At 36.0% G+C, this 1,130,076-nt stretch overlaps 1 protein-coding gene and 2 long non-coding RNA genes across 35 annotated transcripts; 1 reads left to right on the forward strand and 2 right to left on the reverse strand.

The window, feature by feature from the left end:
• Positions 1-76,995: 76,995 nt before the first annotated feature.
• Positions 76,996-939,053, reverse strand: ROBO2 (roundabout guidance receptor 2). 33 transcript variants are annotated; one of them, XM_085527361.1, is made up of 30 exons: positions 938,323-938,575; positions 466,381-466,707; positions 218,237-218,394; positions 216,197-216,317; positions 206,256-206,394; positions 194,274-194,401; positions 190,828-190,839; positions 180,062-180,186; positions 175,337-175,508; positions 167,746-167,951; positions 164,010-164,091; positions 163,293-163,458; positions 161,431-161,597; positions 156,457-156,578; positions 149,018-149,249; positions 145,065-145,189; positions 142,044-142,215; positions 136,148-136,330; positions 126,609-126,651; positions 124,892-125,019; positions 119,674-119,955; positions 119,193-119,318; positions 116,825-116,981; positions 110,797-111,057; positions 107,384-107,592; positions 98,614-98,796; positions 93,939-94,109; positions 87,037-87,297; positions 80,870-81,070; positions 76,996-79,811 (listed from the first exon to the last, which is right to left on the reverse strand). In XM_085527361.1, coding segments are annotated over exons 1-30 (4,785 nt in total). In that variant the 5' UTR covers positions 938,447-938,575; the 3' UTR covers positions 76,996-79,809. The 33 variants fall into 33 exon arrangements, with proteins under 33 accessions (XP_085383487.1, XP_085383512.1, XP_085383495.1 ...); XM_085527386.1 differs by having other exon boundaries at positions 80,969-81,070; positions 938,323-938,574; XM_085527369.1 differs by lacking the exon at positions 938,323-938,575 and adding an exon at positions 507,374-507,517.
• LOC116654249 (uncharacterized) lies at positions 406,066-406,374 on the forward strand. Its single transcript, XR_004309319.2, has 2 exons — positions 406,066-406,155; positions 406,330-406,374. It is a non-coding gene; the product is annotated as an uncharacterized LOC116654249 (long non-coding RNA).
• Positions 939,054-1,084,692: 145,639 nt separating the features above from the next.
• LOC146762576 (uncharacterized) lies at positions 1,084,693-1,097,855 on the reverse strand. The gene is made up of 2 exons (XR_014938850.1): positions 1,097,480-1,097,855; positions 1,084,693-1,084,867 (listed from the first exon to the last, which is right to left on the reverse strand). It is a non-coding gene; the product is annotated as an uncharacterized LOC146762576 (long non-coding RNA).
• Between the last annotated feature and the right edge of the window lie 32,221 nt (positions 1,097,856-1,130,076).

Raw genomic sequence — 1,130,076 nt, forward strand, 5'->3', positions numbered from 1 at the left:
CTAGACAATAGCAACAGTGTTAGTTTCTGAATTATGCACAACAAACAGAGCCATATCCAGGCTAATCAATAATAAAGCTGAACTATAAAAGTGGATCTTAGTTAATTCATAGGTTTTCAAAATATTTGAGGCTAGATGGATTCTAGCCAAGGTTCCAAGCTTATGAAACAGTGATTCATGGCTAATAAGGGCAAATGCCCTAGAGATATGAATATTTGTTACCCCAACATGCTGACCTTTTCCTAAAGAGGCAGAAATTTAATTATCTACTTTGAAAAGCACAATTATAGAAAAAGTCAAGACCAGATTTATATTGAGTTTCTGCATTTTTCACTGATAAATAACTAAGGGAAAAGAGAAAATGAGGAATATTTCTAATAACCAGCAGCAAAATTAGTATACATGTATATGTGCTTTTTGTGGGTGATAGGGAATGTTTCTTCTCCTGCTACACATTTTATATTTGCAAGGGTTCCTTTACAGCTCATAACTGTTTTACCGAAATCTGCCTCAGTGCTCTCTCTTAGTTCTGGTTGACATTATTCTCTTAACTGGCATGAAAATAACCAGACAGAAGGGGTCACTGACAAAATCAAAGTGTCAGAGCTAAGTGTGTAGCACTCATTTCCCAGTCTCAGATTCATCAGCAGACACCACCATGTTGCTACACTAGTGGGTCTTGCAGCACTTGTTGCCTTCATCTTGAGCTCAGATGTTGTGTAATAAGTAGTGACTATCAGAGATAAAAATCCAAAATGTTTCTATTTTTTCTTTCTTTCTTTTTTTTTTTTTTTCTTTTTTTTTTTTTTTTTTTTCCCTGTACTGATTCCTTTTTGGCCTTCCAGCCAAAAAATTTCAGCCCCTCACTTTAGTCTTTTTAGCTCCTTTCCCTTACCTATTACTTTTAATGAACCTTGCAGTTAACCCACCGAAACACATTATTGAGTACTCTTTCTAACACAGTGTTGCAGTAGTATTTCATTTCCAATAACTATGAGGTGCACCCCAAGAAGCTGGCAAAGGCTAAAGCACAGGTAGCCTCAAGAATTTTCCTATTCCCAAACAAGACATCTCTGGCCACAGCAGCTAGAGAAAAGGAGGAAGAGTTTGTGCCCTTCTAAATAATATCCCTCTACTTAATAAATTACTTACCTTATTTTGTAAGTGATTAGAAATTGTATCAGTTCATCTACCTTTTCATTCTTGGGGAGAAGGCTGTCCTTACCATTTGAGTCATATTTTTGGTGTTTTTCATCTCCAGAAGTACAGCACCTCCATGCAAAGAAGCTCCTCACTTGGATAGACACTGTACAGTTATCTTCTATGAGCATTCAGTTATTAAACTTTAAAGAACTTGTCATTCCATTTAGTACTTCACATTATTACAGAGGATTATATATAAGGAAAACTTTGACAAGTGCTACTGTACTTAAGTGATTACTAGGAACAGAATTCTAGATTATTTGGAAAGGAAAAGTTTAAATTTAGCCTGTATTTTCTATATCCTTAATCTTTTTGCTTGTTTTTCTCACCTCATCCTTGACCCACAGGGGATGGCTCCTTCACAGAGATATTTTCTCCAGAGTTCTTTCTCCAGGACATGCAACGGTGACTCATTCTTTTTATTTTGTTCTTCAAATGCTCTTGTTTAGTTTTGAACTGCTCTGTAATGAATTGCAGTTAACAACTTTTCACTTATCCACATGGCTTTAAATAATTTATATTTCAAGACTCACTTTGTGTCCAATATTCTTGCAAACTATTCTTCCTTTTCCTCATATTTCTCTGCTCATAAATATTGCCAATCTTTTTTTACTTGATACATTCTGATTGTATTAAATTGGACAATTTACATATTAAAATGTGTGCTTGTATCCAAAACCCATCCTAACAATCATGGCACTTACTTTATCCATTTTAGTTAATAAAATTCATACTGAAGATCTTCCTTGCAGAGTTGCCTATGACACACGCTGATACAAAAATAAGCTCTACATAAAACTCTAGTCCTCCTTATTAATGACTGAATAAATTATACAAATTAAAATTCCCCAGATATCACTACAGTTGCTAATCTAGTGTTCTCAGCTACATCTGAGTGTGCTTCCCTACCCTGAACCACAGGTGGTAAACACATTTTCCTTCCCCTTCAATACTTCAATTTAAACTGACTCGGTCTTTCCACATTCCCCTTCATTTTTAATAATCCTCAGCACAAACCAACAGGAGTTAACTCACAGTGTCATCTTCCTCTACCAAATACTTGGATGCAGAGAGTGCCTTTCAGATTCCTAATCTTATCACAGGTGCCTCAATGTTGCCAAGTAGAAGTTGCACCATGTTTACCCAAAGTTTCGGAATAGTCTCACTAGAAACAAAGTATTATTACTGCCAGAGGAAGGACAACTAACACTTTGAATAGACTTTATGTGCCATTATGTTGCTATTTGTAAAACCAGGAACCTTTGTAATCTATCTACAGCCAGCAGTGTAATGCACTTCAGAAAATGCCATTCATCTTTCTCACACAGAAGCTCAGCAAAGCCATTGCAGAGCATTATTATTATTATTATGTGTTTCAATATGTACTTTTGTTCTCTGTCAAAAGCCTCCTGTCTGTTTCACACCATTCAGATTTAGTTTGAATAAATGTTTCAATGTTTCAGTGAGAACTTTGATGAAAAAGTAGTTTCTTTCTTAATTCTCTATAATGGGGAAAAAAAAAAAAAACCTCCAAATCTTGTGTGAACTAATTTAGCACCAACATTTTTTAATTATTGCAGTTTTAACAAAGAACAGAGTGACCATCTATGTCTCACTCCCAGAACGTGATCAAACAGCCTTTCCAGAAACAAATGGACAAAGATTTTGGGTTTCAGATGATGAGGTTTTCTTTCTTCTAAGCCCTTGGATCTCCTTAGAAGATCCATTGCTGTATGTGTGGTGAATATACATCCGAATAAAAGCATCATCCAGAAGCAGGTTGGAGACTGATTTCCCCTTGTTTTGTACTGTGTGTCATCAACATTTTTGCTCTGCCTCATAGCTGCATCAGTGCGTAGCTTTTCCTCAAATCCTCGGTATGATGAACCGGGTGGATGTGGAATACTTCTCTTCACATTGTTACAGGCTTACATACAAGTTCTCAACACACTTCCTCAGCTAGAGGTACTAATCAGAGCCAATGGGCACCAGTTGTCAAGAATCTGTTAGAAATCAAATTTATCTTGGAGTACCTCTGTCTTTCCATCTTATGCAGTTAAAGCTGGTCCATAGATTCAAATGTTACTAAAAACACAGCAAGAGAGCCAACACAGGAACACCTGAGAACACAAACATCTCTTTATAGGAACCCCCCCCCCCCACAGAGAGTAGGAAAATGAATTGTCCTTGTCCAGGCTACACCTAATTTTGTACCCGAGAGAGAATACCATGCCCATGAGGTCAAATTTTCACACTCTTTCTCTGAATTCAGTAATGTCAAAGGAAACCACAAGTATGTTCTAATTACTTGCCTCTTGTATACAGCAGGTCAGACTTTTGTACAACTCTGTAATGGTAAATGTTCATATGAAAGTCAGCACTCCCTGCTCACAAAGAAAGTTGACTAGCATGAAAATGTAATTCTTGCCTTCAGTTTGCCCTTAAATTGTAAAAGGGAAAAGTTCAAAGGATAAAAATACATTACTTTTCTTCCAGAAAATATTTTCTCCCCTTTTGGCAGAGAACATACTTAATGAATGAATGAATATATAAATAAATAAGTAGGAAGTTGTAGAGAACTTGCTTTAGCAGAAGGATTGGACTCAATAATCTCTAGAGGTCCCATCCAACCCCTACAGTTCTGTGTTTCTGTGATTCTGCTTTTTGCAGACACAAGACTTAAAAACATATCCTTTTCCCTAAAATAATCACTGGAATTTTATCATTGTTATAGGCTTTCTGGTCATTAGAACTTGAAGACAAACCAAACTGTTGCAAAACTCATGGTAAAATAAAGTAGTGTTAAAAAGGAGAAAAGAAATAGTGGGAAATAACAACAGAAAAACACAGCTTGAAGAAATGTACCCAGTAAGTCTCATTCTCTTGTACTGATGTGTTAGAAACATATCTCCTGGGAAACAACTCTACCTGAGATGATCAGCTGCCACGGTCCTTGGCTGACAATGTATTTTCCCACATATATGGGTACTATCATTGTTTCATTGTGTGAAAAGAATATTGTTTGAACTTGCTCAAGTTACCAGTATTATTAAATTATATCATGAAACACATTTGATATATCACTTCAGTAATAAATGTGGTATAGAATTAACTTCCTGTGTATGTTTTAGGGACACTTTGTTCTTGTTCTTCATCATCTCACTTTTCCTGACTTCAGTCAGAATCTAGCAAATGAGAACTGACTTGTTTATCACTCCCCAAATGTGCTGAAATGAGTTTAGACTCAGCCCACACAAAAAGCTATTTCTATTTATTTCAGCCCAAATCTGCTCCACAAGAGATGATCATGGATCAAAGAGCAGCCAGAAGCCAGAAGACATTTTATTTCCAAAACTTACTTGTGGAAGAAGACCCCCAAAACAGCCAATTAGTAAGCTTTAAATGAAATACATGTGAGCATACTGCAAGTGAACTTTACACAAAATGCATGAATCACAGAATCATAGAATCAAAAAACAGATTAATCCAAACAGCAGGATATATTGGTCATAAAACTGACAATTTTTGACAGCAAAATGATTATCCAGCTGTTAAATGGCTTGCTGTGAACACTTTGATTCAACCAAGTCCACTTTAACTATGCTTACTTTTACTTTATACTATTAAAAATACTGCTAAATAGGTGATCTAGAGTGCACTTAAGAAATGGTTATGGAATTTATGGAATATCTTAGTATATAATAAATTTATTTTAGTCCAAGTAAATATTTTAAAGGGCAGTTCTCTGCAGGTTTTTTTTTTTGTTGTTGTTGTTTGTTTGGTTTTTTTGTGGGTTTTTTTTTTTTTTTCCCCACACCAGGTTCCATACTAATATATGATGCCATTAGTAAGCCATGTTTAGCTCAGTTTCTCCACCAGATGCATATATTTTTAATGATTCTGCTGTTGTCAGAATGAGTGAAATTTTACTGGTTGCTATACTGAAAGTGGCAGGCAATTGATAAACTGCTCCTTGGATCTGTTCTTCAATTCATCAATTTCTTGCAAGCATACTGCTTTGTTTTTAAACACAATAATTCCTTGTCAGATGAGATGTTTATAGGCTTAGGGTGTCTAGCCAATAAGCAATAAATTTTGTAGAAGAATCTTGGTATTACTTTAAAGTTGGGGTATCTTCACTTTTTTCAGCTCAACATACCACTTTCTTTTTTCTTTTTTTTTTTTTTTTTCACATTCATTTAAATGCTCATGTTCATAATTAGAAAAAAAATCTGAAGCAGAAGGCAGGATTTTTATTTTTTTTCCCTGCAATGAAATGAGTACTCATCTCTCCATTCCAACACCTGCAAAGACCCTACTTAAGGTCAAATGTTGTGTGTCCTTCTTTCTTTCTTTCTTTCTTTCTTTCTTTCTTTCTTTCTTTCTTTCTTTCTTTCTTTCTTTCTTTCTTTCTTTCTTTCTTTCTTTCTTTCTTTCTTTCTTTCTTTCTTTCTTTCTTTCTTTCTTTCTTTCTTTCTTTCTTTCTTTCTTTCTTTCTTTCTTTCTTTCTTTCTTTCTTTCTTTCTTTCTTTCTTTCTTTCTTTCTTTCTTTCTTTCTTTCTTTCTTTCTTTCTTTCTTTCTTTCTTTCTTTCTTTCTTTCTTTCTTTCTTTCTTTCTTTCTTTCTTTCTTTCTTTCTTTCTTTCTTTCTTTCTTTCTTTCTTTCTTTCTTTCTTTCTTTCTTTCTTTCTTTCTTTCTTCCTTCCTTCCTTCCTTCCTTCCTTCCTTCCTTCCTTCCTTCCTTCCTTCCTTCCTTCCTTCCTTCCTTCCTTCCTTCCTTCCTTCCTTCCTTCCTTCCTTCCTTCCTTCCTTCCTTCCTTCCTTCCTTCCTTCCTTCCTTCCTTCCTTCCTTCCTTCCTTCCTTCCTTCCTTCCTTCCTTCCTTCCTTTCTTTCTTCCTTTCTTCCTTTCTTCCTTCCTTCCTTCCTTCCTTCCTTCCTTCCTTTCTTCCTTCCTTTCTTCCTTTCTTCCTTCCTTTCTTCCTTTCTTCCTTTCTTCCTTCCTTTCTTCCTTTCTTCCTTTCTTCCTTTCTTCCTTTCTTCCTTTCTTCCTTTCTTCCTTTCTTCCTTTCTTCCTTCCTTTCTTCCTTCCTTTCTTCCTTCCTTTCTTCCTTCCTTTCTTCCTTTCTTCCTTTCTTCCTTTCTTCCTTTCTTCCTTTCTTCCTTTCTTCCTTTCTTTCTTTCTTTCTTTCTTTCTTTCTTTCTTTCTTTCTTTCTTTCTTTCTTTCTTTCTTTCTTTCTTTCTTTCTTTCTTTCTTTCTTTCTTTCTTTCTTTCTTTCTTTCTTTCTTTCTTTCTTTCTTTCTTTCTTTCTTTCTTTCTCTCTCATTCTTTCAGAAAAAAGGTCATTCTACCTTGTGACTGTGAGAGGAGAATGCATTTTTAAGGGAAGGAAAAAGGAGTGGGAAAGGAGTAATGTAGAAAGAGTACAAACCAGATGGAATTTTCCTGTGACTGGAAAAAGGGAAACATTATTCCCATTTTTAAGAAAGGGAGAAAGGATGACTCAGGGAACTAGAGGCTGGTGAGCCTCACGTCTGTTCCTGGGAAGATCACAGTGGATCCTCCAAGTTACCATGTTAAGGCGCATGTGAGATAAAGAGGTGATTCAAGACAGCCAGCATGGCTTCACCAAGGGCAGATCGTGCCTGACCAATCTGGTGGCCTTCCATTGATGAAGTGTGGATCCATTGATGGTAGCAGTGGACAGGGGAAGGGTGATGGATACCATCTACCTGGACTTCTGAAAAGCCTTTGACATGGTCCCTCACCACATCCTTCTTTCTAAATTGGAGAGGTATGGATTTGAAAGATGGAGTCTTTGATGGATTAAGAGCTGGCTGGATGGTCACAATCAAAGAGTAGTGATCAATGGTTTGGGTGGAGACTGGTCACAAGTGATATTCTCCATGGGGCAGTCTTGAGACTAGTACTCTTCAACATTTAATCAGTGACATAGATGATAGTATTGAGTGCAGGTTTGTGAACAACACGAAGGTGACTGGTGCAGCTGATACATTAGAGGGAAGGAAAGTCATCCAGAGGGACCTGGACAGACTGGAGAAGTGGGACCATATGAACCTAATGATGTTCAACAAGGCCAAGTGTGAGGTGCTGCACATGGGCCAGGGCAATCCCAGGTATTTATACAGACTTGGGGAAGAACTCCTTGAAAGCAGCCCTATGGTGAAGGACTTGGGAGTCCTTGAGAAGCTGGACCTGAGTAAGCAATGTGTTCTTGCAGCCCGAAAGGCCAACTGTCTCCTGGGCTGCATTAAAAAGGAGGTGGCCATGAGAGAGAGGGAGGTGATTGTCCCTCTACTCAGTACTTGTGTGGCCCCATCTGGAGTACTGTCCAGACCAAGGGTCCCCAGCGTCCAGAGGAGGGCCACTAAGATGATCAGAGGTCTGGAGCACCTCTTCTATGAGGAAAGGTTGAGGGAACGGGACTTATTTAGCTCGAAGAGAAGTCTCTGAGGATACCTCACTGTGGCCTTCCAATACTTGAAAGGAGCTTATAAAAAGGAGGGGAAATGGCTGCTTACATGGGTTAATAGTAATAGGACAAGGGGAGTGGTTTTAAACTAAGACAGGAGAGATTTAATTTAGATATTAGGTGGAAATTTTTCTCATAGAGACTGTTGATGCAATGGAATAGTATGCCCAGAGAGGTTGTGGATGCTCCAACCCTGGAGATCTTCAAGGCTAGGCTGGATGTGGGTCTGGGCAGCCTGGTCTAGCGACTGGTGACCCTGCCTGTGGGAGAGGGGTTGAAAGTAGATGATCTTTGAGGTCCATTCTCAACCAAGGCCATTATGCCATTGTATGATGATTCTATGATTCTTGGATCCTGGTTCTTACCTAGTTTCAGAGCAGTTGTTTTAGAAACAGCCTTAAAATCTTTCTAAAAAAACCCACAAGATCAGTACCAAGTACTATGATCTTTTTTGAGTAGTCCTATACATATATTTATTCATATATATACCTTATACAAAAAGGAAGTGGTTAGCTGAAAGTTGTTGTGGATTATTATTTTGGAACAGCAGAAGTGTACACACACATTTAAATTTCAGTTTCCTACCTTGACAGATTTTTTCATATATTTTCTTATCTCTTCTTTCTTCAAGCTGGATTCTCTCTCAAACATACAATTTCAGCATAAGAGTACTGTATTAATGGGTTGGATCCCTCCCTGTACTGCCCAATACAGTCAGGAAAAAACAAACAAACAAAAAATAGGACAAAAGCAGTATAGTTATATTAGTGCAGATCTTTTCTGTGGTGAACATTTTTATGCTAAGGAGTTACTTTTTCAGGCACTAATGTAAAGACATCAATAAATGGAAAACGTATCACTTATGCCAGTGGTTTATTATAGTTGTTAATAACCTTTGCATCAGAACTGTTATTTCTCTTGTGAATTCATGCAGCTGTAGTTCACACATAGTGGCTCTGTTTTTTCTCTATTATACTGTAGAGCAGTTAGTAGTCAGACATTTTTCCACTGGGAGAGATTATCGATATAATCAAAGTGATCTTTCAACCTGCTTTTCCACAACTTAAACAAGTCATGTTTACATGTCTCTCCTAAAATATTACTTTTTTTTACTCAGTGCTTAGGTTTCTTTTCTATGCTTTCTCTTTTTCTACATTATCTTTTCAGCATCTTGTTCATATTGCATCAAAACTGTGGGCAGATGCAGTCAAGCTAATATTTTCCATCTACAGAAGCAAAAGTCAGCCCTTCACCCTGCTTGTTCTCCTCCTTGTGAAGCTCACATCACCTTAGCCCCTTCTTGCCACTGCATGGCTATGAGAACTCATGCTGAGCTGCATTACAAATGTTGTACCTTCTGAATTGCTGGCTACTAAGAAGTAGTTCTGAAAGAAGGAGTTTGTGCTCCAAGCCAATAATTTACTACTAACACAAACCTCTCAAAAACATTTAGTTGAAATAAAAATTTCTTTTGCTCGATCTAATCCATTGATTTATCTTATATAAGTATCCTATGTCACTAAAACATAAATGAAATGAATGGACATTTTGCTATTTAAAGTGGCTCTGTACAGAGTGATTATAGGTCAAGGCATTTTTCAGTAATGCCATTGTTAAAATGTTTTGAGGTTAATGTTTAATTATATTGGACAAAACTTTAATGGAAATTTAGTTTAGAAGCTGGAATTTGTACTGTTCCAGATTCAGGAAGTATATCTCCTGGTTCTTAAATTAAGAGCGCCCTTGTTCTGCTCATGAATAAACAGGCTGTTCTGAAATTCAGCACACCTAAAATCTCACCTTCTACTTTTCATCTCCTGTGTTAAAACCTCTACCACTGAAAGCATCCACCCCACTGCAATATTTTTGATCCCTGTGTGTGGGGGTAAAAGCAGATCCATGCCTAGAATGGGGCCATCTTTCTCTTGGGTGAAAGGTCCATGTATGGACAGCATTATTATCCCATATAAAGTTTAATTCAAAACACAGCTATGTTGCTGCTGTTTCTATACTAAGATTTCAAGACCACATAATGCTTGGCTTATGCTGCAGCCTGAGGATACAAAGGCATAGGTAAGGACACAAAGACTGTAGGAATTATGTTGGAGGTGTGCCGAGAATGGAGGGAGTAAAACCTGCTGCTGCTGCATCCATATGGTACAGAGGTGGTTCTAGGACCATTTCCCAGAGCTCTATCATGTCTTCTTCTCAAAAGGAATTAGCTGATATGTTGTAAAAGACAGATCAGGAGTCAGCTGCCTTATTTTTTGTATAATGAGACCAGGAGCCAGGACTGAATCAGAGTCTAAGGTACTTGATGGTATAGATTTAAAGAATTAATCTCCTAGGCATCCCTGGGAATATGATAGGCATCCAAGGGAATATCTAGTGTGCTTTAGAAAAATAAATAAATAAATAAATGTTGGGGAGGGGGTCAGGGATGAGACGGATTAAAGAACACATCTGAACATTGATCTCCTGATCTCCACATGCTTAATCATTATCTCATTCCCTTATTTTCTTGATGACAAACTGCTCAGGTCAAACCTGCTATATCCTCAAAGACTTTAGACAGTCAGTGCCTCTTTCCCTCAGCACAGGGACTGATTTTTTGCCATTTTCCAAATGTAGCTATATATCTGTATCACATTTAGCCTGGCTAAAGTCCAGTTCTTGGATTTTACAGTGACAGTAAAATTACTTCAGTTCATTTTTAGTATAGACCACAGGTACATAAAAGACACTCCATTTTCTTTTGCTATGTAGACTTTTACACTGAAGCAACGATTAATGAAAATCAATAAAGTACTCAAAAATTACTTTTGATAAAGCAAATCACCATGTTTGTGGTGACAGTATTCTTTGTTAACTTCCTCATTAGAGGTCATGTCTCAGAAGAAACATGAAAATTTCTGGTGTTACAAGTTCATCATTAGCTTATCATATGAGTTAATGTATTCCCACACTTTTTCTTTGATATAACAAGTTAAATAGGTCATCTTCTTACCACCTGCAAAAACAGGTCATTTCAAAATGTGGGTAAATATATTTTGATCAAATTTAATCAGTGAGGATGCTGCCTTCTCTGAGTCCTGAAATATCAGAAGTTATTCCAGAAAAGACAGGCCAAATACAACCTGTGAATGTTTTAACTCACTTGAAATATCCATGCTGGATCTTTCTCTTGTAAAGAAGTAGGAAATCTCAACTGTGTATTGCAAAAACACAAAATGTTTATAGCTTAGTCTTTTCATTAGCTTTCAAAAATCAATTTGATTAATACAACATGTAATTAAAATCCACTAAAGTGTTTTTTAGACAGACAACTAAGTTTCACTGAAAATTACTGAGGTTCAGGCATGTAAGAGCCTAACTTACATTTTAAAAAGTACTTTGAGTTCCTAAAAATCACCAAAGTTCTTTTGGAGATTTCAGCCACGGGAAATATTCTCACATTCTAGAATGACTCTTTACAAAGTGCAGCAAGAGAAATTGAATAGATAGATTGATAGATCACAAAAAACAAAAACAAAACAAAACAAAAAAGCAAAATAGAAAGAAAAAAAAACAAAAAAACATGGTCATATCTGTCACATTTCACACTAGGTATTATGCATTTATACAAAGTAGTGAGATATTTGGATTATTTGTTTAATTGGTTGTTTAACACTGAGAGGCACCATACATACTAAATACAGAAATAGTGTAATAGTAATCCAGTAGGGAGAGCTAGAGGGCAATACTTTTGTCAAGCACTTAAAAGAAAAGATTCAGGATGCATAATCAATTAGATAAGCCACTGCTGTTACAATACATATTTCTGAAGGACCCCAACAAAACGCCTGACCCTTCTGATTTATATTTTGGCTTTTGACTATATTTTCTCAAGGCAAGAGACCAAACTTTCTTCCCTTCAGAGTTAATTTGTTAACTTGCAAGCACTTACTTTGCAATTGCTCAGCTGAGGCCCTTCCATAGCTGACTGCTGACCATTTTTCTGAAATTTCCCTACATCACAGCATGATAATTGCGATGCTCTGAATTCCATATGATTTCCAGAACAGTGACAGTCTGTTGTCAGCTGAGTAAGTCAGTTCCTCTTGGTATTATCAGTCACAATATACCAACAATGAATATTGGAATAAAATCTGATTTTTGTCCCATCTTTGTGCATTCAGTGCTTGGATATAACTTTAAATTTGTCTTAGTCAATATGTTTCTACATGGTGTTTATTTTCTCTCAGCAGAGTGTATAGATTTGCAACTTCCAATAAATAATTGCAATAGAGCATTGCTTGAAATCTGATGAAACAAAGATGTATTGTATAAAAATACTCTAATTCATTATTTGCCCTTATTTGGGTGGATTTTATGTTCTCCTATTTTTACACAGATAAAATTATTGCTTCTCTACATGAGATAGATATGTAGATAGACAGATGGACAGATAGAGATACCTATAGAACAAACAAGACTGCACAAGACAGATGATTCTGCAACCGACGTTAACGCCTGCAGGTGCTTGATGCTGGTATTCCCCTACTTGCTTCCCTCTCCCTGCACAAGATTAAAAATCATATGTCTGCAATGTGCTGACAGATCTTCCAAATCCTTTCAGCTCTTTTTGCATTGCCACCTGAGAAATATAATCCACATTAGTTCTTCTACCCAGTTATAGCTATAAGGTCTGCTGCATGAAGAAATTCATTTTCTCTGAGTTCCTGCAAGTGCCAGTTGGAACCAGTTGCGCTGTAGAGCAGAGATTCATGTGCAGAACTGTGTTATAGGGCGCTGAGAAGCAGAACATAAACACTACACAAAAGGAATCTCCGACAAACATCTTGGCTCCAAGTGATTGCTGAGCAGCACGCGCTAATAACAGCAGGGGAATTACTGAGTAGAGAATGAAGCAATTAAAAGCTGTAGTGGGTTTAGCACATTCCTGAGACACAAAGGTCAACTAAAGAAATTTAATAATGCTACACTCCACATTTGTAAACACTAAAAATATCCACTCTGAAAAATTATTTATGTCTAATATCTAGTTCTGAAGAACTCCAATTATATTATTAATGCATTAATACATCAAATTGTAACACTGGCATTTGGGAAAGCTGGGTAATGAACATCATATAACTGTTATCTAAAAGGTAGAGAGATGTTTATCCAGAAAGTCTATTTACCTGGGGATTTATCCAGAAGGTAAAGAGAGAACAGGGTGATTTGCAAACACTTGGAAAAACTGATCAATGGTCAGAGATTCAACATTTAGCATTGAATTTGTTTGACAAATGTTGTAATGTGATAGAAAGAAAATATTAAAGGGGAATTTGAGAAATGAGGAGTTACTTAAACATGCCCTCTACCTGAAATATTTTGATGACAGTAATAAAATTACTCTGCCCACAGATATCATCAGTCTTTCTAACACACTGTCTTCATTAAAAAAATATAATAAAATCCTCTGCTAATGGAAAATAAAATAAAATAAAACATTGAGTATGTTGTATATTTCAAGTAAAAACACAATTTCTCAACATAATGTTCAGATTAAAGACATGATCTTCCAGGTAGAAATATATATATAGTGACATGTGATCTGACCACTATTTTTCTTAGTGGGATGCTGGAAGGTGCGTTCAAGTAACAAAGCACTTGCCAAACAGTAACATGAAAGTGGACATGGGTTCATGTTTTCCTCTATAAAACCACAAAATAGAAGCAGTATTGCAAGCACTGTTCCCTGCCTGATAACATTTCAGGAGAAAATGGGGAAAAAAGCACGTCTGTGCCATTAGAAATTGATGTCAGAGTAATTTGTGGCTAAATAACAACACAAGAGATGAAACACTGGCTGCAATTTGTAATTCCAAGAGCTGTTATTACTTTAGGAAGAACGTGCTCTCACGTACAATGGTATCTGCAGCTGTCCTGTCATAACAAGTTTAACCTGCAGTCACAGGAAGTTGTCAATCTCAATAGAGATGCATTGAGGAGGACAAGACTGGCTTTCCCCATGCCCCAAGGAGGCAGACTTGGAGAGATGAATTACAATTCTTGCCCAGAAAGATTTCGACTCGGCAATTAGCACCACAGGATAGGCCTGACCACAGAGCACATGTCCATCTAGGTTGATAGAATTGTAACTAAAGAATGTATAATTTCATTGCAGCAGGACAGCTTAAATTTTAGAGCACACTGACAGATTCACACAAGAGGATTATCCTTGATTATTGATATTACTGGTACAGTTGACTGGAAAATGAATACATTAGCACCTCAGTGTTGTCTAGGCTCTGTAAAGAGATGTGTAAAACTGCAACTCATGGGTGAGAAGTTGGTCAGTACTCTGTAAAACAGATCTCTGAATCAAATCTAAACAGTTAAGCCTCCTCAGCCCTGGAGGAGTGTGGGCCTGTGATGGAGCACAGTAGGCCCTTGTCAGCTTCCTGCCCCATCCTCCACACCTCCATTCCTGATGGTAACACTCAAGTGAGAATGAGGGTGAACATCCCTCTCTCCCTCACCCTCTCTCAATCTCTCTTTCTCTTTGATACTTGTCTAAGCATCTTTCATCCAAAATGAAAAATATACCTTTGCTGATGTTACTTTGGAAATTATGCAGCTGCAAGAGATCACATAGGAAATCAGGCTGGCTTTAACTTGTAATGAAAACTGGTTAAAATTTATGCTGTTCCTCATTTTTATTATTTATTACAGTCCCTGCCTGAGTATATTGATTTTGTGCCAACCTGTGTTCTTGTCACAGTTTTTGTCACACAAATGAGGTTCCAGAAATATAATGTCTGCATGCTATGAAATACAGTCCTATGCCATTTCCAGATGACCTTTTCAGTATTCTGCCTTCTGACAGTTTGGCCATTTCTGAGGCAGGGTCCTATTTTGATCTACGCCTTATCCCCTTAACACTTATGTTTCAAAAATAATTAAACAGAGACTGACATATCAATTTCTTTTGTTTCCATTTGTACAGTTTACAATCTCCCTTCTGAAGAATCAGTAAACTCTGGACAACTCACTCTTTCCACTATGTACCCTCCAAATATGAATGAAATTCAGCACACACTAATAAATTTGGTACTAAATTATATTTACCTACTGAGACTTTTTTACTTTCATCTCTAAGCAGTTCCAAATGTAGATTTGAAAATCATGAAACACACAAATGATTCATTTTACCCAGGAGCCCTTGGTTACAGGACTCTGAACAAGAAGCATCAGGGGTCACAATCCCAAACAGACATACAGACTTGTAGAATAGTCACTCTGTCACTGTAAGGAGATTGAACATACACAAGACATACAGAAGGATCTGGCAAGGTGACCTTTTGCAGGCATCTGTTGTAGTCAGTATCACAACTGCAGAATATAAATACCATAAATAACAGTTTCTAGTGATTACTTTTTAACTTTTCCAGCAGTAAGACAGGTAAAAGGCATGGGGAAATCTTCAACAAGCACACCTGATTTTGGGGATTTTTCTCTTCATGTTCAGCATGATTCATGAATGCTTCTGTTCCATTTAATCACCACCTATCATACGGGTCACGAGAGCTGCTGACTCTTGATTTCTCATATGACAAATTTAGTGGCATTTTCCCCAGTATCCATTAATTTATTTTTGAACAGAATAGCTTAAAATACAGGTAAAAAGGACAAAAAAAAAAAAAAAAAAAAAAAGTATCTTAACAGAATAATACAGTGGCAGAATATTTATCTGGATCTAAGGAAGCTGGGAATATTTGTTGGCTCCACCTATGGCTCTGGTAAGCCCCTGGGCTTCTGCTCTCCTAGTGACACTTTCCATCCATCTATTTAGACTGGTGGTTCCCAGAAGCACTAGCTCAGAGGGAGTTGACAGCTAGCCAGATCTCAACGCTGCAGTGCATGTGTAGTGACTATGACTCATTTGTGACAGATCATTCACTCTTTGCATGCACTGTGGAGATGATTTGTGTTTGCACAGTAAATCCGGTATGTCCAGAATGAATCTTATGTGCTACATGTGCTTTTCTCACCTGTATAGTTCTTGCAGAAGTTTTGACACATTCTGTACACATCAGATTTGTAGTGCAAGCATGTGTATTTTTTATGGGCATTTATTTCTTACTGGAAAATATACGAGCTGCGAGAGTCTCATAGACGCACAATGGAAAAGTAATCTGAAGAGACATTTGCCAGCTAACATCCAGCAAATCCCTCCTATATGCACATATAGTGGACATAGTGGAGCATTTTTTGCTGACAAATATGGGGAAAGAAATGATTTATCTGTGGGATGGGGTGAGTGGGAGGATTAAAAAAAGAGCCTTAGGTTACTCCTGGTGTTGTTTTCAAAGAGAGATGAGCAGTGCTAACTAGCATCAAATAATGTGGGGCTGTATTATCCACCACAGCAAGTACAAGTCAGCATAGTACTCACTACTTCCCAGTTGGGTGTCTTCTGTGCAACACCATGCCATTCAATCTCTGCTTTATTTGAAGATCAACCTCCTGCTGCTTCTCCTGGGCAGCCATTGCCTCACACTCAAGCAGAATTAAGACAACCAGGGATGCCTGGTTTGAGGCAAACACATTTGAGGCAAAACCTTACCTCAGAGAAAAGGAAACCAGAAAAACTTCTAGATCAAACAGTGTAAGGTCTAGAAAAGAGGTACTAGTGAGAATTTTGCTCAACATTTCCATGACGGTCTCATAAAATTTAGGCAAAACTAAATTGACCTTTGAGAAAGATAGATTTAATAAAAAATAGTAGCAAGCTATATGAATAATGGCATCCTAACAATAAGCATAGAAGGGTGAGAATGATAAATGTAAGGAAGAAACTTTGTGAGTAGCAATGGACAGTTATCTGGTTATCACCAAGGCAAGTACAAGCAATAGCAAACATACTTAGAAAGGGATATGCATATCCCATCACTGACACAAACACATCAGTGCTGGTTGTTCCCAGCTGAGTCCTTGGCTCTCGAGCTCTCTTCATATCTGTCACTGCAGGGATGACAACAGCCAGGCAGCTCTGGACATTATATCAGTTAGATATGAATAGAAATTTATCTATTTAGTTATTTGTTTGTTTGTTTTTGAGATAAAACCATTTATTAAGATAGAAAAAAGGAAAAGGATAATAGTTATGACTACACACACACACACACACACATATATATGAATGTATATAACAAGCAATTGCTTGCCACCCCCTAAGGGATGCCCCGATAGCCCCTCAAGCAGGTAAAAAGATGAACTCCCACTCCCTTCAAAACTCCTTCCACATGATATCATATGGTATAGAATAGCCCCTTGGCCAGTTTAAATCAACTGTCCTTATTCTGCTCCCTCCCAGCTCTTTGGGCCCTTCACTGCAAACAGCCTTGGCTCTGTACAACACTGCTTAGCAGCAAATATAAATGTTGGTGTGTTGTCAAGACTGTTTTTTTCCTAGAACCAAAACATAACATCATACCAGGCACTATGAAGAAAACAATTCTGCCCCAGCTGTAAATTGCACAATGCACCAATGCAATTCTACATGAGCTAATACAAATACTTAAATTTTCCCTGAGAGAACATCAAGGTGTGGGTTTCTAAATCTGGAAAGGTATGATCTGTGTACAGCCACAGCTGTGCCCTGGAGGCAGTCAGGGCCACTGTGCTCTTGTCCTGATGGCTTTTCCAGCTCAGGGAATAGGGGGCTGCAGGCACAGTGAGAGCTGTACGCACAAGTGGTGCTATTAAAGGGTGAGGGAGGACATGCCAGGGAGCTCACCTCACCAAGGCTGTGGAACAAAAGGTGCCATCCAGCCAAGATTTCCAAACACTGGCATGCAGTGATCTGGCTGATGGCATGTTTTCTGCTATTCTTATGCCCAACAGCCTGATCATATTAAAAAGAGCTCAAATACATTAAATATCTCCTAATATGAAGCTGCCTTGAAACAATGTCTGGAGTTGTCCCAGGGATGCTATATGAATACAGGAATTGTTCCATGTGATCCCAATACATTCATAAAACTATTTAATCTGTTCAAGCCAGCCCTGGAAAGGCAAAACAGACAGATGCTTGGGACAGTCAAAATGCTCTGTGGAAAGAAAACGAGCATTGCCTAGCCATCTATACTACAAAACAATGAATAACCAGACAGGAAGTGAAGTCCAAAGAAGAGGGTATCCTTGTTGGCAAGGAGGCAACCCCCCTGACACAGTAGGATAACTGCTCGCAAGATTCAGCTTTAGTATCACTGAATTGTGCTGTAAATATTGAGGAAGGTTGTCCTGAACAAAGACACATCTCCTGTATTATGTTATTCATCTGCTCTGATTTTGTTTAAGCTTAAATGAACTAACTTGGCATTTTTTCTTCTCTGCTGTTACTTTTTTTATTTATTTGAATTAATCGTGATAAAAATATAATCTCAGCTCCCCATATCTAAGATGGGAATATTAGCGCCTACCTTACCATGTGAAGAAGACATGAAGGGACCCATGTGAAGATAGAAACATTAAAGATTACCATGTGAAGATAGAAACATTAAAGATTACGATGTATCAGGAGCTATATTGATGGATTTTTTTGTAAGCAGCAGAGAGCAAAAGAAAGATTTTCTTACTGTATGTTTTTAGAGAAAAAAGAGCATTCCCACTGTTATATTTTCCTCATACAGGAATTACGTACAACAGATAAACACATGTTCATTTACCAAAGTACTTGCTTGGTAAGAAAAGCCTTCTCTCTCACTTCTGACAGCCAAGCATTATCAGAGGATGCTTTCCTACTTTGGTTTAAAATCTTGATTATATGAAGTGTCCTTTTCCTTCTTCCGCACATTGACAAGATCATTCCTTTTGCTGGCACTGTGTTGGCCCAGGTTTCATCCAGGAGATGTACAGACTCATCTCATAAGAATTTAGTTTTAGATGCAAATGAACATTTTTTTTCTGAATGCTTGCAGGAACTTCCAATTGAGTTGAAAGAATTCACACAGAGTTCCTCATGCTTCCCATCCCTCCTCAGTTCTCATGATCACATGTTGTCAGAAGAACCATCACAGTCCCATAATAATGGGGTCATAGTAAGGATAGTGTACATGGCTCAGACCTTCCAGGTAGAGGAAATGAGCACTACAAGCCAGGCTGAATTAAATGGTACAGAAAAAGTTGCACTGAGCCTCTGAATATTTCAGTGTGTAAATAAAATGTCTTCTGCTCAGTTTTCTTTCATTAGTACCATGTGGATGTAAATCTAAACTGTGGGTAAATATAAGCTTTTGGACACAAAAGTATGAAGAGACTGTAGCAAAGAATGTGTCCTTCATACTAGCTTGTTTTCAGAAGGAAAAGGACACATTTTTCCTTCGAATAAGTTCCTAATATGCAAAATATGGGCAATTCCACATATCCATCTTATGTTAGGATTTATATGTTTAGAAAGAAGAACATATTTGTGAATATGAGATATACATAATTATTCTTCTTATAGAGGAATGTAGGAGCCTACTTCAGTAAGTTTATTAGAGCATAATGCAGCTGTAAAACAAAACAAAACAAGGAGCTCAGTTAAAAGTGTTATCCTAACCCACAAAGATAAACTTTTTATGAAATCTTATTTTAATTAAGCATCACTACAATCTAGAACAAGGGGCTTGCAGTATTTATGAATTTTGCTATATGTTTCTAATATACATTAGAACATCACATAGATATTAAACATCACAAAGGTATGTTTTGAGTCACATTTTCAAGATTTTAATATATTCATAGCATCACACAGGAAGATATTAAACACATTTTAAGACTGATTGAGACCAAAATTAGCCACCAAAATTACAGTTTAGATTTAAAATAATATTTTAAATACTGAAAATCTTGATTTCTAGGACTGAAAGCATAAAATTTCATGATTTCCAATCCTTTCCCCACAACCAATGAGGACTATATTAAAATCATAAAGATAGAAAGATAAAAGGATAATAAAAAATGGATGGAACAGGAAAATAAAGGGAAAAAATGGAAAAGGAAAAAGAAAAATACTGTTTCACAGTATAACCTGACTCCAGGGTAAAATAATAATTATACTACAATTTATGATAAAGAACATAACACAAAGAATATAATTCCAGTCCATAAAGAGCAATAATTGAATACTGAGTATAGAATTGGGATACTGAGATAAGAATGATTAAAAATCAGTGTGAAAACAAGTAAGTAAAGTTAAATGCCTCTTGTTTCTTCCAGTCCTTTTGTTCTTTGGAGGAAAATTATTTCCAGCATAAAGAGACAGTGATGATGTTCCTCCATTTTGAATGAGATTATCCTGTAGGAATGAGTACTTAACTGTTCCTTATATTTTAAAACCTTTTTCCTTCTGCGCATTTCAAATGAAACACATTAGAATTGCTAATAACATGCCTTATTTAGCTAAGAATACATCGGGTCAACTCAGCAACAGAATAAGTCCAAGAACATCAGAGCCGGAACAGAAACTGATGTAATTGTTTCATTTTCAGTACAAAGTATATTTGCAAGATACTGCAAAGAAATGAATATTCAAACACTGTTATAAGTCTCCCACCACCACCACCTCACACACACACAGACTAATTAAGTAATGATTGGAAATAACGAGCCAGTAATCTCTGGAAAACAACAATTTTCATTTCCGACATCAATAAATGTGGGTAAATTGAAATATCTACCTTTGACAACTGAAGGAGAAATGTGATCATTACTGAATCTGATTCATTCTATGAAATTTGTTTAATAGCAGCTTACACTAACCAAATCCAGTCTAGGTAGCAGTAAAATAGTCTTCTGATCAGTACTTCTGTCTGCAGTTTTGAGCCATGAATTAGAATCACAGACTCACCAAGGCTGGAAAAGACCAACAAGATCATCCAGTACAACCATCCACCAATAGTTCTCTCTAGACCATGTACCTCAACATAATGTCCAAACTTTCCTTGAATACCTCCAGGTTCAGTGACTCCACCACCTCCCTGGGCAGCCCATTCTAGCACCTGACCACTCTTTTGAAGAAGTAGTATTTCCTAACGTCCAGCCTGAATCTCCCTGGAGAAACTTGAAGCCACTCCCTCTAGACCTATTACTTGTTACATGAGAGAAGAGGCCGACCCCCAGCTCAAAACCACAACCACCCTTCAAGTAGTTACTGAAAGCAATAAGGTCTCCCCTGAGCCTCCTCTTCTCAAGACTGAAGAATCCCAGCTCCCTCAGCTTCTCCTTGTAAAGCCTGTTCTCCAGACCCCTCACCAGCTTTGTTGCCCTTCTCTAGACAATTCACGTTACCAAAACCAAGTTCTAAATACTCCTAGTTTGCCTTAAATATTTTTTTTTTCATTCAAATCATCTGAAAGAAATGAAAAAATGACATATAGTTTTGTTTACTACATGTATATGTATCATAAATACACATTAACAGACACTGCATGAAATTCTTGGTCATTTTGCACTGTAACCCTTTATATACTTGTCGTCTTTCTGATGATAGACACCACACTGCATCTAGCATACTGCATTTCTATCTCATTTACTAGCTTTCATAAATCACCCCAAGCAAAAAACAAAACAAAACAAAACAACAACAACAAAAAACCCACAAAATTAGATGCACTTAATTTTATTAAATATGCAAATACTGTATCCTCAGTGCTATGAGCATTAGTGCTATTAGAGAGGTACCAGGTCTTACGGTCTTATTGTGTGGGTCTGTGTTTATATACACCATTCCTTGACTGGAGCAATTGCAGGTCATTATGGTGTGTAAACCAGGGTGAATTTCTAAAAAGCTGTAATAGTTTGCATCAAGTGACAGGAGAGATATCCACCTAAAGACTCTAGTGCCAGTTTTAAGATAGTTACACTGTACATGTAACTTACATTCTTGCAAAATTTATTGCTTATTTTGTGCCTCAAATCTGTAGATTTGAGAAACTCTGTAGAGCCCCAGAGAACAGCTAAGACAATGAAAGCAAGTTTTCAGGTCAATATGCTAATGCTCAGCACTGAATGTTACAAGATTCACGGGAAATCTCTACATATTATACCAAAGCTCTGGTATAGAGGTGTGATTGACAAGTAGCACTCTGGTACCCAGTTCATCAGCTTTCAGTCCACAATAAAACAAACTTAAGGGACAGAGAGAGAGTTTTGGGGCTAAATTTGTGCTTTAAATTGCTTCTGATGATCGGACACCTCCTTGTGTCATCTTTCCCCATAGGGGCAGCTAAAATTTTACTGCCTTAAGAAACAGTGCTATGAGTATATTTTGAAACTAAGAATAAACTTACCAAATGCAGAGGAAATTCATTTTTCTTTGGAACACTAGAAAGTGTTCTGTTCTCTAATTCTGTGGTGCTATTAAAACTTGTCAGTTAATTATCAAAGAGTTTATATGAGTGTCCTTGATTGCTTGACTAACTAAAATGACAAAGTATGCTCAAATTTATTTTTATACATGATTTCCATGACAAGACTATAAGAAACAAGGTGCTTCTGTCATTAAACTGATGTTTCATTATTCCTTTGTTCAGTTATTTCATATATGCCTTAAACATCAAGAGGAAATCTGAAGCATAATTTCAGGACTTGTGTGGTCTTGCTAAAAGTAAAAATTAATATCTAATACCCACATCATATTTCAGTACTCTTGGATCTCTTAGATCTTTATAAACACCTTAACTGATATAGCATGAATCTTAATATAAATTTAAAAAATTTGAAGTATTTTTCAGGGCTACTATCAGAGAGATGACAAGGAAGGGAGAGAGTTGCTTGTCAAGGCAGCATGTGCTGTTATTGTTGATTTAAACCCTAACCTCAGCCTGCACTATTAAACCAGGTTATGGTATAGGAAGAAGACAGGACTATACTTACGCACTTGATTTGCTCACAATGGTTTCTGGGGTCAACTTCAGGCAAATGGCTAGTTCTAGCCCTCACAAACCTTACTGCAGGTGGCCAGAAGCTTAAAGTGAAAGATTCAATAGTACCTAGAGGCTCCAGAAGGAAGAAATATTAAGCAGTATTGAGTAGTGAAAATTAGGCCTAATGTCTTTTGTTTTCAGTCATGCTATTTGGATGGATACACTGCTGAGATTTTGAGCTCTGATTTAGCTTATGTGCTAGATTTAAGACTTCATTTTATGTGCCAAAATATGACTTAGTTTGAGGGTGAAGTTTCAGGCTGTAATAATTTGTAGTCTTTAAAATTAAAACCAGGAGACTCATTTGGATCTTATTTTATCTGAAAAGGAAGAGGAGCTGGCCAGTAACAGTAAAATAGACTCAACACCTATACAGCATTATTTTATGGTTTACTGGGCATTTATTTTAGTTGTATCTGCAGTACATTAAAGTTAAAAGGAAAGCCCAAAACAAAACTCAAATTCAGATCCAAGCAACAGTCAAATCAGACATGGATTTAATAACTGCATTTGTATTGATTAAATTTGCATTCTGAAAATAATGAAGCTTCTTCTACTGTACTTACCTTATCATAATCCTAGGCAAGGCAGGAGTATTATGAAAAAAAAGAAACACTAATTTAAAATAGCAGCTTCTGGGAGAGACGGAGGAAAAAGAAGCAACAAAAAGCCTCTTGGTCTTTTCTTCTGTCACCCCCAAAGCTACATAATTTACTCCCAGTCCATAAGGTCCTTAGTTCCAGTGATTGGGATGATGGATGGCTCTACTTCAGCTGGAGCAAGAGAAGATACAGCAATGTATCACTCCACAGGAAAAAACAATAGTGCAAACAAAGCAGCAGGACAATACAGTGAGCAGAAGAGCCGTGGGAATTCTATATTGGTGGAGAAATAGGCAGCCCTGCAGTTATGTAAAGCATAACACGTTGTTTTTGCACTTACTGCATTTACTGTGGCCAAGCTTATGTGTAAGCCAATAATGAGGAGGTTCCCAACAACAACAAAAAAAAAAAAGAAGTGGGAAGATATTTTCCACTTGAGCACTGATATTTCTGCAGGAGCAGCAGCTATTGTACACATGCCATAGCCTTATTTCTAATGATGTACTTACAATTTTATAAAAGTGAGTAGGGTCAGTTTATGGTTAATCTTTGTGAAAGCTATGTGACTCTTCAGTTTATTTCTGAAAACTGCTTTAGGCTAAATCACCCTATGAAAATCAATTAAAACACTTATGTTTTACACTGAGTTCAAGTTCAAACTTGAATCCAGTAAATCAACAACTGCTCTGCTGAAAGTATCACTGTTCTTACTATAACACTCAGCAAAAATTTAGAAAAGAAAGGAATATCATTATTACACATTGCAGCTTTTCAAGTGATGGCCTGAAGAATTTCTGAAGGCTTAGGTAAAATGCTTAAAAAGAAATGAAAGACCTAAAATATACTCATATTTATGTAACCTTCCAGCACATAATGTAGTAATAGTCTATGAATTACAACTTGCAATTTAGATGGTTCAGAGAAATGTAACTGCAAACAAATTTACTATATTAATTTTACTATATTAAAAAAGCACAAAAGCATATTTTAATGCCTGCAGAGAACATAAAGTTTTGAAGCTCGGTTTCAAATCATACACTGTAGTAGGACAGGTTTTCTAATTCTTACAGGAAGTTGAGTTCAACAATCAGAGACAATCATATGAAATCCTAATGAGTCATTGATAAGTGTGCTACTGTTACTCAACCTTTCCTTTGCACTCCATTGTGAAATGTCTTTCAGGACCATGCAATTTTACTGAACTTCATATGAAGTTGATTTGTTTTGTTATTCTAGTTGAATTCTTGTAGAAAACACCCCTTACACTTCTATAATGAAGTGAAGTTAATAAATCTGAAAAATTTGCTGACCATTTTTGAACAGCAATGACATGCATTTTTAAAGAGCAGCTTTATGAAATCTGGAGATGTATTGGAATTGATAACTGGAATTATCTTTTGATTTGCTTATACAGTTCCACAGCAATTTAAATAAATCAAAATCTTTTCCAAATACAGGTGCAATTCCAGCTAACTAAAATACCTGGAAATTTGAGCCTTGCAGAGCACCTGACAAAGCTCCCAGACTGTAGTTTCTCACCTACTCTGAGAAAGCATAGAAGGCATTTCTGTAAATCCTTTTCTTCATTTCTGCAAAAGCTACAAGATCTACAAAAGAAGCAGAAAGAGAATAGGTGACTTTGAGATGGGAGGAATACTATGTCTAGTATTTACATGCTTTGATCAAGCATGCCTTCCAGACCCTCTGTGCACTAGGCAGGCAAGTGACCAGGGTTAGTTGGACCTTTTTTCTTGGAGATAGGGCTGTTTGAAAACGTACTTGAGCACCATGATGGGGGACTCTGTTTCTTTCACAACCAAAGTGGTTAGTACCCTGAACTTCTTCTAGAATGAAAATATTAGAGAGAAAAAGAAATAAAGAAATAAACAAAATAAACAGGGATAGATAATCTTGCCTTTGGAGCAGATTTTTAACAAACTGCAGTTAGATAAAGCCTGTGACCTCATATTGTCCAAAGAAAATTTAAAAAAATACTGAATAGTATGGAAATATTCTTAATTTTTGTACAGTGAATAAAGAAACACTCCTATGGACATAATTCACATGTTCATGTAATTAAAGATTAGTTTATTAATAATACATAGAAGAGTCAATGAGGCATAATCTTGGTTTTGCTTTTCTGTTACTTCTGAAAACTCACTTCACAAGGTTGTTAATATTCTTCTTTCTAGAAGAAGAAATTTTCTTCAAAACTGAAATCTGTGTTTAGGTTGGCACCTACATATCTCACATCTTCATCAGCTCCCAAATCAGAATATATGTTTTTGTTGAATTGGTATGAAATCATGTTTTTTTTTTAAATTCAGTTATAAGTCCTTTTATTAAAAAAAAAAAAAAAAAAAAGTAGTTGCCTTCACTGCTGCCTTCCCACCTCCCCACCATCTAGCTGTAGTATTTGAATTAAGATGGTAGTCTGAGAAGTCATTTACTAGGACTGGATACTTTACATCAAAGACTGCGCCTGTGTACTGACTGCCATGTTCAGTCCTGGCCATTACATTTCGAAGTTCACAATTTAGTATGAGATAACATACAGAGAAAGGCACAAAGATTGATCATAGTGCTCTCTTTTCTGTGGAAATGAACTATCATTATGCATATTTCAGAAATAAGAGAATTGAAGCAGTATGCATAATAAAATAAAATACAGTCTAATCTAATCTAAGAACAATAAGATATATATACAATAACTACAAAATCATAATTGTCATAGAAAAAGTAAAGAATTCATTGTTTGCAAAACAAGACTGAGAAGAAACTCAGTGAACTACTACTCCTTACAAACTACTCCTTATGCTATAATTAAATGATAGGACTCACAACATTAGCATTTTTTCAATCCACTCAGTTTACAAATCAGTAGGGAAGAGATAAGATATATAAATGAAGGAATAGTTCATTAATATCAATGAAATACATTGATGTAATTAAAACTTTTGTATCATCAAATCGAAAGATTAGAGAATGTGGATACTATCACAGGTAAATATTGCCTGATGCTTTTTGTGTTTCTTAAACTCTTTCCCAAAGAACTCCTAATTTTCTCTTGTCAGAGGTAAGGTATTAGGCACTTTTGGTCTGCTCCTAACTTCCAAATTTATCATTGCATAATTCTGGGAAAAACAACAACAACAACAACAAAAAAAACACTTTAATTTTAATGTGCTATTAGTTGAGATTTCTTCTGAAAGAGACAAAGAATACATTTACTTGTGCTTTATAACAAAATGACCTCTAATTGGGAAAATAATAACTGCTATAGCTATGATCACATTGGATTGTTTTTGTTGGTTGCTTGGTTGTTTTGTTGTTATTGCTTGTTTTTTGTTGTTTTTGCAATATGAGGTATTCAATACATGAGAGAGTATAGATTCTTCTTTATTGCCAAATCTCAATTTCCTTGTGAAATGGAAGAGAATTTGCAGGCTTAAGGATGAAAACTTTTAGAACACAAGATCTGTATATTTTACTAGGTGACTGGATGTCAATTCACCTCTGTATGCCTTTCTTTTATTTTCTAACTTCCTTACAGTTTTTCATGAAATAATTTTGATCAAATGTGCTGTAGAGAAGTGGGATCAGAGCGTACTCTGAAGTGTCCTTTGAGTCAGAAGCCCTGACTCCTGCTCACATTTCTGTCAGGTATCTGCTGCTTTCTGCTGTGTGTGAAGACACCTTCCTGGTAAAGACCTCAGGGAGAAAGAGGCCAGGTTCTCACCCTCTTTTCCTTGGTTTTATTGTTTACAGTTAATGTAGTAGTCTAATTCTAACATCTCCCCTTCTGACACTGGACGACACACAACATACTCTTGAATCTCACATTATATTTAATATACTCTGAGAGGCAGCACACATTTCACATTACTACAAAAGAAAAGTTGGAAGACAAGAGCTGATAAAAGTCATTAGTGGTTTTCTGAATTTAGCTGAAACGAAAGTTATTAACTTTCTGATAACAATAAGGTTGTAAGCAAATGTGTAGCTCAGCTAGGGATAAAATTGGTATAGGCTACATTCTTTCTCATTAAACATTTCAAACAGAACTAGAAGGAATTTAATATTTAAAGAGAAAGATTCAAAAGCTATTTAGTTTGGGGCATCTTATTCTACCTTAGCTTATTTTTGCTGTCATACACCTGTATTAAATAAATATATGCTCACAGTTAACAATAGAATATTTTCTTATTTAATGAATATCTAATTAATTTAAATCATTAAAGCATTTCTTCTTAAACTCTCTCCTCTACTCCAACCTGGTTTCATTTTCCTTCTTATTCCAGGACTGCTAAGACAGACAAACAAAAAAATCCATTATGCAAAAAAAATTAATTACGTGAACTATAGGATTTACCCTTTTCCAGAAGACATGCCACTACTTAGTTGGCTGAAAACCTTCACTATATGTCACATTATTTCACTCAATAGAATCCTATTTTGGCTGAAGGTCATGCTGTTATTTTACTGTATGCCATTGTTGTTTTAGGCATAGAACACAGATCCTCCATTTTCCAACAACAGCAGGCAGGCTAGTGAACTGGGGGAGGGAGTCATTCAGATGACAAGATGGTGGGAAGGAGCACCTTCAGAAAGGACATATTACCTGGTCAGTGAAAGCATACTGCATCAGTGATACCACTGGGACTGAAAACCAGAAAGAAGAGTTCAAAGGACTTGAAGGTGGTGGTTTGCTGGACTTAAAAAGTCACTCATTACCCTGAGCTAGCATATATGGTGAAGTGGTAACAAGAAATATATGTAATAACCTCATATTTACTAGTCTTGTACGCATGGCTTTTGCTTTGTTTTGGTTTGGTTTGGTTTTTTGTTTTTTTTTTTGACAGAGTGGCTTTGTTTCACTAATTAAATAATTTTGCTTAGTAAATATGGAAACAAAGCCTCATAGAATTAAGTCTAAGAATAGTTTTACTTTGCTTCCCTCAAAATAAATAGTATGTGAAGGAAAATAACCAATTTTCCCACTGCCTTTAATCAGGAAAATATTATTTTCGGAATACTTAACTATGTTTGGTAAAAATTTCAAAACATTACTCAATAGTTCAGTAAGAAATCTCTTTATTAAAAGAAAACTAATAGCATGTAAGGCTTACTAGAAGAGTGTTATGCTGCTTTCATCTATATTTCTTCTATGTATCATACATATTTTCTCCAACATTTGGCTAGGCAGGTGGCCAGCAGGCACTGTCAAGATAATTTATGTCTCTTGTTTATTTGAATAATTAAAATAACAACAACACTGGAACCCCGCAAACTTTGCACACTCACAGCTTATACAACGTTTTCCTGTTCCTTCTATTGCTCTCCTGCAAAACACATCCCATACACAGAAGACAACAACTAAGGAATCACTAAAACCCAAGGAAGCAGATCTTTGTGAAAGCAAAAAAAAAAAAAAAAAAAAAAAAAAAAAAAAAATATATATATATATATATATATATATATATATATATATATTGTTCTGCTAACCAATGAGAGAAGAAAACTCCCAGAGCAGTTAATGAACTTGCTTCCTGCCCTTTCCAACAAAACTGCCCTCACCCATCTCTGCATTGCCTCCTTACCCAGGAAGCTTTGTGGTCACACATCTTCTCCTAACTCTGCTGTTGTGATGCTGTGAGCGTTTTGCAACTGAGGTGACTACTTATAAGCTATGAGCTAATAAATCCTGTTTCTGAAAACCAGAATCCAGTCTGTAATCTCCAACCTTGAACTGTAACCAAGAAGGAGATTGCAACTGAAATCAGTAGATTCTGAATCTCACTTCAGTTCTGATCCTTCCATAGCTTCTCTAGCTGAATTTGTACATATGTGATTGCCTCTAGTATCTGCAGAATCTCATTTGAATGAAAAGCTGCAAAATTCTAGCAATTAAATCACAGCAATTATTCACAATCTGACTGATACTGTGACCAGCTAAATCCAAAGCATTCTAACTATATTGGACAAAGTACTCAGGTCAGTTAAGTCACATCAGTAGGATTAAACTCTTGCCTTTTCTCTACATTTCTACATTTCTCTGCAATTCCTTTATTTGCTCCTCAACCCATATTCTCCACTTTTTCTTAGATTTCTTTTCTGAGGTGCACGTGGTATATGAATTTCTCCCTGTACTATAGCAGTGCTGCTGGCCTTGAAATACAGCACAGCTACATTTTGTGTGCTGTTTTTTACATCCCTACAACATGTGCTCAAAACCTGGCAGATAATTTTTAAAGATGAGAAAAGAGAGTGATCCACTTCAAGGTCTCTTTTTCTAATATGTCTGTAAAACAATTAGAAGCCCCAACTCCTGTACTCACAAGACGGGGGCAAAGTCTGAAACAAAATAAATTGCTTTACTGATGAGCACATTAGCTGAAAAGGGTCCGTTCTCTTGCTAGGCAGAATTAGTTTGTGACAGTATGAGGGAACCAAACCATTGCCATATTAATCCTCAACATAGGTGGGTGGCATATTAATCCTAGTTTATGTTCTCAGCTGAGTAATGTCAAGGACTTGGAGCTATATTTCTTCAGTTAGTAGATTTTGGATTATTTTGTTACAAGAGTGTCTGCAGGCACGTTTTTTCTTTTATATACCTATCTTGCTATGAGGGAAGAGAAAAAGGAAAGTGTAATCAGGAGAAAGTAGTTAATAGAATACTCGTAACAGACTGGCTTGTTCTCTTCCTCCAACAAAAAATAATGCATAGACCAGGGTTGGAATTTATGGAACATTAATACTTACTCAATATCAAGAATCAAAATATTCTGCCTATGTTATCTGTTGATTCATCTCATAATTGAACATTTTTCTTCTTACAAAAGCAGTGTTTTGAAACATACACTTCTTCAGCAAAGTCCAGAAAATATCAGATGCCAGACATACATAAATGAGATGCTAAAATATGGTAAATGTATCTGATAGCTCAAAATACATTACTTCTTTGCTGTCTGTCTCAGTGATCTTCTGAAAAAAGAAAATAGTATTACCTAGTTTATTACAAATTTTATTGTGAGAGCAAAGACTTTTGTTCTCTAGCCTTGGTAACCTACTTGTATTTTTACTGCAAGAAACATCATCTTTACTCTGGGACATTTCTTGACTTGAATTCTACTTCTTTCAACACATCAATCTAATATCTATATAGCAAGGCTTCTTTGTTTTCAAAAGAATGCGTAGTGCCTTTGTGTTGGAAATTCTGGTACTGTCTCCAAGTCTACAACTGAGCATAACAGTGTTGATACTAAACTAACCTTTGCATTAAAAAACAAATGTATTAGGCTTCTCAACTAGATTTGCTCACTAAAAAGGGGAAAAAGATATAAATAAAAAAAGAAAGAAACTCTCTTTTCAGACATCAGAAATGACATTTCTGTAAGGATTTCAATTTATGATATTCTGCCTATAGCTCTGTAAAACCCATCCTTTCAAAGTGTAGTTCATGATTAACCGTTATAGCTATTATTGTAAAACAACTACAAGCCAATTTATTCCCTTAGAAAATTTATATAATTCAAAACTATTTATATATGCATGAATATATGTATTCATATCTATTGATAAGTACATATTCATCCCTACAGGGAAAATGTCTCCAATTTCAGTATAAATACACTCTGAATTGAATAAGAGGAATTTTAAAATACTTATGATTTAAAAATACATTAAAAATTAACATTTCAAGGAAAGCTGTGATTTTAAAACTATGATGCTGCCACAGTAGTCTATCTCATTCAAATAAAGAACCAGTCACAAGCTCAAGCATCCTTATAGCTCTCCCAGAAACAGAACAGGCACTTCATGTCAGTTCAGCACCCTGTTTGGTTATTTCCTTTTACTAAAGCTACAATTACAAGGATTAGAGGCTAAGGCAATGTTAATTGGAGATGATAAGTGTTTAGCCATTTTTCTGACATTACTTTAGGGCATGCAGAAAAGTTCCCACAGGCCCAAAGACACAGAGCTTTTTCCACCAGCAGACACCAGAGCAGGTGCATTTTGCTGATGCTGCAGCTCCAAATGGAGCATACCACAGGTGATGTTCATTATGGAAACCATGGGAATATAAAGGAAACCATGGGTTATTGCTGATGGTTGAGTGCCAAAGGTTAGTGAAAAGCTGGATTGTCTGCTGGACCAGGGTAGATAAGAACACAAAAGGGCACAGAAAGAGATTTGAATACAGTCACTTATCAGCGTGCCTTTTAAACTACATTATGCTGCATAAAATGGTGTGCAGTTAGCACTAAAATAGGGAGTCTCCTTTTATGAGTGTACTAATTTATTAATGTCAATTTGTGTCATCATTTCAGCAGCTTTTCTGCTTCCCAGAGCTCAGAAGCAAGGCACCAAATCAGCTAAATTCAAACTGAATTCAAGTGGCCCTAGATCTTCTCAGGCAACTATTGCAATCTGCTGGTACAGCTCTCTACTGGCTGCTGTATTTTTTTTTTTCCACAATAAAAGCAAAGAAGTGTATATAAAAATAGATGTTTATGGCTTGGAGTAAATTTTGGCTTTACTACTCTTTATTACTGGAAACCAGCCAATTATTATGCAAAACAATAAAACAGGATCATTTATACACCCTACTGTTAAATTTTATATTGAGTGATATGATAAAATGGCCAACTGGGAAGAGAGGGTAGGGATTGGGAGGAATGCTACATTTTATTTATGTTATGATTATAGTTCACTATGTTTATCTTTTTTTCTTTTTTGTCAGTTAAAGGAACATTAAATAGAATTATCTTGAATTTATGGTATATAATAAAACAGACCTTTTTTTTCTTTTTTTTTTTTTTTTTTTCCCTCCATGAATGTTCATTTAGATTAAAGTGTATAGTCACAAATGCAAAGCGTGCACCTATTTATGATTTCTTTCCTGAGGACATCTTCTTGTTCCTCTCCTGAGACTGCAAGAATTTAAAATACTTTGGAGAAAACAATGCATATGTTTACTGTAATGTATGTGTGAGCATAATGCAGGACTGGTAGGAGTGGAACATGGAGTTTGGAGACTGTGAAGGAGAACAGAATGATGAAAAAAATCTTAGCAAAAAGAAGCCAGGTGGGGATTTCTGGCAAGAAGCTGTGTAAATAAATATTATTTCAAGGGGACATTAGCTTAGCACAGTATTTGTAGAGGGGGAAAAAAAAAAAGAGGAAAAAAAAAAAAAAAGGAAAAAAAAAAAGAAAAGAAAAAGGATTTGTTTAACCTTTTTGCTGCCTTGATTCACTTCTGCCAAAAAGAAAGGGAAGCCTATAAATCCTTGGTAGAAGTCACCCAAAGTCTGGCTGTGCATCCCTACGTAGACGCTGACATTTTGCTCAGGCAGGAATCTGTCATCTAAAGCCAGCCAGCCAGATGCACATCTCTTTTGTTGGCACGTGATACTCTTAAAATGCAAAGATGCCATTTCAAACAACACCTGGTGTCCTTTCTCTTACTTTACAGTTGTATCTTATTTAAGAAAACATCTCTGTGAAACAAGAGAAAAGCAAGTAGGATTAAGTTTTATGTTTTCCAACAAGGTTACACCTGCAGTTCAAGGTCTGGGGATTTAGACTTTGCTGCTGTGTATGCTCAAATACTAGAGAAATGAAAAAGAGTTGAGGAGATTAAATCATCTCAAAATATTCTGTGAGGCTTATGTCCAGATACTAGGTTGGTCTAATGGATTCCAGTCTTTGATCACCTGATAATACTTCTAGCCCCTGCTGTCAAGAAAAAGACAACATTTCAGATTCATTAAGATCATTTTGTGCTGTCTCTCATGCTACCTTGAACAAAATTTTCAGTTAGGCTTGACTTGTTGCAGAAAGTCTTCCCATGTAGCCTGTTCCTCAGGTAGTACAGTGACTCCTCAGCTTTGACACAGAAAAGCTGCCTCAAAGGAATTGCAGACAGGAAACTGCCAGATCTCCTGGGGTCTCAGCAAGATGAGTAATTGATAGACCAATGGCCAGGAACTCTGAAAAACTGCTGTTTCTCCTCATTTCTCATTACTCCACAGCTGAACATCATTCATGCTATATAGATAGCTAGGATCATATTATAGTCTTACTTCCAGACAGTTCTCATTGACAAAGAATTGCAAACTTTGAGGATTCTGGTTTATTTTTAAGCCACTTATTTGTAAAGCTTGGAACATCTCTTCAGTATTCCTAAGTTTAACATGACTGTTTTGTACCTTATATGTGTCCTATGGATAGACACAGAGAAGAAAATATTGTTAAAAAAAAATCATTCCTGCCTTAAATAAACAGTAGGATATGTTTTAAAAATACTTTTTTTTTTTCTGGCTTAATATGGGAAGTTCACTGGAAATCTCTCCTAATGCTGCATTGTTTCCTAGTTTATTATAAAATGTAAAAGCTGCAATTCTATTATGACCTAGGATGAAATCCACTGCAAAATAAATAAATAAATTTTAAAAAAAAATCCCTTTTTGTTTCTTTTGAGGTGTCAGTGATACCACTCCCAGCTGTAAGTAGCACTTCCTATCACAGAGAGGGGTTTTGCTTCATTTTCAAGTACTGCAAAGCTATAGGTAAAACAATGGTAAAACTGGTGAATGCCGTAGAGCTCAGCCTCTTTGGAACTCAGAGCTCTGAGCCCTTTGCAGCACTGCTAGGATGCAGAATTTTGTCATCCAAGGGCAGAGAGACACATGCTGAAGCAGCTAGCTGCGTTCAGAGAGTTTGTGCATGGCCTATTAAAAGCATTTGCAAGGTTTTTTCTCTGGGGGATAATGCTGAGTGTTACACCAGGCTATTTTTAGGCATCTGTATTATTTGGCCAAGAGCCCAACACCTCTCCATGTTAACCGTCAATAAAATCATACAGGAAATGCATAAGAAACTTACTACTGATGATTTCCTGTGAATTGTTTAAAGTATATAATTAATGAAACTTAATACTCACGTGGTATAAAAAGCAGCCCTTCCCCAGAGGAACAGTACCTGCTAGCCTCCTAGAAGACCTTAGTGGTTCTGCCACTGAGAGAAGACTTAAAGAGAAGGAGTTCAAATTCAAGTGGTGTAACAGACAGTCAATGAACATGTTGTCTCTCCCTCAACAGTGATTAGTCTGTCTGTTTGGCAAATGCATTATTACTATAAGTGTTTGCTAGGAACAATAAAATTGCATAAAACCTATTTGTAGCTCAGGCAGTTTAACTAGAAATCTTAGCCAATAGCATATCTTCTTTAAGATTTCATTTAATTTAATCTTTTCCTGAGGGCACGAAGAATAAATTGTTAGTAATTTTTTATTATTTTTTTTTTTCATAAGAGATGAAAAAAAAAAAAAAAGAAAACTTTTTGGTGACACCAATGGGGATTCAAAGCACAGCAGAGGTGGGAGCTGGGGGAAACTCAGTACTGCAAATACCTTCACATGAACCCTTGAGAAAAACTAACTTTTCAGCTGATGGCACCAGATATTGTGGATGGATGAAGGCAGATCACGGAAGCCAGATATCAAAAGAGAGATCACAGAAAGCTATTAAAATGTACATTTATATTGCTAAATATTTTTAGAGTTGCTGAATTGAGACAGCTAGCAAACAGCACATCATGGAGAACATTGATTGAAAAGCTCACTGGGTTGAGAAAGGATTTTTCATTTCATAAATCATTTGCTGTAACCATTCCAAAAAGTCAGCAGTTTTTGAAAATTAATGAGAGACGTTCTGTAATGAAGTCTAGTTTGATGGCAACTTCCTTGTAGAGGTCCTCCCTAGAGAACTGAACCTTATCCTACTGCGTTGTTAGAATGTTTTGGTCAGTAATGCTACTTTTTTTTTAGCATGTTTACAGCAGGATAAAATATTTCATCCTGTTTATAAAATCCCATAGAAATATAACACTTGATAGAGTTTTTAAATCCAGCTCCAATGAGCTTTCCCTATAGACCTGATGTTACATATTTAATAAAGAGTTGCTCAGAAGGGCTAACATTAGAAGAGACTACACACAGAAACAATTACACATTTTCATTTGTGAAGTTCTAGACGTCTGTGCTTTTTCGCATTAACAAACCATCAATATTATTTATCAATTCACTTACTGCTATCTCTTTAAATCTCAAAAAAAAAACAAAACAAAAACCACCACCACTATCACCAACAAACGACAACAATAACAAAACCCACAGAAATTCTCTGGCCACATTCCACTCCTAGAGAAGAAAAGAGGCACGGGAGAAAAATCTGACACGTCCATTACTCATAATAGTCACTTTCATTGTTTTCCATTGATCATGCTCCAGTACCTGTTTAAATTTCATAATAAAGTACCTCAGCAAATGTATGAGGTAAAAACATAGCTACCTCAATACCTGACATATCTTTGATCTAGTAAAGATATAAACAAGATCTTTTTTGGTTAGTGTACAGGCAAATAACTTCTAGAAAATCTTAGGAATCTATATATGCCTTGCCTTAACATAAAATGCACAATTTTTATTTATTTATTTATTTTTAAGTGACAACTAACAGGACTTTATCTCCACAGTGCATTACTCAGTGCAGATAGGAAATGTTCTATTAACATAGGCCTTCTACTTGTTTAAGGTTTTCTTCATAGAAAGATCCAGTAAAAGCCCTAGGACAAAACATACAAAAGTGCAAAAGACTAACAAATATTAATTAATATCTAACATTTGTCAGGTTGTTGGAAATCATCTAATTACTAATGTTCTGCTGTGAACTATTAAGTGTTGTAACATCCAGCCTGCCACACACAAACTGAATTGTTGTCCCTGAAAGAGCTATTTTCTCCCTGCTGCCTAGAAGAGAGGTTCAGACGACAATTCTGCAGATAATGCAAGTCAGATGGAATAAATGCTATTCCTATTCTCTTGTGCATCAGATGCAATCGCAGTTATACTGCATTGTAACTGAAATTACTGCTGTCCATGGCCTCACAAGTGCTGAAAATTCCATTTTCCTTGTGCTTGGTATTACATGCCTTTAACAATAATAACGTATATTCTGATATCTTGTTACTGTTTGTCTTGCTTTTTCCTTCTTCTTCTTAAAGCGCAGGGGAAAATAGTGTAGTGATTTGATCAACTAATTTGCATATGCATTTTGTTTCACAAATTATCTCACTATTCCAGAGCCTTACCCAGTCTGGACTGCAATACTATAACAGTCACAGCAACTGTTCTGTTTTGTTAAATGAATGAGATTTTGCAATTTCTATTTTTGTTTCTTTTACTGAAACAAATGTAGATATGAGGAAAATAAATTTCCATGACAGTCATTCACAGTCACAGTTTTAATTTCCAAAATTTATTCTGAGTAAGATTCAAATATAAATAGAAGCTATAAATAGAAGCTTTTAAGATGATTTAATTCACAAATGTTCAGTTTACAAAAATAATAATAATAATAATAATAATTCTTCCCAATCATATTTTCAACTACCTCTTTCACATTTACACACTGCACAGTCATGAATCTGAAACGTATAAGGGATTCTCTATAGAAAAATCTTACAAGAACTTATATACAAGGGCAAGTGCCTTTGGCCAAAATCAGCAAGCCTTTCCTGTATATTTCTAAATGTATGTTTTTGTCCCATCAGCTCTTCTTCTTGAAGAACAAAAAAAGAACAAATGTGAAGGAGAACCAGAAGTACATGATAATGGAAATTCAAGGAAAAAAGATGACAGAATAAGGGGATAAAGGTAAAGCTATCTGGAGAAAGCCTGTAAGCACAGAAAGAGGTGCTGATTTTTGCCAAATAGGACCCTCAAGGCCTCTGCACAAGCAACCATTGCACACAGCCATTTTTTAAGACTTCCTTGTGGCTGTATTTCTCTGTTTGATCTTAGTTCAGTTACTCTTCTTACCTCAACTCAGACCCCTTATTTGTGTTTTCTTTATGCACTGCCCAAGCAACTCTCATTCATTGTTCTTTAGTACAAGCCATCCTGTAAGAGGTGAGGAGAAGGGTTTCTGTATGATGGGAGGAAGAAAGAGCTACTTCAATGAACAAAGAGGACTGTCTGTCCAGGACCATTCTGCTCCTTCAGCGATCCATGTTCCTTCCTCAGATGCCTGACACTCTTCTTCTGGTACCAGATCAAACCCAACACATTAGGTCACTCTTACTGCCACCTTTAAGGGACAAACTGCCCTCTCAAAACTGGTCAAGTACATTCTGAGTTTCCACAAACTGGAAGACATCATATTTCTTTGAGACAGCAAACACATGACCATTTCTAAGAAGTTCTACAGCTATCTGTGGTTTCTTCTTCTGCTTCTATCATATCTAGAACTCTGAACACCTGTGGCCTTCACCTGCTGGCCCTCCATCATGCTCATTTTGAGGCACCATGACTCTTTTAGGCTGCAGGGTCAGATTCCTGATGAACATCACCAAATGCTGACAGTGTGACAGGGCACTTACTTTTCATGACAAAGCACTCTTTAACTTGTTTTGCTCTGGCTGCAGCAGGCTGTGGCCCGCAGGCATGGCAAGCCTATGTCAATATTTTGCTATTGAGGAAGATGGGTGGAGCCAGAGCATACTGTAATAGGGTGAGCATTGCCATATCCATGCTACTCCTCCAGCATTTCCCTCTAGTTTTCTTCCCCAGCAGCCCATAACCTATGTCAGTGGCCTTCCTCATCCCTCCAGACAAAGGCGCAGGAGGCACCCTTCCCCTCAGTCTCTTCTTGTTCTTTTATATGTAAAGCACCAACTTTACTGCCTTGCCCTGCCAAACTGCCTCCACCCTGCCTCTCAGACATAGTCTGACCATATCCACTTTGTACAGAGTGTAGGCTGTAAACTCTTCATATAAAATGACATTGTCACATACTTGCTCTGTTCCTCATTGCTTTCTGAAGGACCAACATCATTACTTTGCCTTCAGAACTGCTAGGCTATTCAGGTACCACTTCCAATGCTATTTAAATGACAATTAGGTTCACAAGTCTTCCAAGTCTTTTAATTTGAATCAATCCTCTCTAATTACTTTCTAATTCCTGTTTTCCATCTGGAAGTAGAGATAAGATTATGCGTATATATATTTTGCGCCAAGATTGATAAAAAGGTTTAATAATTGTGTATCTGATAAATCACACAAAAGTGTGATGACAACTTTTAAAGAATTTAAAAGCAAGTCTGATTCTGGTAATCTCTATATAAAAGCATTAATCACACTAACAGAAAATAACATAATAAGAATAAAGTGAATCAAGCCGTATTTGTCAGGACAAGGGAGAAGTTTTATAATTTGGGGATAATTGATTAGCCCAGTGAGATGACTGGGTTAAAAATAGGGATCATAAAAAAGCTTTAATTTCACAGCAGATATCAAATAACTAAGAGGATTTGTGTGTGTGTGTGTTATATAGCAATGGACGCGTGCTTTCAAATGCACTGATGAGACAGTCTGTAACGTGATAAACCCAGGAAACCAAAATCAATTTTATTTTAAAATCTTTATTTCTATACTATTTAAAAGCCGGATATTTGCAAAATTATAAGAAACGTTGAAGTATTATAGATTATAGATACATTCAAATTGTCTTACCATGCACACTTCAAAATGTCTTATTAAATAACTCCATGGAGGAGCCCTTTAGAGGATAACAGATACCACTATATTAAATTCTGACTACCTACAAATTTAAGTCAACTACTGCTGTTTTTTCTAGCTCTGTGGTAGAAACTTGTACCTAATATGTTGTCACACAAACAACTGCTATGGTGTATGTAGCAAAAGAAAAAATGCGACAGAGAGTGGCAGGAACTGGATATATCATAGAAAATGTTCTCTCTAAGGCTCTGTCCTTACATAGTGTAAAACAATTATTATTAAAAGGATAATAAACAATTATAGTTCTGTATAAGACTTATGTTTCTCATGGTTTTGTGCATTCTGTATGAAATGTAGACATAATGTAGAAAATGTAGACAATATATAAAATGTGGACTGAAAACTTAAACACAAAAAATTACAGATGTAGACACAGGGAGATATCATAGAAACTATATGCTTATTTATTGCTTTGGTTGAAAAAAACTAGTTGAAATTACTCCTCAAATTACAGGTGAAAGCTTCACGTGCTTCATGCTCAACAACCTGTTATGGCTTGGGATAGAGATCTACTGATGAAAGACTGTGCTGCAAAAGCGTAAAAGCAAATCATCTACATGCAAAACTATGCCACAGTTGCAATAGTTTTCTCAAATGCAGCATAAACATAGATCCAAAAAAAGCAGAAACCAGCTATGACTGTGACATTCTAACTCCAGAGGTTTAAGAGGGACTAGGCACATCCTGCATGACTGTTACTGTGTGTCTGCTAGAATAAGAAAAATCAGAATCAACAGAAATTAACATTTGTACAGCCAATGTAAATATACATTTTCTTTTCAACATTTCAACCATACAGCCAATTCAGCAAAACTTTCATTTCCTAAACCTTGTTGAAATAACCTGGACTTAAGTATATGAGTCTCAAGTTAAGTATTTGTTCTCTAATATTTGTCCAGGAGCTGCTAAGGATTGGATTTTGCCCAGTAGCTTAGCATGTAATATGCATGCGTTACTGAATTCATCTCAAACTCTTTGATAACTAAGCACCTATTCTCAGTTTTTTTTCATTTATATCAGAGCTATGGGATCTTCCCAGATGAATACTCCAGCCACTTCCAGAAGCACTCAGAATAAGGTCCAGGCACATATTAATGCCCCTCTGTGGTTAGGACAACAAAAATGTAATACATACCTCTTGTCTCGGCACACACCAGAGAATAAATCCCTTAAATTAGATTTGGCCCTGGACACCTATTGAACAGACAAGGCTCTGTCTTTCTCCATTGGTACAGAGAAAAAATTCAGTCATGATGGGCAGGTTACATTCCCTGTGTGGGAGAGAAGACTTTTAGAGCTTTTAGTTTAAAGAATAGAGGATTCAGAAACTTCTTATATATGGCTCAGAAATTACTATATCCTATACTTTAAAATTGAAAACTACATCATGCTATGTTACAACCACTCTTTATTTTTCCTGTTTAGATGAAGAGACTCAGGAGCCCAGTTTAGACTGTTTTTGTTTTGCTAAGCCAGTCCTGATGTGTTTGTATGGTCCAGACTGTGCAGAGATTAAGACAGATAACCATATACATATACCTACATCTATAACACTTATTATTTGTCATATAAGACATATTCAGGCAGATATGCATTTCAGTTATTTTGCTGTATGGTAGATATGTGTTTCTTTCCAGATTCTGCTCTAAGCAAAAATTAGTTCATCAGGTCAGTCCCTGAATGGAAGTGTGAGCTTATCATTTCCTTTTTTTCTTTTTTTTTTTTTTTCTACATAGTTTCCACACATTGAGATGGCTGTATATGTTCTTTGGCCTCCTAAAATGACTTCACTATAACCTGACACAGACAATGTCAGTCTAGGAATAAAGGAATTCAAAACCCATAATGCAGAATCATTCAGAGCTGCTGGGATTTTAAAATCCCATGCCCTTTAAGGAATTTTCAAAATAAATGAAACGTTTTATTAATTCTAACAGCTTAATGTACAGAACTAATAGAGGTATAGTTCATTCATCATAACAATCTTTGTCTTTTCCCATAATGCATTAATTTCTTTATACAGACAGATTGCAAGACCATGTTTGTATGACACCTTTCTTCCACCCAGATCAATTGTAAGACCTCTGAAATAAAGAATATCATCTTTCTAAATTGAATACTAATTTTAGCTAAACTGCTTTTGAAGACTACGCTCTTTTAAAAAAGCTAAAGCTTTATACAAAAGGTAGGGAGAAGAGGGAGTGCAGTTGATGAAATGCAAATGAGGCTTTTCTCAGACAGCTGGCTGCTTTGGGATGACATGTGTGATGAATGGCTCTTAAAACATGAGCAGGCATCAAGCTCCAATTCAGTGTCAGACTGGCAAAAACAGCAGCATTACTGGATGCTTCCTTTAATTAATGCAACACTTCTGCATTAGTCCGGACACTGCCGATAAATGGGAAAGAACTGATATCAGTGGTAATATCAGAAATCTTTCAACCTTGAAGCTGGGATGCATTAGCCAAAAGCTGCAGTATCGTAAAAGGTTTAATTGTATTTGTAATGTACCAGTGCACTGTGACAAAAATGGGAGATAGTGTAGGCAGGACAGGACAGAGTAAGCCAGTGATAAATGGGTGTGAGTGAGTGATTATAAAGCAGGGAGTAGTGTGAAAACAGACAATAGACAGCAAAGGAAAGGGGGTAAGGATGGAGGTTATGAAAGCAGCAACGGCTCCAAAGTAAAAAGTAGACAAGAGAGATCTGGGTATAGTCTTGAATAGGGCTGTAAGCACAAATAAGTTTAACATAAATCTTTCCTCCTAAACAGATTTCATTGACAAAAGGGAGATTTACCGCTTGGACTACTCCTAGGAGGACTTCATAGGGAAAACTTTGCTAGCTAATCATCTACTACAAATTATTATAACTCACTAATTGAAATACACTACATCAGGATTTTATATTAATTGCATACCAAAGTAATGGGATACACACACTATTCATCCACTGTGCTAAAAACTATGTTTTCTGCCACAGCATAGCATAAAATTCCCATGCAATTTTATGTTGCATAGTCACCAAATGCCAGTACCTAACAGCAATAACAGCTTTATTGAGATTATTTTAAAAATAAAGACTAACCTTCCACTGAAAGTGTAATAGCCTGTCATGCTCAAAAGTCAAAAAGTATTCATGTTTTGTGATTGTCATCTGTTACAAACATTTCTAAAGAATCCATCTTCCTAGCATGTGGGCTAATTTACGTAATTTAGATTAACAAGAAGTTCTGGTGAAGTTCTTGAAGAAGGCCTACACTTAGTATTTCTGAGAAGGGTGAAGTATTCCCGTAATGTACTCAAAGTGATTTGCAATTTCTTGATGACACCTTTATTCATATGGTGGCCTTTTGAAACCATTCCAATTGTTCTCTCCCTTTATCTTGCACAGAAGTATTTACTACTGTGTGTGCCAAGTATTTACTGTGTGGATTCAAACCTAGTTGGTTTTATTTTTCTATGTTTTTTGTTTGTTTGTTTGTTTGTTTCCTCCTTTTAATTAAACCCTGTCTGTGAAGCCTATAAGAATCTATTAATCTCTTTTAAGATGAACACCAAGCTGAATTTTTGTCTATGATTATTTTCATACATGGGGAGAGAGTCAGAGAGAAGAGAGGCACTGGAGGGCTGGAGAAACAGAAGAAGCACATTCTCTGCCATCATAACCAAGTAATGGAAATAGTGATTGTGATACACAAAGGACGCCACTAATCCCAGCACAGGAAAAAAAATGCTATGTTTTAGTGTATATATTTATGTTTCCCTTATTGCATAGGAAGACAGGAGACAGATGATAGCTTATAATTTAGGAAAGTATCTACTGTTTAGATCATACATCTGCTTACCTGATTTGAGATTATAAACATGTTGATTAGCAGAACAGTTAAGGAAGAAAAAGGGTCAGAGGTGTTGAGGCAAAAATCTCTTTTCTCTTTTTTGTATTTTTGAAGGAAGACTCAAGTCAACACAAAAGAAATAAATAAAAACAGAACCCACAGTTCTCATACATTATCAAATTTGACAGAGATGCTTCTTATTAGTCATATTTTCCAACTAAAAACTTGGTATAGAGCCAATAACAGTGGTGTTAATGTTTACCACATGTGTCTGTCTTTATTTCTAAGGCCTGATAGCTATTCCAGCAAACTTAGAAAGCTTGACACAAAGCTTCCTGTCACATCAGGAACTTTCCCAGTGGGGTAGGCAAGGGATCAGTACTGCTGGCTTCACAATTTTGCATGAGAAAAACCCACTATCATAGATTGAATGAATTCCAGTATTTCTGAAATGCTGACAGTAGGTGTGAAATAGGGAAAATATAAAAACCTAGCTTGTTACAAATTTAGCAGTCAGTACTTACTGTACAGTGTGTCTATTTAGATGGTCAATTTTCATTTTTAGCTCCACAAGTTTCTGTAGTATACTTTTATATTATGTACAAAATTCATTTTGAGGATAAAGGTTGATCCAGTCATTTTCTTCAGTCAATGGCAAGGGCATTTGTCACTCATTTACCTCCCTTTCTCATATAATATTTAATGCACAGGACAAAGAATTCATTTCCACTGAATGAGAGATGCCATCAGATGTGAAGGTTTCAAGCTCAACCAGGATCAGATAATGATATGCTTACTCATGCTTACTACATTAGGAAGTTCTAATAGGACTACGTGAGGATCAGGTGCTAATCACTGAAACAGCATAAGATTGCAGTCCATAATTTGGCTCACTCCTTCTGCAGAGCAGTTATTCAGCGCTGATGACTGAATTCTATCCATCTCTGAAAGTACAGGAAGGCAAAATAAGAATAAGAATAGGATTTTAAAGGTCTCTAAATGTTTGGTTGCATGGCCAGAGGAAAGTCATTATGTAATTGTTCCTGCACTCAGAGATGGCTGGGGCACTGGCTGTGCAGATAAGCCCTAACAATCCCCTACTGTGTTCACCTCTCATGAGATTTCACTTGGACAGCATTTTCCACTAATGGATGCTGGTCATGATCAAATAGCTATAAATCACTTTGGCCAAGTTAATCTAAAGACATGTGCCAAATTCTAGTGTCAAACTCTCTAACATGCATTTCCTAATAAACAGAAATGCTTTTTAGCAGAAAGCAAACAATCAGTAACATTGGTTGGAAATCATGAAACTGCAAGGACAGGCCCAGATGGCTCTGGATTTCCTGGTAAACTCCGGAGATCCAGTGCTCTGCCTCAGTGATCCTGGCCTGGACATGTCCACGTTATTCTGTTAAGACAGGAAAACAGGCAAATGACTGTGATCAAGTGCAAAAATTCTCATGAAATAGAAATATCCCACATATCAAATGTTTGTAGCAAAGATGTTGATTTAATATTTCCATGCACAACCAAGAGGTAAAGTGGATTTTTACAACCTAATTATGTGATCTATGACATTCAGTACTAACAAGAGGTTAGGAGTCCAGCTTAAGTTTCAAAGAATATTGAATCAGATATGTGTGAGATGAAATTGTCCATCCTGGGCAAGAGCAGATGCTTGAAAATACAGAATTTTTAATTTTTAAAAATTATAAGTGAGATGCTCAGTCAAGGAGCTGGCCCTGTTTTCCTTGTGCTGCTGACTAGCACAAGATAAAAAGCAAAAGGAATGAAAGGAATATGGTCTTTCTTTTTCTTTTTTATTAGTTCACAGCAAGATTTTTTTTTTTAAATTTAATTTAATTTTTTATTTTCTTAACACATTGTATGTTTCAGATGCAACAGACTGTGAAACTGCTATAAATAGAACCTGCATTTAGGTATGATGACTACTGCAGCAAGTCACACTTTTTCACTGGAGCATCATTAAGAAAGATTTTAATGGATTAATAGGCACATTAGAAACCCTCCCAGTAAAAAAGAGGCAAAGAAAAGTATATCTGAATACCTAAAGCTGTTTAAAGCAGGGTTATAGTAATTGATAATTCCTTTGGAGCAGATGGTCTTCTAGCTGATTTAAGCGATATGAGGTCCATGGGAGCAATTGTTCCTTAAATGTGAAGAACAAATTCCCATTCTTCACATGTTCCAAATTCTGCATTTTCTGGAATGCTGTTAATTGTTACACTTTGGTCCCATTCTCAAGAGAAACCTAAACAAGTATATTTCAACACAAACATTTATTAATAATCACTGAAACAACTGAATTTTCTTACTGAAGTTACATTTTTTATGCCCTACTTATTCACTGTTTTACATGGTTGAGTAATTGCATTGCAATTGTTTTGAAGAAAATCAGAAAAGTACATCACAGTGTAATCACTTATGCAGTGTACAGACAATTTCACACTCTCCCCAACTCCCCAGATAAAATTAAATATGAGATGCATACTATGAAAGGTGTTGTGAGTAAGAAGACAGACGGGGAAACCAACAAAGTGCTTGGCCTATGGCTATTCAAATCACTTCTTTATAGCTGTTCTTATTTAAATCATAAGCTCCTTTTTGACAAGGCATATCTTGCATCATGTGTTCATACAGTGCTGTCCTTAAATCAGATCACTGTTTGCTACAGAGATATAAATAAGAGAGATGATGAAAAACAACAGACCATAGTTTATAATCATTTTCTCTTTCTGTATGGTTGGAAAACTTCATATTAAGATTTGACCATAAACTCTTTCACACACTCTTTTGTGAGAGGATAGCACAAAAGAAAATCCAGCCTGTTTTATTACAGGAATAAATTAATCAAGCTCAAAGAGTTATGTAAATAAAGATTAAAATAGATTATTTTGTTTTGAGCAATTATCTTAATCCCTCCTGAGCGAAGAAGAGGCATGAACCAAAAAGTAATCAAATATTATACAGATAACTTAGTTGGATTAGTTAATACAATGACCTTAGCCCCCTAAGATAATTCTTATTTCCAAAATTTCTGTTGTTATTTCTCATTTACAAGCTTATTTTGACAAGACAATACCTGACTGGCAGCACTTTCAAAAAATAAACAATTATAAATCAAATTTAACATGATAGTTTCACACCTTGCTTGGCAGAAGAAACACTGTGTTATCATAATACCACTCCATTCATCTTAAAACTAATCCATCAACACTGTACATCACCGTATTATATGCATCATTACACTGTAATAGTACAAAGAAAAACGAAGGTGTGATGAGACCTAAACATCTTTATAACAATTTCAAGTTTGAGGATATGCAAGATGCAATTACCAGTCACATCGTATGTTCAGATTAAATAATGGCCCACATTCGGATGAGAATAAATACTGATAATAGTGATTTCCTGGTTTTTTTGGTTTTTTTTTTTTTTTCCCCTCAGATTTTCACTAAATTCCTATTCCAGTCACATTTAATTGGAATAAAATTCATCAAAAAACACAGATTTTTTTGAGTATATTTTTTTTCTCACCAGTTGGTTTATATCTCAAAATGTAAGGGTCAAATAAATGCAAAAGTTTGGAGAGGAAATTTGTTACTCGGTTTAGATTATCTACCATTACACAGAGTAGAATAATTAGGAATATGACTGATTGATATGCATTTTAAATAAATCTAGAGGTTTTCAAACTTTTAGCAAATTCCTTATTCATTGCAAGTCTAAATTCTTCTACATACTATATTTTTCACCAATTAAGAGAGTAGAACTGATCTGAAGAGAAATCCTGTTTCCTTTGATTTCTTATCCAAATAGCTAATCATTCTGTAAAAATCTGTTCTCTGATGATCTTCTATAGCACAGGATTCAGCTCAGATTGAGAAATCCTGACAAAAAAATTCACTCAATCTTGGAGTAATCTCCAATGGCTACAAAACATCTGGAAGCCCTCAATTCCTCAATAAAAATTAAAAAAATATCCCAGATCTAGTTGGCCTGAAAAATAGCTACAAAACTGAGTCAATTCCATCATAAAGGATTCTACCAGATTCCTCCTCCTCACCCATCAACATCACACACACACACAAAGAAAATGCTTATAAAAGACAGAAATTACTGTATTTTGTGAAATCACAGAGAACACGGGAGTGACCAAAGTTCATTTCACTTTTCCACATGGACCTGTATCTGCTGATCCTGGCAAGCCCAAGTCATCAGGCTTTAGGGTCTCTCTTAATACCTCCTGCTACAGCTGTCCTACATTACGTAAGGAAATAATGTACTTTCTGGGCCCAGGGGAATGAAAATAACTCTCTCAGCTATGATAAGTGACCCCACCACCTCCCTGGGCAGCCTGTTCCAATGCCTCACCACTCTTTCTGAGATTAATTTTTTCCTAATATCTAATCTGAATCTCCCCTGGTACAACATGAAGCTATTCCCTCTCATTCCATCACTGTTACCTGGGAAAAGAGGATGACCTCCACCACACTACAACCTTCTTTTGGGTAGTTGCAAAGAGCTGTAAGCTCCCCTCTGAGCTTTCTCCACTTCTCCAGAACGAAAAATCACAGTTCCCTCAGCTGCTTCCCATAAGACTTATGCTCCAGACTCCTCAACAACTTAATTGCCTTTCTCTGGACACACTCCAGGACCTCAATGTCTTTCTTGTAGTGAGAGGCTCAAAACTGAATGCAGTACTTAGGGTGAAATAGGATCAAAATATTTTCTTTTAGTGAAGAGAAAGATTTGATCAATCTGATAAATGTTAAGGATGAGAGAGGAAACAGGAAAAAATCATACTGGTGAGAAAAAACAAGCAGTGGTTGTCTTCAAAATGGTCATGTTACAGGTCAGGATACAAAAGCAATTGCATCACTGGGACTCTCCTGTCACTTGCTGACTTGTTCCAGTGGGTAAGAAAGCACGTGACTCACCTGCAGAACACTGAGAATATTTCCCATGCACATTTATTCCCTTGGACACTCAGAGAGATTGAATTCTAACTAATTTGTTCACTACGAGTGAGTGTGTTACCATCATCTGAATATAGAAATAAGTATTCAATGCAGATTTCAATAGATGAGGTGTGAAAAAAAGTTTATGAAACTTTTTCTTTTCCAATCTAGAGCTCTAATAATGGAAGTTGTTTCATCTAATGCAAGATGATATGGATAGGTTTCAATCAAATTAACTACCTGATGTTGAATATTCTCAGATTCCATGCCCTATTTATTTATTTGCTTATTTATTACAAATGCTTACAATGCTAAATACCTTAAGGATTCTATTCTGAAATAAGACTAACGAATCCCATCTAGGATGTCACAGTTAAGAGTCAGTAAATTTTCAAGTGTTTTCCATGCATCAAAAAAGGATTCTGGTTATTTTGACAACATAACAAAAGTCCACAAAATAATGCCATGTTGGAAGATCATAGCAGATTCTGCCTGTCCTTTACCAAAAGCATGGAAATTATTCCCTTTGCTTTAAAAATAATTATAAATGTTCACTATCTTTCTGTTCTCATGATCTTTTTTTGAGAAACATTTCTAAGCACTACAGTGTCAGTAGGAAGATGTCACAAGTTTGGGCAAGTGTGGCTGCTTAGGTGCTAAAAGTCTAAAACTATTTTATGTGAAGTTGACAGTGCTAGCCTGTCAGTGCTGAAGTATGACTACAGTAAATATAACTAAATCATAGTTCATATCTCATCTTATCTCATCAGTTAAATCCCAAATTAGAAGTTCATCCCAAACTCATACATCATATCAAAGACCAGCATTTGAAGCATACAGGTTTCACAACATTAGGAACATGGAAGAAATTCTACCAGATATTTATGTGCTTTTCTGAGTAAATATGGGCAAACACTCTGTGAACTTTTCCAAATCTGTAAAGAGGAACAGTTCAACAACCTTCAGTCCAAACAAAATAACTTTTTCTTCATATCTACAAAGAAATTTGTCCTATTGTACCTTTTAACTTCTTATTTTTTCTTTCCTTTTTTTTTCTTTTCTTTTTTTTTTTTCCCCCAGACTTTCTCCATCTCATTTGATGTTCGTTACTAACCTAACAAGAACAATGCATCAATTAATTTTTTAGATGCTTTTACTTTTACTAGTTTTAAATGAGGATCTTTGGATCTTCTCATGGTAGCCAGTTTTGAAAAGACAGACAGCTATAGTAACTGCTCTCCAAAATTTCACTGATTTGTGATATGGATAAGAGAAAGCAAGGATAATAAAAGGACTGCAACGGTAATAGAGATGTAAACTGTATGGTTGCCTCTGCCAGTTAGTCTCAGTTTGAACACTTTGACAATTTTTGCCCCTGCCATTCACCTGTTTATGTTCCCTCTGCTCCCCAGATATCTCAACACATTTGCTTCTGGATTCTCATTTACAGAACAAAAACAAACAAAGAAGTCCCCAACCAAAATCTGGATAGTTGTCTGTATAGACTTAAAAGTCTAGATCATTTCTAGTTCCCTAATACAGGTAGGGATACAGCTTCAGAAAAAAAAAACCTGTTTTTCTCTATGAATAATGGCTTTTTGTTCAAAAGGAAAAGGTAGCAACAAAACAGTTATGTCTTAATATCAATTCCACTCAAGAGAGTGAAGTTCAGAATGTAAGACTTTAAAAAACACTTGTGTTCACTTTTGCGTTAAACCCTCAATTTATAATCTCAGCATAATCTTATACTCTACAATTACACAGAATTGCATAATCACAGAATTGCAGGGGTTGGAAGGGACCTTGAGAGATCAAGTCCAACCCCCTGCTAAAGCAGATACCATACAATAGGTCACACAGGCATCCACAAGGGTGTTGAATATTTTTGTAGAAGGGGACTCCACAACCTCTCTGGGCATCCTGCTCCAGTGCTCCATCATCCTTCTTCTGCCTATTTGTAAGGAACTTTCTATATTCAGGTTTTAGGCCATTACTCCTTATCCTATTAGCTTCACACCACTGAGAAAAGCCTAGCCTCATCCTTAAGCCTTCCACCTCCCTTTAGTATTTAGAAGCATTAACCAGATCCCCTTTCGGACTTTTTTTTCCCGAGGCTTGTTACAGTTTTACACTTTTAAGGCAAATTCTGACACAGATGAACAGTTTTTGAGGGAGAAAATTTCTCAGATAGACTCCTATAATTTTTATTTCTCAATGGGTCTTTTCCTTGGTTGAAGAGAATTTTTATGAGAACAAATGCAGGCTTTGCACAGCCTTCAAGGTGTTCATGTTGTCACCTAGATTGTGGAAAGTTCATTTTGTTTCTACATTCATAGCGTATCAACGGACCTCTGTGTGTAATATTGTACAAGTTTGTATTTTCATTTACATACACCCTGATTCTGCAATCAGATCCATTTAGACAAAAGTCTTTTGTCTGTGGAGAATGCTCATGATTTATGGCCATCTGTTCTGAGATTTTAAAACTAAAGCTGTGTGTCAATTATTTATTTATTTATTTATTCTCACAATAGTAATTCTATACAATGCTTATTGCTTATTGTACATTGCTACTGTAGATAGTGTGGCTGAGCTGCATTTTGGTTTTCTACAAAAAAGTATGGGGTAAGAGATGTTATGCAATCAGTGTAAAAACAGATGCTGTAGATAACAGAAGAGTGAAAGTGTTCCACACCAAAAAAACACTGATCATGTCTGTATTCAAGATTTCTAGTTCAAACAATTCTCATTACACTTTCCTTTCTTCCATACACATACACACATGCCCTGTTTCTCAGAGGGTTCCCCCCTTACCCCCCATTTTTTCTTCCTTTCCCTTCCCCTTCCCCTTCCGTTCCCCTTCCCCTTCCGTTCCCCTTCCCCTTCCGTTCCCCTTCCCCTTCCCCTTCCCTTCCCCTTCCCTTCCCTTCCCTTCCCTTCCCTTCCCTTCCCTTCCCTTCCCTTCCCTTCCCTTCCCTTCCCTTCCCTTCCCTTCCCTTCCCTTCCCTTCCCTTCCCTTCCCTTCCCTTCCCTTCCCTTCCCTTCCCTTCCCTTCCCTTCCCTTCCCTTCCCTTCCCTTCCCTTCCCTTCCCTTCCCTTCCCTTCCTTTCCCTTCCCTTCCCTTCCCCTCCCCTCTCCCCTCTCCCCTCTCCCCTCTCCCCTCTCCCCTCTCCCCTCTCCCCTCTCCCCTCTCCCCTCTCCCCTCTCCCCTCTCCCCTCTCCCCTCTCCCCTCTCCCCTCTCCCCTCTCCCCTCTCCCCTCTCCCCTTTCCCCTCTCCCCTCTCCCCTCTCCCCTCTCCCCTCTCCCCTCTCCCCTTTCCCCTCCCCTTCCCTTCCCCTTCCCCTTCCCCTTCCCCTTCCCCTTCCCCTTCCCCTTCCCCTTCCCCTTCCCCTTCCCCTTCCCCTTCCCCTTCCCCTTCCCCTTCCCCTTCCCCTTCCCCTTCCCTTAATAAATATCTAGTGTATGGAGCTTGCACATGTAATTGCATTTCTTTTTACCCTCCCAAGAGCATTTTAGCTTTATTTTGTAGTGGTGTTTAATGTGCAAGGGCTGCAAGAAGAACAGAAGTAATTACTCAAAACAAAAAATATGTCCAATTTTCCATCCAGAAGCACCTCCTTTCTCAAAGCCAACCAAAATAAGGATGTAGCTCATCACTAGTAAAAAATGCTACTACAGTCAGACAGATTCAGACTTAATGTAAGAAAAAGAATGCACTTTCTTTACACATTTCTTTTGATTGATTGAGCAGAAAAGATTATTAGTTCAGCACATATAGAGAGAAATCATTTTGAAACATAGCATGGCTGTTTTCACAAGTAATGTAAATCACAGAGACATAGGGAGGAAGAACTATTTTCTTTATATTTGTAAGTGGTATTTTTTCCATAGAAAAGATCTTAGCAAATTGTTACTGAAATGGTTTTCTTTTTTTTTTTTTTTTTTTTTTTTCAGATTTGAAAAACAGTTTTGGAAAAATAGACACCTACTCACAAGCATATGCTACTAGATTTCCTTTTTATCATATCATTTAGCCAACTCTAATAAAGAAAAGCATTTTAGTCTATGGCTGATTTCAGTGTGATGTTCAACTCAGTAAAATCAACAGAACACTGCTCATACATAATATTATATAGAATGTTAGTGAGGTGAGATGGACTTAAGCATGCACTTATATGTTCTTACTGAATTTGGGTACAGACAATTCAATCTGCATAAGCAGGCCTCAGTAAGCATGAAACCTCATCGATATCAGTGATGTTTTCTATGAGTAGATGGCAAAATTGGGGCTCCAATACAGAACTATGCAGCTTTATGCAGCTTTTAGGTAAGAGAGGAAAAACAAACAAACAAACAAACAAACAAAAAAAACAAAAAAACAGAGCACAACAGACATAAAGAAATGTATGCTTCAAGCAGTTGTATATATTTAAATATTGCATATAAATGCAAACAGTGTTACATCTGCTGGCAGAAATGTAGCTACTAAAGCCATCCACCAATAGAACTTAAGGAAAGATAGGTGATGAATTGCAAGCAGCTGCATCTTTACTGCACAGTCAGGATTTTATAATAAGCCTGTAGGTAATGTTTCCCCGCATAATTTTCTCTCTGTGCTACAAAAGAAGTTATTTCTAGGGAAAACCTTGAGAATATCTGCTGATGACTGGGTCTCATGGGGAATTAAAAGAGATTTAGGTATCTAAAGTATCAATTACCTGCCTAATTTAGATCTTCAAAAACTACACCTAGCCCTTACAGCACTGAAAAACCATGCAACACAAAATTTCCAACAGAAGAATGGCCTAAATGTCTTAATATGAGACTGTGGTTTGTGTGACGGTCAGGACATATGCACACATTCAAACATAAGTTCTGTAAACAAAAACTTTAACAGACATCAGAGTAGCTCCAGTAAAAGTCTTTGGATATGCAAATTCTCAGACTAGCCTGGCTAACTTGTGGGGTACTAATTAGGGCACTCTCCTGGGAGCTTTGGGTTCAAATCCTCTCAGATAAAGGATGCTAAACAGCATCCTGAGTGTTCTTATTAGCCAGCAGAGGGTCAAAAAGAGCACCCACACCAGTGTTTCACAATGCAGTTCTAGTCTTCTGCTGGTTTTAGAGAAAAGAGTCTTTCACTCAGTCTCTGGGGAATGTTTCAGTGGTATGAAGGGAAAAGGAAAGTTGTGTCTTATTCAAGAGTAATATTTCCAGTATGATTTTGTTGTTGACTCGCTGTCTCACTAGTTTTTACAGCACTCAAAGCTCCTCAGGGGTGTGTGGCCTGGGAATAATACAGGGATGCTGTCTGAATGTACAGAGGTGGGATCAGGAAAGCCAAGGTGCAGGTGGAACTGAACTTGGTGAGTGATGTGAAAAATAACAAGAAGGGGTTCAGAAGGTACATTGTTCAGAAAAATACAGGCAAATGAGAGTACACTCCCTCTGATCAATGGGAAGAGAGTAACAGCAACTACAGACATGGAGAAGTATAAGGTACTCAATTCTTTGCCTCTGTCTTCGCTTGTAGTCAGGATTCCCATGTACCTTCCATCCTTAAACCTCTAAGCAGGGATCAGGGGAGCAAAATTCCTTTCAGTGTAAGAGAAGTGCAAGAGAAATGTGGAACTGCCTCATGAGGCTGAATGTGTACAATTCTTTGGGTCAGAAAATATACATTCCAGGGTTCTGAAGGAACTGGTTGATGTGGTTGCCAAGCCATTTCATTATACTTGAAAAATCGCTTCGCTGTTGGGCGAAGACCCCTAGACTGAAAAAAGGGAAACATCACTCCCATTTTTAATAAAGGGAGAAAGGATGACTTACAGAACTACAGGTCAGTGAACCTCTCATCTATGTCTGGAACGATCCTAAAGCAGATACTCCTGGAAGCTGTATTAAGGTACATGGGAGATGAAGAAGTGATCCAAAACAGCCAGCACGGTTTCATCAAAGGTAGATTGTGCCTGACCAATGTGGTATACATCTGTGATGGAGTGACAGACAACATCTGTGGACAAATGAAAGGTAACTGATATTATCTATCTAGATTTCTGAAAGGCCTATGTCATGGTCCTACACCACATCAATATCTCTAAATTGGAGATGCATATATTTGAAGGATAGACTATTTAGTACATAAAGAAATGGTTGGATGATTGCAGTTCGATCGCAGATCGAGGGTTGTGGTCAGTGGCTCTGTGTGTAGGTAGAGGCCAGTCACTAGTAGTGTCTCCCACTGAGACCCCTGGGACTGGTGCTCATTCACATCTTTATCAATGACATAGACAGTGGACTCAAGTGTAACCTCAGCAAGTTTGCTGATTACAACAAACCGAGTGATGCAGTTGTTACAACAGAAGGGAAGAATGCCATCCAAAGGGACCTGGGCACACAAGAAGGCTAAGTGCAAGGAGAGGCACATGGGTAAGAGCAATCCCTGATATATTTACAGGCTGGGAGAAGAATTAATTGAGAACAGCCCTGTAGAGAAGGACATAGAGGTTCTTGTTCTAGTGGACTCAAAGTTTCATGTGAGCCAGCAGTATGTGCTTGCAGCCTGGAAGGCCAACTGTATCCTGGGATGCACCAAAAGAGAGGCAGTCAGTAGGACAAAGGAGGTGACTGCCCTCCTCTACCTCTACTCTGTTTTTGTGAGGCTCCATCTAGAGTACTGTGCCCAGGCCTGGGGCCCTGATCACAAGAGAGACATATATCTGTCAGAGTGGGTCCAGAGGAGGGTCATGAAGATAATCAGCGGGCTGGAGCATCTCTCCAATGAAGAAAGGTTGATGGAGGTGGGCCTGTTTATCCTGGGGAAGAGAAGGCTCCAGGAGGACCTTGTTGAGGACTTCCAGTACTAAAAGGGAGCTTATGAACTGGAGGGAACCCAATATTTTACACAGTTGATAGTATCAGGACAAGGAGGAAGAGCTTTAAACTAAAAAAAAAACTAAAAAGAGGGGAGATTTAGGTTATATGTTAGGAATAATTTTTTTTACTTATAGGGTGGTGAGGCACTGGCACAGGGTGCCCAGAGAAGTTGTGGATGCTCCATCCCTGGAGATGGAGATGGCCAAGACTGATGGGGTCCTGGGCAGCCTGATCTGGTGGCTGGTAATCATGCTAATGGCAGGCAGGTTGGAACTAGATGATCTTTAAGGTCCCTTCCATCACAAACAATTCAATGATTCTATGATACGATTCTGTTAACAATATATGAATTTTGTGCATTACTGTGGTATTTTACAGATTTTATATTCAGCTGTGATAACATTCTAACCTTTGTATAGATTAATTTTTCCCAAAGTGTTTTTAAATTGTTCATTTGTTGATATTTCAGGCAAGCTAAGTAAGTCCAGAGTCATCAAAGCACTATAGTGCTTCAGACTGTATAAATATTCTAAAATGTACAATGCATGATAATTGCTCAGGGCCATATTAACAGCAGAATTTTGAAGCATAGAAAGAGCTTCCATTTTACAAATGTCATTTCTAAGCAAATCACAGAATCACAGAATCACAAAATCATTAAGGTTGGAAAAGGCCACTGAGATCATCTAGTCCAACTGTCCACCTACCACCAAAGTTGCCCACTAAATCATTTTCCTTTCTACCACATCTACACATTACACCTCCAGGTCCGTGACTCCACCATCTCTTTGGGCTGACTGTTCCAGTGCCTGACTGTTCTTTCAGATAAGTTTTTCCTAACATCCAACTTGAACCTACTCTGGGCAACTTCAGGTCATTTCTTCTTGTCCTATTGCTAGTTACTTGGCAGAAGAGGCCAAGGCCAACTCCCACCTTTCAGGAAGTTGTAGAGGACAAAGAGGTCATCCCCGAACCTCTTCCTCTCCAGACTAAACTATTTCCTCAACTATTTGTCATAAGACTTGTGCGCCAGTCCCCTCACCAGGTTTGTTCCCTTCTCTGAACATGATCCAGGGCCTCAATATCTTTCTTGTAGTAAGGGGCCCCAAACTGAATGCAGTACTCAATATATGGCCTCAAAAAAAGCTGAGTATCTGGGGGACAGTCATGCCCCTGCTCCTGCTGACTACACTGTTTCCAATACAAGTCAGGATGCGGTAGGCCTTCTTGGCCACCTGGACATATTGGTGGCTTGTATTAGAGGATCAGCAAACACCCCCAGGTCCTTTTCCTCTGCACAGTCTTCCAGCAACTCTGCCCCAACCCTGTAGCATTACCTGAAGATGCTGTGTCCATGCTCTGCAGTGGATATTGCTTCACCATAAACCCTGCAGTCTTTATCTCTGGATGAGGATCTGATGACCAGATCCTGGACACATGACAGGAAGAAATCTGGAAGGACAACTGTCCCCTTTATGCCCAAATTTGTTTCAGAAGGACAAATTTATTTGTTCTGGTAGACAAAGTTGCCTGTTTATTGTGGAACCAGGATAAATGTACAAATCTTACCTATTCTTTCTTTCTAGACATGCACAGTCACTGAGTATATTTTCATTATTCAATTATCAATTTCACATAGATTTGTATATCACTTTTCAAACATATTTATATAGTTTCACAAAAATAGAGAAGAATTACAGAAGACAGTTTTCTCTTGTAGCTATAGTCTGAGGTGTTGCTATGCAAGTAGCATCCAAAAGTGATCCATTAGTCTGCAGGTTATACCTGAAAACCATCTAAAGAAACAATGGGAATAGGTTGTTAAGAAAGTGTTGCAGGGTATTTCTCCATAATTACAGTTGTTTTATAGGGTGACAGCATTTACTTGTCTATTAATCATAAACAGAACTTTTTAAAATGCTCACAAATGAATGTTGTGTGTTTAAATTGTGACTTGCTGAGGTGGGATGTGTGAATGCTGCCTTTACTTTTTACTTGACTGCTGTAGAATTCTGCCTTTACTTTTGGACTTAAACTTTTTGAAAATATTAAAAAGATAAGCAGGTATAAAGGAAGTAGATAGATAATAGAAAAAATAATTACTAAGTTAGCTGCTAATTAGTCACAGAAACGTGACAGCATTTTGCCTCCTGTTTCTCAAAGTGACACTGAACGGAAGGTCTTTACCATCTATCAGGGCCTCAAACAGCCAACATGTCCTGCCATGCCATGGTGGGAGGGCTTCTTCTGCCGACCCCTGGCACATTCCTTACCCAGATCTCACTGCAGGCCAACAGAGGTTCATGCACTGTGTCCCACTGGCCATGAGGCAAAATGCGCCTGATTCTCTTGCTATGGAGAGCACTTGGTTTGAGAATTAGCATCCGGTTTTGCCAAGGGAATGTTCATTCAGCATATATGCAGGTTTGCATTTAATACAAGAAATAGCTCAAACTTTTGCTTTCTCAGAATAACAATTCCATTTGCATCCTGTTACATCACTGCAGCTTTCCCTGCTGTGAACTTAATTAAATATCGTATCTCTGATGTGGCAGGTGCACCACTTGCCACCAGTTTCTTGTTTCAGTGCCATCCTCCTGCAGATAGTATCACTAGGAATGTACAGTCCTAGCAGCCATGACAAGGAACATATGGCATACGGTAAAACGTGGGTATGGTTGGACTCTTACATAGCCATTCACTGCACTGAATAGCACTTATATTAATCAAATTACATAAGGGGAAATTTCAGTATCTATTAAGTCAATAAAAGTTAGTTCAGGCACAAAACACCAGAAGAAATGCATCTTATATTTTCATATTTGGGATAGCTGCATCTTCCTATTTTCCATTTTCATGTCATTTCTTATCCCTGCAGTCAAACTAAGGAAGAGTATTTTGTTGACAAAATGGTTTCAAAGTCTGCCCTAATAGCCTGAGCTCCATCTCTCCTTCTCTTCCAGGTGGCTGCTTTGGTTTCATGTGGTGCAGTGTGCTGCTGTTGTATTTGCCTAACAGGGCAGCTTCAAATGGCTAATGCATTCAGTGTGTTAGTCAATTCTTTCTTTGTTTCACCATACACAAAGATGCATGCCAAGGAAATGGAAATTTAAACAAGTCACAGCAAAATAAATGAAATAAAATACACTTGCTGCAGTAAATCATAGCCCAGCTACTTAATATAGTGCAGTAATGAGAAAATTCAAAGTGATTCCTAGAGACAATTGATCATAGTACTACATAGTCTTCATGATAAACACTAGACAAAGTGGAAAAGGTTGTCATGTCCATTAGTATAGAAAATGCTTCTGAAAGCAAGTATAGCAGAAGATATCCTAAATAAATTGACTGAGCCTTTTAATGGGATAAGTCTAGTCAGATTTGATCCTGAAATTAGGTCATTTAGGATACTTAGGACTTTTGAAACCATTTAGCTTTGAAAACAAACCATCCGGTCTGTTTCTCCCCATCGCTTGTGAACAGATTTGTTATGCTTGGATATGCCAACATGAAAAAAAAAAAAAAAAAAAAAGAAAAAGTTCACATTTCACAGTATTCTCTATGCTGAAGACAAAAGCAAGGTGTCATGAATAAAGAAAGGTAGCAGCAGCTGAAATATTTTCTGCATATTACTTTTCATTCTGCTCATACTTTTGATCTGAAAGCTCTGTGGGGTCTAATACTGTTGTTAACAGTGTTCTTTTAAATAAAATTTTCAGAGTCATGCTGCTCTTTTCTAAAGTGCATCCACTGAGAAAGTTGAAAAGCAAAAATAGAAGCCAAATTGAATTACTTTGGGGTTCCAATAATCCCTACCTCTAAAGAAAAGAGAGTAGAGAGATATAACACCTGCTTGACCTCACACAAGACTACTTTCTCCCTTACTGATCGTGGTCGTTTGTGACTGCCGGTTGGGATCTGACCCTGCTGGGCTTGCAGGAAGGAACAGCTTCATTCAAAGGAACAGGTTAAGTGTATACGTGATAGATGGTACAAAAATTGTTCAGGTCCACACCTCAAGTCTGTGTCATGTGACATACATCACATGTGGGTAACATTATTCAGTGTTTAAATCTTATTAAGGGTAGGACCACATACAAAAATAGGCAGACAATAGGGTAGGCAGAGGTACTTGAGCAAACTGTATGGGTAAATCTCACTCTGGCCATTTCGTGGAAGTCAGTGAGTATTATGCTTAATGTTGCAGGAGGGAGAGGAGATGACAAAAACATATGGATCAGATAATGAATATGAAAGAGGTTCCTGTTTAGCTAGAAAATACTCCTCACCAGCAACCAAATCCCATGTAGGCAGCATTGTTGCCAGCCAGCTGTATCCCTCACCTCAACTTGTGTCCATCATGGCTCTTGCAGAGATTTTATTTTCTACTTCTCCTAATATTCCCATTGCAGTGCTGTAGCAGAGACAGGGACTAATGAAAGGCTTCATGGGGAATTAAATGTATAACCGATGTTTATTATTGTTATCATATTTCCTTGTGGCAGTCAGCAGTCACAGCCCGGGGCCCACCCCACTGTAATCTGAAAAGGCATAAAGGAATAGTTGGCCAGACACCTTCTATTGAAAATCCAGTTTTGATTCAGATTATTTAATGGGTGAATGTTACTTAGAGGCAGGAAACTTAGGCTCAAACCAGAAAGTCTTGCACCAGTTCAAACAAAATTAAAACCAGACAGTACTCACTGCTGATTTTCCTCATGTGACTCGAATGTCACACCACAAGATAGTAGAGCAGAAAAATGCACATTTAAGATTCTTCAGTGAAAAGACAAATTTCTTTCATGAAATAGAGTATATAAAAGCAAAAGTGAACACCTGATATGATTTATTTTATCTGTAGGACTCCTAATGCAGAATTTTAGATCCCTTGACTCAGTAAATCATATATATAAATTGAAACTCTTTCAGAGTTATCCTGTATTATGTTTACATTCATTATATGTATTCATGCTTTCCTCTTCAGAATCTATAATTTCTCTTATATTGAGATAACATTAAAATAGAGGTCCAATCCTATGTTTCATGGCACTCAATTTGTAATGTACAAAAATATCTGTACCAGAAGAAACCTATCATTGCTATGATTTCATCAAGAAAGAAAATATTAGGATGGCAAAGTAATATATAACTGGCCAAAAACCTCAACGTTTGCATCACAATTTTTAACTGAAGCTTCATTTCCCTAAATCCTATGCTAACTATATCAGGCTTTATTACTAGTATTATGGTATGGCGTGGTTTATGAAATGCAACAAGGGCAGCCATGGACCACTGTGTGTGTGCATGTGTGTAATGTTGTGTCATGTTGTGTTCTGCACTATTGTGGGAGGGGTGTTATCTGAATCACGGTGAGCTTCCTCTTCGCTGAACTGTGCTATATGCATTACAATACAGGGTGACATAGCACAACAGATAGGGCAATTAATTAACGCTTTTGGAACAAAAGAAGCCAGGCTGCTCCTACAAGCTTCAGCATGCTTTGTGAACATTCAGCAGGGGCATGCATTCATGCCTTGATGGTTTGCCCGTGCTGAAGGCCATTCTATTGTTTTCATCTCCATTGTATTTTTGTGCATGCCCTTCTGATTACAGACCTTAAAGAGACTCTTCCATTTTGTAAACCACAAATAGAGAATATGGTTTTCTAAGCCCTGATTCACTGATGAAAATTTTACTCTTGCTGATCTTCATACTGAAACCATCAGATCTATTTTTGTGATGGAAGGTTACAGTAAAAGATTGTGGCAACTGGATCCTTCTAATACCTGACCTTTTAGAAGGCACTCAGAGTACAGCAAGATCACTGTTGAAACAAAATCTACAGAGAAACATTACGGAAAGAAATAAACATACAGAAGAGAAGACAAAAGTAAGTGTCTCCTAAGGCATAATTAGAACTACACAAAGGCAGGCAACACTGCCTTGAACTTGTGCCCTTGTTAATCAAGTACATTCTAAGGGATATGATTGGCTGATGGAATCAAAACAGAAGATGCTGTTTTAATGGGAAAACACTGTAAAGAGATTTCAAATGGTGGTGTGCTGCACAGTTTCCTTTTGTAAAGATTTGCTTTGTGAACATCTTCTAAGCGCTTGTAACACTTTTCAGCTTCAAGTCAGAACACTGGAAGGTAAGCCAGGCTAGCCCAAACTCATGTGGTCACTTCCAGTAGATATTTTAGCAATGTAGATGCTGCTAAGAAGTGTATAAAAAGCACTAAACTGACAGCTGTACTAAAATTGAATTCATTGTTCCCTTTCAACATCTTAAGCACATCACTTGCTTTGTCCCTCACTATTCCTTGGGGGTTTCCAAAACCTGGGGCTTATTCTAGTATTCTAGTATTCATTACTTAATCAGACTATCTGTAAGTCCTTTCTTTCAGTGCTTGCCCCACTCTCCCTTTCTCCTCCCACCTCTGCCCATCCATGGGTAACTCAGCCCTGAGTTCCTATCTTCTGAGCTGGTTCAACCACTGGTTACTTCTTGTGGAAAACCTAAGGCCTTGTACCTCTTCAGAAACTTATCTACCTGGTCCACTCTGGCAGTATACACACCAGCACGCCCCAGACACTAAGGAAGAGCAAATGAATGAGGCTGGTCCTTCTGCTCCTGACAGGCCTGTGGCAGGCGACATCTGTACAGATTTTCTGATGTTCCCTTGCAGGACATAAGTGAAGGTGTATGTACTGTGGGGTGTACTTTTAAACACTTTTGAAAGGCAGACACAGACAAACCTTTGGAGAGAAAATTTGGATGTTTTTTGTAGAGGCTGAAAAAATAAGTTTTGATGAGGAAATGCCACTGTCACTATCAAATGGATGAGGATGTTGGCACTGTTCAAAGAGGCTGAATTTCTTCTTCTTCTTCTTTTTTTTTTTTTTTTTTTTTTTTTTTAATTGGACAGCAGTTATTTTATCTTTGTTCTTTTAAGAAATAGCACAACTAATTTACTGCAACCTCCATTATGCACTGTCATTGGGATTGCACTAGGAATTGCACCCTTACTACAGGATTAACTGCTTCAGCTGGCAAAGCAGCTGCCACTCTGGCCCATAAGAAAGGCATACATGAACCACTGAGAATAGCTATGAGGACACACATGTGGTTAAATCTAGTTGTAATTATTCCTCACCTCCAAAAATAGCATGGTGCTTCTTCCAGGGAGACTCCAATAAAGGAATACGGGCAAGTTCCGTAGTGGGAAAGATGCTCTCCTTCCCCAGAGGAGACTTTCCCTTTGGTGACTTTGCTACTTACCTCCCAGCTGTAAGCAAGGCTGCTGCAGATCTGCCAAGGGAGAGGGACCAGCTCTGTAGGCAGCTCTTTCTCAGTTATTTGACAGATTGCCAAAATTTCCCTAAGGAATCCAAGAAAAATAAGATGAAATGAAGTGCTATAAATGTATAATGGCATAGAGTTTTATCAGGTAAAAACAGAGCATTTTGTATAGCCAAGAGGCTTTCTCCCACCCAGATTTCAAAGGTCTCCTGTGAACAAAAGCAGTAGCGAGCTGTTTGAAGAAAGGTTATATGCATTTAAAGTGTAAGCTTAGGCAACTTCACTGTAGGAGTCACTCCTGGTTCCCACTAAGTTTCTAAATATATTATTCTTTGTGTGTGAATTTTACATATGCTTTTGTTAAAAGAAAGGTCATACTGTGAGTTTGTTGGATTTTTACATTTCTGTAGTGAATTCCAGAGATGTAAATTCTTTTTTCAAAGTACTACCAGCTATCACAGTTTTTTTGTTGTTGTTGTTGGGTTTTTTTTGCCTGAAGGATCAGCATCCACAGCTGTTTCCAGCTGATAGCTACAGATCAGTGCTGTCTGAACATCATTTGATCTACTGAGATGCTACTAAGTGAAAACAGTTGATGGTTTTGTGGAGTTCTAGTTGTCTGCTCCGGTTGAAAGCTAGTTGTTTGCTTCACTGGAGATATAAGCTGAAACAGCTGATCAAGAATGAGATCCCATTTGAATAGTTAAACACTGTCTTCATCTGAGCATTAACTAATTTGCATGGCAAAATTCCAATTTGCTATCTATCACTTAAATGACAGCTTGTGAAAGAGTAGTTCAGCATTCTTCACTTGCAGTGTTAGATTCTTATTCAAGGCAGGAGAGGAAACATATGTGAAGTGTGTGTGTTGGGGGCAGGCATTGTAAAAACACACACGGAATGCATACTTAACACCAAAAGTGTTAAATATAAAATATCAACTATAAACATAGAAATATTCCATTATTTGAAAAAAAAGAGAAAAAAAAATCAGCAAAAAACAATTCTTTCATCTCTACAGAAACAATAAATGGCATTTTAAGATATTCCCTTAACCCATAGGACCAGAGGCACTTAGTGAATCTAAATTCATTTCCTTAAGCATAATGGCAGCAACTCACTGAGTATATAAACTAATTTAGAAACAACAAATGCACCATCAGAAAATGCAGACCCATCCATTTTGGTGGAATGCAAAGGAGTCACACTAGTTGCTTGGTTTAGGCACCCTATTGGAAAATAAATAAATAAATAAGTACATAAATAAAAGTCCTGGGTATGAACTAGGTAATCCAAAAATCACTGGCTATCTGTTGGCCTGTCAGTGTTACTCAGGTGTGTAGGTCCCAGGAGCATGATGAGATCTCGTATATGAGAACATTATCAGTTCAGGGAGTATCTGTGTCTATTACAAAGCCAGCATGCTCCAAGTCTGTACACTGACAGCTTAAAATAGGAGCAATTTCAGGAAGTAGGAGCAACTGTGACCGACGCACTGTTGCATTCAGACTGCTAATGCGAAGCTGTTGGACAATCCTCTGAGGCCTGCTCGCAGCCCGAATGTTAACACAGCCTCGGCACTGCCAAAAGAAACTTAGGAAAAAAAGACATATTTTGACTCCAGGGAGGTTTCAAATTGTTGCTTTTTGCTGTAGGGAAAATCTAAATATATTGCTACTGCATTCTGTTTCAAAGTTAAACAGTACAGGCAAAAACAGGCAAAGTGGCAAAAAGGAAAGGTCTGGGGACGCTGGCACAGGGCCCACTGTATCCACCTCCTAATCTCCCTCCTCCATCAGCCCCTGGGTCCTGGCTGGAGGAAGTTGTTTCCTTCTGAACAAGGACATATCTTCAACACCCTCCCAAATTCTTCAGCTTCCTCACACAATCCCACAGCTGCCATGACAAGCAGTGGTTTCATGCTATGAAAATGTTCATTTATGTGTCCAGCTGGCTCATTCAGGCCCCAAACTGAGCTCCAGAGGATGCTAGGACCAGCTTTTCATGCCCTGAAATATGCTTATTTATTTATTTGTTTGTTTACTTATTTATTTTTGCAAGCTATAAATAACAAGATGGATGTATGTGTGTAATTGATGCCTTTTATCAGATGGTTTTAAGAACCACTGGCATAATTTGCTGGTGCGGCATGGTTGTTTGTTCTGCCATATTGGAACACTCTAGATACTCATTGGCCAATAACATAGCACATGCTAACAATTTGCAGCTTGAGTTTTCTTTTAAAAAGTGGGATAAAATGTCCTTTAGTCATTTTCCTGAATAACTAAACACACAGGTTATAAAGCTCTCTCCTGAACAGCAAAAAAATAACCAACCTGGAACAAGACATGGAAGTCACAGTCCAAGTTATGCTTAACAAAACAACACAGAATAGGCAACTTATTTAAATTTCATATGTGAAATGCTGAATTTGGGGTTGTATTTATTTTGATGTGGATATCCCTTCCCTGTTCACACAGGTAACTTCTTATGCTTATGAAGAGTGCTCCAAGTTTCCTGAGCTTGTTTTTCTAGTAGTACTGTAATAGAAGAATCCTGCTATGTGTATGTGTGCTGGAATGTGTGTGTTTCCAGTACAATGTATATTAAAAAAATAAGAAACACGTGTGAGAAAAATCACTTTTTAAAGTCTATGGTCACATTTCAGTCATCTCATGTTTGTGAGATACATTTGGAGAGGAAATTAAAAAACCAAAACCACATATACACAGATGAGGGAGAAATGAGTTTTGATGTCAAGATACGACCCTCAAAGAGCAAACAGAAAAAAAGAAAAACAAAAAACCAACCATACAATCTCTGTGTTTGCCTCTGTGAATTTAACCATTACTTATGATTAAACAAGTAATCACAAAAATACACAAAAACTCTGCCCTGTCGAGATGTTCTTAATGGATTGGGAAGACATTTGTGTTCTGTAGGCTGTTTGCTTACTAAAAGAAACTGCTGGCTCTTGGGGCTTTTCCCAGAGGATATGGGCATTTTGCCAGTGTTTCATTTTCAAGTGCCATTGTTCACCTAGGGCTTACGCAAAAAAGCTTTTGCTTATTTATTACTAATCCTAGCCTAAGTAATGATCATTTTTAATCCTTTTACATTTTAAAACAAATTTATCAGACAGTGACACCAAACACAATGTCTCTCAAAGATCTGGCATTTATTTTTTCATTTAGCAGGTAATTCTATCATTCACACGTTTATGGAATTGCTTTACTGGTTCACCAAACCTGCTTCTACGATCGTGTCATCAACAGAACATAAATCTTACTCTGAATTTGTGGACTCCTTTCAACATGTTTTCATTAGTTATAGTCATGACAATGCAGCATCTGAGAGGAATGGTGTTTATTGCTTACTTTATCCATCTGACCGTGAATCTTTGTGAAATGCTGTTGTATTTGTATATTATTCAGACTTGTTATAAATTTTTACTAATACAACTTATTTGCTAACCTAAAAGGATGTCACATTTTCATTTATCTTTATGATTATGTATAAATTCACCATATAGCCTTGACTGAAATCAGTGTGAAAGATTCAGGATAATCCTTGTCCTCAACACTGAACAGTGTAATTAATTGAGTGCAATTGTCTGTGCTTGGTCATGATATCCTCAAAAGCAAACAAGCATGGATACTAGATGTCATCATTTTGATAATCAGTGTTCAGTCACTGGTAAGAGATGTTATATCTATGTGATGGCTACTTCTGTAACATTGTTAGCCTTGTGTAGAAGACTACCATTCTGCACTATCAAATAATTTACTTATCATTTAACCAGTTCAGTTCTACTAGAAAGCACTTGCCAATCAATCTGCAGTACATATATATGAAGACTTGTTTAGGCTTTTCAGAAGTGCTGGAATGAAAGATTTTGGAGTAAAAACTAGTATCAGCAACAAATGTGTCTATCTGTCAACTTCAGCTAACAAAACAAACCTTTCTACATATTTACATATAATCCTCCTGTATATTCAGATGTAGTATTTTAGGAGATTATGTCAGTACTTCAAGGAAATGGAGATTTCCTTGTGAAGTATCTTACTCTCAGTGGTGCCAGAGGACAAGGGAGCTCCAGATATCGTCAGTGCAGTTTTGTTATTCCAGAAACCATAATCTCACGCAAAAGGAGGAAAATGAGAATGTGGCAACTTCTATACAGGGATTTTATTTTGTTTTGTTTTTAAATTTTGTTAATCTCTGCAAGCAGGTATGCCTACCTTTCAGTATTCAAGCACTGAAAACCAGTAGGAAAAAGAAAAACTTCCAGAAATTTTGGAAAGCTACACAAAAACACAGAAATCAGAAAGTAGAAGCAGTGGGAAGGAGAGGAGGGGGAAGGGAAGGAATATTTGCTTATGTAGAACAAAGGAAGATCCAAACAGTTTTCTTGTGTCCAATCCCAGTCTCTTGAGGCCCTACCAGCCAGTACCTTCTTCACATTCTCACTCTATAGATTTACTTAAGTGGTCTCTGTAAGCAGTGTGACATGAAAAGGAGAATCTGCTTCATACAATTTCTGCTGTAGTCAGCCTTACAGATAGAGGCAAGAGACACTGAGACACTGAGAAGTTGACTGAGAAAAACTGCTTCTTTCCATGCAAACCACAGCAACTCTTCATCTTCTCAATGTGGTGTAGGAGTGAAAAAAAACAAACAAAAAAAAAAAAAACCAAACAAAAAACCACAAAAAACAAAAAACCCAAAATAATCCCTCTGGCATCTGCTGTCACAGTGTTATTATGAAGGACACAGCAAAACTCAGACTGACGTCCCCTCTGCTCTAACAGGACCTCAGCAACCACTGTATAGGACTGCAGCCAAAGCTGTTTCACCATACCATTTCTGTTTTCTGCATGGACCTGCTCATGGCTGTGATTCCCTCAGGGACCCAACTGTTGCATGATCACCAACCAATATAAATGCTGTGAACCTAAAATGAGGGTGATCTGACTTCTGATTCTCAATTAAAGAAACAAAGCAAAACAAAATTGTTTCCAGGAGATGAGAACATCAATTTTGACTGCAGTTTAAATCACCTGGATCAAAATATGATTCTAATCCATTCTTTTTCACACTTAACCCAGTAGACTAAACCATGCTTGTGGGGAATGTTATATTTGTAAAAATTCACATTCTTTTCAATTACATTTAATTTCCACTTCATCTTTCTCTCATATTTATTCTGTAAACAGGCCATTTTGTTATTAATTCAGAGCTCTCCAGATCCATATGTTTTATGGATTTTATGTCAAACTGGGCTCATAATACTTTAATAAGGAAAAAGAACAGTATTTTACTGTACTCACAGTACTCAGCCAATAGGCCTGTAAGTAGTTTTGAATCTATCTGTAACAGCAACATGGAGATTGCAAATAAGAAATAGGTATTGCCAGCTTCTGTTGCTCATTGTGCAAAAGGATTAATGTAATCCTTCAATACTTTCTTAAAGAGCCAGTATATTTGTAGAAAAACATTAATTTCCCTCTGATGGCTATAATCCTACAAACAGGTGTAGAAGATCCTTTCACACTTAGTAACAAGTAAGAATGAGGTACAGGATAAAACACTTAAGCAATCAAGTGAATTTGATTCTACTCATTTTTCTGGAGATATCTACTTTGCCATATGCATGCTCAGAGGCTTTGCTATTCACATATTAGAATGACATATTTAAAGTAATGAATTTCATATTAGTAATACAGATGGAGGAAAGAATGATTTTGGAAAATTAAACAGTGGAAAGACTGGTGTTGGAGGGTAGCATGAGAAATGGAAATCCTAGAGAAAACAGAGGAAAAAGAATATTAGAGAGAAGACAGAATGGGAAAAGCAGAAAGACTTGTTTGAAAAGGAAGATGGAGTAAAGAATCTGAGGAAAAGCTGCAATATAAAGACAAAGAGCAGCAGCTAATAGAAACATTAAAATATTTAGATAGCATATAAGTGATACAGATTAATAAGAAATGTGTTATTGTTTTCAAAGTTGGTTTTAATGGAATAGTTTACTGGCCCCTCCACTCCTCTATTTATGCCAATCTCTTGCTGGCAGATTAAGATATTGGAATGTCTGCTTATACAGTTTATTTTGAGATCACATGTGCACAGAAAAATGCTTTGATGACTGTTTATTAGATAAGGAATTTAGGGAAAGGAGTGGACAGAGATAGGGGAGCAGAGAGATGGAGGAGACTCAGAGCATAGAGGAGACATATTCAAGGGGCATCAATCTTGATATTAGAAGCTCATTAATTCTCAGCCTATTTTCAGAGTCTCTGTAGAGATTTACCATATGTGTCAGCTACACAGCCTTGGAGCTCAATTAGAAATGTTTTCCAACTACTAGTCGAAATTACCACTGGAAAGCCTTATCATTTTCAACAAAGTTTGATGAGCAGGATAGCCTTTAACAGCAATCTTTTGTGTGCTAAACACTGCAACTGGCCTTTTATGTTTCTCATGGCACTGATGACAGATGAGTCTGATTATCATCCTAGATCCACCTTACTGATGTGCATTTGGACAACAAAGACAGCAACTGAACTGGGGGAAAAAAAAAAAAAAGAAAAAATAAATCTGGGAAAAGTAATCAAAGATGAATTTAAAATTCCAATAGATTTTACTGGAAATTTGCCCGCAAAGCATATTGTTTACATATCCATCTCCATCCAGAAGTTTGAAAGCATATCCCAGGATGCCTGCTGTTAATGTTACAGCCTTACCCTAGACAGATTTCTTGCAAAGCTTCTGGATAATCTAGGCCAAGACCAATTTGTCAATGCCAGGTTGTATGATGATTTACGACTGTAGCTGAATGAGTCTCCCTAACTAGTTGTTTTGAACTGAAGCCATTCTAAATCTCAAGCTGGCAAAGTGGATGCAAGCTTAGAGATTCTAAAGATGTTTATTGAGTTTCCATATGTAATCCACATCAATAACTTCTGCAGCTAAAGGGAAAATTCGGAAGAGAAAATATTAAACTCTTTAAAGCCTCATTACACATTGGTAAGCATAATGTCACAGAAAGAGCTAGGTTTGTATAGGAGATGTGAGAAATCTGAGTTTGAATTTTATTTGGTCAGATTTTTTCATGTCACACAAGGATGGAACATCTAAACATACACCCAAGATAACCCTGTACAAACAGCAACAGTTCACAAAATCACGAATAGTGAATCATAGAATCACTGAGTTTGGACAAAAGGCCAATGAAAACAAAACCAACCATCTACCTAACACTACCAAATCCATCACTAAACTACACATCCACATGTCTCTTAAATAACTCTGGTTACACAACTACCTCCCTGAGCAGCCTATTCTAATGCCTAAGTACCCTTTCCAGAAAGAAATTATTCCTAATATCCAATCTAAATCTCTCCTAGCATAACTTGATGCTGTTTCCTCACGTCATCACATGAAAATAGTACTGAAATAAAGATGAATTACAAGTGTCAGAGGGCAGAATGTATGACAAGAAATTGAAGAGTAGTTATGTGAAAAATGAATGACATACATAAAGAAGGTTCAAGCAACTAGGATGAACAAAATTGTATAGATGTTGTATTCTAACATCATTCTTCTTAGGACTGTTGGAGTAAGATACTGCTTAATGTGTAGGAAAGGACAAGGATCAAATCATATCTGGCAGTGAATGATTTTCTGTCTGGCCTCTATAAAAAAAGATTATCTTCAGGAAATCTTAATTTGTTTTGTTCTGAAAAAGTAATTTCTTCTGGAAAGCTATGAATACTGGAAAAAAAGTTCAAAATAAAATAAGGAAAGACATTTTCTTTTAGAAGTATTGTCTAAAAGGAATATTTCCTCCAAATTCACCATGGCCTCTGCTCAACACAGCCACACAGGAGCACTTTATCAGCACAATTATATAGATAATGAACCATACCTCCGTTATCATAAGTCTGAGTCTATTGCAGGGGGAGGGACAAGGGGAAAAAAGAAGAAAAACAAAGAATAACAAATATGTTATTAGTGTTTTTTTCAGGTCAAAGTTGTAATAATTTCATTTCAGAGTAATAAAATCAATACTGAAAAATGATGAAAGAACAGCTACCATGGCTGTTTCAGATGTTATGATAACATTATAGCACAATAGCCTTATTATTTATTGTGCTTCTTCCTAACATGCCTGACCATGTGTGACAATTGTTTCTGAATCTGCACAGTCAAAATCTTAAATTAAATCTAACAGACCCAAAGTGTTTTGAGCTAACTTGTCCTCCCTTCACACTTGTTCATTATGGAGTGACCTACTCTTTTCACATCCTGCACAAGTCACATCTCTGTAGATTGTGTTTATTGAAAGCTGATTGTTACAGGCGTTGACATTCAACAGGTTTATATACCAGGGAATTAAAATAAGAAGAATCTGAAAAAGCCATTGTAAATAACATGAGAGACCCTTGCTAAACCTGTATGTTGTATGGACAGAGTGGAAAATTAATTTACTCAGCTTTCAGAGGTTTTTTGTGGAGCTGTTTCCATTGTACAAGTGTTATTAGAAGTGCAAGCACATAGCTGCAGTTATAATGTCAAAGTCATTCATATTAACAAGGTTTCAGATGCTCCATAATGAAGACTTCATCAGAGAGTGAAAATTATTGGCTCCCTTGTTGATGACTTTTACAAAAGTCTTAAAAGTAGATAGTTTGCCAGCTGGATTAATCTGCCTATGCGCAGCCATTTATGAAGCTCTGAAATTCTACCATTGGCAACAATGCAATTGTTGAAAAAACTCCAAGAATATTGAGTTTGATGACAAACAATGGTCTGCTAAATAGAGACATGCTGTCCTGACAGCTCTGCTTCAGCTGTATGGTATGATATGTGCCAGCAAAAGCAAAGAAGACACTCTGTGGCATCATGAAACTGTTTCCAAAAATGAACATCCTGCAGCTATTAGAAACTGCGTGAGAATCACCAAATGCCAGCCTCATGCTCAACAACACTCAATTTAATAAATGGATTTAAGACAGTGCAGAAGACAAGATGCTTTAGAACACCCTTAAGACTACGATGATAATATTGAGTCTTTGAGAGAGAAAAGCAATCCTTACCATAAAAAAGGTGGAGCATTTTTTTTCACTTTAGTTCCTTGGGACTAATTAAAAGCATTCTGTCATTATTATTGTCAGCAGTAGGAACAGTGTATGAACTATAATCAATTTACTGACACATCCTAATATTGATGGTCAGAGGCCTGCTCTGAAAATATCCCTGCATTATCCTGGTACTGAACATTGGCTGTTAATGATGTTTTTTTTTGTTTTTGTTTTTGTTTTTGTTTTTGTTTTTGTTTTTTATTGTTGTTGTTGGGTTTTTGTTTGTTTGTTTGCTTTTTATTTAATAAAATCTCATTTTTCTGAGACAGCTACTTACATTTATCCAAATCTAAAGAAAAATAACCAGCATCGAGAAAAAGTGTTTATGTATATCAGCCAATCCACAGCTGGCCACAGAACTGGATGGAAAAACAGAATTATTTTTTTCTATGGAAAGTGTTCTTGAAATATTGCAGGTTAGTCTTAGTCTTCTTCTCCATTTTTTTCTCCTGACTTCCATTCCCAAGACTGCTCTGTCTCTGAGCGTGTCCAGGAGGGAGAGAGGTGGTCAGGGACATCAAAGACCTAAGTCAAACATGTCCCACCTAATGCCAAACAGAGACCAAGAGACCAAGCTGCTGCTAGAAAAGCAAGTAGGAATTTAAACCTTATCCCACAAAGTCCATGAATTTGTCCAAGCAGGAGTTCCCGATTAAAACAATTCAGTTTTAAATAAGAGAAGTTTCATCGCCTTGATGGATTCACTGGGGATATTACCAAATGTTATAGTTACATGATGAAATTAGTTAAAGAAAAGCTAACTGGACAAGTACTGAAAGGTTTTACTCTCAGCTAAAGGTTGCTACTTAGCAGAACTCAGAGGTCTAGTGCCTTCACCATTGTTTTCTAATTAGCTTGCTGACAGTAGAATCTATGAAAGTCATGGCTCCTAAATCCCCCAATGAAATCAGAAGTGTAATACATTGGCAACAAAAAGCTGAAACTGCTATCTGCTTATGCTTATGTACAAGACCAAAAAGAATGCAGAAATATGGAAAGGGAATTCAGGGGGTTCTTACAGTATTCTTAGCAATAAGTGCTTGTGAAAACACTTTGAATTTGGGTAACTGGACGTCCTGATCTAGTACCTCTTTAGTGGCTAATAACCCTGCTACTTCAGGGGGCTGGAACTAGATAATCTTTGAGGTCCCTTCCAGCCCAAGTCGTTCCATGATTCTTGCTTCCCAGAGACCCAAAAGCCTATATGGATGATGACAGAATTTCAAAGCTTTGTATTTTGATGCAGGTTTTATACATAGTAATATTCATATTAAATAAATAAATAAATAAAATCAGAATATGTTTACATGTCCCAGGGCTGTGTGGTACACAGAACAGAAATCCAGTCTTTGGATGTGCAAAGATCTGCTACTTCACTCCAGAGTGCAAATGTAATACTTGATTTTTATTGAATAAAAGGATAAAGTTTTATCACTGATTTCACCAGACCCAAAATTTACTTTCAGGCTGTCACTATGTAGAGTTACTTATTTGTCTGTAAGTTTTAAGGCACATTTCTTTGCTGCTACTAAAATTTTCACACTGAGTCAAAGAACCACACGTGACACAGTGGACACAGCCTACTACACATGGCCTTAGTTCTGCAAGTGTGATCATCCACGCTGAGTTTCTTAGGCTCAGTGCACAGGGTTAAAACACTCGAATCTAGATTCAGCAGTGGTTCTCACTTCCTTAGAAATTCTCTAGAGGCACCCAGTGACCTATTTTAAACCTCAAATTCTACAGATCAAACATAAAAGTGAACTTGTAGAAATCTCTAAGTCTGATGCTTCTGATACAGCTTTCTCAGCAGAGAAAGACAAAAATAGAAAAGCTTCTCAGTATGCCTAACAACAAGACAGAAAATATGCAGATGAAGCTCACTGCCTGGTGGGGAAAAAGAGAATAAGGAAGATGGGGGTGGGTAGGCTGCAGCTAGCTTTAAGCTTGTGTCATGAGTGTAAATGGAATGTATCTGTGCATCAGAATCTGTAATTCTGTGGACTTGGTGTCTGGAGGAGGAAAAAGAAGGGAGAAATTAATTTTAAACATAAACTGGATCAAGTGACTGTCATTTTAAGAAAAGAAGGGGTAAAGAAATACCTACAACAGCTCAGGAGTAGAAAGCGTTTCAAGCAGTTGATGATTAATTGTACTCTTCTATGCCACATCTCTTTCTATTAAACCCTAGATTGCCAAATCTGTTTCCTAATTGTTTTTGTGCTTCTCAGACTTTCTTTTGTCTTGCATAGATGTAGGCAATTTCTATGCCATCAATATCTCATTAAGGGGTCTGGGATGTGAAATGCCTTGCTTTGGTTTTAATTTTGTTTTCCAGGCTTTTTACTACATTTTATGAAATGGCATTTTTTGTTTGCTTGTTGCGGTCCATTTATTCTCTGGCATTGCCTTTCCGCAGGTTATAGCTTTATTTGTTTCTTCGCCTGTTGGCACTAGAGGTGTATGCCAATTATTGTTACATGCTTCGCCATCGCTACCTATTGCTCTTCATTTCCCCTAATGACATTCTCATCTGAATGCTAGCGCCTGCTCAGCTTGTACATGTGTAGATAGCAACTTCAACTCATCTGTTTTTTTTTTTAATTCCATCCCCCCCCCCCCCCTTCTCCTACTGCAGTTTGCCTTAGAGTGGTATTCATGAGGAAAGGAATACAGCTGCATGCTTTCTGCCTAGGGCAAAATACTGCTACCACTTGTGCTAGTAGCAGCTCGGAGGAAAAAGGAAGGGCATTCACACAAATAGCTAATCAAAGGGTTTTTAATGATACTCATTAGGAAAGAAATTCATTAACAAGCCAGCACAAGAACATTCCCTGAAGCAAGAGTGATGCTATTGGTCACATCGAAGTCCCCACCTGACTAACACCTTTATTGCTGTTAATAGTAAGGCCAAGTTAGCAGCAAAATCAGTTGCATTCAGTTCCTGGTAAAGAAAAATAAATAAATCATGACACCAAGCAAAACACAGTCATTGAAGCTGGATACAGGCCTTTCATAGTGTTCTGTAGTTTAGCACTGACCATGCCTTTGAATTCATACAATTTTACATTTCCCATCCTTCGTTCTCTCCCTCTCTCCTCACATTTCTTCTGATACCTCTGGTTACACCCACTCTGGCACACATGGCAGTGGCGCACCATGTGCTCCCCTTGGCCCAGCCCCACAACACCACAACCTCGGGTAGGTCTGGTGAGCCATCTCCCAGTAGAAGTCCAGAGAAGGACAACTGAAAGGAAGGTGCAGTGGGAGCTGTGCTGAACTGTTGGCAGATGTGAGAGGCACTGATCCAGGCACACTGTGGCATGCACCTACTGCTCAGCACAGATATAGCCTCTCAACAGAGCCGTTTCCAACTTGCAGGCATAGAATCATCTCTTCATGTTCACGCCATTACTTACCTACAAAAGAGATCCTGTATTTTTCTGCCAATTTATTCCTAGAGATTAGCATTAGTATCTTGGGATGCTCATTTGCTCTGTAAAAATTAGGTTTTTAAATAGAGTGAACCAGAAATCTTACTTTTATTGCAGTACCCTGATAGAGCAGAGCTCAGTTATTAGAAAAAAAGTGGAGTGAGCCTCTTCCTGGTTGTTATACTCATGTAATTGCTATAGCCTGATACATGAAACTGAGCTTCACACTCATGCTTGGAGGCAAGATCTCCATTTAGCAATGACAGACCAAGTTCTATTCTACTTTTTTTTTTTTTTTTTTTTTTTTTTTTCTGCCAAAGGAGGTCAATTAAGTTTAATTGGCTCTAATTAGCACTTGCTCAAGCTGTTATATTCTTTACCTGCATCCGAGTGGCTCTCCAAGTGCTGCACAATGGATTCCGGCTTTTGAACGCAAACAAGAATTACTAATGGCATCCTTGAAGGCAAAAGGTGCACTGATCAGCACAAATGGGGAGCAAATGTCGGCACAAATAGCTGCAGGCCTTTTTAGAAAAAAAGAAAAAAATCACAAACATTTAATTCTCTATCTGGCTTTGACCAATTGAAGTGAATGCAACTGAGGACCTTGCTGTTGATAGTTGTAACACAGAAAGTATACAAATGTAAGTATTCTCTAATGTCATAACTTATTCAGTGCTAGAGAATGGGGGAGGAAGAGTTTAGCAGCTTGTGAAGGAAGCCCAATAATAGCTAAGAAAAGATACCCAAGAAAATGAAATAAAATCAAAACAAAACCAAATACATACATATTAAATGTTTTGTGTTTATGATTTTTTGAGGATTGTTTTAAAAGGTTTGTGTTGAAGTGGCAAGGTTTTCTTTTTGTTGCTGTTTTTCTTTTCTTTTTTTTTTTTTTTTCTATTCTTCTGCATTGATTGGAATAACAACCTCACCGGCCTTAATGTCAGCATATGCAATTTCAGACAGTGGGTCATGTGGTGAAAGGCAGGCATTGAATGGGCTGTAATGACTGAATGAGGAGTCACCAGATTAGAAAAGACACTGCTATACTGTGGCATGCTTTAGACAACTAGAGCTGAGGTTTTCCTGGATGTAGCTGCACAGTCAAACATAGGCAGAAAGCAAGCTAGTTCTCATATCAGTGCCAGAGCTCAGAGGTAGCTCTCCCCAAACACCCAGTGACTGTCCCCATTCAGAACACGCAGGCTCAGCCCTACATTCTGCTGAGTCCCACCAGATACCTTTAAGCCGTAGTTGTTATTCTGAGTTTGGAAGCAGTAGGCAGGGTGAGAGGTCTGTCTAACAAAAACTGGGAAAAAAGGTAGAAAGAGCAAAGTGGTTGTATGCCACCACTGTACTGTGCAATGCGTTCAGAGCCTTGATGGCCAAAGACTGCTTGCTAGCCAACATTTTTTTTTCCTTCTAGTTCCCCTGCTAAATTTCCTAACTGTCATTAGTTAGGAAATTTAACAACTAAAAACAATTAGTTAGGAAATTTAGCAAATAGAAACAATCAAACAACAACAAATAAACAGTGTATAAATTGTAGGAAATTCAAAAGAGTTGCCTGTATTTTAAAAAGTTCCTGCCAGAATCTCCCCCAGCCTGAGCAACTTTCCTCTGTCAGTCATGAGGACTCTTTCCCAGCCTTAAAACACATCTTTTCTCCTGACTGGCAATGCATAAGCCAGCACAGTATTATTTTAAACAGTCATGTCTACCTTTTATATTGGCTTATTGTTAAAGAAATATACTTAAAACATTCCATGCTTTTTTTTTTCTTTTTTTTTTTTTTAAATTTTTTTATTATTTTTATTTTTTTTCCCCAGGGAACCCTTTTTCTGTGGTATTTCAGTGAGAGCAAAAATGTACTCAAATTTTAACTGACCTGGATAAAGACTTGAGAAACATTAAAAACAAACAAACAAACAAAAAATGTCTGTTTGCATCACTGATATGGCAGCAATACACCACTGAAGTACATGGAACAATTTATTAATCGATTCTTCAGCCCTCCCACATTTAAAATATATTCAAGCAAAGATTGAGAAAATGTGATCTAGCACCTATGTATACATCCTGGGGATACCCTATTCTGGGTTGGCAGTAGCGCCACCAGTACAAAACCCTGGGTGAGGGTTCTGAACTGCTGAACACAGGTTTGTATATCTGTACTAGATTATGGCCTTTAAGCAATGTATGTCATGTGTTTGCAGCCCTTATTGTACACTGACAAAGTATGTCTATAAATCACTTGAATAGCTGTATCAGTGTAATTACATTGGTACAACTATTCCCAGTGTGGAGAGGAGCCTCATGAGTAATCCCTATGGCAGATGATGTTTCCCATTGAGCTATTTGTAAGAGAGCTATTAACACAGTTCAAAAAACAGGGTATAAAATGATCTTTGCTACCTGTAAGTGGACAGTGATGATTATAGCTCAGTCTATGTTATTATTGCCTGATTGTTACCAGTTTGGATTTTCACATATTGACTCCTTACTCAAGGTATTTTAACATAGATTTGAAATGTGAATGTTTTATTTTTTTTTTTTCCCCAGTAAATATACAATACATACTTCAACAGGACTATTAACCAACTTTTTATGCCAATTAAACTTTGCTGCACTAACAATACCAATGAAACACATTAAGAGGTCATACTTTTTCGTGAACAAACTGTAGCCAATAAATATTTTTTTAAAAAAAACAAATTAAAAAACAATTCTAAGTGCTGCCACAACATCCCTTTTCTTTAAACACGTTATTCACAATAAATGTTTTCCATTTAAAAAAACAAAAAGATTTTTTCTTTTAAAATAGTAAATTAAATGGCATTTTAAAAAATATGTACTGTGGTTCATTGGAAGTACACTGTATAGAAAAGAGAGAAAAAAGAAGAGACATCACCTGTAAGATAATGGAGACACTTTGTGATACACAACAACACTTTATGTAATATTGTAGGCAAATTATTAATGAACAAAAATGTACAGAAGCAGATGGACAAGTTAGTGAATATCATGGTACTGCACAGCTTTAATACTGACACACATTTACTTTCCAGTGGAAGAGATAAAACACATATTTGAAAGTAATTGGGATGGCTTCATCGACTTCTAATGATACTGAATTTTAACTAGGATATAGTGAGTAAGGTGTTCCACCAAAGCTCAGCACAAGCTTTCAAATTAATAGAACTATTACAACTATTCAATTGGTGACTAGTTAAACTTTTTTCTTTCCAGATAATTCAATTTGAATTGTTCCCTGAATAATCTTCTCTCCATATGATAATAACGAAATAAAAAAAAAACAAACACACGTGTATATATGATGCCTTCTTTATCTGGCTTGAGCAATTTCACACATTTTTTAAATAATGGTTACATATTCTTATTGGTCACTTATGTAGATAAATGCATTCATTTATCTCAATTTTTTTGATTTGTAACCTGCTGAATAACAGTCTTGACCTTAAGGAAGTTAACTAACATTTTTTAAAATTTGATAGTGCTGAGTTATAGCTGATGGCTGTCGTGTTTTATCTTATCATGGAACAAGTTAATGACATGAAAAGCAACACATATTTAGCATTGAAATTTACTCTTCTAAAATTCTGCCATTACTAAAAGTGTTCTTAATACTGGTGAGCTCCAAGGCAATATATAAAACAACATAGACTGATTATACGAAAAGGGTATTCAAATGGAAAAATGTTCATGGTCAGAAACAGGCTAACAGAAATAAGCTGTAGGATGCAATATTTAAATTAAGCAAATGAGGGTGATACCTATATACAACATTCTAAGAAAAGTCTGACAATTCAGTCATTGAGATTTAAGAGGTACAGAAGATTTGGACAAAGTCATGAAAACTAATGAAGAGACAGGATGTTGTCATTAATGTCCACTTACAGACTTTGGTTTATTCAAAAAGTGTATAAACATGCATTATTTCCTCATGATAGTAAGGTGTGAATCCACTCACTAAAAAAACAGTTCAGAGATTTTCTTTGCTTGTATCCAACTTTTTGAATGTATTGCATCGCAAAAAATATTCTTAAAACAATAATTTGACTGTTACTGTCCTTCCAACACTAAAAATTTAGTGAAATCAGCTTCAGCTCTCACAGACTTCAGGTAACAGAACACAAAGGTTTGTCTAGACTGCATCAAAACAATTAATGTCATGAATTTCAGTGGTGCAGCTCTATTTACTATTGTACTGTACATGTATTGGAAAGATGAAATAAGATTCTCTGACATTTAGTTTTTTTTTCAGAAGCAGCCTGAATAAGTCTTAATAATAAATTGCATCCTTAACTACTCACTAGGTATTCCTTGAGTTTATACTGTTTGTTTCTTCTGTGAAATTTCTGACATATTTTGGATTGCGGAAATTAATGATAATGATTCTTTCAAAACTGCAATATAAAACAGCTTTAGTGAAACACCTTAATTTCTTTTGTTTGTAGCAAGGTTTGTTTTTCTTTACTTTTACTTAATGGCATTGGATGGCTAAAAACTGATACTAAGGGAATAATTCTAGTGAAAGGGTCTAGGCCATCTCATGCTTCTGTTAATTTTCATATTCACTCTTTAAACTCAAACTTCCAACTTCTGACCCCTTCTTAAATAGTAAGAGCAACCATGTTGTCTGCTTTTAAAAGATTTAAATCTGTTTCTAATGTCTTCATTGACATCAGTTTTGCCTGTCACTTTCTCATTTCTACGCCCCAACGGAAAACCACCTAACATACTCCATTACATCCAGCATTATCCAAAGTAGCTTACAGTACGTAAACCTTCTTCACACATTCAGTCTTGTTTTTTCTTCATGTCATGAGGAGTAGAGTTTTGTGCTTATCACCAAATAAAATTGCAGTGCAAACTTTAAACATAAAAGTTACACAATTAAAAGTTAATATATGGCACCACAGCCTATTAATTCACATATAGTACAACAGACCAATAAAAACAGACATGAATATGAACATAGCTAAAAAGAAGGTGAACTTGCATAGCAATGCAACAAAAGAAATTATATACAGAAAGAAATTCTTTTCATCCTGGAGGGTGATATTTTTTTTTTTTTTCTTTTTGTATACTCCTGACAAGGAATATTTTAAGGTGGATGGTGTATAAAGAGAAGAACACAAGTATCTGTGGGATATGTGTGGCTGTGTGTCTTTACATTGCATTTACAGTTCTTTTAATAGTACATAAATAAAGAAAATGTTCATTGCACTGTTTAGTGTCATCACTTCCATGAGTTCAGCCCTGATGGCCCATCAGAGCAGCTTGCAATGTGTCTTCTCAACTACTCTATAGAGAGAAACAGAGAGAGAGAAAGAGATTGTAATAAGTTGAAAAAACAAACAAACAAACCCACCAAACAAAGCCTATGGCAATGTTAAAGCAATACAACCCGCACGAAACTATGAAACTATGAAACTATGAAACAGGATAATATTCAGTAGGTTTGGGTAAAGGCATTAATTACTTCTGAGACAAAAATCAATGGATGCTAAAATTCACCACTTACCAACATCATAGCTGAGATACCTCATTTTCGGGTTTGTGCACCAGTATCTCTTACAAACTGCTTGGAAGTAGCAGTAGGTGGTTAGTTACAGCAAATAGGAGGCAGAAGTGCCAATAGCTGCACTGCCTGAGCTAGGTTAGATGGTGCTATACGACTTCAAGCAAGAGACTCAAACCTTTTAGCATCAAGTAGCACTGTCATGCATGCAGCATTAACATGGTTTTAGGAAAGATTTAATGGGTACAGAGTGATTTCCCTGGCCTAGGAAACTGAGATTTGCAAGTAAGAAATAGGGCTAACACATAGCTAAAAAACAGGCCTTTCATCTGTGGTCAAGAAGTATATAATACTTCACAGCAAGCAACATAAATCGTAGGAAAAGGCATCACAACCTTGACATCAATTTGCCCAGCAAGTTTAGCACCATTTTTCATTCACTTCTCTGAGAAAAGTCTCCAATGGCATTTCTATGACAAATACATCATACTTTGCCAAGAAAATTCTGCATTATTAGAATCTCCGTTCAATTTTGCCAATGTTTTTAGTCTCACTAGCATTACACATTTAAAGATGTAATAAGTAGATAATCTTGGCATGAATTAGATCTGAACTAGTCCAAATGAAAGAGTATATGAACTTCACGTGTCATCACTGGAAAAATTCTGCAGAAGGCAATAAGATCTGGGTAAAATTTAATCTGATTATCACACTGCAATTCCTCCTCTCTTCACAATGATTTATAATTTGTCTATTTTTGTTTTTTATTATTATTATTATTATTATTATTATTTTACCTCTTTTCTTTCTATTTGAGGGTTTGAACTACAGCTAAACTTACATAATTCACCAGTAAACTGTCCTTGACTGTTTGATCCCACATAGCCTACATCGAGAAGGTCACTGGCATTGCGTTGGTGACCTCCTCGCAAGACTTCACCTTTTCTAGGTCCAGTCGATCCTTTAGAAGAAGCTGTTCCTGAAGAGCTGTGGCCGCCAGGGGATGGGAAGTTGGGTTTACTATATGGTACCAGTGCCTCTTCTAAAAAAAGCAAAACAAACCAAAATCAATGCACTAGCAATTAACAAACTATTCTGATCTGGACATCATATTCATTCCCTGCCTTTAGGTATATGTCTTTTGTCTTCCTTTATAACATGAAAATTTTACCAAAGAAAATATGCAACTCAATGTTGTACTGAATAGACAAAGAAACCAGCATAGACATAATCTTGCTTTTATGTAAATTCATGAGTTAGTTTGTATTAATTATAAAAAGCCTAGATTCACTATGAAGTAATAGATCACAAATTGTTGATTGTTTAATTAAAATATATGTACATACAATTTCCAAAACAATGCAGGTATGATTAGATTTTTGCTTCAAGCCTACAAGAGTATGCTTTTTCCTTTTCTTTAGTTTAAATTATGGTAACATTACCTCAATCAATTTAGATAAAGAAGTGCAATATCAGCTAATTAAATTAGCTTCCAGCAGCTCAGTAATTTCTAATGATGCAAAGTACACTGAGATTTTTTTATTTTTAAACTGCCTGTGAATAACACTGAGACATACTATATTATACATAACATTAGTAATTGTAGTATTTTGGGTAAGTAAATCTTCCTGCAGCTTGTTTCATGTTCATTATGAGCAAAAGGCTTACTTTACTCATTTTGCCAGTTCCTTACTGAAGATGTGTTATAATGAACTGCCTGCAAGAGCAGGATTAATACCCAATAAAGCACAAGACTAAATATATTCACATAGCATCAAGTAAAATGAGACATCTCATCTGATTAGAGTTTCTGGAAGATATTGTAATAATCTTGACCTAAGAGGCAAAAAAGCAGCACTGATTTAACCCTGAAATAGAAGCACTATTTTCTTTGCTGGATATGATCCTCTTTCACTGTCTTGGAAGTCAAGAGACACTGCTAAATATAGTTCAGTGCAAGAAAGAACTGAAATATATATCCTTAGCAAAAATAGAGAAATTGCTCCTTCTGAAATCAGTGGCTATCTCCTCCTAGAATCTTTTTTTTTTTTTTTTTTTTTTTTTAATTTATTTAATTTATTTTGTTTTGAAGTGAATCTGGGATAAAAGTGGTTCTGGGTGTTTTTTTTGTTGTTTTTTTTGTTTGTTTGTTTTGTTTTGTTTTGTTTTTTTAATTTCCATTGCTTTTACTCTTAAAGAATGTGATTGGAAGAAATATACTTTCTTTGAAAGAGGACAGAATCACTGAAAGAAAACTAGGTGGGGATGGGTGGAAAGAAAGATTGATATGCTTTTATTTTTATTAATGAAGGCTTTGTGAAGGCTGCAATAGTGGCACACAATTAACTTAGGGAAATGATAAATGAGAACATATTTGTGGCAGAAACGCAAATTACCTTTGTGGAGGAAACACGAGTTTCATTCTTTGTGTCAACTAACACAAGCGTGTAGGATACAGGAATTCCCCATATGTTCTCCTATTGAACAGAATCTTTTCATAAGGTAAATCTGTTGCAGAAGAGGGCAAACACCCAACTTCCTTCTCTGCCAAACTATCTCCCTATGGTCCTGTCGAAGGAACCAGAATATTTGCACGGCAGGACATTAGGGTATTATCAGTGCTTTGTGCTATGACCGTACTGTCTTTGCTGAAATGTAAATAATTGCTTAAAAGACATAGTAAAATGTCATTTAACAGCCAAAGCCTTTTAAATTATGTTACCTGATCTTTATATATCAAACCCTAACAACAGAATCAGATGCAAACCTGGTTTCCAAAGGCCGGCTGAAATACAGAACAGCTTGCATTAAGGCAACAATAAAGCAAGCACTATAAATCAGCTTAGCAGAAAGCTGGATACATTTTTAGAGGATGGAAGGAAAAGTCACTAGCATTACAAAAGAGTTTGAAGATGACATATATTGTCAACTGATTTGTTTTCCTGTTTTGTGGATTCAGGATAAGGCCTCCTTCAGGTTCAATGAAATATTGAGAAAAAAACAACCATGAATAAATATAAAGTGCATTATCATTATGGAGCATATGGTGTATTAAATTATCTATTGTGCCCTCAGAAATAAATGCAATCCATAAAATAAGCAATTGTGACATAAAATAAAGGCTAAGATTTTCTTAACACTCTAGCACATGAAATGATGGTATCTGAAATCCTTAGAACAGGCTTACTTTCATTGAGCAGTATCCAAAGCAGTACCCATGCCTCAGTCTTGAAAAGAGTATGAGGAGACTTTGTCAGTGCCTTTCTCTATGAAAGACTGAGCCAAACTGAAGTTATAATTTCAATCTGCAAAATCTGGGTATGCATGTGTAGTAAGACGTTTTTGATACCTCAAGAGATAACTAAGAGATTTCTAATATTATCAAAACAATTGTAACCTGATCTATCACTGCTTACTGCAAAAGGGTAGCTGAGAATGTCCTATTTGATATGCAGCATTCCAGTTAAACCACTACCAAGAACTCAAAGATCTTGTCTATTCAGAAAGCAATTAGTGGAAACTCGGTTCCCAACATTACATATTCTTCTGTTTGCCTTCAAACCAATGATCGTGCTTTCAGAATTTCACTCAAGGCTTAGCAAGGTCCAAATAAAGCCCTCTAAACTGCAAAATAGATATTTTACAGAAGTGGATAGCTAATGAACCCCCCCTTTGGAAATTACTGAAAAATGAGAGAGAAAACATTTTCAGAGATCTCTCATTAATAAAGGAAAAGGAGTGAAGCACAAGTAACATAATTAAAAATATATAGATAATATAAATAAGTATTCCATTTAGGAGCAGCCTGTTTCAGTCTACCAGAGAAAAGGTTTCAGAGCAAGAAAGCTCTAATGCATGAAGCTAGAATGGAAAGAAAGACATACCAGATGTGAAGGACTGAATCTCCCCTACTAGGGAAAAAACATAACACTTACTGCAGCAATCCTCTGTTATGCATAAAGGACAAGTATTCACCCTGGTCATCCTGTCTAGACCTAAATTCATTACTCAGGTGAGGCTCAGGAAGTGTCAAGACCAAATTTTTTTTTTTGTGTGTGTGTGTATAAGAACAGATAAATGCAAGTCATGCAGTATGGGAAATTTACTATTTTACTACTAATTTAATACTCTCTGCGATGCAAAATAACAGATAACTTCTCTTTGTACTCTTAAAATTGGAGGAAAAAGAGAGGAGTTACAGTTGAGAAGGTCAGACGAGCATGCTTAATCTTTGTTCACAAAGAAATGAGATGCATTAAATATATTGTGATATTTTGTGTATGTTTGCACAACTTTCATATTCCAGTTAAAATTACCATTATAGCATTTCAGCATAGCATCCAGGTAGCATTTCAGCCACCTGGATGTCTGCTGGGGAAGCATCCTGGAGGGCTGTAACCAGTCGAGGAGACTCCTGGGATCTGCTGAGGATAACTTCCTGGTCCAGGTATTGAACAGAACAGTGAGAGATGAAGCGTCACTGAATCTGGTACTCACCAGTGCTGAGAAGATCACTAAAAAGCATTGAAGTTGGAGGCAGTCTGGTCTGTAGCAAGGATCTGCTCAGCCAGAAGAAACAGGCAAAGGACAGTTTACCCCATCTAATAAATGAGAAGGGAGAAATGGAAACTACAGACACGAAGATTGAGGTATTCAACAAGTTCTTTGCCTCAGTCTTCATTGTCAATCAGGTCTGCCATGCATTTCACATCCCTGAACCTCAAGGTGGGGACTGGGGATGCAATGTCCCTCCTACTGTAAGAGAAGAGCAAGTCCGAGGCCATCTCATGAGTCTGAATGTCTAAAAGTCTGTGGAGCAGGATAACATGCGTCCTAGGGTCCTGAAGGAACTGGCTGACATGCTTGCCAATTTATTCCAGCATATTTGAAAAATTGTGGCTGATCCTGGAAAAAGGAAAACATTACTCCCATTTTTAAGAAAAGGAGAAAGGAAGATCTGATCACTACAGGCCAGTGAACCTCACATCTGTACCTGTGGGAAGATCACAGAGCAGATACTCCTGGAAGCTATGTTAAGACATATGTGAGACGAAGAAGTGATCTAAGACAACTGACATGGGCTTCAGCAAGGGCAGATCTTGCCTAAGAAATCTGGTGGCCTTCTGTGATGGGGTGACAGCATTGGTGGACAAAGGAAGAGCAGCTGGTGTTGTCTTCCTGGACTTGTGCAAGGCCTCCTACATGGTCATACAGTACATCCTTAGCTCTAAATTGGAGAGATATGGGTTTGAAAGGTGGACTATTTGAATAAATTGGTTGGATGGTCACAGCCTGTGTGTTGAGCTCAATGACTCTATGTGCAGGTGGAGGCTGGGCACAAGTGATGTCCCCAAGGGGATATTCTTTGGACCAGCACTCTTCAGCATCCTTCTCAATGACACAGACAGTGAAATCAAGTACACCCTCAGCAAGTTTGCTAATGACACCAAGCTGAACAGTGCAGCTGATACAATAGAAGGGAGGGATGTCATCACGAGGGACCTGGACAGGGTTGAAAAGTGGGCCCACAAGAACTAGGCCAAATGCAAGATGTTGCATTTGGGTAAGGGCAATCCCCAGTGAGATCCCCCAGGGCAATCTCTCAACAAGAACAACTCATTGAGAGCAGTCCTGCCAGAAAGGTCTTGGCAGTCTTGGTGGATGAAAAGCTGGACATAAGGGTGCTGGGCTTGTTTAGCCTATAGAAGTGAAGAATCTGGGGAGACCTCATTGAGACCTTTGAGGTCTTTTCCATACTAAAGCCGCTAAATGATTCCACAATTTTCACATACCAATACTATTTTTAAATTGTGACTTCATATCGCCATTTACCAACATGAACAGCTGCTGATAGTTTTGGAGGGAGCCATTATACCATTAAAAAAATGGTACCATTAATGTCATATTTTTAAATAGAGAGTTTGATTAAAATATTTACATCTTTAATATGGGCAGTGCTATTTTCTTTAAGGACTTTACTCATTAAATCTTGTCCCCATGACAGCTTTGCCAGCATTTAATTTTTTATTTTTTTTTTTCAGATTGTCATTTATATTAGTGTGCTAAATTAACTAGAAAAATTAGCATTAGAATAAAGTCAGGAAAAAGAATAATACAAGTACATCTAGTGTCACTGGGGGAGCTACATACAGACCTGAAGAAGCGGTGTAGCCCTACAGGAAGATCATGTACATTTTTTTTAATTGTCTTTGAACAATTGTCCTTTTGTATCACTTTAATCAGTACTGGGATAACATATGATTAGTGGGCTAAAGAAAATCCCTAGTAAGGGGACTTGGAACAGCAGTTTTTACTTGCAGTGAGGCTGAGAGAAGTGATCTACAAATAGTGTGGAACTAAAACTACAGGTCAGCATTGTCTCCTTTACACATTTTTACAGACTTAAAATCCACTAAAAAAATAAAGTCATCACTCAGGCAATACAAGCAGGTCCTGTGCTGAACAACCATGTCATCATCTTGCTAAGCCTAGTAGATGAATGTTACTTTTGTCATATCCTTGACTAAGGAGAAGACAGTGTTAGAAATATAGCTGGAAGGAGTGTTGATAGCTCAGAAGGATCAGCCTTACTGCAGAGACATGCAAAAACAACTACTGCCAATGTAGATCCAGGCTGAAAGAACTAGAAAACACAGCACCATATGTCTAAATAAATATGTCTAATAGAAAATATTAAAAAAAAAATAAATAAATCTGTTCCTTCTTCCCTGCTTCTGTTTCTCCCACAGCCATACTTGACAATACTATTAATTGTCAAAACAATGCAAGGAATGCATTTAGGTGCTAATGAGATATCATGGTTGCAGGAGGGAAAGAACGTGGATTGCAAGCTCCCATTTCACCTTGCCTTCTTGAAAAATTTCTGTCATGAGCCCCAGTGTTGCAGGAATGCAGAGATGGAGGGCAAACAGCCTCCTGCTAGTTACAGAAATCCTCAGCTGAAAAGCTTCAAGAAACAAGGCCTGGGCTGGTGCAGCACACACGCACCTGATCCGAATGCTTGCTTGTGTTGGGCTTTCCTGAAATCCTCTTGGCGTTCTGCAGAGCTTATCCACTCCTGGGTTTGCCGCTGCCACTCTAGTGATGTCCTAGCTTGCCGGTCCAAGGAGCTCTTTGTATCATCTATGCTGGGTGCATGCTGCCTTTCAAGAGAGCTTCCTTTCCTCTCTGCCGAGCCTCCACGCTGGCCCGGGCCTATTTGCTGCCTTAAACCCTGCCCAGGTGGTGGGTCAGGTGGTGGTGGAAGATCTAAAAAACGTGAATAAGATTTAGATGAACTAATTTTTAATTGAAACAGAGCTTCCATTTGATGCTGAAAAGAAATGAGCAATAAAAACGCCCCTCACGAATGGCATGAATCACTTTATCTGCTGATTTTTAAAAGAGGAAATTTCTTGTTAATCAGAAATTACTTTCCAATAGATTTGTAACTCAAGTTACTGTATTACTAGCTCTTTCTACATTCCATAACAATCAACAGACTCACTACAAATCCTGATTTACATTTCTAAGCATAGGATTTATTTTCCATGGGGTACACTCCATCTGCCTCTTTCAGCAACAGTGAGTAATTTAAGAAAGACTATGGAAACCAGTTTTATTCCAGTTGACAGAGAAATTCTCATCCATCATATTGGGGCTTACTTCATCAGTTCTATTTTTTGGGCTTTGTTTTCAGTTTGAGGCTTACACCCAACATCTAAATATAAGATTTTATCAAACTGCAAAGCTTTCACGGTATCTTGGGGGAAAAAAAAAAATAAAAACAAAACAAACAAACAAAATATCATATAAGTACCATCACTGAAAAAGCATCAATACATCTGTGGAAAATGTATGAAATCACAAACCAATAGGTGAACCTTTTCTTCAAATGCAATTTCAGTGTTCCCTCAAACCTTTAGTCTTCAAAGACACCAGGATGGTCACTCCAAAGGTTAGCAGTCTTGTAAATGTGACCAATCAAAATGCTGTTTCACATAAATGCTGAAAGACATTTGCCTGATCTCTCTCTCCACTCTGATTTTTTTCAAGTTTATGGATTGGGCTACTAAGATGCTTGTAGAATTGATGGTGAAACTTCTAATCACATTTGTGGAGGTACCTTTTGTTTTTTTAGTTTGTTACCAAATATCACAGTATCACAGTATCACAGTCTCGTGCAGGTTGGAAGGGACCTTAGAGATCATCGAGTCCAACCCCTGGGATTTGAGCCCCTGTGTAGCAGAGCGGCACTTCTACCACTTACGCCACTGGGGGGATTTGAACTCGGGCCTCTGGTGTTGCAACGTGGCATTCCTACCACTGCGTCACCGGGGCACACAAATATAACTATATGACCTGGATAATGACAGTTCTAACTGTAAGATCTCAAGTAGACCATGATTGACTAGTAACAATCAAGAAAAGTCTTACATTCTTAATAACAGTCAAAAAAAACCAAAAGAAGTACTTTTAATATTTCAATGAAATTTCTTCCATAGAGACTACTTGTTTTATACTTAGAAAACTTGTTTAATTCTGGTTTTGGGCAAAGCTTAACCCAAATAAATTCATGCTACCCTACCAACTTCACTAAATCTATATTAGTCTACACTAGGCTATAACCTGCTTTCTGGTATTTTGTACTTTACATGAAGGCTCATCAAGGAATTTGACAGACATGGAAGAGTAAATCTCTCCTCTGTTCCTATGAAGTTCTGATTTTCTTAATCCTAATGAGTCTTAAACTTATTTTGTACATTGTTGAGGAGGCCTTTGGATTTAATTTATTTGCAGCCTGTATTTCAGCTTCACATGAAGCTTCACACCCTTGCTGCTAGAGCTGATACTTCTGTCTTTTACATATGGGGCACAAATACTTCCCAAGTTGCTAAGACGTCATTCCAAACCAAAATTGTCTCCTAATGTTAAATGTAGATGTGTGAGATACTTGTGTCTAAAAAAGAAAATAGTTTTATCTGCTGTTGGTTCTGTACTTTTGCTCACAGCTAAAGTGCTATATCCCAAATTAAGATATCTGTCTTCTGGATAGAACAGTTTAATAATAATCTGTCAATGAGCTTGGTGTGTGCTTTATGTTCAGCACTAATTTATTTGAGAAATTTTTACTTATGAATATAGATGTGACCTTTCATGACAATGGCAATACTTGAGTTACTGTAGGTGGAAGCAGGAGGGCATGGGAGCTTGCCAATGTTAAAATTGCTCTATAGTGTTGGCTTCCAAAGCGACATTTCTTATAATTGATTTTATTACAGCCATAACCAGTTAATGTACAGAACCACAACACTGGCATCTGCTTAAGCAATCTGAAATAGATATTACTGAAGTTGTGATTTATAAGCACTTTATAAAGATGCACTGAGTCCAATAAATGCAGTCATAACATGTCATCTGACAATGCCATTTTCCAAGATAAAATATTCAGTTTAATATAAGCAAAATTTTTAAGTAGTAGTATCACAAAAAATACATAAATATATTAAAATTATTGCAATATTATAATTCATAAGATACAGCACACTTCATAAATTGCTAAGACTTGTTATTAATTAGATATTGAGAAGGTAAAAAGATCTTGTACTTAAACTGTCCTGCATGTTTCCAGAGCTAGCTGAAACTCCTGGAATTATAGGAAACTTACTTTATTGGTCTGCGGTTAACCTGGATTTTGCTTTTATATATTTGCAAAATGGTCAGGATAATTGCCTAATGAATAGAAGTGAAATGAAAAAGAACATGTTTGTAAAGCTGTTTGGGTGTTTTAGACCTCTGGATGAGCTAGATGAAATGAAAAATAAAAACAATTTTCTGAGGAAGCTTCACGCAGTTCTAGAAGAATTACAGGTACTACAGAATTAATGTAAGTTGGCTCCAGCCTGAGTACATACTTACTCAACTGTGTTAGATATGCCTGAGAAGATCTGACTATATCATTTGCTTTTTCACCTTTTTACTCAGGTTCATTGTCACAGTAACACCTACCCTTCATCTTTAATAAATATATATATATATATTTTTTTTTTTTTAAAAAAAATGGAAGAGAGATGCACTTGGCAATGTGGCTTTCTATTTACTCCACAACTCAAGTCCTCTACTGCAAATTTTCTGCCTAATGTTACTAAATACGCTGTTATTTTGCTGCGGCATATATATAAAGATTCCATGCATTTAGAGTCAAGAGTTTCCTCCTCCAAAGTCACAGAGAACAGTCTTGTCTTTCCCCACTTCTTTCCCTTCTCAGCGAAAGATGTCTCTAAGCAACTGTGCACACATCCCTGCGTGAACTTGTACATATGTATGTACATGATGGCTAATGGTTGTGAATTCAGCTGCCGGTAAAGGGTAAAAGAGATCAGATGACTTAGTTCTTTCAGTCCCTAACAAGCAGATTTATTACCACACAGGGGGAAGCCAGCTCATTCCATAATGTCAGTACTCAAGGGAAGATTTGAATGTAGATAATTAGGGACTTCAGGAGAATTTTCAGTGAAAGCACCCAGAATGATGTCACTGATTGTCACCGCATTTCCATCTACATTACATTTATCTTCCAAGTACCAGGTAAAACACCTGAAAATCCATACTGATCAAGTGACTTCCTAGGCTAGTGGGATGCCATCCAAACTACCACTTGCAGCCTCTAATGGCAAGCTTATTACAAGGCTATTTATAAGTGCATTGAGGGGCAGGTGATAGTCTCATTGATTTAGCAATAGAGGAATTGTGATTGAGAAGCTGTAGGACATCAGAAAGCCTTATCAGATGCAGATGCATGCTTTGCTTGGGATTACTCCAGCCTTCCTTTAGAAAGCAGAGCACTGGCCAAGTGACTGAGACATCATGTAAGCTCGGGCACAGCCTTTCATTAAAAAAAAGCTAAAGAACTAAGTATAGCTACATCTCTTTCTACCTATGCTAGTCATTGGTTTTCCTAGGTGTGATAATTACATTTAATAAGACTTTGAACCACTTTCTCGTACCAGCGTGCCTGGTAAAAACTGCATATTAACAAGAGACTGGAAAAGCTAATAGTCTTAAATCACATCTCTTTATTTTAACCACCAGCTTCCACTCTGACTTCTCTTTGTTGTTTTGAACTTCACGCTCAAACAAGGAAGAACTTTCACCTTCAGTTATGCAGTTGCTGTGTCATTGCATGTATGGCAAATTCCATTATTTTTCAATTTGTGAATATATTGATTCCAAGAAAATAAATTATTACTTGAGCACTACAACTAAAAACCTCATGTTCGTTTTGTTGTTGTTGTTTTGGTTGTTTAGTAAGCTATTGTGATTAGTAAGCTATTTTTCCTTTGTTTCCACAGTCTTCTAGAATAGGAAAGTTGAAAAATAAGTTTTACAAGAGGACGAATAGGATAATTCAATGCAGAGTCAGACAAGAGGATTCAGACCTGGTACTGAAGAAAATGTAGGAGGAGGCTTTTGAGGGATTTTGTATGGACTGCTTTCAAAATTAAGCATGGGATTGTATCTTCATATTCAGTTAACATTTTTAATTTCTGGACACTGGAAATTCGCAAATGTAGTCTGTTTCTATACATACAGGTGGCAGCAGCAATCTTTGTTCCTGAATTGACAATGGTCCTTTGCAAATTTAGCTATGACTCAGACTTGCCCTTATGCTTTAATGACTCGTATTCAGCAACACTTGAAATGGAAGAAGTGAACAATTTGTGTTTGCTTTTTTCTGTGGTAAGAGACAATGGGAAAGGATCCTGTATGACTTCTGAACACAGTAAATTTTTGGAACGTGTAATAAGCATTTCAGCTAGGTTTGTAACAGGCAAATGTTAACAGTGTCTAGAAGGTTTTACTGTCTATGCTTGAGAGGTTGATTGTTTAAGAACTGACTCAAATATACTAAAGAAATTCCACTAAGATTTGTGTTTTATAAAGAATAATCAAAGACCATAGGAGATTCCTCTTCTTAAATAAATCTAAAGATCTGATCTCTTTCACCACTTTAAAGCAGTGTCAGATTTTATGATAGAATCACTCCCTGAGGAGTCACTCTTCTATTTGCCTCATGACCTAAACTAGATTCCCATTAATCTTCTGGTAACCATGTTATTATTAAACACTTCTATAGTAATAGTATTCTAAGGAAGAGAGATTAAGGTGGCACAATACTTAATGCATAACAAACACACATATACACATAGCTCATGGTGACAAAATATACACTACTCTGAAGGGTTAAATTAATGCATGCACAAAAAGGGGATTATCAACACAACTGTGTGATTGATACTCACAGTTTCCAATTCCTATTCTCATAAACACATCTATTTAACAAATCTGTATAGTAGTAAAGCCTCTGGAATATATCCAGAAGTGGATGGCATTAATGTTTAAACCAATTCAGAGCCATATGAGTGGGGTCTACTTTGAGTTCTTTCCTAAAACAATGTGGTATTGAGGGTGAGTCATAGAGTATGACTTATATTGGTAACACTTCAGTGAAGACTAGTACTTCTGGAATCTGTTCTCCACTTTTACGATCTGACAAACAAGAAATCTGTTAGAACCTGCTGCAAAATTGTATCTGTACATTTGATGAACATGACTGAGAGAAGAGCTGTATTTTTTTTAATGGCTCCAGTCTGGCCTGCATACTGTTAATATATAATTTTAAGCCCACCTAGAGTAATAAATAGCACATTGTAAATAAAAAAAACCCTAAATATATGCTCTATCAACTCTATTTACAACATGCTACCTGATAAAATAAGACTATGAAGAGATTCTCAGCTGATTTTTACAAGAATACAGAGGGCATTCATACCAAAGTGATTTTTTTACTTCTCCAGTATACTCAAATATTTGTCAAAGTGTACTAAAAATTAGGAGACTGACTCACTGGCATGACTCCTGCTTCCACAGTTCCGACAACGTCATTCTGAGGGCTACTAAGACAGGTGGGACAGAACTTGCAGAACTGTCCTTCCCTGAACACTGCAAGGTTGGTCAGCATGAGGAAAGCGATCACATCCCCATCCACACTGCATTACAGTAATCCTTGGTGGCTCCTTTAACACCATTTTTCTATTTGCCTGCCTCTCCTGACTGAAAATTTCAACATTTACTTAACTACACTTAGCAGAGTGACTAGTAAGATCAGAAGAGAAGAGAGGGAGATAGCCAGCTGCCCACCTTTATAGTCAGACCTTCTCAAGGAGTAACAGGCAGCAAAGGAATCTTTTTGCCAAACTCAAGATGGGGTAGACAAAAATAATGGAAAGCTGATCTGAATTTAGTGATTAGAAGAGCAGAACAGATACATTTGAAATTTCTGGACAGGAATTGGTAAGAGGGAACTGGAGATGTTGAAGTGAGAAACAATGTCACTGAGGTCACTGAATTTCAGGGATGAAGCAGCACAGACAAGATGTGAGGCAGAGACTTGAGAAAAGCATGGCACGTATTGCCATAGCTGTTGCACAGCCGTCAAAAGCAGCAGAAAACAAAGAGAGCACTGTGGGACTGGTTGCACGATTCTTCTTAGAAATTCACTACATGCTGGTGGTGGCTTCTTAGAAATTAAATTACCCAGGGGTCATGTTTTAATGCCAACCCATGTGCAATGCAGTCATTTCTTCATAAGATTTACACCGAGACCTGAGAGCTGATTTGTTTAGAACTGACTTGTTTAGAGCTGAAAGGAAGAAAAGCTCCTTGAAGAGTCACTAAAACAAGCTCCACACCGCTAGCATTGCAATACTGCTGACGTACCTGGGGACCCTACTTCACCAAACAAGCAACTCACTGTAACAGACATTCCTTAAAAGACTGCTTTACAGCTTCCCATTTTGCACAGCTGTGTGTTGTAGCTCATCACCAGGGCCTCCCACCACCACACTTACCGTCTGTTATTCCCTCCCTACGATGAGGCAAGGGGGGTTGGTCCAACCGGCCTCCCTTGTGTTTTTTAGTGGGCCTCGGCCTCTGACTCTGAGTGACAGCTGCACTGGTGTTGCTGTCAGTAGAAAAAGGACTGCTTGGCCGAGGTCTCTGAGAGGAAGGATATGTTTTGCCTAGGAAAAGAGAAACCAGATGACAAAAATATTATCGACTTGAAATGGGCCATTCTGTTTATGTATGTTCTGAAATATTAAATCTGGTCTAACTCTCAGAGGCAAGCAAGTGTCCCCATGAGATACCTGCTGATGTCAATTGCTTAAGTTACACCACAGTAAGCAAAGTGAGAAACTTGGCATTCCTTTGTCTTTACTTTTATAATTAAAGTCGCTCCATCTGTTGTGCTAAACCGCTGCACACCATGTAACTCCTACCTGCTCAGCGTTCAGAACAGATGTGTCATAACAACTCCTCAGCCCTCAACAGTGAAGGAAAACACTTCTTCAATCATATCAAATTTATCTCCTCCTGCCTTCCACCTTCACATTTGCTGAGCCAGATTCTCATCTTAGGGACTCCCATATGCAGTGTATATCTGGAGTAACTCCAGTGAGACAAAGATAACTGCTTTTGCAAGCTATGTAGCAGTGCAGGTTTATACACTCCAGGGCTCTCTTCTCTTTAGAAATTAAAAAAAAGAAATGTAAATGGTAACATTTTCCTATTTACTTTCATTATTTAATGTGTTCAAAAATTATTTATTCTGAATGAATTCATTCCTGGGGTTTTGTTTGTTTGTTTGTTTGTTTTAATATGTAGACTAATGGAGATACATACTTTCTCTTTTACAGATATTTTTGATGGTGTTCTTTGGAGCAGATCATGGAAAGTATCATGGCAGGGACTGCATGAGCACAGTTCATTTACTCCATTCACTCTTTTGTCATGTTTTTATTCAGTTAATTAGGCTTGCTTCTTATTTAATAATATTTGAAGGAAACTAAATATCAGTTTGTTTGGGTTTTTTCTCTGCATATGACGCTTACCAAGCATCTCAGGGGTGTTAATGCTTTAATTTGTTTAGAACTTACTTAAAATTATTACTTGGTCTAACCTTTTCTACAGTGGAAAATTTCTAAGCCAGACACAACTGCTTTTTCAGTCCAATTGTAGGCCCAAATGCTCTAAGGCTAGTGGAAAATGATAAAATGGCTGTTTGATATTTTTCTAAGCTACAAACGAGGCTGAATTATGTTCTGGTTAACTAGATTGTGCTCTCCTGTGACTTACATTTTTTAGTAAAACCTCTGGAAGAGCCAACATTCTAGTGCATGAGTACCACACTTTGAGCATCATAACAGATGTCCTTACTTCTAGCATGGCCCCACATACAAGAGGATCTTTATTAACCTAATCAGGAATCAACTGCTATCTACTGCACTATTTAAAATATTTTTGGTGCAAAAATTGGAAAAAAAAAAAAAAAAGTAGCTGTAATCTCTCTAATATACTGCTTAGCATTAAAATACCCATGTTACGATAACATCTAACTATTGGCCTTTTGATATTTCCTGACTACCAAAGGCTTGATCTTTTATTTTCAGACTGATGTGCACCCTGAGGAGGACCCTTCTCTTAGGCTATGTTGCCTTGTGTCCCTGCCAGCTATTAGAGGTTACCACATTTGAACCATTCATGTGGGCATGTACTGACTCTCCTCTGCCAAAGAAAGCAAAACTGAACTTAAAGAGTATGAACAGTATGCCTTTGCTAGCCTGATGCATTTAAACTGAAATGGGGAGCTGTACGCCCACCCAAGCAGCTAACTCAGAAAATGGGAGGAAGCAGTAATAAGCATTTGGGTGAAGGCTGAAAACATTAACCTCTTATAGCTGGCACAGCTGCAGCCAGACAAAGACAAGTGATCAAGCCCTTGTTTCACAGATAAGGATAAAACAGCAAATGAACACAGACAAAATATTACATGTCTTGTTTAAAAATAAAAAGAAAAAGGCCACTAATGCAAAGAAATTTAGACGTAAGCCTGAAATTCCATCCTAGCTCACGCTGCACAGATGTTCCATAAAAATAAACTTGCAACATGCAAGCACAAATAGTGAGTGCAGGATGAAGAACCTTCAAGCTTACTCTCTTGAGTAAAGAAATGTGATCGTGAATGCAGAAAGCTGATTTGAAATATATAAACACTAAAAATTCTCTCTTTTATCCCTTCATGAAAATGAAGAAAAATAAATAGCAATGACCTAAATCAGACACAGGGCAAATACAAATGATGTGCAGGCTTCCAAAACACATCTTTCAATGCACCTAATATCTGATTACAGCATGTTATTTTTTTAATGCAGCCTTTCCAGGAAGAACTGCTGAGCAGTGTCAGACTCTGTAGTAGATTTAGTGTGTGCAAATGGAGACAAGGATGAATCCAGTAATTCGTGATTTAATTTCCCATGGGTGTTAAAAAGGAAAACTGGCTGAACTACATGACAAATCACAATGGTTTCTGGAAAATGGAATCAAAGTGTCTTACAGGAGAGACATCCTGTGTCTGGATTTACCAGTGCCTCTTATGCCTGAAAATCAAACACATCCATGTGAGACTATGAAGTTGGTCTTCTCATTTCATATCAATAAGAATATTTTATGGCTGCTCTGAGTGGGAGAAAACAACTGTCTCAAGGAGTAAAGAGTCAGGACCTTCAGATTTCCTCCAGAGCAATGAACAGAAATAATACTGCTGCTTCTCCACTGGAAAACACCATTTTGCACTATGACGGATTTACTGTGGTACAGCAGATCCATAATAGGCTGGTCTGATTGATTGCACTACCCTGGGAGATATCATATCATAAGGAAACTACAGTAAGCATTGCAGAGCTGTTTCCACTTGCTGATATTCTGGTGGGGGAAAAAAGAAGGCTGGCTGTTTGTTTACATGTGCTTTTTGATTCAGCTTTTTCTTTGAATCATTAACAGAATAAAAAGGCAATAAAAATATAACCACAGAGGTTGGATAGTCTTCTGTAAACTTAGCTCTAATAGCCTATCCAAGGAATTACATGTTAAGTGCTCAGTTTAAGTGCATATGTGACCTAATTAAGCTAGGAAAATATATCTGACAAGGGAGTTCTCATCCTGTTCTTTTATACTGCTATGGTAAGGAACCATATTTAAAAGAGTCTGTGTTTTTGAAGTCCTGTGTGCACATATGTGGTGGAAACTACTACTCAGTGGGCCTAGTACAAGCTTGAGTTTACTGAGGCCATGAACTACACAAAAATAAAAAGGTTAGGAAGGATTTGTGCCTTTCATTCAGAACAGTACAAGCAAAACAGTGTATTTTAAGTAAGTAACTGTTTGGCCAAATTTGCTAAATAAGAAGAAGCAAATGAGAGTTTTAACTATTTTTAACAGTGAAATAACTCTCTTTAAAGGATGATTATATCTAACCAAAGGTAAAGGTCTCAATGACTTGAAAAAAAAATGGAATTTCACCCCATGATATGTTGTTGGCATTGGACTTCACTGCAGATTCTTTTCTTCATTCCTAAAAGGTAGTTTTTCTCATAAAATCACTGTGTACAGAAAGCTGGAAGTTATCATCCCTAACATTTAGAGACATTTATCGTGAATGCAAGCATTTTAGCAAAGGATAAATTTTGTACAAAACTGATAGTAAAAATTTTTAAGTGATAGGAATGTTCTGGGAAATGTGGGCAGGAACAGGAGAAGAAAGCAAAATAAAAAAAAAGAAACTCAAATGAACACTTTGGTATTATGCCAGGTAGATTAAAATAACTAGGTGTTGGGTTTTTGTTTTGTTTTGTTTGCTTTTTGTTTTTGTTTTCCTATTTTAATAGGACTAAGTAAATGCAAATACATTCTTTGTTCAGAATATTCAAAAGGAAGTTTAGCTTATCTTTTTTTTGTTGTTGTTAAAAATTAAACATAAGGAGCTTTACAATTATGTACTAAATTATATTTACTTTTCATTCATTTATTCTAGTTGATAAGACTGGTTGTTTTCAAAAGCAATAGTCACTTTACCTGTGTTAAATTTCACTTGGCTAATTCAGTTGGCATAATTAAAATTAAACTTAATCAAAGTTTAATGATTTATTGAAATAAATATAGTTAACGTCATCTGATTAAAAAGCCTGTTGAACATTTCATATTGTTTATAATAAAATCATAGCATTCTACCCCCATGCTTAGAAAAACTTCACGGAAAAATACATTTTTGCAAGAAGAGATGCAACAGAAGAGCAGGGATGGAGATAATAGTTTCAACACGACTTTCATCATTGGTAATGTAAATGACAGTGAAGAGATGCTGCAGGAATAAAATCATCAAAGGCTGCATGACAGAATTAGTGATCTCATAACCAAAATATTAAACAAAGCATATGTCAGTAAATCCATAGCAGAGTCAGTATAAAGAGAAACTGCAGAAGATTGAAAGTGCTGATTAAAAGTTTGCAGTATTCACTACTTCAAATCAGTAAAAAAGAAACACAAGTTTTAATTTTAAATATACTGAAAAAAATATCTCCATCCACCTTACTCCATGCATGTTAGACAAATGTGAAGTGAGGTTCACTGAAAAGAAGAACAGGCAGAGACACCCTTCATGCAGAAAGCATTAACTTTGAGTCTACAAACCTGTTCTTGTAAGGCTGGTTCCATCCAGCCTAAAACCAGCTTTATCTGCTGCTGCAACCAGTGCTTGTGCAAAACTGCCGCTGGTAAAGATCGAGTCATCTGAGGAGCTACCTACACTAGATCTATGACTAGAAAAGTTACGGTCCTCATCAGACGCAGAACCCCATCCATTTACCATTGAACCTAAAAACAAATGTAGGGGTCTAGTGAGTTGTACATGTATGATATTTTTTTGATCATCTAATTCTTAAAGACCCACTTAATATATTCTTTCTCAACAGGAAACCCAAAGGTTGGCTAACAGAGCTTGATATCAAAGAGCACTAAAAAGCTAACTGGGATCTCATTCAGTTTGCACTGTGTAATTGTCACTTTGTAAACCAAATAATACATATCCTATACATGAATATAGATGCCGTAATAAATAATTCTGAAAGTTAAATATTTTTCCCAGGATTTAAAGTAATGTGACTTTTCTTTTTCTTTTCCTTTTTTCTTTTTTTTTTTTTTCTTTTTTTTTTTTTTTTTAAACTTTATTTATTATAAAGCAACATCTAATTTCATTTTTGCAAAATGTCTTAATTTAGGACAGCACAAATCTCAGTCTCATCAGGCATGGCTAAAGTCAGTCATGGGCTTCAAGAACATTTTGAACAAGACTGGTGTTAAAACATTTTCTCAACCAGAACTTTAAAACTGATGAGCAACCATAATGGCCCAAACAAAACTGATGGAAAGCAATTCATTTTACAAGATTTTTCTTCTTTTAAATAGTTTAGAAACAGACATTTAAGAGCAGAGCAAACATGTTCTTGAATACTCAGTCACACAGTGAGCCAGTGCGGGCCTTACCACACCCTAGCTACAGATTACTGCCACTGCAGGAGAGAAAAGCAATAACAATATCAAATATATAAATATATATATATTTGATATATACATATATATTTGATATATATATATATGTAAGAAAAAAAATGTGACAAGAATGTAGAAATCTTGACATAATTAAAACATAAAGAACAAAATACTAAAAAAAGGATTCATCTTTTCCACTCTTCATTTATGTTTTCTTTCACTTTTTTTCACTGCAGAAAGAACTGATCAGCTACCAATATGCAATGTGTATTTTCTAAAGCTATCAATTAGTTCAGATTATTTCAAAGTACCAAAATTTGGTAATTACAGGTAGAGCTGATGGTGCTCTGTACTTCTGAAAATCATGCATAAATGACACTGGATAGTGCTACAGTGTCCAGGGAATCACGAGGCAAAGAATACTCAGCTACCACCAAATACCTAACTTTGCTCCAGGAACAGAGCAGCTATACTAGTAAGTCACCAACTCTAGCTAAAGTGCAGAACTACCAGAATGCTTCTGAGATCTGAATTACTGCATGGCATTGTGTGGCACCATGTAGACACAGCATATTGTTCTCACACAGAAACTTTGCCTCTTCATCTTAGAATATCTGGAGGCTGCTTTTTCCAATGAACCAATGAAGACCTGTTCTCCAAGACAGGAGAACACTTGTGGGGAGATACATCATGGACATAACAATTCCTTTAGCACAGATGAATTTATGTCAATATCCATAAGATGAACAATGGTGTCAGTCACATTCTTCAAAGCTTTTTTTTTTTTTTTTTTTTAAGAGTTGTCCAATGAATAATTATTTTGTTAAAAATCATTAACTATTAAACCAATACTGACTTTCTTATGCTGCAGTACAAAGCCTAAGAACAATGGATTATTTTGTGATGCTGCAGTGACTGAATCCCTTGATGTCAGCAAAGTGGCAGGTTATAATACAAAAGTCCATGCACTCCTAAAATACAAAAAAAAGAAAGAAACTGAAGAGGTCTGTGGAGGTCTGACAGGCAGAAAGTGTGTTAAGTGCAACAGAGAGTGACAGAGTTAGACTCTGCTTGCCAAGAGCACACACAGAATTGTTATTTTCCAAACAGACTTGACCTGATGCAGACAGATGTAGGGAAGTCTAGTAGGGAAGTCCAGATAACAGCAAGGGAAGGCTGAAGCTGGATTTCGTTGAGAAGAGGAACAAACTGAACTAACATTCAAAGTGTCATGGGACATCAGAGAGAACGGAGAGCAAAGTTTTAGCAACAGCTGTTGCTGATGTATGAAAAGAGATAGTAGAGATAAAACACTCAATGAAGATGTAAGAAAAAAATGCTTTAGTTGAGAACATTTTCAAACAATTGCTTTTCATCACATTCCGCAAAATATGTAAGCAGAAGCTGAAACATAAAAATATGACTAGTCTCACAGATATCAAAGGAAGATATTCAGGTGCTGAAAATTTGTGATGTATTTTGTTAGTTCCATGGCCCAAGTATTTTATACATTCTACTCTGCACGTAGATACATGAAAATATATACTGAATAGGGTATGTATGAGCATACATAGGTTTTCTATATCTGTAGACAAACAATGGATCTTTTCAATGAAATTAAGCCTGAATTTTCATTTGCTCACATTGCTATGTCCATCTGCTAAGCACTTATCAGTTACACAGCATACAATACACACAATTGTTTGGATGGAATATTTTCGGGGTGTATCTAGGAGCAGTTGTTATATTCCATCTGCTCTTAGAAGGATTTAATCTAATTTAAATAAATAAATAAATAAATAATCCATGTTTGAAATGTGTAATAGACTAAAATTCTTCACAAATGTATAATGCTCCCTCCAATGAGCATTATACATTATCTCTCCACTTATCTCTCTACACACACATAGTCATGCCAGATTTTCGTAATAACACCTACCTATCAATGATCAGTGAAGCACTGCAATCAGACTCCCAGTTTTTCAGGCAACCCTCCAGGGGATCTGCTCCTGACCTCCTAACCCCTCAAGGACAACAAACACCAGCTAGGCTAGGAACAAGTGCCCTGCCTGTGGATTGAACACAGCAGCTCAGTCCTTGGATGGACGTGAGCTTTACTGGGGGGGGGACATCAACACAGCTGACAACTAGAGCAAACAATGATGTTACTTCTGGTTAGTGGACCACCTGTAAACTGTAAGGTGAAGAAAAGCTCTTCAAAACTGCTCAAGTCAGCAAGCTAACAGTAAAATCTCCACATTGTTTTCCACTGGTTCCTTAGCTATTAAGTTTCCTTATTTTTTGACTTTTTTCCCCAGCAGCACTCTGGCTCCAGAAGTACAGACATGGCCTTGCAGGCAGAAGCCTGCTCCAGCTCAGCCCAGGCCCCTCATATCACCATGCAGCTGCCTTCATATTGTGCACTAGGGGAAGCCTTCCCTAATGGCATCTACCAGCCTCTTGATTTCCCCAATCAGGCACACTTTTGTTTCTTACTGAATAAAGGCAGCATAAGAGATGCTGACATCTCTTTCAGATCAACTGTGCATTTTCAGACGGAATGAAATAGGCTTTTAGTGTCTCCTTTACATGCAGCTCACTGTGTGTTCTCCAAGAGCACATTTGAGTTTTTACGCTTTTTGGCAACTGTAAATTTTACTCTTGCTGACAGCAGCAGTAAATGCTTTATGCGGAACAAAATCAACTCTGTGAAATGTTGAACTCTGTTTTCTTGCTCCATAAAATATCTCTTGGTGATAATGCAAACAGAAAGCTCCTTGCTCTCAGGGAAAGGTGAAGGGAATAGAGGTGCCAGCTCCTTGTAGGCTGCACACTACACCTTCTAGTGGCATTTTGTCTATAATTAAAACACTGTTTTTTCTTTGGAAGGTGTAGTCTCGCTTTACTTAAGGTAACGAAAAATCTAACACACTTGTGAAACAAAATCTGTTCATAGCAAACCATATTTTTGAAAATTCCATGTAGTACTTCTCTGCATGCACACAAATCTACATGCTTATAGATAATAACTTATGTCACTGGGACTTGTACATGTGTGCTTGTGCACTTTCTTTCTTAAAAGCACAGAGCACCCACTAACATTACATGACTCCTCCTCCGTAGGCATTCTGATAGAACATGACCAGGCTGCCCAGCTTTGTCAAATGTGGATGAAATCCTCAGGGGCTTATGCTGAAATCCTCTAGCCTGTGTACAGGAATAAGGCATTCATCTCCTTTAGGTCACAATTATAAATAAAGAATGACCACTAATTTTAATGGAAGTGATTAAATAAAAGGGGGCAACAGTTGTTGTGCCATTAGATAAAAAAGAATAATGGAAGGTGCTGAATGCAGAATACAAATAAGATCATACTTCAAAAACTTGACTTGGGCTTATACTATACAGCATAATTCTTCAGAGATGCCCCAGATATTAACCATCTACTCCTGAAATAAACACTTTTTTTTTTTTTTTTTTTAAGGGGGGGGGGGGGGGAAGTGGTTTTAAACTCTAAATAAGTGGAGTCAAAACATATATACATATCTGACACTTCAGAAGTCAAAGCATAATTAATGCTTTTCATAACCATGTAATAAAAAATGAATTTATGCCACTTAGCCAAATTTATCTTTGTTTACATTTTCAGTCTTTCTAGATTTTTTGGTTTCCATATTGCAGAAAAGCACAAAAAAATCTCACATTTATTCATGCTGTTAGAAGAGAAATGCACCCAGAACATTAAGCAGTTGCTCAAATGTTGCTGAGCAATAAACTACCATGATAAATTGGCATCTTGCTGTGTCTCTATTACTTCTTCAACACTAAAATTAATTTATGATCAGTCATCAATTCATTTACATGTCGTTTTATGCTAAATCCAACCTTGCTGATGAATGCATATCCCTAGATCCATTAAGCTAGAGTAAAGTCTGTGCTTTATAATATGACCCTGCTAATTGTTGCATTACCATTTTTATGAGATACAAAAACTACCAGTTTCCTATTTTCTGAATACATATTTAATCCATGAAACACATTCTTCTTATTAAATACAATCAGTCTAACTGCTTATAAAACAGAATCTTCTGCAATAGGTATTCCTGTCCAAATCAATACAAATATTGAATTCTTCCTTGATAAAATATGGCTCATGGAAGAGATTTTGTGCAGTTTTCAAGAGTTATTCCATTCGTGCTTAGATGCAATGAATGAACAACTTTTACCACACAGTGATCACCAATTCTTTCAATCAAGACTAAAACACAACAAATAAAAGATTTTCATCCTTGCTGAGCTATACATCCTATGGCAATCTTAATAATCTCATATCTATACAATTTTCTTTAAAAATCTTAAAAAAAAAAAATAAAAATCAGTTTTGTTATACCTATGCACTAGTACTCTTTACAAGAATATCTCTCTACTTCTATCAGTTAGGTAGGAAAAGAGCTTGTTCTAATGCCAATGTTAGTCAATGGATCTATCTCTCCCCTCAGTAACTGACTGTATTAAAAGTCAGTAGAAATTTTACAGCTGCTCTTCCAGGTTTTGTTGGTTTGCTTGTTGTTGTTTGGTTTTGTCTGGTTTTGTGTTTGATTTTTTTAAAAATTATTTATTTATTTATTATTATTATTTTTAATCAGAATCAGGAACTTTAGCATCACAGCAAACTGTGCTGGGAACAAATCAAAATGTGGCTTTACTTCCTTATTCTGACCCACAAACAGTCAAATCTAAGCCTCCCTCCTTGAGTTGAGTTCTTTGCAATATCTGGAAAATGTTAAGATACTGCACATTCCTCCTTTCTTTTCATTCTGTTATACCTGTCAACATTATGTCTCTGCCACCTTCCAAGAGAAAACCTTAATAGTGTAGATTAAATCCCTGTCTGAATCTTCAGTTAGCTGTAACTAAAACTCAAGATCTTGGAAGACAAGTCTTTTAAACACTTTATTGAAGCAACACCATGTTTGCAGTGAAATTTATCAGTTTGAGCTCAGTTCACCCAGTGCCAGCATTTCACCACTGAGAATCCCAGTTTTGGCACTGGATGAAAAACTCAGCTCAACCATGAAATACAAAGTACCATTGCACTCCAGGAGTGGGTACCTTCAAGTCATCACTGAGGCATGCTAACAGTGCAAGGAAAAACATCCTGCTCACCATACAATTCTATCAGCTCTATTCTGGGCACAGAATTGTAGGGGTTGGAAGGGACCTCTAGAGATCATCGAGTCCAAGCCCCCTGCCAAAGCAGGTTCCCTACACCAAGTCCAGATCAAGAAATACCAGCTTAGTTTCATACAGACACTGAACTCACAGGACATGCTTAAAAATGTACAGAAAAACTGCTTCTTCCAGGTTAGCTGTTTTCATTTCTCTCAAATTTTTAATATTTTGAAGTAAAAATGTGCTATGTCAGTTACAAGAAGATGCTGGTTTAAATCATCAAAAGTCCTATAAGAAGCAGCTTTTATTTTATGAGTTGAAGAAAAATCAATTTAATTCTTCAACTGTATTCTAAAAGCAATCAAGTTAAAGAAGGAGGAACAGCTTAGAAACAATGGATGCAATTTCTTTTATGCCCTCTTTAACACTAGCAAATGCAACCTGGATGGGTTAGCAGAAACAGATACACAAAATTAAAATTCTTCTTTGAAACAACTCCCCTAAATAAAATAAGCAATTTCCTTCTTTCTCCTAATAAAAAGCAAGCCTACCCCAGAAAATTGAGGTTTTGCCCACATAGTAACTAAGAAAAACAGAAGTAGTTTTTTTTATTCCAAGAGTTTGTATTTTATAGATAATTTAGAAACACTGGATGTATTTTTGCAAGGTTATAGTTTCATAAGTGTTTTATGTCAGTCTAAGTGTTGGCTGTTAGCTATTGGGGTAGCCTGTCATTTTGCTTTCTTTCTGGCTGCACAGTCCCCTCCTGCAGCGCCAGCAAACACATTGCCATGCAGTGAACCAGATCAAGGAACAGATCCAGCTCGGAATTAAACAAGCAAAGAAAAGAAAACAAAAGAAAAATGTTAATTTTCAGCTGGATGACCAACATTGAGGTGGTGGTGGGAACAAGTGGGTGTGAATTTGATTGTTTTGCATACATTCCCAGCCTACATTACCAGGTTCTGCTAAGTTTCTTCTACAAAAATACATCATCAGGTTTTTAACATCAAAATATTTAAACTACTCTTACAACTAAGAAAGAAAAAAAGCTTGATTCTTATTTGTAAAAGCATAAACTACAATGGGCACAGAAGCCTTTAAATCAGAACAGAAATACAGCCATTCCGTGCTTTGCATGAGGTAGGTTGGTCCAAAATATTAAGGAAAAATGTAAATGTGCAAAACACTCATTTCCTGATTTACACTTAGATCAGCACTGACATATTAATACATATCAAATGGAAAATATATAGCAACCAGATTATTTATTTATTTATTTCTGTATTACTGGTGTAAAACCCTTACTGCATTCCTAATGGAAACACTTCTGAGCCATTAGCGAGATATGCAAAAATATGCAGAATTATAGCTTGAAGGAGATTACACTAGAAATTCAAGCAAAGTGACTTGACATACTCTTGCGCTAATAAGTTAACCTTCTGGATTCAGGGATTTAAACTTTAACTCTACAGCCTTCAGTTAGACCTGGGTTTCAAATCACAGCAGTAAAGCTACAGTTCTTAAGTCTTAATTAGATTGGCAAGCAGTCTGGCCCTAGGGTGAGGTAAAAGTCTGGAAAGTGGGATAAAGCAACACACTATTTAATTCAACAAGGGAAAAAGAAGGAAATTACAGGTATTGATGCTTCATTACTGTCATATTCCTGCAGTGTTTTCAAAATAACAGTGTTTAAATAAAGGTACAAAATCCTTGAAATTTCCAAAGTTCTCGACAAGGAGAAGAAAGTAAGCTGTGCTGTTGTAGTAATGCTTTTGTAAGCCATTCTCTTTGTAGATGCAATTAACAAGCTAGTGTTCTTCCACAGAGCTCAAGATTGAAAAGGCATCCACTTCTATGGAGGACACTATGTACATCTGGGTCTGCAGTAAACCTGAACATTATGTATACAGTACATTGTATAGAAGCCCAAGTTCAGCCTAAGGGGAATTTGGAGATACCTAAAAATTTTCAGTGTATCCATATGTCTGGTTTTTTTTTGTTGTTTTTTTTTTTTTTAAATATATTTCACTGCCTATATTTCACCAAAAGCGAATTTATTTATTTAGATTCTGTACATTCGTTTATCATACTCTTCAAGGTCTCCTTCGATGATTCCTATTGTAACTTTCCAATGTATGCAAAGGGTGAAAAGCAGTGAAGTATCAGAATAATTAAATACCTTAACTGAAAGGGGACAATTACTAAAATCTGCAACACAAGGTAGGTTCAAAACCCACATTTTTTCCAACATAGATGTTATACTACACTACAACTAAAGGTTTTGTTGATCTAATTAACTATGCTTATTTTAAAGTCTTCTAATTGCTTCATGTTCATCTGTGAAAGCATTTACCCAGCAAAATATCTGGAAAATATTTAAGATAACATTTTTATGCTGCTCCTGATGTATGAAACATATATTACAAAGCTCAGGTCTTCCCCCTCTTTTTTATTTAACGGGCTTGCTTCTCCAGTAGAGTGAACTTTTCATGAAAGCTAGGGTATAATTGAGTTTTCTTTTGAGTCTTTAAAGCTTCTTAAAATTCATGAATTTTCTTATCATTTTGCAGCAATGCAAAGTATTTTCAAATCCTTCTTTAACTTAGCGTTCAATATTAACACATTTTAAATGTTACAGAAATAGAGTGGAATACATTTTCACTTTAAAAGTGTTTGTTAGGTGATGTATTTTCCTGTGAGGAACAAGCTGGTGTTAATGTTAATTGTGTTTGGTTACCTGTCACAGAGCTGTCTAGATTGTCCATACTGGAGCCTGGAGTATGCTCTAGACCTCTCAGAGGCCTGTTGATTTCAAGAGTTTCTTCTTCAATATCATCCTCATCATCGTCTGGAACATCTGTTTCCAAGTCCGAAATAAGGTTTCCAGATACATATCCTAGGGGTGGAACTGGAGCCTGAGGAGGTTGTGTATTGCTTTGGATGTGCCTACGCAAACAGACAGGAAAAGGGCATCAGAATGGATGAGAGTTTGTACCTTGTGCTCAGTACAAGATAAGCCTCTGAATAAGCCCTGAAGCAGATTTACAAAACATGCTTGTTAGCTCAAACTCAAGAAAAATCAGCTCAGTTATTCACCATAGCAGAGTATCTGCACTCTTTTCAATATTACATATACTATCCCTCCTATAACACAGAGGAGGTTGAGACTGCACATTAACAGGTGAGGAGCTGATGTAAACAGAAGTGTGTAGGAAGTCCATGAAAAAGCACAATTCTAAATCCCAACCTAGCATATGAATGTTTAACCCTACATTCCACCTTGCAAAGCAGGCATTTGAGCCAAAATTAAATTTCACACCTCTGCCTGAACAGACTCAATGTTCTATAGTAAAACTCACCCTGAAGAGAAGGAAATGGCCTGTTGGACAGCAGAAATTTTCAAATCCAATGAGTCCACTATAAATAAGGACTTTTTACTTTATTTCAAATAGTTTAATTGACTTAATTGCAGCAGTATTAAAGAATGCATGTGTGAGATTACTGCATGCAATTAAAAAACACACAAACAAACAAAAAAAGGAATAATAAAGATAAAAAAGCATCCACAGAATAATTACACAACCAAAGCCAAGCACTAAGTTTGGAGTTTCACTTATATGGTCCTCTCAGAGGAAAACAACCATCAGTTTTCATTGCAGTATTTCATACAGCACTACAAGGGTACACAGCAAGCTGTGCTGGGGAACCCAGACACGACTGGCCTTGGCATAAGTGTGTGTATGGGGCTTGAATTTGCTAGCTGAGCCACGTGAGAGCCCTTGGATATCTGTTCATGAGGTTCTGTGACCTAATGCCAATTGACAAAATTCTGGGTGGGATCCAGGACTCCGCTGGTCTTATCCTAGGACACCAGCATAACAGAGAAAATTGCAAATGTCACCTGCTTGGCTACTGAGCTCTCATATATTTTCACTGAGCTCCTGATGTTATTTTATTGCCTACATTTCATAAGTACTGTAATTCTCCTTATTCAAAGTGTTTGTTTGTTTGTTTGTTGTTGTTTGTTTTGTTTCATAATATCAATCTACTGAATCAGAGAATGTCATAGTAAATGTTAGGTACCACTGGAATCTCTTTCCCCATTTGTGAGTAGGATTTAAATTGTTGCTTAGTCCGAAGCTTATTTGCAAAGCAAACGCTGTCTTTCTAATATGCAACCTCCTTCTGATTAACAGCTCTTGAATATTTTTGTGTCTGGACACCAGGGTCTTGGCTATGCAGTATTCAAAACACTGAACTAAAGGGGACTGTGATCTAATGCCCTCAATAAACAGCGTGATTAGCTCCCCATCAAGACTTAAGTATATGCTTAATGTTAAGCATGTGATAGAACAATTGAAGTCAATTTCTCATGTACTTGTAGTTAAGCATATACTTAAGTGATTTGCTGGATCAAGGCCATAATGATTACATACTTTTCTAGTAATCTAGTAATGTGCTTTTAAATTCCTAATTGGCTGGTCTCTAAATATCTCATCAGTTACCCCTACACCTCTCATCTTGTTTTTCCTTTCTAGTATAGAAAGGCTAAAGTTGCGAAAACAAAGTCTTCCTCCCCACTTCAGGCAGCGGAGGACTTTCCTCTGACTTTGAACAGCCTTTGTGAAACCCTTTGGCAGCATGATGCATCCCCAGCCAACCAATCTCATACGACTTATATTTGCAGCTCTCAATATATACCCCTAAACCTGCAGTAATAACCTAGCGTGAAAATACAGTAGTAACCTAGCATGAAATAACCTAGCATGAAAACGACAATTAGCTGTATATTTTTTTCAGAGTTTCATGTGCATTTACTATATCCTTAACAGGAGAGTGATGTTAAAATCTGCATACTCCTAAGTATATTTCAAAGTAAAGAATCTGTATATTACTATCCCTATTATGACAGTCCCCAGTCAATTTCTGTTTTTGTAGATGACATTCCCTGTCAGCTGCTAGAGGCTCTGCCACCGCTTCCTGTCCCATTACCCGCTACCAGGCTGGTGCCTGCACTTTGCAGGGTGTAGAAAGCATAACAGCTGCAAAATGCAGTAGCATTGCCTGTGCAGACAAGACGTGTATCTGGGAAGCCAGCCACCTTCAGCAGGCCTAGTTTAGCTGCTGCCTGGGATTTGTGTCTGTCCCACAGCAGGCTGGGCTCCATGTTTGGCAGCATGGCATTCTGGGGGGACCAAAGCGCCCTGTTGATGGAGCATAGTTTGCAGCCTTCAGGCTTCGACAGAGACAAGGGAAAACAGCTGGCTTTGATTTGGCATGGCTTGCCTACCTGCCTGGTCTATTTATGGTAGCTCAAGCTGAATAACTTTGCGGCTTTATTTACCGGTATGGAAAGCTGCTTCCCCTCTGGCAGCATGCCATTCAGTAACTAGCTTCACTTCTGTCCTCTGAGAGTCTCAAGCTTTGTCTGGATATAAAAGTTTCTAAAGGACAGCTGCCACTTAGGGAACATCCAGAAAGCAACTGACCTTCACTGAATCCCCTTCTGGTGCAGATGACAAGTTCCCCTTTCAGTCCCCAAAGAAATTGCTTCTGTTTGTTTTACAGGGGAAATGTTACTGTGGTATTTGCTTGCACTTCTTTTAAATAGGCATAAAGCACTCTGAAATGCAAGATACGCTCTGTAAATTCTAACTTCCTTCAAGTCTTTTCTGGGTTTTCTCTACAAATCAGAAATTGTCCTGGTGTTTCAAAATACAGCCAGTTATACAAAATGCATCATTCAATGTGATAAAGATTAAAAGCTGCTACAGCGCTATTCCAAGTAATTAGCATTATTTTTAATCAGAGCTTTAGTCATTCAATATTTTTGAAAATTCTAGAAAAATCACATCTTCTGCTAGCCTGAGAACATTGTGTATGGCATACAAGTTGTCAGTAGGTGGGTGATAACTATTCAGTATAAGCAAAACTCCAGAAGTATATCTTTTTTTTTTTTTTTTTTTTTTGGTCTTTTTAGTTAATTATTATGATTTTAAAAGCATATTTCAATGTTTATGACCTTTGCACTACAGTTTTGGAAACATTAGCAGAATGTTGTTAAACAGAATTGATATTTTTATCACTCAGGAAGAGATTAATATTGTGTTTTCATTTCCCAGACTACAAATGCCCCCTTCAAACATTTACCATGCCTGCTTTGCTATATCAAACTGGTATGCTCTGGTTAATTCATCGAGGTGGGCTTGAAGCATTGGCTGCATCTCCTCTCGTGGAGAAGGCGTGAGGGTTGCAGTTGATTGTTGCCCAAAGGAGATTGCAGGTGATGAAGCTACTCCTCGCACAGGAGGTGTGGGAACACGATCGTCATCTTCTTCAAGCTCATCCTCCATGCCCTGATGGAGGTAGGTCTGAACAGGCAAGGGTGGACACCAACCATCACTGTCATATCTAAAATACAAACCAAGTACACTTAGTATATGTTAAATCTCAGCTCTGAAGTACAGCAGCAGGTATACAAGGTTATTGCTACAGTTTGATTTCTCACACACAGTGTGAGATATAACTTTTATTGAAAATAGAGTCATACTTGCTTCAGTTCTCCTGAGTGACTGCTTAATTTTTCCCACAACTACTAAGCAACTTGAGTAAGATGTGCAACAAAAATAATTACAGATCCATAATCACATTTGTTGATGGTGATAACATTCCTCCACAATCAGCTACAAAAATGAACTTATTTCCTTGATCATTAACCTAGGAAAACATACTGAAGATTGACTTAGACATGAAAATAGGAGCATTTTTAAAAAACAGAGTGAGCCTTATGTAGCAGTATCACAGAATCATAGAACCGCTTGGATTGGAAGAGACTTCAAAGACCATCTAGTTATAACTGCCTGCTGTGAGCAGGGTAGCCACCTACCAGACCAAGCTGACCAGGAATCCACCAAGCCTGGCCTTGAACATGTCCAGGGATGGGTCATCCACAGCTTCTTTGGGCAGCTTGTGACAGTGCCTTACCTTTCTCTGAGTGAAGAATTTCTTCTTAATATCTAACACAAACCTCTCCTCTTTCAGTTTAAATCCAACTCTCTGTTGTCCTATCACTATCTACCTGCGTAAAATGTCTGTCCCTTCCTGCTTCTAAGCTCCTTTCAAGTCCTGGAAGATCTCAATGATCTGTACCTATGTACTTCCTTACAGCCACCCCCATTTATTTGCCAGCAAATTTACTATTTGTTTTCAGTTTGTAGCTTCTATAAAAAGCAACACTTTCCACACAATTTTTGGTCTTTCTACATACTATATACGTATCTAACATGACGTGTAATACATTCATGTAGCACTTGCCCTAGGCATATGCTATGCAACAGCACCAATGATAAGATACAATTACTACACAAGTTGACAGATCTGCCAGCACCCCACCTCCTAACCAAACTTTACTGGGACTTACCTAGACAGTGCTAAATTTCTGAATGCTTCTAACACAGCTCTCCAAAGTACATTAAAAGGTTAACAGCCACCAATACTCTTCAACAACAAATTAATCTCTTCTCACATATATATATATATATATGTTCTAATAGGCATTACATTTTTCTGGTTCTATTCTTGATCATTCACCCAAGGTGTAAGAGATGAAGCTATATATGATCAGGAAACAGATGTTTTATATTCTTATGTAAGCTTTGCCAGAGATTCAGTCCTTTTCTGTCTCTGGCTTCATCATGAACCTTTCAGACCAGGGTTGTATTATTGTACCATTCCAGGATCCTGACCCTTAGAGACACCATCATGAAGCAAAACATGTAGGCACTATTGCCTGTTCTTATACTTTAAACACTGCTTCCCCAGAGCAATGCCCTAATCCAAACATGACTTGTGCTCAGCAGAAGCACAGTTCTGCTAACAGAACTCAAATCTCAGCACTGTCTGTTCTCAGCACATCTAGCCAGTCTGCAATCCCTTGAGTGTCTTAACTCCCAGTGTATTACCAGATACCTCAGGATAGACAACTCTTTTGAAAAAACAATTAGACCACAAAAAGCTCTCACAGCTCCTTCACTGTCAAATCATCTCATACTCTGAAGGCCATTCCCAAGCATCATCTAAGTCACTTTCCACCTTCAAGGACTTCAGTCAGGGTACACCTTTTGGACTCAATACTGCAAACAATGCATTGAGTTATACAGTTAATTTCTTGAAGTAATTTTAAAGTGCTCCTTTAAGGTTCCTTATTTTGTAGGAATTATCAGTTTTCTCATGTGAGGAGCTGGGTTTCAAAAAGGCTGGGAACACTTAGACAGAGAAGTTTTATTACTCATATAATGAACAAAAGATTTAGTTTAAGCAAAAAATGAAGATTTCTAAAATTAACTAAATGCCCTTTCCATTATTCAAAAGTCTGCAGGCCGTATTTAAAATTACAGATTCAGGACAGCTAAAAATCAGACTTAAACAGCTGAAAGTCAGTGGAAGATGTAGCTTGTAATTAAAGCTAATATAATTTAAATTTATATTTAGCTGTAACCATGTTCAGATATACAGAAATATGTATGTGTACAGTGGGACAAATGAATGCTGTGCCTTAACACTAGGTCTTAGGAGCTACTGGATGATTGAATATCCATTTTCACAACAGTTTTAAGAAAATATTATGTAATGTGCATCCAATTCCTTAGGAGACAGCATATTAATAGCTTAAATTTGTTTTTCCTTTCAATATTCACTCATGACATTGACACCTGAAGGTGAAGAGACCATCCTAACTCATGCTGTTAAAAATCTGCAGTACAACATCTCTGTTACTGTCTTTCAACCTCATGCTTAAGTGTAATAGAATCTTCCTTAGAAGGGACAGGGCTGAAAGAGATTCCTTAGTGACTTTACAGTAGTGCATAAATGAGCTTCGGAGGCACTTGCCTTTTGACCTTGCTTGTTTCAAATCCCCAGATGTTCAGCTTGACAGTCAGTTTCTTAACAAAAAGATTCTGCGCAAGTACAGTATCTTCAACTAGGTTTTCTTTGAAATAGAAAGTAGCCTAAGCCTGAAGTTCAGGACACTGAAATTCAGAATTTCAGGTATCTTTATAATGTAACAGGTCTCAAAAGTCATCAACCCTAGCATTCAATTTACCAAAAATAAATCTGAAAGAAAAAGCAAGCACGCCTAAAAGATGACATTGTGGCTACATCTCATATAAATTATACAATTATTTAAACTTCTGGAACTAGCATAGTGAATATTGGTCACATCAATGCTTTTTTTTTTTTTTTTTTTTTTTTTTTTCCATATAAAATGTATTAACATCTATACTTATTCTCCACAGACACGTTTCTAAAGATAGTTGTTTTATTTTCACCTACATTAACCTCCAGAAGCTAATACTCTATTTCAAGTTGTAAGCAATAGTAGGAAATAAAAATAACCAATCACAACTGTGGTTGGCTTAAGATCATGAATATTACTGGTGAAAAATACAATTAGATGGTGAAGAATGATAAATAAGCATTTTATTATGGTCGAGTGTATAAGATAAAACCAAGCAAAAACCTTCTTCTCTAAAAAAAAGGGAGGAAAAAAGGAATGTTTGATTAAATGAAATTTCAAAGACTGTGAAGTATATGCAAGTGGAAAGGCAAGGAACAAGCAGAGAGTTTGTAGAAGGCCAAAAAAAAAAAAAGGGGGGGGGGGGAAATTTTCCAGGAATGAGTTTGCTACGGAAATGACACTAACTAACAGATTTTCTTCACATGTTAAACTGGATCTCAGTATATTCACAAATCTACAATGTTGCATACAATGGCCACTTGGATTTGCATGTACATCTTTTGTTATGTTTGTTGAAGTTTATGGAAAAAAATGGGGTGAATGTAGACCTTGATTCTTCTGGGGAAAAGACAGTAGAGAGATTCAGGAGGTTTTTTTTTTCTTCCTTTTATGTTTAAGTGAAGCGATCGCTTTTCTGTCATTGCTATTGCAGATTGTTTGTTGTAATTTATTATCCAGAAAGACACTAATGTTAATTTCTAATAAATAAAATAAGGTGTTGAAATTCTTTACTTTTATTGGGACACTCATGCCAATAGAACTCACACTTGAATTCCAGAATCATAGGAAGAGGTACACAAAAAAATGAGTATTTACATTCCAGATTCCTTATTTTATTTCTCTAAATGTTCACTTTTCATATCACATTGTGAGAACTTTATTAAAGTTTTCTGTTTTTCTGACTAGAAATTCAGTTTTTAAATGTAATTCACAATATATGTATGTTTGCATAAAATTAATTCTGGAGTTAAAACACAGTGAACTTCTCATACATAGTATATATCAAAGGAGAAGAAAACAGTTTAAACAATTAAAAAGAAAAGCATTTTTTTACATTAATGGAAACACAATGGAAACATAACGAATGTAGTCTATAATTACTTCCATTTAGCATGTTGAAATCCACAGAAACAAGATCAACCCTCTGAATACAGAATGGCCATTAGTATTGGGTAGGTCATGAAGTACAAGCATTACAGCTTCACTGGGTTCAGAGAAGCTTTTTGCAAATTACTGTGGCTCAAGACTGACACTGTAAGTCTAATCTTTGGTTCTGTAGATGTCTTTGACTGGTAAAATGCACATTAGAAGATCTTATTATAATCACTCTTAGTGAGATACCATTAAAAACAAACAACAAAAAACAAACAAGCAAACAAAAAACAACACATAAAAAGAGTAATTTTAAAAGATAAAGAGGGGAAAAACTGAATTGATAGAAACCTGCAAGAGTGGTGATTACCTTATCCTTAAATACAAAGTGTTGTCTTGGTGACCAATGTAATTCCTTCTGGCTAGATAACAGATACTTTATGCCATTGAGAAGTGAAGCTCTGTGTCACAAGGGATTTCGCTGGATGGTATTTCCATTTACCTTTTATCCTATTTCATTGTCCTTGAAGAAAATCTAAGTTGTTCACCTTCTATAGCTTAATTATTTTAATGAAATGGCTCAACATGTGTTTTAAGGACATAAATAGATAATTACAAATGTTGTGTAGCTAAACCATATTGAATTTATTTGATTTTATTTTTATAACACAATACAGAAAAAAAATGTTTATATGCACTTTTTATCTTGATATTTCAAATAATATGTACAACCAGTAAGTCTGCTCATTTTCCTTGACATTTACTTTGGAATTCTACCGCTAATATAGCCTTCATTTTAAAAGGAACTTCACTGACATACAGTTAGTTACCCCTCATTTTAAAAGTAAAAAATTAGCATTTAAATCTTCTGATTTTCATCATAGAAGTTCTTACAAAAGAGATAGCACTTGAAATATTTTTATTCAGTGAAACTACTAAAACAATTTTTTAAACATACTCTTCATCATTAGGAAATATTGATTATTCCATTTATTACAACAGGCAGATTTGTCGCAGAAGGAATTGCAGTGTTTCCCATAGGCACCAACAGAGTTGATCACAATAAACTATTTTTTACATGTTCTGATTTTCCTCCATAGTTTAATAATCTAGTATTTTGTATGATTTCACTTCATAAAAAGTATTCCATAATTGCACTCTGTGTAGGAAATATTTCTTTCCTCTTAGTGCTTTTTCTCTAATTTTTTTGTCCTTGGGAGTAAGTTTAAGGTATTCAAAGACAAGTGAAAGGCTCCAGAGTCTCAAGAGTTCTTTAAATTAAAAAAATACCTACAAATGACATATCTTCCTCAACTGTGAAATTTCTTCTAAAAGCTGATGAGACGATTACTACCAACTGGTTGATCTTCTAAAATTAATACAATTGGCATCAGACAACAGAAAATAGATATCAAACCAGTGAAAAAATACAAGAGTCGTATTATGTAATCCTTACTCACCATGTCCCATAATCTAAAGCAGCCCAACAAATTTCATTAGGCTAACTGTGAAGTGAGATAAATTCTTGGCTTGAGTAAGCAGAGAAACCCTACATGATGATGAAACAAAGTCACTTTTATTTCTGTCTTCATTCACTATCATGAGAAGCTAGTCATACAGTCCTCCTCCATAGCTTTCAGTAAGTCTATAGGATAAGACGCTCTCTTTTTTTTAAATGAAACATTTAAAAACATTATAGTTTGGAAAAAACAAAACAAAACAAAAACCCAGAAGCCTTATCTCCACAAATCACACTCTTTTCTTCAAGAGAAAAAGAAAAAAAATTACCCTGCTTCTTGTTGATCCACCCCGTAGTGTTCCAGCTCTGTGCCTGGAAGAGGCTGCACAGGAGGGGGTGGGAGGGGAACACTGGCCCAGTTTGAACCATTATTTTTCTGAGGCTTGGCAGTATTTTTGCTTTTCTTCTTTTTCCCTCCTTTGCCACCTGCAAATCCAAAAAGAAAAATATATTGTTTGAAATATAATGTGAAAAATGTAGGTATTTTTAATTTTTTTTTTATAGAATTCTGATTCCAGATGGCATGCCCCAAAACAGAAGATATATTTATGTCTTAGCAGAATCAGCATCAACATCCTAATGCTTTTGCAAGGCTAAAAATAATAATGAAAAAATATTCGGTATAGTTAGTTAAATCATTTCTCTTTAAAATTTGAACTCTATATATTTGCACCACAGTAGTGCACAACCAAGGAAAGACATATCTTTTTGGCTCGGGAATGCATTTTCTGATTTATTCATGTCTACTTTATGATTTCTTGCATTCACTGATGTATAGAAGTATAATAGATCATTGCAAATTCCTTGAAATGTCGGAATCTGGTGTGCTTATAACACTGTTTTTCATAGTCTCATTCTGTGGAAGACACGGACCTTAAGGACACAGTCTAAAAATACTGTCATTAGGCTTACTTTTTTTCAGCTCGAATGACATGTATGTAGCCAAAACAAAAAGAACTGTATTTTGCAGATAGAAATTTATCAAGTTTCATTGTTTTAAATATCAGTAAGTCTTCTGCAGTATTTTGGAACAACCTGTTTCACAGAATTCAAGTACCTTTGTGCCATTCTGAACAACATGTTCTCTTACTGATATAGACCTCTAATGACCCATGAGGACTCAAGATTTGCAAATAAGTTTGTCTATCTAAATTATGGGCCAATGTTTATAGGTTTCTAATTTAAACATACAGTTTGAAATAGTCATTTAAATTGTCACAAAAAAGCTATTTCTAGAGTTGATCTGTTACTGCTACAATTGCTCCATCTTATAGTAGAAATTTAAAGGCTACGGGTAGAGTAAGTACCTGAAATTGAAGTCTTGCCAGCTTACTTATATTTTGGTTAATTATAATAGCTGTCTTTTCAATTTTTGTCTTAAAAAAAAAAAAAAAAAAAGACAATTGTACATAGGTTGCTCTGAAAGTAATGCCTCCAATTTATTTCCACAGAAACTACAACAGATACACAATAACACTACTTGCTAGAAAAATTTCACAGCTGTTTTGAATATAGTCACCACCATTAACAGATTTACATGGATGGGCTGATTGAAATACTCTCCATTTCACAGTGTGACAGCTGTGCATGGCTGTATGAAATGTGGCTTGTTTTTGACGTTGCTGTCAGCAACACCTGGAATGAACCATCCTCCACCACACAGTGCTAATGTCCATTGTTTGGTCTCTGTAAACATTCAGAAAGCATTGATAAATGTAAAGGGTGCCATTTTCTCCACAATGAGGAATTCAATGACACACCTTTGCTTCATACACTCTCCCGTGTCAGATGCTATTTTGCCAGACTGCCCCTCTGTTGCCATCTGTTATATGGCAACAAAACATAGTGGAATATTAGTGGAAGGTTCAGCCTCTACTGCCATATCACCAACACCCACCTCTGATGTTGTCAGCCAACATAATAAAATAGGAGAAAAAACTTTCAGAGCAGCCCTCATATGAAACAAAAGCAATAAGTAAGCAAAATTAAAAAAATAAGGAAAAAAGTGTATTTAAATACAATATACAATCACATGTACTACAATCATTTTCATCCAGTAAAAATGTGTCATGTTTCCAATATAACATGCAGCACACACACAAATTTTGCATTCTGTTTGTATGCAGAATTGGTGCATTTTTTGCAGCCTCAGTCATCTTCCAGGGTCTACTTTTATTTCTGAGCTTCCTGATTGAAATACAACACTTAGAAACAGCTCATGGAAGTGGGGAACCTGTTAATAAATCAACAAAAATATTAACCTCTGTCAAGAAGTTAATTGTGGGTGTGCTTATAAACTAAAGAAAGTGTGGAAATATAACTATAATATAAACTGCACTATCAGGGAAAGAACACGACAAGATAAAGTTTGAAACTGTGCTGGCAAGCTTGGGGCACAATGGTTGGGAGGATTCTCCAATTACTTTCAAGCAAGTTTTGCAAGAGACACTTCTATGGGTTTTTTTAATTATTATTATAATTTTTTTAGTGGAGGCCGATGGGATATCTTTTATTGGCATCCCAGTAGGTGGGCACGCTCATACTTACCTGCATAGTGCCTATGGGAAGTTTGCCTCCCTGTCGAGCTGCTGATAAACACCCCTCCGTCCCTCACCCACCCACAGCTGTGAAACCAACCTGAGAGGCTGCCACTCCTTTCGGAGCTGTTGTGGGAGCTGGTGGTGCTGAAATCCTGTGACTGGTTGTGTGGCAATCTATTAGCCAATCCCTCAGCCACGCGGTAGTCAGGGATGTAAAGCAAGGCTAAGGGTTAAAGGGCAAAGGTCACAGTGGCATTGTGTGATTAGTTGACAGCACAAGCACATGCAACACATGCAGTTAGCAAGTCAAGAGCAGATGTGGTGGGACCGCAAGTTTTAATTTATTTTTAATGTATACCTTCCCTAGCCTAATGGAAGGCAGATGGATTGATGACTATCGCAGCACTAAAAGCACAAAACAATATATTTTGTGTCTGTGTGAGGTTCAGTATGCATGCAAGGTACATAAGCATTAGTTCTGGTAAATATGAACATCTCATACACTATTTTTTTTTTTTTTTTCCTAATTCATGATTAAATGATACACTACAGTGCTGGAAAATATGAGCTGTAATTACCATTGTTGCCTTTGCCTTGGTCTGGGAGAGAGTAGCCAAATCCCATCAAGTCATTTTTTTGCTGAATCGCGGTTTTCCACTGAGGATCAGGTAAGTCGACTGCCAACTCATGGATGCTGTTGGAATGCAGTATCTGGGTGGTGGCATATGGTGTAGCTTGTGTTATTTGGCTGGAACTGTTGTAACTAGTTTTTGTTGTGAAATCAATGCTGCTGTAAATGGCTCCATCAGAAAGCATTGTAGCAGTTTTATCTCCTTGTCCTGGCACTGGTGGCAACACATCTGTGGTCAGGATAGGGGAATGAAACAAATCATTGATGCACAGGAAGACTGAAAGTATCAAGGCTTAAGATGAAAAATAAATGTGTCATTTTGCACGTTTGCATTTCAGCTGAGACAGGTCCATGAGCCAACGAAGGGAAGATGATATACAACCATGGCCAAGCTATCATCAGCATCTGTGACAGGCCTACCACTTGTCCTTCACGTCTCACTGCCTGAAACTATCTTTTTTTTTTTTTTTTTTTTTTTTTTTTTTTTTTTCCCCACATTTTCAACTGTGAAAGTTAAGTTTGGAATATTTCTCTACTGAAGAATGTTTTCAGTTGTTCATTCTGTGTCAGGGATTTCAGTGATAAGACTCTTAAGATAGCAAAGATATTCTTGATAATGGAGTACAACTTTTCAAATACTCCACTACACTTACCAGAAAAACAGTACAACACATTTACCTAATATCTGTTGACTTTCCCACATCTTTTGAATCCTATCAAATACTGCAATTTGTACATTTAATCAGTTACACTGGCAGTCTCTCTCCTCACTAAAGGCTGCAGTGATATTTGCTGGTGGCATACTGGAGTTGGAAGTTGAGATTACTGAAGTGTGAAGAATCTAATGATGACTGGCATGATGTCTCAAGGTGAACCACAGCTTGGCAGATAACTCCCCGCTGGCTGTTACAGAGGTCAATATTTCAAATGCTGATACTTTTTACAATTTATTTAGATTCTGAAGCTGAGTGGTGCAGTTGACAAAATGGTAGGGAGAGATGTCACCAAGACACACACAAAAAGCAGGTACATGAGAATATAAAGAAGTTTAACAAGGCCAAGTGCAAAGTGTTGCACTTGAGTTGAGGCAATCACAGATATGAGTACAGACTGGGAGAAGAAATATTCTTTGAGAGCTGCTCTGATGAGAAGGACTTGGGAGTCCTGCTGAATGAAAAACTGGACATGGGGCAGCATCGTACACTTGCATCCTGAAAGACCAGCTCTATCCTAGGCTGCATTAAAAAAGAGATGTCCAGCAGGGAGAGGGAGATGATTGTCTCCTTCCCCTTTGTGAGACTCCAGCTTGAGTACTGTGTCCAGGCCTGGGGCTTCCAGTACAGAAAGGATGTGGAATTGTTGGAGTGGATCCATAGAAGGACCATGAAGATGACCAGAGGGCTGGAGCACCTCTCCTGTGAAGAAAAGTTGATGGAGTTGGGCTTGTTTAGCTTGGAAAAGGCTCTGAGAACCTCACTGCAGTCTTCCAGTCCTTGAAGTGAGCTTACAGGTAGGAGGGGTACAGATTTTTTTTATGTGATCTGTTAGTGATAGGACAAGAGCTTTAACTGAAAGAGAGGAGATTTAGAAAGTTTTCACTCAGAGGGTGGTGAGGCACTGGAACAGGCTGCCCAGAGAAACTGTGGATGCGCTGTCTCTGAAGGCATTCAAAGTCAGGTTGGCTGGGGCCCTGGGCAGACTGATCTAGTGTCTGGCAACCCTCAAAGAGAAGAGAGAAGGATTTAGAGTCCATTTCTGTCTCGGACACAGGTGCTGTGTAACTGAATAGGATGAACAGAATACAATTGGTCTCTTATTGTCTCAGAATTCTTCTGCCAGTGAGATATGATAGTAAAGCTTCTTCCCATTGTTGTTTATTTTTTTCCCCTAGGTTGAAAAGTTACATCAGAGAATTATTTTCTACTGCATGCATGTGAATATTTTAATGTGAAGCCTAGCATCTGCAGTCTCAGAGTAACAATGTAATACCATTTACCAATATTATATGGCAATACCAAGTGTTCAGCAAATAGATTACAGGAAGAAAGATTAAAGTTGGATGTACTGGTACTTTTTTTTTTTTTTTTTTTTTTTTGCAAACAACAAGAAACAACAACATGGGAACAATCATCTATTTTAAATACCTAAATTATATTACATACCTGCAGAAAAAATTGAAGTGCCTAAAGAAGTTATAATTAATGTATTTGACACAAGTCAAATTTCAAAACCAATTTATTGTTATCTATCTACATGTGTGCAGGGTGTTGTACACATGTGTGCCCAGGTATCTAGGGCAATATACAAAAACATGTATGTGCAAACACATCATGAGATATGAGAGCCAACTGTGCACCTATCTTTCATGTTACCCATCCATGATATAAAGATTAAACCTTTCCACAACTGATTTAGTCAAAGCATAATGAATCACAGAGTCATGGGATAGCTGAGGTTGGAAGGGACTTCTGGAGGTCATCTGATCCAACCCCTGCCAATGCAAGAACATCCAGAGCAGATTACCAGGACCATGTCCATGTGGTTTTTGAAGATCTCCAAGCACGGAGTCTCCACAATGTCTCTGAGCAACCTGTGTCAGCACTCAGTCACATCCACTGCAAAAATATGCTCGTTGTCACTGTCTCCTCCTAGCATTGGACACCACAGAAAATAGCAAGGCTCCCTCTCTTCAAGAATTTACATACATTTAAATCCCCCCGAACCTCCTATTCTCAAGTCTGAACAGACCTATTGGATTGAAATCCCATGGAATGAAATTTAGTAAATAAATTATGTTGTTGCTTGACAAAATCAATAAAGTCCAGCACAACCTGTCTATGTTGGATCTGCTGACTGACAGAAGTGAAAATTAGCAAAAAACACATCTGCCTCAAGTAAACAGATACAAATCTGTCCTTTAGAACATGTTTCTATTTGGTGAAGAGGTGTCACTTCATCTTTTTATTTATTTATTTATTTTTATGGAAGAACTATACCTTTACATACATTTGAATGGAAAGTTGCCTTGTTTCTCAAAAGCCAAGAATTTTCAGTCTGTCTTACTAATACAACGAATTTTTCAGATTCTCTGGAATTTTGCAGTGCAATCATAAATTAAGTTTTGTCCTCAGTGAAACAAATACATTAAACACTCAATGAGCTATTAAAGTGACATTTTACAAAATGCCATAATTAAGTAGTAAAAATCAAGTATGATTTTTGCAACGAATTGTCACAGCAGAAAAAGCACAGTATATTTCAGTCTGAAGACAGACATTAATTTTCCACTGGACATCTCCCACTAGACAGTTCCAAAAGCTCTCCAATATCCCTTTTCTTTCTTTTTTTTTTTTTTTTTTAAATGTAACTCAAATAATTTCAAATATTCTAATATACTTTCTGAGGGAATATTTCTTGCTGTCTCAGTACTATTTTGTGATCTTCTGTGATTCCAAACCTAACCTCTGCTTACCACTCACAGACTCGCTCTCAGTTGCCTATCCAGCATATAATGCAGATTTCATTCTTAAAGACAAACTTTATTGCAACTTTAAAGACAAACTTATTGCAACAAACTTCCTCAGTTTCTGCTCCAGAGTGTTTGCCACCTTCCCATATTCAAAATTCTTACATACCTCTAACACTAATCCAGACCTTTTAACCAAAGACACTCAGGTTCTATCTATCCTAGACAGAACTACATTAATTTGCACTAAATGATACCTGACTTCTGATCTTTGATGCAGAAAGCATCCTAACTCAAGTGTTGAAATAGACAGAACTAAGTGATACCTAAACCCCCAGAATAAAAATGTGAGCTGGACTGAAAAGATCATGGATATAAGTAAGCTCCCGAAATTCCAACTGTTGCATTTCTCGGACAAATTTGGAAGCTACCCCTTATCCACCCTGAAGCCCAAAGCCTTAAAACATGCTTCCAATTTAAGTCTTCCAGAGCCAAATACAAAAACAAACATAATTCTTCTGTATTATGTGAGCTCTTGAAAAGATGGAAAGTACCAAAGAGCTTTATTTTCAAGAAGTTCACAACATAGAAGCTGGCAGATATTCAGTTATCTTATAAATATTGTCAGAACACTTGTTTATAATATTTTTTGTAAGACAAGAGCTTTAAAGCATTCTTAAATGGAAAATAAACCCAGAATGCTTTAATATAATTTGAAGTCAAAGTAGTCAAACCATAGGGTTTTGCATGGGAATTTATAACCAAAGTGAGATATTATTTTCAGATTTTAATACAATTCAAAATTATATTCTTTTCAAATTTATCAGTTTGATAGTTTGATATATTTTCTTTGCATTTTAATATATTTTGATGTATAAAATTGAACTGATTTTTATATACTTATGTCTTAAAAATATTTATATACTCATTTGTGTTTTTATTTTTTATTTTTATTTTTTAAATTTAAGTCTTGTCCTGAACACTGATCTAGAGAATAAGTTGTTATAACATCACAGAAACCAAGGAGATACGAAAATTATTTTGACATTTTAAAATCACAGTAGTTCATCCTGAAATTCCCATTTGAGTAAAATGCTTGAAAGAAAATAATTCTCTAAAGATTCATCAACATAATTACAAATTATTGCCTCCTCTCACAAAGAGCCTTCTACAGTTAAAAATGTGAACAACTGCAGCTCAAAATCTGTATATTTTGCTTCATGTGTTCTTTCCTCCAATAAGAAGGGAAATTTCTGAAGACCTGTGAGGCTTTCTTCACTGATAATGGTTGAGACAGAGTGTAGTCCCACCACAGGAAGAGGACAGGTAAGGCAACAGCAACAGTGCTGGAGGAACATGGGAGGAACATTCTTCCTGGGTTCCCCAAGTTCTTCTCAGCTCATATAGATGTTCTCTGTTCCTGACTACAGTGTTCTGCACAGCAGTTTGCTCAAATCCATGCAAAAGGGAAGCAATCTGTTTCTCTTGAAATGATTCTCAGACCCTGTCTAGAACTATGCTTTAAAGAAACAGAAAGAGACACAGTAAAACAGACACTTTAATGCCAAGTGTAAATCAAATCTTTCGTCAAATATAGAAAGAACTTTAACAGTATAAGAATATTACACAGTCTTTATCTAGGTGTTAAAAAACAGAAGTCCAATTTTATACTGTACTGTGGCAATAAAATGAAACCTACCTCCACGACTGAAATTGGCAAGATCGTTGGGTCCACTAGAGCTGTTGTTAACTGGCAGACTTGTGGCAGGCCAAGAGTCTGCAAGCCAAGGATAACTGGGATCACTTGCATTCAACAAACCTGGTCGACTGAAGAAGAAGAAAAAAACAAACAAACAAAAAAAAAAACCAAAAAAACACACACATACAAACAAAACAAAAAATATCTGTGAGACATCTCTGGATACAACAGTGATTGAAGATGCAACATAACTTTCTTCCTATCATTGTGTGTAAGAAACAGTTTAGGAGACCTTAATTTATTTCAAATTAAAATTGTGTAGTCTTTGATGATATAAAGACCTTGAGCAGTTAATTAAGGATAAATACAAATCAACTTTGTCAGTAGAAGTGGGACTAGGCATCAGTCGTGATTCTGCCAGAATCCAAATGAACTCCGTTTCTGTGTGAAATGGGGGTTAGGCAGTACCATCATGGGATCTGAAACCAGGGCCGAATGATAAATTACCACCTCAAGGGAACAATCACTCAAACTGATTGCTCCGTATCAGCCATTTCCAGGAGTTTGGGCTACTATTTCTTCTTTCTCCTGCATCCCAAATGCATGCCTGTCATCTACAGGCTGGTAACTCTTTCTTTAAGCACTCTTGTATGGTTTAGAGGCAAAGAGGTTTGAGTAGGATTAATGGAAATTCCACAGCTATCTTTATCTTCCACTACTGCATGGTTTTTATATCACTGTAATTTCAAGCTTTGCAAGCAGTATTAAACAGCAAGTATGCTGAAAAAGAACATAAACTCAGGCCATAAGGCACTGTGTCTCTCTCACCCCAGGATAAACAACCTGGAATTTAGCAAGGCATGTGGATTGTTTGTACTTGTATTTAATGAGGAAAATAAATCATGTCATGTAAATGCCCCCAGCCCTCAAGCAAACCACAAAATCACCCATAGTCCTGATGCTTTTCTAGATTATTAATGCACTTACGAAGTTGGAGCAACACCTATAATCATGTACTTTATTTCTGATAGGCCCCTGTCTGGTACAATCCCTAAGAGAAACATAAGTTTCTATGGAAACAGCAATAAGAAGATCCAGCAGCTTTCTTGCCATATCCACTAGCTCTCATTAGGCTTTATCTCTTTTTGCTAAAATATTGATTAAATAGGAGATTGGAAGTTATTACCAAAGCCTAATTACAATCTCCATATCGTCAAAGGGAAAATAGATGAGGATATATGGGTCTGTTATCAGCTTTTATCAATTTCAATTGAGTAGCCAAAGTTGTGGAATCTAGTCCTGTCAATCTACAGCCTATTCATCATCCATGAATCATTTATTTTGTGATCGATTAACTGTAATTGTTCACTCACAGCAATTTAGGGGTAGCCAATAAGGAGTCTTAAACAACAGCAACTTCATTTGCTAATGTCTAATTAATGCAATAAACATCTTGGTAACAAATGAACACATTCCTTGTGATATTCACTAAGCATTTCTTTCAGGGCATCTGGGAGATATGAAACATCTGGACTTGATTCCTCCAAAGTGCACAACAGATAGATCGTTAAACCTTGTAGTAAGCTACTTAACTCCTTCTGTAACTGTCAGTCTTACAAATGATTATTTAATAATCAAGTGCATCACCTGCAAAATTTTCAAATTCCTAATTGTAGAAATACATGTGATGGAAAGATCTTTATACGAAGAAACATACCTTCCATTGCTCATTAGTCCTCCATCTCCTCTTTGGAACGTGACTGTATTTTGGTTGGAACAACAAAACAAACAAATACACACACACACACACATACATATAAGACAGGGAGAAATCAGTTAGTTATAATTATAAGCAACAACTCAAATTGCTCAGTGTCCAAGATTGGAGGCCTCTTGGCATAATCACATAAGAAAGTACAGAAACTATAATAAAAGGATTAAGCAAATCAGAATTATAGTTTATTAAGGATTTGATTTACAGTATTCACATCAATTTGTTCTGTAGCTTGCAAGGCAAGCCACCCACCTGAGGAAAAAATCCTGAATTTACCGTAGGCCCCTTCATATGACTTCACAGTGCAAGACTGTGCCATGTGATGAAATTGTTTTCTTGGCATGTTTTTACTTCAGTCCATAATGACACTGCACCAGTGAGTTAATAACATCATGTCGTAATGCAGTAATACCATGTCACCACACAAATATGCCATTTCCCAAGATAAATACAAAGAAGTGGCAGCTCTATTGCAGCTGAAGGGGTGGGAAAACAAAACAAAACAGGACAAAACAACAACATAAAAAAGCATAACGCTGCAGGATTTCTATCAACAGCACGTGTAAGAACCAGCATGTACAAATAAGTGCCAGTATTACAGCGAAGAGCTGTTTTCAGTCTTGCCATTGTGGATGCAAAGGATACATTGTAGACCCATTCATAGATATCTGACAAGAAACAGCTCATACTTTATCAACCTTATTAACAGGATTACATTTGAGAGTGATATAGGTAAACTCACATTACTGAGATGCTAATTGACAGGATTACACACTCCTTTTTGAAGCACTGGCAAATATTTTGAATCAAGGTTCAAAAATGACTGTGGTTGTCAGTGTCAATGATGCACTATTTATTGTTGGGTATAGGCAGGGCTGACAATTAAGGTATATCGGTGTCCTGGACACTTGGATCCTAACAGCTCTAAGAAGATGAGGGTTAGAATTTCAGAGTGGAACGGATTAGACTATGACCAACTTAATTTAAAATTAAGGTCTCATATTGAAAATACTATCTACCTTTCTAAGACAAACATCTTCATCATTAAATTATATATTTCTGAATATCTGTAGTGTTTTCCCAATATTAGATCAAGCTACACCAATTCAAGACTAGGTCTTCCATTATACATCTTTCTAACCAGATCAAACTACTGCATCCATTAGGAATGCTGTATTTAATAAAAATTAGCAATGACACAAATCCACTGATGAAATACTTCTGATACCTTGGAGAATACTTGTCTCTCCATTAATTCCTAGGGTAATTTCACAGCATACATTGAGCAAAGGGGACAAAATTAACCCCCTTTGGAAGCCCTGCTGAAGGGCGCTTGGGTAAGGTGATTAATTACACTTCACTGCAGAACAGACTATTACCAGTATCAGAAAATCACTGCAGTTGTATGTCACATCAAAATGGTTAATGGCTGAATTTTGAAAGGATGTAATCAAATCAATTAATGAAAAGAAAATAAAAATGCAAGTATGGGAAGTATTAAAGTCTGCTTTGAAAAACAAGATGTTAAAAACATTGCAGCTAATTAACTTTAGAGCTGATGCTACTTTCATTCATGTTGCTTTTAACAGGCTGTCAAGTGACTGCATCACTCATTGCTTCAATGTGAATAATATGAAGTGTTTGGGATATTGTGTGTGAATATACAAAGAGGTGGTACTGACGAGCTACGTTTCAAAATATGTTGGTCAAAAGTACATTAGGAATTCAGTAGAGATTCTGTTTCCTTTCTCGTTCTCCCCTTCACATTTAATACTACAACCTGCTTCAATCACCAAAGCAACAACAAATAAGGAGAACAAGAATCAAAGTTGTATTCAGTAACAACCTTTGTAAATAATGTTTACAGTTTTAAGGGAATTACACTGCAACATATTTTCTGAAAAATCTCCTGGGATTAATGGTCTTTCTTCAATGACATATTACCAGAAATAGCTTTAAAGTATTATTGTCACCGATTGCATAGTGTGTACATGTGTGATGTTTTATCTATATAAGTCATTTGGGAAAAAGAAAAAATCCATATTTATGATCTCAAAAATATTTGTATTGGTAGTGTACCTCTATAAAACAAAGATAAAATGGAGGAGCTAATAGGAAATCACAGCAATGTTTGCCAGACACATTCTATTTTCTACTCAGTGAGGTATAGAGAGAACTTGAAGGCATGCTAGGAAAAATATATCAGGAAGACGGCATAGAATCCTTTGCTGTAGAGCTATAAATGCTGTGGAATGTCTGCGGTATACAAGCTTGCTGGGAAGAGACAGGTATCACAGCATTTACTCTCTTTTCTGCTTCCTGTGTATTCTAATGGTAGCAACCATTTCCTGTTTCTTCCTACATTAAACAATCTTATGCCCTCCCTACATAAACACTGTCTTCAGAAGAGCTTGTATTGCAGTGACACAGTTTTGCAGAGAAGACTGTGCCTGGCTTATGCAATATGTATAGCACTGGGAAGGAATACAGGTTATTTCATTTAACCTCCTCCCTGCAAACCAGCACAACCGTGGTTGTAAACTTCATCAGAAAAGAAACAAGAGAGCATTGTGGTTTCTACTCTTGGTGGCAAAGGCTCTGGAATATCAATTAAGCTAGCCAAAATTGGAATAAGTGAGGAGATGTCATCAGGATGTCACAGAAAAAAAAAAAATATGATATTCCAGATGATTTCTATAAATGGGCTGAGGTAGAATAGAGAAGATGCCTTTCTCTTAGCATCAATATTGTGAAAGAAAAGACAGCTAAAAAACAGAAGACATGGTCAGGCTGCCAACATAAGCACTATGTTTATCATTCCTGCCATACATTTTGTCAGCATTTTTGCCTGCAGTTTGATTTCTGCAATTACAAAGCAAGTCTAAACGCTTGAATAGGAGCATATTTAATGCAATGCAGACATGTAGATGTCACTGTAAAAATAAAACACACAGACAGCTGGCTTTATTCATCCTGTTTCCACTTTAAAAAAGATACAGAGTAATTTCAAGGGGCAATGTATCGGGAGAAAAGGAAGGATGTCCCTATCACTGACCCACCCATCTCTCTCACTTTTTTTTTTATCACCGAGGAAGTAAAAAAGCTCTTTCAGCATTCTTTGCATCTGATATATGTTCTGAAAAAGGACACAGACCTGAAGGGATGAGATTGGTTTTCAAAAGAACATGAAAAAAATAACCTCTGCATAGAGAGATTTTGATGGAATCCCCACTAGCTTATACTTCAAGGATTGCAAGAATGCAGAAAAATAATCCAAAGCATATTTTAAATGCATAAATATTTAAAGAAATTATATTGCATATATTTCTATGAAGAATGGCATATGTTAAAGAGCTTTTTATATGCCTTTTATTAAACATATAAGGAGATGCTCATACTATTTACTAATATTATCTGACAAGGTTAAACTTAATCTTCATGCCTGCTAGGACTGGAAAAATACAAATATACAGTAAGTTGACATTTTGAGGCAAGAAAGCTTTAGAAAGCTTTATGTATGCCTATCTCTAGAAGGCCACATTTTCCTACCACAAATGAAAACTTTAATGTTGCCAGCCAAGTCTTATTCCTTTTTTGTGATAAGCTGTTCCTCAAATACGAATGTAGATTAATCCTTTTTTTAATAAGCATTAACTCAGAACAGATAATCAGCATATAGAAATTCCATCAAATCTTCTGCCTACCTTTGGACAATTCTGTCAAACAACTTATCCTCATTTAACAGCTTCAGGAGTTAAGCTTAAAATGTGTAGCACTCCATAACTCTCTATTTATCTATTTTTAATTTGTTTTTGTTTATTTGGTTTCATGAAATCTTAAATCCCAAAGAGCACTAGTCACTAAATAAGCTTACCCACTCATAAATGAAAACACATATTGACTTTTCTTGCATGACTGATGGCCTAGACACTCTTGAAAACACCTGAGTATTCAAGTGAGCAGTTACTGGCACAACAATGAGTTTGAAGCCATGATAAGCAGATAAATGAAATCTCTCTTATTTCTACAAAGTGCCTTTGTTGTATAAGTCTGTATACCAAAATGTGAAAGGAGAATTGCAATTTCCACTGTGAAATAAACAAATTCTGTTCTGTCATTGTACTATGGGAATTAAATGGCTTTTCTATTATATTAGAAATGGTCAGAAGACTTTTTTGTTACACCTAACTTTTCTTGCATATGCCAAATACTCATAGTGCATGCATATATCCAACAATCTGAGCAAAAGGTAACCATAAAAATAATCAATTTAGTAGTCATTTTAGCTTTTACAGATACTCATGAAAGTGATATCAATCCATTCTTTATATCACAGAATATTCTGAGTTGGAAGGCACCCATAGGGATTACAGAGTCCCACTCCTGGTTTCACACAGAACCACTCCAATATCAGACCATAGGTCTGAAAATGTATCACAAAAGGGATCACTAAGAAGTAACACTTATGCTTATTGTCTCTGTGCAAGATTTATTTTTGTTGATAGCTTGTCATGGTCCCAAAAAGGTATACTTGTTGCACAGTTGCAGATGACAACACTGCTACTGACCAGGTAAGCAAAATATCCATCTGATAAACATGATAAAAAATAATATGTGTTGTAGCACTGATATTACCAGGAATCAATGCCTAGGGAGCCATGATGGATGAAACAGAAGTGGAGGATGAGTGATATAGAAAGCTGTGACTAAGTAACTACTGGAATCAGTTTAATTGAAAATTTGTAAAAAAAAAAAAAATTAACTATGATTTTCAGTTTCAAATTTTGCTTGTGACCATCTGAGCAATCACTCATTGTTTATCAAAATGTTTACAGACACAGAAAGCTTAATGAATTTAATTCAATCAATTACTTTTCTCTGGCACAAATCTTTATCATTAGCATGATATTTTCTGTTTGCTCTTCTTCTATGCAGAATCTTATAGCAATTTAATCTGATAGCAGAAATTGTACCACCTAGGAATCTAACAATAGAACACAAGTAGCAGTGTCCTAGTGAATGACCTTTAGTCTGAAAGTGAATAGATAGAACGTTTTTGGCAAGTAATTATACCTCCTCAATACAGACTTTTTAGCAACTAGTTTTGAAAATTTAACTGCTCTATATATACAAGTAAAACTGTAAAAAAAAAACAAACAAAAAAAAAAAACATAGAAAAATGCTACATCAGATATAACTGATACTGAACAATTTATTGTTCAGAAAGATGTATGAAGTAGATTAGATGTCTAAAACACGTTCTGCTAATACTTGCAGCTATCTTATTTTACAGTCAACTCTGTATGCTGAGCCTTTCTACAAGAAGAACTGTAGAATTTAATGCAGATATTTTGGGGGGGGGGGGGAAAGTAAAAAAAAAAAGTGTATACCTTCAAAAATCTGTGAATATTTGGATAAATTCATCTCCAGTAAAAATTTATCTGCTGACATTTTCAATAAGATTCTAAATGCTACCTTCCACTAAATATTTAGATCTGAAACCAACTCAGTGCTTATGAATCATAATTTTCAAGGAAAAAACATTCCACCAAATGTCAACAAACCTCCACAAGCATAGATATGTTTGTCTAAACGAGATTACCAATTGCAAATTCCAACATTTGAGAAATAAAGATGCCTCTTAGGGACCTCTAGGTCTAAACATAAAAACCATGGGCTATGTCCACTGTTTGTATTTGCTTACTTGAGATCTAAATTCTCAGTTTCTCGAAAAAATTACCTATCAGGCAACAGAACTCTGTATTATTAATAGTTCTGTAAAGTCCATGAGATGTCAAAACTATTTTTAAAACCACAGTTTTTTGGCAGTGACTCTGGCATATCCTAGCTATTCAGCTTATGTGGACCAATAGCACTGAATCATGTATACCAGTGGTGGCACTAATATGATCGTAGTTTGTGCCAATGTAAGCTACAAAGACAATGTGAAAAAAATTACCAGTTACAGTCAGTTGACAATTGCATGGTCAGAGGGACCAAATTTAAAAATTTTTAATTTCATTTTTTGAAAAAATATCTTATTTCTTCAATAAAAACAAATAAAGATATTATGGTAGGATGTGTTGTACCAGAACTTGTTCTGACTTGGACAAACGTACCAAGAAGCCAGAAGGAGTAATTTCTCAGTACTTAGAGCTCCTTCCTTAGGACAGCTCTCCCTAGCAATATCATGGGTCCCTGGTGCACACATTACTACCTTTGCTCATCTGCCTCAGCAGTCATTTGCTCTTTTCTGCTTAAGCTAAGCACTTGAGCTGTGGTTTGTAACTGCAAGAAGTAGAAAGCAGCTACCAGAACACAACGACCAGTTCCATAATGCAATTAAGATTATTGCATTATTAAGATAACTGCTGTTGATCACATGAATGGCATAAGTTTCAGAAAACACTGCTTTGGCAAGTGCAACTGAGGTCCCATGCTAAGTACAAAACCTCTTGCAGACTTCTGCTGGAAAATGCTGAAAATTATCAGGCATTTAAACTTTAATACAATTATTTGTATATTTATAACACTGAAACTTATGTATGAGGGTAGAAGCTAATTATTTCTATTAATTAATAATATTATTAGAATACTGATTTTTTCTTGGCTGTCCATATGTTACTGTTTCAACATGCTGTTTCAGACTCATTTCATTTATTCTTCACATATCTTTAATCACACTTATGATAATGGTCTACCGTATGCTATGTTTACTGAAGATATGAAAACAAGGATATCAGCTTTGAACTGGATAGACAGAAAAAAGCAAATGCTTCAACTTCAAAAATGCTGTAAATTAAATGTGCATAGGTTAATCATTAGATAGTCTGCAGGTCTGAACATCTCAAGGCAAGGCAAACAACTAACAAAGTGGGAGACAGCTCTACTTCTCCAGTTAGACTATTTTTACTGAATTTAACAGTAACTATTTTTACTGAATTTTAAAATTAAAATATAAAAAATTTAAAAAAAAAAAAAAGATCATAGGTGACTAATACTTGTTTATGTTATGTTATTTCAGGAACGTTATCCTTAAAAACTTCAGCATTTTGAAGGGTTAGACGAGTAAAAAGCATGTGAATCAAGGCAAAGACATTAATGGTGGCAGATTTTACACCACTTTGGAATCACTAGGGAAAGAATGTTACATTTTAAACACAAACAGGTAGCAGAAGTGTTTCTCCTTCTGTTTGCTTTCAATTCTGCATACCTCACATGTTTATAGACACTTAGATAGCTAATGTTTGCAATGATGTGTTGGTGAGGTAAGAGACAGACTAATGGACAGTACCTGCAGGGGTGAAGGTGAAGGACTGAACTGCAAAACAAGAAAGCAAACACATTATGAGTTACACACTTTGATAACAAGTGCTAATTGCAGGGCACAGGTTTCCTCTGGAATTTACTCAGTTATGGTATAATATCAAATGCAGGACATAACATTTGAGCTTAAAGCATTAGCAAGCCAGCAGGCAATGAGAAATGACAGTTGGAAAGTTGAGCAGTGGATTTAGACAGTCAAGTTTTTGTGTGCACATGCTGTTCTCCAAATTGTAAACATTAGGATGAATAACATGATCTGTTATGAACTTTCCTTGCTGAAAGCATACACAATGTCATAATTCCAATAATGGTAACTCCACGTCATGATGCCATGTTCACATCACACTTAGATGCAGCAAACATTATGAGAAGGAACAAGTCGCAGTAGACAAACTGTTTAAAATGACTATTGTAATCAACTACATATTTTAAAGTACATATTTTAAAGTATAAAAGGCTTTTTCATCAACACCCTGCCAAAAAAAAAGGCGAGTGAACACACAGGGCTATTCTGTATAATTCTGTATGCCAAAGAAAGAGTAGTCTTAGCCTGTATCCTAAGGTTACCTGTCTGATTGCTTCCTAAGGGAAATAATAGTACTACTCTCTCTTAATATAAAAAATCTTGGGATCTAAGCTAATATTTAAACTAATAAGCTAATGTCAGCACACGTGAAAGTATTTGCGGTATATATTAGTTTATTAATTTATACCACCTCTCAGAGAGAGAAAGTCATTGCTGTTAAAGGAAAGAAAAGATACTTCACCCAAAAGTGTAAGCTGTGAATGATACACTCCACACAGTCACACAAAGAGAGGATCCACAGAAACTGAGTATGTCTAAGATCAACGAAAGTGTCTCTCTTCCCTTTCTGTGCTGGCATTGGTGCCTGTTTGATCTCCTCTTGGGCTACTTCATTTCAATAAGCCAGCTGAAAACTAATTCAGCAGGGGTGAGATTAGGAAGGATTGAAAACTCAGAAAAACCTCTAAAACTATGGAATAGTTTGCTTCTGGCTTAGTGAGTTGAATCAGGACTTTGAGGAGGTTGGTGATGGCTAACACCAAGGTTTGAAGGCATAGGAATGTTTAGTTGGGAGCAGAGAATGAATGTTGGTTTTTGACAGAAATGTTTAGATACCTAGGACACCTGTGTCTCCTGACTGGCATGAAACAACTTGTAAATTAGTGGGGTACTAGCATAAGTTCAGTCCCAGATAATGCCAACATTAAATATGCTGCGTCCTCAGCTATGTGAATCTTATTTGAACAGGAAATGTTTTCTTTTTATATGTGTTATATGAATACTATAGGAGAAACTACCCCAATATTTGAAGAACAGCTTTTTCATGATAAATTAGGCTTTAGAGCAACATACTTTATGGTAATTCTACATTCATCTGACTTACTAAAAATTTGTAGTAATCCTAAAGCATAGAATAGTACAGACTACAGAGAATTTGGATGAGAAATAAAATCATTCATTCGGTGAATTTCTTTTTTCAAACAAATTTTCAAAAATTAGTTTGTAACTGGAGCAACACTTCTGGCGTAAAACTGACCACACTACTAGGGGATTCCAAGATGTTCTACCTCAAGACAAAACTTTTTATGACTTCTGTCAAAGGTACTTTTTGACCCCACTTTTCTGTATAATATATTTCTCTCTTCCAGTTATAGGTACAGAGCTGTTGATTAAGTACCTCAGTTTACCTCCCATGCACATGGCTTCAAAAACATGGAAATGCATGGGAATGAAAAAGAATGCAGAATATTCTTCCTGACCTTTCCTGTAAGGGTCTAGTCTATTTCACATATGAGAACCTAAATGGAGCTGGACTACTACAGAGTGCCATCTGGACAAGGAAGAATCCACTTTGTATTTTTTTTTTTTTTTTTAATGCTACATGTGCTGAAGATGTAAAAATAAAGAAATAAAGATTGCCTTATGATAATGATGAAATGTGGTATCGAGCAATGCATTTAAAGCTTCTCACACATCAGCATTTTCACAACACACATTTAAAACAAGCATTCAAAATGAATCCAGGCCACCTTTGCTGTAAGTTCAGCACGATTTTTAAGTAGGTTTAACAGCACGTGTTCTCTTTATGACAGAACCTGATGAGATTGTAATAAAGAGTTAGTGTTCTTACCAGCATAATTACTGAGCCCCTTCCTCTTCTTTCTGCGCCAATACAGCCAGATGCTGAAACCCATCAGAATTACCCAACATGCACCACCGATGCCAGCTATAAAGGCAGGCTGTTTGACAACATCAGTGATTTGCTCAGTTATGCTGTTGTTATTTTCAGTGATGACCACTTCGTTACGGCCTCCTGAACAAAAGAAAGGTGACAAAAATTGCTATTATGGACTCTGAAATGCAAGCAAGAACCAAATATTGGGAAAAAAGAAAAAAAAAAAGAAAAGAAAAAAGGAAAAATTAGAAAAAACTGTGACGCACCTACAAATAATCATCCACAGAAGGAGGGCTTTAATGAATACTAACGAACACCTGAAAACCAGGGTTTGTAGTAAGTAAATCCATACTCTATTTTGCCCAAATTTATTTGAAAACATAGCTCTATAGCACTCCCCAAATTTCACAGATGCCAGTTCAGGTATTATAACACTATTTATGCTTTTATTTTTTTATATAATTACAGGCTGAACACAATTGAACAATTATTTCATGGAGAAAAGTATCCTAAGCACACCATTTTGGACACAAAGCAGAAAATAGCATAGATGACTGTTAGCTCTAAATTATTAGTTTTTTTTTTTCACCTATAATAGGCATGAATAATTCTAAACATCAACCTCTAAGGCATATATATGACATGGAATACCAATCAAAGTGATGTGCATCAAGAATTACTGTATACCATCTTAACTTTACTTACTACCTTAGAAAAGCATAAATTTCAATAGATGGTTCCACTGCTGTGTTTTTTCTTTTCCTTTCCCTTGTATAGTACTGTGGGAGTTGAAAGGGACCTCAAGAGATCATTGAGTCCAACCCCCCTGCTAAAGCAGGTGCCCTACAGTAAGTTACACAGGTAGGTGTACAGGTAAGTCTCGAATACCTCCATAAAAGGAGTCTCCACAAACTCTTTTCCTCTAAAATGGTATTTTTCTAAAAGAAAAGTCTGGTGTCTGGCTTGAAAATGAATGCCCATTAAAAATGCAGACAGGAATTAGGGAAATCTAAAACCATACTGTTCCAGGGCTGAAATTTTTCTGCTTCCAACACCCCCCTGTCAAAAATGGTTACTATTTAAATTAGGAAATGTGGAACATATGTTTTTTGCAGAATCTTGATTCTGTTTGCATTTGATACAAACTACCCACATCTACATTTTTGACAGTGGTGAAGGAATTGTCCTTCATTTCTTATAAATACATTCATATGGCTCAATCCTTAAAATGTGTGATACTATCAGATGCCTGCATGCATGCAGAAGAAAGATTTCAAGCAGCAAGAGTAACTACACTGCTGAGACGAAAAAAAAATACTGTGACTGTCAATTATGAGTCTATCACATACATAGAGAGGTAGTTGAACATAATAATCAAATATTGAAGTGGTCACTCAGAGCAATTAGTAGAAATATTGAAGCATTATGCCCCTCTGCAAAAACATATGTAACCCTCTTCTAAAATTCAGTAATAGTTAATTTACTACTATCTTCTTAAGCAAAACAGATGCTTGTGTCAGTACTGTGGCTTTGCCCAAGAGCAAACAAAGTCCTTTCCAGAGCAGATGTAAGAAAATCTGACACTTTCAGCTTTATTTCCATGGACGATTCTTCATAGGAGTGAACAGTTTAAACGTGAGAGACTGTGACTGAGAACCCGTCCCATGGAGTGTTGAGCTGCCTGTACTTGCAGTCTACACCCACATCTGGACATTGGCCTCAGCACAGTGATTTCCAAGCAAATGCATGGGGTTAGGTCCTTTGCTAAGCTCAGAAGTGGATTCAGTTACTCGGGAAGAAATGTGATGCACTGCATTACATTACTATAACACCGTTAATGATCTCTGTGATTTTATTAAGTTTTCTTTCTTTCATCACCATGTCAATATTTAGTAATGATGACTGTCTGCTTTTGCAAACAAACTGCTGAAGCTGTGCTTGAGCTTGGCTTGCTTTCAGTAATCTGCTCAAGAAACAAAACAGGCGCCGAAGAAAGACGCTGATGCCTGTTAATGGAGAAACAGCCTTTTGAGAATCAGTCTATACTTGGTCATGCTGGTAAGCTTTACAGGTGTTAAGCTCTGTAAGCTTCAGCTCCTCTTCCCCTAGTTTTCCTATGCTTTCTTACCATTATGAAAAAAACAGCAATATAGCTCACATAACTCAACAAGCACCAGTGACAAGGAAAAGCTGGGAGGCAGTGAAGGCAACTTTGCCAGTTTTTCTCCTTTTTTATTGCCCACAGAAACAACCTATAGCTGCAACCCAGGGCTAAAGGAGGAAGTGTTGAAGAGTAAAACTAATAGAAAAGGCACTCTGCAGTATGCTTCTCTAAGCACACAATTGGTTTTCTAGTAGAAATCAGCATGGGAGTTGATGTCATTCTAATTGCCATTAACTTTCAGTTAATTTCTGTGCCCTTTGGAGGCAAGTTAATAGCAGCAGGACAGTGAGGAAACACTGTTATAGGGGCAACCATGCTACCATAGGGAAGAGTGCAGGGAGGGGCTTCAGAGACACCAGCTTAGAGAGCAGATACTTCTGGGCTCAAGAAAAGCCTACAGAATGTCCCAGTGCAGAAAATCCAGTTTTATCTTAAGGCCAGAAAGGAGTGTTCTGAGGATGCAGGATGCAAGAACAAGCCCCAGAGAGCCTGGAGGTAGTGCTCAGTGGTCCTTCTCCTCTTGATCTCTTCTAAGGGAAAGTCTTCAAATTACCTTCTGAAGTTTGCAGTCTGCCTGTTTGTACCTAGAATTCACTGCCTAGCAATTACAAGTGAAAAAGTAATAATTTATTTAAATGTCAAAATAACATATACTTTGAGACTTCAATAACTGAAAAATAAATGGCTATGGATGAACATTACCCACTGATGTTTGATAAAACTAATAAAATTGTTGTAGTTTTGGAAAACAAATGACATTCATTTTGTATTTCATTGCGTAATATTTAATCAGTAGTAATATATATACTATCCAAGGTACCACTGTACTACTTCATATACTGCAGGTGTTTCTGTAACAATGCTGTCAGTTCAACTAATTAGAACATAGACAAGGGAAGTGTGTGACCTGTAACGCTCCATTGTTCCTGAAGACAAAAACATAATGAAATATAATGTCTTCCTCCCATTGGAGGGTAATGAAGAACAAAACTAATTTGTTGGACCAAAAATTAATTAGACACATCAGATTCGATTGTACCCATTACTGTGAAAGTTTGCAGCTGTTCCTCATACTATTATGCCAGTGATAGAAAGTAAGAATGAACAGGCCAACTGATGAAGAGAAATAATAGCTCTACCTTTAACCAGTATTGCTGTTATCCTCACTTCTATTTCTGATATTCCAAGGGGAAAACAAAACAAAACAAAACAAAAAAACAAAACAAAAACAAACAAACAAAACAAAACACATATCAGTAATCACAGTAAAAATGTTATTATTGATTCTACTTCATATGCTTCTGCTTATACTTTCAGGATTTTTATTAACCTGATGCTTAGGCTTGGTTTGTGATGTCAGTAGATGATCATCCATGGTGAAAATCAGTTATTTTCAGCATAACTTCTTAGATGAAAGCATCCTATATTTAAGATTAATATCTTACTTATTACAAACTGGAATCTATTTAATGATAATGGAAGTTATATTATTCAGCAACAAGTCTCAAGTGCTTTTTATTGCTGATCTGCTCTCTCCATAATTTAGAATTCCATAATGTTTGTTTGCAGGTTGTTAAGTAGCTAGGCACCAGGCCATATAGGAATCCATTATAATACAATGACTTGATAATGCTTTCCCAGTCATGGCTATGTTTTTAGGTTTGTTCATTTAACCTATGTGATTTTTTAAATATGTATCTGAAAATTTCATTTTCTTATTTTATGCTGCTGATTCTTAGTCAAATACTGAATGGGACCAACTCATTATTATTATTATTATTATTATTATTATTATTTATTTTTTTAATGGTGTCATTTAAATAGTAGTACGTTTACAAAGCAAATCTATAGACTAAGGAATAACTGCCAGCAATCAGAGATCATAAGCAACAGAAAAACATAACCTAGTGAAAAATTAGATGCAGACTATAAAACAGTAAATACATGTAGTTTTGTGATCTCAAAAGAGAAAACAGAAATGAGAACAGAAAAACAATACAACAACAACAACAACAACAACAACAACAAAGACTTTTCCTTTTCATGTGAAAGACTCTTAAATGTATAAAGATGCTATCAGACAAACTTGTTGAAGTGGGCATCCTGGACTCAATAAAGGGATAAATACTGCTAAGTTTAGCAAAGCAAAACTTTCTTAGCTTCAAAATGCAATTCCTTTTGTACTTTATTTGTATCCTAGCATCCCTTTCTTCCTTCGTATAACAATACAAATATCCCCACAATTAACTTCTGATTATACTAGTCATTTTTTCTAAGGAAAAAGACAGGATGAAGGTCTGCACACAGATGTGGAGCTGAGCATTCTGGCAATCACCCAGCAAAGCACTTTACTGCAAGTTTAACTCATAATAGGTTAAGTGGCACAAGACCATTCACATGCTCAAACTGAAACACACTTAAGTATTTTGCTGGAACAAGCCCAGAGAGTAGTTGGATGGAACTCTTTCAGCAAGGACAAAAGAAAACAAAAGCCGGCTCAAAGCAAATACAATGACAAACCAGTCTCACAACACAAGCTGTTTACACAGAGATCCAAAACTCATGCTCATTAGAGGACAAATTTCTTGTATTTTCAAATCATTAAAGTCTTGCTTTCAGTTCTAGAACACTCTTCAACCTTCTTTGGAATTTTTGTGACTTCCTCTTTCTAAAACCATCATAACTTGTATTCTCTTCTCTAGTGACAACATATCCAAAGCTGGAATACCTCTACATCTGTCTTTAAATATGGGAACCTGAATATCATTAAATCTTTAAGCAACATACAGAACTTGACATTTTCTAAATGTCTACACATAGAACTGTTCATATTTGGGACACTGCATTGACAGAATATTCTAGAAAGAAAATATGTAATACCAACAGAATCAGTAATAAGCAAGAAAAGACTCATTTTTTTGTAATGACTAAATTAGCACATACAGGTGAAAGCAAAAAAAAAAATCCCTGTAATATGCACTCCAAAGAGGCGTTGCCATGTACAGTCCAATTCCTTTTCGCCAAAAATAATTTCCTATATAGTTTTCCTATTCTCATCCTTCTCATTTTGTTTCTGCATCTGTATTTCACACTTGACAAGAATCTCAGAAGAAAAAGTATCTGTGCTTCTCTTTGTAAAGGAAATTAATCCTGCATGGAAACTAACAGTAAGATATAGTGATTTCAAAAGCAGAGATGCTACTACCACCTTTGCTCTCTACTTGGATTACAGGCTACTTATTTTTTGTCAGAGCAAACTCATCTGCTTGGGATACCTGAGAAACATTGACACAATATGCTCAGAAAACCAACAGTAAACAGTGCCTTATGCATCAATGGTAAAGCAATATTAGTCATCTGAAGAGGAGAAAAAGGGACCACTAGCTGTTAGTTCCATAAATCCATCAACCTGCAAAAGTGGTAAATACATTTTAAAAAATTAGTTTCACAAGATAACGTGTATTTTCTACAATGTCTCAGCAAAGAAAGAGCTAGCTCATTCTGCTAGCTGTGAGAACTCTGTTCTCACAATGCCAGCAGGCACTGAGATGTTAGAAGCTAAATCCAAGTTCAATTCAAAACTTGTCTATTGCTCCACAGATTTTTATGCTCTCAGAAGTAATTAATGAAAGCATTTCCGAAAGTAAAAACAGGCAAAACAAAACAACAGAATACACAATCACTTACCAATTATTATGGGTTGTGGCTCACTTTTCACTCCCACACCTGCACTGGTGCTTGCAGCAACTTCTACACGGTACTGAATACCTGGATACAGGCCACCTATTACTACAGACCGAATGGCTGCATCTACTGTTTTGTTGATATGAAATCGAGTCTCATTACCTAGACACCAGATCTGGGACAAAAGTTGATGTGTTAAAAAATGGAAAATTCTTTGTATTCATCAACAATAGCTCATAGATATGACATATCAAGGTTTTGCACAAGAATCACCTATTTTGGTATTTTGGACTTGTTAACAGTGTTACTATATAGGAGCAGTTGGAGCTCAGCAAATTATCCCAGATTAGTGTAAAATCAAGCAAAGTCTGTTTGCAAACACCACTCTGGACTCCAGATTTCCATGGAGCATAATTCCATGGCAAGCTTTGAAGCACAGAATAGAATCATCCAAGTGAAAAAGATGAGTTTTCATTGAAATCTTGTTCAGTAATGGGATTACTGCCAAATCTTTTCATGAAAAAAATCAATTTTTTCATTCTTCTTTTCCCCCTGGACAGTAAAAGGACAACTAGTGAAATGTTTCTTGAAGTATTAAAGGATAAAAACCTTTCAAAATCATTTTCTTTTTCTTTTTTTTTTTTTTTTTTTTTTTTTTGCTACGCAACAGGGGTATGTGACATTTCTAAAACAGAGTATAAATACAGAATAAAGTACAAACCTGCACTTTATTGCTACAGTTGCGATTACATACATTGTTCAGAAGTTCAGATATCAGTTCCTGACTCAATTATTTTCTAACTAAACAGAAGCAACAAAATATTCTTAAATCTGAATTCATATTTTGTAATGAGAATGGTGTATCATTTCACAGTGTTATTTGTCTCTCCTGCCTTCATCCATTGGCTTTTCCTGCAAAGTCTCAAAACTAAGACTTCTTAGGATTCTTCTTTGGTTACTGTTTTTGGCACATACTGCTTCTCTACAATCAAAGAAAGCACTTACTACCACTTTACTCAAGAAAAATCAATGCTTAAAGGTATCATATGTACACTGTACAACAGCAGAAGAAAGCACCACTGGTGGTACCACTCTCAGCAACCAACTGATGTGTCTAGACAATGCTAATACTCTCTTTACCCTTTTGACCCTTCTCAGTGTCTTATCACACTTTATCCTTTTTTTTTTTTTTTTTTTTTTTTTTTTTTTTTTTTTTCCTGCAAAGCACTGAGAAAGACTTTGAAATCTTTCATTCTCCTGAGCTCATGTAGAGGTTGTGTGCAGAGCAGAATCATTAGGGTGAGATACAATTGCAGTTCATTCCTTCAGTCCTTGCCTGTCCTGGTCTTAGGCCACAACAACTACAAAATGCCCCTAATTAAGGGAACTGAATTAATAAATGAATCTACATTCATTTTTATGCCTGAACTGAAAACAACAGATCTACATTCAATTTGTTAGAAAATATCCAGTGAAACTTCAGCAGTCAGTTTATACTAAAGGAGATATTAGTCTCTTTGCATTCGATTCCCCTCAGCCAGCACACTAATCATGAAGCCATCTAATCTAACAAGAAGGGATGTAATAGGTGGTGACTCCAGCTGTTTTTCTAAACAGTCTAGAGGTCTGAGCACTCACCTGGCATGTGGCTTTGATTAACCATCAGCTCACTTTCTTTCATATCTATACATTTTGTGGTTTAAGACCGTGTTTTACTTATTTGCCCACAAGCCCCTGAAAGTTCATGTTGTCTCACAGAACATTCAGCATCCAGATGATTTAAAGCAAAATATACAATTATTAATTTATATGAAAATGAAATCAATACCATACTGGCATTAATAAATCTTAACACTGAATAAAAGCAAAATAAAATAAGTGCTAAGCTAAAAGTAAGTGGTGTACATTTACTGCATCCCTCTGATCAGATGATAATCCATAAGAGGTTGAAACATGAATTGGTTATAAACCAAGGACTTTCTCCCTTCTTGATTCTGTTTCCCCTCAAAACACATCAGGAAGAATAAATTACATATTTCTGCGTGAAATTATCACCTTCATCTCAAGAAGGTTATTATTTCTACCCTTTGTGGGATTTTGAAGGAAGCTGCCTGCTCTATTTCAATTATAAATTTCACTTTCAAACTAGAAACTGGCCACAGTGAATATATCTACCAAACTGCGTGTTCCAGTTATAAGCCTGTGATAACGCTGAATGTAGCATGATCATTTTCTCCAGTCTTCCCTCCACACAAACCAATAACACTGCAATATTTACAAGTTGTGAAAATATACTTGTGCAAAAGCAAGCTTAGTGGGGAATAGACTGTTACAAAAAATTTAAGGCGATATATAAGGGAAGGATAATTTGAGCCACTGCAGTAAAAAAAAAAACCACAAACAAACAAAAACAAATAGAGAAACGGCAACCAGTGCATCAAGCAGCAAGTAACAAACTCTGCATATCTAGCCTGTTCTTCAGAACAAACAAGCTAGCACTTTAAGTTGTGAATGTCCTTGAAGGAAGACATGTATTCTCCCAGAGCTATAGTTCTTGACTTTGACCTTGAAGTGAAAAGATTAGCATTTTTGCAGGGGAGAGTAGTATCTTTCCTGCTAACATTTCTACAAGGCTGCAGACATTTTAAGACAGGAGCTCCACCACTTGTCCTGAGAGTAAAGAGCCCCTTTGGAAAAAAATCAAAACCAATCCTTCTATTTCATCCAAGGATAAGAAAGAAAAAAACACTCTTTAAAGTAGTTGGCAATTACAAGTCTCTTCCAGATCTAGCTCCTGCTATTTTTGGTTTTAACAGTAACAATAGCATTGCTTATATGGAAAATTAATTAAATAAATAAACAAATAAATTTTTTAAAAAAATCCATAGGCACTCAGTCCTTTTTCTCCATATGGGTGGCAGTAAATGCTGTCAGAATCTAAATCTGTAAACAGTGCTATTGTTCTGTAATAATTACAGTCTGTTTCCTAAAACACACAACTCTCTTATTACAGATCCCTTCTACCTTGTACTCCTGGATGATTCCATTTTGGTGATCTGGAGGAGGAGGATCCCAGGAGATGCTGATGCTTGTGCTGTTGTGGTTTCCAACTGTCAGGACAGTGACAGACTGAGGAGGGGCACTTGGAGCTGCACCAAACAGAGGAAATAAACAGGAATAAGACATTAATCCATTTGCTAGAGCGCAAATTTTGCTGAAACAGTGTAAGTGCAAGCAGAGAACATACAAAGTTCACAATCCCTGCAGGTCTAGGTATGCACATTTTGTTAGGGACTGACAATTTTGAAAAATGCCTTTCTGAAGAGAAGCATTGCACTGAATGAAAATATGGAATTTGTGGTAATGGAGAATCAATACAAATCATTTCTCATTTATCTAGATGTACGATTTCTTAAGACTGCATTGGAATTATTCTCATGCTTGCATTTGTTTTCCATAATACATGGTTAGCTATGCATACGTCAACTAAGTCAACCAAGTCATTATGTGAGATTGCATCCCCTGCCCAGAAAAGTCTTTTCATTCTTTTTTCCCCTCATGGTCTGATACAATTTTGAGAAATGGGAGTTCAGTAATTTTTGTTTGCTTGTTTCCTTCTTGGTTCTCCCAGAAGTCATTAACTCAACACATTTAAGCATGTCAAAGGCCTTGCACAAGTCCACATAGATGATATTAGTTGCCCAGTGTATTGACTCCTATGAGGCTGCATATTTTGGGAACTACATTTTCAGACATAGGTTTGCCTGCAAAGCAAATAGTGCTAGGTAGAAAGAATTACAGAGGGGAAAAATGGAGCTATATTATAGACTGTTTGACTCTTAACCAAGTAAAGCACATAAAGGTAACGTTGGGCTACACCTTGGCATCATGCAAAGCACAAAACTGTTGAACTAGAAGGTGGCACTGTGTATTTTATGACAAATGAACCACAGAGGAAAAAAAAAAAAAAAAAAGTGTTTTAAAAACATTAAAGATATTGTGTAACAACAAAACCAAGAATAACTGTGTGTGCCATATTAATCAGGAAAAAAAAATAAAAAAAATCACTAAAACAATGATAATAAAAATGGCAAAACTTAACACTGAATATATATATGCATATATATATATTTAAAGTAAAATGGAACATTGTGCTGAAATGTATAAACTTTCATCATTATAGAGGACATTCAGGTATATTGCTTTTTATGTTCAAGTATGGGTAACGTGGGGGAAGTGAGAAGAGAGAGGTAATTGCTAAATAATATATAAAATGAATACCTTTCTCTATCACTGAAAAAAAAAACAACACTGTAATGATTTGCATTTGTATTTAAACTGCAGGAATATTCTAGTTAATATTCTGAGTGTGGTTTCTTTTTGATTTTGGAGGATGCATAGTAACTTAAGCAAAATTAAATCACAACTGATGAATGTAGCTGAAAGTATCACTTTAAGAGCTGCAGTAAGGCAAGCAAGAATTGATTGCTGTTTCAGGATGGCAACTGATAAAACTAAGGAGACCTCCATTACCAACTGTCATATTTTTGTGGTGACAAACAATATGCAGAACAAACACTACTCCATAAAGTTATTCCAGAAGAGATTTAAAGTAGAGTATGTACCTGAGAGGATTATCATCTGTCAAGGGTGAAAGAAGTGAAAAAAAAAAAAAAAAAAATCTTCTATTTAGATCTTATGTGTGCAGGCACACATACGTATATAACAGTTCTACTTCCTCCTTCTATGATAATATCACTTTGTAAGCTGGCACCATGATATAAATTAAGGTACTCGTCTGACACTGCTGCAGTTATTAAATAGACCACACTGAAAAATAACATTTTTAAAGCTGTTTTCTCATTTCCCTTGCTGCTGGCTTGTGGAGAACACCTTGCCTGCTTCTTGACAGGTCAATTATTCCCATGCTCAGCTTCTTCTTACAGATATGAAAGAACCCAAATCGCTGCTCATCTCTTCCAGAGGCAGCCAAACAGAATTCCATTTATTACCTTCACAAGGCCAAAGAGGTAGGAGATGAATGGATACTGAACTGTGACAAATGCCTGATCCAGAGGAAAAGCCTAACTGTAGCAAAATTGATTTTTGGAGCTAGGACTCAGAAGTAACATTGCATGTAAAATTCAATCCAAAAGCTGCCACTGCCTCCTGAATGTACTTTCCTTTACCTTGGTTGCTCACCTCGATCTTGCAAAAAACCTCAAAAATACATATCAGTCTTCCAAATTATTTTCTAAAGGTGGTAAAACTGACATTTTTTAAAAAGTCAAGCCTAAAAAAGCTCATTTTTGAAATGGAATCACAGGCTACACAGAAAGTGTGACACCCTTAAGTAGACTGTCATTTCTCTTTACTGGATGAGAAGCAAACCACATTTATTAAACATTAAGTTAGTGCTATTTTTGAAATACACAGATACCAATATGATTACAAAGTTAATATGAGGTGTTAAAGGAAATATCTCTGGAATGGCATCTAGTGAATTTCTTTACTTTCTCATGGATGTACATCATTTTATCACCCAAACAAGTCGAAGAATTTTATACAGGGGCTGACACTTGTTATTACATTACATATTATAAGCTGCTTTTTTGAAAGAGATACTTGTGAACAGACTACTTGAAGGTTATACGCACTGACAAGGCAGATCCCCATTTGTTAGCTATGCATACCTACATGCAAGAAAAGTTCTAAAAATCTTCACAATGTGGAAAATTGCATGCCAAGAAAGTAGTCTTTAAAGCCTGACTGGCTGTATGGGGAGATGAGGTTTAAGAAAGAAAATTTAGTTCCTCATTTATTTTATATAAATATAAATCTCTTATTAGTAGCTCTTTTGTAATTATTACTTTTAAAGCTTGGTTTACACTGCTGCAAACCTAGTCTTAACTGATTTGTTGAAGTCTTATGGTCTGAACAAAGAAATTGAAAACAGAAAGTAGCAAATTCTAAATGTCACTTAAGGAATGCCTTCCTAGATGTTGCAGGACACTGAATTTTCTCATCTATAAAGAAAGGCAGCAAGCAAGTTATCCTATGACTGCTTATTTGCTGGTCAATAATCATAACAAAATAAAGAGAAAAAGTAAGTTCTTCTAAGAAGTAAAAAGTGCTTGACAATCTGTACTGAATGAAACCTCAGGAGACTACTGTAAGTGATTAAGATTCATCTTCAGTAGAACTGAGAGTGCACTCAAAACCCATGAAAGTCGCATGAACATTTAGAAACATCACTGGTAGTTCTTTCCTACATTTTGAAAGAAAGCAGTGATACAAAGTGAGAAGATGTACCCTCACTTTTACAATCAGTCTTCTTTTATAGAAGAAAGATGAAGATGACTGCTCAAGTTCTCCAGGCATGGGTTATTTTAGATAGATATGTTCACTGTACACTAAGAGAAAAGGATAAAAATTACGTATTTCATCTCAACCTCAGCATTTATAAAAAATGGCCCTCAAGTGCATACATATTTAAGTATTCTGTAATACATGCCATGGTAATGAATGCTTCTGCATTACAGTGGTGTAAAATGTTCGCTATGTGCACATGGTGTTTCACTTATGTCTAAATGGTACTTAAGAAAACTCTACAAACAACTGAATAGGACAGTTTTGTGAACTTTGCTGGCAGAACCAATGGAGTGGTGTGCCTTTCAAATAGAATTTTTATTTTCAAAGCACAGATCAAAGTATTTTATTGTAACAACATCGTTTGTAAAAAAATGTCTGCCGTGTACAATTGTTAGAAGACTCAAAGCCACTTGCATGTAAAGAGCAGGCAGAAGCCAGAAGAATGCAAAAGTGGCCAAATACTTTCTCCTGGAATTCTTATAGAAGAAAACTGATTATGATGCTGCATTCTAATAGTGACCTTATATTTAACAAACAGAAATCATGTGGAGCTGAATGAAGGCATGCATAAAATAACCAAAATGACATTTAACTATTTTACTAACCTTCCTCTGTGGTACGAGCAGACTTTGATTCACTGTCCATTCCTTGAAATTCATTGAAGTACGGGCGAACTTTAATTTCATAAGTGACTCCTTTTTTCAAGTTGACTAGAACAGCACCCCGCTCTGTTGGGACTTTGACCTCCAAATTCTGCCATACAGCTGGAGATGGTAGGCCAGATGTTTGGCGATACATTACTCGGTAACCCTGAATAAACTGTGATTGGCGGTCAACCTAGAAATGACATTAAATAATATGTCAATGAACATATTAAAGTAACAAAACATCTTGAAAAGAAAGCAAAACTTTGGTCTAAAATACTTCTGTCCTTGTGGAAGAGGAAAAAAAAAACAAAAAACCAACCATTTATGCTGATGAAATTTAAAAATCAAAATGCCATTTGTATGCCATCATTAATTGTCTATAGAGGACTATTCTTCTCACATTACTTATTATAGAACATTTCTATTTTACTTTCTGCAGTTATATATATATATCATGACAAATACCATCTTAAATCACAAAACAAGCTCTCACCCCTGCAACAAATGAAAAGAAAAAAAAAGAGAGAGAACTTTGGCATAATGCTTACTGCATGTAAACTTATTATGGACATCTTGGCTACTGATGTGCTGAAATATGAGAAGAAAAGAAAAACAAATTCTTTTCAGAAGAGGACAAGGCTTTGAAGAAGCCCTATATGCTTTCAGTTAGTCCATTACTTGGCTTACAGCTCATCTTTTCATGAGATGCTCGGGAAAGTAAAATAAACATGAGACAGATGCAGAGAAAACAACATCCAAGAACATGTGCTGTTTCTTGCATTCATAGTCTAAACAGTCTCTTTACATCCTGGGGTTGTGAAGTACTCAATCTGTCAGATGGAGATGGAATGTTATTTTTGTTTTATTTTCTAATTGTTGCTAGGCAGACACAGAAGTTTAACAATTCTAACTTATCATGGCCATAAGTAGATTTTATTATTATTATTATTATTTGAAGGAAATACCTAGAATATGTTTTATCTGGGAGATGCTGCATGCATTTTTTCTACTGAGAAAAATAAAAATAAAAAAATAAAAAAAAAGAAACAATGATTTGAATTATTATGGTGTTTGCATGTAAACACAGACAAAATAACCATCAGGTTTTACCCATCCAAACCGAGTCTAGCTGTTTCTAACTAGTTGTCAAATAGCCAAAGAAAATGCAACCAAATAACAAGACTATATGACTAGCAGCTTGGTAAATTTCTGTGTCACATCTAAGATTCAACAAGTAGAGTTTCCTTTCTGTTCTTGACAGTCTGCTAGCTCAAAGGTAAAATTCGGAATTAAAGATACATTTGTTTGACTTATCTTAAGAAGAAATGAATTTCGGGCTGAAAACACAAACCAGGGTCTATTACTCTTTCCCTATAATCTTGTTATAGTTTATTGAGTCATTCAGAAGGGATGCAGATTCTTAAGACACTAAAATGCAGGACAAGCAAGAAGAAAGCCTTGTTTGTGAGAGCAAAGCAGAAATGTCTTTCATCAAAACTGTCACTGTTAAAAATCCTGCAACATATGTTACAACAACATTAAGCTTGCATTTTATAAACTTCTCTACATTCACTTTAAGTGAATTTATGCACTGAAAGAGGGATATAACTCACAATAATAGCTTGTTAATACTGAAAGAATCAAGCTGTGTTTTTAAGATGAACATTAAGCAGCTGTTTCCAGATGAAGGGACTCTGTAAATCAGACTAAATTGTTTTTATCCATGTTTGACTTTCATTAATTAAATGTTTTGTGGCCCTAAAGACTTTGTGAACCGCATGTTTACTCCAAAATTCGGTAAGAATAGCAATTTCATATACTTTGTCATACAGATTCTTAACCTACCTTATAATATGAGGCTATGATGTCTAATAATTAAACACTGTTTGGTTCTTGCCCAGCTTCTGTATTAGAAGTTATGCTGAAAGACACCATAACTATTTTATAACTTTGTTTTATCTTTGCTACACTTTCAAGCTCTAGTGACTCCTTGCAGTGGGGAAGATCTGAAAATTTATAACTAAACCGAATGGAAACTGTTTGTTGCCATGAAATGGTATGAAAAGAAGCATTTTCTAAGACATCTTACAAAGGGAAATATACCTACTAATTCACAGAGAACTGTACGCTTGGATTTCACTAAGCAGTTTTCAGTCCATCACGCTTTCACATCTGCTTATATATGAAATTCAAATTATTCATACACCTCTCTTTTCCGTAGCTATTAAATTCTTTACCAAAATACTAAACAACATAAGCATATGGGAAACTGTTGATCGCAGCCTGAACCTCTGATTAACCATCTGAAGCAAGCAATGAGTCAGCTGCAGGAGCACAGGTGAAGGTAATTCAGCTGTTTTCCTGGAAGGGGTGGAGCTTGGCTCCACCTCTCCTAGATCTTATTTAAGGGCTAACCAGCACTGAGGCAGGACCTTTTTTGTGTGGAGTTTACAGTGAACCTCAACACTGGTGAGTATTTATCACTGATCCTCTTTCTATTCTATAAACTTTGTTTATCTATTGACTTCATAACTGAACAATTGTAACTGTAAGTAAGCAGTATGAAAACAGTGTAGTAGTAGAAGATGGCTGTCATTTACAGGGTTGCAGTAAGCTAGCCTAATCTGGGGAATCATGAAATTTACACAGGTGCTTTCAGTTGGAAGTTTGATTACAACAGAGCCAAATGATCTGCCTGAATTACAGACTATTGAGTGATTCTGTTGTTGATGGTCTGGGAGGGTACCTATGAATAAAACTATGATGCATTTTAATGCTTTCTATAAATGCCTAGTTGTACTAAGTATTAAGGAGGATAGTAAGCTGTCTCTAAATCCCACATGCAGTTGGTCTAAACAAGAGGTACTTTCCCTATAGTCAGGTTTCTGGGAAATTGCTCTGGCGTCACTTCAGTTACAGAGTAATGTGGATTTTTCATTTTATTAGGAATTTTCTGAATAGTACAAAAATACTTTTGGATAGCTACACAGATTAACCAGAAAGACATGTGACACACACACACACACATATATATATATATAGCTTGTGGTACTTGTGAGGAAAATCAAGTGTATTTCACATAAATACATAGATACATACAAATACGTATGCATTTGTCTATATATACAAACAATCATATATATTACAAAGCTTGTAACTTCATTGTTCTCTTATGTGGTAATTACATGTCACTTCATCACCAGGCCACTAAAAATATGTGTAGTGTTAAAGAATAGCATTCAGTTGTGCTAGGCATCAAGTAACTGCAGGATTAGTATGCATTTGCATGTATGTAGAGTTGCAGAAACATGCACTGTGATTTGATGAAAGAGTTAATAATTCCTGGTTATTTTTATTTTTAAATGTACTTTCTCTTACAAAGCACTTAGCATTACTGCAGAGATTGCAAGAGTTTTCTTTGTTGAGCACTGGGATCACAGATTATTCCCAGTCTTTCTGTGATGCTCTTAGCTGCTTTAGAATTTGTAGGAGCAGCTGTGGAATCCCCTCATCAAAGGAGGGCTGTAACAGGTGCTGATCTAAAGACATTTTCTACCTCAGAAGATGGATGGTAGAAAATGCAGATGCTCCTTTACAAGGCAGAAGATGGCAATTACTGGATGGATTCTGTTCAGCATTTACTCAATGCTTAAGGCAACCTACAAGCATAATTGGTCTTGCATGCACTCTCTCTTTTTGATAAATGTACAGTGCGGGAGATATCTATAAAGCTGACAGTAGCTTTCCATTTCTGCAGAATACAAAGTTCTTTTTTTCCCTGCACATACCATAACTGAATATAAGACAGGTTCAGTGACTATGATCACTCTATAGGCTATTTGCTTGTTGAAAGAAATAAACGGCAAAAAGGAAACTCTTTGTAAGGTAGATTATGCTGCAAATACAGGCTCTATTCAGGCAATCCAGCAATATGTAAGCCTCTACTCCAAAATATCCAAAAAAGAACTCTGCTCCCAAATCAGTGCAGCTTCTCCATCTGGGCAGAACATCTTTCACACTGTGCTGAGTTCACTGGTAAAGACTACATTAGACGTACAGGGCTGCAGACTGTGTGAAGCCTGTGTGGGTCCAGTTTGGGAAGGACAGCATTCAATGGAAGGGGCCCCACATGGAGCAGGAACAGAAAGTGATCACGAATAAAGATGAAGCATTCTGGACTGACTGCAGTCCATTCCCTTTTGCTCTGTGCTGCTCAAGGGGATGAGGTAGAAGAGGATGGATGTAGGAGGGAGGTGGTTGTAGTTTGCTTTTAGTTCTCACCGCTCTAGTGTTATCAACAAACAATAAATTATATTAATCCCCTACACTGAGTCTGTTCTGCCCATGGTTGTAATCAGTTAGTGATCTGCCTGCTTTTATGAGCTACTTTTCATTGTATTTTTATGTTGTTCTGTTGATGAACAGAAGTTAGAAATCAGCATGGTGGAGTAGAGTTGCATACTGAGGTTAAATCACAACACAGGCTCTCAGTGATCTCCAAAAATTCAAACACCACTACTATTTATCTACCGACAGGAACAAGAAAAGGGTGATGATACACTGCAATACTGTCCAGTATGCTCAACTCAAACTTCCAGTGAAGCACAATCATTTAAAATCAATGTCAAATTAAAAGACAGAGGCAAATAAATTACCCTTCTGCACTGTAGCCTCAAAATTCCTGTAAGGCAGTTGGGATTTCAAAACAGCAATTATTTTGCCACACTGAAGAACTGAATTTTTTCTTGATTATGCCACAGGGCTCCTACATAATGCTAGGAAACTTCTCACATTTGGCCACTAATTAAACTCTCAATTTAATGCTCAAAGTGAAAAAATTGAGGCTGGAAGTGCTTACCTATCATTGAGGTTAGCTACAAAAGTGCTTTGGGTACACATTATGCTGTAACAGTACAATGTATTTGATAGAAATAAAAATAAATCAGGCCAGAGGTTTAAAATTAGGTAATAGTTGGTATATCTGATATGCAATAAGTATATCTTCACCTTGTCTACTTATATGCAAGGTTGGGCCAATTACACATTTTTATCCTTCTGATTATAGTTTCAGTATTATTTGTGAAACACTCAAATGTTACAGTTGAGAGTATGACAGATAAGCACATGAGACAAACTAATATATATATTTTTTTATTCAATTCTGAGTTTCAGTGGTATGAATTTCCTACGATCTGGCAGTATACACTGAATAAAGAAGATAAAAAGAAATGATAAACAACTTTATTAAGAATAGATACTGTATGTAACCAGATAATTACAGTTGCACATCAATACTTAGGCACATGAGGGATAAATTTATGTGACAGTGACAAGCTAGCTTCTGACTATGTGAGACTAACCTTTTAAAAGAGATGAAATATGTGAGCATATACTCAAATATTATAGTTCTCAATATTTTAAAATTACAAAACAGAAGCAGAGAATTATTTGTGAAATTTTAAACTCAAATTAAAAAATAAAAAAAAATATCAGAAAGAAGAGAGAAATTGGTGTAAATTTGTTTCGAGTCAAGACACTAGAAACTCAGGAATAGAGGAAGTTTCTTGGCATTTACTCTTTGAATCGCAGGCGGTCAATACTGAAAGTCTTATGACTCTCATTGCACTTCTGTCCTTCTGCATCTTAGCTACATCCAACCACTTTATACAAACAGAATGGACTTTATTCTCTGGATAGAGTGGCTGCTTCCCTGTTAACTATGATTAATTAGTTGGTTTTGTTCTGGTTGCTGTTAAGTTTCTAATTAGCAGTTCCAGAGACTTTTTTCTTTGTGTGTGCCTTTCTTCCCTCGGGCAGTTCCAAAACATCTCTACAGAGGTCTATTCGCTTGTCAGATGGCATAGGGTCACTGCTTTGAGGGATCTTTCCAATGAACTGATACCTGTGATAACTTTAATGATATACCTTCACTTACCATATTTTCTTTGCTCATTAGTAGTTCAGTAGAGGCACCAAGAGACTCTCCAAACATACTACTTCATTATAATACAGTGAACAATATTACACTGTATAAAACTGAATTCCATTTATAAATAGGGAGCAAATCTATGAAATTGTGTTTCTGCTATCTCTAGCACCCAAGAAAGGACTTGAAGAAGCACCACACAGATGTCATCCAAGTTTACAATTACTGGCTGCTAACATTCAAATTTTCTAACCTATTGAACCACCCACTTGGGCACAAACACTTTCTGCAAAGGCACTTGGACCAGAAAGTCAGTCTGTCCTGGGATTATTTAGCTGGAACAGACAGTATTTTTAGAAGAACAAGCTGAGTATTAACATAAACAATAAAATGCAATGACAAATTTTCTAAATAATCTAAGAAAGACTAATTTGTGCACTCCTCTATTCATTTTTAATCTTCCCCCCTTACCACTGAAATCTGTTGAAACACGGATGACCTATAAGCCCCCATAAATACATCTGCGATGTGTAAAAACTGCAGTATTTCTATAATACACAATCTATCCATATTTGTTTTCTATTATATAATCCTCTGTACATGTTACACTCTTAATATCACCTGTAGAAGAAAACCCCAGAGTATTGTGAATATCTCTTTAAGCAGAATTACTTCTATATAATGTAACTGTTACAGTGATGGGCATTGCAATGTTATTTATCTCACTTTTCTAATCATGACTCTTCTTCCTCTGGGGCATGTGCTCCAAAAGGAAAGCCCTTATTTGTGGCATGGAGTGCCCTAGGAACAATCACTTTCTAAGAGACTGTAAGAGAAACATAGAATTTTGAAAGCCATGTGCTATATCTTCTCAGAAATGCTACCTAGTAGTTTGGTCCTTCAAAAAGATATTTTAAGCACTGCCGGAAACATTCTCATCTTCTATAATGAAAGGAAGTTCACTGACAGAGGGTAAGTCATATGCTAGAATACCAGATGCTACCCATAGATCAGGCATCAGCATAATATGTTGCCTACTTTTCAAGAAGTGCCCTATAGAAAGCTATTTCTGCATTTTAGGGCCACCAAATAATAGAGTATGATCAAGACGTCCCCATGCTTTCTAGTGGAAAGTGTTTTTTCATGTGACATTTTAATGATGATATTTATTTTTGCTATCCAGTTATTAATCCACAGATCAATTACCCTTAGATTAAGGTGTTAAATATAATTCATTTTCATACTTAGAAATTTATCTCCTTTTAAGCTGAATGCAGAAATCCTTCAATCTGCCTGATCTAAAGGAGAAAATAAAACGATCATTTCATTTACACATATTCCTGTGTGACATTAGTTTAGTGGAGCACTTATGTTGAAGTCAAGACTGGAGCTTTCCAGTAGAGTAAAAAAATAATGTAGGGGCAAATAAACAAAATTAGGTAAAGCAAGGTAATTATAATGAAAGCCTTACTGTCCAGGTAACTTGAACTGTTGTGGGTGTCAGCACAACAGGGTTATGCAGTCGTACAATGACGTCTCCCAGTTCTTTCTGGACTTGTCTGTGATCCACACCTTGTGCTGGTGGACTGATATCTGCCAGAAAAAAACGCACACATGAAAGCATTACTTTAAGGAGAAGACATACATTGCAATTGGAATGACTGAATAGATTAACAACTTGACTTTAGCACCCTCTTACAGCAGTGTTTTTAAAACCATATAGTGCTAAGCTTTGAATGTGAACTCCCAAACATACCAAGTAAATCATTCACCTTTGGCTGCTTAGGAAATAATGAAATAAAAATACATTAAAATGACTAGTCAGAGTTGATAGTAATGCTTTTTCAGATCTTGTAAGTGATGAGAGGGATTCAATTATTCACTACTTCTATATTGTTCAGATAACAATAATGTCAGCCAGATATCTGGAACCAACCTGGCTAGTATAATTTAAGAAGATGAACAGGTTTTTAACTTTCTTAGAACATACATGACATGCTCTTATATATATGTTTCCAAGCTGTAACTAAACTTTACCTCCTTATATACCATGCACACAAGAAACCAAATGCTACAAATAGCATTTTCTTTTTCAAAGTGACTTTTCCCTTTACAAACAAAGATAATGAAATCTAGCACAAATATGAAAAATAATAATTCATTAAATCAAAAAGATTATGATCTCATGAAAGGCCAACAAAAACACTTTAACATAGAAATTTTCTTTTCAAGAATATTTTAAACAGTCCTTCTAAGATGAGGGTAAAACAATTATTTCTAGTAAAAATAAGGAGTTTGATCGCTTAGTATAAAGGTCCATGGAAAACTATGATTCCTTCTCCAAGCACAAACATGTGGCCCTTGTACTTAGTTCTTAAAGATCTCATTTGGGTTATCGCATTGTGAAAAAGTAAAAGCTGCATTACCATTCATAAACCGGAGTAGTAAATATAAAGTATGTGTCAGAGTGTCATGGTTTTGTAATTTTTGCTATTGATATTCCACATCATAACATCATGTGGAGCACAGAGAAGAACTACACGTCCCAGAGGACTTCATGGTCAAAGAGGGAAATATGTCATGGAAGTGATGCTTGCTCTTTCTCTCACTGCCTGGCAGCGGGTGTGGGTGTGCTTCCAAGCTGTGTGCCTACAATTTCAGAGTAGGCTTCTCAGTGTTGGGAAAACTCTCTCTTATTTGACTTAATTTATTAGCCTCAATTTCAATTATATTGTATTATATTGCGTTATCTTGCGTTCCGATATCATAGTTAGTAAAATGAGTTTTCCTCCTAAGATTGTTGCCACTGCTCTGTTTGTTTCCTTAAGCCCAGTTCCCATCTCCCTGTTCCTCCCCCTTTTCCCTTCCCATTTTTTGGGAGGTCAGGCCTCCTGCTCCCCTGTCATGGACGTAGATTGATCTAGATAGCTCCATGGCACAGAAAATAAAGATGTTCAATGTGCATATCTTCAGTATGTCTTTTTAGTGATAATAATTATTAATTAGCCAATACATCCTTGTATCTCCCTTCCCTCTACTGTAGTCAGACATTACGGTAATTTCTAGGAAATAGATAGTAATGTTTGGACACATTCAGTGGCTCCTTCAAAGGTCTTACAATAACACTCCTGGCATGGTATGCTAGTTGTCTATCTGTAGATAGACATGCCTAAGAATATACACAGATATTGATTATTTCTGCTTCAATTTGTTGTTAGTTTGTCCAGAAAGATACAAGCACAGATTTTATTCTAAAAAGCCAAATACATTATGGCCAGGCCCGCCTTCACATTTGTGAATTCTGCATGGTTTTCTCAGGGGACTCATTAGCCAAAACTACTTTCCCTCTTTTTGAATCAATCAAATGTACTCAGGGAAGAAAAAAACACACTTAAAAGTCCTCTTTTTCCCCTTTGATGGTCTTAGGGTGTGTGACTATGTTGTATTTTACTTTTTTTCTTTTTTTTTTTAATTAAATCTTCTAAATATTATTGAAAAGAAATAATAATGCTTTCAGAAAGGAAGCATTTAAACATAACTACAACATCTGAATGGCAGGTCTTCAGATTTTGAAATAAACTTGGTTCTGGTAAACAATACTGCAACTTCATAATCCTGGATTTTATGGGTTCAGAGCTACCAAGAAATAATAAAAACACAGGCTTCTACTGATACTCAAACACAGATGGCTCCATGTGTCTCCAAAAGGAATATAAACAAAAAACAATTGTCAGCAACAGTAAAGGAACTTATCTAGCAAACTATGTCTACTTAAAGTGAATAAGAAACAGAGAGATCCAGTAAAATAGATCTAGGATGGCAACTCAGGCTGGTTTGCAGAATGAGCATTTATGCTACTATTCATAATATCTATGATCCTTAATATAAATTTATCTACAGCTATCAGCCTATGTTTTAAGTTAAATTATACTGTATTATAAAACTGGCCAAATACTTATATTCCCTTAGTGGATAAGTCATTTCTACATACTGTTTCTTTACAAACTATATTTTATCATAGGAAGACACACCTAGAAATCAAGGAACTAATGTATGTTAATATCAAAAAGAAATGAATGTCAAGATGTACATATGGAATTCTGTTTATTCATATGTACATTTGGAAACACACACATATATATATATATATATATATATATATATGATGTTCACAGTGTAATGTCATGCAATGAAATCTTCACATTACTGGGAGACTCCTGATGGGAAAGCAATTGATATTACCAATAAGCAAATGTTCAAGTATTGGCACAATAAAATAATGAATTATAGAAAAATGGCTCAAGAAGCATATCCTAATCAAAAGAGGTCTCTAAAATTAGATTGGTTGTATATTTTCCTCTAACTTCTCTTTTACAGCTTCCAATGAACTTCCTACTAGTAGCTAGTAATTTAAATTGCAGGGATATGATTATACATATTTTCATATATGATTATAGATAGTTTCTTTGAATTTTTTTTTAATATATGATCTGGTCTGCTAATAATCCAAACAATATTGTTATTTCCATTTGTGAAATCACATATTTACATGTTCCTTCCAGTGACACTCTTCTCCAGAATCTTTTCCTAGAGCAATTACTGATTTCTCTGTCCTTATCTGACAGAAGTCATTTAAGGTAAGCCTTTTGAAAACCCCTTATTGTCTACTTGTTGTTCACTGGTGAAAAGATGCATAAAATTATACCTCTTGACTTTTGCTGTGTTTATTACCAGGAAATAAAATGCCAGTTATTAAAGCTGCCACAGACACCTGTTGCAAATTAATATTATATAGTGTGGTTATAGCTGCTTCTCTCTTGCTCAATGGTTGCCATGAACAGGCTTTCTAGCACGTGTCAGCTTCCACTGTCAGCCTGAATTGAATTCAGGCATAATTAGAAATCACATCAAAACATTATGCTAATTTTCAATTGATTTTATGATTTAATTTCATTAAACTGGAGGTTACCAAAGAAGCTATAAATCCTGTATGTGTTTCAGTGTGCTTGACTGCTAAACAGCTTCTGGAAATGGAAACTGCAACACATGCTGTAGCTAATTAAAAGACATGTTTTTACTGAAATCAAATTGCTTGTCAGTATGTCAGATAAAAAGTCTTCACTTGACATTCAAATGCCAAATAAAGTTGTATTTTTAACTAAGTGAAAAGTTATGCAGACTTTAGGCTGGTGCAAAGAAAAGTATAAAAGTATAAGTCACCTTATAACGAGAGGGTAAGAAAGAAGAAAAGTTGCAATACTCCATGGACAGTCAAGCCATGGAATCCCCCCTCAACTTATTCCTTCAGCTTTTCAGAAAACAGCTCTTTCTCCTTTTACAACAATGATTTTTATTTGTTATTGCTATTATTATTTTGAGGAGGCAATTTCTAAGGACAGATTTATTCAGGAATAGACTGGAATGAGAGGCTGGATGTACTGGCTATGTGATAAAGCACTACCACCCTACTCATTTCCTTTTATTCCATCCAGGACCTACAAAGAGCATAGTTCCAATTACACGTGCTGTAGTCTGAGGCACAATGCACAGGTACTCCCATACAGTTTTCTAGCATCCAGAAACAGAGATATATAATCTCAGTGTAAATTAACTGTGAGAGGAGCTAATACTTTGGAAATGAAGAAACCATGATTAAAAAAAAATCCATGCTGTGAAGGAAAATTTATTTATGGCAGTTAAACACAGTTAGAGTAGAGTATAACATGAACAGAATTTGTAGTCATCAAACAGCCCTGAAACAAGACATGGAGGATCACAGCTGTCAAGTATATCAGTAGACTAAAAATAAGGGATCCTCTTTCAGTCTTCCCTTATGGTTTATTATGCAGTGAAACATGAATATAAAAATTATAAATGTTGATATAAGTTAAAGATCTATACATTTCTCAGAAAAGCTTTGAAATACTCTCTATCCTACAGATACCTTAACTTATATGAATAACCTGCACGAATGTTGGAACAGATTTACCAATACTCTATGGAGGTTTTTTGCAGTTCTTGTATTAAAGCTAATGCTAAATGTGGTGTTTTCCCTGCCTGTTTTTTATCCTTACTATGACAGCATATCTTTGCTAGACAATGGAAATGAATTAGGGATAGAAAGGAGAAAGTAAGGATGCAACAGAAGAGAGGACATGTTCAGAAAAGTTTGGGTGCTTTCAAGAAGGTCCATCCAGAATCACGCCAACAACTACGACCCGCAAATTAAAAATGTGCCAGTTCACTAAAGAACTAAACTATCCTTAGCTTCCTCCTAAATTCCAGATTAATAAAGCAATCATCAGACTGTCTTTATTAGTTAAGTTGTATTTAAGATACCTTCAGTCAGAGTGATAACTCAAAATTGCCAAACCTAATGGTCAACCTTCAGTATCCTTTTCTTCTATTTTAGCTCAAGCATGTAAGCCATAATAATTACTCCTACCTTGTGTTCGGACAGGATCTGACATAGGGCTGGGATCGCTCAGACCTTGTGAATTGATAGCTCTGACCATAAACAGGTAGATTGTATTGGGACGCAGTCCTCTCACAGTGTAGAGAGTGGTCTTCACATGGTTAGCCACTGTTTGCCAACTATTGCTCACCGACTGACTGCAACAAGAAAATGTTGAAGATTATAGACTAATACATAAGAAAACAAGGAAGTTAAAGGAGGTTTGCAGGAAAAAAGAAGAACAAGGCAAAAATAATATTTTCTAGTTTTAGTTAACTTATCAAAAAACTTATTAAAAACAATGGCAGTTTTCAAAGGTGTTTTTTCCTTTCATAAACAGCAAAAGCTTTTCCTATTGCTTTAACAAAAACGTACAAAAGAAAAGTGTGAAAGGCAGCAAAGGAAATTTTAAAAAATTGAAGATTTGAAAGATAAAACAGACCAAACTTGAACACAAACTTTAGAAAAGAAAAAAGATGTTAAAAGAACAAGTTTCTATGTTGCTAAGTAAATTATGTCAATAGCTATGATTAGGAAAAAAATAAAATAAAATACTTGGACTTAATTCATACTCAATGGTAACAAAAAATCTTCTGAAAAAAGCTTGTAAATTAAGAAAAATATATGAATATGCTTTCTGTCACTATATTTTCATTTGAATGGTAACATAATTTGACTACCATCCACTGTATGAAGAGATTTCAGTTGTAATTGTTAAAACTGCTCTTAATAAAAAATCCTTGGCTCCTGTAAAGGATTTTGGTTGTGTGCCATTAAAGCTTATCCAAGGTGAAATACCATAAAAGTTTATCGACAAAATTTGATTTCATTGTGCTTTGCTGTATAGAATTGAGTAAAAAAATGTAATATCTTAAAGGAAAAAAAGAAGTGAAGCTGCGAGTTCCATTTTGTTTCTATTGTTTCATTCATTTAATGCATTAAGAAAAGTACAAGTCCTAGAACAAAATCAGCAATCTGCACACACAGTAATGATGCACTTTGCATATTAACATATACAGATAAAACATTATCACTATGTTTTAAATTTGCAAGTTGATAATTTTGATAAATTCCTGGTAGAATATTAATTAAAAGATAAACTATATTGTTGGTTTTTTTTTAAATATTTTGATGCAGAGAAGCATGTAAGAAAGTGCACATCCATATGCAGAATACTACTCTTGTAGTACGTATGAGGGATACACCTCATGCTTAAACAAACTTGCTGAATTGGGCCCAGGAGTTCTTTCCTACCACGCGTTAAGTGCTACTGTGTGGAATAGAAATGCTGGATCCTCTTCAACTTCAGGCTGCATGGTGAAATCTTTAATTATGAAAACCAGCCTTTTCAGTTAAAAGTTTTACTCCATCTAAAACAGTTAAATGCAGAAATTTAAAGATACTTAACTATTTGATAGGTGCTGTTTTAACAAGAACAGGAGAAGGAGAACACAGAGGTTTAAAGGTTGCCCATTTGTTTTCAGATACCTTGTATTACAACAGTCTAAGGAACTCAAGCCCAAAGGGTTTGAAAAAACAACATTCCCAGGGTGATCATTAGAAATAAAGGAAAAGTAACAAATAGAGAGTACACTGTCCATTTATTTTTCCATTGACCTGAGGAAAAAGTTTAATGTTTCACTACTTACTGACTTAAGAAAATATGATGGCAAATTAAAAAACAAAACACTTAAAAAGTAAGCATCAATGCCTGCCATTGGAGCTAAATCTTTTGCCAAACTTTTAATGACACATACAGAAACCAAAAGAACACCACAGTAGCAGAACAGCTGGTACGAGGATTTAAGCAAAATTAGAAAGGAAGGAGATTCAAAGTAGAATAATTTACATACCTAAAAGCCTCAATGATATATGCACTAGCTGGTAGGCTTCCAGGGGTCCCTGGTTGCCAGGACAGGGTGACACTGTTCTTAGTAACGTCAGTGACCTGAGGTTTGGATGGTGGCCCAGGGAGGTCATTTATGTCATAACTTTTACTGACTGTTGCTCCACCCAACTCTGCAAGGAGCAAATGTATAATAATTACTTTTTTGTTGTCAATTAGATAATCTGATCAAAGAAGAAGGTTAAAAAGAAAAACATGCCAAATATCTGAAGAATATTCTTAATCAATGCTTTTAATTTGTTAGGAACTAAGTCAACTACTGAATTATGAGCTCTATTTTTTTTTATGAAGAACTATCATTCATTAGGAACACATTATAGGGGAAAAAAAAAGACACAAAACTAAAAAGTTTATATTAAAAAAAAAAAGAAAAAAAAAAAAGGAAGAAACAAGAAAGGAGTAACAAAAAAATCACACTTTGCTCATATTTACATAAAATGCCAAAACATTACCTACTAGAAGGCTGAGAAAATTCCTATATCTCGATCAGTTCCAGTGCTAGGAATGAAATCTGAGATGCATGAAAAAACAAATCCCTCCCACTTAAAACCTTATCTATCTCAAACCTAGAATATCTAGAAGAGATTATTTGACTTATATAACTCTACATTATACTATACTTTCATTTTGTGCCATCTGAAACTGGCCTCTGGATATTGCTTACCTGTCACATCCAGAACAGCACTCCATGATGTCTCCCCACTTGAACTTGTTGCAACACAAGTATAAGTTCCAGTATCAGACAGCTAGACATTAAGAACATTTAAAGGCAAGTTTTACCTTTCAGAATCATATGACAGAATTTATTATAATTTTCTTTTCCTATATATTTATTGGCAAGAAATACTTATTTTACACTTTACATCAGCCTACAAGGCACCAAACATTTAAAAATACCCAACTCTTTGAAAAGAATGTAAAAGCAAATTAGTAAGATGCTCTTTAGATTACTTGTTGACACAAAACTTAATTGATTTTAATTTTTTACTCTTAGAATTTTGGTGGGATTTTCTTCCAGTAGTTTGAGACTATGGCACACTTAGGCGAAGAAAGCAACCAGTTAATGACAGTTCATAAAAAACAAAAACAAACAAACAAACAAACAAAACAAAAACAAAAACAAACAAACAAAAAAAAACATAACTTGAATTTTCAGAGATGATTTTGCCATGAAATACAAAGAATAATTCAACTCATGTAACAGTGTCTGAGGGACTCAAAATACAGAGATCATAGAATCATAGAATGGTTTGGGTTGGAAGGGACATTTAAGATTGTCTAATTCCAATCCCCCTACTATAGGCAGGGACATCTACCAACAGACCAGGTTGCACAAAGCCCCATCCAGCCTGGTTTTGAATGTTTCCAGGGAAGGGTCATCCACAACTTCACTGGGCAACCTGTTCCAGCATCTCACCACCCTCACAGTAAAGAATGTTTCTAATATCTAGTCTAAATGTACGCTCTTTCAGTTGAAAGACATTTCCCCTTGTCCCATCACTACATACCCTTATAAAAAGCCCTTTCCCAGCTTTACTGCCGGGCCCCTTCTGGTACTGGAAGGCCATCATAAGGTCCCCCAGGAGCCTTCTTTTTTCCAGGCTGAAGAGACTCAACTCTCTGAGTGTCCTCATAGATGAGGTACTCTAGCCCACTGATCACCTTTGTAGCCCTCCTCTGGACCTGCTAATAATGCTAAATAAATGAGAAAGACTCTTGAAAAGAGGCAGATTTATGGAGGAGGGAGCTTTATAGCATTCTGAAGTACTGTATTTTATTTTCCTTATTCTGAGTTTTTGTGAAATCTATTATTCTTCATTAGGTGATAATTGAGGATGTTGTGGTTCTCAACTTTATTTGTGTCCCACAATGGCAGCTGACATCTGACATATTCCATGGAGTATCCGTTATACACAACAGACTAACTTGCAGAAGGCAAATTCAACATATAAAGCAAGCTAGAGGTATGGTGAAATATCTAACTTCCAGACTGTAGACAGATTAGACGCAGACATATTTTATTGATAATTCAATTATTTATACTTTTTTTGTGTGTGTGTTTTGGTGGAGGAAAAAAAAAACCAACAGAAACCACCACCAACAAGGAAGGTCAATGGAAAAGTGTTGTTATTCAGTATAATAGTTTTCTTCTTTAGTTAAAGCAGACATTTAAATCTGGCATAGTACATTATTATGTATCAGAAGAAAGATTTTTCACCAGTTTTGACCTGTCTAAAATGGTACTGTGTGAGTGACGTATACAGGTTTCTAGTTATCCTCCAGGGTAACTGGATGATTGACTCATTATAAAAATCTCTGGGTTTACGTTAATGACTGTGGCTCTTGGTTCACTATCATTGCTGCAGAATATTGAATAATTTGATTTACATACATAAAGGGATTAGTTACATAGCAGAAGAAGGAAGATAGTCTCAAAGGATTAAGTAGTAGAAGCTCATCTTTACCCATATCTTTATATCTTTCATATTGATTCTTAATTGATAACGATTATAAATTGTGAGGTGAGGAGATAAGTGAGGACTAGGTCTTGAGGGTGAAGGTGACAAATGTTGTTTTGAAGGTAGGCATGTAAGTATACTTGAACTATTCTTGGGTATATTTGGGGGCTTTTTTTTTTTTTTTTTTTTTCCTTAGGAAGTGTTGACAGTTCTTGCTGCAGTATATCAGAAAGAAAAGTTAAACACTCCAGATTTATATCTACGTTTAACTCACAAAAATTGCAACCTACAGGAGAAAATTGTATTTTATTGTACTGTGCAGTCTTGGCTGGTGAGTTTGACTTGTGCAGTGCACATTACTGTTATCAAGGGGTTTACAAGAAGTGTCCTTCTGAGCCTTTAAGGAAAATCAGTTACTACTGAATGAGCCATTTATGGATCAATAAGAGCTCCATGTTTTCCAAAAACAAGCTCACTGCTAATACTGTTTCCTTCTCTCCTTGCAAGCATTTTTATTCATTTTTATTTTTTTGTTTTGTTTACAGACATTGTGCACCTATCAGCAAGATAAATGCGCTGGCATGATTCAGACCCTATTTTTCTGTTTGTGTAGCTGCATGCAGACAGGTATCCCAGGAGCTTCTGCCTCATGGACACTCCACAGCAGCCCATCATCAATGCCTGAAAATTTGTTTGAAATCACCAAGCTTCCACCTGTAATTGCTGTTTTCTAACACTACTGGGGAATCTGAAGAATTCAAGCGCACTCTTTAATCCAGCTCTACAGGAAAAATGCATTAACCTTTGTGGCCTAAACCTGCCTTCAGCCCAGGGAGGAAGAATAAATTGTTTACTCAAGGAAAGCTAGTATAAATTTTTTAATAAATTCCATTTTGTTCCAAGGTTAACAATTCATCTATGATCACTGATGAGATGGCACCAGAAAACAAAACTGCTGGTTTTACCTTTTCCCTGACAGCTAGATTTATTGAAATTTTTTTGGATGACAAAGCTATGTTCAGACATTAATGTAGATTAGATTAAAAGGCTGTTGAAATTGTCTGCAAGTTCTTAACAAATAAGGGATTTTACCCTAGTATTTATACATTGTTTCACATACACACACAAAAAAAATTGCAAAATCTATTTAATCAGGTAAAAAAATAAAACCCCCAAAAAAGCATAGTGACACAGTATTCATCAACGAAGTCTGGTGTTATGCTATCTACAGTATTGAAAGGTTTCTCTGTACCTTCAAAATATAATATTATCATATGTATCAAAATGTAAATACTATGATAGGCACTTCATTTTGAACAGAAATTCCTCTGGATATGACTGCATGTATTTTACAGTATGAATTGTCTGCTCCCATCTATAGCCTTATGAAACACCTGCTGCTAACATAACATCAGAATTCACCACCACAACTCAAGACTGCCAAGACTCAGTGATGGAGAAAGAGCATGGCAAAAGCCTTGATGGACTTCAGAATTCCTTGCTAGCACACTAGCTCCCTGGAAAACAATGTTCAGGTGTCAAAAATGAATGACTCTAAATTTTAAAAGAGTCAAAAGACCAATGGCCTCAGGGTAAGATTAACTGAAAGATAACCAGGTCCTGTCATCTTATACATCTATCTACTTGCTACTCATGCTTTATTGTGATATTAATAAGATTTTAAACATCAGTTCTATTTTCAAAGTATTTTTTGTAGTATTATCTGTTGTTAAGTAGGCTCTTCTTTTTTTTTCCCTTCACTACCACAATGGCAAAAAACAAACTAATATTTGTCCTTGGTGAAAGTTGCATGGTTAAAGAGACAACTAAATTAACTTTAAAATCAGAAGACAGCAAGATAATAAAGCTGCATAAAGCAAACTGTCAGCTTCATGTTAGCCACATACAACTTGTAGCAGTTGCTTTGTTGTTGTTACTCACCCGCAGAGTTTTAATCTGAAGGGTCCCTTGATCCTGTATGGATGTTCGAGGGTCTCTGCCCAGAAAAGTAAAGCCTTCTTTTAACCAGCTGATAACTGGAAGTGGGTCACCAGTAGCTTTGCACTTCAGCAGAGCTGTCCCATCCACTGCCAATGTCTGATTGACAGGCCCCTGGAGGATGATGGGTGGAGGTCTATCTGTCAAGACTGAACAACAACATATATATTGGCATTCACAACTTTGATGGTGTTGTGCTACTTTTAGTCCTTTGCTTGATGTTGTACCAGTTTCAACAGATTGATTTATGTTAGACTGAGCAGGGCTATGAACTTTATTTTTGCAACGCTCACACATACATCTTAATATTTGATCGGTATATTTGAAAACTGTTTTTGTATGGGTTCATTTTGCCACTGCAAGATAAAACTTAGACATACATAATTCTGATAGAAAAATCCTCAGATCCATTTGATTAAGACACAATGACAATAAAGACCTTGATTTAGAAAAGAACTACCTTGCATGTCTTATCCGATTTAGGAAAGCACTTACATGTTTAAAAAAGCACATGATTAAATGTCAGATCAAAATGTTTTTAATGACTTACCTGATCTTAGGCCTAAAAGAGAAAATCTGTCCAAGTTCAAAGTGAAACACTATATGAATTCTAGCACAGGTACCAATCATACCCCTCATTCAGGCACAACAAATAGTCCATAGTGAAAATTCCTAAGAGCATTACAAAATATTTAGTGCAACTTAAATGACAACTCTTTCCAGTGGAAAATATTTCAGAGTTAATCAAGCCATTTAACAGCATGCTTATCAGTTCCTCTCATCACCTTTTAAAGCAATGAACTCTTTTATTTTTTTTTTTTCCTAAGAATTTACATTTGCATGCTTGAAATGCTCCATAAACAATTTTGTAACTAGTGAGTTAGTGGACGACTGCATATAAGCCTCATTACATGGTCAGTGGGGTATCTTAAAGATGGTAAAATGCTCACATGCTCTTTTCTTGAAAGAATAATTTTTCGCAAATAATTCTGCTGTTCTCACAGTCATCCGATAAGCAAAGTATAGCTCCATGTTAATAAATAATGTATTTATACAAAATGAATGTGAAATATTTGAATTGTAAAAGCCTATAAATGTTATAAAACCTGTATAACAGAATCAAGCATCCACTTATATATTTACTTGCTACATTGCTGCTGTATCTAATCTTTGAACAATCTCACAGGACTAAGTATGAAATTAGATAACATAATAGACAGGATTAGCTCTTATATGGTGTAAAAATCAGACTGCTTCCACTGATGTCAGTTGAGTTTTAATATTTTATTCTAACCAAGAATCTGGATCATTATATTCCACACACAACATCCTTCTCTAACAATGAAGTGAAAATAACCTATTTGAAGAAACATGCTTTCTATTGTATTTGAGCTCTTTGATATTCAGACCTCTAGAATCTTCACTATTCAAAGTATTTTTGTTACACTGTATAATAAACAGGAAATAAACAGGAAATGTTAAGGCTATCTATCTCAGTGGCGCATTTTTTTTTTTATTTTTTGTTCCCCTAAACAAAAGTTAAAATGGATTGAATTACAGAAATTAGCAAGACTTGGAGTGTGATTTTATCACATTTGTTGTAATTGAAACAAAAAAATCCAATGTCAATTTTTATTTTTTTTTTATTTTATTATTATTATTTTTTTTTTGGCCAAGTATTTGGAAGCTATTTTGAAAATTCTAAATTATTATCAGCTCACATTAGAGATAAAACACGAAAAGACAGAATGTAATCCATTTTCATATCCAAGGTTTGATCTCATAAAGGTTCCTTATGACCACACAGTTCAGTCACTTAGTGAAACAAAAGTCTATTTCATTTTTTACATGTACTCAAGCTTTAGGTATTGCTGGCAGTGAATTCAAACTAAAATTTAAATTCATTGTAGAACAGCAACTCACAGTTTTCTAGCTAGTAAATTAAGGAAAAAAAAACAAAACACCTTATCTTGCTAACTTTTAAATTGTTATTTCCTGCATCTAGTTGCCTTTTCTTGAGTGGCAACATAACATAGGTATTTTCAAAACCTACAGCACTACAGAATGTTTTTTGGCATGTGATTATTATTATTATTTTTTTTTTATTTTTTTTTAACAGCTCAAATGAGAAGCTCATAATCCTTTAAATAGCTTTGATCAATAATGTAATTGAAAGTCTCCTGGCCAGAAGGAATCTTCATTTTCAAGGGTGTTATGGGTGAAAGACCACTACAGGTTTCCATGACACTAAGGCTAAAGGTTAAATGAACACTTAGGGTTTCCACTGATCTGTGAATGACTATATTGTCTTCACAAGTCTGACTTGTAAATCTTCCCTAAAATGTGTGGATAGTGCTTGCATTCCGTCAACATAGGTGTCATCCATTGTAAGGACAAAGAACTCAAATAGAGGTTCAGAAAGATATTGTGATAAGCATTCATAAAAACAAAAAATAAATAAAAACGTGCACAAAAGGGTAGAGGCTTTTTTAGTTTTTTTACACTTTTGATTATTTTTTTTAAAATTTATTTTACATTCTTTTTTTCTCCGACTATGAAGCACAAAAGCAGTGTGTTGTCCACAAAACATTTCATATAACAAAATCATATGTAAGTTTTTTTCTTTTTTTTTTTTTTTTCCCCAGAAGCTTCACAAGAGGCTGTTTGAAACTGACACATTCGTTATAAAATAATTAATAAAGATTTAATTAGTGATAGGAATGAAAGTGGCCAGATTTTTAGATGGCTAAACAGTGAGCGATTGTTAATCACTCATTCCTATTTTCTTTTAAGAGACATACCCCACCATATTCAGTAGATAAATAGTTAAAAAATTTCGTTTCAGGCTGGGAAAAATGGATTAAATTTATTTTCCAAATAATGTTGAGCATCCTAAAACATTTCATTCTTATGTTGTCAGAGAAATCTACTGCAGGATGTTAAGCTAGATCCTCCATCCAGTACTCATCTCAAATTGCAGCTGTTGGGTAAACTGTAGGCAGATCCTACAGCTGAACAAACAGTGGTAAATTTATCTATTAAAATATATAAATAATGTAAATATAAATAAAGATAGGCAAGCAGAAATTGAAGTTTACTTCAAAACATTCTGTGCATGGTGGATAAATCTATAGAATAAATTTAAAAATGTACTTTATACTTATCATAAATACAGTCATAGTTTGAGAGAAGCATTTGCTTTATTTGCATGATCTGTCATTTCAAGACTGCAATCTGCATATTCACTTCTTGAGTTTGAAAGGACTGCTAAGATTTGATACTGCTTTTCCAGATGTGCATTAGACAGTGGATCATATTATAGCCTTTCAAGAAAACACAAGATTTGAATTTCAAATACACTGAGGGCTCTTAGCACCGTCCATAATCAGCAAAATTATCACTCAACTCAGCACATTTCATCACAGCTAGTAATCTCTTCTCATGTGAACACTTGAGTTAAAAATATTTCCAGTAAAGACTTGTAAGTGCAAAAATGTAACAACTGAAACACTGCTATATATGGTATAATTAAGCACTTGTTTTTCTGCACATGACATATGTTTTCATTCTGTATTGGAACTTCAATTGGATCTAAATTACCCTGGATCAAACAAAAATGTGTTCAAAATGAAAAAGATGGCTCGCCACTATTATTAAATCATTAACCAAACAGAAAAATTCTGGGCTATGAAGTAAAACTGAAATCCCCAGCCAAAAACTGGGACACTAATGCTTAAGTGTGTAGCTAGCATGCACATTATGCCCTTTATCTTTCATCGTATTTTTAAAATCATTAGATTTCCCTACTGATAAAGATCTCAGACTTCCATAACTTCTGCTCAACATCAACTAAAACAGATTAGTTAGACATTTATGGTTAACTTCCTAACTGAAAGCAATTAAAAATATCTGTGATCTAATCGTACATTCAAGTATATAATCTCAGTTTCACAATGTTATTTTGGCACTTTTCTCCTGACCTCACCTGCCCTTTGACTCGAGGATGAAATGGTATTTCTATAAAAGCAATCTTCCATTATTTTGTAATGATCACACTGGCAGTAGGTTCTGCAAAGCATTTGAAGAACACAGGCCTTGTATTCCTTTAGCAGCAGAGCTCAGCAATGGAGAAAGCATGTCACATTGTAATTAAGTTTGCATTCTAACATGGACACTATTATGAGCTTTCTGTTGACTATTTAAGTGAACTAATAAAAATTCCAAAGAGATCAGGCAGGATTATTATTATTATTATTATTATTATTTTAATCTCATACAAGAAACAGATAAAGACAGACCACAGGTCTTGGCTGTCAAAAGGAAGAATTTTTATCACTAATATCCTTGAACCTGGTTTGATCCTCTCGGCCCATGTTGCAGTAAATCTGTACAGCATCAGCAGGTGCGACCATTAACAGCTTGATGCCCTTCTAGCCAATGTTTGTATGTTCTATTTATTCCAATCACACTCATGGCACTGAATCAGGCAGTGCTATGGACAGATATTAAAAAATACTGCTTTTCCATTAATTTTAAATGACCTTTTAATCTACATTTAAATTTGAATTGAATGAAAATGCATCACTTTGTCATAGATCATGACAGAAAGGACTTAAAGAGATTGCAGAGCGAAGGTTAGCCTTTAGTCTCCAGAAACTGCTTTAGCAAAAAGCAATATGCTTGTAAAGATGCAAGGATAAGGCAGAAATTATCTGCCTGTGTCATAAAAATACAGACAGCTTTTGGAAAACAAAGAAAAGGCATCAAATTAATGCTCAGACCTCTATAACACGTGCCTGAGCCTCTCTACCTGTCATTTGTGATAAATATGCTCTTATAAAAAGAAAGATTATTCAGAATTAGACATCTTTTCAAACTTTCATGGTACAGGAAGGTCTCTAAGGGAACCATAAAAGTAGACCTCTGCACATAACAACAGTTTTAATGGCAAAAATTCATCAAAGACTGTCAGAATAAATTTAATGATTCTGTTAAGATAAGGAATAATGATACAGGGGAATGCCATAGTCTCCTAACGTAAGAGGAATTCTCTTGTTGTTAACATTAAAGGATGCAAACTGCCTTCTAGCCACAATAAGAGGGGTTTCAACAGGATTTCTGACATATGCAAAGGGTTGATGTTTTTACACAAAGCAGGGTAAGTCCAATGTCACTCCAGTCTTCAAAAAGGGCAAGAAGGAAGACCTGGGTAATTATAGGCCAGTCAGCCTCACCTCTGTCTCAGGGAAGGTGATGGAACAGCTTGTGCTGGATGCCATCTCCAGACAACTGGGAGATAAGGAGGTTATCAGGAGTACTCAGCGTGGGTTCACCAAGGGGAGGTCGTGCTCGACCAACCTGGTGGCCTTTTATGAAGATGTCACTAGCTGGGTGGACAGGGAGAGGGCAGTAGATGTAGTCTACCTTGATTTCAGTAAGGCTTTTGATACTGTCCCCCATGACATCCTTATAACAAAGCTAAGGAAGTATGGGATAGATGAGTGGACAGTGAAGTGGGTCAAGAATTGGCTGACTGGCAGAGTGCAGAGGCTTGTCGTTGTCAGTGCGGTATCTGGCTGGAGGCCTGTAACTAGTAGCGTCCCCCAGGGGTCTGTACTGGGTCCAGTCTTGTTCAACATCTTCATCAACGACCTTGATGAGGGGATAGTGACCACCCTCAGCAAGTTTGCTGATGACACAAAGTTGGGAGGGCTGGCTGACACGCCTGAAGGCTGTGCTGCCATTCAGCGAGACCTGGACAGGCTGGAGAGCTGGGCAGTAAGAAATTGGATGAGGTTTAACAAAAGCAAGTGTAGAGTCTTGCACCTGGGTAGAAATAATTGAATGCACCAGTACAGGCTGGGGGAAGACCTGCTGGAGAAGAGCTCTGCTGAGAGGGACCTGGGCGTCCTGGCGGACAACAGATTGGCCATGAGCCAGCAGTGTGCCTTTGTAGCCAAAAAGGCCAATGGCATACTGGGGTGTATTAAAAAGAGAGTGTCCAGCAAATTGAGGGAGGTGATCCTCCCCCTCTACTCTGCTCTGGTGAGGCCTCATCTGGAATACTGTGTCCAGTTCTGGGCTCTCCAGTACAAAAATGACGGGGATCTCTTGGAAAGAGTCCAGTGGAGGGCCACTAAGATGGTGAAGGGCCTGGAGCATCTCCCCTATGAGGAGAGACTTAGGGAACTGGGTCTGTTTAGCCTTGAGAAAAGAAGGCTCGGAGGGGACTTGATCCAGGTTTATAAACACCTGAGGTGTGGGAGCTGTAGTGGTGAGAATGGTCACTTTTCAGTAGTGCGTGGGGACAGGACTAGGGGTAATGGGATGAAACTACAGCATAGGAAGTTCCGCACGAATGTGCACAAGAACTTCTTTACAGTGAGGGTGACAGAACACTGGAACAGGCTGCCCAGGGAGGTGGTGGAGTCTCCTTCTCCAGAGATATTCAAGACCCACCTGGACACTTAACCTGTGCGACGTGGTTTAGGGAGCCTGCTTTGGCAGGGGATTTGGACTCGATGATCTCTAGAGGTCCCTTCCAACCCCTACAATTCTACAGTTCTGTGAAACTTCAAGGCACAATAACATTCAAGCCCAAAATTGTAAAATTGAAAGCATCGTCAGATCATGTAGTACCTTTCCTTTCTTGTCTACTCTTATCTGCTAGTGTATTTAAATAGCTCTCTACCCACCTAACTGTACTGAGAAATTCTTAGAACATGGCTCTGCAGAAGTGAAGTATCCTTGTGCCTTTTTCACATGTGTATAGGAAATTAGTAATCACAGCCTGAACTTCTGATTAATCAGCTGAGGCAAGTGTTGGGTCAGCTGTGGGAGCACAGGTGAGAGTAATTTAGCTGTGCTTCCGGAAGGGGTGGAGCTTGACTCCACCTCCTCTAGACCTCATTTAAGGGCTGACCACCACTAAGGCAGCATCTCTTGGAGGTTGCTCCTTGGTGGAGATTGCCTCAGTGGTTCCCATCTTTTCGTTATTGTCACTGTACACACATGTAAACTAAAAGGCTACACTACATAGCAGTTCTATTTTAACAGTGATCCAGTAAATTGAAGGCAACTGACTTACGGATATCTCCAAAAAAGGTTTCTTTGTATAATACTGAAGGCTGGGACCCAGACAGGTGTTTAGACTTATTTTTGTACCTCAGCACATTACTTTAGTCATAAAACTACTAATTCTTCACAATCTTTTTCTAGTCCTACTTCAGCTCTAGTGAACTGAGCAGCTTCCCTTCCTCCCAACCATATTCTAAGTAAGTTGTTTTGTCCTTTGTTTGGACTATTAAGGATTGCATGCAAAATGAAAACTAGACTTCAGTCTCTTTCTGATGCTGTAGAGAACTGTGCAGAGATCCTTGCAGTATGTTCTGTAGAAACTTGCCTGTTTACTTTTATGAATTAAGTGATCTCCCATCTTTTTTTTTTTTTTTTTTTCTTTTCTTTTTTTTTTTTCTTCTACATAAACTTTAAAATACTTCTGATGGAATACAAAAAAGGAATTTCAATAGCTCACCATCAGTAACCTCCAGCTGAGCCTTTGCTAAAATGCTTCCAGCAACCGTCAGTGCTTGACAAATGTAGTAGCCTGCATCAGCTCGTTGAATGTTGGTAATAGTGAGATCTCCAGTTGGTGATACTGAGTATCTACTGTTGGGTTGGAGTGGCTGGTTTGGGAAGAGCAGATTCTGCAAAGACAATTCATCTCTCATCAGTTCAAAACACAACAGCATCACTTTTTTATCAGTTAAAGAAATGATGATTTTTTTACTTAAAATCTCTTTATATCAAAAAAAGAATAAATAAGCGTTGGCGGTTATGAAATTATGAGTGTACAGAGCTAGCTCTCACTGCTTTGCAGTTCAAATTAGAAACAGCCCTTTCACAATACACAGTAGTGTGTTCTAAATGGCAATTTAGGCAAAGAGAAAATTTCTAGCAATCACACTTGAGTGATATGTACTTGCTATACATTTGTAATCATTCTGAATAAATAATTTTAATAATATACTTAGCTGGCTGTCAAACCAGGAAGATATAATACTACAGCAAACATTATACAACAAGCAAAAATAATTGATCAAAAGAAGTAAAGGGCTATTGTTTGGCAGTGAATATGTTCTGGGCAAAGTAGAAAGTAAGATCATGGCACAGAAATAAAGCTGGGAAGATATAAAACAGATCATAATGTAGGAGAAGCTGGCAGAGGATGATAGAGCTTAAAGGAGATGTAAAAGGAAATTCAAACTGAGATATACCAAAGCAGGAAAACTGTGTGGAGTCTAGAGGGTGAAGAAAAAGGGCATAAACCTGATATAGAAATTGTCAGAGAAAAAATAAAATAATAATAAAAAAGAACTGACAAGGTTTTAGTGGTGAAGGTTGTGTTTTCAAGAAAAAAAGTTAAACTGCTTGCAGCAGCTCTTGATGTAAATGGAGGGCAGGAAAGGAGAGGTAATGTATGTGGAAATGTTGGTAGTATTTCCTGATGAGACAAAAACAGAGGAGACAAATTAAACAGTAATAACGAATTCACAAATTCCAGGCAAAAGGGGTCTGATTTTAATACTATCTCAACAAGCCTGCCACATAAATTATGCAATTACACTGTTACCACACTATAAGCTTTCGGTAACTACTGTGGCTCTGTTCCTCTGTTGTGTATTCAAATAATGACTCTCTACTAACTTTTAACCTTACCTATGTGAGTTAAAAAGGAAACCTCCAAGAATAGAGTAGGATATTAAATGAATTTTCTGTGAATCTATTTCTGTAGTAGACCGCAACGCTTTATTAAAAAATTATTTGGAACTGGCAAGCAAAAAACTTGCATTTAAAAAAATTCAGCTTTAAAGTAAAACTTGCATCTAACTCTGATATCGGCTCTGAGATCTCACTCTCCAATACTCGAAGTATCTTTATAATTGTATGAACTTAACAGGCTACTTGTTACCATATGATGAGTCTTACCCTTTGCCCCCTTTATATTTCAATGTTTTGAGGGATTTTTCACACAAAATTTTTCCTCAAAAAATAACATCCGCCCAGTAAATGTCAGATTCAACTGGGGGAGGAGGGAAATAAATTTTAAAAAATGTGAAAATTCTGAACCAATTTTAGGCTGCAGGGCTAAAAGGGTCTCAAATAACTTGCCTGGTTTTCTCAACTGTCTTGAAGCTTGCATGATAATCTGTTCCTGGCACAAATACCCATTGAATGGAGGAGTACTGAAAGTAAATGTTATGAGAAAACAGAATTTTGATGTAGGAGAGCTTCATTTCCTTTTTCACTCATTATACAAATAGTAAAAGGAAACAAAATGAAAGATAGATTTGCTCAGAGATATGATTTATCTGCTTGGAGATATGATTTAGCAGAGGGTTGTTAGAGTTAGGGTACTATGATTAGGCTGTGGTTGGACTTGATGATCTTCAAGGTCTTTTCCAGCCTGGGTGATCCTATGATTCTATGACAGTGTAGGGACAAGCTCCTAACACTCAAGTAGAAAAAGAATACAAATCTCCTTCTTTAAAAATTTAAGACTTGCCTTCTTTCTGTATTCAGCATGGGATTGTCTGTTCTTGAGGATGTTTTCTTCTGATACATGAGTATCACTTCCCAGAGAATGTTCTACGCTTTAGTAGGAGTTGATTAGTCTCATGAATCTTCTGACAAGGATCAGGTAACTATGGGTTACATTTTGTCCAAAGTTACAGCACAGTCCACTATTTTAATGCTTTTACAACCTCACTGGGCTTAACTAGCTGCAAGTTTACTCATCTTGGCAAGATGGGTTGCAAACAGCAGAACAAGAGTCACCTTGGATGTAAATCTACATGTTTCCCTGGATTTATCTCAACTTAATCCAGGGAGTTTAAAGTTTACAGATGGCCTGTCCCAGAACATTTTATTGGTGAAGGGCTGATAGACTGTGGGGAACATGCTACCAAAGAAAAAAGGACCAGCTGTTTATGCACAAGACAGAAGAAGAAATTACACAAGAAGAAAGACTTTCCTCCTTTCAAGATGGCTGTGCTCAGAAAAATAGTGTCAAGAAGTAGATTGTGAATGAAAAATGCCAGGCAATTACTGCAGTGGGCTAACATGAGTACATAACATTACTCTAACTGTTAAGAGTGGTGCTGCAAACTGTAGTGCTTGAGTAAAAGCAGAATTATGCATTGTAAATCCAGGCAATGACTTGTAAACAGGCATATAAAGGTGAAAATTCAAGCATTTTCAGTGGACAATGCTTTAGTTCAGCCCAAACACCATCTTCCAGATTCTAATGAAGAAATGGAAAATCACCTATTCCTTGACATCTCATTGCAAAATCTGGCAAGTTCTATATTGAGATGGTAACACTAACCTGATGCTAACACTTAAATGATGCTCAATTAAGATTAACATAATGGTTATAATGAATCACTTTGAGCTATGCTTCAAGGTTTGACTACAAACCATGTAGGTATCCATTTTTATGTTGCATTTATTTGTCAAAAAAGGACTTTCTAACCCTTGGGAACTGGTTCTCAATATGGTAATTAATTTTCCAGGTTTGCAATTAAACAGCTTCAACATGTTACAATCAGTAGGTAATAACATTCAATTAAAGACACAAGATGCATTTTAACCTTAAAATGTTTTTACCCTTGAAGTGATACCAATGGAAGAGGATTAAATAGAGTATTAACACTTTTCAATTACACTAAATGACTTTAATACTGCAAATGATGTTCTACTTTAATTAGAAGTTCTTCTCTTTATTACAGCATGATAGATGTCCACTTTATTAGATTCAAGTGTGACACTATAAGCTCACTTTACATAAACATTACCATGTTATTAAAATTCTCTTCAAGAAAGTGTTTTGAAATGTTTGCTAGCACATCAGTACTTCCCACTGTAATTTCAAGATGATATTCTACTTTCCCCTTGGAAAAATGTTTGCATGATTGAAACACACAAGACTATGCTTTTCCAGAATGTGATATATGGAGGTTAGATCTCAAATTCTGTAAATAATGAGCTGAAAGTAACACACTGAAGACTAAGCTTATACTCACATGAAATTACACTCATAAGTTAAAACCATGGCACCTTTGTAAGATTTAAATGCAACAGAGCACCAAATACTTTTAGCTTCTGTATTTTCATTATGGCCAGTTATCTGACCTGGTGAAAAGATGAAACAAGCAGATGTTTCAGAGTTGGAGATAGGTGGTCAGATATCATACCTCACACTCTGAGCTGTTGTACAGTGCCTCCAGGTTAGAGGCACAGATGCCCTGCACAGCACAAGGTGAATACTTAAGTTAATCCACATCTCACTGTATGGTAAAAAGCAGCACAGAGCTTTGAAAAAACTAATAGCTCTAATAGAAAAGGACACACAGAAAAGCTACATAGACAGACAGTCACAATAGGCCCCATCACAAAGTTGCATAAGGCACTGTCCTTGGATGTTCATCTATACCTCCCCACCTTTGCTTAGGTAAAAAAAAAAAGGGAACTCTGGCACATTGTTTACAGTGTTCAAAGTTAACATACTAACAGCATGTCAAAAGTGAGAATGGTTTATTTTTGTTCTGCCAGCGCAGTAAAAACAGAAAAAAAATATGTTGCATTCAAACATCAAGCTATGTACGGTAGAATCAGCTTATTGCAACCCTGTTAACAACTTCAGAAATTTTGCTTTCACACAATGAAAGTAAGGATTCAGGAAAATATTTCCAAAACCACATTCAGAAATATCCTGAGATAATTCTACTGAAGAAAGAAGTTGAGCGTTTGAAACCATATCTGAGTGTACTGTGAGAATATGCCAATGCAAATCAGTTTGCTAGCTATGTATCTACCTGATCATGTCTAGACAAGCTGTGAATTGTAATTACCGGCACTGATTACTTAAAAGTCGAGTCGTACCTCTGTTTGTCTCACCCACCTGTTTGTTGGGTGCTTCAGAATGAAGGCTGTAAGATAGGTACTACTGCTTTTAATATCTTTGCACAGTTCCTAGCACAAATTTCACCCACTTAAATAGACTTTGTGCTCTTCACAATGCTAATATTTAAACTAAACAGCAATAAAATGTTGGTAGAAGATGGCATTTGTTTTAAAGACAAATTCTTTTGTAAGATTAAAAGAATGAATATTATTATGTCTATCTTCATTTGAAAATAATCCATATATAACTTTTTAGAAAGGCTTGAAAAATTCATAGGGTACTTATATATCTTACCTGGCTTCCTTCTTTTTGCCAAAAAACAGCTGGCTGGGGATTTCCTTTAGTTTCACAAGGAAAAGTCACTGTTCGACCCTGGGCTACAATCTGATCTCGTGGTCTCACCACAAACTGTGGGGGAGCTACAATGTAAGAGGAAAAATATAGTGTAAATGTAGGATATTTTGCAAAGGCATGATGAGGCATATTTAAGGAAAAAAGACAACAATATAGAACACCAGATACATTAATTAGACAGAATTAATACACCTGGTTGCTAAATACGTTAATTAAAAAAAACAAAACAAAACAAAACAAAACAAAACAAAGAAAAAAAACAAAACAAAAAACAACATTAGAACCAGAAACATTAGCATGAACTCTGACAACAATAAATTCTAAGGTTCAACAGTGTTTATGATACTGGTCTGGATGTATTCTACCTTTCATATAAACAATTACCATCAATACAATACACATTACACATGGCTTATCATGGCTTAAAAAAATGATCGAGAAAGGAGAGGAAGGTCTGGATGATAGCAGAAAAAATAGAAGTTTAAGTGCTCCCTCAGCGTCTCTCAGAGACAATGTGGTTAAGAAGGAAGTGTGAAGAAGGTCTTGCTGTGAAAAGGAAGTTTGCTAAAGCATCACAGACTTGGGAGATCTAGATTTTTAGATTGTGAAAAGACAAGAAGGAAGCAAGAGTTGAAGAGTTAGCGAGCTGGAAAGCAGTGAGTAAGAAGAAATGTATTCCAGGAGCTCAGTAAGAGAGAAAGGAAAAGAAGGATAAGTTGGAGTTAAAATGTGAAAGAAGAGTCAGGACTGGCTTTGTGTTCAAGTAGATAGCATTAACAGCATTCCAAAGAGAGCAATTTTGAAAAAGGAGATGTGTTTTGACTTGTCTAGGAATGCTAATGGAGAACAGTGAGTCGATGCCTGGTGGGAGCATGAAGGGTGAAAAAGGATTTTAATGTGCAGAAGAAAAGTGGGGAAGAAGCAGTGGTGGAAGATCAGAGTACAAAATTTAATATCAGTAACTATGCTCATGTGACAAAGTAACTTTCTGATGCATAATGTGCAAACCTCCCAGCCTTGGTTCAACATTGTAGCTCAGCGGAATTGGATATATACTGTTTGGCATATGTTAAAAATGTAATCAGCGTCTCCATATGTTCTTATCAAAAGGCTAGCTGAGTTATCCAATAGGTTGAAAGGGGAAAAAATAATTAAAAGGGTGCATTTTTTTCCATTCCATTATTGCTCTGGTGGCTGTGGAGAGAGGTGGTTTAAGGAACTACTAAGCTTTTAGGTAAACAGAATTTCAGTGTTTTAGAAAACCATATTTTCACCATTATAATTACAAACTATTTAATTAGACAAGAAGAGCAATCAAGATTCAGCTTCCGATTACACCTGCTGACAGCACAGATGCAGATTTGCTAAATGCACAGACATGTATGCAGATCTGATTTTTTTTATTTTCTTTTTAATACACTTTGTACTTATGTGATGAAGTCAATAGCATTGATATAAAGTACTCTTAAAACAAGAACTATAAAACACTTAATAAACATGAACCACTGTTAATCTGGAAGGCAGGAGAGAACTACAAAAGGAGACTTCCTTCCATCTCACACTCCTGAGCACAAGCTTCAGACTTACTAGAGAGAGAAGTTTTTGCCTCTTCCTAGGACCTCAGAAGGCATCAGTCTTCTGAAGGGGCAGGTATACTGCTGCTGTCCATTTATACTCCTATACTCTAAGGCTGCTATAAGTGCATAGGTGTTGCTCTGAATACTCTAGGATACAAATTTGGTTTATTCTACTCCTATAGCCCTAGACTGTAGCATGTCTCCTGTTTGTTTTTTTTCCCTCACCTTGTTTTACCTAGCATATCTGTATGAAATTCTTTCAGAAAGAAAAAAAAAAAAAAAAATAGAAAGCAGTAATATAGTAAACAGTATGTATGTTTGTTCAGTCATATGGGAAGGAAGAGAAAGATTTTCGGGGGTTGGACTCAATGATCTCTAGAGGTCCCTTCCAACCCCCACAATTCTGTGATTCTGTGATTTTTTTAGTTATGAATTATAAAACTCCATTTCTGAATGCATACCTTACACTAAGGTATCTCTACAGTTCTGATCAACTAGTTAACAAAGGTCAATGAATTGTTTCAGTGTTTGCTGCTCAGCCACAGAAGTTCATTTCCCAGGATACAACATAGAATCAACAGCAAACTCAGTGTGGAGAACAGAAAACTTCTAATCTCTTCAGGTGCACTAAACTGGAACTATGCATGAGTCAGTGCAACATTATAGATGGACTCAAGATCATAATCTTCCTATTGAGGCTAAAAATATGGTGTCAGGAGTTCCACAGATCATGCCTAGGCATTATAGATACGTAAGAAAGATCACTTCACAGGCAGCCTTAGTCCATTGGTGGTAAGCGTTATAGACAGTGCTCTGAGACACAACAACAGATGGAAGAAGGGCATGCCCTTTCCATGAGCTTATCTTTAAAATCATATAGCCAAATAAGTGCAGGTAGATAAGTTTAAAGGTTTATCTGAAACATCCTCACATATAAGGCTGTGCTGTAAGTCAATAATTCAAAGCCCTTAGTGCATGTACTTAACAGCATTTGTTGTAGTAGTAGATTTTCCAAGGACCAAATTCAGGTAACTTAGTGATAGCACAACAAGAGACAAACTTACGAGTTCAATCTACAGTTTGACCTACTCCTAATTCTGAACGTCCCTCATTTTCTTAAGGGCAGAAAAATAATCCTTTATTTTGCAAAAATAGACATAAAAAAGAAGCAGGAATTAAGCTGGTATCTCAGACTGGATAACCCAATTGGTGTATGTTGCCCTTGTTGCTCTTCTCTCCTCCTATCACACACCAAATCTGCCTTGGCATTTACCATTCTAGGTGAACATGAGATGTTGCCTCAGAGCAACAGGTTTAGATTTTCTGAAGTCTCCAGTAAACAGTGCCACAACTTGTCATTGTTTTCAGCTATAGTTCTGTTTACAGACAGATAAAAATAACATGATACAGCATGTTTTAACCATATCAATTTTATCTACCAAATTCCAGCTGAGTAATGAGAACTGACAACTGAACATAACAGTTAATACTTTTAGGATAAATTTTGGTCAAGCACAACTACCAAATCAGTAAGACTACCATTATCTCCAGAGAATGCAATGTGATCCTGTTTAGGGACAGCAAGGCTTTGAGCACAGAATAAGCACTTCAGTTTTCCTACAAAGAAAGTTCATTATCTACATACACAGATGCTATATATAAGGTAGATAAATATTATTACTATTATTTTGCAGAAAGATTAACTAAAAACATGACTCCCTCAAAGTTCAACATCAGTAGAACATTGGCAAAAATCTTATTCAAGTCATTATGGCTCCTCTCAAAGGAGTCTGGAAAGGTACAGTTAGATTAATAACAGCAGGCTTGATATGCTTCAGCTGTTAAAGAATTATGAGCTACTTTAATGCTTAATTCAATTCAAGCATTAAAGTAATTAGAAGAATCTGTTGAAAAAAACTGTTAGGAAGCAAGCAGGAAACCAAGTACTGTGCCTATCAAACTATTACCCTTTATTGTTTCAGATGTACCATTAGGTGGATTGGAATAAACAGAGTAGAAAAAACTCTTGCTTAATTGATATTTGAAAGTCAAAGATTTTCAATGGCTCTAAAAGGAAATGTATTGCTTGGATTGAAGGGCACTGGACAAAAATATGAAAAAAAAAAAAAAAAAAAAGAACAATTAAAACTACAGATCAAGTGCACTGTGCACTTCCACTTTTTTTTTTTTACTTTTTTTTTTAATTTTTTTTTTTTTTTTACTTTATTTTATTTTTAATGAATTGGAAAAGTACTTAGGAAATTACATTTGATTTCTGGCAAATTATGCTCTGATACTGCATTCAGCAAGTGCTTGCTTCAATCAATGTCACACTAAAGCTCTGTTATGCTAATAGCGGCTCATGAGGGTGAGCAGGATGATATGGAAATCAGATGGTGAACACGAATAGAAAGCATAGGCCATGTACAAGGTGGGCTTTGCAATGAGGGGATGGGGAGGCCCTAAGGTTAATCACATCATGTTCAGAACTGATTTTACAGCACAGAACAGTATTCAAGGCAAGAATGAAAATGGAGATAGAAAAGTGTGAGCAGTAGTTGAGCATTAGTTATTGAAAATGGTAACAGTGCTCTCTGCTGAACTCTTTCTAAATGTCATTTTATGTGTCACTTGATAGATCTTTTATTCTACAAATAAATGTATATGAAGGTAGCTTCTGCTCAAGTGTTAAGGAGACTTAGAAAAAGAAAAATGAATATTACAAAATATTTATCAATTGTTTTCCAAGGTAGCAGAATTGCAAATATGTTCTGATGGATTACATTCATTTATTTACCACTAGCGTCTCTGGATACATTATGCTGAATTACCAGGAGCTGATAAAGCTGCTTATGTAGAAAAGTTTGACCAAGACAGTGAATTTATTCCTCCTAGGTGAACTCTGGTCACCTGATAAGAAATGTGGCACAAAATGGCTCAGAAGATGAGAGGAAAATTACTAGAGAAAAATGTGATTTTACAGTAAATAGCACTGTGAATCCCACATAAAGTACCAGCAACATTTTCTTCCAGTGACACAATTTTCTAAGCTAGTCTTAAGGTTTGTGGTTCACACTGAACAAAATAGTCTGTAGGGAATTCCATTATCATGACCTGCTCACAGAAGCTCCATCAGTCCAGGTGTCCTGAGGTATATAGTTTATATTGCTGTGATTTTAATCAAAAGTAGATATCATACCAAGTCTACTATTTCTACAGCAAGCAGTAATGGAACTGTAACCACAGAAATTAATAACAGTGGGATATTTGTTGTCATCATTTGTTTTTTTCTAACATCCTCAATTATCTAAGGCAGTCGCTATGGGATTAATCTCATTTTTTTCTAATGCAAACAATTTTCAGATAATGAAAAATTTAGTAATCTTTTAATTAATGATATGTATTAAGGTCCCTGTTGAAGTTAGTAGAAATTCTATTACTGATTTACATGGTCTTCAGATAAGAGTCATTGAAAAAAATAATTATTACAGAAAAACAGTGACTACAACAAATTCTAAAGGGTTTAAATTACAATCGATATTCAACTTCAAATTAAACTTGTCAGGAAGATTACTTAGGTAAGCTAAGTGATAAAGATGTGTATTTCAATGTAAACTAGAATTATTTATTATCCAGAAACATATTTCTTTGAATGGGTAAGAGGAAACATGCTAAATCTTCTAAGCAACAATCATCCCCCTCACTGCTGAGGAAAAAGTTTGAAGAACAGGCAAAAACATATTGCTTGATAAAGAATCAAATGTGTTAAGACTCAGCTCTGTTTCCAGCAGTGAAGAAGTGAAGAGGCAGTAAACATAACTAATATTGTCATTTATAGGGTTTTTGTTTTTTTGTTTGTTTGTTTTGTTTGTTTTGTTTTGTTTTCCTTTGGCACTGTACATTTGCAGCAATTGCAGCAATTTCATAGTTATCTTTATAGCAATAAAAGTTATGGTACAGTATGATATGGTACAGTTAATTAAAACATGGTAAAGAAAGATTATTCTCTCCTGCTGCTCAGCCATGGTGAGGCCACGTCTGGAGTACTATGTCCAGTTCTGGGCTCCCCAGTTGAAGAAAGATGGGGAACTTCTAGAGAAAGTCCAATGGAGATGGTTAAATTCCTGTAGCATCTTCCTTCTGAGGAAAGGCTGAGAGGTCTGGGTCTGTTCAGCCTGTAGAAGACTGAAGGGAGATCTTACCAATGCCTACAAATATCTTCAGGGCAGGAGTCAAATGGATAGGGCCAGTCCTTTTTCAGGGTGACTGGTGACAGAAAAAGGGGTAATGGTCTAAAATAGTAACACAAGAAGATCAATAGGAAAAATGTCTTTGCTATGAGTAGTGATAGTGCAATGGAACAAGCTGCTCAGAGGTGCTGTGGAGTCTCCTCTGAAGATACTCCAAACTCCCCCTAACACTTTTCTGTGTAACCTACTCTGGGGAATCTGTGTTAGCATTGGACTAGATCATCTCCAGAGGTCCCTTCCAGGCTCTGTGATCCCGTGAGTAAAGAAAGCAAAGAGAAAAGGGAATGCATTAATGTATTGATTTTCATCCATTTCTTGAAGGAAAAGTAACAGATTTAACCTTTTTAAAAAAGTGAAAAGTTTGCATAAGGAGCAACGCATCAAAAGACTCCTTTTCATACACTGTTTTTTTTCAAACACTTATGGAAGGACTCAGAATCCACTGCAGCAAGGAAAAAAATTCCTGCAGATTTGAGCATACATAATAAATTCAGAATAGCTAAAAAAGATTTACACATCAAAACTCTCCCAAGCTAGAGTTCAGCAATAAAATTAAAAGCTAAATGAAATCAAACAATCAAAAAAGAAAGGAAAGAAAAAAGGCCCTTTATCACTTCCTGCACTCACTATAACTAGATTTTCTGTAACAGAAACAGCAACGCATATAGGCACATACTCAGAAGACTGGGCACAGTACAAAACACTAAAACTTCAAGTAGGCAGCCATCTTTCATGGTGACTGTTGAAGAATCCTCTCTCTGAACTTCCACATTTCTGTTTTTAATACTACCTGATATACCCAAAGTACTTGGAGAAGTTGAAAATGGAGACAGAATTTTGTGGGCCAGCCCTTAAATGTTTGATGGTAATGTGTTCTGGCCTATATAACCTGAACATATTCCCATGGTACCTGGAGTCATTATTCAGATTTAAGCTAGTTCAGCTAGCACAGTCTGCAAAGGGATAAACACTAAAGAGTTTAGGATTTTTTTTATTTTTTTTTTTAATTATTATTATTTTTAAAGTGGTCTTTAAAAGGCTACAAAACATCAAAACAAGTCAGTTCTGTATTTTTTCTTCTTACTGGTACTCAGAGGCCTAAGTATTTCTAACCTTTTGACTTTGAAGAATTTGCCAAATGACAAATAAGAAAAAATACATTACTCTTTCACTTAATAAATAAATGCACAAAGTCTAATGTTTACTGGTGCACTTACCACCTTCTGAAAACTTCTTTATGTGACAGAAGCATGCAGACAAAATACTGCAGTTTGATATACGTAGGTAGGAGATTTCTGTCATTGAAAGGTGGCACAGCAGTGCCAAGCATGATCTCATCTCGTCTGTCACACACCAATTGTCATTGCTGATATGGTTGTACTACTCTTCAGTGACTCAAATGGAGTTTCTGGAATATGCTAAAAATAAAACTATTCTCCTTTAAGTCAGAATGAAATGGAAAAAGATAGCACTCTTTCTCAAAATGGAAAAGGATAGAGTTCTTTCTTAGCTATCATCCAAACAATGTAATTTCAAGCCACAAAAACTAATATATGCTCATATATTAAAAAAAAAAAAAAAAAAAAAAAAAAAAGTCCTTTCTATTTTGTTTCATGCTACACCACTCTGAACGGATCATTAAGGCAAGCCTGACCTGGTGACCTGACCAGGACCTACTATATCCCTACTATATTTAAGTGAAATAATGTTTCACATGCTTAGGTGGCATTTAATTAGTATGAAATTTTGAATATTGATGGTAAGTGTCTTTTTTGTTTTTATCTCCTCCAACATGGTAGGGAAGTAAAGTTATTGTAAATTGCTTGATTTCCCCTTACTTCATTAATTCTAAATAATTTTTATCCAGGTAGCAAAATTATCTGGCTATTTATTGCATGTCGCCACTTTCTAAGATGAGTCTCAGCAAATTAAGTAAACCTGACTCACTATAAAGCAATTGAAATGCAAAGAACTGTATTTTGACCTGGACATAGGTGAAAATAATTTGTAAACAGTACTTTTGAATGACCTTTTTGCATTAACAAAAATGTAACTGAAGCATTAGACATATATTTTCACAAATCTTCTATTTCTTAGTTAATTTTAAGACTCCGTCTGAGAGAAGTATAGCAACTACTTTTGAAAAGTAGACCAGTGTTACTTTTAGGTGGAATTATCCAAAACTTCTGGGCCTCTCTCAAATTTTGGGCTACTTTTTACAGTTATTCTCCTGCATGGCTACTGTAAGAAATACAGCAGAGTGCCAAAATAAGAAAATATTAACTTCCTCATTTAGAAAATTCATCTCGCATGTGAAATAATGGAAGAAATAGGGATAAATGGGGTTAAATATTTTGTTTCCCAAATCATCTATTGTAAATCTTATAACAATTTCAAAAGGTTATAAATAAGAAAACACCTATTTCAGAAATGAGCCAAGTGTTTATACCTAGCAGCAACACCAAGTAATCTAGCACAGAGCTGTTAAATTCACCAGCTGCCATCCACCTGAGGCAGGATCATACCTCATTTCATCTATGTAGTATAGATCATATGTTAATATCTGCTTGAATCAAACATGATCACTGGCAGAAGTAATCCCAACTCCTGAATTTTCCAGTCAAGCTGAAATTTAAATGACAATGTCACAACTAATAGAATATAAATATTTGAAACAGGTATAAAGCTAAACAGAAGACGAAACTGATTCAGTTTGCAGTAAGAACTACAATCCTTGAACATTAAAAATATATGTATCTATTTTCCAGCAACACATCAAAGAAACAAAATGTTTTGTTCTTTATAGCATAGTAAAGACAAAACAAATCTGCTCTGAAATGGAGGTAGCAATGAAAAACATGCATTTGGATAATATGCAGGTATCAGGAAAGAATATAAACTTATAAATTGCTCTCCTTCAGTTTAACATACACAAAAGTATAAAAATATACTTCTGTTAAAATGTCACCCTCCTAAAGAGCTGTGAGTATAATAATATTAAGAAGAGTTCTCTTTATCTTCCTTCTGTAGGAGGTGAATTTTGCTCTGCCTTCAAGTCAAGTCTCTAAACACAGCAAAACAAAAAACTACAAGATTTGACTCGCCATTCCTGTCAGATGACAGTTTTAACAGATCATTTGAACATTCTGGTGGTGAAAATATGGTGGAAAGAGAGATTACTTTGTTTTGTTCTACCTGGCTTTATATTTTCAACAGCATAGATAGATGCCAGCCTTGCCTACTTTTGAATGAAACAGAGATAGGAACAGTAGGATGAAAAGGAAGAAAAAAGTAAAAGCAAACCCTATTATAAGGAGAGCAGTGTCTTTTCTACAGGTACAGGATTAGATATAAGTGACCAAAGAAAGCAAGCCACTTATACACTGCAATCACTACACTTCCAGACTAGGAAGGAAAACTGTTTTTTTTAGGTTTACTCTGGTTTTACTGTTACAACTCCTGGGAATTAATTTATTGAGAACTAGCATAATCTCAAAGTAATACAATAGGGACTCAGGTTTAAAGCTGACTATTGATTTTCTAAATGGAGAATTGTGAATTACTCTACTACGTGGGGAATTCTCCAAGTTTGGTAAGCAATAAAGTTACTGCAGAGGCACATGGCTTGGCTCTATTCACGATAGTTCAAGCAAGCTAATTAGCATGGGATCACCTTTGTTATGGAAACAGATGCTTAATCTAGATCTTATATTTAAATTATTTCAACTTTTATTCCTCCAGCTTCATAAGAGTGAAGACCTGAGACAAGGTCAAGATCAAACTTTAGTCAAACACATTTGTTTAAATAAATAAATAAAAACAATGACTACATAAAGACTACAGCTCTTAGAAATTTCTATAAACACCAGTACAGACTTCTCACACTAATCCAAAAACAAAACACAAAAACAAACAAACAAACAAAACCCCCAAACAAACAAAAACAATAAATAAATAAATAATTCACCGAACAGAGTAACCATATTATTATTATAGAAGATACATATCAGTGCAAACTGCAAAAATTCAGAGAAGCATTATGATCAATTAAATTATTTTAAAAGTCCATACAGGTACAGAGTAAAGATCCGTGAATGAAAATTAAATAAGTTCAGGATATTTGTGAACACCAAAAGTGAATTGCAGCCAGTGGCAGTTGCAATTTTTCCATTATGCTCAGTTAGATTTCTATACATTTTTAGAAGTAATTTCAAAGACATAAAAAGGAATCTAAATTTCACAATAAGAAATCAAAATCCAGAGACTGTCTTCCTCCGGACTTGTTATTCATAATGGCCACAACCTATACAGAGCATTCCAGAATGCACCTGAAGTTGACCAAAGGGTGAAAATCAATGATGAAGTTTCTTAACAAGCACGGAAATCTACTCCATCCCCTCTTCAATCCCAGAACTATTTCATTTCAAAAGTCTTTGAAAGACACAAAAAAAGAAAGGACATGCAATGCCTGTGCTTTTACTGCTATGCAATAGAGGCACAATGAGCTGATCATTTAGGGCCTGATAGAAGCTCACCAAAGTCAATACAATCCATTCTGTTTATTTCAATGGCTTTTATACCAGGCCCTTAAATAGGCTGTTAAAAATGTCTGAATGATTTTGGCTCAGTATCACCACACCCGTTCAGTTTCACTGACTGGTTATTTCTTGGTGATTTGGCAAATGTATTTATGCATGACATAGCAGAAAATAGAAAGTTCAGAAATAGCACTTTGTCAGTCAAAATCACTTGCCTGGTGCTATAAAGTTAATATTATTAAACACTGGCTGCTAACTTAAGCCAGTTAAATACTGTTGCAAATGAAAGATGAAGCATTGCATGAAGCCATGCTAAAATGGATAGAAGGATGGTTACTTACCAACGGGGCGAGCTGTTGACATTACAATGGTGTAGTGAGAACATAAAAAAAAATTAAAAAAGAAAAGAATATCTGTCAGAATGCATGACGTGTAATGTTACGTTAAACTATGGATACTACCATGATTGCCAACCCCTCAAATGACAGCCTATGTAAAATATTCACTATTATTTCTGTTTTGTCACGTGTTACTATTACCACATTTATTTGAGTATAGTATCTGAGCAAGCTGACTGGAACCATTCTCTGAGAAACATTTTTTGATATCTTCACATGCCATCAGCAAGTATCACTGTTAGTGCCTGATAAAAGAGAAATCACTTGCATTAGGGGGAAAAAAACAAACAAACAAAAAAAAAAAACCAAAAACCAAAACCAAAACCAAAACAAAACAAAAAAAACAACAACTTTTAGATCCTGATGAACACATCAGTTTAAGCTACAAACTGCCAAATGTCATGCCAGTAGATGCAATGCATTTACTTTCTGAGTCAGATATCAATTGAATTTTAAGCATGGTCAGTCACTACAGCAGTGGGGTCCACAAAAAGCCCAGGACAATCTTTCTCATTTAATAACAGGCATGAAGGCTTATAACACATTGTTTTTTCCTCACTGACAAGACTGATGAAAATATAACAGATAGGCCACAATAGCCATGGGGATTTCAACCCAGAATCTCCCAAATTACAGCTTAGGAAACTTCTACTTTCTAAATAAATAAATAAATAAGAGAAAACAACAACAACAACAAAAAAAAACCTGCTGAATGATCGGCAGGTTAATACTGTTTCAGACTGGTATCAAGACTGAAAGCTGTTGCTGCAGCAAATTATTTCTTGATGATAGCAACAGCTGTTTATTATAGTCGTGTTGGGAGAGAGGACTGCCTGTCCCTCTGCTAATAAAATGCAGACATCCCCTTTCCCAAGAACCAAAAAGATGGATAAAAATTTTACTCAGGGTTTCAACCTGGTTAAATGAAACATCCCTTATTTTAGCAGTAGAAATAGTTACATATTTTTGTGTAACATTATTTACATATTTATTTACATATTTATTTTAAAATAAGATAACTAGTCTATATCCTTACGTGCAGACTATGGCCAGAAGTGAAGACGTGCAGATCCCTACATAGCACAGCATGGAAATATCATTTTAGTTCTCAGCATTTCTATATCTTTATTTTTACTTTTTCATACTCACTTTAATTATTTCAAGCCTACTGCCCTTTCTCAAGCTGTCATCTATTTTGAGACATTCTGTTTTTTAGTATTATGACATACTCTTGGTCTCACAGAAAGATAAGGAATGAGTGATGTGCTTCTTTCCAAGACAGAGCCCGAATACTGAATCACTGAATTCAAATTCTGTTATCATTTACAACCATGTAGCAGTTGTACAAAAAGTGTAACAGTGAACTTCCCTGACTCCATCCTCATTCATTGCTTTGAGAAGATGGAGCCATGAGGGAGGGAGCTAAGGGTTATGCTGTTGCAGCCAGGATTGCAGTCAGAACTGCAGAAAAACAAACACGCAAGGACCAAGGAACCTTCAAAGTGAATTTTCAAGTGCTAACATCCACATGAAGGATGATTTTGCTAAAATCAATTTCAAACGAAACTGGTTAAAAAATTCAGAATTAAATCTTCTTTTAACTAAAAGGAGCACCATACGTGGTCCCTTTTAAGTCAACAGTTTATCCAGTACTTTGTTTCCAGGAAATACAGACTAATAAAATTTAGTCACTGAATTTCTTAGCTTTTCTCATTTTCTGTTACCCTGAACATATAATAAGCTCATATCGTCATGGCTTCCTTTAAGTTGCATAAACAATATATATTCAAATATAAATTGCAAACCTAGGGGAGAGTAGCACCCATGATAATGAAAGCCTGCTTTTACTGTAGGAAAATCAATTACATTATATGTTTCATTTCTTTGTTTTTCCACCTTACTTTGATAAAGTTCAAGCTTCAGTGATTTCAAAGGACTTGTTTGCTTGTTTCTAGTTATTGTTCATATTAAAAGCCTACAATATATAAATATCAAAAGCCTGCTCCACTGATGCATGCAGTGGACACAGTTCTAAGAGTGTTTAAAGGCTACTGAATTGGTTGCCAGATATACTGGATATCATGATTCTGCCTGTAACACAGGAGAAGATTTAGAGCATTTCTCAGAGTTCAGTGTAGTCACTATTTTCCTCACATTACAAATGGAAAAACAATCTCTTACACAAACGTAACAGGTAAACCTACTTCTTCAGATGAAAACAGGAAGATCTATGTTACTACACATTACCTAGAGTGAACACAGAGGTAATATTTAGCAAATGGGTTATCACTATATTCTCTTTTCTTTGTTATATACTAACATCTCCCCCTCTACAAAGTCATTGGTGCTTTTTTGCCCTTTGAATTCAGCAAATTAAACTGAACTGTGTCCATGCATTAAATGGATGGAAATGGAAGCTGGCCTCTTGGGTCAGTTGACCCCTGTTCTAATAAAGCAATCCACTGAGACTTTGAACATTTGATTTAATGTGTATGAAAAGAGAAGCACAGATAAAGCCAAAAATGTTTTTATTAACCTTTCACAGCTCTACTGAAAACTGTCAGCATGCACCACTAAACTGTGAAATAGTATCTGCGTGATATCCATTGTGCCAAATTGTAGCTTATCTTTTGGAATGAAGTAATGACTACTATATTCTATTTACTAATATGGAAATATTATCTCACAAACTTTTTTGCTCTCTATAATCTCTAGCATGTCCATATCTACATTCACAAAAGACATCTGGGCAGCTCACTGTGCTGCTAGTTTAAAAACCTTTTTACCATATCAAATAGCACCCCTTACACAATGAGTGGATTCCACAGACTGGGAGATATTTTAAGTGAGAATACATTAGTATGCATTACTTACATTATTTAATTGCATAACTTACAAAATTTAATTAAAATTTTCTTTTTCCTCTGACTGGAATTTATCTTACGAGTAAAGAGTGAGCAAAGCAGGGGAGGAGCTAATAATTCCATTATACTACGTGCATTATGTATTACATTAGTAAACGTGCACTCCTTATATTTATTAGGGTATAGCACCCTAATAACAACAATTTAAACTGAGTTTTTACTTATAAAAGACTGTGCGTGTAGTTTTTACTTCTTGCTTATGAAAATGTATGCATCTATTCTTCAATTAAAAAACTATTAGACCAGATAATTAACTGCTGGGGGAGCCTATCCTACTGGACTCAACTAGAATTTTGCCACAGATATCAATGGAAGCAGGATTTCAGATTTGTAGTAAATCAGTACAGACCAACAAGCACACAGGATGTGTGAAAACCAAGCACAGCAGGTAAGGATTTGGCTCATTTTGTCAGAAAGCAATTGATCCATTCAGGACACAAGCTCTCTCTCCGCAGGAATGCTCACCTCGCACAGTAAGCGTAGCAGATGCTTCCACTTTTCCAACTCGATTCTCAGCAATGCATGTGTAGGTGCCTTCATCTGTGCTCATAGCCTTCTTGATGCGCAAAGTGTAGTCATCTTTAATGTCATACCTGTGTTGTAATAAAAAGGGTGAAAACATTTTGTAGCCAACAGAAATATACAGGAACTCTTACCTGGGATATGATATTCTGTCTCTATCTTGGATTCAACTTCTGAAGATAAATTATTACCTAACATTAGATAATTTCACCAAGCATTAATCTCTGTGACATTTTTATTGCACTCTGCATTAGTTAGAAACTTTACATAAAATTAGTATTTCTATGCTCACTCAGTAATAGGGTTTTATTAATATCTTGCATTCATCCTTGATCTAGAGTAATGTGATAAAATTAAGCTATCAGACATCAATTATCAATACATGACAGCTCAGATTTCTCACACCTTTAACTTCGTGAGATACATACTTTACCTTTAGCTGATTTGGAATTTTTTCCTTTATATGTAGTTCTTCACTACAGCAGCAACCCCTTAAGAAAACTAGGCAAGATGGTAGGAGTTGACACTATAACATTATAAACAATAAAAATATATTTAAGCTCTGGTAGGTGACATTTATGGAAGAGGCACATAAAAGAAGATCTATCAGTTTCACAGAAATACTACAGAGTGATTCATTAAGAGTGAACATTCATTCACAAGGCATTCAGAGTGGCTCAACCAAGAAAAACAGAAAAGTATTATTCCGTTAAGTAGTTACCAGCCTGCAAAATTCAAGCTTACCAAAGTATTTTAGGCTTTGATCCAACCTCATTAAGTCAACTGGATACTTTATCTTGTATGAAATTTATTTCCCTCCTGAATCAGGAAAACACGAGTTTTCAGCGTAGATATTTTGCTCTTGTAATGCCCTCTTGAAAATTATTTTCAATTACATTTCTTCTAGATAATCGCTAATGATATCTTAATTAAGATCAAGATTTAGCTTCGTATTTTCATGCATCAAATAATGAAAAAGGCAGATGAGACTAAAGAAAGATCTAGACCCCAGGAGATGTCAGTATTTGAACTGTGTAAATGTTTACTACATAACTTCAGAAAATCTAATTTACCTTCTCTTTGTTAAACAGTAAAGACTCTGCAAGCTTGTTCAGCAAACATACTGAAATGATAGAGAAGAGCATGCTTACATGTTTTAATGAGTAAGAATGTAATGCTATTATTTACAGAAACGTTGTGAAGATCTTCATGAGTATTTTTAATTGCTTTGGGATCATCACATGTAATCATAAGTTACATCACTATTGGCTCCTTTATTACAGTTTTGAAGCAAGAGTATTGTATTCTAATAGATATAAAAGTATCTTAACTCAAAGAACCCTATATGCTGAAACATTTAAAATTCTACTATGTCTGAGAGCCCACAACATCATTTAGATTAACTTTGTTTTATAACAAAGAGAAGTCAAAGCATTTTCTTATACTCATCACAACGTAGTAGTTTCATTCTGTACTCAATAAGTCCATTCTAGTAATTTGCCATGAATTTAAAAAGACCCAACTATGGCTAACTGTTCTGTCAGATAAAATACCACAGATTACATCCCTTTCATTAGGAGTTCCACTTAACTGTGTGTTTCCTGTATGTCAGATTTAAATAATAAACGATATTTTTCCTAGCACAGTACTACAGAGTGACAGAACAAAGTTATGACAATAGAAAACTTAAGATGTATTTTCTGGATTTGTTCAGAGCTGTGGCAGCTATTCATTCCAAATCCATAAGCAGCTGAGGCACATTACATCCTGACTGTACGCAAATTACGCAGTTCTGCATTCTGTGCTGCTCTAGTCAATAGCAAATACAACCACTGTTTCCATAATAGAGAAAAGGCAAATGGTATCCTTTAAAAATCTCAAGCATATGACATCATATCCCACAACAATGGAGTAGTTATTAATCTTTGGCCACCACAGAGTCACAGACAAAAGAAAATACTTATTTTCTTGACACAAGCCCAGCTGTAGGGGACTGAAAATATGAAGTTGCTCTCACCTCCTGTGAGATGACAAAACTAAGATCAGCTGTAATGAAAATGTGAGTTGAATATAGGAGTCCCATTTATAAAGCTGGACAACAATTAGACACTAATTTTGTTACAGTGGCTTAAAGAAAAAAAAAAATAGAAAAAAAAGAAAAAGAAAAAAAAAAGGAAAGAAAGAAAAGATAAACAGCATCCCTGTGGTTCACTTATCACTGCTGAGATAAAACCAGACAGGCAGCAGGGCTGGATCTGATTGGCTGTCCGCTTAAACTGGGATGCAAGCAGCCTGGGACAGGGCCCTACAGTCTGCCATGGGCTGCAGCTGACTTGTTCTTCATCTCACTGATGCACTGGTGCCAATATGCCAGCCAGCTGCCTTGGAGGCTTCAGCAGTCTTTATGCTCACACCTGCCAATCATGCAAATTGTGCAAAGGCTGCTGGGGGAAAAAGCCAGATGCATGGCATACCAAGACGCAGAGAGGGAGCATATCCATAATCTCCCACTTGGGTTGTGAATTGGAGGAAGCAGTAAATGTGTCACTGTCATGGCCCAGTTATCAATTACTTCAAGGAGTGGTCCAGCTCTCCTACCCTGCTTCTCCAACAATACCATACCGAATTTTTGGACCACCCTGGCAGAACATGCCATTTAACAGTTGGATTCATACACAGATGGGCCCATGGGATGTCATAACCATCTGCCATCCTGAAGTACTGATATGCTACCCCTCAGTCATCTGCTTCTTCCACACTGTCCCCAGAAGTCATCACGGTTCAGTGAGAGCTTTGATGGATGAAGCAGCAGGAAGGAGATAGGAAGAAAACTGGCTTTTAGCTTTAGTTGATCTATGTATAGTAGCACAAAGAGCTTGTGTGAGAAAGGAACCATGAAGTAACAAGGTGAGAAGGCTGAATGTGGTTGTATCTTCTAAGTTTCTCAAGCAATGATCTGAATAATCTGCAATAGAGTTTGATCTCTCAATCCTATGCCCTCAACAAGGCATTTCCATTTGAGTTTCTGGAGAAGTTCACTCCCATCTGGATCAACTCCAGCTCCAAGCTGACACTTAAAAATTGGGCTCAGGGTGGCCAGACTCCTGGATTGATGATGGGGCAGAAGAAAACCAGAGTGTATCAGTTATGCCGATTAACTTTGCTAGTGTGCTAAGAAGGCAATGTCTTCAAAATATGTGCAATGTCAAGAAACACCTTCACACATATTACCCTAATATTGCTGGCTCTTAGCCAAGTAATGCCAACATTCTGCACAAAATGTAGGGCATCAGACATCTGCTACATATGTTTATGGCCATCTAATTGATATTAAATACTTCCCTTTGTTAAACATTTGGAGGTGCTTAACCTTTCAGTTTAGCTGAAACTTCAGCCATGAATTGCACTGGAAGAGGGCTTTTGAACAGCTAGTCCCTGTGTTAGGACAAAACTTAACCACTTTTGGGTGTTGTGTTACATAACTTCTGCTATGAACAAGTAATAGCTCACATAGATCTGTCTTTAATTAACTAAAAGGAAGGGGGTCAGAGGACTGGAAAGAAAGAAAGAAACAGAAAACAACAAGCAGATGAGAAAACACTGCTGGTGAGGAAATTCTAATAGCAATTGGGTGATTTTGAGTGAAATCTGGCAGTCTCTGGCACATATGAATACATTCATTGTTGCTAGTTTTGATTAATGACAGTTGTACAATAGTGCGCTGACAGTCACTGCCATACAGACACTTTTTTTTTTTTTTTTTTAATATGAAACACTGCTGAAAATGCAACCCAATCAGATTTGGCCCCTGAACAACATGTGCTATCATCACTGTACCATGAATTGAGATTGATTGGTAACCAGCTGTGACAAAGTGGGAAAAAGAGCCTTGTCCTTTTCAAGAAAAGAAAAGAAAATAATAAAAAAAAAACTGATTTGTGTCAAAACCATTACCATCTGCTTAACCAAATAACAAATAAAATGAAACGTATTAATTGTTTTAAACTATCACAGCCACCAATCTTCTATGGCTATCCAATAAAAGAGAGAGAGACAGAGAATTAGAGAATTTGGTGAAGATATTTATGTGCTTTCTGCTTTTGATATACATTCTTCTGAGTGCTTCATGGAACCCTCAAATTTCCAGATTTTAAATGTGCAGGCAGTTATGCATGAAAATACGTACTCTGTCTTTTGCATGCACAGGTAGCACAGCTGTGTCTGCAGATGGAGTCATTACGTTTCTAGATATCCAACTAGGTCTAACTGGTGATACACTTTCTTCAGCTGTGCATTTTAACGTTCGGAGATTGTATTAATATTTTCAATGAATTCATCAAATTCAAATCAGAAAAGAAGACATTATTCCTGCCAAAGGGAGACTGCAAGAGTCACATCTTAATTGCTGCAAACTGATGTCACTTGCCTCAAAAAATTACATCAATTTATATCAAGTACTTTTTTTTTCTTTCCCTTTTCTTTCCCTTTGTTTTCCTTTTATTATTATTATTATTATTTAGATATTGCACAAAAATAACTTTTCTATATTTCCTTTTGCCTGTTTGCCAGGCTATTTTGCAATACCTGCATACTAAACTTGAAGATTACTCACAGTGTCATAGAGAGATGACACTGGCCCAAAACAGAGTAAATGTGATGTAGTTAAGAAGGATCAAGCTTCCATCTCCACTTCTCTTTTGTGCTGCTGGCACTTCACTTCCCAGCATAGTGCCACAGCTTTTTACTTGCTCCTAGACTTTTAGAGCCAGATGGAGGAAGGCAGAGAGAAACTGTATTGAAGATCAGAAGCATAAGACCATTGTCTGCTTCAGCTTTGAGTGGTACAGGAGCAGAACGAAGAGCTGTGATTCCCATCAGGTAAGTGTCTGTCCCTACTGCCAGCTCCCTTAAATGAAACATTTGTTTTACACTTACAGTTCATGTGGTGATAAGCAGAAGAAGAAAGATGATGCACAAACCAACATGAGTGACACAGCGAAAGATAAGGGAACCCTCCCATTTTTGCTCCTTACTATAACCTGAATCAGAGACAGAGAGCACAAAAATGCATGCATTCGTGTGTTATGGTCTCAAATTATTTTACTGTATGATTACAATCATGGCTGCTTTTTGCTCAGTGGCTCTAATATGTAGCTGAAGGCTACTGTAGATTGTCTGACTGAGGGACTATCCCCAAGTGCTGACACAGCAGCTGCCACTCACACACACGTGCTGATTCCCATTTATGCCTTGGCTATGCTATTCATACCAAAGAAAGGTATACAACAGTGTGACATTACCTTGAATTTCTTATTGTGAGGTATATCTCATAATGGTTTATAAAATGGTTTACTGGCTTAATGCCAACAAGCCAGAAAAGATTTAAGTGATACAGGTCAATATCCTGTATTTTTAATTAAAAGAAACTGACAGCAGTTTTGCTTTAGTCCAAAATCTTTTATGGGTTTTAACCAGCAGATTTTTTATTATTTTTTTTGGTTGACACTCTCAATTGCAATAATATAAAACACAGAGCCACACTCCATTATCCCTTAAGCCAAGGCATTCAACAAAATGGCCTAAATCTCATAAAAGATGAATGCAACAACTACAGTCAGTGTGCCAACATTGTGAAACTGTTCCCGTGTCCAAGGAAATGATGTTCTCTGACTTCTCTGGAAGCATTACGCTATGCAGCATTACTCTTGTGAATGAACACACATATGTGAATACACTTGATTAGTATTTCTCAAAATCAGCAGCCGTGAACTCCGAAGAAACCCAAGAATGAAAAATGGGACTCTATTTTTATTTCCACTAAAATAATTGGAAAAGATATATAAGTTCAGACAGAACATGTTTGGGAAACCATGTCATAGTAAATGCTCTAAAATGACAGAGGCTTTCTTTTGCCTCTACAACTCTGTTTGCACAGAAAAGTACTCATAGGGAATTACTACATGATAATTATCCAAAATGGGCTTCTGATTTGATTTTAGTTCCAGACAGACCTCCATATTTGAAAAACTGGAACCTCAGTAGAAGGATGAGCTAAGAGACCATGTAATGACTTGGCATGGAGACCTACCCTCCTGTCACCAGAAGTAGTCCGTTACCTCACAGATGAGACACATTTGTCTGGCACCTGGGGAGGTTTGCATTATTAATGTCTAAAACATATATTCATTTCAGAAAATACACCCTTGATTCTCAGGGTTATCTGCTCAGCACACCACTGACATTAATTTTAAGATTAATTTTACAGAAAAACAGTGTTTTGTTTTTTCTTACCATAAGAAATGTGTTCCAGTCCTTGCAGGTATTTTTTGTCCATTTGAGTTTTTACAAAAGTGAAAAGATACTGCAGGAAGTGCAGCACAAGGAGATCTGAGACAAGACTGGCATCTTGAACTCTCTAAATATGGCTTTAAGTAATATTGTATTTTTAATATGAACACATACATTATGAATAGTTTGATACAAACAACTTGTGCTGGCCTATTATTACTTGCCTTAAGCATAATAAATGATTATGATAAACTTTTCAGAGAAGTAACTGATATTTTCTAATCCATACTTTGAATCATTAACCAATCACAAAGAATGCTTTAATCAAAATGCCTTCAACATTACAGTTGAGCTGGAAAACATATTATTAAGAGTTTGCTAATAATATGTAATTTCCAACAAAAAAACTTAGCAATAGCAACTGAAAAATATTTCTCAAAGCTAAAACTTTAATCTGCCGCTGTTTCCACAGACTATTTATTTATTTATTTTTTAACTGAGATGACAAAGTTTACATCTCATACAAGGATAGAATGTACAGAAAACAGAAGAAATCCCTCTGGGCCAACCATTCCAGAAGCATCAATAATGCTGTAGTCACAGCTCTTGAACTTTATTCCCACTTGAGTAGAACTACCAGCTTCCCTTTCTTGAACATTTCCCAGAAAATCTGCACACTTTCTCATTCTATTATATTTAACAGTCAGTAAACTGATAATAGTAAGCCTGAATTGCTTGATATCTGTACGCATCTCAAGGAAGCATATTACCTCAATATTTTGAAGCTTATACATGCAATGTATAAACTATGTGATTATGAAGCTTTTATTTGTTATATTCTATTTTTACAACACTAAAGAAAGATTCAAGCACTAGAATAGGTAATTTGAGCAAAATTCTACATCAGATTTTCCTGAGTCTCCTTTCTGCCAAAAATACTTACTTATTTCTGTCTTTTATGACTGGAAAATTCTGAAAAATCTATGTGTAAGGACATTACTACCGGTATTACATTTTCCTTCAGAATTCTATTAGTGACTCCATTAGTTTTCAAACATCCAACAGTTTTAGGATGTTATGTGAGAGAGGATAAAAACTAAACAACTCACTATTGGCAATCGTATTTCAAGTGCATTGCCACTGATCACTTCATAGATCATCAGTGGTTCACTCAGCATATAGAGAAAACATGTAGGCTGCTAGTTGACATGATTCCTTTATGGTTGTTGTATGTAGGGCTGTAAAACTATTTTCCAACCTTGACTCTTGTATAAACAACTGGAGACTGTTTTCATGCATCTGCAAACATACTGCATAAAACAATAGCTCTTATTCAGTTGTGGCAAGATCTGACACTTAACATGAAGCCCATTTAAATGTCAGTTCTATTAACTATTTCTCTGCTGCTCAGTCTAGCACAAACAAGTTTCAAATGCTCCTGCTCACAGCATTTAATACTTCATGCAAATAAAAGGCAGATAACCTCCAGGCTAGACTACAGACCTTTGGGGTAACTGTGGGATGGTAGATCTACAGAACATTATTCAATGCCATGTACTGAGAGATTTCAATTGTCAAAAAATACTCTAATTCACACTTTCACATGGCTATCGATTCCTTAGGAAACATAAGGAATGTTTTTCCACTTACAGACTAAGAAGGTATCACTGACAAGCAAAACATCTGTCAGAAAGCAAAGATACTGAACAAAAAGAAACAACAATTAGGCATGCCATTTTGATGCTACATACAAAAACCAAAACCAGTCTCTACATATCACCTCTCTATCTCTAAATAATCACTCTGACTTTACAGGAGAATTTTCCTCAAATTATTCAACATAACAGCTACACACACACCTACATAGCATGCTGTTGAAATTCACCTGTGCTCTGGTAGGCAACATAACCTCTTTGCAAGTTGTATTGTAGCTTCCACTGTGCCAGCCATGTTCTGCATTAAACCCAATATAACAGCATCCTCTGCAAACTGTCTCTACTCCCTCCACATGTACATAAGAATACAAACAGCATATTCAATCTTTTTCTTCCACTGTCTCCTTTTGACATGCTATTAAGAACATCCAATCTTCTTCCTTATGCTCCTCATAGAGGGAGTTGAGGCCTTTGAGGCCTGGCTTAGAAAACAAAAGATGAGCATACAAATCATACTGTTTCTAACCAGAGGTGATGAATAGTACATGTAATATAGCTAATATGAAAGACATCCTATTTTCCTGACCCTTTATTTAAAACTGTTAATTGTTATTAATAGCAACAGAAATTTACTGATGTAACCAAAGATTATATCCATTATTGTACTAAAACACACTCTTTACTCTAATTAATTTTCAATACACATTAGACTGCATTTTGTTACAATCTGTACAGAGATTAACTTGACCAAAGCACACCGGAATGCAGTGTTATTAGCTCATATTTCATTGAAAGGTCATTCTCCCCTTGGTTGTGTCTAGAGGAGGCTGTAATTAAATACCTCACTATCCCATCCACAGAATATAAATAGAAGTATGTAGCACTGCGTTTACTCAGAGAACTCACAGTTTCACCACTTCTTAAAAATTACTGTCTCTCCGGCTTACAGGGACTTATTCTGTGATCATGCAAAAATACAAATGCAGAACACTTCCTGCCACTGGGCCTTTTTGGATGGCCTCTTAAAAATATAACTTTTCAGAGCCTACTGAGATAAGATTTGCTGTAAATAGCATTTAAATTTGTTTCAAAGATTTGTACCTGGAAGACAGGAAAACAGATTTCGTGATCATCTCCCCTTAGCTTTGCACCCACAAGAAGCCATGAATAAAAACTACTCAGTGAAAATGAACACCATTACTCCTTCTCAGCTACGAACCTACAATCTCTTAGTAAAACTTACTCTTGATAAACTGCACACTATTTTCCTTCTGAAGCATCACTCTTGATTTTTCTGCCTAAACTCTTCCACTGTGTGGGCAGTACATAAAACAAGTGTATCTTCCTGCTACTATAGTTGCCACTCTTCATTTCTAGTATAATATTCATCTAATCAGACAATGCCTGTAAATGCAACTTCCAAGAGCAGGTTGTAATTTCATTAGAGATGTATTTACTGAGCTAAGCCAGCTGTTCTTTGCTGGAATGCAAAAAAAGGCCCAAGTGATTGCTACTCAGCCATTTTTAAGGCAACTGAAAAATACATTTGCTGAGCCAACCTCACTTTCCCGAAGAGCTGGCACTGCTAGCTTCTTCTATGTAAAAGGTTTAAACAGTTATTATAGTGTGTCATAATTTTTAACTTGTAATTGAAAATCTCTTCACTTCCTGGGGAAAAAAAAAAAAATTAAAAAAAATTAAAAAATCCGTATTACTTGCTGTGTAATTACAGAATATGCAGCTGCTCTCTTCAATTCTGCTAGAAAATTTGAAGACATGAAACACTGCACAAACCTTATTCAAATTTTATTAAAGTGCTAGTCATAGATATGCCACTCTCATATTGGAGACTCTCAAGTAATATAGCTTTCTTCTTGTTACTAGGAATGAAAAGGAGATGAATCGAGAGTTGATTCAGGTCATATTGAAATCCTGAAAACACAGGAGACCAGCAGACCCTTAGCAGGAAAGTATAATCTCTATTTCTGCCAAACAGACATCAAAGGAAAGCTACCTGAACATGTGGTTAGATTGACTTCAATGTGTAAAGATGATTTTTATTTAATTTTCAGTATTTCCTGATCATCTGCATTGCTGCAACTGGCTGAGTTGTTTTAGTGCAATTTTTGTGCCATTTCCTCGAGTTGCTTGTAATGAAAAGAAACAGTATTCATGAAGTTGTGAATCTAGTATTTCAGCTAAAGGCAGCCAGACTAGTGACCCCACAATATCCTGTTCACCTCCAGTAGTTTGACACGAGTCACACTTGATTAACTATTCCCCTTGCCTTTGTATACTGTGGAAGGTATGGTGTGATGTTGAATTTTTAGAGCAAGTAAAATAAAATATACAATATGCGCCTCTATCCTGGTTTCACAATGCATTTCAGTCCTGTGTCACTGATTTAAAATAGACAGTTTCTGGGAAAACAAACAAACAAACAAACAAACAAACAAACAAACTTTATACACCACACATTTCACCATTGCTCTCTGTTTCTGCCATTTGGTGCAGCATCAGTATTTTTAGCAAGCTACTAATATGCTGGGATTGGTTTAGGGTCTAAAAAGAATTTTCAGATCTGAATAATTTAATTATTTATTACAACAATATACATAGCTTGCTCTGAAAATAATGCCTCCTAATTATTTCCATGGAAAGTACGACAGATACAAAGAGCACAGTAACACTGTTTGATAGAGCAAATTCTTAGCTACAAAATGCTGTCTTTCTACATAGTCACCCCCATAAGCTATGCATTTGCACCAGTGATAAAGAAGTGCCTGCAAGCCATGCATGTAAAAATCTGCATGGCTCACTGAAATGTGGCTGTGGCTACCACTGTGACTACCACACCAGCCACCACCTCACTGTGCTCACATTCACTGTTTGGACTCCATAAAAGTTAATCAGTGTAAAATGTCTTTGAAATCTCAGATCATCCCCATAGGATTTGAAAAAAGAAGCTCCCTCTGAGTGACAGCAAGACTTTTTTTTTTTTTTTTTTTTTTTTCCCCAGACGTTTTAAAAATATACATGAGGAGAAAAACTTTTGGGTCTTAAATTCAAAAATATCAACTGACAGCTGTTTTAGATCATTAATTCAAAACAGAGAAAATTTGGAATAAAGACCTGCACACTCAGAATAAACTTATGTCCATCTGTTCTTAGTTTCAAAGCATGATTGTTCATAAATTTCTGGGTAATTACAAGGACAATTAAACAAAATACCTAAATTAAGATTTCTCAAATTTTCATATTTCTAAAGATACTTACTTCCTTAGAAGTTGTTTCCTCCCAAATCCAACTGTGAGTGGAGATGTTTACAGTTCACCCGGGACTTACAAAATTAAAACTGTAATAGCCTGAAATTATTTCCCAATTATTACTCAACACACCAATTGGTGGAGCAATACTTTTTCTATTTGCCACCAGAAATTACTGCAATTGCTTTTCTCTTTGTTTTCACATATGTCAGTAAAAAAGGTAGCAGGAAGTAAGAGAAAAACAGAGAAAGATTTCTGAAAGACTATGGATACGGTATCAATGTTCCTGGAATTCATCATCAGTGGATTACAGAAACAAAATGCATTCACATACTGAGTTTTCAGTTTATCCCACTTCATTATTACTGACCAAGATATTTTTGAAAATTGAATTAACAACAGAAAACCATAATAATAATTTGCAATACTTATTGAAGCAGGTATCTACTATAATTATTTTGTAACATAGGAATGTGGCCAAAAGAAAAATATAGGGGAAAAAAAACCACCAAACACAAGGAAGCTCCACAACCAACAACAAAATAACAAATATGAGGAGAACATCGCTAGGTGTAGAAAGAGGAAATTTTGTCTGTAATCTGTAAGATAAGGCTTGTCTTTCTATATCAAACAACAAGCACATGCAGTCAAGAGTAGTTTCAGAGCTACTCAACAGTGACGTTTGAATGCAAGGGAAACACAAACACTGCTCTTACCTTCCTCTTGGCAGGTCTGCGTCATCCTTCTTCCAGCGGACAGTCGGCTGTGGGTCCCCCTGCACCTGGCACCGGAAATCCACGGCCTCCTCCTCCAGCACCACCTGGTTGATTGGTCGCCTGAGAAATGTCGGCCGCTCTTGAAAAGAGACATTAAAATTCCTCAGTGAGTCAGAGGGCTGAAATGAAAAAAAAACTTGACTTTTCAGCAAATTTTTGTTTACCGATCCTCAGAAGATAGAAAAGGGCTGAGTTCCACAAATTCAGACAAGTGGAACTGATGATGTGCACCGGCAGCCAGAACAGTGACAACTGGGTTGGAGATGCTGAGGTTGCCATGTCTGGCCTTCACATAAATGCTGAGTGCCACTAGCATGAAGCACGTGCCATGATGTGATGTCTGCCTGTCACAGCACTGAGGATGTCTTCCAGATCATGCCCTTCCATATGAACTCTTTGGCTTTGCACTGCTGCATTCTCTGAGTGTGATTTAAAAGGTAATGTCTGCTCCAGGAATATATGAGCTGCCTACAGAGATATCTTGCCTTTGGTAATAATCAATACCTTGATGCTTTGGAGAAAAATGCAAACTGTGTTAGATGTCCCAGCCGATTGAGGGCTATTGTGCCGAGGTCAAATCTTCAGTGATCCCCATCACTAACTTCATCACGGAAAAATAAATTAAGGCCTGAATAGTAAGTTCTGTTTACCCTTGTTATGTTAGTCTGCACAGCTACAAATATTATTAATCATCATAATGTTTTACAGGCCTGCTTGAAATCCAGATGCAGAGCCACAATCTGATCTCAGTTACAGTGGTACAAACTCAAAGTACCGGTAATTTCATTTGAAAGGATGTCACTGGGGTTAGTTTCCATGTTGCCTTTGGATTGCTTAAATTTTGTGCTGTCCTCTTCTAGCCACACCACACTTTTATTGTCATAAATTATTTACGCCAGAGACAAACCATTGTAAGACTGGGTTTACATGAGGTAATATTTCCACTCCTGACACAGATTTGTTATAAAGACATTTAAAACCATTTACATGCTATGTTTCACATTTCATTCTCAGCAAGTTGAGGGGTATGATGTCACTTAGAAAATTATTCAAAATTGACACAGATGTAGGCAATACCAGACTCAGACTTAGGCAAATTGTTTTCCTAACCACAGAGCTGCATTTATGGGCTTGCTATAGATGTTTAATATATGCAAATTAAAACAAAACAAAGCAAAAAACCAGCCAAAAACACAACAACAACAAAAACATTAAAAGGACAATAATAAGGTTGCAAAATCTAACATGCAGCACCTAAGTCTCAGAAGTGTCAAAATTAAGGCTGTTTGTACACCTTTTCTTTATTCCCTTTCTGCCTAATGAGAATGGTTGCAATTATATGATCACATACAACTTTTCCCCTAAACATTTCCATAGTGTTGGTATTCATCTAATGAGCAGGTGTTTAATATTTTGCTTTTGTTGTCTGTTTAGTGGGTGGCCTCCGGTTGTACCACTCAAAACTCTCTTCAAGTAAGGAATTATTACTTTCCTCCTGATCTCCATTACTTCTATCTCAATGCTTCATAAACAATTCATTTATTTTCACAGCCCCTCTCAGAGGGGTGTGACAGAGATCTCAGAAAGCAAGGTAAAAAAAAAAAAAAAAATCTGCTAAATTTTCATGCCTAATTTGAGACACAAAACTGTCAATTTATTTTTTCTTGAGAATTTAGCATCCATTTTATCTGTTCAAAGCTCAGCTTCCATTGAATTCACCTGCATCTGATAAAATGCGAACCACTCTTACAAATTGAAATAGTAAGGAAGAAAAGAAGGAATACAAAAACAAAAACAAACAAACAAACAAAAAAAAACACCTGTTAATAATTATTTATATCAGTGATGCAGCATCACATAAGAACTCCATAATACAAGCAGAGTTATCCAAAGGCAGAGAAAAATATATTTTGTCAGCAGAACAACAGATACATTCAAGAATCAACATCACTTTTCCTGGTGTTAGATATAATAACATGTCTAAGTGGGCTTTCTTCTCCCTGTTTCTCCCAAGTCATTCTTGTTCTCCCACTTTTTTTTCCAATTTGTTCCATATCCTGTGCCTGAAGCTTGCTGTAGCAATTGGGCATACTGATGTAGAAATAATGACCCAGGGAACTACTGACCTGTCAGTCTCACCTCTATGCTGGGGAAGATGATGGAAAAGATCCTCTTGGAAGTTATGCTAAGGCACGTAGAAGAGAGAGGTGATACAGGACAGTCAGCATGGCAACCAAGAACAAGTCCTGCCAGTCCAACCTAGTGGCCTTCTATGATTGTGTATCTGCATCAACGGATAAGGAAAAAGCCAGTGGTGTCATCTGGCTGGACTTCAGTAAGGTCTCTAACACAGTCCCCGATAACATCCTCTCTCCAAACTGGAAAGACACTGATCTGATAGGTGGATCATTTGATTAATGAGGAACTGGATGAGACTGTACCCAGAGAGTGGTGGTTCAGTGTCCAAACAGAGATCAGTGACAAGCAGTGGACCTGAGTATTGGGACCAATGTTCTGTAATATCTGTAAATATCAGTATCATCAACAGTGGGACTGAGAGCTTCCTCAGCAAGTTTGTGGATGACAGCAGATGTGTGGTGTTGTCAACACATCAGAGGGATAGGATACTATTCAAAGAGACCTAGATGGATTGAGCAGTTGGTCCAGGTGAATTTTATGAGTTTCAGTAAATTCAAGTGCAAGGTCTTACAGCTGAGTAAGACCCCCACTATCAGTATAAAGGATAGAGACAGCCCTGCTGAAAATGACCAGAGTGTACTGAATGGAAAACCAGCAATGTGCCCTGGCAGCTCAGAAAGCCAACCATATGTATCCTGGGTTGCATTAAAAACAAACAAACAAACAAACAAACAAAAAACATGGCCAGGAAGCTGAGGGAGGTGATCCTGTCCCTCTATTCTGCACTGGTGAAACCTCACCTGGAGTACAGTATGTAGATGTGGGGTCCACGGTGCAGGAGATACATAGATCTGTTGGAGCATGTTCAGAGGACAGCCAGAAAAATTACCCAAGGGATGGAGCACCTCCCCTGTGAGAACTGACTGAGAGAGTTGGGGCTATTCAGTCTGGCAAAGAGAAAGCCCTGGGAGGAACTTCCAGTATCTTCAGGGGGACTTTTAAAAGAAAGGGGACAGACACTACAGCAAGCTTTGTGATGACAGGACTGGGAGAAATGATTTCCTAAAAGGGGAGAATGAGAGTGGATATAAGGAAAAAAATATATATCTTAAGAGTAGTGAAGCTCTGGAGCAGGTTGTCAGAGATGTGTTGGAAGCCCTGCCCTCGGAGATCTTCAAGGTGAGGCTAGATGGGACTCTGAGCAACCTGATCTAGCTGTAGGTGTCCCTGTTCACTGCAGGGTAGTTGGAATATATGATTTTCAAAGGTCTCTTCCAATTCAAATGATTCTCTGATTCTACGAAAATTTAAAAAGCAACAAAAAATTAGCTAAAGTAGACATCAAGCATGGAAGATTTCAGATTAAGTCATTTTAGTCTGACAAACATTTAGACTGGTCAAAGTAGCAAAAGCATTAGCTGTCTGCCTTAGCATTAAACAACACACATAGACTGTCTGTGAAGACATGCATCAGAAAAGGAATATGTTAATTAAACTTTCTGTAAGTTTTTCTCTACAACTTCTAATCTAAAAGAACTCAGTCCAATGTTTGTCTTAGCTTGCAAAAAACACATTCTACATTTTAGTGGTAGATGATCCTTAACCAAGAAATTATATCCCAGTAAACATCCTTATAGGTGATTCAAAGTTAGTCAGCTTTGAACATAATAATTCTACATCTACCTTTATGTTTGCCTGACCTGCCTACAGAAATGGTTGTTGACCATGTTTACAAAAGTTGCAGGTAAACAGCTAAGAAACTAAGACTTGCATATTTATGAAACTGCTACTTGTGGCTATAAACACTTCTATACAGGAAATGAGAAAATAAATTCCTATCACATTTTGAAGAGAACTCTGCTGATGAAGCAGTAAATGTCCAAAAGATCATTATGTAAATCACTTGATTCCACACCAAGACAGTTTAGGAGTATATAATAAAAGTTTCAGATCAGGCTCTAAAAATTGCATTTTCTGAAGTAGTTTTACTAGAAAATATAGCTTTGTAAGTACAGATAACAGTTATCAATGACATGCAGGTAACAATGAGTGCTATTTCTATTTTTTCCATTATCTCTACATTACTCGCAGTATGATTTGGGAAAGAACAAGTTCTCTCTCATGTTGTTTCCTGTTTTTGTATCATTCAGACAACACCTTGAATACATCCAATTGCTAATTATACAGCTATAAAGTGATCAGAGTGAATGCCATTGCTAATGCAATTAACATTCTTTATGTGAGATTAACTGGATTTGAGTCACCTGCATAACTTGCTTACAGCATTAATCTCTCAGGAGACACAGCACTGCTTGCCTGAGCATGCTAAATAGAAAACGTATCTTTGCATAACCAGGTCAAATACAGTTTCCGAGGAAAACCTGAGAAAATACACCATGATTTTTTGTTTTCTTTTGAAATGATTTGCCCACAGACCTCATGGCATAAACAGACACTGTTACTCTGTCAAGTGTTTTCAAAATATAATATATTTGAAAAACAAAGGGTAATAAACTTAAAACATAAACATATATAAAACTTTTAATAGTTATTTTATAAGTTTTTTGTCAGAAAATGAAGTACCTACTTTCCAGGCTTTCTCTGATGAATATTAAAAATCTTTGAAGAGAGCTATAAAATAGACCATGGCTATATGTCATGTCTAAGAGTTGTACTCTTAGAAAGTGACCATTCTAACTTCAGAATAAACTTTGCTTGCAGTTACAAAAGAGGATTGTTACTGCAATCTAGATGCCTACAGTATGTTGCAGTACTTGAGATATATACTGGAAGAAAATCACAGAATTGATTCAAGCCAGAAACATAAAAAAAATTCTTCCTTGCTTTGGGTGCTGACACAAGTAAACCCCAGAACTCAATTTCCCCTCCATTTAACAACAGGTCTGTGTATCACACTATATTAGAGAGATTCGGATGACCTTCAGATGTATTACTGCCCTTTCTCAGTTCCTCAAAAAGTCAGACAACCATATATGGGATTTCAATCTAATTAAAATGATCCTAACTACCTTAATATATTTTGTCTGCTGAGGCAACTGCTAGAGTGAAAGATTTGATGGTCTCCATAATGTGAAGACTCAATCTGATTTAAAACGGTTTTCTCCTTTGCTGGAGAGAAGGCATCATTTTGTGAAAATATTCTCCTGTTCTATAAAGAAGTAATAGAACATGAGTTAAATTGATGATTCTGGGGAGGGACTTAGTAGATAGTTAAAAAAAGCAAAACAAAACATTTTTTTGCTTTAGTGTTCTGATGCAAAGGAAAGAACCATTAGATGATTGGATGAAAGTTTCACTTCAAACTGCTGTCAATAATGCAGATAATTCATTACCTGCAACATGAGCTGCATAAAGTAAAGCTCTGCCAAAAATGAAGATGAGGGAGAAGATAGCATGCCAGGATGCTAGCCACACAAACGTAAATACAGTTGCAGCAGCACATTTTACTATTTGAAGATATCCTTCTATTACCAATTTTTAGGCACTTTTAAGAGTTTGAAAACTAAGCACTTCTGTAGACATTCCACACTTCTGAGCTAGCCGACATGCAATGAGCCTGCACAGTGAGGATGCAGAGCACAGTAGGAGGTGCTTGCAAATTAACTAAAATTACTTTTTTTAATTCATTGTTTTCCTCCTATTGCATACCTTTAACAAGGTGTTAATTGCAGAGATAGGTTTTACTAAGCATAAATACAAAATTTGGAGTTTGATCAAACACTTTTTCACTGTTGAATCATCCTAATGCGTCTTATTAGTACCAATGGATGACAAATACTGCAAAGCCACAATGATTCTTTACAAACTTGCCACAAGCATGCTGCAAATGGGAAGTATTAAGGATTTGAAGAAAAACAGGAAGAGTTAAGCTCTGAAAGACAAAATGCACACTGCTAACATCTCTGCCTTGAACTGTGAATGTAAACTTGATTTAGGAAGGTTTTCCACATGGCTGACAAATCTTTTGGGACTAATTTGCAAGATACAATGTGACAAGATTCTGCTAGGGCCTTCCATATCGTCAGAATTCAGGAAAGAAAAATGGGGCACAATGTCTTCATTAAGGGTTTTTCGGATTTCTTCTTCTAACATCTTGTCATCACAGTATACTCTTGCTGGAACTATGGTATCTGTTTTAGTCTGACAATATCAAGAGAACATCAAACGCAAATATTTCTTCAAGCATCAGAAGAAAGTACCTCTTCATCCCACAGGACCTTATTAGCTGAAGAAAGGTTTGGGTACCAAAGATAAAATCAAAGATTAACACAAAACAATCTTTAATATGTCTAAACTGACATATCTTTTAAGATATTTTCATACTCTTATTAGCTACAATTTATATTCTTTTGAGGTTATTCTAAATATAACTCACTTCTTTTCACTGCCTGGTGCCAGTCTCTTGAAGTTGATATATTAAGGCTTTCATTGATTTCACTGAGCTTAAGAATCAATATACAAGATATATCTTTGTACATTCTCTTCAAACATAACATTTAAAGTCCAAAGGAACAAAAAGGAGTCTGAAATAGTTAAACCATCCTGAAAACTTACTTGAGAGCAGTGTGAGAGTATGACAAAATGGTAAAGGCTAACTTAAAAGTAATTATTACTTTATTTAATTTCTGTTTCCTTATTATGTGTTTATAAACCTAGCTTTCTTACAAATTGAAATGAAATTGTTTCTGTGTTTCATCTTGCCTGAATTTTTTTCAGCCAAAGGCTATTAACCCAAATACAAAGCAGCCTAATTTGTATCATGCTTCTGAATATGGCACTTAAAAAATGTGTCCATAGTCAAAAAGTGCTATGTTTCCTCTTTCTGTGGATATGAGGATTGATGGATTAGTTATTAACTTTCCTTTAAAGCCACCCCAAGTCTGACAGAATATGTATCCATGTTATACTCCAAGATTACACCTTGGGGCATCACAAAGGCAAAAACAAGCAACTGTGGAAAAGGGGAGTAACCACGTCTAATACCATTGCTGTCACTATTCAAACACAGGAATAATTTTCAGAAGCTCTGATTATGTTATCAATTTTATATTTTCCTTTGGAAGTATTCACTTTCACAAGTTTTTGCTTGTTGAAGAATAATATCTTAGAAATGAAAGAAATTCAGTGTGCGCAGATTCTAACAGACTGCTTGAAGATCTTCATCCCAGGTGAGGGCCTAAATGTTGAAAACTATGTTTCCTATGCATATGGGTTTGGGAAAAAAAATAAAATAAAAAAAATTACTTGTTCTGTGAGAGCTGTACAGGTATTACCTTCAAAAATCTCTCAGCAAAGTTTGTTGAATGAGTACCCATCTGAGTGAATACATTCTGCATATGGGAAACATATTTTCTTCCCCTATTTCTTTCCAAGGGTTTTATTGCCCTCTTTATATTTTATTTTATTTTATTTTATTTTATTTTATTTTATTTTATTTTATTTTATTTTATTTTATTTTATTTTATTTTATGTTTAACTCAGGAAAGGAAAGTCTTTTAGGCTAGGCTTCCATGCTGTTCCCAATGGGCCTTTAGTTACTAGCATACTGACTCAGTTTTTCCACAGGCAATGCCTCAAGCTAAATTTACTGCACCGGAAGCCAGAGATCTGTCAGAAGTGATATGCAGAAATTAACTTCAGGTATTGCAGAAAAACTTGTAGAGCCAAAAGTAACAGTGGCTGAATCATAGAAAGCCTTTTGACCTACTGTGAAATTTCCGAGAACAGTGTAGTTTAAGGCTGCCCTCACTGTACGGAAAGGTTTTTCTGGGTTTGTTATTAAAACAAACAAACAACAACAACAACAAAAGCAAGCAAACAAAAAATAAAACAAAACTAAAAAAACAATAATATCAATCTGCTAATCAGCGTTTACAGTCAAGACCGATTGAACTATCTCCATAAGATACATTGCTTCCTGTAAACATAATGGGTAATGCACTTCAGAGCACCCGTGCAGAATCTGCTGCCTGTACTATGGGAGAGGAGTACAACTGTTCTGCTGATGGAAGAAAAAGCTAGGTCATCTTCTTTTGTATAGAGTGGGCCAGAATTAAACTGAACACATCTATACAGTGAGCCCAATATACCATCACAGTTTCAGGGCTAGATGGCATGCAGGGAAGGGCATATAAAAGTAGAATTATCTTGTCAAATAACAGATTATAAGTTGAGCTACTTCTTCTGCATGCTATTCATAGGAAAAAGGAAGACAGGAAGGGAACACCTATACAGGTTAGAAATTTTATATAGGAAGATACCATATTGGAAGTAAATTTTAAATATATATATATATATATTAAAGCAGACTAGCACAGTAAAATATAATTAAAGCTTTTAATTTCATTAATTGCTAATTTTGTTCTGCATTCACAAAGTAGATGATATTTTATAAGTTGATTGCTATTATTAAAGTCTCTCCAAAATCAGAACACTGTAGTTGACTATGCATGACCTCAATAGATTGTGAAGGACATGATAATATAATGGAGATCCTTTCTGTGTTTTCTGCAAGGTATACTATTTCTGTTTTTAAATCATATGTTTCCATGAATACATGAGAAAATAAGTAGAGTGGAAGCCTTCACAGCCTTGTAATATGAGAGAACAGCAAATCCTCAAGTCACTCATGAATCTTGTCAAGCAGAAACTTTTCTGTGTTCCTTAATGAGACCCACAACATATGTTTTAAGGTGGACAAAGTTGCTGAGCTGTATATATATGCAGACACAGACAGTAATATCTACAATTTAGTTTTCTGGTGCACCACATTAGGCATTATGTGAGCAAACAAGGAGCACCTACTCTGCAAAGTAGCTTAAGTATCTCTGGAAAATCTTACTAGAATTATAAGCAGTCTTGTTTGGAATTTCAGTATTTTATTAAGAAGGTGTAGTAGGAAGGAGCACTAAGAGTATTTCTTTTTCGTATGTATCTAATTATTTCTTTTAGCAGTAAAGGCTTTTTTCTTTATTGATTTTCCTTTGTTTGCTCAAGATGTCTTGACTGATTCCTACAGAATCACAGCTACCGGTAAATAGAAATGTCATGACTACAGGATGTACCACAGCAGGATTTAATGGCCTTGCTTCTTATCCAGTTGTTAGCAGGATGCACTGAGCTCAAAGATCAGTATTACTCTGGACTCTCTCCTAGCCATTTTCTATTCATTAATCAACACCTAAACCCAAAATAATGTCCTTAGTTTTCTGGATGAAAAGCTCCGTGTCCTTTAAAAGACAAATGACAGAAATATCACTACATATTCAAAAAGTTGATCTCCGATTTTCTCTAATGACTTTTTACTGGTCCATTCAGCTCTTCTGTGCTCTCCTCCAAAGGTCTGATTTCACATGAATAAGTAATTATTTAAATAGGCAATACTGGTCCATACCTCTGTTAAGTAGGTGCTGTCAACTGTACTAAAAGTGGCTAAATTACATTTGGCAAATTAGAAAGGAAGAGTATTATTTTCCGGTATTATTATTTCTAAGCATGTGCATAAAACTAAGGACCTTCAAATAAATTTAAACAATCTGCTTAGAAGGAAAATCTTGCACCATTAAACTGTAGCCACTGAAACCACTAGCTGAAAATGCAACTTAAGCAATATTATTCCATTTTGCTAACCTGATTTTGCCTCATGTTTTGATGAGTCACCTAGATCAATTCAATATATAACATTTCTAGTGAAACAGAAACAAAAGCTAGAGTAGCTTTACCAAAGACAGTCAGTTCTGCTGGATCACTGTCTCTTTCCCCCACCATGTTGGTTCCAACGCAAGTGTACATTCCAGCATCACTTTTCCGTGTATTGGAGATCATTAGCTTCCCACCACGTATCTGTTTCAAAACAAGAAATACATTTTAAAATTCAGATGAACAGAAGATATTGGGAAAAAAAACTACTCAGGCAAACAAGTTCCACAATTAAGGCATTTAAATAATAAATATATATTAAATATATATATAATAAATATTGTAAATATTTGTAAGTCTACAAAATAATAATCCCATACCTTTAAATATCTTAAAAACAATCTAGAACACATTATATCTTACTGATTGATTTTAAATGTACTTTTTTTCCCCTCAATTTTCATCAGATGCTTTACTTTTCAAAGACTATCACTGCTTTCTGCCTCTTTGCCAATGCAGCATGCTTCTATTTCTTGCGTGATGATATGTAAAGCACTCTTGACATCTCTCTTAAGAAAAACACAGTTTCACTTAGTTTTATTTAGCCAGTTCATTTTATTGTTACTGTTGCCTGAATAGTTTTATTGTTCACTGATTAAGATAGATTTTTTTTTTCTTTTCCTTGATGAAAACAAACTGAAACAAGCCCAAATCAAGAATTCACCTCACTCCCATAAAGCTTAATATTTTCTTGGCTACAGAAGCAAAGGATGTTTGTAGAGTGAAAGAGTAGGGTAGATGAAAGAAATAAAGTAACAAATTTGCAAGCTACAAAGTCACAGTAAGTGTTAAGAGATGGAGGTAGTGCTTCCAAATAAACTAGGAATAATGGCCACAGAAACTTAAAAAGTCAGGGAGTGACACACAGTTCTCTGCAACTTTCCATTCACCCTTTTCTTGAGTAGCTAATCTGGCCCATAATACCAGAAATAGCAACTACTTAGATTCTTAGACATCCAAACCAATGAATAACAGTACTTCAACATTGAAGCACTGGATGAATTACATATCACCATATACAACAATGTAAAACAATCAACCAACCAACCAATCAATCAATCAAAACAAACAAACAAACAAACAAACAAACAAACAAACAAACAAAAAACCACTCTATTAAATTAATATCAGTAGTGAAAAGCTTAATAATATTAAAACAAGGAATTAAATATGTCCATGCATCCTTATTTTGTCCCACCAGTTTGCACACGGCATGGAATAATTTGACTGTGCTGGACCCTTTTTCATTCAGTACAAAGAAGGAACCACCACAAAAATACCATCATTACACATCTACTCACTACGCACTCACATTCAGGAACAATTAAACTTTAGAATATAATTTCAGACTTTCTTTAGAACACACAGCTCAATTTCCAAACTAATTTTTAGCTTATTAATGTAATCATACTCAGTTTCTGTTTTTGTTTGGTTGGTTAGTTGTTTGTTTGGTTGGTTGTTTTCATCTCACATAGAACACCATGTACCTCACTGATATGACTGGTTTTATCTTTAAGGCACCTCTCTTACGTAGGGTCTGATATTGCTCTCATTCTGCAGAGGACTGAAGAAAATGTAAGGCCAAACTTGTCAAAGGCATCCACTGAGTTCCAAAGTGGGACAGCTCATATCTAACATCATACTTTACACAATCAAATTTACTGCTCTAACAGGACTCAGTTATAAGTCTTGCAGAATGCAAGCCTCACGAAGTTCAAGCTGGACACACAGATCAGAAGGAACAAACAGAGGAAAACTCACAAGTATAATAACGAGTCACTATGGGAATGATGAGTATGTTTAGATTTACTTTTCCCTGTCTATGCAATTTTGGAACCCATGGCTCCTCTGTCTGTCCTTCCACAGACTCAACACAGCAAATACCCAAAGCCAGTCCTATTCCAAGTTGGTGACTTCAAAGCCAAGCAGTTTCTGGTTTCCATTACAGTGATGTATGTTATTGGGTACACAAAAGAAAGACCCAAAGACAAGCTGCTGTGCTCAGCTGCTGTGCTTTTAATGCAGGCTTCATGTCTATCAACAACCATATGAGATGTACTCACACTGATCCGCTCTTCCCTGTCATCAATACGGACTTTATCCTTTTTCCAGTAGATGGTAGGCTCAGGGTGTCCACGAGGTGGCTGACACTCCAGTATTGCAGGTTCTCCAGCTGCCACAACAACATCTGTAGGGTTTTGGCGGAAGTCATCTCGCAGCACTAATGTAGTAAATGAGGGAGAGGAGAAAACGTTAGTTGAAGTGACATCCTTGTATAAGAGGGAAATATATATATATATATATATGTATATATATATATATATAAGATCTATAGCACCCGTTAGTTGTTTCACCCCTAACATAAGGTTTACTTTCCCTTATAGGAAGCAATACTCCTTGTAAAAGAGGTAGGTTGGGATTGTTTTTTGGTTTTTTTTTTTTTGGTTCTTAATACTTTTGCAACTTTGACTACTGTTGTCCCACAACACAGAAAATAAAAAATATCTGAATTACCAAGGTGTTTGAAAATTAAATTAGGCAATGCATGTTAGCTTCTCACATAAATTGAACTCATATAAAAAAAGGATTAGGTACAAATAGCTGGCTTCAGTACGCTACAATGATATCCATTTCATCATTATTCTTCCACATGTATCCTAGTCTCTAGGTTAATCGACATCCTTATAAACATAAAACTGAAAAGGTATCTAGATGAACTACTGAAACAGAATTTAGGGCATTTCCCCTCCATGAATTTCAGCTGCGTAAGGCTTTTAAACAGTTCTTGACCTTAATGGAAACATGGCCCTCTGAGAAATTAGAAAACACCGTATCTTAGTGAAGGAGCAAGTCAGGAAGAGTTCAGCAGAAATTGCTCAGTTTCATCTCATAAGCAGAGATAATTTACTGCTTTCAGTATTAATGAAATGTGCCCCACTTTAACACTTGGAAGTGAATATTTTTCTGTTCTGTAATAAGCCACAAGAAAAGGCTTATAAAGGTAGCACTCAAAATGGCATACAATGTAACACACTGTTCTGCATTTTGGGATACACAGATAGATCCCAGAGGAAGGAGGGAATTAATTGGTAGTTAATTCCTTTCCTAACTGTAAGAAAGTGAATATTTACACCTTGCTCTTCAAGCATAAAATAAAATTGACACAGTTGGAAATGGATGTAACTCTGGCAAGAACTCATTATTCTCAAGTAACATACCCAATAGATACATATTATCCAACAGTTAATAAACAACTCAACTCAAAAATATTTCTCATTAATACAAAACACTCCAGTATCTTTGATTTCCAATAATCAAATTGATAGAAGCAGAATTTATAGTGCTTCAAGATAAATAGAGTAACCTTTCAAAATGCACAACACAGAAGTAGTATGATAAGATGGTAGGCTGTACCACTCCTATAAAAAAAGAGTTGGAGACTTGGGCATTTTCAATCTAGAGAAGGCTCAGGAGAGGTCTCACTGCAGCCTTCCAAAGGAAATTATAAATAGACTGACTTTTTTTGTGTGATCTGATAGTGATAGAACAAAAGGAAATGGCTTTAAACTAAAAGAGGGGATATTTAGATTAGATATTAGGAGGAATTTTTTTACTCAGAGGGTGGTGAGGGATGGGCACAAGCTGCCCAGAGAAGTTGTGGATGCCTGATCCCTGGAGGTAGCCAGTGCCCGGTTAGACAGGGCACTGGGCAGCTGAGCTGGTGGGTGGCAATCCACCTATGCAGGGAAGTTGAAATTGGATGATCTGTAATGTCTATTCTGACCCAATACGTTCGATGATTCTATGATTTTGCATTACACCATTTTTCAAACAAAGCCAAGAAAGTTGATACCTCAGCACCCTCAGGGAAAGAATGAGGGGGAAAAAAAAAGGTCTTACAAAAGCACCTATTTGGGGAAGCACTTTCACACGTCTCTGGTATATTATGCTACACAGGAAAAAAAGTGCTTCTAGGCAGTGATTTGTTCTCTTTCACACAACTGGCAAATAGGAAACATGAGCTTTTTCTGCTAATGTAACACAAAAATTAATATTAACTTATATTGGCTAGACTATATAATTGCAGAACTCCAGTGCAAATACATTAGTGGAAAATCCCCAGAAAATCAGCAGTTCCAACATCACAATGACTTTATCCTTCCCACTCCTAAATCTTGGCAGCAATTCCAAGGAAATCCTTTTCCTTGAATGCTACATGAAGCTGAAGAACAGAGTTTCTTAGGGGTGATACACAGCAAATTACATTCACTTTCTCTGAATCATTCTTGCAGCTATGCAAGGTTCTAATCAGCTGCAGAATATGAAGCTAAAAGGTGATTTAATTTTATCACATTCCTTTACTCAGGCCCTACTGCAAATGTGACTTGATGGGAGACAAAACTGACACTACAGTGTTTATTTAAACTTGCTGTGTTCCTCAACACATATGCAAATCTTGGATAGATATATCTCAGTATTTCCATGTATAGTATTCTGTGCTTTGGAGAAAAATAAATGATGTTGTGTGAGAAAAATGAAATAGGTAAAAATAAAGTTGAAACTGAAAGAGAGAAAAATGTGTGAAATACAGAGAGAAAATAAATCAGAGAAGAAAAGGGGAAACTCTGAGTTTAGAGAGTATAATAACAAAAAGCCAAGTAAAGGAATGAAAAGAATAGAAAAACAAACAAACAAAACAAAACAAAACAAAACAAACAAACAAAAAACTCCAAATCAATAAGGTAAAGATTAAAGGGCATTGGCTGCCATTTTTCTGCCTCAGTGCCTTTAACAGAATGTAACAGCACCAATACAAAGCACAGATTAATCTGATCAGTGTAGCTACCCCAGCATATCTGAATGTTACCCCCATGTGACATGCTAGGGCTCATGATGGAGATTTTGGGGTGCTGGCTGGCATGCTTAGCTGCCCTGGCACTGCAGCAGATCTCAGCAACACAGAAAGCAACAGAAGGAGGGAACATCAACAGGAAGTGGAGCTCACACATATTACGAGGGTAAATGGAAAAGTTGCAGCACAGCTTAGTGCATTCACCATATCAAATAGCACAATCATCTGTGAAAACAGAAAAATGGCTGAGAGCTGCAAAATATTCCTCAACCAATTATCCACAATTGCCATATGCTTCCAAATAACTGCTAGCATGCCTGAGCAGATTCCCTCTCCAGACACTGGCAAGAGGCTTTTGTTCCCTCTCAAAGCCAGCCCTCCTCAGGGCTTTTTAAAAATTCATTGCAAGAGGTGAAGCACTGCCATTAGGCTCCCCCTCTTCACGTCACGTACTTTTTTGCTCTAATCCAACATTAACGCTTGCCCTCAGTGCACATTTAATGAAGGACACCAAAGAGACAGAGAGTTGACGGCCTGGCCCCTGCTCCCCTCCTCCAGGTCGGTCGCAGTGCTGACTCCCTCGTGCTCAACTACACACAGCCCTGGAGCTGCACAAGGCTCCCAGGCTCTGCTTCTTGGGAAGGCACTGGGAGGCTACCGGGTGGGAAAGGACAGATAGGTCACACGTACAGCTGATGATGGTTCTGTGGACAAAAGTTAATTAAAGTTTGATAAGTCTCTTTGTAGTTCTAACAAGGCTGGTGCTGCTCAAACAAGATAGATGTCTGTGAACTGTCACATCAGTCTTTAAGGGATGCAAAACCCTGCATGCCCACTTACAGGTATTCATGAGGGCAGTAATGTAAAGCAATGACATCTAGCAACAGTAGCAGCAAGATAAATGGGGCCAGGGACCTGCCAGAGTTAGGGAAAAAAATAAAAAGAAATTCCTGCTATCATGGCAACTGCTCACCAGCACCTGCCAGCTTAGGCCCAAATCCAGGCCAAAGCTAAACCAATGCTTGTAAACTCAGGGAATTATGTGGAAACCAAATTAATTTCCTTGACTAAGGCTCTGTCCATTTGTTTAAAGGAGCCAGAGATAAAACAACATTTATGAGGTGGGAGGAAAGGTGTCGAGGTCAAAATTATTCTAGGCTAGATAACCATGTCTTAATCCTGCTTTTCACTGCAAAAGCTTCCGAGCCCTTCGAAAGAAAACATTTTTATAGGATTTACATTTACATGAAGACTACAAATAACCATCTGTCTGCTTCTACTTTTTCAATCTGGTCCATGTCCCATGAGTCCTCAGCCCATGGCCAAAGCAGTGAAGCTGGAAGGAAGAAGCACATGCCCATCAGGAGGCTCTGGAATAATTGCCGTCTTCTCCCACCAGCACTTGGCTCTCCTCCTCCCAGTAATATAGACAGTGAACATCTGATATTACCAGGGAGGGGAGGGAGGTAAAGCTTCCTTTTCCCATTTTTCAATGAATTATAATATCTTAAAACACAGCTACATCTGTCACACTGACTAGAGGGTATAAAGAAATATCAAGTAAATATTAATGTGCTTCTGTAACTTGGGTTCTAGTAGTTTACCTTGTGTCTCCTGTTCTGTTTAGTGTTTATCTGAGGATATCATTACACTCACTAAAGGAATTTACACAGCTGCACTGGTGGTAGGTTGGTCATATGCCACATGCAGGTAGGTCTCCCTTGATCCAAGTCACTGCCTCATAGGCATTTAACTAAATCCTCATCTCACTATGACTGCTTGGCACTTCTCTCATATAACACATAATGATACACACAGTCAACACGAATTATTATGTCAGATAACTAACCAGATGTCACATAGTGTACAGATTAAAGGATTAAAGTATTTGAAATAATGTAATGTGCAGGGGGGTATTTCAGAGCTTGGGTAATAGTATTTATAATCTACTTAAATGGCCTCAGAACAAGCTGGCACTGCTTGCTGGAATCGGGTAGCAAAAAAGAAAAAGGGGTCATAAACAACTTTCCTTGTGAAAAAGAATGATACACTTAGAGGATGCTGCTGCCATACCTTTTGCTTAATTGTCTGTCACAGTTTGATAGGGAAGTTAGGAACAAAATCACAATTTAGGCTATGGTTCTAAGCAGTACTCCAAAGGAGTCCTGAACTCCCTCTGCATGTGTACAACTCTGGAAGAGCTGTCAACCATCATGGACATTTTTGCAAAAGCAGTAGAGAGCTATACTGTTTGGTTTGTTTTTGGTTTTGTTTGGTTTTGTTTCCTTTTCCTATCCTTCTTCAATCTCATGATATAGATATTGCCTAGGAGACATACATGCTAGCTAATTTACCATGACTCAAAATGTTCAGACTTTCCAAAACCTGAGAGATTAATTTTCAGAAGTGTTAAGGTATTCTCAAAGACTCCAGTAGTTTTGATGTCCAATTTGTAAGGCCCTTGTAAATCAAAGTGAGGAAGAGAATAGTAGAGAGATATCTGAGTAAAGAAACAAACTGAATACTCATTCTTTCAGATTCAGCCTCTTTCTTTGGCCTCAAGCCTTTTTCTTACTCAGTATTTCACGTACTTCTGAACTCAATAACCTACTCAATACTTATAGTTAAAGGGAGTTTGAAAATATATTTTCATGCTTCGGAAAAAAATCCACAGAATAATGTGGAAAAAACAGTTCTGACACATCCTCTAAAGCTTTTAACAGTATGTGTATTCAGATATAGCTATTTACAGAATTTGAACCTTTGCTCAGCATTAATGCTTAAACATAATTTGGGACACCCTTGCTTTGGAACAGAGTATTTCTTAAAGCTAATTGACAATCTGAGAATCTAAGTATTAGAAATCAAGTGTATGAAAAGCCATCATCAAATAAATGGACAGATTCAAAATGAAAATACAGTTCTATCACCTGTCTCTGTTGCAGTGAAGTAGAAATTTTTTAACAATCCCACCTCTTTCCATCAAGAAATCCTGAATGTTGCAGTTAAGAATCAGCAAACTTACTACCTATCTGCCATAAATCTTCAAAAGCAACTCTATGTTCTAACAGTCAAAAAAAGGCCAAGGGAAGCAATAAGCATAACCAAGTATTCTTTATGAATGCAAATATTCTACAGACCACATTTAAATAATTTCAGGAATCTACAGCTACACAACACAATTTATTGAAAAAGTTTCTCTAGGACACAGAGCAGAGGGTTTTTTGTTGTTGGTTTTTTGGGTTTTTTTTTGTTTTTTTTTGTTTTTTTTTTGTTTTTTTTTTTTTTTTTTTTAAAGCATAATCACTCTGGATAAATGCAGTACACGGACTGCTCTTGTTAACAGCAGGCATAGTACCAAGATCCATATTCCACTGAAACTAAAACCCTATTACTTTCTTAAAAGTTCACCAACTTTATAGAAGACCTAGGATCATAACTGTAGGCAATGAACTTTGAAAAATGCAGTTTGATAAGCCTTAAGATTTAACAAGAATCAGACATTCAGCAGTTTACTGGAATAGTTATTTAACGATCCTTTAAACTTAAGTCTGCCATTAGCTTTTACGCGTTCCTTACATTTAATGGGCTGCATGTTCAGAAGATCATGGGCTAGTCATTTATTTTTCCCAACTAATGTGAATATCAGGTGTGAACTGGAGCAGAACTTCAAATAAAATCACATCACAACTGAAGTATTGTATTTTCACTGTCATTAGCCTGCCAGCATGTCTACTTTGCAGCAAGAATATGGGAGTAATCTCTGCAAAGGCACAAGAAAATAAAATCTTAAAGGCATTATAAACATATAACCAATTTTCAAAAGCAACAATATCAAAAAACACCTAGATTTTACCGAATGTCAAATATACATGAATGAATCTCAGGTGGAAGCCTTTGTCTGAGTACCACTGAAGAACACACACCAACTGCTCTCTACATACATAGTACAGCACAGAGAATCCCCAGAAAACAGATTTAATTAGCAAGTTCACAAACAACAGTATAATAGCATTCAGGCTTACTGCTATGAGCACAGAAGTAGCATTGCCAGGTACATACAGAACTATGTTCAACCTCATGAATGCTACCTGTTTGCCACAGTATCAATCTGCTGTATTTTTTCTGTTTCCAAACTGAAGTTTTTTCTCCTACAATCACTTATACTGCTTCAATTCCTTGGGCTTCTAGTTCAAGCCCAGTCAAAACACCTATAAAATAACATGTGCTTTCAGTAAAACAAAGGAGTAAAACCAGATGTGAATGATAAAAACAAGTACAAATGAATGAATATTTCTTGTACAAGAAATATAGAAGGTTACATGCTTCATTTAACCAATATAATACAGAATGCAATCTCCAACCTCTACTGAAGTGTGAATAGCCTCTCTAATAAACTCCTTGTGTACATATGCACAACACACATACACAGCAGCTGGGATGCTTTCCCGTCTTGGCAGGGGGTCACTGTCACATTACTTGTACGCTTTAGCAACATTAGGCAACATATCAAACAAAACAAGCTTTTTCCCAACATAAGAACTCTCTTCCTTCTGTCCCTCATCCTCTTCATCAAACTTCGGTGTCTCTCTCTAGCTAAATCTGGTATTTATAAAATAAAACTCATCTATACCACTTTTGAAAGCAGGATTTCATTCTGCCAGGACTTTTTACTGTTTTCTTCAAAAGTCAGGACTGAAAACAGGTATCTGAGCAGAGCTATCTAGGTGCATATTTATTGATAAACTATGATAACGTAAGATCATTAAGCTTTGCAAGAGGACTGTACAGCTATGTTTCACCATGTAATTGCTGTATCCACAACTGTCTCACAGAACAGGTGAAAGCTGCCTGCAGCTTTTGGACCATCTCTTCCCATATGCCACTAACCGTCCTTGTGTCAACAGGTCACATTCAGATGCTTACTAGGTGCCATTTCAACACATTTCAACATAAGTCTGTCTGGCTTTGTGTCTGCTGTCCCATAAGGGACAGTAAGTCATTGACATTGGCTCTGCAGTAGTATTTCCTGTAGGACCTGAGACAACAGTGACTCTTTAACAGTTAACCTGCAGAGATCAGCTGCTTTGACTTTTTCAGAACTTGCCCCAGCAAACACATTACTAGACACTGCATAAAACATGCTTGCATGGCTGTCACTCAGACAAGTCTTGTCATTCAAGGCTAAGGAAGAGAAGAGAAAAAAGACCTGTGTATAGAAGGACTGAGATAGCAGAAGGGAACAAGCTACCATAGCTGTTGTCAAATTTGGCACCCCACATTTTCCAGGGATTTACAGTAAAACTCCAACCTCCAAATCCCTTAACTCTGATTACATATTATTTTTCTCTAACATTATCTTACATAGGTTGCTCTTAAAGCAGTCTCCTACTATTTCCATGGAAACTTCAATAGATACAAAGATCACAATAAGACTATTTGCTAAAGCAAGTTCTGAGCTATAAAATATTACTTTTCAACAGAGTCACCATCATTAGCTAGGCATTTTCACTAGCAATGAACAGAAATATCCATTCTGGGCTCCTAAAAATCTCTACCAGTGGAAGTGACCCAGTGTTTCACAGCTGCTATGACGGCATCAGTGTTGTTTGGAAAATGTTGCCCACACCGTCTATCTTTCATCAGCTTGAACAGATGGAAATCAGAAGGTGTCAAATCCAGATCATATAGTGGATGTGGTATGACAGTCCAGCCAAGACTGGAAATGTAATCCACAATCTTAATTGGGGTTTGGTGTTTTTGTGTTTCAAGTAAAAGGCTGTCTTCTTCCCTGGCCTGATTCTGGAAGTTTGAGTGTTCTGCTTAGTGTTGGGATGTAGCAGTTAAGAGTTGATGGTTTTTCCAGGTTCCAGGAAATTCATAAGGATCCCCACTTTCCTATCCTGAAAAACAGTGTACATCACTTTGCCCACTGCGAGTTGTCTCTTGAACCTTTTCTCTGTTGAGGAATTCACATGTTGACTTGACTACAGCTCGTTGTGGTGACATCATGTCTCATCATCAGTAATGATGCAATCCAGGAAACTGTCACCTTCAGACACCTATAGCTTCAGTAGGCCCTGACATACTTGCATATCGTCTTCTTTCTTTTCCTGTGTGAGTATTCGTGGGACCTGCTGTGATATTCCAATATTTAGATCATTGTTTCTAATACATTAAAGCTGATATTAAGCTCTGTACATTGTTCCCTTGTTGAGGTCTGTTGACTCATGTGGATGAGCTGATTGAGATGCACTTTATGTCATGGCTGTCTGGAACATGGCTTGTCTTTCATGTTGTTACCACTGCTGAAAGGCTCTACTCACCACCTCATTATGCTCACATCCACTGTTTGGTCTCTATAAACATCCAACAAGCACCACTGAATGTCAATAGATGCCATTTTTTTTTTCCACACAGAGGAACTCAGTTCCACTCTGTTGCTTCATCCTCACTGCCATGTCAGACATCATTCTGTCAGACTGCCCGTCTGCTGCCATTTGTCACATGGTAACAACATGCAACAGAATACTGGTGGGAAGTTTCAGCCCCTATTGCCATACCACCAACACCTTCTCCCATGTTGTAGGCCAACATAATAAAATAGGAGGCCTTACTTTCAGAGCAGCCCTCAGAATATTCTACATTAAATTCAAAAGGCAAGTGACATGTGGTCCAAAGACATTGTTCATTAGAGCTCCAACTCCTGTCTCCGAGGACAAGACGAACACTTGTTTGCTCCATTGTTCAAGTGTTTGGTTTTTGTATGTATTTTTGTTTGTTTGTTTGTTTTGTTTTTAATTTTGCCATGGAAATTTCTTCACAGAAGAAATTTCTTCACAGAAGAAATTTAGGTTTAACATCTGAGTTTTAAAATCTAGGTTTAAAATCTAGGTTTAATATCTGCCCAAAAATGCTTGATGAAAAGTTCTCTGGATTATCATGAACAAAACAAAATAGCTTATGTTAGTTATGTCATTCTACATAATGAATTTAAGCTCTCAGAGCTCTTAAGAAATGTAAGGAGCAACGTGAAATGCAGACATCATATCAAATGCTCTTTGGAGAGAGCCATTTGAATTCTGTCAGTGTACTAACAGGTAGGAGATGTCACAAAACATCTAGGTAACATGGTGGTTTTGTGCAGTCTAGCCACAAATAGGATGCCCCAAATTTGCAATTTTATGGAAATTAAAGAAGATAATAGGGTAATATACAGGAAATCTTTTGCAATTTTAGCTACTCAAATAACATAAGGAATTACTTCTACAAAATATGAAATAACTCTCCCATTTATACTCTTTTTCTCTTAAAGCAGGAGTTCACATTGTCCTCATTATTATTCACTACATGGTGCAAGAGAGAAGAAAAAAAAAATTAAGAAGCGGGAGCAAAGACCAACTGTAATAGCCTAAAGCAACACTTTTGAAAGGTAAGTTTCAGCACCCAGAGGGAGACCAAAGATTGGGTGTCCAGCTCCACCCTCCTTTATGGTATGCTGTGTGTGAGACTCAAAATGACCTTCACCTGAGTGGTTTCACCAGCTCTCAGATGTGCTTTTGAAAGTGGTGTAATATGCAGTAAATGTGAAACAATCTTTTTTTTTTTTTTTTCCCATAACTAACACCATATTCCCAAAGTACTATTTCATGTACAGCAAATGCTATATAATAGGAAAACTAACATAGCACTACAACTAGAAGAACTAAATATGGTTCTTACACATCCTTCTACATCTTTGGTACTGAACATTCCTCTGGCAGTTCAGTGCAAGAGAAAATAACTATATATCTGCTGAAGTCTTTAAAGAGAGAGCTGGACAAGTGCACAATTCTCTGTAGCCTATTTATCCCAGGCTATAGAGAAGAAACAACCTGGGATGTACCTGTAAAACAGCCTGTAACTGTAACTGTGTTATGCATTGGCTGGAGAGGTCATTCAGATGAGGAGCTCAAATTCCTCCACAGGGTCTTGGTGTGGGAAAGATGACTGTTAATTTTACTATTAGAACACAAAATTATTTTTACAATCTTTCCCTCTCTTCAGTTTTTATACATAAATTACTAGTGCAACAAAGAGTCTGTCCCAGCACAGGAACCTTTAATAACTAAATCCTGAAACTGGTATTACTTTAAACACAATCCTTTCTGTCATGTTGAAACCATTCATTTTATTTCTCTGAAGTACTAAGTTTAACTAAACACAAGGCACCTGTGTCTGTGACTCTCACAAATGATTACATTTGTGTACATTTGTATAGCTACTATCATTCTGCAATTGAATTAGATAACAAGAGGCTATTCTGACAAGATAAAGTATTCATGCACCATATGATAGACAAAGTATAATATTGAAATAGGCAGATTAGATTATTAGCCCAGATAGGATTGGACAAAGGGAATTTTTAGCCTGCCATGTTATTCACCTGGGATAGACCTTAGGCTAAATAGCACAAATGTTTTATTTCATGCCAATTAGAGAAGATGATGAAAAGAGAAAAAAGAACAGGTGAAAAGAAGAGAGGAGAGAAGAGAAGAGGAAGGGAAGGGAGAAAAGAAAAAAAAAGTAAAAGAGAAGAGGAGAGGAAGGGAAGGGAAGGGAGAAAGGAAAAAAAAGAAAAGGAGAAGAGAAGAGAAGAGAAGAGAAGAAAAGAAAAGAAAAGAAAAGAAAAGAAAAGAAAAGAAAAGAAAAGAAAAGAAAAGAAAAGAAAAGAAAAGAAAAGAAAAGAAAAGAAAAGAAAAGAAAAGAAAAGAAAAGAAAAGAAAAGAAAAGAAAAGAAGAAGAAAAAGAAAAGAAGAGAAAGGAAAAGAAGAGAAAAGAAAAGAAAAGAAAAGAAAAGAAAAGAAAAGAAAAGAAAAGAAAAGAAAAGAAAAATTTCTCCTGTTTGGAAGACTTTTAATCTAGATCACTCCACTGACCCACTTCACAGCCCAGATCCATAAGCAACTGAGAGAATGACAAGCTAATACATGCAGAGGAAATGAGTGGTCAGGGGAGAATAGAACCACTTAAAACTGATTTTCCACCAAGGAAAACGTATTGTTAAACTATGCATTATATTTCCCTAAATTTAGAACGAGAAATACATAAAACACAATAGCTCATGTAACCAGTGCATGCTGTGGGATTTCTCTGAGACCAGGAGAACTGGAAACAATCTCTAGTTTGCTTGTGCAGCTTCAATTAAGGCAAATTGAATTAAATTCTCCCTTGAGGAGGACCTCTGTAGCTCTTCTCCGCCTTTTCTGAACAATTCCAGATGTAGGTGTGGAACATTTTCATTTCTCTATGAAAACTTCCACATGCATTGCTGTGCTTCCATGCTTGATCAAAGAGGTGAGCTTTTGGGGGAGACTACACGGGGTGTAAAACAATGCCCAGCTGATAGCTCATATGCTTAATTTTAATGATTTAATTCTCCTCGCTGGGGTTTCTTTCCTTCTTAGAACAGACAGACCAGCTGGAAACAACTCAGAAAGAATGGAAACACTTCTGCTGAGCAGCCATTTGGTACAACGTAACTCATAACTACACACTCTGAGGCTCCCTGTTTTCTTCTTGTCATACCTAGAATGCATTAGCTTACATTTCCTTTTGAGCATCTATTCAACTTAAGGTTTACTGCAACATTTTCCATCTCGCCCATTAGAATGATCACCTTCATGACACACCTTTGGGTCTCATACACACAGGAACAATAGTACTCCAGCAGGCCTAATTACTGGTCACAATTAATTTCAGACTTAACAGACATTGGTTAAAATGCTCTTTTCCTCTCAACAGTGGGGTACAGGAGATTAACTGTTTTTGGGGTTTTTTTTGGTTTTTTTTTTTTTTTTTTTTGGTTTTCTTTTCGGGTTTTTTTTGGTTTTTTTTTTCCCTGAAAATTGTGAAAGGTTTGAATTCTCCACAGTCTTCCCCTTCCCACTTCTAGTGAAAGGCTGTGATGTGAGCAAAACTCCGTATTTTTAAATAGCAAGTCTTAGGGCTATTGCATGAACAGAAGAGCACCATACTAATTCAGCACAGTTAATAATACCCTGCTTAACATTTTTATTTTTACATTTTCCTATTCTTTCAGTTTATTTATTTATTTGATTTTATTCTTTTGATTCTTCTAAGCATACACCTCAGGGCTCTAAGCCATAAGCCTCCATACGTTTGTCAAAAAGTTAAACAGAAATGTCAACACTGGTGGATTCAAAGCAGTAAATCTGCTATGTAACTGAACTTACTGAGCACAAGCAGCAAAACTCTGCATTGTGCCGAGCTTGCTAATGAAACATATTGGAATGTATAGCACAACTGACACAGAGCTGCTGCATGTAGAGTGGGAATTAACCTGGCACTTCCAGGTATTCAGGAGCCTAAAGACTGTAGAAATTCAGCAGTGTATCATTGCAGTCAGCATGCCAGTAGTGCTAGTGGTTTAGACTCATATTTCCCTATCAGTTTGTTTTTTTTGTTTGTTTTTTTTTTTAATCTTATTCTTTAAAAACAAATCTAAGACATTTGTTCATAACCTGCCTTCAGATCCTAGTAGCAATGGTAAATCCATTAAACTTTACTTTCACTGTTCATGATGTTTATAAAAAATTGCAGATGGAATTACAATCTAGTAATACAAAGCTTGGCATTTTTTTTCCTCAGATGTAATAACGAAGAGGATAAACATAAAATTGACCCAGGGATTTCAATACTGAAACTTTCATTGGAAACCCAAGCAGTAGTGTGCAAACCCATGTATTTATGTCGATATAATAACGGCACTGCTACACCTATTAATAAGTATAGATTTCACAATGGAGTCTTGGTTGATAACACATCATAAAATGCATTATATTTCTTCTAAAACAATATAATTAACTCTTAATGAACCCTTCCCTTTCACCAGTAAATTCAATTTTGTCTAATCCTTGGGTTTATGGTAATGTTGAGCTCATTAAAATGTTACTTAAAACTCATTAAAATGCTCACTGAGAGGTAACAGCTTCATTACGGTAATATGTTGTAAAAGAAAGAAGAATGCTTTATTATCATTTAATTGTTTCCAAAAAGGAATACATTTGCATAGTGATGAGGTTCACAGGATATTTTCAGTAGTACTCAATAATTAAGCAGTTCAGTAATTAAAAATGCATTTTCTAAAAATAATTTTATGTTATTGCTTACTCCCTGTTGTGTTTTTCAATTGGGAGAAGAGTTCATGTCGACACAGTTTACAGAATTAAGCAATAGTGATACCTGCACTGATAATAAAAGACATTCCAGTTCAATCTTTTAGTACGTTTTTTGTTTAAAATCTAATATCTAAAAAATAATAATTTAAAATTGCCATCAATATATTTTACAAGTCAGACTTTCTAATAAAGTCTTAAAATATCCATCACTTTTCAGTACCAAGGAAAACTAAGAATTATACAGGGGCTTTTCAAGTGTAAAGCCTTACTATGATTTTTTATTATTTATCATTATGATAAACTTACACATGACTGAATATCTGAGCAGAAATTAGCTGACACCTAGGCATGACTTTTGAGGATGCCTGAGGCACTGTAACTGTGCCCTAGGTCATGTTCAGAGGCAGAATTCCTCAGGCCCTGGTACTTACAGAGAACTGTCACTTCTTTCTTGTTTTCCCTCTTGAAAAAGAGCTGTTCCAGCTCCAAGTCAAAAGGACTTCCCTTGCAGCCATGCTAACTGTGTGCCATTTTCTTGCTTTTCACTGTCAGGATGAGGTTGATGACACCAACAGTAAAATTCTGGCCAAGTAGAAAACACCTGCTCTACAATGATGATTACCATTATGGTTAGCTATGTGATTAATAGATTTACTCTTAACATAAGCCTAATCACAATTACTTGAACAATTTCCATCAAAATAAATTGTTCTGCTGATTTAGAGAAATTCTATGTGATATTTAGAGTTCCAGGTTTGTTTTCAGTATATTTCCCTACAGTGGCAAATAATACATTAATAAAAGATCCCAAAGGTAGAGATAAAAGGTCTTCCCAGTAGCCTCAGCACTAAGGCTGTCTAGTATCTGTTTCTTTGCCATCTGACATCTGCTATGGAAAATATTTTGCTAACTCAGACATAACTTCCATTTTAAATGCAGAAGAAGGGTTACTAGAAAAACTGACATAGATTGCCAGGGTATGCAGCTTAGACTGTTAGATAGGATAAAGGCAGCTTTGAAGCCTTGAGTCAAGGATCTGTCCAGTGTGATACCATTCAAAGTTCCTTGAAGTGTTAATTAAATACCATCCACTGTTCTTTTCCATGGCTTCAAATCTGATTTCTATTTCCACAAAACTTATATTTGTTTTTAAATATATACACCATAGAACATCCAATATGGATTTTAGAAACTTTCCATGAAAGTTGTTTGACTAGCAACACAGAGACAATTAAATATGGATGCTGCAGGTTACACATCTGTGTAAGTAGAACAACAGAGAAAGTGCTGTGTCCTACATCATTAGAAGAAAATAACAGACTAGAAGAAAAACACTCTTAAAGGAAAAATGTGAAATGCAAACAACATTTAATACTTTCTGCATCAACAATTATTGTCTCTTTTGAACAAGCACAACAAAATAATAATAATAATTAAAAAAATCCATTTATATAAAGACAGCATTCACATGATACCACGCTGGTACAAAGTGAAATCAAGTTATGAGGCTTACAATGGACTTCCTGAGTGAGTGTGGACAGTTAACTGATCTCAGTTCCCAGATGTAAATGGATGGTCAGACTTCTTTTGCTGACTTACATGATTATTTAAATAAATCAGTTTAAAACATGTTTACAGTCTCCTCTATGTACTTTGTATAGTTCCTAGTGCAGTGGGCCAAATGACAACTCTATAAAGCACATCATAACAAAATTTATAAAAATAAATCACGGACAGTTACTCAGTTAGACATCAGTATGTAGGCTGAATAATGTTATTTAATACAATAAGTCAGGCTGTTTTTCTAAAATTTGCTTTTGATATTCCTTTACCAAATCAAGCCTTTCTGCTGGAGATGCCAATTGCTGTTTGTGCTATCATTTATGTGCCACACTCTCAGCTATTTCAAAAGAAAACAAATAATGTGTCTTTTTAGCCAAGTAAACAATCTCTCATTTTATCTTTATTGCACACACTAGCAGATAAACTAAGTCATTTCTCTCAAACACTCACTGAGATAGTTGAAAATAAATAACTTGGAAAATAAATAACTCGGAAAATAAATAACTGGCATAAAAAGTATTAATGTTGAAAACACTCTCCACTGTATTTCCTTGCAGCAACTAAACAAAATTAAATGAGATACCCTAAATATGAAATGGAAGATAGATGGAATGTTGAGAAAAAAGAGACGTAATTACTGTAGTGACTGTTTCTTCCTACATAAGCACTGTGTAAATTGAACAACTGACAACAAAAGCTGTACAGAGAGTAACAAAATGTACTACAGTCTCATTTTTCAATTGCTATATATGGGAAGGGTAACTAAACTGTTAAAGCCAACGTTTGTCAAAAATACCTAACACAAGTGATGGTAGAGCAAAAAAATCTCTGTGTAACTACAAGCTTTAAAAGCAAAAACCATTGTGTTAATTTCATGAAGATGTAAGCAAACAAAACAAAACAAGTTTCAAATCGGAGATGATAATTTATAAAGAGCATCACACAGATATAGCACTTTCGAATATGTACTTGCTGCATAAGTCATTTTGTTCACTGCATCCATCTGCTGTTGTGGAGAGAGAATCTGTAGTGAGAATGGGAATGCTCACCAGTGGAACAGAATGGAAGCTTTAATTCGAGAGATTGGTTGCAACAAAGATACATGACTAATTTAAGTTGACCACTTCAGTGTTGTTTTTTAAAACTGTAGCGAAATCATTATCACAATAAAACCATATGTGTTTGCTCTCTTATAGTATAATAAAATGGTCATTTCAAAATGTATCAAATCTTTTCCTCTTAGAATGCTCTATAGTGCATTCTTACAAAGTGTTTCCTGCCTGAGGGTATATGATTATTACACGTCCCTGTTTCCAAAAGGAGATGGTTTTTAGCACTATGAATTTATGTCTTGATCAGATACCTGAATACCTTACAGAAAATGGATGATTTGAATAGTTTGTTTTGTTTTCATTTTTGCACTGTGTCAAGACTAAAGATGGAGAACAGTTGTGTTAACATGAGTGAACCTGAATGTTGGTAGTCCTTCCATTACCCACTTCAAGTCATTTTTAACTATAACAGTGTTTCCTAGAGTGGACATGTATACCTTACTCAGTTTAAGAGCACCGTTACCCAAAGAAAACTTTCACAAAGAAAAGCAGGACTGTATGATCCTGTATTCCCCTGCAAAGTCTGTAAAATGATAATGAAATGATAATGAAAAAAACAACACTGTAGAAGAGAAAAAATAAAATAAAATAAAATAAAATAAAATAAAATAAAATAAAATAAAATAAAATAAAATAAAATAAAATAAAATAAAATAAAATAAAATAAAATAAAATAAAATAAATAATAGAAAGAATTACAGACTAGGTCTCCTATTAAAACTATTTCCTAACATATCTGCACTACAGTAGTAAAACAAGGTTCACTGGTGAGAAACAATATTTGTCCTCAGATTTGACCAAACACATAAAAAATAATAATCATGTTCCCCATGTCTTAATTATTACAGCTTATAATCACTTTATTATATATTTTACATTACTTTCATGAAACACCTATCTGTATTTGCTGGGAATTAAAAGCTAGAGGTATTTAGCATCATCACTGAAAACAAGAATGCTGAAGGCCACCACCAGCTTCACTGGTGTACTCTCCAGAAATACGCTTAGAAGCTTATGGAGACAAGGACAAATGCAAGTTCCACTTAGCTCTTCAATAATGCTACGTTCATGAATATTTATAACCTCCCAAGTTTCCCAAGATGGACAGTACTAAAGATTCCTGTAGAAGCGAAAGAGTTTTCAGCTCAGTCCAAGCTGTGACAAGAAGGGCTGTCTGTCATCAGTGTGTGTGCTGAAAAATGACTTCCTTTCACATATGAAACACTAAACTGATTTCTATTGTCTTTACTTTCTGTCTAGATTTCCTTTGCTGAGAATTGGAGTTACTGCATCTTTCAGACTTTGTAAAATGGCCGATCTGTCAAAGATTTGTTTTGAGACACAGGGATTGGAAATGCAGAGAAAGCAATAAATGCCAAATAAAGGACATAGCTACTCTGGTTATTTTTGCCATTTTAAATTCAAAATACAAAAATCACCTGTTCAAGCTCCTCATCCTTCAACCCCTAATGAGGGATGTTAGTAAAATGAAGCAGTCCAGCCCACCCCCTGATGTCCTTAATCGACTTCATAGGGAGTGTCATCAAGAGCTGCTCAAGCAGTGCTAATGGTGCCTACAGATTGCTCACACATGGCATGGCTGGCACTCCTTGGACCCTAAAAGAGCTAATAGGACAGCATAATCTCCATCCTGAATTTGAGCAAAGGCCATGAACAACCTGGAAACAGGAACTATTTACAAAGTGGCCTTTCTGATATGGAGGGGATTTGGAAACGGAAAATAAAGCCAGTATCAAACTAGTCTCCTAAATTCACCATTATGAACTGCTGGCACAACAGAACAATATTTCTTTTCCAGCCTTGGTGATTCTGTGATTCTGTGATTTCAAAGACTATTCAGTAACTTAAGGAATTAGCTATTCACCTAGGAATGTGGGTTTTTTATTTTATCTGTGATTGAATAATTCAACATGGAGACATCAATGAGAGTTACAGAGAAAAGTAGCTTTTAAGGCTTTTTTCTTTTTCTGTCAACATTGCAACTAGAATCTTTGTCATGCAGACATACCCAAGGAGCACAGCTGGACAGAGGATGATTGTTTAAAAATCAGTTTATGCAGTAAATGAGGTCACAGTCTCAAATACACAGAACACATCCGAGCACCAATATGAATGACTTGCATGATTTTAGTTGTATTCCAACTTCAAGTGATGAAGAGTGATCAAATTTTTACACCACCTACCTTCTCTCAAAATATATTATGGTCTCCACATTGTCATGAAAAAAGTGGTAGTACTGAACTTTAAACAGCAGTATACAAATAATTTCTCCACTGTACCTCTTTTTTATCATAGAAATAATCTTTGCAGTTCATTGCCCCATTCAGCAATCTTTAAATAAGAGCCTCTAAAAACTGAGAAGTGGTTGGGACTAGGCTGGGTGCAATGATTCAACACAATAACACAGGAGGAAAAGTGCTCACCTAAAGTGACCAGGGAAATTATCTATGTAAGCATATCTATTCTTTAAACAGCATTGCCAATACCTTCCAGCTGCCTCCTCCAGACAGAATGAAGTAAGATTTAAATCATATAGCAAGTTATTTCTTCATAGTTTTCATAAGCTGTCTTCCAGAAACTAAACACCTAAGTCTAGATGTCTCAATGAAAATAAAAGCTCAAAATGTTTGATAATTCATTGCTCACTGCCCCCGTTTGTATATATGCCCAATGACAACTTCTTGCTTCAGTTTTAATTTCACTACAACCCTACAACACTTCTTCCTTCTGGAAATTCCAGAAAAGTGGGTCCCAGCTTCACCCTACCATCTCCTTGCTTACTTAGGCAGCAGCTGCTTGCCTGTATCAATTCCATTGAGTTTCCCCAGAAGGCTGAGCTGAGGCTGCATTCTTGCTGTATAATGCTGTTACTCTGAAGAAGACTGTGCTGAAGAAGAGGTAGCCCCAAGGTAGAGATGTAGATTTAGGCTTACCCAATTTTTGTTCTGCATCAGCAAGGGCTCAAAGTGATTACTGTTGTGTTCAGGCAATGGCTACAAAGAAGTAGGTAAGAAAGGGAAAGGAAAATGGAGAGGGAATGGGATAAGAGCAAAAGCAAAGGAGATGATAAACTCCTTGTATGGTGTCCTGTGCTCCATAGAAGGGAACATTTTTCAGTCTTGTTTGAGATGGCTGACAAGCCAAGCAGGTGACTGTGAAAGTAGAGAACCCTGGTTCTGTCTCAGTTCATGTCTAAACTCACTGTGAGATATTCATCAAGCATATTTGCAGCTCTGTGGTGACACTGTTATACAAAAATCAAGTATCAGCATGTTTATTTTTCCAGAATATTTTTGAGTAGCTTAACATCAACTCCTTGGTATTATTGTTAATATTTTAAAAGGCACTTTAAGGAAATATTGTAATACTTTTTTTTTTTTTTTTTTTTTTTTTTTTCTGTATGATGTTACAAATGCTGTTTCTTTGGATACCAGTGGAGCCTGAAATTATTATTATTATTATTATTTTTCTATTATTTAACTTTTTCATTTAAATGAATGAATGTATGTAAACTGTTTGCTAATGGCATGTTCTTCCTGGTCACTTTAAAGAAAAAACAGTAAATCCTATTGAAATTGCTTGTTTTCTTTACTAAAGAGATAAAAAAAAGTAACACACTTTCTTTTAACTAAGTATTTAGAAAACGATAACCTATCCACCATGAAAAACGTGGTAAGAAAGCCTGCTAGCATTCAAGACCCGTTGCCATTTTGGGTCCTAGTCTTCTTTCATGAGAGTGTTTGACCATAGAATACAGACGGGCTCTTCTACTAAGAAACATACTTTTTCTCCATATTTAGTATAAGCATTCAGTATATTCACTGTGTCCTTGAAAAAAAAAAAAAATCCTGGGAAAAGATGAGTTACAGTAAGTATAAGGATAAAGAGCTGTATTTGAGGGTAGGAAAGTGATAATATAATGCTTACAAAAACTTGAAATAAAGTAGGAAAACAAAACAAAGCAATCCCCAGCTATGCATTTTCATCAACATTTAGATTTTTGATCTACCTGCTATGACTGGTTTAATTAAACTCTCTGTCAGAAAGAAACAGCTTTCTGTATGATAATCCAGTATTCTGAAATCCACTGTGAGAGGCATTTAGTCTCTACCATTAAAAAGTCATACACAGATGTAGATAGTATATTAAAAATACAAATCAAAACACAACAACTAAGCAATAAAACCCCCCAACATTTTAAAAAACTAGAAGTGATTAATCATAGTATTTGATTTCAGACATCTTGCTATTACTTGAAATATTTTAAGCTTGCCCAAACAGGTAGTCTCAATTGCTCTGTATTAAGCAGCTGAATCAGCAATTGCCATGCTCACAAAATATGACAGCACAATTGATTACTGTCTTTTTTTTTCTGCCTCCCAGATAACTGTTTTCCTTTGAAGTCAGAGGCCAAAAGATAAAACATCTGTTATTCTTCAAAGCACTCAATTTATATGGGGGTGTTTCTCCATGGACATGGAAACGGGGGATGGGGGGTGGTAATTATTCTCTTGTTCCTAATAATTATAAAGATGTGAAAAAGATGCTGGAAGTATTGGAAAAGCTCTTTTTTTTTTTTTTTTTTTTTTTTTTTTTGCATGTACAGGTGTGAGATTATATTTTGAATTTTGTTTCTTCTGTGCACATTTTGCAAGAATGAACATCAGTGCTGAGCTAATGCCTATCCGTGTTCATCCAACAAAACATATACAGACGCATGCACTGACTTTTATTGTAGGGTCTTCCAACTAATGATAATACTGCACGCTGGATATACAACATATTATTTACTGAAAAGGTTTTAATTCTTCCTCTTTCACTAAAGTGAATTATAATATTATTGTGCTTAAATTAGAGGCTCAATCCCTTGTAAAATGAATACACATGAAAAGGAAGAAGAGAGCCCAGGAGTTCTCTATGTGCTCTGTTCAGTTAGGTAGTTGGCACCACTCAGAAAAGCAACATACTGTGCATTAGGCCATGTGTGAAATTCTGTAGTTTATGGGAAAAATGTGTAGCCTCCATTGTGTAAAAAATCTTGGAATTCTGTGTTTATAAATAATGATCAGAGCAACCTAAAAGAGAACTTTAGAGACATAAAACAAAAACCAAAAATGTTACTAGTTCATGGAAAGTCCAGTGGGAAACTAAATGTTTGTTCTTTGCCAATTGTCAGCCTAATTAAGGATTTGAGATACTGGACTGCTCTCCATACTGTATAAAAGATGTTCCCCCATATCACAATTCTGAATACACTGAGTCCAGTCGTACAAAGGCCTCTTATATTCAAATCTTCCTCCTTTAATTTTCTTTACTTTTTCTCAGTGTTCAGCTTGCTCTATCCTAGGTAGAATGGAAGCATTGTGCAAACTGCTATCATGCTCCTTTTGATTCTTCACCTCAATTTCTACCTTGCAAGGTAGTGGTGGGTGGTGTGTTTCAGCAGTGATGACAGTGACAGTGGGTCATGTCTGCAAGGGCAGATTTTTACAAGTGCTCCATGGGCTCTTGTTCATCACTGGTGAAAATACACAGCGAATGGTGGTGACCATGTTGAAAAATACTGTGGTTTTTTTTTTTTTGTTTGTTTGTTTGGCTTTGGTAGCTGAGAATTTGCTCTATTATGCAGTGATATTGTGCCTGCTGTAGTTCGAAGGGAAATAAATAGGAGGCATTACTTTTGGAGTGACCTATGTATCTCTTGGTTATTATTTAATTCATCTTTCCTGCTTTGAACTAAGGACTCATATTTAATTCAAAAACAGTATTACTGAGAATCAGATTATCTTGTATTTTGTTCTAAGCACAGCGCCAGTTGCCTCAAGATGCTGCAGAAACCTGATAGGACATACCCCTGATATTCCAGCAAATGGCAACATTTCAGAAAGGTTGTCTACTTTCCAAGTTTGGAATCAGCCTCCTTATTTGTTTAGCACTCACCTTAATATTCCCATTGTAATTTGCACCTGAAATTCATTACTGAATTTAAACTAGAATTGCAGGCACATACATATGGTGAATCATTCAGAAACTATAATCATATCATAATTAGAAAGCAGTTATCTTTTAATAACTTTAATGAGTTATAGTAGTCAACTTCCACCTAATATCTAAGGAAGTAATACATGTACTAAATGGATGAGGGTTTAATACGCATCTGAAAAGTTTAATATATATCTGAGTCAGTGATGCATTGATAGCAAATACTGAATCAGTAAACATAGCAAGCATACATAATATACTGATTTTGCTTCATTTTCAATACTACAGAAGTAAAAATAAATAAATAAATAAATTTAAAAAGCATATAAAATAGTTTCTACTGAAAACAAACTATATATATAGTTAGCTGTTAGAGCTATCCACTACACATCTTCAAAGAGCTGAAAGGGGAAATCTAGAACTGAAGCAAACTGCTGGCTAGACAACACCATTTTGACGGACAAGATTCTCCAGATTTTGTGGCACTCTAAGTCCAAAGTAGATTTTCCAGAAAGTGTAGCAGTTTCTGATACAAATGTTTACACGCTGCTAAAGAAGAACAAACCCTCCAAAACATCCGAAAGCTTGATAAAAATAGTGCAGTTTTCTTCAATCAGAAACAAAACTAATAAAAAAAATCAAGAAAATGAATTCAAATCACACTGGCCTGCAAGATTATAGTAGTGTTTTGTAAGAAAAGAAAACAAAAAACAAAAAACAGCCCAACAAATTAATTAATTCTATTTAAACTAGAGCATATCAATGAGTGATAAAAAGCATCAAGGATTTTTCTGGTTGTGTTATTTTTAATTTCAAGGTAAAATGCAAATAATAATTTTAGTTTACATAGGAGAAGGAAAACTTTTCTAAGTCTCCCAAATAAAATAATTTATTTCATGATTGGCTGCTTAAGCTTAATTATTAGAAGCACCATCTCTGACTTCAATGGACACTAAATGCTTTCCTTTCTTTGAATTAAAATCTAAAAAGTCATCCTCATGCTGGCCACTAAAAGCAAAGATTAAGCTGCAGTTAACGACAATTGTCAGTAGGTGATGATGTGCCCCCCTATCCTAAAGTATGAAGAAATTCCTAAAGGATAGACATAGGCTAGACATATTGAACAAAAATCTTCTCCTGTTGGCCCTATGCTATGAACTTCATACACACATACTGAGGGGTGGCAGCTAAAAGTACATCCTGAGTGCACCTTCAGTCTGCAGCCGCAACACATGCTCGGCCAATGATGCTGCCTAACCAGCATGTTGGAGGTAGCATTGGAGGGAGTGACTCTTCCTCTCTCACACTGGCGTAGCTACAGCTGGAGTGCTGCGTCCCATTCCGCACTCCCCAGCACTTGCACAAATGCAGACGTGAAAGAGTTGAGCCAGCCCAGAAAAGGACACCAAACTGGTGAGATGCCAAAACACAACACATGGAAGTCTGAGGGAGCAGAGTCCCTTCAGCCCAGAGGTTCACTCTATTGCTGGCCATAACCATCCAGCTGAAGAATACAGGGAAGAGAAATAAGCATTTTTGTTAGCTATTAACACTGCACAGAATGTTTTAAACAGGATTACCACAACAGTGCCCTCAGTGAACACAGAAGGGATTGATCCTTCCGATCTTTACTATGTAAGCACAAACTCAGCACATAGTACTTAATAAACACATCAGGAATCCTTTTGTTTGTACAGTTATGAAACCGCCTACTCTATAGCAGGTAAAAAGAGGAGGAAGAAAAGAGGAGTAGAGAGGAAGGACTGTTAAAAACCAAGTTTCCTGGCCCTTAACTGGGAAATCCGCTTAAACGGGATGTCTCCCAGGGAACTAATTTAAACCCGATGATACTTAATAGTTATGATTGGTGCTTAGTAAGTATGGTAATTATGTTTAATGGGGATGCCTTAAGGCAATTGAGTGGCACTTAAGTCTTTTGTATGTCTCAATCTCGTGGTACTTCTCTCCATTTTCTCCTCTAACAGCTTTCTGTTACAGCTGTTACCCTCAGTAACAGCTATAAACACAGAAAATGTATACATCACCACCTGTTTCTACGAGTTTGTCCCTTCTGTGTTAAACGCAGGGCCACCACCCCAGACGTATTTGTTGTCGCCTCTGCTCCTGTCACTGCATGAGCCACAGGACCTAGCCAAAATATTGGCTTGTCTTATAATTATGGGCTTGTCTAATAACATGAGGCTTGATGATGCCACACTGACGCTAATGGGAGTTTTCCAGGAGCAGAATCAGATTCAAGCTGAGTTCTGCACAACCCCTTGCAGCAATGCTGTGCTATGTGTGAGAATTTCTTTTCAGTAAAAATTAACAGGAATTACAGAATATCCCACATTTCTTCTTTAAAAATCTTCATAAATATGAGTAGGTGAAGTTCTGAACAGTTTTCTCAAGGATTTAAAATAACTATAGCTTGTTGTTGTTGTTGTGTGTTTATTTTTCATAAAATATGGTGGTCTTAAGGAAATCATTCATAATTCTGTGTATGTTGTAATATAAAATCTATGACTGTGCCTGTAACAAACAAATGGGGAGGAAAAAAAGGTCATAGGCTGGTCACAAGTAAGTTTATGGTAGAGCTTAGAAATCCCCTAACTATTAGAGCTAACAGATCCTGAAATGACTTTCTAATAAGCACAGTGGAGGAATAAAACAGATTTTCAGATGGAGCCCGCTCAATAACTTTGTGAAATAAATGATATAATGTCATGTCCAGAATTGCTGGAGAATAGATTTATTGATCCAGAACGTGGGTCTCAAACCTATTTTCCTAAAACCATTTTCAGTACAAGAGTGAAACCATCAGAGAAAGCAAAATAAAACATCTTTAATTCAGCTCACTGTGGGTATTCTCTCAAGAAAGCTGAATGCATTCTTTTAACACTGAGACACCTAGACTACCTACAGTCTTGCTTCTCTTCTCTGAGAGCCTATGCAGTAGGCAGACTATGCACATGTACACACACAATCTGTTCCACAGCAATAACTTTATATAAATTAATTAAAAACGTACAATTGTCTTATCATAGTTACAAGCATGATGATAATATTTTATTTATTATAATATCTATATATTCCTTATGAAACTTTTCTTTCTGAAGCACATATTTCTAAGAGCATACAGACATTCTTGCTGTCTTCAGTTCTCACTGAAGGTTACAACACTCCTTAGGGTAGGATTTTATCAGCATCTGTCATCTTCCAGTTCCTCAGTGTCTCAGAATTAGAATCAAGTGTCCATTTGGCAAAGATACTGCACTTTTGAGCATTATTAAATATATATATATTTGGAACAATTTTTAAGCACCACAGTTACCACGTCTCAGGATATTCAATATGGTCAGAACACCAAATTGCTACTTTTCTTCCTCAAGCCATAGAAGACTATCTGAGCAGTACTCTGTTCATACAGGTTCTATGGAAATTAGTACACAAAGGAAGTCACTCACAGGATGCAACTTCTCATATTAGATTGTTGCATTTACCCTCAAGCACCATTCCAAAGTAAACTGGTTACATCAAATTGCAGTCTATTTTGGGAGGTAGATTGGTAAAACTGGTTACTAGTGCTGTCCACTAACATTAGTTAAGTGATATTAAAGTTGGTTTATCCCTATCAGCATCCTATCCAGACTGGAGTCCAAGCATTTAAAAATTCTCACATCTCTTCTGTCTCTTACTTTATTATTATTATTATTATTATTATTATTATTATTATTATTATTATTATTATTATTATTATTATTATTATTATTACTAACTATTATAACTTTTATTATTATTTTTTTTAAAATAATTTTTAAAATAATTTAATAATTTAAAAATAATATTTTTAAAATAATAACTTTTATTATTATTTATAGGAAAAGTAGTCTTACTGAGAGATGAGAACCCTTAGACAGTTACACAAAACATGAGTGGCTGTTCCACTCTCAGAGCCTGAGCCTGCCTTCTCATTCTAGCAGCTCTACTGTCTTGCTCTAAGTGCTTAAAATGTACAGAAGAGAGAGAACACAAAGCATTTAAGAATATTCGGGGATATTTTCTCTGCAAGTAGTTCCATCATTTCAACAGGAATAAACACAGAATGTACTACGAATTAATCCAATCATAGTTCTATCATACCCCAAGTAAAAATCAGAGTTCAGAATGGTTAGGAAAAGATGTGCCCAAAATATTGTTTACTGAGAAATCTGTATGCCAATTTTATCCTTTACTATTATGGACTTCACTTCTGCGCTTGTACTTTTCTGGTCACAGGTTAGCCTAAAATATATACATTTTTAAAAAATCTTATGTATTTATATATTTATTTAAATGTAAGACACTGTCTTTATGGGTTTTTACTTTGTTTGCTTGTTTTAAGATTTTAGGTTTGTATACTTATATACAGTTCATTCATAATGACTACAGGAAACAATAGCAGCAGTTGCTGGAAGTGGACAATACAGAAGGAAATGGTGGAATGCAGAAATAAATTTGGATGTTGCTTCCTGTTCCTCTATTGTTAAAAAGCATCAGCTCTACAGAAGAAATGAAAAAGTGCTTCCAGAGCTCTCCAAAAGTGTCTGTACATTTCTAAAATGACACAATTCCAGAAAATGTGAATAATGCAAAATTGCGTATATGAAAAAACTTTCCTTAAGAAAAAATAATAGATGCAAAGCTTGGGAAGAACTATGTGTATACATGCTTGCTTCTTCCTCCCCTAACACTTTAGATTTTGTTCTGTTGATCTGTGACAAGGAAAGGATTACAAAAGAAACATGTTCAGAGAATTTGGCGCAATACCTTTCTTCACTTAAATTGGAGTTAGATTAGTGTTTGACCCTCAAACTCTGCTAAGGATTCTGAACAACAGGCTAGTCAAGTTCTACTGAATTATGGGTTAATTCATTTTAGGTATGAATTAGTTAGTAAATGTCATGATACTTTACTCTTTTCTTCCTGGCTAATGTCCTCCAAAATATAAACTATAATATGTGCAAGAATGTACTGTAAAGAAACAAAAATAAATCTACGATCCACCAAGGCTGTTTCCACCACACCTCCTTCAAAACAAATGGAAGCACTACTGCATAAGAAACCAGTGCTCTAAGGATAAAGTAAGATGCTCAATTTTTGCACATAGATAACATTTTCAAAACAGTATCAGATTTTTATTTTTTTTTCTGAGCGCTGAAAGCACAGAACATGGAATGGGCTCCTGATGTACATGCAGCGACCTGGTGTGTGCTAATAGAAACAACACATATTTTAAAGCATACAGGAAGAGATCTCCACTTGTAGCCCAGTCACTAGCAACAAAAGTAAAGAACCTTACACGTTTATTGTGTTTTTTTTTGGTTTTTTTTTTGTTTTTTTGTTAGATGGGCCCACTGCTTATTGTAAAGCAAACAGAGGGAGAGAAAGAGCTTCGAAACAGCCATTATTTAAAAAGCCTTGTCCTTTATGGTGGAAAATCTACATTTACTGAAGTAAATGCAGCTTCGTACACAAAGATTTAATAGAGTCAGACTTGAAAAAAATACCAAAGTGTTGCAAGATAGTAAATGACATCTGACTGGCTTGTTTACACATTCTCATTTCCCCAAACCACTTTGCCTCATTTACTACACTTTGTCACTATGAGAGTGTTTGGGGGATTTCAAATGGACTCATTCTGTTCTAACAGATGTCAAAGAAGAGGTACATTGGTTTTAATGCCTATTTTGGGACATATGGGAATAGATTTATTCTCTGAGTAAAAAGTCTGCTGCAGTCATCCAGCAAGATCTGTCTCCACTCTTTTCCATATTTATATCCTCCTAAATTTGATCAAAATTATCAAGTCACTGTTGTTTACCAAAGCGGTGCTGCTCATGTATTATTTTCTGAAAGCACTTTATTGTTGCAATAGCACTCAGATAAAAAGAGTGAATCTGCCACAGCTTTACTAACATCACTGCTAATGTCCCAGAGATAAATTTGTCAACATCAGGTACTTCTGTTTCCTAAGTAAAAAAAAAAAAAAAAAAAAAAAAAGACAACACAACACAAAATAAAATAAAACAAACAAAATACTAAAGTTCACTTACATATGCAAGTCATATATGTATGACTTCTCATGTGAAAACATTTTAAGAAAAGCTCAGCTAAAAATGGAAGTCAGTCATTACTGCAACAAACCCAAATGGTAAAGCCTGTTAGAAGTTGAAGCAAAAATAAGTATTAAGGGCAAATTCTCATGTGCATTAGTAACAGTACATTCCACTTGTTAAAGAACAACACTGTTCTTTGTGTAGATGACATATTCTTAAGGCTGTTTCTTGTAATTGCTTCCCAAAAAGTGTAAACTCTGGTTACATTTCTAGATCATAATCCAAACTTTTCATTAGATTTAAGAATAAAAGTAATTAAAAAAATATGAGCACATGTGGTTCATACAGGAGATGAATTTGGCTTCATTGTAAGATACTACTGTCAGCCAGTGTATATTACTTCCTTCCTGACAACCTCTTAGAAGAGAAAGCATAAACCATGGAAACATGCAGTCTGACAGGTGTGTGTCGTCGTGTAATGTTTATAATTTTTGGCTTTCACTCCCACTTTTTTTTTCTTCCTAAGTGATTCCTTAGTATTAAATGGTACTGGAAAGTAGTTAATGACATAAGTATGATATTATTAACATCTGTCAGAGAGACATACACACAGAAATCAATACAAATTTTTCTCACTATTACCAAATAGTTCAGTGGTCTTATTTTGGTCCTTAAGAAATAAAAGCTACAATATCTTTCCGTTCAAATGAAGATCTTTTTGTTCTATTTTATAACGTTTATCCTAGCAACTTGATGAATCATGACATACCTCCAAGCCAGGTAATGCCTTTGGTTAGCTGAGTTACAGAACTGAAAACTCTGTCTCCCTCAGTAACTCTGTACCTTCTGGAGATGCTATGTTATTTGGTTGGGATTTTCTGTGTTTTGTTATTAAAAAACTGTCCTAAATGCACAGATTTTTAAATACCTTGGATTACATTATTTGACAGTCATTAATGGGAGCAGTGACTTCTGTGTTCACATGAGCACTGGGGTCTCAGTTATGCTCAGTAACAGCTTTCCATTGCTTCAGTGACTGTGTGCAGGCATGGCAAGCAACAGGGTTGGATGTGGGCAATCACACTGAAGCTCTTCGACACACGAAATATTTAATACACAGCAAGTTCAGTGGGGCTCCTCTGAAGATGAGGATGAAAGTCTCAATTGCTCACCAGCCATTGACAAGAAACAGTTATGGTTACTATGCACATTTAAGGTGATTAGAAATGCAGTGGCCTATAAAAGGGTACAAGGAACTTTGTTTCCTGAATTATTTTTTTCTTATCTAGCTATAGAGATTTAAATATCATTATGCTGCTGCAGTGAGAAAGAGGAGGGTAGAACTGCAGGCTGTATTTTGCAACACTGATTGAGAATTATGGCACTGGCCTAAAATGCTACATTTCCTTTGAACACTACCATTTCATCTTCAGAATTTGTTATGCAACTCATATTTGCATTCTACTTCTCATTTCTTTTTCAACAAATTATTCTGTGTCGTTTTATGATCTTGTAGGAAGTCAAGGTTGAATCAAAGCCACTGTGACTGCCAAAGTGCATGTATAAAATTATAGCACTAAGTGTTAACCTTGCTTTGTGGTTCACTTATACTTTTCAATTAAAAGCTATCTTTAGTATTGAAGTAAAGTACTTTATAGTTTTTCAGTTAAAAGTCACCTTTAGTACTTAGACAAAATGACTTCTATGATAATTCACACTTGCATTCTCTAAAAACTCTCCTGCCTAATAATGGCTGTACAGTGACCTTGTTTCATCCAAAGTTTTGAATCAATACCGAATAACTGGTAAATGACATTTTCCCTGTATCTACTTAGTTCATCTAGTAAACGTGGGAAAAGGTAAAAATCAATACATTAAAAAAATCTCTAATCTCCCCAAGGAAATTATACAAATACTGTCTGTATGTGTGTGTGCATATAGACTTAAGTGAATGTGTTCATTTGAAAAATGAAATCCAGTAATTATATGACATTATTTTTCTTAATGTCCTAAATTGTCAGTTAATTTCATTAAGAATTACCTGTATTACATATTGATTGTTACAGTCATGTTGTCAAAATAAACTATTCTTTTCAACTATTTGAAAAATTATTGAAACTGAAAGAAGAAATTCCTGTGTTCCTGCTTTGTCTAGAACTCTCAAATAATGAGGGTAAAAGAGCTTCCCCAAAGTTTCTAAGGAATAAACCTTGAAGTTCTCAGTCATAAACAGGGAAAATTCTAAAGACCTGTATACTCTAAAGACTTATGCATGTGAGAACTATACTCATTGTCAGCTGAAGTCAATAGGAATACTCACAGTGCATAAAGTTACATACACATAGAAGACTTCAGCCTCAAGGCCTGATGTTTCAGTAGTTATTTTGTTTGAGTAACACCCTAAGGATCAGGATCTATAGAAGCTGTCCAATTCCATTACTGGCTTTCAATGACTTCTCTAGTGAACAGCAAAGAATAGTTACCAGTCACAGCTCTATGGGAAAACCAGGGATATTTCCCTTCCCTCCCACCACCCCTGCCCACCCCCCTTAATACATTCACTGACATAATTTCAGTTAAATTAGCATTCTAAATTCCTCTGTAAAACAGCTTACTAAAAAGCCTTAGCATACAGGAGCAAAAGGCACTAGATGATGAGGAAGAGAAACAGTGAAAATAATTAGGCAGAAAAACAAGACACTGTGTGTCTAATACAAAATGAGATTTTCATTTACAGAGTAATAGGGACGGTATTAAGACGAAATCACCACAGTGTCAGAACACTCATAGTGATGATGAAAGATTATATGCTTTATACATGACTGATGATGGCACACTTAAAAAATATCTGGGAGGGAAAAGACAAAGTGATGTCTCATGCAACTTACAAAAGTGCAGCATTTACAACGTGTCACCTTCAAATTAATGTACAACGAGAAAAAAACGACTCCTTCAGTATCTATGCCCTCAGCTCTTCTGTTACAATGGCCTTGACAAGAAACCCATTTATTTTATTCAGGGAAATAGTACTGAAGAGGTTTTCAGGCACAACAGTGGCTTAGCACCACAGACCTCCATTGGTTAAACTACCTTGAAAAGATAAAGTAGAGAACAGTGTAGCATGTTTGCTTCACTAACACTCAGGTAAGGTTATGTATCTTCTCTGTGGAGAGGCATTCCTAATTTAATTTGCAATGTAGGGATTTTGAATCCCAAGACTGTGGGAGAAGTTAGAAATTACACTGAGATTGATAACATTTGCTTAATACTGTAGTGGGATTCTCTCACTAAAAAGGCAACCTAATTAAAAAATTATAATGAAAGAAATGTTTTAATACAAGTCACAGCATATAGTAATTATCCATGTAGACATATGCTTAGCTGCCAATTGGTTTCCAGAAAACAGAGAGCAATTTCCATTTTATTTGGAAAAGATTCACTTACAGATAGGGCCACATTTATAGATTAAAAAAATAAATAAAAAATATAATAAATAATAAAGGAAAAATGATACACACAACTTTAAACAGGTGAATTTTACACCAAACATTAATTTCGATCATGACTCCGTAACTAACTTAGAAAAGTAGCTTTTCTAAAAGTAAAGATAACTTCCTGAAAAAGGTGGCTTAGTTTTCAGATCCACAGATTTACATAAACTCAGAGTTTAGAGAATGAGAGCCTAGACTTAATCGACCAAATCCATGCTTACACATCTAAATAAATGTTTGAACTCTTTTTACTGTTTACTAGCATTTTTATTTTTTTTTTAGCCTTGTGGAAACTACAGCAGACGTAGAAGCTTCTTTTTAGGTATCCGGCATATTTGAATCAATTGTACATATTTTTACCTATTTATTTATTTATTTTTCAGAAATGAAAGATATAATTCAGTCTGGGTCATGTTACACTGATAGCATGTCTACCACAGATGCTTTTAATACTGGTGCAAAACCAAGTACAAAGTATAGCTGTCCTCCCAGTCTGGGAATATGCTGTACCAGACAAATACTCTGCATTGACTGAGCACTGCTTCCATTAGCGTTGCACCGATTTGTATGTACCAACAGATTGCATTTGAAAGAGAGGGCACCAACAGCCACAAAGGATTTTGGCAGCAGGTGAAAAGGCCAATTTGTGCCTCATTCTCCCAAGACACCTGAGACATATCAGAGCCTGTCATCGCACACTGCTGTCTAACAGTCAGCTGTTCTAGGAGGTGGATAAAGTTCCTAGGCAGTCACAGTGATAAGAACAGCCTGGACTGGTGAAACTCTAGAAAGAAAGCTAATTGCTTGTTAATGATTTACAAGATTTGACTAATTTGTCACTATTAAAGTAAATGGCTCTCAGTCAGCTGTAAATGGTGTAAGGTATTCTTCATTTACAAATAATGAATTTAAGGAGACCACATTTTGGAATGTCTTTTTCTACCCAAAACACTTGGGAATACTACTTGTGGTTGTAAGCCCAATAACCACAGAAATACCAGGAGAATACTGGCCTTGAGAAAACGTGTATCTCATCAGACAATAAATTTAATGAGGATAATATGAGAGTTTGGAATTTGTTCATCAGTATTTCCCTCCTCAGTTTCACAGTATGTTATTTGACATGAACTGTATTCACATTGCTTAAGTTTCAGCTTATAAAAAGAGCAATCCATTTAATGATTTCTATACATTGGTTGAATGGCTTCACTCCCTCTTCAGAGTATTGTTTCTCAATCTGGCATCTTAACATTTTACTATTAAATTTTTTTCAACTCCCATGCCAGAACAGAAAAGTCTGTAGACATACATGCACTTTGTGACTAAAACTGATTACACAAGCTTCATTCCCATAAGAAGGAGGATCAAAACACTCATCTAATACTTTAATTTACCCATAATGTAGTAGCCTGCCTTGAAATGATACTGAACACAAAAAAGACATCAGCTCCAGTAGGAACATTACCTGTTTTGGAGCTGATAGAGATCCATTTAGCTATTCTGAAGAGTATCAAACTGAATATATCTCTCTGTAATGCCCATATGTATCAACAAGTAAAACCTTCAGGCAGAGATTGGAAAGATATCTGTGGCTAGCAAGAATAGGTTTTAGCCCACTCACAGTTTACATACGAACATGGTTCCACATGAAGGTAACCACTTAAGTGAATCTGCTATTTTGAATTTGGGTTCTCAAAAATTCTCAGAAACCTTCACTTCAGTGCAGATTTCCAGACAGTGTATGAGCATCAGAGCCCAAGGCATGAGGCTCTCAGTGGTGTCACAGTACTTAACATGGCTAGACCGTGTCCATTCCATATACATCCATGCCTGTTCCTTCTTAATCTTATAAAAATCTGCCGTGATTCTTAACAGGAATAAAAACTCCAGAATAACAGCTTTTATCTCACAGGAAGCAATACATTTCTTATTTAATAATAATTAAAAAATGTCTAATTTTATAATGGAGAGATCAGATTTCTTAAGCCCTAAGTCAAAAAACGATATACAAAAAATGCACTCCTATTTTTGCGCTGCTTAGTCAACTCATCCTTGATATTAGTGGATTCAGACCTGAAAGATACCAAGTCTTTCTGTTAAATGAGTAAAGCCATCAATTCCTAAGAAAGACAGCAATTTCAAAGAAGGTCAGAACCTTGCGAGATGGAATTTAGATAATATAATGGTTGATGACTGCAACAAAATGAAAGATGAAATTACAAATGAAAACAGAAATTTTGACTGTGATGTTTTAAATTAAAATCATCTTAACACTGATGAACACTTTGCAGAAACTTAAAATACTGAATACTTAATGTGCCATAGTTTCATTAATCATTTAACTCAGTATGTATAAATCCAAACCCCTGGGAAGGCAGATTTTGAAATGATCGTTTCAGACAGCATGTACCTCTAATGAATGCATTATTTGGGATATTTCCAACATAGTTAATAAGGTAATGTTCATAAAAGAGACGAATGGATATTTCTGGTCTACCTTATATGCTTCTACAAATTGCGATGAACACTGTGCATACAAATGACAGAGGATTGATCATACCAAAAAAATGAGTTCCCTTTTTATTCTGAGGACAAACAGAATACATCAGTTAAGAAAAAAAAAAAAAAAAAGAAGAAGAACGGGCACTTTGCCTGACTTTTCATAAGCAGTAACTTCAAACAAAACTGATCAACAGTTCTTCCTTGGCAAAGTAATGATTTCGGCATCTTTACCTCCTTCTTTGAAAACTTCTGCAGGTTTTTGAAGAAATGAGAACTGAGTCTCCAAATTCGGGTACAACGAAAATCAGAAAACAAAATTAACAACTCTTTGACAACTCAGCAATTGTTTCCACACTTATTTCTTTAAGGCAGAGGTAGGTAAAATTCTTGGAAAAACAATCTTTTGTCATAAATATGTGTACTATATTAAGTTGCTTAAAAATCAGCTAGGTTGTCACTGTTTGCAGCTAGAACCTTTCTAGAAAGCATCTTCCTCTAAAAGTGAAACACTCCCCTTACTTTGTCTTGACAGATCGCATTTGACCATCTCAAATTCCTGAATTCCCTGAGATACTCTAATGCGAATAATTCATATGATAGCCAATTTTATTCTTAAAAGCAGTTGTACTAAATGCTGTAGCAGCATATCTTTCATAAGTGATATCTAATCTCAGAAGACTAAAAAAGGATTGAGATAAAAGGTGCAGACATTGTTTCTCTTGCTGCAAAGCCACTGCAAACCAAACTAGCTTACATTCTTTGGAAGAGATGTAGTGACCACGCATCTATGATTCTAAACTGTGCTAAATCTGATTCCTCAGAGGAGAGGGTAAAGTAGTGGTACGATTAATTGTTCTTCTTGATTACATTGGTAGAACATGTATACTCAGCCTTTCACCATCCAGTGTTAGATATTTAGCTACAAAATATGGTAAAAAGTAAGGAAATTATAGCACTGATGTAAAAATGGGGATTAGAAAGGTCTGGAAGCAATTTTTTTGAATGACATTTATTCAGAAGCTCTTAAAACAAGGCTGAAGTAAAGATTAAACATTAATCTTGGGGATTAAGATCTAAATTATAATACTTGTGTAGAGCAGACATCTCTCTTATCACAGAAGTCAGATTTCTAAAGCAGAATGAGGAAGGATTTAGAAGGCATGAAAGTTGCAAAGGATTAATCATATTATAGTAGTGGTCCTCCTTATTTAAAATATAAAGCCTTTGGTCTCAGAAGACATCAAGGACACAAGAAATGTGTGAATGAATAAAACACCGTTGTATAAGTATACTTGAGTGCTATCGTCAAATGAAACCAGCACATAACTACTCACTTTTTAAATGTGGAAAAATGAAATGTAATACAACTAGAATCCCTATGCACCATGAACCCAGCAATTACAACAAAAACAAGGGCCCAAAGTTCTGAAGAGATTAAGAATTTCTGGATATTTGAATTTTTAAATGTTCTATTATGTTGGATGAAGACTAACATCTCTCAGAAGAGTTAGTTTTGTTTTTTCACAAACAAGCATAGAGCTGTGAGCAGTTTGTTCTTTCCGTTCTGTAAGACTTCTTGCAATCAACAGCTGCTGAGTAGACACTGAATCCTCAACTCTTTTCAGTGCACAGCATCTAAAGCTAATTATAAATTAGAATACATTATTCCTCTTCACAAAATAAAATCCACTACTGGTGGTTTCTGTTTCCAAATAGCAATCAGGTTTACATTATGATACGTTCATTTCATTGTATCCAATAATCTTCGTCATCCTGTTCTTTTTGCTGACCTTTGGCAACCCTGTCTCATTCTTGTGGTCTGTCCTGTACATCTACATTGATCTGTAGACAAAGCACTGTCAGTCGGAATCAATACATCATTCCTTCAGCAACAAGACTGGCTTTTGCTCAGTTTACTTTTTTTTTTTTTTTTTTTTTTTTAACTGATCAATAGCGCTAAACTGATGTATTGTAAATTAGGCTGTAATTAGTACCTGTCCGCAGGCCTCTTAACAAGCTGCTAAAATATAATGCTGACATTTTTAGTCAAACAGAGGATTTCAAACGCTTCTCATTTGCAAGAAAGTTGCTGTTTTAAAGAAATTCAGAGGCCAACAGACTCCATATCAACCATGCTTCCAATGGCTACATTCAAAGTTTTACTTTGTATTGATAATGAAAAGATAACACAGTGGTTAAAATGAAATACAGATATAACATTAAAGAATCAAACCTGGATGTTACCAATAAACACAGTTAAGCCCGCCTCCCCTTTAATTTTGATCAAAACAATCATTTAAGTATTGCCTGATTTTACTCTGAGTACACACATGGTTAAGTTCATGCAGTAATACTTTAGTTTCTCTGGCCATCACCACCTAGCAACTATCAATCAGATGTGTATCATGTGAAAAGTTTTAACTGCAGTGCACTGATTTTAACTTGATGAAAATACAATTAGGATGATCTGCCACTACATCTATCTATAACAAAATAGATCTACAGAAATGCATACGCATCAAATAAACATGAACAGAAGCTGCTGCTGAAATAGCATTTATGTGTTTCTAAACAAGGAAAGAAAAAAAAAAAAAAAAGAGAGAGAGAGAGAGAGAAAAAGAAAAATGCAATAAAGCAATAAAAATCTATGCTTTCTTGTTGGACTATTACTTTTTCAGACCTAGCTTTTCCTTAAAAGTGCAGAGAATCAGCAGAACAGCAAACCATTTGACACTCATCATGCTCAACAGCTCTCAGTTGTGAGCACTAAGTCCAAAAGGTTTAGACCTGCTGTAGGTTAACAGAGGTTACTGCTGAAGCAGATTTATTGAGGCAAATCCTGCTCTTTCTTACTTCAATGAGACAGATTTCTCTGCTTCTATTTCTCTGCTTACCCCTACTCATCTCCTGTTTTGTGCTTACCCTTCTCACTTTGCCAAATCTATCTTGCTGACTGGTTCCCCACTGTCCCTGTTGTACGTATTCTGAGGAGCATCCTTGAAACATCACCTGATATCTCTGATTTCCTTATCAGTGATTATGTTTTTCCTCCATGCTGTTCTTCCCTACATTCCTTCTCATAAACTCATATCCTTGCTCTCTGAAAACCAGCATTTTGAGGAGCCCAGCTTGAGATGTGTTATAGAGAGAAGTTAGTCTCAGCAGCTCCACAGAAACACACTCACTCAAAGCCACCGCTCTCAGTCCCCTGAAGAGGAAATGCAACCCACTGCAGCTCCCTTCTGAACATTCATAACCAAACCAAATCCGGATAAATCTTTACCTAGCATGAATGCACTGCTGACCCAGGAGACATCTCAAATGCACTGTCTTTGTCCTTTCCTACCACCCAATATTATGAACTCATCTTTGAGTATCACATTAATTCAGGTTGCAAGCCCACAGTATTTACTCAAGACTAAGAAAGACTGCATAAGCAGCATACGGAATATAGTAAAATGCTAATCCATGACTCATGTAATTACATCAGACTCTGCTCACACTGAAAAATATAACTCTAACTGTTGAGAAATGAAGGAAAACTAAGCTTCACATTATTAAAAAGAAGTGCCTGCTTGAGTTTTAAGACAACTTGAATATAGAGAAGTCCTGAGGGGGGGGGGGGGAATAAAATTCATAGATAGAAAAATGAATCCTTTCCCCCCCTCTCTTTTAATAAAACTCTTTCTGTTCCTGTCATCAGTTGAAGAATATATGTAAGGGAGAATGGGAGATAAGTAAGCACAATTTTTTTTTAACCTATATTCAATTCACTAACTCAGAGGGAACGACATCACACTTCTTGAGTTTTTCTACCAGTTTTGAGGGATGAGGCTGTACACAGCAGTGTGAGCAAAGATATCCAACTACTAGCTAGTAACAGATGTCTAAAGGTGAACAGTCAGCAGCGGCGGGCAATAGGTCCTGCTGTGCTGCATGCTGCTCTGGATAACATATGCTGCCTTTGTGCAGATGGTGAGGGCCAGGAGCATCAGGAGCAGCAAAGCTGCAGATCACCATCCCTCTGTGGGGCCCTGGGACAAGCAAAGAGGCTCAAGTCTTGGTGTGTGGGGCATTAAGCTCCACACCAGGAACACTGTAAATGCATCTGCTCTGAAAGGTACATCACTCCTTCATCAGTTATACTAATTTGGCAATTTAAAGCAACATATTAAAATCCACCTTATTACAAATTGCTTCAATTTCCCTATGTTTCACCATGTGGGAGACCCAGAAACCTCACTTTTGAGGTGGGAGAATGCTTGAGTTCCATTGCTCTGTAAGCTGCAGGAGCTTAGTGATGGTTTATTCTACTCTGTGAAGGACAAGAGCATGCATACCTGACGTAATTTGAAACTATTTTTCAGTACAATCTCCAAAAGAAGATCAGGGAAATATGATAATAAGGAGAATAATAATAATAATAATTATAGAACTGCTGAAAACTTGTTTTAATTGAGAACTGTGCTCCAGTAAAGGATCTGAACATTTTAAGTACCCCGTTAATTCTATTCTGCTCTGAAACTTTGTAAATTTGATGTCATCTTTATACATTCAAGTGCATTTCTATCCTAAAAAATATTATGTTTAAAAAATCTTCTCTGAGTGATTAAAATGTGAGGTTTACAAGTATTTATTTTTTACAGCATTAGCCACAAAATCTCCGAGTTACATTCCTTTCTTCTTTTGGTTGCAGTCTGTACACTGCAACAACAGACAACTGCTTTTTACAATTCAGTGTTATGCTTTGAAAGATCCGTGCATTGGCTCTAGAACTGTATGTATCTGTGCATGAAAAAATGTACTTGAACCTTGAGAGATAAACTGATTTTTATTTTATTTATTTATTTTTGTTATATCTCTCTCCAGAAGCACTCTTATCTCTTTGCACAATATTCTGACACAAATTTTCCTTTCCTGTTAAAGACTTTCTGTCACCAATTACAAAAAGATTATTTTATGCTTTCATTTTTACTTCAGTTTAGACTTAGAAATAATATAGATGAAATAAGATTGTTAAACATGCCACATGTGTGAAATACTCCTGCTTTCATTCAGTCCTTCGTAGGGATTACTTTCATGCTTCAAGAGAACTTGGAAAGACACAAAATTAGATGTATTTGGAAGTGGTTCATCCTTAATCCTCCCTTGTGAGAATGACAGTATATATAGGAACGCATACCCATATGTATATACGATGTCCCAGATTTCAAGAAAGACAGGTAGCATGGTAAAACAATTCTCCCATTTCATTCTAAATCCAGAAAGTATGACTTTAAACATGGAAGAAGGTTTATTTTGTGTACAATCCCACCTTTCCTCCTCCACTGTGTCTCATCAACATTCAGTTTAACTTGTCAATATACAGGACTATAATATAATCTCCAAAGCTTCTAGGTATAGAGAAAGAAAATCAGAATGATATGTGATATTTTAGCATCACATATATGCACTTCTACAGCAGAGCTCCCCTGTGAAGCATCATCCAATCTAATTCAGTGTGGTGTGTCACACAGTGTTAGTGAAACACAAAGCCCAAACCCCATTGGTTCATCCTGCTATTCTCCAAGACTGGTCATGTCCTTCTTTACTTTTATCTATCCCTTTCCCCTTGGTAGGGACTAAGCCATGCCCACAGGGCATCTCCGCATGGAGCAAGAAACTCCAGGGGGAAAGCTGAGTGAGAGCAGCTCCACCAACCTCTCTCTCACAGTACTGCTTGCTGGACATGTGCACAGACACAATTCCTGAGTGACTGATGTCACCGTGTATCTCCTCAATGATAGTGTTGTGACTGTATATCTCCTCAATTTGTATTCTTCTGTATTTCCTTCTCTGTATTTAATGCCATTTAGGAAACACAGAGGTGCCTGAATAACCTCAAGGTGGTTTCGGTCATCACAGGTAAAAAATAAAAATAAAAATGGAAGAGCATAATAATTCAATCTGCCTTATAAGGCAGGTTTAGTATCTTTTCTGTTCTCAGCAGGGAGCAGCATATAGTCAGTGTCCTTGGTTCAGTAAAGGACGTGGGTAACTGAGCCATATATGCATGCATTTTGTCTTTACCAGTCCTCCTTTTATTATGTTTATTCTCAGAAAAGTGACCTCTAATATTCCAAGCAGACGCAAGCTTCTGCCAGTAGAAAGTGTAAAAAGAAAAGCGGAGTGGGAAGGAGGAAAAAAAAACCAATGGATATGAATATTTCCTTCTTAAACCTTTTTTTTTTTTTTTTTTTTTTTTTTACTTTCCTCTTCTATTTTGCCTTGTATTTTAGACTCTGTTACAAACAAATTCATACATGCATACATACATAAAACACACACACACACACACACACAAAGATTGTACGGCCCTTCGAAATTTAATAGACTACTCATTGCAATCACACATAAAACCCATTCCTGAGAAATGTAAGGCATTAGCTGCACAAATAATAGTTTAAGCAACTCATATTTAGTATTCTTAAAAATAACTAGAGGAGTTAAATATGCTGAAATGTTCCACTGTCTGCCCAAATGCAAACTCTAAATCACCAAATACATTAAATCAGCATTCATCTGCTGAGGTTCATTAAACAGAGAAAGTAAAATTGTTTCCTTTTCCTAATAGAATTATGAATTTGGTGCAGTGTTGATTTGTTTGAGGGAAGTATTTCACATTATGTTTTAAACCCAAAAACATAAACAGAGTGAAGCTGGCTGCTTGATCCAGGTGAAATGAGTCAACAGAATGCCAGATGCAGGAGCTGCACGTGTGACAGTTGGGGAGCAAGCATTTTATGGATCCAAAAACCCGCTGTGCTTTTTTGTCTTTTCTTCTATTTGCCAGAAATCATCATCCAGCTTTTATCTGTAGGAAATGGCCACAGTTTCAGCTTTGGTTAGCTGCTCTCCCTCATGTGCAGCCAACTGTCAACAGGCAACATTTCCTCCTGCTGTGAGGATGCTGCATGCAATCTATCTCATGACTGCCAGCAAGGAGGTTTCATTAATCAGCCTGTAGGAGGTGCTGGAAGGAGGCAAGGACAGACAGGGAACGAGGAGAATAGCAGATGTCTGAACAGAAGACTTTAATGGTAACCCTAAGTCCACTCTCCAGAATTAATCTTAAGTTTGTGTTAATGCACTAAAGCCCAAATATCTTTGTGCTATTTCCAGACTTAGATTTCACATAAAGTTTCTAAGATCTTTTGCCCCATTTTCAAAAGTGTCTTCTTCCCTAAAACAAAATCATGATGTTTGGAGAAGTCTCTCTTGGTCGAGCTGTGACCTTAAAGTGATTCTCCATAATTACTATTAAAAAATAAATAAATCATGAACTGCTGCTAAAAAGGATTGGCTATTTAAGTTACTAGAAAGGATGTAACTTAAAGTACTCAAAAAAATTAAGCTTATTGTAATATGGCTAAGATACACTGGTCAAAACATTAACCTGTTTTAGTGCTTGCTCATGATGACTGGCAATGTCCAGAACAGATGGGATTTGAGTAGGCTGCATAATTTTCATGTGTATGTCAGTAGCACAACTCAATCATTTTACCTCAACTCCGTTTCACGTGGATTTAAGTACTGATATCAGAATTGAACTTTGCTCCAGCACTCAAGTCCACACTGCATTTGTTTCAGCTACATAATCCCCTGAACAACCCTTTTCCAGCACAGCAATGCTGACAGTTTCCAAGCTGTTTGTGTACCACCCAGGGCCAAAGAGTACTCTTTAGCACTGGGAATCAGCAGGATATCTTGCTTACCTGACCCTGCTCCAAATGTCCAGCCATTTCCAGCAACATGGAAGAAGGCCTGCTGAGTGGGATGCTGCCCTCCTTTGCCAGAGATGCTCATAGCATCTCACTGTACAAGCTGTACAACACTCATGGTGTGACCAGTGTGCTAGCATGGCTGCAGCCTGAACATTTCTTCCCAAGAAGTTTAAACATTTTGAGTAAAAAAGTGAAGCAGTGACTTTTAAATGCCAGCATTTGAATCTTGTCTGCTAAACCGGCATTTCATACATCAAGTAATCAGCTGGGAGAAAACAGATTAAAGCCCCAGAAAATCACATACTTCTTCTGTTATACTATTTACACTAGCTCAGCTCAGATCTCTCAATTCCTTAAGACATCCATTTTCCATTTGAATAAATGGGAGTGGACTTAGTCAAATCTAAAGTTTTCTCAGAAACCTAACATTAACTCATTCACTTTTCCTCCCACATTTGTCATTCTGATATATTCAGAAACATTCACTCAACTTTTCTAATGTACCACCATTACATTCACTTTACCAAGTGAACACTCTCAACTTCATTATATCATTTAAAAGAAAAATAAGTACAATAAATCCACTTTTTTTTTTCTTTTTTTTTTTTTTTTTTCCCTCCTTTTCAAGGTTAAGTAGTATGATTTATTTCATACATTAACAGAAATTAGGAGTGACAGCAAAGTCAAAACCTTAATTAGAGAGAATATAAACATAAGATTCTGATATCATCAGTAACTCAGCACAGCTTAATTAAGCACAGCTTAATTAAAATATATATATATTTTATCAGGAATTAATAAAGTCTATGCCACAGTGAAGATATATATTGGGCCCTAAAAACTAAAGATGCATCTTCAGATAATCAAGATTATAAAAGATATTCAAAGAGTAACAAGAAGATACTCTGCGTCAGATATTAATGATGTTTCATTTAGTTTACTAATAAAATGCCTATGAAAAATATGCTACAGCTGGCTCTACCTGAAAGAAACAACTCACACTTCACACACTGGGCACAGGTATTCTCTTCAGAGCACTATAAGCCATTCTCTTCATTAACGTCATTGAATAGTTTGATATCTCAAATACCTACTATAACATACTAATGTATCCTTGTTCCATGTTTTTGTGAAGTGTTTAAGGAAATGAATAAGACTTTGGACTGTGAAACAGTAGATATGGATGCTGGCTTGTTTCTGCCACGTCATCTGCAGAAAGATCTATCTGTTTGTTTGACAATTCCTATTTGAAAAACTGAAAGAGGAAACTTAACATCTTGGAAAAGTGTTTGGAGATTCACTGTTTGATATCAAATACATTCCCAACCAGCTCTGTCATAATAAGGATGAAGCAATACATACCTCTAAGAGAGAGAGAAATATACTGGCTTTGGTCACAATTTGTCTTTTGATTTGCATTTTTTCAAGGTTATTATTACTTTAAACATTTTTTATTTAAAAAAAAAAAAATTAATTTAATTTTATTTAAAGACAAGTTATCATACTCTTAAAGGGAACACCTAATGTTCACTGAACAAGCTGACTGCCTTGAAACAGGATAGCATTCTCTGTATAGCAGCCACTAATAATGAATAATCCTCTCCTTTGCTTCCCACAGCTCATCCTTCCAGGGGGTTTGTTTTGCTGAAGGCTGGTGGTTAGAAAGAGGTGGAGCAGACACGGCGTGGAATAATAAAGGCAACATGTAGCAAATTTCTGGCTAATTAAGTGATATCTCTGCAGGAACGCTGGCTATCCAAGGGGAATACTTGAACACAAGAACAAACCAGATATTTTCCCTCAAAATTACTGTAATAAAAATACCTCTTCACTGCTACTCAGTTGACATGTATTATTTCTTCTTCTCATGCTCAATGTGAAACTGTTGTGCCTTAAACTAAAGGGCAATCTAAAGAAGCTGTGAATAGCAAAAAGCTGCAGTAAGGAAGTGTGTTTTCTTTTCAGAAAAAAATAAAAAAATAAAAAAATAAAAAATCTACAGTAATACTATGGACATGCACAAGTCACCCAAAAACACGGCCCCAGGATCAGAAGCCCTCTCTGAATTGAAAGACTAGTTCTAAAGAATAGAGCCTATGTTCCTGTCTTTTCTCAGTCATACTCTAGTATCTCTCGGAGCCTTCACAGAAGTGGTGATCACTTCAGCATCTTCACAAAAAGTCTGTGTGTACTTGTGTAAGTAAGAAGGACCCTACTTGTCAAAGGCCACATCATGTTGTCATGACCTCGATGATGAACTAGATTTACACAGACAAACTGGAAGTGAAAGACTGCTTGAATAGACTGCTCTTTCTTTATCTTGCTTTGATATCACAAATAGTACAGCGAAGCTTGTGAGCATGTTTACTCATGGGAAAGCTGAAATTCACCTAGAATATTCTTCCCAATATTTCTTCTCATGGCTCTTAATTTCTGTCATGCTCTATGCATATTCAATGGCGACAAAAAGAAATATAAATTTAGATGCTTTTATTGCCCCCAAACTGCAAGAAATTAATATTTAAATATGTACACTCACAGGGAGACCAATACAGAAATTCCCACAGAAACATACATCTTTTTTACTATTTGAGAGTTATGAAATTAGTACCTATTCATACTTTCACACTGCCTTCTATAAAGCTTTTCTGTTCCTGATATATCTATGCTTGATATTAAGTACTATACAGTTCTGCACTAGTATTAGAGACCCCAGAGATCATTCAAAATAGGAACTTGCACTACAGCTCTATGCCAGCAAGGTAAGTTGGCACCCTTAGACACATGGTGTGAATGTGTACATTTGTCAGAGAGTTCAGCACTTTCTGAAATGAACAGTTGTATCAAGCAGACATAGCATAGGCTGCACCAAAAACAGTAGTTTCTTCTTTCTGTAGCAAGGGACAATATTACTAACGTGATTGTTAGCTTACTAGTATGGAACATACTGAATAACTAAAGGATAAAATCACCTGCCCTACAACTGCTGTGGCAATCTCAGCAAATAAGAAAACAAAACAGAGATCACTCTAAGCATGTATTTTCACACTTTGGTGTCACATACACACAGGACTCAAAGTGAAAAACAGAGCTGCTTTTGGGAGTCACATTTTCTTTATGTCAGCTATACAAACTCAGTATGTTTTTCAAGGTTTATTATAAAAAAGCACTATCCTAGCTCTGTGAACTCCTGCTCCAAAGCTTTTAATTTGGTTAGGGGATACTTCAGTGGTTTAACTGCCAACAAAAACAGGATGTGAAGAATAAAATGTGGTAAGAATAATTGAAATAATTAGCACAGAATCAATAATCAGCTTACAAACTAACCATGAATGCAAGCTGACAGTGCTTCAAATTAAATGTTTTACAGTGTCTTTATGACACAACCTACTGTTTCTTGTTTAACCAAGAAGTATCTCCCACAACAGTAAAATAATACAAAATTAATTTCAACCTCCAAGTGCAACTATTAAATACTGAATTTGGTCTCCTCTTCTTCTTTTTATTTATCTGTTTACTTATTTTCTGCTTTGATTTTATGCTAGATAATGAGTAGTGCATTGAAAAGAGAGTGGCCAAAGGAGGTTCTCCTCCCCCTCTACTCTGCCCTAGTGAGTCCACATAGGGGGACTACTGTCTGTAGTTCTCAGCTCCCCAGTTGATGAAAGACAGGAAACTCCTAGAGAAAGTGCAGCAGAGGGCCACAAAGATGTTTAAGGGCATGGAACATCTCCCTTATGAGAAAAGGGTGAGAGTTTAGCCCAGAGGAGAGAAGTCTGAGGGAAATCTAATCAGTACTTATGGATGTTTAATGGTTGGGAATCAGGTGGATGGGGTCAGGTTCTTTTCAGTGGTTTCTAGCAACAGAACAAGAGACAATGAGCACAAATTGAATAACAGAACCACAGAATGGCCTGGGTTGAAAAGGACCCCAAAGATCATCTAGTTTCAATCCCCCTGCTATGTGTAGGGCCCCCAACCACCAGACCAGGCTTCTCAGAGCCACAACCAGCCTGGCCTTGAATGCCTCCAGGGCTGGGGCATCCACAACCTCTCTGAACAACCTGTTCCAGTGTGAAACCACCTTCTGAATGAAAAACTGTAACAAAGGAAGTTCCACCTGCACATGAGGAAAAAATTATTTATTATGAAGGTGACATAGAGCATTTATACAGGCTGTCTGGTGAGACTGAGGAGTTTTTCTCTGAAGATATTCAAAACTCACCTGGATGATTTCCTTTGCACTATACTGTGGGGAACTGCTCTAGCAAAGGGTTGGACTAGGTGATCTCCAGATGTCCCTTTTCAAAACCTACCATTCTGTGATTCTGTAATCTGAATTTATTCTTCTTATCTGGATTTATTCTTCTAACATTTTCCCACACTCCAGTAATGTACTGTGTCACAAGTCTCTTGTATTTAATACTAACAAAACTCTAAAACATTTGGAGCTGTAAAGTGGAAAGCAGTCTGGATCAATGGAAGTGTGTGAACATTTTCACATGCCACTTGAAAGTATTAATGACATGCAGTCATTTGCTGACGATATGTCGATTCCTTCCCAGCGAAAATTACTGGCCATAAATCAGGCAAACATTTACAGGAATCTGCAAATGAAACAGCTAAATCCATGATGACAGGGAGCCTCATAAAAGCAGCCCATTTATTCCCTTTGAGCACTCATCCTCACCAGAGGGATCAATAGCAAACCTCATACAATATACTCCTAAATGTCATGCTGCAAATCGTCTTTGCATTTATGCAGAAGGAAAAGCTCCTCCTCTAGTTTGAGAAGCTGAAACCAAGTAAAAAGCACATTAAATGTCTAAAAAACAATAAATCTAAGAAAGAGGCCTTTATTCTTAGGCCTGTGATTTTAATACCTATTCCTCTGAAGTGCAAGGATTGCAGTGTTCAGTAAAATAAAAATTCCAACTAGAAAATGGATGACAAGGAATTGAAGAAATGTGTTCATCCACTCTCTGTTATTTAAAAAAAACCTCATCATGTTATTCACAAGTAGATGACACTGCATTGAAAATTGTCAGTCTCAGGTCTTCTGGCTTCTGAAAACTAGTGAAGGCAGTATGAAAGAACCAGTTAAGCAGCTTGGTGAAACAGAGTCAAAAAAGGATATAATTTTTCGACTTATTAAAGACACTGACACTTCAAACTGTATGGCAGAGTTGAGCAAAGCAATATTTCTAGAAAAGTGGGGATAAATGACTAAATCTTGTAATCTTCAATGTCTATGTCAGTTTTATAATTAGAAGAGTCAAGTGTATATAAAATAAGAGCAGAAGTACCTTTCAACAAATTGCAAATGTTAAATTTAGATTAGTTCTCCCCATCTTGCCCCTGCAGTTTTGGACTGGCATGGACCCAAGCTTATGGAAAACTATTCCAATACTAAATGTCCACTGCAGCTCAGAAGCACTGGATCATCTTACTGCCCCCAGGATGTACAAAAGAAATAAGAGTTTACAGTTGATAGTGTATTCAGACTTACTTCTGACCAACTGGAAAACTAAGTCATTTCACTAGACTTGCGAGCTAAGATCATACAGACAAGCTAAAAAAAAAAAAAATAAAAAAATTAAAGCCTAATAAAATACTTTCTGGGATGAATAATCCTTTCTTTGTAGTTAGACTTATCTAATAACTAGTTAAACCCATTATTTCAATAATAAAACAGTCTCTAACAACAGAAATACTCCTTATGCAAATGGAATATTCATCCTGAAAGACAGATAAGATGTAACTCAGTGGAGACTCTCAACTGCTTCACAAAGACCAAAATGTTCCTGAGGAATAATATCTCAGAGCTGCTCTCAGGCAGTTTCTTCAGGAACTGGCATGAACTTTTTGATTTATATTACACTGCCATGACTGTGTAAAATCTCATCATATAAGACTATGCATCCCTCTTCCATGTCACCAAATGTAAAAGCATTAAAAAAAAAGAAAGAGAAGCTTCACACAGCAGTTGGAAACAAGTGTAGAGTACAAATTTAATCCCTCTAATCCCTTGTCAATTACAAGGAATGTCCTAGCGTAAAGTTGTATCAACACTGCAGTTTTTTCAAATCCACTGAAGAATAAATGATGCCATCCTTTCCCTCTTTCCACTTGGATTGCATTCAATGTGGTTCTTTGAAAGGATTAGAGACACTGTCTGTAATAAACATAGGCATCAATTTTTAAAATCTGCTCTGAAAATGGCAACATTTCACAAGCTGTGAAAATGCTTTGGTTTAGGGCATGGCCTGGGAGGCAATAGGCCAGCAGGATAGCACTGGGATTAGCCCTAATTACCTCATGTTTCACCTTAATTAACTACTGATACAGAAGGTAAACTCCACAGGATCTGTGGCGAGACCTTAGGCCAGTAGGCAAGATATCTAAGCCGTCATTGTTTACACACAATAATCTCTCTTTTGAATTTGGTTTAATTGCTCAAAAAGATTAGCTGAAGGATATGCATTACATATTGATTAGCAATGCTAAGTAGATATCATATAATTTTCATGTGTGTTCCACATACGCAGTGCAATGCTTTCCGAAGCACATTATTTATTAGCCAATTGTCAAAGGATCGGCATTTAACTCAGGCTATGACAACATCAATCGTGATGAAGAAGGAAAAAAAACAGTCCTTTGTAGTGTGACTGGCGAAAGAAAAATACTAAAAAAGATTTTCCGCCCTGTTCCAGCAGACAGCATTGTGCCCCTCCATTGTGAGGTGTAATCCCCTCCTCTGTGCATCTCCAGTTAGGGCACAAGAATACTGGGATCAGAGGGGGAGCAGCAGTAAAGCAGACAGCAAATAATATGTGTTTTAAAAATAGATCACAAGGCTGTCTTGCTTCTTGTTCTATACGCTCATGAACTCTTTATGAGTTCTCATTTGGTCTTGGCAGGTCTTGCAGATTGCCAGATCACCACATTTTGTATAAATCTAAGCACAAACTAATTACACATTCTGCATGACACAATAATTGTCAAACCTAGGAATAGAAGTTTTTGCTATGTGCTATTCTGTCTGCTCACAGAGAAACAAAATAAAATTACATCTTCGTATTGATAAAGCATATAACAATTAAAAGCAAAGAAAAATTGGTGCTTTCAAAGATCTGACCTCAAACAAATTTAAAAAAATACAAATGTATTTCTTTAGGAAGGTAACCTTGATTTAATGTAACACATAAACTTATCAAAACAAAACGTGGAAAGAAATTATAAGGTGGCACAAAGGATTACAAAATATTTATTGCCAACACCCTGGAATCTTAAATCCAAAGCATTCACTGAAGTTTTAACTCAGCTTTAAAGTTCAAGACCTCAGATTTTATCTTTACTATAAGCATCAATTAAATTTATGAAGTAAAGTTGTTTGTATAAGAGTTTTACTGTAACCTCAAGGACTGAAGGGCATATAATAAAACATTAAATTTCTGTGGAAATGTGTGTTGCACAGCCTTTCTTCTATGCAGCATTTTACAATATTTTGCATCCTTAATTTAAATCCAGGGTTCTCCCACCTTTTTAAGAGGCAACATCTCAGACAGTCTTTGTAACCTGAAACAGTACTTTTTTTATTCCCTGCTTCATTTAATACTCACGGTAGCAAAGCAATGAACACTATCCATTTGAAAAGACTCACAGACCACTTGCTACTCATCAGAGGTGGCAAAGGAACTGAGAAATTTCCCTGGGATCTCACTTTCTTCGCATGGTTAAAAAGCTGCTGTTCAGAGCAGGACAGTGTAATTTCACTGGTGACTTGTGCCTATTCCAGATCACTGCTACATTGGTGTCATCATTTGCTCTGAGCAAAAATTCCCATCTGCTTACTTGACTGCTAAGGTTTCGGAAAATATTTAGATGAAAAAAACAAGTACTTAATGGTACTCTGACAAAAGCTGTTTGACAAACACCTTCACTTTGCAGAAGGCTAATATTGACACAAAGGCTGCAAACAGTTGCTTTTACTTGTTTGTTTTAAAAATACACTTAAGGTTTAATAGCTGTGAGGGACTTTAAGGACACTGGACATACCTGTGCTTGCTGGGCAGAGGCAAAAAATGCAAGGGAAAATAAAAAATATTGAATTCATTCACATACGCTGTCATGCCATAATTGATTTTAAGAATCAACCCATATAAAATAACAACCAAAGACTGCAGTGGATGGGAAAAAAAGTATAATTTTTTCACTGTAAATGAACACAGCAAAAGGTTCTGCTTTCCTCAACTGACAATATTTCAAGATGTTTTCAATCTATATGTGAAAAATTCCATACATGTATCTATAAAATACAAAATTTATTCCATATGATTCAGTTTGTTTGTTCATACATTAAAAAGTGTCAAATATGGTGCTTATGTGAACCCAAGCATTCTTTTTTTGTATAAAAAGCCAGAAGGCCTGTAGTTTTATCAAGATTTATGCATAGCTTAATCAGGCCTTTATGATGGTCTGCTCTTTGAATATTTATTACCAGACTAATGATTGAGCTTAATTATAATTCTGCATGCTTTCAACATGTAAAAACTTGTTTGAAAACATTAAAGCATCATAGCAAGTAGGGAAAGTAAGCATGTTTTCAAACAAAATAACTTTTTAAAAATTTATTTATTTATTTATTTATTTATTTATTTATTTATTTATTTAATGTATCTTGAGGGTGAGTTGATTACTAGCATAGCTAGAAGGTAAAACCCTGCCTTCTCTGAATTTAAAGAAGCCAGGATTTCTTCCAGCAACCTATACAGGTGGATTATTTATCTTGTTAGTGAATATTTGGCCTGCAGTTACCTGACATCAAGCTGTGATCTCATCAGTTCTTATACACTCAGCAGGGAGGGGCTAAAAAAATACTTCAATGTGAAATCTCTTAGAGTACCCTCAGGGTGCACCAACTATGGAAGTCAGTAGTTTAGTTGCTGAATGTTTTCCTTTGGCAGTGATGCTGACCATGGAAGGATGCCTTTTTGCCATTGAAGGGTCATTTGTACAAATAAATGAAAACTGACCATTTTACTACATGGCTTTGGACTGAGTATGTCCTTTTGTTTTCTGTGTACTTGCAGATTTGAAGCAACTGTTAGGCAGAAATTCTTTGCAGTTCTAATTTTTCCTAGGACAACAAGGATTTTGTATTTTGTGGCTCAACTACCTCCTATTAAAAGGTGACATTTGCAAGAAAATAAAGCACTTCACAATTCAGTGTATGCAGATATCAAATCACTGAGCACTATTAGAATCACAATTGCATTTTCTGGTAGATTAAGCAATTTATCATTATTTTACCTTCTTTTTCCAACCATACCCCTCAGCTATTTAAATGAAAATACTTTAACAGAGGACAAAAATATTTTAAAATACTGTTTTACTAACAACTGACTGTACAGCTGAAATCTGACTAATAAGCTAACTGCCTAAGTCTTTCAGTCACCTGGAAACAAATGGAACATTTTAAAAATACCTAGCAGTTCTCAATGGAACATTTTTAATGAATCCAGGATTTCCACACTGCACTATGACATTTGGAAAGGATCAGCTCAGAGTTAAAAAAACAAAACAAAGAAATTCACAAAGGAAAAAAGTGATTTTCATTAACCAAAGGATAGAAATTCACCTTTAAGTATGAAACCAGAAATGCCTTCAGCACAGTGAATGAGATTCGTTACTGTACTGTACAGCTACTGACACAAATGCAAACACTGACAGACTCCCCAGAAAAAACAAACCCTGGTTCTTACTAGGATGCATGTGAAGATTTTGTCATTGTTAGAATATTAATACCGAATTGCATCAAGCCATTTTAAGTATGAGAGGCTTTCAAAATTACTAGTGAATTCAAGTTCAGGTTTTACAGTGTATTCTACTAAAGACAATGGCAAAACACTTGAAGAACCTTTATTGTGTTTTTGGTTTACTGGTTTCGTCTTGAATGATCCTTTGCTGCTTAGTGGTGGGAAAATAGGAGAAAACAAGCAAAAGCAAGTTGAAAAAGCAGTAGTATAGAGATTTTCCCCCAAGAGCAAAATTCAATATTCCTTCTAAAACCCATTCCATCTGAAATAATAACAATGCCTCCTTGATTCCACTAAGAAGCTAGGTGAAAGTAACTTTGTGAAGATTGCACAGATTTTGTCAATTTTCTCACTTTATGTTCAATTGCTGCAAATGTCTTTACTTTGCCAGTGAATCAGGACATGTAAGGAAAGAGAACAACAAAAGCTGAATTTCTGTCTGACTTCAAAACACAAATTACAGCTCTATGCACAATTAGGCTTGTTCCTCCATCAGATCCAGTTGACACAACACACTGTTGAAAATACATTTTCTCTTTGCCACCAAGTGGTCCAAGCCAAGCAAGAACAGGTTTTTCAACACTTCTTCGACCTTGGAAAGACACACACTCAGGTCTCTACTACGTCAATTACTAGTGCAAAAGGGTAAAAAGGCTGAAAAAAATATGTAGGAGGTCAGAAATAACACAACTAGACTCAGTTATTTTGGCCACCTCTTCCTTCTTTAAATGAAATTAGTTTTAGTCAGATCCTATGTTTCCACTTCTGTGGAGAAGAGATCAAAGTACATCTTCTCTCTATAAACATAATTTTGTTTACTGAAATTGTGTTTTGCTGGCTGCTAACTGATGCAAAACCTGCAGTACCGAGATTATCAACAATTTGAATGCGTGTGCAGTAATGGATTTTTGGAAACTGGACAGATTTTACAGCATGCAATATCCAGCCAATATTCAAATTTCACTGATGTGCACACCAGACAAGCAAAATGGACAAGTGACACTTTATACAGTTTTTGAAAGTAGAAATTTCCTAATGTTACTCACAAGGGAATATTACTAGCACCATAAATATTCAAATTGACGAAGCAAGAAAAATCATGGAAATCAAGTTCTGTAGATGAGCTGTAAAGCCACAGAAAGTAAAATTTAAATACCATCACCACAACTCCCTAAAGACTGAAAGTGACCAAACAGGATTTCCTTGGTATGAGTAAGTAAAAGTTTGCTTAATTGCTACTTCATTTTGGTGACTGGGCTAAAAATTAATACAACAATTATACGGTCATCTCAATTAAGAATGCTAAGAAGATACAAGAGGAAGAAAGAAGAATAATCAAAATTCCTGACAGGAAGATGCATTTATACTAAGCTCTCAAGGGATGTAGTAGAAATCCAGGCCCTGTGACTTTTAAGAGAACAGACAAATCGCTAGAAAATATACAATGGGGAACAATCCTTCATAGGTAATGAGACAGGAAAATGACCAACAGAGGTTTTTTTTCTGCCCTTACTTTTTACAATTGATTCTACACCACTTAGTGTTGTCCTTAGAAATTGATGTAAATCATTACTTAGGGAGGGGCAGGGAGGAAATATCAAGAAGATTACAGTTATGTAAGAAGTACTTCTAATCTGTGGAAGGTTTTACCTGCACATCTCTCCAATGAGACAACATTTAAGTGTTAGGTCAATTATCTCTTTCTAAAGATCACTAAAGGTCAGATATCCATGACTTTATGAGAACTACCAGTTTCTGATGCAAGTAATTATGAAATATTGCTGACTCATGCCAGAGAGAATGTGCAGATTCAGCTGTGAAATTGCTGCTTATCCTCTAACAGGGCCTTCTGATGCAGTGTCCCACCAGACCTACTGAGGCTTAAGGCTGAAGAGACTTTAGATTAGCAACGTATTAAACATATAGCTAACAAGTCTACACTCTTTTCTGCAGCTCTCATATAGCTAATCCCACAAAGATGCAATAGGTCCAGAGCCCAGAACTGTCTAAAGAGGATACTAGAAGGCTTTGTCAGTAGTTAGCTAAGACATAAACATAAATTGAATAAATAAGAAGCCCTGGACACAGAGAACGGAAGTTGTTTGATAAGAAGACTAGGAAACAGGCTTGCTGCAATTCAAAACACTCTGAGTTTTTGTATGCTCTTCACGAGGAAATGGTCGCTTTTATTCAGTCAGTGACAAAGCTTAATTAAAGAAATTCAATTTTCTGTCAGGTCAGTTGCTCCTGAAGTTCATTCAATAGTTTCAAACCAATAACAGGGCTGTAGATGAAAACTGCGGCACCTACACATAAACTGCATGGTCATCTCATCTGCTTTTGGAGTGGATTTCAAGCTAACTATAAAATAAAGTAAGGCCAGCACCACTTATAGACTAGTCCCACACAAATGCTCACTTGGGAACTAGACAACACTTTTTTTTCACTTTCCCCTCCCCACCCCCCCCAATTTATTTTCTTTTTTACTTTTTTTTTCTTCTTCTTTTTTTTTTTTTTCCTGAGGAGTGAAATATGACATATTTCTTGAAAAATATCTAATAAAATAGGACTGCAGGAAGTAAACAGTGTCTAGTTTCAGTTGGGATGTGTATGGGAAATTGGTAATCGCAACCTGAACCTCTGATTAATCAGCTGAGGCAAGTATTGGGTCACCTGTGGGAGCACAGGTGAGAATAATTTAGCTGTGCTCCCAGAAGGGGTGGAGCTTAACTCCACTTCCTCTAGACCTTATTTAAGGGCTGACCACAGCTAAGGCAGAATCTCTTGGAGATTGCTCCCTGGTGGAGATTGCATCAGCATTTCCCAGTGAAGGCATCCAAATCAGTGAGTTTTTCCTTTTAAATTATCTTTTGAATACTGGTTACCATCTTTGTATCATTCAACTTACGGGATGGAATTATCTTCTTCTGCATGGAATATGATCCACTTATCACTGAGTAGAGTGTAATATGTGATTAATATTGGTATTATAACAAAGTATATAATACATAAAAAACATGGAGCCTTTGTCAAATACTGTACATGTAAAAGTGAGATAATATTTTCCATGTTAAGATTTCTAGATTACACTTAAGTGATAACAACTGATAAACTTGTTTCTTGTTTTTGATACTTTAAAGCTTGACGTTTGAGATTTTCCATCGCTGTTTTGAACTATTTATCACTCACAGAACAGAGAAGAACAGTTATTTGCAAGAGTTTTTCATCCTCTAGCTCCCCCAGCATTATAACTTGGTTTAACCAGGTAAGTGCTTCAATTTTCCTTGGTTGCTTCACAATGTAAAATGAAGTTAGCAAGATGAAGACAAATGGCACAATAGCTTACTGCTGATTGGTTAAAGTATTTTGTATATGTTGGAAAATTCAGGACATCCATCCTAATTGGCAGTAGACAGGACACTTTAGCAACTGAGACTGTGCAAGACAGTGATCTATCCATTGTAGGGTCAAAGGGTGAGGTCAACAGGATAGGATGGTGATGTTATTATCTGACATATGGGTTATCTTCTATAAACTCTGTCTATAAGACTTATGACATGTAGTGAACTCTGAGGTAGATATTAAAATCAGGAGCTCAATGTGCTTAGTGGGTTGAACAAGCAAGTAAAGCACCTTTCTTACAGCATAATTAAGTGCCTGTGTGGTAAAATAATTGATGTGGACACAGTAATAGAGATGGAATTAGTACCAACAGAATTGAGGTTTGACAGTAATATAAACACAGATGTAGGGAACAGAAGAAAACGAACAGGGAAAAAAAAAAAAAAAAACAAACTTTTTTCATGCATAGGTAAACTTCACATTTAAAAATGTGTACATAAAAATAATACTACAGGTGCAAAAGTCATTTTGGCATCCTATGGAATTTTAAATGATGTTATCCTAAAAATCCTTCATATTGCACTACAGTTGAAGAATTCCTTGTATAAAATGGAAAATACTAATTCATGCTTGCTGATTTTAAGCTACCCATTTATATTCAATTGAGAAAAGAGACTGTAGTATCAAAAACTTTGGAGGAAATTGAATCATTTTAAGAGCCCTTTACACAGGAATACAGCTACAAAACAGTGAGGAAGTACTTATGCATACTTACATGTATGTTGAGAGAAAAAGAAATAGATATATAAACAAGTTTTGTCAGTTTGCATGAAAAAAATCTTATTTTAATCAAATAACTAAGTTAGGAATAAGATACTTAAGCTTTTCTAGAAGTACTTATCACCAAGAATGACTGACAGGTACTGCAGTAGCAATTGAGATTTCAGAGCTATTACTAAAATAATTTTGGATGTTATGGTACCTGGTTTAGGCATGAAAGCCCTCTATACTAATAAGTACATCACTGTTAAGGTGTGAGCAACCCACGGTTGTGAAACTGGAAGAAAAAATCACAGAATTTGTTTGAAAACTTTGCAATTATATATCACATATAAAAGAATCATAGATTATACAGGTGAGAGTTAAAAACATAAAATATTATCATTGACTTTGGGTTCACATTTTCAAGTTTTTCCAGTTACAAGTGTGCTCCTCAAAGACTTGAGGAAGTAATCAAAAATTTGCCTGTTTGATTGTAATGAGTTTGTTTTAGGAATGTCAAGGAGCTGGTTGTAGATATTGAGCTAATCTTCTACCATGTAATTTGCTACCATTATATTCAAAATAAAGGCTGACCATGAGATGTCTTCAGATTTCAAATATCTTTCTTGAAAGACTGGACTGAAATTTTCTTTAGAAAACCTAGAATTACTGTAACTTTGCTCAGCAGATCATTTCTGTATGTAGAAGCTGCCTTCAGCTTCACAGTTTCTCCAGTTGCTGAAGGGCTTCTCTGGCTCACCCTGATATTAATTCCAGCGTTTCACAGACCTGATGCAAGCTTTGTTTTTGCTTCCCCTATATATACTTGGCAGCATTGTATTTAATGAAACAAAAACACTTTCCTCCATTGAAACACAATTTACATTATAAAAATGATGCCACCTGGCTTCGACAGGCAGAAAATACGTGATTACAAAATTAAAAATCCTAACATTTCATGGAACAATGCATACTTCCAATTCCTTATCTACATAAGGAGCTTTTACCATTTGCACAAGTTACCATCTGAGTTATTTCTGACAAAAAGTCAGATCTCAAATGCCAAAAAAGAAAAGATAATTGATAGCAGGAAGCCTAGAGCGAATTTCCCCTCACTGGTGACAAAAGCTAAGGGTAGGACTGTCATAGCCTCATTCCTTACTGCAAGATCTGGAGAAGGACGTCTGTTCTTCCAACCCTTCTGTCTCCAAGAACTCATCACACGCAGCCACTTCCCTGGGGGCTATGGCAGCATCTGGCACTTCTGCTCTCTGGTGGCAGCTGCAATCATTTTCAGGATAATCTCCTAAAGGCAGCGTCTTTATTCAGCTACAGATGTCTTCATCTTACATCCTGTTGGATTCCTCAGGCCTATCATTGTCTCTGCATTCTGTTCTTATCCCTTCGGGTTGGTTTTTCAGTCATGTTTCTATCTGAAAGGACTGACAAGCATTCAAAAGATACTGGAGAACAATTTTTCTTACAGAAACTTGTATATTGGCTTCAAGTTTCTCTTTGATGACAGCAATGAAACCCTGAAAAATGATCTAAGTATCTAAAGTTTAAGTGGACTTTTGAGCATTAAGAAACAACAGGAATTTTTTGTTCCGTAGAGAGCTTTCTCCCTCATTTGTTTTTCACTTGTCACAATGATTTAATTGGCTTCTCTGGTTTCTCTCTTGATAGAGTTACTACTTTGCTCTGAAGAGAGTCAGAAGGATTATTTATGAGTAAATTCAGTGGCAGAAAAGGAGCATATTTCATATTTCATATACTTATATACAGCTTAACATAAATCAGTCTTCCAGAAGTGACTTATTTCTGATCATTTCCATGTGCACTGTTGTAGATCCAGTCTTGAATATTTAGAGGTGACTGGGGACAAAATCATGCATCAAAACTAGCTTTCCCAGGAAAACAAACAATAATTTCATAATCCAGAAGGCACTGGTTCCCGCACAAAGGCTTGCTACATCATGCAAAAATAAATAAATAAAAGGCTTTGTAGATCCTCAATACACTAAAAGAAAGCAGATATAAATGTTTCAAACTTGCTGTCTGCAATGGAGTTATCCTACAGAAAAACACCAACATTACTGTATTTGGACAAAGAATCTACCTGTTAAAATGGAGAAGTAATAGCTTTTTTTTTTTGTTGTTGTTGTTATTTGTGTCTTGTTTTTGGTTTTTCTAGTTGTCTGAATCTTTTTCTTTAGACATGAGATTTAAAGTCCATTAGTGATTTTGCTGATGGCTTCCTTAGCACACAATTTTTTATCTCAGATGGCTTAATTATACACAGGCTTCAAAAGCAGCTCTTCTTTATTTCTTGTTAAGGGGCAAAAAATAATCGACTTTCTTTTAAGCAATATATATTTCAGTTTCATGAAACAGATTTAATTATCTTAAAAGGAAAATTTAAGGTTGATTTAGAAGTCAACGTCAAGTTATATTCAGTAATTAATCCTATTTCTGTTATTAAAAACAAACAAACAAAAAAATAGTCCCACAAATATTCTTCTTCCATTTGTTTTTAAAAGAGCAGTATAATTTATCCTGATCCTGACTTAATGGTAAATATAGATACAACTTGTGAAAATTTTTGTTTATTATTATTATTATTTTCAGCAAGAAACTCCATCCGTCACCCTTCTGTAACTGACATTTTTATCCCGTTGTTATCCCTAATATATTCCACTGAGGGTTTTCTTTCACTGCAAAGTGGGGGAGGAGATCAGCCAAAGGCATACCCCCAACAACTCCTGCCTTCTAAGCCTGCTCACTAGTCAGAAGTGGGTCAAATGGTCCTCACATGAAAGCATCTAACAAGGTCCCAAAGGAGGCTTGCCTTTAGTGGCAGCAGAGAAAAACACTATTTCTCTTCAGAGAAGATGGATACCGTCTTCCTTTGCACAACTGGGGTACTGATACTTGCCACTTTGAACTTCTTATATTCATGGATGCTTTCTGAAATGCTTATATCATTTTGGGAATTAATACCCCAAGATCAGGGTCTCTGAGCATTTGAAAAGACTCTGTTCAAACAGAGGCTAGACATTCTGAAACAATGGAGAACAGCTTAGAAGTTTGGCACTGATTTCCAGAAAGGCATTAAAGACAGATTCAATTTACATATTTTTAAGGTAATAAGTTATGTGCTTTATTTTATTTATGTTTTTAAACCACATTCTGTATGGTTGCTTAATTTTGTTTTCCCTGCTTTTCTTCAAAACTTTCAGTTTGAATTCAGACCTTGTAGAAGAAACTACTCATGGTAATGCAACATCAGAGTACTTGAAGTAAAAATAAACTAAAATTACAAAAGAAAAAGAAATAAAACATTATTTGACTTCTGTAGGGTAGCTGGATGCCAAGTTTAAGTAATTAAGGTCACATGTAAAGAACAAGGAGGATCAGATCAATTAAAGAAATAAACTGTGATGGAATTGCATCAAACCACTGAGCTGCAGCTGAGCCAGAGGCATTAGTGAAAAGTCCTTCACACAAAGGAGAAAATCTGACACTAATCACAGGATAAAACTCGCATAAACATGTGCATTAACACAATGCACAAGTCCTGAGTTACCTCATGCACATTTCTGTGCTAGAATGCTCACAGCCTCACTTATTATCAGCATGTCTTCCTAGTCTCAGTAGTAAAACCTTCTGCACCACAGGTCTTTCATCAGTTACACAGACAGCCATGCAATAAACTGTGTACATTTAAGCACATAGTAAACTTGTTTTCAAAGAATGTGTTTGTTTGTTTGTTTCAGACCGCTCTGTTTTCACTTATTTTTATAACCACAAAACTATGGCTTTCAACAATATGTTTGCATATAAGAAAACAGAAAAAAAGAAAAGGAAAGTTCGTTGGATAAAATAATGCCTCCCTCTTCCCCCTCCCCCATGCTTGAAATCCCATGAAAGGAATGTTTAGCTCAAGGATTTGCTGTTTATCTCAGTGCCCCTCAAGCCTGAGGCAGGATTAGGCCAGACTCATGTTTGAGCAACTGGAGAAAATCAATGGATTTCACCTTATTAATAATTAAAAGACTAATTCACCCTTTCAAGTGATTAAAATTGTGTACAAAATGTATGAATTATTGCAACTGGAAAAACAGACGTACAAAAGGTACACTGGCATAGCAAACAGAGTAAATGAAAATGTAATTTTCAAGGTATATTATAGCAATTAGGAGAAAAACAAGACATTTAGCATAGTAGCAATTAGGTATGTACATGTAGTTGAACAAATACTTTACATGAACTTTAATGGAAGCCTTAACTAATTTCTGGGTGGTTACAACATGTAGATTAATTGAAAGCTAAATCACATTCTGTCAACAACCTATCTGCTGATAGCCAATTCTATCATTAAATAGATGAAGGAGTGCATAAGAGAGGAAAATTACAATTTGCTGGACTAATGGAAATCATTTAAAAGTCATAGCCTCTGGTAAGTGTTGAAACACAACTACATTCCTTCCGGTCCCTCTATGTACAAGAGTAACAACAGCCAATGCTTCAATACTTTAACAATCTTGCCTGTTCAGACAGACTATAACATAGCACGATGTGTTGTGATATCTTAAGAAAACCACTGAATTTCATCACTGAAATAAATAGCTGACCTACTTACTTTCTCAACATATAAGCTATGGAACTACAACTTTGAATGTTCAAGCATTCTCTTTCAATTTAGGTTTATTTTTGTGGGGTTTTTTTTTGTTTGTTTGTTTGTTTTCATATACATTTGTCCAGTATCATCTTTATATATCTATCTATGAAAGAGACTTTTGCTATGTGATTTAGTTGATCTTCCTTTAAATCACTGAACCCTGATATGCTACAGAGAAATACAACTTTGCTACTTAAAATATTTCAGCCACTGAGGCTTTTAATGTGCATGTTACAGACTGACAGCAGAAGGTAGTGTAAATACAGGTACTTGAAAAACCCACAGACTTATTAGTTGAAATCTAATAATGAGCACAGGAAAACACATCAATCTTCACATTATTAAGAGAATCAGAAACTTCCTTTTTCTTGTAGGAAAAAATCCTTTCAAACACCAAGCTCAAGAACAAGAAACACTCAGCACCAAGGGGATTCTTTGTACCCTTTCCGAATACATTTTCACCCTGCACACTACTGTAACAGAGCATGCAGAAGGAAAAGTAAACAGATGGAGTGTGGAGAACACTCTTTTTGTGTATGTATATGTGTACATTATGTATGAATAGTATACACACATTAATGCAAGTAAAGCATTAATCTGACTACAAAATCTGAAACAATTATTACAATTTACATTTCAAGTCTCAAGCTTGCTACACAAGATCAAATTATGCTCTCAGAAAGTTCTCATACAGTCAAGTTTTGGGCCACAGAGTTATCCAGAGATACGCTAAGCCAAGCGATCCCATTGAGAGAGCTGCCAAAGTGATGACAAATGCTTCACTGTGCAGGAAGCGCTCTTCTGAGTTTTGTTCTCATGCACTATCTCTGCGATAACCTAACCGGCTGCTTGTCTGCCTGTATCTCATTAGACCAGGATGTTTGAGCAGCTGCTTGAAAAGATTTTAGAAACAGAATTTTGGTTTGATAAAATCCAAATCAACCTCCTGTGTCAGCATCTGTCTGTCTGAACAGAATCTGCACCGGCTGCATGGAGGTCAGCCTCAGCCCTTCTGCTCTTTTTCACCAGAAAGCCACACTTGTCACTCATCTTCCTGGCACGAGTTAACGAGCCACTCCTGCCATAATGAATCAGCAGGAATCTGTAAGCATCTCCACAGAGAAGTATAACACTTGCTAACAAGACAGATCTACAGAAGAAACCTTTGCCCTGCTATACAGTGGATTTTTTATTTATTATTCCAATTTAATTTGGAGTGCACAGATGACAAGAATCTAGGAAAATTGGAAGACTTAAGAATTTTTATATCCCCTCAGGAAAAGCGAGGCTTTCTTTTTCTCTCTTGTATGTATCACTGGTGTGTTTCTAGCTGTACTATATCACATTAAAAAAATCAACATATAGGGGATTCATGCACTCAAATTAAAGCTAAATTAAAGGCATAGGAACTTACTCACAAGATTCAGCCTTCCTCCCTATCCTTGTCAATCCTCACAGCATTTTTCAAATTCTTTCTCCTGGTGAGTACTACCTATTTCTCCTGCCTCCCTCATAGTACAGTTATCCACTTGTTATCATTACCCATATGGAATTATAAAAACTACTGTGGTGTAGGGAAAATCCTATCGAAGAGACAGTCAAGTGAAATTAAAGTTGGTAAAAAATACACATAGAAATTACATCTGCTGTAAAACTGATCACTTGGAAAAAAAGAAAAAAGAAACTTAGCAAATATGCACAAAGGAAATAAACTGTATTATGGAGGGATTCAGCAGTGAGAAAGCCCAACCAATTGACAAATGCCAATGAGATCACTGAGTAGCATGCTTTCAACCTTGTGAGGCATAATTCTGCCAGTAGCTAACTCTTCTGCATCATTCTAAAAATACCAGTATCAAGACATGAGCCAGCATGCAATTCCACAGTTCTAGCACTGAATTAATATTGCTAAATCCACTTTCCATGCAAAAGTGACTTTTCACGATCTTTATTCCATCAAGATTTTTGCAGAAAATGTGTTCCCCGGTGGCGCAGGTGGTAGGAATGCTGCATTGCAACACCGGGGCCTGGGTGTTCGAATCCCCCTGTGGTGCAAGTGGTAGAAGTGCCACTCTGCAGCACAGAGGCTCGAATCCCGGGGGTTGGACTCGATGATCTCTAAGGTCCCTTCCAACCCGCACGAGACTATTACTATTACTATTACTATTACTATTACTATTACTATTACTATTACTATTACTATTACTATTACTATTACTATTACTATTACTATTACTATTATTAGAATCCATTGTTAGAACGAGAGGATTTTTTTTCCCCTGATATACTGACAATTTACTGTAAAAGGCCATGATCTGAGGAGCTGTGATAACATCCAAACTCAACCTGGAGTTTGGTATTTATTCTCAACAGTGTAAGGAGGATTATCTATAAACATGGATATTCCACAAAACTTAAAGAAAATATGCTTTTGCCCTGCAGTTTTCCAAAATAGCTCTGTTTCTTCCTTTCTGACACATAGGAAATTAAAACAAAAAATGGACTATAGTTGTGGCTTTATGTTGGCTTATCTTTGCCAGATTGTTTCCAGAAAATATTAAAATTTTAGTACTAATATTTAGTATGTATGGAGAGCTGTAGAATAACTGCATTTGATCTTCAGAAGAATTACAAACGTAATTTACGTAAAAGGAGGTAATTTCTGTCCTGTAATGGTGTGCAAGCATTCAGCATGTCATTATAAATTGGGGGTAGCGAGGTCCTACAGACAGATCTGGACAGGCTGGTGAGCTGGGCTGAAGCCAATGGGATGAGGTTCAACAAGACTAAATGCCGCATCCTGCACTTTGGCTACAACAACCCTGGGTGATGCTACAGGCTAGGGGTGGAGTGGCTGGAACACTGTGTAGAGGAAATGGACCTGGGGGTATTGATTGATGCTTGGCTGAACATGAGCTGACAGTGTGCCCAGGTGGCCAAGAAAGCCAACGGCTTCCTGGCTTGCATCAGAAACAGAGCTGCCAGCAGGAGCAGAGAGATGATTGTTCTCTTGTACTCAGTGTTGGTGACACCACATCTTAAGTACTGTGTCCAGTTTTGGGCAAGAAAGACATCGAGACACTGTGGAACGTGTTCAAAGGAGGGCAACAAAGCTGGTGAGGGGTCTGGAGCACAGGCCATATGAGGAGAGGCTGAAGGAGCTGGGAATGTTCAGCCTGGAGGAGAGGCTCAGTGGAGATCTCATTGCTCTCTATAACTTCCTGAAGGGAGGTTGTAGTGAGCTGGGGGTTGGCCTCTTCTCTCGTGTTGTTAGCGACAGGACTAGAAGAAATGGATTCAAGCTGTGGCAGGGGGGATTCAGGCTGGGCATTAGGAAATATTACTTCTCAGAAAGGGTGGTGAGGCACTGGAATGGACTGCCCAGGGAGGTGGTGGAGTCACCGACCCTGGGGTTGTTCAAGGAACGAATGGATGTTGTGTTGGGGGACATTATTTAGTGGGAGCTATTGGTAATAGGTGAACAGTTCGACTGGATGATCTTTTAGGTCTTTTCCAACCTTGGTGATTCTATGATTCTAAATAGTAGAAACTTAAAGTCAAATTCTGACTCTACTGAATTAAATATCTGACTCTACCTAGGTTGGATTTTATTCATAGTATTGCTGACTGTATTCCTTTTAGTTTCCATGTTTAAAAAAGCTCTATCTGGTAGAAGCCTATCATGATGTAAAACAAAGAGAATGCAAACATTTACCCATGTTTTAATGGTATTTAATTATGGTTATCTGTTCCATGTCTGTCTTATCATTCTTTAAGCTTCTGGTCCTGACCCTGATTTTGCTTTGGATTTGCTCCCATTTGCTTCAATGCAAATCAAGATCAATTCTCACAAGGAAGAGAAGAAACTTTTGCTCATACTTGGTAGGCATTTGAGTAACAATGATTTCTAGAAAAGTATTTAGTGCAGAGGTCCATCTCATATTATTCTTTGTCCCTCTCCATACAGCACAACAGGTTTATTTGGCAGCCAAAAACGTCACCTGATGAAGTATGTGACTGCTCCCCAGAAGATTTCCAAAGATCAACTTATTGATGCATGCTCCTTACAGGTTTCCTGGTAAACACTAGGTTATATTCAATGCATTTTTAACACAAAGAATCTCAAAGAAATGTCAGCATCAAAGCTCGTGAGAACAGGAAATTAACCTTTCTCAGAAAGGATGGGAATACTGGTATGGCTGAGGTACCGGTTTTTCAGAAGAAAAAAAATATATTTATAGGCAGTCACAGACAGTTTTCAGATCACTTGCATACCATGCAGACTACAAAGGCAGTACAAGAAGCATCTAATAGAGCTCTGAGCCCAGCAGATGAGGTCAGGCTCTCCATGTCCCACAGCCCACCTCATCTTCAGCAGACCTGTCCCTGCCTCCTTCAAAGCTGATCCACATCCCCAGCCGCCCACTGCTGGGGCTGGAGGTAGAGATGCTGTTAAATTCACCCCGTCACTGTGCAAATGTGTTCTCTCTTGCACAACCAGAGCACAGGAAAAAAAGCAGTGATCAGTGAACTTGGCCATCTGGTGCTCTTGAAACTTAGGAGGATTTTGCAAATGCTGTTTAATGTGCAGTTCTGAATGTGTGAGAGTATTTGAACAGTAAAGTGCCAATTTTATACACTTCAGCACAGCAGAGCCTGCCTAATGGTTGCTGCCTTCCACCCCACAAGAATCCACCCCAGTCTTCATTTTGCTGTCTTGGTTGTTCCAGCTTGTGGAGCGACACTGTGACACAGCTCAGGCAGCCTAATCTACCAAATCTCCTCTTGTGCCCTTTCTAAAAAGTATGCTGAGTGACTGTTCAGTGGACCTGAACAGTGGTTTCACAGCATGGGCCCACTAACATGGCTGCCAACACACCTGAGAGAGCTGGAGTGCCATAGCTGGACAAGAGATGACGGATGTAGGAGTATTTCCAGTGGGTACTGCTGCCAAATGTGGAAACTAGCTCATAATTACAGGCTGTCTAGCTTAGCCTTTCCAGATTTCACGACAAACCGTCTTTATCACAGCTCGTTCCCTAGTATCACAGCCCTCAGCTGTAATTTATCTCTTGTGGAATGTGAACCTCAAATTTCTTATCCAACAGTCAGCAAACCTAATTGCTTCTATTGCTTCTTGTTTTCTGTTCTCCAGCATTTTTCTTTCTCTCTCTCTCTCTCTCTCTTTTTTTTTTTTTTTTTTGCTATGTTTTATTCTCCCTTTAAATTTTAAATAAACATTCTAAATGACCCAAACATAATAATTATGCTAGCACACAGAAGCTGTGTTATGCCTTAGTACTGCATAACGATTGCTAACTTACTGGTCGCTCAACTTACAGCTCACGGGGGAACGCTTGAAATACATGCTGCAGATAAAGATTCTTACAATAAAAACAGTCCAGTAATTACATTCAAAGGTGGCATGTCAAAATAATAATAATAATAAAACATTAGCATTACAGTAAACATTTAAAGTCTGTTATATTCTCCTTTGCCAGGAGGTTTATTCTATTGAGTAGTGCCATTCTGCCATGCCAAAGCAGTCAGCCACAGTCTGAATAGTTTGCCCTCAGGCTCAGAGACTGGCTCCAGTGAAGAAAATGGCAGACTTAGTCAGAATTCTTGTCTTAAACATGAGCGTGGCCTGTCTACAAGCAGGCACACAGAGCTGTCAAATGCACTCATCAGCAGTCCCACTGGCCTGTATGCTGCACTACCACGTACAAGATGAACAGGTTAGAGTGTGGGGGGAAGCCATCTAAAAACAAAAATGGAGACAATGGAGTTTCAGAAGGACAGTTCTGTAAATCTGTTGTACAGCTGTCTCTAATGCTGTCTTGAGGCTCTAACTACAAGAACACTTCTTTTTTTTCTTTTTCCTTTTTTCTTTTCTTTTTTTTTTTTTTTTTTTTTAATAGTCTTCACTTTAAGTAGTCACAAGTCCAAGCTTGTGATTATCTAGCTGTGGGTGTTGTATATGCTGTAGTACTTGCCTCAAGGGAATGACAAATGTCAGTAACACGCAAAAAAACAGGCCCAGTGTGAAATCAAAGGAATACAGGAAGTTTCGAAGGCATCATTTAAGAGCTCCTCATGCAGAGTTGCTCAGCTGAAAACAGCTCTGCAATATACCTCAGAAGATCTAAGTGAGACACAAGAGACGGAAAATCTGATAATAGCTTTAAGGGCTGGCAGGGCATCCTGCAATACTTTAAACCTCCTATAGATTCCATGGAAACAGGAAATGTAAGGACACAGTCTTAAGTATTTTAAATGTCTGATTTATGAAGAATTCAGGAGAAAACACCGACGTCTTGTTAGGGAAAAAAAATTACCCTGTGATCTCAAAGTCTTTGAGTTGAAGGGAAAAAAAGGGCATCAAAAGACCAGGGTTTATCACACTTGCCATTTGGGACTGTGCTAATCAGCAGAGGGAAACAGAAGCACATTCATCTTTGCACAGACTCGCCACTGAAATAATCTCTGCAACACCCACTGCTCTGATAAAAAGGACACTTTAGCCTAACACAGCTTTAAGGCCGAGCAGTACATGAAAACAAAGCACAGCTATTTCTGTAACTTCTTTGGTTTCCCCCAAATCCCCATCTGCTGGTTTTCTTTATAATTTTTTCTTTCAACTTCTGTCTCCTTTGTGTTCCTTTACTTTACAGTTCCTTAGTTTTATGCATTACTGAAAGCATCTTCCCTTATTTTTGATCTTCACTTCTGCAGCACTGATCACCAAAACAATATCTTCTCTTTCTCTAAAAGAATCCAAATCCAAACACCTCAGCACTATGATGTATACATTTTGCTGTTTTTCCCCACAATTATATATTAATGAAAAATACAATTATGTCTGAAAATCTAATCTGCATCTTCTAAGACCATAAATACTACAATAAAATGCTAATACTTGGAAAATTTCCCTTAAAAAGCAAAATAGAAAAAAAAAAAAAAAAAAAAAAAAAAAAAAGAATGACCTTGATGAAAGCTTCTCACAAAAGCAATGGAAAAAGTAAACTTTCTTTCACCTCAGTTGCATAACAAAGCCTACTACAGTTTTCTTTGGAAAAATCAAAATGCAAACTTTCCCATTCTCTTCTGCCCCTATCATGACCTACTGAATTTGCATCTTGCTTTATCCATTTGTAATCACTGTCCCCAGTCCCAAACAATAAGCACATTTTCATAACATAATGCCAAGAAATTCAGACTAAAATTTGATTTTTGCATGCTACTAATAATTAAAATAATAATAAAAATAATAATAAAAATACAAGGGTTAATAAAACTTTAAAACTTTAAGTATACTGGGAAAAAAAATTTCACTGGGAAGCTTCATGAAAAATGAATGTCCACACTTCACACTTATTCTACCTGTGGATATACATTTCCAGATATTTACAGAATTCTCTGTAAGATTAACATCAATGAAAAGATTATTTAAGCCTAAGCCAAAATTAGTATGAATTTGTACAGATCTTTTGTAAAAATTCATGGGATTCTTCTTTGGACTGTGTATGGAAAGCAAAAGGATGCCTTTTATGTGACTCTCTTGAACAATACAGTATAGCCATTAAAATTTAACCCGTACACCTCATGCCCCCTGCCCCTCACCTGTCAACAACGACCTCTTATGAAATAGCATATGGAAACCGGTGGCAAAGTGGTTTCAATTACATTTCCTGCCCTAATTTCTAGACCCAAAGTTCAGCAACAAAGGTTAGCCTTTTGGAAGCAGTCCCTCCTGCTAACCAAGAAGGTAAGGTGAGCTATAAAATCCAACAATAAGAAATGCAAAGTTTTGATAAAGCTCAAAATAAGCATTGCTATTTGGCCATAACTGTTTTATATATATATATATATATACTTGACCTAGTATTGGAAATACTTTCATAGAGACCTAAGATGACTATATTTTTCAGCAATAGTAATCCTTCAAATGTCTTACGAATCTTATTTCTAAGTAGTAAAAATGAATATCTGAAAATTACCTGAAGAGTCTGTACTTATGAGTTTTTAATATGCTCTTTCAGCATACAGCAGCATCTCTTCTCCGTAGACTTAGCCGTAACTTACTCCAGGAGGTCAAGTGCTATCCTCTACCAAGGCAGTGAGGAGAACTCCACTGTTCTCTGATTATACAAAGCCACCAAGTGTTCAAGGCAAGGGTCATGGTTATTGTTGCACACACACCCTGTGAGTTGGGAAAGGCCATATAGCAGACCCCACAGGTCAGAACATTATAGTCCCTGCTTTTAACTGGGGGAGTTTTACTTATGTTGAATTCATGTCAGTTCCCACTTCCAAATGACTAAAAATTAATATGGAACTTTAAGTGAAACACTCTCTAAGCTTTCTTTTCAGCACATGCCATGTTTGCTTACGGCAAAAACAATCTCTGTCCTAAAGTTAACCGTACCTACTTCTCTATATGCTGACTGGACATAGCAACCATCTGCAGCTAGGACAGATGAACCAGAAAAATCTGTTTAGCATCTCTGTAGAGAAGTTTGTCAGGTCCGGAGAAGGTTGTTAATATCACTAGACTGACAGTTGGCGGAGAGCAACAGCAAGGTGAGATGGTAAATATCTCAAAGAGAGCTGGCACAGATGGCAGTGCACAGTGCCCCACTCATTGCAGCAGTCAGTGGTGGTCAGTGACAAGTCTGGGTTAAACAGGATGCTGATCTGATCTGTTTTGACAGTAAGTGTGGTCTTAAGACAATGTGTTAAAGGAACAGCATCAAATTCAAATTGCACCCAATTATATCTTTTGGGGAAAACAAACAAATAGAACCACAAAAAATCCTATCAAAAGCAAAAGGAGGAAAAATTATCATAAAAACAAATAAGCCAAAACAAACAAACAACAACAACAACAACAAAAAAAAAAACCCTTAGAAAACCAAACTTGTCACCACCCAAATCAGCACAAATGCCTACCATAAAAGTTTTGATTTTAAATTATGATGGTTTTGTAAATACTTTCAACTACTATTCAAAATCAACTTTATTTGGTAACGGCAGAATTTCAGAACCATAGAGTATCACTCTGCCACTTTCAGAAGGATACTATGCTGCTGCAGATTTTGGTCCTGCCTAGTTTGCTTTAGTACTGAACAGCACATTCTGTGGTTGATCTCACTGAACAAGTGAATAAATAACTAATGCTTTCATTTTTTATTGCCAAATGGAGAGAATAGGAATAGGAAAAGGCAAGTGAGAGAAGCATGTCGTGTTCAAAGAGAGATCTCTTTGTTTCTGTTTTGAAGAAGGATATGCAAACATGAATCATACATCTTGCTTCTGCTACAGTAACTCAATATCCTCTGCTTGGTTAAATAACAGACACTTGGCACATACAAAATTGACATTCTTGCCAAGAACTGAAATTTGCAGCAACTCTGAGCTCTGTTGAAACCCCACTGTTGATACTTAAGTTGTACACAGCACTCTACCAAGATCAGCTGCAGCATGTTAAATGAGTATTCGGCATCAAAATGACTATTTAAATCTCTCCATCTCTAAAACAGTCATACCCAAGCTAAAAAGGAGGGATCTGAAAAGCACTTAAGGACAGAAGGCTCAGAAGGCATTGTACTGTATTAAAAAAAAAACAAAAAACAAAAAAAAACCCACAAAAAAACGTCCCTCCCCCCCCTCCCCCCAAAAAAAAAGAAAAAAAACACAAAAACAATTTGAAAGTGTACACAAATGCCAGAAAGCATTCAAGTTTAGAAAATTTTTCTAGTAGTGGCATCAACACAAAGCCAGTCCTTGAATGGTGCTCTAGAAAAATATGAATAGTTGAAGATACTACGTCTTGGGGAAAAAAAAAAAAAAAAAAAGTTTTACACTTTTTTAATCAACTAACACGATGCAAGTGAAATAAATTAAGGATTTCTAACCCCATTTCTAACAAGCTGTTACACAAGTCCAACCAATTGTATTTTATTCCCAGTTGCAACCAGTATTGGATCTCCAAAGCTGCTACCTTTTGAGGAGGGGAAAAACAGGCTTCCATACAGACTTCAGTGCTCATATACTTCCTCATTCTTGTTTAGCTCAAACAGTGCTCTCAGAAATCACTGTAAGATCCCTTTTTACATATATATTCACTACGAATAAATAACAATAATAATAAATAAATAGCCTCATTTCATTCAAATCTACTCTGAGCTTGAAGCTTCATTTCTCCCACATAGCTAAGACCCTACATATATTGAGTAATTCATTATTTCTATACTTCTCTTGCCTGATTTTTAGTTATTTATAGGCACGCATTCTTCAGAACTGAACACACTGAGCAAGGCTGAATGAAATAATGGCACACATCCCATTACCAAGTTTGAAGCAGAACTAGCTTTGCCTCTACTTTAAATTATGGAATTAACCTCAAAAAGACAAAAACAGGCTTAGCACACCATTTGGGACACCCATCAGTTTGAGATGAAAACCTACAATAGTTTTTCCTGTTATACTCGTTACAACATTTTATCACAGTCTCACACAGTCTCACAGTCTTGTGCGGGTTGGAAGGGACCTTAGAGATTATCGAGTCCAACCCCCAAGATTTGAGCCTCCTGTGTAGCAGAGCGGCACTTCCACCACTTGCGCCACAGGGGATTCGAACCCGGGCCTCCAGTGTTGCAAAGTGGCGTATTATGATTTAAGCTAGGATGCCACTAGACTTTGTGTAGGAAAAATGTGAATTTTCATCGCTGATGAAGGATGATGAATAGACAATATATGGTAGGCAATGCTGCTTTTGTTTCTCAGGTATATTTTTCCAAACCAGTCAGGCTAAGACTAGTTGTGTGCTGAAATAACTCTCTAGTTAAAAAATTAATATTTACTATATTGGCCTATTTTAGTAAGCTGTTAATAGTCTTCTTTCCAATTCATATTCTCACAACTTAATTTACTTGGCTTGTACATGATCCAGTGTCTTCAGTGAAGGAAGATGGTTGTGAACTAGCAATTTATAGAAATGACAGCTTTGCTACCAGTACTTCTTTGCAATTACTGGTAAAAGAATAAGGCTAGCATACTATTGTCTAAAATACAGCTTCCTATACTATTTTAGGTATCTGAGGGTATCTATGACATCCATATATGGGCAGATTGCAGATATGGTTTAAAGGAAACACAATCTTGCTTTGGTGGAAGCTGTACAAGAGGTACATATACAATGACTTCTAAAGCACTACTGTTAATAAATAGCCTGTGCTGATGCAACTGAATCCTACTATTTAAGTCAGCTGCTGGTATTCAAAGCAAAATATAGACAGCTAAAACTTGAGGTCAGAATGTGAGATAGGTGTCTAAACTCCCATTATATTCACACAAGACCTAAGGGTCCAAAAGATTTGTTAAGATAACAGGGAGATGCCTGCTTTAAAATGTTTCTAGGACTCCAATGACTTTATTAACTGTGAAGGCAATTCAGATACACAGCTCATTTTAATCTGAAGTTGAACCTCCCCCAACTGTCTTTCTGTATAGAGACTATGTATGTGCATCAGTTAGACATAAACACGTCTTCAACTTGATTAAATAATTTCCCCCTTCACTGTGATAAGGACATTAGACAGTTACAAGGCATTGCAAATGGCAGTACACTTGGCTGTTCTGAAGCTCTATTTCTCTGCTTCCAGCTCTCACTTCAGAAGCTCTGTTTGGTAAGCACTGACCCCTTCTGGAGATAGAGCACTGCTAATCCTGTGAATGAGTTTGGTTGTCCATAAACGAATTAGGTGACCTTTATTTCCTCCTTGGCTGTCATTTTTTTCCTTGCAATGACACTGCTTGAAGCTACAATTTCTACAGCTTACTCAATCAAAATATACATCTCTTGCTCCTTTTCTCCAGGTATGGTTGAACAGTACAGATATAATTCATTTAGAAACTGCCCTTCACACTTCTCTAAAATTTTGCTCACAAGCAGTCAACAAATAAAGAAACTGTCACTGTCTAATACATATTAAGATACAGACTTAATCAAGAGTTCCATTAATTGAATTATAAAGTTCCATAATTATGATGTCTGATTTATTAATTTTGTTGCAAGAAAATTTCCTGTAATGTAAGAACACAAAGTGAAGGGTTAAAGAAAGACATCAATAGTTTGCACGTGTTTATAAAAAAAGCCAGATAAAAGAGCAGTGGAAAGGTCTAATTAAGAGAGTTTGCTGACTTCAGTTATTTCTTCTCATAATTATGACAAATCTGTGGATTTTTTTCCCCATTTAGAAAGTTCTAGGCTTACTGCATATTGCATTTTAATTATGCACTTCAGCAAAATGTCACATTTGACTTAGTGTATGGTAAAAATATATGACTAATGTAGAAAAAACCTCCATTGCATTTAAGCATCAAGGAGGTATAACAAAGTATTTCTTAATGCTTTATTTAGACAGGTTTTTAAACGTATATGGTATTCATTCAGGACACCAAACAAGCATTACAGATCTTTCACTCCTTTTAAAATAAAATTCTATGTCAGCTGAACTATGGAATACCTTGCCTTACTTCCAGTCTTAGAAGAAAAACATACCCAAACTTTCCTCCCCACCATCTCTTTCCTCTTCCTTATCTGAAAAATACCACAAATTTAAACTACCACATAGTTTAAAATGGTCCTTGAAGCAATGTCTGAAGCTCCAGGAAGCAAGCAGTAAAATAATAAGCTGCTCTCTTACATTTGGAAATTATAAATTATCTTAGGAAAATTACTAGTTTGTATTCAAGATTACTGACTAAATGTTGTGCCTTGTCTTCCTCTTCTCTAGACCGCAAGGCGGGCAAGCTTGAACACACATACTCTCTAGGGTTGAAAAATAAGTAGTTTCAGAGGTCTTGGTTCTTTCCTGCTACTGCAAAGTTAAAAAAGCATTTTCAAATGTGAAAAGTGAGTGAAAAACTGCAGTAGGGTGTCACTGTCTTCTTCTCAGGCTTTTCATAGAAAAGAATGAATCTAAAGCTGAAGAGAATCCAAACACACACTAAGAGTATAAGACATTTTAGAGCAGCACTTTCAGCAATGGTGCTAGTTCTCTGTGTATTTTATGTAGGGTACACAGAAGAAAGTAAATAATGGCCAATGTCTTTTGATTAATGATTTAACGTCTAAAAAGGAGGGAGATAAAAACTGACCAAAGCCTATGTATTTTGTGTCAAAGACCCCATCCCTACTTTTCTTCCTGTCTCCATATGTCTGCTTCAGTTTATATTCTTAACTCATTCATAACCTACTTAAGTAAAAAGCCTTTGCTGAAGCAACTACAAAATCAGAAACAGTTAAGTGACAAGTCCAAGGTTTTGCAGTTCTCACAAGTGTATCCTTAGCAAAGAATGCCTTAAGCAATCAGCCTCAGGGATACTGACCTACAAGCACACATTTTAGTTGAGTTTAATGAGATTTGGATGAGGATCCAAAAATAAGGAGCCTAATTCAGATGTATTTATAATCCTTGAGAGATGGCAGTAATACATTGCAGTAATTTTACAGCCATACAACTTCTAGAATGTTTACAGAGGAAGGTAAAATATTGAACTAATAACATTGCCATGAAAATGCATGACACTAAAAAACTCATGCAGATTATTTCTAACCATTTCATGAAAGAAATGAAGTTTGAAAATAAATATATAGCAGATAAGGGAAAAAACTGCAGGATATGTAATATGGTGAGCTGAGAATAAAACGATTATAAATTGTCTGAAAAAGTGATTTTTACATTTTAGATAGTTTAGTGTTGGAATACATCCTTCACACGATATTTTAGGGAAAGCAGGCAAAGACAGGAAGAGTACAATCCTAATAAACATTACTCTATATGCAACTGCATCCTGAGTCATCTTGCTGTTGTCCTTGCAGAATTCCTGCTTTTCTGCTAAGCTAGGTTGCTAAAAAATTGTGTGAATTTGTTAAATATAGCCTGGGTTTATACCAAGAAATCCTAACTGGAGTACTGATGCCTGACATTCATATGACCCTTTAACATGTATACACGCAAGTAGTATAATACAACTCAGCAATGATTTAATAGCCTAATTAACTAAATGTTAGGGAGGAAAAAATATTATTAACACATACAACAAAGCTTTTCTTTGTTTCAAGTTGTTCATTAGATTATCATTCAGTTTTACAGATAAGACATTTCTTCCTGTCTATCACTGCATTCAGAAAAATCCTGTGCTGATGCATGCATACAGAGAAATACACAGATGATGTATCACAAAAACCTGTCAAATACTGTTGAACTCTGGTGTTTCAGTGGTTAACTGGAATGCAGCACTCCTTTGAGAGGATAAAAGGGATAAAGTTCTGGAAGCCAGAGGTAATATTTCAGACTCTGATTTTATTAGACACAGTTTCATTCCTAAGCATAGCATAACCCATAGAACTAGAGAAATTGCTATCTCAAAGACTAGAATACTTCATCTCTCTCATAATCCCTCAGCAAGAAACAGAAAATCACTTTCAACATCTCCATAACACCTTTAATTTTTCATGTTGAATGTTCATTTTATTGTTCATCTAAGAAATGTGCCGAAGTCTCAGTTATTACTTATTAGTCTGTACCAGTTTATTACTTCTTTTAAAATATGGTGCCTCTATTCTCCAACTATTTGCTTTACACACTACTCTGTATATCAGCTCACCACACTTTTCTTTCAAAAAAGGTTAGGAGAAGGAGCTAAAAGAGGTTCATTCCCCAAGACCCCAGCAAAGAGCCTACATATGCAGCCAATTTAATGTCACCAAATTGAAGGCAAAAATCAACTATTCCTTGAAAAAAAATAATGATATGAAAACATGCATTTCAATAACAAACTGCATTCACAGTAACTTCTAGAGATGAGAAAAAATATTGAGGTATAATGGAATCATGATGTTAATAAAAGTGTTCAGTCCTCACAGAATGGAAAAACCCTGAAAGGTAATGATCTCATTTATATGAAGCCCAACAGTATATTACTCAGAAATCCTCTGTAATGCTATGACAATGCTATGCTAGTGCTAGTGGTCCCACACTAGAAAGTTCAGAAGCCTAGATTTCCCCCAAATGTTAAACAGTATAGAGGCAGGGCAAGAAAAAATAGCTCATTTAATTTGCCATCATGGGAAGATTCTCACATTCTGGAAGTTGTGCCTACCTATGGTTTCAAGATGACACATAGCAAATATAAGCAAGTGTGAAATATGTTCTTCTGCTATGCCACAGCATACTGCTCTGTGCTGTTAGGACTAGAAACACAACAAAGAATATGCATCATTCAATGTACTATCACCACTCTCCCTAACACTTGCACACAGAAAAGCCTCTCAAACCTGAAACAACACTGAACAAAACCACGGATGCATAAGCATACCTGCAGTTAATGTACAAATTCAAAAGTACGTGTTCTAGACTTATTGAGTGTTTCTCATAGCTGCAAGCACCCAGTGTGTATATCAGAATTTGGATTTGTTTCTTTTTAGAGCATTTATTTATTTTTTTACAGTACTTAAGTACAAATGTACTACCTCAGTATGCATACATGTCTCATGTAATCACTGGATCTTCCATACCAAACTGATTTTCACTGAAGATATCAAATAGTACAGATGTCTACGAGGTGTCTATATAAACAATATGGATGATTCTTTGCTGACTTTTAAGGCAAGACCATATAGTCATTTGTTAACAGCATACCCATTTTCTCCATTTTCAATATTGTACTTTCATCAATTTGTTTAAAAAATATGTACCTTTTATTAAGAAGTGGGCAGTAACTCATGTTTTACTACTATATTGCGGCTTTCTGAAAGAGTCTTTGTGTTTTAAGTGCCGCTACATCTTACTTTGACTATAAGATAGCTGTTCCTAGAAAAGTGACATGAAAATGTATTTACCTTTTGAATTCCAGTTTGAGTTAGTAAGAACTAACCAGATTTTTTTCTGCTGTTTCAAATCTAGATCAGAACGAAGCTCAGATTCTGTTTGTACATTTTGAAACCACCTTAATGACATTTGCTATTCAGCACTATTTCAAATTTTAGATGCTTATTTTTTTTTTCTTAAATTCAATTCTTTACTATCAAGAAAGCCATTTAATTTTGGGTAAGTGAAATCAGAAAAGCCAGCTTTCCACATGACAATTTTAACCAGACTTTTAAGGTCACTATGACACCTTGCACATTATAAGTCTCTGAGCTTTAACTCATTTGCTTTTAAATATTACTCTGTTCAAAGGATATAGAATGAAAAACAAGATAGAGTAGGAGAAATGACAGCATTAACATATGCATCTTCAAGTCTATTTTAGATTGACATAAGTTCATAGCTTAGTTTTTATGGCACTGAGCTGCTTTACATTGATGGCCTGCTGTTACTGATCCTGAGAGCATAATGAAGAACATTAAGTGTTTAAATATAGATGTCAATAAAATAGAGGCCAAATAATGGCATAGTAGGAGTTTGCAGAGATCTACCATGGTGATATAAGTTGTAAAAGAATCGTAACAAGAAATAGATCAGAGAAAACCCCGATAAGACAAAATGATCAAAATAATTCACAAAGCCTCCCCGCTTCTGACTGAACAGACTTGTCTACAAATTTACACGCTGGGGATTTCACACTGTCGCCATGACTGCACATCTGCATACAATGCAATCAGGCCATTGAAATCAACTAAGATTCTTCATGCCCTGTGTCACATGTTCAAAATAGCACAAGGGTCAGTGGTAGCTACTACTACGGATTAGCTGGAATGCTATAAATGCCAGTATGGCTTATTGCAAACCCATATTTTCTTCATTAGAAATTGAAGTCTTTATAGCACTTTTGGTAGTATTGTTCTATGATGAATACAAGCATACAGACAGACACATTAGAGAGAAATAGCTGGAAAGAAGCTTTTTGTAGATGTACACATTTCAAATCCTGGAAATTAACCCATTACCTACCGCTTGTGCTATTGCTCTATCCTAGGCAAAACTGATGAAGAACTCACCCAGAGGAATCTTACATATTAACCAGAGTTTCAATATCATGACTTTTCATCTGTGGACTGGAAATATTCTTTGCTGTCCTCACAAGGTACAACATAGCTCAAGCATTTAGAAAGTTGATGTAATAATCTCCTAGAATGTTATGCATGTCCTTCACTAAATTTTCACAATCTTAAATTATGCATTTGTCTGGAAAGTGTTGCATACAGATGATAAAGAAGGAGGAGATGTTGCATAATGGGTAGGTGGTGCCTGCGTACACCTGGGGTGGACTCAGGAAGGTCACAAGGGTCTGCCAGGGGCGGTCACCTGTACCACTATACAGGGTTTGTTGTGAGGCATTAAACTTGTACTTTCGGCGTTAAGCACTGTGTGTGTGTCCCGTCTGTTCCCCATGCGCGGAGGCACAATGCAGTCACTAGGCAGCCTTGATTTGTTGCCGGATTAGGAGGCGACAGAAAGAAACAACATTTAAGATTGCTGCAGGAAGTGAATGGGTATCAATGTTCTTACTCATAACAATTTTGGCACCTCAAAAATGATTTACTAAGAATGCAGTCATCAAATAGAAAGCAGCCAGTATGTTACACAGTAGCTTATTTTAAATGCAATTTGGAAGACAAAATAAAGCTTTATGTACAGGAAGACAGAGGATTCAGCTGTAAGGTAAAAACCACAGGTGACCTCTTGATATTCAATACCACATGATTCAGTCTCTCTTTGCAGTGCATTCCTGATATTAATTATAACACACTTGCAACTAAAGCAAACATATAATTGGGCACACATGCATTCATATATATGCATATGTAAATAAAAGTAGTGAAGTGCAGAATTGTCATTGTATAAGACAACATCCGGTACTCTATTAATCCATGAAGAAGAAGAGGAATAACCAGGAAAAAAAAAAAAAAAAAAAAAAAAAGAATGGTATAAATGGTTTAAAGATTCAGGAATCAAAAAAGCAATCACATGAATACCATTAGCTCATAAGTTCTGAGAAACAAAGAAAGATGAAAATTCTGTCTGCACTTACTTAAGGTAGTAAGTAAGAGTAGCAATGAATCCTTTTAATTTGTTTTGTATTATGACTAAAAGGAAAGAGTTGGGAGGAATAAGTAGAAGTTAAAATGCTTGCTTGAAAAGATTCATAGAATCATAGAAAGGTTTATATTGAAAAGGATCTTAAAGATTAGAAAGTTCCACCCCCTCTGCCATGGGCTGGTTGCCAACAACAATCATGTCAATAAAGATGAAACATTTTGAACACTTCCTCAGCTTACTGAAGTAAGCTTTAACTGACTCTACAAATTATCTCAAAACATAATTAATTCTAACATATTTTCTTACTTGCCTGCTCTGACTATTCAAATAATTTTCTATACAAAGAGACACAGTCTTCTTGTGACATTGGAAAGGTAAATAATCCATTCAGATCCAGTCTAATTTATGTTGTCTACAATTATTTTTGCGAATTCCACAATTATTTGTCTCTATTTTCTTTCCATCTATTACTCATCAGTTTCTCAAATTTATGCCTCTATTTGCCTCAAAGAATCAATAATGGTTCTTAGAAGCAGATACAACAGTGGAATTAATCACTTTTTCAAGACTGTTTTATACACATATGTAAAATACAACTCTCATTTTTCTCCACCTAAACAAATCCCAATAGATGTATTAAGCAGGTATCATACTTCATAATTCTACATTTTCAGAAAAAAGAAAAATCCCACATTTTAAATAGGATTCTAAGATCTAGAAATATAACAAATATCATGTACTTGCCATCCTTCCCATGATCAGATGTGGGAAGATGTAACTATGTTAGAGAGACAGTGTGCAGGTCTTCAAGGACCTGCTGCCTTAAGAGGTGCTGGCATCACTACAACTCTATGATGATGATGAGACAGTGACTGCTGGGGCAATAGGAGAAGGCAGTGGGAAAAACTAAGGGAAATACCTGAAAGGAATTAAGGAGTTATCCTTTAAAGAAGTGACAAGACCAGCTGCCTGGTTGAAGTGCCTCTATACCAATGCTTGCAGCTTGGGAAATAAGAGGAGCTGAAAGCTACTGTGCTGCTTGAAAACTACGATATAGTTGTCATTACAGAAGCCTGGTGGAACAATTCCCATGACTGGGAACAGGCAAGGAAGGAGGGGAGGGGATGTTGCTCTCTACATCAGGAAAGAAATAGAATGTGAAGAGCTGTCCCTAAAGAACATTATGAGCCAGTTGAAAGCCTGTGGCTGACAGAGACAAACACAGCAAAGGGAGTCTTATGATTGGCATCTACTACAGGCCACCAGGTCAGTCAGAGCCTTTTGATGAGACCTTCTACTTGCAGCTACAGGAGGAATTGTGATTGCAAGCATTCGTCCTGCTAGGGACTTCAATCACCCCGACACACTGGAAAAGTAGCACAGTGAAGTGTAGGCAATCCAGGAGGTCCCTGGAATGCACTGAGGATGAATACCTCAGGCGAGTAATTGGCTCCACCACAGGGGATGCAATACTGGATCTATTGCTCACCAGTGTAAATGAACTGATCAGTGACATCAGGATTGGAGGCTGCCTGGACTACTGTGACCATGCTATGGTTGAGTTCATGCTCTGGAGAAATATGAGACAGGAGAAGAGTAAAATTAGGAAGCTAAACTTAAGGAAAGCTAAATTCTACCTCTTCAAGGAGTTAGTCAACAAAACATGCTGGGAAACTATCCTCATGGGCAAGGGTATGAAGCAGAGCTGGCAGATCTTTAAGGAAGGTTTCTTTAGACTGCAAGCACTATCCATCCCCAGGTGTATCAAGTCAGGAAAGGAAGGCAAAAGACCAGTATGGTTGAACCAGGACCTGCTGTTCAAACTGAAGAGCAAGAAGAAAATGCACAAGCAGTGGAAAGAAGGAAAAGTACTATGGAAAGAGTATAAGCAAGTTGCTAGGCTGGGTAGGCATGGGGTCAGGAAAGCCAAGTCCCAGCTTGAAATGAACTTGGCTAGGGATACCAAAAAAGAACAAGAAAGGCTTCTACAGGTACCTCAACCAGAAAAGTCCAGGAGGGTGTACATAGTGAGTGATACAGGTAGTCTGGTAACGAAAGACAAGGAAAAGGCTGAGGTACTTCACAACATTTTTGTCTTGGTCTTCCCTGATAACTGCTCGCCACACAGCCCTCTAACACTTGGTTTGGTAGGACAGGATTGGGGAAACAACATTCCTCCCACTGTAAGTGAAGATCAGGTTTGTGACCACCTTAGGAACCTGAACATCCACAAGTCTATGGGTCCCAATGAGATGGGTCCCACAGTCCTGAGGGAATTGGCTGATGTAGTCACCAAGATATTTTCTATATTTGAAAAGACCATCAAGTGAAGTCCCTGGGGACTGGGGAAAAAAAAAAAAAAAAAAAAAAAAAGGTAACACTGTATCCATTTTTTAAAAAGATAGAAAGGATAATCCCAGGAACTACAAACCTGCCAGTCTCACTCCTGTGCTGGAGAAGAGCATGAAGCAGATCCTCCTGGAAGCTATGCTAAGTAAATTTTACTTAACAAACCAAGTGGCCTTCTATGATGGTCACTGCATCAATGGACAAGGGAAGACCCTCTGATGTTATCTATCTCAACATCAGTAAGGCCTTTGACACAGTACTCCACAACATCCTTCTCTCTAAATCAGAAAGATATGTATTTGATGGACTGTGGATTTGGTGGAGTGTTGCATAGAACTGGCTGCAGGACTGAGTCTAGAGAGCCAATGGCTCAATTTCTGGATGGAGATCGCTGACGAGTGGTCTCTCCCAGGAGTCAGTGCTGGGGCCAATACTCCTTAATTTCTTCACCAATGACACTGACAGTGGGGTTGAGTGCACCCTCAGAAATGACATCAAGCTGTGGGGTGAGGTTGACATACCAGAGGGATGGGATGCCATCAAAAGGGACCTAGACAGGCTTGAGCAGTGGGCCCAGGTGAACCTCATGAGGTTCCACAAATCCAAATGCAAGATCTTGCTCCAGTCTCAAGGCAACTGCTATTAACAATACAAGCTGGGGGATGCAAGGATTGAGCACAGCCCTGTCAAAAAAGACTTGGAGATACTGGTGGCTGGGAAGCTGGACATGAACCAGCCTGCAACCCACAGACGACTGTATCCTGGTCTGATTTGCCTAAGTACAGCATGCAGGCTCTTAGTCATTGTTGGCAGAAATGTCATAGCTAATGGTGGTGACTGCAAATATCATTCTGTACCTGAAAGTTTGATCTATCAGACAGTGTTATTGCACTCTTTGTGTCTGTTATAGGTCTATGGAAATAAATAGAGGTATAGGTTTTGGAGCAACCTGTCTTCATGGTTTACTTGTCACGTTGGTCGCAATTGTTTTGGGAAACTACATTATTTAATATAAACTCAGTATACACTGTGAATACTGATCTTTTCTGAAACATTAACATTGTCACAAATCTCTCCAATCTTGACATAAAAACCTTTATTATCATTGTACAGAAAAATTTGTTCTGACTTGGTCTGATTTTTATTTTTATTTTTTTTTTCTGCTCTGTTCAGCCATTCAGAATTACTAGAAACAAACATGAACACATCACTATTCTCTCGCTCTCATTAACAGATCTAACTCATCAAACTGCTGAGGGCAGAACTGTGTACCACAAGAACTGTAATGTGCATCACATTCTAGATCAAAATACCAAACACAGAGACACCACTCTATTAGACTTTTGGAGAAAAATACAGATTTTTCTAAATCAAACATTTGCTATCAAATTCAGCATGTAGAAGGAAAGATATAAGTTCATCTAATAGCTTTTATGATATAAAAGTTGTTTCTCACAATTGTCTACTTTCTTTTTTCAGTCCTTTGCAAAATTACAGTTATACCCAAGAGAATAGCGCTGAGTACAGTTTAAACTGAAAGTTTTTGGGAAATTAAAGCAGAAAAATCCAAAGTGTGGAAAATAGTCTGGTTTTGTTTGCTAAGTGGCCTCACACTAAGCTTTCAATCCAGGTGTTGAGGGAATGGAACTGACAGATACTACACTTACAAGATTTTAATGATGCCCAGAGCTTTCATTTTCTTTTACATTCTGACAATGGGAAACATGGCTTCCTTATGTATGACATAAAATCTAATAAAGAATCCGTCTGCTCTTTCGTTTATGAACCCTGTAACTCCAGTACTGACTGCAGCTGTGTCAGATTTTTCACAAACACAAAAAAAGTAACTGTACTGTACCTGAACAAATACAATATATTCGACTCTTCTCTTTTCCTGTCTGCACATTTCAAATACTCAGAAAGAAGCTGTACATCTGAGTGGTACACAGCAGCAAAATAAGCTAGCAAGTTTTACAGTTTCTTGGTATACTGTGCCACAGTATTCTAAAGTACATCCCTTCCTTTTAACGTCTCTTATTAACTTCTATAGCAATGAAGCAAATCAACATATCTGTTCTACCAAAAGTTGGCTACATAGTGAAAAGAGACAAAGCAAATATTATGCAATAACTGTGCTAATTGAGAGACCCTAGCAACATCATAGGCAAAATTCTGCTCTTGGCAACAACAGCAAACAGTAATGCCATTGAGATGACACCTCCATGAGTGGATTACTCAGTTTTCCCATTTCTTTCCTTGCCACCATCTAAAAAATTCCATAAGCCATTACACAATCTGTATAGTACACCATTAGACTGCAGCTAGCTGTGTGCAGCTGCAGAAGAGCTTGTGGGAGTTACGTCACTCTAATAGCCATTACAGAACACACCTCTGCTTCATGTTTAGTGAAGGGCTGGGGCTTGGTCTTCGTGTGAGGGAACAGTGCTTACTACTCTTGTATTTGGACTGCAGTCATTCATCTCTGCTGTGAAGTGGCAGTAACAACAGAGAAACTTTAAGGAAACACAGTTTTAAACCATATCTCAGATGTAACTGAGTGTGCACATGCTCTTTCTTCAGGTCATTTTTGCAGTGCAGTCCTCACTGAGTCCTTCTCATTTAGGCACCATTGATTCTTATGCAACATGGCACGAGCTTGCAGGTAAGAACGTCAGTGCCAGTCTGGGTCTGAGGATCAACTTAAATGCACAGACAGCCCCATCACTCTTCCCCTGCCTTTATACCAGCCAAAATAACACTATACAAATGCACAGAAAGTCCATACATACAAAAAAAAAAAAAAAAAAAAAAAAAAAAAAAAAGCCTTTGCCATTAATGCATTGTTAACACTATGCTCCAATATTTACTACTGTAAAGTAACAGCCAACAGACGCAGTAACAATGACATCCAATGGACACATAGCCACTGGACATAGTAATGTTAGAAAAGATGTTTTCAGATTCATGCACTTCGTCTATTGTAGTTTCTCATACATCTTCTTGTTATACAAAAGCTTCCTAGCTTTTTCTATAATAAAAACCATAAATAATAACAAAGAATCTGTAATTAAGTTGCTGAAGAGAAATTATTTTCTTGCCCTGTTTCCCTCTCATTCCTTGAGTATGGAATATATTTTCTAAGATAATACATTTTCCACTGTAATTCTTTCTTCAGGTTTCTCTATGAAGATTAAGTAAATGCGATGGCACTGTTAGTTGAGAAGGTGCTAAATGTATCCTGACAGTGAAGTCAGAATATGGGATGATATATTTCACCTAGGAAAAAGAATTATGCCAATTCTACCTTTCTCAACTCAATCTGTTGTTTGCTGGGCTTAACAGAATATAAGCTTTTACTGCTGCACTGGAATTCAGTTTAAGTCTTTAACAACCTAATCTTTAAACAAACATATTACAGAAAAATATAGTAGATATTTGGTATTAGTCACTTACCTGTTGAAGGTACATCAGAGTCAATGTATTTGCAAAGCAGTTCAGGTATCCATGTTAGGAATCCATCACCATGTTGGTGACATGAAAGAAAAGGAAGAAAAAAAGAAAACAATCAGCTTTCTTGTTTGTTTCTAAAGCAAAACAAAAATAAGGATTAAACAAACCCATAAAGAACAATCAATGTTACATTCTGCTATGAACACACAGTACATTCATTTAAGCAGGTGACTTCTACTGCTGTTTTATTTCTCCTGCTACTATTCATTACCACAAGATGGCTGTGAAAGTAGCTGTTACAAGAAAATGGTGAACAGCACTTACATTACACATAAATAAAAATCGAACAATCCTGCTACATTTGATAGCAGGCTACATTCAAACAGTTTCACAGCATTTTTGTAAATGACTTGAATGTACTCTTTATCTGAATATCAGCAGGCAGAAGGCCAGGATGGAAATTATGCAGTAAGAAGGAAATTGAACAATTCAGATGTTTGTGGAAAGCTCACAAATCAGAACATCTCATTTGGCACCAAATAAAGATGTTATTCATGATGTGCAACTATGATAAGGAAAGCTGCTCTTTGGAATAAAGTTTAAGTCACAGTAATATGAACTAACAAATGTTTTCTTAATAGATAAAATGAAGAGCAACATTTTTTTTCATTAAAGATGGTCACACAAGGTCATATGTACTCAATTGAAAGGAAACTAACAAGAACACATACCGGAGCACCTTTTCTTTTAATACAGTCTCTTAATATAACATAACGATCTCAAGAAACAATTTTCAAGTCTAAGTTATTATTTTCTCAGACTACATAAATATTTTAGTTCTATGTATGACCTGGAAATGACACAAATTTGGAAAGAACATATCTTCAGAAGGTTTTGCAAGATCAGTTACTGGGAAGCCAGGAAACTATAGTAACTACATCAGTTCCCGTAGTTGGATTCCGATCTTTCTGAAGATGTGGCGTGCTTTGTAGATCTGCAAAATTACACTTCCTCTCATACATGAAGATGCTAAAAAGCTGTTTTCTATGGTGGTGCTGGCAGTATAAAATTGAAATCTTGACTGAGTTGTGGCAGCTATCAAATATTGACTTTGCCAGAGTCATGCCAAGCCTGTCTACCAAAGAGAAATAATTTGTTTTCTTAAATCCTTCTGCCCTTTGTAACTAATTAAAAAAGATAGAAAGTTTACCATTAAATAAGCCACCTTCTTTAATTTACAGGAGTAAAGGTTTATTCAAAACACTGGAGGAAAGTGTAAATCCTCACATACTGGAAAGCAAGATGAACAAACCATTTGAGATCACGGTCCATGTACATACGGAACTGTGGTCAGTTAATTCAGTGTCTGATACTTCAATTTCTGAAGAGGCCTTTTTCAAGCTAGTGCTTTAAATCCTTTGCAACCTATATATTTCAAGCACCCAGCCTACCAAGAGTCCTCTAAGGCTATGCGAGCAGTAATTTCTTGAGATGTATGACACCAATACAGCCCACTTCAAATCATTTAACTGGGAAAATTGAAGGAGAGCCCTTGTATTTTTGTTGCTGCAATTGTTTGTGTTCAGTACAATATTTTCTAGTGTGTGTAATACAAACAGAAGGCATTAGTGAAACATGCCTTCCTCTTCCATGCCTATTAATGCACCAGATGATGAACACACATCCCTGAAGCTGAAGCTAAGTGTTAGCTTGAGGGGTCAGGAAAAGATAATTTTTTCATCAATCTCACAGTTCAGGAATAGTACTTGAGTAGTGCTGGGGAAAAGATATATTCTATTTATTTTATGGAATGCAGATTTTTCTGTCATACTCTAACCTATTCATGCCATGATCCTTCAGTGCATTCTTTAGAAAAGTAAAGAATTTGCAGTAAGAGGCTGGTGCTTACAGAAATAGTTTTTAATAAAATGTTCCTTATAAAAAGAAATCATCTGGACAAATGCATGTTTTCAGAACCTTCCTTTTTGGAAAAACAGGAAGGAACTTTACTTAGGCCACTTCTGTGTATTATGATGCATATAAGAAAATACTGTCATTACATAAAAGCAACAAAAAATATATCAAAACATTTGAAGTCCTCTACAAAAAGTCATAATACTCCTACAGTTACTTATCTGTCATGCTATGGTTTATGTGATACTTCTGACTATAATATCTATGAAGCATTACGCAACTCTAGAAAAGAATAATTATTTTTTCTATAATTCCTTTGCCCAAACTTTTTCCTCTTTCTTCCCACATTTTTTATTAATGGCTAAAAAAGCACATTTCAAATACTCAGAAAGAAGCTGTACAAATTATTCTGCGTAGCACAGACAAGATATTAAGAAAACTGTAGGTGCTTTCCTGAGGTGTATATGATACATGAAACTGCTAGTTTACTAGCAAGTGGATGCACATTTAAACTACAATCAAGGGCATTTTTTTCTCCCCCCCAAAAAAAACCCACACAGCATTTTTTACTGTATTTGTACATCTTTTTCTCTGATAACCTGTACCATAAGCTCAGTGAGGATCAAGGAGGAGGATTAGCAGGGAAGAGGTACAGAGAAACCACTAGTGCTGTCTTTTTTTTTTTTTTTTTTTTTTTTGGGCAGAAATTACATTAAATTCTCTCTCTCTTTTTACTTCTGGAAAGAAAATTACCGTCTCAAACATTTTTGGAAGATTATCTGCTTTAAAGCGGGTCATGCAGAGTTCTATTTCATATTCTTATGTCATCTAACGGAGCCCTTGATCTTTGACCTGGATAAAAATTAACCCCCCACAGTCCACCATATATACCAAGACATTAATATTCCTAATAATGAGAGGTTATTAAAATCTTAAAAGTTCAGTGGAGCATTTCAAGGACAGTGGAATTAGACTTCAGCAGATTTCTACAGATTTATTACATAATGCAAGTCGTTTGATTTGTTAGGATGGATGTTCCAAGGCTAGGACTCAGCCAGCCTTTGCTGGAATGAAAACAGCCACTTGACTAATTTAACTTGATTTGTTCTACGGTAGAGGTAAAAATCCTTGTTTTGTTCATGTGCAGCTATAAATTACTTCTCTTACTCATTTCTACCCTTCACACTGTAGTAGAAGGAATATCATTTGCCAGGCAAACTGAGAATCTTTCAGAAAATGATAACAAATAGTGCATCACATTTTATTGCTGATGTTGCATTACACACGAGGATACTGCTGTTGGTACGGGATAAAACCAATGCATGTGCCAGTAATAACAACTGCACTGACAATACACAGGTATGGAGCTCTGAGTGCTTTGTCAAGTATGTGAATACATGGGAAAAAAGTATATCCAGGTTCCTAACTCACAATATTTTTAAAGTCATTTCATCACTTTATGTGCCTTAAGAATTTTTATCTTTAATTTTTGGACCTGTCCTTCTACTCTCCCTTCCATGACCAGCTTTTCTAAACTTCTTAAAGGAATTTTCCAGATAAGTCAATGGGAACACGGCTGCTTGTACATCCTCTGTGCAATGACACTCTAACTCAAGGTATGAAATTATTCCATTGACAGGGGCAGCAATAGCACTTGAGATTTCCACTTGAGATCCAGAAAAGGATCCCTATCTCTGTCTGACTTAATCAGATGCACTAAGGTGAAGGGAATAAAAGGATTATCACAAAGAAGAGGGATTGAACACGGAAATTCAGTAAACAGAAAATGAAAATAAATTAAAACTAAAATAAAAATGATCTTGCCATGACAGAAGGCAGAAAAGAACAGAACAGGAATGCAAAACTTGCAGTATTTACTAGAATGTGAAGCTATGAGACAAGAAGGATCAGCAAATCTGCACATGGAAGGAAACAGTAAAAATTGCTGTAATTTTTATTTTGAGGTCCTGCCATCTTGAATAAAAGCAGAGCAATAAACTATAACCAATCATAAAAATTACCACTTTTAATTAAAGCTTACTTAAAGGGTAAAAAGGGATAAAGTATCCCGTCTTTCTGTAAGAAAATTCATCCTTCTCTTATACAGAGCTCAGAGCTGATGTATGACACTGAGTTTCCATCGCTGCTATTTTTATTGACTCCTTATCTTGTCTGAAGACTCTAAAAAAATTCTTTGGTAGATTCCTTTTAAAATACGGTAGTATCAGTTACGCGGTATTTAATCTCATTGCAACATAAAGAGTAATATAAATTTTGCTTCCATACATATTTACAGCTCCAATAGGCAAATTAGGATATGCATCTATTTTTTTTTTTTTTTTTTAAATCCTATTACTCTACACTCCGTTATGATACGAAAGCTGTTAATACTCTTCTCAACTTACTCCTCAGTAATGTATTTCTGATATCACAGATTTATTTTGTGCTTTTTACTCTCTGTATCTATTTGGAATCACACATCAGTGCTATAGGCTGCTGGTCTGCAGTAAAGCTGTTTCCAAAATTTAACCTTAAGGAAAGAGAGAAATTCTTAAAATGGAAATTGGGTCAGTATATCCACTGTTTGCCCCTGTAGCCATGACAAGTTTTTCTTTCACTGCACTAAAGAAAGCAAGCAATACCTCCTCTGCACTGGCTGCTGCCTTTCTTCTTCTAGTGGCGGCAGGGCAGTGTCTAGCAGAGCACACCTCCTGAGGAAGATACAAACCCAGTGACAGAGAACCTGTCACAATACTGAACATTACCACGGTTTTGCTGCCGCATGTGCAGAATAAACAAGATAAAATATTAAATAATAGCAATTACAGTCAAGCTAGGTAAACAGAACTTGCAGTGCAATACTCAGTTTGCTCCATCAATTCTTAAATGCTACATCAAGTCATGGGTTGTAAAAACTAGGGCAGAAGAGTAAAAGAATTTCTGAAACTCTTATGGAGTGAAAATAAGTCCAGTTGCAGTCTTCCTTGCTTTCTTTCTTTGAGCAACTCAGTGAGCCACTGACTTTGGCTAAGGTAGATTAGGAAGTTTTTGGAAGAAAACATTATTAGCAGTATAAGTGTGATTGATTGTGTGATTTGTCCTTTATGATTTAACAGCTTTATTTATTTATTTATTTATTTATTTATTTTGTCTGCAGAGCAGACATTTATGATTTATGCTTGCATCTTTCTGACTAATGACTGCACAGACTTACTAACTGTGAAAATACATATATTTTCATACGTAAATTTTGTTAACATAACCCAGTTTAGGTCATGTATTTAGTGAGTGTGTTGAATGACTTCTGCATTGATCTTGCTTCTAGTAACTAAGAGTTATGGTTGTGACTGTGTCAAAGTCAGAAAATGGCAATTCCACTAGATGCCTATTGCCACTCTCAGTCCCTGATCACATCAAGACCAAAAGGATGACTTAAGTTTAATTTTCCTAGTTTTCTGTCCATCGCAAAAGAAGAGAAATTTCTTTGGAATGGATACTGGAAATAATGTAAGCAATTATGTAATCCTGATATAATGTAAGCACAAGTGAGTGGCAACTTTGAAGTTATATGTAGCTGTATGAACATTAACATAACACAAAAGAGTTTTAAAAATTGAGAACATCCAAACAGCCTTCGAACATATTGCACAATGCAGCAGATGTGCTGTGACTCAAATGTGATTACAGAGTATAATTTGTACAGTATCTGTCAGAATGTTTACTGTATTTTTGCTAAATCTGTATCTGCAGATAACTTATTGTAAATATATCATACTGGGAAGACTCGTGTACAGAAAACTGTATCTGTGTACACATACACTTGCACATGTATTTCAGCTGTGTGCTCTCCTCTTTTCAGAGAAAATAAACAGTTTTCCTTTTCAAAGGCTGAAACATACAGATGACAAGACTGAGAACAAAGATCTGAGAATATCCAGACTGAGAACGCCAGAGAACCCTTCCAATTGAGATACTTGTTCTTTAAACAAGCCAACAAGCCAAGCTCAAGATTTTCATCTGTACTGTGAAGGCATTCATTAACCTGAGAATTGAGTGCATCTAAAATTACCTGGAGCTCCAAGCTGAAAACTAGGATATCACACATGACATAGCACAATGTCCTATTACATAAGTAAGCATATATATCTGCTAATATTTACATATATACACACATACATATAATATATATATATATGTGTGTGTGTGTGTGTATACTTAAAGGACAAATAGGTAATTTTTAAAGGTTGAGATAAAGATTAGAAAAAAGGAAATAGGAAATATAAAAGAGATAAAATCACAAAATGAAAACTATAGAACTATTTTATAATATGAAAAAAAAAAAGGTAAAATTGCTAATAATAAAACAATATTTCCTTTGTTAAAAAAGAATGGTCTTCTTGTGTCTGATTACCACCAGCTGACTATCATATAGTTAACGTCAGTCTCCTCAGGAAAGGCATTTTTCTTTTTTCCTTCAGGAAAAATAATATACAGTAGCCCTTTATTTCTGTTGGCTGGAAAATGTGTATAAGTTGGAGGGCATATAAACTGCATTCTCAAAAACACCCTGGTTTTATTGTTCTTTGTTCTCTGAACTGTGTATGTCCTCAAAATGTCACCCACAATAAACTGCAAAAGGCATCACATCAAGTCATTAAAAGACACTCCCTAAGGCAAAAGACCACATACTGCAATTGTCTACTGCCTTATTTACATATATGTCCCACCTAGCTATGATAAGTTGACCACCTTTATGTTAGAGAAACGTTTCCATATATTTTAAGTGGATTTAGTTATTGGAAAGTTGAAAACAGCGGAGGAAAAGAATATCTAATCACTCAGTTCTTCCTGCACTGAGTGAGTAGCCTTGAAATAGGATGGGAGGGCTACTCCCGCTGAGCCCTGGGGGCAGTTCACCTGTCAGCTTTGCCTGCAAGGACTGGTATGACAGGCCATGCTGCTTGTTTTTGACAATATGAATGACAGCAACCCAATCATAGAGCCCAGCCGACCTGGTGATTTATCTTTACTTTCAAATATATCAAATGTTACATTGTAAACAGTAAGCTCCACTCTGCACAAAGTAAAGAATACAAAATCATTACCTAGCTTAAAAATATTATACAAGGAAAGAAGGGCAGCTTCTAAACAGCAACCTGGATTCTGTTCTTGATTTCTTTGAAGTAAAATAAAGCAAGATCCATCCAAAACCATTTACAGAAGGAAGTCAATATGAGAAGAAAAAAAAAAAAAAAAAAAAGATAGTATTATAAAATAATAAAATAAAAATCTAATAACTCTATTGTTTGTTTTTTTTTCTTTAGGATATGTTTACATCTCAAAAACAAAAAAAAATATCTGTAAGCACGTTGTTGACATAATCTTGAGAACTGAAATGTAATTGTGGAATAGCGGTGGCATATAATGTTAAGCCAATTTGCTGGACCAGGATAACAAGCTAAAGTTCTGGGTATGGGAATATCATTTTAAAATGTTAATTCCTGACAACAGCGCCATACATTTCAGCACCAGGGCAGCCTATCTCAGGGCTCTATATAGCCTCTGATATACATCAAGTAATAACTCTCTTTTTAACACTTCAAGTATACACCAAGATGTTTCATAGGAGGATCTCTTTACTGCTGGAAAATCCATCAATTTCAAATTTGAAGTTACTTGATGAACGTCCAGTTATTTTGTAATTATCACACCACTTATTACGTTTATTTTTCTGAAGCCTTTTGGGCACTGGCTACCAAGCAAAGTTATTATATCTTGTGAACTGCAATGCAGAAAATCATTTCTATGTTTCCAAAGACAGTGAATTTTGCTATATAATGACTTTCATGCACTTTTGATGTTTTTCAGTGTATAAGCTTAATTAGTCCACTACAACTGGGTGAAACATACAAAAAAGGGATCTTCCTGAATAATTTTCAAGTCCAAAAGACTTTCTGTACCAAAGACTTTCCAACTTTCCTTCAGGAACACACATGCAATTATATAAATGCCTGACTATTTAAAACACTTTTTTTTTTTTTTTTTTTCTTTTCATTGATTTTTTTTTTAATATATTTTCTTTTCTTTTTCTTTTCTTTTCTTTTCTTTTCTTTTCTTTTCTTTTCTTTTCTTTTCTTTTCTTTTCTTTTCTTTTCTTTTCTTTTCTTTTCTTTTCTTTTCTTTTCTTTTCTTTTCTTTTCTTTTCTTTTTAGGGCTATACTATTACATGCAAATCAAACGAAGAATGGCCAAACTATGGAATATAAACTTTTACCTCATAAACCACCCACCCACAGAGCTACTTGTCATCCAAGTTACCAGTCATAAACAGAAACACATCTGCAGCTTACAGAGTTCTAGTGAGATCTATCAGGACCTGTTTTATTGGAGAAGGTTTCTTAACGATGCAGGTAGCTCTGAAAGTAATGTCTCCTATTTAATTCCCTGAAAATTACAACTGATATGAAAAGCACAATTACACTACTTGATAAAGCACATTCTCAGCTGTGAAAGTTTTTGAACACAGCCACCACCATTAGATACCCATTTTCAGTGACAACAAGCAGGAGCCTGCATGTTACACTAGTAAAAACCTGCACCAGTGGAGGTGACCCACTGACTTGGCCACTACTACCACCTCTTGGGGCTAACAGCCACTATTTGGTTTCCATCAACGCTCAGCAAGTGTTGAAGAATGACAAAGGGTGCAATTTTTTCCACATGGGGGTAATTCAATGACACACCTTTGCTTCACATACACTTCCACGTCAAACATCATTTTATCAGACTGCCCCCTCTGCTGCCATTTGTCACACAGCAACAAAATGTAATGAGACACTGGTGAGAAGGGGTCACTCTCTATTGCCTTAGTACCACCAACAACTTCTTCCAACACAACAGGCCAACATGATAAAGCAGGAGGCATTACTTTTGGAGCAGCACTTTTGAAACCAACACAAATTAACTGCTTTAGGGGATAAAATTTCTAGTTTAATAACTCAGTCCTGCAACACCAATGATAAAGGTTTTGCTGACTTCAGTGGAAACAAAATCTTAGTCTAGTCTTCCGCAGAATCATCCAAGTGAGGTCATCCAAAATGAGAGAAGGTAATTAACAACACCCTATATCAGCCCTTCCATAATACAATAAACAGAGCATGGATAGAGAACAGGGAGCAATCAGTATCACAGAAATGGAAATACAACATGCCAGCATGAAATTGGAGAAAACACCACATCTAAAGTGCATGAAAAATTGCGGAAGAATTATTTTATGCAGGTGAAAATAAGGTGTATGTAATCCTGCCAAGATCACTAACACACAGGCTGTTCTACTACTATTCAAAGTCAAAGTAGCCCAAGGGATTCGGGTACTCATGCAGTAACTAGAAGATTTCAAAGAACTACTAAGAATGACTGTACAATGTGACAGCCTGTACTGTTTGCTGCTTGTCTTCTACAGATTTCTCCTTCCCACTTCAAGATATGCAGAGCATATGGCATTGTCTCTGACATGACAAGTTTCCATGAATGTACCCTAATATCTTGGAGGGAAATGAAAGAGCACTATCATTCTGGTTTCATTTCCACTGGAGAAAATTCTGTATACTGACTGATCACAATAGTATCCTTAATATGAAGAGCAGCAAACCGACTGCTGGTGAAGGCAGGATTCCTGATTTCATGGCCCAATGGTCTAATCTACTAGGGAAAATTCTTCTTCCCGCATATGACAACTGTGAGCTTTAGCCGTAACATTCAATACAATGAGATCATGAAAATTCATTGTTGAGGGACAGATGGATGATATCCATTATTAATGGAGCCCTACACAGAACCTTTTCCTAAACAATGCATGTAGAGCCTTTATCAAGATCCATCAGGCTATAAACAACACAATAAAAATATAATTAAAAAGTTCAGTTTTACAAGAATAGATATTACAAGTAATATTACAGTCCTCTTACTGGTAAAAATTCAATGGGTTGTGTAATGGTATTCAATACATTCAACTCCCATGGCTACAATACTCTTATCATACATCATATTAAAAATCGTGGTGAGAGAAGACAAAGGTTTTTGTTTTTTATTTTTCCATTTCATAAATACTTCTGCCAAAATAAAAGTCCATCTAGTAAAGCTAAAGAGGTGATATGACTGTATCTTTATACAGACACCTCAACAAAGTGTTTGTCTTCCTTAAGCCCTGCTATAATTAGTAGATGAATGAAGTACAGAGGTGTAGTTTGTCAGAGCTGAATTCAAATTTAGATAAAATTGACAGGAACAGCATTTCCTTTGCCTTCAAACTTAACAAACAAATAAACAAAACAACGACAACAAAAAAACAGGTTTGCTGAAGTTGGTCTTCTATCTTTCCTGTTTTACAACAAGAAAAAGTCTGGCATCAATTCTGACTCTTCCCCTTCACATTGCAAAGTGAGCTTAGTATTGTTTAAGTTTCAAGATTCAAAATCTCACTCCCTGGTTGGCAAAAAGTCAACATCCTGAAGGTGACTGAGAGATGTGAGCAATCTCTGGTCTAGGGTATGAATGCTGGGCAAACAAGTTCCAGATTCAAACTCAAGTGTCACTAACACTTTGAATAACGACTGCAGATGGTAGGAGTTGGCAAGATATATTTTGGACAAACAGTGCCCTTAAGACATGACTGAAACCTGTCCTATTAGTATAAAATATTGCTTTATTTTCAAGCACATCAAAGAAGTCAGTTCATTTTCAGTTACACAACTATTAAAACTAATAATCTCTTTTTTCTTTGTTGGTAAGCTACAGCAAAATGCAACAGAATTTACCTCATCACAAATGTGTTAAACTTTTCCTCTGTAAAGATGGAGGTAGGTGGCAGCTGACCAAGATATTTACAATCACATATAAGTTGTCCCAGACTCAGTAACCATCTTTCTGCTGTAAGGCTGGGAAAACAGACTGAGCTGAGTTAAGGCAATGTAAGAAGGCTTGCCAGTTGGGCATATGCCAAGGATCTCTCCAGTTGCTTCAAACTTTTTTCTGGAATTTATTCTCAGTCCAAATTCAACATGTCAAAGTATTTCTTTTTAGAGACCACAGCAATATCAAATTTCAAATTTCAGTCCTCAAATTTTTTGCTACTGTAGGATCAGGGTTCTTTAAATTACTATGTTATATATATAAACTATGATTTTGCTTTTGTTTTTACCTTCCAAATTCAATCTGCACATGTTGGAGAAAATCTAACACTATCACCAGGTCTCCTTTTTCATAGTTACATATCATCTTAAATATATCAGTCTGTGTCCATACCAGTAAGAACTGTAACCTAACAAGAGTAGATCTGTAGAACAGAAGGGTTGGTGAAGAGTCTTATACCCACAAACTACATTATTTTGATAGATTTACATTAAATTATACCTAGCCTGGTTCAGTAGTTTTGAAGGTCCACTTGCTGCTGGAACACATTGTGTTTTCTTTAGAAATATGTTTTGATTTCTTCTGAACGGAAAATAGCTCCCATGGCCTAACATCAAACTGTTAACAAGAGTAGCAACTGGATAATCTCAAGATTCACTTTTGAAGTGCATCACAGTCCTGTTCTACAGCAAGATGTAGAGGCATCATTTAATTCATCTCAACCTCTTGCCTCAGATGACAGACTGACTTTCTGCATCTGACTCAAGCTAAAACCAACCACATATGATCTCTGAACACCACCTTCCTTGTTTCTATGTGTCTATATGGTGAGACTGCATTCAGCTGAATGTAAAAGCAGATAAATCTTTTACAAGATTTTTTATTTCCAATTTTTTATTTTTTTTTTTTTAGGGCTGTACTCTACTGATCACAGCATTCGACAAAGACTGAATTTGATTTATATGCATGTAGCAAAGCGTCTTCTGCTCCCAAATGTTTAAATTTTGAGCCTATCTTCTATAGTAAACAGTAGTATAGAGAGAAGACAGCAATTGCATCACTTTCTGCTGTTGCCTCATAGCTAGTACACGACTAGTGCAATCAGATCATTTCTGGACCCTGGAGACATGTAACAAAAAAAGCTTTTTCTAGTAACTCAAAGGTGAAAAGAAAAAAAATCTGATGGTTTTATAACTACAGAGCTTGTAGAACTTGAAGTTTAGGTCCTCTAAAGGAATAGTTATAAGACATTTGAAGTAAGCAATTTAAATATAAACAAAAGACAAATTCTGTAATCTCAACTGAAAACGCTTTACAAGAAAAAGCCATAAACATTACAGCATTCATAATTCCAGCTGCATTTACAAGGCCTCCGATTCAAACTCTTGGCTACCATTCTAATGTTACTTGGAAGAAGTGCAAAGTATTAAACATGAGGCCAGGCAGTGGGGCTTGGAGAGTGAAATACTGACCAATTGTAGCATTATATTTCTGAAAGTAAAGCAATCCTATTTCCTGTACTTTGCATACTATTACCCTTCCTTCAGAGGTCATCACTCAATGCATTGTTGCTTCTATTAGAAACATCTTTGTTCTGATTTCTTGCAGAAGTAATAATTTTACTACAAAGTCTAAAGTATTCTAAACTGTACAACCAAGGTGTGTAACTGCTACAATTTCCTTAAATATTCAGTTCTTAAAAAAAAAATATCTATAATGGAACATGATAAACAAAACAACATCCAAGTGGTGTGCCTAGCACACCACATGGGAGATGCTGCAGGAATTAGCTTGTGTTGAATCAGTTCATGTCCCCAAAGAGCTGTGTTTGAGCTTTTTGAAGCTGTTCACTCAGAGGGATTATCTCATTCAATCTGCTTTAATCATGACTAAATGCTTCCAATTGGTATATATTGGGACAGAATTAGAGAATCTGAAGCTCCCAAAATCTATGCAATGGGCTTAGAAGGGTGGGGGTTGGGAGAAGGGAAAGAAAGGAAAGAGAGATGCTGTAGATCACTGTAAAGTCATATTTGTTCTTAACATTCACTGAAAACAAACAAACAAACTAAAAACAACCAAGAAACAAAAAAAAAAAAAGAAAGAAAAAAAGAAAAAGAAAAAACAAACAAACAAAAACAAACAAACAGAAAAACAGTCTCAGTTGTAGAATAATCTTTTGTCTACAGTTGAAGAGTACAAGCTGGATTTACTGTATGGTAATGAAGTTGCACCACAATAAAATAACAAAAATGAAGCAATACACAAGTTAAAAAAAAACAAACAAACAAAAACTGACTTGGGCTCAAATATAATACGCATCAAATATTCACCATAGGCCTAACACCCAACTATCATTTTCCTACTTAAGAGTGTCTTCTCAACACAGAATTTTCAAGGTTTCGACTGAAAACAGGTGTAATTGCAATTTTATTTACAGTGTTTGACAAGAACATTACCCATGCCAAACTGGCCAAATAAAAGTGCAGTGGGAAGACAGTGGAAACTGAAGCACACCATTTTGCTAGAAAACCTGCTGGGCAACAAAAAAAAAATTAAACCATAGAATCATACACACAGACTTCACAGTGAAGGCATTGGATGGGTTACAGCTAAGTATTATACCTCTTATACAAGTGTGCATGCACTTCATTCAGTTGTCAATTTTCTCCCTATTGAGGAGTTAAACAATTTGATCTCTAGCTTATTGCTGTCAATAGATTCATACTTTACTCATGATTTAAAGCTATCAAATAATTTTATGCTGACATCAGTTACCTCCCTGACAGCTCTAAAATATGAAACAACAAGCAGTTGGTGTCAGCATTCTTAAATCAAGCCCAAGGGCCCCCATGGCACCATCCTTGAGCAGCTTGTTACCGCTAAGCAAATGTCAGTCCAGTCAATGTGTGTAGGAGGTTGTCAACTCCCTGGTTTCATCTGCCCTAATAACTAATCCCCTGTAAGGTGAAATTCATAAAGCTAGCACCATATTGCTTGAAACCTAAGGTGACAGAGGCTACAAGAGACACCACTGCTTTCCAAGTTCCAGGAATGGTTACCTCTCTGAGAAACCAGCATCTCTTGTTCTGTGTTAGAAAGGTTATTATTCTTGTTTTACTTTTGTCAGGAAGCAGAGAGAGCACACAGTCATTAACATGCATCTTATTTTTGTAATCCTCACTTTCTACTTTTCAGTGTTAACAGCACGCTGCTTTTAATGGTACAATTTAGCCAGGGGTGTCGCTAGCAATTTGGAAAGCATACACACACATTGGCCTCTCTGTTGGTCCCCTGCCCTCACTATACCCATAATCTCCCAAGGCAGACATACCATTATACATACCCCCATCACTAGCACAGCAGGTGCTATTAGACAGGGGATCTAGCAGCATGTTCATAAAAGACCTGGCAAAGAACAAAAAAACACTGCCCCCATGAAATTAAAATTGTATGCTGTGGCATACACAGAAAACACATTCTTCCACTTGAATAAGTTTTGAAACGTCTTGCAAGGCAGAAAAATTTAGAAAAACTTCCATTAAAAAAAGGAAGCAGGTTTGAGCTCAGCAATACTACAGTAAAGTCAATTTCCAATATTTTTTAGCTCATGAAGAAAGACATTAAGACCTTAAGAATTATAATGTAGGTTTCTTTTAATTTAGTTTGAAAAAAATAGGATTATATCAGCAGCAGAAGGTGGGATTTCCTCTGCAGCTAAATATATGAAAAAATAAAGCTCAATCTTACTTAAATACAGTCAATAACACTTTAAGTTCCAGGTTAAACTAGAAAAAGACAAATAGGACTGTATTTTCTACTGGAAGCCTACAATTGCTTACTATTAATTTTCCTTCTTTCACTTATTTTTTTTTTTTGTGTGTGTGTGATTTTCAGTGTAATGAATTTATTATTATATGCTGTAGCACTGTATACAGATTAAAATAGTTTGATTGTATGGTCATAAATTCAATAAAATCAGTGTGAGTGAATGACATAAAACATACAGTGCAGTGCTAACATCCCAAATTATTCTGTCATGTTTCAAGCATTCACATCCTGCATTTATTCCGTGAACCTTTGAGTAGAGAATGAAGTCTGCCTATGACCCTGAGTAGAACAGCTCTGTGTACAGCTGGCCAAAAAAAAAAAAAAAAAAAAAAAAGTTTAGGCTTCTCCTTGTACAAATCCAGCACTGATGAGCAACTAGGAAGAAGAAGGTTCAAAGACAGAATGCTTTGAAAGCAAAACACACGTGGATTTGAAGAGGCAATTAATCTTTGAAAGACACATAGAAGAAAGATTCCTGTCACCTCTACAAGACTGGAGACTCTGTACTCTCTGTATTACACTTTAATTTTTAGACAAAGAAAGACGGACTTTAGTAAAAGACAGGATGGAGAAATAGATATGCATTTAGTTTAAAATTACAGATGACACAATCATTTATGATATATTTTAAGTTCTTCTAGGTTCATTTTTTAAAAATATCAGTAAGTACCATTCTCATGTAAAATCTTGAGATTTTGTGCTCTTTACACTATATTGAGAAAATGTCACCAGCAGATCCTGACTGACTGAAGTTTTATCTCACCAATCAACAAAAAGATAAAGGGCATACAAAGCAAAGGTTAACACCTTTTGTTTCCTCCTTGCTTCCCAGCATCTCAACTTTTTTTTCCTTATTTTCTTCCTTTCTCCCCTCAGCTGAAAATTTCTCTCAGTTTTGCTTTCCTTCAAGGCAAAATCCTATTTTTATTTTTTGGAGCTTAGATGTCAGTGACATGTCTTTTCCATTAACACTGGACAAATACAGAGGACATATTGATCATACAAATTGGAAGAATATTGCTGTAAGTAATATTGGCTCTTTAGAGACCAGAGTTAAAACACCACTTCTTTCCATCAAAGCGTGTCTCATTACAAACAGGTCTAGTAATCAGCTGACAAATGCCTTTGCTCAAATGTTCATTTTCTATGAAGATAGGTCTTTGGACTCCAACAATCTCAATTCACTACTTTTTACAAGAAGGAGAAACAAACAAATAAACAAACAAACAGTTGCGGGTGGAAAAAAAAGTAAAAAAAAGTATAACACACATATTTGACAAAGAAAAGAAAGAGATTTTATTCTTACAAGTACTTTGAAGTGCTGTATAAGTAAGTAGTGCAATTTGCGTCTCTCTAGGGGCAAATTCATGGGAATCTAACATTGGCAGTGAAAAAAGAGGAAAGAAGAGTGAGTCAGAGCATGAAGCAGTGTCCCGTAGCAATTCTGTTCCTCTGCCATCTGTCACAACCACTGCCATTCCCAAAAGACGTGCTTTAGAAAGGCCACTACAACTAATGAGCACTGGAGAAAGGTGGAATCCTGAATCAAGCTACATACAAACATCAAAAAGGCAAATAAAATGGGCAAAGCTCTAATAAACTCTCAATACATCAAGACAAAGGTCCAGCACTATTAGTCCCAGTGGTAGCTTGTTTGAGTTGACACTAAATCTTTAAGAGATACACATGTAGTTGAGGAGCAAGGTTGCCATAATGTGGTTTGATTGGTTTTATTCACATACATTTTAATTTTCCACTTTTTTGCCTTTTCTTTCTTCAGCGAGCAAAGTAAGCCATACTCCATAACACTGTATATAACTTCTATATTGCTGGGGAAACAAACAAGCAAAAAACAAACAAGCTAACAAACAAACAAAAAAAAATGGATTGCAAAAAAATTCAATCTGACGCTCCTACAATTTATCCAGCCAGATTTTTAGGATTATTTTTTTTTTAAACTGAAATTTTAGTAGTCTGAATTCAGAACACAAACTCAGAGATTCCACGCAGGAAAAAACAGTTACTGAAGTACTAGTATGGTTATGCAGATCAGCAACATAATCAAAACAGGACAGGGTGCTTAAATCTTAATACAGGGAGGGTTGGTTCAGCTGTGAATCTCAAAGAGGACTCTTACCACTTGCTTACTTTTCAGGAACTTAATTAATTACTGTAACCACTGAACATCTGTAGCTAAGAAAACCTGATTAAAAATCCACTATGACACAAAGAACTGAACTTCCAGGGACAATGACACTGCTGGCCAAAATTTCCAGGAAATTAATTTCAAGTTGATGTGATACTTTTGATCTCAAGTATTGCAACTCAGAAGTCATTTTCTAGTGTGCTTCTCTACCACTTTAAGATCAAATTATTCTGATAATATCTTCAGAAAACTCATCATAACATATCAGACCTTACTACTGCTCTCTGTAGGCTTTCAAATACCTGTTACAATTCAAAGACAACAGGGTCCAAAGAAGGAAGATGAAACTCTTAAATCATTATCATTCAAGAAAAGCTATGAATCCAGTTAGAGCAAGTCTTTGGACACAAGCAGGTCCCTTGAGACTTGTCTGCTGCTATCAATTGCACAAGAAAAGTCCTTAAATGCTCCTGTGATGGACTGCCATTTGAAGTCAGTAGTCAGCAGAAAATTAAAGATTCTAAAGAGATGAAAGGCAAAAGGAAAACTTGTATTTCAAATACTGGCAGAAGGCTCAAGCCAATTTCATCTGAAAGCTGTATTTTTTTCCCTGCTTGTAGTTCCATCCGGCTGTATAATGTCTAATGAAACTATATGACAGTTGCTCTCATGTAAAACATTCTTCCCCTGAGTCACCTTACTCTTCACTGGGGCCCTATTTTACTCCAAGTCAGCAACTCAAGCTCAGCAATGACAGTCTGACTGGCATTAATGTGAGCTCTGGGTCAAAAGAGAAGTATACTTCATGGTGTACAGGGAAACCCTGCAGAAATGCCAGAATTCAGTAAGATTCTGACAGCTGAGAAAGTGAGAAATTCAACAGGAACAGCGCGTATGGGGCACAGAAACTGGGACAGGAGGAAAAAGAAATCTGTCCGTATGGGAACTGCCACTATCTCACTTCCCTCCTGTACTTTCCAGAGTCTGTAAAATTCTGAGAACATCCATCTATGAAAGGTTTCCTTGGCAAACTGAAGCAATAAAATTGGTAATGTAGTGCTTCCTATAACAATTTTACTTGAAAACCATCAGAACAGTAAATAATGCAGCTGGGAAATAACAGTATTTACAAATATAATATGCACTTCTATGTGCATATGTTCATATTAACATATCGGTAGGTATGCACACTTAAAAACATAGAATCACAGAATGGTTTGGGTTGAAATGGACCTTAAAATGACCCAGTTTGAACTCCCTGCCATGGACAGGGTTGCCACCCACCAGATCTGTCTCCCAGTACTAGAAGGATGCAATGGTGTCTCCCCAGAGACTTCTCTTCTACAGAGTAAACAAGTCCAGATCCCACAGACTTTCTCAATGGAGGTATTCCAGCTGTTTGTATATCCTCTGGGCCCCCACTGGACTCCCTTCAACAGCTTTGCATCCCTTCTGTACTGGGGGCCTCAGGCCTGGATGTGGTACTCCAGCTGGGGCCTCATGAGGACAGAGTGGAGGGTGACAATCATCTCCAGAATGCAGTTCCAATCAATCCAGAATGCAGTTGGCTTTCTGGGCTACAAGCACATACATCTTTAAACACAGAAAATATAATTATTGACATTAGCTTTCAGAAAAATCATAATAAATGGAAAATGACCCATAATGAACAGATATATTACATAAAATATATTTCTCTAGTTAATCTAAAGCACAACTCTATTTCTATTTTTTTTACATTTTCTAAGTGAATTTTAATGTTTGAAGGAAAAACTGAGAGCTCATCCAAACAAATGTGGGGTATGGCATAGATCACTATATAGCATTTTCTCACTTCTTTCTGTCCCAGTTTTCTACCCTAGAAATCTTAGTATTAAATGTCATCAGTCTCATGACTACTGTGAAATTAAGTGTTCCATATCCCTTTCAGGCTCACATTTCTGGAGAGGCCTCACATAAACTTGTGGACTTTAAATCAGAATTAACTTCTTATACAGTGACAAACAAATGACAAAGTGACAAAAAACAAAACAAAAAAAAAAAACACAAAAAAAACACCATGCTTTAACTCCTGACAAAAGTATATATCACTTCCAATATGCTTTCAGTGTCAGTTCCTAAAAAAAGATAAATAAAATAAGTATGTAAATAGATTCAGACTGGCATGTTGTTTAACATTTGTTGAATTTACTCAATAAATTCTTTTCCAACTAAGTGAAAGAACTTCAGGGAGTAACCTCAGTAAAAGTCGAAATAACTGTATACCCATTTTGCTGCAAAAATATGTACTTCTTTTAGACACAGGTTTAGTTTTGCAATTCTCTACTGATTCAGCTCATGACCCCTGGCCTCTGCAATTTACCTAGCAAGAGATCAACTGCTGTGTCAGTGCATTTTGGAGGCCAAATTGAGATATTTTCCAAGTAAAACTGGCCATCTCAGACCATGCTGCAGAAGTGTCTCAGCGATGGCAGCATCGGCACCATGCTTGCATACATCTGAAAACTACTCGTATGTAAAATGCACTCCTTACAGTTCAACAAACAATAACTGTACCTTTTATTTAAAAAATAATTATATTAGTAATAGCACTGATCTGAACACTGATATTGCTGAAAAGCGAAATCCTTTGTCCATAAAGAGACATGACATGAAGCAGCTGCACTGCCCTTCTCTTGCTTGAAAAATGTAACCTTGTTATTATCTTCAGAAGAGGCTTAATTCTCACATCTTTACCATTATATGCTTCTATTTTGAACTTCAGCAAGCATTTTACCCAGCTAATACCTGTAATTCACAGTAACTTTTAAACAAAACTTACGTTCTTCCACTGAAGGTCTATATGTAGAAATTGCAGGCAGCTATTGAAACAGAAAAGTATTTTCCAGTGGACTGAAACAAATACTTGCCCTTGACCAGTAATAAGCAGTTGTGGACTTTGGGTACTATGATTCTACATTAGTTACTTTTCCAGTTTAGAAAGTTTTCCACCTCACTTTCAGCTTTAGTAAATATGATTATCTTCCACAACAGAAGAAGTATGTGTTCTTTCCTTTCAGTTTCCCTGGCAAAGTATAGGATGCATTGCCTGTGATGAGATATTAAAGAGAGTTTGTTGTCATGCCAAAACTACCAGTCACAAACAAATGCCTTTTTTTTTTTTTTTTTTTTTTACAGGCAGTATTTTATGTACCATCTGAAAAGGAGTTTACACAGAGGCTGTTTTAATCACAAGTCTGTTTTAACATAGACTTATGCTCAAAAGCAAACCAAGTATGTGTGTTGACCTTTAAAACTCTTCTTTCCATCAGTATTTCTTTCAGTTCTCAATTCTGTCCATAACACACTGAGACAGAGATTAGGGAGTCAACTAATTCCCTTCTCTGCTGTCCATTGTCAGAACCTAGGAAAGTCACACACATCGTAACAACTTGTTATTCTACATTAGAAATAGATTTCTCCCAACCTAGAATATTTGACGTTCAATAAATAAATAAATAAATAAAATGAGTTCAGTGCTTTCTATGAAGGGATTTTTTTTCTTTTATATGCAGCTGAGATCAGGTTATTCTTACTTGATTATTAGAATTAAAATCTATAAATCTTCTACTACCACTGTCTAGAAGTTATTGCTCACTCAAAGTGAGAATATATGGTACCTAAATTAAACACAGAAACATCTACAAAAGAAACTCTGCTTTCTATTCCTCCTTCATTAGATCCAGTATTTAGCACCTTAATGACTAGTTGTACTCCTTCCTTTATAGCTTGTCTATCAGCCCAGCACTAGATGCCAAATCCATCATAGCTTCTGAATGCTTGGATAAGCTCTCCTCCTATCAAACTGGCCTGTGCCACTGTTTTTTTTGTTTTGTTTTGTTTTCTTCCCTTGCAGCTTGCTGAGACATAGGCAACTGCTTCATCCTTATTAGCACTGAAATACTTCACTACCACTTTCCTAAGCAGTGAGCATAAGGGCCAAGAGTAGGACAGAAACAGCAGACTGCACTGCTATACAACCCACATTCTCACTATCTGTTAACTTTGCCTTTCAGCTGACATGATTTTGAACAGGTTAATGAAGTTTCCTGAGCTAAAACAGAGTTTCTCTCTGCATGCAGCTGAAAGGTGTATTTTGAAAGTTTACCTTCCAAAAGAAGCTCATAAAATCAAAAAAAACTCACCTGTTTTCTTTTTGACTCAAGCTTATATATATATATATACATATATATAAAAGACTTTATGCAGTAAAGCTGCCTAATCCTGCCCTCATAATATACACCACCTGAGCACACAGTGAGTAAACTTCAGTTTTCCAGATACAGTTTAGGTGGTCAAGTGTTATAGCTCAGCTTTCCACAAATTTCATCTTCTTTCAGTTAGTGGAAGCCAGGCTTTTTATAGCCTTCCTTTGCCCTGCTGTTTCTCCTTTCTAGCAAGGTCTATTTATCACCCCCCTGGTTGCACATAACAGAAAGAACAGATCACTGTAACAGAGCCTGACACTTGGCTGTGCCAAAAGCTGGACTTTTGCCTTCAATTTTCTCTATCAATTCAGCACATGCTGTACTTCACAAAAGTGTTTCTTTGGGCCTGTTATGGACAAATGCGATCTTTTGTTAACTTGCTCTACTCTTGCAACTCTAATCTTGACAGAAGATTTTAAAGAAAGTATTTCATACATTTGACACTTTTCAAATTCAGACATGAATAATATATAATTGGAGTTTTGTTTTTCTTTAGCAGTTCAGGTAGTGGGGTATTAAAATATATTTAAGATATTTATGAGTATCATTAGGCTTCAACATAGGACCTCATTTCTTCAGCAAGGAAACATGAAGCGATAACATCAATGCATTGGCTAGAAACAGTAAATGAGGTAATTCTGAGAGATTACTGTAACTTTCCAAAAGTAAGTTGGCACCAGTTGCCAAAAGAGTTGTAGCTCTCAGCATGTTCTCAGCCCATCTAGAGCAGAGACCACGAGGGGATCTATATAAGGAAAGCAAAATCTGTTGGGTTTAGAAGCCACAACACAGACTCTACTGTTACCTGCTTGGCTCCAGAGGTGTGCTTACTCCTGTGTAGAAGGGCTTTACTATTCTTAGAATATGCTTTGAGTCACAGAGAGTTGAGTAAATGAATCAGAAAATTTTAATTCTGAATTGATGATTTTACCTACTTGGAAGCATTTCATACTCTTTGCCTCCTAACATAGCAGTAACTGTCTTACATTCCTTCAAATTTGTTGTCTCTAAAGCTCTACATGCCAAGATTTAGCACACAGGGAGAAATGCTGAGTACAGGCAACAGATGAGTCACAGCAAGTTAGCAAATTATTGCTGATCTTCTGTATCCCCTGTCATTCTGCCACATATGCAAAAGAAAATGAACTAACCTCTCCCTGTTTCCAGCCTTCCAGGCTTCTTTTTTTGTGAACTCTAATTTGGTGCAGATACTAATGACAGTATAGAAAGAGGCGAAGATACAAGAAAAGGAAATAGCAACAAGTGAGGCATTGAAGTTTACAGAAGAAAAGAGGGTATAAAAGCTAGAGGTAACATTTTCTAAGTGAGTTTGGCACCTATTTCTTCCTGTTAAAGGGTTTCAAGAAACTAAGCCCCCTGTGGTTAGATCCTCAAGATCAGGATCTTGGCACTGAAAGCAAAACTGGAAAGTGTTTGATTGTTCATATTAGGAGTGAAAGAAAATCGGTGAGTGCACTGGAAAAGCAGGCTAATGTGGTAAAATAGCAATAATCTTTTCTGACAGTCTGGAAGTGAAAAGACTACCTCTAGACAAGGGAGGAGAACATTAGAGCAATTAGGATATGAGAGAAACCTCAAACTCATTCATTTATTCTTTTTAGCCTAGTAGTCCTAGTTTACTTTCACTTCCTCCAGGCCAAAGTGATCATTCTCTTCTTTCTGGCATTATGCACTGATAGTAAAGACAGTTATCACATCTCTGTTTTCATATTTAACACAAACTTTCATAATACATTAGACCTTTTAGCCCTTTAATTTGCGCTACTCTTTGCTGAACTCTCTCCAATTTTTCAGTAATGTTCTGGGACTGGTTTCCACAAAGTAGTTGGCTTCCTGTGTGCCTGCAGTGTATCCAGAGGATAGGGATGGCAACAAAAAAGTGAGGATCTGAAATAGACTCTTGCACTGCCAGAAATGCGATTGAAGAACAGTATCCTGGGACAAGTCACTAGATGTCTGCATTTAGGAAAGTGAATCTCACTGGGTCCTTTAAGAAATGGAGAAAGGCAATAAGGCATAACACAGCACTACAGAAGTAAGCTACACTCGTATCCACAGGACTCATTACACATGCAACTCCTATGAAGACTTTACTCTCACAGATGTACTTGGTATCTAAAACTCTCAGAAAATCTAATCTAGCCTTTCACTTGTCTTGCAGCTGACAAGCGATTCTTGAGACATAAGTACTGTTACTGTTGTTGTTGTTGTTGTTTTTGTTGTTGTTTTTATTTTATTTTATTTATTATTATTATTATTTTTAATGTGGTATATAGGAAAAGCATTTCAGTGAAATAACATAGCACACTGCCTATGAAAGGGGCGCAGCAGTAACAGAGAAATCAGGGAACTCTGCTGGTGGGGCAAAAAGTCTCAGTAAGCATCCTCACTGCAGAAGCTGTCCTGCTGAGGATTCATGATGTGGATGGAGTAAAATGTCAAGCTCAGCTGGCACCAGCAGTTCTGTGACTTATTTCAATGGAATTAGGGCCTGATCGCAGGCTTTTGAAAAACATCCATAAAAGAATGCATGTGATAGATATAAAAAAAAAGTAAATAAATATAAATTATAAAAGTGAGTTAGCACAGATCAGTAAATACAGAGAAACATGAAAAGACATTTAAGAATAAAAACAGAAACTGATTCCATTACTTCCTGTATTACAAGTAACAGTTCAAAGGAGCCCTGCAAGGAAACACATTCCTCAACTGTAACTTATAATTCACCAGTTTCTTGCACTGACCTCCCTGTTTCTCTTCCCCAAACATATGGCAATTCCTGATGGAAAACAAATTTGGAGAAACAAAGTCTCAAATAACTGAAAAGTAGTACACAGAACATGCAGATGCCATATTATCGTTCCTCATGGAGTTTATTCAAAGAAATTGCTACAACCAGAATACACAAACATTAAAGATCAGATTTATTTGCAGAAGCGTGCTAAGCAAAAATACCAAGAAAAGAATGTTATGAATGTCTTCATATAAGAATCAATTCCTAGAAGTTATTGACCATACAGAGTCATCTAACTAAACCATTTATGAAGTCAATTTCAGTTAAAAGGAGCTGACATATCCAATTAAAAACAAAGGAAAACCTGACAAATTCCTCATTACTGTTTCTGTTGAAGCAGCACCAAGGGTTGTAATTGGGTTTAGACCTCCAGCATCACACAACAAACAGTTACAGTGCAATCAGGTTAAGTGTTCACATAAAAGGAAAAACAACTATAGAAAATAGGAGAGTATTTTTCAGAAAATGTATTAAATTGACTCCTACTGCATCACCCCCATATCTGAGCAATTGGGCCAGACTGCTGTCACACCACTGTTCTACTTTCATATGTTTGGATTATCATCACCGCCTCAGAGAAAAACTCAAAGGTTTCCTCTTCCCCTAAAAACCAAATATGTAACAGGAAACTAACAGAGCGCCACCAGTTCAGTGAAGTTATCTAGAATGCACCAAGATCATTCAATCCACATGCTTATTTTTCTTTCTCCTCCTTTCAGCATAACTTCATGCAAGTGTCATCCTGAGAGAGCTCAGGCAGTCTCTACATCACCACCACTGAGACAAACCTGATCTCTTCTTCCTCAGTTTAGTCTTTCCACTAAGTTTCTTGGGGAATGAAGAACAAACATAAATGAGCATAAATTGTCAGCTATTATTTATCGTCATTATTTTCCCATAAAAAAAAAAACAAACTCTTTTTAAGCATCGTTGCCCATTCAAACAAACAAACAAACAAATAAATAAATAATGTCCTCACTTAAAATGAGTATGAACTAACCATTCCCTTACACTTCAGATATAACGTCTACCTTGTAGTCAGGCAGAAGGTGTTCTGTGAAAGGTGGTTGGTAATCTGCACAGTTTCTAGTGGTTCATAGAGAAGCTGAGCATCAGGACTCCTAGGTTCTTTCTCAAGCTCTCCCAAAAAACACAGATGACACTTTCCTTTGTCTTTCTATAGCTGTCCATAAAGCTGCAATCGTATTTACAAGCTGACAAAGTTCATGTGATGTTTACAGTGTGCTTTGATATACTCAGACAAAAAACCTTATACAGGCTTTATTATTCAGCTAGTTACATTCTCCACAGCCAAGCAAATGAGGCAGGCAACTTATGTATGTCTTGCCAGAAATCTTTGTGAATAGGTTTCCATGTTTATGCCACTTGAATTCAACATCAGTGGATCAGGATAGAGAACCTTGCTCATTCTTGAGGCCCTGATTTATTTTCATCTTACTGTTTTTTGTTTTCAAATCAAGTTCAAACAAGAATGAAGAACACAAATGCTTCCAAACAACTGACTCTCTGTGTAATGTACAGCATTTTGTCCACAAAAGCAACATATTTCTCTCCAGAGGCATGAAAAATAATTTTTAATATCTGAAAATAATTTTTAAAATAATTATTGAAGAAAAATAGAGAAAGAGTAATAATTGGCCTTTCCCATCACTGTGTGCAATCTGATAAATTTTCTGATTTCTTTCAAGATTGCGTCCTTTTCAACTTAGGCACTTTGCACTCTGTAACATGAAGAGTCTCAAACTTTCAATAACAGATGAAGACAACAGACACGCTGATATTGGCATAATTCAGCACTGCCTTTTGTGCAGAGATCCAGCAGTAAGCTTTTTCTAAGTTTTTTATTTAATTTTGATACATATGCACCTATGTCCGTATATTAAATGTAATGTTAAATGATAAAGCACAGTAAAAGAAAAAATCTGTATTATCTGGGTATCGAGGCTGAAAACCTACTGTCCCAAGCTCTAGTGAAGGACTGTCATTCTATACCAGCTCCAGGGTACTGCAATACTTGGAGTCTGTCAAAGTTTAGAGGTTAACAATATTAGATTTTACAGATCTATGCAAAATATGAGTGGGAAGGGGGATGATTTTGCACGCGTGAGAAATTTAGAGAAACTGAAATAAGCTGTCTCAGAAGGAAAAAGTAGACAAAGAAAGAATGTTTGCTTATAAATATCCAGATCACACAAACCAGTTTTTGCTCCAAATTGCAAGGGATTCCAGGTGGGTAAAAAATTGAAGTAAGGATGCACTGTATATGCAATTTAGCAACACTGCTGGAAGCCATAAAGTAAATGGGTACAAAACAGCCAGTACTTAATAAGTTTCAATTTTAGTTCTGATTAGGAATCTAAATACAATACCAGGTAGCTAGCAGTGCAGCAATTGCTAGCTACAGAATAGAATTAAACACACACCCTAACAAAAATCCCCAATAAGACAGAAAAAAAAAAAAACAAACCAACAAAACAAACAAACAAAAAACCAACCTGAGTGTATAAACAGAAAAACAAACAAGCAAACAAACAAGGAAACAAACAAAAAACTGTTTTTCTTTAAAAATCAGTTAAAATACCCTCTAATAATTTACTGACCTCAATAGAAAAGAGCATATCTAACTTCTTGAACCAATTTTAAAGCACTACTGTTTTATAATCTTTTGAAAAAGCACATACTGCTTTTAAATCATGTCCATTTTACAGTACTTAAAGATCTGTGCACTTTTCAACATACAACACACAAATATAGTCAGTCTCAAAGACAAGTATTCTCAATAGTTGACTTGCATGCAATATTTATCATGCTGTTATATGATGAAAGGAGATCAAGTTTTCTAATACAAATAAAGTGAAAATGTTTTTTTTCCAATTTGATGGCCATAAAACACTTATTAAAGATAAAAGCAGGTTATTTGGCTATATTGGACTCCACAAGATGCAGCACATGCAACAGAATGAAAGAGAAATTTCAGTGATGGAAAATCATCCTCTTTCTCTCTTGATAGTATAATAACGTTTTAAATCATATTTGACATTTGTAAGTTGAGTGAGCTGGCAGCCCTGTAAAATCTATGTGGTAATATATGTGGTAAGCCCTTTCTGGAGCAGTAATCTCATTGCTTTTTCTAATGGCTCTCACTTCATGCGGTCTACTTGCCCCCAAGAGACTTGTTTGACTCTGCCTTTCCCGAGCCACTGGTTGCTAATGTTCTTTATTATGAAGAAAGCAGGAAAGTGCCCGAAGGCCATGGCTACTCTGCTAGTGATACAACCACCAGCCCACCAGCAGCCTTCTGCTGAGGCCTTTTTTCTCTCTTTCTTCGTTTAAAAAAAAAAAAAAAAAAAAAAAAAAAAGCCAACCATAAAATATGCACATTTGTTATAAAGGGATTTCTTTGTGTCTCAAGAAAAAAAGAAGGAAAGGGAAAGAAAAAAACAACACAGTATGACAGTGTTTTTTACACTGCTCCAATTGCTAATCTGACAAGCTCCATCTGGTAGGCAGACCTTTTATCTTCTCGTCACCCTAAATCTCTGAAGGAAAGTGGACACTGGTAGCATATGTGCTTTGTTGGATCCTATGCTTAATGAGGTACACAATTTATAGGTCTAACTGGAGAGACATTATTTAAACTGGAATAAGGAAGGAGTGTGAAGACATAAAGAAGGCAGTGTGTATGTTTTTCTTCTCAGTGATCCATTCACATGTACAGGCACTATATCGTAAACAACACCAAACTGTATAATACATTTTCATTTGCACCTATGCCTGAATTATTTAAGATTTAAGTGAATCTCTCTAGATGTTTTCCTGGCAATGGTCAAACTATTTACCGTTTTCAGTTGATCATTTTCATATATTTATAAAAAGTTTTATGCTATGCGCTATGGCAGTTTTGTTGTTTTTTTTTTTTAATTTATCTTTAAGTTTCAGGCCTAAGAGCACAAACTATTTAATGTATTAAATGGAATCAAAATTAGGCTGTACAGTGACCTGATGTGAATTTGTGGTATACTCAAGTCTAGATGGCTACTACCTGTTAAGACTCGAATTTCAATTAAATTCAAATAATTTTTCCACTGTTTTGGGCAAGAGCTTATGAGGTACTATTTAAACATACATACTCTTGCTTGTGTATTCTGCAAATACTGTATGATATCTTTCAGATTTCTCTTTTGATATCTACGGCACTTCTTCCAGAGTATCAGTATTTCTTTGCATACTCATTTGCATCTAAATAAAATGCTAGTGTTTTTTATATAAAGTTAGATCATAGAATCACAAGGTTGGAAAGGACCTACAAGATCATCTAGTCCATCCATTCTCCCATTACTGTAGCTACAGCAAACCACTAAACCATACCTTGTATCTAAACCATACCTCATAGCTAAACCATGCCTCGTAGCTATTATTAACACAACTGGCTGAACATTTCCTTTATACCGTAGTCTCAAACTTTAGAGATGCTGAGCTTAAAAGCATACCTTAATTCTTCTTAGGTGTGCAGCTGCTCCTATTAGTGAAGCCATCAGTGTGAGCTAGATGTGACAGTGTGATGTGGTGACCACACATTTTGGTTCTGATAAAGACTCCCTCTCACTCCAATAACACTGTTTGACTCCTGTCCTCCCTTACTTATCTCTCCTCTGTTATATATTATATTCATCCTCACTTTCAGCCAAAGAACATCACAAATTAATATTCCCAATTACAAAGACGGGACCAGAACAGTATTTTCTCTGCAGCTAAGCAGCAATACCCTCTGCACATACATCTGAGACAACTTCAGCAAGATCACAAGCCCTGTGCAATCATAGAATGGATTGCCCTAAATCACTCCTTAAAAATGAAAAACCTGTGCTGTCAATCAGTTCTCACAGCAGCAAAGGGCACATTAGTCTGCTAAGGCCTATGGTGAGCCCTCTCCTCCCAGAGCTCACAGACTTCCAGCCTCTGCATCCTGCTTCATCAAAGACAGTGGAAACCTCCCCTAGAGACAGGAAGAAAAAGAGGTTTTGACGGCTTATTAAAGACAGAAGGAATAGCCTTCTTAGGACTAACTTATTATTTCCCCTTCTAATACTACTCTCATATTTGCCTGTTAAATTTTATCTTTTCTTATACTTCCTCCTGAACAACATTAAGCTTTGTATTGCTTTCTTTGACTGTTTTTTTTCCCCCCCTCATATTTTCCTCTCCTTATTCTTTCCATAATCTTTATTTTTTCATTTCATTCTATGTGAAGCTGCTACACTGCAGTCTCTTATCTCTGTGCCTATTCCCTCTTTCCTCTGCTGTCTCCCATGCCTAGGCTGTTCTTGAGTTCACTACATTCATCCATCCATTTCATTATTTTAAATCTTTCTGCTGTCACTTGTGCACTTCTACATCAAATATACAACATTTTTGCATCTGACTTCTCATCTCATCTTAAGATAATTCTGTGAAATTCCCAAATTATCCAGTTTTGATAATTTTCAAACAAAGTTCTTAATAATACTTTCCTAGGGGAGGGAAAAAGGGAAACAGAAAGCCATTGGATGGTGATGTCAATGCTGTTTTCAGGATGAGGAAACAGCTAACAGATATAACAGATAATCACTATTGCTCAGATTGATTTAATTCTCAAGAAATTGTAGAGAATTCCTAGCAAAATTGGAAAGATTATGCAAAAGCTTTAAAGAATATTTCTCATAGTCCTTGAAGGCACGCGAGACAACCACAAAACCTGGTAATCCAGACAGCATTGTACAAACATATAAAGCAAGTCAAAGCCCATCACCTTCTTCTATAAGCTGCTATTAGTCTTATATCCAAAGGTTTTTTTGTTGTTGTTTTTTGTTGTTTTTTTTTTTTTCCAAAAGGAGGCTGCTCCCATCAGCTCTGGGAGTGTACTGCCATTGCCCCTACCTCCAAAGGTCAGCCCATGAAGTCAAGACTGGAAACATTCACTGCACTGAGTCTCAACCCTGATTTTAAAACATTTATGAACTCTGTTGTAAAGTGTGACCCACAGAAATGCCGGCTGCAAAACTCTCAGGCTTCCATGCACCTACTACAAAAAAGGAGCTGCTGGTTCATGCATCCGTAAACTAACAGTGCAGAGGAGATACTTCTGGGACCTGAATACTGTGATCTGCATTTCCTAGCAGCTCTGGGCAGAATGGAAAAAACAAACAAACAAAAAAAACTAGTCCAGAATCTCACTCATGTTTCAGGAAAAATCTCCTTTTTTTGCAGCATTTTCTGATGAACTGCTCTGTCAGAATATTCCCAACTAATTCTACATATAATTTAAAGCAGTAGGAGAAAGAAAGTGTTATCACATGCATTTTACACAGTCCCTGCTTTCTCCATTACTTTGTCAAGGCAGCAGACATGTTGGAGAATACTTTCCCCTCTCTAATTACATATGCAATAAACTACTTCAGCTTTCGTATATCAAAGGTACTGCACTCTGAATAATCCACTACCCTTTCCACTGCAGTTGTTTCAAAGGATAGCATCCTTATAATCAGGTTGTTTCTCATATATTATTCATAACACTATACTTTGCCATAGACCTGGCACTTAGTAACTGAACAAAAAGTAAAATAAAGATAGGTAACTTCCACCTTGACATATTTTTCTCTAATGTAAGTATGAATAATGAAGAAAGACACTATGTGAAGCAAATAAGACCCTAATATAATGAGCCCTTTGTTCTCTTTCAGAAACATTCAATATCTTTTGACATTGCAGGAACTCAAATGAAAGTGTATTCTCAAGACTTAATGTATTCAATTTGATACTGGCCATAAAACTGCCAAACTACACGTTAAGACCAACAAGCAGTGCATTACCATGCTCAGGAAATGCTTCACACATCTGAGTGGTTCTGCCCCTAGACATCAGCACAAGGAGGTAATTGTTCACCATCTGACTGCAGCACAACTGAGACATGTCACCCATCCTTTATCAGTCTCTGGCCACAGCAAATGCTGCATTCAACCAGTCATTTGGAGGGAGAATAAACTTGGAAAATGTTATCAGAAAAGTAGTTGTAGTTCACAAACTGTATTAAAAATAAATAAATAAATAAACATAACATTTGAGCAGAAATGACTTAAAGTTTATCTATCTACCCACCCCATTTCCAGCCCCCAGGCATTGTACATTATCTTCTTTCAGACTTTTACAACTTAGAACTTGTTGTCAGGAATTCATTAGAGACAATCTGGGATGCAGGTTGTCCATAGTCACAGTCTTCATAAGGATGATTTTATGACCTGCAAGGTCCCCATTCAAAACAAGAAGCAACAAGACCCCTCCAGTAATAGTCAGCTTTCTTTTGGCATTCTTAAGACAAAGCATTCAGTTTAACAGCTAATTTCCTTCTGAAGAAGAAAGTAGAGTCTGTGAGCAGTAAAGCTTGGTCATCACACCAAACTATAAATAACTCATCAGATATCGAAACATATATTGAATTACAGTCCAATCACTGTAACTTGTGTTTGTAGACAGAAATGCAGCAAGTCATATGGACGTGAACAAGTTTAAGATAATTCTCTTATAGCCTCCCTATGCAGATACCACTGTTCTTTCACAGATTCCTAGATAAATTCAAACATACTGTTGGCAAGAAGATATGTGTTATAATGTATTTTGCACAAATTCTATCACATTTAGGAATTCCCAGATTATTCAGAGACCATAAAGCCTGTGGTTGCCACACGGTCAAACAAGAAAAATAGCACAACAGGAATGTCAATTAATACAGTATAAGCGTAGTCATAATGAACTCATCAGCAGTTGCCATAAGGCATCAGATCCATATCAATTTTTCTACCTGTGGCTATGACTACAGCTATCATCAAAGCTAAATATGGGCCCTGATCTGATAGTGCTCATTAATATTAACAGTTTGTCAAGCAAATGTCAAGCCACATACGTGCTATCCTTGTGATTCAGTGCTATTGTAAGTTTCTGATCTGAGCACCACTTAGAAAGCCTTACAATTCTCCTGAATTTGCTGTTGTTTGAACCATCTCCCACAATACTGAGAAATAATTTCATGCTTGACCAATTTTGTAGTCACATATTTGATCTCAGTATTATAAGGAAAAAAGAAAACAGCAAGAAAAACAAACTAGTGTTTTTTATGCACTAAAACACAACCAAATTCAACAAAAGCTTGTTGGAAAGCATAGCCACAAAATCCTAAAATATTTACATTACTTTTCTAAGAAGGTGTTAAAATAACAATAGTTTCAGAAAAATAATAATAATAATAATAATAATAATAATTCTTGAAAGTGAGCCTTTCAAATGAATGCAAAACAAAGATAACACAGTATTTATCCAGATTCCTTAATATTTATAATAATATCATACAGATCCTCTTCTAAACAGTGAATGTAAATTACACTGATTTACATCACAGTCTGAAGTGATCTGAGGAGGAAAATGGATTATGATCTACAGAGGCTGAACAGAGACATCAAAGCACTTAGTTATCACATCTGAACTGCAGCCATTTCCAGAATGACACTCCAAAGTAGTGACAAGATAGTGAAATCCAGGCAAGTTGCTATTTGAAAGACTGCATATTCCTCTCCCAAGAGGAAAATAACACGCTCTCTTATTTTGTGCCTTCCAATCTCTCCAATCACGTCTGCATCACAAAAGGGTTTTGTCTTGTAGGATCTCAGATTTCCTCTAACTGCACTGAGGTATACTTTAAGTTATCACTTGAGATGCTAAGCACCAAGGGAAAACAGAAGTACTATCCTGCTCTGAGTCTGCTATATTGCCAAGCTCTGTGTATCTTAGGTTTTTTAAAAACATCATCATCTTAACTGCTAATGTGACATAAACTGAACAGCACTGGAATCTAGCCAAATACAAATGACAAATTTTACTAACAATCAAGTTGATAATCATCAAGTGGCAATTGTATCTCAATCACTTTCCAGACAAAGCAAGATGGAAAGGCACTAACAGTTTATCGTGTCCGTATGGGAGGAAAAACAGTAAGGGACATTGTACTTGATTTATTATATTATTTCTTTCCTTTTGGCATTCCCATTCTTTGGTATTGCAGGGGAAAAAAAATAGAAGTGCTGTTCAAATACTCATCATGGAAAACTTCAGCAAATATTTAGCCTATTTTATGCTTATAGTTCCAGGTATGAGGGGCAAATGAAAACACTTGGAAAGGACACAGTTTCTCAAATGTGACACAACATGGTCAAATATTCTTGATCCTTACGGATCAAGATCTTTGATCCTTATAGATCAAACTTATGGAAGTTTGGTGGCCCTGCCAGGCAGGGGGGCTGGAGCTTAATGATCCTTGAGGTCTCTTCCAACCCGGGTCATTCTGTGATCTGTGATTCTATGATCCTCTTTGAATCTTTATCTTTTCTGATTCTTCTTAAAGCAAGAAAGTGACTTAATCTGTGTTGACTAAATTACCCTGCTATCTGCAGACAGGTCAGTCCTTTTGTGTTTGAATGTTCTTTACCAAAGTGCAGATCTAAACAAGTATAACATTACCTGACTGGAGAAAAATAAATAAATAAATAAATAAACTAATAAATAAATAGATAGATAAATAGATAGAAGGGGGTGGGGGGGAAGGGAGGGAGACAGACAGAAAACAATTGTTCTGAATGAATCTTGTTCTAAAAAAGATTTAAAATTTAGGTGCTGCTTTTTATGCCCCTTCTCTACTGAAAGTGGAGAAGCTAATATTTTAAGCATTTGCACATAAAATGACTAAAATAAAAATGACATAAGTTTTTCTTGCTTTCATTTTCTATTTTTCAGTCTTTAAAAATGAGTTAGATCACTTTCACTCTTCTTCATATTTAGATAGTTTCCACTGTAGAGAAATAAGTTTACCCCTACTTTCTCTTAAGTGAAATTGAGATACTCATTTACTCTTTCTCCTTCTACAAGCAACAGTCTTTATTAAGCAATCAACATCTAATCAAATCATAGAAATAGAAATTATTTTTGAAAGTATGAATGTGCATTTTATTCTTGTTTCAGAAGAACTCATCCAGTAAACACTACAACTGTACTAAAATAGATTAAAGAAATAGTAGAAATTTTCTCTTTACAATGGCTTCAGGAAAAGAAGATGGAAATAGAATTTATGCTCGAATTCAGTCCAAATTAATGTTATGGTGAGTTTCTGATATACCACTGTCTAGATATAGAATGAATTTTTGAAAAGTTACTGTATTCTAGAAGAAATAGTACTTGTAGCAACACTCAAAAAGGAAGAATTAACCTTACTTTTTTCTTCTGCAGCATCCCCAATACCTACATTCACACCTAAAGCATAATGTGTGATCTTCTCATACATAATATTACTGGAGATGCCTGAACACAGGATATCAGTCAGAAATCTGCAAGAAAATTATTTCAGTTGAAAACTCCAGGCCCTTCTGATAGCTAAGACTTTTGCTGTAAGAGTCATTAAGCCACTGACTGTCTCGTACATTTTCACCACTTCTGTCCTAAAGAAGATAAAACACAAGATTTTTGTAAAACTGCCACTCTAGACTGTTAGTATGCTAGCTTCCATGTCCACGCAGTATCTAACACACTACTCTCAGTCTAGTCAGATGGGCTAATTCTGTGCCTCCAAGACCCAAGCACACAGAGCAGAATTATAAAACTACTAAACACTCCATTCCTGCCTTCAGTTATTAGACAGGTTTGAAGCATAGAGAGCTATAAATCTTCTTACAAAATGAAAGTTGTTTCATATACACTGCAGTTGCTGCTTATGAAAATGTCATCTATGAATCTCAGTCTTGAAGACAAGGATATATTCCCAAAACTAAGCAAGAGGATGCAAGAGGAAAAAAAAAAAATATTAATAATAAAAGAGCAATGATACTTTTGTAAATCACATGCTTTAATTCAAGCAGTATATTTTTAAAACATTCTTTAAACCTTTAATGGTCTATTCATCAATCCATCTGCTTCATTGAGAATTCTTTGAAATGCAGGTGCTTGTAACGTCATCCTACAGCAATTAATGAAGTTTTTGAATCTCTCTTGCTTCTTCACACACAACTGAATGGTAAAAAGAAGTTATCTTTAATTTTCTATCCAAACAATCTACACAATTAGATATTTTCATACATTTTCGTATTTCTTTCAATAAACATATGCATTACTTGTCTTAATATACAGCTATGGAATTCAGTCCAAGTACATCCTAGAATGATCAGGATGACAGTTCAAAAATAAAAGATTAAATTTTAGATGCTGCTGTGTTCCAGAACTAAAAATTAAATAAATGAATTAGAAACACAACATGACCCTAACTGCATAACAGATAGATTACAAAACACTGTAACTTCTTTCACACTGTTCTAAAATAAGCTAGCAACTGGATATGTGTTAGACTCTTCTCACAGCAGCAATCAGACCTGTCCAACACTTTCTTGCAGGCTTTACACAACTAATGTGAGTTTGTCCAAGAGCAGATTAAAACTTCATTCTGATATATGGTGCAGGTCCAATTTAATGAGAGGTCCACAGCTGGACTACAATCATTGTCAAGGTGATGGGGAGTTGTCAGTGTTTAATGGGCTGGTTTGGCCTGGTTCTGTGAGTAGTGAGGCAGAGGGATTTCACAAAATCCACACCTCTGGAAAAGAGAAACAGGGGACCCCAAAATAATTTAAAACAGTGGCAACTGAGGAGAAACAAACTAATTTAGTAAATATAGTATTGGAATGAAAGATAATGCACTATAATACAATATAATTAGAACTGAAGCTAATAAATCAAATATAATTAGAGAGTATCCATAAGCTGTAGGCCTTACAGTAATACTGAAGTGATGTGAGCAGTCGGAATGGGCAGCAGCAAGGTAGACGAAGAAGAGCGAAGGAGAGAAAGAACACAATCAGGTGACCATGCCAGGAGTTCTATCCCCCCTCTGGCCGCAAAGCCTCCTGGGGAATGTAGTTGTTCTTCTCTTTCAGACAGGTACACGGAATTAGAGCATTAACACTTTAACTCCCAGTGCACTACATGATGTTATGATGTGAAATACCAGTAACCAGAAATCATAAAACCATGACAGGAGGTGAACACTGAAAAGAATGATAAGATCAGCATCATTAAGTCCTCCACAGTGGCAGTTTCACAGCAATTCATCGTTAAAAATAACTGTGAATTCCTGGTTGGTTTTGTGGAAGGCAAGCAAATGGCAGAATGCTCTTGAGTAGGATGACTGAGCAAAACACAGGTTCTAGACAGATGGACTTCACATCCCTAAATAACAGAACCAGCTGTACCTAGCTGTCTCACAATATCAGGTTGTTTTGGTTGTTTGCTTACCCTACTGTTTCAGTCTGTTCAAAAATAATATGAATTTTGTTCTTCTATTACCCATCGTACATAAGTACACTGCCTAAAGACATATTCAATGCATATCAATATTATATAATTGATCAACAGAGGAAAATAAAATAAGCAGTTATTTTCAAATGTGAGAATGTTTGTTCTGTGCTAGGATTCTGAATATTTTATCACTCTCATTAGCTCACATGCAAGAAACTGAAGAAGGCATTCCTTTTGTTAAAAAAAAAAAAAGTGTCATAAAAGGACTCTACAAGCAAACTTGAAAGTAGCCATGTTCTTCCTTTCTCAGCTTTTTCACCACAAGAAGGGATGACACATTTATGTCTCATCATTCATGTCAATCTATGTTGTATGCAAGGATGTCTCAGCAGAAGCTGTTACTCTGCTTATCTTTTGCCCAGGTATAAGCTAATGTTGTGGTTCTCTTTTTCTCTTGCATTCATTTCCCTAGTTAGCTAGAGAAATTAAATCACTGTACTTCCAGGTAGATCTTTGGTAAGATACTGCAGTAATATTAGTTCTTCAGAGATATCTTTTGCTTCAGTGGCTTAAAACACTTAAACAGAACCGAGACAGACTAGTATCTTCAATTTACTCACAAAATCCAAGCTTCTCATTTTTAAGCCCTCAGTAAAAAACTTTGATGTCTAGATGATAGGGAGCTACTATCATCTGTATTCCCACAAGCTGCAGAAAGCTTCAGGACTCCTGTACTTGTGGAGGGCATGCAACCAATGGTATTCAGAACCTTTGACTTCTCCTAGACTCCAGAGTCTTAACAGTTCATATAATCTTTTCTTGTGGTACGTTCAAATATAATAAAGATAGAAGCAAGGGCACTCACAATCCTCACTGTATTTAGGATTCTTTTACAGAAGACAGCATTTCCTTTCTTTTCCTTTGTTAATGCAGTTTGTCCATAACACGTTTAGATCGAGTTAGGAGTCCATAGAATACAAGCTAACACAGTAAGCCATTGTAGGCTACCTATTAAACTTTGGAATAAGAATTATATAGCCAGGAAACCTGACTGTTTCTCAATTTGGGGAATTCTGAGCATTTACACTGGATCTCAGTATATCATGTGAAGCTAAAGCCATTTACAGAAAAGATCAAGGATATCTTGTTGTAAAACTAATCCCTTTGCACAAGGGAGAAATATCCCTGCACATCACTTGCAGCTTGAAGAAGGACATTAATACAAAGATGAAATGGGATTAAGGAGGACAATGAAGAAAAGACTGTAAACAAACATTTACAAGGAAATACTAGGTAATACTTTCACAATATTTATTGATAATGAACAACAAACGGACTTTTGTTGAACTTATGTGAGGTTTTAGAAAACAGGGTTGAATGCATGTCTGTTTACATTCTACAGCTCTCTCACAAGACATTCCCCTTCTACCAGACTCAAAAGGAAAGAGACAGAAAAACAAATATAGGCAAATTCTGAAGTCTGGAAATCGAATCACACCCAAAGACATTTTTTTTAATCAACAAAACTAAATCTCAATATTAAACTCTTGCATGGTAATAACAATATCTTTCTAAATCTTGTTGAATCCCTGATTTACAGCTTGGGCATGAATCAAGCAACCAGACTTGTCAGTATCAGAATGTTTAGCTACTGGATCAAGAATGAGTCAACTAATTTAATCACGGCACATCCTGATTTACAAGAAATGTTAACATACATGGTATAGTTCAGCCAGAGAAGAGAGCCAAATGCTGCCATTTGCTACACATATATGGCTTGTAATAATATGATGAATTGAAAATTAAGTCTGGTTACATATTGTGATTGTGCATATTTAATATCTTCTTGATAAATTATACTTTCTCATACACATACTGTTTGGACTAATTTTTTTAATAGAGCTAGATGACAACAAAGCAAAATTTGAAAGTAAACCAAAGAAAACATATCCCATTAAGACATCAGTGTAATTAAAACTATGGCAGGGAGAGCAAGAGGAAAGGATAAATAATAATATATAATCTAAGAAATGTACAGGAGTAACTATGCAAGGACTATGCAAGGCCTCAAATCTGAAGGAATACTTCACAAATGAATTCAATAGCAGGTTACATCTGGTCATTTGTATTAGAAACAGAGAAATACATCAAGTTTTTATACATCTTTATGTATAAAACTTTATCTATCTTTTACTATCTAAGCTATTCACATTCCTTTTCAAACTGAATACATCAGCTTGACTTCCTTCACTTGTCTACGTACCCCTGATAAACTTCTCAAATGCAAGAACTCAAGAAAGTTGATCAGGATTCACTATGCATATTTACAATAGTTACAGAATCACAAGAAATGTTTTATTTATTTATTTATTTACTTTTGGCAGGCCTGTTCACAGTTCAGTAACAAAAATCTACAGTGGAAGTCAGAAAATCAAACCCAGCAGACAGCTTCTGAAAGAAGGCTGTACTAGATGTATATGAATTTGATTTTCCATAACTATGATGCAACAAAACACTGTTGTACATTTTGGCCATTTGACAAGCATACTGCTTCCTCTGCATGCTGGAACACTACATATATAGAACATGTGTTTGTAGGAGTAATAGACAGAACTACTTCTGCAACAGTAAAAAGAGTACTACCGTTGTGACAGCTTTGCATTAGGTAATCTGCTTATACATAAATATATAAAGATTTTTTTTTTTTTTTCCTGAAAGCCAATGGTAGAGGAATCAAAGAAACCAAAAAAGAATATGCTCCATCATCAATGCACAAAAGTATTTTCAGCAGTAACAGGCAAGTATTGCACACTGTTTGCTTCTCTTACCAAGTACCTCTAAATACTTTCAGGACTGCATTTTAGTTACTCAGCCCTTCTGACTAATAATTCATTGTCTCAAAGGATGCAAAATGGACTGACTGAGCCTCAACATATCCATGGTATTTCTATTGCACCTAATTCCTGAAACTTTCACATTACACAGCTCAATTTATCAAACTCAAAATCTCAGTTTGTTCACTTGGCAGTGACAAAACAAATAGCATCCTTTTTCAAACCCTTGCATAATCCTGTGTGTCTGCAAAAAAGGTGAACTGATACTAAACTGTACTAATTTTTATTTATTTATTTCCACTGATCATTATTTGCTGAAGTAAAAGCTTCACTGGTTTGTTCTCCATTGAAATTTTGCCTCTTACCTACAAAAGCAGACCTGCCACTTATTCACTACTGTGTATGAAGAAAGGTTCAAACAGTCCTATTCTATGGACTTAGCAGTGTCCTTTCAAACACAACTTCAATCAGTTAAATCAATAGGTCAGCAAAACAATTATCTAGCCTTAGTAAGCTTACATTATTCATAAAATCAAAATGACTATACCGCTCAAGTTCAACAGTATGCATAGATTGTCTCGCTTTCCATAAAAGTGTTTCTATCTTTTCCATGTATACACTTTCTAATATATATGTATACACTAAAGCCTGGGAAAAAGACAGATAATTGCTTTGAAAGTATTCAGTGTCTCCAAAATAGAATATTCTACTAGCTGGCAAAAAATAAAATAATTTCAGGGACAAAGTAAAAAGTTATTTAGCTTATCAAAGAATTCTAAGATTCCATATTAATTTTTACTTCATCTTCACTGCAAAAGCTATTATCGCATCAGTACTTGTGAAACAGAAGAGACAGTTTATTTGGAATGGGGGAAAAGATTTTACAGTTATATGCCCTGTAAAATTGGCTCACATTAAGGCTTAATGTGGCTCCCATTAAAAATGTGTCATTTACCAAGAGTTATGACATAACTAATATTCATGATACCATGATACTTTTCTCATCTGAGGATAGCAGATTATATATTTGATGTCATTGTTCAGTAACATTACTAACGAGCAACAACTGTAAACTCTTATTTAGAAAAAACAACTACTTGCAATTTTCAGAGAAGAAATGATAAATTAAGCACATAGCACTGGGAATCTGTTATTAAATAGCACACTCAGCAAGAGGATGTCGCAATTTCTCAATAAATGTCATAAATGAATATGCAGAATTACAATGTCACAGTATGCATGTAATCTGATCTTCACATGACTAATGAAAAATTCAGAATCAATAGACACAAATGCCATCCTTTTCCTAATGCTACATTTCCCTTTCACTCCTTTCCAGAAAGCCTGCTTTAATTTAGCTTAATTTAACAGACCTACAACAGGATCTCTACAAGCCACTTAATGGGACTCATGGTTAGTGAATCAATTGCTGTTTCTGATTCTGCTTTCTCAGCTGAACAACCCTCTACAGTAGCTGCTTTTCACCACCTTCTCTGGCAAACTACTTTTGCTTCCTTCTGACATTCTGTTCATGTAATTTCCTCTTGTTTAGTACAGTTTCAAGCATAATCCTATTGTTTTTTCGTACACAAAAAATGGCTGAGTTCCAAGAATAACGGATTTCTAAGAATTAACTATTCATATAATTTAAACTATTGTTTAACTATGAAGTATAAAGTCTCAAATGTGAAGTGTCAGTCAAGTGTTTACAGCATAAGTTGCACACAGGTTGACAACAACACTGAAATAGAAACTCCTGGTTACAAATGAGAAGAGAAACTAAATTGCCCAATTTTGAGGAACAAAATAAATAAATAAATAAATAATGGCTCAACCTGTAGGGTTATACTAATCTGGTAATTACAAATTATTTTTAACCTTCTCAGCAACTCCTAGAAAAGCCCAGACTAAGGAGAGTGTGATTCCTCACAACAAAAGAGTCATCTCATTTTGAATGTAAATGAAACCAGAAATATCCACAGATAAGTTTATTCTTATGAGAATTCCTACTTAATCTCAAATCTAAACGGCTTTTCATATGTGCTTAAGTAAGCAAACAGACTTGGAAACTGATCAATGACTATCTCGGAACTTTCTTTTTTCCTTTTATAAGGACTGGTTTAAGATCAGCAAGCAAATTTTCACCAGTGAAACAACTTCCTCTTATCACTTTACTATGTACAATCTTCACAGCTATTCTTAAGACTATAATTTGAAAAGCTTTTAATCTTCCTTTAAATGTGGCCTTTCTACTGCTTGCACAAGTGATGCAGAGGATCAGGATTCAATCCTATTCCTAATTCTGCTTCATGTTTGTGGGGTTTTGTTTTGTTTTTCTTGACAGAATAGGTAAGTGAATTTCTTTGTACCTCAGTTTACCCATTTGTAGAAAGGAACTTGTAACAAATCTGAAGAAACCCTGATTTGCTCAGTTTAAGAATAATATGCAAAGTCATTTTCACAACTTAAAGCATGACTTTTTCCACCTCCTCAAAGTCACAACTTATAATGCCCAGAATGGCCCCATCTTCTAACAGCTAAGTCATCGAGAAGAAGAAGAAAAAAACAAAACTAAACAAAAACAAAACAAAACAAAAAGAAAAAAAGAAAACCCAAACAAACAAACAACAAAAAACAAACAAAAAAACAAACAAACAAAAAAAACCCACCACCAATAAGGGAATATTCTCTTTCATTTTATTATGAGGTTTTATCTTGCCTCCGGCTACGACTTTCAAATGGTTTTACAGGACACTTCTCCTCTCAGGTCTTGAAACCACAGCAAAACAAAGATAATTGCAGAATCACACCTGAAACCTCCATATCTTTTCCCAAAGAACAGATCACATGGATGCGAACCCAAAAGAAACATTAAATGATTTCCTTCTTTTCCTCCCATCATTTCTACACATTAGAAAAGATAATGCATCCTGTTCTTCATTACCATAACACTATTCAACTGAAATAAAAGTGGCAGTGCTCTATAGAATTAAAGAGTATCTTTATCAATAGGTGTTTTTCCTTTCCTCCCCCTCCAACTAACACGCTATTTGAAAGTATTTACATGACATCTTACCTTGATAGTTCAATACAGGTTGCAGAAATGGAATACCTTCATTCAAAGTAAAATTAGTCACCTACTACTACTTCTATACTGGTGATATTATTAACCAAACAAGTTCTTATAATTAAATGTACCTTTCAGCTGTCTGCAGGGAGAAGTATTATTTCCATAAAAGAAGAAGAAGAAAAAAAAAAAAAAGAAACAAGAAACACAACCATAACCACAGACTAAGAAAGGTCACAGAAAACAATACTGCAGCATTGCATGATATTACCTAATAAAGGCATTCAGAAGGCAAGTAGAAAAAGAAAGTGCCTCAAGACCTGCATAGATGATTGCATGAATATATTCATTCTGTGAAGAAACAATGAGGCATTGTACTGGAAAAGCAAGGGGGAAAACAACATTTTAGCTATAACATTGTCCTACATTCTCAAGCTTCCACTGCATGATACAGAAAGCAGCCATATCCATGAAACAGCTTTTGATATATAGATAACAAATTCTCTGTCTTCCTATTGTGTTGTTTTCTACTATTTATTAAAGTCATCAGATTTTCATGGGAACATGGAAATCAGACCAACGTACATAAAAAAAAAAAAAAAAGAAAAAAAAGATAATGGGAGAATTATCTGGGAATTATAATGGGAGAATCTGTGACAAACAAGATGTCTAAGAATCACATTTTAAGCAGTGATTTAATCATATGTGTACCTTTGTTTGCTTTACACAACTCCACCATCCACTTAGTTCTTCAGCTGGTTCTTGTAAATACTCTTCTGGGTAATGCCTGACATGTTAATTTCTATCTAGGGATAACACTCTTGCAACCAGCACACAAATGCACATAGGAACCTTCTTTCATATTTCACTCAAGAAAAAAGTACAGAGAGCTGACTTAATCATGATGGAAAACAGATTTCTCCTTTTCTGTACTGTGGCAAGTATCACAGCATTTAATTCAGATGGAGTTGTATGTGTTTTTAGTATTTTAGTCAAAAGGTTACAGTAGCACATGTTAAAATATGAGAGTGTTTCTGAAAGTAAAGCCTGATACTTTATTATGTTGGCCCACAACATCAGAGGCAGATGTTGGTAGTACAGCAGTAGTGGTTGAGTCTTCCCAACAATATGCTATTACATTTTGTAGCCATGTAACAGATGGCAGCCGAGTGGCAGTCCGACAAAATAGCATCCGACATGGAAGTGCATGTGAAGCAAAGGTGTGTCACTGAATTCTTCTATGTGGAAAAAAAATCTACCTGTTGACATTCATCAAAACTTGCTTTAGATTTATGGAGACTGAACAGCAGATTTGAGCACAATGAGGTGGTGGCTGGTGCCTTTCAGCAGTGGAGGTAGCGATGTAAGAGACAGGCCACATTCTGAATGACCATGCACAGATGTCACACTGTGAAACTGAGAGTCTCAATCAGCTCATCCATGCAAATTAAATGGATCAGGACCAGAAAGCTTACAGAAAGAGTACAGAGCTGAATATCAGCTCCAGTGTGTTGGAAATGACGCTGGTAACACCAGAATATCACAAACATTACACTATGTGGATCCCAAGAATACTCACATAGAAATGGAAAGAACACTGTATGCAAGTTTGTCAGGATCTACTACATCAATACAAAGCCAAAGGTGACCATTTTCTTGATTGTGTCATTACTGGTGACAACATGTAGCATCACCACTAGGAGCCAGAGTCAAAACGGCAGTCCATGGAGTGGCCACATGAAATTTCCCACTGAAGAAAACACTCAAGATGCAGCCCCCAGGAAGTAACGCTTTCTATGTTTAGGGGTAGAAAAGGGCTGATCCTTCCCAATTTCCAGGAACCTACACAAACCATCAACTCCAACCACTACATCCTAACACTGACTAAACTGCAAAGCTCAAACTTCTGGAGTCAGGCCTAAGAAAAAGACAGTCTTTCTCTTGCAACACAATAGCACCAGGCCCCATATCAGTTTGAAGACTGTGGATCATATTGCAAATCTGGCTGGATTGTCCTACCATACTCAGCCATATAGTCAGGATTTGGCATCTTCTGACTTCCTTCTTTTCAGGCCAATCAGAGACAGATGGTGGGGCAACATTTTCTTACCAAAAACAATGGCATCATAGCAGTTATTAAACAGTGGGTCACTTCTGCTGGTTCAGATATTTTACAAGCGCGTCATGCTGGTACTTGTTCAGATGTTGAAAATGCATTGCTAATGGTCGTGACTGTGTCAAAAAGAAGTGTTTTGTAGCTGAGAATTTGCTGTCAAACAGTGTTATTGAGCTCTATTTGTCGTTATTTTCATGGACTTAAGTAGGAGACATTATTTGTAGAGCAACCTATGTATATTCGCTACCAAACAACAACTTTGCAGAACCTGCTTAGTCCCCATGAGCATTCCTCATTCTGCTGAGATTGCTCTGCTGTTTTATTTACAACATTCATGAACAAATCTCTGTGCTAATCAACAAAGAGAAAGCTATTGAAATAAAGACAGAGCTTACAGTGGGTCTTGATTGTACTCTTTTTGAAATTTATGGCAAGTAGGAGCAGGCTGTGTACAGAAATTAATATAAAACCCATACACAAAAGGATTAGCAAGAAAAAACCCACCATACTTAATGCCCTTGCAGCGATCATATTAGTTCTTCCTGACATCCACCCCATTAAGCACACTTAATAGCACATGAGTCAGCAAATACAAAACACAGGTGATGGCACAAGTAATTTGTCTAAATATGTGAAGATGTCTTTTTCAGAAAGGAACTGCATGGTATAATTACTGGAGTTAGGAAAACCCCAACCTATTCATATAATCTGTTCAGTAAAAGTAAATATTTGGACTTAGTTTTCATTAGCAACACAACTGTCTTATTTTCATTAGTTGTATCTCGAGTGTAGTAAACTATTGTGCCTGAAATTTCATGGAGGCCGAGAAAATACAATACAATAAAGCACTTCAGGTTATAATGGTAAAAGACTCTGATTTATGTGATATTACTTTACTATTCTGTCTGCATCATAAACAAAGATTATGGAACAATAAATTACTCTTGAAGGAAGTAGCTGAAATTTACTATTCATGTCTTTTAGAACCTTTGGTCACAACAAAAAAAGCAACTAAATATATAAATATATATAGACATATAAGCTGCCCTTATTATTGTTGTGTGTGTCAACTTTCTCTTCAACACCAATTCAGTTACCATTTCTACAGGATAAAAGCTTGCTATGAATAAACTGCAGTGAAGATGAAGAACAACAAAATGAATCACAGTTCTGTAATACCAAGATCTTTTTGCTATTCTTTGTATATCTTCTGTACTAAAAAAGATTTCCATACAAAATAGTGATTGAAAATGTCTAGTGCAAACCAAGATTTTTATAATATTTTCTGCAGATTCCAAATCCATTCAGAATTTCCTCATGCCTCAAAGCTCACATAATTGGATGAAATCTACTGAGTTTTAGACAATTTGATTCCAATGACATGAGTGAAATCACTCTATATCTAAAATGACAAAGTTCTCTTATTCAATTTAAGGATTTTTTTTAATTGTTCAGCTGACCTGATTGTAAAAGTGGTTCAAGCTGCAGGACAGAACCAGTTTCCCTGTTCCTCTTACATATTCCAAAGACCAAACCCAAAAAAACAGCAAAACTGACAAGACTTAAATGCCCCTTTGTTCTACCAATTAACAAGATTTTGCCACATTTTAATATACTGCTAAATAAAATTAATTTCTATACTTACATCTTCTTATGCTGGAAATGTGCAGGAATTTTTTGTTAGTTTATACTTCTAGTTAGAATATTGGAAGCACGTAGTAGACTTCAATTGAATAAAATGGTCAAACTGTTTAAGATGAAAAATTTAAGCTCACTCAGGAGCATCAAATTGCTCGGGATTATACAGCATACTGTGGTACAGGCAGGAGAAAAAATCAGAATTTCTACTACTTGCTTTGATGTAAACTCCAAACCTGTTTTTAAAATTTCCCTCAGAGCAGTGCCCACGGCACTGTCTTGGACTGTTGACCATCACAGGTTATGTGTTATGTATTCACAGGCTATGTCTTATGTAAATTGGAAAATAGGGCTCTTCCCCTGCTTGGACTGGAATTATTTCAATCTTGTTTGTTTTCTCGATTTCCTTTCAACTGGTAAGGACGATATCTATTGTGAGAATGAGTAGAGCAGTACTAACTTTGAAACAGTATTTCTGGTGCCCAGCCTGAGTCAAGAAAAACAAAAAGCAGCAGACAAAAACGTGGCTGAAAGAAAAGATAACCTATCATTGCACCTCAAAAACTCCAAACTCAGTTCACCACAGGTAGTGTGACAGTGATAATCCACTGAGTTCCTGACAGCTGGAACTCAGGATGGCAATGACTCATCAATGTGCATGTTCATTAACACTGTTCTGTACAGGCAGTTAGCTCACCACCACGTCTTGTATGATCAGCAGGAATAAACAGTTTTTTCTGCTTTGTAGAATTTCATGTTGGTCAACTGTAGATTTACTGTTGTCATTGATATTCAGAAATACTATTGTAAACTGACTAATTAACAATCTGCATAAGGCTGTGACACTGTCCTGTGGTTTTGCCCAGTTTGTATAAGCTAGCAGCTACTGAATAAGTTCCTTTGATCATTATCCCAAAAGACACAGATTCTACCCCATCTATTTCAATTAGGGATGACTAGTCTGAATGATTGAGTGGGTACGTGAGGGGTATATAGTCTACTCAATTTAAACAAAGGTGCTCACTATAGAAACTAGGTGAGGTATACAAGCACACCTGAGATAAAACGCAGAATGATTCCTGGACAAAGCTATATAAAATGCACATTAATTTATAGCCTAGCATAATTCATTCAGAACATACACCAAAATTGATATGCATGTTTTCCATGGGGGACTAATGTATGTAGGAAATCTAGAAATGAATTTTTCCAGTGGCCTCCGGTATTCCAGGCAATGGTAAAGACCTTTGCCCCTGCAAATCCCACTGCCATCAATGTTTTCAATATCATCACTTTAATTGTGAAATAATAACCTCAGGAGGGAATGCTTATCAGTGGCTTCTGGTGACATGGAATACTTCAAGCTTGAAGACTAGTAATACAATAATGATGCAAAGCCCACAGAAAATAAATAAATAAAATCCCTAAGCCTACAAATCTTAATACAAATGACTGCAAACAAATATGTGCAAGATTAATGCATGTGATTTGTGCCGAAACTATTTCACTGTTGGACTGCATCACAAACTGTTAAGGAAGCAGTTTTAAGAAGGAAAGCAATGGATTTATTCATTTACATCAGCTTACCATGCACTGACTTTCTTTGTACCATAACAATGAATTCAGATTGACTGCAATACAAGAAATTGCTCCAATCCTATCTCAAAAAAATCATTAGCAAAACAAAGAAAAATGTCACCTATACAGATATTTTAAGCTACAGAATAGCAATTGCTATGTGCATTAAAGTTTCCATAGTTCTTCTGAGCATAAAAATATTTTAAAAATTAACCAGGTGTTGTTTAAGTACTGTCATAGTACTTACTTGCACAAAGCCTCACTATTGGTTGGAATTTTGCCAAAACAAATTTGGGAGTGTTATAAGAAGCTTCTCATATGAAATCAGAAGGTTTTACCAGTGTAAAATTAGTAAACAAACAAACAATATAACTAAAAATAAAAACATTCTTTCACCTACACATGCACCTGCACCCTTTAAGTAAAATCAGGACCTTGCAGGTAACGATAAAACTCCTGATGACTTCCACTGGGCAAAGTGCTCATTCCAGATCACTTGGCAGTGAAAGAAGAAGAGTTACTATCCAGGAGGAACTGTTTTGTTCTGGAGTTCTTTGAACTTACCAAGATTTTTCAACCTGTCTAATTTCATGACTACATTTTAAGGCTGAAAACCCATTGGTTAGAGGTTAAGGGATTACATCTTAAGATTTTTTTTTTAAAAGCTACATCAGTACTAATTTCCCACAGGTTTCACCACTGAGCTTCGCTCTGTGTGGCTTGCTTTACTTCTTATATGAAGACAGCTTAATGGCAACAAGCAACTTTCTAACAGGGCTGTTTTGTTATATAGCAGCCCACAGACCCATATAGCACACAATATTTTTGTCTCCTACTTGTCAAGTCTAGCTTAGGAGCAATTTACAACATCTTACAGTCTAAGAAAGAAATGATAGCATAAGAAAAGCAATGCAGCTCCAAACATGCAGTCTCTGAATGTTCTTAAGTAATGATTCTGTATGAGAGAAAAACATTGATAAATTTTAACAGATTATGGAAAACCTGTCCACTAGAATAAGAGTGCCTGTCAGCCTCTCCATGCAACAAAAGGCATAGGCCTAGGTCATGAAGAACATACTATTAACCCTATTAGAATATAAAAAGAGTAGCAGTCAAGATAAGGCAGTTAATTAGAAACATTCAATACTCCATCGTGCTTCAGTAGTGGTATTTTAGAAATGCAACTCAATAGTAATGTACAACTGAATGTACAACAGAATTCTTAATGATAACACTGACATTTCATTAAGGTTTAAGACAGCTCAAAGTGAATTTGGTTTATCCAGACAGTGACAAGCCTGCAGGTGGTCATATTTTATGACACCTTGGACCTTGATAACTAGCTAGGTCATGTAATATTTATTTCAACGAGTGTGAAGAATTCAATGCAAAATTATGTGCTCTTTTGTATGTAAAGGGTTAAGTTATAGCCTTTGTGAGCCATTAGTTGGAGATTTATTGCAGGAGTTAGTAAGTCTATAGTTCAATATGTGGTGATTGAACAAGGACCATAGGTGCAGAGACAGAGAGAGGAAGAGAACTCAGTCAAATGATGCCTCTGGGGCTTTGCAACATATGGCCCATCAGTCAAGGGTCAAGCCCCCTCACAAATTGCATGCACTTTACATAGCCATCTGCATCAATAAATTACTAGTCTTCTGCAGTGCAGCCACTAATGCATGAGCTAAAGGGACCACCCCACTTACAAAGAAACTGCTTTTATTATTATGATTATTATTATTATTGTTCACTTCTTTCATGCATGCTGACCCAGTCCTTTCCACAATTGGATTTTGTTCCAGACAGATGTACTAACAAACACACTTCAGCTTTTTCTCTCTATCTTATTCCCTTCTTATGCAAACATAACCTGATCCATCTGATCCACAGTATACAGGCTGCAAGCCAGAAGCAGCAAATATGTGAATTTCAAAAGTGGGGTTTTATTGTCTTCATTTGTGAACTTTCTGTATATTTAGAGGTGCCCAGGCCTCAATTATATATTCTGAACTGATAACTATGCAGCTGCTGCCTGCTGAAGGTAACTTTTGCCAAAGAGCAATCCCTGTCCTATTCTAACTTCACATTTCCACACTTACATTATAGCCCAACTTTTTCTAGGTCAGTTGATAACATCAGCATCAGTAGGCTTTTGAATGCGATCAACTGTACAAGAAAACTTATTTCAAATCATCAAAATTATCCCTTTGCTGCTGCTATGCCACTTTCTAAGCCTACTTAGGAGTGTAGGATAAACAAAAATATCTATCTAAAGCCATGGTGTATTTGTTGCTCTTAGACCAGACTACAGATAATGCTTTAAAATAAAATTATGCCTGTATTGATTTACCTTGATACTTAGTATCAATCGCCATACTGTACTGAGAAGAATGGTAAAGACTGAATGAATCCAGAAAATAGCCATTACAGACAGTCTGAGACTAAACTAAACGAACAGACAAAATACTTAACTTTCCTAAAGGGAATTCTTAATCAAAAAGAAAATGAAATTGATTCAAACATTAACCAAATAAACAGAAAGAAATCAAAGACTCTATAGTGTGACTTCATTGAAGCTATATTTTCAGAAGTCCACTTACTTTTATGAGTTTTCTTTGCTCCAGTTCGAGACTTAGAAAACATGGAAAATAGGTGTACTACCTAACAGAGCGGTGTTCAGCATTCCTTGATTTACTGACTTCTAACATTTCCCTCTGAAATGGATCTGAAGATCCCCTCTAAGGAAATATATAAGTACTCACAACAGAGTGAACTTTCTTCATTTCCCTGAAATAGTTTGGCAATCTCTGGTTAAAAACTGTTGCTATGCTACAGATTTCAAAGAGGAAGCAATGTAGATTGGATGTTAATTATAACTAAAGAATTGTGACACTTTGTCCTATATAATAAAAAGATAAATAAATTGTTAAGTATTACATAACAGGGTATTCATTTAATTCTTCCCTAGTTAAAACCGACCATATTTCCAAACAACAGATGTTTATATATGAATGAATGAAAATTAAATTCTATCATAACTTTAAGTACAGTTTTTCTCCTGCAAAATATATAAGTTTTCAGAGTTAGTAGTACTTCTAAAAGAGAGATGATTTTTACCTTCAGTTGTGAAGTGATGATGAAGAGACAGGAAATAAGCTTTTGGGTTGGTATTACATCCAAATCCCCAATTGACGGGCTCATTAATCTTACTGGGAGACACACCATGTGGAAAGAGTTGCTAACATCTTGCTTGGACCAATTGTAAACATTTGAAGAAATTAGGCCAATGATTTCAAGGTACCACCAGTATGAAAGATACAAGAAAATAACATAAGACCAAATAAAAGAGAAGAGAGAAAAGCAGGATGCAACCTATGTCCAAATAAAAACTGTATTTTGTTGCAATACACAATGCCATTGTGTGTCCCATTTAGTAAAAACCAGGAACAAATGATGAGGCAGCCAACCACTCTCTGACCAGTTGGAGCATCCAGCACTGAAACTTCCTTCTTGTTGGGATTACAGACACAGATTCTATTTTCTTAATGCCCCTACCAACAAATGGACACATATATGTGCATGCACATGCAGAGAGAATACTTTCTGGATGATGTTACATTCTACACAGGGCTCCTCTTTATGTGTAGGTACTAAAGAACAGTGAAGCCACCATGGAAAGGTAATCTGTTTGCTGTCTCTCATTCTGATGCATGATTTGCTTCCAACACAAAGCTGCTATGTGTGTTACAAAAGTTAGTGAAAGCAACTATAATAGTTTTTCAAGGTATATATTTTCTGAGCTAAAGATAGACTGTACAAAGTGGAAGCAGTGAAAATCACCACATAGGAAGCCTCGAGGCATTACATTTCAGTAAGGCTAAGACAAATCCAGTCAAAGAAATGGTATTTTACTGAATAACAGTAAAGTCTTTGCAAATCCAACTCATATACAAGATGAAGTCTGAAATGTGTTCTTTGGCACCAGAACAACCTAAAGGAGCTGCCACAGATTATAGGGTTTCCTACAGATGAGGTCATATGTACTTTACTTATTTATTACTTTTACTGTGTTGCTGCCAAGTACCAAAAAGTAGTATTTTCACAGTTTCTACTTAAGCTGTGTTGCTGTAGAATCAAAAACACATCTGATGATCCAGTTCCCCTCTACTTTCTACTTGAGAAAACAGACAGCTTTGTGATGGTGTACTTTTTTGATCTGCCAAAGATGCTTTTGAAAAAATAACAACTTCAGAGCATTTCAAAGACTTTGTGAAAATTCTTTTGAAATCTGAAATGCAAAGATTTCAGGAAAAATCTGTCTCATTACATCTCACGCAATGTTTATACATCAGACTTTCCATTTCTTCACACAGGAAATGATAAAGTACTTCCAACTCACAGAAAAGAGAGAGTAAATGAAATCTCACCACAGCAGCCACCTAAATATGACCCAGACAGACTTCATCTAAAGACCAGGAAGGTAGTTCACCTTACAGCCTTTGTCCTCTCTTCTAAGCCTGAAGATAGTGTCAGATAATTCAATTGTTCTTTAGGGATGTCAGGAGCATCCGAACTGGATTACTAGCTCAGCTCGCACTTACAAACATCCAAACTAAACAATCTAAAACAAAACAAACCCTTCAAAATATTTCAGTGGAAGAAATTCCTCATGCCTTATTGGAGGTCTTATGAGTTTTTCAGTTCCTTCCATAACCTAAACCTTTTTCACATCATCTTACATAATGAGAATGCCCTGGCTAGGCAAGAAGATCTCAAATACTGTCCCAAAGTATGAATCACAACTAGCATTGCTATATTGGAAGGAATAACTAAAAGCTGGGAAGAAAAATATAAGTGATGACAGATAAAATGAAAATAAATTAAACTAATGATCCTGAAAGAAAAAAAAAAAGAAAGAAAGAAAAAATAAAAAAAAAAAAGCTAACTATCTTTCTTTTTAATTTCTTGCTTCCATGTGGAAGGATAGGATTTTCTTGTTTCAGCTGCTAGCAGCCAGCTGTCCACATCACAAACCACACCAATGCAGCTGCCTCTAATTGGCACCCTTGGCAATCATAGCAAACAACTTGTGGATTGAACGGCTTGTTGAGTTTGCAAAATGAACTGACCTCTCTCTCACCCCAAGGAAGTGTCCTGCAGGGCAGGGTGGAAGCACAGGGTGGAGTGGCTTGCTCAGCTGTTCCTTCTGTCCTGCACATTACTGGGACTTCATCACAAAGCACAGTTGCCTTCAGCCACTTCTCTGTGAAAGATGGATTCTTCCTTCCTCTCACAGGGATTCAGTGCAGGATCTCGACATGATCCAGACCGCAACCGATTGGCAGGTTTGGCATATTTTATGGAGCAGTAAAATATTTACAAGAGAGTCTTGATCTAAATACCTCACCAATATGTAACTTTTTGCATTACCTTGCATTATACAGCAGCTTTCTACTACTACACAAGAGCTCTCCTCTGAGAAATACTCTCAATCACTTCTATTAATTAAATTGGTCCTACTCTTTCAGTTACATGTTTTCTTGACGCAGAACACTTGCACAGCCAAGATAACACTTGCACAGCCAAGATAACACTTGATTTTTGGACATTTTACAATTCCATGACAGAAAAGCCCATTGAATTCTGAGGTAATGTATTTACCTTACAACTACACTGCCCAACAGAGTGGAGCAAAACAGAAAACAGCCATAGTCACAGAAAAACTTGATATCAATATATTTTATAGCTATAACCTTATCTAGAAACAAGCTAACAATTACTTCTAATATTCGAAGAATGCTTTAAAACATTATTTTTGTTAACAATCAAATATACTTCTGCTGTTCTTGTGATCATATACTTGGAGCTAAAGAAATACTGCCAACAGCTTTGGGAAAAGCTTAAGAGACATCATTAAATCATGAACAGATAAAATAAAACAATTATGTGATGTACTTTCAGACAAGAGGGTGGTGATTTTATTTCTGACCTGCAGAGCAAAAACTCTACAGCAGATCATGCCTATGCAATATTAAACATACCCAGTAGCCTTCCTAAATTTCAGGACCAACTGTTCTGTTCCTTTCAAACGACACCATTAGTGCATTCATGGACCACTTGAGAGTGGTTCAACACAAATGATACTGAGGATGACAAGGGACTAGCATCAATGATTTGATCCAATGAATATCCCACAGGCAATTCCAGCGTCCAGCAGTGCCAGAAGAGAAGACAGAACTAAGACACAATAAAAGAAAATGTCCAAAGAACCAGATGGCACAGCTGTAAAAATATGTTCCAGACACCAGCACTTGGATTTTGCAGCCAGCAGCTGCCACTTCACATGTGGCCTAAGTGCTGGCCCTGGAACCATCAGAGGCAGAGGTCAAATATTAGCACCTCTGCCACTCAAGAGATCAGTGCCAAATTGAGCACGTAGTGTCACATTTTCATGCAGAGAACACTGTCTGATTTCTTAACATCAGATACATGAACTCACCTGCATCCTTCCAAACCCAAGTTCCTGTCGTATTTTCAAAAACAAGTGCCATTCAAAAACAGAAAACAAAACAACAACAAATTACACTTTTCTTGAAGTACAGCAAGTGCATTCAAAGAAAGAAGATGTGTCCTCAAGTTTCTTAAATAAACAGCAATAATGTGTTGGTTTTGCTTGGCAGTACCCAGGCATCTACATCAGGAAGTAAGCCACTGATCTTCAGATTTAACTCACCACCTCCAGTTATACCCTAAGTCATACTCCAAAACGTACTAGCATCTTTCCTTAAGTACAAGAAAAAAGACCAAATGAGATAACAGTTTAGAATCTGACATGCGCTTCAAATAAACGTTGAAAAATTTTAATAGATAAATGGAAAAATACTGCTTCAATCATTAGATTGTGTTCTGCAAATTTAAATGATCCTAAATTGAAATTAAATTCTATTTGACATATTGAATCATTATTTTATTGCTTTGAGGAGGAAAAATAAATAAATAAATAAATAAAACCGCACAACAGAAATTAAAAAATCAGTGGGAACTACAGTTGCCAATGGTCTGGAGATCCAAGCATACTCTCGCTATAACATTATTTTTATGTTTTAATTTAGGTTTCGTCTATTGAAACGGCATCCCATTTAAAAATCAAACTGAAAAGAAGATTTTGCCAACTAGAATCAGCTAATAGACTTCAAAAGGTTTGGGTCCTGTGGTGAAGACAAGGGTATCTGCCACTTTCAGCAGATGTTGTCACTCCACTGTAATCACTTAATCTAATCAGGAAACTTGATGAATAGCTTGGTGGATTCTGTCTTTTCAGCTAAGGACAGTTATGACTTTTTTTTTTTTTAAGTATAATTTAGGCATTTTTAATCTCCAGTTCTGGAAACTATGGGTGAAAATACATTACTGAAAATCTAAGGGAAAGAATCAAAAGCTCAAGGCAGGTTTGGTTTGTGAAACTGGACAACTGATGGAGGTAAACAATCCTTTTTATGCAGAAAAGGAAGACCTCTTCTTATTTCAGGTTACTTTCCATCCCTTTCTTTTACTCTCTTGTACAGTTGGCAGGTAAACAGAAGTTAAACAAGATGTTTTGTACAAAAGAGCATCATGATAGAAAGATGATCTACGTTAAATGAAAAACACTCACTGATGCTGGAGGCTCACAATAAACTCCACAAAGGAACAATCTCCAGAGAAAGAGACCCTGCTTTAGTGCCAGTCAGCCCTTAAATGAGATCTAGGAGGGGTGGAGCCAAGCTCCAAACTTCCAGTAGCACAGCTGAGTTACCTTCACCTGTGCTCCAGCAGCTGACTCATTGCTTGCCTCAGGTGGTCAATCATGCTGTGATCAACAGTTTCCCATTCATCTCAGAAACTCCCAGTGTAAGTCATTAAAATTCTTTGCTATGAGATCAAAGGATGTCTAGCCCTATGATACATCTATTAGTTGCTTACAAATTCCAATAACATTAGAATACTATTACATAAATGCCCTCACACTAAAAATATAAAGCTATTTACTGACATATTTAAATCGCAGTCAAGCCAGGAGTAGAGTTGAGAACTGTCTAAAGCCAAAACCAGTTCTTCACAAGAACTTACAGAAAAACACATTTCAGAAAGGACAGATTATTTTAAAAATCATATGCAGCAGTCTAAGAACCAATGATCGCTTAGCTGAATTCTGTCCTATTACAGCAATATAATAGTTTTATAGCATAATGGAAACAACAAGGCTTGTGCTGAATGGTACATATACACTTCCCTTTTTAAGTTGTTTATTCTGATGCTTTTATGGGTTGATAATGACAAGCTGTGATAGTTGCTCTGAAAATAATACCTCCTGTTTTATTATGCTGACTCATGAGGTCACAGGTGGATGTTGGTGGTACAGCAGTAGAGGTTGAACCTTCTTGCCAATATTCCATTATATTTTGTTGCCATGTAACTGATGGCAGTAGACAGACAGTCTGACAGAACGATATCTGACATTCCTCCATGAAAAGAAGGTGGCACACACTGACATTCATTGACACTTGCTGGATGTTTATGGAGACCAAGCAGTGGATGTGAGAACAGTGAGGCAGTGGTGGTACATTCCAGCAATGGCAACAGTGATGTGGAAGACAAGCCGCATTCTGGACATTCATGCAGATGCTTACAAACACAGCATGCAGGCTTTTGTTCATGTTCGCTACTAAAAACACATGACTAATAGCAGTGACTTTAATGAAAAAGAGCATACTGTAGCTGAGAACATGATATATCAAATAATGTTATTGTGCTCTTTGTGTCTTCTTTAGTTTCCATGGAAATAAATAGGAGGCATTACTTTCAGGGACAGATATGACACCAGCACTACTCTTCTTCCCTATAGATTATAATCAAGTATTATGAAAAACTCTCCATGATTTGTCCAGTAACATTCATTCCAGTGTAGCAAATGACCATAACACTCAAAAAAGTTGTTAGATTGACAGCCATAGAGACCAAAGCCTCAAAATAACAGTGGAGGAGACAGATGCTCTGAACATAATTTGCAAAAGCAACAGAATGTTAATGACTCACAAGCACAAACAAGTTATACAGGGCTTACAGATCTCAAGAACAACAGTGTATATTCTTGGGCTCAGCCTGTTAAACTTTAGAAGTTAATGACCTATTTTCATGAAGGTGGCAAAGAAGGGCCACAATCACATTGTAAGTGCCCACCTTTAAAATGAATAGTCCACAAAAGAGTCTGACCTGCAAAGGTTTCCCACTCAGAAGTTAATGTTCAAACACCAGTGTAGTTATAGATTCTTGGCTGTAAATGACAATTACATGTTATTTTGTTTAAAAAGGTTTTATGTTCATGTTTTCCAGAGAGGGCTGTAACATAACAGTGTCTTCCATACTAAACACCAGTTGGTTTACCTTGTCAAATGTTGGTACTGTTGCTCTGTATTTCCAATGTCATTATTGAAAGAGGAATGTTGTGTTTTGATTTACAGATTAATAAAGTTACACAATTTGAATTAAGAAACAACAGCGGTAAATGGTGCTGTGCAAAAAACTAATTAAAAGCAAAAGAGATTAAATTAATTAAAAGGAAAACATAATATGTATTCTTGGAATTATAATCCCTGAAGAATTAAGATTTTCTGTACTTACAGGAAGGAAAACAAAAAGAGAACTAAAGAAAAATCTTGGGCAGTAGCATCTGATAAATCTATCTGGTTAACCTGCCTTTTTCATCTAGAGAGAAATCATTCCATGAGAAAACAATTTTTGACACAGTTTTCTTAGTATCTAATTAAGCCTTTATTTACTCAGCTAGAGCTTTTTCCCATATTACTGAAGAATCACTACGGTGTTAAATAAGCTCTGGTAATAAACATTTCTCCACTTGCATCCCATGGGGGAAAAGGAGGGAATGAGAAAGTGCTTACTCACTGAAGTCAAACACTGGTGCTTTTCGAGTAGGTCAAACAGTTCTTTACAAACTGTTAGGAACTAATGTTCATCTAGAAGCTTCCAACTCCAAATGATCTAGATGCTTTGCTCTAGAAGCAACTATGCCAAGTCTGTATCATTTCTTTGCCGTGCTAATAAAATCCTTTTCCTTACACAATTCCTGTACTTCAAGCAAGTTGTTTCCACTATGAGGCAGACAGCTGCGCAGGGAATTCTTCTGGAACCTGCTACTCTACAAGCATTTAAGGGCACTCTCCCCCTTCTCATGTAATCCTTTTTCATAGAATAGCTTAGGTTGGAAGGTACCTTATAGATCATCTGGTTCCAACCCCCCTGCCATAGACAGTGCTGCCCTGGGGCCCATCCAGCCTGGTCTTAAATGCCTCCAGGAAAGGGGCATCCACAACTTGTTCATACCAAGCTCCAAGTATGGACTTTCTTTCTAACATCTAATCTAAACCTCCCTTCTTCAGTAAAAACCTATTACCCCTTGTCCTGCCACTATCATACCATGTAAAACTTTGGTCCCTCTTCTGTTTTTAAACTTCCCTCAGGCACCAGATGACCACAACGAGGTCTCCCCAGAAACCACCATCATGGCTACAACAGCCTAGGCATGCCTACCTCTGGAGTACTAAGTACTAGCAAGCCACTCAACAAGACGTCTCTTCCACTTCTCGTCTTATTTTTTGTACCTTATAATACCATTAAAATGACATACCAAGTCAGGTATACAAAACTTGATCTGCAGAACTAATGGTTTGTTGAATTTGTGTTAGACAAACATTAGGTTTTAAGCTTCTCATGATTCATTATAAGCATCACGATTCATTTAGAAGTTCAATATCATAATCAAAATATAGTTTTGATATAGAAGGGGAAGGCAGCATCCTTCATTTCAACAACTTAACATGTTGTAAAAGTAGACACACAAAACCACATAGTCCTGACACAATGAAAATAATTTTAAAAAACTGTTTATTTTGCTTGCTTAGAGTGGGACTGCAACACAATTGCTTCAATTCTTAACATCATTAAATGCTTAGTTATTGTGTTAACTTGCAGAAGTCCACAGAAGCACTTCTGCTAACTTACATCTGCTCTATTCTGATCAAAAGAAATTATACTTGCCCTCACAGTTTTCTGGCACTTTCTTCTCCTTGGAGTCCCTGCTATTTTGAAGATCTGGCATCAGCCAGCTGCCGGTGCTGTGAACCCACAGAGAAAATAAGCAGGAAAAGGAAAAAAAGGTGGAACAGGAGAGGAAGAGAAGGTCATCTCCTTTATACCTTTTCTCTCCAGGAAAGCAATTTTCCTCTTGTCCCTCATTCCAGGTTCAGAACACTAGGGATGCAGCTGATCTACCTTTCTACTGCTAAAAGTACGAAATGATTTCAGAAGTGTGTCTGAAACAAGCCACAGTGAATTATTTTATTTTATATTTTTTGTCAAAAAAGCTTAAAACATCTAGAAGCAACATCTTCTTTTAAAATGAAGGAAAAATAAGTAAATAAATACAAAAATCATCATTCCATCAGCTTTATTCCCCCCCACCCCCCTCCCTTTATGAAAGACCCTGGTAAACAAGACATATTGTCATGGTTTGTCTCTGATGATCAGCAGCTGGTGATTAAAAAACCTTATGGCTTTAATCCTGCTTGCCTGTAAAGAATGACAACACTCATCCCAAACCACTTAAAACCTGAGGCAAACAGGAAGAACCTTGATAGGTGTTCAAATAAATGAACAAGGAATAGAAACAAATGAAAGTGTGCAAATACTAAAGAAAATAAAATAGATTTAAGCTTTAAACTAGTATTTAAATTAAGGTTCCTGTTTTCACAATTATCTACTACTCTACTGGTTTTTCACACTATTTCTGACCGATTCACACTTATGCCCCACAGATATTTTCTGTTGTAGGAAAACAAGAAAGAAACAAAGCAAACAACAAAAAAGTCCTTAAGCAGTCTCAAGCCACGAGCTACTTTTCTATGAGAAGAGAAAGCGGCTGTCTCTCAAGGCTGAGACACACAACCATCTGCTCAGGTTGTAAGTGACGAGCTAGCGGAGCTCAGCAGTAGGCAGCCATACGGTTATTTAACTCTGCCTTGACCACCAGCAGGAGACCCAGAACACTACAAAGGTTCAAAGGTAACAGGAGGACTAACACCTGGACAAGGCAGTCAGCTGGAAACATTTCAACTTGAGAAAGGCATAAAACAGAGGATTTAGGAACCAAATATCTCTGAAAGAGGAAACTGCATTTGAGCAGCCCCCTCCCACCTTACTCCATTTCCCTTTTTCTTTTGGCTCACGTTCACTTCAAAAAGAGAAGGAGGCAAAAGGAACAGAGCACAGAGGGAAAAAGGAGATCATATAGCAGCCAGGGGCAGATCAAATGAGTGCTTACCAGGGGGCCTTGATTAGGAAAGCTGCCTGAAGATCTGACCCAAATGACCTTTGCAGGATAGGTCAGCTGGCAGGTACACATTAAGGTGATGAATGCATATGGAACTTGCCTGCCATGAAAACACTCCCAAAACAGTCCTTTGAGAAAGGTCACAAACTTAGCTCTTCTGCAGCTCCCATTAATAAATGGATGTTGTTTTTTTCCATCTCTTACTAATATATGCATCCCAAAGAAGGTGTAGACTACAAGCAATCCTAGAGCAAGTTATTTGCTGAACCAAGTACACCTGTAACTATTTCTGTTAATAACTCAGACAATGAAGAAATATCCTTGTCTCAAAGAAGAAAAGAGAAGCACACTAGAGAATGTCACATAATGTATCCTCCCATCAGGCTGATAAACAGTCTGAAAACTACTTTTCAATTTTCTGTAAAAATGGTGGTAAGAATATTTAATTTGATTTAAACTTTAAGGAAATGTGACCAGAAAAAACCCCAAGAGGTGAGGTAAAAAAAAAAAAAAAGAAAAAAAGACAAAAAGACAAAAAGTAAAAAAGTCAATAAACAACAACAACAAACACCAATAAAACCTGTTGTAATACTTCAAACAAAATATTATTCATCATCCAAAATTATCTGATTAAATTATCTGATTAAATTAAATGATTAAATGGGCACTCAAATCATCTGCAGAGACCTTAATGGAGAACTCACTTGATCCACATTAAACTGTTTTTCTTAAGTATTTTGATGATCAGCTGCATAATGCTATGTATTGTGTCTGATGTATTTCTCAATCCACAAAATGAGTGAAGTTGTTTCTTCTGCTGCTTTATTTAGACTTCGTATCATCAGTCTTTAAAAGTGATACAGTCGTATTTTGCAGTATGTTGAGTCTGGCCTCAGTGGACTTCATTTTGTACCCAAAGTGCTTTGTATATATCTCTTTAGCTATATGTTGGAGAAAGTATAATCTCTTTCAGTTAACAACTCAAACACCTTATCTTGTGCTATATTAAACTCAGTAAAACTTATATTCAGCCCAATTCAAATCAAATATGCACTGCAAAATAATCTTGCTTAACTGAAGAGAGTTTTAATGAACACTGAACCATAACTTCACTTATTACGTTTTATTAAGACTTTACTCTTTCTACCAAGACTGTCAGTGAAAGTGCCATCATCCACCAGTTGCACTCACAGTGTTTCTGAGGAACTCTAATATTACTCTCCTCAGTCACCTGGAAGGCATTCTGCCCCAGAGAAGGACACATGCAGATCTGTCACATCTAAGAATAGGAAAAGATTAATTAATTCTCAGCTTAATTAAGCAATTCTGCCTCTCAAGGAATTGGTGTTCATTTCTTAGACAAGATCTTGTTTGGTTTTGGGTTTTTTTTGTTGTTTTTTTTTTTTGTTTGTTTGTTTTTCACTGGCAGCAAGCTAATGAGAAATAACATTAACAAGATGAATGAAACTTATAACAAATATTGAAATAGAAGACATCTAAATTACATCAGTACCAAGCATCCACAGAGTCTCCAATTCTCCAGATAAGACAATGTCCAGGACTCTAAATCCTGACTTGGTATTGAACAGAATCTTTGGGGTTTTTTCTCCCCTTTGGACTGAAGTGGTCAAATGAATATTTGATTAGTTCTCTCTCTGGAATATATACTTTTTAAATGCTCACCTAAACCATAACATTTCCCCATTATTTTATCTTACTTTTCTAATGAGCATTTACAGAAGACCACCACAAGCCTGTACCTCACAAAGGCTGCCAATCCCACTTTCATCTAACTACTGAGTTGTGTTTGCTTATTATTTTGAAGAGCTAGTAATCATCAAATAGACACGGATCTTCAGAGACTTAAGCTAAGTGAGTCAGTGTGTTAATTGTATGCTCAGGGAGTACACACAAGAAATAGAAAGTAGTATTTTATTGCTCTCCCAAGTTTCTCAGGTAATTAGAACAGCTTCTGGAGATACGTGGCACTGTACCAGAATCTCTCATTGCAATGGGCTTCACTGTAAAATGCACAGAATTAATTTTTTAATGAAAATGCTCTACTAAGTGCCAGAGCCAAATTCACCTGATAAATGTCACAGAGCAACGTCATTACTGGCTCATCAACACAGGGTGTTTAAAGCAGATGGTAGAGCAATGCATCTTCAGCACTACAGCCTGTTAATATCAGCCACCTCCCATAAAAAAATTAAAATTGGCCCCCTGTCAGTCAAACATGACAGTACTTTGGATTTCTCCCTCATGATATTCTTTAGCCTTGAGGCAGATATGACAGGTGCCTTATTAAATTCCAAAAATAAAATGTAGCACAAGAAGGCAGTGCATTCCAATGAGACAGCAGACTTGTTAAAATGCAACATGCATAGAAGTTGCTTCATTTCATTTTAGCTATCATCAGTTTCATCTTTTAAAAGAAGCAAATAGCAACTTTAGAAACGTGGTGTTTGTTGTATGTAAGTTAAAACAACATGTCATGCCTTATATTTCAAAATGGTTAGAAGTCTTTATAGGCGTTGAACAGATATTTGGGTTATTTTTCTGAAAATAAAATCTGGAATTTTTCTTTGCTGTGCTACTCTTCAGTGCTTGTGCTCCATTAGTATTGATCCCAGTCTACAAAGAAAGCATGGAAGCTAGACATCCTGTTCTACAAGATCATCTCTATGTCAGAAGAATTTCTGCACAAACATGGGAACTGATCTATACATAGGATGCTCTCCAACTATACAGCACAGGAAAAAAGAGCTGATCTCATTAAATATATATATTAAAAGATATATATATATATATCTTTGAGGTTGAATAAAAAGACTACTGAGAAAGCACAGCTAAAGCACTCTTTCATAAAGACACCAGATAATGTTTATTTTTCAAGTTTTACTTCACTGAACAATAAATACATACCAGGATATGCTTTAGGATTATCAAAATGTATTAAGACAGCTTCCATGCTTTAATTCAGATCTATAAATCATGTCGGTTGTTTGAAATTCCCTAACGTAAGGCGGAATCCTGGACAAGATCTGCATTTAACTTCATAGTTTTAAAACCCATTCTTTGCACAAATGATGGTAAGGATTGCTCTCACCATTTCACATACAGGTTATAATGCCTGAATGCTCATAAACATAAGAGTAGTGGGAAAATTCCATAGAAAATTCAGCATTTTTTTCAAGTAGTTCAATCATGCATTTGTTGAAATGTTTGTAGGATTCATTCAGGTTGCTCATCAGAGGTTGCTATATTCCTTTGCAAACATCCATAGAAAGCTCATATATATCTAACTAGATTTCCCAAACCATCATTTACTGTAACTCAAAATTCCATATCCCTCAAAAGCCCCCAAAGAGCATGATGTTCATACAAAAGCCTTATCTTACTGTAAAACAGGGCAAATAAAGGGATGTAATGAACACAGGAAGCATCCTAGATTATGATGCACTTGATTTCTGAAATCACATGAGGTTTAGGTGGTCAGGAATATACTAGCAAGAGTCTCCATCAATTCCTAGGCATTTGTATGTATCGCACAAACAGCTTCTTCATATCCGTGACACACTACACACCCTTTTTTTTCTGCTGCTTTGCCTCACAGACATTATCTCCTAAGGCTTTGCAAAATACATGCCAAAATCTTTCACTTTTGAAATAAAATGGGACTGATTTAAAACAAATGCTTTCATTTTGACAACACATTTGCACAAACAAACTGTGTCAATGTTGATGTGGCAATAACAGAGCAAGACAACTCAGTTCTGCACTTCTCAGGAACTGCCCCTGAAATGTCAGCGATCACAACTCCTGCCAACACACTCCGTAAATGAAACAGCAATGGCTTCATCTTATTCAGTGCAAGTCTTTTATGTCTGTTCACCATGTTCACTGGTTGGTTTCAACTGTTGACTGCACTCTCCTCTGAATCCTATTTTAGGTACTGTAACCAAAGTGTTACATGATGCATAGAATGACATTTTCGATTGCCAAAAGCATGCTTTAAAAACAAAACAGAGCAGGAGGAGGGGGAAAGGGAATCTATTCCCACAGGGACTAACTGTTGTTATCTCTATCTGCCAAACAAATGACATCTTGATACCACTTTGAAACATTTCTTCAGTTTCTTGTATGATGCTACTTTTACTTTTTCCTGAGGGAAATTCTACTTCTTTGAAATTGTTTAACCTGTGTATATATAACACTATGCAAGCCTACACCAATTGCAAACCACAAACCAATACATACTTCATCACTAACAAATGCATCCATGTATCACAGAATCACAGAATATTTTCAGTTGAAATGTTTTCTGTGGTCACATGATCAAATTATCTTCTGAAAACAGGGGTAACTTAAAAGCCAGAGACATTTTGCTCGCTCTTCCTTCCAGATGGATTTTGACTACCTCCAGGATTGGAGGCTTCACCACCTCTCTGGTCAGCAGTGCCCATGCCACAAATCCCTACTCTCATTGTGACAAATTCTTTCCCCTATCTAGTTGAAGCATTTCTGGCTGCAGCTCATTGCCACTGCCTCTAGCCCTTTTGCTGAAAACGTAGAGTGTGACTGTTCTCTCTGCACCCATCCACTGGGCAAAGACAACAGTTAGATTTTCCCCTTTGCCTTCCTGGGGATGTTCTCAAGGACAAGTAGTAGCACATAATAGCATCTCCCTCACTACACTCTCACTATGTAGCCTAGTACGTGCCTAGGCTTCACTGAAAGAGAAGCCTAGTACATGTACATGCATGCATGCAACGGTGAAGCAGAAGTATAGAAAAGACAATAATAATAATAATAATAATAATAATAAAAAGAACTTAACATTTAAAACAGAAACAACTCTATAGAGTACTCCATTGTATATGGCAGGGTTTTGCAAAGTGTGTTTATTACAAGATGTCCTGGTATAAAAGGAAGGATGCCTAGCTGTACACGAAGGCTTTAGCTTAAAAATATATAGTTAAAGCTGCATTCAGATCTGAGAAAATAAGTGATCTAAATATGCAGTTTCTTCCTGGCAATTGCTCTTGCTGAGCTATTAACATTTTTATTAGGACCAAAAAGAACCTTTAAATAAAAATACAGATTTTACTGTTCATTTTCTACATATACAAAACTGAATAACACCACAGCTGTCTCATGAGGTGGAACAATTGTTTAAATAATTTACCCAACTGATGAGGTCAAAGGACCATCTGCAAAGGAATTTAGGGGATCTCACTGATCAAAAATTCTGTTTTGTTGGTATGTAGTACTGTAAGCGCAAAAGTCGCTCATAATTGCATTGCAACTATAATGAGTCTCAGAGTACCAAAGCAACATTGACTTATCTGTTGGGAGCCATAATAATGCAAATTCCTTTGTACTCCATAAATCTTCTTTCAGGCTGTCCCTTGAAAAAGCCCTCAGCATTTCTGTTTTGCCACCTCAATACCTTACTTTTCAGTTTGTTGTAAGATTTCTGTTTGTTTCTCAGCATTAAAGTGCCTGATTTTAATTAACTGTCACACTGGCATTGTCTTTGCATTTATTTTTTTTTTTATGCACTTGCAGCACACTACATGTGTGCTTTCTCTCGTTTTTCTTCTTTCTTTTTTTTTTTTTTTTTTTTTTTTTTTAAATAGATAGTGATAAGTGGGATGGATTTATCTAATGGGAAAAAAAGAAAGACACAAGTTTGACACAAATTGTCACAGAAATCATTTGACATTCACCCGTTTCAGAGGAAAAGGACAAAAGCTAAAATCATTAGACTCCTGTATATAGTGCTACAAGCAGAAGAAAATTTTAAATGTAATGACACATTACTACTGAAGGAATGAAATACTAATGAGATGCTGTATCAAAAGTGTGGAACTAGCAGTATGGAAAGCTTCTCACTGTACTCAGAACTACAATGACCTGGAATCTGGAACAGAAGGATTTGTGAGGTAGGAAATCAAGTTGGGAAGATTCTCTATTGGGTACAATATTGAAAATAACCACATAAGCTGTATATAGCATTTGCCTGTATTTCTAGAAATATAATGAAAACCATATTTTAGAACCTGATGGGTTACAACAACATTAACAGGACAACGATAATTCAAATCCATGTTCATGCATATCAGGTAGGGAAAGAGACAGAACTTAGAGTTTACAAAAGGAAGCACAGAAAGGGTGATTTATTCCAAATTCATGTCAAAACTCAGAATTAAAATCAGACCTCCTGTAAATGCTCTAGCTTAAGATCCTTGTTCTTTTCTAAATGGATTCTCCAGCTATTAAAGATTGTAGCAGCTAGCTGGATTGCTGCATCACCAATCAATTACATTTATAGGGTACTAAATATACTTGGAAACTTCATAGTTGACTTCAATCTAGAGGGACAAGATCATATCAAAATTATTACTATGTTGAGTGGAATGTGGAACATTTTTATGTGTACATGTGTGTCCAGGAGGAATTGCCAAAATCACATTTGATTTCTTGTTTTGACATGCTACTTGGTGAATTAACAAAACTAGAAACATTATGCTGCTTATAGTCATGATCTCATTTTTCCCATATTCATCTAAAAGTATATGTTGAAGGAAATAATAGGAGATTCTTGTTCACTTACTAATTTCTGTTAAAGATGCATTATTCAAAACATGTACAATTTTCAAACATGTGGAAAAACAGTAAAGTCTTAGCTTAAACCTTCAAACAAAACATTGCACTTTGCACAAGACAGAACAGGTAGGACAACAGTAGACGGACTAGAAGTAAATGCTCCCTCTGCCTTTCTGCTATTACAAAGTACTGCAGGGACACAAACTGACAGAGCTGTGAGACTGTTACAAGTTGTGGCATATGCTTTCACACGCTTGCTGGTGAACACAGAAATCAGTGAGACCCTCAGCTGCATTGTCGTTCCCAGTGGGCATAAGATGCCTTCAGTCTTTGTGACACACCAGTCACTGGTCAGTCTTCTTTGATACTGAAAATACCATGGGGAACAAGGTCTCTCTGCATCTTTGAGCCACTGTATCTGGCCCTGGACTAAGCACATTCTAGCCATTCCTCTTTTTTTTTTTCTTTTTCTTTTTCTTTTTTTTTTTTTTTTTCCCCAATAATGCATAAGGCAAATGCCTGACAGAAATCTTATCCTTCCACTATTAAATACTGACCCAATTTTACATGAAAGACACATCATAACAAGATAGTAAAACACAGAAAAAATAAAATAAAATAAAATAAAATAAAATAAAATAAAATAAAATAAAATAAAATAAAATAATAATAAACAAAAAAGCCTATGTAACAGAATAGAGGTGTCCAATAACTAGTTTTAGAAATAAGGAATAAAAATATAAAATATGCCCACTCTCTCAAAATAGCAATAACATTTATAACCCAGCAACTCAAGGACATCAAAACTAATTGAAACCCAGACAAATGCACAGTGTTCATCTGCAATAAGACTATATTACCCCCCTATTTTCCAGATGTGCCTTACATTAAACAAAACATTTGTTAAAAATCTTTTTGATTTCTGAGAAAATACTGGCTTTTTATCGATATTTATTCCTTTAATTCTACAGAGAAAAACACTTATTATTTCATACTTAAGAAATGCAGAAGTTAATGCCTTCAAAAATCTTAGTTTTACCATTAAGAGTTGTGTTACTGATGAACTAAATCTGAAGAACAAAACTGCAAGAGTTTTTTTTTTTGTTTTGTTTTGTTTTGTTTTTTTGTTTGTTTGTTTTAATTCCCAAACAGTCTACATATTCATAGAATATACACAATGTCATTTGTTCCCTACAGGATAATAAAAATGTTCAGTGTTAGTATAAATTGAATCTTTACTATATTGTATGCAAGTTGTCCACTGAAATTTCTAATAAATTCAGTATATTTTCAGTATATTTAATCAACAGAAGGAGGCTTTGTGGGCAAAGTACTAAGGTAGGTCACCATAAAAACTTGAGACAGGAATAAAAAGATCACAAACATATAAGTTAAAATATAATATGAATACCACATAAATCCTCTCAGCTTCCAAGCCACATTATCTCATGTTCTTCTTAGAAGAAATGCTTTTAACCAGCAAGATAACCCCTCCCCATATGTGTTGTTCATCTCAAGCAAAGCTCTTAAGAAAAAATAAGTACTTCCTATATACTTAGTCAGACTTACCTACTATAAGGCTTTTAGCCAAATTCATACTATGCTATACTGAAGAAATTGTTCAAGCAGGAAGGATCTCACTACCAGCAAACTATTATTAGGAGGTCCTTTTTTGCATTACTCCTTGAGATCCCAAAATGCTTTCTACCAGAGTCTTAATTTCACATCATTTTATCGTGAGAAACCCTAAGTTCCTGAGATGCTAACACTAATAGAACCCCTGAGGATAAAGAGGGAATGAGAAGATCAGGTTTGATTTCAGCTGGCAACATTAGCTGTTCCTTCCCAGTGAATTCTGATACAGTACCCAAATGAAGGATGAATGTTTTTCGTAGTAAGAACAGACAAAGCAATATTAGATATTTAATTTCCAGAGGCAAAGGGTGAAGCTGTCACAGAGCACTAGGAGAGCTAACTGACCTCAAGCTAGATAAGCTGATTTTAAGCAGTAAATATCCATGCAGAATCTACAGCAAATTCAAAGTAAATAATAATAATAATAATAATAATTAAAAAAAAGTACTAAGAAACTGTATCCATGTGCAGACAGTTGAGATTATATAAAATTAACAATTATGAAAAAAAGAGTCCTAATCTCCCACTGGCACAGTCCTCTTTTAGTCTTCCAAGTCAGAGCGGATTAATGATTATCACTAAGCTTACTCCAGCACCCTCTGGAGTATTGTATCAAGGCCTTTCATTTAAAACAGGAGCAAACTTTTCACATGTACTTCACAAGCTTGAGAAAACAAGATAGACAGTTTAATGCAAAATCCTCAATGAAAACAGTGAAAGGAGGATTTAAGTTCTCCTTTATCTTTATTTGTGAATTTCCCACAGAATTGGTTTTGATTCCTCTAGTTTTTTCTTCCATTTACCATACATGCAAAGATCTTTGTTTTCTCCATTTTGCTAGCAAGTTAGTAACCATAAATATTAATATCTTTGGCCCCTGATGAAGTGGTAGCAATGACACAGCTTCTCAAGGGCTCAGTTCAACAGAAACTGGCAACGTGCATTGCTCAGTGTGCAACAGCCAGCCTCCACTTTGGAAGCATGAATCAGATTTGAACAATTTTGTCACATCAAGTATCTAACTGAAACTTAAAACTTAAAGCATAAGAATGAAAAGCATAAAAAAGACAGTGAATGGGAGGCAAGATCTTTAACAGAAGAAGACTGGTTGAAATTTTTCTAGAAATATGAAAGGAATTAAAAAAGAATAATAAAACATAGCTTAGATACACTTTCCATAGACAAAATCAGCAAAATTCTAATAGCACACTATATAATTTCAGTCAACATTATAAAGTCACTTCACCCCTTTCAATTATTTCCTATTTTTCCCTAGAAACATCTGGACGAAAACTTCTGATTCGGAGATTAAGGGTAAGGGAGAGCTTCAAAGTCTTCTTGCTTCATTCTCCCTTATGGGACTGACTGCTTGCCCCATGGACATAAGCACAGCTGAAGAAGCGCCCTGCTGCCTCGAGACTAATCATGTGTGGTATCCACAAAGGGAAGGCAGATGCAACTTTTATTCAGATGAGAATTGTTGAGATAACCATTATTCATCATGTTTTAATATTTATACTTTATCCAATAATTATTTTCCTGTTATGACAGGAGCTAACTTATCATTTCCCATATGGCCAGAAAAGTGTTAGACCTTTGCTAATTATAGATAAAGCTAGATTAATGGCTACTGAGCAACAATATCGTCTGTAATGCTGAACCTGTAACCCATAAAGCCTTCCCTCTCACAGCAGGTGGACAAATAGAAGTCTGCAAAATCCAAATTTCCATTCTGTTACCTATTGAGTCCAGATAGGTATTGCTCTGAAGCCTACTCTATTCCATTGAAGGCCCTAGTGCAGCATGTCATGTGGTGCAAAACACATCCTTTGTGAAGCTGGTGTGCCAGCTCACTCAGTAGCTGAAACTGTAAAATTTAATCTGCAGGACTCCCTTTCAGTTACAGGATGGAGGCATTTATTGGAGTGGGGAAAAAAAAGAGGAAGAGATAGCTTCTCTCCAAATTGGACATGTTACGGGCCACACCTTGATCAACTGAAATGCCAGATCAGCTCTGCTGACACAAAGAGACCATCTAAACACTCCAAATAACTCATCACAACTGACATTGCTAGATCTGTCTTTATCATCTGTAAAGAGGAGCTAACATCTGAAGAATCCCTTTGTCTTCCCTCACTTCTGACTTAAAGAAGATTCACCACCTCCCACACAGTCCTGCCAAAGTATGATTGTTTCCTAGCTAGAACAATACAAAACTAGCTTTCCCTTCTAAGGAGTGAGAACAAAGAACAAATCCCAAGGGTAGGTAATTTTTTTTTTTTTCATTAATAAGATCTCTAGCTGTTATCTGTGAGCCCAAATTAAATTATGTTTGTTTTTTTTTTTTTGGTTTTTTTTTTGGTTCTGTATACCAAGGACACCAAGATTCTACAGTACTCACAGTTCATGTTACAAAATGAAGCACCAAATATTCATCAGTAACAGATAACATGCAAACTGCAAAACATCTGAACATAAATTGCATAATTGCACAATGAATGAGATGTTCATAAAATAGATTGTGATGTGCACCCTCCTCCCACCAGTACTCTACCTTAACATCTCTCCAGATGCATACATTTATTCCACTGGAACAGCAAATATGCATCCAGATTGCAACTCATTTAGCTGCAATAAAAACAGCATCTCTGCTGAATATGATAGTTTCTAGACATGAATTGCAATTCAAAATTTACACGCTTAATTTCAACATATGTACAATAATACAGAAAAAATAAATAAATAAATCCAGACGTGCCCTTGGGCTTTCCTTGTCCTGCATCAAAAACTACAAAGCCTGAAAGGTCACTGCAGGATTTAAGCTCAAAAGGGATTTTCTTATTTCAACGAAACTCCTGCTTCTTTTCATTTTGTTAACTGGACAAGCTTAGTTTGGACAACCACAGTTCTGCTCAAGTATCGACCTAAAACTATACAAAGAAGTTAGTAAGTCAATCCTTAGGCTTTGCTTTTATGCAACACTACTTCTTCTGTTTCTATCCAAGAAACCTATTACCCATAATTTATTTCTGATAGGTTGATAGGTAAAAAATATTCAACTTTTTAATAAATGTAATTAATATAAAAGTCATACACCCTAATCCTCACTTTTCAGCTTTGTATAGTCCCATGCACCCAATCCTCTCTCTAATATCCTTTTAATAACATTTCCCTCTTTGCCTTTGGCAAGCCCTATAGCATTCACCTTTGTCCTCAGAGAAATCTAGGTTAATATTACATTTATGTAGTAAGTTCTACATTTTTTTATTTTATTGGAAATGCAGTCTAGCATGAAAGAGTGAAAGCACAACCTCAGAATTACCTGAACCAGCAGGGAGAGATACTTCCAGTCACCAGGGGAAAATCGCTTAATACAGTTCAGTCCTCTTATGAGATGATTTATTTGCAAGACAAACCAATTGTTTCATTTGGATAGCCCTCGCATACCACTACGAGCTTAGAGGCTGAAGTGAGGCTAAACATTCAAACTGAGTATCAGGTGGTAGCTAATCTACCATAATATCTCATGTATTTCTTCCTTATAAAGAACTTGCAAAATTAATTAGTGAAAACATATAACACAAATTTTTAATTATTTTAAGTAATACTGTAAATTTATAAAAGGTTTCAGCCACTTCAGACTATAAAGTCTATAAAGACTATAAAGAGGAAACCAACCTGAAACTCTAACACACTTTTCCAACTGTGAGCACTTTGTCAAACTGTTATTCTGTTTTGCAAATATTTCTCCCCAACCCAACGTTATAAAAACACAACAAAAAACAATTACCTATAGGTTCTATAGAAGCACAGACTCTATGTTTTCAATGGAGGGTCAGCCACAGAAGTACTTGTGGTAGTAATACATTGTCTAAAGCCATACATGCTTTTATTTGGTCTGGAAAGACAGCAGTGAATTTATTCTTCAACTGATAGTTTCAGAAAACTGAAGGCCCACATCTCTTTAGGGATGAGAAATAAATCAGTCTTCATGCTAGCTCAGGCCTACAGCTCTCATGAGTGTAAATAAAAATGTTTAGGTAATTCTCCCAGGTTTCTTCAAACATCCTACATGTCAGCTCAAATTACACACAGTCTTACAGAGCAACAAATGTAAGTAAACTCAAAAGGTTGAAAGAATTGTTCACGAGCTTCTGGAAACTCTTGTATGCTCATCAGACAACACAAAACCTTATGCACGATACTCACTACCAGCTTTCCAAGTCTCAAAATATAATGTATAATTTTTTTGTCTATCTTCACCTAGTGTTTCATAAACATACAACTTTCATTTCTGTACTCTGAATACCATTTTAAACTGACCTGCTTCCATACAAAAAGCTGCTAATTGTGGGTTTACATACTGTCTGCATGTGTATGTGACTGGGAATAGCAGGTGTCCTTTCAAAATAAGCTAAGAAGGTGAATATGGTTTATGAAGATGACAGAAGGACTAAACGCCAGCCCCAGGATTTAGACTCTATGAAATAAAATGGAATACAACTTCTCTGAAACTCTCAAACTCTGCCAATGAAATTACATAGCTCAGTCTGCTTCCTGCAGAATGTTTCATTCTGATTCAGTGCACAGGAAACACAGAAGCAAGCACACATGTGAGTAAAACTCAAACGAAAGCTGTAGTCCCAGCTCCTTTTGGAATTTTTCCATAAAAGTTAATTAGCTAAATTTGAAGTAAGCAAATCTCACTAAAGACTGTATTTGCCCCCACAGACAAATGCTCCTGAGGAGCAGAGCTCCACCATGTCCCTCACCAGCCTCATTGCTACCATGGGAGTTTGGAGGTGCACGTCTGCTGTATATTCAGTGCATAACTGCATCCAGTCTAGCAAACGCTACAGAAATTCTTTTTGGGCAGTCCCCAGATAGAACTGAATGTGCAGTAGCTGGGGAAAAGGAAGGAAGGAAGAAGCTCTCGGATGACAGGGTCTGTGCTTAGCAGCAAGCATGGGCACAGCTTTCATCTCCACCCAGCAAGAACAGTGAATTTTGTTGATTGCATAGTGCCTCTCCTCCTTCACAAGGAAAAGAGAGGGAAGAAAAGGCTTTAGGGGATTTTAGGATGCACCTCAGGTTGATCTCAGCAGACAGCTGGGTGGCAGGAAGATTTTGAGGATAAGGGACATGGATTTTCTGCTGTGAGGACTAGAATATCCTTTATAGGAGCAGCCATTCTGTTCAGAAAGACTAAGACACTTTCCACAAGTATATCTTAAAAAATGAATCAACATGTGCTATATGTCCATGTATGTCTGTAGGTATACACAAATAAATGCACACACAGACATTAATTCTCAGTTTAATGTCAATTTTACTTTTACAGCCCAGTGGTACTGCATTCTGCTTGCTATTATGGGCTAATAAACACAAGTGGTGACGCAATCTTACCTTTAGTATGGTGAACATCTTGCTTTAATAACAAAATAAGTACAACATAAAGACTTATCTGGATATTACAATTCTAGCTGTATACACATAGCCTGCAATGAAGGATTGAATTTAAATGTGTACAGTTTTCCAAACACTATTATGTGTTTGCAAATGCTAATTCGGTTTCAATGAAAGAGTCAATTTTTATTTTTTTTTTAACAATATAGAATTCATTTTAATACACTATTATGCACAATAGGCCAACAGTGAATGGACTCATAATTGATTTAGAAGCACGTTCTACCATCCTGCTACCTCTATCTCCTTAGTAAATCATTTTTTAATCGGGCTAGTCTAAGCTGACCCGTACAGAGCTTTATTTAATTTATTATGGAATTTATATATAAGGTTGACTGGTAATGCATGGCTACAGCAGCATTAAACAAATTGTACAGTGAATAACAAAGAGGAAAAAGAGAACAAGAATTCAAACAGCATAAGCATATTGCTGAGGTTAAGACTGGTTCTAAATGAGCAGTGTTATTCAAATGCTTCAGAATGGGAAAGAGGAAAAGGGCTCTGACACCATTATGATTTGTACAAGAAAAGATGGCTGGGTTTGAATCAATTATTAAAGAAAAGATAAGTGAGAATATTCTTCCAAAATGCATTAGATGGCTCTTATTCCTCCTAATGTAAAAGGAGGCTAATAATAATAAAACAAGAAAGATAGGCTGAATAATCACTCCAAAGTTTTTTCTGCATGCCTAAGAGACTTGCAAAAAATATTTAACAGGGACAAGAGACTGAATCAATGTCACTGACTTCAGTTAGATCTTCTGCTGCCTAATAGCCTAAAAACAGGAAAGATAAAACCTACCAAAGATATAGAATAGAGACCACCAATCTATAGTGTGCAGGGCAAATTACTTGAAGAGTACATAGGATATCTAAATAAGGTGCACATATATGTAATTAACACACATATATAGATACATTTATACACATTGACATGGTTTTGGTTATTGTTTAGTTTTTTTGTTTGTTTGTTTAGCCCAGCTTAAGTAATTTTTACCCACTATCTTTCCCTTGTAAGAGTTGGGAAGCATCTGCTTAGGTATCAATGAGTGAATACCCTGCTACTAAACAGGTCCACTGTGACTGTTGCCACATCCAAGGGACAGGGAAATGTGCCAGATGAAGACATACACAGAAATAAACCTTCCTCCTCTGTTCACACACTAGATTCAGCAAGAAGAAAAAACAGGCCAGAGCATGTCATAGTTAATAGAATTCTCTTTCTGTGAATTCAGTATTCACAAATTTCCAAACTCCTGGCATAAAAGAAAGCTCTATTTTTATTTTCCCCATGTTATGTAAAAATATATTGCAATGAAGACCCTGTGAAAATATAAAACAGAATATAGTAAATATATATATATATATATATATATATATATATATATCAAAAACAAATCAAAACCTTCTGACAATGAAGAACATCTGTTCTGCAAACTAGATGACTTGAAAGATCTGTAATAGGATGGAAGCCTTTCCCCAGTGACCACTGGCTTGAAACCACCTCCAGGTCATTATCGAGTTGCCATCATTCACAGCTGGTTTGGTAGTCAACTCGAAATGAGCTGGTACTCTGAGCCCAGAGTCCACATCATAAATTGGCAACCTTGATAAACTCTTGGCAGGGAGGTCAAGAATTGAATGGGCACAGAGACTCATCTCTAAAGGTGATCTCTTGAGGTCAGGGCTCAGACATTTGTAAGAGAAGTGTGCCCTGCCACTGTCTTCTGCTATGCAACTACTGCAGAAAAAATGCAGGAATTCATCTTCAAGTGCTGTCACAATCCAGCACCTTTCATTTCAAAAGGATTAAGTGCCTATTAAAAAAATACATCTATCAGCAGGAAGACAAGCCTGTACCTTTTAAATCATAGCTGTCATTACAGCACTGCTTCTTATTGTAGAGTTAAAAACAAACAAAACCAACAGAACGAGTGTAGTCAATCTTATTTAGAAAAACAAATTGCAGAGCTTATACACAATTGTAATGTTAGAGATTCTGCAAGGCATCTTCCATAATTATAGCAGGGAAATCCATAAACATACTGAGACTAGGCAAGGTCAATTCTTATAACTCGTAATTGTCACACAGATGGCAAATAAGTGATCTCAAAAGACCCTTTAGAAACAACTTTCAACTTTAGCTTGTCCATAAGGAAAAAAAAAATAATAAAAAAATTTAAAAAAAAATCAACAAATCAAAAGACATTATTCATTTTATTTGACACAGGCTGTAATTTCCATTGAAAGGGGTATGTTAACATGGCAGGTAAACTGCCACAGATTGACTGTAAACCCAAAGCCTTTTTTGCATGTAATACAAATGGTGTGAAATGCCTTCCCAAGAGGCCTCTGCTTCATGAGAGTCCAGAAGCAATTCAATCATTAAACTCCTTCAGCTGGCTGACTGAGGATCATCTTAGGGCACTATACAGCTCTCCATACTAGCCATTTGCCAGTCGCCTGTAAAAATTCTTGGCTGAGGAGAAAGAAGATGAGTGAAGTGCTGCTCAATCAGTGTCTGTCAAAACAATCTTCAGGGACCACTGAGGGCACAGTGATGCTATACCTGCTTCCTTCAACACTAAAATCCAAACTACATTTATAAAGATTGGGAGTCCTATACTTCCTTCATGATATATTTTGCACAAGATGCACAGTAAGGCCTACAGCATGGCAAGTTATATCAGTGCTTTGTCTTATCCTCAAGATCAAGATTGCCCAGAGACAGATACAGCATGGCTTTGAATGCCTCCAGGCCAACGGAGATAATGCTGAATAATAAATGAATAATACTGATGTAATAAACAGAACTATATTATGGGACTAGATGAACAATTTAGAAAATCTTTTTCTATAATAAAAATTATCCAAATCACAGATTTAAAAAAAAAAAAAAAAGACACACACAAAATTGGTATGTAAAAAGGGAGAAGCCTAAGCCCAAGGATCTCAACAGAAGGGGCAAAAAACAAACACAAATCATATAATCCCAGTCGCATGAACCTCTTAACCCAGTATTGCTGGTAACCTCCCACCCTTCCTCTTCTCACAGAAGATGTTAGAAGAGAGAAATAGATCCAGGCAGGCTCTGATAGCTTTCCCCAGTTCACAGAGAAATTCAATTAATGTTTCTACAGAATCTGCAGGAACAGCTTACTAGTACTGTGGAAACAGCTTAGAGGCATTCATCAAGGATCAAGATCCTTCATACAAGAGACTACACACACATATAAAACACAAAGCTCACTTCTGGCTCCAATCTCTTTACATTTACTCAGCTGTGACATCTTTAAGATGCATGAACATCCCTTCAGAGTGTGACTCCTTAAGAGTACTCCTGGCAGTATAGTGCCCATGGAAGGAGTGATACTTAGAGGACAGAGACAGTAAAAGCTCCGGAGTGAGAGGATCTTTGAAAAATACACCTTTAATTTTCTGTATAAGAGCTTGGCATTTCCTAAAGGGCTGGCAAACCATTTTTCCACAGTATGTATAAAAAGAGATAAAAGAATATAGGATGGACATGAAAATCTTCAAAGCATAAATTAAAAGTTTTTATCCTTGATCCCTTTCTGTCAGGACACAAGTATAGCTGGTTTTTTGTCCTAAATGTGATTCTAGACATTCATTATTTGAAATACGTTAAGAACTTCCTCATCACTCACATTGTAGAGTTATTTATACTTCAACTGAATTATGCCCCTTAGCTATATAAAATAAAAATGCTACTGTTTCAAAAAGTATTCTCATTATAAGTGTAATAAAACTCTTGAGCATTATTTAAAGTTATGCAATAATTTGTCTCTCAGGAAAGATAAATGGCTACATTGGGTGCCCACGACCTAAAATTCATTAATGTCTTAATAGTGAAACAGATAGTAATCTCTCTTCATTAACTCACCAAAATTAGCCAAGGCAAGTTAAAAAATGTTCTGAGACATTATCTGATTTCAAGTGAATATGCCTGGAGTATCACTCTTCCAAAAAAGCTATCATAAACAATGAGGAAAGGGGTAAAATCATTTCAAAAATTACTTTAACGTTGTCCTTTAATCATGCATGATATTCAGGAAAATTATCCTAATGCATTTCTTACAATATGTAGTTACAGTAAAGAAATAAAACACACTCCAGAATACCACACAGAATATCTGATGATACAATGCATTATACAAGAACTAAATCATATTTAAAAGAACATGGTGATGCAGTGAGGTACTATTAATACGTACCGTATTTAAAGGAAAACAGAAACACCATAGAATTAGTATATTCTCTATAGTACGTTCTAACTCTATACCATTTAAAGAACAATGATATTAAAAATACCTCCAAGCTATCACATTATTACTGTTTACTAAATCAACTGCATTTTCTACTATTGAAGCTTTCACCACAGTGTCTGAAGGGAACAAAAATGAAAATTTCTGACCCTCACCAGAATTATCACCACTTGAAAACAACAGTTCATATTTAAAAAAAAAACTTGCAGAAAATGTATTCTATTATTAAGCGTCCTACGCACAACCAATGCAACAAATTCCGTTTCTGGATCTAATAGCAGATTAAAGTAAAATAGAATTATTTTATGTTAACCAAAATTTAGGATTTTAAGGCCACCAAAAATTCATTATTTCTTTCTGTTAGATTGTATAAGATCAAACAAGAATTTATATCCTATACTGCTTGGATTGCAAGGAGTGTTACGGTGGGAATTTCAAGTGATGGAAAATCAGCCTCAATGTGTATTTAAGAGCTAAAAAGAAAATCTAACTTCTGATCTTCGTGTGAGATATATTAAAAAAAATCAATCGACACTGACAAAGATCACACCACATATTGCTTACACGTTGTTATCAGTTATGAATAAGTTGCATGATACTGACAAGAACGACAAAACAGTATAGTTTGTTTCTTTTCATGACTTGATACTGCATGGCTTTCTCCATTCTTCCACTATCATTTAAAACTAAATGCCTGATTATTTATCTGCCTCAAACTGCAAGTGAATGTCCCAGCCAAAGAAATGAAGAAGACTGCTACACTGTGACATTTCATAGTACTACATCTTACCTGTTTTCAGACTTCACAAGTGTCACATTTGGAAAAAAAATTATTTGCCTTTTGACCACCTTCATTCACAAGTATAGCTGGTATTTATTTACAATGCTATTACAAACTTCTATGCAGTGCTAAAATTACGTACTGCGAAATCTGACAGGTATTTTTAAATACACTCATAGTACTAGGTGACTGAAAATACTGACAGGGGGCAGGGCACAAAATGGTGAGGCCTGTGCCATTCAGAAGCAAATATAAGATTGATTGCCTGTTTAAACCCAAATTATAAGCAGCTTCGGTCCATTAATATTAATTAGGTCAAGACTAATAGGATCTCATGAGTGGACTATTTAGCAGGTCATGGGCAATAAAAAGGGGGTAAACAACATGCTACATACTGAAGTTACCAGGCATATGGCGCATGTCCATAAGCACATGCCTTGCAATTCAAGTCAGATCACTAAAAATTGGTCAGAATTTTTTCATTATTCACATAAATGGGAAATAACAAAATCATTTTAATATCTGTTGTAAAAAAGTGAGTAACATTGCAGTCACATAGCAGTTTCAGCATGTCTGAGTATATCAAGCTGCATGTATTAACTGGATGTTCAGTGTATGGTATTTCTTGTAACATAGACATGTATCCAATTAAGAACATTTATTGCACAGTGATCAAGTTCAAATTATTTCTAATTAGATGGTAGCATGTTCTGATCAATAGAAAACAGACCTATTTTTCTGAAAATGTAAAGAGCAGACATACAAAGAATATGTGAACTTTCTCTGTAACCAAATATCTAGGCATCCGCAGCAGATATTCTCCTTTTTTTTTTTTTTTTTTTTCCCCACAAAGTGTACAATATTTCTGAATCACTGATCATTGACTTTTTGCAAACAACACAGAGATCCTTCAGTGAGGACATGCAAAACTTGGGGTTTCCCTAAAAGATAACATTCTGATTTTTTTATTTTTTTTTTTCTGCATAGACTTGCTTCAAGATTATTCCTTTCAATAATGCATTAAGTCAGCCAGAAGACTTAATTTAGTAGTCCCAAAAGGGCAACAATTACTATTAAAAATAATAATAAAAATAAAATTGCCAGGTCTGGTAGCAGAGACTGTGAAAGAAAAAATCTTAAATGTATATTTGTAGCTGGTAAAGGAAATATTTATTTTATTATTGTCTATATTCAAAAGATGCAGGTGATGGTCCTCGAGCTGATATGTACAAATTGACTTCCTTTCTGCAATATGCTGTGCTGGAGCCAGTCAGCTATCGACAGACTCTTTAGCAGGGACTGTTGTGATAGGACAAGGGGAAATGGTTTCAAATTAAAAGAGGGGAGATGCAGACTGTATATAAGGAGTAATTTTTTTACAAGTAGAGTGGTGAGGCACTGGCATTAGTTGCCAAGAGAGGTGGTGGATGCCTCATCCCTGAAGACATCCAAGGTCAGGCTGGACAGTGCTTTAAGCAGTCTTCTATGACATAAAACTTCAGAACAGTCCTACCTTGATCCTGACCAATACAAATACTGAACAGATTGGGAAGTCTTCTAAAAATCTGGTGGGAACTTTTGTCACCCTTAACCTCATGGAATCATATAACAAAGACGCTAGGACTCCATTCCATGCTTGGAAAATATGCTGTTCACTGCACAGCCTAAATGTACCACAGTTAACCAAGTATTCCTTCTCTTCAGAAGTCTTAACAAAATTTCTTCAATGGCACTAACATTCTGGCTCCAGCAGCCACTGTATGCACACCAGAAACCTGCAAGTATGTAAGTGACCTTTCATTCTTCACAGCCACGTCGCGATGCACATAAACTTTACAAGATGCATGACCTTGGGCATATATCCAGATACTGAATGTTAAGGCCAGATAAAGACACAGCTCAAAAGATAAATGTTTTAACACAACCAATATCTACACATAGAACATCTAAAAGCATAATTAAAACATTTGTTATGATACTGTGTGTGTGCTGACACAATAGAAAATTATTACATTCTTTCACTCACTGCACTAGGAACTGTTGAATTCTATTACCATCTTTTGTTGTTCCACTGCAAACACCAGAATAGATTGAAACATAATAAATTTGTACAGCATTAACTTGTTACATGCAGATGGGACTTCTCAAAATTCAATCATCACACTGATGATACATGGGAAAAAAGCTTTTTTTTTTTTTTTTTTTTTCCCCCTGTCATTTATTTATATATTTATTTATTTATTTATTTATTATTTATTTTCAGTGCTAGATTGGCTTGGTTCCTCAGAAGCAAATTTCTGAGAAAACCTAGATGCTCTACATATTGTATAATAATATTATATTATAATTTTATTAATATATTATTATATAATAATAATAATAATATTGTATAATATGTATGTGTACAGCTAGAAGGAAATCTGCCATTTCTTCTAGAGTCACTATCTCTAATGCACTTTAAAAAGCATTTCTCGGTCTATCTTCTACAGACAGGAAAAATGCTTCCTCTAACACCAAGATTGTGAAGCTCGTTTAAGACCACATGATGCAGTGGTCACTGGCATGAGGTCCTGGCACACCCCAACTTCATGCCCGCTGATCTGACTAATTAGACTACCTAGAAGTTACATTTTCTTTTCTGGAAAGGTTATTTCAGCTGAACACTGTGGCTGACATTTCCTCAGTGCTTTTCAACACTTGCAGTGTTGTCCAAATATCTAATTCTTGTGATACTGTCTTGTGTCATGGTTCTATAAGACATTTTATTCAAATTAAGTCCATGGAAAACAAGTGCAGAGGATTACAGAAGGTATAAGGAGAAGACAGAGTGTGTTGCAGAACCAGAAAGAAGGCACAGAAAATTGAGGTTTGTTAAAAGAGGTTGTAATGGATGAAATCAAGTAACTGTTAATCTACCTTTAGTTATAAATTTAACCTAGAAATGTTCCAAAGCAAATAGCACTAAAAAAGTAAAAAGCTGGGACACTAAAGTCATCCGTATCAGTTCTTTAATGTTTCAAGCAGCAACACATACACAGTGACTCAATGTAGAAATGATCTGGATGTATGCCCAAGCAAAATATTTGAGTACATACATAACTTCAAGTATACCGGAGTGCCATTTGACCTTAAATTTTCTCCATCTGCAGTGCCAGTTTACAAAGTTCCCTTTATACCTTATCCCAGCAACATCATCCTGTCACCAGGACTGTAATTTCTTGACACCCCACTATTTTTTTCCAGTGGATCTGTTTGGGAGCACGATCAAGTTGTACTCTGATCTGCTGAAATAAGACAGCAAAAAGCAATTAGGAAGCCAGACAAGCCCCACAGTACACTCTTTTATCCATCAGAAACAGGGGCTTTTAAAAGCAGCTTTAGCACTACAGATACAGTACAGTCAGAACAAATGCAGCTTCCGAACTTAAAAACATCAGCTGGCTTATAGGTTGTTTTTTTTTTGTTGCTGGTAGTGGTGGTGTTTGTTTTCTTTTAAAGCCACAATGAACTGAGACCATAACACAGTATCTCACCCATTCTATTAAAAACATGCTACTCTCACCCTAAAATTATCCTTGAAGTATTCTTGTCACAGGGTCACAGGCATTTTGATAAACTTGCCTTTTATCGTATACATAGTCAATCATCCTTTGCATACATAATGCAGGGCAGCTGAAGACTGCCACAAGCATGACAACGGACAAGACTTGAGGCTCCCCCATTTATAACTTCCTATAGCCTGACTCCTGTAAAGAAGGGCTTAGCTCAGCTTATCTTATCTGATGAACTAGCAGTACTGCAGACTTTGTTAGAAAACTAAGCTCATTCCTTCCCAACCAGAAACTGAAGTTAAGGTTTAAGATACTCCTGAAAACTCAACAAAATATTACTTCATTAAACACTGCTCTAAGCATGAGGGAATTATAATACATCAATTAACTTATCATATCTTTTAATATTAAAACAGTATGAAGAATGATTATTTCCATTATTAGAAGGAAAATCTTTTCTCAGAGTACTTTTTCTTAAGGACATCAAGGGCAAATACATATTATTAAGGCTTTTTCCCTCTTCTGCCCCATATAACCTCTCCAGGAGGTTCACCAGAAAATATGCTACGATCTGGTACACCACTTCTGCTCTAGTAAGATGGACATGTAATCAAGAGAAGCAAATTGGTATAAACTGCTACAAGGTAGAAGTGCTGTATAGTGCAGAAATGCATTCATTCCAGGTCACTATATGCAGTCAAAACTAGAGGGAAAATCCAGATGATCAGTAATTTCACAGCTGGCTGACTCCTCTCCTCTTTGATATTATTTGTAAAATCTTTCCTTGGCTTCTGTATGTATGAGCAAAGTAATATTTCATTCATTTACTTGTAAGTAGGTGAAATTAAAATAGCTCACTTTATTAAAGATGCTGAATAGACAAGAAACACATGTAACATTTTCTGAATTAAATTAGCGAGATGCCATAAACTATGTTAAAAACACTAAACAATCTACAATGCTAGAACAATACAAACAAAAGCTAACCTTAAGAGCATGGCTTTAAAAAACAATTGTGTAGAACATGTGTATTCTTTATTCTGGACTACAGTGTCTCTGGACTTGACAAAGGAAAAATGAAACAAAATCTTGGGAAATCAGGGAACATGTTTATAAAGTTTATCAGGATATCTCTTACAACAGCAAACAAATATGTCTATACATGCTCCCTGAGATTCCGAGTTTATTGAAAATAATGTTGAATAATGGAATATTTTTACTTTTATTATTATTTAAATATAGGTCTCCTCAAATGATTGTGACACAAAACTAAACAATCCAAAAAAGTACAGAAGAATGTGTTTTTATTATTATAAAATGTGAATAGTTCCATAGGTAATTTAATTATCTTGCTTTTTTTCTGGATAAAATCTGCAGTTATTGGGAAGCCTTTAGTGAAACTTCTGGATTAGAAGAAAAAGTTTGCAGTGTAGACAGATTCAGTGTGTTGGCTACTTAAGTTTCTTATCCTTTCATAAATCTAACCCTTAGGCTACACCTACATTCATGTCTTAGCTCAGAGAAGAAGTACATTTGTGAAGCAAATTCCCTTAACACTCCTACACAGCATGCATTGATGCCAGCTACAAAGAGGTTTTGGTGATCCCAAATTAGCTTCCTTTCAGTGAGGTTCCTGAGGGGAACCAAGACAGCAGCAGAGAATTTCCTTCCACCCCACAGTTCCAATGAGCAGCTCTCCCAGGTTTTGTGGAATCCAGCCTCGGTTTTGGTTCTGTTTTGTGTTTTTCTCTTGTTGGCTTTTTTTTTTTTTTTTTTTTTTTAAGTAGATCACTTCATCAATGCATTATGCCAAAATGAATGGCCAATTCTGGCACTCTCAGTAATTCTTCCCAACATAAAGCAGTCATTCCTGTAGCACAAACAGCTTTCTAAGAAAACACGACCTGGAAGCTGAACTTGCGTATAAGAGAACTAAATCAATGCACAAAAAAAGAGCAACAGCTTCATATTCTGAAAACTTGCCACTGGGCATCATTTGCACATCTTGTAATAAAAACAAAGTAGAATGCTGCCTGCCATATTTATGAAGCTTTTACTGCAGGCAAAGTGTTTAACAATGAGAAAGCTCTATGAGCTACCAATTAAAAATGCTGACATTCTTCAAGACAAACTCTAAGTAGGAGAACCCTAGAAAAAAATCTCAGGAAGGGAGGGTCCCTCCAGCAGTGCATACTCCTCGAAAGCCTCCTGCCAACAATGGGTCAATTCTTGACAAGGGACCTCTCCCAGCAATTGTAATTCCTTCAGGAAGAACCTCTAGTGACTATGTGAACTTTCCAAAGGGGAACATGCTCAATGAGGCGAAGTGGAAAAAGGAAGAGGGAAACCCTCCCCCCTTTGCAAGAGAGACAATAATTCTTTAAAAATGAGCTAACTCTGTATCTATACTTGAGGCTACAATTTAAACAGATCTCTAGTCTTCTCATCCGAACTTATTCTGTACAAACAAATTAAAACAATTCAAAGACAAACACTGAATAAGGCATCAAGCCAGGCATTTGCGCTATTCTTAAATAAAATGAATGAAGTCTTTAGATAAATAGATAAATAAGTAGCTAAGTAGAAAGACAGAGACAGACAGATGATTTAGACAGGCAGACAAAGATCTTTGCAGAAGGAATTCTTTCCTCTTTGTAGCAAGATCATTTAGCATGATCTTTTCTTGACAAGGTGGCTGCTGCATTACTGATCTAAATTCACCCCTCTTTCTGGCTTTTTTCTTTTTAATTGCAATGCATCCAGAAAGAAAATGCACGAGAAGAAAAATTTCTTGTAACAGCACTTGACTCAATAATAGCTCTAATAGCATAACATGCTTTCAAAGGAAACTAGTGCATTCCTATACAAAGCCGCACAGTGCCTGGAGGGATCTGCCCACGTCTGCCGCTTTCCTATTAGTGCCCCACAGCTATCCAAGCAAGCTGCCAGCAAAGGTTCTAACTATATTTGATTAGTTTCAGGCCTTCATTTTTAGCGAGTCATCACCCTCTTAACGGCAGATGATGCCCTCTAGTTGGAATCAATGTGAGTGACCAGCTCACAATAGGCTGGATTAATGATGAAAAATGTGTAGTCAGCCTGGAGGGCTTTGGACATTTATCACCCACTGGTCTGCCAAGCCGTGGGCTGCCCTGACGCATCAGGACAACACCCACGTTGCTGAAGGAGCGGGCGCCAGCGCTTGCATTGTGCTTCTGCCTTAATGAGCCTTGGGTGAGAGATGAGACCAGAGCTCTGTGCGCTCACAGCATTCATATTGTGCAGTCGGAAGAACATTTTCCTTGTCTCCTGTCTTACAGACTGAGGTATGGTGACAACGGTGAATCTTTTCAACTACAAAACGTTCCTAAGATAAGTCTTGGCTACCAGAGGGTTTCAGATAGAAAATCCAGACTAGAAACTGCATGTGGAACTGTGCTGCAAAATTTGTCTTTGCTAATTCATCCAAGGGAAACAACTTTTTGACAGGCAAGTGAAATCTCATTACAATTTCATCAACGTAATGAAAGGTGGGCAAGTAGATTTTGTGTCTGGTTCATAAATATTCATGCCAGTTGTACATAGCAGAGTAGTAGTATCTCATTAAAATAACAGAATTTGCATCATACCTTATAAACATATTTTATTCTGAACTTCTGAAGTTACAAGGGCTGTCTGTGGTACATAACAGCACAACTCACATTAAAATAGAGATGTGGGCTGAAGCTCCAGTCTGGAGTTCCACTGCAAAAGTTATCCTTCCAATTGTCATGCAAAGTAGAGAGCATGCAAATGGTGGTGAGATTTATGAACACAGTAGGCACAAACCTTTGAGGTGCTGGCAAAATGTGCACATTTTCAGAAGCACAGCATTGAAGGGAAATGAAACAGTGCCAAAATATATACATCAGAAGCTTCAGCTAGAGACCCAATTAGGAAGAATAACCATATGCTGAACTTTAAAAGATTAAATCATAGACCTGAAATTAAGCAGGGGGTGGATAGGAGACATTCTGGTATGTGAAAAATGACTTAATCATGTGGTTAAATGTTTTCCTGTCAAGGCCTGGTACTTCTCTATCCACTCCGCACTGATTTATTTTCACAATTTTAAGAGAATGTTTCATCCAAAAAAAATAAAATAAAATAAAATAAAATATAATAAAATAAAATAAAATAAAATAAAATAAAATAAAATAAAATAAAATAAAATAAAAAAATTAACAAAATGGACTTGTTAGTAAAACTAACAAGCTTGCTCAAGGCTCATCTCATTTTTACAAGGAAATAATGGTTCAGTCCTCAATTAAGAAAATGCAAGAGTAGCCATATGGGATTTCTTAGAAATTCATAATTTAAATGAACATACAGCCTTGGGAAAACAAAGTGAGATTTCTTTTGTAGGGAATTTGCCATCCATTCAGACAGTTTTCACTTCTTGACAGGAAAATAAATTCTTATCTCCAAAGAGTTTTTAATAAAAAAGGTATATTTAAAAATGATACAAAAGTCTGCACATTAAATGTGAAATGTCTATAATGTTGCTTTCCATGGCAATCAGATTTGATTAAGTGCTTTGGTTTGGCAAGTGTCCTAAAGACTCTAGAAACACAGTCATTATGTTTTGAACATTTCCAAAAGATCTCTTCATATTTAATGAATTTATTTTCTCTGCTAGTATGAAATATACAGTAAATTCCTAAATCATAAATCAAAGTTCAAATTGTTAATCAAGCTTTTTTTTTTTTTTTTTTTTAAAATGACTTGCAAGATTAGTAACATTATTAAATTACAAAAGACCTCATTCTACTTAACAACACAAAAGTCTTTAATAGCTGCCTTAAACCTCCTCTACTATTCACAGCAGCCTTTCTCATGACAGCCACTTTAAATGCAAAAATGAGAAAGGCATGTCCATTGTTTTGGTTTAAATTGCAGCTTTACCTCAAGCTAACCAAGGAGCAACACCTCCCTGTGCTGCAACAGGAACCTCAGCTCTGGGATGGGATCAGGCTCATTTCATCCATTGCTCCCTACAGGCCTCCCCAACAAGGGCAGCACACATTGACATGCAAATACAAGAGCGGTCCTGTGCAGTGCCTCTGCACTGTGGAAAACACATGCTGCGTGAAAGCACCCTGGAAGATTTTAGGATGATATTCTAAGGAGGTAACTCTTTCCTTATAAGCTATTACATAATCTCCAATCCAATGGTGCAAGGCAGATCATCCTGTTTCTTTAGCTCGCTTCTCATGTTAAAATTTAAAACATATTAGCTGAAGTGTTTTTGAAGTGGCAATTTTACAAAAAGGGTCACATAACAGATTTCCTCAAAAATGTAACACATACCTACATTTTTCTCTCCTCCCCTCATTTCTCATTTAGTCTTCATTTCATACTACAATATTTGTTTTCAAATAAACATTAACATAGTGCTGTTTGCTAACTATCATCTGTGAGAATTCCAAAATGTTTTGTTTAGCTCATTGCTGAGGTCACTGTTATAATCATTTTAGCCAAGACAGGAGTCATTTCCACAGCTGTGCTTTGCATCACCTTTCATAAAGGGACATGTGTAGAACTTTTACTATACATGCTTAGCATATTTTAGTAGTCTCACTTACTGATACTATATTTCAAGAAATGTAAGGATTTGATATAATCCTTCTTGTCAAGAATAAGTTTTACAATCTCAAAAGCAATCAATTTGTTTGCTGACTATAAAAGGAACTGGTTACTGCCTGGAACTCCTGAAGTTTGTCTGAGTGAATGGAATTGTCAGAAACGCTCAAAAGTTGTATGTTTTCCTAACTGAGCTCTATAAATTTTCTCTACTCCATTTCCACATTTTTAGATCCACATTTTCTTGTTTTTCCTTGCTGTATACTTATTAGGTGTTCACACTTATGTAGGACTACAAACAAACAAGGAAAAAACCAAACAACTTAGCACACTGATAATCCTTGATTTTACAGAGGACAAAAATGTAATGGGTAGATGACAGCAGTGGGGCTATGTATTAGCCTCTCGTCTCCGGAGGCCAACGTTCATGTCTGTCTGAGGTCATGAGTTAAGAGATTTGTGATCTCGACTTAATCCCTAGTGGACATTTAGCCACATCATGAAGCAACTGTACAATTAGCAATTTCCGCCAAAGTTAAGACCCAGGACTGAAACATGGTAGTTTACAAATCAGGGCTAACTATGCGCTGAGAAATTTTGCAGTACTCTATACTATTTATAAACTCTTTACTAAATACACCTGCAAGGCAAGAAGCAAATAATACATATAGATATTTTGAAAAAGATCTTCTGAAGTTTTTTTTTGTTTGTTTCTGTTTTTGTTTTTTTTGTTTGTTTTTGTTTGTTTGTTTGTTTTTTGTTAGCAAAATATGAACTAAAGATGGGTCATTTTAAGCTGGAAAGCAAAATTTAGCTTTACAGCAAAATACATTTCTAATCACAAGCTTCTTTTGAAGCCTCTGCCTGCAACATTACTGGACTCAGACAACTAAAAGATGCACCGTAGCTAGGAGGGGTAAAATCTGAATGTTCAAGTCAGTTCTGTCAAGGACCTCAAAAACAGTTGTAGGCATAGGAATAGACAGAAGAAGCTGAGCACTAACAGAAAGCATTTGCTTTTTCAAGAATGAAAGATACTGTTTTCCCGCATACTGAAAAATGATCTAACCTGGTTCAGAGTGGGACTGTGAATCCAGACAAGTCTCACACTTGTCCTTTTGTTTGAATTGATTTTGTTCCTTTTATTGTTGTTGTTTCTTTTTCATCATATATTTTCAGATTATTACAGTCACAACATTACGAACATTGTAAATTTGACATACACACAAGGAACAAGAATTTCTGGAAAGGAGTGCTGGAGATTCACTAGCTGGCAAATGTACTTCACCTATCCTGGTTCCAAGAACACACAAGGAAAATCAACAAATTCATTCCTCATCTCACAAACACCTATCAGTGAGGTAAATCATAAGCATTTTAGTTATACTGCTCTATAAAGAATATAGTCTTAGCTTCTAATTTAAAATGAGACCTTTATTCATAGTTCTACTTTTTTTTTTTTTTTTTTTTTTTTTTTTTTTTCCCCCTGACCTCTCAAAAGGATTGAAACATTTCTATAATTAACTCCACCCCAGAACAGGCAAAGTGCTGTCCTCACTCACAGGAAAAGGTATCTTTTCCTGATGATCAATACAACTGAACAATGAAAGAATGCTTTTGTGACAATAAACACTGCCCACCCAAGGGCCCAACCACCATACAGCTTTCAAATACCTTCCAGAGGACAGCTATGTCAGAAACAGTGGTTTCTATCTCAACTTATCCCTGCAGCACAATGTCTACAAAACTGTTGGAAATATACATGACCATTTCTGGAGAAAATGGAAATTTTCTTATTTTCCTGCCATTCCCATTATTCTTTTCAATAAGTATTGAAAAGTATTCTTTTCAATAAGTTCATTTGAGTTTCATCTCAATGGCCCAAGCATACCTGGCAACAACAGTCTTTCTCTGTTCTGATCTCTACCCACTGCATGTGGACTTGTGGCTAAAATAAACATAGCAGCACGTACCTGCTGCACTCTGAGTATAAATTATGACACTATCTGAAAAATAGATAGAATTCCTTTTCCCCCACAAGATGAATTGTGAGATAAAAGCTTAAAGGAAAGAAGGGGGAAAAAAAAGGAGGCTAGTAGGTCAGGTTTTGTGTGCTTTGCTTTCAGAGTGATTATCCTTGTCTTAAGAAATTTCTGGTTGAATAAGCTACAAATCACAGATCTTTAAGTGAAGCATTGCACGGTTGGGTAGTCACGTTCTTTAACTGCAACTTCACCTGCTGCAAATGAAATATAAAGTAGCTTTCAGAGATGTAAAATGACATACTTCTCCAGTTACTAGGATACTTCATTCCATTTTGACTTTGTATCGCAAGAAGTGTATCCTTGTTAAATCACTAAACTTTGCCTTTACACACTTTCTGAGGAGTATAAAGTGCTTCTACAATGTAAGTGAAAGAGCCTAGAGCTTTTTCATGCAGATTTGCTGTCACGTGGTTTGATTTTGTTATCAAAAAGATTTGGAAAGATTGCAAAGAACACTTGATGAAATTGATAAATCACAGAACTATAGTTTTTGCATATTCTTATATTCAAATACCAGGAACTACTGATCATTGAAAACATGCTGCACTTACCTGGAAAATGTATCTGAGCTATTAAATTTAGCTGTCTTACTACAAATAATCAAGTAAATCAAAGAATGGATAAATGAAATTCTGAAAAATTCACACTGACCAAAAGAATTTTCTTATGATGGTTATTTGCTTTTTAAAATACTTTGCACATTCAGTAAGAAATAATACAGAAAAGCAGTCCTGGAACATTGCAGCAAGACAAGGAAACAGCCTCTGCTCAGCCTTCTCCTGTATACACAGCCACTTGCTGATCTCATGCCAAAGATCACATAATTGCTGACAGCAACACTGGTACTTTTTCCTCCTGCTGGTCTGAAGGATCTACACAGAATACCATGTTACAAGAAAGAGAGCAAGCAACTAAACAGAGAAAAATGTCCATTGCTAAAATGTATTTCTAAAAACATAAGAAATACAACATGCAAGGACCAAGATCTGCAATACAATGGTTCCTCAATCTATTTCATATATATATAGTATATATATATATATATATATATATATATATAAATGGTGTGTGTGTATGTATATACACATACAATTAATGAAATCATTTATGTGAAAATACCTCTTGCACTGGAACACTGTGTCAGCCAGAAGAGGTAACTAAAATAATTAATAATAAAAATAAAATCTTTATGACTAAATAGGCAGGTAAGACATAAAAAGAGGTTTATTCCACTGACATCTGTGGAATGTGGTTTCTAAAAGCAGAAACATTTTCTGTAGGTTTGCCCTTGTATCCAGAGCTCTGAGACTGTCTCAGACAATGCAAATACTGCATTGATCAGCAAGTCAATCTTCTTTCAGGCAGCCCCCTGCTCCCTATTACTCCCAAAAATGGGCCATATGCTAATTCTCAACCCAAGCTGCTGTCCTTCCTCTGCCTATCAGGCCCTTCCACCTCTCTCCCCCAGCCTGTTTTTGGAAGAAGCAACAGCCCCTCACCTAGAAAGCTGCCACCCACAGCAGGGCACACAGAACCCAGGATGAGCAGTCTTCTTCCATGCCTATCACTTGCCAGAAGAACATGGCAGTAGCAAACAGAAGGAAAGGTAGCAGTAAAAGCTCTGAGTAACTGGGTACAGCTTTAATAATCTAAAATAAAATAACTCTAAGTTGGGTTTTGATCTTGTGGTTTCAAACACAACAGGGCAAGGGGACCCCTATGTCCCCTTTTGGGTAGAAGGAAAGAAAAATGACTAAGATAAGGATAGAGAGAATAAATTTACTATAAATGGTAAAAGAATGTAAGATAATAATAAGAGAATTACAATTAATAACTCAAGTGGGAGAGACAGGAAGACTACCACCATGCTACTGCTCACTGTGCTGCCAGAACCCAGAAAACTTCCTCACCCTCGTGGTATTGGAGATCATGTGGAAGCTCCTGGGAAATGTAGTACATCTCTGTGTGTCTTCTGGAGAATCAGAACTCATGTGAGACTGTTAGAAAAACAGGACATACAGCTCTGCAGTGCACTGTGACTCTGCACCAAACACTTTGTTGCATAATGTTGTGATATGGAGAACTGATACAACCAAGACAAGTCTTCAGAGTAAACTTGAAATGAATATACTTACAACAGTTTCAGATTTAATCTTTTTCTGCATTGGCTACAACCGTCACTACAGAGTGTTTGAGATTTAAACTATCAACCTGAGAGTTGATTAGAGAAAACACTATTACAAGTATAAATATTAAGTCACTTAATCTATAAGCTTACTTCCTAACAAAACTGTCTGCAGTTTAGGGTCCTACAGACACACTTTTTTCTGGCTTAACTATCTAGTGGGGACTTGGTACAAGAAGCACATTGTGCAAATAGTATCATTTTTCATTTGTAGATCATATTCTTATACTGATTTTAAACAGTTAATGTGTTCCTAATTTTGTACTCATTAGAATAATACACAATGCTACCCTCATTCACTGTAAGCAAAACAAATCATTATATGCACCTCTTTATTACAGCAGGGAGTTGGGATTTTAAGAAGGAAAAAAAAAACCAAAAACAAAAACAAAAAACAAAACAGCCTCTCAGAAATACTGCAGAGCTGTACATTTCCAGTGTTATGATTTAGTATTATAATCAACATTAGGTATTCTTGATAGCACTTTTATCCTCTTTCACATTAAACTTCACACAATATAATCATACAGAAAATGATGATGATACAAGTCATTTTTCCTCCTGTATCAACAGGTACAAGCATTGACCAAGTATCAACCAATGAACAAAATGCAATAGTTCAGCATCATGGACAACATATTTTAGATGAATATCTACAAAATCCATCTAATATGCCAGATGGTACAAATGATACAAACTGATAACTAAAACCGCCATAGGGTGGAGATAGGACAAGATAAAAAGTGATACTTCCAATAAACATGGTTTCTTCAAAACTAACTCAGATGAGGATGGTTGCCACACTCCCTTCTCCCTTCCCTCCCCCTCCCTTAAGGAAATCAAAATTTAAATCCTCTCTTTTTCCAGTCTATAAAGAAATGAAAGAAAGCTTAATTGCTTTGCTAATCTTAGATTTTGCAAAGTAGGCTTATCTAAGCTGCACAAGGGAAACAAACCACACACTTAACAATTAATACCATTGTCTCTTAAGATGCAGGTGTGTTGACCAGTAATATTAACGCCTCTAGAGTAATTATTCTTTATACCAACATTAACAAACAGTATCCTAATTACCCATAGGCATTCAGGGCACACAGCTGTTTAGAAAGATTTGATACAGTTCACTATCACAAGGTTGCAGAAAGTAACCCTGCAAGAACAGCACACTTATCTTTATATCAAGAATAAAGCCACAGTCATAGAGGATTAAGTGAAAATTGACAGTATTTGGTAGAGATTGATACTCAGTGTGATAATTAGACTTGAAAATTTCTTTTATGAGAACCAGGAATTTTAGCAACAGTTCCTACTATAAAAAAGTTTTCTCAGTGCTTCAAAGGTACTGATCTCAAGAAGACAGTAAAGTTAGAGGCTGTGCTTTGTCCTAACACTGTCAATGTAGTCCAGTCTGCGAGCTTCTCACTTTGCTACCTGAGGAGCACCCACGTGGTTGTGCATCCTCTCTCCCAACCACCACGAGGCTGCATTCAGCCAAGCATCACTCAGCTTCCTTCCACAGTCTTCCTTAAGGCTGTCACCTATGGAGGACTGAAGAATCTTCTCAGAGGAAATCACACTTCACTGTGATTGCACTGCAGTTGCTTCTTCTGTTCATGCCCCTACAGAAGCTTTGTTTGGACTTTGATCTTTTCAGATCACTTGCCCCCTGAATGGTTGAGAGTCCTCCAGGGAAAAAACAGGTGCACCAGGAAGTGTTCTGGTGATTCGAAAGATGACAATTCCCTCCCAGGGACAGATTCAAAGCCTGCTAATAAACAGGATTTTTTTCGCCCGTGAACTTGAATTGAGACTGAATCAGAGATAGTGTTGTATTCAACTTGCACTTTAGGGCTGGAGGACAACAGCACTTCATTTACTGGATTATTTGATGAAGTCCTCTCATCATTCAGTCCTTTTATTCCCTCACCATGTGACATTTATTCTGAGAATCCAGTCCAAATTCCAATTTATCTAATTATATTATACCTACCTACACTCAAAGTTTCAGTGTATTAGATAAACTTATTTACTGTAGTCCAGGTGCTAGTAGAGAGTTCCCTCTCACCTTGAAGGCAGCTGTATGTCACTGGTAAGTGAATTTTCATGACTAGCTCAGAGTATTTCTTGAAGTGTTTGTGTATGGAGAGGAGAAGAGGAATAAAAAGCATAAATTCTAATGATAAGACTGTGTCATTAATTAATTTGTTGTCTGGCATACAGATATATTTAATGACTGGACTGCCAGATGAACTGGTAGGTTTTATTTCATGCACATATCCTTTAAGAATACATGTAGATTGCTCTGAAAGTTATGCTTCCTATTTATTTTCATAGAAACTACAAAGATAAAAAGAACACAGTAACACTATTTGATAGAGCAAATTCTCAGCTACTCTTCCGTGTCTCTATTACAACCTAATTTCATATACAAAAGGCTCTTCTCCTGAATCACAGAATGGCTCAGGTTTGAAGGGACCCCAAGAATCATGTGTCATTCCCATCTGAATTTTAAGAAATATGATTCCTGTATTCAGGTATGCCCAAGACTTCCAATAAATCTTATGGTCTGGTTTGTACACAGGTAATGCAAGTGGAAAGGAAGCAGGAGCTATTTCGTTATCATTTATGTTATCTCTTCTGACATGCAGAAAGCATATGGAGAATGCCTGAACTGCTAACAAAATGCAAATAATGTTTTTGAACAGTATAGTCTGTCTTTCAAAACTTCTTATTGCCCCATTTCTTCTTCTGACTCATGCTGTTTTTCTGAATTTCAGCTGAATGGCTCCAAATGATTCCACTCCTTTACACCATTTCTGAAATGAAACATCTCAAAATTATTCTAGCTCTGGAATCATTATTAGCAGCGTTGGACACAAACTCACAAAGCCATGTGACCAAATCCTACAGCCTTAACGAACCCATACAGTTAATAAATTGAATACTGAGTAAAGTAGGGCTTTTGAATAGTTTCCTCTTCTTTTCCACATAACTGGAAACGAGAACAGTGATATGGGACAAACACCTCCTCGCTTACCTAATCCTGAGGGAGGACAGCAGTCAACTGCAATGGAATTGGCAAGGTTCCTGCATGAATGCTATTTGACTTCTTCTGAAGTATTTAAAATATAGTTAGGGGAACTTTGTTTTGTGTGTCATATCATGCTTTACTAAGTAGTCACTTAGCAGTTTGGATATTTCACTTGCAGAGGAGCCAAATCAACACTGGATAACAACACCAAATATATATACATATATGGTGTGAATGAATGAAAAGCCAAGAAGTTAAAAACTATAATAACCACTATTTCCTAAATCAACATTACTTTATTTTTGGTACCAAATCCCTTCAAGCTAGTTAGTTACAATTGCTAGAGAATAGAAGAATAGAATGAGGTTTATCTTTTAGATACTTGAACTATCCAATTTCCTGGAAACAGAACCACTGTAAAATCATACAAATGCATAAAGTCATACAAATGAAAGACTTAAAAAAAAAACCCAAAAACCAAAAAAAAAACATTGTGACACTTTTCCCTCCTCTCCTGAATTTTTTTATTTGACATTTTGCTAATTCACAAAACCTGGAGATAAGCTTCATCTAAAAAGTTACTACCCCGTGCTCCTCATTTGAGGCAAAACACATCACCATATACATGCACTGTAACATTCTAGACTAGAAGAAAAGAAACTACTGGTGAGAAATCTGACAAAGAATAAAGGCAGAGGCTGGAGAAAAGATCCTGCAAATTGCTTGCTATGGACAGATACCCGCAGTCACACGGACTCTCAGCAATGGGACCATACAAGTGAGCAGGTCTCCCTTTCCATCTAGAGCACTTTAGCGAACTAAGGTAATTTGGAAAATGAATGCTATGTTTTAGTCAAGAGATAAACATCAGTTGTACCTTACAAAAAAGGTCAGCCATCAAGGTTACAACAGATTGCCTTGAGCTATAGTTTACAAAACAAACAACCCATATCAAGTTGTATCTTTGAAATGGGTTATAGCTAAGAAAAAAATAAAAAAAAAGTTTTACTGCTGGAAAGTCATCAGAGAGTTAGCTTTTTGTTAGCTGCATCGTTGTTACAAGTGGTTTGCTAGTAAATGTAAGATTAAATGTTTGTTCTAGATCTCATCAACACTAAACACAAGGCTGAAATGTCTGTGGCTCAATTCCAGGCAGCAAATTAGAGAGTAATCGGCAGTGTTGCTCCAAACAAGGCCTGATGCTTTTATCGACTGCATCACCATCTCATGCAAAACCCAATGTTAAGTCAATAGCTCTCTTTGGAGGGGAGCCACTAACTCACTGTTCCTGTCAGTATTCCTTATCTAATTACAAATGGGCTCCAGTTAGAGCAACTTTATCTCCCTAGCACAGTGAACCTCAAGCTGCAACTTTCAGCTCAGTGTGACCCACACACACTACTATTCTGCAGCTACCAGAGACTGTTCCTTCTAAAAATTCCCTTCTACTTCTCCCTTGGCAATCTCTATTTTTGTGCAAAACAAACAGTAATTCAAAACCACAATTTCAGTGATGCCGAGGAAATAAAAAGAAGTCTTTAGAATTGCTGGAAACATTTTACATCTGGATAGCTCTTACAAATTGTAAGCAAAGGAGACATTGATCCAGTTTATAAAAGCTGAACTATGGCAAACCAGCGATGCAAATATTTTGCTCTCCCTTTTAACCATTCCATGGTATGGGTAAAATTAGCAGTGAATAAAATGCCATATCTTTAGCTGAATTGCGGACAAGGAGGCACACGTCAAGTTGGATTGACTAAATCTGACCTAGAGTTGAAATTAAAAGGTAGAAAAACATATTCTAGTGCTGAATGTTTCTTTGAGTAATGTAAAAAATATAGCCCTAGTAAAGGGGAAAGTTTGCTCTCAGACTAAGTGAAAAAAAAGAGTTAACAGTGGATGCGTGAAAGCCTCTATAAGCACACTGCTTCCTCCACTTTTTTTTTTCTTTTTTTTTCTTTTTTTTTTTTTGTCTTTTTGTTTAACTACTGTTGGAATCCATTTCCCTCCACTCAGAACACACTGCAGAGAACTCCCTAATCAATACAGGCTCTTCATTCTTTCAGTAAATAAACAGGAGTCACAAATTCCTTTTGAAACACAGCCAGTAAAAGAAACAAACATGTTTACAAAATCAACAAGAATAACTCAACCCTACCTAAGCCAAGAGAGCTCAGTGTTTATAGATTTCACAAGGCAGACAAGAGTTCACTGTTTGCCACACCACTAAGCAGCCATTTCAGTTCTTTAACTAAGTTCTAGGAACAGGTAAGAGCTTGTCCCTGAGCACAGCCAAGTAGCACTCTGTCTTAGTTTCAGCTGAGATGGAATTGTTTTCTTTAAAATGCCACTGACCTGTGAAAAGGACCAGCTCAGCCATGGGAGTACAGGTGAAGGCAATTCAGCTGTGTGACCAAAAGGAATGGAGCTTGGCTGCACCTCTCTTAGTGGCTGACTGCCACTGGGGAAGAATTTCTGGTTGGAGATCCTTCCCTTGTGGAGTCTTTCTCATGAGCCTAGATTCTTGGAGACACATGAGCATTTGTTTCCTGTTTGTCTCTTTTGCTATTCTACTCCTGTATCACATTTCCACCAGACTAATCTTTCAGACTATAACAGTTCTGCAGTCCTTGTCAGCAATATGTGTAATTAGATCATGTAACTGGCAATTGGGAAAAATTCAATACTCTTTTTATCTGGCTTTTTAAATATTACTAAAAATTAGAGATTGGAGGATGAAAAAGCAAAGTAGAATTTACTACCTGGAATAGAATGTGCTAGTATTTCAATAAACTCAAAAAGTAATGTCAGCCCTGGAGATTTTCTAATCAGATCAGTGAAGTGGGAAGTGAAGTTAATTCACCGAATTATGATTTCAAAACTGAGTGTACAGATGTAGTGGTATTTCTTCTATTGCTAATCAGAACCCAAAGAGGCAAAAGCACAGAAGGACCTTTATTTAGGAAATGAACAAAGTACAAAAGCCTCAGCTTTTACTTGTGACGTCAAGTTGTTGGGTTTTTGGTTTTTTTTTTTTGATTTTTTTTTTTTTTTAATTTTTTTTTTTTTAGGTAATGTGTTATGAACTTAAGGTGCATTCTCTGCCACTGTACCTGCAATATGAAGGAGGAAAAAAAAAAATAAGATAACAAACTTAGCAGAACTTCAGTTCATCAGAGTGTTTGTTTACAAACAAGGGATTAGAGCTAAGGGAAGAATAAAGGTAAGTTGCAGATGGTAAGAGCAGGTACAAGGACAAAACTTTCAGGCCTGTAATCTATCTACAGCTAAACTGAACAGATTTTGTGATTTGCCCAGTCAGCCTCACACTGAGATCACTACAGGAAAGAAACAGTACCAACTTAACACTCTAGTATTAAATCTTTTGTGATACAGAGAGCAAAATAGCTGTATAACTTACCTAAATTTATACTGCTGTTTACTACATTAATGGGAAAGGTAGCACATGAGGTTATCATCTGCCTACTTTTGCTGGTACTTAAATAAACAAGACTTATTAAAAAGATATACTTTATTATTGTAATTCTCTCCTATTTACCAGTAACTTTGTTGACTGAAGATGACAATAAAGAGATGCTTTCACATTTCTCGCTTTTTTTCAGAGCACCATGATGACTAAAATAGCCCCTTTCGTCATTAGATGGGGAAAAATTATAATCCCCACTGGACTGTTAAAGAATCATTAGACAAGAGGAAATAATGTCAAGTTTGAGAATTGTCAAAAAGCTAGAAATAAAGGCAGAAACTGAAGATGAGACTGATTACTTGATACAAATGAGTTAGTGAGCTGAGATACTAATATTAGCACAGTGTATCTTGAGAACATAAAAGACTTCTGTATCCTGAAGAAGCACAGCAAAATTTCCAACAGACTTGCAATGCAGACACACAAACTATGGCTGAATCTATTTTGCTGCATAATGTTCATACAATATGTTGTTATGCTGTTATTACATTAGAAGTTTGTGTTTTCATATACTGATTTCTTACATGCAGAATATTAAAAAATCTTTCTATACAGAGAGCAGGACTGAGCACTCAGTCAGATATCACTGACATAAACCTATTAAACTTCACTAATCAACTGAACAATAGACAAGCTAAAGGCCATTTTCAGAAGCCTAACCAAGTCAATCACAAGTACCTGTCATGTTATCTACATATGAATATATTCCAGCATGCTGCTGAATGTAAGGTTTTATAAAAAGCTAAACACAAGACTGGTGCCAATAATTACAGAAGGTTTTCAAAATTTGACTTAAAAAAAAAAAAAAAAAAAAAGCCTGGAACTTTTACTTGTTAGTGTCTAAATTGTTAAGCGGTAATTATTATTATTATTATTATTATTATTATTATTTAATTGAAAAAAAAAACAAAAAAAAAAAACACCAAAAAACCAAAAAAACACAAAAACAAGCCAAAACAAGCCATAGGAGGAATTAAGTCAAACCTTCAGTCTCCCAGGGGCTGGCAATACGTAAATACAAAGCACTGAAAATAAACTAGACAAAAAGAGGAGAATCACATTGATATAAGTATGCTGCTTAAAATATATATTTGTTTTTCGTGAGAAAGTGATTACAAAATATACTACTTACAAAGCTCATTTCTTTCTCTGTTATTATATAATAGATAACAGTCTCCCACAGAAACTTAAAATATTTAAGGGCTAAACACTTTTAGGAGTTTAGAAGAAAGGCAACGTCCATTCAAAACAACTGAACTGCCAACTACCTTACAGTAACCAGCTAAAAATTCAAAAAATATCAAAATTGTTATTTATTTTCAAAGACTAGCATTTCCCTACAAACTGGAGGTGTTACTCTGAACAAGAGTTGCTGCAACATAATGTCCCTCTATTGCCATCAAAGCCATTCTCTTTCAGGGCAAAAACTAGGAATCAAAAGTATTTAGAACTTAAAGTGTCATATGTTATTAATCTGCTGTTTTCAAAGAGATACAGATTCTTGAAGAAGACAGAAGAAGTGAAGATCCTGTACATTAAAAAGGCTGTGCCTCAAAATCTGCCCTCTAGGTATTTGATTGATGCCATCCAGAATCCTCTTCACCTTTTACAGACAAGGACCAAAACAACTAGCTGCAGAAAAGGAAACTCATGCTGCAGCAGCCTAAGGCCAGCTAATGGGCAATGCAAAGCCAAGGCCTTAGGTCCCAAGACCTCTGTCCACCAGGGACATCCAGCCTCAGGAATGCTTTGAGGAACACTTGTTTCAGTATCAATATCACACAGTGCTACATTAGAGAGTGTTCAACCTCCCTGTCTGCATATGGCAAATTCAAATCCTTCCCAAAGACAAAATGCCAGAGAGCCTGAAATTCTCCAGTCAGGAGACTTTTGGCCCCTTGACCATAGAGTTGTTTTTTCAAGATCAATCTTCTGACCTTTATCTGATTAGGAGGTTTTTGTGCATATTCTGGGGCATCAGCTATTTATGCCCAAATTACAGATGCACATATATTCTTTATATCAAAACAGAGTTATGAATAATACTGGAGCCATTTCACTCCAGTTCCATGCTTCAATTATTACATATATACATTTCTCTCACCAACTAGCATTCTGTACTACTTGAAAACATATCAAGGACTGGTATCATGTTATAAGGCTCAGTTAAGAACATAAATAATCCATAGAAAACTGAAATCTGAAGGGTCACTACTAATTTTGGAACCACACAGCTGACTAAAGAAATGAACATTACGTTATTATAAAAAAATTGCTCTGATCACAAGAGAAAACACCTACATTTGAGACCACTTCCTTTCAGTTTCTCTCTGTGTGGGCATTCTTTTCAATACTTATGCAGAATAAAAGAAAAGAAAGGTCTTCAATGACCTATAAAAATGACAAGTCAGATCGCAGCAAGAAAGTTATTAAACAACAAAAAACACTATTTCAGTAGCTATCCTATCTGATGGAAAAACAGTTTTGTAGCATTTTTGCTCTCTCACTTTTCTCAGTGCTAAATATGATATACATGCAGGTTGGCCAAATTCTTTGCTGACAGATTTCTTTCTCATGAATTTTCAGTTTTCTATCTTAAAGAGAAATATTGGAAGAAAACCTTTCCTGTGCTGAGGCATTCACCTGCACCAGAATCTTCAGCAGTAGTTAAATGTTTCCTGATATGGAGTACAAGTTACAATATTAGCCTTCTAGAGACAAAGATCCTGAGTTAATAATTTACACTATTAAGGACTGCGATGCTATTTTAAAATACTGTTTTTACTTGAGAATCTGTTACTTTTTGGAAAAAGCAATTAGCAATTCACAGTAGCTTTCCTTTTCTATTAAAATGTATACCTGAGTTTATGCTGACAAACTGAACAGGTATTAATTCAAAATAAGTAATTTAAAGAGCTAAGACAAGCTTAGTTTATTGAGATGAAGAGTATCTGAACTTAAGAATCAAAGATCCTCCTTTGAGATCCAATCACTTCATTTTTAAGAGATGTACTATGTTGAATGAGTAGAGATGAAAATGAAGTCTTAAATATTCTGATTGTTTTAAAAACTTGTGACAATATTCACAATATTTTATATATAAAAATGTGTAGATGTATATGTATATGTATATGTATATGTATATGTATATGTATATGTATATGTATATGTATATGTATATGTATATGTATATGTATATGTATATACACACACATTGAAGAATAAAAGGTGCAGATCATTTGTTTTCAGCACTGACTGTTTTCTGTGACACTTGATGATTAACAGGAAGTCCAGCACAGAGTTCATACTGCAGCACTAACAATTGATGCACTATGTACAAGGTCTGCCATTTTTCATGTCAGCTAAGAAGAAAAAAATTACAAGTCTTATTTCAATTCTGGGAATCTTATAGCACTCCTACATATTTTATTTTCAAATTGTTTACATAAGCTTCACTTATGCTACATGAATCAAAATTCATTTGGGGTAATCGTTTAAAAAAAACACTGTGCAAGTTTTAGTTGTTTGACCATCTAAAGGATGGACTAGGACTAGTTAGAAATTCTAGAACAGTGCTCATATGAAGCACCCCAAAACAGCAATTACCAAATTCTGTCATTATTTCCAGCTCTGTTTACAAGAATAGCCATTAAAATACTCCCAATCTTTAATAAAACTGCTTAGATAATAACAGAGTAGAATGTGCTGGCTGTTTTCCCTGTATGTTCAGAGAAAAGTGTTTTTATTTAAACTGCAAATGCTACTAAAAAAGTCTACTTAATGCAATAGAAATTAATATTTAAGAAATACTGTCAATCAGAAGTCTGAACTTTCACCCAAAGATGTACTGAGATCATTAAGTCTGAACAAATGTATGCCTTGAATAATTTGGTAATAATAGGGCAGTCTGTACCATTTCTGTAGAACAGTATTCTTTTCAGTATCACGCAGAGGTGTGCATTGGAAGAATGATGTAGATTTAACTGAGGACAAAGACTACATAATACTATCATTTAGAAAACCAGTAACCTTTGGTTGCCTAATATTTTCGGTCTTCTTTTACTTTAACCTCAAGAGTCTCTTGAAAACACAGCACAAAAGCTTTCAAAACTGCTAGCAGTCATTTCCATATGGCTCAATCTACAACATCAGTTTACTCTGCCTCTTTACCTGACATCTCCACTCTATTCAGGGTTCATCAAACACAGACTCTCTTCTGATTAATGGCTAATTTATTATTTGCCTTGCAAATGTTTATCTGCAGGGAGATGAAGTAAATATACTTCAGCTCTGACAAGCACCATGGCCACTCTCGCCCTGCCTGACAGAACGGTCAGTCGATGCTGTCCCTGAGGAGCCATGCCCTGCCTTAGGTTTCCCAGACAGTCCTCTGAAAGGTGAAGTATCTATTTTTAATGAGCTCAGTACAAAATCAATTAGCTGGTGGCTTAGAATGGGAAATTCATAATCACATGTATCTGGCTTTTCGTGAGATTCACAAAAAATAAACTTCAATATTAATCACAAGCATTGTCACTTTCTTTTCTTTTTTTTTTTTTTCTTTTTTTCAGGCTGGAGAACCACTGCTTACAAATAAAGGTATGAAAAAGCTTGTATCATTGTATCCATCTTTCACATCGGTCATCAACCTGAAAAATAGTATAGTACTGAGGGAGGAAAAAAATTAAAATTACTCAAGGTAAACAGGTAAACGCAATATTGAAAAGAAAGGAAGAAGACAATTGTCTGATGTAATCCTCTGATTCCATTCAACTGGGAGAAAGTCACACTTCATATGTCATATTATCATCTCTCTACTGCATTAGGCAACCTATCCTAAAGTGCAATTTGTTACAAAATTTTTTCTTGTACCTGGATACACATAGATCTCAAATCATAAATCCTATTTGTGATGATTGTTCTAAACACACCAATACAACCTCATCTTGAGTGTGAGCAGAAAGGATATTGGAGATTAAAAAAAAAAAAGAGAGAGAGAGAGAAAAATATAATAAACTAACTTGCACACACAGTAGCATCATTAGATAATTCAGAAGCAAGTAAGCAAGAAAATTTGAGGTAACAAGTAATATAAACATGATAAAGACTCATTTTATCAGAAAGATGTAAACTACATCTCCTTTACCATGCATGAAATAAGTTATTCAGGATCAAATATTTGCCAGACAGTGTTGTCAATATAGCAAGAGGAAACTTTAAAATCTTACTGTAACAGCCCCAGCTGCTGAAGGGTCTCATCATGTGTAGTGAGCAGCAGAAACAGACTTCCACTGAGATCCAGAAGATATGAGGGCTGCTCTGGAAATAAAACCTCTTATTTTATTATGTTGGTCTGCAACGTGAGAGAATGATGTTGGTGGTATAGCAATAGAGGTTGAACTTTCTCTCTGTATTCCATTACATGTTATTGCTGTGAGGAAGTTGGCAGCAGAGGTGCAGTCTGATAGAATGACAGCTGACATGGAAATGCAGAGGAAGCAAATGTGTGTCACTGAATTTCTCATCTAGAAAAAAAAATGGCACCTGATATTTACTGATGTTTGTGGAACATTTATGGAGACCAAACAGTAGATATGAGCACAGTGAGGCAGTGGGTCACCTCTGCTAGTGCAGATGTTTACAAATATAGCACACACAATCTTTTATTTTTTATTGAAACATAAAAAAAGAGAGCAACAAAACAGAAAAATAGTAGGATAGTTGATCTTATTTCTGTGAAACTAACACATCAGTCTGGTTTGATGGCAGTGGCTGTAATTCTTAGTAACCACTCAAGACGTTTGTCAGACATTTGATGAAATTTCATTTTTCGTGTGCTACATGCTTGAAAATAGTTCTTTACAAATGTACATACAGGCAAAAAGGTATTTTGGGGAAAAAGCACATATAACATAATGGAAAGTGCAACAGTGGTAACACAGCAGCAAGGTCCTATGCTGCCGCAAGTGAGGATCTGCTCAGACGGAACAGTAGTAGGTACAGAAATAAAGGAGAGAAGCTGCTTGCCTCAGGAAGACCTCAGGTATACAGGGATCTCCAGATGAGATACCCTCAACCTCCACTGCAAACCCTTAAAATGAGGTCTGGGAAGAGCTGGATCCTGGATCACCCTTTTTAGTCACTCAGTTGCATTGCTTGCACCTGAGCCGCCCTGGGCCGACCTTGCCTTCCCACCACTGATGTTTGGTTGGTGAACAGTGATGGGTGTGTGCCATGGGCAGGACAGAGCTGTTACCATGATGGCATGGGGCAAGGAATGGGGCACACTGCAAACTGTGATGGATTGCATGTGGCACATAGGCCATGGGTTGGACATGATTCCACTATAATCAAGATCAGAGACACAGTCTGAAGCATGCTTATTCCTAAAACTGCTACTTCTATTATCTCTCCTTGTGTCAGGGTAAGCGGCAGGTAGAGCACTCAGTTCCCTGCTCACTCATGCTTGCTGTGGGAGACCTTGAGAAGCAGACCAGAAAAAGGTCTCAGTAAGATGAATATTTGAAGTAAAACTCTGATGTAAATGTAAGTGTACTTTCAAAACAGTAACTGAGGTTTCAGGAAAGTACATCTGAAATACCCTTTGAGAGGTTCCCTCAACAAAGAGCTGAGCAGAGAGGAATGGCAAGAAAAATCAGCGAACAGGAGAATGCAATTGATTGGAGATAAGTCAGATATATCTAGACCAAAGTCTTGTATTTACAGTGCAAAATATAAGACATTCCTCTGCTCTCTTTTATTCTGAAGTCTTATTCTAAGCTCAAATTTGAGGGGCCACAAAAATCAACAGTGGTTAATAAAACACAGAACTATGTTCCTTAGACCTCAACATGCATATGAAAGAAGCTTTACACATGATCTCACAGGAGCAGGACAAATTCTTCTGCATAACAACCTACATGTATTACAAGATATTAATTTATGAGAAGCATTTACATAGACCTAGTATATTTATTTATGTAGCATAAAATAATGCTTTAAAGATCTAAAGTTTATTTTAGTCTGCATAATCTGGACTGGCAGGATAAATATGTCAGTGCAAACACAAAGTATCCTCAAAGTTTGCTATGTGACTATCTGTTGGGGTAGTATTTAGGAAAATTTCCAGCAGAGGATTCCTAGGAGGAACTGGGTATGCACTTCAAGAAGCTTTTTGGTTTATAAATTTGGTAGTAATCTACACCATTTTGAAGTTCTGCAGAAAAGCTCTGTTTTATTTCCAGAATGTTGCCTGAAAATACAGTTCCTTGAAGTTTAATATCCAAATAAATTACTACTGACTTCTAGCAACAGTCAGTAACTTCCCCAGGGTTAATTTATATGTGGGTTTAGGAATACCCAGTACAGTTTATGTCACTGTCTGAGGAGGGGCACTCTGGTCTTGTTATTCAGACATCATATATGTAACTAGTCCTGACAACTGCTGATTATATCTTTCTTAAAGCACTGCTGCCTTTTTTTGTTTGCCAGTTATCCTCTGGTGTATATGCCAATGCAGACAATGTCCCATCACTGTAATTGTCACTCAGCTGTCTGTCAGTGATGAGAAGAAAAGGGTGACAGCCTTGACATCCCACCAATCATCCCTCTGGAAAATTGATATCGCCCTCCCCAGTAAACAACAGCTAAAGAATCGACCAGCCTTGCCAGCACATCCCTGAACAATCAGCTTCCATTAAGGGCAGAAGCCACACATTTATCCCACCCTACACCAATCAATAGTACACTGACTTGTTCTATGTTCAAGCATGCCAGTGCTCAAGGTCTGCATTTAGCAAAGGCCTTTCAAGTCTTTCAAACTTAAATGTACAATGGAGTTTTTGGGGGGTAAGTAAAGTCCTCTGCTTTCCTGTAAAATATCTCATTCTTGTCAACTTGGCATAGTACTTAAATTCACAGGAAGTCTAGCAGATTTGTTTTCTTGATTATTTTTTACTTTCTTTAGCAGTGAGCTAAAATCTGCAAAAATAATAAAATAAAAATAATTGAAAAGAATTGGTTTATCCATTTCAGGGTTGCATACACATTCTGTGGAGGAAATTTACACATACAGTATAAAAACTGACCCTATTTAAAATGATTTTTTGTGAAGTTATATGCTGAAAATGTTGCCTGGCAATCAGAACATTTTGTTAAACATGAAGTCCCAGTTGTTTATACATCAATTAGTAACCTAAATATATATGTTATATTAGACAGTTAGATTGGTAATGCAATAAAATCACTGCAAGATGATACACAAAATCTCTCAAGTTAAGAAAACTAGTTTTTTACACAGATACAGAATTTGTCTCTGCAGGAAAAGCAAAACGGGCCAGCAGGCTCACTTCACAACTTGAAAGAAAAAACATCAGAAATGCTGCAAATCTGTAACTGCAGTTGTAGATTAGTACTTCACTCTGTTACTTGACATGAGGTGCTAAGTCAGCAGCTGCTGTTGTTATCGCTGAAATATCTCTTCTGTAGATTATCTAGAAATCAACTGGGGCCAGTATAGTACTGAATGTCCTACAGAGATCACAGGAGGTATGGTTATTCTGCTCACTGACTTAGCATTTTCAGCGTTAGAGGCTCTCCATTTCAAATTTTGTATCCTGACCCTCACTTGTAACCTTGAGGCTCTTCATCAACACACACCCCAGTGACACTGTGGCAAAGCCTCTCCCACTGTCCCAAGCACTCTTCTGTTTGCAGCCTTATGCTGAAGGGTACAAACTACTCTAGTAGTGGTTTCTTGTGGCAAACAATTTGCTAACACCTGAATCTCTCTCTGCCTCATAGCTTCTAAACTGCAAGTCCAGATCTCTTCACCCTCCCCTTCCTGTCTTAGAACTTCAGTACTCCACAAATGGCATAACAGAAATCAATCAAATACAAATCCAGTGGGCATTTTCCTATAATGCACACAAAGCTTGACCACCAGCAAATGTGCAAGACTTGTGCCCGACCATACCTGGTCTCACAAGTTCTTACTGCACTGTAAGAAAGAACGTGCAGTCAAGGAGTTTAGCCAGGTCCCGGTAATACTATGTTCTATAACAAAAGTGTTTGGGCTTCATGGAGGAGAACACCTCAGGAATACTCTTTTCTTTCTGGCTGACCACTAACAAGAGGTCTTCTTTTCTACCCTCTGTCCTCTTTTCTCCTTGTTTTTGTTTTCCAGCTCATGTAAATTTGAACCCTACTAATAAAGCTTTGTGCATATAAGTATGCCTGAAAAGTTTGTGCAACATCATCAACAACTACTGACAGCAGATAAAATGACAAGTTAGCAACCAGTACAGAAATTACATTTTCTCTATGCACAAATATTAGGTTTTGAATTTCCAAATTGTCACAGTGATCACAACATTATTTATCTTGATAAATTTTTACTACAGAACTACAATGAAGTTTGAGATAGGAGTTATTATTTCTCGAGTTAAGATCCTCTGACATTACTTGAACTTGGAATTGTTAAATTCTACATACACATATATAAATAAAATTCTTAAAATTAAGTTCAGTTTATAGAGAAAAATTAAGGATTGCCATGATAAGTTTTATTTATTTGGGGATGTAGGCACTTCTGGTGTGATAGACAAATCATTAGGGAATTCACTGTCCCCTTCACTTTGTTAAATGGACACAATCAATACCTTAATGGGAATGTTTGGAAGTATCCATGGGCAGATCAAATTGGCACATTACAACACTTTTTTCCAGCCTCTACACTAAGTTCATTAACTTCTCTCATTTGAATTACAAATTTAATTTCTCAGATCAAGATGAAGACATGGTTCTCATTTACAAGCTCAGATTTTTTGCTGTGTTAATGTTTTACAGGGAACAATAAAGTTAATGCAGTGGAGAGACATCATGTCACCCCTATTGGTATACAATTATAGACAAGGTCCCAAATTCCAATAATCCTGATGGGAGACAGACAGGAACTCCCATAAAAGAATGAGAAAAATATTAAGCAGAGAAGCCAAAAGGCTAATCGACCCTCTTAGAAATATATTCATGCTTGTCATAACAAGAACATACCCTACAAAACCAAAATGTGTTATTTAATTTAATCAAATTTAATGAGCAAACACAGCCCTATTCTCATTCACACTGATCATTAAATTGCTAATTAAAACCTTTTAGAAAGGTTTAAGGTTTAAATGAAATACTTCTTTACTTTTATGGTACAGTACTTCGGAGAGTTGATAAAGCTTTGGAAAAGAATTACATCTGGCAAAAGCTTCCTTCTAAAACTATGACTACTGATAAAATGCAAGGTTATGCACTAGGACACAGCTCAACTCTTCAGCACAGTTCTACCATGAACATTTAAAATGGTATTTCCAGAACAGATGAGAATCGGGATTTGCAAACTTGACTCTTCTGCAACTTGAGTCTAGTCAGTAAAGAAATAAGTCTGAGAAAATGCCACATATGGAGCCATTTGTGAATTTAAGAATTACTAGAAGAAGAACACATATCAAAATCTAGCTTAAGAGTAAATAGAAATGGTGATGAAAATGATATTCAGGCATATAGCTTGGAGCTACTCTTTCAATTTCAGTTTGCCATCTGAAGTAGCAAATATATAATCCTGCTAAATTTCAGAATTTATTTTTCATTACTGTAAACACATTCTTTTTAAAGTGCATTTAATAACAAGATGGCATTCAGTTATACTAAATTAATGGTAACTGAAGCAATATCTTTCTGAGATTCTTCTGCAAGTTTTAGGCTAGATACTTTCAGAGCTGCCACTGAGACTACAATTCCAAAATTGAACTTCCCTATCAGCATGGATACAAAATCTGACCTCTGCTAACTCCACCACAGCATATAACATGAACTCTATGCTGGCCATATGCTCTCATGCCAATTCTGGGAAGGCTGACAATATGGCATAATGCCTGGTTGCTGTCATGTTCACCTATCAAAAATGTTTGGTTAAATCTGAATTAGCAGCATAAATTTATAACTAATCTGCACTTTTCTGTCTCAAGGCATCAGTTTTTGAGCCAGTAAAAGGAACCCTACAGTTAATGTGGTAGCTGTAGCTCACTCCTCTTTGGTGCCTTCTGTATTCAAAAAGGGTATGCATAACTCCTTTCCCTGAACAATGATGAAGAAGTTGTCAGTGTCTTCATCTGAGGTTCAGTCTGCATCAAGGGCAGGTAGGAAGAGGGTTCTTTTCACATAAATTCACATGCATAAAGGACCTGCCAGAACACAGTTCAACGTGAGTTAACTACCGAATTCTATATATTGCAACTTCAAGCTAATTTGTTGAGGAAAATCTCACTTGACTGCTCTCTTAGACCATTTCTCATAATCATGGATACTAATTTTGAATTCAGTTTTAATTTCAAAGTAGATAGTATGGCTCAATTTAAATTCAAAGCAAGGTGTAGCTAAAATATTTTCCTGTTGCTACTAATAAGCTTTGGTTCCCTTAGCGTGGGTGCAGAGAAGGCTATAGGGAGAGACAGAAGAGGCAAGCATCAGTAGAAATTAGCATGCATGGTACTGTGCACAGTTCAAAATAAGTATTTCAGCAGGAATTTATGACCTCAGATAATTGATTAGAAATGGCATTATAAAAAGTACATTGTAAGTATTGAAATATAAATTATTCTTCTATTACAGTTTCTGGGTATGGGGTGTTTATTTGTTTTGTTTGTTTGCTTGCTTGTTTTTCTTTTTATATTGGTGGATTACTAAGTGACAAAAATCCTGTGCCCTGGTTTTAGTATATTTCTGACTAGTGGGAATGGTCAGTTCCCAGTCATATAATATTCATGGATGTTTGACTGTTAATGTGGTGCTTCATTTGCAGATTCTTTGAGCTGGTTCTTCATTCCCAAAGAGTAAGTTTTAGGACAGAGAAAAATTGCAAATGCCTTAAAAACAAGATGAGGTAAACATATATAACAAGAAAAAAAAGGGAATGAGAAGATTAGGAATTAAAAAGGATATACCCTGGATGTTTTAGTAGCTGTACACCAATATCATTCCCTTAAATTTTACTACCTTTCTGTAGCTATGCATACATACTGTGGGTGGACTGCTTAGATGAAATGCCCCTCTTTCAGAAGGAAGAATATAAAACAGCTGATACACATTTGTGACCAAGATTCATGACTAGGAAGATTCAGAAAAAAAAAAGAAGTATTCCACTCTGCCTTCCTCTTTCTTTCCATTAAGAGTACAGTAAAAAATACCGCTTTCACAAAGCCTAAATTAGTATAACTACTATTGTAAATAGTTACAGGTACATCATAGTGTGAAGATTTTGTTTGACCAATATCTTATATGTTTCATCTTCCATGATAAAACACAGAACATGTCAAGCATTTTTTTTTTTCTACAGGATGTAGAAAAACTGATGTGTTTATAAAATAAAATTCACCAAGAATATTCTACTTACATTTTCTATCTAAAATCAATTTCAAGAAAACTTACAACAAAAGTAATGAATGAAAAAGTGTGGGTAGATACAAGATTATTTTCAGAAATGAAAAAATATTTCATTATTCTCCAACAATTGGATGTCTTCTTAAATTACAAATACAGATTATCGTATAGCAGAAATAATACTCCTAAATGTTTGTGGGTTTAGGGTTTTTTTGTTGTTGTTGTTCTTTTTTAACGTGCAGAAGTTTTTGATATTGTTGCTTCTATCTCCCCATGAAAAGGCTCAGTAATAAATCCCTCAAGTAATTAGTAGTTAAGTAGGAAAAATTTCAAAGAAAAAAATCATGGTTGACTGTCGCCTACACAGTAATTGGTCCCCAACAAATAAAACTCATTTACACATCTGTCTTTGGCAGGTAACTGAGGTACTTTTCAGTGTGGCATTAGTACCTGTTTTTGTGAAAAAGTTGCTGGTAATTTTATGTTACATTTGGTCAAAGTCTGGTCATTATCCCCAGAAGTGTTCTACTCTGTAGCAGCCTTTGAATACAAGTAACGGGACGGAAATTGTCACTACATTTAAGATAGATCATTATCTTTTCATGAATATAATTAAGGAACATCTATGAGAAACCAAGCTCCAGTACATCTGAAAAGGCTTACTCTAACTATTCTAACATTACTGATCTTGTTAAACCTCTTTACATTGCCTCCAGTGGCAAAAGAGTCTGACAAGATATCAGAATTTATGTTTGTTTTCAGTAGTGGGAAAAATGAGTAACATAGACAGTTTGAGGTTGCTAGATATGTGATCATAGGAGCCAAGAATCAAACTTCCTAGTTAGAGAGCAACATGTAGATACTGAAAATGACACAAAGGATACTTTCTCTTCCTAACTATAACTCTGGGCTGTAAGTAATTGTGCATACTCAGTAAGCATTGATTCCAAGAATTTCAAGGTGAGACTCCTTCTTCCAGAGTAAATTTTCTAAATGCCTCAAGGGTAGAACTTTCAAGAAATTATAGAGGACAACACATTTCCAAAGATGTTAAGTGTATTATATTTTTAGGTATTTAGCACTGTAACTTGATGGTAAGTGCAACAGCAGAGCAGCAAGAGTCCAGGCTACTGTGAGTGAGGATTTGCTTGAATGCAGCAGCAGGGACAGAAATATGGGAAAGAAGCTGCATACCTTCAGAAGCCTTCAAGTATGCAGGGATCTCTAGGGGAGATACTCTTGTCTCCACTGCCAACTCTTAATTGAGGTCTGGGAATGGGTGGATTCTGGCTTATTAATAGATTATTAATGGTGTGATACAAAACAATATAAAAACAGACACACAACTGACAAGGAATGGTATAGGCAATTAACCAAATATGTTAAGCTTATGAATGCAGTCTAATATAAAAAAAATTCATGGTTCACCTTCTCTTGATCTCCATTAACATATCACAATTATCCAATGATTTAGGAATGTTTCAGGAGTCAAAGTTTTCATTTCTTCTCTCCAGAATGAGCTCATTGCAAGATATCTGGTTTCTTGTCCAGTTCTGGTCTATACCATTTTGAAGTCTAAATATTGTGCTATATAATTACTTTATATTTCAACACTAGGCAGTAGCATTAAGACCATATGCTTTCTCTTCTTGGGATCACTTTTTGGTTGCATAGGTGAGATTCTACCATGAATTCTTCCTTGATAATTTTCTAACTGCTAGTTACTTTAGAGTTTTACTACTGCCTATCCTTCCAGCAAATCCTGGAGAATAAACTTTACTCTGAAGAACGTAACAAATTGTGTTGAACTCAAGGTACAAAACCAGAATTTTACTGGGGAATTAAATTACACACACAAACAAATAATAGAGAAAAAAATGCAAATTCATATTTGCTCTTATAAAAAAAAAAATAAGAACAACAACAAAGAGAACCACAATGTTTGCAAGAACAATATGATACTACCCTCCAGTCTTTAGGTAGATCAAGTTTATGGGAGCCTAAGACTCATGGTCTCTGGGTAGTAGCCTACCAGTTCAGGCAACCAACGTCAGATTGTATGAAACCTCCACAACATTTTCAATTAGAAGATGTGTCAAACTCTTTTAGTACTAGCCAATAACTACTTTTTAAAACAGAAGTCTACGTTGCGCCTGGCTTTTTACTTGACTTTCCTTACTGTTGTCATCTTCTCTCTTCTCTAACCATCTCACTTTAAAGCTTAAAATTTAAAGACACACAAACTTAAAACTAATCTCAGGCATTTTAAAACTTGAGGCAACATTCTGCTCTTCCAGGATGGCAGCTAAAACATATCCAGGATATGGATATTCATCCAGGTCACAGATCTACCCACTTACGTCACTTGGAAGTGCATAGGATTTATTGAGTACTCATGCTTTGTGAATGGCAATGCTCTACAGGACCAGCCAAGGTTTTTTGTTTGCTTGTTTTTTTTACCTTTTTTTTTTTTTTAATGACACTGACAAATCACCTTTTTTTAATAGTACTGGTGATAGTAGATATTGAGTAAATTAGATTTGAAGTACTTTCAAAAGATGAGTTACTGAGTAGTTACTAAAATGTTTTTGTTTTTTTTTCCCCTCTTAGAACGACTGTAATTTGCTAAAAACACTGAACTCAAAAGTATGAGAAAAGACTGAAGTTACCACACCTAATGGGAGTGTAAATACATATAAATAAAAAAAAAAAAGGAAAAGAGAGAATATATCGTTCTACTTTTTATTAAAATTAGCTCATTAATATTCCTAACTGCAGCTTATGCAAAATAGCTGTGATTTGCAAAATACTGAGCACATACTTGGGTGAACCTACTCTATGTCTTTGACATCTTGAGTGGTACCAGAGTAAGTAGCAGATTAATAAAACAGTACACTGTTCAATGCATTGCTGTAAATTATTTGGTTCTGATACTGCATGCATGAACCATCACTGATGAATCACTGAGGAAAATGGGATCTGACAAACAACACCTCTTTCAGCAGATGCCTACTATGACAGCATCAATAGAAAAACACATCATTGGTTCTAAAATGCCACATTTTTACAATTTACGTTGAATAAGACATGAAACTCTTTAAGGGAAGTGGTACTATGTTATCATTAGGGCCTGTTGACACTATGCAGGGTGTGCTTTGAGCTCAATTCTGTCATCACTCTTAATCTGCAGCTAAACGCATTCCACTCTAAATAGAAGGAAGGACTGTCTGCATGTTGACAACAGTGCCAGTGATGAAGTATTGCACCCTTTAAAATCTCATTTACAGATTGTTTCATTACCACCCACAACTGGCTTGGATCCGTGAGGGAACACACCTGCTCTCATTAGGGCCACGTGATGTCTGCCAATAACAGTATTTCCATGAAGATGAATGTCCTGGAAACTATCTTTATCTCCCTGCTGATGGACTTTACTGCCTTCTCCCTCTTTGGGGAGGTAACATATAGGCAATCTGCTGATTACTCCTAGAGTTACCAATCTCCTAGAGTTACCAATCTGTTATGATGACTGCTTCATGGTTAAAGACTTTCAGCGTACTCTTTGGCCTCTCTCTTCTACTAGGAAGCCTATGTAATCTTCCTCTAATGTTTATTATTTACAATTGCAGATTAATACCTTATGCTGAAGAGTCTTCAAAAAGCTAGCTGGATGCCAAGCTAGGGGTATGGGCATACAGAACAGTTCTTTTCCCTACAGAGTTTTTCTGTATTTAGCTTTATGAATTAATAACATCAAAACAAACTATTGTTACTTATTTCTATAGCATATAGAATATGTATTGAATGCCCATTAGTAATAGTAAATAAACTCAGCCCAATGTTAGCAAGTTGACTGACATTATGTACATCCAAACATTCTGGTCAAACCATGCGTAACTTCACACAGCAGCAACCATACCTACTGCTTAGGCAGCAGATGGATGGAATTTAATATCTTGATTTTCCCATTCCAGTAGAATTCAAATAAATATTTCATCATAACAAATCCCCTGGTCTGAAGTGTTTATTCAAGCACTGGTTATGGAGAACTTCACTTGGTTGTAGCCAGGCAGGGTGTAATACTTAGCAATAGGAACAAAATGTTACAGAAAATTATGAAGTTATTTTCAACTGACACACAGCAAGTAAGCAAAATGAAGTATGCTTGCTCACAGTTTGAAGACAAAATTAGAATTTCATTTTAGAAGTACCACTATATTAAGAAATTAAATAAATGAAGAACCTTTCCATCTCAGAGCAAGCCAGACAATTTACAACCATACACTCCCAGAACCTTACTTTTATGACATGTATCACATGAAGGGATTTCAAAAGGATGACATACCACGTCAAAAACCTTTCAATCAGCAATATATACCATGAAGGTAGAGACAAGCATCTAGAAATACAGATGCTACCAGCCTAATGACTCCATAACTAAAGTCTTACCAGCTGCAAATCCATTGCATGCTGTTCTAATTACATATTCAACTTTTCACTTTCAATTTGTGTGTACTTCCATATATATTACATCTCACATGTAAATATTGAACTTATGAAGTCAACCTGAATATCATCACTTGCAAAATGGATTTATATTTCTGTTTATGTATCCATGAGCTTGTGTATCTATAAGGTTATTTGTGTGTGCATACAAAAGCAATTTAAAGCTTTTTTTTTCTCTGTATTACACTTTATATTATTTGGAAAAAGCAAGTATAGCAAAACTGTTCAGTGCCTGAAGGATAATCCTTACTTACTTGAAATAATACAGTCTTCTTATATATTACCTTGAGTATCTGCAAAAATATATTTGTCATTTCAAGCAGCTTATTCTGGTTGCTTTCAGTCTACCTGGCATCAAGGTAAATTGAAGAAATGTTCTTAAATCTAAAAAAGAGTATCTACATAGCTAAAACTGCTTTTAAAACCGTTTTATGTTAAATCAGTAAAACTTTCCTATTTATGTAAGGCCTGTATAGGTCCATATGTAACAATATCCACAATAGTAAAAAGAGATACAAACATAATAGTACAGAATCAACATTAAGAATGTCAACTTCTTTGGCATTTTGAGTTTATCATTCTTCAAATGTTAGTTAATACTTAATAAGGTTTATTCCCATTTACAAGATTAATTAAATTATTTAAAAATTTATATACGTCTGCATTTATGTTTTTTATTAAATTGACTATGAAAGTTGAATATCCTCATCCTTATAGAAAACATGTAGGTTTCCTTGGAGTTCACCCCATCAGTTACATGAAAACTATCAAGAAACCTTGCTTTACTCCAGATTAAAAACAGATAATTCCTTGTTAAATTCCCATGCATCAGCAAGCAGCAATATATTAAAATATATATAATTGAGTTATTTTATTATCAGTATCATTTTATACATAAGCAGGCACCAGTTTCCTAACAGCAACATAGCCTATAGTTTGAAATGCAGAACTAAGTCTCTCAGGGGTGGAGTGGTAGACAGGGGGAAAAAGTTAAATAATAATAATAAAAAAAGTCTCCTTCTTCAGTTTTCTCTCACTCATAAGTAAACTTGCAACCATGCCATGAAATGACTGATGTCTTTCCACTTTAACTATCTCAGCCCTTTGATATGCCAATACATTTTACTGTTCATAGCCTGGTTTACAGTGAAATAGCAAGTAGCTTAAGAGTCAACAAGTTATCTATGATATAGTGCTGAAATTAAGAATGACAGCTCAGAAAAAGGTGTTGCTAAACACACAAATACGTGACATGCATTTCAGATGTTAGATGTTTCCAACATCTGTTCCCTTTAAAATGCAATTGGCTTGTCAATGAACTCTTTTAAAGCCTTGTCTGTAAAGTTTACATGACCTTTAAACCATGAAGAGCTTTTGAAAAAGTTAAATTTTCACACAGGGAAACATTCCTGTTTTTTAATTAGTTCTCAGTCAAGACAGACAATACTGACATTATGTTCAGAATTCACCTCCCACTAAAAGCAAGTGAACATGGTAAGTGACGACAGTTTACAGCAGTGTCATCCTACTTTATTAGTCCAAGCTACAATAACCACTTTCATTGTAAACTTACTTATGCTAAGATCTTTAAACACAGACTATTCACAAAACCAATAATACAGCAAATAGCTTTGTGGGCATTCATTTCAGATTGAGAACTATGCAGTTTTTAAATGATTTTGTTTTCATAAAAAAAAAAATTAAAAAAAATAGATTCTCCAGATAGTATTAAGTCTATCAAACCACCAGCATATAAAATGGCACGGTAGAACTGAATAAGTGTTACTACTATCTGATTCCAACAGGGTGATGATTTTGCAAAAACGTTCCTTGCATATGTAATAAGTCCCTTAATTTGGTATTACTGGTAACATACACATAGCAAAAAGCAATATTACCAGAAAGAAAAAAATGCTTTCTCCTTCAAGTTTGTCATGCTTGGGATTCAGTAAAAAAAAAAAAATAATTAAAAAAAGTAGCAAGATAATCTTCCCAGGTGGCAAATCCTATGAGGTTTTCATACTCTAGACTCCCCCCACTACCACCATGGCTCCCGCACAGCATGAGAGATGAGTCAGCATTCACTTCTTTTTTACATGGCACCAAGCATCACTCAGAGGAGCAGTGCTCAGATAATCTCTGTGGCCCTCCTCTGGACCCACTCCAAAAGCTCCGTGTCTTTTTTTGTACTGAGGTCTCCAGGTCTGGACACAGTATTCCTGATGGGGCCTCATGAGGGCAGAGCAGTGAAGGTAATTAAAATCTTTTCTTACCAGTATACACCCTGGTAAAGAGTCTCTCCCTGTCTTTCTTGCAGGGCTTCTTTAAGTACTGGAAGGCTATTTGGATTGGAAAGAACCTTAAAGATTATCTAGTTCCAAATTAGCATGTGCAGAGTTGCCACCCACTAGATCAGGCTGATGAGGACCCCATCCAAGCTAGTCTTGAAAGCCCCCAGGGACAGGGCATCCACAACTTCTGTAGGCAACCTACTCCAGAACCTCACCACCCTAAAAACACTTAGTCTTGTTCCTTTTCTCACTCTTCAGGTGGGGTTTATCCTTTTCAGTAGATTGCAGAGCAGATTTTCTTTTCATGTTCTACTTCTCTCCATGAAGCACACTACAGCAACAACATTACTCATCTCTCAACATTCAAACCTAGATACTTTCAAAAGCTCAAGGGCTTTAGTAGCCAATTTCCATTTTGAAATGGGTATTCTCCATATTTCCCATCCCAGCTGTCCTAAAAGTCCCACCTCAAGACTGCTGTGTGTTCATTCTAATTACTTTTTTGGCAGCAGATGAAGCAATTTTAGTCATTGGATTAAAAAGAGAATCCAAGAAAAGTAAAACAGACAGTCTCATTCACACTTTTGCCCTTTGCAAGTCACAAAATCTTCAATCATTTATATGTCTTGCACTTGCTGCTTTTGTGAAATATAAACAGGTGGGTTCCAAATGATTTTCCACAAAAATAGGACTTTCATTTCCCAAACTGAGAACCTGCAATATATCCTTTAGAATGTTGCTCCTGAGAGTTTGCAAAAATAAAATAAAATTTGAAAAAGAAGCTTGATAGATACACATAATATACATCATAGAATGTTGCATAATACAATATATTTTTCAGCAGAATATTTTAGGAACTTTTTTCTGTTTGTTTCAGCATTATTTATACTTATGATACTACATAAATTTATAAAAGCACCTGCAATAATACAGCCAATGAGAGTAGAGGTAAGGAATACCTGATTTACAGCTATGAAGCATATATGTTGCTTTAATCTTCTGCTAATCTGATGTCTCCTAGAAGTATATTACCAAGTATAGCACATTATTGTGTGTACAGTGATGTATAGTGACAATAATGCAAAGATGGTACAAGAGAGATGGTGATAAGTATCCAAAAGGTTTTTTAAAGGAAAGACTCACCCAATAGAGGCCTTCAGTCTGCTGGAAAACACTGAAACAATCTCCACCAAGGAGCAATCTCAAAGAGATGCTGCCTCAGTGGTGGTCAGCCCTTAAATGAGGCCTAGAGGAGGTGGAGTCAGGCTCCACCCCTTCCAGGACCACAGCTGAATTACCCTCATCTGTGCTCCCACAGCTGACCCGAAACTTGCCTAAGCTGATTAATCAGAGGTTCAGGCTGTGATTACCAATTTCCCATATAATTGTGCATAAATTCCCTCACAGCAGAAGATTGGTCAGTCAATTATTTATTTATTTAAAACAGACTCCTACATCAACTACATAAAGAATTTTCCATTAATGCTTTTCCAATATCTGCCAACAATACAATAAATAAATAGATAGTTTCCATTGGTTCAATTTTACCCAAGGTTATCTTTTTTAAGTATTCTTTATTATTATTTCTTTAATGACATGAACAATTGAAGTTTAGTCTCTACAAGGCAAAATATATATTCTATGATTCTATTATTCTGTTCTGTGATTCTAGGGTTATATTCACTCCCATGACTATAACAACAGTAGTATGCTATGAATGAAAAATGTTCGAGAAAGTTACCATTGTATGTGTTAATTTATTTGAACTTTCTTTCTGATCTTATTTTCTTTCTATCCAGAAAGTGAAGCATACTTTGTCAAATTTCTTTTTACCATGTGGGATTATTGAAAGACTGGAATATGGGGAGAAATAAAGAAAACTGTAGACCGTCTGGAAAGATGAATTAATACCTGACAGCTCATTCAATGACTATAATGACATTAGTGCCTCTGGTACTACAACAAAAGTACTGTATTTCTTAAACGAAAACAGAGAATTGGATAAACTTTGCAGGTATTCCTATCATGAGATTATTCACTTGATTAATGTTCAGTAATACACTAAATTTTGTCTGTAATCTGTCTCAAATACCTTGGATACTGCTTGTGGCAAAAGGGATTTTGGTGGAGATGGAAATGTCACTCCAGATTTTGCTAAAATGACATATTGCCTTCCTCAGTTTCTCACTTTGGCATGATAACTACTTGTTATTACAACTAAGATCATAGATGCTATACCTCACAAATAGACTAGTAAAATTTATGGGTCTCTTGAAACCATGAGGTTTAGTCTAGCTTTTTTTTTTTTTTTTTTTTTTTTTTTTTTTTAAAAAAAAAAAAGGATTAATAGAGCTTGAAAATTGACCTTTTGATCTTTCATGTCTTCCGTAGTTTCATTTGCCTAAATAATCTTTCTACTGATAAGCACAAGTCTTTGTTGCAGGGCAGCCATGACTGACTCAGTCAGCTTCTTTCTGTGAGGTCTTTGAATTGAAGCTTCAATTTCCATATCAGACTTTCAGATGGAACAGACAAGTATCAGCATCTGGGTTGAAAAAGCTTCAGTGTCCACATCCACATGAAAAGCAAACTAGAATTTTCCTATTTTTCAAACAAAATTTACTAAATAATTTAAGATGAGCCCATTATCACTAAGATCAAAATAAAAATTCATAAACTTAATTAAGAGTTTCAGTCAAATCCAAAACAGAGCAAGTACTTAGATTAGAAAAGTGATTTAGAACATACACCTCTTCCTTGATTTTCATAACTTTTTACAAGACTTACAAAAAATGAAGATAGTAGCTGCATGATGCTTCTAACAAAGTAAGCTATTTCATACTACAATTAAAAAACAGAAGTGGAGAAACAAGAGCAGAAAGACCTTTAATATCTTACTTTCTATTATACTTTTATTATTATTATTATTATTACATTTTTTATTACGCAAGACACTTTTCCCAGGAATAAAATTAAGCTATTTGATGTTTATGTTAAGACTAAGGATCAGTCCAAAGACCAGTTTCTTGTCAGTCAAGAGGAACTTGAATTCCTTGTCTTGTGTCATGCGCAAGTGATCATAATCAGACTACTCAGACTCAAACATCTTGCCTCTTTTAAGTATGCAGCTTTGAAGTGGGAATGTGTAATCACAACTTCCTTAAACATTTGGTAAGTATCAGCTTCCCCTTTCCATACCATCTTGCACTGAGTTTAATGAAACTAGCTTTCTTACATTACCTTAATGTCTACTTCAGAAATACACTGAAAGCCATGTGTGAAAGTAAATGAGTCTGTGCTACACCCCAAAAGCCTCCTAAATGATAATAAGTCCCTTTTGTAATTAAGCTGCATTAGAGAGAAAAATCGATTAAATGCCTATCTTGCTTCATTTGGTTTAGACTCCACACCATCATTTAGCTCTCTGGTACAGTGCTGACACTGCCACTGCTTTCACATCCATTTCTTGGAAAGTTGGCTCACCTTTATGTACTGTAGTTGACTCTAAAAATAGTTACCTTTAGAAAAGCATATTGACCAGCATGTGTTCAAACATGCTACAGAGATCTTGATAAAAAATAAATAAATCACCAGCGTTCTCAAATGCTTTACCTTACTACAAATTTGCTAGATGTATATATAAAGAAGTAATATAAGTTATATAGTAAGGTAGACATTGCTACAAAATCCTAAACTGAGACTGTAGTTGGGTGAATGTTTTACTTAGAACAAATGAAGGTTTAAAACTTGAACATCAGTTTTGCATAGTGTCTGAGTACAGGCATTTCAAAAAATGGCATCTGCCTACAGCGAATAAATCTGAATAGCTGATAGCATTGTTTTCTTACAAAATAATTATACAAAAAGTCATCTTAACTTAGAATTTTTAAAATTATTTTGTGAGAACCACAGCAAAGAATCTGGCAAATTCTGTATATTTCTGAATTAGCAAACATCCCAAGCCTCAAAAAAGAAAGGTAACTTCTCTATGAGCAGCATCCCGGAAATACTGATATATTTCTTAGCAAGACTGATAGACAATATTCTGGTAGGTAATATGTTAAGCACAGTAAGTTAGAGAACCACCTAAGGATTTAAACTTATGTTACTTAAAAAAAAAAAAAAAAAAATCAAATTCTTAAACTGAAATATTTTAGACATACTGAGTTTATTCAATTTAATCCATGTATTTTATATTATATTCTTTCACTTACTGAAAGACTTAGGAACTTAAAACTGTGAGTTTTTAGCACAAATCTTTTTGGGGTTACAGGTTTCTGTCATCCCTGTATATGTAACACAATACTCTGAAGTGTCAGGCATGAGCTTGACATCATCAGCCCAGAAAAGTTTACACTGCCCATTTGGATGTACATCAACTGTATTCACATTATGAATCAAAAAAAGCAGTTAATATTTAGTGTCCATTGTGATGCTGTCTTCACCTTCCAGATAGGTTATTGAAACCCAGAAAGCTAGAAGGAGGATTGCTGAAGGTCAGCAGGATAGCTGACAGAATGAGAAACCATTATAAACTACTACCTAGCCTGACACAACACACATTCATGACAATGTTGACAAAAACTGGAAATTTGTAGTTTTAGAAAAGGAGTTATTTACACTCTGATCTTCTCAAGGTGCAAGCAAACCTGAATATCGGAACAAAGAAAAACTAACAGCCCATAACATTTTTGTCTGTCTTTAATTATAAATAAGCTAACCAAGTGTCTTTCTTTTGACTAAAAATCTCCAGAAAATAGCTCATAGCAGCTCAGATCAACTTTTTAAGTATCTCCTTTAAAGAAACAACAAAGAGGAGGCATAAAAAGAAGTCTTCAGAGCAAATGTAAACAAACACATTGTTCTAAGACTGTTGCACTGTTAGCTACCCTTGTTAAAATGTTAATGAGTAGCTTGCTATGGGATTGCTGAATTGCAGTTTACTTCTGAACAGGTCAGCATTTTACTGTTTCTTACCCCTCTGACCCCATTTTACAGTTCTTTAATGGCTGAAACTCTTTAAATGAATACTACTTCTTTGAAGTGAAATACAATAAGCTAGCAAACTTCACAAGGACATACTTGTATCAGAAGTGAAAACAAAATATAAATTTTTACACTGAGTATCAAAATTACAGTTTTTGAGGAGAATTAATTTATGCACATGCTCATCAGGGAGAACAGAAATATCCATCCCAAATGCCTGATTAGTCTTGAGATTCCAATCATGAATCTTCTGGTGCAATTTCTTCTATCAGAGCCATTAGAAGCAGGTCTTACTTTGCTACAAAGTATTATTAGCAACATATTCCAGAACTCTACTCCCACTCTCCCACAGCATTCTAAAAACAGTGAAATCCAGATGTGGCCTTGAATGTTATTGAGGTACACAGTAAGAGGTTCATCCTAATAACAACATTATGATAATACAATTTGATTATAGTGGGGAAAAATAAGAATAATAATACTGAAACTCAATTACCTGGGCAGCTCTAACTGGGAGCTATTGTAATTCGGTAGCATATGCTCCTAAATCATATAAAGTATATATATAATGTGGTAAACTAACCAAGATTTTTTGAAGTATTTTCCTTGCAAATATATATACATGCTTTCTTAAAAGTCCATTCCCGTTGTTTGTTTGTTTTTGGTTTTGTTTTTTTTTTAATTTCTGTTGCATTGTCTTCCAATGGACTGCATCTTTTGCAGATGACCTGCATTAGATCTGAGAAACCAAGGAAAGATCCCAAAGCCTTCCAAAGAGATAGGCTTCTAAAATGTCATATGTTTACATCAGCAACAAACACCTCAGTTTTCCTTTGTCAATTATGCAAAAAAAATAAAAAAAATAAATAAAATAAAATAAAAACCCAAAACAGAAGGTTAAAAAAAATATCATTACTTTCATTAATTATTTAAAATTATTTAAATTATTTAAAAATCTTCCTTATAAATGACTTCCTATCAAGATTTTTTTAAGTTCAATCTCTTTCACATGTGTGAACATATATATGTATGTGTCTGTGTAGGCAAACATATATAAACAATATAGAAAGTGGATACAGTGGATATTAAGTTATTTCTTTCTTCCTTTCCTTATTTTATTCTTCAAAATTTTCTTTTGTTCTCAATGCAAATGGTCATTGGTGCATCTTCTCTCACCCAGGACAGTTATGTCACATCACTTGACTAATAAGCATGCATTTGCCACTAAAAGACATTTTAACTGAGAGCTGTCACATCCATCATCTCCACTTGGGCTGGTTAAAATTTTTATCTGCCTTCTTGAATTAATTTCAGCTTGCCTGAGCCCAGCAGGGGACTTTAGAGTGGTTTAGTTAAATTCTTCATTTCGAAAAAGCATTTACAGTCCTTCTATTTAGATTTTTCTCTTGCATCTAATTTTTGTTTCACATTACTGAAACAAAAAGGTAATTATACATCCATTGAAGGAAGGGGGGGTGGGGGGTTGGGGGGGCGGGGGGGGGTGGGGAGAGAGAGAGATATGGGGAGGAAGCAGACAGATGACAGAGAAAAGAAATTATCCAATTTTGACATTTTTCCTGGGAAAGCACTTTCTCTTTGCTTCCCTGCTTTTCATATGGTTCCCTGTTATTTCACAAATTATCTATAGCCATACTTAGATGTGATTAAGCTAAAGGGAAAACGTACACAAAATGTAAAGTAAAAATGAGAAAACGAGTTGACAGTCGAAACAAGATGAGATGGGGAGAAAGATGTTAGAAATGAAAGATCTGTCACCAAAATATACAGATCATGTCTCTTACAAAGCTGAATGAAACCAAGCCTATAAACTATTCTTCTCAAATCAGTCTTTCAACAGTTTTTTTTTTAGGCAGTAAACATATAGGTAGGAGATGAAATTCAAGCTGTGAAGAGGATAAGAGGGATGATAGAAGTTGAATAACTGTAGTAAAGGGCCTAAATCTACTGGGAAAATTTATTAAACCACTTAGTTTATACCTCATGACCAGTATTGGACTTGTGATAAATTTTCTATCTTTCATTAAAGGCCATCAGAGCATCTTTGCACATTTTGAACACATTAATGCATATTATAAATGTTCCATAAGCACAAGAAAAGTAATCCACAAAACATTATGCTTAATCTATACTAAAATACTACTATCCATCTGTACATAAATATTATAAAATGTGTAAAATTCAAAGTATCCAATTGTACCTTCATAACTTGAAATATGATTTTGTCTTTGATATGTAAATGCATTTCCTTTCAGAATTCTATCCATGAAGTAAGGGACCAAATAGGAGAGGTACACAGGGACAGTTCTCCAATTCTGAAACCTACCAAGTGTGAACTCTGTTTAGGCTAGAGGAGACTCTCCATAGATAACTTCTCTGCAACGGTTCCTGCAGTCTCTGTCTTATCAGTAATACCCAAGAAAACATACATACACAAAGACCTCCATAAATGTTGTGAAGATGGTATAAGTTAGCTCTGGAAATTTTTACCCTGTCAGGATTTAGGAGCTGTATGAATGAGAGAAGTAACTGCTATTGCATGTCACACTAGAAAGGGATGAATTCCCACTATTACCGCAGAATTCAAAGTAACTTCTGCACCTGCACTTTTGAGTTAGTTATATTGCTTTTCCTTAGGTATAGAGTCGATCTGATAAAAAGTGTTTTTAAATAAAAAGCTTCTTCTGAAAAAGACAACTGCATCACAGTAAAAGAAGTAGCATGAGGAAACAAACAAACAAAAAAATATACTAAGTAATGATGGAAAAGATCTGAATATTTTGGGCCTCAAAAAGACAGCTGAATAAAAACAAAAATCTTTTAAGCTCACAGGCCTTAAATTTATCAGTCTAACCACCTGGCAACTTTGAAACCAGTAATATTAATTCTTATTTAATTGTCATTAAAATCCATTGTTGAAATTAAATTAGTCATGCAAGGATTTGAAGATGCACTGCCTTCTACCCAAGTCCTGAATGAGTCTGTGTGAGGTACAGAAAGACAACAGCTCTAAGAGTCTGCAGAACAACAAGTAAGAGGAAGAGTCTTTCTGGAATTCACTACACATATTCAATTGCAAATGCTATTGTCCTGACCACATCTTTCCTAACATAGCTCAATGTGCAAAATAACCCAAAGGACTGTGTCTTGTTCTTCTTTTTATTTCCCCTTTTTTTCAGAAAACAGCTGTATAAGAAAAAGTACTGGAGGTGAAACACACTGGAATAAATGCATTAGAAGAACTGACTTGTTCATAACCAAAAAAAGTACAAGAATATCTCAAATGCAGTAGTGAATTACACAGAATAAATCTACTTCAATAAGCTAAATTTATTAACAAAATTACTTTTTATAGCATCAAAATTTTACCTTATATAAAGGTATTACAGGAATATTTCAAGGACTGATTTATTAGAATTAATTTGTTTTACAGTCCCTTCTCCATGCAAAAAAAAAGAAAAAAAAACCCACCTTCCTATCTTAGAGGAAAAAAAAACATCCTACCATCCTAAATTTATGGGAGTTCTCATGAAGATATAAAGATGCCTCCGAAAGGCAGAGAAAAAAGGACTCATCAGTATAGCACTTGTAGTTAGACATGTATTTTGGAGAAAAAATCACTGAAGTGGAGAGCAAGATTTATCAGCTTGAAGTTCAAATAATTTAGCAACTTTAAGTCCCACACATTCTTCTGTAGCTCTGTGTATCCATAGGTTCTTTCAGTAAGAACAAAACTGCAGAAGTATCTCCAGATCTCACCTTCAAAGGAGAATCAATCACAAAGCTATTTAGATGCCTATCTCCCTCTGAGAGACTACATATCAATGACCTGAGTTTCAGTAACCTAAATTCAGGGTCATTAACAATACCTATGTAAACATATGAAAAGCACGATCTTGAAATAAAATCACTCAGACATTTGCTCAGTTATTACAAAATTTACTCGATCTATCTATTGCAGAAGGCTATACATTAGCTAATATTAAGTTATTAAAGGCTTTATTTGATAGCCTTTAGTTGTTTAACTCTAGAGCTGCAAGAATGTTCCTATCACCTGCAGAAAACACTACCCTCAATTCAGTAAAACAGGATCATGAACAACAGCAGCTAAATTAGACATTACCCATGCGCAATGCATAAGCAAGAAGGAAATACATAGATGTGTGGAAGAAGCACCAAACAGGGCTGAGAAATTATATTTGATAACTGTCCATAGGAAAGCACAGTTCATTCTCCATGCAGACATGGCTGAGTGTGCAAGAGTTGAAATGGGATAAGCTTTTCCTGTACTTTTTTCAAAATACTGAAAATACAAGCATGTGAAGTCTGTCTCATTACAAATTTATGTAAGAGATTCTGTATGAGAAATATCTAACAAAAAAATCAAATATAATTTGGTGAAAAAAATTAAATGAGACTCCTACTTGCACAAATGAAAAGTCAAGAGAATCTTCATCAGTAACAATAGCGAACATATGCCAAAAAGACTAAGCAGACTGGATAGCTTAGATTTCCTACCAGATATCAACTAGATTCTTTCATCCTTACTCATTCTGAATAGCACTTATATAAACTCCTGTCATATGTAAGGTTCTGCCCCCAAAAAAGTACAGATTCTCCATTCACTCCCAGATGAGAGATCCTCTTCCCAATCTGAAATCAAAACTGAGAATTTAATTTAGTAGAAAAATCAGATATCTTTCTTCAGACAGTTCATTAACTAATATGTCATGATCAACTGCCCACAACTATTAAAATTCCCTATTTTGTAATAAGTTGGTGGATTCTGCCAATGTTTCTCTTGCCCCCACATCCTTGTTGTGGCCTTGGCTTCCCTGAGCATCATAATGAAAAAAGCGCCTGACAGTGGCTTTGCCTTCTTTCTCCATCAGCTATTTGGATTCAAACGTGCACAGCTCATGCATAAGCAAACAGGTGCAAGGGACAGATCTGCCAAAGCCCAAGCAAGCACGAGGTACACATGTAGCTTGCTGATTGTGGCATGCTACTGATAGAAGGCAACAAGGCCAGACAATAGGCAAGGTCAGTAGGTGGCTCTTTGATTTTCCTGGCTCTCCACAGAACAGCAGCATGGGACTTTGTCTATGGGGGGAAAAACATTGCCTTGTCATGCAAAGCATTACAGCACAAAAACAGGTAAACCAACAAGCAACACAGTACCTGTTTCTTAAGAAAACAGCTAAAGAAAAGTAGTACGTTTACCCACAAGCCTTGCTATTTACTCATTAAGAGATGATCAACCGTGAAAAATTCATAATAAAACAAAAAGCTCTGCTGGAATTATGAGTTTCCTACATAAAATGCAACCTCCATTACTAAAGTATATAAATAGACTCTTCCATGAGAAAGAAATTCCAGCTACAGCTTTCCCTTAATACTACTACATACTCAAGTTCATTTTTAAAATCCTTTTTTTTTTTTTTTTTTCCTTCTCCTTCTAATCCTCTTTGTCTCTTCCTTGGAGTTAAGAGATTTCAAAACAGTCTTCAACAAACACTCCAAATGATGCCTCAGAAGTTCTGATTATGTTCTGGGCTGCATTAAAAAAGAGGTGGGCAGCAGGCTGAAAGAGTTGATTGTCCCCCTCTACTTAGCTCTTATGAGGCCCCATTTGCAGTACTGCATCCAGGCCTGGGTCCCCCAGTACAGGAAGGACATGGAGCTCTTGGAGTGGGTCCAGAGGAGGGTCACTAAGATGGTCAGAGGGCTGGAGCACCTCTCCTATGAGGAAAGGTGGAGAGAACTGGGCTTGCTTAGCTTGGAGAAGTCTCTGGGGAGACCTCATTGCAGCCACCCAATATTTGAAGAAGTGGACAATCAGGAATGGGAACAGCTGTTTACGAGGATGAATAGTGATAGGAATAGGGGGAATATTTAAAACTGAGACAGAGGAGGTTTTGGTTAGATATTTGAAGTTTTTCACTCAGAGGGTGGTGATGCACTGGAGCAGGTTGCCCAAGGAGCTTGTGGATGTTCCATCCCTGGATGCTTTCAAGGACAGACTGGATGTGGCTCTGGGCAGCCTGGTCTATTGGTTGGTGACCCTGCCGCAGGGGGGTTGAAATTGAATGATCATTGTAGTCCTTTTCAACCCAGGCCATTCTATGTTTCTACGATTCTATGATTCTATGATTCTATGATTATGTCTAGATTCTGTAGCGAGCCAACATTTCTCCATCTCCCTTTGTAGGAGTTGTTCTGCAACAAGATGGCAACTTTACTTAGATTTAAGATAAACAAAACCACACAACACAGCTGGTATGGTGATAAGGAAAATTAGCTGAAATGCCCAAACTACAGTCACTACAGAAACTAAAATCTCACCAGTTTCAGTGCAACAGCATCAATTTGCAGAAGTAGTGCTTTCTCTTGCACAACTGCTTGTTTTTCAGCTTATCGTACTTTTAAAGTCACCTACTTAGAAAGTAACAGCCAGCCATTATTCCGAATTACTATTAAAGTTACCAAACTCCATTTGGTATCATACAATATGTTCACCTTATATGTCAAAAATGTTCACTTTAGACTAGAGATGTGCAGTTTAGAAAGAGAAAGACATTCCTTTACTACTGCATCCAATTAGCTTAAATAATTTGTTCTCAGAAATTGTAAAACCCAATCCAAATTAATTCAGCACTTAAATATCAATACCTTTATTTTCCTTTAAGCAGCCATATTCAATAGTTTTGCCTCTGGAGGAAGAAACACTTCTTTACCTAGAATCATAGAATCATGGAATCACAAGTTTGGAAAGGACCTACAAGATCATCTAGTTCAACCATCCTTCTATTACCACTGCTACCACAAGCCACCATATATCTTGTAGCTCCTCATCCAGACACCTCTTGAGCGCTGCCAGGGATGGCATTTCACCACCTCCCTGGGCAGCCATTCCAGTACCTTACCATTCCCTGAGAGAAAAAGTTTTTCTTATGTCTAATCTAAACCTCCTCTGGTACAACTTGTGGCCATTTCCTTGGGTCCCGTTTGTTACCTAGGAGAAGAGGCCAAGCCCCTCCACATCACAACCTCCCTTCAGGAAGTTGTAGAGTGCAATATGGTCTCCCCTGAGCCTTTTCTTCTCCAAACTAAACAATTCCAGCTCCCTCAGCTGCTCCTCAAACCAGCTCAACAATTCTCTTTTGACCTGCAACATGACCCCTACATTATCTGTTATATGGCCTTCTGAAAGGGCATGGCAATGATATTAAACTGCATTTCCAGAAGGTTTACTGCTGCACTTAATAACATTTTAGTCCTTTCTCTCTCTTATTCAGAGTTTATTTCTCAGCTGAAATTCTTACATAACAGCAGGAAAATTCTGACCGATTAATGGGTATTTGTCCTAGCAAGGTAAGCTTCCCTTCTAAATCTCTCTCTAAAATACTTTATTAGACTAACCAAAATCTGGTCTTTCACTTCAAACTCGTTTCCACTAGATTCAAGTTTTTAAATAGTATTTCAATTTCTATCTGATGCTAAGTATGTTCATTTGGTAGACTATTAATATTTAAAGGACAAATATGTGTGGTAACCTCTGACACTTTCTTACCATTATCTATACTCCAAAGCTATCAAGACAGATTAAAATAAGAACTATCAGAGATGTTACCACAGCTCATTTTTATTGGCACGCCATATAGTAAGTTAAGGCATTAATAAATAAATATAACCCCCTCTCACAAATATCACTAGTATGGGAGTGTGTGTCTAATATAAATATATTTGTCATAAGATTAAGCATGAAACTACAAAATCAATTTATATTTCCATCAGGGTTAAGTTTACAAATCTAAAGAAAACCACAAATCTTTATTTACAACTTTAGTAACCTGTGTCCTACCTACACAGTTACCTCAAACACTATTTATATTCATAACTCCTTTCTACTTCCATTTTACTTCAAAAGTTAGAAGAAGTGTCCATTTGAATTCTACACTAAACACACTGGAGACTTAATATGGATGGGTTACAGGGCTTTAAACCAGGCTATTCAAGTAGTTTTACTGCAGATAAAAATGTTTTCTTTGAGTTTGGTGATCTCAGGTTTCATACTGTAGAACAAGTATTTGTCATAAGATAAAAAGTGACTTCAGGTGCTTACCATTCTTGTCACAATGCAAAAACCAGTCCTAAGAACCAGTAAAAACAGAACTGACACTGTACATCTGATATACCTAAAAATCAACAGGCTTGATATACAGTTTTCCATTGTTTTCTTCCACTGCCTTATATTGTTGATTTTTCCCCACAGATGTCATGTAGAAATATTAATAAGCATATCTAAGGTTTCCAAAATATTCCCCAATTTTGCTCAGAAATAGTTACCAAAACACCAAATTATTATTGAAACTACCTTTTGATATACATTTTCTACTTTAAGTTTTCTTTTCTAGTGCAATCTGCCATTACATTAGGCCTCTAACCAAGCATGCAGAGAAAGTTCTATAGTTGTTCTATTTTCAAGAGGAAAAAAAAAAAGCAGGGAGAGTCAAATTGACTGCTTTTACTTTTGATTTGTGATCTACTTAATCAGACACTGGATGAAGCTAATCACTTTCTTGTTTTTAATTAGCTTAATTAGATCAGCAAGCCATCAGAATCATCACACAGGAACAGAACCAAGTAGCTAACAAATGCATGTTTCCATCAAGGCGAGAATCATCCAGAGGTGCAAAGCTTGATAGGCTCCCCTCAGTGTCTTTTGAAACTTTTCTAGTTGCACAGTTTTCTAGCATGTGTAAACAGCATATGCTGAATTTGGGTTACAGGGAAAATATGGCACCATTGGCAATATCCAAAGATGCAGCAGAAATGAACAATCTTTCAGCAAGCCTGCTTACCCTGCCACTAATTTATCATGGCTTACATCTCATGCCTGCCAGCAGAGCTGAATTCATATGTTATTGTCCCAAACCTGTCACTTTCTGGACTGCTTTTTAATCTTCCTCCTAGAATTACATTCAGAAAGGTCACTGCTATCCAATTAGAACCTTATCAAAGATGCACATGCAGGCTGGATTCATGCTTATCAAGAATGGGTCATAAATCCAGAAACTGCATATCACAAAGTACCATTACCATAATGAATAACTGACATAAAAAGAAGTGTCAAAAATACCTGTGTATTGCCAGGCAAATGTTTGACTATTTCTCTGTATACCTAAGCAGGTGAATGACTGAAAGGGTTATTAATAAGTACGGGAATTACGGAAACTGAAGACCATTAATTCCAGTAACACTTTATACTTTGGACAAAACCTGGTGTTAGAAACATTTCTACAAACAGAGGTTTCCGTTACAGGCTGGAAAGCTGGGCTCAGGTGAACCTAATGAGGTTCAACACAGCAAAGTGCAAGGTTTTGCACTTGGGCCGGAAGAACCCCAGGCACCTGTACAGGCTGGGAGGAGTGGTCCTTGAGAGCAGCTCAGCAGAGAAGGACTTGGGGGTCCTGACGGACAAGAGACTTAACATGAGCCAGCAGTGCGCTCTGGCAGCTCGGAAAGCAAATGGGATTCTGGGCTCCATCAGGAGAGGGGTGGTCAGCAGGGATAGGGAGGTGATTGTCCCTCTCTACTCGGCTCTTATGAGGCCTCCTCTGGAGTACTGTGTCCAGGTATGGAGCCCGTGGTACAAGAAAGAGAGATTTTGGAAAGGGTCCAGAGGAGGGCCACAAAGATGATCAGGGGGCTGGAGCACCTCCCCTATGAGGACAGGCTGAGGGAATTGCACTTGTTCAGCCTGGAGAAGAGAAGGCTGCGGGGTAACCTCATTGCAGCCTTTCAATACCCGAAGGGAACCTACACCCAGGAGGGGAGTAAACTCTTCGAAAGGGCTGACAATAGCAGGACTAGGGGAAATGGATCCAAGTTGAAGGAAGGAAGATTTAGGTTGGATGTTAGGGGGAAGTTCTTTACTAGGAGAGTGGTTAGGCCCTGGAACAGGCTGCCCAGGGAGGTTGTGGATGCCCCATCCTTGGAGGTGTTCAAGACCAAGTTGGACAGGGCCCTGGGCAACCTGATCTAGTAAAGGCGTATGTTTGGTGGCCCTGCTAGGCAGGGGGGTTGGAACTATATGATCCTTGAGGTCCCTTCCAACCCGGGTCATTCTGTGATTCTGTGTGTGTGATTCTGTGCTCTTTTTCCTTAATTCTCCAAATCTGTATTTTCAAGATGATTTGTGAGGACTGCTATCATTCCTATAGTCACAGCTTTTTCCACCACCTCTAGTTCAGCATCTTTGGAACTTACTAAGAAGGACACTTTTAGTTTTTTAACAATTAATTTAATCAAGCTCAAAACATAAAAGAGGAATTTGCTTTAAGTGTTCCAATTAAGGTACATAAATCTACATACACAAGACATACTGACATGCTTACATTTCTAATACTGATTGTTGTAAAATAAATTTTCTCACGTATCACATTGCTACTTGAGAAACATTGTAGTGCATCACTGTCACAGTCTTGGACATGATGGTAACATGTGAGCCATTTTCCCTGCAGATGCTGGAGCAGCTCACTCAGCAAGGGGGAAAGATTTAACCCAGACTGAGCTTCAGCTGGTGGATGTAGCCCTCCCACTGTGTAAGCACTGTCCCATAGAGGAGCTTCACTATAAAATGGAGGATTTATGCAAGGAAGAGAGCAGGTTGCACAGCATTAGAGAAGATGAAAGGGACATGATAGACAGGATCTCCTCTGAGACACAACACTTGAATGTTCTAGGAATCCAGCTGCAGGAAATAAGTTTGGCTGTGCCCTCCTCTATTTTTAAGGCTAGACTGGTCTCCAGAGGTCCTTTACAACTTAACTCTTACGCGAGGCTGAAAAATCTCTCCTGTATTAGGTATGTGGTTTACTTAACAGTAGTCAAACAAATGCCTTAACAAGGACTTGTTTTAAGAGCAGCATTTGTACTCTTTTGGAATACAAAGCCAATCTGAAAGTATATGCTGATTAGCCTGAACAGTACTGTTTACTCTGTTTACTTGTAAACTGAAGAATGTTTCACAATGTAATATACACATTGCTGGCAAAGACAATGAACTTGATCCTCTCCTTCCTTCAGTGTTGCCCAATTTTTACTTTCATCTGATAACATGGAAGTAAGGATACTGGACTTTCATCTATTTCTTTCTTTAAATGTTTGCAAATGTGTTTCAGGCTGTCTGAAATTGCCTTGATTGGAAAGTAACTGATATAAATACCACAAACAAACAAAAAGGCAAAAAGAAAAGACTTGTGAAAGGCATCTACTGCTGCTGCTATCATGAAGCAAGCAAGCTGCATGTGTTTTTAAACCTTTCAAACAAAGGAATTGCCCTTGGTCCTGTAACTGCACTTGGAGATTATCAGCTATAGGTTCTTACACATACATGATATTATGACTTACAATAATAATTCACGTATACAAGACCTGAAAGGAAGATTTAAAAAACAAACAAACAAACAAACAAACAAACAAAAAACACTGTACTCAAGCATTGTGAAGAGCACAGTAGCCTGGATTCTGGATTCCTTACAGGGCAGTCTGACTGACAGTCATCTCCAAAAGTGTCAGTGTCCGCAGTGCAGGTCAAATGGAGGTTCTATGGGGCAGAGATGGACATTCTGTTTTGCCTTTATACTGTTTGCATCATTCAGAAGCCATTTCTCTAGACCTTAGTATAATATAAATCATAGTTAATACTAATAAAATTCAACTTTCAGCAGAGAGTAATGGATATCCTTATTGGTAATCGTAACAGAAAGGTCACAAATTACAAGGCACAGAGCAAGAATTACCTGATCATAGCCAGAGATGTCTCTTCTGGGTCAAGGTCAGGGTGCATGAGAAGTACCGCAACATTTATTTTTTTCTGTCAACAATGTACTGCTCTTGTGATAAACTAAGGACTCAAAGCTCCAGGTCACTTTTGAAGCCCTCATCAGTAATAAATTCTTCTTAATAGTACGCAGAACTCTGCTAGCAAACATAATGATTTACAGTAATGAGGATGCATGTACCGTTTTTCCAGAATATACTGTAAGGTTATTTTACAATAGCTCATATTTACAGAGCACTTTACTAAAATAAACAAATTAATTATACCCTCAACTGTTTCTATTCAAAATCCTAATGATATAGTAATCTTCATAAGCAATCATCAAATGTCCACTGAGACTACTATGCCTGACTTCCAGCACCAGATGATCTCACAGAAGGTAGCAAGTAAATGCAGCAGTCAGAAAGAAAGTCTGGTGATTCCCATCTCATTATGTTCTTCAATCATTCTTTCAAGTCCCATGTGTTAAGCACGCAACTTAGTTGAACAGACTGAGGACTGCATTACCTTTCTGAATTCATTATTCAAGGACTCGTAATTCAACCACAGTAGTTTGTTTAGGATCACCAAACAGCATGCAGATTTGCAAGTTCGGTTAACACTAGACACAAGGAAAAAAAACTTTCAAATTTAAGGATATGCTATAGATCCTGCTTTCTGTAATCCACACCAATTACAATTCTTAGTGCACATATGCACAAAGTTAATTTTCTGACAATTTTTTGCAAACTTTTTGCTATAGTAACACTAACTGTTGAAGTTCATTCTAGTAAGTTACTAGATTTCTGATGAAAGAAAACAAATTGCAAGATATTAGAATCAACAAGACCTACAATATAAAAACAGCATCAGGTGGTAAGAGAATGACTAAAGACCAGTTCACACAAAACATACAAGAATTTTCTTTTGTTTTAACTAATATTTTCAGAAAAAGTACTTAGTTAAATGAGGCATTGGCGATGTGAACATCTCTTTACTATCACATGCCTTTAATCATCCATTATTACAAAAATTATAGCAAGTAAATAATACTTATTTTCTTTATGCCAGAAAACTTCAACATCCACATGAACAGAAAAGGAATATGCTGTACTTCACATGAAACAAAAGACTAGAACATAAAAAGTAGATGACAACTGAGGTCAAACATTGATTGGCATTTCTCCTAGAGGGGCAATACCTTGACCTAGGGACACTCTGTATCCCTTAAGTAGTGTTCAGAGAGAGAGAGAGAAAGAGAGAGAATCCTGGATAAAACAAGAGCCTCTTCTTTATTAATCTAACAAGGGACTCCCCATGGTCCTAACCACATTCCAGCATCTCTAAATCACAAGAGTCAAAACAGCCCACAGAGGACCTGACCAAGAATATTTTATAGGCCTTAAAGAAAAAGGATCTGTTCACAGGAAGGATTTATTTACATAGATAATTTCAGGGTCAAAATAGTAATGATTTAATGATTTTTTTTTTCTTTTTTTTCTTTTTTTTTTTTTTTTTTTTTTTTTCCCAGCAAATATTATTACTAAGGTAGTAAATACTATCAGTTGAAGCCATCAGAAAGAATGGTGCAGAACATTTTCCTTACTATTTAAATGAGGGAACATTTTTTCATAGATGAATATTCCAGTTTCTACTCCACAATATGAGTTTTACATGCCTGTAAAACAGACTCAGTCTAAGCAGCACTGGTAAACTCTAGCAGACTGTCTTGAATTTCTGACAGCAAGCAAGAGCAGCACTGTATGCTCAAATAAAACATCAACAGGCAGTATGCTTCAAGTCAAAGTTGCGCTATACAGCCAAGGTTGCTTTAAGGGTTGCTTAAGGGTTGGGCTTCACTCTTCATGTAGAGAGCCAAAACACAGTTTGTCACAATAGAATTGAAGAGACTTACAAGTGGAATTTCCTTTTGTATTTCCCAATTTATTTACAAGAGAATGTATTCATTGTTTCTCAACTATGTCCTGTGATTCTGTGAAAATATATATATATATATTTTAAAATTGTAATCATTTAGAATAAAAACTTTGAATGCACTATTCAGAAAGATGCTGGTGACTGTAGCAATCACAATTCACCATACAATGTTCAATACATTTTCATGGAAAATAAGTTATATAGAGTGTGAAGAATCTGATCGCATGACATTTTCACTATAAAATTAGCATTGCACAAATTAAACATGGCACACACTAAGTGGATTTGAAATTGGTAATTGATAAACCCAGAAAAAGAGATATCACCAGGGAATCACTGATGAAAAAGTGAGTTCCTAGTGGAGTACTTCTGGTGTTAGTTCACTCTCTCAAAACAATTCAATATCTGTGTAAGTGATTGAGAAAAAAATATAAGGTCACTACTAATCCAATTTTCAGACAACGTACATTACTGGATAATGAAGTGGTATGCAATCTATATGTATAAGTATTGCTTGGCAAACTGGGCACAATTGAACATTATGGTAAGATTATATTTCAAAACAAACTAGAAGCCACAGTGACAGTATGGTTGAATGTATTATAAAGGAAAAGAAAAATAATCACAAGAACATAAATTCCTGATTTAACAGTGCAAATAAATATTATTAAAATGATCTCTGGATCTAGCAGAATAGCAGTGAAGATGCATTTCCCATGTGTATCTGCCAATGATTAGAACAATCAAGCAATATTTTGCACAAAATTAGTGTCCACAATTTTGAAGTATATATTTTGAATGACACAACAATCCAAAAAATGGGGCAAAATGAAAGGAAGTCTAGAAATCATAACTTAGAATACAACGTTTGAAGTTTAACTAACATGATAGACCTACTAAAGAAAGGTATAGGTAGCAAATATTTATGCAACTTGCAATATTTCAAAGTTTATTTCTTAGGGTGCCATTTCCACTACTGGATGACAGTATAACATGGCTAGAAGATGAGTTTATGAAAATTCAAGTTGCAAATAAAGCTAATTAATTAACAGTTGCTGAAATAGAGGTAAATTTATTTATTTATGGCAAGTTTCTCAAACTATTTTGAATTTTAAAACTTACACAGTTTTAATCTCTGTATCTTCCTTCTCTCAAAACTACCTCTAGATCCAAAAGCTGAGGATTAAAGACACACCAAAACCACCAGACTGTCATGTAATCAGTGCTCAGAAGTGGTACTTATGCAGCACAAGATAGCACCTGGCAATTTGATTCTCATTTAACCATTATTCCACACAGCCACTCAGTGAAAGTAAAATACAGTATGAAATAGCTGCAATATTTAAGACATATTATATCTCATATGTACCATATGGTGTGGGCAGCATTTTATTTTCCCCCTGCAGAATATTATTTAGTATGTACAAGTTTAAAAAAGATGTGAAATGAAATGTAACCAGAACAGAGCCTGGTACTATGTACTAGTAGTACCTGGTACTCATGTACTAGTAGTTTTGCCTTTGAGACATCTCAATACTAAAACAGATAAGAAGGGAGGTGGTTTCTTTTCACTTGTAACACTACATGGGGATTTGGTATTTGTTCAGAATAACACAGAATATACCCAGGCCCTAAAAAAAAAACAACCAACCATAGACATATAAACATGTACCTTTTAGACAGAAATGATAGTAATTGACGTGCAGGATGTCTAATTACATGAACATATTGATTTTAAAAACTTTTCCTTCATTTACTCAGGTTTTATAATTCAACACTGTAATGGTCATTTAGTTTCCATTGCTCAGCGAGAAGGTAATTATATAGTTTTGAAAGTACAACTTCTTAAGCAGATCCCTAGATGTGGGCTAGGCAATACTTAACAGTAATGATGATAATAATAATTTGCTGTGGTTTCACTCCATTTTTACTTCAGTTTTTGGTAGATGAATATAAGGAGGATTGAGCTGAACTTACTTCTTCCCAAAGTTCACCTGTACCTGCTAAATGGTCTATAGCTTGAAAGCCTTCAGACAGCCACATATAGACTACTCTTACCAGGATAAGTTCCCAGTAGACATATTTTGTTTTGCTTTTCAATTGCCATTATGATAGTCCGAAGAGATAGGTACATAGAAACCCACATTTACGTGCAGCTATGTGGTAATTCCTAAAATTATCTGGAATGGTACTATTACCCTCCCCACCCCTGACCTCCCAAAAATTCGTTATGTTAAATTTAAGCCCATTAGGTTTTCTACTGCCAATAAGCTTGGGGAAAACAAACAAATAGGTAACCTTGTCAAGAAATGTTTCCACTGGTAACCTCTGATTGAAGATAAGGTCAATATTGCTTTGCTTCTGAAACATGGCAGTTTGACAGGTCTCCTTCTCGCTTCTCCCACCTGCTTTCATGTTGGCTCACCTCTAAACTATGGCCTGTATGCTGCCATCACACCATCACAGATTTCCAGTTGCTCTCCAAGTTGCAATTACAAATGACTGTCCCATCATTTCCTGCATTTAAGGCTGTCAGTAGTGTTGTCAGAAGTACATAATTGCTGGGTGAGACCCTCACAACTGGCTTCTGCTCTGAGCTATGGAACCACTCAATTCCACAGCTGTCAGAGTGCTGACACTGAATGCAGTTAATGACAAAGTGTCATCTCTCTGGCTTGTTTACCTGCCGATCCTGCAAACAAATGGACACTAGCAGGGAAGATAGGGAAGGGAGCAGCAGATACCATATTTGTCATAATCACTATGATTCACATAAGAAGAAAATCAATTCCTCTTAATTGAATAGAGTGACTTATTAAGGATTATAAGTCCTGGCTGAACAGCTGTACTGATCTGATTACATTAGGAGAGAAATAAGCAATGAGTTCTTGAGAGATTTTTCCTTTTGTCTACTGGGTCAGAGTTGCTCTTAAATGATTATCTTATGAAGAGTCTCAGTAGGTAAGTAATACTTGGATCAGGGAGAGCAGTAGGAAAAAGGTTAGTGAAAAGTTTTCTGAAGTGTTGACAGAGATGTGGAAAAAAACACAACACATCTCTCATAGCATTTTGGATCCTGAATTGAACTAGTGCAGCATTAGCACCTACCTGAGACAAAAACCTTCCAGAACAAAGCCTTTCCAAAACAAGCCTCTTCAGTTCAGCACTACTTTGACCACTCTGTGGACTGACGAGGAATGATATACTATTACGACAAATTAAAATTGATCCAATTTTAATTGCAACACATCTTTCTTAGTATAAGAAGTTTCACAAATTCTGGAAACATGTATGTCAGTGAATCAGCAATAAATCTTTACAGACACTACTTAATAGACTAGGAAACAAGTAGAGAAGAGGGAGTAGAGGTCCAAAATATGCAGTTGAGTAGCCAAAAACCAGTTTCCATTTCCAGTTGAAATAGCACATGTTCATTCTGAATCTTGAATAGAACACTGGCTTCCGAGTGTTAGATTCAGAATTAGATTTAGCCAATCATATTAGGGAATCTGGAGATGATTGGTGATGGGTGGTCTTTTGTTTTGTGGTTTTTTTTCTTGCTTAAACAAGAGAAAAATGTGTTTAAATAAGATTCTCCCTTTGATCTTGCAAAGTGAGATATACTGGAATTAATGGCAGCCGTGCAACAGGACCTCCCAAGATCACTCAGACTACTATGGCTTTGGTGAAGCTGCACAACATTTTCTATAGGCAACAGTAGGTGAGGCCATCAGAGATGCATACAGGCAAAATTTAAATGATGTAAATAATATAGTTCACACACATCAGATATCAATCTGGTACACGTATCTTAAAACTACTTCACGAGTCACTTAAGGGAAATTTTCTTAACACAGATAACTAATATCCATTAAAGAGTTTATGCCTTTATTCTGTACATCAAAATTCTGTGCATCATTTTGAATTCCAAACTGGAAAAGCCTTGGATAATATCAAAATTGATTGTTGCAGTCCTTAAGATAGTCTACTTGGAATTCTAAGTTTTATGGAAGGGTTATATTCACAAGCTGTGGCTCTTGTTTCACACTCATGCCAAAATAGTTTGTGGTTAATATTAGTATTCATACAGACTACTAAATCTGTTCTTATAGTTTCCATGAAGCTTTACCAACAGCTTTAATCACACCAATTTTGCTTCTTTTGATTTAAAAAGCATATGTAAGAAAAAAAAAGAAAAAAAAAGCAAGGATTTTCAAATTATAAAAATATAAATTCTCCCAGTTTCTGCTGCATGCTTATGCTACTCCTCCAGAAGACACACTGATATAGCAGTAATATTCCCACAATTAATTACAATTATAATGCACCTTCAACCACAACAGTTCTCTTCATGCTATTCTATCACTTTGGGAATTATTCAGACATTATAGTCCCCTGAGATACAAATGAGCACTACTATAAAGAAATTTAGAAGTTACAATTGCAGAGAATTCACCTGAACTTGAACATAAACAACACTGATGAAATCTTCACAGTACTTTGCTGCATAGAGCTCAGAACCTGGTAATCAGATCCTGTAAAAATTAATTTCTTAGGTGTATTATGATGGCAAAAATGAAAGGGAAGTTTCCAGTTATATATACATATATATATATGTTCCACATTTCTAAAAATCTAGGTATAGCAACCTTTTCCAAAATCTTTCCAGTGTTTAAGAATGATGTTGCCAGGAGCTATTCTGAGGACCTTCGTTCACAAAAAAAGCCCAACAACTTATTTTTAGGAAGAGGTGAAGTTTCATCCCTGTTTTTCCTTCCCTTTTTCCTTCCCTTCCCTTCCCTTCCCTTCCCTTCCCTTCCCTTCCCTTCCCTTCCCTTCCCTTCCCTTCCCTTCCCTTCCCTTCCCTTCCCTTCCCTTCCCTTCCCTTCCCTTCCCTTCCCTTTTTCCCTTTTTTTCCCTTTTTTTCCCTTTCCTTTCCTTTCCTTTCCTTTCCTTTCCTTTCCTTTCCTTTCCTTTCCTTTCCTTTCCTTTCCTTTCCTTTCCTTTCCTTTCCTTTCCTTTCCTTTCCTTTCCTTTCCTTTCCTTTCCTTTCCTTTCCTTTCCTTTCCTTTCCTTTCCTTTCCTTTCCTTTCCCTTTTTTTCCTTTCCCCATCACAGCATTAACAGGAAAGTAACTTGCATGGAGTCAAACATGGCCCCTTCAAATGAAGCAATTACTTCTTGATATGGTGATAGACAATCCTAAACTGCTGATAACAGTCTGGAATATATAATGTACATATACATTATGCATTAAAAATAGATTTTTACAAAAATATTGTAATACAGACACATACTGTACAATTTTCCTGTTTGGCATATCGTACTATTTTAATTCACTTACCAGTCAACACTAACAGGAAATCAGCCAGTACTACAAAATGCCAAAGAAACTTCCCTGCTCTATGTTTATGAAGACTTTAATAGCTGATTCATTGATGAGTTCATCCTCTGTGTTTTGAGACACTCAGATAATGATTATTTCTTTCTTCCTATAACATTACACATATGGGTGGTCCTGTTTAAAGCCAGGAGTTGGACTTAATGACCCTTCTGGGTCCCTTCCAACTTGGAATATTCTGTGATTCTGTAAAATAATTTATTAATGAATTACAGTAAGTAAAATAGGCTTTTTTCAAAGGTTAGAGCTATAAAAATTATTTAACTCAGAATACAAAAATGGTTGTGCTAAATAATTTCCTTTTACAATTACAGGTACCAAAAATACTTTAACTTTGAATATAATATAAATCCACATATTACAGCAACAGAGCTGTATTAATTAAAAGAGACTAACATTTGGCAATACACCTAAACTTGGATCACTTCATTGTTTATCAAGCCAAAGGTGAACTGATGTTAAGGAACCGAGTAGGTTCTGCTTTACAATATACATTGTTATTGTATTACTAAAAACAATTATACTTTTTATTTCTGATGATACAAAATTATTTTTTTTCCATGTTAATCCTACTTACAATAAATAGATCAACTAACATACAAATACGAAACTGAATTGATTCTAAACTGTAGAATGATTTGAAGATCATTACCACAAGAATATATTACAAATTAAGGAATACACAAAAACAGTGTCAATTTTACAAATCAAATCTAGGAACATACACCAGACAAGAGCTACCTTCTTTTTGTTTCTAGCATTCATCAAACTATTATTTATTTCCAAATATAAACTTCAGCTTTGTAGCTAAGCTCCTCCAATTAAAAATTGCATGCAAATATATCCACCACTTTTATATTTTTTCAGGGGCTTATTCATACAGGTAATATATTTATTTATTTACTTAGCTATTTACTTAAAGGGAATTTTAAGGAAAAGATCCCTAGCAGGGTTCCTGTTGTAAACTAAATTAAGACTGCTTTTTCTAACACGAGGTATTAAACAGAATAACAATATGAAACTGCATTTCTAAATCTACCTTCAAAATTAATTTACAAATTAAAACTTAGGTAAAGAAAGATCTGCTGTTTATTTTAGCACTTTTCTTGGGCCAACCTATATGAGGCAGCTGCAAACTTACATTTAATAATCATATATTTTCCTTTAAATCAGTTTTCAAATGCATCTCAGAGAATAGGCTATGACAATGGTTTAAAGCTTTATTCCCCTCCACAGTTACAAGTCATCACAATGCTGACTCTAATCAGGTTACTCTGCATCTGTCTGTCACAAATAACCTAGTAACAACTAAATGGATTGCAATAAATCTTTCAATTAGAATTTATAACTTTATTAGCACAATATTTTTGAACTGATTGCATTACTTTGAAGAGCAGCTTTCATTTATTTTGTCATTTGGGGGTCAAATGTGTACAACGGCTAGAAGCTGTATATAAAATAGGAAACCTTACTTCAACTTCTGTGGTCGTCACAATTTCTCTTCTCAACATACCATAACCAATTTTTTTTTAACCAATCCTTCTTTTACTGTGTGGACGTTGAATGATGTTATGCCACTTGGCTAAATGTCACCAAGTTTCTGACACACAAGGATCATACTGCCACTTTTATGGCTCCGATAAGTCTTCATAAAAGAGCAATTTACCATTGGATAAGCTTTCATATGGTTTTATATCTTTGTTTGTTTGTTTTGCTTCAGAGCTGTTGAAATCCATGCCAAGGATCAAATCTCCAAACAGGGAACAAGTACTATATGATATTAAGTCATGATAACCAATGTGGCTTTATAAATCTGTATCTTATTTCATCAGGTAGTAGAAAATTGCCACAGAATTTTAAAGTTTGTATCATTCATACATAAGTACTGTACATGTTGTTTTCTGAACTCTAGCACTTCCAAACTACATACTATATAGTAAACAAAAGATAACCTGAACAGCTAATTTATATGAAGATACTTCAGCATTTTAAATTAAATACAGTGGTATACAAACACATACGTTCTTGTTAACACATATATGTATATACACATACATTTTCAGGATAAACAGCAGCTCAAGCTGCATTCCTGTTTTAAGGGACTAGCTTTATAAATTTTAGAAATATTGGGGAAAAATGTGGAGTTTAAGAAAATAAATAATCTGTAATAGGAACTATTTTGGGGAGACTGGAGCTAAAGCTACTTTCCTACTTGAATGCTGAAATAGATCAGGAATTGGATTAAAATGGAAACCTTCATAAAATAGAGGTTTAGAAACACCCATGAACTACTTTTTTTAGAACCTGCTTATTAAATGGGACTTTCCAAAGTTCTGTAAGACTGATAACACACACCACATTCTCTGGTGTTACTTCTGGATAACTTCTATGAGTTCACTGGCTCTATGCATATGCAAGCAGAAGTACAAATTACTGATCTCTGTTGTCTGTACTTACAGAGATAGGTTCAAGGTGTGTAATCAGTGGAAGGTGCAGGTACAAAGGGACCACTATCTAACAGATTCTTTCCACTCACTTCCAAAAATTAGAAAAAACAGAACACTTTCTAGCAAGTGAGCTGATTAATATAAGTCATCAGACTAGGATTTGGTTGAAAACTAAATAGTTTTAAACTGAGACAGGGGAGGTTTTGGTTAGATGTTAGGAGGGAGTTTTTCAGTCAGAGGGTAGTGATGCACTGGCACAGGTTGACCAAGGAGCTTGTGGATGACCCATCCCTAGAGGTATTCAAAGCCAGGCTGGATGTGGCTCCAGACAGCCTGGTCTATTGGTTAGCAACCCTTCACATAGGAGGGGGGTTGAATCTGGATGATCATTGTGGTACTTTTCAACTCAGGCCATTCTATATCTTATGATTTTTGATGTGATTTACAAGTACAGAATTTTTTGCACAACATTTTACAATAGAATCTTAATATCACCACTCTCTTTACCTTCTCCTGGACAAGCCAGAAGCCAAACAGGGGTCATGGAAGAACAAAGAAATACTTGCGACTCTGAAAGAATCAAGCTCTCCATCTGCCACAGTTTCTTTGGCTAGTGTCACATAATTCACAATCTAGCCTTATCTATTCTCTGCATCAACAAAATATTTCTAATGCTACATCCCACACTCAAATTAAGAGCCGGAATGGAAACATTAAAATCTGCAAAGAGAGAAAAAAATAAGTGCTATCCACTTAATTTAAGACTTTGGCAGTATGCAGCAACCGATGTATGAGCAAAACATTGAACAAGCGAGGTGTAAAAAATACCCATTTGAGGCACTGATTCAGACTGTGGTCCATCTGAAAATGAAGTAAATGATCACATAATTACACACTACTACAATAAAGCAGAATCATGTTTGACAAGCAAACCTTTATCTACACAAATATATATGTAAATTAAGGTGCACATATAACAGACGCTCACAGTCCACAGACTTAACTGAATATTTCATTTTGCATTATTTGAAACAAGCACATTGCAGGCAAGTGTATCCTTGCTGTATGCAAATTTAAAGGAAAACAAAGCAAAACAAGATCTATACTGTTATGTAACAAAGGAATCTTCCCCGCTTTAGTTTCTGTTAACCTAGATTATCCAAATGGTGACTTGCACACTAAAATTTGAGTCCATCTTATCCACAGGTACACTGAAACACTTCAGCAAACAAAGCAGGACTTGGTATTCCTGTCAACAACCTAAATTTGGAATAGCAGGAGCTGTTTGTGCCTCTCAAACCCATCTGTCAACCAAAAACACTAAGAAGAACAGATCACCCCCTCCTCCCTGCTTTCATGCACTTCCATGCCCCCTTTCACTGAACCTCCATCCAAAAATAAATTTGTTGAGGATTGTCCAATATTCCTAGGCTAGTGTATTGTAAAGATGGTATGCACAGAGATGTCAGTTGTTAGAAGTCACACTATATTTGTTTTCAAACACACATGCCCAAAGGAGCCAAAGAAACTGCTCATCTATCTTTACACACCTGCCTCCAATTGAAACAAGATTAGGTTACAGTCCTTAAAAATTATAAGTGGCTCAAAATAAACCAGTAGTATCTGATTCCTTAATAAAGATGTGTAGCAGCAAGAGAGTTTACAGAGTTTTATTAAGTTTTCTCTTCCATAATGTTTTACTTTCTACACTATAATCTTACTCAACGTCTAAAGAAATGGGAATAAAAATGAGTAGTCATGCTCTTTCTAAAATCTACAAGTTCTTCCTTTTGAAAGCACATTCTCCGAGACTTATAAGGAAATACAGCACTTAGCTTTCTTCAGAACTAGTCAATTATAACACTAGGACAGATCAGTCAAACTGCTCATTTTTTATGTCCGGGAGAAAGGGTTTGATGCTTTTGCCTACGCCTTTGCATATTTAATTATAAATAAAATTAAAAATAACCATTATGAGTACAATTTCCTCTGGCTCCTAGCTGGTAACCACCACAAAAATGTCCACATTTGTCTTTGTTTTCTGGAATGCAGTCAGTGCAGGTTTATACTAACCTAAAGACTAGGAAAGTAGAGAAGAGATTGGATAAAGCAATTAATGCCTATATTAGGCTTCAAATAAATCAGACATGGTTTGTGACATTATTTCACCAGACAATTGTACTGTCAAGATGAACGATCACATGAAAATTATTTAACAACAACAAAAAAAAAACCACTTTAACACTTGGTATACTTGTAAAATGTAGCGTACCGAGCAAAGCCTTTGTGTATTATAAAAAAAATCGTCCTGCTCCTCTGCTCTTGACATAAATATAAGAAGGTTATGATTTTGCAACTCTGAATCTATTAATCTAAGCTCTGTATTCAGTTTTAGAAAGCTTTTTTCTTCTTTCTTTCTTTCTTTCTTTCTTTCTTTCTTTCTTTCTTTCTTTCTTTCTTTCTTTCTTTCTTTCTTTCTTTTTTTTTTTTATTTTATTTTATTTTATTTTATTTTATTTTATTTTATTTTATTTTATTTTATTTTATTTTCCCCTCATAGTATTTAGGTAGTTAGATATTAAAGCAGTCAGTGCCATCAATCTCTAATTACAGAGGTTTGAGGAGTTTTCATTCTTAGGCTCCCTTAAGGCCATCTAAAATTGTGTTCAACATATACTCTACAAATTTAAATATTTAAACATTGCTTCCCAATACAACAATATTTTGTTTCAATCAAAAAAATAAAAAAATAAAATACTCAAACAAAACTGATTTTTCTTTACTTGCTAATTTCCAACCAAATTAATTTCACCTTTTATTTTAAAGTACAAGTTTTTTATCAGTTATTACTACATTTTTTTAAAAAAGCTTATTTTTAACTCAAGACCATGCAGCTGCAAAAGCAAGAAGTACTTGGTGTACCTAAAACCTCATTAGATTGATCTGTATTATATTTAACCACTGAAATGGAAAACTGAGAATATTAATATGGCAGCTTTGACACCGCAACAATTGATGCAAATTCTAGGGTCTAACTTGATAATTCCTGCATGCTTCTCCCAGTGAAAGAGCAGAGCTATTGTCATATTACAAGCATACATGTAGTTCAACTTTACTTCATTTTTGTATCAGGGGACTGTGACAAAGAACTGGAATTCATTTTCTGAAAAAAAAATACAGCTTCTGTGTCAATAAAATGAAACAAGAAAAGTCACAAGAATTAATGAGGTTGATTATAAATCAGAGATCTCAAAAGGATATTGTCAACTGTAAATCAAGTCAAATGTCAACCTTGGGTTAAAAGTCATTTTAAGTACTGTATGTGTTCTTCAGTGCTTTGGGATAATCTCCTCTAGATTAATGCCTCCTCTCCACTTTCCCTTCCCAATATATTCAGGATGTTAAAAAAAAATTAAAAAAATAAAAAATAAAAAAAAAAGAAAAAGGAAAAAAAGCCAACAAAGGATGAAGTTGAAAGAAATGTGCCTTTGTGGGTATGCAAGAAAATGTGCAGGCATATGCACACTAAATCTCCCTGGGCTAAAAGAATGACTTGCATTCAAAACTGTGTATGTGGTTAAATACTTATCAAATGGGTGAACAGGGCTCACTCATATCAACTGAAGCAAAACATGTCTCATTTACCAGTGGTTCTTTCATTAGCTTAATATTTCAGATCAATAATATATTCACATCACCTCACAAACTTTTCTAAGATAAAGAAGTAACAAATGATTTTCTAAACAGAGGTGGAAAAATACAGGAGATCTGTAGCAGAAAAAAATAAAACCATAGCACTATCCTAATCAAAAGGTGGATTAACTACTGTCTAAAAGGGGGAAAAAAAGTGAAATCTATACTGCCAAATATTTTATTCAGTGGTTATTAATAGTTAAACAGGAAGAAGAAATTTTGTTTCCAGAGAGAAAGAGAGAGAAAGAGAGGGAAGGGAAAGGGAAAGGGAAAGGGAAAGGGAAAGGGAAAGGGAAAGGGAAAGGGAAAGGGAAAGGGAAAGGGAAAGGGAAAGGGAAAGGGAAAGAGAAAGGGAAAGGGAAAGGGAAAGGGAAAGGGAAAGGGAAAGGGAAAGGGAAAGGGAAAGGGAAAGGGAAAGGGAAAGGGAAAGGATTGAAAACCATAAGAATTACGGCTCCTTTAATCTTGAATATGACTGAATCCATGACTTAAGTCATTTTTAATACAGTGCCAACACAGAAGCTTTATTAGAATTTCACCAGTGAAAATAATTCTTCTCTATAATTCCATGCCCATCATTTCTGATTCTATATCTGAGGCTGCAACAGTAGAATAGCACATTTATTTATATTACATTCCTTTATTTGGCCATTAAATACCTATTCTATCACTGAGCTCCACTTGAGCAGCACTAATGTTAGCCAAAGCTGGTGTCCAGTTCAATTACGGAAGACCTCTGTACGCACAGAACACATTCTCAAAAAAATAAATCTCTTATGTATCATTCTGAAGACTAAAAATAAGCCTTCACAAAAAGTAGCTACATATTCCCTATAAAGTGTCATTTAAGCATCATTTAAACATGCAAGACATATACATTATCTGGGAAAGCTAGTAAACTCCAAACTGTAGGAGAGCAGCATCTTTACTTTAAAAAAAAAAAGAAAAAAGAAATCCAACTACATTGACAAGTATCTCCAATGAAATGTGATCCATAATAAACAAGAGCATTGCAGATAAACTCTAACCGCTGTCTTGCAGTATAGCTCCATATATTACATTATTTCAGTAACAGGGGCTGGTATCTCCCTTTTATCCAGTAATAACCTTATCGAGAGCCTCTAATTTTGTTTTATAACTTGAGTGCTTACAGTAAATAAGGATATGTCACTGTGAGGAAATAACTTTAAGTGGTTTTCTCTCTGAAATGATACATAAGTCATAACACATTCCAATAAAGCCAGAAAATGAAAAATCTCACAACAGGGCCTTAACTGCTGATGAACAAAAATTTTCATTTTTTTCTTAATATATCATCTTCATACTTCTTTTGCACTGCAGTCATTTATCGTTCTTTTTCCTATTATCTTCCTCCTCTCTTATTACTTCCTACATAAAAACTAAAACCACACCTAGGAGAAAAATGAGCTCCCATTCTGAAGTCCCTAATGCAAATGGGAAACACAAGAATTATTCAGTAAAATCAAAAGCCATAATGAAGGAATTTGCCTTACTAACCAATTGCATCTTGCACTGATAAAGGAACTCTAGGATATCTAGTTATTGAATACATATGCAAGTGCAAAGTAGCTTAACATTTAACACACTGTGCCCCACACTTGGAAAGCACCATAGAATTATGTTTGGAAGATGCTATGAAGACAGACAATGCTATAGTAAAGTACAGAGAAATGAGAAGCTGAAAAAAATAGCATTATATTCTCTAAAGTTCAAAACAAAGGAGGCATGAAATTAACACTCTCACAAGTAGAATACTGGAAAAGTGAAAATCTCCTTAGTGTAAGTTTAGTGTAATTGCAACAAACACTGAGAAGATAGATAGTTCTCAATTATTACAAGAATTTCTGAAGGATTAACTACTCTGCCATGGTAGCCACTGTTACTGTATAAGGCTTGGAAAGGCTATGAAGTCTAAAACAGCTTCTCCACTCACTTAAGACCTCCCATGAATCTTCCTATTTTGTCATAAATGTCAGCATATGAAGTCTGATTTCTGTAACCCAGAAATGCATCACCTCCAACAGGGTTTATTCACACTAACTTTTAGGACTGGAGACCAGAAAAAAATATATATTAAACTAAGATTTTGTCAGTAATAATAACTAGAATGAAATAAAGATGCCTCTATGGGCTCTGATGAGATGCAACTCAGAGAGCTGAGAGAACCGGCTGATGTAGTCACCAAGCCACTCCTGATGATATTTGAAAAGTCAAGGCAGCTAGGTGAGGTCCCCAATGAGTGGAAAAAAGGCAACATCACAGCCATTTTTAAGAAGGGTAGAAAGCATGACCTAAGGAACTACCAACCTGTCAGTCTCATCTCTGTGCCAGGGAAGGCACATGGAAGAGAAAGAGGTGATATGGGATAACCAGTATGGCTTCACCAAGGGCAGGTCCTGCCAGATCAACATTGATGATTTTTACGATGATGTAACTGCATCGGTGGACAAGGGAAGAGACACTGATGTCATCTCCCTGGATTTCAATAAGGACTTTGACATGACTCTCCATAACATCTCTCCCTGCAAACTGGAAAGACATGGATTTGATGGGTGGACTGTTCAATGGATGAGGCACTGGTTGTGAGGCTGAACCCAGGGAGTGGTTATCAATGGCTCAATGACCAGATGAAGATCAGAAACAAGTGGTATAAGTCACAAGTCAGTACTGAGATCAGTGCTCTTTAACACTTTCATCAATGACAGCAACAGTGGGATCGAGTGCACCCTCTGCATTGTTAAGAATGACACCAAGCTGAGTGGTGCAGTTAACATGCCCAAGGGACAGGATGCTACTCAGAGAGACCAAGATAGACTACCCTATTTTTACACTCCAAAAAACATTACTTATTTTCTGCCTCATAAGTGTACAGTTAGTTAACTGTCACAGAAAATGAAAGCTCCTTCAATTTCAAAATGACTTTTATTCCTTGAAATGCTATGGGTAAAGACAAATACTGGTGAACTAACTCCTTGTAACTTACTAAGCTTTCTACTGACACTAGTGAATTCTCCAGTAGTACTAATGGGAGTTTTTATCACCACAAAAGATGCCCTTCTAATTTCTATGACACTGGTCCTATCCATCCTAAATGCAATGTACCTAGTACCCATAGCTGTTATCACAAAGGTAGCTGAGCATGTTACTGCTCAGGCAAATATGTTATGAACATGCAAGATGATGAACTATGCTAAGGCCAGAAGTCAGAGGTGATGAAACCAAAAATCCATCTGTAATTTTCTATCCATGCAACAGCTCTGACCCATTGAACTAAATGAATGTATTTAATTCCCAACCAGTCAACTGATGAGGAAGTGTCACAGGATAAATGGAACGCCTTGACAAAGAGAAGACAGACACTACCTGAACCCCTGTCACAACCAGAAAAGTAAAAGTATATTTTATTATCTCATCATCTAAACTGCAGTTATGAATTCAATGTTCAAATCACATTATGGCATTGTCCACCCCACCCCACCCCCTCATAATGCTTAAGACAAAACATAAAACTCCTCTTGTAAGATATTCCTTAAGCATAATTTATACATTACAAATATAAAGGCCATACATCTCAGACTGTTTTTTTCACATTAGGTTAAAAACTAAAAAAACTAAAAAACCAATCCCCTCCAATTATTTCTGGTGAATCTAAGCCCACATAGATAGCACATTATACAAGCAAAGGGTGCTTCTTTCTTATGAGGTTTTTCAACATTATTCTGGATAACGTATTCTCTGTCTCTGTTTGATAGCTGCCGGCTTCATGACTAAGAAGAATGGCAGGCCAAACTTGCAGTCTTCACAGAAGTCTTAAACTTTTCCTGGCATGCAAATAACTGATCACCTAGAAAAGTGGTACTTTCCCCAGGTGTTCCTATGGTAAAACAACGTCTCCCCAGCAGCACGTTATTAATGTTTCATTTTCCTGATGTTCTGTGTTGGCAGCCATGACAGAAGGCTTTGAACTTGTTTATTCACACTTGCTTGATCTTGTTTCCACACAGCACATCAAAACCTGTGGAGCTAGGAAGATGGATGAGGAAAACCAGGGCCATGAGAGGGTCAGGGTCATGGTGTCGCTGGATCTCATTAACTGCATCACTCACTGCAGCAGTCACTTCAGAGGTCACCTCAACTGAGGAGTTTGGCATAGGTGGTGGAAGAACAGCAGAAGTATAACACATGTTCCCTGCAGTTGATGTAATATACAGAAAGAAGATCAGGTCCTTACACCATTCCTTGATTTTTTTAGGGTATTTTTTTGCCCTTTTGCTTAAGAAAAAAAAGTGTTTAACAAATATCTGATAAGTATCATAGCAGAAAGCACTAAAAATAAGAAAAATAAATCAATTTAGCATTTTTTTCTGTCACTATTTGTGGATGTACAGATCTGTTGGAAAGGAAGCAAAAAAACAATATCATAGACTGGCTTTGATATACAGTGAGAGTGTACATTAATGTACTTCAGTGATATTTTTTTTAATAGCATGTATATTCATTAAAAATTAAAAAGACAAAATATAATGTAACCATATGTTGCACAGGTCATAAACACCATTACCAATATTTCATTACAATTTAAGTGCTCGCATTTCCATAGCTCTAGCAAATAAATAAATATATTATGTTCTGCTTCTTCAACAATTCTGTATGCCACTGCTAGGAATATGATGGCATACAGATATAAAACTTCCTTTATCATATTTGTTAAATTATTTTCTTTAGATCTTCTTTCCTTGTAATGAGCTATTCTGCAAAAGTCAAATTATTTCCAAGAGGGATGAAAAATTAGTATTATTAAGGTAGTTGTAAGCACATCTGCAGCATTAGAAGAAAATGACAGAAACCAAATTCTCATTTGTTCAATATGCAGGTATATTATGACATATAAGCCCAGCCTTGCATGTATGCCCAGTGTATTTATGATTATCAGTCAAAATATTTTGATGAATGGCAAAATTATTAAGTAAATTTAAAGCAGAATAGTCAAAGACAAGCTTTTATTCTAGCAAGTGAAAGCAAGTTCTTAGAATCCAAATAAATTAAAATCCAGTTTAAAAAGGAAACAACAATGACAAAAGAAAACAAAACAAAACAAATACAAGAGGGTTCTCACCCAAACTCCCCACTTCCAATTTCAAAATAAAAGATAAAAGCATCGGCTTCAGTGAAGATATCATTCAGACTAAATGCAGTGGTGGGGAAGAAGTAGCTCTATGATATTTTTCATCAAACTGTAGCTTCTTTCTCCTCTTTGCCCATTTGTTTGATTAAGATGTCAATTTCTTGGAACCAAAGGGAAGTTTTTTGTTTGTGTTTCTGTGTTTCATGGGGGAAGAAGAAATTAAAAAAAAAAAGGAAAAAAAAAAAAATCTATGTCTTTCAACAAGATGGACAATCAAAGTTTCCATAATACAAGTAAAATCTCTTAGAAAGTCAAAAGCTTACATTAATACACCCACACTCAGATGCTGCTCAAGTAGTAACACAATCTGAACAAAAGTATGTGAACACATCACCTTTATTTTCCTACAGAGCAGAGGAAGACAAACAAATGATAAATGTCCCTCATATTCTTATGGTATCACACGATCAGTTAAAAGATTTGCCTTCTGACTTTGAACAAATGACTCTGAATCTCAAGGAAAACAATCTATAGAATTGTTACTCACTTTTATGCATGCATTTCCAGAAGTAGAACTTACACATTTGTATCAGGTACTTAAGTTTGTCCCGCAGTGAAAGTCTAGGATTAGAATTGTGTAGCTGCTGCCTTAATGAGTAGGAGCTATAATTTTTTTCTATTGTTAGCATGCAGAGTGTTTCATATCACGCTTCTCAGCAGAGTATCCAGACTAGAGACTATTGACCTCCTCATCTAACAATTCAAAAAGTGAACATTCTCTGATAATCCCAAGAACTAGACTAGTACAGAGAAGACATGATTTCTAGTTACTGATCCTTACCACAAGATGTACAAAAAATATATATCAATGAAACAACAGAGTTGGAAGCAACATTGATTAAATACGAAAGCAAATGCTTTTAAAAAATATTTCAGGGTTGTTTTGTTTTGTTTTTCCACAATTTACTCTTTAGTAACCAAGGTGCTTTGCTAGAAAAGAAATTCATCCTGACATACCTTCAAGAAGGTTCCTTCAATTTTCCAGGCTACCTCAGTAACATCTAGTATATACCCCAATTGCTCTCTCTTACTGAATTTCTTACCAAAGACAGCAAATATCCTAGTTACTGTGATGACTCTGTTCCATCCACAACAAACATTTTCAACTACCACAGGTTTTCCATTACCTGTGCCTTTTCCTAACACTAACTGGAAAAAGAGAGAGTGCTAAAACACCTTAAAGGCTCTTTTTTTGCATGCACATATTTTCTTCTCCTGAAGAAACCAGCTACATATAGAAATTAAACTTCCAGCTATTCCAACCATTTCCAGATTCAATTTTGTGAAGTGGGAAAGAAAAGACAGACTGAAAACATGTTAAGAGACATTTCTAAAGTACTAGTGGGTTGAGTGGAAAGAGGATAGCATAGATAGTGTTTCCAATTGCGACCTGGACATAAATTTACTGGCCTGTGTCTCTTAACATCTCTAAAGATACTAAACAAGGCTTCTGGTCTGTCCTAGAAGAATCATCACTGTAAATGTATGACGTACATCAAGCATCAGCCTTTTCACTCCACAGTTGTGGACTCAGGAAAGATGTTAGCTTGCTAAAGCTACTAAGAACAGTAAAAGGCTACCAAATGAAATATACTCTTCTTATTTGCAACTGCTTTTCTTCCTGCTGGGAGGCAATATCTAATTTTCTTAATTCAAAGTTTGTACTTCCCCAGAATCCATGTAGGGAACGAACCACTTAAAGTGTTCAAGCTCATGTGTTCTCTCCAGACAGCGTCATTTGCAACTAAGACTGTCCACTGGTATGACCCAGCAGAGCAAATGATGTGCCATTCTCAAAAGCTGTGCATGACCACAGAGAAATCAAAATATCTGGTCATAATGATATCTGATAGTGTGCATATTCCAAAGGCTAAATCCATCCGTAATGAATTTGCAAATATCATGGGAAAACAAACAAACAAACAAACAAAAAACCACAACAATTTTGTCTTGAGAATATCACTAACATATTTCTTTTATATAAAATAAAAAATAAGAAATTTCATTTATCTACTTCAACTGTGCTTTTATGAAGAAAACACAGGGATTCAGCATCCAAACCACATCAAAAGTTTAACTTCATATCCATTTCTATTACAATATAAGATTATTGTCCAAGTTGAAGACGAACATGGGAGACATGAGAATAAGAGAATATGCAAGTTCATACGCTCAAGAAATGATGACAGGAAACTATGCTGTAAAGTAGAAGCTCATCTGTTACAAATTATAGAGAAAAATATGCTCCAGATCACCACAGAATAACTAGTGACCTACCAAATGCCTCAAAAAAGTCAAACATGATCACAGGACAGACAGGTAAGGGAACAGTGAAAGTAGTTATTAAATGCTAGTTCATAACTTTTAGCATTCTGGCCTTTAAACATTATATTCTCTATAGCCACCCACATCTCAGAAAATGAATGAAAACTGGAACAGGTGAAGAAAGGACTACTAGGATCAAGCAAATATTTTCCAAAAGGAGACAAGAGCTCTTCTTGTTTAACTTAGCAATAGGACAGATGAGAAGTGATACCACTCTGGTCTATAAACACAAAGAGAAAATAACTGAACTAAGGGAGAATCTTACCACAGAACAAGCAAAAATAAAGAATGTTTATGTTTACATTGGATACTTTAGAACTGTTTCACTTTCATTGGAAGACCTATGTTCCAAGGAAAGCTTCTAACAGAAACAGGGTTTGGTATGAGCTCAGGGGCTGAAGTGAAAAGCAACCAAATTTCTTTTCCAAGAGTAGCTTGAAACAGTACTGAATGGAATTTAAAAATGAAGTTGTATAGAATACAAGTTACTCGGTGATCCAGGGATCCTAATTTTTCATGTCTCTGCAACCCTTTATATGCTGCTAAACATACCTATGAGACAGCAGAAAGTAACCACGTACCTCCCTCTTCTAACATGATGAGGCAGTTTCCAAAATATCACCATAAGTTCACATCATTGCCACTTGAAAAATTCAAGTAAGGGCAGAATAACAAAAAACTACCACTTTGTTTCCCATATAAGTTCCAAGTAGCATAAACTTATTCAAAGTACAACATCTGTGAAAACATCTGAATTGGAAGTATCACCAAAGCCATGATTATATTTTAGTTCTCCAAGAATGGAAGCAGGGGAAAGATAATAATCTCTGAACAAAGAAAAAAATACGGAAAAAGGCGAAGATTCTGGTTTCCTCAAACAAATACAGTGATTATCAGAATGAAAAGCTATACACATACATGTATGTGTGTATGTGTATAAAATATCCACCAATCTCACCCTAATAATTGATGTTAATTAGCATAGTAATGAACTTCATTTGTATTGAGATCATGCAACATTTGCAAATGAATGATCTGGAGTATTGCTTCAAATGAGTATTTTTTAAAGCCTATTTGACATCAGAGAATAGTACAACATGTCTGAAGCATATGCCAACAATAGCTAATATTTCAATTAATATTCAAACAGTGCTTATAGGCTCCTGAGCACAGGGAACAGAGGTGTAAAAATGCAGTGTTATCTTGTTTTTTTCATTTCTCGGATGAACTAAAAATCAGAGAAATGTCAACTAAAAACTGAGTACGAGACGTGCACACTAACCAAAGATCAGCCAATAGGTGATCTCTTTCAAGGTTTCTTTAAAGTCATCAACCGTTCTTTTGCTTTCAACATTTTATCAGGTAGAACATTCGAAGATATATAAACAGCAGGATTTGATTAAAAAAAAAAAAAAAGAAAAAAAAAAAAAAAAGAAAAGAAAAAAAAGAAAGAAAAAGAAATCAAAGGCAAGGGGAAGGAAGTAAGCCGATAAAAATCAAATGAGGAAATGTGCAAGAAATTATTAGAAGCAGATTCAGATCAAGAGCACTGCAAATAGCTTCTAAAATGTAACGCTGGAAGTTCTATTTTAGGTGGAAAATGAGTAGACTGTGGGCAGAAAAAAATCAAGGAATAAATCAGAGATGCTACAGAAAGCTTCTTTAACCATTTCTGGATGTGGGAAACTATTTCTACTATGCTAAAGCTAGTGATAATATTGTATGTTGCAATATGAATGTACTTCACTCTTTGGCATTTATTAACCTCTTATTTCAAACAGCAACTGTAAGGATTAAATTGTGCCCTACACAAAAATGTCATGTTTTGTTACAACTTCTAAAAATAGTATCTGCAATAGTTTCAACCTAATCACAAAAAAACATCTCTTTCATTCAAATTTCAGAAGTATACAGGCGTTAAGTGTTCCACTGATCTTACAGAACTTTCCGCGTCCCCGGTTATCTAACCAGATATAACTTTCTGTATTTTCTTCCACATGGAGGATTTTATTTTCATTACAGGTGCTGGGTTATATTTACTCCTAGAAAAATTAAGAGGAAGAAAAAGCACTATGATTTTCAGTGTCCTACTATTACACATCCCCAGAATTCAGTAAGAATCAATCTCCAGCATTTCAATCTCTAAAACAGTTACTTTTGCCTTAATGAAAGTATAAGATTGTAGATTCCAACAGCAAGCTCTTCACATGCCATTGAAAAGAAGGAGGATGAAAGGGATGTAAGTAAATGAACTTTATGTCATCACACACTAGTGTAACCTTGACCAAAGCAAATCAGACTCAGACATTTGAATTCATAACAATGTGTATATGTACATCATATGTTTAACAGAAACTAGATGAAAAATAATCCATCCACTTCAGAGACACATACATTTTTCTAGGTATTAATGCTATTTTTACAGGTGATCTTTATTCTAAATATGTCAAGTGAAATGATTATCCCCATTTTTATGAGCACATTGTAGCCTTTTGCAGATGTTGCTGCAAATTGTCATTAGCTTCGTGGTGCAGAGATGATTGCATAGCATGCATTTCATATCTTCCAGCCTTTATTCGCTTAGTACTACAACACACTAGTTTTATTTGTAAAATTACTCTCTCCCATGTGTAAGATGTGGCCTACAATTGCTTTGGAGTACACCTGTGACTCCTCACACTAAATTCAGTGTATTACTATAACCTCTCTTGTTAAAGATAAAACATAATTCAGTTTCGAATTTAACATAAACAAGATCATTATGTTTGGAAAGTGTTTCAAAGCCTGCTATTCAAGCAATCTGTGACATATAAATAATGCAAGACCTTTCTCCAAATGACTTCAGTTCAAGCATGGATTCGGAAAGATGAAAACCCAAATTTACACTGCCATCACAAAATTAAATCTATTTCTGGTTCTCCAATTGAATTATGAAGCCAAGTCTTCCACTGTTTTCTATTAGCAGCAACCCACACACTTCTACCCTTTGCCAACGCATGCAGAAAAGAATCTTATTTGTGAATATTCCCAAGCATTATTCTTATATTAAAATGGATTTTTATATTAAAATGGAAGTAGATCCTAGCTAATCTGAAAAGCCTAGTATTTTCTTTTAAAAGAAAGTAAGGTAGAAAATTGGTCTTTTCTTCCCCTACCTTGACCTTCTGACCTTTGAACCGCAACCTCCTTGCCACTAAAGCGTTCAACACCTCATTTAATCTCTCCTTGCTGCGTTGGCACAGCAGCGAAAAAGGAAAAGAGGAAAAAAAATAATCTGGGGACTTCATCAATTTTTCATGAATTTTCATTTAGGCCGAAGTCCCCTCTTACAGCGGTCGATAGATCAAGCTGCTGTCACATATTTAACACCTGGGGCTACAGCTGCTCTCCCTAGGGGCTGCCGCTGACTCAGGCTGGATCAGAGGCTGGTGACTCAGAGTGAGGACCCCTCATGCTCTTTCTGTTGCTTACATGTGGCGCCCCATTGCTGGGGATTGAAATCCTATCTCTATCTCTTGATAGTCCCACTGGAAAACACCACCACACTGGTTCAATCACGTCAATTCATACACTGTAAAAAAAACACGCCTTTATTTTAAAACTGGAAGTTTTCAAGAATGATTTTCAAGAATTAAAGCAATTTCATAAAAATAAGATTAACTTCCTTTTCTAAAACTCCCAAGAAAGTTTTGCTGCTAAGATATTTCTAGTAACGCCATCCTGGTTCAGTTTTGTTTAAAAAACTGCAACATTTAAATGGGAAAAAAAAAAAAAAAAAAAAGTCCTACTATTTTGAATAAGATTCATTTAAATGTTTTAGGACTAGACCATTTATTTGCAATGATTGAATCATAAGACATAAAAACTACATAAGAATTTATCACAGTGAAAAAATGGTTCTGTTGCTAGCATTAGAATTATCTTCTACAGTTTGAGAAACAATAAGAAAAGGGAAGGGGAAGGGGAAGGGGAAGGGGAAGGGGAAGGGGAAGGGGAAGGGGAAGGGGAAGGGGAAGGGGAAGGGGAAGGGGAAGGGGAAGGGGAAGGGGAAGGGGAAGGGGAAGGGGAAGGGGAAGGGGAAGGGGAAGGGGAAGGGGAAGGGGAAGGGGAAGTGACCCTAACAAAACACACCACTGACTGATGCATTTAAGAAGAATGAAACAGAATACATCATGTCTAGCCCAAACTATGCCTTATGATACAAACACCTGTGTCTCCCTCAATATCCTCTGGAATAAACACTCCTTAAAATTACAAACAGTTCTTAAAGCATGTTCTCTATGGTAAGGATGTTCTTTAAGTAGCTTCTCAGATCAAAGTTCCTCACAGATCTTTGAGATATTTTCTGTGAATATTCTACAGTTCAATGGGTCTACTTTTCTGATTACGTATCTAAATAGATACAAACATTTCCCTTTAACTGTATGCACGTACTTTCAATAGGCATGGATTTAAAAGCAGATTTAAATCCTTTGGGTGGACTGACATCTAAATTCATCATGCTTGGGAAAGATGTTAACTGCTCCTTCATAAAAAAAGAGCTCAGGCACCTCAGTGACTAGTAAAAATCACTTCAGAACCAAGGGGCAAAGTGATTACATTCAAGATGGGCCACTTTCTGTGCTCTGAATCACTACATGACTGAACTGAATTTCACTTAAGCTTTTTCTTCTGTCTAATGGGTACATCAGAAGATTTTCAGTTTTGGTGCTTTTGTGCCAGGTGACCATGGAAGGGAAAAAAAAGGAAAGGTAGAAGAATGAATCAAAATTAATGTAATAGCATAAGCATGACCATGGTTAGCAGGTACAGAAAATGCCAAAATATTTCTTCATACAAAATTCTAACGTTCCAAGTGTGCATTAGCGTGAAATGACAATATAATGAGGAAAGTAAAACAATTGCTGATTTTTCCACTAAAATAGCAGATTCAAGCACTTTAGACCTGTAAAAAGCAGAAGTTTTTCTCTAATAGCACAATTTGAGGCCACCTGCAGCTATCTAGTAATCCAAAACCCTGTTGTCAGCAAAGGACAATCACCTTTTCTCTGGTGATGAAAACAGCTTAGCTCAGTGTGGAAAGAGCAGTTTTCAACACCATTAGAGATAGCAGAAGGAAACTCTGATTGCATGTGGCTGTCTCAGTTCCCTCAGACAGGGCCCTGGCATCCAGGCAACTCACTGCCCTTGGAAGTGTGGAAAACAGGAGAATGAGGACTCACTGCTGACAACAGGCTGTCAGCAACAACTCATTTCCCAAGCATGCACATGTCCTGTTACAGGCTTGCCCACCTTTTTCAGTCAAGAAATGCTGACATTAGAAATAGCTGTTCTCTAAAAGACACTTTAAAACTTAATTTATAGACAAAAGTCTCAAAATCAAGGAAAATTGAGCAGTTGGGGTATCCACAGGCTTCTTTTGATACTCCTCTAACATTGCCATATGCTTTTGTAACCAGTGAGCATAAAACAAGAGGATCTCTAAAATTTAACAGATGATTACAGCTTGAGGTTTTTTTCTTTGAACATACCTTCCTGTAATCATAATCATGGTATGGCTCAAGGAAAGACAAAGCACTGTTTAATCTAAGTGGAAACGGAATGCCTGCCTTAGACTGCTAAACCGTTTAACTGGAAAATTCAGTCAGTTAAATTTCAAAGCTATGAAAACAATAAAAAAATGTGGTGTCAGGTGCATGTTGCTATTGCAGAAAGTTTAGCTATAGTTTCAGATCTAAAGTTTCATGTTCTATGATCCTCCTGACAATGAAACCTGATATTATTAAGGTTTCATACTGTCTCACATGCAGTTCATGCATGACCTGCCATCAGTTATAGTGGTTAAAGAAATGACGCCAAAGACTGGAGATGTAACAAGAGTCTCACAGCAGCCACTGAATTAGGGATCATTGAAAACAGATAGAACATAGAGCACATCTGAATTCCAAAATAATCAATTACATAAGTTTGATAACTCAAAGCATAACTTTAACAGTGTTCTGAGCATCAACAGGAGATTTCTGAATCTCAAGATGATTATAAAAGATTTCAAAATGTTTATGTCTCTCACACAGGGTTTCTCAATAGATAGCTTTAAAAAAGAACAAAACAAAAACAAAAACCAACATGTATACAAACATAGGAATGATCCAGCTAGATTTTATCTCTATTCATACTCACCCAGCTTTCAACTTTTCTTAACTGGTCACTTTCTCAGTTCCTAAATACCTACCTACAATGAGTAATATTATGATGCCTCTATCATCAGATACACATTAGTGGCTCAAACAAACCTGATTTTATTTTTCCTTAAAAGAGTTCTTAACCTAGGTTGTAACAAGGAAAAGGCTGTGAACAGGTCTGTTCTACTTGGTCTATGACGACATTTAATTAATTCAAGAATGTCATTTTCTGCAATTTATGAAAAGACTGAAAACTAAAGATCATATCACAATAGCTACAAAAGTCCCAAACTGCATCACAAACAAAATTTGCTTTTTTCTACCTCTATTTTTTTAGGCCACCATGTGTTTTTTGTATGTTCTTAAATCCATTCTCTACCAACTAAGTGATGAAAGTTTGTGCTGAAGCCCTAATTCAGTCAAACAAATTTTGCTGAAATTAATCCCAAGTGTAGAACTGTGAGGGGAAAATTAAAGACCAGCAGGAGAACAAAATTTAATTATACTAAATTATACTAATAAATATATAAGTATATATATAATTATACTAAAACACACAATTATGCAAAGAAATACAGCTATGCTTTGTCGATACTAAATATATATATATATACATATATATATATAAAATAAAAATTTCCAACCCATACAACCAAGAAGCAAAAATTACTAAACAAGCAAAATGTTACATTTTATGTATGGTGAGCCTGGTTGCTCTATGACTGTAATGAATGTGTTTGCTAACTCTACTAGAAGCAGATCATGCATGCTGGGTGGTGTCTGTAAGAAATGTGATGACTTCTCTTTTAAGACAAAGAGAATTGATAAAGAATAAGAGTGCTTTGGAAGACATGAGAAATGGCCAACAATTTCACTTGCCATTCACATAATGAATGAGGCCTATATCAAATTTATGATAGAGGAGCACACATTGAGGTTTCCAGCACTACAGAACATGAGACACCAAGAAGCTGTCTATTCTTGTTGAGGTAACAGATGACTAAATAAAGAGAAACAGACAGTGCACCTTATATTAAATGATAGGTATTTTTCCACATTAGTTTCAGCGTAACCAACTTTAGTCATAATTTAGAAATTACATTATTCTTTAGAGGAAGATTAGCCTTCGTCCATGTTTGTGCCAATCATGATTATACACTGGCTAGAACTGTACTTCTATATAAATCACATTCTGTATGGTCACTGCTACTGAATAAATGCATGTATAAATGCCTTGACTAAGAGATACAGCTAAAGACAAAATGGCATCCTTATCTATATTTATCTCCCAAACTGCTCAATGTGTGCAAGCACTTGATAGCAATATAAAAGTAACTATGAAGTTTTACACAGTGCTAATCATACAAAGATTTACTCACATGCCACTTCCAGAGATGCATTGCGACTCACAGCTTCTCCAAGATAGTTCCTTGCTACGCAAACATAACTTCCTTCATCAGGTTTACTCCTGCGTCCATGCACAATACGTAAGAAAAATAAAGATCCACTAGGCAGCAGCATACGGTGGGAGCGAGGATCATCTTTGTCAGTTTCCACTCGCTCTCCATCTTTGTACCATTCAATAGTAGGAGTCGGCCGTCCTTCAGCTTTACAGTTCAGGGTTGTTGGTTCTCCTTTAGAGACTATGACATCTGAAGGATGCTCAACAATCCGTGGTGGAAAATCCTCCTGGCGAAGACGGGATCCTAGAGACAAAGAAATGGGTGGAGTGAAGGATAATATATTTTCCCCTTTGGCTTCACAAAACCATCTCACAAACTCTTTCAGTGTCACCAACATTTTCAAAGCAATTGCACAGAAAAAGACAATCCGTCCACAGATTATATTGTTTCTTTGTTTTTCACCTGGTATCAGAGACTATACCATATAAACCTTGACACACACGCACGCACACACACAGAGAAGTATTTATTTCCACTGTTCCTATCAAGAAGACATTCAAAACCAATCAGGAGAATTTGCAGGTAAAAAGTATTTTTAGACTATGACTTCATACACAACAGTACAGAAATTACAAAGGCTATAAATTTCACAGTACTAAAAGCCAAACACTGAGACACCTCTACATATATGTATATTTCTCTACATATCTACCAAATTAATTCCTTATTATGAAGGAAAAAAAGCAACACCAGTTAGTTGTGTGAAGAAAATCCCAACGTTACAAGCAAGAACATCAAGACTAAGTGTTTCTTAATTTTTCTCAGAGAACACTGGAAGATCTGACTATATTATAACAAGCAGATGGTGAAAAGTAATAAAATTTGTAATAAGAAATGAAAGACCTGAAATATGAAGTCATTTTCTTACACAAACTTTTAGCAGTAATGTTCAGAAGTTCAAGCACTACATTCTAAAAAGAACCCTTTGAAAATGGCTTTCTCCAACAAATAATTAAAGCCTCCACCTTACAAAGCCCAATTCAAAGCCTCACCTCAGGTCATAAAAGGACTAATTCTTCCTCTTTGGTACTCATGTACATCACAAAACTAACGTTTACTTCAGACTATCGAGTATCTGTGCTCATGAGAGGGCTGAAATGCGGGCACCAAAGACTATGCCCATCAACAAGGAGAGGCTAAGACTATGTTTGGAGGGAGGGATCATATCACACACCCCTGTGATGTATGGATTTTTGGGGGGTTGAAACTAGATGATCATTGTGGTCCTTTTCAATCCAGGCCATTCTAAGATTCTATGAAAAAAATAAACACAATTCAACCATGGAGCTCAGTAGACTCCTTCCTTCAAATCTGAACTGAGCACCAACAGTTACTCTAAAAGGATATGCTGTTTAAAAGACACAGCCAAAAACCTGACTCCACTGGCTCTTTTTCTGGCAGGTAGTCACTGTCTACATGCCTGAAAATGACTGTTTCAGATGGTGTTTTCCTAGCTAAATTTCTGTTCTTTCACTATGACTCCCCTGCCCCAGATACTGTTACAAATACAACCTTAATTAGAAGAAACAGGAATATCATTAACCCCATGAACTAACAGACCAGAAAGTATTTCTCTTCCCCTTTCTGTGGAGAGAAGGAACCACGATTTATCCAAGATGACAAGTTGATTCAATGAAGCAGGCTGTCTGCGTTGGTATTCTGAACTACCCATGCAGTTTCCTTCTCAATTTTTCCCTCAAGGATTTCCAATACACTTATATCTCATGCATGCATACAACATGTGAATAACCTCTAAATATAAGAGTCCCTAAGCAGTCATTACCATGATGGACAGTAACGATTTCAAATTAGTTGTTACATGCTGTTGGATGAAAACACACCTTTGGAGAAGTCCTACAGTATCTATGATTGATTCAAAGCTGCTTCTGTAAAAAGGAAAGCATTAGCGCTTCCCTGAATACACACTCAGAGTACTCCAACAATCATTGTATGTTCAAGTTCATATAGTTATTGCAAATGACTGTTTATTACACATCTCCAAAAGAGCAGCTTTGAATATGCTTTATCGATTAATTCAGAGACAAAGTTTTAGGCTTACATTTTTTTGCCTATTATTTCACAGAGTGATAAAAGTCTCTGTTAAGAAAAAGACAGTCATACCAAAAAAAAAGACAATGTGCAAGTCTATTATAGTATCCTATCTTCAATGTTTCATTGTTCATACTTGAGCAATAAACAAAAAGGGGCAACAAAAAATAAGACATAACACATCTCTGTTCAGCTTGTTTTTTTTTCTTTCCCTGGGTTATATTTAAACCCTGATCTCATGTTTTATGAAGTTTGCCCAGAATTAAAAAACAAAGTCTTTCAGTGATTCTACTTCAATTTTAGCATCTGCCACAACATCAGATACTCTTGTATTAACTCTAATTCAAAAACAAGGAAAAAAGAATGTGGAATTATAAAAGAATTAGGTGCAACGACTTTCTGGATGCTATCAAGCAAAAAAGCACAGAAAATTAACATATAATCTCAGTCTCCTCTGGAACACTGCTGATCACACACCTTAGCATTGTGTGAGCATGTTTACACCTTTAACACATAATAAAAACAATGCTAAGTCATCTTTATCTAGCACACACAAAACTAACAATAACCTCATGTTTTTTCAATTTCAGCATTAGCTCAACGTGATAGCCTTAAAGGAGTTCCTTGTTGGGATTTCTGATTTTTATTTATTTATTTATTTGCTGAGACCCTGCAGTAGCCAAAACCAAGATACTATATATCACACAATTCCATGTTCTCTCCCTCAAAAAGCTATATATATATATATATATATAAATAAATAAATATATATGTGTGTGTGTGTGTGTGTGTGTGTGTGTATATATATATATATATATATATATAAATGTATTATTTTATTTTCCTTTTAATGGAGATAGATAATGTAAGGAATGAAGCAGCACCTGCAGAGCAGCTTCTGATATCTACTCATTAGAAACCTATTAGTAGAGATATCTAGACTTTCAGAGCATAGGGCCTTGGGACTGATGTGAAATGATGTACACACTGTAGAAGTACAATAAATACTACCACTGCCTTCACTACAGAAAACGTGACTAAGGTTCTCATGGAGAATTTCATTAGTAACCAGGGGAACTTGAAATTTGACAGTCCTAAGTGAGCAAATCAGTAAATTTTCAGCAGAAAACTTATAGAGCAATATCAGTGCATTGATTCACATCACACATTTATTTTTCACCTTTACAGATTAAAATATTTTAATCCCCCCCACCCCCACCCCCACCCCCCCCCCAAATAAACAGGAAAGTAAGAGTCTAACGTCAAATGTTTGCTCTTGTTTATCATCAGTTAATTCACCGTTGCTCAACTTTAATCTAGAAACCAGCAAGTTTTGCATCTGTTCACAATATCTGTTAAGAAAAACAGATTTTAAATCTAATTCAGCTAATAATAATAATAATAATAGTATTCAAAGCCATTTACCTCCTAGTAATGTTTATCTCAGTGAAATAATAAAAAGTTTCCAATTACTGCATGGGAAAAAAAAAAAAAAATAAAATAAATAGCATTTATCTTATTTCACTTTTGCCTTTACTGGTAGATACCAATATTCATATGTAAACACAGACTTTTATATATATATATATATATACATATATATATATATTTCCTAGAGAATATATCTGAAATTCCTAAACATAATAAAATATAAGTTAGTCCACTGTTAAGGAAGAGAAAATAAAATATGAGTCTCAAAATAAAGGTCAAGACACTGAATATACAAAGACTAGTCCCATGCTGGAGCTAAGTTAGAGGAAGTTCCTGAAGAAAACAGTCACAAAAAGGCTAAAGAATGCTCTAATTGCTAGATGTACAGATGCTGTACTTCCATTGAAAAATACATTTACCAACCAATATCTTTTCCTCTCTTATGACTTTTGCAACTTATGAAAGTTATTTGCATACTTTCTAATCAAACTCATGGAAAGAAAAGAAAAAGTGAGGACAGGTGACAAAAATAGAAAAGAAAAAAAATCTGCAATGCAGGTTTCTGAAGGCACTTCAGTCCCATTCAGATGTCTTGTACAAGAACTGAGAGTCACCTCCAAGAAAACTCATCTGAAAACAGTAAAAGATGACATCATTCATTCTTTTTTCAACAATATTGCAGTTCTGATTAATTTAATTTCTCATAATCAGCAACAAGTCTTAAAGATTTTTTCTAAGATATTCTGACTTCTTCACAAATTTACTCAGAGATCCAATATATCATACAGTTAAAGCTACATCAATTGCATATAAACATAGTATCTTTTATTTTCAGTTTAGCGTGGTTGGTTCTGTACACAAATAAGCCTAAATAAATTAGAACAAACAAATTTTATCAATTAAAGAAATTGATTTACTATAGAGACACAACAATAAGTAGGCAAGAAAACTGAGTCAATATTTTACCCTTTTTTACCACACTTACATGAAGGGTAATGAGGTGAGTGGGTGTGATATATACACATATCTTCACAGAAAAAGGCATTTGGTAATTCACCTTCTAGTCCTCCCATGCCACTGTCTTTCAGATTTCAAGGAAAACCATTTTCATTTATAGCACTTCACGCTCTTCTGGTTTTAATTTATTAGCTTCACTTCAAGATCAAAATTTGACTTCACCTATTTAACCCTATTCTCTACATAAGCAGTGGGCTGTCATACAGGAAAAGCAACAATGTAGATTAAGTTCCTAGTGATTTAATTCATTTCTAAAGTAAATCAGCAAGATGTTCGTGGCTACAGTGCTAACAGGGATTAATAAAAAGGCACAGAATATCCACCAGAAGGGCAAATGATTTCATTGTAAATGCGGAGCAATTATGTATACACATATATAAAATCAGTTAATATGTTAATAAATGTTAGTACTGTGATACAGTATTTCATAATATAGATTGCAGAATTGCCTGCAAGAGACTTCTCAGTACTCTCCCTTTACCTTTCTACATTTATCCTTTCCTGTCAACAATATCCAACATTCTGCCATTTCATATTCCATTTATTTGCATCCCTCCACCTCTTATATTCTACTACCAGACTGACTACAAGCTGAAAAGCTCTTCCTAAACTGATCTCTAAGGCAACTGCTCCTCTTATACTCTTTCTGAAGATTCTTTTTTTTTTTTTTTTCTTTTTCTTTCTTTTGATTTCTTTAGAATTTTGAAGATGTATACTACCATAAAAAGAAATATGGGATTAGACTTTCAATAGCAGAAGTAACAGTTGCTTAACACTATGTGTATCATACTACCTACTTACTCAGATGTCTTGCTTACTACTCCATACTATATGGAGTACTTGCTTAGTATTCTGACCCCCTACTATTCTTACGTAGCTGCTAACACACTTGCATGTAGCCTTAAAATACAGAGACAACAATAACCTTCTACTGTACAAATACTAACAGTAATCCAAAATAATTTAAATATATGTACTGCATGAAACATTTTCAGTTCAATAGTTTTGAAAGATCATGCTTAAGAAAAATATTATATTATTTGGTCCTAAACAATCAATGCTTGAAAAATGACAAAACTTTATGGACATACTGTAAAGTTTACTATAAAATAGCAGAATATGGAAACATCCACCATTTTTGGTGGTCATATTGCCATTTGAAAGCTTATGCCTGCTGCAGGTGAACGTGATTGATGTTGTGTCTAAGAGATAATTAGCTTGTTCCATGCTTTTGAGAATGTTTTGAATGCATTCCTTTTAAGAGTTTTGTCAAAAACACACACTTCCACAGATGGTGCAGAACACTTGTTTATTAGTAAATTAAACTGCAAAGCTAATAGAAGAATAATATTGTCATGTAAAAAAGTGATAGGCACAAGCAAGAAAAAGCCTAAATATACTGAATTTCACTGTAAAGACATCTCTGAAGATGTATTTTTAATGTTCAAGGAACCTTTTTCTGTCATATAGTCTTGGGTACATAGACAATTAGACAAACAAAACAAAATCAAACAAAACAAAACAAAAACAAAACATCAACAACAACAAACTAAAAAGCCTTGAAATTCAGTTAGTCAAATCACAACTGTAAGAGTGATGTGTTTTATGGACATGACTCAACTGCCTCTGCTTATGTCTTTTGGCTACGTAGAATCTGTCATGTGGCCATGGCTGAGTTCATTTTTCCTCATGTAGTCACTTAACACTTCTGTGTGAGATAACATTAAGCTTGGAAACAGACACTCCTGAAGCTACTTTGTTAAATCTACTGAAGGACAGTTACTGTTCACTTTCCTGCTTCTTCATATGCCTTGTTCCAATTAGGCAGTACTTATCAGACACATTTATTACACATATCTGTTAGAAATAATAAGTGTGTTGCTTTCACTTCCCTTTTAACCATGGAGTTAACTGAAAGCAAGCGGAGATCTTGAACAGAGATCCAGTCAGTCACATCCTAGTTTGAACAAAAGATAATGTAAAAAGAATTCAAGATAATGAGAAAACTCAACTAGAGTACAGGCTGATGCACTGGAATCAAGCTGCTTATCCTAGATGCATTCCTCTAGGCAAAGTGAAATGATAAAGATTACATTTCAAAGATTTATATTTTGCTATATCTCCTCCTCCCCTGAGATTTGGCAGATGGGTGCAGACCTCAACAATATGACTGCTTCCAAGGTAAGCTTTTTGTTTAAAGCTGTGTCAGCAATGACAAGGTCCTCTGAAAGCTTTTCTTAGAGCAAAATTAATCCATTAACCAACACATCATAGCTTCCCCAGGACATGTATCTGCAGATAAGCCATTCCTCCTATAGTGCATGTCTGCCAAGAAGAACAGGCAACACTGAACAGACAGATCAATAACTGTCATTAAAAATATTTGACCAAATCTTATTGCAAGTCTGATTCCATTAAGTTTCTGCAGTACAATACTGTGACTTTGCTAAGAGAGGTGTAATCAATTTTAATCACAAAAAAACACTGCAAACATAACATTGACTTTTTATTTTTGCTGTTTATATATGGACAATACCACAGCATAATCACCCCATTCTTCGTATGAAATTATTTCAAGAAAAACATTCTAAAACTGTTATTCAGGCTTAAGGTAAATTTATTGTAATTCACTTCTCTTCAAAATTTTTCTTTTTCACACACCAATATATGAATGGTACATCTCAACTACTGGGAACATTCAACTGCTTTGTAGGCTTAAAATCAAAATAGCTAACACAGAGTATAAGCAGAACAGTGCAGCACAGTTTTTAATAGTGTGGACTGCATCTTAAGGTTTCCTAATGAGCTATTTCTCAAATCATCTTAGCTAATAGTAAGAGCTACCTCCCTTCCTTTTCACACACAGATTTAATTCAGAACTGTACAAGTATTGCCCAGATTGCAAACACGTTACCTACTTTCTCTCAGTGCTTTGTAATATTTTCACAGGGTCTTACCTACTCCTTAAAAATCACAGCATTCTATGACACTGCATGTTATGAGTGTGAGATCCTCATGGGCATTTATGAGATGAGTGAATAGGATCACAATATCCCTGAAAAACAGTATATTGACTTGCAGGCAAATGAATCACTTTTTCCCAGGTGAAAAGAGATGTTATAAACACAAGTCACTTCTCTTCAGCAGGGAAAGAAAATTGGTTCGGCTGTTGCAAAGCAGTCTGGTTTAGAGTTCAGTTATCTACCATAGGCACACTCCTTGGAAGAAGCTAACAGACAACTACATACTTAATTGAAAAACAAACTAAGAACAACCACCACCACACTCTTACATATAGTTTTTCTTTCCCAAAACCAAAAACCTCGGGCTTTTAAATAAAAATAGCTGTTTGACCTCAAGTGTGGATTTCATAAACATTCACTGGCTCTGAAAAATGAGATGATAATTGTGTCAAAAAGAAAAAGGAAAAAAACTTACAAAAGAAAAGAAAACAAACAAAAAAAAATGAAAAGAGGAATACATCCAATTACAAAAAGTAGAAATAATAAAAAGTTTTATGTGAATATATGCAAATGCACACAGCATACATATGCAAAGACAAGTCATGTATAGATGTATGAAATGCACAAATGTACACATACATACGTGTGCTGGATTACCTCCAGCAGTCCCTGCCTGTCCAAATTATTCTATTGTACATAAACACAATGTAACAAAAGAGCAGAACAGACAAAAGTTTTCTCCACACTTTTCTTCCAGTAGTGCTCAATCAAAACAGCTCTTCCCTAGGGAGCCTTTCAGAATCATTCAAGAATCAAGTAAAGTTAAGCAGGACTGTATGCTCAACTCCACCAAACATCTTTTAGGTCTTTCCCAGGTCAGGGGAGGAACAGTAAAACAATAGTCACTGTTTGCAAACATCACAGAAATGTCTTTATTATACAGCTAGCACATTATCACCACAGCAATGAAGAACTAGCAATGGCTTCTTATTAGGCAGTCAAAGGGAAGCTTTTATTATTCCAGTATTCCCACACACCATTATTATTTTAAAAACAAAACAAAACAATTAGGAACAACTAAATTTTATATTTTTGCACAGAGGGTTGATAACCACACGTTCTCCACATTAGAAGACATTCTATTGGTATAAGATAAAAAACACTTAAGATACTGTTATAAAAACCCAAACCCTCTACTTTTCAAATAACAATCTGGTCCTGATTCCTTCAAGGAGGATAAGTCAAATAGCTATCAGAGTAGGATGCAAGTGCACAGAGTAAGACTGAAATCAAAGTAACTTTACAAATAAAACATTACAAAGACTTCACAAAAGTCAAAGAAGTTGTTTCTCCAATTGAGCAGTTTCAACATGTCTTCAGAAAGTCTTAAAAAAACAAACAAACAAACAAAAAACCACAATAATTTGATCTTTAACTTTGAGATAAGTATTTTGAAACAGAAGTCAACATTTCTTCCACATTGCACCATTTTTGTGTGTTTCTTAATTCTGATTAATAGCTAATCATCTTTCCACAACATATCTGTAGCAAATTTTGATCACATTTTTAGATAGGCTTGACAGTTCTGACATCATTCACAGAAGGCAATACACACTGCTAATTCAGTCAAAAAAACTGACCTTCTGATTTCTTTTTCCTCACACTCATAAAAATCTCTTTGAGATCATCAACACTCTCCCATACTCTGAAATGTAGAATTCTGAAATATTTCAAAGCTAGATAAAAGCCTGCAGTTGAGCAAGGACAGATATCTCAAGGTATCTAAGATGGTATCTAAGATGAGTTTGGTGAACGGGAAGCAATAAAGTTTGGTCTACTCAGGATACAACAAAGATATCTTCACATAGTACAGTTTGGAAAAATCCTACTTAAGTTTAAAAGTTATAAACAAGCTATTAAAGAAGACTAGAGGCCGTCCAGGCTGTAACAACCATGACCAGGCTTAATACGTGACCTCAAGGAATACAAGACTGGCAAAGAGCAATCAGGATCCTAAAAATCAGGAGAGAGAATTTCCAGTTGTTCAAGGAATTCTTGGGGAGATCACCTAAAATTTTTTCTTTGTGGAAAAGGGAATGGAACAGAGCTGTCAACACTTCAAGGATGCCCTTCAGTGAGCACAACAGCTCTCTGTCCCACAGCATAAGAAATCAGAGAAGGCAAGAAACCAGTATGACTAAACAAGGACCTGCTGTTCAAACTGTGATAAGAAGGAAACATACAGCAGTGGAAACAAAATGGCCTGGGAAGGGTACAAGGACACTGCCTGGATGTGCAGAGATGGGTTCAGGAAAGCCAAGGCACAGATGGAATTGAACTTGGTGAGGGATGTAAAAAGTAACAAAAAAGGGATTCTAAAAGGTGCTTTGATCAGAAGAAACAGGTCAAGGAGAGTGTACCTCCTCTGATAAATGAGAAAGGAGAAATGGCAACAATAGGTACAGAGAAAGCTGTGGTACTAAACAAGTTCTCAGTCTCACTGTTCACTGGTAGTCAGACTTTCCACATCTTTCTTATCACTGAACATCTAGGTGGGGATTGGGGTTGCAATATCCCTCCTACTACAAGCAAAGAGCAATTCAGGGATCATCTGATGAGCTTGAATTGTACATCTCTTTGGGGCCAAATGACATGCATTCAAGTCCTGAAGGAAATGGCTTATGTAGTTGCCAAGCCATTCTCTATCATATTCACCTTGTACACCTTGTGTCCTCTTCATCTTCTTTTCCACAGGCTTTTATTGCTAAGCATGTCATACGGTATGGAACATTCGTCGGACAAATCTGTGCTAGATTCCTAACTATGATGTCAACCTCTTGCCCACTCTACCCTACTACTTTCTTTGCTTAGAGATATAAATCAAATTTTTCAGAATACCTTTTTTTTTTTTAAATATTTTCAATAATAAAAACAATAATCTCAGTATTGTTTACTTACAGATCACATGATACATTAAAATGCATACACACACAAGAAATGTAAGTATACAAATATAACAATTACAGAAAGAAATGCACACATATGTGCTCTCAACCACATAACTACATTCTAGTCTCTAAATACAAAAAATTAAGAATTCAAACATAATAAAACCATTTTTCCTTCCACAAAAGTACTCTGTGGTGAACTAAATTTCTGCAGAACTGACAGGTATGATGCAAAACATTTTTGTAGATATCTTCTGCTCTTTGGATTCCATAAGAACAACAGCAACAATGTTGTTGTTTTTGGTTTTTTTTTGTCTTTTTGTTTTGTTTTTGTTTTTTTCCAAATATATATATTTTTTTAATATGGATTTAATACAAATTCAGGTATTTAGCTACAAATTTGGTATTTGATACACATATCTAATTCTTTTTTTTCTTATTAGTAGTAACCAAATAATTTCAGTGCATACACAGCTTACAAGGTGAAATGGAATCAAAGCTTCCCTGCAATTCAGGAAAACAAAATATGTAAGGAAACACAGAGAAACAAGGTCAAGGTTGGTCAACCCCATATAAAAACTAGCATCCAGATCTGCCAGTGTTTGAACTGTCCGTGAGTAGTTTAGTACAAACGCACTGCATCAAACTTATGTACTTGTGGTAGGGAATAAAGAACAATGAAGTACTCTGTTGAATTTTACTAAACATAGCTGGATTTTTATTATCTTGTTTTTCCATGCAACTCTTTTCTACCAGAGGTCTTCTACATGCAAACACACTTGCAAGTGTGGTTTTTGTTTTTTTTTTTTCCAGCCTTCTTCTCTCAATGAGGATCTGCCTCTCACCATTAATGTCATATCTATATCTTGGTCATAAAACTAAATGCTACTCAACTACATAAAATAGAATATATACAGCACCTTATTATAACTTTGAGAAGGAGGCTTATTACTAGATGCTAGAGATTGATGTCCTGTAGTGATGAAAACAGGACTTCAAACAACTATGCTGCTGGATTTATGAAGAGAAGGTTATTGCAAAACAAAGCCCAATAAATTTCATTTATGCCAAAAGCAGTGGCAAGTTTGAGGAAACTGACACAGGTCTGGTGCCTAACAGCCAACTGTAACTAGTTCAGCTAAGGAGAGATTTCCATTTCTTGGCTCAGTAACAAATCCTCAAGCAGAAAAGGGCTAGGAGGGTGAGATTTTTTCCACTGTAAGTAACTTAATGAATGAAGTACTAATTAACATTATGGCATTGATAAATGGAGAGAGAGATTAGGAATGTACTCGATATTCAGGCCTTCCCAGATGGACTGTCAAAGCCACATTAATTCCTATCTCATTGGAGCATCTGCTTCTCCCATAATCCACTGCCCCTTGGTACAAACAACACAAACTGTTGTGACTCAATTCGATTTATATCAATCTAATTTCTTTTAATCCAATTTGTATTCCAATCTACTACCTTCTAATCACTTAAATCTTCAGCCTCCATCTGGTAAATTTTCCTCAAAATTAACCGAGCAGATGCCTCTGCAATTGTCTTCCACAGTCAGGCTAATCATGCCCTCACAGTGGCCTACAGAGCACACTGAATAGGTACGTGACTTACAGCATTGCCCTTCTTATTACAAACATGGTGATGCAGGAAGGCCATTTTGTCCATCATTAATTGGTTAATTTGCATAACACTGCCAGGGAAAGATGCCTAGGAAACAAAAGCCAAGAGTAAAAAGCTTCGTGAAGGCAGCATGACATGCTCATCATTTGCCACATGGCTATTACACCTTGAGCTATCTACTGTTTGAGGTAACAAATATGGAAGCAGGTTACAGCAAAACACATAAGAAACATCTACGTTCAATATTGAATTGCAGGGGTTCCCTCATTACTATTACTAAACTTGCAAAGAGCAAGCAAACTGCCCAAAATTCCAAGAAAAAGTTATGACACTAAGAAAATTAGAAAGTACATTGTTTTACCTGACCCCAAAAGCTTTTTTCTCGAGGGAATTAACTTTTACACATACATAAATAAATATACAAATAGAGCAATATTTTATGACTAACAAAAGCTATAGCTCTTCAGTTTTCCCCAAAATTCTTGCCACAGTAAGGGCCAAAGGCCATATATAGTGCTAACAAGATGAGAAGAGGAATTAAGAACAAAGGTAACCCTATTATCCAAGGGCCTAAAGTAAATGGCAGAAGAACTAGTACTCCTTTAAAATCAATTGCCTTCTACAGTGTTGCTCTTTCCCCTTGATAAAAGTTACGTCATCTCCAGGAAGCTGAAGATAGGTTCATTATAAAGGACATATCATTATCCATATGTTCACATCATCAAAGACAAAATGTTTCTACACTTATCATTCAAAATCCTAGAAGACAGAAGCACAAGTATTAAACGTGCTGCTCCTGTTTCCAAAGCAACATTGCAACATTAAGGGAAAAAACAAACAAACAAACAAAAAAAAACAAAACTATTTTCAGCAGGTGCTCGAAAATAATAAGGAAAGCACATGGATGGGGGGGGGCGGGAGGAGAGAAATAAAAAGACCACAGGATAGACTAGCAGAGGAAACACAAGGTGAGCGGGATAAAAGGAAAGAAAACTGCCCATGATGCTTACTCAAGTGAGCTGCACCATGAGCTACGTTTCCCGCTGACCTACAACCACTTACATCCAATCCACCATAAAACAGCTTACAGATTCACAAAGAGAACAGTGAGTGCCGTTTTTTCACTCCATCTTCTTCATGAAATTCATAGCTCCACATTTGCCATAAGAATATCTATCGGATATTGATATTGAAAGGTTCAGTCTGAAATCTTCATCTTGCAGAAAAACTTGTGTTATTCATACTTTCAGTAGCTGAAAGATGGGCTTACTAGAAAGCTTAAAGGAACTTGTTACTGTTGCTCCCCCACACCTCAATCCTTCACATCTATCCCTGATTAAGAGGTTTCATTTTTCAGCTAATAATTACATAGTGAATTTTTCATTACCTGAGGATAGCAAACTGTACAAATACAATGTACCAAAACAGAAGATGCCAGAGAAGGAGAGGAAGAGCATATTTGGCTAAAGAGGGAGTGGAATGGGTAGTCTTTCTTCCCCTCCCACAAGCTGTCATGTCCTTCTGTGCACACCCCCTCTCCGTCATTCCTGCTAAAAACCTTCCTCTGTGCGCCTGCCATGACAGGTGGTCCAGATTTTCACATAGAAAATCTGTCCACCCTATGTTTGCAACACCTCCCTGCTTAGTATCATCTGTGAATTTAATTAGCATGCAGTTTACCCACTTGTTCAGATTATTAACGAAGATGTTAAACATGACACAACCCAAATAAAAAGATCCCTGTGGCAAACCAATTGATGCCTCTCTTTACATCAGTTTATTGCTATCTATTGGAAGCCTTTATTTATAGCCCCTCAGCCAATTGTTCATCCACACATTAGCATAGATATCTAAGGAAATCCACCACTTTTTCAGCTAATAGTTTGGGATAAATTCTATACAGTTGAACAATACTTACTTGTCCCAGTCAAAGTCCTAGTTCTCGTCTACTGTATGTGTTGTTTTATCAATATAAGTAAGAAAAACATTATTTGAGATTATTTATTAACCATTTATGTCTTCTAAATCTTCAGAAAAAAAAAACAACCAAACAAACAAACAAAAAAAACCACCATAGCTCATAAACTCAAAAATTCATCTCAAAACATTTTCACTGAACATAACTGTAAATAACACCACTCCAGGCTCCCAGTGTCCTTTTCAGCTTAAAAAACAGTACAACTCTGGAGCCCCCCACTGACTGCAGTGACGTTTTATAAAGCGTGACGTCCTGATCCTCTTAAGTAATACCATGATTCAACTGAAGGATATAATAAAAACTAAGTACAACAGATTTCTCCCCATAATCAAAGCTATCTTTAATCAATCCTGACAGAGTATAAATAGATTAAGCAGAGGTTAAAAAATGCTTTGGTCTACAAATTCAGTTTACTTTGAAGTAACACAGAAATTCTGCTCTTCAACAGATGCATACTACCTTGGCTTAATGACCAACAGCATTCTCACTAACTTCTTAACAGCTCCTAAACACAACTATACATAACATGCTATCATACTATATGTTCATAAAAACAGATGTATGGGGGAGTAATTTAATTGAAAGACATCATTTCAACCAATGTAGTAAGAAATAAAAACCTAGGACAGAGAAAGAGTATACATCAGTATGAGAATACTCCAAAAAAATAATGAAAGTAAGTTTTACACTCCAGTACAGTTTTCAAGTCATCTTATTCTCAGATAGACCCATACTTGTCTCTAAAATGGTAACATGTTCATCAGAATTCTTTAAGAAAAAGATCAAATTTATAATAAAAGGAATAGACAAACTCTCAGCTGCAGAAAACAATAGCATCATTTTAATTAGCAATTTAAAAGCATAGGACTGCATACATATGCACAATATTTGTAGTACCAGTGAGCAGATAAACACAAAATGTGATTAATTCAAACATGAATTAAATGTAGTTTTTAAGGTTAGTAGAAGCTGAATGAATCACTAGTACAGACCTCCCCAACATCTGCAGGATAAACCTAACTAACTGCCACGTAAGACATCTGATTTTACAGATTGTCTCAGATGTACCAAATCCACTCTGTAATCAGTGATGTATGAGCAGCAGTTTTTTTCTACTTCAGATTGCTCAAACTGCTGCTTCTTTTCAAGACTCAAGTGTCTATCAGCTTTTTGAAAACTGTTGCAAGCAAACCTGACTTCAACTCTGAGTGACAATTATCACATTTTTAAACAGTGTGCTTTACACACTATAAGAGATTTCAAGAACTGACACTGCTGTGCTCCTAACCAACCTGGCCAAAACACAGCAGATATTCACAAAAAGAAGAAGAGCAGTGTACCTAATTATTAACAAGAGTCAAAAAACTGCATGGCATCAATGCCACATCTGCTAGCTTATCCACACCACAGGAACAGTTGGTGTGATGCACTATTAAGAGCGGAGAGGAATGTAACAAAAGTGTTTGCAGGTGGCAGGGGTCACTGAGGGATACTATAAAAGAAAGAGAGGGTCAAGTTATTATCTAGAATGCATCCACAGGGCACAGTCATCTTTTAAATCAGTTTTTATAATAGCCATGCCTGTATTGATTTAATAATATCTTTATGCTACAGATTTACTCAGCATACTATGGAGAGCTACATCAAAGATCAAGCTGTGAGACCAGGTCTTTTAAGTGTTTTATTAGACTTGCTTCATATGGTAGAAGTCTTTGTCATCTGATCGCCATGTGTTTCAACTATAAGTTTTGGGTTGGTTTGGTAGTTTTTTGATTTTTTGGTTTTTGAGGCCTCTGGAAAAAATTATCTACTGTAAACCACACAAACATGACAAATGAAATACCTGCAAACACAGCAACTCTTATAAACATGCACAGAGAAAAACAGCTCTCTTACCTTGCCCAAACTGTTAGCTGATGCTAATTTATGACTATTAATATCACTGCAGCTACTTCTCAGTAGTGAGAAGTTTACTGTTTACTCAAAGGAAGGAGAAATCAGCACCATACTGACAATGGGCAGCTGTTCCTAAATCTGGCCTCCTTGCCAATTACAAATCAGTTGACTAAAGCCTAGTTGCAGTACATTGGTACCCACCTCTGACTGCCTCATCCCGCCTCCAGCCTCCCCCCAAGAAAGACAAGGAGGAAGAACTATAGTTCAAAAGGGCACAAACAATAAGGGGCATTTCAAGTGTTAAGGTCAGGTTATATATTTCGGGGTGGGGGAGTCTGAAGTAAACCAGTTACAAGTTAACAGTAACCCCAAAAGGAAGTTACTTAATATTCATGGTGACAGAAAAGAAGAAAGGATTAATCATGTGGAATTAGCATTTTCATTGAGGAGCTTGGTTCAGTCTTCTGTTCTACTTTGAGAAGAAGAGAGCTGCTTCACACCAGTACTTTACATCTCTCATTTATCAAAACACTGCAGCTTGCTTCCAACTATCATTAGCTGATGAATAATGAAAGACTCCTTTACTTTTGCCTCAGATTAATCATGCAGCGCCCTTGGTCTTTCAAAGCTTGAATGTGTGTTCTGAACCTTTATTTTACTTTCTTTTCTTTAAATGCATGGAGGATAAAAAAAATGTATTTAATTAAATTTCAATTCTATTGAGGACAAATGGTCTCCATTGAAAGGGCACCAACTCGTATTTTCACCCCATACTCAGTGTTGTAATGCCCCCGTGTACTATTACCTCTCTTAAATTGTGTCATATTTGTTCACTTCAAAGCATCCTTCATACTACACAGTGATTGTTAAAAAGAAAAAAAGAAAAAAGAAAAAAAACACCAAAAACATCACTGCAGTTATCTAGCATAGAGAAGAATATTGTAAAAGTTAAATGAAACAACTACATGCAGATATTAGTAATTATTATTGTTATAATGTAAAAGTACAAGTTCTGAACCAGTAACGTACATCTTTTAATGTGGCTGCTTTATAGTCACTTGCAAAGTAATTTTTTTCCTTTAAATATTTTTCCCCAACTCCACCATTTCTGTGCTCTGCTCCAAACTTCCCCCATCAGTTTTTAAGTACTGGACTTGGACTTTTTAGTTACATATATTAAAAAAAAAAATAGATCAAAATGCTTTTTTCCTCCATAGTAAGCAGAACGCTGATTAGTACTGCACACTGGGGTTCATAATGGAGTCAGATTTTTCCAGAACTTGAGCCCTGTGAAACTTGCGATACCATACAAGACCCTAAGTACATCATCTAATTACAATCATGCTTAAAGAGAGTGGAAAACAAGGCAAATTCACTGCAGTTTTACAAAGCTTCACGAACAGTTCCCAAGCAGCTGCAGGTGGTCAGGTTACATAATGAAGTACACACACTGATCAAACATTCCATATTTTATTTGCGTAGCTACAGGTGTTGCTCATAGTCAGAAAAAAATCAACCCATGAAGTTGTGGCTAGAAAAAGAAAGAAAATCTCACTTCTTTTCTTTTTGCTCAAAATAATTATGGCAAATGTAACCAATGCTTTGCATAGTTTTCCTATTTCTCATACCTTGAAGCATGCTTTTTCATGATCTTCATTTTCTTCAGAGTATGTCAGTCCCTTGATCATTGCAATAAAACATTGTTCTTAGTATTTGATATCCAAAATATAGTGCCAAAAATGTTGCATGATATAATGGATTTAAGAACTACTACATTCACTACCTATAAAGCATTTTCATTCACTAGCTACAAAGTCACATCCAACTTTGTTCAGTTCATTTTCAAATTACTTTTACAGCAGATATTTTCTCTTACTTTACCAGACAAAAGGTTCCACACTGAAAACAAGACTAAAATTTCATGTGTAATTCCAGTTCACTTTAGATCTGAATTCATTTTCTACCCTGTCAGTGTAAAATTATCCATTTAAGATTATCTCGAAAAAGAACATTTTCATCCAAACCACATTCACACATATCTAACATTACTCCTTGCTTCTCACTGCTGTTGCTACCCAAAGGAAGTGATATAATCACAGCCTGCAGAACATGTTATTTCAAAGAAAAACTGATAACTGTGATTTTCAAAGGCTATGTTAAAATGTAAGAGAAAAGGTAAAATTGCACCCTAAACTTGCACATTTGTTTCTCCACCTAACAACAACAACAAAAAAGTATTTTTATGTTCCTCAGTAATCAAAGTATAACTTCCTTCTGCTATGGAAATACAACCTCCTTGATATTTTACTTTGCTTTTGAGTTCTCTTCTGAAGGTATTTTCATGCTCAAAATGGCATTAGATATTGTTTTCATTAATCTTGTTTTTGTTCAAGCTTGACATTTGCTCACAAAGTACTGAAAAATAATAGTGTTAAATTTTGATGTTTCTTACACAGTACCATATGCATCATGCATGCAAATTTGCCATCAGATGGATCAAAGTAATAAGAAATCTTGTCACAGCCAAACAGGAAATCATATACAAGGATAGCTAAACACAGTAGGAGCTACAAAATAGAGTCCTCTATTTCTGTCACCACTTTGTTCTCCCAGTGGATGGCAAGACACTTGCTTGAATACTAGACTGATCAAATTCTTTTCAAACCAAATTCATTTTGTCAGGGTACATATGCCACTCCAGCATGCATATACAGTCACACATGTTCCTGAACACATGACATATGAGTTGAACTCCACATTCTGTCATCAGCCTGCTACATAACAGGTATTTCCATCACCTTTTACCTCATTTTTTTCTTTTTTCTACTTTTAAAATGCAGATGTTGGCACAACTTGTTTGCAAATCCTTTTTGCTACCTACTCATGAAACCTGTATGAAATAAACAGTATTTTTACCTTAATTAGGTACTTTCCAGCATACCCTGCGTGCACAGATGGCTTAGAACAATTTGTGGATGATACTGCTCTGTTCTTACTATGCCATTGAGCAGTCACAGCTAATATTTAGCTATGAGCTCTTAAACTACTATATTTGATCTATACCCTCTGTCCTCTTGGAACACCTGGAAGCTGTGTGTTTCTAGAGACATGGAGAGGCAATTTCACTTCACCAGGATTTGATTCTAGCATTTCTTTAATCTCATAAGGTTTCCTAATTTCAAACTAATTCTACACATATTCCATGGAAATTCCCACGCTACTAGTTCTTACTACTGCAATACCACAAACAACTAGTACCTTCCAAAATGTAAAAAAAATCATGCAATAACTGTCTATTCATTGTCTTTTATTTTTTACATTATTTATATACATATACAGACAAAACACACGTTTATTCACTAGTTGAACAAGATTTTCTGTTTCCTAAAAGGCCAAAAGGAGATTAGCAGCCAAGTTGTTTTCCATACTTTGTCAGAGGAGGCTCAAATACAAATCAGGCCTTTGTTCTGTGCTGTAAAAACAGTTGTAGCATCTCATATTGCAACTGCTTTCCTGCATACTGGAAAACACAGAATCACATAATCATTTGGGTTGGGTGGGATCTTAAACATCACCACAGTTCCAACTCATCAGCTATTGGCAGGCCGATCCAGCCTAGCCTTGAACATCTTCAGGGCCAGGGCAGCCACAGCTTCTCCAGGTAACATCTCAGTGCCTCATCATTCTCATATAATAAAGAATATCTTCCTTGTATCTAATATAAAAATTCTTCTTTTAGTTTAAAACCATTTTCATTTGTCCTATCACTACTTGCCCATGTAAAAATCCCTCTCCATCCTTCTTCTAAACCCTTTAAGTTCTCTCCAGAGCCTTCTCTTCTCTAGGCTGAACAATCTCAACCTTCTCAGACTGAGATACTAGAAAGATCATCAGCAGTATCCATAATGAGGTATTCATGGAAACTGCAATATATATTTACTTATAGGATAATACATTGCCTTCTTATGATTTTTTTCTGAAAAATCAAATGCTGCTTTACCACCTGCATGCCATTCCTCAAATAAAACAGTCACCTAATTAAGTTTGAATCATCACTGACATTAAACAAGTTGAATTAAAAAAAAAAAAAAAAAAAAGGCTGTCAGCAGAGATGATCCTTTATAAAAAGCCCAGCAATTTCCCAGCAATTTTATGGTAAAGCCTAGCAAATGCACTGGTTGCACAGCAAACACACCAGTATGCCACATAAGTTGAAGTAAAGCACTGCTCATTTGGTGAAACCCTTTTTAATGGCAAAATGAAGACAGGCATTCAACAGAACATTATCATCATAGTATCATGGTATCATAGTCTCATGCGGGTTGGAAGGGATTTTAGAGATCATCGAGTCCAACCCCCGGGATTCGAGCGCCACTTCTACCACTTCTACCACTTGCGCCACAGGGGGGATTCGAACCCCGGGCCCCAGTGTTGCAAGGCAGCATTCCTACCACTGCACCACCGGGGCACACATTATAGCCCAAAGAAAAATGTTATTTTATAAGCTTTATGTAGAATGCCATTTTTTTTTACACACACACAAAAAAAAAACACGATTAGATTTCTGTCAAATTGAACCCTCATCAACACTGGTCTCACTCTTTACTGACAATACTGAAATCAGAATGCTCACACCTTCAGCTCATGGTCTGCATTTGAAACATTACAAGACAGTCTCTCATGCTGTTTTTTTGCTCATTCTTTCCCTGAACATCCCTACAATCTTTCTTTGCTCACCAAAAGCTCTATAGTTCCCATTTCTCTCCCCATGTCAGAATCAACCTTTTCTTCCCTATAATCTGTTCAGTGGGCAAGACGCACTCACAACAAAATCATGGGCTGAGTTTTTCAACTTCAACAACAAATGATGCACCCACATTCTTAAGAGTTTTTGTTCTTCTGAGAAGAGACCTTACTAGCCAACAAAATAGGCGTGTAAAGCCTCTACTGTAGCCCACTCCATTTGCATTAAGACAATATTAATTTATAATTGCATAAAGTGTATTTTCAACTAGAAAATATTTTAAAAAACACCAAACAACTCACATATTTGATTATATTAGAGCTATCAGGTCTATGCATCTCTATGTGCGAAAGTCATTTATAGACTTGGAACCAATCTTACAGAGAACACCTTAGCAAATCCAGGCTCTCATTATTTACATTGGAAGTGTAACTGTGAACTATATAAGTCACTACTTTGTTTATTACTTTTAACAGCCAACAAACAACAATAATTAGAAAAATGTTATTGCTGCAACAGTCAAATAAGGAACAACTGGATTGCAGTTCAGTGCATGTTTCAACCACTTTAAACTCTCTGATTGCCCCAAGGAACTTTAACTGCTGCTGCACCTACAAGATCAATGCTGCTAATTGTGAAGAAAATTATTCTGGACAGCACAGACCCTCCTATTAATGATGCCTGCCAGAAGAAAGTCAGTTTATCAGCTACCCTAAAGGTTAACATCAAAATCAAATGCAATAACCTCAAATGATTATATGACTAAGTTTGCAGGCAACATTACTATGGTAGTGAAAAAGGTAATAATTCAGAATTGTCTGCATTTTAAAACTTACTTTAGTTCTATGTTTAAGAGGTGCCAAATTTATTCTTGGTATTTGATATTCTTTGATTTAACCACAGCCAGCAACAACAACCAACCAAACACAACCTGTAATATTTATAGTGATTCCTTCAGATCTGCCGGTAATCTTCACTAATACCAGGCAAGAGAAATGATGTACAGACAGATATCAGCATTTGCTAGAGAAAACAGTTTGCTGGAATGATTTTGTTGCTTGCTACTCAGAAAGACATCAAAAAGCAAAGAGTCAATAATCTGGGGGCTAAAAAACAGTTGGCTAAATTCTCAGAAGAAATTAATAACTAAGACAGCACCTCAGGAAGTCAATAAGCCACAGACACTTAGAAGCTGGGAATGATTCAAATATCCAAAATGCATTGTTTATCTACAATGAGACAAAATAAAAATGGATAGACTAGTGCAATCCAGTTTGGCTTAATGAACTTTGTGAATTTAGTCATCCACATTAATAACTGCAAACTTTCATCATTTTGAAGTAATTTGAAAGCTACGAATGAAACTTCTATCTGTAATTTTCTGCAAACATTTTATGAGAACAGCATGAATAATTTGTGAAACCAACGCAACAGAATAAACATGATGAAAGGCTAAAATAGACTTATTTTTGAATGACGTATGATCCAACTAGTTCTTAGTACGATATATAGGCAGAGAGATCACAATCTGACTGTCAGAGTAATATTTTTTTCATTGTTTGTATGAAAACCACTTCTTAATTGACTGTTCATATTTATCTTGTATCCAATTAAAACAATATTCTCTGTTCCAAACAAAATTTACTTTACTACAAGTAAAGTAAAATGCCTCATTTAATAACGACTATTTTATACGTGTGTACATACAAACATATTTTTAAAAAAGTATATTTGAGAAAGCATAAAAATTACCCTATGCTCTATTAATCAAAACTAGTCTGTTTCACCTAGTGGAGCAAATCAAGTATTACTTAAAATCCACTTCCACCCCATAGCAACAAGATGCATTTGAAATATAGAACAACATGGCCTTCCTTGTTCTAAAATCTGCAGCTAATATGACAAAAAAGCAAGGGAAGGAATCAGAGGCAACAACAGAGGCAAGGCTGGTGTTTTATTTATTTATTTATTTATTTATTTTGTTCTCAACTTTTTGATATCTGTTTGATCTCTTCCTACAAAGTTTGTTCTTTGAAAAGACCAAAAGGTTTTCAGGGGAAAAAAAAAAAAAAAAGAAAAGAAAAAAGCATATTAATAAAGGAAGTCTACCAGTTCTGTGCACCTCCCAGATAAAATCAGAGGAGCCAGCACTCAGTGGCAGACTGACCATACTGTTAATGTCACCAAGACTTCTTGAGGTTCAGTGAGGATTTTTATTTCTCCTGCTTGGACTTCATAGCTGGCCTCCACACGGAAAGGTGACTGGTTGTTTACAGAATAGAAACAAAGCAGGAGTACACAGTCGATCAAATAAGCAAACAAACAAGCAAGAAAAACAAACAAATTTACATACTGAAATAGTTCCCTAGTTTGTGCTAAAAAAATCCTAAGAAAAATAAGAGTGCATTTGTCTCTCTTAATTTCACAAACCTAATTTTCAATCTTTTTTTTTTTTGTTTGTTTGTTTTAAGGGAAACCCCAAATAAAATTAGCATTTTTGCATCCTTGGCATAATCACTTCAAGAATATAATTTATTTACTGATTTGAATAATAGGATCTACCTTGAAGTATATAAAAATGAAGCAGCAGAACAACTAAATACAGAACTAAATGTCATTTAGGCATACAGTTTCCCTGTCATGCCATGTCAACAGACTGAATTTTATTCTGACTTCCAGTTACTGAGAAACTGGCAAATAACAATAAAAGCTCTAAAACAAAGTATGAGAATATTATCCAATTAGATTTACAACTAAGTACTGTTTAAAAAAAAGTGTTCAGGACAAGTAGGCAGAATGATTCCTTGATCAACAACTCACTTTCCTTTCCTTCCGAGTGCCTGCTTATATGTGACATCTTCATTAATAAACCCCTCTGTGTAAAGTTAATCCCTTTTAGCTACTTAACGCTTAGAACAGCTCAAATCTCCCTTTCCTGCCAACAAATTCTACAGATGATACAGCAAAAAAATAAGATTCATGCTTTATGAAAACTACTTTTCTAAGAAGACTTACCATAAATTTCCACCTACTATCATTGGAAATCCCAGTAGCTAGCTAGTATGAATCATAACATAAGACAGTTTATGCCATGCTTTTTTGGTGAGTACAACTGAAGAGGGCTCTCCTGCCATAAACACAGACATCTGTTATAAAACAAACAAAACTCCACATTTTCAAACATATACTTAAATTTGACCTCAAATTTCTATACATTTACTCAGATTTAAAACCTGTATCTTAACTTGTTATATTAAATCTGTGTACACCCATGTAGATTTTCTGATTCATTTAAAGATGCATGTCTGTATGCATTACAAAAATGAATTTAAAACTTCTATGCATTGTATTTTTCAAGTTCTTAGTTTAAGAAGGTATTTGATAAACTGATGAAAATTTTACAAATTAGTTTTCAATACCTATTATTACGTATAGCCAAAACACAAACATAAGCTATCAATGGGAAATAATATCACAATATCTCTCAAATTTAAGAAAATTGTTCCCTAATGAGCTCAGAGATATAAATACATGCAATTTGATCACTTTCCCATTTGAAGGTTACTTCTCTTCTTGGTACCAAAAGAGAGCAAACAAATATAACTCAATACTACTATCATCTTCCTGATTTTTTCCCCAATTAATGTTCTCTCAACATTCCTGCATCTATCTTTTTCTTGTATAAAACTACAGGTTTTTTGGTGTTCTTTTGTTGTTGTTGGTGGTGGTGTTTTTTGTTTGTTTGTGTTTTTTGTTTTGGTTTGGTTTTTTTTGGTATAAAACTACAGCACTTTCTCCATTTGCACTAAAGTAGCACTTAGCACACTATAACCTCAACTGGAACACTGCCTTGGGCAACACAAGACAGTCTACATTGGTCAAAATGCAGCCAGAATTTCCCTCATTGCCTTTAGACACTTCAGAACACGGTAGTGGTTGAGTCGTGTTTTCTGCCCTTCATTTCTCCAGCTATTCTGCCAACTAAACCAGGCTCTGAAACCTCAGTCAATCAGATAAAAGGGCAAGAGCAGGGAAAAAAAAGAACACAACAAAACAAAAACCTCTTCAGACAACAGCAGTACAATGCAGTAGAATGTTTTTCCATTAAATGAGGACAGGAATGAAGGATTTTTTAATTCCTTCAGAGCCTCCTGGGAGGAACGACAAACTCTTTCCCTCACTCAAGTTCAATCTAGCTGTTAGTAGATAATAATGTATTCTACATTAATTTGTATTCCTTTCCACATCTTCTTCCACAGTCTTCAAAAGACTATTGTTGAAATCCTGGGCTACCTATCATTAGCAGATGACAAATTAAGCTACTTTAATGTCTCTGAGCCTTTGAATTTCTACAGGATGTATGAAAATGTCTCTGTTTCACTCTCATTTACTTTATGTCTTTACTCTTAAGTGTTTTTGGTTTTGAGTTAAAAAAGATAAGCTGCATCACTTAAACTATTCTCGATTAGTCTTTCAGCAATGGGTTATTAACAGGGCAGCAGCAGATTTTCTTCCCAGACCTGACAATAACATTTACTCTGACCTAGAAGGAACAGATTCCTAAGCAGTAAGAAATAGTTCACTTCCAATGCCAACTTAGTCCTAAGAGAATGCCAATTATGCCAAGTTTGGAAAAACAGATGTATGGTGATTTTGTAGCATGGATTACTTTACACCAGGGAAAAGCTAAAACCATTCATCTCAATTAACCTAGGATCCAGGGCCTAATTTAAACTATTGCCTTGGAGGTGAAAGGCTATTATTGTGTCCAACAATCTACTAGTACCTCTTGTAAAAAATATAAACCATCTCTTAATATTTAAGACCTCTTTCAAACAATATTCTTAACACTCCCAAAACTGTATGCTTTCTCAGCCGAGTATCAAGAAAACACATAAAAATTCTGTTTTGGACTGTTGAAGTTTAGTCACTGATATTTAGTTTGAAAAGATGGCCACTTGCACTAAAGTGACATAGCCTAAACAATACAAGACACAACAATAATGGATGAAAATTCTTCAGTTTAGGAGATCATTTCTGTCTTAAAAATAATGTTAATAACCAACAGCAGTTTGCCACTTTTAAAGTTTGTTCAAGTGCTGTTCAAATTAAAAGGCACTTAGAAGTATATATTCTGGAATAAAACAATATAGGAACTCTATGAAACCATGGTTTGTGCTGTGTCAACTGTATCAGTGTTGTCAGTCTTCAGGCACACAGCACACAAGACTGTCCACACAGATCTGACAGTTCAGAGCACATACTGGCACTCATCAATCTGATCAACAGCATATCAGTCCCTAAATAAACTAAAAGTAAGACACAGAGAGACTGAGAGGCTTTTAGCTTCAAGAGGATAGATTCAGATTCTTCTTGCTCTGCCCTCACCTGGGGTACTGTGTCTAGGACTGGGGCCTCCAGCACAACAAAGTAGCAGAGCTCTTGTTACAGATCCAGAGGAGGGATACAAAGATCATCAGATTACCCCTCCTATGAAGAAAGGCTGAGGGAGTTGGGGTTGTTCAGCCTGGATAAAAGAAGCCTCCGGGGAGACTTCACTGAGGCCTTCCAATACTTTCATGGGGTTTATGAGATCAGCTTTTTAACAATAGTGACAGCACATGGGAGAATGGTTTTAAACTAAAAGAAGGTAGATTTATGTAAAAGGAGGAAATATTTTACTCAGTGTAGCAAGGTCCTGGCACAATTGCCCAGTTAAGCTGTGGTGCCCCATCTCTGGAGGTGCTCAAGGCCAGGTTGAGAGCAGCCCTGGGTAGCCTGAGCTGGTGGGGGGCAGCCCCGCCCACGGCAAAGTTTGAACTAGATGATCTTCCAACCCGAGCCATTCTGTAATTCTGTGATGATAGCAAACTAACTTAAACGTACATTTTAGCACCACTGGGAAACAATTAATGAAGAATAAACATAAAATAACATAATTTGTCTCCTCTACCTTTATTCACAGAAATCTTTTCATGAATGCAATGCAAGTAAAATCTAAATCTTATTTCCTTTCCAGCTGATATTTTCAGTGATGATTTTGAGATACAGTACCTACATATACTCATATACATATATACATATACATATTTCAGGGGCTGGGATGCACTGTATATTTTTACTACCTATTCATCTCCAGCAAGTGAACAGACTACATCTGTATACCTAAGCATACAATTCTAGTCTTTGTACAAACATGACGACTTGCACCATCTAGTTCTCAATAGAAAAAGGTTAAAATAAAGAAATAATAATATTTGAGTTGAAAATTAATAAATTCATTACTCTTTCATCTTACCTGGATCACTGGCATTCTGCAGCTTCTGTCACAAAGGTAGTTATACTATGAATCTCTCCATTTGTGCAACCTATTAAAATTCTATAGCACAAGCAATCAGCAACTGTTTTGTTCCCCTGTGTTTTTACTATTTGTTAATAACCTTATAATTCCTATTTATAACATAAAGAAATCTCACCAAATCTCAACATTCTGAATTTTATCATACTGAACTTGTTAAGAAGCACTTCTCACTTACCTCCAAAGCATGTCATTCAAGTGAGCAAGTAATGGCAGATGGCAGGAATACTATGTTTTAACAATATTTCCCTAAAAGTTTGAAATATTTGGTTCATCAAAACAATGGGCATGCTTCCAGACAGATGGATCTATCATTGTTGTCTTTCTCATTTTGTTAAGGGAAGCATGCAGAAGCTGTAAGTATTGATCTTTCACTGATAAGGGGAAAGAGGAAAAAGAGCTAGTGATGCTTACATTATCTCAGGTACATCTCCATGAACTCTCGGACAGTTTAGTGGACTCATTTCATTTCTACTTTCTGCCATATTGACTAGCAGCATGCAATACGTATAAAAATCCTTACAAAGCAAAATCTCTTCCATTAGTGGAAAAGAAAAACAAAAAAAAAAACCTGAGACCTACTTTTAAACATGTTACTAAAAACCATACGGTGTTTTTGCTTATTTGGACATATATGGAAGAAAGTAAAATAAGGTAACAATACGCCTGCATGATGAGTATTTTTAATTCTTCCTTACTTTATGAAGTTGTTTTAGGTCAAACTATACTTACTCCCAATTATTGATATTAGTATCTTTATAGTTTTCTGTGGTCCAGCTTTTTCTACAAAGAAAGGTGAGTATAAGCCACTATGCTTGGAAAAATGCTTATAAACCCTCTAGGGAATTTACTGCACTAAAATACAGAAGAAACATCTTTAATCATTTGTTTTGACAATTTATCTATTTGTTCCAACATTTAGACACTATTAAAACACTTTAACAAAAACATGCATTCTCTTTCCTCAAAACGATCTATGCTGTGAATATCTTCTAAGTGATTTTGAGGTCTGTTAACAATAGCCTTATTTGCCATTTAAAGATTGCAAAAATAACTGCAAATAAAAGTAAAATGCTGTATATATTTATAGCTCTACGAGGCAGTTTTACTAAGCATATATCCAACTGAACTATTGGCTGATTTATTTCTTTGGCTTACAATATTCAATTAGGTGTTATTTATATCACATGCGTATGAAATCAATTATTACCAAGTTCTGTAAAATCTGTAATATATGCAAACCACACCTAATATGATAAGCCTTCTGAACATTCAAAATAGAATATTGAAGATTATATTTCCTCTCCAGGTACTCAGTGTACAGGCTGAACTTTTTTGCTCCTGCTATTCCTGTTGTGTTACTCCATAGAAATTTCACTTCCAAAGAAACTTTTTCAAAACGCCCTATCTTGAGAAGTCTCAATTTAGGTTACTAACTAGTAACATACTATCATCTTATCTTCCTGAAGCAGATGTTAGAATTATGACCCAGTGAGTCTCAGATGAGAAAAGAAAGACAAGAATTGTATTTGGACCAGAGAATACCAGCACTCAAAACACTTCAGGATGTGGTATTAGTGATTCATTATGTAACGTGCCTCCAGCCGAGTCCATTCTACATTTTCTCTCCCCAGCTTAACATATCATACTTCCTAGATGTGAGAATGCTGCCTGTTATGTTCAAAATGTTAAACTAAAGTCTGGAGCACTAAGAAATAAATTTCCAAAGGTGCTGAGGAGAGGAAATATATATATATATATATATATAAGGTAGAATCTACCACTGCACAGATATTCATCTTGAGAATTATCCATCTCTCAAGAATCAATCCACCTTCCTCTAAAACTTACTGTAAAATTCTCCTATACTCAATACTCATTAATACAATATGAATCAGAACAAGGGTATTCTGGGCATACAAGAAAAAACACTGTCCTTAATTACACTTGTTGCTAAAATATTACCTGACTATAGTTTCTACAACAGCATAAGTTTCACAGTGAAAGTAACACACAAGTAGCATGCTAAGTTAATGCTCCAGTTCTCAATTCTTGTATGCTCCACCTTGTTCCCTACATTGACATAACTGCAAAACATATCAGGTGTGCAAAAATCATCCCTTCGGTGCCTTTACCAGGCAGCTTTTTTGGTGATTTCTCATCTGAAAGAAATAGCAGCATACTATATTAACAGGTATTTCATGGGATTAACATGATGTAGCCTTTAACATAGTTTGGCCTAGATTTTTATGACAGTATGTGAAGTAAAATGCAGATTTGGACCCTTATAATACGTAATTAGACTATCTCAAAAGATGCCAAATGTATCACTACAGATTGCAGAAGAGACCAACCATTCTTTTTATCCCCTTCAAAGTAATGCTAATTCCTATATTGTTCTTTATTTAATCAGCACCAGAATTTATTTCACTCTTGTCGTTACTCTGGAAATACAACTCAAATCAACAAGAATCCTGTTCAAAAACACAAAGAGTCATGGAAGAAATTTGTATGTCAAATAATGTGTGTGCTTTTCTACTTTGCCAACTTCTAGCAAACCAAAAATGGTTAGTCTATACAGATACAGCCAAAGGTGATCTTCACAAGTCAACAGCAAGACCTCATTTGAAGATGAAATAATGTAGTTTTTATGATTTGACAGACTTCTTTTTCAAGCTGCTGACTATGGTGTTTACTACTGAAGTATTTCTCTGAACAGCTTATTCAGAGCCATCACCCCAGTTTATAATTGCCTATATTAAAAAAAATACATATTAAATGGTCCATTCATTTATTCATCTATTTAAAAATAAAATAGGAAATCTTATAAAGCACTTATAAAAATGATTATCTGTAACTCTCTCTGTACTAAAGGAGAGGATTCTCCATGACAGAGCAATCCTATGTGCTTCTACACTCAAAGGTATAGTTGAGATATGGTTAAATTACTTATGCTCAGGAAAGCACCATTTTCCAACTTCATGTAGGACTTGGTTTACACCTAGAAAGTCCTTCTACAAAGAAATAACAATAATTCTCTGAAGAATGTTGTTAGAGCTGGCATAAGTTTCTGCCTCCACAAAATGTTATCTACACAAACAGAACTCACCAATTAAACCTGCCAAAGAACAAATTTTCTAATACTTGTTTCTCCATCACTAACGACGTTCCCTAATCCCAACTTTTTTTTCCAGTCCTTTCATTTTCTATGATCAAAAGGTTAGAAAAAAGCGACCTAAATCAACCAGAGAAGAATAAAACAGAAATAGTAAGGGGATGGCAAATAAACTAAGGCCATTGACAAGAAAACAAGTTAGAAGTCTTCAAATATGAAACATAAGGAAGAAAGCTGGAGGAATTAAATATTGAACAAGGATAAAAGTAGCAGACAAGTAGCACAGGAAAGGAAAATTTGCACAGCAGTACATTTTTCTCTATGGTCAGAAATTTCAGCTACAGCTACTTGCATGTAAAATTAAGGTGCCTCTCCTGGTTTCTGGCCTATGCAGGCAGAAGTCTTCTAGAACAACAGATCCAAATGCAAACACAGTGAAGAGCTCTCATATTTGAAATTTGCCATAAAAGCCTTTCTCATAACAAAATCTAGGAAATAGATTCAACAGAGGAAAGAAAAAAGAAATTATCAAACAATAGGTAAAACATATTTAAACCTTCCCTCGTTCCTTACTTCCTCCCCACACCAGTATTGTGGCTTTAGCTGATCTTTTCAATTAAAGATATATACTCCTAAAATTGAAAGAAGATTCCTCCACAAATGAATATGGCTCTGTCAAATCTGTTTTATGAAGAAATTATGCTTCACTTGATGCACTAAGCTTATTAATGAAGCAAAGTATGAACAGAAGGAATAGGCAACTGAATGTCAATATGCAACAATAATTTTTCTCCAATTTCAGACAGGACCAAGTCCTTTATTTCCTGTCATCCTCAAAATATTTAAACTCCCAGGAACACATAGCAGGGGACAGTGAAAAAAGCGAGGAAGAACAGGCATAGCTCAACCTGTTTGACTTCTCCCCTACACACTGTCCCAAATTCAACTGTGTTGAATCACCTTCTATACTTGTTCTCCAGGAGATGAGTTGGGCCAAAGAACGCAAAATTGTTACTAGAGGACAGATTCATGGTTTATAATTCTACAATTTTTGTCCTCCTGGACCTCAGAAATTCCCTTGTTTTAAATGGATGGTAAAGAGATGAAGAAGTAACATCAGTTTGTTACCCCTCTGTGTTCCACCATCAGCATTGGCACACCTCACACACCATGAACCAAGATCTTAGAGGCTAGATCTCACTCTTCTTTCTGCCACATGTTCCTGTGTTATGGCGGATACATCATTTACATCAACATACTAATAGTTAAAACAAAATTTAACCAATATCCACAAGCGATGACAAAAATGTTTCTGTTTTCACATCCGGTAGTCAGCAGGAAGAAGGACAACGATTTTGGACTAACACTGAAGAATGACTAAGGCAACATCTGCTGTAATTTATGAGGGAAATTTGGCCTCAGCAATCAGTGCTTTCATAGAAATAACTGAAAATTCTGTGGTTCTGAATAGTATTTAAATCACTCCTAAATTCTGTGCGGATCAGGAAAAAAACAACAACAACAACAAAAAAAAACCCACCCACAAAACCAAAAAACAACAAAACACAACAACTCTCAGTACATATCCCACTGTCAGCAGACTGGAAGATATAACAAGATCCCTGCAATTTAAATTACATCTCTTCCATCTTCATTTTTCCCCAGGGGCACATTCAGCCTTGATCTAAATAGACACAGATACCATTAAACTACACTGGGACTCAATCCAGTAATGCCAGGCTACCCAATAACCTCAGAAACATGGGTGAAACTTGTTTGGTTCAAATGCGAGTAACAAATTGGTAGAAGTTGCTGCACTATTTTTCCAATTACATCATCATCAAATTTCTCTATTATCTGCATGCCACTAAATTGAGTCAACAGGATCTTCTAAATTGGTAATGAGATGCTTAGCCATTCACCACTTATTCCTGTTAAGGAATGATACAGAGAACTGCTCTGTTCACAGTCATCTGTTTTTGCAGCACAAATCACAGTTCTCTGCAGTCACATGTTCTACATCCTCATCCAGAGGACTCACACAAATGATTTCTTCAGCTCTCTTTCTTGATAATCATCGCTTTAAGACTGTTCTTAAGGATAGATTTTCATTAAGCACTTGAGAAAAGACTATGGCCTGTATATTCATTCCGCAATCAATTCCAAGTGAAATTTCTCACAATTCTTATGATTTTGATAATCTTAATATTGACAATATTATTTAATCTCTTCCTCTTTCCAAAATATCTAGCTACATTAAACCAATGTTATTTGAAAAGGTTTGAAAGTAGATATCAGGTCAAGCACGTTTTTAGCTCATTACTTAGTGAGTGAAGGAGCTGATGGCCGCAGCCTACATAAGTTCAAAAAGTATAAACTAGCAAACAAATAAAAGGGCTTCATAAACTAAAGTAACACAACAGCTAACAGTTTACTTTTACTATCTGAATTCTCCTATCACATTTCAAGAACACGGTTTGAAGATTGTTTACAAACTCAATATCTAGCACACCAACTGGCAGGAGCACCTTTAAGACTTTCGGTGTACTTTCTAGTGCAAGGAAGAAGAAGGAAAATAAATAAATAAATATAAAATAGTATAAATCATCCACTTTTAACAACAGCTGACTAAAGCTATTCAGTGAATTGGGTATTGCTACTATCATGGATCCACAAACTCTTAAGGTCTCCCCTTCCTTTTTTGTTCCTATGAGTAGACTCTTAACAGCATTCCCCCCACATACCCTCTGAATGGTTTTAGAGAGATCAGCTGAAAAGAAACACCATCAGTGAAAACAAAAGTTTTCAAAGAAAAAGTGGGAACAAAGTGGATGTATTAGAGACAACTTGAGATTCATGGCTGTACTGTGTTTTGCCCTTCTCTTTACCTCAATGCACTCTTCGGTTTTACTGCTGGGTAAGAGCAGGGCAGCCTACTGCACTTCTCCTAGCAACCAAAAATCACTTAAGGAAAAAAGGCACGTCTCTGCTGAAAGGGAGAACAGAGTAATTTGGGGTCATGCAAAGCCAAACGTGTTCTTTTGCATTTCATCCTAAATTGATGAGTTGTCAAAAATAATTTAGTAACTAATAATAAACAGTTCTGTTTTGCACAGATTAGTATTTAATTAGACACTTTTCTTCCTGTCTCACATCTCACTTTCTCTTAATTCTGTATTCTAACAGTTCCTACCACTGCTTAGTTCGGATTTCGCAAACATATACTCCTTACAGTTTTCTGAAGTTACTTTCTTTCATAAGTGTGTATATATAGAACTATATATAATTATACACTATACCAGTATTTTTACATACACATATTTAGACAGAGAAATAGAGTTTTAAAGACAGCAGTACAAAAAAGCAATTTTACCATACAATCCATTTATCCCAAGCACTGTGGTTTTATCCTGAAATAATAGAATAAACAGCCTGGTCTCATCCTGTTTGGTAACAAAATATATGTAATAGATGATGGGTAAAATGCAGTAACAGCCTGCAGCATTTCTGACAGTTGTTCTCTTCCACACAGAAAGTTCTTTGTTTCATAGCTGTTACCTTGATGCAAACTGAATACTGTAGCTAGTATTTTTCTAACTTATCATAGAAGTATATACACCAAAAATACATCAAAATAAAAGAATAAATCCAGCCCATCTTTTATAACACTCCTGCAATATATCACCTCAAGGTCAGGAAAGACCTTAGCTTACTGCATCAAATTACAATATTGCACTTTCTTGCAGCCACTACTAACAAATCTGGATCCTAACAATTTAACAGAAAGATTTATTTGCCCCACAGATGTATAAATGATCTAACAACAGTATAAAGCCTACAAACACTGCATATAAAGCAACACTGAAGTTACAGGGAATCAGCACTATCACATCGAGCATAACAGTAGTATTTCGCTCCTGTATTTACTCCCCATGCTGCCTGACCCAACTACATGCTTTGTAGCCCAACTCCCCTGCTTATGTACTCCCCCATTTCCCGCTTCAAAACAGCACAGTCTTGCAATACATTGGAACTAGGCTACAATCCCTCTCCTCCCAGCTTACAGAGACATTTACCTCCCCAGAAGACTGGCGGAGAAGAGCAGCACTACTGTACACATAAGATTTCCAGGTCCCAAAGGGGACACAGTACTTTGAGCACAATATTTCATATGTGAAAAGAGAAATTTAAGAAAATTTAAGGAAAAAACCTTTTACAGTGAGGGTGGTGAAGCACTGGAGCAGGTTACCTAACGTTACGGTTGATGCTCTGTCCCAGGTGAGCCTGGGTAAGGCCCTAGGCAATCTGATCTAACCATGAATGTTCCTGTTCATTGCAGGGGATATGGACTAGATGGCTGTCTGAGATCCCTTCCAACTCTAAGGATTCTATGATTCCATGGAAAAGAGTGCCCCTTTCTGCAGCCTCCAATATGAAGCGAACATCCTAAAGAGAAGATCAAGTTGACTAGGGGAAGAACATATAACTGAAAATGAGACATATGCCTCTGACACGATTTCCAAACAGATCTGAGTCTAACAGCATTATGATGGCTTTTGAATTCTTCAAAATATTGATCTCCAAGAAACTATCACCCATCCTTTATTTGCAGAGCTCTCATCAGGATATACTACAAATTGTTAGGTAAAAACAGATCACTTATTTTGCCAGGATCAAGTCGTTTGGACTACAAGACATGAGGACTTTGAAAACAGCACAGAATGACAGCTTGAGAAACCATTATTACAGGGTTTGTGCAGAATTAAAATACTTCTCATAATCGCATCTTAACTCTTGACATATTCTCAGCAGTAAAAAAGTACCTCTAGAACACTTGCATGAGCAGTTACTCCACTCAGTTTGAATGAGAAAGATGTTAACGAATGTTAGTTACCTGACATTTTCGTTTTAAAAGGTTAAATGTTTTCTATTCAGTTTCTCTTGCAATCAATGGCAAGTGATGAGCAGAACTGAAATACATAGTTTATTGTGTTTTACAACTGACTTCTAGCCACTTAGTCTTTGCATTATTTGTCCAACCTTCATTTATGACTTGCATATTACAGAGACTCTTCTAGCATTGGAACACTACACAAAAGCCATACAGACAATGCATAAATATATATATTAAAAGACCACATGCCACAACAGACATTTTGGCTTAAACTTATAGGTAAGTTATTACATGGGTACTAGTGGCTAGTTTTTGTATTGTTGCTCTTGTATTTATTATGAAGGGCATTATTTTAATAAAATTAAGAGCACATCTTGGCTCCCCGCCTTGGCAGCAAAGCCAAGATAAGCTGCAGAGATGGAATTAAAAAGCCATTGCTTACTTCATGAACTTTTGGCTTGGAATTCATATCATTAAATCCACAACCAAGCAATAGCAGTAGCTTTGTTATTGTAGAGGTACTCTGCATTACTAAAGACAGCACTACAGAACTAGCAACAAGCAGGTAGGACTGAATCAGCAATATGGACTTGTACATTCTTTTATTTAGAAGTTATCTCCATGGAAGGATGCAGCCAACTTCATATTGTAAGAAGCTTGCATTTATAAAGATATAATAATGGCTTAAGATGTGTGTCTCACAATAATTCAAGATATTACCTGCTTTCAAAAGGAATTTTTCATGGAGGACTGAATAACAAATTGCTGCTGATTTAAGTAGTACATAATCATGTCCTAAATTAATAGGGCCTAATTTAATTATCTGATACAATAACGAAAAGCATTTAACAACAGAAGATTAATAGTTTAACGTTAAGAGAGGGGTCTGACAGAAGGACAACACTGGCAGCTCAACATGACTTGTGGACTCTTAATTTCAAGAGCAGAGAGTCCACTGTTTGTGTAGTGCAGCTGAAGCCCAGCCTGAGTGTAAGGAGAGTGAAACTAAAATCTACATACCAAAAATCTTTTATGCATGCAATTATCTTCAGGAGTCCTCATAAATAACAGTCCTCCATAAAATCACCCTCAACACTACTGAAGAAATAGAGATTTAATATATGATTCCATGCTGTCCTCTGAACCAAACTTCAAAGGAATTTCTGGAATATATAAGAAATGTGTACTATAAAAATGCAAGAATGCTCAAGTAACACAATAAACTTACATGTAAGAAATGCCTTTTCAGACAGAACCAAAAGAAGAAAAAAAAAAAAAAACACCCCCAAAACAAACACAAAACATTCATTTACTCAGCAAGAGTAAATATATGTCGCCTTCTGCACAGTAGAATTTCTTCTATACACTAAATAGATTCCCACAGAAATGTAGAAATGATAAACAGTTAGCTAGTTTCTTGGCAAGAATTAGCATCAATATGATTATTAAGTATCCTCTACAAGGTTGGTAGGAAAGGTGGTGAGCCAGATGGCAGCCACAGGAAGAGCAACCTCTGCCACGCCAGCTGAGATAACAGATAAAAACTGACAGCAGCGTTCCTCGTAGGTGGTTGAAACAGAATGTACAGAACCTGTTAGCAATCTATTTAACTGAGATCAATATTTGAATAACAATTCAAAGCTAGCAAATGGCTAAACAGCCATTGCATACTCTTTAGAAATTTCCACTAAACGGTTCAGCAATGGACAGGGAATGTTTTGAGATTTGTGCTGTGAGACTACACAGCAATACTACAAAAGAGCAAGTCCTGAAAAAGGAGTTGACTGGACAGACCAGTTAAAGCTTCACTTTCTCACTGAAATTTCTAGCGTATGTTATTGATACTGCTAATGTACCCTTAAAAATATAATTAAATCATTCTGTCTGCTTCTTGCTAGCATTGCTACAATTAGCTTGCTTTGCCACGCATTTTCCCTCAAGCAACATTAACCTCATGCTCCCAGAAAGTTCCAAATGACAGCATTACTGTAGTAAACATAGTTCGCTGAAAAAGTTTTAAACTATATATTCTGCCTTTTCTAAAAGAACTATGCAATCAGACCTACTGCTGTGTACCAAGTCAGCAAAGGAACAAAATAAACTATTTAGACTATCAAATTACTTTTGAAACATATCCATCTCTGAAGTGCTATGACAGCATTTTCTCATTGCCCATCTTCTGCACATAAATACATACTGTTGCAATAACAACTTAGCAGACAGGAAGTAAGGAAAGAAAAACATTAAGACTAATTCAGCACAATGTTTCATCATGGACATAAATTCCTCCCTACTCAGCAAAGTTTTCAAGCATGTGATTAACTTGGAACACGTGTTTAAATTCATATTAACTTCACAGAGGTTCTGGATAAGTTATGGAATCATGCACCTAAATGCTCAGTAGAACTGGATGCTGCAAAAGAATGAACTACAGGAAACAGACAGACAAACTCTTCATTTCAACAGACCTTTAATGTATTCAAATGCATATGTTCCACAGAAGTAAAGGTTATCCAACAACAGCAAAACTCACATGAGAGATCAGGACCCTGTCAGCTCAAATACTGATTGGAAGAATATATTCCAGCTTTATAAGTGAGCCATATTTTCTGGTGGGAAACTGAGATCTGTACAAGACCACAGATGTGCACCTTGCTGGTGTGAAGAAGTAAAAGTAATTTAGGAAAAGAAAAATAAATCAATAAATAAATGAAAAAGAGAGAGAGAGGAAAAAAAAAAAAAAAAAAAAAAAGTAGGAAACACGAGACAGAATGTTTGAACTACCATATTAAATGCATGCCTCCCATTACACTTGCAGTTTTCAAAAGATAATGGTTAAAAGCCAGCTCCGACATATAAGGTTGTCATTATCTCTGAAAACGCAGTTTTCCCAGGGCTGAATTTGGCCCACTCAATCTACTGTCTATGGTAACATCCACACACTTGTGGTCACAGTAGCTGTGAACTTTTGTGTTAATATTATTTTTTGCATGCTTTACTAATGATAAGAAGATAACTAAAATGAAAACAAACAAACAAAAAAAAAAAAAAAAGAAGAAAAAAAAAACCAACCAACCAACCACAAAACAGTGAGAGTAAAGTCAACTGACCACTATAAAAGAGAAATGTAATTAGTTGCTTTAATCCTAACCTCTAGTATTTCATTCTATGGTGTGGTATCTTATTTGATATTATTCTTAATGAACAGTAACTACGATCATCAGCTAAAAGAGTTATTCCTTGAACAGACTACAGGAATATGGGCAGGGCTACAGGAAAATCATAACCACAGTTAAAATATATGTATCTATGTCACATGTTTTCTGCCATTTTCATTGAGCTCTACAATTTTCAGTTGTCATAAAACCATGGACAGAGTGATTGAAATAAAAAGAATAATAGTTACCACTTTGATATACACCACTGTGCACAATGTATTATCATTTTTAAGTCACTAAACAAAGTTAATATCATAGAGAAAAGAGCAGCTATCGTGCCTCAGATATTGAAGTGCCTTTCTCTGGACCTCATGTCAATAAAATAAAATAAATAAAATCATAAAAAGCTACATCAAATTGAACCATACTGAACAAAGAAAACAACAACAAAGCCACTCTCAAGAACAAAAGCATATTAGGAGGTAAATTTGAACATATTAAACTGACCAAGGATTTATTACCCTACTTTGCCTTTATTCTTAAAGTATCACAAATAGCACTAACGTTGATATATATCTTTTCAAAGCAACTGGTGGTATATGTCACCCTAAGGTATAATCATAATTATCATGCTTATAAAGGGACAAAAATACCACATGCCATGCTTGAATGCCAGTATTTCTCCAAAGCTACTTGTTAGACACTTTAACAGTCTGTACTTTGTCCTGATGTTCCATCCACAAAATTGGCGGCTTATGTATTTCTGGTGGAGTTTTTTGTCTGGCTTTATTTATTTATTTATTTTTAAGTGTTGTTAACTTAAAAATTAACAACAAGTTGCAAACTTGACACAGTCTCTGCAACATCTCCCCATGAAAGGGTGGGATCACATCTTCTCTGGGCAGTTTCTTGGCTTCCCCCTCCCCCCTTATTGGTGCAGCTCTACACTACTTATGTGCTTCACTTACACCTCCCACCCTTGTCCTATAAGGCTAAACCAGAACAAAGGTTCTACTTGTGCTCCCTGTGACAAAAACAGAATAAATTACGTCTTCCTCCTGTCGTTCCAGCAAGCTGGTTAATTGCATTTGTTTCATGTATCACCAAACAGCCTGGTACATTAATTACATTCTGTAACACCAAGCTCCTCTGATTCACTCTGTCACTTTCACTGAGCACTTTAATTGTCTTCCTTCTAGCTACATACAATTTTAAACACTTACTAATAATTACATTTTTACAGCCTGATGTTTTCAGTTTATATACAAAGATATCTCTGCCACTGGTGGCCTTATGAATCAAAATACGTTAAAGCAGGAGAAAAAAGACAACCACCCACAAAACCACGACCAAGCTAACAGATGCAAATGCTCTACTAAAGCCTTTCATAGTTCCAACTTCCTACTGGTTAGCACGTACATATATTACATACACACACAAAAATGATTATTTTTTTTAATCACTAGACCAAACTGAAGGTTAATCATTATGGTTTATTATGCAATCAATGTAAAACACTACTAGAAGGTCTCCCTCTTCTTGTCTATTTGGTTCCTCACTTTCTGGGGGGAGAGGAGGGGCAGAAACACCCAGAGCAGGCTAGCACTGCAAACAATAACCCCAGAGTCCTCGCTTAGAGACTGATACGCGAAGTACTGCAAGCATCAGCTTCCTGGAACAAAGTTTTCTCTACCATGCAGAAATAGCCGGGTTCCCAGATATTAAGCTCTCTGCTTAGAGATGCAAATGCTCAATATTAGGAGGGCAGCCAGACATTTGATCTCAGCACATGTAGTACTGCATGCTGTCTGAGATGCCTGCTTCACATCTAGTAGTGCACTTAATGTCTACGCTGCACTACAGCGCCAACCCCACTTGGAAAGACATTTTACCCTTGCCCTGGAGTTGCCGCCCTACTAAAGCGTGTAAGTGCTCATTTGCACTCATATTATTTCCTCGGCCACTGCTTCAACTTAGAAACGGTAAGAAACGTTGCAGAGCAAACCCAATGGGGGAGAGAAGATGAAGAAAGAAATGGGGGGGGGAGGGGGAAGGAAAAAAAGCCTTTCCCTCCAGCGCCTCCCAACAACGCTCCCTGAGGGCAGCCCGTCACAAAGGGGCGGGGGGAGATGGCGGGGAGACCCTCCGGCCGCGCCGCACCTGCCCGGCCCCGCGGGCACTGGGGGCCGTGCCCTGCTGTGCTGTACTCTGCTCACCGGCGCCGCTCAGTCATACGCCAGCGCCAAAGAAGGTGTTAAGGGACTCTGGAAAGTCGCCAGTTGTCCTCACCTGGCGCAGAGGCACAGCTCACCTATTTATTTCATCAGCGGGCTCTCCCGGGAGGAAAGTTTAACAATAGAAGCAGGCGAAGTAATATCGGTTACAAGAGCTCCCCGCCTTTCTTTTCTCCTTCCCGCTTCCCTACCAGCACCTCCTATACATGAAAGATTTAGAACGATCGTTCCTCTTCCCCACCACCTCAGGCTGATCTTCTTCCACTCCCAAGCTACTTTTCCATCAAGTTAGCAGAGGAAAGGACTGCTTATTAGAAACATACATTCCCTTTCCCCCCACACACACCCTACCCCCCGAAATGCCATTTTTATACCAGAAACAAACTTAAGGCTCTGTAACGCTAAAGCTCATAATGCCGTCCATGTGCTGTCCCAAATCAAATTCAGCTGGAGGGGAATTCTGCGGTGAAATGGCACATCTAAAATAAGCGAACTTACCGAAGACTTGAAAAAATGCAAATCCAAAGAGCAGGAGTGGCGTCAGCAGACCCATTTTGACATATTAAAAGCAATTCCGATCGTTTGCGAGAGCAATTCCACAGAGATCAGGAGAAAAAAAAAAAAAAAAAAGAAAAAAAAAAAGTATCCAAAGACAGCGAGAGGTAGGTCCAAAAGTTTTCAGTTTCCTAACAACTGTTTAAAGCGGAAGGGGAAATCTTGCAATCAAAAGCTGCAGATGGAAAGGTCTTGGATGTGACACTTTTAGATCCATACAGATTAGAGAAGGCAGCGAGCTCAGAAGGTTTCTGCTTCGCACACGCGCTCCTTCCTAAATTCCCACCAATCCAGCCCAAGCTGAAGAATTATTCAAGTGTGTCTAAGGCTCTCTTTAGGCTCCATGGCAATCCAAAGGCAAGCCCTTTCTTCGGAAGACAAGAAGAGGCTCTGAGAAAGGACCTGGTTCCTAGAAAGTGTTCCGCAAACTTCCTGGCACTTTGCAGGAAAACCATTGGCTTGGTTTGGCTATTTTGCTTTCCTCTCCCTACGCCCTACCCCTTTCTCTTTTCTCTCTCTCTCTCTCCCAAATCAGTTCAAGCTGCGGAGTTTCTCACTTAACTTCCATAATAGGAACGCCCAGGCAACGTGCTACAGGAGGGAACGGCTTTCACAGCATCCCCTTGAAATAAAGCCCTTCTCCCCTACACCTCCCTCCTCGCTGAGAACCGGAGCGGAACTGCTGGAGGGCAGCAACTCCGCCGCGGAGCAGCAGCTGCTGCCGTGCAGCGGTGGCTGCGGGCTGCGCGCAGCACACAGAGGCTGCGGGGACCTCCCGCCGCCGCCGCCTCTCTCCCTCCCGGGCGGCCCCGGCGCCCGCCTCGCCTCGCCTCTCCCCTCCCGCTCCTCCGCCTCCTGCAGCCGCGGACACACCGGCTGGCAGCGAGAGGGAGGAGAATGTGCGCTGCTCCTGAGGCTGCCTGGGGAAGGAAGGCTGCGGGGTGTGGACTAAAGCGCCGCGCTCCACACCCACGCGTCCCTCTCCGCCCGGGGTAGGGAGATGAGGACGGCGATAGGAGCAGGCTGCCGCGGAGCTGTGAAGCGGCAGAACTACCGGAAAGGTCCCCCCTCCTATCCTCCTGACTTCACTCCGCACTGGGGTGCCCCTCGCCGCACCCCACCGATCTGGGGATGAGCGGTTTCACGGCGCTGCTCCCTGAATGCTCCCCGCGCACACTTGGGAGCGAGACCCGCGTGGGGACCTGCCCCGGGGCTGGGGGGCAGGGGAAGGGGGGTGGTTGTGTGGAGAAGAGAGGCGGCTTCACACAGATAGGCGCAGATGGCTCACGCGTGACCTTACAGAGCACGAGGACCCCACGGGGCCGCCGGCAGCTGCACAGCTCCCGGAGCTGGAAAGTTTCGCCCCGGCGGAGCCGGTTGAGGAGGAGCGCGCACCCCGCAGCACAGGGGGAGCCGCCCCTCTCCCCCAGCACGCACGGTGCGGGCTCGTTAAACGGGGCGTACAATTAGAAACACCGCAGGAACACGCAGACAGGATCCCGCAGGAAAGAGCAACGTGAAAGACTGTGGATCGTGGCAGCGGCCGGGAGCGGGGCGGGGCAGCGGGCGGACGGCAGCTGCCGGCCTCAGCCCACGTGCGGCCTGCGGCGGCCCCGAGGTGATGGTCGGGCCGGCGGTGAGCGCCGTTCGCAGCTCCCGGGCCAGCGGTGAAGCTCGGGCGGCCCCTACTGGCCGCCGGCAGGCAGCGACCGCTCCCCGTGCCCTGCGTCGCCTTTTGTTGCGGCGGAGCCTTCCGCCCGTGCGCACCGTGACCGGGTGTTGAACAGGGAGGGTTTTGAGACGGCGGGGAGTGAAAACGATGGGCTGTGGAAGGCGGTGATTAAAAGGGTGTCCGCTGGAGGATGGGAAACACGGGTAGTTACATGTAACTTTCTGAGAGAAATCTGTTCAAATGCACCGGAAGCATCTAGCGAATGTGTATATGTTAAGACAGACGTGGTTTTAAATAGTGGTGGGAGGCAAGTGTGAGCTGTTTGTAGTGTTGTAAGTGCAAGAAGATTATTCTTCTTTCATACAGAGCCAGAGGACATTTCCAAAGCCTCCCTATGCAAATCAGGGAACAGCATCCTCCCATACTCACGGTATGCCCTGTAGATAAATATATATTAATATGTCTAAGGACTGCCTTATGAAGAAGGATATAATTAAAGCTAATTAGGGTGAGGTGATAAAAATGGTACTCTTCACATGCTTGCGAATTGGCAAAATGAGAAAACCATAAATCATTTACCTAACAGCACTGCGTGTAGCATGAAATATTAAAGAATATTTCCCTTTGTAGTGGACATTTCAAGGACACTGTTAATGGAAATGCTGACTTGTTTACTACAAAAAACGTAAGGCTGGAAACCACTATGAGCTGTTCAGTTCTTTTTTCTGCTTCTCAGACAAATGTAAGATAAATATAATGACAGTTGGTGCGGACCAGAACACTTTGTAGACGCGTAAAGTCTTCAAAACCCCCAGCCACAGAGGTACCAGTAAAAGGGTATAGTGACATGCAAACGCTCCCAATGAAACCAGTGAGCTATTCACTATGGCTGGTACTGTTGATTCATTCCACTGCACAAAATACCGCTTTTGAACAATGAAACACTTTACAGAACTTGGAAAAGTTGTAGCCAAATTTAATCATACTTTTGTTTTTTGTTTTCCCTCCTGTGAATTTTGCTTGTACATATTCCAGTGACTCGATTTTCCTTTGAGATAGCTAACAGTTGTCTGAAATGGATGGCGGGGTCTGAAAGAGCTGCAGAACAAGCTTTTGTGTTGGTTAAGGTTTGGTTTTGTTGAAAAGAAATGCAAAACAAAAAACTGGGCTAAGTTTGACTAGTGTGAAAAACAAAAGAACTCATATGAAGATCTGCTGGGGGTTATAGTAGAGGTTTATCGACATTACAGCTTGCAAACACATGACATGTCACAGATCAGAGACACTTTGCTTGGAACAGCATTGGTTTCCATTGTGAGATACAGTCCAGATACATGAATTAAAACCAGTTTGTTTCTCTCTCCTGTCTTTCAGTAACGTCCTCTGAACATGGCCAGCGAGACAGATGTTCTTTGCGTGAATAGCAAAGTCTGTGCAAGGGATATGCATGTGCCAGCTCTTTGTTTTGGCTATGAGCAAACCTGATGAAACAGTTATGTAAGATGTCAGTATTGGCGCACATGCAGTTCAAAGAGTGTTGCTGAGGTGGGACTTTAAAAACAAGGAAATTACAGGCTTCGATTGCTCTGATTAATACAAAAGGTATTTGTCATAAGGGGCAAGACTAATTTCACAAAGACTACAGTAAGATAGGACATATCATGGGTAAAAGTAGAGGTTTCATTGTTTCAACATTTTCATATTTCATACCTTTGATTTCTAGACTCATGTATCTGCATTAAAAGATAGGAGATCAGATCCAGTGTTTAAAGTTAAGTGTTTTAAGACTAGCACAATTTTCAGGTGAACGCCACCATTTGGAGTATTTTTCTTCTAAACCAATATTGCCATTTCTGACTTTACAAATGCACTTAATATACTTTCTGAGAGTAGAAACCGTAAAATCTTCTTGTTATCCACTTGAAGGGGAGAGGATGAGTTGAGGAGGATCGTATATAATTTATTCCAAATAATAGAGCTACTCATCCAGAGAATTGCTGAAAGTGGCTAGGGATCTTTAATATCAATTATATACTTGAGTGCCGTATGTTTTAAATGTAGGACAGTAAGTATTTAAGTTAGAGTTTGGTCTTTCTACCCTCTGGAGTAGAGTGAAGGCAGCTCCAGAGGAAACTGAAAGCATATAATATTAGGCAGCCTCAGAAACACACACACAAAAAGGTGGTGGGGTGAGGGGGGGATGCTTAATAAGCAATAAACATCCCAGAGAACATACATAGACTTTTCTTTCTCTGCCATGAGCAGACACTGTGCTATTCTGTTCTGGGTCATCAGGTTCTGTTGTCATCAGACTACTGAATACATGATCAGAGAACAGGATTAATAGCTTTTAATCCTTACAAATGCTGAAATGTGGTTATTTTCTGTGCTTACAATCAATGGGGTCTTCTGCACAGAGACAACATGGGAAGGTAATTGAGGAACTCTGTCCAAAAGAGAATATAAAGCACTATTGCTAGATCTCTTTCATTGGAAGACCCTGAAAACTAGTTTTTCTGCCGTCCCTGGCTATCACAGTTTTGACAAACATACTTTCCCAGAACAATTTCCATGTTCTGTGCAGAAGAAATAAAAATGATGGGCTAGATGCACGTGTTTTTATTCTCTGTTGCAGAGGTGACTCTTCCAGTGTCAGGGGCCACTTTCTGCTTCCACATTAAAATTCCTGAATTGTGGCATCTGACTTCAGAGTGTTCCTGTGGAAATAGCAGTCAAACAACACTAGGAGCCCTGTTTTGAAATGTCCTCACCTTGCAAGCCTGCGCACGTATATTATGCTATTTTTAATGACTAGTACAGATACACTGCTCACCACACTCAGAATGATTTGTACTGTTTTTAAGATAAATATTTTGTAAATTAAATTATTACACTTTTTGTTTTTTGTGGTTTTTTTTCTTCTTTTTTAATATATATACATCATATGCTCCTTTTAAGTTTTGCATTCACAGCTCATTAAATGTGCAAAAGCTGGTAACAGAAAGATGGTACAGATTCCTGACAATTTTTAAACCAGCCTCACCTAAAATAAATTTGACTTGATTCTTTTATTTTTAACTGTGATTCAGAGTAGGCAATAAAGCACAAATATTTATATGATAGTTAAATGTTACTGTGTAAAGATTTTGTAGATAGTACTTCCCATTTCTTCTATAGATGTACTTTTACTGCCCTTAAAATATACGGTATCTCTCTTTCACATTTTACAGGTTGGTCAGAAACTGAAGAAAGAAGAGAAATAATGCACTGCTTAAAAATGAAAGAAATTGAAAATGAATTAAACAATCATAGGGTCAGATTTATTCTTTAGGGGGGAGGGGGAGTAAGGAGGGAGGTGAAAAGTGAGTCTGTGTAACTGAAAAGAACTGTACACTCATGAAAGAATTGGTAATTTTACTCCATGAAACGTAGGTCTGTGTTTTTCTTTTGATAAAAAAAATAAAAAATAAAAAATGATGGCAGCACACAATTTTCTGGGGTAACCAGAGCTGAGATTGTAAAGAGCAACAATATCTTTAAACTAAAGGACTAAGAACAGCACATGTTAGAAATATGTGTGACTTAATATAGTAGTGGCTGAAACTCAAAACATACAGTGTAAGGAGTCATGATCATTGGCACTAAAAATGTTTCAGCATTGCTGAGCTTGGTATGAACCTGTATAGACTTATATAGGGCAGTTGGAACGAGACACTTTTTAGAGGTTCACGGGAAAGAGACAAGAGGCAGGCCTCTGCAGAATGAGAAGGTTCTAGTTAGATAATGAGAAACAATTTTTTACCATGAAGTCAGTCACACAGGTGCCTAAGGGGGGATGAGGAATCACCATCAGTGGAAGCATTAAAATCTTAATTAGACATTGCACTGAACTTGTTTGGAGTTAAACTAGATGATGTTGTACTAGATGGTTTTGCATCCGGGTGTGGAGTCCTTAGTACAGGAGTGATATGGACCTGTTGGAGTCTGTCCAGAGGAGGGTCACAAAAATGATCCAAGGTATGGAATACCTCTCCTACAAGGACAGGTTGAGAGAGCTAGGGCTGTTCAGCCTGGAAAAGAGAAGCCTCTCACTGTTTAAAGAGGGGCTATAAAAAAGTAGGGGACAGACTCTTTAGCAGGGTCTGTTGTAATAGGAGAAGGAAAAATGGTTTCAAACAAAAGAGGGAAGATTTAGACTGACTGTAAAAAAAAAAAAAAAGTTTTTGTTTTTTGTTTTTAATGATGAGAGTAGTTGAGCACGGGAGCAGGTTGCCCAGAGAGGTTGTGGATATCCATCCCTGGAGATGTCCAGCATCAGCCTGGATGGGGCTCTGAGCAACCTTATCTGGCTGTACATGTCCCCATTCAGTGCAGAGGAACTGAACTAGATGACCTTTAAAGGTCCCTCCAACTCAAACAATTCTATGATTCTGTGATCTCCAGAACTCTCTTTAGACTAATTTATTTTTTTCCCCCTGAATTTCCATGATTCTATGAATAGCATTACTGTTACTGTTTTAAATATGTGAATGTCCTCTGTTTGACGCTGAATATCAAGATCTTTTGGCAGAAATATGTGTGCTAAAATGTACAGTAGTCCTCACTTCCCTCGTAAAATTATATAAAACTGTGCACACAAGGTATAAATAACAAAATAATTGCTTAATTTTTCCTAAGATTTCAGCCATTTCTGTTGCAGTACTAGAAACCTTTCTTGAGTGACTCCTATTTAGATTAAACAATGAATATTACAGGAATAGCTGAGTATTACTTGCTCTCTTGTGATTAGACACACTTCCTTTGCAACAGAAATATGTAAAAATAGTAGTTTTTCTAGCAAGTGTGATAAGTTTTGCACCAAACCTATGGCACTGTAGGTTGTAGTGAGGGGGTTCGTTATTTACAACAAGACCCACTGCATCCCTTCCAGTCTTTTCACAAACTATGCTTAGCTATGACAGGGATTTCCTCTTACATGCTAAGTCATCATATCAGTATGTCTATCCATCTCACATTTGTAACAGTGAATGTGAATATTCCTGCCTGGTACAGGAGGGTCTTCCATTCCCTCTCTTTTGTCCTGTAGGTTATGCATTTTATCTAAAGAAAAACAAGTCAATTACTTAACACAATGAAGGTACCAATTTTATGATAATATGCCAATCTATATTAATAAGGACATATTCTATCAACTACAAATAAAATAAAATGACAAGAGTTATTTCACTTATTCCTTTGTTGATGTAGTGGATTTTTATTAAACGCTAACAAATTCGTGTAGAAATAAATAAATAAATAAAATTCTTTATTAAGCACAAGTTAAGTTTAATTTTAAATGACAATTCAGATTTCCAAAGGGTGTAAGACAGTCATTGCTATTGTTCAAAAAAGGACAAGCATTTAAGAAGAGGATAAGGTCTTACCCTGCCTACACGAACATTAGAAAGATGGAATTCTCACAAGAAAAGCATCATTCATCACAGTGTGATCAGACTCGTCATACCAAAATAAACTCTAAGAAAGAGAAAATCAAGCTATGTAGCAACACATTCAAAACTGTGCACAATACACAAATTAGTGTTAAACTGAACACATTCTACTTAATTATATTGTAAATAGCATGTTAATGTTCTCTTTTCAAATCATATATATCACATTTTCAGTAACAATTGCATATTGACAGCCAACAACATTAGTAAACAATATTTACACTTCAGTTACAGCTTTGAAAATGGAAATATGCAACTATACATATACATAAGTTGTTAATGAGGCAGAAGTTCAAACAAGGAGATCCATATTTAAATGTCCACTATGTAGCTACTCATTTTTAAGTGGGCAGATATTCTTAATGATAGGAAGCATTTAATTTAATAACATGGGAGACATAAGATTTAGTATGTCATTAACAATCCACCTGCATTTTTCAAGAGCAGCAGTATTGAAAATTCTGATAAACACATACAGTGTTGGCTTTTAACCTTAAATGGTTTTTCAATTTACTTGGATTCTGTAGGTGCTGTTTTCTATTAAGAGGCTGGATTACTGAATTCCCTTTCTTATCTCTGGCCTTCGAAGTGTCAACGACATGGAGAGGTTGTTGCTTAGCATGATTTCTGCTGCACTAAAGTCCTCAATTGTGATCACATATTAGTCAAATCAAGGACCCGTTGTGGTATCCCAGGGCTTCTGATTTATGAAGATGTCAGATCCTGAGAATCTTGTTCATCACTATGGTGGCAACCCTAACAGCATTAGAGGCTCTTGCATGTTCCTACCAGGAGGTTGTAATGCTCTCATCAGGCTATGACTTTTTTTTTTTGTTTGTTTTGTTTTGTTTGCGGTGGGGTGCTGTCAACTCTATTCTCATCAGTTATACATATCAGTGGATTATTAACAATATTTGTCAGACTTCTATATTAGTTTTGTCCCCAAACTGCCTTGCCCTACTTCAGCAATAGAATTACATTTTACACTGTCTCAAGAAATGCTTTTAAATTAGAATTGATGTTTCAGTCATATGATTTTTCACCGCTGATGTAATTTAGTTTTGTAGCTAAATTTTTATATGAGTATATGGTTTATTTTTTTAAAGTGTGAACCTACTAAAGACAGCTGAAACACAGAGAATTCCCACAGCAGAATTTGGGATAATGACCCTCCCATATGTGAAAGACTAAATGCGTGCTCAAGACTACAATATACTTCAAAAGTAAATTGAAAAGAAACATAAAATAGGAAAAAACTCAGACCTTAGATTAAAACTTTTAAGTAGGCATTTAATCAACATGACAAATAAACAAGTATAGATATAAACATGCAATATCCCATGTCATCATAAAGGAACTACAGCATGTTGTATATTTTGCTGTTAAAGCTATTATAGAATTATTTGCTTAAATTGTATACAAAATCTCCAAACTTTTACCAGGAGAATATATGGGAATGTTTTTCCCCAATGCTGCATATCCCACTGTACTGAGAGCAGCTGTGCCAGTACACCATCCCTATAAAACCATTAAAATTGTATATACAAAGGGGCCAGCTCAGAAAACAGAAACAGAAACCAATGACTCATTTTAACGTCTGTCTCTGAACAGAAACACAAAATAGCAATTACCTCAAAACTGCTTACTGCCACAGCTAGGAAGGCTTTTTCACATTTAAAACACACTATACACACAAGAGAAAATCACTTTTTTTTTTTTTTTTATGTTGTAAAGCTTGCTATATTGAGGCTGATGGAGGAATTCAGCGTGCTTCAATCTAAGTCATCAGTACAAATCTTGCCCGTGCTGCTGGTGACCAAAAGTTATTATTTGTTTCCCAGCTTAAATTATTTTAGAATCAGCCTTTTGTAGACAAGAGAAACACATTGTAATGTAAGCTTATCTTACCCAGACAATCAGCAATAGTTCAGCCTTCTAGGACAACCTTGAGAAGAATAGACTATTTTGCACTGCCATGGCCCAGAAGGTACTTATCTTGAGAATGAAGAAAGAATTGGATTTCAATAGCATCTACGAGAACGAGATCCTGTAGCCAGGACTGTGTATCTATGAACTTCTGTAATATAAATAGTAATTAGATCCCACTGCCATATTACCTGCTGAAAGGTTTTATAAAGGAAATGTGTCTTCCATACTTCTCCAAAAAGTTACATGAAAAATTATCTTTGTATCATTTCCCAAGGGAATATAGATATATACAGTCAATTTTTAAACTGTAAATGGCACTTCTGTTAAAATGTCAGATTTAAAGTAAATGAGACATATGGAGTAAAGCCAAAGATTGTTTTTAAGGTAAAAAAAGAGGGTAACTCCCTCTGTGTATGAAATCTAAAATCTAATAGTAATGTCTACAGATGTGTATATGGCATCAAACAGCAAAGGCATGTGCTAGATTGATTTATCATTTTTGTTGATATTAAAAAATAAATATATCCATGAACAACAGCAGAAGAAAAACAACAACACAGAAACAGACTATTTGGAAATAGAAAAAGAAAAATGGAAAAAGAAAAATATATTCTCATCTGAATTTACAGAGAATTTACATCAGAAATTCACATAGGTGCTTACAGGACTTGAATCCTTACATAGAAAGAAAACACTAGAAGTCATTTCCAGTATCCATAGATAGAAATAATAGAAATGATTCAAGTCACTGAAATAATGAAGCAGGCCATTCAGGACATTTTTCCTCTGGGAATGACAGGATCCTTTGAAGTGATTTGTATTTCAAAGAAAATTATCTTAAATTCTGATATACTTTTGTCATCCACCACTAGCCCATTGTGGTTTTGCAAGGACATAACATCACTCATTAGCAGTCTTTATGTAAAATTCTGAATAAAGGCTTTATCTGGGGAGAAGGCTGTCATATGATCTGGAAGCTGATTAGTGATTTGATGTATACATAGTTAGAACTGAAGTTTGGAGGTGTTAATTTTCAATTGACTGTAAATCTGCATTGCTCAGATGAAATGTACAACATCCTCTGAGTCAAGTAGTTTGCTTGATAGCCATAAACAACTCATGGTACTTACATTTAAATTATTTATCATAAAAATATTGAGGATCAGGTTTAAAGAAACTATAGATGCCTGAAGGTACCAGTGGTCAAGCAATTTGCAAAACAGTGTTTTTTTTGTTCCTTCATACTTAGAAACTTTATAAAAAAATACTTCATGTTTCTAAATAACTACAATCTGTACAAGTGAACAGGAAAAGGTTATGTCTTTATTCAGGAAACATTATAGTACAAATGAAAACACGATGAGTTTTAGAGACTAGATCCAGTTCTAAAGCTTACAGTTGTTTAAGTCACACCCTTGACAAGCAATGCATAGAATAACTGATAGAGCTTTTGCTAACACCAGCATGACAAAATGAAGAGAGTGATGGCTACAGAGCTGGATATCTGGTATATTCATGTCTGCTCTGCTAGAAATAAGATGGTAGTTGCAAGAGCGGCACAGAGAGGCTGTGGCATCTGAATAGCTAAGTCCTGGATTTGTATGCAGTAACTCATCAGAATACCACTGTTAAGTCAAATCATGATGATAAATCAAAGAACTGAGGGAAGTATTTCTTACAGGAGTGTCAAAATGGGAAAAAAAAAAAAAAAAAGGAAATGAGGGCTGAACCAAATGTTTGTGAAGAACCACTGGATTTTCACAAGGACATGTCTTGAAAAATCTTAAAATACAGTAGAATTTTTTTATTTGAATTCTTTTAGTCTGTGGAAATCAAAGCTATAATTATGAACTACCACATTTCATAATCTTGGCAAATAACGTATGATAGATATAAAATGTTTTATATGGGAAAAGTGTCCCTTATTACATTTTCCAAATTCTTTCTTCCCATTAACATTTTAGATTTAAGTCATATTTAAGATGCTTAAATCAAACTACTTAATATTCTGAATTGAAAGGCTCATTAAGCTGAACAGTAGGATTTCTGTCATATGCTCTTCAGGCACTTACAGTATGAAATTCTCTTTTTAAATTCCAAATGTTCAAAGAGAAATCTTTATTGATAAACTGCAATTATGTTTCTTTTCTTTGAGAGGCATTACTATATGTTTGACATCTGGACTCTGCTGATCTCTTGGGTTTTTCCCACATTCTCAAATATTTTAGCAAAAGCATAGAGTACTGTGTACAGCAACGTTAGCCATTTTTTAATCAGTTTATAATATGTATTAATTTGTGGCTGTCAAATATTAAATAACCATTTACTGTAACTATATTTATTCAGACTGGTGATGTTATAAACTAATCCTTCGTTGGTCTGTATTATTTCTGTATATGAAAAGAAAAAAAAAAAAAAAAAAAAAAAAAGTCTACTAATTTTGTTTGGTGCTAAGAGTAAAACCATTTTTTACAAAAACATTTCTCCAAGGCCAGGTTTATCAAAATTGTTTAAAGGTGCCTCACTCTGCTGATAGCATCTATGTGGAAGCCTCACTAGTATTGCAAGTCAGTACGAGTAAGGCTTCTAGCAATTAGACTCTTTTGAAGGTTCTTAACAGGTACCTATCTAAATATTTTTATCTTGGCAGAGTGTGAAAACTTCAATCATGCAGTCTTTGATCTGGAGTTCTAGAAATTAAATTACAGGCTGCCTAGAGGGATTTTGAAGTGCTAAGCACTCTTCCTTCAGACCAAATAAAAAGCACAATTACAGCTCTTACAGTAGTTGTATATCTGATATTAACAAGGATTCATGAAGTAGCTTGGCTAGGTTTGGTCAGAAGCTATCTCATATGAACTGAACAGTTAATGAATGGAAAATGCCAAGACAAAGGCCAGAAGACAGGGAATAAAACTAATGGACAAATGCTGCCCTAAACGGGAACAGAAAAACATTTCCAGGTGAAGAGCAGGAAGAGTAAAATAGGTTAGTAAATGTGAGAAAATAAACTGTACTTAACGCTACTATATTTTTATTATTTTCACAGAAAAAGAAACACATATAATCTTAGAGGAAAACAGAGTTGTACCACAGGATATATCAGTGTCATAACCTAAAGAAAATGGTCACAAAACGTAAGTAACAAAATACAAGTACTGGAAACATTGCTTTTCATTTGGGTTTGCATTGTCACAGGGGAATGGGGAGAGTGAAGGGGAGAGGGGATGGGAACAAATATTTGATTAGAATATCACAGATTTCTACTAAAAATATTATAGCAGCAGCTGATAAAACTGCTGTTTGTTTTTTTTCTGTTGTTTTCTCAGTACTTCAGGAAGTATTACTCTAAGATTTTCTCAAAGACTCTTTGTTTATCACTCCCTTCACTTTTTCTTTCTAATTACATAGAAGTCAGCGTTCCTGCAACAGCTGAGCTTTCTTTTCTTTCTCTTTCTGATTTTCTTTCTTTGCAGAGGTCCTACAGTGAAATAGAATTCAGCCAAATCAGTAATGTTTTGGCGGCAGACCATATGGTTAGTTGAGACTACTAAGAGGCTTTAAGATAAAACGTCCTACTGTTATTCTATTCTTGTCAAAACTTGTTTGAGTGTTACATATAGAAAGGATTATGATGCCATTTTTATTTATACAAGCATGCACAATTTACATTCCCATGTACAGTATAAAGAGTTTTGGACATGATGCTGCCATTTCTCTTATGAACAGGCTTCTGAACTGAGATTCATAGCCATACATGATTTATGCATGTCCACGCAAATTTATAGCATTAAAAATCATCTGTAATTCCTTCAACTGGTGGTTTGAGATTGTTTTCATAAGGGGCAGAAACTCTAAATAAAAAAGTTTTGTTAAAAATCCATTGATAATCTCAATAATATTGTTCTGTCCACTTATTTGCACTGTTTTTCTTCAATGTAAAGTTTAATACTGAAGGCATTTCCTCTGAAAGTTAAAAGCGAGGTCACTGAAACAATTGTGATAAGATATTCTTTTTGGTAGCTTCTGAAATTTGATATGTCTATCTTATCACCACGTTTGATTAATTCCAGTACAATACAGTCATCTCTTGTTTTCATATAAGCTCCTTTCAACTTCTATTTAACTCCTTCCTTCATAGTTCCCAGAAAGAATGTATCTTTTGAAAGAATAATCAAAGCAAAGCAAGATTCTGGGGAACATCTACTTACTAGAAGGTAATTTTCCAATTTTGCATTTGTGAAGGGGTAACTACATAAAAAAAAAAAAGATCAGTTTCCAATTTTCCTCCATTATCTGTTCAAAGTGAACATTGCTGAATTAAGAAAAGGTATCTGTAATTTGATAAGGTGACTCAAATTTGTAAAACAGAGATTTCACAGATACAAACGTTCGCACAACCATGTACAACACATGTTCCCAATAAGAAGCAACTCCGTTGAGAAAATTAACTAAAATAACTCTTGGTCAGGATAGTCTGTATCTCTCGTTGCTGTATGCTAAAAAGTGCTTTAAAATATAAAACCTTTAGTAGTCCACAGATAGCAGACTACAACCACATAACACAACTTGAAAACTAGCACTTAAGTATATCAAGACTGTGGTAACTTCTGTTTCATATAAAAAAGAAGATACATCATAATTAATTCTTTGTTTTGTCTCACTGAAAACAGTGGTGAAGTCTAAATATTGACTGCAAAATGAATTAAGACGTATTTGTAATGACAGTGAGCAAGTTTTTAGCACAAATCATTTCACTTTTTCCACCAAAAGTATATTTGGGTTTAATTGATAATGATTCATAATTTAAAGAGAAATTAAAATCTAACTGAAAAATTCTAGGCTATTCAATTCAAGTACATGAGACAAGGCTACTTAGAGAGAAAAGTTATGGGAAAATTCTGACATGGGATTCAAAGGTTCTATTCTGTTCTCCGGAGAGTGCTTTGTTTTCTATAAAATAAAATATCCGGCTAAAATAGATCTTACATTTCATAAATATAGTATCTGGTCTAGGATAGACCTGATATGTACAAAATTTGCATGGTGTGTCTTTGATTCATGGAGAGAAGGAAAAATTTAATACTGCATGATCCTACAATACCGTTTGAGAAGATGGTCCAAGGAGACTGAGTGAAAATGGAGTGTAGTGTTAATATATCATTCACAGACAAAGAAGAGATTTAATCTCTAGTACATTGTTAGCTTTCTCTGTGTGCATCTCATGAGTCTGAGATAAACATACAAAAGTACTTATATTAGAATTTTTTTACAGTGTATTAATGTTTTTACTCCTCACTTTACGTACGTACGCATATATGTTCCGTATGTATGTAGGTTCTTCCAAAAGTAATGTCTCCTATTTATTTCCATGAAAATACATTGAGTGCAGTAACACTGATAGAGTGAATTCTCAGCTACAAAGCACTGATTTTCAACTATGAAACCAGTCAGCAAAATGAGCTATGCATTTTTGCCAGCAATGAACAAGAGTCTGTATGCCACAATCAGAAAAATCTGCTCCAGTAGAGATGACACACTGTTGTTGTGGTCACTGCTGAACACTGCACCCACCAAATCATAGTGCTCACATCCACTTTCTAGTCTTCATAAAGATTCACTAATGATGAATGTCAATGGGTGTTATTTTTTCTGCACAAGGATTTCAGTTCCACACCTTTGCTTCTTTCGCACCTCCTTCTCAGACCCCATTTTGTCAGAATGTGCCTCTGCTACCATCTATAATGTGGCAACAAAATGTAACGGAATATTGGTGGGAACGTTCAACCTCTACTGCTGCATCACCAGCATCCACTCTGATGTCATGAACCAGTAGAATAACAAAGGAAGCATTACTTTTGGAGCAGTCCTCATATTCCTCATATTTAAAAGCTTACTAAGATTCAATTAACTGTGGTTAAGGGGGGAAAAAAAAATAAAAATCATGACATGGTAAACTGATTTTGGCTTTCCTGTTTAATTTATATGAAAAGTTATTTCCGCAGAATCTTCATGGTCAGCTGAACTAGGAGGAAAAAGAGTGTGCAAATCTTGGCTAATCTCTTGTGCAGTCTGCTTAGAAAACTCATTCATTTTACTTTTGTACTCTTAATACCATTTCTTTATTAAAGTCTACCCTGCTAAGAATGCAGAAGAAAAAAAAAAGCCTGTGTCTGAAAACAAAGGTAGAGTTTTATTTGGATATTTTGAACCACTCTATAGTTCCTTTTCCTATCTTTAGCTGTCCTAGAATATATCTGACATCTAGCTGATGAGAGTAAAGAAAGTATAGGTGAAAATGATGTTTTTAAGAAAACTAATGATACTGATATTTTACATTTGAGGTTCATCTTATAACTCTTTTCTACTTCTTGTTTCTTTCTCAGTACTTTCTGACAGTCTTTTAAAAAGCTCTTTGCATGATCTAGAAATAATCTGTAATGTATCTCAAATATGTAAAAAGTCTCAGATTTTGATCCAAGGTATTGTTGATGTAATTTAATATATAGAATAGATACTGTGTTTGTATTATTTTACTTCAGATACATAGGATAGGTTTCAGGATAGTTCTCAGTATCTATGGACAATGCATGCCATATTTTCTCTATGTAGACATTTCTCTATGTCGGCTAGGAATCTGTGTGGCGCAGACTCTGCTTGAAGTGATAAATTAAATGATTCTTGAAAGCAACTAAGTTGTTTCTTTGTTGAATGGGAATGCTGATGACATTTATTCTGTGCTTCATAATAAACTCATTTAAAAACAAAAGTGCTAAAAAAAAAAGTAAAATATCCAGCACTTGAGGAAATATGCATAAACTGGCTTAAACTCCCTCAGTTACAAGCTGTTGGGAGTAGCATCAATTCACATTTAATTATTTTTAAAGTACTTGTACATAGCTGTTATATATCCAAAAAGATTTTTTAGAAATTTGCCTTGTTCTGCATTTGAAATTGGAAAGCTGATCATGTTATATGACTAAATGGTTTTCTAATAAATATCCAAGAGAATTTATATATTAAGATGTAATGTAGTGATCACCTGCTCGGAACTATTCAACTAAGAATGTTTTCTCTGTTTATTCAGAGTGAATTTGTTATTTGTTATTTACTTATTTATTTAGAAGCCAGTACTTGGTGTAGACTGTTCAGGTTTTCTTGGTTGAGCCATGGATAGAATTAAGATTACCTAAAACACAGAAGTGATATCCACATATTATATTCATGATATTAAAAAAGAAAAATCAAAGCAAAGATGTTGCCTTCATGAAATCGATATCTGGTTTCTAAAAGAGTTTTTGTTTTATGTCAAATCTCAGTACAGACTTTTGAAGTAAGAGAGCTTCAGTTTTTGGTAATAACACTACATATGGTTAACACCAGACAGTGTCTATGCAAGGCTGAAAGCTGCAAGCTGATATGTAAAAGTAAAGAGGGAGAAAAATGAATGCGATGTCAGATACATACTCAATAGCTTTTCAGGCAGTAGATTTGTATGAATATAACAGTATTTCCATATCTTGAGGCAAGGATTCATGCAACTGCTTATTATTACAATCTATCCCATGTAAAAGACTTCTAGAAGTAGAGTTACTGCTAATATGTGACAATATATTTAATATTTTAATATATTATGATAAATACCCTTGATCTAGTTTGTTAGGTTCTATTTCATACCTAATGTGTAATAATTAGTGCCTGATGTTGCCCAGTATCAACTCTGTTGCCAAGACTTATGCTGCACCTGTGTTTTTAAATACCTCTCCCTTCTATTGAACTTGTCAGAGTCAATGCCAATTATTACATTTGAATAAGATATATTTCACTATTCCAAGACTGTCAGATAGGCTAATAGCTTTCTTTGTTCATTTCAGGTCTTAGTCAAAGTCATATTTTTAATACTACCATACTGTAATCAAACAAATTTAAGCACTGTAAAATAATTAAAAATACATTTTTATATGTCCAGTTATCTGTTAGATCCGTTTCTCCCACATTATACACCACTTATTAACATAATAATGAACCTAAAATTATGTGATGCCGTTGTGCTTTATGTGAATAATTTAAAAACTGGTTATATTTTCAAAGAGAAGCAAATGTATAATTTTACATAGGAGTTTTATAATATATGGCCAAAGAATCTTGCATTAGTTGCATGATCATACATGACTGTACATAAAGAAAGCTGATGCCTGTAAAAGTACAGAATCAAGGTAAGTGCTGTTTCATCTGCTGTCAGACATCAGTGGAATACTGCATCAAATTTGAGATTCTTCACTAGGAAATATTTAACAGATACTTGTTAAATATTTTGAAGCTAAAATAACAGGTCTTCTAGGAATAACAACAAAAAAATTCAATATGAAAGTTTTAACTAAAAAGTAAAAAGGAATGTTCATTTATGGATTTTTGTATACAGGAGGTGAAGAAAAGTTTTGGCATGCTTCTGTTACAGTCATTAAAAAATCAGTATTGAACTCTCAGAAGTTAGCCAATAATGCAAGCTATTCCCTAATATTTAGAACTGAGATTGAATGGGACATTCATCAGGTCAGCAGCAAGGCACAGATATTGCAAAGAGAAGAAGATATAGAATGTGTATGGGATGTGTCTCATTACAGAAGTCCAGAATAGATGACATTTGGGGGGCTTTAGTTCTGTGAGATTATGGAATTTTCCTATCATTTGAAAGGGAATTTAGGCTATTATTCCAGTCCGTTATATATGTATTGAACTTTTCCACAGGAAGTGTTAATTAATGCATCAGCTGCTTAGTATATGTTTATCTTGATTGCAAATATGTGCAATCTCATATTTACCATGCTGTTTCCCATAAAAACTCTGAGCATAATAGGTAATTGTATTATGGTACAGGTCTCAGTCACTGTGATGCTGCCTCTTTCATTGCTTTTGTATGTTTTTTATTTTATTTTTGTATGTTTTTTATTTGTATGTTTAACTTTTCAACCAGTTATTGCAATCAGCATATGAGATAGCTAGATGCATGGAGATGCATAATGACAAAAAGGAAGATTTGTATTTTTTATGACCAGATCCAAATTTAATGCAGGCTGGAAAACTAACATTTTTTGTAGCCTCCTTCATAATATTTTTTTGATTAGATGTTTGTTTTAGAGAATTTTTTCCTTTTAAAGTAGAAATAAGTATGTTCTTTTGCACAGTTATTCACTGAAGAGAGCAAAAATTGTAGTACATCAGATGTAGACAGTGAGGAAAGACCTTTTTCTCCCTATCATGTGTACTTTGTTCTACAAATGCATATATTTTAACAATCCAGATTTACATTTAAAAATAATTATCCATTATATACCCAGTAGGGGAAAAATCTGCTTTGTTTCTATGAAAGTTTATGTTCATTGTTACTGGAAGGCAATTATTTTGATAAATTTAACACCACATCTGCATATAAAAGGTGTGACTTTTCTGTCTCTTTAACCTCATTAAGACAAATCAAGTTTAAACTGGACAGCCAAAATAAAACCCCTGAGGAAATAACAACCTTTTTTTATATGTAAGAGTCTACCACTAACTACATTTGATACTATTCCAAAAACTATTGAAGACTCTGCCAGCCAAAGGCATTTCGAAAACAAGTTTATATAGGATGAACAAGAACATTCACAGAAAAGCTGGTTGGAAAAAAAGAGATTTTCTGTTGTCAAAAAAAAAAAAAAAAAAAAAAAAGTCGTATCAAACTTCTTCTGAAAAGAGAAAGTAAAACCTCATATACTATATAATATGTTCACTTCTCAAGTAATTTGTTGAACCACAGCATTAGAGTAGAATTTTATACATACATATGTACATGTATGAAGAACAGAAAAATCACAATGAGCTCAAATCATTAACTCCTTTGTCCACATGCACTCATGACAGAGAACATTTGATACACAAGTATTAGATAATTCCATTACTCATAACAAATACCACTTTTCAACATGAGTAAGATTGGAATAATCTGGCAGGAACAGATATACCGTACCCTATTTAATACTAGTTAAAATGTTGTTTATGTCTTAACTAGTACTTGCACTGAAAGGATCTATAATCATCATGTTGGTTTATTGGTGTTCTGGGCATGAACTTTCACTGTTTCCATAGCATGTGACACATTTCATAGGATAAAGATTCTAGCAAATATATTTTTAATCCACACCTCTAAAGTTATACTTTTGTGATAAAAAATTGCTTGTATATTCAGTAAAATATACTCTTGAAGTCTATCAGTGAGTTGCACACTGAATTGTTTCAGTAAGTTCAATAGGTCGTGAATCATGTGAACTTGTCTGACACAATTTGCAAATCTTTTATTTAACATCAGAATTCTGCTGTGGTTTGAAAGATATTCATTGTAATGATCACAAAACTATTTTTAATATTTATGGAATGGTACTGCAGAGCCCATTGTAAATTCAGAGCATATGTTTACCAGTGACAAGAAACAGAAGAATGCAGTAAATTTTATGAACTGTTAATGAGTCAATAAATTGACTGTTTTGCAGCTAGTTCATATTGGCACTGTCCAATGTTCCAATCTGGATTTCATACAGAGGGAAACATTCTATTCCAAATTTTAACTCTATTTCTTATTTTTCTTCACATACGGGTGCCTTAAGAAAAATAAATGCAATTGAATGAGAATCACAAGATGTTCTTCTCACTATTGTCAAGATAAGAAGTTACTGGATTATAAGTTTCTTCAGCATCACTGAGTTCAGTGCTTTATTATTACATAACCCTTTTAACAAACTTTTCTCATTGACAAATCTTTTTCAGAATGGTCAGCTTTTTACCAACATACTCATACAGTATAATTAAATTCAATCCTGAGACTATGTCAGAATTGAATGGCTAAGCTCCCATTTGTCTCATACTAAACTTCTCAGTACTACTTATTGTTAATTTCTCTTTATCCAGTTCCTCATACATCCATGTGTTGTTTTCTTTTCTTACTAATTCCAACTTTCTTTATAGCAGTATTGGAATGTTCTGCCATTGCCCACCTAAGATCTGAAATGTTTTCTTGGGAAATAAAACTATCAGTATAGTCTGACATAGTGTTCCTCTGGGGCTCTGCATTTTATCTAAATTACCTGTACAATGGTAATAATAATTAATTAGAATGTCATAGTCAGACTATTTCTATTGTTATGTACCATTTTCCTTCTTTTTCCCCAAATTTAAAAAGTACCTAGGCTATTCTCAAGTGACTGTGTGAAATCGTAGTTGGTATATTTGTTGAAAGCACTTGCTACGTGACCCACAGCTCCACACACCGGCTTTGTTAGAATTCTGAAATGAAGACTCTTGTCACTTGGCAAAGATAAATCAATACTTCTAAACTGGCTTTATGTCAACTATGGAAATTTTTCATGCCCTAACAGTCCACTCTGCATTTAGTACTATGGTCAAAATTATTTTCCTTTTTAAAAATTGAGGGTTTTTAAAATTTATTTTTAGATATAATGATTTGCCAGTGCATAGTGACTATTTCCCAATTTCTCCTTCAATTTATATGATAGAAATAAGTTTTCTATTTCAATTATATCCTTTGTAGGACTTTGTTTAGCTTAAATTGGCCATTGTCTCATTCCATTAACTTTTATTTTATTTTATGTTTTGCTGACTTACTATTTTCCCTATTCATTTTTTGCTCTATTAGAATTTTGATATAACTGTATGCCCTGAAAGTTGTGTTACCTTTCTTCTGCTTGTGTGATACGTAAGTTTGTTATAGTCTTAAGCATTTTTAATCTAAAGTTCAGGAATAATTTTCACTTATATTTCCATGGCATCTATTTCTCTTTTCTGCAGCCCAACTACCGTATTTTTAGATGCACAAAATGTATTATTTCTAGCATTACCAGGCTGAATAATCATGCTTGTCATACCATTTAATATTGTTCTACTGCATCATTTGTCATTAAGTTAAGAGGCTTGACCAAAGAGATAATCTTTTCATTGCCATTTAAATCCACCACAGTCCTGAAGATATTTCCAATATGTTCCTAATTAATTGCATCATATATTTTTATGTTTGCTGCACAGTAAAGACAATGTATTCGTTCTCATCCAGTTCTGTCACTTACAGTTAAATAAATGCATTGTTTTGTATCACAAAGACATAGCATACGGTGTAGCTGGATTCTATCTATAGTATGTTCTGCTTGGTATAAATATACAGGAATATATGTCTTCCTTTCCACTTTGAAAGGCAATATTATGAACTAAGAGAGAGTGCAGTCAGAAGAACTGGAGATGAACATACAGCTGTGTGCTTTCTGGAAAAGAAAATGTACTTTTTGTAGTTCATTTTATAAAATTTGAAGTCTTATCTGACTGCACAAGGAAACCTATTTATTTTTGCTTTGCTATTGCATTAATATGTCATATTTTTCCTTCTATTTCATAGTATGATTCCCAGTTTGTAGACAAAAGAAATTTTCAAATCTGTTTAAATGTATTGGGTGGAAAAAAATTAGGAAATAATTTTTACCTGCCATTGTGGAAGTTACAGAGCTGCAGATTAATTAAAATAAATATTATTTCAATAGGAAATTTAACATAGGAAGTTTCAGGGAGAAGTTTAAGCATTTTATTGTATTTTTGTCAGAGGGAAAGAAGAGAACACAAACTAAAGAACTCTGAAGATACCAAAACTGACAGAAATATGGCAAATGAGTTGGAAAAACTGTGTCATAAACAAGTCATAAACAAGCAACACCTCACAGAATAAGCATGCCAGTAGTTTGAATTTTCTTCTGGCATTTACTTTGTATAAACTGAACAATTAAATGCCAACAGCTTGGAATGCAACGATTCAATGAGAAGTGATTTACATCACAGGCAAAATGGTATGCCAGGGCCATCTGCATATCCAGGCTGTCCACAAAACTTCATGAGTTAAAGTTATGACTAATATCACTAAATCTACCGGACAACTGATTTAAGCCATAGTAGAGGGAAGTTATCTTTTCAGTCCTAAAAGCTTTGGCAAAACTTATTGTCTACTTACATCCAAACTGAAGACTAAAACAAGATTCCAGTAATGCTAATAATATTTATCTACTATTTTATACAGCTGTTTCCTTCCTTTCCTCTGAACAGAAAAAGGCATCTGTATGTGTACTTTATGTGTTACACTCATAAATATCTCCATAACAAGTATGAGCCAACATATTTTATAAGTTTATTCCATAATACATATGCTGGGCAGACATTTTGCCCCAGGGCACAGAGACTTATTTTCCAAGGCAAGGAAAAACAAAGACAATGTATTACACACTTTTATGCTAAATTTAAGAAATTCTCCTAACTTTCACCTATGCAGTTGCTTGCAACTTAAGACCTATAAATAGGCAGCTTTTGAACAATTAATTGGATCTTGCTGTTGTGCTCCCTTGTGGAAACTCCTCTTGGAGACCAACGGAAACAGTTGTTTATGTACCATTGCCACAGTTTCACCATCCCTCAGTGCAGAAAGAAAAGCATTATTTTACACTACAGCAAAAAACCATGCACCAAGCACCAACCACTATGCAAACATAGCAGAAGTTAAACTTCTAAATTCCTACCTCTTAAGATATTAAAGCCATATTTACACTCCAAGGCAGCAAATAGCTTAAGTCAAACACTTCTCATGACTACATAGTGGTCATGTCTATTTGTTTTTATTTTTTTGTGTGTGTGTGGATTTTTTTTTTTTAAATTATTTTCTTGAGTAGTAGTACTTTCTTACAATGTTGAACATACTGATACCTGATTGCAAGCATTTGACAATCATAGAACCGTAGAATCACCAAGGTTGGAAAAGACGCACAGAATTACGCAGTCCAACCATCCACCAATAATTCTCACTAAACCATGTCATTCAACAACTTCCAAATGTTGCTTGAACTCACTCCACTGCCTGACCGCTCTTTAAGAGAAGTCTTTCCTAAATATTTTATATATAATATTAAAAATTCCCAAAATGTTAGTCCTGTAACAGAATTAGTCTTCAGCAAAAAGTACAGGAGAAGACAGAAAAAAATGACTAACTTTATGCTTCCTCACCCAGATTTCATTAACATGTATGCGGCTAGAATTGGCATACAAAAGTAGCACTGTCTTGGAGAGCAGATAATGTTCTCCTTTGGAGTCACTGGAAAATCCATTTCTCCCAAGGGTTAAAATTAGCATCCATAGTGGCAAACACCAGGATGTAATCTTGCTCTGCCCCCTGACATTAAAGAAAGCATTTCCCTTATTTCAGTGGAAAAAGAAATTCTTTTAAGGAGTCCTGAAGACATGATCAGAGAATACTTATAGTGAAGCTAGTAAGAATTTCTGCACTAAAATGGATTTATACCCATTGAGCTAATCCCCACTTTGATGCTTTTTAATTCACTGAAAGGGCTGAAACAAACACATCACCTTAAAAAAAAAAAAAAAAAATTAAAAAAAAATTATTTTCAGATTTCCATTGTTCTGATAGCTTTGGTTAAACATTCCTAAAATACCATTCTATATGTTTCCTGTCCACCTCTTCTGAACACACAAATGAAAAGATTATGTAAGAGCTACTGTTTAATCTCCTCCTCTGTCTGTTAAACATACCAGAAAAATAAGCTATTTTTCTTGAAACAAGGATGTTATTGACCTAGATGACATAAACCTCACATCTACATTGTCAACAGAAAAAATTACTGCTGAATGCTCAAAACCACTATTTGTCCAAGTAAATTCAAAGGCATGGCCCCTTTTTATCTAATGTTTCTCATGTTCAGTGTTATGCGAAAGTCCGATTAAAAGCTTTTGAAAATAACCTAAGTGTGTAATTAGGGGGCACACAACTCCCATCCTAAGGTTAATATCCTCAGAAATATGCAAAGTGCAAATCTAACAGAGAACCAATCTGTTTCATAATTCAGTTTCACTGTCTCTCCCCTGCACTTAAAACCTTGCAGCGTTTTTCTGAATGATGCTAGTTTATCAACTTAGAGAGTAAGTAGTTGTTGAGATATTCATATTATACATACTAATAGTTTAGTAATCATATTTAATATGTTTTCATGTCCATTTTTATCTGCATTTGAAGACTAATATTTCACCCAATGGGCTGACATGGTGAACTTGAGCTTGTAGCTATTTGTTGGAAATGACATTTAACTGAAAGTGAGACACAATGCCACATATTGAAGAGTAGGTACACACTTCTCTGCCAAATTGCAGAATAGGGTCGGTGTTCTGGGAAACAAGTCTTTATTACTTTTTTTTTTATTTTCCTTGAAAAATAAAGATGAAAAGTTGCATCAAACTAATGCTGCAGTTACAAAAAAGCAATATTAAATAGATGTAAGTTCTGGTTGAAAGGTATGGATACACATCTTGGATAAACATATTTACATTCATAAAATGCAGGGATTAAAAACTCTCCTCAAGATGTAGCTATGAATACTCATTTTACAAATCCAGAAAACAGATGTGGAAAATAAAATTCACTGAATGACCTGTACTGAACCATGAAAGGTGGGACTGTAGCTTCCAGGAATTTAACTGTTATTTTGCTGCCATCTGCATTTTTTCTGTATTTCCTTTCTCTTCAGCCTAATTACCACAATATTTTATACATGTAGAAGGTTTCTTCAGTCTAATTTACCCTCACTGTCACTCACAATTCATTCTCTGCTTAGAACTTCAAAGGCTTTACAAGACTCTGAACTCTGTACACCTAAAAGAAGAATTAGAATATATTCTACTGTGGAAGATGTAAAAATAGGCAAAGATCAAGCCACAGAACGGTGCTTTTGTAATCACTTAGGCAAGATTAGGCATAAATTTAAAAAAAAAAAAAAAAAAAAGAGAGAGAGAGAGAGAGAGAGAGAGAGAAAGAGAGGAAAGGAAAAATGCTCAGCTTTCTCCATAGGAGCAGGAGAAAGATTGTCCTGATACAAATACTCAGTATAGTGTTATTTTTCCCTAGTACCATTCCATGTCCTGAAATTTATGTTGGGGCTTCTTAGATTTATTTTCTCTCTTTATGAGTTTCTGATTTATTTTAGTTTTCATAAGTGATTGAAACTACAGAAGGTCTGATTCATTCTATGATATACATCTTAAACTAAAAGGTGGCAATTTCAGTTAACAAGAATAAGTAACATTCCAATACAAATTCTGCAAGAGAGATCAAAGCAACATGATTACGATGCTTTGTTTTTCCTGAAGAGAAGTTTGGGGATTTACATTACACTAGTATAGTAGGAAAGACTTTATAAGTGGATTTTCTGGAAGTATGTCCATTACTTGAAAGGGAGCTACTGGATTACAGAGCGCTCCTGGTGTTGTAGGTGAGCTGCTTGAGTTAACTGTATGGTTCCAGCCAGAGGTTGGAATAGAGCAAGGTGATAGATCTTATTTTGAGAGCTCTATCTCAAAAAAGAGAGCAAAACAAGAATGTGTGTTTAAAGATGGGATTCAGGAGAAGCTTTGGGGTCTCTTTTGCAGGGAAGAGGTATAAATACTGCTTATATCTGGTTTCACTTTCATAAAACATTCTTTCCAACTTCTTAAAGTAAAGTAGTGATGAGATATTGATTGGGAAAACAGTCACAAGAAATGATAACTAAGTAGAAAGTGAAGATCTGCCTGAAGGCTAGAAATACAAATCACTTTTTCAGTAAGAATAATAGGCAGACAATATTTGCCTCCTTCCCCACCCTTTGTCTTGTTGATTTAAGTACAGTAACAATCTTTAACAAAATGAATAGTATAAATAATTCTTTGAACACATGTTCTTCGTAAACGGCAAAGATCTCTAGAGGACAGTGTATTAAATTGTGGATATTTTCTATCTAAACCAAAAACCAGAAAAGCATGAAATTAGTAATTGACTCAATTTACCTCATTTATTAGTAACCTAGACCTCTGTTTGAATTAATATTGCCCAGTGGAATTTCAAGTGGTAGTGACATGGCGTATCATGACACAAATTAATGCCTGCTCCCACTACTGTACTGCAAGCCACCCATAACTCCAATTAGGTTAGTCTTAATCTAACATGCATGCTTTCACAACTTCTGTTGACAATAAAATATGACTGTTTCTCCCTTCCTTTTCTGATGCCTGAATTGTTTTACCAAGAAGCTGATTTCCTTAATAGTATGCTGGTATTTGCATACTGACTACTGATTGCATTTGTTCTCTGACTGTCTTATATGACATTGTGGTATGCTGTACTGTAGATTATATCCAGTCACTATTAAATGTATGATTTTACACACAAGGTACAATAATGTCCTGAAGACATTTAATTGCAATATATTGCCTATCAATAATATGTTTGTTTTTTGTTTTTTCCCAAAGAATTAACCTTAACAGTGTACCAGATAGACAAAAACATTTGGATTGCTCCCTATAAACAGGCAGGAAGGGCCTGATCCACAGTCAGAACAAATATGAGACCATCTGAGCAGTTATCAATTAGATCCTAGAATTATCCAAACAACTTCATCAAATTCTTTTACATACAGAATTCAAAAATGAAGTATTGAAATAAATGAAATAAAATAAATAAGTTTTAAGAGGGAACTTTAATAGCGATCATGACCTTGACATTAGGAATTTCCTGGGGATTTAATAGCCAGCCACGGTAATGGCCCTTGGCTTTGCCTCAGGCCATCAGCTCTCCCAGCTAGTTATTAATCTCTGGAAAATACCTTATATGTCAATTATTAATATCTAAGTTCTATGTAGGCAAATTATTCCTTTACTTAATAATTTTTGAGGAAATACACTTAGTGCCTCAAAATCTGGTAAAATGTCACTTTAACAAATTAATGTCAATTTCTATTTTTATATCTCTAAATAAACTCACAATATTTTATTTTATTTTTTTTTTTATCTGAACTAACAAATTGTAGCTCTATTTATTTTGGTAGGCTTTAGATTAGGTTGAACATATACCTCTATAAAGACTAAATAGATATATTATTATATCATAATCAAATTTGCTTGCATACAGATTTCCTACAAAGGCAGAAGAAATTATCACTTTATGTGTTTCATTCAGAATTCAGGTTTTTTTTTTTATTTTTATTTTTTTCCCAAGCACGGAATGTAGATAATATTTCTATTCTCAGAATAAAAAGACAGACAGACTGATCCACAGCTGCATAGACCTTTTGTTTTCTCTTTTATATAATTAGTTTGAATCTCAGTCATGGGCGTATAAGAAGAAAGCCAGAAAGGAAACAGAGGTGAATTTTATGCACTTGTTCTGAACCTGGTTCGAGTTTTGCTATACAGAGGAAAAAGTTCCTTGAGGAAGACAAGATTATTAATTTAACTGCTTTACATTAATACAAAGAGCCTCAAGTAACAGCAAAAGAAAGTAGCAAAAAGAGAGAGAATGGTGTACTTTTATGTGATACAATGATCTTTCCATCTTTGTACCTCCAAAAATTTGTAGATTTACGATTGGAATTTCTTATTTGCTTATTTTGGATAAATATGGAGGCATTCTTTACACTTTATTCTATAATTAATACTATAAGGTGTTTTAGTATTGCTTCCGTGAGTTTCCATTTCCAATCTATGGAATATTTACTGTATACTTTTTATAATTAAACAATGATATGAGACAAGCAATACACTTCAGTATTGCCTCTAGCAGTGTTATATGGGACAGGGTCATATCTAGAATTACTTTAATCACCCAAGTACAATAATTACTTGGAAGTATTCTCCCTGCAGTGTCTTATTGCTAATAGAATTATAGCTGAGTCACACAGTGGAAGCTATGCTTAATTCTGGCTAAGTAAACCTAACATAAAGGCACTTCCCCCCCCCCCCTCCCGCTGCTTGAAATCTTTAAACATTTGTCTTTTAGGCTTACCCATGACTAGCAGAAGGTCTTCACTGTTCAACTGTCAAAAACTTATTTGTAGAACTCATTTCTGTTGACAACCACACCCATTAATTTGAAAACAGAGGTCAAAATTAATTGAAAATGCTGTTCAGCAGAGGAACATTTATAAAGATTTAATAAGGAAACAAAAGGCCAAACATTAAACCAGATCTCAAAGCTAAGGAGAATTAATTAGCATCCCAAAGAGAAAGCCAAACTTCAGTTTTCTCTGTCAGTGCAATAAGTATCCTTGCTTCTGAGATCTAGTCAAAAAATAATTTTCTTGCTGCAGGCGTGTTAGCTTCTACCAAGTGTAACTTAGACTGATCTATCAGAAATGGAAGTGCCGAAGGGAAAGCACTGAAGAGATAAAGTTGTTGGCACTGAGAAAACTTTGTTCATTTTTCTGAAAAAAATTGGGCATCTGGTATATCTGCTTGACATTAACGGACACAGCTTCTTACAAGCCAAAAAAACAGTTTTTCAGCTTAGGATAATCCAAGTATTTGATAAGCATTTCTGAAACTCTGAACACCTGAAGATGAAATGAAAACTAATGCACAGGCTTGAGATACTCAAATGTGTTTTAGAGCTTTAATAATAAGTACTAGGGAATGTATAAGCTGGCCAAAGAATGGACAGTAACAAATACTCCATAGCAATTCTGGCATCAGCAATTCTGTGAGACTCAGAAAGACATTTATAAGAAAGTGAGAAGCATCCTTGAAATCCTCCGGAAGAATAAGTAGCATTCTCTATGGATTACATGAACAATGAATAATTTTTTTTATTTCTGCTTTCAAACCAGAAGCCCTTCACTAAACAAACAAACAAACAAAGAAATAAACACTCCAGTTTATAATTTTGTTATCTATGACTGTTTTTTGAAGAAGTTTTTATAAGGTGTGAAAGAGGCTAGTACTGTGTCTCACTGTCTAGCTAATCCTCCTGTCATCATCTTAATGCTTTTGCTAGTCCTGTGAGATAGAATTATTTCTCCTACTTTCTTGTCAAAGATTTTTTATCTATATATATGTCTGTAATGAAGGGAGCATTTTCACATACTTGTAACCTTTATATGTCAAATCTGTTATGGTTCATATTTTTTCAGAAAACAGTTAGATCTGAAGTACTGTCCAGACTGGATATAGTGGAACAGGGTTAACCTGCACTTCTGTAGCATTATCTAATAAATAATATAAAAATCATTTGAGTTCTTTTAATCCTTAATATGCTTATATTTGATATTCTGTGAGCAAGGAATTACTATTATATCCATTTTGCATGTTAGAGGATGCAAAAGTTCATTATTTGATCACAGGAAGTTGAACTTGGATCTCCTATTTCCCAACAGCTATTCTTTTTCACACTGATTAGGCTTCATTTCATATTGCTTAGGGCTGCATCGGGGAGAGGAATAAGATGTAAATTTGTGAATATGGGGAACAGGAAAGCAATTTACATTTGTCAGTGGTAGTTAAAATTCATTTGGAAACCTCTTGAAATCAGGATTTAGGGATAAATCATGAACTTAAGGAACTAGAAGAATGATCATAAACCTGGAAGTCATGTCAGGATATATCTTCTCACTGAAGAACTGACTGCTGTTGACACCACAAATATGGGATTTAGAGATATCTATATGGAAATTAATATTTGGTTATGAGAAATAACTGTAATAAAAACATGGAAAGAAATTACACTTTTGGGTTTAAAAGAACTTTTAAGTATAAGTGATCAGTGTCAGATTATCCTACACAAGCCATCTGTTAGGTTATTATAGTCTTTCTTAAAAGTATTTTATGTAGAATACTGCCAGAAGAGAAGGAAGTTGGATCTGAGCCAGTATTATTATTCTTGTGCTCCTGTACAGAACTATCAGAAGTAGTTAAGTCAATGCTTCTTATTATGTGATCTGGAAGAATACAACCACATGCTTTTGGGAATGACATAATTTCTGGAAATATAAAGTGTTCCTAAATTCATAAGAGAATTTGGAAACCCAGTTTGCATAAGTTAATAAAACTTCTTATAAAACAAAGGATCATTGCTAAAGCAAAGACTGTTATTTAGACAATGTATGGTCCTTTAAAAGAGAAATTATGAAATTAATAATTATGATATATCAAATGTAAGATTTAAAAATTCATCCATTTCAGGTCCTCTTGTCTTATCTCTTAGAACAATACAGAAATATTCTTCTTGCTAACCAATGATCTAGAAAAATAATTTCATACTTTTCACCTAAATTTCACAAGAACTGGACAGCTCTAATTTATTCAAAGTCAATATGTCCAGCTTGAATATTATTTAATATTGAAACTTGGGGTGGATTGGGGTGAAGTCGAAGTCTGAGATATTAGCAAACAATTGGAAAACAATTGTTTTCCAAAAACAATTAGCAAACAATTAGCAAACAAAAAAAAGGAATGATTAAATATTACTGTCACCATACATCAGCATTCATCATCATAGACTTGAATAACCATGAATAGATAAGACTACATACCTCTACATGCTAACAAAGGAATGATAATAAACCATACTCATCCCTGGGAGTTACATAACCCTGAGTGAGCTGTAGGATATAACATTATTTAAGGTCAGTAAGGTCAGCAGTATTTTTCAAGCTGAAAAAAAGCCCTGATTCTAATTTTCTAAAAAAACATAGTTCCACAGTAACTCCTAAGTACTATACTACTCAGATATTCAGAAAAGAAAACACGACATGCAATGAGCTTCACAGGTAGTAATTTAGGATGACTATTTCAGAAAAAAAAACCATTCAGATCTAATACACATCACCTTCTCCATGTTGTGGTTATCTGTTTCATTCATTTCATTCAATACACAATATTCCATTCCGTTCAGATACAGTGAGAAAATAACTAACAGAAATAAGCCAGTGCTTGCAGATGATACAAAATTCCTTGCCATCATTGAAGTTAAAATTATGTTTGAAACAACTGAAGAGCCTCAAAATTTTAAATGTATTTGGCCAGTGATAATTGTAATTCACTGTTAATAAATATGAATTATTGTTAGTTAAAAGCAAACAAACAAACAAAAACACAAACCAAATAACACAGAGACACACAAAAAAAAATAAAAACAACAAACAAGAACAGTACAACATTGGACTTGATTTAGCTGTCACCAGCAGTCATCGAGATGGAAAACAGAATTTTGGGAGTTATTGGGAAAGGAATCTGAATATAAACAAAGATATATTGTAGATTTTTATTCTGCCTGCACTGTAATTACTGTATGCAGTTCTGTCTGTGCTGTTTGAAAGAAAAATTATATGGTACAAGTAATACAAACATAGAAGGATGACAAGTATGGACAAGGGATATAGAATAATATCTGCAAAGAATAGTAGTCTCTTACTACTAGAGGTAACTGGTGGGGGATTTGAAATTAAAAAATAAATAAAGGAAATTGTAAATGGTGTGAAGCAGTTGAATAACAACCATCATTCTCAGTATGGTAAGGCCAAATTAAAAAAAAAAATAATGAGCCAATGGTTTTAAAAGCAAATTGAAGGATACTTTTACTTTTCATCACACAGCCTTGTAAGGTTTATGACTGTAGGATGCGCAGAATACAAAAATCATAATTTATTTAGAAAAAATCATGAAGAAAAAAAACAATACATTAGTGGCCGTTAAAAAGGACATCCAGATTATGAACCAGAAGAGCAAATTCTATTGCTGCAGTCTTCTGGAAAGATTTATGCTGCCAACTGATTCATGTGCAGCCTGCTTTAAATTAGTCTACTGACTTAGAAATGTATCAGTTATTTTCTCATATTCAACATCTGAGTAAAGACAGTTTTAAGTTAATATTGCCATTAAATTTTAATTATTGTTTACTGTATTGTCCTCAAGTATAATTTTGAATTTATATTTTACCTATTCATAAGTATGTTGGATGTAATTGAAACTAGCACAGAGAAAGTTCTATGTGACCAAAATCAGAGTGATGTGGGGTTTTCATCTGAAATGTACATGGTTTTCAAATAACATGTGTTATTTGAGGGTTGAAGCATTTTTCTAAGTTTAGGTGTCATTCTCTTCTGGTTTTGAATTCATTTTGTATTCAGCTTTACTTCTATCTAGGGCTGTTCCCAGCTTGTACTCCTAAAAGCTTTCACAGAATTGTTTCCAATGAAAATCTTTTCCCTGCTGCAGGACTTGCAATCCCACACTGTAGTTATATATAACATGCACAAAGTTGTCAGGGTAATGGAGGTTGAATTGACATGTGTAGAATTGGCAGATATATTTTAGGCAGCCCTACAGTGTTCTGCTACTTAAATTAAACTGTGTTCAAAGCAGGCATAACCCCTGTAGAACAACCAAAGTGTGTAATATTCCACAGTAATTTAGTCATCTATCTAAGGACTACATTACCAAGTCCAGACAGTAATCTGTACATAGAGAAAATGCCAGTGAAACTTCTGAAAATTGTGACAATATTCTCAGGCAGATATCTTTTCATGGTCAGTGTTCAGTTATCATTAACTCTGATAGGAGAGGAATAGGCATGGAAAGAGGTGAGCATATAAGGACCTAGTTCCATGGGATTCTGAAAGGGGGCAACAACTTTAGAGTCAGCACAGCTTGAAAAATTAAGAGTACTAAAATATTTGGGTCAGAGACTAGAAGCTATCAATTCTTTCTTAAATTTTGCTCACAGTATGTATTTGTAAAAATTAAAGTTATTTAAGATACACTGAAAACACATAACGATTTCATAGTAGAAAAATCAAGCTTACAGAAAATGCCAGAAATTGCAAATTACTGCCACTTGTTCATAAGTGCTCCATGGTACGTGGGCAGTTTGAAAGTTAGAGGGGAATTACAATGGGCTGAGAATACATACAATTGAATAATTATGAGTGCCACTGAAAATGATTCTGTTGAAAGCCAATTAACAATCTTGTCTATACATCCCTTTCAAAAGCTTGGTAGTATAAATGTCTCTTTTTGTATTGATTTCCACTGACTCTCATACACTTGCCTGCCATGTAAGCTATTTAAGTAAATTAATTTTTTTTTTTTTCCAGGATCTACATTTGAGCATGCTGAAGTGCTGAAACATAGTACCATTGTCTATTAAACAAAAATACCCCTGTAATGAGTACTATGCTTCTACATAAAACAGCAGTAAATATGTATATTTTCATGTGATTACATATGCATTATTTTTCCTGAGTGCAAATGAACAGCTCTTTGCCATCCACATGGGAAACAGCATTGTACTCTAATTACATCTAGGAAGAAAACACTTGACTATGAACATGCCTATATATTCAAAGGCAACAAGGAAAAGAAATAGGCCCACCTGTATAATTAATGCGTTTGTAAAAATGAAAAGCAAGAATGAAGATGCTGACTTTTAAAAGAGAAAATTATACAAAGTAAGCCCTACTTTCTTTCTAATAATTAAGTTTCTGAAGAAAACTTGCAGAACTTTCACCTGTAAAGCTCATCTATAATGCCTCCACATATCCTTTTCCTTCCTGTCTTTAAATAGACAACATCTGTTTGTAAGCCTTTAACTTATTCACTGGCCACTTTTGAAGCTGATTTTCATTCCCATCATCTCTTTAATTAAAACCACAGCATGTCAGCATCAACTGTAAGCAAATGTATGAAGGAAAGAGGTTGTTTCAGTGGCGACAGTTGCTGATACAGCACTGTAAGTACCACTGTTCCCGAAACAAAGGGAAGTGCTGCCAGATGAATGGCACACCACCTCCCTGCAATGGCTAACTGCTTTGAGACCTACCACAGGAACTGGACAGTACAAAACAAAACCATAATGATTAGTGACCCATGTAAACAGAATTAGGTATTGAACACACGGTCTTTAAAGGGGATCAGGGAAACATTTATTTTTTGCTAAGAGAGAAGGCTTTTCCAAAGACTTCTTTTTATCAATATTTGTTTTGTTACTGTGAGCAGCTGCTACACCAAAGGCAGAAGCTTTGAAGAATATTGCATACATTTTTGAGATTATGATATTATAAAGGGAAAGGATTTAAAAGTTGAGGGAAAGAGATGACAATTTTTATCCATATTGCTCCAAATCTTTTCTGTTTAAATTTTTAACTCAAACTCTTTGCACACACTTAGAAGAGAAATCTATAGGCTTATTGCCAGAGCTTTTATATACAGAATCAAGGACTCTTGGATTTTCAGAAGAGGATAAAAAATGTAGAATGTTCCTGCTAGTTGAGAAATGCAAACAATACTCAATGTTGACAAGTATTTTTATTTCAGCTTGGTTTCCAGTGGTGATATTCAGAGCAAATTATAAGGCAGTCTTATTTCACATCTGTTGAGTTAATCAGGGGCAAGCTTTTGAGAGTGAAAAAGCATAAGATACTTAGAAGAAGGAAAGAATCTCTCTATGAATATAAGTTTGCTGAGACAGTAAAGAATACACAGTAGTGCATTAACCCAATAAAAAAGCATAGAATAAAGAGTACAATGGAGTCACAAGTGCTTGGCTAAACTTTGCATCTCCAGCATTTTTATATGAAGATATCAATTCAACCTGATAAGAAAATATTAATATGGGAAGCAACTTGATAACATTACTGCTGTAACTGTTACAGCAGACTGGCTTCTGAGATAGGTATTGTCACATCACACCTACTACAAAATGTTGTGGGTTTTTTTTAATAAAACAGGAGAGAAAGGGACTGAAAATCAAATTATTTTGCCAGAAATACCCTGTCTGGTAATTGTTAATATGCTTATTGCACACTGGTGGGTTTCTGCATGCTTTTAGACTTTATGAGGCAACTTTTCACTGATACTTCAGATCTTTCCTCAACCAATCATTTTCTAGCATGGATAAACTTTACTTCATTCATTCTTTGCCAAGAAATGTGTTTCTCTACTAAGCAATAAACAACAACAACAACAACAACAAAATGTGAGAAGGTTAGATAGCTTTTACCCTAACCTGGTATTGACCTCAGGGTATATTTAGTCCCTACCTAAGAAAGCTGGCATTGTTTATTATGACTGTAGAAACTTTGCTCATACACATTGTTTCATTCATTTCCAGTATTTTTCAGGCTGTCACTGATTTCAGAAATGAAAATACAGATTATTATCGAGCCAAGTATTTGTATGTACTTGATATTATATTGCATTACTTTATGTATAAACCCTGACCCTAATTAAGCTGAGATATGACCAATGTATGGACAAACTTGAAGGATCACAAGAAAAAAATTACACAAGTGCTAAGCAACTCAGTTTATGTGAAGCAAGATATTTCACTCTGCTGCAAAAAATCTGACTGGCACTAATAAGGTGTTTTTGAGCACTTATCTTGTATTCTGTTTTCCCCAATCTCTGTTGTCTTTTATTTGTTGCTTGCATGTTGTGGGGAGAATGGTATGAACCCCTGGAGATATTAACTAAGCTGACACCATCCCCCCTGTGGCGCAAGTGGTAGAAGTGCCGCTCTGCTACACAGAGGCTCGAATCCCGGGGGCTGGACTCGATGATCTCTAAGGTCCCTTCCAACCCGCACGAAACTATGAAACTATGAAACTATGAAAAGAGAAGATTGGCTTTATAAAATGAGAGAAATCCTACTGGACTCTGGAATTGAGTGAAATCATAAAGGCTTGCTGATTAATATGCATAATTGTATTTATAAAATATTATAAGTGCAGAATATCTTCAATGTATAGGTTATATTAGTTCAAGGAGCTACCACAAGTGGATTTCGGAAATTACAAAGCTGTGCTTCTCTGAGTTTCAGAATTTATTCTCAAAGCTTTAAGCTTTTACATGGATAAACAAGTATACAAAAGTCTTCAGAATCACTTACAGAAATTGACTGCTTTTCAAATGTGGAATGAAGGATAAATCTGTCTCTTTGTGAATTGCAAAGAGAGAGATAAAAAAAATTGTTAGAGTTTTCATTTTTACATAAAGAAAATTTAAGAACCATATTTATTGCATTAGCTACACATCTGCCACACATGGACCAATTATCAACTTGCTTCCTAGAGGGAAGAGTGACTGCCAATTTGCATTTTGTTCACCTTGTTTGATCAAATGAATTTAAGTGAGCTGAAATGACAACTGGACATTTAGCCATCCCACATAGCGAAACCATTGTGATATGTTGCAAAAGAAGAGGAAAGAGCTGGTTGTGGCTGTAGGTTTTCTGGGTCATACTTTAGTAAAATGTTATCATCAGCTTTCTGTTCTTTGTAGTGCAACAACAGTTCAATGTTTTTGCAGTTGTTTTTGTTTGTTTGTTTGTTTTCTATGTTCTGTCAGTTCTTAAGATTAATGTCAGTTCAGGAAACTCAGGCAGTGCGGTGAGTGCCATGATTCCACTCAGCATTATATACCACCAATGAAAATAACATTTATTTTGTTTACTCTAGTGTTTCTACTGATAACCAAAAGCATAGTAAACTTCCAAGACTGCTGAAACCAAACTTGTTCCTATAGCCTAAAAAATGTATTACCTAATCCTACCTAAATCTAAAAGGTAGAAATAATAAAATCTAGGATGCTTTTCTAGGAGTCTTTAGTTAATCAGATCAACATAGTGGTAAAAGCAGAAATGGAAAAGCTAAGTCTGCCATAAACTGAAAAGAAGCAAAGTTAGAATTTCAGGAGCTTTTCAAGAGCATCTTGAATCGCTTAAACAGACATAGAGACTGGGGGAAATCATGTGAGGTCTTCACCATAAGAAGGGACAAACAATTTTAATGTAGAATTATTCTTCTAAGCACCTCTGAAGCATTAATTTTTCTGGCTGTATATTATTAGACCCAGCTAATAATAAGATCTATAATGGAGAATTGGAGAACTACAAAAAATTAGCTAAAGACTGAACTGACTGAGAACACCGGAGGAGTATGAAGAAATACACTCACAGAGGAAAGACAGGCAGCTAAATAAAAAGAAAAATAATCAGAATATCCACTCTGACACAAAAATTCTAACACCCAAGCAGTCAAGCTACTTACACATTTTACTTGTACAGATTTTAAAATGTGGAAGAAACAGAACCCAGAAAGTACTGATTGTACTGGCCATCTTGGGGAAATTTTATGCTTAGATTTTGAAGGCTCAGGGACACTATTGGGATGGGGTTCAAATGTGTAGTCAGCATTTAAATGTGCTTGCACTGCAAGCTTAAATTGCTGGACTTGTGTCCCGTTGTCATGCACAGAAGTACAACTAGTTATGGCATTTGATCCTTTCCCATGCCCAAAATTCTAGTTGTTCCATCACATGGCAATGATGTCCTAACAAAGAAATGTGGCAGAAGTTTTGCAAAAATGTAGCAAGAGACTACTTCAAAAAATAAAACAAGCATATGATTATAATACAAGCAGTTAGAAAATCGTGGGATGGATTCAAATTTTATTGTTGTTCTTGTTTAAACACATAATAGAGTGAGATAGGATTGAGTCTAGACTTGGAATCTAATTTTTCCTAATGCATAATGTTCACAGTTTTCTTTAGTTATTTTGGTGTAATTACTCAAGTATAATCTGTGCAAAGAACGCCAACCATAGGCAAGTGTGTCCAGGACTCATTGGGTTATTAAACTGCCTCTCCAGAGAGGGAGGAGCTGATGGGACTGTTGTGTTTCAGACACCTGATGACAGCTCAAGAGGCATGTCATGCCATGCTGCCCACACTGTGTTTGAACCTGGGGTTCTGAAAGCTGCTAGGTAACTCAGAAAGTAGCATTAAGCTGCAGTGCTATTGGGTACCAAGATGCACTCTGCAACTCGGCTCAGTATAATTCAAGTAGCAAGCGCCTACAGGGGTCTAATCTGCGGACCCTCATTTCCATGTCAAAGAGGTCGGGATACATTATGAGAATGGGGCACCATGGCCTAACAAAGTACACACACTGTCTTGTGTTTATGCTCATATTAACTGAAAATACATTGCTACCTCTGATGTAAAGATGCAGACTTCAAATTATTTAACAAAACCACAGAAATTATGAAACATTTTCTTCGTATGCTATAATTTGAGGCAGTATACATTTCTACAGAAATTTTCAGTTCTTTATTACTTTCAGTTAAGTACTGCTAGAATACTTCTAGATATGTGTGGAATGCTTTTAAGTACCCATTGAGCAATGTTTGTGAGACCAAATTAAAATGTTTATTTTCAAATATCAAATATTGAGCCTAAGTGAAATATCTGAAGAGAAAATATGAAGAGAAGCTTAAATAAAGAATTCAAACTCTGGCAACAATATTTAACATAGGTTTTAGAAGTCTTGGAGAGAACTGTTGTTTTTATTACTGTATTTAACTGTATATTCGTTGTTTATTTAATTATTCCCTTAGTGGTAGCATGGATAACTTTTCCATAGAAATCCCAGCTAATGTTTCTATGCTTAGTGATCTACCATATGGGCTCCGTCAGTTCTACGCAGATTAAAACATAACAAGCTATTAGCAGAGGAAAGAATAACAAGATTTTTGATGGCAGCATTGAAGTTTGACATTAAGACTAGAAAATTAAGAACTGACAGTGCAAGAAAGAACAAGATGATGCTGGAAATGAAGACTATTCTAAATGATAAAAAGACTCATTTTCCATTTAGTTTATAAAGTGGCAGTTGCCCACTGTGTATAAACATAAATGTACATCTATATGAATATATATATATACATGCACACATTTATAAGTGCACATGTATGTGCACGTGTTTATATGTAAGTGTATATGTATACACATGGTGTTACTTTTACCCCAAGAGAAAGCTAGAATTCAAATGCTGAAGGCTAGTGCTGGTACTAATGTTTTGGCTTCCCTAAAACTAATCAAACTAGAATATTAGCACAGCTCACTGGAATCTGAAAGCCCCTTATGAAAGAGCCCTATCTTTCTGACACTCTCCAAAAGCATTGTTTCTCTGTTTTAACATACCCTGCTAACAACCACAGCTACTTGTACAAGTTAGTATTTCCATTTTCTAAAAACCTCCAGATAAATGACTGCTTTGGTGAATGCCGGGCTTCCTTTAAAACAAGAGTGTAGAAGTTACTCATCATAGTACTGTGGTTGCAAATAAAAGGAAGAAACCAGCTTTAAATATTTGACAGAATTTTTAACCTTTAAAGAGAAATATGGAATAATTATTTCTTAGTTGAACAAGAGAAGCTGTGGGTGCCTGGTCCCTGGAGACATTCAAGGCCAGGCTGTATGGGGCCCAGCAGGGGGTTGGAACTGGATGATCTTTAAGGTTCTTTCCAATCCAAGCCATTCTATGGTTCTATTAAAATTTATATATGAGAATTATTATTTTGTATTTGGCATTAAATTTCAGTCACAAGTTAAAATGTTACAGAGTAAGTAAGAAAATATTTCTCAAACTTTTTTTTTTTTTTTCCCCAGTAGGAGCCTGAAATGTCCAAAACAGCATAAATTCTACATGGAAAATATGTTTGTTTTTAATACTATCATGTAAGAACCATCCATCAGATTGAAACAGCAAGCTGTTACTTATTTTCAAGAAAAGAGAAAGTACCCTCAAGTTATACACTAAACAATGCAATTTAAGTCTAAGCAGCTCGTAGCACAGAGCCCCTTCCAGATTTCACAATGCAGCTTTCTCAAGCAGAAATCATCTGTTTGTTGAAGTTTGGCTATGATGACAGGATGCACTGTGAGGCATATAAACATTTCAGTCATCTACTTTTTTGGGGCTGCTTTGATTTAAAATTCAGAATTCCTTGTCTATGGCAATACTCTACTCTAAAAATGTGAAAATGCCAAGGAAATGGAAGTCTGAGCCACCGTACATTGATTATGCAAGAAGAAAGATGCTTTTCCACCTACACTCTATCTTCCTTTGTGGCATAAGCCTAAGGACCTTCTGGTTCCAGGGAGCAGAAATTGATTTTTGCAGTATTTTCAGTAAAATCAAATAAGGTATTAAATACATTTTCATACTGATTGATTCTTTTTTTATATTTTCTTCCTCAAAATCACCAGAACCACTGGTTGATTCAGCTGCCTTTTCAAAACATGCTGAAGATTCACATTGCAAGTTCATCGTCATTCACCACATCTAATACACCACACATTCTACTAGCCTTCTGGGGTATTTCTTTAGTTTAAAATGAGGGCATATTTTACAAGTAGAACTAGCTCATTGAAAAACAGCATCATGATAAACTCGCATCTATATCAGATAATCAAGCTATATTATTTTTTCTATTAAAGCGCATTTTGAGTTGCTATAGTATAAAATGATTAAGCTTTTGAATAGTTGAGCTGTCAAATTGAGAAAATTTAGACAATTTTTTAGTTGAGCTGATAAATTAAGAAAATTTAAGGATTTACAGGAAAATGTACTAAACAGCTTATGAGAAGACTGCACACTTTATAGTTAAAATATCCCTTACTAGCTTCAGCATTACACATAAAGTTTTCTTTCTGTGCTGATCTACCTGGTGAATTTAGGAACTACAGGATATAGGAAATCACCAAGCAGCCTGTTTGGAGACTGGTGAACTACCAAGTATGACTACAGGAGTTGTGATATGCTCAAGATGTTAGAAGTTTCTGATAGTCTAAGTTAAGATAGTTCGAACAAGAGTATTATCCATGATATGGACTACTATTTATGGTTGTATGAGCAGCAGAGGCTGACTCAAAAGGTCATCAAAAGAACATCTGGCTGAGAATTATGAAGAAAAATAATAAATAAAACTGACACAAAAAAATCTAATGGACTAAAATAACGTATGTTCTCTACAAAGTGATTCTTTTTTTCTTCTTCCTTTGTCAGACTAAATCAAAAAGTAGTAAAGCTGGAATTATCAGACCTAAGCATCTCAGGTATTGCCACAAATACACACTTTTAGTTGTCTATTGAAAATAACTTGATAGCAAATGTTATAATCATCTAGAGCTCCCATCTGCTTTCAGTTCTTCTTTTAAAGAAGCTGACTTCCTTATTCATAATGATCAAATTTTGACTTTTAATAATACTTCATTTCTTTGGGCCTAATTCACCAATAACAGATGAAGAATAACTCCATTCATAGAGGAAAAATGGATTTGCCAATGACCAGAGTGAATTTGTGTAACAGGAAAAATGATAACTGTCTGCTCTTTTTCTGAAAATGCTGTCCATGCCAAATCTAGTCTTTCTGTGGATTCTTAGTTTTTTAGTTCACATTTACAGTATTCTCCTCTCAATAGCTCTTTTTTTTAAAACTCATAAAAGACTCTATGATGAAAGTTTATTGTGGACCTACAGACCCCAGAACTCAAGGAAGAAGAAAGTTCTGCTAAACAAAAAGAATTAAAATACTGTAGAGCTGACCTAGAAACTTTTTTGTTCTATTCTTCTGGATATAGTCAACATTAACATGCAGTTTATAGACCTTATGCTTGCTTGTGAAAACATAAAAAGGACCAGTTCATAAAGTATACCAAGGTAAAAATCTAAAGACCAAAGTTTCTAAGCTGCCGTCTCCTGCTGCAAAGGTACAATTATATATATATATATATATATATATATATATATATATATATATATATATATATATATATAAAGAGAAAAAAAGAGAATAATATTAATAATTTAATTAAAAAAAAAAAAAAAAAAAAGGCTGGAGAGAAGAAATGCAGATAAAGTATTGTTAATGCATCCAGGGTCAAAAGGAAGTACTTATTCCCATAGCACATAATTAAATTTTGGGCCCAGGATGTTGTGAAGGCCAAAGGGATAAATGAATTAAAAAAAATAATTAGGCAAATGATTAGGAAGAAAAGATCCATTAAAGGCCATTAAGCCCAAGGATGTGCAATTCAGCCTCTGGCTCTAGAAATGCCTAAACCACACATTGTCTCAAAATAAGTGAATATACTAAGAAAATGCTCAATAAGTAGCCTTTTATTAAACTCTTTTCCTAAGCACTTTTACTGAGAGTTCTTCAAGGAGGATAGTAGCTAAATAACTACTACAGCTTTTCTTACACTGTTATGCTTTAGATTGAGCTGTATACAATCTACCAAAAACTCAAATAGAAACAAAAAGTTTTCTACTACACGCTAACATTTTAATAATATAGTTGTATTAATTTTCTTATTATTTTATGAGTATAATCTTGTGACTTATTTTCACAGAGATTATTTTCTTAGATGCAAATTGCAAGGCAGAATGTAGCACTGATAAACAGGGTAATGGTTATTTGGACCATCATACAGCTGTTTCAAAATAAGATATGAATGCAAATTCCGTTTCATGTCAGAACGAGTGAGAAATCAGCACAATAGTTTTCTACTGTAAGTATATATATTTTTATATGTCTGTGTATGCATTTGTATAAGAACAGAGAGAGAAAAAGGAATTTTTACATACATAAATACATATGTCTTGACAATAACATAAATTAAATGGCTTCTCTTCCTCCTGGTTAGAACAATTTTTATTTATTTATTTATTTTTTAATTTCTTTTTAGCCCCACATCACTACGGGAGACATCCTGCATATTAATGGGAGCATGTGAATGTTAGTGGCACGATTGTTGAATTTTATGCATTTAAATTGCAATTAATTCTGTATCATCCATCTCTACTCAAAAATGCTCCACCCATAGCCTTTTGTGTGCTTGGTTGATTTATTCAGAGCCAAAGAGGTAAGCACCAGGAAAGGATTCTGGATACTTGTCCAAGTAAGCCTTCTTCTTGATGTCTTTCAAAGGCAGAATATTGACTATAATATAAACTGATATTGCTGTTCTTGTATTACTTGCCTGTTGGAGATTTGCATATCTTATTGCCCATCATGTATTTACATTTATGCAGCCATACCTCCTTGCTTGTAGCCGTAATGATTACAGAGGTCGCCCCTTTTCTATTATTACAACTTTAGCCAACAACAGTTCAGACGGTATTCAGTTTGGATCCCCATTTTGCTGTGCACTATAAAATTGTGGCTGTTTCCTGTGAGTGCTTACATTTGACAAAACACTGACAGATGGATCAGGCAGGCATATGGGATGAGAAGCTGGTAGTGAGAAAGGCTAATAGAGTGCCTGCAGTTAAATGAACCAAATACTGTGCTTTGAACTTTAACAGCAATGTATAAGCAAACCTGAATATTTTAAAAAGGAGTAATCTGGTTAAGTGCATCATGATATCAACTTGCTTGATGCTATTTGACTTTATTTACTTCAGTAGTGTTTGGAGTTGAGTTAAGTAGGGTTGCACATTTTAAGACCTTCACTTTCTTCTTGAATAAAAGAAAACAGCATTAGACCAAAAATGCAATAGTGTCAGACATAAAAGCTTTGGTCTAGGCATGCTTGGATCAGGTCTAAGAAAGGATGAATTTGTTCTGGACTGAAAAGCCACATGACAAATACAAAATCTACTATGGATGCCTGTATCACTCCCATGTGAAAAATACTTTGCACGTTGCTAAACATTTTCTCTTTCCCTGGATTTATATCTGTTAACATATCTTTATGGCTATAAGAACTCAACTTACTTTAAAACTGTGATAGCTCTTGAATGTTAAACACACACTGGGTGTGGGATGTCAAGTTTTATATTTTCAATTACTGTCATATAAAAGATTACATTCAGTTAATACTGATTTGTGGCACCAATGACAGATGGAAATTGTATTACAACATTTACTGTATTGCCATTTAATTATTTTTTTATTTTACTGGATTTTTGTTAATTTGGGGTTTTATTCTTCTTCTTTTTTTTTTTTTTTTTTTTTAAACCATATCTTAACTCTAGAAATATAGCTGTAATGCCAGCTGGTGTGCTATTTAGTAATCAAACTCAAAAAGTAGATACAGATTCATCAACTTGACTTGGGAGTGTGTAATAATGCCTATCAGCAGATTGCTTTTCATTGTGCCATTCTTATTTAGGAGGTAGATATGAATTTGATAGTACAAACATTAACTACGTTAATATGTACTCACATAGTATAAACTCTGCATTCCAGGAGATAGCTTTCATCAGCTGAAAGCAGTATGACAACTCCTGTTATGCACACTATGAGGGACTTGTTTTCTTGATCCAGCCCCAAGGAATATTTTCACAGACTATTCTGAAGAGCCAGATAATGTAGGATTTTTTATTATTATTTTATTAATATTTTTTTTCTGTGTAGGTAAACTACACAGTTTAAGCAGTTTAAGTAGTTTAACTACACAGATACCCCATAAGGAAAGGACCCATTTCACCATTCTGTTCTTGGCATAAATTACTGTGAAGTGATCTAAGCTTTAGCAGTGTCCAAAAGGGAAAATCCCTCCAATCTTCCATGCACAGAAGAAAAAACCCCAAACTGGCATCCTTCCACCTGTCATCACAGTTGCCTATGGAACTGACATATGTGTCATGAGCAGGCTGACCCCTAAATGGTGGCTTCTGCAATCTTTGCTGTGTCTGGAAGATGCTGCCAAGCTAGTCTCACTCACTGCAATATCTGTAATTGCTACACACAGAAGGCTGACAAACCAACCTGTCTGAGGCAGAAGCAAAGGCAGTCACACTAAATACTAAAATGTCTGGCTCATACTTGGCCTATCTTACAGCAGTGAAAAGTGCCAAGATAGTGAGACCTGGACATTGCCTTCCCTGTCTCTCTATTTGACTCACTCCATAGGAACATAGCTGTGTTGAATTTGGTAGACAACTTCTATCTTTGTTTTGGAAATCAACCCATATCCAACTAACCCAAAGAGGAAGATCTTAAAATATCAAAACCAGAAGTCAGAACTTTGGCTCAGCTACAGAGAAGTCCACTGGTTTTGTTCTTTGGTCATGTCTGGGAAACTGAAGAAGAGATATATTTCTAAATATCTGGTTAGCTGTAATTACTAAGGAAAACAGCTTTGAAAAGCAATAGAATTCCAAGTAAGTCATTGTAGAAGTCCTTTGACAAACGGTCTGTGAAGGAAAAATCTACCTTATGCAGTTTTTATTTCCTTACAGAATATGAAGAAATAATTCCCTAAGATTGAAAATCCTTCTTTGAAAGCAATTAACCCAAACAATTTTGCAAAGACAATATAGGCACATGATACAAACAAAGAAGCTGTTAAATATTTTCAAAGCAATACTGAAGGTTCAAGAAACATAAATACTTCACAAATTTGCTAAAAATAGGGGAAGAAAATCAACTTCAAAACCATTCAAAACTAAATAAATACCTTAAGTTTATTCCGTTTTTTTCTGTTACATTATTTAGCATATCAACACAAGATCATCCCACTGAAAACATATTTTCTTTCAATCTCCATTTTAGAAGCTATAATTATACTTCAGTACTAACATTCAGTATGTACAAGCACATCTTCTCTTCAGAATGTTTCAGAACCTGATTTTTTTTTCCACTTTTTATTAATTAGAGCTCAGTGAAATATTGTTAAATTGTATACTAATGTTTCTTTTTTAAAAAACATACCTTGTATATAGACCTTTGTGTAGAAATTATTTTTTTAGTTACTCAATCTCATCTTGGAATACACAGAAACATTTTTAAGCATATTACTCTTCAGTGCAATTTTAGTCTAATAAAAACTGAGAACAAAATATGGCTGTGTTACTTGTATCAATCTGCGCATTTGTGGAAATATTCACGCTAAATCTGAAAACAGAGGAATTTCAGACAGGCATAGAATGACCAAATAATTATAATTTAAAAAGTAATATAGTTGTTAATTTCATTATTTCCCTTGAGGATAGAACATTTCAGTGACCCACACAGCCTAAGAAATGGAGGCCTAAAATATTTTATTGATTTACTTATATTTATAGATTCAATTGTATACAAAATTCTTTGTTCACTGACTGCTTCACTGAAAAAGTAGATGTTTCTTCAGAGTTCAATACCCATCTTCAAACTGAAGTGGTTATATTTTTAATTTATTCATTCTTAAAATATTTTTGCTATGTAGATACAGTTGAATTTTTAACAAGGGAGAAGGTTTTAAAACTTTAACAAAGTTAGTTATTTCATCGACAGTCACTAAGGAAATTGTATCTAATCCATCCAAATAATATAATTCAAAAAAGATAAAAATATACGCACTGCTTTTCTGAATATAGATAAAAAAAAATAATAAAAATTAGAATTGTTCAAACTCTGCAGCATTCTATTAGAACATAATCCTATCAAAATTAATAGAGATATGCTACCTTACTCCAAATATAATTTTCTGGTAGAAAAATGATTTTACAGCTCTCATATTCTGAGGCAAGAAAAGGACTACATTTACAAAACTAAGAAATTACTTTCTGACTTACAGAATTTCTGTGGCAGCACACCAGTTGATATTAAAAATAGTACACATTAACTATTGCTGAAGACCACCAAAGAAAAATTATTAGTAAGTTGAAGAGGTAAAAGTGAAAAGGCCATTTTAACAGACTCTGTTTTCATTCCATAACTGTGGAAAAAATATGTTTCAAGTGCATAGCAGTGCAGCAGAAACAAAGTGTGAATTACAGAGTGAAGCAGATAACTCTTATTATCTCATTATTTCTCTTTTAAGTTTCAATTCCCATGATAGTTAGGATTTGTACTGTTTACACACTCCAGCTCTTACTGAACTTTATGTAAATTTTAAGCATGCATGAATGCAGAATCAAGCTCTCAACATATAATGAACTTTGTAATAAAAGTCTCAGTAATTTCTAATTTGTATCAATACAAATCATAAAATTTTGTTGCATATATATGCATACATACCATGCAGAGCTCCAGTTTGTCTGCTTTTCTCTCTACATTAAAAAAAAAAAAAAAAAAAAAAAGCCTCCAAAACTCTAGCAAAGCCAAAGAGCAGACATTTAATTTGTTGTTTTCTCATCTGTCAGAAATGCCGGTTAGGTTTATAGAACTTACTTGAATTTTGAGTGAATTTTTTAAAAATTATGAGATTTTTTGGTTGGTTGGTTGGTTGGTTGGTTGGTTGGAATTTTTTTAAAGGAAACTATGCAAATAATGGCTTTGATATTCTCCATTTTTAAAATTTTAAAACTTTAATATCCAAACCTTGAAATAAAATTCAAGGAACTGACAATAAAATTAAAAGCTTACTGAACATATTAAATTAATGTTCAAATGTGTGTTTATGCCTGGAAGATTCTCTGCATTCTGTTTCAGTGGTGAAACTTCTATTATTTTTTTTCTTCTTTTACTTCAACAGAAAGAAAGAGAATAGTGGTTAAGAAACAGAAGACACATTCCTAATATTGATGGGTCATTTTTCCCTAAAATAAATAATTATTTCATTGAGATGGGAGTAGACTTATATCATATCCCAAGAAACATCAAAAGAGATGTGGCCAACAGAGTCCCCACCTTATGATACTGCATACAGATCTGGAACCCCAGCAGAAGGGCATGGATCTGTTGGAGCAGGTTCAGAGAAGACAACAAAGATGATCAAATGACTGGGGCACTTTTCCTATGAAGAAAGGCTGGGGGTGCTGGGCTTGTTCAGCCTGGAGAAGAGAAAGCTCTGAGGAGATTTTACAGCAGTCTTCAAACACTTAAAGGGGCCTACAGAAGAGCTGGAGACAGACTCTTTATCAGGAAATGAAGTAACAGGACAAGGGATTACAGCTTTGAACTAAAGAGGGTAGGCTGAGATTAGACATTATAAAGAAATTCTTCAGCTTGAGAGTGGTCAGGCACTGGCAAAGGCTGCTCAGAGACGTTTTGCATACCACATCCCTGGAGGTGTTCATGCTGGATGGAGCCTTGGGCAACCTGGTCTAGTGAAAGGTGTTCATGGCAGATGAGTTGCATCTTTAAGGTCCCTTCCATAATGGTTGATTTAGTAAGAATTATTAAACACAGTAGAAAGAATTATATGGGTACCTTAACAGAGAAATAGTCTTGTATTTCTTTAGTTCATCTTTTTCATTAAAGAAAAAAAAAAAACCAAAAAACAACAACAACAAAATACACACACACACACAACTATTTCATTTGCCACTGCATTTATACTTGCCTTGTATCTCCTTATATTAGATGATTATATGTGTACACAGGCCTGATTATCTTGTTTGTTTTTGCCTCTATGCAGCTCACACAAAGAGTGGCACTGTTGATACTCAATGAACCAGTCACTAAATTTGTCCTCCACAATGAGCCTGAGATCAATAACTAATTTTGAAAACAGATTAGTTTACAGCAGGGAAGTAGACACAGTCTGAATCTTGCCGGAGGATATAATCAGCCAGTAAATAGCAATATTAGTGTTATAGGTAATAGGCTGGGAATAGCATAGGAATGGAATATGGCCCAGCTCTCTAAACTAAAGGCCTTTGCACAAAAAGCAATTCAAATCCTCTCTCTGTCTTTACACATTACATCAAAATTAGATTATATATATATATCTATATGTATTTGTGTGTGTTGGAATAAAGTTTAATTTTATCACGTTCCATGGTTGGTGACTGAGGAGTGTTTGTAAATGCATTCTAATAAAGCTTGCAACTGCAGCCTTGGGTGATTATTAAAGAGCTACAGACATTTTTACAGATCTTTGCTGGTTGTGAACTCCAGATGTTTTCAACATGAAAAATGTTATGTTCTAACAGTTAATGTTGTATCACCAGCCATTCAGAAGATGTATCTTCTTATTATAGCTGGAATGTTGCTATGGTGATAATTGTAGAACTGTGACCTAGGAGGAGGAAAACAAATGTATTTGGCACAAAAGAGGGTAGGTAGCACATCAATTAAGTCAATGAATAGCAAGATAAGAGAAAAGGCAATAGTAAGTTTAAAAATTATACACAAATCTTGGTTAACATGTGATTTACTGAATTTTTCTCATTTTATTTTCATATGGTAATGTGTCTTCGGTTATCTCTGAGGACAGATAGCAGCATCCTGTCTGCATGTAGGCAGGTTTCAGTACTGCCCATTAAAGTGCCTCAGCTTTTCCAGAAAGCATGTACATAAAAGAATCCCTATCCAAGACTTACACATTTATATTGCCATTTCAAAGAACTCGTGGATTTATATTAATAAGGTCTTGTGTTTTGTGGTTGGTACTGGAGAGCGAATTTGACTTCAAGATCAGATACAAACAACTATAAGTTTGAACTGTAAAGCCCCAACAATCAGAATAGAAACAGGGTACACACAAGTCTGGCTATGGCTGATTTAGTGAATGGTTTATTCTTGAGATGGCCAAGAATTGAATTTCATGTGAGCAGCAGCAGTAAACTAGCTCAGTTTTAACTTAGGCTGTTGAAGAGCTGATGGGTCTAGCAGAATTTAAGGACTCAAGGCCTCTGCTAGCAGCCTGCTCATCACCTTGAGCTAGTTTTTCTGTATGTCTGTTCATCCATTTTATTTGTTCAGTGGGAATAACAGCACTGACCCTTTTTACAAAGAGCTTTTTCAGATCGATGGATGAAACATGCTGTTATTTTCTAAGCTCGTAAGCAGCTATATATGTGAAAAAAAAGCTACTCCCATTACGAGAGTAATGTCCAAATATCCCACATTATGTCGACTGCTAGAAATGGTTTCCATTTCACAAGAAAGAAAATTTCTGATATGTGCTGAAGACATCACAATTATCATTCATCCCAATCAGCCTGATTAGACTACAAACAAACAACAGGAAATCATCTCTGTATGCACATCAGCCCTGCTTCGAGAGTCTTTTTCAGTGGAAAAGTGAGTGAATCCCTGCCACTTGTCCATAAATGTACATTCTCTATAGTTCTTTCTTTTCTACACACAGGGAAAAGGAAGGAAACTCAGTAGATTACACTTTGTATTAAATTTATGTGTTACAATCATGGGCAATGTGCTTGGAAAAAAATCACACAACAAAGAACAAAATTACAAAAAGAACTGGCACAATGTAAATCTCTTGATATTTTCAGATATAAACTGAACGTCCTTCTGCAAGTCATGTATTAGTCAAAATGCTATCAAGATAAAGGCTTTCAAGTGTGATTTTCAAGCCATATTAGTTGTCCTATAGCTCTGTGCTTCAGTCAGACTGGAATATAGCCAAAAAGCATGACTTGAAATCTGTTAGCTTATGTCTTGAGGGATTTTTTCCAGCTGTATTAAAGAATTAAGACTGAGCTCCCCCAGCTCTCACTGCACTGCCTGCACGCTGATACTGGGCAGGAAAGGAAACAGAGGCATGGTGATGTAAAGGGATTAATCCAAGGTCAGACCGAAAGTTAAATGTAGGACTTAGGAATAGACTCTTGCTGCTTGATTATGCCAAAGTCAGAGAAAACAGTGAAACCCTTTCATTTTAACTTCAAAGAAATGCAACTGTTTTGCACGTGGAAGTGCAACAGCATGCTATTATAGAAGGTTTTACATCAAGGCAAACCACAACTGTGACTCAGACCAAAAAAATCCCACATAAAATTTGTCCTAAACTTTGTTCCTCTACACATATATACTTGATTAAACAGACTTAGATTGAAGATTAACAAATCTAACAAATAAATGGAAAACACCAGCTAAAAAGGTAAAAATACACAAAAAGCAAGCAAGCATAGCCGGAACAAACATCTCCAGAGGTTTAAATTGCCTTACAATTTGAATCAGATTATGGTTTTCCTCTTTATCATTTTTTTTCTACTACTTACTAGCTCAGCCAGTGTTAGTGACAAGCATGAAGAGAAACTGTACATTGGAGACAAAGGTCAAGAAAATGGTATTACTGTGCTGGTGTAAAGAATGCTTGAGTAGATGGCAACTAAAGGTCATTTAATAAATGTGTTTTTCATTTTCTCAGTGAAAAAAAGAAGATAGAAAAATGCACAGAAACTGATATAAACATAAGCAAAGGAGATTAATTAGATTATTTTTTGTTTGTTTGTTTGTTTGTTTCATTTTTTCATGTTAACAAGGAAGAAATTCTTGAGAATATTCTGTTCTGGCCATGTCAGGCTAAAACATTCTTAAGTTTAAAATAATAAATAAAAAATACACTTGTTAAACTTTATATTCAAGCAGTCTCTGCAACAGTAAAGACATACTCACTCAATACACATTGAGATATTGGTACCTTGCTCCTCCAACCCACTCATTCTCTTCTCACTCTGCTATTCTTCCCCTCTTCCCACCAGTACCCAACAATTAACACCTTCACACCTGCATCTGTGTTTTCTGAGAAGGCAGGGGCAAGATAACCCATATGTATATACCAAGCAAGAGACAAAGTCTCAAAATACAGAATTCAACAGATAATTGGTAATTACAAGAGATTAAAGAGAACTGCAACCCGCTAGTAAAGTTCCAGTCAACACATGATTTTCTAGAATATGACAGCATGTAATGGATATTTCATTTCATTGTTTGTTGAGTGAAATGCAACAGGGAAGAAACATACCATAGTTTGGAAATTTTGATTTATGACAACTATTCTTAATATTCCCTTTGACATTGCTGAATTACTTATTCAGGCCATCAAGTATACCTTTTATAGTCTTATCAGTTGTAGCTTGTATAGACTCTCAGAGAGAACAAGTATCTATCAATTAATAAAAAAGGACAGTGCAGTAAAATCTGTACTTTGTAGAGAATAATGGTGAACAGTTAGTATTTGTTAATAACATAACCTTATCTGGTTTGCGGTTGCTAAGGATAGCAGTCAGTTTTGTTGCTTTGAGTGGAAGTGAGTGCTTTGACAGCTAAGAGCTAAGGATAAAATGAATGAGACTAGACAGCTAAAAAAAAGACAATAACGTACTGTTTTTGAAAGACTGCCTTCATTTCCCTGTAGAAATCTTGTTGTTTGCGATATCATGGGAGATGAAAGTGTACCACTGTGGTGCTGTAGCCAGATGTGCTGTGATGTTTATATATTACTTCCTGCTGTCTGCACTGAGGCAGTACTTCCACTGTCGTACAACAAAGTTTGACTACCTTACAATAATTTCTACAGTAATGACATAAGCAGAGGGCCTCTCTATACTAACTTCCTGGTCCCTCAAATCTACTTTCTATTCTGGCAACTCCACCTCTTCCTCTTCCTACCAGCACCTCCACATACATACATACTATGTACCATAAAACGACAGTTCATCCAATAGCTGGGTCACTGATTTGCTTCTTACACTCTTCCAAGTCAGTGGCTGTGACTCAGCAATAGGGTTAAAGGAAAGTTCTCTGGGAGAGACAGGACCAGAACCGCAGGCAAAATTAAACCAGCAACGTCCTTCCTGTAACCTTGAGCTTCTCAGAGTGTGTTTGACTCCAACAGACCTCAAAATGCTTGCACACAGGAGGCAGAAATACTTAAGAATGAGAAGTGAGAACCCACACATCCTCTGGGGACTGGTGTTCCACAGAGTGTGTACACAGCAAGCAGTAAAAATATGCCTCAGTGTATCAAATGCTCAGTGAGACTGGGATAAAAATGATTTATGTTGTGAATATGGTGAAACAGCAGGAAGAAAGGCAGAGAAGCAGAATAAACTAGACAAGAAAGGGAGAACAAAGAAGCACAAAGAACAGGATGAGAGGAACAGGGGAAAAAAGAACAGTCAGGCAGTCGAACTGTCAAAATGCTGAAGAAAATCTGGTCATGCTGGTTAAAAAAAATAAATAAATAAAAGGGAAATGTGATGCTTAGACATGCTGCAATCTCCTTTTATCCTGTATTTAGGAAACACTCAACCAATTAATGTACGCAAGTAGACTGAAATATTTTACCTATTTTACACATGAGAAAGCAGAAACAATGAGCTTATGTAACTCATTCAGGTCACACCGTAAGTCAGCAGTGAACCGGCCTTGGTTCTCTGACCTACCTCTATGCCGCATTTCTTCAGGGGAAGTGAAAGACGTGTTTTCACTCCAACTTTTTCACTTTATGCAGCATTTAGAGCCCCATAAGGAACCATAAATCTTCTCAGTTCCTCATTTAAAGTTGGCATGCAAGTAGATTTAAACAGTTTGCAAATAAAATGACTGCTCTCAGTTTCATGGGTAGGAAAGCCCCATTACATCTCACCTTTTGTTTTAGTCAACATTCAGTGCACTGTGCTTCAGGTCTTTTAGCATTACATAACTGATTTAAGGGGTAAAGCTAAAGTGTTTTCTACTATAATCTTTTAAATAAGACATCTGTAGCACTAAGCTTTGATAATTCCAAGAAAAGACACCAGTGTAGTATCAAATTCTGAACAAACACATGAATTGGCTTCCTCTCAAGATTCATCCATTCATTCCTTGGTTTTAATCAGACAATTAAATGGCTTGTCAGAGGAAGGTAACACAGTTGATCTACATATATGGTATGTGTTGCACACTGTCAAAACTTACTGATGCGTGGTCTTGGCAGGAATGACAGTTATTATTAAAAATCAGCTGGCAGAGGAAACTTGCACCAATTTCAGTCAACTAGTAATGACCTGTAAAATTGGTAAAGAACTGTAGGAGTAAAACAATCTGCCACTACACAAATTAAAATTGTGAGTGACAACCCAATGGAATACAGAGTTGCATATGCTGAAAAGCCTAGTGGAGAAACAAAACCTGTGCTCATTGACAGAGAAGGGATTTCTGTCAATGGTCTGTGGTATATATTTCCATATTACCTGTGAAATGAGGAGAAACTTTGTAACTATGACTTGGAAATAGGCTAAATGCCAGTACAAGGGAATTATTTAAGATGTCACATTACCTGCTTTACTCAGAATGAAATGACCACAACAAAGTAATACTCCAAGACCTGACTTTCTAGTCCCTAGATGTTAGTGACTTATGGAAAATCTGTATCCCATCTAGCAGAAAGAATGACCTTGACCAAGAGGAATAAGACATATCTGATTGTCTAGGCATATGAGTAAAAAGTTTCTGCTTTTTTTGAGAGTTCACAAACACTTGAAAGTGAAAATGTTTTCTGAAGCTATACAACCTAAGTGTCTAGGCTGTTAAGGCTGCTTATTGCTAATTTCAGTGGGGAACACATCATACACTAAAGGATTCTGTGGTTTCCTTAAGCTTTCTGTAACAGCTTTGCCTGCCAATGAAACCAGATCTTATACAGGTTGGCCTTGAGTGAATTATTTAACCATGATTTGTGTGCAGCGTTGACATCAACTAAGAATAACACATAACACTAAAAATGTGAGTGACTCAGGGACTTAGTCAATGAGATAGGTTTGTGTGATGTTTTGGCATGCAGAACACATATACGCTGTTGATAACCACTGCATAGGTGCTAATAATTATGTTACAACTATATAATTGTGTCACAGTAGCAGATGAAAAGTTGATCCATGTGTCTCAAAACTATCAGAATGGCTTTATTACCATACCCTACCTAACATTTTGCAAAGTGATAATGGATCTAAAGAAAAAAATATATCATCAGACAGTATAAGATGTTCCTTTTATGAACAAGATTTTTTAAATGAAAAAGCTACATTCTGTATTGCTGTCAACTTTTCCTTGCTCTTTTTTTTTTTCTTTCTTTTTTTTCCCTGGAGTATAGTTTGTTTGTTTGTTTGTTTGTTTGTTTTAAAGCCTGGAAGCTTGCTATTCACTGAGAGGCAAGGCAGAAAGTAAAAGTGAGAATACAGAACAAAATGATTGACATTTCTGACTGTAAATGTGAGGACTTATTTCAAATAGACAGCAGAGCTTCTTGCTGGAGGTGCTGATAAAGCTTCTGCCACAGATCATGATGAGCAGTGTGCAGTGTCAGCTTGAGATAAGGAGGTTACAAAATTGTGAAAAAGAACCCCCTGAACATGGATCCCATGGCACCAAAGCAGCACTTAACGGGACAGACCTTCCTGACTTCCTTGGGGAATTTCTGACTAAATAGCTGGGAACATCATTAATAACATATTGTCAGAATGTTTAAAAAAAGGAAGGAAGGAAGGAAGGAAGGAAGGAAGGAAGGAAGGAAGGAAGGAAGGAAGGAAGGAAGGAAGGAAGGAAGGAAGGAAGGAAGGAAGGAAGGAAGGAAGGAAGGAAGGAAGGAAGGAAGGAAGGAAGGAAGGAAGGAAGGAAGGAAGGAAGGAAGGAAGGAAGGAAGGAAGGAAGGAAGGAAGGAAGGAAGGAAGGAAGGAAGGAAGGAAGGAAGGAAGGAAGGAAGGAAGGAAGGAAGGAAGGAAGGAAGGAAGGAAGGAAGGAAGGAAGGAAGGAAGGAAGGAAGGAAGGAAGGAAGGAAGGAAGGAAGGAAGGAAGGAAGGAAGGAAGGAAGGAAGGAAGGAAGGAAGGAAGGAAGGAAGGAAGGAAGGAAGGAAGGAAGGAAGGAAGGAAGGAAGGAAGGAAGGAAGGAAGGAAGGAAGGAAGGAAGGAAGGAAGGAAGGAAGGAAGGAAGGAAGGAAAGAAGGAAGGAAGGAAGGAAGGAAGAGAAACAGTAAAAAGAAGCCTAGAGACAGGTTTACTGTTTACAATTTCTACCCCTCTTGGAAGCAGTTTGAATAAAGGATTTACTCTTAAGCATAGATCAGCAGAAGAAAAATTTACCTTTTACTCTGATCTTCTGGTCATTCTACAGTCAGATTAAAAAAATCTCTCAAATTTGTAGTCTGGACAGTGTTGTAGAACCAGCTTTATCTATGGGTAAAACCACTTGCTATTTTCTAACCTTTTTCTGTACCAGTCAATACGTAATTCGAGTATATGTACTTCAGCGTACTTCAGCCACCTTTGTGCTTTGATATAGCCATTGCTATTTTGAAGCTGTTATTAGCAGTGATACTGCAGCAGTGTGACACTGGGTACAGAATGCAGAACTCCCTTTGGGAGCAAGAGCAAGTGCTCCTGTAGGTACCCAGCTACCAGGTGCACTTTTACAAGGAACTCAGTGTGACAAATACTATGAAGACTCAGATCACACATAATCAGTTTTCAGACCAATTTGTGCTCTCTTTTCATACTGTTTGCAGCTCTTATTTTCTCCTGACTCTGTAACATAATGTGCCAGAAGCAAACCACCACCTCCTCTTGTAATCATAAGGCGCTATAATAGAGGGGAAGAAGGCATGACCTCAACTGCAGCTACGCTCTGAAAGGGCATAGCCCCTTAGAAATGAACTCCTGCAGTTTTGTCTCACAACTGCAGCCCTCCTCCTTTGCATCCTACAGAGAATCAGTCTCAAGGGCGTGTATGGGTAAAGAGCATCTACACAAAGCAGAACCTTGTGTATCAAGCAGAGTAGTTAACTACTCACAGCCACAACTACAGGGTACAGTCCTGAACTGTGGAGCAGTTCAGTCCACTCTGTGTCTGGAAGAGAAACTTTTTTTGAGGGTTTAACTTGTACACAGGTCATACCTTCATATACTTTTTCTTAAACTATCTGAATTAGCTGTGTAACAAACTTGGAATCAACATATTGCTTCCTGGATTGAAAGTCTTAGAAGATTGGGGAAAATAATAATTTTCTGCAGAAAGACAAGGTATTTATTTTAAGAGTGTCATGGGCAAGAATCTTAGGAAGTGTCAGAAGCTCTTGAAACTTCCAGGAAATTAAATACTTTATATTGTTAAAGTTGAAATTTTATTGTGAGTTTTTTTGGGGTAATTTACAAATTTAGAGGATTATTTCAGCAACTATGTAAAATAATGAGATTGACTTTACAACAGATCTAAAATGACTTACAAGTTCTCTGTGAAGCTATAACAAAAATGTGAGATCAGCCTTCATTACGGATAAGCCACGGTTTCACTGTAAAAGTTAGAATGATGGAAGCAATCCATTTCTCTGTCTTTTTTTGTTTTGTTTTGTTGGTTTTTTTTTAAAAAAAAAAGAGTTAGCCTTCCTCTGAATATACATTCCTGTACATCTAAATTACAATGTTTCTCATCTTACAGCCTCTAATTTAAGAATAGTTTCTCCCTGTTAATGTATCCTGCCATAGGCAGAATTTGTCCAACGTTTGCCTGAAAGGTTCTAGAATCAGAATAGACGTGATTTCTGTTATTTTGTTTCTGAATTTGAACTCAGTTTCAGACTGAGCAATTTTTGTTTTTTTGAATAATTATGTGATTCCTTCTGATGGAATTAATAGCTAATATAAAAAAGCATATTATATATATGCTTATAAATATAATATATTTCAGCAGCTAGATCTTTGGAGGAATTTCAAGACTTAATGTCCATTGCAGTCAAACAGCAGCTAGCTGCCTAAATAACCTACTCAGTTGGTTTTGGAACATGGAAAGTTTAGAAACATGTATCCAAGATATCTGCTTCTTATCAATTTAGCCTCAAAATGCTAAATGCTTGTTTGTAGTTTAAGGTTATACATCCAATGTCTGCTAACATAGAGCAGGTGCAAAATAAATAAATAAATAAAATCACAAATAAACCCCGTTATAGCCAAGAAAGTTCCACAGTGAAAATTCAGAGTATTTTGCTGACCTGCATAAATGTTGATAAAGAGAAGAAAAAGTCAGATTTACTTACTTCTTTCAGTTGAACAGAATTGTGGTTTTCATCAGTACTAAGTGTTAAATTAAAGAGACTTAGTAGTAGGGAGAAAGTTTGAGGCTTTGCATTAATTCTAGCACTGACATTTCATGGACTGGAGTTCTCTTTTAGAGTCAGTCTCTCTCACCATGCATTCCCAAGCCAGCTCACTCAGAGCATACTGACCTAAGGATAAATAAACTCAGATTGCTTATGTAAAATGTTATTTTTTCAGTGTTAAGGACTATGTACCTAAATATCAAGTAAGCCAAAAGCATGTGGATCTGAAGTCAAGTTCATATTACATCTCTGTACATACCACTGGTGCATCTTGAGGGCAGTTAATTAAATTTGAGTGTCACAGGGCATAGGCAATAGACGGGTATTTAATTGTTGTTTCTGACCCTAAACATCTCCTTACAACAGCTCTACAAGGTAGGCTCCACAAGGTAGTTCTAACAACTGGAATGACCTACTGATTTCTTATTCAGCCAATGGTATTTCTCAGATTTTCACAAGCTTCTTAAACACTAGACCTTAATAATGACACCAACATTTAACCATCAGTACTAACACCATGGCTCCTTCTTTGCACAAGTCTATGCATATTATTTGCTCTGGATGTCAGTAAGACTGTAAGCTTTAGTTGGGAAAGGAATACATGTTCCTTCAAATTTCTCAAGCAACATAGGAAACCATGTTTTGACAGAGCACACTTCTAAAATACAAAATATCTGTTTTTCAAGCACTAACTCACCAGAATTGGTTAAAGTACTAAACAAAACAAGGATGCCAGTGATCCTTATTTTCATGACTTTTGTAGAAAATGACTTGTAGACCATTGCCATGGCACTCTGGGGCATACATGCATTTATTTTATTTTATTTTATTTTATTTTATTTTATTTTATTTTATTTTATTTTATTTTATTTTATTTTATTTTATTTTATTTTATTTTATTTTATTTTATTTTATTTTATTTTATTTTCCTATTTGAAACTTTACAGAGGTAAAAAAGCAAAGTCCTTGTGACTGAAGAGCTTGTTATTGCCAATTAAACAGTAAATAGAAGGATTTAGAGTAGTAAGGAACCCTGTTAGTAGGTATGTCTTTTCTTCACAGCCTTTGCAGTGGGAAAGTGTTGCATCCGAACAATTTTGCTTTCAAGTTATTTTTTTCTGAAGTGTAATTTTTGGGAGTAGTCCAACTCATGAAATTTAACCATATTCAGCTCAAAGAACACCTGCAATATTGCAGATATTAGGATTTATAGGTCTCATTCAAGCTCACTTTTAAATATAACTGCAGCCTGAAGTGAGTTCAGATATTACAAAATTTTACAGATTCTTGTAATAGATGTGACTAAATTACTCCTTTGCAAAGTTCACCTCAGGCAAATGAGCTCTTTTCAACCTCACACCTGTCTGGAGGCCAGGTTTTGCTTAGATCAACAGTTTTACCCTGACTTCCGTGACTTAAAACACGTTCTTCCTGCGCACTGGAAACAAAATGCTCCAAGACAAATTTACCACCCTGCATTTCAATCCTTTTCTCTTGAGAATGTTTTTTTAATCATGTTTCACCTTGAGTACATTCCTAAGTTTAGAGACCTGTGAAAATAAATTATTTTACTCTTCTTTTCTCAAAGAAAAGCAAGATGGAAACTGCCAAAATAGAATAATACATTTTTGTAATAAAACTAGTTTAGAGATCCCTATAACTCTATTACTTAATGATTTCTGATATCTGGAAGGTGTTAAACAGTGGTTGTAATAATCTCTATAATTGTTACAGATCATGCGAACGAGATTCCGCATCATATTCTTCATCTGTCCTTAAACTAATTTGTTTCACATATGAATATATCATATTCATCAATTTAAAGTGTCATCCTATGGCTATGCAGATCATTAAGGAGTATACATTATGTATGAGTCAAACACACCAAACTTACACAAATGTTTTTTAGCATTTGTAGCTATTTTCTGTTAGGCACTTTAACTTATTTTTCTAATCAAAATCCAAGTCACAGCTACAAGTAAGCAGCAATCAATTACTTTTCTCTGTATGCAGCGTCTTGAATGATGAGAGTTATACTATGTATCTGTGTTGAATTCTAAAAATATCAGTGTGTACCTGGTAAAAAGAAAACCTTGAAGATGAGGAGATAATAAGTTTCTCCTCTCACTGGTGCCCATAAACTTTTCATTGCAGTTACTGCAGTGCTGGGCACTTCAATTTTTATTCTTGCTGCAAGGGAAAAAACAGCTGTATATACACAGAACATCCAGAGCAACTGAATGCCAACAATTGTACAATAATACATGGTTCTGATAATACTTTTTATTAAAATAAATAATAATAATAATAATAATAATAAAAATAATAGTGAGGAAATTAATGATTTCTGGCAGGATATGAGTCCTATATGAAGTCTCAAGATGTACTTGAAAAAAAAAATAAGATCAAGGGCTTTGGAGAAGCCAAAATAGCCCTTATCATAAGGTTCACTGTGTCAACATTTACTACAGGGATAACTTGGCTAGTAATATTTGATTGCTATTGATACACGATATCTCACTGCTTTAAGGAAATCAAATGCACACTTCAGTTATGTTCCCTGGATTGAGCAGGACGCTCAACACAAAAGTAACATTAAAAAACAAAACAAAACGGCAGTCCTCTGAGGACCTTCAGAGTCTAACAGGCACATAAAATGAACCCCTATATTTTCAGAGCCTTTGCTGTGGGGATCTTGAAAAATTTGGATACAGTTTTCCCCAAAATTCCTTCATTCTGGATTGGATTGTTGCTCACTCACAATATACTCCTTTCAGATTAAACATATAGGTGAGTGATGATAACCATCTATATAATGTTTATCCTACACATTGCAGAAATTAAATTGCTTTCTTCAACATCTTCCTGAGCTGTGCATGTTCAAAGTTACTAAAGAGAAGGATGCTCACAGAAGAAGATAGAATAAACCATTCCCATCAGTACAAGAGGATCAATCATCTCTCTTAGAATCAAAGAATCATAGAATTACCCAGGTTGGAAAAGACCTCAAAGATCATCAAGTCCAACCGCAACCTAATCATAGTACCCTAACTCTAACAACCCTCTGCTAAATCATATATCTTAGCACCACATTCAAATGGCTCTAAAACACACCCAGGGACAGTGACTCAACCACATCCCTAGGAAGCTTATTCCAGATCTTAACTACCCTTTCTGTAAAGAAGTGTTTCCTAACATCCAACCTAAACTTACCTTGGCGCAACTTGAGGTCATTGCCCCTTGTCCTGTCACTTGTCACAAGTGAGAAGAGACATGCCCCACTCTCACTCTAAGCACCTTTCAGATACTGGAAGAGAGAAATATGGTCTCCCCTCAGCCTTATTTTCCCCAGATTAAACAGCCCCAGCTACCTTAGCCTCTCCTCATAGGGCTGATTCTCCAGGCCCTTCACGAGCCTTGGTGCCCTTCCCTGGACCTGCTCCAGTACCTTCACGTCTTTCCTGTGCTGAGGTGCCCAAAACTGAACACAGTACTCGAGGTGAGGCCTCACCAATGCCAAGTACAGGGGCAGGATGACTTCCCTAGTCCTACTCACCACACCATTCCTTATACAAGCCAGGATGCCATTGGCCCTCTTGGCCACCTGGGCACACTGCTGGCTCATATTCAGCTGACTGTCCATCAGTAGAACAAAGTCCCTTTCCGTCAGGCAGCTTTCCAGCCACATCTCCACAAGCCTGTAGGGTTGCCTGGGGTTGTTGTGACCAAAATGCAGGACCCGACACTTGGTCCTATTGAAACTCATGCCGTTAACCTTGGCCCATCGATCCAGTCTATCCAGGTCCCTCTGTAGTGCCCTTCTCCCCTCAGGCAAATCAACACTCCCTCCCAATTTAGTATCGTCTGCAAACTTACTGAGGGTGCACTCAATCCCCTCATCCAGATAATCAATTAAGATGTTAAACAGAAGTGGCTCCAGCACTGAGCTCTGGAGAGCACCGCTCGTAACTGGCCACTAACTGGATTCCACTCCATTGACTACAACTCCCTGGGCCTGGCCATCCAGACAGTGCTTCACCCAGCAGAGCGTGCGCTCATACAAACAACGGGTAGCCAGCTTCTCCACCAGAATGTTATGGGGGAAACCAGAATTTTATGGGGTGAATCTCTTGGGGCAATGTCTGCTAGAGTGACTAAGTGCCAATCACTTCATTCCCACAGATGGGTAAAAAGAGCAAACCCTTCAGTAAGTTAAAAATGTTGGCAGCACTTCTAATGCCATATCAATACATCTAAGATTAATGGTAAGTAATGACTGATTATATGAGAACTTTAAAAAAATGTATAAACAGCCAATTGCCCATAAAACTATAGTTTGTATCTCTTTAACAAAGGATACATTTTACTATTGTAAATGATTTTGGGCAGGATACTAATGCAATGAATTATATAAAAGCCATACATACCTTTTCTTACATATTTATATGTATTAGTCTTAACTGCTTTGTTATTAATTATAATTACAAATCAGGCAATTTTCACCTGATTTATGATGTCATAATTATATCAGAAAAGTTTGTCCATCATTCTCCAATTTTGTGGGATGACCACATTTCCCCACCAAACATATGAGAAGAGATATGCAGAATTAGATATCTGGAAACAAAACCTATCATTTCACATTCTTACACAGATGACAAGTTATTCCTAGAGTATAAAAACTATATAGAAAGTTACAGTCAACCTCCTAATAAGGAATATTTGAAATAAATATTTGAACTTATTTGAAGTGTGAAGGAAACTGGCTTTAATGTTTTTAAGTTGCATCAGAGGAGGTTCAGATAAGATATTAGGAAATATTTCTTCTCAGAAACAGTGGTGAAGCATTGGCACAGGCTGCCTAGGGAGGTCACCATCCCTGGAGGTGTTCAAGAACTGTGAAGATGTAGTATTAAGGACATGGATAGTGGGCATATTAGAGATGAGTTGACAGTTGGACTGGATGATTTTAGTGGTCTTTTCCAACCTTAATTTTTCCATGATTCTATAAGACCACTTACTAAAAAACCAGCAAGTTAAAATGAGAAAATCTGAAATTGCATTGCTTCATAGAAATCTTTGTAACTCACAACACCTACAGAATTTTCCCAAGTATTTTTGTGAGGTAAAGCAAGGAGTAAGTTTTTGATGACAAACTCTGCAGGAAATGGAAGATAAATCTGGGTATTTGCAGGCACCATGGATTTTTACCTGAGCAGACATCTGAAGTTCTTACACAAAAATTTGGCTTAGGTCCCCTGTTTCAGATTTTGTAGGTTTCATTTTGTGTTATAAAGCTCTGATCTAATGTACCATAGAAAAACGTGTTAAAACCACACATGAATGTCTTTCCTGAGCCTCCCACATCTATGTCAAACAATTTCATATTTATGAGTTTAGAAGCAGAGACTACGTATCAAAGAAATGCTGGACAAAAAGTGAAGGCTGCAAATGTTTGATTTTTCACTAGTTACTATTTTGATCTTTGAAACAGAAAAACTCTCACTATTAACAAGTAGTGGAAGGAACTATAAGAATAAAAGAAAGTGAAAGACAAACAAAGTAAGACCCGTTCTTCAAAAGGCAGACGTATCTGCAAACACTAAGTAGAATTTCTTTCCCCAGTATTAAGTGATACATGGTGCATATCTGACATCAGTCTTTCCTTTTTGAAAAATAATGCTTCCTATTTAGGATCTCTGGTGTTGCCCAAATGTAGTTAGTATAATATTTTTTTCTCCATGCTGGTGATCTGATAAGAATGATACGCACATTTAATAGATGAAGGTCAAATAATGAACTGCTTTCTTAATCTTCCTATTCTTGATAGAGATGTCAAATAACAAAATCTGATAGAAAATTTATTTCTGAATGGATGTTCTTTTTTTTAATATCTAATTAAATATTTCAATGCCAATTCCAGCAATACATAAAAAAGCAACAAAAAACACAAAACTACAACACTATTACCATAAAAACAAAAAAACAAACACTGAAATAAGATCTCCGCAGTTTCCAATCCTTTAAATGTAATCCTAGTTCTGAGTAAAGACTGATTTGAGCATAGATTTTTAAGATTGGAAAATAGCTATATTAGTCCACTGTAGAATTAACTGCTATGATTTGTTTCCAGTGTACACATGTGGGATGCATTTGGCTTGGAAAAAAGTCCCTCAAGTTGACAGATATGTTTCCTGATATCATGATACTTCTAATGTACCATAAAAATGATTTAACTGTTGGGGTGAGTGTACTACATTATAACAAGACAATAAAACTGCCCCTATGGTATCCCATCCTTATTACATTAACATATTAAGAAAATGGAAAAAGCAGAAAAAATATTTTTGTTGATATATAAACTATTTGGATTCTACATATCAGAAATATATTTTAGCACTGTAATGCATTGTAACAGGCAAGAAATAACCAGTATGTTACTACAACTGATATAGTTTCTAGCTGTCTAGAACCTTGCGCAGGATTCTTACAGTATGCATCAATAAAGAAGTATGAGTTTCTGACTACCACAATAGCTTTTTAACTTCTTATCTTGAGACAGGTAAAAACGTATATTTGCAAGAATAAATAGTATCAACTGAGCAAAAAAAAAAAAAAAAAAAAAAAAAAGAATTTCAGAATACCAATAGTCCAAATTAGTAGCTCTAATATAATAGATTCATAAGAAGTAATTCAAAACTTTCCATGAAATGCTAGTGTATTATATGTAGCACTAATGCCTCTCCTGCAGAATAACGTTTGTAAGACATTTTCAAAAATTTGTTTTAAAAAAGGAAAATATTTAACTCCTTTCTGTTCAGTAACATTCCTTTTCTGCCCATTCATGTCAGATACTTCAGAACAACTTGAATATGCTCCAAGGTATCACTTCTCTGAGAAGAATGAAAGCTTATTTCAGAGGTTATAATACTTTAAGATAGTGGATAACATCTCAGGTTTCCAGAAACTTATGCCTACACATCCAGATGAAACTGGGATGAAATGCTCTTCAACTCAGATACCAATTCCATTACATATACATATATGTGTGTGTGTGAAGTGAAGCCAAAGAAAGTTGAATAAAGCAATTTTGGGTGTGTCTACATTAGTCTCAGGTGTATGCACTAAACCAGTAAGGAATAATTTACACTCTCATGCCAAATATCTCAGAAACACTTTCCAGGAACCAAATTTTCACTAGAAAAACACCAATTAACCTAAGAAACTGGCTTAGATTGGAAATTGGAAATTACACACACATCTATATTTTCCAAACAGTAACCCAAAGGGCTTAAAATTATCCATTAAGATATCTGTCTGCAGAAAATTAAAGGACAAATATTGGATGGCAGATAACTAAACATATAGGAAAGATTTAGTATATTCTTTGGTCTAATTTTTAATGTACATTAGTATCATTTTCTAAGCAAATGCTATTTCTACATTGGTTCCTAACGATGCCAACAGGGTAAATTATCTGTATCTTTAAATTTGTAATTCATACTGACTTAGTGTAGTAAACAAGAAGTGCAATGCCTTCATTTGATCCGTCATATGTTCTAAGTGAGTGAAAACATTCTACTTAGGCAGCTGGGAAAAGATCACTTGATTATAAAAGCCACGCACTCAGTTAAAATCCAGTGATATCTTGTGTCATATTTGCTGTGGAAAAATACACTTGTTCCTGACAAAAGCATAGCTGAAACAAATTGCCATTTTTAATGGTTCTAATCAAATGTTTGAGACAAATACATAGACGACTTTCAAAAGAATTAAATTATTGCTTTTCACATTTATATATCTTTCATACTTTTTCCACCGGAAATTCATATAATGAAAGCTTTTGCCCACAAGGCAATTTCACATCTTGTGCTGTCTGATATGAAATACTTTGTCATCCCAACTTATGGGAACGCAACAGATGAGCTCAACAGACCAAGGACAAGAAACTATCCTCTTTTGCTTCCTGTCTATTAGTACTTGAAGAGGGGTCCAGGCAGTATACTCAAACCTTTTTAGAATTCACGACAAAATGAAGTGGGGGAGGGTGGGGGTGAACACAAAATAAAAAAAACATTTCAGCCTGTGAAAAATATATGCATTATAAGTGATTATAGATGATCAGTGTTGTGCAAGGACATGAATATTTTACAGCGCTCTGTTCCTCCCTGATAACTTATTTTACGGTAGACTTTCTTCAGTTTCTTTCAGATCAACACTAGGTGAATATTTAGTGCCTGTGAGGAAAAAAATCAGCCTCCCTCAGATCTTGTTTTATAATGAAAAGCACTGAGATTTGAATCAAATATTAAGAAAACTGCTTGTTTAGGTTAGCTTCCATTAGTTTCTTCAGATTATTCCCCTGTTGCCACAGTGAATAACGGAAACATGGAAAAGTCATTGCTGTTGCACGCTGAAGGGCTCTTATTTCTTTGGCTCCCATTAGATTACTTATAGAAAAAAATATACCAGTACTGTAACGCAATAAGCTGTAATGTGAAACAACTGTGAGCACCTGAGGACTCTTAATTCAGATGACACACTAGTTTTTTAAAGAACTAACCACAACTTATAGAAGAAACTTTCAGATACACAGGACCTAAATTGCATTTAAGCACACAGACTGCTTGCTTACTTGTAGGAATATCAATCAATTTATTAAGAATTAATCTGCACCCCAGTGTTCTCCTAAAACTGTCTAGTGTTTTGGCAGGCTACTTGAAAGAGTTCGGTAAGAATTTATAAGGGCAGCTTGGAAACTGGATTTTCTTTCTGGCTCAACAAAGGGGATACTGTTCCCCCTCTAAGCGTATCTCTGTTATAGTTTAACACAGCAATGGATAGGTTTGCCAAAAATCACAGTTTTTAATGGCCTTCAGTGAAACAGTAGATTTGTCTTTGCCTTCATACTGTGTCCTGCATTTATTTTGTTAGAATTGCTCTTAATCTGACTGGAAGTATCAAATGCTCTTGGCCTGGAGAACACAAACTTGTGCACTCAGTAAAAATACAGTTTGTAAAGTAACCACATTTTTTCCATGTATGCAGAATGGCAAGCAGGACTGAAACTAAAGGATCTGATTTCTAGTATTTTCCAGCTCTTGACATAAAAATGGCAAAAAAAAGTTTGGGCAAATGTAAAATGTGATATTTAAATTGCCTACAAAAATATGCTTAAATTTCTTGAATGATGTCACTTCAGCAGCATATCCAAACAACAGATATTTTTGAATTCTGAGAATATATAATGCTACACTAACCACAAATACATAGGGCGTGCAAAGCTGCACACACAAGACCACTTTATAGCTATCTTAAGTCATTAATAAACAATGTCTGTCTTTGACTACAAACAGCAGAAAGTGATAATGTGCTTGCTATACAAAGTTATGGCAACTTTCTGATTTCTGGTTTTCAAACCTTTCACTTTGAACAAAGCAATCTATAAAACATCAAAGTGGTATTGGGAAAATATGAACCCTTACTTGCTTGTCATTAAGTTCAAGGCAAAATCAGATGGATAACGGTTGTCAATGGTCTATCTGTTCCCAGGATGTCTTTTTATTTATTTTTTTTTAATTTTTCCCCAAATGTTAACACACACACTAAAACACATACATCCATTTAAGTACTACATGAACAGATCAAACACAGACCACTTATCTGGCATGCTAGTCAAGACAAACTGTTCAGTATGGAACATAAATTTTGTCCCCATGTCATGAAAGATTTCAGGAAAAAACATTTTATAAAAGGAAAATATTTAACTCCTTTCTGTTCAGTAACATTCCTCTTCTGCCCATTCACATCAGTTACTTCAGAAAAGCTTGAATACGCTCCAAGATCTCACTTTTCTGAGAAGAAATGAAAGCTTATTTTGGATGTTATATATTGTGTCACTGCAGTGACAATGTCCTCAGATAAATAGAGTCCAATCTAACTCATAAAAGACAAAAAAAAAAAAAAAAAAAAGGAAGTGGGGAGAGAGAGAGAGAGAGAGAGAGAGAGGGAGAGAGAGAGAGAGAGGGAGAGAGAGAGAGAGAGAGAGAAGAGAAGGAGAGAGAACTGTTTGCAAAAGCTGGAAGCCCTTTTTACTTTCATTTTCTGTTAAATCAGTGCTAGTTTGCTACTAGTTTCATTTGGGGAACTTTAGTTTCCTAAAATGTATTTATTTTATTTTTATTTTATTATTTTATTTTATTTTTTAATTTTTATTTATTTCAAATTACTTCCCTGTTTCCACTTCCTCTCCACTAAAATCCATCACCCAAGCAGATGGATTCAGTGACTTTAGAAGTACTGTTTCCCAGTCTAAGGACTTATGCTTGGAATTTTCAGGGTTGCATCAAAACTTTAGAAGAGGAAAATTGGTTTATAACCACAAACATTTTAAACAGTGGAACAACCTTTACTTTACACACTGAAATCCTATATCTGTCATTATATAATTAATACAGTCACCATTTATTAATGCTAAAAGCAGTATATAGCTCTTTGAAAATACTGATATTTGTAGGAGAAAAGAAACTGATTGCTTAACACAAGGTAGATAAGATTTAACCTCAACTATGTAAGTTCTTCCAAAAGTAATGCTTCCTATTTATTTCCATGGAAGCTACAACAGATGCAAAGAGCACAATAACACTAATTGATTGAGGAAATTCTTATCTACATAGCACTAGTTTTAAACATAGTGACCCCCATTAACAATGCATTTTAGCCAGTCATGAACAGAAGACTGAATAGTATGCTTGTAAATATCTGCATGACCATCTGGAACATGGCTTCCCTTTCACATAGTTGCCACCATGGCTGAAACACACCACCCACAGCCTCATTGTTCACACCACATCGTGCTCACCACATCGTGCTCCACTCTTTGACCTCCAGAAACATTCAGCAAGTGTCAGTGATTGTCAATGGGTGCCACTTTTTCCACATGGAGGAATTCAGTAACATACTTTTGCTTAATCCACACTTCCGCATCAGACACCATTTTGTCAGACTACCCCTCCACACTATCTGTCATGCAATAACAAAAGGTAACAGAGAATCTGTGGGAAGGTTCTACTTCTACTCCATGCCACCAACATCTGCCTCCGGTGTTGTGGGCCAACACAGTAACATAGGACACATTACATTCAAAGCTGCTCTTGAAAAATCAAATCTGCCACTGTTTCTGACTAAAGAAATGACTACAGCAACCATAACATCCTATATACCAACATCTTTTGTATGACAATAAAATTAGAATAGTTTTTCTTTTTTTTTTGACCGTGTTTCAGCCAACATATTTTTGTGAAGCAGTTCTTATGAATTCCTTTGAATTTAAGAGCAAAGTATTTTAAAGGTGAAATTGTGCCCTTGAACAGAACTGCGTGCTCTCCATTCATAACTTCTTGTACCTTATTAATTCAGAACTTTGCATGAAAAAAGCCGCAGTAATTAGCCTTGACATGGACCAGCGCCAGGCTTCCTATCAAGTTTCTTTCCTGTTTATGTTTGAATTACTCAGAGGGTGCCTCTGTGCGCCCTTTGGTCCCAACAAATGTATTTTTTTCCCTTACTCTCATGGTACAAAGGATGTAATCTCAGTTGACTTGAGTCTGCTGAACATCATATTTTCACCTTAATTCAGTTGGAGATTCGCAAGCTGTTGTAGAGAAAATCACATCTGCTGAATATAAACTGCAAAAGAAAGAGGACTTGCTTTTCAGAGAAGGGTTGATTTCCTTGAAAGATTTTTGCTTCGTGTACTAAAATTTTATGCAGAGGAATCGGTATAGAAATAATTTTGGTTGTTAGGTGTCAATTAGATGGTCTTTCTCCCTGAACACTGAGCACAGAGGGAAGGCTAATTGTGGATGAATGCCTTCCTTTGAGTCATACATAGATCTCCACCCAGGTACTTATAATTAGATGTATGAGAGGTTTTTTGTTTTTTTTTTTCCACTCTAATCAAAATCTTTGCTGTAAGCACACAATTAATTAAAAAATAGTAAACTACATTTTATTCTGAAATAGTGTATTGTTATTTTAATATAGCAAATTACGGACTTTTATATCTAGGAATGCTCAATGCTCATTTGGATCATTGAGGTTTTTGTTTGTATGGAAGAGATTATTAAAAAGAATAAAGATTAAAATAAAATGGAAAACAAGGAAATAAAACTGTTTAGAAGTATTATTTTAAGTTGTACTGTCACAGAGTTACCTAGATCAATCTGTGCCCATGACAGGGGGCAGCAGGCCTGTAGGGCCCCCAGCCTAAAAATGGGAAAGGAAAAGGGCAGGAAGATGGGCCCAAAAACAGAACTGCAGCAAAGATCTAAGGAGAAAACTTAATTTTACTAAATATCATCATCATCATAGTATCATAGTCTTGTGCGGGTTGGAAGGGACCTTAGAGATCATCGAGTCCAGCCCCCAGGATTCGAGCCTCCTGTGTAGCAGGGCGGCACTTCTACCACTTGCGCCACAGGGGGCACACAATATGATAGGATAATGCAAGATACCACAATATAATACAATATGATTGGAACTGAGGCTAGTAAATCAAATAAAATGAGAGAAAGACTGTCTGAAACCAAAAGGCCTAAGTTGAACTGAAGGCACAAGGCTGGGGAGCACACCCACACACTGTCAGGCACTAAGCAAGAGAGCAACATTCTGTAACATCCTCCCATGGCTTATCTTCCTCTCTGACCATGAAATCCTCTGGGATATTGTAAAGGTGGTAACAGAGGATGGTGATAAATCATCAAAGGTTATGAATAAAGAAAACTCACTAATATTAATGCCTGGACCAGATAGCTGAGGCAGTCCTCACTGGGGAGCAACCTCCAAGAGATGATGCCTCAGCGGTGGTCAGCCCTTAAATGAGGTCTCAGAGGGGGTGGAGTCGATGTCCACCCCTTCCGGGAGCACAGCTAGATCACTCTCACCTGTGCTCCCACAGCTGACCCAACACTTGCCTCAGCTAATTAATCAGTGGTTCAAGCTGTGATTTCCCATACAGATATGCAGTTCTCCTCTTCTGAGAACCAGGTATCCAAAAAGTTGTCAGTGCATGGAACTGGAGTATTAACCCTTTAATTCCCCATGCCTTACATGATGTTATGATGCGGGATACCAATAACAAAGTTATAAAACCATGATACATAGAAACTGTACTGAAGTTACATTTCCTGAGCAGTTATTACGCTACTTCAAGGTAAACAAATGGTCATGTCTACAGGTAACAAGGCACCCTTGCCTAGAAAAGGAACTCATAATACCCATAAGTTCATATGATGGCAGTAAATGTGAAAAATTCAGGAAAGAAAAAGATTTTTTTTTTTATTTTTTTATTTTTTAGCTTGTTTCTAAACATAAGCTTGAACAAATTCCAAGAAATCTAAGCTCTTTCTAATGCAGTAGATATTTGGCACCTGTAAAGTGATTTGGTTTTCTAAGAACCTGAATCTGCACGTTTATCAGATTACACACATAGTGGATAGCAAAAAATTGCCCTCTCAAATGTCAGTTCTTCACAGAAGGAATTCAGTTAAGATCTTTCAAGAGTTTCTGAGCTGTAAAATGATGGCTAGTTGCCTTGGAACATTTCCATATCACATACGCAAAACAAAACAAATAAAAGTCCTGAATTTCCTTTGAAATGTCATTGAGCTATTAATTCTTGTTACTTTTAACATTAGAAGCTTGAAAATATTCTTGAAAATATTGTGGTTTGGCATTTAAAAAAACACTAAAAAACTAACCTAAAAAAAATTAGCTGAGCCTTGGAGAATAGAATTAATATATAATACTTTATCAGTAATACTTTATACTAATTGCACTATAAATGCATCTATGTCTCAACAAAGACCCCTGAAACATGGCATCAGTATGAATATATATTTATATCTCAAGTTATGTTTTCAGTGCAAATGCAGTCTTCTGCTGATAAGGCAGCTTTATTCTGTATAGTATATTCCCAGTATAGTTGCCTGAGATTTACTCAATGGGATACAGACAGGGCAGGAGTTGAGGCATCCTGCAGCTCGTCTGGTTAGATGTATTCCTAAATGCATTCTGATTGTATGACCTAATTGGGGATTGAACTAAAGTCCCCTGGCTTCTGTCTCAGTACTATCATAGGTGACTTAATGGGTCAACAACATGGTCTGAATTGTCTGTTCACTGTGCAGATGCAATTTTTCTCTGTCTAATTCCTCTAGCCTTCAGCTATTTACTTAGGGTTCTATAGATTTTTTTTTATTTTTTTATTTTTTTATTTTTTTTGAATGAACTCTGAAACTATCCCTTTGCTATCATTTTGTTTGTAAGGTTCACTGATCTCAAAGCTATTCAATATGAGGGCTATTCTGGAGATCATTACAAGGGGAATTTTCTATACACACAAATGCATGCGATGTACAGACATTCTGTCTCATGAAAAGAATATCCACATATGTTTCAATCCATATGGGAAACCATTTTACATTTCAGGGAATGGGTTATGGTTAGCTGAACTCAAAGCATGAATTTCATATTGCAGATTGTAAAGGTTAACATAAGTATAATTATAAAATGTAATAAGAACTTATCTTTCCAAGCTGCAACATCCAGAGGCTAGGTGCTCTTATTACTAAGATATAATAGTCATACTTTGTAACAACAGATTCAAGACAGAATTAGTTTGATAATTACATATTAGTTATTATTGTTATTCTCTAAATATTATTTTATACATTATATTGTATTATGGTAATAACAGAAGATAATGTGCCCTGGGAATGAAGCATCCCTGAACCTCATTAGAAATAAAGTACACAGAATGAAAATGTTAGAAATAAAATTGCTTTTCTGCCTGCCAGTATAAGTGTCATGATGTATGACAGGGATGAAATAATGGAATTCTCTTAGAGCAGTAGTGTGCATATGAACAATTCCACTACCCATCTATGGAAATAAAGTTTAACCTCAAATGCAGGGACACACACACAAACACACAGCAAGCAAGGATTGTTGACTAGAATTAAAATTTTCAATTGGAGAAGATGGTAAATCTGTGTACTATCGTTTTACCTTTGGGATCTTGGCATAAATTCAATCACGGGTTCTAATTAAAATGAGTTTGATGGTCTCAGCTTAGCTCCTAATTGATGGCAGTTCACACTACAAAACACATAAGAATTCATTAATAGTCCTGCTCAGCTGGCAATTTCTGCTCAGAGGGAGCAGAAGGATATAACTAATGTGGATTCCTGCAACTGTCTTGCATTTTAGGCAGGGTGGTCCTTTTTGGGCAATTGGAAAAAGGTCATCAATAGAGCATTTGGGAAAAAATAAAATAAAATTGAAGTTTTGCTCTACAGTTAACCCAAGTGTAGAATGGTAAATATACTTACTTGCTTATTCTTTTAAGAGCTAGGATATTAAAACTAAGACATGTTCCAAGAAGAAATACTGAATTTCTTGATCTTAAACTGTATAACTTGTTCTCAAAATACAAATGACTGAACAGAAATTTCAGCTTATACTATTCTAAATTATTCTAGAATAACTTTACTTCACGAAGAATATGTTCTTCTTTTTTTCCCAAAATACCATTTGGTACGTTTTGTCAAGCTGGTCAAAATTTCTTTATAGATGATAAACAGTAAAATATCTGTCATGCTAAATGTGCTGATGAGAAAAAGCAATTGCAAGTTACAGTGCTAGCCAGTAGAGAAATCTTATAACTAGTAGTGCATACTTTAGCACACAATTTTCCCCTAAGGAGATAAGGCTTGTTCATAAAGGCATATATACTCCAGAGAAGAGTACTAGGGAAACAACCTGAGTAACAACAATGAAGAAGCAGTCTGACTATGAATAATTCTAAAAAACAGATGAGATACCAAGGATGGAGAAAGGAATTTGGGGCATGGAATCACAGAATCATAGAATCACCAAAGTTGGAAAAGACCAATAAGATCATAATTAAAAGTCTTCTGTCCATGTTAAATAATGACAATAGTGGCCAATAAGTTGGTCTGGGTTACATTTGTAACATAATTCTGACATATTTTAACACTGTAGTGATATGACTTCATGTTTATAAAGACCTAGAAGGCACTTGGATGGGTTTCCTAAAGCATGCCTCAGATCTCTTAATCTCAACCAACTCCTGGAACTCCTGTTGAAATACCTGACACACTAGGATTTAGGCACAAAATTTCCTCCCCAAAAAATGAACCCTGAAGCATTGCTTTGTGCCAGGTGCACTTTTCTGCTCGATGAATGCAATTACCTTCAGGATATATCATTTTTCAAATAACAGCACTCACTGCCTAGTTGCTTCTGGACACAGTTCAAGTTGTTGATAATTTCTACAGGGTCCCATCTAATTTTGTTCAAAAATCTTGGCTGGAAGAAAATTAGGGGAGAACATTCCTTATCCTAAAATTATTTTCTCTTTTTAGCCAAGTTAAATCTATGACTTCAGAGCTTTGAAAATCAATTCCCCAAGATTGTTACAATAAAAAGAATGAACATGCAATCATCAGCAAAACACATATTAGTGGGAAAATGTTGCTTTTGGGGGGTTTTAAACAATTCTTCAGTTTCATTTCATTAAAATTTCTGTTCTTTGAAGTGATGTTCACATCAGAATGGTAAGAAATTAAATAATACATAATTTCTTTAAATAAATAATAAATTATTTGCACTATCAGAGGTAGTCTTCTAAAATACAACATGTAAAGTAAACAAAAATCCATTACTGTACAGATATCACATTTCATGAAAAGACAAACTATTTTGTCCTAAAAGAAAACCTTATTGGCCTCTTGATATACATATGAACCAGTTTGAAATTTGCTAATTGCATGCATTTTGAGAGATAAACTTTGTCTAAACATCATGTGTCTTTTAAACTGACTTGATTTTCCCTAGATATTATCTCATCTAATATTTGTGTTAACAAAAATAATAACTCAATGTATTTTAGTCATGTGTCATGTGTCCAGAAAATCGCTGAGAAGGAAATAACAATGAAACAAAAAAAACAAAAACAAAAACAAAACCAACTTCTTGTTGCATTACCCCACTGCTCTGCAGTGAGAGGGTTTATTTCTATCTCCCCACCTACAACTGATCCATTTTACTGAACCATTATGTTTTCTTATTGCTCATGTTGCATTTCTTTCTAGCTGATCAGCATTTTTCAAAACACAATTTTCTTGCTAATTACCAATGACTAATTTACCTCTGCTTGTACCTTTCTAATTCTCTTCAATCCATTTTTTCCAATACAGACTGTAAATATTTATGTATGTATATATTATGCAAATATTTATGTAGGTATATATTAATTCCTATACCTATAATCAACATTGATTGGCTGTTTTTTTGTTTCTTTGTGTTTTTTTTTTTTCAGATCACACAGTATCACAGTATCACAGTCCTGTGCGGGTTGGAAGGGACCTTAGAGATCATCGAGTCCAACCCCCGGGATTCGAGCCTCCTGTGTAGCAGGGCGGCACTTCTACCACTTGCGCCACAGGGGGGATTCGAACCCCGGTCTCCAGTGTTGCAAAGTGGCGTCCTTAACCACTGAGCAACCAGAGACTCACAGATAACGGCTTAGTGCTGTGTACAGTCTTAAAAGGAGGAAAAGCAGGGATCCTAATATTCCTCATACATTAAGCTGTCAATTATAGAATCATAGAATCGGTCAGGTTGGAAAAGACCTTCAAGACAATCAAGTCTAACCATACTACCGTAAATAAAAACTCTGCTAAATCATGTCCCTGAACACCTCATCCAAATGGTTTTTAAACAAATCCAGAGTTGGTGACTCAACCACCTCTGTGAGGAGCCTATTCCAGTGTTTAACAACACTTTCTGCAAAGAAGTTTTTCCTGTTATCCAACCTAAACCTTCCCTGGAGCAACTTGAGGCCATTTCTTTAATACAGCAGAATAGTTGCTTCCACTGGTGAAGAAGAAAGGCATGTGGTGATAGCTAGAGGAAACCAAAGTGTAGCTGGATTGGTGGTAAGAATCTCTGGATTCCAGTTCATCAGCTTGTTTAAAGATCATCCTTTTAAAATGAAAATATTGTTAAGGAAATTAAGTATTTCACTGATTTTTTATTCTTCAAAAATTTACTTTCAAAGTTTACTGAAATACAGTTTAGATGCATCTCTTTCTCATTAGTCTCCAATAACTCTTTGCTCACATTTTAATCGAAATTGAATTTTTCTTATATCAACTTTTTCCATTTTTTAGCAAAGTCTAAAATCACCCAGTCAAACAAAAGTTCCTAATGTGAAAAAATACCTGGTATGGAAATCTGAGCACTAATCCAATCTTCTAAAGCCTTATACAAAGCCTGAGCTATATGAATTACCCTGTGCATATCTAAATATCACATAAGAGTATCTACATTTCTCATGCAAATCTATGACTTTTTATTCCATGTTCAAAATTAAAACAATCCCTCATCTGAAGCCATAAGTTAAAAAAACAAACAAACAAACAAACAAACAAACAAAAAAACCCACAATTATTAATCTAAGAGAACTGAGTATCAAAAATAAAAGAAAATAAACCTTCCTGGATTTAGTCTCAGTGTTGTACTATAAGAAGGTGGGGAAAGCTAAGGATTTTTTTTTTTCCTTTTGGGGATAGGAAGACCATTTGTAGCATATGTCCTACATCTGGCAGTAGTGCACTGATAAACATGTGTAGCAGCAGGAACCCAATTATCCCTGTTGCCCTTTTTAGAATTACTATGAGTTGTGTTCTTCTCGACAGCGGAAATAACACATGAAGGCAAAAGGCACTGCTCTAAATTTTCCACAGTTACTGGCACAAATCCATAAATTATATGCAGTAACACTCTTCAGGAGAGTCTTTTGCTACTTAAAGTGCAACATGGACTGCATCACATCTTAGCTGTATACAATACTGCATGTAACTCAGTGCAGAGAAAAAAAACTAATGTGTAAAGAAAGAAAGTAAATATGTTTATTTTGAATCAAGCATTTGATCAATCACAAAATAAGTTTTTACAAGAAGGGATCTTTCTCATATATATATTTCTCATTTCAGCTGCTTTGTCTTCCAAAAGGAACATTTTTCCTTCCCTGATCTTGGGCTCTATCTAAAGAAATTCAGACTAGAGGCTAAGAAGCACTAAGGTCTTTGTTTTTCTTACTCTTATGCTCCTATGTACAGGACAGAATAGACAATAGCCTGTAAGCATTAAAGAGACTGTGCTTCTGTGCTGGGTAACTTGAAAAACTAGTGTCTACAATACAAATAAATATAATTGTTTTTAGTATTTTGATTAAAGTATATTCCTAAATAAATTGTACTTTTCTACATTAATCTCAGCTAAAAGACTTCAGAAGTCTCTTCCCATTGAAAATGATAGATTTACTTAAATTAATTAATTATTTTCCAGATACTACATTGGAGATGCCATATATTTATACTACAATAAATAAATAAATAAATAAATAAAATTCCACATTCCAAACATCTACTTTATAATTAAAAAACATATTTTCAGGATTATTTTCATCTGTCTCATTGCCCTAGTTTTTGTTGTTGTTGTTTGTTCTGTTTTGTTTTGTTTTTAATTGATCCATATTTCAGCCATGTTGTTGTATAGATAGGAATTATTGCCCCTTGATGACTCAGGTGACTGAGCCATGTAAACAGCATAAGAACTTTCCTCACAGATAAACCAATGTGAACACAAATTTAAGATATTGACTTTGCTGTCAGTATTTTAGTAGATTTTCTTTGGTGTATAAAGAAAAAAAACGGTGACCAGTTGCAGCAGATTTTTACTCTCTGCTTCTACATGATCTGCAGAAAAACTGGGGAAGCTAATAACTCTTTTGAGCTTTGAAGTAAAAGCATGTTAATCACCTTCATCCTTCTTTGCTCTGATCATCTTCCCATCTCTCCACCCCACTTTGGAAGGCCTACTTATGTTTACCAGTTGAGGCATCTGAGAGCAAGGGAATTGGTCCACTGCATAGGGCCAGCTGAAAATAGTCCAGGCTGTCTCAGATTAGTTATGTGCTTTGAAAAGATAAAGTATCTCAGTGTTTGCCTGGATTAACATAAATAAAAAAATCACAAATGATATGTACATACCTACTTTATTATCACTGTTTAGAAAGTCCCACCTACAAATAGCACTAAAAATCCTACAGGGAGATTGGTATTTCCGGGTTTTCATACCAGAATTAGTGTCATCTTCAAATTTGAAATGAGATTAAAATGGTTTTATTCTAATAATGCACAGAATTAATTTAGAAGTAACTCTAGTCCTATAGAACTACCAGTGTTTTTTGTGAAGGAAGGTAAGTATTATTGTACCTGTTTTGGAAGCATTAGGCCCTGGATTAGATGCCTAAATAGCCTATCTGATGACCTTGCCGAGAGCTCCTCATAGATCATAGAATCATAGGAAGACCTGGGTTAAAAAGGACCACAACAATCATCTAGTTTCAACCCCCACAGGCCGAGTCTCCAACCAATAAACCAGGCTGCCCAGAGCCACATCTAGCTGAGCCTTGAATGCCTCCAGGGATGGGACATCCACAAGCTCCTTGGGCAACCTGTTCCAGTGCATCACCACCATCTGAGTGAAAAACTTCCTCCTAATATCTAACCAAAACTTTCCCTGTCTCAGTTTAAAACCATTCCCCCTTGTCCTAGCACTATGCACCCTCATCAACAGCTGTTCCACCTCCTGTATATATGATCCTTTCAGATGTTGGAAGGCCACAATGAGGTCTCCCCAAAAACTTCTCTTTTCTAAGCTAAATAAGCCCTGTTCCCTCAACCTTTCTTCATAGAAGAGGTGCTCCAAGCACTCTCACCGTCTTAGTGGCCCTGGTCCTAAAACTGCTCTGTTCCAGCTCAGTCGCTTATTGCTTTCATCAGGGAGACAAAAAACATGGTGGAAATAGTCATCTACCAGAACTTATGCTGTCCTTTAGTCTCTGGTGGAATATGAGAAAGCCTATACAGTAGTAGAAACACAGCAGACTCCATTTTCTTCTGTACCTCCCCACCTGCACAGTCCACGTGCCTCAGCAAAATTGCCACTGGGCTCCCTCTCAACTTATCTCAGAGGCAAAAATCAAATATTTCATAACTGTGTTCTGTTAGCTCAAATCATTGAATTTTTCCCAAGAGATCCTAAGGAACATTTCTGTCCTTCTGTCTCTTGTCCATGACAGTGGTTAGTATTTCCAGGAGGGACATATAAACAGCTGTTCCTCCCAAAAATACTACTGCAGTTTCTTATTTCTTTTTTGACTCCTCTTTGTTTCATTTTCATAACAATTTAACTAAACGCAAAAATGGAAGTACCAGTGAAATGCAGCAACTATGGGTGCTACTTGGAAAATGAAATCATATTTAAATGAAATTAGGCATAGACCTCAGGTATACAGAGCATAAATATTTGATTTGGAATTTCACAAAGGCACTAGATCTAACACCTTTAACTTGGTACATAGAAGATATTTAAATGACCCCAGATTTTATGAGAACCTGAGATTCCACCTCCCCTTTAAGACGCTCTTTCCCAAGTGGAAAATACAGTGAGAGGCAGACAGTTTATTAGTTCAGATGGTAGTCTGGCCTTTGATTTTAATTTCATTAACTTAACAAAATCACAACACTTCTGCATAGAAGTTGGTGAACAAAATTTATTCCTGGAGGTTTTAAAGGGAATTAACTGAGCCTAACACATTTTAATTTATGAAGTGAATTCAAAAAGAAAAATGCATGATTTCTCATAGAAGTTTATTAATTTTTGTAGCAAAGTCAAAATTAGTATTTTTTTTTAACTCTTGTCCCAAAAAAATCAACTAATAAATAAATCATACATTCAGAAACTTCAAAGGGATGAGAATAGAAAAAAATATAGTTTGAATGCAAGAAATATCCTGTGTAAAAACTTTGCTTGCTAATTAGAATTTATTAATAGTAAATGTTTATATGGAGAGATATTTTTAAAGTAGGAATACTGCATTTAGCAGGAGTCAGAATAAGTCCAGGAAGTGTTAAAAATTCTACTAACACCATTCCATAGTATCAATTTAAGCACAGTGGTTTCTAGACAGATGTTCTTCAAATACTGACTCACCAACTTTAGTTACTTCCACTGCAGCGAAGACTAAGAAAGAGACACTGTTTTGAAACCTTGGTGTAGTCTCCGCCAAAGCAATACCAATAGGAACTGATGTAAGAGTTGAATATGCAGTCATTATCTCATTTGTACAGTGAAATTAGACAAGAATGTAAAATGTACACAATTAACTTGATAGTGAACTACAAGTGGTTTTATGAGGAAGTTCACACTTTATTCATTAAAGCTGGTGGTGAATATATCTTCATATTAATGTGATTTCTTGAGGAGTGTGGGAAGCTGAACAATGGAAAAAAATGAACTTGAAGTGCTTCAACAATCAGAGATGGTGAGATTTGCAACATGCTGCATGTGTGAACATCTATGCTAGAGAATTAAGTAATAAATTAGCATCTTCCTCCGTTTATACTACCAGTTAAAACTTGAGCAAAGTTTTTCCCTGCAAGACTAGATAAAGCCAGTTTTCTAGAGGGGGGCATCAAGAAGGTGATTTATAAACTTCAAAGAGCATGATGTCACTTGGAAAACTCAATCATTTCCCAGTGAATGCAGCTGTTCTGGTTTAGGGCAATAACTGAGCATAAGTACTAGTTCAACTGATTTTATCATGTGATTATTAAAAAAAGATGACATGGGAAGTAATTACATGAATCTCATCTGCATATTATCCTAATGCTCCAACATCACTAGTTTTGTACCATGATATCTTGACCAGAAAAATATGTTGAGGTCTTGAAGCACCTCCTGACTGGCCTAATGCCAGGCACAGAAGGAAGTTCATGAGGAGAAAGAAGAGAAGTCTTCTAACCTACTTTATATTTCTCTACACCAGCACTCAGAGAATGGTTTTATGGAAGTTTAAAAAGTGATCACCACAGTTATTGGGTTAAAGCACCAATGAAGAATCCTAAAGTTCAGGGTGGGAATACATCCTCCAGACCAACAAATCAAAACCTTCAATGATATCTTTGCCTTTTTTGGGGGGGAAACATACAGCATATGTACCTCAAAATATGAAAATGTTTATTTTTCCAATAATTATATGAATAATTAACTACTGAGTTGCATTTTCAATACATTAAATAAATACATTATTGAAAAGAGGTGAGAAAAAACAGCCAGAAAAGTAGTGGCAGGTAGTAGTTATTCCTAATACCATGACAAAACTGAAGAAACAATAAGGCAACTTCTTTTATTCCACTCAAAGCAGTGATTACAGTCTAGGGAAAATGAAAATACACTAGATATTATTTGAGAATCCTCGGGCTAAAAAATGCCACAACAAAAAACAAATTTAAATAAACCAATTTGAAAAGTGTTGTATATTTAATGGTTACATCTATATTATCATTAGGGTATAATGACTGGCTTCCCTGGTATAGAAATCTGACTAAATTATCTACAGTGAGTGAAAAGTCAGTAAATTAAATAGGACAATAACTGTGTTCCATGTATTGAGAACAGGTGGCAAAACAGCTTCAGCCTCTCTCCTTAAAACGTAACACTGAATAAGCAGATTTTTTATTTCACTGTAGTATACCTGATACTTAAAATGAGACTTCAGCTCTTGGGAAAGTTGATGGTATATAATTTCCTCTCTTTAGACAGATTGCTTGGAGAAGCATGCTAGCAATGAAGATAAGCTTTATTTATCATAATTACAGTGACTTGTTCTTTTAATTAATTTTCCAATTCACTCTAATGTTTATATATTAAACAATTTACATTACTGCTTAGTGGAAATAATGTTGATATTACTCTTATTCTTTTTAAAATCACAATTTATGGGACAAATATACACAATTGAGCAAGACAATTTAGGAAATCTGCTTTGTGTTTATCACAGCAGAATTTAGCTCATTGGATTTATTGCATTTACTAGAGAGTAAAGACCAGTAGAAGCATCACATCCCTTTCTCATCAACTTATCAAATTGTTGTCTGACTGCCACATCCTGATTACCCACTGTCTTCTTTATATATTTTCTTACACTTCAGTACCTGTCTCTGTCAGAAAACGATGGCATCTTTAAATTAACATCCATCCATCTTTAAATTACTTCCATTCACAACTCCTTTGTGTCAGAGCCAAATTAAATTCCAAGGAGCCTAGAAGGGGAAGAGCTTATAAAGCAAGTGAGGATTAATGCTGCTAAATGCACATTTTCCTTAATATTTCAATGTTCCCATGCTAATTTTGCTTAGATGTTTACTGTTGTTCTGCCAAGTTGCTGACAATTGTGACTTTTAAATTGATTTCATTGTTACAGCATTTAGAAGAATGAAAATTAAATTTAGTTGCTATATAATCAGCAGCACCATATAAAATATTGTGCTTTCTCTCCATCAGTATTTACTTTGTACCATCTTTCTATTTCTGATATTTACAGTCAAAATGGGAATTTAATTCAGACTACTCAGAACTGCAATGGTACTTTGCACTGGAGGACAGGAAGGGCTCTGAAATATTTGTAGATCAGTCTTCATGGAATACTGTGTTCAGCACCTGACTCAGAGGAGAAGTGGCAGAGAAAGTCACAGAAGTGTTGGTGAGGCCAGAGGGTTTGCAGGGAGATCCTAGCCCCACAGCAGTTACACTAACATTGGTACTGCCAGTAGGACCATGGGGGGAACAGGAGCTTTCCTCCAGACTCTTTTTTTTTAATTATTTTTTTTTTTTTTTAATTTTTCCTTTCATTTTTTTTTTTAAAAAGGTGACTTTGCTGTTTTTTTCTCCCTGCAAAAACCACACTAATGACCACTGAATGGCAGCCATAAATAGACGGTGTAGAAACCTGTGAGTGAATCACAGTTCGTTTTTTATATAACTATACATATATATTTATAAATAACTATACATATAGTTATTTTTATACATGTTTTTCTACTCATTACAGATATCTTCCAAGTAACATCCCTCTGGACTCTAATATATTTAATATCAGGGTAAAAATTCACTTTAATATTTAAAATTTCCTCTGGTTTTAATATTTCTCCCTGTTTCTGAACTTTGGTGTTTTGATAACCTGTCCTGTCCTGAGAAGCTTTTTAAAGTGCTTTCAATTAGACTCTTCTCCAACTACATTTACTTCTTCCTCTTGGAAAATGTATTTATCTTCCCTGTTTCACCTTCCCAATAACTTAAACTTTCTAAAAAACTTTATGAAAAGTGTGAATTTCTGTTCTCACAAAAATTGAAAACAGGTTTAGTAAGGCTAGGATTTCATGAAAAGTCATTTTCTCTCTTAGAATCTGAGTTGTAGCAAGAATATCTATTAGTAATAAACCCAGAGCAACAAAGATGAAACTTTATACTCTTCAAATATTGTCCCTAATTATTTTACTTACAGAGCATACATTTCCATATTTATATTTGAGGTAAACCATACTTATAATCAGTTACAAAATAGAATAGGACAATTTTATAAGTTGTGTTCAGTAGTGTCTTGCCTACAAATCAAAATTAGCTTGTCAGGAATCAGGCCAAATAAAGGTTGCCAAGACATGTATATATCCATAAATATCACTGCCTGTAGTTTTACATTTTTATATTTGCCCATGTTTCTATTGTATTATATTCTATGTAGGATAGGGAAATTTTACTCAATAATTCCCTTTGCAATAATCCATCCATCTCAGGTTCCAATGCAGAAAATTGTGTTTCAAATTTAAAAGTAAATGAGCTCCTCCAGGCTTGCATTCTCCCATTAAGTGCATTGCAAATTCACACTGTCTTTTGTCTTTTCTCTAAGAGAGAGTGCTGCACTCATTATTACACACACCCAAAATCAAATAACCATTACTGTTTCTTTAATTTTATCTCCATTTAAGAAATGGATCTTATTCACATTTTGCTGACAATTCAGCAAATGAGAAAGTTCCAAGTCTTTCTTTTAAAGGTAAGAGAAATTTCATATTGTGATAAATGTATTTTCATCTCCACCATGAATGAAAACTTAGATATTTTTAATTTCTGTCTGTCACATGGAACAATTAAAAAATGTGATAACAGTTGCATGCTTGTAGAGTACACAAAGCACTGGGGGGTATTTCCAGCAAGTGAAAATTATATATTTTATTCAATCACCTTGAAGCTTTTGGGGTGGCATGTACAAAACACAGCATTCCATGCTGGCATCTAAGTGAGAGGAAAGAACAACATATAATGAAATATCAGAGAAAACACTGTTTATGTACTTTTGCATCAATGTGCATTTTGTGTAAAGGGTAATAATATCAGTATCTTATGCTATTTTGAATTTAAAGAAAGAATAAATATTTGATTTTGATTTGTCAGCTGCATAACCAATGACCAATGATACCTTTTTTTAAACTGTGCTTACTTACTCCTAAAAGAACTTAGGCTGTCAAAATTTTATGCTCTAAAATGCAATCAAAACTCATGCTTTTCAGGAGGGAGGACAGAATAACCATACTCAGTTCCTTTGTTCCTAACCAGCCTTGGTAGCTAATCAATTTTTGTCATCCCCTGAATCCATAATTACAGCGTCACTCTTAGACTGCAATAGAATACCAGGTTTACAAAGCACAGGGAGAGATAAACAAGTACTCAGTGCAATTTGAAAGGTTTTGACCTTTAAAAGCTGCTAATCTACACGTGAATTATAATTAATCAATTAAAAGAGATTCAGTCTAGTACCAACATAATTAGATACAATTTTACTGCTGAGTACCACGATAACCACATACAAATGAACACAGAGTCCAGTGCTTCCTTGTATTTTCAAATATCCCAGCTTGCAGCTTTGGTAAAAATATGTACGCTTCCCCAGTTGGATTTTTATGGCTTTGCAGAACAGAACAGTTACATGTCTTCCTTGGCTAAATGAAATTCTAAGTTCAATACTATGGAATAATATTTGGAAAACTTTTCTTCTTTTAGCCTAGAGACTGTCCTTAATTTTTTCATTGAGAGTGAAAGGGGAAAGAGGAAATGATAAAAGGTGTTGCAGTTAGTAAGAAGTGATTGCTAATGACTGTTTTCTGAAGTCTTTTAGGCCAAATCCAGAGATAAAATAGTAAACAAAAAATACATAATGTTTTGTATTTAACTACCATAGCTAATAGCCCTCAACCTAAATCTGATGGGAATATACAGTGATTAGAGGCACCTGCAGGTTAATAATTGCAGGCATCTAAGCACACAGGCAATTAATATAGGAGAAATCTCCTGAGGCTGTGGAAAGTGAGCACTGTTTAAATAAATAAATAAATGAATATAAGTATATATAAAGGAAATAGCTCCAATTCTTCTCAATAGTCCAGTTTTCTAGAGGGACAAACCAAGTCACTGCTGAAGCATTCTTCAATGTCAGTGGAGTCTTATTCCAGAGTAATTAAAAAACAAAAACAAAAAACAAAAAAAAAAGAACCTGGAATAAAACTAAATACATACATATATACTAAATATATATATACACACATATATTTGTTTTCAAGACATTAGTGGCTTGAGATGTTAAAGTGCTTAATTTGGATGCATATTTCTGGATGCTTTGGAATTTGGTTTTGGAATGTATTACCATGGTCAACTGTCTTTAGAACTGCCCAGTGGAAACTTAATTTTAATTTTAGAGGACTTTTTATGCCTTGTTACAGTGTAATAAATATATCCAAGATTCAGACATGGGAAAGATTACTGAACAGGTTTCTAGCTTGAATCCACAGAAATATGAAGGATGTGAGATATCTCATTTACTAGGAGTGAAGCAAAGTTTAAGCTTTACAGAAGAACAGTAAGAATCACAGAAGCTCGAGTGGCCCTATTCTGTGGTCACTGTAAATCTATGCTGTCCTGCTATGATTTCAAATAAGGAAGAAAAAAAAGGAGGAGGTATCTGAATCTCTATTAGAGGCTTGTACTCCATTTTTAACATATAAGGTTAGCAAAGTTGGCATTTTATATATATATATATATATATATATATACATTTGCAAGTTAGATGAGACATTTTTTTTGTTCCAGTACATTTTCAATATTTCAGATAAATTTTCTCCCCAACTATGTATGATGTAGCTAATGTCTCACTATTTGTTTTCCCTTCGAATCCTGCAGTCAAAGTAGATGTTTCAAAGGCAAATAGCAAAAGATAATGCATTCCTCAGCAAAATGGAAAAATGATAAAGTAAAAGAAAAAAAAAATAAAAATTAAATGACATTAAAGGGTAACGCTGACCATGTGACCTAAACATAATTATAATTATAATTTTATATATATATATATATTCAGAGAAATAAATCACAAGCGTTATAGAAATAGAAGGTCATGAACTATTTATAGATATAAGAGTCTTTGGGAAATATAGAAAACTTGCCTGTAAATGATTCAGTTTGAATTCTCTTCCTGTTCTTTTCCTTCTTATGCTTATAATAAATAACTTGCTTCAATTTGCCCACGCATGCATAACACTCAGCTGATTTTTACCTGAAAAAAGACATCCAAACTATCTAACATTCCTCCAGCATTCCAGTCAGAAGTTCACACATTTTTGATGCCTGAAATCTATTCAGAATTGGAAGCCATGAGCCTTACCACAAATGCCCAATAAAATAGAACACAACATAACCACTGTCGTCTTCCCAGTCCTCTTGTTATTGGAAAGAGGTGAGGAGAGCTCTTTCTCCTCCTCCTTCTCTTTTCTCATGCAGGAAGATTACAACATAGGAAAACTAGGCACCCTAGCCACATTCCAGCCTGTGCTTGCTATGAAAAATGTCAGAATAGAAGGAGATATGTATGAAAAGAATATACTTGTCCAGGGCAGTACAAAGCCCTGCCTGGTACATCTCTCTGAACTGGCAGGTCATATATACCCTGTTCATCTCATTTCTTTCAAAAGATGCCACGCCAATTTGCATTCTTCTAACTAAGTATTTTCTTGACTAAAACAAATGTTGTTAGAAACATATTCTAATTTATTGCACTAAATTTCCACAACATTTTAGCTAGGAATTTTAACATGATGACATATTACAATCAGAGTATGGCTAAAATGTCTTTCTGAGAGGAAGGGAAAGTCATTTATTCACATCACTTGCTCCTTTTTTTTCTTTTCACATCATCATGTTAAGTGGGCCTCGATGAATTTTACAAAGATGCATTATTATTACACTGTATTCCAAAATCTTCAGAGAAATGCCAGAGTTAATTGCCTTTAATATAAATTTATTAAGCAACATGTTTGTGTGCCATGGATCTACACCGTGTATTCCAGAGTGGAAACAGTAGCTCTGCTAGTGATTTCTGTGTCTAAAGAAAGCCAAAATGTAAAGAGAAGAGCTTTTACATAAGTGTTACCTAGTGAAAGCATTTTTTATTTAAAACAAATTTATAACCAAAGAAAAATGGACTTACAAATTCAATTAGAGATGTGTAACAGAAATTGCATTTAAGACTTGTGTGTATTTCCTCTAAACCTTTGATCTCCTACCTTTTTCAGGCATGATTTGTGATTGCAGTATATACAGTAGAGATTGTTCAGAATTATCCAATCTTTGTCATTTTGATTTGTTTCAATAATGAAAAGTGACTACATGGAATAAACCAAATTGTGTAGTGGTGGAATTGTGAAGTTGTACAGTAAATGCTTTATTATGTTTATTTTCCCCTCAGCTGTCCCTGAGAGCTTTATATTCAAGTCTCTGATAATCCTAACTGAATGAGAAAATAAGTTTCGGGCAGCAAATGGAGACTAACTGGTTTTCCAGTTATATACTGTACTCCATAAAGCAAGTCTTGAATAAGGTATTATTCCTTAGGCCAAAGTAACAATGTAGTGCTAGGATTTTCCTTTAATTTTGGAGTAGTTGTAAAAAAGAAAGATTAAAAAATGTAACTTGTCTGTCTTGTTAAATAAAAACTCTAATAAGTTGCTTGATGTAAGAGATTCTTTGATCAAGAACTGCTCATGCTCCTCGATGTATCTAATTTATTTGCTTCACAGTTTATTTTCTAAGAATGGCATGAACGCTGGGTGGGATAGTTTAATGTATGTGAGAGATTGAAGGAAGATCGTATTTCGAGAATTCTAACCATCATTGCTGGCAGTATTAATTACATTTTAAATAAACCTCGGAGATCACATTCTACCATGAACAGAAGTGTCATATGTGAAGACTTCCTGCCACCATGCCAAAGAGAAATTAACATACCAATGTACTATGGCTCAGCCCTACATATTTTCCACTACAGAACTGTCTCACAAGAAGTCCAAATCATACCAACAAACAAAACTAACTAACTTGGAAAGTAATCTCCACAAGATTTTCTAACAATGTTACATCAATAACAATAATCTATTCTTGCTAAGTAAGAACAACTGTAAATAGATTGTAAAAGTAAAAAAACAAAAAAACAAAAAAAAACCACAACCCCCCCCCCCCCCCCCCCCCCACACACACACACACATTTATTCCTATTAACAGTATATAGAGTTAAAACCATAAAATCAAATTATATAGAACCCTAGAAATTTATACTGGCAAGAAAAATAAATAACTCATAGTGTACAAAAATCCTTTTGGATAACCTGTTTATTTCCCACTAAGCCAGTATTTCAAGATCTCTAGAGAATTCAACCAAATTATAAAGTTAACTTTACTACACATTTTCTCTTCCAGCTTTGAAAACTACAGGAAGATCTAGTAAGTGAAAATACTTCAGTATTCCCTCAAGTCCAGTTGCATCCTTTCATTTCAAAGCTGAACATTTTGTAGCTTGCAGCAAGTCTTTTAGTAAATTTCAATTATTCGGAGGTTTTTACCATTGCTCTGGAATATGCAACTTTTTCTTAGCAAAGGTTTACCATTTAAGTAAGTGACCAATCATCAATGGACATTATTTAGCCTGTGTAACAATGCGCACTGCAAGGTATCATTATCCAGCATTGCACTCTTGGAAGCATTTCCCAGATGTCTGTGATGTGTCTAAGAATAATCAGGCTTAAATTACAGAAGGATGATGATCGTGTGTTAACAATGTAATATGGCTTGTTGTTATCACTGTAACACTAATGGGAACATATTTCTGCAAGGAGCTCAGACCTATTTTTTGATGTGATTTCTTACAGCATAAAGATGGTACCATTGACATCCATTTGGCAAATAGACCAAAAAAAAAAAAAAAAAAAAGAGAAAGAGAGAGCAAATGTTTTTAAAAATCAAATGTTTTCTGTAATTGGATTTCATGTAATAAGAAGAACATATACATTTTGTGTATCCATTTTTCTGTAATTAATATGCCCACACTGAGCTTCCCACAATGACTGTATTTGGCTTCACATTTGGCATTGCTAATCTGTTAAAAAGAAAGATTTTTCCCTGTCTCCAAAGTCCAGCTTATTGTCATTTTTTTAAAATTATTTTTTATATGTTGAGTAACTTGTTTTTTTTTTGGTTTTTTTTTTTTTTTGTACAGATTATTTGCAGAAAAAAAAACATATATTTTTCATTAAATCTTATAAGTATTGCTCCTGACAGTTCCTCTGTGTGTCAAAGGAGCATTTAGCGCTCCTCTCAAAATATACACACACCTCTTAGATTGTGTTGCAATCATTTTTTGGGGGGAAAACATGACATTGAGTTTTCCTTACCCTTGTAAGGGTGAAAACAGTCAGATAATTTACACACCATCACTTACAAATGTTTTCACTTGGAAGAGGAGAACTGAGACAACAAAAACAATTCCAAGTAAAAGAAGAGGTAAGAACCAAAGCAAATCACATATGATCACTCCATATAAATGATTATTACATCTTTTAAATGCTGAATGCAGTTCAATAAAATGAAAACTAAATGCATTTCCTGAGGTACTACTAAGATCATCTTGATCCTAGTAAATATGGGACTCCTTTGTCAAAATTTATCCTCTAGATTATGCATTGCAAAGCCTTGAAAATATCTTTGTCACAGGCTCATAGTACATAGTGTCTCCTTCACACTGAGATTACCAGTGCTGAAAATATTTGCTGACAACTGAAATTTTGGCTACATCATTTCACTTGTTAACCATTTTTGTGATTACTTCTTGGGGCCACATGTAATTTCCAGTACTCAAGATCTGTTTACTTTTATTACACTTCTCTAAGATTTATTTACTGTTCTCATCTGTATTGACATAACAAACTAAAGTAATATTCATTTAAATGTAACTAATGGAAGCTAGAGTCTAAGGGGATGACAGTTTTGGAAAAAGAAGAACAGAAGACTTGATGTTAAGTGTGTGAAGATGTCTATATGACTTGTTTATTTCTGCAGAATATTTCAGTGCTCAGCCCAGAAGATAAAATAGCCAAGGAAAGTATCATAAAGATATATATACGTGTGTGTGTGTGTGCATATATGTATAAAGAAACTTGTTGACTTTGTCACTGACTTGGTTACTCAGTTACTGAAAGCAGCTGAAACTGAGAAGACAATCTTTCTTGTAATCAAATACATATTGATTAGAAATAAGTGTTTAAGGCTTGAGAAAATAATATATCACATTAACTCATGGAACACTCCAGCTGTCACAGATCCTAACTTTAATTCCAGTCTAACATTTTTGGTATATGAGGAAGTTAATTATCAGTGTAGACCAAACTATTTGAATGAGACACTGAGACTTAAGAGTGGAGGAGCAGCAGATCTGCACAGACTTGGTAGCTCTTAGTGGAGTCCCATAGCAACAGTGAGAGTAAACTGAATAAACTGATGCACAGTTGTTTAGCCTTGGATAATTAAATATTTTAATGATTTGTTTCTAACTTTTGGCATAAAATATATCTATCTGCTATACACCTTTGCAATTCTCTCAATGAAAACTTTGGAGTCTCTAGGCTTAGCCTATTAGAGGCAATCTAATTGGGACACTATGAACAAAAGCTTATAGAAACTACTGAGGACCCCACTGACCTTACAATCTTTAGATCAGACCATGAGAGTACATCTGCTTTCATTTAACATTAGACTAAAGTGAGCTAAAAAGAGATATTACCTTTCACATGCAACATTTTCTTGAAATTCAATCTTTTTTTTTTTTTTTTTTTTTTTTTTTTTAATATGTGCACGGTTCTCTTAACCTTTAAAGCCTTTCGTATACAGTTACTTCAGTAAAGGCGGGCAGGCATAAGACAAATCCAGTGGATGAAACTATTGGAAAACAGAGGTCAAGAAAGGTGTCCTGGATACCTTCAGGAAAAAATAAAAATAAAAAAAATCTACAATTGTTTTGTATTACATTGTTCATATTTGGATGAGTTAGGGGGCAGACCAGAATACTTAGACTACTCTGACAAGAAAATTTTCCTGTGGCATTTCAGATTAAGCCAGGAAGTTAACAAAGAATTAATTCTGAAGTTCAGTTTGTCACCTGCTAGATTTTCAGTATCTCAGGGTAAGTGATCATGAGAATCTAGGACAATCTGAAGTTCAGATGAGGGCATCCAAGAACAATTTAAACCAGCTTTAGATTTTAACAACTGGTTACATACCAAGGAAAATAAAACATATAATCTTCTTTTGAAACAGTGTTAAAATATAAGTACATATGTGCTGGCTTGAGAGAAATAGAGATGAGCATACATATAATCAGCAAAACATAGGAAATGATTTTATGTGCATTTCATGCCTGTATTGAGTCTACACATTACATGGGGCCACAGACAAACTTCAGAAAGATTTAGATGTGTTAGTGAAGCACATTTCTTTGTGTTCTTTTATTTTTTAAATCTATTTTTATGTAACTTTATTAAAAATCATATTTTCATTATTATTCAGCAGAAGTTTTTAACTCGTAAAAATTCAGTGTTGGAGTGATTACTTAAAAGGAACCAAAGAGAAAATAATTCAGAAAGAAATAACTTGTTAATAAGAAGTTGCTTTAGCTACTTATCTGAGTTTACTTAAGTTATTCTCACTTGTAAAACCAGTAGGAATGGCTGAGTGATTAACTCATTTGCTAAATGACTGAACTAGATCAGACTCTTGAGAAAGTCATGGATTGAAGAGTAATTGTTCAGATGTGCAGGTGCTGCTACTCAGTTTCTTGAAATTATCCTCTTTTGGCAGCTATTTATTCAGTCTAATTACATATGCAAAATTATTTTACTTTTCTCATTTTCAAAAGGTTCTAAGGGTTATACTGAATGTCTACCTAAAAAATACCTGCTGAAGAGGAAAAAGTTAAAGTTATAAAGGAAATGTAGCTCACATGTAGCTAGAAGTACAATTTTGCAAACACTTGATGAAAAAAAAAAAACCAAAAAAATAAAAAAAAAGATTCAGCAGCTACTGATGTTTACAATATGGTATAAATAGCTTTTTATCTCTTTGATGAAAGTATATTGGATATTTATTTTTTCCAAAAACTACTGGTCAGTTTTGTATATCATGCTGTTTAATCAGCTAAAGAGAAAGGCATGATACTGTGACTGTAAAAGGTCAACCAAACGTACTAAAAGATAAAAAGCAGTAGACATAATCGTGCTGGAATTAGAGATGTATGAGATCATCCTGGTCACCCTTCTGCCAAAGCAGGTTTGATACCTGGAGTTCATTTTCCAACTATTTGTTCGGTTTTTTTAGAGGGCTCACTAAGGTAGTTATCCGGACAATCATTTTATACTAAAATCTAAAAACAATATCTTTGGATGAACTTTTCTGGAGATTGTTACAGATTGAAAATTGCCATGGCTTCTTATTACTGAAGTCTTACATGTAAAATTTTTAAATTATTTGAAAGTTTGAAATAAATTAGAGGAAGATCAATTTTCTACCCTGTTTTCTTGCATTAAAATTTGATTAAAAAAAGGGATATTGAATTAAAAAGACATATTTTCTTTCAGATTCAGATGTGATACAATGCTTCTAGATGTTTGACACAGTTGTTAGAGTTCTCCCATGTACAACTGTTATGGAAATGTACAGACATTAGAATAAGAAGGGTTATGGCCTCTGCTTTCACTGCTGTTAAAAGCAGTGTTCCACGAGAATATTCAAGTTGATCTTCAATTGGATTCAAAATTATAGATGAGTGTCTTAAGTTAACAGCATCAGGAAGAGATTACTTCATCTCTCTCTCTCTCTCTCTCTCTCTCTCTCTCTATCAATATCTCTCTCTCTTGCATGTCCATTTATTCCCTAGCAAAAGTTTGTGGATGAAACTAGGATGCAATTAAAAGCAAATATATTTGAACCTACATTGATACAAACCTTGTTAAACATCTACAGAGTTCAACAGTGAGCTGTCTGTGACAAATTTATAACCATACTACCGGGGCAATAAGGATCACTATTAAATAGAAGAGATTGCAGTGGCTAATGGGGTTCATGCAAAAACATGCTGCTTGTTCTGGTTGGTTGAAATCAAAAGAACACTTTTCACCACTTGGAGTCTGAATTTGCTTTGAAAACCCTAGACTTCCCTCTCTTTGATCCAAAGAAACGAAGTGAAACGTGTAGCCTCTAGGCAGTTTTTAGGTACTGAAAGATCAAATAGATGTTATTACAGTGCAGTTTGCTTGGTGAAGCCTAACAGAAAGGACCTGTTTAAAAGTAACTGCATATCTCACAGACCACAAGGAAGAGAAAAAAGTAACAAAAATGAAATTATAGTATATTTTTAGTGTTGTTTATATAAAAATACATTCTTTCCTAACACTGGTTAGTTTTAAGAACTATATGCTTAGCTAAGAAACTACACCATTATTAGTTTTAGCCTTGCAGTACGCAAAATATAATGTTGGGTTTGACTTAAAATTATTACTGTATGTTGATTTTTTGTTTTGTTTTCTTCTAAAGGAATAGTCATGTCTAAGTTGTTAATCAGAACTGAGCTATGCATTTAATTCATACATTATTTTATTTAATAAAAATGTCCTTGCTTCCGTGTATTCATTTCTTATTATTTCTGTGACTTACCTATATTACTCTGTTCTAATTTCATTTTTGTCTCATCTATGATTTCTGAGAGGTTCTTTGATATAGATGGATAGCCATTCAACAAGCTTTTAGGATTCCTAAGCAATTTTTATTTATTTTTAATAAAATGTTAGAGTTTCAAATAGATACATGAGAGAAATCCTAGAAACATACAAATATTCCCTTATTACACTTCATGTTTGCCATGCTCTGATCATTTTGTAACAGAAAAATTAAGCTAATTCAAGAGCAGTACTTATCCAAATCAACAAGAACAAACTAAAAATTGCATATACTTCTTTGGTCATATATGATTGTGCTCACAGGAAGAACATTAGCCACAGAAAGCAAAATAATATATTGTGCTCACTGACCTAGTGTGTCAGGAGCTTTTGTCTTCAAAAGGTTCAGGTCATTTGTCAAATTTAGAAACAATATGAAAATAGAAGTTTGTGGCTGCCCTTCATCACATAGTTTGACATTTTATTTTAGTTTCCAAATGGCCTGTTTCATTTATGCCTACAGTACAAATCAGTAGTTTAATTCCACTTTAACTTACTCAGCAATATAATGCTGAGGTATCAATTAGAATACATTAGGAAATAAGAGGCACGTTTAAGTTTCCTCTCCTGCTAGAAACAAATAAAAATGTCAAAGTACTGCAATCAGACAGTTCATATATGAATATTCATTGGCAACTGTTCATGACAGATTTATGAATGCTTTCACCTGCTGGTGGAAAAACATTAAGTTGCAAAATAAAGCTATTAAAGTAAGTGAAAAGGGAAAAAAAAATATACACAGATGGATGATAATCTTGGAATTATGCAATCTTGTGAGAAAAGAATGGTTTTATTTTTCATATTATGAAAACATTTGTTTTATATATGCAAATTTTCAAGGTCTTCACATTTAACTCACTACCATCATACAATACCCTCCAAACAGTATTCCCTGTTTGTGTGAAATGGTGAACATAGCTATCTAATCACCACCTTGAGGCAGAAACACATGCAAGGCTAAGTCTGCTATGCAGACTGCAATCTTCCTGAATTCTTATAACAAAAGATGAAATCTCCATTAAGAGAAGTGCATTTTGTCGTCTAGGATAAAGAGCTTGTTTATAAGTATTCTAACAATAGAAATGATTAGCACTTCTAGAGTTCTTTCTGTATGAAGATTTGAGAATGCTTTATATATATTGCCTTGGGACATTTAAGAGGAAAGACATTAGCCTTGCTTTGTAGATGGGGAATCTGTTGAATACAGCAAAAAACTGATTAGTCCAATTTTAAAGAAAATCAAAACACACAAGTTAGAGGAAAATAATGTAATTCAGGTTTTTACTGATGGATTAAACAATTTCTGTGTGCTATAGTACTGGTTTAATGATTTTATGCTGGAAAATCATTATGTTCTGAAGTTAAAATTTATGCAAACTTGCCCTTCGCAAAGGGAGACCACCTTGTACATTCTTTGTGGTATTTTCCTTAACTTTTCAAATTCATCTCCACAGTCGTCACTTCAATTGTACATTGCAAATAAAAGTGGAATATTCTAAAATTCAGATTATTTTAAATAATCTCATGCAAGCAATTAAAAAACTATTTGTATCACAATCTATAAATACCAAGCTCTTTTCATTGAATTTGTATGGTACTATCTCATATAGCTACAGAAAGGTAAAATCAGAATAAAATAAAGCAGAATGTGAGATAAAGTTTGTAACATTTCTTAATGAAAAAGAAGAAGCTGCTAAATGAGGAATCTCCAACACTAATGTTTTGTCAATGAAACAGAAATAAATGTAATAGTAAAAAATGAATTGTTTTAAGATAGAAGGTAGTTTGAGTGAGTAGTTCAGCAACAACCATATTGAATATCAGAAAAAAAAAAAAAAAATCTACACAAAAGGGTACCAAATAGTGGAACAGCAACGAAAGGAATGCAAAATTCACAAAGGAAGGTACAATTTTTCTTGTGAATACTTTCTAAGAAAAGTTTTCTTGATAATTGCTGCAAATAAATAAATAAATAAATAAATAAATAAATAAATATCAGAGGGACAACAAAGAGACCAATATATTTTTGCCCAGTTTTTACACTTTGCAAACTACATTAAACCTTGCTTAATTTTCATAAATATGGTGTGATCTTAAATTATTATTTGCATTTCAGAAATTCAAGCTGAATCCTAAGGCTCTACCTTATATGAGGTGTTTTTTTACAATACCTTTTTGAGCCCATTTATGTGCCTTCATCAATTCAAGCAAGACTTCATCCAAGAACAAGATCAATGTTATTTTAAACATTCTGCCTAGTTATTTAACCAGACGTCCCCAAGCTTTTATGTTCTGAGTAGAAGCAATTTATTGTTCTGTACCTCTTCCCTCCTAACTTTTCAAGCTTCTATCTAAGACTCTTAATCACAAGTAGTGTCCAAACAAAGTCACAGAGCCTTGGTATGGCCTTTTCAGTCCTGTAATATACAGTAGTTAAAATATTTTTGTCTGAGAAAATACAAACATCACTGTAAAACATCTTTCATTCTAAGAAAGCCAGGAAAATGTCTGTAATTACATACTACAGTTACAAAATAAGAAAATAGTGAAGAACTTGGAAATGTATGCCTGAAATTTGTCAAGTATCTGTAAAAACAAAAGATTAAACTTGTGTAGTAAATCTTATTTTAATTACTGATATTTAATTTAATAAATATATTTATAATCTTACAAGAAAGTAAATGAATATTTTCATGTAAGAGGGAAAAGAAAACAGAAAAAGTTGTAACATATATCCTCCTAAGTGAACTGGGAAAGTTGTTGGTGGTGGCAGTAGTGGTGGTTTTTGTTTACTTTTTCTTTGGGTACATTAACGAATCTCTGGGATGGATTTTTAATTTATTTGACAGTTTATTTTATTGCTGTGTTTCTGAACATGAATGAGCACCTATTTTCTGCAGTCCTTAATTATATTTTGAGCATTAAAAAGAGATTTCAATTTCATATGTGGAAAACTATTCTAATAACCTAATCTGAGTACTGAATGTAACTAAGCTAGTCATAACTAGCTACCTGTTACATACTATCTTAGAAATAAGTTGACCCGCAATATTTTTCCTGTAACATTTTCATTCTTAGGACTCCCATGTGAGACTGGTTAGTATTATCTATTTTATAAAAGAGAAACAGCCTTATAGAAGTTTAAAGATAGAATTGATTCCACTATAATCAGTAGCAATATTTTCATTGACTTAGGTTTTCATTCTAATTATCTTTCCATTATTCAAGACTGCCAAAAGTCAGAAATTAAAGTCAACTCTTGCACGTCACAACCTATACTATCTCCTATACTGTCTCTAATAAAAATAATTAAATAAAGCCCTCATATAATCTGCAGAATACCCTATCTTTCCCACAATACTGCATTCAATAAGAAAGCACAGATTATTAAAATAGCCAATAACTTTTAGAATGAAATGTGTTCTTTAAGGTGTATCACAGAAAGTTGTACACATTTAGTTCTTTTTGTTTAATATCACATGGAGTTGTTTCAAGATTTTACTCTCAAGGTTATATTTCTCTGTGTTCTGCTTCTTTCTACCAGAATACACCACACACCCACTTTTTAGATTTAAAAAAAGAATGGGATACTAATCCTGGAAATAGCTGAAAGTGTTTATAGCTAAAACACTGTAGAGACATAGATGAAACATTAGAGCAATATGGTGCGTAACTGAATGTATGCTGAACATACTCATTTTCTAAACAAGTTATGTGATAAAAGCTCTGATATATCTCATTCAAGGTGTATTTTCTATACCATTCACAGTCTTGATGATTTTCAAATGTATGAAATTATAGATGGATTTGTTAATTAAGCAAATATGATTGGGGAACAATAGGAGTTCAAATTAAAACAAATCACCTACCTTTCCTAAGCATTCTTTTATGATGAATAGCATTACAAACAAAAAACAAAATCATACTTCTATTTTATAGAATGATTGTGTCTGACATCTGTAAGAACTTAGGAATTTTAAACATTTCTCACTGTTTTCTTCAGTTAAGGAAGTTTTTTGATACCTTAGTGAGCCATGAACTATAGAATTACCTCTCAGCAGATTTCCTTTTCACTATTACATGTGATAAAAATAACCCCTAGTAACAGTCGAGTAGGATTCTTTGACCGTGCATGCACAGACATCAGAAAAATGAGAGAATGATAGAATAAATTGAAAAATGATAGAATAATTGAATCCTTAAGATTGGAAAAGACTTCTAAGATCATCTAGTCCAACCATCCATCTACTTCCAATATTGCCCCCTAAACCATGTTCCTAAGTATTACATCTACCCTTTCCTTTAACACCTTCAGAAATGGTGACTCAACTACACTCCTGGGCAGCCTGTTCCAGTGTCTGAACATTCTTTTGGAGAAGAAATTTTTCCTAATTGCCAATCTGGTCCTCTCTGGCACAACTTGAGGCCATTCCCTCTCATCCTATCATTAGTTATATGGGAGAAGAGGTCGACCCCCAACATATTTTCAAGTAGTTGCAGAAAGCATTAACATCTCCCTTGACTCTCTCTTCTCCAGACTTAACAATATGAGTTCACTCAGCTGCTCCTCTTAAGAGATCCCAAGCAGCCTACACTATGAGTGACTCTGCTTGAACAAAGGCATTGATCTGAATGGCATTGAGTGATTCATTCCAACCTCAACCAGTCTTCGTTTCTGTAAGGTCATAGCCCATAACCTGTGTGCAGCCTACACTGAGATGGAACATACCTACTCAGACACCAAACCCTATTGTGGCTACAAACCTGCTACTCATTTTTTCAAAAGCATATAGCCACTTTCCACAAAAAAAAAAAACAAAAAACAAAAAACAAACACCCATCTTACAACACTGGTTGTTAGAAACTGGTTGTTAAAAAGAGAGAAAGAAAAGCGTTTGGATGAAAGCTTCCTAATTATTTCAGCCAACAAATCAATGGTGAATTGGTTTTTATAAAGGAACATGAATAGTGACACAAGCTGTTTAAAGTGTTTCTGAAAATGAGCAAGATTATTGTCACTGAATTAAGTGTGAGGGAAAATAACAAACCTGAATGAATACAAAATCTAAAGCAAGTAAAATGCAGCAGAAAAAGGTACTGAATTTGCCTTTAATAAGCTGCTGAACCAAAGTCCACAAAACCCATCAGAGCTGTTGCTGTATTAGGTCTGAAGCAAAGAAAATTCCAGTTACTTTCTAGCAGTGTAAACTGTTTTGTTGTTGTTGTTGTTTTTACTGTGAGATGCACTTTCACAATGTACCACTTTTGGAAGAAGGGGCAGGCAATATGGGAATAGTACAAGGGAGCTGCTAAGATATACAGAAAGAAAATTAGGAAGACAAAAGCCCAGCTAGAACTTAATCTTCACAACTGTAAAAGACAATTCAAAAGACAATTTCAAATACATCAACAGTAAAAGAATGCAGGAGAATCTTCATCCTTTATTCGATGCAGTGAGGAACATGCAAGGATGAGGAAAAAGCTGAGTTACTCAATGTCTTTGGTTCTGTCTTTAATAGTCAGACCAGTTGTACTCAGGGTATCCAGCTCCCTGAGCTGGAAGAAGGGATGGGAAGCAGAATAATCCTCCAAGTAATTCAGGAGGAACCAGTTAGTGACCTTCCACTACACCTGGACTATCACAAGTCTATGGAGCTAGATGGGATCCAGCCAAGGGTGCTGAGGGAACTGGTGGATGTGATCACCAAGCCACTTTTCACAATTTATCAGCAGTCCTGGTTAACTGAGGAGATCTCAGATGACTGGAGGTTTGCCAGTGTGACTCTCCTCTACAAAAAAGGTTGGAAGAAGGACATAGGGAACAGCAGTTCTGTAGTCCAAGGTGAGTGGAACTTGATGAACCTTGAAGTCCCTCCCAACTGAAGCCATTCTTTGATTCTATGATGCATCTAAAGAGTAGGAAGGTCCTACACAGGGATCTCAATAAGCTGGACTGATGGGCAGAAGCTAATTGTATGAGGTTCAAGAAGACCACCTGCTATTCCTGTACTTCAGTGAAAATAACCCCATTCAACACTACAGGCTTGGGACATAGTGGCTGGAAAGTTCTGCATCAGAGAAGGATCTGGGGATGTTGGTTGACACTCAACTCAACATGAGCCAGTGCATGCCAGTGGCCAAAAAGGCCAACAACATTCTGGCATGTACCAAAAATAATGCAGCCAGCAGGATCATCCCCCATGTACTTGGCCCTGCTGAGGCTATGCCTCAAATAATGTGCTCAGTTTGGGGCTCTTCACTACCAGAAGGACACTGAGGGACTGGTGGGTGTTTGAAAAAGGGCAATGAAGTTTGTGAAGGGCCTGGAACACAAGTGTAACAAGGAGAAGCTGAAGGAACTGGGATTGTTTAGTCCGGAGAAGAAAAGGCTCAGGGGAGACATTATATCTCTCTACAAACACCCGAAAGGTGGTTGTGGCGAATTGGGAATCAGCCTATTCTCCCAAATACCTAGTGATAAGACAGAAGGTAATGGTGTTAAGTTGCATAAGTGGAGGTTCAGATTTGATATTAGGAGAAAATAAATCTCAGAAAGAGTACTAATGCTTTAAAATAAGCTGCCAAGGGAGGTGGTGGAGTCACTGATCCTGGTGGTATTCAAGAAAGATGTTCATGTGCCACTGAGGAACATGACTTAGTGGGCATGATGGGGGTGGGTTGGTTGTTAGACTAAATGATCTTGGAGGTCTCTTCCAATTTTTCTTATTCTATAATTCTAATAATTGCTTTGAAGAATATTTTATCAATTTTTTACTTGCTGTCATTTTCCAGAACCACAAATGACAAGGGTCTAATAATAAAAACTAATTGTCAGGTGAATATTCTACCAATACTATCATGAAATTCTCAACAAATTTAGCCTTGTCTTTCTACTGACAGTAATAATTTTATGTCATGAATTATCATTTCCTATCTAATTCAAATACATATTGATAGAGAGATTGAATGGGAATAAAAATGTTTTCCTTGATCCAATCAAAGGGGATCAGCTTTACATAGGCAATTGTCTTGTACCTGACAGGCAGCTAAACACCTAACATAGCTGTTCACTCACTAGTAGGATGGGGGAGAGAAGTGGAAGAAGGAAAAACTTGTGGGTTAGACAATTTAGTAGAACAGAAAGTAACAATATAATATTCTGTACATATATAAATATATCTATTTGCATACATATTTACTTACAAAAGAACCAATGAACAATGCAATTGCTAACCACCCACTAACCAATACAAGACAGCACAAAAACAGCAGCAGTGTCCCAAGTCACTTCTTTCAGTCCTTATTCAGCATGGCATAAGCAGGCATGGGACATCCCTTTGGTCAGCTGGGTCAGCTGTCCTGGTTCTGTCCCCTCTCATCTCTCTGTGCACCCCCAACTTCTTGTTGGCAAGTCCTTGGCTCTGTGCAGCACTGCTCCACATTATCCAAAACATCAATGACTTACCAATACTATGTTCATTCTAAATACAAAATAGTATCATATCAATCACTGTGAAGAAAATCAATGCTATTCCAGTTGAAAGCAGGACAGAGGTCAAGTTTGAGGCTACACAGAGGAAGTGACAAATGTACAGTTTTAAGGACTACAGTCGAAACGAAATCTCTGTGTTCACAGCCCCTTTATAGGAGTGAGTAACAATAGGTTTTTTGTTGCTACATTTTGACTGATGATCACATGTATGTAATAGAAGTGAAAAGAGAGTTGTTATGTCAGCTCCTGCTTCATGTCTTTAAATTTAGTCTTACTTAAGTCATTTAATGTAAGGACAGTCCTAGGGCTTACAGAACATCTGGAAAGCTTTGCATTTAACATGAGGAATCCCAGGAGAATCTAGAGTTTCCGATAAATACCTGATGGTTAATTGTGACAACTGATGTCTAGTCATAAAATAAATTCCATAGACATACTAACTTCCTCATGTTGCTCTGTCAAAGTCAACTATGATCTGGAGGAACCATTAGAGAGAAAGCAAAGGTCAGTTTTTATTGTAGTCTGAAGTCCTGACATTCTAGTTTGAATGTTTTTGGAGTGTCTACTTAGAAAATGAAAAATTCTGTTCAGGTGAGCATGAAAACATCTTCAACTGAGAGTAATTTCTCTCACTGTCCATCCAGCAGGCTATGGCCTGACTTCAGTGCAACTCAGCAGGATCTGGAAAATGTGTTGATTGCAGGACATTCTTATTCCAGAGGTTCACCTATAATCTTGAGTTCTGCCTGATCTGAAGTTCTGAAACTTGATTTAACAAAATGATATCATTTAGCATGCAAGCACTCTCCACACCAAGAAAACTGACTTTGAATTTAGCCCTTGACCCCTAGAATATCAGCTGATTTTTTAGTGCTACACTTAAGTAGCATAAGCACACACATACCCTTATCTAGCATTTCCTTAACTGTTCCAGAGAGGGTGGTTTTCTTATTTTATTTGTTTTGGTTTTTTGTTTTGTTTCATTTTGTTTTGTTTTGTTATCCCAGAACATAACAGTGGTAAAAGCTTGATAGTGAGAAAATTATTTCATGTCTCCAAAATTCAGAAGGGGTCTTCTACTTAGAGTTCTCTCACAGATTCACAGAATCACAGAATTATCAAGGTTTGAAAAGACCTAGATCATCTAGTCCAACCATTACCAATACTTCCCAGCTAAATCATATTCATCAACACAACATCCAAACATTTCTTGAACACTCCCATGGTTGGTGACTCCACCACCTCCCTGGGCAGTGCATTCCAATGCCTGACTACCCTTTCTGAGAAGTAATACTTCCTAATGTTCACTCTGAATCTCCCCTGGCGCAGCTTAAAACCATTCCCTCTAGTTCTATCACCGATTACACGAGAGAAGAGGCCAACCCCCAGCTCACTATAACTTTCCTTCAGGAAGTTATAGAGAGCAATAAGGTCTCTCCTGAGCCTCCTCTTCTCCATGCTGAACAATCCTAGCTCCCTCTGTCTCTCCTCATAAGGCCTCTCAGTGACAGCTGTCAGATCAAGTAGAGCAAATATGCTATTTAAATCTGAAACAGAAAGGTTTTTTTTTATGATCAATGTGTAAAAATAAGATAACAAAGCTCTTATTTTAGTGAGCTGAAATTCTCCCTACTTTTTCTTCAGTCTGGACACTTCTGTGCTTTATTTCATCCAGGTCGCATTAATTGTTTGTATAGTTTATTTGGAAAACAGGAGTGAATAACTGCTGTAGTCTACTTCCTTGAGGAAAATTTTGCTGCTGCTGGATATTTACTTTCTTTTTTTCACATCAAGTCAAATTTATACAGCATAGCATCTAGGAGGAATGATATTGCCTGGCTGTTTCATATGTGCCACTAATATTCCTTTGACATACCTTGACTTTCTGGCCTAATTTCATCCACTGTTCTTCATTTACTGTCTATGTGCATCTAAAAGCAAGTCTGGAGCATCTTGAGGTCATTAAGGAGTTTAAATCACAATGACAAATTTACATAATATGTCAGTATGTGTTTGGCATGCCTCTGTGGAAAATGGCTTGCTAGAAAGCTCCAACACCATCCACACTTTCTACAAAGTTACTTTAAAAAGTCAAAGCACATCATATACTTAAAAGTTCCTAGAGTTGCATAGCTTTCAGAAGCACTGAAATATTTTATTAATAATACAATTGATCTCTACTTACACAATGAAATTTATACCAAGTCTATTTTAGGATTTTAATATAATGAATTGAAGTCATTCAAATATATGAGAAAATGACTAAACTTCTACCTTTGTTCAATAAAATAAATGCACTAAGAATTGTTTGCTCACAGATTACATTATGGTTAAAAGAAAACAGAAAAGCAGAACAATACTGAGCAATGAGAATCAACTGACTATATTCTTTCTATCTACCTATTGCAATTGATTCCCATTTGCTGTTTCCATGACAAACACAGATGGAAATTTGTCTTTGCATTTTTTCAGAGCAAAAGTAATTTTTTTTTTCTTTTTGAAATCTTAATTTATTCAAAAAAAAAAAAAAGTTTTAGTTTCTTCTCTCTTTTTACACAGCAAAGTAAACCTCTTAAAGTAATTATTTTTTTTTCCTTTTTTCCCCAAAAGAAAGCTACATTTTCAAGGGAATTTAATTAAAAAGCAGAAATTCCTTTTCACGTTTAGAGCAAATTGTAAAGTCCCAGGATAAGGAAAAGAAGCAGTTATTTGTGCTGAATGATGATCTACTTCATCATGGAAAGGAAGAAAGATTACAGTGAAGGCAAGAATGCATGCAGAGATATGTTGGCCATCAAGAAAAGTACTTGCAGATGGAGGTATAGTTAGAGAATACAAAGCATAGAGAATAAAGCTCCAGAGAAGCTGTTCTAAATGAAAATGTTTAGTGTCACTGCTATTTCTATAGCAGCTAATCAGCAAACAATAAATATATAAGCAGTAAAAAATGTTGTTCTCTTCCCAAGGGTATTGAAAACATCTGAGTGTGATACTATATGACTAGAATTTCCCAAGTTAGCTACATACAAGAGGAAACTTTCCCCTTGTGTCCTCTCTACAATTCAGTTGAATAACAATGATATAAAAGTTTAATTTTTTCCAGTACAAATACACAGATAGTTCTAGCATTAGATTTTGGTTTTGTTTCTGTTTTGAGGGGGAAGGGGTGAACATAAAATTATATAATAAGATAGGAATAAAGTAATTTTTGCCATTTGTTTGTAAAATTAATTATTTTTCTGTTTCCATATAAGATACTTCACTACATATAGCTTTTGTGTCAGAGGTAAACGAATGGCAACGCCAAATGCAATAACTGCACAATATCAGGATAGCTTCTTTCCAGATCTTAGTCCAAGTATATATCTGTTAAGCAAATTACCATATCACTTTCTTAAGACAGAAATATACACAGCAATGTTTCATTAGCAAATAAGAATGGAAATATCTACAACCAGTCAAAAACAATGTAAGATAAGCAAGAAGTAGGCTCTTGAGGCCACTTTTATATATAATAGGATATTCTAGTATATAACGGATCTTCATAAAGGATATAAACTTATAAACATACTTTATATACTAGACTATAGAGAATAGTTTAGTATATGAAGTATGTCTATGACAGTTTGAAGGCCTAGGGATCTACTGTTGCTTCTTATGCAACTGTGTGTCTTACAGCTTCTATTCTGTGAAATAGAGAATGTTGCCAAAATCCTGTACCTACCAGAGCCATATCCTAGGAGGGACCTAGCAGAGCACTGTTTACATCTATTTGGAGCATTAATCCCACTAATTTTTGAAATTATAACACATCATGAAGATACACATTTTTTTTACTATTAAATTTGCAGGTGGGAAAAGAAAAAAAAAAAAAAAAAGATAACTAATCATGGAGTCTAAATGACTGAAAACAGCAACAGTGTAGTCTTAATACATCTCTGTTCCATTCCCCAGCAGCTCATATGTAATAAATTAAAATATCTTTTTAAAACATTATTCTGTGGAGAATTATAGCCCGTCTTTGAGACAAGAAGAATATTTTAGAGCACTAAATATGTAAATTTATCATAATAGCATTTATTTGAAATAATACTTTCTTAATGCCAGATAAATATAAGCCTTTAAGCATATGCAGATCTTGCTTCCATTTGTAAAATAATAAAATAAGTTCTTACAGCACTGGAAAAAGGAATGTTGTTAACACTAATAAAAAGACATGTAGGAGAGCTGCTGTAAAGGGCTATGGGACTGAATTCAATAGCTAGGCCTGGAAGGTGTAGGTTCCATACAAACTCAGCAATGTTTGAAACTGATGTGGCTAGCCATAGTGATAACATATTTGGAAAAGCCAAAGGTCATGTTAACAAGCTGCTCAGAGTGACAGCAGTCTTGATGCACTCTGGTTCTTTCAGCTGTTGCCATAGGATTAATTTGGAGAATTCAAGAGATTATCCACCTGCAGGAACAGCATTGATAGATGCAGTCCAAGAATAACTGTGAGATACATATAAATAGTTGCAGAATAACTTAGCTTTCTGCCAAAGGGCACATGTTGCTGTAAAGGGTGATGGATTTTAACTGCTGCTTTATTACCTTAGCATGCCAAATTCACAGCTTTCCATTTCTCAACAAAAAGTCTTTTTGATTTGTTGTGTTTCATTCTGCCTCTATCAATATTTACATTTACAGTGCCTATCAGCTACACTCATGGAAGCACAGGTGACACCAGAGCATACAGGTGGTTTTGCCTGACCAACAGGAACTCATCAGAAAAAGATCTGGGAAGTCTCACATACACGTTTACCGATGCTCTTTCCATGAGCCCATCTTCAGTATTTACTCCAGTGGTCTTTGATTCAGTGGGATAATTTACATCAGTAAAAACAAAATGACCATTTCCCTCCTAAAATCTGAATCTTACTTGTTGCTACTAAGAAATACAGAAACACAACAGAGACAGCAGAGGTAATGTCATAGTTTCATGATTTTTTGGTTATCAGTATTCCACATCATAACATAATGTAGTGCACTGGGAGTTAAACAGTTAATGCCCCAGTTCTGGGCACGTGTCTGGAAGAGAAGAACTACATACCCCATGGGGCTTTGCGTTCAAGGAGGAGATATAAGCTTTCATGGATCACCTGACTTTCCCTTTTTCATCTCTCTCTCAGCCCTGCTGCTCAACCCAACTGTGAGTCTCACCTCAGCATTATGGTAAGACCTTCAGTCTTTGGACATTTTCTCTCTCATTATATTTGATTTATTAGTTACAATTATATTTATATTGTATTATAGTGTGTGTTATCTTGCATTCCAATGTCATATTTAGTAAATTAGTTTGTTTCTCCTCAGATAGTTGCTGCTATTTTTTAAATATTCGGTGTACCCTGTTTCCCCTTTCTGGAGGTGTGGATTTGCAAATCCCTCACTCTGCTAGTCACAGAACTGGGCCAAACCAGCTCATAAACTGTTGAAAGATAAAAAACTAAGATATAAAGTAGCAGGGTAAGGGCTCTTTCCATTTGTTCCAAGAATTGTCCATAGGTCAAAAATGCCCAAAGTAGCAGCAAGTAGAAGCTAGCAACACATTTTCTTACATATGCTTCTAAACTACTGCTGGAAATTTGTGCACATAATCCACATGACAAACTAAAGCCGTCTTTCTAATGAAGAACTTCTTTCAGAGGCATATTCTGCCAATAAATTTTTGTGGTTTATATAAATGTACTTCTACACCCACAATGCCACTGGAGTGGGCCAATCTCATGTGCCTGTGGTGAGGCTGCTGCAGGAGCTCAGGAGGTGGCTGCCCCGCATTCACCAACCAGCACAAGTCCTGACCCACCCCATTGGTCATACATGGCTCAGCTGTCAGAGTGAAACAAGGCTGATGGAAAAGGCTGCACAGTAAGTCTCTCTGGGAAGACTGCAAGTGGTCTGCAAATGATACTTCTGGGCATCTGTTTTTGAAAGCTGTGCTGGCCTGTTTTGCTATCATCTCTTGCTCCTGATTGAAGTTAAAGTTAAAAATCAGACTTGGAAACATTGACCATTTCCAGAAGGGTTCTGCTGGAATCAGTCTAAATTACATAAATATTCACACTAATCTTTAAACACATGATTTTGCATAGGTGTCAAGGAACAAGTATTGTGCATTACAAATAATGGCTTTGGGAAGAAACATCTGAATAAATACAATTTTCAGCTGTATCTATAAGGGAAATGTCATCAGAACTTCACAAGACAAAGTAGCAACTGCAGACGCAGATCTGAAGTTAGCATTCACACCCTACTGTGTGCATGGCAAAATGACAAAAAAGAATGGTTTAAGAAGCACAAACAATCCCCTAATAACCATAGTTTCTTATAAAAGCATTGTCCTGTGTCCTCTTCTCCAAACCCTGTCTTCACCGTGTGCTGAGTTGCATCACTTCAGGGTAATGAGAATTCTGACCGGCAAAGCAAACCCCTGCTGCTGCCACCACTAACTGAGAACTGCAGGGAGTGTGCAGCAAGTAGCTGCTCCTGCTTTCACTACCCCTTCATGTCATACCCATGTTGATCTACATACCTATCCTCCATTTTTTATCTCAGGAAATATCTTTGAGAAGTGCAGGATACTGCTGGAACAAAAATGCTCAGCATAATTTCCCTGCCCCCTTGCCCCTCCCCACCCTGCACCCTCCCCCGTGATGTCTCCATGAATTAGCTGTGCCAAAATCCTTTTCTCTTGTGCATAGTGACAGGCGTGATATGAATTCTGTACTGTTACATTATTAAAGCCCTTTAACATCTAGTAAAAAGCAACACATCTGTACCCTAAAAAAAGACAGTTAATAGAAATGTGCATTTGCTCCAACTCATTGTTATCTACTGCTTCTAAATGTGTGCTTTTAATGAAAATGTCCCGTAGAAGAACTTCAGAAATATTATTTCAAGAATTATATATGATCAGTCATGAAGAATTCTTTTTTGCCTTTTAATGACTGTAGCTTCTTTACATCAGTCAGACAAATATTAAGGGTCAAGAAGATACAGTGAAAGTTTGGTGCATGCTGTGGTACTGTCATTGACATCATGTAGTTTTTTAATTAGGGAGACAAAAGTTTCAGTAAGGACAAATATATGTGATCCCATTTTTAAGGGGAGAGGGCAGAGTTTAAATCTATGCATAACACAATCACACCATACACAGCAGTTATATCTTAACATATTTCTGGAAAAATAGCAAATGTTGGTAGAATAGCAACATTTTTCTTTGTTTATTTTAAGGAGCTGAAGGCATTATATATATAGATAATATTTGGATGTAAGGAAAATCTGGAAACAGAAAAAGTACTCACTGAAAGCAGAAGTCTGAGTGTGGATGAAACAGAAAAGTTAGTTTATATTTTAGATGGAAAATGTAGATGTTCACCCTTTCTCAAAGGGTGCTTGTAACTCAAAGGTATAAGTGGGATACTATGTGCATAACTTTGCTCTATGCCATAAATAGAAGTTTCAAGTAATAATTCAATCTTTTGTTCACATTTTTGCTGTATGCTGCTATCATTCTGTGTGAGAATCATTTATCTCATTCTCAAATGTAGGCTTTTTCATTTCTAATGACAAACCAATTGATAAATCAGCTGAAGATTTTAGTGACAGTTACCATGAAATCCAATCCAAATGCTTCAGTGTCTCAAAAACTCAGTTTGTTAAATCTTCTGACAGAAGAGTGGAGGAAAAAATAAAACATTTTTCAGAGGAGACAAGTTCTGAAATGCTTGTGCTCATAGATAAGAGCTCAAGAAAATTTCCTGTGAAACTTGCGTATTTGAAAGTTGCCACTAGCTTATTTAAACTAAGCAAGTTTTTCAACTGATCATTATAATCAACCACTTCCCTTTGCTCTTCTGTCACAAACACACCTCTCAGTCTAGAAAAGGAATGTCCTGTCTTATTAGGAAGCCCAAGTTTGGCAGCCTACAAACCCAAAAGTCTTAAAATTATTCTATGAAAATCACTGTAGCAAGTCATTGTAATTTAAATAGTGGTTCCATTGTTCTCTTTAGGATGAAATCAAGACTAGCTATCTTGTGTATATTATAAAATAAATTGTATTTTAGGCTCCAAACAGAATTGATATTTCTGGTGACAATATTTGGTTTGTTCCTGTTGGGCAAAGTTTTGAAGCGTGACTAGTAGTTTTACACAGTTCATTTCACTTTTGTTTTAATCCTTCTGAGGATGGTAGATCAAGCTGATGTTGAGTTCAATCATGTATTTCAATTGTTTTTCTGGTGTAAGTACTATATTTCAATGAAAAAGTAATCAGAAATATATTTTTGCAAGTATATTTGTGAGGAAAAACTACATTGCCATTTTGCCATGCATATATTAGCAGGTCAGAGAAGAAAAAATGGTTACCTAAGTATATGAAAATATCTCTAAAAATGAGAAAGGTAAGCTAATTTCTAAAACTCAGAGTACAATGACACTTTAATGTACAGGAACAGAAATTTTATAAGACTCAGATTACATAGAGATCAAGTTATCAATATGTACCTTATGTAACAAATCAGACGCCATTATATCTCAGCTGAGATGTTTTACTACTAACACTAAAACACTTTTCACAGCCACTTTATACAGATAAATATTTGTGATTGTCTGTGAAAATACAGAATAGACATGAAATCTCTTCGTGGAGATATTTAGTATTTAAATCAGCACACACAGAATATATTTTATAATGTGCATTATATCTAAGGCTAAACTATCATATGCTAAACTTTGCATATCACTATCAATATATCTATTGTTACATAACATGAATTTTTGCATTTACAATTTTGAATAGCTTCAAGCATATATCTGACTATAGAACAATCTAAATATATTTTGAAATAATTAAATGTGGTGGGTTTTGTTTGTTTGTTTTTAATTTCTAGATTCAATTTTGACCATTGTGAAGGCTATGTAAAGTTTTTTGCTACAAATCAACCAAAAATCACAAATAAATCCTTACTTCAGATACTATTTCTACATTATTGTGTTTTAACTGAGTAGAAACTGCATCTTACACTACTTTCCTGTATGTGTTAGCTTTTAAGGATCAAGGTTCTTATGTTTTTGAATTCCTTAGAGGTAGATAAAATTTGACAGGTTTGATATTTCTCCCGAGTTCTTGAAAAGCCTGAAACAATCCCCATATTATTAAAGACTTTACCAAGATCACCAGAAGTTATTTCCACCTGGTTTCATAGCTCAAATAAGACTACATTGAGGAAAGCAATCTAACCCAGAGAAAAAATGTTCTTTTGTTCACAGGTCATGTGCTTAGTAGACTCTGCTAAGAAAAAATCTACTATATTTACTCATCTGAGAAGGTGAGGTACAGTCTTTGTCACTGCTTTGTCTGACATGTTTCTCCAAGTTTTATATGTTGACTATATCTGTTTCAGTAAGAACACATTTTCTTTCGCTGACTCTCTGTTTTATTACGGCACAGATATCTTAGGCAGCATTAAAGCTTTCTAAAATCCTAACATTTAATCCCTATGAAATGGCTTTATATGCTACTTTATACATTGCATTGGGCACTTCTAGTTCCTGTCCCCTTGGGCATCCCTTCCTTGACTAAACTTATGAGTACATTCTGTGTAAATACAGGAATATAAGTGAAGCCTTATAGTCTTCATATGATAAATTTTAATTTATCATATAGTCATGATAAATTAAAATAAGATTACATAACCTTGTAAAGGATGAGCTTCTAGTGACTGTTAATGTGAGTCTGGACAATGCCCCAGGAAACAGTTAAGCCAAAGGAAGAGACTCGTGTCCCTTCCCTTAATTTGCCTGTTATCCTAACCTCTCCTGAAAGAGTGCAGAAAAATGCCTGAGAAACAGTCAAGTTGCAGGAGAGGGCCTGGTGTCACATTCTTTGATTTGATTGGTGTCTTGTGTCCCAACCAAGATTTGGCTTGGCTTGTGTCTAGTGTGTCAAACAGTCCTGGAACAGGAGCCAATCAAAAATATAAATGGGGGGGATGGGAATGGGGGGGGCATTCCTTCTCTTACTTCTTTATTACTATAAATAGGGGTTGAAGGGCTGACCTCTTCCCTTTTTCCATCATTCTATGCTGCACAGAAAATGTCACAGAATCACAGAATTACCCGAGTTGGAAGGGACCTCAAGGATCATGTAGTTCCAACCCCCCTGCCTGGCAGGGCCACCAAACATACACATTTACTAGATCAGGTTGCCCAGGGCCCCGTCCAACCTGGTCTTGAACACCTCCAAGGACGGGGCATCCACAACCTCACTGGGCAGCCTGTTCCAGGACCTAACCACCCTTCTAGTAAAGAACTTTCCCCTAACATCCAACCTAAATCTTCCCTCCTTCAACTTAAAACCATTTCCCCTAGTCCTGCTATTATCAGCCCTTTCGAAGAGTTTACTCCCCTCCTGGGAGTAAGTTCCCTTCAGGTATTGAAAGGCTGCAATGAGGTCACCTCGCAACCTTCTCTTCTCCAGGCTGAACAAACCCAACTCCCTCAGCCTGTCCTCATAGGGGAGGTGCTCCAGCCCCCTGATCATCTTTGTGGCCCTCCTCTGGACCCTTTCCAAAATTTCCATATCTTTTTTGTACTGAGGGCTCCACACCTGGACACAGTACTCCAGATGGGGCCTCACAAGAGCAGAGTAGAGAGGGACGATCACCTCCCTATCCCTGCTGACCACCCCTCTCCTGATGGAGCCCAGGATCCCATTTGCTTTCCGGGCTGCCAGAGCGCACTGCTGGCTCATGTTAAGTTTCTCATCTATCAGGACCCCTAGGTCTTTTTCAGCCGAGCTGCTCTCAAGGACAACTCCTCCCAGCCTGTACAGGTGCCTGGGGTTCTTCCGGCCCAAGTGCAAAACCTTGCACTTTGCCGTGTTGAACCTCATTAGGTTCACCCGAGCCCAGCTTTCCAGCCTGTCAAGGTCCCTCTGAATGGCATCTGTTCCCTCCACCGTATCGACTGCACCACTCAGCTTGGTGTCGTCAGCAAACTTGCTGAGGGTGCACTCCATTCCCTCATCGATGTCATTAATAAAGATGTTAAAGAGCACCGGTCCCAAGACAGACCCTTGAGGGACGCCGCTTGTTACCGGCCTCCACCTGGACATAGAGCCATTGACCACCACCCTCTGTCTGCGGCCTTTCAACCAATTGCTTATCCATCTAGTTGTCCACCCATCAAATCCACCTCCCTCCAATTTGGAGATGAGGATGTGATGGGGGACCATGTCAAAGGCCTTGCTCAGGTCCAGGTAAATGACATCGGTCGCCTTCCCTTCATCCACCAACGCCGTCACTCCATCATAGAAGGCCACAAGATTAGTTAAGCATGACCTTCCCCTGGTGAAGCCATGCTGGCTGTCTCGGATCACATGCTCGTTCTTTATGTGATCAAGCATGTTGTCCAGGAGGATCTGTTCCATAATCTTCCCAGGCACAGAGGTGAGACTCACCGGCCTGTAGTTACCCGGGTCGTCCCTGCTCCCCTTCTTGTAAATGGGAGTGACGTGACCCTTCCTCCAATCATCCGGGACCTCACCTGACAGCCACGACTTCTCAAATATGATGGAGAGCGGCTCAGCAACCACCTCAGCCAGCTCCTTCAGGACCCTGGGATGCACGCCATCTGGCCCCATAGACTTATACTCATTCAGTCTAAGGAGGCACTCTCGGACTTGCTCTACCCTTACAGTGGGGAGGGATTTACCTCCTTGGTCCCCACATGGAGGTATGGGGGTGCAAGACTTAGGGACGTGAAAAAGACTAGAATCCTGGCCACCAGTGAAGACCGAGGTGAAGAACTCATTCAGCACCTCAGCTTTCTCTTCATCTGTTGAAGCCATTTCTCCTTTTAAATTTACCAGAGTAGGCACGCCTATTTTGGCCTGTCTCTTCTGGCCAATGTACCTGTAGAAGGTTTTCTTGTTGTTTTTCACATCCCTCGCCAAGTTCAGTTCTGCCTGCGCCTTGGCTTTCCTGATCCCACATCTGCAAGTTCGGACGGCATCCCTGTATTCTTCCCGGGTGACACAGCCTTGTTTCCAGAGCTTGTACACCCCTTTCTTCACCCTCAGTTCTCTTAGCAGGTCCTTGCTGAGCCATGCCGGTTTTCTACCTCTCCTGCCCACTTTCTTAATCAGGGGAATGGAGACCTCTTGTGCTGCCAGGAGGGCATCCTTGAACAGTAGCCAGCTCTCCTCAACGTCCTTATCTTTGAGGGCAGCGCGCCAGGGGATCTTGGCCAGCATTCCATTGAGAAGCTTGAAGTCTGCTCTTCTAAAGTTGAGCATCCTGGTCCTGCTCTTTGCCAGGCCCACATCGCTTGAGATCACAAACTGAACCAAGGCATGATCGCTGGAGCCCAGGCAGCCTCCAACCTTGACGCCTTTGATGATCTCCTCAGCGTTGGTGAGCAGCAGGTCCAGCAACGCTTGACCTCTGGTCGGTCTGTCCAATACCTGAACCAGAAAGCTATCATCAATGGATTCTAAGAGCCTTCTGGAGCTCTTGCAGCTCGCCGTGTGGTTTTCCCAACAGATGTCAGGATGGTTGAAGTCCCCCACCAGGACAAGAGCCCGTGAGCCAGACGCCTCATGCATCTGGAGCAAGAAAGCCTCATCAGCAGCCTCCCCTTGATCAGGTGGCCTGTAGTATACCCCTAATACCAGCTGACCTTTATTAGTCCCATCTCTAATCCTAACCCACAGGCTCTCAACCTGTTCTTGACTGTTTCTCATGGGGAGCTCCTCACAGTTTATCCAATCTCTGACATAAAGGGCGACTCCCCCACCCTTCCTACCTCGCCTGTCTCTCCTAAAGAGCCTATAGCCATCGATGGTAGTATCCCAATTGTGGGAGTCATCCCACCATGTTTCTGTGATAGCAACAATGTCATAATTTTCAGAGTGCATCACAGTTTCCAGTTCCTCCTGCTTGTTACTCAGGCTCCGTGCATTAGTATAAAGGCACTTCAGCCGGGCTGTCCGTCTCACCACCTTCATAAGCGAACCAGGATCCACTAGAACAGCGGCATCCCCAGCATCCCCCTGCCCTACTCCCTCCTTTTGCACTCTGCAATCTTTGCCCACAGAGTTTGGTACAATCCCTCGAATGCACCGTTCAACCCCAGTAGCCCTTATTTTGCCCCCTTCCCCCTTCGTTCCTAGTTTAAAGACCTATCAATGAGTCCCGCTAATTCTTCAGCTAATACCCTCTTACCCCTCAGGGACAGGCTGCTTGCATCAGCAGCCATCATTCCAGGTGCAGTGTAGATTGCCCCATGGTCAAAATAGCCGAAATTCTTGTGTTTGCACCAGCTCTTAAGCCATCTGTTTAAGAGATGGGTTTTTTGGATCCACCCTGTGTCTTTTCCTGACACCACGGGCATAGAAGAAAAGATCACCTGCACTCCAGCTCCTTCAAGTATTCGCCCCATTTCCCTGAAGTCTTTCTTGATGGACCTCAGGCTTTGCTTGCCAACTTCCTCACTGCCAGCCTGAATTATTAAAAGTGGGTAGTAGTCTGAAGGATGAATCAATCTAGAAATTTTCTTTGAAATGTCCCTGACCCGTGCCCCAGGAAGGCAGCACACTTCTCTGCGGGTAGGGTCAGGCCGGCATATAGGGCCTTCTGTTCCTTGCAGAAGGGAGTCACCTACAACAATCACCCTTCTGTCCTTACGTGTAGAAGCAGTCTTGAGTCTTCGGGGTGACCGCTTCACCTGTGGCAACCTCATGGGTGCACCTGTTTCCATACTCTCACTAGTCCCCCCCTCAAGTTCCAGGGCCTCAAACCGGTTTCGCAGAGGCACCTGGGGAGCCGGGGATGGTCGTGATGGAGGATGCCCCTTCCGTCGAGCAGGTACCCGTTTCCACTCCTCCTCCCTTCTCAAGTTACTGCTGGGGGGAAGAGAGGACAGGGGGCCGGCTGCAGTGTTGCCAGCTGGCTGGTTCCCCTTTACCACCTGTTTCTGAGGTGGCAGGGGCTGACATGCTCCATTAGGAGCCTCGACTGTGTGCTGAGAACTTGAGGCTGAGAGGGACTGACACCACCAGTCAATCTCCCTCTCACACTCTTTTATAGTCCTCAGCCTCTCCACTTCCTCCTTCAGGTCAACTACGAGGCTGAGCAAGTAGTTCACCTGGTCGCAGTGAACACAATCACTGCCTCCCTCACCCAGCCCTGCAAGGGCCAGGCTCTGGCACTCAGTACAGCCAGAGACCTGCACACCAGCATCTTGGGTTGGGGGCTCAGTCTGAGTTTCCTCAGACATTTTGGCAGCAGCCTTCCTATAAGGCATGTGCAGAACGTCAGTCTGGGTCTCTGCAGTCTTCTTGGTTGCTGCCTCCCGTTTCTGTGAGATCGGGACCCTTGTCTTGGCCTCCTCAGTGTTTCTGGCAGCAGCCTTTCGCCGGGGAGCACCCATGTCGGAGCAGAATACTTACCAGAGCTGAAACAGGAAGTCAAGAGGTGCACGAGCCCCGCCTCCTCCTGACCGTTTCTGGTGGGCAGCGACTAGTCGCTGCCCTTGTGCCCGTTTAAATCTCCCTCCGTAGGCAATGTCCATCAGCAGGCTGGTGGCCTCTCTCTCTTTTATGAACTATTTCTATATATAAAAAAGTAATTCTAAGCTTAGTAGAAGTTCCTATAAAATTGCATAGATCAGGTAGATATAATAGAAGGGGGCCTGGATGCCTACCTGTGCAACCTGGTCTAAGTGGCATGCTTTGGCAGGGGGCTGGACTCGATGGATTATTATTATCATAAATTCTTTTAAGATCAAACCAGGAATAAAATTTTAAATATGCTGATTTTAAAATGAGTCCCGAATCTGACCTAGTGACATTTAACTCCCTTAAGGCAAACATGAAAATATTTTCAGCTTGTATTTATAAAAACATAGAAACACACTATACATGAAGAAGTGGTAATTTTGAGGATAATTTCAGTAATGTTGGGGGTGCAGTGGGGTACAGACTTCAAAATATTTCAGAAATCTCTAGAAAGTAAAAACAGAAAACAGGTTACTTGAGCTACAAGAATGATGATAAACACGATTGTTGATTTTTGCATCTCATTATATAAGAAAGAAAAAATTATGAAAATTAGATGCACTTTTAAGTGTGATTTCACTTGCACTCACAAGCATCCAAATAGAAAAGAAGATGCTGTCAACATGTAAATTGCTCACAAATCAAGTTCAACAGAGAGAATATAGCAGTAGTATGGACACTCGCCAAAATGTAAAATAATTTAAGAAAAGTACTTTTCTTGGCTATTGTCTTGGCCTGCCTGTTTTCCTTGGTACTTTACACAAAACACTTAACACAAGTTCAATTTCCCATTTACTAAATGGGCAGGTAATTCCTCAGAAGAGATGTTATGCAAAATCAATTATGAACTGAGCTGTTGCTCTGAGCTGGAAAGAGATAAAACAGCCTGTGATGAGATTGAAATCTGGCTGCAGGCTTCTCATAGCATCATCTGCCACCAGATCCTGCTAGTCTGAATCCAGATCCATGCCTGCAAACTGGTATCGGAGAGCAATAAACAAAGAAAAACCATCCAACCCATGTGGTGGGCTCAAGATGGTCTTTACTTTGATTAAGTGATGATAAAACTATGTAGCAATACCCAAGAAATTTTGCTTGCAAATAAGTTAGTATGCAAAGTTCAATTCAAGATTTTCACAGGTTTTCTAGATCCTAGATGAATGTATCTCATTTGTTACAAAGAAACTTTAATTCCATAAATCATGTGGTAAGATAAAAGTCACCTGTTTTAATTAAGCTTGACAAACAAGTTTGTGATTACTATTGTCTCTGTCACCTGGTGCAGCTCTGATATTACAGCTCTTGTCAGGAAATCAGCATCATTTTCAAGAGGCTGTATTTAAAATCAGTCAAAAAATAAACAACATTCATGGTAGCTCTGAAATTTTCACCCATTAATGATACCTGTGACATCTGCACAAGCCAATATCCTGGTTCCCAGCATATATGAGGAAGGGGAGTTCTGCAGTGAAGTCAAACTGAGTTCAGTAGAAAAAGTGGGTAGTGCAGAGATGGAAAAGATATGAAATTGTTAGAATTGATCCAAAAACACCTCTAGAGACAGTATCCAAGCCCTGTCATTAAGTGTACTTGCTTCCCAGGCTTCAAAGAGGCACCTGTCACAGCTGCCACCACTCCCCAGTGTGGCTGCAATAGGGCTGGAACCTGAACACACACAGAAACAATAATTATAAGAGAATAGAAGCAAGAAAAATATTCCCTTGTGATTAAGCTTGAGGGAGTAAGTTGTGTAGCCAGAGAAAGGACTGAGAAGTGGGCTGATGTTATGATAACTCTTAGCAACGGAAAACTTGACTCTTTGACCTTGGCTCATTTATTGTACAACAAAATTTCAAAGTAAAATGTATAGGACACAAATAAAAGGATATGAAGATATAAGAGATAAGGCAGCATGACCACAAGCAGGCAGGAAACTTAAGGAGGGGAAAAAAACTTCTCCCACATTGCCTTCATAATTAGCTCTATGAAAAACTAAATCAATGTATAAGGAAAACCTGCACTTTGATACAGCCTTAACATTCTCTGGGCAAAATGTGGGCAAATGTTGAATAAAAAGCACTCAATTTTGGCATAGTCAATTACAAAAAACATTTTGCAAACTGACAAAATGCCGTTATTTATGTGCAACTACAAAATGCTCTTTCACAAGAAGTGGACTGAAAGCCATCTGTTAAATACTGAAAGTGATAACAATCTTAAAAGCCTTGAAGGCATAATTTTAAGACTAGCTACTGGTCTTTGCATACATTCTCAGGTATAAATGACTACATGAACAAATGGGACTAGAATATGAATCCCTGCATATGAAAACATATTTTTACTTACTATAACAAAATTAGATACTTTTACACACTACCCAATAATTTCTTCTTCAAATAAAAGTAAAAAAGACCTAGTCAGTAATTGCAGGAATTACTAATTAAATATTCCTCAGTGTAAAGCATTTTAACTTAGAGTGAATGAAGGAAAACCCCTAATCATAAAAGCTTTAAATTATATCCAGTGTGCCTCAGAATAAAATATCCACAGAGTAAACCAAATGTAGACTATTACACTATTTATAATAAAGTGAATGCTACAAAAAACATTTGCAAAACTGTCATTAGTAACCTAGTATCTCTAAGTGTTTCCTTTAACTGAAGGGACATTAGGGAAGTGCGCAAGGATGAAGAGGAAGAAGAGTTACAAATAGCCTTTTTCTTTTTCTTTTAACTTTTTATCTGGCTGCCTGACTGTTGTGTGCCTATTGTGCTGGCTCTGGAGTTGTTATCCCATACCCCAAAGATGCAAGGGACATTTCCTGGTACAAAAGAGAGTATGAAGATGGTTAATTGGGTCAAGTCTGAGTTAAAGCTGGAGAAAATTCAGACAAAATGGTATGACTTCAGGCCATTACTAAGACAGAGATCACTGTACCTCTCATCACTATACATAGTGTTGTCTTATTCATAGAAGAATGGTAGTCAGAGAGAAGTATAAGTGAAAGAAGCTGCAACTGAATGGCATAAAAGCTATTCTGATTTAACAAAGAACAATCAGATCAACATTTGTGATGATTTTGGACGAGATTATCCCACTTTGTTCCTTGCAGTAGCGCATTTAATGCACTAGGATGGGCAATGGTAAGAGATGAGTAAAAAGAATGAAAAAGAAAATGATCATTTTTCAGTGCTAACTGCTTTCATTCATTCCCTTCTTCAAGTAGATCAAGATATATTTGCACAGTTCAGCAATAAAACTCCTGTATCTTCTGAAAACATGCAGTTTTACACACAAATTTACATCTAGTTTCAATGCATAATCAGACTCTATGTTTGATTCCAGCAGTGATGCCTTGCTCATCTGTAACTACTGTCAAAGCAATAGAAGTTCATGTCCACTTTCATGTGCAGTTTCATGCTTCATTTAAGCCTTGAACTGTAAACTTGTAACTGCCATTTTTTGCATGTTAGATTTTGAACTTATAAAATAACACAACTGGCATTTGCAAAGTGCTTAAGACAGTAGTTTTGGTTTAGCAATATTCATTTAAATAGATAGATAGCTATAGTACCATTTGCTTGTGGGGGAGAGGTGCCAGGTTTCCCTCTTGCTCAGTTTAACTATAACACAATTATTATTATTATTATTATTATTATTATTATTATTATTATTATTATTATTATTATTATTATTATTATTATTATTATTATTTTGCCAGAGCAAAAGTGATCAACTGAAGGTAGAGATTTTGTCCATAATATTGTGTAAAATATCAGTGGAACAACAAATGGAAAGTTAGATCATTTTCGCTTGAGAGCAAGTGAAAGAATGAAGGGACTGTAAGAGCTGCAGAAATTCAAGAAATAACTGGGTGTCCTTTCTTATTGTTAAATCTTAGTTTCCTCAGTGTACTGGGCCACTACTGTTCCAACACATTAGAGAACAGAATAAATTCAGACTCCATCCATCTTTGTCCTTTGCCCCATGTCCTCACTATTTGATTTAGATACAGATCTTTATCTTATGAATAAATGCTTACCTCTAAGAATTACATCCAAAACTTGACAAAGAAATTCTTCACATGAGGTACTATTGCAATAAATCACACTATCCAAATAAAATGTTCCAAACATTCCTGACTTTTAAAAAAGCATTTCTCTGGAGTTTCCATACTTCACATTTTGCTGCTGTCATTCTATTATCACAATAATTTTCAAATCACTGAGAAGAAGGAAGAATAAGAGAACTGTTGTCTGAGCAAAGGAAGCCTGAGACAATCACTGCCATTCCATGTAAGAATGGTTAAGAAATATTTAGTAAACAAATTGCATTGTTAGTACTCAACAAAAGTCACTTTTGGATAATAAACCTTACTCAATTAGACCATACCTCCAAAAAATTCATAGGTTTGTGTTTTTCATTCCTCTTTCCTCATGGTTTGTAAACAATCAAATTCTCTAAAATAGGTGATATCTTGAGAAATCAACAGAAAACAAAAATGAATCTGCTATTATGAAAGTAAACCAGAGGATCCATCCAACTCAGTGAACAAACAAGGATTCTAGAAAGCCTCGAGTAGAGGAAAAAACATCTAACTAAAGAAGGGCGAATTCCTGATGGACTTGCATTAATCAAATCCCGTGTTTAAAGGATTCCAGGAGATGGCCAATATAAACAACCTCTGACTGAACCCAGCATACCTAGAATGGAACTTATGAGTTCAAATGCACAACATCTGGCTTATAGACTAAAAAGGGCTCAACATTAGTGTTAACTATACTTTTTAAATGGCACAGTGAGTCTGCCTGGAACTCTGTGAATGCCATTATTTTGCATAAGTTGTTCAAGTGGCTGTATGTGAAATCACCTAAAAACAAAACAAAACAAACAAACCAGAAAACAAAACAAAACAAAAAAACACCACATTATCTATGCACATATCTTGAGTAAAATCTGAAAATTAAGGGAAGACATTAATTGAGCCACAGGTAACATGTTCTGTCAATATTAAATCTTTTCTAAGACAATCCCTTTTCCTTTTACAACAAAATGATATAGCGTAATTAAGGAAGAAACAGTAAAATCACAGGCTCTGAGTTCAATAAGACAGTAACTTATATGACCATCTCATAAATAAGATACAGAACTCAGCCTAGATGAAACCACTATGGAACTGTTGCACAACGTAGCACGTCTATAGGCTATGTGAACTAGACTGGCTTTCCAGCAATGATCTACTCATGTGAGTAATTTTTAATGTCTAACTGTTAATTGGAAAACAAACAAACAAAGAAACAAACAAGAAAACAAATAAATAAATGCAGTATCAAGCTGGGCTTCATCAGAGCCCACACTGACTTCACACTCTCACACTCTGATCAGAAGGACAGAAAACTGGCTTTAAATTTGCATCAGAATGCAAGGAGTTAAACACTTTGAAAAACAAGCTTAAAATTCAAGGAGGTGTTTATGCTGAATTTAAGATTCATAGGAGATAATATAGGAAGTGGTAAAATTAAAGTGAAGTGTGGTAAATTCAAGATAGGTAAAGCATTTAAGGTAGAAAATCTGAGTTGAAAGAACAGCTAAGTGCTGGAATAACTTGCCCAGAGAAATCTTTAAGAATAGATTTCACAAACATTTGTGACTATTTTGGGAATAGGGAAGAACTAGTGATTGCTTTTCTCCTCAGGTTCTATTTTCGATGTATCCTAAAATATAAGTATCTAAATAATATTTCAAAATGGCCATTTCACTATAATGATAGACGTTCTCTATGAGCAAGAAATGGAATTCCTACATTATCCTACAGATAAGAGGGAAAGAAGTATGTCATTATCTTTTGTTCCACTGTTTCCTATCAGAAAAAAAAAAAAAAAAAAGAAAAAAAAAAAAGAAAAAAAAAGGAATTATTTCAAAGATATTCTGCAAGGATACATGTTGCTAATACAACCATATGTCATCTGCTCATAAAACTCATTTTTACTGAAGTTTCCTCCCCTATTATGCCAAGAATAATTTCATTCGCAGACTGCATAAACAACAATAAAATTGTACTGAAGTCTCCTACACATCCTGAATTTGATTGTCAAACAATTTACTTCTCTGACAAGATGTTTATGGAGTTCAGTACAGAGAGAAAGTATATCCTACTTGCAGATAGTGCATATCATCTACTCAAACTTGGAAAAAAAGGTCTTTAAAATTTGGTCAAAAAACCGCACCCTTTTCAAGTCTGTGAAAGTTGAGAATCTGATTCATGTACAGTAGTCAAGGCATTTCTTCAGTTTTAATGTATCCATTAATCAAACACCTTATCAGCACACCACAGTGGTTGGCATTATATTTATTACTCGTATATATTTATCTAATATTTATATGAATCGCTATAGCCTTAAAGCAATTCAGAGAATTAAAAAATATATTTCTGTCTGTCATAGACCAACAGAGAACACCACTTAAAGTGATTAAGTTGATAAAAGATTTTGTGTTTCTTCCCTGCCTGAAAACAAACTTTAGAACTCCATGGGGGAGCGTACACAAGTGAAGATAAAAACATTTTTTAAACTTAGTGCTTTGATACAAAATGTTCAAATCTTTAATATTGATAGTAGAAACCTAAGTAAAATTTTACATTCTCAGTCTCATACCAGCTTCTAAAGGTACAGAAAAAGACTAAACATGCGAGGCAAATACATCTCAGATCTACCTGCTATGGAGCTCTTACATATTTCATGGAACCATCACTTACTGGCATGTGTAATACCCAGGATACTAGAGGAAACAGGCAGCAGACTGGCTTAGATTGGAACTGCTGGTCCTGACACACAGCCCCCAGTGGCTCTGCCATTGCTAGGATTCTGAGCACAGTACCACATTGGGAATCCAATAAATAAATCTATGATAGAATAGGAAAAGTTGCTTAAGCCCAAGTCCTTAGTCATGCATATATCTAAATCAAACTACCAGTATTTAATAATGCAAGTTTAGAACACTAGCCTATGGTGGTTTTATTATGCCTTGTTTTCTTAACCTGTCTCTTCTTTGATTAAAGAGATGCTAACCTGTAAACAAAGGTGAACACATACATTTAGTTCTCAGTAGCTTTATAAAGCATAATTGTTTTTCAAATGCTGACTGAAAGCCCATGGTAAAGACAGAAAAAAAAAAAAAAAAGAAAAAGAAAAAAAAAAGTATAATCCTCTCTCAGTGACAAGAAAGAAGAAATTACTTCTAATGGAAACATTTACACCCAAACTCTGCTCCTATCTTCATCTATTTGTTTGATATTTCCAAGAAACTGTCCAATTTGGGTGTAGGTTGATGTCTCATCTTGGTATCATGATTTTATAACCTCAAAAGTAAATAAGGTCTAAAGAAGTCTAAAGAAGCTGGAAGACATACTATAACTCACGAGAATTGTGATAGGAGAATCCAACAATTTATCAACAGCTGAAAGTTGCACTTAGAGACAAGGGCAAGTGTACATAACAAATGAAATTTGTATGCTTGTAAAAAACATCTGAAAAGTAAATCGATGGACTGAAAACTACTTTAGAAAAAGTAACTGAATCAGTTGTTCTTTGGTGTGTGTTCAATGGAAAAGACCTAGTATTCTGATGAATTTATTACTTTTTGCCACTCATATATACAACATTCAGCACATAGATTATTATTGATATTCAGGTCCTTTACAGAAATATAATTAAGGTTGATCTCGAAAGAATGAAAAAGCTACAAAACAGATTTCAAAGCTTTATGTTGTTAGCAACTATGATTTCACAGTGAACAGAAGAGAAATTATTTTTGTATTCAGGAAAGCATGACTCTAGACAAATTCACACTCCTAAAAATTCAACAAGATATTTCACAATTATCCATATGGTCTTTGTGTTAATGTCATTTCACAAGCTGGCTTATAGATCTCTTATGATTATTAAAATGTGTTACTAAGCTCCTGAAATTGTGAAGACAAAAAGATCAGTTAGCGAACTCAGTGCACTATGGAGGCATATCATTTTAATTCCCTTATCCCAACTTTCTGATTTTTGTCTTTGTTGTGTAACCTAAGCAAGAGAAAGATACTACTTTACAGTTTGAAAAATAAGCTTGAACCACAAAGGAGGAGTTCTGTCTGGCCTTTTTCAATATGGAAAGCAGCTTTAAGTGTTCACTAAATTGGGAAGCAACAGAAAGTGACAGTAGCTCTATCAATATCAACCTAAAAACTGTTAAAAAAAAAAAAAAAAAGAAAAGAAAAGAAAAAAAGAAAAATCACAGAGTGCTTCCAGCTTGGGAATGAAATCGAGGTTATGGCATGGCTGTTCGAGTGACTGAAAACATTAGGAGGTAAATCATGAAGTGGCCACAGTCCAAACAGGGTCTCTGAATTTATACGCTCCAAACCAATAGCTCTGCTTTTCCTATTTCAGGAATTCCACCTCAGTGACAAGAGGTGAAGAATGTAGCTGAGCATAGCCCTACAAATTAATGAGGCAACCTGGGAGGTTCAAGGTGTTGAAATACTTCCCTACCACTTATCTTGCAGTAGCTGCTTCAGGTCACAACAAATACTACTAGATTGATCTTCTCTGCAAGTGTTAAGTCCTTACCAAAACTACAAAGTGATTTTGTAGCTAAATAGAATGCAGATATATTTTAGACAAAATAGAACAGAGAAAACCAAAAGAGTACAGCATAAGTTCTGTTACTTCTAAGTCTAATTGAGAAATGCTGCTTTTATATGGAATAAGATTTGGAGTTCTATAAGGATATTTATTGATAACTTACCCCAAAATGAGACTGAGTAAAAGTACCATTAATTCACGTGCTCTGGATTTCTCCAGCTTGGGGCTGTTTAATCTCAAGCTTCTTGATCTGTGCCTAATGTGAAGTAATTAATGTAGGATGCCAGTGCAATACATTGCATATGTTGTATGCATTGTATTTATTCTGTGAAACATTGTTTTACATGTTCTGCAGCAGGTCACCACAAATATGATGTCAATCAATTTAAATGCACAGATCAGGTTAGCACAATGCAATTCACTACTCTAAGGGGTGTGCAAATGGGAAGCAACAGGTAGGACAGAAGTGGAAGGAAGTAATACGGGACAAAATGTTATCATCAGACATTGTGTGCCCCGGTGGCGCAGTGGTAGGAATGCTGCTTTGAAACACCGGGGCCCGGGTTCAAATCCCCCTGTGGCACAAGTGGTAGAAGTGCCGCTCTGCTACACAGGAGGCTCAAATCCCAGGGATTGGACTCGATGATCTCTAAGGTCCCTTCCAACCCGCACACGACTAAGATACTATGATGATGATGATGATAAGCATTTTGAAGAATGTTTTCAACATCCACCCAGACAGCTTTGTCTGTTTCCTGGAGAATCAGCTGAGTAGCTACAATCCAGAGGAGTCTAAGAAACCTAGAATAAAGAACTCTTAGCTATAAGAAGGTGATATTGCTGCTACATGAGCACAGTCCTAGCTCTCAGTTATTCCTTGTTTTCTGGAATATTTATTTATTCTCCCTTTTAGCATCACTAGCTGTTTTAGTGATTTACACAGTACAGTACAGTACTGTGCTATAATGATAGTCTGACTGCACCACGCTGACATCCTGAGAGACAGAGGTGAAGGAGGAGAGATAAAGTTAAAAATACAGTCACAATCCTATCCATGATTTCATGGCTTCTCTTTAAAAAACAGCAAATAGAAATCAGCTTTTTGAAAGCATAATTGATCCCTGACAAAATTCAAACAAAAATCAACAACAAAATCATGGCAATGCAAGTAAGACAAAGAATTTGAACAGGAGAAAATGTTTCAAAGGATTTTAAACACAAATGTTGTACAGATGTTTAGTAAATGAAACCACAAAGTCTAATCAAACAAACATTTTTAGGCAGTTTATAGCCATGGGAAGAAAGTAGAAAGAGATGGGAATTCTAGCTTTGATCATGCAGCTAGTATTGAGGAAACAGCTATTTTCAATTTCACTGGATGTTTAGAAAGTGCTGTTTCATAGATGTATCACCACCCTTCAATGCCTCCACCCTTTGTGTGGAGGCAGGGTGTAGTTCACTCAGACAGAGAGCAGGCTTTGGATGCCAGGAATATGCATTTACTTTGCTTTTTTTTGACAAATATCCTAAAAACAGTTCTGAAAAACCTTCAAAAACAAAACAAAACAAAACAACCTATGGGCTACATTAATAAGTAAATATTCAGTTTTGCTTTATTTTCTATTATTTCAATTAAAATGTACACACAAAATAATAAGCTGAAGCATTGAAAACTCCATCCAATCACTCCTCTTTACAAGTTTTGCTTTTAGCATAACAGAGCACTTTGACTTACTTTCTTCATATAATTTACATCACTTACATCTGATTTTCTTTTTATTTTCCTGGCAACCTAGAATTTTCACTGGAAATATAAGTGAAAAGGATTACAGGAAAAAGCTTCAAAATCTCCTGTATATAATGTTAATCAGAAGGATTCTGCTTTTGTGAAGATTTGTGCATATGCTTTTAATGTTAAGGATAAAGGTATTAGCATTCAGTTCTACCGTGCACTTACATCTTTTTTCTTTCTTTTTCAACTTACTGATCAAGGTGTGATACATGCATTGGAAGAGAAGTTTGTACATTTCTTCTACAATTGTCTCTTTGAGCAGCCTAGCCATTCCAGTTTAATTGGAGGCTCTATCCCTCCTACAGCTACCGGGATGCAGGCATCACATTTGTAAGACAGAAAACAAGACAGAGAAGAAACCACATGGAAACTGTGAATAAATATGTGACGCTCAAATCCTGTCTGTCAAGCTTCAACATTCTAACTAGAGGTGAAAAACTTAAACAAGCAACTCCAGAATGCTTTCAGACCTTTAAGTGCATCACACAACATAACTTTTCCTTATATTTTGATCACAGCTAGTGGATGCGAATTAGGCAGTGGATGTAATCTACTTAGACTATAGTAAAGCCTTTAACTCTGTCTCCACACTATTTTCCTGAAGAAGCTGGCAGTCCATGACTTGGACAGGTATACTCTTCACTGGGTGAAAAAGTGAAGCACAAGTCTCGCGAGAAGCAGATGAAGGCACTGGGATTGTTTAGTTTGGAAAAAAGGAGGGTGAAAGGAGACCTTATTGCTCCCAGCAACTACCTGAAAGGAAGTTGTGGTGAATTGGGATTTGGCCTCTTTTCCCAAGTAACAGGGATAGGAACAGAGGGAATTGCTTCAGATTGTGTCAGGAGAGGTAGAAGTCAGATTAGGAAAAATTTATTCTCTGAAAGAGTGGTAAGGTATTGGAACAGGATGCCCAAAGGAGTGGTGGAATCATCTTTGAAAGTGTTTAAGAACCATATGAATGTGCCACAGAGGGATATGGTTTAGTGGGCAGTATTGGTAGTGCATGGATTGTTGAACCAGATCACCTTAGTGGTCTTTTCCAACCTTAATGATTCTATGATTCAAAATGTTCTTGAGGATTGTGGTGTTTGGTTTTTTTTTTGGTTTTTTTTTTAGGTTTTTTTTTTTCATGTTTATTTTTTTTAATTGTTCTATACCTATATATACATTTTTCCAGACCTGCTTCCTTATGCTATCAGTACAAAAGGCAGGATGAAAAAAGCTTCACGTTAGCCAAAAGGAAAGTCCATTCGACTAAGCTGCAAAGGTACCCCGAGCCTTGGATGCATCAGCAACTTGCACTCTTGCCACACTCTGCTCCAGTAGCGATTGCTGTGTCTGCTGCTTGAGTGCTCTCTATATCTACAGAACAACTGATCAACCACCCACCTCCACCCACAAGAGCTGCATTCAAACTGTGGGAAAAGCTAGGTGTTTTCCATGGCTTCTCAATCTGCCCAGATATGTAGTAAAATATTGCAAAGGTTACTACACTACAAGATTATTAATTACTAGGCCCATTATCTATTGGAATTAAATTTCTCACTAATAGAATTTCAGAACCTTTAAAAAATGAATATATTTAAAATGCCTCTTGAATGGGTTCAGGCTAAAGACATAATTCCAGGTTTACAATCAACATTAAGTTTGGTTTTTCAGAATAGCTTCTGGACTTTACATTCTAAACACAACATAGCTAAAGATAACAGATGGTTCAGATTGAAGCTAAAAGTGTACTGCATATTAACTTTGGAGACACAGTATATCTCCAAATGATATATATATATATATATATATATATATATATATATATATATATATAAGGGAAAAAAGAAAAACAACCCAAAACTATCATACACTTCAGAATTCATGACACAGAGAAACATATTATTCATGGGGAAAAAAAAAAAAAAAAAAAAAAAAAGTTGTACTTCCATTGAATCAATATCCATAAGTGTTTGTTCAGAAGAGTCCTAATTAACCCCAGTTAATCACAACTGGTACATTATATGGTGTATGGAAAGTGAAATGCTACACATTGCTACACATACTATAACATTCTTCTGCACTACAAGTATGAGCTTGTAGTGTGCACTTACAATACAATCATCATAAAGTTATATTTTCATTTGACTTTTTAAATTTGATTTGACTGTCAAGACCTTCTCAGTTAGATATGCTTATATGCTTAGATTAACAGTGATTTTGAAGTCATAGAGCTAATATCTAAATCACCCTGTAAAACACTATATATTACATTTTTCTTTCCATAAAATTCCCGATTATGCAATGCTTTGAATTTGCATACACATTTTTAAAAATCAAAACACTGTTCACATAATCTAAGAACGTGCATAAACTGATGCTGACTTGGAGCCTCACAACAGAATTGAGGATATTTGCCCTCTACAGTAACAACAAGTCTCATCTGCAAAGAGATCCTAAGCAGATATGCAGTGTTAGATGTATCTTTGACCATCTCAAAAGTGGGAACAAATAGTCATTTTGTTAACACAATTAGTTCTGGATTATATTATGCTAAGTGGGATATAAATCATTTGTGCATTCAGAAATCGCCATGTAACAATGTCTTGTACTGTTTTTCAGAGGAAAACAGGAAATTTCAAACAGTCTTCTGAAAAGACCATGCAACTTCCTTATTCTGCTGATGCTATCAAGTACTAAAAATGAGCTTCCTTTCACTTGAGTTAAAATAACTTTCCGTTCTGTTTCTTTATTCGTGATATTCTGAAAGGCAATCTCCCATATGAACTAATGAACGATATTCAAATTAATTTTTTACTGAAGAATATATACAGCAGAGTATATACCAGACTTGGGGATGGCTTAGGAAATCTTTTATGCATATCAGTCATAGCTATCCAGATGATCAGTAAGAGGATCCCAAATGGAACAGTGAAGTTCATACACTATGTTTTTGCACACTACGCAGATATAAGAATGCCTCTGACTGAGGTTCTTTGTAAGACTTCTCCTACACTTCTTAATGCCACACATGTGCAGACTTGAGACTGAAGTCAGCTCTGGGACTCTAAATTGCTGCTTCAGATAATGCAAAACACTGGAAAAAAAAGAAAGTTATTTCTTGAGCCTAAAGGGGTATTTTGTTTTATTTTGTCTAATCAAATTTCCTGGCTTTGTAGTACACATTAGCTGGTTTTATTTTGTTGTTGTTTTTTTTTTTTTCTCTCCAAAAGCCTGCAAGAATATTAACAAGAGGCCAGGAATGTACAGAAAAAGTCTTTGTAAAAGAAATAAATTATTTTACATAGTTTGAGGAACACACGGTTGAAATACAGCCCATATGCATGGTGATTATTTATAGATATACAAATTATATTCAAAAAAGAGCCAGATGGCTTTAGCAACACATCTGCTGTCTTCAAGGCAGAACTTCTGAAGTAAACTTGGGACATTAACTCCTATTATAGAGTAGTCAAGAACCAGTAGGACTGCATTCTGCTTTGTAGTCTGTATGAATTGCATCTTCCTACATAGAAGTTGAATTTAACCTGAAGTCAACACCGAAGACAGACTGCAATATTCTGCATTTTAACAGGGTTACCATTCTGTTACTAACTAAATCTAAGGAAGGTAGATCATTGCAAAAGCAAAAGCCAAGCCAAACCAAACCTCACACATGCTAAGCTAAGAAGTTACATAAATCTTTTTGGTGGAAAAGGTTCATATTTAGAGACAATATTCAGAAATGATTGAAAGATGCTTTATACATGGAGATCAGAACTGCAAAGGAGACGTTCCATAACATATGGTTTTATATTACTGGGGCAGACAGGAGGGAGGAATTTAAACACCTATTAACTATTGAAGTTATATGTATGCAAAATATGCATTTGAAAGTATCTTTTACTGAGAAGAAAAATTGGAAAAGAACTACTCTGAGTAGTACTACTGCCTTTTTTTTAATTTATAGCCATCTTTTCAGAAACTTCTCCAGGAACAGCTCTTCTTTCCCTCTTCCCTTAATCTCCTTGCTACAAAAAGTAATTAGTACAAAAAGTACTAACAATTATTATTAATAACAAAAAAAAAGCTGAACACGTCCCTGTTAGAATGGATTCATTCTTCAGAGTGCTGCTTTGCCCACTTTGAGATGGAACATTCTTTTTCTGTAGGAGTAGATAAATCTGGAAGCTTGTTCTGCTGAAACATGTGGAAGTCCCAGCACTGTTGGTTTCAAGCCCAATAATAGCTAGAAGGACAGCCAGTCTCTTTGTACTCCGAGGCTACTTGTATTCTCCACTGAGAGTTTAAAGAGCGGATGAGCGCACTGGAAGTTGCACAGCACATGACAGAACTTGTTAGGCAAAATTCAACTGCATTGGCATCTCTCTCCTGGGATAGACACCTACAGCATCACTCTGTTTTACATTCCAGCCAGCTAACATTTTTCAATCAGCAAGGAGATCCAAAGTCACAAAGGTGTTTGCGATGAAATACAGAGCAGAACCATTCTGTTCATTCATATAGGGCATATCAAACCTCCAGTAAGCATAGTAGTTCTTTAGGTAACCTCTTGTTATTTCTTTTTACTACATAAAAAATGTTGTCAGGAATAACTTCACTTAAACAAGACTCAAAAGACCGACATGTGGACATGCCTAAATATTCCATATTTGGAATAGAATAAGCTCAAATCTTGGAAAATTAACTGCCTTATAAGAAATAAATGTACTGAAATTCTAATTAGAAACATAAAAGTTGAAGTACATACAGATACATTTCCAAGTTTTGAAGATGCCCTGAAATCTGAAAATTCAAAACATCAAATCATTCTCTTTCTTCTGTTCGCTGAGATACTATGCCAATATTAATGCATACTCTGTTCCCTTAAATTTTCAAAAGTTTCTGAAATGATTTGGAGTATGTTCTTTTGCACCATATCAAAATTAAAAAAAACAAAAAAAAACAAAAAAAAACAAAAAAACACCTCCTTTTCCTTATGTCCCTTAAATTTGTTAGGCTAATTTCATTTTCCCAAATAAGCTAATAAGAATTTGCTATGGGAGGGAGTGAATTTGACCCCTTTGAAATGCTAATTGAATTCCTTATCTGCAAAACCAATATTTATATTGCAGAGCTCAACAATGGAGAAAAAAAGCCCATAAGACTGATGAAAAGATAAAATGCATTTATTTAACTAAATCATTAAAATTAAACAGTGTTTATTCTAGGTTCTTATTTCAATTTGCACTATACAGAGAAAAAAAAGAAAACAAAAAACAAAAAACAAAAAATCCAAACATATGCTACAGATCACAAGTTCCTACAAAAATTCCATAGCAATGCCCTTTCAGTTTAACCAAATCAGAGTAAGTATAACTTCCACTCTTTTATGGTTATTATTCTTAATAATGATATTATAGGTATGACTTGGACTATTCCAAATGAGCTACTCTGGCAGAGCATTTCTCTTTAAACAGTGGTTTCTATTAGCCTTTAACATTAAAATGCTTTATCACACATACGCACACACTAATTTACAATTTTGCTGCTCCTGGGAAGGAGAAGGACATTATGGTGTCATAGATAATAGGATTTTTAAAGCAAATAGAAGTTTCAGAACATCTGGGATTTTCATACATGTTGAGTCAAACCTGTTTCACTGTAGAATGGATTAAGGGAACTGCTACACTGCTATTTGTTTTTGCTACAGCCTTGGCTGCACAGTTATAATCAGGGAAGGGAATAACTTTGGTTAAACATTTGACAGCATTTCCTTTGGGAGAATATGGAAACATGCCAGAAATAGTAATTCTTCAGAGCAATGCCTGTGTTAGTTTCTAGACCTTCCTCCATCAACTGCATGTGCCATGTCCCTTCAGTCCCTTGGAGAGAATTTCACACAGGGCTGATGCTTCTCTTTTAACATGTAAGATTAGGTCTTCATAATGTTGGCTTCTTCCACCAAAAGTAAAAGCAAAAGTCAGAATATTGGGATTAGTTTGCTTAAAATCAATAAAAACATATTCCAGCATTACATCTTTGTAAAGCTATTAGTGACAGTTAGCAGTACAAAACCTATGCTTCTTAATAAAGCTACTATAGTAAATAATATGTTCAGTCATTCCTTCACCTCCTTGTGACTGTAACTGGAAGAAGAAAACTAGCATTGGAATGGATTCATCTTCAGTGAAAACTTCTCCTTTGAAATTGCCCACCATAGACAAATTCATTTTGGTATTAAACCACAGTTATGTGAATTCCAGGGGACAATACAGAAAATGAGTTATGCTTAATATGTGTTTGATAAACCCAAAATAATGTAGGTAAAATGTAAAGGCAATATGCTTATACATATTATAACGAGAAAAAAAAATTATTCAGAAAATTACTGTATTGTCTTTGGATGACATAACACATATTTGGGAAAGAAATGAAGATGACTTGGATACTTTTCCAATTTTCTGTTCAAAAAATACCTAATAAATCCTGTGAAAGATTTTTTTTTTTCCTGTGAAAATTATGTACTAAATAAAAGTCAGTGGAAAATCTTGCTGTTAAAGCCATCTGTTTCTCTGCCTCATGCTCAAAGAAACTCCATGCATGTACAAGCATGAATATAAAGAATGGATTAGATATAGATAAGCATTTTGACCTAGAGGATTGATTGAATATAAATTAATTTTAGATGCAGTGAGATGGTGTCATCCAGGACCAGGTTTACATTCTAAATATGCAGGCAAATGTGAACTGAGTAATTATTAGTGCCAAACAATTATATAATATGAATTGGAAAATACATACTTTGGGCTCTCTGTAATCAAATTGTAGAAGGGCAATTGTAGGTCATATTTAAGCCAATTTTAAAGACAACAAGGTCTCATACATATAAGGGAGAAATATTCATATATAGAATCAAGTATATCTATGCAAAGTATTAAATATAGATTAGCAAAACATACATGTGGTCATGTAAAATTAGATGATGGGACTTTTAGTGCACTGCAATAAGTCTAGCAACTAGCATTATTGTGTGTGCTCTTTGATGCAATACAAATTTTCTTTTTGATGCAAAAATCATTATCTGCTAAAATTAATTGTTTAAAAAAAATATTAATAGGGTAGAATAACCAAAACAGAAAGTACATTCTATGCTTTCTCTTGTTGTTCCTGTCCAATTTTTACAAAATTTGAGTAGGTTTAGTCCAAAAGAGCCTTGAAATCAGAATTAACACTGATGCCTTCCTACTTAAATTGTCTTGAAACCTTGTGCTTTATACAAAGTCTGTGCTTTATACAAATGTCTGGTTCCAGCAAAATTAATCGATCTATGTAAACAGTCACATTAATGTTAAAATCCCTGACAAATTTGGGATATTTCAATTTAAAACACAGAATCGATAGTAATTGCTGAGAAGGCCCCAGACAAAGAGAGCCTCATTTTATTTTGAAGCAAGTGTTTACTAAGAGCCTCCGAGCTTCAGAGAGAACTCCATCTCAGAAGGAACTCAAGTGCTTAGTGGATTCATGCCTCCAGGTGAAATGTAAGGGTTTTGCAAATGTGCTTATTTCCAGAGTACTCAAGGAATTAGCACAAACCCCTGATAGACAAAACCACAGAAAAGAAACTTCACTTGATATCAGATCAAGTCAAACAGGATCAAGTGCAATATTTTGGATGTTGGTGTAACCTGAATATGATAAGTTAGAAATATGAGTTGGTGGAGGAGCACAGAGAGGCAGAAGTAGGAGCTTTTAGGGTCCTCATGGAGATAACACTTAACTCCTAAGGATGTTTTCTTACTTCCTGCTGAACATTTATTAGTACACTCCTACTCTGTACAAATGGAAAAAAAATTCTTTGCATGATTGGGCAAATATATTTTTCATGTATTAATCTTGCTTATTTCCTGGAGTATTCTTGATCTTTCACACTCCCAAATAATTATCTATGGGTGTGTAAAGTATTGTGGTAAAATCTGTGGTGTTGTAATGTATTAAAATTTATGAAATGTTGCATGTTTTGCCCAGAAAGATTTTAATAATAAAAAAAAAAAAACCACAAGATTAAAACAGATATTACACAACTGCTACTGTGAAATCTAATTTCACAACCATATAAAATCCAATTAAATAATTCCAGAAGGGATAATATTACACTCAAGCTGGAAAGCAAGAGTAATAATACCAAACATGGTTTGTCATCCCCAAAGATGGGGCAAGGATGGGTACTAACTGTTCAGTGCTAATAAACTGTAGTTAAACTCATTTATAATACAGATCTCTACTGAATATAAGCTATCATGCATAATAAGTTTGCTGTCCCTTCATAAATTCATAAGGCTTGCATAATGTTGAAAGAATTCTGTTTTCTTTTTAGTTGTCTTTAAAATGAATTCATGCAATAATGCGTATAAGAAAATCTACTGATTTTAATAACTTTTGGAGAATGTCTAAGTTGAGATGAAGAAAAAGTAATGGTTTGGTTCTTGGGGAAGAAAGAAAGGAATTCAATAAAACAGGTAAAATGTTGATCTCAGAAAATAGAAAAGTTCTACTCACACTCAAAACTAGAACTAAAGTTAAACAGAATCCCTGTAACGTTTTCATGCAAAACTGGTGGAAGAGGAAGACTGTATGCCTCATTATCTATGATTCCACCCCTTACCTGATGCAGCGGGGAATGTGACAACTGAGGGTAAGGAGACTTGTGCCTTGATTTCAAAGGGGAAGGAATATTTCTATACTTCCACATACAAAAGAAGTCTTAATGTGCATTCTTTTCAATTCAAAGATTTTTAGGTCAATGACTGTTCAAAGAACCATCAAAAAAGGAGGCAATAAATAAATAAATAATAATAATCTGCTCCTTGCTGAACAATAAATAAATAAAAAATTTCTTTTTGTAGTCTCAGTCACTAAGAAAACTCATTAATTTATAACATAATTGCACCCAGCTGAAGTAGTAAATATAATGATAGATTTTTTCATATGGGTCATTACCTGTGTGGTTAAATGATTACAAAAAGAGATATGAAGCCTGTGGTGGTATTTAGCATTTAAATACTGACTTTCTTTGCACCTCTAATGTCATTAAAGTGGAAAAAGCTGATGCAGATTGGTTTTTGGCTTGTAACATGACACTGCGAAAGCAATACTTGCATATCTTTCCCAGATTCAGTTCTGCAATGTGACTACCTAATAAATATGCTTTTCAGGAGGATTTATTACCCACTGAGTATCATTTTTTCTCTTTTGGTTTTGCACAACACATTGTAAAATTCTTGTGAAAGAGGAGTGGTAGGTTATTTTGACAGCAAAGGACAAAATGTAATGCTGGATACAAAGAAGGACAAGATATAAATACTTATACGTATGTATACATGTATAAAGGAGATACTGCTGATACTGGAAGATCTCTAGCTCTCTATTGTCACTGATTTAATTGGAAGTTTATCAGAATAAAACTATATTATTAGTTGAACACTTTTCATTCACCTATTAAGGGTACATATTCATAAAATAGCCACGGTTATGTGTGAAGGAAAGCAGAGAAATTCAAAATAGATTTTAAAATAAACAAAATACATACTTTTCCCCTTCCAGCCCTTAATTCAACTCAAGCAGATAGAGATAAATAAGCCTTCCTAAAAAATTACATCTGTCTTTTGATGGGAAGTTGCCTTATCTTCAAGCTATCTTCGATAACAAAATATCCTCAATAGATGATTCCGTAGCAGCTTTTAGAGGATATGACTACTAGAATTGTAATTAAAATTAGCTGATCTTCTGAGAGACAGTCCCTAAACAAAAAGTTTTTGACCTATTTTTAACACTAGCTGGAACCGTAAGAGTTCACTGACAGTAAACTGTACCATACAGTTCACATGAACTCAACACCTACAGAATTATACAGCTTCCCCAGATACAAAACTGTGTATTTATTCGTTTTTAAAGCTGGTAGGGTCAACCTGTGGAACAATCTTATCTGTCCTTGAGAAGTTTCACAACAAGAACATCAAAGTTGGTTTGTGATAAGTGTTATTTAATCAGGCACTCCCAGCTGCCGTACAGAGTCAATGCTAATTTTGTGTTTGTCTTTGGGAAAAGAGTGTCTGTTGGATCTGCAACAGCACTACGGTGACTGTCTTCTACAAACAAGTCCTCCATTATTCGATTTTCAACTTCTTTTCCCAATGCTTTTTGGAAAGGTCTCATGTATGTTTTACAGAGCCAAAAACTCACACTCAGACCAGTGAAAGGCTATACCTGTCAACATTATATGATTTAAAATTAAACCTAAGTAAGTAGTCTCTCCCTTTCTCAACCTGCAATTATATTTTCTTAGATTTTCTTCTGTTGTTCTGGCATCTGTTCCTTCATAAATGATCTAAAGCACAAGTACATTGATCAAAGGAAAAAAAAACCAAACAAAACCAAACAAAACAAGTTTTGAAGTACTGGTTCTTGTTTTGGTTTTTTTTTTTTGCCACTTTTGGTATATATTACCCATTCTTTCAATAGCAGTTGTTTCCTACACTAAATCCTTCTTACCCTGTTTCAAAAATCTTAACATATTTTTCATTTATTGCTTTTGTTTTGCTTTTTTTTTTAATCCCCATGAGTTGCCAGTAATGTGTCCAATTAAAACAAAATGAATGAGTTGAAGCAAGTTATTCTCTTTCTGCTGTATCACATTCCGCCATTAAGATAGTATGAAGTGGTTTATGCTCCCTCAGCTTTGTCAACAATCATGGGTTGAGATAGAAGGTTAAAGGGAGGTGACAAGGTTAAATGATTTGACTAACACCCAAAGCAAGGCTTAATGTCATTATGAGTCTGCCTCAGCTTTCTAATAACATAGGTAATGAAGGAGAATTGGAAGCTTCCCACACCACCACCTCACGTAGAAATGATTTGTTTCTCTTTATACCCTTGCTACAATAAGCATCCATATATTTCTTTTAAGAATGTTGTCATGGCCCACTAAATTACCCTTGGGCAGCACTATCAGTGTTGCTCCACTTTGCCCCTTTATTTCTTTCCGTGACATTACTCTGCACAAGGGTTACTAGAAAGACAGATGAAACAGGAGTAGACGGGTCTCTAAGGAGTGATATATAGTAGATACATAATAGAAAAAAAAGTGAGGATGGTGTTGTAAAATGAATTTTCATTTCTTTTTCGTCATTTCCAGTAGAAATTTTAGACACTGGAAATCCATTGTGCCATGGTTATCAGGTTTATCTTTCCTTAGTCCAAAGAAAAGTTTTCAGTGAATTAGAGAACTCCTGACGCATTGGACAGTATTTTTATTGAAATCAAAGTTCTACAATGAATATGTCAAAGATTCAGCTTGAATACAGGTTCTGAATGTTGCAGTTAGACTAGCAATAAAAGCAATTGCTCTAGCAGTAAGAATGTTGAAAGAATGTTGGATAATTTTTACTGCAGATGTAAACTTTTGAATGTGAAGTTGCTTCTGACCTGAAGGATTTAATAGTTCCTCAGAGCCACTATAGCCCATCAACCCTAAGAGTATTAAGGGACACCTGTATTCATGAACAGATAGTTTGACTTCCACACTTGCACAGTAAATTCACATCCTTAAAGCCCTCAATTAAATTTGCATGGTTCATTTCTTAATTGAAGTTAACTGTGTATTTCTTAAGAAAAGTAGTTATTTGCTTCCTCCTCCTATAGATCCCATTATTTACCACTGTCATTATGAAGATGAAGATAGATTTCCACAGTTTTGTTTAAAAACACATCCCATTAGTAAAAATACCGGAAATACTTGTTTTTAACTTTTTCACACAACTTATAACACCACTAAGCATCAAATGAAGAAGTCTGCTGTAACTGAATACAGATTCCATTTGGGCCTAGCAGACACATAGCAAAATGACTTAGTAGCAGGACACATCAGTTTGTGGACAGAGTTGTCCAACTGATTTATTAAACTTTGTGCTAGATTAATTTGTTTCAAATATGAGAACAAAATCAATCCTCTTTGTTCTCTATGAGTTCTATGGCAGTCACTGCCATACAATCACCACAGGAAAGAAGACCTGTCAAAGTCATTATTTGTGAGTTACTGAATAATTACTTCAGAAATATCACTAAATTAGTGCTTCTGCAATAAAAATACTGATTTAGACTTACTGTGACAGTTAATAATCTATTACATATACTTTCAACATAAATTCATTATTAAAATGGCAGTAATTAAATATTGTTTATTAAATAAACAAGTGTTTTCAAGAAAACATTTGTACAAATACTTTTCATTAACATGGTATAAGCTTGCATAACTTGCAATAACTAATGAAATGAACTTTAAATTCTTACTGCTTGGGAAACACTGTTCACCTTCCAGAACCAAGCCCTCACACAGCATGTACAACTGTTTCACATTGGTTTTGTGGAAGGAAGTTAATTTGACTGCATGAATAAAATAACTTACTTTCTTAATTAGACATTCTAATCAGAGATCCATTAGCTAATCAGAGCTAATCAGTGTTTCATCTAGACTGTAAATAGGCAACTTAGAATAAGATGGTCAGGTCTCACAGACTTGCATGCAAAATAGGAATTTGTGATGTGAAGGTTTCTCATTGAAAAAAGGCCCTAAAAGATTCTAAAAATGTTGATGGAGAAGGGGGCTGAACAAACTAAGAAAATCAATAACCCACACCAATAGTTATTCTTTATCACCAAATGCTCAGCGCAAAAATTTCTCAATGAGTAGTTATGAAAATTGTTGTTCCTTTTCCAGTAATTCCTTGCTATCTAAAAGCCTTAGAATTTGAGCTTATCTAGTGAGTAAGGCAGTATATATCGGTATTCACATTTAATCTGTGCTTCTCAAAGTTTCAGTCTTAACTGAATCTCTGCAAATCACAATAAAGCATTCACATTATGCTTTTTTAAAGTTTTGTGCATTTTAATTTGATTCTCAGATTTTTATTTTTATTTTTATTTTTTTTGCAGGTGATTGTTAATGTTTGAAAAATGAGTAAAAACGAAGAAAAATTAGGCTAATAAGAAAATAGTACCGATTTACTCTATGAACTGATAGATTAAATATTTGCAACTATTTAAGCATCAGGCTGAGGTTGAACAACTGTGCCCTTTTGAGCATAAATTTTATCCTTAAGAGAATGGAAAGAAATACAGTATTGCAATTGTAGTTATATGGCACAGAAATAATTAAGTATTAAATTATTCCACATAGTAGTTTTTATATATTTCACACAGAACAACTTTTAACTGTGGTAATAACTGTATTATCCAGCCATCTACTGAGTTTTGTCTTTCTCTAATACCTTAGGCTATCCAGGAATTTTAAAAGTTGCATTAGTTGATTAAACGCATGTATGAAAAAATCTACTGTGACTGTTCCAACTATCACTTCCAAATTTGTCTGGAAATTAGGACTTTTAAAATTCACTTTCCCCCCACCCCCCTTCCCCCATATAATTTATACATTAAATTGATATCAGTTCAAACCAAGAACAAAATATCTGTCTATAAATAAATTCTTTAGTAAACCCGAAGTTCTTTCAAATGAGAGGAGGGAAAGGAAAAGCAGATAAATCTTTTCCTCAGCATTATTCAAACCAAACAAAGCTGCAGTTTCATCCATTTACCAGTCCTGTTTGGGATCAGAACTAAGCCTAACATGCAGAAGGAACAATTTTATTTCCCCCCAAACTCAAAGTATAGTTGCATCTGAAAAGATGCTTGCTTTTAATATTAAGTTACTATTTGCATACTAAAATAGATCTAGTTACTCCAACAAGATGCCATATGGTCCATGCATTTGTACAGTGTCAATTTGTTTGTTACATTTTTCTGACTTCACTGTACACCAAGTTAGACATAGTGGTTTGGTGGCTATTGTTTAAAGACATCACAGAGGCTCTAATTCACCAGACAAATTTAATGGAAAACAATGGATCTCACAGAGAAGTTAAAATGAAGGAGAAATTTCATAGTATACAATCCTCATCAGATAGATCCCTGACACCGACAGTAAACTGACTTGTAAGACTGGTTAGAAGATAAGTGGTCCTCCCACTATCCTACACTGCACAGCACATACATACTGCTACTAAAATCAAAATCAAACTGCTTGTTTGTCAACCCAGATTCTCTGCACTTTCACCTTTCAAATGAGAATGATCATTTTGATCATCTTAAGTTCTATCAATTTTTCTTCCTTTTACTTTTTATTTTGATTTTAGCTAAGATTCTTGCTTATATTTTCCTGAAATGTAAAGTAGTACACCGTCACATATTTCAACAATGAATAGAAAAAAAGGTTTCAATTTCTATCAACTCAAATAGGTTTATATAATTCACATAAACAGCAGCACAGAAGTAACATACATTTTATAAGCTATTGTATTGCTATCTCCAAACAACCACATGAAATAAGAGTTTACAGAGATGAAAAGTAAAATTTATCATAGGATCTTACACACACAAATTCGTCTTCCAGCACTTCTTTCCAATGACCATGATTTTATCTACGAATTTCTCTACTGCTTCTCAACTCAGATAACAGCACTAAATATGTTCTAATTTAAATTTTCCTGATTTCCTAATGAGTGTGCAAGAGTAGTACCCACACAAGGAGAATCCTTTTGATCCAAGGAGATGACCAAACAGATCAGGTAAAAAGGATATAGAAGATGGAGAACACTAAATACTTCACACCAATTATCTATTGTTCTTCCACTTGCTAATGGCTGGGGAATATACAGTTCTCTAACGATTATGGACCCAGTCAATCTAATCTGTTTAGTTAATCCTCTTTGTACTAGGGTACTGCTTTATAACACAGGAGAAGATGAAAGGAGACTTAGAAAGAGCTTGAGTTTGTTACAGCTCATTACTTAGAAAGACTGCGTGCTTCTATTTTAGCACTTTATGACACCAGATGCTATATTGCCTTCCCAATAAACACTAAATCAATAAAGGCTTACTGGATTTGGCCTATTCCAACTTAAGGATCATCTAACTGAGATTCATGCTTCCTAAGATGCAATCCCCGGAAAAAAAAAATAAATAAAAAATTATACACACACACACACACACATATATATAAACAAATAACCAGAGATGTATGAATGAGATGCAGAAATTCCTTGGCAGTGAGAACAGCTGCTGTGAGCTCCACTGGTATTTATGATTCCAAATACACAAAAGCCTCAGCATATTCCAGTATCCATGCTTCAGCAAGACTCCCTCAGGCTTAGAAGAGTGCTATTCTACAATCAATTTCATGGCTGGAATCTCAATACATATAATTTAAACAAAATAAATTAAATTGATGGGTCATAGGGTCATTTGGAAAGAATACTTTCCCTAGATTCAGTCCAGTCTGCTCTTTTTCCCTGCAATAATCTTCACCCTATAAAGCAGTAGAGTCAAACAAAGTCATCATTTATATTTGCATTTTATTATATACAGTCCCAAGTTAACAGTGAATTCATAGTTTATCATAATAAAATATTACAGTGCTGTCTAGTTGTGCTGCTACAGTTAAGTGTATTATCATTTTTATTCCATGTTCTTGTTCCAATATAAGCTAAATATAAAAATGTGTTCTAGCTGAGAATTTAGGAAAGTAAACCCGAGCACAATATTTTATTTTAGTCAGCATTATAAAATATGTACTTTCTCTTCATATATCTTCAGACAATTTGTGCATATATGAAATTCTTTAGATGAGTTATATTTTTAGGGTGTTGTTTTTTGTTTTTTGTTTTTTGTTTTTTTTCTTTCCACCTCCTAAAATAGCCTTTATATCATATTATTTTTGGAAGACTTTTTCTTTTGAAAACAAACTGGAAGTGAGATTAAACTATGATAACCAGCTTCAAAAGAAAAACAAGCCTAGACAGACAGAGGAGATAAAGGATGTTTTAGCAAAATTCTAACCAACGTATCCATTGATCTAAATTCATGGCCTTCAGACTTCATACAAAAGTGAAGTGATTAAAGAAATTTAATACATATACCCAAATCTTTTGAAACCCTACTCAAAGATGAAAAGGTTATTTCAAAGAAAAGTTCAAGATTACAAAACAGATAGACTAATTCTTTGTACATTAGTATGTAGCATTTTCTTAACATTCATGTCATTGTTTCCTAATTCCACAAGATGCCCTCTTGTACTCTACACTGGTATCATTACAGTTATTCTATGACATTTTATCAGCAATATTTTGAAGCTTGCTTCATTCACCTTTCAGACAAATACCAGATCTGAGGACATTTTTAAGAAATCAACTTTTAGAAAAAAAAGGTTGTGTTTGTGCCAAACACTTTTCATACATAATCTAACTAATTAGATTCTCGGACAAAATAAATAAATAAATAAATAATAAATACATAAATAAATCCACAAGCAAGTAATAGAAGCATACATCTCTGTTCTTCTAACAGGTACATCCTCATATACCTAATAATTAAGAATCATGTAATAAATTAATATTACTCGTTTTTTTCTAGTTTGATAAGAACATAGGCTTATCCTGTAGTACAGAAACTGCTTCATGTTACTTCCTATAACTTCTTCTTAATTCCTAATCACCTGGTAACCAAAAAAGATAAATCTTTCAGTATTTCAAATTCATAGGATAAGCCAGGATATATCAAAGTCTAGATGCAAAATATTTGCAATAACTATTCAATCTGAGCTTTTTCAGACCTGAAAAGTTCCCCCAAAAGCAAGTTGCGCTCTTGTCCTCCACAAATGAGATAAGCAAAATGGCGTATTTTCTTAGCCTAACCATCAAAACAAGTTTAAGAAATATGTAGGTTGCTGAAAATTAATGTCTCCTATTTATTTCTACTTAAAAGATATCAGATACAGTAACGCTAGATGACAGAGAAAATTCTCAGTTATGAGACTCTCATTTTCAACATTGTCACCACCATTAGCTATGCACTTTTTCCAACACAGAACAAAAGTCTGAATGCCATACCCAAAAATCTGCAACATCCAAGGTGACCCGCTGTTGCCAATGCTGAAAAATGCCACCCACCACCTCATTGTGCTCATATGCACTGTTTGGTGTCCTACAACATTCAGCATGAAGGAAGAAGTCAGTGAAATCAGTAGGTGAAATTTTTTTTCTCTTCATGAAGGAATAAAATAACACATATTTGCTTCATCCACACTTCCACATCGGATGCCATTTTTTCAGACTGCCCCTCTGCTGCCATCTGTCACACAGCAACTAAACATAATGGAATATTGTTTGGAAGGTTCAACCTCTACTGCCATACCACCAGCATCCACCTCTGGTGTCTTGGGACAACATAATAAAATTGAAGACATTATTTTCAAAGCAGCCCTTGCACATAAATAAACATGGCGTGCCCCGGTGGCATAGTGGTAGGAATGCCTCTTTGCAACACCGAGGCCCGTGTTCAAATCCTCTGTGGCGCAAGTTGTAGAAGTGCCGCTCTGCTACACAGGAGGCTCAAATCTGGGGGTTGGACTCGATGATTTCTAAGGTCCCTTCCAACCCGCACGAGACTATGATACTATGATGATGATGATTTCAGACAAGTCAGTACCATTTATCAGAATCTAGATCCATCCGCTGTTGTGAATGATAACAATATTTGCATACACAATGCAGAATAAGCATGTGGTTAGAACAAGGAAAAAATTAAGAATCACAGAAAGAATTCTGATTAAGTGCTTTCTAGGCTTTCCTGAGTAAAGTATGTCTTAAAAAGAATATTAACAAAACCAAAAGTAATTTAGTTTTCAAAAGCATTCTGAACCTAAGGAGTGGTTTGTAACAGCGGATCTGGACAATGTTGCTCATAAAATAATCACTGAAAACAGCAGTGAAATCAGCACCAGCAGGAACCAAGAGAACAGTTTAAAATACACATTTTTATAACCTTTTGTAATATCGCTATTTTAATTATTTAATAAGAATTCAATGTGGGAGGCTAATAAAATGTATCAGTAGGTGTTCCTATCAATGAGCAGAACTGTGAAGCCTGCATGATGGTCTATTGATAAACCAAGAAGACTGAAATTCTTCATTAAATTGAAAGAAGAAATGTATGTATTTCAATCCAAGACATTTATATACAGTAGGCTAATTTCAAGGGTGAACACAGCTGGAGCTGAAAACATTGCAAGTGAGAACTAATTTTCAGCAGAATCCTGTGGTGCAAAGAGATCCAAAAGTTAAATCAATCAGTTTTCATAGCAGAAAAGTGTTGCCTGCCCAGTCTTCACAGGAGAAATGAATTAGATGACTAAGTATAAAACTGAATCATATATCATCCAAATTTAATTTGATCTGCATCATGAATTGCTTTGAGTAACTGAAAAGCTATCACATCAGTAAAACCTTTTTATACCTGAATTAAGAAAATTTAAGCAATCTTGGATGTTTTAAATATACAAAAATAAAGCCTCACAGAGATCAGAAAAGAGGAAAGCCCAGAAAACCCTGATTTTGATGTGAGGTTCTTCTTGGCTCCATGGAGGTGAAGGGTACATTCCTGCTCAATGCTCAAAGAGATTATTGCTCACCATGCAGTCAGCTGCTCACTCAAGAACTCTGAGATGCCTAAGCCTTTCTAAGCCAACACAACCAAAGTCTTCTTATCCTATCTAGTCTACCTTAAGAATCTTAGGAGACAGCAACATGCATAGCCAAGAAAGTCCACTGAAAGGAACAACAAGGTAGTTCTGGAAGAAGGGAAGGTACTCACATCAATCAGCTTATGCAGAGGGGAAAAAGTACATGCTAAATGGCTTATACCAGAAACGTATTTTAGCTGACAGTGTATAGATATTAAAATTTTCCCTTATTTGAAAGTGGATAAAAAACCACAGTTTTAAGAAGATAGATTTACACAGGGACTTGGATACTTTCTAAGTAGTTCTAGCTGAACAACTGGACTTGAAATTGTGAGAGAAAGCAACAAATCTTCAGGTAACACCTTTTTTTTTTTTTTTTTTTTTCCCAAACAAACCAAAAATTGCTTAATTTCCATTTGACTTTACCTGTTATCTCTTCTGGAAGTTTAGATCTAAAAAGATTAATCTAGTGGATTACTAGTGAAGTACTTAAAACTAAGATAGACAACATGCATGGCCTTCACAAAAGGGAATTCATTTTGCAATCCATTTTGCTTTCACTTTTTTTTTTTTTTTTTTTTTTTTTTTACATGCTTACATGGAGCAAAAAGTCTATCACTGATGGAATTTCTTGCAGCTGTGAAGTATATAACAGGCTTTCACATAACAGTTTTAATTCACTACATATTTGGTGATCAAATACATGTCAGAATAAAATTTAAGATGCCCGTTAAATACCTTCATTCTTGCACACAGCAACACATGTAACTTATTTTTGCATTTGCAACTGTCTGCATCACTATTTTCTGAGGACAAATTGTCATATGGTCCATTTTATGGTTGCTACCTTGTGTAAGAAGGTCATTCAAGATTACATTTTTAAAATCATTTCAAATTAGAAATAAAGTAGAATCACAGTGTTCAGAGTCAGGTAGATGGAAAGACAATAACATAAAGAGTCATGCTTTCATCCTTTAGCCCTTTTACATTACACTAATAACTCACCATTTAGACATGATTTGAAGGATACTAAATTCTGATAGGAAACTAAGGAAAGCATACTTTGTTCTCAGGATTCAAAGACAGTGCTCACCAGCATACTGAAAGTTCTCATCATTTATGCCTGGAAATATCACTAGATTTAACTAAAAAACACTCAAGAAACAAGCTGAAATTAGCATTATGAGAAAGATCACAAGAATTTTTATGGTTTTTTCACACTTCAAATTGGTTTCTCTAGGGCTGTTATTGCTTGAGCCTGCAACTAAGAGTTAACATATAAGCCATGAAAAAGCTATATCAAAATATTGCATTAGGATGACATTTCAGATTGCTATAGAGCTTTTCTAAAATGATTAAAGCTAATTCTAAGAAATCAGAGTAATAGCTGCTATTAAAAACTAAATCCAACTCCCAAGCTTCCTGGAAAGTTTGACATGACAGATATCTGCAAGACATTAATAAAACAGAATAAAAGTTAAGAGATCTTGGATCTGCTCCCAGCTGTGATATAAATTATTTGGATTATCTTCCGACAGGGTCTAAACTCATGTGTATTTGAGATGGACCTGTGCTGACATCTATGAAAGCATATAGGGCAGGCAAAGCAGACATTTGACCACATCACTGCAAAGGTAGATACAGACTAGTTCTTCATCTGTAAGAACAAGTAAAACCACTTCCACATTATCCACTGAAGTTTCCAAAACATATGATTGTGCATACATTCAAGTTCATGAGTATACACTCAAGTGGACAACGCAGTAAGGCTTTCATTTAAATAGCTCAGCGGTCTGCAGCAGCCTGGAAAGACAGCCAGATCTGGTGTGAATCTGCACAGTTCAGAGCTGAAGTGCAGTGTGTAATTCAGTCCTCCTTGTCCAGAGTTAAATTTTTGACTACCCTTAACAGATATCTCCAAGAACACGGGAAAAAAAGCAGGTTGGTTTCCAAAATAACACACAGATGTCTGCATTTTGCCCTCCTCTGAAATAACTACTGTTTGCAAACTACACTCCTCTTTTTTCATGCTTGGTAATATTTACATAGGGGTTAAAGGCCTTAAAGGCCCATACTGCTATTTTTAAGGAAGTTCTTTCCTGTGTCAAGAAACTAACTCAACAAGCAAACAAAAACCCAACCACTTCCTGAAATGATTTTCTTTGCTTCCTGATGAGAGCTGTCCTAAACTTCACAGCATTTTAACAGACGTGTTGGTATTGGATTAGCTCCTCCAAGCACTTCCTTCCAAGCAGGAAGCTCACTTCCCATCTCCTGATAACATTATTACTTGAGTGTGACTTTTGTAATGTCTTGGCTCAAAAGTCTACAACTACTTTACAGATGTTCATTATTACAACAGTGGTTCTCTGTTCTTATTAGAAATGTGACCTTGTCTCACTTCAAATTTTTTTTTTCTTTTTTTTTTCATTTTTAACCTTCAGAGAAGACTGAAAGGCCAATGATTCTTGTATCAGTATTGTTCTTTGGTGGTAGCGTCAATGAGCAGTTGCAATAGAGAACCAGATAAATTTTGTCCTAATTCCTATGCAGGATATTTCCCCATTACCTCTGTACTAGAAACTGATAATGAATGTCTGAGTCACTAAAACACACTAACAGATCTTCTTCTACTGTTTACCTATGCTTATGCTATTGTCTACAAAGAGCATTGATTCCTGGATTCCAGATTAAACCCCTAGAGCTTCAGTCAGTTCCTCTGTTATCACTGGTGAAGAAAGAGAGAATAAAGTATTTCTGATAGTGATAAACTTTTCAAACTAAAAAAAAGATACAATGGTTGCATGTTGCAAAAGCTAGGCAAATTTCTTAGTTAGACCATAAGCAATTAAAATCACAGTAAATAATTATCCAGTGGCAGAATTGCAACTGAAATCTTTGCAGTTGCATCTTCTTATGGATACAGTTAGACTACACAGGAAGTCATTGGTTTGACAAAAAAAATTCTTCTGTAAATTATATGACCTTGTATTGCAGAAAATTGTCAACATAACCAAATTGGCATAAATAATAAATGCATGATTTCACAAAACAGTAAACTTAGGTTGCTTATGTTTTTCCAGATTTTATGGAAAACAGATTGAACGGATTTTTTTTTATTATTATTATTTATTTATTTATTTTGTGTGTGTGTGTGTGTGTGTGTGTGTGGTATAAAATGTTCCATTCCAAAGCTGTGTAAAACAAAAACAAGAATTTTCATTTCCATGTTGAAAGTTGTACTGTAACTGAGGAAATTAGCCAATAGACAGATTGTACAATCTATTTCCTCAGAAGGCAGGGAACGTAATTCTTGCTATTGCCATCACTTTGGGATAGGAACTCTACAAACGCAGTATGATGTGTTAGGGGTGAAGCAACTGATGAAACTTTCCATTAATGAGGTTTCCAATCTTTTCCTCGACAAAGAGATCCAAAGGAACTCAACGATCCAAACAATTCAAAACAAAAATGCATTCTAAGCCTTGGGAGCTTTGTCTTAGTCAGTTACTCACATAACAACCCTGTAGGACTGAAAGGAAACAGACTGCAAAGAATAAAACTAAATCTCCCAATTTCTTGCAGGAGGTTGGAGACTGGAGGGGGTAGGAAGAAAAAACTAAAACAAAAATGAGGACCTGATTCCATGCTGCTGACTACTTTCTTTTGTTAAAATATTAAGTTAACCACAGCAATCTGTAAAATATTTGTGATAAGAATTATTCTGAGCTTAAAAGTTCCACCAGTCAGAAGGAACAGTGAGAATAAGTTAGGCAGTGAGAATGATTTACTGTGCATATCTACTAGCTATCTTAATAAATATAAAAGATAAATCCCTCAAGAGCCTGATTTTGTGCAGATATGATTTTGAAAATAGAAAATCTACTTCAATAATGCCTCCTGAGTTCAAAGCAAAATAAGCCAGTTTTGAGTTTTCCCTGAAAACAAATCAGGTCTAAAAACCACATTGACAAAGAATCATATATTTCCAAAGAACCAAGAATCTACATTTATAGGTGTCATAGCTATTTAGTTACAACAAATACTTCAGGTAAGGCAATAAGAAGTTGCAGTAAAACACCAATAATCACTTTTGTAGGTGGGGGCAGCAGGGTTCGGGAAACATCCTTACATACATTCTTTCCTGATCACTAGATAGTGATAGAATAGAATACTTTGAAAGAAGGTGTTATTTTGAATTTTGAAATATATGATAATAATCAACATGAAAAATACCTAAACTCTCTTCCACACTGCTTCCTCTAAGCCCACTGACCTTTGTTTCTTCTTCTATGTCTTTAATATTTTCCCAGAAGTCATGGTGAATAAGGTGGTAGAACAAATCCTTAACTCCAAACAAAACCATTCCACTTCCAACAAAAACTGGCACTGAGTACCACTTCTGCCCTATTTTTGTTACTTAAAAAAGAACAACAAAAAGTAATATCTGTGTTCATCACAGTTTCAAGTTAGATTCAAGAACTGTGAGATAGCCTCTTTGGATCATCATCTGCATTATTTATTCTGAAGCCAAGAACAAATCACTCATCCAGCCAAGAACAGATAATAGACAGCAATAACGCGTTACCAGATATCCAACATGCTTTAGCACTGCTTTTAGTACCACAGACGCTGACACTTGTTGGCCCATCTTCAATATTTTAATCTCAACATGAACATATTAGAAAATGAAAGAAACAGAAGTGGGCTCTCGATATTGCATTGTCACTGAGATGGTTTGATTAAGATCTGGTCACTTTGAGTCAAGGGACTGCTCTGTTATAGATTTGTTAAGCCAGCTGCTTTTCTTCCAAGATTACAAATCAGATGGTGTTGTCACATCACTCCCTGTATAATCTTTGTGTTTTATTCTATTTCCTTTGAAACATCTACCTTAACACAAAAGCCACAACTGACTAAATAAATAAATAAATAAATTCCAGATAATCTTACAACTTTTACTTATCCTCATAACTGTGATCTTTCCCACTGCTCAAGTTAACTAATTCTCTACCTCAACATCAACTTCAAGAAAGGAAAAATTGAATGAAGCGCTTCTGCATCTGTGCTATTCTTTAGACTTCTTCAAAAGCAGAGAGATTTGAAGGAAATAACTGAAGTCAATAGGAAAAGTAAGAGGCTATTCCAAGGAGTAATACAGACCATCTTCCTTGAATAGATGTCAGCTACTGGGAGTATCTATCAGAATATTCTTGAGCTTCCTTGACATTAATTCTGATTTTCTTCACAATAACTCCTCTTAAAAGCAAAAGGTTATGTACAGCATATTCCCCACTCAATCAAATATGTGTATGAAACTCAGATAAAAGCTTCGTCCACGGTGTACTACAAAATTTATGAAGCTTATTTTCAGCTTCAAAACCTAAATGCCATTTCTAATAACTTCATCAAAAAGTACATACGTGCAAACCCATATTTTAAGATTCATTGAATTCATACAGGGATTAAGGGTTAGAGTTATTATTCACCTCGGAAATGTTTCTAATAGTTCTGGTTAGCAATTATGGTACTCAGTAAGAACCCCTAAGAAGTCATAGCCTCTTGATAGCAGGTAAGTTGTGTAATGAATTTGAATAGAGTTTTCAGCTCCTGTATGAACATAATGTTATGTCTTTTATTATTTCACACTTACTGAAACTAGCATGCTAGCAGTTAAACATCCATTAGAATTCAATTCACATTGCTTGTTAAATGTAGTTTTGTTATTTTATGCAAAAAGGCACCAATAATTTCTATTAACAGTACGAATACTCAAGTTGCATTTACTCCAAAATAAAATACAATTACAATACATACTTCCAGTTAAAACATTTTTTGTAAAGCTAAAAGATTCTTAGTTACAATAGAAAACTGAACAGTTGATGCACCTTAAATAAAACAAGCAACATTTTTAACTGAGCAATTCCGTAAGCTTAGGCAACCAATAACTTATTATCAATCACAAACAGACCCCGTAAACAAGATACTACCAGAACACAAGTCTAATGCACTGACATTAAAATACACAGGAAAAGTATACTGTATGTAATAAAGAGAGAGACAAACTTATTTTTTGTGTGTCTCTGGGGTCATCCATCCACATATATTTAACCCTCAAATTAAGGAGGGGAGGTGGGAGGGGGGAAGTGATTATTAATGCTTATGCAAACAAGTATTTAAGAGCTGCACTTATGCTGTACAGCCAGCCTTCTCAAATACTTGCTAGCTTTTCTGTAGACTGCCCATAAACTTAAGTTTCAACCCATATTTGTAGTGCTCCTTAAAAACTGTCATATTAGAAACAGGAAAACCTTGCATAAAATGAGAAACAAAATAACAAATTACATTTTATGGGTAGAAAGACTTTCACTGCTCTAATAGATCACATATGACCTTTCATGTAATGGAAATAGAACCTAAAGAGATCATATCTGTTTCTTAACAGTGAAAATTTATTTCTTCCTGACCTACCCAAAATAAAAAATACCAGCAAAGAGCAATAAGCATTATTATATCATGACAATATGTACTCTATTTGAAAAAGAGATCATCCTTAACTGAGTTTCTGAGTTCTAAAACCTTCAGAAAGTCTCACTGATTTTTAAACATCCCTGTTGCAAAATAGCACAAGGATGCCTTTTTAACATATTTTTGCTCTACCTATTTTGTGATAGGAATCTTCAAGCAACATGGCTCTTAATCTGTAGTTTTAAACAATTTCATGATATTTTTTATAGAGAACATACAGTGTTAGGTATTCTAAAGATATTCACCCAAAGTCAGAAAACACAAAGTAAATTTTTAGTGTGCTGTGTAGGTCCCTCAAGGCATGAAAAATACTCTCTTACCATTGCATGGACACTGCAATCTCTAATTAGCCTCCTAAAAATATTACTGTATCCCACTGGGACACTCTGCATTTCTACATGTGGGATTTCCCTTTTCTTGTGCTTACATAAAATTATGTACTTGGAAGACATAAAAAATAGTTACACTTGCAAGTGCAGTTATCCAAGTGCCAGTTCACAAGCACCAAGGAGACCAGAATGACTGTTTTGTCAGATAGGAATAGAAAGGACCAATCTTCACCAACTAAAAGGAACTACTATGAGGTAGTCATGAAAGAGGCCAAGTGTAGGACACCCTTCTTTCAGATTCTCTGTACTTCTTACAGAGAAGTACAAGTGGCACATGGGGAGGCAGCCAGAAGAAGGACTTTCGTTTTCTCCAAGATTCCTCAGGCCAGGCTGTGCCAGACAGAGCAAGAAGATGCAATCTTTTTCACCTCTCTCTGCTTCCCTCCCTCATACTGAAACATCATTGTTCCTCTTATATCCCTGCTTTGCAGGGCAAAATATTAATTTAAGCAGGAAAGGAGAGAAACAAGGAGAAGCAAAATGTTCCGTTTGTGCTGCTGTTTTCAAACATTCGTGAAGAAGGAAGGGCTCATACAAAGGTAAAATCCTTAGCTAACAATATACTGTTAATACATGGGCAAGCTACCATTATCTTTTTGTAGTCTTCCACAGAAAAAAAATGGTGTAGAAAAGAGGCCCAGAATTGACTATATAGGTTGATGGTTCTCTTACCATAGCCTAGTCTTTTAAAATCCATTTCTAGTTCTGGGTTTCATATCTCTAATAACACAATCAACAATTACTAGGGTTTGGCTGCCTTAGACTATAGACAATATTGAACAATCATGGCTAATGTATGATCAAAACAATTATAAGTCTTCAGCACAACAGATACAATGCTTTCTGCAAGAGGGATCAATAGTTTTCATCAATATTATTTCTGCAAAATGTTAATGATATGAATGACATTAAGCCAGATTGATCCAAACAAATATAAACACTTGGTTTTAATATATGGGATATACTCAGCCCATGTTGTTGCTATAGTAAAGTTAAAAGATCAATTCAAGCATTGCCAAATAATAAGGTACTAAAAATCAAAACAAAAAGCAAAGATGGACAAATGAAAGATCTTCTTAATCAACTGTTTTAATTTGGTACAATACTATGAACCAAGGCAGTTTTTTACTGAATCTTCTTATATATACTGAATGAATGTCAGCAACCTTTTATTAAGTTTTGAAAATTAAACAAGAACAAAATCCACTACCATCACATGGCAATAGTGTTAAGGTTTCCCTGTCCTGAGTTAGAATGGCGTTCTAATTTCTCCCTGTTTGGTTTCATCTGTGAAACACAGCAACAGTTTTAAAGTCCTTGATGGATTTCAATGTCTCACATAAGATTTCAGTAGTAAGAAAATATACATAAGGCTCATTCACCCCAGAGTGCTTCCTAGTCAGCTGCTTCTAATAATTGCCAAGACTACAAACGATTGAAAAGGAATGCAGAGTAGTGTTCTGAATACTCCAGAATCTGGATCAGGGTATTCAGAGGTCTGCAGTGAGGATCCAAAGTAGGAATCAAGAGAACCTAGTGCTGATTTTGCCAAAAAGAAACTTTGCACTACTGTAACATCACTCCATTACTGTCTCCATAAAATGATGATCTGACAGACTATCTGCTCAGTTTTCAAAATTGCCTTTAGTCTTTTCAGATAAAAGAGTCTTTAAAGATGATAAAGCATTATCAACAGAAGACATTATAAAATCATCATTTTTACTGCCATAACAGAATATCTCAATAACCAAAAATAAACCTAATTTTATTATGTTAAAGTAAGTATTACAACAAACTAAATGACAACTAGCATGTATTGCTGCATAATTTATGCACATTTATTTACACTGAGGCCATTATTACATAATTAAGTATCTGAACAAGCACTCCCTATACATCTGATATTTACTCCAGTCACAATTCTACATTTAAAAGCATCCCACTTTGGGGAGAAGACAGCCAATTATGTTTTGAATACATAAAAATTCAACATATTCACATACTACATGTTTACCTAAGATGTCAAGAATTGTATCACTACATATTCAATATTTTAGCTGTGTAAGAAAGGTTAGAAGAAGTATAACAACATTATATTAGCATAACCAATCTTCAGTTAATAAAAAAGAAAAGCTATTTAAGAAAGAAAGAAAGAGAGAAAGAGAGAAAGAAAGAAAAGAAAGAAAAGGAAGAAAAGAAAGAAAGAAAGAAAGAAAGAAAGAAAGAAAGAAAGAAAGAAAGAAAGAAAGAAAGAAAGAAAGAAAGAAAGAAAGAAAGAAAGAAAGAAAGAAAGAAAGAAAGAAAGAAAGAAAGAAAGAAAGAAAGAAAGAAAGAAAGAAAGAAAGAAAGAAAGAAAGAAAGAGAGAGAATGGAAATAAAGCCTACTACAGGGAAAGAGTAAAAAGGAGAAGACATATTACTATGGTCTGTATTATGTCACATTCCATTATTGATTAAAATGATTTTACCATGACATTTCATTCATCAGATTCCATTTCTCATTACGCACAAACCCTGAATATTTATCAGGCTTACACAGAGGCTTTTTTTTCTCATCAAGCAATGCATTTCCTCTCCCTTTTAAAGCGAGGTTATATTATGTTGAAGGGTCTACACTGTCTTTGAACTCTCTCCTTCTCAAACTTGACCTTACAGCCATCACTTTTATCTCATTATAATGGATGCTATTAAGTATTTATATCTAACAAGGTGATTTCAATGGCTCATCCTTTTTAAACAATCCTGTGATCATTTTCTGTTAACAGGAAATAAAGATATTTTATTAAATCAAGATATATTTGATACCGCTCAGTATTAATATTCTTTCCAGTCAGGACATTTAAGATCTTCCCCATATACAATTACAATCTATTTTTGATGGGCACAGATTGAATTCTCCAGTTCTTTTACATACAGTACTAAAATTAATTTCAAAGAATGATTTTAGCTTTTTATGAAATCTACACTCAACAACTTCATTAAAGATACAGGTTGAACCTGGAATGTATTACTCTACTATTTCAGACACCTAGGGAAAGCCAAAGGAAACTACACGGTCAAAGACAGCTCTAGATGAAATAAGTACATGTATCAGCAATTCAAACTATACCAAGATATGCTGTATATTAATCATAATTACTTATGGGGAAAAAAAAATAATGTGAAAGTAATTAAAGAAAGAAAAGAAACAACACGTTGTTAAACATGGCAAAAAGATCTGGCAAGTAGGTGATTCAGCATTCTGTAAACTTTTCCCTAAATCAAACAGAGGAAAATATGTTTTGCAAATTATATGTAGAAACATATGAAAACTTCATCTCCTGAACACTGCAGATTGTGAAAAAGCCTCTATCAATTTCATTAGCCTTTTGGCCAAATTTCATAAGATTAGCTATCACATAACTTCAGTGAAGTCCCACCTACTCTTAATATTAAATACAATGCTGATTTATTTCCATACCACATTTCTATACACAGTGCCAGGCTCCACTATCACAATAAAACAATTGTACTGACCGATCTGCAGGACTTCAAAGAATCTTCCCTTTATCTTTTTCCATACAGACTGACATGTTTATGATGCTCTCAACTTTATTACTGAAGGCAATTCACAGCTCAGAAGTACTCATTCAAATGACACGTAACAAGAAAACTGTCTCTAGATCAACACTGCCCTTCCTCCAGTTAATGACTAACAATAAAGGATTTTCCCAAATATTAATCCAGTTTTTATAAAGAATTAAATGAAATTCAATAATGTTTTCAGAAAACCTGCATCTAAAAGCTTAATAACCTAAATATTTTGCTGTGTCTGAACTTGAAAAATAAATTAGTATTTGAAGAACATCACGAACTCTTACCACAATTAATTCTAGATTTTGGCCTCAGAAAGACAATACATTTAATAGATCTTTATCATTTCCCCACACAGTCTGAACGTTTAAATTCTAAGATTATCAGCACAGATAGCAGGTTCCTAAGATTGCCTAAGAAAAAAGTCATAGCAGCAGTATGATAAATTATTATTCAACGTACAGACAGCACAGGGCACGTAAGCACATGTAAAAGACAGTACACAAGAATTTGACACTAACAGCTACATTACTTCCACTTCCAAGAACTGAGAACAGTCGGGCCAGCCATAGAAAAGAAGAGGTCGATAAAAGCAATCATGCCAGCTAAATTGTAGTTAAAGACAGTGGCACTATTATTCTAAAGAAAGTGACGTTCCAGTGAAAACATTCCACTGAAGATGAAGAGCCAGACAAGTATCTAAAAAGCAGATCCATCTGGAAGAGCAGCTGAAACAGTGAACAGAATGAATTTCCCACTTTTAGGTGTCTTGCATAATTTCTTAACCCTTGCCCCTAAATTTCAACAGATCTCTTCAATCTGAAGCTTCCAGTATTTAAATAGCAGTCCCAGACTAATGCCTTAAAAATGGAGCCTCAGTTTCTAGAGGGTCCTAAGCAGTAGAGCTTTCAAACAGAAACAAATAACAAGAAAAAATTTCCCCACATGCAGCACTTCTATTCTGCTTAATCTTTACCTTTTTCTATGGCTGTATTTTGGATTTTGTCTGTTGATATTTCATTTTGTATCACTAATAAAAATTATTTCTGTGTTGGTGCATATTTATGAAAGATAGTAATATGTAAGAACTCAAGCTGTGAGGAAGTCTTTAGTCTTAGATCCCTATGGTCCCTCCAAACTCTTCTCAGCTGTTGCAAACCCACAGGAGACCTATTTGTTTATGGAAGTGTGCCAGGTGTTACTCTTTCATAAATATTTAATTAATCAATCTTGCAAGGAAAAAAAATGCAGACTGCACAACACTCCTAGTAATGAATATGTGTTAGCTGTCTCGATTTTTTCCCCTCAGAATCTGATTAGTTATGTCAAAGAAAGGAGATCTATTGTTTTTCTAAAGCAGAAACAGAATAGAGTGGTTTGAGGGGGAGAAGTTTCTATCAAATAAGACAAAAAAAAAAGGAACCATTTAAAAACAATAGCTGTTGTTAGCAGAAAGGAATACCACAGTAATTATTTTCTTTATTTTATTATGAAAATGGTCAGTTCAAAGGACTTCCTGTGCACAGGTGGCTTACCTAGATAACAGACCACGTCACTGGTTCAATGGCCTCCCAGCTCCTTCCAAGCTAACAAATTCTTTCCCCTCTTTTCACCAAGAAGGACCTACACACAGCTCACATTTCACTAGACATAAGCATCAGTAAGCCTAAATTCACTTGGGAAGAAGGAAAAAATAAGCATATCCACAGAAGTATAGGACATGTGAATCTTACAATTGCTTTTTCTAAAGTGGTGTATATTATATTACACTGGAACAGGCTGCCCAGGGGTTTGCAGAGTCTCCTTCTCTGGAGATATCAAGTCCCACTTGGACGCCTACCTGCGCAATCTGGTGTACAGAACCTACCTTGACAGGGGGGTTGGACTTGATGACCTCTAGAGGTCCCTTCCAACGCCTACAATTCTGTGATTCTGTGATCAAGGATTTAAGATGCTTAACTTCTGAAAGAAATATAACTCTAAGTATATGGCTAGCAATATATCTTGGTGTAGCAAGTGGGAAGACAAAAATACCTTCAGAACACTGCTCGGAGGACTTTATATTTATGCTTAATTCCTCATGGTGAAGATCTACCTGAAAGGCAGCAAAGAGCTTTGTCACTGATATAATGTGCTCAGGCTTTGCCTGGGGTTGTGGAGAATCAGACTGTAAAGCTGAGTAAATGTACTCAAGCTTTAATATTCATGCAGGATTTAAAATCATGAAAGAATCAAAAGGAACTTCACGGTCTGGCCAATATTAAATAATACATTAAAAGTAAACAAAACTAAAATCACACATCAACTATCACAAAGCAAAAGAAAACTGAAATTGACCTCGCATTTTACACTCACCTTCAGGCCTGCTTTCCTTCAAAATGTCTTTTATCCTGTAGATACAGTTACCAAATACCTAAGAAAAGTATTTATTTTTTCCTTAAGGAAAAGCTTATAGCAAGCCTATAGCATTACATTTTGCTTCAGTGCAAGGTTATTTCAAGGTTGTTCTCTATAACGACTCCTGATGTATGTCACCTAAACAGGCATCTAACTTCTACAGAAAACTGAATCATTACATAGTCAAAAGAAGGATTGTGCAGAACATTAAGCTGACTGTAAACCTTCCAGTACAAGCTGGCATAAATGCAAAACGCAAAGCACAGCTGATAAAATTCTGCTAAATATAAAGAGGGGTGGTGGGTGAAGAAGAGGTCTAAGCACCTGATCATCCATACTGGTTAAGTTACACACTAGCTCTGTTTGGGTCACTCAAGTCTTGTTCTCCAAATCAAAATTTTTTTTTTTGGGGGGGGGGGGGGAGAAAGCATTTTAACAATTGCCTAGACATAGACATTGAAGCAGTCAGGATGCTCAGCAATGAGCCAGAGATTTGTTTCTTTTCTTCTTATTCAGCAATACACACATTTCCATAATGTCCTGCATTAGGTTTAAAATACAAAAAGAATGGCTGAAACATAGTCCTAATGAAATTGTTGGAGAAAAATCTGATCAACCTCACTTGGGTCAGGCTTCCATTTCTGTAAACTGTTACTTGGGAATTGTATTATTTTGTGTCTACTGAAAACCACTATTTTAACTCAGTTAAACAAAAGAGAAAAGGTAGAGAAATCAACTTAAGTACAGAGTAGTCAAGAATTTTATCCCTCTGGAATAAATAAAATAAACTTTAAAGTTCTAACAAAGAGCTTTCCATTATCACTTTTAATTTCTCATTATGGTTTCCATTTAAAAAATGTAACATTCCAACACATATCTATGGTATAGCAATTATGTGTGTATATTATGTATGCATCCATCATGCTCACATTGTATACAATATGTCATACCAGGCTTCCTCAGTGCCCTCTGCTCTTCCGCTCTTGGAATATCACAAACCAACATTTTTCTTTTATGTGGGGCTATAAATCTTTGCTCATTACAAGTATGATAAGCACCTCTTCCTTAGCTGCTTACTGTGATCTATGAAATCTCAAAGAAGTATATCTTTGTATATGAATTATGATCCAGCTGTGTTACTGTACAGCTCCATGGTACATGTGGGAGGTCACACAGCATTGAAGAGATGATCCCCAGGACTGCCAGAGCATGTCTTTTACTCATTCAGGCCACTTTGGCACACATTCCTGTTACTACCCTTCTACCTATTTAATTTCTGTGACCACTGCTGTTTTCTGTCCACTGTCAAACAGATCTACCTTCAAAAATCTGATATTGTATTCAGTAACACATTGTGACATCAATGAATTACTAATTTTGAAAAACTGATACAAGTCAAAATAGTTAATATAGCAAAAACATGCTGCAATGGGAATTTTACAGTTGTTTTTATTTTACCATTTGAAAGGACATTTCCTCACAATTCTTGTTGACCTTGAGAGGCACTTAATGGTATAGAGACTGAGAGAGGCATGCAAAATGGTTGCTGCCATCACCTAATAAGGCAACATTTACATCAAGTCTTATAGCTAGTTAAAGGGTAAAGTTAATAAAGACAATACAACTCTAAGTTTAGAGAGATAAAATTACTGTATTTAGCTAGACATTTACTCATAAGCAGAAGGTTCATATAGATGATAGTATACGTTACTTAACTGGTTAACACTACTGTAAGATTTTGTGTTCAAGGTTGAACTAGTGCTGTCTGATCAAATGGTAATCTATTTCATCTTCGCTGTATATTTTGCAGGGGTCACTTAACATACAGTATTCATCTGTCTTATTTAGGCTATTCAGCTTGCAAAAAAAACTTGATTCATAGTATTTCATCTTGGTTTCACTTACTTGCACAAAATTCAGGCCATTTTCTCCTCACATTTCAGTTGCATGAGAACAAGAGTGTAAAAATTTCTAATTTAATTTAATGGTGATATTGTGACATGTTATTCCATATCATTTAAGAGTTCAATGCTCATGCTTACTATAGCAGAAAATTCAAAAATCAAATATTTGGTGATATATAATATCTGAGAATCATGAACACCCTTCTGTAACTTTTACAGAAGTGCAGTGCAACTTTTACCCAAATGCCATTTCTGTTTTTCTGAATTCCGAGTTTTCATATACATCTCTCTTCCCTGATTCTTCACATTTTCTATTCATACAGAGCCAAGAAAAATGAACATGCAAAGTTTCACTCTTGAAGGAAAAATAAATTAATTTTAAAAAACCAACTATCAAAAATGAGCCTGCTTTTAAAAAAAAATAAAGTGTGAAAATAAATCCATCATTTCATTATTACTTTTGGAAACTTCATGTAGTACAAAACTGAATTATCTAACACTTATACCTGCTAAGAAGTGACTTTGGCATTCCAAAGCACACTGTTCATTAGCTGATTTTAGTGTTTACTCCCGTGATTTTTTAAAGGGCCATCAAATACAAAATGATGATGGCAGGATAATGTGAACTGGGACAAAGTGCTTACATTACATCACCTGGCAACACCTTTGATGTAAAACATCTGATTATACAAGATTTCTTAAAGGTCCCATAAATATTCAATTTCTTTATACACTACAAATATAACTGTAAAATTAAGAACATAAAAATATCTTAGGAGTTACCTTTACAAACCTTTTTCATTTAAGAGTCTAATCTTCATGTTTACACTCCTAGTCTGCAAAATATCAACAAATGAAATTCATGGATATTATTATGTTATAAAGATTAAAGGAGAAATTGTAATGGAGACATTGTCTTTGAAAGACAAAAAAAAAAAAAAAAAAAAAAAAAGGCAAATGTATAGCTGTGTGGCACTGCTATTATCTATACTGAACTGTTCTCTTCAGGCTATCATGTTCCTAAGTTTTTGAGAGAAGTATTGGTACAGATATTTGTCAAGAGCTTCCTCAGAATCCTGAAGCTTCCCTAGTGCATATGTATACAGTCTGTAAACATCCATCATTTGCCTCATTCTTTCCCCCTGTAACTAATCTATAATAAATCTGAATAAGATTTTAGTATAAACAAAAATGATGACAGGGTTTTTCAACAGCAGACAATGCAATATTTAGTAATTACTGTGTCCACAGACAATAAAGATATCTCTGTTGTTACAAATCTTATTATAAGTTATTGTTAGATGTACTAAAACCATAGGTATATTTATATCTACATCTAACCATGTTCATTTAAAGAAGTCACATCAAGAAAGGTTATTTGATGACATACAGGATTCTCTTCCTTAAGGATTCCATACAGAATTATCTTTCTTCTCCATCATATTTGAAAAATCCTGTCTGTCTGGTGAAGTCCCTGGAGACTGGAAGAAAGGGAAATATTACTCTCAGTTTTAAGAAAGAGAGAAGAAGAAGACCCAGGGAACTACAGGCTGGTGAGCCTCACCTCTGTGCCTGGGAAGATCATGGAGCAGATCCTCCTAGAAGCTATGCTAAAGCACATACTAGACAAAGAGGTGATTCAAGTTACCAGCATGGCTTCACCAAGAGGTGATTCAAGTTACCAGCATGGCTTCACCAAGGTCAGATCTTGCCTGACCAATCTGGTGGCTTTCTGTGATTGAGTGATGGCTTCAGTGGACAGGGGAAGGACAATGGATGTCATCTACCTCGAGTTCTGCAAAGCCTTTGACATGGTCCCTCAACACATCCTTCTCTCTAAATTGGAGAGGTGTGGATTTGAAGGATGGACTGTACAATGAATTAGGAATTGGCTGGCTGGATGCTGCCAAAGGGTTGTGATTAATTGTTCTGTGTCAGGGTGGAAGCTGGTCACAAGTGGTGTCCCTAAGGGGTTGGTCTTGGAACCTCTGCTCTTCAACATCTTCATCAGTGACACAGAAAATGGCACTGTGTGCATCCTCAGCAAGTTTGTAGATTATACCAAGCTGAGTGGTGCTGTCAATACACTGGAAGGAAGGGAAGCCATCCAGAGGGACCTGGACAGGCTGGGAGAAGTTGGCCTGTTTAAACCTAATGAAATTCAATAAGGCCAAGTGCAGGGTGCCGCACTTGGTTTGGGGTAATCCCAGGTATTTATACAAGTTGGGGGAAGATCTCCTTGAGAGCAGCCCTGTGGAGAGAGACCTGGGGGGTCCTGGTGGATGAGAAGCTGGATATGAGTCAGTAGTGTGTGCTTGCAGCCCAGAAGGCCAACTGTGTTTTGGGCTGCATTAAAAAAGGGGTGGCCAGCAGGGAGAGGGAGGTTATTGGCCCCCTCTACTTGGCACTTGTAAGGTCCCATCTGGAGTACTGCATCCAGGCTGGGGCCCCCAATACAGGAAGGACTTGGAGCTCTTGGAGCAGATCCAGAGGAGGGACACTAAGATGATCAGAGGGCTGGGGCACCTCTCCTGTGAGGAAAGGTTGAGGGAACTGGGCTTGTTTAGCTTAGAGAAGAGAAGGCTCTGGGGATACCTCATTGTGGTCTTCCAGTACTTGAAGAGAGCACTTAAATAGGAAGGGGAACACCTGCTTACAAGGGTAGATAGTGATAGGACAAGGAGGAATGGTTTTAAACTAAGACAGGGGAGGTTTAGGTTAGAGATTGGGAGAAAATATTTCACACAAAGGGTGGTGGCACACTGGAACAGGTTGCCCGGGAGGTCGTGGATGCCCCATCTCTGTAGGTATTCAAGGCCAGGCTGGATGTGGCTCTGGAAAGCCTGGTCTAGTGGTTGGCAGCCCTGCATATGGTGGACAGGGGGAGGGGAGGGCTGAAACTAAATGATCGTTGTGGTCCTTTTCAACCCAGGCCATTTTATGATATGATATGATATGATATGATTCTAACTGTTATTCCCTCTTTGACTTTATGCCTCTTGACCTTTTTCATCTATCCCAAGAGGAAACAAATGCAATCTCAAAGAAATGTTCAGGAATTGTTATATCTATAGTTCAGCTGCACAACTATTCAGTTACCACATTCAGATGTTTAGGGTTTCTTAAGGGAAGTTCTGTTTCTTGATGTGACTTCAGCAGAAATTTGTCCAAAGTTACTATTGTCGAAATTTATTATTGTTGACAGAAATATGTGCTGTGGATAATATATTAAAATCTAAATTCCTTCCAGGAAAGGCCAATAATATCAAATGCTTAACATATATTTTCACTGATAAACATCTGTCCAACATTACTTCAACAATAATTATCATCTCAAAGGGTGTAGTTGTATTATCTAGCTCCCAAGAGGATAAATTATGAAGTCAATTATAGTGAGAAAATATACCTGCTATTGAAAAATTACATAGCACTGGTTTTTATGTGGTTTTGCTTAGCATTTTAAGCAGTTGAAGTCTTCTTTTGATTTTTTATCATTTTATATGAACTTAAAACTTGACAAAGAAAAATACTACCACTACCAGATATGACACAAAAGAAAAAACATACAGAAAGCAACAGAAAAGACTGGAAGATTATGAATCAGATACATACATGGCTAAAGATTCTTAATCGTGCTTATGCTTGCATATTCCCCACAAAATAAATAAATAAATAAACCTGAATTTTTATTACAGCATCTATATAATGGTGTATTATGCACATCTCTCATGTATAGATTAGTAACTCACACAATCAGTGGCATCCCAGCTCCAGAAAGTCATGCAGCACCACTGAGGAAAGTATCAGTGAATCTCCTACAGCAGTCACCCTAGTGATTCAGGGAGTCAGCCCTGGCAACTCATCTGTTTCAGGTGCTACAAAATGAAATGTAAGGTGGTCACCTTCACCTTCCAGGTTATTCTGTTGTCATTTTCTCCTACAGCTTAGTGGAGCTCAGTGGTTGTCACTGGCTCATTCATGTATTACTGTAATAGAAAGGTAAGGCAATTTGGTAACCAATGAGAATGCCGAATCTAGAAGTCTTACAGCTAGTAAACACTGGTTCCTGAGCAGGCATGGCTCATGGTAAGATTCAGTGCTGCATGACAGAGCATGTACTCCGAGGAAAGGGTCATGAAATCATAGAATCGTTTGATTTGGAAGGTACATTTAAAGGTCAACTATCCCAACTCCACTATAATGAACAGGGACATGCACAGCTAGATCAGGTTGCTCAGAGCTGACCCCTGAGGGACGCCACTCATCACTGATCTCCATAGAGACACTAAGCTATTGGTCATCACTCTCTGGACTCGATCCTGCAGTCAGTTCTTTGACCATTGAACAATCCACCCATCAAATTCATACCCTTCCAATTTGGAGAGAAGGATGTTGTGGGGTACCATCAAAGGCCTTACTGAAGTCAAGATAGATGACGGCTGTGGCTTTTCTCTTGTCCATTGATTCAGTGAGACCATAATAAAAGGCCAGTAGTTTCATCAAATGGAATTTGCTCTTGGTGAAGCCACGCTGGTTCTTCTATATCACCTCCCTGTCTTCCATGTGCCTTAGCACGGCTTCTGGAAGAATCTGTTCCACAGTCTTTCCCAGCACAGTAGTGAGACCGGTAAGTATTTCCCAGGGTCATCCTTTTTACCCTTCTTAAAAATGGGTCCCCCCAGGTAGGACAACCTTAACTCCTTCTCCCCAGGAGAAGGAGAACAAGTGTTCCTACTATATTCCCATTTCAGTAAGACCTGTCCTCTGCTCAGATGACTTCTTTCAGAAATGTATTTCTCAGGATAAGTCTTTGACTCCATCACTATGCATGAATACACTTGATTAAAAAATAAATAAATAAATAAAATCCTTTCTCTATCAAAATCGATTGAAATCCTCCAGAGGCACACTTACTGGATGTGGACAGGGAGGGACAACATGCTGACATACAAGTTGAATACAGACCTTTTCCTTGGGAAACAGTCTCAACAGTAGTAAGAGAATGGACAGGACAGGGAGAATGGCTCACACAGGGTAGGTCAGATGGGATTCCAGAAGGGGCAAAGGTTCTTGGTGAACAGCTAATTCCAGCTAGCACTGCATAGAAAACGCAGACAAAAACCTTGCCTTTGGTGAAATCATGGCAGAGTCTCATTTTATTTCCACATATCAATATAACAGCTATTATCAGCCAGTAGCACAGGCAATTCTTAGTAGACTACTTACTGCTTGTTATGTTACTAAAGCGAGCTACTTAATGGGGTATCATGGTTTGAGAGGTTAACCATGTGACACCCCTTCCTACCCTTGGGAGAAAGTGGAGGGAAAAGGAAGAGGAAAAAATTTGATTGAGATAAGAGAAAGTAATTTATTAAAAGGAATGTGAGATAACACAGAATAATTAAGAGTGTTATGTCAAAATGAACCAGAAATAAAACTAGAGGAGAGAGAATCCATCCAAATCATAGTTGACAGGCCCCTCCAACTCCTCACCTCCCAGAAAAAAAACAAAAACTGCGAGCTTTTCCCCCATCACCCAGAACTGGAAACCACGCAGAGGCTCCTGGGAAATGCAGTGCATTGCAATGTATCTTCTCCTGCTAGAAATAAAAGGGAAACACAGCTCCACAGTGCACTGTGTTTTCTGTGCTCAACCCAACAGCCCCTTGCATGATGTTATGATATGGAATACTGATGAAAACAGGACATAGGGAAAACTACAACTTTTGCAAAACACGTGAGTAATTCAATAGGACTCACTTTAAATCTGTTGCAGTGATTGTCAAGATAAAATAAAATAAAAATAAAAAATCCAATCAATGATTAGCTGTGCTCATGAATTTGTTTCAGAAATTGTAAGGAGAAAAACTTTAGAACAAATTCCATTTGAGCCCATAGCATTTGGTGAGAATATATAGCTGCAATAATGACATATAAATCATTATAACCATATAAATTATTGTAAAGAAATCTATACCTTTTGTACATTATTTAAGAACTATTATTTGAAGAACTGTTTTCATCTGTGTAATTATTAAGAAGTATTAACTGTTTCAGCTACCCTAGCATTTCTTCAGTGTCGATAATAAAATTATTTTTTCCTTTATGGCAAAGGGTAACATAGGAAAAGTAACATAAACTTCCTTAAACTATGTCTTTTCAGAGTTGCACTTGAGGGTCAGACTGAATATAACTGAAGATACTTTATTTTTCTTCTAAGCATAACAAATTCTTCCAAAGAGAAAGAACATACATGGATAAGTATGATTTTAAACAACATAAGTGGACTGAATACAGTAGTTTATATTGTCACTACTCATGGTATCTATCAAACAAACAACACTACCTTCTGAAAAGATTTGTTTTAGAGTCAATTATATTTCATTTTATTTATTATTTATTATTATTATTTTTTTCCTGGAATTGGTCAATTGTCCATAGTTCATTTTAGGTATTTTAGCACATGGTAGGAACACTTAAACAAGAATACTGTAAGAAAACTGAAACAATGAAACTATAAGATGGGTGTTCTTGAACCTTTGTGAAAGATTGATGATAGGTATAGAAAGCATAGCTTACTGATCTGTTATATTATAGGGAGTAGCAAATAAAAAAACAGATTCAAGACTATTAACATGTATAATTATATTCATTCATTCCTTTTAAAATTGCTTAAAGCTCAGCTGGATTTAATATTTCCTTCAATCAACAACAGGCAGGATGTGCTGAAGAATAAATTATGATTAAAATACAGACAATATGAAGCAAAGAAATGTAGGCCATTAATTTAATTCATGACATTTTCAATACCACTTTTATGAAAGTCGCAGATTTTATTCAAATGGACTTTATAGAGCTTTTGATGTAAGCAGTCTTTGAAGTTCTTTCTTTATTTGTTGTTACACTTATCATGAAATGTCAAAGAAGAAATGCTTTATTACTATCAGAGGTGCTTTATTACTCATTTTAGGGGGATTATCAAAATGAGAATCTCCATCCAAGGACAGATTTATCAGGTCATACATTTTGCACATTATTTTGATAAGAAAAATTGGCATTGTAATTATATATTTTCCCCAGACACTTCATCTGGAAGAATAAAATCTAACAAAAAATCCACCTACTTACAAAAGTTTTCTCTCTGCTCACATTTTTTTTTTTCCCCCATGATGAGGCATATAAATTGTTAAAGAAAAAGGGAAGTCTTGAGACTCGCATATTTATTACCTATGGACTAGTCTCTGTCACTTCTGAAGCTTGTATAAATTTACAGAAACATTTTGAATTTAAAAGAATAAGGCGTTCTCATGCTTACTAACGTTAATAAAACTGTTCTAAATTATTTTTGTATCATGATAGTTAAAAGAGTCAATGAAAGTCAGTAATCAGCAATAAAAAAAGCCACTAAAAGATTATCATTTTAGGCAATGGCAAACCATTTCTAGAAGGAGGTATCAGAGGCAATACTGAAAGAAGGAAGCTACCACTAAATTTGAAAGAATGCTTCATACCTCATTTTTTGCTTCTGCATCAATTGACAGAGATACAGGATTCTATCATTTTCTGTCCAGTGTCGATATAACATTTCTGGGACAGAAAAATAAGGAAGATTTGCATTAAGATGCATGACATTTTCATTCAGGATTAAAAATGGAACTCTGAATAGAATTTTACCTGCTTCCTGATAGGGAAGATATGATGAAGACCTTTCAGTGTAAACAGCATCAAATTTTAGTTTTGGCTTTGCTTCTACATATATGGTTTATGTACATGCCTAAGCACAGAAAAATAATACCTGTGTGCTTTAGATGTATTCATATCAAATTACGCAGCTAATACTGTGAGTGCAATACAGTGTAGAAACTGATGGGGAAACAAACAAACAAAAAAAGCTCTTAGCAACCTATAAAGTGTAATGCTGCTACTGAAAATAATAATAGTAGTAGTAGTAGTAGTAATAATAATAATAATAATAATAATAATAATAATAATAATAAAGTAATGAATTAAGAAGTCTGAACTCAACCTGTGAACAACTATTTTGTTTGACTGAAAAGTTGTATAATTAAGTAATGCATTTTATAACATTGAAAGTACTGATGCCATAGTCACATTAATGTTTGCTGGTTAACAGAATACATACCTCTTTCTTCCAAAGTATTTATTTAGGAAAAAGGTTACATGATTTGAAATGTAAGCTTTCTGCATACTCTGCATACATTTCCAAGCTCTCTACTTATTGAGACTTCTTTGAATCAAGAAGAAAAAAAATGGAATTAACTGAAAATATACATTAGAGATACATAAAAATTAAAAAGATTTTTTTTTTTTTTTTTTTTCCCGGGTCTAGTCAGCTGGTTTCCTGCAATCAGCGTCAAAACAGGGGACATCTTTTTCTGAAATCCAATTTTTGCATGTTACCAAAGTCAAAGTATCTTTTTGTTTGTTTATTTATTGATTGATTTATTTTTGAGGGAAATGGCTGCTACTATCACAAATGCAGATGACATAATAGAGAACAGTAATCTACTTGCCCTAAATCCTTACAATCACAGCAGTGCAAGTAAAAAGATAATTCAGTATTTGAACATAAAGAACAATATAAAGGATTACATTTCCTATTCAGTTTTTCCAAGAGTTGATGCACTGAAAATTCTAATACGTTTAAATGTCAAGTAAGAGAACTTGACGTTTCTATTAAATGTAAGTGGATTTTAAGTGTAGAAGTACATTTTATCTGTTGATGCCCCAGATTTGTAATGAATGACTTCCCATTTTACAAGAAAAAAATGATTATATTAGATCTTAGGCAAAGTCTTTCAGCAACTCTTTACTAAAATTAAAGCTGCTTTCAAAGTGGAATTCTACATTCCAGACTCGTATCAAAATCAAGCATACTAAGTAAAGTTTCAGAGAGCTCTACAGTCTTTTGCCATTCTTGAGTAAGAAAGCTTTGCTTTTCAGAATTGAGGAGTATGTGCATAGCTTAAAAGTTTTTATACATGGGAACTCTAAGCACTGAGCAAGTAACTGGGGATGGATAAGATTTTTTAACTAATAATAATGATGGTAATGTTTAAAAACTACAACAACAGCAAATGAGCAAAACTGCTCTGTTGTGATTCTCAGAAATGGACTACATAATAGATCTCTAAGTCTTTGGTTTGGATCTCATGGCCTCTGGGACTGCTTTCCAGCATCTGCAGTAGAGCAGGAAAACATTGTTCCCTTTTCTTGTAAGGGGATCAGTTCCAGCACTCCTTGAAAGCCTGAAGCAGTTTAATGCTTACATCAGTCAGATACTTTATAAATATTTACCATTTATTTCAGTTATTAAAATAAATACTTCATTGCATAAGCCAGATTTAGCAAGTAGATATTTCATTCTCCAGTGCCAAATGGATGTCAGTCATCACGAACAATAGATCAGAGGCCTCTTTTGGCTCTAAATGAAAGCGCCACTCTGGAGTTGTTTCTAATTAGGACACCATAAGTTAAATGCATTGCTGACAGTCAGTCTTGCAGATTTTCGGGGTCTTCCATACTTAGAGTGATGATGAAGGTGAAGAAAAGTATATCTTACAGTAAAGACAGTAAATAACACTTTTTTTTTTAAGGAGAAAGAAATAAAAGCCTTTTGTGGCAAAACATTCTGTCTAGAATCACCATGGGCTTGCAAAAGTCCAGGTGAGATCAACAGAAATTGCGCTGCAGGGCTCAGCACAAAAGGAAAAAGAATTGCGTTTAATTAAATGTATGAAAAATGAGCATATGGATTGGGTGAGTGGGTGTATTTTGTGTTTTAAAATTCAGATCTGGATTTGGAAAGTCTTTAATCTTTGTACTTTCAGTTGCTCCATTATAAAGTTGTAGCAAAATCTGAATGGAGTTTCACCCATCAAGATAGGGTCTGGAGTGTGGGTCTGAATCCACACCTTACTATATTCAGTACTGACCTTCCAACAAACAATTTTTTAATCTTCTTCTCAGTGCCTGAAATTTCACTGGTGTTGAGGAATAGGAAGGAAAGTAAATACTGCAAATGTAAAGGCACAAAGCACTCAAGAGACTTTCAGATGAAACTTTAGCAACATGTTGTTTGCAAACATTTACTTTTGCTCTATGCAAAAACAGTTGGTTTTGCTATATGAATTCTGAAAATAAAAATTGACTTGAAAGGTGAGTAAATGGAATTTTAGATCATGTTTGTTATCCACTAAATAATTCATTGTTCCATTTTATGCATGCAGCCTTTAATTAACTTACTGACTCAGAGGCATGATACTACTAATCCATTCATTTCCCCAAGCCCATGGAAAAGTATAAAACATGTGTGGACACAAGCAGAAGACTGGGAGTTTATTAAGAAAGAATTTTTAATCAGAAAGCCTCAGACAGCTGGATCCTCTTCTTCCAGCTATGAAGACCAGATTGAGGAATGATTGGTAACACCTGTTAACAACTGGCTTTTTCCTGAAGCTGCTGAGTCGTAAGCCTGCACAATTATTTTTTGCCTAAAATGCTAGCCACAATAGCACAATGCAGATTGTAATTCTGAGTAATAGACTTCTTTTAAATTAGCCATATTTATCAAACATCCAATTTCTGTTTGACCAGAAAACATATATGGAAAAATAGCCTTTTATATGAGAAGTAGAACTTGGATGATTAGTTCTAAATACATACACACGTATGTATGTATATATGGATACATCTGAAGAAGATGCCTGTTTCAAATGTATTGTGTGCTTCATATCTGCAATAGTATACAACTTCTTCTCTCAAACCATTCCTCAGTTTCTTATTTACTTATGTGCTGTTTTGCTTTATAGATGTCTTTATGAGTCTGCCTTCAGGGAAGGACAGCTTTTTGCAGCAATAAAATACAGGACAAAGGGAAAATTAGTAATTGGAAACACATTAGTTTCCAATGGCATCCAACTATACAATAACAGCATATAAAAATGAAAAAATAAGTGAAGTATTGCAAATTAAAAAGGAACTATTGTCACAACACTACAGAAGCTAATAAATATCCTTTTCTATCTTTTTCAGATAGGGTAGGTTGTTTTGCTTAAAGATTTCACTTTTTTACATAGAACTGATTTTCTCTATTTTCTGTATTGCCTTCTTTCATCAAAGCAAGGCTTCTAACAGAACTGTATCAAAAACTGTTTTCTGAGGACGTAGTCTATAGGAGCTAAGAGACAGATGCAGTTCCTCCATTTCCCCCCTTGATCCTAGCCTACATAATTAAGTATCAGACTAGACAATCCCTTAGGTCTGCTCATTATTCCAGTCTATTTAATAGCAGCATATCACTCTGGGACAGGTTACTGTGCTCTTATACGCCCTGAAAAGTATAGGTCAAAAGATTTTCAGGGTAACTGAAGTTATGACCTCCATCTTGGGGGAAGGGAAGGAGCATGAAAGAAAGAATAATTCAGAGAAATGTGGTTTAAGTACAGCACTAGAGCCATAACCCCTGAAGTTATTTAAGCCTTTGTCTTGTACCAGCTTCCAAATAGCCCCTGCTGGGTGAAATCTCCAGTTGGCCTAAAAGACTTAATCACCTCTGGCTGGATGAGTATTAGCAGTTCATTTGCATAAGTACTTGTCATTATCATTAAGCGTGTTTGCTTTCAGATATACATAAGTCCATATTAACTCCTTCTTGCCTGAACTTAGGATCTCTCAAATTGGCAGCAGTTTTATTGTATTTCACCTGAAGTTTCCTACTTCAGATATATATAGGACAGCTGTATTCCTTAAATAGTTATCAAAGGGACTTGATTCAATCTACTACACGAAAGTTTTAAGATACATCATTTTTGTGCAAAGTCAATATCTGGTCACACAGATGTGAAAATACAGATTACAAAACAAAATACAGTAACACTAAGTGAAGTAAATGACTAGCCAGAACAACTCTTGAGGTTTCAGAAGACTAGTTGTAATCACAATTCTACATAATACTGATGGCTGCTCTTCAAAAGATTTGTATCAAGCGAAATTTTAAGTGCTTGCATCTCAATTTAAAGTGAAATCCTAGGGTTAGATATCCAGACAATATGTACAAGGTACAACTTCAGCAGTAGAAATCAGGAGGCTGTGACATCCTGACAGGTTTGATTCATTGGCACACATTCCCACATCAGATATTAGGGCTGAACTGTGGAGTTCTTTTTCTTCTCTCCTTCACTGTAGTTGGCTTCATGAACCCCATCATTATCACTGGAAAGGTGAATCTAAGAGCAGAATCTTTTCTACAGTTCTACTGTGTAGAGCTGATAATCCAACATTCTGTCCTTTGCTGCAAGCCTTTACTTTCTTTAATTTCATACATTAGCAACTGCTGAAAACAGAATAATTCTGTGACCAAAAGTTGAAATATAGCATCTCTCATGAGCATGAAATATCTGTCAGGCTAAAGAAGCACATTTGACATATTCCAGAAATGTTCAGTTTACCTACCTGGTAGGGCATTAGAGGCATTAAGAACAAGGGTATCTTTGTGAACTTCAGTTATCTGACAAAGACCAGGTCAGTTCTAAACCTCCAGTTAATGTTTACCTTATTAAATGAAGGAGAATTTCCTAGTAAGATCAGACGTTCCTAAACTTTTCATTTCAACCTCTGAGCAGGGTTTTTGTACCACAATTTTGACTTCAGATGTCATATCCTCTGTTCATCTTTCCAATAGAACTGTTTACATTTGCAGGCTCTCCTCTGATAATGAACATCATAGTGCTGTCTGATTCGTACATAACATAATATTTCAGAATATTTCCTCACACCCCAGTGGTGAAAGCATTCCTTATTGATTCCTGAAAACCTGGACTGCAACAGCTGTTATTAACTCTGAGTGTTTTCCTTTCTGCAGCAGTGACAAGCCATGCCATAATGACAGCCTCAGGCTTCCCTTCATAAAAGTTAGGTGACAAACATCTTGAAAACCTTTCTTGCATTTTCATAGCATGAGACTTTAGGCAAAAAAAGACTAATATCATCTGTTGTTTCATCAAACTAGCATATTACATATTCAGGTCACATTAATAATTAATATTCTACATATGGTATAAAATACACTTTTATCTTTTTTTTTTTTTTTTGAATAACATATGTGAACTGTATTTTGCACACAGCTTTATTTATACTTTTGGTAAGCTACATATCAACACGTTTGTGCACCGGGAATGGATGTTTTTAATAAAAATTAGACGTATTCAGGATTCTTTGTTTTCTCATTGTTTTCTCCTGTCTTACTCTTAAAACTGCTTGTGACATGAACAAGAGGAATCGAGCCATATAAGAATGCACCTTTATTTTAAAATACCCCTCCCTTCCTGCTGCAGTAATGATCACAGAAACCAAAGATGGAGGACTAGTGAAAATAGGTTTGTTTAGAAATCTTAAATGATTACCATAAATAAAGTAAATATAGTTTGGTAGAAAGCAATGAGATGATAGAATTATAATCCTCGGAAGACACTTATCTGCACCTTAATTGGGTATGACACTGATTGGTAAGTTTTCATATACTTATTTCCAAAATTGAAATGTCCTTACCTCCTGCAATATTTTCAGTAGGTCTGAACATATCTACCTGTTTATGCTAACAGGCACTAGGTCATGCATATGTTCTGCAATTCATATTAAATCCAAGTTATCTCTATGCATACCTGTGATAACCTTGTAAACCTGTAAACAACATTCATCAACACATTGTCAGCTGAAATTCATTTTGCACCTTTTCCACTAACCCTCTATTTCAAGAGTCTTGATAAAACTAATTTCATGATAAAGTAGAAATGCCAGTCATATTCCAGAAATTGTAATGTCAGGCATAGTCACCTCACTTTCTGAAAATATCAAGTAATATTTTTTAAAAACAAACAGGATTTTAAATTTATAAATCTGAAATGGATTTAGTTAAAAATTAACACAGGAACAGATAAATTGCTAAGCACCTTTGGTAACTGAGTTAGCATGAATGTTTCTATCTTTGTTCGCAACACAGGCAGACACTAAATTGAATGAAGCCTGTGCACAACTGATAGAAGAACCCCCTGAAGTATTTTCTACACATGGATTGAGAAGATCCCTTTCAGTCAAGCCACTGTTTCTTAATTTCTATCTGAGGATGAACAAAGTGTGATAGCTTTATACGTTTTCTATTCTCAGTATAACGCAAACTATTGACATGCATCAAATGTTACCAAAAATGTGTGATTTATAAAAGAATTCCCATAAAAATGTCAATTTTTATTTTACAAATACATATGTATGCATTTATCTACCATAAACACGAAGAGCACGTGTACTGAATACATGCGTATCTTAAGGATAGTATTGTATCCATAGCCATGATTTTCAGAGTAGAAGGTAAATAATTGTTTTTAATTATCATTTCATTTTACAGACAAGACAGAGATTTGAGCAAAACATGAAAATAGAAACTCCCACTTGGGAGCCAGAAGTTTAGTTTATTTGAGATAACTCTTCTATTTCTTGCAGATGAAATTTGGAAATGGTGTTAACATTTAAAACTATATATTATTACACAAATACAAGTGCCTTTGACATAATGCTGCTTCAATTTCAAGCTCATTCTACTTAGGTAAACAGTCTGAAACAAAATACAGAAGATGGTGGAAAGTTACTGTACAATTTTTGCCTGATCTCTATAGTCATTAGGCGAAGCATCATGGAAAGGAAGATTCTAAGCCACAAAGTCCATTAATTGCCAATAGATTTCACTCCAGAATGCTTATGCACTTCAGTCTCTACTCATACTATACACTTCACAATAATAATTTCAAAAGCTATTTTCTAGACAATACTAAAATAAAAATAAAAATAAAAACAAAGAATCATTAAGTAAATGGGTTTTTACCTAATGGCAGTTAACTCTAGTCATTAGGTAAACTATATTAATGCACATTACTCCTTATGTCAATAATTTAATATGCCCCAAAATAATTTACACAAACACAGATTAGGATTTAAGAAAATAGAAAGAGGAATTAATTTAATGCTCCTTTAGTCAATAAAAGGGACTGCGAAGGCAGTGCCTGTTGTTACTTATAGAAGATAGAGGGTAGGGTAGTCGGGCATGGATTTCCAGGGGGACAAGGGAACTTTAGGTATCCATAATTGGCATCACAAAGTGCCACAAGTCATTGTGACAACTGCCAAGTTTATGAATTAAGAGCTGGAATTAAATACCCCAAATTTGTACCTTCCTGCCATTAAATATCAAATTGAGACTCCTAAGTGCTGATGATATGTGTCATTAGATATCAAGTTTAGCTTCATAAATGATAATGACAAACGTGGAATAATTAATAATAGAGAAAGACCACATCTGTAGTCAAAGAAAAGTCCTTTCTATACTGTCTATGTATATTCTATGCTTAGAATAAAAGAAAATGAGTACTGCGTTCTTTGTTTCCTGAAGTGCAGTATGACAAGATATTGCTTTTTATTTTGACTTAAAAAAACTGCATGGCAACTGAGAACTGAATGATCCCACATCTGAGAAAATTGTTATACTTATTGTCATTCTGAGCTTAACAGACACCTGTATTACAGTATGTTTTTAAAACAGTAGTATATTTATTAATGGAACAACTTAGGGAAATGCCACAATTACAGGTACTGCAGAACAATGTAATCTCAAAGAGAAGAGAGAAATCTCACATCTTCCTGCAAATACCCCTTTCTTTTCTATCATATCATTCAGACTGTTTGAGCATAAAATGAAACTTTGGAAGTTTTTATTACGGAACACAAGAGAAAAACGTATGCACTGATCAGTAATCTTAGTTTACAAATTCTGATCCTCTCATTCTATTTCAAGATAAAATATTGCAAATGAGCACTCCAGGAAAATGCAAACCCTGTACTGTTTTTCTCCACTTGAAAACTTTTGCGAAGGTATGCAATTCCTTTGGTTAATCTAATTAAATGGTTCTATAAATCATACTAACACTATAAACCTCACTTGCTAGACTCTTAAGTTTTAACAATTAAGTTTAATTGTTTTTCAACAATGTCCCCTTTAGTATGTATGAGGTAAACACAAATTTTCTTATCCAGCAGGAACTTTGCCATTGCAATTGCACTGTTTTTCCAATCATTCTTTTAAGGTAATTTATTAGTCAGTGCAAATAGGAGGTCAATTTTCATCATTTATTTGATATCTCTGCATTATTTAATGGTATAAAACAGAAATGGAACATCTCAGACCAACAACATAAATGTTTCTTCTTACTCTTTCCTTAAAACAAAATCCTTCACTTATTTATTTGATATCCTTTAAGAAGTCCCAAATAATGCAAGTCTTGGTAGCCTCTCAAGCTTTTACCAAAAAATGGAATGTCACTATATTGATCAAAAGAGGTATTTCTCTAAGTCTGTTTTACTTGGAAAAAAACAAGGCAACATTATTATTATTATTATTTTTCTAACCTACTTTTGGCTTTTCCTGTGGAACTTGTAAATGAAAGGAAATCGAATTTCTCTGATACTAAACAGATACTATAATGTTTGAATCAGAGGGAATGAAAGAATATGTACAGGTGTGTATTAAAATTCAGAGAAATGTCCTTGTCTGGGAGTCTACATCTTCCACTTCTTTACTGTTACATCTTACATTCAGATCTGAATGTCAGATTTTCCACAACACAATGACACTTCAAAGCAGCACTTGTCTCTGCTTGAGTTATGTGATGGCAGAATTAAAGGGATCATCCACAATCTGGTGTAAAGTAGAACTCATTAAAAATAAGAACATTCTCCATAATTTTAAGGTGAAAATATATCTTTTATCAGACTTTAAAATTTGCATTAGCTTTACAGGGAGGCAGCATCTGAGCTGTTAAGTAAGATGGTAGCTGTTTGGACATACATGTTAACATTCTCTGACCCTGTTTCCTCTAACACATGTGGGACCATGTGTATGACTGTGCTTCAGTCTCATGGCAATATTGAGAAAACTACCCCACAGAAGCTTACAATTGTCCGAAGAAATGATGATATAGAAACTAAAATTTCAGACAAGAATTTTTCTTAGAGTCACTGGTTAAAGAAACCATAAAGGGAGAAGCAAATCTTTCTTTAGTTCCGATTAAACCACAGTGCCCCTGGTTCAAAGTAAAGTTATAGAAGCGATATTCTAGCCACCATTATCTCTGACTTAGTAAGCAACCAAAAACCCACCATCATGTATTAGGATTCAAAGAAAGGAACAATGTAAGAATGAAGAATCTTGTTAAGGGTAAACTGAGTGTGCCAATTAGATAAGACCCTTGTGAAAAGCTTGGAGACTATCTGAAAACTTCACACTATGAATTCAAGATATCCCCGTATATGACTGCAATATTAGCCTTAAAAAATAAAAAAAAATAAAAAAAAAAAAAAATCATTACACAATACAAACTACATATACTAAATAAAGAAAAACCTCAACCTAACTAATCAGGCTTCTTAATCTTAAAATATAGCCTTCTCAATTAAGAGTAAATCAAAAGCATGGTGAGCAGACAAAGCATAATATGTGGCATGTCAGATTTAAAATCACAGATAGACCACAGAAGTTTTAAGGAATAGTTTGTCAAATCATAATATATATATATAAAAGCTCAAATAGCATGTTTGTTAGAAGTAGGAACCAGGCAGGGAGTCTGTAAAGTTGAGAGATGACAGAAAAAAATAGCTAAATAATAACCTTCCAATCACCACCACTTTTTAATAGGAAAAAAATGAGGAGTCCCTTAATCATCTTTGTGACCCTTTGTTGGACTCTAGCCCATATGTTCCTCAACTTTCTTGTACTGGGGAGACCAGCACTGGCTCCAGCATTCCAGATATGGCCTCACCAGTGCTGAACATAGGGGAAAGATCACCTCCCTCAACCTGCTAGTAGCCAAGACGACTGTTGGCCTTCCTTGCTGCAAAGGAGTACTGCCGGCTTATGTCCAGCAGGGCCTGCAGTGCCTCCTCTTCAAGGGTGCTTTCCAGCTGGTCAGCTCCCAGTCTGTATGGGAGGCTGTTCCTCTTAAATTGTGGGTCTATACACTTCCTCATGAAGTTCCTGTCAGCTCATTTCTCTAGCCTGTTAGAATTCCTTCGGTGTAGTGCACAACCGCACAACCTGGTCTATCATCAGCTCCTAACAGTTCTACATCATCTATGAACTTGATGAGAATGCACTCTATCACTCAGGTCATTAAATGAAGCTGTTAAACAGTGTTGGTCCTAGGAATGACCCCTGTGGTACAGCACTAAGGAGTGATGTCCACAATCTCCTCATCACAACAGTTCAGACACTTTACAGTCCACCAAATTGTCTCCTTAGTACGTATCTAGTATGTATCTCATCCATTAGTATATTGGAGATAAAAGCTTTATTACAATCAAGATAAACAGCATCCACTGCTCTGCTGTCATCCACTAAGACAGTCATCTCACTATAGGAGGCAATCAAGTTAATGAGACATTAATTCCCTTCACAAAATCATGTTTGTGGCTTCCAGTCCTTGAGACATAAGGAGCATTCTGTGGTATCAGAAACCAAATTTATCAAGATCAGCTGAACCATAGGCACTGACCTGCAGGATTCATCTACTTTTGCTCATTTGTCCCCCCTAACTGACAGTATTAAGGAGACACTGACAGGTTCATGTATCCTCACCCCTAGGGCTGTGTAGTCAAGACTGATATACTCTAGGCCTCCTCTGTCTGTATTGCTGGTGCCAACATAAAAGGCAGCAGAGAAATTGTCTGAGGGCAGATGAGCATCACCTTTCTCTCCATGACATCCTGAGCTCCTAGCAAGCAGCAAACCTTTGTCAACAGTCAAGTCAAGAGTGTCACCCACTGGAGGGAGTCTCCTATCACAATTCCTCTGCACTTTTCTCAGCTCTACTGTTCACTTTTCCCAGTCCAGGCACTTAAACGGATATAGCTCTCAGGCCCTCTTCTGCAACACAGGCAACAACTACAGATGTTGTTCTGGGTCCACAGCCAGAGCATCCCACTTACACTGGAGTACACTGAGGAGTTGAGGATCCCCTTGTAAATGTGATCTTAGAGAAGATCCTGTTCATCTTCCCATGACCTCTGGAACTGTGCAGATGGCCCCCTTCCTGGAGCCACACTGTTTAGCCTCTGTATGGGAGTCAAGGAGAATGGGGAAGAGATAGCAGATCTTAAGGGGTGCCTCAACAATGTCTGAGAAGTACATGCTCAACTTCAATACTAAGAAAATCAATGAAATGTATTTAAAAGATTAGACTTTCTGGATAAAAAGATAAATTTAATATATTAGGGAAGCAATAACCACAATGATTTATATGGAGAAATGCATCTTAAAAAAAGAATCGACTAAAATTCTTTGGGGAAAGTAACTGTGGATAGGTGAGGGTGGTAAGGGCAATATAGAACATGGAATATAGGTTTCCACAACACTTTTGACAAAGTCTCTCATGAAAATCTTCTAAAAATATAAGCTACAAAACACACAAGAGGCATGGCCAAAACATGAATCAATAGAGGCTTAAACACAAGAAACAAAATATCTAGTTATATACTGTGAAGAGAGCTGAACTACTGGAATAGCCCTGTAACATTCTCATGTAAAGACATGAGCATGGCCATATGTTCATGTTCATAAAGACATGTTCAGCATGGCCATAAATAGTATGGAAGAGAGAGTAGACTGGGAGATGTACAAATTAGTACTAGTTAATGTTGGGACCAAACTAAAATGTAGTAACAATAGTCACAAAATATTCGCATTATACTGTATACTGTAGGTAATCAAATTTTCTAACTTCCAGAAAAAAAAAAAGATTTTAAAGAATTTGTGGATAACTGTCCAGATTAATGTTCAGTTATAGTGTCAAGGAAAATATAAAAATAAGAAGGAAATACAGAAAAAATACAGAGGAAATAAAGAGCAAAAAGGTTCATGCCAATGCATAACTTTTTTAATATATGAGTTCTGGTAGCTGTATATATGTTCTCGGAGTGCAATTAAATAAAAAGAAAGCAAATCTAATGATAAAGAAGTTACAAAATTAAAATAAGTTTTAATGGAAGGAAGGAAGGAAGGAAGGAAGGAAGGAAGGAAGGAAGGAAGGAAGGAAGGAAGGAAGGAAGGAAGGAAGGAAGGAAGGAAGGAAGGAAGGAAGGAAGGAAGGAAGGAAGGAAGGAAGGAAGGAAGGAAGGAAGGAAGGAAGGAAGGAAGGAAGGAAGGAAGGAAGGAAGGAAGGAAGGAAGGAAGGAAGGAAGGAAGGAAGGAAGGAAGGAAGGAAGGAAGGAAGGAAGGAAGGAAGGAAGGAAGGAAGGAAGGAAGGAAGGAAGGAAGGAAGGAAGGAAGGAAGGAAGGAAGGAAGGAAGGAAGGAAGGAAGGAAGGAAGGAAGGAAGAAAGAAAGAAAGAAAGAAAGAAAGAAAGAAAGAAAGAAAGAAAGAAAGAAAGAAAGAAAGAAAGAAAGAAAGAAAGAAAGAAAGAAAGAAAGAAAGAAAGAAAGAAAGAAAGAAAGAAAGAAAGAAAGAAAGAAAGAAAGAAAGAAAGAAAGAAAGAAAGAAAGAAAGAAAGAAAGAAAGAAAGAGACTACTATTTCTACATTATACATAGTTAAACTGTGGAACATTTTGCCATAGTATGTATAAGATGCCAAAACCAAAATGTATTAAAAAGCAGCCACAGGTATTCATATTATACTGTGAACAGTATAAAACACAAACGTAGATACAACCTCCACTTCAGAAAAGAACATAACTACTGAAGACAGAAGGTTATAGCACAGGAAATACCATTCTGCTTTTATACTCTCTCTCTGGCCATCTGCTAATGTCCACATGCACAACAGAAGGCCAGTTTAACTGGGCTTTCAGCTGGAGCTACTGCAGCTGTTCATTTACTCCTTAAAATTAGAAACAAATCATTTCCCTAAAGTTTGAAATCTTGCAGACTTAATATAATTCATTACAAATTACCTCAAAGACTGAAGAAAATTGAGAACAATTTAGCAGTAAAGAGTATACTTTATTTCTACAGAAGAAAACAAAACCCAGAATTAGTAGCATCAGGGGATGTTAGTTGAAAATAGCAGGCTTCTTTTTTTCTTTTTTTTTTCTTTTTTTTTCTTTTTTTTCCTTCTTTCTTTCTTTCAAAAAAAAAAAAAAAAGATAAATAAATAAATAAATAAAACCCACAACTGGGAATTAAGAAAGCCAAATGATTAATTGTGATCTATACTTCTATTTAAAAATGATGAAACTCTTTTGGCAGCTTTCCATACATTATTGCATTCCTAATTATCAAGGTGAATACGTTAAATTTGCTTTATCTACTCTTTACTCTTAAAATACAGTTTTCTCAATGGATTTCAGCTAAACACAGCTGGAAACTCCAGATAAATGCAGACATTTCTGATGGAGACCAAAGTGTCTCTCAGATGTTCCCTCAAATGTGTTAAAAAAGCTACAAACTGAGTCACTTCCACAGTAATGGGATTAGAAATAGCCTGCAGGGAAGCATGTGCCAAATGGTGCCAGCTAGCATGGATCATAACAAAAAACTGTGACATTATAAAAATACCTCAGAGTGATGCTCTGGGTGGTAGAATGCGACTTGCCAGCTCAAAAGAATCGTCTCATTAAAATGACGGGAGTACACTGAAGCAGTGATATGTGCAGGAATATGATCTGCCTGGTAGCAGAGTAGTTAATCTTTTTGATAAGCCTTGTCAGTTGACCATCAAATTCATAAATGTCAATTAGGGCTGAAAGGAAAAAAAGAAAAAGATGGTGGGAGGGCATGGTGGGAAAGAGAAGAAAGAAAGGATGAGCTGGGAAGGGACCAAACCTCAAAAGTTGGGGCTTTTTAAAACCTCATGCATAATGTTCAAAGCATCTCAATATATGGCAAATACTAAGAACAAACAACCTTTTTAACCCAGTTGTCCACTATAGAAAACTTTTGAAGACACTGAATTAAAATCTGCTTTTAAGTTTCCGTGGAATCTCAAAAGAGCTGAAAGTCTCTGTATGTTGGGGGCTGTAACAAGTGCTGTGTGTGCTCAGTGTTTCTCAGTCGTTTTGCACAGGATTTGAGAAAAAGCTGTTTAAACTTCTTTAACAATAAATCTGAACTATGTATGAATTTGCCTTCAGGCATATTTGAATCCTTCAAAATGTAATTTCTTCCTATACATTCAATCAAATGCATTGTTGAGATCTGTTGTGTGGGAGCACTGATCTACTCTTTGAATCCTTTAAGATATTTCTCCCGGTTGCCTCTCAAGTCTAACACACCCCTGAGCTGGCCTTCAAAATGTTTATGTGCTCAATGTGATTTAAAAGAAACCAGACCTCCACAATGCAGCCATGTGGGTGAACCCTTTTTGTTTTCTGCTGATGTGGGGTACTGGTACTGAAAATACATAGTAAGTCTAACAGTTGAAATAGTAAACTGGAAGTAGTCTGGAATAGCAGGTTGACACAATCTTAACGTACAGGAAAGAAAACTGATCAGCAGCTGCAGTAGCATTGTGGATGAGTGGCTACTCTTTCCATAGGGAAGGAGGCAGATTAAGAGGATGTCCATTATGAGATTAAACCTACTTCTACTCAGGGGTTCTCAGTTCTGAAATAACTGGGCCCCCTCATTCCAGTATTTGGACAGGAGAAGGGCTAAAGAAGAGGAGTTTTTTGTTTCAGCAAAATCCCTCCCTACCTAGAAACAAGGGGGTGATATGTTGTTTGTATTATAAGGATCATACAAAACAAGGAGGAAAACATGTACGTAAGCTGAAGAAAGCCAAACAAGACTACTAGGTCACAGAAATATATGTGATGTTATTCCTTTTACTTCAGTGAGACAATTTTTGTTTTTCGCATAAGCAGTGTGTTTTTCACATAAATCATCATACTTTTTCTCCTAGAAATGATATGCTACTATCCTATCTTTGTCTGTTAAGTTATAAAAATAATCAGACTAAAAATCACAAAGTAAAAAGTGTGTGAAAAAAATAAAATAAAATTGTTCATGAAGTGTTTGTGAAAAGTCTTAGTTTGAGGTATTTAAGTTTTGAGTCTGTTGACTTAAGTATATACTTACACATTTACGTTAAAGCTTTTCTGTCCCAAGGAAAGACATGGATATAATGCTATTGAAAACAGTGGTGAATAAGAGCCTTTGAAGTCACCATTGTACTTGAAATTAAAAATATATATATATCAACATTTCAGGAGGGTTTGGCCTTTGAACACATTCCTACGATTTCCCACTTTTTCCATTGGACAGCTTAAAAGCAACCGATAATTCTTTGTTGTATATATATTAACTTTACATAAGTAACATAGCTTCCTTTACTGAATTATGCAAAAATAATGATCCAGAATTACAAAATATCATAATTAACAAGTTTAAATCAAAATCTTATTTTAGATGACATTATATTTTTAAAACTTGTTATCAGTTCTTCAGAGCACTTAAACTCGTTCTAAAAACACTCCAGCAAAACAATAAAAAGGAGCAAAAAATCCCTAACATCAAAAACAAACTGTGAAACTGAAACAAAAAAGATGAAACAAACAAAGGAAATGTTGCAGTGTCAGTGTTGCCGACGCCTTCCAGGGCTGCACCATGAAATAGAATAACAAAGGTGGCTGACAACAGGACTTCATTCTTGCACCCGAAGCTGTCAATAGTGTTAAATTCTACTAGTTATCATGGAATACTGTAAGGAATAAAAAACAGATTAACAGACTAGATTCTTCCCAGACAAATACAGAATGGTTTTGTTGCTTTAATTTCTATTAGCTTTCTGGAACTTTAATATACAGTGTCTACCTGACCCTACTCTTACATGGTTGTTTGAGTCCTGCCGCTGTTTTTTGTTCCACTTCTCATTCAACCATGATATTGAAGAATTTCCAAAAAGCCATTCGTTTTTTGTTTCTTTGTTCTTTGTTTGATTTTGTCTAGTTACTTCAGCTTATCAATTAATCGGTGTTATCTTTTGATATTATTTGATATGTGTCAGCATTCTCTACTCCCAAGCTATCGTATTTAATATTTTATATCCCTATCACATTCTGCAGTAAGTAGCAGCAACTATATATACATATATATATATATATATATATATTTCATAGTTGCAAAACAAACTTAAAACGTAAATGAATCAATTCAGAGAGCTTAAGGATAAACCAATCCTATATTTAAGAGAGGCAAAATAAAATTTAGAACCCCAGCTGAGGTGTGGACTGTTAAATATTTAGTCATAGCATTCGTTTAATTTTCCCAGCATATATTTATGAAAAAAATGTTGTTTTGTTCTTTTTGTTTGGTTTTATTTGTTTTCTTGTTGTTTTTTGTTTGTTTGTTTGTTTTTGTTTTTTAATTGTTATGCTCTAGTTCACATACGTTTCAGCACATGCTATTTGTGATTTCTCTAAGCTTCTAGGTTTTCCTCTCCATTAGTTAATCTTACCAGGAAAGCCAAAATCAATTAGTAGCTCTAGAAATCCAAGTGAAATATTGAAGTGCATTAATTTGTCAAAATATGGATGTTGACACACGGGCCACTCAATTACCTCCCCTCCCCTGCCCCTGCTTCCCCTTCCCTTTCTTTTTTTTTTTTTCCTAACACCTAAGCAGAAGTTACATTTTATAAAGTTTTTTTTCTGATTATTTACTTGAAAGTTTCACCTAAGAACATAACATGGAATACTGTAAATTCCATTTGCTAACATGTAAGTACTCTACTATTAAAATTTAATCCCATTCCTTTATCTGCAGAAACATGTAAAATTCTATATGCATGTGGTATAACTGAACTCCATTGCATTGTAGTTTCTTAGTATATTCTCAGTGAACATACTGTGTTTAAGGCAGTGAACTGCATTAGAGCATTGGTCCCATTAATTTCAAAGTCATTCATCCTTAATGAACTTTGACTAAATATTTCATGAAATAAATGTCAGGCATCTTAACAGCCTTTTGTTCTCTGTGTTGTTCCATGATTAAATACTTCTGTAGTAAACTGCAAGGGGAAAGGAACCTTTACATTTATGTTTGAGTTAAATAAAAAACCTCTGAATGTGAGTCACTTGCCACTCTTCCATCAAGGGGCTTCAAGGCATATTCTATGCACTGTTGAGTAGAAAGTTCAGGGAACAGACTTTATTCAGCAGATCTATTTCAGTTTATATCAGTTGAGGATATGGTCTGAGGAAGGATGGCAACTAGCAATTTCACAAGCATTTTTACTTTGAAAGATTCTTGACCTTTTGTTGATAATATCTGGGATTTTTCATTCTTATGTATGTTGTACTTTTAAATTTCTCTGGTCTAGAAGAGGTAAGACCCCATCACAAAACTGAGCCTGTCTTGGTAAATTCAGTATGCATAGGTCATGCTGTGAAGAAACCTACTCTGACACTCTGATAAAATCATATCATCATCATAGTATCATAGTCTTGTGTGGGTTGGAAGGGATCTAGAAATCATCGAGTCCAACCCCTGGGTTTCAAGCCCCCCTGTGTAGCAGAGCGGCACTTCTACCACTTCTACCACACTTGTATGCCTCCGGTGGCGCAAGTGTGTGCCTCTGGTGGCGCAAGTGGTTAAGGACACCACTTTGCAACACTGTAGGCCCGGGTTCGAATCTCCCTGTGGCGCAAGTGGTAGAAGTGCCGCTCTGCTACACAGAGGCTCGAATCCCGGGGGTTGGACTCGATGATCTCTAAGGTCCCTTCCAACCCGCACGAGACTATGATACTATGATACACTTGCACCACAGGGGGAATTCGAACCTGGGCCTCCAGTGTCGCAATGTGGCATTCCTACCACTGCACCACCGGGGCACACTAATGTCCTTTATTTTGTTATTTCTTTGGTCAGCTACTTTTTCACATCAGAATTTTAACAAATAATAATTATTCCTCAGTTTTACCTAAGTCTTATCTTTCAGACTTTTGAGTAACTGAATCAGCTACACTAAGAGATCCACTCAAAGTTCAGTAGTAAATAAGCAACAAAGAAGTCAGAGGTCAGATGTATCTTGTAACTATATCATATCCCCATTTCAGGGTCTTAAGTATTTTTATCAGGCCAGTGCTGTTCTGAATGTTTGTATAGAACCAAACACAACTCATTATAACTTCTTATCGGCCACATGGCCATTCCAGACTTTTAGCATATTAATTGTTATACTTATCCATGTGAGTAACATATTGAAAATAATTGATAGCGACCTTTCAAAAAACACATCTAAACCCCTTAACATGACAGACAGAACCAGCAGAATCACAAAATACAGCTTCTCTGTGGGCAGATGAGATACACGCACTTCTAAAGTAGGACATTAAGGTGGGCATGAAAGAAGGTATTTCTTCCTCCAGTGCAAAAAAACAGGGCATCTTTTTCATGTTTTGGGCCAAGCCCCAATGAAAATCAATAATAGGGTTTAAGTTTTACTATTTCCAGTACATGTTACTTCCTGTTAAGTCCATAAGAATGGATTAACACTGAGCCAAACTCTTTATTTGTCATGACCACGAGAGTAATGAAAGCCCTCAAGTGTTGTGTTCAGAATCGCCAGTGAGATATGCTAGAGAAAGTTGCCTATTCTGTAGTCTTTGAACACAATATGGTTTGAAGGTCTGGGCCCATTCTCTGCTATAACTTTGGTTGCTGAACTTCAGTAAGAAGATGAGCGCTCAGGAAATTGTATTACCAGCGTGCCATAAAGGTCAAGGCAATACTATATTTTTCTCTTCTCCTTGCTGAATGATGGATTAAGAACTTCATTCTCTTTAAAAGTTCTAGGAAAGGAAGGAATTTATGAATTTAGGTCAGATACTCTGCAGTTTAAAAATTACACTGCTTCAATTGCCTACCATGAAGCTAGAGCAATGTATTTCATTTGATAAGACTGTACTACATATCTGTTAAAACCAAATAAGAAACATAATTGTGCAAAGACTCAAATGCTGCTCCTTAGACAAGGAAAACCTTTTCTTTGATGTACAATCCTAATTCAGTTTATAAAATCTGGTTGAAAATATTCCATATATAAAGTGTGAGTTGTAGCTTTAATTAGGTCTGTATGAAATCTTGATATATGATTATTTATCAGATACATTGTTGAACTATTTATTACTCCTCAGTGACATTCAGAATCCCACTCACAACCAGCAAGTTGATACATACAGGTCTAAAAAGGCACATAAAGCAAGGATGTAGTGGGTTGTAACTGTGAAATATTACTGCTTGTTTCAGCCTCACAGATTTTAGATTACCCTTTTCTGTCTAGAAATACCATTGAATAATATGTCACTGTGAGGTATAAAGGCTTGAATTCTTATTCTACAAACTTACCCAATATGGTAAATAATATATCATCTCATCTCTCTACCCCTCCTTATCTCTTTAATCTTTCAAAGATTATTTTATCTCTGCTTGCATATATATGTAGAATACATATAGATTCATAAATTAATTGAAGATGAAATCATTATTATATGGAATGAATAAAAATTTCCCTATGACTTTCAGAATCTATGAGAAAAAGTGCTCCTTGGCACAGCGAATTTCTACAGCTACAAATGAAATAGAAGATTGAAAACCGTTTGAAAGCCCTCAAGTCACAGCCCAGGCCCTGAGTTCTGGGAAAGCTGGAATCAGAAAATAATTTTGCAAAGTAACTTTCCTCAAATATAGGACACACAGCGAACTGCTGTAAAATAGCACTGGCTTTTTAAACACCCTTCTTGCCATGCTTCTCACTCCTAATGTGAAGAAGATCCCTCCTGCCCTCGTCAGCTAAGCCTGCGGATGTGACAATACAGTAACAGCATCATTTCTGGTATAAGGCTGAGTGCCCTTTTTCTGCTGTAAACACCTTTTAGAGATGGACTCAAGCAAGAGATGAGAGAATATCCTTAGGGAAAACAACTGTGTATCATCTTGTCCTCAGTAAAGTGAGAAGGTTATTTAGCTGTTATTGTAGTCCTGAATCTGCTAAACAGCTCCTGGCGTATGGAAGCACATTAAGTTCATTCAGACTGAAATATTTCACAGATAATGGAGAGATCAGCTCAATTTTAAAAAGGGGAAAATAGCCATATCTGAAATGGACAAACAACCCCATTTAAATCACAGGATAACCACCATTTGGTTTCTCTCCTTCAAAGACCAGGTCTTTCTTCTTAAAATAAATACATAAATAAATAAAAGTGTAAATTTAAAGGAATGTCAGTGAAAAAGTATTTTCATGCCTAGCTTAAAATCTTTATAAAAACTGTCGGCAGCTCCTCTCATGATTACCCAGTCCAAATATTAAGGCAGTAAATCCTAATTGTTTTCTTTTCCTTACCCATAGAGCTTTAAGGGAATATTCTGGAATAAATTGTTCTAGATATCAGTTTCATTTTAAATTTACAGTGGCTTATTGGTAAACAGTGGTCCAGTGTCATTAGTATTATAACAGTTAATGAATGTAATCATAACCATGTAAAAAAATGTGAGTGCTTATGCCTCTTTGGTATAGTCTGTATTTCATAACTTATCTTCATTGCTTGGCAGAGTCTCTTCGTGTCCCTCCACCATAATACCTTTCCTTCACTCAAGATAAGGGTAAGGCCTTTCTGAGGAAAGGGAGTAGAGAGAAAATGGGGCAGTGGATCTCTATCCTGCTGTTCCTCCTGGTCCTCTTCAGTGAGCCTGAGAGGCAGAGCTGCACTGTGTGCGCATGTGTGTGAATTACTATGGGGGTTTAAGGGTATTCATAGGCAGTGGAGAGGTAGGAAGCAGAGGTGGGTACCCAAATTCTGCCCTGCAGAGTGGTTCTTACCCTGAGGGCAAAGTTTCACAGCCTTGATAAGGGAGCAGTGCTAGGGACAGGAGATCCTGACATTCACAGCCTCTCCTCTATCAGTAACAAACTTGTTCGCAAGCTCACATGATTTAAAATGAAAACAATACATAATGCTTCTCATATAACATGAAGTCTTCAAATATATATATTTTTTCTATTGACTTTATGGTCCTTAGCATGTAAATACATTTCAGATAAGAATCCTTGACTATTTACAACACAATCGTTCCTCTAATATTCTTTCCAACATCATAGTATTCTTTCTAACTAAAGCACTTTTTAAAAGAAAAGGGAAAAAAAAAACAAAAAACAAAAAACAAAAAAAAACCACAAAACATGTCTGTGTTGTGAAATTTCTTACATTATATGGAGGAACAAAGTTTATCTATAGCAAAATTCTCATAAAAAGTCATCAATAGCACTGTATTGATGTATTACAAATACCAGTAATGAACTTCAGTTTCACTACAGATGTGTACTTCTAGCCTCTTAGATTGTCACTTGATAACTAATCATCTTATGACCTGAAGACTGTATTTAATTAGAGGACAGCAACTCAAGAACATTTGCGATATATGCATTTAGGCACTGTGTCAGTAGCCATTGTTCCTATGTTACAATGTTCATAACCCTGACAACATCACTGCTTAATGCACTAATTAGAGCAGAGTGACTAGAGAAAAATCATTTGTCTAGTCTTGCGTACAGAATAACTTGAAACTCATCAAATAGTCAATATGCTTTGAAAAATAAACCACAGCAATAAAGCAGTGTGTATAATAGAAAATGATAGTAAATTCGTCTAACAATTTGTTTAAAAATATAAACATAGTGAAAATTATCCAGACAGATAATCTGATGATGTGGTTTCTTCCTTCCTCACATTTCCCCACTGGGAAAAAATGACAAGAACTGTAGAAAGTTAGAGCAGGAAAACCAAACTCCCTCTCTTTTTTATTATATCAGTGCTCTATGGAACCTTAAGATGTATTTACACCAGCTGTTCTGCATCTTATGTTCAATAATGATTGATTATCTGAAAACACCTGGACAGCACTTCTATATTTCTAAATTGGACTTCATGCATATTGAACTATATACACAATGTGTGTATATATATTTGTAAAAATTTAGTACAGTGTCAGCAGAGCAGTTCAGAGTTCCTAAAATATTATAGAATATCAGATTATTTTTTTTTATTTCAATGTTTAATTCAAATATATTTTAATGTATCTCCATGTTAAGTGCCAGCTCTGTTAAAGATGCTCAGGAATCACTGGGAACTGTAATTAAGGAATACCTACCTTATGAAATCCTCCTTCAAAAAGTCCCAATGCATTAAATTTAAATTCTTTTGTGTTAGGCAGCAATGGTTACCCTACCCAGCAAACAGTTCTACTGAAATACTTTTACCACCACTGAAATACTATGGAACATGTAAGACAGCACACTGATTCAAATAGGAAAACTTAAAGGTTAGTTTGATACTACTACGTGGAAACCTAATTTTAGTTTTTATTTTTTAGGGAACTGACTTATACGCTATAAATATGACTAGGTAAATATTTATTTATTTATGTGAGAAAGGCGGTGTATTCACTGCCCTGACAATGAAGCAAGCTACAGTTGCTTTCATTTTCCCAAGACACCTACTGAAGTTATGAGATCTTTGCCCAGGCTTTCATTCATCTTTATTAGGCAGTCATATTTTCTCAGCCTGTACATGCTCTCCAAGGGCTGTTGCTGTTCATTGTGTGAAGATGAGGCATATTCCCTCCAGTGTTGCCAGGCAGCAGCTGGGAACTGTGGAAGAGCTGCTGCCTTGCTGCTGCGGTTTCATTCAGCATCTGAACTTCTGGCTGCTCCTAAGTCAGGACTCCTTCTCCTGAAGCATTACTTCCAGCCTCTTTTGATAACTGCATCAGACACTAAGTCTTTTGCTCACAGAGAAAGGCATTGTTTAATTTACTTCATAATCCTTTGATTTTATTTCTGATTAAGTCTTATTTGTACATAGGTAATGTTGGCATTAATTCATTCTGTTTACCTCTAGTGCAGAAAGTCATGAATAGTATGCCTTGAATAGTAATCTGCAGTATTTTACTTCATTTGGCAGATGTACCAGAGTAAAATTCATCTTCTTGTTATTGAGTGCATAAATACGGATCCCAAAGCAACCAAATTGGTATATGAATTAAATTTCTGAACAAACTAAAAATTGCTGGTGACTGTCTGTTGAAAAAGTAATCCTTCTACTTGCATTTCTTTTCAGGCAAAATAGTACCACACGTTTTTATTTTTTTTTTCATGAAATGCTTTCAAAGATATACTTAGTAAATGTTTGTTCCCTTACAAAGATTAAAGGCAGACCTTGCTAGGTTGTCACAAATTATAAATTAATATCAGCACCCATTTTTCAATCTTCTTATCATTGATCACGTTCTTAACTAAAGCCAGAGAACAAAAGAAAACCCATCAAACCAATAAAAAAAAAAATAGAAAAAAAAAGAAAAAAAAAAAAAAATGAAAAAGAAGAAACCTGAACAGTTGCACATGATAAACTTTAACTGCAGTTTCTGAAAACTAGATTTCCTATCTGAAATGAATGCTTATAACTTAACACTATGATATTTAGAGTACACTCTCAGATTTGTTCCAAAAAATAAAGGTTAGAAGACATCAAAAGAACAAGCACTATGCTAATCATACAGAGATGATTTTTAAACAGTAAATAATGGAAAAAATATTTAATCAGATGCAGAGTCTTTGCATTTAAAAGATCAATAGACAGCAAAGACAGTTCAATGTAGATAAATGTGTCATTATGATGACTTCGTTGAGTTGATATCACACAGCTCTGTGTATCATAAAATATATGAAATATAAAAGACAAACGAAATCAAGATTTGTCTGTGCGCACTATCTATGATTAATAGTGAGCAGTAAGATAAAAGAGAAACTGAAATACGTTTGATGTGTCTTCTTCTGTGTCTAGATACTCTATGGGATGTTAGGAATGGCTAAGTGCTTTTGAAATCCAAAGAGAAAACAGTGAGGAAATACTTCAAGGAGTCTAAGGAAAAATTAACTTTAGCAAAACACCTAAATCGTTAGGGAATTTCCAGGAAAAAAAAAAAAAAAAAAAAAACAGGATCCTATAATGAGAATACATACAGTTAATTCTGATTCATTAAATTTTGATGATGTGGTTTAAATTTATCCACGCCCTGTCTGGTTCACAAAAATAAAATTCAAAAATAGAAAGTGAGCCACGCTTTGGAAGTAGAAAATAATCCCCCAAGTTTTTCAAATCATAAAGTCTACACAGCTGTGTGTTAACAGGAAATCTTAATAAAAACTCCATGTGTGTGCAAGAAGCCAGTCACACTCCAAACTAGGGGTCTCAAGCCTCAGTGTTTTGTTTTTACCTTCATATCATGTGTCTTCCTGTCACACACATGTTATAGTCAGTTTCTCAGAAGCTAGAAAATGTTTGAATTTTAAATCACCTTTTCTACATACACATAGTTTTTACTTTACAATCAATTATTATTTTCCTGGGAATAAAAAATAGAGAGCTATCTGTAGTATTCCTCAGTTGTAGTAATCTCCAGTAACTCTTGGAAAAGCAGGGAGATGGTTTAACACATTAATATAAAATTGTGTTGAAAAACAAAGATGAATTTTCTGTAAAAAATAGGGAAACAGGTGTAAAACTCACTACATAGAACTGTCAAATAATTGGCATAGGTAATGAAATAAATAAGTTACAGAAAATTAAACACATCTGAAATTTCAGGAAGAAACTGGGAGTTACAGTCGAAATTATGTCCCTACAGGCAACATAGCATGGAAAACCAGGATGTAATATCACAATTTTAGTGAGAAGAAAGCTAACCCTTACAAGGCAGTTTTGTCTCTGTACTCTATCTTAGCCAAGTTAATGCACGTGAAAAGAAAATAAGGGGTGAATAGAAAGCCTGAGGATTTTAACATCAGAAATTATGTTCAGAAATCAGTTACCCAAGTACTATGAAGACTGCACTCATTTGTAGACTCAAAAATGTGGACAAAGACCCCAGAAGTATACTCAGGTATTTGCCATGTTCTGATATGAACTATGATTTCTAGCACACATTTTCTCATGAACAGCAAAGGTACACAGAACATTTGTAGTACGTGAGAAAAATGCCTTCAGCTTTCCTGGAGCAGGTTTGAATGTCAGTTTATATAAAGTATTCGGGTAAGTTTCCTGCTATAGTTTTAACCCCTTACACTGAAGAGGACAAAAACTGCAATTTTGGAAATGATCTATAAAAAATCTGCCTATACTATGGGAGATGTAGATGAAGAAACGGCACAAAGGAACTTTTAGCTCAAGGAATACATTCCTTACTGCAAAATAACAAGTTCCAGAGAAATAATGGAAACTAACAGAACTGTTCTCCTAGCTAGGAAGAAGGAATAATGTAGTCTGTGTCAGGCTCCTGCTTCCTCCTCCAGATTTTCTGAATGAAGGTATGGAAAGGATAAGAGTCAGATTCTTCAAACTCAGTTTATTTGCACATGTGCCACCTTAGTCTGTAGAATCAAGTTCCAAAGCATTTTCTTTATAACCTACCCAACTCCAAGAAGGCTCAGCAGAAAAGACACCTGTATTATGTGTATCTTTATACAACACACATCTGCTAAAATTAGGCTCTCAGTGAACTTCTGTTAAGCATATCCAAAACATTTTCTAAGTTTGAGGCTGTCAAAGCCTAAAGCCAACAACATTTTCCTCATGGCACAAACCAGGATAATGTAACAGCTATATAGTTGCAATCAGAGCCAATTCTGAACCAGACCACAGTATATATCACAGTTGCATCACTGCATGAATTTGTGAAATTTTACTTTTCCAATTATTTAAGTATGCTTGTTTAAATTGCACAAAATAAACTGCCTGTAGCACCTAATTCAAAAAACATTAGTCCGGGTATTTATGTCTTAGGAAATTAAACACAATTAAAAACACAAAGAGAGAACATCTCCATTAGTGTTCTTCCTCAGGATGAATACAAGTGAGAAAATTTGATCTTCTAGTTGAAGTCACTATCATATTCCAACAAATGTCAAATTTGTTTTTACTACAGCACACTGATTTTAAAATCACAGACTCACTCAGGGCAGAAAGCATCTCTAGAGGTCTCGTGGTAAGCTGATAAGGGACATGATCAGCTTAGTTTTGAATGCCCCCAAGGATGGAGACTCTACAACCACTCTAGCCATTTTATGTTAGTATTCAATCCTATTCACAGTTTAAAAAAATATATTTTCTTAGGTTTTATTTCTTTATTCTCTGCCACCAGGCATCTAAGGAGGCATATATGGAGCTACTCTGCACGGTAACAAGATGAGAGGCATCAGACTTACATTAAATCAAGGAAAGATCCAACCAGATCCTACTAGAAAATACTCCTAATGAAAGCAGTCAGACATAGAGACTAGCATCTAGAGTACCTGTGGAACCTGTGTTCACTCAAGAAATTAATGGACAACACCTTGAATAAGCTGTTTTCAGACTGCTTTGAGAAGAATTTGGATGAGATTACCTCCAGAGGTCCTGTCCATTCTACTTTGTTCCGTGGATTCCAAATCTACTTTAAGCTTGGGAGGTATGAATTATTTATTTTCTATTTTCTGCTTTATCAAGTGCACAAGAATAAGTAAACTTCTATTCCATAGCCTTTTATTTGAGTATGTGAAAAAACATATTCTACTACTTTTTATTATCATTTTAAGTTTCAAATTACACTATTTTGTCAATATTCTATCTATCCAGATTTATTTTTCCTTCAAGAGCTGCAGACTATTTTAAAGCCACATGAATGACTAGCTTAGTTAGTGTTGTCCTCTTTTTTATTTTTATTTTTATTTTTTCCCCCTCCTTCTTTCTTTCTTTCTTTCTTTCTTTCTTTCTTTCTTTCTTTCTTTCTTTCTTTCTTTCTTTCTTTCTTTCTTTCTTTCTTTCTTTCTTTCTTTCTTTCTTTCTTTCTTTCTTTCTTTCTTTCTTTCATCTTTCTTCTTAAAAATTAATGACGCCACCATTTTTTTATTATAAGTTCCTGAAGTACATTGATTCTCTGGGTGGTCATTTCAGGCATGCAAAGAATTTTAATCAGACTATTTTATCTTTCTTCCTATGTTCCACATTGTGTATGACTGGGCTTCTTTTTGAAGTTGTTTATCAGGCACAAAGCAGATAATTGTTCCAGTGAATCAGAAATGTCTGTATTTTGATGTTTTGACAATCTATTTTAATTTTACTGTCATACATGTCTTGTATAATTACAAGTTCTTTTCAAAGCGAGAATATTTATTTACTGATTATTTCACTCTTACTTGCCACTGTCAATTTCTTTAAATTATTGCAGCGTTTATATTTCTGTTACTCATTTATATGCACTGCAAAATATCTGTGGACAGATAAAATTTGGCATCTTTTCTGTGTAAACAATATTCTGCTTTTATTCCTACAAATTATTACTATTTTATACAACTTCATGATGGCACAGAGATTTCATTTAGAGCTTAAATACTGTTTCCAAGAAATTCATTGACTAGAGCATGGCAACAAATCACTTTAGATGACAATTCAAAACATAAAATATGACGTTTTCTGTTTCTAAAGAATGGTTAAAAAAAGAATCTGGAAAAGCAAAACTCTGTAGTAAGTACATACAAACAACAACACAGACCACAACTGTATGTAAATTCTTATTAGTCATTTTAACACTTTGTGTCACTTAATCTATAAAATCCTGCCTGTGAGGAAATGCTGCAAGCTCTGAAGTTTCGTGAAGAACATGGAAGAAATTGTGGTTGTGAGAAGAACCCTGACTTTTGAAGCCAGCCTAAGAAGCGTGAAAATGTTCTTACTTTGCACCAGCCGCTATCTGGAAAATCCCTTCTTTACTTGAGTTCCCTACCCTTGTTCTGCATGTGGCATGGAAACTGGACAGAGCCATACTTAAGACTACTAGTTCTGCAAGGTGCCAACAGCTTGGCAAAACAGACTATAGAACTGCTAACATTTACTCAACAAATGAAATTAAATGAGGGTCCACTGGACACTTTTGTCTTCCTCTACTGAAGTAAAGTCAATGACATTTTAGTTTCTATACACCAATAATAAACTTAAAAATAATAATAATAATAAATCATTGTTCTTTAGTAAGCATTTTTGCTTACTAGGCTTCTTTACTTTGAGAGTGACAGAGCACTGCAATGAGCTGCCCAGAGAGGCTGTGGAGTCTTCTTCTCTGGAGATAGATATTCAAAACCTGCCCAGATGATTTCCCGTGCAACCAACTGTAGGGAACTGCTCAAGCAGGTGGTTGAACTAAACAGGGCATATGAGTCTTCTCTAAATGGCAAAGTCACCTATATATCTTAATTTGGTAGCCACACCTGAAAATGGATTTGGAATTTTATTAAGTCTTTCTTTTGGATATGAAAATTAGTGTCTGATTAGAGCTATTATGAAAGAGAGGCAAGAAGATTTCATTCCTCATATATTCTTTTTTGTTTTCTTGTGGTTTTTTTTAAAGATGCTTCACAGCAATGAAAAAATAGTAATGACAGCACCGGTAGACAGCAGGACAGTATTCATATTTCATAATGATATGTGAATGTTGAATAATGATTTTAACCTCTAATACCGACCACTCATGATAAGCAGTCTATGGCTAAAAATTTGATCCAAATTAGTGTGTCCTAAGCATTATTTGCTAAGATATTATCTGGTATATCTGATTTTGATTAATGTGAATAAGGAATAAACAACAAGATATTACTCAGAAGTCCACCACATTTAGAATAGAATATTCTCAATCTTACTCTCCTATTCAAATTTCCCAGAATGTGAATATGAGTAGAAGAGATGGGACAATTTTAGTATTAGTTTGTATGGTAAATAATGCATTTTATAATACAACTGATTTAGAGGTTCCTAAAATCCTTTAAAAGAAGCTTCAGATTGGGAATATTGCTATATGAAAAGAACTAAAAATGATCATGATACATTTGCATCTTACTGCTTTATCTTCTCAGTTTCTCAATCCCATTTATTCCTTATAGTAGTTCTATACTATATCATCCAGTGTACTACAATGTTGTATTTCTTAACCTTATACACAGCCATAATCAGTTTATAATATTGAGTCCTATCATTTAAACACAGAGAGTTGAGTCTCAGAAAGTCAGACGCTTATCTTTGAAAAATATCATATAATCAAGGCTTATTTTGAAAAATAAAGGAAATAAAAAAAGTAAATGTAGAATTTAAACAGAAGAAAAACACACACACAAAAACTCCACAAAACAGCACACAGAAACCAAACCTCAAACTAAAATAAGAAAGCTGAAGCTTTACTGCTAAGCAGGTAATTAGGATACTGGGACTTTAGTGAACCACGGAATATGTGCAGACTGGAATTCAAGTGGATTGTGAACGAAACTATACACTTGAAAAGTAATGTTCTGAAAACATCTAATTTGTTCTGAAAACTAATTTCCCAACTGTTACATCTGCATGTGTGTGTGTGTATCAGAGCTGAACAAGAGAATAGTGCATTGAAGTATCAATATGAATTTGTAACTTCATATGAATATAGGGTAGAAGGAGAAAATTAGATTACTCTTTTAAAGTCTACTGAAGTACAAGGAATTACATCCCATGCACTCTGAGAGACACTCTTAGGTTACCTAATTTATTCATTCTTGCTAGTTCACAATGTCCCCCTTCCTGCTTGGCTACCTAGGGACCTGTTCAGATTTCACACTGAAGGATCAATTCACAAAGCAATGAAGTACCACTCCCTCTTGAGGGGAGATTGACATCTGTTAAATAGCACCCAGCAACACTACACAACAGTTTATAGCATCAAATGTAGAACAATTATGAATTTAATTAGAATCAGAGTGGGATTTTAATGAGAAAGAATGCAATTACGCGTGATGAAAATGTAGTGAAAGACTCCTTCAACCAGTTCTCTTACTATATAAGTATCTCCAAGAATTTTACTGCAAATAAGGGATTATAATCCACCCCCATAAAGACCTGGCCTCTCATTTCTCAGAAAATAACTCTATCCTCAGCTTTTCTTTAAATAAATAAATAAATAAATAAAAATTAATTTAATCCTAAAAATAACTATTTATTACATATTTAGTTGAACAGGCTACCGTAGGCTATGTGACATTAATAAAAAGATGAGTGGGCTTGAATACAAAACAATATATACCTTAGGCCTGTAATCTAAATAAAATGACATAAATCAAGAAGAAATCTAAGTGCTGTGTCATAATTACAGGTCTATAGAACTGAAAGGGTTATACCCATACACAAAGTAATAATAATATACTGAAAGAAGGAAGGATACATTGATTATTATTATTTTTCCATAGCATATTAGGCATTAGCCTGCTTACCTGCTTGTAAATAACTATCAACTACTGTAACATTCTGACAAATGTTTTTAAAGTTGATAACAGTGAAACTGTAGCATTGCCATATTAATAATTATATATATATATATTTTTTAATTGCAAATTGGTATTAAAATCCAATTTGAAACATGCTGAATGCAACTATATTATTGCTCATGTAAAAATTTATTTCTCTTATGTTTATAAACTCCCTGCTTGTAACTGCTCTCCGCCTGGATGCAGAGCCACTGACCAAAACCAAAGCTAAGTAACAGCTCTAGAAAGATTCTACAGCACTACAGCAGTCATTTTGACTCCTTCATGATTTCTGAGGCTCAAACTTGGAATAATGATATGTTTCCATATAGAAAAATAGTATGCCTGTAAAGTTCTGAAAGAATATATTGGAATAAATTTTCAAAAAATGGAAAGGCAACTGCCTAACCATTTCCTCTAACTGCAGGAACTTCTGCCAGTTATGAAGGACAAATGGTTACAGTTCTTCCTCCTCCTTGGAAACAAGACAGACCAGCCAAAGGGTAAAGACAGGAATATTATTAAGTGCCAAGCAACACTTTCCCCTCACACCCATGGTTTAATCTGTAGTATTCAAACTCTTCAGTGCAGACTTAAAATATCATTCTATAGCAGTGGAAGTGGCTAAACACAGTTTAATGCACATTTGTTCAGAGTTGTCATGGATTCTATGTTAAAATTCATGCTGGGTATTTGGAAAAATCATAAACTGTAAAAAATGAACACAGACAACTGTTCGCTATAATATTTGCCTGTCACTGAGCAAAAGTGAAATTTGCATAGTGATATCCACAGTTTGCTCTATGATGTTAAGCTTTTCAGTTTCTCTTTCTCAAGCTGTGGGAAGATATCCCTGAAATGAGATTTTCCTGATTTTTTCTTAAATTCATTCTGGCTATGGTCAAGGGGCAAATTCAGTATTTTTACCATCTCATACACAGCTGTTAGTTTTGATAGTTTATGTAGAAAATGTTAAACAATAAAGAGACAATAAAAAATGTCAGCCTTTCATACTATGGTTGTTTTGATCTTTATTGTGATAACAAAAATATATAAACAAATGTAGAGTGTCTTTTCACATTTCAACAAATGGTTGTAGTGTTATTTTATCATATTCCAGGAATGTGATCATGCTTGGCTCAGTCCTCTGGAGTTAAGTCAAATTTTCTCTTTAGTATCATATCAAAAGTGTATGTATGTCCAACCAATCTGATGATAGGATATGTATGTTTCACAAAGGGTAAATAAAATGTGCAAAGCAGTCTCTGTTAGCTCTTAGGTCAAGCTGGACTATTCAGCATGATTTTTGCTGTTTTGCTGCTATACCTGTCAACCTACATTTTGTTTCTGTTTGACATGTTTCCCAAAATAGTATTTCTATCTCTATCTTTGTATCCCTACATTGTTCTGGCTTTCTCCTCCTTACCTACAGGATATAGCATACTTTGAAATTACAGAAAAGCATGACCCAATTCAAGGTAAACAGAAATGTAAAATGATATGAATAATTCTGATGTTGGACAACATGGACTTTAAATGCTGCTGTGTTTTTTTCTTTCTACTTTCTGATCACTGATAGAGATAAAAAATACATCATTACTGAGTTATTACTAACTAGGACTAAGCAGATGAGCAAATTTAATATGGCAAAAAGAAACACGCTTGTGTTCTGAAAAGAAGAAACCATTCTAAAGAATTTAGCACCAAGCAGCTTCTGGCAAAAGATGAATTAACAATAGGCTAGGCTGGCAGACTGCAGACATTAATTGTGTTAAGTTACCCACATGGCTTCAATTTTTGTCCTGTCTACATGTAAACTGGGATAGATAAAATAAGATCACTCACTCCATCCAAATTATTCCTCAATTTATATATATGAGTAAGCAAAAGATTGCAGCTTTTCTTAAGATTCACTCTAAATTCTCATAGCTCTATATTGTTTGTTTGAATTTCAGGGTAGTAATTAGAATCTAGAATAAAGATACAATGCTAATACTCCTCTTTTTCCCTTTCAAATGTAGCTAGGAGAAACAGCTTCAGAATGTGTGTACCTAAACATTACCTTCTGAGGTTTCCATACCAATTTTAGAGAATCAGTAAATTCAGAAAATAGTGTTAGCTGATGTTCTCAGGTATATATTTATAAGTTTTCAGGCTTTTGAGGTTGGTTCACCACTAATCTCAAAGGACCCTTGCCTGGAGAGAGCACAAGCAAGTCAGTCAACCTTAAAACTGAGAGAGTAAGGGAGAATTATTTTCCATACTACTCTCCGGGACGTGTTCTGGAAACAACCAATAGATTGTGACAGTGAGTTAAGAGTGATGAAAAGGAGGAATAAAATGTCTTAAACTGAAAATATCTACAGTGATTCCAAATGTGTAAAATAATTTTTTAGTGGAGAGAAAGAAAATAATAAAATGAACAGCATACTGTATGTTGGCAAGCTCCCTAAAGTCACTGGCTTCTGAACATTCAATCACTGCACTCATTTTTAATAACAGATATAACTCATCTAAGAAGAAAGACTAAGAAAAACAAAAAATGAAGGATTTTGGCACTGAGACACCTTCCAAGTGTGAGAATTGAAACTAATAAAATTGAACATTTAGATTCAGTTTTTGCATTGAAGCCTCTGTCGGTGCTTTTGAATGTGAAGTGAAATTAAAGCCAGAAGATTTGTAATGGGTCAGCAAGAAGGAAGGAAAAGAGGTGGGAGTAGGGCTAAGTGCCAAGAACATCTTTAAATGCATGATCCTCTTTCTAAGAACATGGATTATTAGCAAAAGAGAAAGAAAAGCATGGCTTAAACAACATAACGTATTTAGAAGGAATCCTACAAACAAAGATAATTATATATTTGATTTAGTTTTCCAAGCTGCAATTTTAGTGGTTTTATTATTCAAAAGCACAATACATCATCAGATATTTTCTCCATTATAGTAATTTAATGTCTCCAAATTACAGTCTACAAAGCAGAAATGGGGATTTGGTCTAAGTAGCAGAATGGTAACTGTAGGAAATGTTGTGATGGATGTCAAGTGTTACAGGGTTCACAGTGCTGAACCAGACAGAACAAAGAGAGATGTTGTCACAGTCCTAAAACTTTAATCTGTCCACCTCCTACTCCTTGGAAGTAAACAACCCTTTGAATTTTATGATAATAATAAGAAGGAGGGATGTTGGGGTTTTTTTGTTGTTTTTTGTTTTTTTTTCCCCTCTTTTGCTTTCCTCCCTTTTTCTCCCCCTTTCTTTTTTATCTATTTAACAAAGTTCAAGCTCCAGCTCTCTGTCAGGTTACTGGCTTTTTTAGAGGACTTGGTCAAAATTTCAATAAAGACCTGTTGGGATGATTTAATAAACTGAGATTAGGTCTCCAGTTACCTTTCAGACTTCTTAAACTCGAGAATATATAAGATAAAAACCACTCTTGGTGATGTAATTGAAGGCATGGAAAAGCTTCTTAAAGGAAAGGGCTAAATCTTGCATATTTTTCTTTGCAAGTTGATGGAGTTATCCAGTGAGAAAATTTATCTCCAAATGTTTTCCTGCACTAAACAGAAAACTCCACAACTTCACTGGAAATTCAGGCAGATGTTAAGGCTCAGAAGTTATAGGATGAAAAGGAAAACTGAAGAAAAAACATCCTTTCTAACTGAGAATGTGAACATTTCTAATTTCTAATTTTGAATGTCTTTTATTAGGAATTTCTTAACACGTCCCCCTAGTCTTGAAGTTAGCATTTATCTGTAGGCTGATTCATTCCTACCTCTCACTCTCCTAAACTGATGCACAAACCATGCATTACCAAACCTGAAATGTAGCCACAAAAGAGAGCAAGAAACACAGGGCTAACTGTCAGACAGTAAGTTTTCTTTTGTTGGGAAGCAAGGGCAAGATACATGAGCTCCTGCATGCTCATGCAGAATGCAATAAGACCTTAAAAGATAATGAACTAGAACGATTTCTCTCTTATGCAAGAGAAATGTCTGACAAAGAAATAATAAGTGAGCACAAATACATATGCCAGAACACCTGTCCAAAAACAAACCGTGGTTTATGATGACAAAGGAAAAAAATAAGCAGAGTATGAAAGAGAATTTTGACCTGGTCAGAAGCAGGTAGATGCAACTAGTGATCAGGAGATTTCCTCAAAATCAAGAGGATTTAGGTGTTATTCTACCCTTGTCTCTCTTCCATATAAAGTGGATGCAATCTAAAAGATTTCCAACCTAAATGAAAAACCAAACTATTCCATGCTGTTCCTCCCAACACTCTCTTTATTTCTTTTTAAATTCAGCCAAGGGACAGTTAAAGAAAGGAGGTGTTGAATGGAAAACCTGAAAACTGCCCTAGAAATAGGAAGAATGTCAACTCTTACATCCTGGATAGAGACAAACAGCTTGAGTCCCTTCTGCTTGCTGCAGTAGGGATGTCATACTAGGCACTAATGACTGCTTCTCTGTGCAAGAGAATTTCTCTGGAATCCAGCATTTCAACTACAGAACTACAGAAGTCTAGGCTGTGCCCTCAAAATATATCACCAGTACAAGTACTCCATTTGAAGTGTTCCCTGTGAAACAAAATTGAAAGACAAACATTTATAGGCATGACTTTTCAACATTTAATACTTCATCATATAATTTGTTTTCTCAATGTTGGCATGAAAAGGCTTGGACAGACGTCAATACGCTAGCAGTGGGAGGCTGAGAAAAAGATTAGAGAGAGGTCTAGATACTCACTGGCATGCCAGACTGGTGTGGATGAGAAGTATCAAATTCTGGAATAGCTGCTCACGGTGGGGTGTCAGGGTGTTGTGGGACTTGCAGTATAAGGCAAGGCCAGACTGCACCATGTTTGACACAGCATGTTCCAGCAGCTTGCCTGGGGACACCCTGAGGAGGGCAGGAAATGCCATGCAGAACAGGGAGGGAATAACAGAAGGAACAAGGTAATAACTAGCAGGTGCTTCAGGTGCAAGGAGGCTCACTTCTGAAGAGACTGCAGCCTCTGAAGGAGACAGGCCAGAGCAGGTATTTGTACATAAGGACCACTGCCCATGGATAAGACCATGCTGAAAGAGTGAAAAATGAGCAGCAGAGAAAAATCACTACACACTGACCCAGACCTCCTTTGCTTCTTGAAGCCTCCCTAGAAGGATGGAGAAAAAACTTGGGGCAGTAACAGTGAGAGGAGAGGTACTTGGAGCCAAGTAATGGAGACACATCAACTGCTGTAGCCCCTACAGAGTAGAAAGCAGCAATATATTTAATAGCAAGGTAGTTTTTTCAAAGCATTGCAGTAAGTCTTTGCTATAACCTATTAGCTCAGTGTCATTAATTTCTACAATCCTCTTATACTATGCCAGATGGAAATCCCAACTAGATTTCTTTATCCTGTTGCTGTCATTGCAAGAGATTGCATTTGAATAATGCAGCCTTCTCATTACAGTTGAGCATTTCATTTGGTTTCATGTTGGTGAAAAGTTAAAACCCTCAAGCTTCTGACATCTGTCTGGTTACTAAAATGACAGCCTCAGATTCAGCATTACAAGACTGCACAGTGGAAATGAAACAGAGAAAAAAGGAAAGACAAGGAGTGAGCACTGTTCAAACTATGATCAGCTTAAAAAGTTAGTAAATACTGGGAAAAAAAGCATACAAGTAACTTAAAACCTAGCTTGAAATTCAGTAAGTTTTGTGAGTATGTGAGAAGGAAAGAGTCATGGGTAAGTGTGAGCAGAACAAAGCAATCAAAGTAATGATAGTTGATTTTCATCTTAGGGGGTGGGTATCGCTGATGTGTCTTTCAGGCTCCTTGCCAGAGTCAACAAACTCCCAAGGCAGGCAGTCTCCTCGCAAAAAATATCATCTTCAAATATCCTTCTTGTACCTCTGGGTAGAAACTCTGGGTAAACACTTTCATTTTTAAAAGAAGCCCTTTTTTCAATGAAAATAAGAACTGCCAACAGCCATTTTGAGAACATCTGTCATGTTCTGTGAGATCAAGCCATGAAGAAAAATATTATGAACTACTTAAACATCTACTGAAATTTCTGACCGCATTACAAAGAGCATACTAATCCACCAATCGCTCTGAAGTTTTTCTGTTTTCAATACACATTCTTTTGATTTTGGTATACTTTTGAGCTGCATAGGCTCTAGTCATGCTTTTTTCACATTCTTCTTATTTGGTATTTTGTCACAATTTCTGCTCTTAGGAGACCAAATATTCTTATTACACATCATTTGCTGGTGTAAGATGGAATCACTTTCACAAAGTAATTCAATAAAGATGCCTTCAGTTACAAAATCAAGTGCCCAGAACAAAAAAGGTAAATAATGATGATTGAAGTGTATTATGACAGTCAGTAGCCCATTTCACACATGTTACCCACAAACAGAAGAGGAGAAAGGAATGATTGGCTCTAACCAATTACACCATACAGCTGGGGAGAATGCTTGACTTCCTGTGGACTGTGTAGGAAGTTACTTTTAAAGCTATTTCAGGAATGTCCAAGCTTATAAGAAGAAAACTATATTGCAGCTTCAGTACAGTAAGTATTTGTCTTTATATATTTGAGTCAGATCTGAATTGTCCAACCCAAAAGTGAGATCTATATCCCAACACTAATCTCATGAGCTACGAAGTCTAAGAGCTCAATCTGTTTGACACAGCAGTGAAAATAATCATCAGACCAGCTCAGATTACAGTCTATCAAGTTTTCTAAACCAAGAAACTGTGTACGTCCTACACTGCTAATCACACCTTCTCTTATTAATCCTAAAATCCTGTAGGCATAGAAGGCAGTGGTATAAGAAGTTTTAAAATCCACTCAAACATGCTGAGTCTTATCTGGGGAAGCAACACTGAAAAAGCCAAGGAACTGTAACTCACAAAATACAATAATTTTACAAAAAGTGAGCATTGGATTAGGTATCAATCATTTTGTGTATAAAAGTCTTGTTGGAATTTTCCATGTCTTTAATTTTTAAGGATAGTGAATTAGAAAAATAATTGAGCTTTGAAGTAAATAACCTATTTTGAGAGGTTTTCTTATTATTTATTAGAAAACTGGAAGGGAATTCAACCAAGATTACACAGAGATATGTCCTAGATCCATGCTATTCTATGTTTTCACTTAAAATGGCAAGCCTTGTCCCTAGGTCACAAGCAGTACGGATAAGTGAAATCAGTAAAGTGGAATTCAGTAATTGTGAATGTATCAAATACTGCTTTTAGGAAAGAAAAATATGATGTGCTTCAGCTGGGACATATATTCATGGGAGTGTTTTGGGAAAGATACATAAGTGGTTATTCCATTGGTTAGACCTCAGCTAGAGAGGTGTGTTTAGTTTTCAACAGTGACCTATGCAAACTGGAAATAGTCCAGAGAACAGCAATAAAAATGATATAGCATTTAGAAAACATGACACATAAAAAGGCTGAATGATTGGTTTTGTTTAGTCTAGGAAACAGTATTTAAAGGGAAACATTACAGTCCTGAAACAACTAAAATTAATTTTCATATTCACAAGGAGGAAATTGGGAAGCAATTTATTTTAGCAAGAAGAAAGGAAAAAAAAAAAAGTCCTTAGCTGTAAAAGATGTGCTATGTGAAGAGGCATCAAGGAAAAATGTCATGGGAGGAATGAGAATCTTTGAAGATTTTAGGAGCAAAAGTCAGTGGAGATATCAGCATACTAGATAAGGGCACTGCCGCTGACTGTTGGATCACTGAGCATTTAACTACTGTTGACAGATCACAGCTTTACTTGCTACCATAGGTAACTTTTTTTTGTGTTGTTGTTTGTTTGTTCATTTATTTATTTATTTATTTTTTAAAGCTGCCTTCTGAGTCAACATTGTGTTCAGAGAGTCTGGAGCTTCTGCTTCAGCAACATCTTCTGGTGGTTTCAGCATCCAGTTCCAACCTTTGTTACATACTAGAAATGCAAAGGTATTCTGTACTGCTTATAGCTGGAAGGAATGACAAAATTCAGCCCCAACAACACTTGCTAATTGTCTGTGAACTCTGACAACAAGGTGTGTTGTTCACAAGTGTCGGACTCCGGTAAGACCATCTTCCTGCCTCTCCAGAATTTTCTTTCTTTTTCTGGGGGAAATTCATTAAAAACACTGAAATATTTAAAGACCTCCTGGAAGTCTTTAAATAAAAATCGCAAAGCTCAAAGTTGGAAAAAAATTTTAAAGAGCATATGCTGGAATTAAGGTGTGATTTGCTTTCTTCAGAAATACAAAAATGTTTTTGGCACATGCCTGCAGAAATCATAAGCAAATTTCTGTTAATATCTAAATGCTCTGCAAAAGTACAGTGGTTCCAGTAAATGTCAGAACACATCTGCTCTATTTAAAAATTAACCACATAATTAAAGTTATATTACTGTTTAATTTCTGAAATGCTTAATTATTAGAGAGCTATCTTTACTGCTTTCAGAGCAGAATTAGAGATATTGTGCTTTTGTGTTTAAGTCTTCATCTTCCAGGCACTTTAAAGTTTTAAAAGGAATATATTTTAAGTAAGTTAGAAGATATAATAGCTTTGATTATTGTAATATAAAACCAATGAACTTTGTGTGTCATGACAGATTTTGCTTAATCTCGTCAAGTGTCTTGAAACAGACTCTTTCTTCCCCCACTTTCTAAGGGAGTTGACACGAATGGAAAGCTGCCACTTGTGACAGCAGCAAATCTGGCCCAGAACATTTCTTCAGAATAGTGTTGCATTTGGTTTCATCCTCCTCCACATCATGTGTCTCTCTAGCTCTGGCACCAGCTGACTCTAACAAGCAACTTTTAAGCTAGAAGTGATTAACACAACCAGACTAACCTATCTTTAGCCTCATTACCTGCTCTTAAATGCTTGCAGATTTCTTACATGAGGTTTCAGTTAGCTATAGCTGCCTGTAGTTTAATTTAAGCAATTCCCAATCTATAACAACTGAAGCCAGAAGCATTAGAGACAAGCACTTAAGGGGGTTTCTACAAGCTTTGCTTTATGATTTCCCATAAACATTCCTCTAATAGCTCTCCAACCCACAACAGTTTTTTTTCAAGAGACTTGCATATCAGCAGATGCTGGACGAAGGTTACATGGACTCACAGCAACCTTAATTCAAGTAAACCAAGCCCTTTTAGAGCTAGCTAGGAATTACAATACAATTTTGCTTGGTTATCTGCACAAATGCATTCAAATGGTTAATTGCCTAGTTTAGCACACATAGTAAACAGTCATAACTTGCAACTGACAGCACCAGGTGGACCAAACATTTCTCATTCAAACCAGATAAGGAGCACAAAACTGAAATGAAGAAATAAATGTTTGAGAAGAGGTGGTGCAGGGAAAAAATGTTTTTAATTATGTGGTGTCCACTTTCTGTAACAGATTGTTCTCCTAATTCACCCCAGCTCAATCAACCTGCCAGTTTGCTTTGGAAACAAACCAGCAGCTGAACACCCAAAGCTCTTCTTATCTGGTGTACAGGTGCTCTTGCTTGCATATTTTCGTTATCTAGTAGTTGACTCTTGTGTCAAAGGGTGTGCACCAGAGAAATAGAAAAAAAAAAAAAACCAACAACAACAACAACAAAAAAAAAAACAACCTCATTTCACAGAAAAAAAATAAAAAATGTCTGTTATCAAGAATGAATGTAGCTTCAGGTCAAAGGAATAGAGGTTGTTTTAAACTATTCATGACAAACTTTGTGAATAAGGATCTAATATTAGTGACAAGTTCCTGAAGGCACCTGACACAGTTATGCAGCTGCCACTACACTGGCTGTGATGCTGCATTTTGAGGCACAGTGAAATAAGAAAAGATAGGAGTTAAAACTGTGTTTGGAGGGGAAGGTACCAGCCCTGCTGAATGTCACCAAAATGTATAGAGACACTGAGATATACGCATTAGTATGGATGACTGCTAAAGCAGTAACCATAACAAAGCTCTGAGTAGCTTAACAAGCTAATTGCTAGCTAGATAGAACAGAAACAATTTACTGTAAATACTACAGAAACAAACCCTATCTGAAAGCACAGCTGAACTTTCACGAGATGAAATATTCTTCATTATGCAGAACCTGAGGTGAATACAGTACGACATTAGCCCTACCCACAGAAACAGTTCAGCAAATGTTTAAGTTCAAGCACAGCAGTTGAACAGTGCCTGTTCCAAAAATTACATCTCTAATTTTATTACGTCAACCCACAGTGTCAGAAGTGGATGTTGGTGGTATGGCAGTAGAGGCTGAAACTTCTTGCCAATATCCTGTTACATGGTGTTGCTGGGTGACAGATGGAAGCGCAGGAGCAGTCTGACAAAATGATATCTGACCCACATCAGACAATGGAGGTGTGTATGAAGCAAAGGGATGAAATTCAGTTCTTCCATGAGGAAAAGATGATGTCCACTGCTGAATGTCTATGGAGACCAAGTAGTGGTTGTGATCATAGTGAGGTGATGGTGGTGCTTTTCAGAAATGGCAACAATGACACGGAAGACAAGCCACATTCTGGATGGCCACACAGATTGTTACAATAGCAGCATTCAGGCTTTTGTTCAAGTATATTGAATAACAGTGTTCTGTAGCTGAGAATTTTCTCTAGCAAATAGTGGTATTGTGTTCTTTGTATCTGTTATAATTTCCATGGAAATAAATGGGAGGCATTGCTTTCAGAGCAGTTTATGTACTACAGATGTAAGTCTCAAATATCTCCAGAGAAGAAAGAGAAGGGATAACTAATTTGAACATGATCCTACCTAGAAACCACGTTTCTTACCTCAAGATTACTGACTTAAATGCTGTTAAAGAAAAGGATGTAAAATAAAGGTATTTAATGACATGGTTCAGTGGGCAGTATTGGTGGTAAGGCGGACAGTTGAACTAGATGATCTTAGAAATCTTTTCCAACCTTAATGATCCTATGATTCTATGATCTACTGAGATTCAGGTGGAAACCAAACATTCATTTTGTCATGTTAGAAATGAGTAAAAAGTTTTTCCAGTGTTCTTTTGAGGATGTTTTGTTCTAGCCTATAATAGAAGTGGTTTAATGAAATTTACTCTGCTTTATTTGTCCTTGTTATGTTTTGAAAGACATAATTATTTTCATTCCAATAAAATTGTAAGCACTTAAAGAACAGAAATGAATGCTTTTGAAAATAGCTACATTTCTCATTATATTCTTCTTAAAATCAATGATAGAATATCCTTTCAATTATGTTTATATTCCTTGGATAATATCTTATTCCAAGGATTATGTTTAGCTGTTCATAGATTTCTAAAGCATAAAAGTAAAGGTTCGAAATCTGATATTCATTAATAAGTTTCACAGAAGTTGCTAATTTAATTCAGATAAACATCAGTTTAGAAGAAAATCTATTATATTTTCAAGTTCAAAATTAATCAGTCTTCCAACAGAAGATTTATTTCAGCACTCTGATATCTAGGTCTACCTTTTCAGAAATTAATTCAGCACTCTGCTGGAGACTTGTGGTGGCTGGAATGACTGCTCACACTCCAGCCAACAGAAGTGGCTGTTAACATGCCCTAGCTCCTGGATTAAATCAGCTCACTTTTTGCCAAGAAATACTCCATGTTCCTGTTGCCTAGCCACATCCTACGGTCTACAGATTGAGAGCTATCTCCTCTTAGTAGCAAGCTGCTTAAATAAGCAGACTGTTACTGCCCTACGCAAGATCTTCTTTTGCTTCTGAAGGTCTCCAGAGAGTGATTTAAATAGCTTATTAAAGATGTACGCAGATGAGAATAAGCCATGTACTGAGAATGTAGCAATGAGTATAGCAAAGAAGAACATGGATTGGCAAACAATGTTGCTTCAAGAAGTATCACATTTCTAAAACAAAGAATCAAAATTACATGCATCAGGAAACTGAAGGTAAAATGAAGGAAAAGAAGGGCAGAAGAATAATGTTGGATGTATTTTTCAATCATTTGAAGACTAATAAAGGAAAACACCCTATCAGCTTTATCATACAAGATATAATCCTTCACCTAGACGAGGACTTCTGCTATAGAATCAGGATATTTAATTTTATACAGCATAAAAGAGAATGAGGTTAGCTTGGCACGTTTAGTAGAAATCTGTCTCATAGGCAGACTGCATTTTGGAAAAAAGTACTCCAGACCTACTTCAAGACTCAATGTTAATTCAATTGTTTCTAAGACAAGAACCAAGCTGTTTTATTTCACTTCTAATCCAAACCACAGAGTTGTTCAGCCAATACAAAGAGAGCTAGGAAAAGTCGAATTCATATTCTAGTTTTTTTCCATACCTACCAATGTGGTTATAAAATATTCACATGCACATGTGCACATGTACAGATATCTACTGTTTATACACACACATATGGTATAGGTGTCTTTGCAGCGGTGCATATATATATACATTTCTCGGTAATACTGTATGTGTTTCACAATGGTTGTGAAATTTGTTTTTTTAGGTTTTTAGTTAAAGCTTTTTCTAACCTATTCAAAATTATACTTGGAATGTAGACATATTTTGTAAAAAATGAAGAACTATTATTATGTGAACATCTGGGTATTTTGTATAGTATTTTCCTTCTACTATTTGTCTGACTTGTATTTTTGCTAACATGAAATTAAATATTTGTCCAACACTGAAACAAACAAACAAACAAACAAACAAAACCTAAATGAAATTAATCTTGTACATTTCCTTTCTCAAAAGCACAGAGTTGCTTGCTGAAAACCACTAGTATCAAAGGAATCCCATATGAAACCAAAACTGGTGATGAGATGAAGTTAAAATCCATTGTGGCTGATAGATGAAACTTGGATTCAGGACAAAAAATATTGTTTGGCAGTCCCTTGGTGGGAAGGAAGGTACAAAACAGAGTAGTGAAATTGTTCTCTTCTATTTGTTCAGTTTATGTAGTGTGGAGTTTTCAGACCAGAAACTACAGAGAAAATGAATGTTTTTACTGCATATATCATTTAACTATAGGAAATATATATATATATATATTTTCGGTACTAGGGCAAAGTGCTATTTAAACAAAACCGATATGCTAAAGATAGTTTCCACCCTTTCAGATTCCCCAGCCAACCTCACAGATTTTACCCTTTCACACACTGGGATAAACTTAAGAGAGAACATACGTTCTTTTCTAGTTAAAACCCAGTAATTTCTCTGTAAATACATACATACATACATACATATATATACATATATATGTATTAACAAAGTTTTCCTCCAATAACATAGATAGTGATAAAATAATGAAGTTGATAGTGTTGACTTGGTTCAATGTCCGGGACAGTTATCCCCTTACATGTTGCTAGTAAGCCTTACCTATGACATTATTATCTAATCACTCATAAAATGCATTATTGCATTTATTACCCATGCCAGCATGCAGTCCACCTTTATATTTCAAACTGGTGAGCTAGCTTCAAGTATTCTTTAATAATACTGAAGTGCAGGGGATTTAGCTTGTTTTACTTAGCCTTAGTCTTTTACATGATTTCCCATCCTCAACTGCATAGATGCTTCCATATGGCTTGGAGAACAAACTGTTATCTTTGTACTTTTCAATGTGCTACTTGAGAATATCTTGTTTTAAACTTGTGGTTTCTACAGAAGTTTTTAAAAGAAAACTGACTCACAGAAAGACTCCCATTTTCTGGGTCTACATCCCTCTTTGCAGTGCTGAGGACGTAGCATAAAACTGATACTGAACACAGTGAGAGAAAGTATAATATTCTTCTAAAGTTTGGACTTAGTTATCACTTTCTGATACACACCTATGTGTGTGGAGATGCTTCTCCAAATCTTAAGAAAAATAACACATGGTACAGTGAGTATGGTTTCAATTAGAGCTTTGTGACTCTTTCTAGCTAGTAACAGGAAGAAATTAATTCATTTTGGGGAAGATTTAGTAGTTGGGCCACCCTACAGAGGGTCTGCTCCCAGTCTCCTGACAGAAGAAACTGCTAAATTTCCCTCCTCACAGCTTAATTCCTGGGAGCAAGTATATGAGGCCAACAAGATCATCAGTAACTTCCTTCCTTGAAATAACATTGATGAATCATCATCCAAGAATTTCAGTGGATTTCCTAGAGTAATTTTTATGACAGAGAATCACTGGCAGCAGAAGCAGCCATGAGTGCATCCATTCTCTTTCTTCGTTCTGCTTGACTCCATGCTCACCACATGACATATTCTAGAAACCATACTTCAATGGGAAATACAAATGGGTGGCAACTGACAGTAATTATGTTGTGGTAAATTAAATTCCTAGCAAAAAAGGAAGTGGTGATAAATTGAGAAATTTTCAAAGAAGGTTGTTGACATACAGCCCTGCATAACATGTGGAAAGAAATGCTGGGCTAAACAAGAGTGAGCCTGGTCTGGTAAAAGCATATAAGATTTACAGTCACAGTTTTGCTTCCTAAGTCAGGGTGCCCAGAATTTCTACAGATGTTGTCTTGCTTGAACTGATAAAAGGTTTGAGAAAAGGACAGATGGGAATGTGCTTATCTTGATCTTTATATGCAGAAATTTAGTATCCCTAGTAAGTGCCCCATGCAAGTTTGAAGCAGAGAATAAATTTGTTTAAAATGAAACTTTCTCAAATCTGATATTTGTGAAGACAATGAAGTTAAAATGGATTTGTAAGTATTTCATTCAGCACTCAAAGCAGAATATTTTATTACAATTTTGGTTACCTTGCAAGGTTTAAAAGACAATTAAAATATTTTAATTGAGATGTTCATAACAACAGACATTTCAGTGGTGAAATGTCTTCCTTCTTTGAAAACTACTTAGAGTGAAGCACTGCTTGGTTTCTCCTGATGTAGATATAGAGAGCTAATATCAAATGCTAAATTAATCGTCAATAGTCCTTAAGGAGCATATCTTAGTCACACTTTTAAATCAAGGTGTTCAGTGCAATCTTAGGGTCCATTTGTTCCCAGAATACAATGAGAGTCATACAGATCTTACGCATTTCCAGGCAGAGTCCATTATGAGAAGTTTCATTATTTATTTAATTATTTGAGGTGTATTTAAAATGTTTTATATGAAGATTTCTATTCCAAGATAGTGCATGGATGAAATAAAAGAATTTTTAGTTGTGGCTTTCAAAAAATAAACAAAACCAACTATCAAGCCCAAACCCCACAGATTAAAAATAAATAAATAAATAAATAAACAGTGTATATACACACACACACACATATATATATTGTATTGTGTTAAATGTGAGTCACTTAATGATCTATGTTTTAAGTAGAATATCCCTGTTGGATGATGATTCATTATTGTAATTTCAGAGAAAGGGGTTATTGATAATTTGATACTGCATATCCACTATCCTAATCATTATTGTCAGAAAGTCTATTAAAGATCATAGGTCATGGATCTAAAATTAAGTATGTTGTTAAAAAAAAAAAAAAAAAAAAAAGAAGAGAGAGAGAGAGAGAGAAAGAGAGAGCAAGAGACAAAGATATTTTTATAGATTAAGAATTGTACTAAAATTCATTGTATCAACTAATTTTGCTAAAAGTGTTTGACAAAATAAAGCTTCAGTGAAACATTAGTCATTTTAAAGGAACAATATGCGGGAGTCTATTAAAACCCTCACAAATCTGACTGCTGTTTGTCCTGCTTCTTGTGAATTGGCCTTCAAAAGATATTCTTCCTACAGATTACAATAAAATATTCAGCAAAGTAATGAGATAGATACACTTTCTTTTTCTCTTTTGGCCTTGAAACGCTCTAGTTTTGGAAAACTCCACTCACTTCTCTCAGCATTTTGCTAACTGTGAAGTTTAGCAATGCATGACTAAATGGCATTTCAGAGCCATTACTGTGAAAAGAGATGCTGTTTGCTGGTGCAAGGGAAGGGGCTGTACACTGAATCCTAGTCTGCGTGAAGGAGAGCCTGACCCTAAGTACCAGTGAGCTGTACCACATTTTAGTTTGGCTGCTACAAGTGCAAGAAGAATCACACTGTCACTTTATGCAGTAACCTTAGCCTGGGTCAGCAGTCTGCTAGCAGGAATGAAACATTCTCAGAAACATCTTGACAAGAATTAATTCAGAAAATTTACTGATACCGAGCACATCTCTCATATGCACACCTTTCTTTTAACTTTCCAAATTGGACAGTAGAAATTAATGGCAGCCATTTGTTTTGACATTCCAAATAAAGGCATTGAGATATTGGGCATTGCTTAAAGCTCCCCGAAATTCCTTCGTAAGGGTTAACATGCAGATACACCTTAGCTAATCTAAACACTTGTGCTTAACATAAACTAGATTGAAAGTAAAAATAAAAATAAGGTTTTATGATTTTCTTTAAACACTGTGAAAAATAGAAACAATACATTTATGATACTTTTTTTGTGTCTATTAAGACAGATAAAAAAGGAAAGGAAACTATACTTAATTCCAGACTTTTCCACCTTTCTATTGTAATCATTAACTGATATCACCTATACAGCCTACTTAGTATGGGACTTAAATCATAACCACAATTTGAATTCACAGAGGAGTTTTTCTACCTGTACTCCTTTGACAGTTTTTTTATGTTCTTCCTTTCTGGAATCCCCACAGATCTCATGTCCCTCCTCTCCACTGTTCACCTGTGTACTGAACTCCTGAACTGAAGAGGTATGAAATCTCCTCTGACCTCACCAGTAGCTGCCTTTTTTGGTAAAGAGTGTAAAGAGTGTGCTCACAGAGAAACAGCAGCTGGATGTCATGCTTTGGTTTGGCCAGGCTATGTCCAGCTTGCCCCTTCTGATGCAAAGGCTTTGACATATTGGAATGAGGCATTTTCACATTAAAGTCCTGAGTTTCTGCATAATCTTATACAAATTACATCTGGTACACAGTTGCATTGCTGTCACTGAAGGCTGCAGCTGTTGTATGAGTGCACATGATGTGGTAAGCAAGTCACTTATGGTATTAATGTGTGTGAGAATGAACAAATTCAGTCTTTGAAGAAAACTGACAAGTTTCAACCACAGAAGATGCTTAACCACAAAAATTCAAATTAGATCTAGCATATTTAATTGTACAGTACTGTCAAAAAGATGTTTTGTGCTGTTCACTGAAATAAAGTAGCTCATCAAACTGCCAAAAGCCAGCAGCAAAGCTAGCAGGAGTTGTGGGTGCAGAAGAATAAACCATGGAAGATTCAAGCATATGCTGAAGGAAGTGCTGGAGAGCTAGAAATAACCAGGAAATGAACCCTTTTATTTTTAGTAGCAGCAATCAATTAAACCAGCCTAGGTTCAATTGCATCTTAAGGAGCTGAAAGGACACTAAGAGCTTGTATAATGACAGTGTGTATTGAAGTAATCAGATGTTACCATTTGGGGAACTGTTAACATTGTTCACTTGGATATGTGTTATGACCTTATTAGGAAATTTTCATTTGAGGCCTACTAGGTCCATTTTGCAGAGGCTTGAAAAGCTACTAGGTGCCAGTGACAGAAGTCCATGGATGTTTTGGATCCAGAAAGGTGTTACAAGACACAAATCGTGATTATGCTAAACTGTGTCTGGTCCTAGATGTTTAGATTAGTCAATGTTAAGAAGTTTATTTCCACCATCAATGAGTTTCAGAAGCACTTCAAAAACTCAGCTAGGGTCCTTGCTGTGGATTTCTCTTTCTTCAGTGTCACAAAGTTTATTCTTCTTCAGCAGGACTCCTGCCTCCAGCAATAGACTCAGGAATGCCAACTGTAATTAAAGACCTGGAAAAACAATGCATTTAATGGCTTATTCAGGGCGACAAGTGTTGTCTTACCTTGTGAAGTCTATGAGCCTTACAGGAGTAGTTTTCCATTCAGTTTACCCCTGCTTCATCATTTGATATCAGATCTCTTTTGCAGGTTTTTGAGACCAATGTTTAAGATATACATTTGGTGATCTGTCTTTAAAATCATAATAAAATATCACACTAATTTATTCTCTTGGAATATTTTGCTACCTTCTTGTATTAAATCCCCTCAAAGCTAATTTAGATGCTTGTTGTCTGTGTATTCTGCATCTGCCTGTATTAATAACTGTGCCAGTGTCTGAACAAATTAAGACATTTTACAGCATTTAAACATACCAAAGATCTTACATTTCCCGTGAAAGTGGAGAGGTTGTACTATAATTTATGGATGTTTTCACATTGATCTCTGAATTGTTTTGGCAGTTAAAGCCTAAAAGCAACAGCTACCTGGCAAGGACAGAATATCTGTCAGACCATGAAGGGTGCCTGCACTCGCTAGAGAGATAAATGGGAACACTGAAATAGAGCTAAGCCCAGAGAAGGAAGCTTATCCTCAGACAACTTGCCAAGCTTGTTTCATTATAGCATTTATTGTAGCTTAGTGAATACTGTTAAGTATTCTGTCAAAATAAGCATGCTTCTCCAGACAAGTAGCACTGCAAAACTCTAAGGTCCCCCTGCTAATACTGGCACTTATTTACTTAAAACAAACAAGCAAGAAAAAACAACCAAAAACCAAAAAACAAAAAACAAACAAACAAAAAATACCCACAACAACAACAGAAAAAAACATACAAAATACAGGTACAACAACATCAGAGAAAAGATCCAAATTTTATTAAAATTTCTTAAAATTCTTTCCACTTACCCAAAATTTAGGGGCTTTATAAAATTTGTACAAATTACCTCCAAAGAAAAAAGAGATTATTTCTTAAAGTGTGTTATTTATAAATCATAAATATATATATATGTATATATTTTTCTTTTCAGAGCAGAAAATTATGGATATTTAAGTTCCTACAGTTCTGATGATACTTTTCTCAACAATTTAATTTCAAGACCTTTTTATTACCTACATATTTACAAGTTATGCTTAAAATACTTTCATTTAGTTATGCAACTCTTTTTCAAGCCAGTAGTGCAAATCAAATGAATTGCTTCATTGGAAAGAAATCAAGACTGCAGATCACACTCATATGAATCTTAGTGCACATCACTTTTTATGGTTCAGTCATAACTTTTCAATCATATTTAACAGGCCTTCAGATGTAATGCAACACAGCGGTAACAGCTGCCCAAAGAGATTCACTTCCCATGTACAGTCCAAGTGCCTAATTGGATTTAACTTAACAACTTTATGAATGGACTTAGTTACTTAGCATATGTGGATTGTGTAACTGTTATTTCCTCATATGCTAAATGAAGCTTAGTTGTAAAACTTAGGTCTTTAATCCGAGATCAGCTCTTCCAGCTCCACAGAGTTATTAGCTGCATTATCTTTTTGTAAAGATCAGTCTGAGATCTTCCTAGAGAAATAACAGTTCTTTGCCTTTGATAATTCTCCCTTCTCACTTCCAAAGGTCTACAGATGTTGGGGTTTTTTTTGTTGTTATTTGCACACCAGAACTCAGTTAAAAGTCTTACTGTGCTCACTAGAAAGCATTCAATAGAAAACCTTCTAAAATGCAATTCCACTACTGCCTTATCCCTAATACAAATTTGAAACAGTAAAGTGGCCTTTTGAAACTATAAATATATATAATAAAATAAGCAGCAGAGAATGAACCAGTTGATGTAAAAGATCTTTTGCTAATTTCTATGGGAAAAATTTCAAAAAGTACATTAACTTCATCTACAAAATGCTCTGTCAAATACTGATCCTGTTATAAGGTCATTACAGAAAACACTGAGATACACTGCAGTATTGCCTGGAAAATTATGCAATACGTTCTCCGCATTTGCCAGTTATATTGAACAGTGCATTCTATGGAGGTAAATGTATCTAAACATAAGAAGGCTCTACAAACACACTAAGTGTTTTGAAAGGCATTATTAAAACCATTCTCATAATATAGCATGTAAAAACCTCATATCTATGAAGATCAAGCCTAGGCTTTCTCCATAACAGATTATAAATAAAAGTAAATAGTACCACTGAACCTTATTTAAATCAATATCTTGGTAATTAAAAATAAATAAATAAATAAAAATTATTATTATTATTATTATTATTTTTTAAAAGGACCCTATATCCTATATGGATCAAATTATGGCCCTTAAAAGAAAAATAGAAAGCAATCATTGAATTGCATCCTGTGAGAGGAAATTGAGCCAAAATTGATCTGGATAGTCAAATTTATTATTACATGCACTGAATGTACAATGAAATGTGATTAGCGCAAGTGTGCCATCAGTCCCTCTTGCAAGATCAAGCACACAACAGCACTGCCTTGATGAAAGGGATCAATAGCATTGAAAGCAAAATTGGAGGGCTGTCAAATCACCTTAATTCCTATTTTCTGAATGAGTGGAGTGGGATCACTTCATGCACATACTAATAACCAAATTAGTGTGCTACTGCCTCTGCACAGAGTTAAGCTTCTGTAAAAATCAAATAACATTGCTAAAAAGAAGGAAAATTCCCCATCCACATGAAGATAGGAGAAGCCACAAAACACAAATGTTTCACTTTGAATTCGCAAGAATTCAAGAGCTAAATTTCTCTTACATTTGTAGTCATTAGGGTATGTAAGATACAACTTATACCTCTCAATTGACTTGTTCACAACAATCTTTCTTTTCACTTCAACTGGAAAGATAATCTACTCAACAGGAGCACTTATACACATGCAATGTACTTAGCAAGGCTCAATCTATGTGTCTTCAAAATCCATCACTCTGAAGAGTAATGATTTCCTGTGAGATATTTCTCAAAGAATTTCCACAGAAAGGGTTGAGGTGGTTTCTGCATCAGCTTAAGTCAACATTAAAATCAATTTTCTCCAAGTCCTATGACCCACATCCCCTTTCCTCTTAACCTCCTTCATGCACAGCAAGTCATTCCAGCTTGTTGATCTGGCTGAAAACAAGGGTGACAAGATAGTGAGGGGGTTACGGTTAGGTGGCCATATGTCACTACAGTTCAAGACAGAGTGATAAATTTACAGCTCCTTCACTAACTTTCCAGGTTCTTTCATCTTCTTCTTCCTTTTTTTTTTTTTTTTTAAACTCATGTCTACTTTTGTAGCTTTTTGCTGTCTGCCTAGGTAGCTGCTCAGTTTTTTACACTATGCATGCAGAATGCTCTGGGAGGTCTCCATTGAGAAGCTCAGAGGAATGGAGCTACTTAATAGGTACACATTCCTTCCTCTGCCATTTCTTTTTTAAAGACAAGTTTAAAATAACATAGTTCCCTTTCCAGCATTATCTAGTGTTATTTTCTCACACAGGCTTTGACAAATGTATTCTTTGTATATAAGTCATCCTCTATGGTTGCAGCACACAGAGGTTTCAGGGCAAAACACTAAGAAAGAACATCTCCACAAGAGGGTCTCTGGTAAATGTTTATTTCAGAATATGAGCACCAGAACTGTCACCCAGTACTGATAGTACATTGTACCCCACTCTTTAAATAAATGAATGAGTAAGTGAATAAATAAATTCACACTGCTATAAAAGCATAGCAGTAAAACAATAATTATTTGTGCCTTCCAGGTACGTTATTAAGGTAAACTAATGGTTAAGGACAATTAAGTAATACTAAGGTCTAATCAAGCATTTTTATGACAGGTGGATCTAGGATTACTATGGATCCATCAATACCGCGCTTTATTATCAAGCCACGAGGTAAAGAATTTGAGGTATAAATAACTGGTACTCTACCATACTCTACCTATGGTACTCTACCATAGGTAGCTAACAGAACAAAGCCCACATTATGCTTGATCACATAATAATAGAACCAAGGAACAGTTTGGGTTGGAAGGGAATTTTAAACCTCTAGTCCAAACCCTCCATCCTGTGCAGGGACCTCTTTCACCAGAGCAGGCAGCTTGAAGCCCTAACAAATTCTGCTTTGAATACTTCCAGCTGTGAGGCACTGTGTTCCAGTATCTCACCACCTTTCATAAAATTAACTTCTTTATTAGAAGAAATTTATTGATTAGAAGGCTTCAAAACAAGAGGCAATTTAGGACAGTCCATAGCATAACAAATGGATCTTACGTGTACAAAGTAACAGTTGTAGAAGAAAATATGGACCTTAATTCTCCTTTTTGAAAAACTACAGATGTAGTCTCTACTTATAAGTTAATCATGTTTAAACCTCAGATTAGCACACATTAACTGTTTTTGTTTCATATTTCCAATATTTGTTTTGGACTGCTTGTTTTGTAAGCTTGTGGGGATTTTAACAAATCATATTTCTCTTCATCAGTAAATCAACTTTCTTAAAGTTTGATTTATCTACCTATTTATTTATTTATTTATTCTGAATGTTATTTCTGCCCATAAGATACAGGAAGTAATGTGCAATATCACTGAGCATAATAAGCTTTTCTCATTCTGAACCAACTGAATGCACAGTTTGTATTGCAGTTTCTGAGATAACATTGCTTTCTACAAACCTGGAAAGTCATAAAACATCTGGAGTACCTTCAATTTCAACCTTCAGCCCTGGCCATCAGCATCACCTTGTTCCCTGTGAGCCAGGTGCTTGGTTTTTTTTTTTTGCTTATTTGTAATTACAGGTTGCTGGATATAACTAATAATATATAATGCTAGTCTAGAAGGCTGTCATCGGATTGACTATAGTATTTGGTTTTTTAGATTTTAGGAAACACAGGGATTTATTTATTCATTTTTAAAATAAGATGTAGAATGCCATCTTATCAACTATCATACTTTCAGGGCTCACTTCCTACTCATATTGCATTAAACTTTTGCATACTTTCTGGTGCAAGTCGTTCCTTAGTAGTCTTCTGAAATCTGGTGATGTGTATATAAACCTACATCAGAAAGTTCTCCATTCTGCCTACAGTTGTTACAGAAGAAAATCATTCCTTTCTCTTAGCTTTTGTAAATGTTTTTGATGCTAAAACTGTGAAAATATCCAAAAGCTTGATGTTATAGGACTCCAAGTCTGAGCTAATATAAACCACCACTGGTATCAGAGGATCTTTGAGTACATGAGAAGGCTCTAACTGACATCCAGACCATGAGCGCCTGAGGTTTCAGTCTCACATGGACAAAGTAAACCCATCTAGAAGTTGCATAGATCACGCTTATCTGGGAAAATATTTTCTGCAATATGAGTTCCAACAATTCCTTGGATAAAAAAATTTAGTAAATCATTTGACCAAGTGGATCAGACCTTAAACCTGCTGGAAATTTCAGATAATAAGAAAATAGCGTCTTTCTCTCTTTCTGCAGGCCGTATCAGACATGCCTGTGAGTTCTCTAAAACACAGCAATTATTATTTGAAAAATCACTGGTGACTGAAGAATTGTGGACAGTCTTCTTCCAAAACAGTAGGCATGAGTGATTCTTTTATAGCACAGCTTTAGAAGAGCTTGTTATGATCATTAACTGACATTTGTTAGTATGATAAATATATATATATATATTTTTAATGTGCCTATTTTCAACAGAAAGAGCTTCTTCTACTGAATGTCCTGCAAATATTTAGACTTGTAAGCAGATATTAACTGCTTTGACATTCTTTTAGTCCTTTAAATTTAGTTTAAAATTTCAGTTTTTAAAAAATATTTCATAATGCAAAGGGTTGAGTAAAATGTATAAGGTCAAATTTTGATTTTGTTACTAAATATTTCTATCACCTTGACTGTATTTCTTGAAATAACCGCAGTGAAGGGCAGTTGCTGGTACTGAAGTAGTGCATTTTTAAAGTAAATGAATGTTTACTACTGTAGACTGTACTGATGCCTGTAGAGGCAGTGATATTCACAAAGCAGATTTCCCTCCATGTGCAAGATAATCATATTTCCACATAGGCAGTGACAAATACAAATATTTCCACTAGATATAACTTGGGCTCAGAAAATAGAAAATCTCTAAAATATTGTAAATCAACAGATACAGGTAATATGGAGACTGTAGAAACCCTATGCAATTTAATAGTAATTGGATATTCTGTTGGTGTATCAGGAATAGAAATAATAGTTCTCACCCACAGGCAAAACATTTTTACTCTGGGAAAATAACTTCAGTTTCCAATTGTTTACATGGAACACTGCTAGAGCCCTGGGGAAAATGTTCATTTTCCGTAGCTAGCTTGCAAACAAATTTCAGTAAAGTCTGCAGTGTTTTGCCTCATTCCATATACTCTAATGAGAGAGTTTTGAGTTGACTTCTTGGCCCCGTGTTTATAATATTACATTTTTGAATCGGTTGTGATCCAAGCAGCGTTTCTACTGCTTACGTGGTTTTAGCAATACCCAAAGTACTATGACTTCTCTTTATCTTTCTTTTTTTCCTTTCTTTTTTTCCCTTCTTTTTTTTTTTTTTTCTTTTCTTTTTTTTTTTTTTTTTTCTATACTGCAAACTCAGTCGTTTAACTAGCAGTGGTTATAACTTCCTATAATACTATGAGTACTAAACGAAGCAGTAAGTGATCTCGAAGGATGGAAGAAATTGTTTCATGTATTTTCTGATGTCTACGCAGGCTGCTCTGAAAGTAATGCTTCCTATCTATTTCCATAGAAACCACAACAGATACAAAGAGCGTGATCACACTATTTATTAGAGCAAATTCTCAGCTACAAAATACTATTTTTCAACATAGTCACCACCATTAGCTACATATTTTCACTAGTGAACAAGAGCCTGCATGCTACACTTGTAAAAATTTGCACCATAGGAGGTGACTCACTGTTTCACAGCTACTATAATATGATAGCATCATTGCTAGGAAAACATCACCCATGCAGTCCAGCTTTTATTGGCCTGAACAGATGGAAATCAGAAGGTGCCAAATCCAGACTATATGGTGGGTGTGTTAGGATAGAAGATTGGCAATGTGTTCCACTTTCTTCAGACTGATATGGGCCCTAGTGCTATTGCAACTTTTTTATTTTGGTTAAATTTGTTAATCCTGTTGACCCATGAAACTCTTTCAAAAAAAGGGCAAAAAGAATCTCAAATTTGTATGTGTTTTGCATTCTTTCAGTCAATATTCTGAGTTACTTAGTTCACCACACCTGTGGGATATCTTGACAAGATTCGTTCTATTATTGTGCTTTATTGTTAAACATATTTTATATAGGCATTACACTGACAAGACACAAAGTTAAAACAACCACTTATTCTAAGAGGCAGTTAATGTTATGGTGCTCTGATTAAAAAAAAAAAGTTGTGTGAGTCTAAAGACAGCAAAGCAACAGAAACTACACTATGAATCCTGATTTTTCTTTTGTACTTATTTTTCAGTATCATGTTCCTGAGAACATATAACGCTTTAAATGAAACCATTGGTAATACATACATCTGTGAATATAATTATTCTTGGAGCTTGCTTAGTTTCATTGACAGGACAAAGAAGCGAGATTAGTCAGGCAGCTATTCCTTCCTAAGTTTATGAAAGATTTGAATCATATAAAGTACACTGGCAGAGGAAAACTAATTTGAAGCAACTGAAGAAATGGACTTGGCTTTCACAGTAAATAAAAGATCTAACCTCATAAAATGAGACCACTAAGAATATTATGTCATGGTTTTCATTCTTCCAGTTACTTAAGCAGATATTATGGAAATCTTGACAGACACTGTAATTTGATCTTCTACAGTCTCATGTGTAGGAACCAGTAGGCTTGCATTTTAGGTTAAGCTTACATACCTAAGAATGAAGCTATTCACATTATTCACATACAACAATATTTATTTTCACTGCTCTTCTTCCTTGTGTTTATCATCCTAATATCATTTTTCTTTTCTGCCTGATTTTAGCCTCAGTGGTTGCATTTGAGATTAAAAAGTAGAGGATCCTTTAAGACAGAGATTTTGCTCGTTTTCAGTGAGTTTAGGCAAAAACATATCCCACAGCTTAGTAATACTGTGACCCAATTTCAGTATATCTTTTCTATTGTTTTCCTGGATTAGCCAAAACAAGCTCAGGTTAGATATTCTTCATAAAAACAAAGACTGTCTCCACTCACCTCAACTAGCCTGTAATTTAATGCTACTCTTGATTGTTGAACATTCCAAAATATTTCAGTATAAGTTTAAGTAGGAGGCACTAACTGGGATTTGTCCTGTAAGGGAGTTGTCTCAGAACTCACATGAACAGAGAGACAAATGAAAATGCCTCTCTTCCATTCAAATGTGACCTCTCTTCGTTTATTTGGGCTCTTGATATAACAGGCACTGAACTAGCTAATTAGCTTGGCACAGTTTCAGACAGTTGGATTACAGTCAGTGATAAAGTGCAGCAGAAGGCACCTCTTGGCAACCATCCTTATAACTCATTCCTCCCTGCCTGCAGTTCCAGTGCAAGGGAATTTTCAGTGAGGTTTGAACTGGAGGGCTGCTTCAGAGTTAAGAAAAACTATTTAATTAATCAAAGCCACATTTAACTGTGTGCTTATACAGCAAGCACAGTACGACATATCTAACATAAATAAGTCACAGGACCAGGTCATGCTACTGTAAGTTACTCCCTCATGGGTAAATATTGTTTCACTGCTTGTAGAAAAGAGAAAGTTTCACAAACCAAAAGCTGTGTAACAATCCACAGACACAGTTTCAGTTCATGTCCTTTTAACTAGGACTCTCACCAGCTTCCTCTACAACACAGAAGATGAATTTCATATGAACATGTTTTAAACTACTTGGGAAATAATCTTAGAAGATAATGCTTCTTAAGAGATATGGATAGCAAATGTGAATGGAAGTGTTTAAAGACAAAGAGAATAGAGTACTCAGGTAATACACCAACTTGAAATGTCTCTACATAAGATAAGGATAAATAATAATGTTCACAAATTTGTCTGCTATTAAAAAAAAAAAAAAAAAAAATGTACAGCCATAATCTCTTTGCTGACTTAACTGTCATGTATTTTCTTGTAGAAATAAAATTTGAGAGTATTTTTTAAACAATGGTCTAAATATAACAATACCAAGTGTTTTAGCTGAGCTGCAGTTACATGCAGTATCCCTGTATATTTTACAAGACTTGTATTCATTTAACAAAGTTATAGAATCATCAAATAGCTCGGGTTGGAAAAGAACTTCAAAATCATCAAGTCCAACTGCAACCTAACCATACTACCCTAACCTAGCCCACCACTAAATCATGTCCCTGAGCACCACATCTGAACCATATGAATGCTATCAGTATGACCACCACATCAATAAAAACGGAGCTTATTTAGTTATTTGATATAGTTGAGTCTACTTTAACATTACCAGGTTCATATATTTTTTCTTAAAAAGCCTAGGCAGCTTTGTATTCACTTTAATTCCGCTCTCATAATCTACACCCTCTTTTGAAAAATTATATCAGCATTATTATCATTTGTATATTTGCAGATTTTGTGCATACAAAGGCAATAACACTGAACAAAGTATTCTTACACTAGAAAACATGGTTTTCAACCAAACTTTGCTTTTCCATGATCCCTGATTATATCAAATATTCATCTTAGAATACAACAGTCTTCATCACAGGCTTGCATCATTTCCAATACACACTACATTCTCTATGATGTGAATGGATTAATAAAGCTTTCTTTTCTGCACTCATTACAATCTTTGTCACTAAGAATGAGGTATCCAGATTTTAATGCCTCATATATTTTGGCAGCTGTAGTGGTGTGCTATACTACTTTGACCTTTTTGATTGGCTTGCCATTTCAGTTATTCCTATTTACAGCTTCATTAACCTGTGGAGGAAAGGTGGACTGGCTACCCAATCAATGGATGGTATATTGAAAAGGTCAGCATGGAGCAGTGTATTTACAATCCTTTCACAAAACAAGGGCACATAAAAGACCCAGAGTTCCTGACTTCCCCATTTGGGGTGGCAAAGTTGCAGCAGTAGAGAAACTGAACTGACATAAATTCAGTCTCAATCCCAGACATCAGGAAAATGAAAGGAAGCAGGAAAAACCTTCTAATTCTATTTCAGAAAAATACCATATTTGTCAGCTGGTGGGTCTTAGCAGAAAACATGTGATTTCAATATGATGACACTATCCAGATAAGTAAGATCTATTACTGTATTACATTATTACATTCTAAAGATGTTTAATTGCCTGTTAAATGTTATTCTTGGGGGGGGGGAAGTAAAAAATGTAAAAAAAAACCCAAAACTGAATGAACTCTTTTACACAGAGATCTTTTCAAACAGGAACTTTCTAAAGTTTGCTAGCATTCTTTTCTGTAAACCTCATTAAACATCATCCTATCATCCTCTATTTGAGAAAACATCGTAAATACTCATGTAATTAGTGCCAATTAAAGATAAATCATTCAAAACTGGTTAATAAAACAAACTTCTATTTAGAGTACAATAGATAGGACAAAATTCAGACTAAACATAAAGTTTGATAACAGAGTGCCTTGTGTGGTAGGAGTTTCTGACTTTGAGATAAGAAGAAAAACTAAACTAAAGGCTACTTATAATTTCTGAGGTTGTTTAGGCATGCTAATCTGAGTGCCTGAAAAGATTCCAGCTTCTGTAATTACAGGTTTTTGCAGGACCTTATTTTCTCTAAACCTCATTGTTTTGGTGTGGTGGCATGGTTTGGGGGAAAGATAACCTCTTTGCTCAGTGTCTGAGCATTCCCACATGAACTGGTGAGCATTTCTGTGGTGAAAATTTTTTGCATGTGGAATTCTGAACACTGGCTGTGAAACTACCTGGGAAAAAAACATACAACAGAGAAATTAAAAATTGAAAATAATAAACAGGAGTACCCCGACAGTCATATGAACAAATGAATGAATAAATAATTTCAGCCTTAACTCATATCTTGAAAGAGATTTCTGCTCTGTACATAAATATTAAAAAAAAAAAAAAAAGATTTTTTAAAGAAAATGATTAAATAGGATATGTTTCATATTTCAAACAGTTACTTTGGTTTATAAGGTTGTCATTATTTATTTCTTTATTTTTTGCTATATTTTTTAATAGTTTTGGCACACCAGTCTTCCTCAGTTCCCACTGTCACTGTTATCCGCATCATATATGCCCACTGGATGTTGTTTTCTATTTGTTTATCTTTTATTCTTTGAAATAAAGTAGCATTTAGGAAACAATTTGTATGACATGAAGGAGCAGCACATGATAAAAATAATCTTAGGAGAGTGAGATTATAAAGGTAAACTATAAATAAACAATATATTATGTTAACATTGCTTATTCCTAATTTATAAACACACCACGATTTGAACACAACCATGTCATTGCAAGAATTTCCTTAGACATGTTACTCACATAAAATAGTTTTAAGAATCTTAGAATCATAAAACGGCTTGGGCTGGAAGGGAACTCAAGGATCATGAAACTCCAAACTCCTTGTCACAGGCAGGGCCACCAACCTCCACATCTAATACTAGACCAGGCTGCCCAAGGCCTCATCCAACCAGGCCTTGAACACCTCCAGGGATGGGGCATCCACAACCTCTCGAGACAGCATGTTGAAGCATCTCACCACTCTCACAGTAAAGAACTTGCCCCTGACATCCAACCAAAATCTTCAATCTTTCATCTAAAAACCACTCCCCCTTGTCCTTCTATTATCTACTCTTGTAAAGAGTTTGTAGGCTCCTTTTAAGAACTGGAAGGCTGCAATGAGGTCACCCCACAGAATTCTCTTCTCCAGGTTGAATAAGCCCAGTTTCCTCATCCTGTCTTTGCAGGGGAGGTGCTCCAGCCCTCTCATTATGTTTGTGGCCCTCCTCTGGACCAGCAGTTCCCTGTCTTTCTTGTATTGGGGATCCCAGACCTGGACACAGTACTCTGGATAGGGCCTCACAAGGGCAGAGTAGGGAGGGACAGTCACCTCCCTCTCCCTGCTGGCTCTTCTAATGGAGCCCAGGACACCATTTGCTTTCCAAGCTACAAGCACACACTGCTGGCTCATGTTAAGTTTTCCATCTACCAGGACTCCTGGGTCCTTCTCTGCAGGGCTGCTGTCAAGGACTGCTCCTCCGAGATTCACCCAGTCCCAACTTAAGAGTCTGCCAAGGTCCTTCTTAATGGCATCCCTTCCTTCCATTGTGTCAACCGCAATAGAAAGAGGGTGTTACACCAAGTGGCCATTTGCACCCTGTTTACCAGAAAATGAAACTGCAAAGTTAATTAGATCCTCTTGTTAATCAGAAATATCTTCTCCAAAGAAATAACATATTGCTAACTCGATAACATGTTAAATTTCTGCAGGCCGGTAATTTCTTTTTCTTTTTTTTTTTTTCTTTTTTTTTTTTCTTTTGGTTTTCCCTACAAAAATTTCTAATAGTAAAAACGTAAATCAACACAGTTTTATTGATGCCTGTGTTGATCTAAACCATCTGAAGCTCTGGCTCAGTACTGAGAAGAGATTATTTGTTATTGCAAGTAAAGCATATGTAAAATGTAGGTCATTTTATCTTTAGAAGCTTGGCTGTAAATATTATTCTTGGGCACTTGAAAAAAAAAAAAAAGATGAAGATTTTGTACATGAAAAAACTCTCTCAGATTGTATCATTTCGAAAGAAATAAGCTGAATGAGTTATAGAAGTTAGTTGCAAACTTTTTTTTTTTTTTTTTTTTGTTTGGCTGCTGCTTATCATATATTTTCTATTATAAGAAAGAGTATTAATATAGAGAATAGAATATAAAATTCTATTAGAAGAAAAAGAATCTTGTTTCTAGTAATCTCTATGATGTACTAGAAAATGCTATGGAAGTTACAGTGTTGTTTCTTTTATTCTTCATGAAAAGTTTATGGGATAGAACAGAAACTAATGAATCTGTGCTGATGTCTAGATTCCAAATAGTAGCCTGGATTCAAAGGGAAATAAAGAAAAATTAAGAGAGCAAATTAACTGCATTACAATTGTTAGCATCAATTGTTCTTCAGCTTTGCAAAAAAGGAAGTAGTCATTTGCAGAGGAAAGCACAGTGATATATGCAATAATTAATGCTTTGACTAGCAATAGACATGTTAAAAAGAAAGCATAAAAAGATTTCTAGAAAAGAAATCAAATACATACTGCAAAGCTTTTAGGAAAGCAATTCTGCCCTACTACACTTAATATTTTTGATTCAAGAACAATTTTCCAGGGATGAAAATAAAGTTTATTCTTGATTTTAAAATAGTATAAGCATGTACATGAAAAGGGACACCATTTTTTTCCCCCTAAAATTTACTTACTGAAAGGATAAAAAGATTTTTTTCCTGACTCGTGTAGTTGACTGGAAGAAGAGTGAAGCACAAATTCTACTAAATCACTACACTGGTTTGATGTGAAGCTTTGTTCCTGTCGTATGAATATACCAAAATTAAGTCTAGGAACAATGTTCACATAGTGGCCCATGAATACTGCAAATGAATATGGGCAAGAAAATTTTAAAGGTGGGAAGAATACACTAATAGAATTGACTTTCGAAGAACCAGTTTTTAAACACGTGAATCAGGCCAGAATACTGTGTCCAATTCTGGTCTCCCCAGTGCAAAAAAGACAGGGATCTCTTGGAAAGAGTCCAGCGGAGGGCCACTAAGATGGTGAAGGGCCTGGAGCATCTCCCCTATGAGGAGAGACTTAGGGAACTGGGTCTGTTTAGCCTTGAGAAAAGAAGGCTGAGAGGGAACTTGATCCAGGTTTATAAATACCTGAGTTGTGGGAGCCATAGTGGTGAGTCTGGTCTCTTTTCAGTAGTGAGTGGGGATAGGACTAGGGGTAATGGGATGAAAGTACAGCATAGGAAGTTCCTCATGAATGTGCGGAAGAACTTCTTTACATTGAGAGTGACAGAGCACTGGAACAGGCTGCCCAGGGAGGTGGTGGAGTCTCCTTCTCTGGAGATATTCAAGACCCGCCTGGACGCCTACCTGTGTGACATGGTGTAGGGAGCCTGTTTTGACAGGGGGGTTGGGCTCGATGATCTCTAGAGAACCCTTCCAACCCCCACAATTCTGTGATTCTGTGAACTTATACTCAGTTTCCCCTGCTTAATTGTAAATTCTCATTTTCATAATTTCTCTGACATAAAAATGATTTTTTAATTATATTTTTCTTTTTCCCATGGAAAAGAATAAATGAAGATTTACTAATCAATGGAAAATCAGAAAAAAATATATTTATCAAAGTGAAAAATTCACTTAAACTTATGCAAAACAACAACAACAACAAACACCCTTAATTTTTAAAGGAGCAAAAATTCCCTTTAAGTATGTCTATATATTTCCAGGGCACTGTCATAATTGTGGAGATTTTGTCAACACTTTCTTTTACAGACAAACACCAGAAACTAATTGTTTTTATTATCTTAGTCTTTCTCAGTGCCAATATCTCTGATATTTTGCACTCTGCAGTTTTTGCAGAGCCAAGGCCTATTTATCTGAGAGCTACAATAAGGAATACAAATGCAAGCAAAATTTTAAAATTGTAAGAGATTTATTCTTTGATACAGACAGATTGGAATTGTCAGAGACCAATCACTTCCCAAGAAATGAGTCTTATAGAGAGGTAATTGCAGCCTCTCTCCTGTTCTGCTCTTAGGAACTGTAGATATGAATCAAGATTCTGGATAGTGCCAATGAAAATAATGTTACAGCCACGATCTGCAATTATACAATGATGGTGTATGATTGCTCATTAATAAAAATATCCACATGTCCTTGGGCTCATGTACCTCTATATGCACACTTAGTCAAATCACCAGATATCCAGAGAATAGCAAATAACAAAAAAGTGCTGAGTCTTAAAGCTGTAAATTATGTGTAACAGGTAAACAGAGAAAGATGGGATAGATGAAGTAGTGATAGAGCTCAGATGACAAAATGCTAGAAAGAAAGGATCTGTGGAACAATGAAGTTGCTAGGGTTCCAAAGTACGTGCTGTAAGCATTCCAGGGCATTTTAGTAAGATGAGCACTACTCTAGTCCTGTAGATTGTGTGGGATTCCTGAAAGGAACTGAGTTCATATGCTTCAAGACTGCTTAGAAAGGTAGCTGAAAGACAGTAAATGAGGTCACAGGGAACTTCTTTTTTCTTACTCTTCAAGAGGAAGCTTCAGATGCAAACTATAATGCTCTTGTAGACACACAGCAATGTATGCTGGATTGTGCATGGGTGAGAAATAGCCCATGCTTATCTGTCTTCCACAGTAATGATGGAATTAGTTTGTAAGTTTCTCCAACAGCCATTGCTGTGTTCTTTTGATTTCAATAATGTATATTTAGTTGCCTCTGTAATGCATCCAAAAAGCAATTTAAACTCAATATCTTGCTGCAATATAATAAACTGTTTCTTTTTTCTTTGATGAAGACTTGAGTGCAACCTGAGCACACTGGTTCAGTACGTTAAATTTTGTATAGGAGACACAAGCAGAATGTGTTAGTACCACTTAGAAAAACTTTAGATATTCTGGGGCTTTTTTTCATGCAATCCACAGCAGTGTAAAATGCTGTGTGAGTTTGTATTAGCTGAGACATTTCACCATCTTGGAACAGGATTTTACTTGAAAGAATGAAACATAACCACTGCTTCAGTGGTTTGTCTTTAGGCCAAAGAATGATCTCTGTGCTGAGTGGGCACCACACTTTACATAGTTGTTGACTAAATAATAACGACAGCATTTCATCACAAGCAGTGTTGACTGCTTATAGCAAGAGCAGAAATCATATAAGAGGTGGTAATCATGCCAGATCATGCTAGGAATCTCAAAAGATGAAAAGCATTTTTCTCGTATTGCCTCTCCATCACAGAGATGACGTGAGAGAGTGCTTGGCCTCTGTGTCTTCCCACTTCTATGCTAAGTTTTATTTCTATCTCTTATTGATTTTATAGTTTACTGCTTGCTCTTTCTTTAAGCATCTGGAATTTAGGATTTGTTAAAGTGCAGATGCTGTCAGCATTACTAATCATGTCTGAAGTATCAAATTTAGTTTTTTACATCAAAATACTATTTAAAATGCTTTGATACAGAATCTCCCTGGGAGACCACATGATATTTTCTATTTCTATTATATCACACTTTATATTTGCATGTCTTCATGAACATGAAAATGAATAAAATTTTAGAGAAATGGAAGAATAAGCATCTGCACAAAATAGTACAAATACGGCACACAAAATGCAGCATAAATTTGCATCACCTCATTGCAAGCAACTTCTTATGAGTTCTGTACTACTCTACAAAAGGAAAGAAAAGAAAGGAAAGGAAAGGAAAGGAAAGGAAAGGAAAGGAAAGGAAAGGAAAGGAAAGGAAAGGAAAGGAAAGGAAAGGAAAGGAAAGGAAAGGAAAGGAAAGGAAAGGAAAGGAAAGGAAAGGAAAGGAAAGGAAAGGAAAGGAAAGGAAAGGAAAGGAAAGGAAAGGAAAGGAAAGGAAAGGAAAGGAAAGGAAAGGAAAGGAAAGGAAAGGAAAGGAAAGGAAAGGAAAGGAAAGGAAAGGAAAAAAAATCTCATCACAGATTTTATTCAAGAAGTGCATTTTGTTCCATGTTAGAAACTTTCAGTCTTAAAGAAATATAGGGCATTTTTCTGAATAATGATCCACAGGTAAATTTTCAAGTTGAAAATCTACAATATAACAGAGAGTTAAAAACAATAATAATAATAGAAGGGAAGAAAGCAGCAGAAGCGTAGAAAAATTTCTCCAAAGATCTTATCTGCTCCTCAAATAAAGACAGTCTAATTGTGAGACATTTACAACTACTACACAGTCAGCAAATCCTGTTTCTCAAGCAAAGACAAAAAACCAAGGAGTCAGCAACAGAACTCACTTGCATATTCATATTAATAGTATCTTGGAATAAACTCAATTGCAGCATCAAGTTTCTCTCCTTTAATCTCTGGTAGCTGAATAGAAACGTGCTGAGATCTAGCTGTGTACAAAACCTTATGAAAGGCAAACAAATAAAGATAATCATCTGAGAATTAATAGACATCCCCGGTGATGCCTTAAAAAAGCAAATAATGACTAAATCACTTATTTATGTACAATTTGTGATTTTACAACACAAATAAATGTGAACTTATAGAAGAAAAGATTGCAATGGAGCAGTAAACTGACAAGATTCTTTTTTCAGTGTGATCATGCTATGTACAACAGACAGATATTATTTGCCCAGATTACACAGTTATTTCTAGTGCCTCCTGCCCCACCAAGTGGACTAATAGTGTTATTTTTTATTATAATTTTGTATATTCTTTTTCTTTAAGGACTAAATGAAGTGTATGTTCCCATAGCAACAAAAGCTAATTCTTTCCAAATTTAGGTTTGAGCCTTTAACACTGAATTCCATGGAAGCTTACTTTCATATGAATCTTTAAAATGTGCTATTACAGAAGCAGAAGCAGAAGCAGAGTTTTAATCTGCAAAGCTCAAAGATGGAAGGGAAAAATCAGTAATCCACACACAGCACAACATGTACATCCATAAATGTACTCCAAATGTCAATTTCTTAATACTTTACATTCTCTGAAAAATCTGTGCATGTTTACAGCTGCTTTTTTCAACAGTTTTCTTCCAGAACATAACATTGGGTTTCAGTTTGATTTTCTTACAGGAAGCTTTGCAAGATGTAATTTCCAGTGAGTTCCAGCCTCTCATAAGGGCAGACATTAGAAATATTTAATTACAACACACAATAAAATACAGTTTCATTGTACAAAATTAAGAGGACTAGAGAAGACTTCCCAGGACAACTGTAACAAGACAAACCAAATGCTAACTCAGGCTTCAAAACCTTAAGGGAAACAAATTAAATTAGGATGTCTAGGACTGGGTAAGTTCCAGGTATAGAAAAGGAGCCATCAATTGGTGCATCAAGAACTTTAACCACTAGTGCCCTCTTTTTAAAAAGTCACAGACCACATCATCCCCTCTTCAGAAAATGAGTCAGATTTCTTGCCATTGTGGGTGGATGTTTCCATACTTCTTACAGGAAGAAGTCTATCTCATGGCCCATCCCACCCACATTTTCATTCCAAGTTTACAAAGACAGAGGTATCACTTCAATACAAATTACTGAATGCTTGGCTGCATTTATACTGTTCTACTATAAAATTTTAAAATAGTTCAGGAAGACTAAAGCATATACTCAGAAGTATCATTCATTTAGAACTACCCAAGCCAGAGAAAAATATATCTTCATAGAAGCTGAAAGGAAGCTCAAACCAGACTAAAAACCCATTCTTTGGCTACAGGGCTCTCATTAATTTTCCATAACCAAGCAATTTTCACCACATTCATAACAGATAATGTCCTCCTATCTCCCTCCTGTATTGGAGTGAGTTTTATAATACATAGGCTTTACACTGCATTTGTATTAAAATTTCATGATTTCTCAGAAGAAACATCTATCTGTTATAAGCCATTTATATTGTAATGCCCATCTTATCCAGGGGCACCCAAGACCACTTTTACATTTCTACCTAATGAGACTTCCCAATGATGTTTGAAATATTAATGTCACTACAACACATCATGATATTTTAAAAAATTATATATTCAAACAGCTATTCAAACTGAAAATTAAAGTATTGGCTAAATATGCTGGCAAGTGCCAGTGTTGTTATACCTCAGAGTCCTGGACCATAACACATGAATCATAAGTAACTTGAAAATTGCCTGATTTTACTTTTGTTGAGACGTTGGCCTAAACTAGATCTGATAACAACACAAAAACTGCAGAACAGCGGTCTGTACACTGACAGGAGTAGTTTCATGCAACCAGGAAAAGACAAAATGGCACAGTCCAGAGGCAGCTTCACATATTTCTTTGAAATCACCAATTTTTTTTTATTTTTTTTTTCATTATTAAGAGGAACGAAGGATAGCCTACTCAGTATAAAATTTGAAGCAGAACTGCCATTGTGATGCACTTTTTTTTACAGAGATGGTATTTCTCCACCAAAGCATAATATTTAACAAAATTCACTGAATTTGATGTCCAAATGTGTCATTCATGAGGTTCTGAGACTTTACATGGACATGGAAAGAGTGTAATATGAATTAAGTTTATGTGGTCCTCATGTTTTGAAGGCTCACTATGCCCCTTTTGAAAATAACTACTAAGATGGACAAAAAAACCCACAACTTCACATTATTTAAAAGCAAACAAACAAGAAAACAAAAACAAAAACAAAAAACCCCAAAAAAACAAAAACAAAAACAACTCATTTCAGTATTATTTTTTCATTCTTCTTTCTTAAGATATGAAAGTTTTCACCTTCACCATTGCATTTAAGTACTCCATTCAAGCGATAGCTGCTAAAACTGTTCATCGTTCTAGCCATTCTGTTCATATAGTTTTGAAATACAAGGAATGGTGAGCCAGGAAACATCTAGATAAAACCCATTATTAATCACTTAGCAAGGCTCCAGTGGTTTTTAACTAAGTGTTCCTCAATATATGTTTGCATTTCAGAGACCAATATGTGTATATATTCAACATCAGTCTTAAGGACAATCAGGATGTCTTCCAGGGTTATTTGATTTTTAAAACACTTTACTAAATAAGGTTCATGGAGTTATGCAATAAAGTCATTAATGACCATTTCAAAACATCAGCTACTTTCATTCAAGCTACTCAAATTATTCTTACATATCACAAAGTATCATATCACTACACAGGGGTTGTTAAATACTGTATGCACATCTGAAGAGTTAGTGATTGCTTAAGACCTTAAAATCAGCATAATCCAAGCTGTTTCCCTAGCTACACTTCAGGTCTCCTGTGTCAATTAAACTTTCCAGACAAACTGTATAGAATTGTGAAGATATATTGCCATAACCTTTTATATTTTTACTCTCTTTACAACATTCAGTCCTGAATAATGCATTTAATGAGAACTCTGAAACTCTTTAAATATCTCATCATTTTTTATTTAGAGATAGCTTAAGTTGAAAAGTCCTGTTAGGAGGATTTGTTTTACATTTTTAAAGAGCAATATTTCCTTTACAACCAAGCTTTAAGTGGTCTTACTTAAAGCAGGCTTAGATTCTTTCAGGAGATTTTATTGGATTTCACAGAATCGCAGAATCACAGAATTACCCGGGTTGGAAGGGACCTCAAGGATCATGTAGTTCCAACCCCCCTGCCTAGCAGGGCCACCAAACATACGCCTTTAGTTGTAGTAGTGTAGTGTAGTAAAGGCAATTTATATGAAGCCTAAAACAGTAGCAATGTATTTTGCATATCTGTGATTGCCCCGGTATTAATAATTCTTCAAGCTAAAAAGCAAATAAACCCCACAAAACCTCAGCATCCTACCAAAAACATTTTTTTTTTTGCCATGGACTTCTCTTCCTTTCCCTTCCTTTCCATACATAATGTTTCCAGAGATGATCAATACAGCAATTTCCTGACAACCTAGAAGGCTAATTAGAGCTCATTTTCAAAGACCATCAAGGCAGAAGTATTAAAATGTTCTGAAAATAAGCCACAGAGACTTATTAAAGAGCCCTGGAATGTGGCTTTTTTTTTTTTTTTTTTTTTTTTTTACATTTTCATAGGAAAAACAGGCCTATCACTTTATTTTACATGAAAAAAAGTAGCATTAGTTTGGTAGCATCAGTGACATCTATGTTGCTGGGACACTGAGACTCAAATTATGTGTCCCATAAACAAGACCTCATATCATGAATGTATCTTATTTTTGGTATTTGTAACTTAAGTTACTCACTTGGAACAAGCTGTTATTCAATGGATTTCTGCAGTAGGACAGATGGCCATCCAATGCATTTGGGATATCTTTTCCAAAACTACTTGTTAACAGTTACAGAGTTTACCTATAGGACTATTTGTTAGTACTTCATAAGAATGAAAAAATATAAATTTATTCATTCTTTCTGCAGTAAAATGAGATGGAATGCTCATGTTTGTCATTTTATCCTCTCAAATCAGATCTTTATGCTAATCTGTGGATTTTTGTTAGAAATCTCTACCACCTGTGAAACCCCTCATGTGCTACCCCTCACACCTAGGGCAGCACACAGAAGCAGATTTTTTCTTTCCTTGTTCTAATATCCGTAAGAGAAAGGACTGTTATCTGATAGCAACTGCCTAGTGTTTATCCGTGTTAGCCATCTTTGAAAGAAAAAGATGCATGGTCCTGTGGAAGTGAGAAGGGATTTGGCAAGAAACAGTCAAGGAGGAGACTGATAAAGCAAAGCAAATGAATTGTGTTGTGAATTCTCAAGGGTGTCATTTTTGGGTTTCTCTTGGGGATCAGAAGAGATAAGACAAATTCAGGAGAGTCATTCTCTACCAGCAGCTGAGAGCTTCAGTGAGTCCTATGATCTTGTGGAATTTCTTCTGGTACATGAGTTTTCTTGGTGTCACATATGCAAATATAGTGATGGAATATGATCTACTGGATTAAGTGCATTATACACTTTTATCCTGCACTCGCCGATATCAATCGTTCCGTCCTGATGGATATTTTGACTACGCTTAGTCATAGGCTAAATCTACTGGATATGTTTTCGAAAGCAAGCTAGAAACAACATTGCCATTAAAAAATAAAAATAAAAATTCAAAATTCCAACATCTGAAACCTTTCCTAACTTTCCTACAGAACTCCTCCAAATTATTCAGATATGTATATCCAAAACAAAGCAGCAAAATGAAAAGCAGCGTGGTCTGTCAGGATTAGAGAGATGAGAGATTTCTGGTTTGAGACTAGCAGACTGGTTAACTGAGAGATAGTATTTGACAAATTGCAGGAGAAAAGTTTGAAGGAATGCTCATAGGAAGAACATCAATCGATTTTATCACAAGATTATTAAATCAAATTTTCCATTTTCATCTTGGTTTAATCCAGCATAGACCCTTGCTGAACATGATAGTTCAGAGACTTCTCAGTGTAGGGGGAAGAGCCCACACAAATAAAATGGACGTTCCATGTAACATTAATTGTTTAATCCAGTGTTATTGCTGTCAAAACATATATTTGTTAGAAATGGATGAGTGGAAAAGAAATCCTTCTATTCTTCTCATTTTATCCATCTCAAAGTTTCTAATTAAATGGAGCCTGTATGTCAATTGCTCCGGCTTTAGGAATTAAAGAACAGCAGCTCCCATGATAAGCTCTTCCCTCCTATCAAAATCCAAACCATTTAATTTGCTTAATATACTTAAGTTTATAATACTTAAAATTGTAATTTAAAAATAGTAACATGATCCTTTATCTTATAATGTGATTTGAAAATAAATATATAACACCAATGAACACTACATTTTTTCCCCCCTAACCTGCTTGCAACTACAGTATCAATCTCATATAACATTTCAAAACTTCATCCTTATAAAAAACAGATTTATGGTGAGTTAGCACTGTTTTATAAATCACAGGAGAGATTTTACTAAGAAATAAATCCCGCAGGTTGAATAAATCTGTATTTTAAACACACAAATATAGCTGAGGGGAACAGTGAGAGATCAGTAGATATTACAGAAAAGTTCTTCTGCCCTGATATCACAGCAATTCTACACGTCACATCAAACACGTTATAAAGTAAATATCTGAAAGTAGCTCCAGCCTTCCTAAGTGACCCCAAATTGCCTTGAAACCGATTTTTTCTTTTTTGTTCTATAAGATTACCATAGGATGCACCTCCCAGAGAGCTTTTAAAACTATACTCTCAGCAACTTCAATGGCTTACTTTGAAAGGCCAGCCTATGTACTGAACAGCAATGTATCACACAGTTTAAAGCAGAGAGTTTACAACATTAAGACTTTTGGAATTATAACAGCGGAAATCCTTTGGGGATTAAGAGAGACTTCTTTATTATGGAGGAGTTGTTTTGTTTTGTAAAGTGAAGTGGAATCTGGTTCAATACATACCACTGATTCAAGCAAGTCCACCTAAGTTTGGATGCAGTGAGCACCTCTCAGTGGTTCCAAGCATGCTGAGAACACTTTAAATTATCCTTCAGGCCAGAGGAAAACAGGGAGTACAGCTAGGACTTCCATTCACTGAACCCTACTGAACTTGTCATAAAAAGTGGGAGTTGTTCCAAAGATGAAAAAAAATGTTCAGTGTGGTCTGATTAATATTTCTGGAAAAGATGGCTAAAAGATTCTTAAGAAAAAGCTCTTCATTATAAATTTCTCTTGTAATTTGAAGTATACATATAAAAGTATGTGTGTTCTTATGTATACTTAAGTGAGTATAAACTAACAAAATATGAGTTGATGATGTCTGTGGAAAGGTAGACCTTAGCACCAACACTTCGCCCAAGGCTGTTCTTGAAATTATGACTTGCTATTCAGAACAATTCAGCTGTCCTAATCCCAGCCAAATGTGGGTGGGCAGGGTGACAGGATTTTAAGCTACAGTTATTCCTACTCGGCAGCCGACCACAGTCAAGGTAAGCTTCTGGGTTTCTGCTGGAGGGAGTCCTCACACTTCTGCACGTCAGCTTGCCAGCAAAGCATGTGAGCATTGGTCAGCAAGTAGCATATTGAACAACACACTCACCTCAGGTAAGCAGCAAATTTTTCTCCTCTTCTTCCCTGAGTAAGGCTTACATAATCTTGAACTTTTTTTGTGTATATGTCTGTGTAACATGACACCCATGAGCAAGGATATGCAGCATAAAATTAAAAGGTTGTTATCTTCATTCTAAAAATACTAATTTAAACTTAAACAGTTAAATTTGAAGTAAATTTATTTTATTTTATTTTGCATACTGAGCTGCAAAATTTGTCATAACTTATTAAAATATCTTTTCCTAAAACATTACAGTGGTGAGAAAAAAAATCAGTAAAATATTTACTGCCTGTACAAGTTGAGTGGCAAATTAGAGTTTTCAGTTTACTCTTGCTAAATTAGCACGAGATCATTTTATTAGCAATATTCTTTCCTAATTAAAAAAAAAAAAATACTTTATTCTAAGCCATACAATTAAAATGTGTAACACACTTTTGGCAAGGATATGAGCTCAGATTGTCAAACATATGCCATAAATTCATAGGCAGAGTCAGGGCAAATCATTTGACCTTCTTGTGGCTCAGACAATCCAGCTGTAAAATTAGATGAAAGCAGAACTGAAAAACAGATGCTGTGGCATCCAGTTTGAGTTTTCTTGAACCAGCATCTTAAAAGCTCCGAATTATTGCCTTGCATAAGCTAAAATATTTTATTTGATGCTTATTGGCAATCTATAAATTAAGTAATTAAAAAAGAAACCCGCCACAAAAAACCCTGAGAGAATCATGTAAGAATTTTGCAGTTATTATTCTCAATTTCCTAATTTATGAATTCATTGCATGCTTGCAAAGACAGTAGCTACCTGGAGAACTGAGTCTACCAGCCCCTGACAGGGAACATTTCCCTGGCCTGAGTAGAGTACCACATCTAAACCATCTGTCACATCCACACCGGACCTGACTGAGCTTATAGCAGCATCTAGAGAGAAGGCCAGGCTGAAGCACATGACATATGCACTGACTTAGTTCTAGGCAACCAGCCACCCCAAAAGCTCTAGCTGGAATTTGAAAATCCTCTTTTCTCTCATCAAGGCATAGAGAAATCTAATTTTTGCTCATATCTGGGTTGCCAGATTATGTCAGTCTCCAACATGCTGGCAGCTGATAATAACTAATGCACTGTAATGTTCTTATCCAGCAGTCTCTGCTTTTGTAGGAGGCATCAGTCACACCTAAGGCCAGACCAAGGCAGTACACTCTATCATTACAGCACTTTTAGATTTTAATTTGAAGGCAAGTGAGATGAGCCTATATGTGTTTGCACATTTTTTTCTGGCCTCACTTTTGTGAGGGTAGACATTGAATTGTGAGCATTTTCTAGACCATATTTTGAAACAAGCAGATAAACAAGAAATCTTGAAAAGTTTACTCTGAGGAAGAATGTAACTAATTCTCTTGTTTGATTTGTTTTTGTTTGTTTGTTTTGTTTTATCCTTCATGTATCCTATTGCATCTATGGGCTACATAAAGTAGTCAATGCATTTAGACTGAGCTGGAATCCATTTTTGCCTGACTTGCTTTTCCAAACAAGAAAATATTCCCTGTTTACTAAACTAATTGCCTACATTTGCCTTAGAGATGGAGGATGCTTCCTTAAGACAATGTGCCACAAAACAAGTTCTGATGTTATTGATATTTTAAGGTATTTAGTACAGCAATATGTGGCCCTCATAGGTGGGTCTAGGGCCTACAATAATTAAATATAACTGACACAGAACAGTAACACAAACTTGAAGTCTACTTTTGAATGCTATCTAACTGTGCCTATATGTGTAGTTTTCATTATAAACAGTAAAGAAAGGCCAGTAAGTAGGGTACTGTATTTCTGGTGGCAGAATAAAGAAAATAAATGATTTCTTAATATATTACTCTTTTTTCTCCCCTAAGGGACTAAACCTGATGGAAATACATTTCTTCTATAAGCATCCACTCATACCTTTGGAGCTGTTTATGAGGAAGGAATTATTGTATTAATTATCCTGTCATTCCAAAATTTAATTCATGTAGCAATATCCAATATAATGCCTTGAGGGCACATCATATTTTCAGATAAAGATTTTCTTTATTATCATTTCAAAAAAATCCTTTATATTTAACAAATTTGCATGAGTTCTTGTCATTTTATCTGATTTGGTTCTTTCATGGAACTAATCCATCATTGGTTACTGAGATAGCTTTTGCAGTGGAACACTGCTTTGCAAAGGAATGTATTCATGTTTCATCAGAGTTTACAGAGTAGTGTGAATTCACTAGAAATCATGCTATAGAGAGATGAAATCAAATCCTTTGTTAATAAATGCCACAGTTTAATAAAAATATAAAATAAGAGAAAGAAAATTACAAGCTATACAGCAGTAATCAATTCTTCTAAAAGGGCAAAGAACAAGTTATGTTTCACTGACAAGAAAAATACCTGTTTGTCTGTAGGTCGTTCCAAAAGCAATGTCTCCTATTTATAACTACAACAGATACAAAGAGTGCAATAACACTGTTTGACAGAGAAAACTCTCAGCTACAAAACTCTATTTTTCTACATGGTCACTGCCAGTAGCTATGAATTTTTACCAGAGAATAATAAGAGCCTGAATGATGTACTTGTAAAAATCTGCATCAGTGGAGCTTGCCTACTATTTCACAGCTTCTATGATGGTGTCATCTCTAAGAAAATGTCACCCATCTTTCATCAGTCCAAAAAGAATGAAGTTAGGAGTTGCCAAATCTGGACTACACAGTGAGTTTAGTAGGACAGGCCAGTGAAGATTGGCAGTGTGCTCCATGGTTTTCAAACTGGTCCTCTAAAGCACTATTGTGTTCCAGGTGAAAGGTTGTCTTCTTCTCTGGATGGACTCTGGAAGTTCATGCTTTCAGTCAGTGTCATGAAGCAATGGTCAGAGTTGATGGTTTGTCTGGGTTCCAGGTAATTGAAAAGGATCCATCCCTCCCTATCCCAAAAGACAGTGCACACTGCTACACCTACTAAGAGCTGTGTCTTGAACTTTTTCTTCAAAGGGGAATTCATGTTGCTAATCCACTGACTGCCATTTTGACTCAGGTTCATAGCAGCGGCAACATTTCTCATCACTGATAATCATGCAATCCAGAAAACTGTTATATTCAGCCTTTTATTGGTTCAATATCACCTGAAAAACTGTGTGATCATACCTGGAACCCACCTCGTAGAAATTCTGTGATATTCCAGTGCTGTAGCCATCATTTCCAAGGCTCTGAAAACGGTATTCAGCTCTGTACACAGTTCCCTGGTCATAATCCATTGATTTGCATGGATTAGGCTCTTTATTTTGGGGTGTGACAGCTGTGCATGGCTGTCTGGAAAGTGGTCTTTCACATCACTGTCACAACTGCTGAAACGCACCACCCATGTGAGCCCTACTTTGCTCACATCCAATGTTTGGTCTCCATAAACATTCAACATGTGTTGATATGAATGTTAATTATGCCATTTTTTCTGCCCGGAGGAATTCAGTGACACACCTTTGCTTCATATGCATTTCCATGTCAGACAGCGTTTTGACAGATTGCCCCTTTGCTGCCATGTCTTACAGCAACAAAATGTAGCAGAATATTGATGGAAAGGTTCAGCCTCTACTGTCATATCACCAACATCCTCTTCTGACCTCACTGGCCAACAAAATAAAATAGGAGGCATTATTTTCAGAACAGCCTGCATGTTATATAAACCCTTACAGACTCACTTTGTGTATATCAGTGTATGGTGGTATAAAGTTAGTTTTGATAAAATACAGTCTACCATTTGATGTACAAAGATACTTTTTACACAATCAACAAAGAGAGAACATTTCTTATTTTGCAGAAAAAGAATATTGATAAATGTTCAAATAGGGTGAATTCCAGACTTAATTCCCTGATGCTTTGAGAACTATGGGTAGCTAATACTTGCATGTTTCTAGCTATCCATGAATTTTAATTAAACATGAATGTGTCTGTTAAATGGTGTGGAACTTCATTTGATATTCCAAAACAATTCTAAATTCTAAAACATCAGGTTAAATGTCTCTAGTAGTTCAAAGGTTCTCTAAGAAGAGGGCATGAGAATTTCATTTCCTTTTAGGAACATTTTGGTAATAAGGACAGCCTTCTTAAATGGCAGACAGACTAAAGTGATGAAATTCTATTTCACATAACTTGTGAAATAACTCAAATTCTTGGATTCCTTGTTCCAGTTCAGCCATTTCAGTCTTAGTATCTTAGTTCAAATGCTTATCTTTAATACAGCATGTTTGTGGAAGAGTCAATTCTGAAGCGAATCTGAAGTTTGAGCCCCCCTCACAAGTCTTTATGATTCTCATCAAAACAACTACAGGCCCAAAACAGGTCACACAATTAAGTCATCCATTTGGAGGGCCATGAAGAGTTTGTACCTGAGAAGCTGACTAAAAAGAGCTCTGACATAACAAAACATGGATGAGATTCACAGAGTATAAGGTCATAAGGAACCAAGCAAAGAGTTTGCCTGCATCTCTCTCTGGAAAAGAAATTACAAAATTTCTTATATGCTTGGAAGGAGAAGCTCCTCATACTTATGCCTCCTGGTATATGGCAGAAGACAAGATAAAAACAGATGAAATGAAAGAACGGCAACATTCTTCTGAAATTTTTATCCTTTCTTCCTCTGCAGTAAGAATATCTATGTTGTATTTGAAGCCTTACACTTACCTGAAAAACTACATCCAAGAAGCTGATAATGAACAGCCCAGGGCCATCAGCTTCAGCTGTACTTTATCTGTTGCTTTATCTACAAGAGCAGCAGCAAGTGTGCATAGAAACACTTGATGAAAGAAGCTTTGAGTTTAAGGCTGTCATGGTGAGTAGAGTACCAGAAAATAGTCTAGTACTTTCTCCATAGAAAAGCCATGACTTTGCAGCAAGATGTGTTGCACGGAAGAGAATCTGGAAAATTCTTCTCTGTCAATTCTACATTAGTGTTAAATAAATAAATAAATAAATAGCCGTTATTGCATTTCTTATTCCTGGCACAGTTAGTCAGTAAGGTCAAATTGAAAAAAAAAAATCAACAAAAAACCAAAAAGCCCTCTCAAAGATGAGGAATAAAGAGTAGAATTAAATAATATGATTACTTTAATAATCTAAGGCAGGGACCTTTAGCAAGTCTTGGATGTCCATATGGGAAAAAAAAAAAAGCATGAAGACTACTTGGAGAGTGAAGAAAACTTGTTGAAGATGTTGTAATTTACTGTAAGCTAGGAAAGTTATTCTCAGAATATGTTACTTTACAGTAATGACAGACAATCATTTTTCAGCCACAAAAGGGAAAGAAAAAAGAAACAGACTGACATAATGAGCATGCAGCTCATACTGGAGTTTGCTTTGCAGTTCAAAGTGAAGCAATGGCAAAAATAAACACAAATAAATGTCCAAAATTGTCAATTCAAAATTATATGAATAATTAATAAAAACACATATGATTAGTGTCAGTTCCTGAAGTAAATGCAGCTCAAAGGCATCCTGTATTTATAAAATACTGAGATACATAATACTCCCAAACTGAGCATTTATTTTATTGGGATGATTTTAATTGCTATTCTGGCCTCTCACTTCTTGTGCTGATCTGAGGCAAATAGGAAGTACAATGGTTCAGAAAATAAGTACAATGACATCTCAAATTTTAATGATCTCTGTCACCTACATTCTTAGTTGAATAGCCTGCAACAGAATTAAACATCTGTGGCTATAGAGTTCACTGATGCAATGTCAAAAGCCTCTTCTATTATTTACATATTTTTTGTTCAATTTGACAGATGTTTGTTTTGCTGAGACCTGACTGATCCCACTAGAAACTGCACTATTTATCCAGATCCTCCAAAGCTCAAAGACCTTGCAGTGTGAGGGGTGGCAATCAGCCAGCAGAAGAGAGTTTTCTACCCAATCGATATCCTTGGCCCTGTCCAGTACGCTCTGACAAGCAGGATAAGCATCATCTCCCCTTCCCCCGCTCCCCATTAAACATACTTGCAAAATGTCACATACTGCATCTGGAGATGGAAATGTTATCACAGCACAGGTCAGTAAACTATTGATGGGACTGAGCAATGTCTACTGATGTTCAGGAAAAGATGTGTGGCAGTTTGATCTAGCAAGTGGGCTATTTTGTATGCCAAACACAACTCCATTCCCCATGTTGTCATTTTGCTTCACTTTACAGTGCTTCAATGTCAAAGCTTCAGCAAACATTGGATCATACTATAGGGATGTCTGCAGTGGATGTTTAAAAAAAGAAAAGAGGTTTTTTGAATGCTGAAATGTTCTAAACAATTAAGTTTTAGTTTGGCACTCCTTAAAGTGTCAGAGCCTTCATCCTGCTACATCTTTATCTTGTGCACAAAATAATGACTTGCAATGACTATATAGCTAAGTTTACTAGTGTTCTAATTGTGTCACTGTGAATTAAATGCACAGTAGTTTAAATTGCTTTGATAATGCCTGTAGGGTGACTACTAGCAATGAGAGCAATATCAGGTCAGACATTTGGGTCACAGTGAGTAAACCTTTCTTAACAAAGTTGGACTTCTTTCATCTGATTTTAGCTTTGTCATAACATAAGTTTTATCAGAAGCTCAATTTTTTGGGGGGGAAAAAAAGTCAAATACTTTATGTGCATTCATGTACTATAGCTTTCTGTACTGTATAATTACTGTCTTTTTCACCTATCTACATATTCCTGATTCTGTTTGTGTACATTCAGGGTACTGTCCAACTATGGATGGAAACCACTTAAAACTGCAGACTTACAAAGTTCACAACACCACTGCAGCATAATACTGGCTTGCAAGAAGATTGCTACTTCTTACGGATGGACCAAGGGCTAGTTAAAATGGAAGCTCATGTTCTTGCTTGTGCTGCCTTGACAAAGTAAGCAAGAATCATTCTGACATATTTCTGGGAAATGGGTCAACACTGAATATCTGCTGCACACAGATGAATAATGCAGCATGGGTGGTCATGGGGCTATCTGTATTGTCCTCATAGACATTAAGCAGTCTACCCACTGTATACCATAAGGAATTCTGTTCCTTCCAAAACTTGCTCTTCAGGACAAGTCCATTTTGCCACTTACCTTAGCAAATAAGTTTTCTACAAATGGTCTAGACTTCTAAAATAGATACTATCTATAGTTTATATATCTTACACTTACATGCATGCAATCATTTTTACTACATACTTGTGGTAAAGACTAAAGAAAAGTACACTGTTAAACAGTTTTTTCCACTGATTAGTGAAACATCCTCTGAGATTTGCCCACCTGTGCTAGCATCAAATTGGTCAGGCTCTAAAGAAACAGGTACTTGGGGTGAGGATTTCACTTTGTGTAAAACCACATGACTAATGTTTGCACATCTGCTAATGAAAAGATAGTAGCAGATGGTATTCTCCAGGAAGATGCAAGAGATCTATGCTTCCTCAGCTTATAGAACATAATCCAATTTGAAACCAGAACTTCAGTGATAATGTAAGTGCTGTCCTGAGCCTGAAATAAGAAGCCTTCTGGATATTCAGATATACATTTAGGCTGCACCAGGATTACGACACATCTTTCATAGCTCCCTGCAGCTTCATTTGTGAATAGAGCTGATGTTTTCTTCTGACAGCAAACCAAACAGGTCAGTGCTAGGATGTGATGATAAATACTACTGTATTGTCAGCATTCTCTTGATAAGTTTCCCCTATACCAAAATATTTTTTGCCAGAAAATACTCAGTGATAATACTGGGAACTCCCATGGGTGAAGAACCACTCTCAAGGGGAAGACAGGCAACTCTATTCTGTGAAGAAGGAAGTAAGAGAGGAAGAGGGGAATTAACCACATGCAAAAAGCGATACTATTTTATTATTATTTATATAATAATATAATATATAATATTTATATTTATATAAAAATAAAAAAAAAATAAAAGAATGATAGAAAATTAAAATGTCTGTGCTAAGGTCTGGACTACAAATAATTTGAGAACTGTATGGAAATGAATTATGCTGGATTTGCATTTTTGAACCAGTTAGTATACAATGACCGTAGGCTGTTACATACACAGGGGGACCCTTATGATAAACAAGGTAATTTATCAAACTCTGTCTTCAAGCTACAAGTTTGATATCTTTCCTTAAAGAATTGCGAAGTAGACCTAGGCAATGAGGATATGCCCAAGGGTAAATTCTTTGCCAGCTTTCCCTCAGAGAAGGAAAAAAATCTCAACAATGCAAAGTTAGACATATGTATTCAATATGCTAAAAGGAGTTCTAAATTTGCTACAGTTGTTCATCACTGGTGCAATATAATTAAGATTGCTAAGATTTCACTGACAATTTTTGGTATAACTGGTGATAACTGCATCTTGAACAGCAATCATCCCTAACAAGTCTTAGGTAATATTTGGTCTCAAAGTGCTTTGTGCTACTTGTTTCATATCAGAGGTCTGCACAGGTCTGCAAAAATTAGGATGCAATTTATACAATTGCCATCTGTGCAGGGTATGACTATCATAAAAAATGCACAAACACCTTCTGAGGTGAGACATCTTGGTGATTTTTGCATAAGAGATACATGTTTAAATGCACATATTAATCCACATGGGTCTGATCCAGAATTGCTATAAATCAGTTGCAGGGTAACCATATACTTTGCCAGGCCTGTACATTTAGCTGGAATTAAGATTTTGCTCATTCAACAAAATTGGAGTCTCTAATTCCAGCCAGGAGATTATCTTCAATTCCTGTCTTTTATCAGCAACTGTCAGAGCAACTAATAAATAAATAAATAAATAAATAATCTCTAACAAATAAGACAAAAGAGAGAAAAGAAATAAATATCCCAAAAATCAGCAACAACAACAAAAACAAAACAAAAAAAACACCTCACATCCTAATAATAATCTACAAAGTGTAACTTTGATATGTATACATTCCATAAGTATATATTATGATAGATAATATTTATGATATGTATACATATCAATCAATGCTGTTTCTGTGAATATTGACTTTATTACACTTGAAGGAGAAAACCAGTTAACTCACAGTGCTAAGTACCTGTTCTCCTGTTTACTAATGATCTCAAAGAGGAGCTAATCAGAATTTTAAAAATACACTAAAATTCCCAGTGTCTAAGTATTTGTCACACCTCACTACCTGTATTTAATGGAGAAATTGTAAAGGAATGTACCCAGGCAGTTTCCCTTGCACATCCTCACATGAAATGTCCAGACAAAAGTGTTCACAGCCCAGGCTTGGTGGGCGCTGCACGACTACAGTGGGACTGTTCTTGAGTCAGATAGAGGAATGTCTTCTGTAACTACTGGATCACTTTTATTTGATAAAGTGCCAAGAAAATAATAACTTTGCTATAGCAAAATGTAAAAAAAGAGAGACATCTATCTGTTTTCACAAATCCCATGGTGATTAGTTTGGCCCTAATTAACAGTAGCTTTCTAAAGTGAGAGATAATTGCTGGCACACATAATGTAGACTTCAATAGCTAAAATGAGCAATAACGAATATTCACTTTGAAGCCTGCCTGACAGACTGCTTAGACTACAAAAAGTTAAAGAAGTACCTTAAATATAGCTGATAAATGAGATTCCTTTACTCTCCTCCACTTTCTGTCAGTATTTAAGCACTATCACTTTTAACGCTTCAGGTCTGGAGCTTTGTCTCTTAAAGTCAGAGATTTATAGCAAGTGAGAAATGTCCGTATTAAAAAAGGTAAAAGGAGATTCAGATTATATCCTTTTCTGACCATTATAATTAATAGCTGGATCTTCAATTGTAACTAATTGAATGAAGGTCAGTGTGTTGCCATGGTAATGTCCTAGCCAAGCAATTTTACCCATTTTCCAGTCTACTGCCCCTTTGCCTTACTGCAAGTTATAAAATGTTTTAATTGCAAGATTTGCAAATGATGCAACATCAGGGCTGTAGATTTACATATAAAGGAAGAAGATTAATGGGATTATTAACATACCTCTGCAAACCCTTGAAGTGCTGAATATAATTATTATAGACCAGCATTTTCACTGATCATCTGTGTGACGTGTTGGAAATCCATGCAATTCTCAAAGTAAAATACAGATGTCTACTTTTCTTCCTCTGAGTCACTAGTAATTAGAAGAAGCATCATTCAGCACATATCTTGGAATAATAAAGAATTATTTTCAGTCACTGCATCAAATGAATCACACAACTTTTTAACTTGTAGTGCTGTTTCATTTGATTGGGTTAGAAAACAAGTCATCATTCTGAACTCCTAAAATTCTGGTTAGCTTTTTCAACTTTGTCATTCCAAAACTAGACATCAGCAAAGAGTAAACAAACACTCTCTGCATTTATACACTCTGCATTTATAAATGTACCAAAAATATATCAGTATGCTGCTTACAAATCAAAATGTAATGATTCCCCCAAAAAGTCATTAACACAAACAACAGTGATTGCAATGCAGCTCAAATCTTGCAGTAGTTGAATAAGTGTAACAAAATTCTTTAAAAACAATCCTTAGAGAGAATCTGTATACATGGAAAGGAAAAGAAGTTGGTTCATGTTTCCCAAATTGGTGCAGAGGGGTCATGGAAAAAGTTACAGGTGGCAACCAAACCATATCAAATGTGTTGGCAGTTACTGTCTCACCGCCCAACTTTCCAAGTTTAGGGGGCTCTAAATTAAACACACAAACAAATAAATAATAATAATAATTTAAAAAGGAGGTAAACAGAGAAATATATAATAATCTGCAGTATACAGTCCTACAGAATTTAGTCTTATTCTACTGTATGTGAAGATCTAATGCTGATTATAATCTCTGGAAATCGTGCATGTGGTATTTGAAGCTTGACATATAGTAATAGAAGCACCAAAAGGAAGAGAAACCTTGGAAGAATAGTGTCTTAAATAACTTTATGTAATCATTTCCACACACAAAATTTACTCTCTTACCTTGTTTATGTATAGAGAATAAGCAAATTATTTATCCTTAAATGGTTGTATCAGTTAAATAAAACAAACAAATTGGGGGGTGGGGGTTACATATGTATGACACTAATACTAATAAAAGGCATTTATGTACTCAAGTTTTGGGTTTATCACAGTATATTTAAAACTGCTTTAAAATTACATATAATAAATGAATCCTAATCATATGTTCCCAAGATTTTCTGTATAAGAAACAAGTCAGGTTTCACAGGTGATTTTTTTCATGTTATCTCACAATGTCTTATTGCAGGTATAACATCAATAGAGAGTAACTAATAAAATGTCACTGTTTTCCCACTGGCATTCCTGGCCTCATCAAAAGTGTCATTTTATTTTATTTTATTTTGCATAATAGATTGACTCACACTTCAAGTGTGGAACAACACTTGGAATTATCCATGCACATACTGATGCATGTCCATATGTTTCCCCATCATTCTTCAATCAATTAGCCAAGGGCAAAAATATTTATAATCTAGGAAACCTTCTAGAATAATTCTTACATGAATATATTACGAGTTTTTGTTCCACATCATTTAACATCACTGGATAACATGCAGCATACAAAAAATATCTCAGAAACCATATTCAATAGCAAACAGTGGCATTAAAAGGTGTATGAAGTTCCGTAAAAGATTTAAGAAAGTTAATAATTTTGCTCCCTTCACAATTGAGACTTTGGATTCCTTCTGATGTATTAATAATAATATACCTCGTACTGTCTAGCATGAATTGAAAGTGACAGAATGAAGTCCAACAGAAAAAAGAAAAAGAAAAAAAAAAAAAAAAAGAAAAAGAAAAAAAAAGGAGAAAAATTTCTAGCCTATCATGTCCCATAGTCCCATAGCAAGGACTCTGATAACAACCTCAGATAAATAACAGATACAGAATGCCTTTAGATTCTGATGGGAATGGAAAATAAAGTCATCTACATACATATATCCAATATCATACTTGCTAGATAGGTAAGGTGTTATGCTTAATATTTCAGTGCTAAACTTATCAAAAAGTCAACCCTGACATTTATTTGCCAGAGTAACAGCTATCAGTTCAGTATTACAAATAATACATTCACAATGCATTTTATTTTTTAATCAGGCTATTTGATTTCAAGAGAAAAGAAACAAACCTAGATTGAAATTAAATGGTAAATTAAAAGTTAAGAACATGGACCATACATCAGTGTCCTGTACATTAATTAGAAAAATTCATTTACTCTTAGGAGGCCTCACAACAGATTATATTGCTCCTTTAATCTCATTTCTCATCCTGGTTTTCTGGAAGAGCATTTGCTAATTATAGCTCACAGTTCAACAGCTTGTTGATTTTCCAGGAGGCCATGGGCTCTACTTTTCACAGAGATACAAGCAAACCCATGAGGCGAGCTGCTTGAATCACACTCATCCATCCCAAAGAGGTTAGAGAAAACTGGTGCTTTGGCCATACGCTTTCTTAAAGTGCCGCCCCAGCACATGCCACTTGTCTCCTTTTTTCACCCCGTCTCCTGCTTTTCCTTTCTGCTTTGAGCAGTAGGTTCATCACAGCTCTCATCAGGCCTCATCCCCAAGGAGAGGGAAAGAAAGGAAGGGAAGAGATAGGGAAGAAAGAAAGGGAAGAAAGGAGCCTGCAGTTCTATGTGGATTTCCCCCAGCCTGGCTTCATCAGCTCCCCATGGATTAGCTAGGAATCATACCTGCATGGCATATTCACAGCCTGCTGTGTAGATGCTTAAAGTTCAGCTACAAGACTTTTGGGAGTGCTCATTATTGATTCTGGCTCTCAGTTCTTGCCTGCAGAACTACTGTGTCTGTGCCCCACAGTGAAAGGGAGGAGGTACAATTCCAGGCGCTGGCAGGTTTTAAAGGTTAGGAGATTTCCATCTAGTTAAACATACAGAATTCATTTTATTTCTGTGAACCTTTGGTATGTTTTAAACTCCTCCTGTGGCCTTTCCCACACTGCCCTAATTAAGCTTCTGGCTGTGCAGCATCTCCTGTGATGAGTTCATTCTCTAGGGCGCTGATCCCAGCAAATTCAGATTTTACCTATGCTGACACGTATATATGTCATCTCATAAAGCAGCATGTGCTTCATACTCTCCACGACTGTATATTTTGTAGAAGGACTTAAGAACTGGGAGGCATTGCAAAATCAAAAAGAAATACCTGGCAGTGTTTTAAGGTTTAGTCTAGGTCAGAAGTTAGAAGAACTGAGGTGAGAAGGAATGTTTGAAGACTATGAATGGAAATAGCTGGGGAAAAGTCCAAACATACCATTTAAAAAAAGAATGATGATTCATGACAATTTCTGTCTCTTCCAAGGTTTGTTCATTTTTACCCAGCTATTTCCCAAGGGAAGAGCCAGCTACTACTAAGTGAAGAGATAATAAAATACATGTGAGGCTTCTGTAGTCACACCAGGAGGGGCAGCAATATCTTCTGAACTGCTGACTGAAAAGATTGGGAACTATGAAATCTTTCTGAAAAATGTTAGCTCTTTATATTTGAGATGGACAATATCTCACCCGAATAGTCATTTACTGGAAACCTGTCAGCCTTGATTCAAGAGTTTCCAGAAACTTACAGAGAACAGGTCACACAGAATACAAGCAGAAAAAAAGAGAGACAAAGGAAACTGGAAAACAGATGTCCTCAGTAAGGCCACTTGCAGCAGTTCTTTGCTGAGGAATACTTGAGTGAAGTACAGATCTGAAATATCAGAATCTTTATTAAATTCTGTTCCCCTGCAGAGCACAATCAGGAGTGTTGTCTTCTGCAACTGGTTTACACGAAATAGTCAAAAAAGAAAATCCATTAAAAAAATCCTAGTGATATGCACTCAACAAAACAGACAAAGACTGCAGATCTCCCCATTGCAGCTAACAAAATCCTTGCAAACTCTCACACTGACCACAAACTGCTGCCCTTTCCACAGACCTGAGAAACAGGCATCCAGAACCCCTACAAAACAAACAAACAAACAAACAAAAACTCTCTGTAGAGAGTGTTTCTATTCTGAGAAGGACAATATCTCAAACCCTTTTGGGAAACAGTACAAGTAAGAAAATCTATCTTGCATTTTCAAGAAAAACAAAACTAAAAAACTGTTTGCATAGTCTAGTATATTCCTTCTTTGGGATAAAACTGTCATTTATCAAACTCAGACTTTTTCACTGCAGAGTAGTGAGACAGACTATATCTGTGCCTAGATTGCCATGTCTGCCTCAGTCTAGTATTCTAAAACTGCTTTTATTTTGGCTGTCAGACTTATGATAAAACCATAAAGTACATGTGTTTGGTCTCTGACAATGCCACTATTATCTCGTTTATCATTGGGTGTATCATTACATGCTTATATGTACATTCACAGTCATATGCTCATATTTGCATGTATATCAAATCATTTTTGAGAGGCTCATATCCATGAAAGTAGTTTGTTCTGTTTCTAAAGGATGTATTGTGTGCATTCTACATTTACACTTAAGCAGCGTACACAGACAAAGTTCAGAGAATTGCTTCACTGGGCCAGCGCAGTGCACAGCCTCCCACAACAGATGATTTAGAGTGTACATGTCCAGAAAATTGATTTTAAGTTTTTGTTGCCCTCTTTCTTATGTTTTAATTTAAAAAAATAATAATAATAATTAAAATAATAATAATAATAATAAAAGGTTTTGTTACTTACATAAACTATACTATCTATTTTATATATATCCCAAGAAAAATCCTCTTTATATTATTTTATTTCTTATTGCAACATTTTCAAGTTGTGTACACTCTAGTCTAGACTTCCTTTAAAGTCACTGGAGGCATTTAAAATGGAGTACACTGATCTTGTGTTTCTAGAAGCATGGACCTCCTTAATCTCCACTGACTAGAAAGGAAAGTAACTAGATCAGAAATAGGCACAGATCGCAGGCTTCTAAAACTAGGTAGAGGAGCCAACCCAATATATCCTTAGATATGTTCAGCTCTATTGTAGACATTTTTTACTCCACAGCATATGTGAAAGTTTGGTCATACTCCTTTCCCTTAAGGTAGAGTGCAAAATTAGTTTGTTTTAAATCCCTTGTGGGACTCCAGTTACAAGTAATTAAAGTTCATGTTACAATCTCATAAATGATAATGAAAAGACAGAAGAAAATTAAGCAATATTGGAAATGCAATAATCAGACTGCTTGCAAAATTTATAACATGCAGAAGAAATAACAGGGTGATATCATGTGGCTGTAAAATTGAAACATCCCAAACTACTTCTGGGGAAGAGGTGTGAAGAAAATTGATTTTAAGTCCCTTGTTCCAATATACAGCACAAAACTAAGAGCATACAGAGTTATGACATCAACATAAATAATACAGCTGGATAGTGAAGTTCGGTGGATGGTTGGACTGGATGGTCTTGTAGGTCTTTTCTAACCTTGGTGATTCTGTGATTCTGTGATTCTTTCTATACTCTATTCAAACAGACAATTTCTTTATTATACATTTTATCTATAATGAGGTTGCTTATTAAAAAGTATCTTGTCTGTGTGATTGTGTTTTCTTCCTTCCTTCCTTTCTTTCTCTCTTTCTTTCTCATTATTCTTTTATTATTGTTATTATTACTTTTAATAAGTGATTAATCAGAAGTGCCATTGAGGAGTCAGTGATGTGGCCAGATGAGAAATCTCTACAGTTACCTTTAGTTGAAGGTAATTACACATTCAAGTGCAGTAATTTATTCATTTATTTATTTATTTCTGCAAAGAGAATACTTCTCTTGAAACATTCTCTCCAGTCACAATTTCTTTAGTCCTTTTTCAAATAAAAATACATTCTTGAAAGAGTGCCTTAGTGGAAGCAATTTTGCAATTATTTCTGATCAGCTTCCTCTTCTGAGTCTCAATTTCTAGTTTCTGCTACCTGACTATTTATCTGCATTGTTCTTTTCCAGCACAGATTAAAACATTTCAGATTTAATATATTTTAAATATTATGTGATCAATTTGAGATGGAAGTAAAACTTCACTTCTTTTCATATAATTTTAGTATGATTTAAATATTGTTCCATGAAAGAAAATCTCTCTCAAGTTCTTTCCTTGCTTCCTGCTTACAACCTTAGTTAGACCTCAAAGAATATTTCTCTACAAATTAAGAACTCAGATCTCTCCTTAACCATTCTCTTGCAGTGCTGCAGACTCATCTCACACCTGAAGACACCTGATGAAATAACTATCTTCACAGCAAACAGCTTCATCAACTATTACATTTAAAGTTTACAATTAAAGTTTACAGCAGACTTACAAACATAAGAGAATTAGCTTCTGTGCTGAAAATATGAACACTTAAAAACTTTTCAACTTTACTTGCCATCTATTTTCTAACCTTAGAGAGCAGACACTGCAACTTCTATGATAAAATTGAAAACCAGCTACTGTTGTTCTTAATGGAAAAGAACAGAGGAAATGCGTTGTTAGCCAAAGGAGAAGCGAACTGTGTCATATGTAGGTTTTAATATTTAATGAATCTATATGGCTGCAATCCATTATGTGACAATTTAATTATATGACAAAAAAGTTTGATAAATAATATTGTGATAGGACATCTAATTCATTATTTAACAAAAAAAATCAATACTTTCATAAATCATACTTCTACACACACACACATTCACACACACACAAGATTTTTCAAGAAGGCAAAAATCCTGACTCCTTAGGCCATTTATTTTCTGGTCAGGACAAGTTCAAATTGAAGTTTAATCAGGCCTGGATGGGAATAAATCTAATATATGTTTTTAAAAGCTGGTAGATCAGAAATGATTGCTGTTAGACACTTCTCCACTGATAGCTTCCTGAAAATGTTGAACAAATAGAATGACAATCTTTCGTACTTACCAGACAAAGACGAAATACCAGATTCCACTATTCTTAATCACACAAAACTGCTCTTAAAGTCAATGGGATCACTGAAGCGGGTACTCAGGCAGCCAACTAAGTGTTTTCAGAATTAGTGCTCAAGTTTGGACATTACAATCAATAACAGGCAACAAAGGAGGTCCTCCTGAAGGAAGAACCATCCATGGAAATGACTTACAGCAAAAGACTACTTCTTACTGCATGAGCCATTACTCTTGTGGTGCACAATAATTTTGATGTGAGAAAATAGAGACAATGAGGAAATCAGTCAGGTGGGGCAGAAGTGAGATACCAGAGACATGGCAAAAGAATAGTGGATGCAGCAAAGTGTGCAGTGAAGTACAAAGTCCTGAATTCAAGAACAAGGAGAAGGTAGAAATGAGTGAAAGAATTGTGGGGATAAGACACATGAAGATTTGGCAAGTAGCAGATTTCTACTGTGTGGTTCACATAAGTAATTTATTAAGAATTAAGGATGCATGAAAAAAAAAAAAAACAACCAACTTCTTCCCCAACCACCCAAACTTTCCCCACACTTTAGTATGTCTTGCATTCATACCTTCTGATTTGTCAATTTGTGCTTCTTTCTCTTGCCCTGCAAAATTTAGTTCTTTTCATATCATTTTAGTATGACTTAAATATTGTACTATAAAAGAAAATATTTCTCTTGAGTACTTCAGGTTTACTTTGTTTCCTGAATACTGAAAAAATAATTAATTTTATTTCAGAATTCATGTTTTAGCATTTTAAATGGTTTGAATTTGGTTATATATATATATACTTTTTTTTTTTTTTCTTCGAGTTTTCTTCTGAACTCTTTTTCATTGCTTAGAGTGTTTCAAATGATTTAATAAATAAGTTATTTATTGCAGTAAGTACCTTTCAGGCTTTTCATAATCACTGTTTTTCTTCTGCTTGCAACCATTTCTTTTGATTATTGTTTATCTAATCTTGATCAGCTAACTTGCATGCTTGCTGGTATCTGGTTCTAACTGTATGGTTTAATTAGAAAAAACCCACAGACAAAGGCAGTTTGAGAGCTTTTCATTGAAACTGCGTCTTACATCAATATTTGGAAAGTTTTGGTCCCTGTCAGTAAAATGAAAGATGTAAAAAAGCTGCTTATACATCTAAACAGAACATCCTGGGTGCACAGAATACCAAGGTGAGTACAATTGAGATTCTTCTCATATTTCGTGAATGATACGTGTATACATTAGCAAAAAGTTAAATTTCATTAAAAACACTAAAAAACACAAAATATGGGTTTGCTGCATTTGTTCAGCTTTGAAAAAAATATATATTCTGAATGTCATAATACAGAGCATACTGTATGAAGTCTCATGTCACATTTTTAACATCCAATAGTTTTATTACATCATGTATGTAACTCATTATACTTCAGTAACCTGCTTCACAATGGTAGAAGCTGCTCCCTTTTGCATCTCAACAATCTCAACAAACACTCTAACACTCCATCGCATATGCACTGTGACGTTTAAAATTAAATTAATTAAATAGATAACTAGTGATGAAATTCCCATTCCACAATGGGATGGAATACACAATATTGTACAGTATTATTTAAGGACAGCATGCAATTTCCCTGCAATCCAAGTGTTAGTGGCTGAGGAAGCAAGGGGAAGGATAATAACTGTCATCAGAGTGCTTGACTGAATGCTGAGTGTCATTACTAAAAGCACTTTTATTTGTCAGGCTAGATGTGAAAGCATTTTGAACCATACATCACCTGAAAAGAAAAGGGAAGCCTCATAGTAATGTTTGTCGGTGCACCTCCAGTACTAGATACATAAGTTATATACCAGAGAGAATAAACTGGCAAAATGATCCTGGCAGTATAGAATTTGTAAGAAAAAGAACAGAAAGAAGGGCAAAACATTAATCGCTGTCAGATCTTTCGGGAAATTAAAAAGAAAATTCAAATTCTGAAGCATCTTACTGAGGGAAGAAATAGATCTTTCCATACAAGCTTCACCTGTCAATAAATACATTCAAAACTAAAAATATATATATATTACTAAATAGAGCACACTGAACTAGAAGAGCTTTGTACTTAATTGCTTGCAGAGGATAGTTGAGTCTTGCCCAAGTTTTGATCGTACTGACATACAGAAGAACTGTAAGAGATTATTCTTTTATTCCATTGCCTCAAAGCTTGCTGAAGGACATAGATGAACAAGTCCAATCAAGTCCTGGTCAAGGGTTGGGAAATTCTATGTCTGAGGGGCACAGATGGACAAGGCAAAAAGAGAGAGAAATAAGCTGCAGATGAATGGCCAGGAAGCAGTCTTTTGTGTGGGTAGCAATGAAGGTAGCCATCTCAGGAGGTGTTGCACATGACTGTTACCCAGGTACCCAGGGATGTCACACAGCCAGGAGAAAAGGAGGATAAAAGAGGGGTCAGCAACCATGAAGTTGGGTTTCTGACAACTGATTCCTCATGAAGAACAAGAAGGTTCCTGACATAAGAAGACCCATGACTTGCTCTGCACTCTACCTGCTTGTTGCTTAAGGCCAGCCACTCTGCTGCTGCTCTGCCCCAAAGGTGTCTGCCATCAGATCCCTTGCTGCGGAAGTCCTGCTTGCTGATGGACACTCTGACGGGCCTGCTACCCTTGTCCTGCTGCCTTCTTCCAGACTTAACCTGTGACGTCTCCCACTATCCACTTGCTGCCAAGGCTGGCCATGCCGCTGCTGCTCCTCCCCCGCCCCCCCCCCCCCCCCCCCCCCCCGTACTTTTGACTTAGACCATCTGAAAGGCATGAAACAGGACCTGGTGGTGACTCACAATTCTTGCCCCTTTATATCTTTTCTGTCGCCCACCTTCCCTTCCCCATCACCATAAATTGTCTGTCCTCCCCTTCCCCATTTTCCTGATGTATATTTTCATAGGTTTAGCTGCTGGAATTATCAGGCTTCACCAACACCATGGCAGATCAACTCAGCTGGGTGTATGTAAGAAAGCTTTCCCTTCCCTTTCTCTTGCAGGTTTGAATAACCTGATCTAATTTTGCATTATAGAATACATACATAATGACAGATCCAGAGGTCCTTGGTGTCTGGTAAAGATTAGAATCAAAAGAACATTGGCCCACTGGTAACTAAAAATAGAAAAAGTTTCTCTGTTGTATTTCAACACTACACCACTGGTCATCTAGATAATGTAAGAAGCATTTTACTGACTTGAAAAGAGAGAAAATCTGTGTATATATCACAAAAGAAAATACTGTGTACTTGTTCTAGAAGGCAACCAAGTCCTGGATCAAAAGCCAAGTTTGCCTTTCTCCAACTGTGACACCATGGGTGACTGTAATAAACAACAATTTTTTTTGGTAACACAAATGGTGGTTGCATTTCTAGACTATTTCATCCCAGATCCACACTGGACAGTCTGAATGAATGCCATTATTTCCTAGGCTAAATATTTACTATACTTAACTTGGCAAAGAGGCATACTAGAAAAACTGTATTTCTATTTATCAGCTTTTGAAAAGAATATCTGGTTGTCAACTGTGCAGATTTATCAAGAAAAAGTTGTTTTACTCAGTTCTTTGTCTGCAAGATGGAAAGAAGGTGCATTATCACTCACAAAGAAGAATAATAGAATATGTATCAAAGGCAAGTACTGGAAAGATGGAGATGTATTAAAGTGCATTGACTTTATCTTCACGCACTGTGCTACTGAGGAAAATAGTAGCACCCTAAATGAAAATAAAAGTAACAGATACATAACAATGCTGTTTAAAAGCAGTTAACACAAAACCATAACTCATGTTTGGTACTTCATCTAGCATCAGTCCTCTGCAATTACATATCATAAACACAGTAATAAAATGATATTGGATTTGTTCCTGCTTAATTTTTAAAGATAGGGTATATAGATTTATTCCCAATAGTTAATGCTTTCTCTTTTACTACTTGTCAGTTAGTAACTTGTTTTTTAGCCTACTTTTCTATAAGAAATAGTTGAGAAACAGCACACGGCATTTGTGTCACAAAATATAGAAGTAACAAGACACAACATAAAACATTAAAATTTTGCTTTTGATCATAGGACACTATTTCAGTAGTTTATTTTGGACTAATATAGCAGAATTAGAAATGGTGAAAGCAAGAGTGTTTAAGTTAATTTCACTAAAGCTGAAAAGGACGCTAGTTATTTAATTGGGATGTAAGTCTTCAATGTGCAACTGACAAGCTGACCAATATGAGGGCCCTTCATGAAAATTACTGCATGTATCAAAGTTTTAAATAATTCATACGAAGAAATGAAATGATCAACAGAATCACTGGATAATTAATGAAGTTGTCATTTTGACAAGAATAATAATAAGCTACTCTTCAACAAATTGTCAGTGATTCCTTTGCTTGAACACAAAAGCAATTTTACTTACAAGCTGGTGGAATAAAAATAACAAAACTTAAAAGCAGTTGATTGATTTTTGCTGATTGTTCAATGATTTTATATGACTGCATGAGAGTGGCTACCAAGTCAGCAGATAATTGGTATGGATGCAACTTTACTACATGGAAAACATTTTTTCCTAACAATTTTCTTTAAGAAAAATTCAAAGTAGCAGCAGCTGCAATAAGATGCTTAAACCTACTTAATCTAGTACCACTGTAATGAGGTGAACTGACCTGTAATTTTGTTATTCTTTAATTAAAGTTTCTGTTCATTTAACTATACGGCATCACAGCAATAAAGCAATATTGAATAGATAAAAAATTAAAAATAAATAAAAAAGACATTATCATAATGCTACAGAAAATCGGAAACTGCAATACAGCCCCCTTACATCTGGTCAACATGGCTCTATCCGAGCAACTCCTATCCCCCAGTCCTATTGACAGGACTGTAGTAAAGCATATATAGGAATATGCTATGAAAATAAATTTGCACCTTTAGCAAGAATCTTAATAGACACGGGGCAGAACTATGCCTCACACAGACATTAAAATTAACATAATGCATATTATTCTTATCAGCACCTGGAATAAGCAGAAGTGGCTGAAAAGTAGCAAAATATTGTTGGATCTCTGTCCAGTGAAACAGAGGTGAAAGGAACCCCTTCTGTTTGTTTTTTAGTTCTTTTTTTACTGTATGAGCTGCAAATCCAATGAGGGAAAGTGATTTCTGTTAATACATTCATTTCAAAAGTAATTAAAAAAATAGAGGCCTTCACAGGGATAGAGCAAATCAGTAGAATACAGAAACCTGTTGGAAATCGTCGCTGTCTCCACTGCTGAAATGCACCACCCACTCTTTAATAAATATGCAATTTGGTGGATATTAAACATTCAGCAAGCATCGATGAGTGCCAATGCATGCAGGTTTTTCCATATGGAGTAATTAAGTGACACACATTTTCTTCATGTGTACTTCCATGTTGGATTGCCCCTTTCTGTCAGATTACCTCTCTGTTGACATTGGCCACACAGCAACAAAATGTGGCACAGTATTGGTGGAAAGCTTCAACCCCTACTGCCATACCACCAAGACCTGCCTCTGATGTCCTGGGCCAATGCAGTTAGATAGGCATAACTTTCAGACCAGCCCTTGTAAATACATCATAAGACGAAAACCTAAAACTTTACAACTTTTTGTTTAATGAGAGCTTCTTAAAATGCAGCTTTATGCTTTTCTCAAGGATGAAAGCAGTGCCAGGATTCTAACTAACTCCTTACAATAAAACACCCAAGATGGAGTCAGAACAGCAGAACTCATGCTACAATCTCTGCAGATATTCTAGTCACTTTGAGCGCTGTCCCAGGAACATCTGCTACTTTCTTCTGGGCAAAAACATGTTGTTTTTTACTTGTCTTCCATCTACCCAGAGGCAGTGATGGTTTTTTCTCTTTTCTTTTAACTCTTACATAGAAGCTTTTACAGTCTTTTTCTAGTGTACACTAAGAACAGCACCATGGGTAAGCAATCAAACTGTTGCTAATCACATGAGCAGTTGCAGACTTCGCAAATCAAAGTGTGGTTTACTGGTGCTTTGTGCAGCGGAATACTAGGCAGACTGTTTTAAAGACTCACACAGAGTAATCACAGCTTTACAACAAGGGAAATCCCAAACCCATTCTGGGTGCTTTTGGAGGCTAAAGGAAAATCAGCTTCCCACCAGGGGTGGCTCTAACTGAGGAGAGAAGAGACAAAGAAGACTGCTGCTACATGTACATATCGGAATCTCTGTGCCAAATCCCCATCAGTGTCCTGGAAATAGCTGTGGGATCACAGACACATTTAGCTTCCTACCTGGGTAGCTGCCATGGACGGATTAACAACTGTGATTCTGCTATATTGAAAATAAATAAGGAGGGGAAATTTTGTATCTGCCATTATGGAGAACATTCTGTTCCTCGGTATATCTGCTCTGTTACTACCAGATGTGAGTTAGAGGTTTTGAAATGAGCCCATTACTAGATTCTAATGCAACACTGAATTTTTTTAGTAAGCATACCATAAAGATACTGTTGGGTACATGCATTTATGATGACCATTCTCCTGAAACAAATGCACACATATGCTACAGTGCATCTACAGTGAGATAAAAGAATATTAGAAACATCCTGTCAGCTCCTCTTTGTGCTGTTGGATAGTTAAGTTGCAATTTAGAAACTGAGTTAAATCACCATTTGCTCAGATATTTCTTTAGGTTTATTTGTGAAAACATACGTATGTTAAATGTGATAGCTTAGCATTGCATTGGTAAATCTGGTTTCATATTGTCTGAGCCCAGCACAACAACTCACACTCTGCTTCTGTGAGAAGCCAAAGGCAGTGTTTTTGTTGAATTAGAGGGAAAAATATGCTGAGAGACAGACGGTGGAGAATGCATGTCTAGATGATTTTTTTGGAGGTAGACTGCGGGGATGAGAGTGCAAGGTTTGCTTTTTTAAGGAGTGCAGGCATCTAACAAAATCCATCATTTCAAGTTTTCCTTACTTCTGATACAAAATAATAGTTTCCCGATTGCCGTGAAAGAGCACACTGAAGTGTGAAAGTACTGTAGCAGCTGTGGCGGCAATACATGCCATTCCTGTGCACACGCTCAGATTTTTCTCATGAGACACTTAAACATATGCAATGAAGCATTCAATACATGCAGCTAATATCTAACTGTAATTCCTGCATGTGTTTGTGTACTATATTAGCAATGTCTATAACAACTGCCAGCTTTAACATATGAAAGATAGGTATGACAACATTCTGCTAAGATTGCTATATCGCAATCAAAATAGAGGGACTGTTTGTGTTTTTATAGTCATTGTTTGGCATTCCTTATGGAGGAAGTAATTAATACAACCAGGCAAGAGCAGCACTGTCTCATGGGATATAAAATCCTTTTGTAACTTGATTCGCTTTTCTTTCTAGCTATAATTCTTAAGTAAATTCTCCACCCTCTCCCCTTCATGTGTTTATCAGCCAAAAACGGCTGAGACAAAAGAATGAAGTAAAATGCCAATTACACTGTCAGTGTGACTGGAAACTGTATGCTGCAGATTTGTTCTTCTGTGCCTTAACACAGTTCCTACTGGAAAAAGACAGCTGATCCTAGTCATTTTTCAGTAAGTGCCATTTGTATGTTCTTTCACTCCAACACATTTTAGTGAGATGGATGATTAAATCTTCCAAACCCTTGTGTCCTGCCTAGACTCAAATTTTGCTTTTGTTCTTCAGATTCTGAGGCATGTCAGAACACAGTCAGAACAGTTATGGATGAAATAAATGTAAGCTGAGCTGTGCGCTGAGGACCACACTCTTAAAAAGATGAAAGAGCATGAGGGTTAATGACACGGGTCACAGTTCAACATAGGATCCTTGCATACTCAGAGAATGGCCAATGACTCTCAGGGAGTCACTGAACTCAGGATGTGGCTCCATCTTTGTGTGTTTTGAACTGCTTTTTTGGAAATGTACTGGTAACCTCTACTCTGTGTCAAACCAATGTCTTTTCTTAGTCAAGTAAAGAAACAGATCCTGCATTTCAAATGAAAAATATATCAAAGCTTTATCGCATAGATTTATCTGCATAAACTTCTATCTCTGCCCAGAGATATTGCTGTTTACATGCATACTCATGTCTGCAGCTTCGCTGGTCCTACTTCATCTACAGTTAAACCTGTGCCTGCTTATTTTTTTTTATTTTTATTTTTTTAACATCACCTGACTTTAAGAGATATAAAATTGTTGCCGATTTGAGTTTATTTACATCACTGTATTTTTCAATCCATTTCACAACTGATTTAATCCACTTCACTGTCTTAAGTCATTCAGTAATCTTTTCATCTCCCTCATTCATTTTAAAAGAACAAAGAACAAGTACTCAAACATAGCAGTTATAAAAAAATTCTAAAATCCTTCCTCTGAGCCAAAGAGCAAGCAAGTAGCTGCTAAATCTAAGAATGATGCACTGTAATGGGATTGAACTCTCATCTCTCTGATTTAACTTTATAAAAAGCCACATGTAATATAAATGTTTATCATGTTTAATTGGTGCCACTCCATTCACACTATAACGCATACAGAAACTTTGCTCACACTACCAGTATCCTCTACAGATATGCATATTTCTTATGAATGATCAAATCTGACAACAGGTCTGTGGAGAAGGCACTAGGTGTCTCGGTAGACAGCTGGTTGGCTCTTGAGTCAGCAGTGTACTCTTGTGGCCAAGAAGCCAGTGGTACTCTGGGGTGCATTAAAGTGTGGCCAGCAGGTCAAAAGAGACAATCTTTTCCCTCTGCTCTGCCCTGGCAAGGCCACATCTGAAGTCCCTGTCAGAACTCTTCTTTGTTTTTGACTCAAAGCTTTCTTCCTGAGCTATTTTTTGTGATATGACTCTAACTGATTTATTGAGGAGGCAAGGGATTGGTGTTGTCATGTGACAATTTACAGGACTTTGTGGACATTTGAAAGCATTTTCTTTTGAAGCTGTTTGCCTCTGAAAGAGAGTGTTCAGGAGTATTTACTGGTGGAAGATCTGGACTGTGACCAAATAAGTCCAGCTTGGTATGGGAAAACTGGGAAAACTTACCATCATGCCCCATGAAAAACAGGATGCATGTGGGCATCTCCCTTCTCCCTCTTATCTGCTGGCAAGGCCTAGAAGATGGGAAGAAAGGATTTTCTGCTGAGATCCCAAAGCCAGAGGCTGCCACTTCAATGAGAGCTGCCTCAACCACTTTGGATTTGAGCTGTCGCTCCAAAATGAGCTGACTCAACCACTCTGGACTTATAAATAAGTTTGTACTACCATTGAAAAGTTGTCGTCATCAACCGAACAACAACACACAACAAAACACCACTACTGAAGACCAATGAGTGAACTACAAACCACACTGGAGCCATGGTGGTGACTATCTCCCTTTTGCTATCTACAAAGACTACTTGCTTTTATTTCCTATTTTTTCTATAATCTCTCTTCCCTTTCCTATCTCCCTAAATAACTAGGATTTGTCTAAACTGGTTGGGCTAACATTTGACCTGTTGTGTCTTAATTTCACTATTGGGTATACATATATTAAAAGAACCTCCTCTCCCACCTATAAATTGGAGCAAGACAGTCTCGTGTCCTGTCCTGGGCTTCCTGGTTCAAGAATGATGGGGAACTAATGAAGAGAGTCCAGTAGAAGGACACAAAGATGATGAAGAGTCTGGAGCATCTCCCATATGAGGGAAGGCTGAGACCTTGGATTGTTCAGCCTGGAGAAGAGAAGACTGAGAAGGGAACTTATCAGTGCTTATGAGTTTCTAATGGAAGGGAGTTAAGTCGATGGGGTCAGGCTCATTTCAGTGGTGTCTGTTGACAGGAATAGGGGAAATGAGCACAAACTGGAACACAGGAAATTTCATACAAATATGAGGAAGAACTTGTTTGCAGTGAGAATGACAGAGCCCTGGAACAGGCTGCCCAGGGAGTTGTGGAGTCCTGTTTTCTGGAGATAATCAAGACCCACATGGAGGCCTACCTGTGTAACCTCCTTTAGGGAACATGTTTTAGATGGGGGTTAACTTTGACCCCTGAAATCCTTTCCAAATGCTATGATTCTGTGACTTTGATATTACATTACCAAGTTTAGATGGTTATGATCCAGAATATATTAAGTAGGTGTTTTAATAAACTGTTTTAATAAACTGCTTTAATATTTGTCCTTGATATTCCAACTGATATGAATTCTGTTGATAATTCAACAGAATTACATGCATCTGGTTTGAGAGCTACAAAAGTCAGAAATGCCCTGGGCAAGGTTACATGCTGGGCTGGTCATTACAGGCTGGTTCAGGGTGGAAGACTTAAGAATTCAGTAGCAAAATCACAGTGAATACTATTATCATAGGTATATTTTTTAAATAAAAACCAAACTTAGCTCATTATTTAGCATACCTGACAATCATCTATCAGTTGATGGACACCACTGAAAAATAGAGAGGGCAAACTGAACTACCTAATATAACCTATTTAAAATAAACATTACAGGCCAATTTGTCTGCAGTTTTGGAGCTTGAAAAGCTCCCTTGGTGTAGAGTTACACTGGTTTTCATCTTACATCCATTCTCTAGTTATGTAGAGAATGTAGTTATGTACTTGTTACTCATCTACAGTTTCATATTTTACAGCTGAATTGGGTTCAAAAACCAAACGCCAAACAAGGAAATCCTATTGAACCCTCTGAATGTGCAGCACTGACTTTACCTTTAATTTGTTTATTTAAAAAATCATAAATGCTATTGATATATTTTACTACAAGGTTGAATTTGTACAACATTTTCTGTTATAATACATCTGCCTAGAATGATGTTTAATCTTTTTTTATTATTGTTTGTAGATGAGTCAGTGTAAGAAAAGGGTATTCATAAAGTCTGGAATGTTATCCATGCATTTTGGGGGGTTTACTGGGCAGCTACAGAATAAATAACATTCTTTTTTGGCACTTCAATGTTGGAAGGAAATAAAACATTTCAACATAAGGATGCCAGAACAAACAGCACAATCCAAACTGATAGTGATTGTATAATCATTCTGCATATTTTATTGGCACACTACATTTCTGAGGGGTTTGTGAGGAATGCAACTCGATGACAAACTGAGCTCTGCCTGTGAAAATCAATTATTTTGACTGGATTTTTAAAAGGCATTTCAATATGGTATCACTGCACATCACTTATGAGGCTTGAAATGCACTGGAGCACAGCATTTCCCATTTAGCAAGCCAAGAATATATCTTGTAAACTGTAGAAAGTATTTCACTGCATATGCAACTACAGTTTTCATCTGGGAGAAATAGGATCATTGATCTGATTCACAGTCATCTCCTTGGAGTGATTCCATCCTTAGTGAGGGGTTCCCCAAGCCTTCACATCGCCTATAGCTCACATGTGTTCTGAAATCTGGGTCAAAATTCTCTGTATACATGTCTAAGTGCTAATTGTCATCAATCCTACTGAAAAAATTAATCATTCATAGACGGAGATTTTATTGGGTAACATTAGACATGACCCATGTAAGCTTTGTGAGACAATATCAAGATGTAAATACTTTGCAAAGGGAAACATTTTGCTTTCAACAGGGATTTGAGATTAAGGATGAGCTGAGTCCACATAAAAAATTGGAGAGGGCTTAGGAAGGTCAAGCTCTGAAATATCCATCCTGAAATATATATAAGAACTGAAATAAGAGGGTGTCATAGGCAGTATTTGATGGTCAATAAGTTCAAAAGTTTAGCATTCAGATTCTGCAGGTCACTGTCTTCAATTCTTTGCTGTTAGTGCAATAAATCTTGCAAGTGTTAAAATATATGCAAATGTGGCCTTATTTTCTTCATACGTATTACATCCTTGAAGTTCCCAATTTCAAGTTCACCATAATCATTAGAAGTAGGTAGTTACTGAAAGAATAGATTTTTCATTGTTACAAGCCCTTAGAGATTTTGGGAAAATACCAGGTTCTGAAAGACTTATGACAAAACCACTGGAACCTGGCTTGTGAAAGAAGCTTGCAAAATGAAGTCCAATCCCCTGTTATTTCAGGTGGCTGTATCATGGAATCTGTTCAAAAATAGGATTAATCTCTATCTTAAAACTAATTAACTTTTTGCCCCCCTGGCTCCCAATGGGAGACTGTATCTTCCAGGATCTCATGACTGCCAGTTAAACACTTCTTCATTTTCAACATATATTTATCCTCAGACATTATGCACCTCGCTATTTCTCTAGTGATATTTTCCCTCAGCTCTTTTTCCATTTTGTTTTTCCTGCTGCAATCGTTATAGGCAGCAGTACTAAAGCCTCAGGTTTTTTCCTTTTTGTATTAACCAATATCCTTCATTTTCCTCTTATAGAATTTATGCTATCCCTAGTCATTCTAGTAGCTTTATTCCTATAACTGGGTGAAGAGCACTGTACACTGTATTCCAGGAATCTACCAGTGCCCTGTGCAATGGTTACACACAAACATCTGTTTCTAACAGTCCATTACTTCATGACGTTATAGGGTCCATTTTCCAATCTCTGGGCTGTGTCATATTGTTTAGCCCAAATATCCCAGTGCTACCCAGAGGAACCAGAAAGACTTCTCTCCCTCATTTATTTCCTTTTCATCGCAGATCATGCAAGTCTTTCTATGTATTAACTTCATCAATAACAACTTTTCCCAGTGTGCTTCAATGTTTAATATTGAAAATACTATAATATTAAGTAACACTTATCCTAATTCTTGAAGAATCTCACTAATGAATATATGACTCTTCTTTCTAATTTATTCATTAGTATTTGCTTTGCTTTACAATTGCTCTACTGAATCTTCTTGCGCTTCACTAATTACATTTTTCAAATGCTTTAGTGAATCCAAGCAAAGGATACAAGTGTGCAGCAGAACTTCTTCGTTTATAAAATCATTACATATACTATGTCCACATAACATTTACTGTATTTTCCTTTTAATGCTTATTATTTTAAAAAAATCTGTTCCAGAAGCTTGCAAATTTTGAGACACAACCTGCAAGCCTGTTTGCTTTTACATCTCTCTTACTGAGCAGTTCATCCACTCTCAGAAAGTTACTCCTTCATTTTTCAAATTTTGCCTCTCTGAAAGTATTTTTTTCTGTTTAATTTTGGCTGAATGAATTAATGAATGCTCAGTTAGATACAACAGTGGCAATAGTAGCTAAAAATATACATTTTTAAAGTCTATAAAACTAATTGACAACTTAGTGAAGAAATCTGTTGGATTGAACTAGCTGCTAATATTTATCCTGCTAATAACAGTACAGATGATTCATGTCTGTATACAGATCTGTCCTGGGAGAAATACAAAAAACTCTCCTCCCACCATGCTTCCCCAAGGCAATCTTGATGTTAAAGATATTGTTTTATTCATCCTTCCTACTAATCTTCAGTCAGTAATAATTTAAGTTTTTACTCCAACACATTTATTTATTTAGCAGAACATCACACACCATATATTTATTTTCCCTGAAGATATCCTCACCACACAGCATGAGTGTGGCAACTCTGACTTTTTTTTGCTCTTCAGTGTTGAAATTTATTCCTAGGCCAATATCTAAGAAAACCAAGCTGCACAGTAACCCTTGTCTGCCTTACAGAGGAAAGAAAAGGAAGGGAAGGGAAGGGAAGGGAAGGGAAGGGAAGGGAAGGGAAGGGAAGGGAAGGGAAGGGAAGGGAAGGGAAGGGAAGGGAAGGGAAGGGAAGGGAAGGGAAGGGAAGGGAAGGGAAGGGAAGGGAAGGGAAGGGAAGGGAAGGGAAGGGAAGGGAAGGGAAGGGAAGGGAAGGGAAGGGAAGGGAAGGGAAGGGAAGGGAAGGGAAGGTGCAACTTCCTGCACCCAGTACATCCTATTCTCTAATTCACTCAGTGTATGGACATAACAGCTCTTCAACTTGAGGCTGACCTCTCATCTGATCTCATCTGAAATCCTGCATCATAAGTTCAAGGTTTGGCCTTCTGTTTTTCAGTTTCAGATTCTCAGACCCATTTTTCCAGAGGAAGAAGGCAGAGAATTCTCTGTTTTATTTATGCAATTACTGTTCTAGTAAATTTAGCACTCTCTTTTTCTTTTATCCATCTGGTACTCATTTTCTCTTCTTGTATCCTAAACTAGATGAATAGATTATGCAGCCACTACTGAATTTCCCTGTTCATTCCTTAAATTAAGGCTCTTCTTATCAACATTACAGAATCTGACAAAAAAGCTAAATCTTTAGACATTCATCAGAAATTACTAGTTTTAATCAGAGATTAAGAGAACTATCTTGTAAGAAAATATAGTGCCATTGGGATTTACCCGTGAGAGTTAATTGTATTACAAATGGTGTTAAATGACAATGGGAGTCCTAAACTTTATATATCTATGCTGAAAACAAACAATCAAACAAACAAACAACAACCAAAACAAACAGACAAACAAACAAACAAACAAACACCAAAAACAGTAATGCCAAGGGATTCCATTCTTATAAAATTCTCAGGTGATTAAGAAGAGATATTCAAGCTCAGAAATATGTTAAGTGTACCTGCAGAAGAAAATATTAGAAGTGACTGTTCCTGAAAGTTACTTTCAGAGTGACCTCTGAATCATGTTTGCTACTCTAACTGAAATTAAATAAATGTCATCTAAAATATGGAACCATTACAGAAAGATATTATACACACAGTGGGACAGATGCACATTAGGTGCTAGTACTACACTCCTATTTGTAGCTTTAGAGATGAGAAGATCTCCCAAGCAGAGCAAACATGCGTCATCCATGCTGACCACAGCAAGGACCATTCGCTTAGTGAATGGACATGAGAAGAGCTTCTGTAAGGACAGGGTCAGTAACAGTGGGTTACCTCCACTGCTGCAGATTTTTATGAGTGTGGCATGCAGGCCATTCATCACTAATGTTGATGACTAGGTTGAAAAACAGCATTTTGTAGCCAAGAAATTGCTCTATCAAATAACATTAATGGGCTCTTTGTAACTGTTGTAGTTTCCATGGAAATAAATAGGAGGCATTAATTTCAGATCAACCTCTCTGTATATGTGTGTATGTCTATATATATTAATATGTATGGCAAAGCTACTAAAGCAATGGCATTATGAATATAATCCGTGATTATTAAGGTCATGTTAAAAGTGGATAAAAATTGGGTGCAAAATGAGTAAAAGGAGCACAGCATACAAGACATAACAAAAGGCCAGCTGTCTTTTAATATTGTAATACTAAATTTGAATAACTAAAAAAAAGGATGTCTTGATCATCTTTGTATAGACTTTGCTCTTCTTCTCTGAAAGCTATATCTAAAAGCTGTATGGTTTTATTTATACCCTTAATCAGAATTTCAATTAAGCTTTCCTGTGGAAAACACTGTAGGAAATGCACTTTCTTCTGGGTATCAAACATGAAGTCTGAAAAACTGGAACATTTCTAAATTTTATTATCTGAAAATATGCACTTCTTATCCTCAAAGATTTTTACTTCTTTATCCAGAGAGAAAGTAGAAAACTCATAATTTCATTTATGAAAAGATAATTGCTTGTAAACAGGTAGACAAATGTTTATGTATTATAATTTCCGAAAGGATACAAAAACAAAGAACATATATAAGGAGTGTAAAGATAGCGTATCAGTGCAAAATAATATATAGCACAATATATTAATGACAATAGTCATGAGTATAGATTGATCACATGCATCAAACAGCTTAGATTTATTATACCTACATTAAGGATTATATAGTTGAGAGAGAAACGTGTTTGAAGTATCTAAATTTGATCCACAGTATAAATGTATAAATGGGACCTTTCTGCACTACCCTATTTCAGGATGAGTATGCTATTTGTACATATGGTATAGGTCTAGGTTTCTACACAACCCGTGGTGTATGGGAACTGTTGAGTCATGACCTGAACCATTGATTGATCACCAGCTCAGCCCAGGTGAAGGCAATTCAGCTGTGACCAGAAGGGGTGGAGCCTGGCTGCACCTCTCTTAGACCCCATTTAAGGGATGTCTGCCCTCCCTTGGATATCAGGAAACACTTCTTTACTGAAAGGTTTGTTAAGCACTGAAATAGGCTCCTTGGGAAGGTGGTTGAGACACCATCACTGAATGTGTTTAAAAACTGTTTGGATGTGGTGCTCAGGGACATGATTTAGCAGAGGGTTGTTAGTTAGGGTAGTATGGTTAGGCTGAGGTTGGACTTGAAGATCTTTAAGGTCTGAGCAACTTTGTGATTCTATGATTCTGTCTATTGCACTTATTAACAAATTTGTTTTGTAGCTGTATGTTCTTAAGTTCGGTACATATCTGCTTTTGATGATTGCTCTTTAGCATATGTCCCATGTAAAAGTCACATGCAATGTGCTGACACTTGAGGTGCTTTTTTCCTTTCCAGATGTTTACCCTGGAACAAAGGCAACAGGTCTGAAGCCTTTGCAACCAACTAGCAATACTACAGAACAACTCTACTGGGAATTTTCCTTTTCAGAAAAAAACCCTGGGTCTTTCCTAGAGAAACTCCTCCCATTTAAAAACTGGTAGATAAGTTTGGCAAGAGAAATCACTGAGGCCTGAGTAAGATAACCCCTGCTGAAATAAATGGTCAAATTTACTTATGTCACTCTGGAGAGCTGTCATGTTATGACTGTACCCTCATCAATGGGCTGTGCAGTTAAAGATACTGTCTAATGATGTGTGTCACCACATAACGATAATGGTCTTCATGGAGATTCTCCTTAATGATCTGTATTACTTTGTAATGATAATGATCTTCTTGGAGATAGACTATAACTTTAATACCACAACCCCACTGAGGAGTCTATACTCAAAACAATTCGACTTTTGCCCATGACCTCTGTTAGCAGCCTGTTAGTCAGGAGGTAGTCATCAGAAAGCAGAAAGAGATTCCAAAGGGAAAATAAAATTGAATTTAAAGGGCATAAACCTTCCAAGATGATGAAGAAAATATTCTAGAGAAGAAAGATGTATACATACATACTAATTTGCATATATATAGCATAACTTGTTTTTCCTCTGTTATGCTTGCATATTCTACTTCTCAAAGTACATGAGGAATTTTAAGGTTTGTTTTGTTTTGTTTTGTTTTGTTTTTTTTTCACCACTGCAATACATGAGAGTTTTCAGCTGCAAGATGCAAGGCAAATTTGCACCGAACTCCCAGGAAACTTGACCCTGTGTTGGAAAATTACAAAGTGACACAAGTGATCTTTTGTGCTGATTTCTCTGCTCCTTCGTCACTTGAACATTTTGACCATATGTGAAGCAAGGCTCAATAGTTCTACTTTGTAGATTTATATCCACAGAAATGCACAAAATAATTGTAATTATCAGAACTGTTAGCCAGTGTGACAATAAAGTGAATCACATTGTTCCCAAAGTCTTCCAAGTGTGTTTAATTTGACATGACGTGTGTGTCCTATCATTATCTTGGGAGAAAAAAAAAAAAAAAAAGAAAGAAAAAAAAAAAAAAAAGGAAAAATTAAAGGGCAAAAAATAATAATAAAAAACCCAACAACAATGAAACTCAGAACAGATAATTAGACAAATGAAAAGGTTTTGCAATTGAACATTTCCTTAAAAAAGAACTTCAAGAATGAAATCTAGGCAAGCTACCATTATATCTAAATTTTGTAGACACCTGGCCCATCTAAAAGTTTGCTTCAATCCAAACCATGTAGGGGGGAAAAAATGTAGTCTACTATATGCTTTTAATAAATTAACTGATGGGCATGCAGGAAATCTGGGAAGGGACCCTTTCCCTAGAGCTTGGCATCACATTTTTAATAAATAATTAAAATCTCTGAAGAAGGCATTAAAATCTCTGAAGAAAGAATTCCGGACTGCTATTGCTTGCTTTGTTTTCTTAAGATGTAATCCAGATTTTCTAACTTTATTTTTTCTGAAGTGCCTTGGATAGCCTTATTTAGATATTTCTTTCAACTGCTTCATCAGTGTAAATTCCATCATTAAATTGCTTCACCCTTATTTTTATTGCTTTTGCATTTGAAAGACTGTGGCATTTACAAACTCCTTAAATATGGAAAAAAGTCTTTCAAAAAAATTGAGTTTTTCACTCTTTCAAAAGTCAACTTATTTTGTCACAGGGCTGGAAATAGATGATCTTAAAGGTTTCTTCCAATACAGCTGTTCAATGATTCTAGGAAATTTGTTTGAAATTTCACATAATTTCCTATTAATATAGGAAACAAATTGAGAAGCCAAACAGTTACATGTTCTACAACCCAGTCCATGTAGTTTCTTCTACAGGTTTCAAATTGACTTGAGAATGAAACCTCAGCTGGACATAACCTCAACGTGTATGAAAATCAGAAAAACAGCAATGCTACTTGCAAACTGAGCATATTCAGTAATGAATTATTTTCAAATAGCTGCATATCATTTAATTTTTACATATTCACTCTTTAGAATTTAGTAATGTAATTAACTTTATGATGCCAAGAATGTAAATATACCATTTTATACAGCTGGTAACAGTGAAATTTCAGCAGAGTGTGACAAACATAGCATAATGTATTCCAGAAGTTCAGTATTGCTGTAGTGTAGCAACCTAAACATCCACAGAAGCAAATGAAATATATCTAACCTATTTTATCTTCTACTTTTGGTCTATCTTTTGTAGGAAAACCAACTGCACAGTCATATCACTTATATATCACAGAGTCACAGAATGGCCTGTGTTGGAAGGGTCCTCAAGGATCATGTATCTCCAAACCCCCTCCATAGGCAGGGCCACCAACCTCCGAATTTAGTACTAGACTAGGCTGCCCAGGACCCCATCCAACCTAGTCTTGAACACCTCCAGGGATGGGGCAGCCGCAGCCTCTCTGGGCATCCTGTTCCAGCACTTCATCACTCTCATAGTAAAGAACTTCCCCCTGACATCCAACCAAAAATCTTTCATCCTTCAACTTAAAACCATTTCCCCTTGTTCTGCTATTACCTACCCTTTCAAGGAGTTTACTCCCCTCCTGTTTATAGGCTCCCTTTAGGAACTGAAAGGTTGCAAAGAGATCACCCTGCAGCCTTCTTTTCTCCACGCTGAATAAGCTCAGCTCCCTCAACCTGTAAGGGAGGTGCTTCAGCCCTCTGATCCTTTGTGGCTCTCCTCTGGACCCTCTCCAACAGCTCTCTGTCATTTTTGTACTGAGGGTCCCAGACCTGGGCACAGTACTCCAGTTGGGGCCTCTCAAGAGTAAATGTACTCTCCAATATTCATTGCAAAATATTAAGGAAAAGCATTCTAAATTATATTTCATTATCTAGACAGCTGATTTTCTAAAATTTAACAGTGGATAAAATATCAGGTTTCTAATCTACATGTTAATTTTGAAGAACAGTCACTGTTGCAATTGAATGCCAACTGATTTTGATAGATTTTGGAGATTTTAAGAAGCACTCTAAATAGTTCTGCATAAAATACATCCCATTCTGTGCATTTCGACTTTATCCTTTGTTGCTCTAAGTAACCTGCTCTTAAAATAGAGACGGTTAGGCTAACAATTTTATGTTATTCTTCTACCTCCTGGTGCCTATTTTAATGCTCATCACAAGAGGGAGCTGTGTTTTGTAAAATCCCAGTGTTGCTGTGATGCTCTCTAACATACAGTCAGTGCGTCAAAATACTTTCTGTGTTTCCTGAGCAGAACAGAGGTTCAGTCTTATAGCCTGCCAGGTCAGAGTCAATAAAGTCTCTCACAAGTTTCCATTTTGATTAAGTGTTAGTACATAAACCTAGTGAGAAGCTAGTTATTTCCAAATACAAGAATCAACCCCCGCTTCACAGTAACTAAAAACTGCTTTTCCTCTTTTTTTTTTTTTCTCATTTTTTTTTCTTTTTTCTGCTGTGTTTGCTACCATTTTATTCTTGATATTTCTGTTTCACACTATGTGATTGACAGAGAGGAATAAAACATATGGAACTTGCCAGAAATCAGCACAAATACAGTAACATAAAATTGGCATAGACTACTGGAAAATCAAATCACATGAACAGATATGAGTTGCCATATGATAGAATAGAAACAGCTTCCAAACTAAATCAACAACTTCAGCTATGTCCGAATATTTCAGTTCTTCAGTGTTAAAGAAAGTCAAAGCTAGAATTTATCTTATTTGTGTTGCATCTATGGCAGGTGATTGCATCCTCTGCAAAAGACTAGCACACATCTTAAAGGTCTAGACGTCAGAAGAGCTGTGAAAATTGAACTAAAACTCTACTCAGCTCTCTTGAGACCCCACCTGGAGTACTGCATCCAGGCTTGGGGTCCTCAGCACAAGAAAGATATAGAGCTCTTGGAGCAGGTCCAGCAGAGGGCCACTGAGATGATCAGAGAAATCATAATAAAATAAAATACTACAGTAATTATATTTTGTGGAAAATGCAACATGGTTCCTATGAATTTCTACCCTTTCAGAAAGATGAACTCTACTGCATCATAAGTATCAAGTTAAATGTATGCATGGGGTAAAAATCATGTATGAAACCCAATGGTCACAACTACTTTTCACACAACATCACTATTGCTCTATTCTGAGGTCTTCAGTGAGCTACAGTCTAATTTGGACAAATATATGCAAGAAAAAAGAGCACAACTGGAACTTATTACTAAGCAAATTAGTAAGCATTCTTTAAAATACATAAATAAATAAAATCATCAAAAATATGTAGTTCCTCAGCTCCAGTGGAATGTTTTTTCCTTCACAGATGGAAAAAATTAAAAGAAGGAAATCAAACTAAGCCAACAATTAAAACAGTGTTAGCAATAAATTAACAGTTTGTTCAGATGCAAAGCATCAATTTCCAACTGTAGTGAAATGCATTATTAAAAACATAACAATACTGCAAAAAGACATAATCTAAAGGAGTTATGCAGCATGGGAAATATTTATTAGAGTGACAGCATAAATACAAAACTGAGATCTGCCATTCTCTGCTGGTGGGTTGCAGGACAGGTGAAAAAGGAACACATACTGACTTCTTTTCTATATATTGCCTGTGTGAATCCAAGATGTGTACTTTGGGGGTGTTTTGCAGGGAAGTGGGTGTTCTAGGGTGTTCAGTGGATGATGATCAAACTTTTGCAACCAGAGTTCAAAATGCAGAACTGAGGCTGAGAAACATTTTCCCAGCAGTTTTGCATGGTGTAAACCACTATGCCTTCCACTTTAGCTAAGTCCCCAAACTCAGCAATTCCTTTTTCTAAGGGGTTAACATCTTACCCACTGAGAATATTTCAGATAGATAGAGAGCAGTCATGCCCTACATACTGTTTTTAATCAAAGAGTTTTGAAATACACTGGGCCTTTCCTTTCCTGTTCTCCATAGATTTCAGCTAAGTCATAGCAACAAAAAGCTATTGAGTTAAATAGGATCATTGAGCTGGACTGTATAAAATTCCATTCTAGACATGTTGCTATAAACGTGATTATGTGAAGGCCTGCACCCTGTGCATAGCAATGGATGTTAAAAACCAAGGACAGGAAGGAAGTGGTAGAGGAGGTAGCATGAATCATGTCTGAATAGAAAACCTGAACAGGTAGAGATGTTACTAGGCTGCACAGAGGAACAGGACACAAAAGAATGAAAGCTTAAAGTTAGAAGAGAGATCAAAAGGGGTTTAGAAGGGATAGAAATATGAAACAAACTAGCTGAATTTTTCTGAGGAATTGTATGTTGTATGAGCAAAATACATCATATATTGTATGAGCAAATGAAAGAATTTGAAAAGGGGAAATGCTAATTTTAACACAATAAAGGTGGTAAATCCTCCAAATGAAGAGTTTAAAAACTCTTCATTAAAAATTCTTCATGTATTTGAGACTGTGAGATACCAAGGTCATAATTAAAGAACACAGCTTTGTTAATGACTGAATATTTTCTCCAGTGTGGATAAGTTACAGACTAATAATACTGATCTATTTTCCTAGGGATGGCTTAGTAAGCCCTTATAAGACACCAGTGAAATACCAGAGTGAACTGTTGTTTTTAATCTAGGTGAGCAATTTCCAACTCAGCACCAAAGGGTAGTCACAGAGCCCACAGCTAAGATCAGCCTGAAACCAGCTGAGAAATTAAAAAGGGGAGGAAGAGCGGGGGGTGAAAACCCACTCTTCACAAGATATGCTACCTGAAATAAGGATAGGTGGACAGTTTTATGAGCAGATTTTATCATCTAAATATTAACAGCTTCTGAGAGGTAGGGAAAAAAATAAGTCTATATGTGGCTCCCTACCAGTATCCCAGGTGTACAGTCTTTTTCAGATAATAAATACTATTAAAAACATGCTTTGTCTAAATAAATAGTATAGTGCCCAAGTAACACTCAGTAAAGCAAGGTCTCAGAGGGAACTGCAAGGAAGGTGCTAACTATAAATTAAGTTTACTGATAACAATCCTAATTATCACCAGCCGCAGAAGCAGTGTGTAACAACAGATACTGTGATCTTCGGCTGGGTGTGCTGGCAGCCAAGTGCTCTGCAACATGAGGGAGGGAAGCAAGGCAGTTCAGAGAGAGGCACAAGCAAGTTCAAAGTCATTGCTACCTGGACTACTCTGAGAGGAAATGTACTATCTACATAAATTCAGATTCAGATCAGTACAAACATCATGCTGCAACATGCTGCTCTAATAATTCCCTTCTAATGCAGGAACACTTTAGTGTTGATAATTTTCAGCCCAAGACACAAGGTAAAGGTTCTGTGTATGTACTATATGTACTGGTTTAAGCTGCTCTGGAAACTTGCCCACCAGGGAGGAGACATTAATAATCTGTGAAAATAAAGGGGTAATATTCTGTAGTTTCAAATGGGCATATTTCAAAAATGCTTCAGATTATTAATGCACTGATATAAACAAGCCACTAGTTAGTACAGTTAATAATTCATGATGAGTATGCTTTAAATGAATAGGATATCCAAATTCAACATTATTTATTAGGCAATATGATTTTTTTCTAGGCATTTATCCATCAAACGTGGCAACCTTATTGCACATGCATTATGCATTGTGTCAAATTAAACTACTGCTTATAAAAACAAACATTAGTTACTGAAATGATTGAAATACTAGCTTAGAATGTTATTTAGGGAAGATAATAAATATCTTTAACAAATCCTTTGCATGGAGAAAGTGGGAAAGCATATAAGAATAATTACTGGGGTTTTGCCTCCTTGCTAGTCCTTTCTTCAAGTAAACAATCGTACAGAGAATTAAGGTGTAAAGAAAGAAAAGTCTCATGGGAGCTAAGAAACCAAAGACCAAATTAGTTATTATGGCATCTGTCTTAGAATGGGAAAAAGAATGCAGTAACAAGCAGAATTACCTCTCCAATAATTAGAGTGCAGAAAGTCATGAATTGAGAATGGAGTAGTTCTCCGGTTAGATTCCACACCATTATTTGACTTGAATTTTGCTCCAGTTTTCAGCTCAAGGAGGTTCAGACTCTGTAAATGCCCACTCACTAAGAAATAAAACCTACAAAATGCTGAGAGAAATAAATCCCCACAAAATTTAGGGGGAAATTGCAGATAGTCAGATACCTCATGACTTTTCAGAGAGAGCTTGAGGTCAAAAGTTTGAAACGGGGGTTACAGGAGATGCAAATTACTGTACATTCATACCAGCAAATTAATCTTTCTACAAGCTAGGCACCATGGCATATGTTCATTTTCTTAGCTTTTGTGCATAGAGAAGATTCCAAAAATACAAAGTAAATTCTCTTAACAAGGAAAATTGAGTTAATCACCTCAGCAAGAGTGACCCATCTGTGTCCACATACAGTTTGGAAAAAACAGAAGAGGCTGAAAGATGGAGTTCTGAATACAATGGAAACCCTCCTGCTTCTTTGACATAGCATCAGACTTGCAGCATCGTTCAGGAAATGTTAGTCTCGAGTCCATTTGCTTTTACCATCTTGAAGGGATTCAATTGCATACCTATTGCCTTTGACTCTAATCCACAAGCCTATGTGATGTTTTAGGCCTGGATATTCACTGTGTTTCATGTAGAAGCTTGACAACTGTGCAAAAATATATGGAACTTCTGGTTGATCTGGGATCAATAGGAAATTAAAGTCTGAATTGGTGGTGTTACGGTCGTGAAGAGATCTCAGAAACTAGTATCAATTTCTCAACATTTTGGATGTATTTCTTCCTGACACTGGAAGAATGAGAAGAAATTCCTCATAGCATATTAAGTTTGCTAGAGATATTAATTTGAAGTAAAAAGAATTAACAATAATGAAATAGGTGACTGCAGACATAAGCTGGGAAGCATATACAGTGGGTTTATTGCATCTGTACCATTTTCTACTGAGATTATATATCTACCTGTGTTAAACAAAAATACTCATGCTGGAAAATTGTTCAATTTCTGAGCCAGGATAAAATGGTTTTCTTTGAAGACATACAATTTATAGAAAAAGTACACACATTACTCTATAAAAAATTACCACATTATATAACAATAAGAAATTTTTTTTGTTGTTAAGTTCCATTTTCCCTGCACCACTTTCAGAATATAGTTTTTTTTGGAAAAAAATGATATGAATGAACAGGCAATGAGTATTAAAACAGGAGAAAAATGAATATGCCATTGCTAGAAGACTTCTAATTTTGCTATTTTAAAATGAAAAAAGTAATAGGCAAAGCAAAATCTGGGTTTTGGTGCCAGTACGGAGAGCTAAATGTGCAAAGCTTCAACAGGAGAAACTGTGACTGTTTGTGACTGTTTCCAATACAGCTGTCAAACTGCTGACTATCAGAATGGGATTCAATATTGCATCAGGAATGAAAATGCATTGGCTTAAATTGTTATAAATATTTGCACAACTGCATTTTACATATAAGTTCTTGTCTTATGTGCAACCGCATTAATTGAAAAAGAAAATAAACCTCTTACATGTAGATTTCTGTAAGCCTTTAAAACTTGCCTGGATATAAGCTAAGCAAGAGATATTAGTATTTCTGGTCCAGTATCTCAAATTCCAGAGTAACATCTGGTCTACATAAGATTACCTGGTAGATTATTTATTGTGCTGGTCTTCAGAAAAAGTAAATGGTTCTTAGACTGAAAACAGAAATATCCTTTGATTTCCTGGCATTTATCCTGCTTTAAGACTAATTGTGGAATTGTTAATGAAGATACACATTTCATGTTGATACAAAGCCATATATAAAATCCAGAACACATTGAAAGATGCAGTGAATATGCATATTTGAAACAGAGCTCATTGATTAAACCACAGTTCTCATTAAAATTAGCTGCAGGCAAGCTCCTAAAATCATAGCACACAATAGTAAAATCACTGTAAATCACTCAAAGCAAATCAAAGAGGTGTTCTCAACATTACTAAATAAAACTAAATACTATTTTGAGAAATTGGAAAAGGGTAGTTATATTGGCAGTGTAACTCCATTGATTTTAGTGAAGCTATGTGGGCTCACAGTATTAGAAGATCTTTCCTTTCCAGAAATAAAATTTTGAGCTAGTATATGAGACGATGAATGAATTACCAATACAGAAGTCAAATGAAATCTGATTAAGATTACTGACGAGGAATATTCTTTACAGAAAGCAGAGTGAGAGAACCTTGTCTTGCTATCACTGCTCCTCAAGTGAGAACCAGATTTCTATTTCTCAAGGATTATCTCAAATCCCTATTTTTCTTGTATATAGCTGCCAGAAAATCTATGCTGCACCTTTCAACCTGCATTTATGCAATCTAATGCAAGGCAGAATACTACTATAAAGCCAGAATTTGTATTTCAGTAATTATGTACAGTTCAGCAAACAATGTACATTCTGTTGCGAATGCATGTGCCTTTCTACATATGAAAAGATGTGTGACCACAGAGAACAGACAGAAATGACAGAAACTACTTCCATCATGCCTCATATTCCTTCTACTTTAAAAGATGTTCTGTAGGAAAAATATTTTAAAATTTCCAATAACAGTACCTTGCTCTTATGGGTCTTTTCTACACTAACATGTGCAGATAAAGAAGGAAAATATGTTTCACAGAGGTTGAAAAAAATCAGGGAGGTTCTAATGCTATGATATACTAGGAATACAGATGATGATAATTCATGAGTTTTGTACGACAGTTTTAGTAATGATTTTCTCAACACAAGTTAATTTCACCTGAACATATATTTCCTGCACAGATACCACAGAACATATATCTATTTCTTATAGTTGAAAACTAATAGACATAATAATATATAGCTCAAAATAAGGCAAAACAAAGATCAGCAGTATTTTTAATAGCAAACATTTTTCAAATAATGGCAAACAATAAATAATAACAAATAATAATATTAAATTGCTGAAAAATTATAATAAAAAAACCTTATATCCTACTGGTAACTGTAAATGGCCTCTCTCTTAACTACCACCTATAATTTCCCTATAAATTGCATTTTTCCTCATTCCTCTTTATAAACTAGACACGCACTTTCCAAAAGAAATTAAATTACAGATATAGTAATTTTCCTCTCTATGTGCAAAGCAGCTTCAATTCAAGATTGCCCTTTAAACCACTGGCCCAAGATGACCCTTGGCTATTTAGGGGCACTGCCCAGAGATATCTGGCAGAATGTTAATAAACTGCACGTGACTTCATTTCAGATATGAATTTAAATACTGCATTTACAGAGATAAAAATGGGACTTGATAGTTTCATATACTAAGGTAATCAGTGTGAAAACCTTTGGCATTCTGAGAAACTTTGTTTAGTGTATTCAGCTAATATGCTGGCTGGCAACTTCAGGGCTGTATGGGGAGTTCCATGAAAATGTGATCAATTCTGACAAGACCTTGGCTGCTTGACTTCATCAATGGGCAAGGGAAGAGCTACTGATGTCATGTATCTGGGCTGTAGTTAAGGTCTTTGACCCCAGCAACATCCTTCTCTCCAAATTGGAAAGAGATGTATTTGATGGGTGGACTGTTCAATAGATGAGGAACTGGTTATGACATTGCACCCAAAGAATGGTGGTCAATGGCTCAGTGTCCAGATGGAGATGGACAAGTGATGTTTCTCAGTAGTCAATAGTGGAACCAGAGGTCTTTAATACTTTCATCAACAAGACTGACATTGAGATTCAGTGCAAACTCAGCAAGTTTGTGGATGACACGAGGCTATTTGGATGGATAGGATGGCATTCAGAGAGACCTAGACAGGCTAAGCAATGGGCTCTGATGAACCTCATCAGGCTGAACAAATCCAAGTGTAAGATCTTGCACCTGCTATCAGTACATCGAGAGATGTAAGCATAGAGCACAGTCCTACCAAAAAGGACTTGGTTGTACTGATAGCTGGCAAGCTAGATGTGAGTAAGCAATGTGCCCTCATAGCCCAGAAAGCCAGTAGTATACCAGGTTGCATCAAAAGAAGCATGGCAAGCAGGTCGATGGAGATACTCTGCACTGGTGAGATCTCACCTGGAGTACTGTGTCCAGATGTGGAGTCCTCAGTACAGGAGAGACATGGATCAGCTGGAGCAGTCTAGAGGAAGGCCACAAAAATGAGCCAAGGGATAAAACACCTCCCCTGTGAAGACAGGCTGAGGGATCTGGGGCTGTTCACCCTAGAGAAGAGAAGGCTCTAGGAAGACCTGTAGCTAAGAAGTAAGGGGACTGACTCTTAAGCTGGATCTGTTGTGATAGGACAAGGGAAAACAGTTTCAAACAACAAGAGAGGAGATTTAGATTGGATATATCATAAAATCATAGAATCATAGAATGGCTTAATTTGCAAAGAACCTCAAGAATCAAGTTCCAGACCCCCTGCCACAGTCAGGGTTGCCAGCTTCTAGATCAAGTACTAGATCAGATTGCCCAGGGCTCCCATCCAAATAGGAATAGGAAATCCACAACCTCTCTGGACAGCCTCACCTCACCACTCTCTCAGTAAAAAACTTTCCCCTGGCATGTAACCTAAATCTCCCCTCCTTTAGTTTAAAAACATTCCCCACTGTCCTGTCACTATCTACCCTTGTAAAAAGTTGATTTTATTTATCAGTCCATTTAACTGAATGGCACTGGATCATTCTTCCACAGGGTGTTATCTGTGAAGAACATGAACCATCTTGAGATGGTTTTACAATATTATGTCAAACTCTCATTTCAACTTGCCATGAGAGTTTCCTCTTCAGATAATCTTTAGATGACTTGGAACCACTCTTTTAATCACATGCAACTTATCAATACAGAAGTCACACTATGACTTCTAAACCAGAATTCTAAATTCACAAATCATACCAATGCCAACTGATGAAATATTAGCAGATTCTGAAGCTACCGTTGTATTCCACACCTGTGACACTGAACTTGTTCACTGTTTTTCTGGGCCTAGAAGACCAATTTATCTTTCTCTGCTGCTTCTTTCCCCCCCCAAAAATGCCATATTTTGGTCAGTAAATGACTTATACCTTCTCCATGGCATAAAGCAAGCTCTGCTCCTTTTCTTGTCCCTTCTTTTCTTAGCTTGGTGTCAGGATCAGAGGCTTGTGTTTCCCTAATGTCCAGTAGTTCCTTGAGGATTTTCTAATTGGTAAAGAAGAATATTTTGAGAGAAAGGAGTGTTTTAAAAGTCTTCAAATTAGTGCAGCTTTAGTATTAAAGATGATTGCAGTGGCCTGAGTGATGGAAGCATCTGTTTTACTTCTCCAATTTTGTCTTACAGAATTTAAATTTCATCCTGCAATAAATCAATAGTTCTTATTTTTAAACATATAAGAAGTCAGCTTTGTATTTCACTCTATCTGGTATGCAAGCAGGATTTAGAATTACCACTAGTAGTCTTTCAGTCTTATTATACTCATTTTTTCCCTTTGTTATATTTATATTTTACTAAACCCATCATTATAAAACAGTTTGAGATTCCTTTTGTCATGTTCCTTTTGTTGAGAAGACATAGTCAGTTCACATTCAAGTTTATATTCATAGTTTAATGGTGAAAAAGTTCTCCTAGAAAATGTGGGCTTATCTCTTGGGAAGGTGGCTTATAGTCAGAGCGACTCTTTTCTCTCTCTAAAGCCAGAATACTAAAAATCTATATTTCATTGGATTACTTAGAATAAGACTTTCCAGTACATAATTCATTGCAAAAATGAAGGGAAGCCTTGAAGGCCTAGCTGCCTTATTATGAATTTTTATTGATATATTAAAAATGCAGTGTTTCAAATTTCAGGGTCTTTTTTTTTCTTTTTTTTTTTTCTTTTTTAATTCAGAGTCACAATCTAACCTTAAGCTTCTTATTATATGCTTTTCCTTTTACCCTTCTGTATTTGCTGATGGTAACAAATTTTTGAAGATCTAAAATTGCAGATAGCATTAATTAAAATCAAATGAGGTAATAGCTATGGGAAATATCATTAGAGGCTTTTTTCTATTTTTAAATAAAACACCTTAATATACCTAAAGATTTTAAGCTTAAAAATATACCAGAATTCTAACAGTACTAAATTTGTGTAGTACTTTTTGCATTTATTCATTGTGCCCATAAACTTGTCATAACTATGCCCCTACTCCTTACCATGCTGGTACAGCGTATCCAGACCTCTTGCACAGGTGCTCTGTATGACCTTAAACAACTTTAGAAATATCTCTCAGAAAAGACACTCAAACGCATGTATGAAGCTGTTTCATATATCACCTTCAACCTTTAGAGGGCAGTGCTTCCTTTGATTACTTAGAAATATTCTAGGAAGGGCATTATTACATTTCCACTCACTGCTAGAGGTAAAGGAAATAACAAAAGAAATTTCAAAGGATAAGAAAATTTCTTGCTTTGATGATATAAGGAAGGGAACCAATGTCTCACGTGCCACACAGTGGTGGACCACTTACACTTGGAAGGTCAGCAGGTACTATAAGTCTTGGCAGTGTGGCTTTGACACTGATACTCTTCTGGCTACTGGGAGGAGTGCACCGTTAACCAGAAGGGCAGGGGAAAGCAGTCATAAAAATGAAAAGTATTACTCTCATACTTTAATCCCTTCTCATTTTTATGCAGGCATTAAAACACTGTCAAGGCCAGTTTTACTTCTGTTGGAGTTATTGGTATACCTTGAAGAATCAATACCGTCTACAGAGTTGCAACTACTTTTCCTCAGGGATTTACGCATTTTCCCAAAGCCTCCCTCAGAGTGTGATGGAGGGCAACAGTGCATGATTAGAAGTAGAAGACAGGCCAAGAATTCATCTACTGGAATGCCCATGTCCTCTTACTTTACATAATATTTCACCCTCCAGTGCTGGCAGTAAAAATTATGAATAAATTTTCAGCTATGATCAGGCTTATTAATAAACAAGCAAACAAAAATATCAATGTTCAAAAAGCAGAAAATTGTACTGAGCCATGTAGATATTCAGAGGTTCTGAGAAGCAAAAAATCTCTGAAAAAAATCTTAGAAATATGACCTACAGATCCAGTCCTGAGTGATGAAGAACTTATCTGCATATTCTACATTTTGCCTTTAAATGTTTTCTTAATTAAAACATTTGACAGTCTTAAGTGACTTACGGTGTAGTGCTGAGATCACACCTGGATTGGTGGTTCTGATGCTGGCACAAGAAAATGAGGGATGTACTGAAGAAAGGACTGGAAAGGCCATTGGGATTAAACATCCTGAGCTTTGCATATGAAAATGGGCTAGGAGACATGGGACTGATCAGCCTGGAGCAAAGAAGGCTCAGAGAAGTCTGACCCATGTGTAGAAATACCTGATGGTATAGCCAGTCTCTTGTCAGTGGTGCCTCATGACAGAGCAAGAAGCGATGGGCATAAACTGAAAAACAGGAAACTCCACTAAAACATACGACCCCACACACTCACACACCTTGTTTTGTTTTGTTTTGTTTTGTTTTGTTTTGTTTTGTTTTTTCCTGGAAGAGGTTGCTCAAGGATATAATGGAATCTCCCTTGTTGGAGACATTCACAACTGAGTAGACATGGACCTGAATAATCTGCTTAGGCTGACCCTGCTTTGGGCTGGGCTTTGACCAGGGCATCTTCAGAGACATCTTTCTGAGTCAGGTGGTCTGTGGTAACAACATAAACGAAGATGTAATGGCTTCGACCTGTCTGACTGTCCATCCTGTCTTTAACTGCAGTCAGCCATGGATCAAACATTAATTCTCTAGAATAGATTTTTATTTTTTTAAGTTACCAAGAAGATTCTCTCTGACAAAACAAACAAATAAACAAAAACCAAGTATTGTAATTAGTTATAAGCTATGGTTATGAGAAGGTACTTTCATTACATAATACTCCTATTTGTGGTAGGTAGACAGTTGAATAGATGATCTTAGAGGTCTTTTCCAACTTTCATGATTCTGTTATTCTTTTATTGTATAACAGAAAATAGCAATAGTTATGTAGTCTCCATCTCCATATCATTTATGATTTTGCAGACACCTACAGATTGCTCTCTCTGTGCTGAAGAGTTTTAAATCATATTAGTGAGAATAAGTGGCAAGACTTAAGAATGCTTAAGAGGACCAAGTGGGCTTCTGAAAATTATTAGAAATTTCACATGCTAGTCATCACCTATTGCCATTTACAACAACAGAACCAATTTTATATTTATCAAGGTAATGATCATTGCTCATGGCAGAAAGGACTTCAGGAAGTCTTCTAGTTCAATCTCTTGTTTAAAGCAGGATGCTGACACTGACATGAAATACAGTGCCTTAACCAGATGACTTTGTAGGTAAGTATTATTAATACCAGACTTATTGAATGTGTCTTCCTGACTTTGATCCAAAATGCATTTGTACCATGATTACTCTCACAGTTGAACTGACAGCAATACTTTGGACACCCTCTGAATGTTCTTCTTCAGATTAATATCAGTTCTGGGTGATCAGCAATAATTTTATCAATATTTATCAAAGGTGATATTTTAATGGCATAAACTACAGCCAATTGAAATGTCTTGAAAAGCTTTAAGTTTAATTTGAGAAGTAATCACTAGTTACAACTTAGATTTCTGTCATAGAAATTCATGCATTTGATCATAACGTGATGGCTGCCCTGAAAGTAACGCTTCCTATTTTATTACTTTAGCCCACATTATCAAAGGCGGTTGGTGGTATGGCAGTAGAGGCTGAACCTTCCCATCAAAATTATGTTACATTTTCTTGCTATGTGAATGATGGAAGCAGAGGGACAGTCTGACAAAATGGCATCTGACATGGAAGTGTGTGTGAAGCTAAGGGGTGGAATTTAATTCCTCTGTGTGGAAAAAATGGCACCCACTGACATTCATCAACAAGTGTTGTACATTTATGGAGACCAAAGTGTGGATGTGAAAGCAGTGAGACGGTGGGTGTGTGGGTTTCAGCACTGGTAACAGTGGGGAAGATTTTTATGAACACAGCATGCAGTTCTTGTTCATCTCTGGTGAAAACGCATAGCTAGGGATGGCTATGTTGAAAAATAGTGTTTTGTAGCTGAGAGTCTGTTCTATCAATTAGTGTTGTTTTGCTCTTTGTATCTGCTGTAGTTTCCAAGGGAATAAATAAGAGGAATTATTTTTGGAGCAACCTGCACATTTTTAGTGAAAATCTTTTTAATGGAGTAAGTATAAATATATCCTTGGGTTCTGTGAGAAGCACATTTCAGCATTTATGGTAATATGACCATTGAATCTTTTTGTTTTTAATTCTTTGGAAGATTTGTGGCTGTTAAATATTATAACAGACTTGCTTTAGAACAAGTGAAAGTGAGGCAGTACGTTTCAAATCACAGTGCATTTTAACTCATTGTGCTCATTGACAGAACACTGCAAACAATCAATTTATTCATTAGTGAGTGCCAAAAATAACTCAGTGATTTCTCTTTGGCTTCTATTCATAGATTTCCTCATTTAATGTTAAACATTTCTTTCAGTACTTGGAACCTCACCATAGAAATTTAGAACATCTCAAATTATTAGTTGTTTACTGCATTCTCAAAATATAAAGGAAAGCACAATACCAATATCACTGTGTAGCAAGTCTCACATAATGAGATTGAAGCATTTGAATAATCTGCAACATACCTGGCATTTTGATTAATGTCATGAATGTAAGAGTCATTTCAAACTGTGGCAAAACATGCAGATACATATTTAGATGCATGGAAGCAAGGGTTATTTTAAGCACATATTGTTTAAATGTGAAGCTGGAAAGACATTATTCTAAATTAGCATGATAATAGTTAAATTTGGATTACTTCATATAGCTCTTGATTGAGCCTCAAAGGTGTATCCATCTGTAAAGTTTTAGAATTCCATTTCATTATTAAATGACTGGCATTTGAATAAGAGGCTAAAATAATAAACCACAGCAAAAAAATTGAAACAAAATTGGTAACACTGACTTCCACTATAAATCCCGTCCCCAGGGTCTCTTCAAAGAATACTGTAGTTGTTGTCTTCTAAAGTGTTCATTGAAAAGATTTTATAGTAACGCAACAAATGAAATCCCATAGACAGCATTCTATTTCACACAAATGCTGAAAAAATGATATGAAAATTTCCAGTGTCAGTTTATGGTGAGCTTCTCCTGAATAAACTCATAAACACTTTATTCTGTCATTCAGTTTATAGGTTGCTGTCTCCCATTTGGATTGATGGTTGACAGCAATGATATATAAATTATGCATGCCAATTTAGTGAACACCATTAAACCAAAAGAGTATGGGTAATTTCAATAATTATACATATAAATAGTATTATTAGCTCTGTCAAACTCAGTACCTGGATAGCATGTCAGTATATAATATCCACTAGGGATTTTAAAGGTTCAGGATTTTGTATGAGGTTGGTGGCTGGAGAGGTTCCAGCTTCCATTTCTGTGTAACTGGTATCTGTAATCTGCAACCAGGCATAATGCTTTAGAGTTAAAGCTTTGATATTGGCTTATCTGACCAGATCCACAATGCATTTATGGAGGGAAGAAGGTAGAAATTAAAGAAAAAATAAAGTTCTTTCATGTATTTATTATACTTGCACCTGTGGCATTATACTACAGTCATCAAAGAGCCAGACAACCATTTACTATGTTTTATTGAAATTTTGTTTTTGGTACTACCTATCTAACAAAACTCTTCTCCACTGATATGCCTGGGAATGAATGCCTTTCAATTACAGATTAAAACCTCTGATATATTGTTGTTTACCAGCATTCTTTCATCACTGCCTAAAGCCCTACCATAGAAGATGTTGTACAAGCATGTAAGAGCCAAGGAAAATTCATAGTTAAACTGACAGGACAGACAAAGGATTGGACAAGTACCTGTTAGTTCAGTGTTGGGAACCCACTATGTGTATTGCATAGGCAAAGTAGAGTCAGCCTATGTTCCTGCAATTCAAGGTGTGTCTCCTATTTCCAAACATCTGACAAATTCTGTTGCTAAACAACTGGAAATCTACTTTCAAAAGCAATAGGTTGCAACACAAGAAGTAAAAATAGCAGGTATGCCAAATTATTGTTTTAATTTTAGAACTTGACAGCTCAGACACAGAGAGTTTAAGTGATTAACTTTTTATTCTGAGTGAATCAGCCTGACTACTAGAGCTAATGGTACAAAACATTTAATATACATAATATTATGATCATTAATCTCTTGGTTAAAAAGAAATCTTCTGCAGTGTTAATGCTTGAACAGTATTCTACAGCTCTTAATTGTATGTTTACATAAGATGTTTGTACCCAGGCAGCATTCTGAATTTGTCTTACAATATACTTTACAGTGTAAGGAATCTTTGAATTATTCACTACAACAAGAACACACTTTTGGCCTTTCGGCCTTTTTGGCTCTTTCTCTCTTCTTTTTTCCCTTTGCTACCAGTGCTTTAGTTTAGTATTCATACAGTTTTAGTAAAATTTGCAGGTAGTTGTGATGATAATATAGATTCAAGAGTATGAAATATCAAGCATGGAAAGAGAGGGAAAACATATAGTATGGAAAATAACAATCATAAAGGAAAACTAAACTGTATTTTACAATATAATGGCCCCAAATACTCTTACATAACAGCAATGAAATTGGAAAAGCTATGTATAACTTACAGACTTTCAGCAGCTCTTGTTCTAATAGGAAAACGTAAAGGAAACACAGGAGGCTTTCTTTTTGGTCCCTTCAACTTACAGAGAAAATGTGGCAGAAAAATAGAGATGATTGCTTACTTTATGTAAACCTGGTGGGAAAACAATGATAGTCAATGAATTAATTCACTTCCTTTTCCTTCTTGACAACAATCCTCTGTAGTGTTTTTATAGCTGCCTAAATAATACCTTAGTTATCCCATGCACTGGTAAACTCTGGACAGCACAGAGCTTCTCAAATTACCCATACACGATCCCTCTTTTGTGCAATTTAAGCAAAGAAATCACGCTGTTTTCTCTCTTTTTCTTTTTCTCTTTGTCATTATCTCACTGATTCCTGGGCTGGATTACGATGTCTGAGAGGATGTATTAATGAATTAAAATGAAGCAAATTTTACCACCTATTGTCAACTGATAGCAATCAGTCATAATTACTATGGAAAATATCTTCTCGCGCTTGCAGCGTGGATATACCATACGCAGCTGAACTAAATCAGCTAAGCTCTACAGCTACAAGGATCACACACTTGTATATCACTAGTTCCAGATTTGGGCCTGATGACCAGGATGGATTATACTTGTAGAAATATCTGTCAGTTTTGTTTTGGAAGGACAGAAGTATTGTAAGTCAAAGGTTTTGCATACAAAATGACCTTTGCATTGTCCCAAAGCATTATGTTAGAACTGGTCCATCAGAGCTGCTCTCACCAAGCTGTGCCCTCCATACCCTGTTCAAGAACAACTTTAAACCATATGCTGACAAGTAACGGGCTTTATAAGGTAGAGCTGTAATTGGGGAACTACAGAATAGTCACTTCTGTCTCTAGATGCATGGTACACAAGTTTTTGTTTAGAAAATCAAAGAAACAGATGAACTATAGAACAGATTGATAGAAACATCACCTAAAAAAGATTCATGATTCTTGAGGGGCTTGTCGTATCCCTCAACCACAGAAAAATAAGCCATTTGTTGACATGCAAGGAAGTGAAGATTCATGCCCAGGTTTCTGTTAATCACACAAAAGACTCAAGCAACTTGTCAGACTACATCTTTGTCTTTCAGCTACTATTGAAAACCATGGACTAGTGGCCACCATTATCTGACTACTTGCTTTCTAGCTATATAAAACTGAGTTGTACTCGAATACGCTTGTAATCACTTGTAGTACAATCAAACCACAGTAAAAGTTTTATTTCTCACTAATTGGGAGAAACTTTCCAAGATTTATTTTCTGAATAGAGATTATAAACACTTTATTACCTTTATGCCTACTTTACTTAATGGGAACCCCACAACAGGTAATATGGACAAGAGTACAAGCTGAAGACATACAGCTAACAGAACGCTCCCCTTCCCTAATATATATTACTGCTATGGTTGTGGGTCATGGACAATTCTGTTCTTCCACTAAATGCTATTTTCTATCAAGAAGATACTGCAATAGCCCTACACGTAAGAGTCTGCCTGCAAACACTCCTGATCAAAAGCATAACTATTTTTATATTAGACAAGAGCCAGTCAGGGCCAAGGCCAAAAAAATCAGAGAAAGTTTATAACAGAACTGCAAAATATTTACTGTATTATTCAGCCAACTTGGAGAGTGAGAAGCAGATGAGACGAGAAGGACAGTGTAGTGCTTTCTTCCCATGTTTGCTTTTTATCAGTTTGCAAGTTTTGATGATTATTTTACAGAATCTTAAGAAATGAGTGTTTTGAAACTGAAAAATATTTACATGCATGTGTGAAGATTATTCAGTGTCAGTTTTTCAGGTTATTTTAGGAATAATCTCAGAGAAAATAAAAAACAAGCAACATGAAAACAAAAACAAAAAGCCGAGTTTCTGATCATTTGGAAGTCAGTTACAATGAAAAACTTATGGATGCTGGCTCTGAGGATCTACATTTTTTAGGCAACTGCAGTCACACTCTAAATTATAGCAACTACTCAGGAGAGATTAATGCCAGGACCTGTGACCTGTGCACACTATGTGTCTGTCAACCACATGATGTGCCTACAAAACACCTGACTAAATGTTTATGTATATACAAACATTTATAGGTATACAAGGAAGGCAAATGGCTTTGGCTAGATGAAAAAATTTCTTTAGATAATTTAGAATTAGCATGTGCTGATCTCATTTAGAAAAATAAGGGCAGCTGAAAAAAAAAAAAACCAATGAATTGATAAGTGAAAAGGAAAAAAAAATAGAGAAGAAGAAAAGTATCTGCAAACTTTTAAGAGAGTAGAAAAACAAAGCTACAAAAATCTCCTCGGCATTGCTAAAAAATATTCAGAAATGTTGCAGGTCAGTTCAGACAGTTACTAAAACTACATAAATTTAATAGGAAGGCAAGGGATTCAATCAGATTCTAACTCAAATGTACCAGCCAGCAGTTCCCCTGGGTAAGCAAAGAACAGAGATTAGATCCCTTTATTAAGAAAACATTCATACTTCACTTAACTTGAAGAAGTTTCCCTTGTCTTGTAGCTCACAAGAACATGAAGTCCTAAAGAAAAGTTAGTATTGGAGTGCCAATTCATTTGTGAAAGCAAATTGGAATTTACATTATTGATGTGAATCACTTCTTCATTCATGTCCTAAATTAAAATCCAGCACAGTAAAAAATGGTATTTTCTTTCCCACAGCTTTTATTTTAAGAGTGCTGGTTTTTCACTATTCTTTGTAAGTCATGGATCAGAGCCTACTCTTGAACTCAGTAAAGCTCCACTGGCACACTGAACCACTCTGAATCAGTACAGATTGAGCCCTGTTTCTTGAATTTCCTCTTATATCAACATATAAATGCATGGGAAGGTTTCTTATAAGTAGGAATTATAGAAAGAGTCTGTGTTGGAAGGGACCAATGAGCATCTCTGACTCTATGCAGGGTAACTTAACCTTAAACCATATTTCTAAGAACATTGTCCAAATTCTTTTTGAACACTCACAGGCTTGGGGCCATGCAGATTTCCTTTGGAAGCTTTTTCCAGCGCTTGACCACCCAGGATATTTTTCCTAATATCCAGACTGAACTTCCCCTAAAATAGCTGTAAGCCATTCCATTACATCCTATCAATGGTCTCACAAACTGCCACAAATAAGCAGGCATAAATGACCTGTGAATGATTGAATTAACTGACCCAGTTAAATTAAAAACAAAGATTTGAGTTATGCCTAGTTTATTGATTGAAAATTATCACATGCCCACATACACACACTGCTGCAGGACATCCACTCCATAGCCCTCTCAACATCTACTCTTTGGAAGTATACAGCCACTCCATCAATTCTCTTTTGTTCTCTTGCCAGATCTACTCAGACTCTACTCTACACCAAACTCTAAGCAAGTGCAGAAATCCTGGGCTGAAACAGAGCACAGCTAATTGGTAATTCTGCAGCAGGCAGTTTGTTAAACTGCCATGCCACTCCTTTCACATGAGGTTGCCTCACAAGTATTTGTTCAATTCCATTACATTCATGTTTTCTGTTACCAGTGTTAACCCCTCTAGGGTCTGTTAGCTCCTTTCACAACCTTGCTATGCCTTCTTTTATGCTGCAACCTTCAAATATATTACCATCTGCCTGAGTTCATTTCCTATTCATCTACACGTTTCAAAAGATGCTTGATTCCTTGTAGTCCTAAACTTAGTCTTCATTTGTCCTTGGAAAAACAGGTGGCATCTATACTTTCCTGAACATCTGGAAGTACCTAGCACTGCGTGAGCATGCTATAAACAGGTAAGTGAATCATCACAACTGTCACCATGATGTCAAGGTGCTCTTCTTTCATTTACACACTTTTGTTATCATTTTGACACAGCAGTTTATAACAAGATTGACATTAGTGTTTGTCTTTGCTTTGTCTTCTGCTCATTACCTCTCTGGTCTGTGGGCTTCTAGTTAGCTGTATGTTAACTGTTATGCCACTGCATTGACCCTTTTGTTCCCAGATTTAAACAGATATGGTTAAATTCACAGTGCACAACTATTTTGAATTAAAAGCACTGCAGTAGAAGAGGATGTTATGTGGGCATGGAACTATAGAGGGTTGTGAAAAGACAAAAAGAGACTAACAACAACTTAATATGCAGTTACCTTGTGGAATAAAACCTGATTCACACCTCTTCTGAGCACCCCCAAACTGGACCTGAAATGAATGACTTTTAAAAGAGGCCTTTGCAGGAGCCCTTGCCTTGTGTACCAAAGAAGCAGTGCTAGGGTAGGAAGCAGGTGATGCCATAACCTTAATGAAAGTGGAGGAGACCTCACAGCTGCAGGTGAGTCAGGGGTTAAAGCTATTTCCAAAGGCCAGAGGTTCCACATCTGCTGACAGTGTCTACATCTTTTTTCACACTGGGAGAATCCATCTCACTCCTCAAAGAAAGACCATACACAATCGTTTTTTGTGCTTATATTCAGGCACAAAACATATATACATACACATACATATATATGCACACTTCCACACATACATGTAGAGAGGTAGACTTGAATGCAAAGCAGAAATGCAACTTTACTTCATTGAAGGATTTGTGCCTGACTAGCTTCTTTGCATTACTTCATTTTTACAACTGACATACCTCAAAACACAGCTATGTTGACAGCTACTTGCTGCACAGTGATGTCAAAGACTAACAACACTTGTCAGTAAAATAACTGCATTACATTTACTATTTTTAACGTATTTATTTTACTGAGTATCATTCCCCAAAGCGTACTCAATTTACTTTAGACAAGTACAGTAGGTTTTCTGGTGCAAATTTGTTAGAAATCAGGTAAAGAAGACAAAAAACAGGCAATATAATAAGAGTGATGGCCCCAGATATCTTCCAGCTTTGAAAAGAAATAAAAGGAATTCCTTTTGTCACACCAAAGTATATTTAAGAAAGTGGCAGGGTCATGGAAAACTCCTACTGCAGGCTTTTCAATTGCTATCTGCAAATTTACACCTTGAAGCTATTTTTTACTGGGTCCTCTGTAATCCCTTTCATGGAAGTAATGAAAGGGAGCTAAGAAAATTTACCATTTGTTTTCTTTCTTTCTTTTTTTTTTTTCTTCTTTAGTTGACTTCAAAGCAGTTTTATTTTTCACCGATGCGGAGCTCACAAAAAGGTAGACTGCAAAGAGGAAATATACTCCAAAATAGGAATGACTAATAGAAATAGTTGCTAGGGTTTTGCAACAAAACAAAATTGCCCTGAGAGAATACTTTTAACTGGCTCTCAATGGTTGTAGAAGAGTTCACTTGATTTAGAAAAGAAATTGAATCTCAGATGACACAAAACCTGTTATAAATGTTTATATCTTGGAAAAGGGAAATCTTTTTCCTGCAGGGCTTGAATCAGTGTTACCAGTTCTTTTCATCCTGTATATCCAGCTGCCATAGCAAGCAGCATGTAGCAGCTTCCTTCTCTAAAACTAAAACTGAAAGAAACCCACAACCCTACCAAGAAAAACTAGAGCTGAAATTTAGACCACAGATAAAAGACAACCTTTAGGAATTCATAGTTTACAGCTACTGTTTTTATTGGTGTTTTTTTTTTTTTTTTTTGTTGTTGTTGTTGTTGTTGTTGGGTATTTTTTTTAGGAACACGAGACTTTCAAGTAGACTAGAAGAGGAAGGAAAATCTTGGAAAGAATAGTTAATATGCAAGAAACTACAGATGGAAAATACTTGTTAAAATATCTAGCTCACTCATTTGCCAGTGTAGGATTGTTCTCCACTGTAACGTAACAGCAATTCTATTAAAGTTATCCTCTTAGTCAAAGTAGGTACAGCTTGTGATTCCTGAGAGTGTTAGCACTAGTGAGAAAAATTGTTCTTTCAGTCATCTTTACCAACTGCTTTCAGATACATATAAGATTTGAACCATTGTGGCATTGTGTAATAGAAAAGCAGGGAAAATGCTTTTGTTTCTTAAATTGAGCTTCTCATACAGTGGAAAAATGATCCACAGACCATGACAGAAGCAGTTATGCAATGCCCAAGTTAATACATAGACAGGTGTAGCTTGTGGATCAAGGTGTATATTTTGCAGATGAACTGAAACTGTAAAATGAGAATGAAAAAAACAAAATAATACAGAAAGAATTAAGGAGATTGATGTTGCTGTTGCTGTTCACTTTCGGGGGGCTCTTTCATTGTGCTTGGGAGGAGCTTCCCATAAACCTGTGGACTGCTTGGTTAAAATTCTCCCTTATAATTTTGTCATCTCAGCTAATGTTATCACACTGTTTATCTCGGTTCTCTGATTACTTCCTTCTTTTGTTTACTGTCTTTCATTCAACCCTTCTAAGTATAAAGACTACCTATTGATTGTCTGTTTGTGAAGAACCCTGGAAACAAATATTCTGCTGACTGACTACTCTGTCTAAAAACTATGAAAACTACTAAAACAGTGTTTTAGGACAATACTGAAGAAATTTTAGCTAACAAAATAAACATCCTTTCAACACCTAGAAAATATCCTTTATTTTCCGGCAGGTAAGGGCACAGTTGAGGCAATCAGGAACAGATGTTCACTAGCCTACGTCTACCAGCCTTTTGGTCAACTGAGGATTAAGTTGCTGCTGCCTGACCAGCTCTGCTCTCCAAAAGGAGCATTCAGTTCAGTGATATTTGCCACATGTTAAGATGATGCATCTGTCACTGAAGAGGTCTCAGCTCTCGGTGCAGGATCTTTTGACCAAAACTAAACAGAGAGCTTTCCTCTTAAGTGCATAAAAGTTGGATACTTCTCAGATCAAACAGTGGCCACAACGCAACTTTAAATGACTGAGAATGGATCTCCCAGAAAATTTACAACAGACTAAAAACTTCATTAAAAATTGTCTTACCTCTAAACAAAAAATAAAAACTCAAACAAAAGACATTTTTAAAGTCTATTGTTATAAAATATTTTTTTTCTGTTTTGATGGAATGCACCTAATTTATTTTCTAGATCAGATACAACTTTTGACTTGTGTAAGAGGAGATACCTCTGCAACAGCTATCTAAATAAGCAGAAAAATAAACACAAAAGAGAAACATCATTACTTTGCAGTTAATTGTAAACACTGTCTCCAACTAATCTTCAGCAAAAACTGCTTCACTGTTGTATGAGACTTGTGGCAAAACAGAAAGTGGCAAAACAGAAAGTGGCACCAATAGTTGAACTGATTCATCTTGACCCCTCCTTTCATGACTGGATATGAAAATATATTCTAATAAACCTCCAGCACATAGATATATTTATACTGCGTGTTTTATGAAGTACATACAGAGATGCATCAGATTGCTCCTACAGTGAGATTAGAAGTGATATTTGAATTGCATTTCAAGAGTATATGCAATCACATTATTGGACTTTGTGCCTCTTCACTTATCTGTCATTTATAGATTTACATCACTGATAAATTACTCTTTCACTCAAATACTGTTATGCATACATTAAATGGGAAACAAAATCACTGTACTTTTTGTAAAGGCTTGTAAGTAATTATGTCATTATCAGTGCAAACTAATGACATGTAACTCCCTGTCCTTTATATACATTGCCTGTAAATCTGTATTCCTCTTGACATTAGATGCTTTACTTGGTTCCCATTCTGGATTCATTTTCAAGGTGCAAAGAACAAGGTGCTAGCAATTCTATGGCCATTACCATGGCCCCAGGCCTACAGTTCCTTTATACAATGTGCTTCTCTTCTGCAGTTACAAACAAAGACAAGAAATACTGAATCATTCATAGAGAACTAAATAAACTGTGAGAGCAGGCATTCACCATTATCCTCAGAGGATGCCCAAAACACTCATCGTGGCCCTGAGCTTCCTTCTCAGACCTTAGAAGGGCAGGAGCTGTTCAGCCACTGTATGAACAGCCTTCTGGCATGGAGGAAGCTGATTCTTGCCAGATCTCAAGGCTGCATCTCCTCCTCCTGGAGCAGCTAAAAGGGAATACTATAGATTCTCCCTTGCCTGAGAAAGACTGACACAAAAAGCATCAGTAAAGAGGTGGGGGCTATAAGCATCACATAGTCATTCTTCAGCAGAATAGAAAGAATGATAAGGAAACCGAAGTGAAATATAATAACCCACTATCAAAACTTCAGAAGACTAAGTAGAGCTCAGATGATTTTATACCAGATTACGTAGGCAACTTGGTAACCTAGAAATACGCAGGAATCACAAAGGGAATTGGAGTGTTATAAACTCTAAAAATTGGCACATAGTCTCAAGACATATCTCCTTTTACATGAGAAGCTCTCTAAGATAATTGCAGGCACCACACGGCCACCTGCTTCATGCTCTGTACTAGAGAGAAATTCAGGATTTCAGAACAGGCTAAGTGTTTGTATGAAATCCCTCACGTAAGTTATTTCTTTGAAGTCCCACTACTTCTGCACTTCGATATAAAGAAAGCTGAGCTTTTATCCACTGAATCATGTTTTCCACAGTGATTGACTCTGGGTTAATCCATCTTTTCAGCATATATCTGCTTACATTAGGAAAACTAGTACATATACTAATTCCCAATCATCAGGATCATAGCCAAGTTGCTATCAACCAATAATCCCTATTTACAGACTTTTCCATTCAAGAAAGTCTCTAGATCAAGTGTTTTAATTATGACAGACTCCATATTAGTTTTGCTTATGCATCATTAGCTCTATGCATAATTCTCCCCTTGCAGCCATGCCAATGGCATATGAAAGTGCAAATGAGAAAATAAGAGTAGAAATAAAATGAAGTGGTGTGAAATACAGGGGAAAAAAAAAAAAAAAAAAAAAAAAAAAAAAAAAAAAAGTTTACATGTTTGTTAAAGGGGAGGTGTCTTGAAAGCACATTTTCCTTCTTGTCATTGGAAATTCAATAAAGAAGCCCAACATGGAAAAAAAATAAAAATCCCTAATCAAATTTGTCAAACAATAGCAAGAAGAGACAAGATGGATGTTTCCAAGTCAGATTTGCTTCTGATTTCTCTTCAGTGTTTTTGTCTCGGTAAAATGAATGCATTCACTGTACCATACACAGTGAACACTCATTTGGAAATCATTTTTAGAACCAAGTCAATACTGTGATCTGCTTTCAAATGGCTCCCATACACTTTTTACAATATAAAATTAAATTATAACAGCTTAGAAATGCTTTAGTTTGCAAAGAAAAAAACAAAAAAGATACAGAGTTGCTAAGTATTCTGTGCAGTAGAATGAATACATTTTACAAGGTGATTACAAAGTTTTCTGCCATGGACCAACAGGACCAAACAGTAGTCCTGCCAAATTGATGCCTAACAAGGAGCACTGTATTGAAAAGGGAGACAACAAAGATTTTTCCTGTGTTTATGGAAATAAGTTTTATTGCAAGTGCCAGAAGATATTTTCTGATGATTTTAGAAACATCTGCAAAAGACAACTTCCTCTATAGAAGGAAAGAAGGAACAAGACTGCTTTCCAGTTACTCAGAACCACAAATCATCAGTTCCCCCAGCATTACTTTCACGTCCCTCACCATGCTGGTTTGCGCTCACATCAACCTGGACCTGTGAGATCTATTTAATTTTTATCCATCTTTTCAGAGTATGACAGCTTCCAGGGAGGAAATGCCTGTTTGCACTCATTCAGACCTGGGCTAGAACACAGTAATTCTCTCACCACAATGTATAAATTCCATTTCCTAATTATCTAAAGCCATTGAATTATGGAGCAACTACACTGGAGACAAACTGTTAGACAGATAAATTGTAGACACTTAAGGGACTATAAAGATATATAAATTTTATTACAAAAATAGATTATATCTGGGACCATGACACCACTTTATAAGCAATGCTATTTGGATATCAAGTGATAAAATACATCAATGTCATGTATTAAAATTCCATTCTGTAGAATTTTTTGTTGTTGTTTCTCTTCTTTGTATTTTTACTCTCTAATCTGTACAAATCCTACTGAATTCTATCAGTGTCATTTGGATTGTTTGATCTTAAATTCATTTTATGACACAAGCAAATTTGTATTCTGCCTTTGTCCCATTTTATGAGTCACTTATAAGAAATGATAGTGGCCCTAAAACTAATCCCAGTGGTACAGCTGTTAGTGTTTTTCTTACTTGGGAATGTTTCATTAATCATAACACAGCCTTCTCTTTACTGAGGACTTTGTTTTTGTTTGTTTGTTTGTTTGTTATTCTTCACTTTAATCCTAAAATGGCTTGCTGCCATCTTTATTTCCTTAATTACTGCTGAGGATTCCTTGGGAAGACACAAATATTGTCATCTGCAGATTTGTAAATACAATAGAAATGAAAAATAGCTTCTTCAGGTGGGAAGGCTGCCATTCTCCCCTTTTCCATCTTTTCCATCATGGATAATTTTTCATTTTTTTTTAATAGTAAACCCACAAAATACTTTCATTCTATGAAACACTTGTAGTGATAAAACAATTATTATATTTTTTTTAAATAGCTTTTAACTCTAATTCCAAAATCTCTATGTCTGCACAGAAGTCTTCTGAAGTAGTAAGACTATTTCTGACTACAAGTAATCCTTCATATGGAAGTAATACATATTGACTGCTTTTGGAAGAGTAATAGTTGTGTGTGAGAATAAGTATTTCAAAACAAATTAATAGCAGCCTGCAACTATGTCCATTCTTAATGGGTGATGACTTGCCAATGGAAGATTTTGATACCATTTTGCCATGAAGTAGCTTCATAGAGTATGTAAAAAATATACAATACAATTTAAAAAAAAAATAGTTATTTTGGCACAGTGTATTTGAGGACAGAACTGATTTTGTATGGTTTTATCACCACATCTCACTTAGTCTAGATACTTTATCATCCGCTTCTGCTGTTTATCTTGCTCCACAGCTGCTGCTCTGAATAGTTTTTCTTGTATTCCCACAAGCTTCCTCTATCTGAACTTAATGCCTACTAAGCATTTCTAAGGTTAGTGTTTTAGAAGTAAGATGATATAGACCTCTTTCACTCAAATTTTATATTGGCATTTGGTGAATTTTTCTTTTCTGTCCATAAAACTCCCTCAACTTCAGCCATTTTAGTGTAGTGAGTTTTCCTTTGCAGCAATTAAAGTCATGTTTTAATAGTCTTTTGAAAGAAGAAACTGGGAAGCTGGCCCAGGTCCCACATTAAGTCGTAGGATGGAGTGAAAGTTATCAGAGATGGGAATCGTAGGTAGAATATTTGTTCACAAGCGACCTTGACACCAGACAGTGTGACCAGACTGGTCACTCCACATTGAAAGCCACCACAAAAACTCTCTTTCCTGAACAACAAGGGCTGCTCATCCAAATATGTCGTGCTTTTGTGGCTTGACTCCATTGTCAGCCTACATACCCCAAATAATTCATTAAAATGTCTTTGCAGTGAAGCTTCTATCCAGGCTTACTCATTTAATTCTCCCAGGATTTTCATGTAAGCTGACTTCTTCGCCAAAGAAAGATAAATGGGCTAGAAGAGGTCTCAGTGAATGCCACCTCTTCCATCTATGTGCACCTTCTTCACCAGTGATATTCACTTAATTTTGGTAGCATCCTCTGCTGTTTCTTTTCTTGTGGAACAGGAAAATGCAGCTCTACAGTTGTATTGTGCACTTATACAGTCCATGTTACAGCATTCATTAGCCCATGGCAACAGATGACATCTTAGTAAGAATGGCTTCACTGAAGTTAAATTAGTAAAAATATATTTCTAGACACAGCACAAACATCTGAGCTAACTGAAAATCAATGAAATTAGTATGTCTGCAGCAAAAAGTTAAATACACATTTGTCAACCATCCTATGTGCTGTTTAGTGAGGTTAAATAAGATCTCTGCTCACAGACATATATTCAACATTTTACAGAATACTCTACTTAGAGTTAAATGCATCTGCCACTCTTTGTCTTTCATAACCCTCAAAGAGATTTTCCAGATACAAGAAACCGATGAGCTGCTGTGTGTGAACACTAGTACCCTCTGCTGAATTGACACTGATCTGTCAGGCTGCTTGGGAGTGATCTAGCAAACACTTCAGAGCCTCAGTGTAGCAGTACAGCAAGACATCTCTTTCTGAAAACAACTGGGATATGTCCCAAAGAGAAATGGTATCACTATCAGTGTCACAGAGGATTGTTTTGAATATGGGTATATTTTTCTTGTCTTATATCAGCAAAGTGCTACACTGAATAAAACTTTGCACAGCAGCTTTTTATGTTTCAATATTTAATTATTTTTAGCTTCTATAACCTATCTTTGTAGATCAGCCTTTCAGCATCTTTTATTCACTCGAGTTTTGTAAAACAATGTTGAGGATCAGATGAGACTGTCATAGCCGAATGAGCCCCAGCATGCAGCTACAAAGGTACACTTATTTTGACCAAAGCTGTCATGTCGCACATGGTACTCTTTATTATGAATTGCCTTCAGCCTAAGATTTTATTTTTTTCTGCCTTCTGTTTCTGTCCTTTCCTGCTGTGGAATGTTTTTTTATTCATTACTGGTGGCAGCTTTGCCTTCATTTTACTTTTTTTCCTCCTGCTGAGGTGCAGTAAAATAAATTAGTTTAATACATTTTATAAAGGTAGTTGATTTAATTTTCCCTTTGGTATGTCTGAAGATACAACTGCTTTAATAAACTGGTATTAAAATAGTTGAGTTTAAATGTTCCATGATTTTCTACCTGCTGTGGCAGCTGCCAAGTACTTCAGTCAAAATATTTTTAAAAGTGCTGGAATCCATTTTTTCCCCTCATATTGTAACCCTGAAGATACACATTTGGCACACCAAGGATTTATTCCTTGAAAATATAAGGAAACAGAGTACTTTGTTAGATTTGATTGCTTTGATTTTAAGCTGTTCAAAGCTAAGAAATAAATTTCAGTTGGGAAATACAGCCATTACCTCAGAAATAGAGCCTTTCACATCAGAATACCTATATCTAGGTCTACTGAAGATTTTAATGTTGGTTTTATGTGTGTTATATAGGTATAAATCAATAAAAATGAAACAAAAAGAAATACACAGAAATCTAAGTCCTCTTTCAACGGATATTTACATGCTGAAATTAGAAAAGTAAGGGATTTAGATCTGAAAGCGTTTTTGTTGTCCAGGCAAATCTCTTAGTCAACTAGCTCTGTGTAGCAAATGCTCAAGAATACCCACAGGAAATAATGTTTTCATCTATAACTTTGCTAGGAATGGAACTGATACAAGGGTTCTAATACCCACCTGGGATAAACAGTCACAGCTTCTTGACCTGAATGTGTCCACGGGTAATTAGCTTCCATGAGTGTTTGTCTTGGAAAGCAAAGCAAGGATGCAAGAAGTATTCCACATAGATATTAATCAGTTTTGGAACACAGAACAAGACAAGTCTGTCTATAGAACTCTAAGAAAATAAAGAAAAATGTATGGTCTTCTTCAGTATTTTTATCACAAGTTCTCACATTTGTTTACATTCAGAACAAGATAAACAAGTGTAGTGCAGAGAGTAGTATACTTTCTTTTGACTAAACAAGCATATATTCTAAGTAATTTATTGCCCCCACCATTGTTTCTATTTATTTATTTATTTATTGTGATGAAAATAAAGTCATTCATGTGGAAAAACTGATAGTTTGTGAGCTTGTATATAATATTTATTATCAAACTGATCTACAAGTGACAAATTCTAACTGATGTTGGCAGTATGCATCCATGCTCCACCAGCATTTAAAAATTGAAATCTGTAACAGAAGAGCCTAAGAAGAATGGTAATGAAGTTGAGAAAAATAAAGTGGGGAAAAAAAAAGATAGAAATAAAGCAATTTTTGTACCTTTATTGATACTTTCAACATTCTAAGGCAACTTAAAATATCAGAGGATAAATAAATCAAAAGCCTGATGGAAGAATTGTAGAATAGAAATTCTCCTTCGAAAAATATGTAGTGAAATGTAATTAAATATAGTTTAGCAATTAAAAAAATCATATTAATTAGATTATTTAGAGCATTTTTCCAACAACAACAGCAACAAAATCTAAGACACTTAAGGATATTTAAAACTGCAGTTACTACTTAGAAATCCAAACCATTCTGTATGTGAAGTCTAAATTCTCTGTTTTTAATAATTTTATTACAGCCTTTTTGTGTGAAATCAATAATTATGGAGTGTTTGTACAAACACATACATCTCGTATTCTTATGTACTTTATATTCTATAGGAAGGTTTCCCTTGCCAAATAATTTAACAAGGCATCATGACACAGGAGTTACTTCAGTTTTTTCAGAGAAACAGAAGATATTTTTTTTCCTGAACATGAATTCTCTTCCTCTGCAACAACCTCGTGAGACATTTCTCTGCTACCAACACCATAAAGTCATGAAGTTGAAAAGTATACTCCAAATTTTCTATGCCATCTGTCACAGAGACCTTTTTTTGACCTTCCCTCTGTTCTCGTGATGAATACATTAATGTTTTATAAGAAGCTGAGTACCCACCCTGTCCTGCCAAGGTTTTTAGCTTCCTTAACTTTTCAGAGACAAGTATTTGCTCCATCACCTCAATCATCTTCACTCTATGGCTTCCTGCTCAATTCTGCAAGGAGACTTGCAGAATTGCAATCACTTGCAATGTGATTCCCAGGAGACAAGCTACTGGCTGTAGCCCAGAAGGTAAAAGTTCACCTGTAGTATAACTTGGCATGGATTGCTATTTATTTAAAACCAGACTGGATTTGTGTATGGGAAGAGGCTTGAAAACTGTTAACACAATTAAAGAATTAAGACTTTTTTATTCAATGAAAAACAGATAGATATCATTAACTATCATTAAATTGGACCCTAACTGCCTTATAAAATATGTCAAGAAATCAGATGAGAATTTTTAGCAGAAATCTCCAGCTCCATGTGCATCTCTTAAGTTTCAACTATTCCCCTTTTCCCCATTTCATTTTCCTCTCTACCATTTTTATTTTTTTTTTCAAAATAAGTAAAAAGAAATTGCCTTCTAGCTTATAGAAGTGACCAAAAGAAGCATCTGAGGTAAGCAATTAACACAATCATTTAATGGCACAGCAGTTGAAGTCTAGCTTCCCAACAAGTAATCAAACCACCCCTACTTCTTGTCAAGAAGAAAATGCGAAGAAAAATGTAAAGCAGCAAACTCCATCCAGATTCTGCATGCACTCAAACTGTTCCATAGATTAAACAAATTGGTCAGGAGCATGGATAAATTCACTTGTTTACTCATAATGTTATATCCCCCCTCCTCCCCACCCTCCCCCAGCCCTCCACAACAGTTATTCTACTACACTGAATTAAAAGTGTATTTAGCAACGGCTTGATGGCTAGATGAAAGTTTAATTTTAAACTGTATAAACAGCATAAATAATAAGATAGAAAAGGTCATCTGGGAAACTGACAATCAAGGAACACTGCACTGAAGATCAGATAGTTCATTTTTCCTTTAGTGAACCCAAGAAAAAGAGCTGATTATGTTTTTCTAATCTGTTCTTTTCTCTAAAGGCAGTTAAGGTCTTTTTAGATAAGTGTTTTAACGCAGAACAAAATTAGCTTAGGTGAACAACAAAAAATATGCAAATTAGTGTGGTATTAGCAAAGCTTTTGACACCAAAGTAATTAAATGCTTTTTTTTTTTTTTATTTTTGTTATAAATTTGCAAGTGCAAAGTCAAATCTAAGACAATCTTCTTTATTTTCCCCAGACTTAAAAAAAACAAGGTACTATAAACTGTATATAAATTGTACTGTAATTCATTGGTCACTTTTTGCTCCTCGTTCTTCCTAGCATCAAGAAAGAAAGAGTCAAATGTTGAAATGAGTAACATTCTTGGATGCAATTTAGCTCATCTTTTATCTATACCATTCAACAGAAAAAAATCTTAAATTGCAAAGTTTATCAATCATTCTTTTTGCTTAAAGATTGCCTTAGAGCTCACACTTAGTTTATGATGATCAGAGAAACAGAAGTAAATGATAAAGTTCAGAACAAGGTACATTTTAAAGTACAGTCTTGGATAATGATTTTTGGTTTTGCCAGCAGCTTGTGAAAATATTTGTAATAAAACATTTATTAAAAAGTAATACATCTTTTTCCACCTATCTTCTTATTTCACTGGAAATAATTTCCTAAAATGCAGTTTTCAGCCACAGTGGGAGCTTCAACATGAAAAAAAGAAATAACTTGCTCCAAGGAAGAAAAAGACTGTGGTGCAATGAAATGATAGGACCATTGAGCACGTGTAGTCTTCTACCCCAGACTCAGATATCTGTAATTGGCTGAATTTCTTCAGGTCTTTTAAGAGTAAAAGAATCAGATTAAAGGTCATAGTCCTGCTTTTTAATATTGCCCTCATGAATGAAGCTTTTAGTGGCCTGTTTCATGCCACTTGTGGAGAAGATGAGAATTTATTAAGAGGTCTCTTTCCCTAAATTTCCCATTACTAAATTAAGCATGGAAATGTGGTTTTCTTTTCCTCAGACACCATTTGTTTCCCAAAAGTAATTACAATATCAGCTTGATAAAGGCTGCTGGTAATTTTGTTAAGAATTTTTCTGAAAAAGAGCAGAGTAACTTAACAACCTAAAAGAATTATCTGTGGAATCAAGAGCAGTCAGGAGACAGCTTTACTACCCACCAGGAATTCTAACCACTGTAATTAGCAGCAAATTTCCTTATTTCTGTATGTTAAACAGGGAATTCATCATCAGTTTGTTTCTGCCTGGGGCAGTGAGAGACTAGAAGAAAGGAAATGTATGCGTATGCCCGGGTTAAGTGGTGCTAGCTGCACTGGAAGGAAGAAAATCCTCATATTATACCACTGTCTCTGATTTATTAGCAGTGCAACCCTCTCCAAGCCAAGTGACTTTGCTTCAGTTATAGTCCAGAGGAAAATGCAAGTCTGCAGGTATATAGGAAACATCAAGATAGAGAAGTTATGAGTTGGAAGATGAGGTTGTTTAAAAGCTAATGCATAAAAGATCGGTATTTCTATTTCAGAGTTACTATGCTAAAAAAAAAAAATAGTAACTTTTTGTAATCTCTTTTACTGCTTGTGTAGAATCAGACCTTACATGAATAAATATTCTCTGTACCAGAACAGTAGGAAATATGGTACTATGGAACAAGACTGATAATATATAATATTGTCTCTCAGCCATTCAGGCCGATTGTTGACCAGCTTCTCAACACCTCTACCTAACATAGTACTAATCTACGTATAAAAAAATAAAAGAACACGGTTTGAACTCCTGTCCTAACTGTGTCCTCTCTTTTTTATGCTAACTGTAGGCACTGCGATAAATGAATTTGTTTTCTCATGTGCATGAATAACAACCAAGGAGGACTGTGTAGCTGGTCTGTGAGAACTGAGTGTATAAGCAGAAAAACCAGAATCCCACTGCAAAATATAACAAAAGAATTCTGCCTGACCATGCATCCTTGGAGAAGAAAATCTAGAAATATTTTTTTTCCTTTCCCTGAGTTCTGAAAACCTCCATGTCTTGTTATATATATATAAGTATGTAATGATCTCCATAATCCCTACCTCCACTTCTCAATACATAATGTTGAAGCAATCATTACACATTTTTGATTATTCCAGTTTGAATTTGAAACAGCTGAGTAGTCAAGGCACATCACAAAAAGAGATGAAGTATAAAAAAAACATAGAACTTCCACAAGTAGATATTGGACTTTATAGACTGTCAGCTTACAGAATTGCAATTACAGGTTTAGAGTCAGTTTGACCAAAGCCCACAGTATTCTCCAACTGACATTAGTACTCTGGTTCCCATTTATTTAAGATAAACACAACCCCAAATTGATGGGTTTTTTTTACCAAGGCTATACTCAAATTAATTCTGGACACTTGAAGAGAACTTATTCAGTGAAGCTGTATTCCATCAAAATACAATCATGCCACTCATGCAAACTTCCCTACATTAAAATCAAGTCAAGATCTATGCCTTAAGAAAGATGATGCTAAATAACTGTCAAGTAGTCCCTCCTGACATATATTTAGAATTCTGACCTCATCAAAGCTATACTGATTCACAACAGCTGGGGGATCGGCATTTTCTGGTTTTAAGAGTTACACAGGGACATCTCTGGTAACGACAACTGCATCTCACAGGTCGTGCTAAAATTAAAGTGGGACCACATGTGAGCTATGGGAAAGTATTGACCTTAAATTTGAAAGTTCATAACTATATAAAATGCTTTAAAATGTGCCAGAGTATGGCATTTCTGTATTACAATATTTTCCAAGGTACCTTTAATTGGACCTATATGCAATTTAAATGAATTAAAAAAAAAAAACAAAAAAAACACCGGAAGTTACCAGCAATAATCAGCCTAATTTCAGAAGGAAAATCTTACTTATTGCAAAATATTTATTTATTTATTTATTTATTTATTTATTTATTTATTTTATTATAGACAAATCTAATTTTTAAAGATATTTCTTTTGTAAACATATATGGATCACCAGTGTCATTTGAGTAGGCTCTTAGATTTTAATACATAAATATGACACATAAAAAAGTCAAAACATTTGCCTTGGAAGCCAGGGGGAAAAAGTCTCATACTTACATATCTATACAGGAAAAAAAAAAAAAAAAAAAAAAAAGCCCTCACTGTTCTTAGGCACAGATTATGTAGGGCAGCAAAATGGAGCATAGGAAATTGAGCTGCCAGAGAGAGATGGGGATTTTAGGGACTATTGTCAACAGACTCTGCAGCTCTGAGTACTGACAGGTGAATTTCTTGAAACTTGGTTAGAATATGCAGTAAATCTAACAGCTTAGTCACATATCATAACACATTTTCCAAAGTCTTTTGTCTGCACAAGGAGTTGAAAGTCTTATGTGTTATCCTCTTCTCCATAATCTGGAGAGTGTAAAATAATTCATAAGCAGTTTTCCTAACTACAATTGCTATATAATTATTCTCTGTGTGTTGTACTTGTATTCTGTAGCTGGAAATACAGAAATATCCAAAATAGGAAAAACAAATAAATAAAAAAATCAGAAGTTGGGCTCAAATATAAACTACTAATATCTTTGTATACTGAATATACTTAGAATCTCTTCATATTTCTTCTTCAGATATTTTCTGAAATGCCTTTGGTATAAACAAAAATTATTATCATAAGTATCTATTCTTGCATAAAGTGATGAGTTAATATTTTTAAAATAATTACTGTTGTTTAATAAGAAATACTTCAGATGCTATCTACTACTTCAATAACTATAATTTTACAGCAGTGTATCATCATGTCTATTGAAAATGATGAGTCTAACTTTATGGTAAACCATTCTGAGTATTTTGCATTAAAATTATCATGATTATAGTTAAAAGTGCTTAAAATCCTGCTTTGTGAGAATAAACAATTTGGAAATAAAACTGAAGCTTCTGTATTTCCTTTGTATTATTTACTAGTTTTAGTATAGTGGCATTAATGCACTACTACCTGCCACTGCATAAATAATACAACACTGGAGAATTATCTCCACCAGGACTTACCAACATTTTGAGGCAAAATAAAGGCTTGGTTGATTTACATGGCCCGCTGTAGCATTCAGCAAAATAAACTGACTTTTGTGTGCAAGTATTTTCAGTAGTTTCTAGCTATTTTCAGATACAACAATCTGTTAATAGAGAAATTCTTTAAACTATATATTTACCACTTGTCTCTGCAGGAGTTGAATTATACATGAATATGTATGAATATCTGAATACTCGGCTCTTGTGAGGCCCCATCTGGAGTGCTGCATCCAGGCCTGGGAACCCCAGCACAGGAATAATGTGGAGTTCTTAGAGCAGGTCCAGAGGAGGGCCACTAAGATTATCAGAGGGCTGGAGCACCTCTCCTGTGAGGAAAGGCTGAGGGAACTTGGCTTGTTTAGCTTGGAAAAGAGAAGGCTCTGGGGAGATCTCGTTGTGGCCTTCGAATACTTGATGGGAGCATATAAATAGGAGGCAGAATTCCTGTTTACGGGGGTGGATAGCGATAGGACAAGGGGTAATGGTTTTAAACTGAGACAGGGGATATTTAGGTTAGACATTAAGAAGAAGTTTGTGACTCAGAGGATGGTGATGCACTGGAACAGGTTTCCCAGGGAGGTTGTGGATGCCCCATCCCTGGTGGCATTCAAAGCCAGGCTGGAAGTGGCTCTGGACAGCCTGGTCTAGTGGTTGATGACCTTGAACACAGCAGGGGGATTGAAACTAGATGATCATTGGGGTCCTTTTCAACCCAGGCTGTTCTATGATTCTGATTCTATGATTCTATGTGAATAAAAAGACCTATAATCATTTTCTATTTTACAGGCAGAGTAGAAGTTGTTAGAGATTACAGTGAAGAACAATTATTTTGCTTTCTGGTGTTATAGTTTCACTATCCCCTAAGAAGATCACTGTATTGTGTATTCATTTACATTAAAATAAATAACAGTGTTAAATATGAGTGAATAATTGAGTACTGTGCTTCTTTCCACAGGTATGGGTCCTGTCTGGAGTCTGAAGAGGTCTGAAGAAACCCACTAATATCTCTCTTTCTCCTTTTATAGCATGCTTTCTTTCTGTGTAGCCAAATGTAATATTGCTCTTTCAACAGGGAGCTGAACTGCTCAGTGAACACAATAATTTCACCATGGTTTGAGCATTTAAATTTAAGCTCACTGCTTAAATACACTACTCAGAGAGGCTGAGCACCAAACTGTTGATGTTCCTGCCTTTTCAGTGATCACAAAACCGAATCCTTGCCCCTCCCAGGTGATTATTTTCTGAAAATTAAAGAACTGAATGCCTCTTGTGAGAAGAGGACAGTATTCCAACAAAATTTCAGCTAATATGTCAAATGCATGCACTTCCATGTACTATTGCTATTTCCAGTTTGGGCTTGAAAAACTACTAACATCATGAATACCTATTGCCCTTCATCAGTGTATGATAATATCAGTCTCTAATTACTTTCTCACACCCTCTGAGGGATGAAAGGTGCTATCTAAAAACAATTTTCTTCCACCTATAAAGTAGAAGTGAGAGATCTGTAATCTTCAGTCAAATAGAGTGTGATGTTAAGATATTCCTTGCTATTCACAGTATGTTCAAAGGTTCTCTTTACATGTTCCTTTTTCTTATTTTCACTACAACATCTTATTGTATATAATAAAGCTGCCATGTTTAAAACCAAATCACACAACAAAGACACAGGATTATCCAGAAAGTAAAGTCACTAGTATTTTCTCCATTAACTACTACTACTTAATTAGAATAAGAAACTATAAAATCCAAATATTAGTTAAAGCAATAATCACAGGATAGGATAATAGAGAAGAGGTTAATAAGCTGCATTTGAAGTTAGTTTATAATACAGTCTAGATATAATTTAGAAGTAGCTTTTACTGCATAGACAGTCACTGGTGAAAGAAAAGGGTCTCCAGGAGGTGCTACATAGCCCTCAGTAGAGAAAGTATCCTCCTCTAAATCTCAAAGCCATCCCATTTCACAAAAGTGATAATGGTAAAGACTCTATTAATCACAGTCTTCCATCCATAGCTACAAGAGTAAGGTGTTATTAGGAAATCTATTAAAATTAATGTTTAAAATATGTCACAGTTCTGCATTTTAACAATTGCCCTTACTGATTCCCTAGGAAATTTTTGTCTTTCTCCCTTCTACACTTATAGTAGACATAGTAAGTCTCCCTATGACACTATACACTAAAATATTTCTGTGACTTAATTGAGAGATGATTCTCATTTACTTTAAGGGCTCTGGGATCAAGCATCAGTACACAGCTTTGCAGGCATTCAATATATGGATAGATCATAAACTGTGATCTAATTTAATTAATGCTGGTATGTTATTCCAGGTTATTAAAAATGCCTGTAATTGTGATAAAAACTATTTTTTTTTTCCTCAGTTATCAAATAGATATATATTTCACTGATAGCTTTTACCAGGCAGTCAGATTCAAGCTGCATTAAGCCAAAGATATCTGTTTTATGTGCTCTTCAGGCACTTTTAACACAGAGAAATTGAGAAAAGGTGATTGATTTCCAGAATATGAAATGCTATTAAGGAGATTCTGATCTTCATCATGTGACTTATTTCGCATGACATTAAAACAAATAATCCAATCATACTGGAGCTGTAACAGCAATCATGTGATGTCCATCATAGTAGATGTGAGGTTCCTATCCCCATAGCAACATCTGTACTGCTTATGCTAATCACTTTAAATTAACCTTGATATGAAAAAACGCCCTAGGGATAATGCTGTTGTTGTGGCAGTTCAGACGAGTAGCATGATTTTCTAATAAAATTCTACAGCAAAAATAAGGGTGATAATGAGATGTCCTGTTAGGACATTTGTTTTAATATGCTTTGGTTAAACCAAGACATTAGTACTAGCATCCGGATAATTATAAGTGTCATAGATAATGAGCTGCTTTATTGATTGCAGCACCCACAGTGGATAATTCAGAAAGTGTATACAAATTGAACACTTTAAAAGGTAGGAATGGGAAGTGGCATACTATCTTAAAAACTTATAACAGTTTACCTCTTGAACAAAACAAAATAAGACCAAAAGTGTCTACTAGCTGCTTTTGGTAAGACCCCTCAATTACAAACTCCAAGGCACACCACTGGAAATTCAGTCCTTAGCACAAGAACTAATCAACTGTTGATCTCAATTTCCATGGAGATAAGTTGTCCAGTTAGAAGAGCAGAATATGAGTCAAACATGAAATGCTTGTTGCCTCCTTTGTTAAGGATTTGAGAGCTCTACTGAAAACTTCATAATGAGAAGTCTTTGAAAAGAATAAGAATGCATATGGAGAGTGTGCTGGAACAGCCAAGCTTGCACATTCACCAAAAGTTTCTGAAAGCAGATAGATGAGGAGGGCTTATATCCCAAATTCAGAAGAGAGACAGACACAGTGTAATGAAAGATTATCTAGAATAGAAGTCCAAATTGTTCAGTCTGAAACTGACCTAGCTTTTTAAAATTCTGTTGCTGTTGTTTGGAGTTTGTTTGTTTGGTTTGTTTGTTTGTTTATTTGTTTTATTCTCTGTAAGGTCCCAGATTATGCTGGATATTCCTGTGCCCCAGCTGCTGTCTGGTAAGAGTGGTAGCTCAGGAGCTCCTAGAGAAGGAGCTGAAGGAACATCCATGGAAGTACCTAGGGTAGCTCTGTTACCAAACCTAGCTGGGGCTCAATCCAGGCTGGGGGGGTTGATGGGCCCATTGCTTTGCTGGGCTTCAGTCCCAGCCCCAGGCCAGCCCATGGGCTGCCTCCCCTGTTTTCTCTTTCCTGCTTTATGGATATGTTTTAGTGTTTATTTTACATGCATTTACTGTTACTACATAAAGTTTACAGGCCCGTATTTCACAGGAGGTTTAAAAGATGGTGCTGTGGTACCCTACTGCCTGCTTTTACGGCAGCTACCTTTAATTAGAGAAGGAAAATAACAGAATCATTTATCTACCAAAATAACAGTTACATTTCTTTCCATGAGAAAATAACAGATACTTAGAAATATCAGGTGTATTAGGTTAACAAGAGAGTCCAATACAAAATAGGTGAGTGTAACAATTATGGCAATTATGGCAATCCAAAGCTGAAATTCTTCTATTCGGTTCTTCTTCCATAATACTAGCACGGGAGCAAGCAACACTATTTAATGACTTTTATTTCTAAACCAATAATTCCATTCTGTGGAATAAAAATTGATTTTCTGTTAGCTCGTGAAGATCCAGTGTTCGCTCTCTTTTCTCTGATCTAAAGCCAGCAAATGTTTTGGAGTCTTTCTATAAACTTTAGTGGACATTAAGTCAACACCTAACTATGTACCACTGACAATGACAGAAAATGGAGACAGCGGCACTTTGGCGATCAGTAGGGAATCTCAGTATAAGAAAGCAGTGCCAAAGTATTTTATATTCCACCTACAGATGAAGTAGTAGGCACACTGTGAGCTGGGGTTATTTGTTGTTAACGAACCACCTCTGTAGCTTAAAATATAAACTTGGCATACAGCAAAATTACACAATCGGCAGCAGTGTCCTGGAACTGCTGCCGAGTAAACCTGAATTACCAGCCAAGTCCCCTGTTGTGCTTTCCTCCTGTTGTGCTAGTAGACTATTGAAATGATCAAATTCCATGCTGCCCTGCCTCAGATCCATGCCACACAACAATGTCCACATTTTCTCAGCATCCAGTCTTTCTGCATCACACAAGGAGTCTCAACAAACAGAACTTTCCACTCAGTAAAGGAGCAACAGTATAAGGAGGTTTTCATTCATACCCAACTTGGATAGTTTTTTGGACATGAAAGTGCTGGCACAGTTAGATTCTTGACCATCGTGAAGAAACTACAGTTTTTCATATTTTCTTCACAGCCTCATGGAGTATCCCATACACCTTAATAGTGATCACATGTAGAATTGATATCTACTTCTGATATCAGATGTGGAATTTTCAGTGAAAAGGACAGCACCTGCCTGTTTTTCTAAAAAATTCTACAACTTCTAAACTGAAATCTCGAAATTCCCAAGGAAATTTTGGAAGAAAAGAAAGAAAACACCAAAGAAAAACAAATGTGTGTGTGTGCGGGGGGTGGGGTGGGGTGGGGGTGGGGGGGGGTGGGGAGGAAGAAAGCCCTAACACTTGTTTATACTTATTCATCTTAAAATAAACATTTCAAAGTTTGATTTTTAAAACATACATATAAAAGATCGTGTATTTAATATAGACAGCCAAGTTCTCAGATTTAAACTGTAAGTTACTCGATACAACACTTGATCACGTTTATCTGTAAAGCACCAGGCACACTTCCCATATTCTATGAACACTAAGGTAGCAATAGGATTTTTTTTTTGGAGGATTTACAAGACTGATTTTGTTTTTCTAGTTTTTTTACTATCAGTTTAAAACAAATCAAAGCTGAAATAACTTGAATTGGTTCCAAATAACTAAGTGCACGTTCAAACAACAAAGCATACACACTTGAATAAAACTTTTTAAAACCAAAAGATTTTTTAGCTTTTTTGAATGCCTTTGTGAATTTTGAGACAAATTCCAGTTCCACAGAAGCGTTATGATGCTGAATGGGCCCTGAATCTAAATAAGATAATGAACAACTATCTTATTTGATAAGTTTAGGACTGTTGATGTGGTCTGTAAAATACAAATAAATCAAGCACTTTTTCTTAAGGTAGGCCAGCTTTTTGGAGCACTTTTGTTTCTTCTAGCATACAAAGTATGCTTCTTTCCCTCCTTTTCTATTACCTACAACACACATTCTCTGATAGATGACCTTTTAGAATTATTGATAGTGCTACCATGGCTATTGTGACCTGCCAGAGGGACTGTCTAATTTGACAGGAATGAGAGATTTTCCTTCACTGACATAGTAAATAAATTCTGTGAGAAGAACGTGAATGTATATTTACTTTGGCTTCAGGCAGACTCTCTTGCAAGTAAATGCTACACAAAGTAGTGCTCAGTCCTTTTATTGGAATTTTTATTGATAAGTTCTTCCTCAGACTGTCACAAAACAAAAACAAAAACAAAAAAAAACAGGCTTTTGCCCCAAAGAAATGCCAATGACAAGGCACAGATTATTAAGCAAAAACAAATTTTGGAAAAACCATCTCTGATTTGCATCTATGTTCTTAACAGCTGCGATTCTAGAACAGTTATTTGATGATCAGTGATCTGCAAAACTTAAGGACTAGTTTTAGTTAAAGATGGTCTGACAGTAGGAGAAATTGTCACTATATATGTGCTGCCGGTGACACTGTGATGAGAAAAGCACATGCAAACACAGGTGAGAAAGCAGGACAGGAATAAATGTAGTTGAAAGAATAGGACAGGAAACCATGGACACCAAGTTTATCCTAGTGTAACTGAAGATGAAAATTAACCGGTCAAGGTTTACTACCTAGGGCTTTTTTTGTTATTTTTTCTTTGTTTGTCTGCTTCTGTTTTTCTTACTTCCACAAAAGTAACATAGGCTGGTAAATTGTTGATCCTGCTCCAGAATAAATAGGTGGTAAAAGAACAAAAATATCCAATGAACAAGGTATAAATTTTTTAAAATAATTTTCAATAAATAAGTACAGGAGAAGACGAAATCTTAAAAGTTTCTACATGCATTGATTATTTCAGTTTTAGTGTGTAATATAAAGCCTTTCCTGAAATATGACTATCTCATACTGAGAAAGTAGAGGTTTCAGATTATTATAGTAGGAGAATCTAAATATAAAATAATAGCCTGAGAATCATTTCAAGTCTGTCTTTACAATTACGAGCCAAATCACTCACTTTTCCATGCTGCTGCTTCACTCAATAATCTTTACTGCATCATCTTTGCAACACCTAAGTCTAACCTTTTTGACAGGTGAGGCTTTTCAACTCAATATGTACTAAAACATACATACCCTAAAAATGTTCAAAGTCATACTTGGGCACTAGAAAATCTGGTGAAGATTTTACTCTGAGATCAAAAAAATTGATACTGCATGGCAATTATTTATGCTTTGTTTTGAACCCTACATGGTGCATAATAATCACGTGCTATTTCTCAGTCACTTGTCTCTTGAGTTAGTCAGCGAAGAATGGGTCAAATATACTATGGTGAAAGCTGAAAATACATTTGTTTGTTTCAGCTTCACATCATATGTGTGATTTTTGTATTATTTATTCCACTTTTCTAATATCTGCTCAATTTTTTTTCTGTAGACACTGGAAACGCTGCCAAAAGACAAGTTCAGGTCCTCATGCACTCCAACCGCCCTCTCCCAACCCTGAAAAGACAACAGTCATTAAGCCAGAATTTCAATGTTATCCCTAATGTGAGCCAGAACATGTGCTTCATTTGCTTCACTTTTCTACTGATGCAGTACCTCAATTTCTAACACTATTTAAAAAAAAAAAAAAAAAAAAAAGGCTTTTTAATCCTTTGCCTAAGTGAAGATTTCTCTGAAAAGAATTCCTTGCAGTCTTTTCCAGAATATTGTCAGAAAAGACGCATTATGGATAAGAACCTTATAGTTTACACTCATCCCTGAACAACGCTTACAAAATGTATTCACTGAACTGAAAGGTGAACAAGTAAGCGTAAACGTTTTTTGACGTCCTTAGAGCTTTTGAATTAAAGAAAAAGCAACATCCTTAAAATTAGAGCAGCTAGATTTTTCATTTACAAGCAATATTGACATTCAGGCACCATAAGAATATTTGAGATAGTGGAAAAAATAGTTCTCATTAGAGTTCAATTTCTCACAGAAATAGAATAATGAAAAATAATTAGCATGTTCTATAGATATAATTGTCTAAAGGACTTGGAAATGTCTTAACTTCCAAATGAAAGAGTGACTTTAGGACAAGGTAGTTAGATCAAACTTTTGAAAAATTCATTTTTGCCACACTTTTTTTACTGTCTTCCAGCCATATGCAGGCAATTAAAGTGGGAACTTTACCACTTATTACAGTAAAAACAAAACTGATTCTATGGTAGCCCATCTGTGTTGAAGGAAACAGTAGGACAAATTTAAGGAAACTCCACTTATTCCACTTACTCATTGCGTTTTTAGGACAGACTGGGAAAAACATGCAAAACAGTTTTAAACTCATTTCTTAGAGACAGTAGATTTTACTGAACCAAATGAATTAAGAAAACAGTTTTACCTTCTTTACCTACTTTTATTTCAGGGTGCCCTTTGTTTGTGAAAAATATTTTACTTTTGTCTCTTTGAGTGCATAAACTTCTATGATACTCAGCCAGAAAAGAACAGCTAAAACATCTAAGTGACAGAGGTGAAAGAACTGCTGAAGAGGAGGCTTATGCTTGGATCTATGTGAAAAACACTTTTCTGGGGCAGGAAAGAAAGCTTTGTGGGGAAAAAACAAACAAACAAACAAACAACAATCCTGACATTTAAAATTTAGAAATGATTCTCCACAGGAAGAAAGAAATTGGTCTGAGCCCTTAATAGCCAGTCTCTGAGTTTCCATGTCTCCCAGGCTCAGGTATCACAGTGCCACTTGCCAAAGTGCAGATATCAAGAGGTACCAGGGTAAGGAGGGACTTCAGCAGGCCAGAAGTCGCAGACTACTTGGAAAATGGAGCTTGGTTCTGTGGAGGTCATAAGGCAGCTGCAGGTGTGTGAGTCGACATCACTACCTTTATCAGGAAAAATCTTTATGATAATTTATCACAGACTGAAAAGAGAATCTTGACATTAAATGTGTGTTCTACTAAACATGCTAAAAGCTGGGCAAAAAGCATCTTGATTCTTATAGAAAACTATAAAATCTTCTAGAAATTGTCAGTACTCAGAGGAAAAAAACATTTCCTCCTTTCCCAACAGGAATTAGTAATAAGCAGGTTGCTCTAAATCTACAACACAATTTATCATGAGTTCAAAAATAAACTTTAAATGTATACTTCACTTACTTGCAATAAACCTTTATCATAAACTTATAAACGTAAAGTTGATAAAGACCTTCAAGATCAAGTCCAATCATCACCCTGATCTACTGAGCACCATCACTGAACTAGTATGTCCTATGTATGTATGTTAGTGCCTTGTTGATGTATCTCTGAAATACCTCCAAGGATGTTTCACCTTAAGGACTCTATCACTTCTATGGGCAGCCCATTTCAGTGCTGGACAATCTTGACAAATTAAATTTTTTGCTAACCAAACATCACTGCAGCAGATAGATAGCCTCACTTTCATCATTTGTCTCAAAAAATAATTAGGATGCTTTTGTCTTCTCTTAAAACAAGAACTGGCCAAAGATAAGAATTTCTTTCTCACATTTGTGCAGTAGAACAAAAAGTTCATTAAAAAAAAAAAAAAAAAAAAAAAAGAAAGAAAAGGTTCAGAAAGATTTGTTCTGAATTAGTTAAGGACCATTTATTGAAAATCAAGGGCTTAGTGCTCATGTATTTCCTTATGTGCCAGATTCTTTGATCAAGTTATATTTCCTATGCTGTATCATGATGTGGCAGATTAATTCCATTCAGCTGGAGGACTGACGTAGCATAGCCAGAAGTGAATGCAGAATTATGTGGATATAAAATTCCTAAATCTAAGCTCACTGGAGCTCCTGTGGCAGCTTCAACAGGTAAAAACTGTAAGTGCAAATGACAGAATATTTAACTTGTTTACACAAAAGAAAACAAAATATTTGTAGCAAGTGGTTTTTTTGTTTGTTTTTCCCTGAGAAAAGTATCAACTTAAAATGGAAATCACATATTCATTGTAGAAAGACACAAGTTCTGAGTAGTTTCTCTAATGTTATAACAAATAAAACTGTAAAATATTATATGTCTTTTTTCCCAGAACACTGATATGTATGTGCATCCCATGAGGTGTATGTACTTTTCAGTACAGCTTCAGTTTCGACTGGGATGAACGAACAAAGTTTATCATTGAATTTTATTTCCTAGTGATAGCCTATAAATACAGTGTTAAGCATTCTGATTTCTTCTCTTTTTCAAAGAAGGACAAATTCACGTATCTGACTATAAATGAGCTATTAGCCTTTTTGTTTGCTGACGGCTAACTTAAGAAATCACTGAGAAACTGACAAGTAGAACCAAAAAACAAACAAACAAAAAAAAAACTACCTATACTATTTCTGTGGTTGTTTTCAGATTTGTAACACACGCATTACAAATCTCTTTAAAGCTGCAAGAGTATTAAGACCAATCTCAGAGATTTGTTTAGTTAATTTAGGTCATGAACTCTGTAAATGTCAGAGGAGCATGACCCTTGAATTGTCTATCAAAAGGCATTAGCTCTGGGAACATACTTTGCTGGATCAGTTCTGGATGAACATTAGGGAATATGTTTTGGCATAGAAACGTACTCTAGGTTTGGAATCAATTAAGTGTCTGTTTTTCCTGCAACACTGTGCATCACTTACTTATACTGTTTTTAACATCTTCCTTAACTTCAGCACTTCCTTAACTTCAGAATACCAACTCTACCTTCTAGCTATGACCATAAATGTCCATTTCTGATTCTAGATGCCTCTGTAGTGTAATAATGCTCTAGCTGTACCTTCTCTTTTCTTTTTACCAATGACATACTGAAGGACTGAAGAATCATTAACTAGTGTATTACAAGTTAAACTTAAAGCTAAAGACACCACAAATCTGAAAAAACAGTAGGGACAAGAGTCAGGAATATGTTTGCTAGATAAAAGTATATTAATCTGATGGAGGTAAATTTAATATTCCTAGTAGGTTAAAAAAATATGGGTGTCAAGATCATTATTTTTCTTCCGAATTTTCAACAGCAGTGTGACAGAATAACATTATTTTTGATAACTCTGGGCATCCCTTGGACCAAGCAAGACTCTTCACTAAAATGAAAGACAAACTGTCCCCTGTACCCTCGTGCATGACCAAAGAAAAACTGCAATGAAATCAACAGAGGACTCTTCACTGCCACAGCAGACTACTAATGTTGAATGGTCACATAAACACCTTTATTTTTTTCACTGTCACTGTAACAAAACATTATTTTATTTATTTATATATGTATGATATATATATAGGTAGGAAAGTAAAAAGGAAGAGATTCAAAATTATGAATTAAGGTAAATTATTCTGGATGCTGCATAAACATTTGATTTTATATTGCTTTAAGATAAGCAAAAACTTAATCTCAGTCATGCATGAAAAGCTAAAAAACAACAACAACAACAACAAACAACAAACAACTAAAAAAGAAGCTTTAATCTTGAAATGTGTGAGACACCTCACAGTTTTTACTGATTTTTAATGAAATTGCTTGTTTTTTCTTTTTTCAAATTTTAGTCATTCATTAATTTGCCTGAATATAACATAGAGGCGCAATCCCATTTTGAAGAGCATTTGCATCAAAATAATGTCTGGACTCCTAAAGTTTACTGTCCCAATTTTCAAAAATGCTAAACACGTATTTATTCACCTTTGAACCACAGGGCAAAGTCAGCATCAGATGTGAATTTTAAGCATTTACGAAGAACAGACCAACTATGTGTATATTCTATATATAGAAATAGATGACAGTTTAAATCAAATATAGCTACCAGCATTTGAAAATGTTGACCCCAGATCACAAATATAAAAAAGGACTCTGGGGATGCCATTAACTGCATTGACCTTTGGTGTGTATAGTTGGCACTGAGGCCAAAATAAGCCAACAACTCCACCTTTGGAATTTTAATTTAGTAAGGGCAACATATGATGGTTTTGTTATGAACCTCATATTATTATGAAAACATTGATTGAGTGGCTTGTTTCCTTAGAAACTAACCAAAAGGTGACACGTTCTGTTGACTTTCAATTACACATTCATAACATCATCTTTCAATTCTATGTCATAAAGAATTTATGTAGGACATTAATCATGCAAGACCATTAAATTGTTATCTCATTTCAGTGATTGTTTACTGCTATAAATGTTTACTGCTATAATTGTTTACTGCTATAAATGGTTCAAGTTTTGTTCCAACAGTTGGACTGTGACTAAAATGTATCCTCAAAGCAGCGTTGGCAAAGAAGATTAACTTCTTTGGAAAGAAGGATCTCTGAAAGTAGAAGGGCATCTTATTGCACATAATAGAATATACTTAGAAATAGTGGGTAATTCAAGCACCAAATGGGCCAAATGAAATACTGAATATAAGAAATCTAGCCAGTTTAGAGCTTTGTGTATCTAGTAAAGAGTGTTAGGAAAATAATTTTGCAAGGTCCTTATATATAATAATGAAGCTGGCCCTTTCCCAAAATGTAATGAAGAGGGTAAAAAATGTGTTCCTTTTTAAAACTGCTTAAAACAACACAGTATTTAAGCTGAAATGTAATAAAACTCAACTATGAAATACAGCATATATTTATGAAGAAACTATAGGCTGCCAAGCATTTACAGAAAGGAATGTTCATAAAAAACAAACCTGCTCCCCAGCATAACTCAGCTGATCAGAGTTATGCTGTTCAATGAAATGATTTGTAACCTGCTTTTACATTTTTCTATTGACTCCTGTGTAGAATAAGAATGTGATCAATTTAAAATGGTCCTTTAATCCCACGGGTGCCATCACTAATGCTGCTGTCTGTTACTGCTTTCTAAATGGAACTGAACAATATATTTTTCTTTAGCAAAGTGTCTACTTTATGAGCATAATAAATAGCAATGGCCCTTTAATGACAACTTTAGCTTTGGCCATTATGGTACATTTTAAGTGCTTAAAAATACTAATGGGAGCTATACAGTGTTAATTATGCTTAAGATATGAGTACTGTACACAGAACTACTGCAACATTAAGTAAAACACTTCTGCTAATCCTAATTATAGCCTGTGTAGAAGAGATAAGAGAAATCAAGTGCTCCTTCTACAGTAAGTTCTTAAAATAGCAGATACAGAAAGGACAAATTGGCTGGAAAAAGAAACACTGGCAGCACATTCTAGCACAGGACTAGATCCTTACTTGCACCATTTATATAAGTAGCTACTTGCATGAGTTCTGCTGCATGTAAGCAGATATGTGTATACATCCTTCCCTGTAACCAGTCCTGTCCAGGGTTGATCTGTTCCCTGTCAAAATAGTTGGCTCCATTGAAACATGGATCAACCAGCAAGCATTAATTTGAAAAAGCAGGCTGCAGATCTGAAGAATACTGGCACGAAGGGCAGACCAAACAGGATTATTAAAGTTCATTCTATTAGTTTATTTAACTTTGGTGCCTGAGTTAGGAGGCAAATTGTTGAGCCAGTTTTATATCCATTAGATTTCCATGGGTGATGCTGATTTTCCTGCAGCAGCTATTTGTGCTTATTTCCACAGAGTTCAGAAGAAATCCAAGGTGCCTACGCTTCAATTTGGGTAACTCAATAAAACGCCCAAAACAAGGCAATTGCCTCAAACTAGGGATTAATCTGGCCTTTCTGCTTGCAATTAAATCAGAGTTGAAGCAGTAAAACCTTCCCACTGGCTATAGGAATCAGGAACTAAAGTATTAATTCTTTTATAACATTTCTGCAGGAGAAGAAAGGATAAAGAAATAAGGAAATCTTGAGAAATGTAAGTAAAATTAATTCAGATAAAGTCTATAATTACTTCAGACTTGTTCCTTATGTGCAAGTTAAAAGTTTTGTGTGATAACACTCTAGCCTTTTCCTGTCTGTGTTTATGGATTGCCTCTGCTTGAATCTCAAAGATATCTGAAAAGAAAGATCCTTGCTTTAGATGTTTTTTCCTTCCCTATCTGCAGATTTTTTGGCAACCTATTACAGAGAACCTGGTTTAGCAGGGGGGTGGACTAGGTAACTCTAAGAGATCCTTTCTAACCCCTACAGTTATGAAATTCTGTGACTTCTCTAGCAGTTTACATGATGCCACAATAGCTTTGCTCCAAGTGAGCATTCAACTAGTCCTAAAAAACTGTATACAATAAGAGTGATAGTCACCTTTAACTACGTAGGGTAGGTATGAGAATGCATGAACTTGACTGCTGTCAGAATTACAAAGAAAGAGGAGTGTGACTGTATAATGGTTGCCTGGTATCCTCACAGTTGTCAACATGTAAAATGCTTTTGATCTCAGCCTAGAACTTATTACAACAGATGATAAACCAGTATGACTCCTGTGGTAAGTAATCACAGCAAATGTAAAACAACAGAGAAGGCCAGCTTAACTATAATGACATGCTGTGTTAGCAATTCTAGATGTATATGAAGTGATTTACATCCACTACAAGAAATAAAAACAAGAATTGGTGGAATAATGTAAAAAAGACATATTTAGAGAGAAAATAGCCATCCTGAGATATATAAAAAATGATTTAGCTGTACAAAGAAAATTAAAATGTAAACCTTTTTCAGAGGTTCATGGATATCCAACTGAAATAATTGAGCAAAGTAAATCATGTCAAAATGCATATTTTTAACTCCACATACTAGATGTCTTAAAGCTTAAACATGCTTATCTTCAGGCAACTGAGGACTAAATTCATGTGGGAAGAAGACAAACCTGTAAATCTCTTATTCTTGCATTACTCTGAGCATTCAGCTCCTTTCTAAGTTACAGCAGCTTGCAAACTAAGCATAAGATGAAGTGACAAAAGACTTCAGCATACTGCTGAAGTTCTGACAGGGACACCAGCAAACCTAATGTCTCCTCACTCCATCAGTCAAATATCATTTCGAAAGCTCTATTTACATCTGGATATTGGCTAAATGCTTTATCCTCTTTACTACATCCTCACTCAGCACTTAATACTATTTTCAAAATAACAGGGAAGTCCCTACTACCTTCCACACTTTCAAAAAGCTTCCCTGAAGGTATCAGCAGCTTAGTCGTTAAGATAAACTGGGAGCTTGTTTTTAAAATGAAAAGAAAGAACCAGGGGATCAGGCCAAGCCAGCATGGGTTCATGAAGGGCAGGTCCTGCTTGACCAACCTGATCTTCTTCTATGACCCAACTGGTGGATGAGGAACAGGCTGTTGATGTGGTCTATGTATACTTCAGCAAAACTTTTAACACTGTCTCCCACGCTATTCTCCTGCAGAAGTTGGCAGCCCTTGGCTTGGACAGGTACACTCTTGGCTGGGTAAGGAACTGGCTGGAGGGTCAGACCCAGAGAGTGGTGGTGAATGGAGCTAAATCCAACTGGAGATCAGTCACGAGTGGTGTTCCCCTAGGGTCAGTGCTGGGGCCTGTCCTCATCAGGATCTTTATCGATGACCTGGATGAGGGCACTGAGTGCACCCTCAGTAAGTTTGCAGATGACACCAAGTTGGCTGGAAGTGTCGATCTGCCTGGGGGTAGCAAGTCCCTACAGAGTGATCTGGACAGGCTGAATAGCTGGGCTGAAACCAATGGGATGAGGTTCAACAAGACCAAATGCCCGGTCTAGTGCTTTGGCCACAACAACCTCAGGCAGAGCTACAGGCTTGGGGCGGAGTGGCTGGAACACTGTGTAGAGGAAAGGGACCTGGGGATATTGATTGATGCTCAGCTGAACATGAGCCGGCAGTGTGCCCAGGTGGCCAAGATGGCCAATGTTGCCATCTGGAACAGAGAAGTGATTGTCACCCTGTTTTCAGCTCTGGTGAGGCTGCACCTCAAGTACTGTGTCCAGTTTTGGGCCCCTCACTACAAGAAAGACACGGAAGCTGTAAAGGATGGAATTGTTTTGATTTTGTTGTCTCAAAGCTTGCTTCATGAGGCCTTCATGATAAGACTCTGACAAGTGTTAAGTATCCTGGAGGGCGGATGGTGGGTGTCATTGTGCCATAGTGTTTCTGCTTACGATTGTAAAGATAAGCAGAAAAGGGAAGAGCAGTCTTCCTCAGGGGTGCTGCTCGAAGGAGTGGACCACTGCAGAAGGCAATAATGCTTGTGTCTGGCAACAGAGACCCCCTCCCCCCTCCTTGCTGGCTCATCTGTGGGCCAGGAATGCCACAAAAGCTGGTTTAAAATCATCTTTTGAAGTGTGTTTACCTGCTTGTTTGGAAGTTCAGTGTTTGCTCGAGATACGTTCCCAAAAATGCTGAGTCAAACTTCAAAGAAGAGGAAAATACCCCCACCGAAATGGGGGATAAAAGGCCCTCACTAAACTGGGGACTTTGGAGACAAACTCCCAAAGACACCTTTGATGGAGAATTCCCTGAGGGGAAAACCTCGTCGGAAGAACCCCCGAGTCTGGTTTGCTGTGGAGCTCCCTGGCTGTCTCCCATCCCCTGCGGTGATCAGACGAGTTCCTGAGATCATCGGACCTACTGTGTACCTCGCTGGACCCACGGTGGTGACTATCTCTTTTGCTCTCTGCAAAGACTCCTTGCTTATGTTTCCTACTTTCCCTATCGCCTACCTTTCCTTCCCCGTCTCCCTAAAAACGGCTAGGACTTTAATAAACTGGTTGGACCAACATCTGAACCGTTGCTTCTTAATCTCACACTGGGTATACACATATCAAAGAACCTTGCCTCCCTCCTACAAATTGGAGTGAGACAGAAGCCCTGGAGGATGTTCAAAGAAGGGCAACAAAGCTGGTGAGGGGTTTGGAGCACAGGCCTTATGAAGAGCGGCTGAAGGAGCTGGGATTGTTCAGACTGGAGGAGACTCAGAGATAACCCTACTGCTCTCTATAACTACCTGAAGGGAAGTTGTTGTGAACGGGGGGTCACCTTCTCTCGTGTAATTACTGATAGGACTAGATGGAATGGCTTCAAGTTGAGCCAGGGGAGCAGCCTGAATCTTACTGTTCCCACTCAGACACAGGTATGTGAATGTTTCCAATATTACATGTTTTTAGGAACAGCCTAAGAGGACAATGGTCATACACCAAGGCTTTGATCGCTTTGAGGTTTCTCATCCAAACAATCATCACAGCCTCCAAGTATAACAACACTCAACAGGGAAAGTATGAGAAAAGAATTAGATATAAGTTGGACAAAGATAATAAAGTTGGATGCATATTTCTTTTTCTGTCTTGGCAACCATAACTGTGACCTCTTAAAGCTCTCAGTTAAAGCATGAAAAGTTTTGCAGAGGATGTGCTACAAGAATTAATTAAAGCTTTTAGAACATTTGGAATACAAAGCCTTTTGAAGATAGAAACTGCTAAAACATGTTATTATTCCAAATAATAATAAAATATGTTCCAATATCCTGCAGAGATTGTTTCTCCTCAGCCTTGATTTAACACAGAAAAACAATGCATCTGTTTAGCATCTCAGTATTATTCACACTGAGTATTCAAAAGAAACATTCTCTGAAGTATCCTTATCGACTCAAAATGAGTCTTTTATAAAGTGCAAAGCTGTAAGAGCTGTGCTTCCTTTGCTATCTTTATAGATCTGTTTTTCAGTTATACTATTTTCCTCTTCAGACAGCTAGAGATTTTCTTTTGAGCGCATGAAAAGTTGCAGATGTTTAAACCATTGCAATTTGGTAATCTAAGTTTCTGACATAATATATCAGAAATCATCCTCATAACTTGTAATTCTTTTAGGATAAATTCTGTGAAACTTTCTTGACATTTAGCTTATTTCTGGTCTTCTATTCTATTTAGTAGTATTTCCATAGGACTGACAATATGTATTTGGACATGGTTAGGTAACTCTTCTCATAAACATGTCTCTTCCCTAAGTCAGTGCTGACAGATAGTATTTAAATAGAACTAATAACACTGGTCTTCAGAGTAGAGTATATTCAGTAGACCTAGTACAGAACATACAGGATTTGGAATAATTAGCACACAAAACTACTCTTGCCACTTCACTCCTTTATTTATACTAGAACTCATTATTGTGCCATCATATTTCAGAAGCAGTGATGCAGATGTTGGATTTAACGATTTAGGAATGAGCTAGCCAGCAAATTATCTGCAGGGACTCCCAGACCTTTCTATAATATTTGCCCACCTGGGCATCTCTCCAACTAACTGCATTTTCATGTCACTCAAGAGTGCTGCCCACAAGTCAGTGTGCCAGCTGGTCTGTATTGCAAATGATGCAAATTGTTTCATTCATAAGACATGGAATTTATATCAATAAAGTCAAAGGCAGTAAGGGAGTGGGGGAAGCCCCCATCCACAGACACAGTCCAGTTGCAATAGCGGTGGGGGGATGCAGATGAGGGCACAGGACTCTAGGGCTTATCCCCTTCTATATGGGGCAGGCCCATCTGTGGATCTTCACTGGTAGTTACACATGCTGAACTGCAGGATTAACAGATTATTGGGCACACTGGGTATGTGAGGGCACAGACATATCACCTGTTTTTCTAGGGTTTATCCCAATTTAAGAGACTCTTTCCATCCATAATTCTTCCAGCCTTTTTTTTCAGTAAGTCCAGGGTTTTTCAATTAATTGTCCTTTATGTTGTATCTGACTAATTCCCGTGCTGACCAATAAAGTGAACAATGATTCAAGTGAAAATATAGATATGCATATATATTCTGAAAGATTATTTGTATATAGATAATTTCAGCTATGAAAAGGCACCGCTGAAGAAGTGCTGAACTGCCCAGTCTGAAGGAGAATTAGGAGACAGCCAGAGTGATGGCTTATGCTGTCTTTATGCTTTCAGAAAATGTCTGTGCTATTGGCAAATTCATAGTAGAATACCAAGGAAGTGAGAGAGGCAGAAGCTAGGAGTGGCAGATGGGAAGATGAAAGAGAACTTGCAAGAATTGCTGGAGAAGATAGTCTTATTTTTGGAAAAAGGAGACTTCAGACTACAGCCCGCTTACACTGAGATCACAGAAACTGGTCTCATTTGAGCATGCTGGTGAATAAAGAGGTGCCTGAAGTGTACTTAAATTCTGTTACCAATTTGCTTTGCTTGAAAGCACATCGGAAAGTCTGTAACATACAGAACCTTGTTTAACTATAAATCACTGAAATACGTAACAATACAAGAACTGTCTCCATCTGACCTATGTTACCAGATCAGGATGGTGTTTGTATGCTGTGGAAAAAAAAACAAACAAACTCTTTCTTTCATTTTCCCTAGTTTATTACACCATAACTCTGAAGGCTTGTTAACAGTCCCATACACAGTAGTGCAAGATGAGAAGTTATACTGCTAACATCTTGTAAGCATACCCTTACTGGAGAAGCTGTTTCCTTTGGAATATAGAAGATATGGTCTCAAATTGTACACAATAGTTCAATTACTCTGACCAATTTCAGGTTGAACATGAAGATTCATTTCTTTTCTAAAATAATACTCTTGTGTCAAAATGTTGGCACATTTATCTACAGCTGCTCTGTAGATAAATAGAAGACTTTACTTCTCAGTGCTATCAATCTCACAAGGACTGTATTTACTTTACAATTTTGTGAAAATAAAAATAAGGGACTGAGACCTCTTTTCTCTGGTAATGCTTCAGTGAGAAAGGCATAATAAGTGTATGGGGTATTGAGTGCTCATCTGTAAGAGTCACTCAGGCTTTCTGGTATCCAACACTACAAAATAATTCCACGATATCTTTAACGCTTTTTTTCTTGCACAAATAAACTTCAGACTAAAGTCTTCTCCAAACGGACAGAACTCTCATCTTCTCCTGTCCTGTGACAGTCTTGTGCTAGGCATGAGCTATTCAAAGTATCATAGAAAGCAATTTAAGAATTTACAAAAGATACTTCAATGACACTTCTAGAAGGAATTACAGTCCAGAAGATAGACCATTATTGGGCAGGCCAGTTCTCTCCATTCAAAACTTGGATTTTATCCTGAATTATGCCTATTTTTCTGTCAAGAGGGGTATAATTCTGAAGGAATTAAATCCATTAAAATGTTAATACAGATTTCTGTTGATAGAGATTTCAATATAGTTAATGATGTCAACATTTTTCACCAAGCATGAAGGGTAGGTAATCCACCAAGCTATCATTTGGCTGTCAAAAATATATCAGATAAACCTTAAATAATATATGAACAATTATTATTTTGTTAATAAGAAATAACGCTCCTCTGAAATGGTTATCTTAAAGCACACAAGGAAACCTAGTTTTTATTGGCTTCCCTACAAGAATGGTCTTTTGTGCTTACAAGGTAATAAATCCAGTAGTTTTTTACACTTCTGGGCATTAATTGTACTGTTTTCTTATTTTTGTGGCGTAACCATGGATACTTTTGAAATAATAGATGTCAACTAAGACACTGCTTTGCCAGCACCAGATTTGGCTCCTTCGGAATAGCAAATGAAGACAAAATTTCTTTATTTTATACTTGACCAAGTATCCAAAAATTGGAAAACACTTAAAGCTTTCACCTGAAAATGATTTGTAAAACATTAAAAATTACTCATATATGTACTAAGTATGTTAAATGAGTAATGAGTGTTACTGATTGGTATATTATTGCTGAAGTGTGATTAGCTACAATTCTTTTAGATGGATATCTAGTGCACTAAAAAGAGCGTGGCCAGCAGGTAGAGGGAGGTGATCCTCCACCTCTACTCTGCGCTGGTAAGTCCTCATCTGGAATATTGTGTCCAGTTCTGGGCTCCCCGGTACAAAAAAGACAGGGATCTCTTGGAAAGAGTCCAGCAGAGGGCCACTAAGATGGTGAAGGGCCTGGAGCATCTCCCCTATGAAGAAAGGCTAAGTGAACTGGTTCTGTTTAGCCTTGATAAAAGAAGACTGAGAAGGGACCCTGATCCAGGTCTATAAATATCTGGGGTGTGGGGGCAAAGTGGCGAGGCCAGACTCTTTTCAGTAGCGTGTGGAGACAGGACAAGGGGAAACGGCCAGAAACTGGAGCATAGGAGCAAGAATTTATTTATGGTGAGGGTGACAGAGCACTGGAACAGGCTATCCAGATGGGTTGTGGAGTTTCCTTCTCTGGAGATATTCAAGACCCGCCTGGATGCCTACCTGTGTGACCTGGGTGTAGGGAACCTGCTTTGGCAGGGGGGTTGGACTTGATGATCTCTGGAGGTCCCTTCCAACCACTACGATTCTGTGATTATGTGATTCTACATTAAAAACATTGTCAAGATTTATTAATATATCTGTGAAACACACCATAATATTCAAAACATCAAAACAGTTATGTACAGAGTTGGGACCCCTGACTAATATCACCTAAAAACATCAGATAATAGTTCTTATGGGTCTGAAAAAAAATTAAAGTGACCATCTTTTCTAAGTTATGAGGGGAAACAAAGGAAGGTTGATTCAACACTGACATTTCCCTTATCGTAGGTCAATATATTTATGTCAGAAAATGTGCTTCTGAAGTTTATCATCAACTTCCCTATCCAGATACCCAAGGAAAACACTGCATTGTTGCCCACTGTAGTTATATAGAATCAGCTAACTGACTAAATTCATTTATCAGGTTGAAGCTATAATAAATTCATTCTGTACCAACCAGTTACAAGGACTGGAAATTGACTGTTATATCTATTTATACAGCCAAAAGTTAATCTGTTTTTGTTTTTCTATTTGCAGCTTTAGAGGTGGGATGCAGACAACTTAGTGTGCTCCCATTCTGGGTAATATCTGGCCCATTTCTGAAACAAACAAACAAACAAACAAATAAACAAATAAATAATCTTGACAATACCATGTGCTATTGCTCATGAAGTTTCTGAGAGCCTCAAGTTCATAAAAAGAGCTTAAGAATAGGTTACTCTGAATCTTGTTTAAAGGAACACTCAGGAGAGGTGATAGCGGTCCTAGATAAATGTTCATTAAACATCATTAAAGGTGTGCAAATGGAAATTTCAGGAAAGCTAAAATAAGCATATGGTTTTTGATGCCTGCATAGTTCCTGAAACACAATGTTTTTGCTTTTCATTCTTACTTCAGGTCACCTCCAGGTACTACAGCTGTCCCACTATTGAGTTAAGCTAGATTTCTATGTATATTTTATGTTCATGCATCAGGCACAAGTGATTGCATATGTTCAAGAAGTAAAGATGTCTTTAGTCTATGTAGGGAATGATGACTTGCTGAAGGCATTTTTTTCTTTTATTTATTTATTTATTTTTGTCAAAATATGCGTTGTAAAGCTTATCTATATAGGCACAGACCCAAGGCAGAAATAAAGGTGATAGCTGCCAGACTGTGCAAAAAGCACTATTACAATTCTTACATTTCAACAGTTTTGTTTACTACATGAACACTGCTAAATAATTACAAATAGCTATGGTCAAGGATGAATGGACTGATGGATGGATGGATGATAAGTCTATAGATGGACAACTAGTGGATAATGGATAATACTTGTCAATAATAAAGCTTAGACAGCATTTTAATAAACTCACAGTATGCAAGACCTCTCCATTTCTTGAGAAAGAGAAGAAAACAATCAGCTGGCATATTGTCACAAGTCTGTTGAGGTGGAACTGAATGGAAAGGTATAACTATTATGCACTGGGCACACTATGACAGGTTATAGACAGTTGATAAAATGAAATTTTAAATAAAGGAGCAACCTTGTTCTATTGTATCCTGCAATTAAAGCCACTAGGCAAAGGAAAAACCATTTTGGTTTCCACCTTTATGATTCTGGAATGTATGTCTACATTGTGCTGAAAAAAATAAAAACCTAACGTGCTATATATATTTCACCATGACAAAATATAATTGATGTCATGAACAGCTTTAAATTATTGCTTGCATAATGTATGCTTTTAACAGAACTGTATTTATTATTGCAAAAATTCTGAAACTTGCTTTAAATTACCGTGGAAATGCATCAGACTGGAAGAAGAAGATTTGTCAATGACAGGACCAGTTATTTAAAAGACTTTAAATTCCAAGCCAATTTCACAATACTTTCAGCTCATATCTTTTATTATTATTATTATTATTTTCTCTTTTTTCTTAGGGGGAAGGAACAAAAAGGAAGAAAGGAAAAGAAATACAATACATTTATTAAACTATATAGAAGGATCAATAAGCAGAATGTTTGATATTACAGCCATAAAAGTTTAGAGGAATATAATATCAAGAAAACTGCAGTTTTTGTTTTTAAAAAGAGAAAGAAGTAGAAAAGAATTTCATCATGAATTTCAATTTGAAAAAGTCAAGCCACTGCAAACCTAATTAGGTAGTGGTATCTTCTACATTCATAGATGTGCCTCGCAATGATACATTATCACTCAAGCTTAAGCACTGGATCATTAACTGTGTAGAAATGTTACATGCATTTGTGTATACAAGATTAAATGTTATACATTCTTGCAATGTTCCATATTCTATTCAATCATTTTTAGCCGCTCTTTATCTTTCTGTCACTTTCAATGAACTGTAAATTTGATAGCATGTTTACAGATATTTTTCTTTCACTGACTAAACTATCAAAAGCCTGAATGATGATTATATCAGTCCCTTAGCCCCTCAGCAGTACAATGTGCAATGTCCTAAAAATGCCTTTTTACAGAATACCTAATCAACGTATTTTGCATAGTACTTTGGTCTCCCTTAGAAAAACTCCCTTGTATCTCTCACAGTCATTGCTCTTAAGTGTAATAAAATAAGACAGAAATTCTTCAGTGATCACTGTCACATGGAACAGTATTTCAGAGTAGGTCTAACTAAAAAATATCTGTCTTTTTCAAGATGAAGAAGTAAGTGCTAAAGGAGATAAAATGACAAAATTATTTCCCAAATCTAAATGCATTAAGAAGCGAGCATTTTAGAAATGAATGAGTGCATGCTATATCCAGAGCATGAGGTCTGGTGACATAATAGGTGCAGCAGAACCAGACACAGCAATTCATTATCTGAAAAACAGATGTTGGAAGGTATTAGACTACCTAAAGCTTTTTATTAAATCAAATCTAAAGCTAGAAATTATACAGTCAGAATTGTATCTTTGCGCAGATTCACAGACTTTTAAAATATTCTTTCTGTTTTAAAAAGTCTGTTCATTTTCTTGAAATATTTTGCAAGTTTTTTTTTTTTTTTTTAATTTTGAAAAATAATTGTTAGTATTTATGAATAACTGACAATTTATTATGGTCATTAAACATTAAGGGTTAATATAAGACAAGCCCTATGCTCCGAGGAGGTGTAGTTAAACATCTTCACTAAGTATCATAGAAGTTTACATGTAAACATGCAGGGGAAAAAAAAAAAACAACAAAAAACCACAATTGATATGTGAAATAAAACTAATTTAAATATTTACAATAAAAAATGGAGTTCAAAAATATACTGTAGTTTCAAAACTTTTGTTTTGAAAATACATAAAGTTTAAATCCATTGTTCTGTGCATATTTCAATAGGATCCAGATCCCTATAGTTTCCATTAAACTTGCATTGATCTGAGAAATGTTCTTAAATTTGGATTTCTGAAGAGCAAAATTCCAGCTGAGATGAAGCTTACTGTGTTTAACATCAAAAAGTCTTTTCCTGACTTGGTGTGAAGAGACACTATCTCAATTCATTCTATTTCCACAGTTGTCCAGTCTTCCTTGTCATTGTGACTGACTGCTCAGTACTAATCAGTCCTAAAATCTGAGGTGATAACAGTGAAATCATCCTATTTGATAAGATTACTGTTTCTCTACTGAAATACACACACTGCGATCACACTGTTCTGTGTCCTCAGACATATTCAGAAATGTTTAGAATAGGTGAAAGACAAGGTAACAAGGTGTCATAAGCAAGTAGGTCAAGAAAGGGAGAAAAAAGAAGAGGGAGACTTGGAATTCAGCCTAGAGAAGATAAGGCTCTAGGGAAGCTTCATTTCAGCCTTCCAAAATGTAAAGGGATTTTAAAATCAGGAGGGAGATCAACTGTTTATATAGGCAGAAAGTGATGAATGGTTTTAAACTAAAAGAGGGAAGATTTAGGTTAGATAGAAGGCAGTGAGATGCTGGCACATCGGCCCAGGGAAGTTGCGGATGCCCCATCCCTGAAGGTGCTCCAGGCCGGGTTGGATGGAGTCCTGGGCAGCCGAAGCTGGTGTAGGCAGCCCTGTCCATGGCAGGGGGATGAGGCTGGATGGGTTTTGAGGTCCATTCCAACAAAAGCCATTCTATAATTCTGCAATTTTAATCTTGCTTGCTTCTTAAACAAAGAGAATATTTCAGTGAGCATGAAGGTGAAAATACTTCCAGATTCTTTGACAGAACATTCTAAATTTTGGTCAGAAATTTAAAATAGGAAGAGTTTTAGGGAGGAATATCACAGAAAGGGAAAGAAAGCAAATAGTTTCTTTCCAGGACAGATCTTTGGTCCTTGAACAGTATGGGGATCATGAGCAGTTCCAGTGCCACTGCGAACCTACAGCCACTTTAGTAGAGTGGGAGCAATTCTGCATAATCCTGAAGAAGAAAGTAAATCCAGCTGTTGAGGAAGCAAAGCAAATAGTTACTGTCTGCTTGGACAGTATGGGGCTGGAAGCACCGTAAGACAACATCAAGCCCATTCCTTCTTCGCTGTTAATAAGACACTCATCTACACCGGGTGATTCACAGATGAGCTTTGAAGAGAAGAGTTGAAGGGATGAGGAGGACCTTATATCTTCATGTGACTGGTGACTTAGGTGAGATTATTATTCATGGAAAATTAATCCAACAGAAAAGCTTGTTTGCTCTGAATTTGTTCTGATGCAGATCTGATTTTTAAAGCCTTAAGCAACATAACAGAACTATTTTTGGCATCTGCAGTCTCAGGATTATAAAGCAAGGAAAAAAAAGTCTCAGTTTTCTTTAATGTCCTATTAGACCAAGTAATTCTTAAGGTTTTGGATGCTAAATTAAAAATAAATAAATAAATAAAAATATAATCGATCCAGTTCTAAGATCCCATTAAAAATAACTTGCTTATGATAAAATTTAGTTTTCATCTCCTTAGCCTCATGATGTAGAGCTGATGTATTTGTAAATGCAACAGACACATCTTCTGTGTCATATTAAATCTCTCAAAATTTAAGTTATCAGGCTCAAATTGTATTTGGTATCATTGCATTTCTCTCTGAGAAGATACATTCTCTCTTCCTATCATGGAGAAATTATGAGGGGAAAAAAGAAAAGAAGCAAAGAGAAACACAGTCAGCTCCAATGAAGAAGCATTATTTGAGATTTGGATAAAAGTGGTTGCATTTCCTTCAGAAAATAAAATAATAAAATAAAATAAAATAAAATAAAATAAAATAAAATAAAATAAAATAAAATAAAATAAAATAAAATAAAATAAAATAAAATAAAATAAAATAAAAGGATTTCAGTGATCACGGATTACCTCATAGAAAATGCGTGGGAGTGGGAGATACAGCAGTTTTATGTCCATATCACTGTGAAGGAAAACACTGCACAGATTGAGTAACAAGACAGGGAACACCTAGGTCAGAGTAGGAGCAGGCGGGGGAAAGGACAAGTGGCAGAGAGAAACTGTTCTGTATGAGTCACAACCACTCCTTCATTCTTCCAGCACCACTGCGCACAAGTAGAGCACTATGAATTGAAGCTGAGCCCAGGTAATGGGGCACGAAAGGTGTTTTACTGTTGCCCAGTAATGTGGTTGATGCTCTGTCCCTGGAGACTTTCAAGGTGAGGATGGATAAGGCCCTGGGCAACCAGATCTAGCTGTGGTTTCCCTGTTCATTGCAGGGAGTTGGACTAGATGGCATTCAGAAGTTCCTTCTAACTCTAAAGATTCTATTATTCTGTTCTATGGTTCTAAGAAAGAAGGGGAGAGACTCTTTAGCAGAGTCTGTGGTGACAGGACAAGGGGAAACAGTTTCAAACTGAAAGAGGGGAGATTTAGGTTGTATGTAAAGAAGTGCTTTACACTAAGGGTGGGGAAGCACTGGAACAGATTGTCCAGAGTTGGATGCCCCATTTCTGGAGAGATCCAAGGCCAGGCTGGATGGGGTTCTAAGCATCCTTATCTAGTTGTATATGTCCCTGTTTATAGCAGGTGAATTAGATTAGATGACCTTTAAGAGTCCCTTCTAAATCAAACAATTCTATGATTCTATAATTATGAAAATGCTGGTCTTGGCTGTCATCTAGAGACTGGTGTCCAGCATAAAAGTGTTCAGTCATATTATGGAAACAAGTCTCTACCTTGGTGGGTTGTTACCTGCACCCTGCATGTGCAAAAGACGGCTGTGCTTCTTTGCCTGGAACTGGTTCTTCCAAGAGTTTCCTCTGAAAGAGAGGCCTTCAATGAACTACATCCTGACTGAAGCACTGTATAGCCTGAAGGTGACCCAGTCTGTCTTCATGCCAGACATTGATGATCTATCTGTGCTAGGCAGTGCTGGCATCTGCCACTGGGGAATCACATGAGGAGAGAGAGAACACATCAGATGCCAGTGGCATGCCAAAAGGGAAAAGTGAAGTGGAATCAGACAAGTATGTCTCACACCTCTATCAGTTTAAGCAATAACTATTCAAATCCTTAATGAATTTTGAGTCAAATTCCTCAAATTCTGCCAAAGTTTTGCTGCCTTCCCAGGTCTGTGTTGGAACCAAGCAGACAGTTTACACAACCAAAATGTATCAGACCTGCTCATACCTTCTCCTGATTTTTTTTTTCCTACACTGCTACATGGTGGGTCTTGGAAATTTTCCACACAATGTAATAAATTATATTTTCTGAAGTGTATCTGATTTCTTCATTGACTTGTATTTCCTATGATTAAATATGTTTAAAATACTTCCAAATCAAGTATTTTACAGTTACAGAAGTCTTAAAAGCTTAGAAGACCATAAAGCCGCAGAATTGATAGAAAAATCAATCAAAATGATTGAGAATGCATGGCTTTAGAGTGTAAACTTTAATGAAATTGGGAAAGGTAGGAAAATTCTGCATATAAGTCTAAGGTGCAAAGACAACTTGTGCGAATTGAGAGCCTTCTGAACTCCGAAAGGAACTTGAACTAAAGTACAGTTTTGAATGTATGAATTTTTAGCATAACTACTGAAGAAGTTAGCACTCAAAAATAAACATGCTGTCTAGGTTTATCCAAGTAAATAGGTTTATAGATTTTTCACTACATTCATAATTCATCAGGATTTTTAACATTTTCAGCAGTTCATTTTGCAAGTTTTTGCCATTTTTAAGGACCAGCCAAATGAAATCCTCTTAAGAAGAAACCTGCTGTTTAATAAAGAGACTAAAATTACTAAGTGAAACTATCTTTTCCCCTGTGTTAGCCATAATATCTTACAACAGTTTTTCTCAATTTACTTGCAGGGATTTGAGACTGGGAGATTTGCTAAATTTTAAGCAGATCTTAAGTACAGGAAAGATTTTCCATGTTCACAGATTTGACATACTGCCATGCTTGCAAAAGAGATGACAATATTTCTGACGCATAAACTTACTGTGCTGTACATTTCACTTTGTAGACTTAACATTTAATCCTTAGTATTTCCATGGACTATACTAGCCTTAGACCTAGACAGGGACTAAGTCACAATACCTCCAGTTTCTTCAGTCAAATACTTATGAGTATCTTCATCACACTATATGTTTTCTGATGTCTGTAGTGCATGTAAATGCACTTTTATTAGAAGTGAGTATAATATACTATGTCAGATTTCTAGCAAATACAGATCTCTTCCTTCATAGGCTACAATACATTGCAGTAATAGGAATATAATTCTGATTACCAATGAACTAGTTAAAAGCAAAAAGAAGAGCAGTTTGCAGTTGTCAGAGCTTTATGGCCTTATTTCTCTGTAGCCATCACATTATTCCTTTCCTAGTGTAAAATCTTTTCTAAAACAGTAATTATGTGAAGTATTGAAGAAATGAGTCTTCAATGTGGGGCAATTAAAAGCTGATCTCCTCCCAAATCATGGCAATTAGCAGACTTGTTCTCTAGAAATTATATCTGGACATCACTTTTAAGAGCCAACCCAAGGCCTAAGCAAATTTGGGATTTCTTAATCCAGTGATCTTCACCATTATCATAAATAAGCTTTGACCTTAAGACTCTCTCTGACTCTCAGCAGTGAGGCTATGGAACATGCAACAGGTGCCATAAGTGAAGGTATCTCTAAAACTAAATTTGGCATGCAGCGACCTATAAAACAGTCCACATAACTCTTCTGCTGTGGGGAGGTAAAATAAGAAATTAAGGTAACTTCATTCTGCCTCTAAGTTATTTGAAACTGTTCAAGGTTGAAGGCATTTGAGCCTTAATTTTTCTGGCATGCAGGAAGTTCTTTTGTACTGAGCCAGGAGAGAGGAAGTTTAAGCTTTTGTATATTTAGTGCTACTACCATCATGGAATACTTATACACTTTAAAATGCATTTCATCATGTACATTTCTCATTAGTATTCAAGGACATCACATGGTTTGAAACCAGGCCGCAATTATTTAGTTCTAGTTATAACCTTACTCTCAATGTTTCCTACTCCTTAGAAACAATTGTACTCATTTCTTTGAGATTTTCACAAAGGATTTTCAGAATGAGACTCCTAATTATATAGCATTAAACTCAAACATTTGGGACTGATTCTCATTTACACTTCAAGTGAATGATTTGTACTGCTTAAGCAACGTAAGTGGGTCTTTGTATACATAAGAGTCATCCTCATATTTTTAATAATGATGTATTTACACACTTACATTCAGACATTTTGGATTTCTATACTGAACAAAGAGACTTTTTGTTCTTTGTTTTTATCCAGTACATGAAGTAATATGTGAAAACGTGGACACCGTTTGTGAAAAATTAAACAACTGCAGCATTTTCTGACAAATAACATCTTACAGTGGAAAAGCAGGTATGTGCCATGACTTTTACTTTACTGTCATGCATTTCCAGTGCCATATGCTACAGACTGTTGCAAGACATACTGTTTTTTTTAGGACATTACCTTGTTTTGATGGCAAACATGACTTGACAGATGCCTCAGCAGAGGACTTGCATGAAACCTGACCATTGTGTGATATGTCACTTCTGGAAAGACTTTGTGTAGGTGCTCTATCATGGGACACATAACAGAGATACAAACCAGAAAATTACATGATTCAAAACCTTTCATCTTTTTTTTCTTTCTTTTTTCTTTTTCCTTTTTTTCCCCTTTTTTTCTAGCTTTTCCTGTACTATATTTGTTCAGGGGCATGTAATTTCTCGATCTCCATAAAAAAAGACTCTAAACCTCAGGATCTAAGTTTTAGGATCACATCACCCAAAGATTTAGACCTGTTATACTCCTAAGAGTAAGCTGTTTGAATTGTTCACAGTTACCTTATAATTAAAGCAAAGTTGAGCCTTAGTCTCAGTTACAGAGATAGATAACTTTTAAGCACCTTCCAAAGTGATTTCATTTTGGAACTGTTCTAGAATTTGCACACCTGCTACAGTGCAAAAACATCAGATCCCCCAGCACCAAAGCACGTGAGGAACAGCAGTACTGTACTGCACTATAACCATGCGTCTTCACACACTTTAACTTGATTCTAGCTTAAGTGGCAAATGCTTAAAGACACATTTAAACTGCACGTCCACCACTCAGATCCACAAAGCAATTGCTTCTTCTCTAGGGTACATTTCTGGCTCTCTTGAAATCAAGTTATATTGTTGTGATGAAATGCAGGGCTCCAAGTATAAACCTGCTCTCACTGTTAGCTGGGCATAAATTGATCAAAATTCTGTTCATACTATATACAAATTCAAGTCATTGAAGAGAGCATAATTACATAGTTTTGTTTTAGCACAGAAAATAGATAATTATGGATAATTCATGGCTCAATTATGTTGTGGAATAATTAGTACTGAAAGTAAGAAACACTGCCTGGAGATTAGGGGATAATCTGAAAGGAAGTCATACAATTTACAGTAGTGAACTCTACTTACTACTTGTTATACATATGCTTTGATCAGTGCTTAAAATATTCATAAAAATGTGGCACACTTTTATTACTATTTAGAAACAGGAATAGAGAAAAATATTCCATAGCTAATAGATCTAGAATTCTGGGATCCCAAATTAGCTGAATGAATCTTCTTTTTCTTTCTAACACTATAATAGTGATAGAATGAGCTTGCCATTCCAATTACATTCCTGATTACAGATATATACATATAATTATTGACTTAGTGTTGGCTTTCTAAAACTTTAAAGATTAAAAAAAAAGTACTGCCAGTATGTCTAAAATATGGACGTATATGCTATCACTTTTTCTTCTCATTCTCTCTTATACTCCACTGTGCAGCATGGGGTGAGTGAAAGGCTGGATGGTGTTTAGCTGCTTAATGTGTTAAACCACAACAACCCATTGCCATGGGGACCTCACCCATGGTCAGATTTAACAGACTCCCTATTGGGCTCTGTATGCAAATAGCAGCCCCTGCACTCCAGCTGGGATCTGACCACTGAAGGACAGAAGAGTAGGACAGCAGGACTCACCCCTTGGGTATACATATGCAAACTGTACACTAGTTGTGCATTACTGGATTGCCAGAAACAGCACAAATGCTCTGACACAAAGGTGTAGCTGTCACAGCTCCTAAGAGTGCATATAGCCAGTGGAACCCATAACTTGTTGTGGTTATAACAAGAGTATCTGAAGACTAGCAACAGAAGGAGTGTCTAGAAATGTGAAGGTGTTGATTAACGTTGTGTAAATGTAAAATACTGGAGACCTTTGGTTTTATTGCTGAAATCGACACTTAATGTATTGCTCCCCGATGGCTGGTAATTTGCGTGTCATTAATAAGTCAATAAACTGCTGCAGTAATGGTCAGATTAAAAGTATGTTAACTGTCCATTTCTTCTGAGATCATACTCACAGGCTAGCAAGAAAATAAACAGTAACTTCTGAAGCTCTCAGGATCTGGGACACAACTGCTTATACCTTTTTTCTATCAGAGCACTCTTGGTATGGTTCTGGCTCATGCCAGGCAGTACTCTCCAACTGTTCTTGCATACAAATTCAGAGTCAACATGAGATGGATACAGCTTAATAGGTAGTTTTCATGAGCCAGTCTCTTGTGGGAGTTTGAGACAGGTAAATAGGAGCAATGAAGGCTGTGTTTCACCAGTTAGCCTCAGGAAGGGGACTATCATGTTTGCAGCCATATTTAATTTACTGTTATAAGACACATTATTAAGAGAAAGAAAAAATCTATAGCATTAGGGCAAAATTTTGGATCAAGACCTTTTTCTCTAAACCTTGGAGGCAGTCAAGATCTAAATGTAATTTGCACCTCTTTGACTGGGAATTATAGATCTAAGTGCAGAGAAATGAGTCATATGGGGTGCCTCTTGGTTTCCCACACAGATGGGAAATCCTCAAGGATCTGGTGAGAGAACAGCCTGCAGAATATGGAGTCAATCCAGAAGCAAACTTGTTACATTTAATTAGCCTCATGATCATATTGAGAGGGTTAACAGTACTTTAATAAATTGCCATTGTACTCATACCGTTTTGAATAATAGTATATAGCACCCTAAGTTATATTTGAGAAGAGGACCTCAAAAGAGTTGACTCATTAACAACACTGTCATGAAGAACGGTGGCCTTAAATTATATAACTACATGTAGTCTTCTGTCAGTTTGTTATACACACAATAAACAAGGACTTGCATTTTTCTTTTTCAACCCAAATTTGAAGGCAAATTTTAATACTTTATTGTAAATACAATGGGTATTGAAAAACTGCTAATGTCTCTCCTATAAGATGACAGTATACTTCACATTCAATATCTCTGTCTCTAGTGTACAGAATTGTCTCATCTCAATTCCCTCCATGCATCAAAAGTAAATGTTGATAAAAGAAGCATTTGCACATTATAACAAATATGAAAGCAAACTATGCAGAGAACACTACTATTACTACTACTACTACTACTACTACTACTACTACTACTACTACTACTACTTCTACTACTAGACTCTAACACTATAACTCTGGAATTCACAAAAATAAATGGTTATTGCTCCAGTATAGAAAATGGCACTGTTAAAGTGTATTTATGCAGTTTCCTGCAACACACAGATATTCTTGAAAGAAATTAACTTCATAAAATGATCTATGTTGCTCATAAATTACTACAGGATTGCAAAGAAAGTAATATTGTATGAGTCTGTATGATATTAATAAATTATTACTATCTATCCCTTCTTATTGCCTCCATTTTTTAATAAAGAAATAGAACTGTCTAAAATAGCCCCAAAACATCATCCAGAATATTCAAGGAACAGTTGAGTGACCTCTGTGTGATGAAGCAGCTTGTGCATTGCTGGGCCAGAAGTGTTCTGTAGACTGCATCAGCACCTCCACGACAGCATTTGCTTGAATAATGCATGCAGATCTGCCATTTGTGTCTCACTGAACAGATAAAAAGGTGGTGCTTGTGGATCTGTGCACATCTGTAATAAGCTGTGACAAATACACCCCCCAGAGCCGGCTACACCATCCACACATTTAAATATGGCAGTGGTATCTTAGTGAGAGCAAAATATTCCTCATGACTCTGTATGATGATGAGTAGAGGTAAGCACCTATGTTTCTCTTTTGATTTGTTGTTCAGTCTCATCTTGAGTTTATATTCATCTCTTTCCCAACACTGCTTAGGAAGGAATGTGTTGCACATCCAAATTCAGCCATAATTACTTAGACTCAATGTCTGTTTTGGCCTGTGGTAAATACAGAAGAGACAGAAAGGGAACCTTCAGTAAGGTTCAACTATGTCATGTTTGACACAATTGGGGTGCATTTGCCTGTCCCAAATCAACTACATCTGACCTTGCTAAAATCTCGCCATTAGCCCCAAAACAGAGGCAGTGATCTTTCACAACAGTAGTGCATCAGCTCTTGTAGCTTCCTTCTAACTCAGCACTGTTAAAGTAATCCAGGCTGTCTTATACATTATGAATAGCTACAAATACAAATAGTTCTCTTTACTTCGAATAAAATGGATTAATGAGTCAGTACCTAAACTGACACAGAGACAGGACCCATGATGAGCAGAGGGAAACTGTTCTGAGCAGCTGTCACATGCACCATGCAGAAGTACATGTACCCACAGCTTCCTGTCCAGACACTCACACTGTGAGCAGATTGCACAGGCAGAGGGACTGTAGGTACCTGCTTGGCAACACCTTCCCAAGACACTCTCCATCTGAATATGTGCACCATTGTTTCAGGGTATGTTAAAATCAGAGAGACAGGATGTCTCAGAAGCAGAGGCAAGCGAACTGTGCACTCAGGGCAGCATAGAGGGTTATGAGTTCTATTCAACACACACAAATGCTCACACACAGGCATCCATTTTAGATAAGCTCTGTAAGCAGCAAGCAGAAACTCCCTAGGCAAGTACACTATTGACCCTTGAGAGACAGCAAACCACCAAAAAGGAGAGAGAAGGAACATGCTGGTGGTGGATGCAGCAGGCAGTGCCAGCAGGGTCTCTCCTGCTTCAAGGTGCACCTTTCCTCTCACACCCACCACAGCCTCTCTCTTGCTTTTCTTCTCCCCAGGGTCTGCAAGGTTTGTTCCTGTGCATGCTGTACCCTCATGGCCAGTGTGTGATACAGAGCCCAAGTGGGACACCTTCTTGCAAAACAAGTCCTTGCAGAAACAAGAGAAACTACCAAGGCCAGCTCTACCTACAAAAAAAGAAATCTGTGCCCACGGCCACAAACATCAGTTCTCTTAAAACTGTCAGAATACTTTGCTCCATCCCAGCATCACTCTTCAGTCAGGGGCCATAAGGTCCTCAGCACAACTTAAGGCCAAACACTGAGCACCAGTATCAGCCTTGCTTTTCTCTCAAATACAGCAGAAATAAGCAAATTCAGCAAATCCCATCAATTCTATTGGTTTTCCTTCCTTGTTTATATTTCCTGCTAAAAATATTTGAGTTGACTTGGAGATTTCTACACACTTTCTAAAAACTGTCAATTATTGTTCATCACGCTCTACTCATTACAAACTGAATCAGTCAAAGACCTGAGAGAAAATTTATGAAAAAAAATAAAATCTTTTAGCATATATTTTCCACCCAACAACATCCTTTCACTTTGAGAAGAAAGGTTGTATGAAATCTTCTATTCTCAATAGGCTTCTGTAGAAAGACTTCAGTCAGCAACGATAAGAGATAAAACTAAAAATAAATAAATAAATAAATAATAACCAGTCACACATAAAGAAACAGGGAATCTAAATGCCTCACAGAGAACAATTTATCTTTCTCTGGGTGAGCTTGTCTGCAGAGCACTTAGATGCACAGCATTGTCCAACTATGAGACAAGTAACACAAATAATGTGATATTTCAGGTAATGAAAAAAATCTTAAATTTAAACATGAATTCTTCTTGTTATGAGAAAGGTTAGCAGGCAAAGACAAAGTGAGTACTTTTGCAGTCTGATGATAATTAAGACCATGCAGATTAGCTTAATGCTTGATAATTTGTACCTCAAGATGCACACTGGCCTTTTTGGCACTTGCTAACTCTTTGGAGTAAAGGCAATGGCCTATCTTATACATCACATCATGTAAATGAGAAAAGAGCTTGTGTTTGACCCAGATGGAAAATGGCCAAATCCCTCAGCTGGAATTCTTTGTCATGACCATTCCATCTCTGTACAGACACAGGGAGTGAGCCAGAACTCATCCCAGTCAGCATGGGGGCACTACTTCCCAGCAGCAAGATTTCAGTGAAGATCACATTAAGAGTCTCTGGGGAACTATTCTGCAAGTTTCTAAGAAGCATCTCTCATTAAATACCTTTTTCTTGAAAAGAAAGAAACAAACAACAGCAAAGAAAATTCCAAATCAGAATAAACAACACTACTCAGCTTTCACTGACTCCCAGTAGCAGACACATTGATTGCAAAGATATTTCGTTTAATAAGGAAATTTGATTTTTTTTTTCAGTTTTAAGTGTCTTCATATTGAGGAAACAAGAAGGCTGAAGCCTTCAATAGCAGTTACTGGATTAGTATTGTGTCATTCAGAAAAAATGCGCAACAGATTTTGCTCCTATTATGTTTTACAATATACAGAACTCTGAAATTCCTACGTAAATATAGCGTAATGCTTTTTGTCATTAAATGTTACTCCATTTTAACTGAATTTCTTGCACATTGAATTGCAATGGGTTATGTTTGTTTTCATCATGCCATTAGTAAAAAGTGATACCTCTTTAGCTCTAATTAGACCACTATCATAGCGGCCATTTATAATTCAATAACCCCCTTCTCTATTTACTTCCCCTTCAGAGCTCTTCAATCAGGGCTTATGCAGCAGGTTGCATTTGCTTTGAAAATCCATTAGCCTTCTGCCTCACTTGTGGGCTTTCCAAGGGACACAAGTGGATAGACTCATAACTTTATTTATTTATTTGTTGTGCTTTTCCTTTTAGGCTAGATGTGAAATGATGGTGCCAGTGGAGGGGGGAAGGGGCTAATAATAATCACTAGTGTCATGGTCTTACAGCTTAATTTGTCATCTTATTTTTCACATGCAAGATTCTGACAACATTGATCACCTAAATCTGTTAAACAATTTTTTCATGAGTCTGACACACTGCCCCAGTGCTTGCATCTATCAACATCTCTCTGATTTATAGGCTTAATAATGGGAAATCATTTGGTAGCCCAGCTCTATTTTGCCTGAACACTGACCTGTGACCTTAATTTGCTGCCTTTTGAAGTTCTTTGTTCTCTCCTAACAGGTATAGCTCACTAATCAACAGAAGCAGCTTTAAAAACTTAAACAAATATTTAACTGAGATCTAGGAATACTATGGTTTGAATTAGTTCTGGTTGGAAAAATATAAATAACTTAGAATGAATGGAACTATTCAAATCAAAGGTGTGCTAGCAAAAAAGTTGGGATTTGGCACACGTTTAATTTTGTGTCTTTCTTTGTTCCTATTTCAAAATATTTAAACAAGCTGTTATGAATTTCTGAAATAAGAGTAAGGCTTCCCCCAGTATGAGTCCTAAAAACAAAAACTAGAAAGAAAACACTGAATTGCTTTAATAGGTACCAAAAATGAGACTAATTGGAATAAAGCTGTGTCATTAGCTCAAGGGAAGACATTTCAGATGATGGTAAAAATTTGGTACTTCTGGAGAACAGAAGCCTAGTTTATAGTATGTGCTTATATTTTATTTAAACAAAGAAAATCACACAGGATGTTTTACTTTTATCTTGTTAGTCCTCCATTCAGGGATCAGCAGTGCACAAAATAAAGCAAAAAAAAAAAAAACAAAAAAAAAAAAACCCACAAAAACCAACCAAACAACAAAAAAAAAAAACCACCTGTAAACATTTTAAAGGAAACCCATTGCTCTAGAATTTGTTGTGAAACTTTATATAATCAAAAGACATGCTGAGTTACTTCTCTAGCCCAACAGTACATTGGCATTCACTGTCGAGTAATCATGGTTAGGAAACTGCTTCATCTTATATATAACATGACTTTCCAGTTGGAATTCATACTCACTCTGTGAAAAGAAAATCATCACTTTCCTTCAAACATTTTGAAAAGAAATACTGGTGCTTGGAAGTGCTTGAAAAAGCAGTCTACTGAGAGCTATTTGAGAAAGTAATTTACAGCACAGTTAATGGGTAGAATAAACACTCCATACCCACTCCTGTGAGACTGCTTCTTCATTTCAAGACCTGTTTCTTCTCCCCATTTCTTCTCCTGCCCCCTATCCTAGTTTCAAAGCAGAGGAATAACATAAGGTAACAACCTGGGCTAACACAAGGGACCCAAGATTATTCACCGCCTACAGGAATAGGACAAAGGAAAGGTATTTCCCCCACAAAAATTTGAAAGAGAACTCCTCCAGATGAGATCGCTTGCTAAAGTCAATGGGAATTAGATGTTTGTCGGAAGGCCACATTGTCAGGGATGGAAAGACAGAAAAATAGTTTAAAAGAGTAGAACCACATTTATCAGTGAAGGAAAATAAGCCACAAGCTTCCGATGGGACCATGAAGATGAAGTGACAGATTTAGCCCTCTGAGATACAGGTAATTTGTGAACAATGAATGCCAATAAACTGGAAATCTAAGAATAAAACATCAGTTTATCTTTAATGAGATAATATTTAATAAGAGATTAAATTCATGTAAATCACTGAGGAAGAAAGTATTTCATTCTTACGCATGTCCTAGTTTCAACAATGCATCTCATTTCAGCAATGCTTCTCTAACAACCTTAGATATTTTATTTTACACAAAGTAACAATTCAGTCAATTCTTTCAAGTAGTTGGGGATTTATATGGCCTCAGTCTGAAGACAAAGGATACTTACATATACTTTAAAGGTTTGACAAGCTGGAAAACAATAGCTAGTATTTTTAATATATTGAATTGATTTCCAATGCAAAATTTATTTTTCATTTTATTTTTTTAAATTAATTTATATCACACAAGTTCAGGAGGGAAATTACAGTTTACCAAGGCAAAAAATGATCTTCTTGATTGTTGATTACTACTTCATCCAGAAAATCTGAATATACTTTTCAGGGAATAATGACATACTCAAAATTGTTCTTACACTTTTATTTCTGTATTATAAAAGTATCATTTTCATGGTCTCTTGTCAGTCAAATTAAGAGTACATTAGTTAACATGTATCCTCTAGACAGCAAAATAAGTGAAAACATCTTGTCTTGCTTCTTTTCATGTATGTCAATTGTGTACATAATATTTGAAGGTTAATAGTGTGACAGTTATGCACCAAACCATGCAAACAGCATCTTTCTAACAATGGACAATTTCCTTGTGAAATGGATTGGAAAGAATGCAATAGCATACAGAAGGCTATATTAAAATGATGGCCCTTCAGTCTGATGGGTAGTGGAAATGCTCAAAGGCACCATTGAAAGTAGAAACATATATCTGTACATTGTCTTGTTAACAACTATACAACTTTGCAAACATATTTGAGTGTATAGTATTCTGGCTTTAAACTTGATGGTACCTTACCTGTCGGATATGCTTAGATAAGAATACTTAATAAGAAAGTATTTGAATTCTTGTGTGAGGGATGGAGCAGATATTCAAGCACATTTTGTAAACAAACAAACTGTCAAATACAATGCCTGTAACATTACTGTCCGCAGGGGGGGGGGGGGAAATGCTATTAACAAATGAAATCTCTAACACTTACATGACAAAATATTACTGCAAGATAGATGTAATTGAAATTCCAACCTCTGCATGGTTATTCTGTACTTAATGGAATCAGAAATATTTGAACATCAATTAGCAATTTTAAGAAGCACATTTTATTCCCCGATGGATAATTCTTCTATTATGAAAAAAAAATCCAAACATTTCTGAGGAAGTTCAAGGAGCATTAGAATCGTAATGTTAAGAAAAACTTTACTTGTTCTTCTGTTTATTACAATGCGTCTTCATCCAAGTTAGAACTCTCCATACATGTAACTGTATCCTTTCTAAATACAGAGATTCACTCAGGGTAACATTTTATCTTATTTCTACATTAAAACATCACTCCAGCAGTTGGCTGATACATCCTTATATTAAATCTCTAAAGGCTATGTTCCTTTTATCAGAGAAAGCAAGGTGAAGGTCTAAACAGGAATGCATAAATCAAATGGGATTTCAATAATTGTTTGTCTTTTTTAACTAAAAATGAAGATTTTGGCTGTTCACTAAAATGTCAAGACAAAGTATCACTTTTATTTACAAGTGCATCAGCTGGTGGTCTTAAGAGAAATAGAAATACTGCTGCTGATGGACACAACATGTAGTGTATGTTCTGAACTGACATTTAGGGTGCTACAGTGCTAGCTCAGAATTGCATAGGACATTATCAATTTTATAGAAGCCCCCCAGTGATCAACAAATGAGATTTTTAAATGAAACTCAAAGGGGAAAAAAATAAAAAGCACACCAGAAACACAAAGCTGTGATCTAGAAATTTTATGCAGTTCCCCAAATGAACACAGTCCATATGTTACAAAAGCAATCTTCAGACTGAAATTAAGGCTGACTGACATTACAAGTTCAAAGGAACACAGACATACGGCCCAGGTCTCATAGTCCCATAAGCTCCACTGCCCCGAAGGCACCTACCATGGAGAGAGGACAGAAGTGTTTCTGTCATCATGTGCTGAAGGGAACCACAGTGAAATCTCCATCAGGCTTTCCAAGGGTTGCCTGTACTCATGGACTTTGCCAGAGATTATTTAAAGTGCTCCCAAAGAGAAGGATAGATGTGCTTAGCAAAGTTAATGGAAACCAGTATATTCCAAGCATTTGAAATGGAGAGAAATGAGGGGAGACTGGCCAGGAAATGCTTTAGAATACATATATAAAGCATAAACTTGAACTGTATGCGAAAGAAGAAAATCTGCTCAATAATTTAGGAAGGAGAGAACTGTGATCACAGCAGCGCAGCTGATAATCCTGTCAACATTTTGGATGTGTAAGAAGTGAGAACATTTGAAGCAGCAAAGATGAAATGAAAATCTACTTTAAAAAAAGGGCTGAGATTTCAGCAGCAAAGATAAAAAAGAATAAGAGAACTTGTGGACAGAAGAGACAGAAAGTGATATGAGTTAGTGACTGTACAGAAAGCAAAGCAGCAAAACATATGTTTCTAGCTGAACTAACTCATGGACAATAGTCAAAACACTACTTAGCTTTAGTTTGTTATTGCTTTCAGGTGCAGAAAGAACTGGCTTTTACTCAAACTAAAAGTTTACATATTTCAGAATGAAAAAAAAAAAAAGTCATGAAGTATCTGTAGCTAATATTGAGACTAGAAAGAAGAGAAAGTGAAACAGATCTTTTGAGAACTGGCACCTTACAGCTGGGTCAGTCACAGATCACAGTGTTCCTAGTGCTATGCATATCGTGCTTTGTTTCCCTCACACTACCCTAGTTGCAATTATTATGGAATAACTCTCATTTAATGGTGGTAACATAAGACCTCTCTAAATAATTATTTTAAGTAAGCTCAAAGATCAGAACCAAAATATTCAGATGTTCCCAAACTGCTGTGCTTGGGGTGTTCAAGAATTATGAGATTTTATGCAACAAAATATAGCACAACCAAGGCAAAAAATAAGCACATGCTGTGCCTTTGGCTCTGAACCAGTTCAGATGACCCTACTCCAGCAGGATCTTTCTTGTCCCTTTCTTTTCCCATTCCAGTGTATTGGTGCATATAAAACCCTCTATCTTCTGCCAGGTAAAACTCCTTCTTCCTTGAAGGTGATGACTATCTGCATCCAGGAGCTGGAAAAACTGTCACAAAGACACAGAGACAACTAAATAGAAAAGTTCTTTAAGAATTCAGAAGAGACCATGTAGGCTTTTCGCAACCCAAGAAGCTACAAAAAGTTGCTTAACTAAAAGTAAACCAAAAGGAAAGGATTTTCCCCAGAACTAAAAAAAAAAGAAAGCAGAAGATTCATTGGCTATAAGCATTCATTTTAATTTGTTGGTTCACCTAGCTCTGATTACGTGCTCAAAAAATTCTGAAAGCTCCTTTAATGCTTTTTAGAATTTTTGTGTTGGAAACGATTTAAAGGTCCATCCACTTTATTATGGATGGAGCCCACAGAGCTAGGTCAACATTAGCAAGTTAATCTTAGCAAGCAATGGGAGAAAAATTGCAGTGGTGCTGAGTGCACTCACAGGACTAGCTTTAACTTGGCCCCTCAGCACAATCAGGTGTGCCCCAGAAGTGCATCTTCCTGTTCATTTTTCTCCAGAGGAAATCTAGCTTACTTGCCCCAAAACAGTTTCATAGTGCAAATCAACAACTGTTAAGTCAGACACCAGAAAATAAATAAAAACAACAAAAACCCTTCAGAAGTAAACTCCTGAGCCAAACTGAGATCTTAGATGTAGCTGCACCCATCAATGCAATCTCTAGAACATTTCTAGCAGGAATTTCTGCTGCTATAGCAAAACAAAAGTTTTTTATGTCCCAGTGCAAGACAGAGGTAACTATGAATCAGCCAATGCTAAAAGAGAAAGACAATTTAAACTGTGTGAATTCCATGAAGGCGCTTTTGGCCTCTAAAATAAGTAAAATAGGAAAGATACAAAAAAAAAAAAAAAAGTTGGGAAAAAAAGAAATTCCAACACCACCACCAAATTTGCTTTTTAACGCCATTTCTATCATTGCAAACACAAGAAGTAAGGATTCATTTCCCTCAGCAATCATAAATATCAGTGGAAATAAACCCATAAATTCTAATTTAATCAAGACAAGAGAGAAAAAAAAAAAAAAAGAAAAGAAAAAAGATGTTGAATCATAGTAAGAAACACAAGAAACACTAGCTTTTGCACTAGAGCTGATTAATGCATAGTTCACATACTATGTGAAACAATGCAAATATCTAGAGTTGGTGTTAATCAGCACCACTGCTAAATCTGTCCTCACTGCTCAAATAATTTACTTTCTGCTCTCAAAATGAGGTGAGGTGAGAAATTGGGCCAATTCCTTGCTACGCTCCATTTACATGATCACAAAGTTTCAACTGTTTTACTAGTTCAAAAGTCTATCACAGAAACATGCTATAAATAAACACACACACATAAAACCCCACATCTCTTGAGTAATATTCCCACAGAAGTCTCATGTTGAATGTAAACTTATTATAACACAAATGAAAAACTTAGAAGAGTTAAACTTGTGTGATTTACTATGCTCTGCTTGTAAAGGGGTAAGCTAATTTGTGGGAACTGGCTCCTGAGATTAACAGTGTGATACTAGATAAAGCTGGATGGGTAAATTCGATAAATGGCTGACCTCCAAGTATTCCTTATCTGGTGTAAACAGACAAACTTTTGAGCACTTTTGAGCCTTCAGATCTGAGATAATAGATCAGAAAGGCGAAGTAACATATTTATGCCTTCCAACATCTAGCAAACCACATAATTCCATACTGCAAGTAGCAGAACTTCTTAAAAAAAAAAAAAAAAAAGTCAGTTATAAGACTGACTAAGGTCTCTAAGGTAAATATTGCAGCAAGACATGCTGGAAAACTGACATATACTTTACTAACTTATGTCTCCTTACACAGAAACTTATCTTTAAAAGAAATCCTTAAGTACTATGTACTACACATACATTTTCCCTGAGTATTTTAAGTTTATGCAGTCATTATGGCATTACTGAGACCTGAATTTTCCTGCACTGCTTGAAAAGAATTAGCACTAGCTTTCTCTGCCATCTCTTATCTGCTCATAAGATTTGATGTGCCCTGTTGTTAACCTCAACAGTAAAGAAAACATTGTATGTATGTCAGTAATGTAACACAACTTTCTGTTCCAACTTAGGCTTGGTTAGCACTATTTAGAAAACCATAAAATTTAAACATTTTCTATGGAAATGTAGTTGTTAAGTTGCATTGCTAGAAGCGACTGCCTCTATTTAGAAACCTAGGTTTATATATTAGTGTTTAACACAATCTATGAGATAGACTGCACCTGTAACATCAGAAACAAGATAAGATGGTTTCATCTTACCACTGAAATATGCCAGATACGATCATATCACTTCATTGTGTCTGTTGAAGTTTAAAGGGTAAACACTGGTAGAAAAGTACTCTGTATAGACAGACAGATGGAATGACCAATGATTCCGTCAACACATTTATATATTTAATTTATATTTGCTTGGTAGTCACATTCCTCATTTATTCTTCTTAAACCTCATGGTCCTTCCACCAGGCTTCCATCGCTGTAATGCAACCCAGCTCCAGCTTTGTTTCAGCTTTTATAGTTTAGATAACCTCAACACCACCTAGATAGGCACTTCTGCAAGGAACTACAGAGAATGGACAAAAGCAGAGAACTGATGCCTCATGGATATTACTCTTTGCTAGCTGAATAATGACCATGGTGAAGAAATAGCTACAGCATACTTTTAATTTATTTTTTGAGCAGTGCTGCCTGGAATATGTTTCTTCACCACAGCAGAATAAAAAAATACATATAATTAACAGAAAATTCTGACAGTCATTATGGATACATCTGAACTGACAAGAATTCACATGTGTCTTACCATGCCTTTTTAAAGCCCACTGAGGGATCTGTAGCTCCCCATTTGGTACTGTCACACTCAAGGTCGTATGAATCATTCAGATCTAATTTTACTCTAACACTGACAGTATAGTGCGAGTAGCATTGTGTTCGATATCCTACAGAAACCAGATGTCTTAGAGCTCTCAGGCAGATATTCTATTTCAAATCTCAGATTATATATATTACATACATACATACATACATACATACATATATATAAAGCACGTATATATATATAAACTACTTTTCCTACAAAATATTAAGCCATATGACACTATTCATAGCTCTACATAAATTTTCAATACTGCTTCTCTTTAATTACTTATCTTTGACTTGATCTTTGACAGATGAAAATGTGTTAAACTTTAAAAGTCTCTCCTATGGTGATTTTTTAATAAGTTGTAAGCGTAAACTACAGTTCTGGAAGCTTTCTTCGTGTGAACAGAAATGAAGAGCTCCATTGCACTTGTTTTTATGAAAAGCTTACCTCAGGCATTCCTGAACAACTTAAGACTGGTGCAAGATACATGCACATTTTGAGAGGAATTTTTCCTTTTCAGTATATGGGCAAAAACTGTTCAGAAGAATGATGTCATATCAGGGAAATTCACATGGGTTGCTTTGTTCAGAAGATGGCTCACAATCCAACCTGTAATTGTAAAATTCCACTGCTGCCATTAACATTTGGGAGTCAAATGGATTTTTTTATTTGTTATCTTTTCATTTGAGTCATATATTTCAATGCCAATACAAATAAATAAACAAATACAAACTAAATGCAGTCAAGAGCTCCCCTAAAAAATCTTCAAAAGGACAAAAAAAAACCCAAACAATTCACCAACCCTCAACAACAACAGTTTAGAACTGGGCATCCACAACAGTTGCTGGTGAAACCAGAAAAAAAATAAGACATTTGAAGTTCTGAATGAAGTAAGAACGCTAACTTTCAGGCTGCTGTACAACTGCAACCCACAAATCCCTATTTGTTTCTGCTGCTCTTTTCTTCATCTGAGTTCTCTCGAGGTGCACATAGGGGTAAACTGCTATTTTGGACTTAATTTTGCATGAATCTTAGTAAATAATCATTCCCTAGAAACCAAATAACAAACCAGAGCCTTATGTAACTCTTCCCAACGGCAACCTTCCTTCATAGATCAAGTGGAGTATGACATCTGTACACAAGCTTATATATTAAGTGTACAGATAAGGCTGGTCAACAGATCAAATGAGCCCTCCATTCACCTAGAAAAAAACTTAATAGATGTAATAGCAAGCACTCTGCAATGGCTGGATTCGATAAGGTGATACTGAATTGCACCTTCACAAAAATCTGTGAAATCTATAGGAGAAATGTCAGAAACTTGATCTTTGTAGCTGGAGCTATCTATGGCTACAAGTTTAGTGCCTTGTACCACAAATATATTTACAAAAAATGTACAGTGATCATTCCAAGAATGGCTTTGTAAAATTCTTGTTTTACTAAAGTCAGTCTAACAACCTTATCCATAATGTGCATAATGAATAAGAATGTTGGTCATCAATCAGCCTGCATAACCATCGGCATAGTGCACAATGCACTTCACATACCCACTACATTAAGTGCATAGAAACACAAATCTCAGTGAGTTTACAAACAAAGGTGCACAGTGGAATTTTGAAACTGTTTCCCTTTCTTTGTTCCTCACAGGCAATACATATGATCTTTAAAGACAGTACTTTAATAAATGTCATTAGATTAAGTTATTTCATGTTTATCCACATACATCCACAAGGACTGTCACAGAAATACCATATTAACAATGTTAGAGCTCTTGAACAGAAAGTGGGTCATTCTGTCCATCTCCCAGCTTGCAAAGGATTACAATTTCTGGCATGTGGCACTACCTAATTTCAGATGTCAGCCTTGTAGCACCATAAGCACTTCCCTTCACAGAGAACTCCACAAGATAATAAATCTGATTATCTAAAGGTACTCACTAAGATTCAGACTGTAGTTAACATTTCATAATTTCATGTCACTATTAACCAGTCTCTATAACATGAAATTTTCTCTCTTTTATGATGTTTGCACTCTTCAGGTGAGTGTACTCCATTATCAGGACTTGTCATGTCTTGGACAAAATGTCTCCTTAGACTCTTTGAAATTCTGTCTTTAGAAGGAATGTCATTAGCTTTGTGATCACTCACACTGCTATGATATTTGAGTTTGTCAATATCATTTTGATAACAACCTTAGCTGATAAGACATTTGAACTTCGATGCCTCACAGAACCTTTCAAAACAGGGAAAAGCCTGCAGTATGCAGCAGAATTGCTTCCTACAATCCAAACAGTTAAGAGCATTCATTAGTAGAGAGGGCTGCTGTGATATTTATTTAAGCAATAGATTAATGACAGAAAGAAGGACACTGAGGGGATGAGGAAATCTTTGCATGAGAAACAGCTTAGATTTCAGAGAGAATTTTTTTTCCAAAAAGTTAACTTGGACAAAGTTTTCTTTTTCAGGTTCAACTGTAGCATTTAAGTATGCAATTTAATACAGTGTTGTGTATTATTTCATTTTCATTAAAAACATTACTAGAATGTTCTTACTAGATTTTTTTTTTCTTTTAATTTAGCAATTCAATAAGGCAGACTTAGCACAGAATCACAGAATCACAGAATTGTAGGGGTTGGAAGGGACCTCTAGAGGTCATCGAGTCCAACTGCCCTGTCAAAGCAGGCTCCCTACACCATGTCACACAGGTAGGCGTCCAGGCGGGTCTTGAATATCTCCAGAGAAGGAGACTCCACAACCCACCTGGGCAGCCTGTTCCAGTGCTCTGTCACCCTCACTGTAAAGAAGTTCTTCCACACATTCGTGCGGAACTTCCTATGCTGTACTTCCATCCCATTACCCCTAGTCCTATCCCCACTCACTACTGAAAAGAGACCAGACTCACCACTATGGCTCCCACAACTCAGGTATTTATAAACCTGGATCAAGTCCCCTCTCAGCCGTTTTTTTTTGGTTTTTTTTTTTTTCCAAGGCTAAACAGACCCAGTTCCCTAAGTCTCTCCTCATAGGGGAGATGCTCCAGGCCCTTCACCATCTTAGTGGCCCTCCGCTGGACTCTTTCCAAGAGATCCCTGTCTTTTTTGTACAGGGGAGCCCAGAACTGGACACAGTATTCCAGATGAGGCCTCACCAGGGCAGAGTATCCACTTATCCTGATAAGTGGAACAACAACTGAACTATATAGTGTAGTAATGTAGAAACACTTAATATCCTTCAGTCTTAATGGTACATACCAGTCAAATACAAAATGCAAGTTTTTGTTAGCTGTTACTTATATTTGTTTGTTTGTTAGTTTTTCTATTCGTAATTATGATTTCAGTTTCACAGCTGAAACAACTTTTTTACTTTGACTCGTTACTTCTACAAAGCTAATAAGTTTCTAAGAGGAAAACAAAGAATTGATACCAGGACTCTTGATGCTGGAAAGCCAGGCCAGGCTTGGAAATTCTAATATAGAATAACTTATTTCTGTTCAAGTATGAGAGTTACTTTGGAAACTGGTGTCACGGGTTACTTAGATTTACCTATGCCCGTGACAGGGGAAGCCACCCCGTGGGCCCCCCCCCCGGGGCCCGGAAAGGAGGGGGAAGAAAGGGAGTGGGATAAAACAGCGACAATCTAAGGAGGAAAAACTTATTTTACTAAATATGATACCGAAATACAAGATAACACAATATAATATAATTGAGGCTAACAAATCGAACGAAACAGAGAGAGAGAGTCCCCGAAAACCGAGAGGCCTACTGTGAACTCTAGGCGACACGGCTGGAACGCTTCCCACTCTCCGAGAAGTTCGAGAGAAGAAGGAGGGCACTCCAGCCTGGGAACGAGATTATACAGCGTCCTGGTCCCGTGACTTATCATTAACCCTGTTGTTCTCTGGGATATGTAGTCTTCTTCTGTGGACTGCACATTCAATAGAAGTATCCATACTTTACATGATGTTATGATGTGGAATACTGATAGCAAAATTACAAAATTACAAAACCATGACAACTGGCAGTTCTAAATCTTAATGTATAAAGAGGTTGCCTGGATTTGTACAAACCAGAAGGCAGACAGTAATGGGCCTGTCTGCATTGTGCAAATAGCACTCAAATTTGTTTCCTAAGGATTTCATCTCCCCTTTGATCAGTGATGGAAACAGCGCAATTTGACTTTTGCTTTGGGAGGTACCTGTCCTTCAGCTGAGAATACTCAAGTGCCTGAGGGAATTTTCTAAAAAAAGAAATCAGAAATAATAATGATAATAACAACAACAACAACAACAACAATAATAATAATCGATTAACAATTATTAATTAATAATAATTATTATTAATTATAAAATACATAGTAATAATAATATTATTGTTGGTTGCAATTATAATTATTAATTAGTTAATTAACTGAAGTTGTTGTTGTTGCTGTTGTTGTTGTTATTATTATTATTATTATAAAGCAAGTTTTAAATACATCTAGTGAACATATCTCTTCTTTATTCGTTGTGGTCCTCCAGGACATCTTATTTCAGTTACGCCTCATTGCAGTCCAGTAGGCTTTAAAAATGCCTATTTTGCAACAGCTTATCAGATTTTCTTTGGCCCAGTAACCACCCAGGACCATGTGTCCGTGCACCACCTGATGAATTCCACATTCATCTTCTGCACTCTGTAGTGCTTTCAGCAGTGCTTTAGGACTCCTAGGATGGGATAAAACTATTTTTCGATGAATATAATTAACCTGATACAGCACAGACTACCCAGGACCAGGGAAGCAAACAGTTTTCCTCCTTGTTCTGCAGCCACTCACCCTTAATGAAAAACAACCACCATACCCCTCACACAAAGAAACAGATGCCATCTGCTACACACCTTGTAAATCTTCCTTGGATTGCTAGCACCACTTAAGATAATCAATTAAAAAGCACTTGGGATAATTATTTAAAAATCACATTAACGGATTCCCTTTTAACGCAGTCAGAAAATTTTGAAATTTGTCAATACATTTGATGTTATTTTATTCCAATCAGTTAACGTTTGGTTTTTTAAGTATATTATAGGTGCTTCACTTGAAGAAACTAAGAGTTTTTAAATTATTGGTAATCTATTTTCTCTCCATGTACGAGAAGTGATTAAGTGTGCCTCCGGTGGTGCAGTGTTTAAGGATGCCACTTTGCAACACTGGAGGCCCGGGGTTCAAATCCCCCCTGTGGCGCAAGTGGTAGAAGTGCCGCTCTGCTACACAAGGGCTCGAATCCTGGGGGTTGGACTCGATGATCTCTAAGGTCCCTTCCAACTCGCACAAGACTGTGATACTGTGATACTGTGATTTATCATTAATCAGAATAATAATTATTATATAATTATATCTAATATATGTATCATATAACATACTATATATATATATATATATAATACATATAAATATATGTTATAATATAATATAATTCAGGATTATAATTATTATATTATCAGAATAATAAGTATTCTTATAAAACACTACTTTTGCAATTTTAAAGATATAAAATGTAATAGTATCATTCAAGATATTTCATATAGTAGATTTACTAAGTTTTTTGTTCACTAAATTTCTTACCTTTTCAGAAAAGGCCACTCCTAGAAAGTGATCACATATGAGCTTCTTAAAAATATCACATTTTCAGTAATTACTGAACAAGTATATAGATATCTGGATATATATATATATATATTTCAAAACTGATATTACAGTATTTTTTTCCTTCATTAAAAAATAAAATAAAATAAAATAAAAAAAATCTGGAAGGTGTTAGATATTCACAGAATAGAATCATAGAATCGCCGGGGTTGGAAAAGACCTAAAAGATCACCCAGTGCAACCGTTCACCTATTGCCAGTAGCTCCCACTAAACCACGTCCCTCAACACAATATCCAATCACTCCTTGAACACCCCAGAGGCAGTGACTCCACCACCTCCCTGGGCAGTCCATTCCAGTGCCTGACCACCCTTTCTGAGAAGTAATGTTTCCTAATGTCCAGCCTGAATCTCCACCGCCGCAGCTTGAAACCATTCCCTCTAGCCCTATCACTAATGACACAAGTTTGTTTGTTCTTATAAACTCAAAATATATCCTTCTTAAATGTGGCATCTGACTTAAAACTAATTTTTATGGTACTAGTTTCATTTAAGATGGCACATTAACACAACTGAATGTCAAGCCTTGAGAAAATACATTATATATTGTACTAAATAGAGAAAATCACTTTGCTGAGGCCTATGATTTCATTTCAGGCTGGCTTGCTTGATTGTTCTGTCTCAGTGGAAACAGTGCTACAATTAACATCCTTTGCACGCACACAACTTTGTGAGGAGAAATGATATTCAATGTTTCAATAAATAAAATAAAATTATTTTGTACTTTTAAAATGCCTTTAATTGCTATTCTGAAAATAAAAACTATAAAGCAATTTGAGCAATTTGAAGTGAAATTTGTCCATCCGTGTTAAATACTAAAAGATTTTCTTAGAATTGACTCATTAAAAAGTTATGCATCACGTACAGTTTCTTTCTTTTTACAAATCAGGAGGCTAACCAGCACTATGCTCACTATGTGAGCTTCTGATGTACATTAAAGAACCTTTCACCCCATGAGTAAGTAGTTTCATGCTGTGCTCCCAAAGATGTCTTCAAGATAAAAAAGTATGTTTTGCTGGAAAAACATCACAAAAGAAAGTGGACCTGTACATAAAATAAATGACATAGCTGCAAACTGCATCCTAGCCATTTATGTTATTTCTGACAGTGCTGGCTGAACCAAGCAATATGCATAGAATCATAGAATCATAGAATCGCCAAGGTTGGAAAAGACCTAAAAGATCATCCAGTCCAACGGTTCACCTATTACCAATAGCTCCCAGTAAACCATGTCCCTCAGCACAACATCCAATTGTTCCTTGCACACCCCCAATAACTGCATGTGGCATCAATTCATCAATAACTGCATGTGTAATGGGAGACCATATACAAACATTTGCATATTTCCATAAAAATGTAAAAGTTCTTCAAAAAAAGTATGAGGTGTTATCATTCAGGATTAGTCAAACTGTGTAGCTGTCCACAAGATTTTGACTGAAATGTATATAATATGTATTGTTTGTATGTTGTTGTTTGTTTGCTTGAAGAACATTTCTAATTAAAGCTCAAGTAGACGTCCTCATTTCTGTTTATTCAAACATGGGACATTATACTCTAGGGGGATGTCCCAAGGCTCCCAAGTAATTAAGAAAACAGTGACCCAAAAATCTAAACAGCGTTCCTTTGAAATAGAGAAGAGCAAAGATTCACAATACTAAAAAGCCTCCTGTACAAGTCATTCAAATATAACATGCTTCAAAAAATGCTATTCCCTGAACTAGATTTTTTGTGCCAATCAAATCTGCACATGTAAAGTTCATTTCTAATGCTCCTTTTCTCTCAGTCCTGAGGAACAAGGAAGGAAATCTGCTTGTTTGAAAAAAGATGCATGTCCGAGCCTTTAGTTAGAACATCTAACATTCTGACCTCTGAAAGAAATTGATTAAAAAAAACCAAAACAACAACTTTAGTAATACATGAGTGTCTAAATGAAACTACCCTGATTTTTTTTTTTGCCCCCTGGAGTTTTTGGATCTATTGCCATGAGAACAAACATAGTACCAAGGAATCAACATTTGAAAATCTACAAGCTGAAAAAATAATGGAAAACTGGTCTACATAAAATAAATTTCTAACGCAAAAGGTTTGAGCATATTTTAGAGTTGTTGACAATAAACATGAGATACTGTTTAATGTAAATTCTGATAGTAGTTGAGAGGTTTTTAATTGATTATGCACTTAAATAGAAAGCACTAGCCTAAGACAAACATACTTAATAGACTGAGAGAATCTAGATCTAACAAGTTATATGTGGAAAAATATCCATCAGGAGTTAGAGTAATTTTACTTGGAAGACTACATTAATCCGTGGAAATATTACTTTCTAATTTATCAAGTAGCAGGAAAGACATTGTGCTTTATTGAAATTCTGCTCCTGCTTCCAATCCATTCAATGGTTTAATTTCTCTGACTTATAACTGTAAATTCTTATTTATGGTATACCACAAAGCAGTTAATACTTAGAAAGCATCTTTTCTTTTCTGCATCTTCTACACTACCTGGAAACCCAGTTCTAATCACATCAGAAGTCAAGCAATGACTTGGGTTATATGCTATGTCATTAAAATAACAGTGGGCTGAAAAGTGTGGTCTTTGTCCACTAGTGATTTGGAGGAGAAAGGAAAAGCTCAGTTCCAGTAAGGGCTCATGTGTACCTGTGGATTCTCAAATTCAGGACTGCACAGATGGATGCATAGGATCTATAGAAAAATCATAAATGCAAACTCTGATTCTGAAAACAGTGCATATTACAGTCTTATCATTCTTGCTTAAAGATAGACCTTAAGGTTCACATTAATGAAATAATGTTCAGTTTTTAAAGTATAAAATTGCATCTTTAGAAAGGTCACACCGAAACATATGCCAACATTACTTATACTTAATATAGTAGAAGTTACACGCATATGTAAAATTATATCTTTTTTGTTTGTTTTGGACTAGTGTGAACAAAGGTTCTGTTTTAGGTATTTGCAAACCATTTCAAGATTCTACAGCTTCTGCAGTAGAATCTCTCAGATATGTGGCTCTGCTACAGGCCAGAAATGATCTTGTATCTGATTCTAAAGATTCTGCAACATCTCTACAAAATCCTACCAGACCTTTCAGAGTTGGGAGATGAGAATAACGACAGGAAAGAAGTAATTAAGAACTCTTTTTTTTGTGAAGATGATCATGACAGTTCCTATTACTTAGAGGAGATCTTAATGACAGTATAATGGTTAACTTTCACTGTGTTAACATGTCTTTACATGGAGCTTTTGTGATCTCTTAAAATTAGAAAGTTTGAGTCTATTGGCTCTCTGAAGATTTTTAAATAAGGAGATAGTAAAGAAGAGGTCTCTCATGGAGGGGGATACGAAGTTGGAAGTAGAATGTAAAAACAAACTAATTTCATTTCTGAACAGAAAATGAAAAAAGGAGGCAATGGACAAAGGCTCAGTTTGCACAATAAAATACTAGGTAGCAATTACAGAAAAAAAGGGCTTGAAGTCACAGCAGAAGAAAGAATCTCAAAATGGCAGAAATATGGGGCAGTCAGCAGGAAATGACAGAGATATCCATAGACTGTAAAGGATTCAGCACATGAAAGTTGAAAGTATAATTCATATATATTTTCTAGGATTTTGCCCCCTATCTCCTAGAAAAACATGTGTCACTAGTGGACCTCAAGGGCAAAAATAGCCTTATCAGTGATTTAGCACTCCAAAAGTTTTCCATAACTCCTTGAATGTCTTATTTGCTTTTTCATAAAAATTCCAGGACCTTTTAGTGCTTTGAAGACCTCTTTAAGTAAGTAACGATTTAAAATACTCAGTTTGCTTACCATTTATAAAGTTATATAATTTATTATCTTCAGTCAACAATGTCCAAGTTAAAAAGCCTGCTTGCATTAACTTCAAATAAAAAGTTTTATTAAACTTATGTACTTGACTTTATGTTCCAAATAAGTTATTCTTCCACATTTCATACTTGGGGAGTTAATCATTCAGGTAGCTCAGTCTCCTCTAAGACTGCTGTATATAATTATATTTACAATAAAATGTTGAAGGAGAATTTGTAATTTGGAAATGTTGTATCTGTTTCTCCTCATCGGAGTTTATACTATAAAGTCCAGGTCCAGAGGTCCAGAGAGGTTAAGCAGCACCATTAGAAGCAAAGAAGTTTACCCAAACTTTATGTTTACCTATAGTCTGTGACTATCCTTAGTTTGATTATGGGTTTTGGAATACATTTGGAAAACAGTACTTATAAAACACTTTAAAGCACTTAAGACACTATGGAAATAGAACAGTTTTATTTTAATTGCAGTACCATGAATGCTGATATATATTGGCTAGGTCATTAAAAGTACGAAGTGTAAATAAGACAACTGCAGGAAAATGAGTGTTCTCAGAAATGCTTCTCTTTGTGTATGATGCAAAAAAACAGTACTTATTACTCATTTGCCTGAAGTGTCTTAGATATTATAAAGGTTCACAAACTGTTCTTTGCAGATGCATTTATGTTCCTTACTATAGTATCAAAAATATATTATGATGATAATGTTAAAACACTTGCAAACATCCAATTTTGGATTTTACTTTTATGTATTTGTATTTTATTTTTATTTGTTTATTTTACCATCTCTCCATAAAGAGAGCGTCATTTCTTACTGTGGACACTCTCTGGTACCAAAGGAATGCAGTTTAGTGTTCACTCTGAAATTTCTGAAGAAGATTAGTGTGGACTCAGAGCACTGAGTACATTCAGTGTGAAGCCTATGTAGGGAAAATCTGAAGTGTTCACACTGTGGAAAGAATATGCTATAATATACACTTATCAGAAGTGTGCAATTTTCCTACGTTTTAATAATAGGCTTTCTATGCAGCTGGACACTGCTATAGTTCAGCTGATCTCTGTAATGAATATGTGCATGTGTGTATAAATTATTATCTTTCTAGGCAGGACAGCCTCTTGACTGTGGATGTTTTGGAAAAAACATGCTGTATGTTATTATAGCACCTGCACTATCAAGTCTTGCTTGCCTCACTAAGCATTACAAATAGATACACAGCTGAAGAATACTTAGAAGCTAGTTTGCTTCAAGTTTATATTTTGCACATCTTTGAAGCGCCTACATTTTCACTGTATAGTGAATATTAAAATTACTTACCTAAACTACTGACTTGACCTAAAGCTTTACGAGTCGGATCCAGGACATGAGTTATCCACTGCTTGCAAAACCACTCTAGGGTCATGTTCCATGCTGTGCAAAGCTATAGGATGTTAGCTTGCTGTGTGCTGGCTTTCACCAGTCATTGCCCTTATAACACTTTGAGTCTGACTTGAGTCTTTTTATTCGACAAATATTATTGTTCCACACCAAAATTCTTCTTTCCTTTACTTTAGTGTCAGTTAATTTATGGATATACACAATGACATAAAGTCTCAAAAGTTCCTCCCTAGTAGAAAATGTTACCTGTCAATAGGGGAATAGAGAATATGTGGGAAAGAAAACCTACAGTGACACTCTCAGTAGACAAAAAATAATTAGAATATTGAAGTTATGAATGAACCTTAAAGTCTTTTATATGTATTTTACACCTTTGCACCTTTCAGTATCTGAAATACGCTATGAAAATTCTCAGAAAGCAATAAATTTGAGATTAATTGTATATTATTGGCTTTACTATGATTTTAAGCATATTAATTCAATTTCACCAACACTGATTTTCTAGAAACATGCTGATTTCAGAGTTCTGACTTAAAAAAAATGTGAAAATAATTCAATCTATACACAGCTTTACTCCAGGTCATCCAGTTCAGGTATGTGAAAGCCTGAACAGAATAACTTGTTTTTCTAGTTAACTGCCACTGGGTATACTGACATCTGGCATCTTGAAATACTACCTTTCAGATAACATTGAAAACAAAATGGAAAATGGACAATAAAGATTGCACAGTAGGTCTAAAAATAAAACCAACAAATATCAACTGAAAGTATAATCCTGTCTCCTAGACGGTCAAGCCCCAGGGAACACTCACTCTCATGTCTTAAAGCATTTCAAGACATGTAAACTACTGCTGCGTAGACACTGTCAATTATCCATATATATCGCTTTAAAAAATGATAAAGAAAACCCTTCAGTAGAAATGTAAACAAAAGCTACTCTGTAATATAACAAGGGCTCAGTAATTCTCTAGCAATTACAACAGTGTTCAGTGTGAGATCTGTTTTTATTCCATTACTGCAGTGATAAAGGAGTACACGGCAGTCAAAACACCTGTACTCTTCATCTGTATTTTAGTAACCTATTAATGCCCATGCTATTGTGTGAAGAGAGGCTTGAATAAAAATTGGAAAAAAAAATGGAAAAAAAAAAAAAGTGTTGTATATGAAGTTTCTTATGAAATAATGTACCATTAATATATTTTTCTGTTAATATTGTCCAGGAAAAACAAAGAAACAAACAAATGCACAGGAATCTGGAACACTGACTGACTGACTAAGACTCATCACCTAGTCTTGAGCCTATAAAATCCCAGCTCTGTAAGATCTGCACTGGTCAAGTTTGAAGTTAAAACCCTTTATGTTACGTGGTGACTTTGAATCCTGGAATGGTGGAACTTCAAAAAATAAAAATAAAAAAATAAATATATAAATATTATATAATAATATTAATATATTTTTATATAAATAATATATACATATTTAAATAATATAAATAAATTACTACTACAGCAAGCCCATCAATCTCCTTTTGTTTTGTTTGATTCTTGTAGTCAAGCTCACCTAGCTAAAAAGATTTGGCATCTATTTTATAGGTAAATCCTCAGTAGTTAACTTTAATTTGGTTGACCATAACAGGGTTGTGTGATTTAAAAACACTTATTCTACACATACAATAGTTTAGAACAAAAGGATTCAGATTTTAATAAAGTACTATTTAAGAACCCTTGACTCTAGTGAGGACACTGCCAATATCAACCTTGAAATGTAATTGTGTTTAAAGATATTTGATAGTCTAAACAAAAGAGGAGGACAACAAAAAACTCAGAATAACTGATCCTTCCCATTGCATCCTTCCACCCAAGTCCTGGAAGAAAATGTTGTTCCCCCTTCAGTGTTCAAGACTGCTGATGGAAAGGGCATCTAAACACATGTGCTGGTCACAGTGGAGAAGAGCTTTGCACTGGCCTGTGGTTTTCTTGGAATCAATCTGAAGACACTTTATGCCAGTTTAGTAGATATATCTCTATGTGTAAAAATCAGGCAAAGTGTTACAGGATGCATGTTTTTTCACAAATTTAGACTATATGAAATGCAATGGATTTGGCTTTCATCACCAAAATGGTGACTGTCAATTTTTTAACTGTAATGAGAGTCCATGCCTTACAACCAATTACTTTTCTAGCAATAGATAACAACACTTTGGATATATTTTGGGATTATTATCTTTTTTCCTCCAAGTAATTATTTTGCAAGTATTTTTCTGTTAATAGTCTTCTGTGACATATATCAACATTCTAGACTTCATGAAATCCCTATAGTTAGGATAATGAAAGAAAGAATGACTCTGTGCTGGAGTATGTGCTATTTTACATTACTGATCTAATTTAGATATTTTAATGAGCACACTGGACAGAATGCTTGAGTATTCAAACGAGATAACTCTTCTGCTCACTCTCTAAGGTCTATCAAGTACCAGTGTACAATAGACACCAGTAACACACTTTTGTTTTTATTATTCTTGTAACTGACCAGATTTTCAAATGATGTAAAATCACAATATAAGTATTTATTTCAAAGTGATTGTGTCAAAATATATCCAGCAATTATCTCTTATGCAAAACTGTACTTAGCAAGTAACCTCAAAACAAGGTCTCTCCCAAAAGGGATGTCTGCATGTCATATCCTACTGGTTTTCATATCTCCATAGTATTATCCGTATATTGAGAATATATCATTACAATCTATAATTAAGGCAGTATTCTGACAAAATACGTCTTAGAGAAAGCAATGTACCTCAGCTATTAAAAGAATACAATTAATAATTTCTTGCCAAATATTACAAGTTTTCTCTTGGTTCCCATTTATATTACTATAATAGCATCATTGTAACTGAAAACAAAACCTGGAGGACCATGTAGATTAAAGCGTAGAAAAAAGTGAATGAGATCATTCTCTAAGAGCTTACGTGATCATGATTATAATGCTCTATCAATTTTTTTAAATTTTGTATATGGAAGAAAGAGACAACATTCCTAGGACACATAAAACATAACATATTATTACTATTATTAATTTATTTACTGTCTTCCATAATTTTATGAAAGCTTCTTTCAGCAGAAACAAAAACACAGCTCTTAACTAGAACCATCATTGAATCATTACAGAATCATTAAGACTGGAAAAGACCACAGGGATCATCTAGTCTAACCATCAATGCATTACACCATGCTCACTAACCGTGTCCCTTGGTGCCACATCTACACGGTTCCTGAATGCTTTCAGGGATGGTGACTCCATCACCTTTCTGGGCAGCCTATTCCTATGACTCATTAGCTCATAGACTAATAACTTTGTATTTTACTAAGAGAGGAAAATGGATATGTATATGAATACTCACATGAATTAAGATATCTTTCTATCTGCTCTGTATCTCACAAAAATTAATTAAATCTAAAACAAACAAACAAACAAACAAACCACCTCTATATTGTGAGTATCCCCAAGCCATTAAAAGAACATGTACTGTAATCTTCTACAGTCCATTTGGGAAATTCCTTCTTAATAAATAGCTATCCATCTGATTACACCTATGCTTTCTAGTTACTTCCTAAATCTAGATTTTCTTCTTCTTTAGTGATAATAATACACTGATAGTCTAGTTAAAGTGTATCTCACTTTCTCTCTCTCTCTTTTTTTTTTTTTTTTTTTTTTTTTTTTTTTGTCTTCTTATCTCAAATTCTCCTTTTTCAGTTCATGGCTTACTCAGTACATGAACTTTATCACTCCACTACCATTATTGTTACTTGAATGGCAGTAAGTAGTTAAGTAGTGCAACATTTTATTGACATGAAAGAATTTCATTTTAAACACTGGCAATCACAGCAGACATAATAAAAAACTAAAGCAGAGAAGAGAATTAAACTAGGGAAGCTATTTAATCTAATCTGGATTCTTTTTATTCTGTGTGAGTTAATAGTAGTTTGAAGGGGAGGAACAAATCACTGCTATCAATTTATGCCTGTGACTGCATGGTGTGCAAACATATGAGAAAAACTAAGATGCATTTGGGCCACATGATATATTTGAAAAGACCACTGCTCACTCAAGTTCTCATTCCATCTGTTCACTACATGAAATCAGGGAGCTGATAGTTTGGAATGGCTACTTTGATTTACCTTCCACAAAAACAACCTCTAAAATTTTACCTTGACTTTGCCAGAAGATGGATTCTATCATTGCACTCTGTAGGATAACTATTTCTTGCCATTGTCATAAGCATTATTTACTGTCTTCATATATGGTTTCTGGATGAAGAAGTTCCTTTCACACAGCAAAACGAATCTAACAGGTTTTAGAGCTGGACTGTGGAAAAACTCTTTAGAAAAGTGGACCTAATTAGTGATGTATTTATAAATACATATGTATGCATATGCATATTTATAAATACATGAGAACATTCATAATATTTCTGCTAATGGAACAGACAAAAAGCAGTTAAAATGCAGCTAGTTATTTTAAAAGTCCACTGTCCAGCATCAAGTGATTTGCATGTTCTGTAGAATGTTTATGTATTTTCTGGAAACACAAAGTAGTTTCTACATGTATATGCATGTTTACAGGCAGAGTATACATATAGTGCAACATAAAATGCAAATATACAAAACACTGTGATGCTGCTAAACATTAATCTGTCATACCTCTAATAAAAACACAGTATCTGTATTTGCCTGCCAAACTTCTAGTTAAATACTGAGCTTTATGGACATAATGCAAAGCCGTCTGTAAATAGGTACAGTAACTGGCCAATTTTAAAAGGATTTTATGTGTATATTACTGAACAAAACTTTTCTTTTTCCATTTTGTATTAATAACTGTAAATGAGAATCCCTCTGTATGTTAATACAACACCTTGGGCAGGTAGGTAGGGGAATGATAGACATATTAGAAAAATTAGAGGTGGAAAATACAAAAGCAAGCACAAACTGAAGGATGACTGACATTGGGTGGTGTGGACCTGAAGCTCTTAAAGTGGGGAAGAAGCATTAGGACCTTGTAAGAGATTATTCTTTTATACCATTGACTGAAAGCTTGCTGAAGGACACAGATGAACAAGTCCAAGCAAGTCTTGTTCAAGGGTTGAGAAATCTTTTGTCTGAGAGACACAGATGGACAAGGCCAGAGGCAAGAGAGAGAGATAAGCTGCAGTTGAATGGCCAGGAAGCAATCTTTTGTGTGGGCTCATCTTGAGGAAGGTGGCCATCTCAGGGGGTGCTGCACATGACTCTTACCCAAGCACCCAGGGATGTCACGTAGGCAGGGAAAAAGGGAAGATATAAAAGGGATCAGCAGCCATGAAGTTGGGGTTTCTGACAACAGATTCCTAGCAATGTGATGCCTGCATGCTGAAGAACAAGAAGATGTCTGCCATCAGATCCCTCACTACAGAAGTCCAGCTTGCTGACAGACTCTCTTGGCCCTGCTGAGTCCTGCTGCCTCCCTCTCAGACTTGCCCTGCAGCTTCTTCCTGATACCTGCTTGCTGCCCAAGGCCTGCTGCTGCTCTCCCTCCCCCCGCTTTTACTTTGGACCATCGGAATGTCTTGCAACAGTACCACTGCTGGATCCTGGTGGTGACTATCCCCGCTTTGCATAATTCTTGCCTTTTTCTATCTTTTCTATTGCCTGCCTTCCCTTCCCCATTACCCTAAATCATCCGTCCTTCCCTTCCCCATCTCCTTGATTAAGACGTGTAATGAACTGGCCAGACCAACATTTGAACCACTGTTTCTTAATCTCATGTGTGGTATACATATACCAAAGAACGTCCTTTCCCTCCTGTAAATTTGAGTGAGACAGACCTGTGCTTGGGGAACAGAAGACCCTGTAGGGTGTTTTTAGTTCCAGAACACATTTCTTAGCTTCTCTGGTTCATAGCTTTTATAACCCTCAAATCCCTATGATATTACTCTAGCTTGTTCTAAAAAGTATACAACTTCTCACTAGTCTGGTATGTGTGCCAATCACTCTTTGCTCTGAAGTCACTTTCATTTAACGTTTTAGAATGGGCTCCACCCTCCCAGTCCCTGTTGTTTGACACTATTCTTGGTAACTTTTACCCAGAAAGGAACACGAAAACTAAGAAGTTGTAAATTCCAGCATAGCCACATGTTTCCTCTAGTACAGTTCCCACAGACCTTTTGTATAACATGCCCGGTATAAATAAAAGAATCGTACTGATACAGAGGGAGTTACATCTCTCTCAGCTTCTACTGAAAGGAGGATGCCACAAAAAGATTTTTTTAAATAATGAAATACCCGTTAGGCTTCATAAGAAAGCACACAGTGACAATGCTTAAAAAGAGGAAATGGGTGGGAAGAAAAGAACAGGAAGAATAGCTGCATTTTTAAGGATTTCTCTAGAAAGCAAGTTGATATTTGTACATGGCAGAAAATGAAACAATATTTCTTAAGTGGGCAAAATGCCACTGTAACAGATGGCAGGAGTGCAGGCTTGCAAGAGAACAAGTCTATGAATTGATGCATGAGCAAGTTTTCTGTCCAGGAATGTTGAAACAGCAGATTTTGGAGAATTATTTCAACTCCTACTCTTGGAGAACTATGTCATTACCATCCTAGATTCAAGTTTGCTAAATATATGCATAGATTGCAACTCTTGTAGGACATTTTTATTTTGATAGTGATTCCACACACTAATATTTAGTCAAATAAAATTTCTAATTTGTTACACTATTATATGTTACTTATTATTTGAAGAAGTTTATGTTTACACCCTTTGTTTGGTTTGTATTTGTATACAGCTGATTTCCTTGCAAATCAATGAATTTGCACTGATTTCCATGGTATTTCAGTCTGAGCATTATTTTAACATCCAACTTCAACTATTTGTCCTAGGCTATAAAATGATGCTGTACAATACTGAAGTGCAGAAACTTTTTCTCTGACCCAGAAAACCTGTGCTAAGATAGTTAATGTGTCAGTACACTCTTCATCACAACACTAAGAAAATTATCTTCATAGCTATGCATTGCCCTTGGCAATCCTTTCTACTTTGACCATTTTGCTTTTCTGTTCTGCAGCTTTTAAATCCTGATAGATGTTCTTCTAAAGAGATATCCATGGTCAAAAAGACAAAGAAAAACACCTAAGGTTGCCTGAAATGAACTACAAATATGCATTTTTGCCATATGAAGACTGGTTTAATTACTCACTCTCTAAGGTTACAAAACTCAAAGTTTATAAAAGGAACAATACTGCAAGATCTGAGTGCTGAAAAATTACAGGTATACAGGGAAGGAAGAATCAATGATAAAGGCATTTGTGCATGTTTCTCTGAAGAACCCTTAACAACATCACGGCTACAGAGCATGATTGCTTTGAACAGGCAGCATCTCTTGCAGACTTAACTTACTGAAGATACACTTCCACTACATATGAAGATTGGCATTGAAGTTTTAACTCTGTAATAATCTGCTGGTTTGTTTGAACTACACAAATTACAAAAGATGAAGACAGACTTTATCATTTGGATAAGCAGCATGCATGTAAAAACAATGGTGATCTTTAAACAATACAGGAAGAACTATGAAGGTTGGAACTCAGTTCTGAAAAAACAGAGTTCTCATCTCGAAAATCTGAGGTTACTATTTTTTCCTAATTAATTAATATTTCACGGAGAACACATAAAAGAATAGAGCAGAAAAGAAGATATTTTTTCTTCTGAACAAAAGTGAAATTAAAAAAAAACAAACAAACAAAAAAAACATTTTCTCTGTGAAGATTATGTGATAGATACGGTAAAAAATTACATCAGCTTCTAGCTAACTCACACCACTCAAAGGTGGGCAACTGAAGACTTTAAGTAGGATCCAAATTACTTAACAAAGGCAAAAGTAACTTCATGCATAAAAGTACGTCAATGAAGAGTAAACTCCTGCTTGATATTTAATGATCTAGAAAATAATGGTTGTGTTCAATATAGTCTGGCACTTACCAATAGCACTAAAATTAAATTAATTAAAAAGAAGCTGAAAAGATCAAAAAAGTGGAGTTAATATATAAAAATGACATTTTTGATAGTTAGCTGACAACATGGAAGCTGTTGTTTATAGCTTTCTCATAGACCTAGATACATCAGTGAAAAATGCAAGGGAGAAAAGCATGACTTATTCACTGATCAACTGAAGAAATTCTACCCCTTTGCAAAGCAAACAATAGGAAAATGTGAAGAGTGATGCCTAGAAAAAAGGTATTGACTTCCTGCCTCCTGCAACTCTTTTGGAAGTACTTTAAGAGTTACTCTAGAAGGTATCATGGTTCAATATATCTTCATGTATATTGATGGTGATATAGAAATGTAAGAATATTTATCAGGCTAAGCAGAGTGAACATACTTGAAAAGCAAGTCAAATTAGAAAGCAGGATAAAGGAAAATCATCTAGAATACATAGAGACAGAGCTTTCAATTAGCAACAACCCACTAGGTTAAAAGGAAAGGTACTTTGCATCACAGTGGATGACGATAACCACATTTGCAGAACTGATCTAAGGGTCAGTTGCTGCCCCCAGAGACTTTTTTATACCTTCTGTTCATTCACCACCTGTGGGGTTTTTTTTGTAACCAATGCTGGCATTTGATCTTCAAAACAATGATGGGTAGCAATCTCTGTCTATTTGTGATAATGGTAATTTCTGAGCCAGAATTTCTATGTTCCTGAAACATTTTCAATACCTGCTCCTGGCAGTCTTTTTTTTTTTTTCTTTTTTTTTTTTTTTCTTTTGAGTTTATTGAAGAGTCAACCACTGACATCCTTTAACTTCCTCTCTGTTAGAACTGCAGGCATGGTAGGTGAAACTATTGATCTCAAACTACCTCAAGATTTCCTTTTGTAAAAATAACCTTCCTGTTCACTTTGCAACAGGTCATTCAACACTGCACTGTATCTGTATTAATAATGAATGAATCCATTTGATCAATGACTCCACAATGAATATCAAATAACTCCTCCATTACTGAGATCATAACAGGACACTAGAGGCAACTGTTCAGTTCACAGGGGTTTAGCCGCATGATCTCTTTTACCTTAATAGGATTTGTATGACTAAAATATCCCAAATCACAGTGAATATTTAACCTGAGATTAAGAGATTTTACATTTTATCCTATAAAATGTCTTATTAATCAATAGGGAAATATGTATCACTGTTAGTGAATATAATCTTTTCGTGTACGTAGTGCCTATCTCTACCACCAAAATAGTGTTCTCTGAACTAGTATCTCCGTGAGGTAGATACTAGTTGTCATAAGACTAACAAAGTGAACTAGCCATTTAAGAAAACCACTCCTTTGTTGCTTTAAAAAGCTGTTCTTACTTTGATTTTTTTAAATTAATACCCACTTTCTTAATAAATAATGCAACTGATTAAGCAATGAACATAGAGCATTAATCATTTTATTTAACTAGATATTTGTTAAAGGTCGCTGTACTTTGAAACATGGAGCTTTCCCATCTTCTATCCACATGCCCTTGATTAATGGTTCATTTCCTTGCACTCTCCCCGTGTGCTCTTGGATCTCTGTCCTGTAGTTCTTACTTGCTTCTGCTTTCTATGCAAGTTGCAAGTCTGTCAAAATGACGTGATAAATGACAGTACACCCTCTGCTAATGTTCAGCAGTTTCTAGTCTTTCAGTTTTCACCCTGTACTGCACTCCAAGAAGTCTACTTTAGGTTTACACTTTCCCAGGAAGACTTTTCAGTGACAGCAGAGAACCGATTGCTCTAGATTACATTGCCAACTGAGCTCTGACAAATGTTACAGAACTAACAGGTCTTGCCTGAGATAAATACATAAGAGTGGATAGTGTGGCTAGTTCTCACACATACAATCTCAATTCTAAATCTACATTCAAGAATCAACTCTAGTAATACTATAGCAGTAGAATATTCTAAGGGAATAGGGATTTGATGAAGTACGATAAAAGGATTGATGATGGCAAGGCTGGGAAGAATCCCATGTCTGTATTTCAAGAGTAGTGTTGTGGGCTGTGTTCTGTCTGCCAACAGATTATTTTGAATGGAGTGGCCAGACTGCTAGATATCTATCTATGCATCTGTTATTTTTTGTGAAATAATTTTCTTCTGTTGTGAAAAGATTTGAGGAATGGATAGAAACAAAAAGTCCCATACCTCAAAGTCATATTGATTTATATCTTATACACTAAGAATACTTTGCAATTCTGAACACCTATGAGGAGAGATGCTAACAGGCTGAGTTAGCAGAGGTATTAGTTCTCCCTCCTTGACACTTGCTCATAGGAAACTACACTGACAAAAAATGGATACATCTTTGTGTCTCCAGGTGACAAATCACTCATGCTTGTAGGAAATTTGACTTATTTTCCCGAGGCTTAAGTGATCAATCTGTAAAGAGAAGAGCAAAAACACAAAGTTATTGTGATTCTTTACAGTCAGGCAGGAAGCATACTGCAAATCCAGTAATTCGTCCCACCACAATAATGTGCTTAGACACAAGGTGATGGTTAGCTACATGCAACAAAACTCTTCATGTAAACTAATTCATTTACTAAAGTAGAGATTATACCACCAGCAATAAACCTTTTCTATTGCAGTACATCTCCATTTGTCAAAGCTTAGTAGTGATTTTGATCATTAAAGAATAAAAAATTTATCTAGGGTTTTATAGAAAATGAATTTTTCTTTATGCTAAATACAGTTATTTTTAAATTCCTTAAATATTATCACTTATCACTGTGAAAAGTATTAGCTAATAGGTGCCATTTGCTATGAAATAGCAGGGCATTCAGAATACGGAAAAAGCTGCTCTTGTTAAACTTGAATATTTGATAATACAGAACTTAAGTCACCTAGGTCGAGGTGAAGGCTTGTGATGAGTGATGTTCCCTCGGGGTCCATCTTGGGACTAGTGCTCTTTAACAACTTTATCAGTAGTGGGATAATCAATAGGTAAGAATGCCTGAAGCTAAAACCTGTGCTCATCATCTTGCTGATGACATCAAGCTGGGTGGTGTAGTTGGTATGACTTGATTTTGAGAATATGACCTAGGAAAGTGTCTACTAAGTGATTGATAGCTACATAAGATACAGAATCATAGAATCATAGAATTGCTCAGATTGGAAAAGTCCTTCCAGTTCAAGTCCAACTTCAACCCAATCATACTAACAACCCAACCCACTGCTAAATCATCTTCCTGAGCACCACATCCACACAGATTTTTAAACGCATACATTTAGGGATGGTGACTCAACCACATCCCTGGGAGCTAATCCAGTGCTTAACAACCCTTTTTGTAAAGTGTTTCCTGATATTTAACCTGAACTTACCCTGGTGCAACTTGAGGCCATTTCCCCTCATCCCATCACCTGTCACCAGTGAGATGAGACCAGCCCTGCTCTCACTGCAATCACCTTTCAGGTATTTGAAGAGAACAATAAGTTCTCTCCTCAGTTTTCTCTTCCCCTGATTAAACAGCCCCAGTTCCTTCAGTCTCTCCACATAGGGCATATTCTGCAAGCCCTTCACAAGCTTTGTTGCCCTTCTTTGGGTATGCTCCAGCACCTCAATATCCTTTCTGTAATAAGGTGCCCAAAACTGAACACAGTACCCAAGGTGAGGCCTCACTAATGCCGAGTACAGGGGCAGGATGACTTCCCTAGTCCTGCTCACCACACCATTCCTGATACAAGCCAGGATGCCATTGGCCTCCTTGGCCACCTTGGCACACTGCTGGCTCATATTCAGCCAACTGTCCATCAGCACACCAAGGTCCCTTTCCATCAGGCAGCTTTCCAGCCACTTTTCCCCAAGCCTGTAGGGTTGCCTAGGGTTTTTGTGACCAAAATACAGGATCTGACACTTGGCTCTATTGCGACTCATACTGTTATCTGGCAACATACAAGAGTTAAGGCCCCTTCCTAAAACAAGATATGAACAGACAATCATTTAGAAAAATTAACCACTACTACTACTGTACTCTACATTTTAACCCCTGAGCAACGTATAACAGTACTACATTCAGAAGATGAGTACGGGGTCTCTTCATTAAAAAAATAAAGACGCAATAGAGCACTATTTGTGAATAATATAAAGACTTGGGCACCCTCCCAAGATTCATTTTTTCTACAGTCAAATGCTTGGAAATACCAAATGCCTGCAGAGAACTTAGAAGTCACAGGTGCTCAGCATTGTTTATGTCCTTATCTGTATTCACCTATAAATAATGAAAATCAATGACTAATCCAAAAACACAATGGAGATGCTGGTTTTACTGCTGTTGGATACCCTAAAATAAGGAATTCATTACTTAGATTAGTAACTGGATTGCTCTCAAGAGGTTATCCAGTATAACTGATCACATTCAGAAGGCTGTGAGAAATCTTTAATACTAACTGAACTTATGGGTTAAAAGCATTAGACTAAATAACCCTCCTAAATACTGAGAATGACTTCCAGAAACCATGACATTAAACCTGTAACAGGGAGTCTATTTCAAAGCAATGAAGTAAAATTTGGGAAAATCATATACAATGGCTATTTTAAAATATACCTTGTTTTCTTAATAAATGGGGTGCTTATGCTGTAATGTGTATGGCTAATTTAATTTTGGACTTCATTTACACCACCAGAAGTATGTTTTTAGGAAAAAAGTTATATTCTAGAATAGTTTTTGTAAAACTATCATTGTCATTTCTAAAGAAAGACTTCATGGATCAGTTCTTGCGTGCTGTTTGTATGCAAGTTTCCTACATTTTGCATTACTGAATAATTGAGAACATTAGCTCCCAAACCATGAAAAATTCATTTTAACATGATGTATTATTAATCAATTTAATTTAAAGTGATCTGAAAAGCTCCACTTTCAGTTATGGTGCTTGGAGATACGTTTAGACAGTGGTTTAGGTTGTGTTTTAGCACTCTGTGTAACTCTTTCCCATCTGACACACTTAAACTAGGTCATACTGCACAACATGGTAATGGATAAAATAGATAAAAGGGAACCACTTGACATAATTTATTTGGATTTTAAAATCCTTTTGACAGAGTCCCACATATAAAATCACTTCAAATTTAAGTAGTTGGGGAAAAAATTATTTGAAATGTTCAAAAAATTCTCAGCAGTCAGAAAATATTATATTATTAGTATTATTATACTATAGAAATACATTACTTGTATGTACTACAAAGTTTCAACTAGTCCTCTAGTTAATGTTTTCTAAAAATTTACAATAAAATAAACAGCAAAAAAAAATCAATTTTAAAAGTTGCAATTACTATTCTAGTTAAAAATAAATTAATAATCTGGGGGGTGGGGGAGAGGCTTTATTTATATCAGTTAAATATTTATTTACCTCATTTTCACTATATTTTTTTTAGTGACATTTCTCTGTGCTTTATTGCAAACTGAAAAGTGAGATCTGAGCAATACAGCAATTTCTATGACTCAGATTTCTCATTATTTTATGAAATATGGCTGGGTACTGAAGTCTATACTTACTATGTCAGATGTGATAATTATGTCATCCGGCCACAAATAGAAATCCTTAAAATACAGGCTAATAATCAAGAACTGCTGATGAGCGATGGAAATATTTATAGACACTGCAATGCTACGTGGCTTTATCAGGATCAAACATTATTACAAATATCATGTAAATCTCAAATATATAAAAAGTCAGTAATTTAACAGGAGTTAAAGCTTGAAACTCTTGTTCCTCTTAAAAGAGTTTAACTTGTCTGGAGAGAAAGTGAGATATCTCCATACCTTCATATCTCTATATCTTTGTACATAGGAATGAGGTCTGGTCTGCTAAATATGATGTCGGAAAAACATGCAAAAAGCCCCGTATGGTGAAAACTAGAGAGCATAATGCAAGACCTTGTCATTCAGTGAATTCTCACTAGACCAAATCACAATCTCTTCTACACCTAACTCAAATGGACAGTGGCTGAGGGGAGGCAGCAGGAATAGCTCAGGACATGCATGAACTCTGTTGCAAAGAATAAATGCAAAGACTGAGATAATTTTGCTTGGGAGGAGTTAAAGCCTAGGCATAATAGAAAGACTTTAAATAATAGATGCTAATGAAAGATTCCAAACTGCTAGTGTCCTCAATATGCGGCTTTCAGAATCCTTTTTCTTTTTAAAGTAAACTTCAGTGTTGGATATTCCAAACCACAAAAAGACTAAATGAATCCATGTAAATTACATACAAATGATATAACCTCCTGCCCCTCAAGAAGCATAGTATTAAAATATTTATATAAATAGATTGGGAAATTTTTCATCAGAAGGCTGATATTTTGTCAGAATAACTGTGTGAATGAAACTGTTAAACATTTTCAAACAGAAGTGTTGGCATACTTTTTCAAAGTTCATTTGGAAAAGGGGGTCCCATACCAGTGATGAGCTGCACCAGTTGGGTTGACACATGAGTTACGTGGCTGATCCGGCTTCACTGTGAGCTGAAAGGACTGGCAAGTGATCAGGGAGGGGAAAGTTACCTTGAGGACGTTTTGTTGCAAAAACAACAAAGCTGTGAGCCAGAAAACTGCCCCGCAAAGCACTCCTTCCTGCAGTAAGACTGATTCCTCCCAACTTCATGCTTTCTTAAAATAAACATGCTGGCATCAAACACACCCAACTTGTCACGTCTTTCCTCCTAACAGAAATAACTTAACAGTCCCCAAGCTTTCACTTGCTGCTTGTATTAAAGAGAACATATGGATGTAAAATATGTGCTATAGATGGAAAAGTGAGGTAGGCTAAGTGATTTGTCAGAGGGAAATACTAGAAAATCTTGGTTAATCACAGGACATGTTCCTGAGACTTGCCCCCATTTCCAGGAAGGAGGAGATGTGAGACTCTGTGAGGAACAGACATCATTCTCACAGGCTCATTCTCCTATTTTGTGTCTGGATTTTCCCACTTCATCCAAATGTGAAACTATTGAATTGGAAAACCTACAAACCAGATTTTGAGTGAAAATCCCTTTGCCTTTCTTTACAGCTCTTCAAAAAGTGTAGATGTACCTAGAATCCAGGAAGAATTATCAATTTAGATATCTAAAAGTGACATCTGCAACAGACTTTAGTGGATTTGTCTTAAAGCTTAGCAGCTGTGATGCTTCAGAGGGTATTTAGCAACTCCTTCATCTTAGATTTGGTATGACCATCCACATCTCTTTTCCTGACACAGGGATAAAACACATTATTCTTCTGCTTTAATGAAATTACAGGCATTAGCCTTTCAGTAAAGTGTCAGAGTTTTGTGGTTATAAAACACAATATGATTCAAATATACTTTTCAGAATAAATATATATGTTCATAGCACTGTGCTCCTCAGGAAAAGAAATCAGTTGAAGGGCAGCTCAATGCAAGGCAAATTTAAGTTAATCTTATTGTGTGTTTTGCAGTATTTGCCTTCAGCATCCAGAAGTTTCTAAAATATCTTTAAAATAAAATCCTGCATTGTGTGAAAATAAGATAAACTCAGTGTTGAACGATTTCCACAAACACTGCAGCCCGTGTCATAGAAAGTATTAGATGACATACATTAAGGTTCTATTGGAGGAAGGGTATACCACTTTTCTAGATTAAATGTAATTCAAACTTGTGTTGTTCCAGCTCAGGATATTAATATCAGCAGGAAGATGTCTCTCCTTATTTTGTAATCATTTGGTAGTAGTACAACCAACAACACAATATGCAATGTTTTAAAAGTATTTTATATTAATAATTAAAAGTTAAGTATTAGTAAAATACTGCAAAAGACCTGCTGATACAAGTTCATTACCAAGAAAAAAATAATGATGTTTAATGATGCACATCAAGTCTTTACTGCCCAGGGTTTCGGTAACTTATACATGGCCAAATTATACAAAAAGATGCTAGAACATTTCAATTATACTACTGCAATTCCTACCACAGTACATTAAAAGCATGAACACGGATACTTTTCCAGAGAAATAAGGCATCTTTAAAAAAAATTATATATATATACAAAAAATTAATGCTGGGAGAGAAGACACGTTATTTTCTGGTAACCACCGAGAATCAATTAGATTCCTTACAGACATTTTTTATCCTCACTTTTCTACATGTGGAAATAAGCATAATTCCTCATTTATTATTGCATTCTGTTTGCTAGAAGACGCTCACTGGAGCATGCTTGCTATTCATGATTACCCATAGATGACCTTGCATACTTCTGTATCTGAAAAAGTGTGCTAACACAGTAGGCTGGGATTTATTTTTAGCAATGCCATAGCATAGCTATGATCTACTGGGAATTCTAAGATCATGAGAAAGCACTCAAGAGTTGAACAAGGTACTGAAACAAAGTTCTAGAATCTGCTATTTCACTTCTGAAGATGTTACTTTTCAGTCCTTAGTGGGATCCCTCTGAACTGAAAAATGTTTCTATTAAAGCTTAGCTGTTTAGCAAGGACTCTCCACCTTACCTTTCACAGTCTGTCTAAAAGGCTGCAGTTCAGCTTCTCTCATAACAAGAAACAAACCTAGGAAAGACTTCTCACATACACTTCAATCTCCTTTTCGTTTGGTATAAAACCATCTAAGGTAGTGTCTGCTCAGCAAGGCTTTCAGTTCTCCTCTGTGTGTGCCCTGGGAATAGTAATGGCATAGAAACTGGTGACACAAGACAGGTTCTTATAATGGTCAAGCAGCTTAAAAGCTCACGGGTTTTCCAGCAAATGTCAGAATTGAGCAAAAATTTATGCCGCATCCTAAAAGCCCTATTAACTTCCCTTACCCCCTGAAGAATTGTGCCTAAGCTGTACCCTAAAAATATTATACAATAGAATAGGAAGTGGACTGCAGCATCTTGACACAAAAAGCTGTATAGCCTAGCAATGTCTTTTGGGAAAGCAACCAATAATTAATGCCCAGAGAAGAGATCAAGATTGTAACTATTCCAACCCCCTTCTTCACCAAATGCACCCTCATGGTGTACAGTGACTTGGGGCTGTAACAAAGCAACACAGGAACTGCTGGCAAAGCAACAGAAAGAAAGAAAAGAAGAGCTGTGTATCACCGTCACCACCATGACAGTCACTGTATACTGTGACTTACTGCTCCAAAACTTTTCTTAATACTTTTTCAGATCTCTAGCCAAGAAAAATAAAAGATTTTTTGGCTCCAATCTTTGCATCAGGTTCACCAAATAAGCATTGCTTTCTCTGTGAAAAAAACTTTGTGTCATTTATAGGAGAACTTAGCTTTCCTCCTAAATTCCACCAGTGTCAATGGTTTATGGGCTGGTTCAGCCCAGTTCTGTGACTAGTGGGGCAGAGGGATTTCACAAAATCTGCACCTCTGGAAAAGGGAAACAGAAGACCCCAAAATAATCTAAAAAAGCAGCAACAACCTGAGGAGAAACAAACTAATTTCCCGAATATTGTATCGGAATGCAAGATAACACACTGTAATACAATATAATTAGAATTGAAGCTAATAAATCAAATATAATGAGAGAGTATCTGAAAGCTGTATGTCTTACAGTAATACTGAAGTTATGCATGGAGTTGGGATGGGCAGCAGCAAGAGGAGAGGTGAAGGAGAAGAGTAACAAAGAGAAAAGCCCCATCAGGTGACCTTGCCAGGAGTTCTATCTCATCTCTGACAGTAAAGCCCCCTGAGTAATGTAGTTCTTCTCTCCTGGACAGGTACCCGGAACTAGAGCATTAATACTTTAACTCCCAGTGCACTACATGATGTTATGATGTGGAATACCAGTAACCAAAAATCATAAAACCATGACATAGTTGTAGCATTGCTTTCTACACTTTCCAGCTTTAGTGAGAAAATGTGAAAGCTTTGAACTTGCTTTTCGAAAAGGTCACCCTTCTTCTCTACAACTAAATTTGAATGTTTTCACATATCACCTAACATACATCATATATGTATGGCAAATCATTGTAAGAGCTTTGCAGGACCATGCAAGATTTGTTGTTTGTTTATTTTATTTTAACCACAAGGTCTTGAATGTCAAATATTATTCCTCTCTAAGTATTCTGATGTACACTAAATCTTTCTACTCTCAAGTGAATTCAATTCTCCATCTGACATTGATCCATATGGCATCCCAGTCTCCAGAGAACAGATACACATTTGATAGCTGAATCACTTGGTGAATAATGAAATGACTGGGTGGTCATACTCCAAGAGTTGTGGCCAGTGGCTCAATTTCATAGTGTATACCAATGATGAGTGACATTCCTCACGATTCAATATTGGGACTGGTTTTACTCAACATCTTTGCTGGTGACATGGACAGTGAGACTGAGTTCACACTTAGCAATTTTTAGAGGGAAGGGATGCCATCAAGAGGGATCTTAACAGGACTGAGAGGTACAAAGCCCATGCGGTTCATTAAGGTCAAGTGCAAAGTCCTGCACCAATATCAGGCCAACCTGAAACAATAATACAGTCTGGATGACGTGGGGTGGATAGGAAACTTGATATGAGTCATGAGCATATCCCACCTGCAGTGCTGCATTCAGCTATGGGACCCCCAACACAGGAAAGGCATAGCACTCTTAGAGTGGGTCCAGAGGAGAGCCATGAGGATGATCAGAAGACTGCAGCACCTCTCCTGTAAAAACAGACTGAGAGAGTTGGGGTTGTTCAGCCTGGAGAAGATTAGGCTCCCAGGAGACATTACATCAGCCTGTCAGTACTTAAAGGGTCCTACAGAAAAGCTGGGAGAGAAGCTTTACCAGGGAATGCAGTGGTGAGATATAGGGGTACGCATTTAAAACTAAAAGAGAGTTGATTTAGATTAGATATAGGAAATAAAATCTTCACTATGAAGTAAATGAGGCACTGAAGTTCAGAGAAGTTATGGATGCCCTATCCCTGGAAGCATTCAAGGACAGGCTGAATGGAATACCAGGCTTCCAGCTGTATAAAACTGATGAGACAGCTTCAAAAATAATATCAATAACACTTTTCAAAAGAAAGCAAGTTCTGAGAAACTCACAGTTCTCACTAATAACACTTCTTAAGAATGCACAAGAATGAATATATTAATTCTTGTCATTTATTTCCTACCAAAAGCAAGGTGATTTAGAACACAATCTGAGCTATTTTGGATTCAGCAGATGTTTCTGTTGGAATTCAAATTAAGAAGGGAGATAATATTATTTCCTATTAAAAAATTCTATTAAGAAATATCCTCCTTTCTTTCCTTGTACAGAGGAAAACAAACTACATCTAGTATCTGAGAACAGTAGACATGTGACAGAGGTCTCCCCAGAATGGAAAAAGAATTAAAACAAAGTATCTTCTGTGTAGTTGTACCCTGACAGGCTGTGAACTGCTAAAATAATTGCCCAGGAGCTCAACATTTTTATATCAAACTAAAGCTTTTTCTTAAACACACAAAAGCTTTAGCACAATGGATTTAAGGGCAGAACTAGCTTAAAAATACGTTCAGTAGAAAAGAAAATAAAACTTGTGCACTTCAGAACATAGGTAATATATAGGATCACTTCTCAGTTTTTCACCAATCACAAAATCACAGAATCACAGAATGACCCAGGTTGGAAGGGACCTCAAGGATCATGTAGTTGACCCCCCTGCCTAGCAGGGCCACCAAACATACACCTTTACTAGATCAGGTTGCCCAGGGCCCTGTCCAACCTGGTCTTGAACACCTCCAAGGATGGGGCATCCACAACCTCCCTGGGCAGCCTGTTCCAGGGCCTAACCACTCTCCTAGTAAAGAACTTCCCCCTAACATCAAACCTAAATCTTCCCTCTTTTAACTTAAAACCATTTCCCCTAGTCCTGCTAATAAAGAGTACACAGCTGAATGCAGAGCAAAATGTATCCAGTTAGACTTAATGGAGGGCATATTGTGGAGCATAGCATTACTCGGTGACTCAACAGCTCAAGACAACTACCAAAGATATGCTAATGCAAGTAGGAACAGAGTTTGCTTTGTTTCTCAAAGTTACTGCATCATTTGCTTTCTGGTCTCCCCTGCATAGCAGCATTCAGAATAGCGTCTAGAAACCTTGAAGCTGGAAGACTTCTGTTACAACAGCTCTCAGATTTCTATCAACTTCCTTGTTCCCTTCCTATAGCAAAGATAAAATGAAGTACAATCATTTTTTTCAATTTTGAACAGGGTTGTTTACTGCAAGATGAAATAAAAAATGAATGGCAAGACAGACTGGCCAAATTCAGCTTTGCAAGAGGCAGATACAAATCTAATTGAAATCACTGTACTATCCATATTTTAAATCTATGGAGCAGGAAATGTAATAAACTAACCACGGGAATCTTAATTTATTAGAGAGAGCTCACCACTTCCATGTGAAGGTTATATATAGAAATTCTGATTGTCCACAGTACATTTTTGCATACGGACAACATTTTAACTATTTCAATATTTAAGGTTTAACCTGATGGAATAAACTCAGGTCTGGGGATTGTTTAGCAGTCTGGATCTTCCCAGGTTTGAGTCATATCTTATAGGTACAACTATGAGTATCAGACTAGTACTTTTCTAATTGAGTCCATTTTTAATGCATTTTTATCTTCAGCCTTGCACAAGGGCAGTGACAAAACTTTGTGTATAAATGATATGATTCCTCAGCATTACTGTCTAAAGAATGAATGCATGAATATAGTTTTAGTTATGGAAGGACTGTGAAAGGTGTGATGTACGTGTATTGTTTTATACGCTTTCTTGCCTCTGATTTCAAACTACAGTTTCAAACTAGTTCCCCAAATGATTTTACTGGTTTAGCAGACATTAGATTACAAAGGAGAAACAGCTCCAATGGAAATATCACACACTATTTCTTGTTCCTTCTAGCAACTGAACAATAATCTACTCAACTTTCCTTTAAAAGGCCATGTTAATTTGAAGGAACCTCTACTTTGTTTGCTGCATTATAGATACCAATGTAAAAGAAAAACATATATTTCTGAGAGTTATTGCAAGAGTAGTTATTGAGGTAAGTAGCTATGGAGCTGTGTGGCAACAAAAACAACTATTACTAGCACAACCATCTGGCAGGCATATAAGAAAAATAATCAGATCCCAACTCTTCCCAGATTTCCCAAATTGCAAAAGGCTACATATGACTACCAGAGGCATAACGCAAGGAACAAAGCTCCGTGCATATTGCTATTGAGCAATTAATTTATCTGTATCTCCTCAGGCTATCAGAATGCCTAGTGAGACTTTATATATTTTCATTTATTATAGAAAAGGCAACCATAGTTCCAGGACTTTGACCTCAAAGTGATATCTGTAGGTAATTTTCTTCCTTCAAGTCTTCTCTAGAGAATGAGGCTCATCTATGTAAAAGTTGAATTCTATGTTTGGATAAAGCCTATTTTCTTTAAAAAGGAAAATTTAAAAAAATCAAATCAAATCTTTTCCTGTCTTTTTCTTCCAGGTGATCTAAAGGTGATACTTTAAAACCAAAGTTATCTCTCATGACAATATCAGCTGAAAATACATAGTGTCTAATCACAAATAACAGTTCTGAGCTACTGGGGCCCTCACACATCTGTTACAGAGATCTTACCACAGAGCCAAAAATCTCAATAGAATTTGCTTTTGAATCTAGCTCAGCACTACTGCAGGTTGCTGAGCTTATTTGGGTACCATGTTTGGGAGAGCATGGCTATTCATGGTTCCTGCAGTGGAGGAAAAATAGGAATGGTATCAGGGACTGAGATATATAGTACTTCCATACAACTGACATCCTCAGCAGAGCTATCATCTTTGAGGCTCAAACAGAAATGAATGAGTTTTATCGAAGTATTTAATACTTCTGGAAGGACACTTTTCCTATAATCTGACAGTCAATATCTTCCAAAGCCATTTAACCAAGGTGGATAGAAAATTTCAACATTGGGCATCATATAATAAAATTTCATCTTCCTATCTGTGTTACAATATAAAAATACATCTAATGTACCTAAAAATCCTAATGTCCCAAATTGAAAGTATAATATATTTCTGCTCTCTAAAACTATGACAGTTCTGTAGTTGCTTCCAGTTTACCATAAAATCTTTTTAAACTCATCCCATTTTCTCATTTTCTAAATGAGCTGGTTTCCCAATTCTCTGTGAGGGTACTTTTGCCTGCCCAGCAATATCCAATCTGCTAATTTAAATGTATAAAATTAATAGGAAAAAAAAAAAAAAAAAAAAAAAAAAGTGCAAACAAAACATACACTCAACTTTTTAAAATTTCTTATTAGATGTTGAAGAAATTAAGCATACTAGGAAATCAGTCTATATTATTTGTTAATTGTTTAATTGCTTGCCTATCTAAGTTAAAATCCTTTCTATATGTGTGCTAAAGTAAACTTCTGAGACTTGACTCTGATCTCATTAAATCTCACAGAAAACTCAGCCAAAGACATTGAAGCATCACACATGTAGATCCAAATTCAGACTTTGAAAGCTACATCTTTTATATGTCTGCAGAGAAGCTGGGGCATAATTTTATTTAGAACAGTTTAGTCATCCAGCCACATAAATTCTCTCACAATTAGTTCTCTGAATATAATGGCATTAAACATCTTTTTACCACATAATTTTCTTTTATTGCCTTGATAAAAATAAAGACAGTCATGATATACTCTTGCTGTCTGAAAATATAGAGCATTAAAAGAAAAATAAATGCCTCATAAACACAGCACAGTGAAGCAGAAGCTTAAGGTCGTGACTAGCAAATTACATTAGTAAGGATACCTTAAAAATTGGTATTTTTACTGCTGAGCAATACATTGCCCTCTTCTAAACTCATCACTTATGAGCTTTAAAATATTACAAAGGAATTAAACTGAATTAGGTTAGATCAATATCCTCTTAATAAGAATTCTTTGTAGTTTTAAATTTCTAAGCTTTACATATTAGAGTAGTTCATGTTAAATGTAGATTTGACATTTTGCCAGTGAAAGTTTCATTAAATCACCAGTAGGAGAATCATGATTATCTCATATTACCTCAGTGCAGTAATATAATACGTCTGGCGCTTTTAAAGTTAAGAGACCGACAAACTGAAGAAAAGTTTCTGTTACACTAAAAACAAACTACAGATATTTATGGCTTCTTTAAAATGGAATTTTCTCAAATGCAAATTATTTGCTCCCACTTTTCTTTTTATTAATGCGTTATTACTTTCCTTTCATTTTTTCTTTCTTTTTCTTTTTTTTTTTTTCATTTCCATTTTGGCCTGGCTCAGTCTTGCATTGCTTGTGGTTGTGTTCCCAATGAAGTGAAATTTGAAAGGCAGAGTGGTAAGCTTTTCCCAAAGCTATAACTGAACTGCTAGTGAAAGTTCATTTCAAAATCTGAAGTCCCCCATCTATTGTTTGTTTGTTTGTTTGTTTCAACTAGAGTTACAGTTTAACATTCTGGAAACCACTTTGTATTTGAGCTCAAAAAATTTCAGATATAGTAAAGTCCTTCTTTACTGCTAATGTCCTTGCTTTCTTCTGAGCAAGGCCCTGTTGAATTAATTCTGAGAACAGCCCCTTCAGTCAGGAGGGCATCTAAGGACATGAAAGTATGAACTGGGTATCCTTCCACTGGTGCTAACATCCCATACAACCCTAGGCCATTCATTCTGTCTTTCTGCCTTAGCTTATTGAAGTATTATATGTACTGACAACATGGAAGTCAGGATAAACGCAGAAAGAGCTCTTATGACACAATACATACAGATAAAGCTAGCTGCAGCTTCTCCGAGCATGTTTAAAGAAATTAAATAAGATAAATAGACTGTTGAACAATATGCTGCATATCCCTTCTAAAAGTTAAGCAAATTGCTGTATTTTTCCTCTAGCATCTTTTAACAGAGATAATATTCCAGTAATATCTGCAAACATCTTTGGATGCAGTTGTAAATTAGTGGCTGAGTAATGATTATCACAAAATATACTTCATAAAAGTGTTCACATGAAAAGAATCATTATATGAATTTGTAGATATTAAAAGAAAATGAAGTTTACACTTTAAAATATCTGCTCCCACAGAGAGAAACAACAACAAAAAACTTCTCTAGATCTATATACAATCAGAACCCTACATTCCATCAGATATTCATGATATTCTAAAATATAAATTTTAAAATCATGAATAGTTGAGATGTAGAAATATTATTACAACACAGTTTCTTTTACAATGATTGTTGATAAGCCATTTTTTAATCACAAATGGCAATCAGTTTGCAAACAGAAAAGAGTAGAACAAATACAAATTGATAGTGAAATATGCAATCAACTGCTTAAGAGTAGGTCCGTGGGCTAACTATAAACATGGACTGGCCATTCTACATGAAATAAGTCCATGTTTACTTTCACTTCAGCCTCTGGGGATACTATAGGCTACTTCTTGAAATAAAGCATTTTACAAAGTTAATCAGGATTTTTTTTCAACCCACTAACATATTTTCACAACCCAAAAAGGTCTGTTTCCAATCACTCTTCCAAACTGTAAGATCTGTACAGGTGTCTAAATAGGATTAACTAATAAGCCAGCCAAGTTTATTATTTGCCCTTGCTATGCAAAAAGCCTTGAGTTTGTAAGCAATGTAGCTACAAGAAAACTGACACTACACAAAAGCAGACATTCTCAGGAGACTGTTATCCAAATAATCTTACACTGGAAAAAGACTGCAATAATGTAGCTTGAAGGGGTAACATAAATTTCCTAACAAGTAATTAAGATTTGCATTATTAATGCCATGGATATTCTTGCAAATTATGTCTAAATATACACTGATTGAAAAATAAAAAATAAATCCACCAAAAACATCATTTAAATGATTATGCCGCCATTTCTAAGTCTTCCTAATATAACTACATACAAGAGCAGTACTGACCAACTCAGACAGTAGAATTTAATAATTAGTTCTTATCAACTAATCAGATTTTTAAATGCAGTTTTAGACTGCTATGTAGAACTGTGGAGCTAAATTTCTATATTATGCTCAAAGCAATATCTCTTTCAAAAAAAAAAAAAAGAAAAAGAAAAAGAAAAAAAGAAGAAATTTAGTCCATTAAAAGCTAAAGTATGCTGAAATCTCTTCTGGAACATAATAAACTTGATCATGTTATTTGGATAAGCAAGCTACAAATGGTACGTGTCATTCTTAGCCAAGACTGAATACAGGGAACTAGAGCTTACCCACATTTGATTCACACAGTCTAGCATTTATACATTTGACCTAGTTAAGCTAAACACCAAATCACTGGGGTCAGAAACAATCTTTTAAATCTACCAGTGCAACATCTTTTTAGTGGTATTTCAGTGGAGCTGAAATGTAAGAAACTCTAAACTTATTTGTGGTGAAAGATAAACTTATGTGTGCCTGAAAACTGTATATATATATATTTTTCCCAACATGTTTATCATATCTCATTAAATTTGCAAAGAATGTGCATGTACACACACACAGGAAACAGTCAGCAGGCTGTCTGCTGTCTGCTGGAAAGTTAAAAGAACGCAACCTAGGTGAGCAGAATTTGCAAAGCATCTCCTATGCTTCACTCCCCAAAAGTGAACAAGAAAAAAAGCAAGCAAAAAAGGAAAAGGTAATTATTTTACCATAGTAAGACATTTCAAAATTTATGTGACTTTACACATTTGATTGATAGAATAAACCCCTGTGGGAGCCTACTAATAGATGTAAATTTCTGCATTACATTTGTCTAATGATCAAGCCCTGTTTAATTTGTTACCAAGCTTACCAGATTTACAATGCAATTCCCATGGCTACCTATATACATTATAGCTTCGACTATAGAGACATCCATGGGTAATTTGTCTCTTTGGTAATCAAATGGAATATGATAGTCCATTTTAGCCATTTTTAACAGTTAAGAACAAAGTGAAGTAGGTGTCCAGTAAGTCACAATACTTAGCCTTCATGTGCATCACTGGAGGCTAGAGCAGAAGATGAATGAGACAGGTTTATACTCTCCCCTCTTCTCAGCAGGCTCAGAGGCATGTCCCCAGTCTATAAGGTACTGTTCTAATTGACACGTCGAGGTCAGTACTGAAAAACACTGCACACACTCTCTAAAATTGTGCTGCAACTTAGAATAGCATCCTGGGCCATAAGGAGAGAGAGAATACGAGCGTTTTGCAGTGGGCAGGCCTATTGACCAGTATTTTCCTTCATAGAGGTAAGTTCTTCCCTTCACAGGAAGGGCACAAAACAAGCAGTTGATAGTTCCAAGCAACATTAACACTTGCTATGAAATATTTTCTATGAACACAGTTTCACAAAATTCAAGCCTTGAATCCTTATGAAACAAAGAGCACTTTGAAGCAGAAGATGTTCTCCTCTAGCCTTTAAACCCATGCAAAATTGAAGTAGATTTTGTATGCAATTCCTTATTCTCCTGATAGTCTAAGAACATCTATTTTAATACAAATTCATAGTGACAGAGTTGAAAGGAAAGAGAGATTAATGACCAGACTTCTCTCTGAAAGAATGCTCTAATATTTCTATTTGTACATGTCTTCACAGCCTTCAAAACAGAAAGTACTTTAAAAATAATTTATTATGTTGGAAAACAACTACAATACAAAGAAAAACAAAGTGATATTGGCTTCTATTTTATCTACAGTAATATAAAATGAAGTTGCAAAAGCGACTACATTGGGTGCATGGCACAGATAGGAAGAAACATCACAGTAAGGAATACCTTAATAAATGAGTATGTATTGCCTGTGATACAATCTCCCTTCAGTTATATTAATATCCACTTCTAAGCATAACATTTTTTCCCATTTTATCGCTGTTAGAAGAAAATGTCATTGAAAAGCTACACCATTTGATACGTGCTCAGTTAATCATTGTGTTAGCTGACACAACATAACTTGGAAAAATACTCTGGAAATACCACGCTTGAAAAATACAAGCCTTTGCTTCCCACCATAACAGAAATATTTATTTCAAAGTTAGTATGTATTTGCGTGTTTTTTGTCATAACACCTATATCACATCTCACTGCTCTAGCTATCTACAGAAGACATCAACATGCATTCCTAATCAGAAGTCGAACACAAGTCTGACTGCTAATAAAGAAATTCCAGCCTCAGCAACTGCTGTTACCCTGAAATAGTCAAAAATAAATTCATTGTGCCACAGATATACTTATACTCCACAGTAATATTCAAGTTGAATTGACTGTCCCATTTTCTTATATATATATAAGAAATATATTTTATATATATATATTATATAATATATATATAATATATCCTATAATTATATAAAATTATATTTTATATATTATATATATACATTCTTATATATATATATAGTTGAAGGTCTTCTGGGTTTAATGGTTAAAAATAAAAGTTGGGCATTATAAGGAAAGAGGTAACATTACTCAAATCATCGCATGTAATGGAATATGTAAAATATTGTACTGTACACAGATTGGTCTGAACTTAATGTCTCATTTATTTTCACAGAAAATACAGCAAATACAGTCCTGAATTCATTAAATATATATATATACTTTTTTTCAAGTTACTGAGTACCACTATGCAATGCTCCTCAGCAATTTACTGAAATACATTAGAAATTTGTATTAACAACTAGCATCATATACTATTGCTTTTGCTTTTAGGACAGCTAAACACTTTCTTCATCAGCAGGCAAAGTCTGAAAGTGAACCTAGCATAGATACAGGTCTGAAGAAATGATTTCATCTGAGATACAACAATCTTTGTGTAATAAATTATCATGGCACAATATATAAAGGAGGTATTTGACACCTATATGCCACTGAAAGTCACATCTCAGCCTCCCAACAGCCTTCCAAACTTCAGTGAATTATATAATAGCAAGAAATACAAAAACAGATTGCTCTTTTGCATCTCTCTGGTGTCTCCCTCCTTCTACTAAGCAGATGCAAAAAGCTAGGGATTCTGCAGAGGTGTACTTCCAGGCTGTACAAGTGCCATCAAGCACTTCAAATGCTGTTTTGCACAGAGGAAACAAAAGAAAACCTCTCTCCACAAGAATGAGCTGAAAATGTAAGATGGTATTCAGGTGGTAAAACATAGGCATCTAGAGTCATTTGGAAACATTGCCTAACATAGACACCATGTGTCTGCACATTCAGACAGAGAGCAGCACCACTCCTATAGTGGGAAACCATTCTACACCTAGCAAGACACGACATTCTACAATGTCCAGTTCCATGTACATTTACAACAGACCATACTTTGCAAAAGCACTCTCTCTAACCTTCCAGCTCTGATCCCACAGGAAACTTTGCAAATCCATAATTCTTCTGCACACTGAAATTTATGGATTCAAGAGAGAAGGTGGTGCAATTTTTGTGACAACTCACCCCCAGCAAACCTCAGAATACCTCAGGGAAAACAATTATCCATCTTTGCACTTTGAAGGTTTACAAGCTTTGCACATATTCTGCAGCAAATATCCTTACCTGTTCTGCATCTTCCAAACCTTTTCTCTTCTAAGATTTTCAAAGTGATTTCTGTAGTATATTTAAAATTGGAATGAATGTTCCTAATATTTCAGAAGCCTATTTCTATCAGAAAAGCGATGAAAGATATCTAAGCCAGAAAATGTGATCCTTTTTTTTTTGTTTGTTTTTTGTTTTGTTTTGTTTTAACATTTGTATGGTTTAATGCAATTTCTTTATTTCAGGAAAGAAATACAAATTTATGCTTCCTACCTGAGAGTTACAAATAAATATTGGTCTACCAAATTGACTACATGTATTTTTAATTCCAAAGCCTGCACACCTTTGGCAACTTTATCATGACTGGGTGGAACTAATGCATTTAGAATTTTCTTCTTCATCAATTATATATCATACACTTCATATCTGCTTGCCTTTTCAGTCTTTTCAGTCTAGAAGTATGTTCTGCCAACCTGAATCCCCCAGAGAATTTGTCCATATGCTTTTCCTGGTCTCCCTGTAAACCACTGAGTAGACACCACTTCTCTGAACAGAAATAAAGTAGTGTGAATAGATCAGACAGTCTTCTGGCAAACAAAACAGGTATCTGGTGGTGCATTTTTGGCTTGTTTTGTTATTTTTTATTATTTTACAGTGCTGTTTTCTGGATTGTTTGATTTTAACTCTGTATTATTTTTACAGTCTTACAGATTTAGCAGTCTTTATCAGGAGAATTCAGACCACTTTTGACTTTGAATACAGACCCTTAGAATGCAGTTAAACATAAGCATACATTAAGTAGAGAAAGCGAGGATGTGTTTTTGATTTATAAAAGATCTTTTTCTAATGTGCTTATAACTAAATCAATATTATTCTGTACCTTAAAACTGATGATGTAGTATTCAGCCTGGCCAGGCTCAGTATGTGTTTGGATCTGGCAGGCCTTCTATGATCAATACCAACATAGAATCATAGAATTGTTTGAGTTGGGAAGGACTCTTAAAGGCCATCTAGTCCAGTTACCCTCCAGGGGAGAGGGACATGCACAGTTCCATCAAGTTGTTCAGAGCCCAGACCAGCCTGACCTGACTTTGGCTGTCTCCAAGAACAGGGCATCCACCACCCCTCTGGACAACCGTTTTCAGTGCCTTGTTAACCTTAATGTAAAAATTTCCTTATGTCCAATCAAAATCTCACATTCTCTAGTAAAACTGTGTATATTAAGTGCAGCCTGAGGGCCAAGTATTTTCATTTATGGCACAGAGTCTCTTTTTTATTTTAGTAAAATGCCTGTAAATTCAGCAACTTACTTTCCCATTGATCTCTCTCCTGAAACACGTTTTCAGTAAACATAGCTAATTCCGGTTATAACTCCATTATATAATTCAAATATAATTCTTAAATTCCCATCCTTCATTTCCTCTAGCAACTACTCAAATGCCACAGTGAACATACAGGCAAGCAACCTAAATTATATTCACTCTGCAAATGCCTGGACTCAGGAAAACACAAAAGTAGGCAAACTTCAAAACTAAGCTTGTGGTATCAGAGCTTAGTGTAAAACCCAATTAGGGTGTATACTAAAGAAATCACACTTAAGAAAACTTATTAAATGATAGGATGTTTTAGGTAATTTTGGATGTTCAAAATCACAAAAGCAATATTTTACCAGTATTTTCATATTTTATCTCCCGATAATCGAGGTCTTCTTGATTATGATAAACCACAGAACATAAGGAACTGTGAACCGCAGAAAAAAAGTAGACTTTTCATCATGAAAAATATGCGGTGTCAAAAAGTGAAGGAATGAACAGTGCCAAGCTACTAAACTGAATACTAGAAAGTTAAACACTGATTCACAAAACATCAGCAATATATAATTATTCTGTTGAAAATTAAATGAGAATGACTGAGATGAAAAGTCCTTGAAGGAAATTGGTCCTCAGAACTCAGATGTTTTTAAGACTTCTTAGAGTAGGCACTGGAGTCTAATTTCACTGTAAATGAAAATGTAAAATGTTTACAATTTCAGTGTTTTTTAAGATCATGGTAACTTCTTTTGTTGTTGTTGTTTTGATTGTTTTAAATGAGGATTAATTATGAGGGTGGAACACACTAGCACTGGTAGAAAACCACAAAGATTTGCTGTAGGATTCAGCAATCTGATGCATTCAATGCGGACTATTTTTCTTTCCTGAGAGGAAAGCATTTTTCCAAGAACAGGATCACAAGAGCCTGGAAACTTGCCCATAGCCACAAGACTAGTGAAGAAACATTTGTCCAGTGAGCACTTCTTGCTCTCTGTGGTTCAATAAAAGTACTGGAAAATCACCTCTGTATGTGCATCAGCCAATTCCATGGCACAAGAAAGCAGCCTGGTCTCCATAACCCGTCTCTGCTCAGGCCTACAAAAACAATTTAGTGACTAAAATCGACAGATCTTAAAACCGTGAGACGTGTACTCTGGATGCACACATAAGCTGTAAGTTTCAAATCCAAAGGAATTATTTGTGGTGACTAATCTTAGTTGAATCCATACTTGCAGGGATTAGAGGAGCCCAGTTCTGAAATACTTACTTTAGATTTGAATTTAAAATGGGTTCAGAATGGATACAACCAAGTCTCATATAGCATTTGTAAATCACTTATGATTTAATTGTCAACATTATTTAATTTTTTGGCTGTTAGGGGAGCAGAGACCTGTGAAACTTTGACTTTTATTACCCTGTGCCTCAATTCTTCCTTGCTAAAATGCTACTTAAACTACACTTGTATCAGTGCATTGTGAACATCAGTAGAAGCTAATCTGCAGACCAATATCAAGCATGCTAAGGCCCTCATGTTTACATGAAGGGGTTTTTGTTTATTTCTTTGTTGCTTTTTTTTTTAATACCCAAAGTAGCTCTAGTCAAGTCCTGTCAATTAGATGATCACAGGTGGTTGAAGATCACCTTTGTTCTTGCAACACATTTTTGACTAGTTTCATCCAAAAGAAATCCATTTTGTTAGAATTTACATTATTGACTCCTGTGGTGTAAAGATGAAAAGCCATGGGTTCAATTTTTTTGCATGGTGCTCTGGTGATGGGTCACAATGCCTCAAGCACAGGTATTTTAAGGTCTCATCCTATGAACTGTTCTATATTGATGCTGTACTTACCAGGCATGGAACAACTGAATAATTGATAGGAGGCTCTCAGCAGGTCAGTAAGTTTATAAAATTAAAGTCTGTAGTAGACTTTTCTGCTGGGAACAGAAGGTTGAAACGAGGCAAAAGACAGAATGTTATATCCTAAAAACTAAAAAGAAAACAAGTTGCATTTTGAAGTTATGCGATTCTGCACTATACTGATAAGCCTTCAAAAATTAGCAAGAATCAAATACAGGCAGCAACGTTATTCAACTCCACATAGGCTAATATTGCACTACTAGAGATATACACAAATATTTATTCTTCTGTAGTGGAATATGCCAAAAGAAACAAGTTAAAGCAAAATTTTTCTTTTTTTTTTTTTTCTTTCTTTCTTTTTTTCTTTTCTTTTATCTTTTTTTTTTTTTTTTTCCCTCCAAAATACTGAGATATTAAAAATATATTTGAAAATTGCAATATAGTTTCACCTGGATGTCAGGGGGAAGTTCTTTACAGTGGTGAGGTGCTGGAACAGCTGCCATGAAGGTCTGTGGATGCACCGTCCCTGGAGGAGTTCAAGGCCAGGTTGGGTGGTGCCCTAGGCAGTCTGGTCTAGTACCAGATCTGGTGGTTGATGGACCTGCCTGTAGCAGAGGGGTTGGAACTTGATGATTCTTGGGGTCCCTTCCAACTTAAGCCACTCTATGTTTCTATGATAGATGTCCTCCATCTTCTGCAGCAGATTTAAATATAGATTCTATGTTTCATAATTGGCTGGAAGACTGCTGAGAATTATGTGCGCCTAATGTGTAGTCTTACATCTAAAATTTCATCTATTTAGAATTAAATAAATACTTTCGGTTTGGAATTTTCACAAGATTGCACTCAAAAGCCATCTGATCATCCACTAAATATTATTAAGCAACTCATTTACAAAAGTAACACCAAAAGATGAAAGATAAGGGTATACCTCATAAGGAATTCTTATAAGGAATACAAACCATTTGCAATCCTGCATTATGCAATGGTGTCTGTGTAGCTCTCTTAATCAGCCATATACTCTTCCTAAGTATACAGTCTCAACTACAATTAAAACAATATGCAAGTTTCTGTGAAAATGAGAGAAAATCTCTGAACAAGGCAATATATATTTTCTTTTCTAAAACTGAGACTCTGAATTCATTTAAATAAGTAGTAACATAGGTATATAAAGTAGTCCATATGGGAAACTTAGTTTATATACATATGCATAAAATGCATGTTTCTTCTGTGAATTGTTTTGGCTCCTCTCTCATTTGTTTAGTGCCATTTGTGCCAGTCTTACTGTTCCAAATCTGCCCTTTTTTCTAGCTGTAACATGAATAAAATCAAAAACAAGTTTGAAGTTAGATGTACTCAGACAAAGCAGTTTGCTGCTCCTCAGTTGGTAGATTCTAAGCTTTATGCAGCCAACAATTATTAGTGGAGTATCAGTACATTTTGACATCTTCAGAAATTTATGCAAATGTATAACCACCCACAAAGATGATATACTAGTAAATTACACACATGCCAAGTTTCCTTGTTTAAGTTTTCATACACATTTGTTCATTATAGTGGGATTTTTTTTAATAGCAATAAACAGAGATCCTGACCCAAATCCCACTAAAATCAATTGTAACATTGTTTTTGGCCAAATTGTCCATGGATATGGTTTGGAATAGCAAATTTTAGTGTAAAAATAAAATTAAAAGAACTCCAAAGATCCTAGGGAACCAATATGTTGATAAGAGAAAGAATTATGAGAAAAATAACTTGTTTTGTAATTCCTTCAGTCCATTATTTTTCTTAGACAGCACTAAATTTTTCAAGATAATGTTCAATAGTCTTTTGATACATTTGATTTTTTACACTCTCTATCTATGTTTTAATCTTCAGATCTGAAAATGGTACTTATCTGAAATAAAAGCAGAATTGTCACGGTATCAGTACTGACAGTAAAAGGCAAAAAAATGCTGCAAACAAGGAAACTTAGGAACTTAAAATCTCTCATGTGGATGTTTTACTAATAACATTAACTTAACTGAGAAGCTCTGAATAGATCCTCTTGAATACATTACTCATCCATTTTAAATAGAGTTTGCTCAAATTAAAAATAATTAGAAAGAAAAAAAGCAAAGCAATATGCATGGAAGATGTTCTCTTTAACAGTACAGCTTTTGAGTCATGATAAATATGCTGTTTTGCAAGAAATGAAGAAATAGCAACTCAGTAACTCAGTATTCACAACTGTGTGGTTTACCTCACGTCCAAAACACATTAGAAATATCTGTGTCCCTTCCTCAAGTTATGCATTTGGATTGTTCCATCCCATGTTTGCAACAAGAAACATGTAAACTGTTCTTGAAAGCTCAGAAAGATGTTCCACAGTAATTCCTAATTTGAAAATTTGTACACACATTTTAACTTTCCAAATATCCCTATAATATTATTTATTCAAAGAAGGATTCCCTTATCTTCAGTGCTACCCCAACAAAGATTCAAGATACTGCATTTTAGGAATTAAAACTGTTCTGAAGGCAGAATAGGTATAGCTGAATTTAAATTAAATTAAATGACTACAACAACAACTACTACATATTTCCTTCTTCTTCTTTTCATCTTTTTTTTTTTTTTTTTTTTTTTTTTTTTTCCTTTTGGCAAAAAGAACGTTATATATAATCACAAAAATCTGGACACATTTTATCTTGGGTTCTTATCAATTTTATCAACTGCATTTCCTCATCCTTTTTCAGCTCTGCCTATTTTGGGGATTTATAAATTCATAGAGATAACCAATCACCTTTCTTACTGTTTGTTATATTGTAGAAGGCAGATTGAAATACTGCAAAGAATAATAAGCAAATATATCCATTGCTTTTAAATGTGATAGAATTTGGAATTATTTATGTTCCAAACATTTTCACAACAGTCAAAAGACAATGTATTTCTGGGCTATAACAGTCATCTCATGAATCAGAATGAACTCATCTTCCCCTAAAAAATATCTTTCCATGATGCTGAGTATCCATGAGGTCCACAGTACAAAATAATAAATACAGTTCCAGTCTGGAAATGAAAACTCCCTGTTCCCCATGTTAGGTTAAGTCCATGACTAAGCAAATGCATGGCTATAAGCTACCCTGTCAAGATACCTGCCCCCCATGGCAACAAACCATCATGAATAAATACGATCCAGAAACACCCAATTATCTAGGTTTTTTATGAGCCAGCCTGCACCAGCAATGGCAGATTTCAAATTAACTAAGTCTGTGGAAAAGTAAGCAGGTCAAAAAGCTCCCTTAGCATTAGTTTTTAGCATTAGATACTCGGTATTGCTTCATCTGCCAATGACTTGAAGTAATACCTCTACTGCAATGTAGAGGTAATTATGTAAGCAACTTCATCAGAAAGAAAAATAAGTGGAACTTACAAACTGTGAAATGAACAATGATGAACAAGCCTGTCAGACAGTAACTACAACACACCCATCATACCCAGCATGCTAAAAGCACAATAACATGCACATTTTATTAGGTAAGAGCATTTTATTAGGTAGAGCAAAATTATATAGATTTTTTTTTCCCACTGTTCACTCCCATGAGCTTCCTCAACATGATTTATTTTTTAAGTCATTATCTTTTCCTTTTTAAAATAACTCTTTTATTATATCTTACTATGTATGTTCACACATTACCCTGTGCTTTTGCTTAGTCAGATTTACAATATTATTTCCAAACTTTGGAGTCGATGTAGGAAGTCAGTAGCTGCATATTTTGATTTTTTCCCTTCCCGAAAACTAGGGAATATCATTTGACGATTTCCAAAGACACAGTACTAAATTACATTTTTAAAACTATAAATTTAAATCAAAATGATAGACAGGATAGGAAGTTATAAAAGCAAATTCCAGAAAGGGAGTTTGGGAGGTATAAAAGTGTCTTTTATCCATCTAGAGTCAGAACTGATGACTGCATTTACTTGAAGAGAGTCTGTTATTGAAGAATGAAAGACCTAAAACAGAGATACCCCATACAATTGGCTGTTGAACCTGAGATGAACGATGAGGATATCTGAGGTTACCATGGCTGAAGAAGACCACCAATGATGATCATCTACAAAATTCACACTCAAAGATCAATTGAGGATGCAGGAAATTTTCTACAGATGATCTTGCAGGTCCCTTCCAACACAAAACATTCTATGACTACATAATGCTATGATTCTATATGAGGATAAGCAGAACAATGAGCAAATTTTGTTCAGAAAATAAAAGACTTCAAAAACAACAGGCCAATTTTGTAATTTGCTTTTATTTACATTATTTTAATAAAAATATTTTAAAATGAAGCTCTAGTGATCAGCAGACATTTAAAAAAAACTAACTACTACTAGAAGGCATGATTAGGTTCTCATAAACAAGGCACATGAAGTAAACCTATACATGAATATCTGATGTGACTAGTATATATGGGCAGACAGAAATTCTTTTGGATAAATGGAAATAGAGAGAACTTTTTTCTTTTGTCAGGAATAATGATAGCAGTCTGCATGCCTCCATAAAATCATTTATTAGTGTCAATTGACTGTATCTCATTTTATTCTGCAGACTAGTATTTGTGTGTAGGGAGAAGGTGAAGAAGACAGTGAATACTGCTCACAGTTTCCTTATTTCTTAGAGAATACTGAGGAAGTTTTAAAAAAGTTCTAAGAGTCTTGATCTTGTCCATAATTAACGCGTGCCTACATGTGAACTCAGCATCTTCATCTTTTTCAGCATTTTCATCTTTTTTATGCAGAGCATATAAACTACTTCATAAAAAGTGACTTAGACTATTCCATTATTTTTGTATCATGCCCTTAAAATAGCACCTTTTTGTTACATTGTGTTTTCTCTCTCTTCATCTAACAGCAGCTGTGTACAGCCAAATAATGCCTGACACAGTTGAAAAGGCGGGGGTGGATTGTTGAGTTTTTTTTTTAACATCTAAATTCTTGTTTTTCTGACAAGCATGCTAATCCCAAGTGCTGTTTTTAGATACTAAAATTATATGTTAAAGAACAGATTTTGGATTTCCTTTCAAACCCCTGTAAAAGGAAGATAGCATACAAAAAAGGGACAGAAGGGAAAAAAGAAAGAAAGAAAGAAAGAAAGAAAGAAAGAAAGAAAGAAAGAAAGAAAGAAAGAAAGAAAGAAAGAAAGAAAGAAAGAAAGAAAGAAAGAAAGAAAGAAAGAAAGAAAGAAAGAAAGAAAGAAAGAAAGAAAGAAAGAAAGAAAGAAAGAAAGAAAGAAAGAAAGAAAGAAAGAAAGAAAAAGAAAATTTTCATACTGCTTAGTACAGTACAGGAATTTCAAATATAAGAGTAACAGAAAGGCCCCCTCATGTTGTTTTTCAGGCACGTGTATAGCTTTGTTAATACATATGTAATTTATTAATGAAGTGTATTCTGTTCTAGTGGCTTTTGTTCCAGTCTAGGCATCTGTTAAAAGCTAAAACTGCCATTTGGTATCAAGATAAAGCAGTACCTTTCCGACAAAAGTAGGCGCTTAAGAAGACAGAGGCAAGAATGCTACAGGCATAATGACTCTCAAATCAGAATCCCTCCAAATACTGCTCAGAGGGAGGGAAACAGATGCCTAAATTTTGGCCAGATGAGGACAGTACTTTGACCAAAAAGGTCAGCAATACATGCTATCTTTGAACCACCTCCTGTCTCCCCCATTGCTTGGAAAGGAACTGGCTGTTATTCCTTACATGTTGTCCCTGCTCACCTTCTCCAAATAGCAGCAACTAGCTCTGAGCAGCATGAGGACCTACAATACATCCCCTCATGCTGCTTTGTGTTTCATTCCTTTCTGTCATCTGCACCACAAGGAAAGTCACAAACAGCAATAGCCAGAGGGAGAAGAAGACCATTCATCTGCTAAGTAGAAACCCCAACCAACCCAAGTTCACAGGTTTGGAGATCAGATGAAATGTCACTCAAATGAAGGAAGGCCTACAGTACAAACATATCCTTGAAGTATTTCATCAGTGTAGAGAGGAAGTTTTCATTATCAATTATGGAATTGTTTTCAAGCAAAAGTTTGAGATGACCATGGATTACAAAGCACAAGCAGATGTAATAAAGAACTATAAGATAGTATTCCCATTTATCCAGTTTCTGAAATCAAATATTTATAGCAGCAGCACTGTAAGGAAAATAAAGGGGAACATTTACACCTAAAATAAAAGGTCTTGAGGGTGACACAAACATGCTATCAGCTCTTATAGTTTTTCAGAATTGTAAAGTGGATCCTGCCACAAGACATGAAGGGATAAACTGGCAATTACAAAATCCTGTGGAGACAAAGCTTGAAAAAAAAATGATATATTCTCTGTCTTCCACCTTGTCAGAAAGTGCTTATTTTTCTCCTTAATTCCCATAGTTCAACATCCAAACCAGAACGTTCTCACCTTAGTCCCTGATTACGTTAGGCAGATTTCAAATGACTGAAATATCTGCCAGTACTAATGAGTACATTTAAGATTTTAGTAACAGTGGTAGATACTGATTTCTCCTAGCTTTAGATTACAGTCATTGGAAGAAAGCAAGCATTTCTTGGGTGAAATTCACCCATCTATTTTGTTCCGTGCTTACTGCTTCCCACTGACTCAGCAGATATATAGGCAACTCTGCTGTAGATAATAACAGCAAAAAAACATAGCATGTAAACCACAGATATAAAGTTAGGTGATTAAAGATATATTTAGATATTTAATTATATAGCTTAATTTTCTAAACTTCCCAAACCTGTCAAATCTTTCTCACTGCACCAATTGCAAAGATTACTTTAGTCTGATTTGTCCAACAGTTTTTGCTGTTGCATATTGATTATCTCAAATAATCCTACTTTTAAACCATATATCTTTTTATTCTGATGTCACTCTCATTGGGTATCTACTCCAGTACAACCTAATTGAATCCCAAAAGCCAACTCTGGTGTTTCACATGCTCAAGGCTAATATTTATGTATAAAGTGTTATCTTAAGAAGTCATTCAGTTATATCTGAAAAAATATACCATTGCTTTTAGAATGAAGAGGATGGACATTCATTTGCTTGCACCTAAGATACCTGAAATTACACAATGAGGTAAAAAGGCAGGTAAGATACCCCTTGCAGATGGAAATAACCAATAGATTTGGTCATAAATCAGGATTTTCTCAATGAATTAATATTGTGCACTATAAGATTATTAAACTTGGCAGGAAAAAATATAAATAAATCTTAAGTTCTTAGAAATCTTTGAGGCTACGTAATGGCTTAAAGATTAACCCAGTCAAGTACTAGATATATTTAATACTATTTTGAAAATCATTCAAATTATATTAACATTTAAATAATTGTGTACAAAACAGTGTACACACATGGTTTAGAACTTACAACATTTGAAATAAATTGCAGAAATACAGAAGATAATAGTAGCCCATGAAGAATGTTACTTGAAAAGCACATGAAGAAGTTCTACTCAAAGTTATTGTTTTTGTATTCCTTATTGAATTTAAGGAAACAGTTTAACCCTTGAACATGAAAGTTCTTACTTCTCTTACAGACAACTCATAAAAAACCTAACTACTTGCAACTTACAAAACTTCCTGTAAACCACATGCCTTTTACCTAATAAACGAGGCCTACTGCACAGAACAAACTGATCTATCATAATCAGAGGCTCTTGTCCTGCAAAATATAGAAATATGGAAAAGAAGTAGTCTAGCAAACTGTCTAGTTGCTTTTGGAACCCCCTGTGGAAGCATTCCCTTCTAACATGCATATTTTTCAAAATATACATGTAAGTTTTACAGATAGACATCAATTTCTCGTAGGCAAAATAGATTTTTAAGTGAAGTTTTTATTTTGAGGAATGGAGGGTGATGTGGAGTGTTTAAGAACCATCATAATTCTATGATTCCATGAACTGTTATAGTGAAACGTAGGAGTAAGCACAAAATATCTGAAATTCACAAACAGCTACAAAAGTAAAAAGACAGAAGTGTTGGTATGTACTTTTATTCTTTATCACACTTCCTACAGAGTAGGAGCTTACTGCCAGCTAGACTGCTGTGGATTTTTATTTTTTTTTTCATTTGGAATATTGTTCATTATCAGTTTATAAAAAATGCAAATCATTCTATGGATAATTCAATGCATGCATTCACATCAATCAATTTAAAAACTCCTCTTATGGAGTAAATAATTGCTCTCTATGTCCCTAGAAGATACAATTTTTAAATTATAGTTAAAGTAAAACAAATAAAGACCTACAAATAAATGTAAGATGTTGATCTCCTAAAAAAAAAAAAAAAAAAAAAAAAAGTGGATTTTAAAATATATTAACATTGTGCAGTTGAATTTTTCAAAATGCTGTGAACAGGAAAAATCTGCCTTGTTCTTTAACTGATTATTTCTTAAAGAAACAAATCTTATTTTACATAAGCCACAGAATTAGTAATGGAACCAGACATTTAAAGCAAGTCATAATCATACTTAATCATTTCTATATATATGAAAAATTCTAAATAGGCAACCATTTGCTTTATTACTTCATATTATTCAAAATAATTTTTTTTTCCATATTTTATGGAGTTCTTCATATAACTGAAAGAATACTAAATACTAACACTTATACTGAACAGACCAAAACTTCATTTTCCTTCTTTGTCAAATGCATGGCCTATCATTCCCCTTGGGATTTTAATCCACAGGACCCTTGCATTCAAAAACATATGTCCAATATCTAACTATGAAAATAATTAATCCATCCTTTTGGGGAAACAGATCTCTAGTTGGTGAGAAACAGGATAATAGAAGGTGCTCAAGCACAGGTCCTGGGCTAATGCTAAAGTAAAATGCAGAATGAAAGACCCAGGTGGAGTTCATAAAATCACAGAATGGCTTAGAGAAGACTCGTACGTGGGCAAAAGCACACTGCTCACATCCACCTTTTCATCCACTAGGTCCCTCTCACTCAGGTCCACACCCATCCAGTTCCTCTCGGTTGTCAGTAGGGTCCTTGGAAAGTGCTTTTGCTTTTGCTTTCTCTCTGCATTTTGGAAGTAGGAATGCTACAGACTTCATTATTATTGGTTATGAGTAGGTGACACAGATTATAAAGGCTGTAACGATGTTCATCCTTTCACTGGAGGAACCAATTAAGCGTATTTCTAGGACACATTACTTAAAGTTGACTACAGTGTGCAGAGGGAAGAACAAAGAAACAGAAAAATTACCTCTTTCATTATCACTTCTGCATGCTTAGAGAAGGAAGAGAAGTACTGCATGTATTCACACCACCATACTGAAAGGGGGACAGAACTGCAAGCAGCAACACCTGCACTATTTACCCACTCTTATAAGCAAAGGAAGGTTGTGTCCCGTGTGTACAGTCATCTGCTCTAATTCTAGCTTCTTCCTAGAGCTTCAAGTAAGGTAGCATTTATACACAATACCGCTAAGATTTTGCAATTTTCATCTAATGGTTTTACCTTAGAAACATATACTTGAAAAGGGCTGGTAACAGAGAGAATGTAACCTTTTCTTACTCTCTATTTTTTTTTTCTGATTAATACTTTCCTTTTACTCACAGCAAGTTCCATATTATTTTTAGCACCACAGTTTTTCCTGAACATCTCATACTTTTAGCACTACAGTTTTCAAAACTGAAGCTAAAACCAATAAATATAGCTTTTGATTCATCCTTTTTGATGCTAGCCTTCAAATCATGCACCAGCAAGATAGAGCACAGCAAGCAACATCCTTTTACAGAACCAGAGAATAACTGCATCCATTTACTAGAAAAAACCCCGCTAGTATGGGCTAAGTCAATCCCCCATAGGAAAAACTTATGCAGAGAGATCCAGAGATATCATAAACTTACAACCTGGTTTGAAATGATGGAACTTATAATAGAGTTTCCATTTATTTAGTGAAATAACTTTTTAAGAAAAATGCTCAAATTGATTGCTTTTCCATTACTCAAAATCAACGGTGAAAACAAATTCACCCTTTTTAAACTATAGTACTATATAGACTGAAAATTATCAGGCAGATTGCAGCTTGCACTAAGCTAATAATCACAGAATCATAGGGGTTGGAAGGGACCTCCAAAGATTATCAAGTCCAACCCCCCTGCCAAAGCAGGTTCCCTACACCGGAAGGAATCACAGAATAGAATGAACAATATGAATCAAATGAATAATATGAGCATCTAGCTTGGATTTCTGTACTTATTCAGACCAATTTGTGCTGTATTAAATTATGCAGGAATCTGGAAATTTTCATAATGACTACTATATTTAACAAAGAAAGATTGTCTGTGGAGCAATCTGGAAAAATCTTGTTATTTACAGGATGAAAATCCTCTTGGGTTTGCTCCAGATCTGGATAATGTCCTTAGACTGTAGTGTGCATGGTGTAACCAAGAAAGGTATATAATACATGCATGAGCTATTTAATGAAAAAGTGTGCCATCCCATAAGAAAACAATGTAAATCATACCTTACCATTATGAGAAAATATATGTACTCTAAACAGTATTTTTTCATAGTGATTAACTAAAGCTTGGTTTCTTGGTCTGAAATCTCATGCTTAAGTTGGCATAACTCCTCTAGTTCAGTGATGTATAGGTATCACAGTTTTAAACAGCTCCCATCATTTTAGAGCAGTGAAAAGAGTGTAAAGCAAAGAGATGCAGCTCCTTCTCCTCATTAAACCTTCCCACTTGCTCTGCTATGCATACTTCTGATATGTTTGCAAAGGGAAAGACTGGAAACATCATAGGGAAATGGAATTCCAGTCCCTCTCTGTTGAACTCCTCAGTTCTTCCCTTAGACCAAGAGCCTCCTCCTGCCCCCCAGGGAAATAGCTCTCTAATGTTGCTGTGCAACATCAGCCCAGATGCAAAGATGATGCTCTGAAAAATATAGCAGGATCCAGGCAAACCCAGTGTCTCTGTAGTGTCCTAAAGACTATCAATGACCAAAGTCGCTATTCTACTTGGAATCGAGGAACAGAAATGCTTCACTTAAACATAAATTGATCTGTGAATGTTTCTGTTTCAGATTTCTGCATATAACTCACAGTCAGTTAGGTGATTTCATTTGCAACAGACTTCCCTAACGCTACCTGCTACACATACTGAGAATGTTGCCCTAAGATATCCCTTCAAAGCTGATATGTCTGCTTCTAGATGGTTTTCTATATTATGTTTGGGTTTTGATTCAAGGAAGTAAAAGGATGATGACGGATTGAACCTTATTTTTTTATGTAGATTTTTATTATTGTTTCACTCATGACATTGTTTTCTTTAAATTTAGCATTCTCGTATTATACAAAATTCAGGTTAAAATAAGCATTAATATTTGAATCACTAAGCACTGTCTATAAGTAACCTGAGAAAAGTTTCCATATGAGGCTATTAGGATGAATTTCTTTAATACAAACAATTTTTATATAAGAAATACAAGATTTGATTTGCAGAAACTGCACTATGAGCTGGTAATTTGGATCAATAAGCCTTAGCACAAGAACTTACTTAACTTGAACCAATTCCAAATGTGTACATTGAATATATTTAATTTTTTACTCACCTATTAATTTGGGGAGTAGCTGAACTTCTGAAGCAAAGAAGTGATGCTAATCTTCACAAGGAATTACCCAAATATATATGGATCCAGATATGTTTGGATCTAGTAGTATAAGCATGTAAATATATTTAACAATTTGATTTACAAAATCTGTAAGCACAGACTGAAGTATCTTGCATTTCATAAAATAATTATATGTGATTTGTAAGTAGTGGTAAACATTTACCACAAACAATTACACTGAAATGGCCCAGAGTGGCAATATAACATTTAATTTTTGCCTAAGATAAATGAAAAAAAGCTGTCTTTCAGGCAGGAAACCTTCTGCTTAAGTGAACACAGAAATCGTATATTTTAGTATAAGGTCACCCACTTTATAATAAAAGTACAATTCTATTCCTTTTTTTCATTAGAAATGCATTCAGTTTGTTCTGCAGCTTGAATTTCCAATAATTATGTTTCCTGACTTGATGTAAGAGGTAACTGCTGTGTAGGAATGTTCTCTTGCAGAGCAAAATATATTAAGACCTGTTATCTCTACAGGTACCACACCAAAATAAGTGTTTCTGGACTCTTGCTGTTTTGATGTTATGCCAAAAAAAGTTCTAAATGTTATACAGTATAAACTAATAAAAAGCAAAAGGTTGTCTGTTGGGACACATAGGCCAATGAAGGACTTGGAGAGGGATTAAAAATAGAAAACCATGTGGTCTAGCTTGTACAGTTATCAGACATTCAGCTGGATTCACTTACAGGTCAGCGATCTCCCAGTTCGGAGTATTTTTGATTAAATTATGTTTTGCCAAATTACAAGAGTAATTTCTGAATATGACTGATGCTCTCTGTCCTGAGAAAAAAGACCATAGAACACTGCAGTCTGCAAAGTCTTTGAGTCTCTCTCCTTCTCTCTCACTGGACAATTTCCTTTCCTCAGAAGTAGTTTGGCATTTGGTAAAACATTAATGATTTCAACCATTCAAGATGTCCTTCAACTAATTGACTGGCTAAGCTGGCAACACCTGTGAGATCCAGCTTAATGATTCTCAGGTGCAGTGGGAGGAGCAGAAGTAAAGAAAGATGGTGCCTAAAAGGCCTCTGAGCGGTATGTAATACAATCTGGTGTTTCTTTTGTGGCTAAAACACAATAAGAAATTTATGACTCCCAAACAAATGGAGTAGTGCATAAAATAGCATATCTTCCCCTCTCCATTAAGGAAAATATATCTTAAGCATTTCATCTAGTTGATAATTCTGCCCTCCTATGTGCATATTATTCTACAGATCATAAGCTTCAAATTTTAATTTTTTTGGTTTTGACCAATATAGAATAGCCTATTTACGAAAGATAGACTGATTACAATTCTCAGTCCATTCATTTTTCTTTAATTCCTTTGCTAGGCTATGAACTGTGTATTTCTTATTCTTCTTTAATTGCATGAATAATAATTCCAATAATGTACACTGTCGCTGAAAACACTTTGAGGACCTGGCATCTTTTATCTATATTATTCAGTGAATATATTTTTCAAAAATAAAGAACTATGCACAGTTATTTAAGCAGCAAAAGTTCATGACCCTTTTTTATTTATTTGATAATCAAATACTTTCTGATTTTACAAATAATTTCTTTATTATTGCTATTGTTTGGTATCAGTCTCTAGCACAGTTGATATACTAGCCAGAGATTTTCAAAATGCTGCCTAAGGGAATTAAATAGGGATTATTTTTCTAAGGCTTCATTTTCCTCTTTGAATAAGCACCCTGAGCCTCTACCCCATCTATTTTCTATTCCATATTAACAGCTTAGATTTCGAATTCTCTTTGGGTATTGGACAAAAAGATACTACATCTTAATTTACAATGCCAGAGTTTTGAAATTGTGGAAGTTTGAAGAAGTGCAATTGCTATCTTAGTAATGAAATCTATCCCTGCTGCTGAGGATCTGAGGCACTCCTGAACATACAAAAAATAATTAAATTTTCTCAAGATTAGAAACAAAAACAAAAAACAGTTTTTTGTACAAAAAGAATTCTGATAGAAAAGAAAGCTGTGTATTCAAGAAGTTCTCATTTTTGTTTGTGGTTTCTCAGGTATGGTACTGTCTTTCTTTCAGAACCTAAGAAGAAATCTCTCCATTAAACATCTCAGGTCTATACCATTCACTGATGTGTGTCACCTTTTGTCAACATTGCCATTGCAAACTATGACATGATATGATTTACAACCTACTGTTAATGTGCAACATGTATAGATTCATTTTAGTTTAAGTCTGTAGGGAAAGTATGGTGTGTCTGCTACGAATAGACCATATTTTCTATAGGGAAAAAAGTAATTCATAAACAACCTCATTTCAAAGTAACTGGATTTATTTTCTCGTGCCCTGATTCACTGTTCTTACATATCTCTCATTATGTAAGGTTATAGATTAATTATAGAAGCTAATCGTTTCATCAATTAAGTGAGAGAGGGAAAAATAAAACAACACTATAGAATAATGGGGACTGAGATGGGAGAAAGAACTTTCTTCCACGGTTGGTATCTAGGAAGAAAAGAGGAAAAATCACAGCAGGTTGTAATGTATACTGTTATTAATATGACATTTACTGGCATTTCGCTCATGTTTTAATTTTTCACCATTTGCCCTTGCCCTCTCTTGTAAGAATGACTGCTAGTCCTAGTACTACAATTTTCTAGCTCTGGAATGTGCAATTATATTTTGACACACATCCCTGATCCTTTTAATTATTATTATTTTTTTCTATTTGGATGAATTTCTAATATCTCCTAAAACTAATGGTTTATTACTATACATAGTTTGCTGTTGATTGGATAGCCTAGGTGATCAATAATTTTAATAATCTTGGCTAAATTTGCATGTCACTATTTTATACAATTATATATAGAATGAAAGAAATGAAACCCACAAATCTCAGTCAATTACTAAAGCCAATTATCTGTTTTCAAAGAGAATGGACCAGATGCTCAACTAATTTAAATCAGCCCAGCTCACACACATTTACATCAAGTTGAGAGTCTGCCCCACTATTTTGAATTCCCTTATTTCCTGTATATAAAATACATTTTAAAAGGTTTTTGTGGGATGAAAATTTTGCTTACTTGACCACTAATTACACCAAAGTTCCCGTAAATACTCAAGTATATTACAGTGTAGCAGGAAAGAAAATCTACCTATTTTCATCATTTTCATATTGAAATATTGTAGAACATCATTATCAGCGCTCATTTTAGGACCATTTATTACCAGGGTGCAAATTGCAAGTTTACCATAATTTACTGGTTATTCAAACATGATTTCCAAAATGTGCATTTGTGCAAGACAGAGCGTTAAAGAAAATACTAAAACCTTCATGGGAATGTTTAAGAGTTCTCCTTAAAAGCCTAATTGCTCCCTTTGGGGACATTATAATCTATCGAGTAAATACTTATTTATAGACTTTTTAATTGGTATATTACAGTAACAGATATTAGAATATATTTTGAAAGCAAAATGTATTGACCTTGTGCAGTTCAATGCTTTCTTTTATTTAGCATATCTACTGGCAGGAAATTCTATAATTCTAATTACTAGCAAAATTGATTTTTGCAACTTCTTAAAGACAAAGTTCACATATTTTTACAGAAAATATTGGTAACCCACATCATTTCCACAGTAAACCATTGAGGGGCCGAAACAATGCAGTCACACTTTCAGAAGTCTCTAAAAAACTGGAAGCTTAATTCTTTATTTTGTTATTAATACTTAAAATACCGTACAATGATAATTATATATATATAATATTATCAAACAAACTTAACCAAACAGGGAGCCTTGTCATCTTACAAGAGGACTTTGGGAGTCAGGGATTGGCACAACATATCCACATTATATATTCAGCTTCTTCACCACAACAGGTAAAAAGAGACAAATTAAAAAGTGAGAAATAGAAATCAACAGCAACAATCACAAACAAACAAACAAAAACACAGAAAACGAAAAACAAAACAACAACAAAAAAAATCTGAAAACCTTAGAATGCAAATGGGAGAAACAGAGAATGTAGCACGTGGTGGCTTTTGCATTTTCCTTTCCTCTTGTGCATTTTCAGATGTTCTATCAATAAGCTTCTGTATGGGAAGACCTGTTAGTCATTAACTGTACTTTAGTGATGAATAACTAGGGAATTAGCAAAGAATAGCTATTATTGGAGCAATCTGTTTCTTATCTTTCTGTAAGAGATGAAGGCAGTAGAATGCTGCAGATCATGTAATATCTGCTTCACTCAGATCTCTATATGGTTACTGGGTAGCTCTCTCCAGACAAGAGCTGTGAGGTCAAACTTACTTTCACAGAGGAGGGGGAAAAGTATAGTACTGATGGCTGCTGCAAAGGGCAGAGCCCTCATCACAGCTGTTCAAAAAACAGTACCTCCTAATTTATTATGTTGGCCCTCTATGCCAGAAGTGGATATTGGTGGTATGGCAATACTATTTCCATGAAATTTCCGGGAGGAAATCTTGTGTTCAAACTTACTGTATAATGAAAAATGACTAGTTATACCACAACAGCAGCTATTACCAGCAATCTAGAAAATCATCTATGCTAGGCAATGGTAGCTGTACTTTGCTTCCTGTAACTGAGAAGTAGTAGGTAGGGAAGATGCAGGATGGTCACATGCAATAACTAACACACTGCTCATTCATGCAGTCCTTGAGCTCTGTGCTTGCTTCCAATTTTGAATTTCTGATAATTCCCAGTGCCTACTTTTTCCTCCTTTTCCATTCACACGTCTTATTTTATGCACAAGTCAAAGATCATCAGGACAATTTGAAGCCTGCATCTTGCATTTGTTTTAAATCTTTACTTCTTTCTGAAAGCCATCAGGAGGTTGTTTTATTACCCCACATCACAGAAATGGAAGCCTCACACCACCAGATTTCATAGCTATGAGCATCTAAGGCCAGGAATTGCAGCTAACATGAAAGTTATGAGTTCTATTCAAAACACACACACATACACACAGGCATCCATTTTAGACAAGCCCTGTAAACAGCAAGCAGAAACTCCCTAAGCAAGTGCACTATTAACCCTTGAGAGACAGCAAACCATTAAAAATGAGAGAGAAGGAACATGCTGGTGGTGGATGCAGCAGGCAGTGCCAGCAGGGTCTCTCCTGCTTCAAGGTGCACTTTTCCTCTCACACCCACCGCAGCCTCTCTCTTGCTTTTCTTCTCCCCAGGGTCTGCAGGGTTTGTTCCATTGCATGCTGTACCCGCGTGGCCAGTGTATGATACAGAGTCCAAGTGGGACACGTGCTTGCAAAACAAGTCTGCAGAAACAAGAGAAACTACCAAGGCCAACTCTACCCACACACACACACACACAAAAAAGGAAATTTGTGCCCACAGCCACAAACATCAGTTCCCTTAAAACTGTCAGAATACTTTGCTCCATCCTAGGATCACTCTTCAGCAGGGGGCCTACCTGACACAGGTACATAAGACAGATCTTAGCCAAAGTGAAGGCTTAATTTGCATCTATTGGCACATAATATTTATTCATTAACTTTGTGAAACAGCAAATGTTAAAGTGCTTTGCCTTATGAAATGCAGATGCCACAGATTATCACAGATGACATGGAACCATTTAAGCTTGTTTTTTTCCTTAAGGGTAAGGTATAAAACCTTCCAGATTTTAATAGCTGTTCTCGAAAGTGCTGATTATGAGATGCTGTGAGCATACAAAGGACTTCCGTGCAGGGAGAATCAACAGAGACAAAGAAATAGGATCAATTCACAGCTGAAAAGACAAGATGTAAAAAATGCCAATGAACTTAACATAGACATGGATAAAAAGCACTGAGAGAAAGAAGAAAGCTGCCTCACATCATACATTTGCCTTTCATTGTTTAGTGCTACGTTGCTAATGCACAGTCAACTGTACAGTCAATCCGTAGTTACAGCAACTCTAATTCTATAATATTTTGGGGTTTTTTTTCCTTCTTTCTCATCTCAAAGTCATCTATTTTATAACCTGTTTGGCACCTGAACTTTCTCCCCAGCCAGTGTACAAATGAACCAAGAAAGCTGGAGAAATTAAAAGCATAGTTTGCTCAAGGTTGGTGTATTCTGCACTTTCAAGAAAGTGGAAATCTCTTGTGGAAAGCGCATACATTTTTTATTGTTTTCTGACAAACTAGTGATATGTTGTTGTACAACATCAGCAAAAACCCCGCCAACTGATGTGCTTCTCCTGACACATCGCAGTTTTTGCATGAACGTTGTCTACTTGTCCCTCAGCGCCCACTTTTGATAAAAAATAAATAAATGAATAAATAAACCCAAAATCCTATTGTTTTCAAAAGCAGAAAAGTAGTACGGAAAACAAACAGGTGTGCTAGTCTGCAAAAGACAACATAATCTTTGAAGTAGTATTAAACGTATCACTGCACATGCTTAACTGTATCACTTTCAATACATATTGTTGAAAGATTCTGAGCAGTCGCTCATTCAGTTGCCCCATTTAAAGTGATAGAACTGCTTCAAAATGATGAATTCTTTTGAAGGCAAGCATAAACAACCTTTGATTCATATACACTGAAACTTGTTATAAGTAACGAATGATCTAGATGGAACACATTTAGCAATGTCTTGCAACGAACATTTATTACAAACATACCAGAACAGATGAAGCAGCAGCAGATAGCATATCATCCATCAGAGCAGACCACCAAAACAAATTGTGCCTCATAAACTACTTTAATATGTCATGGAGCTTCCAAATATACATCACTGATCCATTTGTTACCAAGCCCAGGATACTTTTTCACTGACAAGTCAATGACACTTGGTATTTTCATTTACGCGCGATATCACAATGAATCTAAGGAGTTTATTCACCCAAAATTAGGTTCATGCAAGAGATGGCCCTTAGTGCTCCTCAGGCTTACACAGCTCAGCACTCATGGATCTTGATAAAGATGCCTGACTACAAAGACCCAATTGCCTGCGTACTTTGTCTGTATTCTTTAGCAGCATCTTGCTAACTATTTCAAGTACTCACATGGCAGTTCCCTCTATATCCATGCAAAATTTATGACCCATACTGATAAAAGAAGGCAGCATCACGGAAGCAGTTTTAAAGGGCATATGTTACATGCTGGAGAACAGATTTTTCAAGTCTTTTTGAAGAAGTGATTGAGGGAGGTGCTTCTACTTCTCTTTCAACATAAGTAAAAATAAATAAATAGATAGTTCTGCAACAGGACAGCAAAAAAATTAACTCTTTATATTTTTGATGCAAAAATATAAAAAAAATAAGCCCAAAGCTTCTGTATTTCACTTTAAGTTCTGTACTAAAGCATAGCTGGTATCCAAAAAAGTTTCCCTTGCAACCTGGTGGTTAAACAAACTGTGCAAACCACCACAAAGAATTATTCATCCGCTGGCTGCTGCCCTTCTTGCAGTACAAAGGATGCAGAAATTACAAACTTGGCTTAAGAAATATGTTGCAAAGCTGCATATACAGTGAGATCAATAATATTCATGGATTTCAAGCAGTTTTTAAGGAACCTGCATCAGAACAAAACTGGTCTGGGTGTAGAACTGAGAAATTCAGAGTCTTATTGTCAAGTAGTTTTGCAACAACTTGTACTACATTCCGTCGTCAAGCATAACCCTTTGTTCCTCAAACAAGTTTTAAAGAAAGAATATTAAGAGTTTTCTAACTGCATGCCATAAATTACAAAATACATTTACCCAAGGAATCTGTGATAATGGGCTGCATTATATGATTCTTTTCAGCTGTTTCTCAGGCAGCTTTGTGCCATTCCCTATCACAGAGCACCAAGGAGCAGAGCTCAGCATCTCCCTCTGATTTCCTCCCTTCTAAGGCAGTGGCAGGGAGCAATTTTTGTCACCTCCTGATCTCTTCTTTTCCAGACTGTACAGACCAGGGATCCTCAGTTTCTCCTCCCAGGACATACCTCCAGTCCTGTTATCAGCCTGATTGCTCTTAACCAAACCTTAACATCCTTTCTATATGTGCAGCCCAGAACTGCACGCAACGCTCAAATCGAGGCTGCAGCAGCACTAAATATAGCAGGAACATCACCTGTTTTGACTGGCTGCTCTGTTTACTGCACCCCAAAATGCAGTTTGCCCTCTTGGCTGACAGGGTGTTGCTGGTTCATACTGAGCATTCTGTCACCTGCACCCCCAGGTCCTTTCTTGTTGCACCACCACCCAGCCACTCCCCTCCCAGTCTGACCTGTGCCTGGCATTGCTTCAACTCAGATACATTATACCTAAATACCCTTTTGAAACTGCATAAAACTACTGTATCAGAGAGACAAACAGACACAGAACTTGGGAAATGTGACAGAACTCTAAGAGGTGCCTTCAGCAGCTAGTTTTGCTGGAGGCAAGGCACAGGCTGCAGTAAGGCTAAGTTACTAATAGTGCTATTGCACAACAAAATGATATTACAAACAGCTTCCAGCCCAGATCTTCCTTACACATTCTCATTTTACTTTTCAGATACAGTTCTTCTCACATTTGTTACCAGCTGTTTCTTCTGAGTTTTTTAACTGTCTGAGACGTTAAGGCAGTTTGGATTTTTATCAGATATTTTCCGTCCTGCTAGGAACTCAGTGGTACCTTCTTGCTCATTTAGCTTTAAATATCAAATGTTACCATTTAAGCACTATAACATGTCATTGATCTGCATGTTAAACACCCACTGAAATCGATGACATGTTCAATGTAAAAATCAATGGTGGGGTATAATCTGAAATAAGTATTCTGTGCACAGAACCCTGCAATGCCACCTCGATTTCAGTTTTTCTTATGTGGCTTAGAGGGAATATTTATCAACACAATACTAGTACAAAGAAGATAAACAAACTGATAAAATTAATGCAAAGTGAGGGGCTTTGAGAGTGCAAATACTGTAATTAATTAGTCAAAACACTTCTAACGCTTTTACGGGACACGATAGGAATAAATATAAATGACAAGCCATTATGATTTTTTTAAGTATGCAATAATAGTTCTGCATATCCTGGATTTATGTCAAAGTCACCACAGAGGTAATAACTAGCTGACATCTACTATGATGACTAAGTAACTGTGCCATCCAAAAAAAACCACTCATCCACAAGACGATAAGCTGCTATGAAATTTTATGTTGGAAAGCTGAGTGAACCAGACAGACAAAGAAGCAAATATTCTGTTCAAACTGAATTTTAAAATAATTGTCAACTTTGTGGACATTTACTGAAAGCACGCTCAGTGGACAGCCACAGCTATTCTGTTTTAATAATAGGTTTCATTATCAACTGGGAATGGCACTGCAAACCACTCAGCAGACAGAGGGACTGCACGCAGCCCTAGTTCAAAAGGAACATATATGTCATGACTTAATGGTGTTTGATTTCTCCCTGGTGTTTTTAAAGGCTAGAAAGTTGACCTTCTTCCTCCCCTGGTGCTTGACTGTTGACATCTCAGTGTTCTTTCTTGATTAACCAAACCTCATCCTCTGCTTCTTTATTCCTTTAACTAGAGTTTTCAAAGAGAGCTACTGGTGTTGGAGGGGTGTGGGGGGAAGGGAAAGAAAAAAGAAAAAAAAAAAAGCAGAAGAAGAAAAAAGAATTGGACAAGACAGCTACATAGAACATTTAGTGAGATGGGGGTCTAAAATCCCACACCACGCTTGGCAGCTGTGATAATGATGTATAATTTAATTGAAGCTATATTGTGATCCTCAATAGGACTTCAGACCTTTTCCCTTGTTTATGTATTATTCAAGCTAATGGCAACCCTGAAATAGAAAAAGCTTCTTATCTCTTAAAACTTTTATTGCAGTGAGTTTGAAATGCACAAAGCTGAGTGCTGTTCTGTTCACTTTAATGCAAAGTGAAAGGATGCTGTTTTCAGCCTGTTTTAGTGTCGCTCTCTTGGCAAAAAGGCAGATGCGATTGGATGCCTTAGAAACAAGGAATGTGAGGGTATGCATGAGGAATTTAAAGTTTTGAGTTCTTTTAGAATCTGGAATGTGTCATTTCTGTCTAGCCATTATTTATTTTCAGTTTTCTCAATATAAGTTCACTGGGAAAAAAAAAACCAAACTCCTTTAGTTGAGACAAAAATCTATAGCAATCAATACAAATGGCATATCCTTTGCATTTTGAACAAGTTAACTGACAGTTCCTGCTTCACTTTAGCACTGCTATAGAAGCCCCTATCTACAGGGTTTCTGAAAACTAACAGGGTAATTTACTAAAGGATGGCACACAGCCTCTTAGTAATTGTGTGGATTGGTGTAGATCTATCCTGTGAACTAGGCAGAACAAGGATCTATCTTTAGGCTGATGTTCATTTTATGTGGAGAATAAATAAGGAATGCTTATAAGTAGCTTTCTGCTTTTATCCTTTGTTTATGACACAGGGTAAAACAGGAGCCCAAGATCTACATATGCCCTCACAACAAATAAAGATAGTAAAACAATATCTTCCACATTGTGGAAGATGGTGGTCACAGAATGTCAGTATTCTTCAAAACATTTTTCTTTCTAAACACATTACAGAATTTCACTTTGTGGTGACTGCCTACAGCTTTTTCAGTGATCGATGAATCATATAGATCATCTTGTGATCTTTCCCAATATGCAAAGACAATATATGTGCCATGAAATGTATCAGTCAATGCAGTATTTCTGCTTAAGAGATTATGAAAAGATACGTTTAGAGCTAGCAACTGCCCTTGCCATGAATCAAAAATGTGTACTGCTAAACTGATTTAAGGCCTCAAATGACATTATCTGTAAAATGAAATTACCGTGTTCATTGTTTGGAAAGCAAATTCAAAAGACCAATATAGATCAAGAAAATTTGCATGCATGTATACATTCTATTGTCCTGTGTTCTTAACACACCTTACATACATGAGCCCAACTATTTTAGGGCAAGTGCAAGCTTTTTTAACATAGCATTTGTTTGAAGCAGGCTTTAGCAACTTTGTCAGCTATTGATAAAAATCAGAGAATAACCCTTCCAAATTAGGGTCACCAGGATCATCACAATGGTGGAGCACATTTTCTATGAAGACTGGTTAAGGAAGTGGGGCTTGTTTAGCCCAGAAAAGAAGAGGCTGCAGGGAGACCTCATTGCAGGCCTCCAGTACTTGAAGGGATATTATAAGCAGTAGGAAAAGTAACTTTGTACATGATCTGTCAATGACAGAACAAAGGAGAATGGCTTCAAACTAAGAGGGTAGATTTAGGTTAGATGTTAGAATTAAATTTTTTACACAGAGTGTGGTGAGGCACTGCACAGCTGCCCAGAGAGTCTATGGTGCCCCATCCCTGGAGGCGCTCAAGGCCAGGTTGGATGGGGCCCTTTAGTCTCTTAAATTCTCTAAAGACAATTTAAGCATACAAAAACTCTTAGTAGTTTCGATGTTCCTTTCAGATTAATAAGCAACACTATACTCCAAAAGAACACCAGAAAGGAAATCAGTCAAGATGCTGAAGAATATTTTCAAAGAATATAGATTAAGTAAAATAGGTTAAATAGAACAAAAAAAGTACCTATTTTCCTCATGGCTTCTAAGGTTGTACCTCTGTAGGAATAAATTAAGACAAAATTTGTAAACAGAAATGTTTTTCTACTTAAATATAGTTAAAAGACCATATAATCAGATTGAAATAAATTAAGAAGTCTCTGATAAATATCTTCTGTAGATAACTCTAAAATACCCTTTAAAAACAAGATGACAGTTTAAAAATAGAAGATACCATATACTGAACATGAAAATGGATGAAGGAGAAGTTAAATCAAATTTAACAAAGCTCCTAGGAGCTACAATGCTCATAAGGAGCGAAATTCTGCGAGTTTGGGTTTTGAGATAAGACCTCCTATGACTGGCTGCTGTAGAAAGAGAAAAGCAATACTATGTTAAAAAGAGATTTTCTACTTCACAGAGATCCCTCTTAAAATTAAGGTACACATTATCCAAAATTCTTTTCCCCTAGAGTAGAAGTGTATATTTGTCCTGACATTGTGGAGAGTCTTTGCTGTCATACACTGTGTCAGGAGGATCCAAGAACAACCTTAGAAGTAAATGACTCAATTCTATTATGACTGACTTGTTCACCTTCCACAGCCCTCTTATAGGAAGGAAGAAAACATGTTTTTCCCTCAGTAAACACAACTCAATAGCACCAAGAAATTTGAGTGTTTTCTTTCATTTTTCATGCTCTTCATCATTTAAAAGACAAAGAACTTTCCAACTTATTTTCTAATTTAAAAATATTAAATAAAACAAAATAAAAACTGAAGGAAATTTCTGCAGAGCACAGTCATTCTACACATTTTTCCACAGTGACCATCAACAGCATCATTACTTATCATTACTTATATTTCAAGACTGTCACTTTTATCACTTACTAAAAAAAGAAACCAGAGTGTCTAGAAGCAGAGAAAATAAAAATTGAAAATGTAAAAACTGACCAGTGTTCACATTTTCAATAAATACTTTACCTTTCACCATGCTGTGCAACCTTATATTATTTTAAATACATACTTGTTCTTTTTATCGTTATTAAAAGATTTATTGATCTAGGTTTTATGGTATCTTTGAAAATACACATAAATTTATAATTGTTGAATGAAGAGATTCTTGATGCTGGAGAAGACATTAATTCATTAAAACAAGTTCTAGGCTGGTATCACCATCCTTACAAATTCCAAGGATAATCAAATGGTCAGATAACAACAGTTCGTTTTTACCCACAGCAGGACAGTGGGTCTAAAGCAAATCATGAAGACAAATTCTCAAGCTTTACTAAAAACATTACTGATATGAAGCCACTTTAACTAATAGGAGCTATTAGAAAGCAGTGAAAACTTCATCAGTGTCACATTTTTGCCTCTTTCTTCATCACCCTCGGGACTTCCACACTCTCATCTTCAGATCAGTGTCTTTCCAGCTGCCTAGATCTGTTATCAGACAAGCATTACCTAGTGAGAACTGCCATGACTGATTATCAAATGGATGACTTTACAGCTCAGATTCAAAAGCAGTCTTTCCTCTCATTTCAACTGACACAATTCCATAAATTTCAGGAGAATTACTTCAGACTATAACAGGAAAGGCGATACAAATATTCCAGTTACACCTACAGTGCAGCAGTTTTTCTCAAGCAAGCACAAGAAATGAGATATGATCATATATTTGCAGTAGGCACTTAACCAGGGGCGTTACCCCACGGACAATGTATTCTCAATTGTATGCTAATTTTTAAATCAGAAGTGACATATTTGGTATACCAACCATTTTCTAGGAGAAACACTGAATAGAATGACTGAGAAAAAGGACTCTCCCTACACTTTTTCAGTGTGTAAAAAATTCAGAACACTATCTGTGGTTTCTCAAAGGAAGTGCTAATTACAAAAAAAGTATGACAATGGAATGCAAATTTCCAACATGTCAGTAGGATCTAAAAATATAACTGAAGCCAGCTTTTTAGAATAGAATAGATTTTTAGAAATTTGTTTATTGTCTCCCTGGTTATGTCTGACATGAGCATTTATTCATTAGTATTTTCTCTAAAAGGACCCCTTACCTTCATGAGTGAAAATATCTAGCAGCACATTTAAATTGCTTGGTAAGTGGTTCTCAATTTTTTTTCCATAACTGAGCAGACTATTTCTATTTACTTATTCTACAGTAAATATTATGTGTTCTTCCATTTCTTCTCTTAACAATGCAGTGTGCAGTAATCAAACCATTTACTGCTTTACTCCTCTTCACAAAGCTAAGGACCACTTTTGTCTGTTTTTCTACTGTTGATACAATGGACCTACAGGAAGGTTAAATTACGGAGCTAGAGGAAGTAATGCTGGGCAGTGAGGTGAACCTCTGTCATTCTCTCCCTAAAATTTCAAAACTTATGAAACAAACTTTAAAAGAACACTCAGAATCCATCTGGCAGCAAGTTAAATAAAGTAGAACATGGTATTAATGTGAGCAGTATCATTTGTCCTTATCCAGCATCCTACACGAGAAAGATAGTAAATATCAGGAGTTTCTTACTCCTCTGTGCCTGTGTAACCACAGCCATACTTGGAACCACCGCAAACACTGATATCAGTGAACTCTCAACATAAACCACACAAGCACAGATATGCTCATGTGCCAGTGCCTGGGAGGAAATCAGAGAGCTGTAAAGACTGTTGGTATTCAGAGGTGCCGGGAAGAAAGAGGGTCTATATGCTTAGTCATATCAGAAACATGATTTTTATGCAGGTTGAGAAACTTTATTGCTGACAGTTTCTGCTGAGTGATCAGCATCTCTGGAAGCAAAACTGATTTTTGTTTCTGTTTTTTCATTACTTCATTTGAGTTTTCTTATACAAGGAAAAACAGCAATGAAATGCACAGGTTTTGAAGGAAAATCATGGAAAGTAGAAAAATAGTCCTGATGCTCCTGAATTATTATTGTTTGCTTATCTGTGCAACATGTATATGAAACCATGAATTTATTTAAATATTTAGATAGCTTAAGAGGATAAAATTTCTAAACTAATGAAATGAAATAAGTTCTTGAATGAGAGCTGATGTGACACAATTAGCTGAGAACAGGATTTTATGATCCAGACCAAAAAAAAAAAAAAAAAAAAAAAAAGGAGAGAGAGGAAAAAAACAGAAAAAATATAGCGATTTCTATCGTAGGTGCTGTCATGACTGACCAGCAGCTCTGAAGTACAAATAGCTTTTAATTGTTAGTAATTTGTGTGTCACATACCAAGTCTAAATCATCCCCCCACACTCCGATTATAAACATTCTAAACAAATAATTTTTTTTGTGGAGGTATCTATTAATGGCTCTTGAAAGTAGTAATGCACTCTAAGTACTCTTTAGATCATGCCTTGAAGTAAAAAATCAATACTGTTTATCTCCTGAACATCGCTGTCTTTCAAAATTGCCAGAAAGAGGAAACCAAAACAACTTTATATCAGATACACTGATGTGTATTGATGCCTGTTTATCACTTTGAATCTCTGATCATGCCCTTTCAACATGTATCAGGCAATTTACAAGAACACATTTTATTTGTGGACCTAATTAAGAGAGTTAGCTTGCGTTTAGTAGCTTTCTAACATCAATGATGCATTGCAGCAATTCCAAAACCTGTTTTAAGAAAAAAATAAATGCAAAGAACCTGAGGAAAAGGATGTGTGTGCATATCTGTGGAGGTGACTAGTATTTAAATAATCCTTCTGTATTATAACTGTTTGATCAACATACTCTTTAATATGATAGCAAACACTTCAAGCAAGGCTTCAAGTACAGGATGTGGACATAGGATTCAAAGGAAGGTGTCACCTTATTAAATCTTTTTCTTTTATGTTTTTTCTCTCTTCTGGATAATCCTGACCTGGAGACTGAAGTTATATACCAACTTGGACTAGCTTAAATCTTGCTGTGACTGCAACCTCTTCTCTTCTCTTTTGGCCATGGCCCTAGGTTTACATGTCACCCGAGACTGTGTGAATTAAGGAACCCCATCAGCTGGATAGACACTGTCCAATCTTGTTAGCTGGATCAGCTCCCAGGATAGGGTTGCCAGTGGTTGTCCACAAGCACTAACTCTGGTGGAGAAGGTGGTGCGAGCCTGCAGCCAGAATTGGCAGAAGTTAAAGAAGACTGTGGATCAGTTTCTTCTGCCAAAAGTTGACAACACTTTCTCAGTGATGGCTGGAGATACTACTCTTACTTTCTGCCTACATTTACTCATTCCCATTTGGTTTTGTGTCAACAAAACTTTCTGTATTAAATAGATGTTACATGCTCTTATCATTTGCTCCTTCATGGCTGCAATAACCCAAACATTTTCCATCCCAACCTTCCAGCTGAGAAGGAAAATTTCACAAACTTAGTTTTCCATTCCCCCATTTTACTCTGTCTGCAGCTGTATGTTTTTGCTCACAGGTTACTAGACTTCTTTATTATATTTAAAATGTTTTCAAAGTGTTTAAAATTAGATGAAGAAGGGTTGAATGCTTCAAGAAATGTGTACAGAAAGCTTTGCACAGCAGCAGAGTCCCTTTGAATTCAGATTTACTCTGAACAAGATGTGAAAGAAGGTGCAGAAATTTTCCTGTTGTTGTGGGATAGGAGCTAAACCTAGACTTAAAAGCAAACAGAAGACTGAATAAAAACCAGTTCATTTCAGTTACTCAGAATCCAAATATATACTCATTTTCATTTTAAGTATATTAAAAGCAAAACTATTACAAACATTTTCAATACATGAAGTCGCACGCTGTGTGTAGTCATTGCACTTCATATAATTTCAGTCAGACTAAAACTGCATATCCACACTTACAGTCCTCAGGTTCTAAAATTAGGTTTTTAGATCCATATCTATCCACAAGTCACTTCTTCATATACATTGAGCTGCCTCTGAAGTTAAAAATAATGTGAATTTTCAATACTACTTAAAATCAGGTTTCTCTTATGAAATGTAGGGAATTAATTTTAGGAACCCTTAGTTTAAAACTTTATTTCAGCATTTTATAAGCTTTTCCAATGTGCTAGTGCATAGCAGTATATTTGATGTTTCACAGTATAAGAAATTCTGTTAATTAGCCTTCCAGCTATACTTTTGGAAGTATTCAAAAAGGATCCACACAGTTTATCCTTGAAATTTCATGAAACAATTTACTTAAATTAGAAAAATGATAAACTATATAACATGTACCATCAAAATTACATACATTACACAGTGAACCATGACAGCACAGTTGAGTGTTAAAACTCACAACCATCACACTAAAAAGCTCTGCCTCATCACAGCTGAACAGATCTCCTATGCCTCATCATAAGTCACACTGAAAGCCAGGATATCTGCAGCCACATAAGTATCTCCTCTCTATTTCCCACTTTCCATAAACCCCAGCTTTTATCACCCCACAGTCATAATGGAGGTGAAAACAACTTTCTTGTGTTGAAAAAAGCTTAATGAGTTTCCCCAAAGGGGAAGCAAATAGTACTGTTGAGAGGCTGCCAAGAGATCTAAACATCTGTTACAATTTGCTGTGCTTTTGGATGTGTTGGACTTTGTGACCACTCTGAGACTCCTCATTACAAATGTGGCACATCTCAGGGCACTATCTTCACCAAACTCGGTGTGCATGCACTGTAAAGTTGTAGATCTGTGTGGATAATATTTCTGTACCTGAGATGTCTGGTTATCCAGAGCTACCAGGCATCTACCAGCAGCCCAGTAACACACCTCCGAATCTTATACTCTCGCCACTACTTTAATATTCCAGCATTTTACCTCTATATTCAGTCAGTCTGAGGGGTGGCTGCTTTCTGTATGGAAGGGAAGGTCAGCTGATAGAAATTTTCTTTTGTGAGCTGATCTCTGAACTGTGCTTTCAAAAACATTTAAACTAGCACTGATGATTACATTCCTCATAAATAACATGTAGTGATCAATCTACAAGGATGACTGAATTTCACCTAAACACCTTTGTATTACCCCTACCAGTAAGACTGAGAAATCAACACTTCTAGATTTCTGCCGCTGGTACTCCTTGACATAAAAATGATTAAATGCTGTAGAGATGAAACTGGAACTGAAATATAAGGCTGGATCACTTGCATAATAAACTTTGATTTAGTTATGAAGGTTTATTGCTTCACTTCCTCAGATCTAAAAAGAACTGTCCATCCTCTTTCAGTTCTGTAGGGTTGTTTGCACTGTTTGCAGCACTGATGGCACTTTCAGTGTTCTCCTCTTGCACTGGGGCATTCTGTCCCATGTAGAGTCCTTCTACACTCTCCCTCTGAGATGCACCCTTGAGGACTGTACCTCAGTGTAACCTATACCTCTGCAACCTTCTGGATAGGATGGGAACTGGCCATCCAGAAGGATCTAGTGATGCTATGGAGACCACCAGCTAGAGGGTCAGGCCAGGAGCCAGCTCTATTCATTAGCACCTGATGTCCTGGGACAGCACATCTATCCCCCAGACTGAATAAGTGAGGTCTTCCCAGGATGAATAAAAGGTTAATGTCTGCCAGGAAGTGTGATTTCCTTAATGTTCTCTCTCTTCTTCTCTGAACTCTTTCTGTCAAAGAGCTTTCAAGTGTAGTTATAAAATGTGCTGATGTTTACCAGAAGACAAGCATCGTACACGATTTTCTTTTCCCCATGCATTTTGCTGTTTTACATCTGAAGTAATATCCAACGACTACGCAGAATGGTGTCTCTGTACAGTGCTAGTTTGCCCTTGTGAACTCTTCAACAAGGCTGACATCCTAACAGTAATGGGCCCTTTGGCAAGTGCTTGGAAAATAGTGCTCCTCAGCCCGATCCACATTTGTGTGTGCTGTTTATCAGATGTGACACACCACTCACAGATGTAGGGGACATTTGATATTGCCTGAAGATCAGTAAATGTGAATCACTGCCACAATTTTTCTCGCTCAAGAATTAATATCACCACGCTATTAGTAAGAAGGAAGTGCTGGGAACATTCCCAAACATAATACAAATGGCCGGTTTTCTTCCAAACTTTCCCCAACACCATGGAATAGACAGCACATACAAGTATATACGAATGGATACACAGAGAATTTAATTTTCTTTCTCCCTATAGCATGTGATAGACTGAAAACACTGAAAACAAATTCAGGAGGGGATAGGTATTAGCAACACTTGAAATCTGCTTTTCGATTTAAGGTAAACTCAAAAGAGCACATAATCTTCTTTTCCCAGTTTTTGTTCTCCATATTATAAATCCTTCTTAAAAACTTGAATCACATAGTGCTATTTTGGCTCCACGGAAAAAAAGTAAATCTAGTTGATTTGTATTCCCAGGTTCTGCTTTTAGACTGCAGTTTATCTTGAACACTAGTTTATAAATCCAGTTTAGGGTACATTTAAGCACTGCATTCCAATGACATATTCTGAAAGTTTTCTGGAGTACAGACTTAAAAATGGCTAGAAAAGAAAATGCTATCTTTCCATTTCTCCAGGACCATGTAAGTATGCAACTAATTTCACTTCTTCACAACTGACACTGCAACTAAATCAGGAAACAGTTTCTACCTGTAATGCCATTAAAATAAATGGCAAACTTTTTTTAGAGTAAATTCTGAAGAAAAAATACAGAATTAAATAGAGTTGACCATCTCATGAATAATGAAGAGAACTATACAGCAATACCACAAAATAACCTATCTGAACTTGTAACTTCAGCAATGAAGCTTTTTAAGTCATATTAGCAGAAATTTGAGATTCAATAACCTGGACTGAAAATGGTTAGGGCCTATGTAGACATGGAAGATCAGCGCTTTCCAACGATATCTGTATTTCACAGCAATGTTGAAATAAGATGTGTTTCTGAAAAACTTGTGAGGATGCTCTGGATTACCTACCATTGTCCATCATGGAAAACAATTTCAGTAGAGCCAAACTAATATTTACACTGCCTATTTCCAGATGAATGTATCTAGCATAGTACTTTACCTCTAAACAACATAGCTGCAAGTTGGTTTGCAGGTTCCCAGATCTCCTAGGCCTCTGAAAAAAAAAACTATTTCCATTCTGGGATGAGCTGTCTGGTGTTGCTTTATTGGATAAGCATGTGTGTAGAAATTTTACCAAGCAGCATCATAGATTTCACACATGGGCCATAAAAAAGAGTTCACGTTGACATAAAAGCAGAAGCTTATTCTTGATGCTTGAAGGAGAGGTGTGTATCACATTTTGGAGGTCAAAAATACTCAGATTATATAACATCACAACATACAGACTGGCAGATCCCAAATGCAACATTTTCACTGAAAAACACAAGTAATCTTCAAGCAACACAGAAATAACATCCATGTGCAAAAGCTTACATCAGATAAGCCTAGATTTTGGTTGACTTAAGGAGCTGTGAGTGAGCAAAACAAACTGATTTTTAGCATCCTTGGAAAGGGTACCTTCTTTATTCTTTGTTTCAGGTGCAAAGAACACATTTAAGTAAAGCAAAACCCCAATTCATTCATTCTTCAAGCTTGGCTTCTATTAGAGAGTAAGCAATAGACTGAAGCAGTAAACCTCTTATTTACAAAAGTTAATTGAAAATGAGAAAAAGGGAAGAAAGTTAACAGCATTTTTGAAATCCCAGGAACTTGACAGTAACATATATTCCTAACTCATGTGCCTCTAAGAAGAGTTCATGCTGCTGAGAGTAAATAACAGCTTGTAATTTGCAAGGAGGATACCCAGCAGCACTATGAGATACACATGAAAATGAGATTTGCAGAACCAGGAAATAATTTGCAGCAGTACTGTGCTGTATTAATAGTCTAGGTTAAGTGTGTGCTGCAACTTTTCCCTTGAAGGTACAGAAAGTAGAAGATTTGTAATTTCTCTGAATACAACAAAAGGAAATACAGAGGGGAGAGGGAGGAGATTCCTGCTGAGATGTTGTGATAAATTATTAAAACTTCTTTATAATGTTGATGCTACTCTTTAACCCCAGATCACAATACCAACAGCAGAGGAAGACAGAAAGTGCTATTAAAGCTGTGATAAACACACCATGCTGTGGCAATGCTTGTAAGAATAAAAGCAAAATCCTGGGGTGTATCCAATCAGTAACATCAAGAAAACAACTAGCTATCTACAAGCCACAGTCCCTCAGTCCAAATATTTATGAGATACCATTTATGCTCACTGAGCTATTTGATTATGAGACCTCGATAACCCATGTTTTCCATAAACAAATGTCACACAAAGAAGCTAAACAAAGTGAACTTTATGAAAAGGCACGTTTAGTGAACTGTTCACAGCACACATCGGGTAAATCTTCCCAGCAGATTTTAACAGAAGAGGAAAATGGATTGCTGCCTTCAAGAATCATAAGTTTTTCACAGCACATCATTTTTTTCGATAAAGTTAATGCAATTTATCTTTATTACCACATCAACACTGATACAGCCAGTCAGCCAATTAGTGCTGCTGGCAGCTCATTTCACAACATGCATGTATTAAAGAAAAAAAAATTAAAAAAAATAAAAAAATCTGTCTATTCATTTTACCACATACACTAACAATTCTGCACTCAAAACAGGTTTCTTGCTTGGTTTCTCTTTTCCCTCCTATTCTTTTAATGCACTATAATCCCCTGGGCTGGGGGGAACATTTCTTACCACACAACTACAATTATCAGTCCCAGAGTCTCCATAATGCAAACAGAAATCTAAATTCTCACCCTTAAAAAAAACAAAAAAAAAAAAAACCAAACAAAAAAAAAACACAGCCAAAAACAAATGACAAACAACAACAAAAGAAAACAAACAAAACAATAACAACAACAAAACATCAGTTTCTAAATGACAGTCATTTACTTATATAAAGGCCTTAAATGCTATTCTATTACTAATAAAATGCAAAGTAGAATTCCTGCAAGGAATATACGCCCTACAGAGGCAGCCAAGAAAACTAACAAGAAAACAAATGAAACTCCATGCTCCCTTTTCAATACCCTCCTTCAAGTCCACACAATACTCTAAAATCATAGTCATACAGAACAGCATAGTTATTCACCTTAGATCATCCTTAAGGCAGCTTCTTAAAATCCTACCCAAACATCCATTATGAAACTTTCTTTCCACTTACCCCCCTTCCAGTGTTTGCCTTTGGTCCTGCTAAGCTTGCTCAGGGTTGGTCCAGAGAAGAGCAACATCAAAATGAAAAGAAGTTCAAGCATAGTGATTTTCCCCCGTCTCACTGATGATAACATTTCCACAGATTCTTTTCCAAAAAAAAATTATCTTACATCTTCTCCCCCACTTTCTGCATACTCTACTGGCGTAAAGAGGAGTGATTAATCATAGAAAAATCATAGCAAGGAGCAGCCTTGCTATCCTTAGATGTTGAAGTGATATCTCACTGATGTAGCCTTGAGGAAAGCCACATTTCTCACTGATCCGATTTCTCCCACACAACATGCAGCCAGCACCGCTGCTACTACAGCAGCTATAAAATAATTTCTGCTCTCACTTTGGCTTCTATGGGAATATATTCCTCAGCTTGCAGCATGAGCTTGATTGAAAATGATAAAAACAGTAATGCTCGTGTCCAGCAGAAAAGAGAAAAGATGTCAGGATTGTGAAAAAAGATGAGAAGCAGTTGTACTGACAGCTTTAAGCCTGACTGTCTGATCCTAATAGCCGTGCAACCAACCAAATTGCTCTTTTAAGTGTAATAAGGCTTCAGTGAAAGCTGGTGTCACTGCCACTTGGGTAGGTAGTGCAGGGCTCGAAAATCACCAAGGAACCTGCTCGAGATAACGACTGCCACAGTCCCGGCTCAGAGCAGCGAGGGCTGAGCAGAATACAGTATGCACAGGGAGCATTTAATCTCTATTGTGAGCAGGAGATTTCCTTCCTTACACTGTGCCACTGTTCAGGACTTTTGACTGCATTTTACCGATGCTTTTGCTCACACTTTAAAGACGAGCACAAGCTTTAGCACACTAATTATTTACAGCATTTCTGAAGTAATTGCAGCACAGCAAACTGCATGCTTTCGCCTTTTTTTTTTCTTAAAGTAACAAACAAAATCCTTACAACAAGAGCAGTCATCTTTTCAGTGCACACAGCAGCTGAATTTTTTAATTCCTCACTGTCTGTCCTCTGGTTCCCAAAAATCCTGGCGTTAAGGGTGTGGGCTGAAGAGAGAGAGGGAGAGAGAAAGAGGACTTTCAGAAGTGCAGATATTTTTGTAATAATAGATTCCAGTCACAATTTTGCATTTAATATTTGTTGATACCACCACAGCAGCAACACAGCTACCTCCATCACCAGATGCCTGTTTGTATTTAAGGATGCCAAAGCTGGATCATTAAGCACAAGACTCTCTGCACAACATTTTGAATTTACACAGAAGGTACTTAGAAACAGATTCATGACATTCAGACTTGGAGTAAACAGGCTTGAGATGTCCAATGTTTAAGTATGCCCATAGCTTAAATTCATCAACAGCCTGGCATTTAGTTGTGTCTCTATAAGCATTTAGCACTCAAATCAATGAGCCACAAACCTTCTACTGTAGATTTATATAAATAAATAATCAATGTCCTTAGAATGACGAAGCAACTATGGTCACAAATTCCCTGAAGTTATCACATTTTCAACCAGGGACATGATGCCCTTTTCAGCACAATGTTAAAAAGATGATATTAATAAATCTGAAGCTTTGCTTATTTGTCTGAATAAAGAATGATATTTTGATTGGTGGAGACAATCATGAACATCTAATATGAATACACAGATTTCTTTTAAGCAGCACACATCACAAACAGGGAAATATCTTGGCTCTGCTGCTACATCAGTTATGAAAGATCTTTTATTTTCTTTTTAGAATCTAAAATATATTTATGGGCTGGTTAGAGAATGGGATATTTGCATTTAGACAAAGTGCATGCTGATGTACGGCAGTTTTTCATCACTCTCTACATTAATTTTTAAAAGTTTTAAGACATCTTAGCAGATGCTTGGTCTGATATATCGGGGCTGATGTTTATGGCACTGAGTCGCCAAAAATCAGGTCAGTATCTATCACGTAGAGTCTACTATGCTGCAGATTCTTATGTTAAAATTCTCCATCAAGCCATTCTTAAGCACTAATCTCATAGCTAATAATTAAAGCACCATTTCTTCTATTTCTCTGCCAACTATCACTGAAATGAGGTAGATATCTGTATTCATTTTGATTGCCTCTGTAACTATCACCATATTGCCATGTAGAAACATAAAAAAAAAATAAATAAATCATGAGTTCACATTTCCGAGTTTCAAAAGTTTTCTGTACAGATAACCAAATGACCTTAAACTAAAAACATGCAAACAAAACATGCAAACAAAATCCCTCAGGTACTCCTATGCAAATTCACTTATCTGGTTTTTGAATCAGAAAGGGAAATTCTTCAAAGTCCAAAATGTGTTATGATAACAATCATTCTTCAGAAGCCCAATGACAAGATCATTGCCCATCTTCAGCCCTATGTCATTCCCACCTCTGTTTACATTCTATAATCCCCTGTAAAGGCTACTGCCCTATTTCTAATCCTACCTATACAGAGGCAGGCTACTGTGGGGAAACCTGTTTTCAGTGGTGATAGACATCCTTAAAATTACCTCCTTGGTTCCTATACTGAAAAATAATTCAACTTAATCCTGGAGATCTTGCATTTTCAGCCTTAACGAAAACCTTGGCTATTGGAAGGTATTATGAGATCCTGTCAACAATCTGCCAGCTCTGACATGTGCCTTTGGCAGCCTCAGCAGGATCAGGCACAGAGTCTGAGCAGCAGTTCAAGTGATGTGGCAGGAGAAGGGAAGGACCACCCAACATGAGAGCAAAGGAGAAATGACCGCGGCTGCTGGTTATGGGCTTATTTGGTTCAGTTTATTGCCTTAAGAGCCCAGACATCCACTCTGCTGATGGTTTTCTGCCTTATTTTGCAAAAGGTAAGTTATTAAATCCACTCGGTATATATTAAACGTGAGCAGGCAGACCTTTAGGGACAAGCAGAAAAAGTGTCAGTTCTTATGAAATTTAGTGCATTTTTTAATGTTCTTGTTTTTAGGATCATAAGAATTTCAATTTCCAGAGCTGAAATGCCTCCAGAGAAAAGAACTAGTTTCATGAAAGATTATACAAACCTTATAGGTTGAAACAGCAGAAAGACAAATAAAAGGAATCCAACATTTATTTTTCTTTTAACTATCATGATTTTTAAGTCAACAACATGATTTAGAGATATAGAAAACCTGATTTGTAATTCTGTTTCATGCTTCTAATTCGACATACTGGAAACAAAGAGAAAAGTAAGCTCTTTCTTCTATCTTCATGTCTGTTACTATTATTGGAAAAGCTTCTATGGGAACTGCAAGAGCCAAACCGATCTCATTTTGCCATATGTCACTGACATCAAACCAGTCCTTCCCAGGATCCTTGACACACACCAAGGCCTTCACGACAGCTTATACCAGTTACAAGTGTAAGACTACATAATACTTTTTAAGCTCAGAAGAACTCATATGTTAAGAGGAGCCAAATGTCCATCTAGTCTAGCATCAATTCTTCAGCGATGGTCAAATTCAGAGGCATGTGGGAAAAGTATAATAATTACACTAAAGCATTAATGGTGGTTACCATCTACGCAGCTTCCTACTTTCTGCTTCTGAAATGCTTTGAGGCTTCTTAACTACACTATCACAGCTATAAGGTTTGATTAGACAATGGCAGAGCTGTAGTCCTTGACTTTGTATAATTCACTTTCTGAGTCACACATGCTTTTCTCCACTCCCCCACGCCTTGATGATGAGTTCCACAGATTTAGTGACTTGTGGCATGAAAACCATTATCTTCCCATAAAGTATATGTGATAACTTTATTGAGATATTTTGTTTTTCTATCATGAAAAATATAAAACATTAGTTTTGCTCATCATTACCATAATTATCCTCCCTTCCAACAACTTGTCCTACCTTATTCTTTTCTTATGCTAAAGGACGTTCCATACCTGTATTCATCCTTGCTGCCTTTATCTCAAGGATATCTAGTTCTGTTTTGGCCATTTCGTAATCAAGTCAAAAGAAACACCTGCAGTGTTCAAGACAAGATATCAGCTACATATTCTCTCCTTCTGCTCATGAAGCCAAAGGGCAGAAGCTACCATTAAGTATTAGTTATGTTTATAAATGTTTACAACAGTAATAGATACAGAGATTCTTTAATTAACAGAATTTTAAGATGCATAGTCAGCAGAAGCATATATCAACAACCTAAATAACAACCCATCACTAAGACATACGGAAAAATATTGATTTAGTATACAGTTGTTGAATCTGGCTCTTTGGTTACTCTTCTCTGCTGTATTTTCTTTTACTCATCACTACTTGGCACAAAGTATTACTGGTTCAAGTACTTGGTTAAAACTTTCAAACTAGAATAAAACAGTAAATTTGCAGAAGCATAAACAACATTCTCTTTCAAGGATGATATCTTGGAGATGTTTGCTGCTCACTAAGTGAAAGAGGGAAACCTTGAGTGCTTACTTTTTTCTGACCCTTTATATTTGCTATTCAGATTTGCTATCTTAATATGCACTATGGGGAATAACATTGGAATTAAAAACAGCATTCAGTAGCTTATATATGTATACATATCCAGGCATTAAAAAGTGCCCAGGTATATAGCATTGCTCTGAAAGTAATGCCTCCCATTTTATTATGTTGGGCCAGGATATCAGAGATAGATGGTGGTGGTGTGGCAGTAGAAGTTGACATTTCCCACCAAAATTTTGTTGCCATGTAACAGATGGCAATAGAGGGGAAGTCTGACAGAATAGCATCTGACGTGTGTGTGAAGCAAAAGTGTGTCATTGAATTCCTTCATGCAGTAAAAACTGCACACACTGAAATTATTGACACTTGCTGAACACTTATGGAGACCAAAGAGTGGATGTGAGAGCAGCGAGGCAGTGGGTGGTGCATTTAATCAGTGGTAACAATAACATGAAAGATAAGCCACAGTCCAGATGGGCATACACAGCTCTTACACAATGAAATAAAAAGCATCTTTATCAGCTAATTCCTGTGAATCAGCAGATTAAGACCAGGGAACTCTATATGTTGCTGAATATTGGCTTTAGTGCACTGGAAACTATGATGGCAATATTGGAATATCCCAAAGTTTTGGCAGCTGAGTGCAACAAATGATCACACAAGAGCAGGAAAAACATAATATGCAAGTCTGTCAGGATTTCTTCAACTAATACAGGGCTGAAAGGTGACAGTTTCTTTGAACACACCACACACCATTACTTGTAATGAGACATGGTATCATCGCTGTAAGCTGCAGTCAGAGCTGAGAATTCCCCATTGAACAAAAAGTTCAAGACATAGCCTTCAGTAGGTAACGTGATGTGCACTGTCTTTTGTGATACAAAATACAAAAGGGGAGATCCTTCTGGATTTCCTGCAACTTGGACAAACCGTCAACTCATACTGCTACATCCCAACACTGACTAAGAAGAAGGCTCAAACTTCCACGGTCAGGCCAGAGAAGAAGACAACTTTTTACTTGAAATACAATGACACCAGACCCCACACCAGTTTGAAGACAGTGCAGAACGTTGCCAGTCTTGGCTGGACTGTCCTACCACATCAAGTTGATAGTCCAGATTTGGCACCTTCTGACTTCCATCTATTCAATAGGCCAACGAAGAATGGATTGCATGGACAACATTTCCCTAGTAATTGTGCCATCACAACACCTGTGAACCAGTGGGTCACCTCCATTGATATAGATAGGATGCATTACTTTCAGAGCAATCTACACAGTATTTTCTAACATTTAAATATACTGAGAAAGAATCACAGACTTCAGTCACCCCATTTCTGAATGCTGGAAAATCCAAATAAAACTTTAAAGAGATTGTAGAAAAGATATAAATAAGTATTTATAGCAATACCATTAAGATGTGAAAGAACAGGAAGTGAAATAGAGCTCTACTCCAAGAAGTCTCAAATACTGCATTTTGTCCTTTTTCATCTCCCTCAGATTCCACAAAGCCAGCTTTTGGCAGTATGAAATGTCCATGACTAAATCAACTTTGCAAAAGGAATGTAATCAATGCTAAATACCACAAGATGGAAATATCACATCCTGTGCTGTAGGCATAAAGAATGTTTTTCCACTGCCTATCTCACCATATACAGAAGCACAAGTTGCTGCAAGCAATAATTAATTCAGTTTTTAGTCATGAAAATTGTTCTGGTTTTAAGTATTTTCAGCTTAGGGCTTACTAAATATCTATGAAAACCTCCTGGGGATTTCTATTAGCCAAAAGAAACACCAAAAGAAACAACAGTTTTCTTCTTGTAGTACAGTATATTGCCATATAAATACACAGCCTTCTTTAAACAAAAATCTATTTGAAATTCTGTCCAATTCATGCATGCACTTTCCAAGGATTAAGAAACCAGTACTAACCACTGTGTAATCTGTACTTCCATTGCAGGTATTTTGAAAAATATGTATACATCTCCTTCATGAATATAATCAAATAGAACAAAGTTATGACAATCATTCCATGTCAGTCCCTAAATACTAAGTTCATTTCAGTTCTCAGTAGTCATAAATTATATGAAAGAGACTCTGACTTCATCATGATTAATTCATAGTTTTTCTTTTTTTTGGTCACATAAGAAAACATGAAATCTTGATTTATAGCAATATTCTAGTTTTAGTGCATCAGAAGAAATACAGCAGTGAAACAATGTTAAGAAGCCCAAGACTTTCTAATGGAGATGGTTTCTCGGTTGTTTTTGTTTGTTTGTTTCTTTCTTACTTTCTTTCTTTATTTGATTGGTTGGTAGCTTGCTTTGTTTATGCTTATCAGTCTGAAGTTAAACCTATTCTTTGAAGATTAAATTATTTGCAGTGTGGAACTGAACAAAAATTATTTCACATTCACAATCATCAAGTGTGTACTGCTTTAAAGCACTGTGAAAAAATCAACTTCTTATTTATTATTAAATATTTTAAAGAAAATACTTAATTAACCTTGTCCAGTACATTAAACGAAACAGTTCTAAATTCCTTCAGCACAGATGATATTCTGTAATATTACTTTGAAATATAATTTCTTAATTACATTTAATAATTCCACTGATGTCTATAACCAACACAAACTACACAGTTTAACACTAATATATTTTTATATGTATAATTATATATAATGAAACAGTATATAATAAACATTATGAAGTTAACAATAACAGATGCTGTTAAAGGGCATACATGTACTGTTTGCCAAGAAGTATCTTTTGTAAGAAAAACCCAATATCAAGTTATAATTCAGAGGAAGGTAAAAACATTGATGGGACATGGTGAAAATTAATTTCTCTTTTCAAGCAGACAAGGAATTATATATATATATATGCATATATATATATATAAGCAATTATTGCCTTACTTAAATGTTTTGGTGTTGAAAAATTCTAGTATTGTGGTTATAGAAATAAAAAGTTCATGCAAAACACAAATATGAAATTACCTGTAACAACAATCAGCACCTGCTACTTATTCAAGAGGAGAGGAAGAAAGAAAATGGAATAACTGAGGGCAAAGCAACTCACAGTTTGAGAAGACAATAGGATAATTTTCACAAACCTTAAATTGAGAAATAGTTCTGCTTCGAAAATGCTTGAACTAACATACCAAAGCACCTTTTCTTCTGTAGGCCTATTTCTCTGTAATGGTCATGGAAAGCAGTTAGGAAAGATGAAAAGTATAAGTTTATTTGTATGGGAATCATAACCTGCCTACTCTGACTTAGATGCTGTGATTTGTCAATACATGAATTTAATTGTTGCTCACAGGGAAAACAAGTCAGGCTCACATTTCATTTTAAAATAGAACTTCAAATCCAGGACTCTAGAAGCATTTCATGTGTTTCTCAGTGTTTAGTCCTCTTTGGGACTTTTAGACTTATTTATCTTTAAATCATGTTACACACAACTTTGAAGCCACAAAGTACTGAGCTGTTCCACTCTCCCTGATTCCAATTAATTTTTGAAGCACTTTGGCACTGCAATACCTTGTAGCAACATTAGATAGTATCGACTAACATCAGTCAATCAAATATCTTCAGATGTAATCTGCAGAAATTAAACATGGAAAAGACAAGGTAAATCCCAGAGCATTTTGTATCTCCACATAATAATGATGACGGAAGAAGATAAGATTTATTGGAAAGTGGAATTAGATAGGAATTGGAATTTAAGATCAGAAAGAAAAGAGGATCATGACACAACAGAGGTCATTCCGGAAATACTGCTGGTGATGAGATACGTGTGCTTTCTGTGAACAAGTATTGATCTAGTACGTTTTATGTTTTAGATGCCTCCAGTGTTGCTGAAGGTGTCACATATCAGGTGACCTGAAACAATGAAATCCCGACTAATTGCAGCTATTAGAGATATTAGCTTGTTTTTCCTTTTAGGTGGTATTGAAGTTTCCCTGAGGACACATTCAAGACAAAAGATACAGCAGTGATTTGACACTTTGGTCTTTGGCTCCCAAAGTGATGGAATGAAGAATCTCATTTATCAGCTGGGAGTCTAGATAAAATCAAAAGTACAAACAATCATCAGAAAAGAGCGTAACACATCAGCATGAAAGATATGAAGGCTCACATACCTGCAGTTGTAAACGCTGGAGTAATTTTCTGCACAGGCCCCAAATTTGCAGTTCATCAGCAAACAAATGAAGACAGGTGGACTGGCTGGGCTGAATTATTTGTTTGCCACACTCAAGTTTAGAACTAACATTTTACATGGCAGAAAGGAAAGCGGCACACCTGCTGCTATCCTTCATTAAAATTTTTGGAACATAAAACTGAAACAAGATTGTTCTATCTCTAAGAACCCAGAAGTGTCCTCACAAGGCAGCATGTTTTGTATAATCAGAATTTACTTGTATTACTGAGACAAACACTATACAAAATCTTGCTGAGCAAGTATCTGCTGTTTCATTTAAAATGTATTTGTATTTAATTGCACCTAATGTTTTCAAACTAATGCTTACAATGGTGCAAAAACAGATGTTCATTAAGAATATGTTCAAGTTCATACAGGTTTTTTTAATTTTATTTATTTTTGTTACAGATAAAAATACTGAGAACTATTCCTGTCTCTATTCTGTGAAAGAAGTCCTCAAAGCCTTTTTTTACTCTTGCTCTTATGTCCTATAATACTTGCATTACAGTATTGATATGCCACATCTGTCCAGCTGTGTTGGAGAGAGACCCTAACTATGTGACTATCCACAGTAACTATGTATGTTGGATGCAATTTTGTTTTTATCAAAGAGTGAGTCCAGCAGGGAGATTCTGCTCAGAGATCAAAGTTAGCAGATGAAATGTGGATACTGCTACCTTGAGATGCTTGCTCTGCCAGAGCCAAGGTAGGCAGTCTTGTATTCATGCAGTTGGGTTTGATTCCTTTAGTAACAAAGATATTTTTTATACTTCTACCAGCACCGAAGGGCCAACATGAACAACATAGACTGCCACTGAAGTGTAGCTCACACATCAAGTACTGTTTGATAATTACATTCCAGTGCCAGGGCAAAAGTCATTTTTATCCCAAGCAACCCCACTGGATTATATCCTAGGTCAGAGGGGACATACAATGAAATTGCATAGGTATAAATGAGGGCATCATTTGACCTGCAGAAATCTTTATTAATGATGATGATTCACAAGGTAAAATAATTTAGCAAGGCTATAATCCTAGCTCCAGTCTGCTCTCTATGATGTTAGAAAATATGGATTATTATTCATGAACTGAGAAAAATGTATGTAAGTCCTTTTGAGGTGAGCTTATTCCCAACCCCACCATTCTATGACAGTTGTCACAGTACCCTATTTGGACCCAAACTGTACTTTCATGGTTTTCTAACAAAAGCATATTCTCTTCTTATGATGGCTTCTGTCATTACAGCTAACTGCCCTCCCCTCTCATTCCATACCTAAGAGTGATTCTCCCTTTAAACAATCAGCATTACTAAACAATCACATTAATGTTTGAATGAAAGTGGCTTGCAGCTGAGTTGTACAAAACCAGTGCACGTTAGACAAAATAAAATCAAATAGAGGCAGAACATTGGTTTTGCTGTTGGGGAGCAGAATACCTGGAGCAAAATTAAAGCTGGGTTATTCCTCTCTACCTGGTTGTCCTGTGTTGCATGCTCAGTAGAAGTGGCATCATAAGCATGGCTGAATAAAACAATTCATAACAAGATTTTTGCCTACAGCATTGTAAGGTTGTATTACAGGAACACAGTAGGAAGAAATGTAATCTTTCATTGGTTTCACTTCAGTGACTGGGGCCAGATGACAGTGGATAATCAGTGTGGGTCATAATTTTTCATGGCACTATAATGCATAGCAGCATCCTAAGAGAAATAGGCACATCAACACAGCACTGCCCAAGGAAGCAGAACAAGCCGGTGTTCCTGCTCCAGGTATTCAAACAAGTGTGCACACCTTTTATACACATATAAAAATGTGCCAAATGTACTGAACAAATCTCACGCAGTGGCTGAACAAAATAACTGGAAACTTGCATACATGTAAGTATTTTATTAAGGTACCTAAATTATACGAATAAATGCAGTGGTCTTCATTACTTTCTCCTTGTACATTGCTTTTATTAAGGTCATCGCCTATATGTTTAACTGCTAATAATTATGCTCTTTCCTTCAGCATGGCATATTCTGCCATTTGCAGAGACAGTCACTCTGGCTTCAAGCAACAAAGCAACACACAACAGATACATCTAAAGGGAAGAAAATACCTTAAAAGTGAGAGATGCAGTATCCTTATACATACAGTGGAAGTGACCAGAATCATTATTTCTACTTCTTAGAAACAAGCTTTAACTACAGAACCATTCCTGAATGCTAGAGGCCTCTAAATATTTCAAATATGACACAAACTGTGTACCTTCCACATTATGCATCAATGCTTAGTAGGGTTCTATGACCATGTTTTTACATCCACACTGCAGTCACCAAACAAAAACCAGAAATAATTCTCTACTATCATACTGTATGCTATGATACCAACATACATCTTCCCTTTTCTGTTGTTATGAACAGTGGTACTAAGTTAGAAATGCTGAGCTCTTCTATGTTCTGCCAATGATGAAACTCCTTGAAGTTTCTGGTCAATCAGAATAATCATATTACACAACTGGTTAAAAAAAAAAAAAAAATTATTAGGTGCAGCTAAATAGTGACCTGATGTCAGATTTAGGCAGAGGCAGGCTCTGCTTTTGTCTTTGTGGCTGGATAGGTTACATCAATTTATTCTCTTTCTTCATCCTTGTCCCTCCCTCTCTGCTGGGAGCCACAAATCATTGTCCTCTCCGACAGCCTTGAAAACCACCTGAAATCTATGAAGGTAAATGGAATACTCTTGCTGACTTCCATGAAATTTAGATTACTCCCACAATCTTCAGCTTAAAATTCAGAGTCATTTTCACTACTAATTGAACAATTAGAAGTCCATTCATCGGAGCTCATATAGAAAAAAGCAGTTTTTCTTATCCAAATAGAGTTAGACTTATGAGATGTGGCCCCTATAAAGCTTCCCTATAACTCTGAAATCAATTGTTATATGCTCTCTCCCAGCTTTTCACATATCTACCTTTAGCAATTTAAGTCTCATTCCCTCTCTGAAACAGGCAATAAATCACATCCACCGTATTGAGTGAAAAATAAATCATAAACTTTGGAAAACAACCAAAAGTTTGTAAAGGAATTATAAAAGGCATTGTCTTTCATTTGTAAAGTAAGGGAAAATCACATGTTGGGAAAGGGTTGGTGTTCCCCGTGTGATCAAGGGGCTCCTTAAATAGATCCAGGTAAGGATCTCAGAGCTTTTCAAATTTTTAAAACTGCTATAAAACTTTCATTTACATAATTAGTCCCCACAATGAAACACACCTTTTAATGTGTAATGATTTTTACACTCAAGAGTAACTGGCCAGAGCTCCTCCTGCATCAAGCTGTGACTCCATATGCTTGTTTCTTCAGGACATGGGATTGCCATGAGAAAGAAATATCCAGATATTCAGAGTGAATGATTTTCCATCATCCTGACATTTCTTAAACAACTATCATAAATAAAATGCACACTTGGACTAGCAGTGTTACATTCCATTGCAACATTGATACAGTACACATTTCAGGTCTAAGAGGAGACATCTAATCCCCAAGCTTCATTAAATACATTGACTGCTGCTATAGGTTTCTTGTAATTATTTTAACTTCTCACTTATCCTCGTATGTATTTTAAGATACTTGAAAATAAAATTTTTTACTGTTCCGAAATTAACTCTTCCTTCCCAAAATATAAAAAGATAGAAGATTTACTAAAAGGGTACACTTTTACGAATTGGTACTTTAGGAAAACAGTTTGGAGTCTGGAGCTTAGCAAAAGCACATGTTAGCCAAAGAAAACTTGTGCTTTCTAAACTCATCTTTGTGTTTCCAAAATACAAATAAAGTAAAATAAAATAAAACAACTCATTTTTTTCCTAAAATCTCTTATGAAAAAAGTGCATTTGTTTAGGAAAATGGGTTCTGATATTAAGAAATATATCACATTTACAGAGTAGGCTGTTCTATTTATATATTTTTTTATTTATTGTAGATATAGCTTTCATCTTATGCCTTTGTAATTTCTGAGTGAAAATACTATTAGTTTTATAAAGAAATCAGGCATCATCGTTCAAAAGATATTTGTAACTGCTATTCTTAGAATTCCAGAATGTCTGTAAGGCTAAAAATGGATGTGGCAATTTTCCTAGGATTTAAAAAATTTAGAAGTCAGTGCAGTGCTCTGCTTAAAAATTCTACTTGCATTTTATCTGTCACTGTGTTTGCCCTAATTGTCCACTATTGTGATAGTGTCTAAGTTGAATACTATATGTCTGTATGTATGTTAGCACCCAGTAATTACCTCAGCAATAATTATATACTAATTCTGACCTCTTTGTGTAGCTGGCAGAAGTTAGTTTTTATTGGATCTTTCTTTTCTTTTTTTTTTTTTTTTTTTTGGTTTTGTTGGGTATTTTTTTAAAAATATATACATAATCTTTAAGTAATTCACAAAAGAAGAGAGTTTAAGAAATATAGGCAAGAAGTATTAACTTTCCAATAATCCCTCCTATTCTTATAGATAGGAAGGAGTCACATCAACATTGTGATTACATGCATTAAGTTTGAATTATAACAACATTCCTTGACAACCTCTCTTTTCACTACTCACTGAACAATTGTAAGATTTCATAAGTGATTCTGTAATATCCATGAATTACAATGGTTTTTTTTATATTTTTAATGAAACTATTTCTTAAAAGCCTTTCTATAGGCAGACAGTATTTATATACATATATATATATATATATATATGTGCGTGTGGGTTTCTGCCCAGAAATACTTTTCTTCATTACAACACTTCAAAATAACAGACACAATGATAATGCTAACTACCTCAATTGGTTGGGACAGCATCAAAAAACACAGATAACACATTTCTGGTAACACATCACAAAACACAGGTAACACATTTCTGAGTACTGCACTGGTTCAGTTGCTTCCTTGTTCATCTCTTATTTTATCAGCTTCTCAAATGAGAGGTATTTCAAGATTAGAAATATTTATAAATGCAGAGATCTAATTTCTCCCACTGGTATATGTAAGACTTACTAAAGTTAAATGTCAAAGGGAATTAAGTGTAAAATACTGACTCTAGTAAAATTGTAAAGACCTATATATTTGCATTTCTCTATATGCAAGTTATGTGTAGTTCATTAACATTATATGTCAGCAAGGTTTCAGGTCAATTTAGAAATCCGATTGCAAATCAAGGGAAAACTACTTTCAAATGACATCTGGCTTGACCTTCAAACTCTAATAATCTAGAGCAAATCAGATTGTTAAATTATAAACCAAAATTAAGTTTATGATTAATAGAGTTTAGAAAATGAATTGTAATTGATAACTGGGCTTTATTCAGTGTGTGGAATATTCATGAGCAAATCACAGCTTTTTGTTATTTCTTGACACATTGCTTTTAATAAAATCTCAAAATTCTTAATCCACAGGTTGTAACCAAAGCTCAGATGTGGTATCTGTTTGCTAAATGAAGAAGCAAGGAAGGACTTTTAACTCAAATGCAGATGTGGAAGGCAATTCAGATTTCATTCTTTAACCACGGAGAAGAAAGAAAGTTCTCTTGGATGTCTACTTCACATGTATGCACAGTGGGATCAGTGAAGTGTCTACCTGATTTGTGAGACTTACACACTGCAGATGAGATTTTCATCTACTCGAGTGCTCCTCACAATACAAAAAAAAAAAGTCATAAGTCCTACTTTTTGTGAGTAAAAGTATTTCACTTATCAAGTATGAGGAAACAAGTAGGCAATTACGAGTCCCTAGGCTTCTCTCTTTCAAACTAAGCACAAATGAAATGAGAAGAAACTGATCAATATGTGTGCCAACTAGATTTATGGTTAAAATGTGGCATTCTGCTAACTTATCAGCATTAGCAATAATCCTTTACAAGAAATTATTACCATACATCAAAGAATGGACAGTGCTTTAAGATGACAAGACTTAATTTTTTAAAACAATGATTCCACTTTCCATGAGAGGAAAACAACAAAACAAAACAAAGCAAAACTAGAAAATTCCACACCAGTCTAAAGAGATAATGCATAAACTTTTATTCTGTACCTATAAGACTTCCAGATGCTGAGTCTGTATCACCTATTTATAAATAAAAGCTAATTAACATGTGGCTGTTCCAGAAAATGGAGTTAAGTAGACTATAATGTAAACTGTAAGATGTTTCCTGTAGGCTTGCATTGAAGATAGTGGTAGAGATACTTCAATAAGTATAAAAATCATTTTAGATTTTAACTCTTAACTTGTACCATTGTTAGAGCAGGTGTTGTTTTATTTATACATATTCTTAATTTATATACATATTGAAGCAGCATTTATCACCATAGCACATATGCAATTTGCAATTTATAAAGGCTTTCTTCTCACAGTATGTGAGATGAACAGGCAGTTTACAAACAGGAAGTGGAGTCAAAAATTAAACTTTGAGACTTAGACAGTTTTGTGGCTGAACCCAAGACTCAGATAAAAATTCTTAGAATGAAAGCTCCCTCATTAATTAAAATGGTTTTCATTCAAAGCCATACATGGCTTTCATTTAAGGACACTGATTAACAAGTATAAGACAAGCACAAGTCAAACCTGTCAGGTGTATCATGAAAAATATAAGAATTAATTTATATCCTTGTTGAAGTGACCTGCTTTGGGACACACGCTTTAGTATCATGAAGAGCCTGAGATATAATATTACCACCTTATCTGTCACAGCAGAACATTCTAATTTTAGGAATATTTAGAAAAGCTCAAAGTTCTGAAATAACACAAAAATCTTTAAAAATTGTTAATTCAAACCTTGTACCATAGAATATCTTTTGAAATAGCAGTCACACAAGAACAGAAATAACTGGTGTCTGGTTCAACCCGTCTCAAGAAAATAATAAAAAATACTGGCTCTTATTGACAGTTCAGAGACTTATCCCTTTTAGAGTTTGTGTAAATGCAAAAATAAAATAACAATACAGAAGAACAAAATAGCAATACAGAGGTAATTAAGTTTCCCGTCGTATTTGCAAAAAATAATATCCCGTGGTTATAAACATACTAGGAGAGCAAAGCAAGTTAAGCCATAATTTCTACCTCCATATCCTCTCCACAAACACCAAAAATGCAGCTGATGCAGCATCAGAGCTCCTCTCTAGAAGCCCCCAAGACCCAAAAGAAGGGTCAGCTCCAGGCAGCACGTTGGGGAGGGTGCGGCAGCTCTCTTGAACTGGCCACTGTGGGACACAGCCCTACAAGGAGCCTCTACCAGCCTCGGAAAGAGGCAGGTTCTCATCTCATGGGCATCAGAGCTGCACCTGCAGTACTGTTTCAGGATATGTTTGGATCTGAGAGACACGATGTGAGACAAGAGGCTAGCAGAGGCAAGCAAACTATGCACTCAGCACAGAGGGTTATGAATTCCATTTAGAGTACACACAGGCATCCATTTTAGATGATCCCAATAAGCAGCAAGCAGAAACTCCATAAGCAAGTGCATTCTCTAAGGAGGGCCAAGAGAGGTGATAATCCCCCTGTACTCTGCCCTGATGAGGCCACATTTACATTACTGTGTCTAGTTCTCATCTTCCCAGTTCAAAAAAGACAGGGATCTCCTAGAAAGTGTCAAGTGGAGAGCAACAAAGGCAATAAGAGGCCTGGGGCATCTCTCATATGAAGGAAGGCTGAAAAACCTGTTCAGAGAGGGGATCTGATAAATGTTTACAAACATGTAAAGGCAGTCAAGAGACAAATGGATGAGGCCAGGCTCTTCTCAGTGGCATATAAGGACAGGACAAGGAGTAATAGCCTAAAACTTGAACACAGAAAGTTCCATACATACACAAAACTTCCTTACAGTAAGTGTGAGAGAGCATTGGAACAGGCTGCCAAGAGAAGTTGTGAAGTCTCCTTCTATGAAGATATCCAAAACCTACCTGGATAGCCACCTTTACAACCTACTACAGGATACCTGCTTCAGCAGGGGGGCTGGATTCAGTGATCACTTGTGGTCTCCTCCAACTCCTGCAATTCTGTGATTCTATAATATTTTCCTAGAGAAGACTTTATCAGGAAATTAAGACAAGAAGTGAAAGTGCATGATTCCATTCCTAACCAAACCTCCCATTCCTCTATGAATTAAACTTTTATTCATGGAAAACAAAGTAATTTAGGATTACTTGTCTGTTCTTCATCTGTAAGACAGTGTTATCTCACTTCCTATTATGTTTAACAAGAAATGTTTTAGTAAAGAGATCTCAGTGCAGAGCAGAGTGGAAGTTCATTAAGGCTGGCTGCCTTTTTTTTTGCTTTAGATGTGACAGAGCGTGGGCAGTCAGTGCAGATCTGCACACAGCACAATACTTAATGCTAACAATACAGCAATATCTATATACACTGATGAGGAGCAAAGTGCAATTGTAGAAAGTTGTATTATAGATACTACTTCTGTATTTCATAACATTGTATTGTCTGAAATTGGATGTGATAGTAATTCAGTCAGAAGAAAATTATGAAGGTGGCAAAAATACTCTCATTGCTAAATAAGTTCTGGCACAAATTATTGCACATATGTATGTGTTTCTCTACATCTCCCTCCAATTTAATCACTGTTTTCTGTCACATTCTCCAAAATAACAAGGTGGAAAAGAACATGATTGTTGATGGGGCTCTAGAAAAACACAGCAAGGAATCACAACACAATGCACGGACTCCTTCCCATCCCTACTAAGTAGCAGCAGTGTATGGCTTAAATGCTGTAAGGTGCAGTTTCAAGTAGAAGGATATGACTGATCAGATAAACTGCTGTCACACACCAACTGTTCTAATCAGAAGAATTTTAAAATCATAATTAAAGTAGAAGAATTCCAAAGGACACTTCTATATTTGAATTGCAAGTGGTTAAATAATATTCCACACATTTTTTATATACATATTTGTTTCCCTGTTACACTATTAGATTGTTTTGATGTATTCAAATATATTCTTACCTATCAGAAAGAAAATTTACTTTTTTTAAGAAGTTTTGGCAAAATTCCTTGCCCAGAGTAATCAATCCTAAGTAAGCATATCTAGATTTGTTTTTCATTTTCTTTTTCCCTTTCTGAGGGAAGGAGTTAATTTTGACTGAAGTAAAATTAATTCAAATATAATAAAATGGAAGTAAGTGCTCCACTAACTTATAACACACACACATATGTTAATATTTAGCTTCCCTACATATGCGGAAGTGAACAGATATTTAAGTGAACATTTCCTAAAAGCCCACGAGAACTCTGGGCCTTAGCTGCCTAATCTGATGCCAAGCTTCTGTGTTAAAAGGCAAGAAAAGAAAGCAGGTTTTATGAGCTGTGATGGTTCAGGGGAATACTGCAATGCAATGAAGCTAACAGCTGTCCTACTCCATTCCTTCCTGCCGAGCAGTACTGAGAGCAATGAGCCGGAACAGGTTTGGATATGCTCCCAGTTGACCCCACCAGGGCTGCACTCATGGGCAGCAGCAAAAGAGAACAACCAAATGTGACAGCACAGGGGCTACCGAAGAAGGTGCTGAGGGCAAGATCTAGCTGCTGATCCAAGCACTTGCTCACAACAGGAATGCCAGACAAAAATACGATAAGGGAATTTGAGCAAGCTAAAAGGAAGCAATGGATTTCACCAGGTTAGACTTCAGAGGAATGTAGGAGTCTATCCTGGCTGATATCATGCAGTATGTCTCAAGAAATACATAAACAGAGTCAAACCTTAGAAGAACAAATGCAGCTAATAAAAAATAAAATCAAGAACTAGTAGCAGGGTATTCATTCAGCACTGATTCTGTTATTAAAATGAAGGTCTGTAATACAGAAAATTTAAAAATATCCTACTAATGTCCAAATATCTTGTTTCTATAATCAAAAACTCACCAGCATAGTTATCGCATAAGGGTTATTTCTTACATTTGTTGTATTTTGTTGGTGTTTTTTTTTTGTTTGTTTGTTTGTTTAATCTATAATATAAAAACAAACAAACAAACAAACAAAAACCATATTTATTTTCCTGCTCCTATGCAGGAAATTGTTTCATAACACATACTACCTATGAAAGAGAATCTGTAGCCCTTGGTTTGTTTGCAGTATATTTTAAATATCAGCAGGAATTACAATCATTATGTTTTCAACAGTAATCACAGTTTAGCAAATCAGATTAGCAAATCAGAATATATTGAAAAGCAGAAGAAAATCAGAAAGGGCAAGACTCCACCCCAAAACACAGGCAGTTCTAGACATTTGCAGGAGATGTCTAAATTAGGACCCTAGCAGGCCAAATTTTCTTCTGTAATCAATGGTAAGAGGAAGACCCTGCTGGGGCACTGCTCAGCTTTCCAGCAGGCTGCACTGCTCTGTGCCAGCCTTTCTCAGTCATAAGCAGCTCCTGAGCTATTTTTTAGCAGAGTGGGATGTTTTTTGTCTTCTCTCTGCTTGTGCCATTCCCTGCTGTCCTCAGATTTCAGCTACTCATCTAGCTCAGTTTTCAGACTAAAACTTCTTGCTTGGCACTGTTCCTCTGACATCAGACCATGCCAGTCTCTCTTGCCCACCTGTAAATGCTCTAAGTGGCCATTTTCCCTGCTCCTCTTCCTACACCCTCCTTCCTCTTCTGCCTAACCCAGGACAGGTTGCAACCACACTTCCTATTGTGGTTATTTGCCCCAGACTAGCATGCCAGGTAGAGCCAGTTGTGAGGGAGGACCAGTGCTCTGGGGAGGAAGGCAGCAGAATGGTGTTCCCCCAAAAGCCACAGCCTCTCAGAGGGGTCTGACTTGGGACCAGTGTTCTTTAACATCTTTATCAATGACATCGATGATGGAATTGAGTGCACCCTTAGCAACTTTGCTGATAACGTCAAGCTGAATGGTGAGAGTGGCATAATGGAGAGAAGGAATGCCATTCAGGGGGACCTCAACAGACCTGAAAGATGGGCCTGGATGAATCTAATGAGGCTCAGCACAGCAAAGTGCAAGGTTTTGCACCTGGGCTGGAGGAATCCCAGATGAATATACAGACTGGTAGGAGCAGTCCATGAGAGTAGCCCTGCAGAGAAGGACCTGATGAGTGCAAAAGTTAACATGAGCCAGCAGTGTGCTCTTGCAGCTTGGAAAGCAAATAGTATCAGAAGAGAAGCGGCCAGCAGGGACAGGGAAGTGATTCTCCCTTTCTACTCTGCTCTTGTTACGTCCCATCTTGAGTACTGTGTCTAGCTCTAGAGCACCCAGTACAAGAAAGACAGAGAGCTGTTGGAGAAGATCCAGAGGAGAGCCACTAAGATGATCAATGGGCTGGAGCACTTCCCTATGAAGACAGGCTGAGGGAGCTGGGCTTGTTCAGCCTGGAGAAAAGAAAGCTGTGGGATGACTTCATTGCAGCCTTCCAGTACCTAAAGGAAGCCGATAAACAGGAGGGAAGTAAGTTATTTACAAGCGTAGATATTAGATATTAGAAGGGGAAATGGTTTTAAGTTGAAGGAGGAATTATTTAGGTTAGATGTCAGGAGAAAGTTCTTTACTATGAGAGTGGTGAGGTGCTGGAACAGGCTGCCCAGGTTGTGGATGCCCTGTCCCTGGAGGTGTTCAAGGCCAGGTTAGATGGGGCCCTGGGCAGTCTAATCTAGTACTAAATGGGAGGCTGGTGGCCCTGCATGTGGAAGGGGGTTGGAGCTTCACGATCCTTGAGGTCCCTTCCAACATGGGCCATTCTGTGATTCTGTGAGAGGGCAAGATGCCCCTAAGGGACTGGCACGAGTCTGGACCGTGAGATGTTGTGCCTCACTTCAAAGCCCTACAAGACAGTACGGGTGCTGATCAGAGGGATGAATGAATGATGTGAGCATATGTCTAATGCTAATTAATTATCTTATGGGTTAAAGGGGACATTGAAATACTAATACAAAATGAGATTGGAAAGATACTTCCTGTGAGTTTAATTAGGACAGTACCTCACTGATTTCAAGCAGCTCAACATAACTGCAGAGGACCCCTCCTGTCCTCACAAAGGTCATATGCCATAATTTAATCTGCTGCAGTAAAATAATGAAAATAAACATTAGTGATGCTTAACAGTGGGCTAAGCACAAATTCAACTTTATAAATAGCAACATCAAGTTCTCACTGTTTTGCATACAAAAAAAAATAAAAATAAATTACTTGTCCATGCTGATTTCATACCAATGCTCATTAGTTTAAATCCCAGGTAGGGTGGATTATCAAGTGCTCTTTATTTTCTTTGAACCAGTGAATACTTTTATTCAACAGAATAAAAAGATCCAGTTAAGCATGAATTATCACAGTTTTCAAATACATTACATACTGAAATTAAAATATAATTAGCTTTTATTTATCTTTACATTAAAACTCCTTCTTTGGAATCTGTTCATTTAAACTATGCTCCCTGATTTCTTATTGCAGAAATTTTAAATTTTCGACTGAATTTTTATGAACAAATTGTCTTCAGCTCTCCACAAGTGTGATTGTTTGAGGATAACCACATTAAAGTACTGTGGGGTAAGAATCTCTTCCAGAATAACAGTGCTTGGTCTTTGTGAAAAACATTTCACCTTAAACACTTCAATCTTCTGTGATGAAGGTGTTCCCATTTACTTAACTGCCCCTTTTAGAAAGATCACTGGCAGCCAGAAAATAACATTAATTTCAAGAACAATTCTAATTTGCATTGCCAATCAAAATGGTAAAATAATAGGCATATTCACGGAGTTGCATGTTGATGCATGAAGAAGTGCAGTTCTTGCTGCCTAAGGTAACACTATAGTCTGAAAAGCATAATTGACAACTACTTCCAAGTGAGATAGTGAATTAAGTTTGTTTATAGCATAATTAGAAAGCAAAAAAGAAGATACGTATGTGCCAGATTCCAAATTGGCCATTTTCTACCTGCAGTGCTTAGAATGTTCAAATGTCTTCTGTAATGCATTGTACCTTATTATTTTCAAGCACTATATCAAGTTGCATCATGTCACATCCCATTATATTAAATGATACAACAATTCTATTGCATTCACCCTAAGGTATTACAATACTAGGAATGTAAATGGAAGAAAATAAAACCTAGTAGAAGAGTTAATGAAATAAAACTGGAAAAAAATAAATCTGTTAATCAGCTTTCAAAGCAGAGGTTATTCAGTTTCTTGGTTTTTATTCTTTGATCACATTCTCACATTCTTTCCTAAGTATAAGAAGGATTCAGAGAGGCCTTCCAGAACTAGAGACGCACCTCGAAAAGCCAATGAGAATTTAAGGACTAAATGCAAGAAAGTTTTTAAAAATCTAAGATTTCCATGCTAATTATTGCTTTGAATAATCCTTCTACAAAGTAAGATTTCTTTGAAAAATGAGATTCCAAAGTTATAATACAGAGAATTCTTTCTGAAATCTGTTCTTTAGTTTTGGTATGTATTTAAGAAAAGATTGATATCTATCACTTTTGCAGTGTCCAAAGAGAGTTAATTATGTAAAGCCAACATTTTACATTATGCACAAATGCAAGACTTCTGTTATCTTTCGCTGTGAGAAAGACACTGAAGAACCTGCATCCCTCTGTTAGTGAGAATATTTCAAAAATGATTTAAAAACATCAGACAGATGGCAAAATCTCTTAAAAAGCTTATTTAAAAGTAAATGTTAGGTCAATATAATTAAGAGATTTAGTAGCAAATGAATCCTTACAACTTTTTATTATTATTTTTTTTAATTAAACATTATCATTATCAAAATTGCTGTACAGTTTGGACATAAATAAGGAGCGTGAATCACTCTGCTTGCAATGCAATGGACAGCATCGTCATGAAAAACACACCATGCCAACATAGCTAGCATAACTTAACATGTAATAACATAGAAGTCGAGTTTTGTTTTTCTTTTTAGGAGTAGTTTTATAACCCTGTTGTTCTGGGGCCTTACATTTAACCAAGACAAAGATGCACCTGGATCCGCAGCCCGTACCATTAACATAGCTTAGAATCTACTGCTGTAAAATGGAGAAATATATATGTGTTAGTGTGTGTGTGTGTGTATATATATATGCACATTTTTTTAAAAAAGGAAAAGAATGTAATTTCTTTTTGTGTCTTTTCAGAGGGACTGGAAGATTCAGCAAAATAAATGAGTACCTGATTACTGAAACTCTGAGAAAGCAGCAGGCAGGAAGGAAGCTGTAGTGAAGGGTCAGCAGTTCTCCTGAACGTACCCACAGCCACATTAATTTTGAAATCTTTTGAAATGCTATTCACATGCAATCTAGCAGCAGTTGTGAAAACATCTTTCAATCATTTATAATAGCTTTAAAATTATATAGCACCTTTCATCTCAGTGGAACTGAAAATGTTCTTCTAACTTTATTCACTAATTTTAGAATTTATAAGGCTTAAAACAAAGAACTCTGTTAGCTAACTTACAAATAGGCAAATTATCATAATGTAACCTAACTACTATAAGTTGCCTAGACAGCAAAACATACAGCCTTAAAACTGCAAAATCATCAGATTCTTTCCTTCATAAGAACCTGACCAGTTACTTACAGATATATAAAGGAGAAACATATAGTAGATTTCCAAGAAACTTATGATTCCAAGAATCCTCTTTACAGTGGATTCAAAATTCAAAATTAAGTCTTTTTTGCCAGCCTTATGCTTACAGAGTCAGCCATCTTACCTTTGTATCACCTTCAGGAAGTGGAAGCATCCATGTTTTGTCCATGATTCAGACCTCTTATGTATAAACTATATATCTAGTCTATCCTCAAATGACATCCCCAGGGAGGATGAAAGTCCACTCTATTAAAGGCACATAGCAAGAGACTTGTCTCAGGGCCTAAGCTCTTGGTCCTGGTTTCTCCTTATCACTCTGTAGGCCAGTGATGACTTGGGTAGGGTGGGCCAGTGGCTACCTGTGCTCCTCTCAGCCCTGATGCTAACAACTCTGGCTTGTTTTCCAGCCAGTGAAAGGTCCCTAGGCAGGCAATGTGGCCTACTTGCCACATGGTGGCAAATGCCCCAGCTCATCACATGCAGCTGACTTAGTATCTGTCATAGGGAATACCAGTTCCTGTACACAATGACTCTATAGAGACTGTGTTCTACTCACCTTTAAATTACTGGCAAATGTTAAAATTTCCAAGGTTCCAAAGTATCAAAAGGATTATAAATGTTAGGAATTTAATCTCAGTGGCCCTTGGATATGTTGTAAACCATTATTCTTTACTTCCACTATATCTTCACCAAAGTCAGTCTTATATTCTCCTTCTGTTGTGTTTGTCATCACAAATAGAAAAAAAAAAAAACTGAGAACTTTTATTTTTATTATCTGTGACCAAAATATCCACTACAAGTGAGATTTACGTTGCTTATAAAATACATACCTAAAAAAAATTCTCTTTGGCAACTCTTTTTCACATATTGAATGTATCTGAGTAGGTCTTAACACCAGTGTGTTTCTTCTACTTTTTCTTCCCTTTTCACAGTACTTATGTTTGAAATATGAAATGTAAAATTAAGTCAATAACAGCAATACTTTACAGCAATACTAATTCAGTTGGATATAGTGGTCTCCAGGATAGACGTGCAGCTGAGAACAGAAACGATGACATTAAATGCTATTAGGGACAGTACGAGCGTAAATGAGATTACACCTATAAGTGTAGAATGTGCAAAATTATTTGTCTGAGCTAAATTAAAATACAGTTTTGATTTTTTGCAAGAAAAAAAGAAAAAGAAAAAAAAAAACTCAGCCCAATATCCATTGGCTTGAACATAAAAATATTATAAATATTCAAATTAATGAATAAATGCCAATGAAGTAAGGAATACACATTGACTAAAACAAGGCCTGATCTAATAAATAAATAAATAAATAAATAAATAAATAAATAAATAAATAAGAAGAAAGAAAAAAAGAAAAAGAAAGAAAGAAAAAAAGAAGGGAATTCAAGATATGTGAAGGATTGAAAAGTAATAAGGTCTGAATGACTTAGTGATGGCTGTCATAAAAATCTGGCAGGGTATTCTATTTACAATATGTAATAAAACTGTCAAACATAGAATTTATAAAAGCGTTTGCCCTAGAAAACTAAATCTTTTTGCCAAGGGCAAGTTAATAACCTCTACAGTTCATTTGAATATATAGGCAGAGATGTTTTGACTAATAGAGCATCACAAGGTGAGCAGCAGGCAGACTATCTGATATTGTGACAATGGGATGATCAACAGAAGACAACATCCTGTTAGAATACAGCTGAAAAGCTTACATGAATTTTGTATTAATTGTGACTTGTCACTAATGAACATATGCTGTGCATGTGTGCGTGGGTTTTACTGATTGTAGATTTATATACCTAGCAAACTCATGTTAATTAATGTTAAAATAATTCCTCCTCAAATACTCAGAGAGGATGCTGACTTGTGAGGCTGCAAATTGAATTCTCAGCTATTGCCCTTAAGATTAAGTGGGGCTTACTGATTTGGGAGATTTAAATCACCAGCAGATAAGTCAGTATCCAAGATTTTCCTCCCATAAAAATCCTTGGATTGCAAATTAACATATTTTCAATTGAAGCCTCAAAAACACAGCTAAATTTAACTTGGAACAGTGTCTTACATTACAAATAATGAATCATCCAGGAAAATGGCTGATACTTAAGGGCAAAAAAAAAAAAAACCCAAAAAAAAAACGCCTGCTAGTTCAGGAAGAATTAGCACTAAGTAACTCCTATTCTTCTTAGAGGTTAAAAAATAAAAAATAAAAGAATCAGTACAATGATAATTATCATTTCAGAAAAAAAACATATTTATTTCAGCCCAAGACATTTTTATGCCCCGAGTTCTGTGTTGCCATAGACTACTTATAACTGAGCTCACTAATTTAAAGCTAGCTTGGGATATCTCCACAGTACTCCACAATCAATGCCATGACTGAAGCCTAGGCATACCATGTAACAACCTATGGTAGCTCCCCTAATATGTTGGCAGCTGAGCTTTTCTGGGGAAAAAATAAAAAATAAAAAATAAAAAATAAATCAGAATAGATCATGTTAGATGGACATGAATTAAAACCCTGATTCAGGTATTTCTGTGCAAGGCACTTGGCGCTTCTGAGCAAAAGAAAGGCTTCAGCTAAATTTTGTTAGGCTTGAGAGCAGTCATCCCCAAAGATGAGTTGCAGAAGCAGCTGGGAAGGGCTTATACTACAGGCTTCTGGCTACCCAGACAATAATCTGGAAACCTTCCTGTCCTACTCATGAAGTACTGTGACTGTATATGTGGTGGTGCTGATTGCAATTTGTACTGAAACGATGTTATTTTACCTTCACATTTAAAACCTCTGCATTTGAAACTAATTCAGTTCACCTGACATACAGCTTGCCCAAATGTCTTTAACATATAAAACAGAGAAAAAACCAGAAAGAGATGGCTCTCAGATCCTCAAGGTGATATTAGCTGGATTGCACATTATTCTACATTCATGTGAGTCACTGATATCCAGGTGCCTGATGAGTATTTACATTTGAAATGATACTAATAATCTCCCTCTCTCCTTCATTCCCATCTATGCAGTAAGTAATGACAGATTTTATTTATTATTTTTGTTTTACTTTCTTACTATCTTGCATTGCATTGAAAACTTTTAAAAGGTGAGTATGTCAAATATACTTCTTCTTCTTCTTCTTCTTCTTCTTCTTCTTCTTATTATTATTATTATTATTATTATTATTATTATTATTATTATTATTATTATTATTATTATTATTTTCTGGAAAAGTGGCAATAAATGCTGCTATTCAAATCTCCTGAATATCCTGCTTCAGCCTCTCACCTAGCTGTTTTCCTGGAAATGTAATCATCCTGGAAAGCTAATGGTAACAGAGGAAGGGGTAATGCCTCAGAGCGATAAGGCAGTGCTAAGGAAGCCACGATTTGACACAGAAAGATTAAGCAGTACACTCATTTGTGAAGTGATACTGAGTGATGATCCTGTTATTATCAGGTAGTAACATATGTTCAGGTCAGCAGCATACATATTGCAACCTCAATTGGAAAATTATTTTTTTGGAAAAAGATCAGTGCTCAGTTTCTGAAAGCCAAAACTTCAGCTGTCTGAGTTAGAGAAGCTGGGCCAGGTTAGAGAAGATTAGGGGTAACGTCTGTTACAGTGTTTCTGCTGCCACTTCCAAGCCCTCTGCTAACACCCTGCCAAGTTTGTTTAGGAGGCAGAACAGCTGATGCTAGCAGCAGCTCTGTGCTCCCTGCCCTTGCTGTGTCCTTGGATTTCCACACACACCCGTGCACATGCACTTCTTGTAAGAAAGTCATGTCATTTTGCTAGCATTCAGAATTAACCAAGGGGCAGTACCCATTAACTCAACAGGGCTCCAGCTCTGCCCTAATAGATGATGGTGCTGACCACACATCACTTCATTGCACATTCTTTATAGTACAGCTACTGCTGGAGCAGCATCAGTGATGGGATGTGCATAACCACCTTTTGGCACCTTGTTGCTGCTGTCATCCTTCTGTAGCCAGCTTTCAACCGGCTGCTTTTGGCCTACTGCCTTGTTATCTCACAGCTTACTTCTTCCACCAAGCATCCTAGCTGTGGTCACAGAAAATTACCCTTATTTTTCTCTGCTCAGAGACTATGGAGTATACACTTTCCTCACCAGTCAGATGCTCTTCCTTTAACTCAGTGAGATTACAGATCTGGCCACAGAGAAGCAGAGGGCTGCCAGAATACAACAAATAGCCTCGTAGCTAATGGAATAACAATAACAACAGTAATGTACTGAATGAACTCAAGAAGAAAGTGACCTGAAGTGCTCTCAAGTGGAAAAATAGTATGAACTTCAGACTTATTTTGTATTAATAACAATTCAACTGATCTGTTCAACATAAACATGCCATTTATGATCCAAGCAACTGGACTAAACTAAAGGTAATTCATTCATGAACATGGGTGAATGAGGTCAATGATTTCTTGTCATATCACACAAGTACTCCAAACTCATATGGAAGCATGCCTACAACATAATGGATAATGGCGGATTGCTACAGTAGACAGACTAGTTGCCATAATCTTTAGGCAGTGCATAAAGCAGTAAAAACTTTTTTTTTTTTTTTCTCCCTAGTGAAAATACAGTATCCTACAGCAATATAGCCAAGGAACAAGTGAATCTCCTGCTGTATAGCTCTCAAGCTATTCTTGTATGAAAGGTTTGAACTGCAGAAATTAAAAACCTAGCTTACTATTAAAAAAGAAATAAAAATAAAACAGCTTTAGAATTTAGCCATAGGAAGGGACAATTCCCACTAGGAAGGGCTGACCAAAACCTCATCCAACAAGGATTTGAACACTTTCCAAGATGGGCATCCACAACCTCTCTGCACAACCATCACCCCATCTCTCCCATTCAGAAAGCAATTTCATCCACAAATTCTGTGGACAAACTTCACTCAAAAGTCATCAGAACCAAGTACCAGGCCAGACACACTGCCATTTACTGTATCAAAGAGTGGGAAGTATTTGAAAAGATGGAAGAGAAAAATATTACAGTAAGTTGCAGTATTAGTACTATTTGAGTTTACTTTTGCTGCTGTTACTGAATGTTCACAGAAGCTTTAAGAGAAAGAGGACACCTGATGAGTAGCCTAGTACCAAGTGAAGATGTGGACTACTTTCACAACATACACTTGTCTCCCTGACTGGAAAACATTAAACAATCATTATAGGAAAGGGAAGAAAAGCCATGATTGCCCTACAAGCCATCATTTAGGTAGCAGAAAGCTGTAATTCCTACTTTCAGTGAGATTACAGGTTATAAAAAAACAACTAACAAAACAAAACACAGAAGCCCTGATACCTGTTTCCTAGAGAAAAATCCTACTACAAGATTTTTACTAAATTACTACAGGTACATCCTCAATCAACATCCTGTCCCCAACTTGATAACCAGAATGGAATATTAGGGTACAACAGACATTTGCCCTATAAGAAGATCTATTAAAAGCTTTTCTTTTGGGGAGGAAGAGAAAGCAGAAAATAAAGCCATTTATCTCAGGGAAAACAAATTACCTAGAATAATGGAGACAAGCTCTTAGGTACCTTTAGTATGTTTCAAAAGCCCATGGGTGGGAATGTGATGAACATCAGCAACCAGCTTTGGTTCAGCTGCCTACCAAGTTTTACTTGCTCTTACCACTTATGGGAGTGTCTGAAAGTACAGATAGGAACAGTGTTTTCATAATTATTGATAAACAAACACACAGCCTAAATTCCTACATAGCAGTGTTGCCCATACTGAACCTACATGGTTCAGCATACCTAATCAATGACCTCATATTCTAAATTGCAGGATTAGGAACCTAAGAAAGAGAAATAGTGAAATTTTATTACCCTGGATTTCACTAAGAATTGAACATGACTGTAACTAGAAACAGTGAAAGTATTTAGAGAAGGTTAGGCGAGACTCCTACAGTGACAAGAGCAACTGCATGTGCAAGTGTTTATAAGTGCTTATGGAGTTGACCTTATATATAGCGGGCATTTAAAATTATGAACCCTCCATGCTTCTGCATAAAGGATTAACAAGCTGGGATAACAGCCTGGACCTACAAGAACATCGATATTAGTTCAAATAAGCTGGCTCCTAGCTGGTGTGCACACACTCGTTTTTTCCAGTGAGCAAAAAGGGAGCCCATTGACTCATTCAAATACAGATGTCCATTCTACAGGTGTCAACTGTTGGGTGAGACGAATACTACATGGGCTTCAGGAACTCTATAAAACAAAGCAATTTAAATGTACAGAATAAATACAGCAATACCTGTCTCAGGATCACAGGCTTTATCACTGACCTAATTCATCAATGCTTATAGAACACAGAACAATAGGCCCAAACATTAGACTGATCCAGACTATGCTTCTGGACATTGCTACAATACCAACAATTTGTAGGAACCTTCTCAGAAGCTACACGCTAAAAATGCAGGGTAAAATGTATACATGAGTTGTTCAGTCACCTCTCCTAACTAATAGATAATTCTTACTGAGGTAGAAATCAAACTCAAGTTCTATGACACTTTGCTCATATTTTAATAGACCTACTTATTCTCAACCATCACCTGTCTCTATACTAATAAGATTTACCATAGCGTTCTGCTGTGTTGTTGTTTTTTTAATTATTATTATTTATCAGAGAGGAGCTTTGAATCAAAAATCATTTTCAAACCACATATTTAAATGAAACTGTAAGCGATCACCAGTATTGTAAGGTTTATTGCTATCTACTTTTCAAGGATTATTTGTCATTTTTAGACAAGGCAGAAAATCATAACCAGCTCTTATCGCTTAAATTCCAAACTTACAATTTTAACTTATATGTTTCTTACTCTTGCACATTTTGGTCTTACTCTTGGCATGATAGTTTCTGGGTTCAAATTGCATTCAGTGATTTCCTAGCATAAATAGCAACAACAACAACAACAAAAAACAACAACAAACAAACGAACCAAAAAGAAACGTTTTTCCTAGCAGGATGTTTCTGGTTGTCATGAAGACAACAAAAAGTATTTCTGCTATCCTCTCTCATTCTATAATTCTTTCCTGCATTTCAAGAAGTGAAACATGGGCAAATACTTTGTTTCATGCAAAATGCAAAACCTTCCCTCAAGCAGGTCTGGATACATGGATGAGTGACTTTCTCTCTTACTTATGCTTCCTTGGTTCAGATTTTTTCAAGGTTCTGGTTCCATTCCCTTAAAGACACATACCAAAATTCCCACTGGTATCAGTGGGAGCTGAATGGTGCAATACAACTAATCACTTTATATGAATTTTTGACCAAGGAAATGAAATTCAAAAGCATGACCGGGAACACACAGTTTTATACGTCGGAGAAACGCCTGAGCACAAGCAAACTGGAAAGTTGTTTGGGACTGTTTTAAATGAGTTTTTAACTTGATATGTGTTTCTGAAATGAAGTTTAACCCACCCAGTAAGCACAAAACATAATAAAAGTTTCATAAATAATTTAATGCTAGTCTTATATATCAGTTCCAGCTACATTAAAATAAAACACCACCACCACCAAACACTAGGCTGTGAGACTCAAAAGTCTTACTGCACAGTATGTTCTTGTTCATTAGCTTTAGAAAACTGTACTGTCATTTTGTATTCTCATTATATTGTGATTTGTCTTATTTCCTAACACTACACAGAATATTTCAATGGGATTTTACTGTATATTGACCAATGTTAAAAAAAGTCCTGAAGATCATTCCAAATTAGATGACAGAATAACATAGTCAGTATTTCATTTGCTGCTTCATAACTATTAGAACATGTGCCTCTGATCTCAAACAAAAGAAATCCAGACAAAAGTAACCAATGCCCATTGGAGTTTGTCTACCGTTACAGTGACTGCATGTCTTTTCAATACATTTAGGTCCTTACTAAAATATATCCTGATGACTTGATATCTAATTCTTCTAGTTCTAATTTTTTCTTTCACAAAAACAAAATGGTAACTATTATGGGGAACTGTCTTTTTCCTGCACTAACTCTCTTATATACTGCTTTGGATTATCCCTCCTACTTCATACACCCCCAGAAGTACTGAATAGTAGCTAACTTAGAATTCTCACTTTTCCAGAACAGCTCTATTATCTTTGATGAGTCAAAGCTTTTTATGTGTGTAAAAATACCTCTTTTTTCCAATGACATACAGTGCATTTCAATGAGTTCACATCAATATTCCTTCTTTAAATATCAGCTGATCTATGGAAGTGAAATGCAAACTGTACATGCTAGAATATTAGTCACCATAACAAGGGCTTCCCTTTGCTCCTGTATATTGAAGCAATGAACAGTGGGACCATTTATCTGAGAAAAAATATGCATGAGTCTATGTATACTCAGGTCTGAGCTGAAGGAGAGCAGAATTTAACAGCTGCCAAACAGCCTGAGGTTTGAACTAACAGGAAAGATCGTGCACTACTGTGCTTGCATAGACTCCTGTTCTTCATCCCTGAATTGTCAAATATTGTCACAAACCAATAAGTTAGAATTCACCAAAACATGAAATTCTAAGAAGTAGGATCCAGACAAAAACTGGATCCTCTGATACAAGTATTTATCAGTACAGACACCCACCAATCCATGGAATCTTCCTTGTACTTACTACTATAATAATGTGACATGTTGTGCTAAATCAGTATATTTTTGCTATTTCACAGACTTTATTGATATGGTATGTGACAGTCCTAGCACCTCTAAAATAGCCTTCTAATCTTTTTGCACTTTGAATCACACATGAAAATTTAATTATGTGCAATTCTTCTATCAAAGTCATCCTAAACTACTGCAGTCAGTAATACTGTAAAAGTTAAAAAACATTACATTTTACAGATGTGTATTCAGGCAATCGTTTTTTCCTCTGTGATGCTTAATCATTATTTTTAACTCACATAACTGATGCTGAACAGAAGAAACACATCATGTATGATCATGCAGGTAATAAAAACACAGAGGTTGACCATGTAAATACACATCTAACCTTAGGACAACCTACTGTCAGGAAAACACACTTGTATGTTTCTGGAGTTTCATCTGAGAGCTTTGTTTTATTACAGGATCCATTTTGCTAAGTTCCTCTGTGATGAACACTGAACATCAATAATCTTAATTACAAACCATCCAGAAAACAATGGCTTTGCAATATATATATGTATTTCAAATTTAAACTGTTCTCCTTTAAAGGGACATTCTGACCAAAGCAGCTACAAAACAAAATGTAAAGATACATTTGATAACTAGGTTTTGATGTTGACTTCAATTTCCTGATCAGTGCCAACACAAAGGATTACACGAACATGACTGATACAGAATAGGTTACATTAGCAAAGATAACTGCACATGAACATTCATATCTGCATATGCATTCTTTCACAGTAGTTTTAGCTGATGTAATAACATATAGAGGTAGAGGTAGTAGGGTTTGTGTTGTTACACTGTCACAGCGCCCTTTCCTGAAACTAGAAATGCCTTTTCTCCTATTATTAGGAAAGCATAAGAAAGGATGAAGACTGTATTTTCAAGAAAATGAGAGATTAAAATTCTAGTAAGTAGAAATTAACCAGCATCAATTTCCTAGGGACAAATTGCACATTAAACACACAAACAAACGAACGAACAATAACAACAAAAAACAACCAGTATTCTTACAGAAAATCTCACAAAGCTGTTCACCCAATCTCCTTTTCTGACACATATTCTAAACCTTCAATGGCCAAACTGTGATGCTTCTGGGTTGAGCACTACAGCCACTGATCAGAGAGAGGAGAAAAGCCTCTCTCCTACAACAGCCAAACATCTGCAGAGGCAAAAACCAGGAGTAATCTTCTACGCAGGAAAATGAGTCAGAGGTCAGAGAATGCAAATGATCACACTAGGTATCTCTGATAACTCTTTTTTTTTTTTTTCTTTTTTTTTTTTTTTCCCCTTTTTTTTTAGCAAAGAGAACACAGATTAAAATCTGTTCTATGCATTATTAAGATTAATATGTGGAGCAAGGGAGATTCACTTGCCTTTCTCACTAATAATAGATGACAGCAATATATTGGACTTAGAATTCCTTCATGGAATCACAATTTCTACCAAGTAATGCTAAAAGAAAATGGGCAACATTATAGCAAAATAAAAGTTATTATATGAGGCAGAGGAAGTCCAGCAAGTCCAACAAAGGAAGAAACAAATTCCTTATTTTGCACAGAACTCAAGCAACTAGCCCATACAGTTTACACAATAATTTTCCTCGATGTCTTCCTGTTACAGAAAATAATCTTATCATTTTGAATCAGCAAATACTATGTAAGAACATGATTTTAAGTACCCATTAATACTCATATGAAAATAATTAATTTCTCCAGCACCAGTAAAGAGATCATTGTCTGAGATTATTCCAATTAGCATGCTTTAAAAAACCCCTGTTAGTCACCATGCATTTTCTATAATATTTTATACAGTATATTTTTAAGCATGTAACTCCATAATATCAGTGACAGATTAGGGCATGGTACCCACCCCAAATGCCAGATTTCTTACACTTCCTATACCCTTCAATAATGAATTAGTTTTTGCATAATGAGTAGAAGTTTAATTAATTTACTGAAAACAGGCACAATTAACCATTCCTTTAATTAAGAAAATTCATTAGAATCCTCCAGTATCTCTGAGACTGAAGTTTAAAATGCTATAACATTACTTTATAAATGTTATCCTAATAAAGTTTAAGAAAAATGACACAGTATTAAGTTTAAAATGGCAGATAAGTAATTTCATGATTTCTTTTATGTGATGAATACAGTATTTTACCATCTTAAATTTCCCAAGACATATCTGGAATCTGGTAACAGATACAATTAATTAGAAGCATGCACTATTTACAAGTAATAAATTTGGTTGGATTCTGTGTTGTTGCTTTTTTCCCCCAATGGTTTTCTTTTACAGGAAAGGATACATATACCAAGAAAAAATTAAGCACGTTGAGTCTGATGAACATCTCTTTTAATGAGCATGAACACAAGACTGTTTCACATTCCTTCATTTTCTTCATAAACTCAGATTTTGTGCTGCCCAATACACCTTCTTTAGTTCCCAGATACTCTCATTGCCTTCCATCTCAACAAAGGGGCTTTAAAAAGCAAATGAGGAGGAAGACCACGGAGTGCATTGCCTATTTTGGTTGGACTGTCTTACTACGGCCACCATATAGTTTAGATTTGGCAATTTCTGGATTCCATCTGTTTGATTCTATGAAAGATAGTTTGTATGGAAAACATTCTACTAGCAACAATAACGCTGTTGTAGCAGCTGTGAAACAGTGAGTCCTATCTGCTGGTGCAGATCTCTACAACCATGGCATGGAGGTTATTATTACACCCTGGCAAAAATGTACAGCAGGTGGTGGTGACCATGTTGAAAAACATGTGTAGTAGATGAGAATTTTTTATACCAAATACTGTCAGTGTGCTCTTTGTACCTGTTTTGACTTCTATGAATATAAACAGGAGGCATTACCTTTGAAACGACCTACATAGAATGAAAACCTAAGATTTTAAACTGCAAGACTTTTCCAGGGCTATAATTTTTTCCTTTTACCTACTCTGTTGAATCTTGATATCTTTCAGTTCACCTGAGCTGTACCGCTCTTGTTTTGGTGATGCGAAAAAGAAACTTCTTTACCATGAAGCCTGAAAACGCTGGAGGGATTTCTAAGATTTCAAAAGCTCTGCATACAAGCTCTACTCTTCAGCACAGTGAGAAACTACTCTAACGCTTCATGGAGGTAAGTGAACAGTTTTCAACCACTCTATAACCCTAATCTGACAGGAAGAACTTGTGGTTAGTGTGAAAACTTTAATAGTCTCAGCATATTATTTTAAATGGTAAAGAGATTTTGTCCAACTTTTAAATGCTTGTGGAGACATTTCAAAAAGAAATGCAAACAAAAGTGTCAAAATTGAAATTGGCTAAAAGCTTGAGAGAGTAATTTAATAATGAGAAACTGACTTGAAATAAGACTGAGCACCTGTCAGTTACAAAACATGAGATTCTTCGCATGTTGGAATACTGCCTGAGAAGACCAAGAAAAAAAAAAACAAACACCACATCTGTATGAAAATACAGTTTAATAACATTACTTGAGTTGTATATACAAGCTTGTTGATATGCCTATATGTGGGACATGGGAAATATTCAAAATATAAGGAAGAGGGGCGAAATATGAGGTTATAAAGTTAAGGCTATATCATTATTTTTAATATCAGTACAATTGATATGACTTACTATCTGTAAATTATAACAGAAAATTTTTAACTTTCTGGCTAACTCGGCAGTAATTTAGCTGATGATAGATTAATACAAAACTAATATTTCAGAAACAGTGTACAGTGCTGGAGTTGGCAATTATTTAATTAATCAGTCTTTGATGGAAGAAATAATATCTGATATTGAGATTTGTTAGGAAAGCACAGAGAGCATGATAGGAAATGTCATTGTGGCACTGCATGACTCAGTATGAAACCACATCTTGAATATAGGGTGTGCTTCTCTTCACTCCATCTTACAAGGAAGCATATACAGAGAATGCACATGAAAGAAAATAAAGATTATGAAAGTCAACTAACAAATAAAAATAAGCATAGTATGAATAATGGTGAAAAGCCTGGGAGTCCTTAGATTGGAAAATAGGTTGAGATAAATAATTTAGGGAGGCAAGTCACGAATAGCAAGGAGGAGAACAGCATAGGTTATCGAGTCTTTCCATGAGTATAAGAATTAGTATATTAGATGAAACTACCAAAAAATAGTTCAGACCCAAGGATAGAATTCTTTGCTTACAGGAGAGCTCAGCTGTGACCCAGTTGGTTAACCAGTATTACTGAACTTTACTTAATTTTAAAAATTAACTGAGACATTCTTGGAAGAATACTTCAAGAGATGGGCATAAAAATTCCTGAGCCATAAATTGCTAGAAATTGCAAAAACAAACCTCAAAAAATATTTTTATGCATGCTTTCATCAGAGAATACTAGAAACATGATAACATGGCAAATAGATCTGCAGTCTGAAAATGCAAGGAAGTGATGAAAACCCCATAAGTTTAAGATTAGCCAAATACTTTGATTCAGCAAGGCTGCAACAAGCAATATTTTTCTATGGAAATATTTACTGTCTAGTCATTCATTGAAGCATCTATTGCTTTTTTATATATTCCAGTATAACAGGAATTTCTGAAATTATAAAGATAAAACAACTGTATGGATGTGTAAAATTAATGGCACAACCTCAAGAATCACACTACTCCTGTTTTTTCTTTTTCGTTCTCTCAGTTTAAAACACACCGTCAGGCCCATAAATCTATTTAGAGTATTGTTTCTTTACGAAAAGATCTGCATCTGCATGAGTTCCATAGGTTGCCATGCTATTTTGTGGGATTAATGACAAAAAAAGCCATGCATGTATAATCAGGGTAACGTAGTAGTACATCTCTGCTTCTGCAGGTCATTTATAATTTATGCAATTTGTTCCCTCTTTTTTAATGGCAACATTTTTCATTCAAAGTTGTGCTTCCCTCAGCTGCAAAATGGAGAGTCATTCATTTAACGTATGCAAATAGAAAACAGAAAAGAAGGTCAGACAAATTGCAGCCTTGCATTTTGCTAGAAAAGTATACTTCTAAACCTTTCTTGAACAAAGCACTCTGAAATATACCTTCAAATGCTATTTAAACTACAGCAAAAAGAGGACTGTGAAAAATATTTATCCTATCATCATGTTGAAATAGCTTGAAAAATAGTGTAATTTATTTAAAACTATTTCATCACTCAATGTCCTTTCTACTTATACAACCTAATTTTGGTCTGAAAGGAGAAAAGCACAATACAAAAGTTATGTTCCAGGTAAATAACATCAAGATAAAAAATAAAAATAAATAAAAAAATAAATAAATCTCAAAACTCCAAGTATTTTAGCTTTGTAAAAATTATTCTGCAGAAAAAAAAAAAAAAATTAAAAATAAATAAATAAATAAATGAATAAAAATCTTTTTCTTCTTTAACTTATTCTTAAAGGTCCTCTTCCAAGTGATGTGGAAAAAAAAGTTAATTCAACATTACTTAAAATACAATACATTTCAAATTATTTGCTTTGATTTTTATATTTGCATCTATCTAAAACATATAGGCTGATTTTATGTTTTACCTGTATGTCTTTAAAGAGGATCAGAAACAGTTTTTTATTTTTCTTCATTAAATTTTTAAGTGGTAAATCTTTTAAAGACAATCAGAACTGTCAACTGGTAAAGAAAAGAAGCTGGATAACTACTTGTTTAATTAATATTACAAAAATAGCTGTAAGGGACATCTGTTTCCCTAAGGTACTTCTTAAAAGGCTTAGTTTACAATTTTAAGTTCATTTGGTGAATTATCCATTCATGCAAGCCAGAGAAGACACCCCCACTGCCTCACTCTCCTCCTCTACACAGTAAAATAGATTCTCAATGATGAAAACCATTTGCATTAGACTTTCCATGTAACTTCTTATTTAACGGAAGTTACTTGAATGTACTTCAGTACCTGATCTCTGATGTTGTCTGAAGTCAATTCCTCAGTCATCTTTGCACAGAATATAGTTACAAATACAGCTTTATCATTTATATTCAGTGGCCCAGCATTCAGAAGCCCCATGTTTTGATGAAGTTTAGTGACCTTTTGGAAGCATGGCATATACTTTGCTTCAGTGGAGAAAGTACCTCACTCTTTTGGTACATTTCATTTAATTTTAGAAAGATAAAGAAACAAAGGTTTTTTTTTTTAAAAAAAGTGTTTTAATGGCACAAATGAAATTCTGCACTACTATTTTTAGAAAACTGCATGTTTAAGTTTATACTCTCTTAAGAAAGCAATATCTCTATACTATAAAAACTGTTAAGCATTAGAACTCAAAATCTGTGGTATGTGACATGGCACAGTAGCACTGGAGTGTGTATTAGCATAGTACTGAGATCACTAGTCAGCAGAACTCTGCTTCTGTCAAAATCTTGGATACCACCCTTTTAAATTGCAGCAGTTGCTTTTACTATTCATGACCTGTGAGATTTTTGATGATACTACTCAAGCAGCAGCAAATGCAATAGTAATTTAGCTTCATTTAAAGGTCAAGGTTAAATTTCTGGTCTTAACGGAATGATTCTACTCTAGAACTCACCTTTTTCATAGTGAGAAAACACCCTCCACCAATTTCTCACCTTATGTGATTTATTGAAAAAGTGCGCTTCAGCTCAGTTTGCTAAATAAATCAGATAAACAGAAACAGGAGAAAAATATCAACAGTGCACCTGATTTTCTAGGACAAATTAACTCAATATGCACAAGGTCTCCAGTGGGCTAGTACTAAAAGACTACCAAGGTCATGTAACCACGCAGTTTAGCAATCACTAAAACTAAATGATGGGTAAGTCAAATTCTGCATTTTCCAGCTGCAGAGTTCCTACTGAAAACAAAAGCTCAAGAGAACCGAAACACTCAAGTATCACTATACTAAAGTGCAGTGCTGAGTTCCTAAATATTCCTCCAGTTTCATTTTATGAACAATCTTCATATCAGACTTTAGTGAGTTTAGCCACTAGAATAAAAGCATATTTGTCTTCTGCCAATGAGCACAAGTCTAACTCACGGGGAGTATACTTAAGAATGTGTCTTGCAAAACAACTCTTCAGATAGTATGATATATCAAAGTAGTATTGTTACGCACAGAATTTCATTTTGTTTTCTTGTGTTTTGTTAAAGAAACCTAATTACATTCTGCTACTTTTCAGAATAGAGCAGAACTGATTATCATTCAAATAGAAAATCTGGCTTTCTGTGTTATTCTACTCAGGAATACAGTGAGATACTGGTTTGGTTTTTTGTCTACTACTTTACTAGTACATATTTGGATAATCTAATATGATTTTTTTAATATGTCTTTTTTTAGTGGATTGGGTTTTTTTTCCTCCTTTTGAAGTAGGGAAAAATTCGAGATATAAGATGGGTCCTTGAGAGAACAGGATACCTGTGCTGAAATGGCTGGACCTGAAGGGAACCCTTGTTTTCAGTTTTCCTAATTCAAAGTATCAGCAGAGTCATTAACATTGCTATCAGGCAGCAAGCAGATAACATATTCTGCTCGCAAAGTGTACTGAACCAGAAGATAAAAAAAAAAAAAAAAAAAAAAAAAGGACTAGAAGATAAAAGAAAAAAAAAGAATAAAAAGGTGTAGTAGATTGATGGAGTGAATATCAGAATTCATTTTCAACACAATAGGCAGAATTGCTGAACTATCAGAAGAAGAAATTCTGTAGTCATGTTTGTAATGGACCCTGTACTATAGGGTCAGCTGAACTCATACCAGACTCCTGTGCCACAATACAAGTGAGGTCCCAGCTACTCCCTCTTCAGGGAGGAAGTGGGATGAGAACAACTGACACATGAACAGGCAGATGTGCACACCTGCGGTATAAAAGACAGGAAGTCTGCTCTTGCAATTTCTTAGATGGGTGTAATATCTATAATTAAATAAAACAAGTAACGGAAAGAATGCAACAAAACTATGCAGATTTATCCAATACAACTGACTGATGTTTGGATCTGCTGATTGAGATCAATGTTTGATTAAATATTCATGATGTTATTTGTAGGTTGTAGTGAGCTTCTTAACAGAAAGATCAATTCATTAACTATATTAATGAGGCTGCACAATAGTTACAGGATGAACACAGTTAATTTGAGAAGAGATTAAAGCAGGAAAATATTTAAGTTAACCCTTCATAACAACACCCTAGGTGTTCCAATTTATTACTTTAGATCTTGGGGATTGGTTCTACGCATAAAATAAAATAAACATGTTGTTATGAAAGTAAATCATAACTAGATCATTGAATTACAAAATAACATCTAATTCTCTCTCTGAATAATGTTCTATATTTGACAGCCTTTTTGTGAAGCACGTGTCCTTAACCTATTTCGTTAGGCCTCTTGACTCCTTTCCCAATTACAAAATACATTCTGTTTCTGTGAGGCCTAGAATGATTTTTGCATTCCTACTCTTTGTGTAGTTTGAGAGGATGAATGTGGCCACTAAATACATTGTTTAAATTCATTGTTCCCAAGTACATTTAAAATATCAAATCAAATATATAATTAAAATAATCCTTTTTGTTTGTTTGTTTTATAATATGCATTCCTAGCTAAAATTTCACCTGTAAGTGTGGTAACATGAAGCTGTAGATTTTTTCCCCTATTTTACATAAGTCCTTTTATATTTTCTTTTTTGTTTGATTTTTTTTTTGAACAAACATTATTTGTTGTAGACAAATATTTTTTCAGTACTTTTTTTTATATTATGTATGCTACATTTTTTAATATACAGCCCTTAGTGAATGCTTTTGAAAGATCTTCCTCTGAAGATACTGTACCACCTAACCCCGCAATTAAAGTTGTTTGAGATGATTCTGGTGTTAACACAGCTGGTCAAAATGGACTTATGAGTGCTCTCTCCCTTTGAAACAGGTACATTAAGTAAGTATATCAGTATGAAAGATTTCAGTGCATATTTGTATTATGTACACTATCCTGTCTAAAGAATGAGGAATATACATACATCATCTTGTTTCTTGACAGTATTTTAAGAAGGAAGCAAGGCAGATAGGTGACAGTTGTGTGTGTGACACATTTTTGTCACTTCTATTTTCCAGTTGAATATTACACCTTAGATTATCCTTGCTTGCTTGTTTTGTCTTCAGAAAACATGCATTTATTAACACAGAGGGCTTGCCTACTCGTTATCTCAGGAAATGAGTCAATTGTGTGGCTGACATTTTGTTTGGGTGAGTCAGACATTTGTTTAATTTGCTGTTGCTTTACTAATTATGACCAAATCAAGGAACTGTCTGTATAACAATATTGGGGTTATTTCTTTTTATTTAATTTTTGGCGGTTTGAAATGCATCATAACCTAAATTTCTCTAAACATTAACCACTCATACTGCAAGCTCCCAGTGATGGTGTAAGTTCTAGTATTTTTCTTGCACTGTAGCTAACTCTTTTCCTTTTCCTCTCCTCCCCTGACAAAATGCCATGACTTCAAATCAATACATTTTGGATTAATTCTGCCATGACATCTCAGAAGATAACAGTTTAGCATGTAGCATAAGCTTTACTGACAGGTTTCCTGGGCCTCATCATGGGTATAATATGAGACAATGCTAATTCTGCCTTGTAGTGTCACTGAATAACACTTTGGGTCCCAGCCAAAACTCCAAATCTGCAACCAATAAGGGTCTTCTCAGTGACAAGCTTTGCAAACAAACAGACTTATTTTATATACATAAAATTAATACAGAGAAAATCTAATTATTGAATTAACATATTTCTAACATGATCCAACAGTGTGACCAGAGCTTTTTAAACAGACCATGAATTCTGATGCAGTTTCTTTCCCAATTTCATAAAAAGATCTGCACTTCCAGAAAGTCTCAAATTTGGTTTTAGCAATTACATCATGATAACGTTTGCCTCTGTCCCATTCAATGAGTTACCAAATACAATTTTTATTGATAGACCTATAAACATCCAGTGCTAGCAAAATGCAAATATCCATCAAGTGCTCATCTCCATTTGATATCTCATTTAACAAACAGTTCTCTCATTTTGTATTATTTTCCATTAAAGAATTTACTAAAAATGATCAGGCATCCTGCAATACATCCTGATTGACTTTTTAGAAAAATCTGACACCAGCAATTTTATAGTTAAAAAATGATAGCAACAAATACAATCTATGAATGCATTAATTACTTCCAGCACTCAGGCAACTATTTAAAGAGAACACAAATGCCAAAAAATGATTAATCTAAAGCTTAAAACCGCAGATTATTTACTATATATTTTACCTCACAATGATAGGCCACTTCATATCTAAGTACTTAAATCATCACTCACATTTAAACATATAATAGTCTCAGTGGCTTTCAGGGTACTAGTCACAGTGCCTGAAATCAAGTATCAGATTGTGACTTTGCAAAAGGAAAAGCTATTCCAGCCTAGCTTCTGAGATAATCAGCACTACTAACAGACAACTCATGCCTTCCTGTCTGCTTATAATGGTACAGATCTGTCTGAGGATACAAGATTCACTATTTCCATTACTTGTGAAAACTGTAGATACATCTTCTCTTTCCATCTTTTAAGGATGCTCATCTTTATTATTTGTAAGGGTTATCTTCACACTATTTTTATAAAGCTGTGGTTCTCTTGTCAATCAATGCATTTTAGAATTCAAAGAAAGAGCTGGTAAAATTCAGCTACTTGTTTAGACTTTGGATATCTTTGCATTCATCCAGATTTCCTAAGTGTCTGTGATAGTTTAGAAATACATGTACTTAAAACTGGTGTTTTTTTAGTGCTTCATAACAAGCTACAGTCAGAAGTTACTATTTAGAATACTACTTAAATATCTGGCTTAAAATTGGCAATAATTTCATTCTAATGAATCTTGAAATCAACACTGAGGTTGCAACATCTCCAAGAGCAAGACCTTCATTATTTTTTTATTATTCTTAGTCTGTCACTCATTACATGAACCTCAGGTATCTTTTCTCCTACACGTCTTTGCTATAGTCTAGGGAGGCATTAGAAGTTGAAGCGGCACAAAATAAATCAATATGTATTTCTAATTTTTTATTAGACAGTAATTAGAGAATGTTGTATCAAGTTAATAAAATGTAAGGAAGAATACAAATCATTATTTAATTTAGTTTCCTAAGGGGAGAGAAAGCATGAGTCACTCTGTTTTCTAACTGAAAAAAAAAAATATGTGAAACAAAATTTGTTCTCTTTTCTTCCTAAACTCTACTTTAAGAATGAATCTTAAGTTCAGTAGGGGAAAAAATCTCATATTAATTGACCTATATTACATTTTTATAGTTGGAGCCCCAACCCACTGCTTCCCCTAGCATGAAGGCAATTTATTTAAGGTAATTCATTATCTTTACCATCAAAACTAAATCCCTGTTTTGTAAAAAAAAAAAAAAAAAAAAAAAGTCTTATAAGGACATTTTAATGTAGGAGCAAGTAGGAGCAATGTATCAAATGATATATATGGTATATGCAGCATTATTCTTAGTAAGGTTTAGTCCTGATCTTACAAATATTATAACCTGTGAATTTTCATCAGCTCATTCAAACTGCTCACGTAAATTAACAGGAACATTTCTGTGTTTACACTGTTTTAATTCCACCTCCATATATGCCACCTGTTCTGTGTCAGCCACCTAATTCTGATCTCAATTTCTGAGGAAAAGCAGAAAGATTAACATCTCCCTCCTTCCATAATGCCTGAAATCATTTCGGAATGTCAGTGCAAGACATCTATACCAATACATGACAAACACGAAAATGTCTAATGTAAAAGCATTTTCATTTCTGTCAATTTAGCATGTATCATAAGTGGAACAGAGTGAAAATTAGACATCAAAAATATATAAATCATCAATATATTTTAAGACAGGCATACTGTGAAGCTGTCAAACAAATTATGTTAATTACACACCATCTCTAATTTTTAGAGCAGAGATTTTTCATACATCTTATATATACGCTTTGCCCAGTTACATCAAAGGATAATCACAGAGCAAAACTACAAAAAAAAAATCAAGCAAGAGTAAAATTGGGGTATGCTGTGAAATGTAACTATATTTCTATTACTGTCGGTGAAGCACCAGCAGTTGGAGAGCTGAACTGGCTTTATATTTGCTTTCCTTCTTCTCTTTTGTAACCTTTTCTCCTCCTTATCCCCCTGTTGCCACATTACAGAACAGTGGCCCTGAGTCACCCAAAACACACTTCAGTGTGCATGCACAATAACTGCATTCTGCCCAGCCCACTAAAGTTTTAGATGGAGTTAATTTAAGGACACTCCCTAGAAAATCCCCTAAATATCTGAACAGGAAATCAGTATGTATTCCTGGTTCGCTCTATATGCAATTATAACAAAGCAGTGAAGGCAAGATAAAAAGACAAAAATAAAGACAGGAAGGCAAATAATCACTGAAGTTCCTGGAAGGAAGGAAAACAAGCACAGAATAGTAAAGCAGACATCCACAGAGGGCATGCTGCATGCTCCCACACAGTCCCAGTGTGGGACAGTGGGACTGTGGCCTCAACCCACTCAGCCAACCTAATTCCTCCTCCACATCCACACCGGAAGCGTAATGAACACAGAGTATGGCAGGCTGAACAAATAATTATGTTTTTGGTAGCTCTGTTTCCGCCATTATGTGTAATGGCAGCCAGGATAAGCTTAGTGCATATGGGATAGCATAAAAGCAAAGTATATCCTTACTTTATATAATAAATTTTACATTCAAGAAAATCAACCCTGAAACATCTGTTAGTTGCTTACTAACACATACATACTGTGGTGCTCATCAGCGCAACAATAAAAAATACTGTACAAGACTAAAAGATGTGTGCAAATTTTTTTGGTTTGGTTCTGTAATTAAAATCGCAAAGTTAAAAAGCACAACTTATTTGGCATCCCTCTGCATCCTGGCAGATTAAAAATGTGCCTGAAATTTACTTGAAATTGCATTAGCACAGCATACTTCACAACAGCAGAACACAGAAGGGCCTTTTTAGCATTGTGGTCCATGTCTCGAAGTACTGAATGTCAGTACTGAACTGTTATGTCAATAGAGCTAATACTGATTTATACCAACTGAGGATTTGACTCAGCATGTACAGAATTCACTAACCTACTCCCTGTTGCTGGTGAACTAAGACAATAATTCTTGGCTCATTTCAACTAACACTTTTCTTAGTATGACTCTGCAAGACCTCTTAAAATAGATTTTGCTTTGATACTGCTATGGTAAATTTCATTTGACCTATAAAAAATACAGTGGCCTCAGACTAAACCTTCTTGCTCCTAATATGAAACATCAACCGCATCATTCAACAACTGAAAGGAATTTGCTTTGGTGTACATAATCCTATTGTTCAGTTGACTAGAGGGGTAATAGATTTTTTATGTTTCCTTCTCTTAGTATCAAGCAGTTATGGTAGCTCAAAAGGAAATGGCTCATTTGGAAAATAAGTAGACCAGAACAATTTCAAAAGATTTTGTTTTCCTTTAGCTATGTCTTTTTCCAATGCAGCAGTGTCTACAACATCAAATTCATGTTCATCCCACATCTTAAAACACACAAAAGAAAAAGGAAGAACATTATATATCTATATAGTCACACATACTGTGATAAAGTCTATACAAAAATGAAAGGAAATTAAACTTGTGCTATCTGTGACCACCCTTGGTATCCACTCAGCATGCACACAGCTCTAGCTGTTGTTTGGCATTGCATACTTATACAGAGTTTCACCATTTTCCCACTCACAGTGCTCCCTGAGTATGCTCTGTTGAGTGCTGCAAAGCTCCAAGGTCAAATGGCAAGCAAATCTGCACACCTCAGTGAACCACCCCACTAATGTAGACACACTTTTCATACACCAGGGAATAGTTTAAAATCCAATATTTTATTACATTAAAGAGCCTAGGGGAAAAAAAAAAAAAAAAAAAAAAAAAGTTTATTAAATAATAAGTTAATATTTAATTTATTTATTTATTAATTTTACACTCAGCTACGAATGTTCAAGTACAAAGTGCAGAAGCTTAGAATATAGAAACAATCCTTAGTACCACACTCTATGTACCTGCCTCACATATTTATGAATAAATTATATCTTTGCCAGTAGTTCTGTTTCATTCTCAACTCTAGGGGGAAGATATTCTACAGATGATCGCAAAAGGTGGCAAGCAATGTCACCTCTACCCTGGGAGGCCTTCCAAAAGGAAAATCAAGGTTTTGCTCACTTATTCCTTCACCTCAGTCATTCAGAGAACATCAACATGAAAAGAGATAAACAGAGATTTTTTAACCACTATTCTTTTCTGCTTGCTAACTGCCACAAGGTGGCAGAATCCATAAAGGAGAGCAAATCAGGTGGTTAGTACGCCATACTGTTTGGAATCTGCATATAGATATCTGCTGATTAGAAAACAAACAAGCATAGAAACACATGATCAGCATAAATTAAATTACTTATCTGTACACTTGATACTACTATATATCTACTATGGGTCTGTTTAGCCTTGAGAAAAAAGGCTGAGAGGGGACTTGATCCAGGTTTATAAATACCTGAGGTGTGGGAGCCATAGTGGTGAGTCTGGTCTCTTTTCTGTAGTGTGTGGGGACAGGACTAGGGGTAATGGGATGAAACTACAGCATAGGAAGTTCCACACGAATGTGCAGAAGAACTTCTTTACGGTGAGGGTGACGGAGCACTGGAACAGGCTGCCCAGGGAGGTGATGGAGTCTCCTTCTCTGGAGATACTCAAGACCCGCCTGGACATCTACCTGTGTGACGTGGTGTAGGGAGCCTGCTTTGGCAGGGGGGTTGATCTCAATGATCTCTAGAGATCCCTTCCAACACCTACAGTTCTGTGATTCTGTGATATTCTGAAAAACATATAGTGTAAAATATAATAGGGTTTTCACAATGAGATTTCACTTGCATCAGTGTCTTCCTGAATCTTTGACGAGAAGTGGCAAGAAAAACTTTGTATGAGAGAATAGCTCTACAGTGTTCTATTATTAACTGATACTTTTTATATTTCTATCAACTCAAAACTGGCAGAACAATGAAATTACATAATACCTATGCTGGAAAACTGTCAGACTTCAGTGTCATAATTAGCACCATGCTGTTTTATAATTTAATTATATTATTTGACATCATACACTCTATTTTAGTAAGCTTATTATTTTTCAGATTTGAAGTATTTTTAAACCACTTAATGGAGGGTACACAACAAATTACAAAATATGCATAAGATTCCAAGTACAGGAAATCTAGTTCTTCCTATTTGCATTCTGAACAAACAGCAAGATGCTGACCCACTCATAAAATCTGAAAGAATTTAAAAAGTAAATACTTCCTGTCTTGCTCCTCTTTCATTTACTGTAAGGCATTTGGGTCACACTTTTTATGGATATTCTCATCAAGATGTGCACTACAGGACTTAAAAATAAACCATCCTCTAAATCTTCCATTTCTCATTACATTCTATAATAGCAGTGGTTCACAGACAAATATACATAACTATATTTCCAGTGAACTACTTTACCTCCACAAAATGATTTTCTAATCAGACATCTTTCAAAACATTAATTCCCTTTGTACCAAAGCAAACTTCAAGCTAAACCTGTTCAGCACTTAAGCTTTAAAAAGTGCAACATGAACACCTGGTTAAAGTTGATAGCCATCTGTTTTCAAAACGTTAATAACATGGAATTAACAGATGGAAAGTGAGACCTGGGCTCTAAGCAAGCTACCCTATGCTTAGAGTTATCATAAAAAGTTGTATGCTCAATGAATCTTTCACATCCTCCATTATTCTTTCCCCACCTATCTGGAGTAATATCCCATCCATGTTCAATTGCTCCTAATGGGACTTGCTATTTAAAGGCAGTCAAAGATCTTTAAGGAACTGGCCCATATTAAGTAGACGCTTAGCTATTGAGAATGCCACCTGAAGTGTGCAATTCCAGTTAAGTTCATGTGGACAAACTCTAAAACTGATTACATAAAGGTGTTAGCAAAATCTCAAAAAAATAAAAGCAGGAAAGGAAAAGAAAAAAATCAGTGAAAATAACGTTAAGCAATCTAACATGTTGATATGCTATGACTGTATTTCACAGAATCATTAAGGTTGAAAAAAGACCACTAAGATTACCAAGTTCAGCTTCTTACCGATCACCTCCATACCCACTAACCATGTCCCTACTTGCCACAACTATACATTTCTTGAAAACTTCCATGGTTAGTGACTCCACTACCTCCCAAGCCAGCCTGTTCCACTCACCACTCATCTGAAACTTACTGAGGGTGCACTCAATCACCTCATTCAGATAAATAAAGAAAGGATTAATAAGGATATTATCAACCTCTGGGGAACACCACTCACGATCAGCCAACAGTTGGATTGAATTCCATTCACCACCACTTTCTAGGCCTGGCCATCCAACCAGTTTTATACTCAGTGATGGTTACACCTTCCAAAAGAAGTATCAAAGTAATCTTTAATGCAATAAAAATAAATAAATAAATAAATTCAGGAAGACATCTTTACTGTTATAAGCAGATATTTTACAAAATGTTTCACAGTTTTCTTCTATATTTAACACTGCTTCCATAGAACAAAGTCTTCAGTACTAGAAGAGTTAGCAGGATCTGAGTTGTGTGTTGGGCACACAAGAAACCAAAGACAGGAGGTAGCCAATACGTACTGTAGGTCAGTAGCAAGCAGTGTAACTCAGAATGTCTACATACGATCTCTTCCTATCAGACAGATTAGGACCATATCCTTGTGTTTGTATTGCATTGTATCAAAACAATGGATTCAGATTTTCATGTTCCCACATAGAAAAACAGAAAAACTGTTTTTAATTATGGAATTTTAGGAAGGTCTTTCCTGGATGACTAGGCAAATATGAAATACACTGGAGTAGATAATAGAACAGGTAAAAATCACAACAACTTGAACACAGCCCTTAAATTCTCTCACAATGATTATTAGAGAGATGAAAGCTTCTTCAGGGGAAAAAAAAAACTGGAGCAAAATAATTTGTTTATAAAGTACTGTGAATCTCCAAGACAATGTTTTAGTTAGTTTGGGTACTGAACTGCCTACTAATGTCATCTAGGTTCTGTCATACAGCTAAATCCAAATTCTGTGTGTTATGCATCAAAGTAAAAATAAACAGCTCAGGAATATAGAAATGAATTAGAACATTATGTATCTAAACACATACTCCCAAATATACATTAAGCAAATTGTTGTTGTTGTTTTAATTCAAAATATATTTAAAAACATGCAAAATGTTCTTCCTTATGCCGCCAGTATTTCACTTAAGAAAAATTTAGATAATTAACACACTCTAAACACGTGCAGCTCTATAACGTACATCTTTTCAGTGGCTTTTGAGGAGCAAATATATTTCTAAACTATCTGTTTCATTATTGTTTAACTTACATGCCATTTTAATTTACATGCCAACTGAATTTTACTGTATACTAATCTTTTGGACTTATGGTCTACATTTAGCCATTAACACCATTTAACAGTTGTTAAATGGTATAATCACCCCTTGGAACCTTGATGTGGATTCAGTTCCAGTGATAATTGCTTTCAGTGTGCTGCTCATGCTCCCCATGCTATATTCTCTATGCTCTAGTTTGAGAGGATCTAAAGTGAAATAGATTGCATTGTACCTCAGAAGAAACACTGAATTTAATGCAAAAAAACCCTACAGCCTTAGGAGAGTTATGAACTGAATATTGATGTGGTCCAATTTTGAAACATCAGAATTACAAGGCCAATTTAGAATGACTGTTAAAACAGGAGCTAGGTTCCAAGCCAACATCCATACGCAGGCGGGTACACATCCACACTTAGAACCTTTCAGTAAGTACTTCAAAGAGATTAACAGTTCAAACAAGGAATACACCTAATCTTACATTACTGTTTTCCATTATTTGAAAATTTGGCAACACAAGCAAATAGCTAAACTTGTTGTCAAGTAGACTGATGGCAGAGTCTCTAGGTGACTCTTTGCCACGACAACTGGTACCTGCACTAGCACTAAAACAGCCAAAGTACTCCAGGGGAAGAGAAGGACCCATGCTGCACAATTGCTGTTTTTTCTCTAACTTGACAAGTATGTAGGATGTAATAGTCCTTCATTAAAGCTCTGAATGTTTGTGTTCATTTCTGGGGTGGGAACAAACCAATTCCACATCCTTCATGGTCTTTGGGGGAAATTGTTACAGTCACTGCACTTCCCACTTCTGCCATCAAGGATTTTTGGTGCAGAAAGATAGAAAAGATGCGGTCTATGCCTGTATGTTTGAATGAAGCATTGACAGTTTCTCAAAGTGTAACACTGTAACAGCAAGAATGAGATCTACCCTGAATTTCTCAACAGTTCCATTTTTTTCACTGCAGAACTAAGCTTTCTATAAATTAAAAAGCTGTTTTCAATATCTGTCCATTTGTGTTTCAGACACTATGCTTAATATTGTCAAATACATTAAGCTTAAAAAAAAAATCATTTTCTCATTTTGAGAACAATAATCCAACTTCTTGAGGACTTGAGACTATTTTAAGCACCATTAACCAGCATTTGTTAAAAAAAAAAAAAAAGAAAAAAATAAAATAAAATAAAAACCATTATCTATGTATGTTATTAGAATTATGATCACCTGTAAATATCTGCTAAATAGCTAAATTTACCAGACCAATAAAATGAGGTATGATCATAAATAATTGTCTATCCTCATATTAAACACAGCACTCAGAGTATCTGTGTATCAATTTTAGACAATTTACAGCTCTAGATAACTACCAAGCACAATTCCAATTTGCCAATAACAACAGAGTAATTTCTGGTATGATCAAACCACCTACTGTTTTAGCTTCAATTCTAGCCATTAAAGTAACTGAGAAAATACATCTTTTTTTACTACTTCGTACTGCACAAAGAGACTTCATTGCTTTTCAAAATGGCATGTCAATATTTATTTAAAAGAAGTTTACAGTTGTCAAGAGAGTCCTTGAAGAAGTGTCCAGAACTCAGAAATTGGAAACCTTATTGCTCAGTGAATCTCTTGTTAGTGATTTCCCGGATTCCTGCAGAAATTCCAGTTTCATTAGGAGAGCCCAGCAATGAGATGGGATGCAGTTGATAAGATAATGGTCTCTTACTCACAGAAATTCTGAAAGGAAATAGAAGTAGTGTTTGAAAGAGAAAATGGTTTCTAATTATCCTGACAGGTTTTTTGTTTGTTTGTTTGTTTGTTTTTCCACTAAGGTTTTCTGCCCATTATCCAAAAGCAAATGTAAAGAAACAATACATAATAATACAGTAATATCACCTTCCAGCTTTATATATCATTAAAATGGAAGAAAGAGTAGTATTTTTGCCTTATGGAATTCCTTATATGGTCACAATGTTATTTAGCAAAGAAAAAGCTAGATTGTTGGTATGTGCAATGTTTAAAAGAATGTTACATAACTGTCTTTCAGCTGATGAGCTGAAATCCTCTTTTCAGTTAGCAGTGTGAGTTACCCAACCTTTGTGTCCCTAAAGATCGTTCTCCAACACCACATCCACAGACCTCTTATCTCAACCTGCTATGAGAGTGACTGGACACTACTATACTACCTTTTCGCACAAAATGATGCTCAGAAAGCTTCTGCATTATTTATAAACCTGGGTGCCAGGTGTCCAGAAATCTAGCCATTGTAGAACTACTAACATTTCTGTACTCACATACTGAAATAACCACATCCCTGATGTGTTAGAATCATAGCATATTCCATGAAGGGTCTATGTACATGTAGCACGTCCTTCTGGAAGAGAACTGGCCCTGAAGCCTTTGCTATTGCAGGTATCTGCACATGCATTTGATAGCACAGGCAGGGCCAGTTAGAAAATTAATGTCCACAGAATAACTCCAATACTCTCACATGAAATGTGACTGAGTGTAAAACTACACAGTATTGTTGGCCTGCTAGATGTAAGAAAGCATTTTTATATTCTTCATATTTTTGTAAATAGATTATTAAAAAAATCTCTTAGGTGACATTGTGTATACCATTCCAATGGCATTCTGATAATGCTGATTAAGGCTTCCCTATACCATGTTGAAGAAATTAGACTTTTGCACAGGACCTAAAGCCTTGATCTTCTCTCACCCAGAGCCATGCAGCAGTCATACTCAATATGCTGTTGGGTTCCATGGCCATAATGCTCACATGGGAGGACACTGGGGTAAACTGTGAACCAGACAGGCAGCAGTTTGGGCTTGCATGTTGGGGCCTCCATCATCCAGCTCACAGTGTCTCAAACCATGTGCATGCTGCTTACTATCCCCCCATCACCTATGGGCACAGATCCCTTCCTGCACCCACATCTTGTGGACAAGGAAATGTCTTTTGCATCGGTAGGCCTTGCCAACCTTAGTCTGCAGCTCTGCACCCTCCCTGCAAGGTGCTATGACCCATCATGAGGGTGATGCCCATGAGTTCATTCTTGTGAACCACACTGGTAGCTCTTCTGGCTGCTTTTTAATTTAAATGGATGACTCAAGCAGAAGGGGTGAGAAGGAAGTGCTCTAATTTAAGTATGTGCATCTGAACCGTACCACTGCTCAGATGCCAGAATAGATGTGTGAAAACCTCTAGATGTGATGCAAAGGGATGCCAGGCAGAAACGCCTGCCACAGCTCTAGGCTGGGAATAGCACAAGAGTGCTGGTCCTATGCCTTGCCCAGGCCAATATGGGCCATTCTTCAACAGCCACACAGCTTCTGACAGTTAATGCATGCACAGCAAGCAAAGAGATTTACAGTTACTTCAAAATATTACCTCTGAAGACTGCAAAACTACTTTTAAAGAGAAGGAAATTAAAACAGAAAAATCCCATTTATGCACCAGTGACCGCAATACCAAAAGGGACTTCTCTGCCCCAGTCATCTGTTTTTCAAACAGTTTAATGAAAAAAACTTGAAAAAGGGATATTTACATGTTCCACTCTAGAATACTTGACAGTTTTTCAGACATGGCATCAGTAGCTCAACCAACCTGCTTTAACAGCCAAACCACAGCAAAGAAAATTCTCGAAAGGTAATACTTAGGTAATATCCACATCCCCTTTCTGATTCTTCCAACCTCTCTGCTTTACCACAACTCCTCATTTTGTGATATGTTATCTTTCTTCTCCATTATATAACTCTATTGTGGCTTAAATTATCTTTCTTGGGATGAACAGTTTAGATCAAATAAGATTTTCCAAGCATATTACATTTTTTGTGCATTTCAAACAGCATTTTTGCACAACTTTCCAATATTTACTACCTATTTTTACTTGAATATAATGATGTTTAATGTACTTATTTCCTACATAAACACACCAAAAAAAAAAAAAAAAAAAAAAAAAAGCACCAGTAGGGAGTTTATTCTAGGATTGTTATTATTTATATGATCAGTCTGAGGAAATCAAGCATCTTTGCTGCTCACCCAGCATCAGATGGCAAGGCTAATCCCTAGTCAAGATTTCAAAGTAATCATTTTGTTTCTCACACAAATCAGTACCATTTACAATGGGCAGAAGGGTAGAACCAGAAGTAAAATGTGGATAAGAGAGAAAAAAAAGCAATCAACAACTTTTAATTTGAAGTCTGCCAGTAGTCAGCATCTTGTTAAAGACTTAGAATCACAGAATCATAAGGTTGGAAAGGACCTACAAGATCATCTAGTCCAACCATCCTCCTTTCAGCATTACTACCACTAAGCTACTAAACCATATCTCATAGCACCTAATGCAGACTTATTTCCAACAATCTCAACATACTGTAAAATACACTGTCAGTTGATTACCTACATAAAGAAAACTAACATAACTTACCTGCTAAAGTACTGATTTACTGTATTCAGTCCAAAATATTGGTGATATTGGTATATCTTTATTAATTTTGCAGACATGTATATATCCAAGCACCTAACAGATAATTGTAGATAACACAGCTAATTTAAAATAAAGTAGTATCAAATACTTTATCCAGGCCTTAAAACAATGCATTCACATAACAAAAGTACAGGTTTGTTACACTATTTGCAGGACAGATTTAACCTCAAAAACCTTGGTCATAACAACTTGCCAACACACCCTTTCAAAAATCTATGTCAGAAGCTCATGATGGTATACCTGGTAAACACCAATACAAAGGAAAGCAATAAAAAATATGCAAGTATGAACGTGCACATACATTTTAAAACAAGTTAAGGATTTCTTTCCTTTTTCCCTCTACGTATCCATTATATTATTAATGTATATTCTCTTTCTCATCAACCAACCAAAAAACAAACAAACAATGCAGCTGACATTTTATAACACCTTGTTTATGAGACTGTTTTGATTGAAAATTATATGACTTGAACACTCTTTATATTATATTAGAGATTGATGTTGATTTAGTGTTGATGAACTATGTTTTAGGTGTATTAAATTTGTACCTTTATTCATTTCAACTATGGTCTTCTGATTACCCTACATAGATGCACTTCTACGTATAAACTGCTGGATCCCAGCCCCCAAAACACCACATGATTTTTAAAGGTTTTCCATCAAGCTGAGAGTGAAAGACAGACACAGGCAAAATGAAGCAGAACTACTTGTCAGACACTGACAGTGCAGAGAAACACAGACAGATAGATAAAAGATAGCAGGGTACTAAGTACCCTACAATTTATTGAAGCAAATAGAGGAGAGCTGAGTGGCAAATTACCCACACTGTTCAAAAATCAGCAGGCTACCCTGTTTGCCAGCCATCCAAATTGTTTCTGAGCAATTTGGCACATTTCTACTTTGTTGCACTATTTCTTACGGAATGACTTGGAGTTTTGATCATTCCCTGTTGCGTGAGATCTTTCCCAACACTGGCAAAACTTCTGAGACTAATGATAAGAACAAGTGAATATTAGCTGATCGGGCAATCATTTAAATTAGTAAGAAATCAGACGGGCACAAAATGTTTAAAGGGGAATTAATAATGTCTTAGATACCAAATTAGAAACAAACAAACACAATTTATCCCTAACAAAGCTGAGAAGAATTCTTAAAGAATGAAGTATAAGAAATTTGTCAAGAAAGTGATATGAAAAACAAATACTTGTTTTGAAAACTGAAGAAGTGTGAAGCAAATCAACAAAGATACACAGATGAATAAGATACTTTTTTTTTTCTTTTTCTTTTTGAAGTGTTGTCTTTTTTCCTCTTGAAAGCATAAAAGGTCAGTTTTTTAAAGCCAGCAAGGACACTGTTGTTCACAAAGTCAGGAATGCAGGAAGAGGAATTCAATAGCAATTTTAGACCTGCTGATAATTCTCAGCACTAACCTGATATTCAGTTTTGTTCTGAGAAGTAAAAGCAAGCCATAACATAACATGTTTGATTCCTTCCTTTGTCTAATATTGTGTGCGTACACACATTAACATACACATACACGCTATATGTTATGTATCTGTATACATTCGAGTTCATTAAGCCTCTCCACAGCAAAGAAAGCTATGGAATCTTACTAACTGCTGAGACAGGAAAATGGCAGTGATTGTAGCACACTGTGAGAGATCAAGGGGTTTAACAAAGACAGGAAAACGCAACAGCAACAGAGAACCACAGTCACCCCCCACCTGGGCTGTGCAATTATCACATTCAGCTGCGATGCTGGGACTGGATTTCTAGCTGTTATCAGTAAGAACTATGTGGACAAGCAGACCAGGGCACTGCAAGAAAAGAAGAAACTCTGGGTGCTGGTTTGAGGCGGTATGGGGAGTCTGTCTCAAAATGCATTGCTGGAGCTACTCAGTGCTTGCACTGGTGATGTACCTGAAGTCTGCTTCTTGTGAAAACAACAAAACCAAAAATAACCTACAATGGAGTTTAATTTAAAATGAGAATAATGCACTAATAATAATAATAATAATAATAATAATAATAATAATAATAATAATAATAATAATAATAATAATAATAATAATAATAATAATAATAATGGCTCTCAAAAGAGAAAATGTTATATAAAAGACTAAAATATTCAGAAAAATACTGGAGTGCATTTATGGACACGATAGTGTAGACTCAATAGAAATGTATTTCAACTTTCCAAAAAAAAGTTTATAAAAGATGCTGTTTTGGAAGAAAGCATATTTTGCAGATGAATTAATGTATTTCACACTATTTCTCTGAAGGACTCAGTAAGGAAAGAGATAAAAGAAAATAAATTATATATTCTGCTTTGATTTCCAAGAGATGTGAGATAAGGCTTCTTGCTGATACTCATAAGAAAACAAAGTAGCTATACAACCATAAAACAAACCATATCTGGTCAGTGTAAATGTAATACTACTGCTTTGTGTCTGTCACAAGCTGTTTCTGTGACAGAAAGCTCATATGCTTTCATTATTAATTCCAACTCTTACTTGGTAATTAAAAAAACATTTAAAAAGTATTTTACTGTTTATCACACAAAATATATAGAATTTCTGTAGATTTATACATATTTCTTTTTAATTAGATGTATAGCTTTCCTTAACACTTGAACTCAAATGGCAGACCCAGATATGCACTGATGTTCCAGGATTCAAACTCACACCTATGCACCAGCAACAGCTATACCCACCAAGGAGATAATGAATGGGGAATAATATGTAATGAATAGTAGAAAATTAGTAACTAATCAACTGAATAAAGGCAAGTTGCTGAATAAGAACCAAATGGCTATTACGGACAACATGTGCCAAACACATGATACCTGGCACTGATGAAACTACCTAATTAAAAATATGGTATTGTGAAGAATAAGGAAATTACCTGCCCAGATGAAAGCAGCCTGGTAAATTAGACAATGATCGTGTTATGCATCTAAAGATATGGTTGTTGTCTGACAAAGAGCTTCATGGGAAAAGGTTTCTGGGAGGACCAAGGACAGACTATGGCAGAGTGTGGTAGCAGGAGAACTGCTGGCTAAAGGAGTATGTTACAGCCAGTTAAAGAATCAGCTGCTAGTGTATTCCAGCACAACCCTGTCAGAGTAAACACACCAAGCAATTAAATTAATTAGGAAATCATGTTTTCCATCTGAATTGTTGCCAGCAAAACTTAGCAGTGAACCACAGAAAGCTTGGTGGCTTTGAATAGGAAGTTGAATTTTTTATATCAAAAGCCAAAACAAGTGTGCACAAACTTTTGCCTTCCACTCAGCATTCTTAAAACACTTTCTGTTAGCATTCCCAAATCCTACATACCGATACTCTCAAATTAAATCTTTCCTGAGCAGTTCATTATTGCATTACACTTTTGCTTCTAGCAGAGCCTCGTGGTAATTCAAGAACCTCCTGCCCACATTCTTGATTGATGAGGCTGCCCTGCCAATTTCCTAGGCTCTGCAGCCAGTCAGCAGGATTTGAGCCATGCTGGACAGGTTAGTCAAAGTGCAGGTGACTGTGCATGAGGCTCCTGCTAAGAAGGCAATGTGACTGTTTATTCAAAAATCATTTTTGTCCTTTCAGAAGGATTATTTCATTCTCCTGTTTGTAAAAGCGGGGGAAAACAAATGTTTAAGGTATTAATTACTCCGATCACTCCCCTAGATCAAATAAGTGCTTTTGCAACAGTATTTCCTATAGTCAATTTTTCTAAACTTACTAGACTTTCATTGTATTTCATAGTGGATTTTTCCATGGCCTCCACACATAGGAATCTAAAATCATCACAGGAGTGTTTCAAACTAGCAGTACTGAACAGATTAGAATTATTATTTCTTGTGAGATAATGTTCCCATAGCACGTTTGTACAAGTGTGACATTGCTCATGGGGGTCCTACTACAGACCACACACCCTCTTCCTTTTCCCCCACACCTCACCCAGCAAAACATCTTGGATGACAGCAGTAAGTAAGAGAATTGACAGAAACTGGTAAGAATGAATCAAATGCCCTGAAATATGCTTGTTCCAAACCTCTTTGCTAAAGAGGAAGATGATAACTGATGAGATTAAACACAAACCAGGGAACCGCAAATGCTCTAGAAACAAAATATTCCTCTCTACATGAGAGAAAGTAGAAAGTAAGTCTGAGCACAGCATGCTGTGCATCTTCATTAGCTGGATATTTTTGTTTATTCTTCCACAGATATTTTAAAATCATTTTAGCAAGAGTATTTTGAATCCCAGTTTTTTATGAGGTATGTGAAAGAAAAAAGGAAGGAAATGGATATAGATAGATGCATTAGAAAAGAATCGCTGCAAGAGAAAGCTGTCCCACTGTATGAACAACACATCACAGTTGTGAAGGCTGTGGAAATAAAGGACAATGATGGAATATCAGTCACAGAATCTGGATATCGGTATTATTTTCCCACTTAGCACATAAAGATAATATATCAAGCCACTTTAAATAACAATTTAGATAGTTATAATTGCTGGTGGTTTTGAAAATTTATGCCTTTGTTAATTACGTTTCATTCTCAAATAATATGGATTTCAATTTTTCTTTTTATTTTTTTCAGAAATTACTTAAAATAAGACAGATACACTTAGAAAATGTTAAAGAAGGAAATTTTCATCTTCTATTAGAATTTCTTCTCATTCTGGCTTGCTTTTAACTTCTGTGACATTCTGGCTATGAAAATATATATATTAATTAAAAAATAATAATCTTGCCCCAAGTATATAATCTTGACCCTTGTTCCTCTCAAAAGTGAGATTATGAAAAGCAGATGATCTCCTCTACACTACAGAATCTGACAACTCTACAGATGTCAGAATATTTAGACATTTTACACATAGAACAGATTAAAGCATTATATCTGTCCTTTCCTGTGCTGAGAAAGCACATGCCTAGTATTAGTTTTTCAGAAAATGGGAATCCAGATCATTTCTCTGATTTCATCTACTGAGCTAAGAAAGATCTGGAAGAAGGAAAACATTTCCTAGTTAGGAAATGTTTCCAGCCAGTTTATCTTCATGAAGTGGTGAGTCCTTGATTTTCATTAACACATACACATGATGAGCTGTTCAAGTACTACCTCACAGATTTCATGTATGCAGTCAAGGTGAAACAACCCTCTGTTACTGACCTGTCTATGTTTAATGAATGAGTTTGCTTAGTGTCAAGTGCAATGGCAAACCTATCCCCTGTAGAAAAGTGGCTCTCCAAGAAAGCAATACAGCAGTGACTGAACTGTCTCAAATAGCTCAGTGCTCAGGCAGCAATGAGATGATATTTCTATGTCAGCTTGGGCTGGAATTTTCCAAGAAGTCCACTGAAAAGTAGGCATAAGAATCTATGAAGAGCTATGGTTGAGCTATGAAGAGCCATCTATGAACGTCTTCTCAAACACTCCATTGGAAAGGTTGATACCTGAAGTATCTACACCCTGAACAGGCCCTGTGGATGAAAGTGAGCTCAAAAGAACTCAGTTCAAAGAATGCAAAAACTGATACCAACCACAGCTCAGAACTGTCATTTCATTTAATGCTTGCAATCTGCTTCAGTGTTGTCAGTGGCAGTCTTAGCTATACAGTCTTTCTAACTCTCATTAGAATTAGTCTGTATTACTACAAAAATATGTATGTGTGAAGTTGGGAGGTGAGGTAGGGGCTAGAAAGTGAGAGAATCAAATAAGAAAATAGTTACAATAGTTACAATTAGCCTAAAAATCTCAGAATATCAACAGAGCATCTCTAATACGGACTTCAACAATTTTATTCAGAGCATTCTCATGATCCTTATGGGTCCCTTCCAACTTGGAATGTTCTATGATTCTATGATTCATCTAAGCATTACCAACACAAAATAAACTCTAACCAGTAAACAATTCAATTTATGACCCTATCACTGCACTGTTTTTTGTTTTGTGAAATATCATAAACATCCTGCCAAACTCTGTTATTTGTCTCTTTCCTTTATTCATTAGGACTTTCCTCTGAGAGTCATCACTGTCTGCTTTTACAAAATAATTTGAGATTACTGCTACATACCAGACCTGAAATTTTATCATTTCAAGTAATCGCATTTAGTTTCAGTGAAACTAGAACCTGATGTATTCACAAGACTGAACTTAGCCTTTCATGTAGGTTCAATAAAATAAAGTTTAAACAGTTCATGTGCTTAAACTAATATTTGCTTCCATATTTAAGATTTTGTGTACAGCTCTGCACATTTTTCAGTGAATAACCTTGGTGCAAAGCTTACATAGCTGGGTGTTGGCTGATAATTTTTGATTGGACAGTATACTGTTATTCTCTCCCTCTTCCTTTTCTGTCCACAGGAGCTAGTTTGGCATCTGTTTATACAGATTTGCTTCAGATGCTCTGTTTTTCATGCTCTGAACCAAAGGCCTACACTATATCAAGAGCAGATTACTTCTCAGTAAGAGCAAAATCAATGCAACCATCAAAGAAACAATGACTCAGACTTCTAGCTATGCCTAATCAACAGAAAAATCAAAATATAGTTTGGGGTTATCATGTATCCCCAGTGCTGTTCTCAATCAAGTCTCATGCCCTCCAAATTTGCCTCTCTTTTGGCCTCCCTTAGCACTGAAACTTTTGACAGAAATCCCACATAACAGCACACACATAAATCCACTGTTTGTATGACTGGGTTTCTAGTGCAATTTTATGAGGTATGGGAGAGGGTAGTAAAAAATCATAGCCCTGGTATCAAAAGAGATACGTATAAAATCATATTTAAAGGGCATTGTTTCTTTACTTGTAATTTAAGTTAGATACCTGAATGTCAGATTTCAGTAAATTGATAAAAACAAGCAATATATTTCAGATTATTTGTAAATCATGACGTTGCAATTTATGGCAGGTCTGTAATAGTCATAATTCTAAAGAGTGTTAATCTTGATTGAAGAAATCCAATAAATGGCATCTCTACTTGAAGATAAAGAGGCCAGATAGGAATCTAATAAGCTTTTCATAGCTTCTACCACTCAGGTTGCTTGACAGAAGAGTGGGGGATATATGAAACAAAAGAAGGGCAGTTTCAGCCACAGAGTTGTTGAATCATGATCATTTTTGGAAGAAATTTTATCCACCTCCTGGAGATGTGGTTGTTCAAACTCAGGTGACTTCACAGCTAAGTAGAAGATCAAAAATGGAAAAAAAAAAATGAAATAAAATAACAAAAACAACCAACAACCCTCTACCTACAATGGCAAGAAAGAGATTACTTACAGCTAAGCACTCTGACAGCAGCTTGAACTAATAACAAGAGTAGATTACTATGTTCAACCACACTATTTGATATAAAATGGTGGTTGGTGAAGAGAAAACTACCAGGCAGTAATCGCTAAGAAAAAGATCCATTTTTTTTGGTAACCAGCATACCCCAACATGTAGCTCCAGCCTTGAATACTGGACCATCAGATTTCTTTAAAAACACAAGAAAAGCAAAATTACAGGTTTTTGATTTTGTGATAAGTTCACAAGCACGAGTCAAGAATCTGAAATCAAGTCAGTCAATATTCAGGTTCCAAATTTCTGTTTTGTAATTATTCAGATCCTTTGTTTTACAAAAATATACCCTTTTTTTTTAACCCTTTGGTGGCATACAGAAGGAAGGTACAGGATATATTACTGTCATTCTTCTGGAGGCTTTCCTAATAGCTTCTCCCATTCTGGGGCTTATCTGAGACAGCTTTTCAACTAAGAGACTAGACAAAGCTATCCAGAGTATTTTTATTAAAAAACAGTATTAAACTATTTTGCTGCTGCAGTAGCACACTTGAGATAAATGATGTTATAAACTCCTTGCTTCATATCATTTCAAACTCCACAAAATCTCAGACTACCACATTTCACAGTCCTGTTACGCTGCCTAACAGTTTTCACTTTATAGTGCTCCTGAATGCTATTACCTACAATTTATATGCGCTGAACTAGTAGATCTCACTTACTGGAATATTTGATATGGTTCTATTAGGTTCACCTTTGGAAGGAAAAAGTAATCCTAAATGATTTATTTAGCTAGAACATATTGCAGAGTATTACCAGAAAAGATTGTCAGAAATTCAGAGTTTTTAAGTACTAACAAGTCAGTGGAGGTAAAATGATCCAGTTCAACTTCAGTAGTAAAATTAATATGCCCTTAGCCTATAGCTTAAATGCAATGTATACCGCAGCACATTAAAGTAACTATTTAAGAAATCACATTTTCCAAGTTGTACTTTAGATAGAAAAAATAGACAGTAGCAATATTTTCGGGGGGGAGAGGGGGGGGGAGCCTTGTAGCAATGCAGACAACATGTTTTTATTTTATTTTCATGTTGTAATTTGCATCTGACATTGCTGTTTGTTTTTTGTTGTTGTTTTTTTTTTTTTCTAATATAATTTACATTTGTTCAGCTTGTAGATTGATTTCAAGGGGGCGAGAGAGCCAAATCCATTCCAGTCAATCATTTGCTGTTGGATTTCACAGCTATTTTAACACTTTATTTGATCTTCTCTTTGAGTCATGAATCTGAAGTCACTTCAAAATCTCAGCTTCTCAAAGAAAGAATATACCAGCTCATAAATGCCAAAGGAAAAATCTGTCATTGCTGAACATACATTTCAAACCTTCATATAAGCTCCATTCCTTTAGTTTATCTGGTAATATTCTGGCTTCTCGATAAGAGCTTTATAGATGTATGCTTGCTACATATTGGGCTAAAAAAAAAAAATCAAAAATCCCTTACAGAGACAATCATATACTGTTAAAAAACAAAACAAATCAAAAGAAGCAAAGAAGAAGATAAAACACAGAACCACAATGAGCTGTCTGACTCAGCTCATTAATTTCATTTGAGCTATTACATACTTCAATTGCAATAAAAGACTGAGATGAGGACTTGGAGCTGATGCACCCACCAAGGGGTCCAAAGAGCTTTCTCTTACAGACCTCCATAACAAATGCTCCTATCAAATCATGTGCACGCGTATCTGCCACAGCATCTTTTTTTTCAAAGAAAGAAAGAAAAACAACAACAACAACAACAAAACAGCCTTCACTCCGTAGAAACATACACACTTCAAAAGTATATATAGGCTATAAACTTAAAATTTCTTTTTATGACCTTGCTTTCTTTTGCCTTTATACACAGATGTAACACATACATGCACACATACTGCCATTTTTGCTTTGAAAATTCCTACCAATAGCTTTACCTAACACCCTAGAATTTGGAAGAGAAGCAAAATGCATATGGATTTGGACACTCAAGTGAGTAAGTCTGTGTATTTTAAGAAACAGAAATTTCCAAGGTTACTATGAAAAATAAATATGGTGCATGTCTGTGTGTAGAGTGAGAACCAACAGCATCAGTTTGATTTCACTAGATTCTGGCCCCTATCTGCACTAAGTGAAAATTTAATTTTCTAAATAGCATGCACACATTACTGTAAATTGGACATGAAGACAGTCAGTAAAATGGAAGAACAAAATTGAATGCAAGTGAACAAATCCACATGAAGAGAAGTTGAGTGAGGACTGATATGCCCACAGCCCTTACAAATGTGTAAAATAGACCATGGTTGCAAAGATAACTTAGAAGTCTTCTTTATGGTACAGCAATGTATCTCCAGTAAGATTTTCTGTACCATTCACCTTACAAAGTCATTTCTGACAAACTTTTAAAACTTTTCTCTATGGGATATAGAATGACTGCAGAGATTCCATGACTAAATCTAGTGAGTGCTATTTAACCAGTTCACAGCCTGCTCCAGGCAGGCATTTTTTCAATGGCATATAAGGGAAATCTGAAGACTGAAAAGAGATGCTGTAGAATCAAGTTAGTGTCTCTCATCAGTAACAGTATGTAATAGGCCCTCTACTGCTGTCAGCTCACTTGCTGCTGTAGAGAGTAAGGTATAAATAATCCATCCTGCTGATGCAGAGCACACAATTTTCATCCAGAGATGTTGTCATGAGCCTAACAGAACTAACACTTAGTCACACTGCCTATTTTCCACTCTGTTTTCCCTTGGAAGTGCAGACATTCACCTTCCAAAAACACTGCTGAGTTTACTTCTAGCACTGCAAGAGGCCGTTTACCATTATTATTCTGTAGAGCTCGACTGCCCATAGGCAGCCTGAGGGCTAGGTTGTCAGGTTGCCTGGGTTACTCTTTCTTTTGCAACAGAGTTAACACAGAAAGCAAGTCACAAAGAAAGTGCTAAATATTTTGAATAGTCAGAATTAAAAGTGGACATAGGGTGCTACAAGAAAATATTCTGCCTTGGGGTGCATGAAGATTATTTCCTCCTCAAAATGTAGCAAAGGGCCTTTTATGACTTTCAAACAAAAAGCCATGCAGGCACCCTCTTGTTCTACCTGAAGCTGCAGCAAGTGATAAAAGCAAGTGTCTGTGGGGTGAACACAGATCTCCTAACACTATCGATGATCATGATAATACAGAACCATACAATGAAAACACTTCTTAACAGATTAGCAGAAAAAAAAAAGGGGGTTAGGCTCACTCTGGGTGCATGCATTTGTGTCTGCACACTTAACACTAGAGGACTATATTGAGGTCAATATTATTGCATCCTGCTAGGAAAGATTTTAAGAGTCAATCACTGATTAGGAATCCCCAGCCACCAAGTGGTTCATTACTCATTTTGTATTTAATTTCAGTCAATAGCTAGAAATGTCTTATATGCGTCAATATAGATGGTAGTCTCAACACTTTTGTCAAGATATTATTTGATGCATAAGATTCAATGGATTGAGACATTTCACTTTTTTACTTTGAACTTTACATAGCAACTTCATGCAGGAAGAAAAAGTTGGGGGGGAAAAATTTTGGAATTTTAGCTCTTGGCAAGGTGACCTTTTATTTTATTTAACCTATACATAGAAAAAATTACTGGATAAAACAAAAACATGAAATTCACAGACACATTCCATTCTGCAGCTTTTGTTATTTTCATACCTCCGGTTAGTAAGACACTTTCATTTTGGGATGGAAATTTGTCAGCTGTCACAGATGTATAAGAGTTTGTTTTATTTGTTTTCCTGCAGCTTCATCTCATCTGTGCCTGTGATGCTACAGCCTTTAATTATACAATTACAGAACCCTTTTTCTAATGGTTTCCTCATCTTGCAACACAAATAAAATTGCCTTGGAAAAAATCAGAGCTGTGTAGCAATAAAAACAAACCTCTTGCTTTCTTTGCTGTTAAGGATAACAGTTATTCCTGTTGAGGACAATAGTTACAAGCAAAGAAAAGCTAAAAGGGAGGAGTAGGGAAAATATGACTACACGGTTAAACCAGATGGAGAATGCTTATGAAAACTGGATTTCTCATTTTGTAATTGTGTAATTGTTATGGAATATTACATAAATTTGGGAAAGTCACAGAAATAAAGTGAAGTATTGGGCACTGTTTTTTCATTTGCTTTGTAGACAAACAAAAATCTTTATGCTCAGCTGCTGAATTTTCTCAGAAGAAAGTTGTATTAATGTGAGAGGACTTTATAATGGGTGCTGGCAGTACAAAATATGTTGAGATGTGGCCACATTGGCAGTGATTCAGAATGCCCAAATAGATATATGTGCCTTTGCTTATACTGCATCATATAACAGACAGCAAATACAAGTTATAGTACTTTGGTTTATAAAGTTGTTTCATTTTTGTTTTCATGAAGTAGTCACTTACTGGGCACCTGATGAAATATCAAAGATTTCTGAAGAAACACAAAGTTCCACCCTGACTGAAGGAAGTAAAAAGCAGACTAGAAATAAATGCATGCATGTTGAAATAAAGAGGAAAAACAGTACCATGGAGTTGCTTCTTAAAGCTAGGTAATATGTTAAATGAGGTAAGACAGAAAAAAAAATACACCTATTTAAAACTGTATCACAGTGCAAATATTTAAAGAAGCCTCAAGCCTAGCTTCACCTTTTAAGTATTTAGTTTTGCATTCTGAGTAAATAAATATTGTTTCCTTTCATTTTGTGATTTAATAAAAACATTCCCACTGGAAAAGGCATGGAATTTTGATTGTTATAACTTGTTTTGCTTTGAGTAGTAACTACCCACAACCCTGTTACATATACGGTACAAAGAGAATATTTTCTTCTGCTGTGCATTCAGTAAAACACTTAATTGCTTGCAATCCAGGTGTACAGGACTACTTTTTGCATTTATATTGCTAATCATTGTTTGTGAGCCTTGCTCAGTGCCATCTCAGTCTGTCAATAGAGGGTGACAGCTGAGTTGCCCTTGAATCAGGAGGATGCTTCTTGTAAATTCATCCAAGATTCAAAGTTTTAATAGATTAATTAAAGTTGTCAAAGTCTTTAAAATCATTTTTCCCCAAAGTAATTTATCACCTATGAAGTAATGAACAAAAATGTAGTAGATAATTATCTACAGAACGCCAGACGTACAAAGCATTCCACTACAGGTTTACCCTGTTACTTTAGGCTGTGAATCTGGAAAATAACCCAACATAATGTAAGAGATGCATTAAGGAGAGATCTTAAACTGAACCATACTCTTCTGAAATACAGTGTTTTGTAGAAACCCAAATGATTTCTATTAGCATTACTGTTTATAGTTTAATTTTCATAAATTGTATTGCTTGCAAGAAGGATCCTCTTGATGGCCTAGCAACTTTATCTATCTACAATAAATGTACAAAGTAGCAAGGTATATATCTGTCTCTCTGTGCGATGTTTCTGGTTCTGGTTCTTTTCGACAAACTATAAGCCATTTAGTTTCTAAACATATTCATTGTCACTTTTTTATTCAGCCTGCTCCTGGAAAGAAAACTTGATCTCAGAAAGCCAAAAAATAGCCAGACTACATGACTGCATTTGAGATAAGAAACCTTGATCCACAGAAGCAACAGAAAACCAATCAAACTGAAAAACTGCCACCCAAAATAAGAAGAATCAAAAAGGAAAAGAAAAAAAGCACAATACAGCCCACCAATGCTCTTATCAATACCATTAAGATGTCAGCATGGAGTAAACAGGAAAGCCCTACCTGTTTAAAGGCAAAAGGAAATGTTAAGTGTGACTCATTAAGGACTTGGTTAAAAAGTAATATCAAGATTTATGAGTCTATCATTTGCTTTTCTCATTAAATATAATGTTAAAAGATGTGCAATCAAATAGAACTGGCACAATAAAATAAGAACATCTGTCAGTTTTCATATATTTGCTGTAATGTGAATTATCAATCGAATTAAAATTACATATATTACAGATTGTGCTTTTTAGCTTCATATTCAGTAATTATGCCAAAGGTATATATATAGGATATACATATATATATTCTTTTTTATTTATTTATTTCCCCTCCACACCCCTGCAAGAGCCATTTCTTTCTAGCAACGCTCAATATGCCCTAGTAACTGACAGGTATTCTACCTAAGTCAATCAAAAACTTAAAAGCGGGTGCTTAATTTTTCATGTTTTTCTTCATTTACTATTTAATTCTCACCAAACTATTGCCAAGATAAACTTTACAATTTTATATAAGCTTCTGCTGTATATTACAGAATGTACTTGTGGGAGATACTTTTATTCGAATACGTATTTTACCTGGTATTCTACAAGTAATACTTAAATGTTTCCCTGGTATTCCACACATGAGAACGGTAATGCTTAAATGACATATATTTTCTTGGCTTTGTGCCATTTTTCATCTCATACCTGCAGTCACTGGTGTTTCCCTGAGTGCTGTCAGTAAAGTATGCTGATTTTTTTCATCTTGTAGGTTTACTCATGTTTTGTCATGGAAAACTTCTCACATTCTTTTAGCCCTTCATTTATTTATTTTTTTAATCAATGCGAAATTTGTTTCATCATGAGGATAGTTACAAGCTGTGTATACCCAGCAAAGTTTATAGCTTTTTGTAGAAAGCAGCTTATTGTGACTAGCACAGTAGACAAGAAGTTCTCAAGACAAGTTCTGTTTTGCAAACAAGACAGCAGTGGTACCTAAAGCAAGCAGGAAAACCCATCATTTTGCTAGATTACATGAAGAATTCCACACAATAACTAGAAGTCCAGAAACTAGGAGAAATGATATTTTTTCTTCTAATGTCCCAGGAGACATCAAAATCTCATGCAGACATTCCAAAAAGCAGATATGCCATAAGACAAATGAAAAAGTATTAAAACCAAACCATGGGAAACAGAAGTGAAGATACTGAAAAATTAAAGATGTATCATCTTAAAGGAAAAAGCAAAGAAAATATCAATTGAAGAATTACTCTGAGTGTTCTGAAAAGTTAAACTCAGTAACTCACACAGTTGTAAATGGATGAGGTTGCACTGTAAATGAACTGTGTCCTCTTTTTCAGTTGTTCCAAGTCAGCCATTAGCATACTGCTTCTCTACTTAGATAAAGCTAGAAGAGCTAGAAAACATTGGTTTTTTGGTTTTTTTTTTCGTTGTATTGTTTTTTTGTTTTTGGTTTTTTTTTTTCTTACATTAATTAGAGGTGTGCATATAGCACAGAAAGTCTTCTTTCTAAATAGAATTGCATTCTGAGCAGATTTCAGCATGGACTGTAGCATGAGGGGACAGGGGGGAAGAATGTTGATCCAGAAATGACTATATGATATCTCATATCTTCTGCTAATTCATACATGTGCTTTGTGGCAAAAGAAACAAACCCCTCTTATTCCAGATTTCCTTTTGGAGCTTGGAAAACTACAAAAAAGTCAGCTACTACCTATTCTCTTATTTTTCGAAGGAATAAGGAAGTACTCGAGTTTAGAGATGTATGCACCATGCCAGGTATCCATAAAATACACTGGAATTGCAGGTGCATAGGACATACAAGGAAGATAAAAGAGGAGAGTGGTAGAAAGGAGAGCAAACAATCTATTAGTTAGCTTGCTGTACACATGCCTTATAACTGATCAGGCAATAAACCCTAGAAAAATCTGAAAGAAATGGAGCCTGAAATATCACAGTGTGTTTGTGATGTGATTCCACAAAGTAAGAGAGACCGATCCAGTGCACTGTGGCTGTGTAGACAATCTGTTTGCAATGGAAGATCTTAACGTGATTGTCTTCATAGAACTTAAGGTTGTTGCTCACGTATCAAAAATTTTAATGCAGATATTTAAAAAAAAAAAAAAAAGAAAAAGAAAATAAATCAGGAAAGGTCACTTTACAAGCCACAATATTTAGTATAAACTGCTCTTCCAGACAAAATGTCATAAATAAAAATATACATAAAGAAATAAGACCAGAGCTTACTACTTCTTTTGAACTGCCTGTGAAATTTAAGGAAATTCTTTACAGGCAAAAACATCCTCTTGCTTTCGAAGACTTTGGTTCTTTTATTTGTTTGGTGGCTTTTTTTTTTTAAGCAGGGTGTGTGTGTGTGCGCGTGTGTATGTGTGTGGATAGTTCTTTGTTTCATACTGAAGTAAAATATGGTCTTGATATGTTGTTTATATGAGAAAAATAAATATATTGCTTGCCTTCGCTGTACTTGCTTTCACTATACAGATTTCCTGTTTTTGCTTTACTAATCCTTTCTCACAAAGAATGAACAGAAGTAAATTAACCTTTTTCAGCTTTACCTGAAATACTTGGTCATTTTTCCATTTAGAAAATGCAGACCAGAACCTGTCCTGCTTTTACAAGGCACAAACCTAAAGGGAGAGAGAAGGAGGTCATGAAATGGCTGTACTTTTCCATGCAAGCCTGCAGAGACTTGATCTCTCCTCAGCATTCAGATCTCCAAGTGCACAGAGATTTACCCTTATCAGCCCTTTCTCACAGACAATCAAATTTAAATCACCCTCTGTAATTACATTATTCAACAGTGTAACCTATTTTCTTTTTTTCTCCTCTCCCACCACCACTCTGAGAGGCTTGCTAATGCGAGTTCTCCCTTAATGGGGATTTCTCCTTATTTGTAACTACCATATTCTCAACACAGCTTTTCTTGTAGACATAAAATGCTCCAAATAGTTTCATTTGGAGCTGGATGGTATTGAAGCAAGCAAGCAAAACATCACACAACACAATGCAGTTCATACCCTGCTGCTCTTGCCATCCACAAACAAGGGGACAGGATGGGAATTTCCATGGAGCAATGCTATCCCTCCTTACCCTGCTCTGTTTCAGAGAGTACCATATCACACCATCAAATGTGATGGCGATATAGACACATAAAATTATTTGCCAGACAATCCCTTGGTTTTTGGTTTGTTTGTTTGTTTGTTTGTTTGCTCTTTTCTCTTTTTTTAAGCCTAAGATACATGTCTGCCTTCTATGGCAGTTCTGCCTTTTGTCACCATGACTTGCATTTACATTGTTTACACATGTCATCTGTGCCTTTACAGCCAGCACATTAATTCTTCTCTTTTGAGAAAACCTCTACATTAATCTATTTGCATTCTACAGCAACTGACATGTCTTTTCTTCCAATACTGCTAACGAATCACACTGATGTGATGAAAATTACAGGGATGTTGTGTGTGTACAGAGCTACTTGATGTGAACAAGGACAACAGATAGTATCCAGAAAATGTGCAGCAGCTCAAATGTGAATAAGTTTATAATACAACATTATACAAACCTACACCAAAAGAATGTGCAGATACATCCATTAATATAAATGTGTATATTTTACAGTTACAGCTTAACACTGAGTAAACACACAAACCATGGTGTGAAACATTTAATCAAAATACCCAAAGCCTGAGTACAAAAAGAAAATTATATATTAATGCCATTGCAGTGTTCCTGATACTCAGAATTACATAGAGTATTTCAGACTCTTACAACACTATTTTACTTCTAGAATACCATCTTAGAATATACCAATTTAAATTCCTACCTCAGTGAAGGTAATAACTGTTCTTTGGAAACAAAGCAGTGATTTTTAAGCAGGTGGTAGAAGTTTACTGAAACCACGACGAATAGATTCAGAGCACAAATATTCCCTAATTTACCATGACAGAGCGTAGAGATAGTTTTACATATAATGTATTTCCACAATGGAATACTGAGAAATGCTGTAAATGTACAACAACAGGGAAGTGTCTTAGTACTAATGCATAGAAAGCTATTGGCAGTACAGAGCCCAGGTTTAGATCATGCTCTGCCAGCAACTACCCTTGCACTAGGTGCCAATAACCAGAGCAAAATAGCCTGTATAACCAAGTACAGCTTCAATTGTAGATAACCTTCACTGGTTCTGCCCTGGTACCTCACATAGAGCTCTAACTTGGGGGAATAATGTGTGCCAGCTTCAGGGCTGGAGTATGCATAACACAATTACCCTCCACAGTACATAAGAAATCACCATTAGACAACAGCTTTTGTATTGCTCCTGCAGGAAAAGCTGATATTGTTCATTATGTTCATCTGGATCTACTGAGGTATTTTTTATACAGAACCCCTACAGAACTCACTGAAGTTTGACAATGTACATTTTACTTAGACCCTGGAAGCAGTGGAAGAGATGTAAATCCTTCCTATAGTGCACAAGTATTTGTAGTGTTACATCTGAGCTGTATCTATAGGTCATGCACATGGTTGTTATACACGATTATATGTGATTAAATGCATTGCAGAGTTTATATTATGTGCATTATATGGAACTTGATACATCTTATACATAGTAAGATGCAACAACATTGATCCTTACGTAATATGAAGGAATATACATTTAAAAGTCATACTAGTAAGTTCTAACATTTAAAAGCAAACAACTGATAGTACATATTGAAGATACAGCATGGCCAACAACAAAAATGCAGAGTAAATAGCTCTGAAGTGGGAAAGACTTGTTTCTAGGAGCTGCAGCTGGGTGGGTAAAGGACTGTTTTCTATTAGGTCTAACAGCAGGATTTGTTATCATTTAAATACACGCTCTAATACACTTAGTGTTTTGTGCTACGTTTAACAAGATTAAGTGATCATACAATGTTTCATCTCAAATCTTTATTGGAAATCAGACGACAAGCCTCATTTCTTGCCAAAACAGTGTCCCATGGTTCATGTCTGATGCTAATTCCCTCAGAATGAGTAAATCTGTTTGCCCAGGCAAAGTGCTATTTATCAATTAAAGAATTCTCTTGGGAACACCTTTATTTTCTTTGGAAATTATATAGTTTTTCTAAACAGGTGCCACCTTGTACCAAGAACATAGATTATGAAGTTCTAAAGCACTACTGAGGCCTTTCTTGTGGATAAAATTGGAAATAATAGTTATCTATACAGAGAAGGACTTTGGTGGATTTTTATAGAAAGCACTAAGTTTATTAATGACAAAGGAAATGTTATGTATCTTAGATTTATAAATGGAAGCTAGCAGGTGAAAAGACTGATAATGTAGAAAGGCTGAACACAGAAATCTTCTGAGTACAACTGAATGATGTATGTACTAACCTTGAAAATAATACAAGCTTCCTGATACATGGATGCATGCCAGACCCTAAATTATATCAAGAGGCATCATAGGTGGGAATGGGACTCTGTTTTTCAGATTCTCATGCCTGCTGAAGAGAAATTGTACAACTCCAGAAACAATTCATTTCTTTTAGTGTATCTTCAGCAAATACATCTTAGAAACCATCTTCTACCCAACGGAAAAAGTGCTACAGATCTGCCTTGGCTGTGCCTATACTTGTAATGATAAAGAGAGATCTTCAGGTTCTGGCCTACTTTTTCTGTGCTATTCTCTTGCTGTATGATATGTTCTATTTGTTCGCTGATTTTTGTGTTAATATGTTGGAAAAGCTAGTTGCACCATTAAGTTTCAGGTATGGATGGGAGCTGAAAACATTGGGGTTTTCCAAAAAACAACATTCAAAAGCAGCATTAGCCAGGGAATTTTTGGCAGCATTTTTGCCCTCACTTTAACAAGGATATTTGTTGCACATAAGCAACAGGTCGATGGTTTTTGTACCCTCAATAAAAGTGATATTAGGAAATGAGCTAAGTAATTTTGTTCTGCAAAGGGAAAAGCAGAGAAAATCATATGCTCTGTTCACTGAAAATACAATTCAGGTGTGTGTAACTTAACTTCAGATGGTGTCATTACAGACTTAGACTGTCTACCACTTTGCAGTCAAGGTGCTGTCATCAATGCTTTAAAATATATTCACATTCCAGCTTTTAATGAAGGCAAAACACGTTCAAATTTAGGTATCACACATTTGAGAGCAGGTTTCTAATCTTTAATACTTAATTTATTCAGAGCATGCTTTCAGGTTAGAGATCCAGAAAAATGGATTTCAGCCAGTGCTGGATTATCCATTTACCATGCAAAGGAAAGCCACAAAAATTCCGAAATAACACATAGCCTGATGATTTTAGTATCCTCTTTGGGAAAAAGAAGCATGCAGAATCACATTCCTAGAAGCAGAAAAGGAAATGAAACTTGGTTTCTCACATTCTCTGTGAGCATGCTAATTTCTAGGGTACTGTAATAGAGGAAAATGACACAGCAGGCTTGACAACTTACTACACTCTTTCTGGGCATCACATGAAGCAGTGTCAAGTAGAGCTGTGCATATATGAAGAGATTTCTTTTTTTCACGTAACCAATTTTCAAATTCAAACTTGCTTAACTAAAAATGTAAGTTCCCACATTTTTCAGGTTTTATTTGTTATTATTTATTTTTGCACCATATTAACTGGATGCTAGATCTATTTCAATTCAGCCTCAAACATCTAATCAAACAGAATAGGAAGCTCCAGTGATGATGAATGAACTCAAAGTAGCTATCTCAGAAATAGCTGGTATTCTGGTCTCACCTGTCTGAGTCTCCCTCTGAAAAGCAGGCACAGCATTAGGAAACTTCCTGTTATTTTCAGCTTTTCCTGCAGTCTGAGCAGACCTCCTGGTAACACTCATTTGCCAGTCTATAATGCTGCAGGTTCTTTAACGTGTTTCCTGCTAACAGTTTGGAGAACTCTTCAGAAATGTTTTATTTTCCAAGACATAGTCTCCACTATTATACTTTTTTAATTAAACAAATTATATTAATCAGCGCTATAAAGTGTTCTTTGAGGAGTTTTATGACCACTTCAATCATCAAATTATGTTCTCCATTTAACAGCAAGATGCCTCCCAGTAGTCTTAATATTTTTGCATTACTTTTACTGTTACACTGCTTGTTAAACAGTGTTTTCAAACTATCCCTAAAACTTCTCCTGACAAACTAGTGCCCAGTTTGAATAACTTGTGGTGTGTTTTTCTAGAAAAGCTTTTTCCTTCTTAGCTTGATGACCTAGGATGGAGAAGTGCTCAGGTTCCGTATATGACATTCCCTGCTTCAGATCATTTCAAACCCCACAGTCTGCAGAATTACATGACAGAAAACTCATCTCTTGTACAAGAAGCAATTCCTTGGAAACACTCTCCAACAGACTATTTCCCCTTGGATCTGTCTCAGAAGGTAAATCAAAATTGTTCTCCATGTCCCTAACAGTCACCTTGGGCAAACTTCAAACTGGATATTAGCACTCCTCTCTTTATTATCTGCTGCTGCTCTCCTTCCCACATCAGTCTTCTCTCTAGCCCTTGCAGCAACCAAGGGCACTTTTGTCCTATGCATTTATCTGCTGTGCCAGCACTCCAGTGAGATGCCTACACTGTTATTTTAGTTCCCTTTACTTATATCCACATCTTGACTTTTTCCTCATTTTAAGTCTGTAACAGTCACTTGTTCAATTTTGTAAGGCACTTCCTATTGTTTTCCATATCAATGTATATTTATATATTTTTTTTAAACTTGCCCAGTTGGGGGTCACAAGCAAAAGAAGTTGTAGCAACTCTATCACTGTTATGCTCCTTAGAAAAGATATGCAAAATTTTATTTCCTACACTTTGGTTAATGTGAAAGTGGCCAGCCCTTCCTTCAAAAATCATATTCACTGACTCTACATCAAGCTTTTACCAGACCCTATTACAAAATGAAACATGGCATTTCATTTGAGGCATCACCAAGCCCAGAAGATCAAATGTTGCCTGACCTATACACTCCTTACTTATCTAAAAAAACACACGAGTGCTATTTCCATTTTTAACTAATGTCTAGCTTGTGGAAACGTAACAACCCAATACTCTTTTCTGTGACAAAGTTGCCTTTCCCCTAACCAAATCCTTAAAATTCCTCAAAGTTAAAAAATACAATAGAATAATAATAATAAAACTTTTAATTGCTGGCTTTTTAGCAGGAAGATATCTTGCATCAAACTGCCCTAGGGATAAATTAGGAAAGAGGAAGTTTGTACTTAGAATAATAGGTGATTGCTCTTTCACTGAGACTGAAACAATACTCTTCAGTGGAGAAGCAGATACTATTCTGCCTCAACCTGTCAACTCTGAAATGACTACCTGATACATCATTATATTTTGAAAGACTGAAATACAATTATTTCTTTAGCCAATTAAAACCTCTCAATTCAGTAAATTTCAAGACACATTTATAGTAGGGTCCATAATAATATTCTACATACTCTGAGATTACATGTATATTTATAAGGATCTTTATAAATATTATTTTTTCCAATTAGATTTTCTTTAGAATTTCCCTAGAATATTATCTCCTAGGATGTCTCCCAGCTCCCTCAGCTATCAAGCATTTAAATGAGAAGCAATTGCGTTTCCCGAAACAAGGCAATCCAGACGTCATCAAAATTAGATCACAACTTCTGCACATTTTTTTTTCCTAAAGTAATGTGAAAACTATAGCAAAAATAGGCAAAATTCTCTTCAAGTCAGAATTGATTTTTTGCGACCAAGAAGGACACCAGAGATGTGCGTAATTATTAGTTTAAACATCCCCTAAGACTACATCTGCAGATCCCATTGTTGGGAACAAAAAAAAAAAAAAAAAAAAGATCTGCTATTTAACCAGTGAAGCCAGTGAAGAAATGCACAGTGCATTTGGCAATGAGAGTGCTTGCTGAATGATGACACCTTGAAATTTAGCTGTGTTAGTGAAAGATGTTATCACCTACAGCTTTTCTTTCTTTTTTTTTTTTTTCTTCTCTTTCTAAGCTTCTGCAAGAGGTTGCAGCCCCCACAGAGTAACTCAGTAGCAGTGAGCACACAGTATGTCTATCAGTGCAATGCCTTGAGTTATGTCTGACTACCTTCCTTGAGCAAATGGAAACACATAAATTTGCACTGCAGTGGGAGAGGAGCAGGTGTATGGCGTGCTCCACTGGTAGGGCTGGGGTGCTGAGACAAACCTTTCAATGCAAGCAGAGCAGCTCCTCAAAGCCCTCATCCTACACACCAGACTGAACATTTGAAAGGATCAAAGAAAAAAATCTTTAAATTGACTTCTACATGCAGTCCTTTTTCTCATAAAAAAAAAATTATATATATGTATATATATATATACAAATATATATTTTTCTTTCCTGTGAATGTTTCTCAAATAAATATTTAATTTTGCAACAGTTCATGTGGACAGAGAGGATATAAGAATTTTAAATCTAATGACTTCTTACTGTATGCATAACTACAGATGGGAGAGCTTCCTTTCTTTCAAAGTTAATCGCATCTGGGCCTCATTTCTGTTATCATCAGATATTCAGTATTTTTCCTCTGCTATAATATACAGTGCTATTAGGTGCTTAATTAAAAGAAAGATCTTTGCAAATATAGTTGAAATGTCTTGGTAAGGTTCTACCACAAAAACACCTAGCAGGAAAAGTGGGAATTACATAATTAAAGACCTGTCACTTTTCCTATACAGATTTTGAACAATTTTGAGCAAGATGAACTTCTGCATGAAGGAGTTTAACTTCTTCCAAGATCATATTTGTTAGAAGAACAAAAAAATGCTATGAACACTTGCTTACAAAATATCTTGTCAAATTCATACATAGAGACGCTACAATATGCACTTGAACAGAGACTGTTAATCAATAATTGGATTAAAATATATCAGAAAGCAGTTTTTCAATAGTCTTCCTTCCAGAGGAGGCATGATGTCACTTAACAGAATAATGGCTATGCCAGTAGCCAGACGGCTGTGAATTTAGGGTACTTAACTACTGACAAAGATAATGACGGCATAGACACAGAAAAGTAGAAAATAAGATTTTCATAAATATTTGCATTTCAGGTCTTAACAAATGTTCTAAATTTGCTCCAGGATGAGTCAGTTTTTTAAATCAGCTTTTCAAAAGGCATTGTATCCAGTTGCTTGGATTGCTCAAGAAGCAAAGAGACTGCATCTGCTGGAGATCCCTGTGAAGTTCATGTTCATATTGAAAATATGTTTACTCTAGAATTGAAATAATGTCATGGGACCCAGAGTATAAATTCATTGGGTTTCAGTCCCAAGTAGTTCTTTGTTTCACATCATTCAATTAATTTATATCACTTACTGTTTGAGAGAGAAGTGGAACCACATTTAAAAAGCTCTCAGCCTCTCATTCACAAACCATGCTTTCAAGAAAACACAGTCTAGTAAGTACATACGTACCTATATGACAACTAAATACACACTACTCTTACCTAGAAAGTTTTAAACCAATCACTAAATACTCTGCAAGTATCAGGAACAAGGTCACTAAAATTCTTGTTTTTATACAGTTTGGGTTTTTTTCAGCAGGAAAAAAAATATAATAATTCAGTATTAATACATCATTTATAGGCCTGAGAAATGTGTCAACTAACAAAAAATATAATAAAATACTGTAACTCAGCAGAACGACCCTGATTTGCTAATAGACAGGAAGGTAGATGAACTACATTCTCTTTCCAGGCTGTGCTTCCTTGGCAGCGAAGGGCAGGCCAACAGCTGCTGCTGCAGTCCTGCATTTCTAGCACTTCTGGCACTTGTCAGCTTCTGTGATCAGCTCTTTGAACTTGCTAAGCCAGACAGCTAACAAAAACATATTAGTTTAGGTTAGCTTTCTGCCCATTTAGTGAAGCAAGCTGCATAATTCTGGGTCAGGGGACAGGACAGAGCAAAAGGAGCGCAAATTGCATTAAAGGTTAGCATTTATTTTTGCTTCTGCCATTTGTAGGGTGATGAGTCTAATCATGAATTAGCACAGACTGTCTGCAGGAAAGAGTATGGGAGAAACCCACAGTGCAGAAAATGTGAAAGTAATCGACATTGCTGTTATTGAACTATGCTTTTGGTTTTGGTTGGTTGGTTGTTTAAAGCAAAAAGGGAAGAATTTTCAGGTGTAAGAACTTCAGGTGCTTTGACAATACTACATATAATAAATTTAACCTAATTTTAGAGAGCACTTTTAGGATTAATGGAATTGGAGATTAGTAATCTGTTGAAACTGGGTTATTGTAAACACCTATTCTGAGGGGACTACAAGAGCATTTAACCTCACAGCAGGACGTAACCTCCTAATCTGATGACAATGATACAGCTCAGCAGACACTCAGATAATGTGCAGATAAGTTTAAGTAGGTGGTAAAAGAGGTTACTATTAGTGCATTCCCCATTCATGTTCCTTTGATGGTAAATGTCCTTTGCTTCCAAATTGGCTGAAATCTTGCTAAGCATGGAAGAACAAGCAGCTACAAAACAACAACAACAACAAAAAAATAATAAAAAAGTCATCTTCCTCAAATGCTGGGAACACTGCCCTCAACACAAGTCTCACTGTAGAGAGATGTTACAAATGAATTCACATTCACTGCATGTCAAAAGACAGAACAGAAACAGAAACAGAACAGAACAGAAAGCTTGTTCTACCACCAATATTAAAAGGATTATTACTCTGCATGAAAAATGATTTTTGAAACCTAAAAAAGTGAACTGCCTCTGACTTCTTCCATGATTCAGCTGAAGATGTACAGATAATCAAGGTTACACACAACAGAGTATACCTAAGGGCAACACTTAACTATGGGATCAAAACTAAGTAAGTTTGGGTTGTGTCCCTATTTTACATAGAAAGGCCTGGGCCTGCTTTCCAGCCCTAAGGTCTCCTATCCCCACACAGCACTATTTACACCCCTGGTCTCTGGACCCCTAAGCCCCCTACTCCACAACCCCCAGACATGCTACCATCAGCCACACTGCCCCCAGGAGCAGCCCCAGACCATACTACTCTCACCCCCAAAAGATGCTCATACAGCCTATGGAAAAGCATCAAGTCCAGGCCCAAATCACATCATGGATCATCTCAAGCATTTAACAGAATTAACAAACCACATCTCAGTTCTCAGACAATATGTTTAGTCAGTTTAGTATAATACAAACACAGCTGGATTACCTACATTCTAACAAAGTCCACTTTGACAGTCCTTCTTTTAATCACTCAATTTATCCCTCCTGAATCCCCCCCTCATTTTTGTTTTTTTAGAACCACATAATGATTTGGGTTGGAAGGGACATTAAATATCATTCAGTACCAGCTCCTTGCCATGGATAGGGATACATCTCACCATACCAAATTTCACCAAGCCCCATCAAGCCTAGCCTTGAATAACTCCACTATGTTGCAGTATAATTCAAACAGGAGCTTGGATTATGAATGGTATCTCCACATACCCATTCACTTATTCCCCCCAGGAGGGATGAGGAAGAGAACTGGAAAGAAAACAGAACTTGTGGGCTGAAATTAAAACTATTTTCTAAGACAGAAGAGGAAACAAAAAAAGCAATGGTAATATATATAGCTCACTGCAATTACCACCTGCTGACTGACACCCAACACCAACACAACACCATGCAGCATCACAAGGTCTCACCCTTTGTCAACCAAAGCCCTCAGCCCCCAAGCAGTGCCACCCTCAGCCACCTTTCCTCAGCATTATGGCCTTCCAGGTGTTGCCATGAGGTGCAGAACTGACCCTGGGCCCAATTCAGGCACTGCCCTGGCCCCAGCCCATCCCCTGCCCTACATCACCATCAGTGTGCAATTAGCACTGTTTTGCCTGAAACCAGGACCTAGTAACATTCAAGAGCATACCAACAGCAACAGCAACTTTCAAGTACATATTTTGAAGCAACACTCTTAATCCTCACAAAAACTGTTGGCTTTGATTTCCTGTGATACAAGCCCATAGCCCATAACCCCATGAGCACAACATGTAATCTACAGAAAATTTAGTGAAAATTTGGTGAAAACAGAGATCAGAATGAAGGTAGTACTTGAGAAACTGTTGAACAGATAACCCTAAAAGAAAACCTCCCTGTCTTAAAAAATTAGTGAAATAAGGAAAATGCATCATAATTTCTTTTCCTTATATATTTACTGTCCCATTATATCAAGACTCTCATTCACAGTCTATGGAAGAATTCCTGCTCATACACAAGAATTTTAAAGTTTCTCTTTTGACACCCTCTGATCAGCACACTCTATTAGAATTAATAGGCTGTTCAGAAAAAAAAAAAAAATATATTTGAAAATGGTAGGGAAAAAGCTGGTATAGGATTAAGACTGTCAATTTTAGTATCAGGTGTCCTATAAAAAAAGATATTTTTTTGCTGGACATGACCAGCCTCAGCTTAGCGATAAAAATCGAAGTCTTCACCTCCCCCATCTCTGCTCAGTCCATCATCTTTTCCCTCATCACGTTTATCCTTATCACCATCAATAATAATTTTGTGCACAGCAGAAGCATCGCTAGGCTTACAGTCACTGGCAGGCTTCTCTGGCAGAAAAAAATCACTCTCTGACTCATTCTAACAGCTTTAGAGAGGCTGTGACAAGCATGGAAACGATATGTTGACAAACCACTTTGAAACATAAGAGTTGGTTACGGACAAATGCTGCAATAAAAAGTCAATTTCTTGTTTTAAAAATACGTGTACTGTAATTTTTAAAGAAAGAAATATTATTCCCAGTGAAAGAATAGAACGAAATATTATTCCCAGTGAAGTCCATGAACAAAAAAAGATCTTTAGGAAAAGATGGAAAGCATGATGAAATGAGTTCTTAGTATCATAGAAGTATGTGTTTAGGACTGTTTTGTCCGAAGTAATGCTAATTTCATGGTGGGAAGGAAGCGAAGTGCAAAACATTATTTTAATGAAAAATGATTACAGTATTTCAGGCTGAGGAGAGAGCAGTACTCTAACTCTCTCCATAATGAAAAATATTTCACTGACCACTATTTCAGTTATCACATTTTAGGGCACTGGCTGAGTGCAAAAGCCCACACAGTTCACAGCAATTAATTGAACAGGAACATAGAGTACAGCAGTCACTTTGCTGTGATGACATATTTCAGGAGTGTCCAACTTTTGTCTTGCCTGGGTCCCATAGAGTAAAGAGGAGTTGTCTTGGACCACACGTAAAGTACATAATATAGTTAGTGTATGACAAATTATTTTTCTTAATACATAAAAAAGAGCAACAAAACCATAAAACTTAGGGGATATTTGACTTTGTTTTTGTGAAGCATTTGTAACTCTTCACAAGTGTTTGTCAGTGGAAGTGTTTGTAATTCTTAGTGAGTTCTCAAGGTGTTCAGAGATTTCTGATATCATTTTACTCTTCCAGTACTTCAGCCTTAAGCACATTTGTTTACAAATAAACATACAAACAGAAAGCAATGGGTGTGATTGTGAAGCGGGGGATATCACTCTTTGACAGGAGAGGTCTTATAGAAGTCCATTAAAGAGATTAATTTTTTCATCTAATTCAATGACTGATTGCATTCTACTTATTCTATTTAAAAATATGCAGGTAATATATTTATGTTCACTGAAAACAGAGTAGAAAATACACTAAAAAAAACAATGATTTTTTTTCAGAATTCTTGAAATCTATTATTATATTCCTGTATCAAAACAGAAAGCAAGGCTCCATATTGTTCGTATTGCTGCATATTACCAAATTTTATTTTCCTTCATTTTGATGGTACAAATAATTTCAAGGCAGATAATTTTTTGCATCCCTTTCCTTTCTCTCATTCTGACTTTTTAAAGCTTTGGGTATCCTTATGGAAATGGCATAAACTACCCAGAATCTCATTATACCACAATTCAAAACAGTTCTATTACCTATTTCTCACCATATGCTCAAGTAATTTCAATCAGTGTTAAAATCTTGTAATTATATTTTGCACAAAATTAACTGTATGAGAGACTTTTCCATGCCTCATATTTGAGTAATATTATTTGCACTTTTACAATGCCTAAAGGCTACTTCAATAAGAAAATACAGATAACATAAAGACAGATAATGACAGATGTCTTTTAAAATGTGGGGTTTTGTTTTTTTTAAAATCAAATCAGTCTAATTTGAAATAAGAGACATCAAGCTGTCATGGGTACATCATTAGTAAAGGGTAAAGTTGAAGTAAGTTCCCCTGTAGATCTTTTTCTGTAGTTCCACGTTTTGACACATTTAGTTTGCATTACTTTTATTCTCTGACTGTACTGTATGATCCACTGGAAGGAATTAGACCATTAAAGTTACTGTCTTAAACTGCTACCGTTTTCCTTTGACATTTCTGCTAGCACTTTTTACTCAGTTTAAACAAATGACTACCTCCTGCATTTCCTTATATTTTCTTTTGCTTCTTTAAATCCATTCCTATGTTTTTTTTATTTTTTTTTTATTAAGAGATACAATCATACATAGAAAAATCAACTGTTGATATGCGCCACTTACAATCCGAATTGGATTACTTAGAAACTGAGCATTTTTTGTATATACATAGTGCTGCACTGATCCATATTAACAGAATAAAACAGCTCTAACAAAGTTGTAAAATGTATTTTTTTTATTTTTTTTTTTAGATTTTCCCACTAATAAACATAATTGGCCTTTGTGGATCCCACAGAAGAATCAAGAATTTACTTATTATTATTTCAAATTATGCAGTTTGTTGTAGCAAGAGTTATGGCTTCTATCACATTAATCTTTATGCAGAGGAACCATTAGGATGCTCACGTACAAATCTTTGTTTCATACAGATGCTGCATGCCATAAGCTGTCACTGTGAAGGACATGCTTTTAATAGCACGCTGGCAGCACCTCAAAACAATTAATTCCCTCAAAATTTTTATTTTTTAGCATAGACAGATACATTCTTCTATTATCTTTATTAACAGTAAGTCCAACACCTGAAAATCATCAGTAGAACTGATTTTGTTTGTCTAACAAAAAAAGTAACATATGAACAGGAAAATTACATGAAAAAATTGTGCCGATTTTTTTTTTTTAACTACTTAATAGGAATCAGATAATTGTAAATACATGAAAAGGCAGCAGCAAAAATTCAGTACTATAAGCTCCTCTTATTCTTGCTGAAGATTCCCTAAACTTTCAAAAATAAACAGTTTTAAAATCTATTTAGTCTTAGAAAACTGTTTCCTATACATTGACTCTTTGATTCTTGCCCATTATCTTGTTAATTTTAATTATTAATATTTCCTGCTGACATACCCTTAAAGTTTAATTTATCCATATATATATACAAATTTATATATACAGACTTTTCTAGTACTTATAAGCAGAAGGGGGACTGACTTTTTACATGGCCTGATAGTGATAGAGCTTTAAATTAAAACAGGAAATATTTAGTTTAGATGTGAGGAAAAAATTCTTTCCTTTGAGGGTGGTGATGTGCTGACCCAGCTGCCCAGAGAAGTTGTGCTGCCCCATCCCTGGAGGCGTTCAAGGCCAGGTTGGATGGGGCCCTGGGCAGCTGGAGATGTGGGGGGCAGTCCTGTCCATGGCAGCAGGATGAAAACAAGCAATCTATAAGTTCCCAAGCCATTCTATAACTCTGTGTATATATATATGTATGTATGTGTATGTATGTAAAGCCTTCTACCATAGAAGGGAACGTTACTTTAAATCTGTATGGTTTTTTGTTTGTTTGTTTTTAAAAATTTCCTTTCTGAAATAAGCAAATCAGTGAAAATCAGATTAATTCACTGAATTTACTCTCAAGTAGCATTATTATTAAAAAATGGTCTTAATGATACATAATAAGTTTTAGCAAGTATCTGATTCTGTAATCGGATTGAGCACTTCTCAGAAACAGTATTTCTTTTCCGAAGGGATCTCTTGAAGACAGCACAGAAGTTGTAGATTATCAGCAAAAGTTTGAATTTCAATCCAAATGTTCCAGAATCTTTTACATAATAAAAATATATGATCTATTCCTATGTGCACACAGTTAAAAGAGACACCAAAAACTTCAGTCTAAAATTTTAATTCACTATATATGAGATGGCACACCAGTCTGATCTTACGTTTATTCAATAACAAGCTTTGCTTACTTTATTTGAAACTAACAGCAACTATTCCATTATTCCATACTTCCAGGTTCAAAATGTCCAGATATTCCCTTTCATTTTTTGCCTTTGTTAGCCATAATTCTATTTATCCTTTGGAATAAACTTAAGAAGCTGATATGAGCTCTCAGTGATGCAAAATGGAACTCGAGACACCCCTCTAAATAAAGCATCGTGTAGCACTATAATAAATAGAAAATATGAGCAACATCCAATTTCAGGAATGCATTTGCGGTAGTGATATACTATGAAACATCACTCTCAGACTGTCACATCACTACAGTTGTGTCCACTGCAGTTCTTATGCTACAACAGTTTAGTATGACATTCACATCCCACATAAAATTTCTCTCAAAATTTTTACATTCTAGGTTTTTTTTTCTAATTCCCAGTCATGAAGGTGACTGAAAATGGGACTTTAGCAAAACCTGGAACTGAATCTTCAAGCACTGAGTTGAAATGAAAACAGTGAGCTGCCTACAACTCCAGTCAGATTTCAATTCTGCAAAACCTGAAATTTTTCAAGCATAAAATCTGTAAACTAGACCAAACTGATATTTCGTGCTTGCCTGTAGAACTCACTCTTTCAATACTTTGTTGCCCTTTCTCCCTTCCCTCCCACTTAAGTGGGGCAACATCAGGTTAGAAAGCCACTAAAGCACAAGTTTGAATTGCACTTCAGGAACACACAGGGCTTTGACCATGCAAACAGAAAGCATTAGCCCTTCTTAAATAGCTTTGTTCTAACAAAGATCCCTGCAGCCAGTAATTATTAATAAACACAATAGTTATACTCTACCCATGGATGCTATCATAACTGAAGCAAAGCCAGGGGAAATTAGAAATCAGTTCATCATTCATGATGCAATCAAAGCAAGCATACAATGGACAGTGAGTGATGTGCTGGCCAAGACATTGTGTTAGGGCTGCTGACAGGTGAGCAGCTTGCTGCTGAGATGCTGCCCCAGGCTAACAGGGTGTGAGAAATCACTGGATACAGTGTGAGAATTCACAGAGGTGACAGCTCATGCCATGAGAAGTTGACAAAAGTTACAGACAGCAGTGAGAGGAGAGGCCCTTGCAGATGTGGTTATGGGGTTGTGACACAAACAACTGCCAAGCTGCACAGGCAGCTGAAGTGGGAAGGTGTTGGAGAGCCATAGGGTAGCTTTCCCACACACCCACTATACCAATGAGATTATGAGGCTGAGATCACCTTGGTAATTATGTCAGAAATATTGAAGTTGGGTATGAATTTAATACAACTGCCCTTGGGAGAGAGAAAGTAAGTATGGTCAGTTTTTTTGGAGAGAAGACTGGGTCAAAGAAGGGCAAGATGGTTGTTTTCCCTTAGAGCACAAGGGAAAATGGATAACATTCAAGCATCCTGTTATCACCTACTTGGTGAAAGTTACAGCCCTCACAGCACCAACATCTCCCAAATATTTTCCTATACATTACAGTATCCTATCCACAGAAAAAAGTTAACCATCTGTTAAATGCTACATTTTAGAAAGGAAAGTGAGGTTACTGTGATTAGCTTACAAATTGCTACTCTTTCATTAAAATAAATAAATAAATAAATAAATTATAATTAGATTTTTCCATAGGAGGTTGATTTGACATTCAGAATACTTTTCTTGTTTCAGTTTATGATGGAATCACACTCTACAGTCTTGTCATTCAATGCAAAACAGATTAATTTACTGATTTAGGTTCATCACCATTTACTGTGGTTACACTGTGTCAGGAATTCAACATGAATTATACACTAGCTAATCAAGTATCTGCTCTATTATAATAGGATTTCAACTAGGATTTACAATTTTTTGGAAATGTACACTTTTTAGGAATACATACTCCTAATGCATACTTTAACCATGGCTACCCTCTATCTTTAACATGTAATACAGATTATATGAATCCTATAGTTTGCATATGCTTTTCCTGATTAAACATATGAACAATCATCTGACTCACTGTAAAAGATGCAGGGAAGTAGTTTTCTATTGTGCACACTCTCAAGATGACCCTTTCATTCTGGAGTTAACCTATCTGAATTACACACCCACTAAATTAAATGCATTGTCAAAGCAGAATCTGACAATTCTGTACAAAAAGCTATTCATCAGAACATTTGTAATGTAACAGTTAAGTGAACAATGAGAACTTAAAGTAGCAATATTAAGGTCTGTAAAAGCAGTGAAAATTAGTACAGCAATTTTTCTAATGTCATACTGTTGTTGCAGCCCTTAATAGTGCTATTCATTTAATGTAGTAGGTAGGACATAGACTTAAACTGAAAGCTCTGTGGAAAACATCATCAGTTTTGAAAGAATTCAGAATATAATTTTTCCAGCTTAGTCTTTTGAAGATTAATTAGTCCTCCTTTAAACTGAATTTTCAAATATAATAATTTAAATATGTCAACAGAAATCTTCCACATATGGATTATCCTTCTATAAATCTCGTTACAATCCAGGCCGCTCTCATGAAAACAGCTCTGCAGACGTTCTATAAACTTCTTTCTTCTACCCCCAGAACAGTTTCAGGTACTGCAAAAATGCCTTCTACTCCAAAAAATCTTATTTCAATGAATACCTCATCACAGAAAAATATTAGGCACTACTGTATCTTGGTTTTATCTTGTTGGCCAGTTAGGAAAGAGTACTTATGGCTACTTTGTTGCTCTTGGCTTCTTTGCACTTCAGACATCAGAAACATCATGTTTCCTTATTTCCTATTTTGTTGCAAGCCTCATGTGAAGACCTAGGTCCTCCAGTTGAGTCTAGTAGACTCAAGCAGTAGTAGACTCTACCCATTAGATCGTTACCGCTTCTCTGTTTGTTTCCTTGAGCCCAGCTCCCATCTCCTTACCCCTTTCCCTTTTTCCCTTCCCATCTGTCAGGGGCCGGGTGGCCCACAGGCCTACTGCCCCCCTGTCACGGACATAGATTGATTGATCTAGATAACTCTATAACAGGCAGAACTGAAACATAAAAGCATAACTTCAGTCCAAACAACGGCTTGTGTGTACCTATACACAGAAATGATGGTCCAGCATAACTATCTAATTGCTCCCTTTCAACTGTCGAAGGCAAAGAGAGAGATAGAAGGAAGAGAGTCTCATATTTGCTAGAAGAAAGCCAGGAAAATATTTCTTTGTCAATTCATATCTAGGATGATATGTGGTGTGCCTGAGCACAAAATGAGGGAAGACAGAATACTTTTTAAGAATTCATCAGGTCACATTTTCCTTCCTGACATCAGCTCATTAATCTCTGCATTTTTCAAAGCTGTCACTGCAGGATTTTCTTCTCAACTGTTGATTTGTTTACTGAACAATAAGCCATTTTTCTTTTGCTAAATTTATTTGCAATACTCTGAGTATAATAACAATCCCAGGTAACTAGTGATACCAGGCATCAAAACCAAAACACATCAGTCCACTATACAAACAATAAAAAAATTCCTTCCATCGGATTTCTGAGAATTTCATTAGTATTATTCTGAATTTTTAATTTTAAGAAGTCAGAGAAAATACTTAATTTCACAAAAAAAAATAATAATAATAAAAAAAAATAAAAGTAAAAGAAAATATATCTTGGATGCCTCATACAGAACTCTAAGAAGCTTCCAAAACAGGTGAGATGACTCTGTTCTCTGTTGGATTAATATTTCATATTCATATTTCATATTTCAACCTAAGCTAATGGAATGATTTTGTAATGACAATAAGCAAGTAAGTTTCTAGAAATCATGTATGAGCAAAATTCCTTTTGTTCCCATTCTTCATATTGCAGGAAAACCGCTCACCTATGCTATTTACAATGTCTGTGTCATTTCCCCATGAAGATGCTGTTTGATTTCTTTTAATTCTTGTTTTGCTTAGAGGAAAAAAAAAAAAAAAAAAAAAAAAAAAAAGAAAGAAAAAGAAAGAAAAAAGAAAAAAAAAAGAAATAAAAGAAAAAGAAAAAGAAAAGAAAGAAGAATTATTTTTGATTTCAGTAAATCAATGAAAAAGCTTGCTGACTTTCTGCATAATTTAATATAGAATACTTATAGCTTCAAATGAATTAATCACACAGGCAAATTACAGGCATCATTAGTCAATTATGCATACCACCACAGAGTGTGCAAATGCAAGACTCCAATCATACAAGATGTCTTCAAGTGTTACTGAAAAAAGCATTAAAATCCATGAGTTAGAAGCATACTTGTTACAAATATATGAAATTCCTTTAAGTTTATAAGATTCAGTAGAATATAATCATAATTTATCCATTTACTTCTAAGCATTTTAGTCATTCAATTCCTTACAGATCTGATGTGTTTGTAGAGTGTAAACACAATTAACTCCTCAGCTGCAGATTGTTTGAGGGTTTTGGGTAACAGAATCTAGCTGTACATTTGTTTAAGTAATTATTCTTTCAATTGCTGAATATTTCAATGCAATTGTATTTTTTTGCAGAAAAATGGGAGTGGGGTGGAGGTGTTTTTAAGATTAAATTCTTTAGGATATTCATTATAGCTAAGAACTCATATTTAGATACATATAAATAAATTTTTATCTAAATAAAAGAATTAGACTTTATTGCTGCAGTAAATTTGAGAATATTTTTATGCATGTGAGAAACTGCAGTGTAGTTATTCTAAATAGATTTTATTTTTTAAATCAATGCCAGGCAAGGAGAGGAATTTGGAGAATACTGACAGTTCGAAGAACTGTGGTGCAGAGATCTCTCATTTATTTCTGTGCATGCTGGTATATGTGGGACAGCAATAACATAGAATGGCAATACTACATCAGGTCCCAGAAATGAGATCACTTGTCACTGGCGCAGTCTCACACTGATACAGGTATACTATTCTTGAAGCTATTATTGTTCTTTCCTAGTCAAATTGTTACTTTTTGCATCCCATTCCCATTGTGCTCATCATTCCCAATGTGCAGATGTTTCAGCACTGTGCTCAGAGGGCAACAGCTGTACTCCATGAAAGCAGTCCAGCATATACACCCTCCTTAGGCATTTGAACAGCAAGGATATGGCGGGCTTTATGAAGCACATTATATAAGTATAAGCTACCCAACAAACAAGGAAATACAATCAGCCTCCATGGAAGAAAACCTCCAGACAAAAGCTGTACAGTTAATATATATGATGGCAGAAAGTGACATATAAGTGGAGACTAAATGAGACTACAGAATTCAGATTAATTACTTTATCTTTCTTTTTCATCCTTTTTTGGCCTTAACACCATTATCTTCATCCTCACAAATGAGTAACAAAGTCTTTCTTCGAGCAATCAAAACATCAGCTCTATGCGGAAGATATTGGATCCAGACATAATGAACTCTCATCTCTATGCTGAGATAATCAAGCTGGTAGTGGTTCAGAAATCCTTAGCACTAAGTAAATGAGACAACACTCATTATTCATGCTTTTTCCCATAGCTGTTTTTGTCAATACTTGCATAATAGCTTTTATTATTAACAACATACTACTGCCTTATCTCTCCTGGAGAAGACAACTCTCTATAGTTGAGAAAACTCTCATTGCATAAACTTCCTTCAGCTATTTTTTAAAATCTCTCCTGTGAAGTCCACCATATTTGTTCAATAACATCAACGTCAAAAACATCTCAAGGACATTGCTAAATTAGTTCTCTAGAGTCTAGTTTTTATTTTTTAATGAAGTCTTCAAAATCTTAAGCTGTATGACAAAAACAACCACAGTCTGTTCTCCATATGGAACCTCTCTATGTGGAGGCCTGATTCACATTCCTTACATTTCCCCCCACCACTTCAAGAAGTATGACTGCAAGTCACAATATCAAAATACCCCATCAATATCCCATTTGAACCCAGGGTCAGAGATTCACAAACATCTGTTGTTCTTAAATCAATCTTCCCACATTATTTTCAAAGTTTGTCCATTCACTCCTATTTCTTATTAAAGGACTAGTTGCAACACAATGTTTCATGAGCTTTAGCAAATAAACGATAACTTTTAGTGAAGAATTATGTTGGGTCTATTGAGTCCCTTAGTAGAGTTTTTTTTCCTGATTCACCCAAGAATTGGTTTGCCCACATCTCCCCTCCAAAGGAGAGACTTGCAAACTGTCAAAATAACTACTAAAGCTGTAGATCAAAGCAATTAGTAACAGCAGGGAAGGATTACACTGCAACTAATCTGTAACTTCTAAAGGCCTAGCCACTGTGCCAAGCATTAACTCTACCCAAAATTGCACTTCCAATACATCTGTGAACCAGAGTTTGACAGTATCCAAAATTTCACAGTAAGCATCACATAAACTCACAGGAAGGAGACCCTTTGATGCCAGGAGCTCATGATCTAAATGGATTTATTTCTTTTGAAAACAAGGATAAACTCCTGTTGATATATCCAGCTTTTTGGATCTATCTGAAAAATTCCATGCGATCCCAGTAAACAAGAAATGTGGTTTATTCAGAGTCAGATGGGGAATATTTCCATACACCTGCACATCCTTTTGCTTTTAGTTTTTGCACAGGTGTTCATAAGTAATCCCAGTCTTTAGAAAGGCTATAGTAACTATAGTAACTTTCATAAGTAAATTATTTAGAGAGAGTGGGTTAGGGACAAGGTGCGGAAAAATTTTGTTTCAGATGCCTGGCAACACAAAAAAGGGAGAAATTGAAAGCTTAAAAAAATATCCATGGCACCTCCAGAATCTTACAAATAAACATTCTATACGCTGATAAAAAACAAACATCTATCAACCTTTTATGTTGTTTACACTACTCCAAACTGGATGACAAGCAGTAACATCCTAATGTGTTAAAGGACAACCATGTTGTTATGTTGAAGTCAAGACATGGTAGAAATCAATGAGATGAAATCCAGTTCTGCATTCAATTATATTTATCAGAGCTGATAGATTTTTACCAACTTGCTCTTCTGATAAATGTCCTTTTCTCCTGTTATTTATAAAATCATCTATTTTTTCCAGTCATGTTGCTAACTTTAATAACAGAAAATAGTTATGTGAGAAGAAATCTGACCAGTTCAGATTTTGTACAGGGTATAATAATCAAACTTGCTTTAACTGTGGGCCTTTGATCTAGTACCTATAGAACTACAGTGACAGCTTATTATGTTGCAAAGAAGTCAAATATCATTGTAACAACTGTGTGTTAAAAATGAACTTTTTATTAAAGTTCACAGGAACTAGAAAACACAGATTGATAGCAGAACTAGTTCTGAGACCCTGCACACATCTATTGGCCTAGAACACAGATCAAAACAGTCTTTGTGTAAATGAAATTAAAGGCAATTATTTTTAAGGGTTTTTTCACTTTCTTGTTTCAAAATGAGGTAAACATACTAAAAAGATAATCAGAAAGAAGGGATATCTTAGTTTTGTATGATACGCCATTACTACAGTCTTTGAGGAAAATAAGAGGTTTTGTCATGTGATTTAATGGGTTTGGGGTGTGCTAGAAAGCACACAGCTAAGAAATAGCTTTGAAATTCATTTAGAGCAGTGAAATTTGCTCTGAAACAGAAGAAAAATCACTTAATCTATTAAAACAATAAACATGGACAGATTAACAAGGTTGTTCAACTAGACCATCCTCAAACTATCTCAGCAATAAAAACAGATTTTACCCATTTAGCTTCTTTTAAAGCAAAAATATTGGCAGAAGAAAATAAAAGGAATAAAACTATTGGGAAGGAAAACAAAGAAAAATGGCTATAGATCATAAATTTATCTGTGAAAGGTTCCACAAGTCACCAGATGGACTTCATTTTTGCAATTGCTAAGTACGATACTTGTAAATATAAGCATTTCTAGATTACAATCACAAAAATCATCTGCTCATTTTCCAGGGCACTACACTGAATGCTGAAACATGATTTTTGAGTTCAGCTTTAGCAATGAACACCTTGAAATTCTCATTTACATAAACATAACAAATTTTTAAAATCAGTTTATAATTTTAGATATTGACCAGGAGATGGCAGCACTACCCTCTAAATTTATGTATGACTGAAACAACAGCGTTTCAAATTAAAAACATATATGACACATATGCATATTAGAAATATGAAATCATAAATCCTGCAGGCTCTCTTAAAATATAACACCTCATCAGGGACTATATTATATGCCTATTTCTATTTTATTTTCATTGTGATCATTTGCTTTTGGGTCACCTTCAGAAATGGATTAAAAAATGATATATTTTCATATGTCATGGCACACACTTTCTAAGTCAGAAATCAATGATTTATTCCCTTATTTATAGATTCAGTAATAATACAGTGCAGAACACAGTGATCTGTGTGTAGTGGTGGATAAAACTTTTAAAATGTGATTTACAGTTGTAAGGAAATGATCAGAAGGCATGGATGCTGATAGGATATGAATCCCAAGTGCAAAGGAATGGGGGACAGAGGAGGAGGCAGGGGAGCTTTACTGCTGTAAATAAGGAGGAAGGATCAGGAGGGGTTGGGAGGGGGGTTGGAGGGGGGGAGGAGGGTGGAGAAGATGGAAGAGGGGAAAAAAAGAAGAATATCTGTAAGTCAAAAGCTCACGTAACCCCCAAAAAGCTGTTCCAAGCCATGCAAACATGCATGAACAAGAAATAAAATTAAGAAATAGGAAAAGCACAATGAATTTTAAGGTGAAGTTTGTTAACGATTATAGCCAGAGGAGATAAGGTTCTAAGAATTGAGAAGACACTCACATGTGTTAAAGTTATATCTACTTTCACAAACTTCTTTGGAGTTATGTCTTATGCCTCTGCAATTCTGTTAGCTACTTTACATTCAGCAATGCAAGAGTTGTCTGCCAGTAACAACATACCTGCAACTAACAAATTTAATTCAGTTCCAACTAACATTATAAGTGAAATAAATACTGTTTTTCTTTGGCAGTCAAAGAGACATCACCCCATTTGTCCTGATGCAGGACCAATCTGGAAACAGCATGAATCCCTAATTAGCTCCTGCATCTTTTCTACCAAAATATATCGACATCAAGTGGAAAAGAGGTTAGCTCCCTTTCTGTAATGACACAACATATCATGACGTTCATTCAGAGAAAATGAAGAGGTGTCTGGACTTGAAGGCATCCCCTTATGTGTATCCCTAACAGAATCTGTACAGTGTGAAGAATAAAGATGTTTCATTTATTTCTACAGAGGAAATTTCTACAGGTCCTTCTCTTCTGTCTGAAGAACATTGTTTTTCCTTAATTTAGGAAAATACAAACAGTATGAACTTAATTGAGAACTTGGAAAGCAAACTAACAATTAGGGCATCCAATATTCTTCAAAACGTAGTTAGCAGGAGTAGTTGAAAGGTTTAGCTGTACTCACAGATGGCAGCCAACGAACAATTATGTCTTCACAATGACAAGTCAGTGGTCATATGTATTTAAGAGTGCTAGACCTCCAGATATTGCAGGATAAAAACCATTTTCACATCTTGCTGTCAAGATTTGATTTATTTAAATTAGAGGGTGCCTAATCTGTCATATCTCATAAGCATGAAACCTTGTCATGTCACTTCAGTACTACTCAAATGAAATAAAAGAAGAGCATGTTCCAAGAGCATAGAAAAACAACAGAACTCTGACAAAGACCAGTTTTTAAGACCTCTTTCTCTGGCCTCAAAAGGAGAAAACTAATTATCCTGGAAAAGAGACCAGAAGAGGAGACAGCTGACTAACAGGCAGTGCATATAACAGGAGGGCCATGGTGTTTTGGCACAGGGAAGCATTCTGAAGAACAGGCAGAATTTACAAACACCACTTCTTCACATGAATGCATCTGCCACTTCACTGGTAAAGCAGCGCTTGTCAGATTTATCTCAGTTCATTTGGTAACCTCTTTGCCAGACAAGTTCATGTAACTAAGATATTACGCGGAACTTTTGCAAGGCAAAAATACCCCAAGCATTATTTGAAGACTGATTAGCTGCATATTGGGATTGATCCATAAAACCTGTTCAACGTTCCAGGTAATGGAAGGGGAAGCAAGCTAACAGACATCTCCAGCTGTGCAACAGATATTGATTAAGTTGCAAGGGAAGTTCAAGGTCCCAGTCACAAATAGAAAGTCAGGAAGGGATCTCTATTTGCTTTTTCATGTGCCTGAGTGGTGAGCTACATTTTTCAAAATGCCAAAATTTGTTTTCTCAGTGTGAGCAAAGCTTTTTAGTTCTCGTTTTCTTTTGACTCATCTCCCTGCCACCATACACCTTTGTTTAGGTTTAGGATTATCTTACACAACAGTGATTTCAGAAAAGAATTGAGATTTTTTTGCACTCACAACAGAAATACAATTTTAAAGTAAAGCTAATATGTCCTCATCAGTGGATTATAGTTTCATGATTTCTAATTTGCTGGTTTTTTACTTCTTAAACATAGGGGAATCTTTTTCATTCATGAGCCTTTACTGAAAAAAAGCTAATTTATAGTAAAATGGCTTGATAGTTTATCATTGAATAACTTTAAAAGTGACTAATTCAACAAACCTAAAAAAAAAAAAAAAAAAAAAAAAAAGTCTTGAATATGTATCAGTGTTGTCAAAAAAGGTAGAAAACACCAACCAAACAAACAAGACGAGTTAAATGTTCCAGATGAGCAGCTGCCATATCAGTGCAGTTAGATGAAGGCTTGGGTTGAAGTTCTACATCTCAGGCAACTGAATTAACTTTTTAGATATTTTTAGTTTTTAATATAGAACCAATACTTGTTTCACTTTTAAACTTAATTTCCGATTCATGTCTTTATATGACAGCAGAACTTCAGCAGACCTGTTTGCCATTTATATTCAAAAGGATCACCCAGCCAGTATTGGACTGCCTTGATATTAAGTATACACACATAATTTTAAACATCTGCAACTTAACTTACTTCAGTGTCATTTTCCTTTTCTCCTTCACATTTTCAATTATTAAAGACCTGCATTTTCTCTCTCAAGCAATTAGAGGACAATATATTAACATATTCTAAATCTTAGTCACTTGATAATAAGAACAATCTACTACCTTCCCAATAAACATACATAGCTGGGGCTGAGAGATAAGAAATAAATTTTGTTGTTGTTTATATTTCTTTAACATAATACTCCTAAACTTTTAAAAAATAATTGTTGTCTAGTATCCTATACCTAAAAGTTTTCAAACTACTTCACAAAATAACAGTCCAGTTTGAATTTGAAGCATTGGTTTGGAGCATTATTCAAACTAACTGGCTAGTTTCTCTTTATCAGATGTATAACACTCAATAATTCTAATATTAAACATGTATTTTTGTGTACATATGGAACAGCAGAAATGATTAGAGCACATTTCCAAACAAATTTCTCCTCTAGTATATAAACTAATAAACCTAACAAGAAATTGACATCTACTTGTTGTTTTTGTTTTTATGTAAAATAACAAGTATCTGAATTATTCAAAAGCAACAGGTAAGTAATAAGGGAAAAGGTGTGTGCACAACAGAACAGACATCTTTCTTTGCTGGAAGGCAGCTTCAGCAATATCCGAGTGACTCAATCTCCTGCTAAAAATGCTTTCCATCTCTTCTTTTCAAAAGGATTCTTTTGCAGAAAATTCACACATCATTCAGCTTTACTGAATGCTGAAATGAAAAATAGATGCCTACTGTCACATAGCTACACTGATTATAAGTGAAAATGTGATCATTTTGCATTAACTTGCCCCACAGCACCAGAGTTCCATCAAAGCATCAGAAGGAAATTAATGCTTTCATATAGTGCCTAAGAAAAATATGAGATGTTGTTCACTTTGCCCTCTAGACAAAGAGGTATATGCCAGTAGCTGAGAGGTAATAGCTTTCAGAAAGGAACATGAACTCTAGACTTTTATTAAAATCATTATTTAATGTGCAAAAAATAATGAAGGCACAGCCTTGGCATTTAAAACAGCAATTTGTAGTTATTACATCTTATATCATGAGGCTTATTTTGTAAAAAGCCAGTCTTTCTCAAATTAAAAATTCATCATCAACTCCCACAGATTATGTAGTCCTTCAAATGATGCCATTTCATACAGATTTATTCCAGATAAACGAAGACTGATGAATGTCACACACACCATTTCTATTTTGTTGCTTTCTCTCTCAAAGAACCGTTCTTCTCCTTAGTCTGTGAGAAATCTCACACAAGGGTTAAGCAAAGCATTGATATTTTAGTTATTTCACCTTCCAGGGACATTCTGGATTTTAACTTGCTATGATCCTCAACTACACTGTACAGTGAACTGTAAAAAATAACCTTCAACAGAAAGTTTAGTCCCTTTCCATACTGAGAATAGCGTATCACATAGTGAACAACAGCAGAAAGGTATGAACTGGCTCAAGTGGATCTCTCTAACTGATTAACATTTAATCCATTATAACAATTAGACTACAGTAAAACACTGCTCCTCTCCAGAAAGGATCTTACTTAGAACTTGTACAGCAAAATGATGCAGTTTTACATAACTTGTGTTTGTTACTCCATTTCATTTCAAAAAATGTTGTACATTGATCTCTTTAAGCACAAAATGGCTTTTTATTAAGTGATACAACACCTCAGCACACAGAGATTTTAATGTTTTATACACTGTCCTTAGGAAGATCACTACAGCCTGACAAGAAGCTACAAGATAGCACATTTGTCCTGTTTCACCAACAAGAGATTTACTAGGTAACTCTCAGAAGTTTAAATGAGATTTACATGTGCATCCATAAGAGAAGAAAAATGCTCTGCACGTTTTATCTCCTTGCTTCAAGACTTAATTATCGTTTGAGTAATAGCAGCGTCAAGAAGTTCACATTCCTTTTGAAAGGAACACTGAAAGAGACTCAGTTCCTCCCCCAAATTATTTTAACGTATGGACCTGAATCATCGTGTAACATCACCTGTAATTTAATTTTTTATGTTGAATAGGCATGCTGATTTCAATCCCACTCAGCTTTTCATTGAAAACAGTACATTTAAATTGTTTCTAAGTGTGTCCTCTACTGTCTTCCCAATGTCTATATTCAATACACTTCTTCCACAGAGATTTCCTCTTCAATAACAATTCACCTTTTCTACAACCTTCAGGTGATCTCCACATGTACCCAACAAGATTTTAAGTAGAAGACATTAAGAAACTAGCAATGTTTTTTTAAGGGATTAAAACACAACATTCATTACTATAACTTCCATCTTACTAAATTGCTTGTTCTTTAGCTACGTCTGCCAACAGCTTTCTCCAAGATGCAGTCTTACCCCCAAATGCCTTCACTACATAAAAATCCTAATAACCCTATAAAAGTTGTTCACCCAGAAGTTTCAAAGAATTCCACAATGTTTTGTGGAACTTCACTGGAAGCCCAGGTCTATATGCAAAGCCGTTTACTAAACTGTGATTTTAAGGAGTTTTTTGTTTTGTTTTTTACTGAAGAATTAAGATTGGAAAAGAGTTTTTAAATAAATACAATATTCTAGGACTCTTTAACACAATGGCAATATATGCAGCTTCAGTGGTGTAAAGATTTAAGCACAATAAATCTCAATCAAAACAAAAATCACAACATCCTGCTTGCAGCAATAATTATTTTAGGAATTTGAAACTAAAGGATAGCTAGCATGACAGGTAGCTGACTGGAAAGATAATAAAGTGAGGTGCTCTATTTAGGTCTCTGATAAGTTTCTATAATCAAATTTTACTATCCGAAAGTACAATCTAAAATCAATTTGGTATACATAATGAAATATAGCACGCAAAGGAAAAATAAAACTTAAGAAATTCAATCTCTGTTGCTAAATGGAAAGACAGACTATCATAGTTACTGCACATTACTTCAATTTGAACAATTGGACAGTGAAATTAACAGAGTCCTGTAAAAACTCAGAAATTGTATGGTACATGCATCACTGACAGTTCCCTACTTTTTTAGCTTGTTGTTCAAACTAACTATCTTTAAAGCAAATGCCAACATAATGGTCTCTATCTGTGATAGGGATATAATAGGAAAATTAAGAAAATAACTGGTACACCTTGAAACTTCGGAAAACTGCATCCTTAGGGACTTCTTAACTGTTTAAAGTCTCAATAATTTTCCTCCCTCAAATTGTTATTTAGTCTGACATTAGCAGTAGCTTTGCCTCCATATTTCTAAATTTATCTGCAGAGCTGAGAAAACATAATGAATGTCAAAGCACAATCTGCATGATAAAAAAGAAAAGGGAGCCACTTCAACTGGAAGAGCTTGATACCTCACAGGGGTAACAGGAAACTCATGTCAACTTCACAACAATTCTGCCTACCAACTACTGCTTCACTATGGCATCATTAACCAAATATTCAAAACCAAAGCATCCCTCCTCTCCATCCTCCACAGGTGTTTAATGGGGATCTGAATCCTCCAAAATAATCATCTACTTAAAGCTGTGCGTGTTTTTTGTCGTATTCACCTACTTCATTCACCACTAGTTATAAGACCCAAGAAGGAGGCAGGCAGACAGTCTTATGGCAAGTTCAATGCATTTCTTAAAGGAAACCTCTTCATATATCACAAATAGAGCACACAGATGAAGTTCTACTTTCTTTTTGCAAACATTTTCTTGATTATTTGCACTGACATTCTTCAATGTTTAATAACAAGCAAAATCTTTAATTTATGGTCTTTTTTATTGCAGATTTATTTTAGGAATTCTAAGCACAAAAGTATAGAAAGAATTGAGCAGTCCCAAAAGAAAAACATTTATTATTAAGATCAGAAAATGTTGGTTATTCAGCAAAGGTAAGTAGTAAATCATGCAAGGAGGTTTTAATTTATCCTTTTTCCCCTGCAGTATATACTTTCTACTACATTGTGATCACCTTTTCTCCTTCCAAAGCCTGACAAACATTTGAAATGATTATGTATTCAAGACTGGTGTATTTGCTTAAAGAAAGACAAATACTTCTTTATCTTGAAACTCAATTTGTGGTTGAATGATTAATGTCATCTAGGTCTTGCAATTACATAAGTTTGGATGTCACCCAGGGGATTTGGGTTGACGTGTCAGTAGAAGTATGCATATTTCTTCTCAATTTAGTGTACAGAAAGGTATGTTTTCTACATGGAGTACAGGCTCCCTCTATAGTTGCAGTCTAGCAATCAACCCTGTTGGGTCACACTAGAACAGCTTTCATTTAAACTGCTCCTTTATTGTAAAACAATATTTTATTGAAAAACAAGCAAGAGCAGCCATTCTTGCATAATCTGTTGCATTGCCTCTCAATAACTTTATTAAGTTACTACTGACTGATGCTCAATCACACTTTTTAATAGGTTGCCATGCTAACCCAGTTTATTTGCCCTGCTGCCAGGCTTGGAGTGAGTGTCTTCTTAAGAAGATTGGTCTGAAGTTTAACAAGCTGTTTCAGAATAATCTGCCTCAGTCCATAGGATAAGCCACATTTAAGTTCCACGCCTCTGAACTTCAAGTCCATTTAGCTAGCATGCCAGATATGTAAGTAAATGTGACGGATTAGCATGCATTCTGGTGACAGTGAGGAATGTTCTCAGGTACAGAGGACTTGAAGAAACAGCGAAGAAAGTTTCCTCATACACATCTCATCTGCCCTTGACAGCGCAAGTACTTCCAGAGCACCTCAGGGCAGTCTCACAGGAACCAATTCAAACACACTCTGACAGGCCCAGACTCAGTTGCTGGCCTTCATTCTGAGATGGACTGAAAGCATTTGCTCAGCCAAGGACAGCTAGGAGGATCTTTATTTCTTATTTCTGTGACATGCACCTTGACAAGGACCCTTGTAAGATTGCCTTGAATTTCTTCCAGCAAGAGGTCAAAGAGGTTAAATTAACTTAAAAGGGTCTTTAAAATAACCCACTGAATTCCACCCTGGAGGGGATTAAAAGTATGCACCAGACCTCAGAGAGAAGCCAAAAAATAAACTTGCAGAGTACCAAAGATTACCTCAGTATCTTTCCCTCCCTGTCATTAGCAAGAGCAGTGCATTGCTGACCTACACAGTCTCCTGCCTCTTGCTAAAGCATCTGCCATGTGTTGGGGGCTGAGGTTATTAGACCTCATATAACAACCTGCCGAAATTGACAACCTGCTTCTGGGGCCACCTCCAGAAATCACACATCCCCCGTGAGACCTCAAGGCATCACAAGTCTCACTTTAAACCCTTACATTACCACCAAGGTACCTGCTACTCTTTTAGTCGCCTGTTATCTCAGCCAGTGCATCCCTTTCTTTCACTGTGTCTCACAGCAGATATCCAAACAAACTCCTTCCCACATGTTACATCTTTTACAATTGAAGCACTCAGCCTCATAGCCAAAAGAGACAAGCAGATAACTTATGGTTCTGCTCAAGGTACATGTCTATGAATAAGAACTTTCACAGACATGTCACATGCAAACAGCAGGCATGAAGAAGAAAAGCACTCAGATTTTCAGTAATACTATTAAAGAGGAAAATGGACACAAATATACATATATATGTATTACAACTGTTATTTTATTTGCCCACTAGCAAGGAAGTTAAAATAATTGCTAAACTTTTGATGCTAACTACTAGCTTGTACTTACCAAGAGTACCATGTTACCAACAGCTTGGTAGAGTTTCTTAGATGGTGCAAACACTGAAAAAAGCCATCAGCTTTTTATAATGTTCCCATAATTAGATCAAATATTGAAGTGCAAAAATCTGATTCTGAAGTATTAATGTTAGTGATAGATCACTATCTCTGCCAAATAGCTAATACAATTATTGAAACTTTGTTCTTGTAGGACATCACTCAAAGGAAACTTGGGGTATCCAAGAAGACTATAGCAATTTTATGGCAAAATACGTATACTGGCATCCAGCTATTGAAAACAAAACAGAAAAGACAACAACCAAAAAAAAGAACAATTGATCAGCACTCAGAAGTCTTGGCCTCAACACTGCCTGTATTTGTAACTTCTGCAGAAGAGACAAAAGTTTAATCCTCATGCATAGACCATGACATATTTGCAGATGATATTAAGCTGGAAGTAGCAGCACAGGAGGGTTGTGCTGCTGTTCAGAGGGACCTCAAGAGAACAAATAAATGGGATGAGACCTTCTGAAGCTCACCAATAGGGAGTACAGAGTCCTGCACTCAGGGAGGAATAAAGCCCCATATATCTATACAGGCTGGAGGCCAACCAGCTGGAAAGCAAACATGCAGAGAAGGCCCTGGAGCTCCTGGTGGGCACCAAGCTGACCATAAGCCAGGAATATTCCCCTGCAGAAAGAATGTCAAACATTCCTTCAGGTTGCAATAAGCACAGCATAGTTAGTTATCGGGTCAAGGGAGGAGATCCTTCACCTCTGTTCATGGCTGTTGAGGCCTCATCTCAGGCTGTAGGCCCACCGCTGGGCTTACAGTACAAGAGAGACCTGCTTATACTGGAACAAGTCCATGCAAGGATCACAAACTCACTTAAAAGACTGAAGCATCTGTAAGGCTGAGAGAGCTGGAGACTGTTCACCCTGGAACATGTAACAGAGAATGCTCAGGGGCATCCTATCCATGTGGAATAAATACCTGATGGAAATGTAAAGAAAAGGGAATCAGAATAGCTCTCTGTGCCATGTGCTCTTGTAAAGCTACGGAAGCACAGAGCATTTTAATTACTTCTGAATAGAAGTAGCACAGCTTTTTTTTTCTTTTTTTTTTTTTTTTTGGCTAAATATGGTTCTGTATGCAATCCATAAATATGACTCACATTTTACTTATATGCTTCCTACTAGTAGTATGGTAATGACATTAGAAATATTATTTTCTCCTAAAAGCACCAATATCACGATCCTTCTGTTTCTTGTACTTCTGAAGTCATCTAATGACAACAAAGCCAATACCATACAGATATTCTCTCTCCCACAATGCTGTTATCTTAAGTCACTTAGAGCTATCAACACAAGAAGCCCCTAAAACACATAGCACCGTAGCAAACAGGTGTAAGCTAGGTTTGACAGGAGAAATATTGGCTGTCCTGATGTCTGAAAATGCATTCAGTAATCTTCCTTGATGATTAATATTTCCCACATGTAAAAGCATACATAAAAGGCCAAGCAACAGCTGTAATTTACTGAAGGAGGTAGGACAGCTCAGCAGTAGAAGACATCCAAGTTGTAAAATGACAGTGTATTAGTAGTTCCCAACCATTTAATTACAGTTTAAACTTTCCAATCTGACACAGTAATAAATTGAAAAATGCTACATTAGTAGCTATTTTTTTCTTTAAGACAGATGTTGTACACGGTATACTGTGGACCTTTTCCATCTCTTCCCTTCTTTCTGGTTATTGCCTGGCTAACAGGATGTTTCATTTTAATGAAAAATACATTAGTGCATTAAGATAAAGTCATCAGCTGTTAAGCTAAATGCAATTTCTGTAATAAAATTAATAGCATGGCCTACATAAAATTTTTTATGTGGGTTAAACACTTTTAATTACTACCTAAATTTTGTTCAATAGAATGTATAAATGTAGTATCCCTCTATAAAAAGAATGCATACACTGTAAAATACCTTCACAGTTCTTTATGAAATGCCTTCTATATGTTATACTAGAATACACTAAGTGGTTATCAGTGGCAAAGGCTACATAACTCTCTTAAGTCTAAGGGGAAGAATGCAGAGGAAAGCCAGGAACAGTCAGGCTATATAGTCTGGGTTTGAGGTTAGTCTCTTATGACTAGCAATATTGTGGTACCATGCAAATCCAAGATTCAGGCTCCAGTGAGAGGTCAGTGTTGCTTATTCTGATCTCCAGTGTATGTAACACAAACAATACAATTGTAGTACTAATCTTGAAGGAGACTAAAGGTCCTTGAAGAAAGAAGGAAAACACATTTATATCTAGAGGGTATGTGTCCAGCTCCTAATAGAGGGTGGCAAATCCCCCTTCTCATCCCAGATGATAGCTTTCAAGACATGGCGAACAAGTACATTAAGGAGTTCCTTTTGACCAGCCTCCCTCAATCACAACTCAGGGCCAAGAGTCAAGGTTCCAGGTATATGTGCGTATACACGGATGCAGATGTTTGCCATAATATACAAGTATTTTTTTTTTTAATTGCAGGGAAAGAAAAACAAAAACATAAACAAAACAAACAAACAAACAAAACAAACAAACAAAAAAAAACCACTGAAGAAGCAGAGAAACAGTAAATCAGTTTTACATGGTTACAAACAAATGTGAATTGGCCATAAAATAAAATATATCTGCAACACTGTCCTCATTGTAGAACATAGAAGCATGTTTTTGGGGTTGTTTCTTTGTGAGCATGCATTTTGTCTAGGTCCTAGAAAAGTATCTCAGTAACAGATATCACAGATATAGATACAGTGTTCAATTTAGAAAAAAAAACAACTCTCTGTCTCATCTTCAGCTGGGAAGGAATTACTTTCTTTAGAGTATCCGGTATGATGCTATGCTTTTGGTTCTAGGAGAAAAACAATGTTGATAACTCACCAATGTTTATAATTGCTGCTAAGTTGTGTTGTACAGAGCCAAGTACATTGACAGTGAAAAGTTCAAGGAGCTGGGAGGGGACAGAATAAGGACAGCTGACTTAAACTGGCCAAAGACATATTCCATACCATATGACAGCATGCAGAAAGAGTTTTGAAGGGGGTGGGGATTCTCACTCTTCTGTTTCTCAGGAAACTAGTGGGACACTGGTTAGGGGTGGTGAGCAATTGTTTGTGCATCACTTGTTGTACCTCAACCCAAAAGTTCTTTTTCATTCCCCCAGTTCTTGCCATCCCTCAGGGAAGGAGGAGTGAACAAATAATTGTGTGGTGCTCTGCCACCTGTCGGGTTAAACTACAACACTGATCCAACCCACTGCTCACAGAAAATCATCCAACTCAGGCATGTATAAAACTGTGCTTATAGTGTTTTTAAGGATGGTGACTACATAGTGTGTCTGAGCACCGTAGTGTGTGACATTCTGAAATGGAAAATGTTTTGTACAGTTATTTGAAAACTCTGCTCTACTCCATGAAAACATCAAATATTCTTACAACCCTAGCAGCATCTCTGAGTTCAAACAGGCTGCTTCTCAGACTAGCATTGTAATCTTTGGCTATTAAAAATCATGCTTTCTCAGTAATATTTTAAACCTTGCACAGAATGCAACCATTCACATACAAGAAAGTTGACATCAGGATTACTATTCCAATAGCTATCAAATTCTTCTGAAATATAGGATAAAACAACAAAATGATCCACTCTATCCAAAGGCAGAGATTTAAATCTGGTGTTCTAGGAGCTTGATGGCTTAGATGGTTGTTAGAGGACTAAAAAGTTTCAGTAATGGTGCACTGTTCCTTCTAAAAGTCATAAAAGCATGGAGTAGTTTGCATATGATATTTTATTTTATTTTTTGAAATAACCTGAAAATCTTATTTCAAGCAAGATTTAATTCAAAGTTTTATTTTATTTTAAGTTCAGCTCCTAAACCTCCAAAATAATAATAAAGTGTTAAGTCACTTTTAATTCAGATGGCATTGAAGAGCACAATGATAGACCCTGGAAATTGGACCATGGATTTATGGTTTAATTCCACATACAGACTTTCTCTAGGATGTTTTTAGTTTTATGCCTACAACTTAATGTACATTATCCAATCCATCTGATTTGGAATATTCCTATTCTAAAATTTGTTTTCATATTTCAGAATCAGATTAAATTTGACATCGTATCTTCACTTTATTCTACCTAAAATGAATGTTGTGAACAAAAAAATATCTTCCTAGATAGAAAAAAGTATTTGTTTTCAGTAAACACACCTTTGGAAATTCTTTTCTTTTATAACCTCATATTTAACTATTTTACAGTTATTGCTATATAAAATAAATAACTGTATAATATCCATCAAAAGATAAAGTTATTATGAGACTCTTTTCTAGAGTATTCCTCATTATGTCAAGTGTATGGGGGGACAGGGACTTTTCTTTTTAATTTGTATTTATTTCTTTGTTTTTGTTTTGGTTTTGTTTTATTATACATCAGGGTCATTTTTCAAAGTACTTCTTTCTTCCATCATTAAATCAAAACTAAATGCACAGATTTGTGATATCACCTTTGAAATTCTAAGTAAATTGTTAAGTTACACACTAATAAAACTTTGTACCAGCAGCCAGCACAAATTTTTTCCCATTTGAAAAATATCAGTCCTAGCTGATTTCATTAGATTGACACCTATAAACATTCTATATAAAAATATTTAACAAGACTGTTACTTTTTCAAAAGATTTTTTTTAAGCTGCACCCACACACTTTGTGCTATAATACATTATCATTCTTTTACCAAATTGCTGTCAATTCAGCTACTTCCCTTTGGTCTCTTGCCCGGAGTAATTTATCCATCAAACGAAATTTCACAGGTGCAAGATTTTCAGAGCAAAATGTATTTCAAGCATTTTTAATAATCAGCAGGACTTCTATCCATAATCATATTCTTTATTAAATTAATCAGTTTGAATCCCTATATGCTTTTGCTATGGCTCTTCAATCATGCTTTGGTCTGAAAACTCTGAATTTTGATCTACTCTACCACTTTTTCTTGCTCATTGTAAACTTACAACTCCTTGTAAAATTTACTGCTCCACACCAAAAAGAAAAACCAACAATTTTAAGTCTTTTTAAAGTAAATTTATTTTTACTAGTGACTAAAAAGGCTGCTATTATGAAATCACCATGAGAAACAGTGAGTGCTTCCCAAAATTTTTGAAACTATCTTGAAAAAATACAAGTAACAAATCAGGTTCACAGATTCTATATTAACAGATTAATTACACTCACTGTACAGTTACTGAAATTTGTATATTTACAAGAGTATAAAGGGTGGGGGCTTCGGTTTGACTGAAAATGTCAACATTTCCCCCTCCCACTTAACCATTGCCATCCCTTTTCTGACTCAAAACATTTCAATAACATTTCAAAATAAGCTCCACAGTGGAGGGAAACAATGAACAGGAACCTAAACATACTTAATGGGAAAATTTATTTGGTGTATATGTTTATATTCCCATGGAAATTAGATACTCCAGAGGTCTGTAACATCATTGAGAACCTCAGCCCAATGTTTGCCTTTCAAGAAGTATTTCTCCCAAGGCTCTATTGTAAATAGAGGCCAGTTCTGGAATCTGGAAGAAGTCTCCCTTATGCTTCATACGGCAATTCTTCCTAGCATTTATTACACCAAAAATTACATAGAACCTGAAGATACTGACACAACACCAAGTCTCCTTGACAATCAAAAGTGACAAAATGAAAACATAAAGTGGAGGATACGTATACTTGGGTAGGAGGGCTATTTCCAAAATGGATCCAGGGCTACAAAGTAAGTTTGGAGCCACAGAAGCACTTGGCACAGTCCATCCATACGCTGCATCCCCTACAGATACACTCAAATAGAACAGCTTCCTAAGAAACATGCCCTCTAGTGCTCTGCAGCTGCTAATCTCACTGTGCTATCAGACCATTTGTAAACCAATAAACTAGTTCTTTAAGAAGATAATAGTTTTCTCTAGAGACATGACAGACCGTTCTCCAGCTTCCCATATATTTATGAGCATATTTGTTCAGGACAGGACTACAAATCTAAGTTTATGGCAAACTGTTTTAATTTCCTAGTCTCAAAAGAGCAGCAGAACTGGCACTTGATCACTGTCTTTGATCTTCTTTACTTTTAGACAAGCTGTAAGAGATTAAGCTCTATTTCCATTACTTAATCACTTAAAGTGATACTCTAGGATTCCCCTAGGGTAAATGCATTAGCTTTCAGTCAGTGGGTTTATTTATTTAATTTTTTTTTAAAGACATGGTTAGATTTATAAAATGCTGTTAGCTTTGACAGTCTAGATTAGATCTTCAGAAGCCCCCTTCATAATTTATGGGTATAATTCTTATTTATATCGATGTGTAGAGAGAATTCACATGGTTACTCTGAAATATAATGTAAACCATTCATTTTTATGATTCTTTTTTCTTCTGATATTTCATGTTATGTACATATTTTCTTACAGTATGGAAAGGGAAGAAGCAACAAGGTAAACTGCTGGATTAATGTTGTATCATACAGTAACATTGTAAGATGGAGTTTTGCAAGAATTGCATCATTTCTCCATGCACCTTTTGTCCACAATATCCTAACTCCTATTGCAGTAAGCTCTAGGGTTTGTTGTAGCTTTGGCAGGATTGATTCCTCATACTGTCTATGCTCCTGGCACACTTCTATATACACTTTATAACCTAACTGCATTTATATCCCTGAAGAACTATTAATTTCTCCCCAGAGAAGCCATATGAGGCTGTAAGCAAACTATTAAGTCACAGCCTAAACAACTAATTGATCACCTAAGGCATGGGCTGGGTCAGCCGTGGGAGCACAGGTAAAGGCAATTCAGCTGTGTGACTGGAAGGGGTGGAGCCTGGCTGCACCTCTCAGCGCCCATTTAAGGACTGACTGCCACTGGGGAAGGATCTCTTTCTGGAGATCCCTCCTTTGTGGAGCTTTTTCATTGTAAGCCTAAATCTTTGGCTATGGTTGTGCATTCCTTCTCTGTTTGCTCCTTTGTTATCTCCCTACAATACTCTTTCCATCTGTACTTTGTTGACTGTACAAGGGCTAAGGAAAAAAGAAGTCCCTCAGCAGATGTAAGTTCTATGTTCCGATCCTACACACAGTGATAAGTGTACAATATAATGCCAGCAAATAAAATGGATTAATGCCAGACACTCACCCATGACATTCTGATGCCCTCATCTAGTTGAATATATTCCCCAAGTCTGATTATGTTACACAGAACAAAAGGGACATTGTGGATTTTAGCTTGAAAACATGATTTTTTACCCAATTGTTTGTAGCAATTCAGGATATTAACTGGAGTATGATTTGCACAGATGCTGATTTTGCATTAAGCAACATTTTTCTTTCAAGCTCTTACAGAATAATTCATCTTTAAAATAACTATTCAATGATAAACAAATATTATTACACATTAAAAAAAAAAACAAAAAACTGGCACTGGTCAGATAGAGCAAATATGTACGACTTAATATTCTTTAAAAAATCAAACTATTCAAGCATTTCTAATGGCTTTTCAAGTAGAGTTAATTTTCATGAAAGAAAATACTAAGAAGTCCAAGGTATAGCTTGGCTGGATAACCACTAAAACATACCCAAACAAATCCCAGGCTTAGTACTTTGCAGTGCTATGGTATGGAAGCTGGTACAGCAGTTTTTCCTCTAGGGAGACCAGATTAACCTAACCAGACAGTTGTACTAGAATCCATCACCTTCATCCTTTGTAAATATAAAACTGAAATTGTCAATCAGAAACATTTAAGGAACTCCTACTGGATTCAGACTGGATATTCCAGAAAAACATTTTCTAAAGGAACCAAGATACTTTAAACCACATAAATATTGTTCATTCAAACGTCATAATTTCCAGTGGAGTTCAAATACTTCCTCAAAACAAGTATATACCTAAAAAAATAATCGTGTAAAGCTGAGCCTCTGAATTCAGGAGCAGAGAGGGAGGGAGGCAGAAAGAAGGGGAATGGAAAGATAAGGATGTGAATCTTAGTTCTAAGGGTTCCTACACCTTTAAGTTAGAGCTTTCACTTTCTGTTTATCCTCATCAGTAAAATGTGTGGATAGCACAATTTCCAGCTGTATTTGAAAGAAACAAAGAAGTTATCTATTTGCTAATTTATTATCAACAGTCGTCTATAACTATAAATAACCTTACCTTTAGCATAGAATGCAACTGAGTTTAAGCTGGAAAAGCAACCAAAAACAAAAAAGAGCATAAAACATTAATTACCCTGCTCCTTGTTCATCTGCTTGTCTTCCCAGTTCTTTAGTTCTGGTGAAGATGTCACTACTACTCAAGGAATTTAAAAGACAAAAGTGTGAATTGGACATGAATTGTTTCCACTGAAAGTGTCAAGTGGCCATTTCTTCTCTGCTCCTACATTAAAGCTGTGTAACTGATACATACAATGACAATATTCATCAGCAAAATACTATATTTTAAAAAGCTTTCTAAAACAGCTACCAGACTTTACATTAAGGCATTCTGATCAAGACCCAAACTTATCAGTTTACCATGGAAGATTACATGTTAATAAACTTCCCTTTTCAGTGGTTCTCTCATTATGCTTGGATCTGGAATTTTAGATGATACCATTTTAACTTTTTTTAACATGATTGATTTATTGTTCTGTCATGTTATTTATTGGGTGATATTCTCAATTCTATGTGATTCATCATAGTATTCTATAAATATTGCAACAAATTATTAAAGCAATAAAGACTCATGGCAGAAATTTAATGAGATCATGTCACATTTGCATTAAAGCCAAGAGATAAATTGTGATATCTGCCGTAGCTTTCACCACCTCAAAAAGAAACATCAATATATGCAAATCTAGGATTCCTCTAGCATAAAGTCTGCATCTCCATCTGGAGCTATTATACATCAGAAATGCAAGAGAAAGTTATTAGACAAATACTTAGTCGTGCACTAATATTTTCTTGAGTAATGGATACCAATTTTGTCTGGATGCCATTTAGAATGAAATTTAAATATGCTCAGCAGGATTGGGCAGACCCATATTTACAGATTTATTTGGGTTATTTCCTATTTAATTTAATGGGTTTCATTTAATTCAGGCAGTTTTTATTAAAGTGTTTTTGTAGTACTCTCATTCCTTAATTTTCTTCTGCTAGATAGAGCTAATATAGTTTATAGAAAAGTTAATAACTGCTGTTCTATTCCAATACAAATAAAAATAATATTTGGCAGGAAACAAACAATGGAAAATGTAGAAAAGGATGACAAAATTCTGGATTTTACACCATATATTCATATGTATTGTATTAGATTACAATGGTTGGAGCAGCTTTATTGGACTATCTACTTTTTTTGTAAATGTATACACAGACAAACACGCAATTACTTGCTGCAGATAAGGTTAGTAATAAATTCATATTTATTGTTCTGATATGAAATTGTCAGTTCTCCCCGCTGTCCCCTAGTTTTACATGAGCAACTAAGGCAGATTGAGTCTGTCTATTTTATAAATGGAAAAAAGAGAGTGATATAGCAGGTCTCGCCGTTACTCAGTCTAAGCACTAAATTTTTCATTATTAAATGTTCTATTCTTCTAACTGTCTCCTACGAGAGTTCAAATTTCTAGTGATTCATTCAGAATCTGTTCCTACTCAGAAAAATTAAGTCATCCAATGAAAGAGCAGAAAGCAAGCTGTGTGAATTGCAGAGTGAATTCTTCCAAATTGAGTTCCTTTTAAAAAACAAACAATCCATTCATAGATTAATAAATAAGTCTTAAATTCACTGAATGTCACACATCTCTGCTTGATTTGATCCTAACAACAGCAAATTATAATATGTTTTGTGATCCAATTTCTGGATTGAAACATAAAACATACATTTGTAAGTACATTGCAATATTTTAACAGGTGTTAGATGTACATTCTCCATGTTAGGAGCATTTTGGCAACAAGAACAATTATTTAAAAATAAATATTACAAAGAAAAACATAAGTCAGTTATAAAAGGATACTATGACAAATCATGATTTTTTAAATGTTTAAAAGAAACTGATCATGTAAGAAAGAAGGTAAAAAAGCATTCTAATATGCAATTGAGAATCTATAGAAATTTTTGTTACATTTATTAATTCAACTGTAATTTTAAAATTTTATATGTGCAATATCATCTCTGTCCTATTCATCTGTCATGGTAAAAATGCTGAATATTTTCATGCATCACAGTAGCTGCCAGCCAGCTCTGTCTTTAATGCTTTTAACTGCTCAATAACTCTTCAGTTTGGGTTATGGAATCAGAGGTCTTTTTCAGCCTTGGTGATTCTATAACATCATCCAACCCAACTGTCCACCTACCATTAATGGTTCCCACAAAGCCACACCCCTAAGTACAGAACTTAAATGTTTCTTGAATACCTCTAGGGTCAGCGTCTTCACCACTTCCCTGGGCAGATCATTCCAGTGCCTGACCACTGTCTCAGAGAAGCAGTATTTCCTAACATCTAAACACGAATCTACCCTGTCTCAACTTGAGGCTGTTCCCTGTAGTTCTATTGTTAGATATGTGGGAGAAGAGGCTAACCCCCACCTCTCTACAACCTTCCCTCAGGTGGTTGTAGAGAGCAATAAGGTCACCCTGTGGTCATTCAAGGCAAAGGAAGAACTCTTTCTTCACATTCCTTCTCCATGTTAGGGAAAACACTGAAAATTTTAAAAAGCAACATATGATAATTCAAGAATCTAGAATCTAGTGTTTATTAATTTCAAGTGGGAATTTCTAGTTTCAGAACAGATATTTAATTATCCTGGAACTATACATAGTATGGCTTGGGTTGAAAAGGACTTTTTAAGGTCACCTTAATTCCAACCCTATCCCAGTGGATCAGGCTGCTCAGGGCTCCATCCAACCTGGCCTTAAAAACTTCCAGGAATGGAGCATTCACAGCTCCTCTGTGCAGCCTGTGCCAATACCTCACCACACTTGAGTGAAGAATTTCTTCCCTACATCTATAATAAATATACCCTCATTTGGTTTCAAGTCATTATCCCTTATCCTATCACTTCATTCCCTGAGAGAGTCCCTGCCTGTTACCTATAGTTCAGCATAAACCTTACATGCTGACTTCAATCAAGTGGTTTTCATTTATTTATTAAATGTTGCAACATCCTGAACCTGCTGCACAAGAAAGCAATTATTTGCAGAAAGACCTCTAGCATGGAGTTCACTAGCTCATCAATATTTCTAAAAACCAGTTTATTTCTGGATCTGAGAGACAGGATGTCTCAGGAGCAGAGGCAAGCAAACTGCACACTGACCAGCAGAGGGTTACAAGTTCTATTTGACACACACACACACACAGGCATCCATTTTAGATAAGCCCTGTAAGCACTAAGCAGAAACTCCCTAAGTAAGTGCACTATTGACCCTCAAGAGATGGCAAACCACCAAAAAGGAGAGAGAAGGAACACGCTGGTGGTAGATTCAACAGGTAGTGCCAGCAGGGTGTCCCCTGCTTCAAAGTGCACTTTTCTTCTCGCTCTCACTGCACCCCTCTCCCGCTTTTATTCTCCCCAGGGTCTGCAGGGTTTGTTCCATTACATGCAGTACAAAGTGTGTGATCCAGAGTCCAAGTGGGACACCTGCTTGCAAAACAAGTCTTTGCAGAAACAAGAGAAACTATTAAGGCCAGCTCTACCTACAAAAAAAAAAAAAAAAAAAAAACAAAAACAAAAACAAAAACAAAACAAAACAAAACAAAAAAAAGAAAGAAACTTGAGGCAACAGCTTCTTAAGCTAGCAAGGGAAACAAAACTCTAGAATTTCTTCCACTCATTAAAACAGTAAAATTCCCTGTTGAATACTTATGACCACGAACTCCCTGTGCTCATGCTTCTTTCCCTTTCTTTTTCAATGCTCAGGGGAAGCTGATTAATTCAGTCTTATTTTCAGCTATTCCAAAAGAAATTAAAAAGAAGCATTACCACCAACTTCATCTAATTATATAATATATAGTAAAAACAAATGCATCTTCCTGCTAAGTTTGAGAGTTATATCTAGTCATTACTTTGTTAGGCACAAAAATGACTCAATTAACATATCTTTATACTAGTTCCTATAAAGTTATTTACTGTTATTACAGATTATCTTCCAAATTTTAATGTTGAGATACTTAAGTGTTTCCAGCTGTTGAGATGCTTGATTAAAACAGGAAGAATATGGGGAGGAATCCACACAAACCAGCACCTAAATTTCACTCCAATAGAGGCATGTAGGTAACAAGGATAAATAAAGCCTGTGCTACCCTATCTACCTCTACACCACTGAAGTTCTAATGCACAAAACTAAATTCAATTATTTTATTTTTCACTTTTATAGCCATGTAGCATTCATAATATGGAATCGCTTAAGAATTGAATATTATGATAGCCAATACAGTCCCATAAGTGTGGGAAAACAGTGTTTCCCTTAGAAAAGCAGAAGCAACCTTTACCTTTCAGCTAAAAGTCTGGACATTCACCTACAAGGTGGGAAGAGCCAAACAAGTAGACTACTGAACCTGTATTGTATGTCCTGCACAAGCACTCTAAAGACCTCATTCACTAGCTGAGAAAAAATCAGTCCCATTTTCATCCCACTCTCATTTCATTTGTTCCATTCTGATACTTTTTATTAACAACATATCACAGTGTGGAGACCATGCATTTTGGAGGGTATGTGGAGAGGAGAATGAATTATCATTAGCATCCAAATGAAATTCTTCATGAATGTTATATGGAGGTTCTATCTTCATAAGTTCCAGAACGTGATAGCCTTCCATGTTTCATTTGTAAATCTTTTTATGAGGATCAAGGCTATTAATAAAATAGTGACATTTTGTCCTATAGTTTAGCATGTCCTCCTTTTAGCATTAATACAAAAAATACCTAATGCCATCTGCAAAGTTAGATCAGCTGAGCTCCCTGCATTTTTCAGCATCAAGAGTTCACATAATCTCAGGAAAACTGCATTGAAAGAATGCTGCAGACTTCTCAAAAGAACTCTCAAAAGAGGTAATGTTAATATTGTGAAAGCATTACCAGACTTCTTAGCTGAAATCAGCTAAGTGACTGGAACTCCTCTCATGCACTTTCATCTACTGCAAGTTTTTAAATATCGTTGAATCACTCAGGTTGGAAAAGACTAAAAGACTAATGCCCCAGTCATCATGAAGATGCACAGACCCTAATATTTAATAAGCTAAAAAAAAAAAAAAAAAAAAAAAAAAGCAACACAACAAAAATCATATTCTAATTGCAGTTTTTCTTCGAAGTTGTTATTAATAGTAATTGTAATAGTGTTAGACACACTGTCACAAGTCCATGGGGCTCGATGGGATTCACCCAGCAGTGGTGAGGGAACTGGTGGAGGTGATAGCCGAGCTGCTTTACATCATCTATCTGCACTCCTTGTTGACTGGTGAGGTCCCAGAAGACTGGAAGCTTGCTAATGTGACTCCCATTTACAAGGGTTGGAAGGAGGACCTGGGGAAATACAGGCATGTTAGCCTGACAGCAGTGCCAGGGAAAGTTATGGAGCAGATTGTCTTGAGGGAGATCACGCAACAAGTGCAGGACAACCAGGAGATCAGGCCCAGCCAGCATGGGTTCACAAAGACCAACCTGATCTCCTTCTGTGATCGAGTGACCCATCTGGTGGATGAGGAAAAGGCTGTTGATGTAGTCTACCTAGACTCTGACACTGTCACCCACAGTATTCTCCTGCAGAAGCTGGCAGACCGTGGCTTGGACGGTCTACACTTGGTTGGGTAAAGAACTGGCTGGAGGGTCAGGCCCAGAGAGTAGCAGCGAATGGAGCTGAATCCAATTGGCAACCGGTCATGAGTGGTGTTCCCCAGGAGTTGGTGCTGGGGCCTGTTCTCTTCAATATCTTTATTGATGACCTGGATGAGGCCATTGAGCACACCCTCAGTAAGTTTGCAGATGACACCAGGTTGGCTGGAAGTGTCAATCTACCTGGGAATAGCAAGGCCCGACAGAGGGATCTGGACAGGCTGGATAGCTGGGCTGAAACCAGTGGGATGAGGTTTAACAAGGCTAAATGCCAGGTCTTGCACTTTGGCCTCAACAACCCCAGGCAGAGCTACAGGCTTGGGGCAGAGTGGCTGGAAGATTGTGCAGAGGAAATACGCCCGGGGGTATTGATTTATGCTTGGCTGAACATGAGCCAGCAGTGTGCCCAGGTGGCCAAGAAGACCAATGGCATCCTGGCTTCCATCAGAAACAGTGCTACCAGCAGGAACAGGGAAGTGGTTGTCCCCCTGCAGTCAGCTTTGGTGAGGCTGCACCTCGAATACTGTGTCCAGTTTTGGGCCCTTCACTGCAAGAAAGACTTTGAGGTCCTGGAGCGTTCAAAGAAGGGCAACAAACCTGGTGGGGGGTTTGGAGCACAGGCCTTATGAGGAGCAGTCTGGAGAAGAGGAGGCTCAGGGGAGACCTTATTGCTCTCTGTAACTTCCTGAAGGGAGGTTGTAGTGAGCTGGGGGTCAGCCTCTTCTCTCATGTAACTGGTGATAAGACTAGAGGGAATGACTTCAAGCTGCACCAGGGGAAATTTAGGCTGGATGTTAGGAAATACTGCTTCTCTGAAAGGGTGCTCAGGCACTGGAATGCACTCCCCAGGGAGGTGGTGGAGTCACTGACCCTGGAGGTGTTCAAGGAATGTTTGGACACTGTGATGAGGGACATGGTTTAGTGAGAACTATTGGTGATGGGTGGATGGTTGGAATGCATGATCTTGTAGGTCTTTTCCAACCTTGGTGATTCTGTGATTCCATGATTCGGAGTAAATAGTACTATGATACTCAAACACAGATATGTCCTAAGAACTCATTTATTATATCATATTTAGATATGATATTCATCATTCCCATGTCTATTATCATCTCTTTCCAGCAATATGTAGCAGACATCCGTATTCAAACCACTAATGAAAAGTGACTATCATGTAAGAACAGCTATGTCAGTTATTGAATCCAAATTAACAGAGAGACAGTCTTCTCGATTCAGCTGAAAGAATCAGATATGCAGGGAAAAGAAGGATGCATGAGATAAGTCTTCAGGGATGTCAGCTTAAAAACCCAGATAATCTACTGGCAACAAAATTGAATTGGGATTAAGAGGTATAATACAGAACCTATTTGATGTGCTTGGCATTTGTCAATTAAAAAAAAAAAAAAAAAAAAAAAAAAGCTTTTTTCAAAACACCACAGTTAGAGCATTCTAGAAAATACCTTGCGTCATCTGTAATGGAGATATAACGTAGTTCACAGAACACTATTACTTTATAATAGTCATTTCACAAACTTTGAAATAACAAATAATTGCAGTCATTTTATGCTCCCTCCCCTAGGAAAAAAACAAACAAATAACAAAAAAAAAAGTTCTGAATTGTACCTTTGTCTGGGAGCAACAGTGTATTCCAGATAGTAACACTGCATTCTGGAAATTACATTTTCCATGATTTATTTCATCTCTGTAATTGCATCTATGCAGTATACTGACATATGGTAGATGTCCTATTCAGAACACATCTTATTGTATACAATATTGTGTGGAATATAAGACATTGTAATGTATTTACAATATGTTGATCTGACTAAACTTTGAAATAAACACACAACTTACAGCAAAATGGAAAAAAACAATTAAAGGAAAAGCAGCTGGTAGACTGAGCATGTAATTAGATCAAAGACAGAACTTCATCATTCCCAGACAAAAAATATTTTAAAAGAACACTATCAAACTGAACTGTTACTTTCAACAAAGAGAGGAGAAAGACAAAGGACACTTGGTGAATATTAGCAAAAATCTAGTATTATTGGTAGACAGCAGTGATCTACAGTTGTGCGTAATAGGCTTCCATCTCTATAAATCTGTTCTACTCTGCAGCACTTTCCAGAGAACATGATATATTTCTAAGGAGTTCCATCTAAATGTCACCCTGAAAGCCTGCTGTGCTGAGGACCATTCTAAATGTCAGAACAGTCTCACACGACCTATGACTGAATTCAGGATTAGTCTACACCACATTTTCCTAATATGAATTTCTAAGATTAAGTTATGCACTTGGAATTTGGATTTAGTTCTGTGTTACTATCCAGTCTCCTTGCCTTCAAAAGCTCAGACTTTTTACAGCTTACGTTTTGTCAGGCTCTGTGCACCTCGAAAGAGCAGTGAGCAGCGCTACAATGAAATACAATTCTTATACATCCTGTGAAATAATTGATCTGAATCTTGACTGCATTCTGTAGTTTTGTCTTCACACAGATACTGATTCTTTTACTAAGGAGTTTGGCTGTGCTTCAAACCAATGCTGAAATGTGCAATTTGCTGCAATGCACGTAAACATGCTAAAGTGGTTTAGAATGTTTCAAGTTATCTCTTTAGCAAAATGTGGACTATGTAACGGCTTGGGACAGCAAAGGCATTCACATTCTTAAAAAGGTCCTCCCCTTTCTCTGCTTTGTTCGGCTCTTCCAAACACATTCCCACAAGATCTACCCTTTGGAGGCCAACAGGTAACTGTCCTGTTTGGCAACTGTCCTGGTTGCCAAAATATAGAAGAGATGTGACAGCAAAATACTGTCTCTGGTCTCATAGTCTAAGGTTAATCTATCTGAAACATGTTTTTAGAATTCACTTGTTCAGACTTTGTCACATACCAGAGAAGTTTCCAGGATAATACTTCACCCTAAAGCATTTTTCCTACCACACATTCTTGGTTTTATCTCTGAGATTGCTCTGAGCAGTGAGGCAGTACCTACATCCAGATACTCTTTAAATAGACCACAGAATACGACCACAAAAAAACTAGTCCTAGGTTTTAAAGACCGACTATCTCAAATGAACTGAATTCCTATAGATCAGGCAATAATAATAAAGCATCCCTAACATTAAGTCATGTTAAGAAAAAAGAAAAAAAAAAAAGAAAAAAAAAAGAAAACCTGAGAATTTGCATCAAAAATGCAGAATATATATCAATACTGAAACTGGTTTAGACACTCCTGTAATAGAAGACAAATAAAGTAACAGTAAATCTAATTATCCAAAAGATAAAGACAAGATACTGATGACTGCAGATGTAACTAACATACAATACCAGGTAGGCAATTTGATTCCCAGGGTACTCTCAGTCGCCTCAGGTTACACTCACAAGAAGTGAAAGTCACTTTAAGTATTTAAGAGAGCCACGTTCCTTCACTGTATGCATCTACCTAACAGAAGGGAATTGTTTTTATCTCGGATTCCCAAGGGAACAAGAGATCAGGATTCACACACTTTGCAAGACTTTTTGGTACAGTCAGGAGTGGTCTATCCCCACCTCAAATTCTTCAGCTTTTGAGCAACTTTTAAAACAGCAACCCTTTGCAGCGCTAAAAGGCTAAAACCATGTAGCTTTATGTACTTTAATAAAACTAAGTACTAGTGAAAGATCTACACTCCTTCTCAGAAGGAACTTAATTAGCTTGACTGCCCAGAGAACTAACTACAAAGAGAAACAAAATACTGGATTATACAGCTCTCATAAAGCAAGTAACAGTCTTTAAGCACCTTTAGGGGAAAAAGAAGTGACTGAAATTCATTAGATTGCTAAGACTTGACCCAACAAAGAAAAAGGCTATTCCTGAATCAAAGTGAAGACATAAAGATATCGGGCTGGGGAGGATAGGGGAAGGGGGGGATGCGAGGGGAGGGGAGAAAAAAAAAGGAAAAAAAAGTATTCTAAAAATAAATATGGAATTCAAGAGCAATAACCAAAAATCATAAAACTGTGACAAATACTTAGATTCATAATTTGTACTCACATGAAGGAAATACATATTTCAGTTTATAGCAATACACTAAGAATACTATCCAGTTTTCAATGGGTTTATAAAATGATTTCTCTTGTGTTCACTTTTTTTTTGGTCTGGTTAACAATAAGCATTAATTTACTCTTTAGTGTCAATTCACCCTATGTTTCTTGGAAAATCAATGCAAGAGACAATCCTGGAGCAAGGAGTGGATTCTTTGGCACATATATCACATGGCATAAATTTTATGAAACATTTTCTGGGCTTTGGTACCACTCAAAATCTCTCTTAGCAAAGTCTGTGAGTCTTAGTAAGAATTCAAGGTGAAACTTGTTATTTGAAAAACACAGTTCTCTTTTATTAGACATTTCACAAAGCCTACAGTTTGGTTTCGATTATTCTACCAGTATTGATATACTAAAACTTATTATGAAGTGTTCTAAAAAGTTTATTAAAAAAACAACAAACCCACCATGTCGTTTTTATTAAAACATATTTAGACCACAAAAATTATTGCAGAAGTTAATGCTACCTAATTAAAAAACACATCTTGGGGCACATCTGAAAGAACGCAATTGAAGTTCCTCGCTAAGCACAGTTTCATCATCATCTTTCTCGTGACCACTGAACCATACTTTCTGAATAACTATTTCTAAGGAATGAGCTGCATTTCAAAAAACAAACAGAGCAAAAAAATACAATAATTCTGTAATCTGAGCATAATTGCTGTATAAAATCTGCTAACTAAAACACCAAAATAAGGCTTAAGCAGGACTTCAGGGAACCATAAGGCATATATGCTGGCTCTCTGAACCAAGATTAATTTTATCTTAAAGACTATATAGGTCATTGTCGTTAACAACTAGAATTAGAAAATCGAATTAGGGGGCTGCTACTTAACTCATAATGCTAACAGCAGTCCTTACCACTTATTACTGTAATAAAAAGTAGCCCTCAAACTAGAGAGGGTATTTGGAAGAGGTTAATAGCGCAATCATCTAAATGTACAGTTAGTACTCTGCCAAATTCACTGCATTAGATTTTATTTAGTGTTACTCAACTGCATCCTGCTTTACCAAGTGTAAAATAAATCTTGCTTTTATAGCACACTGTAATTGTTTTTATGACTACTGCTTATTAGAAATACTTTTATTGTTTTCAGACAAAAAAATATAAAAATACTCAAAAAGTACATCTTGTTAGTCTGTTAGCTTCCTAAATATTTTGTAATAAAATGTACTTTGAAGAAGTTGAAAATTAGCTTTGCTTGCTGTACTGCACACATGTATCGGATTATAACAGTATGTAAATCAACAAATTTGACCTTCCAATTTCATTGTGTTACTATAGAAATCCATGTGATTTTCTTTTCAAGAAGCTTTTAAGGTTTCTTTTCTGTAAGAAAATGTCAAATAGCTACATTTTATACACTTTTTGTCAAATAGTCAGCGTATCTGATGGATTAAACAACCCCACCGTCAGAGCTCACCTTCAGCTAAAGGTCAGAACATGCTCAGCTTCAAGGGAAGCTGAAAGCCCCATTCATGTTCATGTTGTGGACCTTATGCTTATTGCTTTGGTTTACAGCAACCTTAGTCATTATACTCCAGAGACCCATTTCTGTAGGGAAGTGGACCCTTACTGTGAGGATGCACAACAAATTGCGACAGAATCTAACGTTTCTGCAGTAGTGATCTGAGCAAGAATGAAGGGAGGAAACTGGAGCGTACACATTTCTATTTCAGAATATTAATCAGATTTTCAAAGTATTTAGAAACTGATGTAGAACATTCTCAGACTGCCCAATACAGAATTCTATGCTCTACACCTAAAGCAAATAAACTGGCCATATCCCAGTTCCCACACCCTCTTCTCTTAGGCCCTTAAAATAAAAAGTCCAAATTTCTTTCAGCACTGTTTTCTGAGTTACCTGTATATTCAAGACTATAATCAAGTTGAGGGTGAGAGGGAGAGGTGCAAGACTTTTTTCCTCCCTCATTAACACTGTGACAAAATAATTTTAATTCATAGGACTATAACTATCAAATACTTATAAGGAAACAAAGTCTAAGAAAGTCTTCTCTTTCCCCAAAATTTGAAGGCTTGCACAGACTTCCACTGGGCTTAGTTCATTTTCAGCCATTGTTTGACCCTCCTGCATGCTCTCTGGGTGCTATGCGACCATAAATGCACAGAATGACTTTAACCTGACAGTTTAACTTTGGAAGACGTTACTGAAATGTCCTTGTTCATCAGTCCATGGCAGTCATTTACCTGGGGAGATACAGTCTGAGAACTACAGGTCACGTTACTACACAAAGGCATAACATCCACAAAATACAAAGCATGCAGACAAAGTTACCAATGCATACAGTGAAAGATAACCTTCTTCCCCTGTCTCCAAATGAGAAACCCTGAGCAAGTGACAGATGACTGACAGGTTGGATCATGAAGCATATATTTTAGCACTCATGCCCCCTCCGCCCCCCCCTCCTTCCCATCTCCAGCAGCAAACAGCTTTGAAGTACTTACAGTGAAGCCCTAAAGATTTTCAAAAGAAAGCAACAGCTAAAAGAACAAACAACAACAACAACAACAAAAAAACAAACAAAAAACATCAAATCAATTCAAGCAACATAGATTCTTGGTAATTTGAGTATGCAAGAATTGTAAAATTGATCTATTGTCACTCAAAACATTTTTTTGTTTTGTTTTGCTTTTAAAGTATCATGAAAGAAGAAACACCATACCCAGCAGCCCACTGCAGGCTTCGTTTCAAAGCAGGGATGCTATCCTTGCAATCCCAACATGTGCTCAGGTGGTAAAGCTGTTGTGAGATACCTAACTCATTCTGATATCCACATATAATTGCAATGACTTACACCATAAGAATTTTCTGTACTAAGTATTGTTATTTTCTGCTGAGTTTTAACCTGCTAGTTGGTTTGAGGGCAAGGGGTTGTTAACACGTAGAAAGCTAAAGCAAGAATGAACTTAGGAGAAGCTCAGAGAATCTTGTTTGAGGGGCTTTAGTCCCTGCAGAAAATGCTTCACAGACTTGAAGAGAGATAAAACAACAAGCTCAGGTTTATACTCCATCATTTGCTTTCACATCTGAATAACTGTTTTACTCATAATCAGGAGGGAAATTCGGTCCTAACTAGGGAGGAGAAAGAATGTGCCGTTTTCTACTAAGGAAGTAGAAAATGTGCTATAAACAGAGGCAGTCTGGGGTGGGTAGAGTAGTGACCTTATATTTTCTGAGAGACTAAATCCTGCCTGATAATGCTTATTCATGAGTATCAGCCACTGCTTGATAAATTGAGTTATGCGTGCTGCCAGGTAGCAATAACATGAGTGAGAACAGCTGCCCAGTACATACGGTGGGAGGGGAACTTGGGCCTGGGAGCCTGGACCACCCCACAGTCCCATTTTGGGCTTGCCATCGAGCACCCCACACCTCAGCCCTGCCTCAGTTGCTGAGAAAGCCTGGCAACCCCACATCAGGGCACCTCAATGTGGACACCTACTGCCTCGTTTTTGCGTACTGCCCATCACAAAATCTGCTTCAGTTACAGTAACACAAACATCTCCAAGGACACAACTTTGTTTTCTTAAGCTGTTCCTGAATTAATCTGAAAATGACCTACCAAAATGGCATGATCCTTGTGAAGTTTCCAGACAGAATATAGTTTTTTAAGCTAAAACTACAGCAAGACTTAAATATTCATCTCCAGAGGTCCCACACGTAGTGCAGTGTTATGACAGCAAGCACCACATCCAACCACTTAAAGCAAAAGGCACGAGGAAGAAAGCCCATAGCCACATAGCCATAATACTACATTAACTCCAAACTTAATTTTGAAAGGGGGGTAGAGGGGGGGAAACAACAGACCAACTTCTGCCTTAATTACTGAAATTCTTTCTTTCGTTTTAATTAATTAGAGGAATTGAAACATGAATTCTTAAAAGCCTCTAGCCCAGTATCTCCCAAAGTGAGAGGTTTTTGTTGTTTTTTCTTTCTTTTTTTTTTTCCCAAGGAACATTAAATCTTGAAAACCTTCCGGCTACATAATCTGTTGGTTAATGTCACTGCATAGTGCATCGTTCATATACAGCCTCGTGACTTACATGATATTTCAGGTCTCTTTTCCAACTCTGATTGCTCCAAATAAAATAACTGAAATACAGATTGCAAAAGAAAAAACATCCTCTTCTTGATAGTTTCTAAATTGACAGAAGTAAGTTACGTGCAAGCAGAAAATTTCTCTGCTTCAGATTTGTTTGATTTTGTAATATATTTTTAAAAGCAGACACTAATGGCACCGTTAATAAAAGCTTTTTACCTTAGGAACATATTTCAGTCACATACAGAAAGGTTTTTCCAATTCTGTTTAAGTATGTAAAATGAAATGGTTCCATCCAGTGGTTATTTCTAGCACTGCAGACATGAGATCACAAAGCAAAATCCAAATCTTTGCACTGGACTAATTGTAAATAAATGACCGAACAGCATGGGAAAAAGCAGAATTTAAACTGTAGATAATTAAGAATATAATAGCACCATTAGATCACAGCTATAAAACATCTGTATAATACTTACCAGTTGAAAACATTTACTTAACATGAGCGATTTCAAACAACACAAAATGAAACTTACTGAATTTCATAATTGATTTGCCAAAAAAAAAAAAAAAAAAAAAAAGTATCACTGTGCTGTAAAATTATAAATATCTCAGTTTCAAAACCTGATTTTCTCTGTCCTGCAATTTATAAAGTGCAGCATCCAGAGCTCACTATGCTAAAAAAATACAAACACAGAGACAAAGAGCTTTTCTCCTAGGAGCCTCCAGCATTGATTATATTTCCTCAGTGTTTAAACTGAAAGCATCACCTCCAGATGTACTGGTTACAGATGACTGCCAGCAACTTCTGTAGCACAGATACAAGTCAGGAAAAATCCCCCTCCCCCCCCCCCCTTTCTTTTACTTTTTTTGTTTTAAATCTACTATGACCACTCTTCCACTGCTCTTCCAGCATTTGAAAAATATGTAACTAATGTGCCAATGGAATCTGTTTGGCATCTTAAATGAATGAGCAAATATTTCTCACACACTCACACAATGCAGGTAGTCACAAAAAGAGCCAGTGGATTTTGTTCACTTGCCCTCAAATTAGAAACGTACACCAGGAACAAACTACAAGGTGCAGCAGCCATGCCACATTCCATTTAAGTAATGCACTGCAGATTTTTATGTCATGTCAGCAACTTCACCACTGTATTCATAAATATTAGATGCTGTTAACTCTTTCTGGTGTTTTGAATAACTTTCTTCTGACAGCAACAGTTCCGGCTTGCCTGTTTCAGGTCATTAAGATCAGTCAAATTCACAAGACACGCAGATCATGACCTTGTCAAATCCATTCCCTCAAAAGACAGCTTCAGTTAGAGAAAAAGCAGGATGTGAACTGCTATTTTCTTGTTCCTTACTGTCACAGATACAGGGTCTTTGTTATTAAATAGGCAAAACATTCCCCATCCACAACTTCCCTATTCCAGCAACCCATATGGTACCACAGATCTCTTCTTCCTGCCCTGTCCTTTTCTTATACTGTTCCAAGCTGAAATTCAGAGGATTCAAGCACAGAATGAATAATGAATAATGAATAAAACTTCCTTTGCATTCACTTCTTCCTATGAGCCCAGTCACCAACCTTAAAAGCTGTTTCTCTAATTAGAGATCAGCAAGGAAAATCTCCCAGATGTAATGGCACTAGTGTGAGTGTTTCATAGTAGCAGCTCAGCTTTCTGAGCAGTGACAGATCACACATGGCACGTAAAAAAAACTAGAAGTATTTCTTTCAGAAGATACTCAGATAAACAGCACAGTTTGCCACAAACCACAAACTACAACCCAAAATGTAGCCAAAGTTTCCTATTTTACATTAGGACATACGGCAGATCAGAGTAGGGAAAAATTCAAGGTTGCTCAAGAGAAAGTTCAGAGTGTCCTTGCAATTTAAATGAGGATTTGTCAAGTTCAGCCACTGGGAGGTGTACATCAGTGCAGGTTTTTGCAGCAGGGAGATGGAGAGAGCAAACGAAACTGCTGAAGAAACAAAACTGTACCGTAAAAGCCATTAGAAAATTAGTGGTTGTCTCCTCCAGGAGCAGGAGCTTGTCTGGGATATGGACAAACGTGAAGTCTATGCCAAAACACCCAAACTCCTAACAACAAGGCAAGGCACTCTTGACTGTTCAGGATTGAACGAGGAGCATTTTGGGACTTGGATTATCCTGACAGCAGTAGATCTATCAAGGAGGACCTGCTGACACAATCTTTCCTTTACACATTAATAAAAAACTCTATTACATAAGCATTAAAGTCTCAACAACTAGCTAATGTGAAACTGTAAAAATAGCCACCCAAATTTAGTCTCCTCATTGTATAAGCAGGTTGAATAATGAAGTTATTTACAATTCCTTGTAAGGAATTCCATAGGAGGGCATGAGTTGGAGCGGACCTTGAAGATCATCAAGTTCCAGTCTTCCTTGATGTGGGCAGGGCTGCCAACCACTAGATCAGGCTGTCCAGGTTCCTCTGCAACCTGGCCTTGGCTGTCCCCAGAGAAGATGTGCATAACCATTCTGAGCAGCCTATGCCAGTGCCTCACCACCCTCTGAGTAAAAAATTTCTTCCTAACACTGTACTTAATCTCCCCTCTCTTTGTTTAAAGCCCTTGTCCTATCACTATCAGACCATGTAAGACATCAGCTGCCCTCCCACACCAGCTTGCAAGCTCCAGGACCTCGCAAGTCCTTCTCTACAGTGCTTGTCTAAATGAGTTCTTCTGAGTCTGTACTCATATCTCTGATTGCCCCAACCCAATCACAGCACCTTGCACATGGCCTTGTTAAACCTCATTAAGTTCACATGGGCTCACTTTCAGAGTGCATCCAGAATAGGCACTCTGAAAAATAGAGGAGATACTTGATTTCCTTCTGCTTTTACTGCTTGCTTGTAAAACTTGTGCAGCTGAAGAGTGTTGCAAAGGTAAACTAATTATTTTTGGAGAAGCTATTCAGATATTACAGTGATGAGCACTGTGAAAAACCCCCAAGGAAATGAATAATTTTTTTTTTTACTTCAGATTACAGATCTGAACATAATGCAGGAAAATAAGGCCTAAGGCCACATGTTATACAAAATAGTGAACATCTGCTCATTAAGCAAGCCCTGTCCATCTCACAAACTGAATAATGCAAGAATACTTCAGAGAAAAAAAAATTGCACGGGATAATGTAATTAAGGACTGGTGTATATCATACAGCTGAAGACAAAATTCTGCTGCAAGACATTATACTTGCTTATTAACACCACATTTTTCTCTCTCTCTTTTTTTTTTTTTTTTTTTAATATTTATTTTTAAACTGCCTGTAGCATCCCTGTATTGCTCTCAGGATCAAAACAAATCCTATAAACTTTGTCTCAATCTTGTCACAACATTTGAAACTCTAATACAATATATAGACCTTTGTCCAGTGTGGCTCCTAGGGCTTTTAGGAAGAGTTGGTAGGGAACCTCCCACACTTTAGCTAGCAAAGAGTCAAGAATGGGCAGTGTCATTCCAGGCTGTGAAAGAACACGTGCTCCTTTGGCAAGTGACTTCTCAAATTGTTCAAATCTCCCCCCACTGAACTCTGTCAAATGTGTTAGTTGTATGCTTTTCCCTCACCAAATTTCATTCTTTCCAATTTTCTGTTTCTCGTTAAAATTGCACCATCAACTCTTAGACTATCCAACCTCATCCCACTCTTCTGACATACCTAGATCTTCTACGCAAGTTTTTAGTTCCCCCTCCTGCTTTCCCTAGCCTGGACACCTTATTTGCATCTTTTTCATCCCCAGCAATACCTATCCTAAGCACCAGTTAACACTGATGCTTCCTTCGAAGACCAGTACTCCCAGCACTCGGCTCCCAAAGTGTTCCTATCTAACCAGACTTATACTGAAATATCAAGACATACTTCAACTTTTGCCCAGCTGCTGTATCACTGTGTTACCTTCTTATCACAGGTATGTTTGACAGAGTACTTTGTCTCACATTCTCTACATCTGGGTAGGGTCCAGTTCAAAATCAGTTTCAAAGTCTGTTTTTACTCAGCTTTTCCTCTCCTTCCTCAAGATCTGTATTTAACATAGTCTGTGTACAGTTTGGGTTATCTCATAGGTTGCAAAACATTTACAGCAGCAAGCAATAAATAAAAAAAATAAACATGTCTTCCAGCACACTACTAAAATCAAATATTAATTTTTAACTTAAATATTTAATAAAACTTCTAACTTCCTCCTTGAATTGAACAACTAGGGAAATTCTCACCCTCCCCCCCCATGTTTTAAGACACCAAATGGCTTTAAGATATTTCAAATCATTCTCATATGTATGACACTTAATTACCAAAACACATAAAATATGAATTTCATTGATAGATGTCAAAGAGTAAACTCCAAGTCTCAGAATGGACTACCAGTATTGCATAGAAAAGATGCATAATCCCTTGCATGGTAGTAAACAAAGCAATATGCTTTATCCCAGATGCAATGGAAACATGTCAGAACAGCATCATGATGCTAATAGGCCTCAGAAAGAAAATGACTTTAAAAAGAAAAAGAGATGAAGCTTCTCCTCAGGTACTCTGCTTCTTACTGACATGTCTGAAATTCTGCAAGTCTTTAAAGCAGCTAATCTGAATGTTCATGTGGTGCACAGCACAAGTAAAGGAATCAGCCTGAAAACACGTGCACAAGACACACTGCATTAAAGAATAAAAAGTGAAATGATAAAAGCTGATGGGGGGACAAAGATGGAGAAAAGGACTTGAGCTCTGCCTCTCCCAAAAGGAGATTTTTCTCTATACAGGGAGGTAAAGAAAAGCATGGCAGGATAGTAGCCTCACTAAAAGGTCCCAACCAAGCCATGGGCTCCTGTCCTCCTTAGGACAATCCTCACTTAAATTTCAACATCCACTTTTAGAGTAAAGTGCCTCATTTTCTTAAGTAGCAGAGTCTTCAAGCACTCCATTCACCAGATGGCTGTTTGATCCCAGTACTACCTGGGACAGAGGGAAAACCTTGCTGCTCATCACTGTGACAGGCAGTGGCTCCAGCAAAGGGCCTTGGGGAAAAAGAAACAAAAAACCTAAGCTCCTAAAGACAGTTTTAACTGGTGCAACAGAAACATCTTGTTACAGTGTACTGGTGCCAGCTGCCCACCCTTGGCCACTGCAGAGGCAACAGATAGTGTCACCCTCGGGAAATCCTACTGATGGATCTGTTGGGTTTCTGTATCTCAGGGCACTTAACTTGTAGCAGAGATACACATGGTTAAGAGAGATTAACACGAGGCTTCATAATCATAGCAGCTAAGTATATTGCATGTTTACCTTTTAAAACAAAGACCTGAATAACCGGGAAGTTATTCAAAGCATGACTGTTCAACAAACCTAGTCAAAGAAAGTGGCATTCTGCAGATCATGCAATGAAGCTGCCTGCTTCCCTCTTCTGATTTGCTCAGTACTTCAGATTCAAACTCAAATAAAACAATCCCCTATTCCTTTTCAAGATTTCAAAATCAAGCCTGAAATCAAGACAGATACTTCAAAGAAGTGAAGAAAAAATGAATTGACTTACACTCCATATTAGACTTGAAGTTTACAATGGCCCTTATTTATCACAAGATTAGTTCATTGAAGAAAAACATTGATTCCAAACTTAGCTTTAAAACTACAGTCTTCAATAAGTTGTTGGAGCTGGGTTTCTTATTTCTATTTTTTCCCTTTCTTCAAAAGTATTCTTTAAAAAAAAAAAAAAAAAAAAAAAAAAAAAAATTGGCTGGGAAAGCTGTCCTAATTAATATTCAGTTCAGTGATTATGCACACTCCCAAGCGACCTATCTGTGTAATAGCATCAAGTACCACCTGCTCAAACTGTTGTTTCGCAGCGAAATATTAATCCCTTGTACCTTCTGTTACCAAGCTTGGATGCCATCTGAAACTCAAAAGGGAATGATTCACCGTAGACGCTTTGTAAACTCACCAAAAATTGTAGCCTCCCCTCTCCCCCCCCCCCCCCCCCCAAAAAAAAAAGTAGCAATTGTGTACAAATAGCTTCAAATAATGCAGTACAGAATTTGGTAGTCTCTCCCATTATGAATTTCATTTCAAAACAATAAAAACAACATTTGTGTCAGTATGAATGAAGCTGCTCCATGTTTTGTTTTTTTTTCTTTTAAATAAAACTTTCTTTTTTTTTCATTAGAAAAACAGAAGGAACACAGCTACATCAAATTGCCTGCATTTTCCTTAACGAAGCCGCATTAAGATAATAGTTCATAAAAATCTATTACTTCATAAGTGTTAGAAAGGTGCATTAATTCCTTCCTTCTGCAAAAGTGTGGATTTTGTCACTAAGCACAAAATACTCAACTATCTCAATTGAATACTTTTATATCAACTGCAGGTGCAAAAACGTGTGGATTTCTGCCAGCTTAGTATGAAAGCAACACCGCAAACAATACTTTGGACAACACGTTTGGAGCTGCTGATGGCAGGCAAGCAGAAGGGGGAAAAAAAAAAAGAAACAGTCAGATAATTGGCAGTACAACAAATCCAAAGGTCAACATCTGACTTGACTGGCTTCAGTCAAGAATCTTCCTATTTCACACAAGACTTTTCTTGTTTGTTTGTTATAAATAAAATGCCCTCATATGCTTTCTGTCTTCTGACTACATATGTGACAGAGACCTTTAGTTCTTACTTTCAGTACATGCTGTAAGCAAATGATCTTACAGGGAGACCTGAAGACAGGAAACAAAGCAATGAAGTTGAGTGCAAAGGAAATTTTGCAAGCAAGCAAGCTACTCAGACGCTTATATAGAAAAAAAGAAAGGCAATTTAAGTTATTCTCGGTATATTCCTAAACATTTACTAAATAAAGCAACTTTCCCTTATCCCTTTTAAGCTAGTACCAATTTGATGACAATGAACCCTACACAAATTATAAGCAAAGGATTTTACCAAAGACAATTTCTATACTTGTATTGGGCTTACATAGCAAGGTTTTCGCAGTAGAGAGGCTGCAGAGGGGCCTCTTTGAGCACAGCACAGCCCTACCCCATATCCGACCAGTGCAGCTCCAGAGGCTCTGGAGCCGTGCGCGACGCCGGGTGCGCTGTGGGAGACCGGAGTAGAGGAAAGAAAACTGCCGTGCAACCGAGCAGGGACAGGGGTGCGAGATGAGGGAGGAAATGAGGGAGGCACCGAGAGCAGTGCACAAGGAGCACCAAGTGCACGGCAGCAGCTTCGCGCAGCCCAGGACCCCGCAGGAACGCGGGCACAGCACGGAGCAGAGCTCCCCGTGTGGCCATAGGCGGACCTGCAGACAAACACATTAAGGATTGTAACCGTTTGCAGTATTATAATAGATGCAATATAAGTAACTACAGTATGTGGTATAAATTCAGTATATCAAAGGAATTGTTTTGTTTAAAAAGCCCTACCTGTTACACCTAATCTTTGTTCATACAAAAGCCAAACACACAAATCTTCAAAAGCAGAACCAATAAACAAAGCAAAGAATTGAGTGCCTTTGCTAACGGGATTTTTCTCCTCCCCCACAACCAAACTACAGTATATTGCATTCTGTGGTCCTCAGACTCCCATTTCATTTAAACGACTATTACATCAGATTGCAGTTAGTTGTAAAATGCACACAAAATGAAACTGTACATTAAGATATGGCTTTATGATTTTGAGTAGAAGCAACGAAATCCAGTTAATGCTATGCATAAAGCCTTTTTTTTTTTTTTTCTTCTTCTTTTTCCAGAAGACATAAATGGGAATTACATAGCTCTCAAAGGTTAATTGCAGTTGAATCTTTAACCGTTTCACATCTGAGCTGTGAAGGGTGGAGTTCACAAGCTAAACATACAAAGGAAAGAGAGGCTCTCACTTGCCTATGACTTGATTTAGATGACTGATAGAGGGAAATAATCAGTTGTGCGCTCTCTCTCTGTGAAGTGCATGGAAAACCACTCATGAGCAGCTCTCATTTTCACAGCTTCTGTCTCAAGCATTCAGGGTAAAACAGACCAGTTTCAACCTGTTGTAAATGTCTTAAAGCACAAGGGCCGAGGGAGATGATGAAGAGGCCTTAATACCCACAGCTGTCCCATCAGAAGGGGCAGAACGGTGCAACTCAGATTTGTTCCACAATCAGTAAGGAATTGATATCAATAGTGTAATTTCTATTATCATTTGCAGATTTGGTTACTAAAAAGCCAATATCCTACACCCATATATATAGTACAGCAAATTCTGATTTGCATATTAGAATAGCTACGTTTATTTACTTTCACAGAAACATTATCAAGTCTCAAGGCAGTACTGCATTGTGGAAGGAGAAAAAGATTCAATCTGAAGTAATCTTCCAGCAAGAAAACTATTGAAATGTACCTCTTAGCTCAGAGAAATAAAAATATTTAATATTTATTCAACAGGTTAAAATTAATTTTCCACCAAGTTTCCACTAAGATGTGTAAATGGAGTACAAGCTCTGACCTTTCAAAGCTATTCTAATAAAAACTAGAAGTTGCAAACCGAGACTTTAATAGAATAACATTAAAAGAAACTCTAGAAAAGAAATTAAATCAGTTCATATGTATTTGTTTATGCTAATTCATTCTTTTCTTTTCAGTTTTGTCTGACAATCTTATTTTAAAACTCATTTAATACTTATTGGTTCTCTGCTAATAAAAATCTTTGAAGATATTTTATGGAAATTAATTCAAGTGGAATGTTTCATTTTCAATGAAATCTTCTGTTCTCTTTGAAATTCCAGCTATCTAAGTAGAAATAGGAGTCCAGTCTGATTTGAAAATGAGAATTGTTGAGTATTTTGCCAGCACTGATAACATGACAGTTCAGGAGCTCATCATTTGACCCCACACACATGAAACACATCAAATATTGAAAGGAGTATCTCCCTATTCCTGTACATTGCAAGCACCTACGTATTTCAATTACTTATCTGGAGAGCACTAAGCTATCTTAGTGATAGTATTGAATGTATAAGACAGTATAGAGCATAATTTTGCTGTTTGCATTTCAGTTATAGCAATTACAGTGGCAATCGTGTTTTCAGTGAACAGGTGTTCTCATACAAGCATCATCATTGTCCATCCAGTAGAGAAGAGCAGAGCACTGCTACTCATCTGTATGAAAGCTGTATTTGCTTAAAGGAGGAGTACTAACTTAAAGTAGCAGAAGCCATTTTACATTTAATTAATCTGCACAGTTGGATTTACATACCTCTTTTAAGAGTTTTAAACAGCTGCCCACCACCTCAGCATCTGAGCACCTGTCGCATGTAAATCTACGTGTAAATGTAAACGTAATGTAAATGTACTGTGGGGATCACACAGCCAAGTTCAATGCATAATTATTATGAACTAGCCTTCTGATCAGATATTTTGCTGTGGTCCTTAAGATTGCTAGTGGTAAAATGATTAGGTTTGCTTTAGCTGCTTCCAAAGCAGGTCAGAGAATACAGTATCTAACCTTTCTAGCATTGAAGGTGATTTCTGTAGGATGTGTTTTCAAATTGGAAAGTATTTCAATCAAAACACATGCTAGATGAAACTAATTTTATCACTCTTAAAGTAACCCTTGAACATCACTTATAATGGTCACAAGGACCTCTTCTTTACTTTAATCTAAAATTCCAGGTAATGCACATATTAGAAGTGCATTAAAAAGCTCTTAAGCTGATTGGATTTTTAAAGGGGCTAAAAGGTGAATAAATTGGTAGATGTGTTACAGAGAAGTCTGAAAATTGAAGTTTCCATTTCTGAATTATTTATGAAAAGGAGCATAGTAAACATGTTGAATAGCATTTATTTTTTAACTCGTGGCATGAAATTTTTCAGCAATTTTCTCAATACAAATTCAAGCCTACCTTTCCATCAAAGCAACTTCTCACACATGTACTTTCGACAGCTCTAAAGCAAGACAAATATATTATGCATAATACAATGCACTGTCTTTTTATTTTGGCATTACAATTAGGTAGAGCAGGGATGGAGGTCCCTGTGTTATGAGCAGCACTGCCACAGAAGGATGTAGTCCTTGGGACGCTCATGAAGATAACTGCCCAGAGATCCTTGGGGCGTCATACCAGATATAGTTGCTGCTAATAAAGATTGCACTGTTGACTGATACAGTAAGTCACAAATGGTATTGATTAAAAAACAATAGTCAAGAAGTGGATCTAGAAAACTTCTAGTTTTTGAAGATGTGGTACTAGATAGGCATATCTCCTATGTAGTACCTTCACAGGGAAAAAAAAATAACTTAAAAAAAGAAAATCAACGAGCAAGACACTATCCAGAATAGTATTTCTAAAATACAAAATTGCCTTGAATGTTATGCATTGTGTAGCACTGTTTGGTATTTATTAACTACAGAAGCTTCAGTACTTATATTTTTATTCAGTGGTTTAGTAATTGTCTTGCTTACTTGATTTAATGATTCTACTCCAACTTTTAAGCCTTGATATACTCCTGAAATACCTAATAAGACTTGAAAGCTCTTCATAGCAGTTGTCTAACAGCAACAAAGCTTTATCAAATGTCCTCACGTATTACAGCTCAGCAACAGTGTCTCTCAGATTCATGCTTCTAAAATGTCTGCTCCTACTCTCCAGGCTGACCAAACCCCCAGCTTTCCAATAGGAAAGCCAAAACATATGAAAAACATTCATATACTGATCTGATATGTCCAGGTTGCTTACATGCATACTCATCAAGGATGTACAAAGGCTGATTTTCAATCATCCCCTTGATGAGACAGGTGCAAGAATAAGGTAAGCAAACTCTCCACAGAAATACTCCACTGGAAGAGTAAGAACAATAAAGAATTGCCAATATTAAAGGTGGAAAATAAGCCATGTGAAATGATTAAGACAGTAGTCTAGATACTGCATTAAAAAAAAAAAAAAAAAAAAAAAGCTTAAACTGATTTGGAAATAAATTGTGATAGAAAACGAATTTCATTGTATATATACATACACACACACACATATGTATACATATATATAGGTAATTAAATTGAAACCTGAAATACCATAGCAGACAGCAAAAAATGTTATGGAGATGTCTGTAGAATGACGGGATAATACAGTGCTTATGTGCTGTACAGCATCCATTTCTGTGTATATGTATATATACATGTATATGTACACATAAATATACTACACCATGAAGAGGACACAAAATGATAGCAAGATGAAAACAGAGCAGATATATTGCCACAGATTTAAAAAGTTCACATAAAGGGCTTCTGGGATAGTTAAATAGAATAAAGAGGAGGAAATAATTTATCATTTTACTGAAAAAAAACAAAAAACAAAAAAAAAATCCACAAAAAATAAAAAACAACACTTGCAAATTTAAGAAAAAATACTGCTTTTTAAATTTTGGATCTGGAAGTTAAGAAACCAATGCAATTATTATTTATTTTAATTAACTGGAAACAACTGGATTCTCCAAAGTGTGTTTCTAGTAAAACTCAGAAATAACTGCAAGAAAAAAAAAACCCAACACTGAATGCTGTAGACCACATAGCAAGTGATTTTAAATCATGCATTCAGAAGAAAAAGCTTACTCACTATTCTAATAATAAGTGATTGGGGAATAACATTGCAAGTAGTATAATGTAAGTAAAATATTTTAATCAAGAACATAAATGTTTGGGGGTGAGGCTCTCTCTGTTGAAACACAAGTATACAAATTGGTTTCTCTGTTTTGCTTCAGGAGTACAATAATCTTTACTGAAAAATATATGAAGAAAGTGATTACTACTTACGTCATAAGGAAATACAATAAAATCTATATGCTATAAATCTACGTGTTAAAAAAGAAGAGGCATTACTTTTGGAGAAGTCTTCCTACTAGGGAATAACACACAGAGAATGATTTGAAAAAAACACATGATTCAGGATAAGTGGATTCAGTTTTCCTCAAAAAACAGGTTTTGGTTTTGAAAAGATATCTTCTGGATTCTAACTGGCTTTGTTGTGCCCTCATATGTATAAAAGACTATTTTCTACTGTATTTTAATTACAAAACAGTAAAAGGAGATCACCTTAAAGAAAGGCTATAGAGTCAACTGCATTTCATCAACTAATGCAACAAACTAAGTAAAAGTTGAGTTAAATAAATCGATTTTCAATATTTGCAGCTAGAGATCTCTGAATTAGAAAACCTCAGAAATTAGCTCAGATGAAATTTAATTACTCACAGAATTACCAATGCCTTCATTAGTAACTGGCTCTTTGGTATGGATTATCACATAAATCTTTTCCCATATTATATCTAATTGAAAGTAAACTAGCCAAACCTTGGTGTAAACCCATTCAACATATACATATTAAGCCAATATTTATGCTAGATCTTATTTTCTCTGAACTCCAATATCCATTTGCAGTCTCTAATAAAGAATCAAATGCGACAGTAATGCTTGGCTGGTCTGCTGCCAAAGCACTTGATGCTGAGTCCCTGCCTACCTTAAGTGTATAAATTGATGTAGCAGATCCTCTAACCCCAAATCTGAGGCAGCTACTTTTCTCTAATCACAACTTTTATGTTATGAATTAAACATTAATCTCAAGATGCATGTTTGTGAGCACAAAAGAAGACAGTGAGGAAGGTAACTCCATGGATGTGCTGGGCACATGGCAGGGGAAAATCCACACACATGTAGGACATCCCAGCAGGGTTGCAGTATGGGCTGAGCTACTGCTATGTGGTTTTGGTCACCTCAAAGACAGGCAACTTTGAACTGCTTCCAAAAACAAACTGCAGCACCTAAAGGTACAAATAATTTCATGTCTTTGCATCTCTTTATTTCTCACAAACAAAGGAGCAAGAACTCTGTACAGCCATGTGTAAACATTAGAGATGGCAACTGCATAGAACAATAGTGACATCCCAATCTCAGGTACCACAGTAGGACAACAAGCAAGATGTTTCTACTTAAGGATACAGCCTTAGTAGCACACCTTAAGTAAGGAGCTGCTGCTTTCAGACTGAGCTGGCTTGAAAGTCCATCAGACACAAATGCTGAGCTTTATACACAGCGTGGGCAAGCAGCTACAACAGGTACTGACTTTGAGACCAGAGGTGGGAAAATAAAGAAAAATAACCAAAGCCAGCAAGGGAGGTTGAAGTTGCATCTTATTGACAGAAGGGTTATAAAACCACATGGCATCCCTCTCTCCTTGAATGCCTTTGTAAGGCCTTCTCACTGTTGGAGAAAGATACTACACATTGATTGGAGCATCATCAGCTCTGGAAATTATAAAGATGCTATCAGATAATTTTCTAGTGATTTTCCACTCTAAGTGTGAGGACTCACTGGATTAAAGTGGATTAATTACAAGCAATTAATTGAAACTGATAATTTATATAGTTCATATAGAACATACAAAAATACAGTAACAAATCAGAATTTATGGTTGCGAAGTTTGTGTACTTGCACAGGAATTTTTCTAGGCATCAAATTGAAAATGGTTATGTTGGCGTTTTTTGGTTTTTTTTGGAGAAAAAGAAATCACCATCCTTAGCATACATCTGTACAAACTGGACAGTCTTTGTTTACTTACATGGTACTTGCATTTCCTTTAATTTTTTATCCTCGTCCTCGGATCAAAGTGATTGTTACCTCTCAATAAGCTAAGCTAACCTAATACAACCTCTCTAATGGACAGATTCATTTTAACCTATGACAGTTATTACTGTGAAAACAAGCAACAAGAAGAATTATAACCATTTGTTTTCATGCTTTTACAGTGTGAAGAGACTGCTGCCTTCAGAGAGCTTGCAAAGCTTTCTTACAGAAATGCTTTCTGGACTTCTCCGTAGAACTTAATTAGAATGCTTTACTTCCCAGTATAACATTTGCGGGAATCACCTTTCCAGGAATCATCTCTTCTAAACTGCTGTTTACAACATTTTCACAGTATTAACATATTTATATTACTGTATCCTGGTTCACTGAGGAAAAAAAAAAAACATGCCTACTGTAGGGAATCTACTTCAGCCAGGAGTTGGACGAGATGATCTCCAAAGGTCCCTGTGATTCTTGTTGTTTTCATTCTTCTTTTTCACAGAAATAAAGACACAACCTGACACAAGCTGCAGAGTTTTAAATTCAGACAGTCCTGAAGAAACATTCTCGGTGCTTCTGTCTTTGTGTTTAAGCCTAAGAATTAATAGTTCTTATCAGTTCTGGACAATACTAAAGAGCATGTAGTCTTCCCACCCCACTCCAAAACAAGAGCAGAGCACTTCAAACTTCTGTAATCTCTAATTAGAAAGTCACAGGCCTCCTCAATGACTGATCTCATAAAAGGACCAGAGCATCTATCAGACAGGATTTAAGACCGGTAAGATTTATAAACTGATGGAGCTGTAGAGCATAGTACTGCAACACTCTGTTCTGCAGCGGGGTGATGGACAGCCCACTAAAACAGTCAATACACACTGATGTTGCCTGCTATATACATGCTTAAATTAACCAAAATCTTCATCTAGCACTGAAAATGCCCTCCTCATCTTTTTGAGATCATCTAAATGTGACATGTCTTACACACAACGCCCCTGAACCTTTAATTTCAGGTAGAAATTGCTATCATCATTGTGAAACTTGAAGCCTCACACATCTCACCAAGTTCTCCATGGAAGTTTACACTACTTTAAATTAATGAGCAGTAAAAGTTTCCTGCCAGATTTATTGATCTTGTTATTGAAGGCAAATTCCACATGCACTTCAGGAACAGAAATTGCATGTAAACAAGGTAATTTCAAACATCTAAAATGTAGTAAACCAACCTATCAGGCAATAACTGGTAAGTGCTTGGCACATGCATATACACGTTTAACTGCAGTGTTACAATGAACATAATAAAATTTCCCTAGACAGCTACTTTATTATAAAGAAAGTGCTTGGGATTTATTACTAGCAATGATTGATGCCAGATGTTTTGAACACAAATTGCAGACAGAACATAAAGAGGATAAGCCTGCTTTAGACTTCAACTATGCAATTCAGTATTTCTGAGAGAAAAAGGGAAAACAAAACAAAACAAAACAACAACCTACATTCTACTTAGTAATCTTTTTTTAAACTTTCACAGTTCACACATGATACTATTTGCATAATCTGGGCCAAAAATAATAATAATAATAATAAGTAAATAAGTAAAAGCAAGTAGAGACGATTTATTCACTATATTTAACACAGGCTGAGAGAACAACATCTTTCCCAGCAGCATATTAAAACAGACAATTAATCTGCATTTTCTACTTTGTACTAGGTATCTTCATACATGTATTTTTAATGCTGTGATCCTGTAAGTATCAAGTATGGAGTGTGGAACACTGTTAAATAAGATGAAAAAGCTATGAGTCACATGCATCTGAGCCAGAAATAAGCTCTCAAAGTTAAATTTTCATGTAATTAATTGTGCATATACTGGCAATTTTTAAACTGTGCATACAAGTCTGTACTGAAATCGTGCATCATTGCACAATTATCTAATACATTTGAGACAGCTCTTTGAAAATCACTTTACCTGAACAGAGTGCTAATGAGAAGCACCTTGTTTTAATAAACTGCAAGCAAATAATGTAATTTTCATCTAATAATCTTGATTAAATGGCTACCACTGGACAGGTTTCATAACTAGTGCTTAGACAAAGATTCAAGAAATAATTCATCTCCAGAATGAGCACTGAAATGGACTACATGGGTGCAAACTTGAGTTAATGGATTTACATGCAGTTAAACAGTTCTCAGCTCCTCTTTATTCAAAGGGGGTCTAGGTTAGTTACCGACAACCTTTTAATCTTATGTCACTCGTTATCTCTATGAAGCCATTCCCATTCCTCCCTCTTCCTCTCTTCTCCTCTTCCCATACAATTCATTACGTACTAAACATATTTTGGGGAGATATCTTTCAACAGAAAAAGTAACCATACATATTCCTAGCATTATTCTGTCAGTAGAAGAGCTAACACTGTGGAAATGGGCAAACACTGAACTTGTAGCAAAGTAGTGATGATAGAACCCATGATAGGCCCACTGCTCTTATTTTATTAAAGCTTTCACACGACTTGTCTGCAGAGAGTTCTGTTTTTGAAGAGACTAAAATTGACTTCACTCTTATGTTTTCATTTATTTAAATGTTGGAAGTAAATCCTAAACAGCAGCTGAAAACTGAAAGAAACCTCACTTAAAAACAAATCTAGTTCAGCTATCCAACATATTAAACAAGCTTGTTTGAACTATGAGCATCAATGCCAGAATATCCTTTCACACATGCATTTCAGCTCACCAAGATTCAATAGCTTATAAACACGGTAACTTTTTAAAAATAAATTACATACACAAAAGTAAGACAACTCAATCCTGAAATGCTTAAATTAAAATGCAACATAAATAAGAATCCAAGATGTATTTCAATAAATATACATTAGGACACTTAGTACTTGTACAGGTTCCAGAATCAAGTGCTTTATGTGGCATGCATTCTATCATTCTTCTGACTGCCAATTTTCATTACTTTTTATGAAGCTTACTACCACGGTGACTGCCAAGAACATTTTTGAATCCTCACATTCTGTTTAAAACATCAATAACACCATATTTTTTAGATGAAAGTTATACTTTAAATATAACTTTTATTTTATTATGTATCAAGTAAATGGAGTTTTCAACCGTGCCCTGTTTTCTAATATGCAAATTTAACATTTCTAAAGAAAAAAATGGAAATTGTTTTTTGTTTGTTTTTAACCACCCCTTTGAAATTCAAGGTTAATATGTAAATGAAAGAATCAATGAAAGCAATCACACTTTCCACTTCTCAAGTAAGTTTTGTAGCATCTCTCTACTAATCTTTGACTGACTACTGGATATGAGATTCAAAAGACTGCAAGCACAGGGCACAACTGCTCTTTTAATAATACAGAAGTAAAAAGATCTTATTGGAAGTTCTACTTCCATCTTAAAATACAACATGTGGACAGGTGAATAACTGGTGAATAACAGGACAATAACTGCAGTAAGAACACATACAAGAATACCTCAAAGAAGCGATTGTTCTCCCAATCCATGGGAAGTTATTGCTAAATGTGTTGCTTAGTAAAATGAAGTCAGAAGACCTGTTTTCAAAAACATAAATTATTAGCTAGCTTTCTTTTTTAAAGGAAAGAGACGACTTGCCATTTTTAAAGTGACTAAGGTTAACCATTCAATTAAAAATAAACAAAACAAATCCTCCTTTCAAAATTTAGTGTTGCTATCCATTAGCAAAGCAGCATAATGTCTAAGAGGCAAAGGTTAAGGACTAAATCATGTTCAATTGCTTTAAAAACAAACAAACAAAAAAACAAAAACAAAAAAACACAGTACTTTCATAGGGCAAAGCAACACACTGATAGTGTATTTTCAAAATTTATTTTAAGAACTTTATTATGAGGCCTGCATTAGTCACTTTGCATTAAGGCCAAAGCTTCAGTTCTTTCATGAAGTCTGTTTCAACTCTCCAACAAAGACAGCTAAACAAAAAGTAAGATTCTTCCTGTCAGTTCTAGGAAATTACACAGACAAAAAACATATACACATGCAAACCTCCTTTCTCTTCCACCTATGAAGTGTAATTTACTGGATTTATATAAGCAAAAGTAAGAACAGCATTTCTTGATATATCATCCATGCTCATGCCTCCTAGTCTTACAAGCAAGGTACAACTTGGTCTTGAGGACAGAGGCTTTGGGCTTCTTGTTTCTATAGAAACCACTCAAGTGTCTCTAAATGCCTTTAAAGGATTCAGAAAGCAGAGCTAACCCACAGATCACTTAGTTACTTCAACACAAGTTAACTCAAGATTTGCTTGAGATGCCCAGTGAGGATGATGTAAGAGTAGAGGAGCAACTGCAGTGCTACGCAGCATGCCTGAACACTTTTAGTTGTCCTATGTCAGTTTTTCTTTCAGACTAGGCACAGAACCGCAAATGAATGCTCTCCAGCTCTCTGCAAAAGGACATTTCACATGACAACAATACAGATCAGTTTTATTTTACTGGAATGAGCTTCAGTTTCATTTAAAGGATATGAACTGATTACCTTAAAACAATTTAATGCATTGTACAACGCATTCTTCAAATCCCTAAAGAGATATTAAAAGTAGATAGATATTTCATTAGTGCCTACATATTTGAAGGGGATATGAGATATAGGAGATTTGATTCAAGTGTAAATTTTTAAGTACATAAGTGGAGTTAGTAGTATGCACTAAGAGTACAGAGTGATCCAGAAACTGATATAGGAGTTCCTGAACATAACATGTCCCCATTTTTCCCCTCCTCCCCCAGTCTCACATGTTTGCTCTCCAGAAAAAAAAAAAGAAAAGAAAAGCTTCCTGCATGAGAAACAGAATACAGTGATAAGACTTGTAGTTTGATGCTGCTTTTGCAGACACTGACTTCGCATGTGATTTTTTCCTACTTCTGATAACCCAGTTAATACCATGTCAATCACGTGAAATCTATCCTTGTATGTGTTCTCGAAAACACTACACATTCCTGAAATGCATATACAACGATATATGCATATCAGTGTGTGCTTGTATGTTTTTTAAACAATAAACTGCAACTTTCTGCATTTACACTGTCAGAGAAAAGGACAGGTGTTTCTTTGAGGGGGTTTGTTTTTTTTGGTTTTTTTTTTTTGGAGTGCGATCATACTGAGATGCTCACAAATAAGGAATAGCTAGTCAAATTAACCTAATCCAGGAGCTCTGCAAGCCTATTTAACCTTCCCTTTCCTTCCTCCTCTTATAGCCTATTACCTATAGGTTATTTAGCCTCCTCATGGTTCATGAAGCCATTAGGCTACTTTTGCTGCTTCTAATGAGGAGGATAGAACCTAGCTAAAGATTCAAGGGGAATCACGACCTCTGAAGTCATAGGATTCAACATTCTGCTTAAAACAGGAGCAACTTCAGAGTTAGATCAGTTTGCCAAGGGCCTTGTCCAACCAAGTCTTGAACATTCCAAGTATAATTGCTCCTGAATATCTTCAGGAAACTTGCTAGTCATCTCACACCTGGAAACTTCATATTGTTCCTCCCAACAAGCACAGATCTTATGTACTGGTAGGTTATCCCACAGGCTTTGGAGGGGCTAGGTGACCCACTAGCTAGTGAAGCTCCCTCCCCATAAAGAAGGAAGTTCCAGGCAGCAGTACCACCCAGGCCCTACTCAGTATCACCATAGAGCTGTCTATCTTTATATCAGGAAACAGAAGCTCAGTTACACACATGCGCTTGGCAGATCTGGCCACGCTGGAGGTGAGCCATGACACTGCACTGACAATACGTGACATCAGGATCAGCTGAAGTGTGAAATAGGAACCAATTTTGAAAGTCTTAGTCTTTACACAGAGCTTTGTTGTTTTTTGTTTGTTTGATTTTAGGAAAAAAAAAAAAAAAAAAAAAAAAAAGAAGGAAAGGAAAGGAAACCCAAACTCAAAAGTCACTTGTCATTTAGAAATGTTATATTTGTAAATGCATACACATACCAGCTATAAAAAATACTGATTTATTTCATTACCTTGTCAGACAGGCACATAGTAAACAAGAGTTAGCTATTTGCTTAAAGCTGCCTTAGGACACAGCGATATGCTGAAGTTAGAAATAGGTACTATTTCCATGGGCTACATTGTATAGTTTAACAATAATTAGCTCAACAATAATTCCAAAGCTTAGTCTTCTAAATTTCTAAGTAGGTTGAATTGTTACAGTATTTTAGCACCCTATCCTTAATCAAAATCAGCTAATACAGCTCAGTCTGTGGAAAAAAAAATAATCCAAGATACCCATCATCTGCTTTTCTTCCCACATATAAGACACAGTAACCCCAGGACTGAGAAACAAAATCATTATTCATCGTTTCTGGAGTACATGTGGAGCATATGGGGGGGAAAACATATGGTGTACATATGTTTTTCCTCAGCAGTACAGACAAAAAGATTGAAAGCAGATAAATTGAATGCCTATTTTCAGCTCCAAGCATCAACCTCGTGACACTGAAATGCAGCAAAGACATTCTTTTACCATTTTTGAGTATATATTGATATAGCCTTTATATTTCAAGCTAGCAGTAATGCTAACTGAACACAACCTGTTTTATCATTGGTTATAGACAAATAGAAAACAAAAACATCCCCCAGAACATTTAAATACAAAAGTTAAGGAGATTTTCTCTAAATAGAAGAAAAGTGCTGTGAAGATGAAAGATGTGTTTGCAGGAGGGTGATCAGAGCTCAGTTCACCAGCAGCACCCATTACTTTCTAGCACATTCAGTCTGGGCTCTGAAGTCTCTCTGCTTTAGCACGTTGTACAGCCCTTATCCTGGATCATTAAAGGAATGAAACTGTCAACACTGTACACTGACAACACTGAGAAAATAGATTCAGAAGGATCCTTTATGCATACAGAAAGATGTTTAGAAGCACACATCCAAGATCGCCAGCCCTACTGCTGCATTTTTCAGAGAGCAGATCTTTTTATTTAGTATGTTTGGGGCTTCAAAGACCGCACCTTCTTACTCTATAGTAAGAATGAAGTTCCACATACAAAGAGTCACTTATTTTGTAAGTCTAAATATTACTAGATTCTCTTATTTGTTTTCTGTCTATAGATAGCATGCAAATATCAATACTGTGAGAGAAATCATAGTTAAAATCTTAGATTACTTGACCTATGAGCAGACAATTAATGTTCTGTGATATTCCAACCATTTACTAACAAAAGAAACAAATGTAGCTACCTTAAGATATTCTTGATTTCTCATGGTTCAATGTTAAAGAGAATATATTTTTTTAATTACTTACAAGTATAAAATATGTTGCAGGGTGCTTATGGACCCATAATAGTGAAGCTGTAATATTTCGCTAACTGAGAACAATAGAATTGATGCAAAATGTGGGAAGTGACACATCTGACTAATATGCAGAAGCTCTGAATAAAAGGAAGCAGTGCCTTCCATACTTCAGTCTGCATTTGAAACCTACACAGCAACTAATGATAAGCTTCATGTAAAGAGACCAAGATACAAGCATTCTCCTGCAGATTCACAGAGCTCACATACACACACACACAAATAATTCAATAGCTTGGTAACACGTAAAAAGAAGCAGGAATAAAATAAAAAGTTAGAAAACAAAGATTTTTTGTGTTTGAGGTTACTATTAGCATTGGAAATGGCAGTAGGACAAATGTAGTCTTTCTAACTTCCATAGCAACACACTCATACTGAAGTTATGCCACTCAGAAGTTGTTTTCTTTAAATGCAGCCATATGGCTTTAAAACTTTTTGGTTTGATGCCCAGAAACAGAATAATTATTCCTTCTTTTTATTGTCCTACTTGACTCTGAACACTGAAGCATTACAATTCCACTCAAATTATTTCAGTTTTCCTCTAGTCTTCACAGTTTCCTGCAAGGCTTTGCTCTTTACTTTTAGAGAAAGTGCTTGCTAAGAGAAACCCACAGCAAAATTAAAGATATGACCAGTGACTTTTCTCCTACAAATCCCTCATCTTCTAAACAACCTATACTGGCTATTAGAAAGTTTGTTTCTTGCTTTTATGATTTGCTACATAACTTCTAGAAGATTACAAATTCACAGTTCATTTGAAGGTTTAATTAAGGAGTCTGCAGTAATTGCATTAGGAATACACTCTCAAATAATATGCTGAATGTCTATTGCAGCAGAGAAAAATTCTACCAACACTGAACAGCAAGCGTTACTGAAGTGGGCCTAACTTTAGTGTATTTCTAGTGTATATATACTCAAGCCGCACAGAAGCCTAACAAAACTAGTTAAAACTATAGAAAAATAGCAAACAGAGTATAACACTTTAGTCATATTTAAGGTTCAAATTCTCTTTCAAAGCTATGTTTTGGTAACTATAGAAAACAAACATAGGAATACATGACAACACTTCTTGCTCCTTGAGATGTGTAGTAATACTGAACCAGCACCTGCTTATCTATTGCTTTGTTTCAAGACAATGATTTCAAGGTTAAAAACTGCCTCAATTCTAATCCGATTAGGAATAAACATACTTCAATACACTTCTCATCCACAACTAAAAATATCTTTTTAGATTAAAATAAATAAATAAATACCATGTTCAGTGCCTCTTGTCCACAAATTTTAAATATATTTAGAAACCTGGGAGACATCTTCTAATTATAAGTAAACATAAAACTCTTTCAAGTTACCTTCCCAGTGTTTCCTTCCAATATACATAGTACAAATAACTTCATCATTCACCATTACTTCATAAAATAAAAGTGTCTTATACATTTTAATGTACTATCACAAGAAGACTTCAAATATGACTGGTTTTCAAGCCAAAGACTATATTATAAGAATGAAAGCCCTGCCCCTTTTTTTTTTTTTTTTTCCTTTTTTTTTTAAGCAGGGAAAAGAACATCTCCAGGAAATCAAATCACTTTTTCCCCCTGCACAGTTGATATCACAAAAAAGCTTTTCTGAGTTTCTGATGATTAGATGCGAAATGTTCATAACTTATTCCACAGAATTGCTTTATGGGCTTTTAGGTTAGCTTTCATTATGAAGTTCCACACATGAATTTCAGCAGATGTTTCCTGCAGAACACTGTTCACAGTATGCCTAAAACTATGCCAAGCAAATATAAACTTGTTATTGTAGAAGCCAAAAAACAGTACTACTGTCTTAAGCGCACCGTGGAATGGACCCACCATCAGCTACATGCTCTGGCCAGCATGATTCTTGTACTGAAATAGATAAGATAACCTGGAAGTGGAAGATGTACACCATTTCTTCCCCCCTAACAGAGCAATTTAAACTCAAGCTTAGCTTATAAGTATATTGTTTATTTCCTAAGGTTAGCCTGACAAAAAGGAATAGCTATTCACTTACCTTAACTTCAGCACCTCTTACTTACTACCTATTTCACTCCTAATTTGACAGAATATGTAAACATTTTCCATATTTCTTAACTACCTCTAGCATAACAACACTTACTACCTCACTCTGTACTAGACCTTAGATTCAATCTTTAGAACAGAAAGATACAAATGAAAAACCTAAGAGGAAATTTCTGGGTTTTTTTTTGCCTTGTGTATTTTTTGCAGCTGTTATTATGCAACAAATCAGTAAGACAGGAACACAACATGGAAAATATTCATACCACACAAGAAAAGTTATTTTGCAATGCTGCTTCATTGCAGATATCACAGCTAAGTAAAACAAAACACCCAGGACTATAATCCATTCAGCAGCTTTTTCTCCACACCTGGAGAGCCAACACAGAATGAACTGTATTCCAAAAGACATTCCAGCCACAAGGCACAAGAAAACAAGCTCAAGCATCTAGATAATCCCATAAAGACCTGAGATGATATCATTCAAACAGCATTCAGCTCCTCAACTGAAATATTTCAGATTTTGATATTCTTCTTTGACAAAAAGTTTATGCAAGTTCAGGACATCACACACCCTTGTTTCTCCAACTATATGCAATACCGAGCAAGTGGAAAAAAAAAAAAAAAAAAGAAAAAAAAAAAACATTCAAAAGGCTCACATTTGTTTCCTCTTATTTTGGTCAGCAAACAACTCAATAGTAAAAAGATTTTCACTTACCTTGTCCCTGTCCACTGATTCGATGACTCCATGGCAGCAGAATAATTGCCAATAACCAGTGTGTCCAGCTGTTTAATCTGATAGTTAGTGGTCTTCCAGCCATTGCATTATCAAATACTGTAAAAAGATATATCATTTAATTTTTCAATTAAAGATGGTGTTGTAAAAAATATTCTTATTATTTTCATTTAAAATATTTCAAAATTATTGCAAACAATATTGTAGGAATTAAGAAAACATTAAGGAAACAGGAAAAATGACAGCAGAAAAGAATGTATTTGACAAACCCATGGGTGTGGAAACCAACCAGAATAAAAGGCTCAGACATAACATTTACTAAGCCTCAGACCTCAAATTTGATCTCTAGCGTTTGATGAAGAGTATCCTTACTTTATTCAATAAAAGCTAATGCTATTTTATGCAATCAGAAGTAATTTAGAAGTAGACAAACAGTAACCTTGAGTTTTTACTCTTCATATCTACCTCTATGAACGGGGGAAAACAGGCAACAGAAACAGGGTTTTCTTGCCTGTTTTGGCTATTTGTTTTAAGGTTCCCCACCTCCCCAGTCTTCAGTGACTAAGATTTCCACTTCTTCATTTAGTCAGCAGCCCAATTATTAACACAGGTCACTAAAAGTTTTCTCATGTATTTGAGGTAGGTGCTCAGATGTAAAATTGTCATATGCTTCAAAACTGGTTAATGAAACTAACCTGTGCAGAAAAAAAAATAAATCCTCAGTGCTGCAAACACCTTGAGTTTCTCATTGTGAGCTTGTTTTAAACTGACTAGAACATTTCTTATTTCAGCAGAACAATGCCCTCCCTAATAAATACTTGGGAGCTTCTCTCCTTCCACTCCCATGCAGGCATATGGAAGGGAGAGAGAAAGAGAAGCTACAATACGTTCATTGTTTGTTTGCTTTGTTTTTCAGTCCTGAGAAGAGGGGCAAAAAACTGTAAATAGCAGTCCCAAATTAAGACTGGAGCACTCAATACGAATAATCGCCTTAAAAATCATTGTTTTTAAGCCTCTTCAAATTCAAAGAAGCAGTTTTGTAAAAGCAATACCTTGGAAAAAAGATAGCTTCATAAAAGAATACTCATGAAATAGAATAACAGATACATCTGTGACTCTCAGTGTGAGCAATTATTTATCTGCTTTTCTACTACTTATTAAAAACTCTACAATTTTTTTATTATTATTATTTCATCATGTCTAGACATGTCTAAAGAAAGTTGGACTTGCACAAAAGCCTAGCATTTCTACAAATATTACATACATTACAGCCTGGTGGCTGTGACATAAATGACACAACCAAGAAAATGTTAAAATGCCACAGTCCCTCAGGAAATCTTCTAATGTTTGAGGAGCTTTTGCTTCAATATTGTTGTTGTTTCATCTGGGACAGAGCTGATTTTCTACATAGTTTCTGGTGCGATGCTGTGTTTTGGCTTTATGAAGAAAACAGTGCTGGTAGCAACACTGATGTTTTGGTTGTTGCTGAGCAGTACATTACAGAGCCAAGAACTTTTACACTTTCAGCTTCTCCTACTGTCCTGCCAGAAAGCAGGATTAGGGAGGCACAAGACACTGCAAAAAGACAGCTCACCCGAACAGGCCAAAGTGATATGCCCTAGTATATGGTACAGTGTGGAAAAAGAAACCTGTACAACTGAGGGTAATTGGTTAGAATGATGGCTGTTGATACTCAGGGACTGACTAGATGTTGGTGAGTGGATGGTGAGCAATTATTTTGTGCCTCACTTGTTTTCTAAATGTATATTTAGTAATGTTTGGGTGTATGAATACATTAGTTATGTTTCTCTTCCTTGTCAGTCTTAGTAAATACCTTTCATCTCAAAATACTAGTTCTACTTCTTCCTTCCCCTCCTCCAGCCCCCAGTTCTGTTCTCCATCCCACTGGGAGGGGGCAAGCTAGCAAAAGGCTGTATGGCTTTTAGCTACTTGCCAAGTTAAACCACAAATAAGGAAAGGGGAAGGAAAGGAAAAGAAGCAAAAATTTTGAATTCTTATTTTGAATCTGAGAGAAATTTTCCTTACACTGCAGCAACCATCCAGTAAAGAAAAATAAAACTCAATGTAGTTTGGTGCACAGGGTGGGAAGGTGCAGAATATGTAAGAATAACATAGGACTACAATGGGAGGGGAAAAATATATATGTGTGTGTGTTATCTGCAATGTTTGTGAATTAAAACAAGCAAAGAAAAACTTGTGCCATGTTTGTAAATCTGGAAGTTCCATTTATCAAGAAAATCCAACAGGAGATTGCCATGTAAGCATAAAACTCATTCAGAGCCCAAAACACAAATCCCCTTCGGATCACAACCTTGTTTTCCACACAATAGGTTTAGGATGAGAGGGCTAACTTAAATAAACACATTTTTAATTAAAGGACAGATGTTCTCAGAAGCTACGCTACTGCAGAAGAACATAACTGTCAAGTCCATAGCAACATTTATATCGTGTGAACTCACGCTACTGTTGGTGCAGCCCATCTCATGCAGCAAGAAAGTGACTAACAGGCTTGACAGGTTGGTAGAAGAAAATAAAAAGAACTTTTACCTCTCTTTTACCACTAGTTATCTCCTAAAAAGGGACAAGAGTATATACTAAAAATACTAATTAAAAAAGACTTTAAAATACATTTGATTTGGTTGTTGTTAGAAAAACATAAAATCAGAAAGTATACAAATTATGGCTTACAAAGGATAAAAACCTCATTAATCATTTTAAGTCATCAGAGAAATATTTTCTCTTAACACTGCTAAAAAATGAAACCATATCAGAAAAGAAAAAACAGCAAGCTAACAGAAATGTGAAGTCTTACCTAAAGAGGTTCCTCCTTCTCTTGTTCTAAAGCAACTATTTCCTCTTCACCAGTGGAAGGGAAAAAAAAAAAAAAAAAAAAAAAAAAGAAAAAAGAAAAAAGCCAGACCCACCCCTTTTTTGGTCTCTCTAATTGAGGCTCAATTACAGTAACCAGCAACTCAAAACAGTTACACACACGTTTCCAGCTTTAGAAATCATAGGGCAAAGATCAATGGCTGCTATTTATTTTAGTCTTTTTTTTTTTTTTAATATAGCAATAGTTTACCTAAAAGGAAAAAGAAGAAAAATAAAAGAAGAGCTGTAAGAATGCTTACCAGTAAAACAGTCAAGACAAAATGGCAAGAGTACCTTCTCTCCATTTATTGGCAATTAGCTGTAACTACTTTAGAATGAAACAGGTGCAGTCAGCTGGCAAGAAATCAGCAAACATGGATAAATATGTTGTATCAGAAAGTGTAGCAAAGTTTGAAATTTGTCATAGTTAAGACTTTTGTAGAAGTAGCGTGGGTGATTTTCACAGTGTTATTAGAGGCTTACTGCTGTTTCCACTAAGACAAAGAGATTATTTAAAATTTTATTTGGGAATGGCAATAACTTGCATCCATTTTGCTTTTTTTCTTGTTTCTGCTTGGATTATTTTATATACTTTGGTCTGCTGTGAATCGCTGAATACCCTGACTGTCTGGACTTTAGAAGTATCTTTGTTTAGAATTTTTTTCCTAAATGTTTGATAAATAACAAGCAAAAATATGATAGTTTTCTGGTAAATTTATTATTGCTTTGTGAAATTCGCTTTGGAAGGTAACCTAGTCATTTGAGTTCTCTTTGAAGTTCTGTTTTTCTCTCCGTATAGCACAGATGAAAACAAAAGGAGAAAAATAAAAGGCCAAAAATAAACCTATACAAAACATCCTTTGTACTTGGATTATTTTAATCACAGGGATTCACTGACGACTATGGAAATGTAAAGGATATATTAAAACTTTTACTATTATAGATTGAAAATTCTATGTGATTCATCTTACTGAATGAGAATCTCTGATGTACCTGAAAGAAAGGAAGATTCTGATCTTCCTTAAGTGCATGAAAATCTTTGGCATCAGCAAGTGTGTTTATATCCATGTAACTGAAATCATAACCCAGACTGATGCAGTTAGAAATAATTAAACTTATCGCTGATGTATTACATTGCCTGTTATAAAGACTGTATGCTTTAACCTCATTTCTGTTAGTGCATTACCAAAGACATTATAAATACAAGAACCCTCTGAGGGCCATCTGTGCAACCAGATACTGTCTGATGAGGACCTCGCTGCAGTATCAGAATTGTTTGCGCAGCATAATGCAGAATAGTGATAAGACTTTTCCTATTTAAATTTTTCCTGTTTAAACTCAGAAGCAATATGAGAACAGTGTATAACCTCAACTGGCTGCTGGAGGATCTCAGGGGTGCTTGGACCTAAGTTAAGTATGAAATAGGCTGAGGTGCACAGTCATGCTTATATGAGACATCTTTTCTGCTCTGCTCCCACACTCGTGCATGCTCTCTCAATCATTGCTAGAATGTATCAGTGTAATATCAGAATATGTTCTTCTGTACTTTCTAACAATTTCTTCAGAACTATGCACACTGCCTAGAAAGCTGTGTGGTGTAACTAAACTTTCTAAAAATGTGTTTATCAGGAGTTATTCGGAATACTAGTTAGTAATTACTGATTATTCAGTAAGGTATTAAAACATTATTTCAGTAACTTATAGTCAGGTTTGTGTTCAGTACCTTTGCAAACCTTAATATCAACTGATTCCTCTATACTCCCTTGTTAAAATTAAAAAGTAGTCAATCACTTTTATTTTTATTTTATTTTGTAGCACCAAATCAATAGTATGAAGAATCACAGAATCTACCGGGACTGATCCCGAAGACACATCTCTCATTAAAATCAAGTGTGTGCTTTATTTATTTGTTTGTTTATTGAAAGACCAAGATAACTTTCTAACATAGGTGTATATGTTATAAAATATCAGCATGTTTTGGATAAGTTTGAAATAGTCAGCTTTATCAAGCTAGCAGAATTTTTGCTTGTACACTTATTCTTAATCCTTAATTTTCACACAGATAGATTCCCTTCACTTCCAAAACATTCAAAATACCACACTTCTCTTTATCCAGTGGTTCTGATTGAAGGCAAAATTGAATCCAAGTCAACAGTGCACCCTGGCAGTCAAAAGGGCCAACTGTAACATAACAGGCATGGAAAGGCATTGTCCTGCTCTGCTCTGGTGTGGCCTCACCTTGAGCACTGAGTGCAGGTTTGGTCCTGCAGTGTAAGGAGGTCATAAAACTAGTAGAGAGTGTCCAAAGGAGGGCTATGAATTCGATGAAAGAGTGTCTTCAGGACAAAATGCAAGAGGAGTGGCTGAGCTCAGAGCAGAGGAGACCGAGGGGATACCTCATGCCATCCTGCCGCTCCCCATGAGGGTGGGCAGAGGGGTAGCGTTGAGCTCTTCTCTCTGGTGACAGTGACAGGACTTCAGGGAATAGCATGGAGCTGCTTTGGCAGAGGGGTTAGGAAAAAGTTTTTCACCAGTGGGTGATTGGGCCCTGGAACAGGCTTCCTGGGACAGTGGTCATGGTTCCAGGCCTACTACAATTCAAGAAGCACTTGGACAGTGCTCTCAGACACAAAGTTTCATTTTTGGGTGGTCCTGTGCAGAGCCTGGAGTTGGACTTCATGGTCTTTGTGGATCACTTCCAATTTGGGATATTCTGTAATTCTGTGATTCATCCCTACCTACACCTGCAGGTTATGATTTTCATATCATATGAATAGTATTGGCAGGTGAGAAAAGGACTCCAAAGTCATTTAGTTCTCCCCATTCTGCCCTGAACTACAACCAGTGCTGCTTTGCCCCTTCTGAGAAAGGGATAGAGTTCTCATTACCTGTTACGAGATAGTTGCATTTACCATCAGATAATAACATTTAGTGACACAGCTGCTTGCAACACTGTACATTTTCACCTGAGCATACCTACTTTCTATGGCTATGTGAACGTTTCTCATCAACTGTAAGATGTTCTCCACCACCACCACACAAAGGGATTTAATCTTTGGTGAGCCTCAACAGTGCACAGCTTTTTTTTTTTTTTTTTTTTTTAATCAATCTTCAAGGGAATTATTCACAGGGTTATCACTGTTATTTTGGCCTTTGGATCTTGCTGATTATTGAAAGAGAACAAAAACAAGGATTAAATAAATTGTGGCCAATAAATACAAGTTTCCTAATTAACAATCACTCATGCAATCTACTTTTGCATTAGCAGAATAAAATCAATTGAATTGACTTTCACTCCATAAAACCACTTGTTTTGTTTTTCTTTTCTATCTCAAATACTAAGAAATTAACAATGCATTATGAAATTCCAGATAACTGACTGTTAATACAGCATGAAGGATGAGGAAAAGGAGAGTAGAAGAGTAATATATATTCCATAAACTATTTGATCCCATGAACAAGTTAATGATGTTTGCAAGGGAGAAAATGTGAGAATCAAAAGTTTTCAAGTTGCTGAGTGATAATAATGGTGCTATCTATTGTGCATCCATCACACTGAAGAGCCTGGCACATATTTTGGACTGTTTTCATGCATTTTTTTTATTATGATTAATAGTGGTATTGCACCCTTTGAAATAGCAGCCCATCACACAGAGAATGGTGTAATAAATTAAGTTCACATGATAACAACTTTGATCTCAGACACACGTGGAGAAAATACTCAAAGGATAAAACTAAAAACTGTAAGAAGTACCAGTTTCTGAGATAAAGGTCTATTGCAAACAGAGAGCAGGGAACAAAGAGCAAGAAAAAAATGCACTGCCTAAACACAAATGCCTTTCTTTATCAACTATTATTCTGGTATCTTTTCCACATTCTCTATGTACATTAGAAAGTGCTGAGATTTAAGATGTGTTTTCTGTTGATACACTTTGAAGGAGAAAAGAGGGTTACTATAGTAGGTAAGATAATTAAATTTCTGTAACCAAAAGGAACAAAAGGTGATGTATATCATCCTCCCATTTCTCACATCTTGGATATGCTACAATGCTCTACTTCATCTCTCACATAAATCACAAGTGCATGGAGGTTGATGTAATGTAGAATCATAGAATTTCCCACGTTGGAATGGACCCATGAGGATCAAGTCCAACTCCTGGCTCCATACATAATGTGTTTCTTTTCTCCCAGTTTCTACAGCATTTTGAATAATGCATCTATTCACTTTTTCTTTTAAGTATATAGAGAAAACAAAGTTAACATAAAGACATTTTCCCAGTGACTCTTTTCCTGGTGAGAGTGAAAGTGGGGTTTCCAGTCCTCTCAAGGCAACCCAAGCATTCTAAAGATGTTTCAGTGTGCTTATGCAAATATTTCTTTGCTGCCTAGGAGGATGTACTGTTGCTATGGCTCAGATTACAAACTTTAATTCCAGCTTCATGTCTTCAGAGGAGGAATTTTATACAGGAAAAAAGTTAATTTTGGAGGTGCACTCCTTCCACTGACACAGCCAGAACACATGAGGAAAAAAAATCCTGCACTCATCAGAAGAATGGGCATAGTAACAGTCTACATAAGTGTCACAAAGTATTTCTAATGATAGAAATCATTCTGAAATGTCAAGATGTGTCATACACAAGTAAGAATGGCAAAACTCTGCTAGAACTTTCTTGGGAAACCTTCTGCACATTCCTTGGAGCACATAAACAGAGTCATACTTCAGCTTCCCAGCATAGGAACAGGGCTGCACAACTCAATGATTCAGTCTCCTGCAGTAGCCAACAGACTTGCAGGCCTCAATGAACTGAGGGATAAGAGATGGTAGTTGAATTTGCCAGTCATCCCAAGTACATACAAGTAGCATGCTAAAGTTTGACTAGGTGAAAGATTCTCACCTTTCTTAACAGCCAAATATGAATGAGTAAGTGTCAGCTGAGTTGTTTAATATACATAGAATGGTCAAATGTGCTTGAAAGAAACTTTAGTCCCTTCTGGCTTGCACTTTTTATTATTTTTGTACAGTTACAAATATAGAGTCATAGAATTATAGAATGGCCTGGGTTGAAAAGGACCACAATGATCATCTGGTTTCACCCCCCTGCTATGTGCATGGTTGCCAATCTTCAGATCAGGCTGCCCAGAGCCACATCCAGCCTAGCCTCCAGGGATGGGGCATCCACAACCTCCTTGGGCAACCTGTTCCAGTGCATCACCACCCTCTGTGTGTGAAAAACTTCCTTCTAATATCTAACCTAACTCTCCTGTCTAAGTTTAAAGTCATTTCCCCTTGTCCTATCACTATTCACACTCATAAGCAGGCATTCCCCCCTCTTGTTTATATGCTCCTTTCAAATATTGGCAGGCCACAGTGTGGTCTCTATGGAGCCTTCTCATCTTGTCTACCGGGACCCCCAAGTCCTCCTCTGCAGGGCTGCTCTCAGGGGGTTCTTCTCCGAGTGTGTATAAATATCTGGGACTGCCTTAGCCAAAGTGCAGCACCCCGCACTTGGCTTTGTTGAATCTCATTAGGTTATAATTATGTTCCCATGGGTCCAAACAAAAATATGTATCAAAATAGACATAATAATGTTTCACATAATTTTTAAGAAAAGCTCACCTGCTTAACCAATAATCTTGGGGAGAAAAAAAAAAAAAAAATCAGGAAAAAATAATTCGGAAGAATGAGACCATTCAATAATTCACTTAATTTTATGAATGGAAGCACCAACAGAGATGGGAATAGTTTACTTTTTATCTGTTATGTATGCAAAATCCAAGTAACACTAAACATGGTAGCTAATATGAAAGTTAATGTTCCTCCTTCACCAGTAATGTCATACCTTCATATATTCAGAAAGTGCATGATTTACCAAACAGCTTTTTGAAAGTAGTCTGACAGTTTTTAATATTTATTGTAATTACATTTACATGTCTTTTTAAAGGGTAACTCTCCAGCACTTAGCTGTCTGGACTTGTTAAGGGTAAAAAGCATGATAGCTAATACATTTTAAAATCCTCTATAAATTCTTTGAATGGCTTTCCTATGCATAATGATGTTATACCTAATGACTTAAAAGACCTGATACACCAAGGCTACAAACAGATATGTGATTTCAGGAAAGATGTCTGCTGAGAGGCTAAAAAGTCTTTTCTTGTGTCTAGGATTCTGGAGACATGTTAAATCTATCCTTCACCCAGTATTTTATATATTTAAATCTAGGCTCTAGTTATCATATTTCTCTGACAGATTGTTTTTGTTTAGGGAGTGGAAAGGGAAGAAAATGTTTCTGCATCCACTACTTAGGATCTATTGATGTAGGACATTTGCCATATGTTTACTGAAAAGCTTGAACATTCTTTGAGGCACTGGATTTCAGAAGTCATAATAGAACCTATTTTCTACATCTTGTCAAAAATAGGTAAGAAAGGAGAAACAAATACATTGAAACTCAACTTTGTGTGATTTAATACTAGGTTTTCCTCACGGCATTCTAAATCCCAGAAGACAATATGAATCAAATCCCATGAAATTTTAAGGTGCCAGGTAGAACTCATTAAGAAATTATGCTGATTGAGATCATGCTAATAGATATCATGGAAAAAAAAACAACACTAAAGCAAAACAAAGAAATCAATGTTTGAGCATCAGTACAACATAATACAAGCAGTAGCTCATTTTGACATCTTGGCTGAGTTTGTTTTTGACTAAGATTAGCATTATTTTTTCCCCTTACTCCTGATTTAATCCCTGATGTCAAGTTACACATTTTCATCTTGTCCACTATGGGTGACTTCTTCCTCAGCTCTGGTTGGTGCCACATCGCTTGTTTCTCTCTCTTGCACAGCTTTTCTCTCTTGCACAGTGGCACTCACATTCTTTTTTTATGTGATTTTCTCTCCCTCACAGTAACCTAAATATGCAAATAAGCATAACCAGAGGCTTATTAAATACTGCAGGTATGATACTTGGATAAATAGATGTGTAGGCTCCGTTTATTTATTTATTTATTTATTTATTTATTTTAAATCAAAAATGCAGACTGCTTCCTCCTTCTCTCTCAAGTTGTCATTTGTTGTTTCTTACAATTTCTAGCTCACTCTCTAGCAGGTACTCCAACTTCAAAGTTTAAGGAGATCTTCCTCAGCTTTCTCAGTGAGCTGAACCATGGATAAAGACTTCAGCTGTTGGCAATTCCACATGTTCATTAAGCTCAGTTATTCCATAGGGGGAAAAAAAATTAAAGGGAGTTGCTGTCAGACAAACCATTTCCCCACTGCTCAGACAGCCAACAAAGAAAATCACCAGCTCAAAATGTTCTTTAAACAGATAAGTTGGCTCCAGTTTTGTAGATACATTAAGCAATTTCAAATGCTTCGTGTGGAAGTGTCTCATGACCTCCCTCAGTTGTTAATTATAGTCCATATAAAAAAAATAATCAATGGAAGACAAAAAGAGGTAAGAACACCCACCTAGCACTTGAATTTGCTCACAACTGGGTATCAGAATGTACTCCTACTGTAGCTGAGTAAAAACTTGGTAAGAAATTTCATCTATCAAGTTATTTATTTTCCTTATCAATTCTACATGACTGGATATAGGATTGCATTTTTTTTTTCCACAGTAATTCTAAAGTTTGTTTATAACCTGCTAAATTTAGGAATTATGGGTTAAAGGAATGCTCAGCATTTGCATTTTTTTCTCCTATTTTAATTTGGAGAACTCTACTGACTTCTACACAGATACTGTTCATTCATCCTGAAGTCAGAGATAATGGTGTTGATGAAATTTATTACTATTCAGAGAAGCAGCACCATAAATAATCTATCAGATGTTTGAGTGACATGAAGATCAGGTAGGAGTCCTCTATAAAGATGAAGAGATCATTTAAGAGAGGAAGAACCTGCATGTACACCTAATTTCTTCATGCTAACCAAAAAAGAAGCATGTAAGCCTGTTATTTTATATTTTCTTTAGTAGGAGTATGAGACTCCATTTGCATATAAGTTATTAAAGCTACTAAGCAAGACTGACAATTTAATAAACATTATAACCACTAATTATACCAATGTCCTTATGAAAACACTATGTCCATATTAATTATTCTGTTTCCTCTCACTCGTTTTTTTTATAGAAGCTTGGATGGGCAAACACAGGTAAAAACCTTCTACTTGCACCAAAATTGATCTCCAGCAGAACAGACCTATTTCTCACTGCCCAGAATGAGACAGAAGACAAATGAATTAATTGCTTTCATAAATTTGTCTCTGTACTTCTGGATTAAACTTTAGGAGTGCCAAAAAGCAACCACCTGTGCACTTGCTATCTCCAGCTGCCTAAAGATGCCTGAGAAATAGTATAACATGTACCATTCATACAGAAGTACCTGGAATGTGATACTTAACATGTAACTCAACAATCAATTTCCATCAATCTCCATAACATTAGGAATAACATGCAGTTGATTTTCCACAAGTATTTTAATTCATTAGCAATATTTACTCCAGGTTAAATCCAAAACACATGACCCAATAGCAACAGCTTCAAATAGTGATCCATATCTTCGGAATGTAGGATTATTTCTCCTGATTTACAGCTAGTACCCTGATTATTACTGTCCTAAGATTTTGCAATGAGATTAGAGACTACTTCTGCAATCCTAAAGGCCCACATCAGTTTCCATCTTGACTATTAGTGTTCCATCCTGACCATAAATTCTTTATCTGTAAACATGTGTATGCAATCGATACCTTTCCTCTTATTCATGGGAAATGTCATCTGAAGTTATGAAGACTGCAGATGAAAGGATTCTGCTGTGTTGGTTGCAGTGATATTAAATTTAGAAGGCTGGGTTTTCTTTGAAATATGCATGTAGGGAAGTGTCACCAAGCTTGTTTGCTTTTTGCATTACATTTCCAAACACTAATCACAACTATTTTTAATGCCTAACTTTCCCTTACCATTAAATCAACGTAATTGAATATATGATACTAATCCTGGATTAATAAAGGAAGTCTGCAATTTCTGATTTACATACTGCACTCTTATATTTAGGAGCGAATCTGTTTTGTATATTGTTATCCATAATTTGAAATAAAAGACCGGCGTTTTTACTCCCTAAGCTGTCCGTACCACAAAATCAACGAGCAGAACTCCTCGATCCTTTCTCCACAAGAGCTCCTCACTTCGGCTTTGCCATCAAGGGAAGCCCAGAGCAGCCTAACGGGGAGCAAGAGACAGCTTTGCGCCCTTGTCCCAGCAGCTGTTCTGCCCCCCACCAGGCCGAGGCCTCCCCCCGAGTTACCTTGTGGTGACCGAGGGGGAGGCTGCCCGCGGAGGGGCGGCCCGAGGAGATTTCACAACCTCCAGGGCCGCGCAGGCAGAGCAGGGGCGGCCCGGCTCCTCCCCGCAGCACTCAGCCTCGGTGCGCATCGCCGCGGCTCCTTGCTCACCCCCGGCCTCTCACGGGCACTGCCCTGGGCAGAAGGCGAGCTTGGGTGGCAGGCAGGTCTTGGGGAGTCCCCTCCCCGGAAGAAGCATCGCACTGTCTGCTCACCCAGAGCGATAAGTCTCCTTCGAAGGGGCGAGGGACATCGCCCCCCCGCCCCCCTTCCCCCCTGACCCCCCTCCTTTTTTTTCCCCCTTGTCATCTCTTCTAAGGAAATGCCGCTCCTGAGTCCCGTGCCCGCTACTTCCCTGCCGGCATCCTCCTCCTCCTGCCACCCCTCTTCCCCTTCTTCCCCGAGCCGGAGTGCTGCTGGCAGCCTCCCGTGGCGCCAGCAGGGGTGTAGCGGAGAGTGCCCGACCCCAGCCCCGGCTCTTACCTGGGCATCGCCGCAGCAAAGCCCGAGATGCGCTCCGGGGAGAGCCTGGGGGTGCTGCCGGCAGAAGTTTATCAGGGAAAGGCAGCGCGCAGACCTTGCTGAAATTAAAGTGCCCTCCACCCCCAGCCCTCTGAGTCCGCAGTCGACAGCTCAGTCAGTTCAGGCAGAGCAAGTTTTCTTGTTCTGTTAAGAAAAAAAAAAAATAAAGGAAAAAGAAAGCGGGCGTAACAGGCGAGCGAGAGGAAAGCAGCCGCTCCTATGGGCTTCTGGCGGTGCAATTATTACAGCTGAAGGGAGGAGTTAGTTTAATTACAGGCCGTGCTCCCAGGAAATGTGCCCTCGTGGACGCACGCACGGGCGGGGGCGGAAAGTTGCTGCGCTCCGGAGGGTGGCGGCGCAGCTTCAGCACCGCGGACAGCAGCGGGACAACCCGGCGTGCCCCGGCAAATAGTCCGGAGCGCTGGGGGCTGCGAAGTTGGCCCGTGATTCCTCCCTGCCATTTAGAGAGTGAATTCTCCTGCCTTCGTCAGCTGAATGTAGGTGTCCGGTCATGACCATTCCAAGAGTCACTAAAATTCTGGCAATACGCACATGTCGTATTTTAATGCATAGATGTTGACTAGTCGATGATTTCCATACAAAACTCTGCATCTGAGTATATCTAAACTGTGAGGTCACCTTACTTCTCATTTACCTTCCCTTCTCCTTGCTCCATAGGTACAGGTGCCTCAGTGGTACCTTATATGACTTGTATGTCAACTCAGGAAGCTTTTATGGACCTCGCTCAAACACTGAAGTATGATCTGATCTCCTTCAAATTTAGAAAACTGCTGTTTAGATTGTAAGGCTTCAACAAAAAAAAGAAGCAAAAGTTTTATGAGGAGCAGTCAGTAAGAAGCATGAGTATTAGCCCCTTTGTATTAAAAGAAGCTGGATTAGAACTGACATCTAAAGGTCTCCCAAGTGGAAGGGAGAGACAACACCTTCTGTAAATCTCGGAGAGAAAAAATAATCCAGAAATGAAATACTTATCATTTTTTCCAGTATTTAATACTGTATTTAATACAATATTAAATAAGCATCTGAAGTGTTGTAGAGTAAGCGTTGAAACAGGAATGGGTCTCCCTTATTTTGGAAAATAGTAATTGATACACGAAAGTGAGAAAGGGAATTTGATTTACTAAATATTCATAAAAATATTAAACAAGCCATGAGTTGCTGCTTGTTAGAAGTAGTTTAGAGACTGGGAAAATAAATAAATAAATAAAGGAAGGTTTGGGAAAAGATTGTTAATGATAAACGCAGACAGGAGGAAGGCAAAGTGAATCTTAAAAATGGTACTGCAAGGCTGTTCTCTTCATCAAAATGTGTATGATCTACTCATGTGTGCGCTTCTTTGAAATGCACATATGACATGAGAATATAAATTGCAACTGTGGTAGTGGAAAGCAATATGACAGGCTGGCTGGATGGAAAAACACTCAACTTTTTTCGTTTGGTAAGAAATTGTATATGTAATTATATATACAGATGCATACATCTACATATATATGTACACAACAAAACCTAACGCCATTAATTTATGACACTTTGTAAAATGAAACAAAACAAATATAAACCCTGAAAACGTATGATTTAAGATGCAGACAGTTACATAAGATTATAAAAGAGGTTTACAGAGTAGTAATATACTTAAAATCGTGCAAGCTTTCCCAACAACAGCCTGAAAGCAGGTGTGCCAATTAGTCTGGTCACAGATTGTGCAGTAACGACAGAGTCCTCTTTAGTGAAAGTGTCTTGGAGCATATCCAGTACTAGTACATGACAGTGAATATGACAGTGTTGAAATCAAGGCTGCTATGGCTTTCTGTTCATAAGTCACCTTGCTATACAGATGGTCTGAGAGATGAAGCATAGAGAAAGAAAGCTAAAATGCTAGTGGCAGAAGTCATGAACTGAGTATGACCAACTGCGAGAAGAAATATGCGACATACTCTGCTGTGGCAGAGAAGAGTTTCTTTGCTTCCCCATGCTTACCACACATTCACAGTCAGGATGCTTGTTTAGGGCTGTAAACAGTTTGGTATGCAGGATAATAATAATAATACAGGATATTCAAGTCCTTATTGTTAACCTTTCACATTGCAGGCAAGATTGCTCTAGTACAGACTGAATTATTGGCATCCATCATTTCAGTGCGCTTTGTATAGCACAAGTTTTTTTTTGCTCAGGTAGTACAAATTAAAGCTAAGCAAGGTCCATGGCAGTGAGCAAGGGAGGGAGGGAGGGAGGGAGGAGACAAAAAGAAAACTATTCTAATAGTGGTCCAGCCACTTCATAGTATATGTAGCATTTCTTGTTCAAGTCCTGCTAGAAGAGTCCAGATTAGGCAGGTATCAGCAGCTGTCTGTTCAGAACAAAGATGAGATGCTCAGCTTTATGTGCCAGTCATCTGTGCTGATACATAATCTATTCAAGAAAATTATTATCATCCTACTTCTACTGGAAAAAAAAAAAATAGTTCTGAACAGATTTTCTTTTTTTCAGATATTAGTATTACTAAGCAGTGAGAAATGCCAAAGATCACCACTTGTAGTCAAAATAGGAAGATCAGCTAGAGCAACTGTCTTTCAATAAGTTGATACATAACTATCTGCATAAATTTCAAAAAGGCTGAATTTCACGCAGAAGCATTTGGCACAATGAAATAGATTTTAATTTTGGCAGTGATTTCAGCAGGATTAGAATATTATTAAAAAGTTTTTAGTAGGCATGGCATAGGAACATGTCAACAGAATGGGAGGAGGATGGAGAACAGGCCATACATGTAACAACATCTCTAATTAAGCCTATGAAAAAAAATTATGCAAGTCACTACCATAATTGCTGTGATTCACATTTTCTTTTTAAGAGAGATATCTACTAAACCCTTCATTTTCCCCCACTTAGCCAGATTTACATTCCACCAGCCCAAAGAGGGGCATTTGACTCTCCCTGTAGTAAACTGATGGTATGAATAAGAGCAAAACCATTGTTTGTGGTATCATAGTCACATTAGTATAAAATATTTGATTACCAGGAGAAAATAAGAGGTCATTTACCATTTTCAAATAACTCAGCCTAAAAAATTCAGACTTTGAATAACAATTTGATTTGAGTTGTGTCAAGATCAGTTACACTACAAACAACAGTACTGCCTAATTACTAGCATAATTGTGCTTTTGTGTGAAAATTAACCTCATTATACCCCTATGGGTGCTATGGCAAAGAAGGTTAAGTACTTAGATTACTTTGTACCTAGAATCTGACCTAGGTTCTCAGTATCATAATGCCAGACCAATTTGTAATTGATTTTATATCACCATTGATTCTTACAACAATGTAAGTCTTCATACAATTGAGTCACAGAGGATAAAAAAAATCTGTCAGAAAGATACAGAGGCATCCATCAAAGATACATTTCAATCAAATGGACAATGCACTTCTTTAAAAGTTGTAATTGTATTCAAGGGGATGACATTTAGCAGTCAATGATTGTAGGTTATTGAAATATTCTGTGAGTGTGGCTCCACTTACAATTGGAAAAACCACAAACAAAACTGCAGGGAATAAAGAAATTGAATTTTGGTCTCTATTATTATTATTTTTTTTAATGTTCAATAGTAACAAATTGACCTTAATTACTATCACAACTACCAATTTTGGAAACAGGGCTTAACCAAAAGACACATGCAGAATAACTCCATAATCTGTAAACTGATGGACTTCAAAGTATTGCGGCTGTAATTGACCTACATAAACATAAGTGAGTCAGTACATACTTAGTAGAAGTATGGCAATATTTTTTGGAAGTGCATGGCTTTATTGAAAAAAAAAAAACGTAATAATATATTCTCTGGTATGTTTAAAACTAAGAGATACACATGCAACATATTACAGTTGTTTTATCTTTAGGTTTTTTTTATTTAGCAGAGGGTTATTAGAGTACTATCGTTAGGCTGTGGTTGGACTTGACGATCTTTGAGGCCTTTTCCAACCTGGGTAATTCTATGATTCTATGATTTCATTAATACTATATAAGACTAAACTCTGGTGATACAACTGCAGTTATATTGGGTGGGCATTTTCCACACTGTTATGTCCTGGGATCTAAAGCAATATGTTTACATTTAGCAGTAAGGCCTTTTTTATCCATGTTACTACTTCCTTTAAGGCAAAATCTGACTATAAAATAATACTTTTTTTTTTCCTCCCTTTTTAATTTCATAAAGGATGAGAAAGAGTAGAAGTTGAAAGCCATGGCTCAAAGTTCTACTGAACTGAGATTTTTATTACAGATTCTGTCTGTACATTGAATTTAGCTGTTAAGTAAAGAAGTGAGAAGAGAGGAGATAGAGAACAAGATGCTTGCCTGACAGCAGTTGTTAGACCAGCACTCCTGATTATCGTAATGGGCTCACTTGTCAAATGCCTTTCATACCAAAAGCAAAGCTGTTAGATGTGAAGTTGAGACTGCCGATTTTTTTCTCCCAAGATAAAGCACTTCCTCCCCTCCAACCGCTGGATGAACATTAAAAGCATTTTAGTGCTTGAAACAATTTTATTTCCAGGGGGATAACATAGCATCTAGCTGTCTTTACTGGATCTGAACACTTTATTCTTAACTTCAAATAATGAGTCAGCATGTAAGATTTCCTACAGAATTTACTAGCAACAATGATACAGTTTTATCTCTTTTGACCAATGGCATTCTCAAATAAGCTCTAGTTCTTTCTTTGCATTTTGTAAAGAGATTGAACGTTTTACCAACTGAATTGAAAGCCTTTAAACACCTTTTCAGCTCATCATTGGCAAAGTTCCTGTAAAAAAATCAAATGTTCATGGAGTTTCTGTATCAGTTATTAATCCGACCCCTACACAGTGACAACATGAACATTTAAATTTTTAAATTAAATAACAACAACAGCAATAAATTTCCTCTACTGCCTCAGAGGCAAAAATTTTGAACAGCAGAAAAGGAAGCAAGCCTTTTGGTCCTTTTCAAATAATGATTTCTCTACGCGTTCTCCAGGACAGGGCTGCTGCAAGAGTGCCTGTTCCAGCTTGGATGCCAGAGTACTGTACTGTAGCAAACACAAGTGTCTGCTATGCTAAAAGGGAAAGAATCTCACTGATTCCTTGTCTTGTTGTGCTAGAAAAAAAAATGTTACAGTGAACAGATGGACAAGTGTTGAAAATTTTAATAAGTGAAAAACAAATGATTGCTCTTAATAAGGGTTGTTTAGGCAGCTACTGCTTGTAGTGGTGGAAAGATAATGATTTTATGCATCACAGAGATGAAAATAAGAAGATGCTTCAAGAAAGAAGAAAGCTATGAAACTTCTGTTGTTTTACAGTAAGCAATGCTCAGTGAAGACAGTTATTCAGAGGGTTTGTGGAAGCCCCATTGGCAGTGGATTAGGAAATCTATGAACATGTATGTCTGAAGGACATATTAACCTAATGAGGTTCAACAAGGCCAAGTGCAAGATCTTACATTTGGGCTGGTGCAGTCCCAAGTATTTACACAGACTGAAGAAAGATCTTGAGAGCAGCCCTGTGGAGAAGGACTTGGAGGTCCTGTTAGACAAGAAGCTGGACATGAGCCAGCAGTGTGCACTTGTAGCCTGGAAAGCCAACTGTATTCTGGGCTGCGTTAAAAAGGGGTGGTGAGCACAGAGAGAGAAGTGACTGTCCCTCTCTATCTAGTTCTTGTTAGGAACTGGATACTGCATCCAGAACTGGGGCCCCCAGCAAAAGAAAGACCCTGAGCTCTTGGAATGAGTCCAGAGGAGGGTGACTGAGATGATCAGGGGGCTGGAGCACCTCTCCTATGACGAAAGGTTGAGGGAACTGGGCTTGTTTAGCTTGGAGAAGAGAAGGCTCCTGGGGGATATCATTATGGCCTTCCAATACTTGAAGGGACTAAACAGGAGGGGGAACAGCTGTTTACAAGGATGGATAGTGATAGGACAAAAGGGAATAGTTTTAAATTGAGACGGGTGGTTTAGGTTAGATATTAGGATCAGAATTTTCACACAGAGGGTGGTGACTCACTGGAACAGGTTACCCAAGGAGGCTGTGGATGCCCCATCCCTTCAGGCATTCTAGGCCAGGCTGGATGTGGCTCTGGACACAACCCAGGCCATTCTGTGATTCTATGATATATATGAAATATAGCACTGCAAAACATGATGATTGTGACATTTAATGGTTATTACAAATATGTTTTATATATGTTTTTCCTCACCTCTTTATTTTTAAAGGGTTGTTTTGAAACAACAGCAGTATTGCTAAGACAATATTCAGAAACTTAAAAATACACCAAAGAAGTAGAAGACTCAATAGACTGAGTTGTACTTGATTTTTTTTTTAATTAATTATTTTAGGCTATTACTCAGTATACTACTTACACTTCCAGACACACACAAATAAATTTCTAGAAGAAAGAGTGTTGATTTTTTTTGCGCGTTAAACAGAGAAAGTTGATTTTCTTCTTTTGTGCAAGTTATTTCAGGTACCTATGTATTAGCTACCTCAGTTCAAGGACAGGAAAGAATAATGTTTGTATGTTTCATAGATTTGACAAAATAAATTTTTCTCTACTGCATATGGAGAAAGGGCAAATTTCCAATTCCATGTTAGAGCAGAGATAAGTACAGAGTTCTGTATCTCACTATTGCTTGAGATTTATTGGAAATTAGAAATGTTAAGTATTCTTTCCTATTACTATTATTGTTTTTATAATTACTATTACTAGTATTATTACTATTGTTGTTCCCTATTAATATTATTATTCCCTATTATATATTCCTTAATTTATTACAGAGCCAAGTTATGATGCATTTCTGAGGTGTTCCTATTAGTATTTAAACTATCAAAGGACATAGAACCCACGTCAATTCTTTAAGATGTGCTGTTGTCTTTGTAAGCACACAATACAAAAATTCTAAGTGTGGTATTCCATTACAGATACTGCAGGACACCAGGTTACTTTCAGAATTTAAAAGGACTATAAATAAACATCTTAAGGGATAATAAAGAGAAGGGATAGACATAATGGGGAAAATAATCCCTCTGAAAGCGAAACTAGATTTTCAATGATTTTTATAAACCATTTTTAGATTGAGGCAACAAAGAGAAAGAGCTAGTACATTCAAAGAAACCTGAATCCCTTTTGCTACCGTTCCCTAAGAGAGAAACTCAAATACCATTAATATCTTTCTGAAAGACAGAGAGTTGGAAATGCAGCATTACTCTTATTCATTTTGTCCTTTAATTGAAAGACAAGTGGTTGCACTAGGTTTTCTTATTTTACATATTATACACATACATATATGTATACATATATACATATATACATATCTTAATACATGTATACAAAGTTGCAAAAGGATTAATTCTGCAAAATAGTACAACAAAAATTTTTGGAAAAAAAATCAATACCAACAGAATTCTAGGGAATAAAGTTTTTGAAAAATATCTTAAGTTTTGGAACAATTACTTGAGAGTGACAGATGAAAAGAATGAATCAATAGAAAGCTTTGAGGAAGGTACCATAGGAATTAACAAATATTTACTTCAAAAATATTACTGTGTTGTGTATGGCAGGCAAAACCAATGGAACCAGTCATCATAAAATGGAAAAGAACATAACATAACACTCAGTAATGGCCTTGATTTGAAGAAGCTGTGATGATTCGTGCTCTATCTGAAAAAATTGTTTACATCTTCAACTCTACTCAGCATACACTCAGGTTTCGATGATCTGGTGCCTCACAAATGACTTAGTGCATTTATGAGATATTTGACTTTATTCCATTCACTTTACTTAGCTAATTAGAAATAAAAATAAAATAAAATAAAATAAAATAAAATAAAATAAAATAAAATAAAATAAAATTAAATTAAAATTAAAATTAAAAAAGGATTGTTTAGACTTTATTATTCCTCCTTCAGAGTATATACCAGTGAAAGACCAAGTTGGGAGAATCTTTTTGAAAACTTTGTGAAAATAGCTACAGATTACCAGACTAATTGGGGAACATGTGAGTACTGTTTCCCAAGCTTTCTAGTCCACTATGTAAACTCATTTATTTTCATCTACTAACATTGGCTTACATATATACTAATCTCACAATCTATAGCAATTCCTCAAGTATATTTTAAAAGCCCCCTTCCCTTGTGTCAAAAATAATTCTATACTGCCTCAGGCAACTTCTCCAGACTTTCCTTTTAACAAGTGTTTGAGAAGTCATTTTGCTCTCATTTCCTGATAAATTCTCAGTTGTATTCTTGGTATATTTTAGTCAGGTTTTCCCTCTTACCAAAGGATGAACACCTCTCTTTGAATTTGTTAATCGTTTTCTACTTTCTGCTGGTGTTTCCCTTTTTCTCATCATCGTCTTGACCTCAGAGTTGCTGAAACTCTACAATTAGATTAGACAGGCCCAAATGATCCTCACAGCAGCTGATACAACAGTTTTGCTGTTTGTGTCCAAAAGCATGCTTGGATTCTCATGTTACCATATGAATTCCACTAGTGGTAGCTGTGTATGGATGGATGTAACCATCTTTTCATACAACCCAAGGTACGAGAATAATGCAAACCAGAACAAATAGGACTTGTTTTTGGAGCCAATCACAGGCTACATACAAGCCTCTGTAAAGGATGTATTCAAAACATTTTTCATTATCCTGGGAATAATACTACAAATAAAAAAGTGGAGCCAACAAAGTCAGAACAGTAATATAACCCAGTTATTAGGAATGGATTGTTAAAAATGACACTGTGATGGAGATTGCAACTGGTAAGGAATTAACCCTTCCATTTCAAGTACTCTATATTTTTAATGCAAGAAAACTAGTAAAATTAGCAAGCTGGAGTGAGAAAAAGGATTTCATATAGATTGACAAACTTCTATTTTAGCATCTTCTCTCTTTAGTGAGGAAACAATTTAAGGTTCACCCAAGAATGCTCTCTAACCCCCCACAGCTTATATTTCACAAATATTTTAAAGGGATAGGAGCTTTAGAACTAGGTGCTCATTAAGAGTCCTTTTCTGCATTTCATTAGTGTTGAAATAGTAAAGTGAAGGCTATGTAAGGAAAATATCTCCTGAAACTACAGCTGGTAAGAGAAACAGAAGTTAAAAGCTGATAACACAACTGAATGAGATGGTAAAAACAATTAATTGCAGTTCAGTGAACACCCTTCACCAGTATGTAGGTATGGCAGTTTTATGCACACTAACTTGCTAATTAAAAAATAATAATAATAATAAATGAATTCAGCAGTGGTGGAAGAAGTAATTTTAATATATATTATTTGTGTCTATCTTCTGACTGTGCTGTTTCTTGCAAATGGGAAATCTATCACTAATCTTAATAGAAGACATTTCATGGAATATTAAATCTTTTTTTCTTAAAGAGACATGCAATTTAAATTTTGCATTCTTAGCAGTGATTCTTCATCCACCTCACTGACCCTCTGCCATTAATGTGGGGGCAGGATCACAGAGATTCTTGGGCTCTAGCACTGTTGTATTCACATTTCAATTCCTGTGACTGTGATAGTTCTGTTTTGTATACATGAGAGCTACATGTAGATTGCTTGAGCTCTTTCCAGAATCCAGGAACAAAATCACCATCCATATTTCCTATTAATTCTTTTGCATTTAGCCAGAAAATGAAAAATCCATTATGTGAAGAGCTCTGAAGAGCTGATATTGTTGAATATAGGATATTATACAAATCAGATATTTCAGCTCAGTCAGCCTAGCAGATGTAGTCTGAATACCAATAAATAATGAATCTATGAATACTCTATTTTTGTGAAGCCATTACTTCATCTATTATAGTAAGGTAAAATAATTTCCATGATTTCACTGATGTAAAACAATATTTTATAAACATTAAGGATTTCAAGCCTGAAAGATAAGTGTCATTAAACAGGAAAATAGAGTACAGTGTTCCTAAGTTATAGTGAAAGTTAATTAATTAATAAATACTATCAGGAAATGTCAAGGAACATAGGATTCTCCACAGCAAATGTGTCTCTTCAGAACTGCAACAACTGTGAATAAAAAAAGAATATAAAGCGGGGTGTTCTCCTGCAGTCAGCTATGCTTGTAATGATGATTGCTCTAAAAACTAATTTCCAGAAAACTAGATCAATATAAAGAAAAAAATAGACAAGCTTGATCTTACTAATTATTTCCTTCCTTCCTTCCTTCCTTCCTTCCTTCCTTCCTTCCTTCCTTCCTTCCTTCCTTCCTTCCTTCCTTCCTTCCTTCCTTCCTTCCTTCCTTCCTTCCTTCCTTCCTTCCTTCCTTCCTTCCTTCCTTCCTTCCTTCCTTCCTTCCTTCCTTCCTTCCTTCCTTCCTTCCTTCCTTCCTTCCTTCCTTCCTTCCTTCCTTCCTTCCTTCCTTCCTTCCTTCCTTCCTTCCTTCCTTCCTTCCTTCCTTCCTTCCTTCCTTCCTTCCTTCCTTCCTTCCTTCCTCCCTCCCTTTCTCCCTTCCTCCCTTCCTCCCTTCCTCCCTTCCTCCCTTCCTCCCTTCCTCCCTTCCTCCCTTCCTCCCTTCCTCCCTTCCTTCCCTCCTTCCTTCCCTCCTTCCTTCCCTCCTTCCTTCCCTCTTTCTCTCTTTCTTTCAAATCCTTCCTTCATCAATGAAACTGTTTTCATTTCAATCAATCAGTTTTCTTCCTTTTGCTCTTCCCATTATCTCCTCCATTACAGGGAAGGAGACAGAGAATGAGAGACTCTGCGGGTGTTTGGCTGCTCTCTTTATATAAACCAATCCTATTGTCACAGGTTTTTGAAAAAAAATTTTAAACTAGTGGATTTATTTCCCTGACAAAAGCAAATACCCACTGTTAAAATTATCCAGTTAGTTCTACTTGCATAAACTGATATTTTTAGTACAGGAACGAAGAGATGAATCCTTTCAGTGCCTACCTGAAACACAGTCTAAACAGTAACTGGACTCTGAGTAACTTTAATCTTGTTAGTTTGGGTACCTGTAGCTAACTACTCAGAGCAGCATTGAAACTTTAGCTGTATTAAATCACTTGGGCCACAGGAGAGGTACCCAGCCAGGTAAAACTTGAGTCTCCTCTCTATGTAACCAGATGAACACAAGAAACTTCACTTTAGAATCTCAGGGCAGCAACAACCTCAGCAACAACAGAGCACAGACTGGCTCTGTACATGCTCTCTCACAACACATAACTATACAATTTGTTCTACACATTTCTCTATTTGCAAAAACCTTCTTTCCACATGCAAGAATCATAAGGCAAGAAAAAATATTTGCTCTCTCTAGAAGTCTGTGAAGTTCTCATTAAATTTCTGGAGTAATCATTCAGATATTTGGAGAAAGAACCGGGTCATTGCAGATATTGCAGGCAAGATTGTTTGTAACCACTTACTGGTTCCCAAAAGGTCATTGACTGCTACAGTGTCTATTAAAATCCAATTTTATATGACATCTTAAAGCTGTGTTGGGCAATAAATGGCTAGATTTAAGGTGTTTTTCCAAAGAGAAGGGGCAGATGTGCGTTGCAGACCAGTAAGACTGCAATAAACTGAAGTACACTATCAATCTGCTGAATTAAAGCAGGGGTTTTTATCTATTGCATTTGCTGTAATAGAGATAACAGTTGTCAGAGGAAAAGTATAGGATTATCAGTCTTGATAACTATTACAATAATAAATATTAATGAATAAGACAGCCTCACCTCTGTCCCTGAAAAGGTGATATGAAACCTTGTCCTAGATGCCATCTCCAAAAAATGGAAGAGAAGAAGGTCATCAGGAATAGTCAGCATGGATTCACCCAGGGCAAATCATGCTCAACCAATCTTGCAGCTGTCTGTGATGGCATCACCAGCTGGGTAGATAGATGGAGAGCAGTAGATGTCATCTACCTTGACTTCAGCTAGGCTTTTGGTGTCCAGATAATGAAACTGAGAAAGTGTGGGATAGATGATTGGATGGTGAGGTGGGTTGAGAACTGGCTGATGGGCCAAGCTCAGAGGGTGATGATCAGCAACACAGAGTCTGGTTGGAGAACTCTGACTAGCAATGTTCCCGAGGGGTCAGTGCTGGGTCTGGTCTTATTCAGTGTCTTCATTGTTGATCTTGATGAAGGGATAGTGTCCACCCTCAGTAAGTACACCAGTGACACAAAGTTGGAAGGAGTGGCTGATACGCCTGAAGGCTGTGCTGCCATTTAGCAAGACCTGGACAGGCTGGAGAGCTGAGCAAAAATAAGCCAGGTGATGTTTAACAAAAGCAACTGTAGAGTCTTGCACCTGGGAAATAATAACCACAAGTATCAGTAGTGGCTGGGGTAGGACCTTCTGGAGAGGAGCTCTGTGGAGAATGATCTGAGGGCCCAGTGGATGACAGGTTGGCAGTGTACCCTGGTGGCAAAGAAGGCCAATGGGGACCCAGGGGTGCATTAAAAGGAATGTGGCCAGCAGGTCAAGGGAGGTGATCCTCCTCTGCTCTACCTCACCTGGAGTACTGTATCCAGTTCTAGGCTCCCAAGTACAAGAAAGACAAAGATCTCCTAGAAAGAGTCCAGCAGAGAGCCACAGGGAAGATACAGGGCCTGGAACATCTCCCCTGTGAAGAAAGGCTGGCTGACCTGTGTATGTTTAGCCTTGAGTAAAGAAGACTCAGAGGATGTGATTAATGTTTATAAACATCTTAAGTGCGGGAGTCAAGGAGATACGGCCAACCTCTTTTAAGCTATCTTAGGATGAGGGAAAATGGCCATGAACTGGAGCATAGGAAGTTCCACACCAATATGCAAAGGAACTTCTTCAAAGTAAGGGTGATGGATCACTGAAACAGGCTGCCCAGGGAGGTTATGGATTCTCCTTCAATGGAGATATTCAAGACCCACTTGGATGCCTACCTAAGCAGCCTGCTGTAGGGAGCCTGCTTTGCAGGGGGGCTGTGCTCAGTGATCCCTAGAGGTCCCTTCTGGACCCTAAAATTTTGTGATTCTGTGATTCTGACACAGTTCTTGAGAACTGATATCTAATTGATTGCAAGTGGGCCTGCAAAATATTTTACTATTACTCTTTTCTTTCAATGGACTCTGTCATAAATGACCACTGTCATAAACATGGGCCTGAAGAATGGATGTAGGCAAAGGCTGAAATCTCTCAAGACTCTTCTCCCACCATCCTGTGATGCAAGAGACCCTTAGATCCATTTCTGCAAGCTGCTGGGAAGCCGCCTGTTTGTGATTATTAGAATATGAACAATCATTTTCAAGAATGGTTATCCAAGCAGTCCTTTAATGATTTGCAGTGATCCATATACTCCCTGGTACAGTCTTGTTTCCCTCCATCTACACAAAAAAGACAGTAGTAATTGATCAAAGAAGTTATTTATTTATTTATTTATTTATTTATTTATTTTACCAGTCTGTTGACTTGTAGCTCCAGGAACAGCAAAGCATATGGAACCAAGTGTTGCATTTTGTTCTTTCATACCTGAACACATACTTGATGTGTATTAGCATTTGAACTCTGGAACATGTCTTCCTGTGAATGGGGCATCAGTAACATTTTTGTCCTTTGTGGGTTCTCTGGTACTCAGTATGGCATTGAGCTAAAAGTGCCTGTTCTCTAGCACCTATTAACATAAGATGTGTAAGCTACTGTCTCTAACATGGAATCTTTGTTAAAATAAGAGTTAAATGTCAAAAGGAATGGTTGTGGAGAGGAATAGCTCAAAACTGTAACCAACACTGTCAAAAAAAAGTAGGGTTTCCTACTGTCTACAGGAAGGTAGCCCTCAACATGAATATTTATGCTTAATTTGATAAGTTTTACATCTTTGTTGCTTAATTATTGCAATGTTACTAAGGCCCAAAGTTACACATATCACCAGTAAAGAAACTATATCAATGAGGAAGTAAAAAAGCAAACATTTCCAACAGATCACTTCTCACTAATGGCAGCATAAATCAGTGGATACTCAGCTGACTTCAATGAATCTACTTTACATTTACACTGCTGAAGTCAAGCATGAAATTTGTCCCAGTGATTTATTCCATACATGAGATAGATCTAGGCTACACTCAGTTCTGCACTTAGAAAATGGTCCGTAATTGAAAAATTCTTAGTACTTGAAGATAAAATTCATGGTTGAAGAGTGTTTCCTGAGGAAAAAAAAAAAAATAATTAAAATGCTTCAAGAATTGCATTACAATGAAGAGCCAGAAATGTGCTGCCACCAGTGACTTCAAGTGTGTTTGTTGTAGTTATGAATCAATTCTTGGTGCTTGGCTGGTAGAGAATAGCTCTGTAAAGCTGACTGTTGCTTACATTTTAATGAAGGATTCATGCACCATAATTCCTGTATCTGTAGTAAAATTTCACAGAACAGCACAAAAATTTTAAACTACGAGACAAATTTGATGAAGAAAATGGAATAAGTCCAGAATATAAATCAATTAATTTCATCATAATTACATAGGCATTATGAAAGTAAAGAAGGCAAAGCCAGGCTCTTCTCATAGAAATCCAGAAAAGAGGAGGCCATGGACAGCAGAAACTGAAATGCAGAATATTCAACTTAAATGGGAAAAAAGAGTACACAACAAGGCAAATTAGACATTTTCGCCCTCAACTGACAACAGTCTCCACCCTTTTCAGTCATTGTGTAAAAGATTCTCTGCAACAAAGTTCAGAAGAAATTTACATACCCATCTGGGTAAAATATAAAATTCATTAACACCTTATCTTGTAGATGAATATTGCAAATTTAAAACCTTTCTTCTTGTGAAAATCTGCAGTCTTTCTTCTTTTTTCTTTTTTTTTTTTTTTCTGTAGTGTGAATTGATGTTTCCCATTTTTTACTTTAAGCGTTTGGTGGGAAATGTATAATTTGCACTTCAAAGACTCATTCCAGATTAGTGTGTGCTTTGCTGCTGCAGGAAAGTCTTATAATTGTATCATTAAAGTCAAGCGATTTCCATATATTCAGAGTGACAAGCTTCCATTCATTTAATTCTGTAGGAAGAATTACATATTGTTCAGCACAGCATTTTTGCATGTTTCATTCTCTAGTCTATTTATTTATCCATACAGATGATGAACTAGGTATCTATTACAACATAAAGTTTCCTGTGCATGTGAAATAATTTAAAAAAATAAAAAATAAAAAAAAAATAATCTTGAAGTGGGATGTTAAAATAAACCGTATTTAATGGCCCAAAATAATCCACTCAAAATAAGTATTCCTGACACAAGCCACTACTTTATACAGTGAAGCTTTAAATCCATGTGGTAACACACCAAACCCTGACCATTTACTCATCCAGTATTCCTGATGGAGAATGTTCCATCATGATGATTTTGGATGAGAAGTCATCAGAGTATGCATCAAGTTCACTCACTGTCAAAAATGAGTTCTCCCCTATCTGTTTACAGTGCAGTTCTGAAATAGCGCAGTGTCTCAGAAATGTTCTGTCTTCTGTTTCTTGTCCTGTGCAGAGAATATTTCTTCACAAAAGGATTTGGAAAGCTAATGTGCCATACAGCACTGTCACAGCACAGAGATTAGAAGGCCTTGCTCTCAGCTGCTAAACCTCTGCCAGAGCTCAAAGCCAGATTGTTCACACCATGACATGTGTCATTCCTGACACTGCTGTGCAGGAACTTAACATCGCCTGTACAGCAACATGTACCCAGAACAGAGAGTCCATCATCATTTGATAATAGCTGTCTCCCATCTATATGGAAACACATTAAATAAACAAATAAAACAGGCATTACTGCCTAGGAAGACAGGGAAAACCAAATACACCCTTCTGAAATTACCAATTCTGGGGAGTGTTATTTGCAAGAAACTCTGTGATGGTATGGATCAAGGGAACATTATGGTGCACTGTGGGTCACACTAAGCCTCATGGCACTGAGGCTGGGGCAGCAGTGGCCAGTGGACTCCCCTCTTCCCTGACCATCCTGTCCCACAACCCCTCAAGCTGAACTGTATTGACCTGGAGATGGTTAGCAGGGTGGGACACAGGCATAGTTGGGAAGGAACATGGTCCATATGGTGCCCAGGCCAAGAGCAAGGCCAGGGCTTATGGCTGCCCCAGCATGAGCCTCTCTCTGCCTGTCTGACATCCCTGAGACTGTGCCCATTGCCACAGGGCTGTATTCTTCAGGCACCGAGTCACTGATCTGCCACCCAAGTTGATGTGCAATGTTTTATTAAGCTTTTTAAGCTTTGATTCTGTGTTGTCCATGACAGCTTAATGCTACCATCCTCCCCAACACAGCATTCAATTACCAGAAGTAGTGAGGAATTAGAGCTCTCCTGCCTGCTCAGTATTGCTGATTTGAATGCGATCACTCTGTTCTCAGAGATGGGAATTACCACAGATCTGATTTTCCTATTGCACTGATGGGTCTCCTCTCAGTAAAAACTGCAAGCAAAGAAGTTACACAAGCAGCAGAAGAGAACCGCCCCCGTGTTTTTATTTCCATTACTTGCTAAGTGAATTATCTGCTTCAGTGATTAGAGGTTGCCAAGCACTTTAGCTTTGGGGAGGGCAGGTGGGGATGAGAGAATGGATCTTGGCACCAGCTGTAGTGAGCACCCCTCACTGGGAGGCAGTGTGTCCTTATCACTCCTCTCCTCTCCTCAGGCTGGTGAGGCTGTGATGTGTGAACCTGTATCACCACATCCAGACTATCAGCGGTTATGCGCAGGGCATCTCCAGGTGGGTTCACATTGCTCAAATGGAGGTTGTGCCCCATATGCATTCATCTCAAGTTATCCAAAAATCCTCTACTGCTTTAACTGTAAAATCAAGTGCTTTGATTCCAGCAGTGCCCTTGGTCAACAGGTGGCCTATGAGATGATTTTCTCTGGCTGGAATGAATGATCAAATAACAAGAAATCTGGAAAGTGTGTGGGAAAACAAATTCTGTTAACAGAACACTTTTTGAGGTAGGTTATATATAGTAAAACTATGTCCAGGCACATAATACGTTTGGTAACTATAAAAGGCAGTGAATGCAGAGATTTTGTTTGAGGTAAAGGTTTTAATTTGACATCAACTCTAGTGAAGTTTGTCTTAACTTGAAATCCCAGTTGTACTTATATTAAAAAAAAATTAAAAATCATAGAAAGAAAAACACAAAAATCTCTGAGAGCTCTAATAGTAAAAAACATTTTTAGCTGAAAGCAATTATTAAGGGTAAACACTTATTGGAGAATCCCTTAATAGTAAAAAACTTTTTTATTATTTTTTCACTGAGAACTCTGTACTTTTGCAAGTACTTTTATTTCCCCCATTTTTAAATAGCAAGTGCTTCACAAGTCTTAATGCATTTACAGAATTTCTGGGAGGCAGAGGTGTACTACTGCTTTTCAATTTACAGTTGGAGAACAGAGCCAGAGTAAGAGAATGTGAAATACTTTATCCATAGCTGAGATTGAATTGTCATTTCTGGGTTGCTAGGCCAATACCCTAAATATCAGGGTGTACTTTCTACTACTATAGTTTTGTTCCTAATTATGAATAGTCCTAGGTAGAAACACTAATAGAATTTCATCAAGAAATTGCAGGATGTTCTTCTCTTCTTCCCTGAGGAACCAATGCTGAGATCTCCTTCTATTCTTCCTTAAAATGTCCAGGAGATACAATAGCATTGCTCATTGACAGCTGAACTGCTTTCAGTAGTTTCTGCTACTCAGCATTTTAAGTCAGAGCAGAAAAGTCTGTTCTGGAAATTTTGGTCTTTGATGGGTCTCCCAAGCCATTGAAAATAAATAAATTAATTAATTAATTAAAACAGCTATGATGGGTTTTTATCTCCAACATGGTTTTGATCTAGACTAACTCAGCCATGTAAAGCAACTTTTGGACACGGGATACGGGACCCACAGGGCTAGTAGTGTAAAATTCTTTCCCAAGTGCTGAGCAAACAGTGGTGTTCAGGAATAAGTGACACTGAAAACCAAATAAAAGACTACCAATACCTTGTTATAGATCCACTTAGGTCAGCAGAGGCTTTAGCGTGGGCTGGCAATAGAAGCTTCTCTCTCACCAATATGCAATAAAATTCTTTTTTTGGTTTTCCTGGTAACTAGGGCTCTGCAGAATCTTCTGCTGATATATAGGAGCTTAAGATACACTGTTAGCTTTTTGAAATAATGTTATGCTCGATAAGAAAAGCATTATCTGAAACTAGGACAAAGGCCTGAAACCAAGGATGAGCTCATGGTTTTAGTAAAAATGTGTATATTTATAGGGCATATGGGGCCTTTATGTTAAAAAAAAACAAAACAAAACAGTAGCCCCTTTGCAAGAAATACAGACAAAACATCAGTCAAAATCACATCTTCTCCTTTTGTGAGACAACACCTGGCCTGGGATTTGATTTTGTGAAGTTGGTGGCTAGATACGTTCATTTACAAAAGCAGATGAATGGATTACAGCTTATTACATGTATCTTATTACATGTAGCTATGAATGTACAGTTGTACATTCATGCTCATTCATATACACTACTAGTGTCCTTGCCTCTGTTCCCCATATTCATCCTGGCCCCACAAGAAAACATCTCTTGTAACAACAGGAGTCAAAGTAGCTCCAAATTAGATGGTGTTTTGCTACTGTCAGGAAACACCATGAAGAAGGAACACAGACAGTGGAGATTCTGTAGGAATTGCCACAAATCTGTCTTGAGGAGCAGTCTGAAGAAAGTGCTATAAATCCTTACTAACTGATGATTGTTATGGACCCACTGTCTCTAGCCATCACTAGCAAAGGAATCATGGCGCCATTAGTAGCAATGGGGTGAGTGAGAATATCTACTCAAAATGTTGCAGCTTTTGTTTCCTGGCCTTCTATATACACACCTGAATTCATCACTTCCTTCAAACACATTTTTTGTCATTCCCTTAGAGAAAAAAAAACAATATAAGAGTATACAAATGGTGCATTTCCACTGCCTTTTTCTTTTTGCTGCAGCATTTTCTGTGGTATGGTATTCTCCACAGGCACTACACACAGCACAATTATAGCATACCTGTAAAGGTAATATTTTTCCTATACTCCTAATTTCTGAACTTTTCTACAGCTCTACTGCATTCTTTATCATCTGTTCCCCCTGTCTGTAGGTTAAAGTGTGCGTGTGTGTTTTTAAAGTCTTTCTTTTTACTAGGTAAAACAAAACCATATATATTTATGGAATAAATTATATTGTTTGTGACTAGGACTTATATGGTTAAATTCTTAGCGTTCATACACATACTGTTTATGAATTCTTAACACAAGTGGATGTAATCAGGGCTAGTCATTGCTTGCACTGATAATTTTAGCACTTCTACTTAAATAAATTAATTAATTAAAAACTGATTATTATGATCAGTCTCTTGGAATTTGTTTTGTATTTTCCTCTCTTTTTGTTTTTACAAGCTGCATGACCCTAATAAGATAAAAGGAATCTGTACTGCAAAAAAATGCTTTCTGCTTTCTTCCTCTTTCAGGAATTAAAACTCCTTCACTGTATTGCAGATAATTGAAAAATAAAATTATGAGCTCATTCTAACTCAAAAAAAAGAAAACTCTTGCAGCACTATTCAATCTGGGAAGCCTGAAAGATAAGAAGAGCTGTTATGCAGCATTCAGATAAGGTCCTTTGCAGTGTTCTGCAATCAGGCAAAATTTTTGTTCATTCTAATAGAAATTTGCAGAAGGCTAGAGTGCTTTTATATTAAAAACTTACACATATGGAAAGCACAGACATAGGAAAGGAAGCTGTTAAACAAGTATCTATCTAATAGAGTCTGACAGAAAACAGTGAGGTACAGGGAGTAGAACTACCGCCATCTTTACTAGCTGTGTTGCCCTGGATCTGGAAAGTGGTGTAAGGCCATAACATAAGCCAAATTAATAGAGAGCCAAAAAGTTCATAGAGATCAGCACGGTGAAATGTATCATAAAATTCCAAGATCACTATTGAATGAATGCTTGTTTATTTATATGCACCTACTTTATGAATGCTTTCTTGCCGTAGGATGGTTTACTCTAAACAAATATATACACATGTTTATATCAGCTTCAATAAAAATCTTACAGTTTTGAAATCAGAATTGCTGTTAGTAAACTTTTTAACTTGTCCCAGAAAATGTTGGAATGCCACAGTACACTTAAAATCAAATCTTATGTTTTGCTTCTGTTTTTGTATTTTTTCCACTGTTGAATGGCAGCTGAGTAGCAATAGCTCCTACTGTCACATCATAATAACTGAAATATTCTCTTATTAGTATTCCCTTTCTAAAATCAACAGGAAAAATTGGATTTTATCTTCAGATGGAAAAAATCTGTAGCAAGATTAATTCACCATAGAAGAAAATCTTTTATGTTGTTTGGAAATACGCCTCCTGTACTGGCTGTAATGAAAACACCGTGAGAGGCACATCGACAGGCATCTTTGTATTGATTCACAAAACTCCTGCTATTTACCATCTAGCTGTAATTTCAAAGCACATCTGAAATACAGACTGAAGGTGCTCTTTCACAGATATTTCTTTCTTGCAGTAAAACCAGACCATTCCCATCCTCTCCTTCATTTAATCTTCCCGGAATTATTCCATACAACTGTTTGGAAATAGGTGCAATAAGACTGATTTCTTTGATTTTCTGAGTTAAAAAATATTTCAGAGATATCATATTTTTACCATGTGAGGTTTTTGTGTTTTTTGTTGTTGTTGTTGTTATTGTACTTTTTCCATTTATCTCATCTTCCCTCTTTAATGGTATTCTGATAGAAATGAGAAAGCAATAAATTATGGTGAGGGAGGGGGAAAGAAATTGTCAAGATGGGATGTTTCAGGCCAGCTTGTCAACTTAATAAAAACAGTCAGAATAGAAAATGTAAGTGGTGAAGAGTTTCGCCTATGGAATGCTGACATCAATGCTAAGAGTGCAAACTGTTCCAGCCACAGAAGAGATTTCTGAACTTAAATCAGGATTACAGTCTATTCAACAGCTGTGGTAGCATGACCCTTTACAAGCTGGATTCGGGACAGGTAACTGTAGGCACAGTAATCAGGGATTCAGCTGAATGAAAATGATGGTTTGTGAGTGCCTACTATGACCTGTATTTCAGAATTAAGCCAGGTCTGAAAAAGTTCTTTATTTCTATTCCTTTCATGCCAGTCTGTTTCCTGACCTACTCTGACCATATTGTCAAATCACACTTTAAGCATCACTTGGAAAGGATTTCCAGTTTATTTCTTTTTTTATTACTCAACTATCAAGTCAACAGATAAGTAATAATGCAAGGCATGTTCTGAACTGAGCAGATCAGTGCATACTCAAACTATTTCTTGAGGGAAAAACAAGAAAAGTTAACTATGCATACTTCTAAATAAGCACTCATCAACAAATCTTCATGATGTTAGGGATGGAATGCTTTACAGTATATGCATGCAAAGTAGATAATTATTGTCTTATTTCCTTTTTCTTGCCATTCTGAAAATTTCACTTTGTTTTGCTAAACTTTTAAGCAGGAAAATATGGAAAAGGAATGACAAAGGAAACAAACTTGAAGTGTGACCCTTAGCAAGTTGAAAGATGTGCAGGATGGATTTAATGATATTCTCTGTAAAGACTGCAGTGTCAAAGCACAGTGAAAAAAAAAAAAGTAAAAAATTGTGAGCTGCTTCAGAATAGGCACATAATAAATAGACACTTAAACTCCTAAACTTTGCAATATGCAAGCATATAATTAGGAAAGTACTATGTAATAAACACCAATTAAGGCAGAACCATAACAAGCAGCATAACAAAATGAACCCTAAAGCAAAAGACCAAAACTGTGTGCATACTGGAAAATAACAGGAATTCAAAACAGCGTGTGCGTAACTGAGTGCCTGAAAAACTATATTTGTCAGAGGAAAGGATGCCGTAACAACAGTATTATTCTTACAGAATTCTCCAACTGCAAAAGAAAAGAAGTGAGAGTAAGAAAACAAACAGTCAATTATTTTAAATGAGAAGTTTTGGTCTGTCCACTGACAAATGGAAATCAAATAATTTAGGTAGCAAGAAAAATATGTTTTCTCTTTCCAGTGAGGATTTACTGATCATCTTCTTTCTGTGTCTTTCCTGCCCACAGCTATGCCAAACAATGAGAGCAACAGCCTACATCCTATAGTACATGCTGCTCCCGCTTTCTAACTGGTATCAATCCATCTTCTTCACATTCCATTTTGCTAACACAGCACACTCCTGGCTATCATATCTAAAACACAGAAATATCTTTCATTTTCCAAAATATAGACTCCTTGCCTCCTTTGTCAAATAGAGAAAGAAACCATTCTTGTGAGGACTTTAACCTGCTTTCAGGAGTAACCACAACAGTGGTAAAAATCACACCACCCGGTATCCATACTGGAGTCATGCCCATAAAACCAATATTAAAACCATGATCTATTACAACAAAATTTTAATCATTAATGAAAAATGTGTGAATTAACCAATGGCTTTTCACAGATTAATTATTAAAGGAACAGTACTTCTGTTTCATCTAACATCAGCATTGCAACTTTGGTCTCCTGTGGAGGCAGATAGCCAATGACCTAGCAAATTCCCCTCCCAGATCTCTGCAAAGTGATGGCATCAGCTATAATAACAACAGTAAGAAAAGAAGGAAAAAATGGAAGAAGGGGAAGATGCAAGGGATGTAGTTTAATTATCTGGCACCTTCATTAAATCTGGGAATATTTCTCAGCAATAAATTGTTCCTCCTTTGATCACCCTATCCTATTTGGGAGGGTATTTATCAGCCCAGAGACACAGTGGCAATCCCTCAGTGCATCCTTGGCTGCAAATTAAAGAATATCTGATGACTGTTATGTGTCACCCTGCTGCCTCAAAGAATACAGTTACCCTGATTCCCTTTCTTTATTCCTGACAACCATTTCACAGCCACTTAGCTAAACTTAACCAAGAGAAATTTAGATTGGATATAAGGAAGAAGATTTTTAAATAAGAGTGGTAAGGCACTGAAAGAGGTTGCCCAGAGAGGTGGTGGATGCCCCATCCCCGGGGACACCCAAGGTAAGGCCGGATGGGGCTCTGAGCAACCTTCCTGTGGGTGTCCCTGTTCATTGCAGGGAAGTTGGACTAGATGACCTTAAAAGGTCCCTTCCAACTCAAATAATTCCATGATTCTAAAATATTAGAGTTCTGGTGGGGTTTTTGTTTGTTTGTTTGTTTGATTGGGGTTTTTTTAACAGAACAGGGTCTCTATAGAATTAAAAGCCATCAGAGAAAATAAAATATGATTCTCAAATTATTGATCAGTATAAATTATGCATGGCTCATTTTGAATTACTTCAATTACACAATATTCTCCTCTTGCTGGTGGGAATAAATTAATTATAACATTAGGAGCCATTGTACAAAGGTTAAAAACAGGCATGCATGCATTCAATCTACAGGGAACTAAAAAGTTTAGGTTAATGAAATGTCTGAGGAAAAGTCTTATTAATTAGCAGGTTCGCAGCATTCTTCGCAGCTGTAATTTAGAGATGCCAAACTGTTATATATATTAACACTGTAGGCAAAAGCTGTATCTCAATCTAGAGAATCATTTCATGCTTATTTCTTTTTTCTTTAAATCGTGGGTCTTTTTCCTACTGATTTTTATGATAGAAAGCCAAATATCTTCTTCAAAGACGTATTAGAGACAGAATTCAATTGGAATATTTATAGCCCTTGAGATAATGAGATAAAACAGCTGAAAGAACTCTAGTTCTATTTATCTTTTTAAAATGTTATCCTAATTTTTTAAAACGAATGGCATTTTCAAAGTCTCAGTAACATTGTACCTGAAATAACTACTTGTTTATAGAGTTCTTCTCTTTATTTGCTTTAGATTTGATGTTGGTATAGCCTGTTATTTTCTTCTTGATCTTTTTTTTTTTTTCTTTTTTTTTTCTTTTTTCTTTTTTTCAGTGAGAGAACTGTGAATACTGGGCTCATTCAAACCCACTGGACCAACAAGAGTCTTCCCATTGACTCTGCTGAATACTGTATAAAATGAATTCTGTATAAAACACAGTGAAGCGTGGAGTGAGAAGTACTGAGACTATCTTACCACACTGCTCCTTCTTTCAGCTATGAAATGAAGCTCATTCATAAGTAGATTTTCTAATGGTTTGTTTTTACTCCTTTCTACCTTTGCATTTTGAAGAATCTCAGTAATGTTCATTGTGACTGTTTCTTTGAGATGGACACTTGTAATTTTTAAGCAGGACATTTATTCCATGTCTGCACACCATTTCTAATAACCAAGCAGTTAAGTAGCATTTGTGGTTCTGTGGGTTGTGTTTATTAGGAAGATAAATCAGTCTTAGAGGTAGAAACAGGAGTGGGTGAGCTGCCAGAGATTTGCGCCCAGTTCCAGGGATGGGGACTTCTTGTTCTGTGCATGAGTGGGCAAGGGAAGGAGGAGCTGCCCACCAAGCCAAGTTTGGGTGGCATGGCTCCCAGATAAAAGCATAGTAGGGTGGAGAGCAGAGCTTACTGGAGGTGGTATCTCTTCAGTTGGCAGATCAGGATCCAGCTTTTAACTTTAAAGATCGCTCATCTGAACTGGGATGAACGCTATCTGGCTCAGTCCTGGATGCAGCTATGTTTATGCATAAAGCTCTGCCTTGGTGGATAGGTCTGTCCTAAGTCATTCAAAGTTCTTTCTACAGATAACACTGCTCTCCCTCCTTTTCACTCAACTTGTACCAGAGCTTGCTTTTCTCATTATTTTTATTTTCTCTCTTTCTGAAAGTCTCCCTACATTCTTGTTTATTTCTGTCATTTTACACTGCTGATTAGGTTGAAGATTTACCTTTTTTTCTCGCTCCATTTTTCAGGACTTGTCATCACTCCCCTGCTGGCAGTTACACTGCCCTCAAGTCTTCATGTTTACTAACATATTCCAATAGAGATGACATAGTTCAGCTGGAGCAATTAAAACAGTACGCCTATCACTCAAAGTACACAGACAGACCAAGCAGCAATTGTATTAGTAAGAAAGGCAAAAGCCTGAATAGTTACTAGCAGGTATCTGCCAGTTTTCTCAATGACCAGTTGTACTTTGTCCACATTGCTCTGCATTTAGTATATCAGTCCTCAGGGAAGTACTTCAGTCAGGGATGTACGTCAGCTTCAGTTCCAGTCTTGACACCTACTTGGACATACTGGATTAAGTCTTTGTCATTTTCTTTTCCTGTAAAGAGGTTTATCTGTGTATTTTCTTCCTGCCCTCTCCAGTCTTACCCACTCAAAAACAAAAAAGAACAAAATAAGCCCAACAAAAGCAACCAATAACCCATAATCTTTTTTGAGTTGCTGAACAGCTGGTAAATACCCTTGATCAGGAATCAGTTGGGCTTCGTTTCATTCATTGATACTACTTTTCTTTCTTTCCTTCATTACATTTAATGGAATTTAGATACAGATATGACAAAGAACAACTAGAAAAAGAGCAACAAAAATAGGTTAGATTCAAAAGCTATTAAGAAAATCTGTTCTGTTTGCAGAAGCAAGGGCATATGGACAAGATACAATATAAATTATTGCAAGTACTTCACTTGGTAGAGCTGCATCATCTGAAAACCTGACCCTTTATTGTATTTTTGAAAAATTCATTCTAGTTTTGGACATTTCATAACTGTTAGGGCTTTCTGTTGTAATGATTTCACAGTAAATCTGGTAACTTTGCTGATTAAAGCAATTTTGGTCCTTATTTTATTTCAGAAAGAATGGAGGACAAAAATGCAAAAAGGAAAAAAAAAACTAAGTGGATTTTTAATAGATTAAGTATTGATTATTAAGAATTGTCTAGGGATTCTATTGGCAAGTTAACAATAACTTATATGAAGGCTGAAAAGTTTATTGCATATATATGCATATACAGTCTACTACCTTCAGTGAAACCAAGTTCAGGTGGAGATCGATTAAACAGACAAGCAGAGTTACACTGTTTCTGGAAATTTTCCAGTTTATATGTATCTCTATAACTCTTTATAACTTCCTGAAGGGAGGTTGTAGTGAGCTGGGGGTTGGCCTCTTCTCTCGTGTAACTGGTGATAGGACTAGAGGGAATGGCTTCAAGCTGCACCAGGGGAGATTCAGGCTGGACATTAGGAAATATTACTTCTCAGAATGGGTGGTGAGGCACTGGAATGGACTGCAAGGGAGGTGGTGGAATCACTGACCCTGGGAGTGTTCAAAGAACGATTGGATGTTGTGCTGAGGGACATGGTTTAGTGAGAGCTATTGGTAATAGGTAAACAGTTGGACTGAATGATCTTTTAGGTCTTTTCCAACTTTGGTGATTCTATGATTCTATGATCTCTTCAATAAGATGGAGATGCCAGGATCCTATGCGTTTTTTAGTCAAAACATTGGGAATATTCAAAATTCAGCTATTTTAAGTTACCACAATTTGCATCATACATACTACTACACCTTCAATATTGTAAGTAAAGATCTGCAACTTTTTGTTTCCTTAAGGAAAATTAGTTAGAAAATAAATAAATAAATAAATAAAAATAGACAAATAAACAAATAAATAGAAACCTTTAAAGTGAAAGAATTGTTTTGGATAAACACTGAAAAGCCAAATCCCCATCTGCTCTGCATCTACAGTGAAGTTGTCTTGCTATGATTTGTAGGAAAAGAGGAGTGTCTTGGCATTCAGTCTATAACAATACATGCACCTCAGGTTGAGCAGTATGTCATGCCCTCTTCATTCCCCTTAGGCTTGCCAGAAGGGTGAAAAATACAAACTAAGAGTATCCTTAAGCACAGAATAGATGGGTGGGAGGAAGAAGAATGGTAGAGCCTTTAGAAACCCGTTGCTTCCTTTTGCTGTGTATTTATTTCTTAATTGTAACAAACACATAGGTTTGCATAGTATGCCCAAACTAAATGCTCTATGGTTTTGAGCACTACGGAAATCACTGTTCTTCAAGCAAAATATACTTAATTTCCTGAGACTGCATTTATGCTCCTGTTTAAGTCCTTGCTAAGTTCTCACCTTAACCAATCACTCTGTAACACCTGGAGTTTAAGTGCTCTACCAATCCAAGCTCTAAAAGCTTTTTTAAAGTTGAGTCCTTACTCAGCAAAGTGCCTCAGATCTCCAGTCAGTATAGCTTCCCAGAACACAAGGAAAGCTGGGGACATTTTTTGGCATTATCCACATAATAAGATAATAAATATTGTGTTGCACAGCTAGCAGGTGCGTTTTCTATTAGAACACAACAGATGTCTATTCTGCATATATATATATACTCTTACTCACTATTCTGCATATATATATACTCTTACTATTTCTCATTCTTCTCCTGCAGAATGCTTTGGGAGTCTCTAAATCTCTCTGTTCCCGAGAAAGGCTACAAAAGTGATAAAAATGAGGTAGATGCATCATGCTCTGTGGCTCGACAGTAATTATATTACAGACCACTTTTGGACTTCCCAAGGGAATAGGGGGTCCAAAAACATATGGATTGCATTTCACTGATATAAATCCCCGTGTGTTCAAGGAACACTGCTCATTTAAGTTTTATCTACAAAGCTGGTTGTCATCAACCTCTTTGGCTTGTATTCATCTTTTGCATTTGACCCTTTCCCCTTACAGCAGATGAGCAGCTACAGGTAGATGAGATAAAAGCTTCATCCACTCCTGCTCTGAGCCATCCGACAGCTCTTGTATTCAAGTCACTTAGAAACAATGGTTATGTTAATAAGCTTTGCTGAGACTCTGGACATTTTAACTTGGGTTTTAGGGAAAGGTCTTATTGCATAAAAGTTCCAAGAGATACAGATACATAATGCATGAGAATGTCATATTTGTGTTCATTTTTTATGAAGTATGCCTACTGACATTAGTGGTGATCTTCATAATGCCTTATCTGGGGTTTTGGGAGTTTCTGTTCCATCACCCTGACCTCAGAGCTAAATTACTCACAGTGACACAATTACAAGGCTACTCTTTTCAGCTGGAAATCAGAATTTAAAACAAACACAACTTCAAAATCTTTTGCATCAGTTTGCAAACCGTGGTCATTGAGATTTCAGGTTTTCTCTTTTTTCCCATGCAGTGACACATTCATTGGAATTATGATAGACTAGCTGTAGCTGGAGTTTGCTGACAGATGCAAGACAGTCAGTAAAATCAGTCTAGTCTGCCAATTGCTTATGATATAAATTTCCCTATTTGAAACAGTCTCCATGACTAAATATTGTATTTGACACAGATTGATATGCTTAAAAACACATTCATAAATTGTAGTTTCATTCAGTAGTGCTCTATTGAGCTGGGGTTGTTCCATCTAGGAAAGAAAAGGCTTTTGGGAGACCTCACTGCAGCCTTTCAATACATAAAGGAACATTATGAACAGGAGAGACACTGACATTTTACACCATCTGATAATGATAGGACAAAGGGGAATGATTTAAAACTAAAAGAAGGGAGATTTAGATTAGATATTATAGGGAAATTCTTTGCTCAGATAGCAATGAGGAGCTGGCACAGCTGCCCAGAGGAGCTGTGGTGCCCCATCCCTGGAGGTGCTCAAAGCCAGGTTGGATGGGGCCCTGGGCAGCCTGAGCTCGTGGGGGGAAGTGTGGACTTTGAAGTCCCTTCCAACCCAAATCATTCTCAGGTTCTGTGTAATATTAATTCTATGTAATATTGGCTTAACTTTCTGCAACAATATTTAGAGCAAATAAGCTTTGTTACCCAAAGTATTTGAAGAATGATCAGATTTCCTTTTGCTGACTCATCTTAAAAAGATTTCTGACTCCATTGTCTAATGTAACAGAAAAAACTCTACAAATATAAGCCTCTGTCCTTTGAATACCAGACAGCACAAAAGAGAAGCGTTTGTGTTGTGATCTAGTTTTGTGCATGCTGCAGTTTCCTTAACAAGATTAACCCTACACTGACATGCCTAGCTACAGTGAAAGGAATAATTTGTTTTCTGTTGTTGTTAAGTTATAGTTTATGAGAAAAGGCTGCCCTCTTCTGACAACTTTCTGTTTCTTCTAAATTTTTAACACCATTTTCTCATTTCCAATTATACTTTATTGTTTGTTTCTCTGAAGGTTGCACTGGTGGGATCATTATCCCTTTCCAGTCTGAGGGAAACGGAACAATAAAAGAGATGTAAAAGTAAGAAGCATAAATACAGTTTGCAATTAACATGCAAAGTGCATGTAACCAGTAAGTGTGATAAAAATCAGCACCCTTCCACTACTCAAACCACCAAATGAGGAGGTATGCAGGTATCTGGTATTCTGAGGCATGGTAGAAATATCATCTGCCACAGGTGCTGCACTTTCACTTCTTAAGTGTGCCATCTTCAAATTTCTTAGGCACACATAGTATAGATACCTTTATCCACAGCACTATGGCAAGTATCTGCCTGAGCCTTTGGGTCTGAATTAGGCCTGTGCTTCTGATGCAACTTTTCCTGCTCAACCACATCTAATTTGCATTGCAGAGCCATCTCTGAGCACACCGAGTGGGTTGCTCTGATTTTAAATTAAATGGCCATAGCCCCCATCTGCAGCTGCATTGAAGTTTAAGCAGGTCAGCTGGGAGCTGAGCTTATTTAAAAGTTACCACATTACTTTTCTTAGGGCATAAAGATATTTATTAATGTTTCTTTTCTATAGTCCTATAGTACACAGAAAGATACAAGTGTTGAAATTAAAAAGGGAATTCCATGTCACAGTGCAGAGCCTCTCTCATGGCTGCAGTGAAGCCAGAGCTCTGCAGCAGTAGGTATACAGGCTTCTTTTTTATGTGAAAAGAAAAACAATTCAGTTGGAATTTGGAACAAACAAACACAGACTTTTAAGAGTAAGCTCATTTAACTAATTGATGATTTAATGTAAAAATAGAACAACAACACAACAAATGTATAAATGGCATCTGAAGTAAGGACTGCTACCTAAGTGCCCCTCTCTCACTGAATGCTCCCCTTGATAGGCTTTCCCTTTCTTTCCCCTTTCTTTCCTTCCTCTTCCTTCCTTTCCCCTCCCCTCCTCCCCTCCTTCTCTCTGCTCCTCTTCTCTCTTCTTTTTTAACAGAAGGTAGAATCCTTCTCGATAGTTTGTGTGCGAGGCTTGTCCCAAGCATTAGGTGTGCATCAGTTATGCCCACTAGGCTGAAGGGAGAGGTGTGTGAATGACTTCAAGGTATTGATTAGCTAGAAGGGGCCGTATCAAATTGTTCAGATTTTGATTTGCTCAGAAGGAATACGGCAAATGTCAAAGTGAAAACTGAGGTACAGGCTGAGTATCTACAGTGGCAACTGACAAATGCAGTGGGTAGCACTGGATTTAGTATAGATCCTGATTAATCACTTCTTCAGGTCCCCATGTCTGAGTCCTTCCTGTCTCACTCACTTCAGCTATGCTGTACTGGTCACTTGCCACCCAGACAGAGGCCTGTGTAATTGTTCATCATTCTGAAATGTTTCTCTGCTTATAACATTCACGTAGAAAGAGTAGAAGTATTTACAGATCTTTCTTTTTCCTTAAGTGTTCTCTGCCTTCCTTTTAGCCTCTCCTTACTGAATTGCTTTCCATTTAGCTGCATATAAACTCAGCCTGTAATTCCAATTTACATCTGCACTTTACCCTGTACAAATAAGGAACCCCAATGTGAAATCAATCCGTAAGTTATCTGAGGCAGATACCATAAAAACAGCCTTAACTGTGTATGGCAGCACTGAAAGTAATACGTCCATCTCAAATTGTACTAGCAAATGGTCTTGTTCTACAAATCTTTAATCTAGGCCATTTCAACCTCTTTGCAAATTATATGAGAGATGTAGTGAACAACTCTAACATCTTTTGTCTAATAAAGCTACTGCTTACTCCAGCACCTACTAGTGCTTAATGAATTTCTTGACATATCCCTAATGTCATGACACTTGAAGTAGCATGGTTAAAAGAAAAGTCGCTTTTATCAAATATAAACCAGGTCTAATGCAAACATAGGAAAAATAAGCTCATATTAGCTGTATAAATCTGTCATTGAACACTTTCATCTTCCTGTGAATAAGCACTAAATATTAGTACTGTATAAAATACTCCAAACTTGTCACATTTGACAGTAACCATTTAGAATGTCTTGCTATAAGTATATACTAATAAGATGACTTTGGTACCACTGCAGTAAGCTGTTTATTACAGAACTTGTTTACTCGTGGAATATATCTTTCTTCATATGTATAGAGAGAGTTCCTTACAATTGAAGATGTTGTCTGTAAGTGAACATCTATAATAAAATTAACAATTTGTAAGTTGGGAAGATTTTCATTTTTAGTGGAAAAAAGCATGGCAGTATCACCAGGCCAGGTAGTAGGCAAGTGTTTACAGCCTAATACTGAACCAAGACAAAACTAGAGTTCAGCAAACTTCTACAAACTAAATACTTCATTACTTCTAAGTCAAAATAATCTGAAGAAAAACCCGTTTCTTCCTTTTGAATTTTTCTCAGTGGAAACTGACCTGGGGTTTTCACTGCATTCTGAATCTTCCCAGTGAAGACATATGAACACCTTTTTGTAGTGAAATACAAAATGTTAGTGAATATTTTGTAACCTGACAGAGAATGCAAAATAGTACTGCAATGAGTCCAGCCCCTCTTTGGCTCTGATGTAGAAGTTTGTTCGCTGAGGCATCGTCACCACATACTTCAGAAAAGGAAACACCTTGGAAGATTTTCATTTTCTGCCTGACTGTGTCATTCTCTGCTGAGATTAAGAGAGCTGACAGAATTAGCGCAAAGTAGCGTGTGGCAATGGGCCATGAAAGCAATGCATTTCCAAACAATTACAGTGTATTTTTGTTGATGCTGGGAGATACAAGGATGGAGTCCAAGTGCTTAGCTGCTTGAGAAGGACAGTTGTGTGCTGGAAATGCACTGCCTGAAACCATCTCTTTTACAAATTGGAAATTACAAGCTAGACTGGGAAATTAGGGTAAAACAAACAAACAAACAAACAAAAGGTATTTATTTGTGTCTCGTGTTGATTATTGGAACCTCCTGATCAGCCCCGCTGCTCTTCTCCTGTTTGCCCAAAGTATGGCGAAAAGAAGGAAGGAAATCATTGTTTCTTTTCTGCTATAACTTACATAGGTATGGTCCTCACCATAGCCTACGTAGGTATGTTTAAAATATGTAAAAATATTACCATTAACTTTATCTAACATTACTGTTTAACCCCATTAGGCTTGCCTTACCATGTCTCCTTGCATCTTTAGCAGTGTCTTAGCTGGCATTTATTCCATGCATTTACAATGGAAAACTCCTGGAAAGGTATCTCAGTCTTCAGTTCTTCACATTTTGTTCCTCACATCTTACACTCTAACACACAATTCAGTAGATCATGATTGCTTGTGTAGGCACCATTTTGACTACATGTTTACGTGATAGATAAAGGATGCTTAGATAGATAAAGGGGGCTAGCAGCCTGTTGT

This window comes from Coturnix japonica, chromosome 1 (genome assembly GCF_054131305.1).
Source record: "Coturnix japonica strain WE chromosome 1, WE-NBRP24, whole genome shotgun sequence".
NCBI lineage: Eukaryota > Metazoa > Chordata > Aves > Galliformes > Phasianidae > Coturnix > Coturnix japonica.

Coding starts and splice junctions, on each gene's coding strand:
- ROBO2 (XM_085527361.1), bottom strand. CDS start 938,446: ATGTTATCATCAGTGAGACGGGGGAAAATCACTATGCTTGAACTTCTT. Junction 136,331..142,043: donor GCCACAACCCATAATAATTG/GTAAGTGATTGT, acceptor TCTTTTGTTCAG/GAGGCCGTAACGAAGTGGTC. Junction 81,071..87,036: donor CAAGCAAGCATTCGGATCAG/GTGCGTGTGTGC, acceptor TGCTTTTTTTAG/AAGAGGCACTGGTACCATAT.